At 42.5% G+C, this 1,016,603-nt stretch overlaps 25 protein-coding genes, 3 long non-coding RNA genes and 1 other non-coding gene across 56 annotated transcripts; 18 read left to right on the forward strand and 11 right to left on the reverse strand.

Annotated features, from left to right (window-relative positions):
- Window positions 1–16,688: 16,688 nt before the first annotated feature.
- Window positions 16,689–169,286, forward strand: LOC117206131 (protein gustavus). Of its 5 annotated transcripts, none has more exons than XM_033445180.1 (6): window positions 16,689–16,783; window positions 162,707–163,170; window positions 166,570–166,799; window positions 167,271–167,601; window positions 167,674–167,832; window positions 167,926–169,286. In XM_033445180.1, exons 1-6 carry the CDS (start codon window positions 16,767–16,769, stop codon window positions 168,063–168,065), a joined length of 1,341 nt encoding a protein of 446 aa, XP_033301071.1. In that variant the 5' UTR covers window positions 16,689–16,766; the 3' UTR covers window positions 168,066–169,286. The 5 variants fall into 5 exon arrangements, with proteins under 5 accessions (XP_033301071.1, XP_033301067.1, XP_033301069.1 ...); XM_033445176.1 differs by lacking the exon at window positions 16,689–16,783 and adding an exon at window positions 70,550–71,091; XM_033445178.1 differs by lacking the exon at window positions 16,689–16,783 and adding an exon at window positions 133,898–134,049.
- A 7,466-nt stretch (window positions 169,287–176,752) lies between these two features.
- On the reverse strand, window positions 176,753–178,644 carry LOC117206070. The gene is made up of 4 exons (XM_033445069.1): window positions 178,365–178,644; window positions 178,003–178,277; window positions 177,709–177,839; window positions 176,753–176,891 (listed from the first exon to the last, which is right to left on the reverse strand). Exons 1-4 carry the CDS (start codon window positions 178,588–178,590, stop codon window positions 176,753–176,755), a joined length of 771 nt encoding a protein of 256 aa, XP_033300960.1. The 5' UTR covers window positions 178,591–178,644.
- Window positions 178,645–188,783: 10,139 nt separating this feature from the next.
- LOC117205870 (cyclin-dependent kinase 5 activator 1) lies at window positions 188,784–201,544 on the forward strand. The gene is made up of 4 exons (XM_033444662.1): window positions 188,784–189,988; window positions 190,783–191,025; window positions 200,869–201,165; window positions 201,304–201,544. Exons 1-4 carry the CDS (start codon window positions 189,542–189,544, stop codon window positions 201,397–201,399), a joined length of 1,083 nt encoding a protein of 360 aa, XP_033300553.1. The 5' UTR covers window positions 188,784–189,541; the 3' UTR covers window positions 201,400–201,544.
- Window positions 201,545–209,368: 7,824 nt separating this feature from the next.
- On the forward strand, window positions 209,369–210,341 carry LOC117205872 (protein transport protein SFT2). The gene is made up of 3 exons (XM_033444664.1): window positions 209,369–209,715; window positions 209,808–209,959; window positions 210,028–210,341. Exons 1-3 carry the CDS (start codon window positions 209,527–209,529, stop codon window positions 210,296–210,298), a joined length of 612 nt encoding a protein of 203 aa, XP_033300555.1. The 5' UTR covers window positions 209,369–209,526; the 3' UTR covers window positions 210,299–210,341.
- Window positions 210,342–210,747: 406 nt separating this feature from the next.
- Window positions 210,748–212,436, reverse strand: LOC117205871. The gene is made up of 5 exons (XM_033444663.1): window positions 212,100–212,436; window positions 211,946–211,996; window positions 211,739–211,873; window positions 211,452–211,668; window positions 210,748–211,383 (listed from the first exon to the last, which is right to left on the reverse strand). The coding sequence occupies exons 1-5, from the start codon at window positions 212,207–212,209 to the stop codon at window positions 210,838–210,840; spliced, it is 1,059 nt and encodes a 352-aa protein (XP_033300554.1). The 5' UTR covers window positions 212,210–212,436; the 3' UTR covers window positions 210,748–210,837.
- Window positions 212,437–212,810: 374 nt separating this feature from the next.
- Window positions 212,811–213,341, reverse strand: LOC117205874. Its single transcript, XR_004487306.1, has 2 exons — window positions 213,123–213,341; window positions 212,811–212,992 (listed from the first exon to the last, which is right to left on the reverse strand). It is a non-coding gene; the product is annotated as an uncharacterized LOC117205874 (long non-coding RNA).
- Window positions 213,342–213,886: 545 nt separating this feature from the next.
- LOC117205868 lies at window positions 213,887–222,610 on the forward strand. Its single transcript, XM_033444659.1, has 6 exons — window positions 213,887–214,331; window positions 215,455–215,500; window positions 216,388–216,618; window positions 216,720–219,477; window positions 219,619–219,850; window positions 219,941–222,610. Exons 1-6 carry the CDS (start codon window positions 214,275–214,277, stop codon window positions 219,947–219,949), a joined length of 3,333 nt encoding a protein of 1,110 aa, XP_033300550.1. The 5' UTR covers window positions 213,887–214,274; the 3' UTR covers window positions 219,950–222,610.
- Window positions 222,611–230,230: 7,620 nt separating this feature from the next.
- Window positions 230,231–236,513, reverse strand: LOC117205866 (serine/threonine-protein phosphatase 4 regulatory subunit 4-like). Of its 4 annotated transcripts, none has more exons than XM_033444652.1 (16): window positions 236,309–236,513; window positions 235,339–235,589; window positions 235,148–235,221; window positions 234,724–234,830; window positions 234,311–234,540; window positions 234,056–234,184; window positions 233,879–233,985; window positions 233,601–233,792; window positions 233,369–233,527; window positions 233,108–233,290; window positions 232,579–233,025; window positions 232,391–232,508; window positions 232,270–232,312; window positions 232,169–232,188; window positions 232,041–232,086; window positions 230,231–231,816 (listed from the first exon to the last, which is right to left on the reverse strand). In XM_033444652.1, exons 1-16 carry the CDS (start codon window positions 236,347–236,349, stop codon window positions 230,295–230,297), a joined length of 3,669 nt encoding a protein of 1,222 aa, XP_033300543.1. In that variant the 5' UTR covers window positions 236,350–236,513; the 3' UTR covers window positions 230,231–230,294. The 4 variants fall into 4 exon arrangements, with proteins under 4 accessions (XP_033300543.1, XP_033300544.1, XP_033300546.1 ...); XM_033444653.1 differs by having other exon boundaries at window positions 230,231–231,429; window positions 236,309–236,512; XM_033444655.1 differs by lacking the exons at window positions 235,148–235,221; window positions 236,309–236,513 and having other exon boundaries at window positions 235,339–235,440.
- Window positions 236,514–236,610: 97 nt separating this feature from the next.
- LOC117205873 lies at window positions 236,611–236,899 on the forward strand. Its single transcript, XR_004487305.1, has 2 exons — window positions 236,611–236,749; window positions 236,812–236,899. It is a non-coding gene; the product is annotated as an uncharacterized LOC117205873 (long non-coding RNA).
- A 1,643-nt stretch (window positions 236,900–238,542) lies between these two features.
- Window positions 238,543–417,188, reverse strand: LOC117205867 (rho GTPase-activating protein 20-like). 3 transcript variants are annotated; one of them, XM_033444657.1, is made up of 12 exons: window positions 415,979–417,188; window positions 376,590–376,779; window positions 376,251–376,435; window positions 364,794–364,839; window positions 363,953–364,125; window positions 245,151–245,339; window positions 242,789–242,944; window positions 242,494–242,711; window positions 242,075–242,201; window positions 240,858–241,519; window positions 240,481–240,779; window positions 238,543–240,301 (listed from the first exon to the last, which is right to left on the reverse strand). In XM_033444657.1, exons 1-12 carry the CDS (start codon window positions 416,168–416,170, stop codon window positions 239,130–239,132), a joined length of 3,609 nt encoding a protein of 1,202 aa, XP_033300548.1. In that variant the 5' UTR covers window positions 416,171–417,188; the 3' UTR covers window positions 238,543–239,129. The 3 variants fall into 3 exon arrangements, with proteins under 3 accessions (XP_033300548.1, XP_033300547.1, XP_033300549.1); XM_033444656.1 differs by having other exon boundaries at window positions 238,543–240,304; window positions 415,979–417,187; XM_033444658.1 differs by lacking the exons at window positions 363,953–364,125; window positions 364,794–364,839; window positions 376,251–376,435; window positions 376,590–376,779; window positions 415,979–417,188 and adding an exon at window positions 334,952–335,505 and having other exon boundaries at window positions 238,543–240,304.
- Window positions 403,935–407,164, forward strand: LOC117205869 (tubulin polyglutamylase TTLL4-like). Its single transcript, XM_033444660.1, has 4 exons — window positions 403,935–404,634; window positions 404,857–405,263; window positions 405,640–406,030; window positions 406,484–407,164. Exons 1-4 carry the CDS (start codon window positions 404,023–404,025, stop codon window positions 406,943–406,945), a joined length of 1,872 nt encoding a protein of 623 aa, XP_033300551.1. The 5' UTR covers window positions 403,935–404,022; the 3' UTR covers window positions 406,946–407,164.
- Window positions 417,189–418,154: 966 nt separating the features above from the next.
- Window positions 418,155–422,389, forward strand: LOC117205959. Its single transcript, XM_033444832.1, has 5 exons — window positions 418,155–419,739; window positions 419,863–421,322; window positions 421,448–421,580; window positions 421,651–421,826; window positions 421,916–422,389. The coding sequence occupies exons 1-5, from the start codon at window positions 419,493–419,495 to the stop codon at window positions 421,985–421,987; spliced, it is 2,088 nt and encodes a 695-aa protein (XP_033300723.1). The 5' UTR covers window positions 418,155–419,492; the 3' UTR covers window positions 421,988–422,389.
- Window positions 422,390–422,507: 118 nt separating this feature from the next.
- LOC117205962 (kelch domain-containing protein 10 homolog) lies at window positions 422,508–426,301 on the forward strand. Its single transcript, XM_033444841.1, has 3 exons — window positions 422,508–423,682; window positions 423,763–424,092; window positions 424,167–426,301. The coding sequence occupies exons 1-3, from the start codon at window positions 423,008–423,010 to the stop codon at window positions 424,341–424,343; spliced, it is 1,182 nt and encodes a 393-aa protein (XP_033300732.1). The 5' UTR covers window positions 422,508–423,007; the 3' UTR covers window positions 424,344–426,301.
- Window positions 426,302–429,416: 3,115 nt separating this feature from the next.
- On the forward strand, window positions 429,417–449,319 carry LOC117205961 (TRPL translocation defect protein 14). 6 transcript variants are annotated; one of them, XM_033444839.1, is made up of 10 exons: window positions 429,417–429,716; window positions 433,192–433,259; window positions 434,448–434,485; window positions 435,273–435,310; window positions 441,540–441,656; window positions 443,721–443,849; window positions 443,940–444,413; window positions 444,501–444,708; window positions 444,791–444,972; window positions 449,055–449,319. In XM_033444839.1, the coding sequence occupies exons 1-10, from the start codon at window positions 429,677–429,679 to the stop codon at window positions 449,162–449,164; spliced, it is 1,404 nt and encodes a 467-aa protein (XP_033300730.1). In that variant the 5' UTR covers window positions 429,417–429,676; the 3' UTR covers window positions 449,165–449,319. The 6 variants fall into 6 exon arrangements, with proteins under 6 accessions (XP_033300730.1, XP_033300726.1, XP_033300725.1 ...); XM_033444835.1 differs by lacking the exon at window positions 449,055–449,319 and adding an exon at window positions 445,162–446,257; XM_033444834.1 differs by lacking the exon at window positions 449,055–449,319 and adding an exon at window positions 445,147–446,257 and having other exon boundaries at window positions 441,540–441,650.
- On the reverse strand, window positions 446,794–449,338 carry LOC117205964. The gene is made up of 2 exons (XM_033444843.1): window positions 449,145–449,338; window positions 446,794–448,672 (listed from the first exon to the last, which is right to left on the reverse strand). The coding sequence occupies exons 1-2, from the start codon at window positions 449,225–449,227 to the stop codon at window positions 448,126–448,128; spliced, it is 630 nt and encodes a 209-aa protein (XP_033300734.1). The 5' UTR covers window positions 449,228–449,338; the 3' UTR covers window positions 446,794–448,125.
- Window positions 449,339–449,676: 338 nt separating this feature from the next.
- On the reverse strand, window positions 449,677–451,104 carry LOC117205963 (DNA repair protein RAD51 homolog 4). The gene is made up of 4 exons (XM_033444842.1): window positions 450,758–451,104; window positions 450,532–450,644; window positions 450,256–450,466; window positions 449,677–450,185 (listed from the first exon to the last, which is right to left on the reverse strand). Exons 1-4 carry the CDS (start codon window positions 450,899–450,901, stop codon window positions 449,691–449,693), a joined length of 963 nt encoding a protein of 320 aa, XP_033300733.1. The 5' UTR covers window positions 450,902–451,104; the 3' UTR covers window positions 449,677–449,690.
- Window positions 451,105–451,329: 225 nt separating this feature from the next.
- On the forward strand, window positions 451,330–474,051 carry LOC117205958 (helicase domino). Of its 6 annotated transcripts, XM_033444831.1 has the most exons (33): window positions 452,788–452,929; window positions 454,259–454,467; window positions 454,595–455,291; window positions 455,657–455,788; window positions 456,453–456,757; window positions 456,848–457,174; window positions 457,432–457,642; window positions 457,714–457,928; window positions 458,014–458,151; window positions 458,222–458,312; window positions 458,523–458,716; window positions 458,799–458,900; window positions 459,148–459,463; window positions 459,532–459,706; window positions 459,795–459,981; window positions 460,257–460,393; window positions 460,524–460,710; window positions 460,800–461,118; window positions 461,209–461,289; window positions 461,578–461,835; window positions 462,382–462,701; window positions 462,785–463,077; window positions 463,168–463,540; window positions 463,623–463,819; window positions 464,694–464,808; window positions 464,885–465,217; window positions 465,306–465,527; window positions 470,259–470,294; window positions 470,382–470,550; window positions 470,662–471,146; window positions 471,230–471,514; window positions 471,596–472,732; window positions 472,814–474,051. In XM_033444831.1, the coding sequence occupies exons 2-33, from the start codon at window positions 454,270–454,272 to the stop codon at window positions 473,117–473,119; spliced, it is 8,541 nt and encodes a 2,846-aa protein (XP_033300722.1). In that variant the 5' UTR covers window positions 452,788–452,929; window positions 454,259–454,269; the 3' UTR covers window positions 473,120–474,051. The 6 variants fall into 6 exon arrangements, with proteins under 6 accessions (XP_033300718.1, XP_033300722.1, XP_033300717.1 ...); XM_033444827.1 differs by lacking the exons at window positions 452,788–452,929; window positions 470,259–470,294; window positions 470,382–470,550; ... (2 more) ...; window positions 471,596–472,732; window positions 472,814–474,051 and adding an exon at window positions 451,330–451,638 and having other exon boundaries at window positions 465,306–469,575; XM_033444826.1 differs by lacking the exons at window positions 470,259–470,294; window positions 470,382–470,550; window positions 470,662–471,146; ... (1 more) ...; window positions 471,596–472,732; window positions 472,814–474,051 and having other exon boundaries at window positions 465,306–469,575.
- LOC117205965 lies at window positions 452,186–453,087 on the reverse strand. Its single transcript, XR_004487324.1, has 2 exons — window positions 452,899–453,087; window positions 452,186–452,789 (listed from the first exon to the last, which is right to left on the reverse strand). It is a non-coding gene; the product is annotated as an uncharacterized LOC117205965 (long non-coding RNA).
- LOC117206193 lies at window positions 457,227–457,361 on the forward strand. The gene has a single exon (XR_004487351.1). It is a non-coding gene; the product is annotated as a small nucleolar RNA snoR639/H1 (small nucleolar RNA).
- A 1,895-nt stretch (window positions 474,052–475,946) lies between the features above and the next one.
- Window positions 475,947–478,750, forward strand: LOC117205935 (cytochrome P450 6k1-like). Its single transcript, XM_033444799.1, has 6 exons — window positions 475,947–476,384; window positions 476,468–476,706; window positions 476,816–477,037; window positions 477,122–477,399; window positions 477,925–478,114; window positions 478,210–478,750. The coding sequence occupies exons 1-6, from the start codon at window positions 475,972–475,974 to the stop codon at window positions 478,368–478,370; spliced, it is 1,503 nt and encodes a 500-aa protein (XP_033300690.1). The 5' UTR covers window positions 475,947–475,971; the 3' UTR covers window positions 478,371–478,750.
- LOC117205934 (DNA topoisomerase 2-binding protein 1-like) lies at window positions 478,473–484,315 on the reverse strand. Of its 3 annotated transcripts, none has more exons than XM_033444796.1 (25): window positions 484,163–484,270; window positions 483,948–484,087; window positions 483,720–483,852; window positions 483,547–483,654; window positions 483,273–483,479; window positions 482,980–483,196; window positions 482,772–482,909; window positions 482,617–482,696; window positions 482,362–482,531; window positions 482,149–482,287; window positions 481,962–482,091; window positions 481,700–481,894; window positions 481,457–481,638; window positions 481,221–481,387; window positions 480,946–481,151; window positions 480,739–480,872; window positions 480,438–480,668; window positions 480,298–480,360; window positions 480,048–480,211; window positions 479,846–479,967; window positions 479,720–479,784; window positions 479,504–479,638; window positions 479,223–479,423; window positions 478,861–479,130; window positions 478,473–478,822 (listed from the first exon to the last, which is right to left on the reverse strand). In XM_033444796.1, exons 1-24 carry the CDS (start codon window positions 484,268–484,270, stop codon window positions 478,897–478,899), a joined length of 3,669 nt encoding a protein of 1,222 aa, XP_033300687.1. In that variant the 3' UTR covers window positions 478,473–478,822; window positions 478,861–478,896. The 3 variants fall into 3 exon arrangements, with proteins under 3 accessions (XP_033300687.1, XP_033300689.1, XP_033300688.1); XM_033444798.1 differs by having other exon boundaries at window positions 478,478–478,792; window positions 478,901–479,130; window positions 484,163–484,315; XM_033444797.1 differs by lacking the exon at window positions 484,163–484,270 and having other exon boundaries at window positions 478,478–478,792; window positions 478,901–479,130; window positions 483,952–484,087.
- Window positions 484,316–485,295: 980 nt separating this feature from the next.
- Window positions 485,296–666,691, reverse strand: LOC117205932 (protein-tyrosine sulfotransferase). 3 transcript variants are annotated; one of them, XM_033444791.1, is made up of 10 exons: window positions 666,399–666,691; window positions 621,347–621,426; window positions 547,007–547,014; window positions 495,852–496,171; window positions 488,548–488,681; window positions 488,305–488,413; window positions 487,854–488,048; window positions 487,202–487,455; window positions 486,860–487,057; window positions 485,296–486,777 (listed from the first exon to the last, which is right to left on the reverse strand). In XM_033444791.1, exons 4-10 carry the CDS (start codon window positions 495,993–495,995, stop codon window positions 486,669–486,671), a joined length of 1,143 nt encoding a protein of 380 aa, XP_033300682.1. In that variant the 5' UTR covers window positions 495,996–496,171; window positions 547,007–547,014; window positions 621,347–621,426; window positions 666,399–666,691; the 3' UTR covers window positions 485,296–486,668. The 3 variants fall into 3 exon arrangements, with proteins under 3 accessions (XP_033300682.1, XP_033300683.1, XP_033300684.1); XM_033444792.1 differs by lacking the exon at window positions 547,007–547,014; XM_033444793.1 differs by lacking the exons at window positions 547,007–547,014; window positions 621,347–621,426; window positions 666,399–666,691 and adding an exon at window positions 546,891–546,981.
- Window positions 666,692–667,679: 988 nt separating this feature from the next.
- Window positions 667,680–672,057, forward strand: LOC117205898 (protein MTO1 homolog, mitochondrial). 2 transcript variants are annotated; one of them, XM_033444724.1, is made up of 10 exons: window positions 667,680–667,695; window positions 669,352–669,579; window positions 669,647–669,946; window positions 670,028–670,204; window positions 670,281–670,688; window positions 670,780–670,952; window positions 671,042–671,482; window positions 671,566–671,669; window positions 671,753–671,813; window positions 671,878–672,057. In XM_033444724.1, exons 2-10 carry the CDS (start codon window positions 669,369–669,371, stop codon window positions 672,010–672,012), a joined length of 2,010 nt encoding a protein of 669 aa, XP_033300615.1. In that variant the 5' UTR covers window positions 667,680–667,695; window positions 669,352–669,368; the 3' UTR covers window positions 672,013–672,057. The 2 variants fall into 2 exon arrangements, with proteins under 2 accessions (XP_033300615.1, XP_033300616.1); XM_033444725.1 differs by lacking the exon at window positions 667,680–667,695 and adding an exon at window positions 667,736–667,860.
- Window positions 667,858–669,300, forward strand: LOC117205900 (MKRN2 opposite strand protein). Its single transcript, XM_033444727.1, has 2 exons — window positions 667,858–668,308; window positions 668,400–669,300. Exon 2 carries the CDS (start codon window positions 668,560–668,562, stop codon window positions 669,160–669,162), a length of 603 nt encoding a protein of 200 aa, XP_033300618.1. The 5' UTR covers window positions 667,858–668,308; window positions 668,400–668,559; the 3' UTR covers window positions 669,163–669,300.
- Window positions 672,058–672,947: 890 nt separating the features above from the next.
- On the reverse strand, window positions 672,948–826,872 carry LOC117205899 (probable G-protein coupled receptor Mth-like 1). The gene is made up of 7 exons (XM_033444726.1): window positions 825,830–826,872; window positions 823,638–823,910; window positions 821,076–821,311; window positions 769,173–769,251; window positions 706,830–707,014; window positions 686,636–686,774; window positions 672,948–677,780 (listed from the first exon to the last, which is right to left on the reverse strand). The coding sequence occupies exons 1-7, from the start codon at window positions 826,363–826,365 to the stop codon at window positions 677,447–677,449; spliced, it is 1,782 nt and encodes a 593-aa protein (XP_033300617.1). The 5' UTR covers window positions 826,366–826,872; the 3' UTR covers window positions 672,948–677,446.
- Window positions 826,873–851,001: 24,129 nt separating this feature from the next.
- Window positions 851,002–859,127, forward strand: LOC117206056. The gene is made up of 3 exons (XM_033445048.1): window positions 851,002–851,374; window positions 854,340–854,522; window positions 857,988–859,127. The coding sequence occupies exons 1-3, from the start codon at window positions 851,315–851,317 to the stop codon at window positions 858,174–858,176; spliced, it is 432 nt and encodes a 143-aa protein (XP_033300939.1). The 5' UTR covers window positions 851,002–851,314; the 3' UTR covers window positions 858,177–859,127.
- A 22,384-nt stretch (window positions 859,128–881,511) lies between these two features.
- Window positions 881,512–910,379, forward strand: LOC117205987 (ras-related protein Rap-2a). 2 transcript variants are annotated; one of them, XM_033444883.1, is made up of 4 exons: window positions 881,512–881,889; window positions 906,124–906,234; window positions 907,201–907,624; window positions 907,811–910,379. In XM_033444883.1, the coding sequence occupies exons 2-4, from the start codon at window positions 906,140–906,142 to the stop codon at window positions 908,108–908,110; spliced, it is 819 nt and encodes a 272-aa protein (XP_033300774.1). In that variant the 5' UTR covers window positions 881,512–881,889; window positions 906,124–906,139; the 3' UTR covers window positions 908,111–910,379. The 2 variants fall into 2 exon arrangements, with proteins under 2 accessions (XP_033300774.1, XP_033300776.1); XM_033444885.1 differs by lacking the exon at window positions 881,512–881,889 and adding an exon at window positions 898,445–898,672.
- Window positions 910,380–910,666: 287 nt separating this feature from the next.
- Window positions 910,667–912,622, forward strand: LOC117206055. Of its 3 annotated transcripts, XM_033445045.1 has the most exons (6): window positions 910,668–911,143; window positions 911,211–911,455; window positions 911,550–911,654; window positions 911,739–912,046; window positions 912,108–912,213; window positions 912,298–912,622. In XM_033445045.1, the coding sequence occupies exons 1-6, from the start codon at window positions 910,911–910,913 to the stop codon at window positions 912,459–912,461; spliced, it is 1,161 nt and encodes a 386-aa protein (XP_033300936.1). In that variant the 5' UTR covers window positions 910,668–910,910; the 3' UTR covers window positions 912,462–912,622. The 3 variants fall into 3 exon arrangements, with proteins under 3 accessions (XP_033300935.1, XP_033300936.1, XP_033300937.1); XM_033445044.1 differs by having other exon boundaries at window positions 910,667–911,143; window positions 911,550–912,046; XM_033445046.1 differs by having other exon boundaries at window positions 911,046–911,164; window positions 911,282–911,455; window positions 911,550–912,046; window positions 912,298–912,621.
- A 76,505-nt stretch (window positions 912,623–989,127) lies between these two features.
- On the forward strand, window positions 989,128–991,496 carry LOC117206026 (somatostatin receptor type 2-like). The gene has a single exon (XM_033444984.1). The coding sequence runs from the start codon at window positions 989,560–989,562 to the stop codon at window positions 990,832–990,834; it is 1,275 nt and encodes a 424-aa protein (XP_033300875.1). The 5' UTR covers window positions 989,128–989,559; the 3' UTR covers window positions 990,835–991,496.
- The last annotated feature ends 25,107 nt before the right edge of the window (window positions 991,497–1,016,603 follow it).

Below are 1,016,603 nucleotides of genomic sequence, written 5' to 3' on the forward strand. Positions count from 1 at the left end.
TGGGATCGCAAGAGACATTTCGTCCCCCCAAGAAGTCAGTTCAGCTCCCACAAATGACCATCGCCGACCACCACCATCGCCGCCACCGCTTCGTTCGCCACGCCATCGAGTTAACCCCCTTTTCCCATCAACCCCCGTTGCTTTCGTATCTTCTAGTCGCCTTCTGCACCGTTCGCGCAGATGAAACGATAAACGAATTTATTACGCTCGAATGAACGAAACCGAGTGTCCTTAGCGAGTAAAACGACGGTTGCCATTTATGGAAAAAGCACAATTATTCCGTTCCATGTTCTTTTCCATGTTCTTTTCAATGTTCTTTTCCATGTTGTCCAGCTTCGATCGTTCGAAACGTTCCTACTATGCATTGCGTACATTTAAGTTACGAGGTTAATGATTCCGTCGAGTTACCTCTCGATACGTAAACACGACTGACGAACATTTTACTTGTTTTGCTGTGTTTACAAATAAAGCAATTACATTACTATACTATGCTGTCGTAGTATAGACTAGTTTGACGTTCCATTTGTACTTGCGTCGGTCGAACAACGACGTTTGCCGTTATCTGCGCGCAGAATTTTAAACCAGAGTCTCACTGCCATTAAAAGAATTATATAACAATGGAACTTTGTCGATGATAATCGTATGAACGGTGTTTGATTTTGTAATCTACATCTAACGTATTCACGATAATGTGATGTTATGATTCTACAGCAACTTCACTCCTGACTTACTGGGATTTACAATGTCAGACTCTTTTTTATAATATTCGTTTGATGCAACATTCTCTAAATTATTAGAGATACGTATATATCGCGACACTATGTATCGACTTACAATAATTATGTACTATCGGTAAAAACAAACCGTTACCACAGTTACCACAGGAACGTATCTTACCGTCGGCGTATCACTTCCAACGTTACCTACCAACGGAATAAGATTGCCGCAGTCTGCTGACTACATTTGAAATCAAATAGAAGGTTACATAATTTGAAAAGGAAATATAAAGTAATCTGATTTAAAGTGTTCTAATAATTTCTTAAAATTATACCTACTGATTTATTCTGACTACTTTTCCACCTACTTTTCTTAGCTACAAATTATACTTAAAATAAATCGCTTCAAGAGAGAAATTCTACTTTAGGATGTTATCTAACGTTATGACTGATAAATCAAAATTGATTTTTTAGTCCTCTAAAAATATAAATTTATGCCACGTTTCATCTGCCAGAAACATATCTCTCGAGGTAACTGAATTTTTATCGATATACCAAAAGTAACCATCGTTCGGTCTCAAATAATTATTTCTCTTACAACTTCGTTCTAAAATAGCCAATTACATGAAAATGAGATAACCGAAGTGAGATCTTCGTTAGTATTTTATATAGAGTAGTATGTCATAATTATAGCGGTTAAAAGAATTTTGTTGATTTATTCGCAAGGTCGACGATATTGGTAGCGAGGAATGACTAAAAACGCGGACTGATTCTGTCATCTTGTGGCGAAGTTGCGAGTGAATCGAGTATCAGCCGTCGAGCAGGGATGCCAACGAGACGCGCGCATCCACGGCAGATCGTACGCGGAGTCGCGTCGTAAACAAGGAACCGTTTCATCGGTAGCCGTATTTCCAAAGTTTCCTCGCGAATCTGTCCGTCGTACGTGGATATTTCGTCATATCACTAAGCGAGTCGTTTATCGAGCCACGGCGTAGGAACGTTCGCAACCGAAGGACACCGCAAACGCAACATTTTCCGAACGTTTTTACGGTGGTGTTAGTGCGCGGGTTGGCAAGCGTTGCTCGAGTGCAGTAGGGCTGCCATTTTCCGTGTGTTGCGGTGCACGAGCGAGAAAAAGATAGATATCCGTGTACGGACAAGGACGGTAAAGGTCCCGAACACACGGATTTTCGTGGTGCAAAAGACAGAGGAATTCGTCGTGCGTTGATTCATCCCGGGACTTTAACTCGTAATCGCAGTGAAAACGAAGAAAACAAAAGCAAAGGTGGAGGGACGAGTCGCGGGAGCGCGCGCCCGAAACTGGCCCGACGATCAAGGTTAGTTCCTCTTTTCATTTTCGTATTCTTCCTGGTCGTCCTCTTGAGCAGAAACGACCACGTCTGGTCCGTCCTCGAATAGAACGCTATTGCGTTGTTTCAATTGTTACCGTGGAAAGATTTCTCGCGATAATGGCTCCCTATCTGACACCTTATCGTATCGCGACCGATCAGCTGACTTTTTTTTACGCATCTACCGCGTGTATCTCGCGAAACACCGACACGTTTCAATACGGATGCGCTCGTTAAAGATACGCCATTCCATGGACAGTTTGCCGTCTGGAAGCGGTAACGATTCCGACCGTTTGAAAATACCGATCGCCACGCACGTTCGACGTATGTACATCCAATTCTATCGATGTAGTAACGCTAATCGTCCTGCTGCGTATATTCGGTAGCGATACGGTATTCGTCGAATTTCACACGGTGCATCTTTGATCTTTGGGTTAATCGTCTCGGCTTCCAAGTTGTGTGCACACGAGCGTGGCCACCACGAATTTAAAACCATGTCACATCGGTACGAATCGATCGATAAAGTCGTTCGCGAATTCGCTATCGGATGTACGATCGGGTGCATTGTTTACGCATCCGCTGTACCTTGTCTTCGCTTCTATCTCGTTTCGTGCGTTTTTCGTTCGAAATCCCTACAACTGCTCGCGATAATCTCATTACGAGCAGTAAGTATGTAATTTCTAGCTTCGGTATGCGAGCGGTTTCGGTGGTTTTTCGGCGTTCAGCTGTCGCCCGTAAAATTCCCGCTTGCTTTACGCTCGTTCGAAGAAACGATGCCGGCTTTTTTTTTAGTGACCGATACAGGGCAAAAACTTTACGATATTTCTCCACAGTGTTTCTAGAGTTTCGTATTCGAACAGAACCGTGGCCGCTCGCGTTAAAATTTTAGCCGGAAAGGGACAACGAGGGAAACTGTTCACAATGCAGGAAAGCAATCAAATATCAATTTCACCGTGGGCATTTCTCGCCGAACGAGATAACGTTGGCCGGTGAAACGGGCCACGGGATGGGACTGGACGATCATTTTCCAATTTACACGGAACGGTTTCAATTATGAAAGCGATCTTGAAACATCACGTACGTGTAACGAGGAAAAAAGAGACCGCACGTCGGTGCCGTACTCCGCGTTATCGTCAATATTACGCCAACCTTGGCTGTGTTTAAGCGATTAACCTGCAATAACCGAGAAACACTGTGTGTCCGGCTTGTAATCGGCTTTCGTAAGAACTTGCTATCTACCGATGTCCGATTGTAAACAACCGTTACCACGACGTTACGTTGTTCTTTTTTTCTGTCGTACTATTCCGTCCAATGGAATCGCGGATGTGTCCCTATAGTCCCGCGATGGTTTTACGCATTTAATGTGGTCGTACACGGTTTCTAGCCTTTCACGGGGCAGAATTGACGGCTCGCGTGTAACGACGATCGCTAATCGTATTATTACCTTCTGTATAGCCAGTCGCTTGGCTCTCTTATACGACGATTTCACGTTAATCAGCGGTGTAGCAGCCGCGTGTCTTGTTCCAATAATCGTTGCACTTCCTGATTCATGGCTTCCTGCTGCGGGCTTGGATTTATTATACAGAACCGGTCGACCGATCTTTTGTTTCTCTCCCGTTTGTGCACGCGTGTGTCTACGTGTGCCGAACGTAACTATTTTTTCAAACGATTATATTCTTGTCAAATAAAAGTCTCTTGTTAAGCTCTTTTTATATCGTAGAACGATTGGTTCTTTGGTTCTTCTTTGTTCGTTTACTCTATGAACTTTCGTACGTATAAACGCGCTCTGAAACGTCACGTTTTATTCAGGATGCTAGAACGCGCCGAGTATAGTGTTTTCCGCCTAAGCGTCGCAATCGTAAAAATCGTTGGGGCCGGCTGGCTCACGTCACAGTATGGAGGAAGGCCTAACTTATGAGCACTGCAAGCATTCGAAGCTTTACGTTATTACCAAGGGAACAATTTTTCCCAAGAAAATCAGGATGTTATAACAAAAGCAGATGTTACGGCGATCGTGATTCTGCCTGTTCCTGAATATTACGATCTTCATTGCTTTTATCAAACAAAAGTTTGTTCGTCGAACGACATACGCGATCTACCAAAGTGAAATAAATTAATTTGAAGTTATACGATACTGTGGCTCGGTAACATATTTGGATAAATAAATACAGTATTTCAGCATACGCTACACTGACCGAATGCTGTAACGGATCAGCTTCCAAAAACAGTTGCATATGTATAGTTACCTACCCGTTAATTTTAGCCACCATCTCTGTGCATTTAAAAATACAAATTCCCCTATTTTTTTTTTTTTCTTTATCTTGTTAAACGAACCGACGTTCGTTCGTACGTATCAAGAAGCAGATATCTCGCTTACATATGCGAAGAAGTTAGAAACGGGGTCGAGAAAGTTTACACGTATAACGATGCAAGCATAAACACATAAATGTCGGAGATTACACAATGTCCGAGTACGAAGCTGAAAGAAAACGGTGCTCTCGTTTTCGAAAACACGAGATCGTAGTTGAAGGTAACCGATGACTCGGTTTCGCGGGCAAACACATGCGGTCGTGATAATGCGAAAAGTTATTTTAACGAGATTCGATGGTAACGCGGAACGGCGGTTGCGGTGTTGCGCGGCTCGAGCGCGTCAGGTTACTTTTTCTAATTTAGCCAGGGTAACGGGGTAAACTAGATTGTGCTTGTACCGCCGGAAGAGTCTCTCCGACTCGCGAGAACTCGGCTAACGTCGTTTGGAATAGGCGATGTAACGTTACTCGGGTCAAAGCAGCCGAGTGGATCTCCGGCCGAAAAGCTAAGCAGCTCTTCGCCACGCGTTATAACTCGCGATTTAAAACTCATAAGCTTCGCCGCGTCCGTTTACGAGTCTCTCAGAACCTTCTGCAACTTCTGCCCGCTCGCTGCTTTCTGGAAACTTTGAACGTGAAAGACGCGCGCTCCTCCAGTATCCTTTGGGGATAACGTCGTCGTTGCTGTAAACAAAGTAGCTCGACTTCCTCGAGCTTCGTTATTTTCATCCCTCGGTGTCGACGCGAGGCTCCTGCTTTCGACGTTCCACCAGTCGTTGGAAATTTTATGCCTGCTGGAACCGAGAGGCGGTGTCGAGCGCGGTTCCAGGCAAAAACCAGGCAATTCAGATACGTAATTGCATCAGGTTTTCCAGTTAGCGAATCGGTATAGAGCGGTAATCCAATAGCGAACCGCTAAACGGATTTTCTAGCTAAACACGCAATTCCGATATGCAGCTTGTTAACGGACAGTGTTGTAATATAAACTACCTTTTTGTTTTAACGAAAACAATCCATCTTAAATCTATTTATCGAATTGAAATTTATTAAACGCGTTCATCCGTATATTTCTTATTACATGTTTCCAGTTCCCAGAAGACAAAACGAAATAATTCAAATTATACGATAATTCTTTTAACACGATACGATATACGAACTTCCTTAAATACCAAGCGAACACGAAGATATTACTTTTTCGTATTAATCTCTAGCGATATTGGCCTTCTTCCCTGCTATATTTCGTTGGTACTCGGATTAATTCATCTTTCGGTTGTCACTGGGAATCTGGTCCGACAATGGGTGTTTCAGTAGCCACCCATACCAGACGCTGTCATCTGTTCTCTGACTATCGGAGAAGGGACGCGTGTAAACGTGGCCACGTGTGTCTCTGTCTTTGGTATTAGTTCGATGAAAGCAATCGGGTCAACGGCTTCGTCGCTATTCTGTGTCGCGGAGTCGATAAGAATCGAACGTGAACTTCGAAGGAAACTTCGTCACATGTCTTAGACGCGTATCGACGTCCCTGAAATTCAAAAGTTGGAAGATGCCCCGTCAATTCGGAATTCGTGCGCTCGAAATTTCCTCGCCAAACCTGCTGTCGAACTGTGTCAAACTTTTCGCCAGATCGAAGCCTCGGCGTCTTACGTATAGAAATTACGCAGCTTCCTCTCGTGGTAGTTTTCGTTTGCTTCTCGAATTTCGGATAACGTACTCTTCGGGGGGAAAAAACGAGAACGGGACGAGCAAGAAAACAGGATAGAATTTCGTAAGATGCCGTTTCTTCGGATGGAATCGTATCGATCTCGTTGGCACTGTGTAGCTACTCTTCGTCTTAAGATCTACTATCTACGGTGGAAGGGAATTCAGCGTCAGGATTTCTCATGTGTCATTACATTTCACGAGGCGACGATAAAGCGATAAACCTTCGCTTCGCTTCTGCTTCGGTCTGTCGAGTTTCGTTGCGAAAAGCACGGACGTACGCTCGCTCGCACTCGTCCGTTTCTACTTAACGAGGACGACACCAGAGAAACGAACTATTACTCGGATGTTCTCGCTGAAAATAGGAGAATTACCCGTTTCAAAGATTCCAGGAGTCGTCAGTCGTTACTTAGTTCCGTTTAGAGAAAGGTCGTTGTTCGCGCGTCGAATAAATTTAATCGCGTTTTTCGATCTTTCGAACGAATTGGTACTAATTTTTCGCGGGGAACACAGGAATTGTAATTTAATTACGCGTCGACGACGCAGTCTGTGCAGGTGTCGGCTAAAAATATTCGCTGGAACGATAAGAATTTCAATTCTAGAGCTGCTACGTACAGGCTGATTTTAGCGCAACGACCGTGATTATCGATCAAATCCACGGTTGTAGTTTCAATGGAAAAGATAGCAGCCAACTTTAACGTTTCACGTTATCGAATGCTAACTTTAACCGCGTGAAAGATAAATTTAAAAGCGGCAGTACCGGACATAGGTATATCGCAAGGTATCATAACTCGAAGCAATTCAAACTTCGTTAAACACACGGAATAAAAATTCTTTGTAAAGAAAGGAGAAAACATCGAGCTACATCGTGTTACAAGAGAAACGTTTCCACGTATACCGGGGTTTCACGAACAAACGCGTAAGGACTGCTTTGTAAGAATCAGACTGTACCATGGGAAAATGGTGCATGGGGCGTGTGTACGCGTGTATCGTAAACTCTATTTTCTATGTAGAGACCAGTCGAGAGTAGAAGCGACAGCGGAAAACGAGTAGCACTTTGTACAAAGGCCGCGCCACTGAAAATGGCGTCTCCTTCTACGGGCAAATGCATTTCTCGTTGAGTGGTAGTGACGCGCGCGCGCGCGCTCCAGCAAGCGCCAGCTGAGCGTGTAAAGCGTAGGTGATGGTGTACGTTGTACAATGTATACGATCGGTCCACGGAACGCCGCACGGCACGAAAACGGCGTGCGTCCGTCGACCGACGCGGCGCGGACGGCGATCCGGCCGAGCGCGAACGAGTTTCGGTGAACCGGTGTTAAATGCGTTTTCGATGGCGCCGTAATTTCGCCGGAGTTGTTTCACCGTCGATTGATCGGAAACGTCGACGAGAGGCCGCTTCGTTTCCACGCTTATCGAATACCGCCTCTCGAATCGCGTTTTATCTACGTGCACGTTAACGTCGTTGTAGTTTTTCTCGTCTCTCCTTTCTTTTTTCCTCTCGAAATCTTGTCTTTTCGGTTTGTCTTTCGCAGCGAGCAGAGTTTACGAATATTTTTCTCGAGGATCCGTAGGATAATTTTTCGTTTTCTAATTCGCCTTTTATAAGTTTCTGCGAATGATCGATGGAACGATCTTTAGAGCGGCGTTACTGGCCAACCGTTCGGATCGCTTTCACAAGCGAAAATTCACGAGATTCGTGTTCGTCATCGATGTTTTAACCCAATTGCCTTGACCAACATACGTGTATCTGGTATTACGCAAGTGAAAGAAAACGATAGTAGTAACAGCGAGTGCAAAGGTATTGGCAGAGGCTGTAAATCGTGTCTGTATGACATAACCGGGAGAAAACGTGAACAAACAGTTTCCATTGCTGTCGTTAGCAACGAGCTTGTATCGCTAATTTGTTCGGCAACGATGTTTCCAGACAACGAGTTGGATTTCTGAGTCGCGATTGAGTCGGTGTGCAGGGCGTGTTTCTCTCTCTCTCTCTCTCTCTCTCTTTCTCCCTCTTTTTCTCCCTCTTATGCTACGGTCCTTTTATTCCCAGCGACCTCAGTCTGAACAATATTATGAAATGACTGGGTACATATATACAGACATAAACGTACGACTATGCGCATGAAATATTCATAGGGAAGTTTCTTTGGTGACCCCTGTGCATCTAGGCAAAGAAAAGAGCTAAAGAAAGGAAAAATAGGAAGAAAAGGAAGGAACGTTTCATTTGATACGACTATCGGCCGGACGTTATTCGTGCGCCTTCGTTATTCGTGGCTTTTCATATCGTACCGTTCCGCTGAAATGTCACTGCGATTTAGTTATATACGTATATAGGTAGTAGCACCGCCTCTATACCGACTTGCTTTACGGCCCCGTAATTTTTTAATCCCGCCCCGGTGTCACTGCGAGGAATATAAACGCGCGATTAAAGAGGCGCGGCCCGTTACAAAACGATGCGCGTTCACGAGCTTAACGAGCGCAATAACGCGTCGCGAGCACCCAGACTTTTTCACGCCTATCGCGCTGCTCTCCGCTTCCTCACGACGAGAGGGAAAATTCAGGATAGCATCGGATAGAGGCGAAGCGCAAATGGAAAAAAGGAACGTCGCTTGGCAAGCGACACTGTTGCCATTAGAATATCTGTGACGCGCGATGCAGCTACATGCGATTCTCCGATACGTACGCGCGCATTTTCCATTCGTCAGAGAATAGCTAACCGGAATACGTGTAACGTATCGTCGACAGAAATTCTCACGATACAGACGCGTTTCCGTTTTTCAGGCTAATAAAACATCGAATTATCAACGAAGAGATTCTTCGCGAAAACGTCTGACGCTGTCTGATGATTCTTCCGTCGTCGATCGGATAATTAGCTTATAACGACGACGTTTTCGGTATCGTTAGTAGCTGCGGAAACTTTATGAAATACGCGCAATCGTCGAGACTACCGTCTTCTTAATTAAATCTCGAAATATGTAGCAACTGGCGAAGTGACGTGATGTAATGTTCGTTAGTCGACTCGAAGGTAGACGCTTCGCATTGCACGACCGAATATCGTGCATACGCCAGCCTCGTTACGTAGCTTTAATTCTTGCTTACCTCGGATGGATCGCAGATGGTGGTTATAGAAATTTGTTATAACGAATTGTAAATGTGTCTTTACGGTCTCCGTAACGAATCATATCGAATGGAAGATATCCCTTACTGTTAAAAGTTATATCCCTTGGTATCTAGTTCAAAGTTATTTTCCTTTCTATCTTTGCGACGCGCGTTAGTCTCAAGACAAACACCGTGGTCGAACGTACTTCCGATATCCAACGATGAAATCGGCCGACGCGACGTCGCAGTTGACAATGGCGAGCAGAGGCGGTCGAACGAAAACCCGGAGATCCATTAGCGTTCCATTTGGACCACTGTCTCGTATAAAATCATAAGAAAGCTAACATACACGTTTATTTATTTAACATTGCAGCATGTCGCGTAGTGCCGTGTGCATGTCGAAATGTCACACGTGCCGCGTTTACGTATCGCCACATTGGCCGCCCGCATTGCTTTCGATGCCGCGTATAGAACAGAACGAAGAGAGAAACAGGGGCTTTATCGAGGGCGGGACAGAGCACGTTGAGAAAGAAACTTGTCAGCATCAATGTCTCGGCTCGGCAGCACAATGTTATCGACCGCAGGAGTGTCCGATTCCTATCCAACGTATTTTTTTTACCGCGACTATTGTGTCACCGTGCTTTATCGAACGTTGTTCGCCGAGATAGGGGCCAGCGTTGTTAACCTGGCCGGACTCTTAGCCACGAGACAATTTGAGCCCGGGAATTTCAACTTGAGAAATGAGAGGATCCTTTGTCCCTTTTCGCCTCCAATTGGAAATCTTCGCCCGAAAGAACTCTCGAAGAGATAGCCGCGAAAGAAACGACGCGTTTTTTCGCCGCGATTCTTTCTTAGGATGGCTCCGTCCGTGTCGAGAAAAATATTTCGCTCATTAAAAGAGATCCTGACCGACGAGGCGGAAGGCAACGTTTCAAGTAACAACGATCCTCCGTTGTTTGTTCGTTCGCGATCGAAGCGATATCGAGAAAAAGAGATCGACTTTCGTCGCAATTTCTGTGCGATAAAAGAAAATTCTTAGTTAGAGGCACGGTAGGCGACCGAAGCTATTCGTGCTCCCTCCTTCGACTAATTCTGGATGAAATATTCACGCGAGATGATTGCAGTGGAAGAATCTCGCGTCCCATCCTCGCGTGGAAGCGTATTATTAGAGAGTTTATCGAGCTGGCGGCTGTGCAATGTAAATTCGCGGAGGAATTATTTTCTCGGAATGTCGCTTGTTATCGACGGTATTATTAATATTGTCGTTTTCATAAACGACGCCACCAACTGCTCGCTGATGCAACGTCGATTTAGATACGAGTTCTTCTATGCACAAGTTGCTACGCTATGTCAGTCCTCGTACCTCCGCACGCACGCAATTTAAACTAATATTGATTTCAAATTCTCGTATATTGCGCGACAAATTTTACGAAGGACACGTGTCCGCGTAATTATGCAACCCTTTGAAATCGAAAAGACCGAGTCACGGACCACTGAATTTTATAGTATGACGTCATTCATTTTTTGGAATATAAAGCGTAACGTTAAAAAAGTTGTACGAGGCTTATCGATTAATTTGACGGTCTTTCAATATTAAAATCGCAAAAAATGTTAGATGCAAGCAGTTACTTATTATATATTAATTAATGTATAACGAAAAGTACGTTGAAAAAGCAGCGTAATAGTACATGATAGGAATTCGTTGATGTCAGATCGTAGCAGGCGATTTTATAATTAATGTATATCTATATTTTAATAACATTGAGATTAGTTATTACAAAAAAATTGCAATAATCTTAATCAATGAGAAAGATAAATAAGCCGGATGTATAAAGGAACGATAATTAAATAAATAAAGTTGTATAAACAAGGGAAAACTAACGGAACGAGCAAAGTCGTACACGACGAATCCGTAAAAAAAAGGTAAAACTACTGGATTACCGAAGATGTGCTAATAACGGAAATTAATCGATATGTAAAGTCAGTTCGCCTTGACCAGGTTTCGTTTACTACATTAACACGCGCCGTAGCGAATAAATCGGCTTTTATGCAAACCGCAATTCAGCGATTTTATGTGGAGCTCTTTACACGAATAACCGTGACAATAAGAGGAATATTGCACAACGATCTGCCATTGTTCCTCACCGTGTCCTCGTGTTAATTTCTCGAGCAATAATTTTTTTAGTTTATCGCTTTCTTGTATTAAGGCGTGGTGGATAGAGGCAAGAAGGTTTTCCATTACAGCGTACAAAGTTACGAGATACCTCTTAGCAATAAAAAGCAGAGAAAGGAGATTCGATAGAAAAGCACGCTGGATCGTCGATAGCGCGAGTCTCGGATGGTCGTTCGACTCGAGGCTTTAAAAAAAATGTTTAAGAGTCACTTGTTTGTCATGTGCACGCGTGTCTGAGTCTGAAAGTACATAGTCTGTCACTGCGTTTCGTTACACGAGCTCCAAAGACACTTCACGGTTCGTTTACCTTAGCTACGGAGCTTCTACCGAAATACTCTACGGTCTACGAAGCTTCGAGACTTCTTGGAAGCTTTCTCTATCCTTTTCTCAATCGGTTGAATCGAAAGATCGATAAATCGATCGTGTTAGAGGTCAGTTTTATACGAGGCTCCTATTTTCGTTTTTGTTTGGTCGTTGAACGATAATTCACGGATCACGATACACGGACTTAAAAATATGGGGAAGCTCGTGGAAAAGGTTAAATCGAAATTAATCAGTGGAATCGCATGGAAAGACTTTAACCGCGGAAACGGCTCAATTCGCGTGTTTCTCGATGCCGAAATGATAAACGATGGGACGGATTGGCGCGTCGCGTCGACCGAATCCGCTGCAATTAGATTCTGGCCAAGTATTTGTTCGTTAAAGCGACGAAATGAAAGCAAACTGCGCGTTACCGCGTCAATTTTGTCGGCTGATGGAGCGCCATCGATCAGTCGATCGAATCGATCCTTCGTCATTAACGGGCCGATTCATCCTCGCTGCGAACGTAATTAGAATAAACGTCCATTAATATTCCGGCACGGCATTCGCGACGAGCACGGTCACCGAAATTCTGTAAACTTAAATCGGTTTTAACACTCTGGCCAATCGAGACGCGAATTCGCGTCTTTCGTACTTCACGCGGTACCCTGTAAAAATGTTAACTACCGTTAAATAAAACAGTAAAAAGAAAAAAAAGCAATGGGTGATATAAACGAAATGTTACAAAAGTGTCTTTACATTACACGCTTGAATAATAGGAAATCGTTATCGATATATTAGACGTGATATCGGTCGCCTTGAATCATTTTCAATCGCTCCAAAAACAGCCGGGAATTCAAGTTATATGCTAGTCGAAGCAGCCGGTCCCCAGGGTGTTAATAGTATTTATGCGTTGACGGAAAAGGTTGCCAGAACCGGGAACAGTAAAATTTGTATAACAAATCGCCGAAAGTGTGTTCACAACGTGCTAGTTCTCGCGGCATGTTGGCGATAAGCGCGTAACAGAGTTAGCCGGTTCGCTTTCCATCAATACGCGGCTGTTTGTTTTACGCGTCATCGACAAATGTCCGGTAAATCAGACACAGAAAACTCGTACATCGGCCAGGAATTCGATTTCGATTGCAGCTGTCGCGAATATATCTTTCCGCGCGTTTTCGTACATTTTTTACTGGCCGACTGTCGATTCTGGCGAAAAATCGGAAAAGCGAAAAAAAAAAAAATCAGAAACGGCAGAAAGCTTTACGAGTGGTAGCTATTTCACGAACTCTCGATCATAAATGTTCATCGACGCTAGAAGGCATAAAAGTCAAAGTTGAAGGGTCCATCGATTTCGGTATATGTATTATATCGAACGGTGGCTGGTGGCGATCTCACGATCGTAACGAAGCCGTGCACGAGCCAGTAATAGCCGCGTAGTAGTCATCTCGGTGAATGCGACATTAATTTTCATTGCCCGGAGACCTTGGCTGTCATGTACCTTTCGTCGTCGTCCCATTAGCAACAATGTCACGCGATATTACCCGTAACTTTTTATCGTATTTCCCGGAGAAAATTGGCCCCGTTAGGTCGGTCGTCCGCGTGCTCTGAAATCGCGGGAAAATTATTAGATTCTCCTGCCGGGATACGCGTGCACGCTCCAGAGAAACGAAGGAACGCGGACCGTACGAATATTTGTGGAATATTCTCGTAATATTCGCTGGAAGTTGAAAAATTATTCCGATTAATCACGTTTTCCCGACCAGATAGAAATTAATGCGCGATCGTGTCACGTCGGTTACTATCGGGGCTATTTTTCTGTCGCTCATTAGCAAAATGTCTTTAAATTCGATGCGTGAAACCCACCGCCAGGGAACGGAACAGCGTTTACGTTAATGAAGTCGACTCTTGAACGGGTCTCTCTCTCTTTCTCTCTCTCTCTCTTTACACAGGTGCGCCGTACGATTTTCGAGCAGCGCGCATCCTCGTTTCGTAATGTCTTCTCGCGACGTGCCGCACCGTGACGCAAAGAGAGAAAAGAAAACTCGTCGTGACTCTCTAGTCTAGCGAATCGCCTTGTACCAGTGACCGTACGTACGGTCGTCGAAACAGGAACGAAACGTCTGACGAAACGTGACCCGAAGCTACAAAAATTTCACGCGAATATCGCGTTATGTCGCCGAGAATACGCGTGAACGTGATGGTAAACGTCGCGCCGGTTTAAGCCGTGGACCAGCGTTTCGTAACGTTTCTCTTTCCTCTCTGACATTTGACGTGTCCAGTATAAATAACGTTTGTTGCGTCCAGCGCAAATAATCATTTAATAAATGCCACGTCCGCACGCACCTGCGGCTTTAAAACTTGGCATTTGTTTTGCGCGGGTTTCACCCACAGAACCACGACTTGTCGGAGAAAAAAGATCGTTGTTCGCAGCCTGGCCAGAGAATCGACGATCGGCCTCGTCTGCAAGGGAGTCGATATGCATTTCGTGGCATAAATGTCACGCTTAATCGTTGTTTCGTGTTCGAGTCTCGCGAATAGACGATTCTTAAAACATTAAAATGATATGGAAAATATGTATCGATCTCCTGCGCTTTGGGCTCGCAATATTTTAGTCGCGCTGAATATGCTTTAATTTAGACCGAGTTGCTTGGAGTTAGGGTCATATATGATGCATTCTTTAAATAAATAATAATTTCATGCTCTTCAAACTACGAATCACGTTGAAAACGATTGACGTCGAACGTAGTTAAATTTTAACGGCCTTTCCGAAAGATTGTGCCACGTATAGATAACCTTTGAATCGATAAAAAAGAACTTTACGTCGTACGATTTGCATATGCGAAGAAAAAATCTAGCACACGTTTGTATCCGCGTTCGTTCGTCCGATTAAATTAATCGAATCCGTCACTGATGGCTAGATGGCTTCAGGTGTGACTGCACGGCTTCGAAACTGGTCGGTTCGCCTGACTTAACGGTGCACGCAAGGGCCAAGAACCTTCGGTCGTTGTATGCACCTGGAATACATATTGGCTGCTCGAGGTACGAGTCACTTGTTCCTAAGCAATATTCTACTGGCTGATTGTTCTTAACGTGGCTCCGACCTTCGTCAAAATCGACTGCGAAGTAAGCGCTTTGCGAACATTTCCTTCCACGCTCTCGCCGTTTCCAACATGTTCAACGAACGGACAGTTTTCGCTCGTTCTACTGCGGAATCCGTTCATTTTTCCTGCAAGAAAATTAACTTTTATCGAACAGGGATTCTCTAGTCCCGAGTTTGCAGTAGCTGCGTGTAAATTCTTCGTTCTCCGTTCTTGCGTCTCGTTCTCTTTTCATCGCTGAGTGATTTACGCGGTTTCCGTTTTGGGATCAACTATCGTCGATTGGCGTTCGAACTTTATTGTCCGCGTGTGCTCGCGAGTATCGACAGCGGTTAGCGATGCAAAGTCTCTGTTCGACGAGAGACGTCGATACGATATCCTATCTGTCGTTATTTCGAACGGGAAAATTTACAGCAACGTTGGCGGAAACGTTCGTTTCAAGAGAAACTTTGTTTTATCAGATTCATCGACTATTCGATTGAGGAGCAGGCGCGTGTACAAGATCGTTTCGACGAGTTTATGTCGACAAATGAGCCGGCCGAACCGGATGACCCAATAACATTAGCGACTTTCATATTTCTGATGCGCGTGGCTCGCGAATCGGTTAGGTAGACAGACCGGCCGTTCAAGAAACTGCTCGAAAATGCAAGCGTGCATAGACTCTCCCACCTTTATTCCCAAAATAGCTGCACCGTCGATGGAGTGCCCTGGTACGGAGGTGAGAGTGTATGCGGACGGGGTGCGCGCGCGAGGATATTGAATTTGTATCGACAAACACCTATTGGCAATCGATCGATCCCAAGGGGCAAGTTTCCCTTCTACCTTCGAGCACACCGGCGTCTTAGAAAGCAGGGGGGAAAAAATGTTGTCTTCGTTCTACGTTTCCGTCGATAACGCTATTAAGGAGAATCCGATACTTGCCGTTACGGTAAATCGAATTCGCGCATTTGGTTTGGTTTCCTGAAAAAAAAACAAATATTTTGCGATAAAGTAGAATCACGACTAAAATCGTTTCTACGAACGTTTGCTTCGGGTGGTCGTTCTTTTTTCCAAAGTTGAATCATACGTGCATTTTTCTAAATGCACTTTTATCGCACCTTTTGCCGCGAACGTATCAGGGATCACACACACACGCACACACACACACGTTGGTTCGAAACGAACAGTGTATCGAAGTTATTTCCACGAAGAGTCACGTTTTTTTCTTTTTTTTTTTGTGGATGTTGGATCGTAGCACGAGGAATATCACGACAGTTCGATGTCGTTCGCGATTCGGTGACATACGACAGTGGCAGAAACCAGGGAGGTAAAGGCAGGAGAAATCCTGTAGATAAACAAGGATGCTTGACGTAACGAGCCCACGAGGAAGTTTCCACATTGCGGATGGTGGAGGCGCCTCAGGCGGCGCCTGCCTGCGAGTCAATCGTGCCCCGAGTGTAGCTTCGGCTACCACCGAATTCAGTTCACGGTGTTGCTTGCTGCTTCGTGCCTCGTATCGGCACCTTGTTTCGTGGTCAAGGTGGATTCGCTGTCACGTGGGTAACTTGCGAAAGTGTAACAGGCAAATAAAAAAGGCAATTGAGTCGTTCTATCGTTTCGTTGGTTCGCTGACACGTTCGTTCGCTCGACGACGAAGAAGAATCACATGTTGTGATGCGTGCGTGCAGTTTCCTCGTTCTTCTTCGTTGCTCTCTGTCTATCGTTGTATCGTGATATACGGCTCTTTGATCGGTCGCGTGTGAACAATACCGAGTACGAAGTTGTTTAGTTGGCCTGTGATTCGAGAAGAAAACTTCCTTCGAGACGGAAGAAGCCGTGCGTGCCATCGCGGAACTTCTCAGGAAGACAACGTGTCAGAATCCAAGGACGTCTGTCCCCTCGCGATAATAATTGTCTAGAAAGGCAGCTTGTCGTGCTTGGTAAGTGGTCTGTGCTACGTGATCGGTGGATGTGACTTTTGATGTTGCCGCCACTACTGGTTAAATGTTTTCGAGAGGATTAAAAGGGAACTCGACGAGCTGGAATTAATGCAGCGCAACGATAGGTTCGTAAACGTTACCGACCACGAGTTCTCGGTACCTCAACCCCCCCCCCCTCACCTCAAAAAAAATGTCCGTCGACGTGCATTGACGTTTAATTTTCCCTGTCACGGAAAAACAGGGTCGATCGATATAGAGGTACTTTCGATACACGCCAGCGTTTAATACAACGTGGCTTGTGTGACTTTGAAGTTATTCAATTTGCAGTTTGGCCTGCGAATCGATGCTGATGGATCGAATAAATATGCTTTCACACCGTGGACCTCGTGACCCGCGTGAGAACCGGCTGAACCCTTCGCCTTTGCTTTTCTATCCTATATTCGCGTCGTTCGAGCTAATCTTATGCAAAATTTTCCTCGGGGAGAAACCTTTCCCCGACACTCGGAATTTCAGGCAATTTCGCCGTGGCTGTTTTTTCCCATTTTCGTGAATAATTATGGAGTTTACGGGCCGCGTTTTTTACGGTTCGTCTTCTCTCTCGGAAAACGTCGTTTCACCCGTGTTTCACCAGTAGCACAAAGGAATTCTTTTAGAAAATTATCTCGCCCGACTTCCCTGCAGTTTCCTCTGGACAACTTTTCCTTTCATCCCGCGAATCGTTTAGCGTCTGACTTTGCGCTTAGAAACATCCTGCGGTCTCTCATCCGTCATCTCGTCTGTCTCTGTGTCAAAATCTACGAGAATCATTCTCAGCGTTCGCGAGACGTCCCGAATCGAGAGCCAAATGGTCAAAGAGTCGGCGAAGGCGAAACGAAAATACGTAGTTAGTCTCGTAAAAATGTTCCGGGAAGACCTCGAGGCTGCGTTCTTTTCTCGTTACTTCCGTACTCGTCCTTCTTCTCGAGGCTTACGTAAGGGATGGATATCGACAATGCAACGTACAACTTTCCCCTCCCCCACCCGCAATCCTTGTTTTATTTTTGCATCCCGTGTTACGAGATCGGCCAAACGGTTTCCTCGTGAGTTTTATGTTTGCTCGTTTCGCGCTCAGTGACGTACTTACAGAGCTGGCTCGCAGCTCGCGGAGTAGTAATGAGAATTTATTGGTAAATTCATGGAACGGCCAGAGGTAAACTCTAATGAATTGCTTCGTTATTAACACCGATGCCAGTAGGAGTAACCTGGCAACGCCTACGTGTTCTCTATACATCTATACCTGTACACGCACGCGTATATTTATATATTTACAATTTGTTTTGTCCAGCGAAACGACTAATTTCTTTTTCTCTTCCCGTACGTTTTCTTCGCGAGTTGAAAATACCAGCGGTTTCCGCGCTTCTCGTTGGCTCGCATTCAGAACTCGTTTTTAATAGTGCTCTTTGTTTTTACGTGCCGCCATTAAATCAGTCTTAGCACACTGTCGAGCGTTAACGGCGTCTCGTTTCGTCAACTCACGCCTTCTATTCTATTCTATTCTCTCTTTCCTCTCCTTTTCTCTTCCCGCGTTTCTTCTCTCGGCACGACGTTTCCGCTCCGCGCGCAGCACGCGACGCCTTCTGAATAAATTAGACGCATCAAACGTCATCGAGAAACCTCGTGAAAAATTGAATGGATTTCGCTCAGCCTGTCTTGCCCGTCGATACCGTTCGATCGATCGCTACAAACGATCCGCGAACGAATGTGTGGCCTTCGTCTTATCGCGGAAACTGCGGCGGGAAACATTCCGCTGGCTCGATTCGTTGTGTCCCCTGTGAGCTTCGCAGCCAACGACCAAGCAAATAGACCGTTCTGATATCTTGTTACGACTGTTACGAAATGTCGTCGGTGCCTGTATGTAACGCGTGCATTATGATATCCGGTAACGATAACATATCCCGAACCAGCCGGTTATCAGTCAGCCACCGGAATCTCGATATTAATTTGTGGCTACAAAACTCGCGCCGGTGCTCTCAGTTACGGCATAATTGGCGAACACCGCAACAAGATTGAAACGCAGGTTGACGGCTATGGAAAGATAGAGACTCGTGATTTCGAATTCAGTCGTCAAGAAGCCGATACTATTTGATTTTCCGTGAAAAATTGTACGAGCTAACGCTGACACGCGTCCTAACACTTGAAGAACGAGAGGAATATTTCGCGACAAGAGACAAATTGTACGCGTAAATCGCGTATTCTCAGGCGAAAACGTGTTAGAAGTTGCTAGTCGCCATATATTTTGGAACGCGTGCAGCTAGCTAGGCAGCGACATAAAACGGTCGTTCGTTTTCCTCGTCCGTGAACTACGATTATCTAGAACGAAGAAGGGAACGACCAGCTTCCTGCCGCATCCGATATTTTATCGCGTGCAATAATGACTCGACGTTAGGGAGCCGAGGGAACGTTCCCAATAAGTATCACTGTACAGCGCGCAGAGTAACGCGCCGAGCTGCATTATTTAAACGCGTAAAATCGAAGTTGTGTCATCCGGTCAGGGGCGGATGGAACCCGCGTTACCTTGTAACGGTAAAAGGAGCGTGAAACTCGGCGAAATTGCCCGCGTATATACCCGATCGCAGAAGCGTTAACGAAAAAAGGAAAAGAGGCAGAGGGAAACGTTGAAAAGAAGTTCTAACGACCGTAGCGCGTGCTACCATTAATCACGAGCAACAAACGTTTTAACTCTGTCCGTTCGTACGCCGGGACGAGAGTCTAGGTTCGAGGTGGAGGAAGTAAGGAACGCGAAAGGGAGTTTCTCCTCTTGCGGCCGGTTGTATCTGATGCTTTATTGCCGTTCGGTAAAGTGGAAAGGCCGCATTTCAGCTCGTAGCCAGGGCCTGTTAAACTCTCGACGAAGGAGGTTACGAGCTCGGTCCTTGTGTATGCGCCACCTCGTAATACACACTGCTCGTCTTCCTTAGAGGAGAGGCAAGCTCGTGAACTCCCAAATCATTTCGCCAACTCGGTGACAATCTTATAAAACTTTTATACGCCGACCGTCTACTCGCCTACCGTATTCTCGCTCGTTTCGTCGTTTCCTTTATTTTCTCGAAGACTAGAGAAAGAATATGGCCTTCTTCGTGGAGTTTGCGATCCACTGACTCCTCGTGTATCCTATACGCGCGCTGTCTTCTGGCTAGAAGACAGAGGCGAGATCGATGGAAAATTCACGTACGATCGGCGGAGGATAAAGGAAAATCGCGAACAAAACGAGCGAGTGTGGAGTCCTCGGTCGATCACGGGGTTCGTAGCCGAGAGATTAAATCAACCGAGCCTCTTGACATGCGAGGCAATTAATTTTCAAGAGCGGAATTGATCGTGCTAATTTCGGAGAAAGCCGAGCTCTCGAGGCTGCGTTCGAGAGCCATTCATCGCACGAAGAATTCCTTCGAGCCGCGAAATATTTATCGCCGAATTACAAAAAGAAAGAAAATTGTTCCTACTTCGAAATCGTAGAAAGAGGTAAAATGAAAGCCACTCTAGACTCGAGTGCGCGCGTTCTTTCTTCGACGCTGGGAATCGCCGCGTTTTTCGAGAAGGCACCGAGTAAACGCGATCGTGCGTCTAATTTCCAGCAGGTTTGAACACGCCCGATCGTCCATTCTATTAGCGATATCGCTTTTAGACGGAAATGGCCAGGCTCGTAGAACGTCGAGTAGCTAGCTGTTGTACATCGTTGTTCGACGATAATGAGGAACTGTAGCGAGGAAGATCGAAGTGGAGGATCGGAGAAATCTAAAGGGGAGAGAGGAGGGTATACAGTTGCAACCACGTTCGTACACATAGTTTGTAAATCATCCAATGCTCGCATTATACATATTGCAGATAGTGGAGAGCGAACGTATGTATCCAGGAGATTTCACGCGCGTACTCCTAAGCAGATAGCTTCTTATATTATTACCAGGGAGAAGCGTACGCGAGCTAACGCCGGAAGCATCCCCCAGGGAGCTTTTATCATCGGTAGCGACACTTTCATTAGGAAAGATAAGGTTGTCGCTTGCACTGATACTTCCTGGTACGCGATATTCCCTTATTCACGTTTAACGATCGCAACGTTAGCATCGAGAGCATAAATTCGACGAGGATAGAGTGGTTTTAGGACTTTAATCATCGGAGATAACCGGGCGTTCGGTGAACGATCCCCGTATCAATTTTATCTCGCTGTAATTTTTTACTGTGAACAGTTTTTCCCTGTCGAACCAACCCGGAAGGGGATTGAATTTCACGGTAACCGTTACGACCAGACACCGTGTACACGTTTGAGCGCAACGTACACGTAGATGCAGCAGCGCGGCCCGCCACGGGAATCGCATAGATTATTGCATCTCGCCGCGAACCATTAGCCTGACCCCTTTCACGTTCGGTAGCGATATACGAGTTCGAACGTGGAATATTGTGCGCGCATTGCTAACCTGAAAACTGTGTTCGTCCAGTTGCTTCATAATACTCGCTGTTTCATCCTGCGCTGTGCCTCCCAGGGAAATGTAGCCAGCTCGCCTGTAACTTATAACGAACGTCGATGCTAATTCGATTGTCCGAGCAAATTAGGCGTTTCGCGAAACATTTTAAATATCTGAGTCTGTCGATTCTCGTTTGTTCTCTGTCGTTTCAACGGAAGAAGCTCGAGGAACGACGAAATTCGAACAGAAACTATAGAATGAATTCACCTGGCGTTGACTATGTCGCGCTTCTTGATGCGTCCTGGCAGAATCGCCTGAATTTATAACACGCCGCCGACAGTGTTGGACTAATTTCTTCCGGCCTCCTAAGTGAAAACTCTACAATTTTAGCGTCGTTCGTTTTACGAATTGTCCTGATTTATTTTGTGTTGTAAGAAATTGATTTCACAGACACAGAGAAGCTATTTAAAGACAGTTGGTCGATCCCTTTAGGAACGTCACGCGTCGTTTTGATCGATAATCGACTTTTGCTTTGTTTTGGCCGTTTGCTTCGTGGAAATCGCAACATTTGTAAGCACAAGTAGTAGAAGCCGCGTTTCGTTGAAATGCAAACGAGTGCAGAGGCCAGCTGCAGATAAAAAGGGGCACTGTGTGGCTGGTGCTCGATTAGGTGATGGGTAGAACTTAACAGGATGGTCGTAATCTGATTCGAGAACCATCGGGTTCATAGGGTACGTTTCCCTAAAGCGGCGTTGTGTACACGAGTCACCTGTTTAGCCACGTAGGATCGTACACTCACGAGGGCCGAGGCAACTCGTCCGCAATAACGGAAGCTACTCCGGCTCGACGTTGGTTAATCGGATGTCGCCAGAAACACGCCATCCTACCGTTGAAAACAGCTAGCCCGTATCCCTGTTTACACACGATACAATTTGCTCGAAGATTCGATGCTTTTCGAGCTCGGTCAGCTTTGAATTAATTGACGCCGTTGCTTTTGTATCGCGCATCGTCGGGTCCGCGATACTCGTTCTACGTTGCAATATTTCCTTCGTTTGCAATATAGGAAGATCCATCTTCAAGCGTGTTTTCTTGGAAATTTCTGCTGCGCCCTCTCTTTCTTTTCGCGGAGGATCTACTAAACGTTACCGTGAGATAAAGTCACGAGGTTAGCCGTAAGTAAACTTACTCTAAAATTTGCGGCTTCGTGAAATAGCGGCAAAACTGTCTAACCTCTCGCCAGGTTCCCGATTTCACGAATGATTTTTTTTTAAGCACCGATCTAGGTCGGTTGGATAGCGAGAATGTGTTACGTCGTACCGAACGTCGACGATTTGTCTTACCTATTTAATTGGCCACTTGTCGAGATAATTAATTGCTAGGAGATCTTGGCGACGGTACTTTGCAATTAGCCGCGGCGATGTTATCTGGAATATCGAGCTCTGTAAGAATCTTCCACCCCTTGGAGAAGGTTCGCTATTGCTCGGAATACTCGCTCGGATTCCGCCTTCTCCCGACCGCGGCAGGCTTAGCCCTTTCTCCTTCGCGCCACGAACAATTAATTTCACCTGTAGAGGCGGGGTGCCTTTCCAGAAATTGAATTACGCTATCTGTAGAACAAGTTAATTGCATTATTCGTAGACGAAGTGGTACACGCGGCTTACGTAAATGCACCAACACTTCGAACTCGTTCTCTTTACCGTGTCGCTGTCGCATCGACGTCGCGCGCCACGCTCTCTCTCTCTCTCTCTCTCTCTCCTCTCTTCTCTCCCTATTTCAGTTGAAATTGAAATTTATTCAGCCGAGACAGCGGGCCGGGAACCTCCTCTTTGGTATTCGACCGTCGTGGCGGCGGCGATGAAGTCGCTCGCCGATCCGGAACACCCGTTATATTTTTCGAAAGTCTACCTCGCGACCGGAATACGAATAGCGGTTAGATCGGGGGTGGTCGTAAAATATGAAACGATAATGGCCGATCGTCGATTCTCGATGGTTTGTTTCCTCCGTAGACGATCGTTGAAACGCAAAAATTACCACGTCGTATTCGCGATGGCGTTGGTAATCGATCGGCGACACGTCGGTGTTCCTCTAACGTTCGACCTAATGCACGTCTTTTTCTCTCTTTGCCTGTTCTTTCTTTCTCTCTCTCTCTCTTTATATTTTTTTCATTTCTGTTATTTTAGAGATGGTGCACGACAATGCTCCCGGTGATCGACGACGACCATGAGTTTTCCAATTTACGCTTTATCGGGACAGATTGCGCGCTAACGCGAAATAGAAGAAACAGAAACGCGGTCGTGTGGCAGGTTTACAACGTGCCGTCCGGTGATTCGTCGTTGTCGATGGGAAACGTCGATGGTTTTTTCCCTTTCGGTGAAAAATAAGTGGATCCATCCGCACACGTTTATAACAGTCGCGGCGACGCGAATGATCGTGGGATTGGCGTTTTTCGACAGCCGAAATCTATCGTTTCCGCAATTTCTTTCAACCCCGGTGAACAGGTTTCGTTCCTTTCCGCGTAATTTTACGTAATTTCACGTAATTTCCATGATCGAGTCGCATCATCTTTTTCTTTTTTCCTTTATTTTCCTCGTCTTTCTCGTCCTCTCTCTTTTTATCTCGTCTCTTAGGTTCTTTCATCTTTCTAGCGATTCGTTCCCAAACGGCCAAGAACCATGTACGCGATCCTTGGCCATTTTTCGGGTAATTCGGTTACCGAGAAGAGAGAAGCGTTTTGCCAGTTCCATTAAGCTAGAGGCTGATATCAGAAGAGAGGGGAAAGAAAATCGATTATGGAGCTTCACGACGCGTCCGCTCTGAAAGCATCGGTGCCTTACGCGATAAATCCTTCTTGTGAAAGCAGATATTGCGTTAGCTACCCTCTGACCGGAAGTAGCTGCTACTTTTAAATTTCATCCACGATATATCGACGATTTTCTATCACCGATAAAATCGTCGAATATTCTTTGCTCTCGATCGTCCCGAATTTAACGCTCTATTACCGTCTGACCGGATCGAACGTTTAACGTTCTTGCTATTTTCAACCTGAGCAGGAAGAATAAATTGGCCGTTTGCGCCGTAGATTGTCGATGCCCCGTCACACGAATATTCTCTAACTTAACGAACAACGTTCCGCTCTGACCGCGGTGCGCGCATGAGCCGGAAGATCTCGGAGCACTGCCTCGGCATCCTTGCTAATTAGGTATTCTTTCTTAATGAAATTTGAGATTCGCACAAAGACAGATCATCGTATATTTTCACCTACCATAGTACTTCGCTCAGTGCCTTCTACAGTCGTTCAGGTAAGTTTCTGTACATTCTATACTCGTGCAATATCATGTTTGTTTATTTAAGGTACAAAGTAACGACAACCGTTTCGCAAGTTTTATCAACTATAAAAAGATGTGTTATTTCGATAAAAATAGCCTCGTTGTAGAATATTCGCTAATTTTCGCGGTTCACCGAATTTCAAAACGAGGCAACTTGGAGTTGGAGCGTCTCTAAATCTTCGAGAAAGTAATTAAAAAGAACCGTATTTCGATTGGAAGGATAGGTGGATGTCTGTGATACTTGATGCTTCGGTGGCAATGTCATCGATATCTCGCGATAATAACGAACGGAAAAGCGTGTCGCGTTTCTTCGCAGAACAGCTCACAGTTTCATACCGATTGCATACCGGCATGGATCATGAATACGCTGTTACCACGCTGGAGAGCCACTTATCCCTGAAATAGAATTGTTTGCACCGACTTGTAAATCGTGTTGTCGTACTAACTGTAATATCGCGACTGAATTACCTTCATGCTGCATCGAGCGCCATGCACCGAACTGCTACTGCAATTTACTACTTTAGCTTCGTATTAGATGACCTCTGCTACTTCTCTATTACCGGAAGCGTCGTATCACATAGCCGGTAGTTTTTAACATCGACAACGGTCAATTTATAAATAAAACGCTCTCGCGTTACCGAGCGTTGCACGGGTCGCTTGCAAAGGCACATTTCCAAAGAAGTAGCTCCTTTTTTTTTTTAATTTCCCTATCGTCCAATCGATAGTTTTATATACGTACTCGGATCGTTCCCTTACGACTTACGTCGTAACTAACTCTCGACGATCATTTACGCCTGTTAATTCGATTCCCGAATCGTCTGAGCGGTGATTCCTGAGCGATTTACATTAACACAATGCCCCTTTTACATAACGAACCGCGGCTACCGGCATATAAATATAATACGCTCTTTGCATACGTACAATACGCTGTTTACATAAGCGTAATAGGTACGGCGATCATGTGGTGCGTTTGCGTGCGTACTTACCAATGTGACTCATTAAAGTCATAACGTTCATTAATACGAAGAAACACCGTACTTCTCGTTGTCGTTAGCCACGACGTGGAAGACACTGTTTTTCTTTGCATTATTGTTCGGGCGTACAGGGTCAATCGGTTGTCTCAAAGTTTTCCCTGGAGGAAAGTTGACCACTTCGGTGGTCCGTCGTAGTTTTACGGGAGTTGCGGCGACAAAGGCGAAAATTTCCGAAACAACGAGCTATCGATCGCCGAATGATAGAGTAGCAAAGATGATTCACGGTTGCTTGGTTATGAACGAAACAATTTCACCGATCGGATTACGACGCGGATCAGTGTAAACGCGACCGGTTGCGTCAGCGTTTGAAGGGACGTGACGAGAGAGCGTGAGCAGCTGGTCCTCGGGATTAAGTAATCCGCCGTACCGTTCAAAGAGGGAAAAGGCGTTATCCATAGGAAAGTGAAGAAACCACCCCGAGGTCACGGTGAATATCAATAACGTAGAATTCCTTCGACGATCGGTCAATTCGAACATCCGATTGGTCGAAAACGCCAAGTTCGCCAAGTACTCGCTAGCTACTCCTTTTAAGGAAATCAAATCGCAAATCCTGCAGCCTCGGGAATGGAAATCCTTATAAATGGAGGAAGGACGTTGAAGCTACTTTGTTGTATGTGCGATATTATCTTCCGTATACGCGCGCATACGCTGGATATACTTCACTGGTATTACGCTAAAATAGATAAAAGACTGCTTTGGATATTTGCCATTGAGCGTTTAGACGACTCTCGGCAAAGGCAATCGGGATCCGTGCTATTTTCTTTCGTCGTATCGTGTCACGATTTCCGATCGTTTGTTTCTCCACGATCTACGCGTATTCTGGCAAATCGATATATCTCTCTGAAAATATATCTCTCATAGGAAGAAAGCGGTAAGTTTTATTTCGGTGAAAGCGTAAATGAGAAATAGCAGATGTAAATACTTGCTTGTAAGTTCGTTACGGATAAAAGAAGAATGTTCGTTAAATTCCCCTTGCGAAGCAAGGTAAGAAGCGCGGAATTCTAGCTTCACCCGGTGACGATAATTATACTAATTTCTGCTGCAGGAATTCGTGCGTGCGTTCCCTGTTGGACGCGGTCTACGTGCTCGTACCTCGCTCTCACCGGGTATTCGTAGGCACTCGTATGTCGGTTGTGCCGTCGCTACCGTCGTCGCGTAAAACAGCATGATTATATTCATTCTTGTGTGCACGTTGACGCATACAGAACGCGAGTTCATCGTCTGTGTACGCGATAGCGTGTTCCGAGTGTGGTTGCTTTGCACTAACAAAGATTCGCATCTGTGTTCGTAGCACGTAGATGATTCGCGAGTTCGCTTCGAAAATTCTATCCTTGGCCTCTGCCACGGCTCCGTTGCATCTTCTCTCTGGTTGCGAGGCGATGCACGCGCACGTCTATACGTCGCTTCGTTTGCGATGCACGCCTGTTGGTACACACCTTCGCTCGAGGGATTGCTCTCGATCGGATTTACCGCCTTTATTTACGTCGTTACGCGCTCGAGGAAAACCTTCCCCGCTTCTTTCCTCCTCCTCTCTCTCTCTCTCTCTCTCTCTCTCTATCCCTATCTCTTTATTTCTCTTTTTCTCCCTCTCTCTCTCTCTCTCTCAATTCCATCCACCCCCTACGGCACCCCTTCTCGTTTTTCCCTTCCTGTTATTTCTTCTTTTTTTATGTCTCCTACCTTCCTCGCTTGCTTCCGTCTTTCCGATCCCACCCACGCTCCGCTTCTTCGCTCCCTCGTCGCTGCGAGCTAAAACGCGCGTTCCACCCGTCTCCGATCGGTTTACGGGAAGGTTTTCAGCCGAGGCCAGCAACGTACGTACGCCGCTGGGAATCTGAAATTATGTATGACACGTATTTACCTCTGGCCTGTAGCTTTCGACTGTCTGTTATCCGATAGCTCGCGGAATAGCAGAGAAGTATTTGGTAGAAAATGTAAAGCTGTCTCCAGTGTTTCCTTCCGCGGAAAGACTGTCCTCTGTAGTTAACGATGGCGATGAAGCTCAGGGTGGAGCGAAAGCTACTTCGTTCGACAAGACGAGGTAATATTTTTGAAAAGTGATTTTCCTGTGACCCTTGCACGAGGATGATGATCGTCGATAGCGAAAGCGCTTTTACATCGATTCGCTTCGTGTTTTACGTCGACGTATCTTTGATCGAAAAATCGCGTGATGTTTCTACTGTCTCGTGTCATCTCTTTCGAATACGCTTATTTGTCTATGGTTTCTCTCGATTTATTCATGACTGCACAACTGTCCGACGTGACTGTTTGTTTCCAGCTTTCGTTTCGTCAAGGTCGATTTTTATTACCTCGTTTGTCGCTGTTTTCTTCTTTTTTTTCAGCACGCGTACGAAATTATTTCTTTCCGGGATCCATATTATTACACGTTCGCTACGAAATATCCGCGTTCCTTAGAAATTTGTGTCTCGTTTGTAGACTTCCATCGTTTTGTATCTCACTGTCTCCGGGCGATCGTTCACGCGTGTAACCGTTTTCCTTGTGTGAATCGGAACTCGTGCCGTCTAATTTGAATAAATCGGTTGTTCCGAGATCTGTTGGTCGTTCTTGGAAGATTTATGCTTTCCGTGCTATGACAACCAGACCTATTCTTTATTTCCTGTCTGATTTTCACTCGGTTTTATTTCATTGCTGGCGACGTACATAAGCAATAGAAAAAGAACGTTTGCGCGAACGTTCTGAGTCAAAGTTGGAATAGCGTCGATACAAACATCGATCGGTTAATGATGCCTGCAAACTTTCCTAATTCTTCTATGCTAAATATTTATCGTTAGGCTGCGAGTGATTATACAAATTTACGTTATGCAAACGTAAAAAATTGATTCGTTGTTCGATGAACGTTATACGTAGTTGAAAATGTCGCCGTGAAACAATAACGAAGATAAACAGTGTTCGAGTTGTTTGTCAAAGTTACGAACCGAGCGATATTAATTTCTTGCCGAGCCGTTCTGCCATCCTCGATTCTTCCATTTTAATAAAGCGCTTCGCGTTTACGCGTCGTCGGTCCCATCGAACGTTCGCTTCGCAAATTTAATCGGAACTTAGTTTCAGATTTGTCAAAGAATCCGCTCCAAGTGGCACGGAGCAACGAGAAATCGGACAACGAAACATTTCCATCGGCCTGATGCCTTTTTGTCAATTTTCCTACGGATCGATATCGTTAATCGTTTCAAGTTCGCGAAATAGAAAAGAAAAATGCTGTCGCTCTCGGTTGTTTTGACTCTCGGCAAGAAGCTCTGTGAATGTTAAAATTTACGCCGCAAACGGTTCGCTCGTGCATACCCGATATTTCATTCTTTATGGCAAATAAATACGCGCGCAAGATGGAACGTCACGGACCATGAAACTTTTATTTCCGCGGCTCATCCTTTATATATAGAGGACGCCACGATTTGACCCATAAATGGATATATTGCCAAGAATACGTTGAATTGAAAGAAATAGCACCGGCTAACATTAGGATTGAAATATGTAGAAGGAATAGCTACGACGACGCGAAGAAAGTTTAAAATGTTCCCGGGTGAAATTAACGGAAGAAACACGAATGAGAATTAAATAAACGCAAGGATGAAATTTTTCAATTTGAATTTTAATGCAACGAAAATTTGTTTACACATTTTATTTTTATCTTTTTTTTTTTTTTTTGTTTTGTTTTACATTTATTATTCGCGCATGGAACGGACTTTTGTAGTGAAACTTCCTTCGTATGCGTTTCACTAGAGCGCTATTTTTGCACCAAAAAAAAAGTCTATTGTGGCATAGTAACGGCTGATGAATCACCGACTCTGTCCTCGTAGAACGTTGGCGTGGGCGCTATTTAAGGTGTATGGGACACCGGAAGCGACAGAATTGATAAAGGAACAAGAAAGGATAGCGTTTCCTCTTTCTTTCGAATCGCGACAGTATTCGAATTCTTATTTCTGTCCAACGATAGAAAAGGTGGATGTGCGAATAAAAGAAAAATCTTGTCGACGAAGAGGTCTATGAAGTCCGCGGATTTTCATCGGTGGTGTTGCATTTGAAAATATTCGTTGGACCTTTGTTTCCGCAAACGGTAGCGTTTATGAAAGGACGGCGGCGGCCGTCTCGAGTTTGGAAATCCTGAGCAAATGCTTCTCCAAGCCGGAACAAATGTTTGAGGAGAACTTGGCTGTACGTACACGTGTATCGACGAAATGGTCGCGAGCTAGGAAACCGGCGTTGTAGTTACCTGACTAATCCCAGCGCTCCGGCTTAACCTGAAAACTTGTACTTACTTAATCCCTTGGTGCATGAATTCTTGGCTTCGATAGAATAGCGTGCTCGTTCCAGTTTATTCGCGGCTCATCAGATATACATAGGCTCGTCATTCGAATGAAGTTGACGATCGCATGCGACCGTTGCGAGTTCCAAATCTGTTTTCCAATCCAACGGTCGGGGGGAAAGGAGAGACCGAGGACGGAAAGGAAAAAAGATCGAGCAAGGTCTACTCTTATGAGCAGGAAGCGCGATGAAAAGATTTCGGTGCGGTGAAAAATAACAGAAAGAGCGCAATGTATTTCGATTAGCAGTCAGTTTATAACGTCGCTCGACTTCTCATAATGTTTACGGCGATAGAATTACGATAAATTTGCATTTTATCCGGCCACCGTCCTTGGAAGATAGAGCGTTGTTAACGTCTTTCCTTTTTGGAAGTCGCGCTCGCAGAAAATTTCACGGACACTCGAGATTTTTCTTGAATTTCCAGTCGCGGTTGCTTTTTACGAAACGAGCTTTTCTTTGTCGTGCCGCGTACCTTGAAAACTCTGGGAGGAGCCACGGCGTGTGCACTGGCCTGGCCTTGATGAGAAGCCTTTTCACCCTCTCTCGTGGAAGAGCCGTAAAAAATATAAGCTCGCAAAGTAGAGAGAAATAAACGGCCCCTGCCCTCTTCCGGTCCACGTTGCTCTATGCTGCGCGCTCCACCGATGAAAAACGTAGCAATAACGCGGCCCGTGTTATCGGGGCGCAACGGCCGCACCATTTGCCCAAGTGGAATGTTCACGGACCCGCTTTATAACGTTATTATTTGCAATTAATCTCCTCGTTAATTCAATTGTTGCGCGCCGCGACAATCGCGATAACGTTCCACTCCGCTCCCCTTGTTTCCCCGGATTATCCGTTTACTTTACCGTTAATGCATTTTTCGAACACCGCCGCCGCTTCGATATCGGCATCGCGTATTTTAATTAGCTAAAATTCATGGTTGGCGCGTTCCAACGAGCTGCCCTGTTATTTCGCGATGTATGCCGATGAATCCACCGACCGTCTACCGGAAGCTTGTATCAAAAATTTTATGGCTCGAAGTCGTCTCGTCCTTGTCGCTTCTTTGTGAATTACATCTCGAAATTCGTTTTCCTTCGATCGAGTGTCCGCTTAACGATACGACGACGCGATCGCCTTGTTGCTGTTTAACGATCCACGAACGCGGTCGCTATCGCTTCGAGAATACTCAGAAGTAGCCAAAAAGAAATAGTCGTGCGAAAGGCAAACGAAGAATCAGGGAAAATGACATGGACGCCCGATTCTAGGGAACGACGAGCCATTCTGTAGCCAACTCGTCCGGAAAACACGGAACAATACTCGAAAACAGTTCGTCGGCTACTTTGTCGCGCGATGGCCGCGATGGAACGCGTTCTTCGTAGATCGTGGAGGGAACAGCGCCTCGAGCAGTCCATTTGCTTGGTTGTGTTTGCAGAGGGTGCTTCATGGAAGGGCATTCCTGCTATCTTCCCTTTGTGTCTTCCGTGTCTTCGTTTTTCTTACACCCTTTTCACGACCAAATTGGACGAACGGCATAAGAACGTGAACGAGAGAGCGGGAAGAAGGCGATTGCTCGGCCGTTGCCACCGGCCGGTATCGTTCACCTGCTTCTTTTTACCCATCCCTTGGTTGCTTGCATTTTTCATCCTCGAAATTCAATAAATACCACGTTGATCATCTTCGACGTCCTCTATCGAACCAACAACTTCCTCGGATTCTTCCACGTCGAAAATTGAATTTTTTCTCATAATGGTTCTGAAGGAGCTGAGTATTACACGCTTTCCTCTGACTCCGTTCCCTCGTGTCTCCGCTTTGCCTTTCGAGCGTCGATGGTTATCAAGATCAGTCGTTTTGTTTGAAAGAAAATTACTCGCTTAGTAAAGGAAAAAGTACTATATTTCGTAAAAATCGTACAACACGTTTCATTTCAACAACGGCCAAAGGAGGACCGAATCGACTCATCGGGAACGAAGGAAATCTCGAAAATTTGAAATTCGTTAAGCCGTTGCGTTAGAAGTATTCTGAAAGCTTCCAGTTTAGAGTATCCGTCGTGTCAGATACGTATCGAGTGTTTATTAAATTCGTCGCTTGCATCGTTCATCTTGGAAGACCGTTGTTTCATCTTTTCGTCGAAATAAAATCCTGTCGATGGATTTTTCGTCGAAGGCTGTCGACACGTTTTCGATTCCCACGAAACGTTTTGCAATTAGACATCGAAGCGATGTGAAATCTCGCTGCTCGTTACACTTGCAACATTTGAGCGGCTCTCGATTACGAAGGTTACCTTTCCTCGTTACGGGTTGATATTCTCGACACGGTTTTTTCTTTTCAACGACTATGTCACGTATCTTTTTATTATTCCCGCGACGCGATCCAGCAATATCCGTTGCGGTATTTCTCAACGAGAGTACTTCGTTTCGATATAGGCCAAGTTCGCGTCGAAATATCCCTCGAAATCGAAACAAATAACCCGATGCGTTGATATCTAATCCAGCAAGACGAAAAACCAAGGACAACCGTTTTCGTCTCTTCGCGCTGCAACGAGAAAAGGATGCAACTTTGGCGGATTCGACATGAGATACAATCAAAAAAGACGGTCTTACTCCGTCGATCGTGAAACTCAAACGCGTTCTCTCTTAGCGACTCGATTCGCACAGGATCCGTGTTAATTGTCAGCGAATAAACAGGATTAAAATTTCCAACCGCTCACCGCGAATATCCTCGTATCGAGTGTATCTTCGACAGACGCGACTTATTTCGAAATCGATCGATTCGATGCCTCCATTAGTGATAAAACTTATGGACTACGTCCCAAATTACATGTACGACTGTACATTCTCTTCGCGTGAACTTTGAATCGTCGAGCGAGAAGGACGTTCCGAATTTCCCAGGGAAAGTGCTTCTCGGTCCGATCGTTAGCCAAACGTTGCCTCAGCATAGATCAATTGAACGATACAATTAGTAGAACCTTGAAGGTGGCCGAGGCAAAGTCCGATCGGCGAATCGATGATGACGTTTCACCACTGCCAGCGAGAAGCCAATCGTTGCACGCGTACAATTCGTATTCAAGGTCCATGAGGATGTTCACGGTCGGTTAAGTCGAGCGAGTTAGGCGACCAGAGGTACCATCTAGTGCGAACAATTGCCAAGGATAGTGAAAGCCACGATTCGCGTTCGGTTAGGCTGGCGCGCGCGTGGCTTCCTGTTCGATGTTGCGACTTGGCCGTGGTTAAATTCGTCCGCGTATTATACAACGAAAGAGCCGGTTTCACTTTGACGTAATCGACGCCTGTTACCTCGATTGTGTCATATAGGAGGCTTTCGATGTATTTACACAGCGAAAGGGGAAGCCGCCAGTCGCTCCTCCGAAGAAGAAAAAAGAGGAAAAGGATAGCTTGCGAGTCGATTATGTACGAGAAGCTTGTACGTGGGTAGGTAACGTATCGACCTAAAGGGAATTCCTGTCTGAATCGATGATTTTATAGTAATTAGCTGACCGATCTGCATGAAAGTTGTATAATTACTCCGCTTGCTAATCGACCGGTTAAATGGCTATCGTTCTAGGGCTTAATTATCGAATAATGCGGTCTAAATTTGCCGGGGGAAAATTTCGACGTTGGTGAACGTCAGGGGACGGATACGTCACAGCGTGATATATCGTGTGTACGGTTGTTAAACTGCCGTCTCTAATTGATAATTTGCATCGCTGCTTCTCCATTTTATTTTTCTCTGCGTCGCTAAAAGAGAGAAGACGAGAGGAAGAAAGGAAAGAAAAATGTACCTCTCGAACACTTTCGCGAAACGCGCACCCGAACGGTGGAAAGTTCACGAACTTTTCAATGAAACTGTGCTATGATTCTACCAACGGACTGTTGAATTTTTTCTCTGGCAATTATTCGTGCCGGCATCGTTCGCGACTGGTGCACCGCGGAGAAACGCACGGCGAAACCCAGCCGTCGACGTCTCTCCTTATTACCCGTATTTTAAATGCCCCGTATTTCCCGGGCTGCTGTTCCTCCCCTGCGCGATTTTCTACGTCGTTTGCTTTTGTGCTCGCTCTGACGAGTTTTTCCATCAAATTAGCCACTTTTAATCGGCCTGTCGTGTAGCCGTATCCTTGCTTGTATTTATGCATGTGCTCGATGCAGCGACTGCTGCCATCGCCGCCGACGTCGTATCCCTCGTATATAAAGTCGCGCATACGACCACTCTGTCTCGACCGGGTCGACTCGGAATCGATATCGCGTAGCCCAGTTTACCAACGGTGTGCAGATGTATCAACGCGCGATCCTTACGGATGGTTTCCAAGCCAACCAGCGATCCAGTCGTCGCGGACCAATTCTCCTCGCGGCTTGTCCTCTCCGATGCCTGGATTACGCTTGGCCTGTTCGCAAAAACCGCCGGCCAAACATTGCAGGATTCGTCGAAATGAATCCACGTAATTCGTGCGGTGGCACGCTCGACGCGCCGTCCCTTTCCCGCGCTGACAACCACGTTCCACCGTCCAGGATTAAGGTGCTTTCCGCGGTGAGCAGGAAATTTGCGATCGCGTGGCACACGGCTAATTTTCCATCGGGGAATGTATCTTTCTGTGAAAGACGTCGTTTCGTCGAATCGCATTATCGAAATAAAATGCACTCTACAAGCAACGAGCGCTGCCAATAGTCTGGAAGAGTTTCGTGCTCGCAAGCGTTGTCTTCTTTCCTCGAAAGAAAGAGCAGGGGACAGAAGACGAGGATGAACATGATCGGTATCGTTTTTGGAGCCGGATGAAATCGATCTCATTCTCTCTCTCTCTGTCTCTCGCTCTCTCTCTGTCTCACCGTGAAAAGGAACACTTTACTGGCAACGTTCGTACCACGAGGACGGTAGAAGCTCGGTTTTCCACTTGCTGAAACTCGAGCCACCTCCCATTCGCAAAAGCGTTTCTCGTTAACGAAACACGCGCGCTTTATTCGCGCAATTTCGCGCACAAAGGTTATCGCTCCGCGCGGTTTATACGAACTACTTGGTCTCGTTATTATTTCAAAGTGTCTACTACGTTTCGGGCAGCGACACCGATGGGACGTTGTGTTTGTCACGACTTTAATGAAAGCGTTCCCCTGTCCCGCACGGCTTTTCACCGACCGTTCAGTTTCCGGCGTGTTTTCGAGTGCAGGATATTCATGAAACCTCGCCGTGATAACGCGCATCGGAGACGAGACTAATTACAGCAGGGACCTGGATCAATCGGTGCTGGATTCGGTGCTTCGTCGATCATTTCCAACGTTCGTTATATCTGCCTTTATTATATTCATTCCGTCAGGTTGCATATTTCATAACGTCACACTACGTACCTACCCTTTCGTTTGCGAATGAAACGACTCCTTTTTAAAAAGCTTTTAAAGCTGATGAAGGTCTTGATTATCAATTGGGTCACGGCTTAATTAAGCTGTCTAGGCGTTAAACGAGCAAGTCTCGTCGTAATATGAGTTACGAGTAGAAAAACGGCTAAAAAGCAAAGATGAAACGTTGGAAATCCGAGTGACGAATAATGGAAGTTTAGCGATCTGAAATATTCAAAGTTGTTACCGTCAAATTGCTAATGACTTCGAGTTGTATGTGACGTTGGGGGAAATTTGAGCGAACAATTTGAACGAGTGGGTGGCGATAAATGGCAGGGAACTTGGCATCGTCGGTTTTGGCACGGCCCAAGTCGAGGCATGTCTTTGTACGTGGCATGAATGGCACGGCTACCTCATCAAGGTCGTGTTACATGCAATATTTCAGGTGAATGTAGGTTTGTGTAATCGCGGTCGCTGCGTCTGCGGTCGTTCACGAGCGGTTGGCCGCCGAAGAAAAGATGAATGCGCCCGTTTCGAACCGTCTGGAAAATTACCCCCATCGAATGAGAACCTCGTCGATATTAGTCCGACCTCGTAAACGGATGATAGGCCTCGTAAATCACAGTCGCTCGATACCTTCGCGATCGCCGAGAAAAATGATTATTTCTTAACTTTGCAGGCATCTGGCGACCGCTGAAATACGCGAGCCTATCTGATCCAGGAAATCATTTTCCATAATATAGAGGATCTTCCGGAAAATTTATCGTTCCCTATATTATCCAGCGATATGACGAAGTTTTAATTTGTTGGCAATGCATCTAGATTTATCGCTGCGACGTACGTAAATATCTCCAGTTAGAATAGCTACCCATTAATATTATTCACATATACGGTTAGAATGTATTACGTATGTAACGTTTTTTATCGTTCAAATTTTTATGGACAATAGCAGCATATATTCGTGACAGGAGCACGGAATCTCATTAGGTGTCGCGAATCCTTCTGCAGTTTTCAAAACGAGCGAACTATTTCGGTTGTATACACCCTTTTCAAAACTTTATCTTCCCTCAGAGACTCATGAAAAATTCAATATCACGCGTATATTTTCACCACCGATGTGTCAGTGCCGAACACTCAACGAAGTATCAATGGGCTAACTCAAACACTATCCGTTTCGCGCCCCAGGCCGGCAGGACAGAAATAGATTCAACGAACGTTCTCCTACAAAGGTGGAAGACAAACGACGGAACTTTTCCACGGATTTAATACGTTTTCATCGGTGAACGGAAAGGTTCGTTTATCCGAACGTTTGCGCTGCTGTATTCATCTCAACTTACAAAACCTGGCGAACGAACGCGGTCCAATCTAATTTACTATTCTCTCTTGACGCGTTATTTTTGGTAAAAATATTAATTAAGGGAAATTGAATACGTACAAAGGTTACCATGACAAATTCGCCGCGCGATCACCTTCTCCGCTTTTATTATTCGCTAACGATCGTTCGTCGCCGATTATATTATAATACTTTGCGCGCGCTTGTTACGTGAACGATAGAAACCGGATTTCTGGGTGCTCGTTCGCCTCGATTTTACTTTACACAGTGTCGTGGATGTTCCTGGCAATGGTTTTTGCCAGGATGGCGGTACAACGGTTTCCTGGCGATCGGGCAGGTCCCAACGGGCAAACGAGAGTAGTCACCGCGATAATTATGCAATTTCTGTCGTGGAAATTCCGAGTCGAAGGCACACGAGGTCGCCTCTGGGAATCGATGTAAGTATCTTGCTCGAACGAGCGATTCGAGCGGTAGCCCGGCTACTGGCCGATTTTATTGCGTTCGCGTTTGCACAGGATACGTCTGCCGTGTTTCGAACGGTGCCGTAGAGAATCTCGTGCCTCGTAAATTTCACGAAGTCCCAGATAGCTGTTTCTTTTAGTGCGCGGTGGCGGCTGCGCGCCGGTCGATCAGTCTAATAACGACGCAAGGAAATAAACCGAGAGCCAGAGATGCGCCTAAAGTTTTTCGCTTCGACCCTGCTGCTTTAACGTTCCGCTCATAGATACGTCGGCCATCGTTCCATTTGCATGCGAAGCAATTTTCATGGCTGTTAAAGTCCGAACAAAAAAGAGATCGAGCCACTCGGAGGAAGAAAGGAGCAGAATGCAAGCCGTATCCGACTGCTCGCGTGAGAGCCATAAGTTTACAGGAAGACGGTCTTGTTCCTTTTATTCCACACCCTCTTACGTATCAAATACTTTAGCGTAATTATGATAATTACGTCGCAAACATCGAACGCAGCATGACTTCGCTACACATCTCCATCTCTCCCGTAAATTGATCTATAAATATTTATATGAGATCAGAATTCGGAATATTTGCTCTGGCATTGTTTCGTCTAGCGAGCGGTTCGACCAAGGAAAGTTTGCTCGTGACAATGTTCCCTTGTCCCGACGAGCTAAGGAAATATTTATTTTGCTGATGAGAAAATAACGTTCGTGGAAATTTCATAACGGTGGGCCGCGCAGACTGAAATTTAATAACGATCAAACACCTTCGTCGTCTGGTTTCTTGGTCGTTCGTCGGTCCGAAGGGACGTTTACGGAATTCCTGAGAACCTACGCGATCCGAGCGAGATTCTTCCTTAAATCAACGGATTAAACGCAACCGACTGGATTTGTGGCCGGGTGACGTGGAATGTTACACTCGGACAAATTCACGAGCGTGCAGCATGCGGCATCGGGCATACGCGCGAACCGAATACGACTCTCCGTGAATCGCGTATAAATATTCACACGGCCCTCGTTGTTACTCCGACCCAGTGTCTTCGGCGAACAGAGAAGTCTGCCAGCGCAACCTGCTGCTCCTTTTCGCGGTGTAAAGAGAGAACGGCGAGATCCCACGAGCGGGTATGCAAATCACGATGGATTTTCAAGCGGCGTAGCGATTAAAGAGGAGAACTTGGAAACATCATTGTCTTTAAATCGAACGATTCCACGATGAAGCGAAAGAGCACGCGTGCTATTATGCAAGAAAGATACCTTGTACCTTGGACGAATAACGGTGGGAAACGCATTGTTGGCAAATGAAATATCAGAGAGGAAAAGGCGATGAAACAAATGGAGCGTCGGTGAATTATTGGCTGGCAATTTTATTACTTTTCGAACGCGGCAATTAATCATCGCGTAACGATGAGCGTAGCGATGAGTGTGTTTGCTCCGTTTTATCGGTTTTCCACGTCGATGTCAAGCTCCCAGCAGGGGGAGAGAAAGAATGTCGTTCGAGCTTGTTTCTAAACCCTTTCTGTGCGACGTAAGAGAAAGAGAGAACGCGCGAGCCGAGCCAATGAAAATTCAAATTCCAGCTTTCTCGTCACGAAGTGGCGGGCAAATGCCGGATCTCCGCTTGCACACGGATCCGCGTGCGCGCGTCTTTGACGTCAACCGTGGTAACAAAGCCGAACGAACTTGAACGAAGAAACGCGACACGACCTCTTTTCCGGACGACGCTTTATCGCCTCATCCTCTCCATCATCGTCTATCATCGCGTCTATCGGACGTTGTTTCTTTCGCTGTTACAACGAAGCTTTATTGGCACGCTTTATTGCGCGCTTTATCGCGCGCTTTTCCATCGATACACGGCGAGTAGAATAATTCCGACGTATCGAGACCTCGTTAACGATTCGATCGTTGAGCTAACAACGCGTCGGAACCGCGTCATAATCTGGATATCTGGTTTCGATGGGATTGTACTCTTAATCGGCCGGCATCGTCGCTTGACATTCACGTTTCGCGCGCGCGTGTAATTTCCTCCGTCGATTAATTATCGAGGCGACGCGACGGGTCGAATCGACGCGGTTATGTCACCGCGATTACAAGCCCGACCGTGATTGTAACGCGCGACACGCCGACTCATTAATTAATCTCGTAATCGTAGACGAGCCTACTCTAGCGAGCGCCATCGTCAACGCGCGTACACTTGTACCAACGTTTATACATACGTACATTTGCACGTACATCTGCGCGTATATACGCACGCGGTAAGAGGCTGTACCGGGAACGGGAAGGAAAAATCAACGTGTAAATGCCTACGTATGTACGTGTACCAGTTACACGCGGCGCGCAGTTACGCAATTCGCGTATTTGCGCGGGTGTAATAGGATAATAATCGTGTTGGCAGTACCATCCAAGACAAACTGTTTAACTTCTTGGAGCAGTGCGCGGTTGAAGCGGCTGTTTCGATGTCTAACGCGCGCCAGCCCATCGCGACTGCAGGGAAAACCGGAGAGAAAATTCCGCGAAACTTCGCTCTCGCTTCAAGTGCTCGAAGATTGCTATTGTTCCGGCAGAGGGGTTCATTTTGCCTTCTTCCTTCCTTCCTTCCTTTTTTTTTTCTTTTTTTTTTTATACTTCGCTTAATTGAGAAGAAAGAATCGCGGCCCGAGAGATCGTTTTAAATAGTCGTACAGTTAGTTGAAATAACAGCGTCGTAGCGAAGAGAGACGTTCGAATGTTCTTTTTCTTTCCTTTTTCCCCTGGCGAATATTTCGCACTTTACGTAGCATTTCTGTAATCACTGTTCGTTGGAACTGGATTTTTCCAGTGTCATAAGCGACATTGTGTCGGTAAGCAACATTGCGCGATATAATGTAATACTCGATATAACACAAGTAATTTGCATTGACGTACTTTTTCGAACAATTCTCTATCTGTCGAACGATAAGTTTTTAAACATCGTTATTAGAAGTTTGCCGTCGTTCGTTAAGTGACTTTTATCAAGCCGTAAACTCGGCGCCATTTATTCATTAACACGTAGCCGTAAACATAGTCACGAGACAAATAGCGCCAAATGCGCATCGAAGTAACATTAGTTTCAAGGAGAGTTGTTCGTTCCGAGTCAGACAATGACTGTGCACGGTCGAGCGTGCAACGGTAATTACGTACACATGTTTACGTAGTTTCGTATCGCGATCGTTTTTTCTCTCGAAAACACCAACTACCATTCACCGGAATAGGAAAAAATAGAACGGGCACACAGGAATTTCAGCGTGACAGAAAAAAATTCGAGCGACTACTTTGCGACGAAGTTCACGAACGATTAGGATAATCGCGCGGAAAAATCTTGATCAAAGAACGGTTATTGTCAGATCAGAGAATTTAATTAACTTTACTCGGTCTGGTTCGCAGCGGTTCGTGCTCGAACCTAACGTCTCTATTATCTTCTGCCATCCAGGCTGAAATATTGGACAAATCCTCTCGGGGCTTTGCCAGGATTATTGGAAGCTCTGAACGAACGATACTGTATATCGTCGCTGTAGCGGCACATATTCAGCCTTTAAAAACCATAGATAAATTTAAGCCATCCGTTCGTCCGACACACTTCGCAAGACTGTCTGCCCGTACATTTACGCTAAAAGAATAATAAATTAAACACCGTTCCGGGTAGAAGCGGCAGGGGCAGCGTATCAGAGAACAGACATCGTGCCAGAAACGCAAACAATAAATGGTCTCCGATATCATAACCGGTCGAGGTCTCGTCTCCGTTCTGACCATATATTACGTGATTTCGTGATGTAAGTGCATTTAATTAGACAATATAATATATGATATATTAGAACAGCACTCGAAGATAGTAGTAATAAAATGTATTGAATTAAGCAATTAGTGGCATAAGATTTTAGAATATGCATGTAAATATGTATGACGTAAGCCGAAAGCCACGTCAAATCGAAAGACAAGAATTATGATAAATGAAAATATTACGGGGTTTCGAGGAACGAGGAAAAAGTCATTTATTTCGTTTCGTTCTGATCTCCATCCCGTTAACCGATGATAACGCAATCGTGCCTCGATCTACGCTTCTGTTCTTTTCTATTTCGTTGCTTAAACCATCGGTTGAAATATTAAAATCCACGCAATTCGATATTACATCGAGTCGACTGTAATTTCCTGCGAAGCGCGGTAACGATTACTTTATTTAAATACAACCGTGAAAAGGTACATCCTCTCGTATTCTCCGGCTCTCGAATTTATCCTCTTCGTGTCCAGTCGCGTGTTTACCGATACGCCGTTCGAACACGATAATTCTTTCGATTAAATAACCCGTGGTTGGACAGGCAGCAGCAAACACCGCACTGTGTCAGCCGGTTGTCGATCTCGCGGTGCCTGTTTTCATCGTGGACACTGCGAAATAAATGATCGGCGCTGTCCGGGTTCCGCGCGCGTTTGCATCATGAACTCATTGATGAAGCGTCGAACACCATCGAACCCAAACGGTTGGTCAACGTAACGACCTCGCTTCGGAGGTTACGCGATCTCTCAACGATCGCAATTTCCTCGCGTTCGAGGAAAAGAAGCACGCTCGTGGCTGGTTTTAAATACGCCTCAGGTGTACGTTGTCGATTCGTATCTCGTAGTCGTCGCTCTATTCTTTCCTGGAACGCGATTCGATGCTTGCGAAATACTTGAAATTGACAAATTGAGATATAAAGACGTCGGTGTTTGATAGTAAGACGTTGGCAGAACGGTTATATAGATTGGTAACAGTCACGGGCGAATATTGGGAGATTCTAGATAGTCTGCCTTTCCCGTTTCCATCTCTATTTTTGATGGACTTTTCAATTTTTCACGCGAAAGGAATCGAGCAGAAACTCGCGAACGGAGAACGTCGTAAAAACGATCGATTGCGCAACAGCTGTATAGATTTATACGTGATTAACGCTCTCGAGTATGTGTCTATCGATCGGCTGGCAAGATTGACGGCCCAAGATTCGCGCGAACAACCACGCGAGACTGCGATTCGCGGCAATTCCTCGGTGCTTCCTGTGCAGGAATTCGATCGGGTTCTCGCACCCTTCCCATATTTCCTTCTGACGTTTGTTGTATGAAATCACGAGTGACATGGCTGTTCGACGGAGACGGATGATCCTTTGCGCATTGTTACTTCTCTTCTCTTTACTCTCCGGCTTTGATTTGTCGACTTATCGACTCCCGGCGCGATATTTCTGCCTCCGTACAATTTCCACCTATATTCTCTTTCGAATAGGAAAGGAAGAGGCCGAGGGGGAAAAAATGGCTGAATTTACTTAACAAAAAGAATTCGACGTTCAAACTTTCGTCGAAAGATCTTTAACGAATCTATTCCGTGTATACCTTGTTCCGCGAATGCTTGGGAAACGAGGAAGTTGGCTGAGACCGCGTTGTTCCGGGGTTGTTTTTGACGCAGAACTTGTCGAAACCGTTTGCGCCATGAAACGGCACGACAGAGAATTCTTTCTGCTTCCGCCCACCGGCCACGTTGCGAAATTCCCTTTTTTCGATTTGCTACCTCCGTTTACAACGAGAACTTACGAAACAAAGTTGGCCTCGACAAAGCCGAACGATTCCCATTGTTTCCTCTGTAGCACGTTGGTAGAACGCGCTCGCGCGCCCCCTTGTTCCCACCGGAAAATTCCTATTTTCCTTTGAAACGATAGCTCCGCCAGCCGACGAACAAAGAATACAAACGCTTCCTATCGATGCAAGTTAAATATTATTCGGCCTGCTGTTTGGCGAACGCGTCCTTTCTTCCTTGTCCGCGCGTAAAACGCATCAGCTTTTCTCTCGAAGGAGAACAAGTTTTACTCTCGTATCCACATTTTTACGTTTCCTTTGTCAAACGTCACTGTCAAGGCCCCGTTTCTTGTTTCTCCCTCGTCCACGTGACGGACATTAATGACATTAAATTGTCGGGCCTTGAACGAAACGACACTCGCGGAAAATGTATCGTAGCGCGTAGATCGAGGTGGCTGAATCACGAACGAAGAGGAAGCGCAGGTCAAATGGCAGAGAAGAACGAACGGCCCTGAAGGTCGCGATGGCAGAACGTTCTCACGTAATCATCGGATATCCTGTTTTCGTGCCACAATCTGGCAACTTTTTTCGCTCACGCTACGCCGACTCATCGCGATCCTATCTATCCTCGATTCCAGACTTCCGCCACTTGCAATCTTATGCGACTTATCGGTCGACAAGTTCTGTAATTTTTATCTCGTCGCTCTGGCCAGCCACTCGAAAACCGTTCGATCTCGTTCGTAGATGCTTTCTTTCGTCGTTATAATCTGTATTTTCGACCAATCGCGAGGAGAGACGTCAACGGGAGTCGTAAATTCCAGTTACGATTGTAATAATCGACACCACGAGTTGATCGATTTCCTGATTTCCGTTAAGATAATAGGGGTGATTCAGTTAGTATAACACTGTGATTCACTGAATTGTACGGTTTTTATTTCCAACACTTAAGTTACACTGTTGAGTAGATATAATTCCTAGATGACACTTTGTCGCACGAAGATAAGATAGATGCACAATAGAGCAAGGCTCCTATAGTGGAATTTAGTATGTTAGTGGACGTAGCATTAGAGGATACTTAATAGAGGAAGTGAATGTTCGTGCTTGGACTTAAACGTTAGATTTAGACGTTAGACTTCGACGTTGTAAGTTGACCCTTCTAGCGGTGTAGAAGAAGTAAAATTGGGTGACGATGCTGTGTCGGAGGAAAGCTAGCGATGGGTGTGTCTAGCGCACGGGACCATCGGATTTGTTCATGACATTTTTGGTCAGGAAAGTGAGGGCAGTATACGTTGCTTCTGATTGGATAAACGAAGGTTTGGTGGACTAGGAAGGATCTTAGCCGCCCTCGATAGAAAGTTGCTAGTAGGAAGCATCGTACGTGAGAAAAACTAACTTTCCCTTGTCAAGCCGTAGTAGACGATAGTCTGTAAAAAATGATTCGGAAAAAAGATATTTGTTGAGTCTGAAGGATCTTAGCTGGCGAATTACTGGGATTTACGACGGGTCCTTAAGACTATCGAAGGTACGCAGCAAGGATAAGCGGATATCTGGTTCCCGTCTGGCCCGCGGTGTATGGCCTGGTCTAGGTAGAGGGTCGCCCGACGTAACATAGTCCTTTCGCTATTCTATCGATTTTTTGAATTCTGAAGTTGTTTTACTCGTAAACGTACATAATATTTGGCTGGAAATTACTTCGCCATCGCCAGCTGCAGCAGGAATCTTGGCGAAGGAAGAGGAAGAAGAGAAGAAAAGAAGCGACCCTATCAATCCGGGGAATCTCGAACTGTCTCTTTTTGTCGCTTCTGTTGCCTCTTTCTCTCGTCCACAAATTGCGTTTTCAACGGCCGATTACCTGCTGTCTGCCGCTCTCTCGGTTTCGTAACGTCCTCTTTCGTCCTGGATTCCTCCATCAACATCCTGGGATGAAACATGCCAGCAACGCTTCGTCCTTTCCCATTTCTTCTTCTGTCGCGTCGCGCGTCTCACAGTTGTACGTCGAAAAAATTCCCTGCACCTGTGTTTGTGTCGTGTGGTATTCTTCTAGAATTATTCTGTCCGCTTTAAGCCAGATACTTCTACATCGATTTATATGGGTGTGCGCGTGACAGGTATCGCGTAGAGGTTAATTTTATTAAACGCTCCTTTGTTTTCCTCTTCGATATTTAATTGCGTGCTGATCGTCTAACACCGCGGACGAGCTTCGCCAAAGAATTCCTATCATCGAGCCAACTGCGGTCGTTGAGTCGCGTTTGTCCGCTGATAATTCGATCTGTTGTTCGTGCGAAAACCTCGTCTTTCTTCCACCTTCGACGGTAATCGGGATTTTACGCGTTGATAGAAGGACGGTGTAATCGAGTCCGGCGAGTGTAACTGAACGCGAAACGCCATAAATTGCGGCACGACAGGCGGCGGTAAAAAACGTTTAAAGGAAGACACGAGCTTAACGCGTGCTCCCGGGGAAACTGGAACGATCGGAATCAATTGGTAAATGGGAATCAATAGTCGCGGGGGCTGAGCGGGACTTGCTGGACGCTGTAATTGGTAGGACGAAGTTGAATGCGAACTTACCGCTGCTACTCGACTGAACAAACTTCGCCTCTCTTGGGTGCATTATGCTTTAATAGACAATGCAGTTCGTGTAACGATAAATTTTGTAGTACCTATCAACGTCACTGCGTTACCTTAGTGCAAACAGGGAGTTAATGTAATCCTCTTTGCTTTCCGTGTGATAATCGTATAACTCGTAGGAATAATGTAATAGAACGGCGAGTAACGAAGAGCGTCGGTCGGTCGGCGGAAATTCCTCGGTTGGCCGAACGTCTTAGTCACGATGGATCGTCGTTCGAATTCCATTCCAGCGATCCTATCGAGCGATCCTTTTTCTCGCGACCGGGATGACAGAAAAAGAAAGGGAAACGGACGTAACGCAGACACGAAAGTGGCCTCTAAAATAGCCAGGAAAATGGGAAGGATTCGATGGAAGAGGGGCAAATTGATCCGGGCGACTTGAATAACTCGACCGATGTATCCCATCTGCAGGAAATGGCGGCGCAATGCCAATCGGAAGTGTGGTTCGGACCGATGGGGCTTCTTACGTGGCGCGCGGATGCCATGTTCTGGCCGCTACGGTGTAAAACGTCGTTCGATTTCCGGCCAGTGGCGTCGCAACTGGCCAACACCAGCTCTCTCGGTTACCTGTCGCAATCAACGTCGATACACGCGTGTGACGCAACGACTCGAGCGAGTGTGCGTACGCGTGTGCATGTATGCTGACTGATTGCATCTGTAATTAGGGCTCGGTTGGGGAAGGACCGTCAGAAATGGAAATTCCACGGAATTGCCGTGCACACTAGATGTTTCATCCCCGATAAAATTTATCGACGCCCGAGAGCGAACGTCGATACAATATTAATCGCAACATTAACGCGTATTAAGGATAAATGTCCCGCAGCATGCCACCACCGCGCTTATCATTTTCAGCTATACGAAGATCATCCGAAACAGCCGATACGATTATTTCCTTTTGATCGTCGTTGATTCTTTTTTGAGTCGCGTGCGGATCGTTTGCATATCGGAGCAAGCCAACTTTGCAAAAGCGAGTAGCACGCATTCGCTCGGGCGAATATACGAAAAAACGAAACGACGCGTAGACGATCGAGCAGAATTTACGAGCGATACGCTCCTCTTCCTCTTCCCGGCCCACTTTGTCCAATCTTCCTCCATTGTTAACCCTGTGGATAGCGACGTTTTATCGACATTCTGATTCTCTATATTTTTTCGAGGGAAAAGTCATCCGATCGGATTACCGGATTCGAATTCGTATAAACCCGATTCGACGATCGAACGGTGCTCTGTCCTCTTTCTCTGAACGGGTAACGGTCTCAACAGGTCTGCCAGTCGTGGAAATCTGTCACTCTCGATCGCGCATAAAATTCAAAGCGGCCGCGGTAACTAAACGCAAAAACGAGGGTGAATCCCTCGTCTGGAAACCGTAGGCGGAGGAGGAAGCCCCCTTTAATCGAAGGGGAACAGCAGAGGGAGATCTACGTTCGGTTTCCCGATTCGTTTATTACTATTTTTGTCGGAGCGCAGTTTGAGGTCTTCTAAATGATAAACGATCCTCGTCTCGTCTGCCCACACAGATTTTCAAAAATTTCCATCGGCCGTCGTCGCACTCCGGAATTAATCGCCCTTCCTTCGAGTTAATTATCTCTTAGTACAAAAATTGATTATCGCGTTCGTAAGGAAGTATCTGTGCCGATGTCGTCGACGTGGTGTAATATCGAGCTCGTCGAAATCCCTTCGATAGACTGTCGAGACCCGACAACGACTGCCCTTTCTTCGTATGCGTCTGTCGGAGACTGTAATTACGTGGCGCGCAATTTGCAAACTGCTCGAACGCGTTAACAGGCGTCGTGGTTGGCGTTTCGGCTACGTGATCGAAGCCGGCCCTCGCCGAGTCTTCGAACGTCTGTGGAAAATGGGGGATTCGTATTCACCGAGGCCAGAATTCCCTCGTTTCGCATATCCACCTCTTTTCCCTCTCCCCGCTTCCGCCCTGGTATTTCCAAGTTCGCGGAACACGCTTTCGTTCATCGCGACTCGAATAACCGCACGTGTATAACGTTAGATGGTCGTAAATGCAGCCTAACGAGAACCTTATTGCTATAAGTAAGAAGTACGCGTTCATAGACGAAAGGATATCGTCTTACGAGCGAAGTTTTAGGAGCGAATTATTAAATGTCGTTGGTAGTTCGTTCCGCATTCTATCGTTTTGTAACTATCTGTAAAATAATTGCAATGATCGATGATCGGAGAGTATAGGTTAAGGATACGTAGCCTGTAGCGTTATACAACGGTATACTATTAATAATACGCGAGGGGCAATCGATCGTTGATTGATAAGATTAACCAAACGGAAGTGTATCGTAAATTTCGAGGCAGCTGGGTGGAGTTCGGATCAACGAGTGCGATTAGTCATTCGTTCGAGCTGAAGAAGGAACGATCGCGTTTAAACAGTTATTTCGCCTTCGAGAGATTAATTTCCTAGTAGAGGAAATCGGATACTTCTATCGGGTTATATCTTTTACGTTGAATTAAGTTTAATTATCAAGGAATATCTTGGAAAACCGTCGAACGAACGAGTATTCCTAGAGATTTCAGTGATTCGATTTGAAGAGCTTTGGATATTGGCCAAACAGCAGTTAACGCGAGTTAAAGGCGCATCTGTTTGATTTAAACGAGTGGAAAATATTGTTATCTCCGCGGTGTACGTACGTGATTGTAAAATGTTTTGTCCGTTTTCGACTTTATTGCCTACGGACAGAATCCTCTTTTATCGACGCCTGTTATCAAATTCTCTGCTCGGGATATGGAACCTTTTAAACTTAATCAACGCCGACCTACAGACCGTGTGATCGTTATTTTTATAGTATGTAATATGGTTATACCATTTGATGCCTATCTTTCGTGCGTTTTGTTTCAGGTAAGGGTCCATTTCCATGGATATTTAACCTAGAGCCAGACAGAAAGGGATTGCGAGGAATTCTTCCTCGTGAGAAGGTAACGTAGATGTCGGAGTTATCAGCAACGAACTATTCATCGACTTCTTTTTCTTTTTTTTTCTTTTTTTTTTACAAGACATACAAATAAATGTACTTACGAACGAAGGCAATTGCATTTTCGTTTTACCAATCGATTCGATACATGTTATTGCACTAATCACTTTGAATTTTCCACTTCTATAGCAGCCGCTAAATAATCTGTCCCTTACGATCATTTTTTTAGCGTTTGTACGCTTTCTTCTTTCCTAAAACTTTCTTACCGTTTTCGTTCGGTCGCAAACGTCGTAAAAATATTTCAAAGTGGAAAGTAGGTTTTGTGCCCGGATACGCGTCACTCCGTTTGGCCAATACTCGCGTTATCGCAGAAAAATATTTTTGGAAACGACTGCCTTACCGACGCAGTAACAGGAAGTGAGGAACTCTGCTATTCGTACTCCGATGGCGCCACCAAATCCTGTCGCGACGATCGCACACGTCCGTTATCGACTTTCGCGTTACTCGTGCTTTCAGTTTTGCCAGCCCTCGATCCGCGTTTCCGTCAGCGTCGTTCACGCAGGCGCTCGCCTGACCTTTTCAGCTAGTAACTACGCTGCACGTTAGATCGCATTTCCGGTACGTGGCTCTGAGAAGCCGTGGTCAGAACCGGAACCAGCAAACTCGAATTTCCTGAATCAATGTTTTGGCACCGACCAAGTGAACAACTTGCGTTAAATTACCTCGCAAGTTCCAGCGTACAGTTTCGTTTAGGCAGGATCGATTTAAAAATACGATTTCCTTTCAAAGCGTACGACGACTACCTTTTCAGGCCGTGTCCGTTCGCAAAGATACGTATTAAGCGATCCGCCACGGCACGCAGAGGCAAACGTTGCGGAGCAACATTGTAATTCAGCGACATAAATTTCTAAGCTGCGAACGCGGCTGAATTAAACGCGTTAAATTATCGATACCCTCCGGAGCGGACTAGGAAAAGAGGGCGATAGGGTTGCGCACGAGCCAATCCAGGGGGCAAGTTCGTCCTGGGGGAGCTCGTTCCCTCGTCACCCTCCTCGTCGACGATTCCGTTTCGCTCGCTACGCCGTCGCTGCCCCTTCCCCTTCGTCCCCGAAAGGGGTCCGCCTCTTTCTTTCTTCGTCGATCTCCGCGCAGCGAGCGTGCCATGTGACGCTCAGCTGTGTATTAAATCCCGAAATTATTGCGGAGCGAGTCGACGAGCGCGCGACTCGATTACAAGCAGCCCCGTTACATAAAGCTGCGAACCAGGGGACGCAGATAGCGGAGGGTGGCCACGTGGTGAGGAAAAAAATCGGCAGCTCCGCTCCAACGACCGATCGTGGCTCGCACGAGCTCCCCGTGGCGCGTGTTACGATCGTCGATTCGTGACGCAAAATGGACAGCGAAATTAGTACGCGGGAACACCGGTGACTGACAACGACTTTACTGTTATCGATCTTTCGTCGTTGCTTCCGTCTTCCGCTTTAACGTGCAACGTTTTAAGCAGAGACGATACCCGTACGATAACGTTCCAGATAAGCCACGAATCCATTTGCCATAGATTATCGCGTGGCTTGAGATTTCAGCGCGAGAGAAGCGCAGCTGTCTCGAACAGAAGCGGTTACGCGTTACGGTTGTGTCCACGTTTACATTTTCACCGTAAGCCACGGTAATACCAGAAACGATGGTTTTCCAGTTAGTTCCGGTGGATCGCGCGAAAATTCGCCAACCACGCTCGATGCAACGAAAATATCGGAGAACGGCGCTCCTCGCCGCTCTCGTGACCTCCTTTTTTCCGTTCCGTTTTTCCTCTCCGTTTCGTCCCATTTTTTCTCTTTCTCTCTTTTCTTCTTTCCCTCTGTTCTAAGTTAAAGCATCCTTGCCACGCCGGCGAAAATACAAGATCCGCGCGTTCGCTTCGATCGACGTTGCTGCGGTTAATTACAGAGAGAATCGAGAACAGAGGAATTTCTATTTCGTTTGCCACGCGCTGATTCGTAAGCGCCCCGTTATGAAAATTCCGCGCACGGTATCCTTGACATTTTTCCCACGCGCAACTTGACGAAATAATGCCACGGCATTTTTCATTTCCTGGAACCTGCCGAGGAACTACTTCCGCGCTACTCTTTCGCCAACGACACTCCTCCTGACGTTTACAGTCTACGTTATTCCGTCCACGTTATTTATCCGACGTACCTCTTATTTTTCCGTTATATCGTATCACATTTTTTTCTTTTTTTTTTTTATTACGAACGAGGCTATTCAGGAACTCGTATCCATTTTACGAAAGCAATCGGAAGGCAATCTCTCGTCGCGTAAACAAATTAACGACGATGCAGATTTCTCAATGACGCAAATAGCGCTCGCAGAAGTATATCGCTGCAAACACCGAACGTATCCTTTGTAACGATCGTTCGTTTTATTCAAAATATATTTTCCGACGTCGATGCGACAACGTCAACATCGATCGAACAATAAATAAATAGATTTCTGCGACTATGTCTATTTCTAGACCAGACGAACGTAACAGATACGTATCAATTGTTTTTACGAATACGTTTATTTCGATTTCGAAGATTCGGATTGTAACCGTGGCAAAATTTTGAAGACAACGTACATCGTGGCGGTTGATAAGACGCTGGTGGATTCGCGAAAATCCATTGACCATGACCTTTCGACGACTATTTCGTTGGGCACGGGATCTCTGGACTTTCGCAGGAACCTGCGCGTGGTAACGAATGGGCATGAATATTCGTGCCACGAACCAGTCGAAATTTATAGCGACAAGGTGCCGCGAACTCACCCTGTGCCACGTCCAATCAATTTCATTTCGACCGTTTCTCCGGCAATCTGTCGTCGAGATCGTTTCTCTAAATCAATTCTATCTAACTTGCGAGATCCATCGAATATTTATCGCCTCGTTCACCGTGGCTATACTGCAAAGATTTTGCAACAACTTATATCCGAAGCAAGTTTAACGAGCGTAACGAAGAAGCTTCGAGCGGAGAACGACATTCTTCGCGGACAGATAAGCGAAGAATCTCGGTGCAACAGCAATAAAACATGGCCTTATCTTCGAGAAACGGAGAATTAACGAAACTAGATCCAGTGCTCGAGAGCGTATTTCGTCGAATCTTTACTCAAATGTCTCGACCCTTTCCAGGGCTCATAATATAATATACATGCCAAGGTAATTTTTTTAGAAAGAAACTCTGTTAGAGAATTGTTGCAATTTTTCCGACATCGTTGAAACGTAATGGGATATACGTGGATACGACCGAACGTGCGATTGTTGAGAATTGTGGATCTTAATTGCCGAAATAAAAGTAAAGAAACAGCAAGGTTACACTTAGAATTCATATTAAAGTAGCTTTAGATTTATTTAACCCTTAGAGTGCCGAATACTCGCGGCCTATGCCCTGTGGACGGAGTACCTTTTCGCTAGACTGAACTCTGTCCATCGACTATTCAAAGCGCAAATCGTAATAAGTTATAGTAATTCCGTTGCACGAGATTAAACGATTCGAGAGCGTTATTTTTTAGTATTAATTATTTATCATAAACGTTGAAATTTACAATAAACTAGAATTTGGGTAATAGACTAGAAAACGATAAACTAGAAAACTAAATTTAGTAAATATAGGACAAGTTAATAATTCAGTTGCGCGTGAAAAATTTGAAAACAATTATCCATACGTAATCCGACATCGCATTTTCTGCATTCGTATCGCGTGTCGCTCCTTCTCTTATTTTTCACACGAACGACGCATGTTCTTCTCGATAATCGCGTTGTGCCGGCACGGTTAGGGCATTTTGACGGAAAATGCCTATCGATTAAATAAAATGGCAAATCCTCGGACTTTCTCTTTCCTCCTCCTACCATGCTTCTACGTTGGAAATATCCTCGTAAAATGTCTCTTATCGACGCTAAATGAAATTCGCTAAATTTTTCTTTCGAAGCGGTAGATTTTTGATATAAAATATATGCATTATATATAAGCAATGCATTTATATTTATCTCGCACAAACGTAATGGCATTACTTCTGCGTAGGTGTTCGGAAAAATTGACAAACGCGTGTATGCGTCCTTAGTCCATGCCGGACACTTACAGAAAACGCACTCTCTTTGTCTTACCATCGTCCATGCCACACTGCCAACGGAACAGTCACGTTCATCCGCTTCTCGACACTCATATTCACATACGCGTGCCACTATTACGCGGCCAATCTAGTCTAGCACACAAAATTATACATATCGGAATAGGAATATTCTGTTATAACATATGTCGTTATTAGACTGCGTATATTTACCCAAATTCGTATCTCTATGAACATAATAGGAAAAATGAAATTTAGATAAAAACCTGTTTCACCGATGAAATATTAGGTTATCCGGAAAGATTCTTTCGTTTTATGAGAAAATAACAAACGCACAACGTTTCTTTGTTTTATATTATTTTGTCGAATCACGTACGATTCGTTTTGTTCTAAACGAGATAAACACCGCGACATTTCACAGACCTGGTTTCACGTTTGTACGAAGGTGCATTGTTGTAAAAAACGCGTTTGCGAAAGAAAGACACTTTCCGGACAACCTAGTAATAGAACGAGTATTATATTTTTCTGTATATTACGCGTTTTCTCCGCAATTTTACGTGATTATCCCTAGAAATGGAAAAAAATCTGCGGTAGAATCGTTGCATTACCGTTGTCGCCCTTTAAAATTGGATCTCAAAGGATTAGAGCGCCAAATCGGTGGAATCTGCGTGGGAACGTCGTCTTACCGCGACTGATAAACGATCGCGGCCACGGAATATTAAGACTCGATAACCGGCTACAACGAAACCAATGACGCGAACAAATGTCGTCGATCGCGTAACTACGCGAAAGAAAGCGAGCACGGTCTCGCGTGCCGATAAATCGAAACGCCGCGCCTCCACCAAGCCGTTGTGGGGCTCCTTTCCTTTAAATCCAGTCTCGATTCGACCGGAGAGATGGTTGCGGTGTGTCCACAAATCGCGAGATTTATTTCTCTGGGACGCTACTGACAGCGCGTGGAGCCGCGCGGTGTTGGATTTCGCGAATCGATGCATCGAGAGATCGAACGATACGCTCGGTCGTTCCTTTCTTTCTGTGTTCTCTTGCTTCATACATCGACTGGTACTCGATTCGTTCTGCCGTATTTGTTGGGGTAGGACCGGTCAATCGGTTAGTTAGCGAACCAGTGACATGGAAAATTCTCGGTTGAGGTATATGGAGCTGGTGCGTGGATCGTAAACTCGTGGAAGGTGTTGCCGAGGTTGCCGAGTAGAGCTATCAAAGGGAAAATACGGGTACCGAGGGTACTCCGGTATAATATCCAATGTATAGAGCGAGTACGAGAAGAAACGACGTACATACTGTACGTCCTTTGTACCGGCGTGTACAACATACGTATTCTAAAGCCACAACGACACTCACGGACGTTCGCGTTTTCGTTACGAGTAACTTTGATCGACTTCTTCGATTCCAATAACACGTTCGGTCAGAGCGTTTCTTTTGTACCGTCTATTTGCCACTCGTTTATAACCTTTGCGCGAGTTAAAGCATCGTTTAACTAACTTTAAAAACTAGCGATAACAACGACCCTCTCGTCCAGGTTATAGATAGCGCAATTATTAGTTAAAGATCGATGCAATCTAGGAAACACAGATTGTTGTAACAAACTGACACGATGCTGCGTAGGATAGACTGTTAACGTAAACGTTAACGTAAACCGAGAAATTTCCGTTCGAAAGATCGTTCTCGGTAATTTTCCGGGACCGGTCCGTCAGGAGGGGGCAGCGGAACGTAAAGAGTAGAAAAGAAAAACGAAGAGGTCGAGAAAGAGAGAGGGAAGGATGGAGGACAGGGGATACGAGAGAGAGAAGAAGACCGGTCTCGAGAGGCTCGTCCGAGCGGACAGGAATCGGCGATCGCTCGGAGCGTCTCCTTGGCTCCGGTCAGTGGCTGGCTACGGCCAACTTTTCTTCACCTTGCGGGCGAATGACCGTTACGTTTTTTCGCTCCAAGGCTGGATGTATCCTTTCGTCGGGGCCTCCTCTCCCTTCTGCTTCTCGTTTTCGCAGACCACCGCTCGCAAACGTGGCTCCTTCGTGGAACAAAGCTCCGGTCTCTCGGTCTTCCTTTCGTTTTCATCTCATAGTTCCTCGTCTCTTCGTCGTTTTGCCCATCTTTCTCCTCGTTTTCACTCTTTCCGACCACTTTTCCTAGCTATCGTCTCTTTTCGCCAAGTACGAAACGCGTCGTCGTCCTCTTTTCGCTTTAATCGCCCTCTTCGACTCCGTCAATTTTTAGTACGGCCATCGCGAGCGCGTGGGCGCGATTCCAAAAAACCAGCACCCACGAAACGATCGGACGATTTGGAGGCCCGCCAATCGTATTTCCCTGCCGTCGAACATGCACCGTCGTATTTAATATCCGCCACGCAACGTCCAAACTTCTTTCCCCTGCTAGCGAAAGAAACTCGAACAACTTTCTGTCGTACAAGAAAGAAGACTGTGTAAGTTTCGAGGGAAAAAAGAATCGCACGATAACGTTCGCCGCGAGTTACACGGACGATTTGCATTTTTTTCGCGAAAGCTGGCCTCCCTTCGAACGTGGCACGCGAGTGGCCCAGAGTTATCCGCGCTGGTAACAGGCATTCTGGCCGTAATCGTCGTTTCCAGACGAATCCACGCGCGTCACGCGAACTCGTACACTCGAGGGACCGCGTACGCGCAATTATCTTTCCGCCGAAACTATGGAGAATCGGCCGTGGTACGTCGCGGTAATTCGCTAGACGTCGCGTTTCTGCAAATTTAGTCGCAGGCAACAACCTCGCGTTCTTCTTCGATGCCGTATCGGTTTCGATTGGACGAGATAGGTTAAAGAACGCGTTGGATATACGGTAGAAGAAGAGACGGGAATTGGAAGGGAACGCGGGGAGATAGAACGGTCGGTTTTGATGAATTTTTCAGGGAACGTTCGCTGGTTACTTGAGCCCGCGTTTACGCGTTACGTTTCAATCAGCTAATTGAAAAAACGAGAATGCGACGGGTGTGCAGCGCACCAGAATCATTAGCAAATGCGTCTCGTGATTGAATTTTTCATGTATCGCGGTCATTCGAACGCCAGCAGATCGGCTTGTCACCGTTATTCCTAGTTTCAATTAGCTGATTAAGCTGACGGAATACGCGTTATGGTTATCCGTTAATGCGTTGTCGGTTGATCAATTTGAATTTCATTTGCTCGTTTTCTACGGTACCGTGTCCTTCGGTTTGTCAGACGCTCCGAAACCACTGCTTTCCCCGAAGGAGAAGAAGACTACGATCAGACACGAGCGTGACATTAGATTGTCCGGAAAGCGTCTTTCTTTTACGGACACGTCTTTTACAACGACGCATCTTTGTACAAACGCGAAACCTAATCTGTCGAACGTCTTGATCTTTGGTTTGATGGAACAACATGGATCGTACGTAATTCGATAAAATAACGTAGCGGCACTCGACATCCAACTACGACCGGACGACGGCAGAGCAGTGGCTAGCGCTTACACAGCACCCAAAAAGCAGACTACCGAAGCGTCCTGTTTTGCGACCAAGTTTTCAGGACAGAAAAAAATAAAAAAAATTCATAAAAAGGCTCCGCTTCCCAGCGGCTTAAACCCAAAAATTGTATTATATACGAAAAATGTAAAGCGCCGACACATAATACAGCACGGCTACGTCGTACCGCCGCGTATCCGTACCTTTGCCTAACATATCATTACAAAAATTCATCGTTTATTGTGAATATGTATTTAAAACTGTATCTTGGGCTAAATGAACAAAACAGTGGCTAGCGCCTTTGGTTACGAAGGTTCGGGACCCGGGTTCAAATCCCGGCATCGGTAGTCCGATTTTTTCCTGAGAGTGTGGACACGTGAGTGTCACTATGTAGCGGCCCCTTCTCCTAAAGGGAGAGGGGATGGGTCGGTCAGTCAACTTAACCTGCGTTGCACTGCCAATTTTGACGTAATCGTGGCGGACCCCAGAAGCGATAGGAAAGTCCGTAGTCCACCAAACGCTCACCGCCACATCGAACATTTCGCGCAACGTCTCTGCACGAGTTTGACAACAAACGGCCGACGCTTTGTCCCGCGTCGAAACGACAAATCCGCAGATGCCGAACTCTCGCAACCGCACGAGAAAACGACGAGCGAAAGTCGTACGACCATATGCACAACTCGAGGAAGAAACGTTATCACTGATAAGGAGGTACTCTGTAGCGGCATTCGACAGCCAAGTACGACCGGACGACGGCAGAGCAGGGGTTTTAGCGTCTTTGGTTACGAAGGTTCGGGACCCGGGTTCAAATCCCGGCACCCGTAGTCCGATTTTTCTTCCACTGCATCTAAATGAGAAGAAAAGCGGCAGTATCTCGGCGACACCTATACACCGACAGTAGCACTATCACCACGACCTATCCACCTCAATAATATAAAACGAGGAAAATGTTGTGCGTGCATTCTTTCCCTATAAAACGAAAGAAACCTTCCTAATAATTATTAGAACGTAAACGAAATAATAAAAGTTAATCGCGTACAACATATCAATGAAACAATGCTGGACGAAGCTCGACAAAGTATCGATTCTTTTGATAACCTCTTGCGGAGTTCGTTCACCATGCGTCCGAATGAACATACGTGCTGCGTATATTTCGCTTAACTGCATGCACATTTTCATTCATCATCCACGGCAAGTTGGCGATGAATCACCTTCTTCGACGATCGGCACAGGTACAAATTTACCGCTTGCCTGTCTCTTCGTACGCAGCCGGTCGACCGCTGTGTATCGCATGCATTATTAATTGTAACGCTACGCACGAGATAACGCGTGGCGCGTCGACGCTCGGCTTCGATCGCTCGTCACCGCCAACGATCTTTTCGTCGGCAAACATTTCGACGCATCGACCATTTAACAGCAGGTTCGTCGTTCGCGTTCCAACAAAGTTCAGAGAGTTTTCGCTTTGCTGGAAAATGCGGTTCACGAAATTTTCAACGAGAAAGCTTAAGGTTTCGGGAAAGATATCCGAGACTCGATTTGAATTCGAATCTTGGCTCGATGATAGAATCGATCGCACTTCCATTTACGACCTGATAACTGGCTCGACGAGTGGAAAACGCGGTATTCCACGTCGATCCGACGATGGCCGCTCGGTTTTAGGCGCTAGGGTATTCCAACCACGCGTGTCCGGAATCTTAGATTTCAGCGGATACCGATCGAAGCTCGTCGGCGAACGTGTCGGTCGGAGCAAATCGTGGAAAAGGGATATCCTGCGGGACGTCGGTTATCCACGTCGCATGTAGCATGTATCGACAGCACGTCGGGAATAACTCCCACGTTCTTTTTTAATTAACCGGTCGATCATCGTGGATGCCAGATTTCGTACACCTACGGTAGAGTTTCTATACGAAGAATAGTAAATTTTTACCAGATTTGAATGGTCTATGTAACGATGAATTTGCAGTAATTACCATCCTTGTATTGTATGTAATTGTATCTGTTGTATTTGCTGCTTCATTTACGTATTAACATTTTGACTGCCACGTTGGTCGCATATGACTGACCACGGTTTCTCCTGTGACGCCACGGTGGTCATTGATGATCGTTTGAACTTTTTACAGGTGTAAAAATTGTATGAAAATTGACAGTTAGGGCATTTTGAATATAACCGATAAATAGAAGATACTTTGAAATAAAAAGTGTCCCGTTGAACGATTAAACATTTTTATTAGAACATCGATAAAAGAAATGAGAAGAAATCTTGCATCTGACGGTGCACTGTGTTTGCGTCCAAATCTTTGAGGGTGAATCTACGAATATTATTATAAACACACCTTAGAAACTAATCGCAAATGCTGTTTTATAATGATATACTTGAAGTTAGAAGTGTGAACATACCTTATTGTTATATATGGAACGAGCAAATACCGTTTGCTAATATATTCTACACGTTTCAACGATATATTCTAGACGTTTTGCTTGCGACGAAATAACAAACGCGAATGGTTTGTTGAAATAAACGAAGCCTTGTTACAATATGTCGCTATCGACTGTTACCAAGACGCCACGGCGGTCACCCGTGACCACCAATAAGATAAACGGTCCATTGAAGAAGAATGTCGTCTTACATCATCGATTCATTATTATTTTGCCATTATATGCTTCGAATAATTAACCCTTAGAGTGCCGAATACTCGCGGCCTATGCCCTGTGGACGGAGTACCTTTTCGCTAGACTGAACTCTGTCGATCGACTATTCAAAGCGCAAATCGTGATAAGTTATAGTAATTCCTTTGCACGAGATTAAACGATTCGAGAACGTTATTTTTTAGTATTAATTATTTATCATAAAAGTTGAAATTTACAATAAACTAGAATTTGGGTAATAGACTAGAAAACGATAAACTAGAAAATTAAATTTAGTAAATATAGGACAAGTTAATAATTCAGTTGCGCGTGAAAAATTTGAAAACAATTATCGATACGTAATCCGACATCGCATTTTCTGCATTCGTATCGCGTGTCGCTCCTTCTCTTATTTTTCACACGAACGACGCATGTTCTTCTCGATAATCGCGTTGTGCCGGCACGGTTAGGGCATTTTGACGGAAAATGCCTATCGATTAAATAAAATGGCAAATCCTCGGACTTTCTCTTTCCTCCTCCTACCATGCTTCTACGTTGGAAATATCCTCGTAAAATGTCTCTTATCGACGCTAAATGAAATTCGCTAAATTTTTCTTTCGAAGCGGTAGAGTTTTGATATAAAATAGTATGCATTATATATAAGCAATGCATTTATATTTATCTCGCACAAACGTAATGGCATTACTTCTGCGTAGGTGTTCGGAAAAATTGACAAACGCGTGTATGCGTCCTTAGTCCATGCCGAACACTTACAGAAAACGCATATATGTGTCCTTAGTCCACACCGATAGCTTTCGTCAGACGCATATATGCGTCCATAGCACTCTAAGGGTTAAAATACTCCCGTGCCGTACTGAGCGAAACATGTGATCTCCGCGTGGCAGTGAAAGTGTTGATTAATCGAGTCTAGGTATGATAAATTGAATGTATAATTTAGCAAATTCGATGCTATAAATGTTGAGAATTGTGGATCTAAATTGTCGAAATAAAAGTAAAGGAACGCTAAGGTTACACTCAGAATTCATATGAAAATAGTCTTAGATTTGTTTAATAAACGATTTCCAGGATCTTCATCGACACTTTCTTTGTCTCGCCATCTTCCGTATCACACTGCCAATGGAACAGTTACATTCGTCTGTTTTTCGAAACGTCGTGCACACACGTGCTTCCACACGCTCATATTCGCATACGTGTGTCGCTACTACGCGGCCAATCTAGTCTAGTACACAAAATTATACATATCTCAATAATGAAAAAAGAATGAAATATACGATAATCGCGCTATAAAAATGTCCGAGGATCTATCCGAGGATAGTATCTGCGTACTCGGACAGAAATAAACGAACGCAGAACTTTTGAAACGGATTGTAGCAGCGAACATCCCCGGAAACTAGGCCTTAGGCCGGCTAGATTGGACGGGCTCGCGCGAAATTGCTGAATGCACGAAATGAAAGTATCACAGCTGACGGGTTGGGGTGGAAAGCGGCGGAGATAGACGGCAGGGGACGAACAGAGGGAAACAGAGAGAAAAAGAGAAAGAGAAGCTCACCATGCCAGTGGAGGGTGGTTTTTGCCGAGGGTGCTTTGGCTTTTTCATAACCGGCGGAAGAAGGGTTGTGCAGACAATGGATCTTCATCTAAATTGTAAATGGCACGTTGTAAAATTGTAAATGGTCATTAGTTCGCATGCCCGTCGATACCTCGTCGCCGCGATTTATATTAGCCTTTCAACCGTCCGCTCTTTTGCATACAACGAACCCCGCGCGTTTACACCGTTCCATTCGCTTTTGAATCGTTTCGCCAACGTTGAAGCTCGATCGCGTAGCCATCGTCCAAATACCGGCTTCCAATCGTTCGATCGTAAAAATATTGGCCGATTCCTATGCTGGAAATTCCGACGAATCGTTTTATTAAAAGTTACGATTCCACTTGTCTCGATGCGAATCCGTCGAAGAACAAGGATGACTCTTTGGAAAACAGAAGTGGAAGAAACGCGAACTACGGGGCAAGGAAGAAGCTTCTTTTCTTGCTTTTCTAGTCGCGGAAGGAAGAGGGAACAGAGACCGAAGCGGCAGAAGAGAAGATAGGAGAAAATCAGAGAGGTTGGTCGGTGGATTTACATTTTGATAAGAAATCTCTTGGAAAGTTTCCTCGAAGCGACCTACCTATCTCCCCTCATCTTGTTCTCTCGCTCGCGATAGATAAGGGAGGTGCTTTTATCCGAGTCTTCTCGCTTCTTCCGGTAACCCTGCCACCACCGCCTTCTTATTCTTACCTCATTACGCCGGATTAGCTTATTCGAGGCGCTGGCGGGCGCGGCGTTCGCGGCGAAAAGTCGCCTTCCCCCTCGGAACACGTCGATTAAGACGAGCCTCGGAGGCGAAACGAGCTAAAAGAGAAACCGTGTGCGCGCCGAGCTCCGATCTAATTTCAATCTTGCTCGTTCCTCGCTAGATCTCGCTCAGAGCGTCGTCCTCTTAGCTTTCTTCCTCCGTTCCGGTAGTAACTTCGTCAAAGTGTCCGCTTCGAAGCAGATACTCTTTTCTCTCTCTCTCTCTCTCTCTCTCTCTCCGCTTTATTACGTTCCATTTAATTAGTCCGATCGAACGGAAAGAGAAACTGGCTTCGGTCGCCAAGCGTCGATTAACTGGACCCGCGAGAACGATAAAGTTGGAAGTCACTGTCGGACTAAGAAATTCAAAAGGAAGTTTTTTTCCGTCGCAGCTCGCGGGAATCGTTGTCGGAATTAATTTTCTCCAGCGTCGCGTTTTTCCTCGACGCTTGCCCGCGTGTCTTTTCCCATCGGTGCAGAGTCGGTCTTCCGCGGTCGACTTTCGTCGATTCTAAAGAATCGACCGGCCATCTCGCACGGTCGCACCGTTGATCACCTGTGACACGGTGCAACGAGAAAAGACCATTATCGAAGATGCTGTCGGAATTATCTTCCGCCGCAGCGCGTGACACGTCACCGCATGACCAAACGGAGGATCTAACGGTTTCGCGAGCGGAACGGCAGATCGCGGGGTCGATGTCTGGAAAGATTATCCTTCGACTTCTGCGGGAATCGCCGTCTTATTCGTACGTGTTTGCTCCAGGTAAACAGAAAAACCAGAAATAACTGTTTCGATTTTATCGTAGGAATATTCCATAACAGAAGCTACTACGACCGCGCTACTTCCAACTATAAACTGTCGCACTTCGCACCATACTTTCTATATTTCCAGCAAGTTTCTCTTCGCGTTCAGCTACTTTCTTTCCTGTTATTTTTCGTCGATCCACGAGAAACACGGTCGAAGGACTTTGAAGAGGAAAAATAAAAAATGCCGCGATGCTGAAAAGACCTCGCCAGCCAATTAAGGATATTGCCAGGTTCGGTAGGGTCGCGAATTAGCGACCCTTGCAGCGGTAATAACGAAAAAAACGCGCGGATCAAAGTGCGCGATACTTAACGAACTGCGCGGCGTTCGCTCCCTCGTCGTTCGAACAGCGAAACAGAGAAAAGCATCGGGTTGCTGGTCGATTTTTACGCGTGCGTGTTTCGCTCGTCGCGCGTGAGTAGCGTGCGATACGCGCGATCGATGGCTGAAGAACGCAGCCACGGTTGCGTTCGTTGCGAATGCTACGTCGCTCGCCCTCGTCAACTTTCTCTCCTCTCTTCTCCGTGGCATTCTCAGTTCTCTTTCCGGCGATCCACCCTGTCCTTCCGTTTCGCTTCCTTCCACGATCCGCCATTTGTATTAATGAGCGGAATCGCTCGGGTTTTTGCGTGTGCACCCTCGTCGCGCATCGATCGGGACGAGAGTGGATAAAGCAAGGACAACGCGGAAGAAGCGCGTTGTTCGGAACGTTTTAGACGCCCCTATTTATTCAGCTGATAGGAGAATGCGACGAGTCATCGCGCGTAGAAACCAGCGCAAGAGGGATCGCTCTTCCTCGTTAGGTAGAAACCACTCACCAACGAGATGACTGAGGGTTGATCGTTTCGAATTTCGTGGGCTGAGTTCTACCAAAAGTCTCTTCTCGGTTTCCATGTTTCCCTCGTGCAGTCTTTAAGCCTGCGTGTCGCTAGTGTTTTCTTTTTTTTTTTCCATATCGGACAGAGAATGGTTAAAAGCTAGCGCCACCTTCGATAAACATGCTTGATATCATCGTACACTTCGAATCTCTTTGCCACGATCGAGACGTTCAGAAGTCACGTGAACTTCACAGCTCGACAAATACGGGAATATCAGTCGTGTTGCTACTTTTCCGATGGAATTAGGAGACTGATGAAAGTTCGAGTCGATCGGATTGTTTCGAAGGTTTTAAAGATAATTATTCTTGCGCTCCGGATAGAATTTCAAAGGGTGTTATCGCGAGTAGTCGGACTCGCCCATCGCGAAGTACGCGGTTCCGACCATCCGTCACTTTGAAAAATGACGCGGTTCTTGTCCGGAGGGCGAGGAAGTGTAGAGAAAAAGAAAAAGAGGGCAAAGGCAAAGGAAAAAGGAAGAGCGAACGTGGAAACAATGGTTGGACGCGGAGGGCGGATAGAGAGAAGGGAGAATATCGAGGCAGCCGCCAGATTACGAGAGAGACTGAGCTACTTTGCGTCGAGCTACTCTCCTCACCCTAGTCAACGCTTTGTGCAACGTCTCGCCCACCACCTTTTCATCCCCGTGGCTTATTTTCGGCCGAGGAAGGCCTCGTCCGACGTTTGCACCGTCATGCCTCTAACCGGTTCAACCGGATTTCGAGATTGTTACACGATTTTAGAATGATTAATCGTCATAAATGCGCGTTGTACAGGGCGATGCCTACGTTGTACGAACTTCTGGGTCAACGAACATCGATTCAGCGACGTTGAAGTTGCTAAAAAGTTAGTAGGTTAACCAGGATTTAAACAAAGTTGCTCGTGTTAACGACGCATCCAGGTTTATTGTTTTATCCCATGATCCTGCAGGAAGGTGTATGCCGATTCAACCTCTTGGTACAATATGTATTTTCCCTAAATCCTTTCCCGTGCCATACGTTGAATCAATATTTTCGTAACCCTGTTCCACGGAGTTTCCCTCTTTCGAACAACTTCTCGAGCAAGAACGAGCGCATACAGTGACGGCTCGGCTCGACGTAGCAGTTCGAAACCTCCGTCAAACGTACACCGACATTTTCTGCCAGCAAATCGAATTAATTCCCTCATAACTTGCCGTTCCCGATGTATCGTTATTCCTCTCGTTAGATATTCCGTTTTCCCGTCTGTTTATAACTTGCGTCGCCCGGTATATCGATTCTTTTTGCTTTTTGATTCCGTTTCGCCAAACATCGTGAGTTTTACGAATGAAAAAAAAAAAAGGGAAAACACGACGACTCGTTGTTTCTATTTTTGGCGGACAGGAATGGGCGAGCAAAAATTGTTTGTCCTTATCGCCGACCGAACGATTCGAAATACAAGAGGGTGAATACGCGAGACAGAAAAGGAGAAAATATCGGAAACCCCGCACGAATTCCTTTCTCGGTCTCGTTATTTTTCTTCTGGTATAGCTTGCCCCCTTAATGGAGGAACAGCGTTCGATTTTCCGCGCGAATGGAGTGCCTCTTAAATATTCAATCCACCGCGTTACCCGGGCTTGTCCTCCTTCGTTCTCTCGTGTATATTCTTCGGCTTTCTCTTCTTGCTTTTCTCCCTTCTCTGCAGATGGAAAAAACCATTTCTTACCTCTCGACCAGAGGACGAGCCCTTTGATTCTCTGACTTCCACTCGAACCTTCTCCGAATATCCGTATCGTAACGCAGCAAGCGAGACCGCGGGTCTCTCTCGTCGGTATTACGTTTTTCTGGTTGAAATCGTTACGCGATTTACGCCTGTTTAACCCTGACCCGTGGCAAAACTTCGAACGAAGGTTCTTTGCATCGATGAAAGTTTCTCTTTCCTTTTTTTTTTTTTTTTTTTCGTTTAACAGTCTCTGTAAGCTCGTTTCCTCTCCTTGTCATAATGGTAAAGAGTTTCGACGATGGACTTTACATTTTGTCGAGTATCAAAGTTGAAGTATAGGTTTAGGAGATCGAGGCATCGAAAGGTTAGTAGGTCGCGCAACTTTCCTCCCAACTACTTCGCGCAGATACGTGTTAGGCAAGTTTGGAGTAAAGGGAATTCTCGAAACGAAAAGGAACAAGCGCGAGAGAATCGTATCGCGAGTATATCTCAAGTATGCGTCGGTTCAGCCTCTTTTCATAAATCTTTCGTCGAACGGCATCCGAAATTAGCGGCGGCTGTCGGTGATGTTTCAACCGCAATTTGCATGCGAAAAGACGAACGAAAATTAGCAGAGAGGAAGGGGAGTATCCACGAAGCAGAGGTGGTCCGCTGGAGAGAAACGAGCCATCGTATCGTTTCCATGGAATCGAGATCGTCGTTCGCGCTTCCATCTTGAGCTTTCGAAATATTCCAAGAAAAACACTGGGGCACGTTAGAAAGACGGGAAGACATCGGGATGGAGAGAAACAGAGCTGCCAGGATTTTCTTTCCTGCAAGTTGGTTTACTCGGCGGGCACTCGCGCGAGCTCGACTTTAATCGATATTACCGCCCGTGGAAATTAGATCTTCGCGGAGCAGAAATAATTACAGAAGAGTTCGGCCATCGCGGCGGAAAGGGTGAAAGACTCCCCGAGGAAATTGTGATTTCATTTGTCTTTAATGACGGACAGTTTAAGCGAAAGAGAGGAGAACGCCTTGGATGGACTTGAAAAAGCTCGAGTACCTCGCGAGATTCAAAGGAGAAACGCGATTTCTTTCGCGTTCTTTTCTTTGTCTCGCAACCACCCCCTTTGTTCGACGTCCGGTGATATCGATATTGCAGCCGTAATTACGGCCAATTTTCTTCTTCCACCAGTGGTGTTTCGCGTTTCTCCTGCAGCACCATAAAATGATCGATCGATCGTTAAACGTTGATCCGAGGAGACGTCGTGGAATTGCTCGAGACGAATAATCGTCCACGCAAAATGTTCGTTACGAAACACGGTGTCCCGATCGTGCTCCGTGTAACGAGAAACGATATTTCCTGCAATCGATTCTGCCTACCCGTCTACTTCTCGTTGACATTTTACCACGTCTTCGCGGATAACTTCTTGATTATTAGAAACCACGTCGAAGCGCGTGGGCGACCGTCGTAGTCCCCGATGAATCGAAAATACTTCGACAACCAATATCTCTTCGAGCATCGACAACCACCAACGAGAGAACCGACGAGACTCGTGTGTTTCTCTTCGGAAATCTTCCCTCGTGTATCAGATTTCCGGACAGGGAATACTCGAGTAACTTCTACACGAGCCTAGAAACATCCTTCTCGAGTTCTAAAAGCGATTCAGCCGTGCAGTTAAAAACAATAAGCGAAAAGGTGTATGGTGGTATAAAAAGAGAGCCGGTGGCGATGGCGCGGCAACGACGATGGACAACGAGGAACAGCAGCCGCGGAGGTCCGGCTTCGTATCTTGCTGGATCTTGCGTGCGAGTGTCCTTGCGGAAAGGGGATGAGGTGTGACGAGGAAAAAAGGAGCGCGAGAAAGGGTGATGGTGAGAGAAAGACGGCAAGGAGTGGCGCGGGGCGAGGCTTTGGAGGAAACGCGTCGGCGGATCGATAGGAGCGGTTTGGAGCGGCGCGCATGCGAGCCTGGGCACCAATGGTCGCGCGAGGGTAGTTTCGACGAACCTAGCCGCCCTTGGGCGAAGGAGAACGGGGACAGAGAGGCGGTGGTGTGTGCGACGCCCAGGGCCGGCGTCGAACGCACCCTCGATTCCAAACTTTCTACGCTGTCTCGTTTCTTTTTTTCTCTTCTTTTTTCCAACTATATCGTTCGATGGTATCCGTGTCTCGTCGTCGTATTTGTGTTCGAATCGTAGATCGTTTTAACGGTTGCAACGATAGCGTTGACGAATACACAAGGCAGCGATATTTGCACCGTAAACCTACAAGGTAAAGAATTTTCCAGGATGTATACGAAGGTGTGTTCTAATGGGTTCAGCCCTGACACGGGAGGGCGCGTGTTTCACTCGATAGCGGATCTCGCTACCGGCAGACGGTGCAACTAGCCAAGAATTAGAACACCTGCCGCGTCTCACGACAAAACGAATCCATGGAGCGGCGACTCGAGGAGTTTAAGATGTACGGGTGGACGCGAGATTCGTCGAAATTGTCGACGACGCGCGTGCTTTCGTATTCGTTGGGCCGCGTGTATGCCTGCTTGTTCGCGGGTTTTACCACGTCCGGATGCATGCTTTCCAGTGTCGGACAAGAACAGAAGCCTGTTCGTAAGGATATCACGTATCGGCGCGGCGCGGCGTTGGGCATGCAGATCTCTGCACCCCGTTCTTTGTTGTTCGCGTTCGCGCGTTGCTGCACGCCTCGACTTTGCACGAACGATCGTTCGACCGTAGCAGCTGTACCACGATCGTTTCCCTTCCTTTTCCTTTCCCTCGATCTTGCTCACCGTCTCCGTCTAAATCTGAATTTGAAGGATGTCGGTATTGGAGATTGTATTCTCTGTAATTTGTCGATGAACGAATAAAAAAGAATTGCTTCGCAGAGAGAGGGTAGAACGAGGGATGCCATTATTCTACGCACGAGGTTGATCGTCGTCGAGGGTGAAGGACCCGTGACACCGAACACCGCCTGCTACACGATGACAGCCTTTACGCTATCATTCATCGCGGTAATATAATTACACGCAGCCGTACTTTTAACCCCGTTTTGCGACAAAGAAAGAAATCTCGAGGTTTTGTCCGATGATACGTCTCGATTCTTTCGATTCACCTGAATATCGACGAGGAAAATACGGCCACCGATGCACGAGCTACCTCGTCGACTATATACCGTGCTCACCGGGTTATACACGAGCATGAAACATTATCGCATTACCGTCGTTACCATAGAATTCTGGCGTACGCTTCTAGCCGGTGCATAGAAGCCGGCTGTTTGATCCTATCGCTTCGCGTTATCCAACGCATCGATATTTAACCAGTGGCTCTCACCGGTTGAATAATTACAGATCGGTGTCTAATCGCCTTACCGTTTGCGTCACAGCCTTCGTCATTTTCTTTTTCACGCTCTAGATTTCATCTTTGACCGATAACGATCGATCGATCGCATCGGCATCGTTTCGCTGCCGACGCTGTCCGATGTATAAAACTACGTTATTACAGCTTGCAGAACGGAGATCATCGATTGACTCGAAATTAATACGTCTTCGCGGCGATAGCGTTTTATCCAGGATCTCTAAGCGATCGAGAGAAACGCGCGTCCTATCTATAAAGAAGGAAGACACGACGCATTAACGAGGCTAAGCGTGGAAATTTATTTATCGACCGGCAGAAACGCTGTCGATAATTAGCGGTTGCCAGGTCCGCGATTTTACCGCGAAGGTAATTGAAAATTGCCCGCGTACTCTGCATCCCTTTCGCGTCCTCTCTCTCTCTCTCTGTCTCTCTCCTCTATCTATCTATTCATCTATCTATCTATCATCTATCTATCTCTTTCACGCGTTGGAAAGCTACCTTAGAGTCGAGACAATCAGGAACGCGCTATCTATTCGACGCGATCTTCTCGTTACCAATTAGTCGCCGATGTAACGGGCGATTATGCGGCGATGAAGCATCGCGCGATAGCCTGTTGTCAGTAATAAACGAGCCGGGAGATTGTCGATGCTTGATGAACAAGGCGATCGATCGATTTCGACGAAGGTCGCCTCGAGACATCCTCTTAAGGACGCTTACCCTTCTCCTTTGCTCGACTTTCCACCGCCCCTATACTGTCTCTCCTCCTTCCGAGACCGAGAACTCAAACAAAAGCCTGGATATAGTGACCCAATTCCCTTTTACCGTATCGCGTACACTCGTCAATTTTTTCCTCGTATTTTTCTCTTCATCTACCAAAGTCTGCCGTTCACTCGTCGTGTGTCTTACGATGTCAAGGCACGACGACTCAATTCATCGACAAGCTCGTAAATCGTCTCGTTACCAACCAGTCACGATGGTCACTGATTCGTGACGGTATTAGCCGGCACCTGTACAGGTAGCAGGCCGCAAAAGAGGCCAAGAGGGGGACAGGTGTAAACGACCCACGCGACCGTTCACCCTTTTCTCCGACCCTTCGATGAAATTTTCAGACCGGACAGCCAGCAGGTGCACCGTCGTATCGAGATAACGCGGAATCGCACGATTGAAAAATTCCTCGGTCGACTTCAGCTCATTAGCAGCCTCGTTGCCGCCAATCGAACCGCTTAATTGCGTGTCGACGATCGTCCAACGAAAATTGCCACGAATTTCATTGACCAGAAACCTACTCTCCACTCGATCGAGAAACGCGTGGAAAATTGTCTTCTTGAAAAAATTAGAATTAACGTAGCGGCAGCCAAGAGAGTAAAGAGTAATGAAAATCGGAAGAAAATGATTCCTTTACTTATTACTTATGACTTTTACTTATGTCGTAAACCTAATTAATGGAAGCTTCAAAGATAAAAAAGATGTTTGTGCGTGTGGATACGCGAAAGCCAGCGTGCATCGCGGCGGAAGATTGAAAAGGTGGTCGGTCTCTACCGACGTACAGGATATCGATCGAATGCAAAGAATCGTCAGTGGTTTCCGGAACTTTGCACGGAGCGGATGGCCTGATACGAGTATACCGTACCAGGGAATACCGTTCATGTATAAAAATATATACCACTGTGTCAGAGAATGAAAACCGATCTTGTAAGAATATCAACCGCTTCGTATCGGTCACTGTGAAACAGAAGCTTTACACAGACTCTAACTCGGAGATAGCAACTTTTTATACGATTAACGGGCGAGTAACTTTCTCCGTTAGAAATGTTTCAACTTGTCAATAAATTGGAAAGTTAATCTCGAGTAATTGGATCTTGATTAGTGTTATTTCTGTTAACGCATTGAGGACGGGTGACGCTAATTCGCGTCTTACATACTTCATGCGGAATCCTACAAAAAGCGCTAACTACCGTTAAATAAAACAGTAAAAAAAAGACAATGGGTGCTATAAACAAAATGTTACGAATGTGTTTTAAATCAAGTAAATAATATTGATCGCTCGGAAGGTTCGTCCGACTTTTAAGAAATTTAGTCGACATAAAGAATCATATTGAAAAGTTTGCCAGATGCGTGTCTGTGATCGAGGTTCTGGGATAAGTGCCATGCCGTCTCTCATGGTCCTCTTGCTGGAAGATTGTCCGGGAATATGCGACAGCATATTTTATTTTAGAAGAAATTGTCGGCGCTGAAAAACGAAAGTATCCAAGGAGAAAATGCCGCGTATGTACCGGAAATAAAAGGAGGGACAACGCACGATATATTTGTAAATTTCGCCTGTTACGTCTCCGTCGTGCACATTTTTCCAGCATATCACGCTGAAAAACGTTGCTCGAAGTATCTCTAAATATGCTCGTTGATTTTTAATAAAATATTACACTTGTCAAACACGCTCTTTCGAATCTTTTCGATCGTTGGAAAAGTACGCGGGAATTCAGGCTATACGCTTGTCAGAGCATATCGTGCTCGATGCGTTCGCGAATCGATATCTCGTTTCCATATGAATCACGACGAATCGATTGAAATTACGCGTAATTCCTATTCGGAAGTCTGGACGTTTGCTTCATAAAAAATTGCAGAGAACGAGGCAATTACGCGCGAGCGTGAGACAGTTGGTTGGACGCGCGATTCGGTGATCTGGAGCGTGACGAAGGAACGTGCGACGCGAAGACGACAGTGTCCAGTTCGGTTGTTTTTACACACAGTCTCGGCCGACCGTGCGGCACGAAGCGCGCGACAAGGTGCGCGCGCGCAGCGCCGTTTGAAATTCGTGGCGCGGCGCGGCGTGGCGCGGATCCTCCTAGGGGGCTGCGTTCCTTCCTCTCCCGGCTTTCGTTCCACGTCCGTTCGTTCGTTGGGTTCGTTCGTTCGGTCTCGCCCGCTTCCGCGCCGCTCGCGCACAAGTCGATGTAAGGTCGGCGTGTCGTGCCGCGAAGGGAGTGTCGCCGGCCATCTCGACGCCCTCTCGAACCGCTTGGACTCGCGACGATTCCGACCGATTCTCGTCGGCCCACCATGCTTCGTTCTATGTTCCTCTTGACGGCTGTGGTCGAGCGCCGGTTGCATTCGCGAGATTGCGACGCTGTTCCCTGATCGGGTGTTCTCGAAGAGTTGCTTGGACGAGACATCGTTTGGGTTTCGATGATAGGATCGTCGAACGATACCAAAGTGTAGTTGGTTTTTTGGCTACGAGAACTCGAACTAGCGGAGTCGTATGTAAGGAGTGACTCGAGGAAATTAGGATCGCGAGTGAAAGAATCCGCGGCTCGTTGAGAAGGTAACACACGGCCACACGGGGTGTTGCGCGGTCGAAGAACGATCGGACAGCTTCGATCTTGGGAGAATAGACAGACGTATCCCGATTCGGCATGACGAGACGCACCAGGGGACGGTAGTTCCTGGTTGATAGGGATGTCCTCGTGACATGTTACCCCGTGACCTTGGCTGTCGCGACTACAACGCTGTCCTCCGTGGAGAGGCACGCCTCCTGGCGCACGGATCGAGCGAGGATAACGGTCGATCGGTGTCGTTTCATCCACGTGGAGTCGAGTACCGCCTGCTGCCCGTGGTACAGGTGAAACCTGATTACGCGGTCCCGTATGTTCTCTGCTGGAGGGTACCCAGCACGACGATCCACAGGATCCAGGTCCCGCTACAGCATCATCATCAGCATCACCGACAACATCGTTATCAGCGTCGCCATCGACAGCGTCGTCGCCGACACTTTCAAGCAACGGCTACGCCTCGAAGACATCCTGTCCCGTTCTTCGCGGCGTCCAGCTATCCTTTTCCATACGCTTGTAGTAGCTCGCAGCGAGGCGATCTTCCTACGGTATCTGGTATGGAAACAAGGTGAGCCCTGATTAGTTTCGGGGATACGTGCCTGCGCTGTTGTCTACCGGACACCTTGAATATCGCGGAAATTATCGCGTCAGAACGTCTACGTGTTCCGTTGTTCTGATCAGAGCGTGCTCTGTACCCTTTGATATTTGATTTCCGCGATTAGGACTCGCTTCTAACGTCTAAACGAGTTACGAGATTAGATTTCGACCGAGCGCCCGCTGTGCTTCGCTCGATGATATTTCGGTTTCGAAGATAACTTTTACGGAGCAACGATAGTTTCACGAAAGGCTAACTCTGATTCACCGTAGACTATGGAACGGTGCAGCTTGGAACGTCGAGTGACACGCCAGATTTTCTGGATCATTTTCACGCCGCGACGGACTGCACTGTGAGATTGTAATTCGGTATCGGGAAACTTTTCAACGTTTCACCCGCTTTTTTGTTGGTTTCGTCGAAAGAAAAAGGATCGATACTCGTGCCACCGACGGAAGAGCAAAACCAACGAAGGTCGTTTCTGATTGGCTAGGCAGCTAGGTGAAGGCGAGATGCAGTTTCGTCGGCATGCTTTTTACTTTTTATCCATCAACCTCGATCTTCTCTCGTTATTAGCTTGCCTTCTCCTTTTCCCTCCGCGAATTCTTTGCCACGTTCGCCTCTTCAATTTTTCCGTTCTCCAATTAAACGCCTATCCTCGATCATTAGCTCCGATAGAAGAAAGCAGAAACGCGTAGACGTAAACTTCGAAGCAGACGCAATTCGATTACATAGAAATTTACCTTTGCTCCCTTGTGCACTGTTAAACCCCTCGCGAGACGCGACGCCAGATTGTCGTTCAACCCCCTTAGTCTCCTCCTGGTCACACCCTTGTCGGTTTTTGACAGCGACGTCGAAACATTTCGTCGTCACCTCGAAATTTGATACCAAACAGGTGTTGACACAATGGCAGAGAAAAGTTGCTGATTAGCACACAGTGGAGTTGGCGTTGGACTCGATCCGTTGCTTATATCCCGCTCGTTGTGTGCCGTAACCTCGTGATCCGCCGGTCTTTTCGACCCATTTGCGTTTTATGTAGCCTCGCGTTCGTTCGTTTGCTTGTTTCTTCGAACGTTTGCGAAACAACAGTTCCCTTGCCTGTCGTGTGTCATACCAGAAGCAGTTCAAAGATATTGCGACCAAGTGAAATTTAGGATGATTTTCCACGATCTCGTGAACACGTTGGCCAACTTCGCATTTATTTATAGAACGTTAGAAACGAAATACGAATAAGCCAGCTTCGTTAAAGCTCGAGGAGTCTGGCAGGAAAATTCGATGCTCCCATGCGGCGATGTCGCTGCGTTCTAAACCAAAAAACTAAGTCGACGACGCCTGCTGCGTTCGCCGGCGTCGACAGATTTCTTCGCGTTCGTTCCTCGACCTCCCGCTGCTCCGGACACTGAACTCCGTGCGGCCAACAGTTTCTTTCCAACCGGACTTGAAAAGTGGAGTGATCCTTTCCCGACTGTCCTTTGCGCCGCGAGCTGACCGGAATATTAATCGAGCCGTTTGTCTCGGCGGTCTTGCACGCGCAAAATAATATTCCTGCTTAACGCGTTTCCGAAACTACGCGCGAATATTGATGTCGGTCACGTGCTGCTCTTCGCGCGTAGGCGATTCTTCTTTTTTTCCCCCTTGACGCGCTAGGAAATGAATATAACCAAGATTTTTTAGAAGCAATCTTTAACGAAATAAAGCGCGTCTCTGTTCGAATCTGCTCGATCGCAGTTGTAGAAATCTGATCGAGGAACGAACATTGCGTACATATTTCGATAATATTTTGTATTACGTTCGATTTCGAGTAGAAAAATTGAATTTCTGTAATGTGTTTTAAAGGGGAAATACGATTGAAGGTGATAAACGTTGTCAAACTTTGATCAAGAGTGTATTTAACTTGATAAAAAGATCCTTAGAGCTTTGTGTTTTAAAAGTTCGAATAGAGTTGTATTTAAAAAGTTGAAATAAAGAAGCAGGTAACATTTTCGTAGTTTCAAAAATCTTGCGCATCCTTCGTTTTTCCGTGAAGGAATTTGCGAAAGGATTTCTGCGAAAATCCCGAAAGGAAAAAGGTGGAAAAAGCAAATGCGAAGGATTTCGCTGACCGTTCACGGTAAACCATTTGCAGCAGCTGAGTTGGCAACTGGTCGTGGCTTAAAAGCTCCCCGAAGCTCCGACGACCTATCAGCGATGCTTTTTAAGTTTTTACATCCGTCCCGCGGTCAGCTCCGAAGAAAAGCACCGGGCTCGATGAATTCCCCTGATAAAACCGCCCGATCCCCATATTTCTTCCACCGTTAGCGCGATTCGTGCCGCGTGAAATCTTCTTGAAAAACCACGACGTCTCATTCACCGATTCTCCTGTAAAAGTCAAACTCACCACTTCTCCCATTTTTTATCGGAGGATATTTTTTCAACTTTTACGTTGAAAATCAATGCCACGAGTGTTATATCTCTTTGGAATTTTGCGAAAATAATTATACGAAATACACCGTAGTTTTTACGTGATTCTGACCGTGGAACATTCAAAAGTCGTTCGTAGGTGTCCATAGAAATGCAGCGAACTCTGTATCACGAGTGGGTGATTTATGCGAGGATTCGTCTCGATTAAGTACATTTTTATCTCGGGATCTAAGCAAGCTGGGCCATTACGGCGAGTCCTACGGGAAGATTCATGAGGGCACGGTTATTCTACGGGAGCGTAATTTTCTAGGGTGGTTGCAGGGTTCGCGAGGCCGGCACGGTCGGTGGCGGAGGAAATTCTAATTTTTCAGGGACACCTTCGTGTGCCACGGAAGGGGTTGCGCGCCGCTATCGTCGCTGCTGAAATTGCAACGTTCACGAAAGCGGCGGCCGTTATCGATCCCTCCTTCGTTCCGTGTCGTACATGCTGCCGACGAGTACGTACGTGCTCGTTATCGCCCTCTTCAACCGAACGACACTTTATCTGGATAAACGGCGAATAAAAGGGACAGAGAGAAAAACTAGCCCGATATCGCGACGTATGAGAGACGACCTTTCCTTCATCGTGGCCAGTTTCACCCTTATTACGCTTCCTGCTAAGGGGGATGAATCGCAGTACCTCGACTCGCCTTATAGAACTTTTCTTTTCTTTCTTTGAATTATTCAATCTACTTTAGTCAGCCGGCTTTGGTTTCAATTTTCCGCGTAACCGCAGGTAGAAGATCCTTCGAGGTACACACGAGGAAACAAGGGAATTGACCTGCTAACTAGTAGTTGTACACAGTGGAACAGGTTTGTCACGATCAGACAGAGAAATCGCGCGCGGTAAGAGTCGCGCGAAACGGAGAATCCAAAGGGTGTTTGGTAATTCGGCGATCGAATTTCATACGCTGTTTTGTTATCGACGTAATTATTGCTTCGACGTAGTTGTAACCAGCTGTGCAAATATCGTAGAAAAGAAAACGCGAGAGTTATCGAGTGTCGTAATCGCGTGGCATTAATAAACCCGTGGCTTGATCGGGATTCTATACATATCCAGCAAGTTTCTTTCGCTCAACCTTTCTCAGAAACATTAGCGCCATTATCTTCTAATTAGAAATTCACTGAAAGGTTACGTAAGGTAAATGATTTTCCGATTCCCAGCTGCTCACCGTCAGTGAGCGAAAAGAGAATGTTAATAATCGAACGGTAGATGCATCCCTCTTCGAAGACGATTTCCAATCGTCTAAAAAATGTTACTTACACGTTGTTGGGAAAGATTCGATCGTTGGAACGGAATTCATCGAACGAAACGGTCGTTCGTATCTCGCTGGAATCCCTCTTCTTCCTCGAGTGCACTCGTTTCTGCTTCATCGATCCTCCAGACTATCGAATCCAGCTAGTTTTTGAGAATACTCCGAAAAAGAAGGAAGATTTCCACGGAACATCCGACCGCGTTTGGACGTTCGAAGCTCGAGGCGTTTGGCACGGGACACAGGACGTTCGATGTCGTCCTAATTCCGCGAAGTTTGCAGCTGAACGAACGAAGCGGGCCGTCAAGATAAACTCGAATCTCACTCGCCGAGCTTTATACGCTACAGGTGAAGATAGAAAATTGAAACTGTGGAAAGCGTAAACCTTTGAAAATTTGAAAATGGAAAACAAAGCACGACCAGATAAACGCGAACAAACGAAGCGAAATATTTTCACTCGCGACGGTCACGGAACGATCGTACTTGCATCTTCTTTCACGCGCATCGTTATCCATCGTTATCGCGAAACAGCCGGGTTATCGTTGTTTCTGGCGTCCTCGAGCTTCGAGGATCGACCCATCTGTCACTCGGCGCGGATCATTCCGCAGATTCCATTCTCGGATAAAACATAAAATATTACAGAAACTATCGCGGCAGCGTGAGAATGATGCCGGCGATATCCGCGGAGCTGTTTGCCGCGCTTAAAAGCGACGCTGCCGCGAGGAGATTCCTATAAATTGTGCGCAGGTGTTGTGCCTCTTCTTTTTTCCACGCGATCGCGCGCGTATCGACGTTGACTTTGAGTAAGTGCCGATTCTAGCGATCTCGCGAGAGATCGAACGGTGTATCGCAGCCTTTTGCACGGATCGATCCTTGTCGAGCGGCGAAAGGTTGCTCGTCCGTGTCATTACGTTTTATCACTGGCATCCGTGACGTCACCAAGTTATTTTCGATTACGCGTACCGTTACTTACAAGACCGAAGGTGCGACGACCCGTTCGCGACACTGAAATATCGCTGCCCCCGAGACGACCGTGAATAATTCTCGTTCAACCGCGCAAATTTTCCCCAATCTGTCGTGCATTTCCTGTTTGCTCTCGTCTTCTACCAATCGATATCGATATCAGTGAGATACTTTAGGATTTCTAAAATAGAAATTGATAGAAGAAACGGTGAAAATTTGCCAGGTGTCGCAAAGTTGCGAGATTTCTTCGATAACCGTGACGAATCAACTGGAAGAACAGAAGCGTCAGACCATACGCGAGTCGAAGGTTTTTGGAAACGAAAGGTGACTTTTAGAGAACGACGAAGTTCGTGGTTGGCGCGACGTGTCGAACGGTGAAAATCTCAGGATTTTCGTGGGATATCGAACGATCGATAATTCTCGCGAATAAAAGACCGTTGACGCGAGGAACAACGCCGTGCGAGATTTTATTTAAACCATGACAAGCAAGTTGAATGGCCTGGCGATAATGCGGCGTTCGCGCTACGTCAATAAGATGACATAGAAAAAACCGAGTACGAAGCTATTCCGTAAAAAGCGAGATTACGTTACTACTTCTGTTTTGCGCGATGTAAAAGCGATTCCATCGAGAAGAAGGCAATTATGTTAAAGATATACAGGTCCTCTTTTTAGGTTATATCAGTGTGTAAAGGAAATTCATCGAGGCAGTTTCGTGTCTTCGCTTATCGTTCGTATACGCTACACAGAGGAACGAAGCCTCGCAACGACTCGTGTTTTTACGCGTTACAGTCTTCTGCACCTGCGGAACTTATTTGGAATTACGTGTTTCCTGTGCACGCTCGCCTCGTGCTCGCCCCTTGCCTGTTCAAGAATCTCGTATTCCCGAGGAAACGATTATTTACCATCAACGACTCGTTTGTTCATTGTTGACAACGTCGGTGGAATCGTCGGTAGAAGGTAATCGAGGCAATTGCTCGATTTTCGATCCGACTCGAAATCCACCATTAAATAATGGTTTGCACACCCTGGTTACAGAGGATCTGTTCTCCATTGCGTGTTTCGGCGTTGCCAACGTTCTATCGTAAGAACAATGAAATCCATTCGCCGCGCATGCATAACCGATCTTCCATCGGATGAAAATAGAACGGTCGGCGAGATGAAAATATCTCGGAGCATCAATAGGGAATTTCACGCGCGATTCGCGATGTATTTGTATTACGTCCGACCGCCCACACGCGACGCGCGCTTCCGCCCCCCGCCCGTGTCCGCGCCGTATCCACGGATTTATTTACACGTTAATTTCCATCGATCGCGGGATACGGGCAAGATTAAATTACCAAACAAAATCTCCTATGCACGTGCTCCATGACGCGGTTCGCGGCCGTTCGTCGATCAAAGCGTGCGTCGTACCAATTTACGTCACGTGTGATTTAGTCGCGTGTTGGCTGCGCTCGTGCGAAACGGAATAGCGGAGCAGTAGGTAAAACGAGCCTTCTTCAAAGAACCTGCAAGCAGCGGGACCAACGTGGAGCCGCGCTTGTCATCTTTTCCCGTCGTTGCTCCAATTATAACTTTCCTCCGATAAATTATAATCTCGATCGCACACGCTTGTTTCGAGCATCGGCTGCATCCTCTCTTTGCGGCGAGCAAAATCGGTATCGGCTGTTGTCCCGAGGATTAGGGCCTTGCTTCGACTCTATGGCCATAACGTCTTCCATTTGTTACGTTGTACAGAATCTATAGAAAAAAGCGTTTCTTCGATCTACACCGGTGGTTTCCAGTAAATTAATGTTTTATCGCAATATTGGCCTTCTGCACAAGGGTTGACAACGAACAGATGTTCGTGGGGAATGCACGAAACGAGTAAATCGATCGGTCGATACGTCGATACGACTACGTGACTCTTCGGCCGACCGTGTATCGCGAAAAAACCTCCAACTCGGAACAAAAATTGGGAACAAGAATTTTTTAGTCAAAACTACGCGGCGTCGAGCAACCTGCACGGCTGCACACCGATCAAGGGTTCTCAACCAACCGCAAGAATGTCTACTACTCATCCATGAAGCGACATCATCGTTTTTTCTACTTTCATTTCCACGATACTCTTTTTACGACCATTCGGACGGATCTTAGGGTCATCGTTGCAGCTGTGCTTGCTTTCAAGCTGAAGATTCGAAATCTCCACGGAGGACGAGGCAATGAGAGTCACTGTATTAAAGCAGACGGGTCGCAACGTTGCCGCATATCGCAGGTTCCACTCTTCTATCGACCGAGCAGCGTTGCCAGCTCCTTTTCCATGCCTTTATCGCCCCTTTCCATGCAGCCCTCCACTCGTCTCCCTTCCTCCCTTTTCTACCTCTCCTGCGTTCTGCTTTGTCCCTCCCTTTCGAGCACTCGCGGTCTCGTTCTCCCCCTCGATTCAACGCCATATTTCTTTCTTTATCCGTACTTCGGGCTACGAACCGTCGGGCCTAGACTCTTCTTCTCTTCTCTTCTCTTCGTCCTTTCGTCTTTATTTACCCCCTCCCTCGCTTCTCCACCCATCCCGTTTTCTCTCTGCCTTCGCCCTTTATCCCTGATTCTTCGCCTCACCTCTTTCTGCCCAGCTGTTTAACCTTCCTAGGGCAGATGCCGCGCGGTTATTCCTTTCGCCGCGGTATCACCTTTATCGTACCTGCCCCTCCCTTCCTCGCCTCCCCTTTTTCACTGTATTCGTTCGTAATTACCCGATAAGGGCAATCCGGCCACGAAGGGCTGAACGATCGACTCGACCTCGATCCTTCTTCGAGATTTGCCACGGAATCTCGGTTTCGCAGGATCACCTCGGCCGACCGTCTTGTCCTCCGTACACTCTCGATGGAAGCAAGCGCGTAAACGTTCGCACCAGCGCCGCTTCCTCTCGACGAATCGACTGGTGGTCGAAGAAGAGGCTCGGTCTGGCTCCGTTTCCTTTTTTTTTCCCTTCTTCCTTTCAAGCACGCTCCCTGGAGTGTTGGCTGGCGTTCGACACTGTCCGCCAGGCTCGTATTAAAGCAGCCATGAAAGAAATATGAAACGGATGACCGGCGGTCTCGAGGTCAGCCCGGTCAATAACTTCGTTATACGGGCCAGTTGAAGGCATTTGCTTCGATTCTGCCGCGAGCTCTAGCGAACGTTGCCTCCTTGCTTGCAACGTTCACGGGACGTTGTATGAATTATTTAAGCATATGAACGCTATTATCGAGCATGAACCAGTTACGTTATATACGAAATCCGGTATATTCGTTCGATCTGTATTCATCGAGATACGCGGTGAAGAAACGTCGTTGACGGATTTTTCCATCCAAGAACCGTATCACTCGTGGTTGTTCCATTAGTCGCTTCTAAACTCGGATGGTCGAAGGAGAAACTCTAAAGCGAGCGAAAGAGGAGCTGATCGCGCGGATCGCTTCGGAAGGCACGTTTCCTGTTGGTCCGTGTGCCTCGTCGCTTCGAGTTGGTCCCCTCTGATCCGCGTTGGTCTCGAAACTCAAACCAGATATCCTCGGCGAATCTCGTCGCGACGTGACTCACCGTGAATATTACCAGTAGGTGGAGGTCGAAGGGCAACGTGGATCTGGGACGATTTCAGTCGGCCCGTATAGCGTACAGTAGAAGAGAAACCTGGGAAGACGCGTCCGCTACCGCGCAAAGGACGACATAGCTCGCCGAAGATAAGCTATCGCCGGCGCATCTTTCGAGTAATACACGGAATCGGGAAAGAAATTTCCAAGGCGGACAATTACCGCGGCGTATTCCGAGGATGTTTCGCTCGTTGTTTAGTTGGCACGATTAATCGATCGATCGATCGTAGATTACGTCTTGGCGCGCGTCCGTCGTGAATGGGAATCGTTGGTTTACGTAGTCGGAGGATTTTCGCCGCGTATAACAGTCACGCTAACGAGCTATCGAAACCGCGTGATTCAATAACAAATATGCGATCGTATCTGGCGAACGAAAGTTGGAAAGGTTAGCTGGAGAAAATAGGATCATCGATTAATAACAGGTAGAACTATCGTATCCAGGTATCGCATTGCTACTTTGTTCCAAATTGTACACCGGTAATAGCCTGTTTCTCTAGGAACGAACAGAGCCAAGCAATTGAGCGCATCTCCGAACAAAGACTCGTTCGTTACAGGCACTTTAGCAAAAGTAACAGTTACTTTTTACGACCGTTAATCGAGCGCGACGCGAAAGGTGTGGGCGCGCGTGCATCACGGGGGTTTCATTATCGAGCGGGAAACGCCTCTCGTTATCGTGGACATTTGGCGAAATAAAAGCCCGATGAATTTATCCGTTAAAAGATGAATTCTGAAATTCTACCAGCATCGTTAAAACTTCCGTCGTTCGGATTCTATTAGGTTTGTCGCTTTTCTGTTTCTTTCCCCCCCCCCCTTTTTTTATGGTTTCAATTCCGAAATCACAGGTGAAACACAAGGCAAGAACGATTCGTTCGAAAGCGGATAAAGGTCAGCGGTCCGTCATCGTGGACAAGTTTACCTACAGCGAAGCGGGTCTCTCCGCGCGCCCCTCGATGCTCGATGCAGCCAGACGGGATAATGTCGTGTAATGAAGATTAATCTCGTCTAGTAAGCACCGACCATTCCTGTATTCATAAATCAATCGTATCCGTCCGATTATCATTCAAATCTGACTGGATTCTCCAGAACGGCTAACGTACGCGTCGCTGCATGGGATCGGCGAATCGGCCACCGTTAGTACACCACTACCGATCGAATTATCGACAATGGGTGCGACGAAGAATGGTAACCACGGATAAACGCCGATTCTCTCTCCGCGTGTTTGGAAATCTGGAAACACGCCGGAATTATTCGTGATTGTCCGTCATTTGCCACGCCTTGTGTCAGATGGAATCGTTTCCGTGATTGACGCGCTTTGCCGCCGCGTCTTTTCACTCGCTCTCGAAGCTAATTTAATGATTAGATCGATACAAACATTCCGAAAACACGAAACTGGAATTGGATCGGTACGAAGGCAACTTGGTACGTTTAACCCTGGCGTAGACAACCAACGTGTAGTGGTTATCCGAAAAGGCCGTAAATAAATTTGCACGTTCGACGTACGAAAATGTTAGCGATAAATTTCGACCGAAAGGTATTCGAAGAATGGAGGATTCGATCGTTGTAAAACTCCGCTTGATATAATATAATACTTAAAATATTTTCACTCGAAAGTAAAATTGTTACGCAAAATATAGAAATTAGTAGCCGGTTGCCTGCGTTAGGGTAAAAAAAATGGTTGGTTGGCAACGACGTTTCGAGACTTGGTTTTCACGTATTCGAACAAAATTACCTGAACGTCCGAAGGTCAGACGAATCCGCGGGATCTTTTACTCGCCGGGACCTTGTAATTACTCGGGCAAACGCTTTACCTGCGTTGAATCTTATCGCGCCTTTCGCTTAAAGAGCACGATACCCTCATTAGCTTGATAGTAGTTTATCAGGGCCGTTTATTGGCCATTCCGTCACATCCCCGAAAAGGATATAATCGCATTGATAAACAGTCGAGCACAGGGTATACCTATATAGGTGGCTCTATCATACTTGGGAAATTCTTGGCCGACAGAAACGAGTCTGCAGGAAAGGTAGGAAGTCGTTGGTTCGTTATCGCGAGCCCTCTTTTATTCCCAGTGGCTTATGATAATGACGAATACATATTTCTAGCGATTCGCTTTATGGGCCGGAGGAACTCAGCCACTTAACCGATTTCAACGAGATAGCTTTGGCGAACGACCTCTTAGCCTACTCCCACTTTGCTGCAGATATTTCATCGGTCGAGTGGCATTTTTTAATCCGCCGATTTTTTTTTTTTTTTTTTTTAAGCATCTCGTGGAAAATACGATTCAGCGAGTCGACTCCGCCGCTTTTCAACGATCGCTTCGAGCTCTATCGCTGTGCGTGAAATACCCGATTGCAAAATAACCTTCGAGAGACAATGGGATCGTTTTAATTCAGACGACGCCGGAGATTGATCGTTGGAGGCATTGAAAGGATCGTCGAGGACGCGGCAAGACGAGGTCGAGGCAATATCGACGTATTCCTCGGGAGAAAAAAAAAACACTACGAGATCCAAAGGGACACGCGTCCCTTTCTCAGGATCGTTGAAACCCTCCTGTGTGTAATAACGACACTAGCGACCCATTTTATGACATGGCGAAATCGTGGCTTCCACTATTCGTATCCTTGCGGTATTATTACGCTAACTATAATATATGTATTCGGTGTTTGGAAATTTTCGTTCATTCGTAAAAGGAACTTGACGAGGTATCATCGTTTACGTGCTCGCCGTTACGTAGCGCCTTTCGAATTTCTCATCGACCAAATTTGGCATTTGCGAAAGAAAAGACGAAGGCCAGCATGGAATAAGAAATACCCCGACGATATCGAAGAGCTCGATGCGATTTCGCGGAGAATTTAATAACCCACGGACCTTTGGAGAAAGGAAATTTTCATTTGGAACGTACGGCGCGTCACAGCTGGAGCGCGTATCTATTAATAACCGTCGTTATTTATTCTTTAATATTTGATTAACTTAATTAATGTTTGCCGGCAACGGTCCAAATGCAAACAACGGCAAGTGCGTTGTCCAACGATGCGTTGCGAGCCGCGTGTTTGCAAATTGTCCGCGTCGCGAATCGAAAAGCTTTGCGTATGAATTTTATGCAATAATGGGCCGCGACTAACCGAGAAACGCGCCGCTCTTCGTCCAATTTACAATTTTGGATGGATTAAAGGGAATCGGCGACAAGTTCCCACTGTATTCAATTTCGCCAAATTAACCGTACATATTTGGAAGCTATTTTTCTCTCCTCGTTTCTCTTTTTATCGCAACAGTCTCTTTACGAAGTGTCTGTGATTCGACGTAAAGAGAAGCGTAAAAGTAATCCATTTAGTTTTTAAGTAAATACGAAACGTGCAAAAACGGAGAAGATTGCGGAGAATGGAAGCAAATGGAAATGGTCACGTTCTACGGTCTCAACCCAATGACCGCAAACACTCCGGTCCATTTAATATGATAATCGACGATGCGCGAACGCGAGATCGAAAGAGGTTCGTCCCGTCTAAGAACGTGGAAACCGGTTCTCTATCCTTGGGACGAGTGTTGCCGCGGACGCAGCCCGCTGGAAATAGAGCAAGAAAACGTAGAGATTTGTCTCCAGAAGATTACCGCCGCGCAATGTACCGTGGCGCGATCGTAAATTTCGTTTCCACGCGATCACACTGTTCGATCGCGACGCATCTTCTGTTATGACCGCTGCTTATCACCTTCGAATTTTCTTCTAATTCGATGTCGTGCAGAGTGCCTTTGATCGTAAACCAGTCCCTGGATATCCGCATGCGAAACTTATTCCTAGTAATCAGGCTTCGAACTTTGCGATCTCGACTTTGCCGATCGATTCAGATGCTTTTCTTAAACTTATTAGTACAACATTTTATCTTTTGTCATTTGGTCACTTTGGAACTATAGCAGATTCTAATTTTTACCGATCGTCGAAAAAGATATCTTCGTGAAAGGGATGAAGTCGATTTTTTGTAAATGCCTTTCTATATACCGCAGCGTAAATTCGTCTGTCTCCAACATTTCCATTTTTCAAATCTAATGTACTTGTACCTTCGTGCTCTTTATGTAACTCGTACGATGATCATTATGCCGTCATTCGTTCCTATTGCGAGCTTAAATACAAATAAATACAAGTACATTATACCACACGTTGCTCGTAAAGCCAGTCTCGGTTTGTGTCAAAGCAAAGGAGAATTTTCCGCGCGATTTCCGAAATCATAAACTATCGACAAAATCGAATAGAATTCGCGGATTGGCCGGTCGTGGTGCAACGAAACGCAGAACGGGCGAGGTTGTAAATCTCGGGACGAGCTTGGAGCTTGGCGGACGGTCGATTAAATCCGGTCGGTACGCATCGTGTGACAATTAAAAAATTTATGATCTTTACTTTCTAATTACGCTCGCCAGCGCGCAAAACGCTCGCCCGTATATCTTCGTTCGTTTTAACGCCTGCGCGCCGATACCATGGCGCGAGTACCGAAGCTCGCTCGTTAATTAGGAAGTTAATTCCCGGCGACGACGTTGGCGCTCACGAGCGCGAGCGCGAGCGCGAGTCACCCCGAACGGTCGCATATTAATTACCGCCGCGAGAGAGGAGTTGCAACAATCATAATCGCGCGTTCACGCTACTCACCTTGGCATTTGTCTCGAAATGGATACGCGTGTCGAACAATGCCCGTCGCTAATAAGTCGCCGGCTAATAAGTAATAAACGTTTACGGTCGCGGAACCTCGCCGATGAGCGACGTTTCGTCATCCCTCCGTGGTGTTAACACTTTGCTACTCGTTCGCACGTCGTTCCGAGTTTATATCATTTTGTACAACTTGGCAATTACGCGGCTCGTCTTGTTGAATTAGTAAGTCGTGAGGTGTTAGTCGACATCTCTGTAGAAACTCTCTGTGGATACTAATGTTTTCAAATATGTAAATACACGATATGTTCTTTGGTACGGCTCGTATCTGAAAAAGCAGACGTGACCGTAGAAGGTAGTTCGCACGTATCGGCACGTTTCTCCTGGTAAAATCAATCGAACATCGTTTTCTTCTTGCAAAGATACGAACACGATTTATCGTTTTATCGTAAGGTACAGCCGCTTATAATTACCGTTGATCGTCATTAAAAATAAATTGCTGGAAGCTGAGAGGCGATAATCGACGAGCCGTTAAACCACGGTGTACCTTCTCTTCTCAGAGAACTTGAAATACGTAGATTCCAAGAAATTCTGGTTAGAATTTATACGATAACTCGGCTAACGCTTTCGGTAGCTGGCTAAGGACGATCGCGTTGCCTTCTCGAATAGGCAGATCATATTCGTTTAACACATTGCTGACGAGAGACGCGAATCGACGACGGTTTTCAGTTTATAAATATCTTCTTCGCATTTCTGAAAAATATGCGCCAACTGCGGTAAAATTTATTTCACAGCGTACCGTCAACGATGTGTTAATCGACGACTCGACTAGGGACGTCGCGCAGAGGTTTTCGCGTCGCGACATCGTGCAAATGGTCTGCGGATCGAACTGTCCGGCTTTTCAACGTACTTCTTCTGTCCGCTGCACGAAAATGTGCTTGCATAATTTACTTTGCACGGTAGGTTGAGCGGCTGACCGCGTCCGCTGGCAGATTGCGAAACGGAGGAGTGGAAAAAAGCCGTAGGAAAAGAGAGAAGAGAAAAGAAGAAGCGTGAAGGAATCCATTCCCGAAGAAACGCGGTCACGGTACTGTAGGACAATAGTTCGTTAGAAGCGGAGCCGGGGGAACGGGTAAAAAGGAAAAGAAAAGGGAAAGAGAGAGAGAAAGAGAGAGAGAGAGAGAGAGGGAAGCGGGTCTTTTTCGCGAGCGGCGCCATGTTGAGAACGTTCCCCCTCGCCGGGCGCGTACAAGGGCGTGGGCGTGCAAACCGAGGGAATTTAATACTCTCGAAATGTCAAACGTCGAAGATAAAATGTCGTCGAGAATGGTTGCCAGAGTGTCGCCTGCCATTTTTCCGCTCTCCTTTCTGCCACCCTGATCCTGCCTTATTTTACGATTCTACGAATTTCCATTTACAAATTCGAGCCCGGAGCTACGATAATCTACCTGGAAAAGATATTAACGCGCTCGTTGTTACCGCGTCGGGGTCATTGATAAGCCGTAATCGGGAAATCAATTTTATAATCAGAACTCAGCGAGCGCTAATCGCTGTACGCGTCAGAGATTCGCCTGCATCTAGTCCGAATCGTTTATTACCAATACTTTTGTTGCGCTGTCCATCCGACCGTTAATAACCGTCGAACTGATTTTAATCGATGCTCGGCCGCGTCGCTTAAAGAGCCGACGTTTATCGATGGATTGTCGCGATCGGCGTCGTCGTCTCGTTGGCATTTCACCAGCCTTTTTCCCTCGATTCCCAGGAAACTCGATCTCTGCCGTGTATCTATCAGAAAAAGCCGGCGTCGCGTCGTGGTCGTTGGACAAAAACGAGTTGAACCGGAGGACTCCGTCCTCGTGAAACCGCAACGTTGCTCGCACGTGTTCCGGTTAACGTGGCATACATATGTTCGACTCGAAAGGAGCGAACTCGTGCAGCCTCTCGAACTCATCTCGAATCGTTCGATCGTGTTCGATCGCGCTCGAGTGCCTCGTTGTTCCGCGATTTTGCCTCCGCCTGCATCGTACAACGGACGTTTCGAACGTGGCCGTTTGCGCCGTTGCAATTTCAAACGGACAATTAATAAACGTTTCTCTTGTTTGTTTCAGGTAAGCCGGGACTCGGTATTCGCGGCACGGCTCCTTATTCGTAAGTACGTGACTCGACTGTTCATCTCTTCGCGCGGTTTAACAATATCATCTGCAGGAAAGCTCGTTATCCGAATCGTCAGCATTCTAGGAATCGCGCGCTAAAGAAAAAATTTCGCAAGAATTTCATTATAATAGTACGAACGACTCTATATTACGAATCTTCGAATACAAATGTCATCTCCGATTGAAACGATTCCGCCAGTCCAGCGTCGCGGTGTCCCGCGAAATATCGCCGCGTCGCGTTAATTGGACCGGCTGATAGCTCGTAGTTTTAACGACGCGTTAAAATTCGCAATGTGTAAACACCGCGAGTTCGATTGAATCGCGAGTGGGGTGGGGGGGGGGGGTAAATTTCGTGGATAGAGGGGTTGCAGCCAATTAATCGGTGCGCGATATCAATTGATCGGCTAGGCTCGAGGCCTCTTTCCGCACGGATGATCCCTTTTCGATTCGCGATCGCGAAATCCTTTGGCCCCGGCCGCGTTAACTCCCAGACAAAGGCAGCGCTCGTAGCGAAAGGGGGATAGCTAGAGTGGGAGGCGGTGGTAGCACGAGGGTGAGAGGGCCACGAAATAGGTTCAATCTATGCATCTCCGAGAGGCGTGTCGCGTTTGCTAGCAGTCGTTTACTTGCCGATGACGTCACGCGTGTACACTTCTGTCCACGAGACCAGCTGTTTTCGACATCTGCGCCCCTCCGTGCTCCACCACAATCTACTAGTGGTGGCGTGCTGCCCAAGTTTCCGGCCGGACAGGGTTTCCGTTTTGTTTTTTTCTTTTTTTTTTTTTTTTTCGTCCGAGGAAACACTGTCGCGTGCAAAGTGTCGGATAAGATGGCTAGGAAAGGGGAAGAACGAACTCGATAAGGCTACCTTGATCGGTACTTTGAATACGTAACGTACGGATCTCTATTTATTTGAACTCTACTTATCGACACGAAACCTTACACCCTGACGTGAACTCCCGTTGTGTACGAAAGATAAAAAAATTCGTAAATATCCGTCGCATGAACTTTAGCTATACGAGCTGTTTGTTTTTCGATGAGTTTAGATAGATAGAGCTCTACCGTGAGTATTTTCTATATTCGAGGTAGAGAACTTGAAAAAATGAAATTCTACGAGAAACGGTAATTTTCAGTTGGTGAAATTGGAACTCTACGGTTGTTATTTTCTACGATTGGAAGTAATTGGAATTTCGTTAGCTTAAAGCTGAACAATGGTAAAACACGGCATTTTGCATCGCCTCCGTAGACACACGCCTGCGTAAAAATTACACGATCTCGTGGCTCGAGACCGCAGCCCTATTCGTTTCTCCGGTAAAAAATACTAGTAATATCCGTGTCGCTCGGCTCGAAACGCCGGGATAGAGAGGAAAAACGGAAACAATTAAGCGGCTCGTGGTCGCGCGGGGCCTCCATATGGCCGATAAAAAACACACGGCGTCGCGGGGCAACGATCATAATTAACGACAGGATAATTACCAGGACACACAGCTCGTTCCGTGAAACCCGGAATCACTCGATCGTACTTTGCTCGTTCCACGCTCCTTCTTTCCTCCGTTCGTTCGCTTCGACTACTTCGCGATTATCCTTCGCGACTAAAAAGACAGAGACGAGGGCCGTAGGTCTAGTCGGTAACAGTAGGCGTTGGCAACGTCGAAATTGGAATTTCGTCGACGTGCTTCGAAAGGCAGACAGACGGTATCCGTGCACCGAACCGTTTGTATTCTCGAATTTACAGCGAATATTTGCAGAGGAGGAACGGAGTTGGCGAAAAAGTTGGTAAAGATGAGGCGAGTACAATTGAATTCACAGTGCCTGGATTCGAACAACGATCGGAATTCGACGGAAATTTTCGTCGAGCTACCAGTGAGAAGACTCTCTCGAGCGCGATTTTTCGGCGGGCTCCGCGAAGAACTTCGAGCACTCCGTCGACAGACGAAAATTAAGCATTCCGTTTCAATTATTTCGCGCGAATATTCGCCTCTGGAGAGAGAGACAGAGAGGGAGGGAGGGAGAGAGAGAGAGAAAATCGTGGGGTGGAAAGTTTCTTGGGAACCTGCGGCTGAATCCACCACCCTCTCTCTTTGGTTCCTCTGTAAGGCGTCGCCGCCCTAACGAAGTCTCCCAAGTTTCGACGGGCGGAACTCTCGAAGGCAAAGAAGAGTCGATTGCATTTTTCATCGGCCGGCAACGACGTAATTTCGCGAGCCTTCCCTCTTAGCAACCGTAGATCGGTTGATATTTGGTACGTTGATTTTAGCGAGTTTAACACAGAGACGAAATTATCAACGCCTTTGGACGTCGATAAGCAAAATTCTAACGTTTCCACGGACAATGTTTATGGAGTTCGTAAACGTATCCGAGGAGGGCGTGAAAAATTCTCACGGCCAATTAAACGAGCACAATTAAGCGGCAAAGAACGCAAGACGAAAATTGGAGACTAGGAGCGCGGATATGTTCTCTCGGACATCGACCAGCTTCAACCGTAAGCTCGATTTTCTGCTTCGTTTAGCGAGATCTGAAGCACTTTCGGTTCGTTCCATGCCCGCCAGCGACACCGTTCTCAGCGTGAGGGTGCATCAACCCTTGGTAAACGACCGGGCAGACTCGCGCACCTTGCCTTTCGAGCTACGTCGTCTTTGTTTTTTCCCAAATTTGTACGAGCAAACGAAATAAAATCGCCACCAACAACGATAACGAGTATAATAACGAAATCGGCATTTTCTTATCTTATCTTGAATTTAATGAAATCGTTGAAACGCAATACGAGTTACTTGGGTTTGCTGCATGGGATGATCGATTATGGTGAAATTACGATCTCGTATTACTCCGTTTACGATGTGTTTCGGTAATACCGTGAATGTTACATTCGAGCCGGACTCGTAATCTACGTGGAACCACCGCCACCATGTAACAGGATTAATATCCACGCGAGCAAGGGGTTCATCCTTGGCTGTTGCGAACAACGGGCTATCGTTGAAATCGTGCACCTCGACACAGCGATGTATCGTGTGACTGTAGAACAGGGGTAACAAGCATCAGCCGTGACGTTGAATTTTGAACATTCGGTTGGCCCTGATCCGTGATACGCTCATCGGACAGGTAATCTCCTTTGGTTGCTTTGCTATCCGTGTTTCCATTATTCCCGCTTCTTGGAAAATTACGTCCACCAATATTCTCTCGACGGGTGTAATTCATCTTCGATAATTACGAGCTTCTGTGGAACGTCGTTTATTATAATTAATCTCGCTACTCTTCTCTCTTTCATAGGCAAAAGAACTTTGAACGTCTTAAGAAAAATATTCGCAACCAATTGAAACACGAAACCGAGACGATGAAACACAGCTCGCTGACTGTTATCGAAGGCTGCCATAAAAATATATAGCCGCGCATGTTCACGTTCTTTATTTTCCAATATTTTTTACTCACTTCAAACAAACACTACAGAAATTCTTAGAACGCGTTCGGTCGCGTCAACGTCAAACCTCGGCTGTCTGTACACGTTTCTTTCGCGCGCTAATCTCGAGCACTTGAAATTCAAACACTCGCAATAAACGATCGTGTAAAGTTTCTACCTTCGTAATTTTTTCACATTTTCGACAAAGAGGAAACACGATCGAATGGAAAATAATCCAACGTTTCATAGAGCCTCTGTTTGATAAAGGTAAAATATACACGGATACTTTCTTACGAATCTGTTTAACGACGTTGCAAATACAGCAGACCGACGAAACCGCGGTTAATCGAGATTTGGAAGCAGAAGGGCAGCGCCTCTTCCGGCTATCGGCATAATTCATCGAAGCGGTTGAAAGCGGAATCGTTAATTAATTTGCACGGCACGGAAGTCGCGTGAAAAATTCACCGTTTCCTTATTGGATATTTCGGAGCCGGCTTCCATCGAGCTCGCGTACCAAAAGTAGGAGCCCCTGAAATCCTGAAAATTTAAAACCCTTTGCGATTTGATGAAAAGTCGTGGGTATTTCCACGCGGCAAAGTCACGGATAGCCCCCGTAAGCAAATAGCGGCTCGTTAGCCAATCCTATTGGACGATGCGCGCGTATCGATCGTCCGCGTCGATTCACCGTCCGACTTTGAACGCATCGTTGACCGCGGTGGTCACGGCTAGTCTGTATCGGAATAAAGAACCGATAACCACTGCGACAACCCGTTGTTTCTGCCGTACGCCAGTCGATATCTGGTCCTCCAGCTTTTGTTATGGACTTTAATTGCTTTTTTTTTCCTTGCTCGAACCACCGAGTATTTTAACGATACGAAAATTAATAGGAGGGTGTAGAAAGTCGTTGAGCTATAAGTCGCGGTGCTTGCTGCGTACATTTTCCAGTGAAACGACTGAATTATTAAGAAATTTGTTTTCATTCTGTAAAAGAACTACCGCATAATTCTCGATTTCAACACACATGGCTAATATTAAAAGAGTCGAACCAAAACTTTCAACGCAATTCGCCGTTTTGCCTCGTACGCCTTTCTCTTTTCTCACGGATCGTTTCATAAATCTTTCTATTCCCCCTTCCGAAACATGTTGTAGTACCTCGATTCCGGCGATCCCAAAAGAGGATTAAGAAAGACGGCGTTTGGATCGAACAGGAAGAATCCGTGGCGGACGAATCGCGTCTCGGTGGGCGGTTTCGCCGAAATAGCTTTCGACAGATGCAGGACACGTGTTCTCCACTTAGCGTATTTAGCGTATCGCGTGTATTCGAAAAGGCGGCTCCACCCTCGATTCGTAGTCGCGAAACGAGTCTACAAAACGGCCGACAAAAAGCAGAGAGGGAGATAGAGAGAGAGATAGAGAGAGAGAGAGAGGAGAAGGAACGAAAGCAAAAATCCGATGAAAAGCAACACATCAATTTGATCGCGAGTGAAAAGCAAAACGAGAGTGCGACAGCATCGATGTTCGCGTTCGTGTTCGACAGAGAGGGAAGCGTACGGTCGTCGACGCGTCGGCTCCGAAATATTTAAAACGCAAAACGGGCCGTGAAGAGTACGAGAAGCGAAAAAGAAAGAAAAGAAAAGAGGAAAAAAATGAGAGTGCGCTCTTTCACGAGGAACGCTCCCTTTCCAGAGGGGTGAGCCCTATTCGGACGCGTAGTACTACGTCTAATTGCGAGCCGGCATACTTTCTCTCGGCGGTTCGCTCGTTATCCTTTCCTCCGCGAGCGGCGTCCCGCTGAATGATTGTTGTAAAAAAGGGGCCGAGCCACCCCGCTGCCGCGGTTTCGTCAAAGCTTTTTCGGCGATGCTAGACGGTCGGACCAGTATCGGCACGATAACCAACGCTTTGTATCGATCCTCGCGTGGGTGTGTGCAGGGCACCGAAAGAATCGTCGCGAGGAAGGGTAGTAACGTTTGTCGGTGCGAGACAATACGACGGACGCATGCACAGAATAAAAAGAGAGAGGGGCATGAGGATGCGATAGGGAGACACGTTGGGCGAAAAAGGCTGGTTCATCACCCTGCTGACTGGCGCGTACTTTAAAACCGAATAAAATCAGGACCAGACTCAACTTGGTATACGTTGCGATTGATTCTCGTGGTACTCCGTGCGATAGGGATCTATATATCTTGGTTTACGCTTTAACGCGTTCGCGAAGGAGTTACACGCGGTATGTTCGAACTGGGATATTTATTAGTACCACCGCATCGTACAATTCATATCGGAGTCGTTCCGAAACCAAGCAGTTTAACTCCGTAATTGGATTGGCAGAGGAAAATGACGATGGCAGACATTTTCGTTACCTTTTTCGTTACAACGAATTTCATATTGTTTATCCTATCCTCCTTGAATCTATTTTTGAAATGTGTTAAGTGGCAATTATGTAATTGGATAATGGAATTGAGAAGCTCGTTAACAACGAGACTGATTGGAGTCTCGTGTATCCTACAGCCATACTTATAACCAACGCTAGTAAATTTAAGACCTCGGATATCATAGAAAGTCGATGAATCACGTTTTCGGGGTTACGCGTTCAGGGAGATTAAACGTAAAAAGGTATATTATTCGTAATTTTCTTCAGTTACGACCCATTTGATGACTCTCCAGAATTTCCAACCAACGCACGAAAAGTCGTATCGTCTAGTAACGCTCGAAGAGGATCGAGTTAATCACGCTCAAATAAACGTACATGCAACGAGTACAACGAGTAGTTGTTGCGCGTATTTCAATTTCAGGCAGGAAGTCTCGGTTGCCGCCATATGGTGGTGCAACGCGTCCGTCTGTTTTTTCGTTGGCGCGTTACGCCTATGCAAACGACCGCTCAGAGAGAGAAAGAGAGAGAGAGTGTGTGTGTGTGTGTGTGCGTGTATATGTATGTGAAGACCGGGATTGTCGATCGCGTCGAAAATGTCTCTTGGCAACGATCGGCGCGAGCGAGGGGGCATCCGCAGAAAGTGCTAGCTGAAAGCTGGCCCCCTTCAACGTCCCGCCACCCCGTTTTAGCGAACGCTGCCAACCAACACCCTCTGTCTCGCGCGCGCCCCATCGTAATCCGCCATTGATTTCCTTTGCCTCGAATCCGCCGACAGTCTGTCCAAACTCCAAACCCGCTCAAATTCGACCGACCCTCTCTCGCTGCTCTAATTAATCCCATTGATCGTAATTATTCGTGTGTTCTATGGTGGTCGTGTTGCGCCGTTGAATCTCGACCGGCGTGACATCGATAGATCGTGCAGAGGGTGATTTTTCTCTTTCAATTCTATTTTCTCTCTCTTTTTTTTTCTTTTTTTTTTACCCTCTATCTGTCCCTTGTTGCGGATGGCACATGTATCAGAGCTCGGCCGAATAAAGTCGAAAGAATAGGTGTTTCGTGGATTCCGTGAAAAAGCGTAGGAGAAAGAGCGTGACAAGTCCATATTTGCTGACTTGTTGACTTCGATGTCAGCGAATGGCTAAAAAAGTTGGGAGAGGAAAAGTTTCCTAGATTTAGGTCTGCTAAAAGTAGGTGATACGTGTCACTGTGGAATTTTGTATACGATATAGGATATGACGACATTTTTGAGACGGCCGATAGCGATATGCAGGATGCATATTATTTGCATTCATTTTACGATCAATCGAGAAAGGCAGTTTTGATACCGTGATGTAATATGGAACAGATTGATCGCGCGTTGAATCTTAAAATTGCTTATCGCGTTCTTTCTCTGTGGTCCCCTCGTGTGTACGTGTATAGACTTTTGCGAGTGTGCTCGTACGCGTTTCGATTCTCAGATGTTTCGCTTATCGGAAGGACAGTTTGCCAGAGCATTCGCTACAACCATAACCTGACAGTGTTCAAAATCAGTTTTTGGGAACAAGTTGGAAATTGTTGGATCGAGCGGTTATAGCGGCGGCCAGTTTTCACTTTCGCGGAACAAATTGATCCTATTTCGCCGTTCGTGATAACTTCGTCCCCCGTTATCGACTGCGTTCCGACAAATTGCTGCGGCTGTAACGAATTAATAACATCGCTGGGGGGGGGGGGGACAATCGTCGCGTCGGCCAGATGGTCTGTCGAGCCATCGCGCGCGGTTCACCTGGACGTGTGGTTTGTTGTTCGAACAGTTCTCGCGGAGAGAACGATAGGAAATCGTGTGTCACATTTATATGCCCGACGTTATTGTACGTTGTACCGTTTACGGTCGAAACGTTTGAACGAATTTAAAAAATCGATCCAGTTCGATGATTGGTTATTTTGCGAAGAGAGAAGTCTCTCAGTGAAGAGAATTTGCAATTCCATTTAACCAGCTCCGAATCGCGATGCAGCGAAATTCTTGTTCCTCTGCACCGAAAAAGTTGCACGGCTCTCGTTCGAAAGGTGCATTAACCTGTCTCGTCTCTGTTTGCATCGGTGTTACTTTTCATTTGGGATGTTCGTTCGGATACGAACGATGCAAAGGGCGATGCATTTATTTCGCGATATATTAGAAGACAGATATTCGACTATTTCATAGTTTTAACATGTATGTTCTTACGATATGCTTAAAACATCGAAAATATATTGTTATTCTGTATATCTTTCTGTACGTTGTTTGTTTGTTCGCGTCTGCTGTTTGTTTACGTTTCTATACCGAATTTGTTAAACATTTCAGATTCCGGTGTTTAGATTTCAGATTTGTTTGTTGACATTTCTGATTGTTTATCCGCATTTCCGATTTCGCTATAAATACGCGTGTGTATTTGCTTGTCCAGAAAGCAATCGTCATTTATCAGACGCGAGCAATAATTCCATGGAAAGCATCTACTACCCTTTGAAAATCCGAAAGAATCTTTGAACGAACGTGCCAGGGAGTAAAGCGCAAAAAAGAGTGAAAGCTCGAGTTGCGGTAACGAGGCGCTGCGCGCGTCTGTCGAAAATCAACGAGCGTGGAATGAAAACCAACCGAAAGATGGAAGAGAGAAAAAAAAAGCAAAAAGGGGAAGGGGAAGGAAGGTCGAAAGGAAAGGCAGGTTTTACGGGTAATCTTCGATGCTAGCGAGCATCTGAAAAGGCATTAATCCGTTGCACCGTCGGTGGTTTGTTCAGGTACGTGTTTGCAGGCAGGTAACCCGTTCACTTAGCGGTGGCAAGCGTATAAATAAACGCGTGTGTGCTGGAACTTTACGCGCACATACGCCTCGCGTTGTACGCGTATACGTTGCCGGAAAAGTACTTTCGGGTTAGGTCTCGTCCTTTTTTCCCTGTGGCTCGTCCGCTTCTTTCTCATCGAGGGGGGCTGGCGCGGTCGTTACAGGTTTTTTCAAAGCTCGTTTAACCGAGCCGATACTCTCTCACGACCGGCTGAGAAATTTTTACGTTCCTTTGCGAACCAACAACGTTTTGTTTGATTAATTCGCGAGAACAAACGAGCGGCCGAGGATCCGTGAAAATACAAAGAGATGGTGTTCTCGCGTTACGCGTACACGCGCGTTATAGGTTTCCGATTTTTTCGCAATTTGTAGTCATCAGTGCGAGGATGGACGTGCAAAAACCCGCGATCGTAAATTCGTTTACACCTAACAGCGAAGCGCGGCCATCGTTTGCCGAGCAAATAACGTACGCGACTTTTTGACGCCCCGTGTACTAACCCGTTCCTAACCCGATCGCCATAGATCTCCACTCGTCCCTCGAATCGCAAACTGTCGCTACTTTTCGTTACTGGTTTTCGAAACTCGTCCGAAACGTACCGTTCCTTTTTCTTCTCGGAACGTTTTCCTCGGAAATTTTTGCGATACGAAGAAAGGGAAGGAAATCCGAGTGGTTCGTTTCTGTAGCCCACTGGTAGTACGAGTCCCAGGCCTATCGTTAGAAACAAAGTTTGAGGAAAAAGGGATTTAGCTGAATTACACCGATAGCAAAAGGTGTATTATCCGGTAAAACTTTTCGAAAGATAATTTTCCTTTGGAAAAGACGCCTGAGGAGTAATTGCAAGGAGAGAGGTTCGTTCTTCGTTGGTGAGATAACACGCGCCACGTGGCTGTCCAGGGTATTCCATTCGTTATCGCGGTCGGGACCCTTCATTAAACCCATGTAATTAGTCATGTTCCCTTATCGCGGTCCCGTTTCACGACCATGTTCCTCATCGTCGCTGTCATTGTTACCTGTCGACCAATTACCGATGCGAATTACCGATCAGCGTTAATTAAAAGTTACGGTTGCGTCCTTGGCCGAGTAGAAGTCTCTTTTCTCGACGTATATATCTTTCATGGAGCAGGATAACCGGACAAAAAGCCAAAATGTCATCGTTCAAGATAATTGCAATTATCCCGTTACTCGAACGAATAACATTCATCGATCTGCCTGTGACGTCTTTTCTAAATTCTTCGTTCGTATTATACGATTTGGTCGGTTCGTATTTGATACGCTCTTTCTCCTGCGTGCTATCTGTTGTCTACAAAAGGATCTACGATAAATAGGAAACTTCGCAAATAAATAGATAAATCGGCAGAAAGGAAAGGAAACGGAGAATTTTTTCGGTTGGTTCCCGTATATCTATATCAGCAGCAGTTATTCCCGAGCCGCGTATAAAATTTCTACGGTTGACAGAAGATAGAACTGTCGTAAATACGAATATTTCGCTGAATTCTGGCGAAATTTGGTCGTGGCCCGTGATAGTTTACGTCCTAGTCGAAGCAGTATTGTACGATTTGCTCGATGACACGACATTGTTCTCCGTCCCTTCCATTACCCGACCCTAGCCAGCACATCGTGCTCTTCGCTCGTCCCTTTTCTTCTCCTCTCTCTTCCTCCATAACTGTCCCCCTTTTTTTTTTTTTTTATCCTCTCCTCTCCTCGATTCTGTCCCGTCCCCTTCGTAGTCTGTGAAAGGAATCTCGTCAATTCGTAGATACACAAGAAGAGAAAGAAAGAGAGAATCTGCCATGGGAGCCGTATAACGCCGTTCTCTTGTAACGCTCCGAACATTCTGGCCGACCTCGCCAGGATTGTTCCGCAAGGAAAACGCGAGCCTTCCTGTATATCCCCTAAGGGTTGCCAATCCATTGACCGTATTTCCCGGTAAGGTACGTTGCTCCGTCGGTGTTCTATCTTGCGATCAATGCTCGAGTCGTATTGGAATCGTACTCGAATGTTTCACGAATGTCGTTTCGCAATGAGAAAGAAAAGGAAAACGAGATTAACAACTAAGGTAACAATTAACAGGCACGAAACGGTAATTTTCAAAGTATCTGCAAACACATAGCAATCACGCGCGTTGGAAAATCCCGATGGCATAGAAGCGTTAGCGCGAGAGGTTGGCAACGATAGCGGGGCGAAAGAATAAAGCGGCGAGCGCGTCGGGGACACGCGAGTTCTCATAGTGAGAATGACGCACAGGCCTAATCGACCTTATTATTCGCTGAACAATGAACAATTGCGTACAAGCGTAGAAATAATCGACGGTAGGTTGACGAAACCTCGTGTCACTCGAGGACGCGAACCTCGCCGCTTCTCTTTCGTTTCCTTTTTTCCGAACGACGTTGAATCGGTCCCCGGTAAACGCTCACCTTTCGTTCCGTCGCTTTGTCGCCCGACAAAAACACCGTAACGACGCGAAATAACTCGGGGAAAATATCGCGGCCACGATGAAATCTTCTTTTTGACAAAGATAAAGAGGAGGAGGAGGAGAAGGAAGGAAGGCAAGCAGCCAGCTTCCAGGTTGCAGGGACTGGAATGGAATCGAAGGAAGTCGAAGGAATCCTCGTCCGGATCGGTGCTCGAGCCTCGCGAAGAAGAAGCTCGGTGAATAAGCGACGGAATATTTTCCTAACCCGCTCTCTCGGTACTACAGCGAACAAGGTATTCAAATATTTAAACACGAAAATATACATGGAAGGCAGCCGTATGAATTATGCATAAGACGTGTCCACCACCTCCTTCGTCTCTTCCTTTCTCTTTTCCTTCTCTCCACTCCTTTCTCTCTCCGGGAAGCTTTTTCTCTCTTCACCAATTTTTGTCGGTCTCCACCTTTGCCTGCCTTGGCTTCCTACACCTTCGTGCAAAAGGAATTCTTGTTTATGCGTTATGTAGTTACGTAGCCAGGGTAAAAATTCGGTCGAGCGTGAAAGATCACCGTCCCGAAGATCGACCGTTGATTTCATAAGGATTCGAATCCTGGCCCCATAGATGTACGTTGCAAGTCCTTGATCTTGATCCGTGAAGCAACGTAGAGCTTCAAAGATACTTCTCGAGGCTATTTGTAATTCCAATCTGGCGATTTGTCGCGATCTCATCTTGGAACCAGTTTCCTGCAGCTTGTCACGAGTTAATTCAGTCGCGTCTCGTTAAACGATCTTCGGTGACGAAACGGAAAGTTCTTTCTTCGGAAAAATACTAAAAAAAAAAAATGGGAAAATTCGAGTAATCGATTCGATTAATCGTAACGAAACAGAAAAAGACACTCGTCCTTATAACAGACACCGACACTGGCAAATATTTCAACGATAATCGTCAGTTCTGCGTATCGACCGAAGCTCTTGAATTAAAGAAACGATCGTATTCCTAAAATTCGTAACAGTTTGAAAAACACAGTGACAAGGTGACATATGGAATGTACCGTGAAGTACTTGGACTATTTCATGGAATAAACGTAGTAAGTTTTATTAAAAAATGCGATGAAATGTCAGCGGTGTATAATAAGCATAAATTACGTACGTGTACACGTAAAAGGAGACACAAGTATAAAGGAAACTAACCTACCCTACATTACAACTACACATAGCAATGTATCGTGCTGAAGTAGCGGCTTCGCAGTGTAATGCGGTGTTCAAGGCATATAAAGTTGCAGCAGTCGTGTTAACCACCAACGGAAAATATTCTTGTTAACACGAATCTCAAGACGCGATCTCGTTGCATTAGGAATTTTTCCTCGGCGGTAAGCGATCCGTCGACCACCTGGACGACAAACCGTTTAGGAGAGCCGAGATATAATTGAGCTAGTTTCTTGCGAGGAGAAGGAGCCGTGCTTGGCTGGATTTTCGCTGTATCGGGGCTGGTATCAAGGGCACGAGGGTCTGGTTGGCGAATTAATTACGAGGTCGAGGCACCGGTCACGCATGGCTTGCCACCGAAAGCTCGCACAGAAGGAACACGATCGACGTGTCGCTGTTTTCTCTCGCGAGCGCACCCACGCGCTGCGAAACCGCGATTACGCGAATAAACATCGTGGATGTGTCTAACGCGCGCAACCATCGCCCAGGGTAGCCTTGATGATGTAACATTCGCAAGGTTTCCCCCGCGAATCCGCTTCGTTCTCGCCCGATCTCTGCTCGATTTTACGCACCCACGCTCCCATTTCTTTCCTCTCGCTCGCCCTTCCAGCCGTTTCGCGGTATTGTTGCGCGACACTCGGCTCGGAGCGATTGCTTTGCATCAGTCGTGGGTAAATTGGGAACAGGTCAAACAGAAAATGCAGAATGTTACGTAAATCGAGGCGTCGTTTTATATCGTTGGATGCTAAGCGAGGATGATGAACGAGCGTGTCTGTGTGTGTGTGTGTGTAGGGAATTTTGGTAGGTTGGGAAGAGTATATCGGTCGATGCATGTAACGGACAGCGGATTACTATAAATTTGCTCGCAAGAAGGTGTGAAAACCCTCCGCAGCTTGTCTGAAAGGCTTCTAAGCCAAAGTGGAATAGAGAGTCTTGTCTATGGAGGTCTTCGACGTGCCGATGGCGTAAATCATTCGGAGGGGATCAACAGCGTGTAGAAAGCGAACTCGTCTTGTTTAGAAGCTGTTGGTTGCATTCGATGATATAACGTATCGAGTTAATATGGAGAAAGAGAATAAGCGTAAAAGAAAAAATAAGACGAAATAAAATTAACCCTTTCGACTCGTACATACGTGGGACTTCATGAAACGCATACCGAATGTTGGTGAATAATTTTACGAAATATATAGGAGGAGTCGTAGCTGAAAGGATTGGATACGTCCTACGCGTTTTATTTTCACAGCACTGCATGAGACTTGGCAGGATTTTAATCGGGGAAGCAGATGTCCCCAGTTTTTTCTTGGTCACGGCCCGGTGACTGTCTCCGATGAATAACGAACCAACCAGCGATACCGCCGATGAAACATCGAGATAAAAGCGACGATCGCCGAGGTTAGCAATTTTCTCGCGATTTTTTCCTCGGATCGGCAACGCTCGAAATTATCCGGCTGTATCGATGTCTCTATTAACCGACAATGCGACGGAGATTGGTCGCCGTTCGTTTACTCCTTGCTTGATTAATACTTGATTAAGCGCACACCCACGTTCCCTTTCTATCTTTCACCGAGCTTATTTTATTACCTTACTCGTGGCACACTTACACCGATCCCTGCCCCACGCTTCTTTTCATTCGATATAAAACTGTCCGATCGTGATATACGGCACGATGCTTTCTTACTTTCATTCATCCGTTCTGTCTGATTTTCTAAGTTTTTCCTCCGTCAAAAATGCAATTGTCCGATTAATACAACGATCCATTGTACGAATGTCGAGTAATAGAAAATTTGCGGATGCTCCCTCGGAAGAAAGATCATAAAAATTCAGAGAATCTTCACTCGATAATATGTGTTTCCGTTTGATACTAAAACTTCCTCTCGTATGAAAATAAAATATTTGATTACGCGAATTCGTGTTACGCGTTATGATTGTGTTTCGACCGTTCGCGGAGAGACGCGATCGCGAGATAGCACGTCAACGAGAGTTGTAAGTTCCCGTTACGATTAAATAATCGACGCCACGAACTGATCGATTCCCTTCTTTCGATTATGATAGTAAGGGTAGTTCAATGAAATTCCACAGAATTAACACTATTAAATTAATGTTTATTTCAACAACTTATTAACTAGAAAGACATAAATGGAACAAAAAAAAAAATGTAACTGCGTTTTGGTTGATAAGTAATGCGAACTTCTCGAAAAGTTCTGAACGCCTTTCGATTTTTTTCGTTTTTTTCTGGAAGGCGACCCCCACTACGTTCGGATCACGCCACATTCTTTTACGCGAGGTAAAATAACGGCCACGAGTCGACGTTTCTGGAAGTCGCCCTGCTTAATGAACCACGCGCTTGCCACTACAATGTTTGTTTGCCGGGCAGACGCGACGATCCGTCTGCGACATTATAGACAGTTAAGAATATGACCTATGGTAAGTCGCATGGCGTAACAGATTGGTTCGAACGATTAAAGTAATACCGTTCGAGAAATTGGAATATCCTTCCGTGGAATTTGCAACGGATTTAGTAGACACGGCATTCTCGATTCGTTTGCAATTACGTACGACGAAGACGTTGGATCTTTAGATTCTAAAGTAGCTGCGTTTTGGAATAAAGCGTATTACTTGTTGACTTTTTGTATATAATAGTCGTAATATTAGTCGAGTCGCATTAGCTGGATGTTTACACGAGAGAAAGTTCCCGTCTGTGGTTTCTCAATTCGAATCGGTTGAGAATTTGCAATGGCGCGGCGTGTCTGGCCGATCCGGCGCCATTAGAAAGCGGTCCTAACGGGTCGAGTTCGACGATTGATCAGTGAAGGAGGATCCGGTGACCACGCGAATAGATCACGAGTTCTGCCGCTGTCCGATCGACCTCCAACCGACTCGCTAAAATCCCCCCAAAACGTCTAACGTCAAATGCCAAGGTTCTTCGAAAGGGCTCTTAACGACGTTTGCTTCGACGAGCTAAATCGATCGATTGCGTAAGGAAAAATTTCCATGACGATTTCGATAGTTCAGGTCGGTGGATTTCTTGGGCGATAAATAAATGGCAGGGAAGTATCAATAGAATTCGCCAAAAATATATAACCGGTTACTATGACGGTGACACGAATCGATGTTGTATTATTACGTGTAAGCATGGCGACCCTATTCTACGTTTAGAACACCTCGCTATATAATAAAGTTGCGTGTGTTTTAACGTAGATCGTAATACAAATGAATCGTTGCAAAGTCGTCATTGATAGTTTGCAGCATCCACGATCGATGCAACGAGGGAGCAACGAGGGAGCAACGGGGGATCGTTTAACTTGACGCGCGATTCGATATCTCTACCGTTAATTGTACGGTCGCTAATTGAATCGGACACGCGGTCGTGAGATAGCGCGACGAAGCGAACGAGAAAAACCTGTTTGCCACTTGCCCGGCTTCCTGCGTGTTCACGCGGCTATGTGTGTCTACATAATATGGCAACGATTTTTGTTAACCATCGAACCGACAAAAACGCGCGCCCCGATGCATTGGATAATTGTTACCGCCGCGTGCGTGCAGACCTTCTTTCGATAGTTTCCCGTTTTTTATTCCCCGCTAGAATTTCTCGCTCTCGACGACGCCTCGTTTCTACGATTCCCTTCTTTTTTTCCCCCGTTCTTTTTTCTCCCTCTCTCCCGTCCTCCGATACGCCGTTCCTGTCTCTCTTTCGCGTTCGCGTTCGCACTCACGCCGATTAACCGATAATTAGTCGCGACGTATTTACGGTCTCCACGGCACTGTACAGGAATGCCAGCCGATTCTTTCCCCGTGACGTCCTAGTTAGGAAGCGAAAGGATCGGCCTGCTCCAAGGATTTTTTCACGGAAGATAAACGGCCGGTAACGAAGCAGCCGAGCAAAAATCGGCGAACCGCGTAAACAAGCGGCGCGCGAGTTGCCGAACCGTACGGCGTACGAACTTGTATCGCATCGATTTGCCACCGATCTCGTCGAGCGTTATTCCCCGATGACGCGATCGATGTAATATCGACCTCGACGAACGCCATCTTTTTTCGCTCGACTTTCACGTTCCTGCTCAATGAAACGTGCAGATAAAACATCGAACAATAACCAGCTGGCTGAAAAGTGATATGGTAATCGAGCTAATAGTATGATAATAATTTCAGGAAGCGGTAATAGGACGTGGAACTTATTATTAAACAAAAGCACGCTCCGTGAAACGGAGAGACGCTTAGAATGCTAAGGTTTCCGAACGTGGATTCACAATAGGAACGAGAAGAAAATTCCTTCCTGCGAACTATTCTTCTACTCGGTCTCGTGTCTCCTCGTCATTTCCTTTCACGCTCGAAACAATCGTCCCGCCACTGGCTTCGTTCGCACTCGCTCGAAAACTAAGATCCTTCGATTCGCCTAGTCTCGCGTTTTCTTCCTCGTCGCTAGAATCTTTGCCGATCGAACGCCATTCGTGTGTTTCGCTGAACCGTAGCTATTGGCGAACCAACTCGATTCCCTCGGAGAAGATTAGTTGGGAAAGAGACGAAACGTAGGGAAAGAGAAGAGAAGAGAAACCAAAGGGAGGAAACGGTAGAGGAACGAAGTTGAAACGAAGTTCGTCGAAAGGACTACGGGGAGAATCTAAGGACGATTGTCCTGGGAAAAGTTGGATGGACGAAGAGAGAAAGAGAGAGAATCCCTTTTACCAGGCAACGGACAATGCCAGGGTCATTCCACGCAGACCCTTCTAACCTCGTGGTTAAACTGTCCCTTTAATAGCGACCTTCTCGTTTACCGCCATGTCCTTTGCCTCCGCTTAGCCCCTTTAAGGGAAATCCCCGTAAAGGTCTCCTCGCCACCGTTATGTAAGACACGCGAGCCGACTCGCCTCCCGCGGTGTCGCGATGCAGATGGTGAACGGCTTGCACGTCCCATTAATAATGCATTAAATAAACCGAAGATTTGTCGGAGCCACTGTGCGCGCGTGTTTCGAAAGCGAAATAACTCGAGTACGAACGAGAGGATCGAAACGCTTTTCGACTCGAGCGAATGCTCGAAAGGGAGAACGGGCGCGGAGAGGAAAGTTGGTTTGAAAGTTGGTCCCGTCGAAAACGAAACTCTGCTTTCGAAGCTTCGCTTTGGGAATTCGTTTCAGGTCGTTGTAAAGCGATACGATCAATCAGGGAAGGAATCGTGAAAAGGATGGGTGAAAGAAAAGTACTCGACCAACTACTTGGCAGACGCGATCCAGAGAGAGGAAGAGAGACGACACCCGGCTGGCTCTTTGGCGCGGATTAATTAATCTTTGTCGTCGGTGTATCGAGAAAGCAGGAAAATCGGGACAAGGGTGCTAGAAGCGTTATTAAACCCGAAGAGCAATATGGAGTGGAATAACAATGTCTATGACGAGGAGGAGGCGGCCGCGCGCGCCACACAGGGACGAAAACGATCGACCCGCGCCTCGTCTCTTCCTCCTCCTCTCTTTTTCTCTTCTTTTCGCTCGAAGGTTTCGTCGACTCTCTAATCGAGGGAAGCGTAATCGAGTGGCCGCTTCGTTGCGAAACGAAAAGTAACCGCTTCCGATCGGAAGCAGAGAAAAGAGAAGAGACGTCATTGGCACTAGTCCAGAGGCACTGGCTAGAAAATTGTTTCCGGCGCCCACGCGTCGCACCACTCTACAATTTCTACGGTGTCCCAGTTTATTTCAGGCGTTATACAACTCCACGCGGTTGTCACAAAGGCTTTCTGGTGTCGTGCGATTTCCTTCGACGCTGCGACTCTCGCACAGGCAGCCGTAACGCGTTTACCGTTCGAAAAAGATTCACGTACCTCGAAAACGATTCGCAAACTCGTATATTCTGATAATCACTTTGTACCTTACTCGAGCAACGAAAATCGCCTCGATAACTTAGGTTACCGTGATTCATCCACGTGGTATTCGATCTAACCGCATCGAGCATCTGCTATGGAAAAGAAACTCGACGCTACGACAACTGGCTAAGTCCCTTCGTGTCGTTCTGTCCCTTTGTAAATTCATCCCCATACGTATCTTTACTTTCTTCTCGTCGGAGTCATTCGCTTTTGTCAACGCGTCTTCGAGCGTCTCTTCGCCGTACACCGTTTCACCAGTGAAATTCTCGAGTTTCCTTGCAACGACTTGCAACGTTCTTCGTAAGATTTCCACGCTATGCGTTATGAAATACTTTACGAGGCTATCCGCGGAACAGCGAAAGGAATTTCCACCCTGATCCTTGGCCCAAGCACGAAGTTACCTGCGTCCAGAGTGCGCATTCCCTTTCTTCGTTCCTCTGCGAATAGACGTAGCCTCGTCGAAACAAAAGTAGTCTTTTGCCATTTCAAGGGTGTAGCGGATTTACGAGCAGGCTTCGAGAGCTTTCCTGTGGGCACCCAAACGAGAACCGGTTCGACCGGTTCCATCGAAAAACCGTCCGGTTTTGAAACCGTTTCACGACGCTGTACGGGGTAAACTCGGAACAGGGTTGAATCGAGCGTGTCCATGGGAAACTCGGTTGACTGTCTTCTTCTCGCAAAGCGAGCCTCTTCTCCACTCTCCGCAGCCTTTCCATATCGTTGAATTAGTTCTGCAGATTATCACAGCAGGCTCGCTAATTAACGATAACCCATTGATCACGAATGGCCGAGGTCAGTTACGCGCTGGCCAGCTTTCACTCGTGACCATCGACGCGAGTCACCTCCGGATGAATCGACGCCGGCCATTGTGTCTTCGAGGAAATCGCGAATAATAGACGCGTACTCTGCGTTTTTCTTTAATCGTGGAAGATAATTCCGAGATGATTGAGAGGGAATTTACTTGCACGGAGGTTAACTCCTAACGCGGTGCCAGGGAAAAAGATCGTCGTTCGATGTTTATTCACGAATCACGGCTTAATTCGCGGAGAACCTGTTTCGCGGATAACGAATATTTATTGGAACGAAAGAATTCTTTTGCCCGTTTTTAACATGCCAGAGCGAGCCGTGCGTATTTCGCAAAGCACGAAGATTAAGATACGTTAAACTTCTAGATCTAACGGTTATGTGGCTATTAACTCGATAGAAAATACGAGCCCAAGTAATCCATTAATTACCGTGTTTGGAAACTCGACCAACGTTCTAGCCAATTTTCGAATCGAAACAGTACGATCGACCGTGAAGAGCAATTAAAGCTAGAATACGTGGAATCGCGCGTTCTCCGTGGATGCAACGTTTCTCTGTTAATTTTCCACGAGTCGAAGCTCGGCTCGATCGGTATTTATAACGGTCCTTGATCGCGGGACTATAAGTTGACTCGTAGCGTGCAATCGTCAACCTTTGTCGCCGTTGATCCGAGAGATCGACGGAGAAACGGGAGATCGCGGCCCGATCACCTGTGTCTTATTGATTCTAGCGCCTTTCAAACGGGTTGTGAGTGTTGTGACATTGGTCGATTGGCCTTTCCTAAATACCAAACCGCCAACCATGTCACGCCGCATACGACTCAACCGACCAGTCGCAAACGTGTATACATTTTCTGTGTTTACCATGAAGGAACGTTTCGTGGGCGATCGACCGTAGGATCGTTTCATATCCAGCGAACGTGTCCAGAGAAATCCTGACTTTTCCTCGAGAACGCGAAACGACGCCATTTCCTCTTGATCGAAGGATCCGTAGAAAATATAAATCGTGGTTAAGCGCGGATTCCGTGAAATTACGTATTCGTCGATGAATAAATAAAGATACGCCGCTTTTCAATAATTCCAAGAAGTCTATGACACTGCAGTGACTTTGGAACGATTCCTCGATGATTCACGGTTCTTTGACAATTCTCTTTGTGAAAGATTTCTACGTAAAAGATGCGCGCATCATTGGTACGGTAAAATCTCCACGTGACGCTCGATCTCCTCGTAGCTTATCGAAGTCAGTTCTTTCTCGCAATCCGATATTTTAGCATAAACAGCTGACCTCTTTGCTGATCTTCTGACACTCGTCATCTGCGACGCATCTTCGGATCACTGTGGTCGTTGCGATCGATACAGTTGTGTATATCGGATCTCCACTTAGTACGTAATAAGAAATCGTCGAAATTCGTTAAAACGAAAACTAATCCGGCGATAATCTCGTCGATCAGATATCAGAGCCAAGGTATGGAATAATTTTAATTGGAAACGAAATCGTTTCGGCGAAGAGACGCGAGTACAAATGGCTGCGATATGGGTCGCGAGTAAGAGGTGGCGATCACCTTAATTTGTCATTAACGGCGCTGGAAAAAAGGCAACAGATGGAAAGAGAGCGGAGAGTCTGGAGCACGTTCGATTCGTTGCTAGTCGACGGCGTCCTTGCACCGTGGCTCATTCATTGGCTGGCGCACTTGCAACTCGCGCGCGACACCACGATCCGTCACTCCGTAATGAGTCAATGCTATAAATATTCTCACGCTTTTCCGACCACTTTTCTGCCGTCGCGAAACTGTCTCTCTCTCTCCCAAGTTGAGTTTCCCGAGGCCGTATCTCCGCGCAATCCTCGTTTCTTCGCCGACTTATATTTACATTCGTATTGCGTAACGCGACCCGGAAGAATCAGAAATTGACAACCAGAGATAAATGTTTCGTTAACTGTCTGATTTCTATAGAAACCGGACTGGATGAAGGATGAGAGTACTAGAGGCGATCGATCGACGTGTGACGTTTGAAAGTCGAGCAACAACGAGGTCTCTGCTATCCTTGAGTCAGTTAGGTTAACCCTGTCCTCGGTTATGGGGGGATGTGGGAATTACTGGAAATCGTGTTAGAAAGGTTAAGTACGTGCCAGAACGAACAGTTTCGTCGAAGCGAGCTTCGACTAAATTTGAAACACAATTGAATTTCTGTTTCAACAGCGGGAACACGTGCGAGCGATGCGTGTTCGGAGGTCAAGTATTCCGGAGTTCTCGTAAAATTTGGCAATGTACCGTGCAAAATCTGGCACGAGTACCGGTTACGCGGTGGCTTGTTATTTATCGTCGGGATACAAGGCCTCTGGTTTATTCTTCCTGTTCGGCTCGAATCACCTGCATACATTCAGCTGCGTACGTTTGACTCTTGCGGGTTAAGATAAGCGCTACCTACGTACATAAGACGATCCTCTCGTTAGTCAACTGTAAGGCAGCGTCATCAATCACGTACTCTCGTTTTCGTTCTGCCTACATGTAAACACGCGTAGCTTTTTGTCTCTTAATGCAGGGATATTAGCCTTCGAAGACAGATCGCGCATAGCTGTCGCTGCTGCATTGACTTTGAGTTAACCAACGGAATAGTCACCCTGTGTAATCGGCTACTCGAATGCCGCCACAACCACCGACTTTACGATCACGTTTTCCTTCGAAGCAGTATTTGCAATAGCATTGCATGCCAATTTCGTGGTACAAGTAGAATAGCAGTGAAAATAGCGAACCAACTACGCAGATAGCGAAACCACTCGCCTGTGGACGCGAGTTGCAAGTTCGATTATCGAGTTGCTCGGCTCGCAAACTCGATTACAAAATTCTGAACGTTTCTGCGTTTTACCTGGGTGGCCGAAATCGAGCGTTCGCACAGCTACGACATGTCGAAGGCCACACGGGAGCTCGATCACGAGAGCGGTGACGTCGGCGTCGATCTCGCCTCTCTCGAACGCGACTCGACTGGCAGCCGAAGGAGAGAGATACCTGTCGCGAGTGTTTTCGCGCGGTGTCGCGCTTTTTACGGAGGTGGACTTGACGATTTTGCAAGAGAGCGCACGGAGAGACTTACTTGGCGTCGCTGGATAATATAGGCACGCTCACACGCCGCCGTTAGGCAACTTCTAATCGTGTTAACGACACAAGGACGCGTGCATGTCTCGAGCGTTTGTAAACGCCTGTAAGTGTTCGCCGTGCGATAGCGGGACGCAACGCGCGCGCGAAAACGCGCCTGTAAATTGCGTGCAGCCACGGCGCGTACCAATTCGTACATTTGGTTTAAATATAGCCGACCGCCGGCACAAACGTCTCGCGTTTAATTCGATTAAAGGTGAAACGTTCGGACCGTCGTACACCGGCTCTTGCGTGGAAATATCCAGCCGCGATTTCTGTCGCTTCGTATGGAATCCGATCGTGAACAAAGAGCACCGGAGATACGCGCAACGTCTTTTCGCATCGAATCGATTATCGTGTTTTCAAGTTGAAAGCTGGAGGAGAAGATCGCGATACGTCGCATTTCTTACTTTTCGCTGGAAAACAGATTCTCTACGTCGTTGTTAACCGTCTCAACATTTTCAAACATCGCTCGTCGCGATATAAAAATATTTGAATCTGCGAGATATCGTTTGTCTACAGACAGCATTTCCTATGTGCGTCCAACACACGCGTCCACGCGAGAAGCAATGTTAAACCCGAATGACATGACACGTTTGCGAAAGCAAAAGCATATTCCTACGTCGTAACGGTACAAATGCGTCCGACGCATACGTGTGATTCGGGTTTAAGATCGCTTCTGACGCGGATACGTGCGTTGGACGCACGTAATTCCACCGTTAACGTTTACAGCTTCTACGAAACTTTGTTAGCGTTTCGTGTTATGCGTTATCTTTAACTCGACTTCCGAAGTATCGCGAAACCCGATGTCAATTACGGAATAAGTAATTAAGTCTGTTTATGGTAAATGGACTCGTGGAAGTAAATCGCGCGTTGAGAATCGAAGGTTTGCAATGAAATGTACAAATGTACGAAATACGAAGTCGATCGCTCTGGTTTCTAAGAGGCTCGTCTAATTCGGTTTAATAATACACCACCATGCAAACCACCATGCAAACCAGAGCGAATTTGGAGCTCGGGGAACGCGTGAAACGCCCGAGCAATGCACGGAAAGCATTCGAGGTTCGCTAGCGAAATTTTCACCGCAAATTCGAGATTTGCTCGGCGGTCCGTGAACGCGAATCGATTCGTCGAGGCGACAAAACGGAGGCGAGGTCGCGTCGACGAACGGGGGCTAACGATTTGCTAGCGCCGATGTAACGCCGGTTTTTCTATCTTTAATGGCCCGTGACGACTGCGACTAAGAGCGTTTCGCGCGTGGGCACCGGTTACCGTGAAATTTCCACGTAAACGTACGTATGCTGCGTTCGTTCGTGTACAGTAGACCGAACGAAAGGATCGCGATCGAAAGAGCAATCGATGAATCCGCGATCGAAACCTGCGATTCCTGCCGCTAAGGACGTTCGCTAGCCTTGTCTCGTTTCACGCGAACCTCCTGCGAAATGGAAACGGCGGCCGAGTTGCGTGAGTCAACCGTAGAATGGATTTTTCTCGTGGAAAATGCTTCGCAACGGATGTAACCGAAGGCTGATGCTTTCGATCGATTATTCTTCGCTCCACTCTCGAATCGTATTCTCCTTCGACACTTGAAACGAGATCGAATAGAAAAAGGATTTTCTTTTCTCGTCCGACAAACGATTACGACACGAACACTGTGTGCACTCGTCTTAAATTCGGCCAGTTTCAAGCAACTCTGCTTGGATAACAGAGGATAGGCCAAGTATACGATATATCGGAGATTCGGCATAAATTTATTCCCTATAAAGATATAAACCGTACAACTGGTTCAACGTTCAACGTCCGATCTAAGAGTAAAAGACGTATCGACGTAAAGCGAAGTTAGGCCAGGAAGGATTGCGACACGTTCGATAGAACGATTAAGAAATTGCGAAGAATCGCTTCTTTAAAAGCAGCACGCATCAAAATCCTTGAACGTTTGATCGAAGCGGGATAAAAAGTCCATGGAGACTTTTACGTCCACTCACCGCGATCGAAACGCCGTGGCTGGTATCGTCTCTTTAATTTTAGAAACGCGTTACGTCGTCGTTTCTGCGCGTATTTACAATCGTTCAACGATGTTCCCTTCACTCGTCGGGAAGACCATCGACAGCAGAAGCTAAGAAACTGAAAAGAGAGAAAAGAGAAGAACGAATCGATTCGGCCAGTGTCTCCGGACTCCGGATGGACTCGAACGACGGGGCTATCGAACTCGAGGCCTTAACCTTTGCGAGATCGTCCGGAATAACTTTGAGGTGTTTGTTTCTAGAACACGCGCGTTCGTCTAGACGCCAACTGGTTCGACCTACGTGTATTTATGCAGCTCGATCTCTGTCGCGTTCCACCGACCTTCGCGATGTACCTTCTCTTCTTTTCTTTCTCTCTCTTGCTCACCCTGTATCGCGATTTCTCTCGCGTTCGCGGTCGTATCGGCACCGTCGTCGATTTGCATAAAGACGGTGGTGTATTCCCCGCACGGCGATCGTCGAAACGTTGGCCGTGCCGATGGGATGATCGAAATCCGTGTTACGAGGTCGATCCTCGTAGTCGTCTCCTGCTGAGCCACACCGAGTTTCGTCGAAACGGAAAAGCGAAGAAAAAGATTCAGCCTGCTGCACCTTCTTCCGACCGTTCGTAAATCTTGCTTCCAACAACCTGGCCTATAATATATCCTGCAACGTTGCGATAGAAATCAATTCGGCTTGTTCGTTTTTGTCCGCTTTTAGTCGAAACTTTAACGAGGGCGTTTAGACCGGCTGAAACTTTCGGCATGCGTATTGGAACGACAGGTAGCAAAGTCTGTTAGAACGGAGAGAAGAACGGTAGAGAAGTTATTTAACGACAAATATATACAAAAGTGTTCTCCGGTTGTTGCTTTTCCCTCGAGCATGAGAGGTAATCGGTTCGTTCGAGAGGCGAACGATGCGACGCGAAGCTATGTTGCTGTCTAGAGGAACAGGTCAGAGAGGCTCGTGTTATCGTGGCGGAATTGCAATTGCAAAATAATGAATGGGACAAACCTAGCGTAGTCCCATTGTACGATGCCCTCGTCTCGTCTGCCGTTTCGGAAAAACCTGTTTTTCTACGAGCACCGCTCTTCGTCCACGTCTAGCCGTTCAACGACGCTCGTTCAAATGCAAAAGTTTCGCGTCGACAAAAGGGTAGAGAAATTAAAAAGGAGCACGCTGTTAAAAGGAGGACGATCGTTCTTGCCGTGGTTGCTCGAGACACGACGCGTACTATATCGGGTGTTTTATTCTTTAATACCGTATCGTTAATATTTATTTATTACTTTCTCGATGGGAATAACGAATCTTCCCACGAAATAAACTCGAACACGATACACGGTAGGATCTGCTAGATCGCTAACTTGGCGCCAACTTTTCAAATCAGCTTGCAAAGCGAAATTAAAAGAATTAGCAAAGAACAGCGTAACACGCTTGCGTGAGTTACGATAAAAGGAAAAACGTAAAGTTCGTGTTGTGACATGTTATATAATTTCACGTGAAATGCGACTGTTAGTAGGTATTAAACCGCCACCCAGTATACCGTGTCACCTGTGTGCCTCGAAGCACGAATCCGTTCACAGGAGAACGTCTTTTTCCTTTGTGTCTGTCGTGCTCCTGTGCCTGCTGCATTTGGAACACCTTTCATATCCCGCCTTATTGTCGCGCTCGCATGTAAATACGCGAGCACGATCCTCCGGGTAAATGACTCACAGGCCCCGTACGGCTTCCTTCCTTTGGGTAAACACCGCGATCGCGTGCGATTTCTATCGCTTGGATACCTCGGTGCAACCATGCTGCGCCTTGAAGTCGCGCGGCTTTCCAACATAACGATAAGACTTCGCGGTTCCCGTTCGTCGTAGTAATTTTTTATTTTACGATAAAAATACCCTGGGTGCCTGTTCTTTGGATATTTTTACGTCGAAATTCAGTCGATCGTTCGAGATGTCGAAGCTTCGCTTAGCTTACTTGTACGCTTGTCGGGTATCGAACAAAGCATTTTGGTTATATACGAATTATAACTGGAGAATGTTAGGTAACTACGATGACAATGACCGCAAAAACGTTACATCTACGTCGTACTGCACGTACCTGTAATGTATTCCTATTGTTAGATTACAAACGTAATTCAAGTTGTTCGAATGTCGTTACACTAGGAATTGTTCACGAACAACGATCGTTTGTCTGTTTCAGGTAAGCGAGCTTTAGAGGATAGATCGATCTCTGTAGTGCGGACCCGTCGTTAACCGTTTCCTGGCGGCTGGTTGAAATTTGTTTTACGAACAAAACGCGCTACCTGGACAGAGGTAGGTTGGCCGACGACCGAACGATCTGGAAACGTTGCCCGAGCCGCAATCGCGATAGACGTGTACAATTTAACCCTTTGTGATCGGCCGGGCGCCGAAGCGAGCGCGACGTTGATAGTAGGCCAGCCAGTTTGTTCGACGTTCCGTTAATATTTATGAAAGTTCTCGTTGATATTTATGCCTGGAGGAACTGCCCTGTTCGTCGCAATAGACGCAGCAGCCGCTTCGTTCTTGACCTCGACTAATTCGTTATGCCGGTTTGAAGAAGCTCTCGAGAACTCGAAAACAGCACGGAATTACGTTCAATGATATTAAGAAACGAGCTCGGTAGAATTCTTATTCCGACCTGATAACTCCTGCTCTTGTATTTCTTCAATTCTATCGTACGTACGTATAAATAATAGAGCCGCGTTGTTAGTCTTCCGCGAGTAATCCCGATGAAATGTAAATACCGAGAGAGGTTGAAACACGAAGGGAGTCGTATCGGTGATCGTTCTCGTATTTACGCAGAGTTTTTCTCCGTTCACCGTGTAAATCCGTCGAGCGCACGTACATAGGTACGCCGCGAACCACCTGTGCACGGTTTTCCCCGGGTTTTCTGCCCCAGTCCACTTTTTTCATCGACTACGTTTCGACGAGCGAATGTCAAAGCACAGTCGCGACCGAGCCACCTCCAGACACTTGACACGGGCCTGCTTCTCTCGAGTGTACTACCTACGGCATTCAGGGACGAAATAGTGTCGGAGAAAAAACGCAGATGCATATAGATTCCTCATTTTTGCTCCTATTTTTCCGTGGTTCGTACACGTGTTTTTCTAACCCCGCGAGGGAAACCTCGTCGAGCACACGCTCGATCGATAAATCGCCTGCAGCTCGAGCGCCTCTCAAACAGAGTTTGAAAAAAAAAAAATGTTATTTATTCGTTAATACGTAATTCTTGCCTTTTGAATTTGTCTTGCGCCTCTAAAAACTAGTATTACCTGATAATATTCCTATAACACACTCGTAGAAATAACGGGGTAACGTAGAACGGAATAAATTAAATACGATATATCATATTGAATTTTCTGTTTATTATCATATTCATTCGGATAGAATAAAATAAATTATTGTATTAAGAAGTCGTAGTTCATGCAACGGAACATCGTCTCGCCCCATAACCTACCGTGTTTACACGATCGCAGCAGATCCAGCAACTTTTATGTCTAGTTTCACCACGTATCCCTCGTAAACTTCTTATAACTGACTCGCCTCTGACATTCCAACCAGCATCTTCTTTTTTGTAGCCTCGAACGACAGACAACCAATCTCCATTCTCTCCAGTTTCGATGAGTCCACACGGTGGAGCGGAGCCAACTTCTGACAAGGCAATAAATACAGTTGCGGGCATCAAGGGGTGAAATCCATGTTTTCCGAAGACGCGTCGACGATGAGGTTACGGAGAACTCGATCGAAGTTCGAAGCTTCGCGAACGGCTAACTTTGACACCGTAGCTTCGTTTCAATCGAGGAAGACGAAATTTAACTCGCGAATCTTTGCGTGATCGCGGTGCACCATTTGGACAAGTGGACGAAGAAAGCGGAGCTGTCGTATTATCCGATCGCGAAAACCGCTCGAATAACTCGTCGAGGTTCTCCACACGCCCTCGCGTTAAACGGGTCATAATTTTTAATTAGAATGCCCGAGGCTAGCGGGAGTATCGCGAGTTCTCGGGTGGCTCGGCTCTTCGACGAGACTTTGAAGTCGCGATGCAATTAGGAACTCTTAAAGGCGGCCTCACCCGTGCTTGTATTAATAATTTTTCTTTTTATTTACTCGCCCGCTTCTCTGTCGGCGCGTCACATGACCATAAGGATCATCGTTATTTATTTACGCCTTTGCGAGGTATCGCCGAGCTTGGCTATTTTATTATGCGAAAGAAAGAAGGAGGAGGGACGGAGACTTTACGGGGCAAGAGAGACGCTTAATTAAAAAGTAGAGGTTAATTTCTGGTTAGAACGTTTCATAGTAACCGAGGTCATCGAGTGGAATTTTAAGCAGACCGAATTGCCAAGCGTCTGTTTAATTAAACGTTTGTCGGTAGTATTTGACGACTACAGTGAGTTATCATCGAGGGTCTGTGCAGTCATTTTTCAACGAAGAAAATTTCAGGCGAAAGATTTCTAACAATCTGCAACGATAGAAAGGAATAATCAGGATCCAAGCATATCGCATCGACGATCGAAAACAGACGTTGTGTGGCTGGTTTTCGCCGCGCTCAGCCGGTAGAACGGGACGGTGGCTGGTCTCGCGGTGTGACCGTGCGCAGACCGCGTATATCCTCGCTCCATTATTAATTTCAGAGCGACGCAGAAGTTGCACGTGCACTCGGCCACGTGTGGGTGCCCGCAAATGCACGCACGCACAACGTACGTATACTTTGTCAGGTAGCCTGCGTGCGAACGCACCGACGGTCAGCGTGGGCCGCCCGTTTCTAATAAACGCACTAAACCGTGCTATTCCAGCTACGTTACACTTACGTGGATACTTACCGTGTAGGTTACGGAAACTTTAGCCAATTTCGATCGAAAGTCGTACACAAAGTCGTACAGCGTTACGTTAACAGGAACATTGTGAATTCTTTGGAATTTGAAATCGAAACTGGGAGCCTGCTATTTCTCGAGCAAAGAACGAACCCGAGAGACGATCACATTCTTTTCTTAGACGATCATCCTTTCTCCGTTTAATTCACTCGAGTAACAGGCGAATCGAAAGAGAAATTGAATTTCCAATTGCGATCTGGTTCTTCTGGTGCGGGCAACGGAACGGAGCTAATGAATACCGTGGCAGAGAAAAGTAGATTGATCTTTGATCCGCAATGATCCCTCGAAGGAGCGAAATTTCGCAGTTAGGTGGTTAAGTCAAATGTCACGTTAAATGTCATCGATTGCGATCGATTCTCGGCCAATTTTCATTCGATCTCTTATTTTTTTTTCTCTCTCTCTCTTCTTCTGCTTCTTTCTTTCTTCTTTATACACGATTCTCAAGCATCGGTCGTCGTTGGTCGTTTCGCGACTGGCATCGAGGTCGCCACCGACGATCTTTCCCTCTGCCTCTCTCGCACGAACGAAATAGCGGGATTGTAAATTTCGCTAATGTCCCCCAAGCCGCTCGAAGGGAATAATAAGCGCGGTGGCATTTTTTTTCTGACGCTCGATTGCGCATAAAGCAGGCTGAAACGACGCGAGCCATTTCACGAGGACCATCGAACCGGCCCGTTTATGTAATTTCATCGCCGCACCGACCGCCACTTCAGACCGTTCGAAGGCTTTCGTTGCTCGTTAAGGACTCTCTTCCTCGAGATCGCCGGCGACCACTCGTGCTCTCGCTTCGAGAACGCTTCCTGCTCGTGTACTATATCGTCTTCTTTATTTTTTCGCGGCGTACCGTCCCCAGACATTGCGACGAACAAACCGTGAAACGGGGTCGAGGAACCTTGTAAACTCTCCACTTGCCGAAAGTCTAGCAGCGAATTCAATTTTATCCTTCCGGCAGCCGGACCCTTCTTCTCTGCCATTTTCTCCGCCGTTTTCATCCGTTCGTTTTCTACGTGAGTTAGTTTTCGCGTGAAACGACCGACGACGCGGGGAAAGAAGAAGACGCGAAAGGTGCGAAGTTTCAGTGGAAACTGCTGGTAGAAACGTGATTTCCCTTTGCGAAACTACAGAGAATCGAGCGTACACGGTGTGTTTCTTAATTCGCGTGGGTGACTGGGTCTTTTCGTACCACCACAGGATATCGTGGGCCGATCAATTTGTCAGTCGGGTTAATCTGCCTTTTCCATCAAACTTCAAGGCTCTTGAACAGAGCCAGTCCTTTCTCCTTGATATTACGAACAACGTGCGCGTGTCGCTCGGTTTTCCAGTATCAGCCGACCATTCCACCTTTCTAACGCGGTCGTGGATTAACGTTTACCCGGCACTTGTAAATCCTTATTAAGCTGTAAATTACTTTTCCCCTCGTAAACATGGAAACGTAACGAGTTTCTTCTCGCGGTAAAAGGACGATACGCTGTGATTCCATTGTCATATCACTCCATTAGCTTCTCTCACGCGTACGCCAAACGAAAATTCGTTCGTTACGAAAACGTAGAACGAAAATGGATGCAACGCAAACTTGGTCGCGCGTTACTTATTATCTGGTTCAGTAACGCGTTGCGTTGCGTGTATAGGACAGGGCAAGCGTGCCCACTCGTGGCTCGGAATGCGAGCAACGAAAGCAAGGTTGATTCCAAGGAGATTGCGATTGATAATTCCTGATCGATTATACGCACACGCCCCAGTTTCCCTGGCGCGTGGATTTTTTTCGACACTTCTTTTCGCCTCGCGAACGGCGGCGAGTGAAAGTGCTGTCCGCGCGACATTTTTCACGTGCCACCACCGCTCCACCAACCCTACCACGTTCCTTGTACAGCGTTCACGATCGCCACGCTTCTAGCTCGCGCCGCGATAAACAATTGGTGGCAATTTCGCGGAAATACGTCGCCACGGAGCAGTGTGTTACGATCTCACGGCGAGTTAGGTGGTCGTGAGAGAGGCGTGACAGTGAAATAGATAGAGACATAGCGGAACGATGTTTCAGACATTCAGGGTAAAAGTGAATCGAGCCGCGTCTTTCCTCCATCTAAATTTATAGCATTAATTTATTTTTCGTCGCATAGAATATTTTATCCTCGCGTTTATTTTAAACAACGAGTTACTCGATTCGTCGAATATCGCAGTTAGTCCACCGTCGTTCTCGATGTTCCATTTTGATTAATGTTCCGTGTGGATCGACTCTACTTATTTCAACGTAAACTCGTACTACGCGAAGGTAACGTAACGGATAATGGGAAAAATTCGCGAGCCCCTGATATATAAACTTCGAATACACCCTGTTAGTCGTGCGACGAGTTCAAATAAGCAGGTAAAGGGAGATCTCGAGGTCACGGGGTTGACGATCTGTTCCTGACACGATTAGCCTCTCGCCGTGTTTTTCAGGGATCATTAATTTCGTGTAATCCCGCACGGGCGTGTTCGCGTCGTAAAATGGCTGTTCGTTTTTCCAATTTTCAGAATTCCAGTCTCCTGCACAGCAGCGTATATCTAACGTATATCTTTCTATCAAGTTTATGCCCTCGTAAAAAGCTTTATTCGCAGTGGTAACAATTATTCCCACAAAGTCCGTTTATCCTCCCGGAAGAAACGAGCAAAGCAACAATGTTGTTGCTTGGTGGAGAAAGAATCTTCGAAGAGCACGCGAATTCCGCGACACGATGGTACACCGCGTTCCTGGCCAATCGCACGCGTCGGGCAGACAGAAATAAATCCGCCAGTCAGATTGCAAAAGGGGCGCGTGGATGGCCGAGGCGTGTCGCGGGACAACTAAATTCAGCTTCGTGTCAAAGGGAGAAGGAATTATGAGCCGAGACGGCCAGGGGCCGATAGCCTATGGTTAAAGCTCGCGTACACAACGTACCGTGAGTTTCTCCGATGTAGTCGCTTAATAACGGTACAAAACGCGGAAGCGATTGGCACGCGACTCGGCTTATCTCCGCTCGCGAGCCGCTTGCGAAACCGGCGACCAGCCGCGCCGACATTCTCCTCCGGTCGAAGTTTGGCCGGAAACGCGTTCTCTTTCCAGTGAAAATCGTCTTGCTGTTTGCTTCCATGGGACGTTGATCTTGTGGGTTGTTCGTAGGAGTTTACAACGACGTAGGAGATTTCTTTTTCGTTTTTTAGAATTTCGTATGGCTGTCGGCTGATTTCGAAAATGTGAAATGTATACGAGTTTCGTTCTAGCTGATGCAAGATCTTTGTTCGTAATGGAAGAGTCGGTAGTTTGACCTTCCTCGTGTTTGTAATTAACACGTTGCTGTTTCACAGAAAAGAGAGAAAAAGAGAGAGAGAGGATCTTGCAGCTGCTTCCATTTACTCGCGTGTGACCTATACAGAAAGGAATAGAAAAAGAATTACTCGTTGCGAGTCAGAAACTATTCCGATGCGTAAGGTACGTGTACGAACACTACGCGAATGACGTACATGAAAACTACATGGTCCAGTCGTAGAAACATTGGACATCGAATCGATTAAATTGCAAATGCTGAGACGCGCTCTTCCTCGACGATTGTGAGACGATCGTTTCAAGCATTCGTCGAATCGCCGTGATCTTCAAGAGGAAGACGCTTCGTATGTGACTGGCGACCGTGACTTTTCGCGGGCCTCTAGACGGAACGAATCAAACGTCGTTCGAGTAAACGCATAAGAGCCTGTCGTCGTCTATTAATTGACACGTAATTAAACGATCGTTAAAACGACGCCCGGAGTTTCAGCGTTCGCCGATGATTTACGAGCAGTTGACCTATGAAAAGGAGTAGAGCGCACGCAAACGAGCGGACGTCGATCTCCTGCGCGCTTTCAGACCTTTCGATCGAACTCGAACCCGCTCGCTCACGCTTCCCCGGTCACAGCTCCCTCCTGTTCGCTGCGGTTTCCAGAGAAATCGCTTTCGTGCGCGGTTCAACGAGCGAATCGCTGGCCAGGGGACGGTGGTGCCGCTTGCGGTTACGGCCCCGGACCGTGTCTTGCTGCGAGCTTCGTGCCTTCCCTCGCACTTTCCACCGCTTCTTGCCGCTAGATGGTCCACCGAGGAAACTGACCTATGCTTCGCGAGATATTATCCGTGCCTGCAGAGAAATTGATTAAACGCCTGCTGTCTAACGCTTACGGTCGCGTGGGTGGATGGGAATTAATTTACGGTGATGTCTTCTTTCGATGAAATCGGGAAAAGAAAAGCAGGTAGCCGGCAGAATAGAGCGAATATTTATACGTTACGCGTACTCTTCGATCGAAAAGAACACCGAGTAACCTGTATAGACGGTCCAACAAGTAGCTAACGAGGAGTTAATCGTATTCCATACGATCGAGGTAACAAATTAATCAAGATCGTACGTTCTGCGGAGGTTGGTAAAGGCCAACAAAGAACAAGCGTTATTAGCGAACGAGCCAATTAATCGATTAATCCTTGTAACCGTATACTCGGCGACGCGATAATTACCCAAGTGCATTTAACCTCCTTGTCGTCGACGAAATGGTCGTTTATTTAGTCACTCTGCAGACCACAAAGCAAAAAGAAGGAAGGGAAAGAAGGGTAGAATTTTCCAATTTCTCCTTTTTCCTCTCGGTTTCTAGCGTGCGGCGAGCGAGACACTCGTCTCCGTGGCCGCGAGGGGCGATCCTTCGGTTTTTTTTTCTCCTAACCCTCGACGTGGCTGTGAACGAAACTCTTTGTTAAAGTCCGCCGTGTTTTTTTCAATAACACTTCGCCGACCCTTTCGCTTAACGCGCTTTTTCACCTCGGAGCCCTCGAACGTGCAAAAGCGTCGCTGCTGTCGCTGCACCCGCGTAAGCCAGTCTTTAATGCGTCTGCCCGTCCCGCAGGTTCGATGAACTTTTCTCTCTCGAAGGAACTTTAAAGGTGAGCGTCCCGTTTTCCGATCTCGCCTCTTGACTTCTCGACCGCCGCGCCCGAATCCGGACGGACTTGGGCTTCTCTCTCTCTCTCTCTCTCTCTCTCTTCTTCCCTACTTATCTCTCTTTCTCTCTCGACCTTCTAATTGCCTTATACATACTTCAACATCGAGCACGCGTGTTCGGATGCAAGTCATCATATTCCATCATCCACGATCGTAGGATTGTTGCGATAGATGCGTCGTTTACCTCTGTCACGATGTTAATCTCGCAGTACTATACCTGTACAGAAGTAATCGACATTGCTAATCACGAATACGAATGGAATTATCGTTCAGGTGGGGTTGAAGAATATAATCGTATGCAACAGCCGTTTCAAACGAGTCCTTGCAAATCTTATAAATCTTAGTTTTTCTATGCTATAAAATCATGAAAAAACGTATATCACAAAGAGATATCGTTCCTCGAAATAACGGAAAGAAAACGCGTGAGAAATATAGTATTCCAGAGTTAAGAAAATTGCTATTGGTATCCCGTGGATTTTGATGGTCCAAAGTTTCATCTTCTAAATTCTAAAGGAATATAATAAAGAAGGGGGCGGAAGATTTCGAAATTCACATATTCCTTTCTATTTTCTTCTTAGTATAGCGTAGATTTACTCTTTATAAAACGACAATGTGTGTCCTGTGGAGAAGAAGGTATGTCCGCATGTGTGCACAAGGTGCAGCGTGCGTTTGAAAAAGTCTATCGAAATCGCAGCTGCGTCAGGTACGTGTCTCTTACGCGATCCGACGACCCGATCCGAAAAGCTGAAAGCGTAGGTGCGTTTTTTTCCCTCGGGGCAACGTTCTCTTGCTGTCCGGACAGATGTTTCCAATCGTCTCCACACGGTCCTACGCTCGTAACCTACTGTTAGCGAGCGGCAACAACCTGAAAAGGGTCTGTTCGTGGGCGCAACAATGGAGCGTCATGATTTCCAGCCGGTCGTCTCGATCCGTTTGCGCTTTCTGACGCCATATATCGTCGATCTATCACGGTAGCCCGCTGGTTCCTTCGTCTTCCTATCTTTTCACCTTCCTCACCAACCTCTATCTTCTTTTCCTCGTTGGAAAAACGAAGATCTGTTTGCGTTTTCCTTCGAGCTCGTGTGTACTGAATCATCCCTCCGCTGTGTATGTCTTTTTCCTTCTACTACATTTTGTCCTTATAGGTCGCTGATTCAGCTATTCTTTGAAATACGAGAATCATGTTACTTCGTGAAATACCTGAGATTGTTTGCGTTTTATTACGAAATTCCCTGTACATACGTAGCTACGTATAGTATGTACAGATACATATACAGAGAAAATCGTTCACATTGCGTGAATGTGTAGTAGCTTACATAAAGCTTTAAATACGAGTAAATCACAATTATTACGATCGTGAAATTGTATTTGCACCGTGACCCGTGTACGAATTTCTTGCCCATAGTAAAATTTCTAATTCATGAAACATTTTGATGAAATGAAACGACGTTTACGAAAGCCACCGAATACCAAGATCGTTCGACGAGTTCTCATAGTCGATACGCGTGCGTTTGGGAATCGCATCGCCGGAACAGGTCGGCAAAGCGTTAAAGATACAACGGAGTACCCTGGTTCCGCGCACGTAATATCGTTTTCCTCGGCTTCCGCTTTCTATAATTTTCACGCGACTGAACGTTCGTTCCCGGTTGTTACTCAACGAGCGAACCGAAGAAAACATCGTTCCTCGTCTCTGTGAACACCGTTCCCAATACCGTTCCATCGCGATGGTGGTAGGGGCGGTTTCGATCGCGCGAGCCACGGGTATTAAGGTCGCCTTACAGTCGAGATCGAAGCGTTTAACGCCTTCACATCGGACGCTGAGATTTATGGACGCCGGTAAGCGGCTACTTGTAATCGTATCGCTGCGACCAGCCGAGAACAAATCGCGGTAGGCCGGTATTCGCGTAAGAAAGGGAATTACCGTGGATTTTCTCGCGACTCAGCCCTCTCCTCGTCTACCGTGCCACTCCTTTCTCTCCTCTAACGATACGTTTACATAAACAAACCGTCCCGGTGAACGTAATAGGCGACAGGTGCGCGACGATTGCAATGGTAGCTCGATCCCGTGTCGACTTCTGTCAAAAAACAAACACAGCGATAGCATCGTCCATCTTAAGCTAATTAATCTCTGTATAATCTTTTTCCTGATAACATCCAGAAATTACATCGTCCACGGTTCGAGTGTTCCGAACGAATGGTTAAAGTGTGGAGAATTGTGGATCTTGATTGCCGAAATAATAGTAAAGGAACACTAAGGTTACGCTTAGAATTCATATTAAAATGGTTTTAGATTTATTTGATAAACGATTTCCAGGATCTTCGTCGATACACAGTTGCACGCGTCTCGGCATTTTCTTTGTCTCGTCCATACCACACTGCCAATGGAACAGTTACATTCATCTGTTTTTGTGTGTTACAACTAATCTAGCACACAAAATTATACATATCTCAATATAAAGAACCGAAGATATAGGTATACCTTCCAGAAGAATGCGAAATTACTTGCTTTTGAACACCGAGCGACGTGGTCCCGCGATACGACTACCATATTTGCTTCTTTTTCCACAAGCTTCGTCCATTACAAGATTGAAATGTTTCTGACGATCCTTAAGACAGATTTTATAGCTTCTCTTAACTCGTAGTTTTATATCTCAGCTTCTTCCTCTTAATCGCCACTGTACCTTCGGCGTCGTATCTTTCTTTTTTTCGCTGAGGGGATTTTTCTTTCCCGCGAAATTAAAGATGAATAAATAAACAAACATAGACGACAGACGAGCGTGGAATAGAACAGCGGGTATCGGCCGATCCGGACATTTGTCTCGCGGCTGCCTGCGTTCACCGGATATTTACATAAGTAAACCTCTACCGGTAGACGCAATTGCCGACAGGTGTGCGGTAATCGCGAGCAAGGGAGCTCCGCCATGTCTAAGGTACTGCCGTTACGAACTCTCATAGAATACTTAATAAGTGGAAATTACCGGAGAGCGAGCCGCGTCGAGCTGTCCGCGAAATTACGAATCGACCGCTTAATTGCCGCTAGCGAGCGTGTTAATTGAAATCGAGCCGGCGGACACCGCACAGGTTCGAATATTTATTAAACATCTGAGTGACGTTGTGAAAGGAGCGACAGCTAGTACAGCTATACTTTCTCGTATGAAATGATACTGAATGAAGGCAATTGGAGACAGGGGACTGCGCAAATCGTTCCTAGATTTACCTTTCGCTGGTACTACGATCGTGTCGTGATCGTTAGCCTATCGATTAATGGATACGACGATTACATACTGGCAATGGATATGGTGAAAGATAAAATTCGGAGGTTATCGTCGAATGGAAGTTTCTTTAGGCGGGTTTCTTTCACGGCGACGGTTGTTTTGCACGCGAGGAGAGATACACGCGGATTCTATGGATAGGCGATGAACAAAGAGGAACGGCTGAAAGAAGTCGGTAGAATCGCGGCCGGACGAAATAGAAACTGCACAGACGGGGAACCGAAGCCACCGTGAATGGGAATTATTCAGGCTAGCCGCTGAATGAAACGTGTTTCTTTCAAATTCTGCTCTCGCTTCGCCCCGTGCCCCAGAGCACGTTGTTGCTAGGTCGCGCGTGCACCGGATGTTGCCTGTTCGAGCTAGTTGATTGGGATCTTCTAAACGGCCACCAGCTCGCTCATATAATTCGTTTCATCGCTGTAAATGCTTCAATTGAACCGTCAAATAGAATCTCTCTCTCTCTCTCTCTCTCTATCTCTCTCTATCTCTATCTCTATCTCTCTCTCTCTCTTACTCATCCATGATAATAATAATAATAATAATAATATATTCAATTGATCTTTGCTCTCTCAAACTTTATAGTTCTCTCAGTTTTCGTACATACGTCACATACGTATATACGTACACGTATATACGTCTATTTATTCGATGTAAGCGTATTTTCTACACTGTTTGGGTCAATGACACAGACATCGTTCGAAGACACGGAGGATTTTTTCGAAAATGACTTTCAAGTTGGCCGAGGAGGCGCACGCGGCTTCGAATCGAAAGCAGCGGCTCGCAGGAAGGTTGTGGCCGTCTCTCGATGAAAGGAAGGAGCCAGTTCCACGTCCCTGAAGGTCTTCCTCGTCGACCTCGGCTTCACGGAGCAAGTCACTCGACTGCCCGGCCCGTCCTTTTCTCACGGCAGTGGATCGACGCTCGACATACCTAAACCTTCCATCAACAGCTGGCCAATCCCTCGGAGGACCAGCTGCGTTTCCTGTCGACGACAAGAGTCATCTCGAAAACGCCTCTCTATATGTACCGCCGCCACGTTTTCTAGAACAAGCACGAAAACCATCTAGGACACTTTTTCGCTTTTCGGATCAAGTGCACCACGTACATCGAAGGAAGGCTTTTTCACGTCGCCACGGTTTTCACAAACGTTCGTCTACCGTTTCGAAACATTTTCTAGGTTCAGGTGTTCCATATATGAAAATCGAAATAATATCTCACCTACGGAGAATTCAGAGCTTCAAACTCGAAATAATTTTCATATTAATCGTTTCGATCTTATCGGAGTTAAAAAATTTGTTCGACGATTGAACGTTGTCCTTCTTTTTTCTTTTTTTTTTTTTTGTCGTTGTTGGAAGAGAGATGCAAATACTTAGATTATTCCGAAGAAGGAAGAGAACATGTAAATCCGACCATGGCTAATAGAAAACTTCATCAGCGTTGCGACGCTGGCTGGGATAATAATCGTAATTGCATCTGCTATGGCATGAGTACAGGTGGCAGATTAGCGCGAATTTCACTTTTTCATCCAGACGAAACGCGTAGGAGACTGTCGCTCTCGCACATTCACCATGAATAGTGAAACGACTGCTTCTGTTCACGCCAACACTTCTTTCGTCATCTTTGTTCGCGATATCGCAGGTGTCATCCTGGTCCATGGATCCACCGAAAGAGAATTACCTTCCTTGTCGCTCGTCCCGTTTGTCCTTTCTTTTTCCTAATCATCCCTTTCTCTTCGTGTACCAGCCAGACGTTCCAATTAGGATAACGAATGAGTGTATCCGTTACTTAGAACGACGTACACTCGCTTTCTTCCTTTTAACATACCGACGAGGAGGCATCTACGATCCCGAAGATACGAGATTTCGCTAAATTTAAGAGCTTTCTTTGTTCGTGAGCGTTGCCTGGATGCAACATTGTATTTTACACAATTATTGGCAATAACTGGCATTGCTGTTGAAGGATAAATGTATTTACTTTCGGTAAGAGTGTTCTCAGATTTTAGTGCATTATATCTTTTTCTCGAAAAACCATTCGGAAAAATTTCCGCCTTTACCAAGTAATGGAAAAACGATCCTTCTTGCAAACTTGAACGAACCAATTCCGAAAGGAGCAAAGCGATATTTCTTAAATATTCAATGGCGCGTATATAGAAAAATTGTATGTTTTCTTAAGGACAGAAGAAAATCAGTGACGAAGAAGTAACGTGGTGGTAGAGAATAAGGAGCGAGAAAAATCTTACGCTTTTCAAGGACACAAATGTGTTAGAAAAAAGTAGAGTAAAGGACACTGGAAATATCGAAATACATATTCCTGTGGAGTTGCTGGAAAATAAAATGCCGAATGGTCAGCGCCAGAAGGTGCTCGTCACGAGTTTCACATAAAGAAAAACAGGGGAATTTCCGAATTCCTCGTAAAACGTGGAAACTCCGAATTGCCTGACCAGGCAACCCGAGCCGCGTTGTCCGGGCAAATCGAGCGATTTCTTCGAGAATCACGTTTCCTGGGATCACCTCCGGTGCTCTTGGACGCGCACGTGAAACAAAAAGCGCAAATTGCACGAAACGAACGATAGCGAAGCAAAGAGGAAACGGATGAGAATACGAGACGTCGATCGCGAGGAAAAATAATCCCGGCGATCGTCAGCTCCCCGTTTTGTGCTACGAAACCTCTGTGTTTGTCTGTGCGGTAGAAAATCTATACGGAATTGATAATTCGTCTTTAAGAAAAGACAATTATCGAGTTCGAATGTAATTTTCGAGTAAAATTGTAAAACCGCAAGTTTATAATCTACATCTTGTAATTAGTCAATCCGCTAATATTATTAGTTGTAAAATTATTCCGCGAGATTTCTCTTAATCTTCTCTCCGGTTTAAGAATTGTTTAATGGCGGCGCAAAGATTCCCACTACGTAATACGGAGATGGTTCGGAAGAGGTGCGGTCGCCGTGTATGTTTTCCACCAGCTGATAAGTTTTACCAGCGTCATCAGACTCGGCCGAAGAATCAGCTGTCCGAAGCCATCCATTATCCCCAGAGTACCGAAGAGAAATCACTGAAATCAGAGACAGAGAGCGCATTCTCGAGCTTCCCAAGGTGCACAGAAGCTGTTGCGGGGTTTAAATGGAAGTGTTGCAACCTCGATCTCCGGTTGCAATCGCAACTCCTGTGTCAGTCAGTAATGAAGTTTCACGATTTGATCCAACAACCTAGAGAACTTGGAATCAACCAGAAATCAGCTCTTAACCCCTTGTTCTATTGGTAATTGAAGGAGGCTTTGCTAGTTTTCGTTGGAAAACGTTCGCGGAGATGGAAAAGGAACGCGACGCGAATAATATCGTGTGTTGAGAAGCTACGACAATTAGAAAGGTTCCCTCGTGTTCGTCAATGCTCTCTTGCTCGCGTATTTCTTTTTTCTTCTTTTCTTTTTTTCTCCCCGTATTGCTCTTCTCTTCCACGCGAGCGTTCTGGTTTTTTACGAAGAGATCAACACAAAGAGTACCATGTGAATCCTCAAACGGAAGTCGATGGTCGTTGAAGCTTTCTCAATGGCTAACGACCTCTTACCTGAAAAAGACGACCTTCCTGTACCTGCATGGTGGATCGATTCGTATATCGAAAGAGTCCCACCAACAAGTCTTGTACTTTATTCGTTTCGTTCCGTTCCGTTTGCAGAGGCCACGGGAAGGAAGCGAGTATACGTTATCGGGACGTATCGCGAGAGGAAACGTGCAAAAATTAGCGTCGACCGGCGAGAAATGATCGAATTGCCTGTAGACACGCGACGCACCGTCTCGATGAACGACTGTCGTTACCATTGTCGTCGCGATTCTCATCGTTCGTGCGTCCGCTCGCTTGTCATCGCTTCGAGAAACGTTCCTTCGTAGTGGACGGTTTCGATAAAAACATTACGGACGAACGAGTTAACCTTGGTGGCCGATGACGGACATCGGCGAACGCGTCTTCTTGCGGTTCTCGATGTAACTCGTCCGATGATAGTCGGAGATATAGACCGCGATAAATTGCTCGAGGTTCGAATTAAAATGGCGATTTTAAATCGAATTTAATTCGATTCCGTTCGGACAGTTCGTTCGAATCTTCCGTCTAGGATACGCAGAAACTTGGCAATTTGTTTGGACGGAGTAAAAACGATCGCACGATGTAAGATATCGTAATGGCTCGGTGTACACTCTGTTTCGGTTGAAACGAAACAAAACGAGTTGGAAAAGGTACGAAGGAAATTATTGTAAACACTAGTTCTCAGGGTATGAACTATCTGAGAAATTTTTGCCAGGAGTGTACTCGCGGTGAGCAGGTATAGCATCTAACCGAGGTGAGTGGAACTGAAAGGGAAGAAGAAAGGTAAAGGGCAGGTGCGACTGTACGTAGCTATACACGTCGGTTCTGCTGAAAGATACGCCTCTGGCACGAGGAGAGGAAGGCTATATCCAATTATTAAAATTAGAGGCTCCGTCGCCTTCGGTGAAACATCACGGGAAGCGTTCACTGTGCACAGCTCGATTGCGCTCGTCCTCTCCTTTTTGTCCTCCTTTTTTCCTCTCCCCTGTTTTACCCCCTTTTTCCCTCGTTCGTCCCGTTCGTGCATCGTACACCTCCTGATTTTTCGATCGTCCAGGTATCGACGCCCTGGCACGAGACGTCTGCCTGTTCTTCGTGAAAAGGAGATGATGCTTTTCACGAAAAAGCCGCCATTTCAGACTGCCACTTTTGTTCCACTTTTCTTTCGTCTTTTTGTTAGCGAAGGAACGAAGATCGATACCGCCAGGCCAACCCCACCGCTCGGTTCCCGCATCTTTTCCACTCGGTAGCATCCACGAAAGTTTGTTGCCTCGGAAAAACCGTAACCAACCCCGGAGGATGATAACGTGGATTCGGGACCAACTTCCTCTTTTCCAGAAAAATGAAACGCATCTTCCATGGTAGCTACCTCTTGTCTTACCTGAAATAATTATAGCAAACAAACACGATAATATCCGTGAAACCATCGAAACCATCCGGCAGGCTGAAACCAGAGAAGCAGTCGGAATCAGCGAAACGTAGCCATTCAGCGGATTTCGAGGCGCGCACACTCGCCGCTCGACTTGGCTAAATCAAAGTCGTCAAACTGTATATGTCCCGTGTTTCGCTCGAATCCCATGCAAGAGCAGCGGGCGATCGCGTATTCAGATTCCGGTGCCCGGAATAGCTCGTCGTCCCTGATGCACGCACGAAGAGAGCCGTGCAACCTCTCTCTGCGGTACACACGCGACACGGCAATAATTAATACGTCGACGCAGCCTCGGCCGAAGATTTTCGCCCGTGTCTATATACGCGGCTGCATCGATGCACCGTTGCACCAGCGCGCGTTTGCCCCTTCCGCACGTGTGCACGAGCCGAGAGTGCATCCCGGGGCTGTGCGTGTCTCGTGCTGCATTCTCCCTATGGTCAATGTCGTCCTTCTCCCTCTTCCTTCCCTCGCTCTACCGCAACCCTCATTTGTCTCTGTTGCACACGCGTACCCATCGTGCACCAACTTCGGCACGTCAACCCTTTCTCTTCCTCCCTCTCTCGTTCTCTCTTCAGCTTGATTCTCGATGCACCGAAGTGTGGATCCTCGTCGGACTAGCCGGTGCATCCATCGTGGCGTCTCTGTCCGCCGGCAACATCGGCGTCGACCGCAGTTCGTGCTGCTGGCGCAGCCATTGTCTCGTTCGCGAGCTATTTATCAGCAAGGTTTACGATTCTATCGTTTGTAAATGAAGCCAGTCGCTGGCTGTTTTCACTTGATCCGCGAGCCAGATGGGCGACGCTGGATGAGGCTTAAAGAGCGTTGGTCTTTTCGCGTTCTGTTTGCAGTCGATAAGTATGTCGAGTGTCTATATCGGAGCTACTGCGTGATATTTTTCTCGAGGATATAGGAAAGTTTTTAAAGAACAAGTCGTTCGATCGAAAGTCGTTGACTTTATATCGATGTGATATCGTGTAATACGGTCGTGGCAGCGTGGCACGCTGATAAAAGCAGGGTAAAGGTATGTTGGCTCGGTATGCGAGGTTCCCCGCGAGCGCATAACTCGTAGGTGATTTGCGCAGGGCAGCAGCCTTCGGAGTGGCGTTTCTCGTTCCGGCGTTAGACGAAGCGTTGCCCGCACGCATCAACCACACCTCGGCCGTCTCTCGTCCGTGGTCATTGTCCCGTCAGTGCGCTATCTATCGTGACCAGGCCCAGGCAATGCGCGCGATGTATAAATGGATCTAGGTGGCTGGCATCGTACACCGACGAGATCGCCATCGCGAATACGAGCGAGGGAGCGAGCGAATCGAAACACGAAGAAAGAAGCGGCTAAAGAGAGAGGCGGAGGCGCGTTTCTTCTCGCTTCTTCTCCGTTCCTCCTCCGGCTGGGCCTGACAAAAGCCGACCTTCGAGCTGACATTCACTTCACATCCGAGCCTCTTCCCTCTCTTTCTTTCCTCCTTCCATCAACCGCCTCCCTTTCTCCTTCTTTCTCTCGGATGGTTCAGCTCGCGCTCACCTTCTCCGTCTACGCTTCCTCCCGGTTCCTCCTGGACCCGACCAGAGATAGCCTCTCTCGTCGAGAGAGGACTGGACCCGACCGACCGAGCACAAAGACCCGTCATTCCGGCCAACTCGCGTGTCCTTCCTCTCCTCGACTCGACGTGGAAACAAAGTTCAGCAGAGGAGAACCGTTTCTCGCCAACGAGCCAGCGTTTCGAGTTCGACACTCGGAGAGGTTCGAATCCCTCGTCGGAATCGAGCGTAAACTTCGATCGCAGGACAAACCGTGGTGTTCTCCGCTTTTCAGCATGCGGTCTTTATAGACAATCTTATAGACATTCTCGTTCGACCGAGTTTTTCACGCGATTCCAACGTACATACGTACTCGAAGAACGTGTAAGTACGTGCGTTTCACGCAGGTGGTATGGGACGTGTCTGCTTTCTAACGGTACATCTCGCCCTTGGTTTTTTACCTTCGAATGAAACGAGCGGGGATGAAAGGAACGGAGCAACGACTCGTGTTTCCCAGAGGGAGAGGAAGGTTCGTGACGGCGCGGCCGGCGGGCGGATGCGAGTATCGTTTACCAGGGCCGGCCAGATGCAGGCGGCGTTCGAATTGAAAATAGTTGACGGAAACGCGACATAGAAGGAAGCAAATGTTTTTGGATAGGCGAGACAGGAGACAGGTTGCGCGGTGAACGATCGGACGTTCTTACGGCAGACTCTTCGAGCTCCTCCTTCGAACGAATTTACGACGCGGCGCCATTAAATTTCAACGATCCAGTATACACAGCCAAATATTGGGTTGCGAGCTATTTTTTGGAAATTCGTAACCGATCGAATAAATCCCTATAATCCTTGCTCTATACCGTACAGTTAATCCTTTGAGAGGATAACAAGAGGCTGCGATTAGGTTCGCATTATCGGAAGATTAGTGGATCGAACCCGCAGCGTAATTGTTAACTCCCGTTTGCCCTCGCCCTCCGCAATCTCCGTTTCAGCGAAGAATGCAAATAGCTGCGAACCGTTCGTCGATTCCTTCAGACAGGTATTTGCGATAGTGACAAACTTGGGCGCAGCGGCGTGAGTGCGTTTCTGGTGATGAATTCTCTGATGGAATTTTCCAAATTTCCAAAAGTGAAACAAAGAAAGAACACGTTCGAAGTATAGAAAAAGATCGGCATCGGCTCGCCTATTTGTAATTACAGGCGCGCGATCTGCATACAATGCGGCGGTGTGTCGCTCGAGTTGGCAACGAAGTTCCACGGATGACCTTCCTCTTCTTCCTTCTCCTCCGTGTTCGCCTTTTTCTTCTGGCGAGCCGCTCGTTCCGGCAATCTACGCTCGCCTCAAAATTCCGCGACTCCGACCCGGCCTCCACCGGCGCATTCTCTCCCGTCCGGTGCTCTCGTCGCATCGGCGTCGAACTTGATGAACGATCAAAGCGGTTCTGGCCTGGAGTTTTCGAGCAGAAATTTTCAAAAGTTATACAGTTGAAGGCGGGTGGGAGCCCCTTCTCGAGCACGCAGCCTTCCTGTCGTTCGTCGTTCTTTCGCAGTATCCTATCCGCTTCTCTTCTTTCTTGTTTCTTTGCAAACGTTGAGGATCTCCTTTGTTCTCGGAAACGCGTAACTTCGTCCGATCACGCACGGAACCTTCGATTCGTCTGAAAGTTTAACCCTAGTCTGCTCTCGACAGCCCTTTGCCTCCGAGGGACGAGCTGTTAACAAAATAAACGTTCCCTTATCTTGTTAACCCCTGGAATCTAGTCTCCCCTCTGCGATACCCCTTAGAAACGCAAGGGTCAAAGTTTTCAGTCAATACGATCGTTGTTTCGTTATTCTCGCGTTTAGACTAGATTTTTAGGAAGTTCTAGACTCGAAAGTTATTCTCCGAAGTTCCCATACCATTCAAACAGACAGAACGTTGTGGGCAGGTTGATGTCAGCGCAACATTCAAATCTGCTTAGAATCTCAGATCAGAGGTGTATTCAGGTGAGAGGCAAACGGGTCTCTCCCCTTCTTTGTCGAATTTGCCTGCAAGTTAAATACCTGGCCGAATATACAGACAGTCTCAACCGATCTGCGACAGTCTTTTCCCATATGTTCGCACAGAATCCTATTTAGACTCCAATTTATGACATCGGTTTTGGGGACGGCTATCGTCCCCGAGGACAAACTTTTCACGACCGGAGGCCTTTTCATATGTTTCATGGAATGCGAAGCTTAACGCGTTACGTTTTCGGACGAGGCTCGAATGGAGCGGATATCTCGCTGTAAATAATACATGGTGGATGGCCATTTACACGGATTTATTGACCTCGAAAATTCGCTCGGATATTCCATAAAATTTATACACAATTCACGGGAGTATGCGTCTGGTTGGACAAAAGTTTAAAGGGGATGCACCATGCGCCGCGCCGTGGAAATGCACTCGAAGCTTTTCGAACGATCTCGTGGTGCAGCCGGTTGCGGTACTCGAGTTTCGAGGGGAATTTAATTATCCCGCGCTTTTCATGCTATTATTTTGCACGATATTACGCCGTAATTATCCCGCTCGTCTCAATGGCCAGGGATTAAAATCTCTGCGACTTTTTCTGTTTTTTTTTTCTCTCCATCTTTTTTGTCTTTCGTTCCTCCCGTTTTTCTCTCGTATACAGCACACTCGTTCGGACGATCTCGCGGTATTACGATTTTAATTTCACCGAGATTTTATCGTTTGCTCTGGCGTTCGGTGTCCTTGAACCGGGGACCACCGCCATTTAATCCGTCGTCGAGCGCGCAGGATGATCGGATGGGTTGTTCACCGCGCCGCGAACATTTTTTTGTTCCTTCGTTTTGTTTCGGATTACGCGCTTTTATGTCCGGCCCTACGGATTTGTACGCCATCGATCTATCAGGCGTCCATCGACCGCGTACATAACTGGTTTCTTCGTTTTTCCCCCCACAGCTCGAAATTTTCCCCGGTTCGTTATTCCGCTCGGGCGTATTCTCGGATTCGAAAGGGAAACGCGTGTGTAATACCGCGCTGGATCGAAGTAACAACGCGCAATTTTTCTCCCTCCAACCGAGAGGAAAAAGAAAAAAGAAAGGAACGTGGAAAAAAGCTAATCAGAGTCAAAAGAAATTCCTTGAACGGACGAGAAGGTGGAGAAGGCAGTGGTTGTCCAGTCGAAGCGTTCAATTCAACGCTACCTAGGATTTTTCTACGAGAATAAAACCCGTCGATATCAATCTCGTGGTTAGGCACACCTGAATTCTGTTCCACGTAGACAACTATCTGGAGACCCTCTCCCCGTCCTCGACGCTCCTTTCACCTTTCCCTTCACCGTCCACCGGCGCATTTGTCATTCCGTTTGGTCCTCCGCTTGTACGACTTCCTTTTACCTGGTTGTACCTCGGATCTCCGAAAAATAGCCCTTCTCGCCAGCTTGGCCTTGAACCTCTCCAGATTCCCTCTCGCGTCCTTATACGCGGCATGGAACGTCCGCTCGGAATCCGCGTATCGTTTATTCCGTAGAAATCGTGGCCGACCACTCTTCTCTTTCGTCGCGGGAACAGCGTTGTCTGTCGAGGCCCCCCTACGTTTCCACCAGAGAAAGGGAGAGAAATTCGCCGCGACTTTATGACGTAGCTATTATTACATCGTACTTCCTGAAAACAGGCGCACCGATCTGCGTCTCAACAGAGAAACGCAGTGACCGGTCTTTCGATAGATCGGAAAAGGAAACGGATGTAATTCGTTCGCATCTTTTTGCATTCTTTCGACCCACTCTCCATTAGTCCTTTTTTTTATCTATCCACTCACCAGACAAAAACCTGTGTTCCATCCACGCGCACATTTAGGCAACTGTGACTGACTGTGAGTGTTTCGAGCACACGATGGTGGAAGCAGCGAGAGTTTTCAATCATTTCGACACACGTATATAAATTGTTACGAGCGTATGCATCTCGATCTGCAGATATCTCGTTTGTCAGAACACGCGTGAATCGTAATCGCAGCATTACGTCGAAAGTTAATGGATCGAAAAAGGTTGCTGTATTAAAAACGTTTGAAGACGGTTTCACCGAATTTGGAAGATGGTAATGGGCACATCGCGGCGGCAGAGGCATATTCGTCAGACTGACTCAACATCGGAACAGCTGGTACCGGAGGGATGCGCGAGACCCTAGCGTGTGCGTCTAATATCAGATCCAAAGTGAGAGGAGGCTGTAGGGACCGATCCTTCATGCTGCGTGAAAGCCTCTGTACGCCAAGTATCTTTAATGAATCTCCGCTGCTATCGATTGCTCGGTAAGCTGTTCCACCATTACGAAAACCGCTTTTGCCAACGCGCCTATTTTGCGCTGTTAAAATACGACACGGAGTCGCGTACGAGCTCGGTGTACGCACGGTTTGCGCAATTTCGTAAAATGTCCGTATGTATGGGTGCCTGCGAGATGCCTGTCTGTCGACCACGGATACGCAACCCTCCTTTCGTGTTTATCTTGCTTAAAAAAGGCAGAGTTCTTATGCTGTGTGTATGGCTGTTTCGCAACACGCGCACAGCCGCTTCGAAAAATCATCGGCAATTTTCTAAAATAAAACTAGCAAGCAAGTTGTGACCGACACTTGGCGATGTTCCTTGTACATCGATAGTGCGCGGGCACGTACACATTTTTCTGGGGTTAATTCGACGTCCGACCGTCTGGGTTCAGGGAGCGGTCCGCGAAACCCCACTGCACAAGGGAGAACCTCCGTATCCCTTCGACTGTTGCTCTCTCTCTCTCTCTCTCTCTCACACACACACACACACACATGCACACGCACGCACGCACACACACACACACACACACGTGAGTGCGTATTTTCTCTCCTCCTTCCCCATAGTACAGTCCCCCCGGGTAAACGTTTCAGCACTGGGTAGGCTTAGGCACTGGCGTAGGGAGCCGAGGATGATATTGAAGCTCGATTTGAAATCCACGGGATTACGCGCGCCACCCTGCTAAATCGTCTGATTCGAGGAAATAATCTACCGGAATAGACTAAAATGTAGAAAAGTTAAAAATATTGAAAAATTAAACGATAGAAAGCACTTTGGAGTAGGTTGAAAAATATACATGAGTTATCAGTTGGATGTCAGTTATGTTTCATAAATACAATATGGAAATATAATATGATAGGTTTTATATGTAAGTGCATTACGATGTACTGCGATAAATCCAGTTGGTTCTAATTGGTGATATATCATATAGTTTTTATCGTGGTAATGGAAGCAACGAATTTCGGGTTATACGCCACTGCGCGTTCGGCACGTCATTGGTCTCGGGGCGCTGGAAGCGGTCGGTACGCGAATGCATCCACCGCCTCTTTCTGCCCCTCCATTGGGCGGCGCTCCATGCGCGTCGCAGTCGTCTAGAGTCGACGGGCTCAGTCTTCGTTGGATCGTTGCCAAGTGTGTGTCGTAGATCGGTGCACTCGTTTACCCTTGTGCGTCGATTCGGCGTGGTTTTTCGTTCGCCTCGACTCTTTCTTCCCTTTTTCTCTCTTTTTCCCTCCCTTTCAGTTCCCGATTTTTTTCTCCCCCGCACAGACAAGAGACCCAGTGTGTTATATGTTACATGCGCGCGCAAGCCGCTCGTTGCGTAGCGGGTCGGACCAGTGGTGAAACACGGCCAAGAAAGATAAAAACGCTGTGTGCTGTTGTGCGTGTGCGGAGTGTGCAATATTTTGGTTACATCCGGGATAAAAACGCCACGAAAGCAAACACGAGGTGTATCGTAAAACTCACCGAAAACGTCGCGCGAGATATGGATTGGGCGCTCAAGGCTCGCCGAACGTAAGTCCCTAAGTCACTCTTCTATAGCCCTGTTTCTGCTCCAAATCGTTCCTAGCGCTCTGTGTTTCTCGATTCCCGCGAGATCGTATTCTCATCGGACTTGGAAACCCGATTTCAGGTTGCTCGGCCTGAAATTCATTGGCGTTTCTCTACTCTGGAGTGTAGTGTAGGAAGATTTGGACGTGTATAGATGGACGTCTCTATACATCAACGGATATTCAGTTCGTTCGTTTGCAATCAGTGTGACGGCTTCTACGAAACGGATACTCGTGCAGTGTTTTACCTATCTCTTCAAGTGAGTCTCTTGTTCGAATCTCGTTTCTTCGTGGTTCCTGTCGAATCACAGATGTGTCCTACGTGTACAGAATATGTTTGCGTGGATCGAACCGTCGGCCTCAGTTCGAGGAGAAAAAAAAAAATTCAATGCGCGACGTCATTCGTGCTTGTGTCTCGAGGTCAGTGTTGTTTGCCCAGCCGTCTCGGCGCGTTGCATATATATTAAGTCAACCGATTTGATAAGCCGATATACGAGAAAAATAAAAGGCTGTGTGCCTGTCTCACACAACGACACAACCGTCGCTTGTGACACGCCACCACTCGCCCGTGGGAATCGAGCTCTCGTCCGACCAAACTACCGTGGATTCATCACACCGTGAAAGATTTCGCGGAAGCGCGGTTCGCGGTAACCGTCCATTCGAAGCGTGACTCGATTTGAATTTTAGTAGTCGTTAGTGTTACGCTCTTCTTGTGCTCTTCAAGACTGACGTTTCCTGAAACATTTGCAGACTCTATTCGATAACGATATGTTCCATATATATAGAATAATTCTTCGTCAGCATCTCTAAACCTTATTGAATTTGGAGGTTAGTTTACGATTTCTCTAAATGAGAGAAAGATTCTATATATATATATATACATGTGTGTGTGCATGTGTGTGTATATATATATAGATCCAGTATATATATCAAATAGTGAAGTTCCAACTTACACGAAGCGAGCTGAAAACGGTGCATCTTGCATAGTAGCAGTGATCAGTGATTCCCGATGAGAGTTCCGTAGAAAACGCGAAATACGTTATTTTCTTCGTGTAAATCTCCAAATATCGTCACAGTTAGAAATTAAACGTTAATCTTACTAAGTGACATCGAAATTCGACGTCTCTTCATTAATGTTATTCTAGAAAAAAAGGAAGCGAGTAGTAAACGATTGCAACCGGCAGTGAATTCTCTTGTAACGTGGTATCCTCATGTCTGATCGAATGTAAGTAATTGAAACCGTTGCACGTTCAATACAAGTGATTATTCGCGTCGAACGTGGTCGCGGCTCGATTCTCCTTTCTCTCATTCATTATTCCCTTTAATTCCCGACAAGTTCGTTGCGTAACGGTTCGATCAATACCGACAATGTCGCGCTGTCGAAGGACGACGAAAAAGAGGTTTCGCTCCCGCGAATAACGCTATATGGTTAACGTATCGGGATAACCAAAGCCGGGAAGAGGCTTTACCGTCGGGATTCTCGCGGACCGGACGGTGCCCGTTAAGCGGCTCTGGATCGTGGAACAGCTGCTCGTTGTTTAACGACATAACAGTGGTGAGTTCGCGACGCGTCCGATAAACGTCAGGACCATGTGCCCACGGTGGAGGGAGTATACGAGGAACAAGCCACGGAATAACACGCTCAGAAGACCTCGCATGTTAACGAGCTGTAACGTTTCAACTACGTTCGAACGTCCACCATGAACACGACCGCTTTGGTACCTTGGTAGAACTGGTTCAAACGATACTTCGTGTTAGTATAATTTGAATTATGTAAAGATGTACGAGCGTTTAATAATTACAGGAAGACAGTTTGAATCGGTGGAAGAGTATGTGATGTATAGGTCGACTAACGCGATCTTAGATTTTCACGATGAATAAAGGATGCGTAGTGGTAATGACGGATGATTTATAAAGAACGAGAGATACATAATAACGAAAGTTTGTATAGGAATTTTTGAATTCTGCATTTCGATTGCGTTGGCCCTGTGTCACTTTACTCTTTCTTTCGTTTTTTTTTCTCTCTTAATTATCTTCCTCTCCTTAGAATTTGTCTTGCTAGAAAGGTTTACGGTTGTCACGAAGGAAGAGGGGAGAAAATATGCGTTTTAGGATGTAGATGGCAGCAGCCGTGTAAGATATTAAGATGAAGGAGAACGAGACTGTTAACGACCTATATAGCTGGATTAATTAGATCACAGGAAGAAATTTATTAAGAAAATACGGAAGCGACAGTGACACGTTTTGTTAATTAATAAATACGTCGGGGAACGACGCGGATTTTTGCGCGATGAACTCGATCCATCTGGAAATTTACGAGCGATATCGACGAGGGAAATCCCTGTGACTGGAGCGCAGGCTTTTGTCGTTGCGAGGGTAGATTTTTTAGCGATTTTTTGGAGCGACGCTCTGACAAAGAAATCGATGATTCGTTCCGTTGTACGCGCGATAAATTTCCCGCAGACGCGTTGAAGAAGGGCGACTTTTTCCAAAGAGGAGAGAATGGTTGGCTGCTAGATAGTTGGAACGAACGTTAGCGAATGAAAGGATCTTGCCCCGCCTCTTGCTGTATGTCTGCGGTTAAAAAATTCCTACGAGAAGTCGCGGAAATAACTGAACTTCAAAATGCATAACTCAACCGATCGCCTTATGCTTCGTAATTTTCTTTCTCCTGCTATTTACCGTTTCACCATTTCGCCTATGACGAAACATTGAAATATATCATGTACACGATTTACTTCTGACAATACACGATCGCGCAATCTGAAGATAAAAGGTGTAAGTTAAAATCAAACTTTGACGCAAGAAATCTTGCTTTCGTTGTATTCGATGCATAATTCACGCGTATGACTGGTTATTAAATTAAAAAGATAAGATGGAAGACACGTGTGTGAAAATCGGAGTTAGAAGACAGTTACTGGTCGTCACACTGAATACTCGCACTCCTCGGAAGGGGAAAATTCGCAGAACTCTCGATATCAAACGGGGAGTCACTTCGTATTCAGTCAGAGAACTTCCTGAATATGATAATACTCGCTCAAGAACGGTAATATTCGGCGAGTCTGCCGGACAGGACAATGGTGTTCGAAGTACAGGCGTGACTGGCATAGCGCGACCAGCCAACAGATCCATTTCCTCGAAGAAGCTTCGACTGGCAGAAACGGCTACTCGGTTCCAGGTTGCTCGGTATAGTTGGGATATATTCTAAAGACCAGACTAGTACTAGGTACAGCAAGACGTTCTTTGTTTCTAAACTCTGTATATGCGCGTGTATGCACATGCGCGTCTGTGTATACACCGAACTTCTCGTGTAGTAGCTAGTCGTCTTGAAAATTTCGTGTAATATAGATCGACGGTCGTTACGTTCTCTTCTTTAAGGAGTCGTTTCCCTTTTTACGATCTTTCCCGGGAATACACCTGCAGGCACCTGTTTCTACTCCAACGACATGGAACACGTGCAGTCTAGTGCTATTTTTGGAGCATTTTTGCAAAATGTCGCTTTAGAAAGGTATAAAGGTTGGCGTAGCTCTTGATTGCTTATTGACTTTCAAATCTTGTTTTCGTCGATAAAATTTACGTTTTATGGGAATTCTTCGTGATAATGGCGTTCGTTATTCCACGCGAATCTACAAGAAGCTTCTTTAAAAAATCTTATTTATACGTGTAATCTCTTGTTTCAATCTTATACCAAACATTTTTCTCAGGCATTAAGAATCTTTATGTCTATCGGAATAGGATCGTAAAAAGTTCAAAGTAACGTTCGAGTCTATCAAATTCTTCGTGAACACCTCAAAATCTTCCGTCCATGAAAGTTGATCAATCGGTGTAGACTTCGATTTCGCTTCTTTATTCCCTCGGAGTACTCCAATTTCGTCACGATTCACCTGTCTCTTTCTTCGATCAACGAACAGTCTGTCACACCGAAAATGTTACACAATCCCTTGTCTACAGCAGAGGGTCTACCATTACTAGGACTTTCCTGCTGGTGGATGCATGTGCGTGCTTCGCGAAGACCATGTTGAAGACAGGCAGGTTCGTCTCGAAATACACACCCAAGCCGGAGGCAGAGTAGCGTGTGCCTTACACACCACGTGTTGTGTGGCTGGCACTGCTCTTTGGTAACAGAACACCCGAAAGGGAAGCATTTCCTTTTCGACGTTGCTCTCTTTCTCTCGACTCTCTCTCTCTCTCTCTCTCCTCGACGTCTCCTCGACGAGACGTCGTTAATTCTGCCGTTTCTAAAGCACCGGGGGATTGCTTCGTCGATGAAACAAGTGCTCTTGCTCCTCTTTTTTTTTTTTTTTCAAAAACATGCCACGCTGAATTCGAATTCGAATCGCGAGCCACGAAGTTGCGACGAGATTAACTAAACGAGTTCTATTGGCAATGACAGAAGTAGCTCCGTTTGATCGTCGTTTGCTTCTCTGGCAAAAGAGTTTCGGACATTGAGATCTTTGGTTTTCAGTCTATCGCACGATTTATTGCAAATTTACATTACGAATCGAAATCACCAGATTTAATTCAGCCTGCTATGGATAAGAGAGTTTGCTTTAAGGGAATTTTCTGTAGGCGATGTAGGCATTCTATAGTTTGTTGACGATAAAAGAGTAGAAAGCGATACGTAATCGAACGTCTAGGTTAAGCATTCCGACGTCACGAGGATAGAGTTTTCGATGACAGCTGTGAGTTTAGTCTTTGAAAAGTTCAATTTCGAGTGCTCTATATTCTATTCAGTACAGCTTCGACGCAATTCGTTCTCCGACTGTCCATCTTGATGGCGTTTGACATTTCGAGCTGAACTATTTATTTAACTGTCAGCTACGAACATACTGCGGTAAAAATACGAGTTTCGCTGACAATGCGGCGGGTTTAATTTTAAATAATCTCTCGATTTCGTTCTACCGCAACCAGAAACACATCGTGACGTCACCTATTTTCAACTTCCAAATCCAAAGCTAGATCCAAGAAAAGATTACGTGTTTATAAACATGCATTCGGAACAATTGGAACGTGAAGGCTAACCTCGATCTTTCGGTGATTTTCATCGAACGGTAGGAAATCAAGACAAAATACAGAGAAGAGAGAAATGGAACGACAAAGGGGCGGTTGTGAAGAAAAAGAGAAACGAACGAATGGATGATACGGTTTTCGAGTGGGCGTCGGTTTATATTTATGCGCGAAAATAGAGGCGCTAACGGCGTCGCTAGCGTCGAGCTGGCTTAGTCGAAGCCGAGCGCGCTCTTAGACCGTGTCGTCATCGAGTAGCAGCTGTTTTCATTCAGCCTCGCCCTTAGTTGGCGACTTCCTTTGCAGCACTTTTAATTAACGTGCACGAACCACGCTCTCTTCCTCCTTTCTCTCTATTTCTCTTAACCTCCTCGTCCACCATCTTTTAACCCTCTTTTTGCAACTCTCTCCTCCCCCCTGGCTTCTTCCTCTTTCTGCGCTCTTTGCGAATCTTCTTTTTTCCCCCGCCACTCCCTTCCTCTTGGCCAACCTCGTTCGTGCAGTTTTTGTGCCCTCTCAATTACTCGCTCTTCTGCCGTTTGTAAGCTCGCTCCGCCAAACTCTTCTCCAAACCTCTCGAGGAGCGCCAACGGATCGACAGCGGTGCCTGCCATGTTCACGACAGAAACACGACTGGATCATCGAAATCCATTATGCAATTTCAGTATTCGTTCGGAGAACTCTGTCGAAGAGGACGTCGCAGGAACGGAAACGCTGCTCGGACGCGAGAGACAAAAGATTTCGCAAAACGCAAACACATTTGTTGAGCCGCAGTAAAGTGGAGAACCCTGTTACCGCTGGCTCGGCCTTGAACGAAGCTAATTATTTACCAAAGACCGTGGTGCGTACGCATTTGCTCGTCGAGCAAACCAACCGAATCGAACAAAATATCGAACTTAGTTGTGTCGCAATCGTCGTCATCGTCGAGTGGTCGCGTCGAAGGGGAACAAGGGAACGTTTTAGAGAAAGGGAGTCGTCTTACGAATTATTGAAGGCGCCTCACGAATTACTCTACGTACAAACCCACGCGAGATAGAACGTCCGCGCAACGCCTGCCGCGTTATTAGTGACGTAATAGCTGACACAATATCCTACATCGTAGAAGAGAGAGCGAGAGAGTGACAGAGGAGAGGAAAGGGAACGTTCTTTATGCTCTCAGCCAGTCGCCGGTTAATTAAAGTCAGCCCCTCGTCCTCGGGGCTGCGTTAATTGCCCACCACTCGGAGGACCGAGGCGTCTACCGACGAGAGGCTAATTTAATTAACGTCCTGGCATCCGCAACCATGCTTTTTGGGCTTTTCCCAAGGATTTCCCGACCACGGAGAACGCTTTGATACCTCCTAACATGCGCACCTTGACGTTCAACTCGCTCGACAAATAGACAAAATTTTCACCTAACGTTCGCTCGCCGGATGATATTTTCCGTCGAACGTGTTGCAACTGTACGAACACGCTGAACGTTTGAGAAACCTGAAACGTTTAGCGCTTTCGCGGCTCACCGCGAATCGCTGAACGATCCGCGCGCTACCTCTCGAGGACACTCGAGAAGCATTTTCGCCGCGGTGTTTGGCTCGTTTGCGAGACGCGCGAAAGACGCGGCCGGCACGAGCGTTATCTTGCAAGCTTTTACGGCCAATGAGGGACCTCGAAACGCATTCCTAACGAGCTCTAATTGGAAGCTTGGACCCTCGACGTCCGTCGTTTAGAGGCTCGAGAACGAGCCTCTACAACCAGCCACCAGACGCCTTTCTTCCTTTTTTTATTTCTCTCTCTCTCTCTCTCTCTCTTTCGCTCTCTCGCGCTCGCTTCTCACTTCTCTCTTTCTCACTTTCAATTCGTTCCTCTAAGGCCAGAAAGAAGCGATGACGATGATGCGCGTCTGCGTTCCACCAAGACTTTCCTCCCCGAACGAGCTTTACGCAACGTTTGTCTTGGCACGTTCCCACTTTCGAGGCCGCGAAATTTATCGATCCATTGGCGCCGAAACGGTCTTCCGGTCCGAAACAAATGGCGGCAATTGCCGACGAATTTAAATACAATCGTGACGCCGTTGAACGAGCCGCGCGTAGCAAGCGATAAATCGACACGCTCGGCTCGCGCGGTTCGTTTTGCTCGCCTCTAGACCGATTTCAGATCGGTCGTCCCTCGCCGCCGGCTTCTTCGTCTTCTCTCGGTGACCCAGTGCGCACCAGATGCCTGATAAAATCCGAGTATCTGCGTCGTAGCCGACTCGAAACGGGAATATCGACGCCGCTCCTTTGAATAACCGCTCCTCACCGTGCAAGTTCGCGATGCCCGCAGAGGAAGTCGATTAATGCGCGATACGGCTCCCTGCTTGGCTCCGTGTTTGCTTGGCTCCTGACTTGCAACTATGTTTGAGATCTGTAACTCGATTTCAGTCTCTTTCTTTATACAGCGACTCATCGTTCTCTTATTTGTTACACCTTTTTGCTTTTAACTGCACGTAACGTTCAATATGCAGGGAACGAGGTTAATCCAATCACAGTAGGATTCCGTTCGTATGAATTTCATTCGTTTGAACGAAATTATAGTCTGCGCCCGACTAAATGAGCCCACCTGAATCTATTGTACCGTGCGTACTCTTATTGTACGAGCGGAAAATTATAGGCAGTGGGGAAAATCAATGAGGTGCTGTTATACGAACTCCAATTATATAAACTATTTGTTCTCCGGCAGTTTCGATGATTAAATCATAAGTGAATATTTCATTGGAAATAAATCACACAGTGCGTGAGATTTATAACTGAATATTTAATTAGGAATAAAGAAAGTTTCGTTTCTCTCAGCGATAGAGAAGATATAGAGAAAATCATCAACGTGTGTCGTACACTAGCAAAGATAATAGGAAGATATAAAAGAACCGTTCGTTATCTGTATATCTACGGAGAAAAGAGGAAACCCGCTAGCGTCGTTAGAGAATAATATCCGTAGTCGATGCTGAGATATAAATATAAGATACACAGGTTATTCGAATTCATACGTACACATGATTTTCAGCTGACCAAAAGCGAGAAAAACGAGGAGGAGAGCGCGTGGTTAAAAAATTCAGCACGCGTACGCGGTCGCGCGAAGGAAGAGAGTGAAAAGGGCAGTGGGGGAGCGGCAGCTCGCCGAGGGAGAGGCTTTTTCGTAAGCGACGATAAATATATTTCCAAACGTATACGAAACGGCCTGGAACGGCGGCGTGCCGCTGCTACCAGTGCTGGCGACTGACCCATTTGTGAAACTCGCGCGACTCGCGTTGCCACACACCTTCTGCCGTGCGCGCGCTCGATTATTACAACACTTTTACGAATTACACGGGCCCGTCGAGCCCGTACCGCGGCACGACAGGGCCGTATTATTTTTCTTACTTTTGTAAATCGCTCGAATTGAAAAAAATCTAACGTCCAATCGCGAAACAATTGCTAATTTCAAATATAGACATCGCGTGCGGAAGATTCGTTACGTTAAGATTCGCGTAGACAATTGCGGATAACAATTGCACAGAAACAATTACCGTGGCCACCTCCGAGAAAACACCTTCGTTTACGTTATCTTCGAATCTTCTCATACTTCGTTTCTACATCTCTTTATCTGCATACTGATTTACTCGTAACCTCGTAACAGTACCTATACGATTGTGTTGCATTAGAACCGCGGTTCTTGCGTTTCTAACAATGCCTGTTCTCCCCGTGTCCCAGGATTCTTCCATTATTTTTATTTCCTCCCTGTTTCCCGTTCCACGAAACGATTTTAATTAGGTTTCCATCGTATCTTTGGTACTGCCGTCTCTCCCGAGAATTAATATGTCTACCACGGCAATTAAGGGCACGATCGCGTAGAAGGAGAACGATTTCGATGTAATTCCTGTCTTATTTTCCTTCCTTTTCTTTATTACGATCGACAGGAGAAGCGTATAGCGGAGAGCAGTTCCTGAAAATGGTTCGCGTGATAACGCCTTGAAACGAAGCTGTTGCGCTCCGACTGGCGACCGACTACAAAGGCCTTTGTACGATTTCGTGGCGAGAGCTACGTAGTAGAAGCCGGTATCGGTCAGAGCCCTCGGTGTAAGCGGCTTTATCGAGCACACGCGATACACGGCCCGATAAAACGCGTATCGACTCGTGTAATTTGCCGCCTGCATTTTTCCTTGGCGAGGCCAGCTCCGTTGCGAGCGAAACGGCTCTCCTCTTTCAGCCGACTGAATTTTTCACTCGCCAGAGACAACTTTGACTTTCTATCTCCGATGCAGAAAGACCAAGCGGTACCAAGGTGGCTGGCTGATTGGTAGAGAGCGGCCCTGCGCGTTGACCCGGTCGATGTTTTTGGAAAGATTCGTAACGGAGAAAGGGCACGTGCCTTTCGATGTTGGGGACATGTACACCGAAGAATTTCGAAAAGCTGACCCCGATGTTTCGGCTAAAAGCGAATCTAGTAAAAAGATTCGGAATGCGTTCAACGTTGTTTGCTCGAAAAGTCATACAAACTTGATGTGCTCCGGTTTGATTCCGATCGATATCGTCGAAGTTCCTTGCGAGAAAAATGCTTCAAACTCGACGCGAACCAATCCAACTTCTGTTTCGCTCGAACCAATATCGTTGAATTAATTTAGCTCGTAATTCAGATAAAATGACAATAACCGTTGTCGGTGTCTGTTTAATCTACGATACTTGTTTCATGGATTTCTAAACAATTTTATCTACGTGATAAAGCGATGACGTCGCGCCAGGTGCGGATTAAACGGTAGAAAAATGCGAGTAGCTACAATTTTGATCATAAATTCTACGACGTATTTCGAGCGATCCGAGTTTCCGTTCGAACGAAACGAGAATAACCTACGAAAGACCTCGATTTCCGAACTGATCCGATTGTGCTCTGGACATTAAATCCGGCAGCGTTCTTAAATTCGTTCTCGTATCCCGGCAAGCGATGGAAAAATAAACGGAGGAAGTCTGGGAGGCGAACGTCGATAGCCACGTCCGCGCGTATTGCGCAAGCGGATCGTTCGCTTGGCAAATTGACATTTTCCGTGCGAACAGCGCCGGAACGCGGACTTTTGTGTACACGAGAGCAGAAGAGGAGGTACATATGCGGCGAGCGGCGTGTATACACGCAGGAACGTAGCTCGCGCGAAGGTCGTGGGATTGGAAGCTCGTCTCTTTGTAAAAGGCAAAGACGCACGGATTTCCAGAAAGGAGAGCCTTTGAGACGAGCCGCGACGTGGGCAGAGAGATCTCTGCTGCTGGTCAGATCCACGGAGAAAGAAGAGATTTCGCCAGTGAAAGACGCGCGAGAAGGAGAAGAATCGAAGAGACTTGTAACCTACGTGCGAACGGGAAAGGGAGATGGTAGACGTGTGTGTTGGCTTCAGAACTTATCAGGAACGCGTTTCGTCACTGATCCACCTTTTTCTTTTCTCCTGCGCGTGCTTGGGAAACGTTGTTCAGCTTGGACGGCAGTGAACGCTGATCCGAGAGAAGACGGTCTTCCGATGAAAAGGGTCGTGCGACGACGCGAAAGAAAAGAATTCCATTTTCTGAGACGCCTTTTGCGATCGACGAGGGGAGGAGGCAGAGTGCTCTTCGGTTCGTCGTATCTTCTTCTTTATCGTTTTATATGTTTTATCTATTTGGTTAATATCTTGGAAAAACTGTAAAAAAAAAATCGTCTAAAGATTACGTTAAAGGAATCGCGGTGAGCGTAACGCGATTCGTTCGACGAGAGTATAAATTTCGTACGCGGCTGAGAACCGTCGAGGGATTAATTGGTTCCCACATTCCGGGTACACGGGCGAAACTTGTTAATCAGGCTGAAATATTCGAACGGCTGGTCGGTGCATTAGAAAATGTTTCGATCACAAAGAGAGCCAGACCCCTTTGTTACCGGTGGAAGGTTGAAGCCGTGGCTGTGCACGGGCCATTTCGTCGTCTCTGTCTACGTCCCTCTCGCCGTTGCCTTTTATGATTCGTTTTTATTTATCGTCGAACCCGAAAGTCTGGTTCACAATGGTCCCGTACGCGGTATGCGGGCTGGCAGTCGTTGTTTATCCCGCCTTCTTCGTCCCTCTCCAACCTCGTCCCTGTGGTTTTTTTTTCTTCTCTTTTTACCACGAAGAAACGGGACGACCGTCTCGAAACGAGAAACGGACGCGAGCAGAGATGAAAAATCGACGCGGAGGGGCCCCCTCGTTGTGAAATCGTTTTTCTGGCTCACTGTTACGAGAGCAGGACGATGCCTATCTTTTAACGAATTTGCATCCAGCGACCTTTCCGCTTCGCCTCGCTCCGTTACCGATCTCTCCGACTAGATCGCGATCGATGGGTCGCGTCGTGAGCCGATATTCGTAATTTGCCAGTCGACTAACGCTCTGCTTTCCCTTTCCACGCTGTGCAAAGGTTGGTCCCGAGAGACCAGGCGATTTTCTGTTTCGCCATCCTCGCAAAAAGCCTATTCGCGCAACGTCTATTTAAACGAGACCGCGAATCGTCGTCGGATGCAACTTGAAATTACGGCAGAAGACGATCCGCCTGGGCACGTAACGCGGAGCGTGTTTAGCTGGTTGGACGATAACTGGTTAATTCGATGGCAAACAGCCTGTTTCTAGTCGTTTCAGCGTTTCTTCGCTCTTTCTCTACCTCCCTCCCGAGGATCCTTGGCTCGAACCCGCTCCAGCGTGTTTTTCGTAACGCATCGCGCAACGCTTCGATCGACAGGTTTCCTTTTTGAATTCTCGGTCGAAGGCTTCTCTTTCACCGAGGCCCTCCGCGGACGCTTTCGCAAAAGCTTGGAGCGGCGCGGTTTCGCAAATTTCAGTCACATATTCGCGGTCCTCGGCTCCTTTACAATTAGTGAAAGGAGAACTCGCGCGTGGTTTCGACACGTTGTCGACAAAATGCTCGAACGATCGGGCATCTGAATTCGTTTCGATCGCCGCTCTCCACTTTTGCCTGCTGAAATTTCATATCGAATCGCGGTAATTCGATTCTCGATAGATTCGTTCGATTCGATCTCGCTTCTCGCGATTTGTTCGCATATTTGCATTTTGTGCTACGACAACAAAGCTATCGGTTTAGATGAGTCGTCTGATCGTCGTAGAAGTTGTAAATTAGTCGCGACCAATCGTTGAAAATTATCTTCCTATATCGTGGTCAGGCTAGTTCGTAAGTACACCGCGCTCGCGAAACAATAAGATTCGAAAGGGAAACTAGAAAACGAGGACACCGCGATCTCGTAATTTTCATCCTCCTCTCCACGGACGAAAGATCATACTACCATAAGAAGCTCGATGGCGGCAGGTCGCGTTTATTGCAATCGATGATCGTCTTGACTCACTCCTAGGGAATGCTAGTGACGTCGAAAGCCGTTTCGCAGGAGAGACGTATTTAAATCATATGACCGAAAAATTAACGGTATCTTACGTCATATATATTCCGCCAAATCGATGAATATCAACGACGTTAATCAGTCGGAGAAGAACTGGTCGTTTCTTCGAAGACGGCGAATCCTGTTGCAACTTCAGAGAACTTGTAAAGTATCGTCGAATCGACTTGGTAAATTGAAAACAATCCAGAAGACTGGCACGAGGAACGAACGAAGAGTAGAGAATAACTTCAGAATAACTGGCTTATGCAGGCTCGTGTCTCGTTGACCGTCAGACTGTGCAAAGAAGAAGGAGAATAAGGCTCGTTTGGTCCGTTGAGGCTGTGGCAGAAGGGTCCAGATATGCTGCAGGTTCCAGACAAAGAGGACAAAGGCCCAGATCTGGCCGCGCCTGTGGTGGCCGCCTCGAAAGAATTTCACCACATAGAGAGCGGTGTAGAGAGAGGAGAAAACACGTAGAACGCGGCGTTCGTGTTCGTGATAAAGCCGCGAGGCTCCTCGCTGTATGCGTCTCTCGTATACGTGTGCCTCGTCCATGGAATACTTTCACTGGTTTCACGGCCAACAGACACGTTTACACGATGCTAATAATACGCCCGACGCAGCCGTTGGTACCACTTACTCTCCTCGATGGTGTTTCGCGAATCACGATTCTGCACGCGGTTCTTTCCACCAAGTACGTAAGTACGTTTGGTCCTCGGATGCGAGCTTGGAGGAGTTCGATCGGTCGATGAACCTCGTCGAGAACCGATCGATCTTAATTTCTCGATCTTGACCTCGATTGGTCGAGTTCGAAGCTTCGCCGTGTGATTCGAACACGTTCTCGTGGTATTCGACGGGCAAATTGGCACGCCTCCTCGCAACTCCAACCTTTTGTTAACGCGTCAATCGTTTCTTCGCTCTATCTTTGGTTACACGAGAGTTCTTAATTTGGAAATCGACTACGAGGAATCGGAAGAGACATTCGAGAGGCGTCTGCCAAAGGTTCGATAAGAAAAGTACAAGCGTTAACCCCTGTCTCCATGTGCAACGTGGCATAATTGGCACATACAACCAGGAAGAGGAGGGTGCTTGCTATTGTTGTCCTGGTAGCAGGATGTATCGACGACACGTCGCCGCTGCACATCCGCCGGAAGAAGCTTCTCTCTGTCTTCGACGAGGTTGCATTCAGCAACGAACGACCGCTATATCGATACCCCTGATCCCGTTCTCTTTATTCCGTCTTTTTTCCCTTCTGTTCTTTTTTTTTTTTTGTTTCACAGTGTCGTCGAATTTCTCTTCGGGGAAACTCGACGATACTTCGGAGCGGGTTTTAACGGATCGTCAACAGTAAGAGATTCGTTAAAGCCAGAGTAAACGAAGATTAAAACGTTTGACGAGCGGCATCTTTCTCGGCAAGTTTCGTAACTTGGATTCCACCTACGCTCTTCCTCTGCTTTCCAACGGTCAGAGTTGCGAAACTATCTTCAAACAAATTTCTCCACGTCACAGCAGGACGATGTTTGGTGGCTTAGAATTATCTCGTTTCTAAGAACATCTGTTCCGCGTTAACGTTCTGTTGACCGCACGATTATCACGGTCATTCAAAGAAAGATCGTCTTTGTTCAGCCGGAGCCAGGTAAAGTCAAGATATCTCAAGGCCTTCCAAAAATTCCAACCGACACGATCGACATGCTAAAAGCTCGGCATTCACGTTTCACGCGTTATCGCTCCACACAGCCTAGTCACGTATAAACCAGCCGATTGGATAGAAATAGAAGCAACAGAGGAAATCGACGAGTTGCCGATATGTTTTTACGCATATAATTGCCACAAACGCGTTTCCGGTGATTGCCATTTTTTTTGTCGCGTCATAAATTCTTCGTTCGTAACTTCCGGTTGCATTCCGAGAATCTAACTTCCCCTTCTAACGCGAATCTTCTCCGAGATTTTCAGTCATTCTCTCTAATTTCTAGATCCTTTCGTCGAGATATTTAGCCGAAGGAAAATTCAATTCTAAGCTTCTTAATTTTTCAATTCACCGAGTGTCGCACAGTACCTACTGACGCGTATGTCGTATTTTTGAGTCACGCGTTACGTTCTCGCCGTATAGAGCATGTTTTTGTTTCACCGAATATTCATCGTTGTCGCAGAGACAATCGTACCGATAAAAAATTCATATTTCATACGCAGCCATTCAAAATGAAGGAGGTCCGGACAAAACTTGTTTTAATTTTCACAACACACGTAGAACGAGGAAGGAAAAATGCCGTGTCTCGGTCACGGTTGAACAAGGACGAAGGTGCTAACGAGCTTTTGGCTATCACGGACACGTGCTGCTAGTTTCTGCTCGTTAAATTAGGTAACAATCGGTGGAGGAACGCGCGTTCCACCTCCTCCTCGTCCTGCTTGGTCGTCGCGCGGTTACCTTCGCGGCCACCTTCTTGGCTACCTTACCACCTCCTCTATCCATCCGCTCGTTCCTCTCCCTACCTCGATGGCTCTCCTCTCTGGTGCGTTCTCCGCTCGCTTCGTAGTGGGGTGGTAAGGATGTGTGTGGAAGCCAAGGCACACGGTGGGGTCGGGTACCAGACAAGGTCACGGCTACCAACAGCTAGTTTCTTCTCCGTCTCACCATCGCTTCTCATTCTCTTTCTGCCTGTCCCCCGTCTCTTTCCCCTTCGAGGCAAGCAGCCATCTTGGGGAATGTGTAACGTCATCGAATGCACCGAGAATAACAATAAATTATCTCTTGGTCGCCTCTCACCTTCCACCTCCATAGACTTGCCCTCTGTTTCCTTCGTTTCGTCGCACTCTTCCTCGCTCTTTCCGCGATAGCTGCGTTTCAAAGGTAGCATGTGCCAGCTATATTCTACCTTTGCAGATTCCTTCCAGTCTTTTTAACGCATGTTTGCACGTTCGTTAAAGGCTCCGCGTACTGGAATATCTTAATCCTCGGTTAATTGCGATGGTCGACAGTTTCCTGATAATCCAGGCGGAATTTCTTGCTTAATAAACCGTTGTTGGTTCGTTAAACGAGGAGTATCCGATGTTTCAATGAGAATCGTGGTGGGCTAGGTTCTCTGGGAATCGTCGAAGATTCGTTGGTCTATCTGGCACTCTCGCAACAGATCTCTCCCTTATTTCCATTCCTCGTCGATAGGGGACACGATACAGCCCGCGATAATCTCATCGAAAAACAAATTCCAAAGGGACACGCCCGTGGGAAGAGATATACGTCGGTAGACGTCGGAGAACGGTGAGAAGAGAAGGTCCTTCTCCCCTCTTATCCACGATCTCTCGATGCCCGATCTTGTTCGCATGAATTCAAGAACAGCACCCCTGAGTCCATACCGACGTACCGTCCATAACATAAAAGATTGTACCTTTCGACTTTCAAATACAAATTCAAATCTAAATCGATAATCAAGACCGATCGATCGGTCTGAGGTAGTACAATTCCGAAGAAAGATAGGAATTCCCAATAACGATATGGAGTTCTCGTTTTAACGATCACCCTGATCTCGGCCAAGCATCTCGACGTGGTTATCGCGCGCATAACGTGGTGGGGGTGGCAGAGGCACCTTAATCCAAGAAGGTAGAGACAGAGAGAGAGAGAGAGAGAGACAGAGAGAGAGAGAAAGAAAACAATGGTGATTGTCTCGAAACGTTTACAGCCTAATTATGTGAACACGGGGCCCGGCCATGGTGGAGTAACAATGCTATAACTCGTAACAATGTACGATTGTTCATTGTCTGCCCGTGCCCCTTCGCTTTTCTTCGCGTGTGCGCGAGCAGTCTGCTAACCCCGTCGTGCTAACGTCGCGACTACCTTCAGCCCTTCTTCCTTAAATCTCGTATCCTATTCGTAAGCGAATCTCGGCTGAAAATCCTTATTCAGCGAGATTATTTCAGGCCACGATCGATAGATACCGATTACGTAGAGAAATTACCGAGGCTGGAACTACGTTGGAGAGTCCCGTGACTCATTTCTGCCAGCCACGTTTGACTCACGTTTTCCACTTACTCACCGATCGAGTCCAGGGTGGAAACAGTTGCGGTGGATCCAAAAATTGCCGGTCTAAATTCGAAACGGTGGCGTACAGTGGCTGACCCACGGATGTACGCGACCTCGAACCTTTCATAGGTTGCTCGTGACTCGTTCCACGAGTTCCTCTCCTTCTCTGGAGGCTGCTGCCGCTCTACCAACATCCGGCCTGTCTTGCAAGGCCACGCAAGATCACAGAAATCGGGTCGTTGAACCGGGCCGATGCTTGTTGCTCCACGATCAAACGACCAGGCGCCAAACGAAGATAAACGCGAACGCTTGCCTTCGATAGGTTGCGGTTGCTTCTCGATAAGCCGTGATAACACGCCGCCCGGTTCGTTGGTCTTGAAAAGCGAGAGCCTTTCACCTCGCTCGCTTTCTTCCTATTTCTCCTGCGGCGTTCGAAGAAGAATCTAGCGAGATAACGTTTCGAGGTTTGCTTTCAAGAGAAATACAAAGGTAGAATGATGCAGATGCGAGGCGGTTGAGTAAGAGGCAAAATGCTTCTCGAAACGATTGGGAAAGAAACGACTGGGAACGCGAGCATAAGAAAACGCGAGCTTCGAAATTGATATAAATTACAGTTATATAAATTGATTTCATAAAGCGAGATATATGAATTGAAATTTATGGATCCTTCAATTTACGTAATCAGTTTGAATAAATTAGGCACTTCTTGGTAGTGAACCGTGTTTCTCAGCCAAGAGAACTGTTTTGTAATGCGCAGCCTTTATAGGATCATCGACGCAAACGATCGTCCGAACGAGAAACACGAGTGTATCAAACAATTTTCGTTGTAAAATTTCCTTTGTCGATAAATTTTTACCACTACGACGACTTTACAGTAGAAAATTTCTATACCGTATAACTCTTTTACCATTTTCTACTTATAATATTGCCTTTGCCATCCCTAGAATTCTATTCGAGCAACTATAATAGAATAGGCCGCTTGTGTATCTGCCTGTATCAGGCTCTGAAGGGTTAATTTTCCATAGAACACAAGGAGGTACTACGTAACACGAGCAATTTATTCAATTTCTTTTCCTACTTCCGCAATGGCGCCCTCCCTCTTCCATTCTCTGTTTCACGTGTTCAACAAGAAGCGTGTATCGCTCCACCAACCACTAGTCACTAGACGATTAGCTCTCGCGTCGCGTGATCCCGCCTCGTTACGGGCTCGTCTGGCCGTCACAGTTGTCGGCAAAAAGAACGTTGCCTAAGCAAAGGATAGTTTCTTACCGTGAACTTTGCCTTCCGTTCCACCGGGGAAACCGGTCGCGTTTCCAACGAATGGCCCCGTTCGTCGTCTATTGGGTTCTCGTTTTCGAGCGTTCTCGGTACCTGGGTCACGAGCAGTATGGTAATTCTGTTTCTCGGTATTTTATCGAATAAGAAAATTGCTTGGCTGTTGGCAAGAAATAGCTCGTAGAGGAAACGCGCGTAAACAGTTTTTGCAGATAGATATATTTAGAAATAATAACACTTTTTCGTTCTACCTATCAAGTATTAGCTTGGTTACGACCATGCGACTCGTGTGTTTAAAGAAACTCATTGAAAGAACGGTTTTTCTTACGCAACGACGAATCACGTTCCTGGTAAATATGTTAACAAGCGAACGTGGAAAACTGATTTGTCATTGACACTACTGAAAGAGATTTAATCTTCTTTACGTCGTCTTCTCTCGCTCGTGCAACTCTACAGAATCTTCGGAGACGCGTCGTGTTAAATTAACTCGTTGAAGTATTTTCGTGGAATACTCGGCTGTAGAATTTTCCTCGTAAAATCGTGCGCCAGAGATTGGATACGCGTTGCCACCAGCGATTTCTCGATTCGTCTTCGAACTTAATTTCCAGTCGGTCGATGAAAAAGTCATCTGGAACGAGAAAAGCTTCGCGCGAATATCCTCCGCCAAGGATACCTTCTTCGCGAACCAGTCCCTCGGTGAAAAAGCGTGCGCGCTCGTCGTCGGCAGCTCGCGAGAAAATCCGCGAGCGGAGAAACGAACCGAGCTCTTCGTCTGCCTTTCGTTTTTCCTTCGACGACGTGGCGCAGTCCTTGAGGAAATCTCGCCCCTATTCTCAGTCTCGTCGTTCCGAGCACCTGTTCGTCGTCGAACGAAGACAACGCCTCTATCGATAACTAAAAATTAAACTTACTCGTTTTATTTCTTTAATTGACGTTGCGACGATCTGTAACGATGAAAGTGTTAACTGTTAGCATACAATTGCTTGTCTATTTAAGCGTGTCTTTGATCGTTTCTTATTTCAATTTTTTTTTTTTTTTTTTGTTTTTTAAATGCCTTAAATTATTGGATCTATCTACAAACGTAACAAGCAGCATATTTTTCTTAATTTTTAATCGCTCTTTACCAGTTTCTAACTGCTTTTATACTAATTTCTCATTGCTAAGATATTTTTATAAATTTGTCGGAAATATGAAAGAATTGATTATTTGCTTTCCATTTAGATCGTACAGTAAAGATTTTTTCAACGAGTTAAACTCGGAAGTAGCTTAATAGAGCGACTTAATGTCTTTCACGCGTGAACCAGGTGTTCCGCGAGATTTAGCATACTTCCAATACAAATTTTATTCGGTTGGCAACTAAGGAAATGCGGCTCATACGGGCTGGCTACTAAGTGAGTGTGGCTCACGTGGGCTGGGGAACTGAGGAGACGTCGATTTTGTCGATACCAACTAACAACAAAAGCCGCATTCCTTAGTTGCCAACCCAATCGATAAATGTATATAAAATACATAAAGACGTACGAAGATACGTAAAAATTCGTAATACGTCGAGTATAGTCGCCGAGTATTTGCTAAACGAGAGGAATATCTGTTTAGAAACCAATTTATCATCGATTGGGCAAAGTTCAGGAAAATACGAATCTTTTGGGCTGGCAACTAAGTAAATACGGCTCATATGAGCTGGCAAGAGATACTACGGCCTCGTTCACTCGATGATTCCCTAAAGAGATTGCGCCGCATTTGCATGCGATTGAATAAGCGGCGAAAGAAAAACGCACGACTGGTTGTCTCGCTGTTTTCATACGTAGAATTCCATGCTGGTTGTTAGCAACAACTGTCCACTCGTTATTACAATGTTCCACTTGCAGACATTTCCTAATACTTATATACATAAAAAAATTGCTTCGATCGGTCGTTTCGATCAACCAACTGGCTGGTACATTCAGATAGAGTCTCGATTGCACCTGTACCTCCTTCCTGTTGCCATCGTTTGTCGTGCAGCGAGACTCGTTTATCCGTAACACGATCCGCGAGTCCTGCACGTGCAACATGTAAATGCGATGACTTCTCTTTTTATCCGTCCCCGAAGGATAATGAGCAAACGTGTCGGGATATTTCTTTTCTTAAAAATTCTAGCGACAAGTTGCCATACCTGTTCTACGATACGATTATATGTTCCGAACAGGAAAACTCACGTAGGAGAAATCTGCGAATAATAGCTCTTTGAGTATACCTCTGAAACGTTTTAGGTAGAAAAGTCAAGCGAATCTGCAAATATAGCTTCTAAGTGGAAAAAGGAAATTCTCGAAGGTGGAGAAACGCGATCGTCTTCGCGACAGGGCTTAAAAATATCTTTCAACGATCGCGTCTGATCGTCTCTGCACGTGCGCTCGATGCGTGTGCAGCGTAAGCGAGAAGTTGACCCGCGTAACCCATCCTTAAATGCATTTGCAACGCGTGGCGACACCGCTGATGATCTCACTTTCGCGAGCGCGAACAGTCGCGCCGATTTAAGCGTCGAAAAGCGAGAGTGCACTAGGCGCCGATTCTCTGAGTCAGTCGAGAAGAAAGAAAGTCTGGAGTGTCCGTAAGTGCCTAAAAACGAAGTCTTAAACGGAGAAACGACTCTCGAAAAGAGTCGACGACTCTCCGCAGCCAGATTTCGTCTTCGCGTTTCGTGGAAGCCGATCGAACAAAAAGCCTACGCTGCTGGTTCCTTTCGAGGGAATGCTGTCGAGAAGTCGTTTCTCTCTTGATGGATCGGCGTTGTGAAAACGTACGAGGCACTCGCGATGCCGAGACAAAAGAGGTGGCGGGGTAATTGAAACGAGCCAAAAAAAAAGAAAGCGCCACGAGGACTCGGGGCCCCCGGGTGCGACTCGAAGAGCAAGGGAATGATCTCGACGAGCCGCCTCGTTCGAAAGAATCAGGCGCGAGAGCAGCTGAGAGCCGCTAACGGCCGCCCTGATATTTGACTTCGATCAAGACGCGAAGATCGGTCCATTGTCTTGGAACTCGCTGTCGGGGCGTGGCACTCGCGAATGAATCGAAATCGAACGATCTATGGTGGAGCATCCGTTGCAACCAGAGAAACCAGATCGACGTGGCTCAATTTCCTGCTGAGAGTAGATTCGTTTTCGAGTAATCTTGGGCATATATTTGCTTCGGCTATCGTGGGAAATCGGTGAGAAGTTAAGTAGACTTGTTCGGAACTAGTCGGTCGGACGGCGTGTCCGATGGGAACGTCTGGTACTACTTTGACTCGGCTTGCAACGTAACTTCGATACGGAGACGACGGTAGTCCGCGCTTTACGCGTTAACTCTACTGGAACCACAATTCTCGTGATTTTAACAGTTATTACGATCTTAACAGAACGTGATGGACTATTTCAATCGGATCGCAGCGCTCTCGAGCAGATGGTAATTTCTGTTCAGTCTGCCTCTTCGATTCTCACAATCCGTGGCGAACAATAGAACAGCCAAATATATTCTCTAATTCCCTAAGTCATACTTCTCTTTGTACGTCTGACGAAGCACGCGGTTGCGTCAGCCCTTTCGTTCTGGGGGAGCCACGATGATCGCACGGCTCACGCAGATCGGAATAAAGCGATAACCGTCTCGATCTTAATGCAAAGAGTCGCGATCAAGCCGGGAGAAGGCATTGTTTCGGCGCTCCTCGGGTAGGAGGGTGTGGTTCCAGACGGGCGAAATCCTTAAAAGGTCGCGGTCCGCCGTGAAGACCAGAGAAAAAGAACGATTCGTGGTGCCCGACAAAAGAGTTCCGCGCGGAAAACGTTCGGCCAGTGGTCTTTATCTGGAAGAGAAGGGCTTTGTCGAGGCAGCTGGTGAACAGGTGTTGACCTGGCCAGCCTCTAGCCGTCAGCTGTTCCGCTTCTAAGCCAACCGACTAAGTTGCAACGCGCGTGAAACAGCCGTTATTTTGCTCGCTAGTTAACGCGAACTGTCGCGGAGAAACCGGCCGTGTCGATTCTTCCTTTTCTCATGCAAATATGCCGTTCCCGCGACACCGAACTTCGCCCGACACTCCGCTTCGTGAACCCTTTCTTTCGTTGGAATTTCTAACATACGGACGTTATGTGCATTGCGCAAGATGGTGAGATAATTTTCATTGGCGCGATCGTTATCGAGAAAACCGTAGTTGGGAGACGCGTGTTCGTAGCAGAGAATCGTTTCTACTATCATAAAGAACAGTTTTGATTCGCGCGAATGAAATAGCAACTCCGATACGGCGAAATGTCTGCATTCGAGTTCTGACCTACTATTTAGTTCGGTTAAATTCGACTCGCTAATTGCCACGTTTTAAATACACCAATTAAGAGGATTAGGAGCTTCCCTGGAGAGCACATTAGTGGATTGATCTGTCCGATAAATCCTCTTCACCTTTCTAAATGGAAGTAAATGCAATTACCAACGTTAACTAACGAAATATCGCGAGTATGATGACGCAAGAAACAGAGGACGATAAAAATGCCAACGTTACGTTCGTAAATTTTTTAATTAATATACGCGAACAAAATCTTTTGTCTTAACATTATCGCAGTGAAAGAAAGTTTCAAGTATTCGTTTAATATTTTTAGTCACCGTTTCTTTCATCTGGATCTTACGATTCAATCAGATTTAAAGAGTCGTTGAAGTACTTGTCGCATTGATAAATCCCTTAACGTGTCAACTTTTTTTCTTATTCGAATTATCTTCTTTGAAAAAAATGAAGGCGTAAAAGATCAAATGATTTTTGTATCGCCTTGCAAAGAGAGAAATGTCTGTTTATCGTTTGTCAGGAAACGAACGTTATTGAGATTGTACACGTGTCGCGAGAGCTCGCAAGGCTCTCGACACGTCGGCCGAGAATAACGACGCGTAACGCGGCGTCGTTTCACTATCATTGAGCGCAATTGACATCTTGCTGGCCGACGTTCAGTACCGGTTGGCAACCGGCTCGTCGATGGCTGGCAGTGCCGTGCGCGACTAGCCGTGTCCGTGGCTCTTCTCTCTCGTTCGTGTTTGATCGATCTGAGTCGTGCGTTTCCACGCCGATAACCGCCTTATCCACTTGCGGAAAGCTCGCTGGAAAGCTCCGTAACCCCGCGCGGTAGACGCCTTTAACCGTTCCTATTACACTTAATACTCGTCGCGTGACGCTCCCTAATGCTATAAGGAGAAATTTGTTTCTACCCCTTTTGCTTAGTCGATACAGCTGACTTATGGATCTGTGATTATAGCACGAGTTCTAAAAGAGATTTATCGCGATCGAAAGACGCAAGTATCGCAACAGAGGTTTCCGTGGTTTCGGACAAATCGATCGACAGTCACTCCGTTGATCGATCAAACGCGAGAAAAAATGACTCTACCGTAAATATAGTTCTTCGATAACTATCGGCTCGAAACGTCTTTTCGTAATTTATATATTTCGTATTTTACAGAAATTTCATGCAGGTTCACCGAATCCCACCTTTTTGTTCACCTAATCGAAGCACACTTGTCTATAGGAGCAGGTCGTAAAAACCTGTTAATCCGGTGAAAACAGGTGAAACGTGTCTCATTTCAGGCTTCGAGACGTAAAACTGAAGGGATCTGCGACGCCCGCCGGATTTTTTCCCGAGCATTTTTGTCGGTCTATTTTGCAGCTGAGGGGTGGTTTACCCTCTGTCTCTCTCTCTCTCTCTCTTTCTCTCTCTCTCTCTCTCTCTCGCACCCTCGTACTCTCGCTCTTCCCCTCTCGATGGTAGTTGTCGATGTTAGAGGGGTCCAGAGAGGCTGAGGGAGCTCGAGGGGGATGGTAGTAGATTTGGGGGTTGGACCCGTGTCGAGAGTGAGAGAGAAAGAGAGGGTGAGAGAGGTGGGGCAGAGGTGATCCCCGCGGATCAATACCGCCGTCGGTCGGCAGCCTCCAGCCTGCTCCAACGACCGATGCTCTCGTGTTTCCTCTCGAATCTCGAAATCGAATGCCATTCGGTACACTCACTCCGAGAAAATCATTCTTGAATGTACGCGACTCACCGTGCTCGATATTCTCGGCAAATCCGGAGTTCGTTTCGTCGGAGACTCGATTTTCCGCAGACTTTGGTTTCAGGGTAGAGAACGGTTTCCGTTGGAATTGAAGCAGGTGTTTAATTCTTCCATTTATTGTTCACGGGGATTTAAATCTTTTACACGACCCGCGAATCTTTGAGTTTAATTATCTACGCGATAACGGTTTGTTCGATTCGATTCGTCGACGCTCGTATTTCATATTTGTCAGACAGTTTTGCTTGAAAATTCTGGCAGACTTATTTCCTATCGATACGATTTAACGTGTCCAGATCACGGCATATTCGCAGTCTACGTCCATTATTTTTTCAAAGAAATCAATTATTCTTTAGAGAAAGGAGGTGCAGTACAGAGTTTCGTTCGTCTGTAACGATGGAAACGATTCGTATAAGTTCACACTCGGATAAGTAGATTCAATCACTTCGGACACTAAGTACAATTTCATTCAAATGTACATGTATAGATGTAATTCGTATAAACAAAATTCCGCTATGATGCGTCAAATCGTTTTTGCTAGTTTTAGTTTTCGCCTTTCGACAATGGCGAAGACCATTCATTTACGATGAATTTGCTTGAAATTAGAAAAAGAACCAGACTAAACATCAAAACAAGTACCATATCTTCTTCTGGATTTCATCTGTAAACAAAATATCTCGTTGATAGAATCTACGCGAATCAGTTCCGCGGATACGCCGGTTGCAAGCCGGTTCTCCGCCGCCTTTTCACAAGGCGCGAAAGTAGCCCGGCTCGAGCGAGCGTGACGAAGCGAACGCTTTAAGTTGGCCGATGAACGACGCTGACGCAACGTACACGCTGGCCGATTACTCGGCTACTTTCTCCTGTTCCGGACAGTCGTAATATTGTTCGCGATTAGCCGGCGTGGCTGACGGAGGCGAACGCCGTTAACGGACCCCAATGAGCTCACGTCAGCAACGACCATGACGACTCGAGGAGAACGAAGGGCGTCTCGTTCGGTTCACGGCTCCGCCGTGAAGCAAATTAAACTCGAGCTTCTTCGACCGCGTCTCCTGTTTCGCGCGGTCCTAACTACTAGTTTCTTCGACCCGTCGATGATTAATTGTCCGCGTTTCGCAATCGTTCAAAGAGGAAACGACGATCAGGTGCTCGCCTTGAACGTAACACGCGAGCAAAATTTCTTTCAAAACTGAATCGACTTTCTAGCTCTTGCAGCAGCGTGGAAACGCGCTAGTTTCGATTAATATCGAGCGTTTGAAATTCAAGGGATTTCCGAACGATCTAAAAGCGGGAGCGCGTTATAACGAGGGCATCGTTGCGATATTTGGGTAGTTGCGAAAGCCAGTCGAGTTTTTCTTCGATAGTAATATGCGGAATAACGTTTCGGACAATGGCACGGTTCTCAAGGGACCTTGAACTCCTCCACAGACTCGCAAGGATGCATCGTCTGAGAAAGAGAATTTTCGCTCCTGGAAATTAGGTGTTCGATGCAATTTCTGCACGCGTAAACTCGTTCCACAACTCCTAACGAACAACTCTGGCGTCGAGAGACGGAGCGCTGTTCGATTCGCGACGAGGCCAAGTACCGTTTAATGAAATTTGTTAGGAAATCATCGAAAACCCTGTCTGTTTACCCGATGATTATAAAATATTCGTTCGTCTGTATCTTTCGGTGGATTTCCCGCGTAGATTTCTTTCAGCGTGTGTAATAATCTCGGGAAGCAAGTCAGAGCCGGATTCAGGATGTCAGTGTCCGGTATCCGTGGCCGGAAGCGTGTCTTGGTTCACGGATACGACCAAACCAAGATCCAGACGAAATAATGGAATAGGAAAAATTGGAACGACCTCGTGGCGCTACAGCCGTGTTTTGTCTCTGTTCGTTTTCTGAATCGTGGCTCGTTCTCTCGTCGCTTGTTTCTCACGTCCTGTCACTTCGAACATGCAACTGGTTAAGAGTCGCGAGAAAAAGCACGACCATCATTGCGCCGAAAGACGCGCCGTCCGGTCTGTCGGATTGGAACTCGAGAATACGCAATGTCGACGATTCGAGATCAACTCGAAGTGAGCTTACACACCTTTCCTCTTAGAACGTTAATCTCGCGTTAATCGCAGCGGTCCAGTCGATGGTTAACCTTTAATCGAAACGATCGTTAATCCACGATAGGTCGACGCGTTTCTCCACACTGATTTAAGTGGATTTCCAGAACGAATGGAATTACAACGGCATTTAATGGAACATCGAGCCTGGCGAGACTCGCTTCTCGAAATCGCTGCCTTTCCGGCTAGCTCCGCGATGAAACGTAATTCCTCGCCAGCGTTCGTTATCAGCCAGCCACGGCCTTCCACAGACCTCGAAATTTACATCGAGCCACTCTTTTATCTTGACTCTTTGGTCAACGTAATCGCGGACGACGATTAATTCGACGAAATCGAGATATCGACGAGCAACTAGTTTTTATCGCGACAACGGCGTCGTGATTTAATTTGAGAAATGATCTTAACGCATTTGCCTTAACGCATACGTAGACACACGATTACCGTAGCAGATGGGAAAGAGATATCGGAAACGAGAAATTTGTTTAATCGACGTCCGATCGAAAGCGACGATTTTCCGCTGGTCGAAGGATCAGCGAGCTTAAAATCCTCCTCTCCGTTCGGTTCGTAAAACCCCGGTGGGCTGCGGTGACACGAAAATCCGCAAGCTGGAAGCTCCTGTAATCCATTGCTCGGTGCCGGTGTGTTGCGTGTCGCGATATTGTCCCCGTCGAACGTGCGTCGCGGAAAACGTACGAGACAAGGTACAAGCTGTGCCGGGCAGCGTTTTCTCCGTTTCGGGACGACGTCTCGTTTTCGCGGTGCGATTTATGCGCGATATCGAACAAGGCGACGAGCTACGCAACTGAACATATGCAACGAATTTATTAGGATATTATTCGACATGATCACCACGGTAATAAATATCGCGATACAACGTGCAATTTAATCGTTCTAGCGGGCTTCAATTCGATCTGTACTTGCAATATCTATCAACGAGCATACGATCTTGATAGTTTATGCGTTCTTGCGCTACACCGCGCTTTATCTTCCACAAAACGGTATACCAATCTAACACGATATAAAATCCACTCCAAATGAAACTTGATATAGCGCAACGTTGCTACAAAATCGTTCGTTAGTTCGACTGCGCGAAACTTTAACGACAAAATATGACTCCCAATAGAAAGAGAAATTCAGACCATCGCGAAAGAGCAGAAAACGAACGAGCAAGGAGAGTGATAAACACTCTAAGGATTAGTAGTCGCGTGATAGTGGTTTCCCAGTGAGAAATCAACCCCCTAGTGTGTCCCCTGAAGTCGCGTTGATGAGAGGACAATTAACTAATCAGGTTTTTCCACTGTGTTCGCGTTGCAGGTACAAAGCGAATCGTTGCGTGAGCGGGGGCGGTGGCCGCGCAAACAGTGCGACTGGCGGTACCGGAGGCGGTCTAGGTAACGGAGGCAGCGGCCGCGGGGGCGGCGGGGGCGGTAGCCCCGGTAGGGGCGGCGGCGGAGGCGGAGGAGGCGGCGGCGGAGGCGGCGGAGGAGGCGTTGGAGGAGGCGGAGGTCGCGGCGGAGGAATAGACGGTGGCGCGGTACCTGCTACGCCACCGACCATCAGCCGTTACCACCACCGCTACCATCATCATCACCATCATCATCGTAATCACGACCACGTCACCACGACCACCACGGCGGACGCCACTACCATCACTGGCGTCGCCTGGCACCTCAGGCACAAACTACCCCTTGGAAAACAGTGCCTCGAACATCGTCTTCAGCACCGGCATCACCATCGGTCCCCCTATCGGGCCGTAAACATGGGCCAAAAGATTTCAGGTTAGGAACACACCTTTCTTCGAACCACGATCGAAATATACGATCAGTAAGAACCACGATGATTTCGGGTGTCTGCGATCGTCGCGAGAGTTCTGAGTGGGTGAGAGGGATCGAGCGTGGGCGTCGAGAACCGGTTCACGCGTCGAAGGTAACTTTGGTTGGATGATACATCGAGAGATTAGGGTTAAATAACTCTTTCGTATAGCTTGTAGGTGGCTTCGTGTAGTATCGTAGTATACATAGGAGTTGAGTTTGAGCTACATTTTCGGATGCTGCATTCGTCAACCGCATAAATCGAAACATGTAAAAAGTTCGATGATCGTGTAAGAATTGTTTGTTTGTTTGTTTTTTTTTTTATTAATTTACTTTAGAATTTACCATTATTCATCTCCTCTAACTCGTGGAAGTAAGTTGTTCGTTTCTTGCAAATTGAAGATTAAATCGTGTACTTATATAACGAGATTATGAAATTACGGAAAGGCGAGTTGCATCGGTTTAATTTCCGAAAGGCTCGTTCGTTGATTAAAATAGCATATGGGGTAGAGTAATATCGTAAAGTTCAGATTATCTGGGACAAGCAGATAGTTTAGGTACCTATTATTGTTTGAAGATACGTAGTACATATGTTTAGTAGGTTTAGTAGCTTTCCAACGCAGCAGCGTTATATGATGCAATACAGCGTCGAGACCGAGTCTAAGAGGTTGATTCACCTCGTCGGACTTCGTCCAGGGTCAAGGCCTTTGACCGCTCTCGATTTTACCTACCTGCTCTCAGGTAGAAGCTCGAACAGGTCCTCGAGACCGAGATTCTATCCTCTGGCGAAGCCCGGTGTGTATAAAATACCAAGCTGAGAGGAGAGTTCAACACAGCAGCACACAGTCGTTTGATAAATTTTTAATACCGCGAAACAAAAAGTTTGCTGATTAAACTTAACTCGTTGAAAGTTAGCATTCGAACGGTTCTCCTCCTTTTTTTTTTTTTTTTTATCAAACATCCAAGCATTCTCTTTATATCCCGATCGTAAAGATGTCCAAAATGTAAATTTCAATTCGTTCGCGGGAGCTTTGCCAATAAAACCTACATTACGAAACACGAACTACGCGCTACTACGAACCACAACTCTGTAATTATCCAGCTGGTATAAATATCCTAGATAATTAGCCAATTAAATTTCCGATTCTGATTAAAAGGATGGCCGGACCGTTAAAAGAAAAATCTCACGGAGACCGTTTGTCGCCATGAATCAATTCCATAGATCGTGTAGAGCTTGCCATCGCGCGTCCCTCTGTCATGATTTACACTGGCCATTTGCTCGCTTCCGGAGATTCATTCTATGTCTCGGTGGCGCGATCGTGCAACGACCCTCTCTCGCTGCGTCCGCCCGAGCCTGGCCGCGCTTGTCTTTTCGGGAAATTTGTCGCCCTCGACCGCAGCCAATTCGCAGCTCAGCTGCACCCGTGAAATTTACGAGGCAAGTATACATGGCAGTGAGCTGTGTGACACGGCGAGGGCTACTGTTGGTATCTCGTGTAGTGGGGGGAAAAACTCAGCAGTAGCCAGGTCCAGGGTGTCTCGTTGTCTCGGGGCAACAACGAAAAAAAGACAAAAAGGAGATGTACGCGACGAACGCGCCGAACCTCGAAGAAGAGAAAGAGAGCCGAAAGGTCGTCTGGAGCCGGATACACGCAAGTTCGTGAAAGGGCCTTTCTATCAGTACCCCTCGGCTTTTTGGCCACAAGTGGAAGCAAGACGGACGTGTAGACCCTTTGAAATTCTCGCGCTCCTTTCCAGAACCCTCGTTTCAGAACCCTCGAACGCGCGCACCAGCTAGGGAACAGCTGCCAGAGCAAATAAACCAGCATCCAAGGATATCGTTCTCTCGAGGCTAGAGACCAAACGCGGGAAAGAGAGGGCGAACTTTCGAAAAACCTTGAGCGAGGTCTGCTGATCCCGCCGGACGGGGTCCCTTCATTATTTTTCTTCCAGTCTTTTTTCCCCCGTTCCTCGGCAAATCTACCCGGTGCTGGCAGCACAGGTATCTCCGGAATACCGCGCCACGAGAATCCCACGGACGCGCCCTGAATTATTAACGACCCCGTGGAAATTTAGCCCGCGTGGAATTTCAGTGACGATCTTCTTTTCGTTCGACGTATCCGGCTGATCGATGATCGTACGACATTCTGCCTCTTAACGCTTAGCTAAACGCGCGCGCCACACCGAGTTGTACGGTTGCACCGCGTTCGGACAAGCCAACTTGTCGATCGCGCATTTTTCCAAGTATCGAGGACTAATATCCACTACTTAAAAAACAAATTATATTTCTCGGTAATGATTTTATTTAACGATTTCATGTATTGTTTATGCAAAACATTAAAATAAAAGTATATATTAAAAGTATAGCAAAAATATAGGCACAATTACAAACGTTTTAAAGATGATTTAAAGATAAATAAGACGACTTAAACGTGAAATTAAAAATTCATAATACGTTTTAATATTTTCTTACCATGTGGTATCTGTAGATGTTTATATGAAGAGGACGTTGGTACGTGAGGTTTAATGACGAGATTGCTCGTTGTTGTAACCGTCGAATATCTTTAAAATAATAAATTAATATACAGCCGTATACGTGAGTCGTTAGTACGAAGTATAAATCGCAAAATAAGATAGCGGAATAACTACTCGTAGAATGCTCGTCGCGTGACTCGATAGACGCTTGATAGATACTCGAAAATACTCTAGATATCGTTAGATACTCGATATGTGCTGTCGCTCGCGATCGCATCCGTGTACTTAACTAGTCAGAGGATAATGGAAAAATTCAAATTCGTCTTCATTCGACGGTTGCTTGTAGCGGCGACATTGTTTTGCCCGGAGTCTATTTGTTGTTACATTACTCGTAACCTAGCGATCTTGATGCTCCGAGGCAAAACAACAACATGATTTGAATAGTCTTAATAGTCTTAAATGGACTTATGTGCCGCTACATACCGTTCGATTATAACTTTATCTAGTCATAAATGATAGTGTTACTTTTTAATTAATTTTGACACCACTAGATTGATGTATTTTATTATATACTGTACTTTATAACCAGTTAATTGGAAACAATTCCAAGTAAACAATAACTAGTGACAAACAAAAATAATAACAAGAAGAAAACAAAAACGCGTTCTATAAGTCAAAAAGGAAGATCTTCCCGTTCGATCACGCAGCGATATACTTTACAGATCGATTGGCTAAGCGTTAACAGGCGATTCGAATGTGAAATGAAATCGTTTTATTAAAATCCTCTACGGGATTAGAATCGCGTTAAGTGTCAAGGTATTATAGAATATAACATATAGAATATGATACGAAATGAACGACTAACGGATCTTTTTATTTTTATTTTTTCAGGCGGTGTGAAAAGCGTGACACGTGAGGCTGCAGCTGGATCTGTTGGTGGAGTTGGCGTCGGCGGTGGCGGCGTCGTAGCGTACAAACCCGTGGTACCAAGAGAGCTGGCGCAACACTTTGCGAGGCCACCGCGGCTCGATGTCCTGCTCGACATGCCACCCGCCTCGCGGGAGACGCAGATTCATCATAGCTGGAACGCCAACGACCGTAGCCTCAACATATTCGTCAAGGTATATATCTCAAGAATGCACACGGTGAACTTGGAGTACTCGCTACAATCTTTCGTTTTCCCGTCCTTTCAAAATCCCTTCGTTCTTTACTGTTTGTAAGTTTAGTTTGACGCGTTGTTTTTTTTTTAAATATATCCATTATTCCGTTTGTATTACGTTTCTAAAGTTTCCTTCTACGTCTCTACACTGATAAGCAAGCTATACGCTTCAACCGCGTATTTTTCCAAGTATCGGGGACTAATATTCGCTACTTAAGAGACAAAGAGGGCTAAAAATCGTTTAAGTCAATTCTATTTTACGGTAACGATTTTATTTAACAATTTCATATACTGTTTATACAAAACATCGAGTTGTAGGATAAAATATTAAAAGTATACAAAAATATAGGTAAATTATAATATAGTATCTTTCTACAGATTTATTACGTGTAATTGTACTGTATGTGTTACTGGTGAATGATTTCTGTTTCAGGACGATGACAAATTAACGTTTCACCGACATCCAGTGGCTCAAAGCACAGATTGCATAAGGGGGAGGGTAGGATACACGAAAGGTATGCATGTCTGGGAACTGTTCTGGAGCACGAGGCAAAGAGGCACGCACGCCGTAGTGGGCGTCGCGACGGCAGAGGCACCTCTTCACAGCGTCGGATACCAGAGCCTGGTTGGCAATAACGAACAAAGTTGGGGTTGGGATCTCGGTAGAAACAAGCTTTTGCACGACTCGAAGAACAATGCCGGTGTCACGTACCCGGCTCTACTTAAACCCGACGAAACGTTCATTGTTCCTGACAAATTCCTCGGTAAGTAACGTTATAATTTCACGAAACACCAATACCTTTTGTAACACGTACTGATAAAAATGTCTTTTTCAGTGGTCTTGGACATGGACGAAGGTACGTTAGCTTTCGTTGTGGATGGTCAATACCTTGGAATCGCATTCAAAGGCCTTAAAGGCAAAAAGCTGCATCCTATTGTATCCGCTGTATGGGGACACTGTGAGATCACGATGAAGTACATCGGTGGACTTGATCGTAAGTAACGATAGAATCATTAAACGTTCAAATAATATCTTATATGTATGTTTAAAATTAACGAAGTAATAATGTAATTCGTAATTGTTTCAGCTGAACCATTGCCTTTGATGGATCTTTGTCGAAGAGTGATTCGAAAACGAATCGGCAAGGATAAGATAGACGAGAAAGTGAATGCGCTGAGCTTGCCGTTAGCGGTGAAGACTTATCTCCTGTATCGTGACAGGAGGTAACTACCGAGTGCTAGCTCCGAAACCACTACCACCACGATTACGACTGTGAACACCACCGCCCTATTGAATCATTGCCACCACGACGCACAGGGGAACGCCCGCTACCCCGTCGCAAGCCACCGAACGCACCAGCCCATAAGCCGCTTGTACGATCCATGGTGTTTGTATCCATGTAAGGATAAGTCGAGACGAGCACGATCAACGTGGTCGCGTACGTCGTCGTCGTCGTCGTCGTCGTCGTCGTCGTCGTCGTCGTCGTCGTCATCGTCGTCGTCGTCTTCGTCTACGTCTACGTCTACGTCTACGTCATCCTCATCATCATCGTTGGCATGATATTTGTCACCATTATCATACGTTCATCATTGTCGTTGTCATAGTCGTTGTTAATCTGATCGTTATCGTCGTTGTCGTTCCCGCATACAATCGGACGAAGCTACATGAAAAAAAAAAAAAAGAAAAATCGGACGCGCAGACGGGACACATACGCGAACCGTATCAGGTCTAGCGAATTATTTAGATAATATTGTTGTCTTGTGTTAACGTCGATATGATTAAAATCGTGAAGGAGTCTTTATTAATTGTTAATAATGAAAAAGTGACGTACGATGCAGTTGAATAGCTTTCCGAGCACATCGCTCGACGCTGTTATTTTTTCACTTTATTTTCTTTTTCTTTTCTTTTTTTTTTTTGTAGTCCTTTAAGTTGTCGCGTTACTAGAACGTTCTGCGTCTGACGAAGAAGATGCAAGGTGAGAAATCGAGGACCTGAGTGTGAGGATGAGAATACATACACCTGCGGCTCGGTCAAGTGGAAAAATCAATAGAAAAAAATGAGCACAAGGAAAATAGTTCTTCACACAGTTGGCCAGTAAAACGTTTAGTCGAGTCTAAAGGCTGATACGGATAACGTTTCGGTTATTAGTCAACAATGGGTAGCGGGCTTGTTCTAGTCCGGGTACACTGCGCTAATAGAAAACGAGAAGACAATGGGATAGAAACATACATTTGCTTCACAACTTGAGCGAAGAAAAAATCGACGAAACTTCAAGTAGATGTCACTATGCGGACAGTTGTTGCTCACACGGCTATCGAAAAAGAAAATGTGTGTATAGTGACGAAGATGCCAGTCGATTGAACAGCCACCTTCCAATAGACTCATTTTTCAAATATTTTCTAAGCATGCTAAGTCTAATAAAATATAGTGGTGTACATGGTTCGTGGATGGACACGAGAAAAACAAAAGAGAATTTTAAGAAATATATATATATATATGCATATATATGTATATATATATATATATATATATATATATATATATATATATATATATGCGATTTAATGAGTAACACGCCTCTGATTGTTCTGTGTATTTCATCTTATTTTGTTGTTCGTTTAGTTAGAAAAAGCCCTTAAAGAAAGCATACGTATCACAGTTAGAAATTATCACTAAATGACGTTTGAGCGGAACTCTACGAACAAAGGAGCCATAAAAATTTATAGCGTTATACGAACATCGATCATTTGAAGATGTTTTAACGAAACTGGATGAAGAGAAAAGCGATAGACAGCAGTAACTTACCGCGATTAAGTTAATCGAAGTAAAAAAAAAGAGGCAAGAAGAGAACGAAGAAGATTAGGTGTACGTAGTTAAACGTTTAGGGCGAGCGAACGAACACGGTCATATTACGGCTGAATATATTCCAAACACGAATTAAAACTGACTGGAAGAGTGAAAAAGAGAGAAAAAGAACTGCTGCGGCACTAGTGTGTGAATGTTATGTTTATGATACAATGCAAATCATGCCGACGATCCTGAAAATATAATCACGATGACGATGACGGCCATGAATGAATTGCGATGATAGTAAAAAATTCTATCGGGCGTGTTGCTACCTATACTATTAGCATGACAAATTATGACTGGTCCCTAGTAACTCTAATCTTACGTTTAATCTTACGTTTGTCGCTTAAGTTTAATCATAATGTGCCGTTTATCGGCGATGTCGATTTGTACATAGGATATAATTATAATAATGATAACAATAATAATAATAATATCTATCGGTACGACAATGAATGTATTGTGGGTAGTGATTGTATCAAAGACCGTAAGGACGAACCGAATGCGAGAAAAGAAAAGAAAAGAAAAAAAAGGAAAGATAAGAAAATATAAGCAGGATCCTCTCGTATGAAAAAAAAAGAAAACGCAAAGGCAAAACTGTCGATGAAAACACTTTTCTCTTTTTGATCACGAAGATACCATTTTCTTCTGTTTATTTCATTTCTTTATATTTCTTTTAAATTCTTTAGATTTCTTTACATTTTCTTTATACTTTTCACAAACGAAATAAGATTTCTTGCTGATACCACGCATTGTTGTTCATTCCCGTCGAAAGCGAATTCCTTCGTGGAACTCGCCTTACAAGAACGCGTCTTCCAGATTGTCTGGCCGGACATACAGTTACACCTTTCAGAAGAAAAGGACTGCCATTCTTTTTCTTCTAACGAGTGAAAACTTTTATACCATAGATCATGGCCACATTTGTTTAACGACCCACCGAGTTCATCGATATATCGCCAACTGAAGGTTTCAATGACGCGCACGATCTCGCAATCGGCAGCCACTGCGTCGTGATCTTGCGGTCCTCAATACGCACACCCAAACCACTGTCTGTTAGAGCAACGTTCACCCTTACTATCTTTGCTCGATTTTCCGCTCGGTCGAGATCACTCGTCGAGCTACGGAAAACGCATCAAGAAAAATGAAAAAAAAAATTTAAAAGATTCGTGACGAAGGAAGAAAAGGAAAGAAAAGTGAATGCTCGTCACGAACATTCGAAATTATAGCTAGTGCAAGATCGCACACCGTGTGTGTCGCGTGTTGTACGATCGCGCAGCGGTAGAAGAATTTACCAAGATCATAGTGACTTGACGTCTTTGTCGTGAACGAGAAAACCTGCGTCTCGTTTGTAAGAATAAGGGGATGAAAAAAAATAAATAACAGGACAGTTGTCTCGAGTACGGCGTGGCCGGAAATACACACCGTTCGTCGAAAACTTCTGCCACGTTTGTAAGAATAAAAGAGATGAAAGAAAATAGATAAGAGGACGGTTCTCTGGAGCGCGGCGTGGCCGGAAATACACACCGCTCGTCGAAAACCTCAACCTCGTTTGTAAGAATAAAAGAGATGAAAGAAAATAGATAAGAAGATGGTTCTCTCGAGCACGGCGTGGACGTCGTGCGTGTTGTCTCATATGCGTGAAACAAATGTCTCCGGATGGAAGTAAACAGAGCACACAAATAGCGAGCAAAACAAATGAAATTGTATAAGGTAAACCACATATAGAAGAGAAGAGTCAAAAAAGGAGTCGTCGACAACGCAAAGAGAGACAGAGAGAGAGAGAGAGAGAGAGAGAGAGAGAGAGAGAGGAAAAGGAAAGATTCACACACGCGCAGAGAGAATATTTTCTTTTTTCCCAGGAGTAATACTCTACTCTGACTTCGTGTTGTACCTATTCTTTACCAACTATTTTCTATATAAACCAACGGATGATTTCGTTTTCTCTTTATGCGCGTGTCACGCTCCAAGCTAGAGACAGGTCAAAAAAGAAGGTAATAGCGTTTAGCAAGAATGTTGTATATATTATTGATTAATGATTAATATTAATATTATTATTGTATCGGCTCGATAGTTTAATTGATTAATCAATTATATCGTGGTAGTCGGCATAATTGTGGATTCAGTTTTTGTACGGTAGGAGAAACGATCTACTTAATGCGATCGATCGATCGACAAGCATTAGATTGAAAAACGGGTAGGTAAGTTCTCTTCGGCACGTCGCTTTACGCTTACGATTTACTACTCATTTTTAGTTTCTTTTCTTTTTTTTTTTTTTTTTTTTTCGTATTTCGCGTTCGAGCGACGATGCTTTCGGGATAAATCACAGAGACTTCCTATTATTTAAATCGCATCGTAGATTTAACGAAAGATTATGAATTATACCGAATAAAGCAAAATAAAAAGCGAAGAAACGTGTTTTTATACCGGTGCGTGTTCTTGTTCTATTGCAACGCGTTTTCTTCTTGCTTTTTTTTTTACTTATTTCTTTTATCGATAAGCGTATTTTACATTAATTTCTTTTTTCTACGTTCTAAATTTTAGTAGTCTTCGTATTTCGACATTTTTGTCCTTATGCATGGTTATGCATATTAGACGATACCCTCCGCCAGGTTGATTCAATTTTCTCTTTTTACTTAATTAATACAGTTCGTTTTAAAATGAAAATGCATTGGTCGAAATTATTTTATCTATATGCGCTTCGACATAAGGATTGATCGATCGATCCAATGACCCAATGGAATAATTTTCCTTTTAGTATGCGTTAAACTGTACCCGTTCAATTCACAAATAGGACTTCCGTTGATGTTTTATCAACTCAGATGATCGAATTCAAGAACGAACAAAATAATTATCAATAATTTGCACGAAAAACTGATAGCTCGATCGATCGATCGTCCAATGGAATATCTTCACGATCGATAATGGAAACGCGGTAACGTTCTATTCATTTCCGCTGTCGTAGCGGAGGATGTTTGAGAACTACGAGACAGAGGAAAATACAGAAAAAAAAAATACGAAAAGCGTGGGTGTTTCGAAATATTTTTCGTCAACTGCCTGCTGCCTGCCTGTGCAAACTACGTTGCCTCGACAAATATGTCTAATTTATTGACGATACGATAATTAGCAGGACATTTAAGCTGCGTGCGTGTAAGTGATAGCCGACAAAATAAGATGCTGTGTATGTGTGTATGTACGCGTGTGCGTGTACTTTCGGCCGAGAATGAGTGTGAAAGAAGCGCGTAAACTGAAGGGTGTGTGAGTGTGAATGAATGAAAGAAAGCCGGAACAAGGAATGAGCGCGCATCTGGCACCGGATGGTCTTCGACGGAATATTCGTTCCTTTCCCCTTCTATTTGTACGTTGGCGAAAAAAAAAAAAACAATTTTAATGGCCAATCAAAAAATTTATCCGAGTCTCATAAATATCGAAATAAACACGACTAAAACGAAGTTGGTTGCGTGGAAAAGGCGAAAGAACGCGATACGTACGAAGACCACTTCCGGCCCGATTTACAAGCCTGTTTCACATAATGTTCTTTTCTCATGTGTTCTTTTTTTTTTCCTTTGAAGCCTGAACTATTGCAACGAGCGATCTCACGTCTATTTAAGCATAAGTTTACGAGTTTAACATGGTATTGCTGTATAGTGGCGAGTGAACGCGAAGAATTTATAAATATGTAATGCCTTAATGTTATATAACGATAATAATGGAATACCGTTACTGTATAATTAGTGACGCGCAAGGATTGGGGAAAACAATGATCGTGACAGTTAGATAGATCGAAAGGGTGGGTGGTAAGAAAAAAAAATGACGAACGAACGAGCAAACATAAAGAAAGAATATGTGTAACAGACAAAACAAAAAGGAGTGTAGTACGTGCGGCCGTTTGTCTCCATTCTGTTCGTGATTTGATATTTTTTTATAATTCCGACGACGAGGGCGAACGATATTAGAGAGAAAGAGAGAGGGAGTGAGTATAAATGGAGCGTGTATAGAGAACGGACTGCTATCTAAAATAGTTCAGGCTAGATGTCGATGTTTGTAGCAGATAAAGAACAAAAAAAACACAACACAGCATATTGTAATTAAAATTAAAAGTCATTAATACCGTCTGCTTTTTTACTTATCCGCTACTCGCATCCCTGTCTTTATCAATGACCCACGACTTCGAACCCACCTTTGTGCTCGCCTTCCGCTGCACTTGGAAATGAAGCAACTGCGAGGGAATTTCATTCTTTTCGTTCTCCCCTTACAACTCGCCTTCTTGCCATTCTTCATCAGGGCATCGATTCGCAACTGCTTCCATTCGCCTGCCACTTCATTTGCGTCCATCTTCGAGATCTTGTTCAAAGGTCTAACAATTTCTCCTTGCACTATCCTTGCACGGAGATTCAGCGTTGTCCAACAAACTCAACGCGTTGGAATCGATGTAATTTTGAGACTCCATATCCACGCTCGGTATCTTCGAGAATTATGGCCGAGGATGTTCGCTCATCTTGCTGAATTAAATTCATTTTTTGTTTTTCTGTGGAGACGACCTTCGTGGCCACCCCGCGCTCTCCGGGGAGAGCTTCTACCTCTACAGCTACTTTAAACACCTCTGGCAGTCTGTTACAATCTTTGCTGTCTATCTTACGAGTAGAAACGTCTACTTCCTTCACGTTTACTTCCACGGTGTTTAAGTCAAGATGTTGACTGATAGAATAGTTAGTAGCAAGTCCAATTATGTTTGTTAAGGCGATATTTATACTGAACTAGCGATGGGGTGTTGGTTGCCCCGCCAACGGTCGCTCGCGGGTGGAAATGTTCGCTTTTCCCATCGGATCGAACAGTAAACCTAAGGAACTTCTCGACTTGGAGGATGTTTTCAAGCAACGAAGTGCCTTAACGGTAAAATATAAATCCTTAATTTTGTAACAGTTTCTCGACCGGGGGATGGGTTTCTTACGCAATTAGCGCGCATTAGCATTAAACTTGCAGTCTCTGAACTTAACATCTCTACAACGTTTCGTGTGTAACAATCGCTACACACTACACTACTATGGTGTAAGTTAAAGGTGACTTACTCAGGTTGTTGGACTTCGATGGGATGTGTCCGTACTCCAGGCAATCGAAACATTTGGTACCTCTCGATCCTCTCGATCCGACTCGTCCTCTTCGATCTTTCTTCAACCCGTTTGGCTTTCGTCTTCGCATTTTCTTTCGTGGCTTCGTACAGGGCAAGCTTCTCTTTTAACTTTGTTCGTCACGAATTCCGTCGATGATGTATTTTATTACGGATTTTGTATGACTCACTCGGTTCACTATGTCTAACATTTCGTAGACATACTCCTGGTATGTCTCGGTTTTCTTTTTGGCTCGACACAAGTCTTTATGCACCTTCTACGCATCCACTTTTTACTCAAATTCGGTACTCAGCATTTTCTTCGTCGTTTTTCAACTTTTACAACACCTTTCGAAGTGGAACGACAATTTTGCCGAAGCACGTAAAAGCCTCTTCGCGTATATTACGCGCTGCACATCGGTTCAATAGCAAAGGTCGCACATCTCCTCAAAATCCAACAACCAGCTTTGCACATTGACGTTGTCGACACCACTGAACGTGCTCATGAACTTTGTGACGTTTCTAAATGTTAAAACGTGCTACTGTCGACTCCTACGCGTGTTTTGGACACTTCGCGCACTTCTTCTTCCTCGTTTTCTTTGTCTTTGCCGTGCAACATCTCCAAAGCGATGGCAGCTCTTAGGCGCTCTTTCAATTCTTTCTTTTCACCAATTGTTTTTAATCTTCGTCGCATAGGTTCGTCTTTCGATTTCATTGTTTCGAATCACGTTAGCTTATGGTTAGCAATGCACCTGTCTTCGACATCGGCGATGGTGTTATCCGGGTTTTGTTACTCGCTCGTCGTGGAAGATGCTTCGACTTCGTTTCAGCTCACTATCACGAACTCACGCTCACGAACAGTTCTGCCGAATGTTTCGTTTCCTGTTTTGTTCAATCTTGACCAGTACCGAAAATTTGTAGAAACTTTCAAATTCTTTGGTTAGTGATGTCTGCAGAGTTATTTATTGGAATTTAAGTAGGAAGCAACGGTTACCTTACGCGAACTTTGATTATTACAACTTACGATTCACCTGTAACTACTCGCAACTTCCTCACTACTCACTCGCAACTGTCTCGCTACTCAAGTCATAGCGGAGGTCTTAGTACCACTGTGCTTTCAACTGACTAACAGTTGTCTTTTATACCACGATTTTGGCATTTCTAGCACAGGGAAGGAGGTGAATTATGATCACGTACACCTTCTTTAATTACTTTGAGTCATGAGAGGCCACAAGTATAGGGCCCATTGAAATTTCCAAATTTTCCCTGTCTGTCAACACTTTTATTGCTTCCCACCTGTAGTACATCGGGATTATTCCCAAGGATTTTCTTCGGTATTACGATATTTTAATGAATAGGATAAATTTGTATATCTCTAAGAAGAGGACAAGTTAAGAAACAAAGGAAGGGAAGAAATATTTTGATAAATCTTTCATCCTAATCTCTTTACTATCCAACACTAAATTTTTTTCTATCAAGATATAATAAATAATAATAAATTTGATCAAAAGTCGCTCGAGGTATTTAATTTTAATCGTATAATTAGTAAAAAAAAAAACGTTCTGAATCATTGTTTATTTAACAGTTTTATTAATTTATTTAACTGTTCATTTCTATATCTCATTTAGCATATACATAAATATATTTCATCGTTAATCCGTAGGAAGTATTTACATTTTGTTTAATAATATATTTCTCGTTTAATAATTGTAAACTGTAACTATTTCAATAAAATTGACCACTTTCCACGTATCCGTACAAAGTTTATATGACACAAAAGATGACACAGTAACATAGATTACAGTCACTGTATCCCTTGGATAATCCGCCAACTGTACGCGGTATCAGGAAAGCTGCGAATAAAAAATAAAACGCATCCCTCTTCTTCTTCTTACTATCGTATGTTTTATTTCTACATGCAACGTACATATTCTGATTGTGTTTTAGTTGATCGCGTGTTTCTCTACGATCCTGAGGAAACTTCTTCGTCGCAGCCTCTGTAAAGCACCTCGCACTCCTCACCGCGAACACCTGCCTCCCCGGCATCCCGTACCAATCGGAACCAGCCAGAAGACGATTTCAAAGATTTCTCCACGCTTCGTCTGAAAGCACACGAACAATCTGAATCGACTTCCTCTTCCTCGCGAAATATCCACAACCGCGGTATTCCTTGCCAAGACAGGAAAGTGAGAAGCATCTTTAACACGCTGAACGCCATCGGTGTATCAAGATTGGTATACAGTAGCTATACATTTTTTATTATTACCGTCGTTATTAGAATGGCGTGAATTCAGTATAAAACATATAAAAATAGTTTTATTTATACATGAAATATAAATTTAGTATGTACAACCCCCAGCAGTGGCTGTCGATCATGGGAAGACCCGCTTTTAACTTAGCGAACAATGTCGCGGGTTCGAGTAAGTATGACTCAGGGATGGATTATAGTTTATGGCAGGTCCCAGGACGTAACGATACGGAACAATTATTTAGCAATGCGAACAAGCTATATGAGATAATTCATAATCGCAAAAAATAAGTGAATCGAGCGAAACTGCGTAAGAGCGATGCGGAGGTCACCGGTGACCTCGTTGAGATAAATTCATTAAAACGATGATTATACACCGTAACATATCTCTTGTAGGTAATATTTCATATATTATATGTATCGCATAATAAAAAATTCATCGTGACGCCCTGGCCAAACCTTGTAAAACCGCCGTGGTATTCAACGTGTCGATATTCCTACGGCGTGCAAATGGCATTTCGAGAAATAAGAGTGGGATACGTCGAAGTTCTCCCGGTCCGGATACCACGACTCGCGTTCGTTCGCGTGACGACACTCTGAATATTAAATTTCTACACCGCGTCGCGCTGGAAACTGGCCGCGAAGCAATATCGTCGTGTTCTGGAACTCACGTTAAGTACTTGGCGAGTATCTTGCCGGTAGCGCCGAACGCTTTCGAGAGCTTCCGATTCTCCAAGCACACGGTTCTCTGTATACATCGTACCCTAGCGTCTTCTTCGAGAACGTCTTCCTGTTCCGCTGTCTGAGACCAACATAGCGAGTAAGATAAAGAAATCTGATCGTTAAAACTTTCAACTACCATCTCGTTATAAAGCTATAAGAAAGTTCGCATCGAATTATCGTCGATATAAAGAATATCTTTATTACAGAACGAACCACGGAATGTTTACGCGTCGAATCCTTACCACTGAATCGAAATTGTACGCAGCATACAGCTCTCTTTTCTTCCTGGCAGACAGCACGTCCGTCAAAATGTCTCTGCGCTTCGCGTTCACGATCGTGTTCTGAATAACCGCGAACAGCAACAGTAAACCGATGAAGCTGACGATTACGAGCTGCTTCGAAGATGGTCCAAGCGGGTAATCGATCGAGTGCGCTACTGGGTAGCTGAAATGTGGATTATCGTACACGTAAGGCGGCACGTTTTCGCCCCTGTGATGAATAAACGTTCTCTGCGGCGCTGAAAAGCGTAACAACGTTAGCATTTTCCAATATCTATCCACGTCCTCGTCACGATAATTGATTAAAGAAACACGCGAAACGTTACCGAGGAGATAATTATTGACAGGTACAGGTAGAGTGGGAGGACGCGCGAGAAGCTCGGAAGAACGCGTCATATCCGGTCGAAGCGCGGATTCCTCTCTGCTCGGTGATTCCAGGACGGAGCCATTTCCGGCGAACGGAAACACCGTAGTCTTTGTATCTTGAGCGACGATCGACACCGTGAACGCGCTTAATAATGGAAGAGCTTTCGTCGTTACAGGGAACAACATTTTTCCTTTCGCACGAATCTTTTATCCGACGAGTGGCTTTCGTTGTTTGTGGCGTTTGTCGTTGGCTTTCGACGAAAAAGGAATGAATTACGATACGCGACTGACGCAGGTTCGATGGCGTTCGGTGGTCTTAAGAAGGTGGAAGAAAGAACAGCTTCGTGACGTAAGCAATTGAAGCAGAAGACACGAGAAGCGAAAAAAAAAGTAGCGGCAATTTCAGAAATTGCGGCCATCATTCGGCCCGCTGAGCTATCCCGCGACTTCACGCAGAGAACGCCATGACTTATCCTCGAAGCGGTGGTTTCTGTAATGGCAGGCGAATAGGCAGAATCTTTTATTCGCGACGTGATTTTATGCTTGGAGAAACTACGTCTACGAGGTAGACTTTTCCAAGTTACTTATTCTAAGTAACTTTTCTCTCCTTAAAGTCGAAGAAGAAGAAGAAATGATAACTCGGGAGAGAGAAAGCACAGAAAACGTTAAACAAACGAAGCAAAGACAACGAAAAACGGTATAGCATCGCCGACGATGATTCACGAGCTACATCGTGATCTTTGATACGAGGCAACAAAGGGTGTCTAAGCTTTTCTTCGCAATTGATCCGGCAATCCCCGCGAAACAGAAACTTTCCAATTACAACGGTACACGCGACGAACCGTAACATTTACCCAATCGTAAAAATGAAAGGTAAATTGAAATCGCCGATGCGCAGCCACTCCGCTCGCACACGCGAGCGTATCGCAACGAAGAAACAAAGGATTGCCTGATTTCGAGTGCGTAAAAAAATGAAAGAAAGAAACGTCGTGTTTGATGTAAATGTTCGAACAACGAACAGGGGACCGGGAGTGTGGGCAAATCGGTTGGTTAGGTTGGCTGCTGAATCCAAGGGGTTGCTATGGCGATGGGACGGTCGTCGCTGTCGGGGAGGGAACAGAGGGCTGTTGCCTGGAGGGTTCGTCTGTCTGGAGCCCTTCTAAAGGGGATGATGTTCTTCGTTCTGTCTGTCTGGACTGCTAGCTGGTAGTTTTGCACCGAGTCAGCTGTTTCGCGGACGTATCCTCCATAAGCTATCCCCAAAGAACGAATTAACTCATCGCTGCTTGCTTTTTACAACTGTGTAACCCTTCCTCGACATTTTCATCGGATCTTCTTAAGAAAACAACGACAAATTATTTTACCGTCGTAGATGAGATCGTAGAGGTTTCGTAGGCTCGATTCTGCCCGAGCGAAATAAGCTGACTTCCAGATGAAAAATATAATTCAGAATTGCGTTAACAGCTGGTTAAAATGCGTAGATTTACGAACACGAGACATCAGCGCGATACTATTGCCGGGGAAGGGTTCCCAGAGGTTTAATAAGAAGAAAGTTCTTCCAGTTCTCGTGACAAGTCTCGAGAAATAATAGGCCAATCCTCGCTCTATATTCTCCGAGATTCCACAGAGGAAATTTTCGCTCGCTCACTTCCAACTTTCCTCCTCCACTATTTATTAGTCGTTCCTCTGGTCTGTCCGGTTTTTACGACGATGTGTATCAACATCTTCGAATAGTCCACCCCCCCCCCTGTTAACCTCTACAAATACGGTAGTCGCTATCAGAGTCAATAATTGTCACAGTGCACTTTAAACAGCAGGTGACACGTTTTCCTTAGGTAGTGAAGCATACGGTATCCTTGGGACTGCGCTTCTTTGAAAGCCACCGGGAAAATGGAACGTCTATGTACCCTGGTTTATAAATAGCTACTCTGCGTTGCATCCTTTTTTTTTTTTTTTATAGATCGCTCTAAGATAAAACGCATTTCGACGAACCATCTCGCTAGAAACTCCGATCGATGACAAAACGATTCCCCCTATTCGTGTTTCGCAGAGAAACAAAGAAGAAACGAATATCTTAGAATTTTTCTAAGCGAATGTAATTTTAAACGCGATTCGTCCTCGTATCTATGAAATACGGACGTTCTGGCGACAACGAGGAACATGGAGATTATACCCTCGTCGGGCGTTGCCAGTTTATTGCGAACAATAAAAGCGGGCTTGTGTTTTTTTTTTCTAGAGCTGCGTACTTGTATCGGGGTCACATCGATAGACACACCGCGTGAACAAAACGCGGTTTCACGCCAACGCGACGCGAGCAAGCATTATATTTTTAGTACGCTTTTACAGCAGCCGCCCTATGCTCGGACACCTTGCACGCTGACTTTTTATCACGGTCCAATCGAAACCGCTCGGCCTGCAATCAGAGCTTCGTTAGCAGCCCTTTTATGCGGCCGGTTGACTACAGCGGCTAGACACCACCCACCCCTCCAGTCGATTTACCCCAGCCTGGCATCTACCTTTTTCTTGGACCTGTATCACGCTGTTTTTTTTCCTTTTATTACTATTTTCTCTCTACATTTTTCCTATTTTTGTTTGCGATTAATTGTAGGCCACTTCGTGACCCATTTCTACGTATTTATTTATGGAAGCAAAGCCTCTCTCATCCAGTTTACTTTGCTGGCCAAAGAAAGCAATGAAAATCGTTGTAAGAAGATTCTACGACAAGGGTAAAGTACGTGACGAAGAAACATACTTGGCGATAATTACGGTCGTTTTATGAGTCAAAGGTATCGCCATGTATACAGCGTAGCGATCACTCGTAGCTTACAAATATTTGTACATTTAATGGAAATTTAAAAGTACAAAATGCATAAATACGTAAGAATATGAAAAACGTAATTAATAGACGAAACAAATCTGTATGCAGGTTTCAGTGAGCTCTGTCGTATTTATAAAACTATCGATTGATATAAACGTTTGTAATTTCGTTGCTACGAGCGATTGCCAGAACGTTTGTATAAAACGAAGATAAAAACATGGTAATTACTATTAGCTGGGTATCCCCCTAATAAACAGAAATTGATTTCTTCGAAGGAAGAATAGAACTCGTAAAGCTGGAGTTTGAAATTCATTTTTCTTTGTTGCCCTAGCCAGAAGCAATTTCACGCTCGGCAAATATCGCCAAGCACTATGCATGTTGTTCCTTTTCGCGTTTCTTTTTGTTCGATCGTCGTGGCAGTTTTTGGCGCGAGCCAGCCGGGATTTTAAGACCGCAATTACCACCCCGAATTAATGGATAACTCGTGTTTGTTCCGTTTGCATGGCCATCCCGCTTCTCGTCGCGTTGGCTGCTTGTTAAAGTACGCAAGAAACAGCTACATTTTCCATTTCGTCTCTCTTTCCTTTCTTTTTTTTTTTTTTTTTTTTTACCAAAACTACCAACGGTAGATGTGTACGCCGCTTAATTAATTGGAGGGTTCTTCGTATCGTGTCTGAGCCGTGGCTGTCTTTACTACTCGCTGGCACGCAACCAACTCGTGTTTCGTCCTCGAGTGATTACCGACGAATATTTTGTTGACGAATCGGAGAACGCCCGCGAACCTGACGTGCGTTCGAGCTACACGATTCTTCTGCTCGTTAGTATGACGTAACGTAAGGGAAAATTCAATTAGACGATCGTGCGTTTGAATAATTCAGCCGGTTGGTTCCAGGTCCAAGCAAGGGAGCGAAACTTGGATTAATGCGAATGGTTAGACAGCGCAATTTACATAATATTTCAGGTTCATTATCGTGAGTTATGGAAAGGATAGAGTTAGACGGATTATTTACACGGAACGTATTCTCCTCTTTTCTGCGAAATTATATTTCAATGTAAGTTTAGATTAGATACACGTAACGTACGCGATCGCGCGAGCTTCTTAGAATTCTTCGAACCTAGACAGATCCCATCAGGACGTGTGGCGAATCGAACGACGTTTCTCTCACCTCGGTACGAGAAATACATCGACCTTCCGATATTAATAGAATATATGTATCCAGAAATCCGGCGCGACCGAGGAAGCCTCGGAGGATCCATTCGGGTCAGGCAGCCTGGGAAATCCTTTAAAGCCGAGAGATCTCGGTGATTCCATTTCCACGCCGACCTGTTTACCTTCTGCTCGAGACCTCGCACGAGTTCTTCTATTCCTTACGGTCGCGCCTCGAGCGGCTCTTCACCGTGGATCAAGCGTTCCTCGTTTCAACCTGTTTGAATATTCCTCCGGAAACGTATTTAATAATGCGCTGTATTTGCATACTTTAAATAGAACTTTAATCATTTCGGAATACCTCTTAATACAATTTTTACAGAGATCTCCGGTTACGCTTCTTTTTCTTTTCGCCAGTTTCTTTTATATTAGTTCGGAAGATTTGAACTTTGAAAATCGCAATTTTATGGCAGTTATAAAAGTCGACGTTCCTTCGTTTCGCTGCTCGGGCAATAGTCTACGAACGGTCGCCGGCGGAACGTGTTTAATATGTGGAACGACATGCTTGCTTTAATATCGCTGGAAAACTTCCTGGACGCCTGAATGATGAACGCGTGCTGGTAAATTAGCGGGACGAGTCTGCGCCGCGAAACTATTCGCTCCAAGACGCGCGTGCATCTTTAACGCTTCGACCGGGTCACTCGTTCGCGGCTTGCACAGAATCGCGGAAAGTAACTGTGAAATTTCTCTCGCGGAGTCTCAACGACCAGGAACCTTGTAACAGTTTCTCATCCGTGTACGTAGTTCTCGTTTAGAAGGAAAGTGGAACTCGAAGAACACTCGCAGCTGGTCGTTCCCCGAAATAAAACCGCCGAAAATTGACGAGCGAAGCAATCGGGCATGATTAATCGTTTATTCGAGCGAATTGCGAATCGTTGGAAGGGAAAACGTTACGGGAGAAACTAAAATAATTTTCGCAATCGAGGAAGCCTTTAAATTCGCGCATAGGGTAGGTCAATACGCTTTGCTGGCGGCGTGTGGATTCATCTTTTAATAAGCGACGCTTCTTCCCTTCTCTCGCGTCTCCTCGATGACCGGTCAAGAACGCGATGCATTTATCAGGCGAGGTCCGTAAACGTTTCATCGATTTATCGATATTTTTCCATTTTATATTTCATCGTTGCAGCTGTCTCTTTGTTCTCGCGTTGAACATCGCAGAACAAGATTCTGGATCTTTCCATCGTGTCGTTAGACTCCATTCACCTGGTTGTTAAGTGAAACGTTAATTAGCGCGTGGTTAATCGATGAAACTGCCCCCGATCGTTTCTTCTCGTTCTCTTTTTTTTTTCACCCTCGCCTGGCAAACTTAGTCCACGGTACCGACGATAATCATATCTGTAACACGTTCCCGATCTTGTTTCGGGATAATCCTCCAAACGGTCGCCAAAGGTACGATCCTCCCTATCGAGAAATTGTAATAATCAAAATTCATAACTTTTCGTGGAAACTTTGTAGGTTTGCAGTGGTTTGCTTTTAGAAATTTAAATTGTATATACTAATTATTGCTATATATATATGTGTTACTATGAATTACTGTGATTTATTGCTATATTACCGTAAAGCGTACAATTTACTCTCATTTTTAGGTGTTACAATTGCCCTTCTGGCAACATTACGACGCGAAAGACTTCTTTGAAAATACTCATTAGAGAGGATTAACCAAAGGCACGCAATTAGTAGGAAACGAAGCGAATTCCCCCGAATGAAAGAAATTGCATTTCGAGTGGAAAATTTCGTGATTCGAAGGTAGTTTTAGAGATGAAAATAGGTGGTGTCCGGTGGGATGTTCGATCAGCTTTTATGGAATGTGCTCGGTAGGTCGAGCAATGGAAGTAAAATGGAAAAGGTTCATACGTTGGGTGTCTTATCGAGATAAATGTTGTCTAGTCACGTTTCGAAAGCGACGATGAACGTTAAGTAACAATGAAGACACGTTGCCTCTGTGTAGGTTTCGTCTCTATTTATCTTTCGAGTAGTTCAATTTGCAAGTACGGAACAACATTGATATCGTGCTTCTGTGTACAATTCTTGGAACAGTGGAGTTTTCCTATTTCAAAACTAACTAAGTTCGTGAAATTATCAAGTCAACGTGAATCATCGCTTCGTAGAAAATATATATATATCGTAGTTTCTTAAATATATATACATTGATGATTTACAGAGAATGTTTGACAATGCAAAAATAAGAAAAGGTTGCTGCAAGCTCGATAGCCCCATAATCAAATGCGATAGATATACGAGGCAAGTTGTAGAGTATATAAGCTTGTAAGCTTATCTCAAGTTTACGATACGGACAGCGTATTTGTTATTTTTGAAAGATTGCTTTTCAGCTTTCTGAATATCAACGATTGAATTTCTCACGATGCATCTTACAAAGTTTGCAACCTTTAACTTATAAATCTTAAGCGCTCGACGTGTCCGCTCAATGGCAAACAATGTGTCATAAACTTCGACAGTAGACCACCGGACAATATCGCTAACAGGACGTTACGCTATGTACCCTCAACACGGTACGCACACGAGGCACAATTCACGAGACGCTCACGACATTTCGACCATCATATTATTGAACATTATTGAACAGACATAGATTCTCACCTCATGGAAAAACGTCGACTAAAAGTATAAACACCTAAAGTATAAACACCAGGAGCTTCGAGAATAAAATAGATCCAATCATATAAGAATCACAACACTGGAACTACACGAAGCTAACTTTCTATCAAAACCTGTCAAAATCACTGGTCTTTAAAAAAATACGTAATAATATAATATTTTTATATTTATTGATTTATTACTTTCTTACTAATATTATTGTATTTATTATTAGTATTATTAATCCATCCGCGACCATGATCCCTAAACGAGGGTTGACACATTTATAAAATCGTCGAACCAGTCATTTTGACTGGTGTGGTATTTCTGATGTTAGCATTTAGCGATCTAACGATCGATCCGGAATTTTTTTGATAACTGATATCATCGTATCGAATGATGCGCGGTAAAAGTTTTAAAAACGCGTGGGGACTTGTAGAAAACGAGGGAACTGGTTAATTGGAGTTGGATAAACAGATTGCAGGACCCTTCTACACTTTGACAAGCGCCAGTCACTTTGACTGGCATTGGTATAAGTAGCCTTGATATAAAATTATTTTGAATTTGAATACATAAAAAACAAAATAAAATTCCTTATATTATTCTTTTAGTTATCGTTGCGAAAGTCATTACACCATTGAAGGGAAAAGATATAACACGAAGTAGGAATTTTAAAATAAATTTGTAAAACCAGTCAATGTGACTGGTGTGGTAGTTCTAGCGTTGACACTCTTTAAAAGGGACTTCAAAATAAAAACGACGTACAAATTATAATCATACTGCGACTCTTCAAATAGACGTACAAAATCACAATCATAGTAAAACTCTTTAACCTCTTAGGTGCGGCTGTATTTTGCGCGAGGATGTTTCTCTCTATTGCAGAGTTTGACACGAATTACACGTAAACGATACAGCATTGCGATAAGCAAACACATTGGAACGAAGTTCAAAGTTTGATAACTAAATTATAATTTTTCTTCAAAATATGATACGTATACTTTAAATTTAATAATTTACTTTAATAATTAATAATACAATTGAGCGTGATATATTTTAAAGGACGGCCCCACACATAGACTCACGTCACAATTTTCACGCTCATAGCGCGATAGTGTCTTTCAAATTTTTCTTAGTTTTCTATTTTGGAGCGATATTTTCAGATTGAAGATTCTACAAAATTATAAGGATACGCATTGGTATGTTAAAAAGAGCATCTAACAATGGTATATTTGTTTTAACGAAAAGCAACGATTGATATCTGATAATGGCGTATCAAAAACAAAGACTATATATTCTGACTGTATATTGTTGACACTGTTATAAAATGTTGTGAAGCAAAACAAATGAAAAAGATTATATAGTTTGAACAGTGAGCAAATGAGTCAGTAAAGTGACTCACAACAAAGTCGTAACACAAGATGACATCCGCGAAAGCCACTATAGTGGCGCGTCATACCTAAGAGATTAATCTATCCTCCACCTTGAACGCTAATATCGTCCAAGGTTCGTGACCCCAACCGAATTACTGCGATTTAACCGATCGTCGACTAGTTGAGAGGCCGCAACGCGGCTACATATCCGATAGATGAACAGAAAACGTAATAAAATGTTGCAGGTAGAAAAGGTGTCATGACCTTTCTCAAAGGCTTTGAGGAATCTACGTTACCTTCGCGAACCATGACGTATAATAATCTATATTTTGCAACGATGAAAGATTTACTTGTGATACACGAACGCGAATCTCCAAAGTGTCCTACTGGGTTTATTAACTGCCACACGATCCTGAGAATCGATTACGCTGCTTCGAAAAACATTTGTTTTTGACGAATGTTTAGCGAATGGTTGTAGAAAATTCTTAATAGTTAAGGCATATTGACCGTTATGCTAAGAAAACAGAATTTTCTCTTTATAAATTTCTTAGATCTCCTTCATCTTCGTGAATCTCGCGCGAATCTTCGATAGAAAAATATATATATATACTCGTAGTTCGTAGCACTTGTAGCAAGTACAAAATCGTTCTCATCGATCATTACGATCAATCTAATCCGCTCTTAAAAAAGCATCGACGCGTTCGTATCGAAACACTTGGAAAACCCCATGAAAGGAGAGCGTAGAGAGGAGGCAAAGAGTTAAAAAGGCATGAAAGGGTATAGGTATAAAATTGCTCGCCGAGTCGAAAACCGCATAGCGGGAAGCAACCCCCACTCGGCAATGGCTGTTCTCCGCGAGGTAGAATCTCGACCTACGTTCAGGTCCCGCGGTCGCTTCCGGCCAAACATTCGCGTAAGGGCCGCGGGGTGAGAAGGTGAGGGGCGGTTATTCGTAAATTCGCAAGTAAGCTAGAGGTGGAGAAGCGGGCGTCGCGGCGTCGAAGGAAACGAAAGAAATGTTTGGGCGTATGCGGCGTGGCTAGCCTCTCTTCGTTTCACCTTCGTGGTCCGTACTTCACCCTTCTGTTCGGGGATCCCTTGCCGTTCCGTGTGTTCTCTCTTTCCTTCTCCGTGTTCCTTAATCTCCTTATCTCTGTCTCTGTCTTTCCACCCCCGTGAAATCGACGTAGCGCGTTTATCGAACGACTGCGCGCGCACCGATAACAGGGATGGGGCGTGCTACGTGTTGGTTGGTCGTAGAAAGTCTGGCGGTGGACGAACGGACGAACGAACGAACGAACAAACGAACGAACGAACGAGAGGACCGAACGACGACAACGACGAGGACGAGGACGAGGACGAGGACGAGGACGGTGACGGCGACGTCGGCGAACACGGCAGCCAGCAGACACGAATCGGAGCTCGCCGCGCCACTGGTTCCCCACTAGCTCTGTCAACATACACGCAGCCCTCGCGCGTTGTCAACAGTGACAGGTCGTGTCGCGTGAGCCGTCAAAGTGTTCGACATTCGCCGTTGGGAAGCGTGAATTGCGTCGTTAAACGTTCGTCCGATCGAAGAAGAAACTAGAAGAGAGACAAGGCAATCTGGGATTAAGAGGAAGCTCTTAACGAACGGTGGATTTTCTCTGGTTAGCCGAGAGGTTGGAGAAAACAGGGTGGTAAACAAAGAAGCGTTCGGCTGGTCCGAGAGTGAACGGCGGAGTGAACGTTCTCGTGGATGATTCGTTATTGGCTGGTATCGATCTATCGGCAAGGGAGATTCGAGCCAATCTACGAAATCGGATCCACGAGAACCGCGTGGAAGCAACGGCTGGAAAGTGGTAACCGAGAGTGCGGCGAGAGTGCAGCGAGTGTGCTGGTGAACGGCACGGAAGTTGGGAAGGATCGTGAAAGGGAAGAGAGTTGCCAGAAAAAGGGGTGTACGCGTCCCCCTCGGATCAGACGAAGAGGGAGAACGGAGTAACATATCTGGTGAGGTAATTCGGTGTGTCGCTTCTGTGTTTTCATTCACCCGATTGATCCTCCCTCCGAAAGGCGGAGGGCGGTGAGGCATCGATCGCTCGCCATTTTGCACGTCGACCGACATCTTCTCCACGCAGCGACGACATTTTCCCTCGTGACAAGCAGCTCGAGGAGGGAAGTTTTCGCGAACGAAACGACCAACGAAACGATCGAGAAAAGAGTGTGCGCCGACTGTACGATATTTCTTGGTGGACTTGTTGGTTTATCGATCGCGGTTGGTCGTACGACGTTCTTCACGGTTTTCTCGCGGAGGAGAAAATACGCGATCGCGTTAACGGTAGCTGACGAGACAGACGACGGGAAGAGGGGAGAAGGCGACGAAAACAGAGGCGAGAAGTTCGATAGGAAGTGCAGGTAAAGGAGGAGACAGGGTCGTTCACGTCGCAGGTAGAAGTCAGCAGGCTGGGAGGTCGGCTGAGCGAGGTGGTGGGTCCCGTCGTGGAGGAGGCCATCGAGCCAGGGGATGCCACCCCGTTGACGGGACCCTCGAGGGAATCCTCGGTTCCTCGAATCCCCCCGCCACCCCCGCACCGCGTTACAACATTGAGACCACCGAGACCTCCGCCCACTACGTCTCAGCAAACACAAGATTCGGGTCATCAGACCCAGGAGCTGAACGCGGACGCTGAGAATTCGGGTCATCAGACCCAGAATCCTGGACAACAGACACAGAGTCCGGAACAGCAGCCGCACAATCCGGATCACTCGACTCAAAACCCCGCTCATCAGAATCCTGCTCAACAGTTTCAGAAAACGGAACAACATAGTCAAAACCCGGGTCACCAGACTTCGAATCCCGGCCACCAGAGCCAGAACCCCGGCCACCAGAGTCAAAACCCAGGCCACCAGAGTCAAAACCCAGGCCATCCGAGTCAAAACCCGGACCACCAGAATCAGAACCCAGGCCATCACACCCAGAACCCAGGACAGCAGACGACCAATCCGGGCCAAAATCCTGGACATCCGACTCAAAACGTAAGTCGACAGGGTCAGAATCCCAGTCATCAGGCGACGCAGACGCAGCAACAGCCACAGGCACCGTCGCAACAACAACAGCAACAACAACATCAACAACAACAACAACAAGAGAACCGACCCAGCAGCATGGGTACGGTGTTGTCGTTCAGTCCGCGTGACAGACGCGGTTCCGTTTATCCGCCAACGGGACATCAACATCCCGCTGACTTCACGTTGAACAATTTCAATTACGAGCAGTTGAACAATGCGAAGAATCGGGAGAACAAGAGTGGCGTCGCTACAGTGGCGCCGGCGCCGCCCACGAACCATCCGCCTACGAACAATAACTCGTTGCAAAACAATAATATCAATTTGAATAACAACGACAATGCGAGAATTATTTCGGAGAAGAACGCGCTCGAGAAGAACTTGAAGAAGCATTCTTTGTTTATAAACGCGCTTTCGTGGAAACGGTTCAGCACGTCGAACAACAACAAGAAGAAGCTCGACAATAAGAACAAGAATATCGGCTTTAGGCAGCCGCTCGATAACATACCCATCGTCGATAAGAATAAGAACATACAGACGCCTCAGGTGAGCCTCGTTCTTTTTTGTTTTCTTAGTTTTTACCAAAGATACAGAATATTTGCGGCCGTTTCCTACTTAATTAATTTATCGATATCAAATTCGCAAAAAATATCGATGGTACCAAATATTCGTACTATATTTTGAACTATAATTTTATAAATGCCATGCTTTTGGTTTTTCGCGAGACAGTCGTGTTATGAGTTGCGTTTTTGCGCCAATGTTCGCGAAACGTCAAAACGAACGAAAAGCCAATGGCATGGCACCCGTCAATCATATCGAGAGCTTAAAATTGTCCAAACGATAGGAAGAAAGAAACGCCGTTGCATAGTTTACGCCATACGGCATAGTTTGCGTGGCGATTGCGGTAAAAGTGGCCCATTTTCGTGCAAATGTCCGCGAATCAGCCTCGAAACTGACTTGGCAGTCTCGTGCGAAGAACGTCGAAGGTGCTTTGACCCTAGATACGATCGAAACTATATCGATCGCGTCGATGTTTCCCTTCGTCTATTGCACAGGTACACACGCGTACTTTTTCCTTCCCTTCGCGAAAAATTTCTCCAAACGCAACATTGCTTATTCAGAGGCGTGTTCAATTTTCATCGTTCTAACTCTTCAAGAATTTCAGTTGAAAGCGGAAGTCGAGACTCCCCTATCGATAAGGAATTATTTATCGCTAGCCACGCTGTGAAATCCGCTACTCTCCCTCTCTCTCTCTCTCTCTCTCTCTCTCTCTCTATGAAAGATAAATCCTCTCCCGCGAGTACTTTTACGAAGATTAATCTCCTATTCCCTTGGAGCAGACGAAACCACCGGCGTCGAACAACAATCATACCACGCACAACCCGACGTGCGAGAAGCTCGTACAGAAGCCTTTACCCCCGAAGCCAAGGAAAACCGTGATTCAAGCCTCGACTTCGGAATTGCTCAAATGCCTCGGCGTCTTCCTTCACAGGAAATGCACTCGTTTAAGAGACTTCCAGGCCGGCGACGCTGTCATGTGGCTGAGGACCGTCGATAGAAGCCTACTGCTTCAAGGCTGGCAGGTGAGTCATTGAAATAACTTTAACGTTATATCAACGATGCGGCAAGGTAGACTTACTTCGATTACACGACAAATTTCATCGTTCTCTGCAAAGTTTAAGATTGAATTTTAAGATGACCGAGACTTAGATGACTCGAATAATTCTACCTAACTATATCCTTTTGGTCCTCATATTCCTTCGATTCCACCTTAAAAACTTATCGTTAGAAACTTTTATCGATATGAGAATTAGTTTGCAGGCAAGCAACGCGGTCACGCTCGATAACGAAAGCCAACCAATTAACGATAACGCGATAATCAGTGTTTATCCCATCGACCGTCCTAGGTACAACCTCGTTAAAGTTCATCGTTGGAATATCATTTATAACGAGTGAATTAAGCGAGACACCAGGCGATTCAGCCGTTCGGTATCATATTATCGTCGCCATTAGCGGCTGACGAGAAGCGCGAGAGACGAAAGGTTTGATCAGCCTCGATGATCGAGAACAAACTTTTGGTCGCGCAAGATATTTGCCCTGCAGCTCAGCCAAATCCTCCTCGACATCCGTCTCACGCCGACTCGATGCATATTGGGGAAGCGTGGCGAAAAAGAGAGGCGAACGAAAGTGTCGTTTTGCCATTTAGGCGATACGAGATTCGCCACGCGTCTGAACAGCGAGAGCACCCTCGACTCTTTTCCTATCGAAACTCTAAAGCTCCTTCCATCGTTCGAAATGCTCCACAGGGTGCATGCATACGCGATGACCCACGGGAATACGTGGCTCCGTAATGAGAGCCGCCGAGGCCGCAGGTTAGTCACAATATGCCACGAAGGGAATTCAACTTTTTCCCTCAACGAAACACCAGCTTCCATTTAGACAGATCCATATGGTACTTGGCGGCGCAATGAACTGTTCGTTGCACACGTACAACGTGGGACACGCATTCGAGGTACAGGATCGATCGAGCGAACTGCTCGCGATTTCCCTTCGAATTCGTTTCGATTTTACCGCCAAATCACGCTTCTATGCTAATATCGCGGCTTATGCAAATGTTATGAACTTGTAACAGGTTAGATTACTCATTCGTTTGGCTTTCAGGTTTTCAGCAATAACTTTGACGTATCTCTGCTCGTTAACAAACGTTCGCGTATGTGTAGGAAAGCGAGTACTCTGGACGTAGAACGAAGTTGATTTTCGTGTCTAGTTTGTCGGACATACCATTATCGCGTGTCGCTTCAGACACTCTGAATAGACGAGAATTCCATTTTCGATGTATTGTTGCAAAGTCGATCAACGCGCAAGACGTTGAAAGCGAAAGGAACACCGACTCTTTTGTCATTGGAATATGTGGTTGTCGCACGATGAATCGTGGGCGAAGGAATGAAAAAATGATTAGCGATATAGAAGCTGCCTCGATTGTTTCTGGTTTCTACAATAAAATCTCGGAGAGAATGAAACATAATAGCTGCTAATAACAAATTGGGTCAAGTACTAGCGTAGAATTAAACAATACCTTGAATTCAAGACTGCCGCGAATTTATCGTTTTATTTTCGCCCACGGAATCGACACGAACGTTCCCCGATATCTAACCTGCTTTCTACAAGCTGATGTTTTTCCAGAATCAACATATTCCTTTGTGCGACGTATCTCGTTGTAAACCACGATTCCTTCCACTGTCCTTTTTCTTTCGCAGCTACGAAGGTCATTATCGATTATCCAGCTTACGAGCTATCACGCAACGTTGCATTAGGTTTTGCGGAAAACCATCGTCAATCTGCCCACGAAAACGATATTTACTCACCCATTGACAAGCGACTCCTTCGTCATCGGTGACGTTCGCGTCCCTGCTATCTTAAGCACAATGTCATCACGTTCACGCGAATCGGATAATTATCACCGATCACGTAAAAACATATAATACTTCCACGCTTTCTTGCTCTATCCACCGTTCGTGCAACCTATTTGTCTTTTTCAGAAAAAACTTCATGCTCATATTTTATTGCTTACGAGTTTCGAAATTCTCCAGATCTTAACCGGTTATTCGAACCTGACAGTTCCTTAATCAGAATTTTCAATTAGCCGAGTTTCGATCCTTGCGAATACGAATACGAGAAACTTTGATTTTTAAATATTCTAACATGTGAGACTATACGATACCGAACGATTTCCTACGTTGATAAGTTCGTCGCGTTTATGGCGCACGCTGCCGATAAAGTCTCCCCCTCGAAACGAATGCAACGAGGGTTCAGTTTATCTTTCCATTCAAAAAATCCTCCGTTAACGACTTTATCCTAAATGCTCCGCTATGACATCCTTCTATCGTGCAACGATGCGTCAATTCTTTTATCGCTGTAAGTCGAACATCGACAGAGAAGAAGAGGAATGGTGGAGGAATAGCTCGAGTCTTCTAAAGTTGAACTATCTATATTGGGAACAGGAGAGATTCGACTGGAATATTGATATGGTCGTGGCGCTAATCCAGTTTCGAAGGTTCGATCGAAATGCGACATTTCCATCGGCACGCGGCCGCGCGTTTTGCGTCGAATTGTTAACATCGATCTTTAGATTCATCCCTGAAACGTCGCGCCAACAACGATCGAGAAATTATCTCTTTTATTTCCCTTTTTCTGATCATAATGCATTAAGCGTACTGTACATGGTAATTTGCATATATACAAACATATATATACAAAAATTTGATTTATTGTCTTAGCTCGTGCATTTTTGCATCCATAAATCTTCTATAAACTCGTGAATATCTAAAATCTGATCTATGCTTTTTTAATTTCGCGCGTCATCGTTCGAAACGTCAGCGAAAGCCAATGAAAAACTACGCCAAGCTTCGTTCCTAGAATTCTTGCGAAGAAACGCAGAAAGCAATCCCCTTTCAGCATCTATCGAGGAGCTATCTGTGCAAAAGTCACGAGTATGCGGTATTCCACGATGGTAGACGTTCGGGAGGGAAAGTAGCATCGATATAAACGTGCAGTCACGCACACGTCGATTCGTAATAAGGGTAGCATGGAGCCCATCCACGTGCGTGTGTTTATTCGTTCGAACGAGTGTACAGCGTAGGTAAATATACACAGAGCCGCAGCTTTTGCTGTCGAAGAATCTCTCTAGCGATCGTCGTTACCCTGTTTTTCAACCCCAAATCCTACTAGCCCTTACTCGAACGTTAAGCACTCGCGTCAGTCCCTGCTACGAGTATTCAATTTCCTGGCCGCTTTTCCTCCACGTTTGATATCGCGAACCTGCCTACGTGACATCACACACTACGTAAAATCCACCAGAATTATCAGCGGAATAATTATTTTTAGCGCGATACTCGGCCGTTACGTTATCACCCACCCTTTTTCAGTCACCTACTTTCCTCCGCGGGCTCTCTATAATAAACTGACTAAAATCCTTTTATAGCTAGGCTCGACGCTTTTCTCCATTCCCTAGTTCATCTCCCATGCGGCACTAATTCGCTCGTACTACGCGTACAGCGCGTATATATGTGCTTTTTTTTTTCTCGGCCAGAAATTGGAACGCCGCGCGGTTAATTATAAAGAACGGTCGCGAATCGATAGGGGGAGGGGGCATCGAAGAGGGTGGTTAAGGCGCCGCGGTAAAAAAATGTGTGCAGCAATGTGCAGCATCGGGGAAACTGCGTGCCAGGGTGGGGGTGGAGGGTCACGTGCGTGGAGCGGCAACGTTGCAGAACCACCCCTTAACCAGCGCCGTGTGGAAATATGCGGGGGACCTCGCTAGGGACGTTCACCCTTCGGTTTTAATTGCAACGGGGAGACGACCTCTTCTCCGAACCCCAGAGCTTCTTACCCTCGAAAGAAGAAGCTTCCAGCCAAGGGAAAGGGGATTACTTAAAAAAATTGCAGCTTTCGTCAGCCGTTTGCCAGCGTACCATAGGTTTATCGACACGATGCAACCACGTTACCCTACTTTCGGAAACTAGGATTTTTGGGGAGGAAATGTCTGCAGCAAGGAATGTCGAAGAAGTTCACAGCTTCCTTGATAAAGTAGTCGGTGTGTAGATTCAAAGGTTAGAATTTCGGGTGTCGTTGAAAGTTGCTCGTTAAGGGTGAACCCCAACTCGAACAGAGAAGTTTCGTAGTTGGAGTAGAACAGGGTGAAGTAAGCTTATTGCTGGATGTTGGACGGATCGTAGCTGCATCGAATTATCGAAAGCCCAGCTAGTGTTACGTAAAAGTTGCCTTTATCGATTCCTCGCTGCGAAACCGAATCGCTACTATTATTAAATATCGGACGAAAATTTCTTTTATCCGTTAGGGCTGGAAAATCGTTCGTCTATAAAAAATGTTTGCCCTAAATATATTTTTATTTATACGTAAACGAACGTCAGGTAAACGGTTCGTAGTATGGAGAAAATATTTAAAAAAGGGAATGGGAAAAGCTTACTTTGCCACTTTCTCTGAAAATAATTTAAAACTCAACGAAGATGTTACTCCCGCCCATTCTTGTCAGGAAAGTTCAGAAATCGGGCGTTTCACAAGGACGATCGTTGCATACTTAATTAGTCGTGATTCGTGATGACTTTGACGCAAGTAGGGCAATCAGATGCCCTGAATAATTTTCCATCGTGCTTTCTGCCACTTTTCCTTCCAGATGCCACTTAATTCGACGTTAAGTGGCGCGCATAACAACGACGGTCATCGAAGCGACGACTGTAATGGCGAAATATATACTTCCTGAGAAGTTGCACTGCTCGTACGAAACAGAGCAAAAAAAAAAAAGCAAAAGCTCGCCAATTATTGGAAAATAGCGGTAGTTGATATTTGTACTTTTCGATTTTAAAGTTGTTATTTTATTTTTTAACGAGGGCCCGTGATATCTGGATTTTTCTCGGCGTTACTTTGTGTACGTCATGTAGAAATAACATAATGCGAAAGCACGCTCTTTTCACTCTGAGGTTTCTACTCGGCGACGAAGAACCGCAAATCGATCGTGCACGTGCTCAAATCTAATCAGTCAAGGGTGACACATGCAGTCCGCCCTAGAAACACACTCACAGCGAGGGCGTCGACAGATTTCGCACACTTGACACGATCAATGGTAAAATTGATGTTTTCACGGAACACAGAATGACGAACAGCGTAAAAGGAAACAAATTATCACCAATACAATTATGTTCACTTAGCTTTTGTTCCGCCAAAATGACTATTTCACGATGACTCTCGAAACGTACGCTAACTACGCTAATATCGTCCTTCCAAAAAGATTATATAAAACTTATTCGTAATTCTACTTAACAACGAACTTTCGAAGCTTACGATCGGAATATTCCATGTCTCGTGGTTAAGTAACCGAGTTTGTTTTATTTGTTGCAACAGCGTTCCCGTGTCGAGTCGCATAATCTTCGTTCAGCGAAAACGTTGCCAAACTTTCAAACCGCGGCTTGGTCGTTCGATTTTTCGAAAAGGTTCGATCGCCATTCTAACAAGATAGATTCCGATCTCGACCGATCAACGCCGATTTAATTTCGATTTAATCCACTTTCGCCGACGTGTTTGTTCGTTGAGAAAAAGCACGTGACTCGAGAGCAAGTGTGACGATCGCGAAATACCGAAGCAGGTGCAACACGTAGATCGTTTAAGTTAGAACGTTAATCCACTTTGTCTAGACGGTAAATAGAGGAAGCTTGAACGTCATTGCGGAGAATCTCGTTAAAGGGAAACCATATGCCGGTGCAATCGTTTTTCGTGTTCACGATGTGGTCGGGTTGTGACGACAAAGGGAAAGCGCACGTGTAAGATAGCCTATCTTATTCTTTGTCAACAGGAAGCCAAATAAACCGATTCCGGATTCCACGGTATCACGATAGGTAATCGCTCGTCCATCACGCGCCCACGTGTTTAATTATCCTTGGATTATCTTTCCGTATGCAACGCGTGCACGATCGCGATCATATGTGAAGCTTCTCAGAAGCCAAATCGACTCTACATTTTATTCTCGAAAAATAAACGACTTACTTCCATACGTCCATTTATCGCAAAAACTTGACACAAGATGTAGGAAATTCCAAGATAAATTTAAAAACATAATATATGATCGTTCGCTAAGTATTTATTATAAGTATTTACTTGAGTCGTAAGAAATTAAAAAATAAAGGACGAACGAAAGAAGACCGATTCCTGAGTTTTCAAAACTCGTCCGACAGCTGAACGAGTGTTACCTGATATTCGCTGTCCAAATACTCTCCAGAGGCGGTATCGAATTCAATTATACCGAAGAGAGTGATGGCTCGAGTACGTTGTAACATCAAAGAGACACTTTCGTGCGGATGAGTGCGACCTCGAGTTGATTGGAGTTAAAAGCGTGTACCTGGTCGGGTTCTGGTCAGTCGAATTAAAGATCCGTCACAGTCTCGTATGTACAGAGTCTCGAAAATTCAATTAGAACCGTTGAATCTTCGATAAGCTGATGAAAAACGCGGTTGCAGAGGTCCGTGTATGGATGCAGGCCGCTCACCCCAAGGGAATATCGACCGAGGGAACGAATATACCAGGCGGGTCGTGTGCTCCGTCGGCTCTGTATCGCCGTTTTTCTACCCTCGAAGGCTTTGCCACAGAGCCACGTTATACCCGAGCAGGTGAGCTCTGTGAACCGACCAAGACACGCGGAAACTCCACGGATACGTATCGAGTACATGGCTCGGTGAGGTCTTTATTTTAAAAATAAATCGCGCCTCCTTTGCCGTGCCATCGTGTTCTCCCCGTGTTCAGCTCCGATACAGGCTGCCAATTAATATCGAAAGTTATTATCTGTCCTGAAAAACGGAAATAGCCGGGCTATTAATACGTCGAAGCGCGATGTTTTGTAACTTAGCTGGCCTTTTTCCTCCTTTTTTTACAAGTTGGCGCGGTAAACCTCCTTCCTTTTCGCTAAATATCGATGGGTTTCCTTTCCTTCCTTTTGCGGGCTACTTTCCTCTAGTTCTTTGCTTTCTTTTCACCGTTCGCTCGGATCTTCTTCTTTTCCTCCTTTGCAACGTGCGCCACAATATCGTTAACGCGACCGCAAAGCTTCGGATTCTGTTACGATAGTTACGGCTATCACTCGTGGCACACTTCCTGGATCCACCTGTTACGATTCGAGCAAACATTCGTGCTTTCTACAGCCTCCGAAGCAATCTTCCGCTCCGTGGATTTTCTATCGTTAAGAAAATCATTAAGAGAGAGTGCTTTTCATCTACCGCGACATACGACTACGTACAGTTCCCTTTATAAGTATTGAGACACTTACAGAAAATAAAACGTACCCCAAAAAGAATTTAAGACCTTTGCAAACTTCTTCTCTGCATTCTGAACCTTATCCTAACTCTGACCGATCAATCGTTTTCTTCGTAATATTGCTCACATTCGTTATATTATCGCGTTTTACGCGAGTGATCAGTAAATATTGTAATACTTGCGAAAGGGTGGGTGGGGGGCGTATGTATCTAGTAGAAGCACCGACATCTCCGAGTATCGTGACACGTCAGAGTTGTTCGTTGGCATTGAGCCGTGTACCGACGCTTTGTACCGCGTAACGCACGCGTTTAACGCGCTTAACGAGAAGGCGACGATGGCGATGGTGCAACAACCGGCTGGGCGACAACGCGCTGGCAAAATCGCTGCTACCCAAGAGGAAACGCGTAGTATCGGGAGCATCGATCCTGTCAGGTCACCGCGGGGTCTCACTGCCGGTGCATCCATATGTGCATGAAACCACCTCCCTATACGCCGTTGAACCCTCGCCGATCGAAAGAACCGCCTCGCCTATGATCACCACCGTACGTTTTAATTATCACAAAGCAGTCGTTGTAATTGGAGAACTACGAGAGTGGGGCTAGAGATTGCTTCAAGGGTCAAAGACTCGCTCCGCTTTGAATATGAAATCGACGACGTATGTGTAGGTGTATGGTAGATAAATATACATGTGTGTACAGAGCGTCCCAGTAATCGTTTCTACCGACTTATTTTTTCGCGTAGTATCATTTTCTTCTCGATAATACTACAATTACTGTAACACTTTGTGTATACCTGTATGTACGATAGATACTTAGATCAAACGCACAATAAGTACCGGAATTCGATTGATTTTGAAACGGGTTTGTACGACATTAAAGAGACACTTATCTAATTAATATCTTTCTCTCTGAATATTTCAACGCTGTCGTGGTATTCGTGACAGCGATTGTAACGATCTAAGTTTAGCTTTCTTATAGCTTTTGTATAATATATCAACTATACTTGCGTATTACAGCGATAATATTGACGCAAAGAACGTATCGATGAAACGTTAAACGCGTGTGATTTAGTCACTACCGCTTACCTGTGGAATATGGGTGTGTTTTGACGGATGTTTGTGTAAACATAGGTATTTACAAGCCACACGTATACGCGAGATAACTGCGTGTTAAGCGTAAAACGAATACGAAGCTAACGAAGAAGTTATATACCAGTGGTTTAAGCGCACTCGACAAACCAATGCACTTTGGCTTGTGCACTCTGGAACCAAGCCGACCTACGCGCCGCGTCCTAATTCGCTAATGACTCGGAGGACTCGGTTTCTAGAGCAAGGAGAACGCCTTTGGTAAAGGACAGCTGACAAAAGTGGACGATTCGAGCCGCGATCGCTAATATTTAACACGCTAAGAATAGGAATAGATGTGTAGATCGTAATATGCGATATTAACAACTTCGTTTACGTAAATTGCCTTACGTCTGACGAGGAATTGATTGCCTACAATTTGAATCGTACAGAGTCTATACACCGATATCTTTTAAAATAGCGTCAATTTTCTCTTTATCGGGGTGTAATTGAATATACCAAATTTTTACGTTGTCATTAGCCAGTTTTCGAAAGATGGCTACCTAAATTCAAAAGAATACTGGATGCAATCGACGTTAGGAAAATTTTGCGATAAAGTTTGATGAAATTTCATTTTCATCAAAACAGTCTTCTCATGTACAAAAACTTCCACAACTGACCGTAGATGAATCTTCGAACTCTGAAAATCAAACTTACCACGCAGAACATACTTTGTTCTCCTCCACTTCCTAGTTACGCTCTATCTAACTAAATAAGAAACACGTACTTCCTAAAACCTACATATATCACCGAAAAGAGAGATACGAGAGCTCCGCTAAAATACAAAGTGCACCGAGGCAGAAGTATTCCGTTTAACAACGGCAAACAAATCGGAGAGTGCAGCGACGGGTCTTCGTGGAAACCGCGAAACGTCGTTTCCCCGTGGAGGTCACGATGAGAGGAAGACCCTTTGCAATCGAAGTATCGACCGCAGCCGGAGTGTTGAGTGCGACAATGCCGATTGCAATTTCGTAAGCGCGGCACGTAATGCGACACCGAGCGTGAATCATCCCTTTCTACCGGTGGACGAGTATCGTCTGCCTGGCAAGAAGAAGCACCTCGCTTCACCTGGATGCACGGGGCTGCGCCGGCGGAACAACAATACGTGCGCTCCCCTGCACCAGACATGCATCGAATGTCCGTCTAGCCCTCTATATTCGTAGAAATTCGATTTTACCTTGTTATTTTCCTTGGTCGTTGCTTACGATAACTCGCCTGGACGTTGATCTTTTTACGTCGAAGCTGAGGAAAATAGCGACAATACGTATTTAACGTATGGGCGATATTTATTGGCTAGGTTAAATACAAATATAAAGGAAGATGTATATATGAGAAAAGACAGGTTTAAGTTAGTGTTGATATGTAGGTGTACATTACGCGTTACGATATTCGTTATTGGTTAAAAAAAAAAAGTGGCGAGCTATATATATGAAACAACATGGTTGAATGTCTAAAGTTGGTATTAATATAGAATGTTTTTCAACAGGATGTCGCATTCATTAATCCCGCCAACGTTGTGTTCATTTATATGCTGGTGAGAGAGCTGGTCGACGGAGACGAAGCGTCCGAGAGGGAACTTCAGGCGACGGTATTAACGTGTCTGTATTTGAGCTACAGCTACATGGGAAACGAGATCAGCTATCCCTTGAAACCGTTCCTCATCGAGGACAGCAAAGACAAGTTCTGGGATAGATGCCTGTTGATCGTCAATCGACTGAGCTCCGAGATGCTGCGGATTAACAGCGAACCAGGATTCTTCACGGAGGTCTTCACTGAGCTAAAGGTTTGTTATAATTTATATTATTAGTCCGCTTTTTAACACGCATGCGTGCTCTCTAGGTGCTCGATCGCGTTAGAATTAAAATTATACTATAAATTTTAATTACGTTTCGTTTAACCGAGTGCGAAATAAATGAAACAGGCCTGTGGAGCTGGTGATCGAGGTAGTCTGCCTGGTACTGGCCTCGAGCGGAGCCTCGTCGTCTCCGGAGTCGCGGTACCCACCAAGGCGGCTTGACGGAGCTACACACACTTGCTGGTGCGCATCGACAGGCACGGCTGCGACGTCACGACGCTCTGACGACGGCCGTCGCGACGACGAGGAGCTGCCCCCGCAGCTTGACCCCACAGCATCGACCTCGACCTCGACGTTGCATCGACAGCCTCATCAGCATCACCATCATCATCGATCTAGCCGCGACGATGGAGAGCCAAGCGGACGATGTCCGTCCTGTGGTCAGAGGCGACGCGAAGAGATTTACTATACCATCGAGGATCTGGACGCGATCGAGCCAGCGCCTCTCGAGTCCCAGAGAACGCCAACGTCCCAGAGGACATGCAGCTGTGACACGTCGGTCGACGCGGTAACCGATAGGGATCGTACTGATCTACGCAAGTACCGTAGCATCGATTCTAGATGGACCGACGGTAGCTTCCTCTCGCCGGACGACGCGATCTGGGACCTGAAGAAGCGCACCAGCGAAGGAACCGAGTTTCGATGGGCTCTACACACGTCCAGCACCGATCTGGATCTGGCCAAGAAGACGAGATGCAGCTGCCATAGCCTGACACCGGAGGACAAGAAATCGCACGATATCCAGCGAGGTGATCTCAGAAAGCATCATAGCGCGGAGACGGACAAATGGTCGGTCAAGCCGGATTACTTGCAAACGCCGATGCACGATCTGAGAAAGCACAGCAGCGACGACACCAGAATGGCCAGGGAAGCCAGGTGGCTTCAAGTTCCGGAGGTGTTGCCGAATCCAAAGCCAAGGTGCACTTGTCCAAAATCGAAGATCTTGGCACCTTCACCGCCGTCGGAACCCAAGGAACCGCCTGAACCGGAGAAACCGACGATACAGGAGCCGGAAAAGAAACTGTACCATTCTACGTCGTTGACGGTGGAACGTAAGGAAGAGCGGGTTGTGCAGCTAGCGGTGGAGAGGCCGGAACTGAAGAAACACGCCAGCGAAGATACAAGGCTAGTGAAGACCGAGAGGGTCAGGGAGAGACCGAAGCTGGAAAGATCTCACGCGAGAGTCGACAGCCAAACATCGAAAAAATGGGGCGTGAAGGAGAAAGTGAGTAGCCCCGACGAAGGGAAAAAGATTCGATCCAGGTGGGCGATGAAACCGCACTTCTCTCTGCCCGTCGAGAAGAAGGACTCGAAATGGAGGAGTCAGGACTCCACGGAAGGGTTCAAGAGCAAGAGCTTGAAGGAACGGCCAAAGTACAGTATTCGAAGGAGCATGTCGCCAGAGCCGGATCCTCGACAGATGTCCAAGCTGGATAACAGAATCGTTCGAAGGTTGATCTCTCCAGAGATCACGATCACGAACGCGAAGTGGGCTCCGTACGAGGACGCTTCTCCTCTGCCGACGGTCGGGATTAAAAAACGGGAGCCGAAGCACATCAGCGAGATCAAGTGGACTCCTTACGACGGTTCACCGACGGAGGGTGGTGGCGGTAGTTTCGCGGTTCAAGAGCCGGAAGAACCCAAGTCCTGGTCGCCCTTCCACAACGTAACGCCTACGCATCATCCACCTCCAGAGGCGACTCCCTGTAGAAGCGACGACGAGGACTTTCGATGGAGAATTCTTAACCAAGTCTCCGCGTTTCCTATCTATCAAGGCGGCTGGAAGGACGAATCTCCAGAAAGAACTCCGCCTAAAAGGATACAGTCTCCGGTAGATCTGTCTCCGCCAATTTGGTCTCCTCAGGTTCCTGTCACTCCCGTGAAGAGACAGAGATCGCAACAACAACAGTACTCTCCGCAGCCTGTTCACAGGAAGAGTATCGTAAAGAGTCGTGGCTTGTCGAAGAAAAAGGCTCTAAGGGCTAGATCAGAGAGTAGTCATCAGAGCGAGGACAGATTGATACCGCCTACTGTGATCGTTCGCGCGGCTAGCGAGGAAGCAAAGGGCCGTCAGAGGCCGCAGTTGATGAGATCGAAAGCTTTGTTAGAGGTTCCCGTGACGATGGGGATTACCAAGAGATCGTTAAGCGAGGAGGTGCCCCGAATGCGTGCTCGTGAACGGGCACGTGCTCCTAATAGAGCTCGCAGCGAGGAGGTGCCCCAATACGAGGACCCGTGGTTTACTAACGACAGGTTAGCTGAAACGACCGAGTTGCGGGAATACGTGACGACGGTTTAAGTGGGGACGGTAGAAACGGTTGACGGTACTCGAAATCGAAGCGAAGGTATTTTATAATTAATTTCGTCCCTCCCTTTCGTCTATACGATGGGAAGGAGGGGTGGCGTTTCTCATAGTTAGCCCGCTTAGATATTTTGTACCGGTGTAGAAAAAAGAGAACGTTAAAGAGAAATTTGCGTGCAACTGCGATGACAAGGTTATTTCCGTCTCTGAGCCATACACACTTTGTTCAATTGCTGCTTCTGCTTCACTCATCGTCGACGCGTGATGGATGAGTAGCTAGGAATCGTACTGAGACCGTGGATTCATGAGAGCGAACGAACAAGGTGAGGAAGAAATTTACGAACACCATAAACGATGTATAGTTACCATTGAAGAGGAACGAAAGAACGAGAGGATAAAGATGACGTGAGAACGAGAATCTCGTGACGGCTATCCACGCTGGCGCAATTCCACATCGTTGGCCTACGAAACGAAGACTACGAATCGATTATTTCGAGCATATACCGAAAGAAAACGGTTGAAGTAGTAGTAGTTGAAGAGTCAACGATTCTTTCTATAAAAAAGAAAAAACAAGAAAAAAGTAAAAAAGAGACGTTAAAAACTGAGCGGATACACAAAGGTCGAGGCGAGGGGTCAAGTCAAGGACTAATCAAACCAAGTTCGCGTCACAACGCTTGGAAATACTCAAAACGAACAAACCAGAAATCATGGTAGCCCTCGTGTGAGCGCTCTTCTGATAAACGAAGAATGATTTTTCGGCTCAATAATACTGAACTTTTTCAGCAACACTGAGCACCGAAAAGTACAGCTCGACGCGTTAACGGTCGAACGTAATATTCGATTAAATGGTACATCCGACATAACGATAATAATACGAGCTTAGATGTTTAAGTATAGTTGATATTAATATCGAATACAAAGGAGAATGGAAAGGCGAGTTACAAAAACTATGCGGTTTGCGTGTTGCTGATGAAAGAGCAGGCAGATGGAATACGAGAAAAGGATCGTAGGATAATCGAATGGAAAGGAAGACGAAACGAAACGAAACGAGCGATACGATTAAAGTGCACTGTGAGGGTTATACGAGTATAAATCGGTCTCGTAGCAAGAACGAGACGAGAGTATAAAAGTTCGTTCGGTGAGTCGTCGGGACTCGACGAGAAGGACACCTTTGTTACATATTCCTTTCTGTTTTCGCGAATAATATTAAAAATCGCGTCAACGACTCGTCGTCGTATAGTGAAAATAGTGGATCCCTCAGGGTCTCGGATGGATCGATTCGCGAATGCATAATACGCATAATTAAGTTCATACATGAAGTAAAGTAAAAAAGAAATGAAGAAAGGGGGCCGCTGTTTGACAGCTGAGCTAAACGACATTTAGCAGCCCCTATGTGCCGGCGCGTGCAATATTAATTAGGATTATATTTACAGTTCATTGAATAGCCACTTAAGGATGGGGTACTAAGATTAAGCGAAACAAAAACGCAACTAATCCACGTTATCGACGGCTGCACGTACTTATTAATGACTACGGTATGTTTTTTCAGTAGCGAATCTTTTTCCATTGACTGGTAACCGTGGAATCGACGAAGCTCGCGGCTCGTCGAGGATTTTCGAGTACTGTATACATATTGTAAAACGCATATGCTCTCTGTACACACGTTCGTCGGTCTCTTGCCGGCTTCTTTAGCCGCGATACTCGATCGTTTTAGATTTTTGATATTATTCCAAGGAGATTCAGACGTTTTTCTGACGATACGGAGGAAGCCTCGATCGAAAGTCCATTTTGTATTTCGATTTCAATGTGTCCCCGATCATTCATCGGTCTGTGCTATACCGATTAATCAGTGCTTCGAACAACGTGTCACGTATATTTACACGAACATAAATACAAGAACACAGAAACGAGCATTTTATCGACTTGAAGCGTTTAACACGTGTGTTACTTTGTTGATCAATCTTTCAAAGTAACACCTATGTTAGCTGCTATGAACAGAGCTGAACATTTTCATGCATCTGACATACATGAACACATACACCACGCGTACACACAGATTTTGTACATATTTTTAATAATGTATAATAACTATAATTCTAAATTACGAGTACCAGAGTATCCAACAGCACAGTTGCATAATGCGCGTGATCGTATTATATCGTGTATGCCAAAAGAAGAGAACAAAAAGAAAAAGAGGTAAAGAGAGAAGACGTATTCTGTTAAAGAAAAAAAGAATTTTTGTAGTAACTCGGGACTTCCTCCCAAAGACTTCGGACTCGAATTTTTTGTTCGATCATTCATTTTCCTCGCGGTTTCTCGATGTCGTCTCGTTGTATGAACCTGTTGCAAGCAACGTGGAGGTGGTTTTACGTCGCGGGGATGTGAAGTAAGCTAAATAAGAGAAAAGAAGAGAAAGATTAGAGTTTCGCGACGGACACTTTAATTCTAACTAATCGCACGAATAGAAATCGGAACTTCCGGATCGGTTTCTAAGTCCCGATGCAGACGAGCGTCTTTTATCAGCGCGATATCGCTACAATCATACGTCTTTCTTTGTTTTCCCAATTAACGATAACCAAGCAGACGTAGGGTCGCAGTGATATCGCGGGAAGAAACGTCGCTCGTTCGTATCGGGCTTTACTCGTGTGGCACTTGACGCTATCGCTACAAAAAAAAAAAAAAAATTACAAAAAGAAAAGCGTACTGAAACACAAAGAAAACTCACAGAGATAAAAATTATTTTCTAAAGAATGAAAAAAAAAGTGTGAAGTAAGAGAAAAGGAGAGAAAGTGATCGAGAGAAAGTGAGAGAGCGAAAGTATGATAAATTTAAAGAAACAAAAAAAATATTTAACGGAAAAGGATTAAATGTCAACGACTTTGCTTGCGCAAGAATCGCGCGAGGAATAAAAGAACGGAACAAAAATAAAAGAAGAGAAAAAAGATTTAAAAGAAAAGTAAAAAAAGCTAAAGAGTTAGACGAATATAATTCCCTTTTTTCTTCCACGTGTTACGCGCGATCTCGTGCTCGTAAACTTTTTCTATGGAACTGCGGGTGTTTTAAGACGAGATCGAACAAACTAAACAAATTGAAAAAAAATAGAAAAATACAAAAAATCTACGACAGATACAACAGTATAAGAAAATTAAAAAAAAAAAAAAGAGAAAATGGGAGATTAAACAATGTCTAAAGTACTGCGCGCCTGATTTTACCGTTGCATAGCGTACGAGAAATTCTCACTTAGGTATTTGTAAGTACCGTTTAAGGGGGTGGGGGGGCAGTCTGCAGATAATTATACGCCATTAGTTGCATTTGATCGATAATATATTTAATTAGTTGGCAGTTATCCGTGGCTAGCAATCTGTCTTTCTTTCGTCGACTCACGAAGGATTCGTTTGATCTCGAGAAACCGTGACACACCATTTTCTTCGTTCAGAAGTTAAGGATTATTCTAGCGTAAATCGTTAGCGGATAGAGACGCGCTCTTTTTTGAACGCTTCACTTTACATTCCCCCTCGAAGGCTCCAAGGGTTTTTAATGACTCAACACATACACACAGATATTTACGCATACACGCATAAACATATACACGTATACATACACGAACACAGTCATGTACATACAAACGCATATGTGTACTTATGTGAGCTATTCCCAGAAGACTATGATCATTTTAGACGTACGAGCCCTGTCTCTTGTTTCGATTACTTTCTTATTCTCTCGCTACGTATATTTAAGGACGCCGATGTTGTAGCCGATTAACGATAGCTGATAAATTACGAATATGTACTTTTACGAGACAAAGGCTGTTGTTGCATTTATTGTTTAAAACTCGACGATCGTTCGTAGCTGCACACGAATATGATATAGTATTTATATAGCGAGCAGGATCCTTTCCCGATCGAGCTTTCTCGAGATCACACGCGAATCTGATTCGCGTGGTCGCCTTTAGAACGAAGCGTATAGATACGTGACGTCGAGAAGGGTCACGATGCGTTTTTCATCGGATACCAGAGCATCGTATACACGAAGGTGTTCCTTTTTGCGTTTGAAATTCCACGTGGATCGTCATTCTAGACGATTGTTTTCGCGAGATGAAAAAAGGCGAAGGAAACGATGAGACGCGATCAGTTCGCCGAATAGGATAAGTTCGAAAGAAAAGAAGGGAAAAAGGGAAGAGAGGAAGGAGAAAGTAGAAAAGGGACAAAAGAAGGGAAACAGGAAGGAGCCACGCCACTTATATTAAACGTACTATAATAACGCGCTGCATAGCGATTCGTTTCTTCTCGAAGTACACACGTATACATATACATATATAGGTTCTTTCCTTCGTAGTGCATACAGTAATTAATTCCGACGTATTCATTGCGTACTGTATAAATGTATACATAGCGTAATGTATTAATTGCGTAATTATTATTCGGATGGCGGCAATTTTAGCGGTTTCCGTGCGCAGGGGAGTCGCTAAACGCCCGTTACAAAGTGATTCATAACAAGTTATTTCTATAAGAAGAAAAGACTCGGGCACGTTAAGATGCTATACGATGTAAAACAAAGAAAAAAAAAAGAAGAATAATATTGTATCTGTGCTGCCATTAGCGTTAAAAAGGAGAAAGAAAGAAACAAATTAAAAGGACAGACAAAGCCAAAATATTATAGTTAATGAAAAACACGCGGGTATTACATACATATAAATACGATACACCCAGACACGTACACACATTCACACGTTCCACACAGTGAATCACGCATGAAGGTGAGAAAACATATACATATGATGACATATGAAGATCGGTATGTTGAGTATGCAACATAAGTTTATCTGTATATATATATATATATATATATATTATACGTATGTTTCATACAAAATATAGGTTTTCACGTATACAACACGTACATTACATACCCAGCGATGTAATTAATAAGTACTTTAATCCCGACAAAAAAGATTCGTTTCGCGGTATGAGAATGATTTTAGGAGCCTTCGTGTTGAATAATTAGCAGTCTCATTCTATGTATCGTATAATCGAGAGATCGAGTGACCGTGATCAGTACGTATATAGCGATAAAATCATTAAATGACAAAAAAAAAATGCAAAATGATGAACCTGTTAAAAAAGAATTACGGTTCGTAGTGTGTACTGTATTCGAATGTGATCGATTTGTTACTTATGTCCCCGATTATTGTTACGTTGTGCTTTTTATTATTGCTGATGTATTTATTATTATTATTATTATTATTATTATTATCATCATCATGTTTATTATGTCTCCGAGAAGTATTATCATCATTGCGAATATTATTAGCTCTATGACTGCGATCATTATTATTGAATATTATTTATTACTATTGCTATTTATTATCATTATTATTACTACTACTATTAAGCGAGCAAGATCGACCGCTCATTTTTTTTTTTCTAGTCAAATTTCTCTAGTCCCAATTAGAGTACTGTCGATACTTAGTCTCCCCCGTCCCCGATGTATTTGATTTTTTGTCAAATAATCCCAAAATGATACCACGCGTTGCAGGACACATAGTTCTTGCGTAATAGAGTGATGCATTACCTGTGCAACAAATGCAGTATACAACCCGTAAATATGAGGTCAATGTTGATTTGTTTAAATAAATGTAAGTTTGAAAACTCATCACGGATGTAATCATTTTTGCTATCATTCTCCCTACGATTCTCTTGCCGATTAAAATGTAATTAGATAAGATGAAATCTATTTTATCGGCATATACATAAAGTGCATGTGCGGTACATTTGAACTTCACACTTGTGATATGTATACATAACATATGTGGTTTACACAGTGCACTTCTTGCTTGCCAGAGTACGATGAAGATAACGAATATGTCATGTTCCCAGATTAGTATTTGAAGGATACTATGAAGTAAAGATATCTTTCAAAATGGAATTATTGCCTATTGTACTTTGTGTATATAAACGTATAAATATAAAGTATGGCGACGTGTCAAAATGGCCGATCTCAACAAAGAACTAAACGAATATCTTCTTAGCAGTAAAAATGAAAAACAATTCAAAATTACCGTACCTTCGGTGACGATACCGAAAGCGAATATTGGAAAATGGTTCGGTCGAAACGAAGATGATAAACAAGAAACGGGTTGGATCCAAGGAACACAAAAGGAATGTTGTCCTAGCATGGTTTGTATATACGTTTTAGTATAACCTAACCCTCTAAATATTCTTAAAAAGTCTACATAAAAAAGTTAACAAATTCCATCTTTCCTCAACAGACAAGAGTACAAAGGCTAGTAGCATTTGTTGCATGCTTTTCTATGGGTTTACTTTGTTTCTGTTTGTCGGCGATTTATATCCCAGTTTTGCTCCTTAAAGCAAGAAAATTTGCACTTCTGTATACATTAGGAAGTACTTTCTTCCTCTCAAGGTAAGTTGATAAATACGGACGCCACTGTCGGGAATAAAATAAGATTTATATTAAATTAATTTTTATAGCTTTTGCTTCCTTTTTGGTCCATTAAGTTACCTAAAGTCATTATTCAGCGCTGAAAGAAGGTGTTTCAGTATATCCTACTTTGTAACTTTAGTAGGAACGCTTTATTGCGCTCTGCATTTACAATCTACTCCACTAACGGTACTCTGTGCTGTTTTGCAATTAATAGCTATGTTATCATTCCTGATAAGTCATATACCAGGAGGAACTAAAGGCCTAATGTTTTTTACGAGAATGTTCAAATCTTCGGTAAATTCTACATTGCCTGTATGATACTACAATTACTTAGGCATTAAATATATACATGTGAAATCAATATTGTATCTTCAATTTTAATATTTTATAAAACTCCATATATACGATATTTATATGCAAATCAACGACATGCTATACTGCATGTTTTTATGTGGACACAACATATACGAAAGACTGACTTATCTTAACAAATAATCAGACCTTATATACTATGTATAATAATATGTTTATTTGTATTTAAAGGAATGAATCAGTAAAAACACTTATGTTATAAGAACTAAAAAATAAAAGTTGCTATATATATATAAATTAGTTATATGAAAATATAGTTTTTGTATATAATGTATTTATATGTATAAAAAACAGAGTTTTGTTATTTCTATATATTTATGTATACATATATATATATATGTATTCATATATGTATATATATGATGTAAGGACTATTTATTTAATAAAATAAAAAGTGTATTTGTATATTCGATATTTATTAACATGTAAGATAAGAAATTCTCTAGTGACATTCATGAAGTATATGATACTACTATGATGCGACATTATTTTTTATATTTGGAAACTTTCGCCGCTTTTGCACGATTAACGTTACCCTGTAAGCGTTTGACTTTTAAAGGTAAATATTTAACATTTGCAGATGCATTATTAACTCTTGGAAACTTTTTTCGTTTTGTCGGATGCTGATCTTCATGAATATTAATATATCTCGTATGTTTCTTTATACTTGTATCGAATTCACCAGAATCATAATTAGCTAAAGAAATAAAATTATCTTGTTCTTCTTTTTTCACAATGGGCTCATTTGTGGAACTTTCTGTTGTGCTAGGTGGAACAAATGCCCTTTCTTTGTGTGAAGATCTATACATATATACATTTGTAGATACTGTATGTTTAATTGGCTCCGAGGAGACTAGAGATTCACTCTCAACGCTCATTTTGTTTTCTTTATCTGATGTAATCTGTTCTAATGTTTCAATATCTTTGAATAATTGGAGCCTATTTTTTGGTAAAGGTACATCCTTAAAAATATCACATATTGTTGTATACAAAGGATGAAAATGATGATCTGTATTATCCATCACGACATTCTGAAATCAAAATAATAAAAATAAAATGATATCAGCAAAATGTCATTTATGTATTTAAATAATTATACCTTCAAGGCACACGCAGCAGATGCAAATCCTATGGTGTTTAATGTTACAGTTTTCAATTTAGGCAATAATAATACTGGTATTTTCTTATTTTGTGCCATATAAATAACATGCTTTATTAAAAGCGGCGGTGAAATGTTCGCATCCATTAGAATACAACAGACATTGTTTTTTTCCAAAGATCTTGTGATATTATTTATGCCCAAGACCACAGAATTTCTAAAAATGTAAGTTTTAAAAGTATATGTGAATCAGAGAAGTATGTAACAATATAGTTAAGAATATTTACATTAATTCTGAATTAGGAATATTCTCTTGTTTTAGAAGCGCTTCCTTTTTGGCTTTTATACGTTCTTCTTTCTTCATATGTCTAAGTTGTGACCATGGAACTAATTTAGACGGACGTTTTATAGATGGCATTAATCTATAAATATGAATTATAAAAGCATTAATTTATACCAATATTTTCTATGTTTTACAATTTTTTAAAACCTACTTGTTTAAAACATCTTCCAACAATGGACACTTTCCTTCATCAACAACTGGCCTAAAAATATATATATAATGCAAATATAAACATTTTTAGTATGGTATCTTTAAAATGAAATTATTAATTAGAATTATATATGAATTGTAGACTTTACACTTACCAATAACTATCTTGTGGTTGCGCTAAAACATTTCGTAATCCTTTGACTGATCCTTTCTTCGCTGACAATGACTGTTTCTGTTGTTGTTTTGTTAATATTGGAGTACCCATAGCAAAAACGTTAAAATATTGATATAGGTTAGCTTTCACGTAGACACGTTGTAACACGATAGTATCACCACGATTAGTGCGTCGTGTCGTGTCCTAACGTGATAATCGAATCAGAGATGAGTAGAGAGAACTCTCATGACCATGAGGGAAATTCAACCAAAAACATATTTTACGAATTACCCCTCCTGACGGTCAAATAACCGAACTATTCGCATATTTCTTTCTTCGGTATGGCGATTCGAAAATGAGCGGTAAAACGGTGAGTCGTATCATGAGCATCTATAAGTTTTTGACCATCATTTTCGTATGTGAAGAATAGTTTCACCTTCATCGATCGAGGAACGGAATTAAATCATTTGAAAATTACGCAATTACACAAATTATATACAGAAAATTATGAACTCATTGTAAAATTGCATAATTAGTGTAAACTTGCAACATAGAAGATGACACGATTTCAATAATTCTTGGAATTTGATGTCACTTCTCAGAACTTTCGAAAGCTGTTTTGCGATCTTTTTATGCTATTTCTATTTGAATTTCTCGTTTAATTTTTTTGTGGAAATGGTTAGAGAAACGGATAAATAAAAGGATCGTGAAATGCTGTTAAACTACTTTGGTTTATTGAAACCCTTTCTAAACACATTTTATATAATTATCTTGCAATAAATAATCTTAGTTTTTATTACATCGTATAATTATTTCTAACAAACTGGTTGCTGCTGGTTGCTAGTGGTGGCTGTTAGTTATTGCTGACTGCTCTTGATATTATTATTGTTGTTTCTGTAATTATTGCAAAGAAACGCAATTTATTTCCGATATTTCATTAAACTTATAAGCAATTTTTATGTTTTTCCGCCCTTATCTTTCAGATCGTCGGTACGAGACACATTTCTACTCTTAGCGTACATACACATGTTTCTCCCACCAAAAGCACTATCGAGGAAATGTACGTATAGTTCGAGCGTTGGTCACTAGAGGTCCTTACTGTTTGTTCGCACTTTTCGGCTGACTTTTTAAACATTAAATCGGCATTCTCTCTACTCATCTTTGATTGAAAAAACTTGTATCTATAATCTAGTTGTTGTTTAAAAGTTCTCCTTGTATGTGTCTATTCTTCTTCTACATTTCCGATGTTTTACCTGTTAGTAGAAAGAAAACCAAATTACATTAAGTGTAATTTGATTTTAACTTTTGCAGATTGATTAGATCAATTTACATTCTAAACACATGTATTTCAAAGTTTACACTTTCAATTACTATAATTTTTATCCAAGTTTCGAATGTAATTTATGAGAAATTAATTATTATTACAGTTATTGCTTCGAACTGTTGAATAGAATTTGTAGATCTTTATATATGCATTTCGTAGGTTAAAAGGCATGTAGGGAGAACGTTGTGGAATTAATTCGGAAGACATAATCACAAAAGTTCGCGAATTCACCTTCTTAATTAATTTCTTTTACTAATGAAAATTCAGTACATCATGAAGTATGATATACATAATATATAAATGGACCATCGTTTGTGAAAGCTTACAAGTTTATGTCGAAATAACATAACGAATAGAAAATAGTACGTGAACTTTTAATTCTTTAAATTCAGTTTTCTGTAGAGAATTCGAATCGTTAGCGCGAGAGCGGCGTGCGCCTGCTGTTGTAAACGGTACCCATCGATTCCAGCGGCGCTTGCGAAGAAAGTTTATCGAAGTAAAAAACGTAGATGCTACGCCACTGGACCAAAGTGCAGGGGAATGGATAATGTGCAGAATACGGTTTCGAAAGGGAGCAGGACCGCAGCAGTGCACGCAGCAAGTCAAGATTGTCAAGATGGATGCTCGGTGCCGTCGGTGCGGAGTATGGATTTTGCCGCGTGATTCGTAAACGAGAATTGTCATTGTTGTTCAGTGAGCAAAAAAGGAAAACGTGCGCCGGGAAGCATTGTTGTTCATGGTGTTCCAAGGTGTTCCATAGTGTCTCAGTATGCAGCGTTAAGTAAACGGAATGCTTTCATATAGTGATGAGAAAAGCACCTAAAAGCAGTGCGGTAGTAGCGGCCTTCTACAATGGTGGATAACAATTGTATTATCGAGGGAAACGTCAAATTTCGTGACGGCAAAAAGGTAAGTACTTTCGTTCGAATTTTTTCTCAAACACTTATCTTTCCTTCATTTACCATCGAGGTATCCAATTAATATCAGCAGAATAATCGCTTAATTCAATATTCGTTAAAATAACATGGTTTAATTTATCTCACAAATCTGTGTAATGTAATATTACACGATGGTCGTTCATATCCTCGCGAAGAAATTTAACGATGCTCCGCTCTGATAGATCATAATTCAAAGCAAACTCACGTTCATGTTTAATTATTCCAAAGTCACTTGAGTACGGTACAGTTTCAATAAAAAAAATTATATAATGATGTAAGGATCTTGCGCTAACGCGCTCGGCAAACAGTTATATATACGTATATACATTGCATGTAAGGTGTATATGTATAAGCATTCATTGAATCAATGAAAAATATGAAAGTCAGAATTCAACTAAAATGTGGTTAAATTTTGCCTCTCCTGTGAACACACACCATAAATTGTAGTAATATGTTAAAAATTATGTTGAAAATTATGTTGTAAAAAAGTTTATAATTTTATACATTCAATTAAAACTTTTTCTACATAGTTAAATACTAATTAGCAGCCATGCTTCATGTAGTAATTGAAAACTTGAATGTTTCAATGAGCCTGTGTTAGTATCAAATATTTATTTCTTTATGCCCATTGAAATTTAAGTACAATGGTGAAGTTTATTTGTCATGGGCAAGAAGTCAAATTGAGGTATCCTGATGTGATTTCAATGAACATTACAACTTTTAAGTAGTTTGTTGAAGGCTTAAGGAAGTATTTAATGTGAAAGAAATGAAGAGCCACAAAGCCATAAAATGCTAGCTCATTTTCTTTTATTTACATTGGGGCATCAAAGAAATCATTCAGATGAGAAAGGGTAGGAAACTCTTTTATTTTTATCACAGGGGTACGGAGGGTCTGAATAGATTCAGGCAAATGTGTATTACATATGTATATGTTTCCCTGCATAATAAGTCTATGCAAACATGTAGCATACTAATATATGATATTCATGCATATGATTACTAGTCATGTTTGTCGACACTGTATCAAATGATATCAATTTAATAAAGCAATTATGTCTGTATTGAGTTATTCAAAATTGTTTGTTGCATTACAGTGGAAATCAAGATGGTGTGTCATGAGGAAGTTGTCACCGGTTGCAGGTAAAAATGTGTTTTTTATATTCTTTTAATGGACTACATTTTCATTTTTTACAATTAAGGAGTATACTTGATAAGAAATCACTTTGCCTTTTATGTCACCTACAGAAATATAAGATATTATCACTAACATAAAACATGAGAAATCAACTGTAGATAGTAGACAGGAAGTGTTGGATATTTTATAGCACATATCTCTGTTCTTGGTGTCAAAGATGAAAACACTTCCCTTTTTATATAACATCTGTGCATTCCTCACAATGAATCATTCTTGTGCACCATAAGAACGAGTCCCTTTAATCTTATCAATGTTGATAAAAAATGATAATATTTGAGCTACAAGGAACAAGGGAATGCCAGATGTTGCAAACTGGCCCTAAAAAGCAATGCCAATTCTATTTCCTACCACATTCCTAATCATATCTCCTGAAAGAATTTCCTTACTTGTTATCAGCATAAAGAATCTCTCCCTCTGATTCTGTCCAAGGGTGGCAGCTGGCACATCTGTTATAGATTGACTAGCTGGAGAAACAAAAAAATTTCCAAGAAGAGCTTTGCTTCTGGCAATAACCATTAATACCTGACCCTAGTAACTCGAGGATATTTTAAAACTTAGGGACAGCAGTACCTCATAAATTTTCTTTGGGCAGAATTAGTTAAAAGTACATAGAAGGGTCTCAGAATGGATTTAGTGCGTTTCTACGTCTGTATAACTGTATTAATAGCATGTTGTGCTCGTCAGTTAGCGTGTGAAGTTTCGTTGACACATTTCGTTCGAACGATCTTCGATAAAAAGTACTCGTTTAAGAAATTTTTCATTAAAAAGTCTTCGACCGTTTGCATATTTCAAACAATGCACGTTGTTTAGAAAACCTTATACTCCTTTGTAGATTGTCTTCATTTACAACTTTACGGAGATAGCAAGGATCGATATAAGCAAGGTCAAACGAAAGCTTCATTAAGTTTGCAACATTTTCTCGGCGTGGAGAGTGGTTTCACTCTTGACAAGGAATCCAATACTATAGCTATAATATGCCAAGACGTGACCGTTGTTCTGGCTTTCGACACTAGAGAACGATTGATACAATGGCAAGTGAAAATCTCGAACAACTTGGGCGAAGGTATGCATCTTCAAAAATAAAAAGAAAGAAGAAAAAATTACTTTAAAAAATCAGCAATTAAAAATTCACGATCTAACACAATATTTATTTTACTCCCACAGATCAGCAGTTCCTGATACTGATCTCCACGGTTCCATCGAAAGCGAAGCTCACAAATGGACCAGCACATTTACACATTCAAGATCGCCGTTTTTGCATCACCGTCGGCATACCTCCCAGATTAGTCGGTATTTGGGAAATCGCGCATCTCCGACGATATGGCGTGGTCGAAGGACGATTCTGCTTCGAGGGTGGTTCGAGATGCGGCCGAGGAGAAGGTCTCCACGTGCTGATAACGGATCAAGGAGAAGATATCGTGAAGATGCTGCAATTAGCGGCAGAGGGGAAGCTGACCAAAAAACGACCGGTTAGCAGAGAACAGATAACGCAGGAGAGCCCGCGTCGTCAGTTCTCTCGATCGGAAACGAGGGCCAGCGATTTTTTCCCCTCGGCTATTTACTCGTCCACATATGAAGAGCAGTGCGACAGCTGCAAGAACGAGAGCTCCCCCTATTGGTCGTCCACTGAGAGTAGGCAACAAACAGAGCTCGACAGGGATTACAGTAGCAGAGACACTGTCTCCGTGTCGGAATTGACCGATCAGCCAGGGGAATGGCGCAGCTGTTCTCTTACTCGTCAAGGAACATCCGCTCTCGAGAGATGCGCTAGCTGTATCAGCAAGCTAGGAACTGTATCCAAATCGTCGACTTTAGCCACCACGACTGGAGCAAGCAGTATAGGCAGTCCAGCAGGAACGATGAATAATTTTGGTTGCCATCTACAGCCACGTACGCTCGATCGGTTATCGTTATCCTCGTACAGTAGTAGCAGCCACGACAGTGACTATTCCAGTTCACAGCAGATGGAATGTCACTGCTCGCAAAATTCAAAGAGCTCGCAACAACAAACGAGCGTTCATCGCGTGTCGCCAAGTCCTAGCGCACTGCCACCGAGACCTCCGAAACCGTCCCAAAACACTGCCACGAAGAAGGTTAAGAAACCTCCTATGCCCTTGCCAAACGAACAAGTTTGCGTGCACTCGCGTAGCAAGCAGCAGCTGGTTGTACGAAATGCAACCGCGGCTGCTGGTCCTTACGAGAATTACGACGTACCCAAAACGATCTTGGGCCATCATATGCTGTTAGAACAAAGTTCCCAACCGGATCAGTATTACGACACGCCAAGGAAAATTAAAGAATGTCTAGCACTGCCAAAAACCTATCCTAATTACGATACGCCACAGGCGCCTCAAGCTGTGGTGTTACAACAATGTGGTTGTCCGGCTAAACTCACCGTTCAATCTCCCAGATCTTCGGGATGTCCCTGCCAAAACATGATGAGTTGGGCTGGTTTTGTATTGCCGTACTGCAGACGCGGAGCAGGAATTGAACCAACCGGTGTTGCCGTACATCCCGTGAAACTTTCTGGAGAAGGTAAGATGCCTGTTGTGAACGCGAGCGGCGAGATCGCGATTTACGCGACGGCGAAACGGCCGAAAAAGTCGGAGAAGTCGGAGAACGACGAAGACAAGAACAAAGACAATTGCGAATGCCCAGAGAATAGAACAAACAATTACGAGAACGTCGAGCCTGTTATCGACACGCAACCTGAGTCCAAACAAACGAATTACGCGAACATAGACTTTACCCAATCTCTCGAACACTATGAAAACAGCAAAGATCTTTTAGCAAAGAGTGGAATCTCACAGGAGGAAATTGAGAAGTTTTCCAATCAAATTAAGGACGAGACATCTGAACCGCCCACAGAAGATTCGTCCAAGATATGCCAGAAATGTGGCCACGTTAAGGACCGAGAGAACGATTACTTAGTCATGGATCTCGAAAAGCAAACACCAAAGAAACCGTTCTCTGGATACCTACCGATGCAGCCAGCGCACAATGCTTGTTCAAAGGAGATTTTGTCGAGAATTTGTAGCGGTATAAAGAGCTCGAGTAACCCTGCGTTATCAGGCTCCGCGTTAAGCGAGGGAGGGAAAAAGAGATCCGATTCTGAATTTCGCGTTCCAGGTTCGGCGATGTTGTCTAGTCCGTACCTTAGACGCCGTTACCTGGAGGGAAATAGCGGAACAGAATCCAACGGGAACATTGGTCTATTGTTGAGAAAACGATCTTACTCTGCGGAATCTGCTCACTATTTGGACGATGAGAATCATACGTTCCCATCGACGTTGACCATTCACAAATGTTCCAGCGAAGCGGACAAAGCTTCCCTGGTTAGAGGAGAGACCCATTCCCCGTGCGTTAACTCAGAAGTCAAGATAAATCAAGATAGCGGGCAGATATCGATAACCTCACCTCAGCCGTCATTCATAAAAATTCGACGCTCCTCCTCCGTTCCATCCAAGACCGGTCACAATAGAGACTCTTCCAGTAGCAACGACTCAGGCGTTTCTACGGGATCTCTTAGTCACAGAACGGCGGAATTTGTCGAGTTCGAATTGTCATTGACCCCATCGACGTCGGCGAGAAAGCAAAACGTGTTGTCAGTTTATAGGAAGAGTCCACCGCCTACGTGTTATCACAGCAGCCTACCAAGGAAATCCAAGTCCAGCGATCCGCTTCGAGAGTTGTCGTTTCAGTTTCAAAAGATTAAGATTCCTACAAAATCCTCTTCAGCGGAAGCCGATATTCCCACGTGTTTACCTAAGGCCACGAAAGGATTCAATAGTCCAGGGGAAGTGTCTAATGCTCCTTATATCGACTCGCGAAGCACAAGCAGCGGTACATCCGATATGTCCGACTACATCGAGACACTGTCGTTGTCGTCCCACTCGTCATCCGATACGCCAGACAGTCTGAGGTAAGGTACTCGTGGAGAGAATGTAATTGTTACGTTTTCTTAGAGCTTCTTCGCCCTCTAGCGAAGAAACACCGACCAAGCGTAGAAGAGGTCATTAAGAAGAGAAGATGAATGCTCAGTCTTTTACTCGGTTTTTTGCAGACTGGGTGGCAGAGCAGTGGCAACGACGCTTCGTCCTCGCAGCGGGAAAGAGTATTACAAGATTGACAGAAGTATTCTTGTTGAGCAAGGAAGAACGTTGACGACGCCATCCGCCAATTACGCGAATATTACCCCGGTGCTTGAGAAAAGCGAGTCCCCTTCGCCTGGATACATGAGTAGCTCTCCCTTTGAACAGCCACAACCTACTCGTGAACACTTTTTGTTTCCCGATGTGAGTAGAATGATTAACGGAATTGTTGCATTACGATTACGCTAACTCTTTGTTAATAATTTATGCTTATTTTTTTTATTCTTTTTACAGGAAGCTTGAACATAGCAACACTGTTTGGCAAGAGAGCGGAAAACTTGAAGTTCCTAGGAATTCCAAACAAAACCAGTAAGAGTATTCATGGTAGAAATTATAATCGGGGCATCGTGACTGTTTACACTATACGCGGGTATCTAGTAACTGACCATTAACGCTTTTCGAAGCTGCACACGGTACGAAAGGTGCATTTCGTTAAACCGGGAAGAACGAGGATATCATCTTCCAGTGGTCCAAGGTTCAGGAATCATAGTAAGGAATTTATTCAGGACGGTTATCTTTCTGCGTTCTTTATGTCTTTTTATGATAATGTCTTCTTACAAAGCGAACCCGCACAATCAAAAAGAACCTAACAGAGGGGAGTTTTCGTAAGAGAATCTAGGTTCTAGCGTATAGTCGAAATGAAGTCAATATACAATTGAAATACTTCCTACAACGACTCAAACAATTTCTAAAATATGCTCAATAAGAAACTGTAATAGTTTGTATAGTAAGAATCCTGCCCTAGGATAAAAACAAATGTGTGCATCGTATACTTTATATGAGTATATCGTTTTTTGGATATGTTTTATTTTATATGAGTATACTTCTATATAGGGTATTGTAAAGCGGTTAAACCAGAGGATTGCAATCAATGCATTCTGTGTTTATACTGGTTAACGCGATACCATCGATTTACATTCTAAAATATACAACCAAAAGATAAAGCAGATGGAGAGGAAGAAAGAAAAGAAAATGCAATGAAAGTAGTCAGTTGCATAGCGTTCACAGGGTTTTCAAATCTTTACTAGTTATTTTCTAAAGGCTTAAGATAACATTTATATAGCCGTGAAATGGTCTTCTTTTGAACGAGATTTATATGGTGGATATCGTAGTCTCTGGGCAATCAAAGATGGCACTATGTATAGATTATAAACAAGATTTAAATAAGTCCTAAGGATACGCGAACTGATATAAAACTCGAATTATTTTTATTGAACATTTTAATGGTTCATGGGCAGACATTTTTATTCGTAATCATTCTCGTCGTAATACGTTCCCATTTTTATACATTCATGTACATTCGATTTCATATGATTTTCCTACTAGATTTACGTAGATCTACGCAACGAATTAGTTCTTAGAATCATAATTGCAATATTATATTTCTTTTCTCATTTTTTATTCGTAATAGTAGCAAACGTACTTAAGATATTTTTTATTCGTACTTAAGATATATCTATGTCGTTTCGTATGCGCGAAGAACGTATATGTCTATGGAATTCTTTACGAAAAAAAAGCGACAAAAAGAAGAAAAAAAAAGAAACGAAGAATATTTATTTTTACTTCAACGGTGCAGGATCTTTTTGATAATAAAAGTATATCGTAGACGATTAAGCGAGGGAGCTAGTACGACGTATCGAAGGGAAATCGAACTAGTTAGGCCTATTTTACGTCTGCACGGCTTCGAACTTTCTTTTGATCGTCATTAACAAAAAAGGGAAAGATTAATTATATATGCGCGAGCTGTAATTGAACATTTTTTCATGGCATGCAATTTTTCTTGCTTATGTCGAAATCGCGCATAAAAAGCAATAACAAAGAGAAATAAAACAAAGAAACGCGCGCAAGGTTACGCGATCGTTAATAGAATCTTGCACCGAGGATAATCGAGTTTTGGAACGCGCTGGTCGGGCTGGTCGATATTGATATTATGCAATGCAGTGATACTGAACGCAATAATAGAAATGCTAGGAGTTATATGGCCATTAAGAATGAAAAGAAAGAAAAGAGAGAAAGAGAGAGAGAGAGAGAAATGAAAGAATCGATATCGAGTGTTTTCGCAATTGAAATATATTAAAGCGGATTATTCTCTGTTTCATGTACATGTTACGCTCCGCGGAGTGGATAATCAAATCAGTATTCAGAATCAAAAAGATCAACGGTAACGTGGATTTATCATGCGTATTAGAGGTTCATTGAACAATGTAAAGTTAACCGGGAATCACGATTCAACGACAATATAGCTTGTATTCCCACCCCCGTCGCCCCTCTCCAACACTCAAGGAATTGTTTTCATCGAGCCGGAACAGAATTTGTAATATACGATAAATTGTAATAACTCTCTAACACTACTACGTCCGTCGATGATTTTTCGAGGTTATGTTCTGGTCTAACCTTCTTTTACTTTTTTCTATCAGAGCAATCGCAACTATCGCTGTAGCAATGCCACGCTTGTCCTTTTTATCACGCCGCGGTTTTTTGTAAGGATCCGAAGCGAAACGAGCCACGAGCAACTAGCTCTAAAGGCTGTTTCGCACAGAGAGCGATTATGTATAAAGAATTATATACTTACAGTTGACTTTATAACGAATTGTAAAAGTATTAAAGTAGTATTAATCACAAGACTGAATGAAAAAAAAGAAAAGAGAGAAGAATGAAATAATAGTTGCTGTGTGATTAAATCGTAGGAAATATCTAAAGAAGCTAGATTTATATATCATTTTTTGTTCACGTGTGCGGCTCCCTTCGAGCGCCATTTTCCGATTAACCATGTTTAATCAGGGAGACTCTTCTCTCCCTTTTATTTTCTACTCTGCATTCCGTGCATCGAACCTGTGTCTGTGTCTTCTATAATATCGTAGATATGGCGAGACGTAAACGCGAAAGAAAAGAAAAATACGAAAACGCAAGAATAAGGTTAGACATTTGTCGTGCTTGGCAAATTTAGCAGGTACCAAGCCGCTCTGCTCTGTCCAAGCTGTCCGAATTTCATATGCTTAATTACATTACGAGAAACTCGTATTCTCCATACGAATGATTTATAGAGCACGGCACGAAGGATGCTTGTCGAGCAAGAATCGTACGAATATTATTAAAATGTCAAGATTATTCGAACGTAGAATTAAATCGATCGACCTTTATATTTCTCTCGCGAGGGTCGTAGAGACCCGGAGGAAGTTGTTAGAACGTAACGTCGAGAAAAGGTATAATCTTTAAGATACAAGCTGACATTGTACCCCACGATTTTCCAGTAAATATTGTATAATATTAAAAGGAATAATAGAGATGCGTGACGAGAGTGCGTCCACGGATTTATTACGCGACTCTATTATACGTTGCATCCGATGATTCCCAACCGAAAAGAACGAGTTTCGAAGCGATCAAAAAATGAAACGTCTCGACGAGAGTGTACCGTTTAACGTGATCGCTATTATCGATTCTACGTGGTGGCGTAAGAATTGGGAATCGGTTCTATGAATACATGCTAGTCAAAGTTAAGTACTATCGTAGCGATAATATATTTTTACTGTAAAAGGGACTATCGCGGACAGGTCGAAGGCTGAGCACGCGCTCCATTGTACGGAAGGGGCTCATTATTCGAGCGACCAAATCGTCAATTGAATCGTCTCTTCTTCTTTATCATTCCATTTTTAGAAAAATATTCGATCGCAACGTACAAAAATCGAATCGTATCGTGTAATTACAAAGCTATAGTAACGATTGCATTTATAATAAGACTTCTTAAATGCTAACAAGTAGCTTCTAGTCAACGAAGGATCAATCCGAAAAGTACGATGAACGCAGAAGAATAATCAAATCGAGTTTCTCGCACGTTGCCATACAACGTGTTCGATACTCTCTGACACGCTCTAGAAAAAACACGATCCCTCCAGGCATTCGAACGAGCTTGAGACGAGATGACGAGGAATTGCTGGAAGTCGTGAAGACGCGTGCCAGCCTTCGAGCCTCGAACAACCATATCTAAGAATTTACTAACGATATTATTGATCACGAATAGTGAGTAACGTTTTTCGAGGGTATTATATATAATATATATAATACATACATATATATATATTATATATGCTCTGTTTATAATTTCTGTACATATAGTCGGTGTGTGGCATTAGCGTAACCAAGGTTTCTTTATTTTGTGATCCGAGAGAATCGCCGCTCGAGAAGATGAGGCACGACTTTTACTTAATGTATATACGAGATAATATACAGAAAGAAGAGAATGGAACGGCTCGAGAGCAGATTGAGAGATATCTATCTAGCGTGACGAAATGCGCTGAGATCGTCTTCGGTAACCATTAACGCGTTTCGATTGATTTCGCTCGCGCGTGACAATGCCGCTTCGTGTAATCGCACGTTCAACGATGGAATAATTGGTTCGCGAGAAACAAAGAGAGAAAGAGATTTAATGGCGGCAGAACCGCGAGCGGTCCGTATTGTCGTCGTCAGGGATTATTTATGCGATACGAGCAATCTGAAACGCTTTACCGCGCGTACACATATATACACATGTATACAAACAAAGACACACGTACACACAGAGATATTATAGCATACGAACGTCAGAGACAAAACCAAAAAGGTAAGAAGAGAGACAGACAGACTGGCGATATTTGTTCTCTCCGTGTGAATTTAAATCTGTCTTTTTTTTTAATGTGTGTGCAATGGTTTCGCGAACGGTTTTCGAGAGAAGAAACTAATCGCGAATCATTTGTACGTACACGCGAACACAGATACATAAGCAATCCGTTCCTCGTGGTCGTCGATGCTACCGAGTCGACTCGAAAGTATTCTCGATTGCACGCGATCGTAGTAATTACGGGTAAAAATGGGGGAAGTGCAATCGAGAGGGACGCGCTGCGTCTTCCTACGCTCTTCGATTCTTACTTAACGCGTTCTCGTTTCTTCTTCTGCGATATCGTCGAGCCATCGATAAAAGGATATTTCAGTTCGACGAACTGCTAATGGCTGTTTGCTTCTTAAAGTACATTCTTAAAGTACATCCTTCTTATATTTCGAGTATACGATCTCTGGTTGGATGATTCATGGTCGTACTTTCGACAGTACCAAGAAGGTTAGAAAAAGTTTGTTATAACTCTACTGTGATTCTCGAATTTGTATATCTCGATCTTACATTCAATTTTGCAAACGAAGACAGATCTTTGATGTTTGACGAAAATGGCTAACGTGAAATTACAATGGCAAATTTTGTCTCACTTTGTTCGAACTTGATTTTTTAACGTTAGAAAAATACAACTCTCTATTGTAATTGCATAGAATACGCAATACGAACAACAATTATTTACGCTGTCTCGACTAATCAGAAAATTACTCGACCAGTTATCATTCGACGAGATTCTCAATAAAATATTCATCTTCGATTTGTAATCTATCTACACGATACTCGATTTAAATACGCTGCTTTCCTTCTTATTCGTTTTGAGCAGCTTTACGCGTGCGATCCAACCGTCTCCGTGTGCCAGGTAAAGAAAAGAGAAGACGTTAAGCGCAAGAATGCGAGGGCTATTTCGACGAGACCGATAGCATCGAGTCACGAAGTCTCCTGTACATACTTCTGCCGCAGACAGTCTGCTGATCAGACGGACGATGATCGTGTGCAAATGAAAGAACGCTATAGATATAACGAAAGAAGTAACACGTTGGTTGCACGCGAGTCATTCCAAGCGAGCTGGTTCCGCGTAAACGATTCGCATGTGATGAATACCGTGCCATCTTTATTCAGCTATTATTTATAACCTTAAAATGGCACGCGTTAAGGCGATAGATGTGTACTTACGTGAAAGAGTCGGAAAGGGGAATGGTTGAATTCCACTAGGCGATAAGGGCATACATTGCAAGAGCACCGAGAGAAGGAGAGAAAAGAAAAATGAACAGATCGGAATCCGTTTACTTTGACAATCCGTTCTCGACATAAAACGAAAGAAAATATTCAGTTCGGACTGTTCGAATGTACTACAAAGGATTCGAAAGAACGATTCTCGTTTTAAGCGAAGATATCGTTCAGAGAAATAGAGAAAATTTTATATAAAGCCAATCGCGAGAAATCGTCCTTCGACAGTGTGTTTAAGTTCTACTCTCCCCCTCCCCCCTGAAAGAGTTCTACGAATTAGAAGAGGAAAATATATAGAATGGAAAGATGGTATTTTACAATTGTGGGATGGAAGGTGTTTGTTGTCGAGAATCTCGAGAAAATATTTAATATACATAAATGCCGCGTTTATTTTCGAAATCCTCATTATTATAGCGTAAACATCGACGCGTTTAAAGGCGCGACGATGAATTCGACGGATTAAAGGGGAAAAGAGCAAACGAAACGATAAAGCGACGGGAGCTTACGTACCGGGCCATAATCGAACGTTTAGAACGCATTCTATCGAACGGTGAATGGAAATTTCCGATCGATTTATCTTTTTCGAAGTTTTTTATAATCAAGGTAAGCGGGTGCGTGTGAATGAGCGAGGGTGATCGAAGAAAAAAAAAAGGAAAAAAAAATTCATTATTACGTATTTCGTAAGTAAATTATAAAAGGAACTCATACACAGTTTGTAGCGACTCGAGTCACTGATTTATTAAGAAAGTAGAAGAAATAAAGAGATTAAAAAGAAATTCTCCGTTTACTTCTCCTTCTCCCTATTCTTTGATTTTTTACAGGGAACAAATTATCGGGCGATAAGATCGTTAAGAGAGACGGGTTGTGTAACAAAAAAGGTTCGATTTATTGTTCGTAACGTATATTAAAACAGATGTATAATATCGACAGAGCCAATATAATCTACGATCGCGTTGTTCTTTAGTCTCTTCACATTTAACTAGATTTTTGTTTTGTTTCTTACAGGTATACCTCACAAAAATACACTTCTCTCTGTTTGTAACATTCCTTATTCTTTACGGGAGCAGTTACGAGTAATAAAAATATCGTTCGACGAATTACATCGTTCATCATGCGCGACGTGAACGACTCTTCGCGTTATTTATTTGTTTCCTCTTTGTTCTCGCGTTTAAATATGTATCTTTATTTTATGTTACTTTATTTTTTTTGTTTGTCATCACAGATTACTCCTTCCCGAAAGAAACACGCAGGCCATAGCGTTCGATCTCTTTTTTCCCTAACAGTTTCTAACGCGATAAATTCAATTGACGCACGACGTGCTTCTCTTCTTTCTTTCTTTTTCGTTCGATAATCACCACGCCGTTGTTCGTTTTTTAATACGGTCGACGACCGACGTTTATCCAGGATCGAAAAGATTCTATCTCTCGAGAGTATTCTCGATTTACGACGTTTACGTACGCGATATACGTAACAATATGTATAATATATATAACAGTGTCAGCGATAAAAGCGCTCGTCTCTTTCTTTCTCATTTCTTCCCTTTTCTTTTTTTTTTTTTATCCTTTCCCTCTACGTATATAAAGAAACGAATACGTAAGATAACAATTACGTAAAACGAGCGTAGCACGAGTGTGTGTACTTCTTATATATAATATACTGCGTATTTTTTTTTTTTTTTACTTTCTGGCACAAAAGTTAATATTAACGTACACGGTAAGAGATCTGTACAAAAATAAGGAGCAGCATTTTAAGCGATTATTTCTTGGCGAAAATTCGACGTTCGAGAAACTTTACTTTCTCCCTGCGTTTTCCTAGCTATCCTTCTAAACATGCCCGAGTAAACCTTCTTCGTTTTCTACTTTCGCTTGCTTTTCTTCAAACTGCGCCTCCCCGCGCTACGGCTGATCCTATAGTTGCACATTTAACAATTTGTTCAATTTTTCTTAAATCATGTATACTTAGCGTGTGTGTATATATATATATAGTATATTCTAAGATTTCCTATAAAAAAGAAGTTTTTTTTTTCGTCGCATGGTTAACCAACAACCGTACGATTATGCGAAACACGCACGCACACACACACACACGCTCTTTCTATAAACTCAACGCGTCGTAGAAGGATAGAAATTTCTATCGAGAAATGTCTGTACTCGATAGATACGAGTATCATCGGATCCGTGTTTGTCATTAGACCTCGCGAAATCGTACGGCTGACGCTACCCTAAAGTTTCCTATAAAAATAATACAACAAGCTTCGCTATGTTATTATACATATATAAGTCGGTAGCCGTACGATCTTACAATTATAACAAAATAATTAATATCGTTACGCGGCAACAATCGATCGGTAAATTGCGTCTCTTTCTAGTCCCTAAGCGTAAAGAGTGTGATCTATTCTCGATGTTCGGTAGCTTGTAGAAGAAACAAAAACTATATCATCCTGCTCGTAAAATCGACGGTAAAATCAAATAACGATTAACTGCTATACAGGCGAATCTCGCGATAAACGGATTGACTAGCGATTATTCAAAAACGTTCTATATAAAATCGAGTTGTTATCCTCGGAAATACGATCGGAGAAACGAACGAAAGATGACGAGAGGTCGAAACTAAACGGACAAGCGTCGAGCGTAACGAACGAGTTATTAATACGTATAAGAAGAATTAGTCGATGCCTCGATTCTTGAACAATATTTTTATATAAGTCTACTATGTAACTACTATAATCTTTCTTTATTCGAGCAACGTATCGAGACCGTGATATTAAATATCGGACGTGAATATCGTATTAGTTGCACGATACATGTATTTTGGGCGTTATTTTTCCAAGTTTCACCGTAAATTCATCGTTCGACGGTACGGTCACCCTCTTTTCAGGCGTTGAAGTCTCCAGCGTCTATTCAATGGCACTTGCACTGTCAAGCTTACATAGTATATGTACATGATACAAGTACATAATGCCTTTAAGGGTTTGTACGTTGATACTTAATCGTATCGTTTAGATAACATCTTTGGCTTCGAAGCGTCTTATTATCCTTCATTTCAATTCTTTTCGTCCTTCATCCCAAAATACATTTATTAAAAGCTCAATGAAAATATTCTGCGAAGATATTATACGTGCCCTTCCTATGCTGTACAGTTGTACACCTCTTGTCGTTATTCCGTTCCATGATAAATTTATTAACTTCTCTTCCCTCCCTCGATGCTACTTTATTAATTAGACATTCGCTAAATTGTCTTGGTCAGTCTATATACATATATATTAATATATGCGTGATTTTTCTCTGTAAGACTGTATGATATTTTCGTAGATATTTCTCGTTTTAAGACACAACAGTAACTCCAGTCCGCTATATAAGAGAATAATTATAATCGTTCAACGTGTTTAGAGGGAATCGGGGAATCGAGAGTCCCTAAAGTTGCGCTCAAAAAGATTTTGTTTTTTTGTTTTTGTTTTTTCTTTTTTCGTTTCTCGTCAGTTCACTCCTTCTTCGAATAAAAATTAATCGTTCGTGTCGATGTTTGTAAATAAATCGAAAATTACGATAACTAGTATACAACGGTCTCTACGCAACGCGATACAACAATGGAAAACGATTAAATTAGTATAACGCTGTCTGTTACAAATAACGTATAATACATACGCGGATCTATGTATACTGTACCAAGCTGGTTCTCTGTAAATTCATGCTATATCAATAAAGGTCATAAAAATTGCGGTAAAAGATCCTAGTAAAAACTTATCTACCTTCGTTAAATGAATTCGTTGAAAGGAAGATAACGATAACGGAAAAAAAGCGAAATATAAAAATCGTATCGAACGTTTAAAAAACGCCATTTCACGGACGTTGGAAAACGAGAGCTGCTTTTTATAACTATTCAAGACTAGACCTACAATTGGCTACTAAGATAATTAAACTCTATCTTTCGTTAACTCTTTTGGATAGTTTCCTAAATGCAATAATCTATTAGAATATATTCAATTAGCGAGTAAACTTTGATAGAGCAATACGTATTAGATATGCAGCTATAAAATTAAAGTGCAAAATAGTCTTATTTTTTACTCTTACGAACTGCGATACGGCATCGTCTAATAAAACAGTCTTCCAACTCAAGCATGCGCGTCTTGTACAAACTTGTACAAACGCTAAAACACGCGATGAATTCTTTCCAAACGATATATCGAAAGATAAACTTTTTCTTCTATAATTTAACATGGAAATACTTTGGACAAGATAAACTAACTAAAAAACTATCTTGTGTAAAGCACGCGTTAATGGTAATAAATGAGATATCGCAAGAGTTCTATCCCTTGGCCTCTTTACCTTTTACCAATTGCACACGAATAGAAAAATTCATCGTTAAACTCGTTAATAAAAAGTGAGAAATGTACAAGGCCGTGTGAAAAAAAAAAACGATCGTCAACTACGGACGAAACGAAACTAGTCGAGACAACCTCGTAACAGTTTCTAAATACGCCGTTATTTCGTTAAAGGAAAACGTAGACTTTGTGAACTTCAGATTTTCTAAAAGATCAAAATGCACAAAATAAAAAGTATCCCACGAAACTTTCTATCTTTCCGACACACAACATGTTTGCAATTATAATATGCGAACCAGCACATACAGTTATTTTCTTCCCCCCCCCCCCCCGCCCTCCCCCCTCCTTTTACATGGAGATTTTAATTTCTCGATATCTTAAATGCGTTCTGTGTAATTACACTAATACAATTGGTACTCCTCGAACTTTCGGCACAGCTTGTCGATCTCCTCGTACCTTAATTGCGAACCTACGGGGCTGGAAGCCCTGGTAGCTGGTGCGGTTCTACTACGACGTACAAAATTTCTTAAGGGTATTTTACTATGTCCCTGATTATGATTCACGTCTAAGGTCGAATATCGTCTCAGAGCCCGGCTTAAACGTTCCGAAGATGTATAGTCGGCCACGTCTAAGCTATGCTGAGCCTTCAAGATAGGCTTAGTCTCTTTCGTATCCAGCATCTTTAAACTAAAATTCGCAGAGTGTCGTTTAGTCCTGTCCAGCATACACTTTGACTGTATGATTTTAGGCTTGTCTTTATCCATTATCAGTGAGTTCCGCCGTTTCATTTTATCGTCCATCGACCTATCCTGATTTACGCTGAACCCGAACCTAGATCTCATCAGAGGCCCAAGATATAATGGATCCTTCTTGTCGAGCTGTTGATTCTCCTTCACTAAACTCAAACCATCCTCGTAATCGATCGATCGTAATCTTATACCTTTCGCTTGATTAGTTCCGTTGGTTCTCCGTTTTATACCATCCTCGTACTCGGCGGAGAGATTTCTCTTGGGCTTTCCCTTGTCGAAATTGACTGAGTTCCTTTTAGTTCTGTCCAACGTGCACTTTGACTGCACAACCTTCGGCTTGTCTTTATCCATTATTAACGAATTTCGTCGTTTCATCTTGTCGTCCATCGTTCTCTCCTGATTCACACCGAATCCAAATCTAGATCTCATCAAAGGGCCAACGTATACAGGATCCTTCTTACCCAGCTGTTGATTTTCTTTTACCAGTCTCAATCCGTCCTCGCAATCGATGGAAGTTCTGACATCGTCTGACTGATCGGCATTCGTTCTTCGTTTCATGCAATCTTCGTATTCAACGGAAGAGTTTCTCTTAGGCTTTCCCTTGTCGAAATTCATACTGGTAGGCCGAGCATGATTCACGTTGAACGAAGTTCTTCTCTTGCCAAACATGGAATCTTGCAGATGCGGTATCTTAGAGGTGCTTTGAGAGAACTGTACCGGTATCCTGATACCAGCGTCTACCAGGAATTCGTCATCCGACAGCATTACCGGTATCTCCGGCATAGAGCTACAAGGCCAACAAGAGTTATAGTGAGCTGCAAGCGTTCTTACAGTGGCAGTGTCCTTGCTGGCAATGTTAGTGGAAAACTCGCGGGCATAGTCTCGGGTTAGTAGGAAATTTTGCTGCGATCTTCGCCGATTCTCTCTCATGATCGCCAAGAAGACAGACCTCGCGTAATCGGACGAGGGACAAGAATGGAAAGCGTATTCTTCCGCATAGTCGCATTCGCACGTTTCCGGCCACAATATAAATGGCAATGCTAATTTCGATCGACTCTGCTGAGCCTTTTGCATTAGATAATCACTGCACGATCCATTGTCAAAGTTAGTATGGGTTGTACTAATGTTTGAGTTGGTATGCCCTATTCTTTCCCAAGGATGTGTTAGTTGAATTCTGTTAGATGCAAAGCATGCAGAATTTGATATTAGGTTTTGCATGATATCGTTAGTAAACTAAGAAAGATAGTGAGATTTAACTCTACTTTTTCATCGGTTCTAAAAAATCTATCTCTTCTATTCTCGAATATTAGTGTTATATTAGACGTTAGCATCATGCTTAAAATTAAAGTTAGTTTTATTTGTATATGCGAGGAATAAGTAGATATGTAATTTATGTACCTCGCTTTTGATCCGTCGCTTGATTGGCGAGGTGAGCCTATGCTATCTGTAATAAATATTATTAATTTTAATCATTGTTCTGAATAATATTTTATGTTTAATCGGTGGTAACGAAAGCGAATATTTACCTTTCGATGATGTTTGCGGCCTGGACAAAAAGAACAGAATAAATTAGTTCAAAATTTCATAGGAAAATCATTAGACGTTCAAATTATAAAGTATAACTTACATCGTTTTTGACGAGGAATCGGCAGTCGCATGACGCCACCCCCCTACAATTACAGGATTCCAAATATTCAATCCGTAAGTAATAAGAATTGCTATAATTATGGAAATTTATCCTCGCGTACCTTTCTTTATTGTAGCACCTCCGCCTGGAGATTTCCCATTTGCCATTCCTGATAATCTTTTCTCTTCCTCTAACTTTCTAATATCTTCAGTGCCCTGTTTTGAAACTGCTCCAGATGCCTGAAACAAAGTATTTTGTACAAACATAATTCGCTAACAATAAAAGTGAATTATACTGAATATTACTTACAGCTCGACCTTCGTATTTAAGCGATATATCATCCAATTTTTTTATAACGGATGACAACTCGGCTAGTACATCTCTATCCTTTTCGCTATTTATTAAATGCGTTATAGTTGATTCTAACAAAGTTAATAATTTTTTATCGGCCGGCATCCGCAGCATATTTTTTAACTGAGGCAACAGAGAAATTACTTTCATTCTTATGTTAGCTACGGGATCTTCTGCCAAGTTCAATAAAGCAGTAAAAAAATGTTCCTTGAAATATGCAGAAGAAAAAATTTCCAAAGCCTCTATCATCATACGAACGAACATCATTCTCACATAACAATTCGGATTACTAGCTAAATCTGAATACAATTTGCTACGAAGTTCTACCCTTTGCATAGGTTTCATGTTATAACGTAAAAGGAAAAGATATAGAGTTCCTGCGGAGAGTCGAACGGGTATTGGCCTCTGCAAGTTAAAAATAGTATTGAAATTTGATTATGTCATATATTTTGGTTAAAAACGAAACACGAGTAATTTTAAAACTTACAGCGTGTAATATTCTAAAAAAGGCCATTGGCACAAAATATGAATATATAAAGTCACTTGGGAAGTATTTAGGCAATATCTCAAGTTGTGAATGCATTGAAGACACTAATCTCCAATTATGTGTAGCTGCTATTTCCGACTCACATTTCAATAGAGCTCTACCAATTTCCATAACAGTGGAATCCTGCAGTCGACAAACAGATTAATAGAAATAGAGCAAATATATTTAGAAAATGTCTAATTATAGAAAACGCATACGAACCATTTTATCTACTCCAATAATTTGACTTTCAGCCAAGCAATCAAGCGTTAATCCTATATGAGGAATTAAACCTTGTAAAACTTCTTCAGAGTTATCTTTCAATAATTTTATTAGATCTGTTTTTATCCGTCCACTTTTTGGACCTAACACCTTGGCCACCTGCATGGTAAATTATGATTGTTACTAAAAAGTCATACATCCCAATTTCATATTCCAATCAAAAAAGTCTCACTTCATGGATTCCACACGCTACAGTTCTCCGAACCAAATAATAGTGATCACTCGCCAATGCAGTGAATGTAAGAAGTAATGCATCTGTGTCATCCACGGAATTTGATACAAAGATGAACATTGCTGGCAAATTAAACGCGCAACACCTTCTGCATTCTACATATTTTTCATCTTCGTCAAAATTAATATTCATCTAGAAAGGTGTAAATTTATGGAGAAACTTCATTATAAAACACATTCGATTTTATCAGAGTCTATATCATATTCGTACACACTTACAAATGGAAGATGAGGCTTGGATTCTTTTTTCATTAAGACAATACCCATTTGTGCAAGTTGTTGAAAATATTTTACGAACCATGTTTTTTCCGTAGGTAATAAGCATGCTGAAATATCAATTGTACATCAATTCACTGCGATCGTGAAAGTAAAATTTAAATTCATAAGAGATCTTACTTTCTAGGCCGAGTACAATTTTTCCAAATTCTTGGGCAATGACGCATATCACGTTATCGTCTGACTGTACAGATTGTGTATTTTCACATAATTTCTTAACAAGTGGCACTATGGTAGTTTTTATTGTATCTGTAAATAATTATAACTACGTTGCGTCGCGTTCTTAAAAAAACTCGCGTCCAAAAATTAGTCGAAACATATTTTACTACAAAAATCTTGGAATGCTTATGATGCACAACTAGTCATTAAGCATACCTTCCTGAAGATGAGGTAGCAAATACGCTATTGTTTGTACAGAGGCGCATCTTACATTGCTTTCTTCATCACTTGCTAATTCTACGAAAGATGGTAGCAAAGCAGATTTTACAGACTCAGCACCAAGGCCTTCAGCAACAAAACGTAGCTGCAAGCAGATACTAGCTCGTACTTCACTATTTACATCCTGACAGAGGGAGTGTACCATTGGTAGAACTTCCTTCTGTATCCTGACAACAATTTCAATACGTATACTTATTTAATGACTTTATTGAGAAAAAGTTGTCTTTTGACATATGTTGCATACTATTCAATTTCTGTACGTTTAATCTGTCACTCAAGAATATAGCGTTTAAAAGTTGATACCCTCGATAATAAAAATATTAGATTTTGATAAGATGAAACATACTCACAGAGCAGATTCAAATCTTGTACAAATCTTTCCTAATATCTTGCTGCATATTATCCTGGAGTGGATAGGTTGTGACAATTGCCCTTTGCTTACAGTCAATGGCAGAATCTGTATAATTTTATTTCTATTATCATCCGGATGATGTTAGTTACTATATTTGAGTATGTTCAAGTTTCAAAAAATATTTGTATCGTTAAGGCTATGTTAAATACATAGCATCTCTTTGCAACATATGAGTTTTGATAGAGTACTTGATGCTTAGTCTAATGCCAGGTAACCAAGTAACACAAAATAAATCAACCTAATTACCAATCTACCATAATCATATTGTAAGGTTGCATATGTGCTACAAAAATTACAATACATTTGCCCTTCTAAATGACAAAGTTGTCTGAATATCAATTTCTAAGATCATCTATACAAACCTGCTTTCTTATGACTTCTACCGGCAGTAACTCTATCACATCCAGTAAGGTCTCCAGCCATGCATGACAGATAACTTTAAATGTACATATATACATGTTTAGTTACATGGAATAATACCAAATGCATGAAACTGTCGATATAGGTTTAACTAGCAACCCTAGTTGTACAAGAGTGAACAAAATTTCTTTACCTGGATCACGCTTTTCAAGGGAATCTAAGATACTTTGAAGGAATGTTCGACTGAAGACATTATGGTTCACAAGTTTCTGCTCTAGAATCGTTTTGAATGTTGTTGAAGCTGCAATATGGAATTCCGTGGATGCTGTAGCCAGTGACTGCTGCACTTTTGGTATCACGCGTGTTATACATGATTCTGAGTCTGTGGCTAAGAGGCTTGGTAATGTTTGTATAAAATTGAGTTTTTGAATTTCATCGCCTTTCCTGCAATAATTATGGATATAACAGCAAATAACGCAAAAACGACAGCTGTATTAACGAAGATAGATAATGTAGAAAACAACACATTTTTAAACATTAATATTATTTATTATTACAAATATATTAACTACGATATAAATTACCATGATAACAATATATTTAGGAAGTATAATATTTTCTGGAATCGTTAAATTTATAAAAACAATCCCGTCATCCTCGCGTTATTTTTTTTAAATGCATGCAACCTCCAAGGACAGAAATCTTTACATAACATATCCTTTTGGAACATGTGACAATGTTTTCACTGGTACAACGTGCACGATTCTTAAGGTTTTTATTTCATCGTAAATCCTCATTGTTACAACAAAACACTCGTTATTACGACATCGTTATGCAAAGAGGAAAAAAAAGACAATCGATAATACTGTCAAATCTTCGAACAACCTACACCTTGAAATCTTATTACTTCGAACGAAGTCTTTAGCTAACTGTTTATCAGTTACTCGTAGAATGTCATTTCTTCCGAGTGTCTTTAAAGGACTATAATTAGCAACGCTTAGACGACAGGACAGTATACTCCTTGAACGACGCTGCGTTATTTTTAGAAACCATGCATGGGTTCGAACGAAAGAGAAACAGTCGTGAGAATGAGAGAAGACGGGCGCGACAACTGCGAGTAAGATTCACTAGCTAAAAAACCATTCTCTATTTCGGCCACTTACCGTGGAGATGTGCTCTTGTACAGAGCTTCCTCTTGCAACATTTTCAAAGCGCATTTTATTCAACGATCGCACGAGAAAGCAGCGAGGACCGATATACTAATTTCTTTACGTGGACGACGATACACGCGTACGCACTCTCATGACGCACTTGACGCAATAAAAACAACACGACCGAACGTAGATGACAACTAAACTGGGCTCTGACTCCAAGGTATCGATTATATGTGACTTGTCCTACGAGACAGCGAGCAAGACCGAGTTCTGCCGGAACCGACCGAATGCGGCCTACGTACGCCACTAATGAAAAACACGTAATGCTGCGTTGCGCGTAACGCGTAATACAATAGACCGGGATGCGTTGATCGTAAGTTGATGTTGTGTAATCGACAATCCGATGTAGTTATTTTGCGATTCCCATGCGATGATGCATCTCGCTTTAAGGTACGTCGGTTTCGCGTTTCTAAAAAAGAACACTGCTTAAAACAGCGATATTTTTTTTATAGCTCGTTACGCAACGAGTATGACACGAATTACTTGTATAATTCGATCATATCATCGAGATCCAAATATAAACATTTTTATCTACTGTCACGTAATATGTATTATTTAACAGATTTATTATCGTTTTATAACTGAAATAAATATTACTCTGAGATTGAACCAAGTAACAACATCGATGTGTATCATCTGTACGGCAAGTGCAACCTGTGCTTCTGCTATAGACCACTATCTAGATTTTATAAAATTAATTAATGATGCTGTGGCAGCCTTGATACGATAATCATACGGGATTACGTGGTTTAATTCAAGGTTTTGTACAGTGATTTGTCGAAGCGCTATGCGCAAAATTACTATTATTAACCATGCCCCAAGGATATGCCGCTTCTCTGTAAAGAGGTGTGTCCTGGTAATACGGAAGACGCGGTTTTCATTTTCGGCGAAAGTAACTCGTTATCGAGTCGGGTTTATTATCATATGTATATTTAAGTTCCACTTACGCCAAAAGATGAAGCGCTCTGTCTATAGGCCTTTTTTCCAAATTAGGATCTAAACTGTGCTTCTTTAATTGCTCTTCATTCTAGGAACGTACATTTAGAGTATGAGTCGATCGTTCATAGAAAATCGCGTTCACGCGTGATATTACGTACTCTCAGATCAGGCACAGGCTTGTCTAATTGAAGGCTAGCGAATTCCTCGTAATCCATAAACATGGTGAACGCATTTTACAGATAAATGCTGTATACGAATATAACCCCATTTATTTGAAAGATTTGATCAGAACAAGAAACGCATATTCAGGTGATACTCGCGCGGAAGTAAAAAACACGATCGTCCGCGATGATTTTCAGTACTGATCACTGAAATTCTTGCGGCCGCTCGCCAGGGTATCAGCAGGATGCGAGAAATGAATATTGAACAGAGTTGAACCACACGCAACTGTATAAAATACGAAATATATTTACTTCTCATAGCATGTCGTATAATTTAGATAAGTATACATACCTTACGGGCATTGCATAGGGTATATCATATACGTTTAGCAATATAAAAGATTACAGTATACATTAATATATACAGAGAAGAGCGAAAGATTTGGATCGCGCGAACAGCTACGTTCAACTTTCGCGTGTATCTTATAGTTTAAGATAATCGCTCTTTTATTCGCGTACACGAAACACTACGATTTATATGTTCTAAGTTTAAAAAAAAGATAGAAGACAAAATGGTATAATTATAATAAACAGAGAGAGAGAGAGAAAGAGAGGAAGAATTATTTAACTGTCATGTTTATTCCGCAATGAATCAATTTCTTGTTGGGAGACAAGAAGGAAACGTGAATCTATTATACAAAGAACACAAGAGGAAACGCGATAGGGGGGGGGGCAGTCAATGCTGTTTTCTTGTTGCGCGAGTTTGCGAACGTCGGACAATCTCGAAATTGCGGAACATATCAATACAGAGATGTGCGCTTAGCTATGTGAACGTATTTAAAAAGATGATGTTAGGACGACGAATGGAAACGAACCTCGCTCTGCCTTTTCTGACGTAGTTGCAATAAAATTTGCATTTTATTATCGGGATTCGTTCCGTAGATATTGACGCCTGATTCTCCCTCTCTAAACGGCAGTTCGCATTTGAATATCGCACAGATTGCTTTTTTTTCGCATAGTACTTTACACATTATATATATATATGTATATATATATATATATTTTATTCTTCTCCATTTTTACAAAAATTCTTCGCGTAAGAAAAGAAATTACGAATAATATCATCTCGACGCAAGTCTTGTCCGCTACAATCTATACTTAATAATAAGTGTCTCTATATGAATAACTAATTTAAAAGAAAAGGGGAAACCTATGAAGGTTCGTGGAAGCACCCTGAATCACTGTATAACAGTCAAGTTCTATCGCTAAGAATCGTCGATAACCGATAGCATTTTGTGATTTACGAATATATCTTTAAACGTAATTACTTTAACTTTTCCGATCTGTTTTACATTTTGACGAAACAAACACTAAGCAACTCTGTATAATTCTTCATTCCTCGGTGAGCATACAATTCAATATTATACATATCGCTATTCTTTCCGATATCGTACGTGCGTTCCAGTTTGGACTAGTTTCAGCCGTAACGAGATCGCATGGATACACGAGCCAACATGTATCCATGATCTCGACCTGCGACTTTTTCGGTTCTTTGATTCTCCCGAAATGCCAACATACACACAGACGCATCATACGTACACCACACACGTACACACAAACATACACGCGAGAGCGATTCTAATAGCTCCTAATTCGAATAGCGTTTCATATTAAACATAACTCTCGTCATCGACGACGGATCTTCCATATCCTAGGTGCCTGGTGGTAACCGAGGCACGAGGTTGAGGAGGCGGACGATAAGGAGGAGGCGGTGGTAAAGACCTTGACCTACCCGCCACTTTGTGTCTGTCCTCCAGATTCATGTGTACCGGTGGCAGATGCCTCAACCTCGGTGGTAGTGGTGGTGGTGTATCCGGCCACGTTCTCTCTTCTTCGTCGTCTTCGTCACCGTACAAATCGATCGCCTCGGCTTGCTTGAACGAGTACAAATCACTCCTCTCTCTCGAATCGTATATCTCGCTCGTTCTGTCCCTATTCCCATAGATGCTACTCTCAGATTCGTATCTCTCCGTACGCGTCGTTTCTTTGTTCACGTATATCTCGCTCTTCACCTTTTTGAACTCGTACAGATCGCTTCCCGAATGGTAGCTACCGTTCTGAGAGACTGGTGACTCGCGATTAACATACATTTCCGACTTGACCTTTTTGAACTCGTTGAACCGTTCCTTCTTGAATTCGTATCTGTCACTGGTCAACGTCGTGTCTCCCGACAGATCCTGCTCCGAATTATGAATGGAGACCCGTTCCGTACAGATGTCCTGTTGCGTAGCTCTTTCGTATTCCGTCCGAAGATCCCGCGTTATGTCCAGTTGCGAACTCCTGTAGATGTCCTTGCAATTCTCCATGTTCTCCTTCATGGAATCTTGTCTCAGATACTCCCTACCGTAGATATCCTTCTCATCGAACCTGTCTTTACGATGATCGTGCTCGTCCAACTTTGTTCTTGGCGTTCTCTTCAGTTGAGCCCTCAGCCAATCTTGTCTCTGAAAATTCGGATTAGGGTAACCGATGCCGCTCTTCTCCTCCCTGAAATTATGCTCAACGGCGCTCGTGTGATGATTATTTGCCGCGTAGCCGTTCATTCGCTCTTCCCATCCACCGTAGACACGGATATACGACTTGCTGGTAGACTTGTCCTCTTTGGTCAGAGACTTGTCGAAGCTGGATGACGAGGCATTCGCGGCAGAGTCCTCGGATCCCACCGGAGACTCTGGGATGAACAGCTGACAATCCGACAGGGTCAGACCAGAATCTCTTGAAAGAGACATGTGGTCTTTACGCGGTGGTTCCGTCAGGTCCAGGCTGTCCAGAGAAAGCCCACCTGCTGCAACGAGAGAAATTCCTCAGTGGACTGAACACTTACATAAACTGAATACCAAACGAACAGATGCATGCTTCGCTTCTGATTCACAGAGTAAAAAAAGAAAGAAGAATTAAAGAAAAAGACGAAGAAGAAGAAGAAGGAGGAGAAGAAGAAGAAAGATAAAGCAAAGTGCTCACAGTGAAGGCTATCGGTGCTTTCTTCGGCTCCACTGTCGCTGCGTTCCTCCCCAAAGAGCTGCGTGACGCCCTCCCCAAACAGGACTTCACAATGACGAATCAACATCTCCGTCAGTGTAGGGATCGCCCTGCTCTGATTCACCGACGGATTTGGCGACCAGAGTAAGCTTGGTCCACAACACACGCCCAGATTACTGGCACACATGAGATTGTGCTTCGACCGCCGTGCCACATGGTGTAGAACGCAGATCAGATGCGATAGCAGGGTGTAATTCGCTTTGGGCAATCTATCTAAAATACTGAAATCACCATTGTTCGTTAAATATCGTACAAACACAAAGAATTTCTCGTTACTGTGAAACCGTTTCTTCGCTTACTTTTTAATAGTTTGAACAGGATTTGGTGTGTCCAGGCTATCCATCCAGAGGGGAAACAGGTGGGAAGTTAGCAAAGGGTCCGGTAAGGATCTCAGAAAGTCTTTAAGGAGAGCTGCCACGGCTATAATTGGAGCATCTTCCAAGCAACTGGGATCTCCAGTAGACTCGATCTGGTCTCGTAGTTCTCGAACGATTCTAACATTCGCCGATTTTCTGAAGATTCCTTGCGTGAATGGTCCCTTGGCGAATAACTGTTGGAGCATTACTAACACAGGTTTGGGCAATCCATTTTCGTCGAGCCTCGATAAATTGACTCCAAACAAACTCGGGTTCAACGAAAGGGATCTCCTCAATAACCCAGTGATCTTGGACTTGTTCTTCTTTACCGGCGATTTTGGTACCGGCCTGAGTATAAAGTGGCACGTATCGTGTCCACTTTTGTTGCAATGCTCCAGATCGAAACCTTCCTCCGCGGACAGCGTGTGTCTTAAATTCGACAGTTTGACGGCGAAAGGCCTCTCGTGTCCTATCAGAGGATACGGCGCCTCGTCGGCAGACGTTCTGGCCCACAGCTGAAAAGGTCCTTGCAGATCCAAGAGACGCGTGGCCAGATTCACACAGGCTGCCGCTGTCATCTCGGATCCCACCATAATCGTCTTACACTGCAAATACCAAGATGGGACGCGGATGTAGCTCGCAACACGAATAACAGGATTGCTCGGAGAGAATCGTAATCGCGCGCAACACAGACATACGGTAAAGAGAATACGTGCTGGTACACGCGATTATAGTTATTAGGGGTTACGCGAGAGTATGCGTTCACGTTGACCGCAGCTTCTGGCAAACGATAGGCGCTCGCGTGTTCTCTAATAGAGGTGTCGAGCGGCGCGTGTATTTAAATACGACGCGCTGGTCGATAATGAACCTCGACCGGAGGAGCGAACACGTCGTACAAAGGCCGCGAGATAGAAGGAGGGTCTTTTTAGTAGAACCGATCCACTCCAGCGTTGACGTCAATGATATAAAAGGGGCATCTGAAAGAAGAATGCCTCCAGGAAGGTCAAGCGATCGAACTACGGTCTCTCTTGGAGCGCTACGATGTGCAAAGAATGGACCGTGAAGGCGTGACCGCGTGTATCTCCCTCTCGTTCGGCTTTGAATACGCGTATGCGACTGTATATTGCGCGAAACGACGGAGAGCAGTATGCAGTACTTACGTATTCCGTGTTCGTGTCACTGTCGTGATACACGACTTGAATGTTCGTGTCGGGCGGCTCCTTCATACTCTCCTCTCGTACGAGTTCGGTCAAACGTCCCCACCAGAGATCCCTCGCTGCAGCAGTCCTGAAAGAAACGAATAAACGTTTGTGTGATGCGCGATGTCGCGATAAAGCCGACACCTCGACGGTTAATCGAACGATATATCTCTTTGCCGCCACCCTCGAGCGGTTTCTCGTTTGCGAGTTTATTGCGCCACTAAAAGAATTCTGGCTGGAACCTCGAAGCGACGCGGAGTCGCGACGTCATTACGAGTCCAGGTAGGGTGTAAAGAAACGTGAAAAGGGTGCAATAACACAAGAGAACGAGATACCAACAGCGTGGATAAGGCACGTGTAAAGCATCGGCAGGCACGTACATAAAAGTTGCGACGACGTTCGTAGTGGGCCAGCCGAGGACGAAGCTCGTTTCCTGAGATTTGCTCGTTTCGGCCACATCCTCTATGTGCCCGGCAGTTAGCCATAGCTCGCTCATTCTTACGGATTGTTTCAGCTTAAAGTTACCGCCGCTTCGTGCCTTTGCTATGAGCAATAGGTCGGAGAAGAGGAAAAGGTGTCTGTCCTGGGATTGTACACCCTGTAAATACGGAAAAGAGACTGTATTATTACGGTGAACTTAAACGTAATGTTCGAATTACTATTATGATCACTCACCGTGGTGAATTGTACCGGAGTCTCCAAGAGGAAAGTCCTCGGCGGAGATTTCGGAGCTGGTGAGTTGTTGGACACGTTTAGAGATTTCTGCGACAGCACTCTCGTCAGCCTTCCAGGGTTCCCGCCGTTCCTCTTGCGGATCAGACTCTTCATTTTCTGAAACGAAACAGACCGCGTTGCCGTATAACGAAATCAATAACAAACTCTGCTATATTTGAACAAGGGCAATACCATACCACTGAGAAGCAAAACAAAATTCCTCCGATTCGACCTAACCGATGCTTTTGGATCGCCGTTATATTTGTTGCACGAAATATCACGCAGGGAATCGACATTGGAAATGGAAAATATCGACGCGGTATCGAGCATAGTTGACAAGGGATTAGCATTAAATTATCCATTGGAAGGGGCGCTCTTCTGTCCAGTTACCGTGTTAAAGGGTCACAAAGTAACGACTAATTTTGATGCTCGAATCTAGGACATAAATTATTATCATCCTCGCAGCAGGCGGCTAATAACCGAACGCCAACGTGCCAAGCCGCATTAACATTCGGATGACTGAACAGCATTATTTCACCGACTCTCTATTCACTGAGAGTGAAGCACCGTTTTTTTTTTCAGCAAGGAACCCGTTCGAAATTTTCAGCGAGGAACCCGTTCGAAATTTTCAGCGAGGAACCCGTTAGAAATTTTCAGCAAGGAACCCGTTCGAGATTTTCAGCAAGGAACCCGTTCGAAATTTTCAGCAAGGAACCCGTTCGAAATTTTCAGCAAGGAACCTGTTCGAAATTTTCAGCAAAGGCTAGTTCACATTCAACGAAGCTACTGGAAAACAGTGGAAAATACCGATTTATATCGAAGCCGTTTAATAGCAAAATTAAACGACCGTTTACTAGATGTATTGCGACGCAGTTCCAGTCGAGAGATTCCAGCGGATACCAGTTGCTTTTCCCGTGACTTCCGCTGATGTCAAGACGCACAGAGACGGATGAACGGTTACGCCTGACAAATAACCCTACCAAATATAGCAAGAAGACGACACACGAAATTACAAACGACCACAGGGCAGACTGATTAACATATTTCGCTTTGACGGCGTCGAGAGCCAGATTTGTGTCCCTCGTCGTTCCTTCTTGGCCTTCTTCTGCCTTACGAAATCGATGCTCCTCGTATTCCGTTCTCTCGACTAGGTCGTAACTCGCAGTCGTTTCTGAAACTATCGGTTCTCTACTAATGCTACTGCTTGGTTGTTGCGTTGCATCGAATTATCGTATGTTAATAAATGCCGTGGAAATCCAGGTAAACATACCGATGACTCCAAATGATTCTACGTGATTCGTGAAAGCGTTCTATCATCGTTCTCAGGAATATGCGCACGAATGTGCAGAGCAGCATTGAGAAACTCGAGCACGCGTCCACCTATGCGACCAGTGCAGTGGAACCGTGATCTCACTAGATGCCCCGTAATCCCTGCTCTTGACAATACGTACTCTTTACGCCCAGTATGCAAATTAGACTGCGATACACGTGGGACGATGACACGCCGCACCGCGGCAAACAGTGTTGTCATTCGTAGATACGAATGAAAATCTGTATCACCGACTTGCGTACTTTAATCATTGCGTATGATCAAAAAGGAATTCGAAGGAGAAGAAGAAGAAAACAATCTACTCGAGATCGGCAATACGAAGTATCGAGTCACGATCTAAAGACAAAGCTGAAGACTCGGCGTTTACCATTAGCTTCAAAGATTTATATATCATCTGTCGTCCAATCTGAGAAACGAAGAATTGCAAAGCGAAGCGTCTGAAGCATAAAATAGCTGTTGGATCCGTTGATTCACGAAATACGAATTGTAAAGTCGAGTAGTACGTTAGTTACCGTTTAGAATGGAGAATTTCGACGATGAATATAATTTGCAGCGGAGCTGGACCAGTTTTATGGATTAAGTATGCATATTTCCGGGTCAAAAAGTACAACGCGCTTCCTAGTTAATCCTAGCAACTAAACTAGCAACGCTGTTTTTTCACGATACGTCACATCCATCATACGTGAAAATGGCATAGAAAAAGATTCTGTGGAGTGGCTTGTGAGATCCGTGGGAAACATCACGCGTGTTGGACGCGCCAGTGTTTTTCACGAGTGCCAGGAAATATGCTGTGGGGTGCTCGTGAGAATCGTTGAAACGCATCGTACGATAACGTTCTTTCCTACTTCTCCCATAACTGTTACATTTTTTAAGCAACAAATTTTTTACGCTTTTTTTACTGATTTTCTCTACGTTGGGTAATCGCGATGACGAAGGAAAAAGTTTTATGCGCGAATGTATATGCTAGTAAAGCGCGAAGAAACAGACAAGTACCGTGGTAAGGACATCTCGTTCGTGCAGCCGAAGATTGTCACCAGGAAAGAGTTCCTGGATACGGTGAAGATCGCCCTCGAGCTGACCACGTTGAAGAACGGCGCCACTGCCGACGCTTCCGTTTCCGTTCTCCACTAGGTTTCTTGCCTCCTGGCCTAGGTACCTCTCGTATTCGGCCAGCCTCTGGACCTGCAACATTTAAAAAGCGTTTTCTCGTTAGATTATCTCAGTAAATTGTTTCTCTTTGCATTCTAGATCGTATCATAGATTCGCTAAAATTCTACTATATCTTATTCATACCAGGATTGTGAATGCAGTACGTAGCTTGTTCTCTTAAAAATGACAAAAATATCGATCGATATTGTATTCGATATATTTTTGATGTTTTATCGACCAGGACCATTGTCTATTGGAAAGAAGCCTGACCTATTGGAAATTACCGAATAACAAAACAATATCGAGTATTTCTGTTCTTTCCTGAAGGTACTTTGCATATTTAACAACGATATTCTTAATGACGTATTAGAAAATTAAAAAAAAAAAATTAAAATATCCAGAAAATTATTCCTTTGCATTACCAACTCTCGCACGCTCTCGAGAAACCAGGCTCGAGTGATCGCACCACAGTAAATCGATGAATTTTGCGCAACACTCTGCGAAATTCCTCTACTTCGCCACAATTACGATAATGTGAAGTTCTAATGGTAAGATTGTGAAAGCAGGAAAAGGAAACTGTTGGGAAACAGGGAGTGTGTTCGTTTTCCCCAGCGATCGACGCACCAAGTTACTCAGTGATATCGGTCGGTGAGTCGTAACGCGAAATGCTGCCGCGGCAAAGAATCGACGCGAACTTTTTCAATCGCGACGATCCGGATAATCGTCGTCCGCGATACATCGAAGCGAGTTATGTAAATTCATGGCGAGTCACCGTTCAATCACGTCGTGCCGTTTCGTTCGAGCTAACTCTGCTCGCTGGAACGAACTTCTACCGACTCGCGACCACGCGATCGGTTGATTCATTGCTTAATTGCTACGAGGCACGAGCTGTTCGCATCAGCTGTTCGAATTTCCGTTACTGTTTACGATAATCGCCCACGGATTGGCCCAAGCTGTAGACCCGTGCCAACGTCATATTATTGCAAAACTATTTCATTCTCGAACTATGTACGCTCGTGAGTCTTAGCTCATTTTTATTTTTAACGCGACTTCGATGATTTCACGTCGATCGTGAACTTCAAATTTTATACGACTGCAGAAATTTGTTAGCATGAAAATAAAATATAGAACTTGATGAAACGATAGTCGATCGTTGAAACATAAGTTTACTTTCGTCTTTCGTGAAATAAATAATTATTCTAAGAATCGGGAGCGGGGGTGTACACGCGAGACATCGACAGAAATATCGTGGTGAATTGCAATTTTCCCTGACTAGTCGATTCGTCAAGGGTAAGTACGCCGACGTTTTTACATTGCTCCGTTTATTATCCGCACCCACACGTGCTTCGAAATTTTCAATTAAAATGCGACCACCGCGGTGCGTACCACCCACACAGAACCGGCTTTCGTAACGAAAGTGTACGTACCACTTCTACGTCCGTGTTCCGCTGCGTGATCGAACCAGGAATCGGATTTGGTATCCATGGTCCATGTACAAACGAGGTAATACGAATCTACTGAAAGCCGGTCAAATCGCGGTTAATCCCACAGAAGGCAGAGGCTTAAGACGAGCCGCTAACGAACCCAAATTTCACTATGTCGTCGATTATTCGATGATCGATCGTCGAGGATTGTGCAATCACTTCGATATTATCATAAGCCAACACGTGTATTCTATAGTAGCCTCTGTGATACAACGAGATAGTGAAGTCGGTCGAGTCTACGTCACGTTTGAAGTCGCTGAACGAAGTTTCGTCGTTGGCAGAGAATTACTTACGAAACGTGGAAATTCCTCGATGTCTTAGAATTCTGTCAATTGTGCTTTAGCGTTGGAAGAAAATACGTGAAACGACGACTATTTTCTCCCAGCGATATAATTATAAAACGAACGTCTGTATTCGATAAATCAGTTGAAATCGTAACGCAACCTCCGTAAACATACGCAGCGATCGAATAGTCGGATAGTTAGTTATATGGGCGATTTAACAAAAAGCGAGCAATAGAGACGGCTAGGTGATCAAAGAATGGGCTCTATTCGCGATAGACGATCGAGCAAGAGGCGGTTCGTAACGTAAAACAACTTAGAGAAGACAAGGTTAGCCGCGAAAATTGAACTAAATTACAAACACCTGCGAAGAATACGCGGTTAGCGATCTTTCCTCTCGAACTTCAGTGAAAGACGTTTAACTTGAAATTACAGCTGGCTGCCAGCGAATGGTTTGCGGTAACTGTGCGCCCGAGTTGATTACTTCTTAATAAGGTACATAAGTAGTTTAGATAATACTTAGGTAGCGAACTCTTTACAGATTTCAGATTCCCATTCGTAGATGCTGCATCGTTTGATTAATTTAGAGCCTCGCCGTATCGTGGAAACTGCTATACGATCTCAAACGGTGTTTCAAACTCGCAATTGCTTCGATTCATTCGATCGCAACAAATTCTTCTCACGTTTGGTATACCTACATTCGACGAGTCGGACATGTAACCCTCGTCCATGAACACGTCCACGTACTTGATGAACATCTCGATCTACGAACGTCGATCGTGAAATACGTTTCTGACAACGACACGCGACAACACGCCACGAAAGAAAATATACGGGACAGCTGCGGACGTCGAGAGGGAAGGCGTGACGAGGACCGGTTGCTCGCCTCAGAGCTGCCAGACTGACTACAAGAACGGAGCGAGATTTCGCGCGCAACACATCTCGCCCCGTGATACATCTTTCGCGTGCAATGAATCATCGGACCACCGGAAGTAATCGCTTCCACCTGAGTAGAGACTGTACCTCGTATGTCACCGCTTTTCTTATCTATGCGCCTTCTCGCGTGACGAGTACCAGCAGACGTGTAGAACGCGTGGCCGAATACGTTTTTTTTTTTCGCCATCATGTTTTTATCGTTTTTTATCGAGATGGAAAGTTTTCTCGAGTGGGCCGACCCGTAGAGAACGATTGGGCGTTCTGTGTCATCGAAAGTTTGTTTTTCCTTCGATGGAAGGCCTTCGCTTTAATCTGCTAATCGAATTAGCTAGGATGTTGCGGAGGAATATTTCGGCGATCGTGGAAAGAATTTTCTGTGGCGAATTTTTTTTTTTTTTAATATATTTAATACATATGGATATTTAATAAATTTAGCCAGGATAGAAATTTGTTAAAAATTCTACAAAATTATCAATTAATCTTTTAATAGATCCAATACATTTAAGAAATTTATGATAAATTCGTAGTAAATTTATTTTTTAAAAATTCCTTAGGTTTCAAGAATTTTCTATAATCCACAAAGTATTTCTCCGCGATATCGCAACAAACCATAATCAACAAAAATCTTCGTAATTACTAATATTAAAAATTATCCGAATATTTTCCCTTTATCATTTAAAAATCCACTCTTCCCAGGATTGTAATAGCGCTTGATAATCAGGGTCACGATGGAATTCGTTCTAATCATAGTTCTTTTTCTTCATTCTCGTTTTACCGACGCTAGTTAGGTTCGCGATAATTGCCGTGTTCGACGTGCTTTACGGGAGTCGGAAAATTTCTCTTTCACGGAGTAATTTTTACAGTTTGACGCTATTGGCATTCTTCGATGCGTATCATCGACCACGAGGCCACATCCAATATCCTCTCTCTTCTCTTCTTTACTCGTTTTCTTTCGTTCCGTTTCCCATCGTCATTGTTCCAACGACACGTACTTTTACGCGGCATTCTTACACCGGCACCGTTTCTGGGCCCGTTTTCGCACACTTTCACCGCGCCACATCGATTATATTCTTAGGAATAGCTGGAACATGGAACGCGGCGTTGTACGCTCGATCGACGATCGATAATCGTTATCGAGTCACGAGCTGGCCCACGTATCACGAGACCGAGTCATACGTACTTATTTTCTTCTATTTCCTCTACAAGCAACGACACATAGTCGCAAAACATTCGTACGAACGTACGAAAGCTTCGAATCGCTTTCTGTACACGATATTCTTCGTTCGATCGAATCAACTGGCCTTTTTGCTCGACCAATGTCGAAACAACTCGATCGATCGAATATACAAGTCGTTCGCGTTAAAACACATCGAACTCCACGTGACGCACTCCAGTTCCCAGACATTTTTCTCAGAGGTTGTTACCGATTCGCTAACAGTCTAATTGAATTCTTTTTTCAACCTTCTGCAGACAGCGTCTAGTACATCGCTAAGAAACACACGGAAACGAGATATTCCGTGACACGTCTGAAATATGTACGTTCGAATTCCAGACGTTGAATACTAATACCAGCAGCTTTCACGATGAAACATTTTATACTCCGTTTCTTTCTTTTTTCGACTAATCCCCATATATTCGAGAATCCTCCGTGTCTTCCAAATAAAAGAGAAGAAACAGCCGTCGTCAGAACCACCGAAATCCTCGATGCCACGGTTCGTATGATTCGTTCCAGGGGCAACAAAGAGTTCCATCCCAATCGCGCCTCGAGATCAGCGAAATAAATACTTCACCGAGCTCGAGTGCTCTTCGGTACAAAGGAACTTCTGCTGGATAGGCCGTAGAAGAAAGAAAGAAAGAGCTATTCTAGGGAAACCGTAGGAAGGTTTCTTCTTGCAGGGTGGCTTTTCGAGGGGTAGGTGTCCTGACCATGCACAAGAGGCTGCTTGTTAATGCAGCTCGACGAGCCTCAGGATGCCTTCGCATATTAATCAGCGGCACAAAGGAGCGACATGTATGTCCTGGGGACTCGCGAGAGCAAAGAAAGCGACGTGTGAAAGAGAGGAAAAAAAATTGGTGAGGTAAGGAACGTACATTTCGTTCCGGAGAGGATTTCGACGGCGCTACAAGCGCCGACCGGTTAAATTATTGCTAATTAGCATAGTAAGCACGCATCGGGGGAAAAAAGGAGACCCAAGAAGTACGTGTACTTTTCTATTCGAGAGAAGTTGCGGCTCGACAAGTCGTGTGTGCGCTCGTAAATCGAGCTTTCTGGCTCCGGGCGTAGAAATCCGATTCCGCGTATTATTCCCGATGCTTTGCACAATCGACGCGTCTACTGTACGTTTATCGCGAGACCGCCGTTTCTATCCACGTCGGGTCGACGTGTGATCTTCCAAACTGCAAAGAGGATTGCGTGCGTGCAGATACTTCTAGCGCAAAATAAAATTCTCGATGACGTAACCCAAATATTTCTACGCGTGTAAAACTTTGTTCGTCGTCTTGCTTTCGAACAATCGTCTTTTATTAACACTCTGTATACGTATGCCAAAAATATGATAATCAACGACACGATAAAACCTGTCGAGAACAAAAGTTAATACTCGTGTAATACTCACGTACGCAAGTACGGAAACGCGATAAAAATAACTGATATATAAAATTTCCAACTATTGTAGTCGGTTCATCGTGAAGAACGGCGACAGCAACCGCACGATACACGGTAGAATCCTTTAACCGTTCCCAGCGATTCTTCTCGAGTGACGAAACCTAGGGAGCCCGTTGCTTTTGTGTCGCGCTGTACAAAGAGGAGAAAAAGCGATCGGGCAGAAGAGGGCTGGCGGCGGTTAATTTGTCGGCCGGCCGGCACGATAATTTGCCCGTCGGGGTGATCAATCATTTAATTAGTCAGCGAGAACGTGCCCGCGGCTGGAAATTGTTCGAACGCGGTGAATGGAAGAGAAAGGTCGCGGGGATCCGCGGTGACGGCCTTTTTGCCTCGGCTCCTCGGCGATACGTCCACGAATGCATACATCAACCGGTGCCTGGAATACGCACGGATATGGTATATATACCTCTTGGTCATCTATCTGGAAGCGTACTTAAACGTATCTACCGTTATACCATGCTCCAATCGACGACCTCGCGACTCCGAGCGTTCGAGCTATTTCTCGACGGACTGTTTACGCCTTTGCGCCGTCCAGAACGCGATTCCAGCCCGGATGACTCTCGATCGACCACTCGGCTGACCTCTCGAGGTCCACCAGCGGGTTCTGATTAACGCGACGTCGGGATAAGAATCGTGAACGAGAATCAAGAGGATGACTGGGTAACGGAGAACTGCTTCTTTCCCTGCGAATTTCACGGGTCAACGTTTCTATGAGCTAGCCAGGTTCGATTGTTATCGTGTTTTCTTCGGGGAGATAACGAGTTTGCTGGTTAATAGAGATCCCTTCCATGAAACGGTTCAACGGTTCAATCATGTGATGGTTCCTAGCTTTCTCGCTCCCTACGAGTGTTCTCTGAACTGGTAACCTCTTTGTAGCGTTATTTATCGTCGCGATCTTATCTGCGTTTTCTTCCCTTTCTTTTGGCTTTTATACCGACCACTTTTCTATATCGCATCGTAAAACGAACGCGACGGAGCAGAGCTAAGTGCGACGCGAATGATACGTAGAGCTGCGAATAAGACCAGCGAGATGATACAGGAGCAAGACGGCTACTTTACTCGTACTGCTCGATTAATAGAACCTGACTACTGTGACCGATAATACGCTGCAGGCGAAAATTCGTACGAGAATGAGACGAATATATTCCGTTACGACTAATCGAACCGGAATCTTTCACTTGCCTTCTTTCCAATCTCTGTACGATACTTGGTATATTCGTTACGAAGCTGCCTGTAGAAGAGAATCGAGCTCCGCGACGTCACAATTTTTTTTAGCGATTGCGGCAATCGCGAACGGCGAATGGAAGTCAACGTGGCCCCGAAGGCTCGACGCAGGCTTGAATAACTTTTTCCATCCAGCATCCCGATGTTACGAGAACGGAGAGCGTGGACGGGTACTACATACGCACACGGAACAAATTGCTGGGAGGCTGACGCAACGTAGAACACCTGTCTGGAAAAGTTACAAAATCCGCTTCCTGTGGCGGTGATTTACGCGGCGACCACGGTTAGATTTACATCCGAGAGAATCGATATCAACAGAAACAAATCTTCCTTCTGTCCGCCATTGGAAACACCGATCGCTGGGTCGATCAATAAAAGGCTCTCTCGCCGAGCGATTCTACTCCAAGAAAACGTTCCGTTCGTTCCTCGTTGGTTTCACGGGTATATCCTTTTATCCTTTGCTTCCTTCTTCGCTCGTTTCTCGCTTGTACGCACGGCTGGCCGATCACGGCGGTTCGTTTATATAACGTAATGGGCATTAATAACACGGCATCGAGGTCAAATCCACGCGGAATGCATAACGCGCGTACGAATGTCGAGGAATGCAACGTGCATTACGTACGATATATAGGCGTGCATAAACGAGCACGTACAAGAGGCACGTTGCAAGAAACGCGAGGATATACGTCGACTACCGAAGGGATTACGAAACACCGTATATCTACCATGGACGATAATTCCGCCGCGATCCAGCTGGCCCCGTCAAGAATATGTAATAACGCGAAAATAAAGCCGAAGATCTCGCGGAGATGTTCGACCGATTCGATCTTATCCGAGGCTGCGTTAATCCTCTTGCGGTCGTCGAATTTTTATCCTTCGATCTTCTTCGAAAAAGATTTTTTTAATTTATCTCGTTTCGTCGTAATATATTTCGAAGTTACGTTTCGTTCAAGTTGTACCACGAATCCAATATATATATATAGTTATTGTTACACGATATCGATAACTGCATCTTTCACGAAACTTTATACACGCGTTTACGTTGTACCGGTCGTAAAAATTATTTATATAGCTACATACGGAATACGTGTGCGTTATACGTGCTAATTAAAAAGACGAAAGTATTTTTACCAAACAACATATGTCCTTTTATGTCGTCGAAAAATATTCGATATTTTGTCAAGCGCGTCACCATAAAGTTCGTGTGCACCCAAGGCAAATACCCCGGAGGGTGTCCCATCGATTTCTTCGAAAGAAAGTTCGGTCGTAGCCGTGACGCGCACGGTGAACCTGTTCCTCCGGTCACCGATCCATTGAAACGAGCCTAACGGACGAGGAACACGACGATATACACGCCGACTACCGAGAGCCGGATTACGAAACCTCGACTATCCGCGAGCAACGATAATTCCTCGACGAAGCCACGACACGCTCCTCTGCCCACATTCGCCTTTCGCCATTCGCGTGTGACGCTTTACAGGAACAGAGGAATCTTCTTTGAAAGGGTTCAACGACGATACAGAACGCGGCTGTACGATCGAATCTTCTCGTCCGTTTCAAAGTCCACGAGTTTTCTTGCCAACATTTCTCCAGTCTACGAGACATTCGGAAAAAGTCGATTTCTCCTCAATTTCCACGTATCGTGGCAAATATCCGTTCGTATCAATCGTTGTAGCTTTCCACCGATCGCAAAATATTTTATCGATCTCGTCGAGTGTTTCGAAGAGTACGCTGTCTCGAAATCTGTCGGATAGTGCGTGGGTGGATAAGAGGAATCTAAAATCTGGTCGTGGTCCAAGAGAAACAATAGCCACGGAGAGACGATCTCATCGTATTTATTTATTATACCCTTTGCTAATCTGGGTAAAAGACCACGATCGCAAATCCGTAACCACAGAAACGTATGGAACAGTCGAGCTTCTTATAAAAATATCGAACAACATTCCAAAGCGTAAAATATAAGGACGATGCACGTAAGAGGGGAAAGATGGTTACTTGGGTCGAAATGAAGCGATTCCAGTAATGGAAGCAGGTGGTCGCGTAAAAATTCACCGGTGCACGATGTTCATTCATTAAGCGCACGCGATGGTAGAGCACGGCGTGTACGGATACAGTTCGCGGCGTATAATAGTAATACTCGAAGCGGTCGAGCGAAGGCAGTGCCAAGCCTTGGCTTAGATTCCACCTTTGTCGCGTACGCTAACTCGCGATCAGTGGCGTAGGGCCGTTCTTAAGTCTCTCTCTCTCTCTCTCTCTCTCTTTCTCTCTCGAATCTTGCTTTGTACGGTACTTTCTCCGCGCAGCGGGATTGTGACACGTAATTGCATACTTTCGTCGACGGGTTATGATGAAAGTTCCAAGCAGAAATCAGCGATCTTTCGCTTGCCGTACGGTTCTTTCTCGCTGTTTCGCCGAAAACTTATTTCCTATGCCTTTGTAACGAGCAAAGAAAACGGATAAAACGAGCGTAATTTCGATACCAAGGTAACTGGACAACAGCCGAAGAACCAGGAAACGATTGAATTTCTAGCGAAAGACGAGAAAACGCGAAAGACCGCGATTCTACGCCTCTGCGTTTACACGTACACGCCTTTACTATTTAGCGGCACTTCGTAATAACAACTGGCAAAGGTATTCGAACCACGACCAAGGAATCTCATTCCGTTCACCTCGATGACGGAATTCCGATAGCGGAGAGGCTGACCGAGCCTCTGTCATGCCTAGAAGCTTCGTGCCGTACCACGATCCTAGCGATTCAACTACAAACGTTCAACCCTGTCGTCCCGGTTTCTAACTAACAATATAATCGATCACCACCACTCACGTTCGTCTTCCAAGACTTCTTTTCAGATCTACAACCGTCGAGTTAGACACCGAGGCGAACGATTTCACTTCGACTTCCATTCCATTCCATTCTGGAGAAACGCGTCGAACGTTACAATTTGTTGAACGATGTACGATCGATCGTGAGCCGTCTACCTGACGAGAGAGATCCAGGCTTTAATCCCTGACAGGTAGAAGAGTCTTATTAGGCACAACGTATACCGTTAGCCGTTCGGTCGGTAGACGGCGGTGGAAGTCGTGCGACCTAGCGCGTTTCATACGCGACCACGAGAAGTTGGCACGCGTGCGTTCCTTCTAATCGCGTTGGCCAGGTCTGTAACCGATTTTTCGACCTCGAACAACGAAAGTCGCAGCGTGTCGCGTTCGCTAGTCCGATCGCAGGGTACCGCACACAGGTTGTAGGTTAACGGGTTGAAGACAGACGGCCCGTACGTTAACGGCGTAACAACGATAACATTGTCGAGGCACGAGCGTCGCGTGCTTTCTCTTCCAGTCGTTCCATACTCCATACCGAGCCGGGTATCGATCGACCGACAATGGAGACAACAAGACTACTCTTGTAAACATCGACTCGTGATAAACGTTCTGGTAAAAGTTCCGTATGTCCGATTTGGCGTTGCGTACATTTTTCTGAAAGTTTCTTTCTTTTTTTTTTTTTTTTTGATCGTAGTAAACTAGAAAAGGTCAGAGGTTATGTCGTAAGAAAGGGAAAATACCGGGGAAGTTTAAGAAACAAAGGGGATGCGTTCGATCCCTCCGTAAAAAGTAATCTAACTTGACAACTGAGCGGGGAGAAAGAAAGAATCGAGAAGTTGTGTCGTCGGACAAGGAGAATCGGTGCCGATGAAAGGAATTTGGTGAATGGGAGTGCCACGACTCGTTTTCCACTACAATGGCACTGCCGTAAGAGATAGAGAAGAACTGGAGAAAGAAACAAACTCACTGCATACGGTCCGTGCATCGGGAACCGTGGAATTTCTAGAGATCATAGTCGACAGCTACAACCACGATATCCCAAGGTGATCGAGGAGGATCTGTCGATATCGAAGACGAGCAGAAATTTCGAAACCTACCGAGTAAATTCCCTACAGCGACATCGAAAGTCTTTGACGTCATTCCGTGAAAGAGATGGGGCCGATAATTGCGCTTCTCCTGGCAGGCGTCCGACCACACCGCCCACGATTATTCTCTCGCGTGGAAATTCGAGCGCGTTCGAGTTGTAATTCGTGGCAGCGACGCGGTCGTTGATTCGTTCGGAAACCGAAATCGCGTGGAAAGTTCCTCGAAAGATTCATAGCTTTTACTCGCGAGATATTCATTGAGCGACTGGTCCGCTGAAAGAAAAGAGAAAAAGCAACTTCTCCGTAACCTCGTAAATAGCTGTGTTTACGAATTTCTGTCCATCGCGTGTTCGCTCCAAAGACTCGAACATCGTAGGCGTCACCGTTAAATTCGATGCGCAGTTGAAACAGTAAAAATGGTGTTTTAATCGTCGGGTATTGTGTACCTCTGGCATTTTTCACGCTTCTTACGAGCTGTGCTCACTTTCCATGGAAGAAAAATCGTGCAATTAACGCAACGTCGAAGGTATCGACGAGAGGGACGGGGCGAAAATCGACGAGAAGCAGCAACAACAACAAAAAATCACGATCATGAGGGGAGAGAAAAAAAAAGAGAGGAAGCGCAGCGAGATTGGTCGGAGTAAAGTCAGAAGTTTCACGGTGCAGATCTGCGATAGCGAACTGAACGACGACAGGAACAGGGGAGGAGGGAGAGGTGGGTGTCCTTGAAACATGGTAGTTAACCACCACCAGCATCGACCACGAGGGACCATTACCATCGTCATGGATCTCGTCCAAGGGAAGGGAGCTTCGAACGTAGATTAAGGTGCGTGCACGCGCCCCCATCCACCGATAACGCTATCGAGGCAAAATCAAAGCTTATCTAACTTAGTTTTGCCTTTCGTCCAGATCTTTTGCTTATCTTTTTACGATCGTCCAATTATTGGGTTTTGCTGGCGTCCTGAATTTGGGAAATGCGCGTGGGACACTGCCGCGGATTGACAAAACTCTATGCGAGGAAACAATTGAACTTTGATGCTATTCCATTTGGTTGCACGTCCCTACGAACGAACTGTACAAGTGGAAGGCGCTAAACGAGGAGTTTGCGAACGATCAGTTTCGAGTTCGGGCCTCTCGAACGATAACGATAGCTGTCGAGAGAAACATTGGTTTTGGAGCACCGATTGTCGTTCGTTCGTGAGAAAAAATTAGCCTTTATCGAGCACGCGATACTCGACAGAGGTCGATGTTCGTGCATAAGATAAGAGCTAAAACGGAGCGATTACAGGCAGACGCGAGATATTTCTCATTTTGTGATTTTTTTCCTCTTCTTTTCTCGTTTCAGTTTCTCTCAAGCTCGGGTCTAATAAATAACGGGGAGTTTAAAATCAGGAATAAAAAATCTGAACAATGTCCGGGAGAAACAAAGAGGCTAAGGTCTCGATAGAATCGTTGCTGTAAAAATAGATCGCGGAGCGGATCGTTGGTAGAGTCGCGGCACCTTTTTGCACCCGTTCGAGATCGTAAATCGGCTCGTAGCCCGCGGCAGGTAGCAACGATACAATATATAATTATAGTGTAACGTACGATTTAATTCTCGTTCGGGCTCGCGCAAATTATTCGCGCGTGCAACACTCGTCTCGGAGAAGGCCAAGAGGGAAGAGCTGTTCAAAACCAGTCCGGGCCGCGCGAAATTGGACCGAAATTTAAAGGTCCCCCGCGTTCGTCCTCGCCTTTTTCTTCCTCTCGGAAGGTTCTCTTCTCTTTGGAACGCAGCAACACCGAGAGAACGCTTTATGCAAATTTTCTTCGCCAACGCGTTCGACCATGTAGCAAGGTCGTATTTTAACGAAAATATCGACCAGCTTGCCGTTTCGCGTTTCGTACACAGGTGCAAAATTACGCGTAATAGCGGCAGCCCTCGAATCGAACAACTTCTTCTTTCGTATAGACTGCCCTGACGACGAACACTGGAACGACAAAGACCGAGACGACCTCCTGGATGGAGAGACAAAAATTTGGTATTCGACGTGGATTCGTCGTCGAGCGAATGCCGCGAAAGAACGAGCGGATAGAAGAGACGCGGAAATTCTTGCGCTCCACGTCACGCTCTTCCTATTTCAAGAAACGAGCACCGCTTCTGACTACTCTCGGCGACGCGAGGGCTTTGAAGACCGCCAAGACCCTTACCAGGAAATGCACACACAGAGCAAGATAGAGACCAACTTCTATCTCTAGCTGGTCCGCCTCTCTATCCACTCTCCTTCCTCTTACTTCTTTATTACTTCGGTTCCTCCGCCGCCTTCTTCTTCTGCTCTCTGCTCGAGAGAGCTCTTCCTGTTGTTAGTTCGCGGCTCCGAGAATGATTCCTCATTCGTCACGAACAGGTGCGGACTTGATAAACGAAACTGCTTCGGCCGTGGTCTACGTGGAAATTAGTCGCGAGGAAGGAAATAGACGACCGCAATAACCGACCTGACGCGACGCGCCTCTAATCGGATCGAGTTTCGCGCGGATCGTTAACCGTTCGTGATGAAATCGTGTCGAGAGATGCTACTTAGTTGGTGGTAGTCTTGATGTCATCTTGGAAATTCACGTTTCGCTGAGTAAACGATAACTGTATTTTGATTAGGATTCGCGGTACGCGTCGACGGTTTACTAGCAAAACCGTAATTCGCCAGACGCTCTTTGGTTCAATCCTTTCAATAATTAAATTCAGTGCTATTTAATTAATCGCCATAGGAATAGATTGCCAGAGCAATTGAGTATTTCGTAAGACAAATCGTTGTGAAATTTTTTACGGAAAAGTTATACTGCGTTCTCTCGAAATATAACCAAACTTACATAAATTCAAAATTTTAAAATCTCGCGGTCCACGATCGAATCTAATAATCGTTCAATTTAATTTTTTGTCTCCTAAAAGTGGCGTCTCCAAATGAAGTTATCTTCCTAAAGGAGAATTTACAATAAAGAGGAAGAACGTAGAGTCTTCGAAGAAAAACTGTTTTGCTTTTAACGCTTTGTATACTCATTGATCTCGTGCACCCTGGTCATGGATTCTCGCATTAGGGGACGTTTACGACGTATAGGACGCGCCGACAGCTGCATAACGCGTCAAGAGAAACACGCGAGAGTGTAGACACGTACAGAGAGAATCGCGGCGCACCGAGTGACTGGCGCCTTTAACGAGCATACTTTTGACATCCTTAAGAGGGATCCTATAAAGCGCGCGAAGGGTCGTGACAACGACCTTGTTGACGTCCGACTAAGGAGAATGGCCCTTAGTCATCGTAGGAATGTCCACTAAACGCATATACGGATGCCGATGCACTTCCTCTATCTGCCAGAAGTTAAAGGAAACGACGCGGTTACGCGTATCAGCTGTGTATCGAATATTCTTAATGGAACCCACGGATTCGTCTTTCGAGTAATGGAGTCGACTATTTTCTTTAGTCCTAATACGTCTAGCGGCGTGCCCCAAATTTTCTCTATCTTTTAATAAATCTCGGATAGAATCAAATTCAAAATTCAAAGTGAAAATAAAAAAAAAATGTTAACGACTCACTCTTCGCGTTTCATGAAAAATGAACTTTTACCTTGGCTTTATACCCCGTTGTATATTAAACGAGTACATCGCGAGATACGAAATATTTGCTAAATGTGATGCTGCAAAAGTGAAACGAAGCGTTAACGACGAAGTCTGCACAATAATTTCACGTCTACGTAGTTCACGGAGTAACGAAGATTTAGGATTCTATCAAATAGGATCGCGATGAAAAAACATAGATATTCTAAACAGCATAACGATAACAATAAACGGACGATGAAAGGTGTATCAGGTGGAAGGTGGCGATTCCCGGAAAACGCGCGACAAGACAGCCGGCAGACTGTGCGCGAGGATTGCAGTCAGCATACGGTCAATGCACCAGCCCAGTTTTCAAAATAACTTCAAACGCGCCTATTTGCCTGTCTCGTTTCCACCATACGCCGTCTTCTTCTTTCCCATCGTTTCACGGAATCGAGAATATCCCTCTCGGACATTCGCAGACTGTCTCTTGACCAGGCGCCAAATCGCCCACTTTATATTTGTGCACCGACACGGGAATATGCATAGGCCGATTCTATAATCGTGCGTGGTCTACCAACTGAATCGCTTATAAATACATCACCGAGACTCGGACGTAATTGGAAGAAATTTCTCTGCAATGTGTGCGACTACACGTTTCTCATACAGCTTTTCTTACCTTGTTCCGATTCTTGCTGCAACTTCTTAGTAAGATCCTTGAAATCCACGAAAAACACTTCGACGTCTTCGCCAGACACATGATTAACACAGTTAATTTTAAGATATAGTTTAGAACATTCTTCTCCTGATAATATTTACGAAAGCTTAATACAATGATATACAACTTTCGCTATCACAAAAATTCCAACTTGTCCGAATATGTCACAAAAATAAAATTCAAAATATAGTTGAAGCACGTTTGCAATAATAATAATTTGAAAATTCGTTGTAATATTCACTTTTATAGCAAATGCTAGTTAAATAATACTACCCTAACTAGTTAAAAATAAATTGTTCGTTGGATCGTATATCGCGAAAACAGAGTCACGTTCAAATCACACGCGTGTATCGTTAAGGTATTAAGACCGGCTTCGAATGCAACCAACAGGATCGATGCTTCGAAGATCGACTGGCTCACGACTGACAGCCGGGGTTGCGAGGTACCGATTATCGGAGGTGACACTCTGGTGGTCGGTAAAGAAAGTAAACCTACCCCTAAGTCATTAGCGTTTACAGTTGGATTTCCTTTCACTCTTTATCTCGGTGACGTAGAGATCTTCAAACTGCTGAGAGCTTATCTATTCTGCTCGGCTTTCAAAACGGTTGAATAATGTTGTTGGCAGTTGGCGGGAATAATAGGGATAAGCCAATAACGTTGATCGCTCGAGAATGCAATCTTATCGATCGCTCGAGACATTCGAAACAATTTTACTCTACGTTTGCAATTCATCTTTGTATCGATCGTTGATGGTCAAAGATATAGTCATTATCGAACTAGGCATTTTTACGATTATAACTAAGGTAATGGATTTTAAGTAAAAATTTGTTTCATACTAATATTCATATTAATATCAATTTTAAATATTACGATACGAATACTTTAAATATTTTATATATTTTCGCACACCCTTGCACGTTTACGTTTCTCTTGAATTTTACTACAAAGCATAGAACGATTTTAAGTGGAATTTAACAGTACCTTTCGGCAAACACTATGAACACAGCTGCACACATTTATTATAAAAGAATGAAACCTTTCCTACAGAATATTTCCTATGTTAATTTCCCAAACACGAAAGTATTGTCAAGAGACAATTAAGAATACAAAGAGATGGAAGAGACAATATTTATCAGCCTGATAAATATTCAGTACTTTTAACGAACTAATATCTTGGATACTAATATCCTGGATAATAAAATCGCATGTAACAATGCCACAACTGTCTAAACAATGGGTCATTTGGAAATTGTTTGTTAAATTTTCTGTATTCAATTGGTCGCGTTTATGGCGGTCATACCCTTAGAACCCTTCTTATAAGATCCCAGATCAACTATTATCTGTTTTTGGCTATTACGGTTTGAAGAAACCCTTTTTTATCTGATATATTCTTCCGCATTATTTTCTTTTATGATCAAATATTTGTTATGAAATTTACTGTATCTTGTTAATCCTTCGATCCGTGTCGATGCACTCAGATTTTGATTTATGTTATCGTATGATAACGACTTGACTTATCGCGTTATCGTATAATAAATGAATAAATAATACTAGCGTTAATAGAGTAGGTCGATCGATAAATTAACAGCGTATTTGGGGAATATCGGTCACGTCGCACGATCGACTCTCAATTGTCTGGCAGAGGGACAAATATTTCGTGTGCTTCTGTCGGCGTCTTCTCTGTTTATTAAACCACCGAATCGGATAATCTACTCGCGGAATTTATTGAGATATTTCTGTGCTTATTAAATCCTGCTAAGAATCGAAAGAAATATTAAACGCGCTAACGGACAGAGGCATAAATTCTTGAGATACGTAGAAACAGAACTGGAAACATTATATTTAGCGGCAAGAAGCACCTAATAACCCGAATGGCAAAGCCATGGGGCTCGTCTCTCTGTACCAAAGACTCAAAAATACGTTTAACACACGGTGTAAAGAATATTCTTTTCGCGGGTAAGAAAAAGCGATGAAACGGAACGAAAAATGGCCAGAGAGAAACGTTACAACGAGTCACATTTTTCAACGAGCCTCTGGATGGATGACAGTGTTGCTCGTTTTTCGCGGTTCAGGGTGGCGACGATAATTTCGCCACCTGTCGTCGGTTCTCTTCGTCCGGCTCGTATTATCGTCTTTCCCGGAGTCGAGGGGGTGTGTTTTTTTGATTTCGAAACCGGATACCCTGGATACTCGACGAGAAGCAGCGGGTAAGGGGAAGGACAGGTCGGAACCGGCGCCAAAATAGAAACGCATCGGGGTGAACGCTACAAGTGGGACGTCGTGAAACGAACACACGTCAGTAACGACGACGAACACGAAGGGAGGAAGACGACGAAGAAGAAGAAGAAGAAGAAGGAGAGGCGGAGGAGGAGGAGGAGGAGGAGGAGAAACCGACGAAGAGATGCATCGAAATAACCGAACGACTGGAAGAAGTCCAAGAAGAAGGAGACTGTCTTTGCACGCGCCGGCAAAGAACAAGACAGTGCACGTCATTCACGAGACTCGAACGGTCTCTTCCTCCTTATCGAACGTTTCGCGATTGCGACGTTCCCGTGTGCAAAACACTCGTTCGTCTCGAGACTCTCGTGTCTATATAGAAAATCTATCCGTTGTCGTTTGCGATGTTTTTCCATCGAGCAAATACAATTCTAGTCGACTTGGAATCTGGTTGAATTTTTTACGTAGCAGCGGTGAAAAGGAGCGCAGAAAACGGTTTTCCACGGCGAGAGGTTCGCGTTCGCAGGATAAAAGCGGTCGCTGGTTTCACGCTCTGTTGGAAAACGAACAGAAGACGCGTCCTCGTCTCCGTTGACGAGGGCCGTGTCCACTGTCTTCTACGCGCTCGTTATCGCGAGCCAGCGACCGAGGAGATCAAGATACACGGCTGGACTGCACGGTAGCGGCGTGGTCGTCGAGGAATTCGAAAAAACAATTTCGATAAACACGGTAATGGGACGGCTACGTTTAGCAGTTGAAGGTCCGCGTGGAATTTCAATCGCGTTACGACGCGTCTCCCTCGAATATTTCCACCGTCTTCGATTACCGTTGTTGCACGGAGGGAAAGCCTCGACACTCGAGGACTACGGGATGGTTGGCAAACTGTACGATTAAATGGAAATTCCAAGCGAAAGATCAGGTCGTCGACTCACCAGCTCTAGCTCCAGCTTGCGCACGTCGTAGTATCCCTTGTAATATTTGAACCACATCACTTCTCACTTCTCACTTCTCACTTCTCACTTCTCACCCTATCGAGCATGGTAACCACGTAAAGGTAACGAGGGGAAAAACTCTTCGAGGATATTAAGAATCCACGATGAAACTTCCTGTATTACGGTCCTGTGTTATAAGTCCTATATTATAGTCTTATATTATAGAATAATCGACGCATATGCAAACACGCAACACACACTACACGCCACCGTGGTCTCGTCGCTTTATCAAAGGCCGTGTAGAAGAGCACTTCCGGCGTGTCAGCGCGCGATCCCGTCTGCGTAGCATCGAACGATGGAATGAAAGAGTGTTCTGTTCGACGGGTTCGCTGGCTAGCTGGTATCGGTGTAGCATAAAGTTGGCGCAAGATAAATAGACGGATTGGAATGGAACGGTGGATCGACGAAGTCAGAAAGAGAGGAAAGAAGCGCGTGATACGATGCACTCGAGGACCTTTGGGAAACTGTTCGCCTCTCGGCATAGCCAACTCGGGGGCCAAGTATAGACGAGGGCTGCTGGTGTACGAGCGCGAGCGTTAGTTACGCTCTTTCCTCCCTCTGTGTGCGTGCTCGCGAGCTTGCCGTGTATGCACGGGGCCACTAAAATTAATTAGCCGTTTCATCAACGGGACTCCCTGGCGTTCGATCCTTTTTTTCCAGCCACGTGGGATTTCGCGCGACTACGGCACCGCGCTTCTTCTTCGTCTTGCCTCTTCGTCTTCTTTCTAGCGTAAACGCGACACAAAGCGTTACTTGTGTATCCGAACCGGCCTTGCCTGTCAGATTTTTACGATAAATTCTCGTTAGCGTCTAACGAGATAATTAGAGGCGTATACGAGCGAAGTTCGATCGCATGCTACGACTACGCCAGCAGAATTACATTTTAGATTAACTTCTTCCGGATTAACTGCCTACCGACTTCCGCGTGATTCGTTCGAGAATTTGGAAAATTCGTTTATCTAGGTATTTCTAAACGTTTCAAGGATATTTTACGCAAGAAAAGTCAGTCCTATTAAGGCTCGTTAGCTTATCTACGCGGCCTAGATCGCGCAGGCTAATCAGGTGTCGGCCGGTGAACCGTGATCGTTCGGTAATCAATTCCTAACGAATGACGAACGAGTTTCTAAGTGGAAAGAACTATGTCAGGGCGAACCGGATTCCGTTAATTTTTCATTACCTTATGAATATTTTTGTGTTTGCGATACGACGATTTTAATGTCAACTCTGTCGCTCAACGTTTCAACGAGCCTCGTTACCCTTCGTCATCGAGAACGTGCAATTACGCCTACTTTCTCTCCGATATGCGATCGAGTTTACTTTGTATTCTATTCTGTCATGATTCGATTCACTCGCATTTACATGTTATCTTTGCGTGGAGATATTACACATTCGGAAATATCCACACCAGAACAGTGTTTAATTAATTACGACTGGGACTGCGTACTGCATCGGAAATAGTCGCGATGTTTAAATAGGTGGTCGTGAAAATCCAGGAAAAGTATTGCCGATTCATATTCGATTATTCGTCGATTCGTAAATGAAATTGCCACGTTCTTCGCACATTGTTCGTGCTTTTAAATATACAAACTTTAATGATGATTTTGAAATGAAATACAAATTTTTCCCAAAATATGCTAGCTCCGTCCTTCTATATCGAAGAATGTATTTTGTCTTGAATACAAGATGATCCATAGAATAATCGAAAGCGGAAGAGAAATAAACGCTTGCTGAACAGTTACACGAAAACCAGAGATCTCGTATGTTCTCTTATGGAGGCGATTCGATAAAACCAGTGCACCGAATCCCCTGGTGCCCCTGCCGCATGGTGCAAAGTTCTTGCAGAAAGAGAGGCTGCCGTTTTATATATAGCCGGTTGCAAGAGCTCGCTGGAATAAAAATATTATCTAGTTGCGCGCATAACGATAACGTTTATCTGGCGCGCGTTTGTCTACGAAATACCATTGATTCGGTTAATTAGAAGATGCTCTGGCTTACATAACGACGTTGCTTCGGCTGAGAAAATCCTGGTGTAGCAGGATTTTCGAACTCGGCCTCTTCCTCGAACCGGCAGGGCTGTTAAAATAAGCTGGTAAAATTATCGTTTTTAACGAAACTACGATTATCTCCCTTTCTAGGAAAGATATTACACTTTTCAAAACATCTTCAGCGTGCATTGCATATCTTTGAAACAACGTTTCTAATTATTTCAACGTTAAATTGATCGGGACGTCAGATTTTATTTGCGTGTTTTTGCCAAATCTCGAAGTTACGAAGTTAGAATATTTTAATCGTCAGGACATAACATGCAAAAGTAGGTGTATTGGTGTATAGGTTGGAGAACAAATCAGTAAATTAGAAAAATATTCTCGCGTAGAAAGTGCAACGCGGAATTAGATTGCCGGATAACCGAAGGACGATCACGAGTAACAGCGTACATCGTATCAAAGACTGATTTTCAATCGATCTAACATTCGATATTCAAAGTATAGAGATGTTCGTTTAACGAAAGACTCGTTTTCCCAATTTCTGGATGTTATCGAACTGCTTTGCATGCTAACGAGACAGCCGCGTGACTGAGCGACTAGCTGCGGTATCGCATCGCGGAACATCGGAGGCAACGGTAATTTACAGAATATTTATCGTCCCGGTTCGAGCTACCGGGAACGCAGTAAATCGTCGAAAGCGCTGATCGTAACATCGAAAATTACAAACCGAGGGTACAGGGGACCTCCTGTCCGAAACTGGTCGAACAGAGAGCAAGCCGCTGCTTACCGGTAATTAATTAACGAGCTATAAGGGCTGCAGGTCCATTGGCAAGGCGTCTGAAATTGATCGTGGAAGAACGATGGTTAAGCACAAATGAATTACCTCGTTTTGGGAAAAGTCAACCGACTTTGTGCGACCTTCCCCTTTCTATTTCTACCTCCCCCTGCTTCTCCTTCGTCACTTCCTTCTCCTCTTCTCGTAATTGTCGTGTTTATTTGCATAAACGATTCGCCTGTTCGCGCGATTAGCGATATTCCTCGAAACACCTCGAATAGCTTTAGTTCGTTTCTTGCTTTGTAACTCGTATAATAAGTTCGATAAAAGACAAGTAAACCAATACGATCTGCGAAACTCTTCAAGATTAAAATATTCGATAAGAAATCGTCGAATCTTTTTAACGTTTGAACGTTTCATAGGAAATCTGTTTTTAAAGTTACAATATTTTAGATTGTACAGATCTTAGCCAACCTAACTGATACAGCATGATTATCAGATAAAGAACAGTAACTTGAACGAGCACGTTATTGTTCCAACGCGATGCTACATTCTCTTTCGCGCTGCATTATCACCGCGTCGTTTGTCGATAAATAATTAAATCCGACAACTTGGAACCGATTCCGTACTTGCAAAACCTTCGAGGGACTCGATAATCATTGAATCTTGATCGATCTTGACCCTCTAAAGTTCCGATCAGTCATGGAAACTCGATATCTCGCGTTATACTCTACCTTCGATATCTTATACAAGATACGAAGAAATTAGATAGCAATGGAGTATTTCAAGACTTATCGAAACTTCAAAGGCTCAAGATCTATCAAGACGCACGATTCGAGACTTTGGTAAAGTTTTTCAAACGTTCTAAGTATCGAATCATATTCGAAATGACTAGGATTTTCGTAGCACAGAACTTTCAACTATACTTCGAAATTGAGATTCAAGAGACAGTCGCTAGAAGAAGGGAAGAATAAACGTTTGATGGCGACGGAAGCGACAGTACACGTGGTTTCCGGGCGTCGTGGGGACGCGATGGATCGAGTAATTAGAATGCACTCTTCCTACCATCACGCACAAAGGCGACACGCGGCTATCGATTTCTTGGATCTCGAACACGTGACCGCGAGTACCAGAGCCTTCTTTGAACTCGCTCTTCTCGTGAATAAATTGGAAAATCGTTTCTTAAACATCGACGATCTCGTCGAGATTGCATTGTCGGTCTCCCCTTGTATACGTAGGTACTATACCTCTATAGAACTACCTATAAACGTACTTTCTTGACGTTGAATGACGCGTCGTAAGAAGATAATCTTCGTTCGTAAGGTAAACGCGATTAACGAGAAAAATCATTTATAACGTCTGACGAGGAAATCGGGCCTATTGTCGAGTTGAGGAGGTTGGTTCGTCGTTACAGCCTGAATCAACCGCCCCCTTCTAAATCCTCGACGGCCCTACTCGTTTACTCAGCGTCTGGAAATTTATGAACGGCACTTCCATTAGTCATCGTGCTCGTATTCGCGTTCATTTATTCCGAAAAACCATTGTTGCTTACGCAAGTATTCGAACGCTGGCTGTGGATCTGTCACGAATATACAGGGTGGTTGGTAACTGATGGTACAAGCGGAAAGGGGGTGATTCTACGCGAAAAAAGAAGTCGAAAATATAGAAAAAAATTTTTTTTTAATTTTTCCATCGAGACAACGATCTACAGTGAGATCCGTTATAACGAGATGCGATAAAGTGCACGCGTACCGAGCGAAAATTCAAAGTCGATTTTCTTGAAAAGAAAGCGTCAAACGAAAAATTTTTATTCTATATTTTCGACTTCTTTTTTCGCGTAGAATCACCCCCTTTCCGCTTGTACCACCAGTTACCAATCACCCTGTATATACATACACGTACAGTTGTACATTTTTAAATTTCAGCACTGCAATGAAACTGGATAATCGTTGGTAAAGTTTATCTATTGGTAGAGTTCAAACCAAATATTAAAAATGCATAAACGAGCTATGTTATCTGAGATTTCTTTCTGACACGTTGAATATTAATCATGTAACCGAATAAAGTAAAATTGATAACCGCGTAAAAAACGGAGTTGGTCGGTTTAGTTTCTGACAGATCCATGCGCAACATGTAACTGCGACAAATGTTCAAATATTTCCCATTGTACGTTCGTCTATCGGTTTATAGCTATCTTGCGTAGATTTTAAAAGCTCGTCCGTTCTCGGAACATTCGGAGATGTTCGTCCTTGCACTCGATGATAATCGATCGCGACGAGACGCGCGTCGCGATAAAATGCATTACGATCGAGTCGAATATATTTTACGAGTGGATTCACGGTCGATTAAAAGGGCAGCTTGTCCGTTCGTATCTTAAGCGATTAGCCGGGCGAATTAAAAGCGTTAAAAAGCTGGCTAATCACGGCGATCCAACGACATTTATCAATCACAGGGCGGTTAGCAGAGGGCAATATTAATCTCCGTGCGGACGCGCAATTATCGGGATAATTGCGACTCGAGCGAATGATTGCTATGTCGAAACGCGTGATGTTGCAGCTTTCGATGCACCCTCCGTTGCCACCGATTTATCTTGGAATCGCAGCCAGTTATTCGCGACCAATTATCCCGTTCGTATGATCAGCGGTTTCGGCCACACTAGCGCGTACCATCCATCGAAACCTATTCAAACCATCCTTCGTATTTTCTTTGTTTCTGCGAATTACAAATCGAATTTTTACTTCCCGGGACCTCGGTGCAGTTCTTGGTATATTATAGTTATATCAATTACCCTACGTAAACCGGGATTATTCAAATGCATAGTATATTTTCATTGATAAGGTTTCGAAAATGTAAAGAAAATTGAACGACCGATTGTTTCAACATATATCATCGCATTGTCAAAGAGAAATAACGTTTATATATGTCGAGTTCACGTCAAGAACAGGGTTAGGGGCGTTTAACGAACTTTCGCTAGGATTAGCCATGGTTGTAATACAATAGCGGTAACGTTTATTATCACAATCGTAGGTATTACAAAGTTGTCGAGTAACCGCGGTGATTAGACACGAATGACGGTGTCCTCAGGTTCGATAACGAATCCACGGCCAACGAATGCGATGCGATGCACGATCCTAGTGTCACTCAACGTGCAAGTAGTACTGCCCTCGATATACTCCAAACAGTACACGTGGAACCGGAAGGGCAGTTGCCCTTATATAGTCCTCTCCCCACCTCTCGGGTCAATCTTTGTTTTTAAGGGAAGCTATATAATTATTCCACACCTCTACTAGGCACGCGTCTCTCTCGTGACCGTCGTTACGTTCAGTGAGCCGTTATGTCAATTCGAGCCCAAACCCATAGTCATAAACCTTGAGCACCCATAATCGGATTAGAACATTACAACTATTTCTTAGCATTATTACTTAAGTGTAACTATAGTAAAAGCCTGGACTAGGGTATTGGGGTTTTCCCCCAACGTTACAAAAGGGAGGCCCCGATGTCCTTTCATCTCCGACATATATATGTCGGAGTCAGGTTGGCGCTTTGGGGCGTTCTATGAACCTTTACTTACTTTACCGTCGCGGATGTGGTTAGTGTTTATCTGTGCGAATGCGGGCACTACAAGAGGCTCTGAGTAACGGCAATAGGATGTCCGAGATGATGGTGACAACGAATCCAGGTTCGATAACGAATCCACGGTCCACGGGATGACCAGTATCAGCGTGACTTACTCGGCGATTCGCTCAACGACTAACTAACTAAAAACTCCCTGAATCCAGATGAACCTACCCTTATATACTCCTGTCCCCGCTTCTCGGGTCAATCCCTGTTTCTTAAGGAGAGTCATAAAATCATTCCGTACCTCTGTCAGGTACGCGGCCCTCCCGTGACCGTGGCTACGTCTGGTGACCCGTTACGTCACCTTAAACCTGAACCCATCGTCGTAACGCCAGGTTGGAACGTTAAAAGTTGTTTTCCTTATTTTTATGGCTTAAACATTAAAATCTTGACTATGGTGATGGGAGATTTTTCCCAGCATTCCCGACGGAAAGTCCCGCTGTCCTTCCCTCTCCGACATATAATTAGGTGAAACAATTCATTGGGTTGGCAACTAAGTGATTGCGGATTTCGTCAATATCACCGAATGACAAAATCCGCGATCACCTAGTTGCCAACTCAATAAGTCAAGGTGTAACCGTTTTGCATTCGCGTTTTAGATCTTCCATTGCAAAACGATATTTACTATGAAACGAGATGTAGCAGGATAAAAAATACTCTTCGGTCGTAAACACACCAACCTGTTCAACGTTAGATCTTAATATCGAATCGATATCACTCAGCGATTCCACGTCCAACGGGATTCTCTCGCTTTCACCAATCGACAGGTCCGTAAAATATTCCGCGCTCGTCCGCGGTCCTGCTGAAATATGCGCTCGTAAATTCACAAGCGTCTTATTCATGCGCATCGTTAACCGCGAGATCGTAATTACGCAAACACAATTTCTATAGATAGGGTGTACGCAGACAGGAGGGAGGCAGCACCAGTGGTATCATCTGCCGCGTGACCAGGCGACTTCTGATTTATGAACGGCTCGGCCTCACGCAGTTTTCAAGATTGTATCTATTTTGAACGCTTCGAATTACATTTTTCCCGGCGGCCGGTGATTGGCTTCGCACGCTCCTACACGCACCAGCCCCCGTGTCTGCTCTCGGTCTCGCGCGCGTAATCTCGCGTTTCAACGGGCTCGCGGTGCCAGGCGTCGGAATTAATTTCAATCGATCGTATCTCGACCGCGCCAATATCGTAAAATTTATGAGGACCGGTCTCTTGCTCGCTCTCTCTCTCTTTTCCTCACTGTTCGTAGACTGGCTGAAAAATCCTCTCTCGAGGAACGGATATGTATACGGCGTAAACGAAAGGAAGATCGTTGAAAAGCGCGAAAGAACATGCTTGTTTCTGTTATGACGAATATAGCGAGGTATGGTTATTCGAGGCAGCTAAGGTTCGTCGTTTTACGATTCGATCTTCAACTTTGCATAGAATCATCGAATCTGTTATACATCACGTGACTTTCTTAGTTTTTAACGCTATAACGGGAGAATGAGAAAATATCGTGTACACTAGACTCGAGAAGAGAAAATACGAAAAGTGAGAAAATTACTCGATCGATTATACGGTAGAACTGTTCGAGTCGGTATAACTCAAATGTTCTTCTCACCCAAAAATAATCCTACCTTATCCTAACGCTATCGTCTGTGTTTCCTTAAGGAAAATTCCAGTAATTGCGACGTCGTCGCGACCATCTCGCTCCTGGGTTTCAATTTAAATCAATGCCGTCTCGAAAAATCAATCATCGTCCGCTCCGCTGCTGACCGATATATCGCGGCGAAATTTATGAACCACGCTCCCATTAATCAATACTATCGGGTCGCGCTCGTAAAAATCGCAGATTCATTTCTGTTGAAAGGGGGCTCGCGCGCATAATTGCATCCTGGCCACGGAGAAGAAAGGGGTAAAGAGAAGAAGAAAGGAGGAGAAGACAGAGAGAGCGAGAGAGAGAGAGAGAGAGAGAGATAGAAAGGAAAGGCTGGGCACAATTTCGATTTCCATACCACAGAGGGAGGGAATACGACGTCCACTGGTGCGCGGTGGTTGGACTCGCGAGATACCGGACGATCATCTCCGCACGTCCGACGATTCCTGATTTATGAGCCGAGCAACGCGTGCACTTTTCAAAACTTTATCTCTCCCTACAAAGCTTAGGGTGGTGCAACGCTAGCTTCTCGCGTGTCCGTGCAATTGCACGGCACTGGCAATTATCGCGAAGCCCGAGAGAGTCCTGCGTCGATCGACCGTACACGCCGCTTTGAAATCTTTCACCGCCTGTCTCGCGTCTTTTCCAACCCTTCTCTCGCATTTTCCTCTGATCGTTTAAGACAGTCAAGCGACTCGCAACAGATTCGTCGAACGAAGCGCGACAGCGAAGAAAAGAAATATGCAAGTTGTAATAACCCACTAATAGAATAAATACGATATATGAAAAACACTGATATTAATCTTGTTGCAGGAGGAGGAAGCTCTACCTTAACGTATAGCAGCTATCCTTTGACCTAACTCGAACCTAACCCTCATGTAAATGGAAGTGTGAGAATCACCGCGGCGCAAGTCAGCTCTTCGCCTTAACGACCACCTGATATTCTTCCAAAGTTCTCTCTGGTTTTTAAATCTTTTTCACGTTGCCTTGGTTCACCAAAGAGATCCACGTCACTCGATACTTACAACGAATCTATTCGATACCGAGAGTTTTAAGACGAAAAGATCGAGGATTAATGGGGATTTTGTGTCGGGTTGTACGAGTCTTCTCGAAGTTGCTGCTACTTGAAAAAGACTGACCGTGGATATAAGAGCTGTCTTTATATTCGTCCATCAAGGCAGATTTATGTGCCTCTCGGATATCGGAATGAATGCTCGTCCCTACGATAATGAGCCCGTTTATTCTACGATATCGGAACAATAGGGGTTTGCCGATCGAATTATCTTGCAAGTTCCTTCGTTACGCAAATCGACCCAGATAAAAGTATCGATATTTACGCTTTGATATTCTTTGTCACGTTTCTTGTATTTGTACGATCGGCCTTTTCCTTTTGTAATTTATTTATAGTCACGCGTAAAAATCCTCGTCCTGCCTCGCAAACTGGCGGCTATTGCCGAAATCAAACATTCTACGACACGATATCTTTTCTCTTAACGTTCAAAACAATAATAAAGCGGCTGCTGTAGCGAAATTTTGTAGTATTTTATCAGAAAAAAAAATATTTTTTTTTTTACATGATGTACGAAAACCTTCTGCGACGATTATATATTTTTCAAATTAAATCCACGAGATATCGAAAGAATCGTCAGTGGTTTAAGCGTGGAGCTAATCCAACAATACCTAGACGCTAATTAACGACCGTATATACACTTTCTCCGAACGAACGCGAAAATTTCTCCGCTTGAACGCGAAATTCGCAAGCTAGACTAATTGCTCGCGTAAATAATACTCCTTAACGCTCGATTCCAACCAAGCGTATTTTGTCCGCGAATCGTCTCGTTAATGAGCCACGACCGAACGTACGAGCATCTGCTTCGAGCTTAATGCTCCATTAAAGGGAGCTCGGTAGTCGAGCCGCGAAAGCCAGATTTGCAAATCGGCCGCGCGGTAAACTGGCCGCTTTATCGCTCTATCTTGTAGTCTGACTCCAAGAAAAACCAGTTACTTTGTGTTTAATTTCAAGACTTTAAATATTTGTTATACTAGTACAACACAGACACTTTTCTCTCTTTTCTAATAATACGTTCTCTCTATTGAGAAACCTGATATTTTTGTCTTACCAGATACTATGTGTTTTTTTAGATTGATCGGATGTCAAAGCGAAGGGTTCGGAGAAAAAGAGTATCAATATCGTTTGGTTATAAATATCGACGTTATTTTAACGCTTTCTATACTCGTCTCGTTCTTAGCCAAGATTAGAGCTACTTTGTCATCGAACCCCTCGATCAAACGTTAATCGAATTATCGAATTAACAAACGAAAAAGCTTCAGAATCATCCACCTACTGTATCCTCGGCTCTCTATCGTTCTACATTCCATTGCCTGGGCAATCCACGCGCAATCAAGAATCCATTCTTTGCTCGGCCGAGCGATTAGGGGAGAGCCAGCTCGCATGACGTAGCAATGCGATGCACCTTGCACCGTGAATTCGTAGCGACCCAACCGTTACGCGCTCCATTTTTCCGATTCTTCTGCTTTTCTGTCCGTTGCAAGTTGCTCGCGTTGCTACGGCTTTCGAGACACGTTACTCACCGCTGCCACGTCGAGCATGTCATAGGAACTTACCTGAAACAGAGAAGAAAACAATGGTTAATCGATAGCTCGAGGAGAAACTGCGTTACGATGCAAATTCTTTTCTACTTCGTATTATTGTAGCGTGTAGAGTAAAAAAAGAAAGAAAAGAAAAAATGTTGAGATTAGATTCTTGTTGTCTTTGAAGCTTTGGAGCGAGTTCGGTATATTTGTCTACCAACGAACGTTTGAAGAAGATAAAAGAGGTTCTGTGAAGGAACGAGCAGAGTTCCACGAGCTTTCGATAAACTCGTAGATAAAGATTCGTAGGAAAGAATTTTTTATTCGAGAAATAGTCGCATCGTTGCAAAGGAAGAACTTTGAACGGGGGTCTGTGAAATTGAACGATTATGCCACGCGTTAGAGAATCTACCTCTCGATAAAAATCAGCCGAACGAATAAGAATACTATTTATTCATGAAACAAATTTGTTATTCCGAACAGGAAATATCGAACACGAAGATCCGTGAAACTTGATTTCCGTGCCACGTGCTTCGTCACGAATCTAACAAAAATCACTACATCATTGTATAATGCAATTACTTGAAATTTTAATAAATGAAATTCATAGTCATTCCCTTCTTCCTAGAGAACATAAAACATAGCGAACGGTAAAAACGATAAGATCTACTTCTAAATAATCACCTTAACTGTTCCAAACGTGATGCACATTCTCGCTGACGCCGCGTGGCTGTGCTCCTCGCGTGTAACATGAAAAACTCACGGAAACTCAAGGGACGAGGAATCGCAAAAGCACGGCGAAAGAAGCAGAAGAATAGAAAGTATTAAAAAAGAAAAACAGAAACAAAAGGAAAAACGATAGAACAAGAAAAAGTAAACGTTTAACGCGCGTTCCAAGATTTATCAAGCAGTTATCGCGACGTTAGTCAGAATCACACTGAGTTTTAGACGCATCGGTTACGCGACATCTGCTTCGAACACTCGAGTCTAAGGGTAGGGATGCCTAGTTGGCCTCCGATTGGACGAATCGACATCGAGGTTGTGTGGACCCTCTGTTTCCTTCTCAACTTTGAACTCCGAAAAGACGTGGCTATTTTCGTTACCCAAGATACCGAAAGGTACCGCCTATAGCGAGGAACTGACATGGACACAATTCGGAAATCGAACGTCTTTGGAAATAAACGCGCACAAACCTTTCGACTTATCTTCGACGTTGATTTGACGCGCTCGTCAAAGATGGTTGTGTCTAACCGTTTCCGAAAATATACAAACATACAAGTAGACGAAGTGATTCAACGTATAGAAAGAATTAACGAGACGTAGCAAATCTTGCGTTCTGCTATTTTGTATCTCATCCCCTTGCGTGACAATGCACATTCGAAGACACTTCGAAACCTGATATTCTTCCAATTCGACGAAACGCTCGCTTGATTTTTCATCGAGGTATTTCGTCGTTTCTAGTAAATGTTGGCATATTTCGTAGATACCGGATTTCAAATAAACCACGGAATATTACAGTTATTATTACAACACAAAACTCGCCATATAATTATAAATAATGGACGATATATCTCGTGAACGAGACTTTTATCGATTTTTCTCGTTCTTTTTACGGACTGAACATTGGTTAAGCGCGTTAAGAAATACTCTGCTACACTTGATGTAAAATCGACGAGGATAAGACGGAAATGACAATAGCGACCTCCCCGTAAGTAATATTAATAGCGATGATGATGTTAGTCGAACATCAACCACTCTGACTTAGGAGGCCTCCCACGCCAGAACCGTTTGATCGCTGGAAACAAATGTGAGAACACGCGAGACGAGCTCTTTCCGTGTCTTCTAATATTATACAAGTACTGCAACGGTTATATGGTGTGAGGAAATTGCTGGATTTCTAAACGAATAATTACGGAGTACGCGTAAAATGGACGTTCGCCTGATCGGACATCGAGCTAGCGATTCCAGTCTCTCTTTGAATTTTTCACGTTCCTCGCCAGCCCATGTAACGGAATGCACGTTAATCCGTGAATCACCGTTAAATGCGTGCTTACGTGCTTACGTTTATGCGGCGATGTAATTAGCGCCGCGTCGATTCTTTGGGTCAATCACGTGCCGATGCATGCAAATGCGTTGATGGACGCGCATCGTTACATCCGTCTCGGTTCGACAAAGTCTCCGTGTTGTTCGAGTATTTTCAAATATACAATAAAAAAAAGAAATAAAAGAGATAAAAAAAGAAATAGAAAATATAGAATAAAAAATTTTTTCTTTTAAATTTTTCCATCGAGACAACGATCTACAGTGAGATCCGTTATAACGAGACGTGATAAAGTGCACGCGTACCGAGCGAAAATTCAAAGCCGATTTTCTCGGAAACAAGGTCTCGAACGAAAAATTGTTATTCTATACTTTCCACTTCTTTTTTCGCGTAGAATCGCCCCCTTTCCGCTTGTACCACCAGTTACCAACCACCCTGTATAAAGCTTGCTTCGTATAAAAGAAACAGATCTGCGTGATATTAATCTACCGACTGATCTAACGTCGTATCAACGCAACATTCCATTCGCAATTTTGTTCGATCGATTCGCGTTATCGAATTCCGTTTTTAATATCCTGACTGTAAATGGGAATTCCAGAGGTTGGTGGAATATTTTTCTCCGCGCTATTATTTCTTCCGATTAATATCGTTAATCCATCAAATTTCTGCCGAGGAATGGTAATTTCATTTTCGTCGTTCCCACACTCGCCGTAGTTATAACAATAATTTTACGTAGAAAACTGCCCTTCGTTTTGCGAATCGTTTGCAAAAAAGAGAAGAGAAAGACGAGAACGCCTGGAGGGTGGTCCGAAGCACGCCGCCACCTGCTATTTAGTTGCAGGAAAGCGACAAAGCGTAAGACGACGCCAGGGAAAGTCGACGATTTTCTCACCATTTAGGCAACACGTGCAGGTTAGTTGTTTAGTTGTAAGACCCTAACCGTCCTCTGACGCCCTTGTAGTGACCTCCTGGGCATGATTTAATTATCCTGACCATTTAAAGCCTCTCGTTGTATTACTCTTCACGTACTTTTCCGTACAATTCACCGTCCTATTTGTATTTTATGGTTGCACTGCATCTTCCTGTCACGCGTAGTGGCCTCGTGCTAAATTCTCAATTGTATAAATAAGCGAAAAACGTTTTCGTCGTTCATTCCCATGATTTTTAGTTCTTTGCCATCGATCCGTTTATTAAATAATCGATCCTGTCGTACTTTCCTGTCACGCGCAGGATTCTGAAAGAATACCTTTGTCATTTACTTTACTGTGATCCTTCTTTCCTCGACCATCGATCCTTTCCAATTTATTTATCTTTTCTTTCGTCAAATTCTTTCGCGTGACGCAACACGCGTGAAAGGATCGCCTGTTGACGCAGAGTATAATATAAATACACTTCGCCTTCCAATGGAATAAAATCCACGTCCCTAAGGACCTCCCGGCCCTCTTGACCGACCTCGAGGACCGCGCGACTTTTACGACAATTTTTATAGTTTCCTCCCGCGACACTACCGCGTTTCTTCGCGGTTGTGCTTTCGAACGGCACGATAAAAAAGTCAGTCGAAAAATTGTCTGCCCGGAGCCGTGCTTAAAAGCTTCCCTCCTTTCTCCTTCCATTCCAAAGTGACTCGTAAACAACGGTGAAATACGCAAACCCTCCTGCGACTCAGTTTCTGTGACACTTGAAATTCTTCTTCGTTTTTCATCCGCTCTCGCTTTCTCGGCGGACCGGTGCGTATATCCGAAAAAAAGCTTCGCGAAGGGAGACTTTGATCGTTACTCGTGGAAAAAGACGTACGTATTTATAGCTGGCAATTTTACACAAGCGAATATCATTTCGACAGTAGCAGTGCTAAATCTCTTTAGCCGAATCTGTTGCATTTTAAAGAAGATACCGGCTAAGCGAGTAACTCGCCGATCCATTAAATTCCCAACAGACTTCTCGCTTCGAACACTGTAAATCGATATATTATACGAATCGCTTGCGTCACAATCAAATTACAGGCCCTTTCTTTTGCCCTAATTGGAAGATTGAAGAGTTCCAAGAGGGGAAAAGAAAACACGATCTCGAAAGGACTAACGGTTCGTGAGCTGTTTCATCGGTTGTCGACTACTCGTCTCTTATATAGAAAGTACGCAGCTAATCTGCTTACGATAAAGCTTTCCAGCGGTCCGTTCGACAGACAGAGCAACGTTATCCGAGTCACGATGCGGGACAGCTTTTCCACGAGGGAAGAAAAACGAACCGAGCCAGTGCCTACGTGATTTTGGTCACGACGCTCGCCTCGGTCTCCGACGTTCGGTTTCTGACGATAAGGATCTCGGCTCGAGAAGAAAAGGAGCACGAGTTGGGCCTCGAAGCACGAAACACCCAAGCTACGAAAATCGGAGTTTCGGTAGGGTGAGTTAAGCCCGAACGGTCGAACGCGTGTCCCACCGTGTGTGGCGATTTTGTGACGCGCGGATGTCCACGCCTCTGATCCCTTCGAACCTTCGAAAACGAACCAACCACGCGAGCAATAGTCGTCGTAGAATCATCGTCATAGAGGTGGCGTACATCGTTGTTCGAATTAAAATCGACCCTTGGCAATCCCGATTTCGTTCCCCCTTTCGTTCTCGGCATACGTGACCGGGTAACGATGGATCGTGAGATTTATAGACGGCCGAAATAAAAGGGTTCGAGAGGTAACCCATTGCGGATTTATTTACGGCCGACGCGCGGCACTGGGGGATGAAGAAAATACGTGCATGAGAAGATTCTGCGTACACGGTCGCTTTCTTTAAGAACGCAAGGGAATCGTTGCGCGTGATGAATTTCAATTGTTTGTAAATTAGCGATTTCGTCGTGCAACGATAAACAGCGCGCTAACGAATCGATAACGCTAAAAGATGCTTTATGGAAAACGCTTAAAGTTTGCTCGATCTCCCTTCGACTCGCGAAGTTTCTTCAACGATGTACACGTATACAGTTGCGTTGAAAGTATCGGTGGTGAAATCGCAAAGTTTCTAGCGACAGAATGCAAAGATGGATAATCGAGCGAAGTTGCTGTGAGACATCTGTTAGGGTGAAACTTGTTTTCTTCCTTGTCACGTCGAGGAGAAGCGGCAGAATCGCATTTTTTTTCTTTTGGTCAGAGAAATCATCGTCGTTCCTCCTACCTTGCACCGGGGCTTCATCATGCCGATAGAAAGCCGAGAGGAGGGCAAATCTATAGAGACCCGATTTAGATCCTCTTCGGTGAATCGAGTGGTGGAAAGAGGTCGAAAGGTAAACGTCCTGGCCCTGTCAGTGGACGCGGATCTCACGTTTCGAAGATTCGTCGTTTCCAGTAACAAACCACCCGTTAAAATCATCGAAACACGGACCGACCGAGATATCCGTGCTATAAGAAAGAGAAGAAACAGAGGAACTTTAATACGTCGTCGTTACTTATCCACCATTAGACCCATACCCTCAATTCAGAAGCATTAGGATTTAGTTGTGGTACCATTAACGTGTCGTTATAATCTAACCTCTCATTTATAATTATAGACAATAAGAGAACATGCTTTCGATGATTAACTACGCGTCATAAAATTAAACGTTCTTCTCGTTTATGACCGCGGCATCGGTTAACCGCTTCCTTGGTCAATCTCGATATTCCTATTACTGGTCAATGTATTTATTATTTAATTTATTTCGTAGTTACGTTTAGTCCTACGTATCGCCACGTATCACGAGAATATTACGTTTTATACCAAGTACTATTTGCCAATTACCGCTTATATAATTTATACTCGATCAACAGGCATTCCAATACTTAGGAACGCGAATGTAACTACGTTTCGCTCGTATACCTTCGAAATGATCCGAAATTACCCGTCAGAAGGGTTTCAGGACCGGTGACTGTCTCTCCTGACAAACGCGCCTGTTCCATTATCGCGGTTCGACTTATCGTCGAGCAAATTTATGAGGCTGGCTCGCGATCGTCGGCGTTCCACGGTCTCGCGAGTCGATTTATCACCTTCGAGGCCGTGATTACGGGCCGATTGTTTCTCGAGCCGTCCGATACCTCTCTCGTCTGCACCCGCAACCAATGGAACGCGCGATTATGCGCCGGCTCTTCGCCATTTAGGACAGCTAAAGCCTCCCCGACATTTTATCGCCGTACGTGGAATAATAGTTTTCGCTTCTTAGACCGTGCGCATGTTTCAATAACAACGTTTAATGACGGTAGTGTCAATAATAACGACGATGATAATCGTAATAGCAATGGGAATAAGAAGGAGGCTCGAGCCGTCTCGGGCTCTCCGTCTTCCTTTCTCTTCGGTCTTACGGAGAAACTTGGCGGAGGAAGAAAAATGAGCCGGCACAGGCTGTTGCATAATGCCTGTGCACGGTATGATAGATAAGCTGCGCGGCTTGGGTTAATTCGTGGATTTATCATAGACGATCGGTGGGCAGCGTGGACGCGCGAGTCGCTGCCCATCGCCGCGGATATCGTCGTCGAAAAACGCCCGAGGCTTCGCCTTAAGAACTCGGGGCCTCGCAGTTAATTATTTTCTGGCTCCTCGACCATCACGACTCGGTCTACGCAACTGTGAATTAACATGTCCCGACAGAACGAAGAGTTATCGCGCGCCATGACGCACTGGGAACGTGTAGCACGGTCTTCCAGGCCTCTCCTAGGCATCTTACGATCCTTCCTCCAGCCGTACTCTCCAGCTTTTTGATTGATTTCGAGTTTCCAGGTTAGGTGGCAACGGCTAGGTTTTGAAATAATGCAAAGTCGTAATTTCAGACGCTAAATAAGAAATGTTTTTGCAAATGAACGATCTCGATGCACCGTTATTAGACCTTTCTTCGTTTCTTCCATGATACATTCCTCGCTGGATGTCTTAATTAAGCGGACAGCCCCGGATCAGCCGCTTACCTCCGACATTACCTGCTATTATCGAGAAAAAAAGGGCAGAGATCGTCGGATTACACGCGAACAAATTTTTCAGTCATCTGGATCGTAAGCTGGCGGATCGAGAGGGTACGACACTTTGACGGGGGAAGTCGCAGGTAGACGATCCGAGGATCGGATTCGAGGGGAGGTTATTCTACGCTGTTCTTTTGCGACGTACGTTTTATTCAAATTTTATCTCGCGCTACGTTCCGTTCGAATCGTTAGATTCCAATTTACTGATTCAAGTATTCGAACACGAATATTCGACTTTCAGGTGGGAATTTCCAAATTCGAAGATCATCGTTCGTAATTCGCTTCGGGCTCATGCCACGAATACTTTAGAATCCTTGGAGAGATCCTCGATATTCGAAAGAATCCGTCCTAAGGCCTTAACGTCGATCCACGTATAAAGTCGGAATGCATCCCAGAAACGTAATCGTTTTAGAATTAGTACTCTGAGTGCTTTATCCCGAGGAATCTCGCCAGATATCCTACTCCATTATGACAGCGTATAGGGTGAGCAGTTAAGAAAAAAAAAAGTCGTTCGAGAAGCATAGCTGAAGCAGATCGCGTACAAGGATGTTAAAATTTCGTCGGTTATACCACCCTGAAAACGTCATTCAGAGCGCAGTTTTACGACTGTGTGAGTTCTCGAAAGAGACATGGGCGCACAAGTCGGCGCTTTTGATTGCTCGAAACGAGTCTCTCTAATCCCACGACTAGTAAAATCTGACGCAGTCGCAGCGTGATAAAAGCGTTTGTCGTCGTTCGAAAGCAAACTGCATGGGTGCACGATGAACGTGGCGAAACACATCTCGTGCGTACTAGTCGCGCGTCAGAGATATCGTAGAAAGAGGAGGAGTCGGAATATTATCTCCACAAATATTGTTTTAGTTACAAGATCTTCGTGTTTCCGTGAACGTAAGAGTGTTTGCTTGAATGATATCGACGCGTACGGCGAGCAGAGTGGTTTTCTCAATGTCTTTGGATTTGTCTGTTGTGAGACAACGTTGGTCAATAGGGCAGAGAGAAAATAGCTGCAGGCGTCCCAAGTTTCTATAAACTTCGTGACATGTCGATTTTTTCTTTTTCTTTTTCGCGCTTAATTATATCGGAAAGGAGTAAATTTAGATCGACCGACCCACGTGGTCACGCACGCGGCAAGTTTGCATAAATGAACGACTTGGCGATCGCATCGATCAACTCCGCAAACTGACAAATTTCGAAAAGCGACGCTGTTACAAATAATTTGTTTCTTAAGAGTTGAATGTTAGCTACGTGTCCGTATAAAGAAATGGAGAAATTTACAAAAAATAGAGTCGCTCGATTTCGCTTCCGAGGGGCGCAAACCTTATTACTCGCTGTACATCGTTCGCGTAATTCCGATCAAAGTCGTCAAATCACCGACGAATTTATCCAAGATTTCTGGTCACGCGTCTACGTGGAACCTCGCTGTAATCGAGAAGATGTCCGTTCGAACGACTCAGAATCCATCGTTGGTCCTCGGATATATCGATTAAGCCGAGTCGAAAAATTTCGATACTCGAGGCGCAGTAAAAAAATAAAAGGACGTTCCTTAGGGGACGCGATTCAAATTTATGCGAGTGTCTTCCACCGGTGCGAGGTATTTATGGTAATGAGTCTTCCACTCGGCACTCGGACACGGGCTTGATTATTCAATTTTTCGTCCTCTGCCTGTTTCCCGCTGGCTTTTTGCGTTCCATCGATCCGCAAAACTTGTAGGCGTGCACGACCGATTCCCCTCGTTTCCACGCAGCGAAGAAAGAACCTCACTGTCCTCGTAGAATTCCTGAGAAACGTTTCTCTCGATCAAAGAAATGAAAGAGAGAGAGAGAGAGAGAGAGAGAGGACAAGTACGGCTCTTCAACATTTACAAAGCGCATCGTGGCCCGCTGACATCGGTATCGGGGAGCATAAAGAATCGTTTTGTATCGGTTCGGCGTGTGTGGGTGCGTTCCGCGTCTCAATAAGGTCTACTGTGCCACGCTTCTCTTTTTCCAGCAAGCAGAAATCTCTACCGTATACATTTCTGTTTAATTACTGCTAATTCACGAGATACAGTTTTCTTAGCTCTTATTTTCCACGAGATCGTAGTAATTTTTCCAACGCCAGAGACGATTAAGACGATCCTCAAGAAGTTAAGAAATATCTGGGTCAAGCTGTATAAAAGCAATTTGCCTTGTAATTTGCCAAATTTGAGTGCGAGCAATTTTCAAACGATTTATATTCGATAACAAACTGATCGACTGGTTGTTAACGACGTGCCCGTTGTTCGTGCTATCGGTTCTCGTACACAATGTCCTACAAATGAAAAAGCAACGCTTCTCGTCCATCCTGTACCCCTAAAATATTAAGATAAATGTACAAGCTGTACGTATTTGCGAGTGATTTAGCCGCAAGGTGTCGAACGGACAAAATGGCAGGATGAGGAGTCACGGCGCGACGTGGTCCTCGGGAGACGCGCACGAGCGATCGAGCGTGCTGTGTTCGTGCAACTGCAAAACAACGCGCGAGCCTCTTTCGCCGGTTTTTCCCCTCGTTGCAATCTTTCCGCGCGGCGAACGTGCTTCCTCGTTGCGCCGGCAAAAACCTCCGCGTCCCTTCGACTGACAGACGTCTATTGGCAGCTCGTTCCTTCGAGGCCGAACATCGGGAACACCGTAGAGAATCGACGTGCCGCCGCCAACCTTGTCGCGTATCATAAAGTCGCGGGACAACCGACGATACGTCGCGTCGTGTATCACGCGACTTCGCGATCGCTATATAATTGCCGCATCGTGATGAGTCCTGGCTAACCAGCTTTTCCTCCGCCCGATCGAGCCCGATGTACGTTTAATATCGCAATTACGCCTGCTATCGAGTACTTCGGCTGAGTAGCTCGATACTCTGGTCTCTCGACTGATAATTTAAGGATTAAGACCGCTACTGCGTGGCCTTGCGGCATATTTATGGATATTAGACGTCGTAATTGTGATGTCAAGTAACACGCGAGACCAAGTGTTTCAGTAGTCGGCAATTAGCTTTATTTTTACCGGCATATCTATATTACAGCTTCATCGGATAATCAACGTAATACTTCTGCTTCGTCGTAAGAATCAAAGATCGATATGTACGTACGATAGCTGTGACACGAGCGAGTTAGAAGCGTCAAAGCGTGTACACGTTTCTTCATCGATCTTCTTGTACGAGTCTCGAATACTTCGTGGTAAATTACCTCTGAATCAGCCTGTACTCATTGATGCTAATTTATATAACTAATTAAGGTGATCCGATTCAGACGAGAACAGTCTGTAGAAGTTTTAAAGGAGAGAAGTCTGCGTCAATGGGACGCGTAGTTTCTCCAAAGTCCACGAGCGATCTCCGATAGGATCCGAGATCGGTAACTCCAATTATAGATGGCGACGCAAAGAAATCTATTTATAAGGCGAAGAGAGAAGCCAGAGGTGGCGTGCTCGATGATTTAACGATGCACGTTCCCCTTGCAATCGCCGATTGCCGTTGAATGGAGTTTACCTTAATCAGGTATATTAGTCAGGACGCTGTCGGCGATTAATTAAACAGGATATTCAGATCGCTGCCGTTTCTATTAAGTGCGAAACCGTGCATCCGAAGGTGTGGCGGGATAACGCTTCGGTGAAACCTCTCTTCTCTCTTTTAATCGTTCCGATAGAACATGAGCTCCATCGCTGGATCGCGTGAAATTGTTCGTGTACCGCATTTAACGGTAATTATGGTAATGGACTAATAAATCGATCTTATCTGCGTCTTCCGACCACAATCCTTTCTTCCGTAACCTACGAACATCGAACTGCCAGGCTGTGTAAATCTAATTCTACTCGTCGGCCACCGATTCCTTGGAGAACACGAACAAAGTCACTGAAATTCCAGTGCTAATAAGAAACCAACTTGCTCCTTTACCTTCGGGCAAAAGGTCCATCAATTTTTCATCGATGTTATTACTAGAATAACTGCAAGTTTTATAACTTATCGTTTTAATTATCAGGTTGTCCGAGAAGTTTCTTTCGTTTCATAAGGCGATAATAGATGAACAACGATTTTTGTTTTATATTGTTTTATTGAATTAGGTATCGTCCATTTCGTTCTATTTCTATTATTACGTTCGCGCATAACTCGATAAATTAATATAAAGCAAAAGACATTGTGCGTCTATTATTTGCTTATAAAACGAAAGAAACTTTTCGAACCACCCAATACTTTGAAATTTTTCATTTTGCTCGACCGTTCGCGGAGAGTCGTAAATTCCCGTTACGATTATACAATCGGCGCCACGAACTGCTCGATCCCCTATTTCGGTTAGCATAATAGAGGTAGTTGAATTGATTATAACGCCGAGCTAACAGGTTATAATTTACACTTCATTCCAACAATATAAGCAACAACAGTATATTTGCACTGCTGTGGCCGCCTCGACCGAGGGATGGATTCCGGGTTACGCAAAGAATCACCGGACGTAACACATTTTGCGCATTTACAGCGATCCATTTCTCAGGATTTTCATGGAAAAGGATCAATGTCTCGATCAATCGATAGAATTTCACTCACGGGGACGAAATGTTCATTAGTGCTCGATTAAACGACGTGATCGATCGAAAAATCGTAGATCAGTTTCTCCAACAGGTTCGGATTCATCCATCGTGACTCGATCTAGTCACCCTTCGTTTCAACTTCTTTGGTACAACCTTTCCACTTGAATCGTCGATAGTTGCGACGTTAATCTCGTCAAGATGACGTGCCAACGACTTATCTGCTCGCTTCGCGTCCATTTTGCATCTATTAAGCTAGCAAACGCAACGTTCCAGCGAGACGAGTTTATCATCTCAATATCGATAGAAGCATCGGCGTCGAGACCGGGAAGCTTCAGCTTTTTTCTACCTTTGGTTCTCTGCTTGGCCGTTACTACACGCTACTTCAACCGCGAATTTCTTCTGCAGTTTACCTTTCTGCGAGACTCTTCCGCCTCTTCTTCGTCCTTAACCAGCCGTTTTTCTTCGCCGTTTCTGCTCGCTCTTCTCTCTGGCTACCAGCTGGCCAAGCTACACCATTTCACCAACACCCATTTCTCTTCCTGTTTGCCTCCCCCTTCTCGGCCCTCTGCGGTTCATTTTTTGAATTCTTCCAGGCAAATAATAACCGCAAAAACCCGATATCCAGGCTTTGTACTTCGGACGATAGCTTCCTTCGTCGGCGGCGTAATTTGTTTCGGAAACGCGCGCGGTTGCCCGGAACGCGATCGCAATGCGCCGACGTTCGATACTCGCCGGTCCTTGATTCTTCTCCTTGGCGATCCTAAATAACTTAAAATTTCGACGATCTGCGCGTGAAAATATATCAGGTTATCCGAAAAGTTTCTTTCGTTTTACGAGGAAATAATAGACGCGCCACGTTTTTTGTTTTATATTATTTTGCCGAGTTACGTACGATCCATTTTGTTCTAAACCAGACAAGCACCGCGACATTTCACAGACTTGGCTTCGCGTTTGTACAAAGGTGTACTGTTGTAAAAAACACGTTTGCGAGAGAAAGACACTTTTCGGACAACCTAATATAAATTCGGTTTACGATACTTTTCCAAACCACTCGGTTCTTCGACTCGGAGAAGTTTTTTCTTTCCGTATATTTCGAATATCGATTTAACGACGCAGTCAGCGCACCGTAAGGCATCGCTCAGCCAAAATACGCATAGTTTGGAAAAGCAGTACGACGTGCGATTATTGTGTCAAAGTGTTGAGGAGTCGGACTGTGACCTATCGCGTATCTACCTAGATCGAAGAAGTTCTTAGATCGAAGAAAATTATAGAACTTTTTTCTTTGCCAGTCTCAGAGTCGGCACGATCACCACCTTGTCTTATCCATTCTCATGCAGTTGGTTAATCGCTTAGATAAGACGCAAGGAAACTCGAAGACGCTCGGTTATCTTCTCAGCTGGCGCACCTGTGCCCGGGCGTAGTGGGTGGGCGAAGATAACGGAGCTAGGAACAAAAGCGAGCGTAACGTTGGCCAAATGGAAAAACAGAGTGGGCCGTAGTAACCCTAGGAGCGGTATGTGTACCAAGAAACGGGATGGACGTGTCTGTGTTCGCCACTGGACACTCGACCTCTGTCGCCTTTTCGTTGTCTCTTCTAAGAAACTGGACGCATACCGCGCAACGGTTGTCCATTTTCGAAGCTTCGGGATATTTGAGGTTCTCTTCGAGATTTTCGCGCAGTTGTTGAATTTGTCAGAAGTCTCCTTCGCTCGGCCTACTCCGAAAATACTCCAACTCTTCGCAAAATCACACTTTCGTTCGCTCTTCTCAACGCGAGAGGAGTTTTCTGTATTCCTTTGGCTTTGCAACGGAACACTCTTCGTTCGTCAAACTTCCAGAACGTTTAAACTTTCGATTCGAGTATCTCAATCTGCAAAACTTTCAAGATACTTCGACTTTGGTATGGAGTTTCCTCGACTCGTTGAATATGCAAGAGGAATGCTTCGATTTTCGAAAATTCATTTCCAAAGCTACCATTTCGATTGCTATACACAACCGCATCTTCGACAAAAAATTACCATCAACCATTGCAATTGCATCATTCAATTATCTGTATATATGTAGGAATGTTATATTATAAATTGATAGAAAACAGTATGATAAATACAATATCGTTGCACTCACACGAAATCGAATATAATACTTTTCTCACTAATTCTACGACACAACAACACAACGTACTTCATACGACCACGACTAAATTCAACTCTGACAGCATTTTCCATGCTCATTTTTCCCTTAACGTACCTTGGTAACGCTTGCAACATTCCTTGACAACATTAACATATCTTGACAACGTTAATAAACGATTACCCCTCACGCCACGTCCTTCCCTGACGTCACACTATCCCACATGTATATTTTTATTTATATCTTAATACGAAACCAATGTCCACCTCTCTTGTTATCATTTCGACATTCATCTTGTTTCTTTTTGATATATTTTCTCCTTTTACTAAGAACCTGACGTAAATGGAGTTAGACCGGTGAATAAACAAATAAGAAATAAATCATAGAAAGTATACTAGCAGTTTCTCTCAATTAATCATCAACCAGCAATTAGCGATCAAACTCTTCAACAGCTGAAGCTTAGAAACGGCCCATGGAACGATCGAGCGCGTGTCTAACGTGGAAAACGAATGTAGTACACGAGGATCGAATCCGCGATCGAAGTTTCTTGCGGCTCCATCCATTACGATTCTCGTCCTCGGGGTTTTTGCTCGATGCGCGGACTCGAGGATAAGGAGAAAGAAATTCCCGACGCGTCACGCTCACGCGTCCGTCCTTTTTTCATCTACATATCCGAAGATGGAGCACGCGATTCGCGTTCGTGTTACACTCGAAGCGTATTCATCGTTGGATGATCGAGCAGAGAAAATCAGCGCGGTTCCGGTGCAACGACTCCAGATACGAGTATACGCGTTTCGCGCTTTTGTTGTTGCTCGATACATACGGATGAACAACCACGAACACAGCTGAACGCAAATATACAGGAGTAAACGGTTTGGTACAGCACCAGCAAAGGAAAAAGAGAGACGAGACAGCCTCTCGAGCCAGTGCAATCATAAAACCTCTGGCAACGTTTCTCACCGGGCACTCTATTCGCGTGGCTGGGCGAAAAATTGCGAAAATCGCCAACACCTTTTGTATTTCTGTTCAGAGTCTGATGCAACGAAGATTCGCCGGGTGCGATCGATGCGGAGTCGAGGCGCGATCGATCTCTCGATGGAAGATCCCGATTTATTCGTAGCACATTTTACTTCGCGTTTGCGTATTTTGTCGATTGACACTGTCGAAAGTTATATTCAACAGCTGGATCTTACAGCGTTAATGAAATAAATATGGAAAGAATCGCGACCAATGCATTAGGCGTTTCGGCTTTCGGTAGCGTAACTCGCGTATTATCCTGCGCCAACGACTCGAAGCGTCTTTTCGTCGATAGAGAACGAAAGTCGTTGCGAGTTACTCCCTTAAACGTTACAGTTAAGGATTAACTGGCGCCGTGTAACAAGCGCAGAAGCTCATGGGTAATTTCGTCAGTGCCGAAGAAACAAGATCGAAAGAAGCAAATGCTATTCAAATTGATTCGCTTTCGGAGAAAAACCGCAGCCAGAAAATTGCCAGAAGATTACCGAAGATCTATTTTTCGAACAAGGGAGGAAGAACGCGTAGCTTGCTCTGTTCTCCGTCCGTATCCGATAGTCGAGAGCCTTTTAATCAGCATCGGTTATACCGATGGGGAATTCGTATTACGCGGTTTATTGAGAGTACTCGCGGGGTACGCGCTACTTTCGACCATACGTTCGTGGACATTATGATTACGGGGCGATACGAGTGCGGGCCGCATTAAATAGAAATAAAATAAATCCAAGCTGCGGAGTCGGCAGCGGCAGAGAAAACGGAAGAATCCCCGCGGGCTTCTGCATATTACGGCCGTCCGAGGCAGCGAGGCAGAAAACCAAGAGCCAGTCGGGGCCTGATCTCCAATTCCCTCGTAAAATGCGTCCGCGGCACTCTGGCTGCACTTAAAGGAATCGGTGCAGCTGCAGTTTTACAATGTGAGCATCGTGTATCGTGGCTGTCTTCGTTTCTCTTCGGTTTCACAGGACCCAACTGGATCTTTGAAAAAGAAAGAAAGATCGAACACCCTGACTGAACACGGAGCGTTTCGTTCGAGAAGAAACTTCTTGAATCTCTCGAGGTACTGGCGAATAAGAATTGGTTTCGAGTCGATTTGCAGAGCTTCGCGCCGTTACGAGCGTTAACCGTGCTCGTAACTCCGTCGTATTCCTTCCCGAAAGAAGCTTTATCTGTGCAGATACGAGGGACACGAGTCGTACAGGTGTCACCGGCTTTGTAATTGTAAAAACGAAACACGTGTCTGGCCAAAACGCGATACGGACGCTTCGTCGCGAGTATTCTTATCTTCGGGCTTTCTCGCGCTGGCCTTTGCTTATCGTCTCGTCGCTGATCGACACGGAAGAGCAGTTTGCGCGATTCTCAAAATCGGATTCTTGTTATTTTCGAAAGCGTCGATGAGCGAAGAGTGCGAAGCGGACAAGACCGAAGACAGTGGCGAATTTAAAAAGTTTCGTTCGTGAGAAACAGTTGCCAAAATACGCTGACGCTTTTGCACGAGTCGTATACATTTTCGTGTATCCATCGGAGATATTGCTCTGGCTGAGCAATCGAACGAACAGAACGAAGCTGAAATGGAGCACGACGGTCTAATAGTGGTTCGTCCTGGATCGTGCCTCGAGTACGAACAATCTACGCGCGTAATTATCCCATTACGCGTACGCAAATGATCGCGCGTATCGTTTCGTACGAGTTCCGTTTGCGTGGAACGAATGGAGAAATCGAGAGGATTTAAAGCAGCCAAGTAGTCGATAGTGCTCGTTTGGAGGGCAGCTGCAACTTCCTGGTCGTAAACTTGCCATTCTAATATGTATCTCGGGAAACACGCTATTACTAGATTCAGATTAATCTGTCTTCGAATTACCTAATCTCTGACTCTGCTCGTATACTGTTATACCTAAAGCACCGCCGAGATCCATAGAATACACGGAGACAAGTACTTAGGATCGAATAAACTGTTCGTTGAAATTTCTATGGCGATTCGCGCGAGCCAACAGCTAGGAACGATGATGTACGGAAGCAGAGGAGCTGCACGATCGTGCGCGCGTGTACGCAGGTTTACGCGTGTGCGTTTAACAGCGAGAAGGGGTACTGACCGCGCATTCCACGAGGGAGGTGACCGCCTCGCTTCTCATCTGTGAGAAGCTATAGGCAGCGACGACAGAACGTTGCTGTGCACGCTGCACCGTCTTTGATAACGGCTATCCGTTTGACAAGAAGTTGCAATCTCGATCGTTTCGATCGGTTAAAGATCAAACTGATCCCGTTGATTGGACAATTGCTTCTACGGTAGCTTACGCGTACATTCTCCAATTCCTTTCAAATTTTATCGATACGATCGTAACGACGCTACTGAAATTTCAAAATGTTTTACACGCGTAACGTATTCGTAAGAATTTTCCACGGTAAACGTTCAAATAGCTTCGTGAGTCACTGTCTATATACGTTCGTCGGACGAAAGAAACAGGCAAAAAGATATATAGATATCTAAGGGAAGAATATAGAGAAGAAATATGAAAAAATTGGGCAAAAATTTTCCAGTTAACTCTCGCGGCAAATTATCACATAACTCTGCTGGTCAATTACCGATAGAATTAATGACGTTGGCGAACAGACGATCACCCGTCGTAAACCGAACCGAGGTGTATACGGTCGTTGAAATTACGCTGAGCTCTATCCAGATGCTTTTTATCCGCTGGCTTATTCGCGTTGCCTAACGACGCCCCATTAAAACGATCACAATGCCACGGTATAACGAGAAGCGGCCAGTTGCTTGGCATCGTGTGTATCTGTTGCTTGCTGGTTGCTCGCGCCAGGATCAACGACCAGCGCAGCTTTTTCATTCATCGTGTCGCGCAACTTGCATATGCAACTCGCCAGAGTACATACGTTACGTATGTATTCGCGCGACACGGTCAACTCGAAGTAACCTGAAGGTTCGATCGAATGGTCGGACTCCTTCGGGCGGTATCATTAGCGCGGGCCTTTCCAGCCGCGTTTTTCCTTCCCAGTTTAATCATATCATCGGCTTTTTGCGAGATTGACTTCTCGATACTCCGCGTTCCTTTCGAGGCCGTAACGCACGCGCTCGAATTAATTTCTTAGCGGAGGGACGAAAGGTCGTCGATGGACGTAGCACTGCGATAATTGCGTTCGACCAAAGTTTCTCTCTGAATGTCGTCGCAACGTTAGTCACATCTTTCGACAAGACTCGGTAGATGTAGCGTCTAGCGATGTTTAGAAGATTTAAACCTACGATTAATTTTGTTACGAATTAGCATCGAAATTAGTAAATCGAGCAAACCACGATTTGTTACGCTGTTCCCACGTGATCCTTCGTACAATGAATATTTCAATACACGTTGTTGCAAAAACAACGCTGAAACTCGAGAAACTTTGCTGAAAAATTTCTCCAATTTTAACCCAGAATTAACACGTGAATGGAAATTGGCGAAAGCGTTTAACGCAGTTGGCGAGTCGCGATCTCTTCGAAATTCTATTAGCTGCAATTATGTTGCAGTGGCGTGGGCTTGTTACGTTAACTGTAATGCGAGGCATCATCGATCTAGCCAACAGCGTATCGACCGGGCAAAGCGTATCGGCTGGCAGCCGGTATAGATCGATGATTCGGTTCAATTAATCGCCAGGCTTCGATCGTCGAGAACACGCCGTTACGATCATGCCGACGCTAGAGAGAACGCTATCCGAGCCACGAGACACGGTTCGAACACGCTGCCTGTCCGCCTGTTCATACCTTCTCCAACACAATCCGCTTCTACGAGCACGTACACGCGCTACGTGCTACACGTAAAATGAACAAACAGACGACGCAGGGTCCACCCACCTTCTAACCTACATACAACTCGACGCGTACCGTTCCTGGCCTACACCCTGCGCGACTTATCGCCACGCTGGTCACTGTTTTCTATCTTGCCGTTCGACCAGTTCTTTCCTCCGTGTCTGCGATTGGTTTTGTCTTTGTAGGGCAATTTACGATCTTCGATCGTCGCTTAGGCTTCTATTTCCTATTTTCTACACGATATTTCCAAGACAGCGATCGTCCAAAGTTGGAAGATATCGAAGCGTCGTCGTCGTCGTCGTCGTCGTTGACGTAAGCTTCGAGTTTACAGGTTTGCGAGTTCGACTCGCGATCGAAATTGGCGGAAGTCTGCGAGTTCGAACGTCGACTCGTCGAAGCTGGAAGACGACAATTCCCTACGTAAATCGTAAAAGTTTAAAGCTTGCGAGACTAGTGGTTCGTACGTCGCTGCTTGGAAACACGTGTAGCGGAACAATCGAGATCAAAGTTCGAGATCACGTGGGTGTTATCTTTCGAGGAAGTTATTCCTTTCTTCGTGCAAAAGGAGGAAACTGAGACGAGAGAGAAAGCCGCGGATGGAATCACCTTGCGAATTACCAAGCGGAATCTTCGAGGAAAGAGAGGCCTCAGTAGGTAGGGCAGCAGCGGGGGATTTAAACACGGCCTCGATTCACCTTCCGAGCATCCTTCGATGCCGAATCAGTGAAAGTCATCTGTACCCTTGACCAGTCTCGATTCACGCGCCAGCGTAGTTAAACTAGACCGCGCGAGTTTAACGACGTCGTCGTCGAAATCGAGGCCAAACGCGTGCCACTCGAAATTCGACTTACAGTACGTCGCGTTCGACGAAGTCTGCTACCAAACGCGTTTTCATCGAACCTTTCTTCCGTGTGTTTGTTAGCGCGAACGACGCAAGTCCGAATCGAGGACGTGCGAGTAAAAATCAGTGGTCGTACCGGTACTGACCGGTGGCAAAGACCGCGCGGTTTTGTTTCCCTGTCGGATCTCTCCATCGCAATTCACCGGCAGCGGTTCCGCTAGGTGAGTAAGTACATTGTGTGGGCGATTCAGAGTGGCCTTTTCTCTCCCCTCTGCCTCCTCGTGCCTGTCCGTTGTCCAGTCTAGAACCTGCTCGAGGAGGAAAAATCAAGGGCACGCTTTCTCGTAAATTTGCCACGCTAATGGAGGTAATTTGTGGCCCTTCGTTCGCCCGTGTCTTTGATACACGAGTGTCCTCCGCGTCTAACTATTCGGCGATAATTTACGCGAAAAACGTGTCATTTATCGATCAGGAACGTTTAACGACCGTACGCAGAAAGATATAGTTTTTTTCAAATATATTAGAAAATCCATCTTGAAACTTACTATTATTTATCGCATCGTTTCACGACGAGCGTACCGTGAAAGTAAATTATCCGTGTTCGGTGAAGTTGGACGTTAATCGGAAAGCTGAGTAACGATATCAAGGAACGTAGAAAAAGCGGAATCGATCGACTTGCCTTCGGAGAGTCTGGCGTATACGCGATAAAATAGATTTCTATATCGTTGGAGGAAAAATTCCAGTTTATTTAAAGTCTCGCAATCTGCCAGAAAGTTTTTCACGCGAGGCCATTGTGCGGTGGACACGAGAACAGGATGCGGGTTAGCGTGTCTCGTTGCGAGAATTTCCTTCGACCTACGAGTTCATCCAACTTCCTGTCGCATCTCGCTTCACCCTCGTCGTCCGACCGTCGAAAACTCGAACCTGTCTGCCAATAGAGAAAAACGTAAACTCTGTCGATTAACCGTCGCGGCCCATACAGACTGGATTTAACGTCGACGGCTGTCTTTGTACGTCGATCACGCATCGAGCGATTCAAAGGGACCAAAGGAGAGAGAACTCGGTGGCTGTTCCCTTTGCACGACAGTTTCGTTGGCATCCGGTGGAGGCCGGTTCGCTCGAAAGACGCGATTTTATCCGCACCGCGGCTCTCCTCGCCGATTATTCATCCTCTTTTCTGAGGCAAGGTGTGGTTTATGTCGGTCGGACTCAGAGATAATCGTGGCGGTTCCAAGAAACGACCGAGGCTCATTTCTCCACGATCGACGATAATAATTGGTAACGGTACGACACGACCAGGATGAAGAAAAATGAGGGTCCAGAACGAAAGATTTTTCTTGGAAACCATGGAAATCCGATTCCTTTTTCTCTTGCTTCTGGATATATCCCTTGAAACAACGTGTCCCTCGTCTCGTAAGAAATATGCATGGGGTTCGCGTGAAAACGTGCCCACGAAACTGGAATTTTTATACATCCGATAGCATTTTATCAGGGGATCTTTAGAGTGAAAAAACCGCAACGATCGGTTTCTCGTCGCCTTCCTGTCGACGTTAGGTTACGCGATACATTTTATGAACTCGATAAGGTGGCGCCTACGGATTGCCACCTAGTAAGTTTAGTCGCCTTGTCCTTTCTCCGATTACGTTGTTACGCCGTGACTTTCCAAAATTATCTCTCCACTTTAAAATCTCAAATTTTCCTAATCTTTAAACACGCACTTAGTACATAATACTTGGAACCTTGAGACAGTTAATCGGATACTTGGAAGCACGTTCGTAAATTTCCTTAGCAGTTTTGTACGCGCGTTCCGAAAATATCACGTAGCAATCCTCCGGTCACGTCGAACGAACGACTTATCGAGATATAGAGGGTTCGTGGATGAAAAAAACGAATATACGTAAAAAATCCGATAACTCGATTCGTTTTTCTGGGTTCATGGATTACGAGATCGTGGACCGTGCGACATACGCTATACACCGCGAGGTATCGACGATCTCGAATCGAGACGATCCTCGGCGACCATTCCACCTGTGCGGGTGCACTTTCGACGAGAGCGCAGGCTGCGGATTCGTGGCACCTGCGAGAGCCGCTACCTTTCACAGACGCTAATGGTGTAAAGGGAGAGGGAATCGACGAGCACAGGCGACTTCTGCGGGCTGGTAATAAACTTTCTCTGCCGGAGAGTCTCGGCTCGCGCTCCTTCTTCACCGGTCTCTCTCTCTCTCTCTCTCTCTCTCTCTGCCATTGTTGCGCCTCCGGTCGAAATAAACGACGAGGAGACGAGGACGAATACGAGGCGGCGTAACGAGCCATCTCTTCCTGGTGCGGCTTTAACGAAAGCACGCGTGAACGCCGGCAATGCAGCGGCCTCGTGACTTCTACACGCGTCCGACAGACTACTTACTATATCCTGATCGGTGTTGTTCGTTAAAATTAACATGTGTTAAGGTTCTCTACTATTGGCCGTATAAAGGAGGCTGGACAACGGTTAAATCCCTGAGACAGTTTATCTCGAGCCACAGTCATACAAGATCTGTTAGCACTATCGTCGAATGAGTTTGTCGGTCTCGAACTACCTTCTTTACTAACAGGACGAAAGGTACTTGACTGGAAAGCAGAACTTAACGCTGCGAGTATTAGAATAAATATTTTACTTGGAATATTTTGTACACTTGTACTAATATGTTTGCGCGTTGAAGTCTCTCACGAACGCGTAACTCGTACGTTCTATGTAAATTGTCGAAGGATCGATCCTCGCACGAAACGAGTCGACTCTTTCACATCGATCGTGGTATAATCCGATCGATGTCTCTATTCTACGGGAAGAAAAGCATACCTTTCAAAGGTCCGTGGAGCGGAGAGTTTCTTCGATTGGCTAAGGATAAAAAGAAGTTTGCGGATACGCGAGAATCGTTCGGATGTAGGTTAGGTATAGTATTACCGTGATTAGGTCTCGGTTACGTCTTGCTGAGACTTGATCGATAACTTGGGTCAGGTCACGGTTAAATATCAATTTTCGGGGTCCAAGTAAAATTGCAACCGCATGTTCGCGTGTCCTGCCACCCACGTTCGCTGTACAAATTGTAAAAGAAATATATCTGTCCGGCGTATCCACCCACGTCGACGAAAGATAAGATGAACCAGATGCGTGAACGAGTTTACCATATTTTTCGAAAGACAGAAGCGAGATCGTCGTAAAGTAGCATCGACGCGGAGGAAGAAACGGCGCGTTTGCTTTTAGGAGAAATCTCGAGGGGATCATAGAGAGTGAATGAATCGACTCGAGGCTCGACAGGGTGCATAGATAAGCAACGTACCAATGGCAAGAAACTGCGTTGCGTATCAGATGATACTCTCAACCTGTTATCAATTTTTTACCAGTTAAGCGGCTGGTTTCTCGAAGCACACAGCTCTATGCACGTCCCGATACCGCAAGAAACGCGGATAATAATCGTAGCTCGTGTGTACGAGCGAGCATCGGCAAGAGACGGGCCCAATCATCTGCAGGAAACAATCACACGTAACTGTTCGCGTTAAATGAAACGAGTGGATAAGGCAAGATCGAGAGTCAGGTTTCTTGAACCTAACCTACACGATCGAATCCAGGAACGATAGAACCTTCGATCGAGTTTCCACCTTTCCAGCTCGATTCTTCCATCGTCGTTCCCATTTTCTCGCCAAACGTAAATTACGTCGAAGAGCAATTTCACGCGCTGGCTATTAATTGCGGCGACGAAGCAACCGTGAATGCTTCGTTTATAAAATAACTGCCTTTTTTATGGTCCGCCGCCGTAATTTTTATGGAGCTTTTAAAAGAGTCCGACAGGAATGTGACAGAAAACGTGCAGCTCCGACTTGGGTTATTTTGGATAGTTTTCAAACGAATTCGAATTAAACGAACAGTCGATATTATTCGTTAGCGTATTCGATGCGTTTCTCCTTTACAATTTCACGATGTTAAGTCAGACGGAATGATCGAACGATTTATACTTCACTCATTGTGCAATAGAATTCTTTTATATCTACTAAGAGCTTGTATCTTGGCACTCGTAATATGTCACCGATAAAATTAATGCAATCGTAGGGGAGAACCGTGATGTAACTAACTAGGTGCAAGGAAGTTAGTTTTAAGAGATGCAGTTGGATTAACCGAGGTAAACGCGAGAAGGGCCTTCGGAAGGTCGTTCATCGCGGTTCGTCGTCCGGCGCATTGCCGGAATCGTCGGCTAATGGGACGATCGTGGCACGGAACGCTGCGTCTCTGCTAGTACGAAAGCGTTTCCGAGAGAGATTGGCACAGAGAACGGTCCTGGCAATTGCCGAGATCATTCGAGGGCGACTAACGATGGTTCGAAACAACGTGCTACGAAGGACTCGCGAAAAAACCGAAATATCCAGAAGAAACTGGTAGCTAGATCGTAGGTAGGTAGGTAGGTAGGTAGATCGTCCCAGACGGAAAAATGATCGGAAACTCTTTTCAAATCGGAAAGAACAAAGCGAAGAGGATCGAGTTCATCGGAGTTATCCTAGGTTAAGATTAAACTCATACACAGAATGGGACGAAGAGTGTTGTAAGAAAAATATCCTTTGGAAGCTGAACGTCGTACGAAGATCGCGCTGTCGCTGTCGCAGTAGCGAGGAGAATACGAAGATCGTGCGAGTTAGCTGGAGCCAAGATCGAGCTTCTTATTTTCTCAAATTTTCGAGATTTTTCCTCTTAATTTTCCTCTTAAAGGTGGAGAAGTATCGAAATGTCAAAGGGAAAGCTCGAGCTCGTTCGAGTTGGCCCAGGTCAAAATTAAGATTCAGGCCACATCGCGCGTAATAAGACGAGCTACGAGAAACGAAAGCTACGAATAAAACGAACGAAACGTGTAACGCGGAAAGAACAATTATTTCAGTCAGCAGAACGTAATCGACGAGGTTATCCAAGGCGAAATTGACGAGGAGCGTGTAACCGCGGAAGCAGCGCGGCCAATAGCAACGTGAACTTTAATTGATCTGGGATTTTACGCGGAATCGCGGCGGCGCGTTTAACATCGACCTGCCTGCAGCTACACGGATAAAACGTTGAAACCGCGGCCAGATTCCTCGGCATCATTTACGGGAATATCACGGTATCGGTCTCAGTCGATTAGCTCCGGCCTGGCTCGAACAATAGCTCGAGGAAGAAGAAGCTCGCGTTACGAGTTTCACGGTAGCCGCCGGTGCTTCTGCCTTCGTCTCTGCATCCTCCGACAACGTGTATCGGTCGCGAACCCCCTTCTCGCCACGGAACATCGAGCAGATATCGTTGGGAATGACCAAAGAAGAAAATAAGTAGCAGTCGAGAAGTGGAAGCGCAGGTTCGAAAGAAAAACTGGTGAAATCGACTCCCTGGATGCCAAAGAGTTACTAGGTTCAGACCGCATTAGCGGCTGGCCAGATGGAGAATTGAATTAACCTATTTGAGAATGATAGATGTCACCTTGGAGACCCATTACCGACCCTCAGCGTGAAACTGGACATTTCGATTATCTGTTTCTTCCAAAGCGTATCGTTACGAATAGCGAGCCCTCGATTAGGTTAAGGTTTTTTGAAGACGGAGGAGTATGCTAGGTAATTGGGTTTGGCAGAGATTTTGCTTCGTCAACCCTTCGTTGTGCAACCGATGTTGCATAGAAATTTTAATAAATTTCGTTATTAATCGTTATTTAATATTTATAATCTATTTTTATCGTAACGCGTAGTGGTTCCAAACTTTTGACCAGTTACGTACCGCTCTCGATAATTATGCAGATAAAATCCACGTTCCAGTCGTTAGGAAAACTCTACTGTGGCCGAGAGTCTGCTGTGGCAAGGTGCACCGAGAATGGAATTCTGTTCGATCGATCACCGGCGCACCCATCCAGAGAACGCCGCGAAATTCCACCGCTGGAGCAATTATCGATCGTCCAGTTAGCTGGGAGATCGTGATCTTGACAACAATGCTGGATGCTGACCGCGAGTGTGACCTGCTTAAGCCGTATAAAAAAAAAATATAAACGCGCAGGCATCGCGAGCACGTTTCATAGGCGTGTACGCGAGGCGCACGCGTATGATTTCCCTTCGGATTGATGGCTGCACGAGCTCATGCGAATAAATCGTTAGAGTCACGAAGTACATTTCCGTGTGATTCCATAATTCCAACTCTGGACGGCAGTCGAGTTGAAAAAAGAGATTGACCGGCAAGTAGGATTAACGGCGATTCAGCAGGAAGTTGGATGCGCTTCCTTTTTCATCGAGCGCGATACAACACCGAGTATCTCGCGTTTCATACGAGATGTTGGCTAACGATCAGCAGAGGTAGCTCGATTCCGCGTTTTCCTTTAATTCGACCCATCGAGCGACGGTCACGGGATGAAATTCTAATTCCAACGCTGATAGGTTCCCTTAAACACACGGACGGACGAATAAATCGATGGAGTCACGACACCGGAAAAGGGAGCCGCGTGTTGCGACCAGCTTCGCCTATTACAGCACCACGTACGCTTTATTCGTGTCTCCAGCTACCTGTGTTAATTTTTCTTCCCCTTATGAATGCAATCTTCAGCAACGGTCTCTCCAAATACAGAGCTTCGCCAAACTTTCAGATCTAATGGACAGAGATTCTTAGCAATCGGCGTCCTCTAACAGAATCCTCCAGCGGTTTCAAAGCTAAAGGTATATAGAATTTTAAGGTAAACTTTATACGGTTCGATCCGAACGTTGCATTTGCCACGACGGTGTAACGGAACGCGTTTCGTTGGATGCCGTGCGAAGAGTTAGCCACGCAATTTTAAAGGAATCTCAAAGTCTAGGAACGTTAGCTTCGGTAACGAGGTAAGGGCAAAAAGACTCGCGCACGAGCAAATACGAGTGCACGCGTGTGAGAGAAAATACGTAGGACGAGAATACGGTTCGGTAGGAAGCAGTGACCTTGACCCAGGCAATCAGGTATCGTCGAAGCCCGCGCCAACTGCTGGCACACATTCCCGCGGATCTATGCTGTCGCTTGTTCACGACCTTCCACGATGACCCAACCTCCGACCCCGGAGTCACAATAGCGAGGATCACGAGAGCCTGAGTAGGCCACGACAGCCGGTGAACGCGAAACGAGGCCGTTCCGGGGATAATTGAAACTCGACGGGATCGAAGGGAAAGGAAAGTCAGCGTCGTGATCGTACGAGATTGGACGGAGGAAATTCTTGGAGAAAACTGGAACGTTTCCCGGAAAAATTCGCGACAGAGAAATTGCTAGTACGTACGTTAGCACCGATTCTTACGAAGTAACTCGGCACCAACGCTTTATAGAAGAGATCAAATTGTACCTACGAGACCAGAAGACGAGCATTGGTCGTACAAATTTCATACGTTCTCGCGAGTGTTCTTGAAACAAATATCGAACGTAATTGAAAAGGAGGATCGATTAATCGATAAATTACAATGTTAAAAATGCATCGCTTGCGACATAGTAAGCTGGATTGACTTAAATATCAACGTGAGAGGAGACGCGTACCGAATTAACGACATCCCCAACGAAGTAACTTGAAACGCGAATTTCCGTTCAAAATTTGCCGTGTCGAAACATACAAATTTCTGAATATGTGAAATTATTTCATTGGATCCGATTAATAACGCGTTTTTCAAAACTTGGTTTCGTAATTCTACCCTACAGGTGACCATAGAAAATTTGTTAATCTTGATTATAGGAATATGGGTGGCCTATTTCGAGGAATCTCGGTTTTCGTACAAAAAACGAGGTAAGTCGGGTGCAGGCTCTTCGAGAAGAGGAAAAAACCGTATCCCATTGATGAATGGGGCGATGATATTACTTTCCTAGAAAAAAGCGCACGAAAATGAAACGGAAAGGCCCTCTCCCTCTATTGGGCAGAGATTACGTCACGAGAATAATCCCCGATGCGAGCAACCCTTTATCCGTGTCGAACGATGCGGAGGAATATTCTTAATGCACCTAGACAACTGTAAACCCTACGACGTTCAGAAAATCGAGCCTTTTTCTTCCCGGTATAAACTAGTTTTTCTTTACAGTTACTCACGATTAGTAGATCGATTAACTGTGCGTCTTTGCTTACCTGCAACAGAAAAAAGGGCACGAAGAATTAATACAAAATTCGAATAAGCTAGTTTAAAGCGTGTACACGATGATATAGAAACTTTAATATATTAAAGTATACAGGGTGGTTGGTAACTGGTGGTGCAAACGGAAAGGGGGTGATTCTACGCGAAAAAAGAAGTCGAAAATATAGAATAAACATTAAAAAAAATTTTTTTTTTTATTTTTCCATCGAGACAACGATGTACATTGAGATCCGTTATAACGAGACGCGATAAAGTGCACGCGTACCGAGCGAAAATTCAAAGTCGATTTTCTCGGAAACAAAGCCTCGAACGAAAAATTGTTATTCTATATTTTCGACTTCTTTTTTCGCGTAGAATCACCCTGCTTTCCGCTTGTACCACCAGTTACCAACCACCCTGTATAATTAAATTATGGCAATTTAAAATATAAAAATATTCCGTACGAGACACGTGCTTTCGGTTATCGATACTTGGCATTGTATTATCTTTGCGGCTCTTTGCGGTTAAATTGCATTTAAAGTTTAGATTCTATAGAGTATTAGACGCCAGCACACAATGCTCTTACCCGTTACATAATCAGCCAAACCCTTACACTATCGACTGTCCGAAGAAAAAAAAAACCTCTTCGCTCGGAGCCCGCAACCGTTTAACCGAAGAGGAAGCTGTCCGAACGGAACCCGGTTGGCAATGTTTGAATTGGCCAGGGGCTGAGCGAAAACACACGGCGATGTTTTCCCAGGGCTGGCTCCAATCGGTCGTCGAAAAGCAAATCTGTGTGTTTGCACACGTGAGAAAGCTTCAAGGTACTAATCGTCGATAATACTTAACGACGACAACCACATCGATGGACGAAACAAACGGTAAAGTAAAGAAACGCAGGAAGAAAGGAAGCGAGTAAAAAAAGAAAGAAAATTTCTTACGGAACAGGAGGAGAGAAGCGAACTTACTACGCCAAAAAGATTAACCTTAACTATCGTGCTTGTCGATATCTATTGGGTTGGCAACTAAGTGATTGCGGATTTTGTCGATACCACCTAATGACAAAATCCGCAATCGCTTAGTTGCCAACCCAATAATATTAACTGTACACGGTTGCTCGAGGTAGGATCAACAGGAAAAATTACATCAAAATTATATCACTGTACCGTATTCGCGATAATTTGACAGTGTCGAAATATGTAGTTACGGGACTGCGGTGTATTTCGTGGACGTGGTTGCTTCGACGAGATACTCGAGTCGATCTCTTCCTGGCTACGGCGATCGCGTGCCACGAAGCTTCGTCGGCACCGAGAAACGTAGACAACAACCGAACGAAGTAAAAAGAGAGACCGTAGGGCGGCTGGTTCTACCAAGGAGCGAGAGAGAGAGAGGAAAGAGAATCGAAGGGAAAATGAACGAGAAAAGGACGAAGGGACACGAAGACTAGAGGAGTTCAGGAGCTGGTGTGCTACTCTGAGCGGAAGAACAAAGGGAAAAAATCTATGACGGTAAAACGTCGGTAAAAGCAACCGACCGAAAGAAGACTTCAAGGCGCCGCAAATCTCGCGTAACGGGCTCGGAAGGGTCGAAAATTTGACTTTAGGACGTGGGGTACCTCTGTCGACGATCCGTGGGAATGCGTCCGACCCTTGTATCCGCGTGCATTCCCTAATGGCTCTCGCATCAACGTCCAATCTGGTCGAATCTAATCTATTCTTTTTCCTTTTCCTTTTCTTTCGCTTCGGATTCTATTAAGTCTAGTTAAGTGGATCCGCGTAATTTATTCGCCAAGTGTCTTTTTTACCATGGTTTTTTGCACAGTGTGGTTTTCATCGGCTGAACAGATTGATTGCCTGGCACCCGTTAGACAGCACTCTTCAAAGAAAGAATAGGTATGAATTTCTCTTTGGTTGCCCCGAGCTACCGAAAAGGTTTGCACCCGTCGGTGCACCTGCTAATCGCGCATCAGGCACTTGTTGCCTGTTGTTTCTACGAACCACGAATTATTCTCTGCTCGTGTCTAACGTTTTCAGAACACTCGTAACGCCGCGCGAATTTGACGATCCCTCTCGATGGATTTAATTATTTCTGAACACTTTAACTGCCACGCCGAACTCACACGTTAGATGCAAGATTTGTTCTCATTTTTTTTTATCGATGTTCTGATAAAAATGTTTAATCGTTCAATGGGGCACCTTTTCATTTCAAAGTATCTTCTATTTATCGGTTATATTCAAAATTCCCTAACTGTCAATTTTCAATCAATTTTTACAATTGTAAGAAGTTCAACGCCCCGGTCACCAATGACCACCGTGGCGTCTTTCTGATGTTTTTTCTTTTTTTTTTATAGAGAAGGTTGCTCCATAAAGCTTTACATCCTAAACTCTAGATGCTTCATAGTACGCACGACCAATTTCATTGAAACAGGTTCTTTCACGAAACTCTACTTCGCAAGTTGCTTGATAGAACGTGTAACATAACCGTGACAGATCATAGACTTGGGGCAAATACGTAGGTATCCGCAGACCGGCCGATTTGTTCTTGCTTTTCCTCCTATACAGCTACGCATATGCGATCACAGTCTCGAACGTCTAATCAAGACTAATCGTTCGGTTGATTCCTATCGATCACCGTGATTTTTTTCACCGACGTGTAAGCTGTTTCGCATTCTCCGAGCAGAGAGAACCGGAGAGACAGGAAGAGGTTCTGACGCGCAGAAGGCAAATCTTCGATGCGAATTTGCCTCGCGGGCTAGCGTCCGCTAGCGAACGACAAGAAACCACGCGGAACGGGTTGAGAGCGCGTAGAAAATCCTAAGACGCGGTTTAAAATAAAGCTCTGAAAGTAGAGTCAATATTTATGCCGCGCAATTACACCGCATTTTAATAAACTTTGCTCGATCGTTTACGAGGAGAATGCAGCGCTGCGGCGTACACGGGCGAAGCCGGTGGCGGACGAAGAAAACGAACATGGAAGAAGTAGAGACAAGAAGAAGAAGAAGAAGCAAGAAGAGGAAGAGCGGAAGGTGAACGACGAAGAAGAAAGAAGAAGAAGAAGAAGCAGTCGTTTCATGCGAAATGGCGATTCCGTCCGAGCGGAATCGCCCTTAATTTGCGCATCGGTACACGCTGCAGAGAAAGAGAGAGAGAGAGAGAGAGAATGCGCGAGAGGAAGCAGAGGAAGGGGATAAGAGATGTATTCGCGGCTGGTACCGTAGACAAATGCACCAGCATTCCGTCCTACTGCATCCCGTCCAATTATCCGCCGCGCTCCAGCAACCAACGAGATAAAACTCTGGCAAGAGAAAGAGACAGCCGAGGAGAGGAAGAGAGAAGAAGGAAAAGCGTAGATGGAAATGCTCGAGTAGAATTATTTTACTCGATCATGCAATATTTATATGTAAGAGCGCGACTCGTCGCGCGCGACCAGCGCGACCAACAGCCAGAAAAGAAAACTACCGCATTGGTGGGGGGCCACAAGGTGGAAAGCTCCGGTGGATGGAAACGGAATTAATGGAGGTTGAAGAAGGAGAGAAAGGAAAGGGACACGCGATCTCTCTAATCGTTAGAGAGAGCGCAGACCGAGAGCTCGGTTGGTATTCAATCGAAACCAGTTCGCCAGGTACAAGCGACGAGCGACATTAGCGATGAGTTATTGCGAGGGATGGAACCGGGATCCGGGAAAAATGGCCAGTGAATGGTCACGAGATTACCGCGGTTTTTCTACGTTAATACCACGATTTTTCTCCCCCGAGGCGATCGATTCTCCGCCTCGCGAATTCCGGAGCACACGCAATTCCCGCTGTGAGAAACGCACTCTCCAGCTGCGACATTTTCTCTTCTTTATCAGATCGATCGAGTTTCTATCGATGCGCGATAGATGCGTCGACTTTTGTCAGTGCTTTGCCAGAGTTCCACTCGTGTTTTCGCGCGAACGGAGTTGAAGTAAGAAAGAACCGTCAACCAAATTCACAAACAGCCGGTAATGGAGCACACGTGAGATACCTTGGACGACAAATTTCACACCTGAGTATCGCGCTTAAACGAACGAATTCGAAACGTCTAGGCGATGCTTATACGAAACGTCGCGTTTAGATTGGATCTAAGCTCGTCCACGGTCGACATCCGGAGCGACCTGTTCCTGTTCTGGACCAGTCCCGGGGACAGATCCGTCGCTGAACGGGGAACGAACTCTGGGTGACGATCGACCGTGCGGGACGAGTCTTCCTTGGAAGCCTGCGGGACCAGTTCACCGCATTGCCGTTTCGAACTCGAGTTCGAGGGAACGAGACGGGTAGACTGCGTGCAGGGGCTACGAGAAGGAAGCGACGGGGACGAACCACTCTTTCTAGAAAGAGAACCTCGAAGAGGGACGAATCGAAAAGAACGAGCGAGTGGAACTAACGTACACACGGGCAAAAGAAAAAGAGTGAGTGAGTGAGTGAGTGAGTGTGTGTGTGTGTGTGTGTGTGTGTGTGTGCGTGTGTGTGTGTGTGTGTGTGTGTGTGAGAGAGAGAGAGAGAGAGTACAAGCAACTGAAAAATCCTCTACATAATTATTCGCCGCGAAGGCCGTCCTGTGCGTTACGCGGCGGACGTGTGAGTGCGTGCGTGCGTGCGTGCGTGCGTGCATGTGCGAACTGAATGCACGTTCGCTGGACACACGCGTCTCCTTCGTCCCGCGAGGGCACAGAAACGCCGCGATAGAGAGAATAAAACGAGGAAAGGAAGTGGATAGAAAAAGAAAGTGTATAGAAGAGGGACCGTGTCACGGACCTGTTCCCGATATACTGGTCTTTGCGAAATGCCGCGGGATTCCACAGTCGAGCGTGAGATCTGGATTTTCGCTGGTCGATCGATACGGTAGCGGTGGATAAGGTAACGTACCGTACGTTATCGTCGCTACGGGATGTCTAACGCGAAGAACGTAGATCTGATTGGATCGAGTGGTATAATAGGATCACTTTCTCTCGACGTAATTCGGTCCTTCAACGGTACGATATCGTATGACAATGACAGCAGCATCTGCAATCGTGAAAACCGACATGGCAATTCTCTCGAATTACGCGAACGAACGGTACCCGATCGATATAGATTTCCGCGCCAATTAACCGCAAAACCACGTCATTTCGTGGCTAGGTGAGGCATGCACGCGCGTGTACGAGCCTCTCGTAGATAATTTACAGGCAACGCAGCTGATCGAATCTCGCCAGGCAGATAGAGTAGATTTGTTTCGACCGGAATAAAATCGAGCCGGTCGCTGGACGAAGACGGATGATTCGAGGGACTGAAAACAATTTAGCGGAGGGGAAAAATTCGCGGCCAATCTGCGAGACGTAATAGATAGGCGCGACCAGAGCCTTGGTGAAATGGTAACGAACGAGATCGCGAACAAAGCGGCGTACAATGATCGCGTCCGGTGGTCTGACAGGGCTGCAACCATGAGACCGGAGAAACGTATCGGAATGATTCATCGGAACGTGCCCGCGCGAGTGTGGAGAATTCGAAAAGTTGAACGCGTCCGCGGGACGAAAGCTAAGGCCAGCAGCCCTTTGTGGCTGCGCTGCTTCGATTCAAGGAATTCTTTCGGCGTGATGCAACGCGGGTTGCTCCAAGGATACCAAAATTTAGTCCAAAGTAGCGTGACTATATCGCGAGATAAAATTCGCTTTTAACCCCTGGACACAGAGTTTGGTTTGGAGTGGCGGGTTTGCTTATTTGCCGGCTACGTTCAAACTATAGAATTATAAAACTAGGAATGTCACGTCAGACGACGAGTGGCGAATAACGGAAAGCGCGATCGTCGATCTGTTTGCAAAAAAATGTTACGATAAAAGAAAGTACAAGCGCTTGTTCACCGCGCCGTAATAACTTTTTCGTTCGTGTAATAGGAGTTCGCGTTCGGATAGATTCAAGTAAGAAATACATTCGATCGACGAGAGTTCGTTCGATCTGACGCTAAGCAAAATTTCGTCCAAATACAAATAGAGTCCGTATAAACGTAATTTCGCTACGAATACGAGGCACGCTTGCCTCAAGTGCAATTTGAAGAAGAAAAGGATCGTAGCTGTCGAGAGATCTCGATTTATTTCCGCAAGACGATACCTATAGATGGTGATATGGATTGCTACCTCGCAGAAGGGATTCGTCGAGTGTAGGTCGTGAGACCAGGTGCGAGAGTTCGACGGACATCCAAGGATCAAGGTTGGCGAGGAAGTTTCTTCTCCGTGTATGCGCCAACTTCCATACGGCAACGCGAACGCGTTACTTTTCGCGTCGAAGCGTGAACGTATAGGTGGTGTGCGCGAACGCGCAGGCAAAAGGAAAAAGACAGCGAGATAGTAGGAAGAGCGAGAAAGAAGATTCAGCGTAGAGCAGCGGAGAGGCAGTACGGTCATTCAGAGAACCGGCAGCGAGAGCAGGCAGCCGGAGCCGGCCAGGCAAACAGCCAGGCCAGGACAACGAAGAAAAAGTCTTATCCTCAATGGCAAGAGGACGGATATAGCGCGAGAACTGGAAATAGGTGCGAACCGAACAGAGAAAGACAGAGGAGGGGGAGCTGCATCCAGGCCAAAGGAATAAAGCAGATTTATCGCGATTCGATGTCCAGGATTCGATAGGGTCGCGTACCAATCCCAAACGATCCGAAACGGTTTCCTTTCGAGAATCCTTTCGTTCCAACGAATCGAAAACGAAAACGCGGAGGAAGAAACGCGCGCGATTTTTACCAAATACGTTTCAAAACTTCTCCTTTTGAGATTCTTCGTTTACGAATGAAACGTTACGTTGCCTAATAACCCGAAACCAATGGCAAACGATTTCTTTCAGAGATCGGAAGAGAAAAACGAACGAAAACGTATACGTCTTTCTCGATGATCGTTTCAGGATTCTTCGATCGTAAAGAAAGCATGCGCGATCGATGTATAATCGCGAGGTATTCGCGACCGTCAAGGTCAGTTAGCTCGAAAGCTCGGTTCGTGGTCTTAATCTGCTTGTACTCATAAATTCGCTGGCACGGTGTAGGTAGATCACGCGCAACGATGCTGCCTCTGCTTGGTCGAGGAACGCGATCGCGTTGCGCTAGCTCGCTGCGCTTATCGAGAGATCGATAACCGATTGGCTAGCGTTCGCGAATACGAGTTACGCGAGCTCTTAACCGAGACGAACGCCCTAGAATGACGTCATTTGAATATCAAATTCGATTCGTTCGCTGCTCTCCCTCTTCCGGCTTATTTACTTTATCCACCCCGAGCTCGCTCGCTCGCTTTCTACCCATCATTTTTATCGACACGCTATATTTAGCCTCGATCCAGGCCCATCGACAGGGTTCTAAACTACTTGCATTAACCGACGCGAATAGACGTTATGTTCGATTGCAAATACTTTACGCCGGATATACTTCATACTTTTATTCCTGCCGTTTAAAAAACATAGAAAATTTCTGGCCTCCAAACCAGTTCCACTCGAGTTACCGAGAAACGGTGCTGCCTCCTTATCGCAGCAGTCCCTTCGGATCTCGATTGATACTCGATCGATGCTAAGAATCTTCGACTGAAAATAACCGCGGCTACCAAAAATACGTAATTCGCGGAAAACATTTCGCAATCTCCTTAGGGGTCGCGACACGCAAATTGGAAGCCCCAGCTGCAACATGCCTTTAACTATGCACCGCCTCTTTCTAAGCATTCTGAGGATTCTTCTCGCATGAATCGTGCACGTTGAAAGCTCTCGAGACCTCGACCGTGTAGCATCGAAGGATGGAACTACGACGCGAGATCTATCGCTGCGGGCATTCGCTGATCTTTGATCGGTCATCGATCGGGTGTAGACGCATCGCGTGCGGCAACTGGTGACAGAGACAAAGAGCGGAGAAAAGATGCTCTCTCCGGATCGTTGCTCGTGCGCGACGTGAATAAAGTGCGCGCAAGCGGAGTCGTACTGCGGTGGCGGCGTTCGCGGCACACGGCCACGGACCAAGAGACGAGAAGAAGAGGCTTTTCTACTCGAGGATCGATGCACGGCGAAAAGGCGAAAGACGGAAAGATCCGGTGGGCAGAGAATCCCGGATGGAAGCTTTTCGTATCGCGCTACGTTTCGTTCCACTCTTCTTTTCGTCAAGTTTCTAGAATGCGTATATGCGGAATCAGTTTGATTCGCAGTGGAAGAGTCCTGACGCGTCGCATCGCGTCGCGCACCTGCACAGCTGTCCGACAGCTGGACGCGATGGGATCACGTAGAATATAACGGTGTAACGGGCCCTCGAACGAGGAAGGAAAGAAGAGGGAAAACGAGCGGGCAGACCGCGAGTTACATACGACGCCGCGGAGAAGAACGCTCGATGTCTCGACGGTCGCCATCGTCCGTTAACTGCATCGCGATCCTCCATGCCAATGATCGTCCACGGTGAAAGCATTAGCGTTCTTACGTTGCAAGTCGCTTCGAACGGCGCCCAACTCTTGCGTTTAAACTTTAAACGAGCGACGCTGGAGATCAGTGCGAAACGAAGATGCAGAGCGATAGAATCGTTTTTTCGTCCGAACACGCTGCGAACGTCGAAGAATCGCGATTCGTACGCCCGTAAGGATCCACGTACGTGTACATATTCGATCGTTCGTTGAGTCGATCGACGTCAGATCCGCCACTAACCAGAAACGTACTATGGGGTCTAGCGTCGAACGAAAACGAGAATTGGTGGAATCTTTCGTTGGCATTTATGCTTCGAACGTGGCTTAATTTTTGCGTTTACAAGACCGATTATGGAGATTATTATACAGCGTCAAATAAAAATAGAGACCGGTAGAAGCGAAGAAGCCTGGGCGACAACGTCGAGAGAAATACTCGTGAGTCGCTGCCAGTCATTAGGTTCCTCGGGAACGTCCGCGAGTCCAATCGATTCGACAAGGTCTGGCGAACGGGCGACTATAAACGACGGATTCTACACGCTACTTTTCATACACGCTGCGGCTGATGCAGTCGCCGGTGCTCGCGTATGCTTTCCTCGAGCAACTTTTCTCCCGCGGTGAACGGTTCCTGGGGACGGATTTGATCGAAGTTCTTAGCGGTTGCACGCGAATGCGGGGAAAAAAGGACCTCGGTCAACGAGGTACGGACAAAAGAAAACGCTGGGATGAGCGACTGCGCGAACACGCACGCGATACGACGATTTGTAACCAGGTTACGCAACTGTGCCACTCTGTTTTACAGATCTGTCCTCTTTTCGATTCGATACTACTGCTGGTACGTGGTAATTCTCCTCATACAACGATAAAATATCTCTTTGTATAGACACGTAGAATTATGGCAGGTGACTGCAACAACGTCATTGATATAGCGAAGTGTCTGACGTGGAAGAGGAGCAAGGAACTCGCGAAGTTGCAACAGGTGTACGGATGGGTGGCGTGGGGTGTGAAAACTCGAGAGAAGGAGTTAAAATAGACAAGGTGGAACGCGTGTGAGCGGAAGGGACATCCGGAAAATCTCGCGCAGAAATATGGAGTGCCTGGGGCAAGGGTGAAACGAGGGGAAGTCGCAACTGTCGATGATTACGTAAATACGTATACGCACAATTGCAAAGAACTTGTCCGAGAGGAAACGGCAAAGGGAATTTTAGTACGATCGTGCGAATAAGAGCGCTTATTATTGCCTTAAGGTTCGTATTAGAAGACGATTTCGTATCCAGAAATAGAATTATATCGCGACAGCGAACGAGGGTGGAGAAAAGGGCAACTGGCGAGCGAAGAAAGGATCGACGTAACAGAGAATCTCTTAGCGCATCGAATATTGTTCTAGCAGCAAGTTTTAAAAATAGTATTGAGTCTAGAATAACCTGGTTCGATATAGTCGGCACCTGGCGTAGCTAGCGCAACGTTAATTTTAGCGAAGATACCCACAGTGTGGCATCGATGCAACGAGAGCAACGTTCGTTGACGATTTATTTCCTTTCTAAACGATCAAGCCGTATGAAAATAAACGCGTACGCTAGTAGTATAAAGAGAGTAGCGAGGCTCTCTGACGTAAGTATTCACGAGGATGGACGTCAGAAATAGGGTAAGGTCAGCATTCGAATCGTTTTCTCTTTTTAACGTTTCCTCTTGATGAGCGTAAAGTACGTGCGCGATACTTTATATTAATCGCGTGTTTGTAATACGCATCGAGTTTCGTTATCCTATGCAAATTGTAAGATGGAGTTTTAAGATGTCGCAGCTTATCCGAATCGAATAACCCTACTTTACTCTGTACATCGAAAGATCGAAGGAAGATTCGGAGAAAGGCGAGGGTGCATTGGCTCGTTAGATAAGAGCGTCACGGCAACGATTCAATTAAATGTCCTTGGAACGCGATATTCATCTGGGTAAAGAGGACGAGCGGACGAAGAAGACGCTCGCCGTGTTGGACACGTGTTCGAACGCGGCACGATCGTCTCGGCGCGCGCGAATCACACGCAATATACACGCACCGGAGACCTGGATGGCGGATGTACAATACCAATCCATGGTACGTAACTGCGTTATGTAAATAGCGCGTCGCGAAATACGTTTTACACGGACGTAGGTGTATCAAGATTTCCGTGGGGATCTCGTGTTACCGCAGCACAACAGCGACTACGGTAATTCCACATTTTTTTCCCCTGCATTATTACGTCCGTAACGCGAACCCTTTCCCCGCGCGACGCCCCGTCAACTGGCGGTCCTTCCCGGAATTAATGAGAATCCCTTTTCAAATATTTCCCACCCCTCGTCCCTATAATTCTCTCCATAGGACGTTGAAGAAAGGATGTTCGTGAATTTTATTGTATGCGTGTACTCTCGTGCTATGGTTGTTGGCTTTTTAAACGCTGTAATGCTCGCATTTCTTTTAAATTTACCGCCTCAAGGATACGTAAACCTTCTCTTTCCAAATTCATATTTTGTGCATATCGTTCCTTATACTGTTTTCTGTATTTTGAACCGCGTACGACGCGTACTTTCACGGTAACAGAGACGAAAGACAATGCTCGTATCGTGCGATACAAATTACTCAAATTTACTTTGGTAAAATCTCGCTGATCGATCGATCGGATGATCTTATCGCGTATGAACGCGACATAAGCATGATCGTTACAGGATTACGTTGCCAGAGGAAAGAATTTCTCGTAGAAAATTTTGGTCGTTTATGTTGAAACGATATTTATTTTGGTCGAACCTGAACGGACCATTCGCTTCCCTCCTCTCCGCAATCTTCACTTTCTTCCTCGTGCATTCGTTCAGAATCTTATCGTGTAACGGAAATTCGTGACAACGTCGGCGGAAACTGAAAGACGGACTTCGGCCATGTGCTCAAAGCCCACAGCGTGGCTGTCGAAGCTCTCGAACCGACGACGGCCAAGCGCGAACGGACTGAGCGACAGATCGCGTTTTCTAGTGCGGAAGCGAAGTTCGAAATAGGTGCCACCGTTGGCCACGAACTGTGTACGATGATAAAGGCGGGTTTTCGAGCGAGCGAGTGCAAGAGACGCGCGTAACGAGCCTCGCGCAAAAGCCCGTCCTGCCATAATCGGCGCAAGCGAGTTATACGGCCTGGTTGTCTGTATCTGGAGCGGAAACAGAAGAAAAACGAAATGGAGCTCCTGCTGGGAATCGCGCGGTTATAATCTCGCCGACTCTTCAACGGGCCGTGATACATTTTTGACCATACTGTCCGATTCGTCGACGAGCCAGAAGATCGATCCTCGTAACGCGTTCCTTCGGGGAATCGGTGATTTGCTGCGTCGATAAAATATGATTGGTTTTTGTTTAAGAACCGAACCGAAACACGCTGCGATCGTGGATTCGTGGCAAACTCAAAACTCTTCGATGTTCCAAGCATCGTGAATTTCGGTGAAAGCGAAAACAAGAATTCCGAGTTTTCGCGGCTTAGGTCCAGTGACGATTACATCTCGACTCGACGATATCGTCCTAGTTTCTAGATGTAGCTTCTTCGGAGATCGAGCTACGCGTTCGTATTCCTCGATCGAAGCTGTGGAAGCTATTAATTATTATATCTGCTTAGGGAAAGCAAACTTTCGTAGTTACTTTCGCGACGATATTTAAAATAAAGCCAACATCGTCGGCAGACGAACGATATCCCAAAGAGACAAATGGAACACAGGCCGGCTATATAGCTCTTCGTTGAATCAGGCCACTAATTAGCATCTCTTTCTAAGGTTAGGTTACTCGAAAGGAGGTGGCGCGAGGACTCGAAGAACGAGCTCGGCCAATCAACACAATGACGAAATAATTGAGCGTCCGCTCACGTTGGCAATAGGGTTCGCGAGGGCACCCGAGGACTAATTAACGAGAAATGGAGAAGCAGCGGTACGTGGTCGGACTCGTTTCTTTCGGACCGCGGTCTGCGAGTCTGGAACGCGAAACGGGCGCATGCCATCGCGATGCCGTGACCTGGGCGCGAAATTTTCCACTCACCTCGGCCCCGCAGGAGTCCCGAAATTCACGAAAAATCACCGATCACCCCGCGCTAACGGTACTCCGTGACGCGAGCATCGAAATATTTCTTCGTGCCTGGTGCCGGTGTCTGGACCCGGACAGGAGCATTACCGGTAAAACGTGAACGAGACACGTTTCGCCTTTCGTCTTTCGGTATATCTCGCATTGTATATTGTACATCAGCTCTGTGACCAGTCTTCGATGTCGATATTCCCTTTAAAAGCGGATCGATGCGTCGAAACCCTGACCGAGACCTCGAGCAAACCTTCGGCCAGCGTATCGAATGAAACGTGAGCTGAGTACAGTAGGTGAGAGCGATATAGCGAGATCGTTAAACGAAGTAGTCGATTACTATTCGCGGTAATATCCTTTCGTGCCTTTGAATGCGAAACCTATGGGATTCTTTCTCTTTGAATACATGCAATTTAAACGTTGGTACTATCTCTGCATTGCAACGGCTTCTTCAATTGAAAACTATCCTCTTTCTTACGCACCTATTTGTCTTTCCCCGCGAAAGCAAAAGAGTACGTAGCAGCTACTCTAGCGTTTTTCATCGTTGTTCAATATATTCCAATCTTCTTTCCTCTTCCTTTTTCTTCTTTTCTCTCTTTCTTTTTTCTCTCCTTTTTTTTTTAACGAAATGGCGATTGTTCGAACGAAACGGTCAAATAAAAATTGTAAACTTCGACCACGGACTGATTTTACGATCTCGCCGTATCGCTTCCACTTTCTGTACTTACATACAACGATCCACGGAAGGGATTCACCGTACGTAACCGTATATCTTCTCTTCGTCGCTGGAAGATTCTACTGAATAAATGCGACTACGACGCGGCTATTTCTCTCCCTTGGAAATTCGTTCCCTTTTCAGATCTACCTTCGGTTTCACCTGTTCGCGGAAAAGAAATTCGTGGAAACGTCTTGGGGAGCACGGCGAGATATTTCATTGGCAGGGAGGAAAGTAGCATCGATCGGAGAGAGAAGAGGGATAGAAAGAAAAAAAGAAGAAACGCGGATCGAAACCGATTCGTCTGCCTCTCGGTTCGTCGATGGAACAGGTTAGATCCGCGAGAATCTTTCCTTTTTTCCGTGGCCGACAGTTTGTACGCACGCACGCCTTAGAAAGAGAGATATAGACTCGGTAGCTCGAAAGGCAAGGGAGTATCTAAAGGCTTCGATCAACGTCTTTCCCTCTCGCGATCTCGCGTGGAAATCGATAAATGTCGACGTGTGTACGTTGGTCACGTATCTAACCGGAGTATCGAACCTCGACTCTTTTGGAGTTAAGAAATCGACTCGATCCATCGGAGATCCGAGAGAAGGCAGAATGAGAGACTCGCCCAGGAGTCTCTTCTCGGTTGGCTGTCCTTTTTTTCATCCCACCCCGGTTCCAGCGCGTCAAGGTTTCTCATAACGGACTCGCGAAACGATGCGAGATGACAGGATATCGGCGACAGCCGCGTCACAGCAGCCTAAGCTAATTAACACCGAGCGAACCTTCTAATCCAATGAATTTGTTCGATGCAAACTAGGCGTCATGATTTATGGCGAAGATCAATAACCTCGAGAGATGCGTAGGCATAAACTTCTTCGAACGGATGTCACGTAAATCCAGGAAGACGCGAGCTTCTACACCAACACCATCAACCGACAAACATTATCGCGTGTCGCGTCTAAGTTTCGCCATTTCTATTCCTACGTTTTTCTCAGTCTGCATGACTCTTCCGTTATAATTCAAGACGCAACACGGTGCAAAACGAACGGGAAAGCAACTTTGGCTATGAATGTACAGGGTGTCCTGTATTCCGTAGTTTCGTTCCAAGTTCGTCAAAAGTAATATTGAAACGCGATAATATTTATTTTTATTACGCTTAATGGAACACGCTAGCGGAGTGTGAAAAATGTGGGACACCGCGTATTTTCATGCAAGGGAAAGAGGATCGTTTCGCAGGATAGTTAGCAATGGGTAGGAGCATTGTCGTATTCGCGCAATAGGTGCTTCCTCGAGCGTGTCGGCGCAACGTCACAGCTTGTTTTGCAAGCGAAAGTTTTGCTCGCGCGTTTCCACGATAACGCACGGCAGCGAACGCGGTCGAAAATCGAATTTCGTATGGGCACGATCGATGGATCGGGCGACGCTCGCGTGGCGCGCGGGAACACGTTCCACAGCGCGGCTATTCGACGTTCTCAAAGGCTTCGCGATCCTATCGAGAACGTTTAATCGCGCAATTAAGTCGACGTATTGCGCGATCCAAGATTATTTTCATCCACAAGCGCGCGCGCACATATATCCACGTATACAGAGTGTCCCAAGGTTAAGCGGATAAATTTTGTCAGTGTGTTCTATGGCTATATGCAAGCGAAACACACGTTATATAAACGTAGGTCGTTCAAAGTTTTATCATCGTAGAAAGTTACGAGAAGAAAAACACGAAAATAGGAAGGAAAGCGTACTATCGATTTCGATTCGCGACTCAGTGGACTCCTGTGTGTCGATAATTTCAAAAAAGAAGACTACGACGAGTAAAAACATTGATACGTTCGGCGACGACGGTGGTGCAAGACACGAAGAGTTTCGTCGAGACGAATATTCCTTCGATGAGACGAGGTAAATTAAATTCTTCGCCGCTGTCAATTTCGTATCGAGGGAAATGGTACGTGTGTTAAAATAAAGTGTTAGAATAGAATACTGGAATACATTGACAAAGTTGAGTCGTTAAACCCTGAGACACCCTGTATATATACAGCAGCAAACAACGTTTTAAAGGAACGAAGGGCGAAAGAGAAGAAACGACCAGCACATCGAGAGAGACTTAGTCCTCCGTTGGACTAATTAATTAGCATCCGGAACGCGACCGGCTCGAATCGCTGCATCGCAATTTTCGCGTCCGCCGCGATGAAATATTTATAAAACCTCGCGACTCGTATGTTAACGCGAGACTAACTTCGCTAGTGTGGAAGTTTTCCCACAGTTCCGGTGCTGTACACAATGCCGAAAGGACGTGCTCGCATCCTGTTGGATGCCTCCTTCCGGTTCGTTCTCCCTTTACCTTTTCTCTTTCTCGCTCCACTTCTCTCTCTCTCTCTCTCTCTCTTTTTCCCTCTCTGTTTCATTCTCTCTTCCCCTTGCTTCTTCGGGCTTGCTTTTGTTGGAACGTTCCCTTGCGAGCCACCAAACTGCCTCGCCACCTCCTCGTTATGCTCCGTAAATTTCGTGGAATCGCCGAGATAAAAAGGAACACGCGTTCTTCGTCGAATATGAAAGGGAAAGCGCCGTATCAGCCGGTATAAGCGTCGAACCTTTATCCAGAGTACCGACCTAAGTATTAATCTAGTTTTTCTCGTTGATCGAGAGTGAAAAATCGTTCGTGGTTTTAAACCATTAAGAACTTTGACGCGATACTTTGTTCGAAGACTACAGCTGAAACACGCGACGAGCCGCATTTCCGTACCATTTTTTACAGGAAAACAATTTTACGATTCGATACGCGGTCGATTAATCCCGTGTTACTAAAATTCTCTGTATAATTAATTACGTAAATCCCGATGTATTCGCGCCTCGAAATTTTTCATTAAATCATAGACGTCCACAGGCCGATAATTACAACTTCAGTCTCTTAAGAAACTCGCTAACGTTTCGTAATAATTTCACGTTTAACGCTCACCTTGGCGAGTCAAAGGTGAAAATTCCATCGACCTGGTTCCCTGCATAGAAACAACGCAGCATTACGTCACGGCCCAAGACTAATTACCCCGTTGATGCGTTGTACACGGAGAACGAGGGTGGTCCTCGAGAGCGAGTCGAAACGAAGAACGCGTCAAGTGAGTGAACGTGCAACGAGCGCGACGTCTTAATGAAAAAACGAACGACTCACTGTTTCACTGGCGCTTGCTTTTATATTTCTTTTATTCTTCCTCTTCCAAAAGTTCACCCAAAGTTCGAAAGAGAGAGAGAGAGAGAGAGAGAGAAAGAGACAGGAGGAGAGAAAATGGGGACAGAGAGGACCCCGTGAAATCGATGCGAGAACAGATTCACGGCGTCAGAGATGCACAATGAGCCCCCATTTTTTAACGTCCGTCACACGGGTCGACGTGTCTCGTCACGCGTTCTAGCAAGCGACAGCTGCTGCGGGCTGCTTTCCAGCCGTCCGCCATACAAATCGGGAAACATACCGAGCACGACCCTTATGATATAAAAACGTATTAGGGACTCTCGAGGAAGAGAGGGTTCCAGCCGAGGATTTCTCTCGTGCGCGCATGGGAATAAGGGAGACCGTGGATTCGCATACGTTTCGAGATCCAGCCACTTCTTCCACTCTGTTCCTGCCAGCTTACGTTTTACATAATAAACGTGTTCGGTGGTTAATCGAACGAGGATTCGTTCTTTAGCGAGCACGTGCGTGGAAAATGGCTGCATTTATTTCACAGGAATCAAACGTATGTTTAATCGTATGGTCACAGTCCATCACGGTGTCCATTACGATCGTAGAGAGAAGCTTCTTTCATTCGTAGAGAATAGCATGGTTTAACTCGGTTATAGAAAAACGAATCATTGGTGATTAATAGAAGTTGAGTTAATTCTTTGCAATGAACGATCAGAAGACAATAATAATCAGAAAAATACCTCCCTTCGTTCGACGGTGTGAGTAAACTCAGGAAAATAAACGTAAGTACATAAATCTTTATTAGGAAATTGGAACAAGGTTGATATTCTTTATACAGCGCTATCGTGAAAAAAATTTCTTTTATTCCCATGGTAATTATATAGCGAGCTCACGTATAGAGAAATAAATCTCCCTTGAACGATCCAACAAAGGTTAATCGACCGACGTGATTGCAAAAGAAAAAAAGAACCATTTTCAATCGGAAGTAATTGCACGTAAACTCGAACGTCATTGGAGGTTACATACACCATTTCGCCTGACTGATCATGCATGGCGGAAACGCGAGAACGGATCTCTTCCAGATCGCCTACCTTGCCTGTACCGTGAACGACAGCGTTGCGTTAAGATATCGTGCACGTGCTGCAACCTGACTTCTCGCGACTCCTTTCCGAGAGACAGCTACGAGTCACAGGTGCAAATTGATATTAAAGAAAAAAAAAAAAAGAAGGTGCGGCGGAATTGCGCAAACGGTGGATATATCGTGAAATTCTCGTCCAAGGACAAGGCGTTTCCGAATGAAATCGGTATCGAATCGCGTTTAATAGGTCGTCTGGTTGGTCATGCGCGCGGAACCAGGTCGCGTCGTTCGATATCTAAACGCGATCAATGGAAACGACGCCCGAAACGAACATGAAAATTGACTTGGCCTAGAAAATCGAGCGATGACGCGTCGAAACCGTCATCGGGTGCAATCAGGGGCAAAGCGTAAAATCTATCTTCGATCTTTAAATCGATCACAAATCGACTCTTTTATGCGAGTTTTGTCTTCCTTCGTCCTCTAAATAGCGAAGAAGATACGAAAAGATGGCAAAGATCTTCTAAGGATCGTTGCGACTGTCGCGAGAGATGCATAAATCACGACCGAAGAAAAGAAGGTGCTAGGAGATGCTGTAAACGTACGTCATCTGGGAAGATTCTTTGCAAATTTTAAGGTGCAGGAGAGAAAGAAGTACCCTAAAGGAGAGACAGAAGCAGAGGGAACACAACCCTGTCGTGAATCGTTCGCGCGTGTACCATCGTATCGAGAGTACTTAAGTATGTACGCGTCCTCGTAGGGGCCAAGCCTCTTTCGCGGAACATCTCGACCCTGGACCACGTGTTCCACCATCCTTTCCCCTCCGAGTCAACTTGATTTGGCATTGTGATGCAAATTTACCGGAGATTCGTACTCGCGAGAATTCCTGCGAACCGACCTCGAGTGTCTTCCCCCGTTAAACTAACAACCAGATGCTCGTTCTTCTGCTCGTTGCTTCGATCGATTCGCCGTCGTATCTGTCAACGTTCTATACTCCATCCATAATAAATAGCGACGTGGTTCTAACGGTACTTTACAAAATTACAAGCGTTAACGGATAGAAAGAAGGAAGATCGCCGTTTTACACCTTCAACAAAGATCTATAAAACGCTCAGCAAAGTCTCGGTTATATCGTAGAATCGGTTTTTCGATCAGAAGATGGATTATTTCGAAGATTCTTCGCGAAAAGCAAATTTCGCTTCGAAGAAATTTACGAGTGAAGTTTCGCGGAAAGCGCAAAAGGTACGGACTGTTCGCGGATGGTGAAATACCGAATCAAGGAAAACTCGCGCGTTATCGCGTTCGCAGGGCTGGAAGAACTTTTTCTAAAGAGAGTTCATCGACCCAGCGAGTCGGAGTTCAGCGAATTCTCGATCTCGCGTTCGACTCCCGCTGCTCGTTTTTGTAATGGGCAGAATACAAGCGTCCACCGGGGCTAAAGGGACATACGTACGTGTGCGAGCTCTGGCTTAATATTTGAATAACGCGCGTAGGTTTGACCCGGCCGAATCAACGACATATCGGCCCGGCCATAATCAGACGACATTGTGCGCCGTAGATTATGGGGTAGAGAGAGAACGCGGCGACTCGCCGAGCCAGCCGCACGAATGTATAAGTAATGGAGTTACGGGACGACTCGTCCTCCCGAGGAGCACTCTCCAAGTCCGCTTTATTGGCTTGGTCGCGCGATCTTCGCACCTGTCGACTAAATCTTCCCCGAACCAGGCAAACTATGGCGAGTTTACCAACGGTAGAGTAGGTATATTTGGACAATTGTCTGTAGCAGGTGATGGAGTTGTAATTCATAATTGAGTCGGACGCCAAATCGACCGACTCCGCTGTTTCTCAATTTCTCAATCTCATTGCTTAAGTTGGCGATTAACAATTAATTACAAGGTAAATTAAATTAATTACAAGGTAAATTTCAAAAATGGTATTTGCAACATGGTCGCTCTTTTTTTTTTTAATCTTTTAGTCAAGTTTAAAACGGTAGTTTCGTTAGGCGTATTTTGTTGCATTACGTCGCGTTGTATTCTTACGCTTCTAATATATTTAACTGTACTCTTATCGTAACGTAGGAACTGCTTTATATTAGCATCTTTTCACTTTTTCAAAGATATTACGATAGAAATTTCTAAAATAGAAAGCGATCTACGAGAAGCTCGCAGCGAATTCGCGAAGAGTAGTAGCCCATGAAAGAGGAGATAAGAAGCGGCGATTAGAAAAAGCGAAAGAGATTTCAGTAAAAAAATATCGAGTCTGGAGTAGAATTCGCGTAGAACGATGGCATAGTGGCGTATAACGGTGCACGTCGGGGAGCACTTAAATCATACCTCTCCTATTCTATGGCGGGCAAGAGGCGCTGGAGTGCGTGCACGTTTATCTGACACGTATCAAAGCGAAGGAATACGAACGAGAGATCGCGATCAAGAGAGCTCGTGTGCACAAAAGCGCATATTTCATACGAATCAGTTTAAGAGCCTATAGATTTAGCGAGACGAAAGCAAAGGGAAAGAAGAAAGGCGTAATTCAGCTCGCAGCTCTAGCGAATGGAACGAACCTTCTATCATAAATAGAATCATAGAAAAACACATAACGACACACAGAGCTGCGATATATTTAGAACGATAATATTCGTGATAAGATTTGAAATTGCATTAGCACCGTAACGTAACGCGAATATCGCAATATTGTAACGCATATAATTCCATATAATTGGTGCCAAAGATGATCTCGTTAAACGTTCCGGTTTCTCAATAAACGAACAATCGACTGCTCAAGTACTCGGTGCAATGTTCGAAGCAGCCATCTCGCAACTTCTAATTTAATTTAAATTTTAATGCAAAATTTAATTTAATATAATCGCGATGCTGTCGATGAGTTACGTATAACGCGCGTAATATACCCACGTGAAGTTTCTAGAAGCGTTCAAGCACTTTCGTGAGTTAGCGTGCATATGCCGTTACTTCGTCTATACTTCGCGATCGACGTAGGATACACCGAATATCGAAATCAACTCGACAAACGTCGTAACCCTGGACGTTACAATTGGGACGATCGGCAAATACGAAGAAGAAGAGGCACGCTGATCTCCTATTCGCCTACAGAGGCCTATGGTGTGCACACACCCGGCATCGTGTACGTACAAGCGCCGACAACGGCGACGTGTACACGGATGCTGACCGAGAGAGCATGTCCGGAGATAAATCTCGTTCTCGGTGATATTGCCCGGGGACTACCCGCGGTGGATCGTTCGCGCGATCGATGGATCATCGATCGGTACTCGGAGCCAGCGGGTGGGTGCAGCGTGCTGCTATGCGACTCGCTCGTGCAACACGTTTGCGCACGCGTATACTGCAACGTATACGCTTGTGGTACTTGCTCGTCGTCGCAAAAGATAGCGGAAGATACGTGGGTGATGTTCGAGCCTGTCGAAAACCGAATCGATCGAATCCACTTTTCGATCTCGTTGTCCGAACCGAGCGTCGAAAAGCGTTTCGAAAGAAGCGGAGAAGCGTTTTTCGGAAGGTGAAACCGAAATCCATTCGTTGCTTTCGCCGGTCACGTAAGAAGATCACGAGCGAGCTACGGCTGAGAATTTTGATCGTCGGTTGCTCGTTTCGCATTCTGACTCGCGTGTTTTCGTAGTTTTGCGAGTGGACGAGTCGCTGTTAAAAATGGATCGAACGACGTGGCATTACGGAACGAAATCTGTGAATTTGTAATAGTCGAAAGGAGTATCTTTGTAGCGAGTTCGTGAGGTTACTGTGAGAAGCGAGTGAAACCTTGGAAATTGCTGAGAAATTCCACAAAGACGTATAAACGCGCAACGACACGATAAAATGTAATTTACAATGATATTGAGTCAAATCTTTCGAAATCCTTTCCCATCTCGTGCTAAAAAGAAATCTTTACACGGACCACGCAATACATGTAGCAGGATCGGAGCCAACGAGATTAATTAAAGCGTACAATTAATCACGCGTCTTTTATACTCTTTACTGATTCTCTGCGAAATAATTCCACGGCAGACGGTGTCTTAAAATTACGATAGGCTCGGCTCGATTCATCGAGCTCGGTAAAGGCCAAGACGAGCGTAGACTGACGGATTATCGTTTGGTCGATCGAGACGCCTCTCGACTCCCTAATGATCGGATCATCTGGCTCACCGAGCGAAGATTGAACGCGCCTAGAAGACGCGTGTAAGCGTCGCGGTCGAACGCGAAAGGAAAATACCTGGCTTGCTCGTAGGTGTTTGCAAACAATGGCGGGGAATCGTCTACGGCCGATTTCGACATGTGGTTGGAACGACGCTTGTAATACGACGCGAGCAGGGTGTGCCACAAATGAGCATACGCTCACCGGAAAAACGAAAAAGATGCAGCTGGATGGAGAGACATCGCTGTGTGACTCGTCATCGGGCTACGTCGTCCAATTCCATCAAGGATACATCCTCCATTTCTTTCTTCCATAATAGTAGCGCGCAACTGTATTCGAACGACTGAAAAAGTTTATCGACATCGTTCGATAAACTTTTAATAATAATTAATATTAAACTGTTAATAATAATTAGTTAATTAATAACAAATGGATTAAACAGAAAACAATGGTTATTTAACATGAACTAATCGTAGCAACGTATTATAATTAATTAACGACTCTCGTCAACACAGATCCAACTCTCTCTCAACAACGCTAACAACACTATCTCGACAAAGCAATCCGCACTCTCTGGCTTCTCGACTCATACTGCTGTTAATTCGTTTACGTCTCTTAACAACCCTTTGTCTTTTGTCTGATATCTTTTGTCTAAGCCCCATCATGCACAGGCTCGACAATCGCTTGTTTACAATTCGCACGACACCCCTCTAGGCCCCTCGTCCACGATACTACACTACGAATTCAAAATGTTGCGTCCGATTATTCTTTACATAAATCATAATCCATCCCTCGATCGAGGCGATTATTAGCTGTGCAAATATAATTAGTCGGACCGCAATGATCCTAAGGAACTGTTATAAAACTCAGCATTTGTATTTATCGTAAGGCCCTTCATTGTTATAAAATATCGTTATCGTTATCGTTTCATCGGGCAAAAAATCGGAAGGTCGTGTTTTTCCCATATTCAACGGTCATTTGCACCTGCAAGCGACCGGTGGTGGAGCGACCAACACTCAGCGATAGTTTTCCTCTGCGACAGTATCGTCACTGAACTTCACTGGTTTGTCTTTGGATCTTTGGATCAGTCAACATCTCTTCACTGGTTTTTCCTCCGTTGATCGGCCAATGTTCCGACTGGTTTTCGTTCATTGATCAGTCATCGGTTGTAACTTACTATCCACGCGTCTCTGAGAATACGTCTTAACGCACGTCGCGTAACTATTTATATCTATTGAGATATGTATAACTTTATGTGCTAGACTAGGTCAGATGCGTAGTAGTAATACTTGTATGTGAATATCAGTGCGTGGAAGTATGTGCGCGGCGTCTAGAAAACAAATGAATGTAAACTGTTCAGTCGGTTAACCCCTTAACCTACGATTTACGTTCGAGAATTTTGGGCCGATTTACGTTTGGCTCGATCATCGTACTACGGGCTATGCCCGTAGTTGTAGGTTAAGGGATTAACAGTCGGATATGAAAGAGAGTGCTGAGAGGCGTACAAGCGCGTATCGATGAATATCTTTGAAATCGTTTATCAAATAAACATATAACTATTCTAATATAAATTCTAAGTGTAAATTTAGTGTTCCTGTACCATTATTTCGGCTATTAAGATCCAAAATTCTCAATAATATCTACAAAGTTGTTGGAATAAATTACATACATTGTAACCTGTTGCTTCAGTGTTATGATCTGTCAACCATCTCTATTATCCCAAATAGGGGATCGACCAATTCGTGGCGTGGATTATCGAATCGTAACGAGAATTTACGACTCTCGTTGACGCGATCTGCCGCGAACTCGTCTCTCCGCGAACGAACGAACGCAAAGAGAGCTAAAATACTGACAACGAAAGATCGATAAAAGAGACCTAAAAAAATCGCTAATAAGAAGAAAAGGCTGGCGAAAGAGATGCTCCGAGTATTGGGAAAGAGACAACAACCATCTGTCTTCCGAACGTATCGTTATGGGAGTAACTGCGAAGATGATAAAAAGAAAAGCGAAAAAGGGCGGACGCAAGAGGGACGATAACGTATCGGTCGTAACGCGTTAAATGAAATGGGCCGCGGCTGGGCACGGAGGAGGCTTGTGTTCCAGGAAATATGAATGGCGCGGATAGGCATGCTCGTTACTTCTCTTTGCCGGCTCTCCGAGTCTCCCTTACTTCGTGTCCTGGCTCTTTCTCTTTTTCGCGTTAAGCTCCACCGTTCGGCTTTCTCTTTCTGCCGCGTTCAGCCGGCAAATATGTATCTCTCCGGTCAAGTTGCACGCGTCTGCGTGCGTGCCAACCCACGCAACAGAGACGGAGGCACCGGCGTCTAGATATATGACGCGACAATGAATCAGAACCGGAACCTTCGGCATTCCCGAGGGCCGTATTCTGCGTGGAACAAGGTCCCTGTCTACACCAAACGCCTGTTCGACGCGCCACCGATTCCACATCGCGTCACCAAACCCACGCAAAATTGTTTAGCGAAATTTCCAAAATTTCCGAAACACGGTATTCCGACACTAGGTGGAAACGCAATCGGAAGAAATCGTGAGAAACATTTCGCCCGACCGAAATAGCAAGAGCGAGATTTAAGAGTTAAGGCGAAACGTTTTCTCACGATAAAATACCTAATGTCGAGGATCGAGTAGCTTAATGACAATTCAAAGAACGGCTGTGTCAATCATCTAGGTTTTTGTCGTTAAAAAAATTCACGATAATCCGCCGGAAGTTCCGAAGTCGAGAAAAACTTGAAATTTGTAGTTCTTGTCCTCCAGGAAATTCTCTCGATCGTGATATCAAATATTTACGATGCCTCGACAAGCGACGCGTAGGTATGTGCGTCGTTCCTCGAGTATCCCATCCTGGCAGTTAGCATCGCGTGCAATAAAGAACGAAAATATAACGCGGATTAACGCGAGTCAGCCGAAGGCCATGCGTAGCAACCGCTTCGCCATCTAATCCGCTCGATCGAATTAGAGCCAACGAAGACTTCATTCTCCGTTTCCGGTGCGCACCATTCTGCATGTATTATGTATAACGGCGGAGAGACAGAGAAAGAGAGAAACAGAGAGAGAGAGAGAGAGCAATGTACATACGATGGTCGTATCTCGTCAATTAGCGTAATTCGAATTAAGCATGTCCCGCGGTGCGATCGAGGATCGCGATCGAAGATCGTAAAGACCGTGGGGTGGTACGTGGAGCAACTAGATCGGTGCTAATACGCTCTTGGGCAGCCGTACCGCGTTCGAGATACCGATCGATTTTATCGAGTTCGAGGTACGGCAATGGAACCGTGCACCCGCGGCAGAAATCGATGGCGTTCATTGCGTAACGAGCCACTTACCGCAAATCAAACTAATAGCCAATAAAGTACAACGGGTCTAAAATCGTGTTCGCGTAAACCAGCCACACCTGGGATCCAGCAGGACTCTTTAATCGGCATCGTCCATCGGTCTTTTTAACGGTGCGATCGTTCGGTCCCTCCCGCGTTCCGCGCGCATCTTCACCAACGTATCTGCATTCGATCCGTGTGGCCATCGATCGCGTTTCTCAAAACGTAATTCGACTGCAGCTTCGTTTAGTCAGGAAAAAATCGATCTTCCTAGTACTGGTCGTTGCTTTCCGAGTGGTACGAGACAGCCTACGAGTCTCTCTCTCTCTCTCTCTCTCTCTCTCTCTGTCTCTCTCTCTCTCTCTATGCCTCTCAGAGGATAACGAATGGAACGGATAGTTCACGGGGGTTAAGCTATTCGATTGGCTGTAAAGCATCGTAAATGCCGAGATACGAAATACGGAATGCCGATCTGTTAAACGCGATTAGAATGTGATTAGACACCGCGAGACGGCCGCGTAAGTACGCAAGCGAGGATGTAAAATATAGATAAGCCTTGTATAATCGGCATAATTAATAAACAGAGAGGTTGAGGTGGTCGAGCCCCGGAACAATAATAGACAGCCTAGGTATGCGGTAAAATCGATACCGCGAATAACAAGCCGATGAATAAGCCGTCTCGTATCGGAACTCGTTCTGCTCGCGACAACCGAACGTAGAGCTACGATCGACGATTTTCACTGGTCGATGATTTAATCGCGCTGACTCGAGAGATAGCGCACGTACAAATGTCGTGGACGTACCCGAGCGCACGAGGGACGTGTCCGCCAACGAATCGCGATCTAAACGCCAGGGCATCGTTCCTTCTTCCGTTCTCTTTCGAATTTTTCTTGGAACTACGAAACAATGGTCCCCTGCGATGCGATTAGAGAAGCTCCAAGAACGATACCATGGAGCGGAGAAGCCGTCATTCGAACATTTCGTGCGCTACGTTGGTTAACTCGGTAACGGTACCTCGGATACTTCGAACGTGAACGCTCACGGGTTGTAATTTTGCCGAGCATGCATGTCGAACGTCGCGTTCACCGGCCGAAAATAATATTTCGTCGGCAGTAGCAATTAATCCGGCACGAGAGTCCAGAGGAATGCGGTTCTGCATCGCCAGACGTCCGTACGAAGCGTTAATTAAGATATATACGCAAATTTCTGGCGATAAACGTTCGATATCGACCATCTACGAGATTCAGGCTCGATGAAAGATGTTTCGTCGACGCTGATTAAGCGCAATCGTATCGAGCAAAGACGAAAAAAGTAAGAGGTACTATCGAACAGGTCGAGCATTTCATTTCTCGCAAACGCAATCCCTTTAAATCGTTCGTCTTATGAGATTCAAGCGAGGTTACGACTAATCGATCGGATGCCTGTAAAAAGCAATAATCGTATAATCCTTAATTATCAGAGATTTTGTGCGATGTCGCGTAAGAGTAAAAACGTAACGATAGAAAGCGGTTCGATTTTTAAAAGAATCACTAGGCTAAGAGGTTAATAGAGTCACCGCTATAAAAAAAAACGGCACGCAATCTCGATTTCCCTCGATTATTCCTTCGTCCGTTTTAATCGTGTCTTTTAGGCTACTATAAAGCTCGTTTTCAGCCACTTTGTCCGTGGCGCGACGTTAATTCTCCTTTTAACCTGAACCTCGCGTTCTTCGGGTCGAGGATCTCTGACATCGGGCCGACAATCATGACTAGAACAACGAGCAAAGAGGAAGAGCGAAAAGGAGACACGACGAGGCGACTTAATGTCGAGGTCGTTAAGACCTCGTTTTCACTGCATTACAGCCGGCCAGCGTACAACGGTGACTCGCGCCCCTTTTCCGCCTTTTCGTTACGCAGTTACTGACCCTTCCACGTTCATTGTTCCCTCCATTTAGGTGAAAGCATCTGGCGAATGACTCGTTCAACAAGAACGCGCGTCCTTCGACCAGCGTTGGTACATTCCTTTACACCAGCCAATTAGCGATTATCGGTAATCGACGATTAAATTAACGTTAATCGATGAAAAATCACACCACGGAAAATTTAAAAATTCTTTCTTAGAAGGAACATCGTAACGTTAAATTTATCGCGGACTCAGACCTTTGTATTCCTTTAGTTACATCTTTTATGCTCTAAAAAATATCGTTCGTCACTGTAGACGCGAAAACAGCCGTGAAAAGAACGTACATACAGAGTTCGTACAATACGGAAACGTGTACAGAATATCGAACAAATTTTTATTTCAATTTTATTTCTTCCGAATTTCCACAAACATCTGCCGTCTAATTACAGTATTTATAATAAATGCTAATATTATTCCTAGGCAATATCATATTCACGAGAATATTACGTAGTGTCGTTTATTCGTCAAGTTTTAGCATCGAGTTTTAGCGCACGAGATCGAACTTTACGTCATCGATGAGGATATTCGTGGCAACCTTTCTATGCTCGATCGATTACTCGCGATCGCTTCGAAGAAGCCTAAGCGACGCGATATACCATCGAGCCATGGTATCTTTCTTTCATTCATGCGCCATCCTCGATATCATCATCTCGCATCGTGCATCGCGAAGCATATCGAGGAAAATGCGTCGCGATTGCGAGGCGAAGAGTTTCGCACGAAACTCGTGTGAGACCGGAGAATTGAATTATGGGAGCACGCCTCGACAAGATACAATCTGATTCCATAATGAAAGAATGCTCTATGATGTTGCGTTTTCTAACGGCCTGTGTCGGCCAATTACCATCGAAACGCCCTGCTTGGATCGATATCGCGTTATTCCGTGGTCTATGAACCGAGAATTGCAGAGAAAGTTCGATAAACTTGGATATTGCAGAATATAAATACAAGTCTTCTTCGTTCATGGTCACAGAAAGAAGGAATTCTTCTATTGGGTTGGCAACCAAGTGATTGCGGATTTTGTCAATACCATCTAATGACTCTAATAAGAGCTCTTTTTCATTTTTAATTTCGTTCCGACTACTCGTTTCGTGACATTCTACGAAACGAAACGAGGAAATATTTTTGTCCAGCACCGTCTGTTTTGCTTAATTTTACGGTCGATGGATAAAACGAAAGTTAAGCTCCGATCGTGAACGAAGATCTTTGTTATAGGAACGATATTATCGAGCGAAGTTGAAACGCGTGCCCGATTAACCGTCTGTCGTCCATGAAGTCCCGTAAACGAAGAAAAGGAGAAAACGCCGTGTTCTTATCGAACGCGCTAAATCTAGCTACGATCGGAACGACGACATTTCTCGTGGATTCCCAGCGAGATAGTCCTAAAGCCGTTTTCGTTTTCTACCTGTGTACGTACGTACGTATATCACGATTGCACCGTGGCTCATTTTCTAACGAAACTGTTAAGCTGTTTAAACATTCCGAGAGAAAAGAAGAGAAAAATGAACTGCAAGGAGAAACAAAGTTAACGAACGGGCGTATGGTATATAAATATAAAGCAACGTTCGGTAACCGGTAACTATATTAATTACCGCGAATAACTGGATCGCATCGGGAACAAAACAAACGAATTCACCACGCTTCCTCGGCCGTGTTCAGCGCTTTTAACGAGACAGAGCGGGAGAAAGAGCAGGGAAGAGAGAGGAATTACAGTGAAAGAAGGGAATTGTCTCGAATCTAATTGCGATCATTAACGCGGCTATATTTCCCTGAGAGGTAACGATCCCGCTCGGGCAACATTAGACAGCAGCAAGTGGCAACCGCGAAAACATTCTCCGGTTTCTTTTTCCTCGGTGTAAGGCGTGTCGTCTTAGCGACGAGATGCGATTACCTTCGTTAACGAAACGATCTGGCCGTGAACGAACGATAGTTTTGGGCCAGTGAATTCGCGCACGCCCTAATAGCCAGGTGTAACGAGACGATTCATCGCTTTGATATTTCATTCGCCACGCGCTGTTACGACCGCGAGAGTGGAAGTTGAGAAAAACTGAAAACAACGAAATGAAAAGCCTGGCGGGAGAGAGCCTGAGAAAGAACGACACGGTTGAAAAGCGTGAATCCACCATCGATTTACATTTTCTACATACACTTCCACTTAATGGCTCGCTAATTACAGCCTCGTATCGCTCAGTTTTCATCGTTATTTTTCCACCTGGCCGTGTAAATTACGAGCAACTAGCGACGTTTTAATCCGCTTCCGAGAAGCTTCCATCGAAATGTGCCAAAGAGCAAGATTCGAGTATCGTTGCGCGTTGTTTCGCCAAACCACCGCACGTTTTCCTCGACGTGTTTACACTCTGATAACGCTACTAATGTCACGGCTCGTTTAATTATTCATGCGCGTCTGAGTCGCGCTACGGCGGCGTTTCATCGATCAAACTGCAAACAAGAAGGAACAGAGGCGAGGGGAAGCGCCGTGCGAAAAATCGCTGGCGCGCCAAGACGCGAACGATTTCGAAGAATCGCGTAAAGAAAAAAGGGCATTCGGTGAATCGGTTTGTTCGAACTATCTCACGAGATATCGCAAAGATCTTCGGAGGGGCCAAGAGTAGGAGAGTTAATTGCAGAAAAAAGTCCAAGTAATTAGGATAACGATCGAGCGCGTTAAAAGCTTCCTGCTCGCGCGTTCCGGACACCTCCGGTTCGTATATATTCGTGAGTATTTTATTAGCTTGTTTCCCCTCCTCTTTCTCAATCGGGCATTTACATCTAAACAACGTTCTCAACGAGAGAATCTAGCATCTTCTAGGAAGGATCAAGGACAGGTGGAAGGAACGAGCAACGACGATCAAAGAATGTCACGGTCAAAACGTTTCGAGAGACCTCTCGTCTTTTTTGCCATCAACAAGACTCGTTTTTCTACGAAATCTGCTGGCCCTCGGGAATGGTGCAGCGTGTCGTAACTCCTTTGGCCCTGTGGACGTTAAGGGATGCAGAAAAAGGCGAAGATTACAGAGCGGTGCTCTCTCTCGAGAGAGAGACGATCCTTGGTATCTCTCGTAAAGAACGAAACCGATGACCAAACACCCCCGTCGGGATTTTCATATTCACAATTAGCATGTTCTCTGCCTCGTCTTTTCGAATTCGTCCGAACAATGGCAGGGACACCCGCGGCGAACTGGCTCGTTCCATTGGACAAAAAGCAACGCGGATTTTTGGCAAATAAAAACGCGAGCCGAAACCCGCCGCGTGTTCCGCTAATCCCTTTTGGCTGTGATATATTCGAAATTGATGGCTCCTCTCGTCATTCGTTTCGCGTTTAGGCGATCTCGCGCGTAAATCTTTCGAAGAAAACGCATCGGTCAAGCTGGTAATTTCGTTTAATCTTTGGACGCGAAAGGGAGGATCGACGAAAGAGAGTTTACGAATTTTCAAAGTTTTTCTGAACGCCAGATACAGATTGTTGCGGTAACGATCGCTCACGGGTACGCCGTTCTACGCCGGTATGGCGAACGAAAACGAGGTTTGATTCAGAGTTTCGGAATGCGCGCGGTTCGTGCTAAGCCTCCGGGCCAACGAGCTTCCTCGCAAGGTTGCTTTCCAATCAACGAGGAATTTCAGTCGGTCTACCCCGGCACCGGTTTCTAACGACCAAAATCTTACACTCGATCGCAGCACAGCTACGTACTCAGTCTCTTTCGTACTCTTAAACGTAATATTCGCAACAACTATCGATGACATTAAGATCGCCGAATCGGCGAATTCTCTTCAAATTTTTTATCCAACTTCTTTCCAACCATTCGACCGATTCACAAGTATCGAACGTAAGTGCCAGTGTATTTCGTTTATTCGATGGGATAAATACCGTCTGGCTAATGTTGGAAGGTGGTTCAAGGCCTTGCCGCGTTCAAGGACCCCTGGGTGTGGATGCTGCGGAGGCGCGCGAAGAAAAAATCGACCAAACGTTCACGCGAGCCGATGTTGAGGATATTCGGCTACCGTGCTCCATCACGTCCGATCGTCGATGTTATCTGATCGAGAGAGGCGGCCTGGGACTTCCTTGTGTCTCGCGGAGAGCGAGAGAGAGAGAGAGAGAGAGAGAGAGAGAACCGGAGCCCTGCGAGCTCAGCGATTTAACTAGATGCGCCCAGGCAGATCCCTATCTGCCGCGATTGCAAGAGTCGTTGCTGCTCGACAAGAGCTCCGCTGCCTTCTCTCGTCTCCTCTCGCGTTCGACTAAAGGGGAGCGAGGTAGTCGTTAAGGGCTGCGCGCGTACCACCAGGAGTTACATAGCGCTAACGCGTTCGACGAGATCCATCTTCTTTCTTTTTCCGTGCGAAATTAATGGCACTTCGCGTACCCTCGCGAAACAGCGGGCGAAAAGAAAAAAGGGGAATGTCTGCTCGGGGAACACCAAGTTGACGAAGGTTAGCTACGCTGCAACCCGGCTTGGAGAAGGGGAAAGAACGACGAAAGTCTTGTCGTCGTTAAGAGTTAAGAGTCGCTCGAATTACGAACATTTGGCAACGTCCGCTTTTACTGGCCGGCTTAATACCCCCCGTTGCACACGCATCCTATATAGACGCGAGTGCACGTGTGTGGCGCCGGCCAGAGAAACGCACAAAAGCCTGTCGGTGGGCCTTCGTCGTTCAAATACCGAGTCGTTAAAACCGTGCAATTTCGTCGAATTACGAATCGCGCCGCACCACCGCGGACGACATTTAATGGCCGCTATGCGCACCGAACCCGCCCCGTCCGCGTGCACCGCCGTTCCTTCTACCCACAATTTCGCGACCCACTGCTCGCCGCTTTACGGAGAGAGCACAATTTGCTCAAGTTACGAACGAGCCACGCTATTGCATTACGCTCGGTGAAAGCTGCCGATTTTACGATCATCCTTTTTCTGCGCTGCAGTTCGAAGTACGCTTTTTCATCACCGGCCAGGAAACACGCGCAACGAACCCGCGAGATGCGCGCAATTTTCGTTATTTCGTAGTTGCATTCCTGTACCATCGGACAGATGCACGTCGAGAAGAATTTTTGGAAGTATTCGATCAATGAAGCTTCTCAGAAACCAAAGAATATGGAAACTCCACTTTTTCTCGGAGGACAAACGAATTACATCGATGAGATGGCACGGATAACAGGACATTCTCAGGTAAATTTTAACAAATTTCTTCTCTTACAGATATACATCCTATGGGCCTACCCTTGGCTATCTCGACCCGATCTTCGCAATTTTAGCTACCACCAGCTTTCTTTCCTTTCTTTAATTACCACGATACAGCCCATTTTGCGTAATGCAGCGGAAATTGTGGTCGAACGAGATGTAAGCCCGTTGGAAAGCAATCGGAGCGACACATTCCCAATCGTGCTTCAAATTGAAACACCGAAGGAAGACGAGAAGCGAGATCGATTATCTTCTTGATCGGTTCCACCGTGGAAGCCGGAGAACGCGTTCAGATAACTTAAACCAGTTCGAACAATCCCCTCGTAATTCCGAATATACGTATGCACGTCGATATTTGAAATAGCTAGAAATCCATATTACAGGTAGAGAAGGATGAAAACATCCGCGGTTGAAAATAGCCGATAATCGCGAGTCAACTTACAAGTCGATCCGTTTCAACGCGAAGTAAACACACGAGGCAAGCGAGAAATTCCGCTCGCTCGGTGAATTCTTTTTTTTTTTCTTCGAGCTATCCGGTGTTCCGGTTACGCGATGGAACGAGCGTGCCACGGATACGAGGAAGTAATGGCCGCAACGTTTCGACGCGCGGCGAAATAAAAAGTCATTAACGCTTGCCTACATAACCACGCGCGCGGATTACGCGAAACTCGCTAGTACGGGAACACGAGACCATAGTAAAAACAGCCGTTTAAAAACTGGTATTACGTTGCGATGCAATTATGTAATCAGGTTGCGGCACGTACATCGTCAGGTTTCCAATCGTATTTAATTAAAAACTATCGGCGAGAAACAACGCACGGGCCCCGCCACTCCGACTAATCGATTCCAGCCGCAACCTAATATCCCAATTTTCCACGAGCCGCGAGACAGGTCACGGTTTCTGTTCCAGTTTCGGCATGGAAAACGGTGAAACCTGTTTTCGATTAAAGTCGTAGAGCTGTAGAGCGTTATCGGTGATAAAAACATCAGACGCGGCTTACAAACCACTTACGTCTACCGTCGTTCGACTGTTCTGTGTTTACTATCGTTCTCGAATTCGTGGAATAACGCGAGACAGAAATTCCTGCTAGTTACTCTACTAGAACACCTCCATTCGTACTTCTAATCGTTACAAGAGATGCTTGCACGTTGTTTATTTATCTTTTGTTTCGTGATTTCTCTGCTCGCTTAGGCGATATTCGTGTAAACATAGCGTACGTAAAGCGCGTAATTTTGTTCGCTTGGTTCATTGCGTTGAACCGTTCACAGTAACGAATTCCTAGTCCTTTTAAACGGCATTTAAACATCTTCGATATTTTAAATATCGATCTAGAAACGATTAGAAATATCGTAGAATCCGTCTTCGTCTAATTCTGTCCCTAAAATCCACGAACGCCACGAATCTGATATTATAAAACAAGGGATTAATCGCTAAATGTACGTTCCTATGACCGATTAAATTAAAGAAATTCCATCGAACAACGCGAATTGTCTCGATGATGACGCATCGAAGGAATTTCGACGTTACCTTGCTTAATTACATTACGCAACGAACAACGCCGCTCGAGAATTCCAGGTATCGTAATCCCATAAAATGTACGTATCAGCTTGGCGAAAATATTCGAAGGGAATAATGGGACTCACCTCTTTCATGCCATCGAGCCTGCCGAGGCTCTTGGTACCCCGAAGCGGCGGAAACGCGGCGTCGTGCCATCCGGAGTTGCACATCTGCACTTGCTCCGAATGCACGTTCAAAGCTCGCGCCCTGCTCTTGCTCTTGCGCTTGTCCAGCAGATGCTTCGCCCTGGATTTGCGGACTGGCGCGGCCGGATCGTCCTCCGGATCGCTCTGCACCTCCCAACGCGACGGAGATTTAAAACGACGTCGAGGACTCGTCGGTGAGGTCACCGGCGAGGTGAGCCTCTGGACGAGGGTGCCGAACATGGTCATCATTCGACCTGCTTTAACACCGACGTAACGATCAACGATACTTCACTCCGACTTGGACATCGTGGTATCGAGCTGTGCGCGCCTCGTCCTTCGATAACGTGGTTCAGCTCATGCCAGCACACGATTCGTGTTCTTCCACGGGGAGAAGAGTATACAACACTCTCTGTCACTCGGTGGTTCGCGCGAAATCCACAGGTGGTTCCCGGAACGGATACACGGTGCACACCGAGTGTATACACTCGTGCCTCGCGTGCCAATACACAGCTTTCTGTTTGTCGATGGACGATGCCGGTAGGAACGGAGCAAAACACCGTGGTTCACTTGAAACTGTAACGCGTGGATAGAGCAGTGGAAGAAACGAAAACGTAAGATAAGACGCGATAGAAAAAACCGGTCACTGTTTACTATCACACGATTTTTATTGCGCCGCAGGTAGATAGGTTCAAGAGCTCGTGTATGTAACTTGTCTGCCTGTCTCTCTCTCTCTCTCTCTCTCTCTCTCTCTCTCTCTTTCTTTCTTTTTCTCTCAGTCTGGATCTTGGTTGATCCTACGCGAGACGTTGCACGCTTGTTTTTCCGTGCGTACGCGAATTGAACGCAGACAGATACCGTTTCAGGTACCTGTGTTCTACAGCACGTTTCACCGATCGAGCAGAAAAGTAGTGGCCTACGGGGAAGCGACGTGTCAGAGGGCCGGATCGACTTGAAACCAGGCACAGGTATTTGCCTTCGGGCGTGCAGCGCTCTCTCGCAAACACGGTCCGCGTTTAAAGCGGTAGTCTACGTGCACCGTTTCTTTCCTATAGGGTTCGCGGTTTCCAGTGTTACTCGCCGTTCGCTAGACGGCCTTCCCTCGTACTATGTTCCAACGATCGGAACGAGACGCGAAAGAACGCACAACCGTGTTACCGAAACGTGACAACAAAACACGAGATACGTTCGAGACGGAGACTGAACGTAAACGCGACGCGAAACATACACGCCACGAGCACCGATCACTGGCTACGTGCGGAATCGAACTGGTCGCGCGGAGACTGCGTCTGCCGACCGGTTGGCCTCGCTCTTACGAAAATGCCCGAGTACGGACGAACTCGAACGAACCGGATCGAAGTTGCACGATCCACGACGACGAGACGCGAGACCGAGTCACCGGTTACCATGGCGATCGGGACTTATTCCCCGTTGGGCCTTACACGTCGTTCGTACCTGACTGGGGAAACCGAACCAACCGAACCGAGCGCCGATAAAAGGTTCTTCCGTACGTTTTCCATGCCTAATTTTCTCTTATATTTCACTTTTCTTTCCCACGGAGCCCTTTATCATCGTTTCGTCCAACGATCGGAAATCTAAACGTCGACCGTATATGTGGTTGTTGTTACGCGGCAATCGCTAAAGAAACACGCGGTATTTATTCCGCTGGATCGTAGAAGATCGTAACGGATTACGAACGAGATAAATAACGAAGTACCGATTGATTTTACAAGATTTCGAAGGATTCGATATCAGAGATGTACAGAGGCTGGATGCGCCGCAGGGTGCATCGTACTCTATTTGCAACCGGCGGAACGTGTCCCGCCGTAACGGTCTCGGTAACGATAAAACGAATTGATAATGCCTGACCCCGGAATGAATTCCTGTTTCTAGGCGTCAACCGGCTAATTAATGGCACGATGACTGGTTCTCGGTTGCTTCGCGGTGATATTCTTGCATGTCGGACGCGATAAATGGGGAGTAGTCGTGCGGAACATGGCGAGAAGTTGCCGGGATGTCGTGGAACGCCAGCTTCCACGAAGACTCGCCGGTTGAAAGCACGAGAGAGGCGAAAATGAGAGCTCGATAAGCGGCAAAGGGACACCGACCGATCCCGGCTTTTAATCGATGAACGCAGGGTTAATCGCGCGTCCAGACTCCCGATGATTTTCATCGAGCTTTGACGCATCGCGATCTACCCTACCCGGTAATCAAGCAAAGAGGCACGCTCGTGATTCTTCGTCGCTTTCAAGGACAACGAAGCCTGACGCGAATCAAGAACGAACGCAACGTGCCTCTTTCTTGCTTGAACGATATCATTAGAGTAAGATCCCGTCAAAAGTTCAATTATTCTCGCGTCTATATACGGTGATACTGGAAAGTTGATTAATCGTGTCAGAGGCCCACTCGGTAATTATTACGCGGCCGCGTAATTAGCGCGAATCGTCCGATACCAGGTTCATTCTCCGTTCCGTGTCCTTATCTTGTGGCAACGGTATCCGTGAGAATCTGAGTTACGCGAGGCAAACCGATTCAGATTCGTCCCTCTGTAACGAGCGCGTGATCCATGATGCAGCTCGAAACGTGTGCGGTTAGTCGCGTTAGTTTCTTCTCGCTCATCTCTCGTCTTCATCGTCTCTCGTCTTGTCTCGTCGAGTCGAGTCGAGTCGTGTCGAGTCTCCTCTCGACTCGTCTCGCGGAAGTCTGCTCGTCCTACATCGCGATTCACCTATGCGATAAAACGTAAGAGGCGTGTAACTAGAAGTACGCGTTATCCTACTCGGCTACCTGTTGAATATATCCTTGCACGTATGAAATAATTAATCGTGTCTCGTCCAAAATCTCGGTGATTACTCTTGCAGACGTCCTCGGTTAGTTTACCGGCGAAAGGAGGAATAAAGTAGCGGCAAGAAAGGAACAAGAAAGCGAGAAGGAAAAATTCGTCCAAGTTTCTTGACGTACGGAATCTTCGTTCGTAGGATCGCGCTTCTTGTCGCTGAAGGCTTAAATTTCAAGACCGCGACAGGTGCAAAGGCTGAATAAATCCCAGCTATCGTGGAATCGCGTCAGTCTGCGGTCGTGGCTGACTTTTTTTTTTCACATTCTTTTTCTCGCTTTCGTAGGCCTCGATTTATGCCCGTCATTGCGAAGTAAAAGTACGAGATTCAGGATATTCGGTACGAGTTTGCTAGTACGTGCGACTGAAACGTGCCACGTGTCTGCCTATTGTTCGTAGTTTCGTGTTCCATCGCGCCTCCTCCACGTTTCTACGTTGCACACTCACGAGAGCGAATCTGGAGCACGCCGCTAGAAGAAACACGTAGTGCCCGCCTAGAATCGAAGATAACGTCAAAGCGCCATAAATATCCGATTAGATCAGGTCGCTGGGCGCATTCCTCTTCCACCAGTCATAATCCGAAAAATAAATCCTACACGCGTAAGTTTACGTAATGCTTCCTCCCTCGTGTACTACAGCGGCTACAAAAGGTATTGGCACGTACGGACAGCCGACAATGAGGCTCACGATTAAAATGCATCGTATACATCCAGAAAACCGAGTCATGTTCCTCGGTCGAGTTTCTCAGCGCTAAAACTGGAATGCCAAAACTGCGTGGCCACGGAGATCCTCCGCGTAATAAATCCATGTTATCAGGAAGAAATCGCGGTAAGTTTTTTCAGCCGGCTATTTTTTCGACCCTCCGACCAACGCAACGTCCTTTCGGAACGCGGAAAGTTCTTCAGCGCCGCGCAAAACGATCTCGAACTCAACGAACCGAGCACACGCGAACGTTTTGCGCGCAAGCAGCGTCCAGGATACGGTTCATAATCGAAACTTTGGCCGCGACATTTGCATCGGATTCGATCCGCCTCGCGTTTCACCGCGTCATAGCCGAGAGGACCGATCGAATTGAATTTTCTGCAGCAAGAGAAAAATCGTCGGTCGATCTACCGTGACTGATCGTCACCCCGTAGCGAATCACGAAAACGATACCTCGATCGACAGGTCGTTTCCCTTCCGGTGTGCAATCCTAAGCGACTTGCGAACGCGAAAGCGAGTCTTGGCAAAGTACGTCGCGCGTTCGCTCGTGTCGTCGATTTTCACGAATCGCGAATGCACACGTGCACCACGCCGTGGACCGATTGGTAAAATCCAAGAGTTAACTTCATCTCTCTCTCTCTCTCTCTCTCTCTCTCTCTCCTCTCTTATTGGGAGAGAACGTGCTCTCTCGTGTACGTGCACGAGAAGGGAAACATTGCGTGCCGATTATACTGTCGGCCAGTGTGAGAAATATTATCCTTTGATCTCCGGTGCTGCGCACTCCGTGCCGGTTTCACTCCGGCAAGAAATTAACGACCACGGCCCGCCGTTTCAGTACGACCTGCCTTCGGAGATTATCAGTCGCGAGAGAGCCTGAGCGAGACGGAAGTGAACGTGCCGCAGGAAGTGGTCGAACAGCGATTTCCCCTGACATTGAAGCGCGAGCTTAAGCAACCATTCGCGTTTAATCCATGCGTATATACGCCTGTATGCTTCGTACAGTTCTAAACTCGGTGATATACGTCAAGGATGACGATTTGAGAAATTTATGCGTACGACCGGCAGGGTTCGTGCGGTGTCACTCGAATGCAAGGTTGAACCAGCCGATAGTACCAGCTATAGTTTGAACAAGCAAACGTGAAATCTCTGCAACGAGTTGGATCAACTGGGTCAAGGAGTGTAAGATAGAGGATGTTATAAAACGAATTCGATCGTCGATCGGTTAACAGCAGCGTGAAATTTGTACGATGGAAATAAATTAGGCAATACGCTATACGAACCTTAGGTGTATGAATTATTTGTTTCTTTCCTAGGTGAGATAAATGGAATTCTACTGCAATAAGAATCAGAACATGTACATATATTACACAGAACACTGAAACTTACGGGCTTATAGTTGCCTATCGACTGGCTCGTGTGCATTAAAAGTCCCTGTTTTTGCATAGTTAATCCGCGCATGACTAATACGGAAATATGCGAGCCGAACGTTTAGACATCGAAGATAATCGATATGAATCGCAGGCAAAAGCATTCGGCAAAGTAACCATTGCAGAAACTTCGCCTAACTTCCGCGAAATTCCAGAGGAAAAAGAGAGAGGAGAGGAAATTGCGAAAGAATTTGGAATGAACGGAACGGTTTAGGTTTGGGTTTAGATAAGATAGACGCGTTGGTAGGCGCGGCAGATTGGAAAAAATCGGCCACGCAAGAATCGTAGTTATTCGAAATAGTACAGAGAGAGAGAAAGAGAGAGAGAGAGAGAAAGAAAGAGGGAGAGAGAAAATAGTGATTTACAGCGTTTCACTACTCGCGACGCGTGTGCCCGTCGCGCATTCGGCGCTCGGTTTTCAAGTCGTCCCGTTTAACAAGCTATGCGATCGAGAGTTAAGACCGCGAACGAGATCGTTTCTTCGTGAAAGTCGCGAATGCACACGGCCACGGAGTCCCGCCAGGAAATACTCCATTCCATCGATCGAGCAACGATAACGATCCGCAAAGACCGGTCTAATAACTCGCGATCTAAAGGCTCGAGAGCATTGGCTATCGTGTGCAGACCACGCGGTTATGCTTGCGTAAACGGGTTAATGGAGAGGTCAATGATGGAGAGGTATTAATAAATGGCTGGACAATGGGCGTGGAATTCGCCGGCTTCGGTGAAGCTTGATCTTCCAATTCGAGCAACGAGGCGCGATTGCCCCTTGTTTAGCCTCGTGTTTTATACGGTTCTACTATGTAGCAGAGAATCGACGAGAAATCGACGAGAAATCGACGAGAAATCGATGGAAAATTATATCTTTCTACGTATCTACGCGTCACCCTATATCTCGGTTCCTTTCAAGGATTCGTCCGACTCGTACGAAACGCTGATTGATTAACCCTACGAACCGCGATATTCGTTCGTAATTATTCAAAGATATCGTCGCAAAGCTCTACGACGAATCAGTTTATATTTTATACGTCGACACCTAACAACGAAATGTTATCCGATTCGTGTAAAACGACGTTTGATCGATCCTACGAACCATAGGATTCGTCTGTAACTAACTATTCAAGGAACCAGTGGTAAAGTTCTATGAATCAGTAAACATGGTTAATTAATTTCCTTTAATAACAGGCTACTACCTTTTCGCCAGAAATTAGTTCAGCTTGGCGGGATTTAACGGCGGTGTTATGTTCTCGTAAATCACGAATAATGAAAGTCTCGCGTGTCGCGCGGGAACTGTCGACTCGTTCCGTGAGTAAGCTTTAACCAGGCGTCGAATTAAATGGATTCCAGACCTTGTACGGGTCCGTTGTTATGACGTCGGCGAGTTATCTTTCAGACCTTGGCCACGCCAAGGCTATCTTCCACGGGTGGCCAGGAAACGGCTCGTCCTCCTGTTCCAGGGCCAGGAGGAGTCTTGACCTCACGCAACGTTTCCGCGTGCTACTATGTTGAATTCTTTTTTTCGGGCGCACCTTAAACTACCAGCCAGCTTATGGAAGCTTAACTTCGACTTTGAAACCATCCGCACGAAGCATAGCCGGTGTTTTTTTTCTTTTCAGCATCTCGTAAATTCTGGTCGCATTTTTATAACGCGATCGGAGCGCGTTTCGTTATTTATGTAATTGTGGGAAAGATTTAACGCAACGGTCGTAATAAATACAATCACCCCAGCAGTCGTACTCTTAGACACCGAGGCGATAATATCTTAATTTATGTTTCGCAACCCGCCCCATTATCTCATTGACGATTCTTCCGTCGGAAGACGATCCCTCTGCCAGGATTCCGCGACCTCACGCAACGTTTCCGCGTGCCTGATGCCTCGCGCTCTGTGCACGGCTTCGTTTAACTTATTCCCATCCCTTCGATGAATCAATTCCCCTTTACACCCTGATTCTCTCGCACGATCGAACTAATAAATTTTACAAGTTGCAATTTACCAGCGTTAATAAATTTTCTTGTCTATCGGTAACGCGACTTTGCTAATAAAATTTCGTACGTTACGAGGCGGTCGATCGTCCCATTCTACGAAAGATTGTAAAATTATATACGACACAAGTGCTTGCGCGAATCGTTTACAGCTTTACCAATCACTCGCGCAGAGATACTTTTCACGCCGAATTGGTCGTTAACCCACTGAATTTCGTAATTGCTCGTCTACGGAAGATCAGAGATACGACTTGTCGTGTTTTTCAGCCGTGGCGTTCCAATAAATTTATCGTATAATTAGTTGACGAAACGTTAAGGTACAACGTTGCTTATGCGCGTCATAGACCAGAAACACCACTTCGCCGATAGTATTAATAAATTATCGTGCAAGAGGGCCCTCTTGCGATATAAATCTTTAATTGCGCCGCTTCACCGGGTTGTAAGAGACGAGCGATTCCATCCCGAAAGGGTACTCGAAGAAGCTCGATCTCGCTTCCAAATAATCACTCAGCGATTCCGATCGGGCAATTTTCCAGGAAAGGCGAATCAACCTCGAAGAGAAGAAGAATCACGAGCCGTGGCAACGTTTCCGCGTGTTTGGAACACGCGTGGTTCCTCGTTTCCTGCGAAGCCCCGTTCGCGGAACGTGCGCATCGCACGCGGATCCCGACAATGCTCCAACGTTGGCTTTCGTACGTTCCTTTTTTTCATCGGACCCAGTAAGGTCGCGCCACTTAACGGTCCACGGCATATTGCATCGGTCGTTTCGTGCGTAGACGGGGAGATTCGAATGGGTATTAAAGATGGGCGCGCGAGGTATCCGCATGCCACCGAGTTGCGAGTTAGCTGGCTCGAGCCGAATGAAAATCCGCCAGGGAAAAGAGAGAGTGCGTGCGACAATGGCGCGTAACGCGGAGGATAACGAGCGCGAGTTATGTCCCGTCATAATTTGCAATTTAGATTTCATTATCACCCGCTGCCCGCTGATCTCGCTACCACCGAGTCTACGTCTAAGAGTCGCGGCTACCGGCGTGCACGTGCTCCTCGAAAACAAGCCCCTGGCTACTGCCTACGTCGCGAGTATATAGACGATTTTCCGCTTCCTGTCAGACGCGTTTTGCTTAGAAAATTGTACAGCCGTACCATTCACGAGGAGAAAAATTACGACAATGATCGATGGATTCCGCTTCGTGGACGAGTTAAGCCGTATCTTCTGGTCTTGAGCAACGTGGAACTTTTAGCCGAGGTACCACGTTTCTTGAAAACGTCACAAGTGGTTATGCTCTCTTTTTCGACCGCTTCACAAAGCGATTTAACCATCTGTCGTAATATTTCAGCGACGATAACAGAGGAAAAAGTAGCTCGAGTAGCTTCAGGGAGGATGCACAGCTTTACGCCGAGACGACGTTGCGTCGCTCGAGAAAGTGCGTCGCGTTACGCAACGACGCGTGTAGCAATACGCTGAACGCTCCGAATTACACAACCGTGACCCAACGATCGACATTTACACAGCGTTAACGTTATTTTGCATAAGGGAACGGCAACGATATCGTTCGGTTACGTTGGACCGCGCGCAATCAAGCAGCGTTGATACGTCGGAAGTGGCACGAAAGGTATGGCAGTAAGATCGTTTTCGACGCATTTGGCCGGTTCAGGAGCTTCGAGAAATCCGCGGGATGCCCCTCGAGCCGAGCCTATTCCGCAAAAGTGTGCTAACGACGCGCAAACCGCCCTCGAGCGAGCATTTCCGCATTGCGCGCGAGCCTTTAAAGCGCGGAAAAACGCTCTTCGGAACACAAGCGTGCCGCGTATACGAACCCGCTCGTTCGGGGTAATGATCCTGGTTAACGGTACCGCAAATTGGTATAGTAAAGGGTCCGTAAAGTCCTTTATGGAAATGTCCATTGCAATATTGTTGGTACAAACTGCGGAACGTTGCCGCGCATCTGGTGTGGGATAAATGACGCGAGTCGTCCGTTTCAATCATTAGAGGACTCGAGCCGCGGTCGATCACCGATACTTTGTATTTAGAGCCGTTTCTGTGTCTCGTATCTCGTTGCCTCTGCTGACGCTCTTAAAACGGTAGACAGAGAAATTGCAGATGTAACGTCGATGCGCGAAGACGCACGGAGGATCCGAAACGAAACGATCGACTCACTTTACCAGCAGATTTGTAGACTCTCTTCAGTTGGAACGCGAAATTTCTAAATTCTCCATCTGTAATTCGCGAATTCATCGCGCTTCCTTTTCTATTTCGCGGTTTAACGGGCGTTGACTTGCTCCTTCGCGTTTCTACCAGCAATTTGAAAACACGCGCGCTAGCGTGTAAAAAGCCAACCTACAAAACCTATCGTTCTCTCGACGAGTCTGTAATTCGCGTGGGACTTTGGTTACGCGGTGGAAAAGAAGCGTTGGAAAAAGACGGAGAAAGCAGCGATCGCTAGTTTCGACGCGTCTCCTAATTCGGGCCGAGAAGATCGAGAGACATCTTTCGAGGAGCATCGGTGCAACGTCCTGCAGAAGAAGAATCCTCCTGCCGGTACCTTACACCAGGTTCCTTTGGACTGACTCACGTACCGGTCGCTCGAGCCCTCTCCCTCGCCCCTTCGCGCACGGTGCCACTTTGTTCCACGAACGCACGGAGAACTCGCTTTTCGGAAGCAAAAACGAACGTGGGCGAACTTCTCGAAGGACATTCTCACAGATTCTGTTCCATCGCGACGGCGTTCCTCTCGTTCTCTCCTCTTTCTTACCTCCTTTCTTTCCTCCCTTGCTTTCCTCTTCGTTGCCTTACTCTTCGATCCTTTTCATTCTCTTTATCTTCCCATCCTTCTCCCGTTGATCCGATCTTTACGGCGCGCATCGAGGCTGCGTTCTCGATGCTATTTAGACACCGTGTTCTAACACCGACGACTCGACTCGATGCGACTCAACGTCGTATCGATGGAACGCAGTCTCTTTTCACGGCGCTGAACGACTCTGCTGGCTGAGATTCTCGTAGGATGAGTTTAATACAATCAGAAAACCGTGACACGTAACGTCAGATCCTAGCCGACGTAAAAAGCCGTGGCTTGCCGACCGATTAAATTGCGCCCTTTACAAGACCCCTTTTGTTCTTCGTGTAGAAGCATCTAATTCTTTCGATTCGACCAGTTTACGGATCAATATCTCGAACGCTTGACCGATGCCACTTATTGTTAAGGCAGTTAAAAGGCAGATATCGAGTACACGGATATCGAAGTACGTTGATAACGCGAATAATTTATCGCTTCTCTACTGGATATGTTTCAGCGGTGAACGACAATGTGCGATTCCTTCTCAAACGAAAACCTATTTATAGGCGTACTTTTCCACGCAAATTATAGTGTACGTTGGAAATCGAAGGGAACGTGGCGACAAGAGAGCTGCGCGTTCCAGTAAATTCCAGCAAACCGGCAAAAGCCAACTGAAAATCAACCAAAATCGCATCGAGTCTCTTCGCTGCTATCGATTCAGTCGCGTCTTTGAAACAACGTGCGCTGTATCTTTTCCTGTCGAAGAAACAAAGACCAGAGTAATAAAGATCCGAAACGTTATCCTACCATTAAACGGTACACAATTTACGTGGTCTATCGCTGTTTAAACGAAAGAACGATCATCGTCACCGTCTCGATCCATGGAAACCATTACTGCCATAGCAAGAAGAGCCGGTATCGCGGAAGTCTGTTTCCCCTAAAGGACTTACGAGTGACGTCAGAGAGTGGCCGATCACGAGGCTGAACGAGGAGCCGCGATAGCTCGATATTACGGCATAGTGGCGATTGTGCCCGTCGTTACCCTTATCCAAGGCGGTTCAACAGGAATTCAATCTGCGTTACGAGCGCCGCCGAGAGAACACCGGTTACGAGTATGCAAACGTCCCGATGGTGCGTGAATAAGTGCGTTGCCGCGTGTTCGGCCACGTCCGTGTATACCGAGAGCTATGATTTGCCGGTGCCGCGTACCACCGTCTTCGGACGTGATCGCAGAAAAGCGAACTCGCTCGTTTGTTCCAGCTGGAACCGAGCAGACGCGGTACGCGGTACTTCGCCGAAGGAACGATAGGCAACCAAAGTTGGAAACTTCGTTGGCAGCTTTAGGAGACGAGAAACGGAATTAGTTGGTGGACGGTAGAAAATATAGAAACTGCGGACTTGGAAATTGCAAAGGAAGAAACCGCAAACGTGAAAATTATGGACTTAGAGATTGAAAACGCTGTAGGAACTTAAAACGTAAAAATAGGAAAGTCGGAAAGTAGGATATTAAATCGTCGATCGTTTAACTACTCGAGCCATAATGAAAGAAAATCTAAAGTAGCAATTGGAATTGCGATATTTCCAGAGTTTCAGTTAAATACACGCGAGCAACCTGCTCGGGAGAAAATTGCACGACTGGTTACGCGGTTTCCAGGAAGGCGGTTGTCGAGATTTCGCACGTATTTTATCGCGCGTTTCCTCGTATACCTGTTACGCGGCGAGCCAAGTCGCAGGTGAGCGTACAGGTAAACGTTTTAGGTGACACTTTCGTGCGAAGGTCGTCTATTCGACCTTACGGAGGTCGCGCGCTAAGAATTCGATCTACCACGCATCCTACCACATTTTCGCGTCTTATATTTCGCTTTAACGCCTTTCGTCGTTCCGTTTCGATCACGTCGCGCGATGAAACGCATCCTAAGTGTCTATCGAGCCAGATCGACGGTGAACAGTCGTTCGTAGAACGAAAAGCTGAATGAACCAATTAACGGAGTTCGACGTTACATAAATCACGATCGACAAAGTAGATTAGTTTCGCTGTAAAACGTAACGAGCGCCGGGCTGTGCGGCGTGGCGAACATAAATCTGCTCATTTTCTCAATTACATCGAGCACTACCGCGCGCACGACCCACTTTCAACGACCTTACGCGAACTAAAAGCCCATTTAAAGGCTGCACGAATTTTTGTGACCCACTGTACGTAGCGCGATCGTCAAGGTGCTCGGCCACCTTGGCCGTCGGCTAGCTTTCCATCGGTGAAAGCTCCGCTTTGTGAAACGCTCAACGCGCTGCATACGTGCCAACCTGTCCCCCTCCTTCTTTCTCCGTGTATACGAGAATCGCGAGACCGGTTAGGGACCTTCCTCAATGCGTTGTGTCGTCGATTCGTCGATGAAAAATGAACGGAAGTGGAACCGTGAAGCGCGCTTTGACGAAAAAAGAAAAAGAAAGAAAAACGAGAAAGAAAGGAAAGTCAAGGGGGATGATAGAAAAGACAAACGAGAGAAAGAATCGACGGGTTCGCGATACGACGATGAATCTATGAGCGATTACTGGCAACGCGTATTTACTTACAAGATACCAATTCGAGTCTTTTCCTCTCTAATTTATGTACGATCGAAACTGCGAAACGCAGACGCTACGACGTCTTGGAAAAGTCGTAAACCAAGGGCGAAGCTCATTTTACAACAGCCATATCCTTGATCGTCGATAGGAGAAACTCGCAGGAAATCTCATTAAGTAGAGTGTCCACAAACGATAACGACGTCGTTAATGGCTCGTTCGGAATAATTAACTACGTGGATCTGAAATTCGTTGCTTTTGCGTAGAAACAATGACGCGTGATATCGATATCGTTTACTCGCGTATTCCTTCGTACGCTTCTTAGTTCAAAGAGGAGAAAAAAAAGGTTCGTTCACGAGCTTGACTCGTGCGTCCTCTCCACGATAACCTGTTCGTCTCGTCACGCTAAAATTAGTTAAACACGAGAAAACAGAACGAAACACGTCGATGACGCGTTAACGAACTCTTATTAGACCGGACAGTAAATCGACGCGATCGTATTACCTACGTTTTTCAACGTTTTATCGATCGGCTTTCTCCTAGGAATTATCTCGCGGATAATACAGGCAATTCGTTAGAATGTCTGATTTACGTGAAAACGATAGAGGCAAGGTTGAAAAGCGAGCATTGTTTACCCGAACGACTATAAAACTCGGTAAACGATCGAATCGAGCAACGATAAGAAACGCCAGCGATAACGTGCAAATAGAAATTCTACGTGCTACGTTTGCGAACGTTGCGTCGCAGCTGGTGTTTGCGAATAATTCGTTGTCTCTCATCCGGCCGAGTAATATCTTCAAAGATGTTCGCGAAACGTACTTCTTTGAAACGTGTATGGAAAAATTCTCGGGAACACGGTGTGATACAGCGTATCGCGCGTGTAACGTGTTTGTAGGTTTCGAAAACTGTTCGCGAGCTTGTTACAAGCGGCATTCGCGGGAAATTCATAGAGCGGTTATAAGATATTTATGAACATCTCGTACAGTCGGCTGACGAACATACACGCCTTTACAAGTACCGAGTTGGCACGTGAAGCTAGGTAACGCGAGGGTTTCGAGAAGGTGTGTTGCGTGCGCCGTGAGATTTCTGATATTTTTAATAACAATCTAGGCGCTATCTACCGACAGGATCCGAAAGAAATTGCGGTAACGGAGTCGTTTTGGTACCGCTAGAAACAGTCGATGCCAATCTGGGAAACCTCGTGGCGTGGTTGCGGCGAAATCACGATTGCGAGGGCCGTGTATTCATCGCTACGAGTTTCAAACGATATTTCCCACTTTCGATGCAATAATCGTACAACGACGATATATGCCACGACCGTATCCTGCTTTACGACGCCGACGATTTCTAATATCTCGTTAACGTTGCGTTAAATATTCCAGGCTCGATGATTCGAGTAACAGGTATTTCCATATCCACTAAATCTTCCGTACGTTCTTGTCTCGGTCTCTGTCTCGCCCTCTAATTTCCTCGGAACGATTCTACTCCGATACCCTTCGTTAGAATTCCTGGATCGACGAACAGGTTTCTCGGTCTATCCGTGGCCAACCCCGGGAAAATAGATCGAAGTTGGCTGAATAAGAGCCGAATCTAAGCGCGGTCGGAGAACACGCGAAGCGTACTTGACTCGAAACAATTTTACTTTACCGACGCGTTGCTCGCGCCAAACCGGCTATTTAATACTTACGCGCTCTTTCTTATCCAACGCCGCTCCGGCAAATTTAAACGATTACCACGTTGAACGGTTTTACGAACCTCTCGATCGCAGCCCGATGATATACGAAATCCAGGTGCTGTTGAATAACCGCGATAAAGACACCTCGAAGAGATATTCGAGCGGTAATATCGTGGTCCAGAGGCATCCACTTCCTCTCACTGTCGTTTCGATCTTGCCTTTTGTAGGACACGCATTGGGTGGCCAAGCGTACCGTGCACGACCGATCAAAAAACGCGGCGAGATTTCACTACGTCGAACCGCCCTTCCTTTCTTTCTCTTTCTCCTGTCCTCGATGACCACCGACTGCACAATTTCGTTGTTCCCGACGTTATTACATTAATAACGATCCAGCCAGCCAAATAATTGGATCGAACGAAGAAAAAAAAGGAACGGTCTCCTCTCGTTTCTCTCTGTTCGGCTTTCCCTTTTACTCGACGTACGCTCACGGACAAGCGAACACGCATATTTATATTCCGCACGCATCCGCCGTTACGAAATTCGCCATCGAAACTACATTTTCGATTATCTTCGACAGGCGTCCACTTGGACGAAGCTTGGTCTTGATTTTCATCGGCCAAGTAGTCGCAAGCACGACATTCGCGAAGCGAAGATAAGGAAGCTGGGAACAGAAGCAGAAGACACGCGGTTTACGTGCCTAAAATTCCTCTGGATGACTTCCGGTGTCCGGTTTCTCGGCCCGTTAGGCCGACGCCCTGACGAGAATGCGTTTTCGCAAAAAATTCGCAGCTACGTGGACGCGGTGGATACGCGGGCCCAGCTGAACAAATACGCGCGGTTCTGCGGCTTCCACGCATCGAAATCTCCCGGTCTCGCGGCCTGCGTGCCACTCTATACGTATTTATAGATCGACCGAGCAAAAGTGAAATTGCCAGTGATAAACGGAACGAAGGTTGTTACGAATTTATGACGCAAACGTTACATCGGCGAGTATCGACCGAAAGTCTCGAAAATCTTCCATTCCGCGACGTATATTCGTTTCAATGGAGATAGAAGCACGACACTTTTTATCAACGACAAGTACCTGTCTTTGGAAAAATCCTTTGTCACGAGGTTTAAACACGGCGTCGAGGTTTAAATCCGGCGAGTATCGCGTATTCGACCCAATATTGGTCGTCTATGGTCGTTTCATTTACTCGAAATATACTTTCCTTCGTTGACCTTTGTCGATCGCGTATCCGTACAATCTTCGCGTTACGATGGTTAAAATCGTCGAAGATGGTTGAAAATTTCTCACGAATTCCTCCATCATCCACCTATGGATTCTAACTCGTATCGGAAGCTTTTACTTTTATTTCACGACGTAGCAATTTCGCTGCAACTCGGCGCTTTTATGTTTCTAATAACGAAATCGCAGGCTCGTGTGTAGCACCATTAAAAACATAATAATCCTACCGAATAACACGGCTGCTAAATCGCACGGACGTTGCACGGTTCGTCTCGATCGGAGACTCGTGGCGGACCTTGAAGTCGTAAAAGCGATTAGACCGCGGTGCTCGTAAACGTCAACACGACGAAACGATCCATTCGCGGGAAGCGTTGCGATCTCGAGGGGTTCGGGAAATTGGATTAAGCCTTAAATACGTTGAAACGCGTACCGCGGACGGCCGGATCGCGCTTAGAACCGCGCGAGATAAGGGACGGCCGGTTATCGTGCGTCTACCTTCTAAGGTACGCGTTGCACGGTCTGCTCGCTCTGCTCGCGGAGATATATACCCGGCCAACACCGACAAAGAGAATACATCTGGCCTCGCCGATGCGGTTAAACGCGGCGAATCGATAAATAAATTCCGCACGAAATTTTATTACCGCACGCGAACGCGTACGCTTCGAATCGCGGACGAACGATTTGTCCGGCCGGGAAAAGAGAAAGAGCCGCGCCGCGTTCAATGAAGCTATATAAATTATTGTATCGATTGTTTGTCTTCGTAAATCTTTAACGAGTATCCCGGTGATCGGTTCGAAAGCGATTCTAGAGAGAAGACGCGCATCGATCAATTTATCACGCGCGGTCTCCGTTTCTTTTCCTGTTGGATACACTTACGAACAATGCTCTCTTCCAAGTCGAGATTTCGATTCGTTCTCGAGTGTTCTTTCGCGTGTATGTGTGTGTGAAAGAGAGAGAGTTATCGAAACGAGGAACATTTCTCCCTTTCTCTCTCGACGAATATTTGATAGTCGCGATAATTACGAATATTTAGAGTCAACACGCGTATGGCGGTAGAAAATTAAATTTTTTTTGCGATACCTGAGATAAATAGGATTTAAATAGGAAGAACGGTGATCCGAAACGAGCAGGCGTGTCCAAAACGAATATTTCATGCATACCTTGTACGTTACAGGTTTGTATGGAATATAGCGAACAAAGAATAGCGTGGAAGAAAGACGATGGAACCTACGGCGGTATCAATGATCGATCAAAGTAATTTTCGATATTAAAATACTTTCTTTCCACGCTGCAAACTTTCGCGCAAAGATCGAATTGTTTCATCAGCGAATTAAGCAAAACGCTAACCGGACAATGTATCGCGATCAAATTGATCGGATGCGGCTGCAATTTCATATAAAATAATCAACGTCCGATCGTCGTTTAACTTGGTAATCCGATACTCTTGTCCGAGCCTCGATACAGGCATTACGTGAAAAACGAGTCGCTTTCCTCGTTCTTCCTCTTTTACAAAATTCCTCGTAACGCCAAAGAGAAACCGGCCACGTATTATATAAGAAATAAACGCGGACACGTATTGCTCACCGATCTCCGAGTATCCGACGATATAGTTCGTCGGTTCGATTGGTCGAATCGCGGCGCAACTCTCTCGAACGCGCGCAACACGGAATATGAAATTGTTCGAAGGTGAGAGGATCCCGTGTTGCACGAAAGATACCGGAAGTTATTCTCCGGAACGAGACTTCGAATCTCGCCAGGCACGTAGAGTATGTTCTCTCGGTACGTAAAGTCGCGGCGAAATTACGGTGGATTAAGATTTTTCCATAGGATCGTCGATGGTTACAAAGGAACCGCGTGTCCGACGATGATGTTCGCTGGTAACTTGGCAAACCAGCCGACACGGCGTAAATATCCGATCAATTTCAACGGTGTCGAATACTTTCGTCGGATGAATACCTCGCCTATTACAGCGAAATTGTAGAATAACCAACGGAATGTTGCAAATTCCACGTCGATCATGCTTACGGTAGAACTTTGTTCCTGCGAGTATCGTTTATGCGAGCGACGTTTTAATCACACCATCCGTCGAACTTTAATGAAGGTTGTACCACGCGAACAACTACCGACCGTTGTTTCAGTTAAATAAACGATTACGTTGTATCGAAGTTGGCTAAAGTTTGCCGTGCGTCGTTCGTCGTTTCATCCCCGATAAAGCGTTCGAACGACCTGTTCGCGCGAACCCGCCTGCTCCGGACAAGACAAAACGGAGTTGCGTTGTGCCAGAGCCGAGCAGATACTCGCTCGTAGTCTCGAAAAATCGGTGAACCGATGGAAAAAGATTTCACACAGGTTCGTTAATCGCGGCATAAAGCTGGACACGTGGATGATGCAACCGATCTCGGACGATGCCGGTCGAAAAGGCTATACTCAGACATGGAACTCGACTGGAACGCGTGCAGGCTGTCCTCTGTGTCGAAGGAATTCGCTGCTGTTGCAACGGATCGATATCTCGATTCTCGGTCGCGGATCAAACCGCCGCGAGCCGAGTTTAACGCCCTGCATGTAGGCTACTTTGCAGTTCCGCCGTGCACGACGGTGAAAGTGCACACAGGCGCGTGACCCTACCATGGTATGCGTGTACGTGTACGCGAAACGCACACACATCGATCGTTTGCCGATTCTATGCACGCGCATCGGCGTGTCGCGCGAGTACGCGCCATCATCGGTCGGGGGAAAAGTATTTTTCTCGATGCGCTTCAAAGAGAATACGCGACGTAGGTACGTTTCGCGCGCGAATCTTCGCTGAAATATTTACATAACGGTCGGAATATACGGAATACGACTGTGGAAAAGCTAGCCGAGATTTATATCGACGGCTTTCGAGGCAGATGTTTCTTGCGTCGTTGCGAAGTTGGAGGCGCGCTCGAGCGGCACGCGCGAATTCCTTCTCATCGTTCGACGACGAAATTTTGTAACCTGCCTGGAACGTGACTACGCGAGATAGAAGCGATCGGTCACGATCTCTCTTCTGTTCTACGTCGCGAGAGAAAGAAAACACGATTAAACGTCTCACGGAGATAAACTCGAAAACGATTGGCGATAGAAAAATTGTAGAGAACGCGCCGTTCGCTCCGTATCACCGGAGTTCAAAGTCCTGCCGGGTAGAGTTCCATTCGATCGTTCGATCGTTGCATAGATCACGCCCCAGAGAGATCAAACGGCATGTTTTCTCAATAATTCAGCGCGTGCCTGGCGTTGCGAGCAGTTCGATGTTTTATTCATGAGGATCGTGGCGTCCTTTTTGTAATTACGCCAGCCATGCATCGCGCATAGGTGTCTCTCGATTTTCGATTCATGGCTTCGATTCAATCGTACACCGGGACGGCGGTCGTTCCATCCACGCGATTAATAATACTAACAAATTACTATCCACGGAAGCAACCTTCGCTCTCGCATTTCCTCCGCATAATTAATGATAATTACACGCCGGGCTCGCGATCTTGCATCAACGTTCCCTTGATACTCTATCAATGACCGGGTCAATGATGTCGGGACAAGCCGAACATCAATTTAACCAGCTTTTCCCGTTTCGCCATTTTTCCTAAGACGCTTCCTTTTTCACCGACCGGAAACCACGTAACCAACGGATAAATTTCTAAGTGGTAGAAGATTAGATCGCGAAGGATCGAACATCGGTAAGTACACGTGAAAACGCGTGGCTCGAGGCGAACTGCAGCCGAGCGGCATTTCCCATGGAGGTGTTTCCAGCCGATATCCGGCCGAACGTTCATCTCTGCCGCCAACCTACCGCGATTATATCCACCTTTCGAACCCGTCCTCTCGATAATAAGTAACTTTCATTTCCTCCCCCGACGGCGGCCTTTCCTCCGCGGCAGGAGCAACACGTGTTCGACTATAACTCGCCTCATAAACGGCAAACAGGTACAGCGCGCCACGTTAATGACCTCAGCCTGTTCTTACTCGATAATTCTATCCTAATGAAACGATCGTTTTTATGCGATCCACTGAAAGGGTTTCGACCGGCTGATCCGACATTCGCCGTTGGCTGAATGCTCGATTGATAGAATCGAGTCGATGCAGAGAAGCGGAAAGACGCTTCGCACAGATGGAAATATCTTGTCGAGTGAGAAATTCGGAGAAAGAATCGGACTGAAACTTTCGTTTCGCCTCTGTATTTCCCGTGAACCGACATTCGCGAACCGCTTATTATCCTCGCGTTTAACGAGTCGATGAGAAGCGGATACAGAGAAATATTTGCATTCTTGCCTGATCCTTCACGGTCGATAGCCGTCCTCGAGCAGGACGAGTACGTCCCGGCTATGGCTTATTATTCCAGAAGGCGTCCCGATGCTGCAGCAATTCCCCCGTGCTTGCGTCGCACGCAATGTATGCGTGACATCCGGCCCCTACTGCCTCGCGTCTACGCGTACATCTTTGAATTTTACTAAAAGGATCGCGGGTCCTCGTGTACATCGTGTATCTTCATCGGACGTCGTATCGGAATGCGACGTAACGTTGCACGGGAATATTTCTCATCGAAACGCGACGCTTCTCGGTTATCCTCCCCGCTAAAGTGATTATCGATGCATCACCTCGTGCCTCCGTCACCCCTTTCGTAACATGCCAGAGTTTCCTACCGTTGCGTAACGACGTCCAACTTCTTGTTCCCTTCCTCCAGCGAGCGACGCATTCCTACCCGAAATATACGACGCGACGATAACGTTCCGGGAGCGGCGCTAAATCTCGCGTTCCGGTAGCTTTTCAAACAACTTTATCCAGCTGTTTGCTTTATACTTTCTTCGGTGGTTACCTAAATAAACCTTAGTTTCTCATTGCTATAATTTCAAAGCAACAAGATTGCAGCCTGTCGGTAAACGGAAAAAGATAGAATAAAATAATCCCGATAATCGGGTAACGCGTGTACGTTTTGGTAAGCGGACTGTCGCAGCTGGTATCGTCGGCGTGGAATTGCTGCGCGAAATCAACACCGTTCCACCCGTTTCTTTCGGATTTAACGAGAATTATGTTGGCCAACGTCCGCGAAACCTTCGTGGCGATTAATCCGAGACGCACCGGGACGTAAGATAGCGTTCTCTGGTCTCGCACGGTTCCGCGAATGATTATTTTAACTTATTGTTCCACGAAATTCCGGGAGGCATTTAACAGGCGCGAGGGTAACGGGCCCGTATGCGTACACATGCAGGCGCACACATCGAGTGGAGTATTTATATTCAGACAGAAAAGGTTGTACGAGACGATTCGCGCTCGTGCAAACGCGCCTTTACACGTGTTACTTACGACGTGCCGCAAGTAACGACGTTACGCGTGTACGTACTGGTCAGCCTTAAACCATAAAGGAAAGACGAGTGCGATACACGTGCGCGCCACAGTGTGTACAGTGCTTTACGACGACCGAGCTTTAACGACAGTGGCTCGCTTATACCGAATGAATATTAAATATAAGCGATATCGCTCTGTCTCTCTCTCTCTCTCTCTCTCTCTCTCTCTCTCTTTCTCTTTCTCTCTATCTCTGACATTCGTGGGCCGTGTAATCGCCCACGAGCAACGTCGACCCGCAGGGGCCACAACTGAGAATAATTGCCATTATCGCGGTATCGCTCTGTAACGGAATCTTTACCTTCGACGTTCGACGTCTTTCTTACGGCCTCTTTTGGTTTTCTTAACCTCTGTTATCGAAGCGTTAAATTAATAGCCGAAGGAGCGATACGTTCACGATCTGAAAAAATGAGATAGAACGGTTCGCGAGATTCGCCAACGAGGATCCTTAACGTTGGAAGAACCCGTTGAGCAACCTTCGTCATCGGCCGATGAATCAGGATTACTCGAAAAGGATGATACGATCGCTATAGTTTTTAATATCGACGTCGTTCACGGGGAAGAAAAGAAAACGTTGGTCGGAATCGATGGATGGGTCGCGAAGCTGATCGTAATTGAATAGAAGAAATTACAATTCAGGTGTGGAACGCGAAACGGACATAAATCAGCGTAAATGCAATTAACCGGTCGGCGGAGACAAGCGAGGAAGAAAGAGAAACATCGAATTATAGTAAAAGCGATACTGGCCGAACTACAGCTCGATTTCACTGGCCGTAATTGCGATTAATTAACCAGTTGGAGCGGAAGCGCCGGAGGCTGGAAGGAAATGAAATTCGAAAGTAGATAGGATCTTGATAGACGACGCGAGAATTGCGCAAACCCGATGTTTAATTAATTCCGATGACGAAATTGGCAAACGAACGCGCGTCCACGGCGTAGATACTAAATATCTACTTACTGATAGGTAAATCATCGACGATAAATATTCTCGTGTGATCGGTGTTCGAAGGAAATTAGCACAGATGTACGGTGTATGTCTATAGTACAGCAATTACATAGATAAAGGTTAATTTTCGTTTCAACAATGGACAGCTCGTTAAAATCAATCATTCGACGATGTATGGGAAACGTGGCGGCGACAAAAACCCGAGCAACAAAAGACAAAGGTGTCGCAAGAATTGATAAATCAAACGATCTCTCTCCGCGAGCATTGCATAACGGAGCAATTAGCCTCGATTCTAACGAGAAATCAACCTGTCCGCCAGGTATGTGGAGAGGAGCAACCTCTCGAAAAATCACGATCGCTTAAACAACCCATTGTTCTTTTCCTATAGACGCGAGTCCAGTCATCGAGGATGATTCCATCGTAAGATCATAGTTGGAAATATCGGGACCAGAGAGACGTCCAATTATTAATAATTAAACTGTCGTTCGAATTACGAAACGATGGTTAAACGCTGGGCCGACTCGCGACGCGTCCAACGGTCGGCGATAAATTAACATCGCGACGATAATCGTCAGCTGCGATCGATTTAGTTTCGTTAGCCAGCCGATAAAGCAACTTTCCTTCGCTCTGCGGAACGTCCATTATCGCTTTTCAAGTAATCGTCGATAAATTTCCGTGCAAGGGATGCGCGGACGGGCTCACGTCCCTCAAGGGGAAAGCCGACCAATCAAGATACGCGGATAAGTCGGAGAATTGCAGCTTATCACCGGCGATTATCGACGATTTATCCTCTCCGATACTCGCGGAAATATTGCGAACAACGTTTCTAACGATTCTTCTATAACGAAAAGTATACATTTCTTGTCTGATTTTTCCATCCCTCGCTGCTCTCTAGCGTTTCTCGTTTCGAATAATAAAAATAGTCGGAGGATTTGTACGTTGCGAGATGAAAATACGTTTCCACTTTTACTTTTACTTTCGTTTCGCTAACTTTTTAGATAAAAACATCGAGTCGACAAGTAGACGTTAAACGTTTTTCGCGAATGCAAAGTCACTGCTGAAAATGCAGCCACTCTGTTTGAAAGATACCAGTTTTTTTTTTTAAGGATAATACGTATATGTATGTGTAATGAGTAAATTTTCCCTTATAAATTGCCACCTACAAGCACGGTAGTAATTTTTCAAAATGTCTGCCATTTCGCCCATAATTCTCGCGCTTGCCGAGAAATACCAAGATACCAAGCGTAGGATAGTTGGCGCGTAGAACGTACCGTACAATCGTTGTCGGGCATGTCAATAGAATGTAACGCACAGTGGGCTTGGTTTACCAGCGTACCGTAAGCCCGAGACCAGTGGAATGCAAGCAAGGCGCAATAAGCGTCGTTTAACTACCACGAACGTGGCAATTATTCCAATAATTCGGGGTTGCGTAAAGGTCCATCGTAATTGTTTATGCCCGATTCCTCTCGACTGGCGTGGCTATATACGCGCACACTTATCCGTCGTAAAATTAATGCCGGCGAAAATTCTCCGTGCACGCGTGTAGGTTGCCCAATCAGCGTTTTCCACCGACAATGGCTCGTTACACGGTTTTTTCTCGTGCCACTTTCGTCTCGCCGTGTCCCGGGATTCGTTTCGACTCCCTTAGCGTAGTCTATTATTCTTGGCCGAACGGTAATTGCGGATAACCATTCTCGACTAATTGCCGGCCTGCCGTCAATTATTCGAACGTTTTCGAGGTCGTCCTAGGCCAGCTTCGCGTTTATGGTAATCGTTAGCGTTAAAATTTACGCGCGCCCGACTTGGCCGGTCGAAGGGAAACACTTACGTGTCCCTTGTTGCACGAGCCACTTCTATCCCGTGATTATTCCTCGTACGAATAATGTTATTATTATCCGGTCGACGCATACCGCGTAATTACTCCATTTGCGAGAAAATAATGCCGTCGATTATGCGCTGCTCTTCTCTATGCATACACGCGAAGCCTATGTAAGTAATGTTTGTTGCTTTTTCTAAGACAGATGTCACGCTCGATAGATTCGGCCAGTTCTCCCAGCGGACGGTTCAATTATCCGTTAACTATTTCGTCATTTTTTGCCCCTGAAGAAATGGAAAGTACGAAAGTGAAAAAGTGAGGTGTCAAGGACACGCCAGCCTCTAACTTTTCTAAGGCCAATCCGATCTCTTCGACACGCGAGTCGATTTGAAGCATCGTCCTACTCGCGGAGAACGGATCAACGCCGCTAACAGCGAATCTTACCGAACCGCGCGACGCGATTTTATGGCGAATCGATTAGACCGAGTTCTTCGGTGACGCTTGTTGCGCGATCACCAACTATGACTAATAGCTTTCGTTGCATTATTTATAGCAATGCGCCGATAGGTTCCTTGGCGATTTACGCACCTACGATGGAGAAACGCGTCCGCGTACACGATACGCCCGCGGACAATTTCTTTCCAAGTTACTTCTGCACCGTGTTTACCCTCTAGCGATACGCGTAAAGGTCATCGCGCGTGCTTTCGCCGAAAATTGCTCGTCGCACTCGGCCGAATTATATCCCCGGGAAACGCGATCGATCGCATTGTTCGCCGATTCGTTCGGATCGACGAATCGCAAGCATCGCGAGATCCCTGTCGGCTATGGTTAAGCCCGAGGAGCGATACCGTGCTCTGACCTTGATAATAATTCCAAAGAATAAGCGGAATGCGCGGCCTGAAACGGGGAGACCTTGCAAGTGCGCGTCACTGTAGGTCTTCCTCTGCCTCGTCTTCCACCTCGTCCCATCTTCTTCTCATCTTTTTCCTACAACTTGGCGACGATTCTTCGAATTCGAGAAACTGGTCCGGCAACAATTTGTTATCCAGACGTCGAAGCTCGGATCGATCGCTAATAACCTTCTTCTAGTTCTTCCTTTTCTTCTTGCGTTACGTGACCGTCGTCGAGGGCGCGCCGAGAGAAACATTGTCCCTTCGTGCTCGTACCTGCGTAAGCAGTTTCCACTCGTAGAAGTCTAACAGCGTCCCCTTAGGCCGGGACGTACGCAGGACGTACGTCGTTGACGGAGGAAGTCACGAGTGAACGCGCTTCGACGCTTTCAGGAAACAGGTTACCGGTTGTGTTTTTTAATTATCATCGAGCAAAATCGTTGGAACATGCGCGGCACCGAGAGGAATGCGCACTTATTCAGGAGACAAACACGGCCGCGTTTGCATGAAACAAGAGTTCGCCAGCAGCTTGGATTGTTTCTTTCATCCGACTCGAAGATGGGATAAATTCCTACTCCGTACGAATCGCTTCTTCGGATTCTCGGTTTTTAAACCACGCGACGACGATCCGCCGAGTTTAATTAATTTACCTGACGGCGTTTTATTTTCCATACGGACACCGGCGTTGCGTCGTGGCGAGTGACACAATTTATAGCAAAGTAAATTCTCTACGGTCGCAACCGGGCCCGATTTGCTCGTTTTTCCGAGTATCGCGTCGCGCCTGCTCGTCTTTAAACGGTCCGCCATACTGTCCCTTATATTATCGCGTTTATCGCCCATCAAATCGTCTTTCATCCACGCTTGAACGGAAGAAAAAAAAAACCCTGGCTCGTCCAACTTGCCAGATTGCTACTCCCATCGCGCTGTGTGCAAGCAACTTTGTGTAAATCTCTTCGCACAAGGCTGTCAATTATCATCGTTCGGTTACCTGATCGACCACATTAGCGTCGTTGTCATCGTCCAAGCGTATCGTCGTTATACCGCGAAACTATCGGGAATATTAAATAATTCAAGAGGCAGAAAGAAAAAAAGATAGGAAAAAAGAAATTACGTTAAATATCGCGATAAACTGACAATCTTCCTAATCCCCGTTTGAACGCGCAAAGGGGGTAATTCCATTAATCGAATATTCGTATCTCCTTGTTAGTTCGAATGGATTCCATTAACTCGGAATGAAAGATCCAACCAATAGTACCATCTTCGTTTCAGACTCGCGCGCGATTCGAACTATCACCGATAAGAATCCTCGAGAATTCTCGAGATATCGTCGAGTGAAAAATCAGAGATTCTTTTTATTCTTACGACGTAAGAGAGATCATGCAGCCGCTCATATTCGTTTGCCGCGATAATACATCGAGTATATTTCCACAGTTCGAGAAGCATCGACTAACGTCAGAATTTTACGCCGAGACCATCGATGAGAGCGAAAGATCGTTTATCATCCGCGAAGCATCGCTCCGTCTGCTGCGTACGGCTATAATCCACCAGCTAGGGGAAACCGTTAGTATTTTACGCTTTTAATTGCCTACACGATGATTCCTCGCTTTAATACTCCTAACTATTTCCGCGACTTGTGCAACGGTCCGCGCGAACAACGGTGATGGCTATATATCTCTAAGATGCGCGCATCTTTAGAAAGCTCCGACGGAAAGAGACAATATACCTAACCGAATCAATTAGATCGTAAAGTATTTGTACGCGTCCCGGAGGCTTCACCTTTCACAAAATTATCTCGCTGCCCCTTCGGGCAAAGCACATATTACCGGCGTACGACGAGTGCACCTCGTAAATCACTCGTCGTTCTGCAACACGCCAAGGTAGAAGAGAGAAACAATGAGCGCTTGCTCGGCCGCGTATATCCGAACGCAGGTGCGTACCAAGCAAACAACACCGTGTAGCTTTCTCTCGATTCGCGAGTCCAAGCATTTTCTACGCCGCCTAGAATTTCGTTCGCTTCGACTCGCCAAGGAACAGAATGTGACGGAAGTTTACCGATTTCTTTTTAACGCGTAAGAGTAATTTTGCGAGTGACGAAACTTGGCCATATTTTGTTCGCTCTTTGTAATTTCTCGTTCGCGTAATAACAATTGCCACTTTATATACGCCTTGTACTTACGCTCGAGCACGTTATTTACGGTGTTACGTCGTATCCTATAGAATACTTAATACGAAATTCGCGAAACAATCTGGTTTACAGCTATAAATAGCCGAAAAAGATTTCACGATGGAAGAAACTCGCGGTATAGACGAGCGTGTTGTGAGATATCGAAGGGTGGTTTCTGTAACGCGGTAGGCGGTAAGACACGTGTACGGATGGAGCAAAGTGTAAGTTCGGATTTGCAACCGGTGGATCGAGCGAGCAAAGCAAAACGGGAACGAAGGTGACGCGGCCCGGGGAGCTGATACGAACGAGTACCGGAGTGCCAGGGACACCCACGTGTGACAAGGCATCGCATAATCTACCCGGACATTTAGCGTAGGCAGGGTACTAGCCGCGGTGGCTACAGGTGCTTCGATGGGCAGGTGAAATTTCATAGCGAATAACGCGATTAATCCGCTATGCTCCGGGGAAAAGTTTCAATTACGTGGATACTCCGGCGCGAGGGAAAGCATGGAAAATCGGAATGATCGATGCGAATGCATCAACGTTAACGCAACCAGACGATAGGATAGATGATATCTGAGAATCGTGCTCGGCGATCTAATGAATTTTTCTCCCATCAAGCGGTCGCCGAGCATCCAGGTACTTACCTTACTGGAGAAAAGTTGGTTGGACGGTGCGAATTTCAAAAGTAACGAGCGATACCGGCAATGGCGATATTAGGGAGAAACGATGTTGCTCGTTAAGTATTCACGACAAAACCACATTTACCGAGAGGCCTGATCGTCGTGCTACGAGCATTAGGTATACGCGAAGATACTCGGGTAGCTGCGTGACTTACAAGCCTCGAGTCTATATTTCAGCGGGCGTTAAAGTCGAGGTCGATTCCATCGTACCGAGAGACGCCGTTCGAAGCGTCCGATCATTACACCCGTTATAAGCTGTCACATAGCTCATCTCACACATGCCGCGGTCCCGCACACTGATACCCCGTCCGGGGTACTTTGCCATTTTTTCGATTTTGTAATCAGCCCCGGATCGACGCTGGCTAACTTACGCGCGTCGCTTTCGATCTTTCTTAAGACGATTCACGCACAAAACGATGGACGCGCCGCCAGGCTAAAACCCATATTCTTTCTTGTAATTATTCCTGCGATACACGTACGTACCTTGATATAGGGTAAGTCAGAGTTATTTGTTCGGTCGGTATATTTGGTTCGGATATTTGACACAGATCGAGCGATTTTCACTGGTAATTGGCTAAATTAGCTCGTAGGCTACTTTTGACAACAGACTGTTTGACAGGTTAATGATACACGGCGAAATCGCGTATTGCGTGGGTTAAGGAGTGCGCGTTCCGGAATATAATAATATATCAAGAGGTAAGAAGTTTGTTCGATGTACGATATTTTCTTCTTCTTTGGTCGTTGCGCCAAATACACGCGAATCGTACGTATAAAATTCCTAAACCGACTGACCCAAAACTTGGATCTCGTGAATGGTGCGACTGTGCACAGCGGTGTACAGCGTAAACCTAACCAGCACGATGTCACGTGTTCGATCATCGAAACGAAAGTTATCGGAACGATGATACACACGTACGTGTGCACGTTGTCGTCGATCGTTAGATGATCCGATCGGGAACATCGACAGCTTCGTCTGTCTGCAGACGCGGCAGGAACTCGAAAGGTTAACCGAAGATGATGTTCTTGTACACCGTTGCGTCACCAGCCGCGTGATAGAACTTTCACTGTGCGCGAACACGACCACGATCTCTCGTCGTTCTTCGAGAAGCGGTAAAAAGACAGGGGGAGGTCTCGTTATTGCTTCGAGATCGTTAAGGTCAATTACCATGGTCGATTTCTCGGACGCGAGAAAACGCCCTCGACGTAATTCGTCAAAGGCGCTCCGGCTGGAAAAACGCCGGTTCCTTTTCGCCACGAACGAGCGTAATTAGAATTAACGAGCGCGCGATTAATTACGCACGTATCCACGACAGAATTCGCTCGAGATATTCTCGACATATATCAGCAACGTGCTCGTAACACTGTACAGTGGCTCGCGAAAGTATCTGCTTCGGTACTTGTAGACACCTTTTACGAATTGCTTATTTATTTGTTCGATCGTTCGTACGTATTTTCAGGTTTCTTTCCTACGTTATCGATATACTGGATCGCGACAGTCGAGTGCGATTATAGCGCTAACGAGATTTCGAAATGTTTTTTATAACGCGTAAAGTATGGACGATAAAAGTTTAAAGTTTTCTATGGTAAGCGTTCGAATATTTCCACTGGTTGCTGTACGCATAACGCGAAACGGCGGATACTTTAACGCCTTATAGATTAGCGTGCTAAAAAGTGAAAACCGTGTAGCTGGTCGAGCTAACTAACTACCGTATATTTCATCGTCGAGCCGAGGATCCTATCGATATTCGCGTCGACCTATCGGTGTGTTTCAACGGATCTATATTCTCGTACGTTTGCTCGAGGTGTTGTTTCTCTCGAGCTGGCTCGACTTAATCGCCGGGATAATTCGATCGCTTACAAGCAAACATCGTGTCTCTATTTCATGTAGCTATTAATAACTTACCGGTAGAAGAAGTAACGAGGATGGGGAATGCCTGGCCGCGGCTTGCCTAAGACTAAGAAAGTGCAGTAGGGGGTCCTCGGATGCTCTCAGCTCGTCCAGAATCCTCCTGGCCTCGCCGTAACTCTCCAGGTATTCCCAGTAAGAATTCCAAAACGAGCCAGGGAATAAGTCACCTGGTGGACACACCGAACGAGGCAATTAGATACCGTATCGAAGTCGGTATACCCACTGTGCTTGACGAATTCGATAAATTCTCTCTCGGCTCGTTCCGATCGTCCCGAGAGAGACTAAATCGTGAGCTCGTTGACCCATTTTAAGAGGATGATCGACGATACAAAACATAAGAGAGCGAGCGAGAGAAAGAGAGAGAGAGAGAGAGAGAGAGAGAAAGAATAATTATACGAGACGCACTGGAAAGGCATGCAAAATTTATCCGCGATGATGGAATAACCGTGAACGAGAACCTCGCGTCCAAAATCTTCTTCGAAGTGATTCGATTCAGCGATACATCATCTCGCTACCTTCCCTACGAAACTTATTTCCGTTCCAGGATTCCTATCTTTTTCTCTCTTTTCTACCGTTCTTCGTCAGGTGGGGTCTTCGCCATCACGGAACAGACACTCGCGCATCGGCAATGATTTACCATCGAATCCTTCGGCTTTTTTAACGTCCTCTCCCCGACTCCATTATCCGACTTGGTCTCGCCATAAACTTCCTCGTGAAAGACACCACGACCTATCGCGATTTACATTTTTCTTTGCAATCTTCGCGTTCTTTCGCTATCGTATTACGGTTCGAGTATCTAAAGAAAATCTGACGAAAGACGAAAGCGTACACTCACCCGATTTGAAGGTACCGCCATCCCAATTCTCCAGCGCTGTGCGGATCTGAAAGAAAGCAAAACGGCCATGGTAGAATTGGCTCTTAAAATACAATGACCAAGATACGAGGAAGGGATGGGAAGAGATACGGCGGACCATGTATAATACATGATGTATAATGCCCGAATGAGTGGAGCTCGAGGGGCGCCATACGCCAGTTTTATACAACGGGCGAGTTTCAACCGATCATTTGATTACTTTTTTATACTCCTCTTTACATCCTGCGCTCGATAGCCTTAGCGGACAATTGATCTTTTTCGTACGACGAAGAAACGATATCCGAGAAGAAAAACGAAACCGGCGTTGCTTTCTCGTAGCAAAATACGAATTAGGCGGCGAACAAAAAATTAAGGCGAGTATCCGGACCACGTACAATTGGATGTCGAACGGAATCGAGGAACCCGTTGCTTTTACGATCTTTCGAAAGAAATGACGATCGAATAAAAATACAGAGAGGAGAAGGTGAAGACATTTTTCAAATTTACTACTTCGGTCTGGGCGGTGGTTCGATGGTTCAGAGGCTAAATCACGTCCTCGAAACCAGCTTGTTTCGTTGAATTATAACGCGGTATTATGCTCGATCAGCGCGTGAATAAGCTCGATAGTCCTTAAGGTTCTTTCTATTATCACGTTACAGCGCGAGTGAAACGAGGATGAAATTCTCTTCGAATAAAGGAAAAACAAAAAAAAAAAAGAACAAAATATCCGGATGCCTATCGATCTCGTTGTCGGAATATAAAATTTTTCTGACAAATTTCTAAATCGATTGAAAAATTTCGAAAATACGTAAACGTCCGTAATCTGACTTTTACGCGCAGACAGACTACTTTTTTTAAACGAACGCTTCGACTTTCATATTTCCTTCGAAACCACTTTCTAGCAACGGCGACTCGTTGCTCGAAGCTCGATGAACCGATCAACCAGGTAGATGCGAGGACTTTGTACAGGTACGACCGACACCCACTTAACTCTTTAACGAGTAACATTGTCACGAGAGAATCCACTTACGTTTCCATTACAGTAGGTAAAGGGAAAACGACTGGTCCGCGCGGCGTGTAAAGTGGCAAGACGCTTGTACAGCAACAGTATCGACCTTATGTTAATCGGCGCGTTAATGGTTAATTTCAGCGAGGCCGTAAAATCGAGAGAAAGTTGCGTAAATAAAGACCGACGGACAGGTGGTACCCGTGGGCACGGTATTTGCATTTCTTTTTTCAACCAACCGACGTTACATCGAATAAAAATATTTATCGTATAGTTTCGACTTCTTTTCGGATCACGCTGTGCCAGGACAAGCGATTATCGATGATACACGGTTAATTGCCTGCGAGCTACGAATACGTATCTATCATGGACACCGTGTAATCATAATAAAATTGCTGGCCTCTGTGCGCAGGTTCGTTAACGAGCAATTTCTTGCGCTTTAATTGCTACGTTTTGCGTAGACCATCGTCGTCCAACGATCGAGAAACCTTTATCCAACTTTATCCGCGTTTATCACAGATTTTCGGAAGTATGTATTACAATTGGATAAACGCACGTAGTTTCGTGCATCTCTGGCACGTGTTCCGGAGCAAATGAACGAGAGAAGCGTCCGACTACCAGTTTAGGAAACGGTCATCAACCTTCTGTTATCCGTACCTTAAAAAGGCAGCCTACGATGATGACCCGCTGAGTCATAAGATACGCGATAAGGCATCTAAAATGGGGTGACGAGCCCGTTTATGTGGCGCGCGGGTGTTCGAAATCGCTTGGTCTTTTAGAAACGTTTCTCGATTAATTCCCGAAATCTTAGAATTCGTCCGAGAGAGTGATCCAACGCGGTTGCTGTTATCGCGTTACGAAGAAAAATCTTCGATGGACTCTTCGATCGGTACTTACGATCGGTGATAAACCGCGTCGAGATAAACGAACGAACGCCGAACAAGATTGGAAACGAACGGGTACCGATGTGCGATACGTCGATGTATTCGAACGCGGAGGATGAATTTTCGCGGTATCATTCGTTAAGTTAAAGTTTCGATAAGGACGTATGGGATTGGAGCAGAGGGTGCAACGTCAGCGGGATGACGGCTGCCGCCCGAGTAAATTGAAAAAAGGGATGCGTGTGGTTGTAAGGGGCATCGTATGGTTGTCGGTTGCATTGTCACGTCGGCGACGGCGCGGCGTGACGGTGCGTCGGCGTGTCGATGTGTTTCTTATTGTCAGATACGTATCTATGTTAAGCGCACACGCAGTGCATGCGCCCATGCATTTATGCAACGCATTATACGCGCCGGCGAGTCCGAGCATACGCCGTGACCCATTCATTTCCGAGCGTTATTCTCGAAAACCCAATCCTAGATTAATTATAAATGATTCGTATTCATGAGGCGCTCTACCGGCTAGAGAGACTTTATAAATCGGTTTAGAAACTAATAAAGAGAAAGAAAAATGGAAAAAATAGCCGGCAACCTCCTCGTTAAACCTCTCTCCCCGTCAACATTCGACTTTATTTTCCAACGTTACAACGGGGAACGAAGTCGAACGACGTTGTCTCGGCTACCGTGGTTCATCACCGCGTCAGATTACGATGCACAGGCAGTCGCGAGACGGAGACGAAGAGGACGAGGGGATTCCTCGATATCTAGGTTCGTGGAACAGCGATAGACGATCGTAGCCGATCACCGATTATCTCGAGGACCTGGTGAATATTACAGAGTCTCCGGAGTGTCTAATTTTTCGCTGGTCCCTCTCTCCTTTCCGCTGCCTCGCTCGAGCGAATCGTGCGCGGAGACGCGCATCCTCTTGGAGGCGGTTTTAATTACACGTCGCGCGACCGCGATCGTCCCCTCGAGCCTGCATTATCCATCCAGGACGAGCTCTCGAGGATGAGTACTCCGGAGGGCGTTCCCAAAAAAACAGGCCAGACCACGTGTTATTAGGGACTACGCGTGGGCGTTTCAACCACCCATTATTATTTTATAGTCGTCCGGACGGTCTCTCTATAAAGATTTTTTACCCCGTGAGCCGAGATCGAAGATCGATAAACGGGATATGCACCTGCGGAGTGGCACCAAGTTACCTGCTCCATGCTTCTTCTTGTCGCATCCATCCAACCACGATGTCAATACGCTTTTCTATTTCGCTTATGTAAATTAGCTTTTTCATCCGGTACAACTGAATCGCATTTTCGCCCCGGCTCTTCTAAATAATTACACGCCTCGTTGCATTTAAATCACAAACAGGTTTTTTCTTCCAGATATATCAATATAGGGGAACGACGAAAGCACCGTGGGTTTATAATTAGGTTACACGGAATTTTTAGATCGCCGCTGATCATCACCTGCCTTTATCGCGACGCTTCTTGTTTCTTATCATTGGCAACGTTCTCGCACGCGCGAACTATACATACTCGATCCACGATTATACTCGATAATCGATACGCCATTGCATCCTGCTTAACGTTACGTTCGTGATCGACCGAGCTCGCCAGCTTCTTGGTTGAAATGAGACGCGTCAGATACGCGTTCGTCGTCCCGTCGAACGAAAGCGTAAGAGAGAACGTTTAAAGCTGTTCTAGTTTCGATCGAGTAAATCGTTCGATCGCGTTTTTCCGAGTCACGTGCTCCAACGGCTCGGCTTTTGTTGCTCTTCGTTTATTGACACTGACGCGAGTTGGAAGACTCGAAAGAGCCACGCGTGCAACTCGTTTCGCGTTGTCCCAGTTTTCTCAAATCGTCGCAAATTAATGACAAACCGGCAAAAAGGAGCGACCGGAGACCGACGATTTACGACGAGCCGTTCTGTTTTACCCGCGATTTTTCGAGAATACGTTCCACTTCTGTCACGCGGCCGGTTTGTCGGCGTAACCGTCACGACGAGGAACGCGTTTCACGCGATCGAAGCCATTCGCACGCGTGAATCTTACCGGTGCGTGAACGACAATTTCGGCTGCAGGAAGCTGAACCAGAGGCGGAGCTAGCCACGTGGGCCGCGCGTAAATCTCTTTATTCTTTTATCGCCGGGTTAACAAGGCCCCTACATACGCGTTCGTCTTCGTTGCTAACGAGAGCGTTGACCGCGCGTCGATTGTGCAGAGAAAGCAGATTCGCGCTTGAAAAACCTTCTTTCTCTTTCCTACTGCTAACTGCTGCGTACACTCAACCGATGGTTATCCAAGATACGTTATTATTACCTTTGATGTTCCTCTTCGATCATCGTTTCGACGTCGTAAAGAAACGTATGGGTCGAACGCAGGAATAAAATCATCGAAGCGGAAGCGAATTCCTGACGTACGTTTAACGTGTATATTATTTGGCACAGATCAATTTTTCCATACGCGAACTGCATCGCAAGTTAGAACGGCGTACGTTTCTCTCGCGATACCGATTCTACTATGATACGTAACACCGTGAAAAGGGGGAACAACTGGAATTCCAACGAGGATTATTACGACTTGCAGGACGGCATGGATACCAATGAAAATTTATCGATCCGTCACGATCAACGTCGATTCGGACCGACTACGATCGTAACTCCCACTGGTCACACCTTTATTCTCCGAGCAATCGATTAACGAGTGACTGGGATCGCGATGCTTAATTTCTCTCGGCTTGGTTACGCAAGCCAACCGTTTGTTCGATTGGCAAAAGCTAACGATGCAACTCGTTAACGAACTTATTCTTCCGAAATGCCAAAGTTTGACGCAATACGTCTTTGCATCGTGCGACTGTCGGACGTTGAATCTGCGACCACGAAACAACGTGACACGCGAAGGCGAAACCGTTTTACGAACGGAGGCTACGAAGGAACGTGTCCTGGGTTCACGCACACGACGAACCAACCTGCGTGCACCGCACAACGCACTTTCTCCCGTCCGAGATAAAAGCCGTGCCGCGGTGAGAGCGATTTGCGATTTTCTAGGGTGTCGGGAAGTATCGGTTTGATCGATGCATCCACCACCACGACACGAGAGCATTGTCCTCGTATTCTTTCTCTCGATTTCCATTTCGAAAACCATCTTCCATCGCACACGCAACACGGCCGAAGAATTTATAATAACTGTCCAGTCTTTTCGATCGTCGCGAAAATCGAATGGAAAGAAAAGAAGAGACTGGCTTGGGTGAATTTAGTTTTTAAAATTCAGATACACCGACAACGATTAATTTGCATCTGCGAAACTACGTTATTAATTTGGGTAGCTTTTTGGGACCAAAGACACGAACAAAAGATATTCGACACAAGGTGAGAAGAAATTAGAGATCGACAAGCAGAACTGGTCCCATTAGCAACGCGATCAAAACCATCGAAATTCCGCGTCCCTGTATTTATCATTTCCTGCTACTATCGCGTTTCTCATTCAACGGCTACTCGACGCCCCCGAGAGGTGGCTCGGAAATAAATGTCGCTGCCGAAAGGCGAAGCCCGGAGGTGATCAAGCCCCCTCCACGTCGACGAACTTTTTATTTCTTCCACTCGTCCTTTCTTTCGATTCCTCGTTCGAACCCTCCTTCTTCCCTCTTATCCTCGCGTTAAAAGCTCGCGCGTCATCACACGGACGAGCGTTACACATAATCCGACCGTGGAATTTCTTTGTCGGAGAAGACAGGTTCCCGGAAGACGTGGATGGAAAGGTTGAAATCGCGCGTATTAAAGTTGCCAAGTTGGTTGAACATTCGTGACGAATGGCTATTTAGCAAAGCGATCGATAGAGCAAGCGATCGCTACTTCTTTCGTAAAGCTTAAAAACTTTCCGAGCAAACTTCTCTTTCTTCTTCGCTGAGTGAAACATTGACAAGACTCTCGCGTACGATAATACGAATTCGCAAGAAATTAACGCTCACTCGGTGCAGGCTGGATCGTTTCTGACACATTTTTTAAACTTTCACTCGATCTCCATCGTTTAAGGCTTAATAAAATACATACATATATATAATGCACGCAGAACGATAACCGTAAAAATCATTAATGCAACGACGATGCGGATAGATCCAGGAGAAACATCGTAGTTGCCAATAAATTTGTATTTTTCTCGCGAACGAACAAAATATACGATGGATCGCGATATATTCTCGAACCGAGAATGGAAAGCGGCTAGAAAAATGTGGCAAGTGGACGTCGAGGTAAAGGACTTTGCCGCGGCGCGTCGTGCGAGAATTAAACTGGACCGTGTCCGCCCCACCCCCGTCTCAGAAAAATAAGAGACCCTTGCCGATGAAATCGAAACCGTTCTCGGCGATCCGCTATCCCAACAGAGTCCACTTTCCCAACAAAATACCACCACGTTCATCCACTTTCCTGCGACACGATCGTCTCTCCTTTTTTTTTTCTCGTTAACCCGCGTGTGCTGCACGCCGCGCGGCACATTTTTTTTCCCTCGCTGTTGCTCTACTTTCTACCCGCGTCTCCTCTTTTTCCGCGAGTCAGGAAAACGAAGAGAGACAGAACGAAAAGAGCCTACGAAGGAAAGAGGACGATGGAATGGCCAGACGATGCACTAATGCGAATAAAATTACGTCTGCCAGAGCTCGTCCGCTATTACGGACTGCTTCATTGGTCGATGAGCGAGGTGGTAAAGAGGAACTCGACTTAAGCGTCGGTATCCGAGAACTCTTTCGTTTCTCTGCGATAATGTATACGCTGCCGGATGATTGCACACCGGCTAATTAATTTTCCAGCATTCTTCTAACTTCCTTCTCGTCTGTTTCACCTTTTCCATCCTTTGCGTTCGGAATGCGCAACGCGCCACCTTTTCAATTTTCTACTACAGCTATCTCGCGCAATAATTTGCCGAGCGAGCGATATTGGTAAACAGGCGAGTTACGAGTTGTATTCTCGTCATCCGGGATAACGCGATAACTCGTAATTCGTAACATTTTCTTGCAAAGTTTCGTCTCTTTCGTTACCAAGCTCGTTAACGTCGCAAAGTACCGGTACTCGTCGATACTGGCGTAACACGTCAAATTTCAATAAGAGCGTCGGTTCCATGGTACAGGATGGTGGAGAGGACTCGTCGTAACTCGCAACGATAAATTTTTCCTTTTTCTTCGACAATGTACATATCAGCTCGTGTTTTTCTTCTTCGTCCGTGGCACGATTACGGCATCTACGGTGTAATTAACATCCATAACCATCAAACTGGATTACGAACAATATCCGGCTCGTGCTGCTTCGTCTTGAGATTAGAGAAGGACTGTTAACCGCAGACTCGAACTGCTACTTACTCATTAGCCGACCGGCATTGAGCGTAAAGAAACGGCTCCATGTACATTTACTTTTCAGCCAAGCACGTTGATTATCGGCGAGTGTAGCAGGATCGTTGGCCGAAACTCAATCTGTAAGTACGTTTACACGGTCTGATTAACATCTATGGGTGGAGGAATTAGCCGAAGAATCGTGGAATTCGGTCACGGAGGATCGGTAACGAACGGTGTTTTGGCCGTTGTAAGCGTAACGTTTCGTTTGCACGAATTTTACTAAAGCGATCCAAGGTCCTCCGTCGAAGAAGGCATCGCGCGACAGACGGACGATCGCGTTGCAGAAAATTCAGCGAACTCTCGTCGCGATCTTTTGGAAAGAACGAGTCGCAAGAAAGGCGATATTCGCGAGATCATCGGCTTCGGACGGTGCTTTCACATTCTCGCAAAAAAACGTTGACCTGCAGCTGCATGAATATTACCGCGACGAATACGGACACGGATAACGATGATCGGCACGATATGACCAAAAACGATCTTCGTCCGTCATTTATTATCGCGCATGTCCACCAGATTCACGCACGAGTAATTTCATTTCTGCTCCATTCCGTGTTTTACTCTTACGGCCGAAGTAGACCAAATAAATCTCCACTTTCTTCCTCGCTTCTTCGATTCTCGTCTTCGCTCTGCTCGACCGAATCTTATTTTTTATTCCTAATGAGAATGAGAATCGATCCTGCGAGATACACCGTGCCGATCCACTCGTTTCGTACGCGGATAAACACGGCGATTATTTTCTCAAAGTTGCCCGGCAATTTTTCATTTTTCACGTGTATTACTTTCCGCTTTGTAAGATCGAGAAAGCCGGTTGCGAAGACAACGTTCGATACGATTACGGGTGATTAATCGATCGTTGTATCCTCTTCCGTAAACAAGCAGATTGGTAAACGAGAAGGAAGAACGGCAGATACGGGGAAAGGGTAGAAATAAAAGATAGCAGGGCGTTGGTTGTCGCATTGGCAGTGGCCGGGGCAACGAGCGCAGGTGCACGTGCGCATCGCGATGCAGCTACTCTTGAGCCGCCGCCATGACCGCGGTTACCGTGGCGCGTTGCTCTGCCGCAAAAACGTAATTTACGGTCGTAGCGAGTAGAGAACGTCGCAGAGAAACGGAGAAAGAAGGAAGAAAGCAAAAGAGTAAGAGAGCGAGATTGGACCAAAAAGACCGCGCCAGACTTTACATCCGTCCTTCTCGAAATTCTACGCTCAATTGCCGAAGGAGAGACGCTGCTCTGGATGACGATGAAACGGTACAGAAGAGGACGAACGAGGGATCAGTCGTTAGGGACGATACTTTTCGTGGAATCCTCCGAGGTTTGTCAGGGAAGCAAACGGTCAGAAGAGGCTGGATCACGGATAGCGACAAGGTTTGAGACGCTTCGAACCTGTATACGTACGAAGCCACGGAAGAGCATCGTAAGTCGTTTCAACATTCGCTAGGTTGTCTCGATATTTGCTTTTGGAAACGAACGAGCGTTTTCTTCGTCTCTTCGAAATTTTGACAATATCCTTCGTCGTAACGTCACAGCATCGAACACGTTCGAATATCGTTTGTCTCGACGGTTATACCCTCAGCTTCTACGAAACTTTGTCGATATCTTCGCGTATCTAACGAATTCTTTTCGTTTGTAGATATTTCACATCGGTTTAATCACGAAGTGACGTTAGAAATGTACGTACGGTGTTTTTCTTTCGCGATCCTCGTATTCCGTGGTCTTGAAAAACCTCGAGGCTGAGATTCGAACGCCCATCGCTAGCCACAGGACGCCACCAGAACTCGAAGAATCCTTGGAGCAAATAAACGTACGAGAATAAGTCCCTCCTTGTTCGCCGAGTCCCTTGGCGTTCTCTCTGAAGAGAGAAAAACGGAGAAAGAAGAGGAGAGCGTGTACGAGGAAGAGGAAGAGAGATGGAACGAGTCTCCCTCGCCTTCCAGGTGCGCGATTGCTTCTAATTGCCCGCGCTCTGGCCCCAAGGTGCTTCCAAAGTGAAATTGCTCTGTGGCAGCGGAGATCGCGCCAACAGTCGACCGGCGACAACAAGCCCGGAATAAAAAGGGTGCAGGGAAGAGAACTGCCGGGTTCGTGCGCAGCTTCAGAAAGTGCCTGCCATTCGAAGCGTTTTCATTAATTAACCTTCGGTCCTGCGCGAGGTTTTGCGTCATCCTGACGATCTCGGATCAACCTCGACCAGTTTCGTATACGTACGTAGGATGGCTGACGTTCGCAAACACCGTCTTTCCTTTCCTGTAACTCTATGACAAAGCGTCAGATTCCATCGATGGATCGAGTCAAATCGCTCGGATGAATCATTCCGAGAGAGAATATAAAAGGAAATCCGTAAATAGCTATCGTCTTGTCATAAATTTAACGTAAATTTCAAATTATCTTCGACGTGCATTGTTCGAGGGCAGCGACGAAAAGCAAAACGAAAAATTAATACAGGGTGTCCTAGGAGGAAACGTCCCGACTGACAAATTACAGGTTCGAACGACGAAACGTCGTTTCCGCGAACGTAAATCTATTCGCTGGTTTAACGATCATTCCTACTCCATCGTAGACGTTTCGTTTCCGATCGTGTCGCTCGCGTTGCGTACTGCTTGTATCGTATCTTTCGCTTTTCCCTGGACACCCTGTACGTGATCACGTTGCACAAGTTGGAATCAGATCGAGCGATATTCCATAACCAAAGGCGTTCTGGAAAATATCTTTCGCAACGACCGAACGATGGAACTCGAAAGAGAGCCTGTACGTGTCTGCTATAATTAATCCACGCGTCGATCGTAATAATCATTTGGCGCGAAAAAGATCGGTGTCTCGGTCTCGGTGCGAGATGCATCGAGAACGGAGCGTATATTTGCACGGTTTTTGCGCGAGAACTTCGTTATCGATGACCATCGGCGTCTCAGCGCGCGGAATAAAGAAGGTAGGCGTTTCCTCGGCGAGTCGGTTTCGCTCGAATCCCGCGGAACGATCTTTCGCCGGCGCGAAGAGAGGCTTTTTCACTTTACGACGCCGTTGCATCCTCGCGAACTCTCGCTGCGTCTTGTAAAAGTCAATATTTATGAGGATGCTAACCACCGTCATCGCTCATCCCGACTCGTTAACCAGCTCCGCCGGCGTGGCTTTGTGTTTACATCCGAAGGACAGCCATCCTCTTTATTGTCAGCCCTAAGAAAACACGTCCACCGTTGCATCCAGAGTAGCCAACGTTCGTCGAGCCCCGGGCACCATCGCCTTATCAGTATCCGCTCTGTCTGACCACCATATTTTCCACGGTGTTTTTAGTGAAAACACCTTGCCCGCCCGACCAACGATCATCTCTCTACGCTTTCTTACGACCGATCCAGAGAGAGACTGGTCTGCGCGCCAAAGTAAGCTGTGAGTTCTGCCTCCTGGCTACTCTCGGTAGGTGTTTACATTGTTGTATAAGAAACGCACCAGGCTTGCGGAGCTAACTAACCGGACATTGAATTCTAACGAGGGCCGTTCGAGTGGAATTTCGAGCAAGTGTCCAGATCTTTCGTACTGTATTCGTATTGTATCGAGCGAACACCGAGGCAATCGCGAGATCGACAGTCGCGCGTTTTTCGCTCAATTTCGATCGAATCGTATTTCTCCGTTGGAAAGTTTCTTCCAGGGGAAAAGGTTCTTTCGACCTTCTTCCAACGTTAAGAGCTCTTTTCACCGTTGAAAGAATAATCGATATCGGAGTATAAAAGATGCAAAAACGACGAGAAAGAAACGTTCGTGCGCAATCTAAATCCTCCACAAGGAGGCTCGAAGGCATAGGGTTTCCTTTTCCTTTTTTTTTTTTTTTTTTTTTTTTAGACGAAAAATAATGCAAAGAAGAGATACGCGTTTAACGCGAAAAATCGTCGCATCCGCCATCGTGAGGAATTGCCTTTCGCGAAAGGTTGCGCGGATCGAAGAGCGAAGCGTAATTGCGACACGCCAGGAGAAAGGCACAACGTGGTCGAAGTAACAGGTGCCGCGCGAACTTGAACAACGTGGCTCGATTCGAGTGCCGCCATCTCTCAACCGAGAGCTTCAGTCAGCCTTGCGATTAGGTCAGAAAGCGGTCGATAAGAAGAGCTCTACCATTCGTGTAGAAAACTGGCGCATATTGTTCTCCAAGGACGTTCGCGACTTCGATTCAAAATTCTTTAAATCGCACTCACCCTTTGACAATGTTCGGAAGTGACCACCGAGAGATCCGCGAGCGGCTGAAAGATAACATCGTGAAATTCGGGATAGTTTCGCGCCAGCGGCCTTGCGTACAGCTCCTTCGCGCTGCACAGAGCTTCGTGGTACTCCTCCTCGGCATGAAGAAGCTTCTCCGTAGCTCTGTATCGTCTGTCCGTATCTGTAACACGAAGAAACAAAAAACCGACGATCGCGTCACTGATTCACCGGTCAGAGCGTAGCAGCTATCGACATACGCGTCAATAACGGTGATAGCGTAGAGAGCAACCGACTTCTTCGGCGAATAAAGTCGGATCGAAGCGGTGGAAACTCACCTCCTATCGGATCGTACTGTCTCGCGGAGTCCTCGATCAGCAAAACTTCTCCGTGCAACAGGGCAACATCGGCGGCTGGATCGATCTCCGCTCTGGAGCCAGCGAGCAACAATCGAGGCCTGCAGACCCGATACTTCAACAGCACGGGAGCAACCACGGACGAAATAGCTCCGGGAGACGCACCAGGTAGCTGCAATCAGACATGGCAAATGGTCGATAAACGTGTAGCAACGATAAACAGTCGCGACAAGAATCCTAGCTTCCGGTATCGATTTACGCGTCTCGTATCGTAATTTATATTTAATGGAAACGCGCGCGATTCACAGATACCATCGTATATCTGTTTCGACGATATCGATGGATCGATAGAATACAAACAGTAGATCGACAAATCGTAAACGACTGGAAATTTCGTGACGAAGTTCCAATACGTCCAAATATCTTTCACACGTTGTACATGTAAAAGTGGAAACCGTGAAAATTGTTCGGCGCTGGAAAACCTTGGAAGACAAATTTCAACCGCATGGACCGTCGGAAATTCTGCGAATTGTCCGGAAATTAAAAGCTCGATGATCGATGAAAGGAAATTATCGGATTGACTGGGATATCCAATAATCCGAAGAATCGTGCAGCCGGAGTCTGGTAGTGGGTAATAACCACGTGGCTTTTGTAAAGTACAACTATATTCCATCGACCCATACGTTTTCGCTTCGATCCACGCCTTCGATGAATTCCAACAAAGCCAACAAGTTTAATCGAAGTTTAAATCGAGCCATATAGCCGGACGATGGTAACCGCGAGAGTATCGATTCGTCGGGGCCAGGCAAACGAAAATTGTAATGTGTTGCACGAGTTCGTGGTTGCCCACTGTGCTTAACCCGCGACCTCGTTGGTAACCTTACGCCGGCGTGGCAATTATCGCTGGCACAGTAACGGGTCGGACAATGCAATTTAATCTCGGTTTACAACAGCCAAGCTTACACCCGACGCCGATCTTTTCTAATCGTCGTTCTCGGAATGGCTCGGAAGAGGAGAGCAATCGGTAGACGCGGGGCAAGCGACGCGAGCGAGATTCTTTCTTCTCGACCGAATAATCGACGGTTCAAGGGAATCAGGCAGAGTCGGATGATCCGGTGCGGAGCGTGCGATCACCCAGGATCGACGATACGATCGGTATGATTGGGAAGAATCCGGTAGTCGATGAGCTCCACGCCGAGCGTACCGTTAATCATATTGCGAATTCTTTTTCCGGTGTAACGTGGCTCGCGCGCGCCTCGTTCAGGAATTCGGTGCGTTCGTTTTGTCCAAGTCGAACGTTCCTCGCGACTTTCCGCTCAAGCAGAGTTACGCGCAAGTATACGCGTAACCACGCTCTTAACGATCATCGAACGCACAAAGTCGTCACACCGTTTCTTTCTATCGCGTAAGCCGTTTCCTTTGCAAATTATGATACATTTAAACGACGATACGTAGCGGGATAATGTCCGGCGATAAGATCGAGCTTCTTTCACGGTAGAACGTTCGAAGCGAGAGAGAGAGAGAAACGAGAGAAAAAGAAAATCTGCGAGTTCCGCGACCATCCACGAGCGTGTTTTCTCGGTTAATAGATCGGTAGATGAAAACGCGATTAAAGAAAAGGAATGGTCGAAGATACGCGTTCGCGGCTCGCGTTACGAGTCCCTTTTATATCCAGGACGATTCTCATCAGCTCATCGCGGGTATAAGAGCGATGCCCGTTCGAGACGTATATACCAACTTCTCGTTTAAACGAGAAGCGCGTTATCTCTGTGACCAAGTTTTTTCACGACCGGCGAGGTACTGATATTACTCTCGATCGGAGAAAGGGCGAATTCGCGTATACGCCCACTCTCGCTTTTAATAAAGTCAAACCGGAATCGTAAAACTGAATCTAAATTGCGTAATTATACCGGTCTGTCTCTCTCCGTTTTCTCCCTTCCATCTGGCGTTTTGTACCCGTTCGATCGCGAACGGCCTCCGCTTCGTTTCCTTCGTTTTCGCCACCCTCCGCCTTCGCTTCTTTTCGATTCTCTCGCAGCCTTCGTGTTTCGCCTCGCAACGTTTCCCTGTCCTCTTTCCGCCGCTGCGATACGAAGACATCGGAGCGAGCAAGATTATAAATTGGCGCGAAATACGAGTACACAGCGCGCATCCCCCGTTGCAACGGCTTTTAAAACCGGCCTTATTCGGCCAAAAGTAAATGCCTTGCAGCACCGGCAACCGCAACCGCTCGCTCGCCGCTTTATATTGTAATTAAACATTTGATACGAACCAGACGTACGAGGGCTCGCGCGTCTCGCGCTACACGCGATTGCACTTTATGGATGTTAATATTAGGCTAACGATCGAGCCTGCTGCTTTTTTTAATGTATCACTCGCCGACCGGACAGCAACAAAATTACAAGTCGTTCGAGCAAAGGGTTCAAACAGAAACAGTCTGCCTCTGCCTCTGCCTCTGCCTCTCTTACTCTCTCTCTCTCTCTCTCTTCTTCCCTCTTCTCTTCTTACTCTATCTCTTTCTTTGTCTCTTCGTATGCTTCGTGAACGGTGTTCGAGAGAAAAACGACCAAGGATCGCGAATGTTTCCACCGCGCGAATCACTCGAGCCCCTGCCGACCGGAAATTGCCTCTAATTGCCTCGCAAACTTTCATTCTTCATCCTGAATATCCGCGACTCCTTCTCTACCCCCTCCCCATCTTCTCCGTCTTTTGATTAAATCCCTCTCCATTAAGCTTAATCGGATTCCGCTTTATCATCCGTCCTTCGTTTAAACGAGCACGACTCACAAAAGCAAACGCCTCTTTGTCATGTTCAACGCGGTCGAACCTGTTACTGAACCCATTACCAATACCGATAGACCATATTTCTCTGTCCCACGAGTCGTCCGCGATCGAATCCGAATCAGTATTCGATCGCAAGGCGAGTCGTTCCAATGGACGAGAGAGAGAGAGAGAGAGAGAGAGAGAGAGAGAGAGAGAGAGAGAGAGAGATGAGAGGAGACTGGTCGTGCTCGAAGAACGATGCGTCGATACTACAAGATGATACACTTTCTTTTTCTGCATACCTTCGTTACCATAATTTTACTAAACGTCCACTATGTATTTACGAGTGTTTAATTTCAGAAATATTGGGTCACCGTATAAATCTATTAGCTTGACAAATTTTCATACATATTTTTCACGCCATCGAATGGACCATCGTAGAACGCTGCGACTTATAGTCGAGTATCAAATATTTTATTTCTTAGCAATAAGAAAGAAGAGTCGATTGAAAAATCTTTTCGCCCCTGTGGAAGCTAAATTCATTCGAGAAATACAATGTTTCCGATCATTTAAACCGAACGATAATACGTACGTATCTAGTGCGTAGAATAATAATATCTAAACGCCACTTGCAAAGTAATAAATGGGAAATATCGATACGAGTCGATCAAAGTTTCTCCGCTTAATAGGATTCAGAAGTTTCGCGTCTATCGAACTGTACGTTTCATACATCGATTCGTGCATGTATCTGTTGAGAATACGCGTACACGAGCATCCTGTCCCTCCCAGACTCATTACGGGACAATGAGCGTCGTTACATCGATCACAAGCCAGACCATTCTGTCGAGGCGGAAGAGAGCGGACTATTTCGAGTGGCCACGAGCAGGAGGAGCCGGTCGATGCAACGCGCCGATTAATTTCTCCCGCGTTTGAACGAGAAGTATCGCCAGCTTAAGACGTATAGAAAAACCATTAATCACGATACGATTGCCACTTTAAACTCGATTGGAATTTCCGTGATACAGTTCCTGCTCGATAACGTGACGTAAGAATTCGCACGGATTGTGTCATCGTCGACTAGTAATAGCGAGAGATAATCCGCAGTTCACGAATATCGACCTTTTTATTTCGTTTTATAGCGATAAAGCGAGAAGTTTTAGCGAATTTTACATACCATTCGCGGATTTTTATGCCATCGTGGAAAATTCAAACGCGCCTTTTTAATTAACAAGATTCGAAATTATATAAAATATGGAAAGCAGGGCGTACCTTTTTAACATTTAACGAGTGAAACTTTCTACTTATTTCTCGTTCATAGACGTATAGATTCGCGCAAATATCCGCGGTTTATTGAAAACTAAATTTACTTTAAAAAAAAGAAAAAAAAAGGAAAAGAAGGAATAAATATAACCTGAAATGTAATAATCTCGAGATATCTGCATGAATCAGAATTGACTCAGACATATCTATTTAAAGTGAGCGCTATTTGCAACTATATAATGAAACAATCTATCTTAAACGATGGTTCTTGGTCTGGAAAAGATTTTCGAGGCACGCGGCAACGAGGCTAATTTTTTCAATTCGAAGAATTACATCATTGGTCAATTACCGGATAGGAGGAGCTCCAGTTAGAAGAAAGTGGCCGCGACGGATGATCGAGGGCTGTGCGCGTGTCTGGAATTGTTTTATAAGAGTTGTTCGACTGGGGGAGGGATCTTCTCTTAACAAATGAACCGACCAATTGTTTCAATAATTGAAGATCAAAAACGGTTTTGCGTATCGTTAATTTTATCAATGATATTTATTTTATTGAAATTTATATCGTCGAACGTATCGAACGTACGCTCTAGTCAAAACATTGTTACCCAATAACGGCTGCCAATAATGGATCGAGAGGTATGATTGTCATGCGACTGAGAGAACGAAGGCCATACCAAGTATATATAGCTCGACACAGTGGTGGCACGGAGAAGAATGTAAGTACTTGCGTAGTACACAGAGAGATACACTTGCTTTGAATAGATCGCCTAAGCCTAAAGAATTTCAGACTCGGTCTCATACGTATTTAATCGTATCTAATTAAAGAATTTACATTGTAAATCGAAGATCGACCGAATAGTTGTATCGAACTTACTCGACGACAGTTTGATCGCAATTTATAATACGATGGAATAATATTTAGTACACATACGCTACAGTAAAATCGTACAGTAAAATTACTTGGCGTTTAATTAAATAAATAAACCGTACTACGATCGTTTGAATCCGCCTGACTGAAAAATTACAGCTAGTAGAAAGAATCAAGGAACTGCTGTTACATAAACTGTTTTCTCTCGATGGATTCAAATAAATCGTTCGACCGTAAAGCATAAATAATCGCGCGATAAAATTGGCAAAAAATCGATAATATACGTACGGATGCTAAAAACTTCCCAGGTGAATATAAAATTGCGAACATTTCGTATAATTCCGTTCGACAAAAATTGCAAAGAGGGTAGCGACACCCAGGTAGATCGTCCCACCACTGACGCGCGTCGCTCACTGGGGGTAGGACGAAAACACATTCGGTCGAACCATTGCCGAGTTCCGTTCTTTTCCACTAAATTAGCTAAATGGAGAAAATTTGTATCTTTGATATCGTCGACCCTCCACCGAAATCAAATATTCGCAATGAAAAAATAAAAATTCGCGTCTTTTAACAAAAATCATCGATAATGGACCGAAGAAAAGAAATTCTCGTTTACACTTCGTTAGCTAACGAGGGAAAGTATCTCATCGTTTATTTTTCCACCGCTCTTCTTTCTTTCGTATCTCCTTTCATCGTGTACTTCCGTGTCAAAATTAAACGCTTTCAACGCAAAAAAGTAAATTATCATACATAAATAAATTACCTCCGCTCTATCGATACAAACCGCTGGCGAGGAAATTAAACGGCAAAATTCCTCTACGCAAGCGAATAAATCTATCGTTAATAATCGTACCAATTTTCTACTCTGAATCTAGTTCAAGAACAAACGAATATTTTCTTGACAAACACCCGGTACAAGTGTGCGCCGCAGTATGTAGACACATGTGACCAGTATGGGCTTTAAGCTACCGGTTTGTGTGCAGGCAAAAAAGCGTGTGAATGCAGTCAACACGCTTAAAGAGAGTGAGAAATGTGTTGGTGCACGCGCGTTCTAGGCCTCGCCCATGCTAGAACGGCCGAACCAATTCGTCGAACCGCTGCAGCACCAACAGCCACTCTCATTCCTTTCGCTACGAGAATCGAATCGGTCTGCCACGACGACAAATGAACGCTTGGAGAACACGAAGAGGCTGTTTGTCGCGTCGTCGATTCGTGAGAACACGGGTGTTAAATGAAAAATCGCGATTCAGCGCGCGGATCGGGCGGGATGCGCGCGATGCATTATACATCGCTGCTTGAAAACTATCGTTCCAGCTGAAACGATTCCGCGAGAGAATTCCGATGAACTTGCGCTTCTATGCATCAAACGACAAACACCAACTACGATCGGTAGAATTTATGTCTCGGAATATTCCACGTTTCGAAAGTTTTCGTACGTTTTATCGTACAGGTTGCTTTAGGAACGAAAGGACACGTGACTCAAACTTATACGAGTGAAAACTAAGCCAAACTCGATTCAAACGTAGACCTCGGATCGTAGAACGTTCGAGTTTTCACAGACTCTCGGACAAGCTTTCGGACGCAAGTTGCTTCGAAAGAAGCAGCGTACATGAATCATTCGAGAAGAGCAATAAAGAGATGACGCAAGAACTTTTTCATCAGCCAGCAGATCGCTGCGAGATCATAAAGGTTGAACAGTCGCTATCGTTTTAATCTTTCGGCGAGAAGATATTCGCCGAAATTCGTCATAACGAAACGACAATGAGCGCTCCTTCCTGCGTAGAAAGCTATGACAGGAAACGCAGATTCACCGGTATTTCCGCTAGTTGACTCTCGAGGTTAAAGCTTCTAATGACTGTTTACGCTTTATGCTGTTCACAATGAAGCCGTTAAGAGTCTTCCGTACAAAGCAAAGTAGAGAAATACGAACTTGGTTTCGTGGAAAACGCGCGACCGGCTATCCTAGATCCTCTAGATCCCCGGCCGAATAATTGGCTCGTCTCAGAAGTGGCAATGCAGCGGTCGAAAATAGTAAAATCGAGCTAGAGGCGGATGACCTGCTTTCGGAACGCACATGTTTCTCGCAACAACGAGCTTCGTTCATCTTCGCCTTAATATCGCGTTCTTCTGTTTCTTCGCTGCGTTAACGATAGCCGTGAGATTAATAGCGCGAACAATACCGACGTGGAGGAGGCGATTATCTTTATGACAACGATTTCAACGTATAATTCTGGTACCACCGACATCTGCTACGCGTCAACTTGAATTTACGACCATTTTCTTCTCTTTTTTCTTAGTCAGACCGACAATTCGAATCTTCGCCAAGAAATTATTTCATAACACATCGTACGTACGTTCTACGTCGCAGGACGACGTACGAATACGATGTAGAAAAGGAAAAATTAGAAAATTAGGATAAAAATATGCACCAGTTTGACGTAATTGTACAATCAGTTTAATTCTCCACTCCTCGAAAACAGGACATTGTTACAGTCTGACTAAGCCTGTTGGAGCAACCGAGTACACGAGACTACAGTACCCGAATTCACGACACGATGAGCGATATTCCGCGACAATTTCTGCCTTTGTGCATCGTCTGCTCGAGCCCTTTCTATTCCAAGGCAGTTGTTGATAAACCAATTCCGAGAGAAATGGATGGATTTTTTTCGAGATTCAGCTAGTGGAGCCACTTGTTTGGTTGTTCAAAGAGCGCAAAGTGGTGCTAATTCAGCCCTATTGTCGTGGTAGAGAGGCACACAGGATAGATCCTCTCTTTCTCTCTCTCGGCCTGGGCTACGCATTCGAGAATAGACGTTCACTCGGTCTAAATTTGCATGACCCAATGAGGGGCCACTGATCTCCCATCGTCGAAAGTAAATTTCCTGGAACCGTCACTTCGTAACGTATTGCGCGCTGCATTACCCAATATATACATTCGAAAATAGATTTTTCGCGGTACAAGTACTCCTCGATGATACTTTCTAATTTTAGTCAACGTTACTCGACAGCCGACGGTGGAATTTCGTCGTAGAGGCACCGAGGACCTTGCTAATCGCTCTCGACCCACGTTCTCTCTCTCTCTCCCTCCCTCTCTCTGTCTCTCTCTGTCTCTGTCTCCGTCTCCCAAGCTATCGAAATTCGACGCTGCAAAAAGTCGAGACCCGAGAGGAGGCGATTTCGATTCGAAACGCGTCCCTGCAGAAAAAAGCTACCATAACTCTGCTGACTCGCGCCAAGTCAAGGTGATACCTGCCAGCAGACTGCATTAATTGTCGCTGGAATAACGATGGCAGGGAAAAAGAAGGATACACCCACTCGGTTCTCTAGGTCAGCAGGGTGATCTTCAGAGCGAAAAAGGCGAGATAAACGAGCTGTCGGGAAGGACGATTCGCGTGGGTGGTTGCGCGCGTGTCAGACGGCTTAACGGTCAGAATCTGCGCGAGCGAGGCGCATTTGGCTCGCGATAATGCATTAGATTCTGTTCGCTCTTTGCTCTCGCTTCCGTTCTTCCTTTCCTTCCATTTCTCTTTTTTCGTTTGTCCCGTGATTTATCGGACGATCGTTCAACGATCGATCGAAATTACACGCGCGCTATTGAACTCGTTGCAAGTACAATGTAAACGCGTTCGTCTTGCATTTTGTTTAAAAACGCGAGAACCTTGATGTTAATCTACCGAATAATCGTTTCTCGGCAACGACGTTATGATCGTTCGTTTACCAAGTACACGCCTATTTGCAGATATTATCGTGTGCGATCGATCCACGGGCGAATTCAAGGATAACTCACGGATGTTGAGATTAGTTACGATCTTAGATAACGAGTCGCGTCGATCCTTGCCGAGAAGGTTCGTAATATACGAATTTACGAAATATACAGTGGCTCGCGATAAATTTTCAAGCGTCAGAATACTTTTGTAAGCCACCGCGCCTATCTTGTCTTTTTTATCCGTGGCAAGTCAACTTCCTGATGTTAACAGGTAAACGGTCGGGGAAGCTACGAAAGTTTTCACACCTCGGTGTCACTTCGGCGATTTACACCGTGCGCGGATCCTTGAATGGGCGATAAATTTTGCGTGTTTATGGTTCGAGATTTAGCATTTGCACCGCGGCCTTGCAGAAAAGGACGGTATACTGGCGGATAATCGTTTGGCATAATCGATTCGTCGTGTTCGTTAATCCGTGATCGATAAGCAGCAATTTTCTAAACGTTAAAAAGAACACGGCGAAGCGTAGAAACCGAGCGTTCGCGTAGCTCGCACGGTTAACCCACTGACACGGAATCCGCGTGGTTTTTTAGTTCGGCCGGCAAGGTCAGTTCCTGGATCTTTTCGAAATTGGAAAATCGCACGTTCTGTTCCGATCTATCGAAACTCGTTCTATCGTTCTGCGTGAATGAATATCCGGTTTCTCTGGCGGACGAGGGACGCTGCAGGAAATAATGCTAAAAACGTTTTCTACGTGGTTTCGTCACTCTTCTTGTTGTAATTTCGCGAGGTTCGATGATCTACGGCGAGGCTTACAGTGCAAGAAAGCAACGCACGTTCGCGCGATACACGCATTTTTAATTATCTCTGCTGTTCCTCGATTAATTGTTTCAGCGGTCACATCGACCGACTGCATCTGTTTCGTGGCAGTGACTTAACCGACTGGCTCGATTGAAATTCACTCGATGACTAATTTGTATAGGTGCGCTATTCTCTTTCGCGATACGTATACAAAGAGACGCGTTCCGAAAATGGTATTGGAATCTTTGCTTACGACGAACGCGTTACCAAACGGTTCTGTAGACTCTCAAAGTTTTATCAAGTTTGATTCGATCGTACACACGACCAAGCACACGCATTTCAATCTCGCTCTTTTGAAGTACGCGACATAGAACCGCGATAATTGAGATTCTAATCCCAATCGTCGAATAATTTTTAACCACTGGCTATTTTTTACAAAACAGTTCCGACTAATTTCGTTCGACAGTTTCTTTTATCATCGAAGGTACCCAACTACCAGAGTTTCTAAAACTGTCGATCAAATCGTAGCAGCGAAACGAGGACCACGCTGCTCCTAGAGACCAACAGCCTATCGATAGTTAAGAATTAACTTGCAATCAAACGATTCGATGTTCCGGAACTAATAAAACTGTGTCGCCTGGGTCGAAACCACTATCCTACAAATCACACGAGCGACAATTCGCAAGTGTGCGCGGATCCGTACGGCTTGGGAATTAATTCGCCCTCGGTCGAGTCGGGGATCGCATCGGGAAAGCCTGTCAGGCCCGAAGACGTTGCTTGACGAACGCGTAACGATAATTAATCGTTTCTGCAGCGACATGCGTGCACTAGATCGAATCGTTGCTCGAATGCGCAAACACGCGAGAGAGAAGCCTACGACTGTAGATCGTCTAATCGTGAAATTTCTTATAAACGTAAAACGCGTGAGTACTATTTTTGCAAATTCTCGCTTGCGATATATAAAAGAAAAAAAAAAAGACAGACGGCGGCGCACGATCCGCGATACGGTTAGGCGAGCAGAAAATCGTAAATGTTTCGGTGAACGAGGCGACGATTTAAGAAATTTCGAGGAAGATCAAGAAATAACGTTAATATGACTTGTGGCAGGATAATTTCTGGCCTCCTTGCATCTTGGCCCGCGTACTATACTTTCACGATCGCCTTCTTACCGAAACAAACGGAGCACAACGCGATTTCGCAAACGAACGCGATCCTAGAGTCATAAAACCAGATCGGGAGAACTCGATGGAAATTTCGGAATAACGACAGCCGCGTTTGCACAACCGTCAGTCTCGCGAAAATGCTAAACGTTTCCACGAAAATTCGATCGAGTATTCGCTCGGTATTCCGTGACTGCGAGCCTCGTTGCTGCCTCTTGCCAAATCGTTCACGACGACGGGCAGAGAGATTCGCTGGAAAGGTGAAACGATCGAACGTTCGGTCTCGCTTTGGCGATTTTCAATTTTTCACTCCACAAAACCGTTCCAATTTTTATCACGACCCGGTACAGACCGGTGCATTTCCGGACAATGCCGCGCTCGCACGATCAAGAGAATAAACATCGTGTACGATTAATCAGACGGTCGACGTTGAACCGTTTACGAGCCACGCAATTCCATAGATTAAAAGTAAGAAATAGGACAAGCGACGATGTTGTAAACATTCTTTTGGAATATCCTTCCTTCGAATTCCTATGGTTCAATTATATCGTTATTAATTTACAGCTACGCGCGGTTACATAAATTACCGTAGAGATAAGTTGCGTGTCTTATCAAAAATTTCGCGTTAATTATATAGCTGGCCAATGGGATCGAGAAATTTACAAAAAGGAGTTTCCGTTTGACTTCGGAGAGGCTCGGTTTCATCGAGGAACGCGTGATTGCCAACGATGAATATCTGATGCATTCGCGAAGTATTCGACGAGAGGGAAAAATGAGCTGGTATTTAGACGATAAACCTGGCATTCGGATGGCCTAACAACGTTTCACAAGAGAGAAACTATTCATACACGATGCAGATGTATGCACGATTCTGGATTGTTTTATAATTAACGATAATCGTGTATATACTTTCGATTCTATTTCACCGTTACCCGTTCACGATACTTGCAAGTTACTCGTCGAAACTGTTCTTGAAAATTGTGCGTTTCGTTCTGCGAACAACGAGGGCCGCGTGGTTCGATTCGGTCGTTTTCACAAATTTGATATTTTCTACGTATACATGGCAAGCGACGTGCATGGTGATAAAGCGGATAATACGTACGTAATGATACGTACTACGACAAGGATATTACGAGCAAGCTACATTTCTAAATAGAAAACGAACGTGCAGGCGCACATCGTAAGGAAAATATAATATAATACGCGAGAGAACTCGATACACGCGGCCAACAGACTGGTGACACGCAGAGGAATTAGAATACAGGGGTATACCGTTACGATAATGGTGAAAGTAGAGACACCCACTTGTTGAGCGTTTGCTGTTCCCCGATGCGTCACCACGTTAACCGCGAATTAGCATAGTTATCGTAATTTTGTGCCGATATCGACCACGTTTTGACCTCGTCAGCTTTAAAATGGCTCTCTCCCTCTAAATTTAGATGTCAACGTAGAAACGTTTCAACGAACGTTTACACGAAACATATCCGACGATAACCTTTTTCGATCACGTTTTCATTGACAAGCTGTAACTCGCAGCGTTATCGCTCGTCCACGGTAATCGAGTAATCGTCGAGCTGACTCACGGCGACGACAATTTTGAAGAAAGTGTCCGTTATGTCTGACCTCAAGACGAACGTCGTCCACGGTCGAGCCGTAATTAATACCGCAAGGTCGCCTTTCGATATCTCAACGATTACCTGGATATTTCGTACATTTTTTAATCAATACCAGTATACCTTGATTCGTTCGCATAGAATGTCCGCGTGTGACTCCGAACGCCGCTCAACAACTGGTACAGCTTCGTAATATTTTAATTGATGACCTTTCTACGTAACGAGAGGCGGCATGTACGGCCGTTGCTGGCGCACTTTATGCGAAAGACGAAATTTACGTCACGTAGAATTCGATGTTAATCGATTGTGCAGTTTTCGGGCGCGATCAGCGATACATAACACGGTATTGTATTACAATTTAAGGAACGCCATTGCTGTCGCACGACGAGCCAGCGATGGCGACCGAAACGAAGGAAATTGCAATTAGCATCGGCGTTTGGCTCGGCTCGCCTTCCTCGATGCCTCGTCCGCCTACTTTTTCCACATCGATCGAATCCGAAAACGTGCTCGCGATCTACGAGGATATCGAAAGGATGTCAACGCCTTTGCGGAATCGAATTCGAGTTACATTCGCTCGCCTAATGTCTTCGTGCTTACGAGTGAAGTCATCGGCATTAAAAATGAAAAACGCGTGGGTCCTTCCTCGCCATATTTTGCAAAGCGAAAAAGAGAAATTCCGTTTGAACTTTCGGCGACGTAGGTGCGTTTCTAGTACCGGATACTTCTATCCAGGAAACGGATATGGTGGATTCGATGATCGGAATCTGGCACGATCTCGAAAATCGGTCGAACTTCTGGGAAACGACGAATTAGCCCGTTCGCGCTAAGGCTGGGTCGATTCTGATTACTTTCTCGAATGTATCGCACGGCAAAACGAATATATCGCGAAGAGGAAACCCAGAGAAGGGAACGTACGAATCCATTTTGCTAACGGGTCTTCCGCCTGGGGGACTTTAAACTTTTAACAAGGATTGCATCTTCGAATTGACCTGCAGTCGATGCCATTATCTCCGTGCATTTTCTATCGTCCATCGCGCCTTGTCACTGTATCATTTCCATAGAAGATAGCAGGTTGCAAACGGTTAACCGCTTCGTTTCGATAACGGTACGGCTGAAAGGCGAGCGCGAACGAAAGTCGCGTGCGCCACGTGAGAAATTCCGTGCACGATGTTATAATTCTTCGGGGGATACGACGAAACGTACAACGTACGTAAGTAAGTACACGCTATAAAGGAGACAAGAGGCTTTATATAGCGACACAGAGACGCCGTAATTCATAAAACGAGCTAAACAAGGCGTGGTAGATGTTCAACACAATTCCATGGAAATAACGTTCATCGAGCGAATTGCAAGGAAAAAAAGGTGGTGGCCATCGAGCGGCACGCGCTTATAGTATGCAGCTTAATAAATCTTTGGCTGGCACGTCGAGCCTACAAGTTTTCGCAACGATCACGACCGGCTGGTCTCCTGTCGTTACTCATCCTATTATGCGCCTCTTTTTGCCACGGTGAAAGGAGATCCTTAAAGATGTATCTAAGGTGATATTGTCTCGCAAGACGAATGCGCTTATGAGAGAATAGACGATGGATGGCTAATACGTTTTGTCAAACGTTCGGTAAGGAAAAGTGAGAAAATAGAAAATATTTGGGATTTCCTTCTACCGAAGCGTGGTTCATCAAGGACACGGATATCTTTTGGTCCTCGGGACTCGATCAGCAGTGGTGAGAATCGATCGCGTTTTGTCGGATTTTTTCTTAATCTTCTACACACGATATTCTCCTCGTTGATTATTCTTTCTCGCAGATTGGCAACGCCTACAGTACAGTAAGAACGAACACGATTGGCGAGGGGTTCCAAGTTCCCAAGAATGGAACGTGGTACCGATCAAAGTATAAAAAAAGGCGAATTCATTAAGAGTGGTGTGATATGAAAGGGGAAAATCACTCAGTGCGTGTCGATTAACCGATGTGCATTCTGGTTACCTACGTTACCGCTCGTTACGACTATCTTTGTACACATACGTACACTGCCGCGCTCAACTGCGATTCTTTCAAGATTTTAGATTTGAATTCCGTCCGACTTTGAGAAAAGTTCGTTCTTATCGATCGAGTCTCTCGGAAGCGAAATCGAACAACTGCGCTTTTCGTCGACTTATCATCTCGTTACATAAGGACACGATTAACGTTCGATCGCCAAGAACAAATGGCATATTCCACAAGTTCATTTGTCGTCCGATATTATTAGATGTTCGATAAATTGCGTCATAAATCGCATCGATAAGCTCCTCCTTTCTATAAATCGTTCGAGATGGAAAGAGGAAAGTCTTGTAAGATATAAGACAATATTACTGGAGAATCTTGCAACGATATATCTTTAGACGCAATTACTGAAAACTGGTTTGCAAGTGGATTAGAAATTATTGTCACACTGTCGTAATACAGGTCTCGCTGGTCTAATTAGTAATTAGCAATTACGCTGGCTATAGTTAGTTCGCGACCCGGACGAACGATCGTCGGTACATTTATTACGCTTATAGCGTCGCGAGACCCGTACGCTCGACGACTAATCGATAAGAAGAGATACTTACATTTGCGCATAACTTTGCAGCGAAAACCGTATCGCGTAATTAATGCGACAATCTTGTATAGTGTAACGTCGACGTGTCAATTATACTTTATTAGCGAGTACGATTCGGTCTGTTAATCCGGACGGATAAACCGCGAATCAGACGAACGAAAGCTTCTCGACAAATTCGATAAAGTCCCTTCTTAATTAAAGTCTTTACTAACGCGTCCAAGTTCCACTAAGAAATTGTCGATTCCCGACTCTTTTTACCTTTCAATTTTTTCATCGATGATTCATTCTATCTCAGCTTCAAAAATTCTTTCCAACGTACGATTTGGCTTCCAATCGCCACTATTAACGATAGCAGTCGCACGAACGAAAGATGGTTCGCGACGATCTCCAACTTTGGTAACGAGTCGCGCGTCCTAACAGAGAATTTTAATCTGGAAATTTGTCTCGAATTGGACGCAAGTCCGCGAGCGTATCGCGCGCGGAATATGCGTACGGCTGTCACGTGGAGCGAAGGGAAGGAATTTCTCGAAAGGTTATCGGGTGAACGAGAACTAGAGGGCTTTACGACCGAGTGATATAACGTAGAACGGGGTGACAACGCACGCGAGGCGATAAATCGTAGCTCGACACGAACCACTGCGTCGATGCCATTTTTGTTTCCTCGCGTGGACCGAACCGCGATCAAACGCAATCTCCATTCCGCTTCCGTTTCTACGTTTCTTTCTTCTTCTCTTTTCGTTCATATATTGTCAAGTTGCTGCGTAAATTACAAAATTGATAGAACAAAGGGCGCAATTTACGTCGCGTAAACACTTTGAAATTTCACTAGCGTCTGATTCATTTTTTGTAATGCGCGTTCAGTTTCTCTCACGAGCCACTCCATTAGATCGTCGAAGATATAAATCTGTGGCGTTTCGATCGAATACAAAGTTTTCTCGCAGATTATCGTCCATCTCGATGAATTGTGCACAGGCGAATAACCGCAGCTCTATTTTCGTAAGCACCGATAATCGATCCACGGCTTTCCTCCATCGATACTATTCGACATTCCAAGTTCTTTGGCGGATATTATCGTATTACTTCGCGCCACGCCGTGTACTATGGCCGACTTAATACGTAGACCGGGGATAAGCAAATGCCCGTAGCAATTACTCACTCAACTTGAACCGCGATCGCTCGTAGATCGATAACAAAGGTTACACGAACGCTTGATCCACTATTATTATGTTATTATTACAATCTGGCTCGCACTCCGGCACGAGGAGAAGCTACATCAGCACTGTATTTACCTGTAGAAAGATACGAGCTGCGGGTAGATGCGTCGTATCAAGATCTCAAAAATTAATTTGCTTCTAATTGCAAAGCAACCGTTCATTTTCTGTCCTTATCGCCGTCTCGAACGATAAAGCGAGATCGAAACGACTTCTATTCGTTTCGATCGAATAGAAATATCGCGTTGAGTGAAACTTCGAGTCGTGCGTGTAATACGTAAAACGCACGAAAGTAAATAATACTACGTTTATAAAATTTCTACTTCTTTCCGACCGTGCACGTGTTACTACGCCGAAGAAGTTATTACCAGCGAACCAAGCTGAATCGCAAGATTTCCTCGATTTCTTACCAGCGTGTGAAATCTCTTTGACTCTCGAGCGATTATCGCTTGTTGTGTTATCGACGTGAAATAGCGTCTGGACGATCTAACTTCGAATTCCAACGCCGTATACCTTCTTGGTTCGCGATGACAAGGACGAAAGTTGGACAGCTTGGTCGCGTCGATGAATATGCGTATCGATATGATCGAAGGTATGCACGGTGTAACCATATTAGCGAACAGTCGATATATTGTGCGCACGAGCCGATATACGTGTGTATATTAACTAATATGCAAGATCGCTTTGGTCAGGGACGCACGCGCATCGTTCCATCCAATCGGAACACAGATTCGATTCTCGATCTTCGTCACGAAGAAATTAATACGTGCCGATACACGACGATAATTTTATCATTCCTGCGGCGAACACGATTACGCAAGATTACGCGTATTTCAATTCCGAAAACCCAATTACACGAGCAGCGTACGCGAAAAAGAAAAACTCGCAAATATCTGGATGTAGGTTCGTCATCGGTTAGACCGAACGATTTCCCACGAACGTGAAAACAGATCTGTATAGTCGGACACGAATCTGCAAGCTTGTAATAGGAGAAACGTGCCTGGTATACCAGTGGATAATGGGAAATCGTGGAGTTAATAAGTCAACGCTAATTATACGCAATAGCGCGAAGATAACTACCGCTCCGCTTGGATTTATGATTTCGACGAGGAAGGCTCCTCGAGGCGCACGGTCGAAGAGTAAAATAAACGATAAGAGAAAAAGAAAAGAATCGACCGGAGAGGATATCGATTTGTGTTCGATAAACACGACTGAAAATTAATTTCTCCTACGGCGATTCTAGTCAATGCGTATTACGTATACGATTCACGAACAGCTTCGTCAGCTTGAACCATAAATTACCGGTGGAGTCGATTAAAACGTCTGACGAGTAGGAAAGCCGCTTTATCTCGACTCCATTGACGAGCGACCAAACCGACGATGATTCCACGCACAATGCCAGTCGCATTTGCATAAAAACGTCTCGTGCAACCGCATAACGTCCGATGAAACCTTCCGAGTCCTTGGTAGGTAAGCAAAGGAAAAGAAGACGACGAACCTTCCCGATGCTTCCTCGGTTTATCCAAAAAGTTTCGACGGATTTTTCGCGGTAACACTGGACCGTGAGTCCAACTCTGTTTCTACGGATCTAAGCTAGAATTAGAAAGAACATTCGAGGCGATCGATGGTTTCTCGGAAGATTGACGCACGTTTCAACTGGTTGGATACAAATCACGCGGTGTACAGACGTACGTCTGAAACGATGCAGGAAAGGTTTATGAAAGACACGCATGAAACTAAACACGTATAGATTACGTAACGCGTGGTAAATTTAGAAGATGGAGCCGATAAAGCGGACACAGCGTGATTTTCTGCGCGAGCGACCAACACGATGCATCGGCGCTCGATTAGTGGAACGGATGGCACGACACACTACTAAATGGATTTGCATAAAAATGTCTACAACGACTGCATAATGCGGTTGCAGTTTGCCTCGAGAGACCTTGACGGCGTGAGACCTTCCTGACATCAACAGATACGTGAAAGCTGCACACGTGCCTACACGCTTTTCTATGCCTCTCTTCATCGACCCTGACGCAGATCCAAAAACGAGAATCTCCAGCTGTTTCGAACCGCGATCTCGCTTGTCGAAGATACGATGGAATTCCAGGGAAATTCATTCTCACGTGTAATTTCACACGCGAGATAAGAGACGATCCTGCACGAACGGTGCGATTATGGAAAAATTCTCACCGATTTTTTGATCGATCAAGCGTAAACAATACCGACGCTATTACCGATCTCTCGCAACCACGGTTGCGAACTCGTCGTCCGAGAATATTGAGACGTACTCGAGAAGAACGAGGAATTTCTACCGCTTCATCTGCGGAATCAACGTGTCGCGAACGACGACTAACGAACAATTGATTCGACCGATATGATACGCCAGCCAAACGACGATCAAGTCCATCTTTTTCCAATTTCGTAGAGAAACTTAAACGATCAACGTTTGATTTTCGAAAAGCAAATGACCTATTTCCACGAGTTTGTTTATCGCAAGAAGGCGACGTAAATAACAGCAAGTTTCACGTTGTATAGAAAGATGTTTGTAACATCGTCGCTTTTTTCTGCTTCGCAGTTTACGAATCAATGTGACTTCCGAACGAGTCACGCGTGTTACGAGTATAAGATGGAAATTCGTACGCTGGTATCGATGGATATTAACGCGGTATCGGTAGCAAGATCGAAGCAAGATCGAATCGATCGATTATCCGTAGAATATCAAACAATCGTCGATCACATCGTAATCGCCTGTCGTGGGTTAACGGAACCGCGGTGAACGATCAAAGTGATCGTTTAAAGCAGTGCACGAGGATCGACTGGCAATTTTCCCGTGACAACGCGTACACCTCGACCGATTTCGTGAACCAATGCCACCTGGATACGCCATTTTGAAAGTTAGCGCTTTTTAAATGCGACCTACGTAACGTATCGGAAATAGACACCGACCGGTGTACCACGAAACCGCAAGAAAAGTTGCCAGCTTCTCGAGACTCGGAGCGGATAACGTGCGCTCGCGGTTGGCATCTGCTTTGAACCGTATTCGATCCGTCTTCCAGTTGCTCCAGTACTGGTATTCGTTCCACTATACCAATGGCGATGGCCTTGACGTGTTTCTTGCCTTTGACGCGCTCGTATCTCTCAACATGGAGAGAGATTGACAACTGCTTGGACAAATCGGTGCCGACCGCGTTCCTAACTGCCTCCTGTGTGTTCTTCGATGCCATCGATCGATCGATCGATCGATCGATCGAGACACCATTCATAGACCACATGTTCCACCATACAAACGCAACATTACACCGATACAGTTTTTCCTTGGATCGTTTCTTCGTGTAAATATTCGCTTTAACATCGCTACGATGCGCGTGGTTATTTTCAACACCTATTCGATCTTTTTCGGCGGTCAAACACCGAAAATATCTTCGGCCGACCTTCTTCGTTCCCTGCAGACAACGTTTGTCATTTCTTAGAATCCATAGTATTCTTATTTTCCACCGAATGTGAAATCGAGCGGAAATTTTCGTATTCGAATATAACCTCATCGTGCCGAATACAGGTTACCGTCTTTAGAGAGTATCGCTTTCTCAAATCCGTTGTCTTTTCTCGATTGTAAGTCGATGCAAAAGATGTCCATATGCGGATCATTGCTATAGCGACGATGGCGAGTGCCTCTGGTACCGTGCTACGCTCTTTCTCCCCAAAATTTCATTCGAAAACTTTCGTAAAGCCTGCGTGATGTATCTCTTATTTATACGCTCGTATTGAGCAACTATGCTTTTATGCGCAATAAATAATGGAACGATTGGTACTAACCATTGATAAATTGCAAAAGTCAGACATTTTCTCAATTTTAATGCACCTTGCAATATGTCTAATTGTAAGCTTCTAATCGTAAAAATATATCGATTGCACGAGTACTTGTGTGATTCAGTGTACAGCGATACAAGGGAATCACGCACACGAAACGAATAAATAACGATATAATTCGTTTGTTCGTGCAACAAAGAACTCGATAGACCGTTTAACACCGTTTAATCGCTATTACGATGTTCTTTTCTTTTTTTTTCTTTTTTTTAGCGCAGTAGGTGATAAACATGCAACACGATCTACGGATCGGTGTCCGTTACGATAAATGCATCTGTTCACCGGGAAGTAAATTATTAAATGTTCGCCACGCCTCGAGTTCCGCGCGAAGCGCATACGAATCACGTTCCGTGGAATTTACATATTAGGTCGTTTCGCGTGGTCATTACCTGAAAGTCAGACAGAGGAATATATCGTCATACCTTCTAGTATTCTCGGGCCGCGGTGGAATTATTTTTAATTGAACCGGAAAAAAAAATGGAAAATAAAATACGATCGCGATATTTCATTGTCGGTACCGTAGGATCGCGAAGAAGTTGAGCATAAAAGACAACCGTAACGCGTATTCATTGGGATTCCACATAAATAGTACGTCGCCGATAATAAATCGTTGAATCAACGAGAAAGAGCTAACGAAGCGACGGTCGCGAGTCTTTCATAAATGGATTAATTCAAAGTGAAACACGATTGGTGGAATTCATCCTCCTCCATCGAGCGTGTTTAGAAAAAAGCCTGTTGAATATTTATGCTTTCGCACTGATGTCTTATTTATCAACGCGATCGAATTCCATTTGTACAAATACCAGGCAACGTTACACGCGATTCCGCTCGCAGACGATACCTTGCATTTCCTATTTTTTCGCAAACAAGCGGTTTTAAAATTCAATACTACGATTCGGCACTTCGTTTGTACAACGCGCATCCTGCTACTAACATACTGCGACTCTGTTCTTCTAAACTGTTCCGAGGACGAACGGTTTATCCGACCAGAGTTCGTATATTAGGAGAATCCACCTGCCACTATCTATTATGTTTCGTTCGCATAATAGAAATTTACATTCTGATAATTAGATTCGGTCGGTAGGAGTTCGACTAATCAGATGTTAACTAATACTTTGATTTATCGATAAATGAAGTTCAAGCGTATATCTTGAAAGAGATAATCGCGTGTCTTTCTTTCCTTCCTTGTCTGTACTTTCAAGATGAAAAAAATATACACCGAATCTCATAGCTGAATACGGTTTCGTAACGGATCGGTGTCGAAACAGTTTTATTAAGAAAGGGTCACTGTATGCGAAACGTCGTTCAACGATCACGATCCTCGTTAAATGCGTTAACAAAATATTCGCCTACGCGAGAGACCCTCGATTCCTCGATGCATATCTATGAGCTTTCGTCCGGCTAAATAAATCCGCAATGGTTCGTTTGTCTTTGCTAAACAATTTCAACGATGCAAAGGTTCGACGGAAACGAGGTCAACGAATAGAGCGAGCTCTCGCACCGTTCCGACCGGTGCATTGGAAATTATGCTCTCACCTGCCCGAGGGCGGCTATCGAAACACGATGTCGATGATAAATCGACCGCATCGACGTCTCGATAATAATAATTCACGCGATCGTTACGTGCCCGGTTATTTTCTTCGTTAACGTTCGCGATCAATGGAAAAATCGAATCATCGTTTCGAATGCGTGCTCTATGCGTCTTCTCCGGAGAAAAAGACAGCGTCGGTCGACGTGGTTCGTATTTTTCTTTTTTTTTTTTTCCGCCAGACGTTCTCGTTTCGACGTGTCTGCCAGGAAACGCTGCTATTCGTTTGCCTTTTGAAATCGCGTTGATTTCTTGACGCAGTTGGAAAGAGCGTGCTGTTTGGCTGTTTCGAAGAATTCGCAGATCGAAAGCTAAGAAAGAAACGATTCGAGTTAAACTTTCTGCCATCTATTCCATGAGAAACCGTTGGTCTTCTTCGATAACGAGTTCCTTCGAGTAGCTTCTAAACGCTCGCAGAGTGTTTAATTTCTCGTCTGTTCTCGCCTCTCGAACGAGTTTCGTCGAGACCGTAGCGAACAACGACCAAACTATACCACGTTTGTTAAACGAGACAGATGGAGACGAACGTTCCAGTAAAATTGAAAATTACTTCGATGTACGAGCTGTAACGTTGCTTTATCGAGAGAAAGAAACTGTTGCCTTGCGATCTTTAGTCGTGAAATTTGTAGTTCCTCGCAAGTGTGAACGAGGCTAAACGCGAGAACCATCGCGAGTTAATGACCATCGCCAGTTAATGACCGTCACGATCAGACGTCTATAATGGTAATAATACAGAAACCGATAGCGCAACGTCCCAAATGATTACACGATTACTCGTTAATAACGCTTTTTCTTTATCTTTTATCCTTCTTCTTTTTCTAATGCTCGACGATTTTCGAAGGATTATCTTCTCTGGAAGCGTGGGACAGTCTTTGGAGCGTGTTCGTCGTTCGAACGTAGTCGCGATTGTTTCTGTGCCAGCGCGGATCGACCGTTCGTAGTACGTACGTGCGTGCGTGTATGCGAGCGAGTTGCAAAATCACGAATGCACCAGGAGTGCAGAACGCGGTACAGTGAATAGTTTCTACAAAGATAAAGAACTTGGAATAAAGCGTGGAAGGACAGAGTTTCCAAAAAGAAGTAGAACTCTGTCTGTGAATCTGTCGTCGGCTGTTCGGTTGCGCTTTCGAGATTTTAACTCTGTTTCGGGGAGAGAGGCGGACTGCGGCATATACGTATGTCGGCATTGCGACATCGCTAATGCATCGTGAGTACAGAATGTAGCCGTGGATGCACTGCAAAATTACGAGAATAGCGAACAACGGCTGGAATTCCCTTCTGCTTATGGAAGTGTTCGAAACGGAGCGACTTAAATCCTCGTGAGAAGGGGAAGGAGGAAAACGTAGGAAAAATATGTAGATGCGAAGAGATTCACGCGGTACGTTGAACCGAATCGGACGTGAGACAAATGAATCAATGAAGACGATGCGGTCGAGCGTCTAATTGGCGTAGACAACAATCGCACTGTATTAATGAACGCAACCTTTCGACGAGAAGGAGAGGCAAAAGAATCGACAATACGCGAATAATAAACCAGCTGGTACTTTCTAAGACGCGTTTTCTTTTTTATATTGGCTTGGTCGGAAAGTTTGCAACGTGTTCGATAGTCGATGATTAATGGTATGTGTTTGATACAAGTGAGGAAGATACGGTTAAACGAGAAGTTGGATATCGAAAGAAATTGACGAGAAATATCCGGAAGTGATTAATTACGGTGATCTCGTTTTTCAATAAGATAATATTTTTCTCACAGTCAATGGATCTCTCTGGACCGATAAACAGCACGCAAAAAATATTAGCCATCGATTAATCCGACTTTTATGCAACTTTCCCAGTTACGAGGCAATTGGTTTGTAGTTTGCGTATCGATCAAGAACAGGCAAACGATGCTGAATCATAACGTTCGTTCGTCTTCTTCTTTTTTTCAATTTCATCCATTATTTAAATTAATCTAATAGTATTTTCAGCCTTGTAATAATCAAAATACCTATACGCAAATAGAAACCTAATAGAAGAACCAGTTTGCCGCCTGAGATTCCGTTTGTCGTACGTTTTACTCGAATAAAGCCGATCGATTTTTAATTATAAATCGGAGATTAAAGATCTTTTCGCGCGAAGATTCAACGAATGAAACGACGATTCGCAAGAGGACCATTCCTGACAGGAAAGCACGCGCGTATACCGATCGTCGACTGGTTGCGAAATTCCTAATGTACTCGACGCACCGATACGCGTAGCCAGTACACGCGTGCAGAATCTTCTCGCATGAACTCACGAACCGAAGGACGTTTGCCCGTCATCCAAACAATGCAACCAGAGATACATCGGGGATACGGACGTCTCGGATTGCCGCGTTTTCTCGCACGAAGCTCTTCGAATGGTGTCGTGTAAACGCTTTGAACGCGCGTCCGCGATCTCAACGACACCTCCAAGGCTTCTACATCTTTCGCGCCTCTTCCATTCTTATCTGTCGCGTTTTTCTGTTCCCATCCTTCGCGCACTCGAGTTTCGCAACGCGGCCTCTTCATTAACCGCTTCGAGCGCCCTTAGAAAACCGCGGCCTCCTTTTTCGCCATTTTTCTCGCCGTGCAACTTCTCCCTTTTACAAGATGCTTGGGAATCTTCGTGAAACAGATCTCCAAGATTATATATTTTTATTTGCATAAAATGGAAGAACGTGGCAGAGTTACGATAAACGCTGCTTTACCAGGCTCTTCCTTCGCATATTTTTGAAACGTAAGACATTTTTCGTTAGCCCTTTCGCAGCCCAATCCGTTCTTTGGGTCATGGCGAGGAAATTATGTTTGACGAGAAATCGGTAACAGAAATACGTTCTTTTTTACTTTACACTTAATTCACCCGGTTTAAGGACGTACCTGTGATAAAAGAAATAAACGATCAAGGAGTACTTCGATTCGAATGAAACTGTGGAAGCGAGGAACATAAATAATCTGCAAACGATTTTATCCAACTGAACAACAGTATCCGTGTTACTGACACAAAGTTCGGTTTCGCAATAACATCGGTATATGTGCGAAACTAATATCCCGTCGACTACAGATTTTCTCGATCATCCGAGAAAACGACGTAACTACGTATCTCGAAGCAATTTATTCTTCGAAAATTTTCTAAATTTGCATTCTCGAAAAACGAAACGCTACGATCAATAACAGCAGAGTTAATACGACAGATTTCTACCGAAAATATCTCTGTATGGAATTCACGGCGTATTATATTCGTCGCGTGAACCGTGAGAGTGTAGGAGAACGCGTGTATCACTGCGTGATTTATCATTTTATCAACGCGGGGCGTATATCGGGCGTAAAACAGCCAGAATCGATATATATATAGATATATATACCGTAATACGGTGCTGAAACAAAACCAGGAGAAAGAGGGAAGAAAAAAGTGCTGGGAAGAACAATGAGACACCTCTATGGGTACCGTTTCCGATTCGTTCCCCAATTCAAGTCGAACGATAAAAAACGTATCGCGAGGCTCGTGATTTACGGTGGACCTGGTCGACTGCTAACGGTACGAGTCTCTGGGATCGTTTCGAAAGAAAACAAATGGCGGTGTATCCCTTTTACTTTGGATCTTATTTCGGAATCGCGCTAAAAGTATAACACCATATGCACGCGAAACGAATACGAACCTGAGTGTTTGCATAGTGGCATGAACGATTTGAACAAGTACGGACGCGTCGATGATGTATAAATAATTGAAAATTAAGCAAACTTGTATCAAAGTATCGCGAATAAGCGAAAAGTGGCTGACAAAAGTATACGATAGGCGCGCGAAGCTTTTTAACTTTGGCAAACTAGGACAACCTCGGTTCGACGACTCGAAGATTCCAGCGAAATTTCATACTCGAATCTGCTTTTCCTCTAAACTTTTATCGTTGCTGGAAAAATTTCAAACGTCCAACGAAACTACGATTGGAAAGAGTTGCACGATGACTGGTAGAGACACGGCGAAGTATCTCGGAAAGAGTGTTTTCAGATCTTTTAAAAGCCTAGAATAGCGAAAGAACTAGGCCTGGATATAAACGACCCGGTTTACTCGCGTAGTATGAAAAGATATGTTTATCTACGGACGCTGTATAAAGAGTGCAACGTGATTCAGCAAAAAGTAGACCATCCATCAAGAGCCGTGTAAAAGTTACCGTGGCATCGTAGTGCCAGTGAGATTAACGCGAAACATTGTAATCATAACTAAAATAAAAAAAAATATAAAGATATATATCCAATACTTTTTGTAGCCACTTGTATATTCCACTTAGCCGAATCCACAGATCCTACGTCTAAAGGGAAGGCTAATAATTCGCATCGTTTACCGTGCAGAAAGTTCGTCGCATCGATACACCAAGTATCGCTTTACTAACTATGGAAACCATGAAACGAGAAAGATCGGAGAGTGCCGGAAGGATAGCTCGGAAGATCGTTCATCCTGCCATGTAAATCCACGCGATATCTAACATCGATGCATTATATACGTTTCCCAAGATCCAACGCTGCGCGGTTAGATCAGAAACGTACAAGCTTAGATCTCCTTAAATCAAGTATTTTCTGATATTTCTACTCGCGGAGCTCGAACACACGAACCGGGAAGCCGAAAGCGGAGAGTCACGAGGAAAGTGAGCGTTCCCGATGCCGGAAGACCGAGACGAGCTGTTTTCGCGATCGTGGATCGCGCGCGCCGCTGCTCAGTATGTAAATGCGCGTTATATCTGGCATCGCGCGAGTATTACACTCCGTAGCTAGAGCACTAGCAGCCCGCTCGCGTTTGTCCCGGGTATTGTGTGACTGCGCGCAGATTAGAGACACACGAGGCTCGCATTCCTCGCCGACCGATCGAAAGTAGCCAAGCAACGGCCACGCATCGCAGCCGCGAACAATTAATCGTGCAAGATGGAAAACACAACTAACGTGCACGCAGGAATGCGCGTGATGCGCGTAACATCGACAATCAGGTCCGTGATTGCGCTACACGGGAATCAAATTAGCATCGAGCAGCATCGCCATTAGAGTCCGGATGGGAGAACTATGGAGAACGATAGGCGTATTTGCCGATCTATCTAGGACCCTCCCTGGCTCTTTCGTCTTTTTGCTTCTCTTCTTCCTCCGTAGGATTAGTCCTTTTCCTCGGATAGTTTCAAAGCATTGGTTAGTCAGACTAGTTGGAACAAACGTTCGCGTGTCCTTCCTAGTCGCATAGTCGAATTATTACGAAATTTGGATTTATTTTGTAACTTTGCGATCAATCGTAATTGTCCACTCAAACGTAGCTAACGTTAAGAAACTAAAACTAAAAATTCGCTGCTCGCAATTTTCTTTCAGCAGGAACGAAATTTGAAGTTTCCCTGGAACATTGAATTTCGATGAAATTATGAAACATTTCGTTTAAGATGCGTGCCATTAGAGACGACTGCTCTGCAGCGAATAATCCAGAGAGAAGCACGTGCGTTTGCAGTGCATGTGGCGCGCGTTACGCGCATAAACCAACCCCTGCTTGTGCAGCCGCGTGTTTACCGCGTGCGAGCGCTCTGCCGAGCAAGATAAACGCGTGGCTGGCACGCAAATGCGGAAAGCCGTCGAATCAATCGCGGCATTGTTCGCGACGCGGTGATAGGAAAGAGACCAACAGAAACTGACTTAATGGACACCCCCGCTTTTTCGTTCCGTACGTCTAATCGCGAAGGAGAAAGAGAGTGGAGAGCGCGGTTCGAATCGGAGACGCGTCTCCTCGACGTTAGGTGAACGGATTTTTTGGCCACGCTTTGCCGTATCAGGGTTCCACGGTTTTATAACACGACTCGTCGCGTCGGCGTGTTTCACAAATTTATCGAGTATCGAGCGTGCGAACCGAAACGAGTTTCACGAACAACTTCAACCCGCACCGATCTAACGAACGTTCGATTATGGAGTTCTATTAAAATTCCCAGTGCAGACATACACATTGAACGATAATGAACGCAAAATTTACGAGTATATCGATAACACGATGCAGGCTGACCTTGGCCATCCTAAACCACGGAAATTCGAAGGCTCGTCGAGTCGATGCGCGGCCACCAGTACCTCCAATGGCTGCATGATTAACCTTAATCCAGACTCCGACGAAGAATGGTTGACGTACGAAAAACTCACGGAGATAGTTTTCCTTCGTTCGAAGGCGAAATCGACCGATCATCGATCTGCCTTCTTACGTAACAATCAAGCTAAATCTGTGGACGTTATACGACATCAATCGGCGAAATTAGCGAAGAACAAGAGCATTGTTCTGAAAAATGCGGCTCAACCGGTTGTTTTCGATAAACGGGCCGATGGAGATAAGGCTACCGAGAATGTTTCGCCACTGCCGTTGAGGGCGAGCCTTTTCCCTCGTGTCTCGCCCTACGTTCTTTTCCAAAGTCACGATCATATACCCAAAAAACTGCCGAAGGATTTTGCTCGACTTCTTAAATGGAAATTTACCACATCTATGCCTAGGGTTTTAATCAAAATTTTAATCAGTTCTGGATATCAAGTGGTGAATAAAGGGACTGACTGGTCTGGCGTTTGGAACTTATCCAGTAAAGACACGGCGAGGTATCAACGTATGAAAAGCTTTCAAAAGGTACGAATTAAGTGAGAAGATTTTTGGAGGAAAAGAAACATCTATATAGTTCGTAGTAAATATATAAATACGTAATTCTAGCGAAATAGTCGAATCGTTATGTTCAGAGTTCTTTAACAGCCATTATAACGACGAATTGAAAGATAGCTAATATTAGAAAAGTGGAACTAAAATTTCCGATATAATTTACTCGATTCCAATGAAATTTATGTTAAAAATCAGATGAACAACATACCAGGATCTGAAAATATAGGCAACAAGGACCTGTTATGGACGCACTTGAATAGAATGTCGCGAAAGTTCGGCCCTCAGGAATATAACTTTATGCCAAGAACGTACGTACTGCCGAAGGAGATACAGAAATTCGAAAGCATGTGGAGCAGACACGGTATGGGTACCACGTGGATAATTAAACCGCCGTCAGCGGGTCGTGGCCAGGGTATCAAGATTGTTAATCAATGGTGGGAGATACCAAAGTGGCATTCGGTAATCATTCAACGATACATCACCAGACCGAAACTCATTAACGGCTTGAAATTCGATCTGCGAATTTACGTTCTCCTAACAAGCATTAACCCGATGAGAATTTATGTCTACAAAGAGGGCTTGGTTCGTTTCGCCTCGGTCAGGTAATTCGACGACCCTAACTTACTCGATATTTCATCGATTTTCGCGATAATGATCAGAACCTGATTTCGTTTCGTGATTTACATAAGCGTTGCGAACAGCGAGAAGTAGATTTATTCGAATCGATTAAACTTCGACGTCTTAAAATTTAATTTACCGCTTTACTTGGAACAATCAAATTTACATATTACGAGATACTCGGCTTTAATTACATTAGCTTTAAACCAGCATCGATCTGTAACAAATAATCAATCATTTTCAAACGTGGATCGTTCAAAAATGATTCACAAGCAAATTATAGTTTGATCCAAGTATCCCAGTTCGCTTAAATAATTCTACTTTATCCTATACTCTGTTAAAGCAATAGTAAATATGTAGATACGTTCGTGGAGCAAATCTAAGCGACAAATACATGCACCTAACCAACAGCAGCGTGAACAAACAAAATCCAGCGTACGTGGTAAACGATGGAGTGAATTCGTTCAAAGGACACAAATGGTCCTTCGCGAGTTTATGGTCGTATCTGAGGCAGGAAAGGGTGGACGTCGCTGACCTATGGTCCCGGATCAAGGATATCATCGTTAAGACTTTCATATCCGTGGAATCGAGCATGAACGCGACTATTTTACAGAGTTTGGTCTCCAGTTACACCTGTTACGAATTGTACGGGTTCGACGTACTTCTCGACGAGGGTTTAAGACCGTGGTTACTCGAAGTGAACATTCTACCGTCGCTGCAGACAGACTCGCCACTCGATATCGCTATTAAGGTACTTATGATTTAAATGGATGTTCGCCGGCTAACTGGAAATTAACGTCTACCATCGCGGTACCAACTTTCCCACAATGGAGGAGTTAGACTCGCGGATAATTATATCTAAACGCGATCGCATACTACATGCACGCTTTTGTCCATAAGTCATCGGACGCTTCTTGAAATATGCGAAACAATTGTCAATACGAGCTTTAACAAAATAAAACAGCGTATACATCATAGTTTTGAAAATGAGCGTAATCAAAGGGTATCCTAACGCTCGTGGCTGGTAGCGTGGTTTCTTCGCACTTGTCGCCAGTTAATTTCGAACTTTCGAATTCCTCCGCAATGATGCACGAAAACCGCGCGAGACACGCGATAAATTATTTATGGTCAGGTCGATTGAGTCACGCGTGTCATAAGCAGCGATTAATAGCATCGTGTGGCTACGATTTTTATTATTTTGCAGGGCCCTCTGGTGAAGGACGTGCTAAACGTGGCTGGCTACCAAATCCCCAAGAACGAGCAAATTTCGAGCAACGGTGTTTGCAATAAAAAGTACGACTCGATCGGCCATAATTACAGATTGTACAGCACGGCCTTGAACCTTCATGAGAAAACGAAACAGAACGAAATCAACGCGATGCAGACTCGCGACGAGTACCTGGATGGAATCCTGCAGAATTTGACGAGGGACGACCTGAGGCAGCTGATCCGCTACGAGGACGAGCTCAGTCAAGCTGATAACTTTGAGAAACTATTCCCTACCAAGGATTCTTATTTGTATTTCAAATTCTTCGAGGTCGAAAGATACTACGATCGATTACTGGACGCCTGGGAATATCGTTACTCCGATAACAGAAAGGAAGGAATTCGTAGACTGCAACGACATTGCGAAACGATGCAGCACTTAGATCAAGCCACCGATTGAGCACAAACATTGTCGTTCGTTCGTGCTTCGGTATGGAAATTATCCTGTTAATACGGCACTGAAATCGCTTCAACTCTAATTAAAATAGTTCACACGGAGCAAGGTCACTGGCGTGACGCGTGTACTTTCTTACGTAACGTACACGCCTGTTCCTAAGTATATTCGTAAGGGTATTTTCTGGTTTCTTATAAAATCGTTTAAATCACGAAGCGAATGATTAACCGAGTCAGAACTCGTGCAAGCTAACGCTGAATATATGAATTCTTTATTTATGTTAATTTATGTCAACAGATAATAATAGTCAAAGGCTTCGATAATTCCCTTGTCGTTTGCAAGTTCGATCTCGCTTTCTACGAGTGTCCTTAAGAACATATAACAGCGAAGGAGAAGATAGAATAGCCCAATTCCGATTACGTAATTTTGTTTTGAAACCTTCGTTCGTTCATATTCCCAGGAATTACGTCGAGTTTATATTTTCTTGCTTATCGCGTATTCTGCACGGCTGGATAAGTACGCGGCTACTGTTTCTCGATGGACGATTAACACGCTAATCGCGACTACTTTAATCGTAGATTATTTTGTCTTCGGAGACATCCGATGTCAAAGGAATTCGAGAAATCCGACGAAACCTTACGCCAGTTAATCCACCTTAGTCGAGGGTTACGCAACGCCATAACCGCAAGGTACTGTAAGTCGTTTTAACTATATCGGTCACGTTGACGTCATTCATTCGCCGTTTACAACTTCCACTGAATAGGAGTATCCGTTTCCACGAAGAACTTCCTTTATCGAATTACGCGTAACTCAATTTCCCTTTCGAAATAGTAGTAGCGCTTTGAGCTTTGCTCTTAAGACGAAGCGATCAAACGACGAAACGACAAGTACTTGATACATCGTCGCTCGAAATTATTCGCCTTCTTCCTCGTTTCTATACGCACCTTGTTACGTTCAAGTCCCGTGTCTCACGATGAATCGACTTTCTTTACACAGATGGGTAACTTTGAAATAATCTTATCATTTCGTTCATTGTTCAAGCGCTCGTGTCGTATAGTCAAGTTAATTTACCCATGATGATAATTTGTCGAGAGATTATGCAGCCAAAATTACACGGTTGCGCAAATACTTTGTAGCCAAGTCCGCCTCGGGTAAATAAAGAAACGCGCAATGTGTCATTTAAATGGAACGAGAGTCACGCCGGGAAAAAACTAGTTTAAATTGAATAATATTCGCATTGCACAAGCAGCCGCATTAAGGATAATTTGCGAGGATGCTAAACATTTATACGCGAATGATTATTTATGACAAAAACTAAGCAACGTTCTATGCTTTGGTTCGTAGCTTTCAAGTTGCCCGCGTACGTCGATGACCAGTTTCACAACAACACTCCAATGCATGCTTTATCCGCATACAAATGGCAAAAGCAAACTATTCTTGTTGCCGGTCATACGCTGAAAAACGTGTTCATAGGAGTTTTTCCACTCACCGTGTAGGAACTTTGACCCTTAATTACAGACTAGTCGTCTTTCGGACGAATAAATTTCTACTTCATTAACGCGATTCAGCGGGGAATGTCGAAAGCTGCAACGTTCGAATATCTTCCATAGCGAACAATTTCACTAAACAAGTATACGTGTATCGCCTGACGAATGATAATAATTAGACTTCGATTCGATACTGATATTCGTATTACGTCAATTTCTATGTAGCACGCTAACGTAATAAGTACGTGGAGCTGGCAAATGATCTCAGAGGCTACCGATCTGTAATTAAGCAACGAAGCTAATATCTCGTCGATACTTCGAAAAAAGCAATTCTACAACGCGATGGAATTCGTCGACTCGTAATTATTCGATGGAACGCGTTTAGCGTGGTCGCGTTGGCAATAATTTCGATCGGTAACGTGCTCGTCACTTCGCTCGAAGGTGACGTAAGTGGCCAGTGAAAGCTCCCCGCGGGCTTCAGAAACGTGAATCACTTCCTGAAAATTCCGTAGACGCGGCATCCAGCGGTTTTCAGTTCATTCAGACGAGCGTTCTCTCGAATCGGCCCGGCTGCTCGTCACATGCAACCTACTTTTCTCCTCGGCGACTGCACGTGAGCATCGCGCTTTAACGCGCCGCTATTTTATCTGTCTCGCGCGTTACGCATACCAACTTATCAACCACGCAAGCCACTGGCTCCACCGACTTTTTAGTCGACCAAGGCGGAAAGCTGCTCCAACTTTCCTTCGTTAATCCGTCTAAGTAATTATTCTATGCGATTCTAACTCGACCACGGTTTAAGATATTAAACAACGGTCAAAGATTATTATCGTGTCGGAAACGAAATAGGTTCCGGAACGATAGGCGGGGAAACATCTTAAAGTGCAAAGATATATCGCTATGCGAGAGAATACACAGGAGAATGGAACCCTAAAAGCTATTAAACGTTAAAAGGTACCGGCTCGATTGACTCTCGTAAACGTTTCGCTGCAAATCTTTGGAAATACAAGCGAGAATTTTTACAGCGTTTCTCTTAGAGTTCCTGTCACGTTCAAGAATTTCGGTAGGTTCCACTAATCCTTATCGACGCTCTTATCGAGCCTGTTTATCCCAATTTGTGTACCTTTGGTACTTTTTCAGCTTTGCGATACCTGCGAGGCGTTTTAGTCTGGGAAACACAGATAGAAACTTTAGAATGAAGCGACGACTAGATAAACGGTGTTGGGTCTAGTTCTAGAAATATCGGGGCCCAATTTGCCAGACACGATACGATCGACCAGAATTATCTGTTTGCGGTCATATTTTATTTCTCTTACTCTTAATACGTAAAATTGATTCTTTCGCGTCGATGTTTCATTTATTCAATTACGAATAGCCTTTGAATCGAACTTATCGGATAATAAGTTAGTCGTAACGAGACGTTCGATATAATTTGAATCGCAAAGAACCAAAGGATATTAAAAAACGCATGGACAGATGTCGTTCGCTTTCTTAATCTTAACGACAGATCATCGTTCTGAAATTATTTTTTCAAGCAGATACGAGTGTTCTCTGTTCTTTGTCGCGGTCAAGCGTGATAAAATACTGGACTGTTTATCGTGGCTGCGTTCCGACTGTCACATTATTAGCGAGTGTACGGCTGCGTGACTCTGACAATCAGAGCAGAATGAGATCTAAAATTCGCAATCTCACGAATGAATCCACTCGAGTCCGCTTAATTACGACACTGTGATCGCTAGCCTCCGACGTTCGGAACAATCAGCCGCAGATGTACAACTTTCGGAATTCTCGGTTACATACGCAAATCAAACCGCATGACAAGCGTATATCAGAGAAAGTAAAACGCAGCAGGTAAAACGGAAATAGGAAAGAGCGTGGCCCATTTTAAATATCTTTCTAGAGTTTAGTCAAACCTATCGCTTATCTACGCGCTAATCGATTTTATTTGTCTCGGTCGCCTACTTATTTGGCGCACCGTGTATTTTCACCTAAATCCTCGTTACGTTATTCGCGTTAGTATCGTGTTCTCGCTAGATTCAATTAGAACCAAACACGCGATAAACATTTATCAAACGCGACGTAGTACCGCGCCAGGAAAATTTACTTGTAATTCTCAACGAGAATTGATTGTAAAATTCATCCAAATAAAAAAAAAATATCGTATTCTCTGTACAGATTAAACCGGAGCAGTGTATGAAAATAGACCAGGTTCAATAGGAATACCGGAAATTGCATTCAACGCCAGAAACAACAGACGTTTCTACCGTAGCAAAACGATACTCAGCGCCGGTGTTCTTTGTCTCTGACTGACGTTGACTCATACTATAGCCTACAATGAGAACAAGACGCGCATGCACGGCAAAGGAAATCTGTTGTGCATTCAAGACGATAATAATTGATAGGTGTTCGACGAGGATGGAATCGAGAGCGGCTAAATGGAATCGATTCAACGACGGGATAAACGGTTAATCAAACGAGATTTATAGCGATTGGAATCTAATTCGAGAATACTTTCGTTCGTTCGGTAGATTCTCCGTTTACGGGTCAATTGGATCGTGCGTAAAGCTGTATGTCAATGTTTAGAATTGGAATTTTTTGGGTCGTGAGAAATATTCGTGGAACGTTAGCTGATACATTGACACGATGGTACATATTTGTGGCCACGCATCCGTGCTAAACGTAACGACACTTCCACGCCTGTGGTTACAGGTTAAACCAGCCTCTTATTCGGAAAATCCTCGAATTCGCGGAACCACGACAACGTAGATGTCGTTTTTTTCCACTTTTACTTTGTGCGAGTTACACGCGGTGCGGAAGTTACTCAAGCGCTAAAGTCTTTCGCCCGAACCGAATTTCCCAACTAGTTTCGCCTAGAAAAGAAAATGCGATCCGCTACTCTCGCCATCGAGTCTACGATACGGTAAAACTTGATTTATTGCAACGAAATTTTAATCGCGTAATGCTCGATCGAACGAACACCTACTAATTAAATCCGCTTATCTGAGAAATCTTGGCGAGGAGAATCAACGAATCCCTATTATATCAATCGTTTCACCACCGATAAATTCCAGCAAATTGAGTTCTATTCTACGCGATACAAAATTAACATTTTCTCGCGATAGAAATTACGATCCGATCGAACGCAAGCAACGTTGGATTAGTCACCATGATTGATACTATCCATGGTAAAAATGCTACGGACAAGGGCAATCAGAGCGATATACCGACGAGATAAAGCAAAAGTACTTTCGTCTGTTTCCTATTCGTGGCTGTTAGAATGCGGGAATTGATGAACGAGAAGGCGCGTAATTAGCAGGAATCGACCACGAACGATCGTGCGCTGGCTATTTTCAACGCGTTCTATGTTAAACGCGAGGATATGCGGCCAATTCGAGCGCCACTTTCTCCGTTTCGTTAGAAGAACCGCGTTGGTTTCGTCAGCGCCGCGATCGATCGTCGCCTTGGTCCCTCGATCTTCGAAGTCGAAAGTGAATTTCGCGCTACACCGAGTGTCAGTGACCTTTAAACGGGTGCTCACGTGTCGATCGAGCTAAACGAGGTTCGTGATGCCACCGGTGACCGGTGTACATACCATCGGCCATAAATTCGGTGTCATGAGACATTTTATGGCGTAGTAACTGTAATTGGTCGAAGAAAGTGACTCGTTCGATGCTCGATCGTATGTACAAAGTACTTTGCTTTCGTTTATAGACCGGTTCATCTTACGAAGTATAATTGGAGCAGGATTATAGTCGACAATGTTTGAAAGAAGTTGTTAAGGTGGAGAATTCAAGGTCTTGCTTTAATAGCGGTTCGTTCGCTGGCTGAGTAAATATATTGGTGCATTTTCTAGTCACGTAGTTAAATTGTTATGAAACTTTCCTTTACTTTTTTTTCTATATAAACGTAAAAAGAAAGAAACTTTCTAAGAGATATTACAGTTCGAACGCAGCGAAATCTTACAAAGCGATTTGTTCGATTCATCGTCTCGTCTTACGACGATTTTTCCAAAAATCTTCTCCACTATCCCCGTCTTCTTTCGATTAAATTCCATAGAATCGTTAATCGCTACTGTTAAAAAGTATCTTAAATTTAAGAAAAATGTGAGAAGATCGTAAAATTTCTGTTAAGACGTTAAAGGTCCTTCTATTTGTACTGGAATCGTGCTCCGAAAGCTCTTAGAGTTTACGATCCAAGAAAAATCATTCTCACGTGCAATCCTGCCATATCTTTCTAGAATAACGGACACGAGTTTCTACCCTGACTAACGTGGAAAGTCATCTAATCCCCGGATGTTTGGCCGCTAATTATTTCTGATTCGACAAGGTAATCGTACGAAGTTGCACGGAGAAAGCGATGCATAAAATCTACATCTGTATAATGGGAAATGGTGCTGATTCAATCAGTCTCCTTTCCGGAGCGATTATACCCGGTCTCGTTCGATTTATGTAATAAATTACCATACAATTTCCCAAAGTAATCAGCTAGCACGGCGCGAACAACGGCCGTCTATCGTAGCGATATTTCATGATACGCGATGGTGGCCATGAACGAGCGAAAAGATCACGAAGGAGCGAAATTATTTATCGCTGGTCCGATACGATTTTCTTGTCACCGACGAACGATTCGACGAAAGTCGTTTTTCTTTCGAAAGGTTTTCTAACACTCGCAATCGCGTCGCTCTTATATAACGCGATGACCATTGAAATCGAACAGCCGAGCCTGCTATAGTATTGTAAAACGACGATTTAATTGCAACGTTCGTTTGGCGAAGAACGCAACGACGTGTAAATCTTTGGACGATAAAAGGGAAACGAAAAAAGAAAAGAAAGAAAAAGAAAAAGATTGTAAATGTATGAAAAGAGGATCGTAGAGAGGAGAGCGTTATGTGGACGGTTTAACGAGACAACGGAAAGAGTTATTTCTTCCGTAGGGATCAGGACTACAAATTATCCGGCGATTACGTCGTAAATCCCAGGAAACGCGTCTAAAGACGCGAGATCGTTCGATCAACGGTGAAAACACTTGTCTACGCCGTATTAGCATTTAATCAGGGTTTTCTGTTTATAGGTAAACGGCACGAAAGCTCGTTTGAAATAACAGTTATCCGCACGATGCAACCGTGGCTACATGTTACGCGTGCACGTGCGACTACTTTGTGCAATCAGCTATACGTATGTCCAGGTAAAAATTGAAAAATTATCATTCCGGTCTAAACGATCGGTATCTAGTTCGCAATCGGTAGTTGGAACTGTATTATGTCGTGAGCAACATAGATATACACGATATAGATACACCCCCGTTCAAAAGTACGAGGACATGTAGATCTTTCGTCATATTTTATTCCGAAATGCAAATTATCGCTAAAGTGTGTCGCGAAAGTTTGTAGAAATTGTTTGCTACAGCTATACGTGTGAATTGATAGGAAAGCAAAAGAATAGAGTTCGAAAAATATATCTGAAAATGGGAAATATATTAAAAAAAAATTGCAGGAGAAAAAGATGAACACATTAACAACTAGAATATCCAAAATTAACATCGTAAAGCAAATGTATTAAACGAAAAGAAAATTCCTAGGTAAAATTTGTATAAAACACGGTGAAATTCATCTGTGTTCGATTTGATAACTTTATACACGCATTTTCCGTAATCAAGAGAATGTCAGGCCTTTGACACGTTACGTGTCGTACGTGTAACGCGTTAAAAAATGATATCACTGATACGCGCGGTTCGTACCTATTTGTTTCCACCCACGCGTTCTGTCGAGCACAACTTCCGATATCGTGATCGATCGCGAGATCGATACATCGCGAACGCGAACCGCTCGTAAAAGCTCGAACGGGGACAAAGTGCATTTTGTTCACCGGTAGAAAGTGCTGCTATCGATCACGTTGCGCACTTTCTTTCTTACGACGATTACGTGTAGAAGTCGGCGGAGTTCAAGGAACGCCATCGTGCATACGTATATAACGACGCCTTCACTTTTCTTTTCGCGAGCTCGACGTACGCACGTGCAAACAACCATACACTATACATATATTAAAGATTATTCGGAAGCTGAGAATATTTCTCATCCTATACGATAGAGAACCGCGATACAAAATAGAAAAGAGGAAACGATGATTATTCGAAGAAGCATGTAAAGATTGCGATCTTTGTTACGAGCCAGACTGTCAAAGAATGGAGGGAAAAGCGGTTGTGAATCAAAGGTTGCTGCTTTATATATATATAGCAATTCATCGTTAACCGACCATAAACCGAGCGTAAACGAGGTACAAATACGTAATAACGCATTTATTTACGTTAGATAGATAACACTAGGGCAAAATTCACTAATAACGTTGCTTTAATTGTACAAGGGAACCAAAGACTCACTCCACAAAGTCGGTTCCAAGAAGTAAAGAGGATAACAATGTCCCATTAACGAAACAAAATTCCAGCCATTTATCGCTACACCGTCGTATCTTACTTCCTACAGCCTGTAGGCTCTATTAATCGGAATGTTGTAAATACACGATCGAACCAGAATCCAAACATTCGTTAATTCTTCCGGAAATAATTAAGCGTATCGTATATGTCGTATATATTAAATTCTGTAATAAACGTTACTCGCCGACTGTATATTGTAGCAACAAAAGTTATCGAAAGGGTATGTACAATTTACACACAAAGAGAAAGAGGCAAGAGCAAACGTGTACGAACACGCGAGAGAATGACGTGCAACGTTTCTATAGACCGCTTAAATACCGAAGGTAACGCCTTTTACTCCTGTATAGAATGTACGCCACCTTGTAGTTGGTGCATGGTGTACGTGTTGGTACATTAATCGTTCAAACCCTAAGCTACACGGAGAGTTTCGATTTCTACCACGGAATCCGCGTTGCTCGAATATAGGTTCGAGCTTTTCCACGATGTTACGGCGGAGATACGCGACACAGTTCGAAACAATCGGGTCTCAACGCGATACAGTCGAATCGATCCGATCGTTCACGAACTCTTCGCTAAAATATCGCACCGAATGGATCGACGCGTGTGACTCGCAAGCCAAATACCAACAACCAACGTATATTCAACTTCGAATTCGTAATCGCGAAGCTAAAACGACGAGATCGTTTTATTTCGAATAAGAGAAAAAAAATGTGCTTTTTCGTTCCTCGTGCCACCAATGGGAGAAATCTATTTTATGCTTTCTTCTCTTATAACGGTTAAACTATGATTAATCGAGTTGTCCGGAATCCATATTGATCAACTTCATAAATTGAAAATAACAAAAAGATGGCGATGTTACGAACACTGTTCTTAAAAGTTCCATTATAGAATTTATCGTTTTTGTCTGTGCCATCTTCTTACGATAGAGAAACTTATAAAAATAAATCATTTATATTTTGAGAATCGAAAATTAATCGCGTAACCAATAAGCACGAGGAATTTGCGAAAAGTAGAGTTGATCGATTTGACGTTTAATAAACTCAGCTGCAACTTCTTGCACACTAGCGAGAGCTTCCATTTTTAACGGTAAATAAATAAATAGATTAAAATAGAATTTACTCACGGTGAGGTGTGTCTTGTCAGGCGCGATCGCCGTGATCTCGACTGGCCTTGGTTCAGGTGGATTCGCTTTGCTAAGAATGGCAGCTGGCATTTTCGCGACCAGAGATAGCCTCCTGGTGAGCCGTCTACCTAATTCCGCGCGTCGTCGCACCCTAACACGGGGACCGGTACCTTTGTAGCCTCCGAATTCCATCCTGAGAGACGTGTATCCTCCTTCCTTATCCCCGTGTTCTCATGGAGGCAAACGGTCGCATCTCGTGTGTCACGTGGCCGCACAGATTACACGATCATAACTCGAAGAAAGTCTATCTGCGAGTCGTCAAAACTCTTTACTACAGTATACGATCGAGAACTGCGCTTACAATACGTAGGAATCTTTCGATCGTCCATGTCCCTGGACTGAAACTTTCGTTTACCGTGTCTCCTCCCAGCGTCAACAAACGCATCCTTCGCGAATCATAAACACTAACGAGTCAATCCACCGTTTGCCTGTTTATTTTCAAAGATATCTTGCACGCGCGTCGTCCATGTGAAATCGTCAACACGAACGCTCGTTCTGTTCGAACAGTTGTTGTTAACGGACTTTGCGGATTCGATTTGATCGACTACGACTTTCAATTCGATTCGACTCGATTCGATATGATTCGATCGAAGCCAAAGATCACTCCCGGCAGTCTCGTCGCTCCTCCAAATGAACCTGGGTCGTTGACGTATCGGTTTTTTCGAACGCGTTCAAAAACGCACAAGGGTTATACTGGTTTTAGACCAACGGTTGTCCGCAGTGGATTACACGCACGACGTAAACACTTGCTCGGATGCTGGAGGGCCGCTCTCGGTCGCGTGCACACACACCTTTACGTTTACAACCCAACATCTCTCATACTGACTACGTACACACATGCATCCTAGGCTCACATACGTATATACACCGTGGTGGAACGAGACGAAGAGAGACACAGTATGGTGCGCGCGTGCACCAGGAGATTCGATGGTATTCGAAAAGCAAAGCACGAGGTGCGGAAAAGAGAGCAGCCGGTTCTTGCTGGCGCTCGGTCTGCCTGGCGCGCTTCGACTGAAATTGAATCGCAGCAACCTCCTACCACGCGGCCCGTCACACTGCCGGCCTTCCTAACCGTCGTGCCTTCTCGTCACTCTCGTCGTGTCTTCGCTTCTACCCTACTGAACAAATCCGCGTAAACAAAACGCATTTCAAAACCAGTAACCCGCGCGCACGCTCCGCGATCAAACACTGATGTAACCGATGCGCGCGCGATCAATCTCAACCAATCTAACCAACCGTTAGACCAATCAAAGCTACCATATTAGAGGCACTCCACCAATTACAGGGCATTGTTTATCAGCCAATCGACGATGTCGTTGTTTTGCATTTTCAAATTCCTTTTCTATATTATTCTTATATCGAAGTTTTCTAATCGATAGAAACGTAAAGAATTGAGATTCTTATTATCGATTAGTACATTGAAATGAAATAACGGATTATTGGATTAAAATCAAATGATTATGGAAATTAATATTGTTATGAATATAATTGAAGAGATATAGTCTAAATGAAGATTTACTATATGTTTTAGACATTATAATCAATTTAACTTTTGTAAGTTAAATAAGATGATCAGATAACGCGGTTTGTAAAATATGTGTACATTATCGAACTTGTTATTGTCATACTAGAGAAATACTACTAAAATACTGATAACTTGTAACATATGACATAGAATTTCATTAATACTAATAATTTAATTGTGCGAAACGGCTCGGTATGTACTTCCATTTAAATGTTTTGTACATAATTGCATATTTGACATCCGTAGATATTCGATTGTATGAGTTTTGATACAGCTTGCACATATGAAAGATAATTTTGTTTTAACGAATTCCCAAATTCCAGACGACATATTTTCTCTTAATTAGTTTATCGTATCTACGAAGATACGAGCAATGAAATTTTCGAAAGTCAGTAATTCTTGAAGGTCGATGTAACGATCGATAATGCGCATATCGATTACGAAACTCGTACCCTGTAATATTTATGAAGCGATCGATCAACACGCTCGAGGGCAAATCGAATTCGATGATCTGTAGGAATTGACGTATGTCTGTAATAGGACGTAGGACTGAAGAATAATTTTCGAATACACCATGTGCCATTGCTATTGTGACGTACTTGGATGCTCAATGATATTAAAGATTGGAATACTCGGCGATGTTCACGATTGTCATTGACGAGAGAAATCAAAGAAAAGCAATCGATTACAATTGGCACGATTAGAGCGTATTTACGCTTGTTGCGATCGTAGTAGCTCGAACGATGCACAGTCGCCATTGCTATATATTCTTGTTCGTGGTAAATAAATTCTTTAGCCTATAAATAACAAAAGCCTATAAGGAAGCTCATTTCTGTGTAGGTCTAGTCGTGCCAATCGTTCTAACGCGTTACGTAATAGGCTGATTCGCAATTAACTAAATATTTAAACCCCCGGTATATTATCGTCTCTTTAAATGTATAAATTATACGCTAGCGTGCAATGAATTCAATCTAAAACAAAGATCACGCATAGTAACGATGATTTCTGTGTCTCTGGTGCTAGAAGAAGTAATTCCCAGGACAAAGTATAAAAATAAGAAGTATCGTTATCTCAATTAATCTTATTATTAGAATTCCAAGCCTAATTGGTCGAAAGTCAGGGGAAATCTCAGGAACGACTAAATAGAAGAATTATCCAATATGAAGTGAAGCGCGTTTACATTCACGTTTCTGCACAATCGAGCAAAGCGGAAGGAAAGCAGGACCGTTTCATCCTTGACTTTTCTCTCGCATCCCTACCACCAATTTATCCGACGTACAAAATTTCTCGACTACCACGAAAATCATAAGCGCGACGACCATGAAATCCAATGCAACGCTGCAAGACAAGCTTGCTAAGCAGAACGAGATTAGCCGTCAAAGGTTGGCGCAAGAAGTTGCGAAACTTGAGAAGGTGGAGAAGTCGGATTTGAGGATGTTAGAGACTGCGAGGCATCGGTTTCGATCGCGTCACAAGAACCTGGAAACACGGCAGCCCTCCTTTGGATCGAACGTAAGATCTCTCGGAAAATGCGTATATAAACGCTTACCAAGGATGCGCACGGTTTTCTTTTCGTTTCTAATAGATGATTTTATGTTACACTGTCTCTAGAGCTGACGAAAGTATTCGTTTCAGATTTCATCATGATAATTGTATCATGTAAATCACATATTCAGAATATATTTCTGAACGTGCAAGTGTTCGAATACCTTCGTGAGTCTATACAGTGCTTGAAATAACGTTAATTGCAGGATTTCGATTGCAACGTTTCACGACTCGACTAGAGATTAGATTTCTCTAGATCAAAGATCGGCACCGTGTATTCTGACAATTACGCGACACGTACGATCGGCGGATACGCGGTTCATCGTTTGATCTTCCGATCTAATTGCGAGCACAGTAATTGACGCGCAGGCTATTAATGTGCGCATGTACGAAACTCATAATCCCGGCTTTTGCTACCATTGCACGGGCGCCATAAAAAAAGGTGGCCAGACGATAGAACAGGAGCAGGCGTCGAAAGATTCCTACGAGTTCGTGCGTTCGATAGTATTCACCAGAGGCGAGGTAGATCCTGATAAAATTCTTTGTCTCCATCTACTGTCCGCTCACAGTACGAAATGGAAAGGCAACGACGACACCACCATCAGACCCGTTACACCTTTAATGGAAAAAGGTATAATTTTCTACGAATGAGATCAAAAAACGCTTATTCGATAATTCTGTGAATTTGTATCCTTAAAGCTAAGAACAAGCATTTATGAATCATACCTACTTATCTATTTGTGAATCTTTGAAGCTAAGAACAAACACTTTTCTGGCGCATGGAACAACGTCATACCCTGTTACGTGGTGGACACTCAGGTAATCTCATCAGACACGAAGCTCCACGAAGATCCACGGAAGAAGATTTTGGATGATCAGGCGATTTACGAGTTCGAGGAGAAATATAAGCAGTATATGAAGAACGACGCTGATTTTGAGAGAGCTTTGTCGTCCAATGCTAAACACATGCAGAGAATAATGTTACAGGGGATTGATAAGATGCCCGCGATTTCACCTCACGTCTACTCTTTGCTTGGAGCCTCGCATGAGCTGCGGATTAAACAAGCTCTAGCCGAAGGTATAGTCAGGAGAAGACACGCTGGACCTAATACAGAATTGAACAAATTGGATGAGAATAGTTTGTCTTTTCGTCTCGATGACGATGACGATCTTTCCAGTAGAACAACCACGAACTTATCGACTAGAAATTGGATTGCGAAATCGTATAGTCCCTCGAGAAGGTCTACAATTGGATCCACGTTTAAAATCAATCGTGAAATTACCATGTTAAAGCCGAGACGGAGAAAGAATCACGATGCCATGCCTAAAGATCTTATTGCTATAAAATCTAGTACTAGAGCGATGAAAGAAGCATCTTCGAAAACTTCTAGCACCAAATCTCCTTTTCACAGCATGTTTGGCAGTCGACAATCCGCGAATTCTCTCGTCTCGGCCACATTAAATCCAGAGATGACAATTAAAAAATATAGAAAATGTATTTATCTGAACGCACCTGTTAAATGCATCGAACTTAGAAACAAAGAATATCAAATCGTACCGATTCTTGTGAATTATCAGCTGCAAGCGTTGGTGCAGACGGTGTTTGGAGTTCTTGAACGTGTGAATCCTGAAAAATCAAAGAAAATAATCGATACTGCGAGAGATATGGGAGAGATAAATAAGATGTTATCACGTCCAGAAATACAAAATTTTATACAATATCTGTTGGGTCAATCGTTGGTCTCGTCCCCAGAAAGTTTCGTAGTTTCAGTAGCGACAATGGCGAATGAGATAGATCTTCGATTCGAAGGAATTCTAGAAAAGGAGATAATCGCGTTGACTCTAGAAATGCCGTCACTTCCATCTCTGGATGCTCTGATTACCGAGATACGAAATAACATTTTTCTCGATAATACAAGAAAGAAATCCGAACCAAGTAGAAATACCGGTACGACATCTTCGAATCCAAATAGAGGAAAAATTGGAAAGAAAAGAGGTGCGAACATAACAAAGCTGAAAAATCATCCCAACTGGAATAAGAGTAAAGATTGCAGCAAAGATGCGTTCGCACATAACAAGTCGAAAGAAGATAATGTTATGCAACTCTCGGAGACAAAGTGTGGAAACAGCCTGAGGAAAACATCGAAGATAAAAGCGGCCGACCAACCGAGAGTTTCAGGAAATGTTCTCGCCAAACGTACTTCGAATTCCAAAGTAAGGTCTCCGTAGAGAAAAAGGGCAAAGAGAGAAAAAATGATTGCAACGGCATTTCGAACTCTGAAATATTCAAAAGGAAGAGATCTGATAACAAATATTTTTCCTATTCCATGTGGTTGCAGTCTTGGAAGAGTGCCCAGGATCTCGGCCATTTAGACGCAAATCATGTAATATTGCGAAGAATGACGAACACTCAGAGAATCTTAGTAGGACAGATGTGTGCCTCTCTCAAGACCAAGAGAATTAATAATCAAGGTCTTATCCGGTTTAAATTAATATCGTAGAACTTGTGATATCTATAATTTATTTCTCGATTTTTACGTAGGTCTAATCGATGAGAGCGTACCTCTTGCTGCGCTAATTGCTCCGGTCCTTTCGCGCAATAGCATTAAAGTCTTGACACAAGGTACGGTATTTTCAAACTGGAATACCACAGATGAAGAAGAAATAGAGGATAACATTGTAGTTCCGGATAAGTTGACTGGCCCTTTGCTTGCAGAGGTTAGTATTCAAATATATTCCTTTATATATATAAAAAAAAATAATAATAATATCGAAGAATGATAAATTATTAAGTTTATTTTTTTCAGATACGACAAAATGTAGGAGAGAATGAAACAAAACGACGTTTGGAAAGTTTTCTAAAAAATGAAATCGTATAAACTAAATAAATCAAATTAATCATTTTATTCGCTTACATACATTTTGTATCAAAAAATTGCGAATATTTACCGATTGTTAATAGAATTCGTACTTGTTTACGAATATAGCAAGTAGATGGCACAAAAGTTGTTCGTGCAGTTCGTTGGCGACATAAATTTAAAATTACAAATAAACGGAAAATGTGGGATACGCTTCTTTTTAATTCATTAAACTTGTGTAAAGTATAAAGCAAACTTTTCTATTATAAATAAAATGATAAAATTGTCGTGAACTATAACATTTTGTGAGAAGTGCTGTAAGAGCCATATAAGGTCAGCACTGGAACTTAATACCTACTTATCTGAGATTTCAATAAATAATTTGTACGCTAAATAGGATTTATGAAATATGTAGTTCAATTTTATATAGTATTTCACTATTTGCATAAAATGAGACTAATTTTCACAATAAGCTGTTAGCTGAATACGATTGAATATAATCAGTCAGCTGATCAGCTCCGCGCAGTCGCAGTTGTATTACTGCATAGGCGTAAAAGAACAAGTTTGCTGTTTTAAATGAAGCATAAGTTTACAGCTGTATGTGCACAGTTAAAAAAAGGTGGTTTAAAAGTGAAATATAAAAATTGTATTAGAGTAGAATATTCGATATCTGTTGACTAAACGATCGTTCAGAAAATCAGCGGAGAATTTTATTGCGTTACGCCATGTTCACCGATGTGAGAAAAGTACACCAGATGTATTGCAGAGTTCGTGCAAAATGTCTATGTTAAAAATTTCTTATGAACATCGAAACAATGCTCACATGTTTATTCAAAGTAGCACGACGTTTATTTTAACATATAAACCTTAACGCGACAAGTAATTCGTTTAGATAGACAGAGAACGATATGTATAAATGTTACACATGGTTCTTTTTAAACATCTTTTTTTGGATTCTGTAGAAAACCTGTGACGAGAACAACTCGTACTTTTAACTACTTTTTGGGGAATTAATATCAGTTTGTCAATTAATTGACAAACATGTATACATTTAAACCATTTGTGTTCATAAAGCACGAAGCACAGAGTATAGAACGTCCAAAAGCTAGAAGTGGACATAGAATAGTCTGTGATCATAAGAATTTATATTCTTATGGAGGGTTTAATCCCTGTATCCCTGATACTGATCCTGATATGCAAAATGATCAGACATGGATCTCTAGTAAACCACTCTTCAAAGAAGTCTGGAAGTTCAATCTTGTTACACAACAATGGAAACGCTTACCAGGTCAAAATAATATGCCCAATGAGTTGGCATCGAATGCAGTGATTTTAAGGGGCAATGCCTTGATGGTTTATGGTGGAACTGGTGTACCATTTGGTCATAGTTGTAGCAATCATCTGTATGTGTGTAATGTTAATAATGGTAGAATGTGCATAGTTCCTGCAAAAGGAGATCTACCTGAACCCCAATATGGACAAGCTTTAATATGTCATGGGTCATATTTATATACTGTCGGTGGTACTACAGGATACGAATATACTTGTGATATTCATAGATTTGATCTTAGGGCTGGTATTTGGGAGACTGTTTATATATGTTCTGGAAGAGATCAGAGTGAACCTACAGGACGATATAGACACGAATTAGCTTTTGATGGGAAACTTATATATGTTTTGGGAGGAGGAACAGCTACAGAAGCATTTGGTTTTTCGGTATGTAAATTTTAATATAATCGTCCAAAATAAGTTTTAAATACTTGCATTAAAATTTTTTAAATACAAATTACGTTTAGGAAATTCCTGCTTTTGACCTAGAAACAAATAAATGGATAATATTAAACACATATGGTGATAACGATGATAATACAGTGCCAGAACCTAGACGTTGTCATGGATCTGTGCAATATACAAATGAAAAAACAGGTGTCACATCAGTAGTAATCTCTGGAGGATATAATGGAGATCATGTCTTCTCTGATGTTTGGAGATTAGATTTAAATCTGTTACAATGGACATGTTTAAGGAAATGTATACTTCCATGTCCTGTGTATTTTCATTCTGCAGCTCTTACTCCGGAAGGACGCATGTATACATTTGGTGGTATCGTTAAGGAAAATAATAAGGTTGTTATAGCTTTCTTATCTTTTTACTTTAATATATACAGTTTCCTACATTTTCGTGAAAAATCTTATTGCAGGTTGTAAGGACAGATGCAGTTCATTCTGTTTGGTTAACAATTCCTAAATTATCAGAAATATGTTGGCAAGCATTAATTCATTACTATCCAGACTTAAGGCACAAGTCACAGGATGAATTGCTTCACATGGGTATACCCCTAAAATTTGTGCAAAGAATCGATTGGTATGATGCATAATATTTAAGAAACTCTTTTGATATTTGCTACACATTCAAAGCGTTACCACTCCGACCATTGTTACCAGTTACTTATTGCATGAATATTGTAATTGTTGATCATTATTGCCATAATTTATTTACGATATTTTTATAAAAAAAGGTACATAGTGTGTTGGGCAATTAATACGACAAATATTATCAATGGATCACTTTCTTCAAATTTACTTATATCGTGCAATATTTTACGTATTGAATGAAATTATGCATTATGCATACTAAAAATAGAAGAAAAGTTCTTATAAACATATATTCAGAAATGAATACTAATGTCAAAAGAATTTCAAAATATGTAGCTGTTTAAAACGTATTAGATTGAAATATACTAGAACTAAATCAAATTCTATTTCTGGAAAGAAGCATTTCAGGAAATATGTTTATATAAATTCTTTTTCTTGTTATGATAAATAGAATCTGCACTCTAAAGTTTTATCTTTATCAAATGCTTTAATACACTTGATATAACGAAAGATATATATAATACTTTTAAAATCTTTTTGTTCCTTCCAAATCTTATTCAGTTATTATTATAAGAATTCTAAGTTTGTGGATCTAGAAATTGTAAGTACAATTTTTTATACAAAGCTTTATTTATGGAAACAATTGCAGAATCATATTTTCAAATCATGTTTCTAAATTATTTTTTATAGTATACATCTTATTTTATTATTATTTACCTCGTCGAATTGAATTATTCTTTTCCTGTTTTTTACTTGAACTTTTAATAAAGCAGGTTCTCATAGCGAACAAAGAATTGTATTGCATGCTATACAAGGTTGCTGGTAAATATGCTCATTAATTTAGTTGTTATATAACATTCACAGCAGATATGCCTATAATACAGCATATAAATTTTCATCTCGAACTATGCATACACACACCTTGTTAAAAAACTATGCTGTTTTTTCTTTATTTGCACTATAAAACGTCTGTCAATAAAATTCACTACATCATTGTATGTATATATAAATATATATATATAAGCAATAATTCATATAATATACGTATATCTTGAAGTGAAAAGGGAAGAATAAGGACATGTAAACAAAGACATCGAAAAAATGTTATCTCACTTTAGCTACGATAGTTATTCAGTTCAATATGTCGAAAAATAAATTTATGTAATACCACAATAGTACCGTAATATATTAATATAATTGTCGTTTGTCACATATTATTTAGTAGATAAAATTTTCCTTCTGTTTATAATAAACGATTATTGTTTTGCAGAGACAAATTATATGAATTAATGTAATCTACAACGGTTAGAAGCAAATTTTATACATTCACATACAGATCAACAGTACAAATAATACACAAATCTTTAGGCAATATAAGTTTACTCTTTCAGATAACACAGTTTTATTTAGTTCGGCGAAGAAACGATTCCTAAATCTAATTTTTATACGACATAATCGAAATAATTTTATTCACTACTTCTATTCAGGGAAATTGAATAGCAGAAAGTGCTCCATTGCAAACGACAGCCTTTTTACAATGATATTATTGATAAGAATATTAATTACACAATATCTATTTATTATCTGTATCATATTACAGATTATTATTTTTTTAATAAATATAAGCTGGCCTGCGGATATGAATAACAGATTAACAGAAATCAGTAACGATATAACTTATACTGTTTAGTAACATTTTAGTGACATTGCAAGCTAAGTTTCAACATTATGAATGGCAGTTGAATTCAAAGTCTAATACCAAAATTCTCATTGTATTGATTCTCATTTATGCGTTAAGTAAATTATACTTGGACTATGAAATCTGCATAGAAAAGAAGTATCTTAACAATTTCGAAGAGATGTTAGTGATCGAATATCATCGAACATTTAAGATAAAGAAACGAGAAAATTTCTTTAGCAAATTGAAATGACTTTATACAGAAGATTCTTCACTTCCAATAAAAAAAAAAAACTAAAATATTGCTTCTCTTTCGGCAGAAAACAATACCATATAGGATGTTGCCTTTCTCTGCATTTGCAGTTTCTCTGAAGCAGAACTCCATATCAAACAGACGATGTATTTGCGTACCAATTTCGGAGTACAAAATAGCTTAAAAGTTACTTTAAGTACGCAGTGCAGAATGCATCTAATTATTATTAGTAGGCATGACTATTGAAAGAGAACTCGGGGAACAAATGATGGTAAAGAGAAGGATAAATTTCGCGTGAATTTGTATGAAACGCAAAGTAACTCTTGCCTTAAAATTAGATAAGCTAAATGCATTCATATTTGTATGCGATACGTCAATAATTACAATACAGTAAAAAAAAAAATTCTTATTGACCTTCCATATGAGTGGATCGTATCGGCATGCGAAAAATCACACGAATTACATTTAAGTAGACACAAAGTTGTTTCTCTTCTTATATTGTTCAATTCTCGGTGCTATTTATCTAAATTTAAGGAGACGCGCGCCATAGGCGAACGTATTAGCAAAGATAGATTGTAAATAGGAAATTGAATACAGTCAAGCTGATACCCTTAATCCTGTTTATTTCTCTTCACACACCCTTTATATTATAACTAATGTACTGAAAATGCTTACGAATTTTATGATCAAAAAGTTTGTGTAAAAAGAATCTTTTCCCTATAATATGAAATTGTAAATGTTGTAATTACATATGTAACAGGTGGTTGACAATGCACAAGTGTATCTGGAAAAGCAATGTAACAAAACACTTTGTAAAAATTATATCGTTATAAACATCGCATATAGTTGAAGTATCATACTCTACGACTTCATATTAAACGAAATTACCAAACGAAGTAAGGGTTTTCAGACAGCTGTGCAAAGACTACATTGAAATCTAAATTGGTACATTAACGAAGCAATTAAGATCTCATTTGACGGTCTGGATGTTAATTCCACTTGTTGCCTTTATCTTATTAATAATGACAGTGAAAGTATCTTATAGTACGCGTGTTTGTTTTCGTGCCTTTAAATGCGTGTACACGCGTTCACGATGATCGCAAAACGTCAACGATAAGATATATACTACTTAAGTATTATTACGTCTGCTCATAGAATATCGATAGACTGACAACATTTCTTAATATCTCAATTGTTCTATTAATGATATGAACAGACGCGAGAAGATAAAAAAAAAAGAATTCAAAATTATTATGTCGATGAGATCAAATACGTAAGACTATATTTCTAAATATTAGAGTTAAACTAGCTAGATATATAAATTAATGTTTGTATCTTTTGGTTGTATTCGAACTAACAAAAATACGCAATACCCATCGAAGCGAAAATAAAATATATTTTACAGACGTACATTGTGATTGATTTATTAAATGGCGTATTGCCAAGGAAGATATTGTAAATTAATTTCGTTACGAAAACAAGTGGAAAATTTTATTGTACGCTTAAAAAAGGGTCGTTGTAATTTATAGCCATTGTACAGGTAACGATCGATGGAAAGATAAAGAGATGCTATATGAACTGCTTCTACCATTTCTTTCTATTACATTACCGAAATTAAATTTAGCGCGCAAAATCCTTTAAAAAGGCATTACATACAGTTCCGGAGAAAATGATAACACATGTGTGCTATCCTTAATTTCTCGAAGACAATTTAAGACTTTTTTAAATGTAGCGAATATTCATATGTATCAGAGACTCATATGTATCACAGCACCAAAGTGGAAATATAGTACATAATAAAAAAGGAATCTGTTATTAAATAAAGTTGTTATTACCAACATTCAGTATATGTGGAGAAAATGATAGCAAATTAAGAATATCTATACGTATATTTAGCCTAACAAGAAAACTGACATCATAATTAATATAAAATTAATAATGACTATAAACGCTTTTGTTCTCTATAATTTTGACCAACCATGATAAGAATTTGTATAGTTTTTGGATGGTATTCTAGAATAAATTATCCCATTTTACTTTAGTAGATTCTTTTAATTGTAAAATATTATCGTATTGACTTCCATTCTTGCATACAGCACGTATGAGTTTTCTTCGATAATTTTCAATTATATATATGTATATAAACTAAGGAACGTGCAAACCATGGCGAAGGTCATGTCGTATTTTCTCGTAGAGAATGTTTCTACAACTTTAGTTTGATGAACGGTAGCATAGCTACACTGAAAAATAAATTTCCTTTGGTAATTCGTTGAATACGTTAAGATTAAATTTATATGTTTTTGAACATTTATTTTCCCTTCAACGAATCATAAATCGGTTTTGCCTTTATACTCAATTCCGACTTAGAACATCATCACCACTATCTCCATTTGTCATCGCTTTTTCACCATTTTTTCTTTTCGTCAATCATGATAATAAAACGAAGATTCATCTAGATCGTCCATAACAAACATTTTTTCATCAGTAAATAAAATACTTCTCCATTACGCCTTTCAGTGAATACGTTCTTTTATGAATGTTAATCGCTGTCCTTGACATAAAGGTTTTATTAACGCAGGTACTTGCTTCGTTTTCAATAATTAAGTAAATTTACACTTCTGAAGAACACAGCGAACACTGAACGTTTGCAGAGATACCTGGTACGTGAGCAATTTTGCCAGATGTTAACATCGAGTTTGAGGCAACACGTATAGTAGCCTATTTTGTTGCCCTCTCAGAAGATAACACACATATGCTATAATTTTGTCCGGGAATGTATTACGTTCTTTGAAGGTGTTAAAAATTGCATCTTCTATAAGCATAACTGACGTACCTAAATGTAGTCAACGAATACGGTTCGATCACGTAAATTATTCGATATTAAAATTTCAAAAATCTTCCTCAATTTTTTTTTCTTATATTGATTAGGAAAGAAGAAAAACAATTTTGACGGAAACATTTTTACGAAATACGAAATTTTAAGTTAACATTCATTGGTGATCGGCTGATAGAGCAAGGCGACAAACGTGCAGTGTTATTCGGGTAGTTTCGTGAGCAGCGGTCGTAGATTCGTACGTTTCCGTGTCGCGCATGACTGTAACGCAGAGGGAATAGCATAACCCGATTAACCAAACTCGCGAATCGCTTCATTTTAAGGCGGACGTCTGCTTCCTCGAGTAGCAGTTTGCTATCTTTCTGCGTCGAGATATCATCACTTTATTCCCATGTCTCCAACGTATTTAACTTCGAGATATATCGAAATATACGGTGAAGTTTTCATGTAGTATTCGTTGTAACCGTAGACACCGTTCACGTGCCAGACGAAGATCCGTCCATCGACGTCGACTCGAAACACCTCGTGGACTTGATCAGCGAAAAAAACCTCTAAAAATATTCATTGAAACATGGAACAAAAACGTCTGTATAAAGTGGTGCTCACTGGAGGTAAGCGGCTTTTTTCTTTAGAGCAAACAATTCATTGTCATGCATTCCGTGCGTCGTAATTTCGTTTCGAAAACATTCGTTCGTTTGAATAGATACTTTCATATATTTTCAAACGAATAATATATTTATCTCGACAAAGATATCTACGAAAAAGGCGAGCTGTGCGTGTCTGCGGAAACCACGTGTTTCGACTACCTTATAATCCTTTCGTTGATTCTATAGTTTTTACTTATAGAAATTTATTTCTGAACTTTTATTACGTACAAACAAACGCAAAGTGGTTCGTTTCCATTGTTTCGTTGCTGTGACAATCACGTTTCACGTAGAATGCTTTGCGAGTTTATCCGTGGTGTGAAAATATTGATTGAATTCCTATGGTATACGAAGGAAATTACATTATTTCGAATTGAATTTGCGTGCTTTGAAAGTCATCCCCTTTTTTGTAGTCCGTACAAACTTAATCGCAAGGACAGCTATACAAACCCAGTTTGAAATTTCCTGCTGTTTCACGAATATCTTAAAACACACATTTGATAACTTGAAATTGATTTTAGAATAGACAAAGCAAATGAAATAAAATAACCCGAAATATTGTATTTAATAGAATACGGCTATTACTTCAAAAACGTTGACAAAACAAACTTGATCCGGCTATATTTAATTCGTCGAAAACATATATCTCGAATTATTTACATAGCATCGGAGCAATATATGATGCATAAAAACTTATTTTCCCGTTTGTGCTATGTACTTCTACATTTGTAAATAAAATACAGGGTCGAATTACGACTTCTATAAAAATCCACATATATATACATTGACTATACAGGGTGTTCAGAAAAAACCATTCCATATTTCGCGACTCTATCAAGAAGAAGATGCCAAATGTAAATGTCGGAAAGTCAGTAGTAAGTCAATTATAATGCTAGATAGAAAATCTTTATATCTTAGAAATGGCTGAATTTTCGACGTACGTTTACCAAGGTTTTTTACTAAGTATGGTGTGCCTTATATACCATATGCATATTGAATGGTTTTTCAAACACATTGTACATTATATGTATATATACATCAGCAACTTACTTTTTATTTTTCCTTTTTATGTAACTTAAAACAAGGACTAATTGAACAGAGAAAACTTGATGTCAGAAATAGAGCGACTATTCTAGAATTATTAGCCTTCGTAAATAAAAGATCACGATGATCAATGATCGGCTCCTTCATCTGGTTCGATAGTCTTGAATCAAACGTTTTGCGCTGGTATATAAACACGATTAGTCTTTACAATTGTTTGTAATTGTAAACGACATTTTCTTATATCCACGATGTCAGCCGTCGATGAGTGTTCAGCGTGCAATTATTTTATCAGGAATTACACGAATGTTATACACAGTAGCAATAAAAGATATGTTTCTGCGAGATAACATTTTTATGAATAAATCATAATCAATGATTATCGATTTACTCGAGCACATAATCGTAATTTTACATTTACGTCCATAATAAAACACTTCGATATATCGTTACACGTACAATTTTGGATATTTCCCATATTTTAAAGTAAATTAAATATTCGTAGAATTCATTCAATGACCAGTGTGTTACCCGCACATTTTCGAACTTTTTTACCGACAGCGTTTGGCCAATGAACACAAATCCAAAGAACGGACATCAAACATTCTTATGTATCGCGTTATGATGTCATCATCAGTCATATTTATCGTATTAGTGACAATTTGAACCAATTACGAGTCAATGAGCGCACGGCCAGCCAATTGCACGCGGAGTATTCGTCGATTGCATGCACTTGAGGTGCATTAATGTATCTCGAATGCATCATATCTCATATCTCGGGGAGCGTCTTTTAATCTCCGCGGATCGTTTCATTCGCCAACACTGCTCGGAGCAACAGCGATAAATATGCTCAAACATACGGAAAGTCGGTGTCATAAAACAGACGAATCTTAATGTTGAATTTATCGCGTGTCTAATAAATAACGAAATGCTATGTGCTTTCCTAAACGCAATAATAACTCGAAATAGTAAATCTTATTTATTTAAAATAAATAGTTTTCTTATCTAAAATACTTGACTTTTTAAACCTAATCTGTCACGCTATTCAATTGATGATAAAATCACGCAGGGTCTTTTTATATAGATCGAAATTGTATGTCGAAAAGTCACGAAAAATGCAAATTAAAAATACTGCTAAAAGCTGGTCTGACCTTGAGAGATCAACAAAAGAGGAAGAACAAAAAGGAAAAGATTGAGTGAAAAGAAATGACAGGACCGTCTATTCAAAATTAATTATCTTTGTTATATAGAAATAAGTTATAATAAATTGATGATGGATAGTAAACAAGAAAAATTAACGATAATACTGATGAAATCATAATAATGGGTAATTACAGATCACATTCATGATAATTTTGTCATCAAAAAAATCAGAAGATTTAAAAAAGTGATTGAAGCAATAATAATTTTCATAACAACTGTAACGAGCGAATACTATTTCTTTCATACCATGACCAACGAGATAGTCTAAAATAAATATTTATAATCTGGCAACGTCTTAAAACACAACGCGGCTAGTGTTTCAAAGATAACATTGTCTCGTTTGACTTCATAGTAGTTTTAAAGCATGTAAAGGTACATGATCATGTTCTTGTATCTTTCAGCTGAAAATTGATAGCGAATCTAAGATTGGAGTTTTACTATCGTATTGTTAGATTATGCTAAATACCGTTATGTATGATCTGTCGACTAGTCCGATTCAGGAGTTTTCATTCTCATTCTCACATTCTTGTTTTCATTTCATACACGCGGTCAGCATTATGGATGACACACAAGCGACATCAGCCTCTAATATCACTGCGAAGATTGATCGACAGATCACACATATCAATGCGGTATGTATTATGATCAAAGCAAGCGATAGTACTAATCCTATTTTGGAGGAGTAATTAGTCACACTTATGATTTCACTGGTATTATCATTCATTTTTTCTAATTTATGTCATTAATTTATTATAATTGTTTGTAATAAAAGTAATTTTATCTTCGAGCAGGCAGTTTTTCTTCTTTCCTTCCTTCCGCATTTGTTCGTCTCTCAAAGTCGGGCCAACTTTTGGTAACATTTTTAATTTTCATTTTCGTGACCTTTGCGACATATTACTTTAAAGTGAGCGAATAAAATAGAATTTTCTTTAGAATAGTGTTCCAAGTACGATAGTTTAATCTGAGAAGGTAGAAGTTTTGTGCTTTAAGTCCTACTTTTTCCATTTATTTTTATCGATATGCCGTTATCTATCGAAATGAAAATGGTTAATATCGCATAATTTCTTTAATGTCGTTCGTCTGATCTTCGTCTCACGAATAATAACGAGACGCAAAAGTAGCCGAGATCGGGATTCTCGGCCGAGAGATAAAGAAACGAGCGAGGTGGCTAAAGAATTTTTCCCCTTTTGTGTTTCAGGACCTTGTGGTGGTAAAACAACCGGACAGGCACGGCTATGCACGTTCTTCGAGAACATGGGTTGGAAGGTAGGCATGTTTCGCTCTGTTTTTCATTCCGCTTTACGTATAACAAAGGGGTTTATAACAACCCTGTGAAAAAAGGGTCCCATGAGTTCTCCTTCTACGTGAGCCTATCTCTTTGACCGATGATTCGGTCTGAATAAAACACCCCAAACAGTTCAGTAGCTTTTGATTAATTAAAGTCTATATATATGTACACACACATATATAGCCAAACTGAGTTATACAAATCCGTCAAGCAAATCCATTTATCTAATTTTGTTTCTTCGGATCGTCCAGGACATAAAGTTTACTTGGTTTAATCTTCTCGCGTTAGCCGGTTCGTTCAATGAAACTTGTATATACGTCGGAGATGAAAGGACATCGGGACCTTTCTTTAGAATTTTCGGAAAAACACAATACTCCAATCCAGATGTTTACGACAGCGACGTTTAAACGATAAACGAAGAAATATTTATGCGGGTACTTAAGGTTTGTAACGATGGGTTTGGGCTCGAGGTGACATAATGAGCCACCGAACGTACCCATGGTCCACAGGATGACGAGTACCATCGTAATACACGATTCGGATAACTCTCTCGATAACTCAATCAGCAATTCGCCCAACGACTAACTAACTAACTAACTCGTAATTCAAATGAAACTGACCTTATATAGTCCTTTTTCCACTCCTTGGGTCATTCTCTGTTTTTGAGGAGAGCTGCACAACTATTTTTTACTTCCGTTATTACGTACGTTCGGTGACTCATTACGTCACTTTGAGCCCAAACCCATCGTCATAAACCTTAAGTACCTGCATAGCTATTTCTTCGTTTATCGTTTAAACGTCGTTGTCGTAAACATCCGAATTGGAGTATTTGGTTTTTCCGAACATTCTAAAGAAAGGTCCCGATGTCCTTCATCTCCGACATATATATCTAACAACGCACAAAGGGATCGCCGTGTACATGTTTTTACATACATAACTCTTTCGTCTTGTAAAATTTGTTAATAAAGATTTTCTACTCCATCGAGATTACTCGCCCACGTAGCAACGCTAGCAATAAGAGCTAAATCGTATTCCATTGAGATAAACGGTATGAAAAAAAGCGAATTATGAGAAAAAGAGAATGAATCGAATATGCGAACTGATTTTGGGGTTATCATCACCTTACGATGTGGATTCGATAGAGCGCTGGTTGTCTTCTTTTTCAGGTGTTCCGTGTTCCCGAGACAGCGACCGTGCTGCTCAGGTATGCAATTACACGATAACAAATTTATAGTCGCAGAGAAAGGGAACGAACGTAACCGAAGAACGAAAGTTTTCGATACGAATCCGAGGCCGATTCGATCTGCTTGGGAAACCATCCGGTCTCTCCTCGTTTCCCTCGATCTCTTAGGATAAAAGAACTCGCGAAATTGCGTTCTTTTAACGTCCTTGGATATTGATGGAAATGGATAGGCTTTCCATGCGCAAGGAATCGCTTTAATTCGTAAGCCCAAGCTTTCGTTGAGAACTTACTTCGTTACCTTCCACTGCCCAGTCATAGAATTTATTGATTAATTAAGACGTTCCACATAACCGTACTAATAAACGTAATAATCGCGACAGCGTAAGAAAGATTCACGATCCTATTCGTCACGAAAGAATATACAATAGGTGTTTAACGTGCTTCTAGATCCTTTGTCAACGATCGGAACGGCAGTCGATGGAAGTTGCTATAAACTCCGATCGTGACAAACGATGATTCATCAACGGTAAAATCAATCGATTCGAAAGAACGCTACGTATACATTACAGAAACAGTTCAACGAATATACGCGTCGCGCACAATTCTATTCTGGCCGAGACATTGGCATGCCGGTACACGACTCTTTAGAAAAACAACACTCGTGACGGAGTAACATCGACTGTACTATATATCTAATAGGGAGGAAAAATTCTGGCCGATGAACGAACAGAATTCTCCAAAATTCTCTCCACTTCTCTAACTTTAATTTAACAACTGTTTCATTTCTCGTCTGCTTTTTCCATTTCAGCGGCGGCATAAAGTTTTCAGACCTGAACGCCGAAGAGGGTAAGTTCACTTCAACTTTTCCTTTTCTAACGACCTCTAGCTTTAGTCTCGTTTTGAACACGCGTATCCGCGTATTCCGAGCTACCGTATTTTAGATTCGCGTTTTATCTACTATGCATTTATCTATGACCTCTTGTTGGTATCCGCAACTTCGCAAGACTCGGTCTGAGTTTACGGTGCTGATAAAAAAGTACTTGCAACAAGGCGTTTACGAGGCTTCCACGAGAAAGGAAACGTTACCCGGCTACAAAATTTATACTTGGCCGCTTTTATTACATCTGCGCGTTCTGGCCTTCGCGAAACAACATAGAAGCCCGGTATATACGTGAATCATCTTACGAAACTTTAACCGTATCTAGAATGAATCAAACTCAAAAGCAGAATAACGAATCGCGGAGATCCTAATATTTTCCCCGATTTATTTCTTCGCTGAAACATTGTACAGCTTGTACGGGAAAGTCTAAAACATCGACTAACGAACTGTCTTATTTGTAAAACGTCTTGGAGTTAATAAATCTGAATTTACGACGAAGATGGAAGTTCGTGGCGGATTTTGAACGCGGTTATCTTGCGATTATGGTAGAGCGGATACGCGGAGAGACACAATGTCATGGCGGTATCGATCGCTGGTCTGCACGAGTACCTCTCATGCCCTCTCGTTTTACCCCTTGCTACCGCTTAAGTATTGATATCATTGCGTATGCGTCGACTGTCATCGACGAAACTTTCCATTAGGTCCGAAGAAGCCATCCATGTTCAATGACAATCTCAAATTACCTGGCTCGTCGGTGCTGGCCTTAAGTCGCGTGCTACGTAAATCCCGTCAAATCTATCCGTTTAAAACACAACCGCGTTTTTACCGCGCAAAATGTGACAGAGATGGAAATGGCGCGAAACGATAAGAGCGCTGGTACGATTTACGGGGAAAGAACGAACTTTTGAAAAACGTCGAAACGAAATCAACATTACGAAGTCTCTTGGTGTTTATCAACGATATTTGTTCAAATACAGGACCGGAAACAGATAAAAGCGCGTGTATTTTTTTACGACATATATAAAAAAAAGCTGATAATTCTGATCTTTTGCAAAATATATTTGTGATTATTATTACGAAGCCTATGGTTACTCATCGGATCGTGTTTGTCAAAATACGTGACCGGTTACGAGAAAATCAGATCGGATTACCTTGAACATTGTTTTTTCGCAATATCGTTCGTTAAGAAGACCGACGATTCGGTAACAAAGCGTATTTGCAACCGAACAAACGTTCGTAGCAGTCGATGATCGTCAAAGATCGAAATTGCAATTTTTTGCCAACGTGAGGCTGTTTCACGTCGAATTACGCAACGTTACGTCAGTCTACGTCACTCGGTGTTCCATCATCGAGTTTCTGTCAAATACTTCGCCGAAACGTCGAAGCGAGTGAAACGACGTAGAAAATGATTTAGTTTTAGAGCCGTGAGGGGAAACCTTTAAAAAAGCAAAGGATTTCGCGTACATTAAAAACAGAACAATTCATACAGTTGGTTGCGGATGGGCCAAAGAAGAATGGCCAATGTATAACGTTCGCTGATTGCGTAAAATCAAAATCGGCGACTTGCCAAGATTCTCGCAAAGTGGCAAACGCGATCGAGTCACGAGATGCAGACCGTGTTTTTCACGACACGATCCTTGTGTTCTGAACTCGCTCGTTATTCAATGGGTAACTAAGTAGAGAGAAATAACAAGAATAAAAGAAAAAGAAAACAAAAATAATTGATTTCCGCCGAGATACGTTCAAAGACGACGAGAAAATAGTCGAGATCTTTCGAGATTTATGTACAATACATATGTGTGTACTTTGTTAGAATCGAAAATATTTGTCGTTGACCTGACGAGGAAGTTTATCAACATAAAACAGTATATCATTAAGAAGTATATCGTTAATTATCTAATTATTGATTATATTATAAACATCGTTATCTCGACTGCTTGACAAAATATAAGTACGTATTTAAAAGAGTCTTCTATGGAGCGGCCATGAATACAAAGTCTTCTTTGAAACGTGGGCTTTCTATAATTATTTCAATGACAAAGCATCCCTGTTCCATTCTGGATAGTGAACTTTTCTTCGATAGGTCAGTTAGGTGCCTCCTTGTGCGAGCCTACTTGTTATGCGATTAATCGTTCATACCTAATTACAAAAAAGCATTTATATGTTTCTGATAAATGGTTGATAGCTGGATTACGATAGGACGTTTTCTTGCAAGCAGAACTGCTAAGTCGCTTTTCGTTACGTAATACACACGATTATATTATCGCGACGGTTTTGTAGGCTACAATTATCCTAAAGAATTACCACAAAAAGATTTTTTAAAGCTTTTTGCGTGGAATTGTACCAGACAGCTGTATACACCCGAGTATCGCGATAGTGGAGCACATTTGCCTTAAAATAACGCAAAAGATACCACGGTAATATTTCTTTCACCTTTCTCGCTTTACCTTTGTCCCAACCATTTTATTCGTCCGCAACTCGTCATCTTGTAGCGCAATCCACAGCTATGCGCTTCTCATCTTCCACGTAAATCCCACGTAAATTAAGCTATAATTATCAATTATTAATTCAAAATGCTCGTTCACGTATCGATTAAAGCGACCAACTAATCCAACCAGGTGTCACATCGATCTATACATATTTTCCATTCTATTTGCACACCCTACGAGATTAACCATGAGATAATAATATACCACCCGAAAAGAATTACGTAACGGAAAATTGGGATCAGAGTTTTGTCAAAGGCAACGTGCCTAGCCTGAAATTCGTGATTTCTCGTTACTGCTATTTATTTAACACGTCTTCCTATGTATTTTCTTGTAAAACGTACCAGTCGTTACGTATCATCCGCTATTTCTTGCCAGATTCGTTGCTTCATCCTATATGAAATTGAAATACCAGTTCCATCGTCTTCGAAGCTTCCAACAGGTTTTTCGATGCGAAAGAGTCGCCGGATGGTAACTATGTACCTGGCGATCCAACGACCAACGCCAAGTTCTCGATGCAAACACCACTTAGAAATTTGCATTCGAAACTGCTCCAATTCTCCCCGTGCATCGTGTTTCGTTCTCGCATGTAAAGTTACTTCACCAATTAACATGAAACGTGCGTGTTTTTGTAACAGAGACAACACTGTCCTTTAAGTCTCGTGCTATTAACACTAACACTAAACACTAAGTACCAAGTACTAAAACACTAAAGCACTAAGTACTAAAGTACCAAGCACTAAGGTACCAAGTACTAAAGCATCAAGTACTAAAGTACCAAGTACTAAAGCTCTAAAGTACCAAGTACCAAGTACTAAAGCTCTAAAGTACCAAGTACCAAGTACTAAAGCACTAAGGTACCAAGTACTAAAGTACCAAGTACCAAGTACTAAAGCTCTTTAAAATTTTTGTTTCATGTGAAGCATGTGTTTGCTTCAGCCTGTCTTACGTGCTTTTATGTAATTGTATTTGTCGGGTTTGATCCGTGGCATTGAAACACCGATACAAATCGGGCTTCATACGACTATATCCTCCTTTTGGCTTCTTCTTTAAATAGATTCATCGAATTGTACTTATAATGCTTGTCGATTTTCGTTGCCATCGTCAAGCACGATTTCTTCTTACGCTTATATCGCATTGACGCTATCGAGCAAAGAATGATAATTGATGCATTTTTTTGTTTATCCGTACGTGAAATATAACAAAGGGAAATGGTGTAAATGAGCGTGGTAGGCCGTAATTGAAGTCATTACAGTTTATCATTATTCGCTGGTATCGATACGCGCGATAGAACCAACGTTCATTGGTTAATGTAGGTCGATTGTGACGAAGTGCGTTCCATATATTCTCCGATGTATCAGACACTTCGTAAGAAGTTCGTTATACCGAGCACCGGTTATTAATAAATTCATATTCGACGCTGTCCACTCGATTGTCAGTTCCCCTCTATCGTAGTTAGGGTACGCGCACCGTTCTCTGGCTTAACGCCAATTTGCTTTTACATATTATGAGTTCGCGTCTGGCCAATCGCCTCGGCTTCTTTCTTCCCCTTTTTTTCACCCCTTTTCAAAAACAGTCCTTGTATCGTACGTTATTGCAGCAAACGGTAGGGCACAAAACATATTTGTCAGAGACGATAACTGACAAGATATGTTAAAGATGATGGGAATAAAGAATTCGTTACGAGCTTTGTCTCTTCTATGATCCGTTATGGATCGAGCAGTAGTTTATCGCAATGTTATAAGCGTTACAATTTCTTTAAATTTCACGAAACTGTAGGATGGAGGAAATCTTTCGAATTTTCTTTCACGGTTACGATGTTAAAAATTGGAATTTTAAACCGATAAAAGTGGAATAGTAAACCGATTGGAAGCAAGCTACAAATGAAACGTTGCGTTAACGCAACATCGACCGATTAGTAGGTTTAACGTATTCCGCGAAAAGTCAAAGACTCGAATGAAAACGAGAGTCGGAAGAAAGGTCAAGAAAAGGACCTCCAAAGACATCGCTTCCCGTTAGCTTTTGAAACGTCAAACCTCTCGCGGATCAAAGTTGATGTGGAAATGAAATTATGTTTCAAAGAGGCGCGTCGAATGTCGTTGCGAACTCGTCGGCTCGTCAAGATGATTAAACGAGCGTAGCGGAAAAGCGATGAAACGAGCCACAGTTTCAAACGATTTAAGTATACGCTCGAAACGCAACGTTTTTTCATGCACGATGTTCACAAAAAATAATTTAGTCGTCAAAGAACCGCACCGTTCGTTGATCGATCAACTTCTTCCGTGTCTGTTCTTACGCAAAATTTCATCTTTCGTTTTCCTACGAAGTTTCGTACGCCAGATAGGATATGGTTGATAAGACACGAACGCGTTAACGCTTTCCGGTTCCGACCAGAAACACTTAAGCCTTAAACAGTTCGCGGTAATGAAGTGTAATTGGGTATGCAAATGAAACGACAAAAATGTAGCTTATGAAATATCGATACGCTATCGCGTCGTACAAGTTCATATACGCAAACAACGCAAAACATTTTTTTCGTCTTTTTGCTGTGAATTTAGTGGAGCGGCAGTAATTGTTTCAATGTCGAGCTGCACCCAAGAATTAATAACAACCGGTTACAATTAACAAGTCTTCTGATTATGACAAGATATCTCAAGCTGGCGCGAGCCGAATGAATTTGCGCGATCGGTAAAAGAGTGTTGACGCATCGTGAAATAGTTAATGTATATTCAGTTATGTAGATTTTTCTATCTGCGTCGTACTTGAGAAAATTACATTAAAAATTTCGTTAACTGACGGCTAAATCCCTTCTCTTTATTTAAGAAAAAAAAAAAAAAAAAAAAGAAAGAACATTCTATCCGACGCGATTATTAAACATAAATGATGCAGATGTTGCTCGATTTTCGATCGTGCAATTCCTTTGATAAAAACCTTCGCGAATGATTACTGCGTTGTTGAGAATGCGTTGAATTTCGCGCAGCTTGTTAAAAATCGTAATTGGAATGTCTTCCTTCTTTCGTCGTTGGAAAGCTGAAATCGAAAGCGCCTGGTACCGCTCGTATCCTTCGTTCTTTTTTCGCCAACGCATGGAAACATTATCCACTGGCGTGCGATACATTTCCAGTGTTTTTTATCGAGCCCACGTGTCTGTCGACGCAGCAATTGCCTTTCGTCGTATTTGTCGACGCGCAGAACCGAGTAAATCTCGCTCCTCGATTTCAACCCTCGACCAGCTATTTTATCCTTCGAAAGCTTAACCGTGATTTATTACACAGAATCGTGCTTGCGAGAAATTGGCTCTTTCGCTCAAAGTTCAAGCACGTGACGACCAACTCGAACCTGGCTATAGCGTAGAAGATCGAACGTTGACGAACTATACGTTTGTAACGAAAGTTTCGCAAATACAAAAGCAACTGGTAACGTCGCTCGTGTATTTAGAGAAATTTTCTTAAAAGAAACTAATTGCAAGGGGAATCGCAACGCTCGGTATCGCGTGGAGACGAGTTTGCGTGCAAAATGTCGAGCAATTTCAATGCGGAGGGACAGGTGGAAGATCGCGGATAACGCGTAACTATGGATCGTCCTGGCACGATTTAATTAAACCGTGCATGAGAAAAAGGAAAAGCGGCTAGAAGGTGGGGGAGGGGGAGAATACACGACAACAGAGGCTTATCGAACTGGAAGTGTCTTCAAGGTCGGTTGGTTCTAGCAAAGGGATCCGGGTCGCGTCCTTCGATTACGAAGTCCTCGCAGCGACATTACAGGAACAGGTCGGACAAAGGCGAAGCAAGGTGGCCGGAGATCTTGGAAGTTGACTCTGGTGAGGGTGAGTTTTAGAAAGTGCCCCCGTTTTTAAAAGCGACACAGACGAAAAAAAGTTTGCCTATCTTTTATTTTCACCACGAACGTAACGAAAAAGCTGGCAAATACAGAGATTACACGCCGAACCATCCTAAAGACGTTCGTTCGACATTCGTTTCTCGGTATTTCTCCGTTGTCGGTAACCCACTTTTCTCGTTTTATCGAATTCTGTTGCTCGTGTTCGTGTAATGTCTGTAATTCTGTGCACCGTATGTAGTTACAGGAACAACGCGATCATTGGTACCCGATAATTGTATTTACTTCTCGGAAGCGGTAATCTCTGTACGATGTTTAACATTGTCGAAAGTAAAAGAGGCTCGCCGTCCGGTCGCCTTGCTAGAGCGATTCGTGTCGATCCCTGCTGCTAGAAATCCGCCTGTACGACCGATCGAGTCGTGTCATTGTGCCACTCTTGGTAAATTAGGTATGAGCATTCTCATCGCATACACCGTCCAGCATTTCCTTCCGAACTTTTACTTTCGTTCGTTCTGTATACTTGGATCATATTCGTGTACGTGTACAGAAACCTTGCTCGAGCGTTTTTAATCGATGTACTTATACATCGAGAGAAGAATTTAAGAAAGTACGTTCCTCCGTGATAAAAGATCAACCTCGTATGTACTTGTCGGCTCTCCTTGCTAATTCTATTAACTTTCGGGAGCGTAATAGCCCATTGCTAATAAACGTATGCAGGCGTTCGATGCTATTAATTGCACGCACGATATCCACGATATTCGTCGTCGTTCATCCGTTAAATCATAAAGACGTCCCACGGACCATTAGTCGCGATTGTTTTATGCTCGTGGAACCGCGCGCGTCGAGACGAAGACGCGTTCACGATGCTGATACTGGGAAATGCTGAATCTGGTTACGGCTTGATAATCGAAAACGCCAATCGTTTCGAACGATTATCGAACACCGTCAAAGCCTGCGGACGATCATTCCGTTAATTGGAGTTTTTCTCACCGTTTCGATAACGAGAACCTATCGTGACAAGAACTCACACACGCATACACGCAGTAATAGCAGCCGGTTGGCCCGTCTGGCCCGTCTAAAACGATGCGTCGCATCTCTGGCAGATGCGTGCAAGCAACGACTAATGCGAAACTTGTTTGTCTGTGGTGGATTTCGTTGCAAAAGAATACGTGTACCGTACCAGATATCAGCTGGGCCAACTTGACTTTGGGTCAAGATGCGAGAAACCTAGAAATATACATGTAGATAAAACACTGTGAGACGCGTACATAAACAGATCTGGAGTATCGTCTGTACAAAAAGAAAGAAAAAAAAAAAGAAAAGGAAAGGAAAGAGATGCTCGAAAGATGTTGTTAAGGGAGCCAACTTTGACCCTCGTATTTCCTATTTCGACAATTGCAAAACTTTTCGAGCTACTATTAATTGCACTTGATTTATCGGCTCTCGCGATAACGCGATTTTAGTTATTTGAAAGAATCGTGTATCGAAGCTCTTGGCAGTTGACCTCGATTAGATAAGGCTGTGATTTGTTCTTGGATACGATCGATCCTAATCGCTTTAGTTAGTAGCGCGTTGATTATTACGCGAACTATTAAGATAATTTTCACGTAAAATATAGCATCAACCTCGTGCTTGATATTTACCTTTTTTTTTCTCTCTTTTTTTTTTTTTTTTTTCTTTGAACGACGTCGAAACGAGAGGACTTGAAATACCTATAGAAGTTAACGAGCACGCTACTTCGAAGAAATTTAAATTAATCACCGTGTTACGCTCGTAGTAGCATATCGTTACGCATATGATCATTCGTTGAGAAAAATACACGATCATTATCGCTTATCAATGCAATTGTGCAAATGTGCTAATAAATTCCTACGTTCAATTAATTCGTGGCTTGCGATTACGTAAACAGTTGCAAAGACGGAAAAAGTAATTGTTGCGTAGTTACCGATCAGCCAGGTAGCGTGTAAAAGTTGACTCGTAGAAACAAGAAACTATAACTTGTTTCGCATTGACCGATCTAAAATTGTACGTGATTTATGTTATTCTGTTTCAGCGTTCAAATTTCAAGAGAATCTTCTGCGCACGATGATACAGATAGAGAATACGTTCTTCCAGCTGGGTGACAGCTGTTCGCGAAATTGTCTTATTATCTGTGATCGTGGTGCCATGGATGCCTCTGCATGTGAGCGATATTAATAACTATGCTGCCTATCTTTTCCTCTGGTCCTTTACGAATCAAAGTTAAACCAGATCTTTCTCTTCTTTAATTTAGTTATATCGAAAGATAAATGGGAATTGATGATGGCTTCGAACGGATGGAACAACGTGGAGCTGCGAGACAATAGGTACAATCAGATCATCCATATGGTCTCGGCAGCAAACGGCGCCGAGGAATTCTACTCGACGGAAGATCACGCGTGTCGTTCGGAAGGCGTCGTGGTAGCCAGAGAACTCGATTATAAAGCGGCGGCCGCCTGGGTTGGGCATCCTTACTTCGATGTGATAGACAATTCGCAGGACTTCGAAACGAAACTCTGTCGTATGATCGAATGCGTGTGCCAGAAGCTGGGTATCGATACCGGAGACAGATTGAGAGCAAGTAGCAGAAAAGTCAAGTTCCTTGTCAAAGGTCCTTTACCGGCGGACTCTGGGTTCCCGCCGTTCCAGGACTTTGATGTCGTCCATAACTACCTCCAAAGTAACAATCCGAAGATGCAGGCTCGTCTGCGTAAACGCGGGCAAAAAGGTTCGCGAGACAGTTACTATTTGAGATTTACAATGCCAACACGTCTGTATCGATAACGCGTAATCACGTATAAATTTACGTTGATAGGTCACTGGTCTTACATTCATACAATTCGACGTCCAAAAATGTGCGGCCAAGTGATCGAAGTAAAAACACAATTGACTCATCGAGATTATTTGAATATGCTCGCTCAACGCGATGACTCGCATTTCACCATCTTCAAGCGTCGACGATGTTTCCTCATCAACAATCAGTATTTCCAATTAGATATATACAGAGAACCCGCTCATCCAAGGTGAGAGTTAAGAAATCACGCGCAATCGTGTAACGAAATAATTTATTATATATATAGATAAATGTGTCTAATATGATTACAGGTGTCGGGGATTAATGCTGCTTGAAACGTACACAGCATTGTCCGGAGACGAGCTTAAGAACATATTACCACAGTTCCTGACAATCGAAAAAGAGGTCACTGGAAACCCGGATTACAGTATGTTCAATCTCAGTCTAAGAGAAGAATGGAACAATACGAATAAATTCTGCCATAATTTACAAGGTACGTATCGAATATCGTTTGCCATTAAATTATACAGACATCCGTAACTAATAAATTACGCGTATTTCTTTAATGAAAAAGATATATCGAGAAAGTCGTTTGATACACTCTTTTTCGCGTAGATCTGTCTTTGATTGTCTTTCTTGTTTGATCAGTTTCTTTTAAATTGCACAGATTACGCTCTTGCAGGCTTAACGGAATCTGGATCAACAGAAACAAAAAGTACTTGCTCTTCGGAAGCGAAAGATACATCGGTTAAAAAAACAGTAAATGGACTTGATCGTTGTAGAGTCAATGGTGTGGACGTTGTTATAAATAGTGTAGATAAAGTTGTAAATGGCGTACAGAATGGTGTCTACGGTGTTACGAATGGTATCGTGAAATTTGCCGAACAAAATAGTATAAAAAGCAATAGTCAAGAATGCGGTAGTCCTACGAAACACTAAATGACGATCCTTAAAACGAAAAAGTACGAAGAGGTGTAATGAGAGCAGGTTTCGAAACGATGTGAAAACACGACGGTATAAATACATTAGGCAATGATAAGGGACAAATAACACAATTCTAAAAAGAAACAAAATATTTTATTGACACTGACAGCTGCTATCTCGATCTAAAATTTCCTAGGCAATACGAAAATGACAAACGATACGAAACTTACAAACTATAATACCTATTTTTTAATTAATCTTGCGTGCACACTTTGAAGGTACCAATGCGAAATGTACTTAATAATTCGACTGTAACTTATTTTTTACCAATTTGTTTAACAAGTGATGTCGATTAATATACCAAGCATTTTTACATCTAAATCACTCCATTTCACTTTTCATCTCCTTGCTTCGTTGTGTGTTTTATCTAGAGTACCGTAGTAACTCTTTATTTAAGAATATTACTATGAATAATTGTGATACAAAACACATGTAATACATAGCATACAAAACACGTATGGAGCTATGTAATTATTCAAGAACAAACGATCTGTATGAAGTATACTTTCCTTTAGAAATATTTAACATTATCTCAATAGAAAAGTAACGCTCTGCACTAATGTGAACAACTTTAAATTTATGGATAGTACTGTAGACGGAAAACTTTGGTCCCTGCTATAGACATAAATTTTACAAATAAATTAATCATTAGTGGTGTCTTGTAAAATACTGACATAAATCTAATATTTGACTTGTCTTTAGATGAATAATATCGTTGAGTAACTATGAAAAGTATGATTAATTAATTTATTGGAAATGTTGTTGGGTTAAATAAAAATATCGATTTCTATATTGTAGTCCCTTATGAAGAACGTTCATTTTATTATTTAATTTATCAGCAAACATTGTTTTCTCATTGAACATAACTTAATGAACATAAAATATGTTATAAGATATATATATATATATATATATATATATATATATATATATATATATATATATATACATATATATATATATATTTTACATAAAAACATTTGTCACAAACTTTACTATTATTTAGAGACAAAGTGCCTGTGAGATGTTCAGTCACAGAAGTGAAAAAAATGATATATAAATATATATTTTCAATGAAAGATGCAATAATCAGTTATCAATGCACTTATGCCATATATAATTGGTCTGAATTCATATATTGTACCCATGATTGTCTAATAAAATGTCATGTGCCTATCATTTTTTACCCATTTTGATATACCCCTTCTCTTTTTCATTCTTTCAAATTATTCGTATAAGCCAAGTAATTTATTATCATTTTGTTTTGCAGATTGAAACTTATACCGATTTTCATATGGTACAGCTAGGAGAAGGATAAAAACTAGTAATATCTTGGTCATTGTAATTTATTGCTCTTTCGAAAAATTTCCTTTCATAAACTTATTGCTATATAAAATAAAGAAGGAAAGTCGTAAACCTGTGTTTGTGTTACATTCTCCGACATATAGGCATTTTCGGACTTCACATTCATTTTCTGGTTTAATAAATTAATTTTTTTCGTATTTAATATATTGCTGAAGTTTAATGAAATACGAATTATGTATATAGGAAGTAGACAGTACACACACACAGTGTGTTATAATACACAGTAAAAAAATTAGTAAAAATACTGACACAGATAAATCATGTGAAAAGGGAGCTACGTGACGTTACATCGATGAAACCAAATATTTAACGTTTCATTGTTCCATGTAGAATTATAAAGCCTTATTTTACATCTTATAACATTATATAAAAAGTAATGCATAATGGAAGCGTAATTATAGTTTTTTTCTTTTTTTGGTATACCATTGTTATAATATTGTGTTATTAGTATCTAAGGTAGATACTAGATTAAATAGTTTATCAAGAAAAAGTATTAACAATATTGTACACAACTCGCGTAATCCTTTCTTTACATACATCGCTTTCATATAGATAATTTTTGCTCTGTACATTAAACAGGATCTAAAAAAATTTTTAGTAAAGCTGCAGTGATATTTTGTATCTATCTAATCTCAATCTAGGTAGAATAACTATTTATAGTTACTTGTAAATATTTCAGAATTCTGATACAGGAAAACTTTCAAATAGCTGCCTCTTTCTAATGAAAGAGAGACATATAGGTAATTAAATTACATAACAAAATGTAAGTAGTAAGAAGACATGTTTCATCATTTTTTCATGGGCAAGTTAAGAATACCAAGTATAAATAGAAATATATTTATAAAACTATTTGCATGCAAGACAATGAATTATGATCCACTTATACAGGTCCCTGGAAGTATTAATTATACAATTAAACTCTATATTCTTTATATACATAACAAACGCTTCTTTTTATAAATATTAAGTAGTATTTAAATCATCCTGAAACTTTTAATTCATTTAGAAATAGGCATTATCTGCATGTGTCATATCTTTTTTGTAAAATTTTACTGGAAGCATATATTTGTTTTATTTTTTTTCCTTTGTTCATATGTAAAGAAATTATTAATCTTTTATACTGTTTTTCGCTTATAAACCATTTCATGTTTTTTGATTATCATTTTTTATACAATTTATAATCAATTTCACTTGTATAAATTCATTTGAGTTATAAAGCATATGAATCATAAGTTACTCCCATTTCAGAGCATCTAATTAAATGTTAACATCATTCGTATGCTTGACACAGTTACATTTATCTACTAATAGCTTTAGCTTGTTGTGCTTTGTACATTTTTAAGACTTTTTTGCTTGGTACTAAAGATTGACTTAATCCTGGCCTTTTCTTGCGTCTATTCATTTGATTATTTTCTTGATCTATCTCATCATCGTCATTGATGGGAACTTGGCCATTATACTGAGTCTGACAAATAACTGTTTCCTGTGGTGTTCTAATTGCTTCTAACTCAGCTGCTGTACGATGTAAATCTGAATCGTGTGCAAAGGTACAATTATGACCAAATCGGCATCTACCTTTCCTATAGTTCCAACAAATCTTTCTGCCATTTATCATTTTTGTATCATCAAGAGTCGGCGTCATTTTCACATGTTTCTCAAGAATTGCACTCTTTGCTTTTTCTGCTTCAACAAATGGATTTGAGAAGACCGAAGTTTTCATCGTGGGTATACCATTAAAGTCTGGAGTTGGTAATGGAAGTTTCTCTTTGGAAGCTGTTTTACATATTTCATTATTTTCATTATGTTCTTCTTCTTCGTCATCCTCTTCTTCCTCTTCCTTAAAACTAAGGGTTAGGCAATATCAGATTACAAAGAACAAATTCAATCTGATGTGTAACTACTAACTGTGATTTAATATGCTTATATTAATATAAATATAAAAATAACATTAATCTATAAAAAATGCAGAATATCGTTATGCATTTAGTTTATTAATATCGAAACGTGACATTAAAAAATTATTAATGCAAAAGAAAAGAAAAAAAAAATACCACATTAATATTGTAGAACGTAAAATTTAAGAAGTGAACATACTTTCTCTAATTTTCATTTCGCCAATTCAGACGAAAATATATAAAGTCATATATTTCACGAAAAATAAACATACATTTACACAAAATACAGTGTTAAGAATGTAATGACATAATAATATGTAATTTGTTTTAGGAGTCAAAATTTATGAGATTATGAAGGGTTATACGAAGGAAGGGAGAAAACAAACAATAGGGAAACAGGTTCATGAGGGTAAAAGCTTACGTGTTATCGGCACCGTCTGAAATATCATCGCCACTACTTTCTGAACTCGAGGAAGTTCCATAATCCGCAACTAAGGAAGCCATGGTTCTTAGCAATTAATTAACAATATTCTCTAACAAACACTAATCTAATATAACCATTATAAACAGTTGTGCTTCTGTCCACATTCACAAAATATGGCAACGCTGGAAATCTAACGTCACCGGAAGTTATTGACGACGTTCTTGTAGTTTTGAAATTAGCGGTAAACGTAAAGTTTACTACGCGAGTCTATTCTATATTTTATATTCTGTCAGATTAGTTTTACCGCATTAATCGATATTAAAATTCTAATGGTTAAATGCCAAAATAGAATTAATTTATTTTATTTATAGATATTTTTCATATATTACGAATAACATGAGTTCCATACTTATTGATAATTTAGCAAACAGTTTATGTAGCATACAAAATATATGTATATATATTTATTTATATTATTTACAAGATCCTTGTAAATCAAAGTAATAATAAACTTATATTTAATTATAGATGTACATGATGTATTTATGGACATGAAATACCAGAATCATTTATAGTTAACGTGCATGTAAGGTTTGCTTCCAATTGGCAACTGTTCCAAATTGAAATTTTTCTCTTTCCAAGTTCAATTTTTTCCAATAACAGTCTTGTATTAGGAATATGTAACCAATATTTTCCTAAAGTAGGAGTTACACTATAATTTTCATTTGAACTTGTGCTAGGTCCTTCTTCATTGACAACATCCCACTGAGTAATCAAATTAACAATAATAATTGACAAACGAAATTCTTTTGCAATATAGTGACACATATTTGCTAGCTGATTTAAAGCAACTGTTATTTTTCTATCTTTACAAAATTTAAAAATTATTCCTGGTAAAGAATCAATGATTATAATCCTAGTACGACACTCTCCACCTTCTTCTTTCAAACTAACTGTTAACAAGCATAAAACTTTAAACAACTGATGTATACTGTATACACAGCATACTTTGATACGTTCCATAGTTTCATCTATAACCTAAAATTGAAATAAAAATGTGTTTTACTGGCATTTTAAATCATAATTATATTTTTATATTTATATATACCTGCTTACTAAAATCCTGTTTTAATAAAATTTGTTCTATTCTTGAACCACAAAAATCCCTTTTTGTATCAATGTACCGTACAATATTATTAGTCTTCAATGCAATGTTAGTTGCAATTGCAAAGCATAATTGTGATTTGCCACTTGAAGATACACCACATATTTCATAAATTTGACCATAATACAAACCACCCTTTAATAGATTGTCTAAACTAATCAATCAAATTCAATATCAATTTCTCAATTAATGCCATTTGTATTTAACATACTTATATACCTTGATAAATTAGTAGGAATTATATCATTCTGTTCCATTTCAAATAAATCAAGTGCATTTCTAATCATACCTCCAAACCTTTTTAAAATATTTTGCTTAATTTCAATTATGTCCTGTAAATTTAACCTTAAAATTAACATTTTATAAAAATTATTATTTATTAGTAAATTTAATTCAGAAATATTTATTACGATTATTTTTTTTATAAATAATCTTGTATATATACCTTGAACGATAATCCTGTAAAATGTGCCAATCTTTCAGGATCTTCATCTACAAATTGTATAATAGTACAAATGTGTTGACGTTCTAATTGTTCTATCACAGAGCTTGATAATTTTGAATTTATGGCCGCACTTAGTTTTGTCATATTTAAGATAATCAGTACTTTAGTCGTTATTGTCGCTATTCGCTAGTTCTATACATCATACTTTAGACTTCCTACTTTTGTATTATAATCTTTTTTTGTAATTTTCCTTTTAAATTAATTGAAACTGAAACTTACAAACTTCCGGAAAGTTAGGATTATTATTTATATTGTAACCCTACTTTTCAATTTGCATGATATATATGATTAATCATAATCGAATTTGAAAATATTCGTATAAAAATCTATAATCGTTCTAAAATAATTTAATAAATTTGCTATCTTTCGTTATTAATTTTAGGTAAAAATTTTAAATCATTATCTCCCGTACTACGTAGATCAATGTAAATGTAACAGAGGCAATCAAAAGATGATGCGCCGAGTACCGAAATGACCTCAGCGTCATTCTTACGATTGTACGTACCGTATCGCACGTGGACATCTCGTTGAGCATACTAGAGTCGAGTAGAGTCAGAAAAACGTGTCACAAACTTGAAGTATACAAAATTTCATTTATTATTCGATTACGATTCACATAGAATCTATCGTAGATATAATTATGGTTTTCTGTGAGAAGACTTATCGAGGCTGTGTCATTGCATTTGAAAATGTGTTTAGCATACGTTGTATCACGAGAAGTTGCGCATGTGTTCAGCATATAGATATATATTTTTTCGATTTTGGGTAGAAAATGTGCACATTCACGGATACAGAAAATCACAGAAGGAATTAACGAAAAAGTAAGTACAATTTTCTTCTTTTTTAACTGTACTTCCTCTTACATGTATTATTAATAGTAGTTACATTATAATGGTTATAAGTAGCATGTGGTATATTTAAGTGTATATAATGCGGCGCTTAGTATGAAACTTGATTAAAATTTATTATTCTAATAAATACACCGTGTTAATAATACTTCAGTAATTGTGTATATTTAAAATAGAAAACATTACCATTGAATAAATATATTATCAATTAAAAATATGAAATTCATAAATATTTTTACAAGTATTTTAATAATATGTATGGCATTTTCCCTTATAAATAACTATAATGATCAAAGCAAGAAACAATAAGAAAAAATATAATACTTAATTATCAAAATATTATATACAGATAATGCACGAATCACGTGGTGCGTAGCTGTAAGTAAAAGAGAAAATGTTTTAAAAGATTTGTAGTTTCATGATATTATTCAACAATTTGTTTGCATTATAAATTAAAGCGAAACATTTGGATAACGGCTTTCTATACGATGCCAGGAATGTAAAGTGATGTAATACTACATGTAATGTATGCCTATATTTGTCGGTTACTATACAATAGTATAAAATTATTACCGAAGGATAATAATAATAATTTACTGTTACAAGATCTTTTAATTTCTATATTTTTAACATCATAAGAGCGCCCGCTTTGTGATCATTTTTAAGAAATTTGATTATTTTACAGATAATCAGATAAAACTGTTTTACCAAATACGATAAAGCTTTTATATATCTTCAATCCTTATCAACAAGTAATAACATGTAGTATCTTTTTATTAATAGGTTTCATGCATATTGTAATCCATATAGTGATAGATTGTAAAGAATGCATGTTTTACACTTAGAAATAATAGTTGCTGATTTGATTTGTTAGTCGGAAAACGAGCCCTTTTAATATTTTTACTACTAACCAATCGGGAACGTCTGATACTGCCACGTTGCCAAGTATCCGGTTGTATTCGGCCAATCGTAGATTCAGCGCCCAGTTGGAGCGGCATCTCTCCGTGGCTTGTGTAAACGTGAAGTAGCGAGCAGCTCAAGATCTGGTCGCGGTCGAAATTTGTCGGGAGCCGTCGCCATGTTTAGAAGTGTGTGCGTCCTTGAGCGAGTCGAGCGAAAATGTTCTGTAAAATATTAGATATAGCTCATGCACTGTACATTACGTGAAGTACCTAATTACAATTTAATGCTTGTCGATCACGGGTGTAACAATTATTTTTGTGGATGGCTCACCTACGTTGCAGAATTTTGTGATTACAGTATGGTAAGTCCGCCCTCCTATCAGACCAACGCCAACATGGCGGACGAAAAATTTCCTTTGTATCGCCGCGAGGCTCCACTGACGCAATTGTGAAAAATGTATTATTTGGAAAGCGATACACTTTAAAAGACCAGAAAAGCTGTTTCCACTCTTAAAAAGCTTAACTGATAGACCGGTGTGATGATTGTCGTTATTACATTAAGATAAATTGACATTTTTCTAATAAAAAGACTTGAACGCCCTGAATGCTTGATATATTGGACGTTTGCGTATTCGTTGCAATCTTTTGATATTCTAAATGACATCGTTCATTTCACTATTCGGTTGATTGTAGATATGTTCTTATTACTCATGATGCCGTATTTTTGAGGGTGTTTTTTCTTCTGCGCAATACGCATGTTTTACAAATTCCAATGTGGTGTATCAGTTGGATCAACGGAGAAATTTTGATTTCGGCGCTTTTTTCACAAATCAATTAACGTTCTCATTTTGAACTATTGAGATTACTTTACTTAGAATAAGCTTGAAATGTACATATTTGATCTACAATTAAATAATAAATTACTTATATACATTTTAAATAATTGAAAAATAAACTGTTAGTAATTTGTGAAGCTTTAGTTTGTTGTTTCTTATACATCTTTTTCTCTTATTATCAATTTCATATATTTATTTTTTTATTGCAAAATAGATATGTAATTGTTACATAAATGTTCAATTTATTACAAAGAAGCACAATTTCAATTTATTTTCATATCTTTTCAATTTTTAATTTGCTCATGTTTGTTTTCTTTTCCCTATTTGTTTGTTTTTTATTAATTTGTTCTGAATACAAACATATAGGTTTTAAAAAAAAGCTTGCTTGATAAATGTAAGGTACAAAGATTAAAATATTTAATGCTTGATACATTATTACTAAGATACTTATGAGAATAACAAACACATTTAGTAAAGTTACTTTTATTATAAAGTATAAAAAATATTTGTTTTATATATTTTTTTAAATATAATTAGAAATTATTTAAATTTGTATTGTTGGTTTGATAGATAAAGGTATAGATAGAATTATACAAAAATCTGGATTTTGAGTAAGAATATACCAATTTAACATTTATTGGTAACAATATATGTTTATATTTATCTATTGAAGTATGTTTTTCAGTTTCAATGTAATGTGCTTGTATACATTTATATTTCTTTAAATATTATCAATATTTTATTCTTATGTATCATTTTTTTTTTTGCTACAAATGATAAATGGTTTCATTCCTTTATTTTTCGATTGCAAATGACAAAGTTATTAATAACATTTCTTATTACTTTATATTATAGTGTAATGTGTAATGAGTGATAAGCAGACTGCACCTATTTTACCACCCCTCAATGGGGGTGGAGGAAATAATGGGGGTAGCAATGGAAGTGCACCGCAACAGACTGTTAATTTACAACAAGTTCTTGCTACTGCCCAAGGACTTAATGTCCTTACTACAGGCGCTGGACAGCAATTTGTTATTACTTCACAGGTCCCTGGCCTTACACAGGTGCATATTTTTTAGTGTATTCTAATTTTTGTAACTTTTTTTATACATAATTTTTTATGAAATTTTATATATAATAAATGCTGTATAATAAAAATTTAATGATTTTTTGTTTTTTATATGATTGCAGGTTATACCAAGTAATGCAACAACAAATACAAACATTCAACAAGTTGGAGTTACAAGAATTGTTAATATCAGTGGTACACCACCACGTGCAGGTAGCATGGGAGTTGCAGGTGCAAGCAGTTCACCTCTTACATCTCCTACTCGTCAGGGTTCACCTAAAGTTGTTTTAGCAACATCTCCAAAACTTGTTCGAACTTCTATTGGAAATATGTTTGTTGCACCAACCTCGCAAGCTTCTATGCATTCACCACCTGCAAGAAAAAAGTTGAAATTAACAGATTCTACTGAAAAACATACTATGCTTGCTGATGATGCAATGGGTTATAGAAGAAGAATTATGGAACATAAAATGAAAAGGATGCGTGCAATAAGAGAGAGATATGCAGAAAATGCATCAGAATTATTCTTTCTTCATGCTGGAGGCAATATGATGGATTTTCAATCATGGAAGAAGAAACCTCCAACACCCCAATATTTGCATTTTTTACAGCAAAATAGATTAGATCCAGATGATGATGAAGATTTAACAGCTCCACTGCCAGCAATATCAGAAATTCCATTAACACCAACTGCAACAACTGTTTCTACAATAGTTCCTGTGAATCAGTGTACAGAAGTAAAAATTTCTGGAATGAATGCTGCTCCAGTTGCGGTGTCCACGACATTGCCTGCTGCAGTAGCTCAACTTAATCAACAAGGTAATCATATTGTCATTGTGAATATAGTTGTAACTGATTTGATAATTTAAATTATATTATAGCAATCTTACTTCCTAATAAGATGTTTTACATTTAACACTAATCATTTTCACTAGAATATTAAAAGGCACACCATTATTTTCAAAAAAGTATAAATATTATAGAGTAAAAGATAATTTCAATTCATGTGTAATGTATTAACCTTGCACAAAAACTATAAACATATTTTAGAATATGTTCTGTATTTAGGTACTTATACTAGTTTCTCATTATTAATAAGTAGTTTTTTGAGAATGTGGAAAATCAATTAGGAGTTTTAGTATATATTTTACAACAACCAAATATGTAATTACTTTGCATAATAGGACATGTACCAGGTAGGCCTCAAGGGGGCCGCCATGGCATGGTGTTTGCCTTCAGAGCAGCAATTCAGTCTTCACCAGTCACCGCTCACCCTCCACCTACTTCTTCTACTCTAGCACCCACGCTCATTATAGGTGATTACTGCAGGCTTATCGTTTGATGTTTAGACTCCTTACTTTTTTAAAAAATAATCTTTATTGAATTCTGTAAACTTATTTTCAATATATCTAAAAAAAATTTCACTTAATTGAGAAAATATCACTAGATATTACTTTGCATTATTAGTGAAACAGTTTATTATAGGTTTCATTAAATAAACATGATATGGTGAGTGAAACATGATATGGCTACTTTTTGTACTCAAATAATATTGTATATTCCTCAAAGTATTAAGAGCAACGATTTTCATTAAAAAAAATGCAATAGGCCATTTTCTTTCATATTAGATGTAATTTTTTTTATTTTATCTTCTAATCCAATCATATTAAATTCATAGTTCATTTTCATTTAGTGATTTATACCTTTGAAAAAAACTTACAGCTGTGTTTATGTTAATCATTTATGTATTATGATAGTATATTCTTTTTGATATTGTAGAGTATTCCACAGTAGACGGCTGATTCAAGTTACACATTTTGGATCAGTTCACTCTTAGTGGAAATATTAATTCACAGCATAAGTAAGGTTGTTTAGCAATATGCTTTTCAGCCTAAGGGCGCTGTTGATACATGTATACATACTCTTAATTTTCTCTAAATAGATTTCTTCATGTATTAAATTATTTTATTACTATTACAGGTAATGCACCAATAGTTCCAGGTTCACCAAAACCTGTGACAACAACTGTTACAAGTCCAGTGATAGATAAATCTACAATAGCTACATCTATTACAACAACTATTACTACAATGACTACTCCTACCCTTACTTTTACTGGAGCTACCACCACTACAGCTACTGTTACTACTGTTACAAAAACATCTTCTGCGCCTACTATACCTACTCAGCCCATTGTTAAACTTGTTAAGTTACCTGCCTCTAATGCAGCTACGTCATGTGATATCACAAATAACCAAGAACAAATTGTAGAGAAGGCAAAACAGGTAAAGTAATTTCTATGCAATTATGCAACACTTAATGAATTATTGTGATAACTACAAATTGGTATAATTTGATACGTAAAATGTTTGTAGGAAGCATACGTTATGCAAAGGATTGCGGAATTACAGCGGGAAGGATTATGGTCAGAAAGAAGGTTGCCTAAAGTACAAGAACCACCTCGTACAAAGGCTCACTGGGACTATTTGTTAGAAGAGATGGTTTGGTTAGCTGCTGACTTTGCTCAAGAACGAAAGTGGAAAAAAGCTGCAGCGAAAAAGTGTGCGCGTATGGTACAGAAATATTTCCAAGAGAAAGCAATTCAAGCACAAAAAGCTGAAAAATCACAAGAGCTTAGGTTAAAGAAAATTGCTAGTTTTATTGCTAAAGAAATCAAAACCTTCTGGACAAATGTGGAAAAAGTAAGTAACAAGAAAAGGAGTTAGAATTGTAAACTATAATAATAAAGATTTTACCCCACACTATTAAGCCGACAATTTCAATGTATTTCAATTGAAACTGTGTGCTCGTTGTGGGAACAGCAAAGTCTGCTCATTGTGTATGATTGTATTTATTATTACGGTATAATCAAAGAATTGATGCTGGACATATATTTTTATATAACACAAACTATTTATAAGATTGAATGTATATTTCATGTTTATATTTTGTTTTCAAGTTAGTGGAATATAAACAACAGACAAGGCTTGAAGAGAAAAGGAAGCAGGCACTAGATCAACACTTAAATTTTATTGTGGGTCAAACAGAGAAATATTCTACATGGTTAACTGAAGGACTTAATAAAACTGATGGTCCTCAAAGTGTGCCAGCCTCCATGAATAGTTCGCGTATTTCTTCCCCAGTACCACCTGGCAAATCTCATTCTGATGGTATGTAAAATACATTTTCCTAAGCTCATCGTATTTCAGTTATGTTAATAGTTTTAATCTTCTTAATATAGAGGATTTTCAACCAAACCAAAGCTCAGATGATGATGAAGAAACCATAGCAAAAGCAGAAGAAGAATTGAAATCTGTGACAAACCATAAAGAAGAAGTTGAACTGCTGAAAAAAGAATCAGAGCTACCCCTAGAAGATCTCCTTAAAGAGCTACCACCTGATTACTTGGAAAATAGAAATAAAAGTTTATCACCTGCATCAAAAGGAGTAGAGGAAGTATGTAAAATATTTTTAGACCAAGGGTTTTAATGACACTATTTCTTACTGTAAGACAAAATTTGTTATATGTATTTATTAATAGGAGAGTGAAAAGACAACAGATGGTGATATGGATTTTGTTGCCGCATCGGATGAATCTTCCGATGAGGAAGAGACTATTATGGAACAAGAAAAACTGGAAGAAAATGCGGATTATAAACAAGAATTAGACGATCTTAAAGTATGTATATACTCTTCTAGCTATTATGGAGGACTTATGGATTTTCTCTATAAAAGTTTAATACTTTTAGGCTGAAAATGAAATGTCTATTGATGAACTTATGGCCAAATATGGTAACATGTCGGATGTGCCAATAGATGTTGAACAAGAACCTATTCAAGGTCAATATTATTTAAGTTAATTTTCGCCATATTATATTTGTTCATTGATGATGATATTCTACCGATCCTGATGGTTTAAGAAATGGTTTTCATTCTTAATTCCTGTTACTGATGTGACTTGAGGCATTTGTCTGAAAATTAACATTTGTTACAATAATCCAATAAACATGAAAATTTATAATACGTATATACATGTATTTATTTGTGTAGAGTCAGATAAAGAAAGCGTAAAAGAAGAAGCTCAGGAAAATGACGAAGAATCTACGAGTAACGAAAGTGAAAGTGAAGAGAGTGACAACGAAGTTGATGAGGAAGAGTCTCAAACACAAACTGATAATGAAGCCGATATTGGACTTAAATCTCTTTTAGAAGATGTATCCATGGAAAAATCATCAAATGATAAGGTAAGATGGTGTTTTCATTATTACTCATATAGGAATTTTGTATACAAAAAAATAATTGCACTGGTCAATCTGCCTTTTACAGACTGCAGAGATGGACCATTCAAATGCTCGCGATGAAATGGATAACGTCGCGGCATTGGCAGAAAGTATCCAACCTAAAGGAAATACTTTACTTACCACCAGTGTATGTGTCATTGAAATATTTTTGTATTTCCATTGTGGGTATATCAATTATTCAGCCTTTCATCCAAGGTTGTGTAACAATATTTTGCACATGACCATTTACGAAGGCTAAAGCATAAGTGATTTTCTTTTAACAAGTAAATTGATTCATCGATTTATTTTAGAGAATTATCATGACAAATTTTACCAGTTATACGAATTAAAATAAAGTTATGTATGATTGTCTAACGAAACTGATATAATTTTAGGTTGTTACGAAAATTCCATTTCTTCTGAAACATCCCCTTCGAGAATATCAACATATAGGCTTAGACTGGCTTGTTACAATGTACGACAGGAAATTAAATGGTATTTTAGCAGATGAAATGGGTTTGGGTAAAACCATACAAACGATTGCTTTACTTGCGCATTTGGCATGCGAAAAAGGAAATTGGGGTCCTCATCTCATAATAGTACCAACATCTGTGATGCTTAACTGGGAAATGGAATGTAAGAAATGGTGTCCAGGATTTAAGATTTTGACTTATTACGGAACGCAAAAAGAAAGGAAACAAAAAAGAACAGGTATTAGTTTATCTCTGAAGAAATATAATTGAAAATAGCAATATTTGTAATATTTTATTTATTTTTAGGTTGGACTAAACCTAACGCTTTTCATATTTGCATAACATCATATAAACTGGTTATACAGGATCATCAAAGCTTTAGAAGGAAAAAGTGGAAATATCTTATATTGGACGAAGCTCAAAATATAAAAAATTTCAAATCACAGAGATGGCAATTACTATTGAATTTTCAAACCCAACGGTAAATATCTATTTGGATAATATAATTTATAAATATATTACTTTAAATTATATGAAGAACTTATATATAAAAATCCTTATTATTACAGACGATTATTGCTTACTGGTACACCTCTACAGAATAACTTAATGGAATTATGGTCATTGATGCATTTTTTAATGCCGAATGTATTCCAGTCACATAGAGAATTTAAAGAATGGTTTAGTAATCCTGTTACTGGAATGATAGAAGGAAATAGTGAATACAATGAAAATATTATTCGTCGTCTGCATAAGGTCTGTACGTAATTTATTTTTATATACTTTGTTTCACATATGCAATTATTCGCTACCGACACGGATATATGATGATTACGTATCGCATGTCTGTTTTATATAAATAGCGAGATATTAAAAAAATTCTCTATTAAAACTCGCGTGTCGTAAAGTATTGATTTGACATACGAATCCTGTCTAGAGAAACACTTACAACTTTCATTGTATCAATCTTTTCCTCTAAATTTGTGTATCTCTGTTATATGTTATTTATATAGCAATTATATTGTTTGTAGGTTTTGCGGCCTTTTTTATTACGAAGATTAAAAACAGAAGTAGAAAAACAATTACCCAAAAAGTATGAGCACGTCGTTATGTGCCGTTTGTCAAAACGTCAGCGATACCTATACGATGATTTTATGTCCAGAGCAAAGTAAGTATTACATATTTTGTCACTTTTTTTTATATCACAAAGATTTATGTAATATGAATATATATATATATATATATATATATATATATATATATATATATATATATATTTATAATTGTTTTTCATGAAGAACAAAGGAGACCCTCGCCAGTGGCAATCTGTTAAGTGTGATTAATGTATTAATGCAATTACGGAAGGTATGCAACCACCCAAATTTATTTGAAGTTAGACCTACTGTATCACCATTTCAAATGGAAGCTATTGAATATGTCACAGCTTCGTTAGTATGGAGTGCTCTTGATTATGATCCATTTAAGGTAAAATATATAATTTAATTTTTTCTAATACTAATTATGCTCTTAGAAGTTTAGAGGAAAGTATAATATATTTATTTTTTACTTTCTAGCATATCGATCTATCTAGTATTAATCTTTTATTATGTGATTTGGAGTTAAGTCTTACTGCGTTTGTGGCGCATAGAGTCAGACGATTGCAAACACCACGCAAGCTTATAGAAGAAATAGACACACAACCAGATCCGTCTCCAAGATGTCCACCTGGAAAGATTAAAATTAATGTTAGATTATCTAATCAAGTTAAACCGTCATCCGTACCGCGGCAGACGCAAACAAAATTAAAGAATTTGACTGGAATATTGCCTACTCCAAAAGTTGGAACATCTCCTTTAATAAAAACAGCAAATAATCAAAGCACTCCAGGGCAAGGTAAGAATGATTATAAGATTTATAGACATTTCATATTTTGGATTTTTCCAATTTTTGCAATTAATTTTCTCTGTTTTTATAAATTCATAGGTGTCACACTAAAAGTAGCAGGTGGCCAACAGTTGCAAGGATATTCCGTACAATTAGTTCAACATCAGGGTAGTGTAAAAGGTGAGGGTTTTCTCTCGTGTGTTTTTACACCTTTACTACGTATATTTATATCCAAAACCTGAAATCCTTGTGCATCATCGATCAGTGGTTGCACTCAAACTTATCGCTGTGTAATCATTCTTGCAATGGTGCTAGAGCAATTGATCTCGGGCCAGCTTGTTTATAGTTTCCCATGTTATAAGCATTCTAGAACCGAGAGCACATTAACAAAACTTACATTTAATTAGAATCTAACATTTGTGAATCACAGTTTGTGTAAAACATTTGTTGTGTTTGCTTCGAAAATAGCAATTCCTGTTGGAACACTAGCACATAACCCACAAAGTACAACAGTGACACCAACTACAGCAGCAACGAGTGCACAGAGGATTACAGTAGGGAATGCAAATATTATAGATGGACTGCAACGGCTAGCAACACAAACAGTTGCAGTTAAACAAGGTGATTCCGTCCAAAGAATAGCAATGCCTAATCTTGCACAAGTGGTTCAAACATCTATTGGTAGACATATCATTCTGACTTCAAATCAACAAAACACTAACACAGGTTTGTCCTAAGAGTGCTCATATCCCACTGATTTCATTTATGTTCTGTGTTCAAAAAATGTGCACCATATACATATATCCTTTTTCATGTCATTTGTATGCATTTAGATGAATGTTAAAGAATAATACAAAAATGCATGATTACAATATTCCGTATGTTAACCCTTTGCGGACGGGACGGTTCGAAGTCTGCCGTGCCGTTGGGCCGAACTGCTGCCGCGATAGTCATTTAAAATTGCCAGCGCACATTTCTGCTTTAGACGCGCTTTTCGTTCATAGGTGTCAAATTCTAACATATGTACATGCACAGATTCTCCACAGGATAAATAAAATGACACATATATATGAGTCGTTCGGCTCTATCAGTTGTTTTCGCCAAACGGATATATGACTTCCTCGGTCAAATTGATGGCTTACGCAGAACGCATATATTCGGCGGTAGTCCGCGAAGGATTAATAGGCAATATTTCTATCCTAGTAAATTGATATATTTTTCAGATCTTATTTAAATTTGTATACGAATGATTAACATTGTTTATATTTACAGTTTCATTTCCAGTAATGACTCCATGTGTACCACGTTTGAAAGTTTTACCAAAATCTTTAATGGGCCTATCTACCTCGGCAACTACAGTAAACAAAGTTATAGGAGGAGTGGTGACAACTACAAGCGGAACAAGTGGAAGACCCGTTATGAGGGTGCCGCCTCTTAATGTTACTGCCTCTCCTAATGTCACTGCACAGTCTCCCGCTGGCAATGGACAATCTCAACAACAATCAAACCGTTGTGGTATTGTTACTAGACACGCACAAAAAGAATCAGAAAAGGCACAAATCAAAGAACGTCCAAAATCCGAATTTTATTTGGTAATTATCTTAATCGAATAAGGTTGTAAATATTCGAAGGATTTAAAGGTTTAGAAAATTTAAAATATAATATCTCTTTATAGCCACAATTAGAAGAAGAACGGAAACAAAGAAGACAAGCTAAACTTCGTCTACTTGCAAATACTAATGAAAGGCGATGTGCCGCATGTCCTCTATATGGAGAAGATTTGTTTATGGCATTAAGAATTGGTAAACCATCTACGGCATGTCGGTGGCATAATGGTTGGGTTCACTGTGCAACTGCTAAAGATAATGCACGTACACGAAGGCAGTTTTTTTCTCGCACAGAAGCACTTGCGGAGGCGATCAAAAGTACAGAACAAATTGTTGAGGAGCTGAAGGAAGTTTTTGAGAGGTATTGTATATTGATAAAAAAAGAGAGTTCAGTGTTTAGTAATTTATTGAAGTTATTTAATTATTCTTGACGCAATATAATATATGCTAGGTTTGTTGTACATGTTCCTGCTGTGTGCGCCCCTACGCCACGTTTTCACGTTTCTCATCCTCCTCCACATAAATTGTTCGCTCAACGACGTATACAAATGGAGTTACAACGTCAACTATCGCCAAAATTGGCATTGTTCCATCCAGTAGCTAGTGCAATGATGACGCAGTTCCCAGATCCCAGATTGATACAGTATGACTGTGGAAAATTGCAATCTTTACATCAACTTCTTAGAAAGCTTAAATCTGAGAACCATAGAGTTTTAATTTTTACACAAATGACCAGAATGTTAGATGTATTAGAAGCTTTTCTTAATTTTCATGGACACATATATTTACGTTTGGATGGTACTACTAAAGTAGATCAGCGGCAGGTAATAATTATTTACTGTAAATTATTATGTCATTATTTCTTTTATTGTTCTCTAACATGGTTTATTTTACGGGGAACTGCAGGTTTTGATGGAAAGATTTAATGGAGACAAACGAATATTTTGTTTCATTTTATCGACGAGATCTGGAGGTGTAGGTGTGAATCTTACAGGAGCAGACACTGTTATATTTTATGATAGTGATTGGAATCCTACGATGGATGCCCAAGCACAAGACAGGTGTCATAGAATAGGTCAAACACGTGATGTACATATCTACAGGTATATATAAAAAAATATATACATATACATATAATATATTATATATATATGTCGGAGATGAAAGGAAAGCCGAAGCCTTTCCTTGGAAATTTTGGGAACATCCTCTAGTACATTAGCCTAGATTTTATTATAGCTGTAATTGTTTAAAATTTGTGATAGCGAGATTGGGTTCAAGGTGACAATTGGTCACTGAACGTAGCCACGGTCACGAGATAAGCGTTTTGCCTAACGGAGGTCTGGAGTGGTTGTATGGGTTTTCCGAGAAGTGTGATTGTGGTGGCAGGCGGCCTCTTGAGCGGGCCTAGCCACGTGTGAGGTTACCTCGGAGGTGCCGAGACGATGGGACATACATTGTATCAATAACCAAACTCCAGGCAGAAACTGCCTAGCAACGGCGTTCGGAACTTCTCGATGCTTCTAACGAGTGCGTATCGAATTGCAGACGAGGCTGGCATTCGTGCGATTGCCTTGGAGAGTGACACATCGAACATTTCTCGTCAATCGTATTTTGCGCCTAAGATTATTTTTTTACGCTTAGTAAAGAGTTATCTCGTTGGCCGTGGATTCGTTTGAATTGAACAAAAACATTGTTAATAGTGTACATAAATTCATTATTCGTAAATCATATTATTCATTAACTTCATTGTTCATCAAATTTATCATTCATTAGACTTAATTATTTGTTAAGCTTAGTGATAGTCTTGTATATACGTGTACATATCTTGGCTTTGTGAAACGATGGCTAGTTCACGCGAAGAGTTGTCACGCGCCCAAAATTCCGATTTTAACCCGACATATATAATAATAATATATATATATATATATACGTATATTATATTTATGAATATATTTAATTATTCTTCACATGTTTTAGGTTAGTAAGTGAAAAAACCGTAGAAGAAAATATTCTGAAAAAAGCTAATCAGAAGAGACTACTTGGAGATTTAGCTATCGAGGGTGGTAATTTCACAACTGCTTATTTCAAAAGTGTAAGTATTTTGAAAAATTTTAACGAAGAAATATGCTCTAAAACATAATATTTTATGATTGTAATTATCTTTACAGTCTACGATTCAAGATCTGTTTAACATTGATCAATCGGAGAATGATGCAACGACTCGAATGGCCGAAGTATTGGAACAAAATAGAGATCGAGAGAAGTTCTTGCAAAAGGATAACCAAGGTCAAACTTTAGAGGATAAAGTAGCGATGGGTGCGCTTGAAAGCGCTCTTGCTGCTGCTGAAGAGGATCTTGATGTCCAAGCCGCAAAGACCGCTAAAGCAGAGGCTGTTGCTGATTTAGCAGAATTTGACGAAAATATACCCTTGGATGACGCGGACAGAGATGACATGCAAGTTAGCAAGGCTGAGCTTGAAGTACAAAATTTAGTATCTCAGGTAAAATAACGTTTTTATCCATTTTTATAATATTTTATTCAAATCTTAGCATGTATATCGATAAAAATGTTTGTGTTTTTGTACATAGTTAACACCTATAGAACGTTACGCGATGAAGTTTGTCGAGGAATCAGAGGGTGCGTTTTCTGCGGCACAACTTGCAGCAGCCGAACGTGAACTCGAAGAACAGAAGAAAGAATGGGAGTTGGATCGGCTACGAGCATTGCGCGAGGAGGAAGAAAGGAGAATGCGATTAGCAGATGACGATGAGAAGCCTTTGACGTTTGGACGCGAGGATGCGCAAAATCAGGTTAATAGTGCTAGTAATTCTAAGAAATTAGTCAATAAGAAACTCCCACCAAATAGGAGGAGGAATTCGCGTAAGAATATTAGTAAAAGTGCTCAAGAATCGGAAAGTGAAACTGAGACTACTACAGAATCAGAATCAGAGTCACAAGAAGATGTGGTAGAAGATAGCCTTGACGAAGAGTCGAGTCATACGGAAAGTCAAAGTCAAGGCGACGAGGATGAGGAGGAGGAAGAGGCACACGATCAAAATGATTCTGAAAAGGGCGGATATCCCAAACGTAAGAACCGTTCTAATAAATCATTTAGTCAAAATCATTTTGATCTGAACAGTCCACGGACGAGATCAAGGGGAAATGTTAAAATTAATTTGTGGACATTGGACGTAAGTCCTATCTTGCCTGGTATAAAACCGAAATGCCGAGGTAGAGCCAGCAATTTGCGCAAACAACGTGAGCTTGAAATGAGGATGAAAGCAGAAGAAAATTTCATTTTACCTTTGCCACCAGTTTCTTCAAGTCCGAAAAAGTTAAATAATACCAACATTTCGAATAATCCCAATGAAGGAGATCATACTGTGAATGAGAAAGAAGTGGTAACAGCTGATTTAAAACATACAGATGCTGAAAAAAGTACAATTCTGCCTACTGATGAAAAGCGATCTGAAAGCATCGAAAATTGTAAAGTGATTGTAAATCATTGCACCATTGCAACTTCGCCAAAATCGAACTGCGATAAAACTGTCATAGACGAATCTAATGCCACCATAGCTTTAGATTCGTTAGAAATAGAAACGTGTTCTCAATCAGGTAATTCATCGGGCATGTCAGAACAGAGTAAAGATTTAGAAGAAGGTATAATTGATAACAAAGACGGTGGTGAAGCAGCACAACAGTTAACAGAGAATACCACATCTTCAATATATATTACAAAGTTAATGCCCACAGCAATGGCGCAATCTAGTAATTTAGAAGGTACTGCAAGTTGTAATGACGATTCCGAATATTCTAACGTTGATCTGATCTCACAGAATAGTAGTCCTCGTTCAGTTGTAATGGAATTGAACATGGTAAAAAGAATTTCTGATTCAAAATGCTTGAAAAGTTCAATGACTTTGGAGATAGATGAAGAAATTAATATATCGGAAGATTCATTGATTGCTCCTTTAAAAAATAAAATAGTCGTTCAAGATACAGATGAGAATGATGAATCTACAATAAAGAAATTAGCAAGTGATACTGTTTCTAAGAGTAAGATAACTTCATCTGCCATTGATGAATCAGATACGGGATTAAAAGGAGAACTACTTATCTCTAACGCAGAATCGAAGGTATTAAAAAATAAATCTCTAGACGAGCTCCAAGATATAAATATTTCTAATGACGAGTATAGTGTAAAAAATGATACAAGAGCGCAGAGTCCTATCGAAATGAAAGAAGACATGGATATGAAAGAAACTTCAACAAATAATAAACAATACGATGAAAGTACTTCAAATTCAGATACAACAAATAAGTCTGTCAATGATAATGAATCCATTTCTGTGATAGAATCAAGCTCTAGTCAAGAACCTAGTAGCAGCAAACAAGAAGAAAACTATACTAAATTAGATGAATGTGTGCGCGATGAAGATGATACAAAAGTTCAGTCGATCTCATCGACACAAAACAGTGACAATATTTCCTTTGATACTTTAGGCTCGAATGAATCAAGTGGATCTGAATTTAATGCAGAGAATAAGATTAAATTTCGTAAACCAGATACGATATCTTACGGAGTGACTACAAGAAGCGCGAAAGTAAACATTAGCGTAGAAACTACTGAAAATAAAAATTTGATATTATGTAGTGATACATGTGAAAGTCAAGGAAGCGAAATTTCAAATTCAAATTCGAATTCGAATACTCATCGAAAAGAAACTAGCAAAGTAACACAGATTCGAAGGCCCGACACACCTCGACCGACGATAGAACATTCTAGGATTACAAGGTCAAGTGCAATTCGTTCTTTAACACCTCCACCGAATTCAAATTCCACAAAATCATTGCAAAAAAAACGACCAGACACTCCTTTGCCTGAATGCTTTAGATCTTCCCCACGATTAGCGACGAGGTCTATGTCAAATTTGAGTTCATCACTAAGAAACGAAGAACAAAATACATCGTCATATGAGAAACCCATGACGCGTAGGTCAAAGACTTTGGATAATGGTGTTTTGAATCCAACTGTGTTTCGAAGAAGCAGTTCAATACCACCTATGAAACCAACATCCGATTCGAAAGATTGTACTAGTTCTATTTCAACTAGATGTAAAAGAAATAGTGAATCTACAAGTACGAATACAAGTACACCGAGACGACGACCGGATACACCTGTTCCTACTTCTGAACAAGGATCGAGAGTTACTCGATCTGGATTGAATTTTACGCTAAATTCGGCAAAGGGTCCTAATCATGTGTCGAACAAAGGGAATAAGCACATTCGGAAGATAGATTCGTCTTCTGATTCAAAATCACAGGAAGAGGAGTCTTCTTCTGCCGTTTCACCATTGTCTGGAAAAACAGAAACGTTGAACACAGATTCAAATGGTAACGCGGTTGTATCAGAAACCTTCCCCAAACAAGATGATTCAACCCTATCCTCCTTTAATGAAATTAACGAGAAACCACAAAGAACTGCTAAAGTCGTTGCTATTCTTACTTTGGATACACGAAGTAATCATACCAGTAAAGCTTCTAGTTCCGTTCATGCAAAAACATCTAATTGCAATTCCTCTGATACGAAAAATAATAAAAAAAACGCCGATTCTAATTCAAATTCTGCATCTGATTCGTCAGGGAAAAATTGCGTTCTTAGGATTTCAGATGTTACTCCGAATTGTAAAGTAGATGGGTGGTGTGATTCTGGATTGGATACTGGTTCTCGAGATCGCGTTTCCTCTAATGTATTTTCCAATGTAGCAAGTACTTATACCAGTTCCAATAAGGCAGGAAAATCACCGACATTGAACAAAAATACGTCATTGAATTCTAAACTTAAAACTGATAAGGTTCCGATACAATCAACAGTGATAGCATTGGTCGATTTGGACAACGACTCTAATTACGATTCATCAGATGGATCAAAGAAATTAAGAAGGAAAATTAAACGAACACGACTGTCATCGTTTGCAAAGCCATTGATAAGTGGAAAAACGAATGAATCACAAATAGCTGACGCTCCAGATGACGAAGAGCAGATACCGCCAATGAAAAAGTCGATTCGTACTCAGCTTACTCCTCCTCCTCCTTCTTCGCAAACAACTCAATTGGAAAAATTCAGTAGCGGTACTATATCTTGAGTCCCGCTAAAACTTTATCGCTGTAACATTTAGCAGCGTGTTTGTATAAATATTTCTCATAATTTAGACATTAACATTGTCTTGAACTACTACCTGGAGCGGCGTGCGCATAAAAGAAACCAAGTTCTAATTGTTTCTTAATTTTCACATGATTCTTGTATATAATCACAAAAGTAAAGATAAGTGAGAGATGTTTCTTTTATTGTACTAAGTACATACGTGTAACATTTTTAGCATTGTAAATTGTACTTTCCTGTAAAGAATTCAAGTGTCTTTAATTGACATTGTAATTTATACTTGGTGATAAAAACGAACGAAAGAAAATGATAAAAGAAATAAGGCAAGGCATTCGATTGTATTATAATAGGATATATAGAGGAAAAAAAGATTCATTACAGCTTAGCTCATTAGTACGTTGCGAAAGTCTCGCCTTTGCGACGATTTTGTAGCGTTTGATTTCTTAAATAAAAAGAAATAAACAATCGAGTCAAAAGTAAAAAGCAGAAATAATTCTGTGAATGCGACGTACTTTGTTCTCATTAACGCCTTGCACTCTACATACTTTGCAAGGTCGTGACCTGATTACATATTAGACTTAAGAGATTCTTCGTTTAATGGTATGCCCTACTGTAATATTTAAGTTGCGTGCCTGTATTTTGTATGATCGAGTGAGTCCGAGGAAGGAAATAAACAAAATATTCCTTGCTATGAAGATCATGTGTTTTCTTATTTCTTGGTGCGGATCCAAGTCTGTTCGATCAAAGGTTCAGTTCCGTTTTGGTGTCAAATTTTGCTCAGTGTGCTTGGTTATATATACTGAGATCATTGAAAGTAATGATCTTGTATTCTCGCGATGTTTTGGTGTGGCAAGGCTATCATGACCGCACATTAAAGAAAAGAATTTTTTTTGCAAATATTAGATAATAGCATGCAGTAGAAAGCTCCAAATAATTATTTGAAAAATGGCACCAAAACACTGCCTTTGCCATTCCAAACTTGGAGTCAGCCAAGGTATAAGCAGGCACATTAATGAGCGTCTTGTACAATATTTAATATCTACGCGGGATTGAAATAATGAATTTCTTGAGTAGAAAAATGAGCCTTTGAACGAGCAAAATGTATGTATATTTCCTATTCATTTCCTTGATCTTCCAAAATTACTCAGTTATTCAAGCATTCTAGCATTTTTTCGATTGCATTTAATAGAAGACATATGAAGACATATATAAAAACGAAGAAGAAATCATTTTTTCTTCAAATTATTCGTCATGTTTAAAAAGTGAGTGCTTCGTACACGACGCTCGTTCTTCGTAATCTTTCTTTTAAATCTTGTTGAAGCAGATTTTTTATTTATAACTTTCGAATCTCATAGACGTACTTTTTAATGTCTTGCAGATATGGTTATCGGACGACAATATGGAGCAAATGCCGGTTAGTATAGAAATTTTATTTTTATTTTCATTTATTATTTATTTGTATTTTCAGTTTAATCTATGTAAAATTTATTTTAATGATTAGATGTGGTGCCCTCCTACACCTCCTACAACAGATAATGATGTTTACATCGACTATTCCTTGGGATTCCTTTATGAAAATACTCCTATGTCAGAGGCACAATTACCTCCAATATACATTAAAAAGGAACAAAAAAGAAGTAGGATTGAGGCTGGAATTACTGATCGCGATGGTAAGTAGTTTATATATTTATAAGAAATCTATCTATGGTACTTTCTTTATGTACATATACAGTTGATATTGTTTTTTTAATTGTATATTAAATTGTTTATCTTCTATGTAGGACGGCGAACGGTTAAAATGCGACACAAGGAAGAATCTGTTTATGCACCGAGATCCTTATTCGATCGACCTTCACCAGCGCTTATGAAAATACGTCGCGATATGAAACTACATAAATATCGTATAGTTCGACCACCAATTCCACTGCCTGGTATAAAACCGTCGCATATGTCAAAGTCTTCCGCGGACCAAGAACATGTTTTAGATTGGATGATACACGAGGATTGGGCCCTTCTGCAAGCAATTCAGGTTTATCAAGGACTGCCGTTGAATTTGATGATTTTATCTCCTGGTCATACTCCCAATTGGGATTTGGTTGCGGATATAGTTAATAATACTTCTCGAATATATAGATCTCCTAAACAATGTAGAAGCAGATACGAATCAGTAATAGTACCAAGAGAAGAGGGAAAGTTACTTTATGATACTACGCCGAAGAAACAAAAGAAACAGAAAGGGGTTTACAAAATGCCTCAGGTTTCCGAGGTATATCGAGATACTTTTATTCTACATTTGACGAGAGATATTTGTTGGAAAATAGTTATCATTTTTTAATCGTCTTCTTTTAGCAACAAAGTAAAACAAACAGGCCAATGAAAACGTCTCAGTTATATAATCAGGATAAAAATCATTCGTTTACATTAATGTGCTGTCAGAGATTTGACACCATTAAATCTGTTTCGAATAAGAGAACGCCTACTGTTAAACCATTGCTCGTTAACCCATTAATGAAAAATCCTACCAACGCTGCAGTTTTAGCTGAATGTGGTATCCAATATGATAACCCATTAGCTCCTATAGAAGTTGCAACGCGACGCGCCGATAGGATCGCAAAGGAGAAACTGAAACATGCTGTTAGTATAATAAGGCGTAATGTCTTTTAATTATCGAAATTTTTAAACATTTAATGGCATAATTCAATATTTTGTATCCAGGTTTTATCAGCAGAGCAACAGCAACAAGTAGCCGCTCGCATATTACAGCAACAGCAACAACAGCAGCAGCAACAGCAGCAGCAGCAGCAGCAAGTTCAGCAGCAGCAGCAGCAAATCAAACTGCAACAGCAACAACAAGCTCAACAAAATATTTCAAATACCTCAAGTCCTCAAGTGCATCAACTAACGCAAGTTGCGACCACCGTCACAACAGGGTTAACTACAATGAAACCTATTACCACAATTAGTAGTGTTACTACGGGTGGTACGACAGTTGCTACGTCAACAGTTAAAGCCCGACCAGGAGGAACGTTAAATATGCAAGATGCACGGGCAACGCCAACCGTTGTCAGTGTCGGTAATCTTCAAGCCGCTCAAAGAATTGCAACAGCGAGTTTAGTATCCGCTGCACAAAGTTCACCCGCGGCTACGCAGAAAGGTATTGGGGTTACCGTGGCGACAGCTCCGGGTACTAAAACGTTAACTGCGGCGCAATTACAATATTACCGACAACAGCAAGTTCTGTTGCGACAGCAGCAACTAAAGGTATTGCAAGCACAGGCTGCTGCAAATGGTCAAAAGGTATCGGTAGCCGTTTCAGCTGCCGCTGCGCAACAAAGGGCTACGTTGATGAAGCAGAATATAACTGCTGGTACTGTTGCACAAGCAACTGTTGGAAAACAGACGGTAGCTCGTACAGTATCAGAGACAGAAATGGCTGCTTTAATAAAACGGCAGGCTTTGCAACAACAAGCAAAAGCTGTGGCTCAAGTACAGGTACCTGCACAGACTGGACTTACTCCGGCCCAAATATTTGCTCAGGCAGGTTTGCAGGTACAAGCTGGAACATCAGCTAGTGGAACTCCAGTTGCTACCTTAGTAAAAACTGCAAACGTTGCCAGTGTACGTACAGCAACACCTCAACAAATTCGTCAGCTCGCTCTGCATCCACAAATCATCACTCAAAGAAAATTGCCAGCGCAGAAAGTTGCACAACTAACGCAAGTCGCTGCGAAAACTGGTGTTCAGACTCAACTGATTGTACAACAGAAATCATTGCCTGCGACTATGACCGTGCAGCAGATTCAACAAGTTATGAAACACGTTCAACCATCAGCGATGCAACAATTTACACATGTATGTTATATACTTCAGATGCCGATTTTGTTGATATCGTTCGTTTCTTTTACATTCTTTTAAAATAAAATGTGACTTCAGGTTTCTACAGGACAAGCAGTTTCTCAACCTGGACAAGTAGTTTTAGCAAAGTCTCCGTTGCAGACGAGAGTAATTCCAGTCGCATCCGCTGCTTTGAAACAGACGATCCAAGTTATGACTGCAAGTAGTGCTCAATTGCGCCAAGCTGCACCTGCTCAGGGTAAACCTGTCGTTACAGCTGCAAGAGGTAGTCCTGGTCCTAGTCAAGTTAAATTGCAAACTCTTGCACATCCCATTCATCCCCAGCAGGTACAGCAACAACAACAACAGCAATCACAAACTCAACCAGATACTCAACCGAAGTGAATATGTTTCATTACATACGTTCAAATTTATTAGATGTTACAAATTTTTCTACTTACGTTAGTCGAAATAAAGCTTTTATTTGTGGAATAAAAAACAAATGATGACATTCCAAAAAATATTGCAAGTAATTTAACTACAATTAATTTGATGTTATAATTGATGATGTGATCTTTTATCTTCTTACATCTTTACGTTTATATTACTAGAAGGTTTTCTTTCTTTTGTATTTCAATTCTATCTACGAAAACTGATATTTCTATTATCGCCTTTCAAAATTTGCTAGTCGAATTTGTATATAACATCAAGAGAAAAATTTTGTGCGCTACTAAGTTTTGAGAAATTGCGATATGGTATTATGACATTGTTTTAAGTGCTCATAAAAATTCGGAAAAGGTTATGAAATTGCAAACAGCAACAGAAGTGGCAAGGCAATACAAGTACACAGCTTAATTTTTTAATTTCATTGAAATGTAAGTCCATGCGATTTGAATGTTTTGCGAAGGTATTGATGTACTAATTTATATTAAGCAATGCAATTCTGTTTAAATAATATGGTGTATATGAGTTAATCTTAATATGTCATCCCGAGAGGAGCAAGTAATTTATAGAAGTCAATCATGAAATTCAAGATATCTCTACGATAATCCTGATCATATGTTAAGATGTATTTTTCTTGACTCTGTAAGAAATAAGAAGAGGCGATTCAGCTTCGAGAAATATGTTTAATTTGTTGATACACACGAATGGAAAAGAGTACTACGAAGCTACGACTGTATATGTATCTATAGTTACCTGTAGGAATTAAAAATTCATTCGATGATACGATGTTTATACTAGAATCTTTACCGAATTGTGTAAGATTGTACTAATAATATATATAAATATGTATAATTCGTGTATCATAGACGCTAAAATAAATCTATCATAAGGAATTTTGTGTATTCCAACGAAATCTTGTCAAATAACTTGTCAAGAAACCGTTATTACCATGTTATGTATTCCTTTAAATCCCGTATCTTCTGCTAGAAATATTTTCGCGTATTGTTTGAAACAACAAACATATTTCAGGTGGACAGAGTTCGTGGGCTACGCTGTATATAGAGAGTTCAGCTACAGGTGTAAAAAATTTAAGAGGTGATTCTTGAACTTAAAATAAGATAAAAATCAAGGATAAGAAGAAAATTATTGGCATTTTTGGCTTTGCTTTTTAGTTATTGATAATTAAAAATCAGCCGAAATACCTCGGATTATCTTATGGATTTTTATGAGTAGATACATTTAATGTTCAATCTACGATTTTTCTTACGAAATGTCCTGCAGGATATTTTACATCCGGAATGCCACAATCTTCTCTATGACTTGTACCAGGTAAGCTCTGCTGCCCATGTTCCATTGAGTATTGCTGTGCATCCCGCTGCTCTGGTTGACTTACTTCGCTCGTGTAAGGAGGTTTGCACGCGTACAGGGGTATTTCGGTGGCCTTTTAATTGACAGTAACTAAAAAACAAAGCTGAAAACAATTTTTTTATTTCTGATTTTCATCTTATTTTAACTTCAAGAATCACCCCTTAAATCTTTTTATACCTATAGCCGGACACCCATATATATAAACAGACACATTTTTACATCCATTTGATAATTTTGATCGTGTACAGTGGAACTTCGTTTATCCGTTCCTTCTTTATACGAACGTTAATTATATGCGTTAATTATACGAACATATAACTGAGCCTTTGTTATTCTAACTACACTCGAGCTTATTTTATAATTGCCGAGATAATGCGATTTGTTCCATTAGTTACCGTTTTCGCGCGGTCTAGTTAGAAACGGTGCGTGGAGGTGTCTGTGGTCATTTCCTACTAAAAATGGATTTCTTTGCGCTTTTTATTAATTTGCGACCTAACAATTGGACTTATCGTAACGTAATAGGTCTCACTTTACAGATAATTTTATTAACTGCAACTATCTCTATCGGAACTTTCCACGTACGATCAATAGTTTATAAGATACAAAGCAAAACGTAAAAAGAATTCGTGTTTTTCTCGTTCAATTGATATTTTGTTCACGGGGCTCCGGAGGAGCTTATTAAATGTCGCTTATTTTGTTTTCAATATCGTTCCGAGTCATATCATACGAAATATTTCTACCATTAATTTGTTTTTGGAAAAATGTTAATTCCGAATGGTCTGCACTATTATCCGACTATTATCCAGTTATGTGACATATCTTGTTCACTGATTATAGCAGATAAATGGAATGTATACAAAATGCATAGTCATTCTTCGATAAACACTGCTAAAGGTCATCGATAGAGCTTATGTTGTCATACATATAAAGCATTGTATAATGATATAAATAAATAAATTTTTACTTTTATGATTATTTAATATCATAATAAACATCTTCAACCTTTTTTACGAGAAAATCCTCGATATCAATTTGTTCCTAAAAAAATGTTAATTTGGCTGGCTAATACGTTTTATCTTCTAACTGCATGATGAATGCATATATTTAAAATGCACAGTCATTGTTTTATTATAAACGTCATTGATACAGCTTATGTTCTAACGAAAACATGAAGTGTTCAATACTAAAGTAAATAAATAAACTCTTACTATTATGATTATTTACTATAATAAATATTTTCATCTCATTTTACAAGAAAGAATATATAAAAGAATTTATATATGCTCAATATATAATTAGAAAACTATGCATTATTCCTCCAATTTTATAAAATAATTTCAAGTATCACCTATAGATAACTCAACTGATGACCAATCTTATATAAGTGCGGATAACCAGACTCCATCAGTATCATTTCAAAATAGCTGGAAGAATGTCATCAAAAGATGGCAATACTAAACTCCTGCTTTCTCAATATTTTTCTTACGATCGCCACCCTTGTGACGTTCCTGCTTTTATACGTAAAGTATAGACGTACCTACTGGCAAAGACGAGGTGTTCCTACCCTACCTGCCCACTGGTTCTTTGGTAACGTAAAAGATGTGATGCAATTTAAGAAATCTCCGTCCATTGTGATCGGTGATCTACACAGTGAAGCTTCAGACAACGACGATGTTCTTGGAATTTACATTTTCCACAAACCGTTCTTGTTATTGAGAAATGCGGAATTAATTAAACAGATTTTAGTCAAGGACTTCGATTATTTCCCGGATCGTTATTTCACGGCTCAATCAATTCGCGATAAAATAGGAAGCAGTAATCTCTTCACGATGCACAATCCGGAATGGAGACAAATGAGGTTTCTAATTTTTAAAACGTTTATCGAAATAATGTTTATAAGCATGGCAAAAGAATTTATTGACGAACGTGTACTCTTGTTAGGACAAAAATATCGCCGGTGTTCAGCAGCGGGAAAATGAAGAAACTTTTTCATTTGATCGGCGAAACCGCTGGTTCAATGATCAAATACTTAGAACAGCAATTTTCACATGACGCGAAAACGAAAACTATTTTCGTAAGGGATATTGCCTTGAGATATACGACTGACATTATATCTTCCGTCGCTTTTGGAATTAAAGTAAATTCGTTCGATCCTGAAACGGTACAATTCTTTGAAAAAGGTATTTGTCAAATGTTTTTCGATGCTGTGTATTATTTTATTTTATTGTTTTCTTGCAAGTTGGAACGATCTCACATTTATTGCGTTTCTTCCTTTCTTTTTCGTAAAAGCTCAAGAAGGCACTCGAATAACGTTTCTTCGTGCTATCCAATTTAGCGTTATGTTCTTCTTTCCACAATTTTCGAAGTGGATTGCCGGTCAAATGCTAGGATCGTCTACAAATTACTTCCGTAAAATATTTTGGAATTCTATGGATACCAGAAATATGACCAAAGCTAAGCGAGGGGACTTGATCGATTCTTTAATAGATTTGAAAAATAAAAATGATTTGAGTAAGAGCTAGATATTTAATCTTAACCATTGATTAACTCTCTTATGCGTGTAATTTGTCTAAAAAAATAATGATTTATCTTTAGAGCTTGAGGGCGATGAATTAGTGAGTCAAGCAGCAATCTTTTTCGTTGCTGGTCGTGAATCAAGCGTAACAACTATATGCCTCACGCTTTACGAACTTGCTAAACATCCGGAGATTCAGAAACGAACGCGAGAAGAAATTCACGAGAAATTGAAGGAACATGGAATGACTTACGAGGCCTTCCAGAGTATGAAATATCTGAATCAAGTTATTTCGGAAACTCTACGAATTTATCCTCCAGCTCCACTTATTGACCGTATTTGTGTGAAAGACTACAAGGTAAATCGACAAATTAAAATAATGATTCGTTATAAACTTGTTCAACGAAATATTTTCTTCGGATATTTCGAATATTAAAATATGAAGAGTATCTTTTTCTTGCGAGCGTGTGTTTAGTTATTATCTAACTGTTTTAGTTATTATGTAACAAATAAGGAAACGAATAACTGTTTACTTACCATTGCAAACAAGATCGAAGGACATGCAATTCTTAGCAAACAACACGGATTATTTTCCTCGTAAAAATTTTTATGAAGATCATATTTTCCTTTAATTCGATTGTTATCAAAATTTTGTATTTTATTCGAGTCTTTTATAAGTTTCAAAAATGAAAAAAATATTATATATAGCCAGAATAACAGAGATGTTATTCTTTTGTTCTTCTTTTATAATATATGAGTTCATACTATTATCTTATAAGATAAGACAAAAAGAGTCTTATTTTTTGTACCGTTAAAGATCTCTTACACGCTGTAGTCGAATATTTCATTGGTCATATAACGTTCTAAATGATAGATTTTTTAGATTCCAGGAACTGAGACAGTTATAGAAAAAGGTACACCCGTCTATGTGGCTTTAACGGGTCTCCACCGTGACCCAAGATATTTTTCAAATCCACAGCATTTTGATCCTGACAGATTTAACGACGAAAATAAAGATAATATCAAACAATGCACGTACATGCCTTTTGGCGATGGACCAAGAGTTTGCGTCGGTAAATATTTATTTAACATTATTTAACATAAAATATTCTTGTAAAATTAATATAATATTGTTAACTTCTACACTTTAATGACATATTCATTGTAGGAGTACGACTCGGTCTATTGCAAAGTAGTATGGCTTTAATTGCGATACTTAAAGATTACGAAATTTCATTAGATCCCACATGCAACAAAGATGGCATTGATGTTCGTAATGTTTTCTTGACAGTAACGGAAGACTTTAGGTTAAATTTTACAAAACTATAAGGAATCTATCGCATTATTGAAAAATATATCTTTTCTTCTTCTTCTTCTTATACTTCCATAAAAAGGAACAAAAGGGAACGTCATAAAGGAATAAAGAATCTATTTAATAAAATATGACATATGTATTTTTTCTATATACAGATATACATTTGTAAATACTATTATACAAAATCTTTTGGAGGCGTTATTTGTTAACGTTTTATTTCGGTAATAATGTTAAATACTTCTTAAATTCGTCAATTACACATTCTCGTGGATTTAATGGGGTTTGTGCAGTAAGATGATCGCTTAAATATTGTGGCATAAAGCAGAGAATACCTTTACTGGCCAACATTGCCCAGTCGATCGGTTGACTGGCTTGTTTAGGATTCACGAAACAATGAGTAATCTTCTTTCCAGTTGGACTTGTATCGTATGGTGGTCTAGAACAAATAACATGTAAACTATAATATGTAATATTATATATAACATATATAACATGTAACAAATAATATATAAATAATATGAGTTTAATAAAAAAACAAACTTACCGTGCTTGGACAACTTTCCCACCTCCAGCTTCGATTAATCTTTTAAACTGATCGTATTTGTCCCCAGAAGCTAATAACAAAGCAACCATATTGTGAAACGGCCTATTCGGTTCTTTTAATAATCTAAGCCTCCATCTATACGCGGCTGCTGCGATTGTTTCTTCAATTTTGTCATTAGGATCCGGTATAATGCCTTTACTTTTTGGATTCCCCCATTCATATTTTTCTTCCTGCCAATAAGCAATTGGAGTGAAGTAAAAGACTACTCGTAAACATAAAATATAGGTAAAATATGATAACGATCAAGAGAATCAATACTAACATCAAGGAATTTCCCTTCTTGTTCAGAGTCCCGCAAATACATGCAATGTAGAACCCATTTTCCTGATGCTATACTTCCAAGCATTTTTTCATTCCTTGATGGTCTAATACAAAGCAAATGTGTTGCACTTATATCAAAACAAGCATCCGATGATACGTCACCGTCGAGATCTCTTATCACTTTTTCATATGATATTCTATCCTATTGAGATAAATATAAAATATTATGCATGCATATACGTATTGAATATGTATAATGCATAGATATAACAATTAATATACCTTCATGCCTGATAGCATGAATTTTGGTTTCTTTTTTACTGGTTCAATTTCTTCTTCTAAGGATTCTTCTTCATCATTGTTTATAGTATGTCCTTCGTGTGCGATACTTTCATTTTGTTCTCCATGCGTTATAAACTTAGTATAGAGCAACGTTTATAATTACGGTTAATTGATATCAAATATTCAAAATAGAATCGATTTATGAAAAGAACCTACCCGTTTTGAGTGGCTGGGATCTTCCCATACAATAGCATCGACAGGTTGAGAATCTTTTACAATAACTATAACAAAGAATATATATTAAATAATTAGATATTAACAAATAGATATAAATGTACGTACATTTTTGTATAGGATCGGAACATTCAGCGCTATATGTGTCTGCATTCTCTCCGGAAAGAGAATACCTATTCTCCGGAGTACTTGATGCTCTTTGAAGTACTTGATCCAGTTGTGCAATTTGCCTATAAAAAACAAAATCCTATGAAAGGTCTATAAAGAATTTTATACATAAATTGCGAAACACATTTATGTATTAACTTACATATTAATCTCATTATTTGGCAGTGCATTATTTTCATCTGTGAATTCTAATTTTTTCCTAATGGGAGTAGTAGCGGTTATTCTGCTATCATCTTTTGCTTCTTCCGGTGCTTCTTTTGACGCTTGATCGTCGTTACGAGATAATGTCTCATCTGCATTATTCCGCTGTAATGTTATAATATTTATTAATATATATATCAATATACATACATATATATATATATATATTATATATAAATAAAGCATGCTACCTCTGGATCACAAGTCTCACTTTTTAGTTTCTGCCATAACTGTCTTTTAAGTTCTGAAAGAGGCTATGAATTCAACTATGTTAATATCTATTAGATATTTATGCATTATGCACATAATTAAGCTTAAAACAAATACTAACTGTACTAAGTGCCCTTTTTTTTAAAGGAGGTTCTTCTATTTTTGACTCTGGAAAATTATCAACCCATTTTGCCCAATCTTTTCTTGTGTCTGGTGAAGAATTGGGTCTGGATACTTGACTAGATGTTGTTTCTGGCGTAGACATATGAAACTGTGATTGAGGAGTTTTGTTCATAAGTAAACTGAGTCTTTTATTTATTAACGGTTTATCGCCGGAACTGCCATCTTGATTCTATAATATATATTTTTACTAATAAATCGCAAATTAATAATAAAAGAAATATGTAAAACTATATATATACTTGTAAATTTGATAAATGTCGTTTTGGAGTAATAATGTTCCTAGCTGCTGGTTCAGTTGGTAGATCCATTTGATTTGAGTTCACTTTAAGTGAACTTGCGTCTGTTTCGTTAGTTTCAGTTGGTCTTTCAGGAGCTTGGAGGAGGGATTAATATTAAAAAAATTTGTGTATACATATTTAATATGGATGTGTTAAATATTTGTGTACCTATGGTTTCTCCTACAAGAAACGGTGTTTCGTCAACCCGTTTCGATTGAACTGCACAGGCTTTTAACCATTCTGCAGTAACAGCTGGTAATTTCCACTTCACTGCAGCGTTATATTTGTTTCCTTCGGGTGTCGGACAAACCAAATGGGTGCTTCTACATATATTTTTTTCAAGATTAGTTTTACGAACGAAAATATCTTGACACCTAAAATTAACAATGCTTTAATACTTGATTCAGTTTAGTTATCTTTAAGGTGTATGATAAGAATAATACATGGCACCCAATTCCGCAGCTAATGTTATAAGATACGTTCGTTCTACTCCAACATATGTGCTCATTGTAATAACACAGTCTGATAATGGGGTAGAATGCTTTTTTATAGATAGAGGTTTATGATAATACATAATTTCAACTATTTGTTCCTGATTTACACAATCTTCCTACAAAAAAATATTAATATTAAAAGATATATCAAAATATAAAAATCGAAATAAAAAGCTTAAACTTACAATAAACAAATCGGTAACGATTTCATTCACTGTATGTTTTAAAGGTGCGCCACATTTTGGTACTACACCATAATCTGGAATACCAGCGAACGTACTTGAAACTACTTTTCCATTCATTGCCATTATAGTTTCAATTACAAAATTATCTTCCTCGTTGAAGCCAGTTACGACAAATGTCAAACCTATATGTATACTTTAGCATTATTTTAGCTCATTGCTATACATATTCTACTAGTGCATTACCTTCAAATAGTCTATCATTCATAGTAGATGTTTGATTAATCGGTACTGCAGTATCATCTGCTGCGAGTGTTATAGATTCTTTTAAGCATTTTTTTTTACTTTCATGATCATCTACCAAGGTTTTAACATTATCTTCTCCCGAAACAAGTGTATCGGGCTTTAAAAATTCTTGCATTGTTTTATCATTTGTTGCATCTGATAATAAATAAGATATATATTCATTTCCTTTATAACAATATAACCAATTATTTACAGATATTACCAGCTGTATCTTGAAGATAATGTTGAAGTAGATCGGATGATTCTTTCTCTTTTTCTAACATCGCCAATTTTCGGTCTATGTCAAAAGACGGTATAGAAACTTTCTTCGGTTTTTGTAGCATTTGTAAATTCTGCAAAAATACATGCACACGTCAAATACTTATATACTATATTTTTTATGTATTTACCTTCTTACTTAATGGTGATGCTGGTTCTGTAACTTTTTGAACTACAGTATTTTTTTGTCCACATAAAAAATTTTCTTCTGGCGCGGGCCGTTTTAATTTGACACTTTCTTCCAACCATTCCAGTGTCAATATGTATGGACTATATCAAATATCCATGGTATTAAATTACAGAATTCTAAATAGATATTTATAGACATTAAATTAACATTATACCATAATCTTTTCGATTTCAGTAGTTTTAGTTCACTAGCTGCTCTGTTTTCGTCCCCGACGATAACGTGTGTTAGAGCGTCAGATATATCATCAAGTCGTGTTGCACTACCTACGTTTAATATTTTGTTAAGTTTATCCCGTTGATTAGAAGCGAATCCAGCTAGGTAAATCTAAAGAGAAAAACAAGAATTGATTAGAGAAATATCATGGGACAATATTATAGAACATGACAAATTTTTTATGTAATTTACGCACATTGCAACCATCTAGAAACGGACCAGCCGCTTTAGCTTCACTAAATGTAAGTCTATCCAAGACTGTAGTAGTTGTAGAAACTGAGAAATTTAAATAAATTTAGAATACAATTTATCCTTGTTATAAGACACTTTCGTGCATTTTATAATACTAACCAGTAGAAACGTTGTTATATAAAGTATCGAGGGTAGAAACATTGCTCATTGTTGTTACTGAGGTTTCATCTATATAATTGCCTTGCTGTGTGTCACATGTTATGGAACTTATCGTAGAACAATTAAAACTTTCACATACTGTGCATTAAAAAAATTGTAATATCAGTTACTAATCTATAGATTTATAACATTAAAGAAATATTTTTACCGTTGAACTTTTCTGGAGTGGAACATGCTTTTAGTGTCTTAATTAGATAGTCTTTAAAAGGCAAAGCATAGCCAATGTTTATACTTTCATATACCCAATTTGGTGTTAAACAAGCAATATTTGCTTTTTTTGCATATTTAAGCTTCTCACTTATTGGACTATTTTCAGGTGCAAGTACAACTTTCACTTTTGCGCCATCCAAAGGACCCATAAATATCTAGAAAGAGAATAATAATATAAGACAATAGTTAGGTAAAAAAGAAAATAAAAATTTAAAAAGTTATATATCTTACTCCTCCATTAGTGTTAATTAAACGTTTAATTTCTTCCTTCTGACGTTTTGGAAGATTTGTTGATGTTACAACTAAGTTAAGAAACACAGAAGCTTTATATTTATCAAACATTTTGTCATGTGGTGTAACAAAATCCTTTAAATTCATTTCCCAGATTGCTTCAATCCATTCTTTTGTAACTATTGGTATTTTCATATCTATTGCTGTCTATTAAAAAGAAATAAACATTATGATAAGAATATCTATATAATTTTACCGATATAAATTTACTTACCTCATATTTAGCAGACATGACAGATGATGTTACAAGATGTGTTACACGACTACGTAACTGTTTTGTAAAAATTCCTCCCATATATTCTACTAATTTTTGTACATGTTCCTGTAATAATAAGATTTTTTGATAATTTCCTCTTTGTTGTGCGTAGAAACAGTTAATGGGTATACCTTTTCTTCTGAAGATAAACCAGAAGCACATACACATAGACCTCTCATTGTTGTTGTATACACTGGGCTTGTCCCTTCTGGAATTGGTTCTCCATTGTTAAAACAAACTAATAAACATTTTGGTCCAATTATGCTGTAGAAGTAAAATAACATTATCTACTATTAAAAAAAAAATCAAAGTATCATTAAACTATTACTAATTATATCAGTAATTAAGCTCCTACTTACGAACATTTAAATGTTCTTAATTTATTAAATGTATCTCCTTCGAATTTTTCCATTACAAAGACATCAGTTTTGTTAGGTTTCATTTTATTACAATCTTTTTCACTGATCCATATTGGGTGTAAATCATTTTCACAACATTTCTAAAAGATCAATTCATTACATTGTTTTTACTGTTGCTTAAAAGTTATTATTTATGTAAAAATGAATTTACTAACATTGTATGCATGACACATATCTTCACCACAATCATCTTCAGAATTATATTCATTTGATACAATAAAATAGACATTTATATTTACAATTTGGCTCCCTTGACTCGTCATTTTTAAATACTGTCTTTCACTGTCTCTTTGAATCTGATACGATTTTTATTTGACAAATAGATATTCAATGAAAAAATAAAATGTTTATATGTCAGAGACTTATGTATACACATTACACATTTTATAACTAAAACGACTCGAAAGCTTCATTATTTATTTATTAAAAAATTATACTGCACAAATTATGTTAAGGTTTAGGTATTACCAGTTTTTAATAGTCGTGATGATAGGTTAGATTGCTTTCACAAATAGATTTTAGAAGGATCGCTAATTTTGAAGAGACGTGTTATTTTACGCCCAATAAAACAATATTTAATATTTCATTTAAATTTCTATTTAAATTTTTTGTTAAAATTTTTAAATGGTAAGATATTAATACCACAGTTACTTATGTGGAAGATCTCGCGCCCAATTTTACTACTCAAGTCAATATTAGTATTTCTATAATTATGGTTAAAATTTTAAAAAGAATTTAATTTATGTAGACGAATGTCAACAATTAAATAGTATGTCGTATGTCTTTTTTAAATTAAATATAGTACATTAATATATTTATGAGATTAGTTCACAACTCTTTTGTAGCGGTTTTAAACAAGTACAATGTTCGTTCTCATTACAGTCTGAACAAAGTTATAATACAAAATAAAATGAACTACTAAAATATTGTATGAATTACTAAACAGTATGTGTTATTCCGATTAAATATGGAATAAAATAAATATCTATTGCAAAAATGTAATTTTATGTTCCATCAGTTAACAGTGTAATTTATTTTAAGTTTATTAGAGTTGGCATCATTGATTTTAAAATTTCAAAATTTGTGTCCCCTTTCAGCTGCGTCAACGATCATGTGACAAATTGTTTTTGTTTTGTTATTTTCTTTTTAGCATGTTTTATGTGTACAATCTAGCTCCAAGTTTGTAAAATCAAAATTATTCGAGTTTCTCAGTTTGGTATGTAACATTCATACTTACTTTCTTCCATTGAAATTTCGTGCTCGAAGGAGGGAAAGGAATAGCTGCAGGTTTTGTAATATTAAAATAATTTAATTGTATAATTCGATAGACAGTAACACGGTTGACACGAATGACATAATGCCACATCGAAGTTGTTGCATTTGTATCAAGTGCCTGTTGATACAACAATCAAGAACATTATTCGGTCCTCTTACAATCGTAGTAGCTCTTGCAGCAACATTCGCTGCGCATCATTATTGACAGTCAATAACGAAATCATAAATTCAGGGAATAGCTTCTTCGACACCCTTTTTCTTTGCAATTGTTAATTCGGTACACTTTTTCACGTTTCGTTAGCATATAAATATAATTTTCTTGCAATTAATCGAATCACGATCACGCTAATATACATAATACAATGAATACGATAGAAAGATAAAGTTCTCGCCAGTTTACCAGCTCGGATTTTCGTTAATGTATGAATGTAGAGAAAAGGTTAACAAAAAGCAGAGAAGGAAGGGAACACAAAAGTTTCCTTTATCTCGTGATCGATCAAAGTTCATGTCTCATTAAGAAATAAGTATTACATACGAAAACGCGTATTTTGTTTGTATGTAGAACGTCATAGAAATCATTTCTATCACAATACAAAATATTGTACAGAGATTTTCCTGTTCGCATCGATACAATACTTTCGCTTCCTTTCCAGGACATTCAGCACGTTCACCTTGTACACTTTTTACATAGAAGCTCCATAGCATACATAGGTTCTTGTCACTGGCCATCAGACGAAATCGTACAGAAACAGTTTCAACATAGCACATACTCGGCGAGATTTATATCATTCATGATAATAAAAAAGAACAAACAATACCGAAACAATTAGAAACTCTAGCATGGCATTTTCTTCTCCCGTTTGCACTTTGCTTGATTCAGTACGCTTGTATTCCGCACTGTGCAATCATGTATCGCAGAAAATTCATCTAATTCGTCGAAAAAGAATAGTACTGAATCACGGAAAGTAACGAGATCGTTACGCGTTCGGTACGAATCGAAGATGAATATCTACCGGTTAACATATATTGTACAGAGAGAATAATCACGTTCGCGTATGCGAAAAATTGCACAGCAATCTATAACTCCGTGTTTATGGGCCGAGATTGAACATGTACATATAATCGAGAGTGAACCTTAAACTAGACGGATCCTTGCGTCCCTTTCGTTCGCCAGGTTACAATTCACTGTCCTCGAATATATTCTCTTGACAAGACGTCCGAGCGTGGCTCTGATCTAGAGAAACAACTTCGCATGAAAAAGACCGCACTCATCTGGCGTTTTTCCGGTAGTATTATTCGTTACTGGCTCTCCCAAGACCGTCGTTAGACGTTACAGAAATTGTACGGGTTCGAGATTCGCGTGCCTAGGGAAAGATGTGTCCGAGGTCACGCGTTTGGGGCGTTGGTAGCCTCGTCCTCTTTGCTCAGCTCAATCAGCTTCTCTAGAGAGAACTGGCGTGCCCTGGCTGCCCATACTTCACCGTTTGCTAGCACCCTGAAAAGAAAACGATGTCTGGTCAAGAATTTACCGATGGAAATGATATAATTAAAAGTTGCCCGATTATCTGGTTACATACCGTCTGGTGTTTTCGCTAACCAGCCTGTCCGGTGCTCCGTACACCGGCGGATTAGCATAAGGATCATAGCCGAGCACAGAAAGCATCGGCGCGATGTCAGGCATCTCTCTGACCACATCATCCGGAATGTGGCCTACCCACTTGGTCAGTGCCTCCAGATTGACCGGCTTTATGATCTGGTCCGACGACCTTTCCACTCTACATTCCAAAAATACGATAGATTTTAGTCCCCGACCGCTTCTTCATTTTCGTGTCTTGCATTTATCATTTCAACAGAGGTCTCGTCTCTTATTAAACCCTAATTTTTCATCGAACCAATTAAGTACATACGTATATGCTTACTTGCTCAATGGCACGCCGCCTGGCTTGTTAATGAATTCCTCGTGATGCATCACAGACTCGTTCCAAGGAACGTCCAAAAATTTGAGAATCTTCTTCATCCATTCACGCGGATGTAGCACCAGTTGTTCGTACGGAACCATCAAACACTTGTCCGAGCCAATTTCTTTACATTGGCCGTACATTATAGATATCGCGTGGTTCCATTTGATCAACGACTGTCGATACGAGGACAGATCGAATCCTGTTATAGTCACCTGAAAGACAAATCGTTCTCTATATAGTTATAGTTACGTAGAACAACCATCGATCTGTATAGTTATTCGAAAAGGGATATACGTCCTTCGTCTCGTTCGAAACGATAAGGTAATATTCGATCAACTGCGCATAAAATCAACGATCCACTCGATTACAAGATTACGACGAGTTGCTTTTGGATTTGCATGATTTTACATGCTGCCATTACATCTCGTTTCGATTCATTCTGTTTTGCATAAAAGAAATACGTAAATTCCTGTTCGTCCTCTTTTTTCGCTCTCGCTTGTACCGACGAGTACGTCTCATTTTAATATTCGCGAATGAAGTGGGATAAATTTGCATACATCAGCCGAAATGGCCGACAGGGCGGAGGTCGAAGCCTTCGATCGGGCCATACCTTTCTCGAGATAATGGAATGCACGGTGGCACGACCGTCGCGGATCATGAAGATAAACTTGGCATTTGGGAAGAGATCGAGAATGTACGAGCCCATCTTCAGAGTGAGGGGATCCTTGTTGCATAACCGCGGTGCCGGCTCCGCGTGTCGTGCTATTATCTCCAGGCAGAATGCTGCTATAGCACTGTCCATTACCTAAACAATCGATTATTTTCTCATTAATATCGTTAATTAGACACGAAAATCACAGGAGAAGAACATGTCAAACTTTTCATATTTTACCGAAGAATAATTTTAAAATTCAATACGTCGCTCCAATCACTTCGTATTATCAATTTTTCTCTTTTTATTTGATTTTAATATCGAACGAGTCGTTCAAAAGACTCTATTTTGATCAACCGTATAGACGAATCGCTTGCATAAAATGATCTAAGCTACTAAAAATACTCACTTCTTTCGAAATGCCCGCTTCCGAAAGACGCAGATTTTCCCTTTCAGATTTCAGCCAGTGCATCCTCATCTGCAAGATTCTTGGTATCACCCGTGTCTCCTGTCCGCACCTGTCGATGAAAAATTATCCGTGTATAAAATACTCGAACGATGGATTGATTTTTGACGATAATGTTGACCAAGAACACTCAACGTCGGTCGTATCCGCCGATAATTGGCGATTTGTCCGGTGTATGGAACTCACCTGACATCGGGATGTGCATCGAGCATGGCGCGTACCAAGGTAGTGCCAGATCGTGGCACGCCACCGATAAAAATTAGCGGCATGTAGCGATCGTACGCGTATCTCTTGTGATCGAACGGGCCCACCACGTATTTCTGAAAAATATACCCGTCGTTAATATTTATATTTAATAACCGATTCATCAGCGAGGATCGTGAATTAATTATTTCAATTTTTACGTCCATCGAAATACACGGCCAGAACTGTTTTTCTCCTTATTTTACAACGGGAATATAATTAAAACAGAGGATTAAAGCAGAGATGGTTATTTTAAGAGCAGAACACGTAAAATCCGATATTTAAGGTCCAGTAACTTTGCGCAGAAAAAGTTTACTCGTTCATGCAGGAAAATTCGGTTTCATATTTTTAGAAAGCGTTGATAAAACATAGATTCCCGTATAACAGCGATAAAGATAGACGATAATTTCTTGTTTGGTTTGGTGTTGGTTAGCGAAGACGATAGTAGTTGCTCGGTGAATGATCGAGAAGTTTCTGCTAGCCATGTGCATGTATGCAGTTTGTCGAACGATTTCTTCTAAAATTATGCGAGTCTGATTAAACCTCGGCAACGAAGGAGTTTCTCCCTTGTCCTACAATATCGCCTAACGAACGAACTTTACGAAGATGATACTTCGTAAGCCTCGAACTAGGATCGATACGCTTTAAATTTTGTACGGAGGAATCGTCACCTCTTTTCCGAAACGATGACGATTCGATCGTGGAAAAAGTTCAAACGACTCGCCTGCTATTACGAAGTTTGTACTTTTCTCAAGTTCGATCTTTTCTCGTTTATTTTCTTATCTTCGAGTATCTTTCTTTACTTAGACCTGTGGATATTACAAACTTAAAAATTACATCATACATTGTGCTATATCTAAGGGAGAGAGTGACTTCGATCTATGTTTAGCGGCAATTTCTACGCTGTTTATGTTTGCGTTGCACCTAAATTTCGCGATCGGAGAGACGCAGATCGATAGTTTATCAAAATGTTTTCACAAGGTAAATTTCGTTCTCGGTAAAGCGACCACGTTAATGACTCGCGATAAATTTCACGATAGCCTCTTTTGACGAACGGTAAAATTAACAGCACATTTTATAGGATTTAATTAGCCGCAATCAATGCGAAATAGGATAATATTCCAACTAGCTCGGACTCGATTAAGCGAACATTATACGAAGAACTTTATCGTTTGATCGAATCGTCCATCTATTTTGCATGATTATTAATAAATGTTATGTCCGTTACTCTTCATTTATGTGGCGTACAAATTGAAATTAAATTACTAGGTATAATTTTATCACGCATTATCTACACGTGACTCTTCTTTTCAAAATTAACCGAATTTAATACTAATTAAAGGCGTAGCTAGAGATACTTGGCGTTTTGGATTAGACAAACTTTTTCGTACATTATTTTTAAGAACGATTTAATTAATGTAAATAATTAATTCAATTAATTAAGAATGGTTTACTTAAACGAGTCATTATTTCTTTTGACATGCTTGAAACTTCTCGGTGCGCGTGTACTTTAGGTGCTCCAACTAGATCTCGCAAAGAATACGAATTTCAATGTATATTTTTTTCGCCTTCGTGCGCTACAACAAATAACTTACGTCGTTTCTTGCCCGGCATTCTGTATCTTCCCGTGCTTTTATTTGAAAAGGTCGAATAAACTGGCGTCTGAAACGCTGCCCGTAGAATTTATGCTTTAGGCGGCAACCAGGTTCTAATAAAAACTAGCAATTAACGTTCTAATTGGTAGTTATATTGGCTTAATTATTGTATCGATCGCGGCACTCCGCGATAAAAATAATTAATTGCGGGTTAATTGGAAACACGGTCGTATCTTTCAGAGGTGAAAGCGGTGTCCGCATTTTGAAATTCAAAGGGTAGCGTCGATGGTTTTCGAGGCGATGAAAAATACACTTTGCACACGGTCGTTCGAGCGTCTAGCGACTTTTGTACTTTTGAAAATACGGCTGGATGTCGGGGCTGACGTGCAACGCGCGGCAAAATTTAGCGATCGTCGGTTTAATTAGCTGCGCGATTAAAATTACACCGGCATGCAAATGAACAATCGTTGGAACAATTGATGTTACGACCCGCAACTCGCGTGTATCACAGCTGCGATCGCGTTGTAACATTGGTTACGATCGCGTAAATAAATCTGTCCAAACGGCCGAGAAAAACAATAAATGATAATATGCATACAAGCTGTGCAATAGTACCGAGTATTAAATGAAAAACGAGAAAAAAAGAAGTAACACTTATTTACAATAGGAGACACCTCGACCGATTTTAATGAGCCTGAAATAAACTGTCAAGATCAACGTACCGAGTAATTTTTCCGTATACGTATAGCCGCCACTTAGTTTTCGAATTATATTTTTAACACTCTGCGTGTAATCGCGTTGTGAGTAAATGTAATGTCGATTTAGGTTTCGTTTTGGTTAGATTTGGATTTGGTAATAAAGAAAAAGCAGACACCTGGATGATGTTCCTATTCTAAATAATAAAAGGATACGAGAAATAGATATAAATAAAAGAAGATCACGAAGGCTGAACAGAACAGGGAAGGAACGTTGCCGTGGTGGATCGCAGAAGGTTAAGATAGATGAATGATTCCATCGCGATCCCTCATCTACCCCTGTAAAATAAGCTCTTGTTTTGAACAAAGGGGTGTTGTTAGGCTGGCTCGCGTTACGATTTTTTTCTCGCGCGCCAGACATCGTTGTCAGAGGTCGACGTTGAAAACAAAAAAAGGGAGAGAAGAAAGAAAAAGAACAACGGGAAAAACGGAGAAGCAAAAAAAAAAAAAAATAGAAATGAGAAGAAAGAAAAAACTACATTTCGCAATTAGCATTTCTCGGGTAACAGTGGTGGCTTCGCTGTTCGGCCTGCCGTCAGCCGGCCTTCCTATTCTCTTTTGCTTTTAGCATCGAAGCACACGGAGGAAAAGTACGCGTGAAGCTCAACCGACGCGATTTATGTTGCGCGGAGGGTGGTGAGTCTGACAGAAATTCGTTTCTCTTCCGTCGGCGCGCGTTTCCCGCCAGGAACCTACGAATACAACTATGCTCGCTGCTTCGAGCGTGCACGTATTCACGCATGTTGCATCTTCTTGCGTCTCTCGTTCTCTTTTGTCTTTCCCATCCTCTCTGGTTGGTCGACGTCGCGACGCGCGTGCTCTGAAAACTCTCGCAAAAAGGTAGAAAGGTCGAACGCGTTGGCGGAAAGTTTCGAGGCGAACAACCGCGATTTCGTCTCTTCACGGGGACACGCCTTCCACCCCCTTTTCTTCCACGAGCGACACGTTTAACGCTGGATACACGAATCAGCAGAAGCGTTCTAACGTTTTTCTCTTTTTTTTTTTTTTTAACACGAATAGCCCCGTTTCTATATGATCTGTGCCGGAAATGCGGTCGTGCTGTACACATGTCGGTGGACGATTTAATTAAATTGCTCGAAACTATCAGTTCGAGGATCTTCTTTGACGTTAGTAAAATCAATGATAATATTTTCGTTGCTAGTGGAACGCTCTTTTATAGGTAGATATTACTCGTTCTTCCCTTGAGCTTTCAAATAGCAAGTTAGAAATGGAATTACTGTTTCAATATATTTATTCATTGATGTATTGAAATTCACTTGATCGATACGATAGAATTGTTTATGATAAGATTCTCTTAATTATTTCAAGGGGTAGCAGCTATTTTATTTTCATGAAAATATTAGAAAAGGACACATATTTCCCTCGGTAAGATAATGGAACGTCGATTTTTTTTTATTTGAAGGAGAAATGTGAAAGTAATAAAGCCCTGGTAAGGAAAGTGCATCTGGTCGTTAGAAAGACGCAACATTTCCTTTGCCATTTTCACTAGACCAAGCTGTTTGCCGGTCGGATCAAGCACACGCTGTCGAGTTCCCTTTAAAGTTCGTGCTTCTGATACATTATCTACAGGATTTAATATGACAGTGCATCCTTTAACGGGAATCTCTTTGTTTCTCGATACAACAGTCTCGACGAGAAAAAGTTTCGCCGCTTCGGTTTTATTTTCGTTCATTCTTTCGTTTGCTAACGAAACAATTAGCGAGTACGATCAATCGGCGAACATTCTGCGCTGTTCTCGTCGTCAAGCGATTTTTCGCATCTGTGTCGTACAACCAGCGGATCGAGTGTCTGAGCTTTAGAAAGTTTCCTCTTATCGCTGCGTTATCGTTGGTTATCGCACGTTTTCAAAATTTGATTTACTTCCGCTCCTCTCTGCGCAACCCAAAGGATAATTTCTTGCTTCGTTCTATTCCTCTTCTTTGCTTCGTCCTCTATTATTTTCTCTGATGGTGCGTTCTTTTCTCTTGCAGAGAAAATTTAATAAGTAAAGGACCCGTAGGAAGAACGAAACCAGCAAAATGGAAATATTATCTTATAATTTAATTTCAACAACTCTTTGATATCTCTCGAGAGGTAGATTTTGAAATAATGATTTTTTTATTCACCTGTCGAGAAAGGATGAATTATTAGAAATACCATCTACTAAGAAGCCTCGATATTCAGCAGGTCCACCATCTTTAACGTTCGCAGTATATTTAAGATGGCTATTCGTGTAAATTTCTTATTAAATATATTTTTGTAACCATTATGATATAAATTTCCAGGCTGATTTCAAATTTGGTTAATATAACCGCGACAGTTGTGTCCCGTAACAGTGCCGATAGAATTTCAAAATGTTTTATATAACGCACACGATATACACACGAAAGATTTTTATGCTAAATGTCCAAATACTTTCACGAGCCACTGACTACATGTAAATCAAGGCGTAAAAAATTTCCCCACGAAGAGGGCAGCTTATGCTAATCGTTTATTAAGTCAAACGCGTCTTCGAGACGTGTCTCATCGATTATTGGAGAGGGAAAACTTTCACGCCGATAATAGGACTCGATTAATCGATTCATTCTGCTCAGCGAAAGATCGGTTAAAAGGCAGAAGTTCGCGATTATGACAGAGTAATTAGTCGGATAAACCCACATCGGAGGCTAAGCCGCAATTTTCTTGCTAGTTCTCGGTTTCTTTTTCGCCTTTTTTACTTCGACGAAAATGGAGAATGACGGCGCGAAGTAACGTCGGTTGACGTATTTCTCGTCGCGACTAATTTCGACGAACAAAAATCCAATTTCAAACTTTCCACGGCATAAACGAAGTTCCAAGGAAATTTCTGTCCTCTCGGAACCCACAATATGAGTTCATAGCGCCCGTTGCGTTCCGACTTCCCTCGTAATCTATGCATAGAGACGCGTGCTACGGTTGTCAAAGCAGTGGCAACTGACCTGGAATTTCGCAAGAATCACGTATTAGAATGCACCGTGTGTATGTCTTCTGTTTTTCTTTCGAATTCTATGAAGCCTATAGAGGCCAGGAGCGTTCGTTGTTCCATCGTTGTTCGTCGTTCGATCGATTTTCTCTCCCATCTCATCATCCTGACCCTTGCCCCTGTTAATTAATTGCTTTCATAATGCGCCACCGTTGAAAATTCGATTAAAAGTTCCTTGATTTTACCGGACATCCGTGCGACGAGGTAAACACGGTCCTCTTGTGAGAAAATGGCGTGAAAATCGCGCGAGCCTTTACTGTCTTACTCGAACGTTGAATTACGCACGTTGAATGGAAGGAATCGCTTGGTAAAACATCGACGAGTTAAAGCGGTTTCTCAGTGGGGGGAGATGGAAGAATCGCAAAACGAATAAAGTTTCTGCCAGGCGGATATAAAGAATTTTATGTACGAGCATTGCATTCTTGTTGAATTAGAGAGGAATTTTCGGGTGGTAAAACAAAAAGTTGGAGGAAATTTAATTTCTGCAGCGTTGAAGACGGGCCTAGACAACGACCGGGTATAAGGAAAGGAACAACTGGGACGCGGTTAATTCGCACGATAAAATCCGACTGACGATGCTATAATTGCGTCTCGCCTAATTCCAACCCGGATCTCCATTGAAAATCTTCTCGGGGAACTCGTAGAAACACTGTAAAACGACCTACGACCCACTTCATGCCTCAGCGGTCGTACTGGAAGTTCGTTTCTTTAGACTATTAGCTACGCAATAATTTCTATTGGATCACGACCGTTTTCCCTTTGCGCGACGAGACTGATCTATTGTTATTAAATCATCGAAAATTTCGCAGGATTATACTCGTAGCGTGAGTATTTTTTATTCAAATTAGATTCAACACGGCAGATTTGTATATACTGGATTGGGGAATACGATGATATAAGACGATGCGAACATAATGACGAGAATGGAAGGTGAGATGGTAGAAGTGAATTCGAAGGTCTCGTAGGTTGCGTTATTGACCCTTAAATTCATTCGAAGGTAACGAGATGATCGTGGAGATCGCGTCAATGACATTAAGGCCGCCCGAAGATCATTTCAAATTTATGATCGAGTTTCAGTCTAACTTAAAGATCTCGTAAAACATCAGCAGTGGAAATATATGGAATTCATCGTAAGCTATATTTAAAGTTAAATCAATCGTACATAAATTTAAAACGTTACACACCACGTACGAGGACTTTTAATCAAACCTTTAAATTGCAAAACTATTTTCATTTCCGACTAGAGTCGTTTATTATTTAATAACGTAACTCTGCACGGAGAAAATGGGAAAAACTGGTTTACGAGAACCCGTAATATTTCGTGCTCATAGATAAACAGCCCTTTCATCTCTCGCATCCAACTGTGAAGTATACAAATATCATTAAATCCCATCTCGTTTTCCACCGAGTTTCCCACATAAAATTTCTTCACACCATGGTCAGTTGATCCTTACTGTTCGATAAAACATGTAATTCTGGCATTTCGTTCATCGTAGCAACACATACGGGGAGACAAAGTTGGCGGAAACACGCGTTTGTCTAGGCGTTCAGGCACCGACGATTGTTCTGGCTCCGACTGCGGCACGTACCCACTGTTTGCACGACAATTTCGCGAAAACTGGGATAAAACTAATTCGTAATTACTGGCTCCGTAGTCGAGGCACGCTCGTAAATCGTCAATACGATAATAACTTCATGCGTGGTGGAGAAATTTCCAGAAAAGTTTTCGAATGCTGTTTGTTCGAGGGGTTCCCTTTAAAATAATTCAATTCCAACGATCCGATTCGTCAAGTTTTCATCTATTTTGTAGGCTATGACGAGAACAACAGTTCGATACAACACGTATTCGTTGTAACGATGACCTAATTAGCGGATATAACATGCGAACAGACTTACCTCTTTGGCGACCATCATCGCTGTGGGCACGTACTTCATGGAGCCGCAGATGATGCCTAGCTGATAAAGAGCGAAGACCAGAAGAAGGCCGACGAAGCAGATGATGGGCCCCTTTCGGCCGCCTCGACTAAGCAAGAACGACATGTCGTCGTTTCGAACGACGACCACGTCACTCGCGTGCACGTACTTGGACGTGTTTTGGGCGGCACGTTAGTGAGCGCCGATGCGATCGTCTGGATCGGTGTGGTGGTCACGGCGGGCTACTCGAGGCCAAGGTTTCGGGGCCTCGTGTTCCCGGTTACGCCATTAGCTCATTGCACCTGTTCAACCAAAGAGAAAATTTGATTAGGTAACAGCGGCGAAGTTTATAGCGGAATCGAGTACGGTGTTTAACGCGATCGATAGATCGTGGATACTTATGATATTTTTACGAATACGACTAGAAACGGAATTCTAAGAAATGGAATCTAAGCATTTCTTTTATTTACCGAATATTACGACGAATGCTGTACTTGTAATAATTTGATTAGGTAACGATGGCGGGTCTCGATATAAATTCAATCGGAATGACAAATTTTAATTGCCACGATTACTTTGTATAAATCATACACGAAGACGAATAATCCGCTGGAGGAAATTGTAGCCACGTTTTCCGACTAATATTTATCTCGGAGGAGGCGGAAGTTCGTTCGTGCCGTAATAATTTTCATTTCGATGGCTCGCTGCCATCGGCTGAGTTTGAGCCTTTGAGCGGTTCCTCGAGCGTTTTTGATTTAGCTGCTCCTCTTCCGTTTCGCGGCTTTGTTTGATATAATTTATTAACGGTGCCAGAGATCTTCGTTGCTTCTACTTAGAAATCAGCGATGCATTAATACGATAAATCTCGTGGATTATCGAATAGCCCGTGACCAAAGTCCATTTAGATTTTACAGCCAAAGAAATGAGAAAAAATACAGGAGAAATAGGAACCGTCCTCGCCTGTGTTTCATTGTGCGTGAGCATCGTAATCATCGGTGCTGAATCGATCGAGCTAGCAAAAAAAGAAGAAGAAGAAACAGGGCCACGATAGAATAGAATTTTCGATGGAGGATCCTGCAAGCGGTGGTGCTTGTCGACGAGCAACTTGTTAATAACATCGTATTGTGTGCTTAAAGAGTTTCCAATACTTGCAGAAGATAAGCTTGCAAATTTCGTTAGGAAGTTAGGTGGTCGCGTTTATTTGATATAAGCCCGAGGTAATGTATAAGTAATGAAATTGGAACGAGCTATGAAGAAGGAACTCCCGAGGGGAAACAATTCTTTGGAGACTGGTCGATACGTTTTTATTTCGCGATGCAGTTTCGCGTGATTCCAGGCAACATTCAGAGAGGAAAAAACTGAGAGAGTAAATAGGAGTTTGAAAGACCCATATCGGGGCGGATGGTCAACCGGTGATTCGTGAAACGTGGTCTACGACCAAAGAGAGGAAAAGAGGACGAAATAACGAGAAAGAGAGAGAGAGAGAGAGAGAGAGAGAGAGAGAGAGAGAACGGGCAAAGGATCAAAAAGAAAAGGGGGATGAAAACGGAAGAGGAACTGGGTCGTATATAAGCGACCTGTATCTATTTTCCGGCGACAGCTTTCAAGGAGAGCTTTCCATTTCGCGCCTCGCCTTTGACCTCTCTCACTCTGGAGGTCCACCATTCCTCGCGCGATGAAAGATGAGGACAATCGCCACATATTGCTAGCTCTGTGCTACCTTCCAATCTAACGCTGCCGTGCTGTACCTTCAATCTCGCCAGTTTTCCTCGCTCACTCCCAAATAAAACATCACTTCGTTTCCTTGTACCAACACCAATTGTTTTCTGGATTGGACGCCTTTCATTGCGACGCGTGGTTCTCTATTGTCCGTGGAATTGAATCGAGACGAGTAATAAACCCTCTTCAAATAGGTACACTTCTGTCACCAACCGTTTGCACTGATAGTATACAAAGATTTTTCAGTTGTTTTCGTGAATCACGATATTAAGATTTCGCTCGAGTTTCAAAATTTGAATTTCTGAATTTTCTGCGAATTTTGCGACGCCGTAATCGACCATTACGCTTTATAATTTATTTACTCTACTGCACGATTAATTATAGTTTTACGTTGCATTTTTTTCTACAAAATACACGTCTATATTTGTGTGTCAGCGTGTGTACTTATGCGTGGAAATTCGTACAAATTTGTATCTTACGTAAGTTAGTTTGGCTTATTGATACATGTATCATTCACGAGCCACATTGATCAATCATTGATCTCTAAAGTAAAAAGTACAGAAAAGTTATCAGCACCGTCTTGTGTCTGTAGAGCCAAAGCTTTTTGTTTAATACTTTCATAGTAAACGAAAATCTCCTTTAATATTTGAATTACAAATGATACGAGCGTTTCTATTTGACAACATTATTCGATTAACATGCCATATCAATGGTCGTTGTAAAAGCTTTTGCCTGTTAGTCTTAATTTAAACGTTTCTTTGTTTGCAATTCGCTACCGGTAGAGCGTTCAATTAGTGGGAGCATGGTGAAAGTTCAAGTCCTGGTTGCCTAAGGGCTCGCTCCGTTATGTTGTTGCATTCGTTCCGGCGACCACTCAAATTTTTTCCCCCTTTTCATCGTTCGTAGAAACGCAATTGAGGCTGGCCCTCGTTTCTTACTTTCATATTTATGCCGCCTTTAATATCCATGAACGTGAGGCGTATTCCCACGTGGTACTCGCCGCTGAATTCGTTGAAATAACTGCGCCAAAAAATGAGGCTGATTACATTATCAATTCTTGTCTTCCCTCCTTCGATGTCTACTTTACCTTTCAAGTGACGTCGCTATCGTCGCTTATCGTCTCTGTATAATTTCTTTAGCAAGTGTCTTTATGCAAGTGTAGGCATCTATAAGACAAACACGAGAAAAGAGAAATCCTGGTATTCCTAACGTTAATGAAGGGAAGACGAATCAATTTCATCTTCTTTCTTCAATAGTCACATTTCTAAACCTTCGTATTTACCTGATTATTATCGATCAATAATTTTTAATACGAACAGTATTGGTTTGATTAATTTCTTTACATACTCTGCAAAGCGTCTTCAAGTATATATGTAACTTTTGCATAAATGCGACCCATATGGAGGCTGTTCGTTTTGGTAGGTTTCTTAAATTCGACATTTGTCTACGACAGCGACTCGTTGGTGGAAAATTGATATCAGGAGGGGAACCGCTGGACGTTGGCAGATCGATGTTTACGATAGCGTTTGGCTGTTGGCACTTAGACATATTGTTGCTTTTCGCCCTGGCGTTGAACGACAACTGCATTTCTCCCCGTGTTACACGCCCGTATTGGTCGTTGCCTTTATGATTGCACGCTTTTGCACACTCCACAGAGTCCACTGTGCGAGTTCCGATTGTCCTCCTATGGACCAGTCGTGCTATTGTTAATTAAACTGAGCTTTGTACTCTTCCATACAGCATTTGCGTTTATATCAATGTCGCATCGTTAATCGTAATTTTCTAGGCTAATTCGATAATGTAAATCCTATTCGTTTTCATAGATGTATAACGAAGATAAATTCATTTTCCGCCTGACCGAGATTTTTCACCGGTTCTTCTTCCTTCTCGGAAATGACGGATAGAACCGATTTCTGATTATCGATAACGCAATAGTCGCGAGTAGCACGCAGTAATTTTCAATTGGAACCACTTTATGCGAACCAGCTCTTGCGAAAATTCTAGCTATCGTGGAACTGCACGATGCGAGCCCACTCGAGCAAAAATATAATCAATCGTTGTGTGATTATTAGAAATATCTACCATCGAAGTTCCGTTTGCTGTTTCCATTAATTGCACCGCGTTCTTACTTCAAAATTACGTCGTTCTCTGTCCCAAGAAAGTGATTGTTTTCAAATCTTACTAATATAATCGTTGAAAATTGCAAAAAGTTTCGTACGACGTACGTAACGCATTTGTAAAAATTTCTCGCGTTAAATATTCGAATTTTGCGAGCCTCTGTATTTTCCATATACTCGCTTCGAATTCTCATTACTTTCCCCTACGAATTTCCTTTCAGCTTGGTCGTTTCAAATTGGAATCGTTCCAAATTTCGTCGACCAATTTCGCGTCAAAGCGATCGCACGAACGCTACGAATGATCGCAGATGCGAATACTATGCTACATGTGGCAGGATACGCAAAAAGTTGAGATAGCTCGGGGAACGCGTGTCGGACAGAAGGAAAAATTCGCGTGTCACGGATAAGCGGCAAAGTTCGCGATGTGCATGCGATTTCGTGAGAAATCGAGGCTTGACCGAAGAGAGAGGATCGAGGGTTGGAAATTATGCGCGCCATAAACCGTTCTTTGTCTCGGTACCGGTAACTTTATCGATCCTTCGACGCGTTATTCCCTCGGGGGATCTACGGAGGCGACTGAATCCTCTCAAGTTTAATGAAAGAACTTCGATGCCGCGGATCGTTGATCCGATATTCCGATGGAATAAACCGTTGAACGAAGAAAAAACTGGATCGAGTGTCCGAGACCACGAAGCATAAAATATAATTACTTGGACCTGTTCTATTTTCTCTAGAAAAGCACGTTATCATTCTCTAGAAGATTTTGTGACGTGTATAGCATGCTCGTTATACTTGTTGGATGAATTATATTGTCTAATGGTTACAGAATTTAAAAAGTTATTATATTGCAAACAAAAGGCTTGATCTATAAAATATACAGGACTGTCTTTATTTTATAAAATTATAATTTTCTTAATGTAATCTGTCTTATTGTCTTTATCTTACATACTCGTGCAGTTAGCGATGACGATACGGATGACACGTAGCGTTAATCGTTAATACATAGAAATGTAAATAAATTTTGCCGAAAATTGTTGCTTAGAAAAGGTGGAAAAGAGCGGAAAAGAAAAAGTGAAGTATTCAAAATGAGAAAATCAGTTCTATCCGCAAAGTATGTGGAAGGAAATTCGTTAAAATACATTAGGAATCAAAAGGTATGTGGTGATTTTATTTTTCCATAAAACGTAAGTTTAAACATAAGCTTCGACATGTGGCATCGATAACCGACGCGTCACGGAACACGTTAACCTCGGTGAATCGTGGCGTGAGTCGCGATTCGAGAAACTAAGTCGCAAGAGATGACGCGTCTCTCTCGAGAGCCAGAGGTAGAGTTGGTATAATTCAGTCGTGTTACGAGCCGCCTAAAAGGAGCTTGGGCTCGCAGCCAACAACTTTATACTTCGGCTAAAGCTTCGATTTCAGCCATAACAGTTTGCAAGCGAAAGAAAACGTGTACATGGTTGCCGGATAAAAGAGCGTAAGACGCGACGTCGAGTAAAAAAAATAACACTTGCCACCGCGTCGACGATTCTGGCGACTTCTCCATGAGAAACGTTTACACGAAGAGTTCACACCTTGGCACACGTTTGTGGCGTTAATCCCTCTTGCAATAATTTCGTTAGCAGGTTCGTAATTGGATTCCATCGGTCTCTCGTGGCCTTTGGTCGCGTTCAAATTTATAATGTCACCAGAAGGGCCAGCGACGACCGGATAATGATACGGCTCGTTTGCCTCGCTATTTAAATTTGTCGCGGTTTGGGGCGAATTTTCGAACTTCCTTGTCGCTTTGTGTGATCCGAAAGGATTTCCTTACAGGGTTGAACGAGCGGATGTGAATTCTCGCAAGTTTAATGAAAGAAGTTTGGTACTGAGCAACTTTAAGCCGATATTCCAATCGACGGTCGTTTAACCGCCGCTAACGAGAACGAATCGATTCCATCAGGGAGCCTGTCTCGTTTCCAAGGAAATCATATCTATCGATTCCCTTACTCGAAAACCTTCAAAGCGATACGCGTTCAAATTCTACGCTTAACCAGAGAGGCATCTTTTTCACCAAGTATATCATTGATTCGATCCTTTGTCGTTGAATTTCGAGTTTAACGATATAGTAGAATTATCCAACTTAGCTCGAACGTTTCAAGATTCAATTTTGAACTTTGTATAGAATAATCAAACTTGAGATACTATTAGTATATCACGGGACACCATTAGTCTTTAATATAATAACGGGAGAATGAGAAAATTCTGTGTACTTTAGATCCAACCAAGAAGCATTACAAAATTCATAACCGAATTTGCTGAATTACAAGGGAAATTACTTAGCTCGATTCAAATATCCTTGCGACACAGATAATCCTATCTTATCGAACCTGGTACATCAAGAGAATTTTATCTGAGAATCTCTGGATAGTGGAAATTGCAGAAACTTGCAGCGAGAGTTAGCAAATTTTTAAATACCCATGGAAAAGCGGAAACGAGATGTTGACACACGTGCGCACGAGTTACCTACTTGCGAATTGTGTTGAACTTAAATGCCGTGCTACACGCGTCTGTTGCAAGAAACACGTAGCTGTGCTTTGACTAATTATGATTACAGGCCGCGAGCATAAGTTTATTAAAGCGTCAGCTTGCGAATAATTACGAGTTCCTTTCTTATCAGCGTTGTATCGTCCCTTTAATTAATAGCGTTAGAATCGTAATACCTATTTCGCAAGACACGACGACGTTTCGTTCGCCAACCTTTCAAACAACTATGCAATCGTCTGATTTAACGCTAAGCACGTCGCGTGACACAGATTTTACTTGAAATTACTCTTTCTTTTCATTCTTCGTCCTTTTTCTACGAAACAAAGAACTCCCGAGAAACATTCGCGGATTAAATTCGATGGAAGTAGGTTTTTGGCCGTTTCTGGGCGAGGAGAATCCTTAATTGCCTTCATCGACTAATCCTTTGTCACCTTAATTGTTCTCTCAATCGTAATACTCTGATTTTCCTCGTGTTTAATCGTATTTCGTTCGGACCAATAGTTACCGATGAATTATGGAGGAAAATGTTACGATAGCGATCCCTCCCCAATAATTGCATATTACTGTATTGTTCTTGCATCTGCCATCGACTTTTTGTCGTAAGAATGTTTTTATTCTATTTACGGTGTATCAACGTTTCGGATTACGTATCAACGAATGAAAATTTGATCTGTACCAAGCGAAAGGTAACGTTGGCGCAAATGCATAAATTCTGTGAATAAACGAGATGAATTTCGAACAAATACACGAGGGATATGAGCTTTCACGAATTTTCAAAGTAACGAAGAGACGCCACGAAGAGATATTTCCCTTCAAAGAAACGAGCTGATCGTAGATTCGCGGAGCAAAGAGGGCGCTCGAAAAGTCACAGTAATTACATCGTCCGCGTTAATATGTTTCCTTTACCATTCTCGGCCCGGGAATTGAGATTCCGGCATCGGTGCCGAGAATTGCGGAAACAGAAGGAACGGGACAGAGAAATGGAATTCGAAATGCGCAACGCGCGAGAGAACGGTTGCCGCCGGAAGACAGGTGCAGAGACGTAATACTAATAGAAATCGAAATACAGAAACAAAGGGGAACATCTTGAGACGGTAATCGAAGTTCAGAGCCCGTGGAAATAGGAGTTGCGGAGAATTTTGTGGAAACAGACGGTACAACTCGCGTTAAAGTCGAACTCGAGCGCACGGGAACGGTTCAACAAGAATATCACAATAGATAAAAAGGAAAACGGGAAAACATTAGGATGGTCGTGAAAATCGGAAAAGAATTTTATTTGAAAGTAATCTGAAACGTGATATATTGTATTCGAGGGTGAATAATTCGGGGGTGAATAATTCAAGGTGAGATTTTGAGTTTTCAGCGTTATAGATGCGTGAAAGTATCGAGTGTTTAAAATTAGCGTGCAAAAATACCGTTAACTGGACAATCCTTTATCCACATTCTTCTATAATTACAGAGTTAAAAATTAATAAAGATAAATAAATATCAATCGAGTCGGTTTTAATTCGTGTTTTAAAATTTCATTAATTTCAATTACTAAATTATCAGCAAGATACACCTGGTGTTATATAAATATTCCATATTTATGAACGAGAATGTATATGAATGTATTATGCGCGTTTGTAGACGATCGAGGAAAGTAGCTGAAAATCGGCATCGGGGGCAAAAAGTACAGAGAGAACGTACAGGAATGAAGGTGCGGATCAGATTCTCTCTCTCTCTCTCTCTCTCTCTTACTCTCTCTCTCTCTCTCTCTCTCTGATTGTGTACAATTCGTTGATGCACCGCGTTAGCAGCAATCTAATTAATCGCCGAAGTCCGTGTGCACTCACACGTATAATGCAGCGGCCGTGCAAACAGCAGTGCGCTTTCAGGTAGAAACGAGGCCGATGCGCGTATATTACCAGTCGCAATATGCATCGCCGTGTGTCGTTCATCTGACGACGGATTCACCCTATTTCACCGCTCCGCCGATGCCTCGTCTTTAATACGCGTGCATCGGGAAAAACTGTAGTCTGGGAACAGGGACGCGGATAACGCGCAGCTCAGCCTCGTTGCTTTGCGTTTGATCGCGTTTGTAATGATTATGGCAAATGGACGTCACGGAGAACGGATAATCTAAAAATGCTGTTTCGGTGCTCAGCGCCGATACCGCTTAATTAGCACTTTTCATTTGATCCCGTTTCGCGTCGGTTTGCCGCTGGGACGACTGCTTTCAATATTAGATAATGGAACCATATTTAGCGAGAATGATACCGTTTCGACGAATGCAGCAGAGTTAGATACTATTAACAATAAATAGATACTGCCAAAGATCAACTGGAATATCGGTTCGAAGAACCGAAATATATATGTAACAATGTATAGATAGATATAGTTGAAGAATATTTTGAAGAATGTTATTTCGGTTATATTCATTTAGTTATTTAGTATGCAATGCAGTATGTGCAAACTGAATGGTAAAATATTAAGGATTTAGATTTATAGATTAAATTGTAATTACTGTTAAATGCAATTATATCGTATTAAATGAAACGAACTTTATATTAATTCGATTCTGCACTGTACGAGGTATCTCATGAGCATCGCGTCTATGATGTGCAAATTAATTGTATAAATAGGAATGCTGGATGTTATTCGCAGTGCGCAAGATTTGAATATCAAATACATTATATTCCTACGATGACATCGTACCACGTATTTCTATCTCATTGCACAGAAACGTCAAACAAATTCACATTAAACAATATTTTTCATAATCTTTCGATCAGTCTCGTTACAACACTAATGAAATTTCTCATAAAATGTTTTATAAAACATTCGCAACATATGAATAAAAGATTTGATAAATGTTCAAATACTTTCGCGAGCCACTCCATAAAAGCGTCGAACTCAAGTTGCTACAATACCAGAAATAAAACGGAATATCGGTATGCACAAATTCGCGGATATATTGAATATAACATTCAATTAGCAGCTTTACGATAATCGGTAATGGGATGGGTTCGCGCGCGAAATCCTGATCTGTTCGTTTTTCTGTGAAAGAAAAAAGCATAGCGTTCGATTGTTCGACGCAATCGGATTTCCGTTGTTGAAACCGCGCGTGAAACACATCCCACGCAACGTGCATTTTTACCCCAACCGGATCGGCGAGGATTACGATAACTGTCGAATTTGTTTTAAAACTGTAATCGTATCTGGAAAACGAGCCTATAGGGATCTGATAGGATATATATGGGGCTGTTGGGAAACCATAATTCAGCGATGACCAGTAAATGGCGTTGCGGAACAGCAAATCACGCGCGAATGTCTCGAGCATGTTATGTAATTGAAACAAATGGTCGAAACTAGCTGGCTCTCGGGACCCTTTTGTTTCTGCTACGCCAATCGAGAAGCCGCATCTGATCGAAAGTTAAATACTTTTCTCGAATCTAATTTAGAGGCAGCCATCCCCGGTCGGAATAAAACCCCGTTCCAGTCAACGAGAAAGAAAAAAGGGGTAGGCACGATGAGAAGCTTGAACCGCCCGTTTTTCGCGCGAGATCAGGCTGCAACTTTATGACGCGTTTATATTTCCCTCGTACGCTCGTTTCGCCCTTCTGTTTTGTAGCATTTGCATTATTTTTTTTTTTTTTTTTTTGTCAAAACACGGCAGACAGTTTTGATCAATGCGAAACGGTAAATTAAACGCGAGACAGTTTTGAAATACTCGCTGGATAAATAACGGAGCACAGGGTTGCTTATACGCCGTTGGTGGTATGTCGCGAATCTGCTATTTTAGTTGCGATGTACTGCCGATTTTTTCGTCGTTGTTTTTTTTGGGGGGGAATATTTTTTTCGGTTTTTGGAAAGAGGAAGGATGACACGATATGCGCGATCGGCCGTAACTTTGTTCGAAATTACCAACGGAAATGTATGGTTCGATTAAAATTTCGTCGACAAACCGTGCATCGTCGAAACACCGTTCGACTACGTATTTGATCTGTAAAATGGTGGGGGTGTAAACGATCCACTTTTTTTCAATTCCAACGAACGGTAAATACCTTTCAGAGAAACACTCATCGTAGCGATAACGCGTCGAAAAAACGTGTAATTAAAAAGCTTACGTGGAAATGTTCGACATAAAAATCCACCCGACCGTATAACATGGAAATTGCCTTTTTTATTCATCAAGCTGTTTGGATTGTTCACTCTTGAAAAGTTTAACGGCTGTTGCGTTTCGAATTTTTGCGAGTCAAGTTCTTTTGTACGAAACATTCATCAGGCATCGTCTACAGCTCGTGTATTATCATACTTTCACATTAACGATTCTGTAATTCGACTGTGCTTCGCTTAAAGCCGTTATCTCCAAGTTTCGCGTAGTCCATTTAGGATATCCTAGAAATTATGAAGCCTGTTGATCTTTACAGACATCATATTTTTACTTAGAAGAACTTTCTTTCTTTTCCTAACGTGATATTTTCTATCTTCTTTATGGTGCCTGTTCTTTACGTATGTTGTACTTCTGGTGTTTTTTATTCCTACATCGTCTTTATTTCAGTGGAATTTTTTTTCTAGTACGCTTATGTTATTTTCATTTTTACTCTGAAATTCTCGCTAGATTGTTTCCAAGCTGTTTCTTTATTGCTGCTTTTCTTCTTTCAACGCCTTTACACAACTTTGTTCGAACGAACCAAGTTTCTTTTTAGTAACTTTCTATTGTTTTTCTTTTTTTCTTTTTTTTATCAAGGGTCTGATTAGAGCAGCGTTATACTGTCGTCTTTCAATCTTCGTAGCAAAATTGTCTGCAGTGCCGCTTCTAATTGTATCGCTACTTCGTGTTTTAATTTACCGCGCAAGGAGGAATATCTTCTGTTATTAGAATTTTGCCAGCGATATCAAACGGAATTCGAAAACCGAGCCTCGATGGACAAGACAGGTTGTCTCTGTGAAATGGAAATTCGGTCGGAAGAGAGAGATAGCCATTCCCATCGCGATATAGCAGCGATTTCATTCAACGATATTGCATCCTGTGCGAAGCTCTAATCGATTCGGTTTATTACCGCAAACGGGGGGAAGAACTTTTCGCGAGTAAATTGCAAACCGCTTAGCCCGAGTGACCGACCGGCCATTTATATCAGTTTCAAAGTTTCCAACTTAGTGGCGAAACTTTGTCGCCTTTCAGTTTTCAACTCCGCTGCCAAATGCTCGACTCTCCGAACCTTCTTTTCTCAATGAGCTTTCCAACCTCGTTTCTTCTGAAACAGATAATTTCCCCAAGTAAAACGACGAAACCACCGATTCAGGCAACTCGCAGAGAAAACTGTGTAGATTTAGTATTAATCTTCCAGGTAAACTTTCAACGAGACGAGAAAAGAAAGGAAAAAAGAAAAGGGACGAAGTACCAACGGGACGTCGTACCAGAAAACTTGCCTATCACAGTCCGTGTACGTATTAAGCTCTAAAAAGAAGAACAAATAGCACTGGGGAAGACGTAGGACAATAAGAACAAAGTCTGATCCAGTGACACGCATCTTTTTGCGCGTGAACCGTCAGCTTGCCGAAAACGGGAGCATCGTCCTCGTTTTCACCTCGTCAACCTTTCAAACGCCTCTTGTTCTTTTTCCTTCTTGTTCTTTGGATGACATATCGGGCAAAATGAAAGTCCTCCTCATACCGGATGCATCTCGCTGACTGAACGTTTGATTATGCGAATCTCAGAGAAGATTCGAGGACTGCTACTTACTTACTTGCTTGGCAGAGAAAAGAGTGGCGAGAAAGAGGAGGATCGAGTCGAAGGAAAGAAAATTCTCGTTAGCGATACTTTTACGCGAGAGACTTTTTAAAACTCTGTTCGTGCGAAATCTTCATTGGGAAAGGAAGAGATAAAACGTCTTATCTTTCTCGTTTACGAAACTCGAAAGACTTCTCGTAACGCGAATATACACAGGCTCGCGAATCTAACCGAATACTACGAGTCTCTTGTGAATATACTATACGAAATGTTTTCAAGTTTCATTAATATCGTAACGAAATCTAGTAACAGCCAGTGCAGTCGGTATTCTGTACCCGGTCTATAATTTCTCTGACATATTTCAACAAAATTCTTTTTCTTTCCATCTGTCATTCCGCGTAGAAATTTACAAAGTTGTTAACGGTGGTCGAACAGGTCGCGATATCTATCGTCGCTAGGACTGAAACGATAATGCGCCAGTACGTGAAAGTGACGTACAACAGCAGAAGAGCTGACACGAATGACATTGTTCGTCTATCTTTTTGTCGTGCAAGCGGGTCATTTGCATCAGTTACAGCGGCCGCACTCGCTCCATCTCTGCCATTTTTCTACATCACCGTGAAACGTGGCTTCACTTTTGTTCCTCCTTCCATAAAAAAATGTTGTCGTATCTTTGGACCACCTTGTAGATAAGTGCGAACGTCCTGTGATTTTTGTTAATAGCATAACGAAAGATAAAGATTGAAAATATTTTCCCATCGATGTATTATCGATGTTTTATTTCGTTCACAGAGGAGAAGGATCCCATTAGAAAGCGGATTATTCAGGTTAGTGAATTCGGTGTCGATCGCTTTGCCAGCCGTTACCTAGCATGATAATCTGATTCAGTTAGTAATTCGGTAGAACGAAGCGTTCAACGAAAGCAATTATACATGGTAATACGTAAACGAGCTTGCACAATACCGTGATTAACGTAAAATTACAAGTTACTTGCATTGCGAGCTTTCAAATTCTCTACGGGTAGTATTTGCCACACGGCTGTGCGATGCTTCGCTTGTTATTGACACGTTACGCAGTATACGATCATCGGAGGCCTTATTGTTGTAAATCGTCAATGAAATATAATCAGTCATGTATGGAACTTTGAATAACGAACCTTTCATGAATACGAATATTAAATCTACGGAAAAATTGTCGTGAAAATTGAAATTTAGAGTTAAGCATAAATCGCTTCGTAACGTTAATTGCGTCGCAGTAAAACTTTTCTAGAACAAAAAAGTGTAATATAATAAAAAACTATTACGTATTCGTAAAATCTAGCGTGTTTGATACAAAAATAACGCTATCCTCAGAAACATAAAAGTATGTCGCGCACGACCACAGCATCGACGGATAAACGCGATAATAGCCATCGAACGTAAACGATGCGACAGATTCGACGATGCCGTGGATTCAAAGAGGCGATTCCCTGTCCCGTTTTTCTGTCTTTGCCGAACTCATCCGCCGGACAATACGCTTCATCTCCTCGCCTACGGCTGGTTTCTTTCCCCCCGCGCGAAAATACACGCGGCGCGCCCAACAAATTGGAATTCCAACGGGATAACCGGGTTTCCACTCTATTCGCTCTCCTCTTTTCGTCCATATTCCGGTTCCTTTCCCGGAGGCAGACTCGTCTGTTCCGTGGCGGCGGCCAGAGGGCTGAAACGTAGCCGACCAAACTCGACTTTGTCGAGCTTAACCACAGAGAACGAGCAGCATCGATGGAGTGCTAAGCTTTTATTGCCGACAATTTCGTTGCGCCTTAAGCTCACCACGGATTATTGTCTTCCGTCGCGATTACGATTATTATTATTTTTATCATTATTAAGATGGTTCTGGTTTCATAGCTTTTACGAGGTCAGCGCGCAAGCCGACCTCTTTTCCACGGTAACACAGACGAACATAGCGCACCGCAGAAGGGGCGAAAATGTGAATTACGTTTCGTTGTATTTACTATATATGCTTTTTCATAAAGATACGAAGCATCGCACGTAAGAAAGATAACGCGAAAATGCTATGAGAAAGATAACGCGAGAGAAAATGATATGTATATTACGTGCAGAAGAGAAAAAAAAATGATAGCACAGAAATTGAAGGGCAAGTTAAGAATGAATAACTATAATATGGCTGACAGAGTGTTTTACGGATAATAAAGATTGACCCTTGACAAATATATGGATGTTGGGGAAACGCGGCGGCAAACACTATCTTCCGCGAGTGAAACGAAATTGTCGCTGTACGCCGTAGCCAAGCGTAGAAAATACGTGCCATTTTTGAGACTGTTACGTAAGTTGTGTGAACGTTGTTTGAGACGTTTATAAAAGGATCAGAGGCAAAGGTAGAATCTCGTTTGTTCGCGAGAAGCTGTCGGTTTCGGATATATTCGAGGGATAGCAGGAGAACAGATATATCAATTTCTCCCTTGAAAGTATGGAGAATAAAATCCTGTAGGAAAGAGTACTTTTTATTCCTCTGTAATCCGGTATACGAGGTGCTGGACCTTTGGAATCGCTTTTCGAAGATAAGATTTATTAAAGGATTGAGGCGGTTCGCTTTATGCAACACACACTAGATCAAAGTATTACAGTACTCTTATTGTGTATCATTTCTCTTGTTTGATTTATTTGTTCATCTTTCTCAATCTATTCATTTGCGCTGTTCTGATTTATTTACTTATTTACGAAATGCTGTTGGCAAAGGGTAGGCAAATAGGAATTACCAGGTGCCATGGGAACGATACGAGATTATTCGTAACGAATGTAAGTTTCATGTAGATGCGATCGGAGGTGAGTGAAATACCGATAAAAACGACAATCGCGTTTATTTACCAACCTCGAGGATTATTTTTTCCCGGTCAATATTTGTTTCGAAGCGTGCAATTAAAATTACCAGGGAAACCGCCGAGACGAGCGAACGAGGGTATTCATCTACGAAGGAATAAGCGTCGATACGAGTCGACAAAAACGTGCTAGATGCGAGGGACAGTGACAAAAATATGTTTATATACGGATTATATGAATTTATCGTCGATCCAGTTTCCAGCGACGGTGTTAAAATTGCAGGTGTTCGAATATGGCGCGAGCGGTTTATTTTAGTCACGTACGAACATTGATGTTATCTGTCCTCAATTTTTCACATCTCCTGCTTGGGTAATTTATATCGAAAACGTTCACATTCCGGGCTCAACAGCGCATGTAGAAATATTTTACATCGCATCTTAAATAATTATCTTACTTTCTATCCACGATTTACCGTTTAATCGCGCTGTTCAAATTTACAGCCCTGCATCGTCTTGCACGATCGAACTAACGTTAGGAGAGAGATTTTACAAATTACAAATTATCAACATGGAATTTGTAAATTTCCCTTGAAACCCATTTATTTCTCTTATGAAAAAACAAAATTGCTATTCGCCGATGGAAACGTCGATTGAAAATCAAGCATCTCCGGCATTTTGTTTTTATCCAAATGTCAATCAACGGTCCAGTCCCAGTCCGGCATAAAATTGATTTCACGCGATCGCACCGGTATAAAACGGATGGTTATTCCCTATTTCTCCGTGTCGCGATGCGGTGTTCTGTACGGTCAAGCAGACTTGCGCGTTCAATTTCGAAACCCAGAACGAACAGGGGGTGGTTTTCAACCCCTACACAGTCTCCACCCCTGTTCCATTTGGCCGTTCGAGTTCCTCCGACCGTTAAATCTCCTTTTTTTCCCGTCTCTGTCCACTTCAAGCCCGGAGAAACTCCACTAGGCTATCGGGCATCCGTACCTATTTCCGGTTCTTGTCATTGACCTGTCCGTTTGCAATCCACGCACGTTTCTAATATCCTGAACGAGAAGAATGTATCTTCTTCTCGTGGTGATTCTATTATTCGTTATCTAAGTTGCTTGCTCCAAGCATTCGCTTCGTTCGATGATTTTCTTTAAGAATTACAACTCACGTCTCCTTCTTTGTCACACTTGGGCTACGTATCGCGAGAATCGCCTGCCACCCAGGGAATCGAAATCCATTTCGAATACAGTGACCCTGTATCTTTCGTTTCAATTACTCCCACCCTTTACGGTGTAATAGCTCTCTTGCCGCTAGAGAATTCGTAATGCGAGGCGAAATACGCGGAGGAATCGCGGTTTCGAGTAAGTGGGATTTAAATTACAAGCTTTCGTATTAGTTCTACGATGTTGTATTAACGTCATAATTTATATACAGGGTGGTTGGTAACTAGTGGTTTTCTTTTTTAATTTCTTTTTTTTTTTTTAATTTTTCCATCGAGACAACGATCTACAGTGAGATCCGTTATAACGAGACGCGATAAAGTGCACGCGTACCGAGCGAAAATTCAAAGTCGATTTTCTCGAAAACAAAGTCTCGAACGAAAAATTGTTATTCTATATCTTCGACTTCTTTTTTCGCGTAGAATCACCCCCTTTCCGCTTGTACCACCAGTTACCAACCACCCTGTATATACGATTCTTTAGCCAAATATTGTCTGCTTTTTCGCCCACCACTCGCTCTTAATCATTTACAGTGGTTGCTATCTATAAAAAGTATTCCCAGTATTTGCCCTATTTTCCACTCACACGCTTTTTCCTCAGATTCTACGTTTCATTTTCACGGTATTACATTTTTGTTAATCATACGAAAGTACTGCTACACGAAAGGAAATTTAATATACATTGGTTTAGTCGATCGTTACGAAAGTGCTATAACAAATACGATTCTTTCTTCCATTTGAAGGAGGAACCACTGAAAAATCGATGGAGCGAAATTTTGGACACGGAAAAATTAATGTCGCGCGATTGTTTGCCGGTATCACGCGAGCACGTTGAAGTTCATCAGCACGGAATCGATTGGACGACGGTCGCCGTGCGAAATTATGCGAATTCCCAGGATTTTTTAGTGATTCGATGGAAGTTAAAAACGGTTGTGTAATGTCATTAACGAGCAATAATGAAATCGGTCGTCGGGAAATCCCCATGGAAACCAGGTATTAAAGTCGCAGGATAAATCAGGAGAACGAGACGAAATAAAATTACAGCGTTTCCCGTTAATGAAATGCAATTGCGATCGCAAATTCGAAGCCTCGATTAAATATTCTGTTGTTTGTCCCGCTATGTGTCGCAGCTGTAAAAATCGCGTTTCAAACACGCCGTCTCTGCGTGCGAGGAATCGAGCTTGTTTTATACGATTCGTCGTAGAAATTTCATTCGCTTTCGACGTTCGACGAGCCTTGATACGTATTTCATTTACGTACTTAACTTCTTTTTTCTATGCGAGGTGTATAAGGCACGTTTCATAGAGCGACGCTGTACAAAATTGGTATTCAGCACATTCCAATGGTGCATTAAGGCTCGACGGTGGAAAATCGATCGTTTCCCGAGCGGGTATTTGAAATTATGCAAATTCCAAGGCTAACGATCGTTCTTCGTGATTAATACATGCGCCAGAGCTGACGATCGCGTCAGCAGTTGCGGCTTTTAACGATCGAAAGATCTTTTTTCTTTCCTCTTTCAGATCACTGACTAAAAATGCTAAAAAGTCTTGTCATTTATTATACCGTTAATGACGAAACTTTCCTGCTCTGAATTCCTGTTCCGACGTAAACTTAATTTGTAAAAATGCCGATCAATCTTCGTACGAATAATTGATTGAAGCGCATATTCATTCTCTTGCCAGCGATAACAACGGATCCGTTGAAATACAATTCTTTTGAACACGTCCCTAGTCTTTTATTCGCCTTTTTTTTTTCTTTTTTTTAGATTTTCTCGCATTCAGAGCGAGCTGATTCGTACTCGCGATTATTCGACTGACGTTCATCAAAATATCCTGGACGTAATTTACACTATGAAATTCGCAAGAGCAAATCTTGCAGGAAAGAAAGGAGGGAGATAGTAATTTACGTAGTCCGTGTTTTCACCGTGAATCGCCCAAAAAAATAAAACGTTTCCGAAGCCTTATTACTCTTCGTCGAGGTCATTTGATGTAGCTGATGTAGCTTTTGACTCGCGCGTTGCAAAAAGTGAGAAAAAAAAAGGGAGAAAGAAAAGAGGAAAGAAGGGGAAAGAGAGGAGAAACGGAAAACGAGATAAAAAATAGCAGGTCACGAGTACGTTTTATATTTTCAAAAGGTTAAAGCACGATCTAAAAAGCAGAAAGAAGGGTGACTCTCGCTCAAAGCGACGCGGCTAACGACGTTTGTATCAATTTCAAGCGGGTCTCATCCCATTTACATTTTCGGAGATGGACCGATCTTCTCGACTGTCATGCTCTTTCCTTCTCCTCCGATGAAATTTCATGAAATACACCCCAGAAATACGCTTTTGAAATACGCGAGATCGACGAGCCATCGTTGCAAAGAAAAAAAAGAAAAATGGAAATTGCTATGAAAAACTTGGAACTCGTTTAAAAGGTCTCGAAGAATGGGAGAGTGACAGCTTGAAGGTCGGTGCTTTTTTTTATACGATTGCCTATTAAAAGTTTTCAAGTACTGTGATTCTTTTAAACGTCGACGAGATCGAGCACCGCTTAACGTACAAAACACTGCCGCTCGTCAATTTTGATCCGCTTTGTTATTTGAACGGGGATAAGCATCAATCTCGCACGTCGATTTTTAATTTTTCGAGCCGAAATATTTGTTGGATGAAACGAATAAAATAGAAGAAAAGGAGAATGTACGGGTGGTAGAATATATCGCGTGGATGTTGCAGGCTCCTGTTAGTTCTTGAGTGGCAGCTTCATTTAGTATTGGTAGCGTTTTATGGTTTCAGTTTTTCGCTCTTTCAAAAATAAGGATTCCTACAATACTAATACGAGTTTGACATCTAAAAAAAGATTACCAGGAAATACAGAAAAATCGTACACGATTTAACAAAGCAACAAGAGCGTTTCGAGAATATTTTTTGCAAATATTCTCTCTTAGATTTATCGTTACATCAATCTTTATCACGTTGAACCGAACACAAGATCAAGCGAGAAAACTAAAATGTACACGGTTCTTATATAAATTTTGACAAAGTGCTTCGACAATTACAGAACAAACTCCTGATTTTGAATCCGCCTGGATGGACAACAGTGTGTCGAATGAACATCGAATAAAATTCGGTTGAAGTGGCATTTTAACGTAATTGAATCCCAGAAGAGAACTGCGGTATGGAATCTCGAATCACAAAAATGGCTAGTTCGACTCTTTTTCCCGAACGGTGTATAACGATAGACGATTATAATGGTTGTGCGAGTGAGTGAAACGTATGCGTTAAGAACATTAAAGCGAATGCATGGTTGGATTGAGAGTACAATTTGCGTTCGGTCGGAAAAAACTCTGATTTTACGTACGCACCGTGACCTATGAAGAGATGAATAAATATCGGGAGAAAAGTTCCGGAATCGAGCAACAAAGCTCTTTTGGCCGCGATCAATGTTTTCGTGGATTATTTTTCGGCTCGAATTGCAAACGACCAATCGACCAAGATGGAGATTAAAATTTCGAATCAAATTCGATCGAAAAAGTTACGACGAAATACAATTTAATTTGCCATTTCATATGATAAATAAAGGTAGCCCGATATATTAATAAGTTTATTAAAGACGCGATTAAATCGCAAGGGCTCTTGATTTACCTTCTTACGAATAAAACTAAAATCGATCTTCGCGAACGAGTATTCGGTTTGGTCGCAAATATAATCACGATAATAATAATAATAATAATAATAATACTTATCTTGACTGCTGCCGAAATATCCGCAAAGTGTAAGGATTATCTCAACGCGTAGGGAAATAGAATAGGACGAGAGCGTGTTAGCTGGACTGAGACCGGCTCAATTTTTCAATACAGCGTGCCGCAAATATCGGCTGTCGATTTTCTTTTTCTCGTATCGTTCTAGGCCAGCAGCGCGTGTTCCCTTTCGTCCTGCCGAGGTTTGACGCAGCGCGTCGCTTTGTACCATCCTGTCGATCCGATTGTTTCGAATAAAATAAAAAGGAAGGAAAAGAGCGAGAAAAAAGGTAGGGAACAGGAAAAAGAAAACAGGGGACGTTGTACGAAGCAGCGAGTAATTAGAACATCCGTCAGTCGTTTGTGATATTCGAACGTCGTTTTCACCGTATCGAGTTATCAAAATCGTTGAAAACACGGGCAGCAACTGAATCCTATGACGAATTTTCCACGTGTCGTTCAACGTCAGTCTTTTTTCGACGCTGCTGTTCTCGACAATGCTCGACGAAATTCGTTTCTGCCATAATACGACGTATCAATTCTTGTTCGATCCATAGTTTTATCTGGAACGTCAGTGTTTTGCAGATATTCAAACGTTTCACGAAAGTATTCGAACAATTATCAGAGAAAATTTGTACGAATACACACGTTATATGAAACTTTCTGAAATTTCATTAACACTGCAGTGACACACGATTAATGCGATGATATTGATAAAATTTGAAACCAAAAATGTGTATAGGTAGAAGATTTTTATTGAAAACACGCGTTTAGCAATAAATGAAAAAATGATATACAATATGAAAAACGGTGTTAAATTATAATTAATTATATAATTAGTATCGAATATGGCCTCGATAAATATTGTGCTTTATTAATATAATTAATAACGATCTCTAGGAAAACTATGTTTGCAATAAATGTATCGTAACTTTTATATACATTTTTAGATTGTTTTCAAATGTCGCCAATATAATCACGATAGTCGTTGCTGATGAAATTTCAAAATGTTTCGTACAACATACATGATATACACAGAAAAAGTTTCTGTAAGCGTTCAAATACGTTCGTGGGCCATCGTGTCTGGAGATATTGTTTTCTACAAACGAATTGAACGAAATTATAAAGGCCTTTCTTTCGGTTTTATGAAATTTCGAATATTTCATTTCCAATATCGTATTAAATACCGCATCGAGTCGAGTGTAACTTAATTAGAGGAACGAACCAACGGCAGTAATTTAAAACTCAAAGGTGCCGTTGAAACTGCACGTTTTATTTCGACCGACTATCTCGTCGAGTATCGAATATATTAATTGGATGTTCGATATTTCGCCAACTACTTGTCTGTAAGAAATTCCATCGTTGTCGTTTCATTAAACGTCAAAAGTCTATTTGTCAGAATAATTGAACTAATCGTGGATGTTGTACGCGTGCATTAACTAACCGATATTGTGAGACGAGTCTCAGGGAACTGTAGTCACGTAAGCATTCGGTACACGTGAGCTTTTCGAATTTCGAGACCATAGGACGTTGCACGTTGTCCTCGATCGACGAAAGTTTGCGAAATTCTGGCTAGACTATTTGCCCGAAAGCCAGCGGCGTGAAATTATGCGCGTTGCCTTGAAAATCATCGAACGTTTACTTTCAGGTTCAGCAAAGAACATTCCTTCGTTTTGCGTTAAAAATGCGACGGTTAAAGTATGAAGTTCTACAAATTCGTTGATATATTTTACAATAGCGTCATTCGAATTCTCAAAACTGAAGCACTGTAAAACGATCTATGGAACCTATGGAACCTATCAAAAAATTACGAGTTGCTCATTTTGATGATTTTGGTGATTCAAGTATTAAAAGAACACACCTTTCTTTCCACCTCTAAGCGTTTTAACCCTTCAAAATGTAGAATAACGTTCCGAAACGATTCACCAAACTGCAAATTCCTGCCAAAGTTGTAACAACGAACGAAAACGAACGAAGTTTTGCGCAATTTCGCGGCGCATCGATTGACATTTTCTCGAAGCAACTGCCGGTGAATCGACGAAACGATTAAGTAGACAGGCATATACGGTTTCGTTGGTATACACTGTACTACATAGAATAAAATTGACGCGCTTTGGAATTTACGAGGAACGTTCATGCCAAAAGGCATCGGAGTTGTCGGTTAGAAGGATTTTAATTTAGGGACAGAGCGAGTCGGTTACAGCGACCGATTTGCCGTATGCATCGATTGCTTATAAGCGATTTCCGTGGTGCGCTACTTGCTTGGCTCGATGGTTGTTAGATGTCGCGTGGTTGTTAGATCGACTGGAAAAAGACCAAAAGATCTTTTATTCGATACGTGGAAAGTCGGTTCTATTGAAAATTTAGAACGAACGGTCAAGAGGTTCGATCGAACGGACGACTCGTTCAACGAGCATCGATTAATCGTCAGTTAAACATTTAGGGCTTATGAAGATCCATCGGGCTGCCGGTTTAATTGAGGACGATTCATTTCCTGCCGAATCGGGAAACGGAAAAGCAACTCGTATATGCAGGCAATATATCAGAGGCCTGTGGAGAACGGTGGCTGCGAAACAGACACGAGAGCAAACAGTGGAACGAGCTCGTATTGGGTCAGCCGGCTTTTTGGACCAGCCAACTGACTTTATGATATTGTTGCATCGACGGACAATGAAGAAGACGTATATTTACTGGCCGGATATAAATAATTCTCGTGGCAGATATTAACGTGGAAACCGTCGCTTTAAATATTTCTTATCGTGTAGACAAATACACGATGGACAAATATTTACACATCATCTTATATTTCAATGAAGCAACTTTTTACGACGTTCTGTATTTTATATTTATACGATGGAACGATTATGCTAAATGATTAGGCGAATAGACGATGATAGAAAAGTAGCAAAATTGTATATAATTGATTATTCGGTACGTAAATGTTATAATAGAAAGCAGCGATGTAGAAATACTGTCGTTGTATATAAGTAAGTGTACATATGTGGAGAAATCAGAAGACAACTTCGGTAGAATTTCGCGTGATTTTTCCGAAAGTTCGTGTAGACTCCTAATGTAGAACGAAATTCTACCGTTATATCCTTGGTAGCGTGGGCAAGCTTTTTCGAACTTGAGACACGAACGAAATATTTGGATATTCTTTTCAACTCGTGGGAAGTCTGCCAGAGAATTCGGTTGCAATTCGAACCCTTTTCTTCCGTTCGTGCTACTCCCACACGCTTTTATTGGCCTAGCGAGTTCTCTCTGGTTTCGTATCGTTTTCCACTTTTCTTATTCTCATGTGTTCCACGAAGAAGAAATCCAAGAATTCTCGCGTCGTTTCGGATACGATGGATGCGTTCCACTTGTGCTTACCTTCGATACCGATGGATTCGATAAATCACACGCGAGCGAAAGTGAGTAAGGGTGTTTTCGATTTCATCGTGTAAACGAGCACGGATATATTCAACACCGTGTATCATGCCGCGGAAAGATATCGTTCGACAAAATACTTTGCACGAGAGTTTACGGGAATCCTTTTGAAACACGTACACCCCCGACAGATTTCCAGATCTCGAGTTCTCTATCTATTGGGTTGGCAACTAAATGATTGCGGATTTTTTCATTAGGTGGTATTGACAAAATCCGCGATCACTCAATTGCCAACCCAATAATTCACCTTTAATTTCTTCAACGGTATTTTATTAATTCTTCCAAGAGATTTGAACAAATTGTCCTTTCTACGTACATTGGATGGTAAATTTAACAGGAATAAAATTCTGATCGATCGATCGTTTCCCTAGTGCCTTAGATTAATTGTCACGTTTCGTACGAAACCGATGGTTTACGAATAGGTGTCCAAGTACTTGCGAATGGGAATATTTACGAACTTCTTTTCGCAAGAAAAGAACCCAGTTCGATGATTTCGAGCGCGATGCTGTGTGAAGTCGAGGAAGAGAAATCAGAGAGCGAGAAGCAGGTACGAGGTTTAAGAGAAAACCGTCGCGCGGATTCTTCAGGGGGTTGAAAACTTTCTGGCGCAAATCCGTCCGGTTGGGGAATCGGATAAGCTGTATGCCTAATCCGTGACGTCACCGAGGATTTACTGCGTTTTCCAGTGCACGATCGGACCGAGACTGGCGTCGTTCATTGGTGGCCTTTACCGCGCATCCTCGCACTTATCCGGCTGTCTCAACGAGATTTACTCGTAACACACAGATGGAAAAGTTCCACGAGTAAACAGGGACCGATGGGGACAGCTACGAATACCGGGTGACATAAATTTTTATCATACCATCTTTCCGCTTTCGTTCGCTTTCGCGTTTATTTTCGCTTTTTTTTTGTGTTTTTACGTGATCGATAGTTTAAGCGACAAAGTGGAAAAATGTATTCTTCGGTGTGTGACTTGAAACGCGTCTTAGGAACGTTGAAATGTGTTGTATATTTACTGCCTTAAAATTGTAGCATACTCGATCATATTACAAACAGCTTGAGGTTTTTATTTTGTATTAATGCAATACTATATACAAGAACGAACTAATTTCATTTGATTTTGCGATATAAAATTAAATTCTGTTCACATGTTCGATATTAAATAAAACGATGCAGTGCTATATTTGTCAAAGATCCATAAAAGGACGAAATTTGTAGGTAAATAACGTATTCGAGAGCTTGCATTGTCCACGTTTGTTCTTTCAAAATAAACTTCAATAAATACAACGATCGAAATATTAACAAACTGTGTTAAGCAATGTAAATTTCGATACAATTGTACGGAATAATGTAAACATACACATATAATGATATAAATTACGGTATAAAAATACTTGAATACGTAAAACAAAAAGCAGATAATCGTAGCTTAATATTGTATCAATGAATTATCGAAACGAATACGCAAGTCTGATTTTCAGAATGAATGGAACAGTTTTATTTGAAAGATAATTAAAATTTCATGATTTAAAGCAAAATCCTCTTGTCGCGCGATTGTTTATTTATTATATATTTACAATAATACGATAGCCAAGTAATTAAATCGGTGAAATTTAAATTAATTTTACGTTCAACACCGAAAACACTGTATTGTTCGTATTCGTGCCTTTTGCCGTAACTTTCAAATAAATTTTAATAAACATATGACGATATTTAATAAATTTTATTAAGTCGATGTAAATTTTGATATCGATACAGCAAGCAAATAACGCAGCTAGCGATCGCTAAATTCATTAATTCGTTATTTCAATCAATGTATAATATTCTCTAAATAATTGTACATTTTAAATAATTCCTGTTTGCGTCGACAAGCGAGAAATGTTAAAGGGGATGAATATTCCTTAGAAATGGTACACGTGCTCTTGTAATTCCCGAAATTATCTCGCTATAAATTTCATTCGAAATTCCGAAATTTCATCGGAATTACACCTGATCTCTATTGTGCATCAACAATTTAATTATCATTGTCTAACCTCGCGTAGAATAGTCCGTGAGAATTGGTTTCACCCTCTTTCGCGTTTAGCTCGAATCCCTGGATGCCGCGTTTCCATTCGAGCTCAACCGATGCTTAAATCTCCGTGATATTTGCGTAATTGGAGAGAAAATATCAACGCGATATTCCTCTGAACACCAACGAGACAACAATTCCGGATCTATTAAGTTCTCAACTTGTAACGGGATTATCTGTCGCTGGATTTTATGGCCAATTAACACACGCGCTGCTACTAAAATATTTGTTTCGTCGGAGTCATTTTTATTTCACATCGAAATATTGCTTTTAGCACGTTGTTCATTGTCTCGTTCCCCTACTTATTTACGGCTCCACTTTTTTTTAACACGTTGTTTCGTTCTCATTAAAAATTAATTAAACCATCTTGCAAAACCATTCTTGCAAAAAGACGAAATTAATCTAACAGAATCAATACGCAGATATACGTAACGCTGATAGCGAACGTGTTAAAATATCGTTCGTCGAAAGATCGATGCTCTTTAATGCTTGTACAGAACGATAACCCCGAGTCTATGCTCTTATACTCTTTGAAATAACGTAGTCGCTCTCTCCGAAGTAAAATTTCGGAGTTTATCGCGGCGCGCACGAATAAGGAGGCTCTGAAGCCGCAATAAAGATGTTGCTGGAGAATATCCGCGAAGGAAGGGGAATTTGTCAAGCCGAGAAAGATCCAAAGGGCACCGTTCCAAGTCTCGTTATTAAGCTACTCCTTTATTTGACAAAATAAGCTCGATCTATCGTTCCGGGGTTTGCTGCGCCTTTTATCGATTTCCCGTTTATCGTGGAGATTTCAATGTTTTATGGAGAACCGGCGACACTCGGTTCGAAACGAATATCCGGTGCACGTATGTCGAAATAGTTGCCATAAATAGGGATTCTGCCTAGTTGATCCCCGCTGTACTTCTACGTTACTTTCAAAGAAGTGCTTTTAGACGTTTTCTCCTACGATACACCGAGCTTCTGCGGTGATGCTCCGTTATCTGCTTCCTGCTTATTTTACAACCCGATAAACTTGCCTTTATGCCTTTTCTTGCGTAGAAACCTTCTACGAATAGATACGTGCAATATGCATGTTACGCAAAACATCTTGAAACTTTACTAGCACCGTAGCCAAACACGATTATCGTAATCATATTGATAAAATTCGAAACGAATTCGAAAATTTCACCGGCCACTGTACGTTGTTCTCTCGTCGGTTGTGCATCGTACACGCTGTATTTATTTTTCGGTAGCAATTTTCCTTTTTTAAAAAATTCTATTCGAACCGCGAAAGCTCGTAGAATAACGTTCAATTTCCGGAAGCAATAACGAGCAAAACTACAGTCATTTTTCGTTGGGTGGCCGGCAGCGGGGCAGAGAAAACCAATTTGACGAAAGCAATGTTATCCGCAACTATGAAATCACGGTGAAACCAATTAATTATAATCGCGAAACGCACGCAACGGCGCGTGTGGTCTCTGTTTTATCGCAGTGCCGCGGATGGTAGAGCGCGCGTGGACAAGCAAAGAGGAGTAAGCGTTATTAATGCCTCGTGGTTCGAGCAATTTCCGAAATGTCCGTGAAACGACGTTCAACGACTGACACGATACCGGTCCCGTAATTCATTGTTTATTCATGCGAGAACGGAGAGTCAGTCACCGGCCCTTCGCCTTGCAAGGGAACAGGATCTTGGAAGATACTTGGCCGCTTCTCGCGGGGACCCTCGATTCGCAGCCTGGCAGTTTTTCCTCGGGAACTTCTATTTTTTCCCCTTCGCTTACGCCCGCCGGGTACCTGGTGAATTTAATTAAGAACTTTTGCCATGACTCGAGCAAAAAGGACCGTTGCTTAGCAAGTTGCGAGCAACTAACCCCCGCACACTTCTGGTTATATTACCCCGTGTTCTATATTCGTAACGTTGCCATACTCCTTCCTTTGCGTTCCGACTTCTCCTTCGTCTGTTCACCTTTGCGCGTTCCAGCTTTAACGCATCGAAAAACCTGCAATTTCGCGCCTCAAAGAGATTCCTGTCGTTCTCGACTTTCAGAGGAAATCCTTCGATCATCGCCGAGTATCTTCGATCGTTGTCGGATATAATAGACATCATTCGTCCTGAACTCTTCGTTATTTCATTATGCTGTGAAAGGATCAAAAACGAAGAGCAGAAACGAAGACGACGAGGATCTCCACATTAAACAACCATTCTAAATCGTAAAACTCATTATTTTACGACGCGGTATTAATTCGAAATGTCTTTGCAAAAGCATCTTTCGATCGTACGACAATTTCTTCCGCGTCGGTGAATATATTTTACAATGGTCGATAAAAAATCGCAGTACGATGGCAACTGACATGGTGGCATTCTCTGCTGGGAGGGTAATCGATAGTCGTAAAGGAAGGCGCGAGAAGAAGCGTAAAACCGATGGGTTCTGACGATGGCGATACGGTGACACCAAGATATCATAGAAGCGTTAGTTTAAGAAATAAATTGATAAAACTATAGGCGTTAGCGGCAGTTGAATCGATCATCTTTCGTAGATCTAAATGTATCGATTTCGGCGATCGATGGTTAAAGAAAGGGGAAAGAGAAGAGAAATTTCTCTTTCTCGTACAACGCTCGTCCATATCTTTGCTAAGAATATAGAAGCGTATTTGACCGACGCGACGTCGTCTTTAAAACTTATGTCCGTAAGTAACGACGCTCGATTTTGCTGGAACCATAAAAATCGAGCTACTTAAAAAAAAAAAAAAGAAAGAAAGAAGAGAGAGAACGATTTTCCACCGTAAAACTGGAGCTACGTCGTTCTCTCCACTTAAACTGTCGTGTAAAATTAACGGTAGGAAGCAGTCGCCCGGCAATCTCCTTTGAGTGACAACGACACGAACTTATAGAACGGAGCGAGTGTCAGACGCGTCAAGAAAGATATATCGTTTATATTTAATAACGAGACAAACGCTTAGCTAACTGTCCTACAGAAAAAAAAAAAAGAAAAGACCTTTAGCTTCCAGTTATTATAGAATCGAAGTTGCCTGTTTGGACGTACGATGTTACGATTATTCAGCTTAAAAATGTCTGTCTCTTATTCCTTGATATTCCTTCTATCTAGGTCACAACTGAACAGAAATTCGCAGTAACTAACCCTTAACAGAGAGGCAAACATTTAGCCAACTGTTATACAGGAAACGCCTTTCAACGGAGAATTACAATAAAATTGAATTTTCCTCTACAAACAAACGATACTACGGCGACTCAACTTAGAATTGGACGTATCTTATTCCTCGATATTTCTCCTACAAACAGCAGGTCCAGCAAATGCAAATTCAGAATACGTAACCCCTAATAAACCGTCTTAACGACCCGAATATTAAACGGCGTTAAACAAGCCAGTCCATTAGCAGGATTCGCAAGAAGAGAAAATGGAAGGACCCGGTAACTTCAAACATCTTCCTCTCTCTCTGAGACGAGTACCAGATTCGACCTACGATCCCTAGCTGTTACTAATCAAGTAGTCAAATACGAGCGTAGCTCCATCATTCCCGAATTAACATCTGCGACCTGGTTTGGCCATAGTAAAGTGCACAATGTTGAAAGGCTGCGAAACCTCTGTTTCCCGTCGTATCGATTCTCCGGTAGCAAAACTGTCGAAATAAGGGTGCACATTTTAAGGAATAGTCCTTGGGAAAGGCGAGAGCGGCGGGGCGAGTCGTTAATGAATAATTCAGACGATGATTTGCATGAGCTGGTGCAAACGTCCGGCTTTCGTTTCGGTTTCGTCTTGGCTGTGTACTAATGGCACGGTTTTTGCGGTTCGCCGACGCTGGTGTGTCGTGTGTCGTAACGCCGACGAACGAACCCCCGAGGAGCTTTATTACTCCCGGTGCCGTAGGCAACTGTACGTTTTTGGCCTGGAACCTCGAGTCGTCCGACCAAATGAATAAATAAGTCGAGGAAATGGCCTGTTTCATTGGGCTAACGCAGGCAATTCAATTCGAAGGGAACGAAAGCTGCGTGAAAGAGCTTCGTGTAGGGGAGAAATTTGTTGGATCCTGCCTTTGAGATTTTCTCCAAGGAAATATTCTTCGTACGTGAGATATACCTCAGATCGCTCGTAGGAAGTTTTTATGAATATATTACGCGTGTTATATTTTGCGTAAAACTGGGAAATTTTATCGACGCTGTGACGAGACCCGATTATCACCATCGTATCGCTAAAGTTTGGAGCAGACGAAAATATACAGGGTGGTTGGTAACTGGTGGTACGAGCGGAAAGGGAATGATTCTACGCGAAAAAGAAGTCGAAAATATAAATACAAATTTTTCGTTCGAGGCTTTGTTTTCGAGAAAATCGACTTTGAATTTTCGCTCGGTACTGTAGATCGTTGTCTCGATGGAAAAATTAAAAACAAAGAATTTTTGTTCTATATTTTCGACTTCCTTTTTCGCGTAGAATCGCCCCCTTTCCGCTTGTAACACCAGTTACCAACCACCCTGTATATTTTGCAGATATTACAAAAGTAAATTATCCGTTATATCGATAAGTCTGGATATTTGATAGGACTGTTCTTAACACTTTTTATACATTCAAGATTATTATTCACGCTGTATAGCAAATTTTCTTTACGTACATGCGCGCAGTAAACAACATTGATAAATAATATAAAAGACGACGCTGGGATATTAAAGGACCATCCGAAACTTCTAGTTCTCGATTCTGTCGTGAATTTTGTCACAAATGTAATTTATCGCTAGTATACTTTGAGTAGCTGCAACCTCTCCCTGGCCAGAATTAAATATGTATTAGCATCAACAAACAAATTAATCTCGTCGCAAGTTGGCATCGCGAGCGCGGCAACGTTTCACGCATCTTTCGTATGCGAGTTACTTTGCAAGAAGGCAACGAAAAGCGCAAGAGCTTTCCTTCGCTTTTAATAGTTCACGAGATAGGGAAGGTAAACGAGCGATGCCCGAGTTTCACCTTACTTCTGCAAACCTCTATAATCTTCCTCTATAATATACAGAATTCCGACGCTTCTGAAAATTCTCTCAAATTCGTTGCCACATCTATCTGATGGGAATCGGATCACCGTACTCCACTATTTTAGCTTTATATTTACTGGAGCGCCACACGAAGGAAACACGACGAGTCGATTTTCGTCGATTTTCTAATTTCCACGATACTCGCCAGCTGAAAGGAAATACTTGGAGAAGTTCGATACTGCTTGTGTATCGAAATAATGAAATTGAGAAATATGCAAAAAGCAGAGTTTGATTTCCGAGGCGCTCAATTGTCCCAACCTTCGACAGTTAATGATACAACTATAATCTATTGGGGTGGCAACTAAGTGTCATTAGGTGGTAATGACAAAATCCGCAATCACTTAGTTGCCAACCTAATAGGAAGGCAGCCGCGAACAGGTTCACTTTAAGCGTGTTTCATCATCCGCGAAGCCGATCAGTGGCAGACCATCGACTAGACGAATCGTAAAAGTTGCTTCGTACGGTTGTTACGACGAGTCGAGCGGAAAACCGCGAGCTCGACAAACCAGTCCTCGTGAGTGTGCAAGTGCGCAGTCGATCGATCATCGTGCATCGTACGTTTGTCCATTTCACGATACCATACCATACACCTTTGCCTCATATCGCTATATATACAAGAAGATTGAAGAAATAGAAGAACTATAGAAAAACACGAGGCGATCCATGCTTCCCGAAAATTGCAATTTTCTACGATTTCACGGGACTTCCGCAAGAGTTTCGCAAGATACGCTATTTCTTCGAGAAGATTGCACGTAAACACGTTGGATAGAACGGCTGAATTCTGAACGCTTGGTAGCACTCGATATAATAGCAGTCGGTATGAACTGTTTCGGGGAGAATTCTGCTTAAAGGAGGACTATCTCGGCCAACAATTAGTTCAAGAACGAGTTCCCTTATTTTTCAACGAACGTTCGCGCATCGTTCCCCCGACCATCTTGCTCGATTCTTCGCCGCCTTCGAGAGCCAGTCACACCTGTTGAGCTTATTAACAAAGTAGCCGGCAGACTGCGACGTGCCCTTTAAATTTCGTGTTCGCGTTCGTCTTTACCCTTCCTTCGTGTCGCTCGTTGCAACGTAGACGTTGTTCAGAGTCAATCGAAATTTCTGAAATGAATTAAAACAGATCTTTCGACGGTCGATACGACAAGACGAACTTAACAAGCAAATATTTGAATCGCTCGTGGTAAGAATTTGCGTGCATTTAATTTAACAAAGTCAATAGCCTAAGGCCAATTTGACTTTCTCTATCGAATGGAGCGGAACTGTGATCGAGAGCGAAACGCTCTGTAGAACGTCGCGCGTCTTTTTAAACGTTTGTGTGGGGGAAAACGCGGAGATTCAAGCGTTTGCAACGTTTCGTTTGCCAACTGAGAAAGGCAGGACGATGGACGAAAGAAAGATCACCGATTCGCGTACAAGATTTTTATTCGATCGTCTAGAAAATTAAGAGAAATTTATTAAAATGTATAAAACGAGAAAATTTGAATTCTATATTCGTTTCATACTCTCGAACGTGCAGTTTTACAAACGCGATACACTTCGTTTGCACGTTGAAACCGTAGAGAAGCATTTCGAACGACGTGGTCAAAGTGACAACGTTACACAGTGCTGTTCAGGTGTATCAGGGATGCACGGTTTATTGTTCGTTCGAATTACAGGCAGAGACGAATGTAAAAGCGAAACAGGACAGTGCAGAAGGACGGCGGCTCGACCATCGAGGTTCGCGTGTACGCGAATTTGCCGGGCTTTTGTGTCGACGACCATTGCCAGCAACACCTAAGACAAGTCGATGCAAGGATTTAGTCGGAGAGGTCGGAACCCGAATGAATCTCTTTGATGGAAATGCCGGCTGTGTATAACCGACGCGTAAACTCGACGTTTCTGTTTCTACGACGATCTACAATCTCGGGTCTCGTCGTTGCGACGCTCGCGTTAAACGTTAGCCTCGATATATCGTGGAAATAACGCTATCTCGAGACAAAGCCAGATTTAAAAAGAGAGAAGGGTGGAAAATACAATTTCAACCTTTTGTTCGAAGCCAGAGAACTCGGAGATAATCGCGTTAAAAAGTGGAAAATTGCAACAACAAAGTTTCCGTTAAATTCAAGTAGATTGAAGAGACGAAAGGCAGACAAGGTGGAACATTGGCCAGAAATTGTAGATATTCGGACGCGGAGTTAGCGGAAACATGATAAAAAAGGCGACATTCGGAGGACGTAATAGACATGCGATCTATTAGCACGAAATTTGGCCGGGGAAAATTCGTCCTGTTGGAAGATGCGGAATGACAACGACAGCGAAATCGCCGATGCGATTCTTGGGAAGAGATTTAATTGGTCGTTAAGCGGCCGTACGCTCCGGCTCGGCTAGGACACTCTTCTCGTTCAATTAACGCTAATTACACTTAACTACGATAATAACGATGTACGCGCGGAGCTGATCCTCGTTGAAAGTCGAGTCGAACATCGTGTACCCTCGTCGCTCTGCCCGATGAACAAAGCAAAAAATTGTCTGTCCTTAACCGGACTCTTCTAGCAAGAGATCGTGAAGCGAACGAAAAAACCTGTCTGACGCAAGCTTGTCAGAACTCGTTACAATGCGAAACTTTAAAAACGAATTTTTATCGGAAAATTCTACGTGTTTCGTTCTTTTCGATCTGCACGCTTTGAAAAGGGACACAAAAAGCGACTTCGATTGTTTTAGAGCCTCTGGTTATTGAATTCGGTGCAGACAAAATTTTCGATAGAATATTTCCAGAGAATATTACGTAGATTGCAAAAGCGCAGAACTAATTTCTATTTGGCAGGAAGAATTGAACGAGTTATTGTAACGTGTCGTAAAAGTCGAGCGTAATAAATAAATTACGAAGATATTGTGAACGATAGATGAACAAATTCTAGGGTCTAAAGTACGATAGTCAACGTAAGGGATTCTTTATGAAAAAGTGTCTCGTTAAAATTATAGTAATCGCACAATATTTGCATTTTAAATTGATTGCGATATGGGGCAAACCTGCTTTGCTTTGCGCTAGAGCGTCACGGTCCTGGGACGGTTGCAAGGTACGCGATGATGGGTTTTGCTTTTAATTCAGCCAGTTTCAGTTTAATCCCAGAGCATGCAAGCGCTTTTACAAGCTCGCTGCATAATGCATACGCGTATTTCGTGTGCCGGCGATGCGATGCTTCCGCTATTTGACGCTCGAACAATGTTTTGCGTGGAAAACACATCAGGCGCGATAAAAAGTTATTAGAAAATTGAACAGGAAAACAGGGCCACGTCCATTTTACGTAACTTCGATGAATTTATCGAACGAAAATTCGCGCTACAAATTGCACGTGCGGTCGAATATTCGTTCGTATGTTATAAATAATTATTTGCCCTAGCTATTGATAAATCCTAGTCGTAAATTGCTTCGATCATCAGCGAAAAATTCGAAAGTCCGTTTAATAGAGTAGATGATTCGGTTGAAAGGATAACGAACGATTTTAAGATACGAATTTGTGGTCAGGAAACCTCATATCCAATCGTTAACGCTTTCTCCAGACGCGTATTCGAAATTGATCTGCGTGTAACGGTTTAATCAACCAACGAACATCAACAATCGTGCAAACACAGCCAAATATCATTTCGCTGTGGCGTTTACCGCGGCGCATTATTGTACCAAGTAAACAATGTTTTAACGCAGAGTATTTGCCGCCCGGTATACGCGAGATCGATCGAATGCTAACTAATTAACGAAGCTTGACTCGCGGACCCGCGATTTCGGACAAAGCCACGGCAATTAGAATGGACTTGTGTTCGTGAACAATATCCTGTCACCGCTTACACCGAACAAACAGGATTATCACCGTTTTCGTTTCGTGACACCTGTAGCGGTTAGGTATTCTTCCGACAAAACCTTTCGCCGAAACGTTAAAGAAATAGCGCTAGCAAACTACAAATATTACGTATCTGTGTTTCGAATGAATTTTATTTCCAGCGCGAGATAATTTGAATTTGTACAAATATCCGCTGAAAAACAGCGGAAACCAATTTAAAAGCGTAGCAAGATTAAACCGCGGAAGTTTCATACGCGAGATTCAAATAAAAGGTTTACGTTATTCGCTAATTTTAATTGGCGTGTATGATTTCAAGAGAGAACTAATATCGCGTAGAATGAACGGTGAAATGATCGTTGAAACGGTTTCGTGTCCAGCAGGGACGAAATCCAGTTCCGTGGAACATCTAACGGATCGTACGAGCTCCGTCAAAGTCGAAAGCGGCCAAACGGCTATGTTTCCTTGCCAGCGCTGCAGAGTGCACATGACAAGTGTTAATATCTGGCGAAGGGGTCGAAATTTTCAACGGAGGCCTGGCATAAATCCTGCCGCGTGCTCGAGACGGTCTATTGTTTTTGCCGTTTCCGCCTGTACGCCAGCGAACCTCGCGTGCACCTAGAATCCTGTGTGTCATCGTTTTCATCGACGTTTCGTGAAAAATGGCTCTCCCTCTTCCTGTTTATTCATCGAACGCGATTCCGAATTGAAATTACGTACCGTATCGGTGGAATCGTGGAATTTGTACGTTTTAACCCTTTGTAGGCAAAGCGGTGGATTGCCAATAATTTCAACAATTTCGTTTGAACTTCTCTCAATAAACAGAATTTTTATTTTTATGAAGGGAATAGTAGAAATATTATAGCAGGTATACTAGAATTTTTCCAGATTTTTTAGATTCCTAGAACGGTAAAAAAAATTAGAATCATCTGGTTTATGCATTGCGATCAAAATCATAAATCGCTTACTTCGTTGGAAAAAATTGTATTTTGTTCATTTTATAGATCGAGCTATTACATAATTACATTTATCTTGCTTTCCCTTTGTGATATCCGCGTCACAACGAATCTTCAACATTATCCGGTATTTCATTCCGAATTTACAATTTCATTCTTCTCTTTGCTTGTTTCTTTCTTTTCTCCTCTGCATGAATATGGTTCGTTAATCAGGAAATACGAGGGTATTTCTCGCTTTTTATTAGCCAGTTCCGCGAAGGTGTTTTAATTACGCGCCGAGAGTGTAACAAAACGTTAATCGAGGATAGAATTTTAACTAAATTATCCGCGCACTTCCGATAACTCCGCGTCTCATACTAAATTTTCCGTGTTCTTCCTTTTTTTATATTTCTCTCGTAGATTCTTTTTAATTCGTCGACCCTGATCTACCGGGTTTTCCAGAAACAGCAGAAGTCGTAACATTTCGGCAAGGAACCCGCGAGCGTACCATTTTCAAGGGCTCATTCAATATCCTGGCAATTTATAATTCCGTGTGCGGAAAATTCAGTATCCGGATTGGGGGTGGTAAAAATTTCATAAGAGTTGGATCTCTAGGGTGATGGCGGCAAGCTCGACTTTAATTTTTCTTCCACTCGGGACGATAAAAAGAAAACGAGAAGGATTCGGTCTCGATGTCCTTCTACGCTCCTAATATCCTTTCGACATTCGTTCTGGAAATAGCAAAAAAACCACATGGTCGGAGAAGGAACGAATAGTTTCTGCTGGTTTTCTATCTTCCTCCAGCTTTTTCTTAACCCTCTTTCTGAACGTGATACAATTAATCAACGACAGAACGCTTGGCTCGGTCGCATTTCATCTTCGATCGGCCGAATAATCGCGAGATTACCAAAGAAAGGTTACGATTTCCAGCAGAAGAAACAAAGAAATAAAATTCAACCGTATCAGGGATTCCTGCTTGCCACGCAAGAAGTTGTTCACTTCGAAAGCGGATATCGAGGGCGCGCGCGTTTATGAAAGTCCTAAAATTAAACGTAGTGAGCGATTCTCTCCCTGGTGAGCAATTGGGGCGTCTAATTTTGGCGTTCCAATCGTTCCTAAATATTCTAGGAACGTTTAGGAATGTTAGATTACAGATGGCTCTTTATTCATTGAATATTTAATAGCAGAGTAATAACGATAACTCTGAAAAGTCTTTATGTCGTCGACGCTGTAGTTCGATGATTTCTTCAGAAATTTTCTTACTTCTTTTCGAATAGTAGTGGCATTTTATTTTATTTAAAGAATTAACGTTTCGCTCGAAATTTTTCACTGTAAAGGCTATTTAAAAGTTCGAACGGTAGAGGTACCAAGTTTTCCATTGTTCCAGTTTCGGAAATCACTTTTTGGGTGTGCAGTATTTTTCCGTCCGTTTTTCTTCCTCTCGTTCGTCTTTTGTGCGCGAGATCCCTTTGATGTGTTCCACTCTGGAAATACACGTTACGGGAGAGCAATTCGAGAACAATTCCAGACGAGTATCGATAACGGTCGCAGAATGGGAAAGCATAAAGACACACGTGTACACGTACATACGTAAATATCCCTTGCTCTATATACGTTCCCTGGTTTCTTCCAAGAAATTTCGATATATGGAACAAATTTATCGTGCGTTTAGTACCTCCGTTTCTTGCTCATCAATTTCTTGCGCAACATCTATTAGCTATGAAATACGGAATTTTCTCGATAAAACTTTCGTTACTCCTTAAGCACGAGTAAACCTTACTCGTTTGATAACGTAGAACTTAGGAAGTTCTAGAACGTTGTAAGAAGGCTTCGCGACTCAAAGTCTATGGACTACGTTATCGATGAAAAAAAATTCGAAATCACTTTTCTCCTTGCATAGGAAAATTATTAACGTGCAAAAGTTAGTGTCCGTTCCAATAAAGTTAAGCCGATAGTTTTCAAGAATTTTCCAAGATAATAGAATTCTAAGGTGACTCCTTTTCTTAATCTTCGGTCATTAACTGTGCGACATGCAGTGGTTTCAAAATTTTGCAAGCTCGAAATTATGAATTTCTATGGTAACACGATAACTAACATCTTTTAACGCTTGGCAATTACAAACTTTTGCTCGATATCTCGTATTTAAACGAGCCATTGACTATCTTTCATATTCCCGTTAAAAGAAGCTCTCTTACCATCTTCGATTAATTTCTCGATAAAGTTCAATACGAGAATTTCCATGGAAAGGGGAACATCACACCTCGTTGGGGACGCGCGTCACGTGTCGACGATCTCCAAGGAACGTCATAGAATATACTTCCGTATAGTGAGAGAGCACAGGGAATAAAAGTATGGATCACGAGGAACCGCGTGTCGTTCGTATTTATATAGGCACGAATTTGATACGAATCAGGTACATGCGTTTGATCCATCGCGAACACGTACAACTTCGAGAGAAATTCGAGACACACTGTGAGACCGTGTGGTGTCCGTGAAAGGAACGAGATTTTCTTGGTTCGCGAGACTTCGTCTCGAATCCTTCGCGATCGAAGCGTTTTTCGCGCGTTAAATCGTCGCTCGAAGCTGTTCGTCTTCGCTATGGATATCCATGATCGCCGGCCAACTCAAACGAAAAACCGATCTCTCCCCGTGACTACCGTGTTTCATCATCGATCCCTAGATCGTGATAAAACTGAGCGCTGTAATTATCCTTCGTCGCTGAAGCGAGAATCCAACTAGGTGAACATTGGAATATCGTACGAGTTTCGATCGCTCCGAGTCTTCCACCACTTTTCTCTATCTATCTTCATCTTTCTATGATGAAATCGAGTTACAGGAAGGAGTATCGGTTCTTGCAGGCTTCCGGGTGCGAGTTGCGTTCAAAAGAAATTATTATCTACTCGCACGTTTCCTCGGTATTATAGTTAAGTTTTTCCAGGATTGTACAGGAATTCTCGTGTGTTCTGTTGAAGCGAGTCTCGCTTCAAGAAAAGCTCTACGTCGTTTATAGTGTTTTGTTTTCTTAGTACCGCGAAAGCTACAACACCGGCGACGAACGCGACGCGTTATCACATGGGATAGAAACCACTGGAAATCCTAATTTCTAACATTTCTGAATAAAGGATCTCTATAATACATTCATCCACGCGTTTGCTCTCTCTATTCCGAGATAAAACCTCAACATGTTCGATATTACGCAGACATATATGTTGATCGTGTGTGATCAGGAATCGGGTCCTAATTAATCGATCATCTGATCAAATCTACTTATTTTAGTTAACGTCTGATTATCTGGAGCCCTGCCAACTGAATCTACTTATTTTAATGAATGCCTGTGATGAAATGCCTTGATCTCTGGCCGATTGAATCTACTTATTTTTGTTAATAGTCTGACTACTCGAGCTCTCGTCGGTTGACTCTCTGTTTACGTGGACACGAACTTCTATTACGTGGACGATAAATAATATCTAGCGAGGAAAATTAGCGTACTCCTATTATGAGAACTTTAGTTATACGAAGTGTTTATCCCCTGGTGACTTTAGATAAATGGGGTTTCATTGTAAGTTCTACTGTATACGACCCATATTTGCGAACTTTGCATAGTCTTAAATAACATAGAACCGAATCACGAAGATCCTAAATTCTTAATTTTTAGAAAGCTGCTTTCTTTAAAGTAACTTTTATTTCGTTGAACGTTGTACAGAAAATTGTAGAATTATATAGCGTATAAATCGTAAAAAAGAGCATCGATAAGATGAAACCACGAGCTTCGTTGTAAACTTTTTATTTTCCTTTACTTGACAATGAAATCTGGATGCGGAGGAGACGATCAACTTTTCCACGCACGGCTTCTTCGTGGTGTTACTTGTTTGACAAATGAGGATCGTAAGATGTATAAGTTGATGTTATATAGAAAGAAACGTTGAGAAGATGTTTATGGTAGTCACGAAACAAGAGCGAAATAGTTAAACGTCTGTTACTACGAGTTATTCATTCGTCCAACCCAGAAACCGTATTTACATATTCTCTGTATATTTCATCGCGGAGGATTTAATAAAATCTCCGCCACTGGCCGGAGTTTTCTCGTTTCTTTCGTCCCCGTTGTTCCAAATCCGTGGTACTGCTATTATTATTCTCCGAGTTTCGACGAAGATTACGAGCCGTCGACAATGCGAAAAAATTCAACATCGTTGGTTTTGTAAAATTCTTACTTTCAGCTTATCTGAAACTCTTTACGCGGTTCTAACTACCCCTTCGGCGTTACTCCTTTCTCCTTTCGCACCTTTCACCTTCTTCCCAAATATTCTCGCTATTATTGGTATTCGAGGGATGCTGAAATCTTCAAGATGACATCGAACAACGTTATCACGATACGTTTTTATCAGAAAGAGTTTAGAATCGTGACAGTTTAAAGATCGTATTTGTTGATCGTATTTACGTTTGTTCCTTTTTATTTTCGTCTACTTTTTATTTCATCTTTTTGGTGATTTTTTACAAGTCCTCGTTTTCCAATATTTATATACAATAAAATCATTCGTGTTCCATGAACAAAAATACGACACTGATTTCATTTTTACGCCAATTTCCTTTCTCTTTTAACGCTGGGAAAAACGTGGAATGGAGATTGGCGAGGGACATCATAGGAGAATAATAATTTCACACGGCGGACAGAAAGTTCGGTATCGTAGTTCTGCAACTGGCCAACCAGTAGGGAACGAAATTTTATTCTGCGTCCGTTTCGACCATTGAATCATAAAAATTGCCGCGATATCGGCGGAACTGTTGGTAGAGAATCTCTTGGTATAACTCGGAAAAACTGAGAGGGTCGATGCATCGGGACACGCGAGTCTCCGCCGTGATCTGCATTTTCGTCGTAATAAAGGGATCAAACAGATAGTGCAAGCAAGTTGGTAGAACACGATCCTCCTCTCTGTCTTATTCCAGGCCAGGAGGAAATCGTGAATTAGGTATGAACTAAGAAATAGAATTTCACAGGCACGTGATATTCTCGATGTTCTCCACGGAGGGAGAACACTGCATACCGAACGTAGCTAAAAATTCATGAGGCAATACGAGATTGATTCGATGGTAATCGTAAAGTTTTAAGACGTTTCCAGTTACGTGATGTTTAGAATAGAATAGAAATTCGTTAATCACGGCTATTATGTAATTGCTCGAGCATCGACATTAAATTTGAAGATTGGAAGTAATTTCATCTTATAACATTAACACTTTATCGCTCGATAGCCTATTAATCGGCTTTTTCTTACGGATGCTTACCGACCGATAGCCTATTAATCGATTTTTTGTCGCCGACAATCTTTCTCATTATTTGAGCAGTAATTTGTTATTTAGTACCAAGGTACCTTGCTCAGTTGCGTCAGTTGCGTTGCTTTGTACGCTCCCACAGTTTTATATCAATTTGAAAAATTTATCGTTCGCGATGAACGAAAAGAATGGTATTGGAGAGTCTGAACCGAAACAGAGCCGGCGCCAGGGAGAATCTGCGTCTGAGCTGCCGGTCGGACGTGCGTATGCCGTTGAATCGCAAGCGGTCAGTAAAGTGTTAACACTACTCAGAGATGGCTAAAATAACAACGAGTGGAGAGAAACAATACTCCATGGTAATATTCTAGGGTTAAATAATTAACATTGAGTTTAACAGTGAAAATTTGCAACGAGAGTATGAGATAGTTGATATCATACTCTGATGGTTCATCGATAAAGTAAATTAGCATGGCAGCTGATATAAAAAAATGTAGATCGACTGTAGAACATTGTCACTGTACATATGTCTAGCCTCTATACATATTCCTCGACTAGATGATGAAATGTTTTTGTTAAACTTGATTCTCTTTGTCGACCCCTGCAAACTTTCCAGCCGATATATTTCAGCCTCCTAATCTCGGCGGAATGTGTTCGCAAGGCGCGGAGCCAAATGTTTCAGGGAGCGTTTCGAGACTGTTTTCGTTCGATACCGTATTTCCCACTGGCTGTCACGATGTCGTCGAGTTTCGTAGTTCGTAAAACACTCAATTTAAGGTCGGCGTGCAACTTGCAGAGGCTCGTGTCGGCCATTCGACGATACATTAAAAAGAGAAACAGAGCGTTTCTCGGTGTGAGAGAACGGGGAATCTTGTTGGAAGATGAGAAAGAGAGAGAGAGAGAGGAAGAGGGAGAGAGAGAGAGAGAGAGGGAGAGAGAAGATTGGGGATGGAGTACAGAAAGTAAAGCACTCCTTGCCAAAAAATTTACAGCCCGTCGGTGGAATACTCGAGCCGTAAATATTTTTCCTGGTCGACGACCCGCGAGAATTATTTCCCCCCTCTTTATGTTTCCCACTCGAGTATGCAAGCCGTCGTGGTCGTCGTGTATCCCTCTTGCCTTTTGCGGCTACAGCTGCAACGACTTTTTCCACCAGTCTGCAACCTCCGCGCCCAGATTTCATTCAATCTTCAACCTAACCAGCCCGAGAAATGAAATTTTTTATACTCGGTCCGTGCGGTCGGTCACATCGGTTTTACATTGTGACTGGATCCATTACTTTGGCTTCACGGTTCCCCTCGTCTCCCTTTTCGCGCGTGCTGAAGTCACAGTTCAGTCACAGGAAAAGGGTAAAAAAAGAGAAAAAGAAAAAAAAAGAAAAGAAAGAAAATCCCGGGATATCTGCATTTTCCCCTCTGAATTCCGACCATGTTCGAGATATCTCGACGTGTAAAACGTCGATTTTTTGAGAGGCCTCCGGTTTGTTCCAATTAACCGCTACTTTCTGACTCGCGCCACTTGGACAGCTTCCTTCTTTTAATCTTCGTTACCAAACCGTTTGCACCTTTTAATACACGTTTTACCTATCTCGAGGCGCGTCGTTTTAGGAGAATTTTCAAGCTGCTACTTAATACCACGCGATGTATATTACGTTTAATTTAATTTAAGAGCGATAACGAAACACGCGAACATTGTTCTATAGTTGGATCGTAATATTCAAGGTTTTGTGTTGCAGAGGAAGAATCTGTACCGAGAAACTGCTGTTTTGCAACTTAATCCCCAGACAATAATGTATTATGTTACTCGTACAGGTGATAATAATAAACTCTCGGAAACAACCTCTCCATTACCTCGTGCAATTTCAACATATTATTCAACTAAATGTTGCATAGGCGGGAACGGGCTAGAAAATGTTGGAAATAATGAACGGTATCGGGAAGTATAGGTCTTTCTATGACTTCACCTATTTTTTTCATAAATACAGTTATCGGTAGAACGTAAATAGGTCTTTTCTTTTCTTTTTTTAAACAGAGCAGTGTATCCTTTGTGTCGAATATAAATCAATTTTTCGAAATATTTTAAGCGTAATTAAACGCCGAATTAAAGTATAACATTAATAATGAAACTCCGAGTAAAATATAAAATTCTTAACAAAGACGTAAAAACGAGGGAAAAATGAAATGCCTGTAAAATGCGTCTCTGAAAATTTATAAAAACTGCGCACTGGTCAGTTTAATTATCCTAATGTTGCAACCATCCTACCATTACAAATCTCTAAAGATATTTACTCTGTCGCGTGGAAAAAGATCGTTATAACTACAAAGAGAATTTTGGAAAATAGGAAACTCGTTACACCGGACGAGTCTTCGAGTCGATAATTAGCGTATTTCGGTTTTTGCCGAACCACTCGGGGATCAGTTGCCGGTCCGATTAATTCCGTTTACAGGATGGTCATCCACGGGGGATGAATCGATCGTCACGGTAGCGTGGATATCCGACGAAACGAGGCAAACTTTTCGACGTATTTTCACCGCTCGTATATTCATTCACCTCGGTACTCGGTTCTCTGGCGAGCTGGATCAGAGCGAAAGAGTAACTTTCAAATATTTTTCAACGGCACGCGAGCAACTTCTGCCTGTCGGGAACAAGTTGGTCCGATCGTTTTAAGTGCAAGCAATTGGTCCATTCTTTTCCTTCCTTTCTCCTGTCTTTTTTTCCTCCTATTCTCTGTTTCATTCTTTTTTTCCGGGGTTGTTGTTCTACTCTCGTAGCTCGGCCCGTTCGATCGTAGCGGTTGATCAAACAGCTCCGTCGATAGGAATTTCCCGTTCCTTTCGAATCGGAGAGCTGGTCGATTTTTTTCAACCGCCTGCCTATTTCGCTGCTCGTATCAGGAAAGTTTTTGTTACCAACACCGACGTAACCCGCTTTCATTTCGATAGCCGAAAAACTACCTCGGTTTCTTTCACCGTCGAGAAGCGAAGAGAATTAGAAAAGATACCGAAAATGTATCACGTAATAAAGTTCGCATCTTTTGATACAGAAAGTATCGAGTTCGCTTCTCGCGAGTTCCAAATGAAATCGCAGAGAAGCGATTATTCAAGCTTTCCAGCGTATGGACCAAACTACAATTAGATTCGCTGGGAATTACAGGAAACCGCGTCGAACGCAATCTTCGTTAGAAAACCGGAGGATTATTAAAGTGTATTGAACTACGGAACGCGCAATTCCCAGTAACCGTCCCCGTCAACGAGGTTATCGTATTTCCCGAATACCCTGCAAGATACGCGGAGAATATTACTCGTTCCTTCGGCTGAGCTACGAATTCGCGCTTAATTCGATTCAATTACTACGCGGTCGACTCTTTTCCGTGGACTGCGCGCGAATGAATTCGAATAATTTAGACGACTAACAGGCTCGTCTTTACTCGTGCGCGGCAAGTCTTCGCGGATAACGTGCCGAAAACCACCTTGGAATACTATCGATACCGATCATCGCTAGAGTATGAATTTAGAAAGTTGGCAAGTTACGAAGTCGATTAGAGAAATTAACGAAGTTAGCGATTCCATCGAAATTGTAGCCGCGTCGGCTGATCAGCCTTCCGATAGGACGGTTTGAAGAAAAATAAACACCAATCTGATCGATATCCATTAGACGTATCCAAGATATCTTTCGTGAAATTAAAACGCCCCTGTTGGATAGCTTTACTCTGCTAAAGAAGAATCATTTAGTTACGTAATTGATTAAATGTAATCTCATCGCACGAATAATTCTCTTCGAAAACGGAGAGATTATCGTGGGAAAAAGTTATAGTGCTAGTAGGTTTGGTAACGGTATGATTTGTTTCAATATCGTTCATGCCAACACAAAATCAAGTATGACGCGCTTTGTCAGTCTACATGCACGCAGTCATCATTCGTCGCTCACTTCCGTCGCCGCGGTTCTAACGCTCTTCTTCACGCGGACAATCCTCCTCAGCGACAACGCTGATGTGACACATCCAAATCCACGCCATTCCACACTACCTGACAATGAACCTTTAGATTTTGACCTTACCTTTGCACATGGCCCAACACCAAATTTTCCCCATTACGTAGGGCACTCAAGATCCTCTCCTTGTCCCTCAACTCCTACACACTCAACATATAAAAAGTGCGAGCATTTGACCACGAGACTAGTCTTGGGTACAGTCTTAGTCGTGATTTGAACAACTATTTGAATACTTTGTAACTTCGCTACTTCATTGTAATATTATACTCGATCACTTTTGTGAATAAAAGCATATAAAAATATGAAAGGACAGTCAAGTTAAGCTATTGCTCAGCTCCTGCTTTTTTTATTACGAATTTTACGTGACACTGACAACAATGACTTCTCACGATTGCTTGTTAATTCGTCTTTCTCCCTTAACACTAGAACTACCGATAGTTAACACGAAGCTATTTCTACCAAAAAGACTGGTTTCTAAAAAATACATAATAATAGAATATTTTTATATTTATTGATTTATTACTTTCTTACAGAAGGAATTCCATGTTATGTAGAGTACATTTTTGGTATTATTAATCCATCTGGCACCATGATCCTTAAACGAGGGTTGACGCATTTATAAAATTGTAGAATCAGTTATTTTGTCTGGTGTGGTATTTCTCGTGTTGGCATCTAGCGATCGATCCGGAATTTTCCCGATAACTGATATCATCATACCGAATGATACGCGGTAAAAATTTTGAAAACGCGTGGAAGGTTGTACAAAACGAGGAAACTGGTTAATTGGGCTTCGATAAACAGATTGCAGGACCTTTTTACACTTTGACAAGTGCCAGTCATTTTGACTGGCATTGGTATAAGTAGCCTTGATACAAAATTATTTTGACTTTGAATACATAAACAACAAAATGAAATTCATCATATTATTCTTTTAGTTATCGTTACTAAAGTCATTACATTATCGCGGAAAAAAATATAACACGAAGTAGGAATTTTAAAATAAAATTGTAAAACCCGTCAATTCGACTGATGAGATAGTTCTAGTGTTAAGCATCCCTTTGTCTTTTCTCATAGCCCCACCACGTACGTGTTCCGCTGTTATGGTCCCGTAGGCCTTTTTTCCGTGTAACTATTCGACTGAAGGATCGACGATACATTGATGGGCCGTTCAACCCATCGAAGTTCCCAGACCTTTTCAGCTTTTTCTTTTTTTCATACGCGGGAAATCCTCATAGACATACCCCCACCTCCAAAACCCCACGATAGACCACCTGACGTCCAGCTGGGATGCTCCGGGACCTCAGACCCTTTCGGTCTGTCGGTACTTAGGCTTTCTCGCAACATTGCTTATGGTTCACCCGATATTTCTCAGGCAATCTGTCCACGATACTACACTACTGAGGAAGAAGATACGTATGAGAAGTATAATTTGACGATTCTTGTTAGATGCTCCGAAGACGCTAATTGCTCTACCGAAACTGAGACGTCTGTGCTGCACGGTTCTATTCTATCTATTGCGAAAAATTGACCGCTGCAAGCAACCGTAAAGATAAAGAAAATGATATGAGAGATAGAGAATGTATATACGTCGTAAACGACACGCGTTTGCATAAGTTAAAACGTGGCCACTCTACCAAAGCAGAATTATTCAAGATCGTAGCTAATTAAAATTAATTCCCTTCAGCGGGAAGCTTCTTTATAAAAAGGGAGAAAATTACAGACGGGAAAGAAGATCGGTTCTTATACTGGAGCAGAGAAGATCCGGGATGCACTCAATGACAAATATCTGTCTGAAAGTAGCGCGGAGCTCTCGACGCAGAGTAAGAAAGGTAAATTGAACCGTAACAAGCGAAGTAACGTAGCTAAGCTTCCTTGGGAACGAGTGTTCCCTCTTTAGTGCAGCCTCTGGCGTTTCAAATTCATCCATCTTTCATCGTAGCTTCTCCAATAAAGATCACCCGGAAACGCATTCGCGGAAGAGGGTACGCTTCTTTCCGACAAGACCTTCGTCTTCAACGGATCACCGATTCGCCGTTTCATAAAAATGTTCCCCGGAAAACGGAGACGGACAAAGTGTCTGGGTCTTCGTCTGGTAAACCGTATCCCCAAATGGAATTCTCTGTCGGCAGGAAAAGAATGTATCAAATTGCGCGAAGGCGCCGCTTCTTATCGGCTCGTTGCACCCCGCGAATCTTTTTAGCGCATCATCTATCCATCCGGGGAATTACCGGCGTGAAATAGTTTCTCATTGGAAGAAGATAAAACTGTGAACGCGGCTGAGATAAAAATACAGGGAAACAGAGGTGATCCATCTTAGTCCAGCACGCAGTGTATCTCGCGTTCTTTTTCGCGTATTCTCTTTGAACCTCCAAACTATTTCGTTCAAGTACCTTCTACCGTGTCGGCTTATGGCTATGGAAATAAGTTCTCGTCCTCCCTCTTAGTCCTCCCTTTTACCAGTCCACATACGAATTCCTGTTCGAAGGTTTTTCTTTGTATCCTTCTATGATTCGAGGAGACTCTAGACAGGTCATCTATCGGTTTCCTTTTTTCGAATCGCTGTTCTGTGATACTTTATCGGTACGTTTGTCATGGCGTATGTAAATACGTGGGAGAATTCCTTTTCAGATGCTTCGTCGTGGTCTGGTCTAGTTTACCGATGCAATCTTTTCCCTTTCTTCTGCTTGCAGCAGAGGAATCGAGACGAAGAAAAGGTTTTTGTGAATTGTTCCGTAAAGTTAAAGTGCATCATCAGCGATGTAGTAGTCGTGGAACTTTCCATAATTCGCCAAGCGAATAGTTCTATATCTGGACCAGCCATATACGCGCTAATCGACCGTCGAATACCGTGGAAATTCACCGAGAATTAAGGTAAAATCCGTTTAAATTCTCCACGCTATCGACCCTAAGCCACGTTATCAAAAGCCTCGGAAGGGACGGGGTGGCCCGTTAACTCTTCGCGACGCAGGATTACTTATTCCAGCGTGAAATTGAACCACGATTTCGTGGCTAGCCTATGAATCTAGCTGGCGATAAAAATTTTATGCAACGACCTGTGCCGATAGACATCGATGCGAGTCTTACGAATATTTTTCGATATTTCAGGGAGTAATCAAGTAGCGTAAAAGGACGCGTTCATGGCGGTTTTTAAGGATATGACATATACACACGATCTATCTGGAAAATAAGGAAATTTGTATTAATTATATCTTTCTAGACGGTGTAAATGTTACGTATTAATTCTACTGCCTTTTTGAGGTTTCAACCAGAATATCGCAACTGCTGTGCAAACAGCTGTTACAAAACGACCGCAGAAATATATTTCCAGAAATGTAGTTGTCTTTTCACTATCGATAATTCTTAGCTACTTCGAAGAAAATGAAGGACCAATGATCTTCCATCGATGAATACTTTGGCAATTTCACTGCTCTTTGGATAAGTCGGATACGCGCAAGAACATGCTGCGTTTGAAGAAATTAAATTGCAGCTTTAACTATGAAAAATTGAGAGTATTAAATGTCCAATGAAGTTTAACGTAAACTTTTCGCGCAGGAGCTTCGAGTTCGCGCGAGACGCATGTAAATTTGAAATGGCGTTTCGTATGAATTTTTCACGCATCGCGTCTCGGAAAGGCCAGCAAATTTCCTCGTTATTTGCGAATTAACTTGGTAACCTCTGTCCGATGAGCCGAAAGGATATTATCAGGGGGAGGTTCGTTAAAGCGATTTAAGCACAAAAGCGAGTGATAAATAAAACGAGGCCGCGCACGTGGAAAATTCCGGATTACGGCGCGTTATAATGAAACTGGTAAGCAACAATGGCGTCGGCCGTGCTTTTCCAACGATTACGTTGACCGGTGAAACGCGTTATCATTATCGATATCGCGATTCGGCGAAAAGCAATCTCGTGTCGATTGTAGGTGCGCGCGTCAAACGGAAGAGAGAATGTAACAATAAATAAATTGTCGCTGATAAAATCGTTGTTCGGCTCTTGCCGCTACTCGCTCAATAGTTTGCTATTTTAATCTTTTCGCTCTCAAATCGGGGCCAATTTCGTTTATCGTGGGGAGAGGAGTAGCGCGTTCAAACGTAAACCCCGATACGAAAGAATCACGACAACTACCGGATATTAAAGCGATACAAATGTGGCGGCGCACTTAATGTCCCCGAATTTGCGCGCGAACGACACGTCCATCGAAGAATCGCTTGGAATTACGCGAAACTGCGAAATGAAGAGATTGCGTCGATTGGACTGGCGTTTTTAACGGTATTCGCGATTTTATTTGTTCGCATGTAGTAGCATTTTTATTTACATTTTCGATCGTAACGTTTTTATCGTGTCCTTTTCTTCCTTTAATTCTGTTGGAACGAACAAGTTCTTTTTTAACCTGAAAACATGACGCGACGTACGCGGCTAGAAAAGGTCACGTAAAAAATTGCGAAGCGGGCGGCAATTTCGTTCTACGCGCTTTAACTTCTCCGATTACCACTGCTTTGTAGAGAATTTATGGCGGTACCTTTTTTTTTTACGTATCCATATTTCGAGAGTCGATGATTACATCGTTATACACGTCGATGGTTACACCGTCTTTATCGTAATAATTCGCGATTCTTCGAGTAACACCAGAAATACGCTCCAATATCGTCCGTGCTGCCCTTCATTTACGACGTAACATTAAAAGGGACACTAAGAGAGCTGAGGAATATTCCTCGCTAAAGCATTAACCGTACGATGAAACCTTTTACACGCTCGCTGGCCGCGCAATTACTAAATTATTCTGCCGCTTTCTTTCTCCGTTGTTTCATTGTACTCGTGGCTCATTATCTTCTTATACATGCGATAAACGCGCGCGTCGAGATTACACGGAAGGAAGAACCTGTACCCCAGGTCTGCCTGTGGCCAGGATCGAACTGAATTTTTCATTTCCTCCCATCTCTGTTTGTAATTAGAGATTCCCTCGTCTCTTGGCCATTATCGTTCGCTTTAATTCTTTGAAATCGTCTTTCGAGTCGTTTCCTTTCTTCCAGAATGTGTAACATTACGTGAAGAATTTGAATTACTTTCTTATTGCGGCAAACTCTTGAATTTGTAATCTTGCGAATTTAGGTATTATAGAGAGAGAGAGAGAGAGAGAGAGAGAGAGAGAGAGAAAGAGAGAGAGAGTAGGTTCTTTGCCGTTTAAATCTGTAAAAAATGGGACGTAAACGCTCTCAATCTCCGAAATAATCTCTTTACAATCGTAAGAAGACGCCTATCTATCCAGCTCTGAATTAAAATTCTGCGAACGTTAGCTGAAAAGTAATCAGACAAAAAAATGGCACCTTTTCGAGAAGAAATACTTCACGGTATCGATCATGGCGGAAAGTAGACCATCTCCTTTCAAGCATCTCGCATTAAGACTACCAAAAAGTAAAACTAAGAAACTTCAAAGATAGAGCTGCGACGACTCGAGAGACCTGCAGTTTCACCCTCTTGCGGAATCTTGCGCAGGAATTTCAATTAGTCTCTTTCGAAATTCAGCGTTACCTCGATAGTTCTTCAGGAAGGATGAACCTCCGTGACCTCGGTGGTAATCCGGAAACTAGGCCGAAGGCGCAAACCATTGACGAGCCCGTTTAACCCCTTTTTGCGCGCAATTCTCTCTTGCACCTACTCTCCCTGTTCGTGGCCACCGATTGGCCACTCGTCTCTCGCGCGGAATAAATCACCAACGATGAATATTAATATAGTCGCGAGTGGATCGGCGGATGATAACGTGGATTCACGAAGTAGGACGAAAGGAGGAACGCAACTTCGATGGATGTCTCGTAATCTTATACGGAATAATGGAGAGAAAAAGCAGCGACCTATTTTTTCAAATGCAGCTTCGATTCTTATTTAAGATGATAATAGAGTCTATACTGTATAGAAAGTTTTCCTCTCGTTATACGCGTTTTTTAAGATACAACGTTACCCTGAGAAGATTTTTCGTGCAACGGTAAAGCATAAATAAAATGTGTATGTTTTAGGTGTTCTCCTTTCTGTGAATCACCCTGTATACTCGAATTCGAGAAGATCTCCCCCCCTCCCCCAGAAATGGTATTTTTTTAGCGTTCGTATTAAACGCAGAACGTACAGAAAATTGCAATTTGTTTGAGATTTTAGCGGTGTATTATTATTAAAAAAGTTGCGCGGCTCGGTATTCATAAGTGGTGGGTTATTCGAAAATGGCCGCGTGGAAATTTTGTTCGAGAGATCTAGCGCGGGCAATTATGACGCGAAATGACTCAACAAGTGCTCCGGGGATTTTCCCTCTTCAGGAAATAATTCTCGCTCGTTCCTATAATTTCTGCGGTATTATTTAATTACAGAGCCGAGCGTAAAATAAAATCGTGATATTTTTCCCCATAGAATATGAAAAAACATATATCTGTAGAATAGACGGAAGTTTTATAAAATTGTTTTATAGAAGCGCAAATTCTCTTTATGTCTTACTGTACATCTTCGCTTTGGAGAAATAAACTTGTTAAAGGAACCACTCCGCTGCAATTTATGTTACTTTAATTCGGGTAAAGCATTTTTTAATCGGATTAAGAAGAATGGGGAATAAGTTGGCGCGCGGTGAACTCGGCCTGGTCGGCTCGGTCAGACGCGTAAAATGGGAATTTATGTTTCTCCAGAAGTGTTTTACCATTTTTATAGCCCCTCGAGAAGCACCTGGGCCAATTTAACGAATGCCCAGGAAGATTGAATAACAAATCTGGAGCTTCACGCGCTCGTTCGGCGTAAAGCAAATCGTTCGCGTACCTCGTGATCTGAAACAGAAAACAACGTTCTCGTGTTATTCTCGTGAGCGCTATTAATCGTCGTTAAGAGCTAATAATCTGGCAACAATCGTAATTAGATTCGAATATTTCTCGTGTCATTTTTAAGACGATAGTTTCATATGAAGTATCAACTAAGAAAAATTAATACGTATATGTATTATCGGAGGAAAAGCTCTGGAGAAAACGCCGATGTACCCCAGGTAAAAAGAGAAAGGTAAAATGAGCGTTGATAGTGCAGAGTCGAGAAGTGTTGTAGGACGAGTTGTTAAACTCAAGTTGTGAGTTGAATTGTGAATCATTCATTTAAGTTGTATAAGTTGTGTCACATCACTGTATTTAGTTCGTGTTAATTAACCATTGTTCCCTGTTTTATAATAAATAATTTGCTTAGAGAGAGGGAGAGAGATCAAACACCAGAGAAAAGGTGTATGATTTTATCTACTCTCTGTCTGTCTCTCTCTCTCTACATATATATATATATATATAAAATTTGGGTGCAGATATAGGCGTAGTAATACAATAGCGTTAAAATTCATAGGATACATTTGTAATTATCGGTGAGATATATATGTTCGATGAAACAGAAACACAATTATAATTTTGACACAATTGACGCATCGCTATTCGTTGGACGCGTGTCATCATCAATATTCATTATCCTCGACGCGAGCAACGTTTCAACGCATTACAAAATCGAAAATAACGTAATCAATCAACTTTATCCTCCATCTGTCTACGTCAGTTATCTTCTTTCCTTCGGCGACAAACTTTTCTCTCCTTCATGCTACCTCTTATCACGCTATTGTTGCTCACAATCGACCAAATGTTACTTTATAACGTTCTGTCGTCGTCTAACGTCGAAATTAACTTTCCAATGTCCACGTACGATATTTCGATAAAAATTGAAAAACGAATTGGATATTTTACAAAATTTGTATCCGCGACCCGAAGTTATCGAGCAAATTGATCGATTTTCACGTACATAAATCGAGACGGCTGTATTTCGTTCATTTGAAACCTAACACGCACGTTTCTGAGAGAAGTAACAAGCTGATTCGCGAGCCTGGATTTCGAATGCATCCCCGGCTGTCTTTCCTCGTTACTCTGAGATCCGTCTGATTCTGATTCGAGTAATTACGCGCTGCTCCGTTTCCCGTTCTTCCACAAATGGAATTTTAGCCTCGATCGACTAATGTTGCACGCTCAGCGTATTTCGAATCGACACTGCAGACAAATCGAGATATACGCCGTTGCGAATATTCGCGGTTCTCTCGTATTTCCTAGATGAATGCGTCGCTTTCAACGCGTTCCTCGACCTTTCTTTACAAATCCCTACAAAAAGCATTCGTCCTACTTTTCCTTACTCCACCCTATATTATTTCTATCTTCTTGTTTTAGATATAACGTTACTGATTTTTCTTTCAAACGTATCAGAAAATAAATGTATAATTACTTAGAAAGCTGAGGAAGATATTCCTGATGTTTCAAATACTCGAAATCTTAATTTATGATTTTCAATCCGTCAATTATACAAAGCCAATATCGTCGCAAACAACAGCAACGAGATTGAACAAAGAAACTTGGAATTTCTTGGACGAATCGAACGAATTGTCATAGGTTTTTCTGCCATCCTTAGATATAATTTCCCGTGAGGGTCGAAATCGTTTTGGCCAAGCATCTACGAGAATGCAGAACCAACAGTAGAGAAATTTAGTAGATCATCCTACGTCTAGTCGTACATCCATGGGAGGGAAGATTTTTCTCAGGGGAAAAATAGAAATTCGTCCAGCGACGAGCGGCGAATCGTAAAGAGCGCAAAACAGTGGCAGGATACAGCTTGGACTGCAGTTATGAGAGATTGCTGCTTCATACGGAATAAATTAGACTGACAAAGGAGACGATTACGGTCTTCCTGAAAAGGAGAAGCTGCTCGAAGCTCTTTGCCCAACTTTTTAAACTTTCGTCGTTACGTTTCTCAATCGCTCTTTCATTTGAGAAGGATCTCGCGTTAAATTCTAGTTGCGCTTCGTAAAGCGAACAAGAATCAGACTTCCTGTTCCTTCTACTTTGGCACGAGCCGATGTGTGTGAATAATTGTATCTCACGAACATAACACACGTTACGGGAACGTGTCGTTACTCGTCGTGTCTTGTTATAATATGAAACTTCGCAGTGTCTTATATATTAGGTTGTCCGAAAAGTTTCTTTCGTTTTATGAGGAAATAATAGACGCACAACGTTTGTTCTTTTATATTATTTTGTCGAATTACGTACGATCCATTTTGTTCTGTCGAGATAAACACCGTGACATTTCACAGACTCGCTTTCACGTTTGCACGAAGGTGCACTGTTGTAAAAAACACGTTTGCGAAAGAAAGACACTTTCCGGACAACCTAATAACACACGCAGTATATAGGTTAAAAGTTTTCTATAATAAACGCTGAAATTTTTTTTTAAATTATTTTCGCGGCTCATTGCATATTTCTAAATTACTCTTCGGGAACACCGAGTATATAACACGTCTTCGGCCATCGAGAGAGGAGAAAAATTTTCCTTCCTTTGTGATCGTGCTATAAGTTTCGCCGACTAAGATCACGCGGATTCTTTTGTGTTAAGACGGAACAGACGCTTTTCTTCCTGGTCTCTGATCCACGGCAATTTTCCTCGCGTATATTGCCGCGTAAAGTTGCCGATTTAATTACTTCTCAGTCTAGAAAAGGATTTGCATGCGAGCAGGTATCATTAACGTTGCCTCGCCTTCTACTATATAAGAGTGGCTTTCCTAAAAGCTATTTGCGCGCGACTGAGCATGGTGTACGGTTATAGCGAGTCAGAATATTCCGTACAGACCGTGCGATGCTGAAAAGCGCGCGATAACGTCCATGGTACGTGCATACACGAATAAAATACACGCGATGATGCTGTCTCGAGCGAAATTTTGGCAGACCACGCTATTTTCCTCGATCTTTCGTTTCTTCGAATTTCAGCTAACGAACGTAGGAAGATCGTTTCGGTACGATAACGCGCCGTAAGGAACACGTAAACGGTTTTCGCGCGCGTTTACTATCGCATTCGCATCCTCGATAAATGCTGTATATCGACACGTTTCGAGATTTGCCGAGCGTGCTTCGAATTCGCTGGCACAGTTTCTAAACTAAGCTGAGTGTTGCTAAAGTTAGATCTACCTCGATCGAGTAATATGGAAGGATGAGCGACATTAATAATGTTGGTAATATTAGAGTGGGAATGATGGATTCGTAATTTTTTGGAGAAATTTTAGAAATTACATTTTTGCAAGACGTATCGTTCCAAGTCGACGAGTGATTTTTCATTCCTTCGAGACAACTTCTATACTTCGAGTACGACGATCAACTTTCGTTGCATGGGCAAAATTTATTCGTTTCATTGATACTGAGCAAAACTTTTTAGCAAAATAAACTCTCGTGACTTACGTTTCAAAATGAATTCTTACTTCTCTCGATATGGTGCGATTATAATCTGTTAACATCGCAAAGACGCAATCCCAGCATCGTAGGAATCTCGATAAAAGATTTATGATACAAGATTTCGATGGATTTGTACAAAAGGCTGCCTTTCGACGATAATTAGAGCACGAAAGCTTCAAGAGCTCCGCAATTCGTGCTTCTGTCGTGTCGTCGCACGCGAATAATAATGGCATTCAATGATGCGCGATCTGCACCACACGTTTAAAGTAGAATGTACTTCGTCGGCGGCGAAAGCGACAAGCTTCGCGTCTGTCGCCTTATTTCACTGACACGTGCTCGGGGGAAATCGTGTTCAGCGTCGCTATGATTCCAGCACAAGGGATTGCGGTCTCTCGTATCATTGTCTCCGAACGTTTCATCTGCCTGTTGGTGCAAGCTGTCGACGAGACCAACAGAAACACAGACGTCTGAGACGGTGTTCTTTCACGATGGAAGTTTTAACGAGTCGCGATTACTTTCGTTCCACGGTGGCATAACTTTTACTTTATTTATCCTGGGAACATGTTACGGTTTTCATTTTTTCTGAGCGAGCAATTTTTAAATTCAGTACGACGTCGATCGATTCCACGTTACCAAAATCGTATTCCTATTTAGTTTTCACACGCACCCCGTAATATTTCAAATGTAGTATCGTGGAAAAGGGCCTAAGAAACATCAAGTTAACCATGAACAATGTCGCGAGAGCCGAGGCGCCGCCGGTCTTTCAATTGTGTTAGAATTTAATCTCGGAATTAAGATTGATAATCCGTGGAAGACACAATATTTGTGTTGAAACAATATAATGTGATATTTATTAAACAATTATTACAGGAAATATAAGTGAGTGTTGTGGAATGTAGACAGTTGGTTAGTTATTCTCAGACTGACTAACTTAGTGACCCATGGCTCTTGAAAAGGTTTTGAACCCCACTCTCTATGCAAGTATTGTCAGACTTCGTTAACGGCTGCTTTCCTCGGCGTCTACTTATCGCCACACAGAACCCGGGCACCCCTAGGGCCATAAGGGTTGGGATTACGCCCAACCATCCCGCAAGGCACCCAGTGCCTTGCTACCTCGATTAGCTAAGCCTCCACTCTCTATGCAGTAAAAAGTGTGACCTGAGTAGATGTCTGTGTGGCGTCACATGTGCCACGGAATCTTCTAGTAGCTTCTCAACGTGCCCAATGTTCCATCCATATCTTTACGCTTCTTCCGCCGAATTCCCGGAAGAGCATGCACGCGCCAGCCGCCGCGGTACATCTCACGAACGCACGCTAGTGGGGACATGGCTGGGCAACGAAGGGAAGAATCCGTTCGATCAATCACCTCATCTGTATGCGATTAATATCGTTGTATTCTAACAAATTGTATAGTTTTGTAGAAAAGGCCTACGTGACCCTGGCAACGAGCGGAACACGCGCGTGGTGGGCCTAAGAAAAGACAAAGGGATGCTAGAACGGCCAGAATGTGAGTGGAGAAGCCGGAGAGTCGGGAAGTTGAGAGCCGAGTATGATAATAAGACGTACAACGATATTGTAATGAGTTTTTTGTATTGAGTATTGCTTGTTAAACTAAACTTAACTTCAAATAAAACATCATTACTTGTCCTTACTCTAAGACCCTTTTAAGTTACCACATAAAAAAATCGTTTATCGTAACATTAACAAGTTGCAAATTAACTATTTAGCTGTCTTAAATATAGTACGTTATTGTACTTCGTTCACGTTAAATAACCATCGTTTCCTCTTTAACCAACACCTGTTTAATTCACTTCAGAATAAATAACTAACAAATAATATAGTGCAATATAGTGCAATTGTTGGTCAGCATAGTGCATAGAGTATGTTCTTCAAAAGGAAAACGCAGCGAAACTAGATATATTTGCGAGAACTGTTGTGTGCCATTACACGTAGGTGAGTGTTACACAGTTTATCATACGAAAAAGAAATATTAAAAGTTGAATAATAAATAAAATTTATTAAAGTTTATTTATACTGTTTTACTTCCACATCCAATTACGAAATAACCGGTGACGCAAGATAAATTCTCAGTAAAATTGCAGGTCAACAATGTGTTAAAAGACCAAAGATTTGCGCTTTAACAACTTCTTTCAGCTTTCAATTACATTCTACTAAAATAGATGTTTCTTTAAAGCGTCATTCTGTCCTACATTCTCCGAAGGGAATTTTTAGTAAATTTGATAGTATTATGTCATGATACGAGAAATAAGTTACGTTATTGATTACATCGGAGAGAAAAGGACAAAGATAGGATCTCCGTGTAAAAAGACAAGGTGAGGTACAAGCACGTTATAACTTAACGCAGATTAATGCATAGATGACCGTTAACTGGTTGATTACAAGATATATCGACGCTAAGTGTAGCAGTTGCACGTAACATAGTGGCCACTCGATCAATCGATTACCGATAATTGGTCGGCGGAGTACTATCTCGAATATGATTTCGGATCTCCGTAATATATTTGATGGAGCGATCTTCTTGGTGAACCTTAACGTTCAGTTTTTGTCGCGAGATTGCGAGTTATTAGCTGAGATGCAGTTTCACCAAGGATATCGATGATATATTTGGGAAAAAAGAGGTGCCGAAGTGATTCGTATATCTTTTCTGTGGTGAAAATTTGTTGCGATTTAATTAATTATGAAATTAACCGAGCGATATTTTCACGAGTTAAAAATCCGTAACTAATTCATTGAGATTTTCAAAGCGTTAATTCGCACCATTGCGATTCCCATCCTCGTGCATTTTTAATTTAACGAATGTGCGTCGTGCACGAAAGAATTTGCGTTTTATCAGCCAATTGCGGAAAATATTACGTGAAATTAAAAAGCTGGTATTGGTTTCGAGATAAAGAAAGGAACTAGGACAATCGTGACTTTAAAATATCGATTACTAGTTATTATCCTCGGAGATCTTATTTCGAGATTGCTCTCGAACGAAACAGCCAACAGTATAGGAATTGCTTTCAATTCCTTGAGACACAAAAAATATTCCAAGACTCGAGATAAAAGCTTGGAATATTATACTAAATACCTTCTATTTAGTAAAACCGGAAGAAGAATGCGCATTGAAGTCTGATATCAAAGAAATCGTGGAATGTAGCGAAGAGAAAATGGTATTCCACGTGTTCGTTCGCATCGATCGAATTTGTATCTTTATCCATGAAACCGACTTAATAATCTGTCTGCTAATCCTTAAAAAATTGCTTGGAAAATGGAGAGCGTAGCTGACGGTTTCCTTTATCAGCGCCAAGCAGCGATGTAACCGACTGTTGCGAGACGTTTTTAAGAATAAAAGATCTCGTCTACGCGGGATCTCCATGCGCCGCTTATATCGGCCGAAAATTGAAACGCTGGTAAATTTCGAACGATATTAATATGCGTCCTCGGTGGTGTTTTTACGTCCTTGTCTACCTTGTCGAGCTGAAGCTTACAGATTACACCGAGTCAGCGTGTTTCAACATTTGCATCGTAAAACGCTCTGCGTTGTCCGGATATTAATGGATCTGCAACGAGCTGATACCGATATGCTCCTGGGCTGCTTTATATTCTCTCTCTCTCTCTTTCTCTCTCTCTATCTATCTATTTATCTCTCTTCTTCCCTCTGTGCATAGGAAACTAGATATTTAATTTTAACACGAGTAACGCAATCGCTGCGGCCAGCTACACATGTACATACATTTGCATTGGAAAAATTAAGGATAATAATATTATAAATATTCTCTCGGATTTGATCCGATCTGAAACGAACATTGATTTTAGAAGATCATATTGCGTTTTGGTTGAAAACCACCACCAACATCGATCGCATTATTTTAACCTTTTCATTGTCCTATACGCGCGTACACGTTCTTCGCGTTGTAGGATCATTTCCAATTGTTACGACCGTTCGCGGAGAGACGCGATCGCGTCGTATGGTGAGCCTCGTGGCGTAACACCAACGAAAGGAAAAGAATTCGAAGATCGTTACTTTTAATCGTTTTCTCCGTTTTTCGTCATTCGGACGAACCGCGAGGATTTGCCTGCTTCGTTTGACGTATCCTGGACAAACGTTCGTGCTATCGGAGGTTGGTGATAAAACGGTAGGAAACGGTAAAACTGTCTGGTAGGGGGTACGAGGAGTACATCTCCTGTACTGGTTTGCGAGAGCGCGTCACGTCCGAGACGTAACGGGATTCGGAAACACGTCCGTTGCATTACGAGTCTCGTGATGGGATCACGAACCAATAATGAGAACAACGGGCGTTGCTTTGGGATCCACGTGGTCTGGATCTGGCCACATTAACTAACAACGTATTTCCCTGGGGAGACGGGAGTCCGGTAGCACCAGTCGTGTCGGCTCCAGGGAAATATGGAATTGAATTGTTAATGCAGAGCAACGCCTGTGTCCGGTGTTATTGGAAAGCGATAACGTTCGAGAGCGACCGGTGGACGCGCGTTCATCGTCGTCTTTTCGTCTTCGACTGTCTCCCTCTCGATGACTTCTCCAAAGTAACAAGCCCGGGACCCTTGTTCGGCAATCGTTCCGGAGGAATCTCGTTACCGATAACGACGAGGATGGTGTGCCTTCTTCGAATCACGATGGAGGTTGTTCCGTGGCAAGAGAGGGATTTTTCTTTCTTATCGGGAAAAAATGATTGGTTTGTGATTATTGAGAGGATAGATTGGGAAAGCAATGGCCTGTAGCGGGCTGAATTCGTAGTTACAGCGAGTTTTCAAGTATCGAAAGAAAAATTCAGAAGATAGTAAAGACGATCTAATTGGAACGCGAGTTTGCGCTTGCATTTGGATCAAATTGAAGGTGGTGCTGCTTCTGACGCCATCTCTTTTATTTGAAGTTTGCAAATTTAGAGAATAGATTGAGAGGGAGAGAGAGAGAGAGAGAGAGGGAGAGAGAGAGAGAGAGAGAGGCAGTGATGTGGACTAATTGTAATTTGAATTCGTATTCACAGGAAGTATTTTAGACAGTGGGATGGTTATTGGAAGATAATAGAGATAATCTAATTGGAACGCGAGTTTTCGTTTACACTTTAATTAAATTCAGTATGACTGTTTTATTTTTATGGACTTTCTGGCTTTTCGATTTGAATTCCTCCTCCTACCTTTTTTTCATTACCAATATCGCGGAAATTGCGCTATTTTATCCTCCTTTTTATCTGCCCTTTTATTTCCTTGAATATCGTCGCATATTTCCTTTTTCAATTTCAGAGTTTCCTTGTAATTGTATTTTTTATGCATATTAAAGTTCACTTCAAACCACAAATTCTGCTACAAACTATAAATTCTGAAGAACTCACTTCCATATAATTACAAAATAACACCCCATTCCCAGGACAGTATAATCCTCTTAGTCGAAACTCTGCAATCTCAAACACCAGAGAGATGGTAATCTTTATTGCATGGATATGAAGATCCTAAGAGAATAAACACGACAAGTACGTTCTTGCTGATTTTCTGATTTTAATGTCGCTTCGAAGAGAAGAGATGTTTAAAGCGATTTGTCCCCGAATAGAATTACTATAGACTTCGCGGAGAAAGATACGTAACTAAGTTTTGCAACCAAAAGATTACAAAATTTTCGCGGTTAGACAGCCGCGGCTTGACACGCTCCGCGACGCTGACAAAATCGACTACAAAGGGACACTAAGGTTACACCTAGAAGTCGTTTATTAAATAAATCTAAAACTATTTTAATGCGATTTCCAGGATCTTCGTCGATATACATCTGCACGCGTCTCAGCACTCTCTTTGTCTCACCATCTTCCATACCACACTGCCAACGGAACAGTTACATTCATCTGTTTTTCGAGACACCTTCCACACACTCATATTCACATACGTGTGTTATTACTACGCGGCCAATCTAGTTTAGCATACAAAATTATACATATCTTAATAACATTAACCGAAACATTCACCAAAAGTATGATCATCGAGATACGGTGAAAAGCTACCTGAACAAAGAAGCAACGTTCCTTTCGCGATTCGTCGACGAATCGATACGATAGCAAGCAACAACCATCGTACGGAATTTCAACGTAGAATCTCACGAATTATAATCCGGACCAGGCCTCCAGTTCCCATCGAGATTGGATGCTAATGTATTTGCAGCTCTTATTAGGAGGCACGCTGGCTTTGCACCGGTACGATTCAATTAGTGCGAGTTTAGTATCGCGCGGCAGATCGCGTCGCGACGCTTGAGACTAGAAAGAGACGGTGGTTGGGCACGCCTACGGTTACGGGAACGGGACGGATGGATTTCCAAGGATATGTTTGCGCGAATGTACATACTACGGTTTCCGTTAATTAGCTTCGTGACTCGACGTCTTCCCCTCGGGATACATGCTACGGCATCCAACATTTTGTGCCCGAAATATCGTTACAGTCGCGAATACCATCGTCCCCACATCGCTTTTCTCATCCCCAATTTACCTTTTATCAGGATCCTTTGTCCATTCCCTCGCCACCACTGAAAGCAAGTAACTTAGATAGTAGAAGGATATTTTATTCTTTGTATCGTGTCGTGGTTTCATGGACACGTAAATGGAACTTGTAACTGTGAGAGAACGTGGGAAATACGAGTGTGTATGTGTGTATGTGGTCACTGCCGGTTTAAGAGCCTTTTATACAGTAGAATTAATATGGTCAACGGAATTACACAAACTATACATTACTAGCAGTAATGAATTTTTTTCCACGGTTAAAAGCCACTTTTCCCACAAGTTTTGCGTTGCCTTTAGATTACACGCGAGGATAGTCGCGACCAATTATCGATCAGTCTCTGTTTCTTAATTATCGATTAATTAACAACCATTTATGCGAAGATTTTTCGATCATGAAATGATTCTTCTTTCGTAGCTTGCCACGTGTTCTCAAATAATACTCCTTGCAACGCTTCTTAACATTTGTAATCTTCCATGATTCTTTACGATTCTTTTCAACCCTTCGTAACACGTTGCCGTAACCAAGAAAAGCTTTACAAACTTGGACGATAATTCTCTGAAAATCTGCCCTCCTTTCTTCCATTCCATCTGTTCTCCTCTACTTTTTCCCAACTTTTTCATCCCCGGCTTCCCTATAGATAACAAATCCTATCCAATTACCAATCGATCAATTCGTGCTTTCAACAAGCCCGATTTTCCCTACTCTTTGACTAGTAGGCAGCTATAGGAGAGCTTCAAAGAGCATCGATTAATTGCAGCTGGCCATCAGAGGCCGTTATGCTCTCCCATAATCCGCGGTGCATTGTGTTTCCACGTTATCGCGAATTCGATCACGCCATCACTCGAGACCTCTTCTGTCACGATAGTTTTATAAACGCGTCGCTTTTCGCCGGTTTGTTAATTCACATGGCAGTTTCGTCGCGTTCCTCGATGCGTGACTTTTCCAACGATCACGGTCCTCCGGTGTTTCACCCCTGTGTTAGCCTCGATCGCGGAATTTAATCACGATCTCGATGGTCGAAATCACTGTTCCACGCGAGACGTGCTCAGCGTGCGAAGCCTCGTGTTTTCCAACGCGATTATTCCGAGTGAATTGAATGGTATCGGTAACGTTTCTCGATGGTAATCGACCGTGTCGTTTCGCGGATGCCACAGACAGCGGAAGTTGGTTCGCGTCACGTCGTTAAAAGAAAATTATTTACCACCCTATGAACGATGTTATTTTTTTCTTTTTTCAAACGTTTCGAATTATTATTATTATTATTATTATTATTATTATTATTATTATTATTATTATTATTATTATTATTATTATTATTCGAATTATTTCGTTATTCGTCGATAAAATCTGAAACCAAGCTGAAAATATGTATAAAAATTGCGAGATATTTCCTGCGATAGGCGACAAGAAAAGAATATACGATAAGAAATTGGCAAGAATGTCGCGAGGAATTTCATCGGATCGTTACAAGCCGATATATCGGGAAACAATTATGCGTTAATCACAGTGGAAATTGTTTTACGCGTTCCTTGGCGAAAGAAAGGCTGGCATGTGTTTTTCAGGCAAAGACTCGCTTGGGGATAACGCGATTACCAGGTCACCTGTTTCTCTTTTCCATCTAATTGAAATAAACTTACGCCTGAAATTGCGAATCGATGCGAGGCGACGCGAAGAAATTGTACATTTGCATTTAATTCGAATACTCGTTTACGTTCGATTAATCTTCTTCCGAGTTGAGCCAGTTAATTTAGAAGAAATGACTTGATCTCCCGCTAGAAGTGCTGATCCACGTTTCAGCTAACACCTTTCAGATCTGGGTTTGCAGTTGCTTTAGAAAATTAATTAGTTACAATTTTTAGATACTGATTATAATTGGATTTCAACGAAGCTTTAGACTTATTCATCCGCAGTTTCAAAATATCATCCGCGTTTACGTAATTTCACCTATAACTATGTAACGAAAGATGATTATAACGATTTATATGACATTCATAAATGAAATTTCAATTGACAAACCTGCCATGGTAAGTTACGTAATATTAAATATTATAATGTTGGAATTTTTTTAAATAAAACGACACAGACGTTAAAATCTTCAACGACGAGAAAAGAAACTCTCTCGAAGGAGAAGAAAATAACTCGAAGTTGTGCAAAAGTATCGAGTGAAAAGAGTTCCGTACGATAAATGAACTAGAAAACAATATATCGTTCTTTGTACGCGGATCCTGTCCAACTAGTAATCCCGAAACAACGAAAGAAACTCTTCTAATCCGACCCAAGCAACGTGTTGTTTCCTTCGAGGGATCTGCATCGGCGAACAAATCCGGATGACACGGTAATAGCAAACTCGATCCCCGTGGATACGTCTTTTTGTTGGCTTGGTTAGGAAAGAGAAAAGCGAAAAGGGAAAAGTGGAAGCGAGTGGAAGGAAGTGTGGCGAGAATTCGGTGCGGATTCCAGTCATCTCTAATCCAACCTAGAATCTCTAATTTGGTCGGGTGCCTCTGGCAAGTGGCTGGCCAGGCGTTGCCCGAGGAGAACAGGCGTTGAATCTTCAAACCATTTTTCTGTTGCTACGACAGCCCTTTTAGTCTCCTCTCTGTTCCCTTGATGCGCTTCCTTCCCTACAATCAGGATTATTTTCGACGGTGTAGAGGCGTACGTGTGACGATTCCAAGACGAAAACATAGTACACGACTGTCGAGTTTCGTATTTCGAGAAGTGTGCTTCTGCTCCTGCCGCTAATACGATGAGAACGTTAACGAAGAACCGGTGGTTGTTCTTCGTTTCATCTTGAGGTGTAGTTGTGTCCGTGATAACTGTTGCGTTGGCTGTAAATGTCGTTGCTGGGGTGCTGCTATTTTTCTTCTAATTTAAATGCGTGGAAGAAATATAGGTTCGTAACCTAAGGAGCTAATCACTGCGCTACCGTCGTCCGGTAGAAGTTAGCGTCGAGTGGCGGTATTTTGTTGTCGAGTGTCGCCACAATCTTCTGATCTTCTATGTTGCCTTACGTTGTCAATGGTAGCAACGAGGAGAATGAAAAGATTGGTAAATCGAAAGGTACGCATCATACGCTATTCTCTATTGGGTCATTCGTTTAAAAAAATACATTGTAACCGTAGATCGTCTAAGAGTCCCAGGGTGTTCTCAACAAAGATATCTTCTGCATTCATTTCGACTCATACTTTCGAGGGAAGATTCTTTGTTGAAGATAATGTTCTACGTAGTAGGTATCTCTCTGTTCTTTATGGTCCTCGAAATAACGAAGCTGGATGCAATTTATCACTCCTTATCGGGATGATACTTATGCAAAGTACGGGGTCGGGGAAGATTTAAGAAAAAGGAACTGTGCGTAGGGCCGTGGAGATAGTCGGGAAGAAACAGCGCTTTAGAACGTTTTCCCGAACTGTGCGTAGAAATAGTTGGTAAGAAGCGGTGCTTTCCACTTCTTTCTCTCTTCTAGAATAATGGTTTTCCGGAATTTCCTGAAATAGTAGAGATTCGAGAAACTTGGACAGATGATATACATCTTCGCCTATTTCTCGTCGAATGTTAAGCGTGGCTCGAAAAGAGGGCAACTTGTTATCGTAGATTTTTCGATTTCTCGTAAAAAAAGTTCTCGATAATTTTACGGTACCTACGTTATCGTTAGTATCAATTGTAGCAGGATCAATGAAACGAACGAGATGTGTCGCTCTTCGCGTAATAATCAAAAATTCTTGTCGTTAGTACCATTTCGTTAGGTTAACAGGTTTCGTTAGGCTATAAATCGAGGATAAAAAACGATTGACGATGGTGATCTATGGAATCGAGTGGTCGGTCGAGGCCGAATCGAGGGCGGGACACGAATTCCTCTGTGGTCCTTGACGAACAAAGAATTATTGACACTCGTTCCTCCGTCGGTGACGATCGATGTGCGGGCTGACGTGTGTCAGACTCGAAAGAAAGATGGTCGTTGTCTATCGATTTTTTTTCCCTCGCTATGGAAACGACCGGCAGCCGAGTTTGGAATCAAAGCGTTCGCGCCTCCTACGATGAATGGAGTAATCGATTTAGAGAGCTGTTCGACCTATTTTCCACTCCAAACGAACTGGAACGACATTCTGTAAATCGAGACGCGCTAAACTGAACTGAGACGTCAAAGCCTGTAAATCAATTGTTTCTCTTGGTATTCATCGTTCGAGTCGTACGTGGGAGGGGTAGAATACAATACGAAATTTATTATGGTTTGATCTAATTAACTGCTACGTAAACGCAACGATAAATGCGCTAGTGGGCAAATACTTTTCATAGCCACTGTGTATTTCGCGTATCCTTTTACGGTTAAAGTGCTTTTCCCGAGGCTAATAAACAGGTAAACAAATAAAACGAATAAACGAGCGAGCGACGAACGAGCGAACCAGCAAACGGGTGGACGAAAACACAAACAAACAACTGAATAAATAAACTTTCGAAAGAGAATCTTAAAAAAATGAACAAAAATAGTGTAAAAAGTCAGACTCCTTAACTGGAAACCGACACGTACTGTCCCAAATAACGTGACAAAAGATAGTCAATATTCTATTCAGCCGGATTTCTTCGGAATCGTCGCGATGGTCGGCCCTCGCGATAGCCAATAATCCGGCACCTTTGAGATTCCATTCTCCACGCGGACGGATCCTTTTTCCAGCTTCTCGAGGCGAACCGAATGCCAATAATCCTTTCGTTTCGGGACATCGTGATTGAGTTTAGGAAAGCAGCGTTGCACCTGGAACACGAACGCTGCGGTGTCGATTTCCGGACCGATGGGAATAAAATACGTCTTGCGCGGGACAACGATCGCGTCTCGCTTCCGACTCCCGGCAAATCCGAATGGAATATGCAAACGCTTGGCAAATGGACGGAAAGAAAGAGCATCGGGTGGGGGCAGATTCTCGCGAACAATGGAATTTTTCTTCGCTGCTGATGGAACAGACTGAACGGATTCCGTCGGATTTTAAGATCGTAGCGTGCAATGGGATGCTTTGTCGCGGCGTAGATTTCCATCTCTCGCTGCTCCACCAAGACTCGCGATGCGTTTTCGACAGAGTTTTCTGTATCATTCGGTCCTCGTTTAAGAGAATACGATCGGATCGCTGTGACTTTGAATAGGTTTTCGGTTCACTGAAATTTTATCCATGAAAATGTGGTTGGAATTCGCGAGAAGGGTCGTTCTTTATTTTTGATCGTTTAACCTGCTAATGTCTCGTGGCAAAATAGATCACGAAGCGTTTAAGTATATTACCGTACATCGTTTACGAAGAACGCGTTAAATAAAAAATACCTGGTGACTATTCTTGCCCAGAATCTGCCTTCTCCCTCATTTTGTTCCGAGCAAGTAAATACACGACACGAGAACAACCACCTGATCTTCCGATCTGGCAACACGAGCTTCTTGTTTCGATGCTTTGCGGAAACATGCAAATTTCAACAGGAAAATGGGTAAGCTTCTGTTCGAGTCGATGTAGCCACGCTATTTTACGCACACACATCCACACAGTTTCTCTTCTCTCTCTTTCTCTCTCTTTCTCTGCCCCGTCTTATTCGTTTCCTTCTCGCCAGCGAAACAAACGATCCAATAAAACCGCGACTGCAACCCTCTCCGCCTCTCAGAATTTTCACTCGCGATTCTGGACAGATAGTCGCTATTATTCCATCACCGTCGACGAACCGTTTTCCACGCGATATCCTTATTGATGGCGACTTTTATATTCCGTTTTCCATCCGTGCTACCTTCGCTCTATTCATCCTTGCCGCCAGTGAAAGATAGCGTGTTTGTTCATGAATTTTCCGCGCTCTTACAGCTCTGCGAGGAATATTCAGTTTCAGTTTCTTCTCTTTTACGCTATTCGCGCGATATAATACCGACTACGGTTCATCGAAAGAGAGATTCATGGATTATAGTAAATCGTATAGAAATATCGAAGGTGGAAATCTAAATTCGTGTATTACGTTTATAACGAGAGATAATATTTTGTAGGGGTGTTGAATCGCAGACACGTTTTCCCATTGTCTCCTTGTCTCCTCGTTGTAAACTCTTTCGAATTTCGCCTATCTGAATTCTTCAACGATTCTGTCGATCCTTCGACTCTTGCGTTCTTAAAATCCTTTCTTGTTCGCAAACTGATAATTCAACGCAAAAATTCACTGTAACAAAGCAATTACAAAGATTCGGGCCTGTTACCCGTATAAATTTTCGCTCTAATTTTCACACTTTTCTCGCGATATATCGTTAAAAGACGAGCAGAGTAATCTCTTCGATCGATGGACGAAGCGCAAAAAGAAAGCAACAACAACCGCCGAGATACAATCAATTTCCCGTCCATCGAAATCCCGTTCGCTTTCCAGCAGAGTAACTCCACCGATGTGAAGAAGAATCGAGTGACAACAACGTGAGAATAATTCCAATATCCCAGAAGCTACCCGAGTTTCTCGAGTTCGAGTTTCGTGTCTAACGATCCCACCAGTCCACTCAGTTCCTTCCACTCGTCTCGGTTCAAAAATCTGCTCGTACACAGGACGAAAGACGTGAAACAAGCTCGTGAGCGGAGAACCTATTGACTTCCAGCGAACGTTCCCCCTGTCTTCTCTCTTCTTTTCCTTATTTTTCTCTCTTTGCTTCGGCTTCATGAAATTTACGTATGCGGCGGCGCTTCTGGCGGAAACAGGGCAGGTCTAGCGGAAAACTGAAACTCCAGGGAACGGGAAGGTTAATCTTATTTCGAGCAGCAAGGAGCTGCTGTTCAAGTACGACCTTTAAGGACATCCTCCACCGTGCTTGATACGAGCGTGACGCGGATCGTTCGATTTACGCCCTCGACCATACGCTTTCGAGATCGAGGACAGCCTATACAGTTGCTCGCGAAAATGAAAACCTTTTACGAATATACTATGCTTGTTATACGAAGTTTGTTATTTGAAGTTTCGCTGGCACTGTAACGAGACACGACCATCGTGATTATATTGGGAAAATTCGAAACCGATGTGAAAATCTACAGCACAAAATATACACACACACACACGACGCGTATAATACGTTATACGAATTCGTAAAATATTTCTACAAGTGTTCGAACACATTTGTGAACGTTGTATATTTATCGTAGGCGTTATATATTTATTAAGGATATTTAACGTTAACAAACGCACAGTTTCATTTATCCGTTGGATAGTCGGCTCTGCGAACTGTATGGCAATCTGCCGCAGCCTATGATCCTCGTCACCGTATCGCGAGATCTTGTTCTGAATAAAAGATGATAAGCTCGATAGCGGTTGCTTGATAAGCCCTCGCGGGCTGACCTCGAGAGCTCTCGTCGCCTTGAATTTATTCATACGCGTCCTCTTCTTGCACTCCATGCTCGCCTCGAATGCGACGATACATCCGAAAGATCAGCGTGCAACGTAGCCGATATCGCGCGGGAAAGGGAAAGGAGTGTGACAAGTTTTTCCAAGTCTCTCGACCATCGTTGGTGATTAATATCGCGCACAGTTCGACGGGATATACGGAACGACGACGACGATCCGCCAAGTTGACCAACTTCTTTCGAGTGCTATAGATCATCGTGGTTAGCTGTGGATCGTGTGCTCCCAGGATAAGAACGAACGTGATAAGTACACAGTGATTAAACGGAAGAAAAGATTCGAACAAATATTTGGAACAAACGTCTGGGAAAAATTGTTTGAGATCGTACTTCTGAATATTAAACAGGCTCTTTTGCTACGAGCAGGAGGGAGGAAAGGAGATCCGAATGCTGGGATTTCTGATGGAAATACACAGGAAGGTATGAAATTTTCATGGGAGAAAGTCGGAATTACCGGTGACTCGTATCGTCGTCATCCGCTCGTGTCTGATAATGCAGTGACTCGTGCTACTTGATTACCTGAAAAATCTCGTGTCTCTGTCTCCTTCGTTTCTGCGAGAATATTGTCGAAATCCTCGAAAAGCAAGTAACAATTCTATGATAGCGACGCACATTGATCGGTGTCTGACCATACGGCGACTCGTACTATCGATTTCCTTTACGAACTTCGTGCGTCAGGACTTTTCATCTCTGCGAGAAGATCGTCAAAGCCCTCGTAATCCAAGTATCAATCCACGTCTAGTCTGTATCTTCGTTTCGTTTATTTGTACGAGAAAATTTGCCGTGATTATTCTCTTAAATTAGATATTAAATATATAGTCTGGATGTAATATAGAATTCGTGAAACGCGTTAAATTACTTCTTGTAAAATAGAGGAGAAATTATCGGAGGATGTTCTTACAGAAAGCGTGCATCGCATTTTTTAATTACACGGGAAATTTTCTTGGAAAGTTGTTCGGGTTGAAAAAAGCCAGTGTTCGAGGTCTCGATCGAAAACTTTACCGCAGCCCGCCGCTAATAAACTGTCGAGACGTCGACGAGCGCAACAAAACTCCGCGGCCAACCAAAGGATCTTCGAAATAACGAGCAGTAACAAAGTAGCGAACGAAAGACGGGCTTTTGTTCCAAAGCTACTTCTTTCGCGGTATGTTATCTTGATTAGGGGAAAATGAAGAAAGAAAAATAGCAATTTATCGTGGAACTTATAAGCCCGGATGGCTCTTGCAATGGAAATATACTTTTGTTGTAAAAACAATTGACCGACATTTTTATCTCAAATTTCCTACTTCGAGCAGCTGAAATTAGAAAGAATGTGGATTATTATAACATCGTAGTATATTAGCGGGTAATTTTTTTCGGGCAAGCAGCGTTAATTTTTGCAAGTGGAACAGCGGGAAGAAATCCGTCGCGAGAAACAAGAGAGCGATCCGGAGACAAAAATGACGGAACAAAGGGTCAGATTTTCATTCGTGCTCGTGTATTTGAAGGAGGGACGAAGAGGCTCGAAATTACAGTTTGTAATCAACGTCAATTTACACCAGCAACTTGGCCCACTTTCCACCAAGCTCAAGTACTATCGATCCGCCTCTATTTATAAACATTTCTTATAATTTGGGTCAAGTGTAAACTGCTTTGAGTCTCCGTGTAAAACAAACAAATGCCAATGATTCATTACAGTACCGTTGGGACGGGAGATTGTACATGAATGACGTTATGAAATATGTCAGGTATTAACGTGTGCGTGTTTCAAGAGTTAAAGCAACCGTTCGAAATATGGAGACGAGGATCCCGAGACCTCGTTACGAATCGTACAACATCGATTCACAATCGTTTCTTCTTTTTTTAACATAGAAAATATAGTCGCAAACACACGTTCTCTTAACACTTTACCCACCGATAGCCGATTAATTGGCCTTTTGTCGTCGACGATCTTTCTCATTATTTGAGCGGTAATTTGTTATTTAGTACCAAGGTACCTTGCTCAGTTGCGTCAGTTGCGTTGTCTTGTAAGCTCCCACAGTTTTATAGCAACTTGAAAAACTTACCGTTCGCGATGAACGAAAAGAATGGTATTGGAGAGTCTAAACCGAAAGAGAGCCGGCGCCAGGGAGAATCTGCGCCTGGGCTGCCGGTCGGACGTGCGTATGCTGTTGAACCGCTAGCGGTCAATAAAATGTACAAAGGTTTCCCAAAAAAGAATACTTGCCATATAAACAACATAAACTAGGAAAATGACGAGAAACAGGTAAAAATTTCATTAGTTCGGAAGCTTTTGTAGGCGGATTAGCAAGGCAAGAAAGTGGCACGTGACAAGAGTTTACGAAGATCTGGTCTCAGACTCAAAATTGCTGTACCCTCGTTGAATTAATGCAATTTAACCGGATAAAGGGTCGTTCTAAGTCGGCCCGTCGCGTCGTTACGGTAAATGCGAATACTCGTTATAATCTCGTTTCCCACGGACGATGTTCAAACGTTCGCGGCTCAAGACGTTCGCGGCGAAGAGGAATCTCGGCGACTCGAATGCAAACCACGTACCACCGCTGTACGCTATACGTCCATTTTATTCTCCAACAAGAGAGGTGCGAAGAGCAGCACGTGTGGTCGCGAGCTCGTAAACCCGATGAAAGATCTTTTTAGTCCTCTCCGGATTGATGCCAGTGCTAAACCGCTTTACGAGGTCTGCTCTAATTCGATCCATAATTCATAGCTGCTTCAGAGGTGGCCGGTTATGATCCATAAATTAACATCGCCAGACTCACGTTAAGATAGTTTACAGTCGGAGAACGAAGAAAGGAGGAAAGAGATTTAACAGCGAAGATGCAGCTGTAGCTGGCGAAACTATCTCAACGTACCATAGAAAACGTTTACGTTTGTATTACGTGATATCGCGATAGTCCCGTAACGATGCAACGATTTCTACAAGTGTTTGAATACTTTCCCGAGGCCGAGTAAATTCGGCTTAAGACTAACTATCGCTAATTCCACGAACCGATTCGGAAATTAGCATCGTGAGATCGACGTTAAGAAGCTTTGCAGTCGAGGAAGAAAGAGATCCAGGAGTTAGAATCCACTCGATGCTTCGCTATCGCGTACAATCGTAAAAGGTTTAAGGGCAGCGCGATAAAACCTTTCGACGAAAGGACGTTGGATCCAGGCTCGTTGTCGCGGGCAGGAATTGGTCACGTCTTTGATTATATCGTCACCGAATCGCGATAGTTTTATCGTCTGATTTCTTGGCAAATCCGATCGATGAGATCTCCCACTCTAAACAGACGTAAAACTTTCCTGGTATCCCGAGGAAACATAAAGTTTAGAGTTGTGAGTCAGCGGGTCGGTTTACGGTTAAATAGACTTGGATAAGTTGACCGGAGCAAGTCGATATCTTTTACTTTCCTATATTCTTCTTCACATTATACAAGATGTTCTAAGTTTTTCAGCTAGGTTGTTTTAGTATTATCGATTTAAATAAGCGTAAGGATTCTTCCTTTGCCCAGAACCATTGGTAATTGACCTTTTATTATAAAATTGACACTTATATGCCTTTTCATACAGCATAAAAGTTCAGTGAGGCACGCATTAACCTTCACATTTTTTTCCTATATACTTTTAAACAAATCTACGGACGACGTTTGTTTACGTAACATCGTGCACCGCAGGATTATGCAAAAGTTGATCAGAACGCCTGAAAAGCTCTGTATACAGCAAAGTAACAACTCGAAGCATGAGTGGGCATACCTTCCCTTGGGGAAATTTCGAGAAATAAGAGAAAATTTATGGGAAGTGAAAGAGCTCGGTTACGTCTAAAGCAACAATCGATTTACACTGAACGGCTGAGTCAGAAAGATCGCGATGGAGCGAGTTCAACGCGATAAATCAACATCGAGACGATTTAAAAGATAGGCAAATAACGTTAGCAGGTTTGCAAATAGCATAGCTCTGACACAATACTGGGCTTCCATGAGGTTCTCCAGTCATCGTTAGCTAGGAACTCGTGTTCGGCCGTGGCAATAACGACGCGTAAATACCGACGGAATTACCACGATTTTCTACGCGACTGACCCGTGACTAGTTGCGCGGCAGTCTTCTCCACCGAGTATTCAGTCCGATACAATCACTCCAAGAAATTGATCTAGAAAGAAAATCGAAACGACACGCGAGTCTATCTTTCTCGCGAATTTCATTTCACCTGTTGTTTATTTCTTAAACGGAGAGAAATAGTTTCGTGTAAAGAAAGCTTCGTTGATTTTGTAACAGTTCTACAGTTATATTTAGTTATCGTCTCTACTCGTATGTGAAATTTCTATATACATAGGTATATCGACGAATAAATCCTGAATTACCCCTATTCGAAATTTCTAAATGTATTAACACACTGTTGATCGATTATTTTATGCAAAACGCAACGCGTGCCACCGCCTATTTTATGCAAAATCAAACGACTGAACGTTATACATGAAAACACGGGTTCACTCGTGACCACTCAATGACGTGTTAATAGACTAAACCTTAAAACCGTCGATCTCGATGTTTCCGAATATACGTAAAATGCAAGTTACCCTGCCCGATATTTCTGATATTCTCAATGTTAACAGGAAAAATTTATATTATCTCTATGTACAGTTTCTAAATGTAAACATACGAGAAAACGCAATAAACATAAACGTACGAGAACACGCGATAAACATAAACGTACGAGAACACGCGATAAACATAAACATACGAGAAAACGCAATAAACATAAACATACGAAATTTCTACACAGCGCCCATTCGATTCGTCCCTTTGAAGAAAGTGAAACATAGAGGAAGAATAAGAGAAGTAATGCACTTTTATCCACGAAAAAAAGGAAGTTCGATCGAGCGCTAAACGAAAGGCTGGAAGAGAGGTTGAACAGGGATTGACAGCCGATATCGAGGGAATGAGAACGGGAACGGGAACATAGACCGGCAGACGATTTCCGGTGAATCATGCAGAGGTTCGCGGATTGCTCCATACCTCGGGGCGCGGCACGTATACGTTCGTCTACGTCTGAATACTCGGTGAGTCGAGCAACGACCGCCTTTCTCTTGGGGTAGGTCGTTGTGAAAGAGGTCGTTGAAATTTCCGGTTCTATAGTCGGCAAACTCGAGCGCCAAAAGCCGCCTGCAGATATATTTCCCTGCACTGTGTCCAGTTTCACAGTGTGCTTTCTGCATAATGAGAGCCACACCAGCAGGAAGATAGGGAAAGAGAACAAGAAAGTGAGAGAGAGAGAGAGAGAGGTGGCAAGGGTGTGCTAGAGGCTTGCAGAAGATAGAGAATCGAGATGCTCTCGTGCACCGGAAGTGGCTGCCCTCGATCAATGACGACCGCTTAATAGGCTACCGTTCACTTCAAGAAATTCTACGTGAGTCGACGTCGCTTCTCCGGCTTCTCGCTTTTGCCTTTCAATGGATCACGCTTGTTAACGTGGCTCGTTGGTTTAGTTATCGAGAGAAGGTTACTGTATGACGATTGGGTCTGCTGTGTTCTCTCGAACGTTTTCTACCGTGTTATATTTTTCTAACATTACGTATATCTTCACAGTTTGAATGAAATACGAAAATGGTCTTACCGATACGCATGATGTCTGCTTTCAGTTTTTTTAAATTTCAAGACTCTCTTCTTAAAATATCGCAACAAGACCGGCAAACATTCGATCGATCGAAGTTTAACGACGTGCTCCAGAAAGGAAGTGGAAATATTATTAGAGGAGAATGGATAATATAAAGGGGCAGCTCGTAGGGGTCAGATATCAAAGTCGAGGAGGCAAAAACGCGTTGTCTCGTCGCGAGTCTCTGTAAATTAAAGCGTGTAACTCAGGTTGCCCGGTCGGCAACTCGAGCCGCGATAAATAAACCTCATGAATTTGGCGGTCGCGACTGCCTGCGAGCAAACTACCTCTATCTAGTTCCCAGTTTCCAGCCGTCCTTTAGATGGACATCGTGGACAAAGTTTCCCGACTATCGTTCGTCTCGACCGTGTAATTACTCCACCCTTTTCCTGGCTATCTGCATCTCTTAGCCGTCTCTTCAGTTTTATCAAACCCCCGAACGTATACATTCGTATCGCGAAGAAAAAACCACACATGTAACTCTATATATGTAAATTATGGCTAAAGATTTGTTTATACCAGTACGTAAGTATATGCATACGTGGCTGGCTCTCTTTAGCTTCGTATAGTTTCCAATTATTCTAGCTTCTTACAATCCTGTAGCCTAAAAATGTTCACCCAAATCACCCGGGTCAAATTTCGACACGTTCCAACGACATTAAGCTTCCTCTATATGGATCCATAGGCTAGCGAGAATTTTCCACGGCGTTCGGCGAGCAATTAACCACGAACAGCTTCGTCAAATGTCGAGGTGGATCGGCCCAGAAACGCCAGAAAGGTAATTGAGAGGTTGAAGCCGGCAGCAAGCGAATAATAGATCGAGCCGTACGGCTGGATCCTTTGCAGTGGAAAGCGAATGAGAAAGATCGTTTGATCTTTCGTGTGCTCGCCAACGACAAACGCGATATTTGCATTTCCATCACGACGCCGATCGTTTCTATTATCGTGAATCTCGACCGCGTTGTTTCTATGTCGCATTTCTTTTATCCTCGACTATTGCCCTGCGCGTTTTCGTTCAGCCCACAGAGATTGGGCGTTTAAACGGGTTTCCAAATGCGGTTCTTCGTGAATGGAAGAAGGAACAAGAAGATTCATATTCGTAGAAGATGATATTCATCTATGGTATTCGATCGAGATAGAACTGCGAATATGGAGATGGCGATATTCGATCGTAGGAACATATTGATTCTTGGTCTTTGTTATTTCATCTATCTTTGGGTATTTGATGGAACGTGCTGGTTTCCTGAAAGCATCCGTTGATTGATGTAGATAACAGATTTGATGCACCGAATATTGGATGGAATAGAATCGAGTACTCTACAATCAAACGATTAGCAGATCGATAAAATTAGAACCATTCTTTTAACCACTCGCGCTACCAATAAAATCGCGGTTGCGCGTGCCGTGCGCTACAATACAACACGTCTCGCCGTGTCTGCGAGTGCGATCTTTTAAGCAGCGCCTCAGCGCGTTGGTAGGCTCTTACATAAAGAATTTTACACGGATACGAATAAATACTCACATTCTGAAATATTTCCAAGATATCGATGACTCTATGTGACACCGTGTGTTTCGCGATCGCGAGGAAACGCGTCAACGAAAGTCGTAAATTCCCGGTACGATTCGAATAATCGACGCCACGAACAGATCGATCCCCTATTTCGATTAGGATAATAGGTATGGTTCAATGAGTATAACGTTGATTTTAACAGGTTGTAATATTATATATTTCCAACAATTCAATAACTTTAATATACAATACAATAGTGAGTATGTCGACCGCCAAACTACGAGATACAAGTTGTTGAAGTGGCCACCACTTCTAAGAAAACTCTACATCTGGTCTTTTTAGTTTTCTCAAGCACTGAAGCCATCGACAGCGTGTAGACAAAAGACTGCTGCGATGACAGACCATAAACAGTAGACAGGCGACGTTGGCTTCGGGGTTTTCAGTTATTGGGTAACACAGCTAGCGTGCGGATCTGCACCAGCTCAAATTGTATTCTTACTTATAATTACACTTCTATTTAAATATATTTTCTACCTTACAATTTATCCACGAGTTTCTCTGTTTACACATCGAATAACGTCAACGCAAGTAAAGAAAGATTGAACTAAGACCGAAACTGAGAGTTAGACCGAGACTTAAGACTCTTTTTCGAGTAGGCGACTGTGTTTTGACTCATCGAACCACCCCTGTTACCCTAATCGAAATAGGTGATCGATCTGTTCGTGGAGTCGATTATTCGAATCGTAATGGGAATTTACGACTGCCGTTGGCGCGCTTCCTCGCGCTCGCGTCTCTCCGCGAGCGGTCGAAACATTTGGTCCTTCGAGTTAAAAAGATTAAATTAAAAAGATTACGTTAAAAAGATCAAGCTTTATGGTGGGTCCTCGGGTTTATCGAGGGTCTGAATAACGTTACGTGGACCTTTGGCGGCCAGACAACGAGGGATGGCGTACGGATTATCTCACGCGACGTAACACCGTGCACTCTGGAACTGTAGCTCGACGAACGAACGATCCGACTGTTAGCCGACGTGCAGTCACGTCATTTTTATTTCTGCGCCGAATGCCTATCGACGTGGTACACACGTCGCTGGCGATTTTAGAACAAAAGCGTGCCACGTCTTTCTAGCGCGAGTGGTTAATAATCTTCACGTACAACAAAACGTAATATCCCTCGTTCAAAAGTAGTCCGAATTATATACAAAACGAATCTAGAACAAACTGTTTGTTTTCTTCGAGAAACTACAGGCCCGTTATTTCCAACTCTCCGACGTTTCTTCGCGCGTTAGGGAAGCAGAAGAAGAAAGAAAAACAAGAAGTACGCTACGGACAAGGTTCGATTCGGACGATTATTACTCGGGGTCGTTTGTCTCTGAGAATATTGTCTTCCGCCCCGGTTGAAGTCCGCGCGCACTGCCTTCGGCCAGTAACTCGAAACGAAAGCGTGGCGGCAACCAGTGATGCAGTTTGTTTTCGCAACTGCCACAATATCGAGACAGACAAACAATACCAGAGGGCGAAATCTACTGCGCCATGCTCTCCAGGAAATTTGAGATAACACACTTGCGAACGAAGCTCTTTTTACGCTGTTGGGACTCTCGTTACGAAGAAGCCTGACATCGAATTTTCCATCGTCTTTATTAACACTACACTGCAGCGTAAAATTAGTACCGAAGAAATCGCAATAAAACGATATATAAAGCAAAGAGAGTTTGCTTTTTATTCATTTCTTAATTTCGTTACGTACATAAATAAATAACTACGCGTCTTGGATCCAAAGTGTTTCTACGTTCCTTCGACTAAACGTTTCCTAATTCGCTTACGATATCGTGATTACTCTCCTTCCTCTCTAATGAAACGAGCTAATTAATTAACGAGCTTAAAGCAAATCGCAACGAGCCAAGTTTACGAGATTTTTAGAAGACGGTTACACGAAAGTAACTCTTAAAAGCTGTTCTAAGTAGCAAGTAAACAGAAAAGAAATATATATATAGAAAGAGGGAGAGAGAGAGCGGAAATTTAATATCGATCAGGATAAACAGCAGACGAGAAGCTACGTGCCACTCACAGCTGTGCGCGTCAGTGAGAAAGTCAGATTACAGCTGTTACTAATTAGTCTCGACCGTCTATAAGAGGATAAAAGTATTTCTATAGAAGGTGATTCGATGATCTTAATCATGTACAGTACCTACTTTTAAACTGAAACGACACGAAAAAGTATTAGACGCGTAAATTAATCCGGTGCCTTTTCAAACAAGATTAAAATTTTCAATTAATTAGTGTCGCAAGTTTGATAAAGTTACAAGATACTTCTTTGACTAAATAACATTTCTAAAACGAAAATCCATCTTTGTCTTGTCTATTACGTACACCATGGTCCCTCTTGCAGAATCGAACCGATATTATCAGTTGCTATAAAAGGAGATGACATGACTTTGCGATACAGCGAATGAAGACTCCTGCATTTCCAATTCGTTATTTCTTGATTCGTTTTAGCGGATCGATCCCGCAGCTCACGTGCGGCTTTTAGCGAAAATTCATTTGCTAAAGACCGGTCGTTTGTTCGGTTTTACGTTTGCAGGTATCGTAAAGTCACATTCTAAAGGGTCGTCTGGAATCCAGATGTTGGGTGCAGAAGCTAACGATTCTCGGTACTTCGCAGTGCCGACTTGACCTGGTGGAATCGTCGCTGTTACACAGTCGTCGTCCATCGGCGACCAGCTTCATCGTCTCAGCTACAAGTACGCATTTCGTTGTGAACGCATTTGGAAATTTATCAGTCGGTACATCATGTGCAAACGTCGACAAATTCCGAACGATCAACGCTTGATCAACCACGGGAATAAATATAATTTATTAAACATTAGTAACTTACAAGTTACAAATGGAAAATTACACAATGAAACGGACGTAATTCTAGGAATAAATTTTACAAATTACAAATCAGTCGATTATCCTATTTGGCGTAAAATTGTAGAATTTGCGTGCTACGATTAATAGCTTACCGATATCATTAGTTGATAAATTATTATGCAAGGCAATCCTGTTAGCATTTTCCGCGAAAAGCGTAATTGTGTAGGAAGGATCGGCGAAGGCAGACGAGAACGTTAATAGAATTCTGAACAACATTTTCCCTATTACGAAGAATTACGATAATCCGATCCATTAATCGGAAGTCGGAAATTGATTAAGGTCAGTGCACGTTCGGAACTCGCAGTCTCAAATTTCGAGATGGTCCCCCCATTGACCTACATGAAACTACAATGAGGTATATCGAGTGGCTACCAAACCACGGTTGATACCATCTCGAAATTACAGGGAAATTACACAGGACCGAGGGTACATTGAAACTGCCTTGAAACTCCATTGAAGTTGCGCAACACGCGTGGGAAACCGGTGCCGCCTTTTGTAAAGTTCGCACGTTTCTTTAACACCCCTGAGAGTCTTCGTTCATGAAGCACGCGTGCGATCTAAACGACCGATCGAGTCGTTATTTTTTATTGCATCCACCTAGATGACTATTACTATTCGATTTACCTGTAGTAGCAGAAATTTTACAAGCGAAATCCCTCGTTCCTTTAACTTTTCTTACTTATGCGATTCTGTCTCCCGTTGCGCAGGCGAACGTGATGAAATATTTCCACGATAAAGCACGATCCTTCCGGAATTCTTCTCACATCTCATAGAAGCTACGTACGTCGTTCGATTTTCTATTTCATCGATATATCGCTTCTACACTCGATAGAAAATGACTAGAAATATTTCCATTGAAAGTTCTATCGCGCGTTCCAACTTTTACCGTTTCGCTCGAAACAAGAATCGAAACTTGTACACACGACCATCCGTCTCCCGCGGTATACTTTCGAGAAGTGAATTTTCTATTCTTTCTGTGTTCACTTCCCTCGTTTCCATGTCGTTGGCTTCCAAAAGATCGGTCAAATAGTTCCATTTGAAATTTCTAGTCGCGACAGGACAATCGTTATTGCGTATCCTATAACGCTCGATACTATCCTTTGTTTAGTTTTGTCGAAATATATTTTAATTGCGAAATTGCTTGTTCCTCTAGTCGACGTTACATTACAAAACGACAAACGATTCACTGGTAGAATCGTAGAAAGCTTTTCTTGGAGCACGCGGTATTTTCTTTTGCCTGGCCAGCGGCAACGCGAATCCGGATATCGTGGTTCTCTTCGTCGTAGCGGTTGGAAGAAACCGGCTGGAGGACAGCAGCTCTGGGGTAGCTAAGCTTCGTCCCGTATACCATGTTAGCTCGTTGACATTCTAATTATGCGCCAGAGACTCCTGGTCCAGGGAGATTTCCCAAGCGAGCTCGAGACATGCGGAGCAACCGTTTCCGCCATGATTTTGCGTTTGAAAGAGAGAATTTTAGCAATGAAAGACGTTAAACTGCTGGTCTCTTTATCTTTCGATTACGTGCTAACGTAATGTTGTTTGACGTATTAATGCGTTCGTGCGTTCGTTTCAAGTGGAAGAATTTTTTTTTAATAAACACTTTTTCACATCTAACCGTTAAAAAATTATTTATGTTTAGGAGCGAGTTTAAAGGAACAGTTTCCTCGATAAATATCTTTTTTCGAAAGACTATGTTTAAAATGGCCACCAGATGAAATTAGTCCATGTTTAACCAGATTAATCACCTGGAATCGTGCAATTCGAGATTTTACTTGTAATACGTCGACTGTTGTTACTACAACACGGAGAAAATTCCGAATGTTCGATTAATTCTCAAGAATCGAAAACTTTCCTAGCGGCGAATGAAATAACAAAACACGCGTATCGATATCCTGACCTAAAAAGTAACAGAGGAATCACGTGCGGATTATGAACCTAACATAAACTTAATCGCTCTTTCGTAATTGCAACTTTAATGAATATCTAATATTCCTTATTTCTCGAGACAAAAGAATTTCAAATTATCGTCGTGCACGTGGGAGATTCGATGGAAAGCGCGGAGGCAGATCGTTGGACCGAAAGTATCGACGATTGAAATTCGAAGACGCCTTGACGTCGGATTTGCTCGACAAGCGTTCGAAAGCTTTGTTACGAGGAACTTGAGTGTCTCGGAAGTTCAGATAACCCGTGGAACAGTCTATCTCGCGCGACAAGGCAATCGAAGCGGAAGCTTAACTCGCTATCGACGAAACTGCCACGTTAACCTGTCTGATTTACGATTTTAATTAGACGAAAGTTTTAGTCAGACGACTGTCTGATCCGTCTGTTGCGACAGCATAGAGAACTATTTGGAAAATATTGCTACTTGTTTTTCCAGCACAGATATCATGATTGACGAGACGTTCTGGTCGAGGAAGATGTATCGAAAATACGCGTCTCTCGAGATGGTGTCGAAAGCGTGTTAGTTCGAAAGTGCTGTCAATCGTAGTATATAAATTGCTTTCGTTAAAATAGTTTTCTCCGTACGTTCCTATACATTAGACGAGAAAATTAATTCGATGCTTTTAGAACAACCATTTTTACTTTAGACCTTTCGAAGCGGATTTTTCTTTCAACGATTTCGCTATCCAGATATTCGATCTTAGTCTTCGTTCGTATTTCCTAACGAACGATAAATTGTCTAAATATTATTTGTACATCTTTGTGTGTGTGTGTGGCGTGTATTGCCATTCTCCATCTTCAGTTTCAAAATTCTATAGAAATTCTAAGCGAATTTGCACAAAAAGACATGAAATTAAAGTGATGCGGTTTCGCTGTTTTCAAGCTTCAACGAATTCAGAGCGGCGACAGGGGCTCGGTTTCACATTCGCGAAGCCAGAGAGGGTTGGCGAAGGAAGAGGGTTGAATCGAAGAACGGCGCGCAAAGACCGCGGGGGAGTTTTTCCATGAAGGGTGAGGGACGTCTGAGTGCGCACCTACTTAATCGCCATTGTGAGATTCCTCGAGTACGCTCCAAGCCTCGAAGACCCCTCCCTATCTGAGGATGAAAGATACCCCTCTTCGCTTAGGTCCCTGAACATTCTGCGACCCTTTGCAATTCGCTGACCTTTCTTCAAGGGCCGTGAAAAAAAACAATGCGAATGCGGAGCGGTTAAAGACACTCGCACAGGGGGGAAAAAAGGGTCGAAAGTTACATCGGCCGAGGATTCAACCGCGGAATATTCGCAGCTCTTTGAACCCGAAGTAAGACGATTTCGCGGGACAATCTCGTCGAGGATGACCTTTTTTTTTCTCTTCAACGGGAGGAAATTGTAGCGGGCCAAAAGGGATTTTACAACGAAGCTCGTTAACGGAACAGAAGATTGCTCGCCTTTATTTTTCCATTATTTCGACAGAAGCTACTTTCTGTCTTCTCATCGAGTGACGGAAAGTCGAAATTCTGCCTTTAATTAATCGTGAAAACTCGCGGTCATTGAAAAAGTAGTCACTCGCTTCCCGGCCACTTAGCGAATTGAGAAAGTTTCTGTCGGGTTTCGTTTTCTTTCAAAGACTTCACCCCTTTTTCAGCCACATTTTTCCAAAGCGGCCGCGATAAGGAAGACGGAAGTCGAAGACAAACTTCGAACCACTTTGAACCGGACGCTATCAACTTTCCTCGAGAGACATTTCTCACAGTTTCAATTCTTGTCCACTCGCGTTGTCTCCGCTCCTTTTCCTCGAATCGATAGATTTTTCATTCTTTTCGTTTCTTTTTTTTTTTTTTTTTTTTGCGTACAACGATGCAACGCATGCAAAATTCGTACGATCAATTGCGTTGCATCCGAATCGCCGATGGATTTACGAGCGTAACGAAATAATGGCCGAACAAATGGCGCACCAGGGAGATCGCTACCAGGGTTGCCGGAAATAATCCTTTACTTTTTCATTTTCTCCGAGCGCATAAAAGAAAAACGGAGAACAGGAAGGGGGTAGAAGAGGGACGGTTTAGGAGTGGAGAGAAGACAAAAGAGAAATACCCGAGATGGAAAGGCATAGGGACTTTACATGTTCGTTCTACTCTTTTCCTCGAGCGGAATAAAAAGTTTTCTGAAAAAGTTGCCAAGTATTCGTGGCGGTGTCTTACTGATTTCCCCGGGGCTGTAATACACCCTCTATCCTCCTTTTATCCCCCTTTATTCCTTTATTCCTCTTCGTGTCTTTTCGTTCAGGTGGTCCAGCGATTCAAGTACAAACGGAATTATAATCGAACGCGAGTACAACGGAATTATTCGCGATGGAAACGTAATTAACGAGCGATAAAAGAGCGAGCGTCTGTCAGCTAGTCGATCAGCTTTTATCTCGACGGAAGAAAAACAACAAATTGAAAGTTGCATCTCTCGCGGCGCCCTTAAAGCGAATCGACTCGCCTTTAATTCGAATCGTCATTTGTAATTCCATTAATTCTCTCGGCTCGCGGGGTAAGCAGCTATCGGGTTCGTTCGTTTCACTCGTGTCCGACTTTCGATATTTTTCCCTTGCATTTCTTTAAAACGATACGCACCGTGAACCATCGTGAAATATCGTATCGTTGGAATGATTTTATACAATTTCAAGACTTTATTTGATATCTGAAATGTCGCGAGAAGAACAGTTTCTCTTCTAACTCTTCGTTAAGAACCTTCCCGTAGTTCGATAAAATTCGATACAATTAAAGTGCTCGTTATTTGCCGAGAGATTTAAAAAAAGGCTCCAATTACCGCTGACAGACTCGATAAGTAATTCCGTGAAAGGTCCCTGCTTCTCCGAAATTACCTTTCGAAAGAGGGTGAGTCGGATAACCGATCCTGTGAATGATTCAGCGCTCGAATTTTCTGGGAAAAAGTTGGAAACGGGAGTGGGCCATAAACAATGGACGCGGCCAAACAGCCCGGCTCCATTATTTCCAGGTGATCGATCTTCTTTCACAGAGTTTCTAGCGAACCGATAAGGGCCTCTTCGCGCGAGATATCGCGTTTTTAAGGATCCGACTCGATGCACCCTCCGGCCATTCGCAAATCCCTTCAACTTCTCCGCCACTTTTGAAATTCGTGTCGTTCTGTTATCACGCTTCGTAGCCTCTTCGACAGTTTTTAGATGCGCGCTGAAATCGTTTTATCGCGTTCCCTGTGTTATACGATCTCGCTCATACAGGCTTTCCTTTCCTTTATCTTCTCGTTTTGCGGCAATAATTAGCATATAAACTACCGTTCAGTGTCGCGAGTGTAACGCGATTAAAAATTTTTAAATTTTTATTAAAGACTCTGCGAGAGAACGCTAGCTTTGATAATCGCAAGATATTATACATCGTCTATCGTATTTTATTCGCTTTTTTTCCTCGTTTCGCGCGTTTAATCTCTCATTTGCTGAACTCGAACTAATCTCGTTAGAACGTGGGAACAAGAAATAGGTAATTGCGGTAATTAAAATACACAGCGGTGGGTAAAACTGGCTTACAGTCGACGGACGACTAAAATCTTCGAGGCCGATTGCGAGTGCCGTTCATTTCGAGCTGGTGTTACGAAATAACCCTCGGCTAACTAACGATAACGATAACGATCAACGCAAACAAGCTTCGGCCGTTTACTTCCGAGAACAACCGCGGGACCCTGCCACCAACCCTCCACGCGTTCCTAGTTAGCCGTGTCGAGTTGCACAAGGCTAAGATTACGACGATCTAGATATTCTCCTCGGACACTTTCTTTCGATGACTTCTGCCACGCCATTGTTGTCTTTCGTACAACAGTTTCTCTTTCTTTTTGTTAGGGTCTTTATCGCTTACATCATGGTCAGGACAACTGCTGCTTTTCAGAGATAACATTTATTTCTCTGTCCTCCTCTAGAAGAGGAAGGAAGCCGAACATAACGACGAACCCTAACGTTGTGTTCCTTCGTATCGTGCGAAAGTTATTTCGTACGAAAATTTCTCTTCCGAAAGGGTTTGTTCTCTGAACAACTTTCGGACACGATCTATTGTTCTATGGTGGAAATTTAAGAGAAGTGGAACGGAGAAGCCCGGAGGCTAGACGAGTCAAAGAAACAAGAGACGATGATTAAGAGAGTACAAAGGATCGCCCAAAACGCTTCACCGTCCATCGGTCTCTTGGTTATATCTAGGTTGAGAACCGCTGATTGCACGCCTGCAGCGTCTCTTTTCCATTCGTATTCCTCGAGGTCCTTTGAAACGTGTTGCTTCAGCGATGCTTGGCACACCGATGATGAATGGCGAGTCAGCTCGAAACTGACAGTGTATCGTTCGCGTGAACGATCGACGCTTCATCTGCTCGAAGCTTAAGTAGCGTTTGTGTTAAATATTGAATCAGTCAAGACGTTGAAAATTGAGTTAATCCCTTAACTACGAAGATCGATTAGCGGCTGTTCAACTATTTACGATCCGAGTTATTACAGTTGCGTACAAAGTTGGGAACAAAAATGGGTGGCTGGGTAGTGGAAATAAATATTTAATTATTTTATGTTTATATAATTTATATATTTTTATATATTAAAAATAGGAAATATCTAATAAAGAAATATTTTGATATCTTCAAAACCAGTAAAGCATCTATTAGGTCGTCCGGAAAGTTTCTTTCGTTTTACAAGGAAATAATGGATGCACAATATTTTCCGTTTTATATTATTTTATCGAATTACGTACGATCCATTCTGTTCTATCGAACTAAAGATCACAACGTTCGACAGATTGGGTTTCATGTTCGTAAGTAATTCCAACATTGAAATAGTTCAACGCTTCCAATCTAAAACGCCAAAATCCATTATAAATGCACCCTGGTATGTCACCAACGAACTAATACATCGCGACCTCAAGATATCAACAGTCAAAGAGGAAATAGCAAAATGTAGCGACAGATATAGCGAAAGAGTCAACAAACATCGAAACTCCCTAATTACTGGACTACTTGATACGTCGGACCGGATCCGCAGGCTGAAGAGACACTACCCGCTAGACCTAAACGCTAGATTCGATTAGTTATTTAAATCAAGTAATATTTACTTATTTATAATACTTACTTATAAATTATACTTATCTATAATAAGTATTAACTTATTATAAATAATTAGCCATGTCACTGCGCCACGCCAGAAAAAATTACTGAAAATTCTCAATGCGAGAATTGATTGTAAATTTTAATAAAAAAAAAAAAAAAATGTTCGTACAAAGATGCGTCGTTGTAAAACACGTGTCTGTAAAAGAAAGACACTTTCCGGACAACCTGATACGTTGAGAAATTTCTATTATGTTGTAGCGATGTAACAACGTTCACGATGTTTTACATAAAACTGAGAAGAATTATGATCGAATGTTAAGTCGAATTCAACGTGGAATCTGAAAAGGTCGAACCAAGTTTCGAGTGATATTTAGAAAACGAAAGTCAGGGAAGAGTCTCTGACGTAGAATGTAAAAACTCGTAGCGAGTATCCAATCGATGCAGCGAATATCGATGATCGTTCGATAGCTTCGCAAAAGAAAAAACAGGTTGAAATAGCAAAGCGAAGTTGGCGGAGAGATGCTAAACGTATTCAGGGCCGACGTAGCACAACGGAGAAAGGAAAAATGCTTTAATTAATCATGATAGCGAAGGGACGAGAAGGGGGCCGTGCTCGATTCATTCGATTCCGTGGACGAGTACCGAGAGAAAGACAATAAAGGAGGAGAATCGTGAAGAATGGGAGCGCCACAAGTGCCTTTCTTCGACTAGCACCGGGTTTAGCCTTCGAGTAGGGGACTTGGCGAAGAAACAATAAGATTTCAAGGGAAAAAGGGAGCAAACAAGAAGCGAGGGATGCAGAGAACGCTGGGAGGAGAGAAGCACGATGGTGTTTTTCTCGAGGACATGGATAAAAGAGGCAGAGACTAGCGGTTCTGTGTGTAGAGAATATTTTCCGTTTTCTCGAGGTGCATTGGCTTTGTAAAAGCTGTCCGCTTTCGAGAATACAAGTTCGAAAAGGGAATATCTCGTGTGGTTTGCGTAGGATAACGTAAAACGTAGGAATAAAATGCACAGATGGTTGCAAGAAGTTGCAAGGTGGACCGGGGCTTTAATCAGTGCGGCTCACGTGCAACAAAGTATCTGCTTTTAGACTAATATCCGCTTTGTGCCTTCAAAATGTTAAATATATCGAAGCTTAGATCCAGCGCAGAGTAACAACAGGGTAAACTAATCCCTCGGGGTCGGACAAAAATTTATTAATGCCACAGGAAGATATTATTATCTTTTATTTTCACTTGTATTTAACCGAAATATATCTACAACTATTAAAATATATCGATAATTTAGATTAAATTAATCAACGTTTTTTCATACCGTTTAACCATCATTAGACGTGTTGCAATCTTCGAAATAAATAGAATAACTCAAAGAGTTAGTGCTTTTTCACCAACTTGTTAGGTTGTCCGAAAAGTTTCTTTCGTTTCATAAGTTTGATAATAGACGAACGACAATTTCTGTTTTATATTATTTTAACGAATCAGATATGATCCATTTCGTTCTATTTCTATTATTACGTTCGTGCATAATTCGATAAACTAATATAAAACAAAAAAACATTGTGCGTCTATTATTTCCTTATAAAATGAAAGAAACTTTTCCGACAGCTTAATACATCTTGTGTTTAACGAAAGCTGAATGTAGATTCGAAATAGTTGGAGGAGCGGTGTGTTGGCAATTTTCGTAATGAAAAGGAATAACGAGAAGAGGCTACGAAGCTCTTGGCTAGGCTCCGAGGATCAAGGAGAATCGACCGATTAAATAGTTGGCCGAGGTAATTAAGATTCATCGTACGACGTGCGCAATTAAAAGATAAGGGTTGGAATTAACTCGAAACGTAACAGTGCAAGAGAAAGGCGGAAGATGCGGAATATTTCTTAGAAGGCTTGATCAACGTTGCAAGAAGAAAGAAAGCCGATGTAAAGAATAGAAGAAGCCAACGAAACAGAGGCAGCAGGTAATACAGCGTTGAAGTAATTTTTCGTTCGCGTCGAGCTTTACGATGATGGAACTACGAAACGGTGGAAAGGGGCTGGCGAAAATACTGCTAAAGTAGTTTCGAAGAGAATAAGGAAACAGCAGGCCAGAAGAAAGAGCCGATTATTTTTCTTATGCAACTGTTGCGAGCTATGGTAATGTTCGGTGGACAAACATTTAGAAAGAAGAATAAAAGTGTAAATCAAGATGAGAGACGCCGGGAAAATTCAGAAATAAATCGTGAGGTAGGAAAAGACTGCCGTAGGAGAAGTACAAGAAACTTGAAATTAACGATTATTAACTTTTTCGTGCGTCGAAACTCGGTGTAAATTTACAGCAGAACAAATGTAACGAAGAATTATCTTTTCGAAATACCAAGCAGACATTTGGCGTTTCATATTTTTGAAGATTCTAGTTCGTCTCTGCGATTACGATCGAGCGAATGTTCTGCGATTTTTCGCGACTAAACAAATACTTTAATCAAACGCGAACGCAAATTAAATAAATTAACGATTATTACGGAAACTTTGAAAAATAAATTCCCGAATAAAAGAATGTCCAATTTAATTAAACGACTCGTGGCGGTTTCAGCAGACGAAAATGAACGCAATATGAATTAATATAAATTAACTCGGAAAATAAGATGAAATGTATACCGTCCTTGTACGAGCTTTGGAGAACGTCAAGCGTAAAAAGAGGGAAAGAAATACGAACAACGAAAGGAACATAACATAATACAATAAAAACGTAAAACACAAACGAATCATAAAGTAGTGAACGCGTAATACGGGAAACAGAGGGGCGGAGGAGGGTGGAATGACGTCACTGGGAAAAGATCAAAGAACAAGCATAATTGGATTCGTTGTTTCGCGAACGTCGGCAGGGAAAAGGCCGTCGTCATTATAAAAAGCGTGAACAAAGGGGGATATCAGGTGAGTTACGCGGAATCCAATCGAATATTCAGCGCAACGGAGGAAATTCCATATTCAATCGGTCGGGCAAAATATTCACGATCCTGTGTCCGCGCGTGAGAAATAAAGCTGACGCGGTGAGAAAGAGAGAAGCGAGAGAAGAAGCGAAAGAAGGTGTCGAGATCGGCAATTTTCGGATTAACATTCTCCTCGTTATTCTAGGCGAGGAGACGAGGAGGATGACAAAAGGATCAGGGAGAAAAAGCGCGAGCTATACGGCGAGAAAGAAAAAGATACGACAGAAGTTTGGAAAGCTGAAGGGAGGTTAAGTCAGAACAGCCACCAAAGGGGAGTGCTTCGTGGAGTGTGACGGTTAATTTAATTCCTTCCCCTCGAGAAATTGCGAAATATACGGTGTTTTCTCTTCAAACTGTAACAATTACTCTGATGAATCTCGCGAACGAGAAACGATAATAAAGTTGTCGAGCGTTAACTGGATCGGCTTGAAAAAACTCACGAAAAGTAATCGAAAATGGAAACTCTGGCAAGCGTTTTAAAGTTCGCGCTTCGAATCGGAACAGGTCCCAGCTTGGCGAAACAGAAACACTCGCCGTGAGAAACCGCGAAGAAAGTCTCGTGACGTTCGACAATTGAACGTTCCAGGGACAGGATTAAAATTCAAACGACGAACGGGGTGAGGGTGGTCGAAGAAAACGTGCGCCACTGGTTAGTTGAAAAAAGAAAAAAAAAGGAGAAAAGAGAAAAAAAGGAGGCGAGGAAGGGAAGGAAGTGGCTGGCACGAAAACGGAAGGAGGAGCGCAAGGACAAAAGAAAGAGAACGAAGTGGGTGACAAGATTGGTTGAAAGGATGGACCGGACTGCTCGTTCTGAAGACGGGTCACGTAGTTGCCCAGAGATATTTATTATCCCGTTTAAACATTTCCATCGAAAAATCGGACTAACTTCCTGCAGTGATGTTGTTACTTTCTCGGTGAAGTCAGCAGAGGCGGAAAATTCTTCGAGTAACTTTATTCGTTTCCGATGGTTCCGCGTCCGCGGCCAACTCCCATTTTACATTCAATGTTCTCTGTATTCGGTAAGTCTACGATAAAATGCACAACCGTGAAATTATAGCTACCGTGGTCATCAAAAGACACAGTATGTCTGCAAAATAACCAGATTTATGCTATTCCTAACTTTCTAGGTAAATGCCATAAATCAATTTTTACTGTCGCTTCGACGTTATGTTTCATTGCGCGAGTACCAATTTTTCACGATCATTGGACGTACACCAGATCTCCAAAAATCTATTCTTTAATTGGTTGATCCTAATATTGCGTTAGTGTCGAAGAATAGTTTTTGTAAATATGGTTAACGTTTCAACTAATGCGAATTATATCGTATATACGTCTTTATATACATTCGTATATATTTTAGACAAGATTCACTGTCTGTCGCCGCTTTTCCAGCAGTTTGTGGAAAATGTATCAAAACATACGATTAATAGGAAATAATTTGACGCGTCGATAATCGTTTATATCGAGCTAAAATGCAAGTAAAAAAGGTGGAAGGGCATTCCCATTTTATAAATTCGTGTCGTTGAATTTTTATCGCTACGTTTTTCCTATCGTATACAGCTTCCGTTATCCAGCGATTACACATAGAATATTGATAGACCGTGAAGCAACAAAACCTTCTAACCCGTTAAAAATAATCTACCACCGGCATCGATGCTTTCATAGGACACCGCGTTGTTTTCCCGTGCCTGTTATTTTTAAATCATGCCAATCTCGGATCGTCAGATCCCAACTACGCATGTATATACTACGTGAAAACAATATAGCACGGTCGTAAATTAAATCCTCGAAAAGAAGATTTATACCTCGCACGCTGAACACTATTTTATCAATCTTTTACAAAAGCTACGTGATACGACATATTTGGCCATACCAGACAAAAATTACTCTGTAGCTGTTAGATTAGGACATACTACGCTTTCCCTGGAAAAATTCTTCTTTGTTCGCTCAAAAATGACGAAGAACTCTTTAGTTTTCTATTAATCGTACGATCTACGATACAATTTCAAAGTTGTCGATTAATTGAACGTCACAGCGATCGATGGCGCGACGCTAGCGTTATATTGGGTTGGCAACTAAGTGATCGCGGATTTTGTCATTAGGTGGTATCGACAAAATCCGCAATCACTTAGTTGCCAATCCAATATGTGTCAACTACTAGCGTCCAGTACGCGTTTATTTATTTCCTTGTACGTATTTCTGGTTACTCATCGATCCTATTCTTCTATCGTTCAAAGATCCGAGATTACCGAATCTTCGAAGAACCAGGTTCCATCGTTTTGACACGTAAAACAGCACATCTTCTTGTAATATTAGCCAAAAGCGTACGGAAAAACGTCAGACGCAGATTCGTAAGGTTGAAATATTTCGCGATTTCAGGTTGTTACTTTCGCGATAAGGACACGGCGGTTGCGGGCGGACCGCGACGTAACACTCGGAAATTCCGTTTCATCCGGTTAATGCACTTCGCCGGCGTTTGCGGGGCAGGGAGTTACGAAAGCGAGTGATCAAAGCACGGCGTAGCGTTGGTTGCGGTCGCAAATGTGCTCGAATACATGCCGCCTGTATTAATAGGGAGACGCAATTTGGAAAGTTTATGCATCTTACGGTGGTTGTACGTGGGCGCATCGGGAATTCCGTGGGCGAAAAATGACTCGATAAGCAGAGGCTGCGTGAGCTTCATCGCGATGTCGATCTCTCGCTGGGCTGTAGTTGCAGCAGTTTTCTGGCGTAAACATCCCACGCTTTATTCTGACAACGAAATATCGAGGGAACACGAGGGTGGATTGTTTCCCAGTTTTCGATGCTGTAACAGGGCTTTGATGGAAGTTGTGCACGCGACAGCGACTGAGTTTTTCTCCATTTTTGCTGCCGCGAATTTCTATGCTTGCCGCGGCCAGGATAAAATAGGATTTTTGTTACTACGATTTGTCTGAAAACATATAACTGGTCGTTTGTTACCGTTGAAAAATAAGACACACGGTCTTTTTTTATGTTTCTCTTTTATAGTTTTGTGTATTTATGTGACTTTCTTTTTTAACGGCACGCTATATTTGTCTCTTTTTCTCTTTTTTTTAATAAAAGAGACTTAACGCGAAAAGAGTAGTCACGAGGTATTCTTAATTATTTCGGAACCTAGACTCGTCGACCTTGACCAAGAAACTCAGCCATCGAAATAGCCACGAGCAACGGTTTAGCGCTAAATGGGCTGCGATTCACACGAGGGATCCGAGTCCAATTTAACTCGAGGCGAAACGATTCAAAGCGTGACAATTTAATTGCAACATTTACAAAGAGACTCGCGCGAACTCGTGTAATTGACCCGGTGTTGTATATTTTTGCAAATATTATTCAAACATGTAAAACAAGCGGGGAAAAAGTTCTGCGAAAGTTTAGCGAGGACGCGATTCATATTCATGTTACGTGTCATGTATGTGAAGAAGAACCTTTAAAATTGTTATAAAATATCCTGAAACGCGTCGATTATAACTGTTACGGGAAAGAAAGCACTGGATCGATCAAATTAACGACGCAACAATTATTTTTATCACAATATCACGCGTTAATTTCTGTGGAGAGGATTTGTATAGCGGATGTTTGGTCGTGAGATTTATTAAATGTTATTGCTTGTTGTTGAAACCGTGGAATATATTTAAAAAATAATAAGTTAGTAAACAGGCTATATTCGCTAAGTCGCTCGTACAGTGTATAAATCGTAAAGATAGCTAATTAATACTTGATAGATGCTCGCTAGATACTCGTCGATAACTCTTAGATAGCTCGTCGATACTGCTCGATACTGTGTCGCACGCGATCGCGTCTGTTTATTTATACTGGTCGGGGGAGAGTCGGAAAATTCAAACTCGTCTTCATTCGACGGTTGCACGTAGCGGCGACATTGTTTTGCTCGGAGTTTATTTGTTCTTGCGTTACTTGTAATCTAACGATCTTGATACTCCGAGGCAAAACAACAACATAATTTGAAATGTCCTGTAACTCATGCGCCGCTACATTTCATTTATTCCAGAAGAAAGGAAAATGCAATAGAAATAACAATGTTAGAAGGATGAATTGTTTCGGTTCAAACTTTTGTGGAAAAGCCACGTTACGTTATCGGTAAGGAGAAGTTTAGCGAGCGGGTTAATGCATCGAACGTTCAGTACATTTAAGCATCGTAAAGAAGAATTGTATGGTAAAACGTGGAATTTCGTAGAAAATCCGAGCTTTGTAGGGAAGGAAAACGCACAAGGGGAAGACTTCTTTTATTCGGCCCAAGGGAGGCAGCAAAATTTAATTGGCCCGCGAGAGCGCGTTTCACGAGAAGGCGGCTTGTGTCGACCGTTTAAAACTTTCGCCGACACGTGGCCGAGAACGCCGTCGCTTTAATTCCTCGAAAATCGTCCGCGAAAAAACGAAGAACTTGCGGAACGAGCGTGTTCGAGCTACCGAAAAAAGTCTGAGTTATTTCCTCCGGACACCGCGAATGGACTGTGGAAATAAGCCGAGCATCGCGGCCGATATTAGTGTCTCCGCGTATTAGCGTTTTCTAGCTTCCCGCTAAAAGCCAAAGGAAACATTTTCAACGATGGCGTAAATATAATATTTGGATTTTAGGAGCTTGGAATTCTACCGTGCTGGACATTGTTGAATTTTCCTCGACGAATAAATGAACATTTATTCGAACCATCGTCCTGCGTGTAAAAAGTAACGAAGTTTAGCCTTTTATTTTTACATTTTGTTATTCTGAATATTTCTATTATTATTTATTTGGTAGAATAGTAAAATTCCTATTTCTCTTTCTTTCTTTTTTTCACAAATCTATTTGCGAGGAAAATGTTCAATATATGTATATGTATACATATTTGATGATCAAACTTTGAAATTCCATTTGGGCTAAACAGGTTCTACGGCGAGTTAATTAATTTTTCAGGAGACAATCGAAGCCTGGCACAATCCCTCCTCGAAGCGATCGATCGGCCGAGGACAAATGACAGGTTCTCTGCCACCAGACACTCGGAATATCTCGTGTTTGTCCAAGAGGCGATGGTCGGGTTTACATTAGGACCATTTCCGGCCAATTGATTAGTCTCGATCGGTTTAGCTCGGTCTTGGCCATTTCCAATGATCGGTTTTATCGATCTCGCCTCGTTCGGAACAAGTTCCAACGGGAATCGAACGAAAGTCAAGGTAACTTCTGTTTGCCACTACAAATCGATATACGTTCTTTTCACGTGCCTCCACCTCCGTTCAAAAGTATCTTATTTTAACAAGATGTATTTTAGTGTATCGAATAGAAGTCTTTAAAATATTTTCATAATTTAATTTCAGTGACTTTCAGTCTTTCGATGAGCAACATAAAAAGAGAGATACCAAGCTTCCAGTTATCGACAATCCTTGATATATAAAATTACGTTAAATTCAACCACGAAACGAATCAAGCGGCAATTATTACATATGCGTATTATTAGTTTACAAATATTTCAGGTTTTGTTCAATAAAAATTATTGAGAAGATAACAACGAAATACAAAATACCGTCAGTCGTCCGTAGCGTTCGAATGTACCGGGACTTTTCGACACAAAATCGAAACAGCGCGATTCAGCTGCTGCTTGGGACTGAAACGGCTAGGGTAGTGGCAATTCCGAAGAAACACGTTGGGTCGGTGGAACGAACGTTCGAGAAGACTCGGTAAATCTTTCGACTATTAGCTGTTAGCGTAAACTCGTCGAGATTGTTCGCTAGGAAAACTTGATAGGAGGTGGCAGCGAGTTGTCTCGGTATTAACGACGCAAACTTATTCATCGGCGAAGCACTATTTGCAGAGGAAACTACCCTGGCTGAGGCTCGATCGAGGGATGCGCGTGAATCTCGCGATACCCGACTACGAAAATTAATTACCGCGTTCGATGCATCTCTACCGTTGCCGGCCTACCGTCGTCCATGTTAATTACAATAACACCGCTTATGAGTTAACGCGCGCAATCAATCTTGTCACTATCCACGAACGTTGCCTCCTCGTCCGTCACGTTATATTTCACTGCCCACCGATGGATATTCTAGCAAATATTGTCCTATCCGTAATTAAATCGTCGCGATATCATAATAGAAAATCTTTACCATCTCGTTCTTCCTCTACTTTCGCGATGAACTTGAAATATTTCGTTCTCTATCAGCAGCTAGAAACTATACCGAGGTGTACGTATTTCAAACTAGACGTACTTGTACTTCTTGAATACCAAGTTTAAAAAGATATCAGTACCTCAGCTACTATTTAAAAGCGTAGCTTCGGATGTTCTTTATGAAAACTGAATCGCACGCTAAATCGAGCGATATATTAAAAAATATATGATTTCGTTACAAGCGTATCTTGACTCGTCTCACATAACGCGTCCCTCCTAACTTTCATTTGGAACATTTCCCAGTAACATCAACAATTTCAAAGATATCCGAGCGTGCTGATTTAAATAGAACACTCTGCGCGAACACCACTGACTGATGACCGCGTTGAAATTGTACTCAAGAAAGCGGTAAAACGAAAGACATCACGGTACTTGCAAAGTCGCGAAAATAATCTCGTTTCGGCGGTCGTCAGCTGCAGCGTTCTTCCCTTCGACCGGCGTCTATTCGCAAAAGAATATTTTTAGCGAACAGAGACGTGTCTCTGTATGACCCGTGAGCCGACGTTCTACCGGTTAATAACCCCTTCTTCAAGCTCTCCCCTCGATGTTCGTTCTCCCGCTATACTCTCGAGCTGGTTATCTCTGCCGGTTCCCCTTGTCATTTGCCATAGTGTACGCGCGAAATGGGGGCTATGGAACGCGTAAAAGCGTAGAATACGAAAGCACGTTCCTGACGAGTGCATCCGACGCTGGTGATTCGGGCCTTTTACGGCGAAACCAGCTGTCGATGGATCGTAGTCGAGAGAAGACTCGATGATCCGCACGGAACTCCCCTGTCAGCGATTGGAAGTCGCACGAATGGTGCCGGTGAATGCACGGATCAGCGCCGCTTTCCAAGGTTTCGACGTTTTATTCGCGCGAGGAGAAGATCAAGGGGAAGGTCGAAGAGGAAAAAGTTCGAATCATGGCGAAGATTTCACGCTCTTTCTCTTTTCAATGTTCGCCGTGAAGGACGAAGCGAGCGAGCTCGGTTTCGAGCGCGTGAAAGCTCGCAATTTTGATCGTTTTTTTGAAGAAGAGCAACGCGACGAGAGACAAGGAAGGGAAGAATCAGGAGCGGGATTTGCGGAGAATTGGAGTGTAAAGAGGAACAACGAGCCGAGAAACAAGGCCGGATGTGTTTTCTTTCTATCGTCTGCGAAGCACAGATCCCGTCATATAAAATCAATGAAATCTTCTGTAATACGGATATTCTGACGCGGAAACGACGATTCCTGCGACCGTCTTTCGAAACGATTGGTAAGTCGTTCCCTGAGGAAACTTTCCAAGATTTTCGAGATAAGACGAAAGATCGAAAGGCTACGAGTCAGAACGTAAAATGTTTTAAGCAAGATAAAAGGAATATTAGGAGACACCGGGAAAAGGAAAACAGCAGAAAGCTATCGGATATTCTTTCTATCGGGAACCGTCCTCTAATCACGTTAATGGAATCTTAATGATTCTTAGCGATTCTTAGTTTTCTCGAAATGTGTAAAAACTTGGATAAAGAATGGCCAAACAAAAGGTTGCCTGTCGCTTTAGAAAATTAAAGAACAATGACGACAGACGGTGACAAAAAGAAGAGGATTCTACGGGATAATAAAAACCAAACGAACTAGAGCAAGCTTTTGTACCTTTTTTCTATCGACTCTCTTTTCCGCTGGAGGACGCTATCGATGCGGATTTAACCCATTTCCATCGGGTCGCTGATTTACGCCTGACTTTTCTTCATGGCCGTGTCACTGAGACGCGAATTACTTTCCATTGATCCGAACCGTCCTGCCTCAGGTAGGACACTGAACGCACTGACGTCACTCCTTCCAGCAATTTCTACTAAAAATTGGAAGGTGAGACCTTTCGACATTTTAAAATATCTCCCTCGATATTTCCACGAATGAAAGAAGCGTCGTTTTAAAAAATGACCATTCGCCAGCTACCACAGTTTCGCGATAAATCTTCAAGGAGAAAAAAAAGCAGGATATTTTTCTTCCTGTGTTTTTTTTTTCTTTCTTTTTCATTGTGTAACATCGCGGAGGAAGGAAGAGAAAAGGTGGGTTAACGGGAGGATGCGTTTTCGATGACAAAAGTTGCTTGCACGCGGTCTTAGCGCCCCTGTTTCGTCGCGGAACAATAGGATCGTGGGCAATTCTGTTCCCGTCATGCATAATGTATTCATTGTGGACGTCGGCGTGCGCGATAAAGCCGTATCATTGTTTACGAATCATTGAATCGACTGAATGAAATTACACCGATGCGCCTGCCTGTCGCGGAAACTTTCGATCCGCATAGGTTCGCGACGACTACTTTTCCTCGCGGTTATCGAGCTACTCCAACGAGTTCCACCTCCACCAAAATATGTGCATTTTTTTAACAAATCTCCCTTGATACATACCGTTGGTTTGCAGGTTAAAATAGAACTGCTAATTTATTACTTTCCGTAAAAGTTGCTGACAATAATTTTCAAATCGTTATGAACTATTGAGATATGTATAATTTTATGGGCTAGACTACATTAGCCGCGTAGTAGTGACACACGTATGCGAATACGAGTGTATGGAAGTATGTGTGTACACAGCGTCTCGAAAAACAGACGAATGTAACTGTTCCATTGGCGGTGTGGTATGGAAGATGGCGAGACAAAGAAAATGCTGAAACGCGTGCAAATGTATATCGACGACGATGCTGGAAATCGTTTATTAAATAAATCTAAAACTATTATAATATGAATTCTAAGCGTAACCTTAGTGTTGCTTTACTTTTATTTCGTCGATTAAGATCCACAATTCTCAAGATGAACGACTGGAAAAGTGAATTGCTCCAATCATTGAAAAACGTGCGTACGATTCGTAAACAATGATACAATATTCGTAAATCTTACGTAATATCAAGGAACCCTTACTCAACTCTTACGGTAGAAGAGAAATAACGTAATAGACGTATCGCTCGAACGATAACGTACAGTACAGAACGTCGCATACTATCTCGTATTCTCGTTTTTCTTCGGGAAAAATTCATTTCTCAGAAAATCTATGCAGCGTACTCAAAATAAGGACTAAATAAATTTCGCCAGATTCTCGAAGATCGCTATTTTCGTTCGGGGTTTCATACACCAGAGAGACAGAAGTTATGGTCGTGCGAGGAAAGCGCGGATTCCTCGGATCCTCCTCCGGTCGGAAACTTCCTCTCGACTTCTTACAACACGGATGAAACCAACAGGGGTTGGACTACTTTAAAAGCTGCCATCCCTAGGTACCCGACCGTCTGTCGGAAGAATACCAAATGTGCCATAGCAGCACGTGTCTCTCTATCTTCTGTGTTGCTACCCGAACTTCGGATCTCCTTTTAATTTCCTGCATGTACCCTACGATGGTTAGCCTCACCGGCAACCTAGAATAATTTAATGACACGTATTTCGAGTCGTTCGGGTATGAGATGCATGTTATGCATGCTATCCGGGATTTCGTGCTACTGAAAATCCTACGAGCAAGAGTTTCGCGACGCTGTGAAATTATGAAACATAGTGTGATGACGCGATAAAGCAAAGGAAATGACGTTTTCACGACTTTGTGGAACGCGAGAATCGTATCTTGTGAATACTCGGTGAATCTTGTTCGGGATAATATATCGCTTGTTTGTTAATAACGAAGAGTAATTTGGCATTTCGTGTGCTTGTTTACAGCGTGCGTGTTAAATTTATATCGACGTGTATTTTTACAACATAGCCAATTACGAAAAAAATTGCATGCGATACGGATTCGACAATGTTCCTTGTACAATACATTGTATTTAATAGGATCGTTGTGCGTGTTTGGATTTGAGTAGACACGTTTTTTGACAATATTCGTGTAATGTCGACTTGGAAGGAGAACAACGATCTACTTGACGACTATAAAAATAAATTTCTATAAATTGAATAACATCGATGATTATGATGTCGAAATAGGAATTATTCTTTCAATTCAAAGATATGTAAATGTACCGAATATTTGCAGAAAATACGTCAATTAATCGAAAAGCGATTAGAATCTATAGAATTGTATAAGAATTTAAAAAAATAAATTGTCCATTAAAAAATGAATTCGAGTACGAAAAAATGTGAGAGCTTCTGTAAGGCAAAAGTAATATGCAAAGTTTCGAAATGGAGAGACACGTCTCGCGAGAGATACGTGAATTATTTGTTAGCATAAATGTAACACAGATAATGATGATTTTATCAACGATGAATTATATGAACATATTAACACAAGAATTAGCAAACTCATGAAAACATGTATTTTAAACATCTTGTTTTGCAATTACTAAATTCACGGCAATTTTCCCGTTAATAATCTCTGCTAGCCGTTTCATGGAATTACGTAGCAAGAATTTATCGAATACGCGATATAAATTCGGTTAAACGCTTCTCGTTAAACGACATATCGTTTTAGTGGAACGTTTCCAAGAAGATTAACAAGGTCCGGTAAATCGTTCGCAGAGAAAGGACCGGAACTTAATTTAATGTATATTTGGAAACAGAGGAATAGTAGACACTAGCGGGTAGTTTCTTTTAAACTTAGAACCAGGCAAGATTACTAGAATCCATGATCCTTTTTGCCGAGACCCTCTTACAAAGTTCCTTGCCATTTCGTTAACCTTTACGCCGAGAGACTTTCTTCCTCGTTTATCGCATGTCTAGTGGTCTTTAGCAATAGTCGTTTAATACCATGAGAGGAAATATAAAATAAATGGGATACCAAATAAAATAAAAGATCATACTTACCAATAAGATAAATACGTAATATACAGGGTGGTTGGTAACTGGTGGTACAAGGGGGTGATTCTGTGCGAAAAAAGAAGTGGAAAATATAGAATAAAAATCTTTCGTTCGAGGCTTTGTTTTCGAGAAAATCGACTTTGAATTTTCGCTCGGTACGCGTGCGGATCGTTGTCTCGATGGAAAAATGAAAAAAAAAATTTTTTATTCTATATTTTCGACTTCTTTTTTCGCGTAGAATCATCCCCTTTTCGCTTGTACCACCAGTTACCAACCACCCTGTATAAAATGGCCATAAAATGGAACAAGGATAAGTCGCGTCTTTTATTTCGAACAATGTTTTCGTTTTTATAAATACGAATTTATTTAAATACCTGCAGTCTGACAATGATACGCGACCAAGTTCGATGCACCGTATCCACACGAGTCACAAAAGTGACGACGAAATTCTGAATTTCATCTGCGAAATTAACGTAACAGTGATGTGCAGGTGGTCAAGCCACGAAGCTAACTTTAAATTAATTGTGATTTTACGGGCTCGTGAGGATCCAGCGATTTACTCGAGAGGCCTGCAGTAACATTCCGCGTATGTATTTGCCAAATTTAGCAAAGGGATTAATTTAAGACACGTGAAATTCAGAATGAAACCTTTGTTCCTGAACGCAACGAGATATTCCCAGCTTGAAAACGACCAATTTGTATTATTGCAGCATTTTCTCAAACTCCAAACTCCGTACAAATCCCTTTTAGTACTGTTGCGTTTTACCCTCGCGAGAGTAACTCGATGTTTTTGTTAACTGTACTCTGTTGTACAGTGTACTCTAATCCGTACTCTTTCTCCGTGTGCTTTCTGTCTAAAGAGAAATCATTTCGTAGGGTGTGTCTCCTACCACGCGAACGATATTTTAAGAAATTGATTCGACACGAATAGATCATTTTTATAAATCTGTTATATCATGTTGAAATTGCCTTGAAATTTAAACGATACAGCGACTAAAGATTTATTTGAGAAAGAAGAAACACTTATATCGAAAAGAAGCGAGAGGTTCCTCGAAACTGAAACAAATCTCGATCGCATCAACGCTCTAAAAAAAAGTTACGAACACGTGCACGATCAAGCTTCAGTTTCACAAAACACATCCGTTTTCCACTTCCAAATTCGCCATTAATCAATTGACCGGCGTTCGCCAAATAATTTGCAACGTCCAAACCGCTCTAAATTCGAGGATTTTCACGCTGCGCGACGAAAATGTGCTCCGTCTCCGTCCTGTCGCACGACAAAGTTTCGCCGTGATAACGCTGCAAGATAAATGAAACGACAATCAGTCGAAGAGAATTGGAAGCGCCGCGACGAAGCTTCTCGCGTCTCGCGGAGCCGCGTGGAAAGCAGCGACTGGAAACGGTCACGGTCAAAGAATAAGCAGCAAACCCGTCACTCGAAAACTGGTCTTTGAACCGTGTTCTCTCCCCTAATGGTCGTACAATCGCGTTCATTTAATCGCCACCATGAAAGCTGCACGGGTTTCCCACGCGCCCGATTTATTTCTCGCTTGTCATACGTTTTGGAAATGTTCGCGGTAGATCGAACGAGTAAAATAAATCGTCGGTTAATGGACAGAAATCGAGTGGAATTCGATGTTTCGATATTTTCGAGATCGAGTTCTCGTGCAACAGTTTCTATGAAAATATTTCAATACCTTTTGTGCGTTTGATAATCTTGGTGAATTTTTCACCGAGTTTTCTTGCCACGCGTGTTTGCACTTTCGCGAAGGGTGCCTAGAGGATTCTCAAGGAAAAGACGACGGAAAAAGTTAGACGATAGTGGAGGACTCGATGTGGAAAGTTTTTCTCGTTAAAACGAAGATTAATTCGACGAATGTCACGGAACGTTTCGTTGAAACGGTTGAAATTAATGGTAATCCGTATGTCGGATGTACGTGTTTGATTAATCGAAAGAAATCACAGCAACCGGAGAGCCAGGTGGCAAGAAAACTTGTCCGGTGATTTATCGTTTTGTCCGAGGAAAAGGAAACGAACGCCGGTATCAGAATTTTCTTTCGTTTCAATGTGAAACAAGCAGGCGCATAGACATCCTGCTTCACGATGCATCGCGCTCGCAGCATTGTTTAAAATGATATACCGCTTTTTGTCTCCAAACATGGCGCAGGTAAAACCTGATGAAAAGTAATTGGCACTCTTCCCTATCTAAGTTTGCCGCAACTATAATTAGAGTTATTCTGGGAAATATGTGCGACTAAGTTTCCTTCTACGGGCAACGAGTTGCTTCGTAATGGTTAAACTAGTTTTGCATCAAGTTCTATTCGCAGTCGACGCGAACTTCGCTTCGATGAGAATCCTGCCAAATCGTGTTTTCGATCTTATTCGTCAGAATTTTGGAACACTTTGACGATTCTTTGTCATAACACACAGGTAACAATTAACAGACAAATTCGATATTTCAAAATCACCGAAGAAATCCATTTTCTTCGTTCACCAGGTACCACGAGTTTTGTATCTTAATAATTGCGTTTATTTAACGTCGAACAAATTTCTTCTTCTTTGACGATAATTCGCGCTAGAGACTTTTAATATTTCAACATCACGACATAGTTGAAATACGAAGTGCCGAAAAGGAGCAAATCCACGTCTCGTCGTAACAAGAAAACTTGTAGCAGCTTCCTCTACGAGCAGCTGAAATTTATTGAAACTTAAATGAGTGTCTTACGATCTCTACGGCTTCCACGATCTTCCATAAATCAGAATAATTGTAAAGGTTGACCATTCTTCTGCTCGTTTAAGAAAGAACGTAACTTGAAGAAGCAACTCGGACATAGAGTGCACTTAGAGCAAAGAACCGCGGTACGATGCGTAGTTCAATTGGCGGAGGTTCAACGCGACAGAAAGAGCTCTCTCGGGGAAACCTAAAACTGCTACTTTACAGGGGCAATGAGATGGTTGTTCGTGAGTCGTGTAGCAGACGTCGAAGCATTTCCGGAGTATTTCTCCCGCCTGGCTCTTTCTTTGTTCCCCGAGAAAGATATTCTTCGTGTGTTTTTACGGTATCCCAAGAATCGAAAGCATTATACGCAACGCTATAGGGAAGGCATAAGGTGTCGTAAACCACCTAGTACCATCGTCGAGGGAAATGCAGGTGAAGAAAGAAAGGAAGAAAGAGAGAGAAAGAGAGAGAGAGAGAGCTTCTATCGACGAGATAGTCTAAAAAAGGCTGAGATGCTCTTCAAATTCGAACAGATTGGCTCGATGTGTAACTTTAAAGAACGGTATAGATATATTTCATCCATTCAGGAACAAAATGTTCTTGAGTTATGAGATTATGTCTTTTTTTTATCGATTATTGACGTAAGAAATAGATTTCTTCCGATGGTTTCGTAAAAGAAGATAATACGCTGAAATGGAAGAGCAGTTTCACTGGAAACGGTAGTTGGTTCACTGTTTCGTAGATACTTTCTAGATTTACACGGAAGTATTTTTGGAAATATCGAATGATCTCTCGAAAAAGGAAAACTTCCGAACAGATAGACTAACGCAAAAGAAAAATGACAGAATGAAGTTACCTCGCGCCTGTCGACCAAACAAGATGAATTCCACTCGAGTCTTAAACTTTTCACGGAAATTCGTCAAGTATTAAGAGATGAAAGACGACCGCGACCGACTTTTACAGGAAACTAGCAATGCCATAACTCTTGTACGGTACTTTCGAAGTATATGTATACTTCCAACCGAGTCGTAACTATTTCGCTAAAGAAATTCGAACCAAGGAAACGGAAATACCCTGCACATAGAAGGTATTCAAATTTAGGCTACAGGAATAAGGTGAAGAGAGCTTGACCCGGATCTCTAATTCCATTAGACTTCGCGTCGGTTGCTTCTTTTTTTTTCTTTCTTTCTTTTTCTTTATTTAACATTCAGCATGGCTGTTTATAGAAATTATTTGCAAAGCACTCGACACGAATCAAACGTTCGAACAATATCCGCATTTCTCTGTGAAAAGAACAATCGCGATTGTAAGCAACTGAAGTAACGACAAATACGATATGTCGTTCAGTGTATTCGAAAGGAGAATAAAGAAAGAGAAATATTAATACTGCGAATTACCACGCTGATCTCTCGTGAATAAAAAAGAACGAGGAAAGGAAGCTCGTCGAGTATCGGACTGAATTTCAGCCGGCTCTTTTTGCCAAGAATTTTCAGCCAAAATCTCTTTCTCTTCATTTGCACCTTCATCCCGTATAGTGATATGTGGCGGAATGTGGCGGCGTAGAGGCCGTGGAAAGTGAAAATTACGAGGCTCGGAAGCTGGAGCTGGCGCGAACGGCCTTTTGTCTCTCGACGCTGAAAATCAGCGTAATGAGAGCGTAATCGCACCGCCGTGTATGTAACTGCAGCCTGTCCAGCCACTTTTGAAATACGAACGTCGCGGTTAACCAGCCACATATTGGGAAGCTGATGAAACCCGCAGCGCACGGTTCGATGTTCGATTCGAGCGATCGGCTCGATGACAACAGTTTTTGGTGATTAAATTGACCGTCAAGCGGTCTCCGTGGTTTGGGAATCGTTGATGGACCTCGATTGATGTTCTGTAAAATAATATGAACGGTGCAAACGTTGAGGTTTTTAAAGGTAGATATATGCAAGCGTGTGATAACGAATGCAGAAAATCAGATTTATCGTATTTATTTGAAACTGTGGATTAAATGCGGTTTTCTCTGATATTCGATTCTGATATTAGATAAGAGAAGATCAATTTTCAAATAAAATTCTGCGTCGATTATACCAACTCTTTTCGCTATCCTGATGATTTATAAAACCAATTTCGTACGCATCTTGCATTACAGGTGAGTAGTAGCAGCGTTAAATACAGACACAAGTTCCATTTGAAGAGTCGTTCTACAAGAAGCTATAACTCGAGCAGAATCTTGCTGTCTTCGAAACAGAAGATCGAGGATTTCGCACGAAAGCAAAAGGACGCGGTTGGTCGTTTAACGCTTGGCGTAACTCTGTCGTTATAAATACCATCGATCATGGAGCGGCTGGAGCCGTCGCGACGCGCCTACGATTACAACGCATCCAGGAAACAGGTGAAACAGGGGAATACGCGGTAGTGCATAAAATCCGACTAGTATCATAGGGTACGGCAGGTGATGGATCCTCCGTCAAATGTCAAACGTTGTCGTTCAGTGTGCACGGGACCGAGTCGAAATATCGACAGACCTTGCGCGGCCCTATTACCCTTTCTCCGTCGATAGTTAACCTCGAGTAGCCTTTGTGTGTGTATCTCGAACGCGACGTCGAGGTCGATGACTGGTTTTCCGACGTGAAATTCGATATGAACGTCAGCTCGAAATATTATACAATTAGAGGATGAAGGGAAAACATTGAAAGCATTGGATAATGCGATATTGATTTTTCCCTTATTTTATTCCCTTATTTTCCACGGAATATCGTTCAAATTTTGGCAACGATTAATTGTATTACATTTTACGCGTCAAATTTTATAAATGCGATTCGAACGTTTCGAATATACACGGTGTCCCAGGGCTTGACAGTGACACGAAAATGTAAAAAATGTGAAACGGTACAAACGTATCAGGCGTCGTATCGAAACGAGAAAGCTAGGACTTCGTTACTTTCTTCCTATCATCTTTGTTTTTCTTCGTTCCATATAAAATATTTAGTCATCGTTCTGTAACAGCTTATACAATATAACTTTGCTTAGAAGATAGCAAAATGCGGAGTGCAAACTGTTTCATTCTATCTTGAAGATCGAATAAAATCCTGGATAGGGTTTGATAAGTCCTGAGTCGAATTTCATACAGCGATTTGGTGGTTAAGTTTAACACTAGAACTACCACACCAGTCAAAATGACTGGTTCTACAATTTTATAAATGTATCAACTCCCGTTTAGGGACTATAGCCCCAGATGGATTAATAATACCAAAAAATCTATTACGTAACATGGAACTTCTTCTGTAGGAAGATCACAAATCAATAAATATAAAATGTTGGAATACAACGATATTAATCGCATACAGATGAGGTGATTGATCGAACGGATTCTTTCCTTCGTTGCCCAGCGATATCCCCACTAGCGTGCGTTCGTTAGATGTACCGCTGCGGCTAGCACGTGCATGTTCTTTCGAGAATTCGGCGGAAGAAGCGTAAGGGTATGGTTGGAATATTCTCGATGGGCACGTCGAGAAGCTACTAGGAGGTTCTGTGGCATATGTGACGCCACACAGACATTCACACAGGTCACACTCATTACTGCATAGAGAGTGGTGTTCTAAACCTTTTCAAGGGCCATGGGTCACTAAGCCAGTCAGTCCGTGAATAACTAGCCAACTGTCTACATTCCAGAACACACACTTATAATTCCTGTAATAATTGTTTAATAAATATCACATTATATTATTTCAACACAAACATTGTGTCTTCCACGGATTATTAATCTTAATTCCAAGATTAAATTCCAACATAAAAATATTTTATTATTACATATTTCTTTAAAGACCAGTCATTTTGATTGATTTTGGTAGAAATAGCTTGGTGTTAACAATCGGTGAATCAATAAATTTCTAGAAACGAAGTGTGTCCAGAGTTTCTGGAGTATTCCACGGGAAATATAATTTCTCAGAAATTTTCTTTCAGCCCTGAAACTTCGTTATTTCCATTATTCCTTACTTCCTCTCTACTTTCAAGCAATCCTTTATCAAGGCGTTGTCGCAGGATCGACAAGCGTTAGCTGGGTTCTAAGCGAGCAAAGGAAGATTTTTAGTGGAAGAAACGTACATCATGGGATCAGGCACGATAAATCACGATCGGGAAACGAATGGAACGGAACGTGCCGGTACACGAAACCCGAATTTCATCCACAGGTCGCGCGACCGCCTCTCTTCCAAGTCTGTCGTTCGCTTGCATTCGACTACCTTGAAATATCGACAAACAGGAGTCATTGTTCCAGCGTCGATGGTTCAGCGAGACAGGGATAGTTCGGCCGCATAATTCTCGACTTTCAGCGACGCCGCGGCACAATACGCCTCTGACACTCTCTGTCTAAATAGGCAGACATAACTTTTCCTAAAATAATCCCGGCCAGAATAATTTACAATCCCGTATACATGTAGTAGACAAAGGATGAACTTTCAAAATTTCCATTAACTGTTTATGACAACATCGTCCAATTAAAAAACTTGGTAAATGTAGTTTTTCAAATTTTAATTGCTTCTAATTCGATGACCAAGAGCTATAGCACTAGGTTGTCCGAAAAGTTACTTTCGTTTTATGAGGAAATAATAGACGCAAAACGTTTTTTTGTTTTATATTATTTTGTCGAATCACGTACGATCCATTTTGTTCTGTTGAGATAAACATCGCGACATTTCACACACTTGGTTTCACGTTTGTACGAAGGTGCCTTGTTATAAAAAAACACGTTTGGGGGAAAAAGACATTTTCCGGACAACCTAATAGCTGCAATGAGATTATAGAAAAATATAGTATTACACAATTATTAACGTATTAAAGAAACTTTGGTATCTTGCGATCTCGTTTACGGAATTCACAGTAGGTATGTCCGATTATATAATTAAATTTCTCTGATCTGAGTTGCAGTGTTTTACACGTGGTAATTAGTATTTATACGAAACCGTGGAGCAGGATCGAAAGAAGCTGCATTTTATGCGTGGAAGCGCACTGTGACCCGATCGACGTGAATGAAAACGAAGAACAACGACGGTTCGCAGGTAATATTCTCGTTAAAGAAAAGAAAAGGAAGAGGAAAAAGAAACGGGATCCAGGTGCATCGACTCGCTTTTCTTCCGTTGCCTTTTATCGGCGTAACGCGCGTCGCCTCTCGCCGCCCGAGTAAAATTAATAATTTCCTGGTGGCTGAAATAAAATTCGCTGAAATAAAATCCGCTAGACACTCGAAACGATCCATTAACTGATATTTTTGCGCGGTCGCATTCAGCCGCTAAAAAGCCTTCATTACGACCGATTGAGCCTCGAACAGAACTGGACGCGATGAAACAGCTTTTTTCGCTTTTTTTTTTTTTTTAAATCAGACATTTCGTCCAGCAAACAATCGGACGTTTTCCATTTATTTGGCGTGTAACAACGAACGAATGACTCTCATTAAATTATTTCTCAACTTTTGTATGGAACTAGCCAGTCGTGCGAGAGCGAACGATGAAATTTTCATGACCCACGACCGATCGAATGACAAGTAGACGACAAAATAAACTGACCTAGCTCGACTAACGCCAATATGTCAAACACTCGATACTCTAACACAATGTTTGTCTAATTCCAAGCTTTCCAAAGTTCAACGTCATATCGTATCTCGACAGGATGTAACAGCCTCACTTTGTAACATCTCACTCTCTATATACAGAATGTCTCAGCAGTCATGGTACGATCGCTAGAAGTGAGAGATTACATTGTATGAAAAAGCAGGTGGAAAATGTAGAATAAAGCTTTCGTTTTTGTAAAACAAGGTTTTCGTTTCGGTAGAATAAAGTTTACCCGTTCGTGTGCTTCATTTCAATGTAACAGACTTCATAATTTCGAGCATGCGAGAACGGGGTTCGGTCCTCGTAAACGCCAGGATGCCGAACAAAGGCCAAACTCATTGTATTCTCCGATACACAATGTCGGTAGCACGTTAAAGATCCTGGCTCCTCGATATTCAGCCAGAACTAATTTTCAGCCGCTTTGCAACGCTGATTGGATTTCGCATTCTCGATTAGCCACGGCTCGCGCGACAGGATTAAACGATGACCCGCGAAATTCAACGAGTGAAATCTTCGTAAATAATACAGAGAGAGAAGCAGGGGCAAAGAGAGGGAGAGAGAGAGAGAGAGAGAGAGAGAGAGAGAGAGTTGTTGATAAAAACGAAGCCAAATGGATCGTAATGAGTCGTCGAACGAGCTGGATATCATTTCATCGACGAATCGGTCTGTTCCCTCAAAATTAATTCGACCATTAACAGAAGAGCGTTGGCAATACTCGTTGCAATTGGGAAATTTTCTGCGTTTCGATTGTGTGAAGAATTGTACGAAGCGTATTTGTATAAAAAAATTGTAGAAAATGGTGACGTTGCGAAATTGTCGATGAACGAATTAATTCCCTCGAAATTATCTCGAACACTTATAGAAGAAGATACCAATCTTCTTTATTTTTTCCATCTTAAGAATTAAATGTCTGTCTTAAGAAGAAAATGCTCTATTTCCACGGCCAGAAGAATTGCGTAAAGTGTACTCGCGTAAAATGTTATAGAAAGTAGCGATATATCGTAATTGTCAATAATGAGATTGTAAATGATGTTAACGGAATGACGGAATAATGTAAATTGCGTAAATTGGATTCTTGTTCTCTCGCTTGCTTTCTATGTTATAATAGTCGATAGTCGACTTGGAAAATTTATATTTCCTCTTTGCCACGTTGTAAGAGAGAAAGTATTAGTTATAGATGCTACGAATAGGTGACGCGTTCGACAGCTATTGGAAAGATGAATTAAAAGAAGGTTTCCAAGAGGCGAGTTCGTAACTGCTGTGAATTATTACCCAGAACGTATGTGTTAACGTGCGATGATGCGATTGCATGGCGAGCTAACGGGAAGTTAAAGAGACGTGAAAGAACGCAGTTAAAGAATGGGCTGGTCGAAGCCAACCGAAGCGACACTACCGAACCGAGCCACGTTAAACAAGATTAATTGGCTACACGTGTTATAGTTCTTCAAGAATTCTTATTGTTAGGTTCTTCGTTTACAAACACCAATAAATACATTAATACATTTTAATTCTTTTAATTGTTTCACAACTATTAATTAATTAACAGCGATTAATTTTTCATTGCTAATTTTAACGTTACGTACCGTCAGCTAAATTAATACGCTTTCAACGGTAAGATATAAACAGTATTTTTCTAACTTTAATAACTTCAGTCGCAGTGTACTTTATTTCAAATGAATTATTCCAATTATTAAAAGTTTCAACAGAAAGGACTTTCATGAAACAATGACAATGAAACAATTCATACAATAATATATAGAATTTATTACCATCTCGAAAAGCGAGTCAATTACGTGCACGCATATTTTTCAGAACAGAAGTTGCATTATCGAGGAGTGGCTGATGTTCCGTTTACGGGTCATCTGTTATCGATCCACTTTCCGTCTGTTATTACCGTCATCGTGCGTGAAAATTAACACTTGTGTTTCCTATTAATACGAGTACTACATATTATTTAACGACTTGGATCAGCGCGTTGCGTAATTCCAACGATCTAATACCGATTCTTCGTTATCCGATTTCAACCACAACGAACTTTCGTGATTTTCGCGTGGATCCAGTTTTCGCGCACAACATACACCATAGCCACTTTCCTCTCAGTTGACGTTAATTCATTCGATGTACACCGTGTAACCAAGTTATCGTGTTTATCGATAAGCTTATCGGATATAAGCTCTATCGATGCGGCAACTGAAAGGGTTGTACGAGTATCGAGCTGTCGGGTCGTGGTTGTGTTAGGCGACCGTTGACATATGAAACTTTAACAAGTATCGAAATCACTATGGTTACATTATGTTAGCTAAATAGCTGAGCGTAAAATTTGCAAATTTTAGGTTCCAAAGCGATGATACTGATTTAGAACACAGGATATTAAGAATATCTGAGCGTAATGTAGCGAATTATTCTGACCAGGTTTTTCAATTAATATTTCTAGGTTTCTGGCATAACTTTTTCCGATTAATCAAATCACTCGCCATAGAATTGATTCATGGCGTTCCGTCACTGTGATCTATGTTAAAATCAAATAACTAAGCAGCCGATCGTTACCAACTTGGAAATTTGAGTTTTAGAAACAACACCGAGACAGAAAATTTGGTTTGAAAAATACTCGAGGGTGATGTATAAATTATTGCAACGAGATTGCCACCCTAATTTTCCTCCTCCGATTAATCAAATCAGAGACAATGCAATCTATTCCCGTCATGCTGTCTCGCTGCAATTTATATACTTCCAATTAACCTTCCGTCATCCCTCAAAATTAGTCGAGTTAAATGCAACAGTGATTACTGTATAGAAACTACATTCGTGGAAGTTCGTTCGTAACAAGAAATTCCAGCGAGAGCCATGATTATGGTTAACGTTGTTAATTAGCCGGTCTATTGGCCGTGTAAAGGATGCGCTTGAGTTTGTAGCGTTCAGTTTACTGTCCTGACACTGGCTGACACTTTAAGAGGCCGAGTAGTCTCCTGTAAGCGTTCTAACGTCTCGACGTTACCGTTTAATCGTCCGGAATAATTACAGAACGAACAAATCGAACGAACAAGAGTCTATTTATCATGCATACGCGAAGTAAACCATTCGACAAGATAAAAAGTATGACGCAGACAAGATACGGATATTACAGACCAAACTTGTAACGTTTCATAAAATCTAGGTGACAAGAAAGAAATTTCAAGCGAATCCTTGGAATTTTCCCTTTCGTAATTGCAACGTTAAAAACGCTGAATTTGATAATGCAAAATGACGACAAAAAGAAGAGGAAAGAAAAAAAAGAATTATCGCAACGTTAGTTCTCAATGAGTAAAGAACAAATTACTATAATTTTGCGCAACTTGGAAATTTAAGAAGAAGTAGGGAGTTGGTCGTGAGATTTCTGAGAGGAAATTGTGATTTTTGAGAACGCGGGAGCATCAACCGCATCTCGATGGATGTGCCTGATAATTACCAATTAACGTCCATAATAGATCGGTGCAGCGATGTACTTTCGTGACAGTGCGCGTGTCAGTCGGATATAGAGCAGGCTGTATTACCGTGGATCGTCTCGAACGGGGGTGATCGACCTTTGTCGATGCATTGTTCGCGCGTTCGACTAAATAGCGAGTACGCGTGCATTGGAAAATTGGCAAAAGCCACTGCTTTCAAGGAATGAGATCGAGTTAGAGCGGTTAGAGAGGATCGTTACATAGAAGGTGCACCGTGAACTTTTCCACGTTGTCGAGAACTTTCCGAAAAGTTTATGCTACTACGGTGGATGTCAACGATCTCTTTTACCTTACAATCTTATGTTCAACGCAAATATAGACAAATTATTGTGTATTTAAGCAAACAACCAGTAATTGTAGACAAACAAACGGAGATTGTAAATAAATCAGAGAGAGAAAGGGGGAGTAAACAAACAAATGGAGAATATAAACAAACGAACGAAGCGTAGTCAACAATACGTATTAATCTCTACGATCTACGATTTACGTTCGAGAATTTTGGCCGAAAACGTAAACAAGCTATTATACAGGGTGGTTGGTAACTGGTGGTACAAGGGGGTGATTCTGCGCGAAAAAAGAAGTCGAAAATATAGAATAAAAATTTTTCGTTCGAGGCTTTGTTTTCGAGAAAATCGACTTTGAATTTTCGCTCGGTACTTGAATTTTCGCACTTTATCGCTTCTCGTTATAACGGATCTCACTGTAGATCGTTGTCTCGTTGGAAAAATTAAAAAAGAATTTTTGTTCTATATTTTCGACTTCTTTTTTCGCGTACAATCACCCTCTTTCCGCTTGTACCACCAGTTACCAACCACGCTGTATATTATATTTGGCACGATCATCATACTACGGGCTATGCCCATAATATTTACATTTGGTCCGATCATGTACGACGGGCTATGTCCGTAACATTTACGTTTGGTCCGATCATCGTACTACGGGCTATGGCCGTAGTTGTAGGTCAAGGGGTTAATCGTATCGCACATTGTATAATATCGCACCGGTAGTTTTGCCTAGTAGATTTTCCTTGAATCATGTTCGTGACAATTTACTATCGCTGAAGCATCCATGTAACTTGCGAATGGGCCTTGTCTGTGACGTCGAAAAAGATCGCAGTAATGAGGCGTTTCGTCTAAGTGCGAGACAAGGCCAAACTGGCAGCTCGTTGTGTAACGTTTATGTTTCAATGGAGATTCAACGGAGCAATGGGTTACCATAAACGTATTATCTGGTTTAACTGGCAGAGAATTGACTGTGCATACGTTTATGCATGCACGATGTACAGGTCCGTGGTTGTCTACGTTATGACGTCTTGTAAGTACTTCGTAAACACGTGAGATCTACGATCGAAGTTCATTTCGTGCGCGCAAGTTCGACAATACACGCGAGATACCTTGCACACGAGCTCGAAGCCTCTTCCACTCGGACAATGAGCAATTTACGCTGATCTGGGAAATTACCATTTAAGCTTCGTTCCTCGAGCTTGTCTGGTTAGCCTTCGATTTTCATCGATGGGGTAGATTTCGTGCTGCAGAGAGCCGATGAAATTTCCCTCAATCAACGAATGACACCTACATAAATACGAGTTCCTAACTGCGTACGCAGTCTTGGAACGCGCGCCTGTCTAAATTTTGAAGATTATTTTGCAAGTGAAAATTTGAAAAGATTTTCGATAAATTTAGATTAGGTCCTCGTTTAATAATAATATTGACAAGCTACGTAACTCAACTACGAAATTATAATTATAACGTGAAATCGATATCTATATATACCGTGTGTATTATAGCAAAATTAGATCGTACTATATTTGGAAAATCCTATGGCAGATCTATTTGGTCAAAGCGTGTGTTTAGAATTAACAAGCGTCGTGTGATTTATGAGCAAGATCGTATACCTGCAAGAACTTGATAGAATCAATCAAATCTCTTGCACCTATCTATTATCTATCGAAACTTTGTGAATCTCGATAAGCTGATGGGATTTACCAAGCTGAAACGATAACAGAGAACAGCAACGGACGACAGTGAGATAATTATATCAATCGTGCGGTTAACTAGAATCCTGAGGCAAGCGTCGAGTTCCCTTTGATAAGAAGTATCGCGTGGGATGCAATTTCGGACGAGGTCGAGGAATTCGTCAGCGCTTGATTCTCGTGTTACACTCGCGAGAAATTGCGCTGTGCTTTGAAACGAATCCCCGCTGGGATCTTGTGGATTTTCCTCTTTACCGTGCAATCATAACCACGGAAACACAAGTCATCGTGAGACGTATAACGTTTTTACTGTTGTCAAGGTTTCCGTTAGTTTGTTAAGGTTTGTTGGAGAATTCGATATATTCTGCTAACGAAGCCGCAATCGCGCGTAACACATTCTAGAAGAAAGCAATCGTAGTTATATTCTTCTGTACGAAGCAGCATCAGTGAAAGTCTGCGCGTCATCGTAATGCAAGTAGAAAGACGAAAGATCTCTAATCTACGAACCGTCTCTCTTAAATAGTTGCGAATTAAATTACTTAGGCATCGATCTTATCTGTGAATTCTTTCTCTTTAATCTGTTTTAAGTCAGAGCGTTATCGTAAAACCGATCTTCAGAATCAGAATTGTTCTCGTTCTATATCGAAGAAAAGAATGGCTAGTGCACCTGTATCATTAGCTGTTTTGTGCAGGTATTGAATAGCATACTTGATGTGGGATCGGTGGATTAACGATATCAGACGCGTTTATGAGAAATTTAACGACAAAGAATCTACGTAATACGCGCGTGAATACAAAACATTCGAGAAACGATACAAAGTCTCAATTTAAAAGTCTTAATACATCTACTATTTTTAATAAAATCCATTCATAAAAATATGAATTTGCATAAAATGCTATCGCCTTCGAAAAGATTAAGCGATCGAAAGCTGAAACTCATTGCCACGAAGAAATAATTACACGAGAAGCGGCTACTACATTCGTAAAAATACGTTCATAAAGTCCGCTATCTAGTCATCATCATCGACCGAATCAAATCTCACACTTGAGCTAATTACCACGAAGAAGCAATTGTATAAAAAGCAATATCAATCTGCGCAGCAATTAAAATCGCATTTTAGAATCAAACTTTGCGATCAGCGCGTACTCGATGCACAACAGCGAGCTTTCAGCTCGTTTCATAGCCAGCGAGAAATCGAAAGAGCACAGAGACTGCGGAGCAACGGCATTGTAGGATCGTGCAAGACCCGGGGAAAGGTGTAATCAACGCGAGGTGTGCAAGTGCATAAATCATTCCGCATCGGGGGACGCATTCTCGAGCGCATCAGTCAACTCGACTTCCCGGTCGGGTTCATTGTAAGACAGGTGGAATGCGGATCATCCGCTGCACGCTTCTAAACGCACGCTGCGGGCATCGTATTCTCTTGTCGCGTGCACGGTAATTCCGTTGCTCGATTAATCCGTAGATCGTCTCGCGATGTCGCGCATACGAAACCCGCGTACGCGTTTTCCCACGGAAGAAGATGAAACTGCGAGAACACAGGTGGCCACGTGGACGAGTTGCAAAATCACCGCTGGAGAATTCAAAACGGCCGAGTGTTGGTCGTGGAAACTAAGATACGGAGGAGAACGAAGGAGATAAGGGGAGCTCGGTGTCTTAACCTATTCGCGGCTTTGTGACTGCGTAAGCTTGGATTTCATGCTGGATGCTCCGAGTTGCTCGCCAGGCTGATTAAGGTTAATAGAGGTACGTGTACCAGGGGATCTAGCAAGGATTGGATGTCACTGGATTCTCGGTTATCGTCATGCGTGCGTTACTTCCAGTATAGCTTCTTGATAGATAGACATCTTGTATTTTGAACGATATAACGTCTTATCGAGATGCATTTAAGGGCTGGTTTCTTAGGAACGTTCGTTTGCAAATGGATTTGTTTAAAGAGGAAGATAGAGAAATGAATGGTTACCAACGTGTGTATGTTCTGTACAATATGTACATATATGTATTATACAGACTGGTAACTAATTGCTTTGAAATTGTTGATTTGTTTGAACGTTTACAATATAGCGACAGGCAGCTACTTAAGACTATCATAACGTAGGAAGCGAATACGACTGATGTTTTGCAAAGATTATCGTCGCTCTAGTAAGCTACAAATATTTTCAGATATTTACTAAATAGAGTTTATTTCCTAAATTACTACGTCGTTTGAGATAACCAGTCACTGTCGCTCGTCAAAATTCGCCAACTATCAAAGTAATTGACGAACCGCGCGAAGAATGTACCGTTAACTTAAAAAATCCTAAGCAAGCGAACCAGTAAGGGAAAAGGCGCGTCAAAGTCAGCGAAGAAAGAAGTCGATCGGCGTTTTCTAATTTTCCTCGTAGCGAGTATCGGAGAAAGAAGGCTGTTAAACGTTGCGTACGTAATTATTATGCGCGAAACGTTGCATCCTCGCGTGCACCGTCTCGTTTTCCACCTACGAGTCCGTGGACTCTCGCCGGAATTCGGGTCAGCCGTTAGATACGTCCGAGTCGTATGCAGCGTTTCCCAACCTCGACTTTTCCCACGAAAAACTATGCTAATGACAGCCCTCGGTCCTCCTACGTTGCGACGCGCTCCTCGTACGCGACACCGTGAACATACCAGGCGGTTTCCGATAGCCAGCGTCCGCTCTTTTCCGTTTGCCAGGTTGATCGATCGTAGCAGATCAGATAACGACGCAGGTTCTTGGATAATTGTCAGTGCTAATTGCAGCTCGTTCACCTTCGTTCACTTCGGTGACTGGCGGCTACCGTATGAAAATCGAATCTGCCTGTCACCGCTCCAAAACGCGCGCTGCTCGTTTTTAGCAGGCGATCCCCGATACGAATACGAAATGAAATAGAGTTTCTTCCTGGAAATTCCTGTTCGTGCACGACATCAGAACAGGAAGAATTATCCGATTCTCTGTTCCATGTTTTTCGAGATCGTTCGAAATTGTTGAGATAAAATTGTTTATTTTTCGTTATCGATAAGTTTGAATGATTTTGATCTTGGTTTCTGGTGGTTTATCGAAATTATAGAAAAATAGAGCTGCCTCATTACTAACGAATTGTCATGGAAACTGAAACAGATTAATTTACGATCGATCGATTTAAGCAAAGATTTCTAGTTACGGTGGGCACCACCGCATTGGATCTCCCAGCAGTTGGCATCAACCGAGTCTCAGTACGAGAGTAAGGCTGAGAAGAGATAACGCGCGTATATACGGTGTAAGTATGACAGGTAGAACATTCCGGTGATCCTCGTTTTTCTGTCGCGTTCACAAGATTCGCCTCGTCGAGGATCGCGTATCGTTTAATAACAAAGCATCGCTAAAATTCCTTAAAGATTTTCATCGTTCTAGCGATAAATAACCGAAATATTTCGCGTAATTGATGCTAGAGATCTTACGCAGGGAACCTCTCTCCGCATAGTTAACATATTCTATTTGATCTCTTTCCTTCTTTCACGTAACGCACTTATTCGAAAGCAGCCGACAATTCTCTTTCCAAAATTCTTTCCACCCGACTAGAAATTTGCAAAATTTCAAAATTCGCGCTCGATCGCCACGAATCGCAAATTGTAAAAGCAAAGCATGCTTGACAGAGTCCGTACACTAGTTTCACCTTGAGTCACGGCATCTCTGCAATCGAATTACCAGCAGAATATTTTCCGCGCTGCTGGAAAACGAGGGCAGAAAAGGTTGGCACGCGATGGTCTCGCATTGGCGCGCGCGATGTCCGACCTAAAGGACGATAATTCAGGATATCGGTCGATTCGTTAGGATCGGTTTGCCCGACGTAATCACAATTTACGGGAACGCGGCGACGAAAACGCTAGGACGATAACGAGCGACGCGTGTATCGGTGCGATTATATTAAGCGAGTGAATCTGTTTCGGCGATCGCACAAACGCGTTGCGCGATTATGAACGCGCTTTCGTTCGAGATCGACGATCGTTCTCGCGGAAATGGGCCGCTACAGTTGGAAAATTGGCCGATGAAATTACGACTCGACGTTTACCACGACGCCAAGGGGGAGGGGATTGATATGATATCGAAACTTTCGCGTGGCAAATTTTTCAATTTTTCAATTTGAATACGCGAGCGATACGCGGACTGTAGTTGTTGAAATTTTCAATTACGCGGTTTTACTCGCAACGATGATTTATTTGCTGGGGTTGTTAGCTTTTTTACGGGTTTATCGTTCATGAATCGCTTATTCGAACTTGTTTTTACGAATAAACAGAGGATTTTTTGTAAGTTTTTTTTTACGTACGGACAGTTCTTCGCTAGTGGCACTAATCGAATATAAATATGCAAACAGCTGTTTGGTTTAACGGATCACCGGCGTAAGTAAATCAAAGAGCCACGGTGGCGAAACAACGTTAACCACACTGTGGGCTATCGGTTATCGAGAAAAATCCGCGGAACATAAAACACGACTGAATCGCGGCTTCTCCGCAATTCGAAGTTGCTTTCGCGATAACGATGTGGCAATTAAAATTCGTTAATTGAATGTCGTCTGACCGCCGAATGTTTTGAATTTAATTGCGTTTCGTAACGATGTCTTCAACACCCGGTAGCGCCGCCGTCTCGCAAACACACGATACGTTTTAATTTTGTTCAATTTGTGCACTCGTGCGATTGTTTCCTCCACCGACAGTCGAGATTATCCGTGTCTTTTTACAAACTTCCAAAATTTATCCCAATACATCCAAAATTCATCCCGATATATTCAAAATTCTAATTAAATTTAAATTAACTTCCACGCGTTCACCGCGCGTGACGTGGATCCCAGTTCGCACAAACTAATCAATTCCACCTTTTATTGGTCTCTCGGTTTCGTTGCCTAACTACATTCGACAAAATATAAATAGCTTTGTACGAAATTTATCTCTTAACATACGAAAATGTAGATAATGAAACTGATGTTGCGCGTTGAAAGACTCGTATTTCAGTGATAGCAAAAAGTCAGCATTCAGGAAAAATGATGAAAGATCGGCTGGTGAAAATGGGCCGTGCGAGTTCCGCGAATCGGCACGCTTCCTCAATTAAAAGAATCTGCGCACCTTAAATGGCGAGCATCGGATTTAATTAAGTGTCTCGCAAAGTGTCCGCGGCTCCTTGTAAGTTGCATCGACGTTTAATTAGTGTCGTCCACCGGAGATGCTTCTTGCTACTCTACAAATCAACTGAAAAAGCGTTCCATGGAATCGAGGAAATTTTCATGCGCAGTAGAATTATTTCGTATTACGCGGCAACAATTTAATAAGCTTATTACCGATCATATTATGCGCGTATATACATAGGTGGACGCGTGTACACTATATACACATGGGTTACAACGCACTGTTTATCCCCGGATCCGGATGCACCTGCCGCAAACTGCATGCCTGTGCGAATATCACGTAATACGGGGTTACGCAAACGTAATCACCGGCGATATATATCGTGCTGACTCGACATTTGTAAAGATTATACTAGAAAATTCTTGTATACTCGGATATATTCAACGATCGTTGCTCTTGAGATAAATAAATGTAGAAGAACACAGCGCGAACGAAAGCAGCTGAGTGGTTCGAGATTCAAATATGCAATGTTCGTTCTACGAGTCTGGCTACTCGAACCACGCAACGTATTCTACTTACGACCATAGATTGGTTCTATACGCGAGGATCGTCTTTATACTTAATCATCCTTGGAATATCTCGATAGATAAATTGTTCGACGTTTCTCTCCTCTTTATCAAAATTGATTCATTAAAAGCATAGAGGCAATAGAGTAGATTAGACTCGGAGAACGCCGATTCCAACTACGATATCGAGACATATCCCCTACGGTTTCGAGCTCACGTGAGCTATTAGCGGAGAAATTATACTCGTGCTTAATCCATGGCAAAGTAACCTGAACAAGATCTTGCGAGACAATCTCGAGAAAGACGTAGCTTGAATCGAGAGTGGGCAAATATTTTGTTCGTTAAATATCTAAGACGTGTTTTAGCGGTGTTACTCCATAGATGTTGCAGAAGATAGAAGAGCGAGCCACTGAGTCTTTCGATATTGATTGAATTTACGGTCTATTGTCCTGTTGTTTAGCTGTCTTTATATTTTCGAATGATCGTAGAAAATAGAGCGTCGAATTCAGCATAGATTTGCAAAGACGTTTGCAAACTGTTGCAAGCGCGTGACTTTTCCTTAGAGAATCATGCGTAACACAGCAAGATAACTCTATAAAAAGATCTCATGTGTACACTGTACACGCCCGACTCGCACAAACGAAATCTCATCAAACAATCTCGAGAACCAGGCTTCCTCGTTCCACATTCAGGAAACGTCCCGTCCACTAAACACCCATTGCGAATTTCGCCCGCACTGCTCGTAAATAGAGAGAGAGAGAGAGAGAGAGAGAGAGAGAGAAAGAGAGAGAGAGAAAGAGAGAAACGTAGACGAAGAGGAGTTTTCGAGTCATTAACGCTCGAATTCGCGCCTACGTCTTCACCAGCGTTGAAATTCGGTTAAACCGCTGACAGTTCCTGCACAACGATGTGTCGTTCATTCGAATGCTGGTGCGAACGGCCCACGCGGTTTCTGGTCGGGATGCGTGCACACACACGGGGGACAGTTCGATGAAAAGAGCCTGGTGTGCACACACGTCCCGTAAAATCTTGTTACCGGGGGCTAAAGGGACTCCTTTTCGCGACATGCGAGCAGAGAGACCCGGTCAAAAGCAATTTCGCCTAAACCAAGCCGAGGCTCACGGCCACGCGCACGCTTCTCCCTTTCCATTTCACCGCCTGATTTTCATCACCCTCGCTCTGTCTCTCGAGCCACCCTCTTCCGCCACGTCTGACCATCGAGCCACGTCGTATCCTCTGCAAGTCGAAATAACGTCGCTTCGTCGAGAGAACCGAATGCAACGATGCGACGCCAACCGATAAGGATATTGAATTCCATGTCCGCGTAATGATCGCAATAACAGGGAACAGCACCGAGTTAGATAAGCAGCGCTGTTAAACGATCGAGGAAATTGAGGTTGAATCCTTGGATCTACCGCCGCGTTTGAGGTAACGCGTGCACTAGGAGAACCCGACCGAGGATTCCAAGTCGAGATGTCGTAATTTGCTTTGACACGAATGGATCTTGCGTTAGAGTGGTGGAAAGTTTCTAGCGAATAGTTTAGGATATCTGATCCGTTTCTTTTTTCCTTTTTTTTTTTTTTTGTGGGAATTTTTTATTCGTTAACGATGTAACTATCAAAATGCAGGAGTAGAATAAAATAATTCCTAAATATACAGTTCAGTACGATACTACAACTCGACAACGTAAAATAACTTTCACTCTCAATTCGATTCAATGTTTACCGCGTAAATGCATCTTGAATACTCGTACAATTTACATTTGCACGTTCTCTTTTCCTCTATTTTACAATCTCTTCCACTCGCTTCAGACAAATTACGCAAACATCGGTACGACATATTTCTTCGCATTTTTGTCAAATTGCATTCAATTTTATACCGATTAAATACTCGAAACTCATTGTCGGTCACTCTATCGTCAGTTATTCTAAATATTCTACGAGATTACGTTCACATATCGTCAATTCTAGCGATAGAGATATAAAGTGATATCTAATATTTCCTGGAAAAATACGTCAGCATAACGTGAAAAAGAAATTGGATCATTCGTCGCGCAAACGACAATCGATACTCCAGCATATTAGAATTACACAAACAAAATAAATTGTGTAATTATACGCGTTCACGTCCAGCCACATGCAGTCCTTTCTCACTTCTGTCTCGTTAGCGTGTAATTAGTGGTACTAATTCACGCTGCTTCGGACATTAACGAACATATTTGATTCTGGTCAGCGTGTTAATGCGCCGGTACTATTTTCATTAGCGTGTCTGAAGCACGTGTGTGAGTCTTTATACATTTTTAATCCGATACCTGTGTCCGCGTCGCACTTCGTTCGCGAATCATTACGACATACGAGCAAGATCCGCGTGATGTAAATTTCCTGCCGATCCACGCAACGCGGATATCCCACTGTATGCTAATACATATTTACCAGTTTCTTTGGCATTCTCCGCTGCGGTCTGTAAAAGGTAATGAGTTTCGTAGTAAAATCTCGTAAAACAACGAGTCAGAATTCTTTATGCAAAGTAGCGAAGCATTCCATATAACGTAAACGAATGGGAATGACGAATACGTATGAATAATTAATCTGGAACGAATTAGACCAACAGAAAGAACGTCGGACGAATATTGTCATTTTTACGAAACACTTTTTATTCGCGACAAAACGACTGATTGTTGCAGAAGTCTGTAAGAATCTACTTCGAGCAACAGCTTGTTAACAGGGACAAGTTTCTTTCAAGAAATTATTACCAAGTTACTTTGTAAGTAGCAAAACAACGGGCGACACTGAATGCGCTGTTTAATGATATAATACCTTTGTAAAGATACAAACTATCGTTAGGAGCTCTTTGAGCCAACAATTTGCAACTTCTTACATACGAATCGAAGTTATTACGGAACAATTGGAAGTGAAAGTAAAAGCCAGGCAACGCGAGTACAACGCAAATTAATTCTGGAAATCGATGTAAGTAGCGATTAAACGATGTAGATACTCGAAACTGTAACGAATCCTCTATCCGGACTGGTCGACTGAATTTTCCACGATAAATTCCGCTAGACTGTAACAACGAACGGTAGCTCTTTAACGATATCTCCATTCACTCGACGACTCGACACGATCAATATCCGTTAAACACTCGGCATTAATCCAGGTGCTCGAAACTGGCAATTGTATCCCGAAATTGCGTTACACTCGCTACCATCGGGAGGGAGGGGAGAGAGAGAGAGAGAGAGAGAGAGAGAGAGAGAGAAAGAGAGACACGCACACAAATAATTTTGCTCGCCAGAGATTCATCGATTATACGATATTCGCTGAACAAAGTTTCTCTTTGTACGTTCATTTACGCGTGCGAAATCGTTCGCGTGCAAAAGGCGTCAAAATGTCCAACGATCGTTTCGTTCGAAAGCGAGTACGCGAGAAACGGCTTAATCGCGATCTCACGGCGTTTGAACTCAAACCGGAAGTGGAGGCTTTCAGCGATAAAACGCTCTTTCTATTCTATCTTCCTCTTCCTTCGCTCTTTGGCAAGAGAGCCGCCACTCGAAAAGGTTTAAGAAGCAATTAACCGTGATAACGCGTAATTAACGCCTGTGGTGCGTGCACATGCGAACACGGCCATTAATTAAGATGTATACCGGGTCGACGCTAATGAAACGACGAAGGCAGCTCCCTTAACGATCAGCCCTGTTAGCGCGCGGTTAGAACCGTCAAATGAATCAAAGAGCTCTTCTCTGATTTATTTCACTATTTTTACTTTATTCTCCGCCGTTCACACTATCTACCATGTCGAGATACTTTCGTCGTGATAACGACGAGAATGGGAATAATTTTTCTCGTAATAATCGGACGATCGCAGATATCAAAACGATGAAAAATATCGATGTACGAAAATATTGATAGTTTTTGGCTTGTTTCTCTCAAGCTATAAACGATTTTATTTTACGCTAGAAATATATCGATGTACGAATGCATCGGGTGTTACTAATTATTCCAATCATATTTATGTTATCTTTCTAGTCCTCGAGTGTACGAATACACGTCGATTAAAATAGGTCAGCTATTATTCACGACTAATGAAAAAAGATTGTTATTTTTTATCCGACTACCTTTATGTCGTGGTATTACACGAACGGTATTTTCTATACTATCGTGAAATCGAAGCTCAAACGTTCTAGCAGACTCGTAATAAAAATGCAAAAGGTAAGCAAGCAATCGGGCCGGAGATTTAACGAAATCGTCAATCACGAGGGAACCCGTCGATCGGCGAGTGCTGTCGCTCGAATGGCTCTCGATTACCTAACCCAGACCAGCCATGTGCTGGCCGTCACCCGTACGAGAGGCGCGAAACGCTTTCCGGTGATCGACAGCCGCTTCAATTTCAGGCAACGCGTTAAAATTCGCGTTAGCTTCGCTTATCAGTCACGCCAGTTTTGTAGACGCGCTGAGATGCCGCTAACATCAAACGACTGGCCGAATTTCGCCGCTTCTCCTTAGCTTCTACCCCGTGCACGGTTCGTGATGATTTGTCTTTGACGAATCACCGTTTGCGAGCTTGTGACGCGTCTCTCTGTGCGACCTCTTTCGAGCCTCGTACGTGCAACCCTTTGGCAATGGGGAAGCGAGGCCAACCTCAAAAGAGGTACTTCAGCTCTCGCTTTTCTGTTGCAGAGTTCCTACAACTCGTTTCAGGCCAGCTGTCACACTACTTTCCTTTTGCCTCTCGTTTGTTCGCCTTTTCCCTGTGTTTCCTTCATTCCGCGTTAATCTGCGTCTTTCGTAATTTCGATATTTTTAAGTGCAAGTCTTTGTTCGTGCGTCATAACGAAGAAACATAATTTTTGTAAGCAATAAATCACGTAGATTCTTAGATCGATTAAAAATATTCCAATATAAAAATCCACCGAAAAATAACTGTCAGTGGCGATAATAAAAAGACCGTGTCGATGAAAAATCTCTGTTAGAGAAAAATTCTCGCGATTTATTCGATATCTTTATTCCAATTTATATTTTTATTCGGGTTTATCCGTGGAGCAGAACGAAGAGAAATACGGTTCGAGTTTCTGAAGCGGAGTGACGGCGGTTGCCGGACCAAAGTGCCAGTTTATTGCGAACAACCAAGCCCCAGGAGTGTTTGCCAGCCGGGAGAGGATCCCTTTCCAAGTAATGCGTTTCTAGCAACTGTACCGACCTAAGTACTACTCGGAATCGAGTTCTTCAGTTCGATTAAAGTAACACAATTGGATCGCTTAGAACGGCTTAGGAAACTTGCTCCCCGCTTAGGGAACGTTTCAATACCATCGCGGTCTCGAATTAACGACCGGATTAAAGAGTTTAAATACTATCGACTACTTTCTTTTATCATTCTAAGTTGATAATTTTCTATTCTGTTTCTCGTTTTCATCGGCTCTAGTTCTACGATAAGTAAATTAATTTAATATTAAGTTGTAACATTGTATTAAAGCGTCGTGCTTTATGAAATCTCAGGAAAGATATATTTACGTGTAACACGCGAAGCTGGAAAAATTAAAATCACAAAAGAGATAATTTACGTTTAAAAATATTTGCGAAAAAGCAATGTTTAGGAAATTTAAACAATCGAATGGGACATGTCACAGGTACGTGGCAGCCTAATTTTTCGCCGAATTTTTTGCTTTTCTTCTATTCTACTTTCATGATAAATAAGTGAATACCCCATCCGCAATATTTCTGTTTTTGCACGAAAAACAAAATGGTTGGACCAGAACGACGGGGTCAACATACCGGTGTAACAATGTTTAAGATTTTTTTTGTTGCTCATCAACGAACTGCACTGTACACGCACGTATACACGTACGTCACTTTTCGTGGCAGTTTGCGGAACGCGTTAAAAACTACCCCTTTCTACCTCTCGACCAGGCAAAAAAAAAGAACTTCAATTTGTTTCCTTTTTCTCTCTTGATTCCTCTATCCTTTTTTCATTTTATTTTCCATGTCATCCTTCGCGAGGAAATGTTGATTCGCGGTGCTCGTGTAATATCACATGTACATATCCAATTTTAACGAATACACACCGAAAACACGTATTTGCTTCAACGATCCACCCTCCTCCCTCTCTCCCTCTATCTTGTCTCATTTTGGCTAAAATAAAAATCCTGAATTCTACGAACTGCTACTCTCTCCTCCGAGAGTCGCTTGAAACTAAAGTCGCACGGAAAAGTAGAAATATACGGCACGTTTAAGTCCTGCTCGCGGAAACGTCACAACTAAAAACTTTCTTCAGCAATAAAGATACGTATCTTATAAAAACACCTGGAGATCTATACCAAACGACGAACAACTCGTGCGAGTCGCTAACAAATAGATCGCGGATTTTTATACATTTTTGGATAATTTGAAGGTCCAAGAATGCACAGCGCGTGTATACAATATGCAGATATATAAAATATTCAAACTATAGCGTTAAACTTATTACGTTAAAACACGTAATAAGTAAAACAGCTATGTATATATGTAGACACCATTTGTTCAATCATACGCGGAAGAATATAAATTTGCATAAACGTCCGCAAACTACGAATAACCGATACGACGATTGTAACCAATCGTTTAAAAAGAAAACGTGTAACACTCACGTTTCGTGGACGCCAGTACAAACACGATCCTCGCCTCGGACAGAGCAGCTGCCACCTTTTCTCCGTGTCGAGATTTCCCTCTGCAAGAATAGATAGAAAATCGTTGAATAAAGCTATCCGTATGGTATTCTTCGATGGATCATTGCGCGTCGTTCCATTTCTACGGATCACGAGGACGCCTCGTAGCACGATCCGACAGAGATATACAGCAATAACGAGACGAATATCGAGACGGAATCGCACGGACCTGCCATACGAACGCGGCAGTGAATTTCCGGATTATTATTCGATCCGCGCCCGGTTGATGGTCTACGATGATATAATCGTGTCGCCGACAACGTTTCTACCTTCGATCGTGCTACGATTCAGCCTCGCGTTATGCGGAACGACGGCAATCGAGTCGACTCGAAAACGAGAACGTTGCCTGCAACGAGTCAGCATTCCCGCATCTGCGAGACGAACAATTAACCGATAACGTATTTCGATCGATGTTCATTGTCTCGCTAGGAAGAATCAAACCGGGGAACAGATAGCGAGATGCAATGTACGTTTACGTTTGTTATACGGAGATAGGCCTGGCGGTACTTGCAAATGTCTGCTTTAGCTCTTCTCCACGAGAACTTTGTTATTGCGTAGCGAATAATATTTTCTTACAATTTTGTACGAGAAAGTTGTTTCGTTTGAAATAATAGAATTCAACCTGTGTTCGGATGAACGTAGTTCCACGCTATATGTAGATATTGTGAACAACGTATTATAGATATTTTCTCATAAAATATCCAATTATTCCCGTGTTATTCTGATAAACACCATTTTCCTTCTTTAATTAGAGTAATTACAAGCCTCATTTGCATTTTGCGATACTACAACATGCAGAACCAAGGGTTCAAAAATATTTGACTGATCTCGGTAAACGACGCGGGATAACGGGCAACGAGCAGGTAAACGTAAAATTCTGCCTCGACTCTCGACTGGTCAATTAGAATGATCTTCTCTGCCATGGTCACGTAAACAGGGACGACCGACGAGCCAAAATACGAAATGCCTGGCAAAAATCTCCCGCAGAATTCTACCAAGACAATAGACAATAACCCCGGTGGTTTGGTCGTTTTCTCGTTTTATTCGTCCCTCTGTATTCCCAGCCACAAGCTGGACGAGATCCGCGTGCTACGACGATTCTTCCTTTTTCATTTTCAGCATTGCTTGAACGTACCAAGCCAGACAGATTCCTCGTACAAACCAGGTAACCAGAAAAATGTCATAGCATTATACCATTGCGTATCTTCAACCTGTTTACAGAGTTAGATTCCTTTGTTTGCCAAACAGGAGCTTACATTTTCCCTTCGCGTGTTATTACTGGAGATGAGACGTTTGAACAACGAGATGTTTCATATACACCAGAATCGTTTAACTTTCTTTGCGCAAACTCTTATCTTTTACGTAGGATAGATGGAATGCAGCACTTTACAATTGCACGTCTAACTGTCGAATCAGGATATCAAAGTTTTGCTTCTCGTAGGATTCGATTATTCGTAAGTGGATCTCAGATTTCTCTGCGTTCGTTCGAGCACATTTTATAAGGTAAATCGATAAGATGAAATGTAATGTTACGATTAAAGATGGAAAAATGCATCAAATTATAAAATGTAAAAATACATAGAGTGCGTTAAAAGATATTCGGAGTACAGAATTCGCACGAATATCGCAAGGACTGTAAAGAATGAGATTCGGAAGCATTTAAGGAATTTAAGTTCACAAACTGGTGGTTTCGAGTAATTTGGCAAATGGATTTTCATCGCGCTCTTCGGTTAGATGTGCACACTGTCGTCCGTTTTAGCATCTTCACCGATGTGTCGCGATGCTTTTATCTACTTTGCATTCAAAGGAACGGGGCTTGTGCAACGCTTCGTTAATCTTCCACACGCGATATCAATTTTGGTTTTGAATTCCTATGTCATCATCAATTCATTCTTATCAACGATATTAAACATAACATCGGTTCTACCTTATCACTCTTTCCGAGTACCGAGTGATTTTCTTCCTTGAAATATTCACGAGCTATTCGGAACTTTACAAGAAGATTCCAGTCGTATGTATATATGTGTAGTATCTAAATAGTCTAGAGTAAGGACAAGAAAGGATGTTCTATTTGAAGAGAAATTTAATTTTATTTTAACAAGCAATACCCAATGCAAAAACTGACTACAATATCTTCGTACGTTCTATTCTAACACTCGGCTCACAACTTCTGTCTTCCCAGGTCAAAAAAATGCTGACCCTCAACCCTCGCACCCTTCTACCACTCCCTTTACTCATTTAGCTTTGACGTCACCAAGGCATACACTCTTACACACTCTCTCTTTCTCTCTCTCTATCTCTCTCTTTCTCTCTTCCCCAGCGCTCTTACGATTCTTAGTTTATACCTTAAATTTACAACTTATACCATCCCGAGAAAACTGGAACTGGAATATACGATAGACTAAGCGTATACCCCCTTTTATTTGATATTACATATGTATGTATGTATATCGTATATACAATTACATATATTGGTTGCTAAAAATTTCCATCCAAAGTGTAATTTCACTATATCGTTGAGATAAATAATTTCTGAAAGAACTCAGCATCTACCGTATAAAATACACTGTTGTAAAAGTTTTTGCAGGAATTTTATTAACATATAAAATCCACAAATACAGAGTTACACTCTGATCAACAACTTCTGACAATTATTCGGTGCTATCACTAATCGATTGAATTGAAAACTACAAAGAATTTAGCCAGAATCTTAACACGAAATTCAGCTTTAATAAACAAATTTTCGCGTATTTCGCTCATATCCATGGAGAACGAGTATAAGTTAGGGTAGGTGCGCGAGAGTGGCCCTCGTCGCACTCGCGGAGATAAAGCTCGCGAAAAGTGGTGTTTATCCCAGCGCAACGAGACAAGCGTAATTCAGGTAGGTCGGTGACGCGAGCTTCTAGCCGACTCGTAGAAGCTTCACAGAGATATTTTAGTACCAGGGTAATTTAATTTTCAGCCTTAGCACCGTTAAATCTCGTTCGTTTCGGTACAAGAGAGGGTCGACGGGAAATCGATAGCCGTGTAACGCGGGCCTCGCCGAAATAATTGATACGAACGAGGAAAATCCATTTCTGGTGTCACTTGGAAATTAAACATCAACGTCGATTACGACGAGGACAGGCCGACTGAGTTTCAAAGTCAAAAATTCCGTCGTTGTTCCCATTTAAATGGAGCCAGCAAGAAGAAGCAAATGGCTGAGTAAGAGCAAATTCTCTGCGCTCGACGTGTCTCGGTTGGTCAAAAGTTTCGAACAGCGACGTTTGCCTCTTTGCAACGAGATCTTCCTCCATCGACCAGACTTCGAGAAGTCTTTATCCGAGGTTCGATGGGATTCGATTCATCTTACCCTCGTCGATATGAATACTGAGAATTTCCAAGTTTCGGTAAATGGCGGAGAACTGCGCAAATATTCTGCCAACCCTGCTGTTCGCTACTCTCTAGTCGTGCATTTTACACAATTAACACAACGTCGATTCCTCGAAACATCTGCGAAGAATTTCGTACGATTCGACGAACGTCGTTTAAATTATATACCACTCGGGATTGCTACTGCTTACCTCCGACTGAACAATTCATCGGAGTTCTCGACAAAGTCGAACAATTTCGCCAAAATGAAGGGGGTAACACGCGAATACACGGAGCGAAAGCTGGCAACTCTTCGGTTCAACGTTAATAAGTTTATCGGAGAACGCGTAAGGTGGCCGGAGCTAATTAATTAGGAGGAACAATTTTCCACGGATATAAAGAGAGGACGAAAGTTTGCGCGTGCGCGCGATCGCATTGGTAGCGACGTCAGCCGGTTTCGAAGCCAACAGACTTACGTGTACACACGTGCCTGCCACAGGTCGATAAATTATTCAGCAGCAGGACGAACCGCCGACAGGCGTCGTGGGCTAATTAACCTCGTTATCGCGTGTGCACGTTAGACCAGGCCCTCCGCCAATCGAACGTGTTCTGTACCTCGATCTTCCGGTTCGAGGACCTTAAGGAATCTCGGTCTTATCAACCTGTTCGTTGAAACAATGGCTATAGTCGATACGAAGATTGACATTGTCGTGACTTTAATCGAACACTTCGTTCCTTTCCTTTTATGATCAACCTAATGCCTTGCCATATAACATCGAGTTGCATTTAGTTAGTTACAGCTCGCATAAAGATTGCATTCATACTAAAGTTTAGTTAAGGGCCTAATCTCAGTTTCAATTTCTAAGATAAGAGAGATTATTAAGTATAAGGCCTGGCCATCAAACTCGTCCAACTGCCACGCTATATGACAAACTATTCTTAAACACGCGCACGATCATGTAATATGTAACGATCAATTAATTACTACACTGTGTTAGAGACGCAAATCCGTCACAGAATTCCCTCGTAAACGGTAGATCGTTCTGCCATAGACAGACATATTGATCTACGTTGTCGAAAATGTGTGAGGCCTGTCCATAACATTTGCGTAGTCATTATCGAGCAGTATTTTACGATTTAAAGACAAGGATATTGAAGACGCTTGGTAAAATAATGAAAATATAAAGCACAAGCTCTTGCGAGGCGAGATATACAAATCTATATACTTGTTAAGTATACAGGGTGGTTGATAACTGGTGGTACAAGCGGAAAGGGGGTGATTCTACGCGAAAAAAGAAGTCGAAAATATAGAATAAAAATTTTTCGTTTGAGGCTTTGTTTTCGAGAAAATCGACTTTGAATTTCCGCTCGGTACGCGTGCGGTACGTTATAGTGGATCTCACTGTAGGTCGTTGTCTCGATGGAAAAATTAAAAAAAAAAAATTAAAAAATAAATTTTTATTCTATATTTCCGACTTCTTTTTTCGCGTGGAATCACCCCCTTTCCGCTTGTACCACCAGTTACCAACCACCCTGTATAAGAGCCCGGTAATCACTAAACCTTGCTAGTATATGGAATTCGTTCAGAACTCACAATTTTATTAGAAAGATAAATCGTGTTAAAAATTTTGAAAGATTCTATTTAGTTCCGTAACCACGAACTACGCGTACGATACTTCGATATTGTGTCGTCTGTTACTGTTACAATAAGCAACGAAAACCTCAAGCAGCCAATGCAAGAATAATAAAGCGAAATGTTAGTTAAGATATTAATTAAACGTGTGATTCCTACGCGACGTGGAAAAATGCCGATTTGGAAGGAGATTCGTTGGCAGCGTGAAAACGCATCGAAGCGGAACGCTAATTAAATTCGTTACCGAATTTACACGCGCCTCCGTTGACGCGACGTGACCGCTCGGCCAAGTTCGACGACCCGACAGAACCGGAAGCGGCTGAATATTTCGACGGTAAGTGAACTAATTGTCGCCGATTCGTGGGGGATACAGAAACGAGGGACAGCCGAATTGCGGAATGCCGGTGGAGCAGGCGCCCAACGATAATAGGATTCGCAGGTGACGACGTTAATAGAAGGATTTCGAGTAGAACTTCCCCGTGGACTAATTAACCTTGTTATTTCGACCATGGTGACAGAAGGTCGCTGCCGGTGATGTAACATTCGCTGCGCTAGATGTCAACCTAATGGAAAGACAGCATCGTTTACAAGCTCGACTTGAATAATCGACGTTCATCGAGCTCGATGACACTCTACCATCGGAGGAATCCACGCGATCGTTCGCGTTAACGATGTTCGCTGTTTATCATCGCAACGGTTCATCGACCATTTATTTCTTCTCCGTAAAGACCGATTAATCATCGATACCTCTGTTGCGAGACGAACTTGCTCGTTTCGTGGATTTCTCACGCGAAAGTGAAATTATAACGTTCGGATGAAACTGTAACGGTTAATTGAGTTGTGAAGTTTGAGAAGTAAAATGGTTGAACTTCAAGTTGTTCCCGGTACAAGATGTAGACATATTACGTCTTCATACACCCTAACTGTATAGTTACGTATATCCAACTATGTTTGTACAAAAATATTTGTGTTATTTATGTAAATATGAATAAAAATTGCGTAAAATGCACGAATAACCATATAATTATTTGATCGCTATTAAATGAACAATTAATTAGAAATATTTCAGTAGGGTTTCAAACACGATAAATAATTAACTGTACAATTAATACTTTGATATTTTGATTATATAGCTTTAATTTCCCAGGATATGTTCTTCAGATTTATAAAAAGCACCTATAAGAGGTATTGATATGTTTAAATCAATTATTACGTTTAATCGAATAATTCTATTATTCGTATAAAAATTGATAGATAAATGTCTTCTGGCAGATTAGCTCAACTATAGAACATGCGACCCACAGGTGGCCCAGCATACGTGTGGTTTCACTGACCATCCACTAAGGTCACAGAACTGCAAACTTGTTAATTTAGATTTGTATTCTTGGACCACGTTCCCACACAGACTAACGTCTCGATTTTGACAAGAACCTTGCTTCATACATATTACGATACTAAAGGAAACGCCGTATTTCGCGAAGCCGAAGCAATACCGCAGGTGCAACGGGGTTAAATAAATACCATTATTTCTGTGAATTTCCAAGGAAAAATTTCCATGACGTAGCAAAAGCCATGGACGACCGAGAGAAAGGAAACAGAACGAAGCGATGGTGAAAAAACGAGGATTTGACGAATTCGCTGGGAACGTCGAACTGGAACGCCAATACTACGAGTCTCGCGTTTAAACAGCGCACGTTCTGTCCTGCTATAACCATGGAAAGAGAAACAGTGGCAGAGAGCCGGGGATTTTCGAAGCAGCAACGGTCCAATTCTTTGAAGAGAATTCGAGCTGGGAGCACACGTTCTTGCCGGTCACCATCCTGAAATAACCTCGAACGTTGTTACAGCGGTCAGCCGTTTTGAATGCTTTCGCAACCACTCGAGCGTTACTCGTTAAAACGACAGAGACACATCTCCGCTCTCGTCTTTACACTTTCGAGAATTCCACGCGAATATCAGATGGACGAGACAGGTAACCTCATCTGGTTACGCTCGAACGAAAACTCGGGACATGGTATTCGTCGAAAAACCAACCAAATTTTCTGATGGATCCACAGGATTCTGTTAACAACCTTTAGGTAGATGCATTTCGGGATGAACGAACCTCCCGGTGATATATTCGATGGCTTTTACTAGAAATTACGACGTTTTCGTCTTCTTTTTTCTTCTTTTTTTATGTTAGCGAGATTGGAGATGTTTGAAACGTTGAAACAGAAGATACACGAGCAGAGCATGTACACGGTGCCTGGTAACTAACTGGTAGATGGTACAACAGTTAATTCGATAAAATGTCATGAGCAAAAGCGTGTCAAATCGAAATTTACTGTTAGTAGATATATATCAGCCTGATTTTGAAGATGGTTTTTCTCAAAATCGAAGCTTCATACGCAAAAACTTTATTTTTCATCTATTTTTTTCACGCGGAGTCACTCTTCCCTCGGTTGTACCAGCAGTTACTGGACACTCTGTACAGAACGTGGATGTAAACATAGAAGAGAAGAGTGAGAATTTTCGTGAGCAAATGAAACAACGAGGAACAAGCTTCGTAAATTCACGTTTTGCCGGCGGAACTGGAAGAACTCCTGGGAGATCACCGCGTGGTGTTCCTCGCTTTTGAAAATCAGAAACGCGCATACAGATAAAGCGAAATTTACGCGGTACCGTGTCGGATCGCGTGCGGAACAGAACGTCCAGGGGGCGGTAAATCAAGTGAGAAATATTCTTGTCGGAGCTTTCGGATTCGTGATAGAAAATAGACAACGGAGAAGATAAATTACGTCCGCGGATCCAGCGTATCGAAATCGGCCCGGAATTAAGATAATGGTACGCATACGAAGATATACGAGGTATTGTAAAAATTAAAGATCTTGAAGTGTTTCTAAAAAGAGTAGTACAAAACCTTTAACAAGTATCGCGCTTAGAGTCGATTCTACCGATGTTGTATTAAAATTTTATTTTGCTATAACGTAAAGCGATATTTCGATTGAATCTCTGGTGGGCAGACAGGATGAAAATACCCTTCGTATTCAAAAAAAATTTTTTTGGTAGGACCACTTCTGTGTTTTTAATGAAATGAAATGAGTTGATCTTAGGTCCTACATTGTATTCCTCTTGGCGAAAACTATAGACTCGCAAAGTCTTCGGTGTATTTTTCCTAACATCCTGCATATATTATACATATTACAGGTACGCGTGTACACAGCAGAAATTAAACGCGAATGAATAAACATAGGTTAATCAGAAGTTATTACGAATTAATTAAACGAAAACCAACGAATCAGTCGGAGGGTGAATCTGACGAATTAACGCGATACCAGTGCGGCGAAATGAAAATTAACGCGGGTAATCTTATATGAATACGAGCAAACTCGTCCAACGGCAGCTAATCGCGAGAATACGCGCGGGTAAACTGCAAACTATGTTTGATTAATGCGACTGAATGAAAATGAACGTACGATTATTCGCACGAAATACGAACGACAGACTATCCACGAAGCCCTTGATCGATGCACGGAAGTCGACAAAATCCGGCAAATCGATCGCTGACGATTTGTCGGTTGAAGCGGAATATTTGTGCGAGCAGAGATATTTCGAAAATCTGAAATTCGCAAACAGCGCGGAAAACTGGCAGATTGCGAAGAGGATCGGCTTGGTTCGGCCAGGGAACAATGGAGGGGAATGTTGTTTTACACAATGTACAAACGTACGTATTCGCGTACTGACGGGTGAAGCTCGTGGAGCGAGCGATAGGCCAGCAGAGAGTGTAGTGGAGAGCTTATGAAATGACGCGACAATCGCATCGAGCGATTGGTGTCTGACAGCGGATCCCAGATTAAGGTTCGCGTCGTGATACTAGCGTCGAACGTCCAACTACCGACAAGCTTCGAGTAATTAGAGGATAACTGTGATCGTATCGCAATCAACGCCTGGCTGGAAATTCGGTTAATCGACTAGTTATGTTAGTTAACACGGAGATGTTAGTTATCTTTGATAGTTAGTTATCTTTGTTAGTTATCTAGATGTTACAATCTTTCAATCGATCACGCCAGGAATTCTTATTTTCTAAAGTGACTCGCAACGATTTTATCAACGAATAACACCTGTTCGTTTCGTTGATCTAACAATGTCTCCAGGATCATCAGAATAACCAATTTTATCTACAAAAGCTATCTATCCATTCGTCGTTTATGTTCATCGTGACGTTCGATCACATTAAAAGAATCCTACCTATCTACGGTGGGTCACTTAATACAAAAATCTTTTATGTATTATATATCGTGTGTATTATATGAAATATCTTGAAATTTCATTATCGTTGTTATGAGACTCGATCGTCATAATTATATTGGTAAAGCTTAAAACAAGCCTGATTACAGAGCTAAAGAAAATTTCAACACGAGCCACTATATATAAATTAATGTCAAGCTGAATGTAACGAAATTTCACGGGATCTTCCATAGGTATTCGTATCTTGTACAGTACAGATCAGTTACATCGGTACATAATTATCTTCCAGGGACTGGTTGCAAGTACGAAGATATATCGTCGTTTGGAAGCTCGCTCGATCCATTACCACCGTTCGCTAATTCGTGTTTTATGTACCGTTCCGGCGTTCCCGGTCATTAGGCCGGCACCAGTAGAATGCAAGCGACGCAGATCTGGTGGCATTGCCTCTGCCCTGTTATCGAGGTATCTCCCACAATAACCAGGGTATCGCTGTCCTCGAATCTGGCGTGCACGTAAAGCCTTAAACCAGCCTGTGTAGACGCCGCGTTCCCGCCCTTTGACTACGTGAAAGGAATTTCCTTCGTGGCATGGCTGGTTATCGATGGAATGCGCAGAATGTCAGAGTAAACTTTCCTTGGCCGACGGGAAGTCGTCGTCGTAATAAATAAGGATGCCATAGACGTCAAAACGTACGCGAAGAACGACGTTCCGCTACTTTTCTTCCAATGGTTTGTAACATCACGATTTGAAAATTCTTTGAGAGATTTGAAAATACGCAGATGCAATTGCTCGACGCCCGTATTTTTCACGGCTCGATCATTAAAAATATTAGGTCGTCCGAAAAGTTTCTTTCATTTTATAAGGAAACAATGGATGCACAACATTTTCCCTTTTGTATTATTTTATCGAATTACGTATGATCCATTTTGTTCTATCAAAATAAAGATTACAGAGATTAGTTTTCAAGAGTTCAGAGATTAGGTTTCAAGTTTGTATAAAGAAGCATCTTTGTAAAAGAGGTGTCTGTAAAAGAAAGACACTTTCCGGACGACCTAATATAATAGTAATTTCTGACAGTGACGACGTTGATACTTTGGCAAGTGTCATGCACTTGGACGAACTAATCTTCAAAAATCAACGAGTAAGATTTTTCACATCAGCCCGCGATGCAAATGAGCTAAAAAGAGCAAACTTTATCAACGGATAATATGTTTCCTTGGCAAATTCTTTTCTTCGTCGAAAGAAGAGGAAATCAGAAGGTTAGATCTCGGTTAGGAAATCGATAAAGAGGCTAATTGGAATCCCGGTGTCGACGATATTACAGGATCTGGCTGTTAACGCGGCAAATTCCGTGAGTAAGCCACGCTTCCCACTTTGTTTCTTTTCCCGTTTCAGCTGCTTCATTTCTCTCGATATTCTATCTCTATATTTCTCTTTCCCCTTCAGAAACTCGTTCCGCTCTTACCTTTTCTTCTTTCTACGCTTTCTCTCGCCTCGTTTTCTTTTCCGTAGGAGCGTAATTCAATTTTGTCCGAGAGACGAATCGATATGTAGCGAACAGGGTGCGGAACGTTCATAGAAACGGTTGCCACTCAGCTGGTACAAGGAAAGTTTCTTTTTTTGCGGCTTACTCGGGGTTAATGCCGCCCTATGCTTGACCCGTAGTCACCCCTGGAAGTCTCGTTAGTTCGCGAGGGTAAGAACATTCGGATCGAAGGAAATGAATAGATGTTTGTTCAAGGTCGGTTAGACACCCCGCATTTTCTTGGATCGATTATGGAAATGTCCCTACCGCCAGAATCCTTCGTTTCATCTCGATAAATAAATACTCTGACGATGGTATTGTAAGCATTGCGATAGGCTCAAGTAAAACTTTCATGCATTTACGGGAAATTCGAAGGTGGATATAATATGTCCGAAGCATCGTAGTCGCTGAAATATTTGGCGAGCAAAAATTTTCTATCTAAATTCCATTTTTCAACTATCTTCGTACAAGTAGAAGTTTGCATAAATACTGCAACACTACAAAACTTACTACTTAGTACTGCAAATACTTGCAATACTAAGGAACAAAAATTTACAAACTGAACTCAATCCCATCGCTATTAATCATTAAACAAAATACGGGGTTGTAAAATCAATGACGCGTTCTAAGTACAGGGTTGCACGGGGATATGTAATCGTACACGCGAGTCTAAAGTGTCACCGCATTAATCAGTGCTGTCATTCGAAGGCCTAATGCACGTACAGAACTTTGTTACATTTCATGCTGGCACCTGAAGAAGCTATCGATCATTCACGCAATCCAACTTTTCGTAACGTGGAAGTTTAATGACGCGCAAAGTAAATAGATTCTCGGAGGCGGGTTACGCTTCCGGTTTCTCGTATACGGACCAGAGAGAGAGAGAGAGAGAGAGAGAGGGAGGGAGGGAGGGAGAGAGGCTGCGCGTTGGTCTTGTCGATTTTCCACGCGGGACCAGATTAAGTTCGACGGAACATAGATTACGGTGACACGCGGCGTTGCTGCAGCTTCCGCATCCGGGTGTTCGGAGCCGACGAACCGTACAGTAATCCTATCTCACGCGGTTCGATTCGTCGCCAACACGGCCCGCCATCCCGTTTCTGTCACCGCGCATAAAACACGACGCTCTTGACGCGATTACTGCCTCCAACCGAGTCACCGCCATTCGTCGTCCGATACGATGTCGCATTATGCATGCCTCTGTCACGCGAATCACCGCATCAAACAGCGTCGTTTCGTAATAAACGATACACGGCCAACTCGATTCCCTGAGCAGTTCGGACCAGCTTTGAGTGGCGAAGCTTTGATAGATTTTCAATGAGACGACAAAGAGACTCGTTCGATGAATCGGGCCAATGTACGATGGCCGTTTCACGTTTCAAAGCCGAAACATGTAAGTAAGTCGCGATTGATCGATGTTTAACCTCTTTACTGTTGAATTGGTACAGTGGCTAGCGAGAGTGTCTAAGATCGTTGAAATCTTTGACGAATATATTAAGCGCGTTATACCATCGCAGTCGTGTCCCAATACATCGATAGTAGCTTCGAAATGTTTTATATAACACATATAATAGAATACATACAATTTTCTATAGTAGGAAAGTGAACCACTGTTCTTCAAGTCTTATACCACTTACAACAATTTCTAAATACGAATGAACAATACTAATTGAACAATACAATTCTAATCGAGGCCATGGTTGTCTTAATCAGCACCGGAAACGTTAACTGTACAGATACGCGGAGATACTGACACAGAGACAACGCCGTTAACGTCATTATACAAAAATTAGATAATGCAAGCACAGCTTAAATAATCAAGCATACTAAATTGCATCCAATGCTACTTGACGTACTCTAGGATACCGAACCTACCATTTACCTCGCAAGATTGAAACTTGCACTTTCTACCTGCCACATAATCAACAGTCAACAAGACGAAAGATTAAAAGCCTAACGGTTCTCCTAACACGCGTGTGGCGAATGAAAAGCAACGACTCGTTTAATCGTTCTATGTGAAAAAGAGGAAAAGAAGGGCCCGTTCGTGGAGACGATTCGACGGAATGAACAGGCAGAAATCTCGAGACATCCAATGTTCTATAGTCTAAACCACAAAAGGGGAAAAAGCCTTACGCAGCGTGCATCGATGTTAGAGATGGCGGCTTTTACGCCAGGCGAAATTAAAAGCGAGTAACAGCCTCCCCTTTTCTCTGTTTTTACGGTCCGGCGGCTGTATTTCTGCCAGAGGAGCTCTTTGAAGATACTAGCAGAAGCCTTTCACCGAATCAAAAGGATCGCCCAAGTAGCTAACCTCTTCTGACTTTCGGTCTCGTTTCTGGTCCCATTTCGCTTCATCGAATCGACCGATTCGTTTCTAAAAGGATAATGCCAGCCGAGTTTCGTGAGAACTTTAAACGAAGCGACCCATCGCTGCCCTACCCATTCCCGAAAAATTCGATAATGTCCCCTTTGAATATTAAATGGAATTATAAAGAGTATTGGGGTTTAATTTAATTGAGCTAAGTCTGGAAAGTTTGCAATCAAGTTTGGAAGAAATTAATTATCATTAGTAGATTGTTAAACGGTAGACGCGTTGTTACCTGTTGTCGCTAACTTTTCGTTATTTATTAATCAACTTCGATATTTTACAAAATCTTGTCCCAATCACATAGTTTCTAATGCGTTACTCGATACAAATACAAAAGACTATTAGGACATTTTTTACAATTTAAAAAATATTTTAATCTCATTAATATTATTCCACAAAATATTTTTTGCCACAACTTATAGATACATTTATAAAACGTCGTTTATGCATTCATAATCAGCAGCAAAGTTCGATAACGTTCCTGTCACTAATGCTCTTTGACTAGCACTCGTGCTTTTATATATTTAACCTGCCAGGCTACCAGACTCGAATAAGCTTTCCTGCGATAGAAAATAAGCCCAAAAGACATTTGATAATAGTTTCGTATCGTGCCTCCGATCACAATATATAGTAAAGACCATTATCGTCAATTCACATTACCTTCGTATAAATGTCCCATTTCGCCGAAATAACACGGGACAACGAACAACCGTGTTTCCTCCCAATCAAACAGTAAATAGTAATCATCCCGGTGGACGCAAACACCATTGGTCATCCACGTGTTTAACTTTTTGCACGCGACTTGAAATAGACGAATATCTTTCCATAATTAATCTTCCGATTAATCATTCGGAAAACAGTTTCAAATATATCACATTTAAAAATATCATACCATCTAAATATGAATACATCGATGTATATATTATAAAACTTAAAATTGTTCAACCATAGCAAATACAAATATAAATATGAATAAACTAACCGTCCTTTATTTGCAGCGCTCGTTTCTTAATTACCGAGCTAACACAAACGTATGTTTCAGTAATTCCCGAGTGAAAAAAGGATTAACGATTTCCACCAGACCATAACGGATCTTCATCGTCCAATTTCCTCGTCCAGATAAAAACACGCTATTTTTATCGCGATGATCGATAACAGCGGCAAATCTCAGGATATCCTGCGTGTTGGCAGTTAGAAATGATAATGAAAATGAAACCGAATGGTGAAGTATTCAGAAGGTAGGAGGGGCAGCAACCCTTCACCGGAAACGGTTGGAGCTGTGCCAGGATCGTTCGTCGGGATTCACTTCGGATATCTGGATGGTCTGGTCGACGCCTCGTGTCCGGGGGGATAGACAAACCGAATTTGGCTGGCTATGCATACGACCCGAGTCTTTGAACGTCGATCGACGAGACCCGTTCACGGGACGATATTCCGCCACCTGCTGACCCGTCACTGCTCTCCGACTCTTCTATTTCTGTCTCCTTGGGAGACACGTTCAGCTCGACAAGACGACCGTGCGATATTAATCCCACGCGATAGGGAGATACGTGCTTGTAGATGGGACGGATGTTACCCGGGCAACTTCTAGCTAAGCTGGAGCAAGGGGATGGGAGATTTTCTTCCCGTGTCACGTGCAATTTCGTGCCGCAAAATGCCACCCATCCTCGGGCAACTTTGCGAGACGCGTGGTCTCGTATACTTTGACGAACGTCGCTTTAGGCTGTATATACGTGGACGAGCATCCTTTTGTGCCATAAAATTCCTCGCGGTTTCGTGCTGCATGAAAGAATCTTTTAAACGTGTACGGCATTTTAGATTAGACGGAAGATGCGTTGTGTATCGATGTTAGCTTCGAAAATAGCAATTTTTAGCCCTTCGACGCTCTGCGTTACGCGTCGTAGTTGAACGAGTTATCAGCTAAGTGTAAATGGTATTTATTTTTGGGAAAATTGATCTTGATCCCTTGTGTCATAATATTAAGATAGAGCGTAGAGTTATACTCGTGGGAAAGCATACGGTTCTGGTTTAATACCGAGAAGTTTACTTTAAAATTGTTACGTACATAGTTATAAAAAATACAGGCACGTACTATTCCTATATATCCATAGTATCAAATAAACGAAAGTAAAGTTATATTATTCGCGCTATCGTGTTTCTACAATATTATTAATAGTTACTACGGAAGACACTTTTATCGCATTTCAAAAGACGCCTGATCTTGAAATGGTAAATTATTATCCACTTAAATATCGAAACGAGATTCGCCGCAAACCGCAAGGTAATTTCACCCAGTGAAAATCTGAACGTACGTCTAGCCGCGCGATTATTCTCTCCTGCAAACAAATCATCCCTAATTCCGTCCCTGGTGACCACCGGCTGGCACTGTAATTCTCCGTAAGAATTACGCACAAAAACCACCCTGCGCAGCAACCAGCGCAGCACCACGCCCCACTGACGATAAATAAACCGTCGTGTACGTTGGAAAAGTCAACCAGTTGTTTGAACATTCCAGTTCGCTTTTCACGGCAGATCTGAGAGTGAAAGTCGGTATTTATAATTGTCGTTTTTCTTTACGTTCTAATTTAAGCAGTTGATCAACATATCGTCTAAGAGGTTCGTTAAAAAGTTTCTCGATCGAAAAAATCTACACGTAGTAACATCTGTTTAGAAGTTCAAGCACGTGCCACGAGCCGAAGAAGTTCAAGCACGTGCCTGGTTTCTTATGTACGTATCATCTTATTAAACTTGCTCGTCTCGAGCGAGTTGCGGTGAACGATACTGTCAATCTGCTCTCGTCTTTTCCACCGCCTGTCATCCGTTCCAACGGCTGTTACCGCGGAACCGCCCTCGAACCGCGAAATTACAGAGTCGTGCGGTGTTTCCAGCGAGAGCAACGTGTTCGCAGGCCAATTTGCCAAGCGGTGATTCTAAGTCCCGAACGAGAGATGTCTGCAAACGAGGCTACACATCGGTCGCCCGCCTCTGTCATTATCGGCCGCTAGGAGCTGGGGCACGAGTCTAGGTCGGCTTGAATAGTCATTAGCAACAGCAGGGGTTGGACGTTGATAAAGGGCGAGAGGAGCAAGGGTAGCGGAGGTGTAGCCGCGATAAGGTGTCTCCTTTCGGACCGTACCGATATCGTGTGGTTAATTTAATTAGAAGATAGGACGATTGTAAGATCAGGGTCGGATGACTAATTTTCAATGATTCGGTGGAAAATGCCGAAATTCTTTCGTTAACATATTTTCTTTGAAATATTTTATTCGTCATAAGCGCGGAATATATAAAAGATAGTAAATTATATCGAAAATCAAAATACAACAGAATCCTTATAACGTGTAAGATGCAAATTTTCTTCAGACTTCTAATGCCAGGAGAACGATAATGATAACAGGGTATCTGTATGTTGAAGATATCACAGGAGAATTGGTTGTAGATGATTCGAGTTGATAGTGTCTGGCAATTTTATTATGTAAATACAATGAGACTTAATGTATGTAACGAGTGACTATCCTTGGCGGTCTTGTCGAGTGCGATACGTAACAAGTGTCGCTTTGATAAGGTTCTATTTATAATATTAAATATTGGAGCGTTATATTAGATACACTCGAGTACATTCAAACGTTCAGTTGAATGAAGAGCAATCAAGACAACGCGATGAAAAGGAGAATCGCGTTACACCGACAAAAGTGCGTTTAGTTTTGAAATCTTTCAGTTTTGAGAATTCTCTTTATTATTATTATTATTATTAATGTTTATTAATGATCTGCATGTTAATTACCGAAGTAGTTAAGATAAAACCAGTTCATAAATTTTCACGGAAATTTCAAATTGAATTTTGACGCTGCTCTCTTGTAAAAGATGAAATTCTAATTTAATCTAACGTTCAAACTGTGAATGAACAAATCCCACGCATCTTGGCGGAACATCGTCTCGCGAATTACCATAATTTTTGCGAGAATAACGATCGTTAAGCGTTCGTGGAGGCGATAGCGAGTCGTGGTTCCCGCGGAGGAACGATTTTGCCGCGTGTTTCGCGGCCTCTGTGGCGGTCCGCAAACCAACGTCGACAAGCGGACGAGCGACCGCTAACGATGGTTAACGACCTTCAATGAAACAATGAACAACGACGCAGTACGCTGTTACCGAGCCGGCTACTGTAAATTTCCTTCTCCCCTCGCGATCGTTCCACCACCGCGTTCATTGCGAATTTGTTCCTTCTCTACGCGTCCATCATAAAACATCATCGCGTTTCGGCATCGTTATTTGGCCATCAGTGGCTGCGAGACGAGGAGTCTGTATGCGTTTCATAAACACTCTAGTCTTTTCAAATGCGCAAATGATGAGTGTTTATGGCAGTTGCATCGTCGCCGCAGAGCCTCGGTCTCGTGTAGGGCTCGTTCATTGCTCCATTTAGCCACTTAAGACAGCAACTTGTTTACGAGTATAACGAGTATAACAAGTATAACGACTAAAGAAGTCGTCTTTAAAAGTACATGTACTCGTTGTTTAAATATGTTCGAATGGAATACGATAGAAAACTTTTATGTGTATATCGCGTGATTTATGTAAAACAGTTTGAAATTTCATTAACGTTTTAATAAGACGCGATTGTGTTAATTATATGAATAAAACTTTGAACCAGTCTGAAAATGTAGCATCGATAACATACAATCATAGTTTGGTCAAATTTAACAAAGTAAGATTAGAATATAGTGTAGCCGTTACGCGTTATCTACGTTGTTTTTACAAAAGATACTATTCTATACTAGAAAGGACGCTAACATAGGGGACCAACATGCGACCTCATGACCGAAATCTTGAAACAACCCATCCAAGTCTGTTATCTTTTATTTGCACTGGAACAGCGATGGCAAATATCTAATCAGTGTCCTACTTCAATGAACCATGAAACGATAGACTCAAAGAAACAGACTCAAGGAGATCTGAAGATTCCGTGTAGCTTCGACCAATCTCTCTAATTCGTAAAGTTTCAAACTGAACCACCGGGAACGGACAGAGGGTTTTTCTACACAACTAAACTCGCTAAATAATTTCATTAACTTGGTGATAATGGCTGGCGAGAATCCTGACGTCGTCTGTTAACCTACCGGTAATTCATAGATCCATGAATTATTCCACGTGTTGCTGGAAATACGTTTAGTTAATCCGAGCGGAATAGTTGGGGCTAAATTAATAGATCGTAATTGTCCGAATTGTTTGGAACTAGTCGACGCAAATCGAATTGCAAACGACGTGTCCCCGGAAGCGGATTTGTCTCTCGACGACCGATGCGATCTTAATTTCTGAATCGCAGAGTTTCGACCAGAAACGATCGTGGAAATAGCCTGATTTGTCCTTCCATTTGTTCGTGCTGGCGTTACCACCGCGATTTCCATCGGTGGACACGATATTACGCACACATTGTCCCAATTGCACCGCGAATCGACGTGAAACGTCGATGTCCACTCAAGATACAACGCTCGTCGATGCGTACTCTTGATGAATTACCAGGCATCGGTGAATTAAATTAATGGAACACACGGATGACTCGTCGATGCGGCGATATTCAGCTGTCGTTGCACCCTCCAGACCACCCGAGGCTAGAATATGCTCGATTTTATCAGAGATGGTCGTTTATTTATGAATTTCAATGGATTTGGTGTTAGCAGGTGATCGAAATTCTCGATTCAACCCAGCTATTGTCTCCGAATTTTTCTATTTTCGTTCTGTTCTTGTCGAAACGAGTAAAATAATCTTTAAACAGACATATCGTAAGAAATTCATCGATAATGAAAAATACGATTGAGTTCAAAATTACCGTTTCCGGTAATTTTCTTTATTACTATATATATATATGTCTCTATCTTAAATTTACGATTGATCTACGTGTATTGTTAAATCCATCACTTTCCGAACACGACTAAAGAAATTTCTATTAAATTAAATCTGTATGATAAGAATCTATTAAATTTGATGCAAATGAATCTACTTTACATGCTAAAACTGAAAGAATGGAACGAGATATCGGTACCCTGATCTTACTTTGTTAAATTTTATCGCGCTCGAATTTTACACGCTACGCTATTAATTCTACGAATTAATGTTCCACACGAACCTTGTCAAGTAACTGAAAAAGGTCGAATTATCAATTGATAGAAAACGAGACTTTTCCAAGATTTACACGGCGCGAAGGCAAAGCCGATCGGGGGCGAACTACCGAGCCTGTTACGCGTAATTGCACCATCGATCCCAGTTTCACGGAACGCCGCTAATTGTAACGTCAGTTCGCGTGCCGCCACGCGATTTGTAACGAAGGGTAGGAGATCGGATCGCTCCGATAAATAATTCTCTCGCCCTCTTGGGATCGAATTGAATTTCAGTTCCAAGATTAATCCCAGCTGCAGCTTTCGTTGCAGTTCCGCAGAAACGAACGAAACAAACGTTACTTACGCTTACGCGATGAAGAATCCGCTTGACTGTGATATCGCGTTGACAAAGGAACATAAAAGGTTGAGCTGTTTGCAAATTTTCTTTGGCCGGCGATACGCTTGCTCCGAAAGCTACTCGATAAACTGAACTTCGAGTACGACACTGCAATCGAATTGTTGATTCGATTCGATTTGTTTGTTGCCAGGTTTTGCGCCGATGAGCTTTGTTCCGCCACGCACTTTTGTTTCTCGTTTGGAGTGCTCTTGGCTTTGTTCGATATCGATGCTTTTCTTTCAATCCAGTGCTAACGAATAAAAGTATCGAGACGTGGACGTTATCATATGCAGTATGTTTGATTTGCAGGTTACTTTCACGATACAATTTTACAATTAGTTCAATTCCGACCTCTGTTATAGCGCATTTAATTCCAAGATAAATTGAATCATACGATCTGATTAAATTTTTATTTGTAATTTGAAAACTAAGTAACCGCAGAAAACATCAATTTAAAACTAAGTTCGAAGATTGATACTCGATATATCTATGGGAAAAAATGATTGGAAATAAATTTCACGTCATAATGCTTGCTAATGTTACGATCTTATTTTATCGCGTAATCTGTAACGTTAGAAACAACGCGTTGCATCATTAATCAGGCCTGTAATGCGTCAGATCTGCCGTATCGAATTTATAATAGTGCGTCAAGGGGTGCGAATTTCAGCAGTACATACACATGAAATGAACAGTTTGTAATCGATGTCCCGTTTGCCTTTGTACCAGTGCAGCGCTTACACACGCGACAGAGGTGTTACATGTTGCCAACAGGGATTCTCGAACGTGATCTTGCCACTCGTGATACGATTATGTGTTCACGCACCTTTGACAACTCGATTATAAAAGCTGTGGCTGATGATAAATATGGAACGAAGATTGTCTTCAACTCTCTCCAATTCACAGGATTTTAGGTCAATGCATATGTCACGAGAGACGTCGCGCTCCGCATAGTTTCAGCCTCCAACATTAGTAACCGCCGTTACAATGGTAACTACGTTTCTGATTCCAAATTATCGATTATACTCGTGACTTGATGAACTTTTTAAAATACTCGCAACACACCAGTTAGTGGTTCTTTGACTGCCACGTTGGTCATTGGTGACCGGAGCGCTTGAACTTTTTACAATCGTAAAAATTGTACGAAAATTAACAGTTAGGGGATTTAGAATATAACCGATAAATAGAAGATACTTTGAAATAAAAAGTGCCTCATTGAACGATTAAACATTTTTATTAGAACGTCGATAAAAAAAAATGAGAACAAATCTTGCATCTAGCGGTGCACAGTGTTTGCACTCATATCTTTGAAGGGTAATCTACGAATATTATTATAAACACAGCTTAGAAAATAATCGTAAATGCTGCTTTATGATCATATAATTGAAGTTAGAAGTGTGAACATACCTAACTATTATATATAGAATCAGCAAATACTGTTTACTAATATCTTCTACACGTTTCAACGATATATTCTGCACGTTTTGCTTACGACGAAACAGCGAACGCGAATGGTTTGTTGAAATAAACAAAGCCTTGTTATAATATGCCGCTATCAACTGTTACCAAGGCGCCACAGTGGTCACCCGTGACCACCAATAAGATAAACGGTCCATTGGAGAAGAATGTCGTCTTACATCATCGATTTATTATTATTTTGCCATTATATGCTTTAAATAATAAAAATACTCCCGTGGCGTTCTAAGCAGTCAAAGTGTTAATACGAGGAAGTCTAACCACGAGAAACTATCTCTCCCAGCGATGTACTAATAATCCATGTCGCGCTCAAGTAATTAAAAACGGCGTCGAATTATCCCCGGCTCATTTGCCAGTCCGCTTTTTATCATATCGTCCCAGTTACATCGGGCCTTTTTATCAACCGTTCGAACGATTGCGTCTCACGGCGCTGTTGCTCTTATTTCATTCCGATGATCTGCATCGTGTTAAGCGCTCGTTACACCGCGCCATGGAGCCAGCTTTTTATTTGTTTTCAGTTACAACGCGCAACTCGGCCGGGATCGTTTCGGTTTTAATAGCGGAATTCCCTATTATGATACGTAAAGACATTTTACAATGAACCTTTTAAACGAAACTGTAGCGTTTAAAATTTGTCTACTTTTTCCATTTGTAAAAGAGAAAGAAACAGGAGGAGGGATACGTAAAAGAAATCTTACAATTAATTCTCTGAAAGAATACGATGTATTTAATTTACTCCTGTGAGATCATATTTCTAACCAAATAGTGCGAAAACGTAGAAAGTAATATTTAAAGATATATCCGCTTGCTTGCACAGCAATTTATTTATCGTTTAAAATTGAATCTAAAAAATATTTTTTATCATTTTTCATCACTTTGAGTCACATTCAATTAGCATCCGCAAATTGCTTCGTTCAACCATTTTTGGCGAATAGCTTGTTTGCGAATCACGTATATTCATTTCCCAAAATATTTGAACACTCGTATCTAAGCACTCTCCTATCGATTCCGGAAATTGAAATACCAAACCGATTAGGCATTTAAAATTTCCAAGCAAATTCAATTTATAGAAAACACCGTAAATTATCAATACGATTAACATAAGGTTAAAAAGCTCACAAATGAAATCGTTCGTATTCATAAATGAAATCGGATAAATCATGATAAAACAATGAAATGGCTTTTGCTTCTGTTTTTTTGTTAAGTTAAAATTATATTAACACATTGTTGACGCGAACCGTAAATCGACGATTTCACTTTGTTAAACGTCGAGGGCGGGAATCGTTCGAACCGATGTTTTACATTTTATTTAATTTGACATATTTCTCAATAATATGCGAAAACTGAGGTAAAATATATTCCACGATACACAGTCAACGATGTGTTAAACCGAAATCCAATTAAAATCACTGTAATGGACAAACACGTGTTAAAACTACTACGAATATCAAAAAACGACCTTCTTACAGCCTACGACGAATCCTGGCCATGAATTGCAGAACCAACTAAACGACCCAATTGACAAATAAATCGCCTGCGACGTATCGCTGGCGACGTTCCATTAAAAGATGCGCATGCACAAACATCAGCGCGTAAAATGTTAGGAATTTTCGGCGTACTCTGCTTAAGAGTACGCGTTTATAATTTACGGGGTTGAATGGATTCGAGCCATCCGTCCCCGAGCCATCCCTCTCGGCTCGACCTCGAACGCAAAAGCGGTCGATCTACACGCGGATGCTTTTCCACGGAGCCACTTTGCGCGGATTCGCGTGAACCGTCTCGCTCCTGCAACTGTTGCTTCCCTTCGAACGCGACCCGTTGCCAGGGAGCTTCCGTAGCTGGGATCCAACCGAGCGATCTCTTAGAAATTTCCACGCTATTGCCGCCCGGCGATTTTATACATTTGCCAGCGTTATGAAGTTATTCGAGACACAGTAGAATTTTTTTAGAGACAACTCGATAAAATTTTCGGAATGATTGAAGTTGGACACATTTTCGTTTGATACGGGAGAGACAAATACGCGGACACACGAAAGGATTCGAACTAATTGTAGCAGTTTTTTATGAATGTGTCGTAATATTTAGGTGCAAGGGATTACAAAAGTATTTAGAACAATTGCCACGGTGGTCATCGGTGACCTACGTTACTAAACTTTTTATAATGATCAAAATAAGATAATTATTGTAGTATCGTGGACGAGGGACCTCCTGGGGGTGTCGGGCAAATTATGAACAAGCTGTTGGGGAACATGTGCGTGGTGGAGCTAAGACAAAAGACACGAGGCTAAGACAAAAGGTTGCTAAGGGACGATAAACGAATTAACAGTCATTGCGACGTGAGACGTTAGAGAATGCAAATTGCGTTGTCGAGAGAGCGTTGAATCCGTGGTGACGAGAGTTGCAAATTAATTATCTAGTTGTCTTAATTATAATACGTTATTGTGATTAACTCACGGTAAACAACCATCGTTTTCTGTTTAACCAACATCTGTTTAATCCATTTATTGTAAATAAACTAATTGTGGTAAAGATCCTACATTATGATGGACTAAAAAATTGTTCGCAATGCGAATAACTCGGGTGTCAAATACACGACTTTCAAAGCTCTTAGTATCATGGAAATTCGCTTGTTCGTGACGGGAGTACGAGCTTATCGAAGCCCTAAAAGACATGAAAATAACGACAGTCGTCGAGGAGGAAACGCGAATTCAGTAGCTGTATTGCATATCCAGAAGTTCAAAGAGTTTCATTGTGCGAATTTGTTCTCGGCAGCTTGCTCAAAAGCGTTACGTCAACTGACGAGCTACTTTCTACGCGGACGCGTTAGTTTAGTGAGAGATTTCGTTATGCTGGAAAAATGCTCGGTTTCGTTAGACGTGTCAACATGTATTCTCCTTTCAGAAGCGCTCGTGTTATACGAACGTAAATTCGAATTAATAATTCAACAACCGTTTAAACTGCAATAATCATCACGATTATTAAATATGTGAAATGAAATTTCGAAATAATTTTCTCTTCCGCGACATGTGCGTTATTTTCGGAAAATCTCCTGTTATATAAATGTAAATTCGTCATTAATTCAACGACTATTTAAATAATAATTTCAATAACATTTTTATTATCGATCGCCTCAATATTGAATAACTGAAATGAAATTTCAAAATAATTTTCTTTGCCGCTCTGCCACTCTGTATTATTATTTTCAAAAGAATCATCCATTCAATTTCATTCGAAAATGTTTGCATTACTCGCGGCTATAAACTACGAAAGTTACTTTTGGAAAAAGCAATCACGTTGACGCTCGATTCACATTCGCAATTTCCCACGCACATCCATTTCGAAAACCAAAATTTCTCTCCATTTCCACGCGAGATCGATTGGAAAAAGATTACCTTTCGATCTTTCCGTGTCCTTCATCACCGGTCAGTTACATCGAAAATCACGAATGAAAAAAACCTTGATACCAGCCGCAAGTTATTCGATCTTCGAATCCTCAAAAGGGTAGTCCCATGAAACCCATTGGATTAATCTTTGTAGAACGTTGAACGTCCGTCAAAGCATCGTCAATCGACGCTGGATCAGACAGGATCATACGAGTGAACAAGGGAAATCGAATTATTGCTGCAGCTATGTGTCCTGTTCGATTTGTCGAATCCAACGTTTAAATCGCAAATTGCCTCTCTCTATAGTCAAAGAGACACGATATTCAAGAACTTGTAAACGCGTTTGAAAGGATGGGAATTTTGGATGATTATTTACTATGTATGACTAAATTTCGAGCGAAGAATTCGAGATCATTTCCTGAAGATAATGAAAAGAATTATAAAATAAAAAAGGAAAGAATGAACGGATGTTAGGATACATTATGTGAAAGAACTGTGCCTGAATTAGATCCTGAATAATAGTCTTTGAATTATATTTCGTCGTGTAGCGGTGTGTTGCATTATCCTCTTATTGTTTTAACATATCTAATTATCGTTTTGTTCTATTTTATACTGGTATTTTGTATTCCCTTTCATTAAGTAAAAGATATCGGAATAAAAATAAGAATTCTTATTCTCGCGAGTTCGTGGTCTCTTTAACGTGTATATTCGGCCACGCGATCATCGTCCCGCGACTTTATTATCAAGTTTACGGTCACCGAGTACCGCATCTTCGCAACGTAGCTGGAATTTCTCGAGTAAACGCGGTCCCGTGACGCATGTACCGAGAATCAAGAACGCGAATCGATTCCAAGTGGGAGATTTCTTTCTCGCTACTCTCAAGTTTGTATCCTACTCTCTCCATTTTATCTTCGATGTAAAAGATTTCTATTTTCTATACTCACACAGCTTTCAGAGGAATAAACGTACTACGAACGAGTGTTTCATGACACGTAACGCGAAATGATTTATAAACTGTTCACCGATTATCTTCAGATTCTCAATTCCTTGGTTATATCAATTTAACTTTAATTATGGACCTGCGACTTTTTTCATCTGTCGTTTCATTATATTTGCGACTAAAATTTGAGACGGTCTGGTTAACAGATTAACACGGTGTGAAGAGAATTAAACGAATAGTTTAAAAATGAAAGCAGGATACTAAACGTGTTCTTTCCTGGTTAAAATCGGTTTTTGTTTGGCTCGACAAACGCTAAATGCAGCTAGTACGTGGAAGAGGCTTGTCGTTAGAGGCAGAACGCCTCTTTGAAATTCCTTCGAGTCTAGAATTTCTTCAAAATGGGAAGGTAAGCTGCAAGGTATACGAGTAAATAAAGTCGAGGCTCCACGAAGCCGACAGTAATTTTCGTGAAGCTCCTTTGAGAGGAAAAAAATGACTTTCCTCGGACGGAAACCGCCTCCTTTCATCGCGTGGACCACTTTCATCCTCGATATAAGCGAACTAACGAATGATCTAATCGGCTTTAAAAACAAAGAGTAAGTGTTACGTAGTCGGTTAATAAAATATCACGTGAAGCGTGATTTTTATTGTCTAGCTAAGTCTGAGGTCTTTGCAACGTTATCCTGGAGCTCTTGAACAGATTTTTCGTCGCTAATAGCGAATCGTAACTACCTAAGAACGTATATATAGAAGATCGAGACACTGCAAATTGAAAAACTACTTCCAAGTTTACTTCAAATACTATTAGTTCTGAAAAAGAGAATGAAAGTTTGAGACGCAAGAAAGAATGGATTTCTTATCAGTTCGTTGGAATCCAGGTGCATCTAACACGGATTCATGGCCAATATCGTGATGTATGTCGCTGCTGTCTGTACTTGACGTAGCCAGCCAGCGAAGCAGCTTCAATTTGGTAAGACAGGCGTGCAAGTCGATTTCCTTCGTGTAACGTATGCCCAGATAATACATGAGATATGGTGATGCATGGCTTCCTCCTTTATATCGATGTGCATAGGGAAATCGAGTTTGCTGCGACTCTGCCAGTTACGTAACTCGTTGAGAATAAAAAAGAAATAAAAAATATCGAATTTTCACGAAGGAGCATAAATCGGCAGAAAAATTAAATAAAATAAATCTATACGTATTGAAAATATCGGACGCTGAGGGAAAATTCAGCGAATGAAAAACAGCACGGTAAAGAAATAAAATTCTCTGTACAATGGACAAAGGAATTAAAAGCGAACAACAAACGAGCGACTTTCATTTCCAACGACAAAACGAGCCACATTGTTAAATAACAAAAGGAAAAGCATTTCACAACGGGATCATGCGAAACTGAAGATGCAACTTTAAACTCTGTACAGCCATTAACATATTTCCGTGGCGAGTGCAGCCCAAATACCCGGGCTACGTTTCCTCCTTAACTCGAAACGACGAGGTAGCGCATAATAAGCGTTACATCGTATTGCTCCCAGGCGCCTTGTAAAGCTTCCGTTTTGCTCGCCGTAATCCGGTGACATCCAGTTAAGGATCGTTTCACGTTACCGACTAGTAGGCTACAGTGGCCCTGGAGAATCATCCGATATATAATTGCACGTTTCCAGTTTCGTCCTGACCTAAATGTCTGAAAGCGTTCCACGTGTCTGCAATAGTTAGATCAACAGGACCAACTTCTTCTATGTTGCAATACAGATATCAGACTATATCCCTCGTCGACCAGAAAACATCATGCAGAAGCGGAAAACTGAAGAGGTGAGACAGTGAAACGAAGGAACGGACGTGATTGGACGTGCACGAAAAGCAAGAAAAAAGAATAGAATAAACGAGGCAAAGAGGACGTTCGAGTTAGCGGACTGGTAGGACGAGACGTGACGTTCTCTCAGCGGAGAATCCACGTGGTAAATTATTTCTTCGTTGGCTGGCTAATAGGCGAGAGCCGAAATTACGCAGCGCGTACAAAGCGACCGCTCCATTGTATCGGACAAAGGGAATCGGGATACGCGACAGGGAAGGATCGCAAAAATTGGACGTGTTCCAACTCGATTTTTTTTTCATTAATTCTTTTGCCATTTTTCTCTTTTTTCTTTTTCGTCTTGTTCTACTTGGCCTCTTGTCGCGTGCGCAACTTACACTTCCGTTCTCAGGTATTAGGACATGTACAGACATTACTTAGAACGTCAGACTTGATATTAAAATATTAAAATCTAAATCCGACTCGTGGAATCGTGTATCTACAGACAGCGATATAATTCGTAAGAGTTATGTTGCGATAGTGAATATACGAGTTCTTCATAGTCTAATGTTGCAAATAAAGTTTAGTAATTTCCCAACGATTCGTCGAGTTCATCTTGCTTTTGTCCAAAAAAGATCCTGATACCTATGAACAGATGTATACGTGTACAGCTTGTACCTCGTGAAGGTGGCTATCGATATCACAGGCGATGGTTCATATCGGTCGCTGTAGAAACGAAAAATTCACCATTCCATACAAATATCAAGCAACGGGTTATTTCTGCACATGTCCGCTTTTTTTTTCTTTTTTCTTTTTCCTTTCCTTTTTTTCGGTTTTTAGTTATATAGTAACACGTCGTGTCGATAACAAAGAACATCGCGATCGGGTCGACATCCATCGATTGAAATCTCTCTCTCTCTCTTTTCCTCCGTATGCTTTTATTCATTTACAATTTTTTTCTCTCCTTGTTTTTTTATATATCGTAGGTTAAAATTTTGCTCTGGAAGTCACACAAAGATGCAAGTGGAATATTAAAATATAATGGATCTCTGCGGTCGTAAAATCGAATAGTCTCGCGGAAAGCTGATTACCTATCTTTTGTTTGCATTAAAACGGTTCGATCGAGCCTGCGTGAAAATGCGATAAAACATAACAATGAGCGACTAATTGCCCCGTTACCGTATCAATTAACCAATCTCTCCTTTAGCAGAGAAGCCATTAATGTTTCGATCAAACGCGATAAAACGCGCCGGGCCAAAGCGTTCCAGCCTTTTCCCTTGCCACACCGTGTCAATTAGTCGATCCCCTTTTCGCTCGTACAAGATGAAGCTTTCGGTAGAAAGCCAACGGATACAAGAGTACTTATTCGACACGGTTCTTTGCCACCATATTAATTAACTAATTGCCCGATGATAAAGTAACTTGCGGACCCTCGATAATCGTAAGTTATGGTCAATCATGCTCGTACAATGATATGCATTTTCCGGGATTAAGGAAGCAAAAACATGCGAGAAAACCGGAAATAGACGATGAAAGAAGGACACATACAGACATAGCTTTTTACGCATACCTCGTACATAAGAAGGAAAAAGAATTCCATGCGCGATTAGAAGATCTCAGAGCTCTTGAAATTTTTATATACGATAGCATGTGGGATAAAATGACGTCATCGAATACTTGGACATGCAAACTTACTTACTGTATCATATATTTTTTCGGTTTCGATGAGAACCAACATTCGAAGAGGCTGGAATTCCCGCGAGAAAGAAATTCAGGCGAAAAAGAAATCCCGACGTAAAGCAAAGTTTTCAGAGAGTTGAATCCTAACAAAAATTAAAATTTGCAGAGAACCAAAAAATCCTGATAAGAACCAAAACTTGGTGAGAAGTAAATTCCAATAAGAAGCAAATTCCTAGGAGAACTAAATTTCTATGAGAAGCGAACTCTGATGAAAATTAAACAGACTACGCGGATCAAATCCAAACAAGATTAATATTTAAATTCTTATAGCTATGAGAAAATACACACGTACAAATGCACTGTCATATGCAACTCCGTTCTCCATTCGATTCGATGTTTTTCCCTACTGTCGACACTGACACGTTCGTTTACACGCGGGACACTTCGTGATTTCCCTTTCTTGCTTCCCAACTTCCATCACTACACGTTCGTAAATATCGACGTGGACGAATGAGAAGAGTAAGGAGTACCTCGATAAAAATACACGAGAAATACGAGAACCACGACTCTCTTAGTCTGTTTTCTTGTTATTCTTCCTCTTCAACATTTACTCGTACAAGTACGTTTGAACCAGTACAATCGCATCGTGTGCTTCTACGATATTGTGCTCGTCTCTTGGAGCTCTGAGATAGCTATATTACATGAGAATTCGTGTGAATAATTGAGAATCGGATAAATGTTTATGTTAAAGTATCGGTAGCGAGCGAGGAGAGATGCGAGGACTGCGTAAGTAGAACAAGAATTGCGGTGAGACACGAAGATTTGGTTGTACGTGATAAGAATGTCCGTCGTGCGCGTGAAATTTTTAGAATCGTGGTGTTATGGAAAAATGCGAGTATTATTAACCCATTAAGGATAAACGTAATGTTAATTTACATCATGCAATTCTGGTTTCAATGTTACGGCTGCGAAGGAGAATTTTTTTCGATACCATTTCTCCCGCCTAGATTCTATAGTTTTACGAAATCCAAAGAAATTCTTTACAACATTATAAATTGTTAAAATATAAATTGTTGCTTTGTCCTTGATACATTTAATGGATTAAGACGAAAACTATTCGCGAACGACAGGTATATTGATCATAAGCCAAAATATCATCGTGTGCAGACTATACAGCGACACGAACTGAGAGCAGAACACAAACTACAACCTTTGATATACAACCTCACGAAAACGTCAGTGCCGTCAACGAACGCAAACTGTTCGCAAACACCAGTATGTGTGTTGTACCATTACAAAGCGCGCGTGTCAAGAACACAGCCAAGCCCAAGTCATATGGCCGGCAAGATACAAAGATTTACGACTAAAAAGCCTATTCGAATACGCCGATGTATCGTCGAAATACGATCCCACCCAACCCCATTACACACAGCCTTTGATTTAAATGGCAGCGACGCGAGGAGAAAAGTCATCGAGTGTAAAAAAACGCAAGATAGTAGAAAAAATGAATGTTTTTGTAAATACGAAAAAATATGATCGTTATTGAAATATTAGGTTGTCCGGAAAGTGTCTTTCTTTCGCAAACGTGTTTTTTTACAACAGTGCACCTTCGTACAAACGTGAAACCAAGTGTGTGAAATGTCACGGTGTTTATCTCAACAGAACAAAATGGATCGTACGTAATTCGACGAAATAATATAAAACAGGAAAACGTTGTGCGTCTATTATTTCCTCATAAAACGAAAGAAACTTTTCGGACAACCTAATATATGTAATTTTGTGTGTTACACCGGATCAAGCGTGTAGCAGTGATACACATATACGAGTGTGAGTATGCGCGTGCGCAGCGTCTCGTAGAACGACAGAATGTCACTGTTCCATACGGTGGAAGAAACGACGAGACTAGAAGAGCGCTGAAACACGTGTAACGGGTATCTACGAACATCTTGTAAATCGCATATTAAATAAATACAAAATTATTTTATTATCATCTCTACGTGTAATGTAAATGTTCCTACGTATTTATTTCGGCGATTACGATCCATAATTCTCAACAATCGTTTATTAGTACAAAGTGACGGTTGATTGACTGTTTCGCTCAGGCTTGTGCATTTTCACAAAGAGATTATGATTTCATTAAGAGATTAACCAATTAAAAAAACAAAAATCCCAACAAAGTTCAACTTTGTGCGCTTCCAAATGCTATTTCCATCTCTCTCCCTCTCTTTCTCTCTCTTTAGAATCAAAATCATCCCCCGAGGGATTTCTCGTGGCACGAGAAAGAGGAGGATGCGGAGGCAAGAGAAAAGAGATCGGAGGAGTTGGCGAAACGAAGGCAAAACGTTCGTCGAAGAGTGCACGGGAATAGGCAGAAGGAAGGGCGGGGAACGCGAGGCGAGAGGGAAAGTGCAACTCGTCGTTGTTAGAGGGGAGAAACGTAAAAGCGAAACATCGTCGTTGGAAACTGGCGCCTGGCTCGCGAATAGGGAAGCTGCGAGTGGAGAGAGAACCGACGAGGTGGCGAACGGAAGTAGAGGAGAGAGGTGGAAGAGGTAAAAGTGGTGTAGCACCGTGCGAACCAGAAGCCGTTCTTTCGCCCTGGCGTTCGTGCGTGTGTTGCGAACGCTCCATGTTTGTATCGCGCGACGTGTGTTTCTGAACTAGCTGGCGCGCACAGTTACGGCCACTTTGTCGCCGTGTACTTTGGGAAATTTCCAGTTTCGGTGTCCCTTTCCCTCCTGCGCTCCAGCACACCAGGTACGGCGAATCGTTTCGTCTGAATGGCTACGAGACGATTCGTGCGGAATTTAGGGATATTCGGGACAATTTCGCGATTTTAGCCAGACTAAAGGCTGAAACTACCTGTCTCTGGGACGTGCAACGACCCGGCACGTCTGCTACACGGAAATCGAACCTACGTTGGAGTTTCGATTTCTCGGGGTAGGTGTGTTTAAACTGAATTCTACTCGATTCGATTTCCTTCTTTTCCTTTTTTTCTTTTCTTCAAGTCGATAGAAAGAAATTGTTGACTGCGAGGAAACGTTTAATTGCTTTAAAATGAAGTTTTCTGGATTCCTTCTTTTTATACTTTAACCGAAGAGATCGTCATGATTAAGAGAAAGGAAGTTTATCACGATGCAATAAATACTTTAAGTTCTTTAAACTTTACAAAGTTGTAGGATCAAAGAGAAGGGAGAAACAGGGATGGAACGATATAAAGTACATCGTTGGAGTCTCTTTTTACTAGCTACGATAGAGACAACAGAATTAAGTAACGTAATGAATGAGAACTAATTGAAAGTGAACTATCGCGTTAACGCAAGATCGTGTCTTACCGAGTTAGAAAGAACTGGCGAAAATACAAATCAGGATATAACCGGGTTACGTTCGACTCACACGATCGCTCTTTTTCTCTTCGATAGTAAAAAACAGACAGCCGTTTCTGACAAACATAGAGTCACGCGCAGAAAAAGAAATCACGATAAGAAAGAAGAAAAGAAAGTCCTAACAAACTTGCATCGCGATATTGTAAAAGCTTAAAAAACCTACAAATATTCTCTGGAACCTGAAAAATCAGCAAGTCGACACGGTTACATAGTATTCAAATCACGATCAGAGGTTCCTCGTCCAAGCCACGTAGGAGCGCAATAAAATTCCGCACAAGTAAATCGAGGACAGCAACTACGCGAGAACATCGAGTCCCGGGACTGGACGTTCGAATCAGAAGGCCATTTCCGGCCTGGAGGCCACGGATGCAGTTCAGAAGTGGCACTTTTCTACGCGTCACGAAGCTCGATGCGGTGGTACTTCTCGTCGAAACGGTCGCGTTCGATCACGAATGATCGTGCCATTCGGCACGACTCTGTATCGAACCAGTAAACGTTTTACGTTAGCCGAACGACTCTCTTCCATATTTTATGGAACCACTCTAAAAGATGTAAGACTATAGCGCGCGAAGCGAAGTCTCGAAGAGAACGCGTCGATAATTTAATAGAGCAATTAACAGTTAAAGATTCCAACGTGAACTTTATAGTTCTTTTAAGTGCCCAGTCTGGAACAGAACGGTTTATGGTCGCAGGATTGAAACACAGGAAAATTTTAGAGGAAAATAAATAGCAGCGATCCTGGAATTTTCAACGTGTCCATTTCGATAAGTCTTTGTTTTTAGAATTTCTGTTTGAAAGTTATCTTTGGGATCTTTGAACTTTATAAACTCGAGGTACAACGTTTTAATGAAAATATAACATCGCACGTAGATATGTTTCGTTTTTAAAAATATGGAACATTGCGAGAGGTACCCAAACGCACACTAATTATGGTCTCGTTTGTAGATCCAATTTCAGCGCATGAATCGTTTACTTTGGACGTGGATGCTGACTGTTGAGGTACCGTTAGTTGCAACAAAAATTCACGTAATATATCACAAACTGAATGACAGAAGATAGTCGCGTTTAGAACTTACGACGAATGGATACTTCGAATTGCTACTGAAAATTTGCTTGATCGACAAGGAACCTCGTTTTGACATATTTAAGCGACTTGTTCAGGGAGAAAGTGAAGAATGAAAGGAGAAAGTACAGAGTTCAAGGAGAATTCATAAACGAACGACAATAAACACAGGTTCTAGACTAGAGACAATCTCAACCTGTACATATCAAATATATCTACTTATATCTAATACACTTATTAGCAACCGTATGTTAATTTATTTGCTATATAATTGACTCTGACAACGTTCTCAAGATTCTAGCTATTACAACGCTTCGACTCATAAACACATCGAAATAGATACCCAACTATTCCATACTTTCTGCATTAAACACGCATTTAACACTTTCGCTACTATGCACACGTGGTTCCGACAAAACTATATAGAAAAATAAAAATCACAACGAACACGAACGTATCGAAACGAACGTTATCAGCGAAAATAAATGCCTATCTAGATTAAAACATACGCTGATTCCAGAGATACAATAACGCACGTGTTAAACGAGAAAAATCAACTGCGCTATAACACGAAGATCAAAGATCCTAAACACGCGGTCTCTGTTCGCGTGTTCGAATTCCATGCGGCTCCGTGTCCCGATGTGACGCGTGGACGAATAAACGGCCGCGGGAACAAATCGAGTTAAAAGTCGGACTGCCGTGAAAAGGGACCATGATCCAATTACCCCGTTTTCCGTTTCGAAACTCGCGTTCGTTTCGGGCTGCACGAACGCCTCGCCCAGGATTATCCCTGTGGCCGCTTCCTAATCCCTCTTGCACTCTGTTTGAGCTATTATTCAGACGGCCGCGCTCTGCAAATGTGCCTGCAACGACAAAGAACCTTCGCAAACACGTGTCTCACACGGTGAATGATGCGGATAAGCTCGCTTGGCTTAGGTCGCGCGATCATTCACCATCGCGCATGGAACGTCTCTACGTCGCATCGTCTTGTGTTTGAGCGTCATACTGCTCGATCCATGGATCGTGTTTGAGCTGTTGAGTAGTCGAGAACGAGGATAATGTTTGGTGTAGAGGAGGCTGTGTGCTGAACATTGTGTACGTGCGATGATGAGTGTTTAGAATTATTAGGGTTCGATGCAAACGGGCAAACCCTGTCGTGTGTTCGTTTCATGCGAGTGTCAGTAATGCGTTAGCTTGTACGAAGGAATATACGAGAAAGTGTTATTTTATTTATTAAAATTATTGAAATTATATTACATCGTATTGTACAAAATTTTAGACGTTTGGCAACGATTAAACATGTAATTTTTACACTTACGAGCAATATGTTCGTTGATTTACGAAAAGGATTTACTATTTTTCTAATCTTTGATTTTATCATCATCTAAAAATGTAACGCTTGACGTTTCAACTATAACGTTCGAATTAGTTCGCGATCGATGTAAAATTCTAAGAAAAGAAGATGAGATATGCGAGCAACGCGAGAAGAAGCTACGACCATGATTTCTATAAACAAATAATTTACAAAATCAATTCAATTGTCGTGAAAACAAGCAAAAATCGTAGCCGGAAGGAAGCGAGGCTCTATGAAAGTTCATCTCGCGTTATCGTTTTCGACAACAGGCAGCCGAGCTTCTGAAATTCCAAGTTATCGACAAAGATGAAGTTGGTGCGGCTGAAATTTATCAGAACCACGCCTTAAAGAACGCCTCGCGGGCTTCCACCGTGAATTCAATGAGCCAACTACCATGCTCTACCGATCAACCATTGAAATATTGCAACGATCGCAATAAATATCCAATTTAAACATCTTTATACCATAAACGTGCTAGAAACAAGGACGATTCATTTAATCAACGATCTGATTAGAAAAGAGGAAGGATAACAGGTAATTTCTATCTCAAAAAAAAAAAAAAAATAAGCAAAATTAGTTTGAACGATTATTTCATTTCACGTAATAAGCTACATGGAACAAACGCAGACGTTTAAACGAGATATATTAAATTTACATGGCGGAACGACAAACAAAGCGGACGAAACTTGTACTTTTACGCGATAAGATTCTGTGTTTCGCGCAGTCAACATTGTTTATGGAACCACGGTACAGCGACACGGTATTTACGCGAGAAGAAAGGTGAGACGACCAGATATTTAAACGACCCGGGTCCACAGAGAGGCAGGTGTTTTTCCGGTGTTTATGGGAAACGTCAAGAAAACGCGAATATCATCTTTTAAACGAGCCTCTGTTCTTTACTATCTCTAAACTCAAACCAACCACCTGCTCGACAATCTTCGCGAATTAAAATACGTACGCTACGGTTTAAACGTAACTTGTTTATTTTTCACACGATGTATTTTAATTGTAAAATTATAAATTACACAATCGAATCGCAATGATCGTATTCCTTATAATTGATAATTATCAAAGCTACGTATAATAGAGTATCGTGTCGTGAATAAGTTAATCTTTAAACTATAATGATAAGATATATATAAATTTATAATACGAAACAATATGGATGTTTCTACTTGGAAATTTTTTTTATTTTTGCTGCAAATTCTTCGCTAAAATCCGCTGGCTTAGAGATATTTTCCTGGCAAAGCGTAACGATTGAATATCTTTTGCTTCGTGTAGGGCATTTTAAAAGCTAATAATGCACCGTGTGGCCAGGGTATTATAGGCCGCGAAACGCAATATTCTAAAGTATAGCATTTAAACCGGCGACCAAAGACTTCCGTTCCTTTCTCGTCGTAAACTTAATGGAAAAACCGGTGCACGCATGTACATTAATTCGACCGAGTCAAAAAACGTTCTCCTATTCATGGAACGTTTATAAAATACACAATTTATTAGTTTATTAGAAAGAAAAAAGGATAAGTAATGGCCGATATTAAACGAGGAGTTTAGAAAAAGAAATTGGTATAAGAATGGTAGAATTTTAAAAATTCGAAGAAACTGTAGGTCAACTGAACCTTCGACTGTAGACTGTACGCTTCTGAGAGTAGTCTCTAATGAATTTTTATTTCATTAGCATAATTTAATACAGAATTCTACAAGCCCCATCGTTTGAGTTCCTTTACTAGAAAAACTTCTTTGATATTTTCTTAAAAAACTCCAACAAAGTATGAATTTTATATACATGTGCCGCTTTTTGTGTATTTATCTAACTTCTGGAAAAGAAACGCGACTCTACGAATGTTCCACCGGAATCTTCAACTAACAACGACAATAAATAACAACGATATTAATGAAATGTTAGTAAGAAAGAGAAGACAAAGTTCACGTGGCTCGTACGTGTCCGACAGACTTCTGTTCCAGTTTCCCGCTACATGACGCGCTATTAAGTCAATTTATTGTTTACTCGTTTTATTAGCTGACGGCTTGATGCGCTCTTCCTTTATGTATTTATTATACAACGACTCTATTCATTACTCTACATCGCGAAATTCCCGGCACGGAACGTTCGTTCCATTATTCCTTACACGGTTGCTTACTCCACTTTCGCGTTTTGTGTAAATGGCGTAAATTAAAAGAAAAGACAGATTCCTCTTCCTGGAACCATTTCGGGCTACTATTATTTATCAACTAATAATATCAACTAAGCGCTAAGTTACAAGTTGTAGATCGTAGAATTCCCTTTCGCAAATTTTCCAGTTTAATCGCAATAGGATAATTCAGATAGAATATATTACGAGTGTTCATAGGATTTGATATTTCTATTGAAGCAAGTGGAAAGATGGAATGTAAACGGAGATTTGTTCTACCCAGTAAATATCGTAATGAGTATTACAAGTTGGATACTTTATACATTTTTACGTATTATTTCACGCAAACGTACCACGAATGTAAAAACATCTTCAGACTAACAATGAGATAACTTCTGACGCGTAAAATTTACTTCGAAAATTTGATTCGTTTTATTATCAAAATCTGTTGCTATACTCTTCTTAGCGAAAATATTCTATGTACTATTTCAACGCTGAAGAAGACTGAAGTTTCATTATATTCTTTACGTAACCTTTGTTTTTCCTCGTTCAACAACCTGTGCTCGATACGGCTTCACGTACGAGAAACAAGACACAGTAAGCTTCGGATGTTCCGACGTATCTCGAAAAATGGAAAGATGCTAAATAAGATAATCCAACTAAGGAGGCTAATCTAATGCAAGAGGAATTTATTAATATTAATAAATTGCAGCTTGTGACCAAAGTTTCACTAACGATGTTACTTCAATTACACAAGAAGGCACACGGTGTGCACGCGTCAACTCATTGTTCTTTAACAGTTCTCTGTTTTCGATCGACGCAACGATTCGATGCTATCCGGATGAATGGAAAGGCGAGGATCGTTAACCAAGCTGGCAAAAACCATTTTCCGTGATTAACGACGGTATCGAACGAACTGGATCCGAATATCGCCGTTCAATTTTCCAAATCGTTCGCAGGAACAACCAAAAGATCGAACGCGGGGTGGCAAAACCGAGTTCGATTACGAACCTGCGTCACCCGGCTCGATATATCGTCGATTCGATCTTAATTGCCTTTTCAATCCCGGAATGTTCATTCGACTATCGAAATTTCAATTAAAATTATCGCTGTCCCGATTACACGGAACCGTTCCAGGACCCAATCAAACACTCGCTTCGTGTAGTACGGGCTTATACCGATCTTTCTGAAACAATACCGTGTTCGAGTGGCTGAATCCGCTTTCGCCCCCTTTTTAATTCTATTCTGTGTTCCCGCGCGAATAATAAGTTCGACCGATAAGTTGGAACGAAGCGCGTTAAAACTTCATCGCGTTCGATCAAGCACAATGCTGACTGGATAATAGACAAGTGAAAAGACGCTTGGAGAATCTCGATGCGATCGGATTGACACAGATACCACTCATCTTTGTTCTCGTAATGCGTTTTAAAATAATCCTTGGAGTCTAGATCGGATAATTGCAGTTTTCGTTTTCTTATTTTCTATCCATTTGTAATTGCATCTGAGGTGGTTCAGCGGGTAAGTGCCCAAGAAATACCCTCGATGTTCAACAATATAGTTTATTTAATAACCAACAGTCAACAATCAACGATCCACGATTTTCGACTATGTTTGCTTCGCTGTTACACTACACCCTTCGCATTTCGCTGTTCAAAACCAAATGAATCTTTGGATAGATTCTTTTCTTTTGTTGCCCCTCGATATCACCACTACGCACGCGTTTGTAGACGTCCACGACCATTGCCGCGTATGCATTCTTCCGAATATTCGGAAGGACCGTAAGGATAACGATGATACATTAGGCACGTCGGCCTTACGCTTTGATGGTATAGCGCTTTGTGTAGCGAAGCCGGCGGAAAGTTACGTCGTCGAGTGCCGCCACAGATCTATTCGAAAGGGAAAAAGATCGTAGTTGAGGATAAAATAGAACGAAACGAATGGTAATTTTCACGCAGTAGCTTAGTATCGTGGACAGATTACGTAAGAAATATCGGGTGAACCATAAACAATGTTGCGAGAAAACCCAAGTGTCGGCAGGCCAAAAAAGGTTCTGGAAACCTCAATGTGTCCTTGGTCCTTCAGCCGAATAGTTAAGCGGAAGAAGGCCTACGTAACCATAACCGTGGACTATTACGGAACACATACGTGGCGGGGCTATGAGAAATGACAAAGGGATGCTTAAGGGAAAAGGACGAATTAACAGACAGTCGTAAATTGAGAGTCGAGTTGTGAGGAGCCGAGAGTCGAGTTGCCAAGTTGTTACGAGTTGTAAACTATTAGTTGTGAGCTGTGAATTATCTATTTAGTTGTATTAGTTATAGCACATTACTGTATTTAGTTCATGTTAAATAACCATCGTTTCCTGTTTATTGAAAATAGATCCATCTATCGATAAATTTATCATTTAGGATTGTAATCGTGGGAAACCCTAATTTCTAATATTTCTGAATAAATAAATCCTATAGTAGAAATAAAATAGTCGAAAGAAATTCTCGAAAACTTAACCCTTTTACATAGGTGTCAGACACTGTATAATTTTTCTATTTGCCTGATTTCATATTTCGTCTTCCAAATACGAATTGTTAGTCGCTTTCTTTATCGTTGTAAGACGATGATCGATAGAATCGACGAACAGGAACTTGGCGAGTGCGTTCGGAAAGACATAGGCTCAAATGGGGCAACTCTATTTCCGACGCGAAACAAGCGGCTCGTTGTTAACCTCGTTAGCGAATCGTCGGAACTATTAAACGAGGTCGCCCGCGGGGAAAAGCTTGCGTTTGATTCGCGTGCGCAAAAATACACTCGTGGGAAGGTAAACGGCAAGAAATTTCTCCCGCGAATGCGCGCGCCGTTAATCCTCGCGTTTTCATGCCACTTCTTTCACGAACGTTCTATCCAAAAGCAAAAACGATTTCCCTTTTCTTCCCCTTCGCCGCCTTTACTTCGCTTTCTACCTTTTTCTTGTTTGTTATTATTATTTAATTTGTACTTTACAATTTGTCCAGCTGGACATTCGGTACATTTTTCTAGCTTTTTACCTTTTAACCGCGATCTTTTAAGCGAACCCGGTTATGACAACAGCGATCGGTATGTAACGCCAATTCACATCAGAGACCAGGCCACAAACCGCGGACAGGATGGCACCTAGATGTCTGCACATCCTTGGCGCGTATCCTCGGTAGTCTTAAGTACCTACCAGGGGTCTTGGAATTTTCATAGTTAAGGTCCTTCGGACCAAGCGAGTATCTCTTGTCTTGGATTTCCTTTTACGTTTATCGTCTACCACGTGTTAACATGGAAAGTTGATTTTCCTCACATCTGGTATGTTCCGTTAGCAACTTTCTCAGGAGGGCGGCTAAAACCCTTCCTGGTCCACCAGCCGTCTTATTATCCAATCGGAGACGGTGTCTATTGCCCTCGCTTCCTTAACCAAAATTGTCATCAACAAATCCGATAGTCCCGTGTCCTTAGACACACCCACCCCTACCTTCCTCAGACACAGTATCGTCAGTAAGACTCACTTATTCCGTATCCTTAAAATAGTCAACGTATCTTTACCGATCTCTACCCTTATAACAGTCGCGTACTTAACGTATCATCGTAACTAAGTTTCACATAACGTGGTTGGAGTGAATTGTGATTTATGTTAATTCAGTGTGTATTCCGTTGTGATTGCTGAATTCATAATAAAGCTTAATTAAAACAAAATTAATAGTTGTGTTACGACTCAGCTATTTTATTTCATCAACCAACCCTTAAGTTTACGTGACAGGTACTTCGACATATTTGGCATTCTCGTTTCGCCACATATTCATTTTCAAATTCAAATCGGATAATCTAAGTCGACGATGAACCTACGGTTGATTCAACAAGTTGAATATAATTGCTCGACTATGGAAACACGGATATTTTTCGCTATGGCGTACTAATAAATTGAACAAATCGCATAATATACGTACTTGGTAATAATATGGACGAGCAAATACCCTTTTATATCGATGTGCCATTTATATAAAGCCATGGATATAACGCGATACCGTAGTCAGAAAAGGAAAGTTTCTACCGCGTGACTCCATAACAATTTGACAGCTAGAAACGACGGTCGAATAACAAGAAGTGCGTGTGCCGGATGAATGAAACGAAACGTCGAACGCAATCTTTAATAAGAGAGCGTTTTTACGGCCGCGATTCAAGTTTCGCGCGGCCGTGTTACGCGTGCTTGGAATTACACGATGAACCGAGAACCAGTTTCGCCGTTTCATAGTCGATTAATCTGCGACGCGAAAGTGCTGGACGGGTTTTCCATTAGAAACCCTGACCGAACGGAATACTGCGAGACTGATCAACATTCTGCGTTTTATCTCTTTAGGATTGAATGTAAACAAGTGTGACGTAAGTATTAAACGACATTCTTGCATTATCCGTAATATTCCTGATGCTTAATGACGTGTTTTATATAGTGGAAACTTGTAAAAATACTATGACGTGTAATTTGTACAGCACTTACAATCTTTGAGAATTAAATAGCCGGGAATATGTTTATAACACGAAGAAAACGACCAAAAGAACGCTCGTTAACAAGTCACTATTTACGTGTATCGCGCAACATCTTAGAAGATCTGAACGAACTATGATTTTTAAGAGCAATGAGTATAAAAAAGAAAAACACACATACGACTATCCGTAACGATCATAGTCGACGATTTATGTCGAATTTCGATGGAATTTTACCAAATACCAGTCGACATCACGTTCAAATATCGTTAGCGATGTACGTGGACGCTATAGTAGACTTTATTCGTTTGGTAGATGTACAAAGCACACAAAGCGCTATAAAGCAACCAGATACCCGTGTGTTACGAACGTTCTAACGCTACGTTAAAGTACAAATAATATTAGCAAATGTACGCAGAGTTTCGAATACATAGATTGTTTCTTTGTCAATTATTACTTTTGTCAAATATTATTACACGTTAAATGACTGTATGTATCTATATTTAACGAGAAACTCGATTTTCAAGCGAATTTGTTCAGTAAACGTTTGGATAATATAGTGGAGAAATATTCGTATATAAATACTCGAATTGCCACGTTACATCTCGCTACATTTTTCAGTTTTCAGTTTGTCATGTAACGAAGAACATTCAATAAAATGCAAAGTTACGCAACCGGTGTTGCGATAACCACGTCGGTCCCCTCGAAAAACATTAAAGCCGCCTATGATTTTTCAAGCGTGTACGAGCGCATTACGAGAGGGTGTAACCATCCGCGCTGTGTACTCGCGTGCACTTCCTGATTTATGGACAAAGCTCGTCGACCGCGGAAGGTGTATCGCGTTCAAATATCGGAAACCGGTCCATTGTACACATTCGGGTACGGCGTTGATGATTCAAAAAGCGCGCTCGCGTTACCATTATTTACAATATAACCATTTACGTAGAAACCTTCCTAGCCGGCCAATTAAATCAATTATTTAAAAAGAAGAGAAACAAAAATGTCTACGTTATCAACGAAATTTTACGCAGGCCAATGATGAACAAATGGTCGAATAAAATAGCAGGAAATATGGAAAATTTGTGGAAAAATTAAAGATAGCAATTGAACGTTATGTTTGTCCATGTATCGTGAGAACGTCTTGTTGATACAATTAACGAAAAATAACGAGAAATAATTCCAATGTAAAATAGAGGTAAAAATGAAATTTTACATCTTCCCACGTATTCCTATTTCACTTCCTATTGTTATCCTGCAGTTGTTGCTATTAGTAAACGATAACGATGAATAATCTAATAATATGATAACGAAATGGAAAAGAATATACGGAAAATTATAAACAAGATTAGTAAACGATAACGATGAATAATCTAATAATATGATAACGAAATGGAAAATAATATACGGAAAATTATAAACAAGATAAGAGGTAAAAATAAAATGTAATTTTCTCTTGTTCTACCCTTTATTTATACCTTGTGGATACGAATAGCAAGCAATAACGAACACTCGAACGACAATTGTTATCACCTAATTCGTTTCCAACGGGGACGAGGTAAGTTTTGGTGTCGTCGCTGGGAACGAGAGACGTGTCATTTAGCCGGTGTTCGAGATAATGAAATTTAAACGAAGCACTCGGGGGCGAGCGTAACCGCTCCGAAATTTCCATAAAGTTTCGCCGGTGAAGCGTGTGCACGAGCGCACGCGTGCGGCCCTGCAGCAAAATTCGTCGTTGGAAATAATTGTAGATTTCCTCGGTGTAACACACGTACACGCGTTTTTATAGTTTTACGTGTTTCTTTTTCCTTCTTCCACTTTTTCGTTTTCATAAGCAGTTTTATGTTTATTTTGATCGATACTCTCCTTCTCCCCCTCGTGTCATTATTAAACATCAACGACAGAGAATACAAAACAAGGCGACATTGTTCCACCGTATTATAAAAAATAGTTAATCGAAAGATATTAAAATAAAAAAAAAGATTGAGATTGTTAAAAGATATTGAACTTAGCGAAGAATACATTACGTTGTATTTTTATAACATTTTTTGATATATATATATACTGGTGAAATACCAACAATCTTATCATTCAACTCGATATAAAATAAAAAGAATAAATAGATGAAAATTTTGAAAGATATAGTGATAGTACATTAACCTTCGCCACGAAACGAAAAAAAATATATATATATATTTTTACTCTACGTGATAACAAAATTCATTTAATCTCGCGGGTTTCCTCGGATCCGTATGAACGAAAATAGATTTTAACATATTAGTAGAACATAAATATACTATATATAGAAATTACCGGTGTACAATCTGATTGAATAATACACGTAAACGTAGACCTACTCTTCCAAGGGCTAAAGTTCACGGAATGCAGTTTCGTAACGCGTTAAGGTGAACAAAGCGTGAATTCGGTAAATATCACAATGCATTCGAACCGGATGCTAATGACGCCCTCTCCTCGGTGAAATCGCATCACAAGGATAATTCGTCTACAGCTGAACGCCACTCGTAGCAGCGAAATATCTAGCGGCTATTTTCATCGGCGTTCTAGCAGTAAATATTATGTACCAGCCTGCGACGATCGACTTGGGAGTTAACGGAACAGTGTAAGGATGTTATCGAATGAACAGAGAATGGAATGTCTGACAAAAAATCGATACATGCGTCTCCTAGGTTGATTCTACGTCTTATACGATTGTACTCGTATCAGCTAAATTTAACAAGTTACAAATTATGAACGCTAACAAATTCCCTTACGTTATCAATTGGTAAATTATTATGCAAGAATAACTCTTGATTATCTTACTTGACATAAGGTTGTAAAATTATAAAGAAGAATTTTGTAACTTGTCAAATCACCGATATTATTAGTTAATAAATTATCGTGCAAAAGTACTCCAGTAGTAAAATAAGATCGTTACAACTTCTCCTTCGACACTTATGTTTATAAGAAATACGATATGTAATATGAAATATATGATTTCTGCTACGATTATGCATTATTCGGTATAAAAAGAATGATTAATGCGGAAGCTGCGAGTTTATAATCTGTGTACACGTTGGTCTATTCGGTAGGTGCGTGACCCTGAACTGACGTTAAACATGAAAACAGAGTAAATTTCGATAATGGATAAATTTGACAAAGACCACGACGCGTCACTGAATAATGCATCGATGACCTAAGATGCATTGCATCAAGTACACACACACGTATATACGTATTAGAATTATCTATCGTGAGACTATGAGACTCACCACTCCCGTGAATCCCACGGTTAAAAAAATGCTGGCTGGCATCTGTGACATAACCTATCTCCGGTCCGCTTGGCGACATGGTAATCGCGAAAAGCATGCCGATGTCTTTTGTTTCGTACAAGAGTCATACTGTATTCATAGGAAGCATTCGTAAATATGGTTCTATTAGATTCAAACGGAATCGGAATCACGAAACAGAGAAGCGAGATACACGCGACTCATACGCGTGGTATGGTCATTGACGCATCAGGTGTCAGTCACCTCGAAAGGGTACGCAAGTCTCACGTGTGCGCCTTGTACGATGGTCCTCAAGAGCAATTTCAAAGCACGTGTCACGATTGTAGCCATCTTTCCGACTATCCACGATGTATTTTTGCGCACAGTTATGTTCGTATATGTCAAACAAAGTGGAATTAAAACTCACCGATCTTTCCTGGTAAACGCGTTGTGGCTGATGCTCCTTACTCGTCCTTCGTCTCGTTGTCCTCTCCTGCTCGTCCTCTTCTGCCTTTCACCGTTTCGCAATGTGTCAGCAAAAAATCGGTCGGAATACCAGATTTGGTACAGTCACTTGTCACGAGTACGGTACACGATAATCACTGCGACGAAACCGAGAGTCGAACATAAACGTCGTATAACCGTACCGGTACGAACACACTACGAAACGCGGTACGAACACGACTGCTCCACACCGTACCATAGATCAGCTGCTACTATAGCAGCGCTATCGCGCTGCGCGGCACGCGCCTGAACTAAATGGTGGGGGAAGGGCGGGAACGCGCTAGTCAAGAGTAATATTGGTGGTATTTCGAGTCCCAGACTGTATCATTGATCCGAAATTGCAAGTGAAAATGAGCGCTGAGATAAAAATGTTTCCGATTAATAAAAGAGGACTACACAAATTTTTATGTGTTTATATGTGTATATGAAACTATTAAATCACTATATCATATATGGATTTAGATAAAATCTAAAACACTCTTGTGAATGAAATCCATATATTTTAAATAAGAGATATCTGTTTTCGAGATGCCTAATCATGATATAGGAGTACAACAATATATATGAATATGTATTTATCACTGTATGTAAAATAATTCTTTAATTAATTATTACCTGCAATGGATAAAGTACAACATTTACTTTACAATTATGACTAGTTGATAATAGATAAACTGCTTTGTATATAGACGAGTATACAGTCACCGATCAGGTATAGAATAGATCTATTAGCACCAACAAAGTGCAAAATAGACCTATTACCCAACGTACCTTTTTGTTCACGGTTTCGGGGTCACTAGAGTCCATTTACCATTTTAGTGTCATTTCCAACGTTACCGAAACAGCACAGAATGAGATTACGGTACCTCCAGCGATTGGAATTAAAACTAACTTCTAATATGACATTACCATAAAGTTACAAATAAAGTATAGGCACCAATGAGGTGCAAAGCCTTGTCTGTGCTATAGGCACGTATAAGACAGAACTACGGTCGTATACAAGTCTAGTTACTCTCGTGGAAAAGATGAGGCTCTTAGGCGGCGGCAAATGTTGTTCAATTTATCCGCAGTAAGGCGCTCTAATCAAACGAGGGTTGATTGACTAACGCCATCGTGTAGGAGTAGCCTGGACCCGGTTGTCTCTCGACTTGTCGACTGAGATTCGACTCACGATGGAAGGAACAAACGGCACCACGATAACATTAACTAAGAATAGGATTGTAAGTCTCGACACTCATATAGCCGAAGCCTAGGGGTAACCGTCCAAAAATTGAGTCGTAATTAGTTGTGAAAAATCAACATGGAAGATAAGAAGGTTCTCATCACACGATCGTATACACAGATCTGAAACTCTAATGGAGGAGATAAGGCTCTTAGTGATCGAAGGATGTTCGTTAATTTCTCCGCAGTAGAGTACTTCAATCGAGAGATTAGGATTCGTCGTGTAACGCCATTGTGTAAAAATAGCACAGATCTTGTTGTCTCTGCCTTTATTGACCTTTGATTTTAATTTTTCATGACTAGACACGACTCAATTTTTGAACGGTTTAGCCTAGTTATGAAATCTGCTTATATGATCGTGGTCCAGACCACAGTTTTTTTTATATGATTCTGACCCATATTGTACCTCGTCGGCGGTATAGTATACGCTGAGATATGTAATAAACGGTTAATGGTGATCTTCTAGCTTTTATCTTATTGATGTGGAGGAAGTATTTGTTGAGAAATCCGTAAAAATATAGATATACATATAAACAAATAAATTAAAGTTGAATATATGTATATTAATGATATAAAGATATTTTCACAGTTAAATGTAGTAAATTATAACAGGTAATGTGCTTTCTCGAAATCATACTATTCTGTTACAAATATAATTTGCATTATCCTTTTTTTTATTTAAAATTGTGTATTTCATTTGTAGCCCTTATCGCATGCGTAAAAAATGAGATTAGAGAGCAGGATTTTGACTGTGTTTCTCTAGATAACTTCATTCGTCACTAAATTGTGCGATATAACCTAACATCTTGTATACAATGTCATCATTTCAAACAAAACTATATTATTGATATTGGTTAAAAATTATGGCTTGTGACTCAAAAATATTGTGTTTTCGTCATTGTTGTTCAAAAAGCATATTCTGTAAAGCTGTTCCAGAAATATGCCCAATTTGTCAATTATGTATTACAGAATATAAAATAATGCCCTTTCTTGTTCCATATCCATATAAAAATGCAGCGTGTGAACCAAATTCTATAGTTGTTAGGCCAGCTAATGGCAATTTTTTAACTGATTATCATATCGTAAATGATTTGCATATAGGAATAACTAACATGAATGGCCTTGTTTTTGAATACGACAAAGAGGGTTTAATACTAAATGATTGTTCAAGATGGACAAATTGCATTGCGATAAATGTAATCCCTTCATCTTGGGACAGTCATTGGAATGAAACATTAAAAATAATGTTAAAAGACTCGAAATGGAAATCTGAAAATTATGATGAAATCTCGATGAATTGTTTTAACTTCGTTATAGAGTTTATAAATAATTTGAAATATATGAATATGAACTTTACGAATAAAGAAACTATATGCGAAAAGTTAATATTACCAAAACTTAGAGATGCTCTTACATATAATTTTTTATTTATGAAATTAGAAAATAATGAATTTTTTATATCTTAAGAAAAGTTCATTTTCTATATTTGCTTTCTACATAGATTTATATGTATTATTGGTATTATATAGATCTCTATGTATTTGCCTTTTAAAATCATTATATGAGTATATTTTTTACACATATTATATATTTATAATTATTACAATAAATCATTTAGTACATGTTTAATAAAATGCTCATTTTTTTCATCCTAGAATACTTTGATAATACAATGAAGTATAACAAGATCAGATTGCCTCCATTAGGCAGAAATTATAGACGAGGTTTTCTTCAATTATTAAGAAATCTTTCATCAAACAATCATCAATATAAATTTGATGTCATTGTTATTGGTGGTGGTCATGCTGGAACAGAAGCTTGTGCAGCAGCTGCTAGGATGGGTGCAAAAACATTATTAGTTACTCATAAGAAAAGCACAATAGGTATCACTTTTGTTTCTTTTTTAATATTAAAGATTATTGAATAAAAATTATGACAATACTTTCATAGGAGAAATGTCATGTAATCCATCCTTTGGTGGAATTGGAAAAGGAAACCTTATGAGAGAAATAGATGCTTTAGATGGTGTTTGTTGCCGTATCTGTGATATCTCTGGAATTAATTATAAAATCCTAAATAGTTCTAAAGGGCCAGCTGTATGGGGATATAGAGCTCAAATTGATCGTGTCTTATATAAAAAGCACATACAGAAGGAGCTTTTCAATACGCCTGGTTTACAAATATATGAATCCTCTGTGGAAGATTTAATTGTACATGGAGATTCTCCAAGTTGTCATGGAATAATTCTTAGTATGCTTATTCTTTTAAATTGGATATATGTATGTTATTAATTTTTAAACAAATAAAATATTTATGAAAATCGTGTTTCAGGGGATGGGACAAAAATATACAGTGATACAGTCGTCATAACAACAGGTACTTTTCTAAAAGGTCAAATTAATATTGGGTTAGAAAAAAGACCTGCTGGTAGATTCGGTGATGAACCCAGCATTGGATTAGCTAACACGTTAGAAACAATTGGATTTAGAATGGGAAGATTAAAAACTGGTAATTGTCATAATCATGTTTTATATACTTTCTTTACAGGCTCCAAATGTTCTCATGTTTTAAAATATTTTTCTAGGTACACCACCGCGGTTAGAAAAATCTACTATCGATTTTTCCAAATGTGATGTACGTAAACCAGACGAAGTATCAACGCCATTTTCATTCATGAATAATACTGTCTGGTTACCTGTAGAACAACAAATAAATTGTTATCTAACATATACAAACGAAGCTGTCTCAAAAATTGTAAAAGACAACATGCATTGTAATTTACACGTTACAGAGGAGATAACAGGACCACGGTATTGTCCAAGTATAGAAAGCAAAGTTCTTAGGTTTAATACACATGAACACCAAATTTGGCTGGAACCTGAAGGTTTAGATTCACCCATAATGTACCCCTCAGGATTATCATGTACACTTCCAGCAGAGAAACAAGAAGAACTTATTAAATGTATTCCAGGATTAGAAAATGCGAAAATGGGTAAATCTGTTCCCTTTATGATATACATATGTATATTCTGACGTTCCATGTTTTTAAATATATTAATATAACGTTGTAATCTTATGCGCAGTGAGACCAGGTTATGGAGTTGAGTATGATTATATTGACCCAAAAGAATTGCATGTTACGTTAGAGACCAAAAGGATTCCAGGGCTATTTCTTGCTGGGCAAATAAATGGTACAACTGGTTACGAAGAAGCAGCTGCACAAGGAATTATAGCAGGTGTTAATGCTGCGGCCAAGGTCTCTATCACCCATTTTTTATTATGAACTTTTTAAGTTAATAACGAAGAAATTCATTGTTTTATTTCGTTGAATAATCTATTTACTAGGTTCTTAATAAAAAGCCATTGATAATAAGTCGAACAGAAGGTTATATCGGTGTACTCATTGATGATCTTACTACACTTGGTACAAATGAACCATATAGAATGTTCACCAGTCGTGCAGAATTTCGATTAAGTCTACGACCAGATAATGCAGATCAAAGGCTTACCAAAAAGGGGTATGAAAGTGGTTGCGTATCAGAGGAAAGAATGATAAAAACAGAAGAAATTTTATCCAAACTAACAGAAAATATAGAGTTGTTTAAAAATGAAATTCATCGCAATGCAAAGTGGTGTCAATTACTGGGTGTTCCAGTTTCTAAGAATCCTAATTTAAGATCTGGTTTTGATATGATGCAGTTTTATGACGTTGATAAATTTATCAAAGCATTTCCTGATCGCTTTGGACATCTCGCAGATGATCCAATTATTTCAAGAAGATTAAAGGTAGCGATATTTTGTTCCAAGTGATATTTTTAAATCAGTACGGCTTATCATCTTTTATTATGACCATCTATTTAATCTTATAGATAGAAGCATTGTATGCAGATTCCTTAAAGAAAATGGAGAAAGAAATCAGTGAAATTCGCAAAAACGAACAGATGCTTATCCCGCCATCCATAGACTATAGCTCGTAAGTTAATTATCTGAAATATAAATTGCGATATCTATTAAGTGCAGTTATCTTTACTAATGACTGAATGTGTTCCGATATAGACCTCAATTAAGTTTATCTCTGGAGGAAAGAGAAAAACTCTCTGAGTTTCAACCATATACAGTAAGTGTAGAAATAAATCTTCATAATTTTCGCAGTCATTATCCTTATTATTTTTTCTGCATAGATCGCTGCAGCCAGTCGTATTCAAGGAGTCACTCCACCTGCTATTTTTCGTTTAATAAATTATATACGGAGAAATATACAGGAAAATGTACAGAATAGAGCTAGGAAGTCAACTTTAATAACAAATCAACTTTGATAGCAAATCAACTAAAATAAATAGCCGATCAAATCATATACTTTACGTATGTTTATTTAATGTGTGCATATCAACAACAAAAAACCCATTGAAAATCGTTTGCATGCACGTCTGGAACTAAACAAAGTTGGAGTCTATTCAGACTCGAAGACGGACCCCAATTCTTAAGATGTCACTCAACTATCAGCCTTAAACGTTCGTCTTAAGAGTAGAACAAATGGAAGGTTGTTGCCCTCCTGTTTAACCACCGGATGTATCGTGCCAGCAACCATCAATCTTCCTTAAATAGAAACTTGCTTACACTTGTTTGACAAGAATTATCGAAACTCCGTGTTTACTCGAATTTCGAAACACTACGAAATTATTAATACCTCGCGTGTCAGTATCGGTTGGTTCGCATACGAATCCCGTAGTGAGAATTTACGCGGAAGAGACGAAACTCAATTGCGGCTACTTGGGAAATACGCTCGTTTAATAAGACTAGAGTAATTGTCTCTAACTTACAATGCGGTCGAAGTTTCCATTTCGGCTGGCGCAACTAATGTCAGAGTCCATAGCAGGGAAGTTTGCCTGATTGAATTAAGAGGGGTTCGTCCAGCTTCAAACTTCTCACTACCGAATTGATGAAGCATACCCAGGGTAAACGTCGTTACGAGATTACTCGCGTAATCAATTTATTCGCTGAAGGCACGCGCGACGTACCCTCGCATTACTTCAAATTTTATAACGAACTAAATGAAATTTATTGCTTTTTAAGATCGAGAAGATGAGGGCTACTTTGACATCTATATGTCGTAGAAATTTCACGATGTCCCTATATTTGTCTACAAGGAGCTAAAACAAATTAAGAAAGTAGAATAATTTGAGGATATATAAGGATTAGAAAATAAATCTACTGGACAATAAATCGATGTTTCAAACAGCAACAAAACATGTACTAACAGTTATTCTTTATTACCATTAGTGCAATAGTAAATACTGTTACGATACATTGTACAGGAATGGTGTACGATCGGCCGTAGTACAGGGTCGTTGTAATTATAAATTTCTCTACCATGGTAATCCGGCTGTTCTCTCTCTACATGGTTAATCGAGCCAATACGAGCTCGCCACAAACTCGTCCTCTAAATCGCACGACGAGTTAATACTATTGTCTCCCTATAATAGCCTCCGTGTCTCCGAAGAATCAACCTTCTTCTTCTCGATATAACAGTTTCCGCACAACAATCCTTCGTTTCATTCTTCATCTATCACGGTAAAAAATATACAAAAAGTGAAGAACTATTTTGGCCAAATTTACGAAATTTCCTACCTCGCGAAGAATCCAATGTCGAATCGATTATCAATAACTTTAAATTAGTGTTAATTGTTCAATTTTGGACAATGCATTTTCTATAAAATTCCAAATCAATGACTTTCTAATCTATCCCAATGACCACGGTTGTCATACCAAGCGCGTTTCACCGCGGTTGGGAACGTTCTCCATGTTAAATTCAACATTGGATTTTCCGCGCTGCGAATGCACGCACGTAAATTACGCGAAGGCACGCGGTCCTCAATAACCGTTTAAACGCGTTGGCCGATCGCGGGTATTTTCCCCCCGGAACGATCGCCAGAGCCATTCTTTTTCTTTTTCTCTTGCCACGATCTCCATCGTGCTCTCGCTGTGATTCACGTGTTCCCTTCTTAATTCTAATTCTCTATACTGGCAAGTTTTCGTGTATGTTTATACGTTTACGTGTATGTACGTGTATACTAAATGTTACGTTTCTCTTATTGTTCATACGTCAACAACGACTACTCCGAATAAATTAGTTTTAAGGCTACGCTGCTCCTCTTTGCTCATCGATTACCCTAACTACCTAACGAATTATCGTCGACTACACTGAATGTTGAATTAATGTACATCGAGATCCATCCTTACGACCAGCAACAATTTCTCAAAGTGGCTTGTATTATTCTTAAATCTTGTAGCTGGTCGCGTACGACGGACACGAATAACTTATATGCGCTTACCGTATAATTACAAGTAACATAATGACGAGAAAATGTTTATCTACAAGGAGATGCAATGACGGGGAACGATCGATGCGTACGAGCTTGACGATCGTCGATTTGTCGCAGACTCGATCACCAGCGAGATTAATTGATCCTTGAACTCGCGTCATCGAGCCAGATGCAAAATAAACGCGATGGTTTAGTCCACATCGCGATGAATTACGAGCGGACGAAACGGAAAAGCTGCTACGACTGTCGCCGGCTCGTTACGCATTGTTCGGCCGCGATTATACATAGCAAGGGATTTATAACGAAGTTACTGTTCGTTAATACGCTAATTACACAGTACCATTCACACGCTCGCATTGTCACGCAATTACGTACACGCAGGCACGACACGCACGCCGCATGGACAACAATGTCGACAAGGAATCGAACAATTACGAGTTTCATTATTTACGAGAAACGAAAGATCAAGAATTTCCGTTTTCGAACACGTAATATTTATCGACGAAACTTTGACGACTTTGCGCTCCACTCTCATTCATACAAGAAGAAAAGGAACTAATATGATTTTAGAAACGATCTGTCACTCTACGAAGATCATATAAACTCTCATAAGGTTTTTCTAAAAGGAGAAGCTTTCGATTTAAACGTTGTTGAGAAATTGAGTCTACGCGTAAGCTTTGGTACCATTTCAGGGAGGAAGATCTGTTTAGAAAACAGTAGTGGAGTATCTTCGCAGAGAATTCAGATAGTTTCCGATTAACATGAGCGGAGGGGTACATGGCTCAGTCTCTTGGATGCACCTGAAGAAACAATGACAATGATTACTTTACTCCCGCTCGCGCGTTCAGAGTTACTCGCGCGAACGTGTGGTCTAAAGAATAGCAAACTCGAGTGCGAGGTACTAATTCTACGCAGACGTGAGACGGTTTTTATGCGGTGCGTGTTATCGCACTCAGCGATTTCCCATGACATTCGCAACGACTCAGCACTTGATTTGGAATTGAACTGATGACAAAAAAAAAGAAGAGAAAAAGACTCTACCGTAAAGAAATAGTTTTGCGAACTGATAAAAAATCAAGAATATCAATATTCATCGCTTGTCGTGATTTTATCGCACACTGACGCGTAATTGTGATTAATTCATCGCTGCAAGGTGAATGAATCTGTCGTGGAATGTCATCGGAAGTTACGCCGGAAATCGCTTGGAGAAATGGTAATCTCGCACGGTCGCACGCGATGCGAGAACCGAAAGAGACGGGAGACTTCATCTGGTCTCCGTCTGGTTTCCCATTGTATACAATTCGGCACGTTGAACACCACGTTTGGAAGGCATTTCAGAAGGCATTGAATTCCTAGTGTGTATTGTCACGAGTTGTCGTCCATTATGCCCTGACCTACCTACGTATGACTTCGTGAAAGCGTGACTCACCTGTATAAAAAAAAAACACTCTCCTCGTTCGATTCAACTTCAATTGAACTGATTGCTTTTTAGATCGACTTACATTGTCCCTATCGCATCACCTGTGTAAAATCATTTTCACGGTATTAAAAGTATCAAAAAGAATATGGTTTATCCTAACGGACATGTGCGAACGATGCTTCGTTGTGTTTACGATCAAACTAGCGATATTGTAAAATCTCATCAAAATTACTGCAACATGAGGCGAAAAATTGCTTCGAGTTTTGTCATTGAAATTGATTTTGGCAGTGTTGTTGCTTTTCTTCGAGCCCCTCTGTGTTTTTCGCGGTCCATTGTCGAGATAGCATGATCGAAAGAACGCCATTAACGCCGTGGATCGATAAATGTAAGTCGTCGATGATCCGGCAGTCGTACGAAAGAAGTGGAATAAAGAGACGTTGAATGTATTTCAAGAGAATGATGCTCGACTGACGTCGACGAGACTACGCTACAAGACTCCTAATGCAACGCGTTAATGGTAGCCACGATTGTAGTCGGTTGATGCAAATTTATGCCGAAGGAAATTGAAGAAGGATCGCTCGTGGCCTTAAGCACGCTCGATGAATAACGAAGGACGTGCCGCGAAGAAAGTTCCGGATTCACCTGACGCGTGCTCGCGAACACAGGTCAAGGTCGTTGCGATTTCATCGATCGAACACGTCATACACGTCGTTCGTTTATTGGGAAATTTTCGTGGTCCCGATGTGTCATTTATTTGTAGAATCGACGCGTGATCGCGAATAGCAGAACGTCAGACGCTTAAAAACGAGCAAAACGAGCGACCATGTATTAATATCGATGATCGTATTTACTGTCGCGCGAAAAATTCCCTCGTAATCGACCTCGTCCGGCGCCGTTTGTTAATACCGAAATAGCGTGTCTCGTATCGGCCACACATCATCTCGTTAACTTCGCTCAGAGTATAATCGATGGACAGTGACTGGTTGCTCCTACGCGCGTTAACGACGGCCTGGTTGATTCAACGACGAATCTCTGAGCGATCGGTGACAACGAACAACGCAACTCTCGCTTCGAATCATCGTTAGAGAGATGAAAAGACGGATGAATCCAGAGAGTGGCGCGAATTACAAATTGCAACGATAACAGGAAATTCGACGCGAGTGAAAGCTGGACCGAGAGTCGTTGGGAACGCGCTTTTCTCTCGAGAGGGGACTCGAACCAGGACGGGTGTCTCTATGAATATTTGTCGCTTCGCGTTGTTTTCTCTGTTCTCCATTGTGTTCCCTGTCGAGACAATCAACCATTCAAAGTGACAGCTCGCGCGTTCTACCGCTTTCCCCGCGTTTAGTCCGCAGGGACACGAGCGGCGAGCAAACGCGTTCTTGGCGACTGTACTTCTCCCAAGGTCGACGACCTCTTTTCTTAGTAGACGAGGATTTTTGACGCGAGTCGAGTCCTACTTGGACGGGCCTACTTGTATACGGGCAATGCTCGTGAAACGGCACTCGTCGAGTCACAAAGTCATCCGGAACGGGGAAGTCCGGTTATTTCAAGTTCACGGCCTCGAGGTCGTCGACCCTGCAACGCGAATCGGGAACGGATAGTAGATATAGAAGCTTTTCTCTGTCTCCTTCGAAGACGATCGTATTATTAAGTATCAACGGCGTTCGTATTAAGAATCGCACGAACTATGAACAGAGAAAAGAGAATGCTGCTTCTTGGTAGTGATCCATCAATGCGATGCTTTTCACGCTGGTCGCTTCGTATACAGTGTTCTTCCGCTTCGTGGACTTCCGCGTCTGTTTTACGTGTTTCACGAGATTCGCGAATCTGCCTCTTTCCAACACACGCTTTCGACTTCCCGTCCACTGAATCCTGTCTCGATCTCTCTGCTTGAGAGTCGAGTAACTCTAAACTGACCGACAGCGACGGTTCCAACGGACTAAACAGAGCAAGCACGCCGTCAGAGAAGCTCGACTGTCGGAAGCGGCAGGTCAGAGAAGTCGCTTAGCAGATGGTTTCCAGCGGAGCGGTCTTCGTGCTCGGATTCTGAATGACGCTGTCGCCCATGCTGGGCATTCCGTGACTGGTGGTGCTCAGTCCGTTTCCCTGCCTTCCAGCGTTGGTCCTCGGATTCCTGTTGCAGATCCTTTTCAAGGCGGCGCGGACCTGGGGCTGGCAGCCAACTACCGCGAAGATCAGCACGCCCTGGAACGCGTTTATCAAGTCGGTGAAGTACCAGATGTATTGAGGACCACCGACTGCCCACGAGACCACGTCGGCTACCCAGGTGACGCCCATCACGACCACCAGCTTCATGCACACACGGCCCAGTGCGGCTCTGAAACAGAAACATTAGATCCTCGTCAGAGCTAGGAAATGAGTATTTAGTTTGAAGATGATCGAGTGCTCGAAGAAGTCGCATTAGAAACTCTATAGGGGACTCCCGGTCGAGATTGCCTATTAGATGTCGGATTTTTTTACAAACTCGTATCTTCATGAACAGAATTTCACGAAACAAATTCCAAGCTTCGATATTTCAAACGTTTGCACTTTCTTCGGCTCTGAAGCGATTTTATGTTACCATCGCTAGAAATCAATTAAGTTGTTAAAAGAAATATAGAAATGTCTACTCGACACTTGCCCACACTGGGGTTAAGAGAAAAAGAATCCACAAGGTCGATTAGAATTTAGGGAGACTCGTCGATGGTTTGGATAATTGAATTGGTTAAAGCGATCATCCGAGGGAATACGGGTTCGCGTAGTTGACACATTGCTCGGAGAATCTTAAGCATTTATTATCAGTTGCGCGTGAAAGGAATTTTTTGGGTCTGGCCTGCTTGATTTATGACGGTTATTGTGCCTTGAATTCAAAGAACGAGGAATGACAAGGCAGTGATTCAGAGATCTATGGAGATACACGTTGGTTTAAGAAAATTCTCTGCACATTTATCTTTCTCGTTATACGCGCAGCATATAGGAACGTTATTTTTCATGTTTCGTAAAGATGCTGTTTTATTCGTGTTACGGGGATATCGTTCAGCCGCGACGCCACAGGTACCGCGACGAATTTCCGGCGACAAAAAGCGACCCGATTCAATTAGCGCTACGTTCAATTACGATGAACATAAATCAGGCCGCAAACGTATCCGTTTGTTCAGCGTGACACGTTGCGCCGCCACGAGTAATGTATGCATCGCATTGTGGTCGAAGTCAAAGCATTATTAATTCGTTCCGGCTGAGTATTCGCAGCCCGTTACGGTGTTGTGTCGCGAAATTATAGCGTTATAAAGACCACGGAGTCCTCTTTCCCTCCTGCCATTCCCCATTTTAGTACTTTCGTGGTTGCCCAATCTTTATTATCGCTGTCGCAATGTTTTCCAACTTACGACGTATAATTGAACGTCGATAAAATCTGTATTTTTTGTTGCAGTAGACAATTTCTAACGCGTTCTTTTTTTTTTGATATTTCAAATTTTTTATACAGATCCTTAATTGCACAAATTTCTATAGCGTGCTGTAGTCAAGAATTTCCGAAGCCTTTATTTTAGTTAGTAATTCTTGGCGTATCCGATTTTGTCGAGTCTATAATCCAACGAAAACTTTAAAATTTTGATACGAAATTCGCCTCGCAGATTCGACTTTTATAATCGATCCCTCCCGATGCCACATTTAGCAGGTTGCCATGTGCGAAACTGGCCCATGCAAGTAAGTTCGAATCAGGTCGACTCAGCCGTTTCCACGCGAGAACGCCAACTCTACTCGACGCTTTTCCGCTTTGCTTACCTCTCCGCTCTCTCGTTGATCGCCGCGTTATTTTTGAACCACCACCGGTTGCAAGCCGCGAGATGTTTGCATATTCCCCGCTCGTAACAATTAGGCGGCGCCTCGAAAATAGAAGATTCTTGCATCCAGCTATTACGAGATGCCACGCGACCATGTTACGCATATGTATTATGATAATTACGGTTTAATGCTCAGTGGAAATAAAACCACCAAAGGCAGAAACATAATCTTAATGTACCGGCTGTCGATTAGATTTTACTACATCTTATTTGAAATCAATTAACTATTTGTAACCGGTGGTCTACTCTATACAAAGCTCTTTTAAAGTCGCTCTTTTTACTATATTCCATCTCAATATAAAAACATTCCAGATATCTGACAAGTATAGTAACAAATCTAAAGCTTATAATTATTATTTAATTTTCCACAATAAATTATAGTAGACAATTTCTAACGCGTCCTTGTTTTTTTGATATTTCAAATTTTTTATACAGATCCTTAATTGCCCAAATTTATATAGCGTGCTGTAGCCAAGAATTTCCGAAGCCTTTGTCTTAATTTTTAATTCTTCGTGTATCCGATTTTTTCGAGTCTACGATCCAATGAATCTCCACGTCTTGGATAGCACAGACGTCTAACAAGTCGAGCAACAAATCTGATATTGCCACGTGTAGAATTATTTGTCTTTCAAATTGGAACAATAGTCAACAAGACGTGACATGGGTACGAACGCAGACTGATGGAAATATCGTCGGGATTTCGTCATCAATGATGCAAGGCTTTTATTATCGATCCACCGTTATACGAGTATGTACGGGTAGTACCGGTTCGTCGATTATTATTCGGATGAAAATTTTATCGTGCGGAGACTACTGAAAAATTCATCGGCGTGCACCGCGGGCCGATGGTTTCAATCCAAACAACGAATTCGCGGAACGATCGGCGCATGAAAAATCTCTACAGCTATAATGATATGCGAAGAAAGCAAATTAGACACGCGTCCACGAATGCAGAAGGTGAACTCGCGCGTGCAGGATGAACCTTTCACCGTGGTGGGAAACGTGGAGGCGCGTGATAAGCATGAAGGCCCATCGAACAGCGGAATGCAAACAAACGGTCGATCACCTGTGCGGGAACAGCTGCACCCAAGAACCACGGTACACGATGAACGCTTGAAAGGCGAGGAGAACATGAAAGAGAAGATTTTTAAGAACGTACTTGACCGATCAAAGCCCCGTCGAATCGGCTTTGTATGCCAAACGACGAGCAAGAAGCAAGGACAGCTACGGATAATGGTCAAATTTTATATACCCCTTATTCCTCTTTTAAGATTTCACCATTTCTGTTTATCAATAGTGTTCGTTTACTGCACTTGGATCGTGATCAAGTCAAACAGACTATCTTTGATGTTTTATCATCTTTTGTTTTGATCTACTACTTGCTATATGTGGAGCATCATGACGACTGATGCATTGAGTAATTTTACAGAATAACGCGCACTTGGTACGTTTCGATTATTTGATACTGTGAAAATGAAACGTAGAGCCTGGTAAAAAAGAAAAACACTTCGTTAGAAGATAAAAGTATGCCGATAAAAATATTAAGAGGTACATTGTAAAAATTACTGTCCAGAATAATTTTAGTGTATTTTCAGTGTATTCGTCACACTTGTCGATAAAAATATTAAGAGGTACATTGTAAAAATTACCGTTCAGAATAATTTTAGTATATTTTCAGTATATTCGTCACACTTGCCGATAGAAATATTAAGAGGTATATTGTAAAAATTACCGTTCAGAATAATTTTAGTGTATTTTCAGTATATTCGTCACACTTGTCGATAAAAATATTAAGAGGTACATTGTAAAAATTACCGTTCAGAATAATTTTAGTATATTTTCAGTATATTCGTCACACTTGCCGATAAAAATATTAAGAGGTACATTGTAAAAATTACCGTCCAGAATAATTTTAGTATATTTTCAGTATATTCATCACACTTGCCGATAGAAATATTAAGAGGTATATTGTAAAAATTACTGTCCAGAATAATTTTAGTGTATTTTCAGTATATTCGTCACACTTGCCGATAAAAATATTAAGAGGTACATTGTAAAAATTACCGTTCAGAATAATTTTAGTGTATTTTTAGTATATTCGTCACACTTTTCGATAAAAATATTAAGAGGTACATTGTAAAAATTACCGTTCAGAATAATTTTAGTGTATTTTCAGTATATTCGTCACACTTGTCGATAAAAATATTAAGAGGTACATTGTAAAAATTACCGTTCAGAATAATTTTAGTATATTTTCAGCATATTCACCACACTTGATTTTAGGCACAGAAATACAAGCAGAAATATTTTTAATACCACGTATCGTATTCTACGGTTTGGTGTAAGTTCGGGGTATATTTTAACGTAGAAGGCCGCATTTCGGTCTACTTCTACCAACGCCATCTCACTCGAGGATTGCATCCTCCGTTCTACGTCGTTGCTAGAAAATTTGTGGAGAAACGAGTCGATGAACAGTTTGAAAGATCGAGCACGAAATTGAGAAGGGTGGGTTTCCATCGAATCGAGGCGGAGGAAGGGCGAAGTAGAGTCATTTGAAGCAGACAGCCATTCGTATTTTTGTTCGACGCTTCAAATTAATGCCACTCGCCGCGTTTGGAAAGAAAGTAGGATCGCGGATCCAGCTACGTGTTAATTGACGTAACGAGACAGAGGGGTGAATATGGATTGTTAGCGTCTGTCTGAGACTGAAAATATCGACGGCATCTAATAAAAAAAAAAAAGAAGAAAAAGATAGAAAAAGAAGAAGGGAGAAAGAAAGAGGAAGAAAAAAAGATCTGGAAACGACACACCGATGCATGCTTCGATCGCTCGTTACACTCGTAACGCGGAACATGTTTAATGAGGACCATTTCGTCTGGACGTTATTATTATATGGATGTTCTTTATATAATCAGCGTGAAATAATGAAAAAAAGAAAGGAAGAAACGTTCAAAGTGTTAGGTATTACGATTGCAATTTATGAGAAACTTTGCAGCTGCATAGGAAACACCACTGGCCGGAGTAGAGTCGTTCGAGTTTCCGTTTATTGCAGTCTGTCTCGATAGATCAAACACGATCTTGGTGCGATCAAGATTTATTTCGAACTCTCTGTGTCTTCGAAGAACTTTTAACGGAAAAGATAGAGCGACGTTTGTGACAAAGAGATGTGATTTTCTCGGAAATGACTCATCAGGGTCGAACGGAAGAAGAGAAACGACAATACGAAGGGTGAAAAAAGGAACATCAAACGAAATACTGGCTATAAAATAAATTTATCTATTACGTTTGTAAGAATTTACATTAGTCGCGAACACGGCTAAAGCTCGTCGACCAGCATATTTTCCATTGCTTCCGCGAGATCTATCCGGAATCTCTAAAAGCTGGCGAATACACAGGTATCCACTTTACGATCCACGAAGATTTTCCAGCAGAAAAGAGACGATGTCGGAACAGTGGGAGGTTGAAAATGGAGAAGAAACGAGAACGATGCAATCGTAAGGACTGCATCTACCCGCATCATCCAGCTGACGGTTACAGCGCGTGTTTTATCACGTTTACGTTTCGACCGGCAACCATGTCGTTTCTGCTCGGAACATAATTCAAAAGTAAGTCCTTTTCTTCTTCTTCTGTCTCCTTTGAACGCTATGATACACCGACGAGGTTTTATTTGCGACGCGTTTATTTTGGCAGCGACGCTGAACTTTTAAATCGCGAGCAGAGAGCTCACGACCGGCGCGTCATTCATTGGTCGCTACGTGAATGAATGATTTCGTCTGAACATCGATTTTCTGTGATTTTTTTAATTTCTGTGATCTTTTATTTTCTCAAGCGCTGAACGATAATGTATTATAACGAGATATTTTCGAAACGATAAATTATTTATTTATAAATTATTTGCTGCTATCTTCGCTTGTTTATTAAGCGTTTAAATTCTTCGTTTTATTCGATTAAACACAAATTATTCGAATATTTTACGTTATAGCAAGCGAAACATAGCTTTTTTAATGGTTTTTATGCGCATTCCAAAATCGGACATTTTTATTGGAACTTGCTATTCAAAGATGTCTCGTAAAACGTCATTTTTATACGAGTTTCTTATTTTCATATTCGATATCCGATCAAATATTTTCGAAGCGTACTGTAGGGAGTGAAGTAAAAGAAGTTTAGTTAACGTAGACCCGTGCATCAACCTTGACAGAGATCAGAAGAGTTTCTATTTTTACGTATTTATTTTCTTTTTCTAAAAGTGATCTTGTTCGTTCTCGTCTTCTATTGCATCCTGTACATTCGTGACTCGTTCGAACAACATCAACTCGTTTAACGAGTATTCTTTCATCCAACCTACGTATTTTTACGTTTCATTTCTTCGTGGCACCTTGAAGAATTGCAAATATTTGCGATAAATCGTATAAGCATCCGAGCGATCCGTCAAAATAACAGCTCGCTGAAAGTTGCATGAAAAATATTGCGAATTAACGCACCATGAATCAACTTTTCAACGAGATTTCATTGAAATCGAGATCCCTCGACAACCGTATTGTTTCGAAAAATCCTTTAAACAAAATCAATCACCTTTAGCGGCATAAACCACCGGTTTAGTCATCTCCTCCACCGAAAAACAACCTTCGTCTTTACTTTCCACGCTATTTTAATCAACTTACGCTTGTAACACGCGTTATGCTTTCCATTCGAGTTTCTAATTTCAGCTTCAACTCTCGTGTTTGTTCTTCGATTGAAAGATCAACGAATACAATATTTTGCACGTGACACAGTGTTAGTTTTCATCTGATTACTTTGATTTAAAAGCATATTGAGATATCAAACGTATATTAGCGGAATTATAAGAGGAATTTCCACTTGAGGATCGGTCTGTAGCGAAGTCGATCGACTCAACGACGCAACGTCTATTTCGATCATCATTTTCACGGCACAATAACAAAGACAAAGCTGTAGGAACTATCGAGACTTCGGAAAACTCGAAGAATGCTCCCCGAAGACGAATGGGTCGGATAAACAGTACATTCTTTGAAGGATACGTCCAACCGGATGTGAAAATATCACGTTTCCCCATCGATCCTTGGCATCGGGCGACGAGCGTCGTTTGACGAATCGCATTTTTTTCGGATATTTATGCCTGGCAGCCGGTAGCTTTTTTACAGAGCAACCGGGGCTCAAAGGAGAATTTATTTTATCACGGCCGCGCCGACAGATATCAGGCATCGAATCGTTATTTTCCATTCGCACGCCGTCCCTTCGAACCACCTTTGCTCCCTCGTCCCGTCGAAATTGATATTGACGATCTCAATTTGCGATTCTCTTTCGGCCGAGCCTCCTCTTCCCTCACTTTCGCCCGTTCTCTTTCCGCCGATACAGAGGGACCGGGACACACGCTGGTCATAATGGTGAATAGAGATTCTTTCATGTTCGTTTTCTCGTTTTCTCCGTCCATTTTTTCGCTGTTCGTAATTTTCCAAGAGCTCGCTATTTTTTTCATTCGTCAGCCGGTTACCAGCTAATTTGAATATTCCTTATATCTCTTTGGCGTTGCTTGAAGGATACAAAGGATAGAAAACAATGGTCAATCCCTCTATCATACGATTCCACCTTCGATCCAGGAAACTTATATGTATCAGAGTAGGTTAATATTGCAACGCGAGGGATTAGACTTCTCGTAAAGTTTGGTAGACCAAGCCCTTCTTGCACGATAATTCAACTAACAATATCAGCGTACTCGTGTCTTTTTACAACTAGAAAATTCAGAGAAAGAAATATAAGACGATAAGCCAACTGATTTTGTAATATGTAAAATTCACCTGCGTGGGTCTTCGTTTGTTTCGTTAACCATTCTGCCAAAGAGTTTATTATATAGCGTTCGCGTCACGTGACTTGTAAAATCTCAGAAATAATATTAGTCGAATCGTGTAAGAGGGCTCAGATTCTCTATTTATTCCAATCTCCCTTTTCTTATTGATAAATACGATTTCATCGAAGAAGACTCGTTGTTTCCCACTGAAGCAGCTAAGAATCACCCTCGTTTATTTCCTTGGAATTGCGATCGACACGGAAGCGCTCGTAAATCCCCACTTCCCAGGCGAAACGGCCTCGCCAGATTTCAAAAGGAGACGCGATTCACTTTCTCCGTTCCTTCGTCTCGAGATAATTGCTCGTTAAACCACGAAAGAAAAGGACGAAGGGACGGGGAGCGGGGCAGGGAGCGACAAGATTCGAAGAGTATCTTAATTTAAGCAAACATCCCGAGGTTGAGCGTTCGCTGATCTCGATTATCTATGGATTCCGTGTGAACCGAATGCAACAAACCGGTTATCCTTGATATTTATCATCGGCCTCGAGCGTTTTCCTTCGCGCCGAAATAAAGCATCGTTCGCCGGCAGCGATAAAACAAGAGCACGAAGATCGTTACGCGTTTGCGCGCCGCCTGTTCCTCTTAATCGTTGTGTATCGCTCGTCTCACTCTCGAACAAACAAACCAGGACTTCTTTAACTCGGCTGTATCGCCGACTTGAACTCCTTCAAAGTTTACCACCGAGACGCGTAATCGTTTCCCTCTTAACTTCCCGAGGAAATGAGACGCGGTTGCATCTCGCGGTGATTAGCAAGGACGCGCGCCTCCAAACGTTTCCTGGTAATTTCCGTTTATCTGAGAACTCGGTTACCAGATGGTATGGGTGTAAAGTGCGGCGATAGCGTGGGCAAGATCGAACTGTAGATAATACTCAGGTCAGAAAGAGGTTTCTCTCTATCTCCGATCTAAAGTAACTGGCAAACTTTTAGCGTTTTAGGCTTAGCGCTAGATCTACATCTTCCGTAAACGTAGCTACGGTGTAACGCTTGCAAGATTCTGAAAATAACCCGGACGTAGCGTAAACCGCGTCTTGCGTGTACCCACGGAACTGACGAAAGTAAAATGTTGCACGCAACGTGACGAAAGTTCGATTTGTACGCGTGGATCGTCGATTTTTCTTCTTCTCGATCGTTCTGCGAAAAGATCGCCGAGCGGTACCAATGGCACACGTTCCTGGAAGAAATTGGCCAAATATTTACGCGAAACGAAGACCGCGTGGCCGTTCGCGAAGCACAGAATACGTTTACGAATTCGACTCGTCGATTCGCTCGGGAACTTTTTAAGGTAAATATTTCTTTTTCTTTCAGGGATATACGGTTTGAACAGTCATATCCGACGTGTGCAAGACTGGCGAGTATCCGGGAAGTAACGCGTAAACCAGATCGGAACTTAATTTAGAGCTGGCAGATTCGGGGGGACAGTCAGACGCGGTGAGCCGTGCTCCTCGATTTTCCAAGTCGTTCGGTCGAACTGAATGAATTCGCTTACCGTTCTGTGGTGCTCTTCACGAATTCGCCCTTCCATAGACCACAAGTTAGCTCGCGAGCAGTCGCTGCGAAGAATAACAGGTTCACTGCGAGTAGGAAGCCAATGGGACCGAAGAAGTACGCCAAGATTTCCATGTCACCTGTGGAATAAATTTTTAGTGTTCAGTATTTAAGGAAATTTTCTGAAATATTAAGAAAATATATATACCACGTGCATTGTTAAATAAGCACGAAGAAACCACATCTCCGATCGAATATTAATTCAGATATCGCCGAATATTTTTTCCTCTGCGGTATTTTTTAGAGTAATGTCCCTTCAAACAATTCAAAATAATGTCCCACTCTATTTGCAAGGATATTTAAAAACTGGAAGAATATTTTAAATTGTATATAATTAAATTATCGTACTACGATTTATCGCTCGATTACTCTTCAAATAGGACAAAATATTATTATACCTCAGCGAAAATGTGGAAAATAGATAAAAATATTATTCTTCGGAAATGACGATGTCCCACTCTATTTACAAGGGTATTTAAAAACTGGAAGAATATTTTAAATTGTATATAATTAAATTATCGTACTACGATTTATCGCTCGATTACTCTTCAAATAGGAAAAAATATACCTCAGCGAAAATGTGGAAAATAGATAAAAATATTATTCTTCGGAAATGACGATAGTCATACGAAAAGAACAATAGATGTTTCCATCTACCATTCACCGCGTCATTGTTAATGCAAGCAGCTGGAGTGTCGAAGAAGAAGTCGGACCTGGAAACGTTCTAAATATCTGGATGTTCGCTTCGAGTCCGCCTGCGTGTTCAATAATAAACGTTCGGATCGCTTGAATGGCGAATCGGTTTATCTTTACGACGTCCGATTGGAACGTGGTCTGTGTACGCGTTTCGATTCATCGAACGCGGAGGATCGTAAGAAACGAGCGCTTTAGTTACTCGTTAACCGGAAGTCGTGGAATACTGACCGCCAGCTAGCATTAGCGATTAAACTTATTACGCGAAATGTCGCATCGGGTGAATGATTATGTGGCTGCCTTGTCGTGATCTGCTCGTTACATTTCGAACGGCTTATCAACGGACGTGAAACGCGTTTCAAACTGATAGACTTAAGATCTAGCGGATATCTTGCATCCAATGTATCGTTCAGCGAACTTGAAACCTGTCGCAAATGGCGACAAGATTTTTTTCAGCACTTATAGTTGTTCATAAATCACTCTTATTTCTTTTCTTGTATCTTTAAATAACGAGCGATGTGTTCTCGTTCTATGTTTCTTTTGATTAGTTGGTCGAGAAGTATTTATTAACTCGAATCTAGCACGGTATTTCAACTACAACGCGAATACTGTTCGAAATCGATCAACATTGAAAAATTGTATATGTTTGCGCGAAAGATATCCACCAGATGTTATTAGCGTGTAAAATTAACTAGAAACATGTAGCTAATTCGAGGCAGGAGTCCAAGGACGGATTTCTTCGAAAATAAAAAGAAATAGGAGAAGAGGAAGTTGGTAGGCGAGAACACAGAAAGAGGAAATTTCATCGAAGATCCTTCGTACGCGAATAGTAAAGGAATTAGAGGACGAGTTCCTGAATAACGTGGCAGCATAGGAATAACAACACGTCCAATACCATTCGATAATCGATGACAGACAAATAAATCCGGCGACGACTGATGATGCCCGCGATTTCACGAATTCCGACCTCCTTCTGATTCTCGCCTCTCTATTCGCGGAATCGCTGGTCACGAATCGACCAATTTCCACCGTCTTTGTTACGTAAGTTCTATTTTTGTGCCGACCTGACAGCTTTATCTGCGTTTCTAAATGAGACGAATTGAAAGGAGACAAACGCGCCGTACGCAGATTTCGTCTCCTTCATTTTTTCCACGTCTACGTTGAACAATTTTTCGATCAAATTTCTCGTATTATAGAATTTCCCGATACATAGGTACATACAGTGGTATGGTGAAAAATTTCGAATCGCTAGAAAAATTCACAGAATCCATGGAAATCTACGGAATGTATAAAATTCTACAGAATCCGTATAAATGAGAAAGATCGCTTTGGAATTTTGCTATCCTAGAATATCCTGTTGCCAACGATTGTATCAAAATAAAGAATATTATTATTAATAGTTGTAGCGTTAATTTAATAACAAAGAAATGATCGAAGAAGTGTTTCCAGATTTTTGTGTCGGTAATATAAATCTTCGGCAGACAAGATGTTTAGAACAAAGAATGGAGAATTAGTGGGAAATACGTATCGAATGTTCGCCAATGTTTTCAATGTTGTGCTTGTGGTTAATTTAACGGTCCGAATGATAGGAAGAAAAATCGTTTCTGGGGGAGTACGTGCAAGGACAGGGGGATGAAAATAAGATGCGGTAAAAATATCAGTGGGTGCTGCAAATAGATCGATAATTCATAGAGGCCGGTACAAATCGCAGAGTCGGGCCTTGCTGACAGCAACAGTTTGTTTTCCTATCGTCTTAAAGCGTTGGAAAAGATGCTCAAAAGAAATGAGCGCGTCGTTATACTTAATTCCGCGCGCCTACACGAGAACGACGTAACCTTCCTTCATTTATTTTCACGACATCGTTACACTACGATTATCTTCAACGATGATACGTTGTTGTCAAAAGATTCAATTTTGACGCATACATATGTACATTGTATGTATATAGTGTTTCGTAAAATTATTCGAACATTTATCGTAGAATACATACAACATAGATAATTTTTGGAAAATTTAGAACAAGTTTGGAAATGCACATAAAAGTAACAAGACGATTACTGTGAACATACGTTTCACGAAAATATTATATTTGATATAGATCGTCGTCTTAAACATATGTATTAGGTTGTCCGAAAAGTTTCTTGCGTTGTATAAGGAAATAATAGACGCACAATGTCTTTTGTTTTATATTAGTTCATTGAATTATGCACGAACATAATAACAGAAATAGAACGAAATGGATCGTGTCTAATTCAATAAAATAATATAAAACAGGAATTGTTGTTCATCTATTATCACCTTATGAAACGAAAGAAACTTATCGGACAACCTAATATAATTAGAAGATGAAGATGGTTTCACTAAATAGATACGCGCATCACAGATTATTGATACACATTGGTACAAATTGATTCGGTCGCTCAAATATTTTTTTATCTCTGGGTAGAGTACGTTTGTAATTAATTTTTTACTATTCTCTATGTACATTTTTGGATATACTACAAATTTTTCCCACTTAACCATGGTAATTGTGTTCCATTACAATGCTAATGAAATTTCAAAATATTTTGTATAGCACATACGATACATATACAGAAAGATTTTACAGTAAATGTTCAAATACATTCGCGAGCCGGTCTACGTATATGCATGGTAACGTCGGAATCAATTTGTTAAAAGGACCCGGCGGACCATGTGTATTTTAATTACTTCGTCCGATATTTTCAATATTCCACGTTTGGATGTCGTTAATTGGATCCATTTGTTTCCCTTTTCAAGATCCGATTACGAGCAGCCCGGGTTTTCGGATATTTCTCGTGGTTACGCTTCCGCCATGGCTCGTGTGTCATTATTCTCTGCAATTTCTATTGCTTCGTTACGCTGTTCGCTCGTTATTCGAACCGATCTCGAAAATCGACTTTATCGTACGAAAACCAACGAGATTCCAACTGGATTACCGTTCTGCACCCAGTTGTCATTCCTTCGTTCAAACCGTTTTCCAGAACAATTTGATTATTCTTGATTTTCACTTGTGTTTCTTTCCAATAACAAACACGTTCGTCCGCGTTATATTTTCTCTTTTAGTAATCTCATTTCTGTTTGTCTAACAATATCTTTTAATTCGAGTTTCTTTGTTTCTCCTTAATAAACTCTAAAGTGAAACTATAGCGTGGTATGTCAGGAGGAACTTAGCCGTATCTGCTTTCATTGTAGCATTTTCATTTTATCGACAAAAATTGAATCCACCCAAGTCCATCCTATATACTACGCTCTCAACAAGAAGATTCGCGATTATTCCTTTCTCTACCGAGTTTCCTTGTAAAAGGAAATATCAAAAATTGCAGGTACTTGCCTCGCTTCTTAACTATCCGAAATCGTCTCTAAAAGCCGCGCAATTTCAGCCCTAACAATTGCCGAAAGGTCACGAAAGCGGGCTCTGTTCCTCAATTTTCTCGCAAGCAACGATTTAATCGGCCGACAAGCTATTCTAATTTTTTGTGAAACACAACAGAGGGAAAGCAGCCGGAAGGGAAGCCGGTGGATCGGTAATAAAAGTAAAGTAAGGTATTGGCGCGCGAACACGCGAGACACGATCCTCCGCGTGCCGAAATTACGGTAAATCACGTGAGCCGGTACTTATCGAAACGGCTCGGCGTTCACAGGGAGACGGGAGAGAGGGTGCGTGTCTGGATCCGTTGGTAAGATCGCGAAATCCCGGGAATTCGCGGGAACACCTATGAATATGAATACGTTCGTTCGAATGTAATGCGTCTGGTCTCGGGGCTGGTTTTCGTGAATACCATGCTCTACGTTCCTCCTACCAGCCAATCTGGTAAGTATACGCGCACAGGGAAGCGCGGATAACTAGTTTCCGAGTAAATTGATACGTCGGTACACGTACACGTTGCGTTCGGCTTTTCTCTCTCTCACTTTTTCCTCTCCGTTCATCTTGCGCAATATTTTCATGCGCGTGTACCCTCGCGGCGAGGGTCGAGGAACAGGGGCCTTTTTCCTTGATAGTTGTAATCTAGCCGGACAATTACCGGGTCGATAAGTAATTGCAGCCCTTATCGAAATCGTGCAAGTTGCCATAACCACTAGGGTGGAAGGTTTCGTCCTTCTTTCTTTCCCCTTTTCTTTTTTTCTTGGTCCGTTTCACGTTGGTTGGATAAAAGTGCGGAAAATGTTGCGATGCGTCGCGTTACACGGATGAAACAGAAAAACTTGCGGTTCCGACGAAACACTGGCGTAGCTCGATTTTCCCGATCATCAACCGCGTTTTCGGTACGGTACGGCGACCGATTCGAGCGCTAAACGCTCTTTCATTCCGAGATCGTTGCGCTTTTATCGAGCTCGTGCGGACGAACGCGAACAAAAATGTCCCCGTGTTTCATCCCCTTTCCGCCGCCGTCCGTTGCGGTCAGTCGATGGACAGTGCGTCGCTGATCGAATAAAGAATACAGCTTTTTTCTTCTTTTTTTTTTTTTGTTAGTTCGTATGCGGATCGCGGTTGCTCTTTTTTCTCCTCTTTTTTTATACCAGAAAAAAATGGCTCTATTAACGTATCGGTAGTTAGTAATTGGGCGGTTTGTCATGCCGACGGTAATAAAATTTTAGCCGCGGTCGCGAAATCCATTCCGCTTGGCGAGCACCGGTCGAATTTTATGGTAAATAAAGAACCATACAAGCCTCGGACCCGTTATCGGGCCAATTCCCTCTGCGCTAAGCGGTCTCTCCGCTCTTTCCCTCTCTCTCTCTCTCTTTCTCTCTGTCTCTCTGTCTCTCCCTCCGTGCATCCCCATAACCACGAGCGCAATCTGCCAGAAGCACGCTCCCAGCGAGGGCCCCATAGCCACTTATCGGCGAGAGGGTCGCGCTCGTCCGCAAACAAACTCATAAATAAAATCCTTATGCCGCAACTTTCATGGATGGCGATGCATACGCCACGGAGCGAGCGAAAAAGATGGAGAGCCGGTTGATATCGAGGCTGCAGCTGACCCAGTTGCCAAACGTTAATCCAGTCGACATGGCGTGGAGTGAAAGACCATCCCGAGGATTTCGTGACTGTCAACGACACGCGAGTATAAATAAACCTGCTCTTGGATCGATCGCTATTTCACGCTGAATCGCGCCTTCCTCTGTTGCATAGGAATTTTAAGGAGATTGAAAATTGGACGGAAGGCCCACACGGACGTGTTCGAACATTTGTGAACGCTTCTTATGAATGTATTATGTACGGTATACGAAATAATATGAAATTTCATTAATTGTTACGAGACTCGACTATCACGATTATATTTATTATCGACAACTGTGAAATAAATCTGAAAATATGCCATGTAGAAATTACGAGGATATATTTCACAAGGATCACGAGACGCAGGTACGAAATTAAATAGTCCAGAAGCCTGCACAGGTTGTTTAAAGAAAATGATTATTGGGAAAGATAAACGATTTTTGAAGAAAAGATTCGCTAAGTCGTCCATGGGAAATCTTCTAATTCTAGTCAAATCAACGATGTAATATATTGAAAATTCAGCAAGGAAGAGATTTAGATCCTTTATTAGGAATTTTAAGGTACATGATTCAGTTTGTACGATACTATGAAAAATATACGCGACTGGATCTTTCGTTCTTTATTCTCTATAAGAATATCGTGTTATGAATGGCAATGATATTAATTTAAGCGATGGTAAGTTACTTCTCGAGTTCGTAGAATCTTGTTACAACGTTAATTTCATCTTCCTCCGGCGCGGTTAATACACCCTTACAAATTTATTCGCCGCACCCAAGTTCTAGCCTGGAACGACACTTTTCATCCCCCGCGTGCGTAATTTCTCAGTAACTTTCGCATAGTGCGGCCGGAATATTGTACACGTACAATACGTTGTTGTTTTCCAATATTTTCGTGGTTTGTTTCCAACAGCCACATACTGTAGTAACCATCGTCGAAGTAATTCCGCAAGTCTTTATTCCTCCATGCAACCAACGGCAAGTACCTATTGTTACTGGCATCGTTTAAAAATATCTTACTCGTCTTTCATGAATAACTCGATAATTGTCGGAACAAGGTACACGTTGACTCGAAAAAATTTCACCGAGAAGTCAGGCTGATCAACTTCAAGACGGATTACGAATCGCACATTCATTACGCAAGCGATTATTACAACAATATCCGACCAGCGACTTCTTCTTCCAAGGTCCCTAGCAAGAAAATCACCGCGTATAATCGGCGTCTGTTCTTCAACCCGATTCCAACAATTTGTTCTTGCATGTAGTCTCGCTAACAATAAGATATCCAAGAGCTACATAATAGGGACGATACCAAAGATCCACCCTTCTACTTCCTCAATCTCTTTCAACCCTAGCAGCTTCTCCTGCCAATTCTTCTCTCTCCTCCCGACAACCCCATTATTCCTCCATGTAACCCAATCTCGTACAAGTTAACGAAGTCGTTGGTATGGTCGCATCGATCAGGCCCGATCCGGTTGCAAGTGGCGCGCCGCGAAATTTCGCGAGCAGACCGGACGGGAAGGTTCGTAGCGAAACTCAACGAGAGGCTGTCACGAAACTTTTGGAACGCCGAGTTTCGACCGGATAACCGAGGCAGCTTGCGTCTGGACCGGCACTCCGCGCGGATGCGCGCCGGAATATTAAACGAACGCGGTCGGATCGGACGCGTTACGCCGCTCCTTCGCGGCCTCTCTTCGTCGTCTCGCTTTTCCTTTTTGCCTTTTTCATCTCGGTTCACTGGCTCATCGGTTCAACTCAAAATTCAGCGTCCGTGCAGGCGGACCCTGGCCAAAATTCAACAACTTTTCCCAGGGTGTTCTCCTCGCTTCTTCTATCGAGGGAGATCCGGTCTCTTCGCGAAACTTTTTCTATCGCGATTACATGGCTTGGACGTTAAGGATGGAAAGGAATATCCGTTATCGTCTTTGCTCGCAACTCTAAATGGATTTTGTTTGCTGCGGAGGAGAAATCCGCGCGTTTTTGTTCAAACTTTGGTCGGTTCTGGGCCCAAGTCATTTTGAAGACGTGGCGGCATGGAGTGGACAGAGGCGAGTTGAGTAAATGGGATTTGTTGGCTCTAGAGAAACCAAGTTTATGTATCCGTGCCTTTTGGGAAGGAGGTGGCTGCATTCTGGAGTTTCTTGTCTCGTAGCATCGAATCGCGTTACTCATATGGATCGTAGTTTCGACGAAAAGTAGATTCTACTCGCAACAGAGCGTAGTTTTTGAATTTCGACATCGGTTTCGATTATTCGGACCGACAATTACTGAATACAAACGTACATATTAATATGGCGCTCTAATGAAACGGAGATGTATTTTATCCGAATATTTATAGCAAAAGACAGCTTAGTTTTGTGAATAAACTTCCCATATTAGTATTTCGTATATCGTTGGCTTGATTTTATTCAACTACATACGAAAGAAACCATAAAACGAGAAGTTAATCGAATTGCTCGTGTATAACGTAAAATTTGCAACTTCTAAAGTGTCCTTGAAAAAAATATCTTTTCAATTATACGGCTAAAGCCAGAACCAGAGACACGTTTCTATTAACAACTTTGATAATCCAATTAAATTACCGGAAAGCAGGTAGCCAAGTTTATTTTTGCCAGCGGTCCGTAAACAGAAGGCAGCGGACGAGGTCGCAAAGCTGGTAGCAAATGGAGAAGGAAGAGGGGAAAGAGGGAAGCCCGGTTGGAAAACAAAAGGAACAATCGCGGAGAGTAATGAACGAGTTACGAATCTTAGGGGGTACAGAGAGCAAACGGGCGTCTATATTTGCTGGGTTTTGGCGGGTCGCCAACAATAGCTGTTTCGGCTAGGTTATATCTCACTCCATGGCAACCCATAACAAACATAAGTGAATTATGTCGACGCGTGCCGCGTTCGATACTTTACAGAAGCGCGGCGGTCAAACCCGATTAGTTCGGCGTCGAAAACGCTTCGCGAGATCAATTGCATGCGCCGTGTGTCACCTTCTATCATCTCACGCTCTCACTCCACCCTCTCGTACAGTCTCTTTTGCTCCTTCTCCCTCTCTCTCTCTCTCTCTCTTTCTCTCTCTCTCTTTGTCCCTTCCTACCTCCTCCCTCTTCCTCTCCCTTTCGCTCTGTCGTTGATTTATCCTTTTAATAGGGGCTGGTTTTTCGGCTGATCGCGTGCGGGAACACGACAAACAGATTTTTCACGCTATGCAAATCGGGATTATGATAGATCAGCGGCGTAACGAGAAACAAATCGTTAATGAATATTCAGCGCGTGTCGAGTGTTCGGGGAACCAACAGTTTAATACGCTTAACGATTATCGTTATTGTTGTGTCCGCCCGGTAAAAAATTCTTATCGTGGAATCGTCGAATAAAAAAGAAGAAAAAAAAATCGTGAACAAGCTTCGAAGTTAACAAAGAAATATGTTTGATAAAAATGTGAATATGAAAAATGAGATTGGATATACCGTGACAACGTACATTTTAATACATAGCACAGACATTTTCGATTCTCTTCCAAACTTTGTTAATAAAATCATGTCACAGAGGAAAAATTGTTTCGCCCGTTAAATATTCGAAATATATTCGTGAAAAATGTTCGACGATAAATGTCCGGATACTTTCATAAATCACTATATCTCTACAGCGCTCAAAATTAGCCGGTAATGGCGACCCTATAATTAGCTCGAAAATTATCGAAGACGAAAATAGTCGCGAAGACGGCAAGCCGCTATCTTGATCAGAATTAACGTCAAAAATTCCAGTCGAACAAGATAACTCTCATCGGAATGGCTGGATAATGCTATCGCTCCTCTTAGAGGCGCCGACAAGGATTTATTGCGGGGCGTCATTGTAATCGTTGCTGTTTTTCCGGATCATCGGGGACGGGATTTACGGTCGACCGTTTCGGCGTAACAACAAGCTTTCCTCGCTTTATCAATTACGATGTATGCGCCAGGCGACGGGAATCGACCGCGCGTAAATCAACGCCGGAGGAATTTGAAAAACGCGCGAAACTCGCAAGCACAAATCGTTGTCAAATATAATTAGTCGAGGATACCGCATGAGCACCGTGACTCTTCGCCCCCGATTTGCATTCAAAGCTTCCAGAATCAACTTTTTTTCTTCCTCCAACAGAGAGTCAGAGATTTATCGTTGGCGTCATTTTAATCACCGACGGTTTTTCAGATAATCGAAAGTGATTGCGCGAGCTTGTATCAGCGTGTCGGCGAGCAACGATCCCGCGAATCCGCTGCCAACAAATTTCCACGTCGACCCGTCCTGAAAAACCGATGGCTCCGCGAATTTTCCAAGCGCAAATAAAAACGAATTTGTGTAACCCTTTGACTCCCGGTACTTGGAGCAGTTTCATTTACACGCGTTAGGATATTTTACTTCTTTTTATACATTTTACTGGCTGCCTCGCTCGTTCAACTTTCCAGCGGCTTTCGATATCAACTCGATTAGAAATACGATTTTTATCGAAATTCTGTCCGAGTCTAGGAATTGATGAGTCAGGCGAGCAACTGTGAGAATGGAGTTTAAAAGATTTAAAAGTAACCGAAATGGTACATACAACCGTGAAGATAACACACGTTTTGAAGATCCAACACGCTCCGTCACTCGGCTACGAATATTTATGTATCTATGGGATATTTAAATGTAAACAAAATTTACGGCATATACGGTGGCTGCGAAAAGTATCTCTATACAACCCTTATTTTTCTATATTTTATCTCTGTAATATGAAATGCTTGTAGCCATATGAAACTGTTGGATTAAATGCTATGACGAATATACATTGCATCTAATATGCAAAAATATTCAAAATATCCAGAGTGAAACAAATCATCGCATAGATTCCATTTCTTTACTCAGATACGTGTAATAAACATCCACGGTGTATTAATGACTAAACCCCGCAAATCTTAGCTTAAGAAGTAAATAAATTAGACGACACTTTTCGCATTAGCAAGAAGAGCCATTAGCCCCCGGGATCGAAGGATTCATTGGCATTCCTAAAGCAATCATAGATTCTCAAGACCGAACTCTTCCTTCCTCAAGACAGATCGAGCTTGCGTCCCTCGAAAAAGACAATAAGGAAATTCCTTTCAACCCCGATACTCCCGATTCATTGCTCGGGGCCAATAAAGCGGGAGTGCGTGATAAATAAAGTAGGATCGCGGGGGGATCGGACCAGGGGCTTACAGCAAAACACTTGCCACGGCTCTTTAGCATTCGTTAATTTTCTTCTGCCAAGTCACCCTCGTAGTTGGTGTGTTCTAATCGCGTATCCCCTTTCGATCGATTCGTTCTTCGAATTCGCAGCTCCACTCGTTTCACGCTCCTACAAACTACGTGCAACCGAGACTTGTTAACTCGAATTTTTGTGATCCAAAAAAAAAAAATGTCTAAAGCTACAGAGATTTTAACTGCTATTTGTCTTTATTCGAATTGGAATCTCTAAAATTGAGATAAAATTAATCCTTATATCAACGTTCCTTCGAGCGGTTTCCTTTCTTTTTCTTGAAAAAGTCGATAAAATCTTGACAACTGAAAGATTTCGGTTCTTAGATTTACCAAGTAACGATTTAAGCGTAACGACGATTTGCTTTAATTAGCCGATATCGATCTAAAGATTGCTCGCGTTTCTTGCTCAAACCGTGTAGATTACTGTCGATCGACCTCTTGATTCCAGTTAAAAAGCGTAACGAGGCGTGCTCTCGACACGCGATGAGCAACCGATCGGCTGAGCAAATCCGATAATTCGCACGAGCCTCGATATCCTTTTTTAATTCCATCATTCGCGAGGCTTTCTCGTATCGTCGAAGCGCATCCGATCGGTTTTCGGTTATTAACGCGTTCATCGCGAATGTGGGTCGTTATCAATCTTTCCGAATAGGATTTCCCATCGAGCTACCACCTCCTCTTCCGCTCTGTCGACGCGGCGAACACACAAAGGATTTTTTTCCTCGCTCATTATTCGCGCTGTTATTACCAGCTAAACGATCCACGTTGATTCGTTTAATCGTCCACGAGATCGATCGCGCTTATTAATCGCATTACACCCATTCGATTCGTTTTATTTCCAGCTACCGACTCGTTCTACGACGTTTAACGTTCTTTGTTCGTTAGCTTTGCCGCATCCTGTTTTCCTTCCAATTTTACGCGAACGTTGTCTCACGGAACAGGAATTTCTTTGGTCTTCTGTCCGTGACTGCGTCGTTGGATTTCCTGTGCTCACGTTTTGTTATCGTTGAACAATTTCTTAAGCTTAAACGTCTGTTGTAAGGTTCGTGAAAAGATAAAACACGTATTTCTATAGTTATACACTAGGAAAGACTAGAAGAAGAGTTATTTTAAGAGACAGATGACTCGATTTTGTTAGATCCTTGAGTTTATTTAAAATTCACAGGGGATACAATTTTATCCATGACGTTCTTCGAAGACTAAATTCGTTCTGTAAAAAGATGGCAATAACAGAAATCTACATTCCAATTAATGAAATTGTACGACTAAACACGATCATAGATACTTAAAAAAATTGATGTCCATCGATCTACGATTATCAAATTCCATAAAGATTTCCAATAAATTACTATTCGTTCCCCTTTTTTTGAGTTAATCGTGCGCTAAAATAGTATTAATAAAAGTCTAAAAAAATTATGTGATCAAACACGACCAATCGACAATTTTACAATTATCTAACGATATTTTATCCTACGTACATGTGGTCCAAAAATGTCTCTTCCAAATGGGAATACCCTTAATTAAACTCTGATCCAAGCAATACCACTTCCACACGTAAATCCCATGGTAAGTCTCTTCAGTCGAGAGTATCTTTCAATAAGAGTTTGCGGCTCTAACAGAGCGATAATAAATATCGTCGGGACAGTGCACGTTAGTGTTCTCTCACGCGATAGTCGCATGCGCGTAAGGGCGAGTGTATTAGTGGGACCAGAGATAGGGGTGGCGTTTCGCTGGTTTCGCACGGTCGAGTTGGACAGGTTATCTCTCTAATCCTATCGTTTTGGTGTACGCTATTCCAGCCTGTGCCGAACTTCCAGGGGCATGAGATTGCATAGATACGGAGGATAGCCCAGAGATTTACCATTCTAATGTATGCGAACGTTAGTTGAATATTCCGCCGAGCCGCTGCCACCGAAACGTGTCTCGAGCTCTCCTTGCCCGCACTTCCACTCTATTTTTTTACTATTTTTCAGGGTTACTCGCTTTGCAGAACTGAGAACGTGCTAAGTTCTCCTTAAACAGGACTCGCCTAATTTTCGGCTCAAAACTCCGGATAAACGTTATTTTTTACTTATTCTGGAAGGTCTGAGAATTTTTTCCTTCATAATTACCCTTAAGCTCGCTATTTACTTTCCTACATTATTATTCTACGTATGTGATGAAATATTCCTACATCGAACTAAATTTAACGTTCTATTCTACTCGATTCCTTTTACGCGTGAATCATGGTCTTGTGTGTCATAAATGAATCTTAGTAGATATATATCAAGGTAGATACGTTACTGGTTCTAAAAATATGAAAATTCGTCTGTATTACGGATATATTTTTAAAAATGAATTTACCGAACACAAGCCAATTTAAATAAAATATCAAATACTATCAAACCTGCGAGGGGTTAAGCAAAACCGTTGATTTCCCATAACTAACAAACATCACTTTTAAGCCTTTTCAACCCCACACACGGTCCCTCTACTTTCCCTACAATCGTCTTCTGTCGGTAGCTACCACAGTTACCCCTATTTTCCATAGAGAGCTTCCGCCATACGATGCGATTCTCTGCTTACGAGTATATGCAGAAATTGCGATTTCAAAGCAGCTAATAGAACAGCAACGATATAACGCAACACTGAAGTAGAACATTTTTTGTTCGCCGATAAAAGCAGCTAAGAGGCGAGCAGGGGAGGAATCAACAGTATGCAGGTGCAGTAATAATGCGTATGAACGCGAAGGAGGGGCTCGCTTCGAGGCTACTTAAATACTTGGTCGTGTGCGTTTAGGCGTGCAGTTTAGTGGGCCGCGGACGGTAGTTAGTATAGGCTTAGAGAGAGGGGAAACAGAGAGTTCTGCTGGTTTCGCACGCTGGGGTTGGGACTGGCTGGCACCAGATTTATCTCTCTACCCCATCGTTTCGGCCTACGTTGTTATGGGGCGCGCCAGAACACCGGAACGCCAGAATGCCAGTGCACCAGGCCTTGTGAAGGGGAGGCTCGAATACCAGTCTGGCTTTTGAACCATCTCTGTTCGATGTGCTGGTAAATGAGTTTTCTTATGTTCCCGTTTATTCAGCCTCTTTGCACGACCGTCTCCTTCTCATGGGAAGCCTTTTCTCTCCCATCCCTTAGGGACACTTCCACCATTCATCGGTTTCTTGCTTGTTTCACGTGTTGGATTATGGTTACAATGGACGCGTATTTGGATGAACCGGAGTTCCGACGAATACGTCAAAAGTGCGACAAATTTTATGAATGTATTGTACGAATCATTCTGCCATAGTGCACCGTTACGAATATACCGTGGACTTTTATATTTTTATAAATACAGAATCACATTGTCTACTGAAAATATAACGAGTACTCTATTTCGGGTATTTTATATCTTTGCATATTATAAAATTCTGTGAATTCTCGTGTCTTTAAATTTCCCGTTAATTCGTAAAAATTCGTAGTTACGAGACTCGACTATCACGATTATGCGACAAACAAGTCTTACCATAAATCATCAAAGTTACCATCAAATCATAAAGTTTAGGAAAATCGCGCTGATCGCAAATATGTTCTCCGATCAGTACACGTCTTTGCAACTTTACATTCTCTCTTTTGTCTAGAAAGTTAGAAAGCAAGGACGGATGACGTAAAGTGTTACTCGATCTCTCGATTAATTAGGAATTTAAATCGCGGCTGATAGGGACACGCATCCTTTCTCTGGAGGAAGTTAGTCTGTTTATGCGCACGACGTAAGAACAAACGCGTATAATCGATCATTCACTGACGTTCACCGGTATAACCTGTCGGTGATCTACGCGCCTGAGGTACACAGGAAGGGGGTTGAAAAGGGGTCGTAGAAGTTCCAACAGTTCCGCGCGTTCAAAGGGGTTGAACTGGCTGGCGCCAGGTTTATCTCTCGTCCCCATCGTCTCGGCCCACGTTGTTATGGGCTGTGCCCAAGTGACACAGAGGGTGGGGGATGAAGTACGAGGGCACCGTAGAAATAGAGTAAATGGAGGGAGACGTGAAACAGAAAGTGTGTAGGAGAAAGCGGAGACGCGAAGGGTGTAAGACGAGAGCGGAAAGAATGCGAGGGTAGAAGGTGAGAGGAAAAAGCGCCGGGCGATCAAATGGGAAGGAGCATTCGGGAAAGTGAAAGGGGAAACTTTTAAGATTCGCTGCTGTCAAGTTAGAACGTTTACACGCCGGTCTATTAGAATATCTCTGGTGAGTAAGCTGCTATTTATTTTTGAAATATCGCAGTCGTTCTTGTAGTTCGAAGTACGATACGGAGAAGCTGTAAAGTCAATCATGGGTGAAATCATCACTTTTTAAATATCAGGACGTTTGCTAGGAATATAAGAAGGCGAGAGTCGGAAACCTTAACGAGAGCTGTACAAAGAAATTTCTATTAGAAAATCTTGCAATGTATTTTTTTCTTTTTGTAGAATATTATAGAACATGTAGAATATAGAATATTGAAACAATTAGTCACAAGTCGCATTTTTTTTATTGCACAGCCCAAGATATTATTCGATATCGCTTCACTGTCGTTTAATTTACAACCTCGCTATATACCAGGAGAGATATATTAAATCCAAGCTATTTACAAATACAAAAAGAATGCTCGGGCGTAGCCACTGTTACCGCAAATGTAACCATTCTGTATTAACCATAAACCACGAACAACGCGGCAAAGATTTAGATACCGATCGATCGATCGCGTAAAAACATTGAATTCGATTCCATGGGTAGACCGCAAGAAGCCGCAGAAAAAGCGGAACGAGAGAAACAAAGGTCTACGAGGAGGACCGCAAAGTGGATGGATACAGCAGCCACTGGGTCGAGAGAGATAGAGGGAAGGGTTGAAACACGATGGAACGCAGGGTAACGTCCGTTGCAGAACAACCTCTGCTTGTCCCTCTGAACCCCTCATCTAGTCCCACCAGTGCAAAAGCATTGTGTCAGAACGTAACAACTCGCGATAGTACGATGCAGCTTCCCATGGGGCACCATTATCCTGATTTAGCAGCGCGCGGCTACGACTCTATTTCCTACGCGCTTCCAGGCTATACGCCCTCCTTTGTCCAGTTTAGCTTTATTTGCGCGAAAAAGAGAGGAAACGCTGCCTGGCCAGTGAATTGACACGTTTGAGAAGCGCCTTCCTTTTACTCTTTCACTCCCCTTCCCTGATGTTCGTCCCAATGCGATTACGTGACACGAAGACGCGCCATTGTACTCTCTGTGCGACGTGAGAGAGCAAACATCTCGACGAGAACCTGCTTTCGATCGTTTTTCTTATGGTTCGATACGGACGAACGAATCTTTCCTCTGTGTTACATAGTGCGCACGTAGCATAATGTTTGTTCATCGAAAAATATATCCACTGTAACCATTAATCATAGACTTAGCGAAATAGACTCATCGTTTCGAGAAGTCGAAGTTTCGAGAATTTGAACATTAATCATGTACTTGGACAGTAAAATCGAGAAACTTAGGAAAAGCGGAGTTGATCGATTTGACTTTCGATGAGAGGTTCGTACATATATATGTGATAGAACTTGCTCATCTTCCATCCACCTAACAAGCACTCTCGATACTTGGATTTGGATTTTGCTCGGATATTTCAGGTGGTACTCCATGGCTGATGGAGAAGGCAGCAGAGTTATTGCGCCAGAGACACGTAAACGGGAGGCATCTTCCGCTCGCGATGCAATTAATGTTGCGGGAGATTGTTCGAGAAGAGACTCACTCGTGACGATGTTTAACTCTAGAGTGGCTCAACAAGCTCCGTATATTTACAAATAGCATCAAGCGTTCCGACCTGAGGGCGTCTTGAATGGGCGTTGCTTGATGACTGATTGTGTTTCTCAATGGCTCTGTGGTTCCCGCAGCGTTACACAATGTCGAAGTCCTGAATATTGGTGCTCCAATGAGCTCCTGATGGTAAATCCAATATTATCTTGCTGGTACTTGAACGCCAGGCGAACGTGTTTTGTACTTATTTATAAAAAACGTTCGCTATCATCTTTGATACTTGGTTTCGCGAGTTTCAATTTCTTCCACTGAAGATCAACCAAGTTTAGTTCCGAGACTAACGATGATCAACCAAAAAGAAAGTAAATAGACAAGATAGAGATCATCGAGTCCGGACAAATACGACTGTTTTATGGAAAATAGCAATGGACTGATGAACACCATGACCCTTGGTCCTTCATACTATAGCGTGGTGGTCGCAAGAATCTCATTTCACGATGCACTTTGTTGAAACGAATCAAGGTTCGGTCTAATTAAAATTCCTTTCTCTTCGTTGCAAGTTCAAAAGTTATATAGCTATCAAGCGATGAAATCGTTTGCGGACGATCGATAGAAATGTAAAGTAAGCTAGTCGAAAATGAGAGAACGGGAAGGGAAGCACAGGGTGAAAACCAGTCGCGCGACCCACCCGGAAACCGAAACGAAAATACACAACCGGTCTGCGTATAGCGACGTTTATATTTGTCAAAGGATATAAAAGCTAAATATTAATCACCGGGGGTGTTCTCCTCCGGTCGGCGTCGATAAATATCGCGGCCACGGAAAATTAATACGCAACGTAGTTGCACTGTTTGAAACGAGTGTTTACGCGGCCAGAGAGTTTCCAGCGGCTTGTACGAGGAGGTGTACATACATACAGAGATATATACAGAGAGAGAGAGAGAGAGAGAGAGAGAGAGACAGAGACAGACAGACAGACAGACAGACAGAGAGACACATTAGGTTGATGCATATGAAATGTTTCTTCGAATAAATCTTTTAATCAGATATAGATTAAGACGTCATTGCCAACGTTTATGTCATCTCCTTGCGACGAATGAATTTATGGGAGTGTGACTTATTCTTTTGAAAATCTATTATTAATTTATATAACGTATTATAGAGATATTATATAGGTATTTACGTAATGAAATTGAAAAATTTACGGAAAATGGAGTCGGTCAGTTTGCAGATAGGACGAGACTTAATGAACGGCATTATCCAAACCCCAAATACATTGAAACTTTAGAGAAACATATTTCATATGTATCGTCCTAGGAGACGTAGAAAGATAGAGTATGCTCTTTGGATTATCGGTTGCGGTAAATGTGGATTACAGGGGATGCTCGTTAAATAACGTGCAACGGTGGTAAATCCGTGCTATGAATAAAGACATGACACATCGTCGCGTGGTTCACCTCCTTATAATCTCTATTCCGCGGGTACATGCGTACCTAGGAATCAGCTGGTGGTTCAGTTGCCACGCCGTGCCGCGCCGCAGGGGTTGCACCGGGGTTATTATTAGGGATTCGAGGTATTAAACGTACTTTGGGGTATCGATCTTCTTATTCAGCTACCCTACGTCATACTTAAATACAATCTTTCGGGAGCTATGTAATCCTCTTAGCGAAGTATTCCTGTGCCTGCCACGCAAGGAATCCTGATAGCGCGCGTGCCATTGTTTCTTATCTCAACTGATTACGATGCTTGCGCATACGTAACAGGAATCGTTGGGGCGAGAGAAATGGAAAATCGTGGGTACACGACCTAACGAGATATTCTGCTAATCCACTTAGCAGAATACTCACCTATTAACCACCGTGTGTTTCCTTCGAATTTTCCTTCGCTCGTGACACCAGGGACCTATTGTCCGCACATCTTTCGATCGCGGTGGATTTAACGAAGGTTCGGAAGCAAGAAAGTACATAGATATAATTTAGTCCCGAGTTAGTCGGTCAAACCGCTGTATTATAAAAAAATAGCTAAATTATACTTATAATATATTATTTATATTTTATATATATCTGGAAGGTTTTTGTTAAAATCGTGTTTAACGATAGCCTACGTTTAACGTTACTAAGTGTCCCTGTAATTCACGAATGTACAATTAAAATTCACTAAATTCGCTAAATTTTCATCTATCGATTAATTCGAAATTCCATAGACGACAGATTCCGGGATGAATCGACTTTTTCACGAGCAGCGACCGAAGGAACGCCGCAAACGGTGCTTGATTAGCAATTAATACGCGGCCGGCCGATCGATCCATCGATTAACGAAACCGATTTAATCAGCGCCCCGGAACACGACTGACCAGTCCTATTAATTAGCGGAATAATCGGATCACAGGGAATTACGTGTTAACCGTCCTCCTCCCAGCCTGTATTACTTTCGATAATAGGCTCCATTACCGTCTGTGCTACTGATCCGTTACTAATGTCAGCAAGTCCGGCACCGACTGTCGTTCGAGAACAACAGAACACGAGAGAGACAGAGGAATCATCCAACGAGGGCCACGCTCGTGGCATCGACGGAAATTAATTCACTGATAAGTCGTGTGTGACGCGATCGAATTAATTTGCGGCTTTCGTACAGCACCGGATTAATTATCATCGCGAGGAAACCTCGTCTCATTGGCTCCACAGAAATGTTATTCGACGTGATCTCGTTTCCTCGCGAAATTCCTTCGACCACACGATGTTCCGAGTTATTACGCCGTTAATTGTAACGTCGATCGCGAATCCGTATCGTTCGGTAAGCAATATTATTATATTATTATACCACGCGTTACTGAATTTCTTAGAACGATTAAAATAAGATGTACTTCATCGACTAGAAAATTTCCAACGACTTAGGCGAAAGATACAGTGTAATATTTTGCAAAAATTAAATATTATGATATATATATATTTTGATATACTCGGAGTATACGCTGAATCGCTAATTTTGATTTTTCGAATAACACGAAGCAGACTGCATCGTCCCGTCAACGCTTTCTATTTTCTGCCAGTTAATCTTTTCTTAGATTCTTCGGTTTATAAAAGATTGCATCCGGTTTATTTTCGATTCTTCAGGCAGACGTTTCTTTAAAATATCGCTACGTTGATTTCGCGTATAAGAAAGCAAAGATACATAAATTATACGAATAACGATACGAATAACATTCGCAAATACTTTCTGTTTATTACCCGCATGTCCAACATTGACTTCCACACTTTTAGATCATTCTGTTCATCCGGTTGTGTCCTCTTTGAACAGTTAGAAAGGCAGAAATCCTACCAGAGCTTTCATTAAAGTCAAAGTTTCAACCACTGCTTTGACGAGGACAAACTTTCTCTAACTGAGAGATATTTCAAGGATCTCTCGAGGAGTTCCTTTTTTCATAGCAATGAAAGCGAATGGGAACTTACCGTAGAACCAGCACTGTTTGTCGCCGAAACGGGGCCTGAGGAACGTGTATTGAGGTTGAGGCGGAAGATGATCGAGAAGGGCGGCCAAACCGGCGACTAGAAGGGGGCCACCCCAAGCGTAGCAGGCGTATACGCGTAGTCGGAGGGTCTCTTGGCCTTTCTCCAAGCTCGCTGGTCTCAGGTCTCTGCAAGAAGAAGAAAAAAGAATGGTCAGTGGGGGCGAGCACAAGCCACGAAACACGAGATCGTCCTGTGCACTTAAACGGAACGCGAACAATAAAACACTCCGGCAATCCCGCGCTACAGTTTCGCGTGGAAGGAGAAAAGAAGAGAGGAGTTCCATTAGAATCGGCGGAAGTTAAAGTTTCACGGAACGCTATTTCGGGAGACGGATGGTCTCGCGTTTTGCGTAATCAGTATTGAAAAATGGACGCGGGCATGATGATCGCTTCTTTGTTTTAGATCTTTGTCTGCCCATTTGGCACGGAAGATGAACTTATAGAGAAAATATAGCGGGATTACAAAAATTAGTCAGGAATTAATATCGATATAGTCATTCATGAAAATCTTCGTACATTCTATAGAAAGGTAATTTTTATTAAAATAGAACGCTACGAAAGTTCGCTGCGAAGTTATTGCGTTTCGTTTCGCGATGATTAACCGTAAAAAAATATTTTGTTACATACTATAATTGTTATACACTATACGATGCTTTAATTAAATGGAAATAACTTTTACAGAGCATTCTAAAAGCTTCTATATTCCTAAAACAATGGTTATCGGGACATGGCACTTTAATTTACGACCTCGCTATAGTACTTCCATGACTAGAACACTACAGGTCGCAGATATCTTCGATCTCCAACACATGATAAAAAAAAGACAATTGCAGTTCGAATGCAATTTCGTAGCACCGATAGAACGAAATACACGTTCAGATCTCGAAGTGTATTGCACTCTATCCTTCAGCAGAAAAACTGTCATCGAAATAGATTTATCGTCGGAACGGGCACTCGTTCGACAAAGGGCCTCGAGAAAGGTAATCTACATACGTTTCAACGAGCACAAACAAGCCTCTAGAGAGGTAAACGGAGCAATCGACGGAGCAGAAGGGTGAAAAACTACCGGCACACTGTTCGATGGGGTGATGGCCGAAACAATTACCTTAGATGCAATTAATGCATAGTCCGCATTCCTGGCTATCGAATGCAGGCACCGAGACCTTTTTTCGAAAGGGCTTGCTGCAGAGCAAATCGCGCTAGTTTCGCGCTAGTTTCGTCCCGAGTTTGCTAGCAAAGTTTCCCGACCATTAGCATCTCCGATGCGTGTGTGTACGTTCCTGAATGTTATTATGCAATCTACACAGACCTCCCTGTGTTTCTCTGGTACGTTCAACTTCGATAGATCGCCGTTACGCTGTTTCGTTCGTTAAACTGCCTCCTAAGCAGTTAACAATTACAAGCTGCACTTTTATACGCGGTATAGAAGCGATATAGCGAGGTAAAATCGGTCAGTGGCTAGAGCTTACAGGTTTTAGGGACCGAAATAAATAATTTGAGCACTGCGTCATATACGCAACACCACATCAATTGCCAAACCAGTCGAAATGATTCAGATTGTTAGAATTTAATCTTAAAGTTAAGATAAATAATCTGTGGAAGACACAATGTTTATGTTGAAATAATACTAGGTGATATTTATTAAACAGAATTACAGAATCAAATGTATTTAAAATATAAGTGAGTGATATGACATAATTAAGAAAGTGTGCAGGTAAAGAATTTATGGATCGTTGACAGTTGGCCAGTCACTCTCACACTGGCTGTACGCAGTGACCCATGGTCCCTTAAAAGATCTTCAACCCCACTCTCTAAACAGTAGTGAGTATGACCTGTGTAAGTGTCCTGTTCAAATGCCTGTGTAGGTATCTGTATAAGATTATTTGTGCCTATGTGTGTAATATCGTTGTATTCCAACACAGATATTTCGTTTTCTCAATTACCGAAGCCAAATATTTTTGATAATACTGATATCTGCTTGTGTCGAGACAGAAACATGATTACATACACATACCGATTTATTTTCGACATATCATTAGATTCTAATTAACTATGTACAACATATTTAGCTACATATCGAAGGTATAATAGGTTTAGCCACGTACATACTGTTGGCTATAAGTATTAGGTTGTCCGAAAAGTTTCTTTCGTTTTATAAAGAAATAATAGACGCACAATGTTTTTCGTTTTATATCATTTTGTCGAATTACGTGCGGTCCATTTTGTTCTGTTGAGATGAAGGCGTACTGTTGTAAAAAGCACGTTTGCGAAAGAAAGACACTTTTCGGACAACCTGATATTATGACTCGATCAACGATGATAGAAATTCGTGTCAAAAAATTAATGCAAATGCCTGTGGGATAGCTGCAACTAGATCAATCGCTGCTCCTACTCAACGTTTTACTTTGCGACTTCGCTATATCGCTTCCGCTTATAATACCAACCGATGTTGGGTCAAGAGTTTGCACAGGCTAGAAATTTTGCAGCCACCGCGGAGCCAGTCGAAAAGTCTACGAAATGAAATGCAATAAGGAGCAGAGAGCACTGGCAAAAGGGCTGGCAAAATTCCAGGGAAAAATGAAAGTCGACAGAATGATGAGACGCGCAATAAAAAGGATGTCGGCTGGTAGCGTAGGACGTCGTGGTCCGAGAATGACTATCGTTTGCACGTCTGGCTGTGTCTTCCGTTCTTCTCGTTCGAATATAGTCAACGAATTCATCGCGAGAACGACGATATAATCGACTGTGACGAATGACGACACGCGACTCATAGAAGGGAAAAGGACTCGATCGTGAAACGATTAACTGGTTCATTAAGATTTTCAATTTTTAACGGTCGCTTGTTCAATGACCTGCCTTCTCCTATTAGGCGTCGGTTAATCTTTTCCCACGGAAATAACGAACGGTAAACGTGTTTCTGCTTTGGCTTTTTGTGGATTCGAACGAAGAGTCGATCTTCGTGTCCCGAAGAGTTATGAAACATAACGGAAATCACGTCGAGTCTAATGAAAAACCTGAAACAGGACGGAAGCGCTAAATTTTATATAAACAAGTTATAAGATATACGAGCAGTAAATGAGCCTCCCGGAAGTTAAACCGATCTCGCTATTTTTCATTACAGCAAAGCTGTGATATAATCAAAACGATCTAATTTCCTAATTTCATTACATAAGAATGTACTTTCAATTCTCAAGAAACAAATGATCTAACACGTAATAAGATGATTCACGTCGGAAGGTGATATAAATGATGGTAAACTCCGAGGTAAACTTAAAAACAGGAGACGTATTTTTGTTAAATTCACCACGTGAAAAATAACACAGAAAATACGTGTTTGTGCTTGCGTTAAACCTAGAAACGGGGACACAGTTACAGCGAAGGGAAGCCCAATTATTAGCGGAACCACGGAATAACAGGGTCACTTGCAAATTTATCAGCGCGAGGGCTTATTAACGAGACTTGAAAATAATTAAATTCGGACGCGCGACCCCGATATCACGAGCAATGACTATGGAAACGACGAGACTCCGTCATTGTCTGGCTAGTTTAACGTCGCTATAACAACAAACCCCTGTACAGTGAATTGGAAGGGGTTGACCCAACACGGCGCTTTAGCACCAGGGGTTGTTACTCGTAAATCGCACCCTATCTGAACCGACGTTACTACGGATATGGCAAATGTCGGGCGTAACGACGTGGCTCTATTGTCAAAAAGTGAAAATTCAAATAAAACGAGCTGGGACAAGCGAGACGCACCGGTGGTGCCAGTCGGACTGCGCTGCTTGAAACGCGTCCATTCGATTATGCGTTATTTTACCTCTCGATTCTCGATTGGCTTTCTCCACTGGATATACGGAGCCGACTTGATTACACGAGCTCGTTAATGTAACGTGGTATAGACTACCAGTCGATTGTCGTAAGTTTCGCTCGCGGTCGTGTACACCATGCAGCGAGATGCAATCGTATTATTTCGCTAATTACTTTTACGATTATTTCCTTAATCGTCGACTCGATTATAGTATAGTAACACGGGCGTCGTGTCGCACCTTGTGAAATAAGAGTAGGAAGAGTGACGCCACGCGATTCGATGTCTCGTCGCGAAAGGACGACGAAGAGGTGAGAGAAAACTGGAGATATTAATTCCTGGTGGCACGGCTCATTTCCGAGAACGCTAATTAGCCGTCACCGCGGTCGTTGCGCGCGATTAGTTGCCTCTCGTCCGGTCGGAAGAGAAAGTTTGCCGCATAGGAAGAAGAGGGTGGGTTTTCGCGTCTCGCTTCGATGTCTGTGCGGCGCCACGATAATTTTCCACCCCTGGCCGGCGGTCGTGTCCCGCTGAAAATGGAACGAAATGGAGCGAACTGCTGCCAGGGACGCCGAGGGAAAACGCATTAAATATTGCTGTCGAGAAAATTAGGGAGCTGTTACCCTGCTCGTAGGGATACACGTATATAGCATCGTTTCTTTTTCACTCTTTCCTTCGATTGTACCCCTAAAACGCGCATGATAAATATTTTTACGGTTGTCGCTGTGTTTCCGGATATGGATGGGGTTGAAAAGTATAGGTTACACATCGGTGTCTTCATACACGATGCAGGCAATTTGCGAACGACGACATCTTCTCTGACAAAGAGGATTATTGCGCAGCTCTTCTTCGTGCTCTCGAAAGTATAACCCATTGTCGGAGCACGGAAGAGATAAAGGTTATTTTTGTAATAATGGATTCGCCGGAGAAGGGTTCCCATTCGAACCGGACGAACGGCTTCTCTCTTCCTTTTCTCTCTCTGCGTTGCTCTCGATGAAATATACGTATTCTATTATCGCAGCGCGAGCACACGAGACACGGAGAAGGAGAATGGTGGAGCGAATCGGCTTAATCCTGACAAAGGACTCGTCGGAATAGCTTCTTTTAATTGTATCCTGTCACTGTGACTATTTATCGTTCGGTATTTGCGAACGGAAAAAAAGGGGAAGGCCAGTCGTAAAGGGCCGCGGAGCCATTAAGCCTTTGTACACGAATCGCCTTGCCTTGTGGCTGTAGTTAAACCGTCGACGGCTTGAAGTTATTAAAAGTATCCGAGAGAGAGAGAGAGAGAGAGAGAGATCATTGACGACGACGAACGCGTACAGCGAATACAAACACGGTAGAACGTCCAATATTCGCACGAATAGGGAGACAAAAATGTTTTCTGTATTCGAAGCGGCAGTCGTCACGCCACTTTGCGCCATTCAAATCTCTCGTCGAAACCCACTTGCTCGTCCATTCACCAGCGAACGACAGCTTTATCTCCGCGGAATAAAAGTCACGAAATAAAAGAATTTCGTAGAATTACAAACCAACGTCTCGGTTTCTTGCTGTTTTTGTCTACCGGTTGTCGCGAGTTCTTGTGTATCTGCGAAGCGCACGCCGTCGACTTTATACGCGGCCGACCTAAACGTCGCCGACTGTCTCCGAGGCCATGAACGTGCTAGCCCTATATTTATCTGTCCGATATGGTAATTATACGGACGGCAATTAGCGGCGGTGGCAGTTAGAGGTAAAGGCCCGCTTGGCAGACGGTATCACGCCATGGTTCGCGGAGAATACGGAACGGGAAGAAGCGAGGTCGTTACGCGGAGTCACGATGTACGAGCAAGATATTATTTATCTTGGCCGCGGTACGCGTAAACGCGGGAAAAAGTCACAGTTTCTGTGGAAAAAGTTAGACGACTTCTTTACGTCATACCGCGCTGCTTCTTATGGTTAAGGGACAGATATCTTGGCAATTTTTGTGCACCTTGCACGCACGCAATCTCGAAAATACAATTTATTATACTGTTTTTCTTCAAACGGACGTGATATCACATTTGTATGTTCTCTGGATCGATATCGAACGATCTCGGACGAGCTTTTAATTACATACGAGCGACCTCGAATGATCTTTATAACCAGCGAAACAGCCACAAGTGTCGAGAAGTCGTTTATTCCTCAATTTCGAATCATGATTTTTTAGCGACAGAAGATAGTACATATCGTCGTGGTACGATAATAATTGCTTCGCTTCAAACCGGCTAAACGGGGATAAAATTGGTTTGTCCACGAAACTGTATCCCTGGTGGATAAACCAATTTTATTCCCGGATGATTTTCAACGAAACCGCACGCGGAACAGCCAGAAGGGGAAAGTTCTCGGAAAGAAGATCAAGAATGATAATCCGCGACATTCGGAGGGGTGTCACGCGGGGAATCCGGCAAATGTTGCGTAGGAACGATAGTGCCCCAAAAGTTCGTCCCCCGGCGGAACGTATGGAAAGCCGAGACCCGCTTTATTGAAAAGTTTCGGGAGACGCGGTTAAGTGCGAGAGAAGTTGGTGTCATCGACCCGCGAGAATTTCTCACTTCCGAACTGCGGCAGCTCCCGCTGCTACCCTGTCAATTTATCTATCCGAGACGGTTGTATTTGCTCGTTTATCCCAGGACGATCGATCCTCCAGCATCGACCAGACCTGTCGATCCCTATAACCATGGCCATTTGCTCGTGTCCCTTGATTTATCGTCGTCACCGATTTCATGCTGAAGCAACGATTAATTATCACGAATATATGTTCTTATTGTCGCTAATTAGCCTGCAACGCGATTGCACGCGTGTTAGTAATGAATTATAGCATATGATGTTAGGGCGAACAAGTACCATCGATAAAATCGGGTACAACGATCACGATATATATGCGTTAGATCGATTGTGAATTTTATCCAGACCGGAAACACCGCACAAAGAAAATTTTCGCGCTTGAACTTCTTGTGTCTTGATAAGTCGATCTAAAGATCAACTGGACGTGATCTACGATCTATAATTTGGAATGTAGACAAAAATGTTTGACCTTTGAAAATTCAAAAGCTACGAAAAATGTTAATTATTAGCGAGAACAAATCTATCGATATCTGTTAATTAATAATTTTGAATTAACTGGTCTTTCTTTTTTAAGATATTAGACTTTGTTCGTGGTTTGATATACAGGGTGGTTGGTAACTGGTGGTACAAGCGGAAAGGGGGTGAATCTACGCGAAAAAAGAAGTCGAAAATATAGAATACAAATTTCTTTTTTTAATTTTTTTTTAATTTTTCCATCGAGACAACGATCTACAGTGAGATCCGTTATAAATTACCGCACGCGTACCGAGCGAAAAATCAAAGTCGATTTTCTCGAAAACAAAGCCTCAAACGAAAAATTTTTATTCTATATTTTCGACTTCCTTTTTCGCGTAGAATCACCCCCTTTCCGCTTGTACCACCAGTTACCAACCACCCTGTATACAATGCGTAAAAACAAACAAGAAAAAGATGACGGTATTATCTTAATTAAATAACGGTAAATTTGCTTGACGAGATCCTAGAACCAATTAAACTCGTTGCAGCAAACCCCAATATATTATATCTCGGTTGATCAGATGCACATTCGAAGATCGGTTTCACGAGAACCGGTAATTCGAGATTCATCGATCATCCAATTAACCGTTCATGATCCCGATAGCGATATTATCGATGGCAAAGGATAGGTCATTTTCTTAAATCGCTTTCGACTATCGCTAACATTTATACATTTCAAAAGTTGCATTGCCTCGATCTGTCGGTTGGTGATCATCGTGTTTTTAACCTCTCAACGACAGAGGCCACGCTTGAAAAACAAGTAGACCGGCAGAAGGACGACGTTAAAGCGGCGCAAAGAGAGGCGAAGAGCGGCTCGAGAAAAGAGCAGCTAACGAACGAACGGACGTTAATTAGACGCAATAACCGACGATCGCGACAATTACAGAGTGACCTGGCTCACTCGTCGTCGAGGTAACGTCGATGAGAATATAAATTCCGATACAAAGTCCAAAGGCTGCGCAACTACATCGGCACTTGCTCTGACGTTTCTCGGTTTCTGCATAATCAATATCGTACTTTCGGAATTAGACATCGATTACGGACGAGGAAGATAACGACCTGGGGTTCGCCACTTTCACCCCCTGTAACACGGTTCTAACTGTCCTCCACGACCCCTGTTCAACTCCGTTTTCACCCCTTTCCGCGATGGCTTAACGCAATTCCGTGGAGTAATTCAAGACGAACAGATAGGAACATAGCAAACCGAGAGGGTAATGACGTCTGGCTCGCGCAGAATTTTCAATATACCGCCGTTACGTCGCCGAAGCGATTACGGCAATTAGAGAGCGAAAGGGTTATTCGCTGTAGACGATGGAAAAGCCTGGGGAAATAATTCATGCGGCACACGTGGCCCTCTCACACGGAATTCTTCTGAAGTTTCCCGATGGAATCGGCCTAGACCATGGGAAACACTGTAGCGGGCAAGTCTTTTTTCTTGGTATCTTCAACTACTTTACTGTAGGTCATATTCAACCTCATATGAAATTTATCGTGTTTCGAGGAAAGAATAAAAAGTACCTTCACGGTATCCTTCGGTGAGCTATGTATGTGAGTTACTTGTTTGGGGTAAGTTAACAGGTTGTTATGGAAACTAAATCGTAGGGTACGTTGTTTTCATACTTATACAGTTTTTACCTCGTGCATTTTTATTCCAGCCATTTACGTTTATTCTTTATTTTGTAATAGAAAATCGAAAGACACAGGTCGAGTTTCTTTCTGAGAAATTAATATATTTAAAGACTTGGTGAATTATTATAAGCCAGATATTACAAGGTTTCCTCGAGCGACTAGAACTAGGATATAGTCGCACGATTTTGTACGTTTACATCCCACGTTTGTTTGTTTATGTTCTATCTTCGTTTATTTAAGCGAAATTTTCGATGTTTTTAAAACAATCAAATTACCATTCAAAACATCGTCTCCCGTATCCTTGATGAATCCCACTCGTTCGTAGAATTTAGTTATTTTCACTAAAAGCATCGATATCAGAAAGAAGAGCAGCGATTTATAACACGTCCTAAAGCAAACGTTACGCTAGGTCGAGGTTAGATCTAGGTTAGTCACTCTGCGTGGTAGACACGCTGGAAATTGAAAGTGTCAGAATCTTTTCATTGCCTCGATAAAGTCGAGTTGTGGCCACGGTGCGCGGCCACCGTACGTGTTATCGGTCTATCAGGGTCGAAACAGCTACGGCTGAGAGTTCACGTGTCGTTATCGAGTCTCGCGTGCCACACGAACAGTCTTGCAGCTCCTTTTCCCGTGGTAACTTTGCCTTCGTCCTTTGCAGCTGTTGCAAAGAAAAGGTAGGAGGCGTGCCGGAACTCGACCATCGCGAGAACTTTCATTAGCCGTGAACGAGAGGAACGTTCGATGACTACGAAATTTCCTGCAGAAACTTCTCCTTTGGTATATCCTTTGCTCCAACATACTCAAGTACGTACTCCCTTCTTAATTTCATTCTTCAAAGTGATTCTTGAACGCGTCTAAAATTCAGTTGCCAATTAAAATCGTCACGATCCTCTTAATCGTAGCGCCGTTCGACCATAAGAATAAGCACGATCGATTGGTCAGATCGTATCGTGTCCCGAGAAGCAACCGAAGCGTGCGCCCGAGAGGAATGCGCGTCCTTGACGTAACTGGTTCGAGGAATGCCGTTGCATAATCGACGGGAAACCACCGGAGGTGGAAAGATTGACGTAGGTATGGAGCAGTTCTCGAGGAACAACTGCCGGCCTTGAGGCTTGATAGACGTTCGACCGCTTTAAAAACACGGGAACGGATAGAGAAGTGAATTAGTTTACACGGTACGTTGGTCTCTGGTTGAACGAAAGATAGAAAAATCGGAAAAAAGTACGGTGAGATGGTGCGGATGGTGATAACGCGGTGTGATCGTTGCACAGAGGGTTTGCAAGAAGTGTCACGAAGACGAGGGCGAGCAAGGACGCGAGTCATTTCGTTGAGATAGTAGTGAGAAGTTGTCAGGTGTTTGTTGACGCGGATAACCGAACGACAACAGAGCAGACGGGAAAGACGTGGCAAAGGGAAGAGGACACGGGTCGCACGTACGTAGACGAGAGGGTGGTGAAGTCGCTAATGGAGGAAAAACAGAAGGGACCAGAAGGAAAACAAACAGGAGGGTTACGAAGAGGACAAGCTATCGAGGCATGCCGCTCTTCGAGATGTAGCCCCGTCGAGGGGTAACGAAGAGTGACTCGTTCTTGCGACACACTCCATCCTGGATGACGAAACGTCACCTCGCCTAAAACTGGCCGGAGGGTTGGATATTCAAAACACCCGCCGCGACAATATTGATCCACTTAGCGGTTTAGAAAAAAGCTCGCAGACAAGTTCTCCTCAAGGTAGGGTGCGCTATATTGGGGAAAAATCAGCCACGATGATTACTCGGTATTGGATGTCGTTTGACTAAAGGGACGAGAAACCGAAATGTCATCCCCTGTAACTACGACGAGGGTGAGAATCGATTCGGTGTCATTTTCTCGTGGAAAGATTCGAGAGGAATCGATCACAGTGCGACGATTTTTGCTGGTTCGGATACGAAGGGGAAAAAACATCCGCGTTTACGACGTTCCAACGAAATGGACCACCCACTTTTTTTTGGTCCTCTCTTTCACAGTTCCGGGTAATACGGTGTATTTTTTGCCATATAATGGAAATCGAACGGGTATCCGATAATTGTCGGATTATCTCGGTTCACGGGCAGATATTTCAATTAATTCATTAACAGTTCTCGCTGCGCATATAAACAACCCGCGGATTTAATTAATCCCCACAATGCCGTCGACGATATTTATTGTGTCGCGCGCGTCCCCGCCGCAGTTTTCAATAAAGCGGCGTCATTATAAATCAAATTTCCTCGGACGGTAACGTGCACGTGGACTCACAATGCGTGCACACCGCCGGCAAACAAGGAAAACAATAATGTCCGCGCATGGAGAAACTTAATATTTTGAAATACACCGTTCGTAATACGGCGAACAACCAGCCAAACCTGAGCAACAAACTCGTAAACGGAAACCGTGTTCGTGCCGATAATCCACACGCTCTCTCGTCGTTAATTAATTTCCGTTTCTCCTTTCTTTTTCTCCTCGTTCATTCATGACCGAGAGTCAAAGACTCGGATCAAGGGGAGAGAGAAAAAAGGAAGCGGAAATCAGCTTTCATTCGCGAGCGCAAAAGGACAACGTTCGTCGTCGGCGGGAGTCTGTCGCGTCACCCCTCACGCGCCTCGATATAATTCCAGAAGAAGAGGGTGAGACTCACGCTTTCGACCCCAGACACCCCTTTTTCTTTTTTCAAAGCTTCTCTCGAGACGGTTCGGCTCGTCTCGCTGTTCTTCTTGCCCCTCCTTCTCTCTTGCTGTTCTCCTGTCTTTCGTTTTCTACCGTCGCGAATCCTTTCCAGGTGTTAGCTGTTTAAACGTTGTCACGCGTAAAAGGAGCTGGCTGAAGGGTAACCAAGCAGACAGGAAGAAAGGAAGGAAGAAAATGAATAGTGGAACGCACTCGAGGGGGTGCTCTCGATTGTTTGGTGGTTCCACGAGTGGTTATCTGCAAATGAAGGGCAAAACGCGGAACTGTAGGGAAGTCTACGAGAGTGGTCGCCAGGAGAAATTGCAGCGACATTAAAGTTTATACCGGAAGGAAACAGGCAAACAGAGAGTTGGAACGGGTCACATGGTGGTTGTGGTGGTGGTTTTCTAGATTCTCAGATTTCTTGCTATAAAAATTGATTGAATTCTTCGAGTCATTTTCACAATAAGCGTATCTTACACTCGACTGACAGCTGTAAATTTAGTCACGTCGTTTGTAAATTCGACCGTAATGTAGGACGAATTAAAATGTCATAGGCAGAAGAAACTTGGAGAAAGATCGAAGATAAAATCGAGAACCAACTGGGACAAAGAAAATTCGATGTTTAAGAGGGACATGTTCGATTTCCGGGCAAACGTTTGCATCGGATGGAAACAAATTTCCGAGTTGACAGAGTGGTAGCAGACGGGAGATTTTTCTCGGAGATTGAACGACACGGAAGAATCGTTACACTCGGAAACTTCGAATCCCCTAGATATCTAGATGACGGTCCTGCCAGATAAATATCCACGAAGCTGTGGAAATTTTTTACGATCATTTATCCCGAGTATCGCGCATTCGTTTCGCATGCTACATTTCTCACGGCGTCTCGGCAAAGAACGGTCCCCCTTCGTCCTCTGTCGCTGCGCGATTTTCGTACCGAAAGCTGAGCGTCGTCGCGCAAAGTCCGTACGTCATATCTGCCAGCCCATGATCCGAATCCTCTCCATCTTCCAAATCCTCAGGACGAATCGTTCACTTTAATAACGCCGCGAATTTATCAGGATAATCCTCGCTTCGACGTGCATCTTCCGAAATAACGTCTTTTTATTGGCTGCACGTGTTCCGAGTGGTACATCCAATGATTTCGCATTGTTCACGATCGTCTACTAATTCTACTTGAGGCAACAGAATTGATATGCGAACAAGCATTGTAGAAATCGTTTCACCATTACTTTCCAAATTATTCGTTAATAAATTCATGTTTTCTTATACAACGATTAGAATGAAGATAAAATTTTCGTTATTGGTAAGAAGAGTCATATGTCTACAAATTGAATTGAAACGAAGACCAAGTAATCGAGATCTGAGCTTTCAATTCACGTATCGACTCTGGCCTTCGTGATTATCATGATCTTTTAACGCTATTGGAATTTATAGAGGCGCTTTGCGAATATATTAATTCGTTTAATTTAATATACTATTAGGACCTATACATGAAATGAATAACAATTAATAAAAGCGCATCACGTCTGGACAGGCCATTAACCGCGTCACGCATTGTATGGAAACCACGTGACTCAAAATCCATCGAACCTAGTCTCTATATTTACATTAACCACGTAGTCTATTTAACATTGAACAGCTATATATCGTATGTTAAGCGTATAAATATCACATTTAACATTTATAACTTTCAATTTACAATAAACGACAGAAAGCAAAGCCGAAACCAAAATCCCGATTTTCTTCGAAACCTAATAGTCCACCGACGAATTCTCGTCTAAACCGAAACTATGCAATCGGATCGATACTCGGAAAACTGTCAATCGAATTCTGGCCAAGCGACGATGGGCCGAAACCGCAAATCCGCAAGACTGACGTAGTCCGAATCGGACGACGTCGAAGGAAGCTCTTTGACGTCGGACTGTGTACGGAAGCGGCATTCAGCCCTTCGACACCATTTACCGAGGCGATAGCGTCGATAAATGGCCATTAGTCCGCCATGTTCACCCACAAAACCGAAATGCACGCGTGCCATTGATAGACCGGAAGCCGATTTTCACCGACAGTTAAGCTCGAACACCAAGTTTTCGGCACGGAAAATCGTCGACGGTCGATCGACGTTTAGTTCGACCTGGAATGGCTCAATCGAGGGTGTAATTGCTCTCTTCTGTCTGGTATGTATCCCTTAGATGTTGCGTTTTATTCGATATATGTATAATTTGCAAAAAGATATTATTCCTGGAAAGAAAGAAACAGTATTGCGAGATTTTGTCTTTGAAAAGAATATCGTATAGAATCTGTTGTTTCAATGAAAAAGTTTTACGGTGCCTACATGCGAGACACGTCGATCCATAATCTATTTTCAAAGGAAATTATTCTTTGAAGAGGAAAGAAAAGTTGTAAAATTGTCTTTTTTCGAAAGAAATCTTATCTGCGATCTGTTGCCCCAACAAAATGTGTACAGGAGCCAAACACACGAAGCACGTGCCAGAATCAATCGCACAACGTCGCGTCGCTTATGAAAGTGGCGAAAAAAAGCGGACCATGTTTAAGACGACGAGTTTCAAAAGACCCAGCTTCGGTCTTTAAGATCCTTGTCTAATTAATGCACGCCGCTCGTTGATACACGTTCGACTCACGCGAGACGTGTTTTTGCTGGTGGCGTCGCTGCCACTCGAATCGGCGGAAATAAGAGTTTCGGGTTACAGGCAAAGGGTTTCTTTCAACGATTCGCTTTTACGACCGCTACTTGCGAACAACTTCCGCGCGACCCAGAAATGACTCTGAAACAACTTTTTCATTTCAAATCTTTCATTCAACGATTCTCCTAAATAATTACAGCCAATTATGCGCCATAAAATCGAATAGCTCGTGAGAATAAAAAATACAATTTGCTCTTAAGACGTATTCGTCCCTTGTAAGTTTTCCATCCAACACCTTGTACGTTTAACAGCCGCTATCTGCAAACAATCTTCTCCGCATACCGTTTACTGCGTCGTGTTTACTGCCTTTATCTCTTTTATTGCACGCTTCCGCACACGTTCGCATGAGAAACAAGCGTGCAGCTTCTCCTGTTGCCTCGTTCTACAAACTCACAACTTTCCACAGTTCTTTCTATACTCGTGGTAAGATCTAACTTGAGAGGACCAGATGCGTTAACGTTCCTCTCGAGTTAGCAAGGTTCGAGAAGAAACGTCGAGATAGGACCGGCGCTTGCGAGGAGTCGCGGCAGCGAACGTGCATCCAAGTTGGAGAGTTTATAGAAGCTGGCACGACCGCGAGAATTCTAGCTTTACGAGCGATAAAAGCGACACCGGGAGTTCGAGGCTCGTGCACCGTACACTTCGCGGCTTTCCAAGCCTTTTTGCGGCTCTCGTTGCTGGCGCCTTCGACTGGAGCACCGGATTGTCTCGTCCGCCGGAGCCACCCGTCGGCAAACGACGATGGAATCATAAAGTGGCGAGAGATGTACGCGATTCTTCGGCTTCGTAACCTCGTTCGAAAAATGTTGACGCTTCGTGACGATCCGTTCGGAAATCCAGCATCTTCCAATGGATGTTTGCCACAAGTATATCCATTTAAGTTCTATCTCTTTAGCTGTGCTCGTGAAAATGTAAATAATACTAATATACAGGGTGGTTGGTAACTGGTGGTACAAGCGGAAAGCGGGTGATTCTACGCGAAAAAAGAAGTCGAAAATATAGAATAAACATTTTTTTTTAATTTTTCTATCGAGACAACGATCCACAATGAGATCCGTTATAACGAGACGCGATAAAGCGCACGCGTACCGAGCAAAAATTCAAAGTCGATTTCCTCGAAAACAAAGCCTCGAACGAAAAATTTTTATTCTATATTTTCGACTTCTTTTTTCGCGTAGAATCATCCCCTTTCCGCTTGTACCACCAGTTACCAACCACCCTGTATATTTCAGTAACATAGATACATACGCGACGTCAGGTTGCCACGTTATTTAAAGGAGAAATTAATCGTTATTATTATGGCAACATTTACGTATCGTTAATATTCAAGTAAATTTCCCACATAAATGCAACGAACATTGTACAGTCTGGCCGTAAGAATGAAAATCACAGGGTATTCATTATGATATCGTAGATTTATCTGGTCTGGCAACTTGAAAGGAAATATGTACATCGAACAGTTGGCCGATAATAAGAAAGAACATCGAGCCACAAAGAACGAAACGCACGCGCGAAAAACCTGCAGATTAATTCATCGCGAGGCAGACGCACGGCGAGTACAGCGCGAGCCATTGAACCGATTACAAACAACCTTCTGATCGACTGGCAAAGTATGTAGCAGACGCTCGTCGCACAAAGGGTGCGATGTATTCGGTGCGTTCGCAGAGACATCGCGAGATCTCGTTCGCAAGAAACGCATTAACCGCGCGATAAATGAAATCGAACGATAACAACACGCTGTCCATGCACAGTTCGTTGTGTCTCGTTGCGTTTCCACCCGTTTTACCTTGTATTGTGGCGCATGACACGCACAAGGGTGCCGTTCGCGCGCTGACAAATGTGCCATAATGGATCTACCGATAAAAAACTCGCGTGCAAATCACTCTTCCTGCCCGTTTCTTGCGATCTATCGCTACAAACGCGTTTCTATCTGCCCGAGCATCGTGCATGATGGACATTGACATTTTTTGACTCGTGAACGTAATAGGATATACACAGAAGATCTGCACGTCGCGTAATCAACGTTGTTCTTATTCGCATTCAGAAAGATGAAGATTACAGGATAAAAACATGATAAGTAGATTTTTGTTGATTTTCTGATTCTATTTCTACTTGTCGAATGGATAGGAGAATTTTAATATAACATAATTGAATTTTAAATAATAAATTAGCCAAGTTGCATGGGAAACAAAGGTGTACGTAATTATTAAGACACGCGATGTTTTAACATCTATGTTACTGTAATATTTTGTCAGTCGATGCTTTGAAAATTTTCAAGAGGATCAACTAACGTTTAGCTCTAATATCAGATACACATAGACGCAAATGAATCTTAAAAGGTTGCTTTCCTGTAAAAAATGGAAGATGTGTATCACGTTCTTCCCGTGTCTCCAATTACTTTTTACATCTTCGTTTTAGGCAGAATCATTTCCAATTTCAAACGTTACCAAACGCGAATTACAATCAATACGAAAATCTCTTTTCTTTCCGACCAACAGATTTCAGTCGTCCCGTTGAACAGGTTAAGAACTGAGAATGCAAATCCACGAGGGTACGCTTAAGCCTCGTTTTACGATAGGATTTTAGAGACGGTCGATGGTATCGCGGGATACGATGATGAGATTCCATGCGGAATTCGAGCACGGTGGTCTCACGGTAAAAAAAAGGGGGGTGGTGGGTTGGGGAGAGACGACCCCGTTTGGTCTAATCGGTCGCCGAGAAAGGAAGAGATCCCCGGCACACCGGGAAACGAGATTAACGTCCAGCTGCGTTTCGCAGATGCAAGACTCGCGGCGTAGTTCGGCTGCCATTAGCGAAACGTCTGATATGGATGAAAGCTTGGTGCTGGTCGCGCTCGTTCGACGGTGATATAACTGCTGCTCGGCCCATTAGGCCTGAATCCGGCTTAAGCGACGACTTCTCCCAAAGGCCAAGTTCCCTTTCTCCTTTCGTCTCTTCTCGTCGCTTCGTCTCATCGACGTAGCATACTGGCCACGGTTGGAAAAGACGCCTCGAAGAGACCCGACGGCGTTGAGAGAATTATTTATCGATGGGAATTATTCCGTGTGAAATCGAACCGGCTCGCGAACCGCCTCGTTACGCATTCATGCGGCCCCCTATTATGATACGGCGCGTTGCGCGCCCCACTGAAAGACCCTCTCGAAGGGAGAAGAAGGGAAGTCTCTTCTTCCCCCGGTGACGGAAGTTCGGTCACCCGCGACTATCAACAAAGAAACCATTCTTGCCAACGGTCCGCACCCTTTTCCGTTCGCTCGTGCGATCGTCCATTTTTTCGCCGCCTCTTCGTATTCATGGAAACTCGCGACTCGTTACGTGTCGTCTGCGAAATAATGAAAAGCGAGGCAGCTTTGCTCTCAGCTGGAAGAAGGAACGCTTTATCTATAACGCGATTTTCCACGACTGGAAGACGCGACAGAAAGATGAAGGAAGAGCGGCCAATTAATTTGGAATAGTTTCCAATTGACAGATCCTAGAATGGTTGGGCAAATTCTCCATCTCCGAGAGCCGTCTTCCCTCAAGATCAGAGCCTGAATCGTATGCACGTTTTCTTTTTCAAATCCCACGGAATCTTCTCGCTGGGTGAGCAGAGGAACGCGGAATCCAGGGGAAAAGGCGAGCATCGAACGAGAGACCAAGATAGACGAAACAAGAGGAGAATGGAACTCGATGTCTGGATTTGGCAGAAAAATCTTCTCTACGTGGCTGCACCCGGTAGCTTCCGAAACTCGATCGGCCGATTGGCTCGTCTGTATTCGGTTTTTCTTCGTTGGTTATTCTTAACCGAACGCCGACACGACGAAATGCCTCACCCTATTTCCGTTTCGCGCAGATAACACGGAATTCACGGAAGCCGCGACACTGGCATTGCGTTCGACGTTCCAGGAATCGGGAGAAATCGTATTAAACCGTATGATTAATTGGTCTACGAGGCTTTACGCGAAGGTAAATTCGACTGTGTACGAGATACGCACGAGCGAAAGTTTAGAGGACGATGTATCGAACAATTCTCGCCGTACCGTAGTAACTGGGATCGAGTACACCTTCTTCAGGTTCAAAGTTGATAATCTCGAGATTATGCGTAAAAACGAGGCTCGTGCATTCGAAGGGATTAACCTTGGACCTCGCGAGGAACTTGCAGCCTGAACGAACTTTAAATCCACTCTACAGTCCATTTGGTAGCGAGGTAGCTTTTCGAAGATCTAAATGGAGCCCTATATATAACACCTGCAGAACTCCGTCTGCTGTACAACCTAGAACGACCTTCGGAGTTGCAGGCCGTTGAACTCGTTCGAAGGGCGTCCATTAAAAATCCGATCCACGCGATATCTCTGCTACTTTCTCTGCAAGCGCAATATCTCATCGTTGCTCTGCTTTCGTGAATGTAAACGATAATTTATCTGTCTGTGACGGATCTCGTTAATCGAACGAACGGAAGAAAATCAATCGTTTCGACACCTGCACGCTAGAAGCGGCGTAAGGAGAGAGAGAACGATCGATAAACGGAGTCGAGTACTAATTTACTTGCAAAGGGCAGTAAAACCGGTGCCTCGCGCAGATCGGATCGACCAAGGGGGAAAGTGCACGGTGGCTAGCCACCATCATTTATCAAGGATTCTTTTGGCGAGAGGAGAGACAAAGAGAAGGATAGAACGGGGGAGAAGCTGTTCGTTGGGCTGGATGAAAATCGCTGAAGAAGCGCGCGATCATTTATCGAAGAGGAACGAGGTCCCATCAGGCTGTTTTTGGTCGTGTTGGAAAGCTCGTCGCTCGAGCCCCCACGAGCTTCGTCTCTGCCGCAGAAGAAAGGAAACAGGAAGGAAGAAATAGGAGAATGAACATGTGGCCGACACGTGAGCTGAACGAATAACTAGGATGATGAATCTATCGCGTGGGCGGCCTCGATGCAACGCTCGCTCGCTGGGATTATTGTTTGCTTACAGCGTTCGCTTCCAAAATATTTTTCATCCAGTTTTGTGCTGCGAAAAGAACGAACCGATGCAACTTGCTGAGCAACCGAATTTCTCCTCGACGAGCAACGAGTAAACATCGACTCGGTGGTGCGTATGGTTCGATAGTTTTCGAGCGAAACTTGGCGCCGTAGCGAGATGCGTGAAACTTTGTCGCGATTAAAAATTGACAGTTTCGTTGAGCACGAAGAAGCAAGTAAATTAGACGTTAGTTGCAGAAGGAGGTAGACGCAGTAAGATGTTTCTTGGGAAAGTATGACGTACGCGAGAATTCACGGAAGAAGTCAATAACGGTCGGCAGACCGATGTCTTCGAATTTTTCAGCCCCGCCTCGATCGTGCTCCGTGCGATTAACGACGGTCAATAAATTTCTCCATGATCGTTCTGCCTTTTCGTTCCGCGAATTCGCGGCCGATTAGTCCCTTCTTCCTCTCCGAGACTCGGTACCTGTTAGTCTCTCTTCTTCTCGTTCCCGACGTTTTCTCTTCCTTACCAGAGAACGAGCGGGCTCGTTCGGCCGTAATTAAGTCCTCTATGAATATTCCGGCTGGCGAGAAGAAGCCGCCGGTTCAACCAGTCGTATAATTCTTTTCACCACGAACCGTAAACTACCGCAAGAGAAACGCGCTTGGAGAGACACTCGGCAGGGGCTGCATAGTTTCTGGCTTTATCGAACGTTGACTGATTCTTCGAAGCGGAGCAGAGCAATCGTACGGAGTTTCTGTAATCTATCGTCGTCCGTCTCGTTTCTTCCGACGTTATTGAGATTCGTATGACTTTATTCCGGGCTTTCACGATAACTTTGTACGAATTGTTGCGAATTTTTATTCCACATGGCTCGTTTATTTGAGACAATCTTACGCAAATTCGGAACGATCGATCCTTCGATGAAAAGATAGTTTAATTTCTATCGTGCGCTATTGGAGCACGGCGAATTTCTGCTGGTGTAAAGATCGTTTTAATAAGACTGCAAAGAATTTTTATTTGGGAGCACTCTCCCCTAAACAGGGTGTACCCGTTTCCAGGAAATTCTAATTCACGAAACTCCCATCGAAGCAGGGAAATTTGCAAGCAGGGAAATTAGAAACGGAACACCCTACCAAACATCGATGCAGCTCAATCAACCCAGCGCATTACAACAACGCCACGATGAACGTCTCTGGATGTTCGTCTAATATAAGTCCCGTACAAACTCCTGCTGTTGTCGCCGATCGACCGAAATCAGTCCGCTCTCTCTGATCCAATATCCGCTTGTAGAGAGCTTTCCAATTTCACGAATGACGAATAACTCGGTTGGCTCCATCAGGACCGATCTGCCAGGTCGATTTTGACACGAGGGTTTGAGGTGGCTGGGCGAGGGTGGTGCAGGAGGACAGAAAAGGGGGTGGCCTCGTCTACGACGAGAGAAAACAAACGTAGGCCGGATAGAGAAAAGAGAGACGGTCATAACGGCGAGTCTCGACGCGCTCGACGATATTTCGATTTTCATTTAGACACGACACGTAGCGGCACTTCGAGCGAAACAGCGGTTTTAATTAAAGCCGTGGTCGTCCTCCGTCGACCACCCTCTGTCTCTCTCTTCCGATATTCAAATCAGTAACCCGCATTTCTGCACGCCGCGCCGCGCCGCGCCTCTCTCCGTTCCCAAAGCTGGCGGCAGATGGCCAGATCCTCCTCCTCCGAGAAAAAGGTGTCCCCGCGTGGTCGCCAGACGCGTCGCGTGTTTTCCCGACACGACCACGGCCTGCTCTCAACGAAGCACGCCTTTTCTTCCACCCTGACTTTCGACGCGTTAATCGTCATACGATTATTCGCCAAAATCCAGACGCGTCGTTGGTCTCGGTTTGTGAAAATTGTCGGACGATTTATTTACAAGGACGCTTCTCTTACTGTTGCGCGTCTTTTTCTCCCCCTTTTGTTTCCTTTTTTTAATCGACATACTCGTAACGATACTAGAAACAGCGTTTTTAACATCGTCGTTAGAAGAGAACGGGATTTGTCGACTCTATCGCGATGTTTTCAGAGTTCCGTTTTCAGGGGAATATATTAACTTGTTTCATACAAAGTCAGAACATTTTACCGTGTAATTTTTCACTTTATCAGCGTATCTCCTAAGTGCTTCGGGTAAGATGATTGCGAGTCAACGATATGTACACAGCTATAAAATTAAATTGCCAGGTACTTCCCCACAATGTCTATAATTAAGAGGATCCTTTGAATAAGAAAAACCCGTTGATTATAACGTTTATTAACCCAATCCCTCGGTAATCATATACATATATTCAAGTATAATCCAGCTTTTTTCCTCTCGTACCAATTAAACAATCAATTAATATCCAGATATTACCTCTATCGGTCAGTCGTCGAAAACAAAATCATCGCGACTAATACCCGTTATATTCCCTGTTTCAACGGAAACGGATGAAAGACAGAAACGCTAAAACTGGTCGAGTGAGCAAGTACAAGTAAGTACAAGCAAGTACGGCAGGAAATGGCGCCCACGTTCGTGTCTCACCGACGCGGATGCTTTGACCGACAATCAAGACACCGTTTTGCTGGGATACGAAGGTCCTGCTGATGGTCGCAATCATCGTCGTCATTGCGGCCGTCATTCGTGTCGGGCATTATTCTCGAGCGATGGCAGGACCGAACAACCAGCGGCATCGCGAAAGAACCACGACCCACGCGAAGACCATAATCAAGCAACGCTGTCCTACGGGCTTCTCTCTCTCTCTCTCTCTCTCTCTCTCGACGTTGGCTTGCCAATTGCGATTCTCCAGCCACTACTCGGTGCAATGTTTTCTCTCGGCGTGTCGACGACCCGATGTGCATCGTTCCGCGACAAGAAATACGACCGGCGATCATTTCTTCGCCAAATGCGCCGATCGTCGCGCAATTATTCCAACTATTTACCTCCAACGTGGATAATATCGAACTTGTTCCTCCGAGTCCCGTTAAAGTCTTTTCCGCGAATCTCGAGGCGTAAAAACACTGATCGAAGATTAAATTGGACGAGGATTAACACGGGTTGACTTGTAGGGGATGTTTTTCCAAGTTTTCTTCGGGGAAATAGATAAGACGAGGTTGATACACGGGGGTGAAGCGGGACGATGGATTGGTGCAATGAGATTCCAATCCGGATTTTCCGTCTTCTGGTTAGATAATCTGACCAACTGGTCTATCTAGATCGGCAGAGTCCACGGGTGGTGTCCTTACGCGGTTTCGTCCCCTTCTGAGCATCCGATGACGGAGAAATCAATACGTTCTCGCGGGAAGCAATTATATCCGTGATAGCTATTTGTCATGTGGTTGCCACGGAAACCTCTCAAAGCTGGCAAATATAACTTTAAATGTCACTTGTAAAACGGACAGTCAAACGTTCTAAAATATTATTTTATGACATCGCATCCGTCAAATAAGGGTCTCGAGAAAGAAGAAAAGTGGAATTCAAGCAGAATCGTCGGATAGCACATGTACGCGATTCGACCTATTTTCGAACGGACGAAAGAATATAAATGGCCATTCGATTTTATGCGAACTATTCTTGCTACATTTAAGTGAAAAATCCGAAGCCTTCAAACGGGCATTTCACGCATTATCAAAACCGACATACAACGCGATGAAAAGCGAAGAAAACAGTTCGAAATAAAGAATGCGTCCAAAATTTTAGAAGATCGTACACTGATATCTGAAATTATCGACGATAAAGTATCCTGTCAAGGCAGGAAAACCAGTCTCGCGTTTTTAATATTAAAACTCTACCCCGCATTGTAACTGAACGTCAATTATATTAAATCTTCCTAACAAATATGGACTTTTTCGTAGAATAAACAAATTACCTGCCTCGAATAAACAAAACCGACTTGTCTTGTAATTATGCTCTACCACAAACCGCCGCAAACACATGCACAGCCTGCGAATCAAACTCCAGAAACTGGCACCACGCACGTAATCGCCTCACCGCAGTCGATGATTAGGTACCCGCCGTGCTGCACCGACGATCGATCTTATTCTGTAGCCTCACGAGAAAGAGAGCTTTATCGGTGATCGCGGCACGGGGTCCGTAAATATTCGCGATATAAATGCTCCCTTTGCCGCGCCCTTAGGCGTCCTCGTCTGGCCAGTTTCCTTATCTAATCAGGCGGCGAGCAGTCGCGCCGTGAATCACGATCCCTCGATCGAACGGAAAAACGCGTTCTCCACGTCGACTGGTCCTGGCCAAGCACGGCGACTTTCGCCATAAACGGCCTCGCACCTTCCACCAGCACGTTCCTCGCACTCTTACGCTCGCGCGTCCTCGCCTGCTTTTGCTAGCGAAACCTTTGCCTACGAAGGAGAATTTTCCTTTCGTAAGAAAAGACAATTTCGTAAAGATCGGACGAGCGTCTGTACCTTTCTTCGAAGAGCAACGTACTCTTTCTCGTTTAGGTAAAATGTGAATTGGTCGATTTGGCGTGAAACGAGGGTCGCCTGTCCAGGAGGTTGTTAAATGTGTCATTTATGAGACGGAGAATCGTACTGACATCGATCTTTGCGAAGTAAAAGTTGGCATCGAGTAACTTCGGGGTATGCAAGTGGAATTTGAGAATCCTTTGAAGTTAGTAAAATTCTATCGATATGAATTCCATTTGTCTCAGCGGAATTTTAGTTAGTGTCTGATTAAATGAGCTCTTACCGACACAATCTACTTATACGAGTCTCAACTCCTATCGCGTGAACGGAAAATCATAACTAGCGGAGAGAACGAAGAGGATAGAACTCTCATTATGTGTGAGTTGCTTGTCCTTCGATAGATTTATACGAACCGAGATCTGCTGTAGAATATTTTCGTAAAAGTTCGCGTTAACAATGTCACTGATGGGAACCTGTGTATTATTCATAACTGAGAAACAGCTATCCCGTCTGACTCAGCCATAAGGTTAATATCCTTATCTTTGTCGACTAACGGGAAATAAACCGAGCGAATTCTTAATTGGGAATACAATACGGGTAATGCGAATAAAGGGGCACGTTACATCAAATAGACTTACGACGTTCGATTCATGCTCGGCTGGCTTTAATGCAGATTTTGCATTGCACGATACTAAACAATTTCTTATTAAGTAATTGATCTTATCAAATCTTGTGTTGGTTACAGATATCTTCGTACACCTTAGAAGATGAAGACGATACATTTAAATAACAAAAACATAACATATTTATTCCGTGAGGTACGAAGCGATAATAAAATAGGCCTAGTTATGTTAACATCTATGTTATCTCAGCTTATTTTTATCGCTTCGTTTCAATAGAAATAATTCTTTCGTATAATATACGAAAGCTGAACAACCTTTTCCAATTGGAAATAACTTCATTCTCTTATCCACATCAGCATCTTTAGTATTATCAGATAAATTTCTAGAAAATTCACGATCACTTCCAATCTACCATACAGTGGCGACAAGTACTAGTTTTCCGCACACATGAGTTATCAAACACGTGCGAAAGTATGTGCGTAAGCAGAGGCGCGTAATTTAAGCCAGACGTCGTCCGCGAGAAAATCGATCCGTTCGACTCATCGTTTTATGGAACACGATACGGGGATCGCAGCGGACGACACCGTACATCTTACGACTGCTATTGGTACACGCGATTCGCGAACAGACAACACGCGTTGCGTCGCGTCCAAGTTCGCAAGAAAATAAACGATATAACGAAGAAGAAAGCCAGGAGGTTTCGTAAACGTATCGCGTTACGGTTCAGAGAGCTGCTAGCCGGTTACGATTGCGCGCTATGGGCTCTAGGTACTCTTGACCGAGTGAAATGGCGACGAGAAAGCCATAGAGAGTGGGAATTTCACTTCTGTTTCGTTTTCACGCTCGTTTTTCCCCTCGTTTCTACTATCTTTTCCGCTTTTTGTTTTTTACGTCTGTTTTTTCTAGCCGGCTCCGTTCAGTCGCGTTCAATCGATGACGCGTTCGACCGGTTCGTGGCGTATCGATCGCGAACCGATTGTTCGCCTAGCGATAAATCTCTGGGCCTGTATCGAATAAAAATGCGCCGACCACGTAGCCAGCAACAGTTTATGCGGCGTTCGCTTTACACCGCTCGCCGACGACGACACACCGTTGCGGGTGCGAGTTGTGTAAATCGAAAAACAATACAGAGGCGAATTTTAAATGGCGGAGAAATAGTAGGAAACAAAAGGGGGGACGTGAAACGAATCGATACGGCTCAGAGCTGTGGCTGCAATTTACACTTTGCATGTTGGAGATCTTGCCACGTACGTAGTTACCGTTATCGTCTCTAATTCCAATCTTTATGCATCGGCATTTTCGTTCTTTCCAGCTTTAGCCTTAATTATGGTACTTCGAATGGTCTATCCCCCTTTTCTGAGGCAACCATTGCAAACAGATTAGGCGAGAGTTAGCAGCAATTAGTCGCTACACTAAGAACGATCGAAAGGCGGATCTAACCACGAGCAAGACATTAACAAGAGCAATCTTCTGCATCGTAGACGTTTCGTGACCGTAACCATCAGCCAGCGCGAAGATCGATCGCGAAGCGTCGAAGAGATGCCGCAATTCCACCAGCTACTTCCGCGAGGCCCGCATGCGAATTGCGTAATTTTCGCACAAATTCAAAAGCCCGTGGGCGTGTCGCGCGGTCTGTCTACGCGTGTTTCGTACGCGTTCGCATAATTTTGACATCCACGTTGGTTCTTCGGTCGCGCGACGAGACTTTGGTTTGTGTAAATAAACCACGAGATACCGAGATCAGTTGGGCGGATCGCGAAGACTTCAGTCTCTTCCGTCTGTTCGGCTTTCGATCGCTCGTTAAGTTCTCGAGAAGCTGGTGAAAGATTTTGTCGTTCTGTTTTATTTTGACGACCGCGTCCTTTAATATCCTTCGATTCATGCGTGCAATTTATATCACTTGTGTGGTAAAGCGTGTGATAATTGATTTTCGAATATTCATACATCAATGGAAATTTCTCGAACAAAAGGGAAAACTAGTTGAGTTTGCCAGAATGAATTCGATTTAATCGTTTCAGCTCTAACGATCTGCATGTGGCTTTCAAAAAATTGTTCGCCATACACTGTGAATTTATTAGCATGTTCGTGTACAACGATTAAAACGTTCGTTATCACGCTTGTTTGGAGTAAAACGTCTGTCACGAGTCGTATTATGTTTTTCGTGCTTTCTTACGATATATTTAACAAACCGGTATATTTTAATTAACGAACGAACAAACCCTTGTTGCCGTATATTCTTCGCCAATTTCAGAAAATCCAGTCGACCAAGTACCGTTCTACCAACACTGCTGCGTCAATGAAGCATTTAAAAAATACGCTAGTGAAACGTGCATACACGCGACGCGTTTATACCTGCCGGGTCTATTGCCCAGGGACACGCAACAACGTCCATTACACATTGTTAACGCGATTGTCCCCCTTCTGTTTTGTGTTTTTCCACGGATAGAAAGTGTCAGTCGGGGACCGGTATCGTCAGCGTATCCTCCCCTTTCCGATTTTCCCGACTAACTCACGCCGGTAGCCAGCCCCTTTTGTGTCGCGTCGACGCGTTATCGAAGTCTTTTTTGGTACAGGAGATGGCAACCAAGAGAGAAATCTCCGATTTCCGATGTCGGCCAATTGGTCCTGACTCCTAGCCGTTCCATCTGTCACCGGCAAGCTATTGGCTCGTTTTCCTCGGACTGGCCGCGACAGGAAGTTACGGCACGTGCCAACGGAACTAAGTAACCTATCCGCCGTGCAATTCCACGCCATCGGCGATCTTACTCTTCTCCGGTTATCTCTTAATGGCGCGGCTCTACCCGACCGTAAAGGGTCGCGATTCCTCCGGGACGAGCCACCGAGAATTAAATCTGAAATCTATCGTCCGAATGGAGGATTCTTTGTTGAGAAATTATAAAGGATCGCGTGGAAAGAGACGTTGGCATTTCGCAGCGTTCAATGTCTTTCAGCCGCTAAAATTTCCTGTTTCTGACACTTTCACGGTGTAACGGAGCAACGAAGAATTCAGAGTGAATGGTGTAGAAGAAAATCGTCTCTTTATCCCCGAGATTTCTCGTATTTCTGCTGTTATATACAACGAAGCGCGCCCTTTCTACCATCTACAGAAAATGGATGTTAATCGTTGAGTTATGTATGATGTTTAAAATGTGAAATTCGTGAGTATCTCTCGTGCTGCACCGCAAATGGCCCCCATTAACACTTTTCTAGCAGGTGGTTTCTGCAAAATCTATGTTTACAGTGAGTTTCTATATACATTTCTGGATTTGTTCCAGACTCTACTTACACCGTTAATTACAGCGCTCGTGAAATCTTAGTAAGTTTCGTACAACAGACGCGATATACCCATAACAATTCTCTACGGTACAGGTCTATAAGGTTTTCGTATTTTCAATTAAAATCGCTTTTCAAACGAAACTGCTACGATTAATCAGTGATATTATTCCTATCAAACGAATCTTCGCTCGATGCTTTCGCTTCATCTTGCTGCGTCGTAAACACAGAAGAGCGTAGAAACGGATAGACCAAAGTGACGATGTAACCGTATTCCGGTTGCCAGACGATCGAAATCATAAATCCATTAGCGGCGAATTGGTCGCGTCGATCGCTCGACGTGGCATTCTGATTTTGGCAAATTGCCGCTGACGGTAGGCAATGTCGCCGGAAATGGCAAAATAGCCGATCGATTAATCCCGCCAGGTTTGCTAATCGGTCCACGGCACGTACAAGCGTCATCGTACCGCTCGTTTCTGTCCTGTTTTCCCTTTGATCCTCCCGCCAACCAGTCCTACCTGGCGTGATTACGCGGTTTCCGGCAGAAGTAGTCCCGCGTTCCAGCTCGTTCTAGGAAACGAGCTTTTTTCAAGTAGTCGAACGCGAGAGAAACGACTGCGGCAACACGATCTAAGAATACGCGTACACGTCGATTCTTGGGACGTCGGACTTCCAGAAATAAATCCGCGCTTTGAGAAAAGATCGTAGACTCCCTACTGTCTGCCTCGTTCCGCTTCCCAAGAATTCTCTAACACCGTCGTGACTTTATGACCTCTCGCAGTTGTCTCTGTTTTAAAGGAGACAAAGGCCGAGGAATTGGAAGAGCTTCGTTCTACATCGAATCGTAAACTCTCGTTTTAAATGTTGTGGGCTGAACTTGTTGCGAGTTCTCGATGGTGGAACGATGCTTCTGGCTGCGCTTCTATACCCCGACGCTCTGAGATCTCTCGACGTTGAGTGGTCGTTGTTATGAGACAGGCTTAAGAACGGAATTCGAACACTTGGCGACGGTTTCGGTTATTTAAGAAGATAGCGCGGTAGCAAGAATTCGATCGAAGAAACGAAAGAAACGGAAGCACGAGTGTGAGATTTTCATCGTGTACATAGCGAGATTATAGAATTGCACAGGTGTTAAAGTTTACGTGTTTCGAGAACAGAAACGGTAGCTTGAAACGTACACACGGCGGCAATATACATATGATGTTAATTGCGAACTTAAAAAGTTACGAATAACACATAAATCGGGAAGTGATTCTTGAAATACGCAACTTGCTACTTGCTACGTAAACAAATCTGATAGATACGTCAATTTCCAAATCATTCGACAGTCTGTAATCCAAGATACTTCTATGAAATATTAAGTCGTCTGAAAAGTTTCCTTCGTTTTATAAGGAAATAATACAATTTTATATTATTTTATCGAATTACGCATGATCCATTTTGTTTTATCAAGATATAGATCACAACGTTCGACAGATTAGGTTTCATGTTTGTACAAAGATGCGTCGTTCTAAAATACGTGTAAAAGAAAGACACTTTTCGGACAACCTAATACGTACAGTTCGATTTTTGTCACCGGTTAACGATCCACCGTATCTGTGCCATCGAATATCGTCTAATTCTATTGACATGCTATTTAGAACGAAGTCGGAAGCGTGTCGCGAAATCTCTGCTAGAAATTTCCGAGAGTTACACAAAGTAGCGTGCACATTGTTCTCTTTCTCTGTTCTTTCTTCCACGTAAAGACGAAAGTAACTAAAAAGTGCGCGTGACGAGTAGCCGGTCGACGAATTAGCGTAGGTGCACTGTAAATGTATTAAACGACGGCATCCTGATTACACGACACATCATGGCTGCAATTAAGCAATTGGCCGCGGTTTCCATTTCGCCGACACCCGGAAGCGTGTGCACGCACGTCGCGACGAATTCGCCTGTCGAGAGTGTCGAGACGCCTTGTTTCCAAAGCGGCGAACGATATATCAGCCTGGACATCTGTGAACCGCGACGGTAATTTTCCTCGTTAATTTGACACTGTTTGAACATCGATCCTCTGGTCGATCGTAAAAGACGAACGTTAAGCTAAGTGGATTGTCAGGATTTGGAACTAGAGAAATTCATCGTATCATAATTTAAGTCTCGCGCCCCTTTACTGGTGCATTTGGCGATGGAATTAAGTTCGTGGAAGTTTTAAGTTGTTTGCTCTTTAACGATGGTTTTCTCGGAATAAATACTTGGAGCGCAGCATTTTCCTTAAAATAGCTTCTACGATTAAAGTGGGAAAAATAGTACTAAATGTATCTTGTAAAATCCGGTAGTGAAAATTTTACCTTGAGATAGTTTGCCAATTATCGGTAGATCGCGGATCTTTGCGTAGATTCATTTTACGAAGTAGAGGTTTGTAAATTTTTATAAAGATAACTTTAGATATTTCGTATAATTTTTCATATCATACGCGTTCCATATATCTTTGCATCCTGAAAATTTCCACCAATGCATAAACGTTCGCGATCTAACTACTCGCTAAACTTTTACAAACCAGAATGAACAAGTTTCACCGCTAGAATGGAAACTGCAAGTGTGCAAAGTATAACTCAAAGAGCGATTAATACTTTCAGGTGGAAAAAAACGTGGGGCCATAAGTGGCGTTCGATTGGCATCGGGCAGTCAGTTCAGCGGCGCGAGAGAGACGATAAATCTGTGGGACAAGGATCGATAGGCGTGCGATTTCGACGCTTCGAAGAATCGTTCGAGCGTTCGCGTCCCGCTGCTCGCGACACATCGATTAAACGTGATTTTGTCGCTCGTGAACAATCGTTCGACCGTTATCGTTACCTGCGACGGATCGATTAAACGCGATTTCGATACTTACGAGAGTCGTTGAAGCGTAACGACGACGACGAGAAGGAGAAGGTACACGGTCGTCGCGACGCTTCTCCTCTCTCGAAAGCCCGTCTCGAAAGTTCCGTGAACTGCGTTACGCGAACGGTACTTGGCTAACTGTTCTCCGGACGCGGTTTCCGAATCCACTTCCGGCAGGACAGTTGGCGTCAAATTGCAGCGGCAAATGTCCGCGCGAAATGGACATTAACCCGAAAAGCGGCTCTCCGCTTGCTCCGCTTTGATGTTCGCGCGGATAATTGTAGTTACCGCCTCGTCAAAAGACTCATTACGTGTCACGGCACTTATTACGCCGTAATTATAATACGACCCTGCTCTCTTTGTACAACCTCCGCGAATATTTGCAGCCTGGCCACCTGTGGTCTTCGATGTAACTCGTCCAGGAATTTCTACTTGTATTACGCGATACCAACGAAAAACCTCCAATATCGAGGTTAATTTAACCTGGCCAGGCTTTGTCGGGTTTATTGCTTATTCCCTTGTTCATCGGTGCGGTGTAATTAGGGATACGATGCTCAACATTGATATTTATAGCAATGGGGTGAAAACTCTTCGAAATTGAAAGACAGAGAATAGAACATGGCAGATACCGTTGGCAGTAAGCTCTTTAACTTTCTTTTATTTTATTCTACGAGTAATCTATATTAGCGATATTAACTTTAGGTCGGAATACAGTGACCTGATTTTACTTAATTCGATCTAGCTTGATCACAGGTAGATGCCGGTTAGCAAGTTCTTTCAATTTCCTGCATTTTATTCTTTCTATAATGGTAGCAGTGGTAACGTTAACTCTGAACAAACAACGCGTCCGTTTCTATTCATCAAAGTTTGGAGAAAGCTGAGTTTAATACAGCATTATTTCCATTTAGGGATCAGGAAACAGACTTGTTCAAGAGGCAAGCCAACTAACTTGTAGGCGGCCACTTGGAATATTAGGCCGAGGGAGAGGAATCCGTCGACAACCTGAATAGCTCAATTAGAATAGCTCGAGCTCAACGACCAAAAGACTCTGATCAGAATTTTGGCTTGGACAAGTTCGGTCCTGCTCGCTGTTCCAGACTCCATGTCCGATAATGAGTCGTGATATCTCATAATCTTATGCTAAAAATGCTATGCTAAAAAAATAAGAAGAGGAATTCAAAGCAAACCCCAACCTTTCTAGAAACATGTCAAAGTGCCTCCTAAGTCAATAAATCTCTCAGTTTCAACGTGATACATTTTTTCCATGGTCTATCGCCTCACCACCTTCCCGCGCACCCTTCCATCTCACCATCGTGTCTTTCTTTTTGTTCTCTTTCTTTTTTCTTTTTTTTTCTTCAACGATCGTTTCCGCGATCCGTTAAGACGCCGGCTCACCGAGCGATAACGTTTCATCGAGCGGGAAAATCTATCGGTGAGTCATGAGTTTTTACGGTACATCGAGGCAGGTGGAGGGAATCTGCGATGAAAAGCCGGAAGACGGCGACGTCGTGCGGGGTGGGAAAGGGAACGAAGCGGAAAAAGGGAGAACGGATAATTACCTGGCGTCCAGAGAGAGGTCCAGCAACGGCCGACTCGTCGAAGACGTCGAGCTTGAAAAGGGCTCTAATCCGTTCGCGAAACGAGCGAAAGATAATTTGGATCGGTCGAATAGGCCACGGATCATATATTATATACGTTTACGGTGGTACGAGCAGCGATCAGTCGCCTGTGTTTCGTGTGCGCCGTTTTAATTAATTCACTGCATTTCCTCGATCGATTCGCTCCGTGCCGAGCTAATTACGATTCCGGATAATTTTTAATTAATGGACCGAACCGGGGCGAACGAACTGACTGATCGGAGACTTTTCGACAACCGCGATTATTTACGAAAGGTCGTACATTTTTGAACATCGGTGGCTGATCTTGTTCCACTTTCGGGAATTAGGGTACTCGTGAATATGTAGCGAACGGAGTACGCTTACCGTGGGTGAATAAATTCCGGATATCCTATCGAATAGTGTACGGAAGATCGGCACCAAGATAACTACGTTACAGATCCAGTGCGCTTATCCGAGGGAATTCTACAGGCGGAACACGGGTTACTAACCTTAACTAATTCAGCATTCCAAAATCGTTCATTCGTAGGTCGATAGTTTTTCTAATTAACCTATTCGAACTTTCCAAGAATACCAATTCTCAACCTCAGCGTTAAACCTTTGAACCAATTAATATGTATAACATTCTATAATAAATACAATGGTTCGTAAATATTTGTCGTAGCCGTTGTACGTAAAACTTTATACGTTTTAACGTGTTTAAACGATAAATAAACTTTTACAATAATCATCGATCATTCCATTTGTCCCGCTATTATTCTCCTTCAGCTTCGTGCTTGTATTCCCATATTCCAGCACATCTTTAATACTCGATCTACCCACCGAACGTAAAAAGAAGACTCTGCCAACGAGAGATATCGTCTGAACATCGTGGCCACGTGCTGGAATCGTAGAAACGAGCAAAAGTCATACACCATGAAACGCGACGAGAGTGTAAGCGTTTCCAACGACCAAGGAGCCAGTTAACCCGCGACCTTTCATCCAGCCTTCTCCTCGCGATGCACGTACGTATCTGCTGCATTCCGTCGAGGCGATCGCAGGTATCAACGCAGCTTCGAGTCTCATTCGGTCGTTCGGCGTGCCGGTTAAGGGGTTAACGACACGAGGCAACTTGCCTCCCCCCGCGACATTTGCGAATACAGGCCTGACGTGCAGGTTATGGCATTGTAAGCGAGGGGCACCTGGTGCTAGGCCGTGGTACACCCACGGAATTCGATTAATGTCGCAGGATCGATCGATCCTCTGGTCGCATAACGTTTAATTAATCCGTACGTGGCCGGCTCGAAAGGAAGGAAGCCGGCTCCGTCTCTCTGTTTATTAGCCCCAGCCCAATATGTTGCGTCGATAGAGCTGCCTTCGCTGTTTGTTTATCCCACATCAAAAGGATCCGATACGCTCGCTTAATCGTTGTTTTCTGCCGCGCAACCGCCGCGTTTCCGCTGCACACGGGGTTGCAGCTCTCCAGGCTTCTTTCGAGATGCCTCTGGCAAATCTAAACGCTGGAAATCGTTGCGAAGGGCGTTGCAATACGTACGTACAATGTTTGTGTACGGTGGTTTCAGGGTTTCGGATATTTGTCACGTTCGTGGATCGTCGAATCGTGGATGATCGTTTGGAGCTTAGAAAGAGCAGCGAAATGAATTCGTGGAAACTGGAGTTTGGTGTATGCTTCTCGCTTGCCTGTTCTATACGATAGGCAGATTTCTATTTCTATTGTCGGATGAATACTTTCTAAATGGCGCGATCTACTTTGAGCAACGTATCATTTATATTCAAGCGACACGACGCTCGACGTGATAAATTGCACGTTGGAGGTATGCCAAGTTACGTGGTTTAACGATAAATTCTATCGATGAAGTCGTTTCGAGGAATCGATAGCGTTTCCAATTTTACGAAACGGGATCTAGGTTGCTCGAAATCCGAAAGTTTCCAGAACACGAGGATTAAATCGGAAAGACGACGACGATGGGTCGAACGGATAAGGCGGGTCAGGTCTAATTGCCAGACCCTCGGGACCTAAAACGCATGATTTATGGACCCTTCGAGATCCTCTGCAGGATTCGGAGGTTCTTAAAAGGAAGGGACAGGCACTTTGAACGCAAACTCCTGATACTCGATTCGAACGGTTTTCTAGGCGGTCGGATCTCCCTGTCAGATAACGTTGACGACTCGTCACAACGCGGCCGGGAGCTGGTGTGTACACAGGACAGGGAAAAGTCGCACGTTCTACGAAAATCGATCGCGTGCCTCGTCGTCTTTCTCGCACCGTGTAAATATAATTTTAATCTTGACGGAAATTTTCAGCAGGCAAGGTACACGACTGAAGGGGATCGAGATTGAAATCGCGTTCTCCATTTTGGTTGGCCGATTTCCGCGCGTTTACTCCATCAACGCTGGGATTCGACTCCAGTTTCCGGCTTAGAATTCAATACTAATATTTAACGTGGAAAACGACGATGTACATTTCGAGGTTAGCGTTCGTCCGTCCAGAATTCACAAGATGAAGGAAGTTTAATAGAAGGACCGTCCCTCTCTTCTTTTTCTTTTTTCCTTCCTTGACAGTGGAGTTAAACGATCGTCGAGTAGCAATATAAAATTGAAGAAGAGAGAGTTATCAACGGCAGACGCGAATCTTCTCGAGATAGATTAGACAGTGATCGATCTTGGAAGCGAGACGCGTGCAACTTTTTCCTCGCGCTACCGACACCCACTCGCTCATCGATATCCAATGATGGAAGATAATTTTTCCTGGTTGTCGCTCACTCTGCGCCGATCGCGATAACGTTGCTATTTATTCCATTAAATTATCAAAGAATTCATAAATTTCTCATCCACGTTTGTATTTTTCAAGGACAGCAAAAAGTTCTCTGGCATCTTTCGGAAGAGATTGATAATTCGTTATCAAAGTCATTGTTTCGTAAATCGTTTTGACAACTGGATGTTGTTTTCGCCTTATTTCATTCCGCGCACGAACAACCGCAGTCACCAGATTAATTACATGTCTTTCCATTATGGGATTAATACCCGGTCTGTACACGTGCTGAAAGTCTGTGTTTGCACACCGATGTTTGCCCCGTTGTGCAATCGATCGATCGCAATATAGAGATGGCGCACGCTATTACTGCTTTACATTAATATTTACACGGAACGCGAGATTTCACGGCATTCTGTCGGCTGCAATCTTAATCGCGAAATGTCAATCCTATTCGAATCGTCGTGACGTAACGTGCAATAAACTTTGAAAGCTCTATTTACAATACGAATGATTGCTTCGTGCCGTACATCACTTTTTTAGAGTTACATACATAAGCACGACGTTACTTATGAAACGAATACGGCCGATATATAACATTTTCAAGCGGAAGCAACTAGCGAAGCTTGTTCATACGCTATATTAAATTCACTCAGTTCTCCGTAATTACCTCCCGTTTCCAAGACTACGAACAAAAAGAAGCTAATTTTTAAATGCTCCGTTATTAAAGTTATTCAATTACTTAATTCCATTTCCACTCGACTCTCTTCACCACCGATTATTACTTCAAAAATTTTACACGCGATAAACAACTAAAAGTATGTTCAAAAAAAAAAAAAAACAACGCAGCATCATCAAGGTTTCGAAAAAGTTTCGGAATAATTAGCGGCTATTCAATATGCGTATCGAGTTTCTCTATCCAGAGGAAGAAGTTTTATTTGCAATTACCCTCGGTAATTACCCGCTGCTTCTGGACCACGGTGTATTAAACGTTGCCAGCTGGCGACGAGAAAACGCTGCCTACGCGGTTGCACGTCCTGGATGAGTTCGTTAGGGAACTTTTCATAAGTTTCTCTCGACCGCGTTCCCGCGTCGCGTGAGACCGAGCCATCGTCACGTTCTCCATTCCTCTTTCCCCCCTTTTCCTATTCCAGGACTCCAATCTTCCACGCACTTTTGCGTATCGTACCTTGCCAGAGAGAGGTGTTGGCTCGCACGCGTAATAACGCTCTGCTCCGACAACGGGCTCGAATTAAAATGCGCGTGCACACGTGCGAACGTATCCCTTTCACGGTGAGTCACGGCTCCGTACCCAAGTGCGGAAGCGGACAGGGGTGAAGTTGAAGCTACCGGTTACACTTTTCGAGAGTTTCGAAAGGGGGAAGCCACTGACAACGCCGCCTGTGTTAATCATCGATTCGATTACAATGAAACGAGTTTAATTACAGCTGGAGAGTTTCTTCCCTGAACGATAGAAAGGTGGGAGGGGAGAGGGGAGTTGGATGAAGTCTGAGCTGCGTTAAACTCAAAGATTTGGATTCCTAAACGTTTCAGTTAAACTTGAGACGCTAGTTTCGATACTTTTGCTTCAATTATTTTTCTAGAATTCTCTTATACGATAATTTATTGAGCATTTATATCAGTGTATTATATTTGTAGAAGTAGATGATAGTACAACTACGATTTGTTTAAACTTTTATTGAGATATGTACAATTTTGTGTGCTAGACTAGATTGGCCGCGTAGTAGTGACACACGTGTGTGAGTATGAGTGTGTGGAAGTACGTGTGCGCGCGGTGTCTCGAAAAACAGATGAATGTAACTGTTCCGTTGGCAGTCTGATATGGAAGATGGTGAGACAAAGAAAGTGCCGAGACGCGTGCAAATGTGTATCGACGAAGATCCTGGAAATCGTTTATTAAATAAATCTAAAACTATTTTAATATGAATTCCAAGTGTAACCTTAGCGTTCCTTTACATTTATTTCGGCAATTAAGATCCACAATTCTCAACAACTTTAAATAACAATACGAGTTGAATTACATCGACATTAGGGTATAGTTCGCAAGTTAAGGTACCCTAAATTCGATAAACGCCTCTAGGTTTACGGAAGCTGCTTAACCAAATAGCGCTATACATGGCCCATGTACAGCTCCGATTATGATATTCCATTATATTCCAAATATAAGCTGTATAGGTAGTATCCAAACAGCTCGATATTTAACCTACTACCGTTCTAGACCTATGTCACGTTGAACTTGGATACAGCGGATCTCACTGAAACGATGGCCAGAAATAATACTGATTTTAGCTAAATCTGTGTTTGCCCGAGACATCGCGCTGGACAAAGATTACCTCATCTGCACTAAGTTTAGGCGATACTGAAGCTCGATTGCACTTGGCTTAGTTCCTAACTTTACTTCTAGCGTGCATTTACGAAGATCCAGGTCGCACACCGTTCCTTTCAAACGAAGTTCCCTAAGAAAAATAATTCCCCTCAACGGAAAATCACGGCCATTAGCCCACAGAGTTACACAGAATACATTAACCCAGGAAAAAACAAACGATTCTCGTGATCCATTAACCGCGTCGAAAACGGACTGCAGGCGAACTGGAAACGAGGATAAATAGAATTTTTTCTCGCTTGTCAGCGAGTCACGAGAGGACGGGCAATTAATTGGTCGACCAAGCGGAATGCGTGACCGAGGTGGCGATGAAGAATGCGAATCCAAAGGCATGCGAGGAATGTTGTGCGTATAGAAGCGTCCGAAGGAATTGGAAGGTTGGTCGTGGAAAAGTTTTCGCTGGAAATTGGATTAGAAGGCGAAAAAGAAACGGGGTCCTTGACGAAGAGGCGTCGAGAGAAGAGGAAGAGAATAGAGATTCCGGAGAAGGCAATTTCCTTCCGGTTTTATAACGCGTCGACGTGAAACAATATGCGTCAGGCGAAACTGCCTGATGCTGCCGCTTCTGAATCGTATTATTCGAGGGACGAGCCACCGAAAAATGTCGCGTTCGTTCGCGATTCCGTTGCGAGCCACGAACTGAAAACGTCTTCATTTTAAAGTCAGATTTCCGGCGACCCCGGAAGCCACCGGCTGTCACTTGTCCCTAGCAACTTCTTCCCTTGTAACTGACACGTTTTTACAGGCTCGCGCTGCTACACTTTGCATAGAAAGGAAGAAGAAGTCGTCTCGTCTTGTTTCACGAATACTCGTTGCTCGATACTTGTTCCGAAGAAAGCTCGATGCAACACAGCAGCCTCGTAAAACGATCGTAAGTAAGAAATTGCTACGAAACGTTTCCTCTTGCAGGCCTACTTATCCAGGAATTACGTAGTCAGCCTCTGAGTAGCGCGTCTTTTCCTACGGTTAAACGCGTTCTTTGATCCGGTCGGCAGGCGGAGGGAGGATTATTTAATTTCTACAGCCAAGGTCGAAGCTAGAGAGAAGAAAAATAAGAGAAAATGTACATGGAGTAGCTCGGTGAAAAAGAGAGCGGGCCTTTCTCCGTTAAAAGATACAAATTCGCAAAACAAGATTTAGCCAGGAAGATATCGGTGAAAGGACCGAATGAAATATCGCTGCGCTTAGGTCTGATTCGGTGCTAGTGCCTTGGCTCCGGTGTCGAGTCTTTTCATTTTCAAAATCGAATTACCGGCAAGCCGAGGAGAAAAAGGCACGCCTTACTTATCCTTGGTGTAAAGAGGGAAATACTTTAATCGTGGCCGGGACAAGGCGCGCTGCTCTAAGCATTATTGTTCCGTGATTCGTTTCGCCGTCTTCCTCTTCCGTCCACGGGCAGGGCAATCGGAACGGACACGGCGCCTGGCAGAGGTTGGTCCCTTTCCGTCGCTCTAACTTAACTCATTTATCCCGACCCTCTTCCTCGATGTACTGCCAGGCACAAGCGCGCCCCTCTTTTCTTTCTTCTTTTCTCTCTTCCTCGCTAGAGAAACCTTTTTACCTCTTCCCTCCTTCCCGTAGCCACACTTTCATTTCGTTTTTCCTCCCATCTCCGTGTCTTCCTTTCTTCGTATCGTCTCGTTTAGTTTCGTCTATCTGTGGACTTTTCATTTTTGCGTCGTACACTCCTCTCTTCTTTCCCCGTTTACGACACCTTATTCCTCTGTTAATGTCTGGTTACTTTTTACTGGTCACGCTTTTTACGACGAAGAATTATTTCTCCTCGTCTCGTTCCTTGTTTCCTCGTTATCCTTACCTTCTTTTTACGTTTTACCAACGTTTTCAGAGTATGCTTCTCTTATTTTTAACGGAACGTTAAGAAGACGCGCGTTTGTACGAACCGTTGTCATAGTTTTCAGATCAACGTACGATCAGTTGCTGAAGTGCATCCTACATATTACGAGACACCACGTATACATGTTCGAAATTCGATTTAACAGAAAGCAATTCCGGCACCAAATTTACACGCCAAACAACTCAATGGGCCATTGTGCGTGGCTAGAGCCGTAACAAAAAACGAAGCAGTAGAAGAAACAGAAAAGGAAACGAAGAAAAGGCGTGGGGGGGGGGGAGGAGGAAAGAAAATCATTCGTCTCCCCTCAAAGTTCTCTTTCACCGACTTCCCTCTTCCTCGTTCCTCCGTCCCGTCTGGGACGGTAGACGACGAGGGCCGACCTTCAATTTCCGGCGAGCGAGCTCGCTCTGCACGATACACGCAGCACGAGTTGCCTAAACGATACCTCGGTTGTTAACAACTACAAAACGGTCGGCTAATTGCGCGCGAATCAGGGACGAGCCGCGTCGATGCTCCGCCGAGGTTAAATTAATTTCCAACTTAATTGCTCTTGTTCGATTCCCTGCCCGTTATCGAATACCTGACGGCCTGCTAATTGATTTCGTGAGGATTCGTTAGCTCTTTCCCGTGTTTCCCTCATCAAGGGGACGATTTTCTTCGAGTCGAGCCGAATTATTTATTCGTTCGTTTATTTCCGCTAAGTCTATTTGGATAGTGGACTACGTTGGAACAGTGGAACGTGGAAATTAAATTTTAATTATGCAACGTGATTTGACTCCGTTATTCCGGGACGAGGGATGCATTTTTAAGAAACAGACAGTCGGAAGTCGAAGCTTGCCGCAATACAAATTATCAGTAGGTACGCAGATCTGTATATGAGTTTTGAAACGGTGGAACATAAGAATTATGATAAGTTTAGATAATGCAAATGTTCCTGAAATCTGTTACTCGGTATGATCCTTTGAGATCGAGAGCTGTTGCTCAATGAGGTTTTCTAAATTGAGTAGATAACAAAGAACTCACCCGCTTCGCTATAGTTTAAAGATGGAAGATCAATCCTAGGTAATTCTAGAACCATACGTTCAATGTTCGTTTGACTTTTCTGAAAATGTGCTACGAACCCTTACTCCAGGTTTTCATAAGATTATCCCTGGAAGCTTTTCAAAGCCCCGGGCCGGCTATTTACATACTGGATACATGTCAAACATATCCTACATATCAAATCTCCCCTAGCAGTCGTCACTCAGACACCTGTTCAAGTGCAGTCCAAATCCGTAGACAGGTCTCATTCGAAACACCTTGTTTCGCGTCGGACATGGTGGACCAGCGGCCTGGGAGACGGTTCGTCGTAAATCATCGCGGGCCACGGGCGAAGGAGGTCGAGCCGACGAAAAGAACAACGGATGCTTTCAAGGGAATTGGAGTGCCTACCTATCGGTAGACGGGTCGGTGTCGCGAAAAACGACGAGTCACGGGGAACGGCAGACAAGAGTCGTCCAATCCATTAGAAGAAGGGGACAGAAGGTGGCTCGCCTTGCAAATATTTGCTACATAAATCTGGCTGGCAAAACGGTCGACCCCCGCGGCGCTCGACATTCCTCTTCGCTCCTCGTATAGTACTGCCGTCTCTGTAGCGAGATTTCCTTTGGTGCCCCCATTGGGAACAGCTTCCAAAACTAGCGAGCTGTTTCAACAACAAGGACAAACGAGTATATCGGCTCGCCACCGTCCTCTACACGGAAGCCACGAAGATTTACATACGCGCGTGCTTGCGGAAAAACCACCCCTTTAAGACAACGAGAGAAGAGAACACACGATTGGAATTCCAGAGGCGAACCGCCGCGCAGCTTCACTCTACTGTTATCGATTTATTGGCCGTTCACTGGGTCAATTACGAATTCCAGCGAGATAATTTGCCAGTGGAAGAGGGGCAGGAGGTGCAAGCAAACACCGAATGCCCGGATCAAACTCTTGATAATTGCGGTCGCTTTAATCGGTCTCCGGCTAATCGGATGCTGGTTACGGTTTATTTTTTTAGCCAGCCTACCACCCGGTTAGTTTGTAGAAGGAAGTTACTTTGTTCGGGTACGAGAGAGCAGTTGTTTGGAAAGTTTGTGTTCGTGGTTGTGACGAGTGGTCGGAGGGTTGCTTGTTTCGCGGCTCGCGATCGATTAACTGGAGCATGGCGAAAATTAATCTACGCTAATCGTCGCGCTAACTTTTGGGAATGTAAAGCGTAGGTGAATTTCAAAAGGTTTCGATCCTCGCCCCGGATCTCCTTATGGAAATTGATTTATACCCTAAGAAGAAAAAGGTTAGTTACACGAGCGACCCTAATTTTCCATCAGTGGGCGCTCTTCTGTACACGCTCGCAGCCTTTCAAATCACACGATTAAAACCGACATTGGTTTCGAATACAACGAAGCATACAGAGCAATGGTGACACTGTATACTATGTATGCGAGAGAGAGATGGAGAGAGAAACTCTGCACGAAACCGAGCCACGGTGTATATAGACGGTCGGAAGTCGAGGCGAATAGTATCACCCTTAGTAAACTTGGGATCGACCGGGAATTCCCATTACGTCCGGGCCAATCAAAGATGAAACGTCTCCGGCGCGCGTAGACGGTTTAATAATCCCGCATGTTTGCTCGACGAGCCCCGAAAGGGCCCGGCCCCTCGCGAGATCCTCGAACAACGCCTTTGAGCTTCATTCATATCGCAAGAAGGACCTTGCGGGGACAGCACCCCCCTCTAATTCGAAATAAACGAGAACTCGTCTCCGCTTTCACTGCCGCTCTCTACTTTTTCAATCCGAAATTTCCGTATTGGATCTTAACGCAGGGAAATTTGATTAATGATTAGAGTCTCCATTGGCACGGGACGAAATAAAATTTCAATTTCGTAATTTAGGACGATGGAGAATCTTCTTTCCTACGAAGTTCCGTTTGAACGCAAGGATATAGGACTCGTTTCTCTCGTTCGAGAAATTAATAAAATCAAAGATCAAAGAACCTTTCATCGACGAGGATGAACAAATTTCTAAAATAAAATATTTCAATTGTTTCCAAGGAGCAAACGGAAGAAACGGCACGCTCGAGATTCGATTACAGAACGACAAGAAAGGGAAATAAAGCAAAGCGGTTGGCGAACCGCGCGTTCTAAGCTCGGCCGCGCGAGAATTTCGTACGGTTACTCGCGCGTACAGAGACACAGTCGGAGACGCGTTTCGTTGGCGCCGCGAGTTTCGTGGCCACGGAAAAGCGGATCGTTCGCTCGGCGTGCGTACACAGGCAGGCTGATTCGATTCGTAAAAGACGCGCTCGTGAACAGACGGATACTCGAGAGATCGTGAAACGAATGTACTCGGTTCGTGGTATGGAAAAAGAGCGAGGGAAGACGCTGTATTTCAGAAGCAAAATGTATTCCACGGAATAAAAATAACTGCAGCGTTTTTTCGTCACCCGACGTTAACGACTGATTCTATTTTCTTTCGTGCTCGATTCGATCAAGTGAGCTCGATGAGGAGCTATTCTCTCGCGTTGAATAGAGGGAACACCGAAGAGAAGAATTCGTATCGAAACGTATTTGAAAGCGACGAGAATGGCACCATTTTTATATCTACGTCCTTTCCATGGAAAGTTAAAATTTGATCGATTCTCCGGTATTATCTTGGTAGAATCGAGTATCCACGATGAAATTCAGATACAGTAACGGTATTTCATTTCTATAGCTCGTACTCGATTGTCTTCGGCGTTTCTTGTTCCATATGATCGGATGACGATACGCGCGTTTCTACGATACACCTTTCGAGCGCTTATAAATTTTCTACCGCCGCGGATTCATCCGATTGCCGGCTGAATATGGAACGAGGGTTGAGTGTTTGACGGGTTAAAGGAGAGGAATTCTTTGTATCGAAGTTGACGCGGCGGAAGGAAGGAAGGAAGGACGGAGAGGAGAAGATAAGAAAGAAGAGAGACAGAAGGGGGAGACACGCGCGAAGAAAAGATACAAGGGTGACGCGACCCGACGAAAAGTGTCAGAAGCTGCAAGAACGGCGTCTTCGCGGAGGCAGAGACGCCGAAGAAACGTCGTCGGCGTTCTATCTCGTCTTTGGTGGGGTACTCGCGCGACGAGGCGGCTGCCGGGAAATGAAGGGCGAAACAAACCGTGAAAACGAGACGAAACCCGCTGGAAATGCAATAAACCGGCCTGACGGACGCCGACGTGATTCCTGAAGCGAGCAACGCGCTTGCAAAGCGAGAACTGACAGGGCGTTAAGCGAAGAAAATCTGATTTGAGTGGTGCCGCGAGTGACACATCCTCCGGGAGGACCACCCTCCTCTTTGATAAGTGCCACACGGCTTCGTGGATTCAACAACTCGTGGATCGTCGTCGTTTCTCGCCCGTAATCACGAACGCGTCGCGATCGTTCAACGATTCTGCCGTCGTGAGCACTTCTCCGATTCAGCTCTGTAAATTAATACAGGCGATAGAGAACCGCACCGGATACCGTGACAATTCAAATTTTATCATCGCGAACCGTACACCGCGTTTATATTCGCTCTATAGCCGGTTAACGAAGGGATTTGCACTCGCCGGTCTAATTGGCAGCCTGACGTCGTCCTCTCCTATCCGCTTCGCGATCCTTATCGAATCGATTCTTCAAACGGTTTCCACGTCCAACGATCATTTATTATCCTCCGACGAATCCCCCTATGGTCGAAAGAAATTGTCTGCGTTCCTACAGAATGGTTCTTTCTTCTCAATGTTTTTACTGCGCGTTACTTTCGCGATCGTAAAAGAAATGCACATTGATTATCGCGTATTTAATTAGGAGCTTATTAGAACGTAAATGATAGTTAGACGAACGCGTATAGAAGAGAGGAAGAGAGGTAAACCGGGAATTAATAACGACCGGTATGCTACGAGTCTTTAAACAACGTTAATCACTTTTTTACGACCGAAAATCAACATACGTGGAAACAAACTGGTATATATATAGAGAGAGAGAGTTCGTGGAACTCCGACCAATGGAATATAGTACGGAGGAGGGTTAAAAAAAAGAGAAGAATTGAAAAGAACAGCCCCGAAATTCCGGCCACCATCTGTACAGGGTATTAAGTGTCCTCTTAAACAAGCTTCCACGTATCGGGTGTCCTTTTAGCACGAAAACCTGTCCCATTCGTTGGCTGGTAGGAAGAAAGGTTTCGGTATCAAGCGGACGCGAAAAGCGACACCGAAACAGCCGGTTATACGACCGGAATATCCGTGTGCGTGGCCACGAGCTGAGCCTGACACTTCGCAAACTGGCGCACTACGCGACTCTGCCTGAATTATTCAATTATTTCGTTGGAGGGTTCGCGCGAGCTGGCAACCATGATCCGCGGGGAGACGCGACGACGCGTATTCCTCTCCTCTCTCCGAAAACGTGTCGTGTCTAACGAGAAACCGTGATTCCGCCAGGGGAAAAAGGTTTAGCGACACTAGAAATCAAATCGTATATTCCGGCTAAGAGATTGCTCTGTCAACTGATTCCACTTGGATCTCTTTCTTCAATTTCATATATACCAATGTCTTGGCAACTGGCCATGAGTTACTCAATGGTCAATGATCAGTTATCGAGATAGTATATTGACAAGAAATTCCAAATATTTCTCGTTACTGATACTTGACGCATTCGTTAATTTTAAACGCACCATCGTTCGCGTTTATTTAAACGACATCGATATTCGACGAATATTAAACGACTTCTAAACGATAATATAATCGACACAATGTTCGTTATTCTCATAACGAATCGTACGCGTTAATAATAAAAACGCAAGCAATATCAGGACTTTTTTGAAAAATAATTTCCAAGTTAATAATATCAGTGAATTTATAAATTAAAACTTCGAAGAACCGACGAGGACAGCAATAGCCACTTAACCAATATGTTTAATCAAACGGAATCAGAACCCGAAAAATCGAATTAAACTCGAAGAGGCCAGTTTGATACGAAACTAATATCGTTCTGAGAATCACTGTCGACTACGTATCGTTCTACTCCCTTTAATTTAATAAAGAACGACAATGGGTCAGCGATTACAGCAATCAGTCCGGACGGTTCGTGTCTCCTGTCGCCAATTAACGTTCAATCTTATCCTTTGATCGATTCTCACAGCGCTCTGGACTGGGACGTTTTCTCCACGGAAGAGCTTCCGTCGTCCCTTTCGTGACTTCGTGTTTCCCATAGAAAACAGAGACGAGGTCAAAGGGCGTTCACCAAGGGGTAAGACCGGCGTGGGTTTATTAAAACGTTGGATGGACTCCGGAGAGAAAGAGGCATTCTTCGCGTCGTTTCATCGGCTCGTGCGCGGGTGTCACGACGCGACGAACGCGAGATTGCTCGCGGATGAATCGTCGGAACGACAGCCAGCTATTATTCCGGCCGAGGAATGTGGAATTTTCGAAATAAAGAAGCCCACGGGGCCGCTGCATCTCGCACGATACTTGCATACGAAGTGCATTTACGTGTATGGAATATGCACGGGCCGTCAAATGGCTTTTAGTACAATTTCACAGGAATTCGGTGTTCTTCGTTGGAAATGAGGGTTGAACGAGAGTGGCTGAAAGGTAGATGATACGAGGAACGTACGAGCGTAGTACTGTTGGCAGGTGGGATGCATTTTTATGACGCGAAACGAAGTTTCTGTTCTTGGAACGTCTCGTTCTCGAGGTTTGAAGATACAAGAATTTTTAGTGGATTATATTATATGGGCCGATGATGTCCTTCTTATAGATTCGATAGGTTGTGGAAATTCGGAGTATGTTCAAAGTAAGAAAAGAAGAAGGAAAAGAGAAGAGCATCCAGCTCACTTCCTTATCGAAATAACGAGAACTGCTCATTCGTGATTTGCAAGGTAATAACTAAAGGACGCGTGATTTTGACACAAGAAAGATAATATTTAGAAGCTGAATTTTGTTAAATTTCTAGAAAATCAATAGAGATGGAATTCACTGAATTTTAAAAGCTATCGAGATAGCTTTTTTTTTAGCGAGAACCTGAGAAAAGTTACCACTCGTTTGAATATCTCTTTTATAGGAAAGAACGGAAGCGATCGACACGGTAACGCATGCCTGGCACGTACCCAATTATCGAGGTTAATTAACGAAGTGCGTAAACAAATCGAGAGGATCGTCCGGTGGTGGTTGCGGCTCGTGGAACGCGGTAACCACCTTTGCCCATTTCCACGAGGAAATTCGTGGACTCTACGTGGACACAGGGAACGAAGGCGAGATCGCAATAATCCCGAGTTCTACTAGACGAACAATTAGGTAGAGCGCTATTTCTACGCCACTTCCCGTAAAGCTACTGGTTCCCTCGTAAACGTGCCCACCATCGCGTGAGTGCTATGCTTTCTTTTTCGACTATCACGCTGAGCGTACGAACACTTTCGTTGAATTCAAAATGCTACCAATTGCATATACGATGTTATTAGTATAGCGCTGGGCCGTAATATAGATTCGTTCTATTTTCCTACAGCGCCTCGCCTGAAATTACCACCTCGATTCATATATTTTCGACTTCTTTTTTTCGCCTGGAATCACCCCCTTTCCGCCTGTACCACCAATTTCCAACCACCCTGTATATCGACGGTCATGTAAGACGATCCGTCCGCGACACTGCAGCACCAAGAGAGAAGGTTAGAAAGACGGCCAAAAGTGAGTCTCGAACAACTAGTTCAATAGATATTTGAATCTTTATTTCATAAAACTTATTATATGAACGTCAAGCAAAGACACTATGTTCGTACTTGTTCTCCGTGTCTTCCGTACGAGAGTTTTGTATTTGATTTGCAACGGGATCTCTGTTCCACGGTCACGAAGTGGTTTTCCACGTTCCTGTCTCGCGCCTGGTCCCAGGAAGGAGACAATGATGCTCGCGTTACCGGTGCTTTATCGAAGTTTCGAGAGCACGTGGCGTAACGGTACGAAAAGTAGCAGCAAGCGTTCTCGCTGCGTAGCTTCTGGCTACGCGCACTTTTCGCGGAGAACAATGAAAATCGGGCTGAGATCGGAACGAGAGCGTTTGTGCACGACTCGTTCGCCTCGATAAGATCTGCGTGCTTAGGCACAGGTTGCACCACGAGAATTGTGTACGGTGTTACCGTTACCCCGAACAGGAAACGACGCAATATCAACCGGAGGAACTGCTGGCCGCTTTCATCCGCTGGAATAAATGAGATGTAGAATATAAAAGAATATAAAATATGGAGGTGTAAGTGGAACAGAAGTGGAAACTTTTATTATTCAGAGGCAGAGACTTTATCTTTCTATTCACACCGTGTTTCTCAACACGTGTTCGATAACACATATTCAGCTCTTGTTTCTTATACATTCAGAAAAATGATACACGTGCCTCGATGGAGCTACATTGTCTATCAATGGTGTGATAAATTTGTTTTGTTATATTTAATATGGGAAAGTAAGGCAGTTGGATGGTTGTACTAGAAGAATGAATTTTGTCCATTGCGATATAATAATCACCTAACGGTAACCAAAGATACATATAATATCAGGTATCGTATAATATCACGTATATTCGATAATATTTCGAAAAACATGTTGTACGATGCACACGTATTCTACGAAGCTTATCGAAAGAGTAACGAATAAACGAAAGCAGAATATTCGTGTTTTTTATGTGAAAAGAGTATATGATTTTTGATTGCGAATGAAAGCAAATTGATCGACCCTGTTTCTCGGAAATGTCTTCATTTTAGAGCTAGAGTACACGATACTAACCTCGATGCACTTGATCAGTTTGATTTCCGAGAGGCGCGTATGGGTCACGGGACTGTGAACGTGTTAATTTAGTGGTAACTCGGCCTCGATCTTATACACACCAGAATACTCTACCTCCTTCGCTACTCTGCATAGTGATTTTCTGCACTATTCATCTACCTACGTATCGACAGATTGTATATATGGTATTTTAAATGGCCTACCACCGCATGGCATTAATCATCTTTGAGAGAACGTCTATAGCATTCGCTGGAGAGCTCGAGGACTCTATTAATCGTCTACTTCTTCGTCTATAGAATGATGCATTAATTCCTGAATCTGAAGTACGAAACCTCCCATGGTATAAAAAAAAATGTCATAATTCATATCTGCACTTTACTCTCTATCCCACGATGCATTCGCAAGAGTTCCAACAATTTACCAATTATGTATAACATAATGTAAATTTCACGAAATATCCAGTACAGAATGGTCGCGAAATAGCTTACCCACGATGCCGAGATTTATTTACAAAAATGCCAACAAATTACCAGTCATAACTTAGCCTGTAATTTTCCATAGTATCCAAGTACCACACAGAAATCACCGGAAGTAATCAATTCGTAAACCACGTATGGTAAATAATTCTTAGAATGCCAGAGAGCAAGCAGTTAATGAGCCATATCGAAAGTACGGACGAAGATATGGGTGGCGATGTTTACGCACGAAGGAGGAAACGCATGGCTTAAATCCGTGAATTCCGCGTTGCATTCTGCTCTTCGATGCGATCGCGTGTCCTTCGCAGCTCCACGCGCTCGCTTCGCCACTTGAAATTCCTCCTCTCCGTGGCACAGATGGCCGGGCAACTTTTTTCACGGTTAAGATCAAGTTCACCGCACGGTCGAACGGCGACGATCGTCAGAGTTCCGTCGACGGGTTGCCTCTGGCCGCAGGTGATGCAGGTGCAGCCTGAGGCCGGGGTCATCGACATGCCCCTCTCTTCTCCCACCGTTTTGCCGCTCTTTCATCCCACTTTCTGCTTCCTCGTGCCCTCGCGTTACCGTGTTACCGAGTTTGCGACCGGTAAGAAACGAGCCTACGAGCCTGGAGGAGATTCGCGTTTGTGCCGGCCGAGAGTCGCTTGACCTGTTTCCAAAATCTTGTCAAAGGATCGTCCACGGTTTCTGAAGTTTCGCGAATGCGAATAGTTTCGACACAAGAACCGCGGTACGTGAAAAATGTGAGGGTTACCAAAGGGGAATGCATATTCGAGTAACTGTTGTGTTAGCAAGTAAAATTAAGTGAAAGCTTAATTGAAGAAGTGTGTTAACGTTAAGACCAACGTTCTCCTACTTTCTTCCTGATAAATTTATTATTACGTAGGTTCTTCAATTTCTTGTTTTGTAATATGAATTTGTGATACGGTTTCTGATTCCTAGTCGACAAAGGCATGTAACGTAGCATTTATAAGAAAGTTTAATTTCTTATTAATAAAGATTTATGCGTGAAATTAATAGAAAGTTAAATCCTAAATCAAAACGGAAAGAAATTGTAGCAATTGGAGCAGACTTCGTTTAGCAACTTCTAACGCGTAATCTTCGGCGCTCGATCGATATATGGCGACGATGTCTCTATATCTCCAAGTATCTAATACCAGAAGAAACGTCATTAGTAAAGCCGATCGTGCAACGACTCTGCAATCAGTTTCAATCAAGTTCCGTGAAAACCATCTAATGGCCAATCGTAGAAAACTGGTAGCGGTATCGCGAAGCGTTTCGCACCGGTTGAAATTCAACCTCGGCTGACTGGCTAAGTGCGCAATCACGAGCCACGGTTACGGAAGATGAGCGTATCGTGCAACACGATCCGTGACAATGTCACGCTCCAAGAGTTCACTGTCACAGACAGAGACTTATAAACGAAGGACTCTCGTAATTCCATCGACTGGCCTCTTTCGCGGTACGGTGGCGTGTAGGACGAGTCTTGATCTGCTCGCCTATCTTTTCCCCCATCACCGAAACTCGTCCCCGTACTGATTTATCGAACCAGACCTCAGACCTGATTCATTTCACGCACAGCGTGCTCGAAATTGCCGGATATGAAACAATAATTAGTCCGATTATCTCGCGATCTTTCGCGATTTATTCCAGGCAACTAAAGGTTAAATCTCTCTGAACCGGTCTTACCACAATTTTCATTTAGTTCGTTCGACCTTTCAGAAGTTAGGGATCATTTTCCTTAGTTTCTAAATCATCTCACTTTGTTTTACAGCATTGCAATTTTACAAATTTTGGTATTAATACTTTGGCGGGCAGGATGACTGTGACCATTTTTTGGGGGCATTCTCTGAATCAGAAGACGAAAGATACAAAATTGTTATTTTACTTGAAAAACAATCTCATTGAGCGATATGAATATTTATATTTTACTAACACAGTGATGCAATAATTGTAACGTATTTAAGTATTATCCAAAAGTGTCTAAACGACCGAGATGATTGCAATTTTCGATGAACGCTATAAAATACATGTAGATGATAATACTCTGATATATAAGTCGTAATGATTCGAATCTCTTAGCCCGTAGTGTACAATGATTCACGATCAAGTTGAACTACAATTTTGCCTATGTCTCGTGTAAATTTTGTAACTTGCAAACACGATACCCTTTGATTCATTACATCTTCGTTAAATTTCCACTTCATTTTCTCGACATCGGCAAAGAAACGACTGGAGGAATTCCGCGTAAGTACATCGCTGTCGAACCCTTGTCGAGACACCGTTTCGAGGACTAGAAAAACTCGACGAAGGTTGATGCAAAGGATATGCAACTCCTCACTGATCCTCTCCTACGCGTGTTCACTTCGCGCGCAAATCATGCGTGTAACGAGAGAGTCTCGCCACCATGCACGAGCGAGTCGGGGGCCATCCTCGTCCAGATCGACCAGGGATAACGATGTGAACAGCGCGAAAGAGATAACGAGGAGAAATTTAGGACGGCCATTCGGTCGGCTTCAATACCGAAATGGCGAAACTGTGTAACCGTGAACAGTTAATTAGCCGTAGGTCGACGTATGCAAACGAAACGAAGGGAGGAATTGGAGATTAACGGCGTACGAGAAGCCACGATCGTCTAAACGTATTAACACTTAGTCACTCTGTTAAAACGACAACGACGCGGTCACGAGTTACGAGTTCACACGGTGGTACTACTTTCGATACTATTGTTCCTGGTTTGCCTGTACGCATACGTATTAGATATAAAGCGATATCAGGGGAAAGCCGGCTAATCGGATGCCAAATGGAAGTGTGCTAACAGGGGTTTAATCCTTTGATTACATGCGGTCGAGCATACGTAGAAGTTCTATTCGCAGATTATTGTATTAACCGATGACATTCGCGAAAGTTGTATGGATTCGAATGGAACGAAGTAACGGAATGGCTAGCAGATGTCCTTTCTCGACGATATAAAACGCTCGCTTGTAAAGAGCGTTTTAAGATTCAGGTACGATAGAGACGTCTCATTAAGTCCGCTTGGAGAAAGCAGAAGTTAAATTGTTAGGAGCACGCAATCTGACCGAAGACAGGTAAGAAGGAAACTTTTACGAATGTATTTGCACGTGTTAGCGTACCGATGAAACGATCATTCTACAAGTCCGTCAGCTGTAACGCTGAAACTGGCAGAGTGTAATTAAAATTATCGTAATTTTTCTGAAGAATTTTTTACATTTACAACGATATATATTTGAGAATTGGAACGACCCTCTTTTTCACTCAAGCATACCTTTTCGCTTATATATTTTTCGATACACCTCTCACACACTCCTACATTTCTTTGACACAAATTGTACATTTTATTCGCCGGTAAAGGTGATGTGAAACCAGTTTCGGGAGAACGAGTGGCGCAATAACGGGTTAATAAAATTCTAGCGTCGAGTTAAAACACGTACAAGCAGGTCCAAACGAGACTCAACGACGGTCAATAAAAATGCCAGCAACGTGTACCCAGCAAGAAATCTTGGCGACCAAAAATACGGATGAACGTCTAGCATTACGTAGTCCTCGAGCAAGAACAAAGATGTATCGCGTATATCCAAAGGTCAGAGGAAGAGAGAGAGAGAGAAAGGTCTAGGGGATGGTCGAACTTGGGCGCAATTCCTTGGCACTGCACCCCGAGAAATTCGAAGCTTTAGTCTCTAGGGAACCATAGTCCAAATCCTAACGACCATTCATGATTTACTCGAACGGTGTTAACAACCACGACGTACGCGATACAACAACTCTGTGTTGGCCCTAAGCAATTTCTTTGGCCGTTTGGTAATTTCTCTTATCTATAAACGACGTTTGCAGTCGCCAGCCTGATATCTACGACTCGGTCAAATAAAGATTCTGTTTGAGGGAGAACCGTATCTGCCTAACAGATCCGGGTCTGGGTTAAGTTAAGCTGGGGTTGTTCAGGGGATGGGGGTTTTTTACGGTGCTTTTTTCGTTCATACGGGATGTGGTTAGCAGCCGATGGTTACCAGATCCTCGTGAGGAGAGTACCGTGCGTGACGCCGTGTCAATTAAAGGCGTTGCGCCGCGTTTGGACAAATGGAAGTTTCAAAGTAATTGGTTTGGCCGTCTCCAGTTCTTTCATGATAGGTCTTACCGCTTTTCGTCGTGAAACTTTTGCGTTTGAATAATATTCCTAATTTAGGCAGTCGATTTCTGACCGTAGACTGTCTCGATGTATGGTGAGATAAGAAAGTAACAAGGCTAACAAGAAGTAAGACATTTAATGGACGAGACGACAGTTTTGAAATAATCTCCGAGATACTTGATACAGTGTTTCTGAGATTCATACATGCGTTTAAAATACTTTGAACACTATTTTGATGTTGAATTTTCAATTTCAACTTTAATTCTGGACACGAATATAACACGAATTTAACATTTCTTCGTTTGTCAAAATTCTTGTTAGCAGATACTTGTAGTTCTTGATACATATCCGTACAGTAGATAAGAGTATGATAGATTTAGTTTCATTATTTTTCTATCGTACCTTGTATGGATCAGAAAAACCTATTATCTTGATCTACTAGTTCTAATTCTATCTACGATCTCCAAACTACCCTTTTTATTCGTTGAGATTATTGAAGATGCTTCAAACGAGCAATGAATTGACGGATTAGAGACCAATCTCCTGCATCATTCTCGAACAAGCAACCATTCGAAACACCTAAAGCTGTTTTTTCTCCGCTAATCGTGGATCATCGTCCGTCTATTTCGACAACGTGGCAGCTCTTTTTAGCATCGTGCGAGTATTTTTAATCGACGCCCACGGTGGCTATTAAAGATCTATAAGTGGCGGATCGAGGGTCAGGTAAAATGCAAATAACCCTGGCTACAAAGATCGTATCGTCGAGCGTATTAACACGGCGGGGATTGAAATTCCATCGATAGAATAATCCGCACGATCGGTACAGACGTAACGTGGGCTAAAGGAAGCCGGTTTCATCGACATCCGGACTGGCGTGCGTGATTCACTCGAGTAATTCCGAGCACACGGCTGCCAGTTAATGGCCGTGCGTAACAACGAATAGGTCGTCGAGTTCCACCAGAAAACACCAGAGTTACGAACGTAGATTTTGCTGGGCGCACCGTACGAACGCAAATGGAGACAATCAAAGTGTACATTAATACAGCGAAGAACCGTTCTTTCGCGTCTACTTAACTTTCCTTTGCTACATTGTTTTATTTGTGTACGAGACACTTTCGGCCGATAAACAAACCTGCGTTTCTTACGCTAGTCTTCTTACCAGCATCGTAGTAATTACAGAAATCGAAGTTTAATTATTTGCAACTTTATGTCGAATTGAAGTTGAAACTTTGTATTTTACGCGGTTCTTTTCACTTTGGACATTGTGTGATGATTTAATAAAAATATTTCTGTGTAGATACGTTGTCGGTTGTAAACAGATTGGAAACGTCTATGCAAAATAGAACGTACGCGGTGATATCTTTCGGATATCACAAGCTGTATATTGTGGACGTGTTATCTGTTTTTGCGCATCGTCAAATTTCTCGCAGAATATCTAGTAATAATAGTAAATGTACTTAAATTACGAAAAACTGTTGAAAGTAGTTTGTAGAGTACCAGAGTAGAGTACCACTTGAGGATAATTCACCATCAGTTTCAGGACGCTGCTTCAAAGGGTTAATCTCCACTTTCGACTATTCTTATTTCCAACGTAATTTCCTCCTCTGATCGACACGCGATGTACCAACCCTACCGTTGCTCTATCTGCTCGCGATTTAATTAGAGGAAATAATTGGAGAACTGGCGTAAACGCATCGACGCAGGATAACTCATCCACCGGCGAATGTCAATTATCGCAGATTATCATTATTACGCGGCAATAACGAAATGTAGCAATTTACCCGCTAATACTTGGCAATTTATCTACACCGCGCTCCAGGCATTCCTAATTGCCGTACATTAAAACGAGAACTCCCGTCTACAGTCTCAAGCAAGACTAGCTGACTACCAACACTGGGTATCTCTGCCTCCGAAGTAATTAAGCCTGTAGAGAGAGGAGAGCCCGCGCGTCCATTGCACGCCGAGATCTCGTGAAAGGACCACGGAGACGAGGAGGAAGCACGACGAGCAAAGAAGCCGCACGACCAACAGAGCGAGCCAAGATTCGACGAAACTGCGAGCAACGAATACGACTCGCGACACGCGAACGAGTCGGAACGAGAGTCTCCGTTCAAAGGGTGCCACCGCTGCATCTCGTCTTCGATGTTTCTGAACGTCTCGAGTGATTCACTGGCCGGCTCACGGAACATCTATAATACACTCAGAGCTGGCTGACAGTCGGCGTAATAGATTGGCCTGGAAACTGCAACGGTAAACGCGCTGACGATTCGTCCTATCTTTACATGGACAGGTCGTTGACTAGGAGGGTAGAGCCAGAAAAAGATAGAGCTGGACGACGCGACGTTACATCGTCCGTGCCCGAGAACCGGTAGTCACGTTGACTTAATGCAATTTGCATGCATTATCTAACGCGTAACGAGCGTAGTGCCATGGACGAAGGAAAAGAAGAAGCAACGGACCAAGTCGTTAACCTCGCGAGCTCGCTGATCCCTGCCACAAGAGACAGGCAAGGAAATAGAGAAAGAGAGAGAAAAAGGGAGTCAAGACAGATGGAAATAGCAAAGAAACAACGTTGCCGTCAAAGTCGTTGCGACGGACGTCCGGTTACGCCTTCGACGTTTCGATTATCTTTTCCTCCGATTTCCTGCGAATCCGCTACACTTTCGATTTTCCTCGAGCTTCGTCGCTAGATTGCTCCCGTAACGAGTAATCTGCGGTAATGCTATTACCCACGGCTACTGTGTATCAAACGAGAGATTATATTTAGATTGGGCTCCAATCAGACATCACCGATTGCTTCTTCCTTTCCGCTCCTCGAATTGTAACTTCGTTTCGAGACAGTTTCGCCGAGTCGACTTGATTTTCGCTTCATAGAGCTTTCACGCTTTACCTTTTGCTTCTGCGAGGTTCGTTTCATCCTCTGAAGTTCAGAAAGGGCGAAGAATAGCGATAAATTCATAGAAAATTATTTCGACCGTGTCTTAAGCTTCGCAAATTGTTCCTGTTTTATTTAAGATCTTCGACGAACTGCCGGATACCTCGGTGTCGGTTCGAATATACTCCATCGAGGCCGGCGATCGCGATTCCGTCGAATCCCGTGGTCCGTGCCAAGAAAATTTTTCCACGGGGATTAGTACGATCGCCATGGCGAACAGAAATAGGCGCGGTCCCGGCTACGCTGATGGATTATAAACACTTTCACCGCGAGTCCCCGTAGATCCTCGGTTTATACCTGGTTCACCTACTTTTAATTTTATTCCACATCGATCGAATCATGCTCTTTCGATAGACGCGTCAATGGTAAGAGGAATTTTTCAATCCCTTTTATATCGTCGCTTTTCTTTAATCTTTTGCTACTTCCGATTGTGATATTTCAAATAAACGACCGTGATCTAAATAAATGAAATACAAAATTCTCAAACTTTCCTTGTACCGCTGGTCATGTAAGTTCGAGATTATATCGTTTTTCCGAAATACTTTTTCCGATTACTCGAAGCATCTGCCACAGAATAAACTCGCAGAAATCTAATTTCATTTAATAATGGTACCAAAACAAAATACGTTAATGTGATACAATCTAATTATTTATAACCATAACTTCGATATCTTTACCGGAGGATCCTGAAACCTCCTTCAATTCCTATATTTCCCTACATTTTCCAGATACCCAAATAAATATTAACCAAAATATTTACCCTGTTACGTTTTTGTTTGGTTCGTTTTGGTTGCGTTGCCGTTAATTTCTGAATTTAGATTAAATGGTAGCGTTGTCTGATGTTTAACGCGATTGGCAATTAAACTCCACATTTCGGCTAACCTGCTACGCGCAGGAGTACTGGCACGGAAGAGGATCAAAGTTGGTGAAAATAAATGTTCGCTTAATCCTACTATATTATCCAGAAGCGTCTTACCTCATTCGAAGAAGATGGAATAAAGTAAAACACGTATCTGTTGGCCGATGATCTTTCATTTCGTACTACAGAATACTACGCTTCAAAGCAACCCACAGACAAAACCGAGCTCCGTTCGGGAACCACGTGGACGCTGTCCTCGACACGGTCCGCCGCGCCGGCTGGTCCGGAGCAATATTTGAACTCGGTCGAGTCGAGAAGTGTCAACAGAGCAGGGGAAATGGACCGGTCCGGTGGTCGAACCAGCGGAGTATGTATACGAAACTTGCTCGGAGAACTCGACTCGCTGGATCAACGACTTTGCGTCGCTTCCAAGACGGCCACGAAGCTTCTCTTCTCTTCTCGTAGGCAGATGCAAGAGAAAGAGAGAGAGAGAGAGAGAGAGAGAGAGAGAGAGCTACAAGGTAAACCGACAGGGACAACCGCAAACGTGACGGTCAGCGAGATATCTTGTTGCCGTCACGTCCACAGTCTCGAGGAACTGAGGAACCCTCGAAGAAGTTTGCCGAATCGGGACCGGGAAGACTACGAACCTACTCGCCGGGTTAAACTAATTTGCTCGCGGCTGTAGAATCTGCTCTTCCGCTGAAAAGCCATCGAACTGGAAGTCTCTTCAAGATCCTCTGGTAATCCGTAGTGTTCGTGGGTGTTACGTGGACGAACGAAAGAAGAGGGCGTTTCGAGCAGCGCTTCCGGTGAGGACGCAAAGGGAGCCGCGGAGACCGTTTAATTCAATTAACTTAATCGGACGTCCCAGGGAATTGACCTAAACGGTTCGCCGAACGAGCTGACAATTTTCGAAACGGAGAGTTTGAACAATTCAGGAAAACGATTGCATTGGATTTGTAGAACTTTTTAAGCAGGAAAGTTAGCTTCTTTCTAGGTGTGAGTAATCCCTTTTCACGAACGATGACTGTAGGGGTTAACCTCGTCGTACGAAGAGAGAATTTTTGGTACGCGGACTTTGAAAAACACGGAACAATCGCTAAGCGACGTATTAGATCTCTGAGGTTTAGATATTTACAACAATTCCGAAGTAGCAAAGATCAACTTCGTCATCGATTTGACGAAGGTTCGTACAATAAAAGACAGTCTGTTGGAAACAGTTGGAGGATAGCTACCAAGAACGATACGCGACAAAGATTGATTTTAAAACGACGCTTAAGAAAGACGTAAGTACAAACAACGAGTTGATACGAAATCTGATCATAATATAGGTTGAACGTACTTACATGTTCGTTACGAAATTCATCTAGAAACATGGTACAGCCAACATCGCGTGGATGTAGGTCACGCTCCTGTTGGCATCAACTTGACGCCCTAACAAATTGTCGATGAACGAGAATTAATCTATTTATAACCGACCGACTAGATCGCTTCTCTGTCGCTACCGAAGCACAGACTCGAGCCTTTCTCGGACGATATTATGAAAATTTCTTGGGATTTTTCAGACCCTCGACAGAGGGGGATGACACGAGGGCAATTGATTCGATCCACTGGTCAAGAGATCCGGTGACTGCAGAAAATGAGATAACGGAATTAATGAGCTACTGTGTTCGAGAACAGAAGGGACCTTAATCAAGCTTCGTTGGGATGCGCGCCACGACAGACCGGCCGGTGTTCTTGATCACGTCCCCGAAGCGTCTCCGAAACTCCCTTTTCCTCGTACTTTTTCGCCGCCATGCTTGCCAACTCTGCCGGTATCGCCTTCGGGCGACGGTGTTACACGCCCGACGCAAGTAAACTTTCTCGTTATGAAAACGAATCTTGGCAACGACCACTTCGCCGATTACAGATTCCGCTCGTTTCTATCAATTCACCATCTGCTCCGACTACTACGCTCCGGATCTTTGACCTAGCGCAAGATGAATCTATGCATATAGATCTCCATTGCCTCCAGCAATATTAACTTCGAAGTATACCAGACTTTGTATCGGGCCGATCTTATCATATAAAACGTAAGACGCTCTAATGCTTAGAACAGAACGTTCTAGTTTCTGTGATTCGAGAGACTATTGTCGGACTAATTCAATATATTCGATTAATATACTCTAGGGAATTCGATCGCACAGTTATTACAAATCTCAAAGGGGTTTCGAAAATTATTCCTATTTCTATATTTCTACTTGAAAATCTTAGGACAGTTATTTGATCTCTGAGCGGGAGTGGAATTAATTCTTATTCGGGGTTAACCTGTACTTGCTATGTGTATAAATTTTGATATCAAAACTCTTGTATGAATTCCAATCTAAAAGTATCTAAAGAACGAAAAAGAAAAGATCGTCGAAGGAAATATAGAAACGAAAATCGTTCGACGTGCAAATTTTGTTAGGAATTTCCTCGCTATCTAGAATTTTGTGGATGCTATTAACTTGGCAGCGGAGGAGTACGATCTTGTGTAGCCAAAGAAGTGGAGTCCATGATGCAGCTATCGGGGACGAGATAAACGAAGTTAATGAGCCACTCTTCGAGAACAGTGGAGACCTTAACGACCGACACGAACGCGTACTTACACCGTCACAGGCTAATACACTTGACCACGAGCCTCAGACGACACATTCCGCCTTTGTTCTCCGTTCTGTCCTGTGCCTGCGGCCTGGTCGTTGCATTGTTTCGCAGGCAGGCATCGAGATTAGGCGTTTCTTCGTTGCTGACAATGACCGATCGTGCCGTAGCTCCAGTTCATAGACGAGTCTTTGCTTTTTCGCTCGACCGAATTCCATTAAGCCTTCGAAGGATATTTTCGATCTTCGTGACCAAACTCTCGAAGCGATCGAAACCGATTAGAAAAGCTTCTTTCAGAAATCTCTTTGATTTCTACCCTGAGAAGAGAAACCAACGTGGACGCAGCGAAGAATTTTCGCAACGAAAAATTTTCTGGCTTTCTTCCTGGAGAAATTTTTCTCCTGAAAATTCGCCAAATCTCCGAGAAGCTCGCGAACAAGCATAAAAGGACACTCTCATTGATTCTCGCAGGCGAATCTTTCGACGAACCAGTTCGCTTCTAGAATGCAAATTCGTTTAGAGAAGGAACGCTCTCTCGTTGAGTGCACGCACCGCCGAGAGTCGAGAGCGCAACCAGCAACAGCAGAAGCATCGGCGGTAGCAAGGAATTGCGAGCGACGAGGTCAACCCTGTTAGAAGACTTCGTATATGTTCTCTTACATGAACGTCTATGTGCAACGACTGCACTGACCGTGGGAAGCTGCTAGATGTTAGGTAATTGAAGAATTTCTCGGAAAATAGGCGTACGCGCGACTAGTCGTAAGGAGCAAGTTCGAGGAGCTCACCTTTGGTGTAAGAAGCAAGCGTATTCAGACGCATCAAACCAGCTATCTCAGTCAGCAATTAAGCGCATAAATTTCCACGCGATGGAATCGTCTATTCGCTCGGGGTTATCGCGCTTGTACATTGTACTTAATTGTACTTGCTATTTCCTTATCACCGAATGCACCAACTGTATCTCTCAGAAGGATAAAACTTCGAATTCCCATTCTTTGGATATTTCCGCAGCGAAACATACGCGACAGTTTAAACAGCTTGTAGTAAGTTGAGAAATAACGAAATTCAAACGTAATCGATATCAAAGACAACACCAAGACCAAAGATTATTGAGCCAGTCTGTTCCAATCTAACCCAGTTCTATAATACGAACAGTTAGATTCGTATCTGCATTTATATTATTAAAATATTAAAAACTATGTTAGACCGTTATTCCGTGAATGTCTCTACGTTGAAATTTATGCACCGATTTAAAATACCAAAACCTGAGATTTCCTTATACGCTTGATTGCCTACGTAAGGATTAATGGACTTAAACCACTCAGGGGGTAATGAGTTGAGAAACAAAGAAATTCAGTCGATGGCCAATCTATAAGAGGTACCAGTCTATAGACTAGTCAGTGACGTAATCGTTCTCCAAGCAGCCTAGAGTCGTACCTTTTGCCGGCGTTGCTCAATGCGTCCAATTATGAAGACTCTCATAATACTGCTAATTAAATTCGATAAGTTATTTCCAGGTTGCGTCACTGTTTCTTCTGTGAAAAGCTCCTTTCGAATCTTTGTGAAACCTAAACGAAGCAAGCAAGTGGCGGCATGAAAGCAATGACCTTGCAGCGGGAGGAAAACTGTGGATGAAACGAGTTATCCGACAGGATGCATCGCGCTAAACGCGGCTGCACAGCGGTAAATGACACCGGGCTAATTTTCCGGCTGGAAAATCACGGAGCTGAGCAGCTAGCGTGAACGCAACGTGTCGGTGACACTTCAACAAGTGGATACAACGGGTTGCGCACGTGTCGCTGACACGTTTCGGCCGTGTGCATCCCACGCGAAAATCGCTGATAAAAGTACAACGCTCGGGGAACAGAGAAAAGTCGGAGTCATTGATGCGGATGCATCCAGTCGGAGCAGCTATTTTTTGAATCGTTTCGCGAATGCAGTGTACCGCGTAACACCGCGATGGTAGATCGGAGATAAGCCCGTAGTGAAATGTAGCTATTAACGTAAATTACAAATGAAATAAAAGACTCTCCGAATTTAAACTCTCGAATTTCTTAATCTTCGAATCGTTGAAACTTTAAAACTGACATTTTGAAGCTCCGCATTTTTTAAGCTGTAAATCCGCGAACGTTTAAATAACGATCGGCTACATAATTCTTCAAAACCGAATCATTTTTAATTATTGCGAAAAACCTCGAGGATTTTGCAAAATTAGTAAACGATATCGCCGAAACCTGATCGAGAAATACGCGATCGATCGAACAGATCTCGCTAGTGAAGCGAAATATCTTACATGTTACAACTCAACAAGAGAGAAAGAAAAACCAAAGGAGAGATAAAAACGGAGAGAAACAATGGCACACGAGCAGCAAGACTCGGAAGACGAACGAAGAGACAAAAGAAGTTGAAGGCTGTCGAGAGAAAAAGGTGAGAAATGAGCCACTCGGCAGTATCGGAAGAAAAAAAATTGACAAAATCGACGAACAAGAAGAAGAAGAAGAGGAAGAAGAAAAAGAAGAAGAAGAAGAGATGGAGGGCCCGTTATAGCGACCGTGTTGCATCGCATTAACCAGTCGACCGAGTGATCTTGATCCCATCTCTCACCGCGACGACGCGACGGCCTGCTTCGTCCCCTTTCGATCCTTCGAGTCAAACGTGATCCGGCCACTAACGATCTTCTGCTGTTACTCCGGTGGAGATCATCGTTCTAACCACCTCAACGTTCGCACCCGCGTTCACGTTCGCTGTAACGCGTTCTCACCGCGAAACATACCGCCAGACGTAATTTCTCGCAGGTGCTGCGCGCGTTCTATCCGTTTCTCGCGGGTAAAGGTCAACCGCGAGTTCCATAGTCTGTTAGAGACCGTTATTACCGGATAATAATGAATTATGATAATTCGATAGGCGACATTAGCGTTGTTTAATGCAACGCATATTGGACGAAGAGGCTATGAGAACGTACAAAGTTACGGTTCATCGAACGTTCGGACTAATATCGCGTAACGATTATTTCCCGCGAGAATTTGCTTCAGTATAGTCACGAGAAAAAAGTAACGGCTCCAGAAACTGAGTTCGTTATCAAGCATATAGCTTTGTAATGGAATAATTCTCACTGTTCGATAGATTGACGAGGGATTTCGCCGCGAACGCGATGAATTATTTGCCAAGAGCGCGCTATAGATTGTGTAATTACGTGGCAATTGCATAATTGCGAGGTAACGAGTGGTGGCCTTCTGATCGAAGATGCGACACGAGGCAACGCGGCTAACGCGAAACTCGGCCAGGTCGATAACCTGCAACCCGGTGTTAATTAACGGCGTACGCACAAACCACCAGAGTTACTCTCTCTCTCTCTTCGGGACAGGGGCCTCGACATTCCCGTTACCAACCTCGTTTCGCTTCTGAAATTCTCTGCCAATTACGCTTCGCGAATTTTCATAATTTTTACCTCATCACCCTGTTCACGGGACTCGTCCACCAAACGGACGCTTAATTGCTACGTGACGGCTGTTCGTGTATTTCATTTTTAAAAAGTATATCTGAAACGTTTGCGTGGCGTGTGTAAAAACCAGGAGCTTTTCGAGCGGAGAAAAATTAAAAAAGAAAAAATAGGAAGAAGGTTCGATCAAATAAATCTTAACGCGGTACAGTCGTTTGATTCGAGAGCAGTCGCACGGAAGAGTACACACGCGGCGAAATCTTCCGCCACAGATCTATACCCATCTTCTTTCTTTGCACCCTATAGCTGATCAGACAAAAGGGAGCAAGACTCACCTGAACGTCCACCAGATGTTGAAGCACATCGTGTTCAGCCAGAAGAACGCAGCCAGGAAAAAGAAATGCGCCATGATTGCTGAAACAGAACGAGAAAAATGGACTTCGTTACAAACCTCTTTACCAATGGGTAAGGAGCTTAAAGCTGTTGCTTTTCTCGCTCCTGAGAGAATTATTTTTCCCACGGATAATGGACGGGGAATTTAATGGACACGAGATGTAAAAAGAAAATTGATCGACTCGTTGATGTTCCGCCATCGTGGAAATAAGAAAATGCAAATACAGTTTTTGTATTCCTGATTCAGCGTAATTTTATTCGCTATAGAACGAGCTGCAGTCACATAATAGCAATCAATTCGTTGAAACTTAATCACTCTGATTAATTGACCACGCTTGGCCTCCCGTGACTATGTATTTCAGTGGACAAAGTTATAATTAACGCGTTGATAATCGCTTTTCCCTCTATAATCTTACCGTTTAAATTCTTTTACGATCAGAAATTTACATCTCCATGAATGACATTCGAAATTGCCATATTTAAAATCGTGCCACCTACAAATTCTCAGGACCCACGGAGATCTCTCTAATCAACGAGTCCGGTATAAGTACAAAAGATCTCATTGATCGCTCTTCCGTCCTTCCGACGCCTGTTCCCAGCTGACGGAACGCCAAAACCGTCGAAACAAAAGAAGACAGAGCTGATTCCCAGGTTCCGCGATGAACTCTCAAAGATTCATGAACGGGAAAGGGGCGGAGAGAGGTTCCAGTCTATGGTATGTCGGGGGGCCTCAGACAAAGCTTCGGGGGAGAAAGACAGCTTTTGTAAAGATCCGTTTGAAAAGACGGCCGGTTGACTGGGAACGGTTTAGCGCACACCGGGCTAACACCGGTTGGACTGGATAAATTTTTCAAGCTGTCGTGCGCATTCGTTCTTAGAGATCGCGGCAGCGGATACAACGAGCGTGGAAATTCAGACCGCGGCTGGCCATTAATTTCTGAAAACGCAATCGCGAACCACGCGTCTACAGAAAACACACGCGCATGGGGATCCTTTCGATCGGAGCACACCCTTCGCTTACGAAGAGTAGGGTGGCCTGTCACCCTTCGTCAAAAGAATAGTCGGTGGCGAGCAAAGAAACTTTACAGTTTGTTCCCACTAAAGGTTAAGGCGCATTCGAAAGACGTCGAGGTTGGTCCGTTTGTAAAACGTAGCCACGAGCCGTGCATGAATATCCGAAAACTCGATCGACGCGGGTTTACATAATATGTACGGCGTGGACAAAAAGGTTGGCGCGCTTGTTTGTTCGATGTAATAGGCTGATCAGGGGAGAATGGTTGGACAAATACGGGGCTGCTTGCACGTCTAAATTAATAGAATTGAATTGCCGTAGGTACATATTTAATCGTATCACGGTATTGTTACGCACGTTACATCGACTGTTTTCCACTATTCGCAGGATCAATATTGGTTCACCGGTGTTTTCCAATAAACGGAGGTTGTAACGCGACAGTCGGCCGCTGTGCAAAGCAATCAGTTCGTGCGCTATGAATATACAAAAAGTATCGTAAAAACGTTCTTTCGTGCATTTATACCTTGCTTTCTATCATTTCCAACATCTTTCGCGTCTCGATAAATCGTATTATACTACGTGACTACTTGAAGGCATGGCTGAAAACAATTAAAGATAACCAGAGCCATTGCAGCTTCTTGAAAGCTTCTATTATAGTAACCTTGCTGCGTCTTTCCATCCAATCGTATTCTTTGATCCTTTATGAAATTTGTTAAGTTCGAAGGAGAAATGAAATCGTCGATTTTATGATACGCGTGGATACGAGATGTTACTGAGATATTGAGAAGCGAGAAAGTTCTGTATAAATCCGCGATTGACGTATTATCGATATATCGACTTTAAGACAGTCACCAGGAAGAAATGCAGACGCAGGGAACAGGTACAGAAATCGCAGTAACACGCAGAACGATCCTCTGATTGTTGCCAGTAGCGTGCCTTAAATTTTTCGATAAATTTACGTATTTCGCTACCTCTTTTATCAACGTCTCTTGCATATCTTGACAGGATGTAGGAAAGAATCGTTCGAATATGCTTCATCATCTCGAATGGAAACACAAGTCCGTAGAAGAAAAGCAATAGTCCCGTTCGCAATACTAACGGTATATTTGCTCGCGTCGGACCACTGTTATGTATTTCGCTCTGTACACATGTCACACCGACAAAGCGCGGAAACGTGTGTTCAAGGAATGCCGGTGACGCATGAGAAAGTTTTGTAACCGCTTCGCGATTTGCATTCACCCGTTATGCACCGTCGATCGCGAATATTTACGATTGCGATCTTTTCTCTTTTTTCTCATGTGCAAGTACGTGGATAACTGTACGGTGGCAGGGGCAATTAACACGCGTTAACGCGAGATCGTTCCGTTCGGCGTAAAAATGTGAGAAATCGATGTTACGAGAGCGAACACCTTCAAGGATGGCCTTGAACAATTGGTTTCGCTTACGTGAGCACGAACTTTGTAGGTTCGTATATGGAAGAGTCAGCGTTTAACGCGCGAGAGAATTAATTTCGATAACAGACGGAACAGATCTTTTTAAATATACCTTGGCTCGCACAAAAGGTTACTTCTATTGCAATAAAGCGCTGGAAAATTTTACTGCGCATTTAGCGATTACGTTTCATTCTTGTCCTACGTGTTAAAAAATAAATACATCGTATGGTGCAAACAAACTGACCTTCTTACGAGCCATGCAAACACTGTTCTGGACGAAGTGTACGCACATACGTTTCTGCATGATTTAGAGACTTCATCGTGTCACAAGAGCGTCGAAGAACCATAATCTAACAAGCGACGTTAGCAATATTATCTTTTTTCTCGTGTCGTTCAGGAGAACTCTTCTCGACGCTTAAAGTACATTGAGCCGCACGTTGTACCTATGTAGGATAAATTAAAACCGTCTGAAGAATTCATGCGATAATACGACGTTTAAAGGCAATTTTCTTAAACACGAGTAATAGCCTCATCGCGTATTCCCCCGACTTTCGTTGGCAATTTCTTCACCGACTGGAAATCGATTCTCTGTAAAACTGTACGCACGCATTCGTCTACGCGGCTCGCCGCCAGCCCGCAAATTAGACGTGTCCTAAGGCGTTCGAGGTTGATTAACAAAGCAACGAATGACGCTTGTCGACGGATTACGCGATGTAGAAAAGCCGAGGAGAGGCAGCGGGGCGAGATGAAAGCGCGTCGAGGTGCGGAGGTTTCGAAACTCGACGATTTTCCATTGGTTCGAGGTTGCTCGAAGCAGGATTAACGGCTGCTACGTGGGAAAGTCCTCCGATAATTCTTCGTCGAAAGGCTTCTGCCGGCGGCGTTTATCGCCCGCCCCGCCCGGAAATAATTAAATTTCCAAAACTAATTACGCCTCGTTGCAATTACAACTCCGACGACATTTATTCGTGAACAGGCAACGACACACCCTGGCGCGCGTGGGTCCGGTCGGCTTAACCCGAAACCGTGCCCAACCGGTGCCGACGCCGCGCCATCCTTTTCGCTCTTCTTTCGAAATTTACGGCGACTGTTTCGCCGTTTGGACAGAGAGAAGACCGCGTCTCGCTGTTTGTTCCACGTTTCCATTCCTGTTTCCCATTTCGATCGACAAGGACGACGAGCGATTCCCGCCTCCAAGCAATCGTGCAAGTTTCTTTGTCGGAATTAGGACGGGGAAAGGGGAAGGAGAACAGAGAGGAAAGTGACAACGCTCGGAAGAAACGGCGCGATAGTTGGATCGAGAGTGCTCGAGAGTTTCGCGATATCGCGAGACCCCTTTGATATGGTAATGCAGTTGCACCGCGACCCAGGACGCGATCGAGCTTTTCCTTTCTTCGCGGCAACTTCGCATTTCCGAATGGGATTGTTGAACGCCTCCCAGAGAGGAATCCGATTGAATCGCTGTTTGCGAGCACCGTGACGCCGCTGCTTCGTCAGGCTCTGATTAACAGCCTGACACGGTTTCCATTCGTATGCACTGAATGAAATTTTTCGGATCCAATGTTTTCCAGGTCGAACGTAAAATTTATCTACGAAGCGATCTACGTAAACACTTTCCTCGTTTTACTAATTATGGTTCGAATAAGGATGTTCATGCAAATGTATACCTTTATAAATGCAACTACGCAAATTGTATCTACGTAGAAGATTATTTTTACTAGATATATTACAACAACTATTCTATGTTGGATATTTTATACTTTTTTTTTTTGTGGATATTATGCTGCATTCTGTACAGCTTCGCCCATTTAAATTTCCCATAGGTGCATAAATATCCACAGTCTAATTAGCTAGCGAGCTAACAGAAGCGCGATAAAATTTCGAAAAATTGCCACCATCGACATTCACTCGGCTGTTGCAATGTCTTCCATTATCGTGGCGAGTAATTTGGCGCCGGTCGTTGAAATCGACCCTGGGCGCAGCGGCAGGCAACACCGGGACCAGGAAACGGGGAAATAACGAGTGACGTGAGAGAGAAAGAGGGCTTGGAAAGCGGTCGAGGGTTAATTTAAGTCAGGAGAACCGAAGGAACCGGGCCGGTTGCTGCGTTACGACCCCATGGCGCCGCGAGGGCGAGTGTCAAGGGTTGAAACGTCAGCTAGTTAAGAGCCTCGATTTGCATGGGGGGTTGGAATTAGATTGCGCCGCCTTGACCCGTCGTTTATCCTTTTCTTCGTTCGCGCGATCGTCTAATTGCCAGGGGATGCGATGCACGCACCCCTTGAATCGTTGTAAACACTATCGATTTCTAGCCACTACCTCGCTGGCGCTTGGATTCAGTTCCAAGCAGAAACGTTTTCGTTTCGAGACATTAGCGAGATTCGCGGAGGCTAATGCGGAGAAAGGGTTGCTCGCGTGATGCTGTTTGATCTGTCGGATCGAGCTTCTGAACGTGAAACTTGGCCCGAAGTTTGTTTCTGCACGCTGCATGAATAATGCAGCTTAAGACTACCCGACTGCTGCTCGTAGAATCGCTGCTTGATTTATGATCTCCCCGTGGTTGATTGCTCTTGGTTATTCAGACGACCAGAATCATAGGGTTGAATTATGTCTCGGATGAGCCCGCTTACTGCGATTTCCTTCTTAACGCGTCGCCTTATCATTTTTTAATCGTTGCATAATTCTAGCCTACCTACCGATTCACGAGTACCGTACGTGTAAGGGAAATTATACCATCTGTTTGTGTTTCAATTCGACTGAAATAAGCGATATCTATAAACGATTCCAAATTTTTATTTTTCTTCTTCCATGGATTCCTCGATCTTGTTGAGAGCCTGATGGATCGTTGCCACGATGTCGATGGGTTACGATTACACGCTCGAAAGAAGTAACGGTTGATTCCTTATTTAACAGATTTTATCCATTATCTCTTATCCCCTTCTGCTACAAAATCTAAGTTATAATGACTACTGCCGCTACTGTTAACGCGATTCCGTATTACAATAATGAACGTTATTTTAGTATAAAAGTCGTACGTTTCTTAGATTTAAATTACAGTCTCGTTGCGAGCGTTCATTCACTAATTCCATCTACCCGTAGGAATTCGATCAAGTCCTTAGATAAAGTCCATCGACTGCCCGATCTGCCTTCTAATCACGAATCGCCCATTCAACATCTGTTTCTTGCCAGCGTGGCAAATTACCGATTCTACAGACCTGGCCCCCGGCAATCTCTACGATCTGTGTTTCAACGATCCTCCGAGTCCAAACACGGAATTAGTAGAGTCCCGCGTGCTGGTCACGAATACCACAAGAAGCGCGTACCGTTCTCAAACGGTTAACTTCATTCCCGGTCAATTTAGCCGCGAAACTTATCGGTGGTCTGGCGTCTTCGACGGAAGAAATTCATTAGAACCTCAGCGTGGCTGAATGGACAGGGTGAGCCGACAGCAACAACTTCGGAGATTAATGTCGGTGCATTAACATCGGTGATTAAATTAAATACTTGGGAATAGCACCGCGACGACTCGTAATTAAATCATACTGGATTTATCGCGTAGTCCCGATTTAGATGGGATTAGAGTTTGATTCAACGCGCCTCGCGTCGCAACCCTTCGCCGCGCCGCGCCGCGCCGTGCCGTGCTGTCTCGCTTGCTCTCGTTCCCCCGGAAAGGGTTGGTACGCGGCGATGAGTTATGAAAGTTAGCGACAGGCCCTCGGGGACCCTCTATCGGTCAGTTGAAATATTAAGCCCGAAAAGAACGACACGCGCAGCCACTGTGGACGCGTACCAGGACCAACTTGATTCCCCGAACACCAACTACCTAAACTTTTGTCGAAAAAGTGAAGTAGTCCGTCCACTGAACCGTGTTAGAGTTTAATTAAGGTAATGTATACTTACAGAGGTGAGGATAAAAGTATTCTTTCCGATCGATAAAACGCAAGTCTCTTCTTTTTTCCCTATTATTTACGCATTAATAACGACTATATGATATTAGTATGTCGGAGATAAGAGGACACCGGTGCCTTCCCTCTGAAACCTCAGGAAAATCCATAAAAACATTGTAATTAAACGATTTGCCGTCATTCTACCCAATTGTATTTGTTTGAGACTTGTGACAATGAGCTTGGGCTCAAGGCGACAATTAGTCGCCGAACGTAGCCGCGGTCAACGGGACGAACTCTCCATCTAACAAAGGCATTGAGTAACCCTATAGCTCTCCTTAAAAGAAAGATTTGTAGCGACCCGTGACAATAAACATTCCAACGGTTTCTGTCCCGTAGCTCGCCACACGCAGGTCCTATTTTCCGGGCAGGATGTTTACCAGATGCCGACGCGTCTCCGCAGTACGTGATCGGCTAGCCCGAGGATCGTTATAAACGCTAATATCTAGTTACCTAAAATCCCTCAACAGATACACAGTCTTTGTCCCAGTTACAAGAAGACAGGAGAGACCTATTTTTCCACGAACGACGATGTCATTTTCTTGCAAAATCTATCAACCACCAGGCCACCTGGAGCGGAATTACACGTTCGTTTTTCAAATTTGTTAATTCTGCAAATCGATTAGGGTCAGCAAAGTAACCTGATAGCAGAATCGTTCTACTGAACTTTGTCGAACGATTCGCGAACTTCTACGTACGGATGGATGTACTTCCTAATCGTAGAAATATCGATCGAATTCTAATTCCCACAAAGTATGAATGAAACCTTGAGAAAACGTAGATAAAAGATTAAAGCTCTTCTAATCGATAAGTCGACCCAATTTTTCTCTAACGCTAACACAACGGATATTCTAATCACACGATGTTGACATATTGACACGGGGTTTTCGAAAAATTCGCTCGACCACCCAGGCAAAAAGGAACGGGTTCGAGGATCGAGAGCGGCTTTGACAAGAGAAACAAAAATACTCGGTCGTCTTGGCGTATTACAGGCGTAAGTAAACGGATAAATTCGCCAGGATTAATAAAAGTCGTACGCTTTTCCCATGGAATTACGATCGACCATTTTTACGAGTTATCGGTCGCGGGCAGGATGAGAGAGAGAGAGAGAGAAAGAGAGAAAGAGAGGGAGAGAGTGTTCAGGGATTTTACGGCAACGTTCGCGTTATTTCGAGAACCGAGCAGCGTTTCGCCGGTGCGTACTTTACATCCATAATTCCGGCTGGAATTAATTGGTGCCACGCAGCCCTCGACGTCGAAAATCATTTCGCGACGAGGAGATACGATACGCCGGCCGTGTAAACGATTAACGTGAATAAATAAACGGAACGCCTAGCTACTAGGGGAGGGTGGAACGCGACCCGGGAAAAATTTATGTAACGGAAATGCGGAGATTAATGATTTCAGGAAATGAATCGGTCTAAACATTTAGACGTTTCAAATTTTGCGAATCCAAGTTACTGGACGGTGGAAGAAGAAACAGAAGTCGAGGTAAAACGAGAGAAAAAGAGGAACGAGGGAGGAGGGGAAGGTAGACGAAGTTGGTTATTCGCGGAAATCCGACGCCGACAACGATATATCCGCTACAATATTAATAATTATCGTTGACTCGTGTACCGGCCCATTCGAAGCGATTCTTTCCATTTCACTTCCGCTTCGACCCGTTTACAAACGGGCCACTGTCGCGCACCGCCGACAAACAACGCACCTGCGCATGCCTGTAAACCAATTTAATCAAGCCCGCGATAAAACTGATGCGACGAATATTAGATTCCGAAATGGATTGCTAGTATAAATCCCGCGTGAAATACGAATGCGAGAGGCCAGCAACGCGCAGCAACCTATGGAGTGTGAAACGCGAAACGAAAAAATAAAAGATGGGCAAGAGAGAAAAAGTATCGTGACTATAATCGTTCGCTATCGAAGCTGCGCAGGAAATTTACAACGCGTTTCACCGGCACCATGCTCGGGGGAAAAGGTCTATCTCGATAACTGCGAGCTCGTTTGACAAAACGCGGTCACGTCTGGCGAGGTTTTTGATTTTTTTCTTGTTGCATCGATTAACGAATCGGAGTTTCCAATCTCGATGCAAGCGTATGGTGAAATTGAGATAAATAAGCGGAGAGTTTATTGTTTGGAGGAAGGTGTGCCGGGTAATGTGATTCGCTGAAAGAATGCATTACGCAGTGTATACCGTGCACACGCGGCCCCTTCGATGCAAGTCCAAAGAAAACAAACCTACGGTTACATCGTTCCTGCATTTGCCCGCCCCGAATTGTCCTAATTTACAAGTGACTGGCATTTATTTCGTGGTGTGGCACGCGACTTCCTGACACCGAAGAACCCTCGAATCTTTCAAATTTCCAATTTATAATTTGACGTTTCATACTAATAAAATTTCACAAGTGTGTCTCTAGCCCCTAAATACTGTAATTGGATATTCAATAATTTCGGATGTCGATGAAATATCGTAAAGCATTAAATTTTAGTTTCGACACTATTGACAAAATTTAACAACAAATAGAAATCCACCGATAACTGACATTCGCATGACGTTACCGTAACTCCACTGGGTGTCATCGTAATACGATTCTACCTTAATTAATTCCAACTTAACTTTTGCTTTAACTTGCACCAAAGAAAATCTTAATAAACCTCGTCTTACAAATCCCGCGTTTTATCGTTCACGCCAGATCGAATTTAATCGAGGTCACGAGGATACTGGCCGATGGCGTTGAGAACCGCGGAGGTGGCCCATATTCTGGCCACTTTCGGCCGACGCAGGTTTACGCGACGGAGACGGAGTTCTAATGAAAAGCACGGTGAATCAGCGTACCGGGTGTATAAATACACACGGACTACCCCTTCGCGTGGTTTCCGCGGAACACAAGCCGCACTCGAGACCGCCCAATGCGAATCCACGACACAATCGTCGTCGAAGAGACCATCCACCGAGCATAATTTATCCGTCTTACGTGCTTCCACAAAGAGCGAGTAAGTGTCTACACGACTGCTGAATAATGCTACAGTCCGATGTAAGTACTTGACGTAATCGTCACATTGTCGTATAATAGTTGTAAATCATCTACTCAACAGGAATGGCCACTTTCTCGTTGCCAAAAGCAACAACGATATTTCGTAACTCGATTGTTCGTGCTATTTAAAAGAAACTTCGACGAGCTTGTAAATTATACCGCGGCCATCTCTCTGTTATCAAGGAAAACACGAGTAATCAATGATTATTTTCCACTCTCGCAGATGGTATACGTTTGGAACTGTAAAGTTGGGAGCACGATATGGACTCCGATATAATCGACGCGTTGTCTGGTCGAACAATATCCTACAGGTGTATCCTTGTTATTCCAACAAACACAGCGTGTTCGACGAAGAAGCAAATCGTGTCGTTTCGTAGCGACAAATTACTACAAAGATACCAGACATTTTGTTATACGCAAAAAAGAAAGAAATAATTTCTAATCGAGATTAACGAAAACCAGTGGGAAACATTTGCAGGAGAACGGAGAGAGAGAGGATTAAGCGTCCATCTGAAAGTCTGCCGGTCTGCACCCTGGTAATCCGGACAATGCGAACTCCGGCTAATAAATTTCAACTTTCCCATTGTTCCTGAGCCATAAGTGGACGAGCAATATGCAAACGAGCTACCAGGCGACTCGAGATGCCAACTATACAACCAGCGACCAACGAGGACCGTCGCGTGTCTCGACTGCTTCCGATTAGCCTCGAAAATCACGGCAACTTTTCTTCGAACAGATTCGTCACGCCACTCATCGCGACTCTAATCGACGCATGATTCTCAAGGAGGCAATCAGCGATCCGTGCCGACGAAATTCCGTTATATTTAGACGTAACGAGCCAATCAAATGGAATCCAGCGAGGACCAGCGTCAGCGTGTAGAATATAGCAAAGAAGAGAACGGGACTAGAAATCGGTCGAACGACGGAGAAACACGGTATACACTCTGTACTCCACTCGAGATCTCCACTTATGGTTGCTCGGCGAAACCACCAGAGCGACGCTAGCAGAACACGGGCCACCATAGATTGTGTGTACGTCTGTGTCTCGAGTGTAGCTGAAATTGCCGACGGATGACGTCGTCGGAGTTCCTGGAGGAGCTCGTCAGCCAGAACCTTCATAGTTGTCTCTCCTTCGACCCTCTGCTACCAGTCTAAACGTCCACGTGACGAATTACCTGGAGAATAAGCGGCTTCTTCTTCCAACGTCGCTGAAAACCAGCCTCCACCCCTTTCCCCGCCTAATTAATTTCCCGCTCGTCGAGAGCAACTTCGACGCTTCCTCCTTTTTCCGCTCGAAACTACAACACACCGGGCCTCCTTTTTGCGCCCGGATAATTAACGAACGAACCTCGGCGGCTAGGCTGGGCCAGGAACGCTTTTCTCTCGCTTCTCCATCGTTTGTTGCCAAAGAGTAACAACGTGGTCTCTCGTGGGACGTCAATTAGCGGGTTCTTCGGCCGTTTTTCGTCTTTCTTTCCTCGGTTTCCTTTCTCTGTGGCGCAGTTCGTACGAAAGGGCCCTGTGTCTCCAGGATCGCTTCTGCGCGTCGTACACCGCGTTGAATAATGGACGAGAAGCTTCCAAAAATACGAGAAGCCTCGTGCACAGAAGAATATGGAAAGCGTTACGAGGAAACCTGGCAACCAGGGGAGCCTGGAAATCGCGTGTATCGCGTTGTATCTTCTCGCGAGGAAACATCGTTTCCGGTTGCTTGTTACCCGAACGGCTCTTGACCGAGCGCTTCGCCCTTTCTCTTCTTTCGCCCAGCTATTTTTCTTTCCCAAACGTCGAGTCGACGGCAGATCGAGACAAAGAAGCGGTGCCAGGGAACGGACGTCTGCCACGAATCATCAAAGGCTTGGAGACTCGATAGGCCGGAGATAATGGTCGCATAAATCGGCGAAAAATTTCGCGGATCGCCCGTTTTATTCGGGAAATAAAGGGTACGATGACCTACGGTCCAGACGTACGGCCTGTCGTCTCGTAAATTAAGAACGACGATCGGTCCGTTGTAAAGCGAAAATAAACGAGTCGTGGCTGTACGGAATTAGCGAGGCCAGGGATTTTTCGACCAGTCAGGCGAACGATCGAGAACAAGACAGGGGCACTTGGTTGGAGAAAGAAGCTGCAACGCGTAGGTGACACGCGGAGGAGTACAGGCAGAGAAATCTCTGACGCGAGATGAAAACGTAGAGAGGAACGATTAATGGGGATGGGGGATTTGGAACAGGAGAAAAACGGCGGAAAAAGTCAGGAGACAAAGGGTTGCCAGGGGAAAATATGTATCGCGGAGCACGCACGATTGCACAACGGCTTACGCGGAGGGACGAGACCAGCCCCGAAGATTGTCGTTCTGGCAAGCGGCCAGGAAGCGGGGCGAAGTTCGAATTTTTGTTGCGTCGCGATATAATAACGCTCGCCCGCCTTAGGAATTCTGTAGCCACTCCAGAGTCCCTCGTGAAAGAGAGAGACAAAGAGAGAGAGAGGGAGAGATAACGGAGAGAAGAAGAACGAGACGAGCAGAGACACGAGAGAGGCTTTAGACTTTAGACTCGCCCTCTGTACGTTATACGTACGCGCGTTTACGAAGCCGTAACGTAACGTATTCCTGATCCACGTGGTGGCACGCGTGTGCGGCCGCGCACACGTCGAACGCCGGTCGATCGTACCTAGTCGAGGGTCCTCGAGGGTTAAGCCGCTTTCCAATGTTGCTCGAGTACGCAGTACACAGCGGGGCTATTAAACCGACGGACTCGTGAAAAACTCCCGCGTACGTCGGCCTACCGTCGCTCGGAGCACACGCTGATTCGACTCGTTAAAATCGTGGAACAGAACGGAAAAAGGGAAATGTCGTTTTGTCGGTATTTATAAAGCTGTGTTTTCCTTGCCGTGATTGGGCCGGGATATACACGCTAAGAGGCTCTGCTCGAACGTTATTACTGATATTGATGCTACTGTCACAGCCAGCTTTTTACGAGCCGATAGAAAATTCTTCTATGGAAATATAATGACGTGAATCTCGATCCATGCATTATCCTAATCAATCTACGAGGCAACCTGTATTATCGTAATAAATCGCTCCATCTTTGAATTTTAAGGAAACATGACCCGCCTAATTCAAATCTCCTATCTAGTACTTTTACATTTTTTGAAATACGTCGTAACATTCGAAGTTCTACGTGTTCGTCTTTTAAGTAACATCATGATATAATACACACAATCTGCTATGAAATAACGAACAAGTACTTTAAATTAACGATGACACAAAGAAGACGACCAAACTTAAACTTTCTTCGATTTCGATATGAAACAAGTATCAAATACTGAACAAAGTAAAATATGTTCGACTTTTTCAATAAGTGTCACGAATAGCTGTCCCGATACTCGTGACCGGCAGTGGATACCCATAATGTCAGCGAAGTCCTAAGCAAACAAGGAGTTCGCTATTCAGCGGCCAACGATTTCTAATAACCGCGACGTTTCAATCCCGGAAAGAGGTCCGATGGTCCTCTTCGTCCTCCAACGACGCGTTCCGACGCTCGAACGCGCGTCCTATCGGCGAATTCGAGTCGCGTTCGTGCGGAGGACACGCTTCGAATGCAAACCGAATCCGGTTCTGCCAGCCAGAAGAGCGACGAGAGGGTAGGAGAACAGATCGGACGTTCCCGATGGAGCTTTTCGTCCAGAGGCTGTGTATATTCGTCCGCAGTCCTGTCCGGCCACACTCTCCCTGTTTCCCTCGGGAACTCGCGCGATTACGCAATTTCCGCTTTGGTTTGATTCAATTTTCGAAATCGTTCGATTTCCTAGCAGATGTTCCAGACTTCTGGCTTCGAGTTTCTACTTGGAACCGGGTTCCTTCTCTTTTTTCCTGGCTCTCTGTGGGATAATTAGGGAACGTGGGTTTTACTATTGGGAATAGATTTTCCACGGGGAAGAAAGAATTCTGGAGATCCGGTGCAATTAGTTTCTGACAGCTTGTTAAGGGCTCCTTGATATATGAGGTCGAATTCTGCGATGATTATGACGATTTGTACCCAGCGTGGGTGCGCTGGACTGGGCATTGTTCAAGTTGAACTAACCGTGGACTGTTTTCTGCCGGAATAACGATGCAAATAGTAGCGCATGTTATAACAAACGAATACTAGGACGAATAGTTTTTATTTCATATAAAACCAGAGTGCTACAACAATTACAATTTGTCCCTTTCGCGTATGCTAGTTTGTTTATACTTTTTACGATAAAAAGTTTGTTCGTAATTTAACATATAAATATACCGCATAAAAGTTAGGTAAACTAATTCGATATTGTTCTTATATTATTTCTACTAGATGGTAATTTTGATTTAAAGAAAACAGGATGACTGACTCGAGAATCAATTTATCCCAGCATAATCAACCGCGCAATATGTATATTGGAAAACGAATACAGAGTTTCTCTTTTTTTCTTTTTTTTTTTTTTTGTCGCTCGACATCGTGACCTCCTCTCAGGGAAATCGCGTTTGGAAGATGAAATATAATCTTCGAGACTAGAAACTACGCTTTCTACCGGTAGTTCTTTTTCACTAACGCAAAAACGCATTTTACAGAATACAAAAAGGTAAATAGTTTAACGACGCGAGAGAAATTAATTACACGAAGGAAAGCGGTGCTGGCAAATTGCGGGAAATTTCTGATCGAAGGCTTGGCCGGCCTAATGACAGGAATCATCGATGCTTAGCCGAGTATCGATTATCTGTCGATGGAACGTGTCACGTGTGTTAGCTGCATGTGCACCGCGTTGTGCATTTACGCGTGCCAAAGGATGCGACCGACATGCGGATGCGCCTTGACACGCGCGACGCCCGAAACTCCGTTACAACGCGGCGCCAGCCAATTGCTCGGCCGGCAGCCTGTTCGCTTCACGTCCTGATGGACGTGAGAGTATCCGAAATCATCCTCGACTCAACTCCGTCTATCGTATCTCGTTCAGATTCCAACTCTTTCTGTTCATTGATCGAACCTCGTTTAATATAAGAGCTCGAAATTCCAACTAAATTGGCTTTCTCAGCTTACCGATGGATGATACGTTTCTATTTTTATTACTTCGCAAAATTAAACTTCCGTGCGTGAAAATGTAGACGCAAAACTTTTTATTTTTTGCTTGAAGAGTCAAATTTAATTTTTACTATGTAATCGATTGGTAACTGAAGTGCAATACATATAATTACATGTTTTTCATTAAAAATTGTATTAAAAAATGTATCTGTATAGTCTTTCCTTCGTTTCTACTTTTCCACAGATGGAAAGAAATCGAATAAAAGTTTCCACGATTATCGTCGTGCGCTGTGAAATATAAAAGATGAAAGATCCTAGTATTAGCGATACGAATCGCTCGAAACTGTTTAATTTGGGCTATTCGTTTGATCTCTATCTCGCGGAATATTAACGTTCGGCGTTATTCAAGCACTTCGTTCACATTTTTTGCTTTCTGTCGATTGCCATTGTTCGCATAACTGAGTATAAAAATGGAAAGCAAACAATTAATCGATCGTAGAGTGGCGAATCGTGGAATCGGCGCGCACCGTTATACGAAATGGAGCGCGAATGGCACGATTAATTGAAAGACCGCATCGCGTCGGTTTTCGAGTTTCGTTCGCATCGATACAGTTGAAAAATGTATGTGTCGATTGGAATACAAGCGATCCGGATAGACCTTAGCGCACGACAAACTGCGAGATTAGCTTTGTTGCTGATGGACGCGTGCGGCAGAGCGAGAGGACGGTGAAAACCGCGGTTAATTGGCCGCTATAATTAACAAGAGTGACGTTGAATAGCAGCGGCCATCTATCGCTCGAGCCACGATCCTTGCTGATTTGTTTTATTCGCGGGGTAACACGCGCGACGAGTCAGCCCTGACAACGCGAACGCTCGAATTTCGCGAGTCCTGTCATTCGTCAAAACTCGAACGAGCTTTAACTCGATGCTTGCTTGTGTGGAGCACGGGCCGGCTGAAAAATATCCACGATACGTTATCCATGATACCGCTCGACTTTATCCACGTGTTTTTTAATCTTCCATCGCGCGTTATTTTCTGCAATATAACGTTCCGCTCGCGTCTGGAAATAATCACCTCTTTGTTGTAAGGTTCTGTTAGGAACTGTGTAAATATGGATACAGTGAATCTCAGTGTGATTCGTGTTTGTACGCTCCATCAATAATCGCGATAGATAAATTCCGAGGCGTTATTTTTCGTGTTTAAGAATCAATCGTACTTGTATCTTAATAGAAATTACGGGGAACTAACTTATTCGCGTTGCGTTTATTTTGAATCCATATATTATGGACAGGATACATGGAACGATCAAATAAAAAATTGAGATCGTTAATTAATTAAGACCTTCAAGAATGTTTTTAAATAGAAAATCTTTATGGTTATTGTACGGAATGACGTTTGCAAAAATTGAACAGCAAAAAAAAAAAAAGAGAGAAACTGAGATTCAAGCACGAATCGAATTCCTTATATTGCGCGAATCAGTTATAAATAATTTTGCAATGAAATAATCGATGTTGAATCAAGGGAACGTGGAACGTAATTCTACGACGTGCTATCAAATGACCGGAAAATAATAAACGAGGTTATCGTATATCTACGTTCATGAATAAGACGTACGCAGAAGTCTAAAAGACTTCTTGCTCGTGTTCGTCGGTAAACTATTACTCATGCGTTTACACATTCCATCTACGATTGCACGTACCTATTCTAAAGTCACTGACCAATCATTACACTATTCTTCCTATACTAATACGAGCATCCTTTTCGTACAACAGAGGATATTTTACGCTGTCCGAAAACGCCAAGATCTATGTGAATGGTCTGAAAAGAGTACGAAGAATAATAAACGAGGAAGTAGGAGCTATGTACACACGTGCCATGGAAATACTCCAAAATTACTAGTCTGTCGGTGGTTTTCCTTTGAACAGCCGAAAAAGCTACCCCCGGCGAAAACTCGGTTGTATTTTTATACCGAGCCGATCGATTTCGCGTCTCGCATTTTTGCGGAGTCGCTTTGGTATGCAGCTATTGGTAGAACAGCGTTTGGTTTTGCACGGTTTACTGCCGGCCTCGTATGGCAGACGTCGCAAAGTGAGAAAGAGAGAACATAGATTCTATCGCGTACATATACGGAATCTCTCTCTGGCGGCGTATTTTTTGCCCGAACCGCACAGGGTGTTCGATAAACGACGCGTTTCCTGCACGTAATCGATTCTTCACTCTGAAATGGCACCTTCTAATGGCAGACTTTTTTCCATGATCCCGAACGATCCGATTCTGACCCATTGGCTCGTTGAACTCGAGATTTTTCACATTTTTCTCGAGTCACGGCAAGCGAGCGTTCGGCGCGAATGAACCGATAGCTTGTAGGTAGTTGGGATAATTGTTCGCAGCGTAGAGTGCCAGTTTCGACTGAGTGAATGAGTTGCCGGAAGGTACGCCAAGTTTTGGACGTGAGTGGAGGCGTGACTGGATTGCACGACGTGGCTACGGAACATAGAAGACTATCGCGACCTATCCGCAATGCGTTAACAACAGTAAAACGTGAGTGAGGCGTGAGTTAATAGAATGGCAAGTTCGATTGTATTCAAATATTCGACTTTATTAGTCGGACACGAAGTCGTTATAAACGATATTTTTAATAACGATTAATTTAATGATCGGAATGATCGTAATCGGTGAAGATATTGGAAGATCGATGTCTTAAATAGCGTTGCATTAACAGATACAAAGTTGTTCTGGAGCACCCTGTATGCAGGATCGACTGGCACGTACCAGTGCACAGCCGCCGTTTCTTTGGCATTGTTCGGCTTTTGGCAACGGCTGAAAAGCCGCTTCCGATGCACGCACAATGCTCGTGTACATTGGAAATGGTGGTGCACGCGTCACGTCCACGTGTTTACACAGCCTACACGGAAAGTTCAAAACGTTCGCGGTCCACCCCCGAAACCGATCGTCGTTTCGTATTATCGCGACTAAATTGTCGGCCACGCTCCCTCGTTTCCGACGATATCTCATGAAACGCGTTTACAGAAACGCCATTTCCTTCCTCTTCTTCCGATCTACTACTCTCTCTCTCTCTCTCTCTCGTTACGCTTTACACAATTCGTTCTCTGTTCCGTTGTGTGGACCGCGCGGAATTTCCTCGTGAATCGTTCGAGAATCAAGACGATCCAAGAGGTAGAGCAGGTGGGAGGGTTCGATTAACCCGCAGCGAAATTGCGTCGTAACGATTATCCTCGACTAGGGTAGCCACTCGTGGTCGTTGGTTGCGAGAAACGAGAAAACACACTCGCCGAGGAAATTTTAATTTTCTTCTCTTCATCGGCGGAAATTAATTTACCACCGGGAATTGAGCCATTCTCTCGAGCGTGTTCCGCATTCGAGCGGCTCTTCTTCTATCTTCTTGCAGCGAGATATTTTCTCAAGAGGAAGATAGACAGAGAAGGAGAAAATGGTGCGAGACGTTGAGTGAAAAGGAAGAGAAGAAGAAGGAAAAAGTAAGGGCGCGAACGGAAGAAAATAAGCGGTCGTAATACCGAGAAAAGATACGCTCGAGGAGAGTCTCTTCAGAAGCGCTCCTTCCTCTTCTGTTTCTTTTGCTTCCTTTTCTAACTACTCGGCGTCTAAGACCAAGTAGAGAGAGAGAGAGAGAGAGAGAGAGAGAGAGAGAGAGAGAGAGAGAGGATCGCGAATGCGTTTCTCTGCAGGGCTTTACCGCGAAAACCAATCCTCGCCCCGTTCGTTTCATCGTCGCTCGAGTTTTAAAACTCTTTTACGAGTTCACCGGAAAGGAGCGAAATCCATGGCCCTCGATGTCGCTGATTTTCACTCCGTAAACTGGTGGCGGCGAGCATCTCTGTCGACCCTTTCCAGCACGCAATATACGTATGCGTTACATATTTGCGCGCGCGCATCGAAACGAATCCTCTTTTAGAATTAATCGAAATTTTCCAACGTCCCCGTTATTCGAAATATTTTCCGGCCAGCTTTGCGCGGCCGCTTTTGCGAATCGATTATTAGTCTCGCCGCGAAATTACAGTTTCGCCAGTTGGTTCCACTCTCGTGTATCTGTCTGTCGGAGACATTGTCACCCGTACACGCGCCTATTTAATTATGACAGCGATCGAAATTAGCGTCGCGCGCAACGCGACTCGGTCATTAATTACGCCGCAATGATCGTCCGTCACTTTGTCGTCTACTGCTAGGCTCCCCGACGCCTCGTCCACTACGAATTTCAACGGGGACCCGATATTAATTCGGAACTTTGCTCATTAACTGGCGCGCGCGATCGAGATGCAATAGCCAGCACGCTGGCTAGTCGCTTCGCGCAGTCCGAAAACAATTTTCATCAACGGCGATTGAAAATTGTTCGCTTTTTACCGTGAACGATGAACTTTTTGAACGAATGATGGTATTCCGTGGTCGTGATTCAATTTACTCTTTAACAGGGATTATAATTCGCGAAAGAAGCTTTACAAACTTTGGGAAACTTCGTCGAGATATATTTGTATGCGTAGAATCTAGATATCGAAGAATATTGATTTAGTTAATGTACTAGATATTAAGTGGACCAAATGATAGCTACTTGAAAAAGAAATGCAGGGCCCTCGTAAATTATTGACATAATCTATAAACTAGGCAAATAAAACAGTACAAGTTATTCTCTTTATAACGGTTCGAGCAGTTTTGTAAAATAAGAAAATTTGTTACGAAGTAGCCTTATTATTGCTTGATGCGACAATAACAATTTTTCACAGTAAAGATATTTATTTCTGTAAAAATAGCTCTTTTATTATAAGGTGCACGAAGAATTTTGCGTATGTAGTTATTTACGATGCCAATATTTTGCACTTTCGACCCATTCACCAAGATCGAATAAACTCGTATTTGGAAGCTACGCGTGCATCGTGATTTTTTATTAGTAAATATTTTTCGTTACAGCTTTATAACGTTAAATTGTGCCTTCAATGAAGTAAACTGAATTCGAGGTTAATCGATTAACGCGACTACGAACCCGAGGTTGCATCCGTCGGGCTATTACCTCGCTCGAAAACACATTAAAGTCACGGATACTTTATGTCTTCGTGCGTGAAACAGGATCTTTATTGTCGAGCATCCCGTAAACCACCGGCCGCCTACGGAAATCGTCGGACAAGGATTAAATATGTATTTTGTTCGTTCTCTATTTAACTGCAAAGATTTCTGAAAAAATGTTCGGCACTTAATATCCCTTGATACTCGAGTAATTTTTAATCCATTAAGAACCAAGCAGCGAGATAGTGTGTAACAGTTTGCACACTAAAAATCGCAAATAAACTACATGTTGTTTTACCCAGCCATATCTTCTTATGCAACACATCAAGCATAGAAAGAAGACTAAAAAGGAAACACCCAACAGATCTCACAAAGGATATAACCTAATAAACACGAAGATGGTAGCCCGCTGGAGGTAGCCACCCACGTGTTATATTATTATACCACTAAGCTATGATATTTTACCAAATGTCCTACTGGACAAATTGTAAAATTTAAATAAATAAATAAATATAAACAAAATTTATATCTTCTTATGGTCATAACTATAAAACTACCTTAAAATATATCACAGCAGTAGATATTTTACAGGAGCCCATTATACAAATTGGAAATTTTTTTTTTTTTTTTTTTAGTTGTTTACATTCACAATTTGTCCGATTTGGACATTTGGTAGAATCTTTTGGCTGTTTGATTATCATGTGGGTGGCTACCCCCAGCGGGGTACCATCTTCGTGTTTGTTAGGTTATGTTCTTTGTGAAAATTAGAAATACAAGAAAATTTCCACGGTTTGAAAAAAAAATGGTAGCTCGTGCAAACAAAGATGCATCGAAACAGGTGAGCCATCGATAGATCAACGAAATCGACGAATTCCTGTTAAAGAGATGTTTTTCCACGACTCCATCCCTGTCATTACATCGCGAAGTAATTTCACCCTAATTTCACCGTCGCGTTCGCAAATGGAAACCTCGAAAAGGCACGAAGCAAGCAAAGGATGCAAAGAGAAAAAAAAACTTCCCATGAAATCGAATAGCAACGATAACGTTAACAGAATTCGGCACGCGATCGCAAAACGATTTCGATCGCGAGTTACAAATAGGCGGCGCAGATCTTTATCGAAGCGATCGGTTCGCCGAGAGGTAGATTGAATTTCGATCGGATCGCGCTACGCTGGGGGGTTATACCGGGGTACACGTATAGCCTCCCAATTATTCGAGCAAACATGCGGGTATGCATACCTGCTGCCCTGAACCCCAGGTGAGTAATCAAGGTGAGAGCCGCGCGATGTACACAACGGAGGATCGTGGTCGAATTCGTGCGACCGTGGATGGCTGGTCTGCCCTCCCTGGAATTGCCGTGTTCCTCCACCATCCTGTTATTTCGTCAATGATAAACCCTTAAAAATACATCTATCGTCTGATCGCACGCAGCGGCGATCATTTTTGTTGCAGACCATCTCCGTGTAGTTTATGAAAATGCGAAGGTGTTTCGCGTTTCGAGGCAATTGTCTGACGATGAAAGTCGCGCAGATTAATATCGCCTACGATTTAACTGCACGAGTTACAGTATTAATTTTCCCATGTAGAGTCATCCTGCGCAATCCTTTGCAAAATCCATAATACGAAAACTAATTGGTTAGAAGTATCACCTTTTACGGGAAGAGGAAGCATCGAACGTTAAGCGGAGTCGTCTCAAATTAACTTAAGAATTCTCATTGACAAATGACATTGCGTTTAAGAATGCTCAAGAATTTAGAAGCTGAAAGAAATTAAGAACGAAGAATTAAGCGATCAAGCATTTTAAAAAACAATTCCACGTGGTGGAAATTCGCTCGTTATAAAATTTCCATCGCTGTGATGCACTGCCGTTATAAATCTTCGTTTTCACCATTTTATATAACCGTGCGGTATAGGACAAGTTTAATTAATTTGTGGAATTGGAAAGAGTGGAAAGCACGAAAGAATAAATATATGCACGTGTTTCTGTGCAAACATTGAAACGATACAGCTATGAAATGAGCTGTGCATTAGGAGCGTGCTTCGACGTTGCACTCGGCAGTCGGAGGCCATGCATTTTCCTTTCCGTGATACGCAACGTGCTAGTTACAGCCGCTTATTACAGGGAATCGATGAAGTTTCGTATTCGCCACGAGGAATGGATTTTAATGTCTCGACGGATTAACCTCCGCATGACGGGTAGAATGTAGCTATTTGATACAGAGAAAGTTGCAAAAGCGTGTAATCGTCTGGTGTGAACGCCTTCGGACTATGCTGGTAGAAATCGGCCGTGTAATTTTCCTTGCGTTTCCCTCGCGAAGGTACCAATTTCCCTGGTCACGCTCTCGGTTAAATTGCTTTTCGATCGGCGGTCACCGGGACTTCAAAGTCGGCCGAATACCTCCGGCAGACTCGTCCGACATTTTTACTAGACTACCACTCTTTAGATACAAGACTACTTACGTACCACGGGCTAATAAACCAAACGAGATTTCACAAGATTCGCTTGCTCGCCTTTAATACGGCGCATTAATTAACCGGCGAGCAGGGTGCGCGTTTCGGCTCAAAAGATCCCGCGAACCAACGAGTTATTATATCGTTCCGTGCAAACGCTGGCACAGGATACACCTGTGCACACAGAAAGAAACGGGAAATGCGCGAAAGAAACGAAATAATTTTGTTTCTGGCTCGTAGACAGAGTAGGAGAGCAAGGTATATATAAAGAGAGAGAGAGAGAGAGAAATGAAAGGGAGAAGCTGGTAGGAGAGAGAACGGTGAGCATCCAATTGGAAGGGGTAGGAGGTGGGGCTAAATAAATCCTCGTAGGCGCTCGAGGGGTTTGCGAATCGCGGCCGATGAAAATTGCATTTCATCTCGATACACACGAGAAGCCGCCATTATCAAGTGGCAAGGATTTAATAAAAAATTCGAGTCAGGGTCGTGAGGATCTGTGCGCGCGACCGACCGATCGGGGCGGTTCGGATAACGCGGGCAGGAGGTAAAGGGGTGAAGAAGCCAAGCCAGCCGATTCGTGAGAAAGCGAGGGAGGACCGACTGGTTGGTTCGCGTACGGAATATCGAATAAACTCCTTGGCTCGTCGCGTGAGGATTCCGCGCGACGATAAACGCACCCTTCGCAGGGTTGAAACTACTTTCGCCTGCGATTCTCGGGGCTCAGGCGACCGTGCACGATCGAGTGGTCGTTCCGAGGAAATTTGAGTAGACTCGAATGGATCGGAGTAAAGCATTTCGGCAAATTTGCGATCCTTCCAGGAAGATTCGATATTTATCCTTCTTCTTCTTCGATCTTCTATCTTGTCGACGCGAGGATTCGTCTCTCGTCGAGATTTCTCTATCTACGTCTTGGAAATGTAAAACGAGTATACAAGAAGCAACTATTTAATTCGCGTGAAATGGAAATTAAAAGTTTCAATGCTTAGGGAAAGCAAACAGAAATGATTCGAGACGAGACGATAATTTATTTTTGCATAGAAACAGATAAAGAAGGAAATGAAGTATCGTTAAAAGCAACGATCCTCCGAGACCGTATAACCGACATTCCAATTATCCGGCCAGGTCCTCCAAAGTTCCCAGTGAGTCCTTGTAAATTCGCTTTCCAGATTGTATACCGATTAGTTTGCTCGTGGACCGAGGCAGACGTAATTGCAGCCCCGCAGCGCGAGGGTGGCGGGGAAAATTAACGCGGCAGCTGGACGAGCGGCGAACGTGTTCGACAGCTGCCAAATCAGTGCCAGCGCGTTTCTCTCGTTCCAGTTTTGCTTGCGTGCACGCCAGCCCTTCCCGTTCGAAAGTCTGCGGACCATCTGTTTTACGAAGGTGTGTTCGACATGTGTTTGGATTCGAATATCCGCCGTTTTCGATGCAAAATATGTCCTTGACCCTCGAACTACGTCGACACCGTTACACGAGAGCGTAGCAATGAAATTCGAGAATGAAAATCGAATTCCTCCTCCGTGATTCTCTTTTGCCCGCAATTCGACCGACGGCTTGTCCGAGGAACGTCTCGAGAAACTACCGACTTGCAGCGTCGACTATCCGAACTTCCCTCGAGGAGAGCAGCTAGCCCAGGTCTTAAACTCGTCTTAAACTTTAGTTGGAAAATACAAAGGGTAAGGTCGAGGCAAAGCCTGAGCGAAAGCCCACGAGTTTGGCCGGAAGAGCGGTGGAAAAAGGAGACCACGACGAGGAGAGAAGAGGAAGAAAGAGGTGGACGACGAGTTCTCGCAGGTAGACGGGAAGCGTGGTGTCCCACGAGATAGAAAAAGGTAGAGGAATTTCAACGAGGAACGACGAATTGCGCTGGTTCATCGGGACGTAGCGAGGCACGGCCATTCTCTGTCTTTCTGTTCTAACTCTCTCGCGAAAACGTCGCGGTGGCTCGTTGAGCTCGTTAAAAGAACGGCAAGAAAAACAATGGCGACGAAAGCGACGCGACTCGACAGACCGACCACCAACACCGTCGCGGATCCTTTTAAACGAAGACACTTCAACTTCCGCCTTCTGCGGTCGCCGGCGCTTCGCGCCGTAATCACTTTAATGCGACTGCTTATTATTTTAATGCATCCCGGGCGTCGTCAAACCGAAACGCCTAACCGGTGTCTTCGAAACGGTTTTCCTCGCTACTCTCTTTCCTTCTCTCTGTTCATTTTTCCTCTTCCCATCGTCGTTTATCGAGCATTGCTTCACGATCCAAGTATATGAATCTCGTGGAGCGACGAGACCGGTTGAATACATATTATATACTTCTGTTATCGAGTGTCTGGGAAAAAACGCTCTTCACTCGGCGCAAGAAACTCGCATAACGACAGTGTGCAATTAGTCCAAGAGATTCTCGAAGATGGACAAGGGTGGGGAATATGTATCTCGAAACATTCTGTGACGCGCTTAATTTCCTCTTGATAGTTGACGTTTAACGGCGATACGTTTCGTTCGACCGGAAATTTCTCGAATGACGCGAGTCAATTAGGAGCCGGATGAAGCACCTTTCGAGGTTCTTCTGGTTCTCTAGTGGCAGACCGGCCGACTGCTAATGGAGAACCCTCGATCGGCGCGACTCGATATTAATTTTCGAGAGCGACAGCGTCGCTGAATGCCAATGAACCAGCCAGGCAAAAAACCGAACCGACGGTCTGTGATTCACTCGTCGCTTCCGTACGATGCGAGCATGCCGAGCAGGCTTCCATCGTTAATTCTTCTGCCGTGATTTCCCTAATAACTAAATCCGAAATATCCAGCCAATTGTTATACTTCTTTCAAACTGAATGGTTGTTCGTGTATCCATGTCATCCTAAATTGTCACTAACGTCTACCCTACGAAATATTCTTCAATTTTCTCTACTTTTACTTCGAATCACCATCCACCATCTTTTGTGCATAATCTACGCATGATTGACCAGTCGTTCCATCGACTACGACACCGGAAACCAGGTCATCATCCGCTCGTCGTCCACGAGGATGAAGAAGCACATCCCGAAGACCGCATTCCGCCATTGAACGACGAGCAATCCGGTTCGCCAGCAAACGTAACGGATTCGTTCTACGACGAAGAAGAAGAAAACCGCGGTATCTTTTCAGCGAGTAAATGGTATCGATATGGCATCGCCGGTTGAAAAGGGCGCATCGAGCAGATCTTCGATAGCCAATGCGCTAGATTAATGCAACAAACGGGCGGGTTAGTGAACTAGAACGGTGGTACGCGAGCTGGCGCTCGCCCCGATGTCAAAGCGAATATGCAGCCCGTTCATTTGATTTTTTGCCGGCTTTAATCCCCGCTGGGCCGTATAACCATCCCAGAGATTTTATTCATGCGACGCTAGTATTAAAAAGGTATCTGTATGACGTTAAATCGCGTCAAAGGACGCCGCGCGAGCATACCGCCAGCAACGTGGCCGCATTATCGATTCCGCGGCTTTTAATCCGCGTGAACGCGCGCCGCCGATCTCGGCTCGTCTCTTTCAACACGCGCGCGTGTACCTCTCCCGCTCTAATTTTGTATTTTAATAACTGACAAATGACGCGAACAAGCGCCCGATGGTGCGAGGGTGACGCAATCGTCGGAGCTACGTTCATTTTCTCTGATTTATTGTACGTAGGAGAGCGTGTCGTGACCTTGTTAGCTGGCGTCGATTAGTTCCCGTCGCATTCGAAAAACAGGCAATCGTCGATACTAAATTTTATTGTCCTCTATGTCTCTACCAATACGAGGTTCCGTAATACGAGGTTAAAAGATACAAAAACGACGAGCGTCCGTCTATTTCGAAAGCAATGTTCTTTTAAATGATCCGAGATACCACGTTAGGTTAAAATGAGTAGCGAAGATGGTAATATTTTCAACCTACTTAGGAGAATTCTTCCGCATTGTGTTACAAAAATTATCGTGTTATTCCAAGAGCCTTGTTTTGTGCCTTTGATACTGATAACACATAGTAAGAAACTAAACTAAATAGTAAGTAACTAGTATAAACTGCTACATCTAACAAATATCGATACAATAGGGAAATTTTGTTAAAACAAAGAAGAGATGCCTATTGCTATCGCTGCAATATTTCGAATACCTCTTGCGATCTGTAACGTTGAAAGGCTCGTTCGTCGCAGAAATTCCTGCAGTTGTTCGACATTTCGATATACCAAAGGACGGCGACCCAGTCGTCAAAGAAGCTCGTTCTCCCCAAACTCCTCTACGATTCCGACTTCCCCAACCCCAAAGTTCCGCTTTCCCAGGTGGTCCACTTTCATCAAGGAACAATATCACCATAAATTCCTGTCGAAGAGATTCGAACAAAATGGTTCGAAGTACGGCGCAACGATTCGTTCGATCGAAACCTTACTTCTTCTTCGGTGAACAATCGACCAGCTGCTGCGCGTTCCCGCTTTCCGGCGGAAGTGGCTAAACAGGCACACGAGTATACAGAAGCACGAAGCGCGCAAGCCACGATCCTGTATTTTCGCGTGTGCACGGCCCGTTGCGAGGCCGCAACGATTCATTTTTCCCCGCTGCACATTGGCTACAGTCCGTTCACTTACTTATGCTTCATGCTCTACTTATCGAGAACCGGAGTTCCCTCTTGCCTGAGCTCGGCCAGCGAGTCTTTGTTGCGCGTTCCAGTTCGCGCTATTAGTCCGGCGATCGTGTAACGCGATCGTTCCGTAGCCGCTGAATAACGACCGCGATTGCCACGCTGCCTTCGCTAACCTTACTCCAGGGACTACTCCGTATTCTCCGCTAATGCAATGTCACCGCGGTTACGCTTTCTTCGTATTATCCCGCCACGTAGATCTGACGAACGGTGGCGAGACGCGAGTAATTGTCAGGATGGGTCGGAGGAAACGCGAGATTCTAGCGAGTCACGAGATTTGTAGCGTGAAAGGATTGATCTTTGCTGCACGTACGTGGAAGGATGCTGACTGTACTTTCTGGTGGCAGTGCTTTTGGAAGACGCATCTGAGATCGCGATAGAAGTTGGAAGAGGATATATACCATACGTGTATCGATAAGGATAATTTCTATTGGTTTTATTATTTTCTTGAGAGTCGACCGCTTCAGATCGAAAATCTTCCGTTAAGTTTAGCAAAACAGCTATCGTTTATTAAGCGCGAAAGGTGTTCAATTTCAAACTGTTGATTGTTGGAAAAATAATAGAACGAGTAGTTTCGAATTGTCAGTATCGACACATTGTATATATTTATAGAGAATTTCGGGAGAAAATAAAGAATAAACAATCGATGATAGTTCGTTGACGAATGTACAAAATATCTGCAACATTTATCACGGATAATGTTAGTATGCTGAAAATATAAAAATTTCTCCCGTCCACGGAAATATACAGAAATAAATATAATATACGGCTGGTCGTAAAAATATTCGGCCAGCTGAATATTTCATATCCAGTTTTGAAATTTTCAAAGGATTAGTCCATCACGGTGAAGTAAAATAATAAATGCTTGTTGAAAATAGATTTCGTGTTATTTCCTCCTCTCTGCTAACATAGTCAAGTATTTTTTTAACCAACGGTATATCTATATATTTATATCTATATAATGAAGATATACAGATTTAATGTAACGTATAGCTGCTATTCTTCGTCGACTCTACGATATATCTATTCGAAGATATTTATAAAAAGAGTTCGCATGTATCTGTCAGATCTCAAGCACGATCTCCATGGGATTAATTGAGAAGAGAGGGGAGCGGATCACGAAGTGGGATGGTCTTAGATCGTCGGATGAAAGGAACAGGATTGCAAAATGAATGGATTTGATTCGGTCGATAAAATGCTGATGGGGTTCGGGAGTTTCGTAGGTGTAATTATACAAAGAGAAGGTACAGAGAGCAAATACACCGGCGAATAAAGATCTTTCACGTTAGTGTTCTATGATTTGCAAAGATCAACTGCAGCGTCACCGTGATATTCTTAGACGCGAGAAAATAGGTCGCAGTTTGAACTGGATTGAACGAAACCATATTACGCGGAACGAGGATAAAACGCAGCAGTTTTAAATTCGAGATCCGGATAAGCAGATGTTGTATCTTTCCAGTGTCAAATGGCCGAATCTCCCGACAGTTTCTCTTTTTCGAGCGCTTGCTAAGTGCACTGGATAATTTTAGCAGCTTCCGCAGACTGTAACTACCCTCCAGACAGTGATAGACTAAATTTACTAACTACTCCATTCTACGATAGAACGAAGCAACTTTGGTGCGTTCCAATCACTTGTAACAACACTCAAGGGCGGTCGAATCGGTGTAGGAGGAACACCGAATTCCAACAATCGCTGGCACTCGTGCGAATAAGACGGTATTTCATCCACTTCGACTACCGCTTTAATGCACAATCTATTATTTTCTATTCTAAATCTTCGATGCTTACTGAATTCCTCTACCACTGTTACATCCGTTCCTCGTATATTTCGATCGTTTTCAATAAAATTTTGTGTGGTATATTTCTCGTAAGAATATCTCGTAAGACGCGTTGAATCTTTACGTAGGTACTAAAAAGCTCTACTAGTAGGTACTAAAAAGCTTACTACGGTTATCCAGTATGTATCTAAGTAAATGTAAGGATTCGATATTTTAAACTTTTGCATAAAAGTATTCGACGAATGAAGATTCGAAGGAGTGTCGTGGTATTATCGTTAGAAAACGATTGAAATGTTAATAGAGGAATGGGTACTCAATTAGCCACGTTGAAATTAACATGAGAATTAAGAGATCGAAACACGACGAGAACACGGATAATCAGTGTGTGTAGCTTGAAATCAATAAAGCGGATGGTACACGGTCGCCAAGATGTTTAATTGGAGCACGATTATTAAAATATCTCCTTCGGTTCGATCGGAGCCAGTTACGCGAGGAATCCGCGCAATCCCAGCGCTACCCGTCGACCTCGCTCCGTCATGGAATTATGCGCAGGAATTCGAGGAGGACCAGAGACCGGCAGGACAAGACCGACGATTTTATCGTCCCGTGGAATTTATCAAAAAAATTCGTTGCTCACAGCGGCAACATTTAATTCGTTTCGTTATCACGACCAGCGACACGACATTCTTCACGACCTTCGTCCATTTAGATCCTTCGTCTCCTTTCCGCGGTTTCGTACATTTTCATGATTTATTCCCTAACGAGTACTCTTTTTCTTTCTCGTCCTGCGATCACGCTCTTTCATTCCACGGTCTTTAACTAACAGATTTGTCAGGGAGGAGAAAAGGGCGAAAGCAGCGTTTTTTCTCGCGTATTAGCCACTTTACTCGTCGCATTGTTCGCAGGAGCCGTCAATAGCACGCGCGTAGGGAAAAAATCGACGAATTACAGACGATCGAAAAACACAGGCCGAAGCAGACCCCTTCTGGCTACCCGTTTTACGCGATCAAACCGCGTTCCGGTATTATCGGCTACCGAAAATAGCGTGCAAACGCAATTTCGCTCGTTTTTATATAGCGATTCGCGGAACGCGCCACTCGAAAGTGCTTCAGAAGCGGCACCAATTTATCGGCTAACCGTAACGCGACCGAGGGGGTGATTCTGTGCGGTTCGTCATTTCTTCTTTTTTTTATGCTCGCTCCCCGTGCGAAACGCCGACGAAAAGACTCGAACGCGATACGTTTGAAGAGCCCTCAACGCGATCGTTCTCGGAACACCGCTGCCGAAGAGGTCGTTTCCGATTGTTCGTACCATCACTTTACAATATAAGTTCTTTGGTTTTTTGTCTTTTCTTTTTAAATGAAAATGTAGCTCGCTATTACGCCGCGAAAGATATTTTAAACAAGCGTGTCTACATAAACGCGGTTGAAAGGAACAGCGAGAAATCTCTGTCGCTCGACTTGGTAATTCACAAGAATAAATCTGCTGCGAGTGGCTCTTTGATCGAAAGAAACGAGCCAAGGAGAAAATTAGAATCTCAAGAGAATATTCATTCATAGAGGAATGGAATGGCATTGAACAGGAGAGCCACTGTTTTCGTGTCTTCGAGATGGACATAATGACACCAATTGTATCTCCGACAATGCGACAGCAGCTCCGCTACCGTGACGAAGTTTCAGTCACGCACTTTCTACGTGTGTCCATCCATTCGTGACATTTCAACCAATTTTCAAATGTTATCGTTTGAGTTGAGCACCGCTGTGCTCCTTTGTATGTCGGTCAGCTCACGTAAGCGTCAAGTGGAGTCGAACACATAGATACACATCGGTTCGCAAAAGTGTTTGAACATTTCTCACGAAAAAGTTTTGTGTCCATATCGTATGTACCTATTCCATAAAACATTTTGAAATTTCTAGCTTTTTTTTTAGATGAAAAAATTACTACACGCCGTATGTTAACTCCCAGGAGTTAAATACACGAGTGTCGAAGATGGTCCCGCTAAACACAGAGACTCGTTATACCGATATAGTAGATAACTGACTGCTCGAATACTTTTCTCATTTCTGAGAAATCTATACTTGTACTAAATGTCCTGTCATTTCTATATGTTACAAGTACATTTTCTACATATTATTGCTACATATTATATTTCCATAACAGTGCTAATGAAATTTTAAAATATTTCGCATAACATAGGATAAAAAGTGTCTACAAATGTTCGAATACTTTCGCGTGCCTGTGCGTTATACACGGTGTGTATAATGCACGTCTCTGAAGGTGACTCTCGACTGAAGATAAGTGCACCACAGGGCAACACACAGGCGTGTACTTTCGCCACGGCGATTAACCTCCCGCGTGTAGAAGGTCGCGCCTTTATTTCCCCCTTCCCTTCCTCTGCATCGTCGAGTCCACAGCATCCTTTGACCACCGGCGAAACGCGTCTGTTTTCGCGTTTCACGGATTTCCAGCGCACGCAGAGAGCCATTACGCGGTGGATCGGGTCGTAAATACGCGACTCCTCGCGTTCCTTTTGAAAGTACGCGCGCTCCTTCTGCGGTGTATTCGCTTGATCGATCGATCGAGGAAACAATGGCGCGACGACGACTCGTCCGGTGAGCTTCTATGCAAATCAACGTAGGATACGCATCGTTCGACGGTGCAAGAATCGCAATTCTGCATGGGTTCGCATTAAAAGCGTGTTGCTGTCGATAGTTAACAAAGAAAATCTGGGATCGTTTTGTCGAGATTTTAAGTATACTGGTGTTTTCGCATAAATTACCAGAGTAGTTAAAGCAACTAGTTCATTGTATTTAAAAAATTGTTAAATTACATTCTGATACACAAGTATTGTGTTTGCGGAACAGTAACTGACTTACTTTCACGAACTTGTCGCAAACAAATCGTACAGGCAATTCTTTATTCCAAGATAAATTGTAACAAATATGAGTAAGACGATCGCTTCTCTCTAGTTTCCGATTCATACGGTTGAAAAAAGATTCTTTTAATAGAATTTTTGTATTTTAGTCATCGATAGATCTACTGTTAATTCGTAAATAAGACGAACAATAAAAGCTAATTGGAGCACGAAGAGCTTCCTCCAACCGTCTAGAATCATTCGTAACACGATCTCGTAATAAATTCCAGCTGCAGTACTGTAAATCACGGTCAGAGTCAACCGTTAGAGCTCTACCATTATTTCGTCACTCGAGTGAAAATGGAAGGAAACACGTGTTAACAGTTTGTAGGATCGGGATTCCGATGACATCGATACAGCCCTGAGTACGACCATATGGCACTATATCCACTATAGGTAGCCATGGAACAGTGAGTCTATGGTGGGCCAGCAACACCTGGCATGAGCTCTGCTCTTCGCGTACGACGATCGTATGTCGTCGACAACGTCCGAGACATTCCAAGCACGTAGCTAGTTCCACGAATGCGAAATGACACGACTGAGAAATAATGAGGTGGTCATGGGAAATGGCGATGCCCGTAAATCCTTCTGAATGTCGCTCACCATTATGTTTTATGGGTTTCAATTTCCTCGAGGCCGACGCGCGATTTCCACCTTTGGCCCGTGTCCCGACTTGAAATTTGGCGGCTAGTGACCCATCCTTTCCCATATTTCATACGTCTGTCTGTCTCTCTCTCTCTCTCTCTCTCTTTCAGTCGTGTTGAGCATCAATTTTAATTACTATGCTCCACTGAACTCCAACGCGAAACGACCCCTCGATCACTCGGTTTCCCTTTATATCATTGTTCAGGATAGAAACATAGATTTCTCGACTTCACGTAAATTGACATTTCCCTCTTGCATAATGGAGATACATCCGTTTCGTGTGATATTCTAATCGAATGGAGGCTGTTCGTCTGAAATCTTTGGTTTATTCTCGTAAGTCGAAAGAAACTTGTTGTTTTTAGAGAAATCTCGAAACGTTTCGTATAACAAACATAGTATATTCATGAAAAGTTTTACACGTATTAGAACACTTTCGTGAGTTACTGTATATAACATGGGACTCTCTCTCTCTCTCTCTCTCTCTTTCTCTCTCTCGACTAGAATTAGGATCTTTAGTTTACAGAACGCATCTCTCCAAGTATCTAAATCTCTAACCAGCTGTTGGTCGTAAACTCTCCAACGAGCTAAAATCCTGTGCAACCCTCGGATCTAAACCAAAGAATATTCGAATGGAACAACTTCTAGCCGCATTCCAGTGAACTCAGCGAAAAGCCGATGGCTCAAAGCAGCACTCTCTACGAATGAAAGAATCCGCGACTCCAAAGAGGCTGCCGAGCCAACGTCCCTTTTTTTTCCACCGCGAGGCGAAGAAAGGATCCTCTTCCTTTCTTCCTGGAAAACGGGAGAAAAATCCGCCGCGATTCCATTACTTTCGACGCAGGCCTAGACACACCCACGGGATCGGGCAAGGGAGCAATGATTCTCGTTGTAAACTGCCGGCGAACTTGCCACGCTAAGTCGGGGACACTTGTACTCGGTCCGAAAACACGTAAATAAAGCTGAGACGGAGGGGTGGGTGGGCGAAGAGAGAGGAAATTCATGGAGGACGACTGAAACGACGAAGGCGAAGAAGGAGAAGAAGGAAGGAAGGAAGGAAGGAAGGAAGGAAGGAAGGAAGGAAGGAAGGCAGGAAGGAGGGAAAACTCGTAGAGTTATCCGTGTGACGGACATCGGAAAAAGGAAGAACGAGCGTGAACCAGGGAGAAGATCCTACGCTAAGAAAAATCTCGACGCGCTTTTCAACGGTGAGAAGCTGCTAGCACGCGACTTCTCTACGTCGAATAAAGGTGGCTTTTCACGAGAAAGAAGCACGCGAGCGCGCGCGCGCGAGACAGAGAGAGAGAGAGAGAGAGTTGAGCGTTGACGGAAGAAGAGCCCGTCTCTCTCGGTAAATTTTTCGGTGAACAGGGAGAAACTTTCTCTATCTGGCGCTCTTGCCTTTCCACTGGCCGCTACAATGAAATCAGGTTGCTGCTGCCGGCGCTGTTGAAAGGAACCGCTTCGCTTCCGAGTAGTTCCGACGTAACGAGAAACGGGACTCGATGATGAAATACTCCGTGTATTGTGCGACCGTACTCGCAATTTTCTGTCCTCGTGTATCCGATACGAGGATGGTAGGTATATACTCGCGCTTCGGAGTATCGCGCGTTCGAACAACTTTTATCCAAGATTCTTACACGATACCGCAGAGGCGCGGAAATTCTTAGAAATTGAATGCACAGCTGATTTTTATCAATTACAACTTTGCGTCGCTGTACCGGCAAACATTCTTTTCTTTCACTTGTCAGTCGTGTCTTCAAAAGTTTATTACTATATACTAATAATAGTCGACTATGAAATTCACAGCACGTTTCAAAAAGTAATTTAATTTTCATTGATTTTTCTTAGTTCGCTCAAATTACTAGAAAATGGAGCTGTATCTTTATTTCATCGACTCCTTCAACTGTCTTATTACGGAAGATATGCTTTATGAAAGCTTCTATATGTAGCTGTACTTATTTCTTTAACAAATTTTCCAATTTCCTTATTCGTAGCTCTTCATCCACGTACGGACGCATCTCTTCCAAGATAGATCCGGGTTTGATCGATCGCACAAATTCTACGTAAAACCTGTCCCATTTCGTTGGATATCCTGCGAGCAACAACCTACTGGGACCGAGACGAGAAACTGAGGTAGGACTGGGTTATGGAAGATCGAAGGAGACAGAAACACGAAGATGTTCGCGAGCCAGTTTTCGCTCTCGACTGAATATGTTATCGAAACGGAATACAGTCGGATCACGGTGGCCAGAGTGTTTCGCATAGGGCAACCCGCCGCGAGACCATCGACCGTTCACGACCGGTTCCCCCTCTCCATTTCTCTGCTAACTTCGCCTGGTCGCGGTGAATAAATTTCCGAAGGTCCGGCAGCCGGCTTGGTCGCGGTCTCTGCGCTCCTTTTATTTCGAATTTCCCGCCCACTCGAGGGGAACACACGGATCGCTCGACGGCCACCGCAACGCGCCGAATTTCGTCCAACTCGAATTTCATCGTCCCACTCGGCAACCCGAGATAATTCCAAGGGATTCCGATCGAATGACAGAAAATTGTTAATGTTATGTTAATTCTTTCTTTAGCTCTCGAAGACGGCTCATTTGTTTAGCATCGCTAAACTTCACCGAGGTATTTGAAGCTGCGAGTTTGCGAGTTCGCACCTTTTCTTAGTGGCAAGTTTCTCTCGGAAATAGCTCTTTCTTCAGCAAAGGATGGATATATAAATGGATAAATATATTATTTATAACACGCGTTATTTGTGCTAAAGATTTCATATACTTAGTAAAAAAAAAAAGAAAGCACAAACTTTTGCAAAAATAACGTGAGCCCCATATTTCAATTATTAATTTCCTTTCTTCGCCGATAAAAAGAAATTGTAATCGCTTACATGAACAAAATTTGAAAAAGCCTCGGCGAGGAAGTAACATGTTATCGATCAGAACCCTCGGGAGAATCTCCCACCAATCGCGGAAGATTTATCGAGGGTTGAGGACTATCGAAGAAAGTTAATCGCGTACGAGGTCGCCGAAATACGAAACTCCGCGATTCGCCTTAATTTCACGGGATCGGGGGCTGCAGTGTAGAGCTAGTAGATCGGGGGGAATAAGAGGATCCAGAGGAAACCACCCTAAAACGGAGAAAGGGAGACGCGGCAGCCAGCACAGAGTACACGTCACGATGATAAATCGAGCGCGAGAAGCACGAGGTTGGGGTGCGTCGCGCGGTCACCCTAGCGAGACACAATCTTTTCCTATTAGCCGCGCATGGAACCTTAAAAACGTTGCCAAAAAAGGGGGACCGGAAAAACGGGGAAAAGGCTCCGACTGCGCTCGGTCCTCGTGAATTATTGCGCGACGCGGCCGCGCGAATTTAATCGGACGCGCGCCACGCTGCACCGAAAAATATTTCATCGAGACTACCGTGGGGAAAATCCTCTTGAACGCCTTCGTCCTCGCTAATTCTAATGACGTTAACGCGTTTCCTTCGCGGTGGATGAAAGAAGTTTTATCGCGGTGATAAAAGGTAGACGGTTGCTTGATTCGTTGAAAATAAAATAACGGAGACCGAAAGTCGTCGGAGGGGTGGATCAAGAGGGAAATGAATTTTCTCGATTTTTTTAATACGGTAATAATTGCTATTACGAATATTGAAATTACCCGGCAGGATGAATAATGCAAACTCTGAAGGGATTTGTTTAATTTTAGGTTATAAAATGACCGTCAGCAAGTAAATGGTCGGACCAGCTACGTATAACACGCTGGTCTCTGTTAATTCACTTAAGGGAGAGGGAGTAGGCAGGGCATAATCGACGGTGAAGCTGTTATATTCGCTCTAATAATAATAAGCGATCGGTCCTCCGAGCGGTCGTCCACCAATTTATTATAGTCATAATCATGAATATGGTCGGAGCTGTCGCAGCCAACGACAATTTATTACTACTATCGTTATTATCGCGACTCCAGAGATATATGCATGCACCGGTGCTGGCCGTATTCCCATAATCATCGTTACGCTTGTCCTCTGGTCGATTGCGAGCGCCAAGAAGCCCAGAGACATCATGTAGCAAAAATCTTTAAAAAGTCTCGTTGTCTCGGCGTGTTAACAACCATAATTTCGTCGTTCCAGGAACAATGAACGTTACCTCTTTCAGGGAACGCTATTATTCGTTCCTGAGAAAAGGGATAAAGGTCTCAGACGTTTTCTAAACATAGAACCCATCGATCGGTTAACGGTGATATGAGTACGAAGAAAAATCGCAACAGGATAGAAAAGAGAGTACGAGAAGGTTAGGAACTCGTTGTCGAAGAGGATGTTAAAAAATTGAGCAAGACACGCGGAAATCTCGACGTGAAGCGAGTTACATCCGGCTTTTCGCTACTCATCGGGCTTTCACGTCCGTCGAAAAACAGGCAGATTCGGGATTTGAAACAGTAGGTCGACAGACAAAGAAGATACGCCGCGAGCTACGGCCGGATGAACGTAGGCCTGGCGAGCAGGAAAAACTGGAGGATGAACGACGACGAAGCAAGAGGGTACCGTTCTGATGATACTCCGTGCATTGTCTAATCCCAGAGCTTCGTGATGAACTGCCGGTGCTTGGCACAGCGGGGCAAATATTTGGCGATTATTTTTTTAAAAGACAGCTTTCCTTGCTGCAGGTTAAGCTGCGTTTGCTTCGACCAAAAATCTTCGTGTCGCTAGTGAATTGAAATATTCCACGAGATGATCGAATCAGGGATTGTACGTATATTTCATTTGGAACATAGGAAAAGGTAGGACCAATTATTATCTCGAGGGATGCTAGCACGTTATGTGTCCGTTTAATTTCTCGACCATACAAACACGATGCCAAAATAGGTTTCAGTGGACGTTATTGTAAATAAATGATTATTTCTCCCGGGAAAATTAAAAATAATAATCTTCTTCTGGCCTTACCAACACTTTCGCGGTAAATCATTGCAACGAGCTTATCCTCTTTTCGTTAAAAGAAGACCTGTAGTAGACATATATTAACTGCACAATTGGAAATGTATTTCCCAGCAGTTATCCCGATAAACTAGTAAAGAAATGACAAACCAGTTGCTGAAGAAGCGTACAACTTCGGAACAATAAGAATGAAAATCGAAGACGCTCAAAAACAGAGGATTTTTACAATAAATCGATCTTTTGTCTGCTGGAGTCAGCCAGTCTGCTTCGGTCAACCGAGACGTCGCGGCGAATTCAAGCGGAAAACCGTGAAAGATCATCGCGCTTCTCTTTCTACCGACTTTTCGACTTACGAATATGCTGTGGTGGAATGGGTCGCGAGCCATGGGTCCAGAAAACACGAAGATCGCGTATACACGGCAGTTTGGCCGCTTGGAACGCGTCCATTTTCCGGAAGGAAACAGTCTCGCCGCTGAGTTTCCCAGAAAGCGACGGTAAAACAACGAGTGGAGGCAGCATCGCGACGCCAGAGTCGCTCAGGAACGAGCCGGGCAATCGGAAGAGGGCATCCATTCTCGTTTTCGCTACTCCTCCCGTCCTCTTGCTTTCAATTTGCGCTCCGTGTTTTTACCCCACCCCCGGCCAATTGTTCTCTCTGCTCCCTTGTTGCGTTCCGAACGGACGAAAGAAGCATTTGTTTTCTCCTGGTCGAGGCAAGATTTTTGCGAAACAAACAATCTCGCTCGATCGGAAGAACACCAGTGAAGCTCGAAGAAGTTAGCAAACTTTTAAAAAGGCCTTGTTTACCTGTCAGGAACGTGTTTCCTTGGAACGAACGATACAAATTACTATATCTATATTACCATAGTACTATACTAGTACTATGCTAGTATTGCTATACTATTACTATATCCAAGAACTAACATAGTATAGGAGCCAGGTCAAGATCTTCTGAATGCGACTGTTTTCGGAAACCCCAGGAAACGTACCGTTTTCCCGTTGTTGAAATCGTGGCCCTCCTGAACAAATACTAGAAATTGTTATTTCGAAGGAAGCGTCGCAGTCGAGTGAACGTCCTTGCGAGACGAACAATCGCCACTAATCGGAGAATATCCGTAGAATGACAAAAATGAATAGAATGACAAAAAATACATCGTTTGTCAAATCGGTGGAAAGACGTTTCTTTTCTGCAGAAACGAATAACAAAATTACTCGTTGAGATAAAACTCACGTTCTAACCAAACGTCGGCCAATGTGGCTCGGTGTGTCGCGGCACACACAGAACCGCAAGGGGACGCGTCTAGGGGTAAACCGTGTGGAATAGGGCGTGTAACTACATTTTCTCGGAGAGTCTCATCCCTCTGGAGCCATACTCGTTGAATATCGTGCCCCCGCCAGTGGAAAAAGTGTGCTCGATCGCGGGCTCGCGGTTTTCCATGTGACTTTCGCCGACACTCTGGTATGCATCGTCGCGAGTAGACGCGGGGGAAGCATCCTTTTCATCTAGTAACGAGGTTAGGAGCCGTTGGAACCGACGGAAATAATTCTTCGCGGCGACCAACGCGAAGCTCGAGGAGCGCGTCGCCTCTCACCCTTCCTCGTTGGCTGGTGGTTACTTTTCTAACGGGATTCTCTCTCCCTTGGGCTGGAAAAGCTCCACGAGGAAACTGATTGCCCCGGCTTTTCGCGAAATCGCGGTGTTATTTATTTTTGTTGCGCGCTAACGTATCGCGAAAAGCTCTTACAAGCCACGATCTACGACGCGATATTTTCCTTGATGCGTTTCGCTAAATCATCGACCGCTGGAGTGTATTTATCGTCGTAAGAAAAAAAGGAAGTGGGATTTTGCAGAGCAGCGAGGGTAGTCAGGTGAACGCGGAGCAGCAACCGGGCGTAAATTCGAGAAACTTTAAAAGAGAGCCGTCCTCGCGATAAAGTGGCGGCATTAAAGAGGGTGGTTCGAGAGCAACCGCGACTTTTCAGATCCACCAGCTGCAGACACCTTCCGGGACACGGAAAAAGGAGCTTCCCTTTGGGATTTCCAACGGGTCCGCGTGTGTGCGGAATGGGCGAAACGTAATCAGAGAGCGATTTCTTTATCCCCTGACAGTTTTCCCTCCCTCGAGCTCCGAGTAACATCTTCTTGATCGAGGGAAGAGCCACCTCTTAACCGCTGTTCCTTTTTCTCCGTGAGTGTTTCCGAAACGTTCGCCTACATTACGAAAAATCACGTTTTTCGTTGTTAATACATAAATTATATCGGACAGATTTTACGCGTTAATATTCTCTTAGCATAAACACGCTCCCCGAATGTTTGAATATTATAACGCGAGCCCTTGATTACCTCTTGGAAATATTTTTTCAAGAACCACCCTTCAAAGGGCACACACGTACATTTTAGGAACCAGCCCTAACAAACTTCATTCCCAGAAAAAACATTTTTCGCTCTTCGCCCATATTCCCGCGAAACCTGATTATCCCAGGCAAAATTGCCTGCTTTCGAAAACATACTTCAAAGGTTCCAGATACGTATACCCTACCACTGTTACGGGGTTAATCAACCCTCGTATCAAAAAAAAAAAGAAAAAAAATATTTAACGTTCTAGCGCTCTCTCGATTCTCGTTTCACGTGTCCAGTGCGACTTATCGCGTCTCTGTGGACGATCGTCCGCAACCGGCAGAACCTCTACGGGCCAATTGTCCCGAGGAATCTCAAAGCCCTTTTTTCCGGGGGGATTGCAGCTTCTCCGCGTCTGCCGTAAAAAGTAAATTGTCCTACGCGTGAACCGTATCGCTCGCATAGGAGGACGGTTTATTTATCGCGGATTTCGCACAGTTCCGGACTCCGAGGTTCGCTTTTATGCACCATGGAACAAAGCTCTAGCTGGGAGCTGGAACGAAAGCTCGGCCGAGGTACAGGGAAACAAAGAGGAGAAGAGAGGAGAAAGAGAGGGAAAGAGAGGGATCGTATTTTGCTCTCTGGACGTGGACGCGCGCCTGGTTCCAAGTTTCACCCTCTCGCGGTGCATTCGAACACGCTTCAGGGACAGAAAAGAAAGGGAGAGAGACAAAAAAAGAAATTTCTTCGTCTCTGCACGCTGTTTACCCAGATTTATGATCGCCGGCTCCGTCACAGATGAAATTTCCATGCCGATGGAAGCCCGACCAATATTTCATATCGAGATCTCCCTGTCTCTGCCTACAGTCGGCCGCGTAACATATTTTCCAGTCCTTACGAGCAAATGAACGAGCTCCATCTATCATATTTACAACGAGCCCTCGAACCAATGCCGGGAGACGATCTGTCTGAAAACCGTTCCGCGCCGCTTCCGACCTGCATTTGTTATATCAATTTGGTTACGCTCTACACTCTATGGTATCGCGAATTTTTCACCATGGGATGTTTCCCTTTGCTTCGTACTTCGACACATTGCACAAGACATAATATTTATCGAAAAGATTTTTGGTAATTTTGGACAATAATCCGTACATTTTTTTCTACCCGAAGTACCATTTCCTATAAAACTGTATAAGAAACAATTTTTACGGAGCTCTAAATATATTGTAAAACATTGCACACGTGTAATTAATGTCACCATGTTCGAGTGAGTACCAGATGAAACTTAAAACCTCCATTTTATTTTTTCTAACTCCTAATTTATTCCTTGACCGGCCACTATTCCTTATCTTTGTATCAAAATCCATAAATCTGAGACTCGAAAGGAAAACGTTTGGCTCTATCAATCCTCCCATATACGCGCAACAAACAAATAACAAAAATCGTACGGTCCATCCGACGCTATGAAACGCCTGGCAATCTTTCTACTCGCTCTTCCACGCTGTTTCGATCAAGTCCGCGACTATTTTCGATACAATCGTTCAGCAGAGCAAAGGCGCGATTCGAACGCCTCCGTTTCGCAATCCTTTCACGGTGGTCCGAACGAAACCTATCGATCATATTTACTGTGCGACAGAAACGTAATCTGCTTGTCGACAAGAATCGGCCGAGCGAAGCCGAATCGAGGAGCCAGGAAAGAGGGAGAGACGAGCATACGAAGGGACGACACGAAGAGAGAAAGAGAGAGATGATGGCGCCAGGGGACCACGACCAGGGTACTCTCTCCCCTCGACTTTTTCCCCTGCTTCGTCACATTACGTCTCGCCTCGACGAGACACGTCCCAGTCACGTAACCTTAAATTGGTCAATTATTTGGCAATCGTCGTGTCCCAACCGCCGACGTTCGCAATCCAAAGAGGCACCGCGACTATCCGTGCCAGACAATCGCGGTGTCTTCCTCGATAAAGGCCATCACGTTATCCAGAAATATTCAACGTTGCTTCCTGGATTGACTAAGAAACGACGAGGGCTTGGAAGGATGAAAAGCTAGCGTCGACTGTTGATTCGAGGAATTCAGAAGGCGGAAGCAGGATGAGAGACGTCTAGAGCAAATCGAATCGCACGTGAGATGTTTATTGAAGTTATCGAACTGACAGGCTGTATCTCGCTTAACGCGTTCGCGACAAGTTTTACGAGCTGCTGCTTGATCCGCGATGAAATTTTTCCGGGAATCGGCGTGAATTTTTCATTTCGGTGTTGATAAACTTCGACGATATACGAGAAATATGAAACGTAAATTTTGTAATTTTATTGTAGTTGGTATTTTGCTTTCTAAAGAATTGGACGTAAGCTGTTAGACGTTGAATCTCAATACAAAATATTCCTACGATCATAATCAAAGAAACAGAATGTGATCAGCCTCCAGACATTACAAAAAATACGCTACTCTTTTTCGCCTGCGAAATTTTCCATAGATCGTGCATTTATTTAAATTTATGTTAATTCGTTTCGATTTCCGATAAATGCATAAATACCCGCCATTTACTAATCGTCTACCTTAATACTAAAATTAAGGGATTTACAAAATCTGGCGTCAATCGTATCGCGTTACATCGAATTAAAAAATATGCACTACCTGCTTCGTAACGATGGTATATTTTTTAATAAAAAGAGTTTAGTAACAGCCGTCGTTGCATTAAATTATCTCAAAAGAAACTCGAAAACACCGAGACGTCGCGTCGGCTGAATTCTGACTTCGCACGAGTCAAAGGCTAAGGAAAAATCCCTTTGTAGACGAAATCCAAAGCGTACCAACACGGGGGTATTACGTAAAAATCTCGATTCCGCTGGCAGGAACGACCGCGTAACGGTGAAATAGCGGGAGAAAGGAAGGAAGAAAAAGGAGGAAAACAGGGAAAAAAGGAAACGCCAGCGCGCCCATGTGTTTCCAATTGCGCCACCCTCTGCGCGATTCTCGCACCCCGCCCACGTATGACATACGATTCGCTACTTTTTTGCTCGCGGGCTTGTTTCTTGCGAGAGCGCCACGGCGCTCTTTAATCACCCTTTTCCACCCTCCGCGCCGCCGGGGCTTGCAAACATAAAAATGGCACGCCGCGATTTGCCGCCGGATAAAATGCCGCGCCGCGCGCGGAACCGTCGAGGACTTTCGAGAAAATCCTTCTCGTCAGCTTTTCGTCGTTGCATACACCTTTTACGAGCTATTTTTCCAGGTGTCGTTGTAAACCCTGGTCGAGGATCTGACTGTACGGCGAATGGCTAATTGGATAAGTGGAACTCATAGAGAGGTGGCAGAAGTACGTAATAAACTGGCAAGACAAGAATTTACGATCTAGTTTTTTATGGGGCGCTAAAGAACGACGAAGAGAACAACGATTGGACGTTGACAGGATTAGAACAGTATCGAAACTTCTTTTTGTAATTGAATTAAATTGGAGGAAGAATTTTAATAGAATTTTAGCTTACGTCAATAGAAACGATCATTCGTGGCCAGACAAGCGTATTTTACGCGTTATTCCATAGGAACAAATATTCGTTAATTGACCAATATAAAACACATTATGTCAGTGTCTACACATGAGCTTTTCGAATAGGAATTACAATTTATCGTTTGTTATAAAAAGACATTTATTCGTTGGACAGATCGAGTGACGTGTACATCGACTTATTCCGTATTAGTCGTAATAATCTACTGAAACTTTATATCTCGTGTACTGTTCTATTAAACAACGAATATTTCTTTCCTCCGTTTAAAACGATATCTTGGTCGTACCGATGCATATGGCTTGGCAGAACCAAGGACTGTAACGTTACATTCTATACCGAGTGCCATGCTCGAGCCAAAATATGATAGCTGCTGGCATAAAGAAATAGTCTCGTTTATTTCTCTTTCACGAAACTGAGCAATTCTTTCTTCTCTCTACGTTCTAACTTGTTCTCCGATATACGCACCAAATTACCCTAACTTTATCACCGAAGTTCCAAACTTCAGGATTTTCTTAAAATTGCTTCAAATTACCAGCGTTCACTGACCGTATGACGAACGAATAAATATTACGAATTATTCGTTTTATAACGTGTGATCTCGCGTCGTCCAGATCTTGTTTCCTCTGTGTTTCAGTCTCCTGTAAACTCTGCTCGTGCTTCTGATTTCGCGTTGTCGAACAAACGGAGCGTACACCGTGTATACGCAGATAATAAAATCGCGAAAGCGTGACAATTTTCCGTGGACTCGTAAAAAGTGTATTAAAACCAGCGAATCGAAAGTTCGCGTTCTCTCGGGGAAAGCAATATTCACAGGGAGAAAAGTTTCTTAAGCAATCGGAACAACCGAGTTTCGCAACTTCTTAAGGACTGTGTAATTTCCGGCCTAGAAGACGGATAGCCCATTCCTCTGCCTACGACTCACGCGGAGCTCGAATGCAGGGCAATTTAAAAATCATAATCCTACGCTTTATGTGAAAGGGGGATGGGGTTGGAAGTTTCAAGAATTACTATGCAATTTCTTATGCAACTGTACGTTTGAGATACACAGTCTATCTGAAAAATGACGATGGAGATGTATTAATCGAAACTCTGATTATATTTGAGAAAATTGTTCGTCACGTTCAAGAAGTTTCGCATCGCTGAGCGTGTCTTTTTATAGGAATTTATATCTTTATAACCGGGGCTGGAAAGAAATGGAACACGTCGAGAAACTTGTTCCACTCTCTAAATATTATAATAAGTATTCTACCTTTGGACATTTTGTATATTTTTGCGTATTTCAATTTTCTATAAATAGCTAAAACTTCGCGGCCTATCGATTCTGATTAACAGTAAATTCTGGCCTCCCCACAGGGTAATTTGGCTTTGTCGTTATACCAACAATTATCTACCCCTTGCTCTTGACACCAATCTTCACGCATCTTACCCTATAAATCTCCAGCGAAACAATTACTTCGATTATCTCTCCCTGGCGACTTTGAAACGTAACCAGTGTTCGAGGCAAGCGAACACGGAAAGGGTTTCCCTCTGCTACCCCACAAAGAGGGAACAAGCAACGATAAGCGAACGCCAACCGTGTTGTACGCTGTACAGACTGAGCATAGCGAGCCAACGCGTTTGAATGAAAAAGAGCGTTGTCGTCAGAGAACACGGAATCCGTTGCGTTCGCTCGTGCCACGCTATTTTAGGCTAATTAACCGTGTCATTAATCAACCCGAGGAGAAACGAACTTGACATCGAAAGAAAGCGACCTACGATAACGGATTTCTTCGAGTGTCGCTACACTGCCGGTGTATCTAATCTTTCAATTAACCATAATCACGGGCTAAAAGAAATAGATGAAATAGGGAGGTTCGACGGTTCTCTTGGAATTAAAATTGTAGCTGTAAAAAGATCCGGACGGTCGAAATTAATTCTTGGAAACAATGTCGTTTTTGCGTGCCGTTTAGGCTGCTATGATTTCGGTAAAGCAGTTATAGTTATGAAACGATTCGTTGTTGATGGCAGAAGGTACAATACGGCCACAGAACCACGTATCGAATTATCGAAATTATTACGCAGGGAGCAAGGGAATATTACGACTTTGCATCGATATCTTTTCGTGACAGTGAAAGATTTCTATTTGCTTCTTTCTACTTGGCTCGATTACGTAAAAGGTAACTTGATTTCTTCGAATAACATTAAGACGATTCTACCACTGGCGTTCCTTCTAAACGCGAGAATTCTGGGAAAAACCAAGACGTAAAAAGAGTTTGCAAGAAGTCATCATCTGGAACGTATAAATAGCGAAATGAAATATCGAACGGTCTCGGAACGAACTGGAGAACAAATATGGGTGGCGACGTACGGACAAAAATCCGTGACTTTTCGTCGGGGAAGCGTGCTTTTTACCGTCATTAATTCCGGGATATCGCTGGCGTCACGACAAGGGTGACTTTCTCCCTTTGCACGAAAAGAGATTATAGGTCGTCTTCTCGGCGGACGTGTTGGTTAAAAAAAAAAAAAGAAAAAAGAGGAAAGACACCCACCAGGCTGCTGTACGTTTTTTTTAGGCTTACTCGACGGTCCAGAGAATCACGGAACAGGGAACCCTTTCGTAAATGAGAACTTGCATCGGAGAACTGAGCTGAACCAAACTTTCGACGAATCCCTGCAACGTATATGAAACGAAAGTAGGTCCATTCGACGAAGGAGGAGACTTTGAAAATGACCACGATCGAAATTACTAGAAAATAAAGTTGAATCTTCTAACAAAGACAAATAGAACGAGGAAATAACGACTGAAACCCATTTCATATTCGTTGGAACGCATCGTTCTTAAGAAATTCACGTCTACAAGTACAGATGGGTGAAGCGATTGCATGGTATTGAATGGTAATGATTACCATTCCTACCTAGTGACAAAATCCGCGATCACTTAGTTGTCAACCCAATAATTCACCTTTAATTTCTTCAACGGTATTTTATTAATTCTCCCAAGAAATTCGAACAAATTGTCCTTTCTCTATATATTGGGTGGCAAATTTAACAGGAATTACCGACATTACCACCTAGTGACAAAATCCATAATCACTTAGTTGTCAATCCAATAATTCACCTTTAATTTCTTCAACGGTATTTTATTAATTCTCCCAAGAAATTCGAACAAATTGTCCTTTCTCTATATATTGGGTGGCAAACTTAACAGGAATTACCGGCATTACCACCTAATGACAAAATCCGCGATCACTTAGTTGCCAACCCAATAGATCGATAGTCTTCGTTCGATGTAGATACGTTTGAGAAAATGATTCCAAATTCTTAGCCGGTTGTGTACATGGAAAAATATTTGCAACACGTATTCGTTTCGTGTAGTTTCTATCTTGAACTTTTTGGCACTGGTCTTACATCTCATTCATTTTGCAATTACCATCCAATGACGAAATTCGCAATCGCTTAGTAGCCAAGCCAATATACATTCAACGGATGTTCTATTTGTTTCCTAAGGAAATAAAATTCCAATCTAATTTATTCTAAAATTCCACAGAATAGATAACGCGACTCCAAGCTTCTAGCCAGAGCTGTACTTTAAAATCATTCAAATTTCGAAAAATACTCCGCTGCATCTACGTATCGAATTCACAAGATTTCAATGAAAAATTACAAACTGCCCGTTTCGGCACTCCGATCGTCCTGCTATTCACAATACGCTATTGGTTCGAAGCTTGCACACACATCACAGCAAAATATGGAACTGATCGAAAGGCAGGAATGGAAACCGGCGTAGCGTTCTCAATCTCCTCCAGTTTGTCGCTCGGAATACGCTATCGACGAGGGTTCCCCATAAAAGGGTGTACGCTGCCTCTCGGCCAAAGTCACGGCGAAACGATGTCGGGTCGCGGTGTTTTCTTAGGAAATAAGGTAACACGAGAAAGATCAACAAGTCGAGTAACGTTTCTTACCTTCACGATGACTCTTTCTGGAAAGAAAAGCAACGAAGACGCAGGATCGCGTAGTTTTCTTGGGCATCGTGGAACGAGAAAGGACGACACGCAACGCGCAATTATTCCACGGATATCGAAGTTAGATACGTAAGTGAATAGAAAAGAACTACAATACAACGCAACGTAGGATCGTTGGCGAAGGTCAAGTCACGCCTCGATGGTACGCGCCGGAAGAAGAGAGTTTCCATGAAGTCATCCGGCTCCAGACACGACAGATATTTGCAAGGTCGAAAGTAATTAAAAGTGAATCGAGCTACGAGCCATTGCGGAGAGAGTCGAGCCACGGGAACGTGGATACTTGCGAACGAGCGCAATTAAAGCGTTACGAGATGAAGGCATTCCCTTATATACCGGGTGTATCAACCGAATTAACTCCTTTTACGAGGAGGAAATTTGTACGTAAAGTTGAGTATAAACGCCTTTGGTTCAGTTGCGGATAAAATTCACTGATCGACCTGAATGTGCTGAAAGATACGTAGGAGTTATAAGTGGAAAATAATACTAATAAATAATAATAATAATAATAATACTAATAAATAATAATAATAACACAATGGAAAATAACGTTGAAGGCAGCGATTAAGTATGTGAGACATTAACTATAAAGCGTAAATATAATAAAAATATTACGTACATCAAGTATGAAGAAAATAGAGACAGTCGACTTGGTTACCATTTGGTAAACCGATATTACCAGATATGAAACTGGAAATAACTTCAAGTTACTTGGGAAGGAACTCCTGTTCTTTTAAAGTCAAAGAACCGTCGAGAGAATCTGAGCTTCGCTTGAAACTTGGAAGAATAAGTGTACTTTAAGTGAAAATAGCAGTTTCGCGTTAGCGAAGCTACGATACTACTTGCTTGAGAAGTACTTGAATTTCAATTTACTTGGATGCAAACATACAACTTGATTAATCTGAACGAGGTTGTATAAACAGCACAGAAAATCATTTTCATTTATCAACTGCGATACAAAAAAAAGAAAGAAAGGAAAAAAAATAGAAAGATATTTTTTAAGTTAAAATTGTAACGACTTTGAAACATTCCAAATCCCAACAGCGTTATAAATCAGGAATAAAGTCCTGGAAGCTACTGTAACATCACGGACACCTATGGCGATCAACCTGTTCCACGCGATGCCTCCTATTTCCATCTAACAGGATCGAAGAACCGACCAGCGTAAACCTTGCACGCAACACACGCGCGTCAGAGCATACGCGCGTTACGCCACGCGTTCGTAAATCGCAATGCAACCTCAACGAAAAAAAAACGGCATAACCCGTCCGTGTAATCGCTTTGACCGCATACCGGCACCGGCCGACTGTCGTCTAAAACGCTGAAAAAGTCCCGTAATTGCGGCAATGAGCGTTTAACCCGTTTTTCGATGCCGTGACGTTGCAAGGCCATCGATACGTAACAATCTAGTTCTACGAAACAATAACGTCTCCGCATTGACATTTTCCTACGGCTCGAGAACAACGAGAAAAGATGGGAGACAATCGCGATACCGTTAACGCGTTCCGTGTGTATACGCCGCACGCTCAACTTTCCATTCGAATCATTTGGAATTTTGGCAGAGTAAATGTTCAGCCGTGTGTTTGTTGAAACAATTCCATAAAAATTAAATTTATTGCCTTGACGTTTAACACATCTTAAACGATACAGCCTTTTCTTTATAATCGTGTTATTTGAAGTACAAAAAACAATTGTAAGGCATAGGCAAAACTATTAATCGTAGCAACGTGATTGAACGAAAGAGTAACCAAACATCGGTCTGGCACGGAACGTGTTAAACGTCGCGGGGAAATTCTTTGGTTGATCGAAGTGGCGTCACGCTAGCGTAAAATTGTACGCCGCTTGCGCGGCGCGTAATCGAAGATATCGTGGTACTCGAACGTGGTGGCTACCTGAAGAAACCGCACGTACCAGGATAAACACACAACGATCTCCAGTGACGAGTAAAAATTTATTTTTTATCGATCCGATCATCCTTCAAGGTTTCCGTTACGCAAATATTGTATCGGCCAGTATAAAACGAGCAGCGGAGTAGTGCGTAGAATTTTCAGCGAGAAAACAGGTAACAGGAAACGGAGGGCTTCCGCGAACTTGAGGCAATGGAAAAATAAATTCCAACTTTCGATCGAGTCAACAGTAGAACCGGTGGTCCTGGTGCTTTCTCAAATACGTCGGTTTCGCTAATAGCTTTCGACGAACTGGACATAGCGTGTATGTAGCTGATTCTAAACGGAATCACCGATCGATTTGGAAACAGAAGTCCGAGCACGATCCACGGTTTAAGAACCGATGAGATTTCCCCGGCTACAAATTATTCTGGCCGCGAAGCACTGCGAGAGGCCTCAGGGAGAAGAAGTTAACAGTTCGGGGAAACTAGATTTCACCGAGCGAACATAATCGAGTTGAATTTTTAACCGGCTACTGTTGCCGCCGTCGTAGTCGGTTCCTGAAAGACGACCGAACTAATCGAATTAAAAACGCTCATGAATTTTAATACTTCCGCCACGATGAAATGAGTACAGAGTCGAATCCAATTCGTTTTCCCGGCTCGATCGCCGACGAGTCAGCTGAATTTTCGATTGCTTGTGCAACTGTTCGATTCCAATACCGTGTCTAGTCTTTTTTTGTTCGTAGTTCTTGGTATCTCTTAGATATAAGCTCATAGAAACTACATACCGATCCATAAATTAAGAAGTAAAAAGGGACGAGGATATTGCAAAATATTTTTATAACGTTCACTTCGCGATTTACGATTATTCCTGTGCATTTATGGAACTATGCCAGTTACGTTTCAGAAAGTCGAACAGTAATAATTTAGCCAGATGACGGAACACGAATTTAGCGATATGTAATCGTGACGGTTGTAAATTTCAGTAAAATTAATCGACCGCGTACTTTTATATTTGTTTGTTGCGTCATAACAGCTGACGTCTTCCTTCTTCTTTTAGACGATATGCGTACACACGAACCGTTAAGAAGTCGCGAAGCCACGTTCCATCGATTCCGCAAGTTGAAAAATACAAAAATACGATCGTTGCTTTTCGAACTTACCTTAGAATTTACTGTTATTTGTGTCGTATCTTACGACGAACGAACCTACGGAAGTAAATAAATCGTTTCCTCGAAACTAGATGTGGATCGTGTACCTATGCAATGAAAGGAAGGAATTACCGTAAAGTAGAGCTCCGAGAGACTCACATATTCAAATACAGATACGTTATCCATGAAACAAAGTTTAAAATGCGCGATCGAGTAACGAGAAATTGAAAAATTAACGTACAGCGGAGTAAACGAGTTTGAATTCTGAGAGGCTCGTCGTGTTAGCGGTTGTAATTGTAAGAAATAGAACAGTAGATTGGCTTCCATCGAGTTCGACTCTCCTTGAAAATGCGTCTGTTTGCTCATTTTATCTCTCCACGCGTAAGATGTCTGAGGAAGTATAACGTGACACGCTTATGCAATCTCCTCGCACAAGGCAGACCAAGTATTTCGAACAAAAGTGAACTTCCAACTAATTCCACGATCTCGCTTAAAACGTGCCATAACGAAATCAGAAGCGTAAAAACCCGGAAAACAAAAATTACCCGTGATGTCATTATTAGGAAGCGTAATCTCCTAAACAATCGCTGTCGTCATTCGGACCATTAGTCTCCCCCAACAAACCTACAACACGTTGCGCCCAGTTGCTTCTAGCCAACCAAACAAATTCATCACCAAACTGTGTCAATACAATAAACTTCGTCCGTAAAAGGTTCGAGAACAGGGCGATAAGACCTTAGGGAAGGAAAACTTTGGTGGAAGAAGGGACGAAAAGAAAAAGGAAGAAAAAGAGCAAGAAGAGCAACCCGTGGAGAGTCCGATTGTAGGTCAGCCGATGTCCTACTTTCTCCTCTTTCCGTGTTACTTGGACGCACACGAGTCTACACGAACAAGAGAGATCCTTCGCTTTCTTATCCGTTGTTTAAGAATATATTTACCAAAGAATATATCACGGTAGAAAGCGCAAAAAAGTCCAAAGACCATTGATCGATCGATGAACGCGAAGCGGAGCGGTATCAGGTGAAAGGACGCAAAGGGCGCAATCGCCGTACTCTGTCAAACGGACGAGCGATCCTATGGTGAAAATTTACCGGTGGCTGGGGAACGGAAATAGCCGCGAGACTTGGTGGATCCGGCGCGCAAAGGGATCGCGCGTTGCGCGCGGAAAGAAATACGCTCGATGCAAATTCACCGGTTTCCCTGGTCGCAACATAATTACCCCGCGGAATGGGTCGGGTTAAATCTGGCCGCGACGAGGGACGTAGAGGGGAAGGAGAGAGAAAGAGAGAGAGATGCGAAAAAGGCCGACTACAAAGCGATAATGCCGGAAACGAGCGGAGATGCAAATGAGAGTCGCTGTTACTCGTGGACACAGACGAGACCATCCGTTGGATAGCTCGCAGGTGTACGCTGTAATCGATTCTCGCGATCGAAACGAGCGAAACGGAGAAGCGAAGCTTTGCCGAGGGATTAGCACGATTATCCGAATAATTAGCCTGGAGTTGGTGGGATGGCGCACAGCAAATAAAGCTTCGCCCTGGCCGATTCGAATTCCATCGGTGTATATTTGCTCGCATAGCTGGCGCGCGTTACGAGTGAGCACCGCCGATTGTTCCCTGTGAAACGAGCAAAAATTCGCTACGCAGGGAGAGATCAAAACGAGCCGCGGAACGCGTTCTACTGGTAACGTCGGTTCGACAAGCTGGTCGTTGATTAATTTCGCGAGAAATCGCATGTTCCGCATGATCGAACCTCGAATGATTAACAACGGTGGCTCCGGGGTCTTTGATTCTAGAGGGATCTCAAGAATAGAGTATCCAAAGATTTGCACGATGCTTTTATATAGTGTCAAACCGAATAGAAAACATAGTGTATCTTCTCGTAATAAAGTATACTGTAATTTTCCCTAATTTTCGTCGTTCTAACTGTAACCTTTCGTTTAAGAAATACACTCCTCTTCGTAAGTACGTATCAGGATATTTTTGGTTCCATACAACACGTAACGCTTGATCTAAATTATCCAGGAAACGATCGATTAATTGCGATGTTCTAATCGTGCAAGATTGCAATGCGATATATGTAAAAGGACGGGATAAACATAAAGCGCAATGACTCACCGACCACCTTGCAGAATACGCCGTGCAGGGAGTCACTGGCGAGCTGAATGATGGCCATGAGGAGATCACCGAGCATCAGGCAGGTGACATGATAAGTCTGGCAACGCCAGTGCAGAACGTGATGAGAGGCTGGCAGCAACCAACCGGCGGCCAACGTGGCTGCCAGGAATACCGCGCTAATGATGAAGCCCACAGGGTACAAGGTGAATCTGATGTCGGCTGCCTGCATTATGGGCCTGAAAGTTTACCAAGAAAAGCATTCGTTTTTTATTCTCTGCGTGCCTCTTTATGAATCTGTTTCAATTTCTTCCGATATCGCGAAATTAGAATCTCGTTGATCCTCGAACAACGCGAGTCTGATCTACGTGACTGCAATTCTGCGCGGATCTTTCCTCGAAACATTTCGAGACTGTTAGAAGTTAAATTTTCGGTCAACAGTGAATTATCTTATTGTTAAAAATTCGCGTAATTAGTCGTTGATTCAAAGCTTCGGTCTATTGCAGGGGCTATTGCGTCTTTTTCACGCGATATACAGGATCGAGTGATTTTATTGCGTTACGTTGCAACAGACACTGTTTGCCATTACAAGCACCGATCGCTTCTGTGACACTCTGTCGACAGTTTCGATTCCAGGAACATCCTGTTCGTTCCACGAAACGCGCATTCGTGTCTCGATACTCGAATTTCGACGCAAATCGACGCTCCATTCTCTCCAGCCTCGCCAGTGAAAGTCTCGCCGGTGAAATCGTTTCTCCGAGTTTCGTGAGGGTATCTCGGGCTTAGTCACGTCGTTCATCGCTTCTCTGTTGGAGAACCGTGTCTCCGACAGCGGACAGGAAAAAAAGCATATGGCTGTTTTCTAACTAATCAGCGCGTGTAGTCATGCACCACGAACGTTCACGCTCATTATGCGTGGCATATGTACGATGCGTAGCGCTTTCTACGCGTAGGTATTCGCTTTCTTTCGTCGGTCCACCTAAGACAGGGGTTTTTCTACGAATAATCACGATCATTGTGTAAATAAACATCGACCACCTTCTATTCGAAATAAAACGTTACGCAGAGGCCGGGTTTTGCTTGTGAAAGAGCTGCCCTCCGCGCGACCACATGTAAACGGTCCCGTTAATTGAGTTTCGAGCGTTGTTTTGCAAATTGCACGCGACAAGCGTACGCGTCCACACGTTTTCCGAGTGCAATTTCCGAGACTCTTGTGTCGAGCGTTCTATTACAGTCGTTTTCGAATAGAAAGTTCAACGATACAATTTCGACGATGTAACTATTATAAAAAGAATTGATAACGTGAAACTTGATAAAAAAAAAAAGTCCTTTTCGACCATCGATCATGATGAATTCAAGCTACGACGTGTAAGATGTTTCACGTTACATATACGTATATTTTTCTATCGTAAAAAATTACACGAATACGTCAAGTTCGTGTTTCATATAGCAACGAAATATGGAATCTGAAATTCATCTTGTCATCGATACGAGCCATCGTTTCAAGTAGCACGATACACCTCGTACGGAAATGTGTTCACGGATGATGCGGCGCATCGCGATCGCACGAACGTGACCTAGAAATTCTTGGTGAGAGAAGTGAAAGTGAAGGAACCGACTTTTTCTCGTGTTGTCGAAGCGGAGAGAAGCGGCCAGCGCCGAACCTCGACCATCGAGGATGCAATTAAGCCGTACGATAAATCCAGATCGAGACAGCCGATACTCGGACCGGACAAAAAGTCGATTCGTGCTTCGAACCTCCAAGTAGGACGCGCTTTGATCCAGCTTGCCCTCTTGAAAAGCGTGAATCGACCGATTGTCGATCGATTAAAAATAAATTACAAGAACGAGTGAAAAAGCGTCGAGCCCGTGTTTTACGGCTGCGAGTCGCAAGATCTATACGTTTCTGATAATATTCACCGATTTCACTGGAAACCTGCATTTTCGTTCGCTTTTATTTGGCCGAAGAAATTCAGAGACAGTCGCGTTACAGTCGCGGTTTCGTTCATTACTTTAATTTTGTTTAACGAAGAAACGCGGTCCGTCGAGTAGAACGCTCGTTGCGCTCGTTTGAGGAGGCACGCGAAGAAACGACGCTAACGAGAGGAAATCCTAATGCCAGTCCGAGAAACGAGTGGAAAAATAGTAAAAGATCGGTGCGTATGGTTACGTAAGCAGGATGTCTGAAGTTTCCAACGTTGCAGGGCAGCGAATTTTTTTTTTATAGCGGACTATTTTTTCCCGTTTTAGAGCTCGGTATATGGCTCGTAACAACGTATAAAAATATATGGGATATTTAAGGTTATATTCGTTTTTTCAATTCTTATCAGGTATGTATCAAAAATCGGAACAGTTAGGATTTCTCTTTCACATAGTAGTAGGGAAAAAAAAGAAACATAATTTAACTTATAACTTGCAAAATGTCACTAACAATATCAAAATCAATTATGCAAAAGGATTTAGATCAGGAAACATAATTAAAAAAAAAAAAAATATAAGAGAAGCCTCCAGATAACAACTTTCTTACTTCCTTAATTTTACGATTAATTTATATATCAAACTCACCTTTGCGATCCGTGCTCGGAACACGCGAAGATCTTGGACACGTGGTTCAGTTCCTTGATCCTCTCAACACAAAACTGATCAGTGGGTAACGTGACGCCGCCGATTTCAAAGCCGCCATCTGGCAACAACAGGGCATCCTTAGCGTCGCCCAAAATCGTAAGATTATCGGAACGACGACAAGATGGAAAGCCAGGCACGATTTCAGCAGTGGCAGAGGCATTTGGCAGCAAAGGCGTCGGATTCGCGGCTTCCTCCGAAAGAACGCACGTTTGTCTGTAATGGAAATTTTCAATGAACTCCGCTTTGTTTCGAAAGCATCGATGTTGATAAATTAACGTTAGAAATATAATGGAAGAAACGAAAGACTGGATACGTTGGTGATGTAAGATTAATGGTGTTGTAGAAACGTTTAAGTAAGATGAAATTGAGGTGAAAGGATTAGGTAGCGATTGTATACAAGTTGGATATTAAAGAGCGATGATTCAGAAATACTATATACCTATATTCTGTGTTTTTATCGAGTGAAGGATTGAGCAAGAAAAAGCGAGTAACGTTGGATTGCAAATTGTTTTGAAACGGCATATTTCTCATTCGCGTAAAATCTGTCTTTTATCCAGGACAGTTGATCCTTCGACGGTGTGATAAATTGAAAAATTATTCGCCATGCTTATTTAGGAAATAATTGTTCTTTTACGCTCAACATTTCTACGTTGCGTTTCTTGAATTCTTGATGTTAGATACTTAAGATGTACAAGACTTTCACTATCAAGTTTAAGAGATTCACGTCGAGAACCAATAAACCACCGATAACGCTGAGTCTCGAGGGAACCTCAGTTCATAGAACTAATATTTAGGGTTTTCGAAGACATCTTACACTAAGTAAGTTCGACGTGAACGAATAGAAGCAAAGCGACAGAGAAAACCACAACCGCTAGCACGAGTGGATAAAGAAGAGAAAGAAAAATGCATATATCGTTCGTATCGCAAGAATTTATCTAGGAAACGCGCCGGCTGGCCACATAGAATTCTAACAAAGTCCACGGAACGCCCAAGCTTGAACGATTGAAAGCGCGATTAAAACGAAACCCGGCATTTTTTGTTTACTCGAGCGTCACGCTTGCATCGCAAACACCGCATTTCCGAGGGAAGCCTCGCGCAACTTTTCGAACATTTATTCTTTTTTTTTTTTTCCGGAGGGACCGCGTCAAACGACAACTGGCGCCTCTCAATAAAAATACACCGGCATGGGTAAACCAATAAATTTCGTGTAACCGACCGAACGATTACAGTTATTCGCGAAGCTTGCCGGCGTTCCTCTCGACTCCGAGCTTGCCACTAGAATACAAATCACCGGGATATTTGTCTGCGAGGAATATCGATCGTCTCTAACTTGTCTAAATTATGCGGTTCGTTTGTATATTAAGCCGCATAAAATTTAATTTACCTTCTTGTTTTTCCGTTCGGTGCATGTATATACGAACTCTATCAGTGGCTTTATGTGGCTGTAAATATATGTACATAAATATTAACTCTGTTCGCAGCAGTATTTGTTCGCGCGTTTAATTATTTGATAGAAATTTCCGACAAAAACATCACGAGTTTATCAAACAGCCAAACGTATTTTATACCGACAAACTATGGAAACAGACACTAGCTACAAAAGAGTTTCTAAAACGAGTTTCCTTGTACCTTTAACCTCTTACAGACTAATGGTATATCACGTATCAAAGTGACGTTTAGAAAGCCTGTTGTAGACTGCCAATGAGACATATGGAAATATAAAATTCCATGTTAGATGGAACTACTTATGATATTTCAGAAATTGCGGTAAACTATTATGTTCCGTTAAAAGGATTTAATTATATATTTGCTGTTTCCAGACAAAACGCAATAAACGCAAATAAAAAACCCAATGCGAGTATATCATAAAATATCACAGTTCGAAACGTTAATAGCTGAAACCGTAAAAGTTTATGTCAACATGTTATGAACCGATACTTGGAAATATCGTTTTTCTCCGTAGTTGTGCAGCGTACCTATTCGTAAACAGAACGCTAATATCACTGGATAATCCAATTATCCTCGACGTGTCTTATTACCTTTGTTATCAAAGCAATAGCTATGGCGCGAATCAAAGGAACGTCAACAAAACCTAACGCAACGCCTCAAGACACCCAAATTCCAAAACTTACTCTTCTTCGTAGAAAGTCGCGTTTTCTCCGCAGCATTTTCTAATACGTGGTCTCATTGTGGCGGCCGCGTGGTTTCCTTCCGTTTTATTCTTCATGCAAACTAGAAGAGCGTTCGAATCGGCGCAATACTCGCTCGGCTCGTATCTTTCGTTCGTGTGAATGTTGATGAGCGCGATGCCATCGTCCATGAGCACGAACGGATTGGTGATTCGGTAGGGTACGTAGATCAACGCAGAATTCTGATCGCAAACGGGCCTCCTTCCCTCGACGATGTCCCATTCCATGGGCAGTTTCTCCAACATATTTGCCTTGGAAGGCGAATAGATAATAGGTTTCCATTCGTTTTTGGTCGGTCTGCAACGAGTCCTCATGTCTGTCTCGTTGTCAGATTCTTTCACCAGTTCCTCGTTGTGTCGACAACACTTGAGAATGTTCAATCTCGGTTTCATAGGCACGTTCACGGGTTCGCACAACACCGGGATTGCGATGGTCCAGAGAATCGTAAGGTAATAAATCGCCTTCATAGCGAAAATCATTCGTAAAAAGTAAAACGACGAACAGACGAGTAGAGTCGAAGAATAAAATCAGACGAACATTACACGGAAGTTTCAGTCGTTCGACAGTCGTTTCGTAAGCTCGATGTTTGGAGAATTGCACAAGTCACCGTTGTCAAAGTTTCGCGAATATATCAAACATCCGATGGGATTTACGAAATTCACTCACTCTTCGCCAAGAATATTCGACCGCATATTCGGCGTAGAATACACGAGAGTTCGAAGTCGTTTGTTTGGATCGTGCGACTATCGTGTTTATAAACAGCGTACACCAAATGTTCGATGTTCACTAAACGATCAATTTATTCGGTAAGATGGGAGGGAAAGACAAGCGTGTTTTTGCATCCTTTCGATAGCGATACGCCTACAGAATTTAATAGCGTGGACGAAAATAAGCGCGAAATACTCGGAGTAAGAGAAGTTTTGGCGCGTCTCTGTAGACAGTCGGGTTCGAAATCGGACGTGACTCGCTCGCTCGAAGGTATCGGAGTTACTGAAGCGGGCCGACCACGCGGCTCACTCTCGACCCACCGGCGGCAGCGTGGCCTGTGGTTGCGCGCGCAGCCTCCCGCCACTCCCGCCCTTATTCAACCATCTAACCTTCTTCTTTCTTCGCGACGAACCTCCTCGACTACCGTGGGGTGAGTTGGCGCGACCACGTGCTCGCTCCCACCACACTTCCTTCCCGGAAGTGCAACGGTATCTTGCGTGAGTCCTTCTGTTCCTCCTTGGGAAGCCACCCGCGTCTCTGGTTCCTGCTTAGGATCGTCTTTTTCTCATTTTTATACTTCCGTCTCTTACGTTTGTATAAAGGAATTAAATTACACATCGGGCAAAATAACGAAATCCCGTGTTGTTAATTAAATTATCGCTTCCTAGAATTTTCTTCTTTTCGCCAACACTGTCCGTTTAATTAAATAATATTTCCGTAACCTTCCTATCTCTTGGCTTTTCCCCAAAAGTTTGTTTGAGTTATGTTACTTGAGATATGTAGCGTGAAATGCATCAGCGTGGATTCGTTTTCAAAGGAATTAGCTTTAGTGCCGAAGACGAGAGTTGCTTTACGATGGGTTCGAGAGATTCCGTACGATGGAAACATACAAACGCATCGACCGATGTTCTCGATGAGACCGGCTTCGGTGGTTTGATTAAAAATTACGTATGTATTGGATAACCGCGAGAATCGGGAAATTTCGCACGGTAATAGGCAGGTTAAACGAGCCGAGAATCCAGCGAGAATCGCTCGTCCAGATCTGGAAGGCGGCCGCGCGCCGCTTCCGGGAAGATACAATGTTCGAACGGAATCTGTGAGAAAATACACAGCACCGCCCTTGCGTTCATTATTATTGACAAAATAAATATGGTACTATCGTGGCGGACGTGGTATCGCGAAATTACCATCTCTGCCTATGTATTTTCAGCGCGCAAACATCCTGAACCGCGGCGATGTATCGGTGGTGAGTTCTGATCGCGTGCAGGTCGACGATGATAATGACCGAGAATCAAGGTAACAGTACGCAAGATCAAGTCCATAAACTATCCTCCGAGGCTGCCTACGAAGATCCGCTGCCGGGGAGCACACTTTCCACGTAGTGGCTCAGCCGCTCGTTTGGGTAATTTATGGTCGCGTTATATTCGCGCGAGATTAACAGTGTACCGCTCGATCCCGTTCAACGAAGCCAGATCGGCCAGCAGACGGTGTTCTGTGAACACTCTTTCGATCTCGTTACCGTCTATTCCCTCGAATCCAGCCGTTTCATCGATTCTCCTCGAGTCCATATCAAGAAGAACCTCTTAACAAACGAGATACTTTGAAGCAGCAACGCCAAAGTATTTCGTAATTAAGGAGTACACAGCGTATACAAAAACAGTATGGTAGAAGGTTTTTTCGAATACTGGCATGACGCGGCCAATTTGGTTAATGGTCGATGGTGATGCAAATACCAGTCTTCCAAGAGTTTCCAGGGTGTAACACTGTCGAAAATTGATTCGAAAGACGGGTTCCATCCAGAGTGGAAGCTTTCACGGTAAAAACCGCTCGGAAGACTCCTTTTTACCCCCTTTAAGGAACGAACAAGACGCTGTTCCGAGCCGACAAGCGGAAACGCTTTAAAAGTTTCGGACGGCGCCAATTAAACTTCTTCGCCATTTCTGCGTGACGAAAATTGGAAATTTATGTCGCGGTGCCGGTGGCGGCGGTGTGTCTGCGAAATTTTGTCAATTAAAGTGTCCTTAACGTTTGGTACGCCGAGTAGCGCGACCCACGGAAAAACCTTGGAACAAGGCGCAAAGGGGTGGAAAGGAACGAAGGGTAGGAAGAGGTGAGTTGTTTGTCGTCGGACTAACGGCTCGCACCGTTTCTTTTTGGTTTTTCGCCTTAATGCGAAGCTAATAGCGAAATTAAGGGCGGAGATGTATGCCGCAATTAAGCGGCTGTCCCATGGCGGTTGAAATATCGCGCGAGCGCCGCTCGAATACGACTGCAATCGGGACTAGCCGATAAAATCGTTTTTCAAATTTCGTAGGAACGCACGAAGCGGAGCGTACCACCGCGCCGCCGCGATTCCGCGCGCTGCACCCAGTTAATAGGAAACTTTGGAATTCGGAGCAGCGCCGGCACGCGTAAATCACGTGGATCCAGAAACGATCTCGCTCCATCTCCTATCTCTGTCTCTGTCTCGGGTATGGGTCGCGATGCAACGCGTGCACGCACGTTAATAGGTTTGCAAGGGGGTGCACGCACGCCCAGCAACGTCCCTAAACGTAATACAGATTTTATCTACCCCCGTGTGTTGCCGGTGGTCGTCTAGGTTGGTCGGGTGAAGGGTACGGGCCAGACGGTTTGATCCAACGCAACGTTGTTCTCTCGGACGATTTCGAAATCCGGCGAAATCATTGTTCGATCGACCGTTACTCATTAAGGGAATCGAGGCTGCGCCGACGATCCTATCGCGAAAATAATGCGCTCCGGGTTGCACGATAATGCATCGTCCCCCACCCTCATCGACTCTCGCCCACCCCTTCTCCATTTGGTTTATTATAAATCGTAAAAGCGATCGCCAAACGCGGTTTTGTTTTACTAATTGAACGATGGAACAATGAAACGTAGCGGGAAAGATACGTAACGCGGTTGGTCGCGGCGCCGAGCCAAATATTTTGGAGTCTCGGGTGAAGCGTCGACGATGATGATTACGGTGGTTTATGTGGCGCCATGGATTCGTCGAACTTCCGCTAATACACGAATTACGCAAAGTACTCGCACGTTGTGGTAAAAATGGTCTTTAAACGACACGCGTGATTTTCATTCTTCCCCTTTGCTTTCAAAAAACTTCGCGCTGCCATAAACAAATTCTCGCATTCGTTTCGGCTGAGAGAATCGCCTGTTATATTCCGGCATTATATAAGCTAGAATAAGAATGCAAAACACGTAGGAGGAACGTTGTGGAAAAAAAGGGTAAACGCGAGGCAATAAAGTTACTCATGCGGCAGGCTCGATGATAACGTCGTTCGATTACGTCGCAATGTCGTAAAAGACTCTTCCTCGTCGTAAAGGTTACGCCGGGGTCTCGCGAGCTAATCTCGAGCCCCATAAATACGAGGACCCATGGGAGTAACCGTCGTCGATCATAGTGATCTCGAAACAGGGAGCAACCGGGGAAAATTAACACGCTTCTTGTCGAAAGAACAGCTAGTCGTTTACCATCCTGAGATAATCGTTCGGCGGCCTCCAGAGTTTACACGAAACTGCCAGATTTTCTGCATTTATCCGAGGCTATCTATATTAAGCGTTCTGTTTAATTGCACGAAACGTCAGCTTAATCGCGTACACTCTCGATAAATGCTTTTTCTAGTAGCAATTTTCTTCGTCTTTATCATCCTACGATTAACTACCACGAGACGTTCTTCCGCGAAAATTAAAGATGATATCGTTTTAATATCGGCGCCGATATAATTTTCGGAAAAATACCGTCCCCTGGCTTTTGCGCCGATTAATTTTGTTGCACGACGTGATACTAGACGCAGTAAAATTTATCGCGGCGTGACCAAAGAAGGAAGGGCTGGACGGAAGTTTTTCCAACGAACGCGATTATTACGTAGCCAGAGGAGGGTTTCACGGTTGATCGGGGATGATTAAAATAAGCTTCGTTAATTAAAGATCCTGGCCGGAGTGGCGACCGCCTTTGCGATTACTGCAAATTCGCTTAATTCGTCGCTGATGATCCTGTTAGCTGGAGATTTTCATTACGCAGAGTCGCCGAGGACAGTCCGGTGAAAGTGGAAGATATACGCAGGCGCGATTAAAAGTGGAAACGTCCTGGCGTGCTGGAAAGAGGGCAACTACTATTAACGAGTGCCTCTTCATTCTCTTTCTTCCCCTTAATATCGTTCGCGAGCATCGATTTGACGTGAAACGATCCACTTCGAATCGGCCGTCTCATCGATAATTGCGAGCGCGCAACTGTCTCGCGAGATCGAGTTATCAACGGTGTGCCGGGAGGAGAAAAAATATTGCACGACTACGGAACACCGTTTCGGTGTGAAAACTCAATCGTAATGGCCTATAAACGCTCCCCATAAAGATCATAACGGTACATTAAACCGAGTATCGTGGACGCCACGGCACCGCGAAACTTTCGTGCGCTCTAATCTCTTCCTGCAGAGCTACGTTCAACGTTCTCCCTTTCGTCTTCTTGGTCTTGTTTAGAGGCGTCTGAGGGGAATTTAAGGCGGTGCTTCGGACCAGAGCCGACCGTGCATATCGGAAGCACGCTCGAGCTAGGCCGCTACCACCGATGCATGGTATCACTGGAAATTTATGGGCCGATTGCGCTGTCTGTACGCTCTATGCGCTCGTCGGTCAGCTCGCGTACAGTCTTTCCGTGATACCATGCGCCCGCTTCCTGTTTTCCGCAATTGCCTCGCATGTTTTTAGCGATTTTTCCCAGCTTCGGTGGCTGTTGCCATTATCGAAGGTAATTTCTACCCAGCAACGACCCTTCCATATGAAAATCACAAATTCCACAGGAAAAGTGGCAGGTACGAGCTTCGACCACGTAGTAAGTGGAATTTAAAGCGAACACGAACACGCGAGTCGAGTTTTGTAAAGCACTGGCAATGCGGATCCCGACGTGCAAAGCAGCTTGGGTTTCAAAGGGACGAACAAAAGGTCCGAGTTAAAGGTTACTCCGAAAAGGATCGACTAATTGCGATTCATAGGCTTCACGACATCAAGCGGATCGGTTTCACCAGGCAGACAACCGTGGAATTTCTAAACGGCCAATAATTGACGCAGGTATACGCGGTTGGACTGCAACAGGCCGTTAGGCCTTAGCAACGTATGATGACCTGTAGAAACGAGGATCGTAAAGCAGAAACCTCAATCCTAGCTACGCAGCAACGAAATCTCCTTTCATCGTTTTCCCATGTAGATAGATTTTCGTCTATGCCGATTTTATAGACAATTTCCTGTCGAAATTGTCGAATATAAATTGTCTATTAACGAACAATTTCGTTCTGCGATAGTAAAGCTTCTCGAAATAGTAATAAATTACTTGACGTGACAGTGTCTTCATGGTTTTCATTCAACTCCTATTGATCGGTAATTAACGTTTTCCAACTTCCAAGATCGAAACAACCAATTTGAGGCGTTTCGGAGGATATAAATTCTTTCGTAGCGTATCTGAAAAAGGTCATCTCTTTATACACCAGAACGACTATAACGACTATAATTTCTAACTCGTATTATCGTTGAACTGTTAACGAAGGTAGAAATAAACTTGAGGAAACACAGCTGCTCGCGAGTGACTCTAACTTAGATTAATAGATGATTCTACTTAACGATATAACTTACAAACTTGCTATATCATTTCCACCTGCGATACATTCCGAAAGATACGAAAATCCCTTAAACCGGAGTAAAATTCCGAAGCGCGAATTCGTGAACGGGGCGGAGGAAAGGGACACGTAAGAGCCTTCTGCTCGACGATGGAATCTTTGTAAACTCAATTTTCTGACTGGCGCGAGATAAGGGCTGGTCTCTTCCGCCAGCACCATAGCTGGGAACAGCGACGCCGCCTACCACCCTCGTCACTTTGATATCGATGAGGGTAATTTACGCGAACATTGTTGGCAAAGAAGATTGATGCGTCGAGTGCGTGCAAGGGTACCTACAGGGCCTGCGGCCGTTTTTCTTCCTTTATTTTTCTTCCTTCTTCTCTCTTTCTATCGCCTCTCTTCGTCCCTTCTTCTTCCTCTTTCTCTTTCCCCCGTTCTCCTCGTGCTATCTTTTTCTGCTTTTCCCTTTTTCCGCGTTCCCTCCCTCTCTTCCGCGTTCAATCTCTTTGCCATTCCCCTCCTATTCTTCAGGGGCGAGCTGCATGATGAATTGCGTTTCGACGCTCGACAGGCTTGTACGATTGTCCTTCGAGACTGCCCCGTCATTCGATCGTATTATCACGCGCGTGAAACTTGGCGCCCGGTCTCTTTCGACATCGTTACGAGTTCACCGTACTCCGTAATTTCATTTTTCGGCTAGAAACAAGTAGCTCGTTCGTTGAAATTCAACGTCTGTTTATCTATTTTTGAAATGAATGTGTACCATAGAAACAATATCGGCTAGCTACTCGATCATGGTCGAATTTACGAAGCCAAAGGGCTGTAATTTCTGGAACATTTGCCAGGCTTCCTGAGCCGACAAGTTTCCGGAAATGGATATTTCATTGGGTGATATTCGCGCGGGCCACGTGCAATAGCGTGAAAATGGCGAAAACATTCGGCGACCGAAATATCATTTGCTTCGCGGAATCGGATCTTACCGAAAGAATTTCGTTTACGTAAGGTTACAGCGTTAAAAAAACGAGGAATCGACGAATTATCAACGGGTGGCAAATTAATCGATCGTTTTGTAAAAGACGAAAATCATACAAAATTTCTACTTCCTTTCATCCACGCCAACATTTCGTTATGTTTACGTTGATTCAATTTCCTTGATAATCTCGTTGACATTTTTAATGAAATTTCTTAGATCCTCTATGTTGGAATATAAAAATATTTGCTCGAGTAATGGACCATTTGTTATTCTCCGATGTTCCATCGTCGCATTAAATATGTCGATCAAGTTGTAGACGCGGAGTGTGTTCGGGCAAGCTTCTCGCGCAAGATAAATCGCAGATATCACGATGAATCACACCGACGACGAGTACCTTCTATCGTCGTCTTCGTTGTTGATCGTCCATGGCGAAGACGGAACAGACGCTAAGCGAGTTCCGGACGTAAACCATCGCGTTTGTATAATGAACGGAGGAAAACGAACGGCCGTGGAGTTCCCCGTCGCGAGATCGTGACAGGTCTTATCTACGATCGTGATTGCGTTGAATGAGCTATATAGGGACGCGCACTTAATACACCCTCGTGTACGTTGCGCACAATGCACCCTTGCTCGGTGCGCGATTCTCAGATACCGGATTATCAGATGCGCCAAGCCTTAAAATTTTCCCAAATATCCGGCAGATATTCTCGCGCCAAGCATCGTTAAAATACTCGACGATCTTTCGCGAATATTGTTAGTTTCAACGATGGTTAGTTTTAGCGATGGAATCAAATTCAACGTACATTCACGAATCGAAAAACAGAAGTTTTAACATTCGAAGAAGGAAATATAAATCTCTCGATATCGTTTTGTGTGATTATTATCTTGTCTGCATCGAACCTTGGAAATCTGTTCCAATACAAATGGTACTTGCAACAGATTTAAGCTGATCGATAGTTACTTTAAAGAGCCTTGAAACAGCGCTTCGTCGGTGATCTTATCCGTGTAATACGTATACAGCATTAAGAATCCTCGAGAAGACTTTTCGAAGACTTTTATCATTAAATCGAAAGAGGAAGAAATTTATGAACAGCCTTTGAAGTTTTCTAGAATCGAAGGAAGTGTCTCAAAGTGTAGTAGATCGCTATCAGGTAGGAGTTTAATCCGGAAAATCAAGCACGAAATTTGCCAGAATTTTACAACAAAACGGTTCGCACTCCTCACTGTCAGGGAAACTTCGAAACTTTCGCAACATCGGATCCTGCTGCGAGTCGCGTTAATATTAATAGCATCGTTTTTCTGGCATGTCTGCCGGCAAGAAGGTACGCAGGCACGGAGAATGAAGTTAGCGTTTCGGCTCGTTACAAGATGCATAGAAATATGAAAATTTAACCAGTCGACAAAGGAGTCGGCAGCGGGCAGAATGGAGCACGTGGAAATCCATGGCTGCGATTTTCTTGAACGAAAGACATCGTAAAATGTGAATGTAAACGCACGTTCGTTTACCACACGCAGAAATCCGACATCTCTCGAACAATCGTTTCTTTCGTAATTGTTATCCTTCTTTAACGTTTAACCGCTGCCATTGGGTAACGGACAATTGAAACAATTTGCACTCTCGGGTCAGATTGTTTAGTTTTAATTGGTATTCCGAGATTTACGGTAACAGATAAAAATTAACAATAAAAGAGGAAAAATGAAAGTTTCTTTCCTATATCACGAAAGAGGAAATATTATATTAGGTTGTCCGAAAAGTTTCTTCCGTTTCATAAGGTGATAATGGATGAACAACAATTTCTGTTTTATATTATTTTATTGAATTAGGTGTGATCCATTTCGTTCTACTTCTATTATTACGTTCGTACATAATTCGATAAACTGATATAAAACAAAAAAACATTGTGCGTCTATTATTTCCTTATAAAACGAAAGAAACTTTTCGAAACTTCTCGAAGTTACGGTTATGATAATTATACCAGTTATGGATTGAAATCTTTCGATCTAGCCTTTATTATCTCTTCTCACCGATCTATGAAGTAACAAAAATCGAAGTTGCTGGAAGTCGTGAGTCGTCGAGTAAAAATTAAAGATATCGATCAAAATTGTCGGGTCGGGGGTTGGAGAGAAAAGAAATGGCTGTCAAGGGTTGACGGAGAGCTTTCCATCCTCCGTTCGGTTCCGGCTGCGTAGGCACCCCAATCGAGTTCGTCTAACGCGATCCAACGTTATCCGCCGGAATACTCCTTCGCTCCTCTCTCTCTCTCTTTCTCTCTCTCTCCTATCTCTTTTGTCCCTCGTCTTGGTGGCAACCCTCGCGGCGTTCGTCCCGTCGTGAACGCTTCCACCCTCGTATCGTGGGCCACGTCGAATTCACCAGCAGCTTGCCCAGCCAGCGAAACGAGCTTCGACACGGTAGAACGGAGCTCGGCAGCTGCCTACCATGCTCGCGGTGCACCATGCTGGTCCTGATGGATGCTTTCACGCGTCTCTACCGCGTAACACGTGTTTATGCAGGGTGCAAGCAGCATCCTTCCTGACTCTCGATTCGTCCGCCTTTCTCCCGGCCCAAACTTCTCTTCCATCTCGTTCTACCTTTCACTGTCCCTTTCTGTCTGCTTTCGTCGTTTCCGTACGTTCACGATGACAGCCAAAGTCCCCTACAGCCTCTACGACGATGACGACGATCCCTTCTTCCACTTGTTTTTTGACAAAGAGTCACACGGTTCGGTCGCGACGTGGGGAAGCTGCCACGAGTCCCACAGACTAGCAACGGTCTCCTTGATATTTTTTTCCCTTTCATCTCGATGACGTGGTTCGAGGGATCCCGATCGAGCCTCGGTAATAGGACTTCGGGGGTAATGACGACTGGACCGGATGAGACAGAATAAAACGTAGTACACGGGTCTCTTTCGTGGCGTTGCTTGGGGAGCGAATCGATCGTATTCTCGATACGATGACAGAGATGCATCGTTCGCGTAATATGAATTATTAATGGGACGAAACTTCTTGCATCGGAGGAGACATCGATTAAAATACCGAGAACAAAGAGCACATAGATAGATTAGCGGGACGCGCAATTTCTTAATACCATGGTCGATCAACGAAATCGGGTAACGCGAGTCGTTCTCGAGAAGGATGATCCGTCGAGTTAGACGACGATCGTCGTGGTTAAAATTCATGACGGCGAAATGCCGAAAGCTGGCACACCGACATCTACATACATTACAATTTTATAAAAGTCTCGGAACAGTGGATTTGCATGGTTCGATCACGCGATCCTTACGAGCCCTACGAGCTTCGAACGTGGATGCTCGGAAGTTGAGGGTTGGCGAACGTACAACGAGCCGTTTAATTATTTTTATGTAAATGGCAAACGCCACCGGCCGGGGATTACTCTTGCAATTCCGTGGGATGAACGATTCTTGGGGCACGCGTAATGTTGCGAGCCACGGGGGTTACTGGAAGGCCTCGTGGGGATGTTTACCCCTCGGTTGGCCGCGCGTCGATCGCACAGAAACAGATGGCTACGCGTTTCCCGACGAGAAATTCGTCTGGTACGCTTCTTTCGCGTGGTCGAAACGTCCCGTGTCAAGAGGGAAGGCTTCCACTGCCCCGGGGAATAACGACGAAGCTTCGCTGGATGCTCCAGGAGATACAGTATACGAATTTCAACGCTGTGAATTTACAATTTGACGAGCAACGAAGGAGAAGGAAGAAGAGCTAGCTCTATAAGTAATCTTGCGTTTAGGTATGTTGCTCGGAACTTGCTTACGTGATTGTAAAAACAAAGTTGCTTTATTAACGAATAACGCTCCAACTATTTAACCGAAGAATTATTTTTAACGATCGATCGATCGATCGCTGCAAGGTCTTTTGTTCTGCTAAATTTCCTCCCGATAGATACGAGATTTATTTACGAAGATAATTAAGGCTAGTTTATGATGCTTCTATCATCCATCGACGTCGCTTTTATTTAACCGAAAGCTCGTTTTTAAGCCGGCTGAGTTAATGCGGTTCTTCAGGCACCCCGCTTATTTTAGACCGATTTGCATAATGGCTTTCTTATCACGCGTATAATAGAGAAACTTTTTACGAAAAACTCCTGCAACGCGAGGTTAAGATGAACTGTTAAGCGGCGTCCTGGAACGCAAATATTGAACGACGTCTTAGCGGCGGCAGTAGCGAAAATAACCGTAACGTCCACCGATTAATTATCATGCTCGGTTCGCTTGCTCTTTAAACAAAATATCCGTTGTTTAACGAAGGATTACCAGGGCTCCGGTAGTCGCAACTTCTTCGATGATCTGTAGGAAATCCGATATCCGACTGAGTTTCGGAATCAGTGACCGGCGAAAACAGCAGGGTGCGTTCCGCTTATTGCCAGTTTCGCTACCCACGAAATCCCGTGGCTTTTCCTACGATGACTAACACCCTTGGTTTATGTTTGCCTCGACGACACCCGCGTGTTTGCCGAGTGACAATAAACGTGGCCATTTTTGCCACGACGTTTAATCAGCAAACAGCTAACTGGCCTCGACAATTTCAAACTAAGACTCTCTCTCTCTCTCTCTTTCTCCGAGTATCTAATTGCCTCGAATAATTGAAACAGTTCTACGGATTCTCGTTTTAACCTTCTCGATGCATAATTTTCTTTAACGACCGTTTTAAGCAATACAGCGAATGTCCAACGTATCCACGCCCATGGTCGTTTGTCTCGGCAAATACAGGCAGTGAATTTTGTAGAAAAAAAATAAGAAAGAAATAACGAAAAATCTCAGGGAATACTAATTGACACGTGGGAGAGAGGAAATAATCGTGGTGGGCGTCGGATGAGATAGCGACGACTGCTTCAGGGCCTGATGCAACGCCAACACGACGATACCGCCTCTGGGCCCAGCGACGTGACACGCGACGGTATCTCTCGTCTTTCTCTTCGATACGTTACAGATTTTTTGTACTTGTCAATTATGTTACATGAATTCTTTCGTAATCTGTAGATGCGCTCGTATTTTGACAGCGTGCTTCAGATATAAAAAGAATCCAGATTAGGAATGACTTGAAACGTTTAACAAAATCCAACTATTCTGACCATTTGAAATTGCATTCTAAACTTTGAATTTACTAATTTAAAATTTTAAGATCCTAATTTACAAAACTAAAATTTACTTCTCCTCGTGACGCTACCAACAAAATTTTAATTACACACGTAACATATTCATAAAAGGTGCCTGTAGGTGTTTAAGTACCTTCTTGAATCTATATATTAACACTAGAACTACCGATAGTCAACGCGAAGCTATTTCTACCAAAACCAATGAAATGACTGGTCCTTAAAAAATACGTAATAATAGAATATTTTTATATTTATTGATTTACTACTTCCTTACAGAAGGAATTCCATGTTACGTAATACATTTTTATTGATAATATATTTTTACTGGGATCATTATCCCTAAACGAGGGTTGACACATTTATAAAATTGTAGAACCAGTTATTTTGACTGACGTGTGGTAGTTCTAGTGTTAAGTAGAAACGAGCTACAAACAGAATATTCCTTAACTAATACACGATTATTTAAAGTGAAAGAATTAATACAAACTCTTCCGTAAGTCAAACATATACGCTTCGTTTCTTTTATCTTCGTTCCCCTGTTAACTGATGTTTTACGACTCGATTAGGGAACTTCTCTGTTATTTGCTGCAACTTAAAAAGCTTAGAAAAAACGGATCTTCGATAAACGTAAAAGCAGCACCAAACGCTGATCGTGAGTGAAAAGTGACTCAGTCCGCTTTCGGGTTAGCACGACGAGACTTTGGAGCGCAACGCAAGCTTCCCTATCGGCAGTTGACAGAAGATAAACAGCGCAGGCTACACTCGTACTCGACGCCGGTCAGTCGCCTACCCCGGATACTTTTCCCCTGCTTTTATTATCTATTTACACCACGTGCATCGTGACCGATACCGTTCGTATCGCCAACGGATCAACAGAGATTTGTCCGCGGTTGGCTAACCTCGATAACTATGTACTCTCGTAAAGTTCCTTTAATTAATCGGCGAACTCTCGTAACGCGTTCCGACTCCACTAATCACCGAGGTGTAAGAAAACAACATTGACGTCGGGATAAATAAACATCGAATGTGTTCGAAAATTCCAACTTCCAAACATCATGATTTCACTGCGATTTAAAACAGTCGCCCTATTTTTATATTTTCGTAGAATTGATATTTGTTTTCCAACTTTACATGTAATAAGTTATGAGAAAAATCATCTGCTTTCGTTTCTCTCAGCGTGTTGACTTTACTGATAAAAACTGTTCGTTGTGATATTTCTTCCACGTGGCATACCTCCACTGTATTTCCATTTTTCTTTCATACTTCCGATCGTGTATTCGCGCACGTAAAACGTACGATGCGACAAACGTTGTCTTATTCGATTTCAAGCTTTACACCGCCTGCTGCAGCTTCGATTAATCCTTACGAAGGCGAATCACGACCAGTCACCGTTATATCATCACCGGTCCCCGTTGCAATATCCTCGACCACGTAATATTACATCGTCGAATCGATGAATCGCGACGTCGTGAATAATAACGACGATAGTGCTGTTATCGTGAAAATAACGCGTTACCTGCTAATTGAAGTCTGTAAAGGAAGAGTCGAGCAAGCGACGTCGGTTGTCGTTTTCCGCGGGACAACCAAGACGATTATGCGAATTCATAGCTTTATTATACGTAGACGTGGCGGGCCGGAGTTATTTTAAAGTCTGACGAGAGTATGCAACGACTGCGCGATAACTGTTTATTGATGAACGTTTCCTGTGTTTGTCGAAGGAGCCTAAAATCGGATATCGATCTTCTCGGTATAATTAGAACGGTTTAACGAGGACATCTAAATTCCAAATAGAATTCACGTTGCTTCTGAATGGAGGTTAAATGGTTGGAATTTCACGAGTTGAAACTTCGCGAGGTGTCTTCGTGTCACGTTTCTTGCGTCGAAGTTGAAGACAAAGGTGTGTACGCGATACGGTAACACGAGGTTACGGCGAAAGGATCGCGAGCTGCAGCTGCAGCACGAACCAGTGTTTACGCGGCTGCTGAGTGCAGCGATCCGAGAAACGAACGTTCATCCTTGCAAATTCTGAAAACGTAAACCGAGAGGGAAGTACACCGCGTCTCTTGGACATCGAGTGCTGAATCGCGTGTTTTGGCACACGATTCGCGATCGCTTCGGATTTCCGAGAAGAGAACTTTCAATGGGAACGATCGGTAGTTACGAGTGCAACGCACGCTAATGGAATTCTGCATCGGGTAGAGGCTCGAAAATTCTGACATCGGGTAGCTCGATCGATTCCATCGTTGCTAATCGACCGAGGCTCCGTACAATCGTCGATATTTCCAACGAGATTTTCGTTGCGAGTTATATTTAAACTTTAGCCTGAGATGTTTCCATCTCGAGAGAAGAACGAACGCTTACGATGTTCTTAAAGAATCGTGCCTTTGACTCTGAGAAATATTCAAACAGTAGATTTCGGAATATGTCGTTAGAAGTACAGAGAAAACGGAGATGGAATTTTAACAGCGAAACTATTCTCTCAGAAATACGCACTTACTGCATATACGCGCGTTTATGCCAGCAGATTCAGATCTCCGCATTCGTCCTATAAACAGATGCACGCGGAGCGTTTCCACTCAAAGCTTACACAGGCCACAATGGCGTACAAGAAAATGCGTTCGAATAACAGAATGTTCGACCAGCGATACATCCGGATAATACGCGTCCGAATAATGGAACCGCTTAAACTGTATACAAGCTGTAGGAATATTCGATCGACACACCCCACGGAATAATCCGAGGGAGCCTGGAAATCCCTCGATCTCCGTTTGTCTCTCGATCTCCCTGGTCCTGGTGTCCTGACAGAATTCAACGAAGGATCGTCTCGTCGCCAAAGATGCGTGTTTCAGCTGGCGAATCGAGAAGCGAGAGACGAAGATTGAAAAAGATGAGAAGTCCTCGCGAGAGAGAGAGAGAGAGAGAGAGAGAGAGAGAGAGAGAGAGGGAGAGTCATGCTCTGATTCAGATTACGAAATCAGGACGCGTGAAAGGGCTTCCGGTTGCATTCAGGTATCAGAAGCCAGAAGAAAGAGAGAATTAACGGGTGAATGGGGGACGGTACCTTAAGATGGTGCGTGTGCACGGGCGCGCGCGCGTTGCGTGGCCGATTATGAATGCGGATTAACCTTCATTCAGACCGGCAGCATCCATTCAACAAAACGTCACGAAAATGCCGAAACAATGACAGTCGTACATCTTCGTTGCTCCGGCAAGTTCGTTCCTTTCAAGTTCTAACCCCCTCTTTTGGTTTCTCACTGATTTATACCGGGGGAGCTGGCTTTTGAAGTTGCAGCCAGACAGGACCCATAAATTTGCACCACCCGCCAGCAACCGTTCGATGCTGCCTCTCTAACTAGCGAATTGGAGTACATTGTTAATTAAGATCGCGTGACGTTCACAGGTTCCTGCTATGTTTCCTGGACACCAGGGTGTCTCTTCTTACGCTTGGAACCTGGGATGGTAGCGATAACGAAATTTTCGGGGAATTGTTCGCAGCGCTTCTTCTTTAACAGTCATGGAAATATTTATTTATTGCAACGAAATCGTAACAAACGATCCTATCGAATTAATTACCACCGGCCGAATCCAGTTATCTAAATGTGAACTACTGTCGTATGAATTAATTCTCGCTCAGCGAAATCCGGATTACCGTAGTTGCGAGTTTGATATTACGTTATTTGAAAAAATATCGTAGAAAATTAACGTAGTTAAAAAAGCAAAAATGCAACCAAAACTTCTAAATTCCGATCTATCCGTGTTTTTCTCAATTTCAATCGAAATCGGCGAATCGAAGAGGGCTTCCCCGGTAAGAAGAAATTCTCGTTCTCTTCGTTTCCGAACGAACCGATTCGAAACTAATCGGTTTTTTTTTCAAAGGCACTATAAATTCACGACTATTTTATTTTTCAAATACGAAATCTATACCTCTTTCCTTCGCTCCTTTTAAATATCGAAGCTGCCAGTTTATCGCTGCAAACGTTTCAACTCCTATGTTCGTTTTAGGTAAAGTAAAAGGAAACTGATAATTAGAAGAGAACGAATGGGTAGAACGCGTGCAATCCCGAGAGAAAACATCTGTCACCGTTAATTCGATTCCAAGTTAATAACTTGGCCAAATCTAGCGAACAGATAGTGACGCATGTTACGCGGATTGGTCCAACAGCGATCATCAATCTTTCCGTCCCGTCTTCTACGCGCTCCTGCTGAAATATTATCGCGCGGACGGCGACTCGACGTGAATTTGCACGCCTTCCCGTTTTCGTTCTTCCCCCTTTTCCGCGTTCCTCCTTCTTCGACCCTCGTTCCACGCGTCCACGTGGAAATAGCCACACCATCGGCTGAACGATACGAGCTGTCGCGTCCGCTCTTCGTTTCGGCGTGTACACGCTCCAAGTGTACTCGAAACTGTCAACGCGTATCCATCCGGTTGCCGGTAAACTAGCTCGTACAACCCATAAAAAATTACGAGATTCGTTCTCGTGTATTTTCCCTCGCATTCCTTCGAGTCTGCATCGTGATGTTCGAGTCGTGACCCACATACGAACCGTAAGCTGCCACCGAAAGATTGCCGATATTCTTTGAAAGGCATCGTCTTTCGCGCGGAAATAAATCGAAACACCGAGATCTGAGACGCTTTAAATTATGCGCGCTTCGTGTATGCTTGTACACCGCCTGATTTTCCAAGTTCATGCTCGGTAGTTGCTTTGAAATTTTATGATACTATTACGTCGACATTTCACGCACGTTAATTTTTAGATCGTGCTTATGTACTATTATTTTATTACTGTGGAAACGATTTTATTTTTTAGCGAAATTGAATTATCTTATCGTCGAATATATCAATGGATAATTACCATGACATGGCTAGAAAATGCAGTGAACGATATATATGCTATAAACTATTTTTTCAGGAATTTCCTCGACTATTTAGTTTGCAGATAATACTACCAACCTACGATACTAATAAATTGACAAATAGCAAGATGTACTGATGTTATAGACGGTTCTAAAATATTAGAATTGCACAATTAGCTGCCTTGTAAATCGTAAAGTTTGCTCGCAGAACTTTACTTTATCATTGTTATCGAACTTGTTACCGATTCGCGACAAAGATATGCTGATTATAGCTGACAACTTGTAACTTATAACTTATAAAATTTCATTGATAATATTAGTTCAGTTGTACAAGGGCATCGAGATTGTCGACGAGAAGCCATCGCGATTATTATACATCGGGTAAACTTAGTTTTCAACTTTTCCTAAGATCACTGAACCAAGGGAAGGGAAGTTTCGAAGGGAAACATAGAGTGGAGCGTTGATCAACGAACAGTAACGCCACTGCAACTTTGATCTGGATGACCTTTGATCTAGACGGATCAGTTTCTCGTATATGTGGACGAGAGGGAGACAAAAGTCGAGCAAAGAAAATAATTATCGTCGTTAACGGGCAGGATAACGATACGGCGACCGTGGTACGCGACTTCAAGGATATCGAGTTTTCGTTGGGTCGTCGATTTTCGAGCACTCGACCAGATATCTTAATTGAAGGTTTACGCAAGTACGATCCTGATGGGGACGAATACGCTTTTTCCTACGCCTGGATAATCATTGTTCGAGGAATATCGTGATCGCAAGCGCGCTTGGAATCTATTAAACGACTCTTCACGAGAAAAGGGGGAAAAAGATCGAAGAGAATCTTAGAATTTACAGGTGGAATGTGGTTTCGATTTTCTTGTCAATACGAAGAAAAGAAAATCCAAAGAAAAAGGGATTAACAACAGTCATTTCATTGGGATAGGAGTCGAATGCAAGTTGATGGAAGAAATATAAAGGGAGACGTTCGAGAACCAGTTTCAATTTATCGTTTTGTTCCGATTCGTTTAGTTCGTCGCGGATTTTCTTCCTTTAAGTTTCAATAACTATATTTTTAAACTATGCGTGTAAGTTCATTAACACCTGATAATCTGGCCTATTGTGCAAAATTAGATAGTCGATGTGCATCTCAAACTACTGGATATACTATGATAACGATCAATTTAATTGTAATAAAGAAATAATTGAAAGAGTGTATGTCAGTAAAGAAAATTTGAGAATCGTAGACTTACATCGATCGAGTGGCAGTATTGTGTTCTCGTGTCCACCACCAGATAGCACAACGGTACAGTATGAATTTAGATTCGATAATTCAAATTTGAATTTAGAAACGTTATTTACTAGAAATTAAGTGACTAACTTCTGGTATGTTTACAATCATCGTTTCGATCAAGGATTTTCCAATAAAGACAAACGAGCATACAAAAACGTACATACAGAATTCTATATTTTGTTTACAATAACAAGACAAGTATTCTGTTCCATGACATATTCATAGTTTCATAGATTTTAGTTCTAATTCTAACCACTACTAATGTTGTTACCACTACTCTTCGTCTATATTAAATTGAAATCACCGCATATGATATAAATAAGGTAAAACGGTTGCTCAAATTATATTTCATACATATTTCCAAATTAAAATCATGATCACGAATTAAATACAGGATAGATTTGATCGTATCATGGAACTTCGTATCTCGTGCTCTGAAATACCGACCTCGAAAAAGATCAGTGTTTCTCGCGCCCTCTACAATTTATAACAACGCGTTGCGATGATTTTGATTGAATCCGCTTGGTTAAAACGAAATTTTAATTAGTGCTCGATTAAATAAATTTTTAAGTTCTGGTCATTGAATTCATTTATCCGAATATGAATCTGAACGAGAAATCGTAAATAGTAGAGATATAAGCATTTGTCGCACGACAGGTTCAAACAAACGGACTTCTGTCGTATATTAAATACAAATTACAGAAATTTCGTAAAATACCGTAAATAATTAAATTGATAATTATTTCATGTAAGATATATGACATTTAAATTTTGGTCGAAACTAATTGAAAAAAAAGGAACTGTTATTGTACAGTAATGTATCATTTTGGTAGTATGTATTGTACACGTGCAATCTACGTAATGGGTGTACGATATTTTATTATTTTCATAGTGTGCAATGTTTTTTGAGTTATTGTAAAAGTATAAAATTCTATACTTCGTTGCGGTTATAGGATATCCCGTTCTATACTTTATTTATAATTACACAGGAGACTTTAGTTCTAGTTGAAAGCAATACTGTAACGAATAAATAACATCGTATTGGACACGAAAATAATAAGAAACTCGGATAATCTCCAAAACGTGGGACATGAAAAGTTTTGTGTCTCGTTCATGACGATTACACGTATCTACAAGAGATAATGCAGAGTACTGCGCGAAACCTTAGACTTGGATTAATTATTTACATTAAACTTCCATCGATAAAATGTTTCAACTTCGGCTTTTCCTTTTAACAGGGACATGTTAATTTAATTAAACAATAAATTTTTATATTAAAATTATCGGCACATTTACTTACTGGTAAGGTGGCGCACTCTGTATTGCCTCTCCACGATCAAAGTAAACTTCCTGTCGTTTACATACGAACCAGGGGCAGGATACCCTGTGCAAACGAATATACGCGCATTAAACAAATGTTTCTAACGTATATACGCTGAAAAGCCACCATCGATTCCAAACGAATATACACATAAGCGTACTAAATATAAACATACACTGGCAAATAAAACTACAACCACGTGAAATTTTTATTTCGTCGAACGAAACGATTTACTTTCGAAAATTGTATTTCCCTCGATGATCCCTCGAAAAGCCTCGTGACTCAGGGAATATCGGGGCGTCGTTTACCGGAACATCCGGCTTATATCGTAATTTCACCAGCCACGTCCGTTTTACGAGGCGACGACTGACAAAAAACATGCGCATACCCGCTTCCTCCTCGCGTATCCCTCGCGAATTATCGCTTCAAGATAAACACGATTCGCCAATCATTATTCTCGAACAACGCTGGAATGATTCAAAAGTCTTGGAAGAAAGAAACGAGTTACAATCAACAGAGTACACGACCTCTCTCTAACGCTATTTTTTAAGACGAGTTGTTAAACTTCGATTAATCGACGACAGTTTATCACGGCGTGTTAACTGGCCGTACACGAGCGATATGTTAGCGAGGAATCTCGAATCGCCCACGTGCTTTCATCCAAACGACTGAAAGTCAACGGATACAAGTAATTTTACCTCGCAATTGCTGTTCCAGTTCATCTCTTTCCTCGTGTTTGTAGAATCTGAAAAACCTGGTAGTTGCTGGGAATCAATTATCGCATAGAAAACCACTTGATATTCATGTATTCTTGGCGACGTCCAACCGAACGTAAATGGAAATGAATCGAACCGACGATTGCCTATCTACATCCTCCGGGAGAAGAACGTAACCGGAGTTTAGGTTTACCAATTAGTGATTCGTTTCTTGGGATAGTTATTTTCATCCCTTTTTTCCAATCCACATGCATAGAAATCTCTTGGAAGATAAAACAAGAACAATCGATACTCTATATTTCCTTCCTTTGTTTCTCAACGGTTTCAACTTTTTCATTCTACAATTAAGTAAGATGACTTTGATCAAAATTCGTTCCACAATTTGTACCGCTCATTAATTTTGTTCATCGGCACGTTTAGATCCACCGAGATTCGTCGATAGTTGAAAACGCATTCCGACGATACATTGACACTCGTGAATCGTCGTTTATTCGGGGACTGATCTTGACGATGCACGTAATTCGTTGAACACGGTGGTTAGGTTCGCTGAAATAGCTTCAACCCAGTTTTAACGACAGTTTTGGCGAAAATAGACAATTCGAAGAAAGAATCGGGCTTTGAGATGGATTTTTACTTGCCGTGGAAGGCACGGTTGTAGCTGGCAATTAAAAGTTTCTTCGCTACTCGTTCCTCGGTAGTTTCAGCAATGTTTCTTGCCTCGAGCATCGCGAAGATGATGGAATAACAAAGGAATTATTAAAATATCAGAGTTTTCTTTCGGGACTTTTCTTGCAGAACAGAGACACGAAGATTGAAAACGGGTCGCGTGGGCGCGCGATGCTCAATGAATTCGCATCAGTCCGAGTTGCACTAGAATCTTATTATAGACGTACCTCCGATCTTTTGCCTATCGATGAATCAGATTTTCGAGCCGTGTGACTCGCGCACACTCGGAATGAAAGCATCGTGTTTCGACGCGTACTACGCGAATTTCCAGCCGGCCACGTCCATGAAAAATCTCGACGAAGAAGAGGAAGAAATATTTCCAAAATCTACGTAGCCTACATCGCTCGAATCGTAAACCTTCCAGTTGAAACTGTTTCCAAGCTCTCTAATCTACTCTCGCTAATTCTCGTTGCGCGATGTACGTTGCTGTTATTCTCTTTTAGCCTCGAAAAATATCCGCGGAGAAGCACGACAACAGATAACACCGAACACTTGGCTATCTGCGATCTTGAATTTGTACGTCACCAACTAGGTCATAGTATACGAAGCGAGAAAGCAAAACAACCGAAGAAGTTGAAAATTGCGGACAAACAGAGAAAAGACAGAAGGGGCGGAACATCCGAAAACTTTTTCAGTCGTCGTATCAATCTTCGTTGGTCAACTTGGTTTTCTATTAAGGTCGCCGAACTGTTCTTTGTTAGACGTCGCTTATGTAACGTGGATTTTTCGTTTAGTCGTTCGATTGTGCATAAAGAGAGAAAGGCTGAGCCGCGATTTGTCCTGTTAAACGACACGGTTGCTCGTACGATTAAAAAATGAACTCGACGTGGCTCGAATACTACGCGGGACTGTTCCCTTTAAGATAAACGATCTGTATGCCTGGCACAGAATTGACGCGTTACGTGTCGCTAAGGGTTTTCCCGATGTCGTAAAGGATACACAGCGAGACATTCTTCCTGTTGAGGTTGATCGATAGAAGAACGAATGGATGAATTTGTAATAGAAAAATATATTGAAATAAATAAAGCTATAAGTATAAGTATAATGTATAAGTTTATGCTGATCCAGATTCTTTTTCTCTTAGTGTTACATACAATAGAATCGATAGGGAGCACGTTTATACAGGGTGGTTGGTAACTGGTGGTACAAGCGGAAAGGGGGTAATTCTACGCGAAAAAAGAAGTCGAAGGCTTTGTTTTCGAGAAAATCGACTTTGAATTTTCGCTCGGTACGCGTGCGGTACGTTATAACGGATCTCACTGTAGATCGTTGTTTCGATGGAAAAATTTAAAAAAGAAACAAATTAAAAAATAAGATTTTTATTATATGTTTTCGACTTCTTTTTTCGCGTAGAATCACCCCCCTTCCGCTTGTATCACCAGTTACCAATCACCATGTATATTTATAACAAAAGGACATTACCAAAAAAGTTAAGCTTATAGCTTTGGCTAAAGCTTACAAGGAACGTAAATAGAAATTTATTTATTAGTTCCTTTGTTCCTAGACCTTGTAACCCAAAACATAATTTATATTTAAGAGCACAATAATATGCACCTCTCCTTATTTAGAATATTTTTGTTTCACTAAATTCTATTTTTTGCGTAATAGCGATTTCCAGGTCACGGAATAAACAAATAAAGATGTCGAGGTTTTTTCTTCAACACTTCCAACCGGGAAAAAGGTAAGAATACACGGAAACAGAATCGCGTAATTGTCATCCCGGAGACAATGTCGTAAGGCCGTGCTAGATGGAAAAAACTGATCGAATATCGTGCGGGCTTATTGCCATGTTCAGATGAAACGGCACACGATGAGTCGTTTATTTGATCGCGAGATATTTCGTGGGCCCTTCTGAATACAGCCATTTTATTTCTTCATTAGAACGTTCGTACGAACTCCGCCACGATAACCACACGTAACGACGGATATTTCAGAAGACGACGATCTAACGAAATGGCCGGCTTACGATCGCTTCAATTTGTACCATTTCCCGATTCTTTCTCGTTCAAAAATTGACTTTGTAAAAATTGAGTTCGTAATTATTGCGAGGACAAACTTCTCATAATTTACTTCACCTCCGATATAATAAAAATTAAGCAAGAATTCTTCGTTATCATTAATTCCTACCATTTTCCAATTCTTGGTCGTTCGAAATTTGAATCGAAACACGACTATGGTCGACACACGGCGTGCATCGTATTCGTAAAACTGCAGACTTGTATAAAAATGGAAAATATGATTCATCGTGTTCTCCTCCGGTAGTTTATATCTTACTTGAACATAGCACGCGTACAGTACACTACAAACATAGTGTAGGAATTGCACGCGTTTTAAGTTTAAATCGTTCAAGCCAATGTCCATCGATTATCGAACTCGTTCGAATAATTCTGAACGACGTCACACATTAGAAAACGAAAAACAATTTCAGATATCAAATATCGAACATTGTGGCGTATAAACACGGAGAATGTAAAAATTAGGGATATTTAATATCGAATATCGCGACACGTAAGATTAAAGACACGTTTGATTAAAGACGTTCTTGTCTTTAATCAAAGCTATCTATAATAGTTGCACTGAGTAGTATCGGAGATTCGTGGAACAGAATTTGCGATAGAACGGTTTGCGCGGGTAGCATTCAATTTCACGAGCATCTCCAATCAGATGCTCGGGAGTCAACATTCCGTTCGAAACTCTCTCACGGACCACGGGAACAAGGCTAATTCGATTTCAACGTAACACGGTTTGCCGTCAGCTTCGCCGCGTTTCAACGTGTTAGCGTACATTAATACATATAAAATGTAAAAACGAATTGAAAGACGAGTATCTGACAGTTCATCGCAACGCTCGTCAATTTAGGACACGATACACGTACAAAGCTCATTTTCTGCAACGTCAAACTGTTTCGTATAGCAATTTTACCAAAGGTATTCGACCTGCACGTTCGCAAAGCACCAGAGAAAATTTTGGCAAAGACAGTTATCTTCTATCGTCGATCGGTTCCGCGAGCAACGCAACGCGCCATGTTTGAGAGAGGAACGTCTATGTACGTGGGTGTGTTGGTCCATCGTGTTATTCGTTTATTATGCTAGCTAGCTTGCCTGGCTTATATTGTGCCGGGCAACGTTGTAAATGGGCGGCTGGCACTGTTCTCCCGATACATCTTCCTTCGAACGCCTCTTCGTTCTCATTTTCCAAGCTCTCTCGCGCCAGTTCGACCAACCATCGATCCCGTTCGACGCGAGGATCGACGCACGGCTTCCAGTGCACGCGAGATGTCCGTCGTGATCGTCTATCGTGAACTTGGTGAACCACTGTAGACCCTTGTTACTCTTCTCTTTTGTTTCCATCCTTTCTTTTATACCAAAGGGACCAACGTGGTCCAAGTAGTCGCTGTAAATCGTGATACAGCCATTTCTTTCGTGGTGCGACCAAGCTGAAGGGATGACCTGACCCAAGAAGTCAACAGTGGTGATTTCTGCTAGTCCAGTCTGTTGTTTCAAAGTGATTACATCTGTCAGCGTATGAATGTCGGATGAATCGAGACGAAAGACTTGAAGACTTTCCACGATGACTCGCGTTCTTCCCCTTCGTCGTAATCTTTTTAATTAAACTACAACCGTCGTAATCTTTCTAATTAAACCACAGCGGCCGTAAATACGCGACGTTTAATTTAACGGCGGGTATGTCCGTAAATTTCGCTGCGAAATTCTTGGCATCTCCTCAGGCGTACCTACCGTCGTAAAAATTTTCGACGATTGTCGACCGAAGGGAGAGAGAGAGAGAGAGGGAGAGATAGAGAGAGAGAGAGAGAGAGAGAGAAAAGAAAACGAAACCAGTTGCAATACCAGACAAGTGAAATACCGTGTATAATAAAATGCACGGCAGGAGAGTGTTGGTCGTGCTGCAAGGTGTCCTTCGGCTGGCAATGATTCATGTCGTCGCTTGAATCGAGAAGAACGACCGGGAGATTGAATCGCGAAGAGGGAGTATCGATGATCTATGTTCGTGAAAGAATAAAGTTCGAATCCACCGGGGCCTTCCTATCCCTGAGGATTATTTAAATCTGTCGGTGAAGCTGATTTATGTCATTGTCAGGACCATGCCTCTCAGATCGAACGAGTCCTCTTCAAGGGACACCCTCGATACTGTTGCAACCTCGGTTAGTTACGATATTTTCAAACGATTATTAGCGGGATGGTGATTTCGAAAGAGCAGAGTTGAGGGAAAAGGTTTCGTAAAAGGTGTTTGGGCACGAACCTTTTCCCGCAACTTCGCTATTCGAAATTTAGTACAGTTCCATTCGACTTTTGTTCCAGTCCCATGCGTCCTACTTCGATCCCTTCGGCTTTTCCAACGATCCGTGTAAACTTCTCTGCAACCTCGAACGCAGATCTCCCTCGCTAGACAGCCATCTGGTTCTCGTAACGTTACGCTATGAATGTGAATTTTATAAGACGAACTTTTTTTTTTTTTTTTTTTTTTGAAACATTCGCTCGTGAATGAAAAATTAGTCAATTCGTACTTGTACGTTACAGAAGAACGACGTAGTGCACGCTTCACCGCAGACGCGAATATCGCACGAACGTAATTTCACGAACGAAGCTCTTAGAACGTAATATTTTAACCGTGGCAATATTTTTTAGTCCGTAAAGCTTTGGTTTCTCTGTCCTCCGCATGTTGCTCCATGTAGAATGCTTCTCGCAAATAAAAATACAGGAATAGTCGCATCGTTAACGTTAATCCTTCGCTTTCGCATAACACGAGTCGTACGGAAGCGGGTCATACGCTGCGATGAAATAGGAAACCGTGTCCCTATGGTATTTTCTACCCAATTTGGAAACTTGTTAAGTATAAATGTAATATTTTTTATTACGCAGTTACAGATATTAACGCGTTATCCATTTCCCTGCTTAACTCTTTCTATTTAAAAATTTATTTATAATAATTTCTTTCGCTGCTTTTTCGCACCAGCTGTAGCTTCTATTAGGACCGACGTCGTCACTTCCATATCTCTAAATGTTACGATTAAACCAATAAATATTGGCAACATAGGCCGTCTTATATTATATCGCTTGTTTTCGTTCACAGAAACGATTCTTCTAACCAAGCTGAACTATCAAAAAAAAAAAAAAAGAAAAAAAAACCCATGCAGAGTTCATTCAGTTAAGAAGTGAATACGAAAATCCAAAGTGAAATAGCGCGCAATTTTGTCTTTGAACGTTACTAGAGATATTTCGTGCATCGAGTCCATCTTACGCAAAGATTTAATGATAAGCGAGCCGAGTGATATCGAATTTAGATTCCTCTTCGTTTTTTCTTTTTTCATCTAAAGAACAGTTTCTTCAAACCAGATTAAATTATTAAAGAGAAACTATGCCGAAAGGTATCGCATGTTACAGTATACTTCGTACAACGAATAAATATTCAACGAATAAAACGATGGGAAGAATGGTCGGGAATTCGATCCTCAAAACACATTTCAGAATCGGTGGTGCATGTGATACGACCGTTCGCGTATCTACGAGGCACGCCTCCGCTTGCGCGCGACTTACGGCAAAATAGATCAGCGACGGAGCGTGCCGACTGTGTATATCCGGCGATATTTCGATTTGAATACGATAATAATAGGAAAACGCGTCAGGATATCAGTGATGGTGCGGATGGACGCATTTGCGCACCGAATGCAAAGTAGCTGCGCGACAGGTCAAATTGCATCGGCGTCGCACGAATGGAAATGGAGCTGTCACTTCCGCTAGCCGTCGTTATCCAAAATTTAATACGGACTGTCCGAATTCCAGTACTCGTGGTTTTCTCCTATTCTATTCGTAGAACCATCCTCTGACCTCGTTGAATCTTGAGAATCAAGCGCATCAGGGATTCTTCCATGCAGTTCCCGAAGAAAATCTTTACTTTACGTTTGCCGCTTACGTACCTTTCTTCATCTATGCATTTTTTAATTCTGCGTGTTGTACATTAATACGTTTATTGTCACGGAAATATGACTATATCTCTCGATATAGAACCGAATTTAGAAAGTCTTTGTTCGGATCATGAACTTTTTAAATTATGCTTCTTACCAAGAGATGGAACAGTTTTACTTTAATGAATAACATCATCTTCACCAATATACCTTTTTTGTCAGAAATATTCTTGGTTTAGCCAATTGTTTCAACCTCACTGCTTAACATTATGCTTGTTTTCCTAAATCTGTTTATTAAAATGCATGAAAAATTTAGCGGTTGCGTCAGTAACAGCGAGCTCGTTAATTGGACAATACTACTTTAATACGATTTTGTTTTAAGAGACCAGTTCTCTTTACAACTCCGTTTCCAGAGACTTACTTACTCTGCTTTCAAGCGCGTTACTGTTCCCATTTCATCAATCAGCGTTTATAGATTTACTGTCAACATCAAAGCCACTATCTTTCCTTTAGAATCTGCACCATAATCTTTCTATTGCATCGTTCATGTACATCCTCCTGTTACCGATCTTATCACCATCCATTTTACATCGGGACGTTTCTAAACGAATCATCGCGAAAGTTTCATGCGGGACACGCGAAAAGCTAATGAAGAAATCTTTGGACAAAGTGCAGCAAAACGTCGGTTACAAGAATCTTATCCATCACAGAATCTCAAGCAGACAGAATTGTCTTCCAATATTGACATATAATACTGAACCATATTGTACACATTATGGTTAATTAGTATTAATGTACACATTATGAATATTATTATATCTTATATAATAAGGCCAGGTCGGGCTTATTCGTTTATTGTAAATAACCATAGTCCAGTAATATCTTAACGTTTCGTTGTAGCAGGTGTTCGAGCGATCGCTATTTAAATATGACGTATACCTACAGTCGTGGGAAGAATCATAAATAGTCAGTGGATTTTTATGAATTTATGAAAGGTTTGCAGATATACATAGAAAGCATACAAAATGTAGAGATACGTGAAATATTCAAAGTACAACGCTCGTTATATTACAAATTCTTAGGCAGCTGAAACAAGTTTTCGCTTAGGTTTCATTTTCTTAGTTATTTTCATAAAAATATGAGTTCCCATAAAAATTCGCAGTCTAATTATAACATCGTCTGAATATTTGCTATTTGTCGATAGGAGGAACGGCGTCGGACCGGAAGATACGTCGCCGGTGGAGCTGTGCTGGCAATCATGCTACTCGCTGTGCATCATGCACTCTTACGGGAAGCGTCCACCATAGCTGGTGTCAGCATACCGGCCATAATAATGGTGTGCTACATTATCTGGATCCTGTATTCTGCCCACAGGGACAGACGAAAGGTAATGACTTTTAAGTTATAACCGCACGGCAATCGTATTCAGCCAACGAAAGTCAACTTCCGCGGAATTGGACAACTGCCAATGGCTTCGTTAAATGTTTACAGCAGTCTCGGCGAATGCCGAATACTGGGGCAAATTTTACGGTGAACTCGAGAATTGACTACACAAGCGTTCTTTGTTCATCTTCTTACTTTCCATAGAATTTTCGTAGCAAACTTTTGCCAAACTCATTGTTAACTTTTGATAGAACGGGATGAGAAAACTGGAGATTACGTTTTCATCCTTTGGCATATTAATATTCTGTGGAGCGTAAAAATTTAGAGAAAGGTACAATTAACGAAACAATTGAATTAATAAGAATATAAGACCACAATAGTTCGCACCACCTGGTAAACGATTATGCACGCCAATGAGTCGAAAAGATTGGCTCGGTAGTTCTGAATTAGGCGAAAAGACTAGAGTAATTGAGTGAATCGAACGAGTGTATGATTATTCGATTTTTCGCCGAAATGATTTCAAGCATTGGTGTGATATTTTCTCCCGGTCGTTTGTCTTTCGAGACAGAAGTTTGGCGCTTGTTCCTAAACCATCAAACTCGAGCGATTCTCTACAATGGCTGTCTTTATTCCGCTACGCTTAAACTTAGTCGAACTCCCGTCGAACCAAAAACTTCATTCACTGCTCGTACTTTAGAGAGCGATACTTTTTCAATTTAAACAATTTTTTACTGTTCCTTGTCGAAGTAACAAAGTTCTGATAAAAAATATCTTATTTCGCGAAATTTGAGTTGCGCGGAATTTTATAATTTACAGGCGGTCGCAAAACTCTTGGTCACCAGAGTATTTATACTGACTGTTAATTCTTAAAAGATGAATTTCTTCTTAAAAGTAGAATAGTAAATAGGCATTTGTTAAAAATGGATTTCTCCTGAATCTTCTTCGTTTTAATCGTGTGCCATTATTTTTCTTTTTTTCGCTCTTTGTAATTTCATTTCGCCTAAAGTCTCGTATAACGTTGTCGTCAACAATGCAATATACACGTCCTCGACGTTCTTAACGAGGACGTAGCAACGAATTGTAGCCGAATGTCCACTGGCGAATTTCCGTTCAATTTTCGTGGAAAGCGAGCGCGACGAAACTCTCCGTAAACGACTAGGATGAAACGCGTAATTGAATGGGGATGAAGTTCGGAAATAAATGTCGTTTCGAGAGTGCGGAAAAAGCGGGATGGCGGCGAATTAGAGGGTCCTGTTTGCGCGAGCGACAGACAGCCTCGCAATTGGACAAGTTTTTTCGCCCTTCGGCTACTTTTAATCTTGTAATAAGTCACGTGGGTGGTTGTAGCGCGACTGATGGCGCAGAAACTAATCGAATTGTCCAGGAATCGGCCACGTGCGAATCGCTTTTCAAGTTCGACGACGAAGCTGCATCGTTCGACGATCGCGTATCTAAAACTCGTAGACATTGTAACAAATTGCACTTGAGTTGTACATCGCGAAATCGCGTTTGTTCGTTCAGCATTTTCGAGTTGCGCTTCGTTAAAAGCGCGTATGTTTTATCGGTTCGAACGATTCGCGTTACTTGCACATACTTTCGATTCTATTTTCCTGTTTTATGTTCGTGGTTTACTTACCTACTCTAGAAATTGGTTTTCAGCGGGTCAAAAATTCACCTCGATGGATGCAATTTCTATTCCCGCTGTGCTTTTTCTATGTGGTACATTGTATTTCCACGAGATCGAACTTTTGGTCGTTGTGTTGGGTTGTCCGAAAAATTTATAGCACTTTCAACTACCGATATATTCTGTTAAATGGTGTGGTTGCTGGTTATTTTGGGATAAACTTTAGTAAAATATTACTTGAGAAAATACTACTTTCAAATAAATATCAAATTTAGCGACTAAACAGAGAAGTTCGACTTTGATCAGTAGAAATGGCGTAGCTCTTTCGATAAAAACATTAATATGTATATTTAAATGCGAGATAGGTAGAAAGTACGAACGTTCAATCCTATTCAACCTATTCATAAAAACTTGCTATACAGGATAGCGAAACCTTTCTGATAACTTTTCGATTTGAAATTACTTTTAATTGTCCACTGAATCACATCGCTGAATTCACATCGACCAAAGCGTTTCAATGGGATACAGCGATTTTACACAAGATCGCTCAACCATAATTTTTTGCAGCCGAACATAACAGATAAAAATTAGAATATACGTGGTCGTTTATTCGTTCAAAATACTATCAAGTTGTTCGAAAAGTTTCTTTCCTTTCATAAGGTGATAATAGATGAACAATAATATCTGTATTATATTATTTTATTAAATTAGGTATGATCCATTTCGTTCTATTTCTATTGTTATATTCGTGCATAATTCAATAAACTAATACAAAACAGAAAACATTGTGCGTCTATTATTTCCTTATAAGAGGAAAGAAATTTTTCGGACAACCTAATACAATTGTATTTGCGATGTATTTTTTCGACGTGTAAGAAATTCATTGTTAGAACGAGTTGTATTTAATATTCGTGGCCGATTTACATAGAGAACGTGGTTAAACGACTTGAACGCGGAAACATCGACTAAGGAAAGTTTTATCGGATGGTTAAACGGAAACGGTGAAAAACGAAGAGATAAAAATAAGCAACAAATAGCGGGGCTGAACGGTGCGCAGAAAGTCTGTCTAAACTGGAACAAGGTTAGTTGATAACATAAAACAACGTTATCTACTCGTAGTCCGGATTCGTAATTTACGAGGATTGGAAATGGTGCTGGTTGCGCGGATTTTTCTGTAGTTAAGTGGTGCCTTGAGGAAACTGCGAAAAATACAATTTTTTAATGAATTCACCTCGAACGCGTTTATATCGGCCCAAGAAACTAATTGCATCAGATCCTTTGCGAGTCTGCGAAGGTTGTAACTTTCCGTCTCTCACAAAAGAATTATCCTAAGAACCTTGTAAAGTTATCGAATTCTCTTCGTAATTGTTTTACGTAGCACTAACTTTTACTCGCATTTTTCCATCTTTCTCGTTTCTCGTTTAACACTTTACAAGGCTAGAAGATATTGCTTTCTTTAAGAGTAATAATAGCAATTAGATAAGAAAAATTAAAAAGTTGAAAAAACCAACAAAGAAGAACACTGAACGCGTCAAACTCTCGTCATCCCCTAATTTACGCTTGGCAATTCAAACATTCTCTTGGGCGTGAAACCGCGAAGGAAGGTTCTGACTCCCGAGCGATTCAACGACCATTGTAGTCGACACCCTTTGCCCTACGCGCGTGCACCGACCCGTTTGCACTCCCTTCTCTTTGTTCAACCAACACTGTTTCACGCGACGTACGTCAATAGCTTGATCTCATCAACGAAACACGATTGAACACACGTGAGTCCCTTGTGTGCATACCGCTGAATAGCTTTGCAAGTTTCGCAGAGCGCTGACGATCTCTCGATTCTGCTTTCAGGCGTTGCGATTCGCCACAGCGATGCAACTGACAGAAGTAATCAGCGTACCAGCCACTTCCAACGAGATGATCTGCAGAAACGGGACGAGCAAGAACGAGATACGAAAGGCGGATTCGTCGAAGCTGGCTTACGATACGCGAGCATCCCGCGAGAATCCTGCGTTCTCATCCAAGGACGAAGCTGCGTGAAAGGAGCCACGGAGAACTCGCATTCTTCGACCGGACTTTCCTTGGTTTTTCACGACGAATAACGAATTCTTCGATAAATACCTTCCTTCAGCCGCGAATTCTTCGTCTCATCTCTTCAACGATCACTCGAGCGACGGTTTCTTGCCGGGTGGTTATTACGTTTTACTGCTAATAGCAATAAATACGTAAGTTCGCATCGGTAGCGTTGAACGAGTCCCATTCGAGCGGACAAGTTTCGCAAGATAGAATTATTTGTTTGGTCCGCCGGTGGGATTATTTAGCTGCGTGACGCAACGTTTTCGTTGGCGGTAGCGGCGTGTGCACGCCGCCCTTCTTTTGCAAATAAATCTATGCAGTGGCGGAGATAAATTTCGAAAAGCGTCGCGATCGCTTGGGAAATTTATTCCGAGCAATCGCCACGACAAATCGTTGCGGCTATTTTGCGGACGAAGCTTCGAGCGTGGATCGATTTCGGGCACCTTTCCCTTGGAGATCTACGGTCGACTTGGATCCGTTTATTTCACGAACCACTGTGATTTTTTATCCTTATGGGTGAGATGCCGTCCATGCAGATTGGTTAGAAGGTCCATGTGTCGGATTACGAGATAGAAACCGTGGAAAGGCCATATTTCCATGGTTACTTAAACTCCGAGCTGCTCGTAAATTACGATTATGAAGAGTGACGCGGAATAATAGTCGAAAAATACGAGCTGCGTTTAGTACGACTTAACGCAAGCTTCCTTATCCTATCGTTTTTGCTCATTCTGCTCGAGCGACGGAGCAAATCGGAAAGCGACGAATAAAACGACGAAGCATTGTTTTTAATAAAAATTCAATAAAATCCAACAAGCGTCTATTTTGTCTAAGAATGAAACCGACGAATTATAACTTTTTCTTGCTGGATCGCGTAAAATATTTTGATATATGTAAAAAACCTTACATGAATATATTATGTGTGCCGTATGAAGCATTTGAAAATTTTATTAGCGCTGTAACGAGACACAGCTATTTTGACTGCACTCGTGCATTTTGAAACCAGACAATTAGATATTCATTGAAAACATACGCAATGATCACAAATATATTTGACAAATAAACGTCGACGTAAACATAGCATGAATGTTCATAGAATGAAAATACGACCACGTTACATATATGAAATATACCGATCAATGTTTTCTACGGTAACTATCCAAATACTTTTCTGAGAGACTGCGAACGTCGATTCGTTGTGCAGCCGACTTTGAACACGAAACGAGCTCGGGTACAATGAATTAAGTGGTAACCACGAGTATCGTTTCGAACGACCTCCGGCGCTACCGTTTGTTCGTTTCAATTTCTCACCTGAACAATAACCGTGGAGGGCCATTCGTAGCGAATCGAAAAGAGGGGAGAAGCCAAGGGCGCGTAACACAGAACGATGAGGAGCGAAGGGCGGCGAAACAAAGCAATTCATCGATGTTCCGGCGCTTAATAGATGGCGTCCATTAATTAGAAAAAAATATAAAGCGACGTTGTAATTCATTAGCGAAGCATTCAGTTGCGATTTATCTGCGTCGCGAGCCACCGCCATACTTTTTCTCCGTTCCTTTTCTTATCTTTTAATTATTTCTTACGCGGTTAATTAATCGACCTGCTAAGCGATTAAGACGAAGGAAACGGAAGAGAGAAAGAGAAAACCTCGGGGAACGAGAAAAGATCCGAAGGAAGGTGGGAAAATAAAGAGAAGAATTTCCACGGCAGTGAAATAAAATCCTCCAGCTCGTTAACAAAGGCGTTAACGACGAGGAACACGACATGGCGTACCTGACCACCGAGGAGACCGCGATTTCAGTCCAAGTCCAGCACCCTGACCCACCGCGGATTACGTAGTCCCGTAATTCAGCTACGATCCTATTTCGAGATAATTTGATTCGGTCCGGTACGAAACACGCGATTGCAACATCCATCTTTCAATGGTTTCACCGCGAAAGAAGCACGTCCATTTCGATACGCGAACACCGTGATTAAATGCTTTTTCGATTCCTCTCTATCCTGGCGTCTCTCGAAATTCCTACTTATCACGAGTCGTCTAACAACGAGAAACAACCATTGTGAAACGTTTCCAGAACTGCGGTCATGCGAGCGAATAATCGATTAAGGACCTTCCGTGTTCGTTTCGACGTGTTAACAGAAACTTTCCAATCGCGTTTGGTGGACGCGGCAATTTCAAAACAATTACACTTTTCGATTACTTTCCAACTTTCTAATTAATTCTCGTTGGGAAATAATTTTATTCGCGCGTCAATTTATTATTTCGGAATCGTTGATTATTTCGAAGCTTGAAGACGTCGTTCGTTGTAATAGACCGTCATCGTCACGTAGATGATGGAGAATCTAATTAGCGGAACGAGCATACGACGTTGCGTCTATGATTGTAATACCACACGGTGACCTAATTACAGTTGTTTCGATCCTGACAATCCATCGAATCGATAACGATCGTTTATTTAAACGAAGCATTCTGAGAGGCATTGTACGGGGATGGTTAAAGATTCTGCGACCATTGTTGCTGGTTCGCGGCACGATTACGAAGAGAATTCGTAAGTGTTTTCTCGCTGAGTGCGGTGAAGATCGATTGAGTCCAAGTTTCGTGGTATCGGTGTCGTGATTAACTTGGCTCGTTCCTAGCCGAAAAAGAACTTCCGTATTGTTGTGGTAATCAAACTGGCGTAGATAGGAAAGGGGTTTCTTTTAAACGAGTTGCTCAAGCAGTCCGTTACGACGAAACTTCGAATTTATTCGAAGAGAAAGCGCGCTCTGGTGGTGTTCACTGTCTCGGGGCATTGTGCTTCGGGTTAACGAGCACAGAGGCTAATTTATGGCAGGGAAGCTATTTCCCTGCAAGAGAATTTGTTGACATCGTATATCCTTCGTATACGTTATCCAAAATCTCGTATCTCAGCCATGACGTTCCCAAACAAATCGCGAGATTCAATTTCTAAGGTATTAAATTAAAGCGTATTTTGATTTTCTGCAGAATCTGATCGTTGATCCAAGTTATCTAGGAAACGATTAATCGATCAACACTCTATGTATTTACGCAAGATGAGAGAGAAAGAGAAAAGGAATTCGTGAAAGCTGGACAAACAAGTATACTTCTTTTTATACTTTTATATTTTCTTTCTAGAAAAAGTTATATCCGTGTTCTATCTGAATAAGAATTGAAATTTTATATGATTTCTGCAACTCCTCTCGTCCGATTTGTGTCACGTAGTCGTAGAACGATTGGATCTCCGATGAAATTGATTTTTCGAAATTAAGACTCGAAGAGAAACGTTACTCGATCTTGGGTGATCTTTCAAATCGTTCGATCGTTTGTTCTACGAAATTCGAAGAGAATTTCACGAATTTCACACGAGTCGAGCGATACGAGGAAACAAAATTTAAAATCACCTGGCCAAAGAATGGAAGAGTGGGTTGTGCCACTTGGCTGCAACATGCTCTAAAAATTCTGAAAAGAACCAACGAGAGATTCCGTGAGTCGTTCATCTATGGAAGATCCAGAGAATACAAAAGTTCGCTTGCCGAAAAATGTTTCCTACACCAATGTTCCTACATCCAAGCTAAAATTACCACTTAGAATAATCTAAGCAATTTGCATCTTACGCATTTTACGAGAAATACAGAAGGCGAAAAGTATTAGCGTGTCAACGCGTTCACTTCGGATCCGGTTTTCGTTCCGCACAATGCCGTATGCTAACAAATAATTGTCTTGCTTTTTGACATATGAAATGTAAGTTATATCCAAGAAATAAAATGAAGATTTTTGTGATATATAATTCACGTACTACAATCGACAAAATATAAATAATGTAAAAGTACGTGTCGACTCGAATCCATGTCGTACTCCATGTTAAATAATTTCCCTATAATTCTCACGCTGGATCTGCTATTCTTTTCGCGAATATCTTTTCCATGCTAAATTTCCACGTTTAAATTTCAGCGAAAGGTTCCAAACTTCATCTACACTTTCTTCGTATCGTGTTCCTCTTGTACATTCCTTGCGCTTAAACGTGATCAGATCTAGTAGCGAAGTGAAATATTCCGATAGAAAAGGGTATCCTTGTTTCGACTCTCGTCACGACGACGTCGACGATATTCACGTCATAGGGGAAAGCTTCTGAAAATTACTACTTACGCGTGACGTTTGTCGTCGATGTATAAAATACACGCAGATATATGTGCACGGTAAGCAACAGGACTTTTACGCGATGCTATCGTGAAATTCCATCGAACGAGTTACGCTTTCCGTGTCACTACGACCATCGTTAGAACGCATTAACGCCCGCTGACAGACGCCGTTAAAGCACGTTCTTTGAAGGTTGCCGGTATGGCAGCAGAAAATAGTTCGAATTAACTGAAAAATCTAGCTATCACGTTCGCGTACGTTCAAAGTTGCGAACGTCGTTTCCAAAATATCGGGTTAACGTCGGGTCTATCGGATCGATTCGTTCTCGAGCAAGCAATCTCGTAAGATGCGAAGCTCGAGAATGAGCGCACACGGAATAAAATTGTATCCTCTTCGTGGCTGACGAAACGTCGCGGTTGCCGACGAATTTCTGTCCTCGGCGTCCAGTAAATTCTCGTCGACTGAATCGTGTTGATTGTAGCCGCCAGCTGGGTGGGGCGTGCTTGCGAAATTTCGCGTTGATATCGGCGTTGCTGATGATTAATTGCGCATTGAACCGACCGTCGATTTGCGATAATTCTGATTTACGTAGCTGTGAACACCGCTTAACGAGCCTCGAATCTGGTATTCGTCGTTTTTGCAACGACACCAAATTAATGTATATCAATTAGCCTTCGTTAATTCGAATTTCACTAGTTTCAGTGCTGCGCGGAAACGTGGCTGGCGAGTCTCCGATGAAAAGGTTACTTTGTAAGTTCGATTCTTCCCAAGAGGAAGTTTCTCTTTGAAAGTGTTTCTCCGCGAAATCAATGAGCACGCCACGTGATTCAACGTGGAAGCCATGGGTGGTGGATCACTCAATTGAAAAAAGCTTTCAGGACCCATTCTTTCCCGTTCCTTTCCTCGCGACAGGGGATCGACGCTTACCTACATTTGAACCACCAACACGTTTCCAACCGTGGCCCATGTTACACGTATTTACGAGATTTCTGAGAAATGATTCGTACCGTACATGTTATATTCTCCCTTATTTACGCATAGGATCCATTCTGTCTATTAGTTGGGTTTTTATCCTACATTGAACATTCGTTTCTATCTCGATACGTTCTTTACGCTTAGGCTGTGCCTACGGTTGATTCGCGTTCTGCGAAACTCGATACATCGAAACAATCAAATATCATGTATTCGAATACTTGAGAACATAAATATTTGAAAATTGAAATACACGTTAATTGTGCATTTATGTAGTGAAATTAAAGAACCAATAAGGAAGTAGAATTTTCCTTATGAGAAGTTCGCATACCCTGAAGAATATTTTCATTACATTCAACGATTCCTCTTTATCTCGCGATCGTAGAACGAATGGAAATTCGAAATATAACGTTATCTGTTCCTTCGGAATACCAAGCGGTCGGTTCTCAAATGAATATTTCTCTATATTCTGGTGACGAGATCGTGTCTACGTAGATACCATTTCGAGCGAGTCGTGAAACGAGGATGGCCTTTAATTCCTGTCCGTATCTCATCCGAGTACAAACAGCATGCAGCGTGAGCTAAGTAATCGTGAGATATTCGTTTCTTCGGCAAAATCTCAGCTCGTGTAGAATATCGGGAACGCGTTTCCGCACCGGGTCCACATATATCAAGCTTTACGACGTACTTAGAGCGGAATCTGCCTTTAATCGGGCCCCTCGATGCATCGATAAATTACAAGTTACAACGACACCGCTTTTCGAATATTCTTTTCCTTCGAGCACGCCGCTTATAGAAGATTGTACCAGTAACTACCTCGTCGATTTAACCTCAATCGTGCGATCTTCGCTAAAGTACGAGTATTTAAAATACAAAATAGCACTATTCGTGTCCGAAAAGAAGACTTTTGGGAACTAGACAGAGTTTATAGGTTCTAATAATATTCTAGATTAAAAGAGACTTTGCTGAAACAACTCGAGATGATGTATAACGCGATGTTTCGATATTCTCTACGTAAAAGATGAAACGAACGAATGTTTGCAACAGATCAGCGTGGTCTCCATTTAATTGAAATTTCAATGTTATCGCGTTGTCATGGACACGCGTGTGTACGTGCGCATGCAAGAGAATGGCAAGTATGTGTGACGAGCTCGTACATAGATTGCATTAACAGACTGACGTGTATCGCGGCATCTATTAATTCAACGAACCGCCACACACGTTCGTCACTTTGCCAGTTTACCAGTCTCACGCTAATGGTCCGCCGTTTTGACAGCTCGTAGCAACTCGCGATGCGTTTATTATTAATCAACCAAGTCTGCCCTATGCAGTACACGTCAAAAAATCCAACGAGTGCAATCCGAATGTTCAGGAATCTAGCGAAATATCGCACGATCGCAGAGTAAAATTCCTCTGATGCTAGCGACAATAATTTGCACACGATGCTTGCCAATTAGTAATTTTTCAAAAGATTTCTATAGAGTTGTCACGGTGTGTTTTTTTAAGAAATAGGATGATTTTGTCTTTTTGATATGAGAAATTTGAAGAATGAGATTCCTTCTCCATCTTCGCTTTCTCGATCGGTATATTTACGTCGGTTCTATCATTAAAGCGAATACAAGATTCACATGGTAATTCGTAATGCTACGAATTCCGTTCGTAGCTTTCATAATTTCAAATTTTGTTGAAATTAGAATGTCATTTCCTAGCAGAATTCGAACTAAAGTAGTAGGAAATTCCTGTTTTGTATTCGCGAATGAAAACGTGTATTCCATGAATGTATTTCATATATTTTATACTGTAGTTACTGTACCGAGAGATTATTATCTTGTTCGAGGACTCGAGTGTTATTAAGATGGACGAAGATTGAGAAACTTTTCGAATGACAAAACGGTAACATCTGAGAATCTCTGGAATTAACAAAATGGGAGTGCGAAATTGACTAGGTAGAAGACTTGTAAATTGTAAATACGCTGGAAGATTAAACAATCATTGTCGACTGCGAAACATGTTTCATGGGAACGAAGTTGATTGATAAATATGGAAGAGATCTCTGAGAAGGTTGAATATCATTTGCATCTCGATCAATTTAATTTCAATCGATTCTCAGATATATCGCGCTTTAATTCAGTCTACGTTTTTATTCACACAAGGTTTAATTATGAACATGAGTAGAATATATACTCGTACGTATACAATAAGAGAGATGCTGGATATAAATATTCAATTCAAGATTCTAAAAGATTTTATTTTATTCTTCCTCTAAAAGGTTCGATTTAATTAATATTCTTGATATCGGTAAGGATCAACTATCTTTTCGAATTTACGCGATAAGCATAGACCATGACATTTTAAACAGTGGTCACTGAATATACGTAACAACGTAACAGGAGTCCACTAATTTTCCCTACTATCATTCTCTTCATTATGCATGTGTTTCTCGTTTAACTAATTGGAATTCATATCCATAAGTGGATTCGATCGATATTTCGTTTAATCGTGTACTAAATAAAATTTATCCAATAAATGCAGTTCTATTGTACCTCGAACGATATTTTAACGAAACAATCAGCCTGATCAAACGCGTAACTGTAAGACTCGAGTAAACACAAATTGTATTGTACGGACACAATTCATCCTTGACGCGAGAGGAATCTTTTCAGCTTAACGCGTTCTGAAATATTCACGACGAACGTCTAAACGCGAATAACGGCGAAATCGTGTCTGAAAATACGATACGACAGCTTCGAAATCGTCTGCACGACGAGACTCGAATGATTTCGCGAGCAGTTTCGAGGATCGAAAGGTTGAGAGTGCAGGAAACCGAGTTTCTCTCAAGGACTGACGCGAAGTATGCTTAACCGGCGCACGTCGAAAGTTTCTCGGCCCGTGAGTCGAACACGGTGATTGTTCCTCCACGTTACCTGTAAATTTACCTACTTCCTGTTTAATAAATCGGTCGAGAAACTTTAATTTGGGCAATGACAGGTCGCATTATTCTCTCGAGGAAAATTAATTCGAGTGCGATGATCCAAAAGAATGGGTCCCGTAATAAATCCAACGTTCGAGTAATTTGTTTGCGCAATAACGATATCTCTTTACCTGCGTTATTTCTACCCCCTCCCCCCAGCGAAAGAAGAAAGATTCATTATCACGGTGACCGATGAACTGGTAGTAAAAGAGATCTTCGTCGTCACAGTCTGTCGTAAAATGAAAAGAACGTTCTATGGTTTTATAATTAATGAAGCAACGTCTTCAACGGTGTCGCTAATGATTAATAGCGAATAGCGAATTAAAGTTTGAGGTATGAAATTCTTGAGAATGATGTAAAATCGAACAGATACCGGCTCTCGATCATTAAGTATAATTATTCTACACCATTTTTTAATAAAAGCATACGACGAATTTGTATTATCGAGATGAAGTTCGAAGTAGGAGGAAAGCGAAATTTTTCCTACTACACAGCAATGCGTTCTTCGAGATAAATATTAGATTGACGAAAAAGTGTCTTTCTTTCGTAAACGTGTTTTTTACAACGATACATCTTCGTACAAACGTGAAACCGAGTCTGTGAAACGTCACGGTGTTTATCTCGACAGAAGAAAATGGGTCGTACGTAATTCGACGAAATAATATAAAAGAAAAAACGTTGCGCGTCTATTATTTCGTCATAAAACGAAAGAAATTTTTCGGACAACCTAATATTTCGTCCACTTTGTAGGTGTCGTTTGACTGATCCGTTAATGAAAAAAAACACCGCAAACGAATCCTCGTAAAGCTATGGTCCTCGAAATTGGTGGAACGAGCCAGTAGTTGAATTAAAATAGCGAATGCGTTATTCAAACTTCGATATTTATAACCTCGCGAATCAATCTCCAAATCTACCCGGGGCGACACGTCGTGTGGACACATTGGAACGACTGCATGCATATGTATTTGTCGTGTGAAAAACTCATGCATACGCTTGCAGTATGTCTATTGTTCGCCTCGTTATATGTGTATGCAATCGAACAAACAAAATCATGAATTTCTAACGAGATCATGACAGTATCCGTAACAACGTGTCATGCTACGCTGTCTTTGCGATTACCCTCGGTCCAATTACTTTTGTACTTTGCTGAAAAGAATTTAAAACGAAAAGGTATCCCGGATAGCAGTGCATCGAAGGGAGAATTGGATTAACCCCTTGGCGGTATAATAACAAGACGAAGAATTTCAAATAAATAATTTAGAAAATAATTATTCGTTTATATTCAAGATCTTTGGCGTTTTTGGAATCAGTCCTTGTTAACTTAGAACATCGACTATTATTCAGACACGCTGAATCAATATAGAGTCAACTAAAATAGTGTTTATTCGAACTACAAATAACTTTATAGTCTAAATCGAGCAGCGTACCACCGTTTTAACGGCGCATCGAGTTCAGTATGCTCGATGATCAGCGTTGTTAATAAACGCTAGCCGAGGAATTAACCGATTACTATCGTTCGTTGCGCAATTAATTAACGCTCAGCTTATGCAGGAGCGTTTGTTTATCAATATTTCCAGGTAGGAAACCAGGAACAACGGTGCATCGAACCTTGATCGAGGGATAATTTGCCGGAAGACCAGATGGAAATTCCGAGCAGGCGCCGTAAATCCGTGACTGTCTCCGTAAATCTAAGCAATAATCCTTCCTCTCTCGACTGTGGATTCCGTGGATCCCGCAAACTTGCCATGAAAACTTCTAGAGCAGGACTTTACCCTTCCCTCCGAACCAATCGACCGAATACACTTGCGTCACGTGAGTAATCTGCCTATCGTTGAATTAAATTTAATTAGCGTACTCCAGCGAGCTCTATACTTGAGTTTCGACATGGAACGTGGTAAACAATCTGTTTACGATCACGTTGAGTTATGTAATCGAGGACTATCGATGCTAAGAATTAATGACCATAGTATTATGTAATAATCGATCGGGAACGCGGTCTTTTGCTGGCTCGAAGCTGAAGCTTCTTGAAAACTTGCACAGGGTAATAGCCAAGCCGAGAGAACTTTCATTCTTTAGTAGCCAAGCAATTTTAAAGAGAGGGAAGGAAGGGTGTTGGATCTCGGGTCACTTTTCAAAGGACACGTAATCTTCTCCATTCAACAGAAGCTTGTCGCGTTTATTTATTTTATAGATGCTACTATACTAAATGGAATTTCTAGAAAACAATGGATCATTTGCATTTTGAATTAATGTCCTTATCTTCTCTTTTCTCGATCGAGCTCACGAAATCCTGGAAATTTACAGCTGGCCGTATTGACATTACGAGGATAAGAATTCAACTGAAAAAATTAGCACATTCGAATCAGATGTAAGAAATTCCTGAAGCTGTTTTCCAAATCAACGTGAAATTGAATAATTAGGCCGCGGCATCGAATGCAAATCTTAACCGTGAGGATTCTTATTTTGCCTGCATGCCCAGGATATTCCGCGAGTGGAAACGAAGCTTACTTTTTCGATGCTCGTGCGAACCACGGTCGAGTCGCATATTTATGGTTGTTTTCCAGCGAGTTTAAAACGAGCTTTTCACGCTCCAGTTCTCGCATTATATCTTCCCCCGCTTTCGATTTTATTAAATCGTTTCTCCGTCTATTTGAATACAGGTTGGTTCGACACGTGGACGTAAGACGAAAAGCATTTTCTTTCTTCGAACTTTCATCGATGCCAAGTGTTCTTTCCGCTGAATTTCCGCTAAGTACGTCTCGACACGCTTCATTAGTTCGACTCGCGAATAGATTCGATTTGACGACGACCTATTTCCGGGATCTGCGCTTTAAACAACCCTATGTTGTAACCGCGCTAAATGTAAATGAATTTCATCCCTTGTTTTATATTGGTCGAAAATCGACCAGCATCGTCCTAACGAAAATTTCATCGGACATTTCGGACACGTACATCGTACGTGTCTCTTACTCGCCAAAACAGAATAATATTAAATCAATATTTGCGCGCAAAAGTGTTTAGAACATGTGTCACGAGCAACGTTTAATTACGAGAATTCGAACGTGTTCACCAGTTTCGAAGGACCCTCAATTATACGAGAAAATCCGAACGCTTCGTCTGTCGAGCATTCGCGAATTTTGTCGTTCTCACGCTTCTTCTAATACTTTCGTAGCTTCCATCATCAGCCACCAGATGCACAGATATTTTATGATACGGTGTTGTTTCATTGTAATTGCATCAACTATGCTTCGAGCGTGCATTTGCCGTTACTTAATACCCACGTGGTGCAAAGGCGAGCAATGTCGTCGGTTTTATAACGTATTATGCCGACAACGCGTTAGCGTAATCCCGTACAAAAGAATAATGCATTTCGTGTAAACAAGAACGCCAGCGATTCTCGCTTTCAGAAAAATTCATAAAACATTTCGCGAAGGAAGAAGGAAAGGAAAAGGAAAAACAAAAATATGAGCGTCGAATTTCATCACGAGCTGACGAAAATTCAATTAAATTTACGATCTTATCCTGCACGTATAAACGACAAATACAGAAGAAGAGTCAGTGGAGAATTTATTGCGTAACCTTATTTAACGGTTGCCATCGAAGGTAGAAAAGGACAGATGTTCACGAGGAAGAAAATTAATGCCGGATTACTTCCGCTAGCGCCATTAGCGTATCGTTCATAGGGGTGACATTTTTTCCCTCACACGATGACATGAAAATTAACGAGATTTTATGAGGAGAGCACGGTAGCTGGCCGAGGAAATTTCATTTCGAACCGGGTTCGAAAAACAAACAAACTTGTTGTACGGCTCTAGCAAATACGTGCGCGATAAGGTACATATGGACAGGCCAGGTTGGTTCAAGCTAACTATGTAACGTTGGAAGAATATTAAAATAAGGATGATCTGGGGTCGGTACGTGCGAACTCAAGGTTATTCGAGCTTATTCTCCTTAACAAAATATTTTAATCGATGGCAAAATATTAGAATTTAATCTCGGAATTAAGATTAATAATCTGTGGAAGACACAACGTTTGTGTTGAAATAATATTATGTGATATTTATTAAACAATTATTACAGGAAATATAAGTGTGTTGTGGAATGTAGACAGTTGGCTAGTTATTCTCAGACTGACTGACTTAGTGACCCATGGCCCTTGGAAAGGTTTTGAACCCCCACTCTCTATGCAGTAATGAGTGTGACCCGAGTAGATGTCTGTGTGGCGTCACATGTGCCACGGAACCTTCTAGTAGCTTCTCGACGTGCCCAATGTTCCATCCATATCCTTACGCTTCCTCCGCCGAATTCTTGAAAGAGCATGCACGCGCCAGCCGCTGCGGTACATCTAACGAACGTACGCTAGTGGGGATATCGCTGGTCAACGAAGGGAAGAATCCGCTCGATCAATCGCCTCATCTGTATGCGATTAATATCGTTGTATTCTAACACAAAATAAAAAGGAAGTACCGCTAATGTAACTTGTGTCTTGAGATAATTTCGTGTAAATATTGTTTTTCGAAATGAAACGAAAGATATAGTTTGATCGATTACTACTAGGAAAGGCTGTAGTTTAGTTCATGAGGCACATTTAACCAACTATTAACATCCGAACTTCGTTACTTTTACCTTTGTCTAATTATTATGCCCTGACAATCAAGTAAACAAAGTGGGATTGACACGGCAAACGAGGATATTCGATTGGGAGTAGAGAGCCGGGAGTTGTGCCATCATGATATTCAATCTGGTTTGTGACATGTATACAATCAGGATCAATTTTAAGTCTGTGCATCACGTCGAATTCTATTACCACACGAATGTCCAGTTTGACAATAATTCTGATTGCGAATTTCACTAATTACCAATCGGCTCGTACGCCGCTTCAACTTTTCCTAATTTCGTTATTCGTTAATCGTCTTCATTACGAAGGAATAGACCGTGAAATTTTTATATTCGAAACGGGAATAGTATTGTTTCTATCGTTTCACCTTTTCACCACCAACGAATTTACGCTTTAAACGAATTACAAAGTAAACAAAAATATTAACCTCCGTCTCAAAGAGGATGATTCAAATCCACGCAAATTTTCAAGAGGACGCGTTAATCACAGCAAGCTCAATTAAAATAGTTTCATCAATCGACTTCGTGATCCTCTAATGGTATTTTCGTTGAGTTACACTCAAGGGGAGAGTGTTACATCCTTAAGAGCGTTACGGAAAATCGGCTTACTTCTGAGAAATTTCTCCGGACGTTCCTTCGATTCCCGCGGAAAACTTTTCAACGAAGCCTTTGTGCTCGGTGAGCGACCCTAATAAGGACAGCTCAGCGAGGAACGGAGGTGTCCCGACAATGTTCCAGGAAGTTATCGAATCAGTCGCACTCCCGTTTCGTGCTCGACGCGCGCTTCCTACGACTTCCAAGTTAGGACGACTGACAACACGATCAAATCGATGCGACGTTTGTTTTCGTTTCTGTCCGTCGATTCTGTTTTCCTGCCGTGGCAAATTTTTCCTCTTGTATTCTTCGTCGATTTTCAACTTTCCGGATATTTCGAACACAGCGATCGCGTCACACGCTTCTCTGACAGGAACACAAAGCCTTAGGATCCTGTTATTGAAGTAAATTCGCTGGTTCACCGACACGATACAATAGGCTGTTCAAGGAAGTTGTGTAGTTTGACGGATACTAATACCGTGTCGGAGTAATGTTAATTAACTGGTTTAATAATTGCTTAATAACGACCGCTGTCAATAATCGTTTCACCTTATGTTATACGTTTAACATTATATTCTAGTCTGTTAATAGACATCAGTTGTATTTATTAATTCTAATAATTAATTTATTAATTCTAACTTGTATCAATTTTATATTATATTATATTAGACAAATAAATGTCAGTAAACATGCAAACAATGTTATACTGTTGTGTCGTTATTAAATCACGTGTAATATTGCCTGGTTAATCGATAATATCTATATTTACGCAAGGAATATTCTGTATTATCTCAGAGTTTATCGTACCCCACAACAGAGAAGAAAAATATTGTACGATTAGAGCGATATAAAGGAAGAGATCACAACAGAATCGGGAAATAAATCGTAGACCGAGTAGGACAGGAAGAGCTGATTCCCTGTCGCTTAGTGGAAGCGAAACAAAATCGAGGAAAAAGGAAGAAACGTAAATGGATTCAACTGGGAGTAGAGAACATTAGGTCGTTTCAGTCGGTTGCAACAGGTTTCAACGTTCGCTGCAACGACCAACACGGAACGAGGCCGCAGGTCGAGCTATCACGCCACCCCTATTGTGCAGTTAGTTAAGCGTCATACAAACGCATAATTATGTTCCGTGAATCCAACACGACGAAGCGGTCTGATTCTAAAAACCGAGATCCTACAGTCGTGATTTTATGTAAAACTGCCTGTGGGAAATCTGTAACGGACTGGAAATATAAAGAGATTCGCCTCTTTTTTTTCTTCTTCTTCTCTTTTCTATCACTTTTCTCCCTTTTCGTTCCTCGCTCATCCGGAAATTACTTCTCACGACAGAGACGGCCTTTAGCGAATAGGCTTTAATACCACGCTTCCCTTTCAAACATTTCATCGATAGCACCGGACTGAACAAGACGAGATTACATAGAAACGCGACGAACACACGCAAGCTCGTCAAATATTTAAAGCGTCCGGAACTGCTTTATCGAAGCGGCGCAAGGTTCTCGAATGAACGTCGAGGGAGTGAGACGAAGAAACTGAAAAATGAAGATTGGTGCACCTATACGATAACCTCTTTTAACTTCGATTTTGTTCAGAATTTGCGATTCTGAAACTGTATCCTGCGCTTCAATAATATAACGAAATTCTAGATATAATCACCCTATGTACGTTCCATAGATTGAATCGATCTTTGATTACGTTTTGAAATAATACGCGACAGGTTTAGTTCTGATCGTATACAGAATATTATGAAGTACTATCAGGATCGCAATAAAACCGTTAATGCTATTCCGACTATGAATAGGAAAACGCCATTATCAATGATATTCAAACGCTGCTACACTGTATTCACTGTAGAACGTAAATCACCGCAGTTCAACGATACACGAATGTTATCCTGATCAAAGTGGTAGTTCATAAAGCGGCGAGATGCTCGATGCAATAACAGTTTTATCACATGACCATTGCGCAATAATCTCGAGAAGCAATTTCAAAATTTATCGTTGTTATACGACTTCATTTTGCTAATCAAGGTAGTCAGGCACAAAACATAATCACGAGTTATATAAATTATGAGCCAGAAATTTATGTTGCTCCTGCTATAAACTTTGAATCTTTCATTTTTTCGAAGGTAATTGCTTATTAAATTTTAGGATTTTATAAAACGCACCCTCCAAACTCTACTTTGCTAATTAGAAAAATAAAGTTTTAGATTCTTATCGAACTTCGACGATCCGTTCCCATTTTCCACTTTGCTCAAACGTAAATATCAGCCGAGGATCCGCGCGTCCACAGAATTCACGCGAAAGATGAATGACAGTGTAATTCCATTGGTGGAGCGTTACGAGAAACGAAGACCCTCCGCGTTTTACACAACGCGTGTACGACACGCTTGCGTACTCTGCAACGATTTTCTCATGTCATAGATTTTATTGGGAGACACGTTTATCAGAGTCACGTTTCCTCCGAGTTGGCAAGAAAATCCGGGGATCGTTACACCATTACAAGGAGCCAACGAAAGCCCGACTTAAAGCTGTAAGTTCAGGTCAAAGTACTTGGCCGCCATTGTACGTCGACCCAGCGTATGAGTCCGGATGAGTTTAAACGAGGACGAGGGCTTTCTATTGCTACAATTGAAAACGTGTCTCCGAACGAGTAAAACTTTCGACCAATAAATTTCACCAATGGATTTTTGTTTTGATACGTGTGTGATTGGCATTCGCGGCTGACCTTTTACGATCATATTTTTTTGAAAAGTTCGATCGTACAAACTATAATATATCATTCGATTGTGCTTCTCTCGCACTTTCGAATTTACCATTTTCGACAGGCGTGAAAGTTTCTCTACGTCAAAAACAATTCACCTGTACTTTGCATAGAAATACGAAGCGGAGTAATATCTACTTTTCTACGTCTGTAGAAACGAAAAATTTAACGTTTTAAAATCCTCGATTTTCATCAGTGATCGAAAGAGCTTCACTCACGCGATTCAGCTAGAACGCTGTTCCTTTATCGAAAACTAAACGGGAATTAATAGGTTCGAGTGAAACGAGCAAACCGACACGATTTCGTTTTTTATTATCACCAGTAGTCCCATGAGCGTTAAATAATCCTTCGTATAACCATCACATAGCGATTTAGAAACGATTTGTGGTAACAGAAGTAGTCCATATTTGTCGATAAATTTTTCACATCTGACCATATATAGGTAGATGTTTTTAAAGATTAAAATTTCTTGCGCTTAGAAAATTTCTAAAATTTTAAAGATTAAAATAAGGGTGGAATTCCGACGCGTGGCGTGGTTCTCGTGTATAGCCTTTGATCTTGACACGAAGCTCAGCGTCGTACGTTTCACGGGCGCTCGCGTGTCAGACAACAGAAATTTCCGTAGAAACTTCAAGTATTTTCGGTAGAATGGTAATTCCGAATCACTCGTTAGAACGTTCAACTTTTTGTTCGTGGAATCGTGTAAATGGCTGGTAACATTTTCTCTATTCATGTTTTCCGATTCAGCGTGCATCGCGTTCCGGTCGCAGGAAACGTTTTTCGGATGGCCCTTTGTCGTTATTTTCATTCCGTTTGTTTCCTCTGATATTTTAACTCGATTTGCCAAAAGTATCTAAAGCGTACAGAGAACGAATTTCGAGAAAAATTCTCATAAATATCCTGCAGCTGTTGAGCAAAGTATAAAGTGGGCGAAAATACTGGTCTAGCTTCCTGATTTTTCACGATAAGTATAATAAACGCACCCTCTTTCGTTTTTGTCCGTTCGAGTAGGGCAAGGACCAATTTCGTAAAAGAGAATCTCTATTCCTAGATAACGATAGAAAAGAATGGGGTCGTCGTAACCGGCAATAACACGGGGCAATCGAGTCCACGTGGCTTGTTTCACGGAGAATTTAGTCGCTGAATGGTGGAAATCAAAGTGTGTCCTCGTGGGGCCAACTTGGCCTCGCATTAAGTTCATTTTGCGTTCAATTTGTATCGCAGCGAACGTTTCTCTTTGTAGTCTTTGAATCGTATAAAAATGTGGCGGACAAAATTATAGCGTAGGCTCGTGCCACCGATCGTACACTGGCGTAAGAGACGAAAGTATCGGGCTGGCCAAAAGCTTTTCTAAAGGAAATTCAAAGGCAAATTTTATGTTTCTAACTAAAACTACATTATACAATGTATTGTACGTTATTTTCTACTATCTTGTGCTTCTTTCAGGTAACTTCGCCATACCATCGAAAAATGTGTGTGTCAGACGAAAATTGTATCACTTTTATCTTCGAAAAACTCTTTTAAATCCATTTTGCAGGTACAACCGGTAGAAGATATTGGATAAAAATACTTCGTATTGCAGTATCGTGGACAAATAGTCTAAGTAATATCGGGTGAACCATAAACAATGTTGCGAGAAGGTTTGAGTGCCGTTAGGCCAAAAGGGGCAATTTTAACGGGTGGTCTTTACCTGACAGTTTTTACCGGCAGCTTTTTTATCTGAAGAGTCGAGTGGTGAGAGTCGAGTGAAGTAGTCGTGAGTTGAGAGTCGAGTGGTGAGAGTCGAGTGGTGAGAGTCGAGTGGAGTAGTTGTGAGTAGAGAGTGGAGTGGTGAGAGTGGAGTTGAAATAGTCGTGAGTTGAGAGTCAACTTGTGAGGAGTCAAGTCGAGTGGAGTAATCGTGAATTGACAGCCGAGTGATGAGGAGTCGAGAGTCGAGTTGCCGAGTTGTTATGAGTTGTAAACTATTAGTTGTGATCTGTGAATTAACTATTTACACTATTTATAGCACATTACTGTATTTAGTTCACGTTAAATAACAATCGTTTCTTGTTTAATCCATTGTAAATAGATCTATCGATCAATAAACTTATCATATAGAATCGAAATCATTGAAAACCCTAATTTCTAATATTTCCAAATAAATAAAAAAATCCTATAGTAATTCTTATATACATATGCGAATAATTTCAGATTTGTTTCAAACTTTGCCATTATAATAATAATAGTCGAGTCTCATTATGGTACTAATAATATTTCAGTCTGTGTCGTACAACATGCGTAATTTATTCATAAAAGTCTACAAGTGTTGGAATATTTTCGTGAGCCTGTTTTGTCGCTCTTGTGCGGTGAAAATTAGTCTTTTAACTTGATCGAGCATCGGTTAACAGGTCGATGGGAAATATTTAGCGAGAATGAGGCGAGTAGTTGAGGTTCGAGAACGATGGGTACACGTGACTCGATCGACAAGCTTGCAAGATCAACGCACGAAAGCGCCGCTTTTGAGACTTAATTTCATTCGAAGATGAAAGGAGATTGGAAATTCCATTCTGTCGCGTGTCGATTTCACCGGCGTATCCGCCGGACGAAAGGCATACCGAACGTTGAGTTGCATTATGGTACATGCTGACGAACAAACTGCAACGAGTTCCTTCCGCATTACGAGATTGGGCAAAATTTGGAAATTAATCGCTCGAATAACATTTTCAAGCTTGACCCTCCGAACGAAAGGGATTCGATGAAAATAAAAATCGAAGATGAGTGCTCGAGACTCGATGTTCGTCAAAAATTGAATTTTACTGTGGCTTGATCGGCATGTTTCGTTGTTTTAATTGAAACTCTGATATATGATAAATATTCAGCTAAAATACGCGTATCAATAATCTACAATTTACGAAAAATTCCAAATGAAATTGTATAAATATAAATAGAAATAAAATGTTACTACGGAATTACCTGATCAATCTGATGCATATAACGAATTTGTTAATTTTTCAGATTTACTGACTCTTATAGACATCTCGTCAATTTCCGCTAGTATCCTAAAGCAACATGGATGTTTAAGACGACATTTCTTTGAGCTGAAACATCACGCACGCTGAACAGATGAATAACGAGTGCCTTAAAGTGCAGCACGCTTCTACAGGTTACGGTGGAAAAAGTTCAAGGTCCATTGATCACGTCTTACAAAAAGCACGTATCCACTATTCATACAGCCTGTGTGCGATACATTGTGTCCCATACACGTTTACCGCGCATAGTCAGAAATAAAGGAATAATTACTTAAAAATTGGCACGCGGTTAGAGGCAAAATAGATGAAACGAGAAAGCACTCGTCCAGAGCAAAAGGTCATTTACAGTTTTCCCGATTATGTACGAAAAACAAGCAAGTCGAGCATTCGCGTGCATTTTTACGCCCGCTTTTTAAAGCTAACGACTATCATTCGAACGCACTCGAAACCGTCCCGCTTTTAAATCCTCTGCTCTCGTAGCTCATGGAATCATAAGTCGGAGATCCGATGGGTACTCGCAAAAGCCCAACGATAGGTTATATATACACACCTTAAAAGGCCAATAACTATTACACGTTAATACTCTGAAACTACGCGATCGACCTTCGTTTCGAAGCCGCTTATAATCCTTAAATGAAACATAGATCGCCTAAGCCTCGATCATAAAATTAGCCGCGTATCATTTAGCCCTCCTCTTCCCAGATATCGTAGACCTTGACATTTTCCGCTCAATCATGATGAAATTACGACACAGGATAAAAGCCCTAGGCGGCAGGAAATAAAGTTCCTTCGATTCGTCTTGGGTCGGGTGCGGCCGATACTCGACTAGTCGACAGGAACCAAGAAACAAGAGAAACTAGTCGAAATTCTAACGAAATGAATTATTCACGTTTCCTTTCCGCAAACGAAAGGATCCAACGCGACGAACGACCAAATACTCTGAATTATTTTAAGGACGCGCGATTCTCGTCGCCTTCGAGAAATTCAGTGGAGATTGCGTCGGGTCAGGTATTCAGGAATTTCTCGTCTTCCTGGAATTTCGTGCAGCTGGACAGACGGTCGAATGATCGGCGAACGCGCTCAAAATTTTATTTCGTCCTAATTCCAACGAAGCGAGCCGATTGTTCTCCACCATTGCGAGCCTCTTCGTGGTAAGTACACGGCGCGACCCTGTTTTTCAGAGTGAACACGATGCGAGAAAGCGCGTGGGTGTTTTTAGATCTATGGAAGATAAATGTAGCGGAACGTCTCAAATATTGGATGATGTTTTCTATGAAATAGCACGGCTTTTATTTACAAGTTGCGCTTGGAAAAACCGAGCTTCTACTCTCGCCACGAAGTTTTAACGGATTCGTCGAATGTGTTCATTCGTCATAGTTCGTAAATGTTTACTCGTATTTGAAAATTCTAAAGTTGACGCCCGCAGGCAATTTTGTTATGTCTTTCCGGTTGTGAATTTCTAACTAGAATAAAATTTATAGTAGAAAATTTCGAATAGTACAAAATAAATATTTCATTGGTAAAAATATTCGCGATGGCAATGAGAATAGCTTTGAAGAAGTGCGATGTTTAATAAAGAAGTCGACATTATTTCTCCATTAACTGGCCAACGAGAAGACCATGTTGCAGGAAATATTTGGAGCTATTGGAAATGACACGGTATCATAAATTTCGTAATTAATATCTCCGTATCGCGGTAACCTCTAAAGCCAATCATGCATACGGTTTAATTGAAATTTCATTATAATTAACTGTTTATCAGACAGAAGTGTATTCTGATAATATTTCACGAGAGAAGAGAAATATTAGTCCTATCTGTCCACAACGACAATTCTATCATCGATAATTAGGATATTTAATTAATTTATTTGGTGTAAAATGTAGTTAAAAATTTCGGAGATTTTATCGAGAATCAACTGTCGTAACTTATTTAATTTATTGTTTCGCTCTTTGAAGCATTCATCGGCCCATTTCGATCGCGTTAAAGTAAACAATCGTTCTTTAAATCAGAACTATTGTGTTTCGCTGTTGCCAGATTGTCAGATGTGAATTCAAGTAGTATAGGTGCGTACGCGGTCGGGCGTGTCAGGATGACCACGTAAGAAACGGGCTAAAAACGCGAAAGAAATTCATTCTCCCTCCGCAGAGTGGATCCCTGATACTTGTCAACGTCGACTTTTTCATTGGACAATTCAAGAAAACAAGACAGCTCGATTTCAGTCGTCGCTTGTTCGAACGATCCATCCGTCAGAAACATCCGGAGAGCTTTCGACCCTCTCGCGAGTTTCCATGTTTTCTGCTACCGAGCCACGGGTTGCAAGATAAACTCGCGAAGCTCGATCTCGTCGAAAGGAAAACACGAAAGAGGCAGTGACAAGAGACGAAAGAAAATGAGATACGCCGGCGAAAAAATATATTCTTTTCTGCATTAGTTTCGAAAACAAACAGGCAGAAAAAGAGAATGGAGTTACGCATAGCTTACTCGGTATAAATACCGTACGACGCCCGTTGATCCCGACCATCCGCAAACGTAAAATTGGAAAACTTTCGACGAGTTGGTAAAATTGAATGACCATCGTGACGTCGTACGCTGGAGCTGCGCCTAGTTGTTGAATTCATCTAATACCGGCGAAGTAACTCCAATCTCATCGAAGTTGCGCGCACAAACATTGACCCTGTCTCAGGTGCATCGATGCCAGTCAGCTCGGAGAATGGGGGTGGAACGGTAACTAAACTCGTCTACGGACGTAGAACGCGATGGATACCTGGCGATAACTCGAATTCAGCCGTAACAAGAGAAACTTGACGAAACAGAAGTTTTAAAAATCGAACGTGTAATTATCCGCGAGAATCGTTCGGTTTTACGAGTCTTTTAGCAAAGAGGATGGACACGTTTTACGCTCGCCACCGAAGTTTGATTAGTTCGTCTACGTAAATGGAGTAGCGGCTGCGTGCGAACGAGCGAAACACGAGTTGAATTTCATTCGTGCCGCGACTGCAGGCGCTCACCTTAACTTCCATCGGTGTATAAACGACAAAAAAATCTATCGGTTTATAGATAATCTTTGAATTTATTATTTAGAGGCTGGACATGAGAGACGGGTTCATGTCGAACAACGTAGATTAGACGAGTTCCCCGGGGTATGGAATATCTCGAAGAAAGCTAGAAAGTCGATACGTTTTGGTATCTCGATTTTTCGATAAACGATACCGTATATTTGCAAATGACGGTAATATTTGGTTTGGCCTTAAATTCAGGATAAACACCGTACCTCCGACGATCAGGATTTCTTTCGAGACGTTACGTTCCAAAGATCGAATCGTAATTTAAAAATTCGGAACGCGTATTTTTATTGAATGATGTTATTTGATAGCGAAATATGAAAAGGTTTTCATGGATGCATGGGTGTCACTGGATATACATACGCATATATCGTCAAAGGGGAAAAAGAAGAGAAGAGAAACCAGGGCATGTTTATGTTTTAAAGCAAATGATACAACGTTGTAGTATTACGTTAACTAACAGTTGAAAACCGTGTGCTATGTGTGTACAGAAAAATTAAAAGCGACCGTAATAATAATCTAAATAATTAGCGAATCGTTGACAAAGTAAAGATTAATGAAACAACCAGAAAGATGAAATAATGAAACACCCAGAATTATCATTTATCAAATATCAGGATAAAGGTCTTCGTCAGAAATATCAAGAGTAACAAACGTAGCTCCGTTACGTACCTTACAAATTATTCAACGACTTAAACACACGTATTTCGTCAAATATTCCCATAGTTCACCTTTGATTCGCGCGTCTCCACACACGGTATAATCTTTGCCAAATATGTAATCCACGCAACGACCGCAAGTGTGACCGTTAAGTTTCCAGTAAATATTCTCCAAACACAGAATGAACGGTAATTACCGTCAGCACGGAGAAACGCCAACTCCTCGCTCGTAGATTGGTCCACAGGTTATTCCGACTGGTGCCCTTCCGAATAAGAGAGCGGAAGCATTGACCCTACTACCTCAGGTGCAGCATCAGGTGCTCTAGCGCTTGGTAGGGAGTCAGGTACACGGGGAGGGAAAAGGTAGAGAGAGGGAGCAAGAGAGAGAGAGAGAGAGGGAGAGAGAGACGAGTAGAAGCGGATGGCTACGAAGCGACACAAGCAGCTAGCACGGCTGCAGTCTAAAATACGCTGGGTATTCGGTGGGGGTGTGCAGGTGGAAGAGAAGGTCGGAAGGTTACAAGAGCGCAGACGCCGACTGAAAGCATCGAGGATAGTACCCGGCACGGTGCCGAAGTACCGGACAGAGCTAGCTCGTCCGCAACGCTGTGTTCGTCTAGCAACGAGTCGGTCCACCTAGGACACGATCCACGTTCACCTGCTTCCTTCGACCGAACCTATCGAACGCATCATCGCCCGCTCGAACGTTCTTCCTGAACTCGTTGCGAGCAACCCATCCACCCGGCCGAATCAAATCACTGCACCGTCGAACACGAGTTACCGGTGGATCAACCGAAAGGGGCCGCTTTCCCGCGCTCCGTATCTACACTCGGTTTTCACCTGTTAACCGAGCCATCGCGCTCTTCTTCTTTTCTCAGAAGCTTGCGTCCAGGTAAGTTCTTCGTACGGTGAATTTTCATAGAGATTTTCGAAGGTGATTGTCGCGTTCGTGGAAGATAAGGAATAACACGCGGATCGTGTTCGATTAAGGTTTGAAACGAATTTTCAAAGGGGTTGGAAATGGGGGAGGGTGCGTGACCTGACACGCGGAAGATTCGTAAGGTACATACCTATGTTTCGGATTGCTTATCGTCGGAATTTTAAACGCGATTTTACATCAAAATACCTATAGATTAAAATATTAGTTCAAATATATCGTTCAAGTACTTAAAAAATATTTGTTTTGCGAAGTATCAGCGTTGAATCGAAAAGAGGTTGCAAACATTCGAAAGTTTCGTCATGATTTCAATAGCATCGCTCTACGGGCTCCTTTAATAGTCTTTCCGCTGAAACGAGGTTCTCCGATTCATCGCATCGCTCGACAAACTACGTACATCAATGTACCCGCATAGGCGTCAGTGAAAACAGCCGGTGCTTTGACCGGCTGGTCTGTGCTGGGAACATTCTCAAACTCCTCTGGGCAACATGTGAATTACCTAAGCCTCGTGGAATATTAAATCGCAACCATTGTGTTTGCCCAGAAACTCTAACGAATCTTAATGAAACTTCCATAGACCTCGCAACGTCAGGTTCTGGCAACAGGGAAACGAAAATTCTCCTATAAAACTGTTATTCGCGAAACATTTTCATAAAACAGTGGCTCGTTGATTCGATTACTTTCGTATTAGGAGCAACTGCTAGACAAGTTGGAGAACAGCTACGTGTATCTGATGCGATATTAACGCTGTCGCATCCGATATTGTGGATCATGCATTCTCGTTACGTCACTTGACGCGATGTAACCTCTAATCTTCCTACGCAGATTTTCACAGATACACCTGCGTATTGAAACGACGTGGTTGAGACAACCTGAATTTCGATTAAAACCTAATGAAAGTTTCCCGTATCGAAGTACATATCTTTCCGCTCGAAGGCGGATTTCCATCAACGGTTGGTTATCTCATCAGCGCTTCAATTTCGGTTCGTTCTTTTCATTGCAACGCTCTCGATTCATTCTCCCGAAATAACGACAACGATAAAGGAGAGCTTGTCGCTTCTGTGTATCAAGGAACGAAATTAATGTAAGACGGGAAAGTCGGTAAACATCCCATTGGTCCCTCGAAAACTCTATTTACAGATACAGCTTCCATCGCGATAAGGTGCGAGCGCGAGACACTATGCTTTCTAGTTGCTTTAATAACGATCCGACTTCCATTTATTGCCTACAAAGCGGCTGTAAATTTCATCGTTATTAAACCCATTGCACACGTAGTCTGCCTGAAGAACTCCTTTGAGTTTTCTCTTGATCGTAGTCTTGATTAAAATCTCAGCTTTCCGAAAGTAATTTGCCTATTAAACGTGAGTTTATAGTTCGTACTTTGCATTCCCCTTCTCCTGAAACGACACGGAGAAACACATACGAATCTCGATACAACGTAGCAGGTTATCGGCATATCCCACGTCGATGTTTCCTTGTTCCCCTTCGGCTTTATCTGTGCAACTGTTCCGTCAGGTGTCGGAAATGGCGCGGTAGATTGCGCCATTTACCAAAGTCCTTTCAGACCGCGACTCCAGCAGAATCCCCGCGAACGCACGCGTGCCACTTTTAACGACACGTATTTCGCCCATCGTTGTTCGATCTCATACAATAGATTCACGAGCATCCTCGTTTCGTTTTGAATGATAGATGTGCAAGCAACGGGAATATTTATGGGCGAGAACCGTATTTTAGGTCAGGTTTCATATCAATCGAAGTTCTCTAGAAAAATGATTCACATTTACGGGTTCTTTAAAAGCAATTTCCATTTTACCATGGCAAGATCAATTGTCGTTTTTTACCAACGTTTTGGGTTTCAGACTGATTTCGTTGTTCCATAAACATGGCATTGAACTATGATCGCGAAAGAATGGCGATCTCGAAATGTGATTTTGTCAAAAAGTGGAACATGCGGGAAACATGTCACGTGTTGCTATAAACTTTCGCGTGAAAACATTGACACAAGGTAGAAATGTACTTTTCTTTATTAAATCCATTACTTAGCTTCTTTTACGACCGCTCCATCTTACAACGTCTCATGAAATCATATTATTCTCGAAAAAGGTTTTACAAAATTTTCTTAGACATCCAAGAAAGCTATTTTGATTATAAATTACGTACGTCCAAATAAGCAGAAAATGTTTAGGAATTTCTACCTGTTGTTCCTGGACAATGTACATTTCTTCCCGGATAAAATTGCACGGCGAAACAATATAAACTCTGCGCCCGAGAGCAGTCGCCTAACATGCAAATTCGCTGGATAATTCCAAACTCACGTTTGCAAAAAGAGAATTGCCCGCGGAAAATAGCTGTAAGAGCTATAAATAAGATTAAATTTAGAATCTGGGTAGTTGTTTTCAGCGAACTCGACGATCGAGAGCGTCGTATTTTGTTTGTTTTGTTTCCCAAAGTGTGGCTCGTGATCGCGATAGAACGTGATAATTAACTGTCAGGAAGTTTGGCAGAATATCGAAACTGTCCATTCGTTCCAAGTCTGAAAACACGACCGAAAAATCCATGGAAAGTTTTCGTACAATCATCGTGACGACTATTATCGCCTGGCCGGAACTCGAAACAAGTTTCTCGAGGACGACGAACACGGTGGATACGAGATAATACGTTTCACGGGTTTCTTGTTCTAATTATGTTTTTTCTACGACACTTTGAAGCTTTCCTGCGAATGGTAGCAACACGATTTCACGGTGTCTATGGTTAACGTTCTTTCCACCAAAATTAACGTATTCGCTGATCTGCGACTTTCATCAAGTAACTTTCATTTATCATATTTGATCACATACTCCGCCGGTCACAGGTATTGCCACATTCGCTAGTTGCATTTAATGGGAAATTCTGAAAAAACTTTACCTCATTTAGAATCTACGGATTTGAACAACAGGGATGAGTGAATTGACAAATTTATAGTAAAACAGTCGGAAGACAAAAGCAGTAGAAACTATTCAATTTGTACCGAATATCAAGAAATGGCAAACGTATCTGACCAGCAGGATATGTGTTCGATATGAAATACTTTGGAACTTTCTGATTCGCTTTGACCCATGTCATTACCATAGACATAAGCGAAAAATGCCAGCTCGGATCCACAGCGAATAGAATTAAAGATCGCACAGTGTTAAATAACGAAAATTTCGCTCCCATTGTTTTATGAAAGCTCGTCCTAATTTTGTTCTATTTCCAGCATCTCTCGCGATATATTCAGTGTGTGACTGGAATAACGTTGTTCGTTTTTATTCGCTGCAAATTAATTAGTTGGCGGTTTAACGTTCGTCTACGCATTGTGTTCCTACTTATGCGCTCAACTACTCGGTGTCTCTCTTTGTCCGCGGTGGTGGTTTCGAATAGATTTTACCCCATTCTTTGTTTCCCGTAACGACGCCCGGACTGAATAACTCCAGGCTATAGGTCCCAAGGCCTAGCTAGAGGCAAGAGGTCTCGTGTCACGAGCCGCAAACCGCGAAAGAGCACGCGCGAGAACGTGTCGAATACGCTTTCCTCGCTCCCAACTGCATCCTTCGCAAGTGTAATTCACCATTGCTGTGCAACCGTGTCGACAGTTGACCTGCATCATATTTAACTGCAACTTCACAGTTCATACAGAGTGTCCAAATTAAGTGATTTAATTTGAAGATACGCACCGTGGAAGATACCGTAGAAAGCTTTTCTGTCCACGTCCTAAGTGTCGTATAAAACATTTTGAAATTACATTAGCGTAATAAGACAAGACTGCCTTGATTACATCGGTATTTGAAACTAATCTGATATTTACTGCAAATATATATTTTATAAAATTGTTATACTTGTTATACTTGTACATAGTCGTTATACTGAACGTCTTGCGAGTTTTATATACATTGTTAGACTTGTTTCAAACTTTGCCAATATAATCATGATGGCCAGGCTTGGTAACAATATTAATGAAATTTCGGAATGTTTCGGATAATACACACAATACATTTATGGAGGATGTCCAAAGTTGTTGAATATTTTTGCATTTCATTGAATATTGAGCATGTATACATTGTAAATTTAGAACTCGAAATTACTTCGCGAGTGTAATATAAATTTCCCGAAATAAAGTATTTAATTTAGACATACGTGTTGGTCTTATTGTCAGAGATCTAAATTGTAAATTATATGTTCAAAGGAGATTACATGTGATTCGTGCGACAGATTGAAGCTTTGATTATGACACCATGGTGCGTCATTGTGCATTTCGGTGTCACTACTTTGATATTCAATTATTCAACGTAGGTATAGGAATTACGCGATACGTAATCTTTCAGGATAAGCGCATTAATTGGATCGAGCTAACCGGTGATATATTCATAGCTTTTCGCGAGACATCTGTTGCATCCGAGTGAAGCGACGATGTCCTATAATGATCGCGGCAAATTGTAACGAGGTTAGATTTTGGTTCAGGTAACATCATTCTGGTACATAGCTCATTCCAGCTGATATTACACAATGATCGTTTCGGCAAATTGCATTTGCTGCAAGGCAAGGTGACAAACGATAAAGGTTCGAGCATTGGTCAATAACTGGCCGTGTAAATTAAACGCGTAAGCAACGACAACGCACGCGAATATCTCATTTATACGATTATATAATATTCTTTATTATAACACACAATGTCAGCATATTGTACAGGGTGGTTGGTAGCTGGTGGTACAAGCGGAAAGGGGATGATTCTACGCGAAAAAAGAAGTGGAAAATATAGGATAAAAATTTTTCGTTCGAGGCTTTGTTTCCGAGAAAACCGACTTTGAATTTTCGCTCGGTACGCGTGCACTTTATCGCGTCTCGTTATAACGGATCTCACTGTAGATCGTTGTCTCGATAGAAAAATTAAAAAAAAAAAAAGAAAATTAAAAATCACCCCCTTTTCGCTTGTACCACCAGTTACCAACCACCCTGTATATGGTATGATTTTGATTTATGATCATGTAATATTCTTACGTTCAAAAATCCATAAACATAAATCTACGAATATTTCGATTTGAGCACTGCGAAGGATCTAATTGCATTCACCCTTTGCATGCTCGTGCGCCATTAAGAACGAGCAACTCTATTAACGTCTGTATATCTTTATATTTAGCAAGAGTTCTATACCTTCCCAAAGGTCTCGGATAAGTTTGCACCCTTCATTTATCACCAGGGAATCTGTTAAATTATTTATCGCAGCAACTTCTTTTATATAACTTCGTGAAAAGAACTACCGTGGATTTAAATAAGAACACCTCAAGATCTTAAGATCTGAACAGAAAAAATCGAACATCTTTTTCACTAACTTACGACTTCTAGCACTTTAAACTCCGTACACATTCTCTTACTATTTCTAAGGTACTATGAAAAGAGAGGTAATTAGTTTCGCGCCAGGCAAACCGCATTCTACTCGACTGCGACCCGAAACGTGGTTAAACAATAACAACAGTATGCAATTCGAATTCGTGGAATATTGTTCGCAACAGTAACGATTAATTGCGATTCGGTCGCATCAATCGGGAACAATAAGTCCGTGAAACACGGTTCGTTGAGGACGCTGTCGTCGGGAAACAGTTGTGAGAGCGACTCGGCAAGGACAGCGAGCGGACGCCTTTCTAACCATAAACCCACAGGATGTACGTGCACGACCAATTAACGTTGCACGCTAGACGCAACGAAACGAGGGATGAGGGGACCACTATCGATAATAATGTTTAACTTCGTGCACTCTGCGCGCGGACACTGCTATCGATTGCACGGAGCAACATGACGACGAAAAGATAGGACTTGGGAGGAGATAGAAGGCCATACAGATCGATTTACCTCTGATCTCTGTGGGCGTGAAAAGAGTTTCATGATCTTATGAGACTTATTGAAATACGAAATGTGGTTTCTTTATTTGGTATAATCACCCACGACTATTACAGTTAGTTAACATTTATGCACTCGTAAGTTGTTAAAATCATACGACCGGTCGTCCCATTTCATTATAATTCAGAATGTTTCGTTGCATATGATTCTATTAAGCCACTAAACGGGGAAAAGGAGTTACATAGCTGGTCATTTATGTTGTAAATCTTTTGAAAATAATGATTTCTTTGTTCAGCGATTTCTTCTTCTTTTTTTCAGATGTTCTTTCATTTCTATTAAAAATAAATTCTCTATATCACATTTACGTTTGCAAAGACTGGAAAACGGATTTAATCGAAATTCCTTTGTCTCTATAAATTTTTTGAAAGAAGAAACGATGTTAATTCACCTGGAACCGGTTTAAAAGACCGAATTACAAATTGAGAATTAGAATGTTGCCTCGGTATAGCGGATCGAATTTTACTTTGGATCGCGGATTAGGTACCGCTCGAGAAAATTTACTTAGGATCGGTATACGGTTTATCAATCGATTCCTGTGTACTTTACGAAAGAAAAGTAGTTGAGAAGGATGGTTCGCCACCAAAACCAACGAATTTTGGCCGACTGAGAAATTAGATTTTCGTTGAGTGGATAACATTTTGGTCGGTGAATACTCGCAGAAATTTACTTAGGACGGGCGCGGCGATTCAGCGAATGCATAAAATATACGAACTAAGTAAGGGGTTTCGCGTTAAGAAGAATAATGTCTTTCTCCCTTTGCTCGTCGCATGTTAGAGCGATACCGTCGCGTTAGAGAAATAATTATGGTACGATGGTTGCGGCAGATATCTAATTTCTCCTGCGGTTAGCCACGGATGTGACTAGTATTTCGCCAACTAAGCAGTAGATATACCACCTATTCGTGTAGCCTAATACATATAGAGGAACGAATTTCGATGTCGAATATTTTCAATTTCCACGAAAATATCACGTATTTTTACAAACGACGAAGTTCGAAATTTTTTTGCAGCGTAGGAAGAATAGAGAGTCAAATATTTTGAAAGAAGTAAAAATATGGATTTTCAGTAGAATCGCATTGAAAACTTGCCGTCGGATATTCGGAAATTGAAATCGCGTTTGTCGGATAATTCTCCCACCTTTCATTTTTCATATCCTCGCTTCGCACCCTTGCATCGTTGCTTTCGAGCCGCTTCGAAAAAGATTGATCTGTCTCGCGGTTCTCGATTCTGTCTCCTTTGAACATCGATTCGCCCGGTTTGCCTGCTTCTCTACAACTTCAACCGGATAGATAGCGTGCTCCGCATCGGAAATTTCGCTGTTTCAAGATTGCAGATTCATCAGGAATACGTTATAAGGTTCGCGGCTTCGTTCCCCGTAGCTCTTGCATTTATCTGGTTCAGCTATTCGATTCGCATTATCCTCCTCTAGCCAGCTGCAGTTCGCCCCGACTTGCTCCTACAATCCGCTTTGATCCGCTAGAGCTCGCGTATACCTGCTCCAACTATCTTCTACTCGCGTGATTCCGCTCTGAGTAACTTCGTAACGACGCGAGCCGTGAATCGAAAGAAATCGCGTAAGAACTTGTACTTGAGGACAGCGTTGCTCTAAACGAGGCAATTTGATAGAACGGGAAGGCAAGAAAACCAACTGAGATGAACTCTGGTTGAGACAGGAAGCTGGTGTTTCGTGCGACGCGATAATAATTGCTCGATAATCGCGCCACTTTTTCCAACCATGTATCTCTGGTTTAATTATAGCACCGCCGGAGACACAAGATTAATTTCGCGCCGCGCACCTTCTATTATTGCAGCGAGTGTTGCGTGATCCACTTTCGCGCCGCAGACTTTGTAACAACTTATAAGCGAGGTTCATCGGTAACAATTTTTTTAATTGAAACTTGCGTCGATCTATCCCGAGAGTACGCAACTTGTTAGAAGTATAAATCAATCGTATCTCTACCTTACAATTCACTGGGTGACACGAAATGGCAACGCAATTTTCCAACTTCTTTCTTTTCTGGGTGTATAATCTTCATTCTCGGAGGTTCATAAATACGGGTCCAAGCAATTAAGTAACTACGTTCTTCGAATAGGGACGATGATTAAACCGAGGATGCCATTTTTTCTTTTTCTTTTTTTTTTATAACATTCTTAATCCGTGCGGTTAAATCTCTCAAAATATCCGGTTAATCGCTTCATACGTTATAGGCAGGAGGAAAAAATTCCACAACGATATGACGAATTAACGATTCAACGATTTAATTACCAGACAGTTTGTGTTTAATTAACGCGCGAGCTGATAAATCATTCGTGCACGAACATCGAGGAAAAAAATAAATGTGCAAAAAATCATTCGGCATAATGGAACAATAGATTCTATTTCCACGTAGAAAGATACGGCGTAAAATGCCCGACTGTTTTCACGCGACGTTAGCGACGTTCCATAACGCTACGACGAAATTCAAGCCGGAAATTCGCTCAATGAGAAATCGCTTTTGAATCAACGCGACAGCGAACGATTTGTCGTGCGGCAGCTGTTGAAACTTTGTCAGTGAAGAATGATCGCGTTATACGGATTCTCGCCTTTTTTCATTTCCTAGCCGTTTAATCTTTCCACACAGAATAACAACGAGATGAAGACTCTTTAAACGTAGTTTTATAAGCATTCGTGGAAATGGTCATGGAAATGGTCAGGTCGATTTAAAGAATCGAGTGCCAAACATCGAAACATTTTTAGATTCGTTTTTGATTACGCAGTTTTTCTAAGAAAACCGCCTGAAGAAATGGCTAATTAACGGCTAATAAAACAGGTAATTAACCTGGAAAGCTTCTCTATCGTAGCTTTACAATCGGTAAAATACGACCACGAGGCGCAAAAACATAGCGCAAGTTCCACGACGTTGCGAAGTTTCGGAAACATCAGGCAGCGGTTTGCGTCCCGCGAGAAGCTCTTACGTCGATTGCTCGAGGAACTCGTCCGTGAATACGTCGATTTTTGAATTTACGACGGGCTTTGCGACGCCTTCTTCTCTTAGCATCGCGAATTATTCGGCCAATGGAACGATATAACGAACGATAATCGGGAAAATACTTTTGACGCACCTTCCAATTATTCTTCGATCCGACTTCAGACGTAGAGAAGATACATTGGTCAAATTTTCGTTGCCATTTTGGGACCAATCACGTTAACCTTGTGAATAGGCTTTTCGCGATACAACTAATTCAAAAGATCCAACGAAGAAACAGGATTTAGAATCTTGTAATCGTTTTTATTCGATAGGAGAGATTTGTGTTTGTTTAACTTTTTGTGTAAATGCTATCTTTTTTACCGTTCCGAGGTATACACATACAGATACTAGTATTTTACTAGCGTGAAGCATACGTACTATACAAGTAATACTATTTTTTAGTACAACTGTTGTTTTTCCTAGCATGGCAATTATCTGCTCGTTTTAGCTGTAGGCGAAGTTTTGGATCAAAAGTACATATTTGTGCCTGCTGATATAAACTGTAACGTAGTGTCATAGAGCGTTACAAGATCTTGTTAGCGGGAAATATTTCACGCCACACTACGTTAGGATTAAATGTTTCTTAGTATCGTGAAATAACTGGCTGGACGTTTGCTAGGTATTCGTCTCTTTTTTACGGTTCTCGTATCCGAGGCTTACTGTTTCGCGCGATGAATGGCTGCATCGTGATAAATCGGGCGTCTATCGGCTGGGATTAATAACTCTTTGATGACGTGTAACTGGATACACAGATATCGATAAGTAGGGAAAATTCGATTTTACCCGGCTTCCAAAGAAACGTTTAATATCTGGTGAAGATGGGTTGATAGTCGGATTAAAATTTCATTTTCACTCGCGAATGGGGCAGGGAAAGGTTAACAGATTGTATCGAATGTATAAGAATCGATAGCGCGTACTGTAATATGCTGCCCAGATAAATAACGTTGTTCTGGTTCATGCTTTCAACGCGTATATTCATTGAGCAAAGTACAATTTACAATTTCGCGGTATTAAACCGCGAAAATTTGAATGGATATGGTGCCCCGTCGTATTTACATTCTCGTTGTAAGCCTGCTTTAAGTTTTAAACAACCAAGTACACGTGTTTCTGGCGAATGAACATTGGAATTTGAATTACTTTCGACTCGATAGCGCGTAAGCTTCAGCGGCAGAATCAATTTATATAGTTTCCCAAGATTCCATCCGATTTAAACGAGCGATAATGTAGCGGAAAGTACAATGCCACGATGGTGCACTAGAAGGTAAACTCTCCTACATGTAAATCGTTAAACCTCTAAGAAGACTCTCTAAATGAGAAGAACGTCCGCGATTCGAAGAAACTGTAACGGAGATTTCTCTCCTTCTGAAAAAATAAAATCATATTAAACGGCGGGTCTTAATAGGAAAATTTGGTACACGAAGTACTTGGCTGGAAGTAAACCACTAAAACGAAACTCCGTGAATTTCCCACCGTTCCACATGCCGAAGTTTGAATTACTTATCCTAGCAATTTATTACTCTGGCAATTTGCAAATTAACGCGACACGTATTTAATACGTTGTTGATTATGTTCGCTTTATTTTCACTCGATGAATATTACATTAATGCGATAAATAATTGCACGATTCAGTAATCACTTTAACACGTTATTATATTTGAAAATATCTCTCCGATTTTTGCCAATCTTACGAGTTATTATTTGCCTCTCGAATGTTTAATCGATAATAACATTACTGGCCTAACTAAACATAATTCGCCAAACGCGCCACAATTTGAACACATAAACGAAATTACACGGGGACATCATCGTTTAATACAAAATCGATCAGACATCCCCGCAGAAGATGACAAACTGTACTATACAAATTGCGTTCGTTGTACGCAATCTCATCCCGATCAGTAAACGCTTCAATCTCCGATCGCGCAAATGCACGTCGAAATCCACTGAAATCTTTAATCGAAACCGATATTATTTCCGCCAAATTCTCCGTCAACTCGTAGCGCTACACTCCACAATCGACTATCAATACGAATTAAAAAAAAAAAAAAAAAAAGAGAAAGCGATCTACGTTCAGTTTAATGCCCGTTTAGGAATTAATCCCACGGAACAAGTGCGTTAAACGGATTGTTTCCACATGACTAAAAAATCAATTTTTTATGAAAGCTTTTCAATTATAACCCGTATGAATGATCGCGCGATAACTCGTGCAAATTATTTTTTAACAAACTTTCAACTCGGTCGATTTTTGTATGAAATATTATTCACGGCTGATGAATCTTGTTCTCGCGAACTGCGATCGTTTGTCTGGAATATCGATGAGGGATGTTTATCGTGACGTAACAGTGAACGAAATTTTTCTGCTTATTCGTCAGACTTTTCGAGAGAATACGTCGTTGAATAAATTCCGCGTGGCAAGAGAAAAAGACATCCTACGGGCAAGGAATTTACAGACGCTAAGCGAAGAATAGAACGTTCGACGATTTCTCTCGTACAATGGATTTCGCGTGTCGCAGAAAATTGCACGGTTTATCTTCCTCCGTACATTCTGTCCACCCAAACGAACCCACCGGTCGATCTTCATCGAACTTTAAAAAGATATTCTCGCCACGGTGCTTTCACCGCCTCATTTGTATTTGTAGCCCACTCTCTATCTTCGATCGTGGTTTATTTCCTCTCTGACATTGTTTCGCCACAAAATACCGACTATAACGCGGCAATTTTTTTCCGGTTCCTTCGTCATCCTATTTTCGAAGCTACTTTGCCATGTTTTGAGTCGATATCAGAAAACTGGCGAACGATATTCGAAAAAGTTATAAAGTAATATCGTTGGCTTCCGACAACTAATTTCATTGCAAAGTTCTTGACTCGATGAAATCGTTAAACCTACAGAACAATGTTTAAAGTGTAAACGATACAAATTCGTAAACGTGAGTTCCGAGGATTTTCGTGTCACGGTCGAACTTCACATTCGACTCACGATCTCTTCATTGTTTACTCTCGAAAGCGGATTTTGTCGCGAGAAATCGTTTGCCCTGGTCGCATCCCGCCTCTATTCCACTGGAATATTGCTGTCCCAACTCACGATTCGGTTTGCATTTCCGTACTTCTTTCGTTGACCCCGATTCTTCGTATTCGACGTAACGCCTCTGCGCATCAAGACCAAGACACGGTCTCCGCGAACCAAACGAACGTGGAAATTGAAATCGATCGGATTTGTGTGCGAGAGTCGAACGCACGAGACCGATCAGAACCCGGCACTGGCGCCGTGGAGAAATGAATTATGGAAAGTAGACATTAAGATTCATGTTATCGCGAGAACTTGTACTCAAGCTGCACAAGGGAATTAAAGTTTGCTTCATTGTTAATCGAAGCAAGCGGATATTAAAAGTCGTGGGAAGAAAAATTGAATAGAATCTGAGACGCGTCTTTGCGAAATTACTTTTTTTACTGTATTATTAAATTACCTAATAATGTCGCCAACGCTATCTGATAAAGAGAAAATAATTTTATCAAATCTGTAGACTTTCTCACGATGAAACTCGTAAATGAAATCGATTATTCTTCGACGGAGCCTTTTCGAATACGAGCTGTAAAAATAGAAGAGTAAAATTCAGAATCAAAATTGAAACAAGCACGTATTTTGTAATAAACGTTACGGTTAATGTCGAGAAAAATATCACGAATTCCGCTCGACTACGTGTAATTGTCCTCGTGAGTGGACAGCTCGTCATCGTTATAATTGTAACCCTTCGTGGAAGCGACGCGTATATTACGATGCTGTTTCGTAGTTTCACAGGTCGATACCCTTTAACGAGCGGTTGGCGCCGTGTTTTTTTAATGAGATACGATTTTTTCCCCGACTTATCACAAGGAAAGAGGCCATAGTCGATGTAAAGAGACGCTCGACTAACCCCGTAATGATATTTGAAATTTATGCGTCGTTGCGAGCTGCTTCACCACTTATCGAGCATCGCGTCGCCTGCGTTATCGCGGCTTAACCCAAATACGCGGTAACAAGTGTCACGTGCGTTCTCCTGTGTCTACATTGGAACACAGATGCGACATATTGTTTAACAAACGTTCGTCTCTACCGCGAGCCACGTGTTTCTACCTCGTGAAACAATTTTCCTGAAGTAAGTATCGAACGTCATGGGATGGAGACTTTTGGAATTACGTGGACAAACTCGAGGGAATCGAAAGGATCTAGGCAGAGGAGAAATGGCTGGGATTCTAGCCTGCTTTTTTCCCTCTGTAATTTAATCAATGTTATTGGCAGACCTAGAATTTCGAGTGGTCGACATCAGTCGGTCGGATTTCGATTCTTGTATCTGAACGAAAGATCAGCTGGAATAAAATCGAGTCGAGGAATTCTCGAATTCTCGTTTTATGCTCTGAAACGTTTCAAAGGAAATGCTTAGTATCGGATTAAAACGAGAACAAGCAGTTCTTTCTTATTTTACTCAAACTTAAATCGGGCCGAAAATGATGGAAAGAAGACAGCGGGATTAAACAATACAGACAAAAGTTCCTTTTTAAGACAGAAAGTTGTATAAAAGAAAGAAAACTTTGTGCGGAATAATCGATGCTTTTAAATTCAGTTCAAAGAAGATTACACATGAGCGCAAGAATCTCGAGATAAATCACGAACTCGAGATAAGAGACACTTTTCTATTTCACTTAACATGAATATAAAAGTTCCTCGAGATCGTTGCGGAAGATACAAATGGAAGATTTGGCAAAACTAGGCGATGCAAGCTCACGAGAGAGCGATTCAAGCGGGCGTTCAAGCGTATTACGAGGCCAATAGTCTAGTCTAGGTATACCGATGGAGCGACAGTGGTATTAAGAGAATCTTCGCGATTAGAATGAGAACTACTGACCTCTTTGAAACTCTCGAAGATCGGGATTAGTTTATATCCAAGTGCCTGCTTTACAAATCCTCTGCTTATCTGTGCCGATGCACTTCTAGGATTTTACCAAATTAATCGGTAATCAAAGAACCAATATTCATGTTATATTTATACGTTAACCTTTAGTGTATTTTAAGGTGCTATATGTAAACGACAGAATAAAATAATAGCAAATGACAGAGTAAATGTCAGATATATATTTTTAGCAATTTTTCTATGCATCTTGTTATTAAATAGTTCTAACCTATGAGAACGAACGTAGAGAAAGATCAGTTATAAAAATGTTTGCAAACAAGTAGAGAAGTTCCGCATCACCTTCGAGCGATACGTTTCTATGCACAACTGTTTTCAATGATTAGATAATAAATTTACATCGTATCGTAATAGATTAATAAAACTATTTAGACAATATCTATATTTAAAGATAGACCAAAGGGCTAGGTACATTGTCAGTTACCGTTTGTTATTTTCCTTCCCAGAGACTATGCGTATACCATTAAATGTCAAGAGATAAAAATAGAAACTGTAGGACTCATAACGTGACGAATAAGGTCGAAGATTTCTGGTAGAATTTCCATTAGACTCGGCAGGAACATTCGTGCGATAAAAATATTATACCAAGAAGACTTCCACCTTAGTATACAAAGAGTTAATTGCGATGTCTGGCGATAGGAAGCGAGGAAAACATCAATTTGAACCAATTTCGCCAATCTCACGTATTCGTAAGTTTGTGTATTTCAATACCACGAATCAACACAGTACGAGAACCTATCAAAAGCTCATCTTCAAGGGTTACGAAGAGAAAACGAATTTCTTCTTTATGTCCCTACTTGTTCTAACAATCTTTCGTTTCTTCGAAACTGTCTTACGGGACTGGAGGGAACGTCGAATCACTCGAGGAGAAACCCTTTCTATGGGCGTTGATGGGAAAGAACAGTATTTACCATCGCGTCGAATCTCGTGACAGAATCTACGTTTCTCCTAGAATCGAGAAAACATGTCGTTTCTGCTATTTGTCAGTGCCAAGCGGGAGATGAATTTTTGGTGGTTCGATTTATCCATCGGGTTAACGCTTATAAATCGCAATGTTCTGAAAGGAACGTTCCTGCACAATGGTGCGAGCAGAGATTTCGTTTTGGAGATAATTCCTGATAAGAAATCGATCTTGATGACGTACGAGAATGTCTTTTTGAAACATTAAACTCTGTTTTGAAACGATAAAGAAGTTAGCAAAAAGGAATAAGAGGGCAGTGTATCGATGCTCGAGAAGAAGAAGAAGCGACTCATCCATCAATCAGAAGTAACATATTTATCAATCTCCCTCGAAACATATGTCACTCGTCCAAAAAGTAGTTTTAAACCATCGTCGACGTCATTAGCATCGAACTGAGATGGCTTGCTTCAGCATCGACTAACTAAACAGGCCAACGAAACTAGAGCAATTGCTTTCCATCTCGTTAGAATACTTCCAGAATATGTAAGAAGCACGCGCAGATCTGGCTACGATCCTCGATACAATCCACAGCCCGAATCTCATGACAAACGTCGCGTTGTAAATTGCCGTCGCCGCTCGTAAACGCAACGATCACCAATAAACGCAACGGGACGATGATGCTCGTACCGAGAAAGCCTCGTAATTCATCGCGAATATCCTCGCTGTCGAAGAAGCGTCTCCTCAATGGCGAAGAGGAAGTACCGTTCGTACCATTAATGTTGAGTTCGACGACGCGGGGACGAGGGACGGCGGCGGCGTCAGCGACACCAAAACATCGACCAAAACCAGAGTAACGCCCTGAACGTCCCAGTTGGACCGAGTTCAGTCAAAGGCAATAGTAAATTTCTTGCGTGTCAAGATTGTAGAGGAAGACGTCTAGAGAGAGAAAGAGAGAAGGAAGGCGTACCAAGTATGTTTAGTGCTCCCAAAATGTCTCCGCTATCGAACAAACGCACACATACATACATTCGTGTAGTCAACAGCGTGACTCACATTCACGTTTGTTTACTTACGAGCATACACCGATCGCTGTTGAGAAAATTGTGCGAGCAATGACGCGACGCGACCGCACATTTGTAAAGGTGTGGTCGACACACGCGTATCGCTCTGGCCACGTTTATATAAGTCGTGCGTGTATTTTATTCAACATCGCACGAAACAAGGCCACAGGAAAGGACGAAGAGGCTTTCTCGAAGAGAGGAGTTACTTTTGTTAAGGGACTGTAATGGTATCTATAAAGCTGAACCTCGTTGAGAAATGGGAACGATAAACGCAACAACTTTCCTTGACGCGTATTCCGGAAGACGACGTTGACTAAAATAGTAGCCATCGTACGTACGACCCGTAGTCAACAACCTCGTTGTCTTCGCGGAGAATGCTCCATTAATATCGCGGTTGTCCGGTACATTAAGGTCAACGAAAAGCAACGTGTCGTGGCTTTCGGAAGCTGGCCAACGGTTGGCAACGAACGCGCATAACTCATACACGATCTGGCCGGTTTCTCTCGAAACGTCCACCCTTCGTACGCGCACGGCAAGTGTTGATCACTGACGGCGAATGACGAGTGAATTTTGTTACCGAAGTTGACTGGATCGTGTAGAATGAAACACGAGCGACCGGTCAGGTTTCGATGCGTCGTTACGTGTACTCGAATACCGCCATATCATCGCGTCATACGGATACGTAGTACGTAGAGAGGGAGAGAGAAAGAGGGTGTGTGTACGCGCGCGGTGGAATCTAGTATTGGACGATAATCAGCCAACTATGTGTGTGGATGTAGAATGGTTGTGAGGCGGTGAATGCGTGCACGAGGAAAGTGGAGCAACGACCGGGAAGTCAGTCGGAACTAGCCGGCTCCATGCTGTCGGGTTTCGTCGTATTGCACCGATCCAGTTCAGACGAGTTGGAGTAAGGGCGGTGAGTACGACGTCGCCAATGTCGACGAGCAAGAGGGGCGCGATTCCCTTTCGGTTTTGCTAGCTTTTTCCCCATAGACACGACTTTGGCGTCCCGTCGAGTCAGAAACTCTAGGCACACGCCCCCTTCTTTCTTTATTTCTTTCTCTTTCTCCTCTCCTTTGCTCGCTCTATTTCTCGCTCTGTTTCTCCTTTACCGTCTTTCCTTATTTCGGCCCTCGACGAGCTCATTCTCTCTTCACTCTTCCACATCGCGTTACCAATATAAGAATATGTCACCGTAAGGATCGTCTCGCTTCCTCCACGAGTTACTTTCGAACGAATGCTTGAATTGAACGCCGTCGGACGTGGAATAAGCTAGCCAAGTCAGCACGAGGAAAATATCGTTCGAGGAAACGCACACCCGATGCCTTGACGGATCTTGTTATTCTTCGACCCCACGTGGTTCAACTTGTAATTTCACCGCCCTTGCTCTTCCTCTCTGTGTTTTTCCTCGCACACGCTGTGATTAATCGAACCGACCTCTCCGTATCCTCGTGAATATTCGTTTCCAGTCCTTCGCACAGAATAATTTATAGCCTTGTTATATAACGTTATGAATGATAATAAACTTTCAAAAATCATACTCTTCTACATTTCTCTAGATGCACGTTGCGCGATAATGGGTTTCCAGATAACAGCCATTTCGAATATTTTCATCAGTTTTCTTAATCAAATACTCAATTGGTTTCGTATGGTCAACGATAGTTTGTCAAAACACGTATCCACTGCAACCACAGACTAACATTCCTGAGTGTACAAAACTGCTCGAAGACGATCGTTCGAGTATCGATTATCGTGTAGCTTCACGGGAAGAGTCTTAGCTAGCCGATAAGTTGTCGCAAATTTGTTGCCATTATTCCGTAGTGTCTAATTCACGAGGTCGAGCAAGGTTGGTGAAGATATTTTCCGCCAGAGCTGCCGGGCCATTTATACCGTGTTTACGTGTGTCTGCGATCAGTAAATACCTTTATGACGGTAAATGGCGTGGGATTTTTAGACGGTCCTGTGAACGGCCAAACCTTTTTACGTTACATACAAATTTCCACTCAAGCGTTAACACACTCTAAACAAGGGATTCTATAGGCGTCGTACTCTCTTCGCTTCATATCTCGATCATTGTAAGAGGAAACGCGTTTGATTTGCAGTTTACGCTTTCCCTCGTTAATATTCATTGGATAAAACGTCGCCTCGTCGTGATGGAATCGTTTTAACTCGGATAATAAACGCGAAGTACGAGGTTCGAGAGAATCTTCTCGCGAGAAGTAGTCATCGATATAGTTACAATCAGAATGCTTATTCTTATGCTACGAATATGTTATGAATATGCATGCGGAGCGTCGCAATTTTCTTAATTAAAAGGTCACTCGCTCGACTGAGAAGCAATTTGGTATAATGGGGAGCATTTTCATTTCTTGACAAAAAGTTGGTAATGAGGCCTTACTTCTTAGAAACCTTGGATCATCAGGAATTTCTTAAGACCTTTGTGGTCGCAGCGAAAATGTTAAAGAGTTCGTAATTAGAACCATCGCCGAGAAAAGGAAGTCACCGACTTCAACGTCGTTCGGACTGAACGAAAACAAATGAGATTCGAACGATAATTACAGCTGACTGTAATTATAATCGTCAGAATTCGATGTAATCTCGACAATAAAACACGAAATATGTAGTCGTGAAAAATTTCCAGAAAGATCGTTCTTCTTTTTCCTCCTTTAATTACTCTTACTGTTTGATGGAAGTTAACCTTCTCGAGAAAAAGTTTAAAAGGTCTGAAAGTTTAGTTCACTTGGGGAAATACTTTCCAGGAACGTGTGCTAAATGAAAGATAAATCGGTCCTGGGAATTAACCTGTACAGATCGGTACGAACCCTGAAGCGGAATTGAAATTACTCGTATGATTCGACAACGGAAAGCCCTTGGTTGCTCTCATGAACCGACGCGGGGACCCTACGTCGTAAATCACACGCAGCGAGAGGAAAAACCATAGAATAGAATCCACGTGGAAGAATGGATGTTTGTCGAACCGTTCCATGGAACGTTCCCTTTCGAAACTTCTTTCTAAAGTACAGCCGTCTTCGAACTATCTTAACGCTCGACCCGCCATTTACTCTTCTTGAAATACAATTTCAACGACTTCCAGCACTTTATTCTTCCCTACGTTTCGGACGATTTGATATACCAAATTCGAATCTGGAAAAATTCGAGAATTCATTTGACGCGTCACGCGAAAATATTCTCGAGTTTTCTCCGAGCGTAAAGGCAAACTTTTTCATCTTGTAGTTACAAAAACGAGAGTATGATAAAAAAAAAACTCTTCAAGTCCAGAGAAAAATAGTATTCGCTACGCGTAGGAAAAAGTCCTTAAAAAAATACAAGTTGGAAGATTATCATTTGGAAGATTTTAGTAGAAGGTTCAAGAGAAAATATAAGTAAAATATAGTTAGAACATCGGCAGAAATTTCTGAAAGAATTCGAGAAACGAAACATTCTTCGTAACTTTGAAAATATTAACTTTTTAATTAATATGCGTTATGAATTTTCTTCCTCCGTTTGATAAATCTATCTGTCTATCTATCTTTCAAATTCTCAGCTCATTTATCTCACTGTCATATATAATGTTTGAAACTAAATCTACCCATATAGGGAGAAAATCCGTGTTCTAACGAGGAAAGTCAATCCGACGCAGAGATACACATGTAGTCGAGGGGTTATCCGCGTTGCAAGTCGGATTCAACGTAAAGTCAACGTTAAATCGACACGACGTTTTTTATCGGAAAACAGTCAAGTGACTTTTTCAGCGACCCGTTAACGCTGGCATTAACGCAGTCATTGAATTTAATTAATGTCACAGCAGCGACGCGTCGTGCCATGACGACGCATGTCAATTTGATCGTTGCACGCCGCCCAAATCCTCCGCTTTTTGTTCCTACCTGTGGCCCTCTCCCCTCTTTTACTCGATTCTGTACTAAAATGTATCACGAAGGTCGACGAAACAACGGCGTTTAAGGTCTGTTCCGCTTATCCGCCATCATCGACTCGTTGGACAAATATATTTGCTCGGACGTGTTTGTCGAAAAAAACACGGAGTTAGAGTGTCAGATAAAAGGAGAAATGCGTCCGTCAAATTGGAAATAAATCGTTGAGGACTTTATCGCGACGTGGTATGCCACTTGATAAACCGACACATCTACCCGCATCATTTTTCTAGTTAATCTGAATATCGATCCGAAACGTATTACCCGCTTCCGCATAATTATAGATTTTCGAACGATACCCGCACCGAATTGCGTCGTCGTTTCGATCGTCACTGTATTTCATCGATAAATTAAAATCGGGTCTCGTGCAAACTGGCTCGGGACTCCTACCATGCTCTTTCCGTGCATCTAAGGCGAGGATTATGGTTGCAAATGGAAGAAAACAGAAGTCTAAGAGATACGAGAGCCTGAATCTACTTAGCTCGGATTATTTCGAAAAGCCGGGGATTTCGAGATGCATTTGATTACGCGAACAACGACGTAACGCTATCAGTCCGGATACTTCACGTTCGCGTGACTTATTTCTACTTTCTGTTCGTTCAATTTCCCAGCTGTACGAAAGGATTCGTTCGTCTCCGGAAGGACAGTTACAATCCTATCGAAAAACAGTATTTTAATTCCACGACGAGGACGTTGGATTCGAGTAAGAATGTCGAGGGGTGAAATATTCGGCCAAACGGAAATGAAACGGTTTTAAGTATCGTTTATCATGCGCGTTTCGTGCTAACGTTCTAAAGATTCGTAGAACCATAACTGCTACCTTCCCTCGAGAGGGATATCGTTTCTCTACAGTTAAACAACAAATCGCAACGCGTATATTTGCGTTACCGATAGCCGCGGTTCTTAATTAATTAAACAGATTTTGACGCGACAGGTCGCTTCCTACAAAACGAAACTATACCGATCGACTTCGAACGCACTGCGATATGCCAGATTTGGAAATGTTTCGTATCGATGGAAATAAATTCTCGTGCAACCAGATTAAAAGTTAAACCGGCGGATCGATGGTTTACGAGGGTAATATCGCTGGAAATTGTTGATCAATACTAAGCGTCGATATCGGCTGGTCGAAGCTTTATGAAGCAATAAGCGCGAAGATTAAAACGTGCGCGGAGCACTGGCCGAATCTCCTTTAACTCTTATCAATTCTATTCTTTTTCACTTTCGAAGTAATTGACGTTAAAAGTAGATTCTCGATAAAAGTTTCAATTACCTTTTTGTTATATTTTACGAGTTTATAAAAACTGAAGTATACGCTCCGCAAGATAGATTGCGATAGTATTTAGAAAAGAGCTGTCAGAAATTAACGCGCCAAGAATTTTAACAAGTGGCTACTTTTAAGCGTAATTTATAATGGCTGCAGGAAAACAGGATGCACGGCATTTGCAAACAAAGCAGTGTGATCCTGTAGTGCGCCGTGAAATCCCTCCACCGTCCGTTTTTCTCGAGCTTGACTTTTCTTTAAAACACGTCGGGTTCATTACTCATCTTTATCTATAGCCACACCACGGCAATAGCCCATTACAATTTTTAACGAAACAACAAAGCCATTCCCTGTATGAAACAACGTGGCACGTTAGAGGGATGTTAAAATACTTTCTCGCCGTAAAATGCCCGATAAAAATATTATTTTCTTCGTGGTAGCCAAAATCCCTATGTTTTCATGTCTTTAATACATTAACTGGAAACATATGAAATGTCTTCTTTATCTAGATTACGTTAAGAATTGTATATCATTGTATATCATTTATACATTTATGTATTTATACGATAGACTGTGATAATTTGTCTGCGATATAATCTACCGAATAAAATTAAGCGTTAATTTATACTCTTGCGTATTTTTACTCGAAATACTGCCAGAAGCTTTATGATATTCTCTCTGCAATAACATAATGGATACGTACAAAATTTAATTCATTTTCCTTTACGAATATAAATTTAATTACTTCGTGGCCAAAGTCGTAGATAATATTAATATTGTATTTGAAGGAATTACTACTAACGAACATACTGTTCGTTTTCCAGACGCTGAGTCCTAAATTTCCAACATAGTTTTTTATTTCCTCTTAGCAATATTAATTTTCACAATAAACAGATATATAGATTTTACAATATCTAACACAATAATATTTTTCTACGATAGTATTAAAAACATAGTATTAAAAACATTATACACATCTCGATGGCACATATGTGTCAATTACAGCAACACAGTATTTTCATTGGTAAACTCGTTCCGATGAAAAACATATTCATCATAATAGAATAATACGAACATTTGATATATTACGACCTAATACAATATCACGCTGATAATACGCCTGGTGTTGCACCGAACTCGAAAAGTACAATCAAAACAATTGGAGACGATATCAGCGAGGTTTTCACGTGGTTGCCTGGCAATTATCGTAACAGTCTATCGATCTACGAAGTCTTGTCCCCGTGCAAATACATACACAACAGGCACGTTATGTCGTGAAACACGCGTATCATTTATCCAGATGGGAAATTGCGTTACGCGACTGTGAACGTAAATAGTGGCAAGTTCACGTGTTTATTCACAGGGAATAAAGAATCGGTTGGACAAGATCAGAAAATGTCACCTACGCCGAGGAACAAAAGGTCACTTGTGGATGCCTTTCAGACTTTTTTTTTTTAAATAATGGAACGATTTCACGCGAATGAAATCCAAAGTTAAACGCGCATTTAACGCCGTTACGTTCTTTCAACCCAATTGCATCCTTCCAACGGTAAAGAAATATCTCCAGTTCGAGCAAAATATACAAGAATTGTTACTGGCATGCGTAATCTCTTGTTCCAATTTTACGTTAAACGACTTTTTAAAAGATTAAAAGTCTTTTCGCTTGTAAAATAAATAGAGATTAACAGGTCACAGCAGAGTTAAGAAAATTTACAATCTACGTTTCGGATTGGAACCAATCGCGATATAAGTGGAAAAATTGGACAACCGCTAACGAATGTTCTTTCATTTCACGATATCCGTTCCCACCGAACTTCGTAGTTCGTTAAATATGGAAATAAGAAAGTTTCCGAAAGAATTTCAAATTACGCGCTTCCTTCTGGGGAGGAGAATTCTCAATGCAAAAACAATCGAGAAAAAAGAAGAAAGATTCGCGAGAAAGTTGTTAAATAAAGTACCATGGGGTAAGAAAGTAGCGTCGAATGCGGCGAACAACTTAAGACGACATCTACGGGTATAAATTCCGCGTATTCATAATTTCCATTAGAAAGTGCCTTGAACGAACGTTACGTATAAGCTGCGGGAGAATCAAGGCGAATAATTTTCTTGGCTGGTTGCGAATTAATAAGCCCACCATAAACCTATGTCCTAAAAGGATCTTCGTGTCTTAATGCCGGCTTATCACGCGCATAAAGGGTGAATCAGCTGAAACTAATCGTATTTAGTTACCGATCCACTCGGACGGAAATTATCCTAGCGGAATCGACGTTCAGATCCAACGCTATCTCTCGAAACCTGTTAACAGACGAGCACCCTTGCCCAATAAAGGCGTGAAGGCTTCCTTCGAGCCGCTTAAAATTCGTTCCTTTCCTTAAATTTCTCATTTAAACCAACGTAACTCGTCCTTCTTTAATTTCCTGGGAAGATTCTCCTGGAAATTACGGTTATGGAAATCGAAAGAAGTTAGCGGATTTCCAGTAATGAATTGGTTCGTGCGGGTTTCCTCAATCGGGATTGTCGTAGCACGATTAAAGTCGCCAGCTCGATCGATACGATATTTGATACGTGTGACTCGCCCCACTTTATCAGAAGAGACGCGAACATCTATCTGCCTATCGTAGGTGGATCAATCGGTCGCGGTTGCTCCTATAGACTAGCTTTGTGCCAGCTGTTCGAAACTTTTAACCACATGCATACGCCGTGGAACGTAGAGAGAGTGTCGCCCAACGTTAACTGTCTCCAGCGCTCATAAATTATGTAAACTAATTTTGAAAGTCACCGACGAAAGATAAAGGCAAATTATGGAATTAAATTTAACGCCGACGTTATACGCGTCGGAGGCGTTTAAAGAGATTTCTTGGAGAGCAACTCCGTTGATACACAATGCAAAAGAGATGATCTGTAACGTAATAACGAACGGTATATCGGCCTCTCTCTTGCGACTTTCGCGTTCGTCGTTCCATGAGAGAACTATAATTTTGCGTGAATGATACGACGCTGGACGCGACAGACCTTGGACTTCTTTGAACGCCGCGTGACTTTCCTATCGATCGGCGCAATATTTTGTTTGTAATTCCTGGAAATCATAAGCAAGTGATTAGCCTACGAGAATTAGCCTTTATCAAATCTTTTCTTCTTCGTACATCGAACGTTTTCATGATGTCTGTTTTATAGGCATACCTCTGCACAAATGATGAAAGGTCGGCATCAATTTCGTCGTCGCTTCAGTCTACAACCGTCATCGTTGAAAGAGGGCCAAGAAGATGGAACGACGAAAAACATTAGGTAAGGAGATTTATACTTTTCAAGCGTCTCGAAATCTGTCTTATTCGCGCTCGAAAATCCTTCGTCTCGACAAGAAAAGGAGAATCTTCCTTTTCTTGCCCCTAAGGTACTTCTATCCGTATTCTTCGTGCTCCTCTGTTTCCTCTTGTTTCACAGAGAACGAAGCTACGCTGCTTTTACAAGCGTCGACTGATTTCCTTCCTGCATTCGCGGAATATACTATCGCCGCTAATACGAAACAAACGAAAGAATTACACGAACCCATGGGAAAGAACAAAACGATTTACGGGTGAAAGTGCATTTTCCATCGTTCTCGAAACGAATTCCAAGCATCAACCATTCTTCTCTGCTCTTTTTCCTCTTCTTTTCGCTCCCCTTACTTCCTCTTCGATCCCCTGACCTCCTCTTGACTCGCTCTTAAGCTAGGTCGAGCTTTAATTTTGTGGCTAGTCTTCGCAAAAAGAGAAGCTCGCGCTCTTCTCCTTTGTACGCTCGGTAATAACCGCGTCTGACTTCTACTCGTAATAAGCGTGGATGATTACGGAGATACTTAGGAACAGTTGTTATCTGGTGCATGCAAAAGCACTGGTGCACCACCTCCACTTGCATGCTCTATACACAGCAGATATTCCGGGGACTAATAGCGACTCAAATTCAAGACAGCTCCTATACAAAACGTATATTGAATAACGCGTGGAGACAGCGAAGAGGATCTTCAATGTTCATTAGCACTATTCTCTTCGTCAGGACGTTATCCCCTTAAGGACGAGGCAGTTGGCTCTCTTATTTGTCCCCTGTGTTTCGTTCTAAGGTACAGGCCTGTTATTAACTGTTTTTCAAACCATAGCTGTTACGCGAAAAAAGAAGAAAAAACAAATAAATTCATTAGAACGTTACGTGTCAATCTTTTCGATGTTTCTTATAATTTGCTAGACTCTATCGAGGATATTTCTAAATATATTTCAGAAATGAGAGACTGTCAGAGTCAGACAGCGGCGGTGGAAAACAAGTGGAGAGTTCCATACGACACAAGATCGTGGTGATGGGCGCCGCGAAAGTTGGCAAATCCGCGATAATTAACCAGTTCCTCTACAACACATTCACGCCAAAGTACAAGCGAACGGTAGAAGAGATGCATCACGGTGATTTCAATGTTTCCGGGATACATTTGACGCTCGACATCCTGGACACCTCAGGCTCGTACGAGTTTCCGGCTATGAGAGACCTATCCATCAAGTCTGCGGACGCGTTTATTCTCGTCTACGATATTCACGATGCTAACACGTTCCTTGAGGTGAAGACTCTGAGAACACAGATCCTAAACACCAAAGGCGCTGTGCCCATTGTTGTCGTTGGCAATAAAGTCGACGTGACCGACTCGGCACAAGAGGTAACTTTTATCGTAGCCGAATTCGACAGAGTTCTTTCGTCTATGACATTCAATTTCTGTATTTGATTTCGACGATTTCAATTTCTGTATCTGATTTTGAAAAATTCGCATTTGGAAATTTGAATTTGAAAATACGAATATGAAACATTAAATTTGTATTCGAACTATTTTACACGCTTGTTCCAGGTGGATACAGACAGCACGAGAGAACTTGTGATCATGAAATGGGAGAACGGCTTCGTAGAAGTGTCCGCCAAGGAGAACCTGAACATTTCGCAGGTGTTTAAGGAACTACTGATACAAGCGAAACTAAAATACAACTTGAGCCCAGCGTTGAGACGTCGTCGCCGGCAATCATTGCCGCCACCGCAGCATTTGAATTCCCGTAGCAGCAGCGCTCACGTTCCATCGCCGGCGCAGCTACAGCATTTGCAGCAGATTCGTGAACGTTCCGAGTCCAAGAGGAATTCCTGTATTCTATCGTAAAGAGCCTCTCGTCGCTACTGATCCAAAAGCTGATCTAAAAGAGAAAGGGTGAGGGAATCGAAAGGGCGAGGGCAAAGCTATGCCGCGACGATTCTATTAGCGATTCCGTTCGCTGTGATCGATCGATGTTTCCCGTTCGACGTTCCGACGTCTCCGTACGGCACGTTCGACACGCTTCGGATCGATCGTCGAATGGCCGATCGAAAGAATTACACGGCTAAAGATGTCGTAGACGAGAAGATAAAGGCCAACGTTTGGCCAAGGGAATTCAACATTAGCGGTAATTTCTTCTTTTTCATTGGCTGAGGATTCGATATCGTTAAGATTATCGAAAGCTAAAACAAAATAACATAGTTTCCGAATTGAAGATTCCGCCTACAATTTCAAGTTGAAAATGGAGAACACTTTCCTTAGAAATGGCCTCTATTCGATTGGAAGCTTTATAATTCTCGTACGGTTATCGTACCGTTCATAGTTTTCGTAGTCCGACCTTGAAAAATTTAGGTAGCAAATTTTCTTAAAGAAACGAGTTTCAATTATTCCGTGTTTATCGTTTAACAATTCGATGTGCGTAGCGCGAGTCAACGTACTTGATGTGTCTCTATTTCGCCTCCGATTAGAAGATATGTCCCGAAAAATTTGAAGCTCTTGTTCCAAGGTAGAAGAAAACACCAGGAAGAGATCAATGGAACGCTCTGCGATTGAGCTGACAGCGATAATTATTCCTTGTGACACCCGGTTCTCATTCGCAATCGAGAAAAAAAATCCTTATTCTTCTTTCTCGATGCAAAATGATTTTAAAGATTTTATTCGACGTTGCTGATCGATGAAATGTAAACTGATCCAAACGGCATATATGCTGTTGTTAACATAATTATTCCGAATTATCAAACCGTAGAATTCCATTTTTACAAATATATCAAAGTATCTTACAAAGGTATCCTATTTCAGGGTTGTTTCCCACTGCCCACTCACTATCTTATTATCCACTTACGGACACGTACAACGGCCAAACAATATTTTATAAAGCATTATTGGCTAGTCGATTAATCTTACATCAAGCACTTGCCTACGCTGTTCTTTATACCATATATATCGTTTAATTAAAGAGGTTAATTTCCATATACATATATATACATATAATTTCCATTTCCATATACATATATATATATATTACACATATTTGATCTATAGATTAAAAAGTTTGCGAATATATCGCGTTAGAAGAAACGTTCTATTCGTTATTTACGACATGTAGATACTTCTAACGAGACGTATTGGAAAAACGGAATATCGACTTATTTGTCAATTACGATGAGCGTGAACTTATTGTACACGATTGCCTTGCCTAGAATCTGAGTTACCGTGAGTACAATAATGTTCAGGTGAAACGAACAACCACGTACAAATTCTGATCGATTGCAGATAGCTTTTTAAGTAGTATCGTTGTACTTGGTAAACTTGCTAATAACGAGAAAGTAGCGTGTACGATTTCTGTTTACGTAATTAGGTAACAGAGATAGAGGTGTCTATAAATTTTAAAGGAAATACTATGCAACGATCATTGATTTTAAGATTAGATGCAAAAGTTTATTACTTCGCGTTATCGCATGATACATAAATTTATCGTTTGTGAAAAAATGTCACGTTTTCGGAACTATTATTCAGATACAAAACTAATACATATAGGTTAGTGTAAATGTAGAAAGTCTATGTAAATAACAGAGCATTGTGATGTGGATATCTCGTTGAATCGAAACCCACATTGGGTATAATTTTACATAGGTATATTGTAATTAAGTAGCCGCGGGTCAGCACGTAATTTAACGCGTTCAACGATTATGAAATATCGCACATCACGATAAGAGGATAATTTATTTGAATGCAAAACAGTTCGAGATCAAAGCTATTTAATCGCTCCAAGATTATCTATTATAGACGAAATCTTTTGCTGAAATCATGTATTTGCCTGACCTGTGCAATCGCATTATTTCCTGTTACTTAGATTAATGTTAGACCAATCGGTTTAATAAATGAAATCTTATCATCACACTACGGAAATCTAAAGAATTTTACGACTCGTACAATAAATCTACGTTATATGGAGTTTCTGAGCAAACTGCACTTAACACGACTGTAACTATTTTTAGCGTAGTTGTGGAAAAAATATGTGGTAACAAATTATTAAGTAGTCTAAGCCCTTGACTTTATATCATTGTGTTAACAGAAATTAAATAAAAGATGGATGTCATATTTAACTTCCACATAATCTTGTTTTGTTCATTTTATCCCCTAAAATTTTCATAATATATAATATACTTTTCTACGTATTTTACGTATACAATAAAAGCTTAGTTTTCTGGTAAGATTTTTTATTTACATTTACTAGCTACGAACAAAGTACTAAACGATTTTAGGTACTACAGAATCTTTCTGATTGCACCATAGATAAAGTACAGGATAAATTAAATTTTTTATGAAATTTTGTGTTGAAATTTTGTTCCATGGGAACTGAAATACCGACTTTACGAATTTCAAAGACTCGTTACAGTAAGAGTAATTATCGATAGATAGTCAATATTTTTATATAACGGTTAAATTATTACTTTACCTCTGCAATATTCTTAAATGCAATAAAAAAACCTAAATTTATTACTGTGCATATACATCTGATTTATTTTTTAATAATTTTCGGTACGCGTTTGAATACACATGAGTACATATTTATGCGTACATGATATACGCAACCTTCACAGTGAAAGCATAACCTAAACAGTGAAAGCATAACCTAAAAAAAAATATGAACCGGACAAATTTCCGTATTAAACTCGATTTGTGTAAATACCATAAAGATATGCATCGCTTTTGTTGGATTTTTATTGACTCGACTAAAATGATAAATATAAAGGATGTAAAAACACATATTAATGTACTGTTCCGCATTAATGAGCCATTTGATTTGTTTCTAAACGAAGTTGAATATTTACCACCTAACGAGGACGTACGGATTTTGAAGGAGAATGAAACGGTTTTGTAAGAATTCTTGCAATAAAGGTATGTGATATTGCAATAATGTATCATTTCAGTCAAAGTGTTGCAGGGTTTTACCTAAGACTCGATTAAGCAATATTCAACTAAGCAGTACTCAACTGATAAATCAGCTTCATTTAGCCGTCAGCAACCCAGTTTCACCAATAGACACAGGTAAACAAGATCCAGAAAGTAGTCCTGCAGATTCAAAACGAATTGGACCAACAGCGATAAATTCTCCTGCTGCAAAGTCAAGCCCTATGCAACAGGAATTTCCGACTGATATAACAGACAAATTGCAAAATTCTAAAGAAAGTAAGTAAAATGATGTAAGCACCTTGGTTGAATCAAAAGTGTAGTATTACTTATTTACGGTATTAAGATTCTATTTGTTTATGTTGTATTACAGGTACAGATGCAGAAATTCCTTATGTATGTGCAAGGAGAAAACGTGCACGAAGACGGAAAAGCTCGAAACCTGAACAGCTACTGTTAAACGAAGGAGACAGATCTAGTAAAGCCTATGTTATAAATGCTAAAGTTGTTCCTCTTGGTAAACATATTCGTTTTGATAACATAGATGACGAAATTTGTCTAGAAAATCCAGTTACATGTCCAGAAAAGATAAGAGGAGTCCATACTACTGTATCACCTGTTCATGAACTTACAAATTTATTATCAATGGTTAATAATTCTACTCCACCTACCTTTGAGAACAACAGGGTAAAGAACACGGTGAATGCAAAGCATCAAAGCAATGAAGTAAATGGAGTCAATGCAAATGTTAGCGCAAGTATAGCTTCAATTATGGCATTGGGAGAATCAAAAGAGTTTGTGAATACAGATCTTGAAACATATCCAGTCATGACAACAAAACCAAAAATTAATGATATTATAGCATTTAAGGTAATTTTTTTAAATAGTAATTATATTTTTAATCACAATTTTACATGAAATTCATTTTTAGATGCTCAAGATTGGCTCAGATTTTACACCACAAGTATCAAACTTTATTGTTGCAGAAGTTGTTTCTTGTAGTCCAGAAAAATCACTATACATCTTTAAAGTATTACGTATGTGATTTTGTATCATTAATGTATCTCGAAGATATATCTATATATTTTTTATTAATTACGATCTAACATTCCTCTGTGCAGAAGGCTTGTCAGAAGTGCAAGTGCCAATTGGAAAACTTAACTGTATGGATGAGTCAGAGGAACATGTGATGAACAATACAATTAAATTAAATTATGCACAAATAATGAAACCTAGACTAGTATCTGTATCAAGCACTAAACATTCGTTTTCGTTGACTTCCTGATCACTTAGTTAATTTCATACACTTTTTTTATATATTTTAAATTAAATATTTTTATAAGTAAAAGTAAATATGTTAAATAAAATTAAATATGTTAAATATGTGAATATATTAAACATCTCTTGAAATAAAGAGCGGGATTTATAAAAATTACCTTTTTCTTGCAATGCATAAACACAGCGTTTCTGACGTGAACGTTAATTGTAGATTATGTTGCTATTGTTGAATAATTCACTTCAATTTCACTTTACACTAGAACAGCGCAGGATAAATTTAATTAATTTCACTTAAACATAATAAGTAGCATTGAATTAACAACTTAAAAGCTCGTAAATGATACGTGACAATTTGTACGATGCATACAATTTTACTACGATGCATGTGTGACGATACATACGTGCGATGTCTATTCGTTTTTGACTAAATCTTTAATACCATTTCACAGAATTTATTACTGAACACTCTAACACTATCACAAAACAGAATATTTCTATATTTTTCTTTCATTTCCTGTTTTATTGTTATATTTAATTCACTTTCGCAATCGCGTCCATCACATTCGAAAAACTGAAACAATTGCACACGCAGAAGACGGTTGGTAGAAACATTTCTGGCGGTTTCACTCTGATTGGCTGATACAAATTTATTCCACCAATGAGATTTCAGTAGGGGATACTGCGCAAGTTTACAATTCCGCGCGTAATTCGTTTGTTCTTATTAGTCTTTATAGAAATATGTATATTTCTTTAGAACATTATTTTGTATTAAAAGATTATCTTTTATTAATAATCTTTAATTAACAGATTTTTTAATAAAAATCAACCTAAAAATGTTAATGGACGAATCATTTTTCTGCGTGCGAGCTTGACCGTTGTTCCTATATTGCCAACACAATAAATTCAGAGTGAAACAAGGAAAAAAATCATAAAAGATAAGGAGAAGCTTTGGAGCTTGTAATCGTAGAATTAAACGTTTCTTTCAACTTTCAACTCCTTTCTTTTCCTTTCACATTGATCATCTCTAAAGTATATATATTTATAATATGCAAAATTTTACATATTCCATCCCACGGTTTGTACAAGTAATAACAGAAAATGTTCGCTCATTAAAAAACAGTTTTTATATTAAATAAAACTACACAGTACTGAGCGTATATTTCGTTAGAAAACAAATGCAGATATTCTTTGAAATTTCAATTTAATTGATAGCTAACTGATGTATACTCGTACGATTCTATACGATGCCGTAGTTCGAAATTAAATTCGTTTTAGCATTTCCAGTTTAGCACGTCGCGTCGTCGCCTAGTTGTTCAGCCTTTGACAACAAATCTGAACGCAAACGAGATACCTGGGATTAATACCAGTTAATAGAAAGCAGCGTGAACGTGCGGTTTGCTCCCGCGAACGGCCATGTATACGCATAACCGTTGCGCTATTAATAACCCGCATACAAAGAAAATTGCGCCATTGCACGAAATTGTAGACTTAATATCTCTTAACCGATACTCTTTGTTCTTCGTAACAAAACGATTAAAGACCTAGCGAACTGAATGTTCACAATTAGCTGTAGAGCTTTCATCTTATTTCTATCTCTGTCTTCCTCTCCCTTCTTCTCTTATTCCTTAGTTTTCTCGAATACCTGGCGATTCATCTCACCACGTTGTACCCTTTGTTTCACCTAGTAGTAATTTAATCCCAATGATTCATTAGTCCTATACCGAATAAAACGATGAAAATTAATTTGTTTCAAAGAATCTCGACGTTATAGTGTTTCGTGACCTCGAGTATGTTTTCGGTGCCATCCTTTTCGTTTATAAACGGTGATACCACAATCTATGGCTATTAATCTTGAATGTGGACCCAATCTCCGCGTATCGAAGCGGTATTTTATAGATATAAGTAGAAAGCTAGCAAATAACAAACGTCTATAGATGAAATCTAATTCGTTACTCAATTAATCTTTCGGCAGACGATCTAGGACATACTTCTCGTTCAAATTTCACCTTTCCTTCTATATTTCTCCCCTTTCTCTTGTTGAAGAGTGACAAATGAACAAAAATAATGATCACGGAATTTTAACCGTGAAAGTACTGTACTGTACAAATATTTGCGTTGATCGTATAACTTGGTAATTCGGGATGTGAATAATCCACGAGATAAAAACACAAGAGTAAATTCAGACGCAGATCTAACTTCGCGGATCCATCCGTGTAAGGGGATGGATTTATTTCTATTCTCCGAGGGTGAATTATTCATAGCTAAATTGCAGCTGGGAGGGTGCGTCACGGTTACGTAACCTCGAATTTCTTGCTTACCTTTTTTCCGCGGTCGTTCTCGAAACAGAGGATATTTTAGAAGATTCACGCGTAATGTGATTTTCTATTTTAAACTCGTTTTAATCGCACGAATCACTCACTAGATTCTGCTCAAGGTAAATTTGAAAATTCAAAAGGCTGAATGTTTCCGTGCAGCAAACCAATTAGCATCGATCTTCACCATTGTGATAAGTAGAATCGTATAAACGTTTCGATCAAAGTTTAAATTCAACCCGATTACGTTTTACGTACTTCGCGATTTTCTCGTAACAAGCAAGCGTTGTCTTCCGTTTGAACGATAAATCACGAACAGAGAGAATACTCTTACGAAAAGCGACTTTCTGTGGCGGTGTTCAAAGTTAATTCCGCAAAGTCAGCCAGCCAAGAACTTGTTCACGTTGCTTTCGGGAGTGTCAAACGTTTTACGAGCAAACTTTCCGTGTCACCTGTAACGAGGTGTTCGATTTCCCCAAGAACACGCGAAGAAAATTACGAGCACCGGAGACGAGCAACTAGGGAGAGTATTGACTAAGTTTACGGCTAAAGAACATTCTGACAGGGACTCGTCGCTCATGAAGAATGTAGCTCATAAAGTTCGGACGATCCCGGCTCCTTAACGATCTTCTTCCTGTTAATATCACGTGCCTCCGCATTAGAAAGTGGAAGGAACTTTCCCTAAATTGTTAGTCCCAAGTTGAAAGCTTCCCTTCGTCGTTACACACAGAGAAGATCTAAACGCTTACCTTGCTGGAGACCGCGTTCCTTTAAGTTTAATCCTCCTTTCGCGAAACCACGTGCCACACAACGAGGATTTTACGAGTAAGCAGCTTTCCGTAAGTACCGAGACGATTCGATCGCTTTCTACGAATTACAACGCAATAAGGATCTCTCGTGTAAATTCGCCTGATTCCCGATAAAACAGCCAATTGTTCGACAGTGGTGAGCGAGATGATTGCATCCATATCCGTGAGTTGATACGAGAGCACGTCGCGCGAGCAGGAAGCCAACCAGATTGGAGGCTTCCAGCTTGTCCGGGTAACCTTTCGTGGAAATTTCATCCCATTACCCTGGCTGAAGCAACCGCATATTCTCACGCGAGTACCTCTACGCACGTAACTGAACGGTGTTCCAGGATTCTTACGGGGAGAGATGGTAATTTATCGGAGTTTTTGAAAAAGCTTTTGGAGAAGAGATTATTTCTTGGTGTTAGAAACCAGGTGCGAACGATCGATATGGCACAAGAGTGCGTACTAACAGATAAAATATAACGCAGTTATTGAAACAGTCTATAAAGATCTCGCAATCCTCTAAATTAAATTGTAAGAAGAGTTACAAAGGTAACACTTGATTTTTATAAAAATAAACGCTACGACGAGATAGCGATGAAATTTTTACCAATCTGTACCGTATAGTTTCAAAATAAAAAAAAAAGAACACAAATTACGTACATTTAAAAATTAGTTATTACTGAGTACATCTATTTTTCTAATTTTTCTTTTACAAAATTTAAGTACGCACTATCTCTTATAAAATTCATCCTTATGATTGTATGATAATAATATTGCGCGATTATGCACCTTCGTGTAATATATAATATTGCTAGTAGTATAATCTTACGTCTGCATGCATCGCATTATTAAAAATATAATCCTGCGTCACCGGTTGCGAAATCACAACGCCACGATATCCTGCGTCTGTACCTACCTCAGCAGGGTAGGCTAAATTTTGAATAAACTAGTGTCTCTCCACACCACTCGTTAGGATTGTGATCCAGATCTTAATATCTCTGTTACTCGAGAAGCACTGATACCGGAGATTGGCCATTATAAATTTTAACGACGAATGTTTGCGCTTATGGATGGGAGGTAAGCGAAAGTTCACGCTGAAAAGCGGGATAAAGACGCTGCTGAGCACGTCGTAAATTGAAGCGAATATTACTGTAAAATGTTTTCGATACGACTAGTGTCGTACTTATGTTCACGAATGATGCTTATCCATAAGTCCTCCCCCTATTTCGATAAACGGCGAGAAAAACACGACATTGAAGCGAGTTCAGAACGTTTTGACGCTTCGACAGTCCCTCCTCGTGTTCTTTTTCTCGTCCGGCGAAAGCTTCTTTTAGGGATGACCTTATTCCTGGAGAGACATTCGACATTCGACGCGCAAAAAGTCGAATAAATCGATAGCGAAGCCGCGGAGTCATCGTTAAAAATAGTCCGCGACTTTGACCGTAAAAATCTAATTAACAAATGGAACGTATCCTAGCGATTGGAGAGCTTGGAAATCATATTTACACATCTAGATATTAGCAGGGTTCTCTCGTTTCGTGTCAGTTTATTAAAGAGATATCACGATCAACGCTCGATTGGTATTCTCGCACAAAGTTCGTTTAGGAAACACGTTTATTAAGAAAAGTAAAAAGAAACGGCGTTTATGACTCGCGAATTCAGTAACTGGATGAAACTCGAAAAGAATACAACGAGACTTTGCAACGAGATTTACAGTAGTCCAGCTCGATATTGGACGCGACGAGCTGCTTCACCGACAAAAATGCGTGCTAAAAAAGCACTGTTGCTCGTATCGACGTTGCTTCAGGCAATATTTCTCCGAGATTTACAGGAAATTGACATCTACCGCACACGTCCCCCAAGGAAGTAGTCAGTTAACGATCTCATAACTCAATTCCGACGCTTTAATGGTCTTACATTTTAAAGAAAATTTAGTTTACAAAGACGAATTGCGATCCTGCAAGTTTCTCCATGATAAAAGGCTTGAATGATAATCTTGAAAAAGTTTGATCGAGATGTTCCCTCTGAAAGAGCTGCTGAACTTCCCATTAAAGAATTGCCCTCCGATGTTTTCGCATGTTAAAACGCTCGCAGACAAGCGAAGGATTAAAACTAATGCCAAGAATAATCGGTAAAATATTACGTCGATTTCCTACAATTACTCCGAGAAGCAAATTATCCTAATCCTTTCATATAAAATTTTTAAAACCAACCCCTTCATAGGGTTGAATAAACAGCCATAAAAACGAAAGACTTTTTCTGATTTTCCCAAAGAGTACATATTCAAATGGAATTCCTCTTCAACTATCTACTGCAAATCTTTGTCACCGAGAACTTTCCGAACGTAACTATTTATTCACGTAACTGAGAATTTCCTCAATACATCGTTATATGGTATTTTTAAGCAAAACACGTTCAAGCTAGCAATAAACTGCTTCACTTTGGCAAAGTGCATTCCCGAGGTATTCGCGTAACTTCGCTGAACACTAAAAATTTCACGAATGCAAAGTGTCTCTTTCTGCGTCTAACACGGCGTATTTTCTCAATGGGTTACTTTGAAAAAGTACTCTATAATTCAGGTTCAATTCTTCATAACCCACGATTGCTTCTTGAACATCGCACGCGCGTGTGTGTGTGTGTGTGTGTGTGTGCTGACTGGATTTTATGGAAATCATAAGAATAATGCAACGTGCAACGGCACATCCATGGTCTTTATCTGCGGCCACGTGATCGCGCGATACCACTCTTGCAAGTTGACTCTCTTCACGATCACTGCCGGAGGGGATCGATAAGTCGTCCTGAACGACGTCGGTGAAACGGCGGTCGAAGATAAAGCTGCTTGTCGAGACGTCCAAGTTCACCGAGTCGAATTTTTATGACAAAAGCGTCCGGTATGTGTCGCACGACTTTCGCGTCTGCAAAAATCTTCGCTTCGTGAATTTCAGCTGGAACAGTGTGCGAGGAACGATACATTGGATATCGTCGTTGAAGCTCTCTTATGCGCTGCGTTTGGCAAGATAGGCATTGCGGATAGGTGTTATGGAGGACAGATATGTTGTTGCAGAAGTTTGGTTTTCTTCAGGTGTAGTGCATAGGAGTAGAGATACTTTTCAGGTTGATAATCATTTTAAGATAAGATTTAAGATAAGATTATCGTCTTAATTTAATATACAATGATAGGCAATTTTCTGAATTTCCTCACTGTCAATATTCCGCTACTTACATTCGCTTGTAATTCAAAACAACAGTGTTTTTCAATAAACGAGAACCATTCTTCTTAGTCAGTAAAATCTGTTACTTAAAATTAATAGCACGTCACTGACTCGTTCAACAGATTTACAACACGTTATTCGATACTTGAGAAGGTTCTCTGGACAACTACCACAGTATTTCCAGATCTATATGACGCAGGACGCGATGTTTCTTGATTTAACTCGAGGGAATTGATCCGGGATGCGTGGCTATCTGTGTAAATAAAAGAAACTTCCCTCATATTCTCTACAACTCGTCATTGCCCTTCTAATTTATTTACTTCGCCGTTATTCTCTCTTCTCGTGCCAAAAGCGCGTTACAATTAACGCGTTATCATTAACGCGGGGACAAATCCGAGAGATCAAGCAATGGGATCACGGGGAAAGAGGCGAGGTAACTACTCCCCGTCGAAAGCACTGTTCCCCTGAGATTATTGTCCCGGCGTCACCGGAAGCAACCCCAAAACCGGTAATCTCCATCGCGTGACGAGAAGAGGTGTTTGAAGGTAGCAACCTTTGGAAATCACCGAGGGTAGGCGAAGGAGAAGGAAGAGAAGAAGAAAAGTCCAGGCGAGCAGGAAAGAAGAAACTATGGAAGAGCAAGCCGTGGAAGAAAACGAAGGGAAAAGGAAAGAACAGAGGAGAAGAAAGAGAAAACAAAAGTCTAGCTTTAATTTAATCGGACAGGCAGAGTTGAAGAATTGTTGGTGCGCCTGCGCAGCCGCCGTACGTCCCTGGACCACCGACCGCTAGTAGCACCCGCCGACGTCGACGTCGTGGTTGTCGTGGTGGTGTTCGTTGCCGTCGTCGCGACGCCCAGACACCGTGCCGTCCGCGTCTCTCGAGCAGTGCGCGTCCACACGTCGCGACGACACGGCTCCTCTCTACTCGTCGCTCCAATCCTCCAGTGCTCACGAATTTCGGCTGCTGTCGTACGCCATCCTAACTACCCTTTGTGCACGTGACTCTGTTGTCAGCACGAGATTCGGGCAGTTCCGGGACTATTTTCTTCGCCTACTCTTCGTGATTCTGCTCCCCATAAAGCATTCCGTTTCGATTCAACGACGAAGGACGCGATGTGGCAAATGGTTCGATCCATCTTGCCGCACAGGATTTAAGGGAACAGAGAAGGTAAGAGAAACGACGATAATAGCGGTATCGTTAATAGTCACGCGACGTCGAAGTTAAATGGACCGAATGTTAAGGTCGAAGACGTTAAGAACGGGTCAGGAAACTTAAATTTAGCGGGCAACTTCGGAGCGCGGGGATGGACCACGAGGCTATCACGTTTCGAAGGATCGAGGTTGAATCGTATATTTTGAAGAATCCCGACGGGCCAATAATTTTTCGCGAGCTAGTTAACGTTCCCGCTTCAACAGGTCGTTGACAGACGCCGCCGTCTCGTAAAACGCGTGAAGGGACGGAACACGAGTACGGACGCTTCACGCGAGCCGTGACATCGATTCTTTTTTTCCTGGTCGGCCATCCGCGGTTCAAAAATAATATCGTGAAGCACGAAGACTGGAAGACACGCGGTGAGGTGACACGTTTATTTATGCGACGCTCAGCGTCGCGCGGAAATTGTACTTCAGTGGCAGGAAAGAAACACGGAGCTGAATAATTCATATGGTTATGAACGAACGTTTCGGAGCATTCGTGACATAAATGTTGCATGCACGATGATTCCGCTGGACGTCGCTGCTTCGTCGTCCGGAATTTATTTGCGAGAAAACTCAGAATTCTTTTAACATCGGACGATCGATAAGGAAATTAAAAAATTAGCCGCGAAAACGTTGCCATTTTCCGTAAACTGATCGTCGGAAGAAGCTGGTAAAAGACAGTCCGTTCTTATTAGCCTCGACCATTCCATAGGGGGTGTATTGACTGAGGCTCCACGTGTACCGTGGCCACGTCGGTGTTTTCCACTTCTATTTACTCGGCGAAAACTGAAATTTCGACGGGCTGTCCACCGAGGTGGAAAGCCGAGACAACACTGGAAACTTCCATCGACGTTTCCTTTTGACGTGACCCGATAAAGTGTTATCGTTCGAACGCGCAGCGCTACAAAGCTCGAGCGCGTTTTTCGAGAAAGTTTAGCATTTACTACGAAATATCAGAGCATCAGATTGGAGGGATAGATCAACCACGATAAATAACGTTCACGTTACATTTTCAGTCTATAACGAATATACTTGTGATGTAAAAATATGAAGACAAATTGTTTACAAGGCTGAATGAATATGACGTACACGTTTCACTCCATTTAGCATTTATTCGAGTAGATAAATTGTTTGTAAATGCATGATATATGACGGAGAATTCCATTATGAAAAATGTCAGGGCGTACTGTTTACGAGATTGATCATATTCGACGTAAACAATTTGCTCTACTTTAAACTTTTCCAACAGTTATAATTTCAACATTACAATAAATATCAAAGCAAACTATTTGTGAAACAAATCCACGTTAACATTTCGTTGTGTTTGACATTTTTTCGAACGGTTGAAACATTTTTGAATGCACGATACAGGGTGAAAAATTATCAAAGCGACATTTCACGCCTCGTTCGAGATACAAATGTACGCGGAGATGGAAAATAATTGACTGACCTTGTTCCATACCTCGATACGTTTTTTCATCATACACTTTGTGCATGTTCGTTGTTCACATCACGATGCTCAGTCATTCCGCTTAACCCTTCTTTCCTATCGTTTTCTGGGTCATTTCTTATTGTACTCTAGCTTCGAGTACCACTGTGTTGCCATTTTTCCTTCATTTTTTCTCCCAATATTTGTCGCGTACTGGCACAAACTTCCCCAAGCCATGGGAAATATGCACTGGCGACGTTCGGTTCGTGTCACCGCTGCGAAGTAGATCAACCTCTGTAAAATGCCGCACGATTCAACGTTGTCGCTGGATGCTGGCTTGCCGCGAGAACACTGCATAAACAGGTTACATTATGATAGATGTGTTTGCCCTTAGCTTGAAAAAATTAGCTTGTTCGCTCGTTTTTCTTATCGCTAGTACGATGCTCGCAGAATATGTTTCATGTTTCACGTGTAGGTTGATTAAAGCAGTTTTTTTTCGGTGGGAATAGAAGATGAAAGGATAGAGGATATTATAATGGAATTTTAGATGAAATTCTGATAATTGAAGGAATTTTCAGATACTATTTATAACTATTGCTAATTTGCAATGTCGAGTATGCTATTAATTTTGATATTAATTAGGCTGTTTGCACTGAAAATCGAGAAATTATTATCCAAGTGAGACATACCTGAAACAACTTAAACGATTGTAAGATATTTATTTCAGAGATACCGTTTCACTATTCTCTAGAACTCTACTGCACAGATAATCTTATTCCTGCGATTGTTCCAGGGCGAATAGTTCAACTTCATGAGAAGTTGAGTAGAGCAGAGAAGAGTAGATGAAAGAATAAATCTTAAGAATAGAGAGATTAAAATATACCGTTGTTCGAGATAGTCGTAGAGAGTGCGTTGTTTCGAAATTGGACGATCGAAAATGGACGTCGTTTTTTCAGATAAAAGCATCCTTAACACAATGTATGAAATTTTCAACATCATGGCATATACGACGACGAATAACCCGAGGGGCGAATGGACGTGTCCCTTCGTCGATGCTTCGTCACGATTAAGTAAATATCCATCAAATTTAACGTATAGTTGCTTCCAATTAGCCAAGAGTGATGCGTATGTACGGGACTTGGATCGATTGGAAAAAGAATCTATAAATTACGTAACACTATATCAAGCTCTATCTATGGTGTTATAACGGGACGAATCGATGATGAGACTAATTGCTACAATACTTGGAAACGATTAAATTAGAAACTTAGTTTACACTTCAATTCTACGAACTTTCATTAACTTCTCTTTTGCTATACGTATAAGCAGATTGCAGGGATTTACGCATCTCCGGAAAATTAACCTCCGGGAAACCCTTAAAAGTATGAAATAACGAAAGTGTGGCAAAAAATAATCAAAGTAATGAAATCGTTGTAATTAATTACTTAATTAATGAGCGACAAAAATAAATTTCTATTTATTTTTCTACTGTTTTGGTCGTATCATTGCGGAAATAGAATTGATTTTAGCATATAATAATTACGAATTTGTCACGTGTTGAAGTTACTAAGCTAAATTCCAGAGAGATAAAATTGATCCCAGAACGTGATAATTAGAGTCGTGAGATATTCAAATTGTCAAGTAAGGTTCAATTTGATCGCATCGTGTGTGGTTTCGCAGCACAGGAACAGAAATACGAAAAAATAGTATAAAAACTTTATCTAGTTAGTTACTTTCCACTAAACCTCAGGAGTACTACTATGCATATGCGGAAACTCGTGAGAAGTACGTCCGCTGTCAGGATGCTGTCACGCGTCTTACATAACTCGCTCAATGTTTAATAACCTCACGTCAACGGCAGCAGGTTCCTAACTATTTTCCAGGCAAGCATCGAACCTTCGCGTTACAACTTTCCATCCTCTTCGTTTCTTTGCTCTCATTCTCACGCGAACGATAACGCGTGAAAATCGAGATCACAGACCAGGATACGTGTTCGTTCGAGCAACAGCTCTGATCCGCCTATGAACTCGAATACGCTTAGATAAATATGCGTCGAACGATCCGACATATGTTGCGTAACGTTCGATCGATCCTGTCGCGTTCGAAATATCATAATTATACCTATAAATGTCGTTACGCGTCTGAGAATTAAAGTTTGTTCGCTTGGTTGCGTTCGTAGAAAAAACTAATAGAAAAAGTAGATAGTTTCTTCTCTCTGGCGATTTTTTCATAAGGAAGATAGGTTGTTTGTGGAATTGTCAGAGAATGTGAAGGTTTGCTTGATCTATGATTAAAGAGACGATCGTAACGAGGTTTCTTCTCCCGAGCAAACTGTTCATTAGGAAAATAGGTTGTCAAAGTATCGTTAGGGAACGTGAAGCTTCGAGCTTTTGCAATAGTCGTTCGGTTTTCTGTTATCATGGAACTTAGGAAGAAAAGGCGATAAATTCTTGAGGGTGCCATAAATTTGGCCCTTGATACTACTGTGTCATGGGTCAAGGGGCTCGACTAGAAATGGAGCCATGTTGATTATTACCAATAACTTTCGCTATATGGAGAGATATCAATGCTATCTTTATGGCTATCGTTAATTTCAATATTTCTCTTTTGTGATTATTAATATATTCCAGTGTACAATGCAAGTACTGAAATTCTATAATATAGAATATGTATATACGCGTGGCAGAGACCAATTAAAATGATATTTGAGAGCTGTATTAAATCACAGGTTAATTAGTTACAGTTCCTAGTTGGCAGATCTGTTATAAATTTCATTGAATGAGAGAAACAATAAAAATAAATAATTAGAATAAATAAAATGCGATAAAAATAAATAAATAATTATCAAACTCTTTTGGTAGGATGAGTTGATTTAAACGCAAGAAATCTAAAGGTTTAGGATTATTCATAGATTTGTTTAGGGAAATGACGTTTTTGAACTGCTGGTCTGTGTTATAGAAAGGAAGCTAGCGAGTAAACTGACACTGGAATTTCATTGGCTTCGATATTCCAGAAATGGATATTATTTTTACTGCCGGACTCGACGAATGATTAAACGACAGTTAAGCGGCAAATTTAGATTCAGAGATTTTAATAGTCACTTAAATGCTTCGGATAATTTGAAACTGCAATTAACCCAGAAGCTCGAACACACAAGCGTAATACTTTCCCGAACGGTAGCATTTCGTTCGAATTAATATCACCAGTGGTCTTTTCGTTCGTAAAATCGTTTCCTTCGCGCTTGAAAAGCTGGAGCTTCGTTCGGGGGATATCGCGGTTTCATGTACGTCGTTTCTTTATTGAATAGTCGAAATTTTTTTCCGCTGGCCATAGATGGAACACCGACAGAATATTCGCGCTTTATGCGGAACAAAAAGAATTGTCCAAATATTAAATTGGATATATCGGATAGACAGAAGCCAGTTTTTATTCGAATAACGCCATTTAATATTCTCGTCACTCGGATTGATTCGAAAATATCATCACCCGCCACTATTTCGCGATACAGTAAAAATAAAAAAAGCGTTTTTTGTTACGTTCTCGATTGATTTCGCGATACCAAAAACACAGTTGTTACATCCTTCGAACTTTTATCTTCTAATTCTTATCCTCGTATTTTTCGTTTACGAGAAATTCCTTTGTCGTATAGCTGCCTCTATTTGTCTTCGCTTCGAACGCGTATATTATTTCAACAATCGCACAAAATGGCCATCTTTCGTCTCGCTGTAGTTCTGCACACGCCCAATAATGCAGCCCATCGAAATTGACATATTGCTGGAATATTTGAATGCTATCAACCGTCGTTCTATCTACAATTGCCAGCAAATTGCCTCGCTCTAAAACAGTCAAGGTTCTACGATTATATACCTGTAGATTTGCATCGGTCAGGAAGATTGCTTCGATCAAACAAAAGATCGACTGCAAGCAGGAAACGAGGTCAAACTTCTAACATTAATGAAACTTCCTTTACCTTTGATTTCACAGAGATCCGGCTGCTTAAAGAAACCATATTAATTCATCTGTTCGATCTGTTCGTTCATCGAGGAAGATCATTTGCGAATTCGCCACATTAACTATTATACAACTCTGTTCGATCTTCGGAGAAATATCCAAGCGAGGTGCTCTTTGATTGCACATTTCTTAGCTGAACTTGCGAGGTTGACGATACGGCGCCCTCAGGCGTTACATTTCCCTCCTTACAGTCGATCGCACTTTGTAAATTTCGTCGTTTGTTTCAGTAGATGACAATGGAAATGTAAAAGATGTTTTCCTTGTTAGATTGGCAAATAATGGCAAAACTTTGGCAGCTTTAATCACGCGAATGACGTAAAAGACAACTTCCTACTGTCAACGTCTTGCTGAAGCAAGAAACCAATCGCTCTAAATAAGAGAAGTTTAAAAACTTTGTCGCGAACGTTACGTAAAAATTTCGCTCGCGTTTCGAGATTAGGGTGGTCGGATCCGTGCGTCTTCGACAAGTCGGCTTCCCGCGTGACCCTGGCAACGAATCGCGGATAAACCGGGATTTGATGCTTTGTTTCTCTCAGGACTGTAAGTGGTAAATCGAGCAGCCACTAATCGAAATTCGAGTCACAAAAGCTTCGGTCGGAACTCGGAGGGAATTCACTGTCCGTTCTAAAATCAAAATCCAAACTAAAAGAACTGACTATAGGAATACTTGGATGGAATTAAAAGCAATTGGCGGAAGAGCTCGATTAGAAACTCAGCAAGGAATAACACGTATCTCTAAAGAAGAAATTAAAGCGAAGTGCCAATTAAAACAGGGGAAGAACCGAGGAGAAGGAAACCTGCGATACTGGTTTCCTAAGCGATTCCACGTAGTCGATGAAATCGAAGGATAAGCCGATGAGGGTACCTGTGACACCAGGAACCGGTCCTTATCAGAACGTTGTATCTTAACCGTATCCATTCTCACCCGAAAAAGACTATGACTATAGAATCCAGCGGAAATTGAAGAAATTGAGCGAGGAACCATACGTCGGAGATAAAACGTAGCACGTTAAACTCGATAAGTCGATGGACACTCGATAGAAGTCGCCGATTTCTCTGCGATTCAGCGTAACGATACGAAGACGAGAAGATCGAAGCAAGCGGAATACGATGTTGCAGAAAAAAGGCAAGTCGATCGGCGAAACAGAGGGAAATTTCTCTGTTTTGCAAAGGGCCAAAGCGTTTGAGAGTTGGACGCGTGTATGTAGAAATTGCAGAGCGAAAGCAGCGGAAGAGAAGAGAAGAGAAAAAAACTAGAGTCGCGTGGAAACGAGAGGTGGAAAATCGTCGATGGCCGAATTGCCAGGGATCGGCGGCCGGCAACAAAGAAAGTGTGTCGAGCGTGGAAACGAGCACAGCGAGATTTAGTCGAGCTGGTACACGTTGAAGCGAGACGCGGCCACCGCTAAAGAGAGCGTTCGCGTCCAGAGGATTTGCGGCGGTCGAGTACAAGCGAAAACACGATCGAGCATAGAAAAAGACGGATCCGCCCTGGCGCGGTTTGGTCCTCGAGGTGTACCACTCTCTGCCGCACCCTCTCGGGCCTGACATGCGCCATGACCCGCATATAGGTATCCATAGGTAGCTCTCCGACGTCTCTCCGCTTGCTTTCGTTCTCCCTCTCTTCTCGTTTCGTCGACAGAACGGACGCGCGTCCACGCGGACACACGCGGAAGATACCAACAGCGTCATCTTCTAACCTCCCCTCTCTTATTAGCCACCGGTTACCGTCGGTAGCACAAGGGATGGGCCAGTCAGGATCCATTGCTCGCGCTACCCAACCCTTTCCAGCCACGATAAATCTACTTGGAATTTGTTGATGAAAAGAACAGGTCGCTCGAGTGTGGACTAGCCTCGCTCTCCAGCAGGTATATTAAATTTTGCCATGGCGCAGCGTCACAAACGAACGACGTGACGCTCGCGCCTTTTGTATCCAAGATCGATTTCGGATCGATTTCCTATGGCGTCTGGTTTCCTGGTCTGTATATTGCCGCGACGAGAATTGTAATACCGGAATAGAGTGTGAGATGTTGCAGGCGACATGTGTTTTTGATAACGCGTTTGCTATTGAGTTGTCGTAGGAAAGATACGTGTTTGGGTCTTTCTGGATTCGATACGTTTGGGACAAAGTTTTCACCATTTCACGTTTCGTATTGCATACGTGGTAAACGCAATATTGTGCTTTAACGAATCGTTAATTGAACGTAACATAGCAAAAAGTTTGTAGCATTAACTGTACGCTGAAAAAAAATTTTTCCCATAGGCAAAAGGAAAATTCAATTCTGAGAAGGTCGAAGAGTAGAATGCAATCGGTCTGCGACAATGAGGTTGATTATAACATTTCATTCTCCCGAGGTATTTAATCTTCTGTCTAACACTTCAAGATAGAACGTCGCCTACGTTGATTTATGGAAATAAAAATAGACCTCGCTCTTCTTCTTTCTTCGCGATGATAACACGTGTTTTCAATCGTTCTACTTCTTCTCAATCTGTCTAAATTCACGCAACGCGTTTCCGATTCGAGCTTTCTAGACACGCAATTTACGTTGCGAGACGAACGTTCTATTTCAACGTAAATGGAAAGGAAAACCCAAGGATTAAAAGTAGTCCGGGTTCGGGGAATATTTATAAAAATCGAAGAACGCATTTTTCTGGTAAATATCGCAGCCTGGGATTAAACGACTTGACACGCACAGTTCTTTATCTCCTGGAAACCGGAGGTCACACCCTTTTGTGATGTAAATCGAACGCGGTCGGATCGATTTTTCGCCTCCTACCGCTTGTCAGAACGTCCAAGAATATACTTGTGCAAATCGTACCACTCGCCAGACAGATTTATCGAATTTGGATCACTTTTTTCCACTCTTGTCGTCATTTAGGGTCGAATCGGGGCCAGAAACTCGTCGCTTCTTTTCTCGCCTTTCAAATACGATTCCGTATAATCTGGAATCGTTGGAAAAAGAGGAGTCGAGTATGCAAAGTGGATAAAGGATGAGCAAAAAGAGAAGCAGGGTGAATAGATGTAGAAAAAAAGGGGGAAAAAGGGTGGACGCGAAAGGATTACAGGAAAAAGAGAACGCGTACGCTAGAGAGGAGCAAAGAGAAAAACGAATATTACACAAAGAGCGCGCAGTTGGTAGAGGGATTGAAGGTACAGTGGAAAATAGAAAACGAGGAGACGAATAACGAAGAATGAAAGGAGTCGACTTTTACAGCGTGTCCAACGGCTGACGCGGACAATCGAAATTATCTCACTTATGCACTTACCGCGGCATTGTATAGAACTCGTCCAACAAAAGCCATCAGACGGGTGGGTACGTTTCAAACACACTCGCGCATTCGACTCGAGCCAGCCCTACAACCTTCGTTCACGTTTGTCTGCTGATGCCTCTCATCTGGATATACACGATAGTAATTCTAAAATTCATAGGTCGCCATATAACTTGACAACCTGTTGAGAACATGATTTTCCAAGGAGGGTTGTAAAAACTGAAGACCTTAACGGGAGCTTGATTTTATGGACACGATTACAATTATAATTATTATTGATATTTCAAATTCATTTTAACGAAATTTTTCATCGGTATACGCTGCTACAATTTGCTTTAATGAGTTGTTAATTAACTCAACTATAAGTATGTTTCTTCTTGATAAAACTGGTCGCCCCCAAATTTGAACCAGTCTTGAAAAAAAAATATCCGGAAAGATACGTTTCCATTAGCCATAATCCAAGAAAATAGCAAATTATCAGAAATCAATTCGAAACGAATTTTCATTCGACTTTGAAATACGTTTTCAGCTTCGAATTTCCATTTCGTGCATCAGTTTCCAGTTTTCACTGTTAGAACGAAATTCCCTTAACCTCGGCTGGTTGAAACAAGACGTTGCATGGCATCGAGGGGCTAATAAACGTGGTTGCCCAGAAATTTACAAACCAACCGGCATTAACACGATGCCGCCGGTAAATTGAATGGGTCTACTTTACGGTAATATTGCCGGCGATGGTTAAAGTCCTTTTTCACGATCGTAAAATTGCCGGGCAAATTCGCCTGGAGGCCGAAAGCAATGGACGATGCGAATTTCTGACTCTCACGCGATTTCACCGTGCGTTACACGGCACCACCCCCTACAGCGAAATTCGGATCGCGTTCAGTACGCGTGTTACTCGCTCGTAGAACATATTACGCAACAAACACCGACGAAACTCCGTGAATTCATCGACCAACTTAATCGACCACTAGGCCGAACGCTGCTGGAGATTCTGCTGCGGCGTTTTAGACAGCTTGTTAGTTGCAATTTTCTGTCATTTGTCTGAACGATGGAATCTTCGACGCTTGATAGAGAATTTTTAAATTGTGTTACGTTTAATGGTTAAGTCGGCGATATCGGAGATAATATTAAGAAATTACAATAACTTGCAAAGTAGCAGGATCAAAGGTAATATTGGAGAACTGACAAAGAATCGAATCTTAGGAACGTCATTTTCATATGTATATTAACACTTTGACTGCCACGTTGGTCACGGTTTCTCCTGTGACGTCACAATGGTCATTGGTGACCGAAGTGGTCGAACTTCTTACAATTGTAAAAATTGAATGAAAATTGACAGTTAGGGCATTTTGAATATAACCGATAAATAGAAGATACTTTGAAATAAAAAGTGCCCCATTGAACGATTAAACATTTTTATTAGAACATCGATAAAAAAAAAAAAAAAATGAGAACAAATCTTGCATCTAAAGGTGCATTGTGTTTTGTATCCATATTTTTGTGGAGTAATCTACGAATATTATTATAAACACAGCTTAGGAAATAATCGTAAATGCTGCTTTATGATCATATGATTGAAGTTAGAAGTGTGAACATACCTAACTATTATATATAGAATCAGCAAATACCGTTTACTGATATCTTCTACGCGTTTCAACGATATATTCTGCACGTTTTGCTTACGATGAAACAACGAACGCGAATGGTTTGTTGAAATAAACAAAGCCTTGTTATAATATGTCGCTATCGACTGTTACCAAGGAGCCACGGTGGTCACCAATAAGATAAACGGTCCATTGGGAAAGAATGTTGTCTTACATCATCGATTTATTATTATTTTGCCGTTATATGCTTTGAATAATAAAAATACTGCTGTGGCGTCCTGAGCGAAACATGTGATTTCGGCACGGCAGTCGAAGCGTTAACACTTTCACAAAACATTAAAGTCACTTTCGAATTATCATTTTATGCGCCACAAAATTATATGATATCGATTTTTGTATGTTTTATTTGAATCTTCAGAAAGGAAGGTATAATATACGCAAAAATTAGTAGAAAAAATATCATGTAAGAGAAATTATTTTTTTCCCTTTTTCTAATCGCGCTCTCAGAGTTTTCCTAGAGTCGTAGCCAAATACACTTCGGAAACGAAAAATCCCACAGCGAAAATTAGCTTCTCTCCGAGTTCTCTACTCGCCAGCTTACGAAAAAGGTGTTAGAACGAAATATAGTCTATAACTACTCACGTACGCTTTCGTGAGAACCAACCCTCGCGTTCATCGCTAAACGAGGTTAATTGCTTAAGTAATAAAAACCAATTAATTGAATACTGCCTGGTACGAAAAATAAAATGAAAGAAAGAAGTAGAATTTATACCGATTAGGCGAACTTGTTGCTTATCTTACGACAAATTAATGTCCGGTAGAAAATTTGGCTAGAAATATACGAGTTTACTTTACTGTTCTACTAAATGTTACTTCAGGAAGAATATAGTGGTCTCTATCACGAGAACGATACGGAGTATCGTCTGAAAAATGTTACAGTGTATTTCATTTCTTCGACAAACAATTTCGAGCATGAACGTAATCGATTAAATTCTTGGACACAGTCAAATTGAACAAAGACGCAGTTAAACGAATTGCAAGGGTCGCGATTAAACCTTCTACGACCAATACTCCTCTAGACTTTAAGAAAATGTCGTCCTTGTCGGTTATAAATAATAGAAATGCGTACATATTGCCTGATGCTTCTGCAAAGGATACATTACACACAATACATTACATTACATTAAAATACACAAAACATTAAAATTTCAAACTGATTTTGCTGAAAACAGGTTCGTTTACGAAATTACGTACAAGCGAATGGATGAAAGGGTTGAAAATGCATTTAGCGGAGGGTAAAACGAATCGCGTTTCGTGATTTATTTTCCAGACAAGTAGCCCAACCTCAAAGCTTCGTGTTTCAAATAAAACGCGTGCGATTCCGGCATGGTATAACGAACGCGCGCGTTCAAAGCAGCAGTGTCGCCGTGAAATCATAAAAAAGGAGAAGAGAAAACGATAAAATACGTTTGCAGTGCGCTGTTCTTTGAACAGAGTGCACGCAGGCAGCTTGCGTTCAAAAGATATTTGCTCGCACGATTGAAAGGAGAGCAAATGTCCTTAACGAACTGCGTTGCCGTTGAATTGGCGTTAAGCAAACATTGTTAGCAGACGTTGGCTGACCGATCGATAAAAGGGTTAACGCGGTCTGCTTGGCAGATAACATCTCGCCTTCTTACGAATCATATTTCCCCTTTCCTTTTTCAGATAGAACGCCGGATTTCATTCGCCTTTATCCTCGCCGATAGTTTCAAGCGTGGGAAATGTAAAAAAAAAGAGAAAAAAGAGAGAGAAAGAAAGGGTGGAAAGGAAGAGCGCGCGAGCACGCCGTGCTACATCGATGGAATATTACCCGGTTATTTTCCGTTTCCAGCAACGCCGTGGGGACCGCTTTCAAATCTGTAAAGCTTCTCTCCGAACTCTGCCACGAATATTCCTTTCGTGAATCGCGTTGCGTGTTTCGTTATCGAATTAGAGGTGTAAATGCAGGAAACTTGGATATAGTACGTTGGAAACTTCTATCATAACTAGATTATCGCAGAGTGGAATTATTGAAACTGTATTTAGTCTCGAATTTCGGAGTTCTTCCATCAAATGGCCCTTTGTCTTTTTTACTCCGCGACTTTGTCTTTCTAGCGAGATTATTTCCAACGTAGTTTGTCCGCTTGTTGTTTCTCTAAACTTTTCTAAACACTACGTTTAGTACTACGTTTCTAAACTACGTTTAGTACAACGGTGCTTCTATTATCCGAATAGCTTGCCACAGGAATAATCATGACAGGTCACGAGAATTTCGTGCGATTGCCCGCGTCTTCGCTGGCATAATCCAGCTGTCACGTTACAGCTTGACAGAGCTGATAATAACCTCGTCCCCGAACAAAAATGTTCCCTAGCTGGCTTCCTGGATTTATTTGTCATCCATCGACGGCGATCATTACGTTTATATAAATTGACGTATTAAATTATTCTCGACGGCTGGAAACATCGGTCCCAAAGCGACCAGTTATCCACCGATCAGACGAAGAAGAGTAAGACGCGACGATTAATTATTTCGCTGCAGTCACGATTTCTCATCTTGCTCGTCGAATAAAACAAGGTGGTCTTGCGTCGTGAATTTTAATTTGTTACCGTCGCTTGTTTCTCGAGTTACAGAGGCAACTTCAAAGTACCTCGGTTCATTTATGGAACAGAAAATGCAGATTACTTCTGTCACCGCTTGGAATAACTTTTCGAATAATCTGGCGAAAGCGCGTTCCAAAATATAAATATAAATATTTACTGTCCTAACTAAAAAGCGTGGCGCACAGAAACGAGAGTATATGAATTTTTTAAAAAATAAATAATGCAAAAATACGAATACATCTATCTTTTACAGTTTCTTCTGAACATTCACAGTTTGAAAATTGTTAATGTTGTGAACTACATTTGAATGTAATTACACCGTTATTCGCGGTAGCATCGAACGAAACCATTCGCCATTACGGCAAAAACGAACGGTTCCGGCAAATCGTTCGATCGCTCTATTTCTCCCTTTTCATCTTCGCGATTCACGCCCGTAATTGTCGAGAATCGTGTTCGTGCTCGGAGGTGTAACACGCAATAAAAAGATTACAGGCGTGTCGGCGAGTATAATGGTAATTTCGAATTTTCTCGCAACGACGAGGCCAATAGAATCATCCTATCTGTTCTCATGGGCTGTATGAAGCAACGAACGAATTACTCGGCCGGCTCAATCTGTACGGTCTTTAACGAAGGAAAATGTGAAAAATTAGGGTCGAGCCGCATCGTTGCCATCGGTTGTACAACCTTACAGGAGGAAATTCAAAGGGAAGAAGTAAATGTCCGCCGGTGGGACGAAAATAAAAGTTTATTGGAATTCTGATGAATAGTTTCGACGTTGTTTTCGCGAGAAAAAAACCTTTCTGCGATAGATATATTTATGTTTCCCGTTTTATTCCCATTGGTGTTTGTTTCTTTACACAAAGAGACCGATATGTCACGTTCTAGGAGGAATTGAAACATTTTATGCGTTATGATATCGTGCTTTAGGTAAATGAAAAAATATAGACTTTTATTCCCCACAGACTCCTACGTTTCCTTCGTATCTCGTAAAACGCGACATATGTCCGTCCGTTTGGCGACAAAACGAGCAAAAATAATGATACGATTGAACGAAGCACAAAGAAAGAATCGACTACGGTCTTCTCTCGAGCATTCGCGCGAAAATAAAAAAACGGCATAACGAAAAGAAAAAGAGAGCGATAGCCCACGTGGGATGGCTTGTTACACGGACCCTTCCGTTAAATTTTCCGCTTAACCACACCGAACACAGCAATAGAAAAAAGCGACATCTCGCTGAACGTTCGAGACAATGCGATCGATTAGTAGAACCCGATATGTATTTTGACGATTCAACGCGCGTTCAAAAAGGTTAACAGTCTAGAAGCGTCCCTATCGATCGATCTGATTCACACACGGATGAGTTCTTTCGAAGCTAGATATTAACGCGCATTCTTCTTGTTAACGCGTTCAAATCCATTTCGCTTCAATCCTTCCTTCCATCTATCGCAAACATCCCATCGACGTTCGAATCAGCCCCTTTTACAACGTCTACGTATTCGAAGATCCAATGAATGCTACGTACGTTCGGCGACTATAAAGCATCCATTCTCCTCTATCGAAAAATTCAAAATTCCTGACAGAAGCTTGAAAAATATCTGTCCCGAAAAAATCTACAGATCAAATTTGATGCGTTGCGTGAACGTAGATTTCGAAAGATTTTCCATAGAAACGCCATAAAAGTACGTACTGTGTAAGACATTATCGTTATTTCCTAAGAGCATGAAAATAGCGTGTCTTACTATTTCAACTGTGGAAATTCACATACACGCGCGGATGTCAGTCGAAGTTCAAATACTAGTAACTAGATCGGAGTTTAGAGCAAAGAGGCTTTAGTTGTTTCTCGTTCGATGGTATCAGGGTAAAGTAATTTCAGTAGTGTTTGATGATCGCATTGAAATTCGGCATAAATTAATGGTGGCTGAAACAGTTGTAGCAGCTTTGAAACGGAGTAATTTCGGTCGATGGTTGAACAGCCCAGGGTCGCGTTTAATTCGAGACATACGTGACTGTTTGCCAAATGTGTGCGTACAAATTCGATGCATATTAGTCGTGATTGCATTATCTATCACAAGAGTATGATTTAATCTCGGCGCATTGGACAGCAGGCTTAGTTGAGTTTAAATTCATCGCGACTTTGCGTGCGTTCGAACGCGGTTTCACGTAGTTACGGTCGCGATATTGTCAGCCGCGCTCGAACCAGACCCTTACGTTAGCTTTGCGCACGGACGCGTTAGAATTTCGTATAAAGTAAATTTCATTTCTCTATGGACGACTAAGTTTCGCGTAGAATAAATTTAAAGCGCGCAAACCCAAATACAGACTGACTGGCTGCGGTTACGCGAAGTAGATAATGTCCGTTTATGGTCAGACACGTAGTAAATAAAATTTAATGGAACTTTGTACACGAATGAAATGCTAAAGATATCGTTATTCGTTGACGTATATTTGTATACCGTGTAATACGATCAACATAGGGGTAATCCTATATGAAAAAAAGAAAAATTCTAAGTTTGTTTCTACGTGTTAGAATTTAATCTCGCAATTAAGATTAATAATCTGTGGAAGACACAATGTTTGTGTTGAAATAATATTATGTAATATTTATTAAACAATTATTACAGGAAATGCAAGTGTGTTGTGGAATGTAGACAGTTGGCTAATTATTCTCAGACTGACTGACTTAGTGACCCATGGCCCTTGAGAAAGTTTTGAACCCCCACTCTCTATGCAGTAATGAGTGTGACCCGAGTAGATGTCTGTGTGGCGTCACATGTGCCACGGAACCTTCTAGTAGCTTCTCGACGTGCCCAATGTTCCATCCCTATCCTTACTGTTACGTCGCGTAACACTCTACCTAGCCCAGGCCACACACCGCGGGCAAGATGGCAACCAGATGTCTTCGGATACTCACTGCGTACCCTCAATAGCCTCAAGTATCTTCCATAAATCTCATAGATTTCCTAGTAAAGGTCCTTCAAACCAAACAAACGTCTATTTCCGAAGAATTTCTAAAGACTATTGTCTACCACGGCTGGACAAGGGAAAGTTAGTTTTTCTCACGTATGATGCAACTTTCCTCCCACTAACCACTTTCTCTCGAGGGCGGTTAAGACCCTTCGTTTAACCAATTAACAACGAAGCCTATTCCCTCACTCTCCTGACTAAAATCGTCACCAACAAATCCGATGGTCCCGTGCGCTAGACACACCCATCCTTAGCTTTCCTCCGAGACAGCATCGTCTCCCAAGAGAGTACTAATTTTACATCCTTCGAACGGTCAACATCCTTTAACCGGGGATACACACCCGCAGATCAGTCACTCATTCATCTCGTACATACGCACCAGCGTAACTGCCTTCGTTATAAGTTGTTGGAATAAACGGTGAAATATAACTTACTATACTGTGTCATATTCATTTAACCACCTCTGTTATCTTAACCGAAACGCGTCTCTCCGCGAACGGTCGTAACACTTACGCTTCTTCCGCCGAATTCTCGAAAGAGCATTCACGTGCTATCCGCCGTGGTACATCTCACGAACGCACGCTAGTGAGGATATCGCTGGGCAACGAAGGGAAGAATCCTTTCGATCAATCACCTCATCTGTATGCGATTAATATCGTTGTATTCCAACACTACGAGGCATTATTTTTAAGAAAATTTACTTCGAATGTTAGTCTATGTATGTAACACCCCTATTTAACGTTTCTAATACTAAAAATTACGATAAAATAATGATAATTCGTCGCGAGATACGACACAATCAAGTTGTATCGTTATGTATTTTCATCTGCTTCGTTAAAGCATAATCAACTCAAGTGCAAAGTTATTGCAAGTACTTGTCTACAGGTAGGTGCAATTCCAGGTTAAGCATCCTTCACAGAAAGTTGGGTGACCGCGTATTTTCAGTAGACGATTTTAATTCCATTCCTATTTCTTCCATTTCCACGAGCGTCCACATTATCAATAATTGCTTCGCGTTACAAATTATCTCCTGGCCGAGTATCTGTCACGAATAACAGCCATTTCGTAGCCGATCAGTGGTCTCTGACGGTCATTTTGTCCAAAATTCTTCCAATCAACTACCGTACCGATTACCGCAATGTTGTTCCTAAACATTCACTTCCGATTCCGATCACTTCCGCGGACAATATCCTGTCTGAATAATAGTTGAAAATAATTCACTACACCAGGGACTTCCATCCAACGGTATCTTCGTGGAGTGCATTCTATAATGAAATGAAATTGGAAGTTCGAAAAATTTCCTCATTTCTAGGGGGAATCCTCTGGCAACGGGAGAAATCAAACTTGGCAAGGAGCAATTCCGGAGTAATAAAAAGTAATATAAGAATATCGAAAAAAATTCCAGAATTTAAGAAAGAATCGTCGGGATACTGAAAAGAGAGCTGCAACGATAAAACAAGCACCATTTGGACAGGTATCAAAAAAGAAATTGCAACGAAGCAAAAAAGAGAAAAAACAAAATTCAAAAGAAAGAAAGAAAAGTAAACTTTTACAAGTGAAAATACAATGGATATATTCCAACATGTCATCGAACCAGAACGACTTTTAAGTCCCTGAGATGTCCTAAGTAAAATTCTGCTGGACATGTGTCTAAGATCCGAGACGTAGTTGAACTATAATACGAAAGTTATCAATATGATACCCTTAAATACGAACTTTCGTTTAACAAGAATCGCTTCCCGCAATTTCCTCATTGAATCGTCGCATACTCGCTCGTTAGTCGACCACGCCTTTCTAATGAGCAGAGTTGAACGCGAAGTAGTTCATCCAAGCTACGAGTGAATCGCGTAGACGAGGTCAAAGTTCAATAGAGAGTAATCTGGGTGATTCCAGCGTCAAACCAGCGTACTCTCGAGTACGATTCCTAGCGGCGCGCCGTAGTTGCAGCTGCCTCTCCTGTTCGATTCCCTGGATTTCAAGTAGAATAGTCCATACCGCTGCTTCTGTCTCTATTATTCGGCCACTCGGAGCCACTCGAGATACCTGAGCTGTTCGATGATCCACCGAGGTTGATCTCGATTGCGCCCGAAGAAATATCAAGCGAACAGCCACTTTGGATCAACATTCTGCGATCCGACGAGGTCGAAAACAATGAGACGGAAAATATTGGATCGCGGTGTTCGCTACGTTTTCACGAGCGTTTTAGCCGCTCCATCGTCCCTCGAAGAATCAGTTGCGCGACAATGATCCTGTTGTGAACCTGTGTGTTTCATCTTGCTCCGTCGTGAAAGTTACTCGAACATCGTAATGCCGCGTTCACACTGAAATTTGCGAATAAGTAGCGAAACGAAACTGTTCGTAGTACAGATATTTTCACAAGCAGCGAATTTTCCAGAGAATGGCGAGCGCTGTTCTTTCAGAAACCGATGCATCGCAGATCGTGCTGCGTTTTAACTCGATAGAACGAAGAAAACCGAAATTAATAATTAATAATCTTCCTAAGGGTACGTACGAAATTGGAGTAAGTGGAGTAACTGGAGCAACGTGCAAAATTCACCGGAAACGTAAGTTTCTGTTCGCGAGTTTCAGTGTGTGTGGACACAATGCCACTTTTGCTCGCAAACAGTGCGCCAACTATTCGTAATTCTGCTCCTGATCGACGCTGGCCAAGACAAACATACGAGACGTACCCGAACGAACCAATAGTAATATTCGAAATAGTTCGAAAATAGTTCGAAAAAGAAAAAAGAGAAGAGCTCTGCCCGAAGTTTGTTAAAGCGCGCTCATCAGGTCTATGATTAAACGTTATATCCACTGACAACTAAAATATAAAGTCTGTACTGCTAAATCCGACTGTGAAGTTCATGAAGAAGTATATTTACTCGTAGCACAAGGGAATATGGTGGATGATTCAATGTGTTACTTTAAACGACGATGCGGGTGAATACTTGTGATGATCCAATAAATTTAAAATTGTTCCAAGTACAGAGTACAGAGTAAACCGTCGTTTGCTCAATGCTGCTCGTATTACTAGGTAATGCTTACTGAATGCTCGATACTAACTGTCCTAGAGAGCGTGTTCGTTTATTTATACCGATCAGGGGAGTACCGGAAAGTTTGAACTCGACTCCGGTTGACGGTTGCACGTAGCGGCGATATTATTTTGTCTGGAGTTTGTTTACTTTTAAATCTTGTACATCGAAACGGTGTTAATCCTCCGAGGCAAAACAACAACATGAGTCACTCTCGATTCGAATCGTCCTATGACTCATGTACCGCTACAGAAACAACAGGCACTTACGCTTTCCCAAAAATCATTCGAGTTCGCAATAACGCATCTTCGTAAAGCTATAAAATTTTTTACGAAAAATAACGAATTAATCCTTCTGACTATTCTGGTCGTTTCCGGTATTAAACGCCGAGATAGTAGACGTCAGATTAGTAGAACGAATGCTTTCGAGGACGTGTTCTTCGCTGTGTACCTCTCCAACAGCGTGCGTAGGTGGACACAATGAATAATGTCCAAACCTGCGTGGCCCGCAATACAAATTACGTAATTTGATCGGTAGATCTGTGCAAAGGCGATAGCCGTGGTTTAAGTACGGATCCGAGGATAATGCATCGGATCGAACAGGTATAAGACTGTACGAGGACGTAGCGCGTGAAAGCAGCCTTCGCCATGGCCTACCCATTCTAACAATCAAATCGTTATTTCAACGATGTATTTTACGAGCCGTGTAACTATATGGACTTGGCTCGTTCCGTGAATGATCCTCGTTCGCTACTTACTCGACTTATCAGCGTTACGCAACCGTGTAATAAAACAGCCGCTGTAAACAGTATGGCGAAACGGACGACATTCGATGAATTACAAGACGGATAGAACGGCCAAGGAGAAGCGGCTATTCGTCGATGGTTACGATCAGGATATTGACTGGCGTCTCACGAAACAACAATCGATAGGCATCGCTGGATGCTTTTCGATGACCTATCTCATAACTACTTGTCATCCTTTGGTCCTGGCGAGTGAAAATGTCAGGCGATTTAAAGTTTTTTATGATAATAATTGCTTGGCAATTTAATTCGAAGTTTGCAAACACAGATCGTTATGGAGGATTTACGTTTTACGGATTCAAGGACTTTTTTATCGTCGTAAAGTTTCTTGAAACGCGATGTATGGTCTTCTACGATACCGTGATAATGAAATTTTCTATAATATCGAGTAAGTTTAAAGAGTCGAGAGAAAATTGAAGTTCGTAGTTCATAGAGAGAATTTTCTTTCTCGAACTTTTAATTATTTTTTTATTACTTAATATAGATTTTATAATTTTATTTACGCAGCATCTCTATAACTAGACTTTGTGAGAAAGAAACGTGTAAAGAATAGCGTGCATATCGACAACAGACACGAACTGCTATGGCTCTGACAGTTTACGCAACTTTTAGCGAGCCATAAAGAATAGACATCCGGAAAATCGGTCGACCGAATGTTATCCTTTGTCGCGTACGTTCGATCGTCGGCAGATATTGGCCTTTCTCTCGATCGAAGGAATAACCGAATTTTTCAAAGCTTGCCTGCTATTTGTTCGTACTGTCAGCTTTTCGTCAGGCGATAAATCGAATCGCGCGAGAAGCACTACAATCCAAGGGCCATTGTGTTTTCACTGAACGCGTCAAGCATCTGTTATTATCCTATCGATGTTCGAAGTTTCATTTTTCGATCGAAGCCTCTGCACCGTAAGAATACAAAGTCGATGTTTGCAACATAGAGGAAAGTATTTCGAGTAAATAGCAGATTCGTTGATCTATGTAAGCATAAGAGAAGTATTTACGTTGCATATATTTCTTGCACTACAATGAAACATTTGCCGTATTAATCGTGTCTTTGGTCACTTCTGAAAATCAATAGAACTACATATTTCCCGAAATTACAGTTTTGCTCTTAGTCGCTGCCTTGGGACCTTCTCTCTGTTCCAGTTATAAAAAGAGAAATATAATCGTTCGATTTTATTGTAGCTACTTTCCAAGTCAGTTGGAAGTGACGTGAATTCCCTTTCAAGCGTTACATTGTAATTCCACAACGTGTTCTTCTACAGAAGACTGTTTCGTATTCAACGTCCCGTAGAACTTCTGCGAGGGAAAAAAGTAAAATCGTGTTCCGCCTGTGTTATCTACTCCGTGGCAAAGACAATGCAATTTGGATTTCTCGGTAACGCGATTAAAACTGGAAAGCGAACTTCCTGAAAAAACGAAAAAAGTGATCAGCACAGGGAAAACTCATTATACAATCCGGTTCTCCTTCTCCAGTTTCCAGAACAACTGCGCGTCGTTTGTCTTCATCCTCGGTGGAATGTTTATTTTGTCCCGAAATCTAGCAAACAGCACAAATTCTGAATTTCTAAAAGCTTCGTAATATCTCAAATATTCTGGTAACGTTTGGAACTTGAATAAAATCAGACACGATGATTTGAAAGGATCGATCTCGATGAATGTAAATTGCATTCAAATCTAAATTTTCATTTAGACGTGTAATTAAAAATAAATAGATTAAAAGTAATTAGAAAGAGCCAACTTCAGAAATTACAGGCTAATCCATTATGCAGCAAAATCCTGCGCGAATACAAGAATTTTTAAGCCCCTCGTGGGTGCTTTATTTGAATACCCTTAAACTCGAAACCATCGAACTTTTTGCACGCTGATTACGCATGCCGGATAACTACCTTGACAGAAAGCTTGTCGCTGACAGCTAGCATATTAATGATAAAAATTGTCGTTCGCTGTTATGTGATTCCACCCACTTTCCCAAGAATCGCAAACACGATTCGTTTCCACCGTTGTCGGTAGAATCGTTCGATTCAATCTAGATGCAAACAAGTAATCTTTACCACGGGTTTAAATTAAAATTGAAGACCGCGGAAGAATACAGCGTAAGTACATATACTTTTCTCGACTTCCCGATATCAGCGATATTCTGTGATCAAAGGATTTGATGACAGATGGATTTTAATATGGCGTAATTCGCTGTTAGATTCAAAGATAAAAAAGATAGTAAGTTTTATAAAAAGTTGCCGATGAAGGGACAATGTTTCGTGGTAGTCGAACGAATCGGTTTCCTCGCAAAAGTAAGGAATTTATCGCGTTACTTGTCATGTTCTTCCTGTGTAGTCTTCAACTGCATTTGTTGTTAAATCCATTTTTCCAAACACTAAACTTTCAACGATCCACCACTTGCTGTTAGATTTTCTTACGCTTCTCCCGTGTCATAAATCCGCCCCCTCGTTCTTCGGAGCAACAGTTCTGAACGATAAAGAAAGGGAGGCTGGTTTTTCTCGGCTGAACCTTCTCGAGGATCCTTAACGTCGCGAACGTAAAAACGGAGTCGACGTCGGGTAATTATTTTTAACGGCGATGCTATTTCGGGAATTCACTCTACCCGAGTCGAATGGAAACAGGCGTAGTATTTTTTTTTTTTTTTTTCGCCTCTTTTGTCCCGCTTGTCGCGTGCGAACTGACACAGATAGCGTGGAAAGTCAATGAAGAAAAGGTGAAAAGAAGAATCTACCACTCTGCAAAGTGAAACTATTAGGGCATCTAATAAGAAATACTGTTTTATTTTTTGTCTCCGCGGAGAACGAAATACATATCTCTCTCTCTGGACTGACATCGTCTTTTATTTTCTACTGAGCTACAGCTTCCATTAAACTTGAAGCACAGTTGCCATTGTGGCGCGATATTACTTTTTATTCATTAAGGCAAATCAAGCTAAGATCGAGATCTTATTCTTAGTAAACTACTCGTTGATTCCTAAAAAAAATTTCTCTAATTTCCATCGTATTTCCGCTTCGTGACTTCTCTTAGTCTGCCACTATTTTTCAATCTTCTCTAGTTAAGAAGTTGCTCGGTCTGATCTCCTAGAACTCTACAGCAAAAACATTCGACTCGGCTTTTCATTCAGCCAAGAGCGACAAGAACGGAAAAACGAACAGCAATATGGTAATGGCGTCGTCTAATGTCACGGATGTAATCATCCGAAAAGCATGAGCGGCCGAGAATAGCGAGTACGACTGATGACTCAACGATGCTGAAGATGGCGACGATGATCATAAGGTCGTCTCGTAAATTTCGCTTTGAAAATTAAAGCGTACTGGCTTAATTCCTCCACGCTATCCTCAATCTCTTCTGTCTATCTCAGAACGTTACTGGTTTCCCTTAATCTCTCCCTGTTTATACGAGCGTCTACGTGACGGAGAACAACTTAAGAGAGATTCCAGCGGATCGCGAGTGAGCCGAGACCTTCACGCTTACGAAACTTGCCGCGAAATCCCTTGTATCTCGCCTATCGACTGTGGAAAATTAGAAGTTAGAACGTGGGCAGCTAGCGCGTAGGTGTAACGTGTGTTATTCGGGGACAGTGGGTGAGGTGAATTACCTTTTCGAGTGTTTTAAAGGAGAAGAGAGTCGTTGAATAAGGATAAGTATGCTTCTGATAAGTACCCTAGACCGTTGTTAGTTGTTTCAATACTTTTATGGTACATTCATGATGATTTCTACGGAACATTATGCGTTGTTTGTATTCGCTTGTTCAATATTGCGAATAATTGAGCGTCGGGTAATATATTCGAGATTAAATGTACGAGACCTAAAGCGAAGCTAAAATAAGATCATTAATATGTTAACGACAGTAGAGTACTTTATGCTTCATTCATATTTATGTTTTGACCAGCTACTAACACAAACGATACTCGGATATTGTTACGTCGCCTAACACTCTACCTAGCCCAGGCCACACACCGCGGGCAAGATGGCAACCAGATGTCTTCGGATACTCACTGCGTACCCTCAATAGCCTCAAGTACCTTCCATAAATCTCATAGATTTCCTAGTAAAGGTCCTTCAAACCAAACAAACGTCTATTTCCGAAGAATTTCTAAAGACTATTGTCTACCACGACTGGACAAGGGAAAGTTAGTTTTTCTCACGTATGATGCAACTTTCCTCCCACTAACCACTTTCTCTCGAGGGCGGTTAAGACCCTTCGTTTAACCAATTAACAACGAAGCCTATTCCCTCACTGTCCTGACTAAAATCGTCACCAACAAATCCGATGGTCCCGTGCTCTAGAACACCCATCCTTAGCTTTCCTCCAAGACAGCATCGTCTCCCAAGAGAGTACTGATTTTACATCCTTCGAACGGTCAACATCCTTTAACCGGGGATACACACCCGCAGATCAGTCACTCATTCATCTCGTACATACGCACCAGCGTAACTGCCTTCGTTATAAGTTGTTGGAATAAACGGTGAAATATAACTTACTACTGTGTCATATTCATTCAACCACCTCTGTTATCTTAACCGAAACAGGGGAACGACTACTTCGCGGCGTCGATTCACCGAATCGTAGCGAGAATTTACGCCTCTCGCTGACGCGTTTTCCTCGCGACCGCGTCTCTCCGCGAACGGTCGTAACAGATATAAAAATTCACAGACTTCGCTATCCTTTGAAAGCTCCAGGTTTTCCGTTCTTTTCAAGAATCTGCTCTTTACCGCAGCGCAAATTCGACATCAAAAACTTGGAAACATACGACGAAATATTATTTCGTCGACTGACAAACAAGATGCGCTAGCGGATAATACAGTTATCCTCGTACTTCGTTCTAGGTCAGTCAATCTTCTGCGAAACCGGCGAGATCGCCGAGTAATCCCTCAACATCGCGTCTCATTGGACCTCGCATTTTTCTTCGACTCGCTCAAATCTCTAAATTCACGACCTACTCACGGAAACGGAGTTCTCGGATGATAAACCAACCGCGTTATCTTTCGTCCCAAAGCCCGATCCATCGCTTTATTCGGTGTCGCGATCAGTTCGACGAGTCACCGATATTTTTTCCAGTTAACAGCAAGTTCACGAGGCCAAGGCAGCTTGTCGAGAAGAATACGGAAGCGACAGGGTGACCCTCTACGATGCACGATGATTTATTAATGGCGCGAAGGGACACGGGTGCGGTGAGCCGAGGCTGGCAACGATATTTTCCGAATAAATATGAGCAACATAGAGAGGGATGGAAAGTTAAAAGTACGCGGTGAATAATAAAACGATATTTAAGACCGTTCTTCGCCCGTTTCCTTAAGAAGGGTCTTTCGTTGTATACAAAGGCCGAACTTGCAAAAAAGAATCTAAGAAAGTGGGTTTTTTACCAGACGAAGTTTATTAATTTTACGTATAATGTTAAGCACAGAGCGTTCGTTTATTATCCGTTAACGGTACATCAAGTTTTTGAAATTTCATAAAATTGTAGGAAGAAATAACAAGGAAGAAGAAATGTTCATCGAACTTGATAATGTCGATCGATCGATCGGAGAAGATTGCAAACGAGATATCGCATTAACGCGGCGTCAGCTTATAACGAGTTAATGGTGATAAATATACGTCAAAACTCTTCGTACAAGCTTGGCTCGTTTTTTAACCCTTTCATCTTTTTACGCTTTGGTTTGCCTCACGCAAATAAAAGTATACTCGCGACCATCACTCAGCCACGTCAACACGCGACAGAGGATCCAACATAAGAATCCTTTTAAAAACTCTTCTCATACTGCACGTTCCTTGAACCTTCATGAACCATTACCATAAAATAACATGCAACACATTTCTACATAAATTTCCCACATCTTTATCGTACGTGACTTCTTCCGTTCGTGTTAGATAGAAGAAAATTATTCTCTCGAAATAGCAAAATAACGAACCGCCGAGGAGGTACGAACGAAAACCTGGTCTAAGAAGAGCAAAATAATACAAAGGTTGCAGAAAGGTGGAAACACATTTCGTCGAGAGATAAAAAAAGAAAAAGAAGATAAAATGGCTTGATGAAAATGTCGGCATTGCGGAGCGATTATTAAAAAATTTCCAAGTTTTTTCTGTGGACGGGGAACGCAATAACGGTATCCGATATTATTCTCCGTTACGATATCGAGCCGACTGTTACGATCGAAGGGAGGAAAATAAAGGAAGAAATATCGCGAGCTGAATGAGATGCGCTTGGATTTCGTTTTCTACTCGTCGCGTCGTCTGGTTTCCCTTGATCGATGACGGCGTCCGCTTTCAAACACACCCACTGCCGACGTTTCTTTATCTAGAAGGAACTCCTCAAAGTTTGTTACCTCCCAAGCAGACGTTCTATCTTGTCCCTCGCCACTGGCAATATACTGCAAAGATGCAACATGAGATGTAATTTCGACGTGTTCGCCTTCCAGGCAAAGAATCTTGAATATTTTATTCTTCAGGATGCAAACGGGGTTGATGGATGATTGCTTCGATGAATCATGCTGATAAATTTATTTGTACGATATTCTCCTTGGAAGTTAATGTATAGAAACGACTGTGATTTGTAAATTTTCTATTTGATATGTAATTTTTCAGTAAAGAGCCGAAGCTCTTGAATAGAATCGTTATGGTTTGTAAATCTTTTATAGCGAGTAATTTGAAGAAGATGGAGATCGTTCGACTCGTTCGGAATCGATGACCTATCGTATACGTTCATATCGTTTCTCATCCATGCGATGGACGTTAGGTCAAGAAATTCGCGTTATCGTTATCAATCAGGAAAATAAAATAGCGTAAAAGTATGGCAGAAAACATTACGTTATATTATTACAAAGTATTATATGTTTCTATATAAAGGAAGAATCAATTTGATGAACAATTCACGACCGGAACCCACATCGGAACTTCGAAATCGTTCTTGAAAATTGGTTTCTAATTAGAGGCCCGTATCGAACGAACCGAGCAAGACAATCGTATAATATTTCTCTGTTAGGAATTTTTGTAGACATCGTTCAGACGAATACGCTAAAATCATGGAAACGCAAACGCAGTAACCAGAGGACAACGCTACGTAAAACGAACAACATTACACCTTTGAATATCCTGTACCTGAGGCGAGTGCCTGCTAGGGACTCGTTGGAGCAAATTTTGTCGAAACTTTGCCGCCGAAACAAACTGCAAAGGAGAAATTCCGCAAAGAGATTTTAATTTACCGTTTTATTGCGAAACCAGGCGAGCTTTAACCCGCCAGTTGCACAAAGAATACTAGTTTGTTTTAATGACGAGGCAGCGTGCAGTAGTCCTCGAAGACTGCTCGTAGCTTTCGAGATAAGTTTACTCGGGAGAAGCACGACGAAGAAATTGAAACTCGTGCAAATATCACTTCACCCCGATTAAAAATGTGACGACGAATGCAAGAATTAAATTACGTGGTAGAAAAGAAAATTTGCGCGAGATACATAGTCTCGGGTACATAAAGCAATTATTTTTGTAATTTTCTCTGGCAGCGTGGCGCGCCACGGTACCTTTAACCTCGTGAGACGAGCAAGACACTTCTGTCGGTTTATCTCGCAACGCTTTGTCCTCATACCCCCGGGATATCTATCTTATCAGACCGTCCTTTGTTTCAGTCGCTTTACTCTCGTCTCGGACAAAACCCGAAATTTGTAGGACTGGAGGATGAGAAAGGGCCGCTTAGGCCTGTTCGAAAAGCCTAGGCTCTACTTCACGTCAGAGACGAGCGAGCTAACCTTCGTCAAGCGTCCCTCTCGTGTCCGGCAAATTTTCCCAAGCGTCTGCTGCGCGTCATTGTTTCTTTTACATCGAGTGACATTTTCCACGCGACCAAATCAACGCGAAATTCGATACAAACCGTCGAGCATAATTCTTTATTCGCAATCCTGGTAATAAGTGCAATCGATTTCCAGGTCTTTTCATACTCGGCGTATTGGCTAATAAAAATGCAGTGAGTTACAAGTGCACGTGCCAGGAACTCTCCTACGTGTAATTTCTCCATGCTGCTTTCATATCGATAGACCACACTTTGACATTCTTTCTCGACGATAGTATCGACGCATCCCAACCCACGATCATCGAACAAACTAGAATCTCGAGGACCCTTTTCACTTAGAAATTTCTTTAGTCAACGACGCAATTAACTATTACCATTACTATATACCATTTACGCGGAGGTTCAATCGCTAATCGAGGTAATTTTCTGGCGTTGTCGTCGATTATCTCGCGGTAGGATCCCCGTCTTCCATTTCTCCCTGGAGTCACGATCAGTACACCATGGTAGAAAATGCGCACGCTGGCTTTATTGTCAGCATGCGCCGGTACAGCAGCACTTTCAGATAACAGAGTTTCCAGGAGGTCGTTGCCGGCGGCGTCACGTAGCCGTACCACCATTGTAAGAAAAGTACTTTGCTCGTCCATGTACGAAAATAACGCTACCCGTGCTGGAGAAACGGAACGGTGGTGACCCAGAGCGGCTGGCTTGTCGTGAATCCACGACACAGAAAATTATGTATCCGCCGGAAGAACAGAGAACGTCTGGTCCTTTGAGTGGAGGCAACGATGTCTCGTGGAATCGTGTTGGAACGATTAAACATGCCTGCCTCTATCCTGTTTCTACAAATTTGTCAGTTCCACTCCGTCAGGGAAAACTTTGACAAAGGCATAATTGATATTTCGTTTCGCTTATTACTAGTTCGTAAAATCACAGGATCATATTCGTATAGAAAAAATATTTTCGTGAACTAGAAGAATGCGTATAAACGATAAATTGAACGAGGCAACAGATATTTTTCCAGCGCGAAGACGATTATAAGAGAAGTTTATCTTGGAACAAAGGAAATAACGAGTACTGTGTGTGACACAAATCGTTTGAGAGATAAAATTCGCGATTAATAGAGAAAGAAAGAATGGAGAAATCAAGTTTGAGTATACTCGGACGAAGGTCATTTCAAATGTGCTTTGCTGCCCATATTTGCTTTCCTGCCGCTATCGTTTGTCCGACCCTTTTTCCAACCCCCACGTTTCATTTCTCGCTTCTTTATGTCCGATTGGAGACAAATATGGTGGGAAGAACGAGAAGGAGAAGTACCATAGCGGAAGCTATAAAGCAACAAGGAAGTAGGATGCTCTACTTACGTAAAATCTGGCCGAACTAACGACGACCAATACTACTGCAGCCTGGAAATAATTTATTCTTCGTTTCCATTTGGTATCCGTGTACGTAGCTCGTTCGAATATTCATCAAATCGACTTTTCATCAGCTCTTTGTCCGAAAGTCTGGCAGTAGGGACAAGCTTGCGATCCACGAGGAGCATTGTAGAGTTCGTAGACGGTTTGTAAAAGATTCTGCATCTCGCTTCAACATTTTAGTTCGCAATTAAACGAGTACTACACTTTTTCTTTTCGTACTTTTTATCTTCATAGGTTTTGCATCTTTTCCACGCACGACTAACGTGATTTTAAGAGATCTGCGGACAGATGTGCACGCAGGGATTGACACCTGGCGAAATTAATTCCGTCAGTTGGTGAAGCGACAACCGGAATACAAATCGAGTCTCTCTTCTGCCCCTCTGTAATCCCATACGTTTCGAAAGATGCCGAAGAACAGTTTAATCTCGAGCGACATTTCCTGGAGGATTGGCGTGAGACATCGATATTCGTTTCGTGCAAACGATTCCTGCAGTTCAGATTGGTACGTTCGACGGTAAAAGTACGGGAGTGCAAAGCGAAACGTACAACAATTATTCAATGCACGTTGCAGAAAGTTAACGAATTTGTTATCGACAAAAAACGTGACATCGGATTTAGAACGTGTGGTATCGTTCTATATCTCTGTCGATTCTCTTCACAGAAATTCTACCGAATACTCTGACCAATTCGTGTAGGTGTCGATAGATTGGCAAGGGATTTCGAGGAAAGTTTTCCATAGAATTTTGTCTACTTCCTCCGCGAATACAAAACATACGAGTAAAAGCCATCGTCGATCGTGATAAATATACGCGCGAAAGAGGGTGGAATCGGAGATACATCGCATTTAATATCTGTCAAGAGACGTCAAACGCAGGCAAACAGCACCGAAACCTTTCGCCTCGAGGAACGCGTTCAAGGCAGCAAATCACCGAGCAAATGGAAGATTTTCACGGGTGACGATGACAGTCACAAGGCGGCCACTGCTAACTGCGTGGCCAGGCATATCGACATCAACAGGTCCTTTCTGGGTGTGGCCAATGGAAACGCAAGACCGAAGGCCAAAGTCGTAGGTGGAATTAGTCGACGGTCAGCCGATAAAGCCAGGCGTGTTCGCACTTTGATGCGGCGCTGACCGACTTTACGCCACGTTTCACCGCGGCCGCCAGAGTGACGGCCACGTAGAAAGGTGGTGCCTGGTGTTCGACTATTAGTTTCATTACCACGTTTCAATCGAATTTCACTAGCCCCGTGGCGTAGACTTAGAAACTTAACATAGAAACGTACAACCTTCGAAACCCGTGTCCCCGATCCTTTGTATCCTTTTGAAACAACCTCTCGCTGTTTATGCGAGCTTTTGCTCGCGCGTATTCTCGTTTACGTCGGCTAATACCATGGCTGTACCCTGTTATATTCAATTATTTCGTCCGACACTTTCGTGACGAGGCTGACGGCAAAGCGGAGCGTTGAAAAACGAACGATGACAACGCCAAAGAGGGTGAAAAAGAATTACACGAGAAAAAAACGTAAAAAAAACATCGCACACCACTCGATTACCTGTTTCGTGCAACCTGTGCATACACGTTCGTTGTGTACGTCGATTAATTAAAGATCCCGTTAATTGGCTGAAGTACGTGCGAAAATGTTTGTTGCTTCGACGATGCCCGGCAGGGGAGTAAAAAATAGAAAGGGAAGAACCAGAGAGGAAAGAGGAAAGGATGAAAAGCGAGATCACGCGCGCGCGCCAGTTTGATATTTGCATTCAACGGAGCACGAATGGCGGCAGTTTTCCAGCTGTGAGCCACCCTTCTCCGCGCGACCACCCTTCGCAATTCGTATCACGCCGCAAAGGTTAAATCCCTGGTTAGAGGAGACGCGCACACGGCCAAGTGGCCGTGACCGCCAACAGAGACGCCAAATATCAGCGATCCAAGCGACACATGCACGACTAGATTACCGACAACCAACCGATGACTGCCACTCCGGTTGCCTATATTTGCCCTGGGACACGGAACAATATTTATTTCGCGTTATTTCCCACCCTTTGTTCGCGCACACGCTGTTACCTGCTAATACTATTTATCATTTTCGTGGCCTGATTTCTCTTCAAGCTTCTACCAGCTCTAATAAGTTCGTGCCATTTATTTCTTTATTGTTTAGGAGCTTCCAATTCCAGTAGCATTTCCATGTACTATTGGGTAGTGTCATTAAGTGGCAATGACAAAATTCGCAATCACTTAGTTGCCAACCCAATATAAACACCGATGGACGATCGATTTTGGAATATTCGCGATAAATTACCGATTGATAATTATCAGCGAATCGACGAAAGCGACGAGTTACACGCTATAAATCTTTTCTTCGTAATTGTGCAACTTTACGTCAGATAGTATTTCTTGCGCGTGATTTTCGAACAGGGAAACTTTGGAACGTACGTTGAAAGCGTGTCACGGATCGGGCATTTGTTCGATGGTGGAAAGCGATCCGCGTGACCATTTTGCGAGGATGGAAATGAAGTTGGGAGAACCGTCATGGAAATTTCGGTCGTGTACAAACGTTGGTACGATTCTGTGGTATGGTAATGACAAGTTGAAGAAGGGTCCAACCGTACTGAGTTCAAATTACGGAGCCTAAAAGCTGGAAGGGGAAGGGGGATTGAAGTCACAGAAACCTACATAGCGAGTTAACGGGTCAATGACAGTCGTTTAAGGAGTAGAGCAATAAAACGAGTAATAAAAGAAAGAAACGTGTAAAAATGGAGTCGTAAAATTGGAATTATCGGGCGTTGATGTCGTTTAACCCCTTAACCCCCAAGTTCGTGTCCTATATGGATAGCAATTTATATGTATTTACTAAATTTATTTACTCTCATAATGAATTTCGATGATCAAAGGTACTTTAGAATTTCTGATATAAATATATTGGTACATTCCACCACTTTGATGATCTTTATTGTTCGTAGCTCTGATTGCCACTCTAGCGATTAGTGAAACGAGCGTAGAAAGAAATAAAATATTGCTAAATCTGTAATTAAATCGAAGAAATGCGAACATGTAGGGATTAAATATGGATCTATTAATGCGTGTGTGTGCACATACGTTAACGTTAAAAGTAACGATTATCCGTCGATTATATCGAAACGACGTCGATCACAGATTTTCATTCTCACGATCGGTAAATAACGAAGCAACGATGGTTGTTATATACAACGGTAATAATAATTTAACGCCAACATGGCCACGAACGTTGGCGTTAAATTATTACTCTTATTATACGGTAACGCGTTGACACGCCACATGGTCATCATTCCAAACGATATGCCAGCGCGAGGAAATAGTTGTCTGGCGTAATACCCACCGTCTGCTTATCATTCGTCACGTGAAATATTCCCAATCGAGTGGCGTTATCGGTCGTCTCTTTCCTCTATGTACATTTACCGATGACGTTCCACGCCAGCGCGACTCACTTTTACGCTCGATGATCGAACTTCGTCGCAGATGTTTCTGACGTTGAATCTCGATCTTCTATTCTTCTAATTTCAAATCTAAATGCATCTCTTAACGTGAATTTTCTTCTCCACAGCTATATCCTTCGTTCCTTCGTATATCTTCCCGTAATACTTGATCGATCCACTATCAGACGTTTCTTCGCGAATTGGCAAACTTTTATACGGAATATTCGTACGAAATTGGACGAAGCGAAACGATAGATGATGTTTTATTCATCTCGAACAACACGTATTTCTTCGATCACTTGATCCCATCGCGGGAAAGACCTCGGGCGTTTCTCGTTCGATTTTCGGAAATCAAAGGTCGACTTAACCGTTCCATTTTCTAATCGAAAGTGTCGAAGTGGTCGCCGCTTCTAAGAAAACTCTACATCTGGTCTTTTTAGCTTTCTCAAACACTGAAGCCATCGACAGCGCGTAGACGAAAGACTGCGACGAAGTCAGACCATAAACGGTAGACAGGCGACGTTGGCTTCGGGGTTTTCAGTTATTGGGTAACACAGCTAGCGTGCGGATCTGCACCAGCTCAAATTGTATTCTTACTTATAATTACACTTCTATTTAAATATATTTTCTGCCTTACAATTTATCCACGATTTTTCTCTGTTCACACATCGAATAACCTCAACAGAAAGAACATCGAAAATTTCACGAGTCGATCGTGAAACGACGTGGACGACAGAACGCGCGATTGTTCATTATCCCGTTCGACGAGCATACGGGTCAACGAGGGTTGGAACCATTTCGAGGCTGTTTTCGAAATTTTACGAAACCACGTTGCTTTTAATCGGACAAGCCAGCGCCGACAGAAGCGTAATCGTTTAACAAGCTTGCCATGTAATTGACGCGCATTAAACGTTTTAACGAGCGACGAAACGCGATAAGATATTATGGAAATTTCATTGGAACCTTAATCGCCTTAGCGATATCGACCTACTTATCGTTCGTTCTATTCGATTTTCGTCCTTTGTCCAATCGTTAGTCCCCTATTTGGCTGGTGTCGCGTTTCATCGGTGTCGAGTAGGTCTAATTGGTTCACCGTGCCGCGTCTAAAACGTTGGATCAGCGTATGGCAATTACGCGACCGCCATCTGCTCCCATCCAGCCTGAACGTGAATCGCACGATGAAAAGAACGTAACTAGAGCCTTTGTATATTTTGCACGGAAAGTTTCGATGCTGATAACCGTGCCTGTAAAGAGGATTTTCGTAAATATAGTAGGAAAATGAATAGCGAGCTATGCGAGGAGAGAGCAGGGTGATTAAAAACGGAGATTAAATGTACAGTGGAATTTTCCATTGGAACGAACTTTTAATTAGTGCTTGATTAACTGAAGTTTTCTCCATGAATCCGCCTGTTTTCACGGATATTTTTATTCGAATCAGAGATCGAATCAGAAAATAGGTAGAGAGAATCGGCGAGGTTTCGATCTATTTATTAGCGCTCTATTTCAACCTGGTTTCCGGAAAAACGTACGTTTCTTACTTTGTGTTGCCGCCCTCCTTCAGTCGTTATAAGTCGTTTATCCTTCGACAAATTCGGATAAATGGATTTCTACGGTATGTTGCAGTTTATCGAATCTTAGGACGAAATAACCATTATACGATCTCTGCGTTATTTCTTTTCGAGAGATTCTTCCATTAGGAAGAATAAGAGAAATTCAACGGACTAAAAATATTCTATGTATTCTTTGTTTCTACGCTGGTGTATCGAAACCACTAAATTAGAAGTATAATATAAAATACAGACCGCTAAACATCGTGACACGATAATTCTGATTCATTGCATTTTTCATGCAAACACCGTGACCAGGCAAACAAATAAATATTATTAATGGAACGTAACGATACTCGCGAATATTTCATTGAGAATAATTGAGCGACAACATGAACAACGGGAAGAGCGGAGGGATTCGAGTGACGATAATTTTATTAACCGACTTATGAGCGCGACACGTTCCAAATTCGCCGAATAACGATGAATTTTCCCATGGAACCGGTACAGTTTCGCGTGTTTCCTATAAATTTCCTGGCATTTTATTTGTTACCGCCAAACATCGACTGGAGAATGACGGATTAAAAATCATATCAATCTGCTTTCACGCGGACACGTTGATGGAATATAAAGCTGCCGCTCGCTACCCCGGAAATCATAGCTGTGGAGACAACGGGACGCGAAATTGCCGATGTAAAGCGTCCTCGAACAGAGAGATGTCTTATTGAAGCTATAAAATTCGCGATTTATTACAAACAAGTTCGGGGAACCGTAAATGCCTCGAAGATCCTCTCCAAGTTGGCTGCAAGACCTCTTCAAGTTGAGAACTTTTTAACGGTCCACATTATTGCGTCGCTCGAAGGCAACTCTGAATTCAGTTGCAACTTCTATTGTAAAGGACGTTTTGGCAAGTTGGCGTCGAACTTCAACAACACGTAGTACTCATCGAAACAAACGGAAAAAGTCTTAATAAAGCTGGGTCTAAATATCGTTATTCATTTCAGAGTTACGAGACATTCAACGAAGCATTTCCTACTTGCAGATGTTACATGGTAAAGAAACGATTGGTCATGCGCAATTCTCGCACGATAACACGGCTAACGTTTGTTTCGACAGTTTATTCGGAATTCTCGTCAACTGCTTGCAGAACCTTTCTTCTAGCGCAAACTTTCCGAAACGTCACGTATTTAGGGCGAATATCTTAGACGAGTCTGCAGAATATTCTATTTTCACTGTCAACGAGAAAAATTTCAGCGAGAGAAGCATCGCGCTTTAAAAGAGCGTGCTTTCTTCGTTAAGCTTCCTGTTTAAGCGATTTAAACTTCGCCATAGAGTAATGTTCCCTTAGTCGCCTGGCGAAAAAGCAGCGCTTCATAATCTCGTATTTAGTTACGAAACATCCGCCGGCCATTAAATTTCTGCGCATTTGCATATCGGGTAGGGCGATCGAGGTTCAGCCGTGTCGAAAGAACATCCGTAAAAAAGTTGACGGATCGATCGGATGATGTACGAGACTGTGAATAATTATAGCTAGATCCGTCATGGTGTTGCACGTCCGACGTTCTAATTGATTTTCCGTGATCGTTGGCGCTCGAATGCTCGTGGATCCGACGTAGGCGTTCGCGAGGTAAACGTTTCGCGAAGAGAAAAAAAGAAGAGAAACGGCGCGAGTTCCCGGAAGAAACGAGAAACGCCTCGACTGGGATGCCGAAACGCTCGATGTAGACGATCGATCGAGCGATCGTAGTCGAACTCGCGCTATTGCGCGAATAGCGATTTATCACTGCGATTTATCAACACGCCTCGCTGACTTTTCTCCTTGCTACGGTACATTTAATCTGGTAATTATCTCGTCTTCGTACCTTTCCAAGAGTGGCGCGTTGTTAATTGTGTAAGAACACAGTGGAAACAATGTCCTGAAGGAATTTAACGAAAGGGTGAATTCGCGATCTTCTGCAACCGACTGATCTTCTTTTACGAATAGATCTTTTTTTTCCTTACAACGATTTATCGATTAACGATACCAACAAATTGACAATGTACCGCTGCATCAAAGAAATTAGGATTATTCTACGATATCGATCAGAATCGACATGCAGAATTATCTTGAACTTTGATACGTCGAGTCGTTTAAACCGAAGGTAGTCAAATTACCAACACCGATGCCTCTTATTACGTCACAGGCTGTCGCGTCCGTTGACAACTCAACAAATACACCTATGGAGAACCACGTTTCGTAAACAACGTTTCCATTTTCATGAAACTCAATCGGGCTGCTGGGAACGAAACGCCCATCAGAGAATTCGAACTTCCTCGAAGTTGGTAAAAAGAGATCCCCTTTATGAGGGCTGACAAGAAAGAGGCTAAAAAGAAGCGAGTTTTTGTTATATCGGGTATGCTACTAATGGAGAAGCGTAATGGATTAGCGAGATTTCAAGTGTAACCATTTCGATAAACAAAAACAGCGACTTTTCTTAGCCTGCTGTCTTCACGCCAAGCAAAGACAAAGCGATCAATTTAACACTGGCTTCGTTACAACAGGGAAGAGGTTCCCCGAAATTTAACCCTTCTATTCTTCCATTATCCTGGCGATTAAAAAAGAAAAAGCCAGGCGATATTTTAACTGAATAAGAATTTTTACCAGTGTCATGATTGCTATCTTGAAATATTTATGGACTCTACTCTTTTATCTCTTAACTCATTACGACCAACGTTGCGTTAATACAAAATTTCATTTGCAATTTTTTTTTTTTTTTTTTGGCCAATTTACATTATCGAATTCTACATTTTCACGTGACGACTATGAAAAGTCGTTCCAAGAATCCGCTTCATGCCTTTTCGTTGCTACTCTTAGTAATTAAATTTTAGAATTTCGACCGACGTTGTTAATTAGTAAATTATCGTACAAGGCGTTGCAGGTAGTAAATATTCGACCAACTTGCAAGATCGATCACTTTCATAAGGAGATTAACAAAAATTATCCCACTCCTTCCTTCTTCGTATAACTTCCGGCGGAAATTTCCAATAGAGGAGCGAGTTAAAAGAAGACTAATTCTCTCGATTTAAGATTAATTCTCGATATAAGAAGCTTCTGTAAAAGTGGGTTTATCGTCAATTATTCGGCGAAGGTGGGGTGATGAAAGACGGCTTGTTTCAAGAATCGGTCGATGTCACTTTTATCGTTCGTCATAAAAACCACTGCAGGCTCGTGGCTCGTTGACTAATTCGTAAGTAAGAACATCTCAAGACTCTATATACGATACGGTGGAAATTATGCACAGTTGTAAAACGTCATAAAAGCCCATCCGTTGACCTGAAAACTCAACGTTACCTGCCGTGAAACGAAACAGAAAACGAACCAACGTACTTCTTTTAATTCGTCGATTCGTGGAAATCGAATTACAAACGATCGGCTCGCACCGAGACGCTAAATTCATTCGTGTAACAGTATTTTGCGTTACTCAACCGGAGAAATTACAGTTTGAACGGGGACACCTAAATTGAGGTTTTAAACTGACGAGCGCCCTACTTCCAGCATGATCTTCGTTCTTTTTCTTCTTTTCTTCTCTCTCGATCGCCATGTAGTTCTGGGGATTACGCGAAAGTCGAAAAAGCAGCAAGATAATTAAAGAGGTTCTTTTAGCCTCTTGGTCCTTGAAATCCTGGCGAGATTCACGTGCTTCCGATTCCGCGTTCGAATTTCAGAACTAGAAAAGAGGTGCTCGAATCGGACGTTCCGATAAATCCAATTCCCTCCGCGATTTTAAGAGCGTTCAATTTATCCTAAAATCTCGCCGTTTCAAACATCTCGCTCATATTTTAAAGATCCTCTCGTTTTTCAAGACTCGCTCAAGACAGCTTTCCGCTCTTGAAACTTTCCGAAAGCTCGCGTTCATCCGGAAATCGCAACGAATTTTCAAAATGAAGAATAGCCAGGATAATCGTGCACCTGCTTCGCGCATTCGCTCCTCGCGAAGACGAAAACCTTCGAAACTTCCGCTCGCGCTTTTTATTCCACCTTTCGCTTCATCCTTCCTTTAATAAATTCCTCAACGTTAGCGTGTATTATGTAACTCCGTGTTTCGTAGATGCGGGCAATACCCGAGCCGTACATATCTGTCGAAATAATTACATACAACAGTTGTTCCTGTTCTCTAGAAGCCGTCCAGCAACGAGTGTTCGCGAAAGATAAATGGTTCTCGCGTGTTTCGGTGTATTCTTGGGGAGACACGGTTACTTCCAAGACCACCGTATCGAACAGCAACACAGTCGTGAGTATCTCGCTCCTAAAATAACTTCACCGGTAGCGAAAAAATGGCCACACGGTAGTTACACGACTGAATCTTATTTTACTGCAAATATCAATGTTACTAAATTTTACATCTTACCGTAAAATTTGCGATACAACGTAAACGTAGTAGAATTCCACGTTTATCGTTGTCGATACGAGTAATTTCTCGTTTCGATTTTACGTTAACAATTCCTTAAAACATGGAAAATCCTGTTTGTTCGTTAAAACGAGAGTAAGCTTGAAACGCGGAAATACGAGGATCGCAGCAAGGTTAATTTTGCAAGCATTATTCAGATTCAGCTTTTAGAAAACCTTCGACCGAGTTGTTCGACGTATCGTTCGCAACACGGTAAAACGTAATACATCATTTTTACGGATCAGTTCCAATCAAACAGCGTTTATTGGAAGACATTATTCGCTTGGTAATTATAAAAGTACACAGAACAACCGCAATCTGTAATACAGCGTATCGTCGAGTTAACGAATATTCCTCATCCACCTAAAACCGAATCACGTTTATTTCCGATGTGGCGAGAAATCGACCTCGGTCCAGTTGTTATTCCGTATCGAACCGACTGCTATTAAACGCGCGTGACGATCACGTTCATTAAGTTGGAATTTCTTTCGCCCAACTTTTTGATCCGCTGTAGATCGTTATATTTTTAACATATGGTCGGTGTGTTTGTGTATGCGTATCAGTTGGTTAACGAGATAGCGGATGAATTTCGGAATTGGCGCTGTTTCGCCCGAAAATTCCACGTAATCGAGTTTCATTTTTGCACTCTAAAGCCTTGCACAATATGTACCGGTTGATTTCACCTGCATTATTTAAATAAAATATCGACGTTTCTCCTCTGTTAAAACCACCGAAGCGCATCGAAATGGAATTATTCGCTAGCTCTGTTTTATAAATCAATGAAATTTTCCGAATATATTTTACATTTATTTATATTAAGCTTGCGTCTATCCGCTCGAACTTCGACCGATCGCATTTTCATTCACAGATATCGCTTCCGTATCGCTTGCGTCGCTTATAACGTTTATCGCGATTTGATTCAACGAAAGTGTATACTTTGGATTTAATTTCAAGTAATATATGAAATTTTCTCTGTAATTAAACGCACATTTCATCACATTCAGCACGATTTTAGGATTAATCGGACGACATATTATACAGTTACGTGTACTACATCAGAGTAAAGAAGAATCGTACTCATTGTTATTTGTATCGCGTTTTCTGATGTATGAATGTTAGAATTTAATCTTGGGATTAAGATTAATAATCTGTGGAAAACACAATGTTTGTGTTTGAAATAATATAATGTGATATTTATTAAACAATTGTTACACGAATTATAAATGTGCGTTCTGGAATGTAGACAGTTGGCTAGTTATTCACAGACTAACTGGCTTAGTGACCCATGGCCCTTGAAAAGTTTAGAGCCCCACTCTCTATGCAGTAATGAGTGTGACCTGTGTGGGTGTCTGTGTGGCGTCACATGTGGCACAGAACCTTCTAGTAGCTTCTCGACGTGCCCATCTAGAATGTTCCATCCATATCCTCACGTTTCTTCCGGCGTTTTTTAAAAAAGCATGCACGTGCTAACTGCCGTGGTGCATCTCACGAACGCACGCTAGTGGGGATGGCGCTGGGCAACGAACGGAAGAATCCGTACGATCAATCACCTTATCTGCATGCGATTGATATCGTTGTATTCCAACAATGAACTTATGCAGGTAGATCATTTTTTTAAGAATTGAATATTAATCTCGTAACTGGATAACAAAACTGACAACTATACACAAAGCGGAATCGATGTTGGCTTCTGAAACACTCGACATGGTGACATACTCCATCGCATAGCATATTCACCATGTCGCTTCCGAAAGTAGAAAGGGAACGAAGCTGTCGGACATTATACCGTAACAAACGAACGCAAAGACGCAGTTATCTCCACCGAAGTTCATCAGGTATCATGGTTGCCGTAATTGCGTTTGATATTCATATTTCAAAATTGCGGAAATACTTTTTCCTTTCAGACGAACAGGGATGATTTTTAAAAACGGAGTTATTACAATTTTCTCGTCGGAGAAGATTTCGAAATTCGAGTTTGACGATAATAAATTCAACCGTTAGGTTCAACCATCCATCCATCCATGTTGATGTACATATCTAACAGCCTGACAGACTAACATTTTTCACATTGTCTCCCTAACGCGTCGTTCGAGTATAATCAATCTTGAACACGAAAAACAGTCGGAATTCGTCATGCCATTCGAACAAGCGCACGTCTATTCAAAGACGCGAAAGAAGAACAGATGCGTTACGAAGGAAAATTACAAAAATACTCGACGGTGTACGGATATCGGATTAAAAAATTCTTGCCGAGAGATACGTTGCAGTCGAGGCCATCGTGAAATGGAAAACTCATCAACGGCTTTCGTTAAGCTGTTGTAATCAACTTTGCCGACGCTTCACGGTAGTTATTGATATAATACATTGTGCATGTGCAACGTACGACGTGTATCGAACCGGGAACAGGTTGTCTCATTTAATCAAACGAAAAAGTAAAATCGTGTTGCGAGAGGACGCTTTAATTATTAAGCTTTCTCCTTCATTTTATTTCTTCCATATTTCTGATACTTCTTGCGTCCCTTTTATCGCAGAAGTTCGCTTCCTGAAAGTAATGGCAATCATAGAATAGCGACACTAATTAGAATTACAATTAGTTACAAAATGCTGTTAATTTGGTTGAAAGAAGATTACGAATGAAAGTACACGTACTTAATTCATCAGAGATTATTACAAGTCCTTTTATTATTTTTATTATTATTTATTATAAGTTCCTCCGATTACCGTTATAATATCCATAGTGTGTCGCTAGAATATGAAGAAAGTTCGAATCGATAACGTATTCAAAAAGGACGCATCGTCGACGAATCATCGTGGAAACCTCGTCGTGCAATATTAATAAGATGTTATCGGTACGGATGAGCGATACATAGGCAAACGAAAAATCCTTCGTACCGTGTTTGTCACTGCATCGTTATCAGCGCTGTCATCGTCGCTACGCTCTTCTTTTCTTCTAACACTCTTTGTCTTCTTCTCGCAATGGCAGCTTGCGCAACACCGATGTTATCTTACTACGCGATTGAAAAGTTAGAAAAAGCGTGATTCGTTACTTTCAATGGCAAAAGATTTCCTGCGATTCTTTCACCGTTTGGCTAGAAGAAAACTTATGAAAACTTTATTTGAAGAGTGGCGCAGAACGGTTGAGATTCTACGGGATTACGAGAATTCCTCGTCTGCAGCAAACTGGCTACAGGATTAGATAAAAGTTATTTTTTGAGATATCGCGGCAGTGAGATTTCGCGCGACGACGAAAGATTGAGAATCGAACGAACGTTCGTGCTAAATTATCGTTGCAGAATGTAGAGCGATTCGTAGAAATTTAGCGATTCGTAGAAACGAGCATGGAAATTTAGTTGCATATGTCGGCAATGAGTTGTACGCGTGAGATATTTAGCGAAGAAATTTTCCAAATATATCGAATGACGAGCTCATTCTCGATGACGTTACAACAACGAAATTTATCAGCAATAACGGACCACTCTTGGAGAAATTGATCAGTTGTCTAGAGGAACGTGTTGCGATCTTATCGAGCGAATCCTAGAATCGATCGTAGCCGATGCCGTGGTAAAATTTAAGGCGAAAAAGGAGATTCGATCGTTCCACGAGATAATCAAAGTCTGCAATTCTCGCCAAGTCAGCCTATAAATTAGTTTCTACCATTTACTGCTGCTTAATTGAGACAGGGACGATCTAACCTGGCAATGAAATGCGCTCTTCGATAGGTTGAGCAATTCGTTAAACGTGGTCGAGTAAAATCAAAGTACTTCGGAGTTCGATTCTCACACTCCGGTTGCATGCGAGCAAAAGTATGCTAAATTACGTCGAAACGAGAAAATTATATTTCGTCGAAAATAATAATAATTCTGTTCTTCGAATAATTCGTTAAATCTCGATTTCGCCTTAAAAAAAAAAAAAGAACTTGCAGAAGTACTGAACATGCAGAATTCTAAGAACCGTTCAACATCGATTTTTCTTCGTGGAATTTATACGGAAGAAGGTAACCAACGGTGAAGTTTTACTAAATAGCCCACGATAGCGGAAAGCAAGTTATTGCGTCAAAAATATTCGTCCACGAGTAATGGGCTTTTTGTCCCGACGGAACTGCCTCGCAAGAACCGGAACCCGCTGTCACGCGCAACCCTCGAAAGAAATTCTTCCTTTCCTTTTCCGGACAACCCTTCCCGGACAAGTTAGGATATCGTAAATCCTGCTGATACTCCAATGAATAGCCACTGTTGAAATAATATTTGGTAAAATGCGCGAGAGTACCGAATCACCGAATGCAACCTAATTTTCCGGGACAACGATTTTTCAGAAAATTTCCGCGAACGTCTTATAGAAGATTCTGATAAAGCGGGAAAGGACATAGGCAAAAATTTACAAGATTATGTGGAATTGCGATATAAGATAAAGTTAAAAGGTTCAGAACACAGGATGCCAGCAGGCAAGCTCGGTTTCCAGCATGCATTAAACGAAAGCGTTGTCGTTTCAATCAGATTTAAAACGTTCCCTGTAGCCCTATCATAAAATACATTATCGCTTGGTAGGTGACAGGATGCATTTTCGGGGACGAGAAAAGGCAAGAGGTCGAGCCATACCAAAAGAGAAAAACCTAGAAAATCGAGTTATCAGTGAGGTATCTACCTTTCTTTTCGCCATTTTATCTCACATTCGCTGCGGGATATAAATACGTTTATCTCGTCTCCTTCCCTTTGTATCCCGCGTCTCCAACTTCAAGAGATTTAATGATACTTAATTGAGAAGCTTCGTGAAAAAAAGAAAATAGTCTATAGATCTACGATAAACATACATGTATCGAATATACTTTCCAATCAAGTAGAACTCGACGAACATTTGACACATTGGCAATAACGCTAGATTTTTCCATTATTGGTTTCGTTGTTAACTGCGAATTGGAAGCTACACTCAAAATTGCTCGCTTATCACCATCGGATAACGATGACGGCCGACCAGTACGTTTCTTTTTGCCATAATCTTCAACATTTTTGAAGAAATTGTGTATTACTTTACGACTTCATCTTATTACTTTCGATATTTTTGCTGTTGCTGATTCAGTTCAAGAATTTGCTTCTCTTCAAACTCGTTTAATCTTTTTCCGCGTTCCACATACTTACAAATTTATATAATATTGTACTGTAATCTTTACTCGTTGATAAATCAGCAATTTCTAAACGTATTAACAGAGTGTGCTATCATTTTGTTCTCAAAATAAAACAATTTTTTTTGTCACACACTAAACCTCATAATATTTTTAATTATTTTCAACGAACCGCATATCCTGAACTCATAATATTGTGATATTATACGTTGCAGACGAAAAACTTTACATGCGTCTCTTTGACGAGAAGTGTAATTCAATCATTACGAAGTTTGTATTTATTCTACGAATATAAAAAGTGGAAAATTCTTTGAGAACTACCGTAGCTATCGATTCAAACTCTGCTAAAATTACTTCAAACATATTTATTTACACTTTGAAAAGGATAATCGTACCCTGTCTATTATTTTTCTCTATTATAATTGTACCCTGTCTATTTTTATTTTGATTTCATTTCGAATTACTTCGTTTGGATAAATATCACAATACATTTCCCACAAACGAATAAACGTCCGTGATTTACTGATAAGAATAAGAATTGCGACTCGTAAACGAGTTTTGGTCGCATTCTCGGTTATGTACGACGATCTAGCTCGTTATTCCACGCGAATGGGTTAGATACGTCGAATGGAAAGAAACGCGAGCCAAAGAAACGAATCGGTTGAACGCGTATGAATAGATCGCGTATCGATCGATACGTCGCTTAACTCGCGCATCTATTCAATTCCTTTGTGAAAGATCAAACCAGAGCGATCTCAAACACCTGCTCGATGCCTGCTCGTTCACCTTAATGTACACTTCATTTATGCTCCAGTGAAGATAATACGGTCGGATGTAGTTGTAATGAGGTCGAAGGTCGGTTCTATCGGTACGAAACGACGAAGCAAGCCCTGCCACGGAGATTCACGTGTTTCCTGCTGGAATTTGCGACAGCGTTGATTATTATCGTCCGGCATCGCCGATCGTCTACGAAATTACCTTTGATTAATAGTTTCATTCCATTCCCTCGCCTGTTCTTTGGATAACTGCTGCTATCTTTATCGTAGGAAGCAACGCAACGTCGAGACGTACGAAAGTCTGAGAAATATAACGGAAGACGCGAAATCGGTGATATTTTGGATAGCAAGCTTGTCTTTTTATCGTTCGCTTTAAAAGATTGATCCTTTCACGGGACAAACTCACACGAATTCTCAGCACCACGGTATTTTAACAAACTAACTCGTATCTAATCCTGTAGCGAGGTTGCAGCAACCATTCTTCTTAATATAATCCTAGTTATCTTCCGTGCTTCTGCAGGTCAATTTTCTGAATCTTCTCTGTAGACAAATAACGAACGATTGTGAGTGATGATCGACCCTTCTTCTTTCAGTATTTTAATAAGCATATTTTCTCACAGGTTAAGAAGAAATTCAGTTTTGAAAATAATGAACGGAGTAAACCTGATAACTCGCAGTATATCCAGGATGGAATACAAGAATAGAAAGAGACAAGCTAAACGTTAGCAAATATCGAGCCACGGCTGAACCTTAAAACAGCTACGCAAATATTACATGAGCTTCCCTTTTTTCCTCTATTATCGACCGTATCCCTGGAGAACAAACAGTTGGCGAAATAAAATTCACAAGTGTGTCAGGTCACCTAGAGCACACAGAATAGAACGCTCGAAGCCTGCAAACCGTGTCTCAGACTGTTCCACACTGATTATTCCAAGTCCACTTCCGAATATCACACATTGTACGACCTGCAGTACCGTAATTAAAGCTCCCCGGAAACGTATATATCGCATGCAACCAGTATCGTACGAATTGCCTTCTAATAGTCAACTCCTTTGACGGAACTGGAAGATTTCACAGTTGGAGCGTATCGCGGTCTATTGTCAAACGAGGAGCTGAGACGCGGATATCCTGCGATCGAGCTTTCAAAAATTTCACCGAAAATAATCGCAGTTCCCTCGTTGTAGCATTCGAAGAGTCGTTGTTTTTTCCAGAAGAAGAATAGTTCGAAAGTGGAAACTCCTGGCCTCGGTTTCTTTTCTCCTATTCGTCGATCAACGCAAGGTGGGAGCTGTTGCGCTCGAATTTCGTTGCAAATACAAGGTACGAGGTAAAGAAAGTTTGAATCGTTGTAGTCCTGCCGAATTCCCCCGTAGGGTGAAGTGTTAACGTTGAAAGTTTCGTCGATTTCTCTGCAAGATTCCAAGAGAACAGCGCGAAAAGTTCATTGGTATTTATTATTCTTTCTTTTACGGTAGAAAAAGTTTCATTTTGTCTGTTGCTATTATAGGATGAAATTTATTAGCATTAGTAATTTGACCCATGGCTTGTAAAATTTCACTAACGATATTAATTGAATCGTGTGCAGGAGGGCAACCTTGAAAACAGTGATCGAAAAATTAATCCATCGTAGCGGTAATCGTTTGAAAGTTGCGCAGATTTCGATCGATACAGTGGCAGTGACGCGATTAAATATAACAAGATTTACGACGAACGGAATTTCCAGTTGGAAACGCGATTGCCGTGCAACGAGCTTCACTTTTGTAACTGAACCACCAGACTATCGAGCGATTCAGCGATTTTTGGTTTTTGTTTCCGAGCGAAGGAAATAGCTCGAATTTTCCTCCTATCGGACTTGCGATATTGCGTAAAAACAAGTGATTTTGCTTTCGATGATAGATCTGGATGGCTCTCGATGTTGCGATTAGCGATCTCGCCCAACTATTTCCTCGATGGGAGGATCGAGTTGGTGATGCAAAAATTTGACAGTTTATTCGTAACTTGGTACACGCGTATGCGAGTGAATATTCGCAAAACTTGGACCATTTGGTCGATGCGCACAGCTTGCATGCCATTGACGATTAAAATGCGCTTTGTTATCTTTGTCGGATTTCTGGCATTTGGAATTTAATGAATGTCAACGTTCGTGCACGAATGAACAAATCAATCTATGCGAGCATTCTACGAACTAATATGATGATTCGACTAATCTGATAACTTCGATTTTAATATCAATTAAAGGGATTAATGTTCAATACTGGAAGAATGAATGATTTATTATTGATGAAATGCGTATGGCGCTACAAAAGGTTAAAGTTTACGTGTTTCGTGTAATTCGCGGCACACGACGAAATATAAGCAGCCAAAGAATTAGTTGAAAATTACGCATATCCAGAATTATTTCTTCCTTTGTCGCATATTTTAAAAAATCGTGTACAGTCGCTTTTCACAAATAAATTTTTGCAAACAAAAGTAGCACAAATAATAACAAAGCTGGAAGTAAAGTTTGAACGATTGTCACATTTCTCTATGCCTAAATTTCACAGTAAATTAGTGCAGCTTTTGATCGGTTCTTTAAAAAACAGCACCGCTTCGAAGGAGATTTTGTCTATGTCGTATTCGTTTCTAAATACGCCACGGCTAAATATGGCCAGGAATTGAAAATCAACGCTGGCAAGTCAACTTCGTTTCAGTGATTCGATTAATCGAGTTGCATGGAAACGATCAAATTTCTATTTCAGTTCCGTCGCGAACGTTTGCTTCAATTATACTCCGTCATACGCGACGCGAATTTTCTCGTCGATTTTATTCAAAGACCCGTTTTGCTCGGGGCATTCGCGAGTAACACGCGCTGCAGAAAAAGGAGCGACGATCGTGTAATTTAGTTTGGAAAGTTTAGTCCACTCGATTCGAAGCAGTTAGAATTCCTCGAGCTTCGCCACTCGTTCTTGTCATTCCGGATTGTCGTCAGCCTCAGCGACGATTTCTTACAACAGTTCTACGATGCTCCACATCGACGCTTTTCGTCCAAGTGAATGATATTTTCGTGAGCCGAATGCGAGTTTCATTTTTGATACAATCGACTACTGACGAGACTTCAATCTGGTTTTCATAAGGAATTTGATTAAAATGCAATCTGTATCAAACATCGAGGGTTTATTAAAAATGTCTCAAAGCTACTGGAAAATGTAAAAATGTATTAGGTTGTCCGAAAAGTTTCTTTCGTTTCGTAAGGTGATCTTAGATGGACAATTTCTACTTTATATTATTTTATTGAATTAGGTATGATCCATTTCGTTGTATCTCTATTATTATGTTCGTGCACAATTCAATAAACTAATATAAAACAGAAAACATCGTGCGTCTATTATTTCTTTATAAAACGAAATAAACTTTTCGGACAACCTAATACGTACAAGGCCTCTCATTTTTCATTTTCGATTTTCGATAAAAATCCCATATTTTAGTTCGCCTATCGTTTTAGTCAGTATTTAATATTCAATACGTTTTAAGAATATCGATAAAGCGACGAAAGAACGGTAAATAGAAAGATACAGTGGAAAACGAGGAAGAATATATTAAGTTTTCCGAAAAGTATCTTTCTTTCAAACACGTCTTTTGCAACAACGCATTTTTATACAAACATGAAACCTAATCTGTCGAACGTTGTGATTTTTATCTCGATAAAACAAAATGAATCATACGTGATTCGATAAAATAATATAAAACGAAAAATGTTGCGCATCCGTTACTTTCTTATAAAACGAAGGAAACTTTTCGGACGACCTAATATGATCGACTTCTATAAATCACGAAAACCCATAAAACCTACGAAAGATATATATGAGAATTATTTGCTCGGCAGCGAATCCACAAATTCAGGAATATCGTAGAAAGCAGTAACATCGAGTTTGAAAATGATTGAATCCTGCGAGAAACTGGTTTTAAAGGCTGCAGAATTTGAATGCGGCGACGCGAAAGGAAAAAAAGAATAAAAGTTTGCGAGTTCCGGTATACAATTCATTGAATTCCGCAAGCTCGGTTTTCAATGGCTTCAATGTTCAAATGTGAAACTGTTGGAAATAAAAGCTAGGAAACACCTGCGAGCACGATCACAGAGATACGTTATTTATCGAAAATTTAGCTCCTAACGTCCCTTAAAACTGAATATTGCAACAGTTAAAAGGAAAAGGGACTAAAAGTTGTACAAGTTCTCGAGTCTAGGTTTCAATGAATGCCGAAAGCTCTATGTCTCACGTTTCTGGAATTTAAAGTTGCAACGATTCGAAGCAAAAGAAATGAAAATCCTCTGACTTCAAATCCGTGATTTCATGGATACTGAAAGTTCTGCTTTCAATTCGTTTAAAAATGATGACAGTTGGAGGACGAAAGAAACGAAAACCTTATGGAATCTCGAGAAAAATCGAGAATTCGTTTCACGCGAATCTCCGTTCTTTTATTGGTAGAATTCGAATTTCATATAGTCGAAAACAGAACGAGTGAAAGGTAGATGAATTCGATGAATGTTGTGGAAATTTAAATACGTTGAAAAGTTTTAGTTTGAAATATGTATTTGTAGTACCAATGGTACGTGAAGGGTCGTTAATGGAATTGTAGAAGTAATATTGATATTGTAAGAGCTTATTGGAAACGTTTAACGTGCAGTAACGAACCACTGAAGATAGAATTGGAAGTGAATGCTCGATGATGGATTTTCCGTCAATTTTGCAAGGTTCGCTATCGTGGGACAGAAATGTTAATTAGTCTGTAACGAGAGCACGGTTAATCGAGCAAGAGTAAAAACTCAGGAATACTATAAATCGACTTGTTCGAATTAATTAAGCGAAGCAGTTCGATAACAATCGCGTCCAGATTAAATTGAACGCGTCATTCAGGAAGATCGATTAACAAAAATTCAATTGCTTCGTACTTTCCATTTTCTTCGAACATCTGCGTGGACGATGATATCTCGCTGGAGCTAATCATCCACATGTTATTTAGCGATTAAGCTGGAGAACCGAAAACTACCGAATGTGCAGCTGAACAAATTGTAAAGTAGAAAATTAAATAATAATAAAAAAAAATCTACGTGGACAGTGGGAATGAAAGGTAATAACGAAAGCAACAAACATCGTAAAAATAGTAATCGCTTCTCAATAAAATCATAGACGCGATCGATAGTCGCGGATTTTGTCCCCGATCGAAATTGTTTGTAATTGCAACTTTATCGACGCTTTCCTGCGAATTGCGTAATGTTTCTAATTAAAATTAAATTTACGTTAGTTGAGACGCAGTTGATTCGCGACCGATGGTCGTCAATCGGTGTTGGATACAAAGGATTTGAACAATCACGAAGCTTCAGATAGACGATTCGGTTAAAGGGACGCTTTGTCGGCTAACAAACCATGGCATTAACGTCAATCCTACTCCGCATCGTTGGACGTTGTTGCCAATATCAAAGTAATCGGTCAGTCTCGTCGATTATCAATCATCTCGTTATACGTCGTTCCGCCAACCTGTCTATCTTTGCGATCCGGGTTATTAGGTGGGTAAAAAAAAAAAAAAAAAAAAAAACCGGGTAATACGAAAAGCTTACCACATACGTGAATGGACTAGTATCGTATTTGGTGAAGGGAGAGCGTTTCGGAGAGAAACGTATTACGAAGCGCGACGTAGAGAACGCAATGTCTTAATGAGCAATCTGTTCAGTGATAAAATAGGACGAGGTCCGAGAATGGAGACACGTGTTAATAAACTTGATACTTTATAACGTTTGTTACGTATAAAACGACAAAAAATAGATCTTACCTTTTTTTTGGATTAATTTTTAGAAGGATGATTTTTCAAGGGAAATGAAATTACTTTTGCCAATGTCCGTACGATGAAAACATCGAACTTGCTTGAAGCACGGCGAGCTCCCGCGTGGTTTATCTGTCAGTGCCACGTAATCCGGCCAACGCATTGGCGAAGAAGCGAGTCTGTAAACTCTGTAGCGGAAAATTTATCGTGCAAAGAGCTCGTTACACGGCAGAAGGAGCAACGCCTCTGCATGGCAGCACAATTGCTGCGACACAATAGGAACGCTCGAGAATCATTCGAATGATTCATTCACAGTTTGTCACGTAACGTGGAAAACAAGCAACGATTCGCTTTAACGGAATGGGTAGCCGGTTTCGAGCTTATTCGCGAAAACTCGGAGACTTGGCTGCGGAGATTGAAAAGGATCAGAATGGAAGTAACGATCATTTTCCAAGACCCAGCCACGCGAGGTAATCAGAGACCAGTAGGTACAAATTTAGCAGGATATCTAAGCTCGAGACAGTCCAAACGTTGCGCACATAAGCCTGCTGTAACAAGCTTTGTTGTATTGGACTAGGCAAGCTAGGTTTAACCGGATATCTATATATCACACCATCTGAATTTCACGTGGTGTCCATCTTACACGACCAACGGAATTACAGAATTGATAGCATTTGGAAACTTTGCGATGCAAACGTTATGAAATATCTTTAACCTATTGGCTTATAATATTCAGGCATTCAGGGGTTAAAGAAAATTTAATGGACGAATATGGCCAAATTCGATCGGAATTCGATTGAAAATTGTAAAAAGTTAAAAGTAAATGTTACAATTTTCAGGAATTAAAAAATAAGATTGTTAATTTAATAAATTGAAAATTCCACAAGCTGCTCGCTTTAGAAATGTATTTATTCTGCTGAAAACAAATTTCTCGAAATATGCGTCGTTTTATCATTTTCGTTGTTCAACGTTCGACCAGGAATTTCAACAACTTTGTTCGAAGAAACGAGCAGATTTGTTCCAACCAGCGATTATCTCGTCAAAGCACTCAAGAAATTCGTTCGCGAGTAACCTAATGGAAATGCGCGTCTAATGTATTTCTATTCCACGCTCGCGACTGTCGATCATTCTAAGGATCTCGATATGAATTATGAGATGATTCGTGAGAAATCGCAGCTAAAGAGCTTCGCGGATAGTTTGTCACGATCGTTCAAATCTGTTCAAATATTCGCCACTCTCCGGTGATAAGGAAAACGCGACGTATTCGCTTTCGAAAATTGTTCTCCATATTCGTGAAAATATAACATCCATCGACTTTATCGATCGCAGTTTACTTTCTGATCGTCGTAATTACACGATCCATCCTCTTTTTTTTTTATTTTGAAGGTTATCGAGAGATACTCGTGCGAGTATTCGCAACGCAATAGATTAGCAAACAAATTGAAAGGTTCCGAATAGATTTCATCGTATCTACGATTAAAGCGTTTCGAATTAAAAGATTAAACGGGTTGGTAACAAAGGAAAAATCACGCGCAATGAGAAATTCCAATGTCTCTACAGACGTATCGATTCGCAATAAGATTTATTTCCGTGCGACGCTCCGTTCCGACGCTCGCTTGGCGTGATTAACACAACAGCTTTTGCCCGTGCTACAGCTTTTTCCCGATTTAATTAATGTGTCGGATACGACGACTTCCTCGCTTAATTACAATGCTAAAACGTCGCGTTTTCCTACGTTGCCGGACACTAAAAGGCACGAAAGTATGTTTTCAATCTCGTCAACTTTCCATTTGTCGTTTTGTTTAAGTTGCAGATTACCTGGCGGACGCGTGCGCACTGCGTACACCTCACAGAAACTTTTATCTATTATCGACCCGAACCAAAGCAAAACATTTGCATGTGGAAGCTCGCCGAAAAATAGTACAAAATTTTTATCGTGTCAGATTAATCCACGCAATTATTCCATACCTACGACTATCTACAGGGCGTCGTTCAGAAGCCATGCTGATCAACTACATAAATTAAAATACATGGAAGAGCGTAGGACTACGAATATCGCTTTTCTAAATTTTCTTTGAAATTCACAATTATTTATGCTATGGTGTGACGAAATTTCTATTTTGAAATATATAAATGATTATAAGTAAAAAATACAATCAAACGTTCCTCACCTTTTATGGAAAGATACTTGTTTGTAAAATCCTCCATATATTTTGTACGTATTTTATACACCTTGCAGATAAACGCACGTTCTCGATAATTTGTTTAACGGGTTATTTAATCTCGGCAATTGGATACATCGTGCACGTTGAGATTGAACTCTTCTATTCCCCGGGCGAAACGCGTTGCTAAATAACGCAGAATGCCCATTGCCCATGCACCGTAAAACTCGAGACAAATAAAAATAGTCGTGTAATTTGCGAACAGCCACCGGCATCAGCGCGTACCTATGTATGTGTGAATTATTCATCCATAATTTGCTTGGCCAGGATTTATCGATCGATGGAAGCATACAGAGAGAGAGAGAGAGAGAGAGAGAGAGAGAAGGGGTAGCCCTCGGTGAACTGTTTAAACGATTCAACGGAATAATTAATTTATGAAATGCACTCGGATGGAAAGGGAAAATTTGGAAATGAGAGAATAAAAGCTCGTTCAATGTAATCTCACTTTTAACAAGGTTTATCGAAGACAAGCACTGCTTTGAAAAACGCTTCACGAAACGATTTAAAGAACGCGAAGGATTATCGAACACGTTTATAGTCCACCAATCTTTTTAACAAAAAGAATTTCTTGCTAAACCATTTTTAGAAACTGATCGTATGAAAATTTTGGAATCATGCAGGTGCCACCATGGAAACTTCTGTATTATTAATCCGATTCGTCTGATACGGAACATTGTACTCGTCCCAAGCTAGCTGGCGAATTAACCAAACGAAATGAGGATTACGCCAGCTAGGAATCCCTTCGTTACGTAATAGCGTTATAAACCGTCGCTCTTCGAAAAGCAGCACGTAACATTTACCTGGTAGAAGATTCATAATAATTAGAGCAACAGTCGATCTTCGAATCTTACGATCAATTGTGCGAATATCAATTCTGTCTGTGCAATTATAATCCTCTTTTATATTTGTTGAGAATTGTGGATCTTAATTGTCGAAATAAAATTAAAGCAACACTAAGGTTACTCTTAGAATTCATATTAAAATTGTTTTAGATTTATTTAATTAACGATTTCCAGGATCTTCGTCGATTTACATTTGCACGCGTCTCAGCACTTTCTTTGTTTCACCATCTTCCGTACCACACTGCCAACGAAACAGTCACATTCATCTGTCTTTCGAGACGCTGTGCACACACATACTTCCATACACTCGTATTCACGTACTCACGTATTCAGACACGTATTCACATACGTGTGTCACTACTACGCGTCTAATCTAGTCTAGCACACAAAATTATACAAATCTCAATAATATTTACTCGAACATGTCAATGGACAAGATTCGATGAACGAATAATTGCCATAGTAGGAGTTGCTAACTACCACGTACAACTGGCGTTCGGAATACCAAAGTGTGTTTTGTTAAACTATTTTTGTGTCGTGTTCACATATAATACTAGTCAAAAGTTAGAGCCACGTATTTTATACAACGCGATATATTTTATACAAAGCATGAATTTAAGAGAAAATTCGGTTTGAATCGCGGTGTCTTAGCAAACTGTTTAGTAACAAAATTTGGTGCAAGTTGAGAACATTATTATTGATATTTGTAGCATTAATTTTAGATATCTTATTAATCTCTATATTATTTTGGCAATAATAGAATTAGCAGGCGATACAGGTAACTTATTCTACACAAACAAATGCTTGCGTACATGTAAATGTCGTAAGTAGATTATGCATATAACATACATATATGGATTTATGGAAACTTTAGTTGTGCACAGATTGCACGTAATATACAAAAATATACAAATGCAAAATATCCAAAGTCCGATACTCGTCGTAATATTTAATAAGCGAAACAAATCTCTGCTTTAAAATTCCATTTCCATAGCTTCGTAAAAGCTCGAATATGCGTAAATAAATCCACATTGTAATTATAAAAACACTCTCGTATATAGCTAAGATTCCATTTTATTGCGCGATAAAAGATAGTTCGGATAATAAAAGCTCGGCTTTCAAATCACAGGTATACACACACACATACACACACACACACACCTAAAATTGAAAATTATCTTGCTCGTATAAACGAAGTGTCTATAAATATAAATTCTACTATACTTATTTGAAATTCGTAAATCGTATTTCGTCCTATAATCTCAAAATCACATGAAATCGCGTGAACGAGCATACAAACTGTCAGGAAGCAGCGAAACGTTTGGTTGGTTATCAGTACAGCAACACGGAACCGGTTAATTCGAGCTGAATCCGCTTGAACAATCGCGAGGATCTTTTATTGGCGCGTAGTAAACTTTTTGGTTACTATTTTCCATCGATCGTTGCTCTTTCGATCGTTCGTGTTTCATTGCTGATATTGCCGTTCGCGAGGCTCGCTTTTCGAAATAATCATTCGCTGCCTCGCGAGCAACCGTTTTTCAATGCACGAGTTTATCTGACTTTGCTTGTCGGCGATTTCCAATTTCGATGTTTGAACAAACGGTATCGCGACGAAACGCATGTTGCCTGCACGATTCGTCGCTGATGTTACTTGTTATTTTAGACGCGCTCCGACAGAGAGTAAATACCAACGATCTACCTTTGTCTCGATATTTCTCTTTCTGTTTTTGCCGTATGATGCTCGCTGTATTTCTTCCAGCGAAGTTAATCGCGGAAAATGGAACGATCGAATTCGTAAAACGAAACGAAGGAAGAAAACTTGGTAAAAACGTTCCTTAGATATTATGGCTCTGGGAAATCGTTAAATCTGTTAAATCTCAAATGCTTCTGATAGATTGGAAGAATTAGCTCGAGACATTTTTTCGTACATGAAAATTTCTCCCGAGAAATCGTGCGATGTGCGAATTATACATTCGGAAAGCTCGCGTTTCTTCGCAGGGTGTCAAGGCATCGCGCGACCACTGCAATTCCTCGTGTTTCGGTCTTCCAACGGGGGGATCTGGCTCGTGTTTCGAATCGCCCCTTTATCGCCGCGACGGTGAAATACATTAACGATTCATGAAAATTTCACAGGAGTTCCACCGACGTAACGGCGCGAAGTTAGAACGAGAATGCCGCGCAGCACGCGATACACGTCTTTAAACATCGCATTTTGAGCAGGCACTTTTTCTTTCTTAGAACGTGACTTCTCAGCGGAATGCTTCCAAGCGAAGCGTAAATTCGTACCTCTGTTCGGAGGGTCCTTTGTGAAATTTCTACTTCCCCAACGATCCTCTTAACAGAGGAAATCCGTTAAGGATACATCGACTTTATGCACGAGAAAAATGACAAGTACTTGCGCGAAATGGTTCAGAATTTTAGAAGAAATCTAGTCTGTGGCGAATATCGGGATCAATGTTTCTTCGAGCAACGTTATACTAGGAAATTCATGGGTCGAAGAAAATACGAGCGGGTCGGTATCAATTTAGATAGAAATTTTACAATACGAGATAATTTTTACAAAACTTTATCCGTGTGCCGAATTAACTCACGTTTTTTTTTTTATTATTATTTCCCAATATAACGCGGAAATTAATTTATAACTGACTAATTTGTTATTGAATTATGCTTCAAATCGTAATTTAATATTATTGCTGCTCATCATTTATTCAATTGTTCATTTTGCGTATTGCATTCGCAGTGAATGCACATCTCTTCGTGTTATCGATACACAAAATTATAAATGGAGCACGTGTATGTCGACAAACGTTATACACTGCAAATTAATATCATTGTACGAGACGCAGTAAAAGAAGCAAGACTTACTTTCAAACTTACTGTCATCTTGAATTAGCCTGGCTCTCGCTGGAATAAAAATATTCCACTTTCATCTGCCATTTCATCCTACGAAGTTTCGATTAAATTTCACGAATAAGATATCTTTCCAACTATTCGATTCATGCGATTTCTTTAATTAACGTTATTTCGTCTGGAAACATAAAACGTCTCGGTGATATCGTTAGACCGCGATCATCGTCGATGCACGCATTCTTCTCGAACAATTCCTCGTAAATTCTTCTATCGCGTTTCGTATCATCTCCTCGGCATTGTACGCTAGAATCGTGTCGCGTTTCCAGAAGTTGTTTCATCGCGGCCCCGTTTCAGCGTCGGCAAATCGTCCCTCGACCGAGATTCGTCGTTTCGTCGCGAGTTTACGACGGCCCTAAAGCTGTGTCGCATAAATTCCGCAAAGGAAGACTGCTCGCGCGACAGCCGGCGGCGCGCCCGTGAGAAATTTCGAATCGATGGAATCGGGCGCCGATATGTCCATCAAAGCTTCCAGGAGATTCAGAACGAACGTTGTCCGACCAAGCGTCGGATGAAACCGCGTCTCCATCTCTCTGATTGGCGTTACGTTAGAAACTGAATGATTAACCCATTCACGTACTAATTGCTAAACGTTTCGTGGCATAGTCTGTGACCACGAATCTACGATATACAGGGTGGTTGGTAACTGGTGGTACAAGCGGAAAGGGAATGATTCTACGTGAAAAAAGAAGTCGAAAATATGGAATAAAAACTTTTTTTTATTTTTACTTTTTTTAATTTTTCCATCGAGACAACGATCTACTGTGAGATCCGTCATAACGTACCGCACGCGTACCGAGCGAAAATTCAAAGTCGATTTTCTCGAAAACAAAGCCTCGAACGAAAAATTTTTATTCTATATTTTCGACTTCTTTTTTCGCGTAGAATCACCCGCTTTCCGCTTGTACCACCAGTTACCAACCACCCTGTATACGTGAAAAATGAATGGATTAAAACGAAAAGAAAAGTTAGAATCACAGACATTATATGTGAAAATTTATCTCGAGACTGCTGATTATTTATACTATCTCTTTGCGATACGTACGTTTGTCGATGTTATTAACACGTTGATTATCATCGATAGTCGTGGGTGACTCGTGTTACTAATTCTTCTTCTAAATACGATACATTTTATGAACCACCAAATTGTCAACAATGTTAATGATTCAGATAACGTTGCGAGAAAGAAGTGTGCAAATAAAATATAATATTTTGCAAGGATTAAATGTTACTCTGTAGTATATTTCGACGTAGCTCCTAAACAAATTATAGAGAATTCGCGTGGCAGCTAACGTGTTAAAAAAGATATTGAAATAAATATTTCGCAAAAATACAGTTCTGTAAATATTGAATTTGAAGCTTTGAATGGCTCGATAGTCGTATATACGTGGATCGTATATTTTTACGTTAGTTTCTCTCTATTATTCTTTCTGAATAATATTTTTATATACGAACACGATGTCAAAATATTATCTTACAGTCCCAGTTCCATTCTTTTTTTTTTTCCTATACTCGTCACTCTTTTCTTAAAGTTTGTTCCATTAAAGATCTACGAGGAACTTCCACCAAGTAATCGTCGCTCAAACACCAAATCGTCCAACTCTGCTACCACGGAACGAGTCGAAGTTAGGCCAAATGAGACGCAGTCCAGATCTCCAGAGGAGATTGTCGTCCACGTAGCAGCAGTTCCATCAGAAGCTGCTAGTTTCGGTAATTGGTCCGTCTCACGGGATATCGTCGGAGAACTTTTAAATCAGTTGACTGCAAGTACAATGCGGTATTATAGCGTTATCACGTTGATATTCGCGTGGGTCGATCTCCGTGCAGCACGTACGTCAACTCTCGTTGCGATTCTCGAAACAGCTGGAAAAGAGTCGCTATCGTCCCGATGGAATCGATCGAAGTTGAACAAGTACGTGACGTTGAAACTCTTCGCGTCGCACAGTGATATCGAAACGATCATCTTGTTACGAACAATACGCGAGATATACAGAGTCGTGGTACGAATGGAACTTAGCGACGACTCCGACGAATATTTCGAGATGCTGCGCTTGCTGACAAATTTTCTCCATTTCAAAGAAACCTCGACGAAACACGACATACCCGCGGATGCAACATTCGCGAAACGATTGTTTCGCTGTTTCTACAGGCGCGCTCGATGTAAACGCGTGTTCGATACTCGCGGGTAATTTTCGAGACACGGCCGGAAAGTTTGTCAACCCCGCGGGAAAAGAAGTTGGCCAATTCCAAGTCGGTCATCTTTACGGCTTCGAATATTTCTTCGAGTCTATAAAAACGTCGAGAACGTAGTTTCGTAAAGGGATCGTCGTAGATAGCTCGATATATAAGGGAATTGGGAAACGTTGAATGAAAAAGGCACGGGTTTCTTTCGAGACACTCGCAAAACGATCCCCCATTTTTCTCCCACTTTATAATGCCTTTGATGTATGTGCTTGGATAAATTCAGTGTCTAAGTTTGTTGGAAACTTTGTCGGAAACCGATTTTATACCTGGGGTTATGCGTTCGTATCAAAGAGCCACTTTGGCAGAGGGCGATCTTCGGATGAATATAAAAACTTCTATTGACCGTCTTCAAACGATGAATTCTAGATAGGTATTGTATATATACATATGTAGAAATGTTGAATTTCTTGATTGAGGGAACCGAAGAGAAAATCAAAAATATCTTGTACTTTGTGTAACTGTAATAATAGTATAATAACATACTGTGGTACTCTTTAAGGTACTTAAATCAAACCAAAACCTTTATTTTTTCCAAAACCCTCTCCTCGTTTCCTTCCCACGAGCGCTCTAATTCCAAGCAAAAATAAATATGAAAGAAAAGGAGGAAGTATCAGGAGCGGTGTGCCGCGAGCTGGCCTGTTAAAGCGAGTTGGAGTCGTAAACTGTACGAAGCCTGTTTTTCACGAAGCCAGCCTGTAAACTCGTACGAGTGGTTTAAAAACTTTGTATCTGCCGATGAAACGCGGATAAACTACGTAGTTTCCACTTTACATCGGGAGGTAAAAAGTAAATTACCCGTTTGAACATCGTGGCTCTTTAGTTTGATATTTATAAAACGTTATCGTAAAAAAGGCGAGAAGAATCTGGGCCGCGAATTAATTTAATTAAAGTTCGACGGATGTCGAAAAAGCTTGGTTCGACCTTTAGGAACATACAGATAAAACCGAATGTACATCGTTCCATTAATCATCGCGTCTGTGGCATTTTCCATCGATCGTCCGAGCCGTGTCAAAGAGGCAGCTTCTTGCGTGCATTAACGAACATCGTAAACTTTTGCATTACACCGCTGTAACCCGTCTCGTTGACGATGATGGAGTAGCTAAGTACATATAGGTTTTTGTGCCAAAAGAAGCATAACGTGGTTCGTCGCCTAAGATACAAGTCGACAGATGTAGGTAATTTTACCGAAAATTGCGTGTATGTTAGAGCCAAGGTTCTCGGTCTACTGAAATACACGGCTTATTGCCACAAGTTGATAAAATGTTATTCTCGGTTCCGCAAGCGTCGAGCGAGTATATGATGAATTGCAGTGTCAACTTTTCATCGTATCAGTCACCAACGGATATTAACCCTTTAGGGACGTCACGTTCCAAGGTGGAAGGAATGCGATCGATGAAAAACACCGTAAATGTTTGCAGCTTGATCGACGTATATTCTTAGAAAAGAAGATGCATCGCCATATATTTGCTATTTCTTCATACACCCACTTTGCATATTACGTGCATTCTGTGCATGTTTGCATCTTTAAACTTCGCATAATCGTATAAAAGCCTCGAATCTAGTCAGTTTAATAATACGGTTACGTACGAGTATACTGACATTCAAAGATCTCAGATCGGCTGTAAAACTCTTTTGGCCACGAGGAGCTTTTCTTTTGAACTTTTTCACCGAATAGATTAACCTACTTAAAGGGGTAGATCCGAAATTTTACGAAAAAGCGGACCTTTGATCTACTTATCGTTTGAAATGGCCGGCTTATGGAAAACCCGGACACGGAAATTCACAATTTCCTCTGCCATTCGCCATCTTTTCGGCGCTATCAGCATACCTTCTTCAATTTACCAAGGATTCTCTCAAAGTCGCAACCGTTTTTCCAATTCTTTACGATGGAACCTCCTCGCAAAAATTAATTAAACCGTTTAATAGAACCTCTCATTTAATCCGCCAACTATCACGGCTGTTTGTATAGTACCATTTAAAACAATTTCCAAAGAAAGTGGCACGAACTGGACTGGCGGGAAGACCGTCGATGAGAATCAAACACGAAACGACACGAGTTCCCGATGTACTCTAGAAATCTAACAAATTTCAAGGATCTGGCTCTTCGTTGCAGACGAAATCGACTTTTACATAATTGCCAGAATATCCCAGGTTATTTCGAATAATCCGATTGAGCAAGCGATCCGTGAGGGTGCTGTTATTCCAGCCAGGAATATCCGAACGAAAATGGTTTTCCAGTCATTGGCCTTTTCGAATTTCGTTCTTCCTCGAGGTCTACCGTTTTTAACAACACATACTCTCACGTTCGTGAATATTGGAACACCTGGCGTAATATAAAACGTGATAATTGGGCTAAACCGTCGAAGGAAGGATTGATCGATGAGAATTATAGGTTGAGGAGAACGATTCGAAATATGTAAATGTAAATTCTAGACAATGGCGTGCCTATTGAAAACAAAAAGAATTAGCAAGAACAATAAGCGATAACCGAAATCGTTGGATTTGATTCTTGGCCAAATATCGGGCGAGAAACGAAAACAACGTTTCCATTTTGGAGAGTTGCCACTATAAGAGAAGGGCTTGGTGAATGGGAAACGGTAATCGCGAGTTCGACATGATTATTATCGACGTCGCCAACCGATAATCCCGCTCCAAAGAAATCTGTGCCAGTGGGTGAGATTTACGACTCTGAGATTCGTTGAACTTTCCAGATTCCTATTTCGCGTTCCTCCAATAACGAAAATATTATATCTCGAAGAAGTTACGTACATAGTAACCTAATACTTCCATATGGCTACAAAAATTTGATACCATAAAATAAAACGATACTACGAGCGATATTATGAAGATGAATGTGATAAAAAATGATTCATTGACCTCTTATACTTCGGTGTTCAGCGTGTGATTAAAAATCGAGAGAGTCGCAGCGTTAAATGGGCGCGACAGTTGTTCATGGTTTACGATTTACAACGTAACGATTAAAGCATCCTAAACGCGAGCACATTCAATATGTTGCGTCTTCGCGCTGGAATTTAATTTTCCTGGTAGACTGTTACGAATTTCGAATTTCATTGCAGCCTGCTTTTCCCGACGATCGCTGCTACAGTTTCGTTCTTTTCGCGGGCATCCGATTTAACGCGTCCACCCATCTTGCCGAGTTATCGATTTCACGTACACAACACCCTCTCCCACTTTTGCTTCCACGCGAAACATCGAGTTATATTAGGTAGCGGGAGTCTCGGTTTTTTTTTTCATAAAGTCACGAATTTTCAACGTGCTGTCCGAAATAATTTGCACAATATCTCTTTTTATCGCGTGCAATGTCACGTTTGCAAGTATCAACTGGCTATTTTAGTCGATTCCTATTAACAGTATACGTTATTAAAATATGTATATGACATCGTATGATCTAAATCCTCTCTTAACGTTGAAACACGTAATCCTCTCTTGATAAATTTAACATCGAGACCCTTTTCCCCGTGAAACTTGCGCTTTATTCTACAATTATATTCAAATGTTCCATATTCTCCTCCACTTCCAGTTTATCCATAATTTCATTGAATTTCACCAAAAATAAGCGAATGTTCGCGTACTTTTGACCATGCGTAAAACGTATCTTTTACAAAGGACGAGTTAATACGTTTGCACTCGATCGACCACTTCCAAGAATACGACTAAATTAGAATCCTAGGATTTCCCGTTTAATACCGTGTTTCCAACTTTAAATAAAGCAAAGTGGAAGATCAAAGCGCGCAGAACAGCCTTCTATATGAGAAGCCAAGTTGCTAGACAGAATAGAGGATGAGGGAGAACAATGAATCTGAAAGCCAGCGGGAAAGCAGATCTTTCACGTTGGCGTATATCTTCGTTTGATTTCTTCTTCGATTTGTTCGCAGAGCTTGTGCATTCGCGTTGCTGGTCGCGTAATCGATTCATTTGTATCGGTTACGAGACTCGCCGCTACCTCGTTCGACTGCAGAGGGAATGGTCATTACTTCCGGTTTAACCGGCGACGCGATGGTTTATTTACGCGTGCTACGTCGCCTCGTTATTCACGGGTTCTGTTCACCTCATATACGGAAATGCAGGCATTGTTTCGTCGTAGACGACGGTAACAACTGAGCACTCGCGGCCTTGCTATTATGGTGGAGTAATAATACGTCTTTGTTTGGGTCACGGCTGTACATCACACGAGGTGATAGAATTAATAGAACGAGAGAAATTAAAAGTGCGCATTAATCAGGACGAATAGAGGTGAATAGAAACTCTAGGTTGCGTTTACAATTTTCAATTGTTTAGACTGGAATAATTGAAACAAGTTGCAGGAATAAATTATATGGCGAAGAATTTCCAGCGAGTGTGATTACCATAAGTAAAACACCGGGGGAGTTCTTTGTACGTGCTGGAACACTTTATGGGGAGCCTACATTTTTTAGGTTCTTTAATACGTGCGTTCGTGACGTTGGTCGTCAACATTTTAACTTTGAGGTCGTAGTCTGCCGAGCTCTTTTTGAATTCTCTTATCACACGGATCTTGGGTTGCTTCGTTAAATATTCTACGTGAAACCCACCTACACTCGGATCCGAAAATTCCTTTGACGATCGGAATGAAAGAACTGTACCTAAATTTTGCGGATCTATCCTTTGTAGGAATGAAATCTGGCGTAATATTTCATCTGCCTGTGGAGGGAAAGATTAGCACGCTAGGAATATGAATTAAATTTAATAATTTATCAGCCACATTTCTGTTCGTGTCGACTAAATAATTGAACATTCAAAAGTCAGTCCATCCGATTATTAATGAAAATTCGCATAAGAAGCATCGTCGAAATGAGAAACCAGCGTATTAAGAATTACTAAGGTTACGTCGGAATATAGACCTGATTTTACCGCTATTTTTAAAGTTAAATACAAAATTCAAGCTAACTAATCACACTGATAAAAGTAGAAAATCGATCGGTTGGAGTGTTTATTCTTAAAAATAGAAAACGATCAGTTGAAAAATTTGGATAGAAATTTTATAGATTAGTACCAGGGTGAATATTTAGAAATTTGAACAATTGCTCGTTAAACGTGCAAACACGTGCAAGCTTGTTTTCCTCTTGTATTACGTAACATTATGTATTTTCTCACACACATTTCATTTTGATTTCTTGGTACCAGTTTCATACATCATTCGTCGGTAGTTGTGATGTAAAATAGGGTCGAGCAACTAGCAATAGCTGTCACATAATTCAAAATTCCAAGAATACCAGTTCGACGTAGCGAAACCCTATATTATTGGTTCCACGTAAATTACGTGAATTTCTGAATTTAATTCCAAGCTATAGGTATTGATCGACGCTGTGTGTGAACCGACTGCCGATGTAACCAGCACATCTTCTCCGGTGGTCGTAAACCGATGTTACACGGTCCATAGATGGAGTTTCGCTACGTGTTCCCCTCGCTGAAGTATCAAGCGCGATCGTTTCCACTCGAAAATTGTTCCGCCTTTAATCGATGGTTTATCCGACGAATCAGGTCGAGTTTATTAACGAACCATCGTCGATTTGACCCGACTGTTTTTCTTTTTTCACTTCCAAAACTGCACGCGAAGACTAACTAAGCTTTACGATATTGCAACCACTGGCACACGAGAATTATCGAACTCGGCGGACTATGTTCTACGACAACGATATTGAAATAAATGGCCTCTGTGGCGAAACGGACGACTTTTGCTCAACAAGTATCGATACCACTGTATCGTGCTGAATTCATGAAATACGAATTCCCCTGGTTTCTTCATATATTAGAGATCGTATCTATGCTTTCGCTCTACTCTCTGTTCCGTTCGCAAACATTGCCGGATAACAAGCCACAAGCTTAATATTTATGGACAGCGAGTTATTTATCATTTAAGTCGATATTAACGCGACTAACGTACTGCTGTGTAATTCTATTATGTATAGAGAATTCTTTTGATATAAACAATATCCGAACGAAAAAGTTTCGAATATCGTCTTTGATATTTTTGTACATTTTACATCGTTAATGTGATCTTGTACTATCTTACGTATATTTCAAGATAAACTCTTGAAATCTGTCGTTTCCTTCTTTTTGTCTCTTTTCTCGTTTCATTTTTTTTTTTTTTTTTTTTTTTTTTTTGAGAGAGAGAGAGAACTTGAGTGAAAAATTAGCTTGACCTTGGAAGCTCGTTGTCAAGTGGAAGTTCCACTTTTGTATGTAGATCGACGTATATTTAAATTCGTAAGCTGCACGACTCTCAATTTTATACAAGAATAAACACAGACTATATCAGTGATATGAGTCGTTCATAAGCCAGACGAGCAGTAATACGGTGACAAATTTATCAGAATAAGATCTGACCTTGCAAATAGGCTGGCGTGTTGTTAAGCGTTTGTTTTATCGTAAGTCTGTTGAAAGTTTGTTAGGAAATCTGCGCTCAATTGTTCTTTTTTTCTTCGTCTTTTGTAGCTAGATGAATATATCAAATTAATACGAGGACCACGAGTTTATTGGATAAAATGTTGATACGTTTCTACAACTGTCTGCACTTCATTAAAAGTACTCGGCAACTGCACGGAAGAAGGTTATTACCGTGATATTCTTTTTTTTTTCTTTTTTGTTTTTTTTTTCTTCTTTTTGTAGCAAGTGCACAATGGTTAATTGTATACTGGACAGAATTGTGGTTCTTTTTTCTCGGCGAAAATAAAGAACGTTGATAAAGAATGGGGCAAGCGAATACAATGTAGAATATTAGTTTCTCCTTGGACTTATGCTATTCATCTTTTATGCGATATTACCCAGGGACAGAAGGAGGCTATGTAATAATACGAAAACGATGTATACGTAATGAGACGTTTCGTCGTGTTTTTCTCGAGGATATATTTTCTAGCACGAAGGAAGAATAACACGGAGGAAGAATAACACGGAGGAAGAAAAAATCGCAATAAGAGGGAGGTTTCATTTGGAAAGCAGTTCGAATGAAATTCGACGTTTAATACGAAAATTCCACGTGTTGCTGTTGAGATCTGGATTTCTGCCAAAATTGATGTACCGCGGTTATTCGGAACGTTGCAAGCAAATACGCTAATAATATCTTGTCGCAACTGCTACTTTGTTTCCTGGCCAGAACAAGCGTCATTATTCGCTGGAGAGTCTGCTCGTGATCGTTCGTGATAAATGACTTGGAGAAATAGAAGATCCATACAACCGAGGAAAATACATCTTTCAGAGAACTAGCTCGAAATAAAAAATTACTAACTAAACTATTTAGTATGCAACAATTTCTTCTTCTTCTACAATTTAAACAACGGTATTTGTATTTAATGGCGCTTAATGTTTTTATAATAAAGATAGTCGTGAATGTTTAATTAAAACGTTCGTTCAGTGAAGCGATCACTCGTACGGTTAATCTTCGTTTGCTCTACTCGTTGTTCAAACAATGCGGAAATAAATTTGCCAGGGTAAAAAGGGGCGGAAAGTAAATTGCTGAAACGTTAAGACGATCGTTTTACGGGTAATTGCAAGGCTATAGGAAGGATGGCCCGATAATGGCGATCGATCGGCGCTCATTAGCTTGCGGAGCAACACGACGCACCGCGAATTTTCTCACGGTTTAAGCGTTCGTCATATCGCCATTCATTTCGCATCGTCTAATACCAGAGACTAATGAGTGCTTCTAAAACAATATGTTTCCCGTGCTGCGATCGCGCGTCGACTTAATTCCACTTCAACGGAGTTTAATAGAAAACGAATCGAACGATCGTCCTGAATGCTCCTTGAACATTTTCACGATCGAGTCGGGCGAGAAGGAGATCCTTTTTTGGCTCTCGATTATCTCGTAGTTCGACGCTTTAACGAGGATTTCGGCGAACTTTACGTCCAAGAGGCCACCAACGAATAATATTTCAACGCAGCGACCCGATGAAAACACAGATAACTCTTTCCATTGGATACCGATAATGACTCGCGTTTAATGAAACTGGAGAAAACGCGAAGCGAGTTAAACGAGAACGAGGTTCTCTCTTTTCCATGAACAACGCGAACTTTCCTGCTAATAATACTCGCGCCCGAAACGATAATGACGATCTTTCATGAACGAACCATCGTGATTTTCAAACGAGACGTGCGATCTAATTTGCGAGAGTAATCAAAGCAAGGAATTCGTGCTACCGATGTGAAACATCGACGATCATCGTTTCTGTTAAGGAAATTCGAGGATTTGGGAATACAAATAATTGACTATATTTCCCACACAACAGTTATACATCTATATTACTCTCTGAAGAACGTCTTGCACGCACGCTTGTCGCCAACCGACTATCCTAGATTCTTCTAACATCTGGCAACAGTCTTTTGTCTCCACTAAGACCTTGACGCCCTCTAACCCTTACACACACACTCTCATGTACAGTGTAAATGTATCACTTCCCTAACAGTTTCATTGAATTATTTCAGATAAAATCGATGGATAATCGAGGCGCGCCAACCTTGTAAAGCATTCGAAAGTATCAACTGGAAAAGTAACGTTAGTTTCTTGCATGTTAACTTGCTACGGTCTTGTTGTTTTATTGAATTTTACCATTACGATTCTCAGCCACTCGTACCTTTATCGAAAAACAACTTCTGAATCAAACGAACTTCACCTTACCCTGAGTCTTCGCAATTTTTCACCATGAGCTCTTATCTGTTCTCCGAGTTCTCCAGCAGAAATCTGTCAAAATTGATTGCGTCGCTGCCTCGTTCTAAAAAATTTGCAAATCTGAATCTCGCGACTTCTAAAAGCATCAGAGTCTCGGGAAGCAGCGAAGGATTGGCGAAACGATCGTGCAGAGCGATCAACGCCAGTGTTTCAACGCTTTTACCAACGGATCGTGCGTAGTCGCTTTCGCTGCATTGAAAATCATCCTTAAACATTGGGGCAACGAAGAACATCCGGTACAGTTTCGCGTCGAGTTCTCGAGTTTCTCGAGCCGCTTGTTCGGCTTACCAGCGTGGCGAAAGCCACAAGCTGTGGTTGCCCGAAACGTTGAACTCTCAAGTCACGAGTCAACTCGGATCACCGTAATGTTCCTCGCAATCTAACCTTCCCTGCTTGTTGCAGAGTTGTCAACAGGATTCTCGGTTTTCGGAGCTATCCTGTTCCCAAAGATTTACGTTTCATTTGATCAACAATCGCGTTGTTAGGTTTATTTTGGAAAGAGAGTGATCTTGGAGAGGTTAGTACTTAATTTATGACGTCGATGAATGATTTACCATATAATACAACGAAATTAATTAATTATTAACGAAATTGTGAAACAAGGTCAGTAGAAGAAAAGCAAACTCAAAAATAGAATTCGAACGAGAGCTGTGTGAAATATTTCGAATCGACTACTATCAAAGAGTTTGCGGAACGACAACAATCGTAGTGTAGTCATAGTTTGTTTAATTAAAGCGACACAGAGCGACGTTTTAAGTGTTTCAAACGTTGCAAGAGGTTTAAGTAAATTCCACCAAGTTCTAGTATCTAAATCAACAGTTGCGCTGTTAGGGTTGTTTGGATAGAGAACTGTCTTGGAGAACTAGAGTTAAGTATAATATGATATAGCAGTCTGTTTCTGTTTAATTGGAGTGGAATTTAATTAGAATGGAATACGGTTTTGGGTGTTGCAGTTTACTTGCGCACATTTGTTTAATTTAACGTTTCGTGCCAATTGTATAACAAACGTGTTGCGAATGCTTTCGAAGCTTTGACCGTAAAAGGATCGTTATATATATATATATAATATAGGGCAACAAAAAGTGATAATTATTTACAAATTCATACATATTTACATTTAGATGTATGTTTAATTAATTATCGATTATTAATTATGTAGAACATTCAAACGATTAATGTTTGCAAGCGTGCATAATATTGCATATTTAATTGATGAAATATGAAGAATTTGATATCGCGAGCTATCGAAGATTAATTCAACTACAACGATAATTCAACTGTAATTTCACAACCGAAATAAAAAATTATACTCGTTCATAAACAATATAAGAGACTATAATTATTTTATCAGGTATAACTATTGAAAACACTTAGAACTTATAATCGTAAGATCAAACTCGTATTACAAAAGCAATAAGAATTTCAGATGGTTCAAACTTCTCGATCACCTTCTCTTTGAGATACACCCTCCATCGATTCATCTGATGAAAGCAACTGGTGCTATACACCACACAAATTGAGTCTATTGTTGCCAATAATGGGGTTGAAACTGCTCGTCGAACCCTTGCCAACGAAATCTTTGTACTGCAGATCTAAAAAATCCTCAGGAATTCAATCAGAAAGTTTTCAATAGCTTAGCTCACTCGCTGTCCGTATCGAAACCGCTTAAAGACAAATTTCAATTTAATCTGTATGTAATATCGGGGAAAAGGGCCTGAGAAACATCGAGTTAACCATGAACAACGTCGCGAGAGCCGAGGCGCCGTCGGGTCCATCAATGTGTCGTCGGTCTTTTCAAGTGTATAGTTTTGTAGAAAAAGCCTACGTGTGGTGGGCTTAGGAAAAGACAAAGGGATGCTAGAACGGCCAGAATGTTAGTTGAGAGGACACAGTGTGTCAGTTTGAGAATGGGCAGTGTGAATCGAGAAGTCAGAGAGTGTAAGTGGAGAAGCCGGAGAGTATGATAATAAGACGTACGACGAGATTGTAATCGGTTCCTTTGTATTGAGCATCGCTTATTAAACTAAACTAAACTCTAAATAAAACATCATTACTTGTCCTTACTCTAAGACCCATATAAGTTACCACATGTATAAAGAAAAAATGTCGGATTCATCCGAAGAGGCGTTAATTTACGCCTGAACATGGTGAAATCAAATTTGAAAAACGGTGCTTTCTTTTGTTTCAGACTCGTGTGCTCGGGAGGAAGCGGGAGAAGGCGAGCGTGCAGCGTTGACTTCCGAGCGATCGGGTGTCCGGAAGCGCAATCGTTTCACAGCTGACGGAATGACGTCGGATCCATCTCTCGTATCGTCGTTGTCGGCGCAGCGATCCTTCGTCTACCCTCTGATCCTCGACGGAATACGACGAACACACGTTTAATTCCTAAAAGGCGGTTCATACATTCGTATCTCCCCTAAAGACGAACAAATCCCGTGAAAAAGAGAAAGTAAAGACTGTCTCGGTAATCTTTCTTCGTGCCGAGTAATCGCAGTTAGATCTCTTGAACCATCGATCGAAAGCCGTCGTGTGAATAATCTCCGGGAGAAGATCGTTGGAGAAAAAAGTAAATTTACGAAGGGGACGAGGATCGTTCGTTGGACGAAGAATCTAAGACGGCTGGAGCAAAATGAACGCCACGATAATAAGCTACGAGACGACGCCGAGCATGATCGACTACGCTCGCAAGATGAATCAGGAGGAGTCGATGATCCAGAATTGCGAGGCTGATCTGCCGATCGTCTCGCTGGTCAATCAGATTCTCTACTCTATCGTCTGCATCGTTGGTCTTCTCGGAAATACTCTGGTGATTTACGTGGTGTTACGGTTCTCGAAGATGCAAACAGTGACCAACATGTACATCGTGAACCTGGCTATAGCGGACGAGTGTTTCTTGATAGGAATACCTTTCTTGGTGACCACGATGAGCCTACGTAGCTGGATCTTCGGGAAGATCATGTGCAAAGCGTATATGACTACAACCAGCATCAATCAGTTTACCAGCAGCATCTTCCTTTTCATCATGAGCGCCGATCGTTACATCGCCGTGTGTCATCCGATATCTTCGCCGAAGATTCGTACGCCATTCATCTCCAAAGTGGTCTCTCTAACAGCCTGGGCCACGAGCGCTCTCTTTATGATCCCTATATTTCTGTACGCCAACGCGATGGAGTCTGAGAAAGGAATCAACTGTAACATCTACTGGCCGAACGATCGCGGAGGCCACACTACCTTTACTTTGTACACGTTCATCCTAGGCTTCGCCATTCCACTGATTCTCATTCTGATCTTTTATTTCCTCGTAATCAGGAAGCTTCAAACGGTCGGACCAAAGAACAAGTCCAAGGAGAAGAAACGATCGCATCGTAAAGTGACCAAGTTAGTGCTGACGGTGATCACGGTGTACGTTTTGTGCTGGCTGCCCTACTGGCTCATGCAAGTGGCGTTGATCTACACTCCACCCAAACAGTGTCAGAGCAAGATCACGATTACCAGTTTCTTACTGGCTGGCTTCCTCAGTTATAGCAACAGCGCGATGAATCCTATCTTATACGCTTTCCTCAGCGACAATTTCAAGAAAAGTTTCTTGAAAGCGTGCACTTGCGCCGCTGGGAAGGACGTGAATGCCACGTTGCATATCGAGAACAGTGTATTTCCACGGAGGAACAAGGCGAACGCTGAAAGGCTTCAGTCGAATCGACAAGCTACATCCGGTCAATCGAGGATGGAGCTGGAAGACGAAGACGCCGAGAGAGGATTACTGATCAGCAAAACTTCCACGACGACGGTGACCATGACGTCACGATCGAATATTACCATAGGCAACGAGCCGAGAGATCAAACGCAGAGAGAGAAAGACGCGATGAAAAATGGAACGCAATTGACATTATTGACGCAGGTGTAAAGAATAAACGAAGAAGACGAAGATAACGATTCAACGAAATGCGAACGACGGGCTAACGACGGCCTCTTATTTTTTTCTTTTCCTTGTCACGATGACCAGATGAGCCTAGGATCATCGTGCAAGAAGAGAACTGATTTTAAGAAACGAAGAAGATCGATGTCGTGGAACGAATTTTCAGATGACGTTAGAATCGTCGAAACAGCGACTCGATAAGATCGTTCATCGAATTTTTGCTACTTTCCCTCGCGATCCTGGTACCGATGGATTTGCTCCAAAATCACGTTCGTGTGTCAACCGAATGTAAACGCCCATTTCTGTACAGTCGTCTCGTTCAATTCCTTCGTTGTAGTAGCTGGTTTCGAACAATAGCCGCAAAAAGGCTGGAATATTACTGGAAATCGGCCGAGGAAGGAGGCCGAGCATTGCTTGACCCGTGACGCACGTGCCGCCATTACTCCTCTTGGAGAACGGGTCAAGAGCGCGGTCATTCCGTTTAGTTAACTCTACACGCACGCACAGCAACCGGGAGAATAAACGAATCGTCGATGAGTTTGCCAAGCGCGGGAACAGAAGCGCTATCAAAGAACAGAAACCCTTTGATAAAATCGCTGTTGAAGAGGCGAGTCTTATTTCTGTACAGAATACCATCGCTCGAGAGATCGTATAAAATTTAATGAAATTCCATTGGTAAATAAATTAAACGAGAAGAAAAGCAAGTCAAATTTGTACATATTATATACATATACCGTAGTCGATCGATGTATTTATCGATTAACGTGGATGGTTCAACGAAAGGAAAAAGCGAACGGTTTCCGTGCCAAAGACAGAGTATTTCAGCGACACGTTTCTGCCTGGTAAGAAGCACAACGATAGTGCTTCAACGTCTCTACGAACGAGTCTATTCGATCTATGGCTGAGAAAGATCGATACAGCATGTCTCGAAGAAAAGAACAACAAGTTGCCCCGGAGACTCGCGGTTGGAACAGCTTTCTTTCGTGTTTTCTTGCTTCCTCGATGCCTCGTTCCATTATTTCGATTTTTATTCACCCTCTTTTCTTACTCGTGACAAGGCGCACATTGTGTGGAAGAGAAATCGTGGCGAAGATCGGGATAAAATTGTTCCAAGGACTATCGCAAGAAGTCGTCGAGTACTTTCGTGATTTATCGCTGTATTTCGGATCGGTTTACTTTGTGAAAACAACGTGTCGATCATTTAGAAAGTTAAACGTTCTTTCAGAACGTTCAAATTGAAAAATACATCGTGGACGGAGACTAATAGCGAACGTTTGACAGCGTGTTGCGTAGTTATGGGAATTTACCGCTTTCATTAGTCTTAAAACTAAAAAGAAAAAAAAACTGTCGTTGTAGTTCGAGTTTGAAAAATTCTTGTATACGCGCACGATGAGGAGAATACGAAGAGAACATCGTTTCGTCATCCGATGATGGACACTGTGTTCGTGGATCACGATTTTTGCTCGACTTGATCGAACCTTCGAGACAAAAACGTGTATTTCAACAACACTATATACTCGATAGTAACTCGAAAAATGTTCAATGAAGTCGAGCAACAAATAAATCGACGTTATGACCGTCAATAGTCGTATAAAAAAGAAAAGACGGGAAGAGGAAGAAAATTGTCAGTCGCTATCAATTTTCTCTACTTATCAAGTTGTGTAAAGTAAAGTAAAAGTTAACGCGTGAATGTATAAAGTTTCGAGAGCTGATCATAAAGATCAAAAGCTGCCTTCGCAAGTAACACGTTGAAGAATCGAGATGGCGATGAAAGGATGGAATCGTGTTTAAGGAACGTTGGTCTTCAATAAACTAGCGATATAAGTAGCGAATAGTCGCGCTGATTGTCCTACGTTTGCCTTTCAATCAGCATATCTTTTGAACTGCGAAGAGGTTTTCATTACTACGCGTCGTTCTATGGCACGCAATTATTCTGTTTCGCAAATTTAAAAGTACGATGCTTTTGAACCTCGAGTTATTCTTCTTCTGAATGTATCTACCTCGCGAGGGATGAAATTTTACCCAAGAAAAACTAAATTTCGCCGACTGGGAGATTCATAAAATCACACTGAAATTTGAATTTCAATGTATTCTAATTTCCAGTATACTCGACGAAACAGAATCGATTCGTCGCTTCTCGCGATTCAGAAATTTTACAATTTTTTAAATTTTACAGCCAATATCGAGTTTTACTTTATTCCAATTATCCTCATGTTCCCGCTTAAATTAACAATAAATTACCGAAGCGCTATCGTAGTTCAACTATTAAAAGAGAATAGATTCGTCGTCGAAACCAGCTCGAGTATAAGATCTGATCAAGCTAACAACGAAACTCATTCTGTTTAGAAAGCATAGTAGCTACAACAGCCACATCGAAGATACGCACACAGTTTCGAACGGGGCCAGTCGTGAAACAAGCTTCAACGTATCACATGCGAGCACAGTTCGTTTCAGCTCGTTAATTTCAGTCTACACACGTGCTCGTAAAAGCCAAGAAACGAGCACGAGTGCGGATCATTATGTGACCTACTCCTAGATAGTCCCAGCGGGGATGCATTTAAAAAATGAATAGGAGCAACGTAAACGTCGTTGTAAAAATACTTACTCGAAATTGCGAGAACGAACGAGAACATCGCGGCGTTCTCGTCCAGCGAGAACAGTTGGATGAACGAGATTGCGATCTAGCGGTGAGAAATTTCCGTTTCTTAATTAAATGTCAAACAAACGTCGATTATCGGATCGTCGATACGAACAGGTTAAACGATATACCGTGGCGAACTTGTTGAAAAGTGTGTAGTCGATTCTCATGAGTTCGCCAACTGATAGTAATTTCTTGCAGTCAACATTGCCAACTTTATACTACGGATGGTCTTTATTTGACGATATAAGCCGGCGCGATACTGCGAGGATCTTCGAAGAGCGTAAGTTAAATATCGGAAGCACTGGAAACACGAGCTGGGAATTTTCGAAGATTTGCTTAAAAAGCTATCGCTTCTGCCTACGGGTTCCATAATCGATTTTGCGATAGGAATACGAACTCTGATCGAACAGTCAACTGTACGGGATATTCGTTAAACACTGTAGGTTAACTTGATCAATTACCAAATATCTTAATTTCCGTCAAAGTAAAATCTAAATATTTGACACGATCCGTTGCAAAAGACATACAATACGCCGCGGAAGATAATCTCATTTTACCAACTCCCTCTGAATATTCCCGCGCGATCATCGGAATTTCCAGCGTACAGCAAACAACAGGTAAACGCAAAACGGTAATTCAGGTTGCAGAATCCAGGTAAATACAGCCGCGCTTAACGGATTACAGTAGTTGAATACCTATCTGTAACAATTAGAATCCGTCGTCCATAACGAGATGAAGTTCCCTGCTTAAATCATTACGCGAAATCTTTGAGAGATTAGCTAACTTCTGTTTGTCCGACACCGCACAGTTTGTCCTTATGATAGAATAATAAAAAAAAGGATCTGTTTCGCGAGCCTAACGATTTAAAAAATAGCGGAATATTCGTATCTTTATAATCGATATTATTCCTAAAAAATCTGAGTCTTTCGTTCCATAACTATTTATGCGAAAAATCGCTAAACTTTATGTTTTTAGACGTCTCAGGGTGCTATACTTCCTTAAGAAAATAATCGAATTATTCCACGTTGCTTTTTACTATTATCGCTAAGACACGGAACGTTCGATATGGTGAAGTACAGTTTCGCAAGAGACGAACGATTAGGTTCTACTCGGAAAACGGACGGTTCGGAAAATGGGATGAGAAGCTCGCCGACGAATTAACGTTAATCGCGTATGAGCAATTAGCGTACGCTAAAGGAGTGTGAATCGGGCAATAAAAGAGGAAAATTTCATCGTACCGAAAAATGTATTTCATGACATCTCGTACGAATGTAAATATCGTCCTATCGTACGATTCTCTATGGCCTTTTATTTTCACGAACATAGCTGCCACTGGAAACCGACACGTCAACGGTGTTTCTTTGCCCGTCGAGAACCACCCATAAATCACAAGCGAACCACGGTGATTTTCTCCGAAATGCTACACTTTCTGCCAATTGTACCATCCGCGTTTCGTTTTATCATTTCTGCCGCGTAAAACGGATAACTCTTTACGAATTACCTAACCGTATTCGAATGACAAAATGGTCAGTCGTAAAATAACAAGCTTAATGTCGCAGGGGTTAGAAATTAGGTAGGGAAGAACGGCGAGAAAAACAACGAAACGCTTTCACGAAGAATTCGCTTTAGTATCCTTCGAGAGTATCCTCGGTCGAACGTATGTCCGCAGTTTCCCATTTCTTTTACGCTGTTTATTTATTATTGCCGCCGTGGCTTCGACAGGGTTCCTTCCACACGAGGCGTGGTAATACCGTATCCTGATCTCATAACTTGCTCGATAAGCCCGATAATACCTTCGTATATCAGCTCGATAATGTTTCTAATAGCCCTCTAAAGCAGTACACGACACGTATTACACGATTTTTCAAGGGAACGTGTTACCCGCTGTTGATTTTTATAACTTCTCCACGCCAAGTATCACCGTCGTTCGACAGATTTCCAGATGAAACGCGTAACTGTATCACCGAACGTATTTCCTGGGTTCTCACGAACGAATGAATTTCGAACGAACGAACGATATTAATCGATAGAATATAGATATTTACGGGTGGAAATTTAGATGCGCAGAGGTACAAATCTTTATTCGAAATTCGTTCTTTTAACTCTATCTGTAAAATCTTAAATTTGCACGAATATTCGCAGTCTAATTACTATCTGTTAAATTATCGTGCAAAAGAATTCTAATAACAGGAATTTCATTTTTTCTAAAATGATTGCGTTACGCTGTTATAAACTAAGGCAAGGTGAATACGATAGTTTGCCGAAGATAGAAAAAGTAATAACGTTAAAAAGAAAGCTAATGGCTGTCAATGTTTAGAGCAATTTCTTTACAGAATGCAAGAGATGCTTGTAATTTTCAACGATTTCGTGACACGATGCACCATAGCGGAGGTTGTTTCTTCGAGAGAATTCTAGATGTTCGTCCTTTGGAGACATCCGGTTGGAAAATACCGCTACTTCGGTTCGCAAGCAATAACGCGCCACTTTCGAAGTACTCGGGCGTCTAAATTTATAGTCCTGTGTACGCGAGCGATGTCTCTTTTCGGATCTCCAAAACGAAGGGCGAAGAAACTTCTTATGAAACTTAAGCACACCGACTGAAAGAGTTTACCCTGCTCCTGAAATTTAAACGACGAAGTCGATCATCGTAAGACAAGTGGAATTTCTTTCGTTACGAACAAACAAATGCTTTCTATGGAACACGAGTACATCGCTCGAAAGTACAAGGAAGTTTCGAAAAATAAGAACCATTGTAAAAAAAAAAAGGTGTTTTCGTTAAATTTTTCGAAGGAGGCAAACGAAATAATCGTTTTGGCGCATGGCGCCAGAATTTGCGATATATCGTAATAATTAAACGTATTCTACTCGTGAAATTAGAAACAGACAGAAGTTTACATCGCGTGAATCGGAGACGCAAATAGTCATCTTACCAGAGATTTTTCTAGAGATTAGAAAAATCGAAGGATCGTCAAAGTTTCAATTCGCGGCTATCGAATTGTGTTTTTCTACTCTTAACGTGTTCCTCGAACTCGAGAAAAGAGAAATTTGCGAAAGAATCACCCCTCGTGTAGGAAAATTTTCTTAAAAACTCCAAAGTCCCTTCGCTGATTCACGGAAAGGCGACAACGAGAGAAAAATTCATAGATTGGTATAACGGATAAACAGACTTGAAAAACTTGAATGTACAAATGTTGTACCGTTTTGTACCATTTCCAGGCAGTGTGCGTTTTCCAGAATCATGTCGTCGAGATGACGTGCATCGGAGCTATTGAAGGTAACGGGTAATTACATTACAAGGAACCCTCTTACCAGGGAGAAGAGAAGTACGGCCAATGGGTTCGCTTCCGTCGCGGCGCTATCACGTTACGAACGCTAAAATAACGCGAAAGGAGGCGTAACTTTGGTGCCGGTCGGTCGTTACGGTCGTTAAGCGGTGGCTGGCCCGCGGAATTCCTATTTAATATCGTTAAACGAAACTGCAATCACATTTAAATTTTAATGTCCGGCGTTACACGGTATACTACGAGGGCGGAACGTTTAATCGCGATGCTTTTATACGGTTAAAAGCGAGACGGAAAACGACCGTAATTTGCTAGTCGAACGGTACTACAGATTAAAACAAAGTCTCGTTCACGCTGAACGCTAATAGTCAGAAAACGCGAAAGAATAGTTTCCTTCTATTTATTCTCATTATCGCGCTCTTTCTATCGTAAACTTTTCGCATTAAGGACGTATTAACGCCGATGCTTTTAAATCGTTTAATTAGTTTCTAAAAATGAAGAAGGTTGAGTGGATGTTATTCTTCTTTTTTATTTTTGAAATTGTTTTATCGTACATCGCAGCGAGATTGAAATTCGTTGGCGTTGAAATGCAGAAATTGTAGAATGGCAGATGAACGTAGGCGTTGACGATCCTCGCCTTCTCGACGATAATTAAAATCCTCCAGCTTTACGCGTCGGATTTAACGCCACGGCATTACCAATGAAACGCGATGTTACGATCACCATTGCTTTCACAGAGACTCGAGGACGGTCGTAACGGGAATACAAGGATGCTCATTCACCGCGATCCTCTTATTCGAGATTTTGAAACAAACAATGGATTCGAAGCGATTCTATGTAGGGGAACGTTGATTATCAGAACATCGGTTAATGAAGACGCGGTTGATTCCTGGCAGGTAGAATCGAAACGCAGGCGCAAATGAGGCGATAATATCGGCTGATGACGATATCTTTGTTTATGAACCAAAATTTTTCCACAGAAATAGGAAAGTCGTAGGGAAAATCAAGGAAGTCAAACGGAATATTCCAAGGTTCTCGACGTTGATTAACAGCAAGTGCGAGGAAACGTTTCCGGAATATTCTTACACGATTTCTGAGAAATCAAGGACTTGGTCCAGATCAGAGAACCGTTGCTCTCGCGTGAATCAATCACAAAGAATCATCACCGCTTCCGATTAGATATCTCATCGATATGAAATTGCCTCGTAAATTTCCGGAAAAGTAATAAATGCTCGTATGGGAATCGACAAGATGGATTCGAGATGATTTTCGAGATACGATGCTTATCGTGAAATCCGTATGGCTCCTTTTCACTGTTTCATCTATATTTCGCTATTTGAGAATTTGATGGTCCATAAAATTCAAAAGTCACGTAGATCAAAAGCGAAGAACGCGCACGCGACTGTAGATTTTTAAATAATTATTTTCCCTTACGATTCGTAACAGTTCTCAGACAAATAAATAAGTTTGAATTTTTCAGTTTTGTCCCGTTAAACTTTTTTCATTTATCTTCCTTTTCGATCACGTTTTCGGCTACAAGCTACGTACTTTGGGAAAACTCTGAGAAATTAGCCGAGAATTCTCCAGGGATACGAAAAGAGGGCACGATAAAGAGAAAAGAGATCACGTGGTTGTTTTTGGTCCGTATTTACTTCGACGTTCGCATTCGGAAAACACGTGGCGCGTCTCGATTCGTACGGTTCAAGGAGCAACGAATGAGAAGACGAGCAAATGGATACGGTTCGTCGACGATTAATTCGCCACCTACACTGTTTCGCATACGGTTCACCGCGCGTTTTCGCTTCTTTGATCAACGATTGGCTGAAATTCCGTCGGAAGATAATGGCAAACGAGGAACGCGAGAGATTCGAACATAAAACAGTGTTTCTTTTTCTCTTTCGAAAGAAGAACTTTCAGAATCAAATTACCATTTCATTGATTTCTAACCACTTCGATCGTATAATCTTTGTTTTGATTCTATTTTGGCTCTGAGTCTCCTTCGACTTATTTTAATCGAAGTCGATTTATTTAATCGAACGTAAAATCGAATCGTCGATGACAAACCTATGGAAATAGCGTACTCTGCTTACGGTTTTCTCGTAACAATGGTTGACATAGCGAGACCGGAAGGATACGAAGTCGTGGCTATGTTACGCAACCAGATCGTGTGACCGCTTCGTGAGCTCGAGTGTTCAGCAAACTGTACGGACTGTCGCTAACTTGTGAAACGAGGGAAACGTTATAGCAGAAGCTACATGCGAAAACACATAGAGATCCCATGGATCGCAAAGTCTCTGTTTGTCGTAAAATTCAAGATCCAAGTTATTCGACAGAAAATTCGAGCCCAAGTTTGTCCAGCGTATAGAAGCGAATTCTCCGGTTTCGAAAATCGATTCGACGACTAAGTTGAAATCAGAACAGAGAGGAGGAACGTTACACAGATACAAGGACAAAAATGTCAACGATTCGCTTGATTAATCCAGTGTTATTGACTTTTTTTTTCGAAACTCGATTATCGAGTAAATGGGATTCGGATCATACATACATATGCTGATTACGGTAATCAGACTCGTCTTCCGGTTATCACTCGCGTGAATTTGCTTGCCACTTGTTATTCCGTTCCATCGGAAGTTTCTAAATGGAATGTCGTTAACACGTCCACCGTGCCATGAAAACGAGAATCTTTAAACAACGGATATTACATTACCTTCGAACCTCTAACGGTCGAGCTGGTACGTTCCTGTCGCGTTTTCACCAAAAATTCCTCGTGAAAATCGATTTTACTGCGCGATAACGCTAGTGTCTGCCTCGAGCAAAGATCTACTTTAAATTACAGATCGTGCCACGATAAACAACGATGTAAATCGTGGACGATCGCTTTCCACAAATTTGTTATCTACATTTTCACATATAATGTTCAATTTCTGTCGTCAAATTTCTCATAAACGTATAAATATTCGCAATCTCGAGTTCACTCGACTCGACTCGTTTCTTTGACCATTCGTTTCTCCATGAAAGTATGTAGCCATTTTCTAAAAACGCGTCAAGCGCTAGCAACTCGATCGTACTTTCCTTGTCAGCATTTTCCCAATTCAGAAACTAATTAACGTGAAATGCACTCAAGACCCGCTAATGGGTCGTTAACCGCCCTATTCGACTTCGTTCGACGACCTACCCTTTAATTTCTGCTCGTTGACGATCTTTTGGCGCGAATTTTCGCGCAATTATTACTCGACAACGAGGTATTCCGACAATTTTCCAACGACGACCTTGTAATTCTCGATCGCACGCATTTGAACGACGAGTGAATGGATCGATGACGGTTTCGTGGCCGCGCAAACAAGTTGGAAAATTAAGGGAAATTGAAAATCGAATTTTACCTGTTATCGGTTAACGATAATGCCTATTACGATATATCGAACTTTATCCACGCTCGATCGAATTCATTCCACGAGATAGATGCAAGAAATAAAACAGAGGCGACGACGGAACGTCGAAGTTGAGCTAACGTTGAGCCAACGTTAACGTCGAAACAGCGTTGAAACAATGTTTAAACGATCGAGCAATTCGCAGAAATCTATCGTCACCGTTTAATCGAAAATTTAATCGCACGGTCGCGAGATAGTTGTACACGCGGTAATTATCGAGCTCATTGCGTATTCAATGATCAACCGTGACGTTGATCTGTTAAACTCGTCAGATTTACTGGTGTAACGAGATCATGTTGTTGTAACATTGTGCGCTGCACGCTCCTAACTTCCACTTAGCAGCGATCTTTCCCCTTCATTTATCTTTATTAGAACATCGAAGCTTCTATCGATAGAACGTTCGTCCGAGCTTAAATGGAACTACCTGTGACCTTAAATGGAACATCTTCGATTACGATATAATATTTGACGGATGAAGCAAATTTTTGTACATAGTCGCACCCGTAAGAACATGAATTTACGTAAAAATCCGCTAAGAATATTTCAAGAGTAGGTTACGCTATGTTCTGTTTCTACTTCGTTTACCGTGAAACAATGTGTTCGCCTCGTTATCGGTCCCTTTTAAAAGTTGCTTTTTCTTCGAGTAAATCGATGAAAAACAAATTTCAAGGAAGCTTGAGCGCTCGTAACGGTGCATCGAGTGCCACTTGAATGACGGAAGTAACGATCTGTGAATAACAGATACCTTCCTGCGTGGAATTCGTTCCATCCGTGTCGGTGTGTACAAGCTCGATGGCAAATGGCCGAGTGAAGCTATCAATCCACAACTGTTTTAATGAATTACAAAACACCAGCTTCGTTCTCACGACGAACGATCGATCTTCGATGAACATCCGTCAAGAAGCGAGTTCCTGATAAAACTTGGAACAAGGTTGCATCGAGAGAACAGCACCTGGCTGACGCGAACGAAGAAATGTGTCACAAGGTTGCTTCTGATATTAATTGGCAACCTTGAACGAGTCAAACGATTTATACGCGATAGTTGTTCGAGTTTAAAGCGTTGAATAATCGTGGAATTTAATTAATTTTCGTTACGATCGTTTCGATATTCTCTTCGAACTTGAGCAGCGACAGAGAACTTTAGCTAACTTTCCAACGAAGCATTTCCACGCTGACAAATTTTTCTAGTCGTATGAAATTGACAATTTTCTAAAGTTTCAGAAATCGCAACGAAGATTCTAGAAAACGAAGCTTCCGACGATTAGATTTTATTCTACGTCTTCGACCTATTTGTGGAAATAGAACAACATATATATATATCTATACACACAGAAGGTTTTACCAAAAGTATTTGCGTTTAAGAGGAACAATGGAGTCATGTGAAACAATAAGTGGCTCTTTTTGCACGAATAATTAACCCAAATTGGAGAATGCATTCATGGAAACTATTAAGCGAAACAATTGCAGCACGGATCGTCGAGCGAGAGATAAGACGGCTTCTGCAACTAATTGAAGAAGTTGTCGCGTTCGAAATTATTTATCCCATGATGTGGGTAGTTGGTAAACCGACGAGAGCGTTATTTGTTTTCGGCATGGTGAGTTCCTCGCTGTGATATTCTCACCGGGCTGTGCCAATGCAAATGAGAATTTCCTTCGAGAGGCAGGCGGAGAGCAGTTTCACCTGAATTTTCGAATGCGAGCTTTACGTAAGAAGCTGAGGATTTGCGGGCTCGAGAACGTGTCCGCTCTTTCTTTCTTCCTCTTCCCAGCGATTTTTATAGGTCACGAGTAAACCGCAGCTACTTTGTATGACAAAGTACCCTTCAGAGCCGGATACAGTCTATTCGACAGCCGAGAAAACACGCTCCATATCGGGAATACTGGTTCGTCGATGATACGAGAACGAATTTTACGATGCCACCGACCAAACAGAAATAAATATTCTATGTGGCAGTAAAGATCCTCGTTCGTAACATTGACGGCAGATAAATCCCTCTTCGTACGAGTGTTTCTATATCTTTCATAAAGAAATGGAAAAATAAGGAGGCTAATTGTCTAAAGATCTTCGATACCAAGTTGCTTCGCTATCGAATACCAATTTTCCTCGTAATATACGCGATTAATAGATATTTAGATTTAACTTTGCAACCCATCCATCTTTGCAGCATCCATTTGTACTTATTGCAAATACACAAACGACGGAATATCTCGTCTTTTGTGAATCGTCGATGAAATAGAACATGTTCGGTAACAATAAGAAAAATTCCGTGACAAACTGTGTACCCGAAGGCAGGTTAGAAATTCGAGGAGAACTTGCTCTAACTCGACCGCAATTTAATTATCACTTCCGGCCTTCAATTTTCGCACTGCGACAACAACTTGCACCGCAGCGAAACGTGACCAATTCATGACAAAACGCGATCCTTCCGCGCGAATAATTTTGTCCAGGGCTAACTCGATCGCTTCGGGCACGCCAATTAAACAATTAATCGTAATGCGGCCCAGGGTATAATTAATTCGCGGTCGAACGCGCGAACGATCAGATCGCACGGTCCAGTGAATCGCGGTTGGTAGCGGAAACAGTACAACCCGTGGTATTTTCCAGTTCTCGCGGTTCGCCCGGATTCTAGCCACGTTTCTGCCATGACCGACTCTCGGAATTTTCTAGAAGGAATGTGAATGCACCACGGCGAAGCTGTGCCACGGATGCTCGAAATTCCGTGGCGTGAACCGCAGTCGGTTCACAAACGCGAGCTTTTGCGGAGAACCGCAGACACGCGACGAGTCGAGATTTCTTGAAACGATCGATTCGTTTGAAACGTGCTTCTCGCATCAGACGAGTCAGGTTGCTCCATTCAACGATCTATGTTTAGACGCGTATAGTCGTTTGGAATATTTCCATTCTATTCGTCGTCACTTGTTATCTGTCAGTGTTGTGCGCAACGAACAAAAAATCGCAACAAACTTAGAGAATAAGTATTTATTTACCGTCAAGGTTTCTCGTATCATTTAATGTCAGGTGCAGAAAGTATAGTATAACTGATTAAAGTAAGCGTAAGGTAAATGTCTGAAATTTCTTCCGTTCTTTTTCTAAAACACATTTTTTCTCGTTCTTTTTTTTTTTTTTTTTTTAAGAAAGATCACGATACTTCTTTCAAAAATTCACAGGTTCACGCGTATTTTTATCATTTTTATACCAAACAGAAGTTACTCTAACGTAGATATTTATACGAAATACGCCAATTTTGGTATTTTTCAATTACCTAGCGACCTAAAAGAGACTAGTTTTGTTATGCGACTCTTTTTTAATAACTTTGATAAAATCGTTGAAAGATTGTATCGGCTTCCGTTCGTATCGACGACCGTGTAACCTTCATAGCGCATCGAACGAATGTCACGACTATGTAAATTGTGTGCGAAGGAGCGAGCGATTATTACGTCTGATTTAAATTAAAGAGTGACTCACTGAATCTATAACGTTTATTCTGAACGTGACTCTCGATAAATCTCTATTGTATAACACTCAATGTCACCTTCGTCGCTTTTCTCGATTTACTCGAAAGTATGTTGTACTTGTAAAATCAGAATCAGCGCAAGTGTACATTAAGATACATACATCGCTGTATGAATCATAGACCGATTAATCGTATAAGCGTAATAACCAAACTATGTGAGTCGAAGTTTAAGTTGAGTTTAATATAAATTTAATCGTACCTTGTACAGCATCTAGCAATGGATCATACGTGTTTAATTACATCGATGGAAACACAGAACCAAGATAAGACTCGATATTTCAAAAGGAAAATCGAAGAAAGAAAATGAAAGAATGAATGTGTAACTGCGATGGTTAGCAATGGGAAATGACCTAATATAAACGATTGTAAATATATCTCGATGTGTGTGTGTTCCCTGTGTGAGATAAATCTTACTTCCATATGTAAATTACAAAGTTTATCCTGACTTAATCTGTTCTACTTGTTCCCTCAGTCACGATGCATTTTATTCGTCGATTCATTGGAAAATTCGTTTCTTCTTTACTTTGACCAGAGAAATTATTTTTCAAACATTCTGCATAATAGAAACTAAAATTTCAGTGTATCTGATCGAGAACAAGGATACTTATCGTTTAATTAATCATAAAGTAACTTACTAAGATACAATGCTGCGTATATGTTAATAGGATAATTCGACGGTTTCGATGAATACTTTTGCTTTCCAACGAGATGACAAAGACGTGTTTAGAATGAAAGATAACATCATCGAAAAAGTCACGTGCATCTCAATAAAATTGAATAGACCGAAACAGAATGGAAGAGGCTGAGCGTAAACGAGGCAAGTTTTCTTCTCCAAAGAAAGACCATTGGCTTTCCAGTGAATGAAGATTCATATAACGGTAACTTTAATTATCTGCAACTCTGCTTCGACACGATGAAATACTTGTTACATAATATCTGGCTCGAATTAATTCGATCCCGAACAAGAAAAATAAACGTTTGCCTCGTTCAACTTCAGTTTTATTTTTTTTACGAACAAATTGGAAAGATAGATAGCAGGAACGACATTGTGAAATTACATACACAACCAGCAAATAACAAAAAGTACATAAAAATTGCGAAACAAAATATCACAGCCAGTGAAGCGAACAGAATCTCGTCGGGTAGAGACGAAGAGTCAGCGAAGGTCTTCCTCGGGAGCTGATAGGGTGAGAAATATTGATCACTTTCATTGAACTTCCTTTTTTTTCTCTCCTGCCTCGCTTCTCTTTTCCCTCTTTGGTATAAAGAATGACGCAGCATTTCCGCAACGATGCAATATTCCTCTGGCAGTTTCTTGGCTACTTATATTTATGTAAAAGCCAATACAGTTCACCGGTTTTACGCAATAGGATTCTCGGTTTCCTTGAGAAGCAAATACAATTGTCCTGTAGCTACGATATTCAAATAACGTTAGAACCAGGAAGCCGATACGAAGAAAGATCGATGGAGCAGGGACAAAACACGACCAAGCGATCCACCCCTTTTAGCTGCCCTTAGTGTCGCATGGTTAACCTTCGAAAGGAAATTTTTTTTCATTGAATTAGTGTCAATTAGCGGCGGAAGGAAGATAGCAACGTTTCCTTTTCTTCTCTTGGGATTACCAAGGACATAATTGAATTCGAGACTACCAGCAACTTCTTCGTCCGACGCCATTCTTTCGATTCTCTTCCTGCTTTATTCAATTTGTTGAATTTCAAACAGCTTTTTCGCTAAACAACGAAGAGGGAAGCTAAAAACGAAGGCACGTCGAGGTATTCGAACAATCGACGTCACCTTTTACAAACAAATATATTATGTGTATTGTACGAAACATTTTTAAATCTCACGATTCAGTCGTGTCTCGTTAGGATGCCAATGAAATTGCAAAATGTTTCGTATAACACGAACACGAAAGGTTCCTATGGTAAGTGTCGAATACTTTCGCGAGTCAGTATGTTTCTCGATATGAATCTTCAGATGAGCCGAGAATGGCGGAAATATCGAAGTTGATCCCTTTGTTCCCACTGCGTCGCTCGCTTTTAAGCCTATTTGCCAGTCCATTTGCCAGGCAACCGAGTAGACGAGAAAATTCCCAGGGCAGTGAATAACGACGGTGAGAGAGCAAGAGGACAACGTACAATACTTTCCAAGATGAAAATTCGCCACGCCTTGCTTTTAAGAAATACCTGACCTACGGTCATGATTTCGTCACTGTCGCGTCCTTATTTGCGTCGATAACTGGCTAAACGTTCGTATATTTAACTAAACAATTTTCGATACTGTAAAGCTATCGTAGAACGAAATTCTACAAATTACAAGTCGTATCCGATTACCCTATCCGACGTAAAATTTTTTCTTCTCTGTACAGTTAATATCGGCGATACTTTCTCAAAGTGATAGCGAAATATTTCAGAAGCGAATATCCAATTTTTGCGCTCAATCAGTACCGTATAGTAACACGAAAAAACAGGGTCTGGCAATGTCAACAGAAATGAGTCGCTTTTTCGACACCTATAATTAATTGGCTTGTCGTCGTGTGTGTATCACATGCGAAGCATCGGCAGCGTAATCAGCCGAAGCACGCTTTTAAACTTAATTACGAGCGTGTGCGTGGTGAAATCGCATTGTAGAATCGCAACGATTTTCAATCCATTCTCTTTCCACGGCTGAAAAATTTCGATATATCGTAACGGTCAGGAAAGACGAATTAAAATATTTTCGCGCTGATAATTAAATTCGTCGTCGGGCGACGCGTTCGACGACCTCGTTTCTCATTACGCCTTTCCAAATCCACCGGCGCCAATGACACACCCCTGCTTCTGTGTGTACCTCCAGTCTTTAATAACTTTAATTACGAAGCCACCTAACTGACGGCCATCAAATTTCGTCACTGGGTACTATGAAAGTTCGCGCCAGTATCCTCGCGCTTCGTTATTAAATCGTGGAACTTGGTCTTCGAGTCGAACGACTAAAGAGACCCGTTGTTAAAGTGAAAATCACGAAGAAATTTATAGTTCGTACCTCATAAAGAATATATTATACATTCGTTCGATTAAACTTCGTCGTGACAAACAAATTTTTCCTCCAGTTAACGATAATTTACTTCACTTAACGATAATTTGCATTTTCATTAGCTCGCATTTCCGTTAACGATTCTAACAATAAAAATTGATAACTGATGTAAAACTAATGCTATATCTCCGTTGATAAACCAGGAAGAGATTCGTGCGAATTAAGGGGTTAAATACTGCGAGTGAGAAAGTTGTAACGTCGTTTCGCTTTCGATTAACAGGAAATATATATTCAATCTGAGCTCGGTGTCTATACCATCCACCCTTTTCCCTACAAACCTTCTCAACTTCAACCACAAAGCAATTTTCTAATTACCTGTTAATGGTATCTTCTCGTTCGCGCGGAAAAGAAAAACGTTATTAACACTAAGTAACTTAACATCGTTATCCATCCAATTATCGTTAAGACAGGATTTTGCTTGGGAAAAGCTGGCAGCATGCGTCGCGTGAAACTTATGTTTGCGTGAACAGCGCCGCGTAATTCGATGAAATAACTGGGAATCCAAGCTGCCTCGAACGCAATTAAACGAGCGGCGAGTTCGGCGAAGGTTGGTAAGTTTCAAGCTTATGCGCATAATTCGATGAGGGACAATATCGGAGAACCGTGGTCGTGCTAGCACTGTAACGATAAAACCCACACGAATATACGAAACTCACACGTATTTGAGTGCTTAAAGCGTGGCAGCGAAGAGGATGTTGCTTTTCCTCTTTGAAAAGCTATGAAATTTATTTGACGCTGAATAAATTACCATGGAATAATCGATAACAGTTTCCTGCCACATTAATAATCTAATTGAAAGTGTGATTCCTGTAAATTAGTTTAACACGTTGGATGGAATTCATTCGGAATATTCCATAATTCATGAAACTTTTCCATTCAATCTCCGTAAGCTTTTTCTCGACTATAAAAGTCAGAAAAAGCGAAGAAACTTTCTTAATCGTTCGCGCTGTAAAAGCGATAATAATACGTATACAGACTGGGAATTTCAAATATTTTGGTAACATTATTATCGAGATAATCGGTCGATGTACCTCTTATGATGCACGCAAATTACGTCGTTCGTAATTCAATGCAACGACGCAAATTGATACGCGTCAAATATGGCAAACGGTGTGAATGCGATTCACGTACGGATTAACGCTTCGAGCGGTTTCTATCGGCGATAATGCATCTTCGTGCACGCATATTGCTGCGTAATCTAGCGTCGTTAGGTAGAGGAGATTCGTGGCGACGTGACGACACTCCTCGAGCCATAATTTTCATTCTATTAGACGAGAGGAAAGCCGGCCTCTGACAGTTGGATCGACTTTCGATCGAGGACGTCGCGACGCGACGCGACACGCCGTGCATTCGAACCACGTCGAATTTCTCCTCCACTGAATGTATCGACGAATACCCACGGCTTTTTATCGCTCACGTTTTAAAATCACGCGTTTCGTCGTTTCGTTACGAACGGGTAATGGAATTTATAATTCGACTCTGCAAATTTCAAAAAGATAACCTTTTAAATTTTGCACTCTCTTCTCGCGAATCGAGTTACGAATTAGATTGACGATTACGAGACAATTTTAGAAAGGTATCAAGATAGAGATCTTTTTCCTACAAAGACTGTAGAAACGATCCATTAAACTCGAACGATAAAAGTACGCGATTCGCGTTGAAGAAGATAAATGGTTCGTAAAGGACCGAACGAATAACGAAGGTCGAAATTTTACATTCAAAATTGAAAAAGATCATCTTTTAAATTCGATATCCCTTGGCATGGATCGCGTTGCGAATGTGATTATTAATTTTGAAAAAGTATTACGATAAAGGGTCCTCGTATAGAAACGGTACAATGGTCCCCTAAACCGGAACGATAAAGGTACATTATTGACGGTGAAGGGGGTAGGTAGCTCGTAAAAGCGGCAAAGTAATGGACCATAAAGATCTCAAGCTTTTAAAAATCTGTGGAACTTATTCATATTAATTTTTTACGGCGTAAATTCTTTTCGGGCACAATAAGAACGGAAGATCGTAAAGAAATAGGGAACCCGTCACGGCGATACCGTCGAGGGGCCAAGTTTCCTGTGGCCCGATTCAACTTTCTCCCCGAAAGGAAAACGGCCACTAAACGAACGATATTGGCCGCATCCAGGAAATCGAATCGCGTAAAAATCGAACGTAACCTTTCTACGAAAACGTTAACCTCCATCATGAAGGGTAAAAATGAATCCTGCATTTTTATGTAGAGTTCCAACAGTTTTTATTCCTTTCGGAAGAAATCGTATGGCTTCCTATCTTCATGGCGAACGAATCGTCAAAAGCCCCTCTAAAGAACCAGGTCGATAAGAAAAGATTATATTTCCTTACTTATACGCGGTATCATCTATCTCCTTGGAATCTTCCTAAAAGCCCGTTGGTATTTCCCGGAAGAAACCGGCAGGAGGAAGCGAAACGCGGTTGGGGGTGGCGCGAAACAGGCCAAATCGGATATCGCGGTTGCAAAAAGTGATAATGAGGGCTCGTACGTAAGGCGAGACTCAGCTGGTCGGAGCAAGAGGCAGCTTCTTTCGTGGTTGAAGAGGGGTCACGATCGCTTTTTCGTCAAGGCAAGAATGTTTCGAGGGTTGGATACGAGTATTGATTTCCAATTACCCGCCGCACCGCTCTGTTCCAGGACGCGGAGGCGTCATGGGGTGAGTTAACGGATGGAACGGCGAGAGATGCGAGCGGCAAGTCGCAAAAGAAAAGAAGGTATGCATAATTAATTAACCAGTCTCGTCTCGGTGCTGGTAATTTGCCACAGCCGCCAACCCTTATTCTTAATCGCGCGTTTCGTTTAAGCTTCGGCGATACGTTAACGTTCTTTTCCATGCGATATGGAGAAGAAGGTTCCTCGATGATGGTATCGTCGTTTCGCGATATCTTGATCCATTTAAATTTAAAGAATTCGCTTCCTCGCAATTTTACCGAATTGCGATTTACGCGAAAAATTGACTAACCATTGGAATAACACGATTTTATTTAGACGTTGAGCGCGACAGATTAGATTTCCGCGTGTTTCCGATTGTCGAATAGTTTTCGAAGTTACGGCGAACGTTGAAAAGAACAGAGAGAAACGGAAGAAATGGCACGGTGAGAGAAGTAGGGCAGAACAGGGTAATGATGATTTTTCATTACACCAGACGTACCGAATAACCGTCTCTGTAATACTAATTTCCTGAAAACGTTATTTATCGTTCAAACACGTTCGCTTGCTTTTCTTCGCTTATCTTCCCTCTGTTTTCAAATATCTGCCGTGTTGAAATAGCACAGTTGAAACGAATACAAATATACATATGTACCGATAACTTGCACGAAGTAGTTGCGACTTTTTCGATCGCTGACTGGTTTCGCGAAAAGGAATTCGATCGATTTTCTACAGTCGCGCTGGCCAATAACGCAAGAGCGTGCATCGCGTTATGCAAATTAACTCTTATCGTGTTTTCCGCGGCAGCCAGCGCTCCTCTTTCACCACACTGCACCCATTTCGATTCTGTTCGTGCATTAAACGATAAGCGATCGAATCGAGATAAGGAAAGAGGCGGGCATCTCGCGTTTACACGTAGATCGACGATTATTTATCGTTCGAATTGCTAGATAACGCATGCCGCTAACGAACCATACGTAATTCCGAGGAAATTAAGTCGCCAGTGTTACAAAGTTTTTCGTCCAGATCGAAACAGCGATACGTTTTAATTATTCATATCTGATTCGACATGAAATCCCGGAGCTTTGTCGATCGATTCGCGAACGAGTCGTCGAGAGAATTAAAAGCCGACCAACAGAAGAGGATGTGATAACAAAGTATCATTGCAATTAATTGATACTTTTACGTTGCATTTTAATTTTACTACGTGATCGTGTATTACACTTTGTGGCAATAAACGATACTGCAATTAGCGCAATTTTTCAAATTTCTCTTTATTAGAATCCGTTATAGATAAAGAAAAATGAGGAAAGCGTTGCGAACTCGGTGGCTCGGCGTTGAACTAGTGGCGCCATCTTTCTCTCGCCTCTTAAACGTCCTTCTATTATCAATTTATCAAACAGACCTTGTTACATCGATCTTCTTTTTTTCGTTGTTTCTTTTTTCTAACGAGCGCCCAATATTTCATTATTTTTCAGAAATATCGCTGCGTATCTCATTTTTATTTAATTTTCACCTAACATCCTCCGCTCGTACCTATCTAAGGTACGAATAACCGCATATAGATAGATAGCCAACAGTTCCAAGAATATCCACGTTAATAATAAGTTTCGAAATATTTCCAATATTATTAGTACTCACTCAGAGGCATATAAACTTTTCTAATGAATCTCCGCTGTCTGTATCAACTCCCAGCAATCGAACGAACGTTTATTATACCAATAACAAGACGTTAATATCGTAGGATTAACAATTTCAAACAAGATACTCGCGAGAAGCTAATTAATCTGCGCGTTCTTTGACTAATCGAACAGTTTTGGTCGATTCGTGAATTGAATATCGTCGAGACGAATCGATCCTTATTCGTCAGTAATTAAACATCGTTTGCAAATAGCATTACCAGTAGTCGGTAGGGCTGTGGCTAAATTGCAGCGTCGAATTCATCGATTCCGCGTCGATCTATCCCTTGTGGACAAAATCTATCCGTTCGCTTGGCTTGAATTAGTGGGACGTTCAGTTAGCCTGAAACGATCCTTGTTTGCTTTGCCGAGTTTCCGGCGACAGGAAATTAAATATGCCGTCGACTTTGCTATTGTGCTCAGAGAGCGTCTCGATCCTTTCATTGTGGCTCTTTGATCGTTTTTGCCGTTAATTGACATCGAGTAATTATTAACGACAATTGGAATCTTGGATTTTATGTCGCGATAGTGGCATTAGTAGCATGGTAACATAGTAGTAGTAGTAGCATCGTCGATTTCATAAAATTATTCGGTCTCGATACTAATTATATTAGAGAATAAGTTTAAGAAATCTGAGATTCTTTCTTATTGATCTACGATAAGTCTAAATTTGGTCGAGAAGGAGAAGTTTAAATTAGTAGAAAGTTCGGAAAAACGCATCTAGCACGGTGCTTCGTGCGCAATGAGTTCGCGTCCATATAAGTAGATTCAGTCACCAGGAGTTCATTTCGTCAGACGCTGAAGTTTCGTTCCAACAAATGAAGCTCTACAGTGATATGAATATTCGATCCTCGTTCAATTTTTTTCTTTTTTTTTTTAAGAAGCAGAAATTCAAATTGCCAGAAGCTCTAGAAAAACTCATCTATCGCGATGTTTCCATCTGGAATTCAATTTCTTATTGCGCACCGCTTCGATATCGTCCGAGTCTAATGAAAAAACAGGAAAAGACGTTTTCTAGAAGGAAAAAAAAAGGAGGCTATGGAAGGAGTTTTAATCAAGCTCGTCCGTGACTTCCGTTCCCGGGGAAGCATTTTCATCGTGAGAAAACATAAAGAAGAGACGTTCGTGAGCGAAGGTCGACAGCAAAACGGGCAGAAGTTTCGCCTAGCCATCAGCCGTCGAACGGTCCTTATTAAATAACTTTTGAAACTACGCGAAGCACGGATACGAAAGATACAGGATCGCGACGAAGCTCCAGGCGTTTTATTCGTGGAATCCGTGTCTTGACGTACAACGAGAATCCAAACGTAAGGTAAAACGTACACGGGGTAAAGAGATGGTGGGGCAAGTATCGCGAAAATTAAACGTATTGCCAAGTTATTACGTGGCAGCGGTGTTATTATCAATATACGTGCAAGCGTAATTCTCACGAAACGACGTTTACGAGGACCGCGGGCAGGTTACAATTATCCAGGTGAAATATTGGCAGCGACATCGAAATCCATGGAAAAGCGGACTCGACGAAATTTCTGTTGGAGACTCGGTGTGGAGCAACAGGTGTCGTTCGAGCACCTTTAATAGTCTTTCACAGCTTTAACCACATCGATAATTTCATACAAAGTCGAGCCACTTTGCCGTGAAGAACGCTCAACGCCAAACTTCCCAGTGTATCCCGATAAATCCTCGAAGAAGGAAAAAATAAGACGAATGTATCGCGAATTAGACATAATTGCGTAGGTTCTGAGAACCTGAATGGGTCTGTGGTTTCACGGTCGTAAAGCTACGACCGCAAGAATTACGCTTCGCCAGAAATTTCTTATCGGGTTAATGCGGCGATAAAAATTGATACCGTTAAGCGAAAACTATTATTCCGAAATTAAAACGTTGTTTCGTAAAGTAGTTTTTAAATTGCGGCCAGTTTTATACGAGTTACAAAGGGAAGAGCAACGAGACCGGTGGAATTTTCGGTCGCGACCATCTCGTTGCTCCATTTTTCTAACGAATAGGCGAAACGACATCGTGAATTCGAACTTGTCCCATGCTATCCAATTTATTAAGCCGGGAAAACCTCTAACAAAATACTAACGACCAACGTGGTTAGCCAGTCCCGTGCGGTGCAAACTGCGATAATAAAATGATTGTTGGCCCCGAGCCAACTCGGGAACAGTTGCAAACGTCGAGAAAGTATCGGTAAAAAGGGCAGAACCTTTCGATGGTCACGTACTCCATCGCGATTTCTTTTATTTCTCTACCGATGCAGGGACGTATCGGTGATCGCGAGTAATTTATGTTCAAAATGGCTGGACATGCACGCTCACCACGGATAATCGGTGTAATTACGAAGGATCGGAAAGCGAACCATTTCGGAGCATGTATTAACGCGTGCAATGAAATTAACGCGAGTATTTTTACGTGAGAACGCTTCTGAACCGCTGATCGTTCCTTTCTTGCTTCTTCCTCTCCTTCTTCGTCGTCTTCTTCGTCTCGTTCGATCAACAACAACTTCATTCTACATACGGAAACCAGATCGATGACTACGATAGCAGCTTTGTTTAACAAGCCGATCACGTATGATGATCGATGAATCTTTGTGTCGTTATACTTGTCACAAAGTTGAATTTTGTCCCGAAGGCTCACTTGTCTTTTAATTTGCCACTCTTAACTGGCTACTTTGCTCCGCTCCACCTGCTGCTCTCTTTCGTCGTTAAATATAACTAGGTTATTTCGCAGATTTTTTTCCCGATAATTCGTCGCGTGTAGTTTTAGTGCAACGAGTATCGATAAATTGATTTTAAAATACGATACGGTGATCGTCCCATAAGAAAAAGAAAAGAAAAAGAATACACGAAATTTATGGCGTATCTTGACCTATATAACTCGGCAAACGTAAAAATAACTAAATTCTGTATCGCTGCCGATACGATCTTGTAAACTCGACAAATAAAACGAACACATTAGAGAAACACCTATGAAGCAGACAAAAAGAAACGAAAATCGTAAAATCGAAACAAATAGAACCTCTCAAAGCCTCTCGACGTTCGTGAGTAGACTAGGTGCAACCTCGATCGAAAAAGAAAATAAAAATGAACGATGAAAAAGGGTAAACGAGAGGAAAAGAAAAAGCAATTTAATGGGATGGAAAAACAAACAAGCAGCGCAGAAGGAGATGAAAGATCGTCGTGGTGGTCGTGTCGCTTTGTCGTTCGTGTAACAAGATCGACGATTGCCTGAGATGGGGATGGCAATTACACGGAATTTGCTCTTTTTTATACACTTTCGACGGTGCTATCGGCATGAAAACGAGGCGTAACGAGCGTTTAATGGCCGGTCCCACCCCATGTGGCCCGATTTCGATTGGAGCCGTCCGGGTAAAAAAAAGATTTAATTAACCGTGTGGAAAACTAGGTCGCGCGACAATGATCCCGAGGACGAGCCGCTCCTCTTCTCGCTTGGCTCGGTAGAAAAATCGCGGATGAGGTTGTGCGCACGAGGTCTTACTCACGACGCGTTCCTCGACGATGGAGACGCGATTACCATGCTAACTGCGTGATTTACCTCGATCGAGCGTGAAAGGGCGTATGGCTAATCTCGAGAAGAACTTTCACGCCCGCCGGATGATTGACTTTTTCTTCGTTTCACCGTTGGGCTTGGCGATATTTTAATCGCGTCACTGGGCTGAATTCGAAATCGTTTTCTCCCTTTCCTCTTTCATTTGCCATTCTTCCGTTCCTTCGGCCATTACCGTTGAAAAATTAGAAACGAACGAGGCCAAGCGAAATAAAGATGCTTTGTTAAGTTAATTACGAAAGAAGGTATTATTTGTCTTGGGGCAACGAACGAGACGGGTCCTTACAGTAAATTTCACCGGTCGGGCGTTTAAAAGAGCTCGGAGCCAAAGAACCACGAGCCTTCGAAAGACATTCGCGATAAATTTCAACCGGCGATAAATTTCGACTCGCGGTACCGGTCCGATTTCGGGTCGAACTACGCACGAGCTACGAGTTTTCAGGAAATTTCGGATTTTAGTTACGATAGGACAAGGGCCGTGTGTTACGTGAAAGTAGACAGAAATACAGTTGGAAAAAGAAGTGGATTCACGATGTGTTTCGCGGCGAGGGGCACGGTTTGTCCCCGCGAGTACGTAGAAGCACCTTTCTCCAAAGCAAGTCACGCGCGAGTTCCGCGCGTTCTTACGCACTTGCGTAATGCATAATCGGTGGACGATGCGAAAAAAGAGGGTTATCCGCCTGCAGTACCGTACTCCGCCTCCTTTCTCCCCTTCCTCGTCGATCTATCGCGACGAAACTTCGCGTGAGATCAACGTGACAGCGAGTATTTCGTGGGCGAATTCGATCGACCAGGACCTGAAAAATTTCACGAGCCGATCCACCGAACACCATCGATCAATCGCGCTTTTTCGGCTTCGCGTTCAAAAAGGAGAACGCTCTCGCGTGGAAAAATATGGCCGGCAAGATTTATCTGCGGAGCGTAAAAATTCGAAGTTTCGGCCGTTGCTGTCAGCGAACTTTTTTGCCCTTCTTTCCCAAGATCGGCGATGTTTAATGGAGCAGCGAAGAAGACGGTAAAGCCGGATGAACCATAATTTCATATTTTGCACGCCTTTGGTGCTCTAGACTTCTTGTAGTTTTAAAATATACGACAGCTGCCTGGCAAATATTTCATCTGTAATCTGAGCGCGCGAAGATTTGTTTGTGCCTGGTAGGAGCGTTGGGTTCCCACGTTTTCTCAAGAGCATTAGAGAAGAACGAAAGAATAGACTAGAATCTGGAACGTATCAAGAAGATACAGTGGGTCATGGAAATATTTGTGCGCTTATCACGGAGCATCTTCTCGTATATATCGTAGGAAGCATTTTGAAATTTCGTTAGCGTTGTAACGATACGCCCTATTGTTACGATCTTCCAACTTCTATATACATTTTTAAATCGGCTTCAAATTTTACCGACATAATCGCGATAGTCCGATCCTATTCCAGTGCGGATGAAATTTCAAAACGTTTCGTACAAAACGCATAATCGTGGCATGGAATAATACCAGAAACAGACTCCATCGAGTATAAATTCATTCCGACAGGAATGTCGATATCATTCGACGTCAAACCGGGACAATATCACTTGCACCGGTATAACTTGATGTTAATAATCTCTTGTCATGCATAGATCCACTGACACGTACATGCGTGAAGATCAACTTGTATAGACGCAGACACAGAAAACGAGATCGTATGTACGCGCTCGTTGACTTTCGGACGTAGCATGAAACGAGAGTCGAAAGTTTCAGCCTCGTCGATGCAAACGCGAGCTTGAATACTCGTCGACGCTGGATTAGATACTCGAAGGGAACACGATGCGCTGTTTCACCAGGGAGCAGCTCTTTCGCTCTATGCTGCCTCGTTCTCTCAAACGTCGGACGGTGGCCAAAAATGGGCCGACTTTCTTCCGTAATCCCT

The sequence above is a fragment of the Bombus bifarius genome, unplaced genomic scaffold (assembly GCF_011952205.1).
Source record: "Bombus bifarius isolate JDL3187 unplaced genomic scaffold, Bbif_JDL3187 scf7180000007996, whole genome shotgun sequence".
Lineage (NCBI taxonomy): Eukaryota > Metazoa > Arthropoda > Insecta > Hymenoptera > Apidae > Bombus > Bombus bifarius.

Bases quoted from the DNA above. Each gene is read 5' to 3' on its own strand.
- LOC117206131 (XM_033445176.1), top strand. From the start codon at position 70,664: ATGTTACCCCGTGACCTTGGCTGTCGCGACTACAACGCTGTCCTCCGT. The intron at 71,092-162,706 runs GTGAGCCCTGAT...TTCGCGTTGCAG, and splicing joins GTATCTGGTATGGAAACAAG to GTACAAAGCGAATCGTTGCG. The intron at 167,602-167,673 runs GTAAGTAACGTT...TGTCTTTTTCAG, and splicing joins TGTTCCTGACAAATTCCTCG to TGGTCTTGGACATGGACGAA.
- LOC117206070 (XM_033445069.1), bottom strand. From the start codon at position 178,590: ATGTTGTTCCCTGTAACGACGAAAGCTCTTCCATTATTAAGCGCGTTC. The intron at 178,278-178,364 runs GTAACGTTTCGC...TACGCTTTTCAG, and splicing joins TGTCAATAATTATCTCCTCG to CGCCGCAGAGAACGTTTATT. The intron at 177,840-178,002 runs GTAAGGATTCGA...TGTTGGTCTCAG, and splicing joins CGTACAATTTCGATTCAGTG to ACAGCGGAACAGGAAGACGT.
- LOC117205870 (XM_033444662.1), top strand. From the start codon at position 189,542: ATGGGTACGGTGTTGTCGTTCAGTCCGCGTGACAGACGCGGTTCCGTT. The intron at 191,026-200,868 runs GTGAGTCATTGA...GTTTTTCAACAG, and splicing joins TACTGCTTCAAGGCTGGCAG to GATGTCGCATTCATTAATCC. The intron at 201,166-201,303 runs GTTTGTTATAAT...TAAATGAAACAG, and splicing joins AGGTCTTCACTGAGCTAAAG to GCCTGTGGAGCTGGTGATCG.
- LOC117205872 (XM_033444664.1), top strand. From the start codon at position 209,527: ATGGCCGATCTCAACAAAGAACTAAACGAATATCTTCTTAGCAGTAAA. The intron at 209,716-209,807 runs GTTTGTATATAC...TTTCCTCAACAG, and splicing joins AGGAATGTTGTCCTAGCATG to ACAAGAGTACAAAGGCTAGT. The intron at 209,960-210,027 runs GTAAGTTGATAA...TAATTTTTATAG, and splicing joins AGTACTTTCTTCCTCTCAAG to CTTTTGCTTCCTTTTTGGTC.
- LOC117205871 (XM_033444663.1), bottom strand. From the start codon at position 212,209: ATGGGTACTCCAATATTAACAAAACAACAACAGAAACAGTCATTGTCA. The intron at 211,874-211,945 runs GTAGGTTTTAAA...TCATATTTATAG, and splicing joins TTGGAAGATGTTTTAAACAA to ATTAATGCCATCTATAAAAC. The intron at 211,384-211,451 runs GTATAATTATTT...TTTTGATTTCAG, and splicing joins CTGCTGCGTGTGCCTTGAAG to AATGTCGTGATGGATAATAC.
- LOC117205868 (XM_033444659.1), top strand. From the start codon at position 214,275: ATGGTGGATAACAATTGTATTATCGAGGGAAACGTCAAATTTCGTGAC. The intron at 214,332-215,454 runs GTAAGTACTTTC...GTTGCATTACAG, and splicing joins AATTTCGTGACGGCAAAAAG to TGGAAATCAAGATGGTGTGT. The intron at 215,501-216,387 runs GTAAAAATGTGT...ACTCCTTTGTAG, and splicing joins GAAGTTGTCACCGGTTGCAG to ATTGTCTTCATTTACAACTT.
- LOC117205866 (XM_033444652.1), bottom strand. From the start codon at position 236,349: ATGTTGCAAGAGGAAGCTCTGTACAAGAGCACATCTCCACG. The intron at 232,509-232,578 runs GTAAGTAATATT...ACTTTGTTTCAG, and splicing joins TTAAATACGAAGGTCGAGCT to GCATCTGGAGCAGTTTCAAA. The intron at 232,087-232,168 runs GTAAATATTCGC...TATTTATTACAG, and splicing joins GCCGCAAACATCATCGAAAG to ATAGCATAGGCTCACCTCGC.
- LOC117205869 (XM_033444660.1), top strand. From the start codon at position 404,023: ATGCAGGCTGACCTTGGCCATCCTAAACCACGGAAATTCGAAGGCTCG. The intron at 404,635-404,856 runs GTACGAATTAAG...GTTAAAAATCAG, and splicing joins GTATGAAAAGCTTTCAAAAG to ATGAACAACATACCAGGATC. The intron at 405,264-405,639 runs GTAATTCGACGA...GTAAATATGTAG, and splicing joins GTTCGTTTCGCCTCGGTCAG to ATACGTTCGTGGAGCAAATC.
- LOC117205867 (XM_033444656.1), bottom strand. From the start codon at position 416,170: ATGGAATTCGGAGGCTACAAAGGTACCGGTCCCCGTGTTAGGGTGCGA. The intron at 376,436-376,589 runs GTGAGTTTCCAC...TTCGTGTTACAG, and splicing joins ACAGTACGATCCGATAGGAG to ATACGGACAGACGATACAGA. The intron at 242,712-242,788 runs GTGAGTGATCAT...CCGTATTTACAG, and splicing joins CTCCGGTACAATTCACCACG to GGTGTACAATCCCAGGACAG.
- LOC117205959 (XM_033444832.1), top strand. From the start codon at position 419,493: ATGTACGAAACTCATAATCCCGGCTTTTGCTACCATTGCACGGGCGCC. The intron at 419,740-419,862 runs GTATAATTTTCT...GAATCTTTGAAG, and splicing joins TACACCTTTAATGGAAAAAG to CTAAGAACAAACACTTTTCT. The intron at 421,323-421,447 runs GTAAGGTCTCCG...ATGTGGTTGCAG, and splicing joins AACGTACTTCGAATTCCAAA to TCTTGGAAGAGTGCCCAGGA.
- LOC117205962 (XM_033444841.1), top strand. From the start codon at position 423,008: ATGTATACATTTAAACCATTTGTGTTCATAAAGCACGAAGCACAGAGT. The intron at 423,683-423,762 runs GTATGTAAATTT...AATTACGTTTAG, and splicing joins CAGAAGCATTTGGTTTTTCG to GAAATTCCTGCTTTTGACCT. The intron at 424,093-424,166 runs GTTGTTATAGCT...ATCTTATTGCAG, and splicing joins TCGTTAAGGAAAATAATAAG to GTTGTAAGGACAGATGCAGT.
- LOC117205961 (XM_033444833.1), top strand. From the start codon at position 429,677: ATGGAACAAAAACGTCTGTATAAAGTGGTGCTCACTGGAG. The intron at 429,717-433,191 runs GTAAGCGGCTTT...TTTGTGTTTCAG, and splicing joins TAAAGTGGTGCTCACTGGAG to GACCTTGTGGTGGTAAAACA. The intron at 434,486-435,272 runs GTATGCAATTAC...TTTCCATTTCAG, and splicing joins ACAGCGACCGTGCTGCTCAG to CGGCGGCATAAAGTTTTCAG.
- LOC117205964 (XM_033444843.1), bottom strand. From the start codon at position 449,227: ATGGCTTCCTTAGTTGCGGATTATGGAACTTCCTCGAGTTCAGAAAGT. The intron at 448,673-449,144 runs GTAAGCTTTTAC...CCTAACCCTTAG, and splicing joins TCAGACGGTGCCGATAACAC to TTTTAAGGAAGAGGAAGAAG.
- LOC117205963 (XM_033444842.1), bottom strand. From the start codon at position 450,901: ATGACAAAACTAAGTGCGGCCATAAATTCAAAATTATCAAGCTCTGTG. The intron at 450,645-450,757 runs GTATATATACAA...TTAAATTTACAG, and splicing joins TTACAGGATTATCGTTCAAG to GACATAATTGAAATTAAGCA. The intron at 450,467-450,531 runs GTATATAAGTAT...TTGATTGATTAG, and splicing joins ATTCCTACTAATTTATCAAG to TTTAGACAATCTATTAAAGG.
- LOC117205958 (XM_033444827.1), top strand. From the start codon at position 454,270: ATGAGTGATAAGCAGACTGCACCTATTTTACCACCCCTCAATGGGGGT. The intron at 456,758-456,847 runs GTAAAGTAATTT...AAATGTTTGTAG, and splicing joins TTGTAGAGAAGGCAAAACAG to GAAGCATACGTTATGCAAAG. The intron at 461,119-461,208 runs GTAAGAATGATT...ATAAATTCATAG, and splicing joins TCAAAGCACTCCAGGGCAAG to GTGTCACACTAAAAGTAGCA.
- LOC117205935 (XM_033444799.1), top strand. From the start codon at position 475,972: ATGGCAATACTAAACTCCTGCTTTCTCAATATTTTTCTTACGATCGCC. The intron at 477,038-477,121 runs GTAAGAGCTAGA...ATTTATCTTTAG, and splicing joins GAAAAATAAAAATGATTTGA to AGCTTGAGGGCGATGAATTA. The intron at 477,400-477,924 runs GTAAATCGACAA...TAGATTTTTTAG, and splicing joins TTTGTGTGAAAGACTACAAG to ATTCCAGGAACTGAGACAGT.
- LOC117205934 (XM_033444798.1), bottom strand. From the start codon at position 484,270: ATGACGAGTCAAGGGAGCCAAATTGTAAATATAAATGTCTATTTTATT. The intron at 483,655-483,719 runs GTATACCCATTA...TTATTATTACAG, and splicing joins GTTTATCTTCAGAAGAAAAG to GAACATGTACAAAAATTAGT. The intron at 480,361-480,437 runs GTTAGTATTTGT...TTGAATTCATAG, and splicing joins AAAAAAGGGCACTTAGTACA to CCTCTTTCAGAACTTAAAAG.
- LOC117205932 (XM_033444792.1), bottom strand. From the start codon at position 495,995: ATGTCGTTCTTGCTTAGTCGAGGCGGCCGAAAGGGGCCCATCATCTGC. The intron at 488,682-495,851 runs GTAAGTCTGTTC...TATATTTTTCAG, and splicing joins CGATGATGGTCGCCAAAGAG to AAATACGTGGTGGGCCCGTT. The intron at 487,456-487,853 runs GTATGGCCCGAT...TTTGTCTTTCAG, and splicing joins ATTCCATTATCTCGAGAAAG to GTGACTATAACAGGATTCGA.
- LOC117205900 (XM_033444727.1), top strand. From the start codon at position 668,560: ATGGCTTGTGACTCAAAAATATTGTGTTTTCGTCATTGTTGTTCAAAA.
- LOC117205898 (XM_033444724.1), top strand. From the start codon at position 669,369: ATGAAGTATAACAAGATCAGATTGCCTCCATTAGGCAGAAATTATAGA. The intron at 670,205-670,280 runs GTAATTGTCATA...ATATTTTTCTAG, and splicing joins AATGGGAAGATTAAAAACTG to GTACACCACCGCGGTTAGAA. The intron at 671,814-671,877 runs GTAAGTGTAGAA...TTTTCTGCATAG, and splicing joins CTGAGTTTCAACCATATACA to ATCGCTGCAGCCAGTCGTAT.
- LOC117205899 (XM_033444726.1), bottom strand. From the start codon at position 826,365: ATGATTTTCGCTATGAAGGCGATTTATTACCTTACGATTCTCTGGACC. The intron at 823,911-825,829 runs GTAAGTTTTGGA...TTTCCATTACAG, and splicing joins GCGACTTTCTACGAAGAAGA to ACAAACGTGCGTTCTTTCGG. The intron at 707,015-769,172 runs GTGAGTCTTGCT...TTCTTCTTGCAG, and splicing joins AACATCTGGTGGACGTTCAG to AGACCTGAGACCAGCGAGCT.
- LOC117206056 (XM_033445048.1), top strand. From the start codon at position 851,315: ATGCCTCTCAGATCGAACGAGTCCTCTTCAAGGGACACCCTCGATACT. The intron at 851,375-854,339 runs GTTAGTTACGAT...ATTTGTCGATAG, and splicing joins TCGATACTGTTGCAACCTCG to GAGGAACGGCGTCGGACCGG. The intron at 854,523-857,987 runs GTAATGACTTTT...TTCTGCTTTCAG, and splicing joins CCCACAGGGACAGACGAAAG to GCGTTGCGATTCGCCACAGC.
- LOC117205987 (XM_033444883.1), top strand. From the start codon at position 906,140: ATGATGAAAGGTCGGCATCAATTTCGTCGTCGCTTCAGTCTACAACCG. The intron at 906,235-907,200 runs GTAAGGAGATTT...AATATATTTCAG, and splicing joins GGAACGACGAAAAACATTAG to AAATGAGAGACTGTCAGAGT. The intron at 907,625-907,810 runs GTAACTTTTATC...CGCTTGTTCCAG, and splicing joins TGACCGACTCGGCACAAGAG to GTGGATACAGACAGCACGAG.
- LOC117206055 (XM_033445044.1), top strand. From the start codon at position 910,911: ATGAACCGGACAAATTTCCGTATTAAACTCGATTTGTGTAAATACCAT. The intron at 911,144-911,210 runs GTAAGAATTCTT...AAAGTGTTGCAG, and splicing joins AAGGAGAATGAAACGGTTTT to GGTTTTACCTAAGACTCGAT. The intron at 912,047-912,107 runs GTAATTTTTTTA...ATTCATTTTTAG, and splicing joins ATGATATTATAGCATTTAAG to ATGCTCAAGATTGGCTCAGA.
- LOC117206026 (XM_033444984.1), top strand. From the start codon at position 989,560: ATGAACGCCACGATAATAAGCTACGAGACGACGCCGAGCATGATCGAC.